Source organism: Pinus tabuliformis, chromosome 3_2 (assembly GCF_031772625.1).
Source record: "Pinus tabuliformis cultivar Carrire ecotype Pingquan chromosome 3_2, CPIR1, whole genome shotgun sequence".
NCBI classification, from domain to species: Eukaryota; Viridiplantae; Streptophyta; class Pinopsida; order Pinales; family Pinaceae; genus Pinus; species Pinus tabuliformis.
In genome coordinates, this window is record NC_142302.1 from 687,261,645 (window position 1) to 688,415,077 (window position 1,153,433).

General features: G+C 36.8%; 1 protein-coding gene, 1 long non-coding RNA gene and 1 pseudogene across 3 annotated transcripts; all 3 read right to left on the minus strand.

The window, feature by feature from the left end:
• Nucleotides 1-252,411: 252,411 nt before the first annotated feature.
• Nucleotides 252,412-256,701, minus strand: LOC149182508 (disease resistance protein Roq1-like). Its single transcript, XM_089414581.1, is given in 6 exon segments — nt 252,412-252,897; nt 253,027-254,259; nt 254,421-254,693; nt 254,816-255,911; nt 256,028-256,246; nt 256,249-256,701. Coding segments are annotated over 6 exon segments (3,645 nt in total). The 5' UTR covers nt 256,659-256,701; the 3' UTR covers nt 252,412-252,483.
• Nucleotides 256,702-671,743: 415,042 nt separating this feature from the next.
• Nucleotides 671,744-672,726, minus strand: LOC149182509 (arginine--tRNA ligase, chloroplastic/mitochondrial pseudogene; annotated as a pseudogene).
• Nucleotides 672,727-943,467: 270,741 nt separating this feature from the next.
• Nucleotides 943,468-944,176, minus strand: LOC149182510 (uncharacterized). 2 transcript variants are annotated; one of them, XR_016257623.1, is made up of 3 exons: nt 944,015-944,176; nt 943,746-943,830; nt 943,468-943,609 (listed from the first exon to the last, which is right to left on the minus strand). It is a non-coding gene; the product is annotated as an uncharacterized LOC149182510 (long non-coding RNA). The 2 variants fall into 2 exon arrangements; XR_016257622.1 differs by having other exon boundaries at nt 943,746-944,176.
• Between the last annotated feature and the right edge of the window lie 209,257 nt (nt 944,177-1,153,433).

Sequence of the window (1,153,433 nt, forward strand, 5' to 3'; positions counted from 1 at the left end):
AGCAGCCAGCGGGCCAAGCTACAGGAAGAAAATGAGCTGCTTAAACAACAGCTACATTTACAAGGACAGAAGAAGGAAGACAGGCCTCACATCTTGGGAGAACAACAGCAATAGGAGGAGCCCACAGCAGACAAAGAAACCCCTGATGAACAACAGAGAAGGGAAAGGATGAAGGCTGAAATTGAGACACTGAATAGACAGCTACAGGGGAAGGAATTGCAAGCAGGCTAGGAGATACAGTCTCTGAAACAATAGGTACAAGAAAAGGAGGCCCAACTGGCCTGCATGGCCAGCTGGGTGATGGAAGCCTTGTAGTGTAGGCAGCCTACCAAATCCTACACCCTATACCTTAAGGATCAGTGGTTACAGTTTCAGATCCACACCTTGGCCCAAAGGGGCATCACTCCATTTCAAAATTATCATCAATTTGCAGCTCTATGTGGCAGTGGTTCATCAGAGGATAGGGCCATATTATCAGAGTTTTACTTGCACAACTTCGCCCTTCCGAACATGAATGCATGGGATCCCAACACTGTGATAGGAGATGTACAACTTATGGCCATGGCCTCTTGGATGAATCACGAGGAAAAGAGAGCAGCAGAGGTCCGCAGTATCATAGATGAGCCACTAATGATCAGAGCAGAGCCGAATGACCCCTCAGCAGTGATAAGCGCCCACCAGCACTTGGCCAACAGCCCTCAGGATCTACCAGAATACATTAAGCAACAGGCTCAAGCTATTTCCGACTTTGAGGACATGGAGAGACTGTTGGGAGAAAACTGCCTGCATGCCTACACAAGGCGGTGGAACACACTGCCTCACAGCTTGAAGATAAGGGAATACACTCTCCCACCAGGATGAGGGAGGGCTTGGCAAGGGTACCTCTCTACAAACAATTGATGTAAAATCTTTAGGCCAATTAGATTGGCCTAAAATTCAGTCCTCCTTTGCTTTTGGGATTGCTAGAAGGAGTTAAGGAGGAGGAGGAAGATAGACAGTGGGAGGAAGTGGAAAGGAAAGCAGGATTCCACAACCGGGAAGAAGATATCACTGCGGAGGCCTAGGACGTGAGGGAGGCAATCAAAGCTATAAAGGATGATGAGCTGGATTAGTTGCTCAGAGGATAAGCAACCCATTTAGCAGGGGGGTGATGATGATCCCCGAATTGGGTAACTTATTGGGCTCATTTGGCCCAATTGTCCTTTGTCAATCCGCCAATTTTCATAGATTATGCATGTTTTTTGAGTATGTTTATGTTATTTGAACGTATAAGGGTGGTCACTTTACCAAGGAGGCTAATACGTGGTTATTTCAGGTTTTTTGGACAAATTTTGGCGTAAAGCCAAGCAATTATGAGCCAGGTGACAGCCAAGCTTGAGGTGAGGATTCGTAGGGAGGTTGTCTCTTGCATTAAATGGCCCTTCCTCGAAATCTCCACCCTCAACTCCAAGCTCAACAGGCCACCAAAACGAATCCTAAAGCCAGCCGAGTAGATTTGGGAAGAGTGACTATTTACTGGCCATTTGAACAGTTGATTCCTTTGAATTAAGGAGCGCTGCTAGGCCCCTAGTAGTGTATAAATAGGAAGGCCTCAGCCTTCATAGTTTACTTTTGGAACCGTTGGGTTTTGCACTATAGTGTTGTCATTTTCTCAGCTCGTTTTCTTGTAGCTACTGCTGTATAACTTTATTGTGATGATTATTTTCGAGTAATGAAAAGCAACTTTACTTGGCATTAGTTCTGAGTTCTTTATAGGAGCCTGTAGCTCTTGGGGTTGGGCCCAACCCAAGTGCCAAGGCCTCCTTATGTACTGTTATTTGTTTTTTTATGTCTTTGCAAAATAATTTCTGTTAAGTAAATTAAAATCTTGTTGTTTCACTAGGTCACTGTTGATGATTAGAAAGATTTTTGATGTTTAGATTGAGTTGATAGGTTATTAACAGGGACGAGATTCAGAAAAGGGCCATCAAGCACCTCTGATTTCACCTCTCCCTCAGTGGGATCAAGAGCTGGGATCAAGGTGACCTTGCTGCCAACAAAAACACTGACTTTGCTTCGCCATGCAATCATTAGTGTTTGGTTTTTATTTGCAGAAGTTGGTTACATGTTCAAATTCTTGATTTCTTCATTTCATAGTTAGTATACATAGTTTCACCGCAATTAAAACTTTTGTTCATTCTCTTTACTGTTAGCTAGATCAAATTAGGTCAACGTAACTAGGTCTCTGATTTTACAAGTCTTCATTGGTTCAGTTGGAAAAACAACTTGCAGAGCACTTGTACCACTTCTATATCTTCCCATACTCCATCAATCCCATCTGCTCCATCCCCTAACTAGGATTCTTGCCTCACATTTGCCACACTTGCTCACATAACCCTAATTTTTGTGCAACATTGCTTCATTCCTCCTTGAACAAATCCAGCCATCTTCATATTTCCTCAACTCCATCCACCAAGTCCTGGACCTCCTCATACCCCTGTCCTACCTCCATACTCACTCCTTCACCTTTCTCTCTCCATCCATCCTCCAAAATCCTATTTTTGAACAACTTGTAGAAAATTACAGACATCTTGTAGAAATTCTAGAACATCCTGTAGAACCCCTGTAGACTTCCTGTAGAGGCTCACAAATGAGGTTTCTTGATAGCCAAACTCTGTGAAACTCTCTGGAAGGGTGTTAGGGACCCCTTAGGCCCTCTCTGAACCTTCCTGACCTCCTCCAAGCATTTCCTCTCACCAATCCACCTCTGCACAGTAAAAAACAGTTAAATCGCATGCATGATAATTCTGGCAACTTATTCAAAAATACAAAAAGATGTTATTTTTCAGATGTTACTGTAGAAGTAGCTTAGACACATGTATTTTACCTTCCTAGAAGTCAATGACATCTCTTTCAGTAGCTTGCATCCTCTTTCTTGCATCTGTAGGGCTATCTGGTAAAATTAGGGTTTGGTAGGGTTTACGTTTCCTCTTAGCGTTCTAGTTTCTTTCTACAAGTAGAACAACCTTCTTTGAGTTAGCTTTTGTCCATCAGTTAAAAGCTTCTTCTCAGAGCTCATAGAAGTTGGCTTAAGCTCCTAGCGGACTTGTGCCAGCTGACCAAGTGACAGCTATGGCAAGAGCTAGTACTTGTGCATACAGCACCGTCGCTTCCAAGTTTGTTATGAATTACCGGGTTGATAAAAGTAAAGAAGGGAGTCCCAAGAGTTGCAACATTATTGCTGCAATACTGGAGCCCACCAGCTGTTTTGCGCACATGAACAAAATTGAGGGTTCTCAGGGCTCTCACATGAACAATTTGATTTTCATCGAGTGTGGGTTCCGCCATAGATCCTTCCATGCCTTATCAGGGTTTGGAAAGTCGAGCCCTAGGGCCATTCTCTTGGCTTCTTTGAGGTTGAAGTTTCCTTCATTATTTCTTCCCCATATGAGTTAGTCAGATGATGTTGATGCCAAAATCTTTCTCTGTTTCAAGATCTCTGAAAGAGCTTTTTCCTGGGCCTTCAAAGCGGTCTCTTCACTATATACCAGATCCTTCCATATTCTCCATTTTCCCTTATTCCCCACATGATCCCAAAAATCACTTACCCTTGAGTAGACCTTTACTATCAGTGTCATTCTTGAGATAGGTTAGTTCTTCTCTTAACAGGTTAGATTCCTGCTACCAGTTGTCCTCCCAAAACCAAGCTAGGTTTCCATCTCTGATCTCCTAGAAACTATGCTTCTAAACAATTGCTCTATTCTCCCATGCATTGTTCCAAATGTGGGAGCCCTTGATGAGCCCAGACATTCGAATGTGATCCCTTTCTTGCCAATTATTTTCATACTTTTGTTTCCAGACCTTGGCCCAATGTTGTGGGGAAAAATTCCTATGCAGGACGATCCTATCCACCTAAGGTGTGACAGTGCCTTAGCAACAAACAGAGACAGCTATTCTGGTTTCTTCCTTTATGAAATGGGAAAGAAGAGAGATCAATGGACTTACCGGTGTCTTCTGTTTGTCCCTCGATCTAGATCCTCTTCTCCTTCGGGTGTTCACAGCTACTTGCCTCCTCGCTCGTCCAAGAGAACAGCTACTTGATTCCTGCGAGATCACAAGAGAACAGCTACTTGCGACAAGAGAACAGCTACTTGAGACAAGAGAAGAACACAACACAAAGGCAGATATTCATATTCATAAAAGATTCAGGATTAGAAATAAATCAAATACACTAATGCAATCATACATCAAAGATACATCAGTATATAGGAGAAAACCAAGATAGCTTTATTGATAAATAACAAGGTTCGGGAAGAGATACAACCCAGAGGGCTCCAATCCAGCATCTCTTTCCTAGTAGAATGGAATTCCTATCTTCACCTCCCTTCAAAGCATTAAGCACCCAATGATTCCAGTCTCAAACCAACAACAATTCTTTGCAATAACAAAATTCCAGCCTCTAGATCTCATGGAGGAGAGATCTATATATAGTTATTTTGGAGAGAGGATGAGTCAGCTTGAGATCTGACTAGTGTCCTCTCCCTCTATCAATTCTTGAGTCCACTTGGAGGTTCTTGCTTCCACTTGGAGATTTGGAACCTCTTACTCATCACCAGTCGAATTCCCTGAGGCAAGTGTCATTTTGGAAGCTTCCTAGGCATTGACACATTGAGGAATGAGCCTGCCACTTGTCCAATCTCGCTCAACGCAGGTAGCCTTTGTTGGAGTTGACATTCAACGCAGGTAGACAGTGGAGCAGTCGACATTCAGCGCAGATGCTCAGTGGAGCAGTTGACATGATCCTGAATTGACTTGTTTTTGAGCAGTTTCAGGTGGAGAACTTCTGTGAATTGCTGTGGTTTGTTAGCCTTGTTCCTCTAGGGGTAGAAACAACATGTTTAGGGACTTTGGATCCCTTAGATTATGGACATTTCATGCTCAATGCTGTAAGGCGCAAAAATGTCTATAACAGTTGCCCCCTAAAGTATGAGGCCATTTATCGGGTGAAATGCTTTATCCAGGAGGGTCCGAAGTTCATCCATTTGCTGGGAGGAGACCTGTAATAAGATACAATACAATACATTATGATTCATACTGCTTTCATGATCTAGCTGAGGTGGGCATTCCCATGCTCAGCTTTATAAATTCATTTTAGTACATAGCACAGACAATCGTCTGATGGTAGACTGATAATTTTGGTGAAATTATCATCCTTTGAGTAGGATGATCATCTGCTGCAATGATGTACATGTCAAATGTCTTTATCTTTCCTGAATATATATCGCAGCCCGGATGGATGAAACTAGATCCGGGGTCTTCAAACTCGTTCGATCTTCACTCTAAGTACAAGTCGATCCATGTGAGAATTGCGCTGAAGTCGAACATGGAAGGACATCGCTTGATTACTAGTCAATGATGTAAACCGTTAACAAGCACGAGAGGAATCACCGATAATGATAATGACCCTCAAGGTACTGCAGTACAATTCACGTGGTGTGAATAAAGGACTTGGCGTCGAACACCACGCAAAATCTTCTGGTCGAAGGTCATTGATGTATACCTGTCGCCGGAAGTGAGAAACTTGCCATTGAGATATGCAAGCTTCAAAGTACTGAGGGGGTGTTCCTAGATCAACTTCTTGGATAATGAGCTGATGTCGACAAGAAGCGATCCATCAAAGGAGGGCCTTAATGAATCCCACATCAGTGACACGGAACGGAGCTAATGATTTTGATGGAGGTGAAAACGATCTGTGACATATGATTCAGGGTGGCGGTCATGAATGGATGAAGGATAATGTATGGCAGTGGATGGGACCCGGTTGACTCTTTCTGAACGACTTCTCTTGAACATATGGCGACACTGATGCGATGGATCGGTAGCATTACCCAAAATATGGATGGTATGGCGAGACCATGGTGATGTGACCGGTGAATGAAACAACCCAACCCGATTGTGGTACGGAGGAAAAGTGTCATGTTCAAGAGCGACCTGCTACCATCAAAGTTCTCTTTAGTTTCTCCCAATTTTTCCCCAGTCATTGCTGACCAGTACCTCTTTATTTTTGTCAAGCTTGAGGAGGATAACATATGCTTGTTCTATAACCTGCCCTTCGGGCAAGCCCATCGCTACATTTTAACGAGCCTAGCGATAGTGAAACTCGTTCTCGTCTAAAGACAAGTTTGTCGTTATTTAATGATTTTAACGAGTCTAACGACAAGGATAACTCGGTCCTTTTCATTTTTAGAGAGTCTGAAAAGGTACATAAAGTTAACTCCGAAATTCCTTTTTCATCATCTAATCCCTTAAGTCCGAAAAAGTATAAAACAATACTGAAGGGATGAGTTTTCGATCGTTTTAACGAGCCGAATAAAACAAGCGCTCGATCTTTTTGTGCAATAATCCCTCAGGTCCAAAAAGATTAAAATCTAGAGGAGGGATAGCACTTCCGGTCGCTTTAACGAGCTAGAAGGCCAAAACTCGGCAATCTTTTCATATTTTACGAGTCAGTTGAAAAGAGCTTAAAGAAGACTCGTCTTTTGAGGAACGAGTGATAAACAGGGTTAGCAGCTGATTCCAGGTACAGGTTGGAATTTTCCAATCACGGCAGTGTCACAAGGATGGCTAGGTGAAATCACTCTTCGCAGCTGTTCCTCAAAATGGGTAAACAATCATATGGAGGTGAACGATCGGCCAAATGAAAAGTGGAGGTGACGGTGCAAACACGACCAAGGCTTTAATGGCTGATAAGGTTAGCATTCACAGTGGTTATTTACCGGGTGGTGCTTATGTTTATTTTTTAATGAGTATGAAGTCCGCGTTAAAACTGCTCAAACTTATGTTTATTTTTTAACGAGCATGAACTATGCGCTAGAACTGCTCGGATCTTGCGTTTATTTTTTAACGAGCATGAAATTTATGCTAAAACTGCTCGTTTATACCAGTCATATGATAAGAGTGTCTCATTGGAGATGCTATTTTTTATGGAGCTTCATCTCACGTAAGCTTTGCCCCGGATCCTTTCTTTATGTAAGCCCGAAAACGACTAATCCTACGAGTTTAAAGGGTTAGACCTACAGGTTTAAAGGGAGGACCTAAAAATTTAAAAAATAAATAGTCGCCCCTTGCTTGCACTCCAAAAGGTTTGCATGCCCCCAAGTATAAAACAGAATCTCAAGGTTACCTCTACTTCTCTTCCGCCAAAACATTTGTTTTAACGAGAGAGGCTTACCTCTTTCAGGTTACCCGAAGATTGTCTCGTTAGTAGTTTAAACAAAACACTTCCTCGGCAATATCTACCGAAATAGACAAAGGTGAGTGAAAAATATTTTATTTCACTCACATAACTTTGACAAAAGAATCTTATTCTAGAACAACCCTCTTCCTAGACGGACGGGGTATGGACTAGTCATATTCTCCCACGGAAACCTACCCTATACCCAAAGTTCTCTGCCGAAGCAGACCAGGACGCATGCCCCCTGGGTTCCAGTCATATCTTCCCGGATTACTCGCGCTCATCAGGAGGATGGACCGTGGGTTGAGACACTTCTTGCGTGAATAGACCATTTAGGGATGGTATATGACTATTTGCGATGCGTGATCCGGGGAATGAAAGTTGGTCCACGAGCTTGACCATTCTTCCTTCATGCGGAAAACACATTACTCTAAAGAGTGAGGAGACGATGGCTCCCATGCAATATATATAGTCTCGTCCAAGGAGTAGGTTATAATCCAAGGGTCCTTGAACGACCATCACGTTCATTTGAACGGTCTTCCCTTTCAATGTTATGGGCACATTGGGGAGGATCCCTAAAGGTCGACTGGTTCCTTTATCAAAGCCTGATAGATTTCTCATTTCAGGCAAAAACGCTGGCGAACCAAGTGCTTTCCAAGCAATAGAGGAAAGGATACTCACAGATGCCCCTTCATCCATAACTGTGCCAGCCATTACCATTCTGTATATTTGGAAAATAATTCTGAATGGTATGTTAGCTGGCAAGCGAGGTCTGCCTAGTTGGTTCCAGTCAAAGGACACAACCAGGTTGCTTGGTGGTGGGACCGAATAGACGGCCGGATATCGTTCTGATGAACTTCCTTCCTGCGATAAAGGAATGGTGGCATTGCCCCCTTGATCATCAGAGTCAGTGCTGATGAAGAGAATTTGGACGGTGTCGTCTTTATTCTCTTCTGTGATGGTGTCATTCGAAGATAGAGCCTCTGAAGGCAAAACTGGGTCAACTGCCGCTTCAACCTTTTGACTTTCATTAGGTATGGATTCAGACGGTTCATCTTCAATGACTGGCGCTTCGGCTGATCACTTGAGCGGGCCAACCGGGTTCTCAACTAGCGAAGGACTTGGCAAGAGTTTTTGATATCCAGGAGGAAGTTGCGCTCATAAAATCGGGCGATCTTCCAGAACTCTTTTTGCCTCGTCTAAGAAGGGACAACGGTGGATAACGTGATCACCTTCACACAGTTTGCAGGGAAATCTAGCTTTCCCACTCTGTCCTGTGGCTTCACTTCCACTAGTTGACGGTGAGCAGTCAACATGGCTATCAGAGGTCGACGCTACCGAATTGTGCAAATGGGGGGACCAGTCCCTTAGTATCCGAGGGATACAGGGACAATCCCTGTGGAAGTGGTCTCCCTTGCATATGACGCATGGCGATTTAGGCCTTGCCAGTGCTGTGTGTGGATTTTTGTCATACGACACTTGTTTGCCCCCAGTCGCCTTTGGCTCCTTCTTCTTCTTTTCTTTCTTCTTCTTCTCCTTCTTCTCCTTAGGAACTCGGTTTTTTGTTTTACCAGTTCCGCCAAGCAAAGAGGAAGGAGGAGAGGAAGATGAAGTAGAAGGCTGGTGGGAAACTCTGGTCTGGTCTAACTGTTGACTCGACCGTTCAGGAATGGTGGTGTTCTGAACGACATTGGTTGAAAAGAGCCAGACTGGTAGGCCAATTGTCAGTCCTGGAAGCGACAATGTGGCCATGTGGGGCGCACCAACATCTCCCCAAGAGGAGAAGGGACTAGGATTTCCACCAAGGGGAATTCCTTGGTTGGTGTGCTCCATCTTTTCAACCCAAAGATCAACGCGGGAATAAAGGGTGATTGTTCCGTTTAAAATAAATTGTTAATGACGCTTTAGACACAACTTGCTGTTTCACTTTTAAAGAGTCGAGAAAAAGCTAAAGATGACTCTAGTCTCCTTCGACGTTTTAACGAGCCTGAAGTGACAAATGCTCGGATGGACTTTTTCTGTTATAGAGTCTGAAAAAGGCCAAAAGAAACTGCTTTGGAGTTCTAGGCAGAGGGTGTGCCAAACTTTTCGCAAAACTGCAGAATACTTTTTAAGGTACGGGCGGTCGATCTTCGTGAATGCTGTGTTCACTGCATTGCGATCAGTAGGGCGGCCGACACGGCTTCCTAAGGATAAAGGATATATGCCTATAGGGGTCTCCCAATATATACACGACAGTACGTGGGAGCACAATCCGTACTAGCGCTATCGTCCCTCAGGAGGAATCACCCACCTTCCACGAGATCGACAGTCACTAGGCTTAACGACGCCGGAACACGTCTCTAGCCTAGACCTCTATGTTGTGCGTTATGTTGCAAAGCGTTGTTAGGTTCATTCAGTTTATTTTAAGTTGATCTTTTTAGAAGTTTGCCTTTCAAGGTTCACCACGAGATGTATGATGCAAATTCCTAAATGCAGTCTAAAGATGATAAGCAAGCTTTATATCTTTTCAACTTTGAAAATCCTAGCTACTAAGGGAAAAGAAAGACACCATCTTTTCTCAAAGAGCAATCAGCACACTCTAATGCACTGTTCCTAAATCAAGCATGCAAACTTATCAAAATGCAAATGCACAATGCAGGTGTTTGTTTTCCGCTTTCTTAGTATTGATGCCTACAAAGAAAGCTTTTTGTACAACTTTGAATTTGCTTTTAAATGACAAATACAAACAAGTTTACTTTTTCGAAATCAGAAAGGGTAGAAGAGATTACAACACTTAACGATTTTCGAAATAAACTTTTGTTTCGACACTTTAAAAGAGACAAATTCAAACCAATAAGCAAGAGTAAATGTATAATCAATCTGCAAACAGCCAATGAACTCTCTCCTAAGATCACTATCAATCAGATCTGAATCAAGGGCTACAGGATGATTATTTCACTCATGCAAAGGAAAACTGTAAATGACGTAAAAACACATAAAAACACTCACAGTCTTTTTGTACAAAAGGAGGTGGAATTTAAGCAGAGAAAAGGAGTTATCAGACTGGTACCTATGCTGGTTACAGGCTGCAAAAAACAGAGATCAAAACAGGGCAACAGAGAGCAGAGAACCCCAGCTGCACAAGGCTAAACTGGTTCAGCGCAACTCCAACACTGTGGGTTTGACATTCAGCGCAGGTAGCCTTCACGGGACCTGCGTTGAAATGCAGACTGCCTTCACAGCAGTTGCGCTGAAGGAGAAACTCTCGTTTCTCACAGGTTCTGGGTCACAAATTGCTCAAAAATCAACAGTTTCAGGCCAAATCAGAAACACAAGCAAGGTATAATCAAAGGGATGCTTTGAAAGGGTACTAAGATCTATCACAAAGGATCATCAAATCATTTGTGAGTCCATTTTTCAGATCATAGACAAAATCCAGTGAAGGATCAAGGCAGCAACTGTCTACTTTGCAGAAGCAGTTCGATCGTTGCTGTTGAGTCTATGAAACAAACAATGATGTAAACACAAATAAAATGACTAAAACAGATCTCCCCAGCGGAGTCGCCAATTTTTTGTGGGGAAAAATGCCTATGCAGGATGATCCTATCCACCTAAGGTGTGACAGTGCCTTAGCAACAAACAGAGACAGCTATTCTGGTTTCTTCCTTTATGAAATGGGAAAGAAGAGAGATCAATGGACTTACCGGTGTCTTCCGTTTGTCCCTCGATCTAGATCCTCTTCTCCTTCGGGTGTTCACAGCTACTTGCCTCCTCGCTCGTCCAAGAGAACAGCTACTTGATTCCTGCGAGATCACAAGAGAACAGCTACTCGCGAAAAGAGAACAGCTACTTGAGACAAGAGAAGAACACAACACAAAGGCAGATATTCATATTCATAAAAGATTCAGGATTAGAAATAAATCAAATACACTAATGCAATCATACATCAAAGATACATCAGTATATAGGAGAAAACCAAGATAGCTTTATTGATAAATAACAAGGTTCAAGAAGAGATAGAACCCAGAGGGCTCCAATCCAGCATCTCCTTCCCAGCAGAATGGAATTCCTATCTTCACCTCCCTTCAAAGCATTAAGCACCCAATGATTCCAGTCTCAAACCAACAACAATTCTTTGCAATAACAAAATTCCAGCCTCTAGATCTCATGGAGGAGAGATCTATATATAGTTATTTTGGAGAGAGGATGAGTCAGCTTGAGATCTGACTAGTGTCCTCTCCCTCTATCAGTTCTTGAGTCCACTTGGAGGTTCTTGCTTCCACTTGGAGATTTGGAACCTCTTACTCATCACCAGTCGAATTCCCTGAGGCAAGTGTCATTTTGGAAGCTTCCTGGGCATTGACACATTGAGGAATGAGCCTGCCACTTGTCCAATCTCGCTCAGCGCAGGTAGCCTTTGTTGGAGTTGACATTCAACGCAGGTAGACAGTGGAGCAGTTGACATTCAGCGCAGATGCTCAGTGGAGCAGTTGACATGATCCTGAATTGACTTGTTTTTGAGCAGTTTCAGGTGGAGAACTTCTGTGAATTGCTGTGGTTTGTTAGCCTTGTTCCTCTAGGGGTAGGAACAACATGTTTAGGGACTTTGGATCCCTTAGATTATGGACATTTCATGCTCAATGCTGTAAGGCACAAAAATGTCTATAACACCCAAGGGGTTACCAATTCCTTTAGCCATCTCCACCATAGTTTTTCCCCCAAAATTTTTCTTATGGTTTCAGGGTCATGAAGTCTCAAACCTCCATGCGTCTTAGGTTTACAAAGCTTATCCCATGTGAACAAAGCGCATTTTTTTTCTCTTCCCCTTTGCCCCAAAGAAAGTCTCTTTGGATATTTCTGATGTGTTGCAAAACTCCTTTAGGAGCAAGAAGAGCTGATAACATGAAGATGGGAGCAGTTTGTAGGACAAATTTTGTTAGCACTAGCCATCCTGCTAAATTCAAAAAACTGCTTGTCCATTTCCTGACTTTGTCCTGGAGTTTATTGATTATTGGCTCCAAAACTTCCTTGCTCAAAGCTTTGTCTATTAGTGGTATTCCCATATATTTGGAGGGTAGCTGTTCTCTTTGAAAGCTGAGAATTTTGGTGAGGTTTCTTTGAATAGCAATGTTGGTATTAAAAAAAAAATATATTTGATTTGGTAAGGCTTACCTATATACTAGCAACCATGACAAAGTCATTCAGGATTTGTTTGAAAGCTTTAGCCTCCTTGACCATGGGTGTACCTTGCAACATATTGTCATCCACAAATTGTTTATGAGTCAAGGCATCTCCATTCAGGGTGAGTTTGAGACCCTGGATTTTGCCTTCTACCTTGGCTGATTTGATCGCATTGCCTAAACCTTCCATCATGAGAATGAAGAGGAAGGGGGGGAGAAGATCTCCTTGTCTGAGACCTCTCGAAGGCCTAAAGGTTCTAGATGGTGAGCCATTAAGCAGGATTTAAAAACTGGCTGTGGCAACAAGGGCCATTACCCATCTTATCCAGTTGTGCTCAAAGCCATATGCTTTTAGTACTTCCCTGATGTATGACCAGCGTAGCTTATCATAAGATTTTGCTAGGTCAAGTTGTATGATCATACTTGCTTGCTTATTACTTATGAGAGAATGTACTAACTCGTGTGTTTGAATGATGTTATTTAGAATTTGTCTTCCTTCCACATATCCAGTTTTCTCCTCAGACACAAGAGTTGGAAGAAGGGGCTTGAGCATGTTTGCAATTACTTTGGATATAATTTTGTACACCACATTGCATAAAGTTATGGGTCTAAATCTGTGTGGTATCATATATTTTTCCTACTTTGGAATCAAAGATATTAAAGAGGCATTAAGAAACCTCAAAACAGTTTTGGATTTCGTTGAGTCCTCCACCACATCAAGGATATCTTGTTTGACTATTTCCCAATGTAATTTAAAGAAGTCTACATTGAACCCATCCAAGCCTAGAGCTTTCCCATTTTTCATCTCTTTAATGACTTCGATGACCTCCTCTTTAGTCACTGGCCTGTTAAGAATGTAATTATCTTCTCTAGTTACAATCTTTGGGATGTACTTTGTGAAGTTGTTGATAAATTGTGTTATGTCTATGAGAGGCTCCTCTGCTATGCTTTGGAAATGTTGTACAAGAGCAGATTCTATTTCTTTGTGGGTGGTGAGCTATTTTCCTTGAGTATCTCTGAGTTTTGAAATCCTATTATGAGACCTGTGATCCACAGCTGACTTGTGAAAAAACTTTGTGTTTCTTTCCCCTTCCTTAATCCATTGCACTCTTGATTTCTTCCTCCAGAAGATCTCCTCCGGCTGGCATTTGTCTTCCTATTCCTGTTGAGGAGAGTCAGCTTGTATTTTCCTTTCCTCGGTAAAGCCATCTGTGATGAGGATCTAGTTAATTCCCTGTCATTTATGTTCAACTTCTTTTTTGGCTTTGAAAATATTTCCAAACTCATTTTTGTTCCAATCTTTAAGCCTGAGTTTGATGTGTTTCAGTCTTTGATGTAGTAGGAACATATTATTTCCCTAAACGGGCATATCTTCTGCCCACCATTTTCCAATATTGCTGATGAAGTCAGGGTGGGTGAGCCAAACATTTTCAAACCTAAAAGGTTTGTTTCTCGAAGTGCCTATAAAAGAAGCTTCCAGTTGGATAGGCTAGTGATCTGAGCCTCCAAAAGGGAGGATGAAAGTAGACAAGTCAAGGCCTGTGAGAATGAGGTCCTCAGAGATTATAAATCTATCTAATTTAGAGGCAACTTGAGAAGCCCCTCCCCGCTTATTATTCCAAGTGAAGGTACCATTTTTAGTCTCCGTATCCACTAGCTTCATGTTGTTTAGGAAGTTCTGAAAGGCAACGAAGTCTCTGCCTAGTGTTCTGGTCCCACATTTTTTTTTTCTGAAAGAGATCTAATCATATTAAAGTCCCCTCCCAAAATCCGGGGCATAACATGATGCCTTTCTCTTAGCTCCTCCAGTGAGATAAGAAGCCTAAGTTTGTCTTCCAGTCTTTGAGGACCATAGACATTTGTGATCAAATAGACTTCCTTATCACCGAAATGTTGGATCACCATTGAAAGGTAGTTCCTAGATGCTTCAGCATCTAGGATTTCAAGTTTCTATGGAATCCAAAGTGTGAGAATCCCTCCTGTTGTGTTGTATACTTTAACTTCTAGATATTCATACTTGATTAGCCATTTGCTATTTATCTCTCTTATTTTATCTATAGAGCATTTTGTTTCCTAGATAAACACCATATCAGGTTTTTCCTCTTTTATTCTATTGCTAAGATTTATTTGTTTCCTTTTACTACCTACAACCCTAATATTCTAGGTCATGAGCTTCATTAAGAAAGATTTGTAAATGAGTAACTATTAAGATCTTTCATCTTACCTGAGTTGATCATGAGTTTCCCACACCGTGTCAACAGCTCATTCTGTCTTTTTCTTCCTCTTTTCCTGCCTAGGTTTTTGGACAAGTGTCCCGATGTTACCTCCATCATTTTCACCCCTCTATTTTCCTAGCTATCATGGTTTCTTTTGACTCCAGAACCCTTTGTTTGAGATCTCCAAAGGAAGAGTTGTTTCACTCTATCAAACTCCTCTTGTGGTAGAGAATCAACCCCTTTGGTAGTTCCCTGTTCCAAGAACTTTTCTAGATCGAGATTCTCCCTTTCAAGAATTTCCTCCAGATCATGGTCCTTCGTTCCCACCTCACTTGGGGTCATCTCATGGTCCTTGTCAAGTTCCATGGTGCTTGGAAGATCCTACTTTAGTTTTTTTTTTTCAGGTATACCCTCCATTCTATCATCTTTTTCCTTCTCTGCAGGATTATCCTCTAGTACCTGGTTCATCCCATTGTTCCCACCTTCTTCTTCTAAAATCTTGAAGCTATTGTGACATGGTTGCCTATCCTCATTGGTTCTCTTCTGGTTCTTTTTCCCTCCTTTCCCTTTGCCTCCCACTTTGGTAAATCCTTCAGGATATGTGCCTGTGTTAGTTTTATTACTGTTCTCCAGTTTGTTTAATGTCCAATCTCTAAAGAGGTGCTCGTGCTCATGACATTTGCGACATTTGAATGGGACATGTTCATAGTCCACGGCCTACACCCATTCTTCATAATATACTTCTAGAATGATTTCATCTGGAAGTACTCCAGATAGGTCCATTTCTACACATATTCGGGCAAAGGAGGTGTATTTTCCTCGCAGAGTCGCATCTGGTACTTCTATAAAATGACCCAATTTATTTCCTATGGATTTTAAGTATTCTGGAAACCAATAATCTAAAGGTAGGGAGTAGAGTCTTACCCATACCGATACTGATGTGAATGTCTCTTGTTCTGGGACAAAATTCATCACCCATGGTCGCATGTAGAGGCTTGCAGCAGCATAAAAATATGGTCCTCCTTCGAACACTCTATCTTTGTCCTCTAAGTTTGTGAACACCACTGTGAAGAAACCCTTGGACCCAAGGTGAAGGTTTATTTCCCCCTTTGGTTTCTAGTGGTTTTTTATCCAAGCATGCAGAGTCTTCTCCATTGGCCATATATCCATAGATTTGCATATTACCACATATGACGCCATGTGATCCCTGTGCACATGTAGCGCTGGATCACTTAAAACAACCTGGGGTGTAATGGTTGACCTAGGTTTACAGAGTCCTGTCATATTCTTGTGCTCAGCTCTCTGGCTGCCTCCTCCTATTCTCTTGTCTCTTCTGACCTCCTCATGATTCTCTTCCTGTTCATGAGATCTGATGTTTTTCGGTTTTTCTGTGTTGATACTCCCAGTTTCTGCCTCCATTGGTTTCTTGAAGCGGTTTGAAACAACTTCCCTACTTCTATTCGCAACTGCATGACTATAGGAGGGAGTGGAACCCCCTCTCCTCACCCCTCCATGGTCACCAGCACTGCTATCTCGTTGCAAACCCTTGTTCAGCTTGCTCCCTCACTCCCGTTGTTGTCCTCCGACTCATGGTTGATATAACATTCAATTCTAGGCCAGTTTTATTTTAAGTCAGAGATTTTATTGACTAAAAATATGTTCATATTTTGATTGGTTTACTTGGAGCGTGATTTTAAAAAGTTTTGTAAATTCCTCCCGAATGTTATTTTATCAGGGTGAGATTTTTGCACTAGTAAGGTTAGATGAGTCCTAAAACATAGTTATAAAACAAGCACACATTTGGCCTTTGTTGTGTATATGTTATTTTTAATATCATTGATGGATGGTTATTGATGATGTAAAACAAAGGATGGGAAGGTCCTGCCAATTCTCTTGACAAAAAAAAATAAAATGGAGTGGTAGAATTGTGTTTTAAAGGGTCAGTCAAAAATCAATACTTGAAAGGTAGAAATTGAGAATGGAAAGCTATTTGATCTGGATCTAGAGACACAACATACCATAGAAAAAAATGATGCTATTGACGAGTCTTCCCAAAAAAGAAGATCTAATTGTTAGACCACTGCCCAAATTTCAGTTATTTGCAATGGCAATATTGACTCTAGCTTTATTTGTATGAATAACGACTTTGGCCATTGTCCTGTTCATTTCCTATGAATGATTTTGATTTTCAAACTCCAACTAGTTTGTTGTTAAACTAATTAAAGCTTTGATGACAAACTTATAGTTTTCAAAGCTCTTTTATAAATCTATGTTCTTTAGCAAATTTATCTTTTTACTTTAGGTGTTGTAGATTGCTACTGTGTGACATATGCTATGATATAATTGCCTGAATAAATATATAAAAGCATTGTACAACATATTCTTTTTTAAATCTAAAGAAACAATATTTCCAAATACAAAGTTTATTAATTAAGAACATCTTTTGGATTTCTTAGCTAAGTTATGATTATATTTCAGTAGGGAATTTTGTGTACATTGATATTGTGTGCTCTCTTTGGTTTCTGTGAGTAACAATGGTTAATAACGAATGTGTTCTTAAGCAGCAGACACATATCTTATTCTACTATCTATAGGAAACTTCATGGTTTTCAGGCATGGCAACAAAAATGCAGATGTTAGTGGGATATCCAAAATTTGTGTTGGATGACTTTAATACTAGTGATGATTTTGATTCCTTGTCAAATAAGGAATGTCACAAGTCAAATTCAAATAAACAGAAGCAGCTCAAGAGGGAAGGTGAAGATATTGCTTTTCGTCCAAGTCAATTTTTTTATTTGTTGGTTGCTGTCATGTTTTGAGTGCGGACTTGTAAAATTCCAAATTGCATGTTGGTTTATTTAAAGGGGATATATATATATATATATATATATATATATATATATATATATATAATTTTTCCTTTATCATATGTCGTTCATGGTTTCCGGAGATCCATGTTACATTTGCACAAAATTTTAGATATCATTTAGATATCTAAACACCAAACAACAACAACATTGAGATTTTTCTTTCACTCAACCTATAACATATTGCATCTGTTTTCATCAATGCTTTTCTTCCATATGCTATCCACTTATGACATTTCCCTTGCAATATTTGGTGCATTTGATAGTTATAGGTCATTTATAGGTTATAAATGTCTTAAGAGTTACACTTCTAATTGAGTATTCAACTGAACATATTGATTCTCTTATACATAACTATTTTTCCCTCCACCCACTTTTCATAACTTCCATAACCATTAGGTAGGGACCTACAACTTCGATGCTTCTTTGCTTGTTTAGTAAAATATTGTCGAGACTTCAATTTCTTAAAAGTTTTAGAATTTACAATTTATGAAGTTTCAAGGTATAATTTTTAAAAGTCAAATTCTTTAAAGGGTGCTAGCTCAATGGAAGAGCACCTACTTTATAAGCAAGAGGTTGGTGGTTCGATTCTATCGTGCCCTGACATCCATATGGAATGGCGACGATCACTTTTTGGTGGCGGAGGATCTATTTACCATCACCAATGAGCTTTGGTGACATTTTTCGACCCTCACCAATAATATGAAATGGTGATGGTCAATCAATGCCACCATATATACGCATCAATAGTGACGACCCTCAAAGGTCCGTAGCCATAAATCGTTGTTGTTGATATGAAATGGTGACGGTCATTTTCCGTCATTATAGTCATTATTCGTGACGGACCTTGAATGTCACCACAACACGTATACTTATGGCAATGAAACTTTTGGTGACGGTAAATGAACACCACCATATATATGCATCAATAGTGATGACCATGAAAGATCCATCATAATAAATCTTTGTTGCTCATATGAAATGGTGACAATCACTATCCGTCATTATATTCAATATTCATGATGGACCTTGAATGTCACCATAACACCTATAGTTTTGGCGATGCCACCTTCGGTGACGTTCATTTTTTGGTGACCGAGGCTATGGTCCATCACCATTGCTCATATGAAATGGTGACAGTCACTATTCTTCATTATAAATCATTATTGGTGACAAACTTTGAATTTCACTATAGCACCTATACTTTTGGCGACTCCACCTTTGGTTACATTCAGTTTTTGATGATGGAGGCTATGGTCCATCACCATTGCTCATATGAAATGGTGACTGTCACTATCCATCATTATAAATCATGGTGACGAAGGCTCTTTTGACCGTCACCAATGAGATTATGGTGACATTTTTCGCCCCTCACCAATGTCCTTTTTTCTTTTAGTGCTTGCCTAACTTTTGTGGGGTTCCCAATGAAGATCTCGGTGCCATTTTATTCAATTTTGATGTGTTATGCAGGAGCTATGATTATTCTTCCATACTGAGAAGCTCAAGTTGTTTCCTGCAACATTGAAGGATGCAACTCTCAGGTGGTTTATGGGGTTGGCTTCAAACTCCATTACAACTTCGAAAGAATTGGAAAATGTATTCTTAAGGAAATATCAAGATTATTGCAAGAGTAGGGACCTCAGAGAAGAGATTTTTGGCATGACTCAAAAGGAGGGGGAGAGTATTGAGGACTTGGTGGAGATATTTCAGCATAATCTACAGAGATCCAAAATGAATCAACTAAACAAGGATACTAAAAGAACAATTTTTCTTAGAGCAATCAAACCAGAATCTCTGGAGATTTTGAACTTAATGGGAGGAGGTGACATATCAAAGTTGGACTATGATGAGGTATGTGAGATATGTTGATGATATTCAATAGGAAATTCTAAAGTTGGAGGAGGAACAAGAGATACTTCTTCCAGGCTTGTCAAGTCAATTGCTGAAGCTGGAGTAACGAAAGCTGAAATGGGTAATTTATTTGAAAATTTTAAAATTGATATTCTTAGCACATTATCTTCTTAATTAGATGTTTTGCAGGTTAAGAAGAAACAAGAAAAATAGGAGGAACTAGAGAAAGCCCAAGCAGTGTTTTGTTCCAAATGTAGGAAGAAGCATGCCTCAAGGGAATGTCCTACAGATAATATAGAGGTATGTCGAATTTGTGAAGCAAATGATTCCACTAATCAATGTCCTTCACTTCCTGAAATCAAAGTGGCATATCTAGCAAATCAAATAGTTGTCAACGAACTCTATGCAATGGCACCTCAAAGACCATGGAAACCACGTGTTGCAAGTATGGCTCACTTGCATTATCAAGTTCCTTATAGTGAATATCAGATGTGGAATATTCCAATTCCCTAATAGCCTTCGCGTCCACAATAGTCTTGGCAAGGGAACTTTTCCTACCCTACCACTTAGAATTTTCCTTCTCAAAACTTTTATCCACTATAGCCCACACAACAACAAATGATTCAACCTCAAAAAAAGTAGCTTCACTTGCCTTCCCCACCAAATCAACCTCGTCCTACATGACTTCTTGCCCAGCCATTGTCTAACTCCAATAATAAAACCATCCAATTTTCTCACAACATTAGATTGGTCACTTATCCCACTTTTCCTACCTACTGTATTGCACCACAACCGCTGCAGGAAATTTTGTTCCTGTGTTATAGGAATTTCCTATGTCACTGCAGGAAATCCATCTTAGGTCTGGAAAAATGGTGATTCAGCCCGGAAGAATTGAAGAGATTGTAGAGGAAGATACTCTAGAAATGCCTGAAGTTGAAGCCACACCTGAACTAGAAGAACAGCCTACTTCAAGGCCACAAGAACCTTCCTCATCCCATACAATCCAGCCTCCTTTTCCAGAGAGGTTGGAAATGAAAATAAACAAGCCCAGGTTTGATCTTGAGTTTGAATTGAGAAAGGTATGCATTAAGATTCTATTGCTACAAGAAATTAAAGATATCCTGATCTATGCCAAAGCAGTAAGGGAGCTATGTACCAAGAGACCAGGAAGACAAAAGAGGGAACTCTCTATAATTCAAGTAGGTGGAAAGATTAAAAGTTTAATATCTACCAGATTTGTTACTGAAAAATATGCAAACCCTTGAATCCCTGTGGTTACCACCTTTATCAATGGACATCCTATAAAAAACACTTTAATTGATTTGGGTGCAGCCATTAATGTCAAGACTATGGAGACCTTATCTAGAATAGGAACCTTTGACTTATTGCCTACTCCCAGCATGTTAGAGCTAGCAGACGAGCCTAAGGTAAAGCGAGAGGGGTTTATTAGAAGAAATTTTCATCTCATTGGATTCCTGGAAGTATCCTGCATATTGTTACATTATTCAACCCAAAAATGACTTAGGAGGGAATCCTTTGATCTTGGGAGACTGTGGTTAGCCACGAAAGATGCTTACATAGGGTGTAGGTCCGGAAACATGATCATCACTCATGGGAATGAAATAAAGAATATTAATTTGTATCTCCATATTCAAACTATCTTAAGATTAGAAAATACATGTTGGGTTGAAGAAGACGAGCATGATTCAGAATGTACTCGACCAATTTTGACAATCGCATAAGCCATAACCCTTAAAGAAAATTTATAAGAAAATTGGATAAATTGTTGTATTTGTAATCCTAATTTTTTGTAGTAAGAAGAAGGGAAGTATAGTCATAATTTAGATTTCATTACTAATCTGCAGGATTTTCATGAGCATGGCATAATATCCGAACTACATTCAAGTTTATTATTTGCATTTCCTGCATATTCCATGACTGAATGGGGGAGTAAGGTAGTTGAAATTTTTCCTGAAAAAGCTTGGAATATTAATTTTGCCTTAACCCCTCAACAAGAAAAACAGTTAATTCAAGCATTAAAAGACTTTTTAGACACTTTTTTTCTTGGGAATACACAGATATGAGAGGCATTCATCCAAACACATGCATTCATCATATTTATATAAAAGAGAAAGCCAGGCCTGTGAGACAACCACAAAGGACGATGGACCCTGCTTTAAGGGAATATGTGAAAGATGAATTGCAGAAATTGTTAAATGTAGGGTTCATCTATCCTATCTTGGATAGCCAGTGGGTATCTCCATTGGTTATTTTCCCCAAGAAGAATGGTAAATGGCAATTGTGTGTGGATTACAAGGAACTAAACAAGGCTACCTTGAAAGATCAATCTCCCTTTCATATTATAGACCAAATGTTGGACACTTTAGCAAGGAAAAAATAATTTTCCTTCCTAGATGGGTTCAGTGAGCACAATCAGAATAGGATAACTCCAGAAGACTAGGAAAATACTACATTCACATGTCCTTGGGGAACCTATGCATATAGGGTATTACCATTTGCTCTATGCAATGCACCAGCCACATTCCAGCGGGCGATCCTTGGTATTTCCTATGATCTTTTGATGATTGCATAGAGTTTTATATGGATGAATTTACAATCATGGGTGATAGTTTTGAAGAAGCTTTACATACTCTTGAGAAATTTTTGTAGAGATGTAGAGAAACTAATCTCTCATTAATTAATGAAAAATGTTTTATGATTATGAATGAAGGTATTGTTTTGGGTCATCATGTTTCTGCTGCAAGAATTAAAGTTGATCCGATGAAGACTGAAGTCATTGTAAAGCTACCCCCACCAACCAATCAAAAGGGAGTCCGAAGTTTCCTTGGAAATGCAGGCTACTATAGAAGTTTTGTTGAAAACTTTACAAAAGTAGCCTCTCCATTATTTAAATTATTGACTAAAGAAGTTGAATTTCATTAGGATGATGATTGTCAAGCTGCATTTAATTCACTCAAGGAAAAAAAATCTTCAGCACCGGTCTTGAGAGGCCCAAATTGGAAATTTCCTTTTCACATTTCCACTTATGCCCCTAATTCAGCCATAGGAGAAGTATTGGGACAAAAGGAGGATCTGTTAGGATATTCTGATACATAGGAAATAGTTAAGTATAGCTTGGTCTAGTGTAGAGTTAGGTAATGTTTGTTTCTTTACTATGTACTTTTGTAACTTACAATCCGACGGTCATGATATGTTCTAGACATGAAGAGATCTGATAGTTCATTCTCTCCTCTGTATTACTGACACTTCATCCATGGCCTAACACCCGATTGGTCCACAATCTTTATTTAAAGAGCATGGAGGGTCATTTGTAGTGTAACTGTTCATGAGAGAAGCTTATGTAAATTTTCATTCTTTTATTAATAAATTGCCAGAAGTGGCCGTGTTGGCTCAGGCCATGGACTATTTCCTTCTTTGATGGTTTTAACCACGTCAATAATACTGATGTATTGATTTGTGATCTGTTTATGAGCGGTGTCCTTTGGTGTTCTGTCTGAGGAACTTACCATGTAAATTCCTACATGGTATCGAAGATATTTGAGGGTCACATCCATTGGTTATCCAAATCTGAAGTTGGTACATCTGTATCACATTGGCATTTCCTAGATCTACTATTTCTGACTACTTTCGGACCAAGAGGACTGCTCTATTCTATTAGGAGCATTTGTTTCAGTGAGGAACCCCTTTCGTTTCATGCAAAAAGGTTTCTGGTAACCCTAGCTACATCATTTTTAAGATCTGGAGGTATATAGTCTTTATTTACAGTTCTAGCTATTCATCTCTCCATTTATTTTGGTTTATTTAGCTCTTTCTTTTTTTATTACTGGATCTATACCTTTCATTTCTGCGTATGCTCTTTTCCCCGTGACTTTGTGCGATTTGGGCAAATCAGAAACAAAAAGGAAGGATTTTTCTCATGCATATGCTCTTTTCCACCGCACCTTAGTGTGATTTCAGAAAATCAGAAACATTAAGGAAAATATTTAGTTCCCGGCTAAAGCTAACTTCAAGTTGTAAGGTTTGTTTTTTTTCTATGTCCGTGTTGGGTTTTGTGGTTTTTTTTTTGTCAGAAAAAAAATAGCGTTTTCAAGTAAGAACGCACCCAAAGCTTCAGTGACTAAAAAAAAAAAACCCTTCCTCTTTTCCAGAAATTACTAACCTTTTAAACTAGCTCACTTGGTCCAAAGTTACTTTATGAGAATAGAGGTCTTGATTTCAAAGTCTTTCATTTTGTTGAGTTAGTTTTTCAAAAAACACATGTATTTTATGTTTTAAAGTTACTTTATGTAAAGGTGTTCTCACCCATTATAAAAAGTGAGTCACTTATAATTCTAAAGTCTATTTATCTTTTATTTAAGTTACAATTTAGTGGGTAGCTCATAAAGTACCATTGTAAAAGTGAATTTCACTTATTTATAAAAGTGAGTCACATAAAATCTTTTTTTTAAGTGAGCTAATTAGATTAAGTTTGGAAAAGGGGGGGGGGGGGGGTTTGTAAATATAACATTATCATTCATTTATGCACATTTACACACTTCGTCGACATCTTCAACATCTTTTCTTCAAAAATCCATAACTTCATTTGGAAGCCGTTTTCAGAGCCATTTTTTTTTAATCAACCTAATTTTTCGATATCTTTCCATTGGAACACTTAGTTTTAGCATCTATAGCTTCAGCTTCTGTTAAAATAGAAAGTCTATGCCATGTTATTCTTGATAGCACCAACTACTTCCAATGGTGGTCGTACATTGTGGATTTACTTAGAAGTAAAGGTCTTTACATAATAGCCTCAAGCCAAGAAACCAAACCTCAAGATGAAGATAAGGTAGCCAAATGGTAAAATAGGCAAGATCAAGCATGTGGGTTGATAGGGATATCTATTTCTCCAGACCTTAGATTCCATATCATAGAACATGATACTCCTAATGAAGGAATGAAACAACTCACTAAATTTTTTGGAATTAAAGATGAAATTAGAGCCCATCAACTCGAAAATGAGTTGCTTACATTGGACCCAAATAATTTTTCTTCCATTGAAGATTTTTTTTTTCCAAGTTCAAGACCCTTAGACTTCTCTTGGAAGGTGTTAAGGTTAACAAAGAAGATGTTAGCCTTATCTATTCCATTCTTACTAAGTTGGGACCGGCCTACTCTGTGTTTGTTTCCACCTTCCATTCTACTGGAGAAGCCTTTATTTCTCAACGAAAAGACTACAAGTCCCCCTCTTTTGATGCCTTTTGTGATTCTTTACTAAGAGAACAAGAAAAGAAGCAACCAAATTCAAAGAATTCTAAGAAGCAGTATCCTAAAAAGAATGGTCCTAAACCAAACAAGGGTCCTAAGCAATTTTAGTCTCAAAATGAAAAATCATTTCAACAAAACGATAAGGCAAATAAAAACAAAGGGAAGAAGATTGATAGACGTTTCCACTATTGTAATCGAGATGGCCACTTAGAATCCAAATGCTTTAAGAAGATGGAAGCATTGAAAGCAGCAATGAAGAAGCATAACATCAATTTGGAGCACTCTTCAACTTCAACTTCATCTTTAGGAATAGCACTTTCTGCATATCATTGTCAAGCATATCGGTCTAGTTATGCACTAAATGTATCTTCTTCTTCTCATTCTCATGAGTGGCTCATTAATTCTGGAGCTTCTTATCACATGGCCAAAAACAAAGCCATGTTTTCTCCTTTAAATTATTGTAACAGCAAAAATATATATGTTGGTGATGATAGATCGCTTAGTGTTGTAGGGACTGGAACCGTTCATCTAGACAACGGTCAATTTAATGATTTACTATCTATTCCAACCTTATCCTACAACCTTTTATCTGTATATCAAATAACTAAATTAGGTGAAGGTAAAATCGTTAAATTTTCACCTCACAATGTTGTAATTAAGGACCTAAAAGATCCTAGATAGATTTTAGCTACTGGCATTGCTGATGATTCTACAAGGTTGTATAAGTTTAACAAATTTGGGTCGTCAAATCTTCCCTTGGTATTTTTGCTCATAATGGTGAAGTGAGAAAACTTTGGCATGAACGATTTGGTCACTTAAACTATCACTCCCTTCAGAATCTATGTAAAGAAAATATGGTGATAGGTCTTCCAATGGTATCTTGAAGAGTTGGTGTTTGTTCTTGATGTGTACTCGGAAAACATCATCGGGATAGTTTTGAAAAACATGCCTCTTGGCATGCCTCAGCCCCTTTACAGCTTATGCATAGCGATTTATGTGGTCCACTTCCAGTTGTTTCATTCTCTAGCTACAAGTATTTCTTAACTTTCATTGATGATTTCTCCAGACGGACTTGGGTATACTTCTTAAAGCTCAAGAGTGAAGTATTTAACATGTTCTTAGCCTTTAAGGCCTTTGTTGAAAAATAATATGGACATCAAATTCTTAAACTAAGATCTGATAATGGTGGAGAATATGTTAACAACAAATTCATCAACTTTTGCACTGAGAATGGAATTCAAATGCAACATATTGTTCCATATACTCCACAACAAAATGGTGTAGCTAAAAGGAAGATTCGCACCTTAAAGGAAATGGCCAATTGTATGCTTCAATCTAAAGGACTTAGTATTAATTTTTGGGTAGAAGCAATTAACTATGCAAATTACATAGTAAATCACACTCTTACTAAGGTTTTAAAGAATATCACTCCAGAAGAAGCATGGAGCTCAATTAAACCAAATGTAAGTCACTTTCATGTTTTTGGAAGTGAAGCATGCGCCCATAGTCCAGATGATAAATGTAAAGCTTTAGAACCTAAGAGTGAAAAATGTATTTTTGTTGGATATTCTAAAGATGTCAAAGGATATAAACTTATTCCACTTAAGTCCAAAAATGTTATCATTAGAAGAGACGTAAAGTTTGCTGAAAATATATCGGCCTACGAGCTTAGTTCGGCGGATGTGACACCTATCTCTATCCCTTCTACTTCTATAAATATTTCTTATTCAGATGATGACAACAAGGATGATAATCCTCCCCCACCTTCTTAGGATCCTCCTTCAGCTCCTCAGCTTCCCAAATGGGTCTGTGCTACTCGGGATGCAGCAAGTGCTCTTGCCAATGATCCTACAGATTAGTGATGTACACATTCTCAGTTCGATAGAGCCCCTTCTTTACTCGCTCAAGCTTCAGCTAATTATGATCCTGACACCTTTGTAGAAGCTTCAAGCCATCCAAATTGGGATGCAGCTATGAATGAAGAATATCGTTCATTATTGGAAAAATATACACGGGATCTTGTTCCTCTTCCGAAGGCACGAAAACTTGTTAGATGCAAATGGGTTTACAGAACCACGTATGGACTAGATGGAAAAGTTGATAAACATAAAGCTTGTCTGGTTGCTAAGGGTTTTTCACAAGTTGAAGGAATTGACTATACTGAAAACTTCTTCCCTGTTGCCAAAATGAACTCTATTCGCCTTATTCTTTCCCTTGCTTCCTCTTTCAAATGGGAAATCCATCAGATGGATATTAAATCTGCCTTCTTGCATGGGGACTTGCATGAAGAAATCTATATGGAACAACCTACCGGATTTATACAAATAGACTCCAGCCTTGTATGTCAGCTTAAGAAATCCCTTTATGGTCTTAAGCAAGCCCCTCGAGCTTGGTATGCCAAAATGGATAGCTTTCTTTTAGAAACTCACTTTTCTAGGTGTCATTCTAACAATACTATCTACGCCAAGAAAGTTGGCAAGTCTTTTATCGTTCTTGTTCTTGATGTTGATGATCTTATCCTTATTGGTAGTGATCCCAACCTTATAAACCATGTGAAGTTTAGCCTTAAAAAGAAGTTTGAAATGACAGAGTTAGGACACTTGCATTATTTTCTTTGTCTTCAAGTCTTGCAATCCAAGGAAGGTATTCCCCTTTCCCAGTCCACGTATGCCTATGATCTTCTACACCATTTTCACATGGAAGACTATAAGTCATCCCCTTCTCCCTTTCAGTCTAGAGCCAAACTTTCAGTCACTTGTACTTCCCCTAAAGTTTATGCTACCTTATATCGTCAACTTGTAGGAAATTTTTTGTATCTGACCCATACTTGTCCTGACCTTTCCTTTGTTGTTGGCCTTATTGCTCAGTTTATGCAAAACCCACATGAAATTCATTGGAAAGCAGCTAAAGGAATACTTCATTATGTTTGAGGTACAATTCAGTTTTGGATTCATTATAGTGCAGAAGCATCTGCTCTATTGGTTGGTTTCGCTGGTTCTGATTGGGCTGGCGACCCTGATGATTAAAAGTCTACTGCAGGTTATGTGTTCACTCTTGGTTCAAGACCTATTACATGGGCTTTCAAGAAACAAAGTGCCATTTCTATTTCCTCAGTAGAGGCAGGGTATCGTGGTGATGTAGAAGCTACTAAGGAAGCCCTGTGGCTTCATTAGATCCTATCATAGTTTGGCTTTCAACAACAGCATCCAACTACAATTTGGTGTGATTTCAACTATGAAAAGATCCGGTCCAATGTCAGCGCAGCAAACACATTGAACTGCTCATGCACTTCATCAGAAATCTCATTGATGACCATGTTCTTGAAGTGAAATAGTGTTCAACAGATGATCAAGTTGCAGACATCTTTACAAAGAATCTCACAGAGGCAAAGTTTACTAAACTTCAATTTTATGGTTGGAGCTCAGGAAGTTTTCACTAAGGGGGGATAGGCTCTAATGGCTCTTTCCTTCTCCTATTGTGTCATATTTGTACATCCTTCAATCTTATCCCAAGTTGTTCTTAAGGGGGGGTGTTAGGATACCCAGACACATAGGAAATAGTTAAATATAACTTGGTCTAATGTAGAGTTAGGTAAAGTGTGTTTCTTTACTATGTACTTTTGTAGCTTACAATCCGACGGTCATGAAATGTTCTAGACATGAAGTGATCCTATGGTTCATTCTCTGCTCGGTATTACCAACACTTGGTCCATGGCTTAACACCCGATTGGTCCATGATCTCTATTTAAAGAGCATGGACGGTCATTTGTAGGGTAACCGTTCATGAGAGAATCTTATGTAAATTTCCATTCTTTTATTAATAAATTGTCTGAAGTTGGCCACGTTGGCTCAAGCCATGGACTGTTTCCACCTTTTAGGGTTTTAACCACATCAAGAATACTGGTGTAATGATCTATGATCTGTTTGTGAGCAGTGTCCTTTGGTGTTATTTCTGAGGAACTTACCCTGTAAATTCCTACAGGATCATGTAAACCATGCTATCTATTATGGTAGTAAAAATTTAACTCCTGCAAAACTGAATTACACGATAACTGAAAAATAATTCCTTGCTGTGATTTATGCTATTAACAAGTTTAGACATTACATCATGGGCTATGAATTTTTTTTGCACACTGATCACTCTGCCATTCGACATCTCATGAATAAACTAGTTACTAATGGAAGGATTACTAAGTGGCTTTTTTTGTTGCAGGAATTTGACATCATAGTATTGGATAGGCCTAGAAACGAAAATAAGGTAGTTAATTTCTTATCTAGACTCAACCATGCAAGTGAGGATGTTACTGTTAATGATAGCTTTCGTGATGAAATTTTTTTTTCCATTTCTGTTAAAACACCTTGGTTTGCAGACATGGAGAATTATGTTGCTATAGGAAACTTGCCTCATTAATTTTCATCTAATCAAAGAAAGAGAATTATTAGGAAAAGTGTTGGTTACTCTTGGATTAGGGAAGATATTTTTTTCACTAGACCTGATTTGATTATCCAAAGGTGTGTCACGGAAGATGAGATCTATGGAATTTTGAGAGCCAGTCACGATGAACCATGTGGAGGACATTTTGCAAACAAGTGAACAACTTACAAGATCCTTCGCTCTGGTTACTATTGGTCAAGTCTTTTCAAAGATGTAAGAGAATATGTCTCGAAGTGTGATAGTTACCAGAGAATGGGGCGGTCTGTATAATCAAACGAGATGCATTTGAAGCCACAGGTTCTCATAGAACCTTTTGAGAGGTGGGCTCTTGATTTTGTAGGTCCCATCAAGCCGATGTGCAAAGGTAAGTATATTTTAGATTGTATTGATTATGTTACAAAGTGGGTGGAGAAAAGAGAACTACCTAGAGAAATAGAAAAAACAATGGAAGATTTTCTTTTTAGTGATATTTTTGTAAGATTTGGGGTACCTAGGGAAATAGTCATTGATCAAGGTACTCAATTTGTGTCAAACCTTATATAGGGAATTGTGCAGAAATATCAGATCACTCATCGGAAGTCTGTCCCTTACCATCCACAGGCCAATGGGCAGGTGGAATCAACAAATAAGGTGTTGGAGACAATCCTTACCAAGACAGTGTAATTACATAAGAAGGATTGGTCTGATCGATTTCCTGAGCATTGTGGGCCTACAGGATCACATGGAGAAATACCACTAGATTTTCTTCGTATGAATTGGTGTATGGAAGGAAGTTTTATTGCCCATTGAATTTCAGACCAAAAATTATAAAATGGCAGTAGATTTGGGTATAGACCTTGACGAAGCTCAGCAGCAAAGAATCTTGTAGCTCAATGAGTTGGCTAAGATTAGACAAGATTCTTTTCACCATACTAACTTGTTTCAGCAACAACGAGCTAAATGGCATGATAGATACATTAAAAAGAAGTAGTTCAAAGAGGGAGACTGGGCATTGTTGTATGATTCAAAATTTAAGAACTTTAAAGGGAAATTTAACACACACTGGCTCGGCCCCTATGAAATTTAGAAAGTTTTTGATAATGGATCTATTCGGGTTAAAACCATTGATGATGGGAATGTTACCTTCTTAGTGAATGGGCACAAACTCAAGTTATATCAAAATCCCCATTCCAAGGAGGAATTTGTGGAAGAAACTGTGAAGAAAAGAGAGCTGGAGATGGTGAGAGAAGGGATCATTCCTTCCACTATCTCTTCCTGATTTCCTACTGACACAATGATCTCAGTCTATTCCTTCTCGTGATCAGTAAAACATGAGATAAATGTATATTGGGTATAGGTTTATTCCTTTTTCCGGGACCAATGGACTAGTTCTGGTAAAGGAGCCCCCTCAGAGTCTTCTTCTCCAAGTATTTTAGACTCTCAAAAATTAAAATTTCGCGAGCATGGACTACCCTAGGCTTGTTAAAATTATAGGTTAGTAGGTCCTTTAGGATCCTCTCAATAATTTTTTTTCAGTTAAATATGGATTGCTCAAGTTGGACTAATGTGGGATTTCTTAAGGCCCTCCTTCCAACAATCTTCGCCAATCGACATCAGCAAGTTATTTCGGTAGAAGATTAGACTCTTATGATGCCTTGAATCTTGTATGTCCTAATGACAAGCTATCTCACTAGCAGCAATGGGGTATCACTATGGCTCCTTGACTACTAGATCCTACAGGGGGGTTTAGCAATAACTCATTAATTCACACTCGATAGGATGCATCCAGGTACCTTGGTCCTCTCTCTCATTAAAGGTGATGGGCCTTGCATTGGTTAACAACCAACCTCAATGACTTGTAATCCAATGAAATCATTGGACATTTGACATCCGCACATTTATTCATGTGGATTGAACTGTACATAAACGAGGGATAAGTGTTGATTGATGGTTCGATTTCCTGCAGAAGGCTCAGAAGTCCTCATTCGATTTCCTGCAGCGACACCCTGATTTTCTGAAAAGAAAAAACCATAGACAAAGAATTAACTTAAATTATTTAAAGTAATCACATATTTTAATTACTAGTCTAGGTCATGAATTATGAAGTCATATATCTGATTTAACTATTAAAGTGGGTTATCATATAAAGGATAGGCACACATCATCCAAAGGAATAGACCATTGGAAGGTAATAACGGTAAAGTATAATCATGTTGTACTACGAAACAAACCCCCCATTTTTATCTAACAATTGTTAGCATTTGAGTTATAAATGGGGACCCATTTAAATTTTTAAGCCTAGGACAATAAACCCTAACTCTAAAGAAAAACTTAGCAAAGCCTTGCAAAATGAGTTAAGGAGGAAACTTATATCACACATCGCATATCGTGCTTTTTCACATCACTAGTTTTATAAATCCTTTACGAAATTGTGATATGAGAAAAGGTCTCTTGCTTCAATAACCTCATATTGTCACTCCACAATCACATTTCGCAATTCACAAAAAACTTGATCATGCCATATGACAAACATTAACAATTTGCGAAATGTGATGTTGCAAATTTTGCAATCACATTTTGCCTGGTATCTGATAAATCATTACATAGTACCCCTTTAAAGACCACGATCTGCGATTAAGGAGGTAAGTCATCCAGAATAATTACGTTTTAAATAATAAGAATAAATAGGTTGATAGGTTATTCAATGTTTAGCAGCCCGAGGGAGGAATGATTCTCCAGATTATGGGTAGCTATAATCAAGTATCCCATAAAAACCTTTCTCATGATCTGAAGTCATTTCACAGAGGATTTCAGTCTTAATTACTTGATATTGTCTGCGATGATATTTCTTGTCTATTTCGGGCAAGCAACAAAAGACATGTCCTTAACAAAGGTGATGTAGAAACAAACAAAGAAGACCATTGTTGAGATAGAGCATACACATATGGCTCCTATCTTTGCTGATACAGTATGCGATGTAGTTGGAGGCGCAACAACTTGGGAAGCAATTTACAATGGACTCAAGGACGAGTGTCCTAAAATTACTATTATGAGAGAAACAGCTGGGTCGACAAAGCCTCCAGGACTTCAATCGAGGGATGCCTCTTGTTCTTTCCTTCATAGGATAGGAGTAGGAGAAAAACTCCTTCCCTACACAGACATGATCAAATGGGTGGTCGAAAACCTTATCATCGAAGATAGGCAGTTCAAGAGTTCAAGGATGGAGCTCATAGGATCGTTTAGGGTATAAGACTTGAAGGCTATGTATCACATACCTGATCCGCAGGAAGTCTACGACAACACATTTGTGGCTAATTTCGCAAAATGTAATCCAAACCCCTTCAAGTTAATTCAGACTTGGAGAATGTTAGACAACAAATTCAAGTATGACAAATCGGGTATGTATGGAATAGCCTCTTTGGCAAACCCCTACAATTATGCAGTAACAATGTTATGTAGACTATATGGACTGCCAAATAACACTAATTTTTCAATAGAATGGATTCCCTTGATAGATGCTTGTGCTAATTCCTATATCATGAATTGGCCTTCTATCCTATCTGACAACTTAGCCACCTCCATTACTGAATATCGACAAAATAAAGCCTCCTCTTCAGATAACCTCCCTCCCTTCTATTTTTGTGCTTATATTATGGATGCTATCTGCTTTTGCACGACATTTCCAACCATGGGTTGGAAATAGACCATACAAAATCCTTACCCAATCCATGTCAGTCATTAGAAAATATGGGAATCGCATTGTTGGGTCTCGAAATTGTCATTCATCTCCATTACACTTTCACTATTATGTCCTTTATATCAACTCCATTTCACCTTCATTTCACTACCATGTCACTACATTCATCTCACTTTCATCACTATTAGGTCACATTTATGTTTTTCCAAACTTTATTAATTCTTAGCATTTTTAAGTGAATTTGTGGTTAAAATTATAAAATAATGTGCATATGCTTATACCTAACAAGTGGGATGAGATTGTTGACATGTGTAGGTCAAAAGGAAGCTTCTAGAAGACCTTTATGTGGCATCCTAAGGCCAAATTCGAATTTGAATGGAGAGGATCATGAGGATATGTGTCACATTTCCTATTTGTATTGAAAATCTAAGAAGACATGTGTCTTATTATTTCCTAAGTTGATTATAACTCTAGAGGTATAGGGAGAGATTCATGGACTCTCATTAATGAGATGTCTTCTCACCTTTTTGTATAAATAGGAGATCTCTCTCCTTCATTTGGTAGCTTTTTGAAGCTTTTGTAAACTTTGTTAGTTCAACTTGTTGTACTTTGTAATTTTGAAAAATTTGAATAAAGCTTTGAGGTTCCCAACATGGAAGGAGATGTGAAGTAGGAGATGTCATGGAGCATATTATAATGTAAGGTAGAGTAGATTTTATTTTGTAGTTTTGCTTTGATTTCATTCAAGTATGTCATTTTATTGTTTTCAAGTTTAATAGTTTAGATTTTCCAGTGATGCAAGCTTAATTCATACAAGTATGTTCAACTAGTTGATTGTAGATTTATCTAACTGTGTAATCTATGCTTAGCAAAATAGTCCAAGAAAGTATTTTCCAATTGGTGCTTGGAGCATTAGAGCACACAGTAGATTAGTTTTCCTTTACATGTTTTGTATTTAATTTTGTTGCAATTTCGTTTTCAGTTTTAGAACAATGAAGTATTGAATCCCTCCAAATGCTATCACAAGGATGTAGTTCTCCGAAGATTGTATAGCAAAGTGATAAAACACTTCATTTAGTTGTTATAGTATATTAGTTGCAATTTCACTTTCAGACTTAGTCTTTCATTTAAATTTCATTTTCAGTTTTAGAACAATTAAGTATGGAGTCCCTCAAAATTCTATCACAAGGAGGTAGTTCTCCCAAAATTGTATAGCAAAGTGATAAAACACTTCATTTAGCTATTATCATTTTTTCTTTCATTTCATAGACATTTTGTCGACTTAGATTAATCTAACTATTCAAAGTTTTGATTTGTTTTTATCTAGTGCTCATTTCCTTTTATCCCTTCTTTAAAAATTAGATTTTAACATTAAAAAGTCAATACATTGAGTTGTCCATTAACATTTAGAGATTTTCATCTAGAAGTATAACTTCTCTTTCTTAGATTAATTTCCTTAAGCATAAGAAACAAAACCCCCAAAAACAACATAAACTATAAAACAACGAAGTAAGAAAAAGGTTAACTAAGCACATATAGTGCACCACACTTCATCAATTTACAATACCCGGATTGATAATTTATGTGGAGCAATTTAGGACACTAAATTGACTAGACATTTTGGCACCATTGCCGGGGAAGTGTAATTAGGAGACCCTATTTCTTACATCTAATTTTTTTTTTTAATAATTTCTCAAGTATTCTCTCCTGCTGCACTTTGTGTGCTTTGGAGGATTAGTGTTATAGACATATTTGGGCACTGCAACCCCAATATTATATGTCAATAAACTAGGGCTCTTTAACCCCTAAAAGTGTTGTTTTATACCCTAAAGGATCATGGTCAACTGATTACATCATTCCCCAGAAGTTCCACTTGAAAAACCACTCATAACTGGCAAAAACAGGACTATACTAACCGCTCCACTGTTAAGGTACAGTGCATACTGACTTCTACACTAGCCAGATGTGATGCATACAGAAGAGGCCTCCTATAGGGTGCGATCAGTGAGGATGGACAAATGTCAGAGACAATTTACTAAGTGGATGCTCATGGAATCTTCCAGAAACTTCTCCTATGACACTTGCCTCTCTGAATTCGCCCAGGGATGAGTAAGAGATCCAAGAAATATCCAAGTGGAGCCAAGAACAACAAGTGGAATGACACTAACCAAAAACCTAGAGATGACTCACACCCTTGCATACATCTATAAATGGATCCCTCATCTAAGGGATCTGGGGGTGGAAATTTTGTAATTTGTAAGGAAGTGCTGATAGTTTGTCTTTGAGAAAGAGAATTGTATTGTTGGGTGATTTTTCTTTTCATGAGGTGAAGAGGGCTTTGACGCTGGGAGGATGATGCTAGATCAGACAACTGTGTTGTAATTCTCCCTTCTATTTTAATAAAGTTCTTTGAGTTTTCCTCCATACAATCGTGTATTTGTGAATCTTGTTATTTGTGAATGTTATTTTATGTTCAATGTATTTCTGATTCTGCATTGTTTATGATATAATAGATCGAGATGCTTTGATGGTGTTTTGTTACTTTGTTTCTACAGGTATTCTCTAAGCGGGATGAGTAGGAGAGGAGTTGCAAGCTCTATCAAGGGGGAGAGAAATCAAGAAAGGAGTCAAGTGGAAGATCCAGGATGGTCCCTTTGCTTCTCTGTTATCTATCATTCATAGAGGAAATCACAAATTTCTTTGATTGTTTGTTTCTAGGATAGCTGCCAATCCTAATGGGGCTAGCAGATCGAAAAGACACTAGTTTTCCCAGCTTTGGCTCTACCAGCTAGCAAGCAGTGGAGTGCTATAGGTAAAATGATTCGACCACATCTTTGTTTATCACTTTTATAATGTTTTTTTGTTTCTCAATGTTATCAAGACTAATCGAACTCATAAGTGTGTGCAGATATTGGGCCACTGCGACCAGCGGTACGCCCACGGGCGGCAGCCAACGCTCCAGCAGGAGAGGCTGTAGATAGGGCCATCCTTCGAGATCTCAACATATCGGAGACCCTGGCAGTGCTGTAGGATCAGATTGAGGGCCTCACTCTCAATATTCAAGATGTCAGGACCGATGAGTTACCCTTGAACACCTTCGGTTCCAGGCATTCCAAGGCATAGTGCATGTAAGATCTGTTTGCCAAGTGTAAAGCCGCACTACCAGCCAATCTAGCAAACATAAATAAAATTGTCCCCAAGGGCCGATCAGTGACATCTCAGATATTAACCTTACCATCTCTTCTGGGCTAAGATCCATCTCTATAGAACTGACAAATGTAATCTTTCATAGATTCACCTCCACGGGCAGATCCTGATAGTGAAAGAGGCACACCACGCCTCGATAACCCCGTCAGCAAGTAAATATCCTTGACTGTCAATGGAATAGAATTGCCTCTGATCTAGAATAGCTGGTCGATTGAATCCCAAGCATCGAGAAAATACTACAACAAACCGATTTGTTGCCTCATGCTGGATATGGGGAAGAACTTTAGCAAACCACAGTTACGTAATTCAGCTATTGTACCCTAGTCATGTAAGGCAATCATGTCCTCTTCTTCATGTTCACGTTCACGCCATGTGACAACCATCTTGATCTAGAAAATATCTAAAACACAGACAGAAGATGAGATAGGATCCAAATTTGAGAAAAAACAGGGAAAAATTACATGAAAAATCACTATATAAAGCTTCCCTTCTATGCCCATCGCACCCAGCCTTTGAGCAAGGTGAGATGCATGCTAATTGGCCAGTGTACAGCTCAATATGCATCTCTCCTTTCGATATAAGCTAGGTGTGATGGATGGAGAATGAATTCTTCAAACCCTAGGGGCCTAGAAAAATGGAAAAACTTGCTCAAAATCAAGAAAAGATGGAATGAAAATGAAGAGATCAGGGTTAGCTCCTACGTGGTCCTAACAATGCGAAGAATATTCCACTGGATCTCCTGAAATGAACTGATGAAATTTGAGGGGGAAAACCACTCCAGAGCTCCAAAAATCCCAAATTTCAAATGAAATGATGAAAGTGAAAGGTAAAACTACTTTTTATGTTACTATTCACGTACTTCAAGTAAAATATTAGTTTTCATTCATTTTTCATACATATATATGTATTTCTAATCAATTTGATGGAGTGATTGAGCAAGTTAAATGACCGTCGAAAGAATCTCATGTACTAAACAATAAAAATCTTTGACCACTTCTATGAGCAATGTTATCGTATGGTTCAAGCTCATTAAAAAATAAACCTACCACTGAGCATATGTTCCCCCAGAGTTCAAGCTTGTTAAAAAATGAACCCACCTTCAGTAAATAACCCTTGTGATCGCAATTATATCAACCTTTTGAACCTTGGTTGTGTTCCTTTCATCACCTCCATCCTTTTGGCCGATCATACGCTTTCAGTTGATTGTTTATCATTTTGAGGAACAGCTGCAATGAGTGGTCCTATTAGCCACCCTCTTCACATCACAATGTTTTGAGAAGTTCCAAGCTTACCTAGAACCAGTTGCTACCCTGAAACACCACTTGTTCCTAAAAAACGAATCTCCTTTAAACTCTTTTCAAACTCAAAAATATGAAAAGATTGTCGGGCTATTGGCCTTTCCAACTCACTAAAGTGATTGGAAGTTCCATCCCTCCTGTATTTTTTTAAATTTTTGGGCCTGAGGGATTATCTCATGAAAACGTTTGAGCACTAGTCTTTTCAGCTTGCTAAAGTTATCGAAAACTCATCCCTTTCATATTATTTTATCCTTTTTCGAACTTAAGGGATTATGCTACAAAAAAGAACTACTGGAGTTTCCTTTTCATCCCTTTTCAAACTCTCTAAACATGAGAAGGACGGAGTTATCCTTGTCATTAAACTTGTTAAAAACAATAGCGACAAACTTGCCCACCCAGACAAGAACGAGTTTCACTGTCGCTAGGCTTGCTAAAACATAGTGACAGGTTTGCTCGAAGGGCAAATTATAGAACAAGCATATGTTATCCTCCTCAAGCTTGACAAAAATAAAGAGGTACTAGTCAGCAATGACTAGGGAAAAAGGGAAGAAAACTTGAAGAATTTTTTTGGTAGCAGGTCGCTCTTGAACGTGACACTTTCAATCCATCGCCATGATTGAGTCGGGTTGGGTTATTTCGTTCACCGGTAATATCACCATTGGTCCTCCACACCATCCATTTTTGGGGGTTAACGCTACCAATCCATCTTAGTGTCGCTGATACGTTCAAGAGAATTCATTCAGAGAATTCACCATCCAGTTAATGGCTCATCCACTACAGTACCTTCACCCTCCATTGTTCATAACTGCCATTCCTGAACCTTGCATCATCAGATCGTTTTCACCTCTAGAAAATCATTTGCTTCATTTTGTGTCGTAGATGTGGGATACATTAAGGCCGTCCTACAATGAGTCACTTCTTGTGGACATCAGCTCATTATCCAAGAAGTTGACTTAGAAACAACCCTTTCAGTACACTAAAGCTTACATTCCTCAATGGTAAGTTTCTCACTTCCAGTGATAGGTTGACATCAATGGCCTTCAATCGAAAGATTTTGCATGGTGTTCGACATTGGATCATATATTCACATCATGTGAATTGTACTATAGTACCTTGAGGGTCATTATCATTATTGGTGATTCCTCTCGTGTCTGTTAACAACTTACATTATTGGCTGGTAATCAGATGATGTCTTTCCATGACTTCAGGACATCTTTTCACATGAATCAACTTGTACATTGGGTGAAGATTGAACGAGTTTGAAGACCCCGGATCTAGTTTCATCCATTCGGGCTACAATATAATCAGGAATATAAGGACATCAAATGTACACAGAAGCTGCACAGATAGTCGTCCAAACTAGGAATGATGACTCTACATATAAAGAATCACTTGTCTGCAATTGCAGACAATTATCTGTCCTATGTACATGAAAATGAATTTATAAAGCTGAGCATGGGAATGCCTGCCTCAGCTAGATCATGAAAATAATGTGATGATGATGTATTGTATTGTATCTTATACAGGTCACCATCCAGTTTGAATACCTTGGATCCTCATGATAAAGCATTTCACCCGACATTAAAGATTTACAACTTCATGCTTTAGAGGGCAACTGTTATAGACATATTTGGGCACTACAACCCCAATCTTATATGTCGATAAAATAGGGATCTTTAACCCCTAAAAGTGTTTTTTCATACCTTAAAGTATCATGGTCAATTGATTACATCATTCCCCAGAAAATCCACCTGGAAAACCACTCATAACTGGCCAAACCAGGACCATACTGACTGCTCCACTGTCAGGGTGTGATGCATACTGACTTCTAGACTAGCCAGGTGTGATGCATACTAAAGAGGCCTTCTGTAGGGTGTGATGAGTGAGGATGGACAAATGTTCGAGACAATTTTCTAAGTGGATGCTCATGGAATCTTCCAGAAACTTCTCCAATGAAACTTGCCTCTCAGAATTCGCCCAGGGATGAGTACGATATCCAAGAAATCTCCAAGTGGAACCGAGAACAAAAAGTGGAATGACACTAATCAAAAACCCAGAGATGACTCACACCCTTGCATACATCTATAAATGGATCCCTCATCTCAGAGATATGGGGGCGGAAATTTTGTAATTTGCAAGGAAGTGCTGATAGTTTGTCTTTAAGAAAGAGCATTGTATTGTTGGGTGATTTTTATTTTCATTAGGTGAAGAGGGCTTTGATGCTGGGAGGATGATGTTGGATCAGACAACTGGGTTTTAATTCTCCCTTCTATTTTAATAAATTTCTTTGAGTTTTCCTCCATACAATCATGTATTTGTGAATATTGTTATTTGTGAATGCTATTGTATGTTCAATGTATTTTTGATTCTACATTGTCTATGATATAATAGATCGAGATGCTTTGACGGTGTTTTGTTACTTTGTTTATATAGGTATTCTCTAAGCGGGACGAGTAGGACAGGAGTTGCAAGCTCTATCAAGGGGGAGAGAAATCAAGCAAGGAGTCAAGCAGAAGATCTAGGTTGGTCCCTTTGCTTCTCTCTTATTTATCATTCATAGAGGAAATCACAAATTGCTATGTTTGTTTGTTTCTAGGATAGCTGCCAATCCTAGTAGGGCTAGCAGATCGAAAAGACACTAGTTTTCCCGGAAACAATCAGAAAAAGAATTTTTATGCTAAAAAAAAAAATCATCATTTCATTTGATTCAATAAAAAAATAAACAATAAAAAATCCAATTGCTTTGATAGGTTCAGCTGTCTAGATTGATTGGTTATGGTTTGCGGTGACCCTCAAAACACCGTGTCCTATTTAATGAGATTTTGCAAATTAGCTATGGAACGCAGCCCTGTTCCGCAGCTAATTATTTGTTCTGTAGCTACTTCCATTGTTTACCAGGTTACAGGCATCAAATGAAGAAAATGACCACATGGGCATCTCTGGAATTGTCTCGACATGGATTCTATCCTAGTCACCCATTCCAGATCGATAAAAAAAACCAGCTTAAGACCACAGTCATAGTCCTGTTTTTAGGGTTTAGAACATTAACTTCGAAGCCTTAGTTTCCTGAAATTGGGAACCATTAAATCATTTTCATAAAAATTCACAGTTTTAGAGAAACAAAAACAAAGCCGAGTCCATGAGATTTCAGGAAGATCAGAGTTCAAAACCGAAGGGTTCTATGCATTTGTGTATGGGGATTTCAGTGGAATTTGTGAGGGCTCCTTTTCTGGCTCAAGAATGGAGGTGAATGCAAATTTGTAGGTCCATGTTGACTCCATTGAGGGGGCCTTGGCATCTTTTTCAAATTGAAAAATGAACTCTATGAGTTACGAGTTCATTGCCACTTAGATTTCCACCGCATGCAAAAAAATGAAACCTATAATGAAAATAATCTAAGCTGCGAGCTTCAGCAAAAAAAAAAAATCGTTAAATTGTTGTTTTAAACATCCAAGATATAAATTTGAATTAAAAACAACCACTGGCTAGTTTGTTTGTTGTTGTCTGTGTTGTGATTACATACGAAAAAAAAATCAAAATTGATTTTACAGAAGACGCATTTGCCATAAAAATGCAAAATTGTAAAAAACGTCAAACTTTAACTACACATTCCAGCCAAATAAAAACGGATTAGGAAAAAAAAACATGGGTTTTTTCAGGGATGGGGTCACTTAGAGAACCCAGAAAAGGTTTGGAGAAATTCGCAACAGTTTGAGAGAATTTTTCAATTCTCTAAAGCCCCATTTGGCATGCTGCATGAGGAAAAAACGAATTTTATTAAATGTACAGAACATTGTTTTAACACAGAATGTTTTAGGGAGGGAAATTCGATTTTAAAACTAATCATGCTATGGCATTCAATCTAAAGAGTCCAATTCAATTCAGACTGATTACGCCATGCCCCCCATCTTTAATGCCAAACAGTCTCATGATGAATGATGAATCTCTATTTTTGACTCAATCGAACTTCTCCATCACACCTATCAAACGCTTCCCCGTGCATACACTCTGTTACCTCATACCAACACTCATTATGTTTTCATAACCCTGTGTATAACAGTGACTCTATTTTCCACATATTTTACGTGTACATCCACTCCATCTCATATACCCTGAAACACGCTCTATTTCCACGAATTTGATGCATGCATATACTACATTTTTTTGTATACCTTAAATGTGCAACCGCTCGGTCTCATAGTCATTTTACTTCCATTTCACATCCATTTTTATTCTATTTCCATATACACAGTTATGTTTTTCTCAGATAGTGAAGAAAGTTTTAAAAAATAGCAGAGAACAGAGGCTCATGAATGATTGATCCAAGTGCACCAGTTGCGGTCTTGGAATTTCTTCCTGATACTTGGCTGCATAAAATTTCTTTTCCAATAACTTAAATCAGAAAGCTGATGTCTTGGCTGTCTTTTAGCTATGGAACACAGCCACATTCCACAGCTAATCGGCTATTCAGCAGCTACTTTCACGCTTTTGCAGGTTTCAAGTGTCAAGAGGGAAAAATGACTACATGGGTAGCTTGGAAAATATCAGGGTAGGAATTTTGATTTGGCTCATTGTCTCAAAATGAAGAAGCCATCATTGTTTTCAAGGTGTGTGTTATCACTATGTCGTCGCATATTATTCCTGACTTCAAGGAGCAAAATGAAAAACAAAACCAAGGGTTCACAGGTAAAGAAAAAAAAATCATTGAATCAATGAAATAAGTAGATTATTTGCTCACTTTTCTAAAAGGTATTGATTAATTTTGGACTGATGATGAAAAATGGATAGCTAACTTTCTGCTCAAGATTTTTGGCTACAGAAACTGTGCACGTTCTGTAGCTAAAGCCATTTCGCAGCTAAACATCAATTCTGCAACTGAACCACTGTTCAAATCAGCCTAACTTTCTCATATGAAATCAGATTTCGATGATTCAAGTGTCATTGGAAAGATATAAACGAGATCTACACAATGAGAAATCCATCATCAGAGTTTGAAACAATCAAGAATGAAGAAATTTCTCAAAAGATATAACAGATAACTTGAGGCACTAATTCCGAAGCAAGTATAAATTATTTTGGTTTTCCTTCGTGAACTTGTTTCGTTAATACAAATTCTTAGTTTTGTGTGTAAATATCATAACTAGAGAGAATTTCCACCTCTCTCTTTTGATAGACTTACATTCCATTGTAGAAGAAGTGTTAGTTTTTTTGCAGGTTCCAAGAGGAAGGACAGATGACTACAAGCAAATAGTGTCTCTCTAAGAGACCAATTTGTTTCATAAGAGGATGATCAGCAACAAAGAAAAAACATGCTAATGCAAAATCAGATCCAAACTCTTGCAAAACTTTCAGATACTATTGTCTCCACTACATCCATATTTCATAATAAGCCATTCACCTCATTTCCCTTCATATTTTCCATTTACATTCACATATACTTTCCATTACTTTGTGTCCACTCCTAACCCACAAATAAAAGTAAGAGCCTCAGTTACATACTTATTGCCCATTGCCATTACTACTTTCCATTGCCATTCTCCATTTTCATTTTCCCTTTCCTATCATTTTCATTTTGCAAATAATCCCTGCTTCGATGCAAATTTTTGAGTCCATAGTCCTTTAAGTCTAAGTTCCTTGCAAAAACACCTTGAGTCACGCATGCCTTAATGGCAAGTCCTCATGCCGATGAGCAATGGGAATACATTAATGTCCCTTGTTCATCGGATCTTCTAGGTGACTCGACATCAGTAAATTTATTCGTACCTAGCAAGATGTGTTTGGGCATGTTGACTCTCATTGTCATCAATGGTGAGAGTTCTCGTGTTGAATAGTGGCATCCATTAATGGCCACTAAGTCAACAATTTCCTGCTATGTTTGACATTAGAACATCTATTCACATAGTAGGAATTGTGCCAATGAGTTTTGAAGACATGAAGACTATTATTTTCAGCATTTTGGAGCATATATAAAACATATTAGACTATTCAGCAGTAGATTCAACAAATTTTAGTAGAAGCAATAAAAAGTCATCTTGACCCTTTTATCCATGACTCTTTTTGTCCAACCACTTGAAGAAAATTATGATCAGAATTTTGTAGCTCTTACACATACAACTCATCCATTTCCAAAGGGTAAGTTAAGGTACGTCATTTTCTAACTTTTTACCATAGAATTCCATAAAAAGCTAGAATGATAATGGTTGGAAAAACATTTCTCTTCCTCATTTCATAAAACTGCCAATACCATTAGTTGAGGGGGAACACATTCATATTCATATCTTGCCATGTTCATATCATATTCAGAAGCCCACATGCTTTCAAAATATATTAACCATTACATTATTATTGTGAGCATACAATGGCTTTTCAAAAGTGCTTAAAGGATAATTGGATACAAACACAATCATGGTTGTCACACAAGAACCAACCATGTTGCAATTCAAGTAAAACACTTTGTAGAAGTATGAAGTTATCAAATGATATCATGCAAAGTTAAGCCAAAGTTCAAGGATCAAAAGAATTAATGTAATATATATTGCATGAGGACATGCAATAGCTTTAGTTGGGGGGTATGTTGGGTCTTGAAATTGTCATTCATCTCCATTACATTTTCATTATTATTTCCATTATATCAGCTCCATTTCACCTTCATTTCACTACCATGTCACTACATTCATCTCACTTTCATCATTATTGGCTCACATTTATGTTTTTCCAAACTTTATTAATTCTTAGCATTTTTAAGTGAATTTGTAGTTAAAAATTAAAAAATAATGTGCATATGCTTATACCTAACAAGTGGGATGAGATTGTTGACATGTGTAGGTCAAAAGGAAGCTTCTAGAAGACCTTTATGTGGCATCTTAAGGCCAAATTCGAATTTGAGTGGAGAGGATCATGAGGATATGTGTCACATTTCCTATTTGTATTGAAACTCTAAGAAGACATGTGTCTTATCATTTCCTAATTTGATTGTAACTCTAGAGGTATAGGGTGAGATTCATGGACTCTCATTAATGAGATGACTTCTCATCTTTTTGTATAAATATGAGATCTCTCTCCTTCATTTGGTAGCTTTTTGAAGCTTTTGTAAACATTGTTAGTTCAACTTGTTGTACTTTGTAATTTTGAAGAATTTGAATAAAGCTTTGAGGTTCCCAACCTGGAAGGAGATGTGAAGTAGGACATGTCATGGAGCATATTAGAATGTAAGATAGAGTAGATTTTATTTCGTAGTTTTGCTTTGATTTCATTCAAGTATGTCATTTTATTGTTTTCAAGTTTAATAGTTTAGATTTTTCATTCATGCAAGTTTAATTCATACAAGTATGTTCAACTGGTTGATTGTAGATTTATCTAACTGTGTAATCTATGCTTAGCAAAATAGTCCAAGAAAGTATTTTCCAATTGGTGCTTGGAGCATTAGAGCACACAATAGATTAGTTTTCCTTTACATGTTTTGTACTTAATTTTGTTGTAATTTCATTTTCATTTTTAGAACAATGAAGTATTGAATCCCTCCAAATGCTATCACAAGGAGGTAATTCTCCCAAAATTGTATAGCGGAGTGATAAAACACTTCATTTAGCTGTTATAGTAGATTAGTTGCAATTTCACTTTCAGTCTTAGTCTTTCATTTAAATTTCATTTTCAGTTTTAGAACAATGAAGTATGGAGTCCCTCAAAATGCTATCACAAGGAGGTAGTTCTCCCAAAATTGTATAGAAAAGTGATAAAACACTTCATTTAGCTGTTATCATTTTTGCTTTCATTTCATAGAAATTTTGCCGAATTAGATTAATCTAACTATTCAAAGTTTTGATTTGTTTTTATCTAATGTTCATTTCCTTTTCTCCCTTCTTTAGAAATTAGATTTTAACATTAAAAGTCATTAGATTGAGTTGTCCATTAACATTTAAATATTTTCATCTAGAAGCATAACTTTTCTTTCTTAGATTAATTTCCTTAAGCATAAAAAACAAAACCCCCAAAAAAAAACATAAACTATAAAACAACGAAGTAAGAAAAAGGTTAACTAAGCACATATAGTGCACCACACTTCATCAGTTTACGATACTCAGATTGATAATTTATTTGGAGCAATTTAGGACACTAAATTGACTAGACACGCATTATATACCTCACTTCTACAAGATATTTCATTCTATCATGTTGCCCCTACAACAAATTATTTTCAATAAGAAAGCCCCTAGGTTTTCCCAAGAAGCTGTAGCAAACCTGCTTATTGTAGGCGAGTTTTTCATTGAGGAATGGTTCACCTACATTAGGGTTTTTGGTAGCATTACTGATCCAAACATCCTTCCCTTATATGTTTCTAATAAGATATTGGCAAGGGAGTTTTCCTATCAGACTGTGGGAAAGGACCTGACCAAAGTCCTTAAAGATGGGAAGAAATCATTATGGCCTACTTTCCATATCAAATGTGACTCTTTTACTTTAGCTAATATTGTTCATGCTACTAAGGAATCAACACAAATGGAAGCCATCAGGCTTCATACATTTCCTACAAGGCAATTTGATCCAAACAATGTGGCATACAATGTGACTACATGACTAAAGCTCATGACATACAATCATGGGGAGAATTACTTTGAGGATTTGTTGTAGTCAGCAGTTTCTTTTGAGCAAGCACTTGAATGGGCATAGGCTAACTTGGAACCTAAAGAGTTTCAAAGATTTCTAGAATTCAGGAGTGAGAGGCTTCAGGTCATTCCAATGCATTTATTAAAGCCTGAGAATAAGCCTACCCCGCGTAAAACTATCGATAACGCAACCCCTAGCTCTCAAAAGGATTCTCAGGTGAACACTGAGAATACAACAGACATAGGGAAAGTTCAAGATGCAGAAAATACGGCTGAGTCGAGTAGGAAGCTAGTAGAAAAATAGGTAATAGACACTTTGGCCACAAAGACAAGTTCAGAAGCCCAAGGCACTAGTTTGGAGTAGGAATGGCATCAATTCAATCAAAAATTGCAAGTCACCCCCAAAGCTCCAAACACTCAAGAAATAGAGGAATTCAAGACTCCTCCAAAAATTCATCAAGATATAGAGCCCAAGTCTATCAGCGAACGGTCTACCCCTGTGGATCAAGAAGCAACAAAATAACAGCATGCTGAAATCATCCCTGCTCTACCCACATCAGAAATTGTTCTGAAAGTGACAGAGATACCTCCACTTGATGTATTCTATAGCCCTCTTCATAAGGTTGTAGATCGAAGGCAAAGGAAAAGAATAACATTAGATGCACTCGAATTCTCACCTGGAGATGAGCCAATGGATGTTGTTTGGAAGGACATGTCTTTTAATCCATTTGAGAACTTGACGAGACTGTCACAGTTCACAGGAGAATACGTGTCGACCACTATGGATAAGGCCACTGAGGTGTCTACTCTGCTAAAGGAAAGGGAGGAAATAATTGTGCAGCTCGAACAAGAGCTTGAGACAGAAAAAGAAAGCGCAAACAAGAAGGTAGCCCAACAACTTGCACATTTCAGCAGGACATGGAAGTCTTGAAAATAAGCCATGAAGCCAACTTATCAACCAAAAACGTGCAGCTCCAGGAATTATAGCAATCCTTGGATAGGTACAAGGATGTTCCCACTGCTGGGGAATTCATAAAAGAGGCTCTAGAACTAAATTCTCTTCTAGTCAAGCAGCAAGAGTATTTCTGCCAGAAACTGTCACACATCACTCCCTACTTGATTACCAGTGACTAGCTCATAGATAGAGCCATTGAATAGAGAACAAAGTTTAATGATTTAAACACCAAGATCTCCAAACTAATTGAATGGCAGGAATGAGAAGAAGGAAAGAAGGAAAATCTGCCCAAGATTTAGGAAACTCACATTGAAATCCTCTTTACTGATTTGGATGCTAGTATAAACAGGGTGAGCTAGTAGTCACGAGGAAACTGGAGTGTCAAAGAACATCATTGAGGTAGTAAATCATACCCTGTTCACTACCAATCTCATGAAGGAGGGTAATTCGAAATAAATGCTTGACTTAACCGCCCTGAGTAAAGACTAGCAAGAAAAAAGTGGGGAAATAAAGAGACGCAATTACGTAACTAACTATGAATAATTGGGAGTCGTATTGGTAGTATTTGGTCAAGCCACATAGCCATATCATGACCCTCAATTGTTCCCTCCATGCAAATCAAAGGATGCTGCCACCTCTTGCCGATGTAATCTTTACAGAACAACTCAGATCTCATTTCAGGCCACCTCGTCAAATTCAACCGATGATCGATATTTGTGATTTAAAGTACAAGCTGGTAGACAGCAAGTCATCCTCTTAGTTCTTTTTAGTTGATCTTTATTTATTTTTGGAGTTAGTTACCTATGAATGAGGAAGGTTGTTTGAAACCTCCTCAATTTTTATATAATCTATTTTTGCATACTTCGTCAGAATAGTATTTATGCCCTTCTCATCCATTCAGAGAAGGGTCTAGAATTTTATCAAAAACATTTGCAACGAATGCACTAGTGTAAGTTTGTGAATGCTCTGGTGAAATGATGGAACATGATCTTTCATTTTAGATATCATACTAGTTTCCTTTGTTGATGCACTTCTGTATTCTTGGGAGATAATTTGATTTGAAGGAAGAATTTGGTCTATGTAATTTGTCAAATGAGTAGGACTTCATACATCTGGTACTATTATCATGTATGCATAATTCTGTTAGCATTTAATTAGTGGCGAAACTTTCTTTTCATGAATTATATGTGAGATTTATTGTTTTTGTGAAGCATTAATTGCACTTTTGTATTGATGCCATAATTGAGGTTTTAATTTTCCTATATAACTCATTAGACATGTGATATATTTTATAGATTCCTTTGACTAACTATTTAGTCAAAGGAATTATCTTTTACGTTATCATCTCCATTTAATTGTGTTTAATCTTTATTATCACATGTTAAAAGGATATCTTTGTAGATTGCATACCATGTAAGAACACCTGGGTTTAGATTAAAATAAGTTAAGTTAAAGAGATTGCATCATAGAATAAGTCATTTAGAATATCGTTATTCTATTGCAAAACATTCATAAACCACCCACTCTCATATTAAAACCCACATTGGGAAATTGGTCCCATTATCCCCAGTCGGAGCCACCACTTCAAACAGAAAATGAGTTGTCTTAAGGTCCCGACCATGTGGTTATCCCCCATGTTTCGGAAATAGAATTCTGAAGCCACAAAATTTTGGTGCTAGAAGGAGGGCCTTTAGCTGTGAATGGCATATAAAACAAAAGATCATTCAGAAAGCATTCACAAGAGTCAAAACCCCTCCACCACTTCCATAACTTCTTGATCTCGTTCAGAATCCCCTCACCAAGAATTTGAAGTTGTAGAAACATCTCCCTCTTCTCCTGAAGTAGTAAGGAAACCACCATCTCTAGATTATATTCCCGAATCTCCCGAAGTTCACTCTTTGATACAGAAACTAGAACAGATATCCATTTCTACTGAAAACCCAAAGACACCCGAATTATCTGCAGAAAGTGTTACCTCCTTATTACAACATGTCAGGCGGAAAGAGTCGATAGTGCGGACACAAATCAACCTCCCTAGGAGCCTAAGACTCTCTAGTGACAAACAAGACAAACAAGAGCAATCCTCCTCTAAACATGCATTTACTATATGGGAAATCAAGTGTTTAGATCCTACCTGTAATCCAACGCTGTTGTAGCAGTCCAGCTCCGCCGATCCGGATGAGCTCCTCCTTCACTTTGAAACCTACATACACTAACAATCAAACGATTAAATAGCACTTGATAATCTCATAGAACAAAACATATTTAACACATAGACCAAGGAGTACATGAAACAACTCATAAATAACAAGTTATTGAGAAGAATGGACTCATTTGCATTAATAGGTAACAAAAGGAACAAATACAACCTGAGCCTTGGTGTTGTGCAAGTCCCTCCCAGGGTCCATCCAGAGTTCTCCTTTACTTTGACAAAGCTCACCCACTTCCAAATAGAACAAGCAAAGATGGCAATCTCTCCTCACAAGCTTCTAAATGGGAGTCCTAATTCCTGCAGCATTTACCCTTAGAAATGTATAGCTTCCAACCTCTCCTCCTTCTAGCCCAATGCCTGTATTTATAGTGTTCAAGAGGAAGTTAATCAGGTCCACCATCAATGGGATAATCCCCTCTTTGGATGGGATAGCTCCCTCATTGATGGGATAAGTTCCTCTTTGGTAGGGATACATGAACCATCTGGAGGCGCTCAATACACGTCGAACAACCTTCTAGAATGCTCTAGAAATGACCACAAGTAACTTTTTAAAGATGAAACTTGCGCATTTTGACCTTTGCAGGGGGACGCACCTGCCCCTTTACATATAGAGCGTCCAAGGACGCAGCTTATGTGAACATTGGGTGCGTACCCGCAGGTAAGGTTGAGAGAACCTGCGTACCCAGAGATAAATACATTTATAAAGACTTTCTCTCTTTTTGGAGTTTGACATGGAGAGCAGAGGCATAAGACTTGCCTAAGAGGATAACATGACTGTTGATAGAGCCATACTAACTGTAAATAGCCATGGTGACATTTTTTAGTGTAACAGATTGCCCCCTAAAGTGCGAAGCCTGTAGTAGATTAGGGTTTTGTATTATCTAGGAAGGGTGAAGTGCTTTATCATTTCAAGGATTATCTCGTCGAGAGCCTGGTCAGAACCTGCAATTTTCAACACAAAATACATGTATAAGATTATATCATCGCTGAGGTAGGCATTCCCATACTCAAATCAAAACTTTAACTAACAAACTAACTATTCTGATACGGGAATGATCTTGCAGTACATCATAATCATAGACTTTTGTAGACACAGTATGGGCACAGCCATCTGTTTATGATTAGTCTACTTAGATAATGAATACAAAACTCCTCGCAGCCTGGATGGTGGAAACTAGATCCAGGGTCTTCATTTCTACTTCCCGAATTGGTACGATTCTAGCCATGCGAATAAATGAGTTGATGTCAAACATGGTAGAAACCACTTGATTACCAGTCAATAACGTAAACTGTTAACAAGTGTGAGAGAGACCACCAGTAATGTCAATGGTTCTTAAAGTACCCAGTACAATCCATGAGATGTGAATGAATGAGTTGATGTCGAACATTTCACGGAATCCTTCAATCGAAAGTCAATGATGTAAACTGACGTCAAAGGCGAGAAACCTGTCATTGATGCATGCAGACTTCAAGGTACTGACGATTTCTAAGTCATCTCTCTAGATAATGTGCTGATGTTGATAGAAAGCGACCCGTTGCAGGCAGGCCCACAACACGAAATCATAGTTCAAGTTGAAGAAATATTGCTGTAAGGACTGACTTAGGGATGGTCAAAATGGATGACAAGTATTTTGCAGATGAAAGTTTTATTTGCAGACCTCTTGAACACATAACGACAAAACAGATGGTTTGGTGATAAACGACTCAAAGTTAATCCCCGAAACCTGACTGAAGGCTTTCAAAGTGGTTTGATCAACTGTGAGGTAAAAGATTTCCCAACCCAGGTGAATGAAAAGTGTCGTGTTCAAGAGTGGTAATAAAGTTTCTTCTGAGACAAAGGATAACAAATAGGCTCATTCTTCTCTCTTTTCCCCCACCATTTCTGGCAAGTACCTCTTTATTTTTAACAAGCTTGAGGAGGATAACATATGCTTGATTATAAGCTCATCCTTCGGATGAGTCCAACTTAGTTTAGATCCGGACCCTAAGAAGGAGTGGTCCGTTCCTGTTTGTAATCGAACAGGTCCTTTACTGTGAAATTTTAACGAGTCCAGTATAGGAGAAACTCAGTGTTTTTCAATTTTAGAGAGTCTGAAAAAACTAAAGAAGACTCCAGGTTGAACTTTTTCGTAAATTTGTGTCCCCCAAGCCCGAAAAAGTATAAAATAATACTCGGGAGAACCGCTTGATCTTTTACGACCAAGGAGTACTTTCATAATTAGTGTCTTTGACCTGAAAAGTAAAAAGCGATCAAGGACACGTCGTTTTATTTCCAATATCGAATTTGAAACGACAAAAGTCCGGCAATCTTTTCATGTTTTTACGGTCAGAAAAGGGCTATAAGAGGACCGTCTTTTAATTCCGTTTTAACGAGTGTAAAAGAAACGCTCGGCAATCTTTTCATGTTTTAGGAGTCTGAAAAGGGCTTAAAAGAGAACTCCAAGGTTTCACTTTTTCGTAAGTTTTAACGAGTTCGAAAAAATGATAAAAATGTACTCATGGTTTTCATTTTTTCGTAAGTTTTAATGAGTTTGAAAAAAAAATGATAAAAATGTACTCATATGGCCGACTTTCAATTTAATTTACGAGCAGGAAAAGACAGAAAGAACTCGGCATTTTCATTTGTTTTACGAGAATGAAAAATAGCAAAATAATCTCGGGATTTTCATGAGTTTAACGAGTCTTGAAAATAACTGAAATTGACTCGAAATAGGTTTCATTTTTACAAAAGCTTGAAACAGATAAAAACTATGCTTCAAAGTAGTTTCATTTTTTCACAAGCTTGAAACAAACAGAAAACTGTGCTTGATGCCCCCTAAGCATAACTGCTAGAGCGCATGCCCCCCAGCTTCATTTCATTCAACCAGTTGGATGAAATGAAGGTTGAGTTACGAGATCATGGAAAGACTTGACCTAAAACTATAAGAAAATTATGCAAAAACTGAAATAACTAACCTAAATATACAACTTAACATTTATGAGGTCTAGTCAAACTCTCGACTCAAGTAGAGGAGGATTTGTTTCATTTTTTAACGAGCTTGACACAGGAAAAGAACTATGCTTGGATTCGGTTTCATGTTTACGCAAGCTTGAAACAAAAAACTATGCTTGTTATAAGTTCGCATGCCCCCAGCATAATGATGCAAATCAAGGTACATGCCCCCCAAGCTTCATTGCATTCAATGAGGTGTATGGAATGAAGCTTTACTTTCAAGATCTTGGAAAGACTTGTCAGAGATGTTTCATTTTTTAGTGAGGTTGACACAGGAAAAGAACTATCCTCAAAACCCTTGTTTCATTTTTTAAATGAGCTTGACACAAGATAAGGAACTATGCTCATGACTACTCTCTACCATCTACCTACTTAACCTACCCTTGTTTCATTTTTTAAAGAGCTTGACACAAGACAAGGAACTATGCTCAAGACTCTTTGCTTCATTTTTTAACGAGCTTGACACAAGACAAGGAACTATGCTCAAAAAGTTCGCATGCCCCCAGTATAATGATGCAAAGCGAGGTACATGCCCCCCAGGCTTCATTGCATTCAGATGGATGGAACAAAGCGTTACTTTCAAGATCTTGTAAAGATTCGACTTGAAAAGGGAGTTGTTTCAAATCGCCAATTTGTCAGGCGGAAAGAGTCGATAGTGCGGACACAAATCAACCTCCCTAGGAGCCTAAGACTCTCTAGTGACAAACAAGACAAACAAGAGCAATCCTTCTCTAAACATGCATTTACTATATGGGAAATCAAGTGTTTAGATCCTACCTGTAATCCAACGCTGTTGTAGCAGTCCAGCTCCGCTGATCCGGATGAGCTCCTCCTTCACTTTGAAACCTGCATACACTAACAATCAAACGATTAAATAGCACTTGATAATCTCATAGAATAAAACATATTTAACACATAGACCAAGGAGTACATGAAACAACTCATAAATAACAAGTTATTGAGAAGAATGGACTCATTTGCATTAATAGGTAACAAAAGGAACAAATACAACCTGAGCCTTGGTGTTGTGCAAGTCCCTCCCAGGGTCCATCAAGAGTTCTCCTTTACTTTGACAAAGCTCACCCACTTCCAAATAGAACAAGCAAAGATGGCAATCTCTCCTCACAAGCTTCTAAATGGGAGTCCTAATTCCTGCAACATTTACCCTTAGAAATGTATAGCTTCCAACCTCTCCTCCTTCTGGCCCAATGCCTGTATTTATAGTGTTCAAGAGGAAGTTAATCAGGTCCACAATCAATGGGATAATCCCCTCTTTGGATGGGATAGCTCCCTCATTGATGGGATAAGTTCCTCTTTGGTAGGGGTACATGAACCATCTGGAGGCGCTCAATACACGTCGAACAGCCTTCTAGAATGCTCTAGAAATGACCACAAGTAACTTTTTAAAGATGAAACTTGCGCATTTTGACCTTTACAGGGGGACGCACCTGCCCCTTTACATACAGAGTGTCCAAGGACGTAGCTTATGTGAACATTGGGTGCGTACCCGCAGGTAAGGTTGAGAGAACCTGCGTATCCAGAGATAAATACATTTATAAAGACTTTCTCTCTTTTTGGAGTTTGACATGGAGAGCAGAGGCATAAGACTTGCCTAAGAGGATAGCATGACTGTTTATAGAGCCATACTAACTGTAAATAGCCATGGTGACATTTTTTAGTGTAACACAACAAACTAGTGTATTGACTAGACTGCAAAGTGAGAAACTTGGGGTCACTCCTTTTCAGTTTTCTATCCCTCCATGATGTATGAAAGTCACTTCATCAATATCTGAATCAGATACTAGTGAGTTCACTTCACCTTTCCACCTATCTATCCTTTATCCACTTCTACTCAATCCACTACCTCTCAAATATCCACTTCCCCTATTAGTACTACAATTATTGGTACTAACCCAGTAGTAAGTTCTTTGCCATCTATACCTACTTTTGGACTGACCTTCCCATTTTCTCAGTCCTTAACTCAAGTTATGGCCAATCAACCTACTCAACCTTGGACGAATCCTGGTGCTGTCCTCGTTGCAAATCCAAATGCACTCCCAGCAAATCCAGAAAAATGGTTGCCTAAGTATAATCCTGATGATGCTCTCCCGGCCGAAGAACATCTAAACAATTTTATGTTAGCCATGAATCTCAATGGGGTTGCACATGAAGATGTTGTAATCAGATTGTTTCCTTATACCTTCCAAGGATCTGCTAGATCTTGGTATTTTTCCCTTCTAGTGGGTTCAATTAGAGACTGGGATACTTTTCAAGAAGTATTTCTTGCAAAATTTGGTGATGACAAAACTATAGCATCCTTGATCGATGATATTTCTAATTTAAAGGATAATATAGATGAAAAGATCAAATATTTCAACTCCATATTTAACAAATTGTTAAACAAGATCCCAAATTCCTCCCAACCTGCTGTAGATGTACAAATAGAATGGTATATATCATCTCTTCCTTCTAATATTGCAATATTTGTAGATAGGGCCAATAAGGTTACCCTTGTAGAAAACATGAAAGAAGCCTTGTCTGTAGAAAGAAGAATCTTAGCTTTAGAAAAAAGATCACAAACAGATGAAAGGGAGACTAAGAAAGTAACTTTTAGAGATGACTCTAAAATGAAAAATTCAAAGGACCCTTTTGATCTGGAGGGCCTTCAGAAAATGTTAAAAACAATGTCAAATGAAATGGTAGAAATTAAAAAACAGGAGTCAGAATCTTTTGCTCCTTAAAGAGATTTCTGATCATTCAAAAAGAACTCCTCTTCTGCATCACAGCCTTCAAACACCATTTAAAATGCCGAATCTGACCAAGGATTAGCAAAAGATTCACCAAATGATGAAGAAGTTGAAACAAAAGAAGAAATTGAACTGAATGGGATGTGGGATTTTGTTATCCCAACAGAAGAAGAGGCACAAGCAATGCCTGTAACTCCCAGAAGCAAAAATTCTCCTGCCATGTCTACCACTAATCAGAAGCAAAAAGTTGCTACTCCTGCAAAAGAGAAAACAATAACTAAGAAATCTAAGGCCAACCAAATAGACCCTAATCCTCCAGACTCCCCGAATGCTTCAAAGACATTGGTAATCTCAGATACAGTCGAACACAATATAGTGGAAGACATGAAAAAGACTAGAGCTAAAATTATGTTTCATGAGCTCACTAAACTTAAACAGCAACAGAAGATCCTGTTTAGAGAATTGAAAGCAGTTCTAGTATATCTCCTGTCATCTATTGTAGTTACTCAAGCCACTTAAAATATGGGAAAACCTCCTTCATCCTCAAATAAAGTAGATCATTCAAATCTAGTTCTTATTGGCGATCGATCTGTCTCTCATGTCCCTCCCTTTCTGCTTACTTATGAAATTTTCAATAAGAATGTTCATAAATACCTTGTTGACACAACAACCTCCTCAAACACAGTTCCAAGCATTGTGTGTGCTAAATTGAACATTACACCTCAAAAATCTACAGTACACATAGTTCAGTTAGACAGGATGAAAGTAGAGGCACTTGGAGAAATAACATAAGTTTCAATTAGGCTTTCTTCTAATCCAAAATTCTCACAAATAATTGATATATTGATGGCTGATATCCCTAAATTTTATGGTTTGATTCTCAGCACGGATTGGTCTGAAATGTTGCACAGTTATTTTGCAACTGACTGGTCTCACATGTGGTTTCCACACAACGGTAAATCAAACTAGCTCAGGATAGACTGAGAAAAAATCATGAAGCATACAGTCACAAAACTTGAGGGAAGCAATGAACCTATTTCCTTCACTAATAACATCATTGGAAACTATTCAGGGGAGTCCTCGTTATGATATTTTAATGCTCAAAAGTATCCCTTTTAGATAATGTTGTAGTTTCTCAAATTGAGAATTTCTTGCAAACAGATGCTTCCAAGTGTTTAAATTTAATTCATAAAGTTTACAATGACTCTCCATTCTGGACTCTCTATTTTGATTATTCTAAATTAGAAGACGGTTTAGGTGTAGGATGCATTTCGATCAATCTACAAGGAGATAAAATTATGCTGGCCTGCAGAGTTGAATTTCAGTGTACAAATAATATCGTCGAATATGAAGCACTGATCCAAGGACTGTATAAAGCCATTGGTCTTAATGTCAAATATCTTCGAGTCTATGGTGACTTTGAAATAATTGTGAAACAGGTGAGAAATACAATTCACTATGTTTCCAGGCATCTTAAACACTATCAATCTTTAGCTCAGAAATTGACTTCTCATTTTTCTGCTTTCAACATTTCTTCAATCCCTAGACTCCATAACGTAAGTGTTGACTTACTTGCTAATGTGGCATCTAGAATTATACCATCAGAAGACTTTAGTCCAGATAGATTTTCAATACATTCCTAACAATATAACAAATTGGATAGTGTTCAATAATGATGCAGATATAGTAAATTTCCTTACATTAGAAGGATCATATGAAGAGAAGATCATAGACAAGCATGAACATGATATAGAAATAAAAAATAAAAAAAAATCTTGATCTGAACACAATTCCTAAGTCCGCGGTTAAGATGGAAGATCTTTATTATTTGAAAGATAGATTCAAGAAAATTTCTAACTCCAAAACTCAAAGTTATACTCTGAGATTTGAAGTAGTAAACCTAGGGTCAAATGACAAACCTCAAAATATAAACCTAGGTCTTGACCTAACATCTCAAGAAAAAGAATCATTCATCAGGTTATTGAAAAAATATAAAGGTGTCTTCGCTTGGGATTATGTAGATCTCAAAACCTATGATACCTCTATAATTCAACATACCATATCCATGACTTCAAATGAAAAACCAGTTCAGCAGAAGCTTCAAAAAATTCACCCAGCCCTTGAAAGTCAAATTAAATCTAAATTGAACAAGCTTCTGAAGGCCAAGATAATCTTCCCTCTCAGGCATTCTAAATGGGTATTGAATATCGTACCTGTGAGGAAAAAGAACGGTGATATTAGGATCTGCATTGATTTTAGAAACCTAAACAAAGCTTGGCAAAAGGATAATTTTCCTCTACCTACTGTGGAACAAGTACTGCAATCAGTTGTAGGTTCTGAATTAATGTCGTTCCTAGATGGATTCTCAGGATATAATCAAATCCTTGTGCACCCAGATGACAGATTAAAGACAACATTGAGGACCAAGTGGGGAAAATATGCCTATCAGAAAATGCCTTTTTGACTCATAAATGTTGGTGCCACATTTCAATGTGTTATGGAGATTGCCTTTAGAGGTCTAATAAATAAATCAGTTGTTGTTTACTTGGATTATATCACAGTCTATTCCAAGGATAGGAACAATCATTTAAGTGACCTCAAGCACATCTTTAAAAGATGCATGAAATATGGCATTTCCTTAAACCCCAAAAAATCTTATTTTGCTTTACCATAAGGCAAAATCCTTGGTTTATAGTATCCAAGAAAGAAATTTACATCGATCCTGATAGAGTTCGAGAAATAGAAAAAATTCCCCTCCCACACAATAAGAAAACCATGCAATCATTCCTAGGCCAAATGAATTTTGTTAAATGATTCGTCCTAGATTTTTCACAAATAGTCTTACCCCTTCAAGCCATGATAAGAAAAAAGGCAGTTTTCAGATGGAGCAAAGATGAAAGAGAGTCATTCGAGTTGATAAAGAAAGCCACTATTAATGCCCCTTCATTAATAACTCCTGAATTTCTAAAACCCTTTGTATTATATACTTTTTTCATCTGATACTTCGTATGTTGCAGTTTTGACACAGTTGAACGACGAAAACGTCGAGGCACCCATCTCCTTTTTCAGTTGTAACTTACAAGGCACCGAATTAAATTATTCAGCTATAGAAAAGCAAGCATTTGTGGTCTTTAAAACTTTGAAACATTTCAGACCTTTTCTTCCTCAAACCCATACAAAGATAGTTGCACCCTACCCTACAATAAGACAACTACTGATTCTAAGAGAAGTAGGGGAGAAAAGAAATAATTAGGTAACTTCACTCCAAGAATATGATGTAGAAATTTTGCCAACTAATATTGTCAAGGACCAAGGTTTTTGCAGGATGTTAACAAGAGCTTCGCAATTTCCATCAGAAAAAGATCAGGGTAATGATTTGCAAATATCAGAGGTAAGCCTCAATGATATGTAATCACAATATGTTGATTTGAAATTTTATCTTAAAAATGGATATGCTCCTATGCACCTTAATTATAAAATAAAGAGAGCTTTAAGATTAAAGTCAAATCAATATGAGCTAGTCAGTGATGTATTGTTTAGAAAGAATTATGATTCAGTATTGCTAAGATTCTTACAGAAACCTGAAGCTGAGAAGGTCATGCAAGAATTACATGATGGACCAGCTGGTGGACATTTTGGAGGAAATACCATTGCTCATAAATCCTACATGCAGGATATTACTGGCCAACGATATTTAAAGATGCACGTGAATATGGAAGGAAGTACAAAACTTTCCAAACTACGGCGGGAAGAGAAAGAAAGCCAACATTCTCTTTACAACCAGTTAACATCCAACAACCATTCGAACAATGGGGATTAGATATAATCGGTGAGATTATTCCTAACTCTTCCAAGCAACAAAGGTACATCCTCACATATACTCATTAATTTACTAAGTGGGTAAAATTTGTTCCATTAAATATAGCTAATACAAAAAACATCACAAATTTCATTGATCAGTACATAATTACCCGGTTTGGCTTACCTTCAGCTTTAATGTTTGATAATGCATCTTACTTTTCTGGAAATACAATGGTAGAATTTGCTCTTAAGTGAGGTTTCAAGTTAAAATATTCAGCTAATTATTATCCTCGAGGTAATGGATTAGCATAATCAACAAAAATAAGCTCATCAGAATTATCAAACAAACTATTGATCAAAATCATAGGAATTGGAATAAAGCATTGACATTTTATCTATGGGAAGACATGATTACTTAGAAATCCTCTATTGGTTCTTCTCCTTTTGCTTTAGTTTATGGAAAAGAAGTTGTTCTTCCCACAAATGTAGAAATACCATCTCTTGCCCTAGTACAATTTATCAATGAAAACCCTTCATCTTCTCTCCAGGCTAGACAATTTCAAATTCTCAAACTCGAAGAAGAAAGAGAAAAGGCTAAAGCAACCCACTTCCATCACCAACAAATAGTCAAAGCTTCTTTTGATACAACTTCTGCCAGTAAAAAATCCCTTGAAGTAGGTGACTTAGTCCTGAAATGGGACAAGGCACATGAGGAAAAGGGTAGACATACCAAATTCCAAAGACTATGGCTTGGCCCTTTTCAGATTATTGAAAAAATCAGACCATCAACATTTCTTTTACAAGACTTGTCTGGTAGGAAAGATTCTTTGCCCGTCAATGGGCAAATGTTGAAAAAGTACTTTTCTTAGGAGATAACCTCTTCCAGTTTTGTAATATATTTCTTTTTAGGAAAATAATGGTTAAACTAGTATTTACTCCTGGCTTTTCAAAATAAGTCTTTGATAACATTTCTAATTTTTCACTTTTATAAGAAAGTTGGAGTTAAAAGGAAAAATTAGGACATTTGAGTACTAAAATAAAATTCATCCCTCTAGAAAAACTTGATATTTCTTAATAGCATTTATTTTACAAAAAACTCTTATCTTTATAGGATATGAAGGTTTTATTATCAGTCACGAAAAGAATCTTTAACCTAGCAAGGACTTCCTGTAGATCATGTATCTTAAAAAAGTCTATCATTATCAAGAAAGAGCCTTAAAAAGGCCAATGGCCCACCCCATCTGTTAAAATTTTCTTTTTTTAGAGTGTAATTCTAAAATATAAAAAACTTAAAAGATGAAGAGTCTCATCACGAGCTTATTTACCATGTTCATAGGGAAGTAATTAAAACTGATATTACCAATACTACATATCAAAACAGGGTAATAGCTCATGATCTTCTTGATCAAAAGATAAGGGGTCTCATCAAGAGCCATCATGTTCAGTTTATTTACAACCAGTGAATGGTATTGTCATGAGTAGGTTACCATGCCTAGACAATGACTTTTAAGGGGTTACACTCAAAAGGTAAAAAAGAAGTGACAAAGTCCAAGAGAGATTCAATTCAAACGATTATCATTTTTGAAATTTGAAAATTCATACAAATGGGATAATGGATCATTGTTGGTTTAATGGTAACCCTATCGAGGCTATGAATGCTTGCTGGCAGCAGAGGCTCTATCTGCAATAAATTAGTATAAAACCAAAAATCTAATCTCAAGAGGCACCTACTATATTATTTTAAACCCTATTATTGACTGATGCTAACATTTACATTTCTATCATTTCATGGGTGAAGCAATTAAGGAGATGGGCCTGAGCAAGTAATGGTAGTTCAAGAGAAATGTTGTTTACCTTATAACGCATGAAATCATTATTCTTATAATTCCAATTACTTTGAAAGTTGTTAGAAAATTTAGAAAACTACTAAGAGATAACTGGTTCTCCCAAGTGAATCGCCAATTGTTGTACTACGAAATAACCCCCCCATTTTTATCTAACAATTGTTAGCATTTTAGTTATAAATGGGGACCCTTTTAAATTTTTAAGCCTAGGACAATAATCCCTAACTCTAAAGAAAAAATTAGCAAAACCTTGTAAAATGAGATAAGGAAGAAACTTATATCACACATCACATATCGTGCTTTTTCACATCACTATTTTTATAAATCCTTTACGAAATTGCGATATACGAGAACGTCTCCCGCTGTGATAACCTCATCTTGTCACTGCGTAATCACATTTCACAATTCGCAAAAAACTTAATCATGACATATGAAAAACATTAACAATTTTTGAAATGCAATGTTGCAAATTTTGTAATCACTTTTCGCCCGATATTTGATAAAAGCATTACATGGTACCCCTTTAAAGACCACGATATGCGATTAATGAGGTAAAGTGTGCGGAATAAATACGTTTTAAATAATAAGAACAAATGATTTGACATGTTATTAAATGTTTAGCAGCATGAGGGAGGATAATCATTCTCCAGATTATGCGTACTTATAATCAAGTATCCCATAAAAATCTTTCTCACGATCAAAAGTCATTTCACAGAAGATTTCAGTCTTAATTACTTGATATCGTCTACGCTAATATTTCTTGTTTGTTTTATGCAAGCGACAAAAGACATGTCCTTAAGAAAGGTGATGCAAAATCAAACTAAGAAGACCATTATTGAGACAGAGCATACAGAGATGGCTTGTATCTTTGTTGATATAGTCTGTGATGCAGCTAGAGGTGCAAAGACTTGGGAAGCAATTTACATCAGACTGGAGGATGAGCGTCCTAAAATTATTGTTATGAGAGAAACAGCTGGGTTGACAAAGCCTTCAGGACCTCAATGCAGGGATGCCTCATGTTCTTTGCTTCACAGAGGAGCAAGAGCCAAAATCCTTCCCTATATAGACATGATCAGATGGGTGGTCGAAAACCTTATCATCGAAGATAGGTAGTTCAAGAATTCAAGGATGGAACTTGTAGGATCGTTAAGGGTAGAAGACTTGAAGGCTACGTATCACATACTTGACCTGCAGGAAATCTATGACAACACATTTGTGGATAACTTAGCAAAAACTAATCCTAACCCCTTCAATTTAATTTAGACTTGGAGAATGTTAGACAACAAATTCAAGTATGGGAAATCAGCTATGTATGCAATAGCCTCTTTGGAAAACCCCTACAATTATGTAGCAACAATGTTATGTAGACTGTATGGACTTCCAAATAACACTAAGTTTTCAATAGAATGGATTCCCTTGATAGATGCTTGTGTTAATTCCTATATCATGAATTTACCTTATATCCTATCTAACAACTTAGCCACCTCCATTACTGAATATCGACAAAAGAAAGACTCCTCTTCAGATAACCTCCCTCCCTTCTATTTCTGTGATTATATTATGGATGTTATATGCCTTTGAATGAAATTTCCAACGATGGGTTGGAAATGGACCATAAAAAAATCTTACCCAATCCATGTCAGTCATAATAAAATATGGGAATTGCATTATATACCTCACTTCTACAAGAGATTTCATTCTATCGTGTTGCCACTACACCAAATGATTTCTAATAAGAAAACCCCTAGGTTTTCCCAAGAAGCTACAACGGACTTGTTTGTTGTAAGCAAGTATTTCATTGTGGAATAGTTCACCTACATGTTATAGACATTTTTGTGCCTTACAACTCCAAGCATGAAATGTCCATAAAACAAGGGCTCCTAAGTCCCTAAAAGTGTTGTTCTAACCCCTAAAGGAACAAGGTCAACAAATTACAGCTTCTCCCAGAAGTTCTCCACCAGAAACTGCTCAGAATAAGTCAAAACAGGATCATTTCAGCTGCTCCACTAGCTAGGTGCGTTGTATTGCACCTAAATACACTGGCTAGGTGCGTTTCAATGCACCTAAATGCACTATGAGGGTGGGTTGGGCGAGAAATGACAAATGGCAGTGTCATTCCGCGAGGTGGAGAGACAATGGAAACTTCGAGAATCTTCTCCTATGACACTTGCCTCACTGAATTCGACCAAGGATGAGTAAGAGGCCTTCAGTCTCTAAGTGGAAGTAAGAACTGACAGAGAGAATACACTAATCAAATCACAAGCTGACTCATCCTCCTTACACATATCTATATATGGATCCCTCATCCCAGAGATCCAGAGGCTGGAATTTTGCACATTGTAAGGAATTGCTGTTGGTTTTGAGACAAACATCACAGTATTGGGTCATCTATGCTTTGTTGGAGGTGAAGAGGGGCTTCTTTGATGGGAGGTTGATGCTGGGTCAGGAATCATCAGTTGTAACTCCTCCTGGATCTTTTCTTGTTTATCAATAAAAACTATTTAAGTTTTTCCTCCATGCTTTTGTATCATTGATGCTTGTTACATTTGTATGGTTAACTTAAATATGATCCTAAGTTGTTTATGAATATATATCCGTGTCTTTGTATAGTGTTCTTCTTCTGTGATCTTACAGGTACTTGGTGAAGCTGGGCAAGTAAGGGAGCAGGTAGCTGGAAGCTGTCGAAGAAGAGAGAGATTGGATCAAAGGATTAGCGCAAGACACAGGTTGGTTCTTCCTATTCCTCTCTATCTATAGTTCATAAAGGAAATACAAAAGTAGTTTTTCTCTATTTGTTTCTAAGGCAGCTGTCACACCTTAGTGGGATAGAGCAGTTCTAAATAGACACTTTTCCCGGTAACAAAATGGCGACTCCGCTGGGGAGAATGTCTAATTAGTTTGTTTGTGTATCTCTTTGTTGTTTGTTTCATAAACTTATAAGTAGCATTCGAACTGCATTTGCCATAACAAATGCAAAGTAGACATCTACTGCTTCAATCCATTCACTGGATCTGTTTATGATTTGAACAGCTGATTCACAAACTATCTGATTGCCCTTGTGATAGCTCTTAGACCCTCCTTAGATCTACCCCTGATTGTGCATTACTGATTGCTTTTACTCGGCCAAAAACCAAAGACTGAACTGCAAATTGTGACCCAGAACCCGGACAGATTCTCGTTTCTGGCCCAGCGCAGGTACTGTTAAGAGATCCTACATTTCAACGCACTTCCCGAAAGGGCAACCTACGCTGCATTGCAGTTTCTCTGTGTTACAGGTGCGCTGATCAGACTAGCCCTGTGCAGCTATGGTTCTTGTGCTTCATTCTTTCCAGTTCTGTCTCTGAATTTTGCTACCTGTGATCAGTATATGTCTATTTAAAACCCCTTTTCCTTGCTGTTATTCCACCTCCTTTGTACAAAAGAACTGTAGATGTTTTTATGTGTTTGTTGAGTCATTTACAGTTTTCCATTGCAAAAGTAGAATAGTCGTACTGTCGTCCTTTGATTTAGATCTGTCGCAAGTGTCGATTTCGATCATAGGAGAAAGTTTGATTGCTTTCGATGGTCGATTATACTTTTACTATTGCCTTTGGTCTGAATTTGTGATTTTCTAATGTCAAAAACAAGTATTCATTTCAAAATCGTAAAGTGTCGTAATCGTCTTTATCTTTTGATTTCGAAAAGAAGCTTGTTTGTGTTTGTCGCTTGAAAGCAAATTCAGATTTGTACATCAACTTTCTTTTTAGCATCAATACTAAGAAATTCAAAAACAAATACATGCATGTGCATTTGCATATAGACAGTCTGTTTGGCTTGATTTAGGAAAGTGCATTTACAGTGTGCTCTTTGCTCTTTGTGAAAAGATTGTGTCTTTCTTTTCCTCTAGTAGCTAGGATTTTCATTGCACAAAAGAGATAAAAGTTTGTTTATCTTCTTTTAGATTGCATTTTAGGAATTACATCTACATCTCGTGGTGAACCCAAAAGGCAAACTTCATAAGCAAGATCAACTTAAAATAAATTCAATGAATCTAACAACGCATTGGAACTTAACGCACAACATTTAGAGGTCTAGGCTAGAGACGTATTCCGGCGTCGTAAAGCCTGGTAACTGTTGTCCTCACTGATGGTTGGGTGATTCCTCCACTTTGAGACGATAAGTGCCAATACGGACTTGTGCTCCCATGTACCGTCGAGTATATTTTGGGAGACCCCTATAGGCTTAAATCCTTTATCCATAGGAAGCCATGTCTGCCGCCCTATCGATCGCAATGCACTGAACACAGCATTCGAGAAGATTGACTGCCGTACTATAAAAAGTATTCTGCAGTTTTGCGATTGGTTTGGTACTCCCTCTACCTAGACCTCCAGAGCAGTCCCTTTCGTTCCTTTTCAGACTCCTTAACGGAAAAGGTCCATCTGAGCACTTGTCACTTCAGGCTCATTAAAAATCGAGTCATCTTTTGTTTTTTCTCGACTCTTAAAAACTGAAAAACAAGTTGTGTCAAAGCGTCTAAAATTCATTTAATTCGGAAACATACCTTCCCTTTATTTTAGTTGATCGAGTAATCCGCAATCGTGGAAGAAAGTCAATTGAAACCCCGTCATTCGCAGAGGCTTACGAGTCAACCGTCTTTGTCTCCGGAATCGAAACCAGTACGGACAAAGCGAACTCGTTTAACCGGTTCCAAATCTCCTATCAAAGTTAGAACAAGTGTTCCAATAACATCAGAGACTCCGGTTACCCCAAACATTTCTGGAATCCCTGCCTCTACAGAAGAAGTTCAACAGCCACAGAAGGACAGTGATACTGATCCTAGTTTGAGAATAAACACTTGTGTTACCGAACCAGTTCCATCTACAACCGGTTCAGAGAGTCTTACTCTTCAAACATCTGTCGTTGCCGATTTCACACCTTCTTCGGCACCAGAAATATTTTACGGACCTGACGGTCTTCCCCTTCCACCTGGTCTGATTTCAATAGAAGAAATTTTAGAAGATCCTCAAACAAGTACTCCAACGCACTTTGGAGTCAGGATCACTCTATATCCTTCTTCATCAGAAGTTAGTCTACCACCAGCGGAAGCTCCTCCAGAATCGCTAGGTAATCTTTTGGATAGACTACAAATGTCTGAACAACCGACAACATCCAGGACTGTGTCATCTGACACAGCGACGGCAGAACTCCCTGCTATCACTCCGACAATGTTCGCCGGTATACCATCTGTCCCGACTATCTCTCAACCGCTAGAAGGAGCCCACTCAGGGGCTATTTCGACAGTATGGTTCATTCCTGTTTGTTCATCCAGAATAATATCCAGAAACTCTTATGTTGTGTCTCAACAAATTGATCCATTTGGAGGTCAATTTGGGTAGTCCGGTCCCCAAGGGCAAACAATTCCCTTGAGTTCTGGATTACCACCGTATGGGGGGCAGTATGCCCTTTCATTATCCCCTCCGGGAGGATATCCATACGGGAGTTCACAACAACATTCAGGTTACATTGGAATTACCTCAAGTGGTTGGGTACCTATACTACCTCAACAACCAAGAGTTGTGTATTCGATGCAACAATGCGTACCTATGTCGAATATCCCGACTACGCCAGCTATTGTGACAGTGTCGCAAGTTCAGACACTGCCTGTTGTATGCCAACCTCAGGTTTCTCAAGTTGTAATGCAACAGCCCCTTGACCCTGCGACTCAACCGCAATCGCCGACTAGTGGAGCAATGCAGGTCCAGACGGGTACAATTACCCCTCACCTTGGTGAAATGGTTAGTATCGCGCAACGGCACATGGCTTCACAACCCTGACTGGTGCAATACCAACAACCGCAGTTCCAACAAGTATACCAAGGTTCTGAGCAGCAAATATTTGCAAACAGTGGACAGCCGTACATTCAAAACGGTCAAAATCAACCATTTTACAATGGTCATGTCCACCAACCTTACCAAACATACCAGCATCAAATGCATTATGCCGGTATGTAAAGACCAACTGCTCAGGCAATCCCATCTTATCCTGGGTATGCTTCACCTAACCTGAATCAACAGTTACCCTTTGTGGCAACCTTAGAGTTACCTGATTTAAATCGGTTAACAAACGATCCAATTGCTTACGCCCCTTGGTGGCCAGCGATTTCGCATAAACTTCCATCAGATATTCCTAAATTTAATGGAAATCCGGGTGAAGATCCATCGAATCACGTGATGACCTTTCATCTATGGTGTTCATCAAACACCCTAAATGATGATTCGATAAGACTTCACCTCTTTCAAAGGACGTTAACGGGTCCGGCGGCAAAATGGTACATTGAATTGCCTAGAGCTTCGTTCGACAACTTCAGTGCCTTAGCCACAACCTTTTTAACCCATTTTCAATTACCAATAAGGTACGAAACGGGAACAAAACTTCTTACCAACTTCAAACAGACAACGGCCACTCACATATCTGATCATATACATGAGTGGCGACGTCGTCGTAGGATGGTAAAAACGTACGTCCCCAATCAGCTCCTAGCTGAATGGTTTATCAAGTCATTACTGCCTTCCATCACGGAAGATGTGGCAAAGGGGGGAGTCGTAATAGAAGAGCAAGTTATCGCTTGTGCACAATATCTAGACTTGATTTACACTCAGTCCGGCACGCTCTACGACAAAATACCTGACGCCCCTAGATCGAAATTCTCAATTCCTCCTCCTCCTAAATCAAACAATGACTCTCATGTTGGCGATGGTGTGATTGGCACGATAGACACGAAATCGACAAAGGCTACATCCAAAAAGGCCCGTAAGATTTCAGGTCAAAATGCAAAAGACGAGCTTCTTGCTTCGGAAGTAAATGCCGTATCGACAGACAAAGGCAAAGAAACCAAACAACCAGGAAGCAAGAAGAAAGGCAAAGGGAAGAAGAAGAAACAGGAGGAATCATCACCTGAAAAATCTTCTTCAAACCCTCCTGGAAATAGGAAACCAAAATTTCCATGCTTAATATGCGATGAGGATCATCGGACCACAGATTGTCCACACAGAGCTGAGGTTAAAAAATTCTTCAAGAATTCAAAAACCTCCGCAGTGTTAACTGATCCATTTCCAAATCTAGGAACAAATCTGGTTGAAAGTGGAAATGCTTCCCCATCTCAAGTGCTAATGTTGTCGGTTTCAAAACAGCAAAATGATGCTTTGATATCGACAAGGAACAAGTATTATGGGAATCCGCCGCTGTCAAACAACAAGGGTAAAGATGAACCAAGTAGTTCGACAACAACTTCGACAGAAGTTGTGCCACCCACCATCCCTGAATTGACGATAAAACTGCCAAAGGGAGTAGTACACAAGTCGACATTTAATCCCCGCGCTAGAGCGGCACAACATTATAATATAGTGGAAGATTTGGCCCAATCGCCATCCGCTATGTCGACTCTTGAAGTACTACAAAATTGCCCATCCCAAAGGCAGGCTTTATTATCGGCCATTGGTGGGATTGACCCAAAGGATTCCAATCTTGTATCCTTCGATCATAAAGGATACGATCCTCGATTACCAGCACAACTAGCTTTCCTTGTTCAAGTGAAAGCCCTCAACAAAACTGTTCATCGAACAATTATTGATGAGGGGGCATCTACATGCATTATGTCGATGAGTTTCTGGAAAACTTTAGGATCTCCAACCTTGTTGCGATCTTCAATGACATTAAAAGCATTCGACGGAAGGACATATACCCCATATGGTATCCTAAATAACTTGAAAGTTGAACTAGGAGGGAACACGGTAGAAATAGATGTTGAAGTCATCGATGGGAATCTTGATTACAACATCCTACTAGGAAGACCATGGATATATGCCATGGCAGCTGTTGTATCAACCTATTTTAGAAAGATTGCATTTCCCTTTCAAGGAGGGATTACAATCGTCGATCAACAAAACTTCCTCCCCAATGGTTCTCAAGTTACTGGAAGCATTCCCATGATCCATGGAAGCCCCCATTCGCTTCAGAATATCAGAGTAGGCCTACTAAAAGATCCTATACTAATGAGAACTTTCGCTCTTCCACCTCCAATCAATTTGGCGGAAGTAGCGTCGATAGGAACCTGCAACATGATATAGTCTACAAAGATCTCAAAAAACGATATCGACATGGATCATGCAGTGGTTTTTCCCCCAAGCCCAACAGAAATATTATAGCAATCAATGTTCCTAGCATGGGAGGCAAACCCAAATCAACGCTCATCAAGCATTTGGATAGATAGGTCTAGAGAATATGGTACTCCTTCAGATCCTTGGTTGCGAGTGCATGTCACTGATGAAGGAATTGTCCAATCAATGGTAATTGAAGGAGCACCATGGAATGATTCCCACCATCGTTCTCTTCTTCTGGATTGTGGAGAAGATACTCAAAATGACCTTTATCATCCTTCAGTCTTTGATCTTTTGTCAAATACTGTAAATACGGTGGATTCCGAGCGAAACTTGTCCAACATTGAAGAGACTATAGCCATAAATATCTCGACCAAAACAGATGTTGTAGAGAATATTTATGTTGGCAAATGTTGTTCTCCTTCAGAACTAGAAATATATAACGCTCTTTTTCGCGAATTCAGAGATGTCTTTGCTTGGTCATACAGTGAAATGCCAGGCATTGACTCGAGTATCATTGAACACAAAATTAAGATGTATCCAGATGTCAAACCAGTACGACAACGGCTAAGACAGGTGCACCCCAAGAAAGCCGTTGCCATTAAAGTAGAAGACAAAAAACTTCTCCATGCTGGTTTCATCTACCCGGTTCCTCTAACCGATTGGGTATCAAATATTGTCCCTGTTATGAAAAAACAAGGGACAATTAGAGTGTGCGTCGATTATAGGGATGTAAATCAAGCTTGTCCGAAAGACAACTACCCTACACCCTTCATAATTGATGAATGCGCCGGATGCGAAATATTTTCATTCATGGATGGATTCTCCGGGTATAATCAAATAAATATCCGCCCACAGGACCAGTCAAAGACTGCATTTATTTGTCCGTGGGGCACATTCGCATATCGAAAATTACCCTTTGGTTTAAAGAATGCAGGGGCGACGTTTCAGAGGGAAATGAATTATGCCTTCCATGACATCAAAAACATCGTTCAACCATACCTCGACGACCTTCCGGCTCATTCGCGAAAGCGGACAGATCATCCGCAGCATTTAAGAGCGATATTTCTACGTTGCCGACACTACAAGATACGACTCAATCCGCACAAATGTGTATTTTGCGCCAGTTCTAGTCGTTTACTTGGCTTTGTAGTCTCCAAGGATGGGATTCGTCTCGACCCATGTAAGGTCCAGGCAATCATAAATTTGCCTCCACCTTCGAATTTGCTTCAGATTCAGAAACTCCAAGGGAAAGCAAACTTTTTGAGGAGGTTCATTCCAAATTACGCCGAACTTGCTAAAGGTTATATGCGTCTTGTGAAAAATGAGGTACCCTTTGTCTGGGATCAGGTTGCACAAGCTTCCTTTGATGCTTTAAAAGATTCCCTAATGAAAGCATCATTAATGTACGCTCCTGATTATCAAAGAGATTTTAACTTGTATCTGGCTGCAGCAGATACGACCATCGCAATGGTTTTAGTTCAAGAAGTCGATGGAATTGAGCATCCTATATATTATTTAAGTAAAAACTTAAATGATACAGAAAGAAAATATTCTTACGTTGAAAAGCTAGTGCTTGCAGCTGTTCAAGCGATACAAATATTTCGACACTATGTCCTCTTTCGGAAAACTACCATTCTGTCAGATTGCAACCCCATGACTTATATATTGTCGCGACAGTTACTGGGGGTCAAATAATCAAAATGGATAGCAATCCTACAAGAGTTTGATCTGGAATTTGTAAAATCCAAGTCAAAGAAAGCTCTAGTTTTCACAGAATTATTATGCGATCTCCCGTCATCCAACGATGAAACATCCGAAGAATCAATCGTGGATGAAAGTTTGTTTCTGATATCTACAAGCAATGAGTGGTATGGAGATATAATCATTTATCTCCAAACCCAAAAATTTAGTCCAAACACCTCCCACTCTGAACAGAAACATATTCGATACCAAGCAAAAGACTACATGATCGTCGGTGATGCACTTTACCGTCGTGGTATCGATACAGTTCTCAGAAGGTGCCTCACCCATGAGGAGGCAGAAAAAGTCCTGAACGAGTGTCATTCAAGCGTGTGTGGGGGCATCAATCTGGATATGGTACAGCACAAAAAAATTTACGAGCAGGATACTTCTGGCCAACAAGCAGCATAACCGCAGTAAGAAGTTGCCATGCTTGTCAAATTTTTGATAGCAAAACCAGAAGACCACCCGCACCTCTACAGCCAATAGTTGCTGTTGGGCCATTCGCCAAATGGGGCATTGATTTCATGACATGTAACCCCACCTCGACTGGGGGTCATGGGTATATCATAGTCGCAGTTGACTATTTTACCAAATGGGCCGAGGCAATGCCTACATTAGATAATACTGGTGAAACAGCTGCCCTCTTCTTTTTCAATCATGTAGTCGCCAGATTCGGCATACCACAGGCTATAGTCACAGATCATGGATCGCATTTTCGCAATCACATGATGGTCGAATTATCTGCCAAACTAGGGTTGTCTCATGACAGCTCTACTCCATATTATCCGCAAGCCAACAGACAAGTTGAAGCAATCAACAAGGTCTTGAAATGCATGCTGCAAAGGATAATCGGAGTTCACAAAAGAAGATGGCACCTAATCCTGTACTCAGCTTTGTGGGCTTACCGAACATCGGTAAGGAATGCAACCGGGTTCACACCCTTCCAACTGGTATATGGCCTGGAAGCAGTCTTACCAATCCAGTGTGAAATCTCGTCTCTCAAACTCGCAATTGATCTCCTCCCCGAAACTTCAGAAGAAGAGGCTCGTTTCTTGGAATTAATCCAATTGGACGAAACCCGTCGTGACGCCGCTTTGGCTAACGAAGCCCATAAGAAACGAGTCAAGGCGTAGTTCGACAAAAATGTCAAACCCTGTGTCTTCTCAGAAGGTGACTTGGTCTTGCTTTACGACCAAGAATCCGATAAATTGGGAGCAGGTAAATTTAAGTCTTTATGGATGGGCCCCTATATTGTTAAATGAGTGTTAGCAAAAGGAGCCTACGAGTTAATGGATTATGACGGAATTCCACTGGCGCAACCTCGTAATGGGTTGTACCTCAAGCGTTACTATGCGTAATGGTAACCAGTATGCTTTTGTTATGTTTTTGTTTTCGCTAAAGTGTTTGTTTTGGTCAAGTAATCCACTTTTTACATTTATTGCAGATGTCAAACCTATTGGAGCCACGTGTTGGATATGCCGACGGAGCGAGTCGTAGTTCGCGGAACCTGTCCTCCGCAGCTTGGGCCATTTTTGATCCAAGCGGCGAGTTAGTAAGTTTTAGAGGTGTATGTATTGGTCGATCAACGAATAGCATCGCTGAATATAGCACGTTGATAGAGCTTCTCTCTGATGCCATCACTCATGGTATATGCCGACTAATTGTCAGGCTAGACTCACAACTCGTAATACTACAACTCAATGGTATATATTCCGTCCGAAACCCAGCTATTTATCGCATGTTCCTAAGGGTTAAGATTTTGGAAAGACAATTTGATCTTATTCAATATCAACATATTTCCAGAAACTTAAACACATTAACTGACTCATTAGCAAACTATGTGTTAGATAGACATTTGCAACATTTATAAAAAGAAACACGTCATCAATGTTTTGCATGTGGATCATGTAGCTCAACCAAAATAAAACTCCGAAAATAAAAAATATATATAACTGTTTATGGTTTACACATAATGTTCAGTAACCAAGACAAAACCGGTCAAACAACCCAAAAACTCAAAATGCTAGGGGGCACCCTAGTCTAATGATGCTCGTGATAGCAAGTCACAGCCTGTGCGATCATGCGTAGGAGACGAGTCCATCGTCTGGGCACACCAGTAGTATGCCGTTGTAACCGCAAAGGTAGCTCGTCGGTCCTCACATCTGGAATACCGAGAGTGAGGCCCTCAACCTACTCCTACAAAGCTGTGAGAGTCTCGGCCACATCAAGGTCACGAAGAATAGCCCTTCCGACGGCCTCTCCTGCTGGGGCAGCAGCTGGTACTCTCAAGTGAACTACTGGACGAACGGGACCAACATCTGCATGTACACATGAGTTTGATTAAAGTCTTGATAGAATAAAGCACAAGGACATTATAAACAAAAAACGATAAACAGCAATATGGTCAAATATTTTACGAATGGCGCCCCACTGCTCGCCATCCGGCAGTACTAAATCTGGATCACCCTGGAAGTCCATGCTAGCGTATGGATACTCAGAATAAACCATCTCCTGACAATCAAACCACCTGAAGAAGGTATCAGAAAATGAAATCTGAGACTGGTCGGCATGCCTAGACATATGGTCAACCCATCTCTGCATACGTGGTTCAGTAGGAGAAGATAAATCGAGTGCAATGTACTACAGCTGCATCAGTGGTATCTTCTCCAAGGCAAAGGCGGTCAAAATAGAACCATACCCAAAGTTCTTCAACCTCCCGCTATTTATCTTGGTAAGCTATTCTTTCATCACAAGAAGTACTGCGTTGCACCAGTTGAACACCTTCGGTTGGAGGCATTCCAAGGCATGCTGCATATAAGATCGATTGGCTACATGAAGAGACGCACTATCGGCCATCCTACCAAAAGTAAACAGAATAGTCCTAAGGGTCCTATCAGTGACATCACGGATGATTATCTTGCCGTCTTTACTCGGCTGAAATCCTTCTCTGCAGTACCGGCGGACATAATCTCTCACAGAATCGCCTCCTCGAGCTGAACCTGACAAAGAGATGGGGGCACCCTGCCTCGACAAGCCAGTCAAGAAATAGATGTCTACTGCAGTCAAGGGGATAGATTTGCCCCTGATCTGGAAAACCTGATTGGTAGGATCCCAAGCATCGAGCAAATACTGCAGTAAGTTGATTTGCAGTCTCATGCTAGAAATGCAGAAGAACTTCAGCAAGCCACAATTCCACAGCGCGTTCACTGTAACTGGATCATGTAGGGCAAGCATGTCCTCTTCTTCATGCTCACGTTCTCGCCATGTAATGGTCATCTTACTCCAAAGATCTCTGAAAAACAAACAAGAGAGGATTTAGGTCCTGATTTTGGTGAGAAGCAGGCAAAAATTCCATCAAAAATTGTGCATCAAATTCCCCTTTTGCACCCAACGCACCTGCAGCAGTGTTCTAGGTGTGTTGAATGTCAGATAGCCTTTAGACAGGCCAACATTCAATGCAGGTTTCGATACACTGAGGGTGCGTTGATGGCAGAACGAGTTCCTTAAACCCCAGGGGCTCGGAAAAGCTAGGAATCAAGCTCAAAATGAAAAATGGAAACCATGAAATGAAAGAGCTCAGGTTTAGCTCCTACCTGGTCCAGACGGCATAGAGAATCGTCCACAGAATCTCCCGAAATCAACTGATGAAAATCGAGGGGGAAAAGGACCTCCAAAGCTCCAACAAACCAAGTTCAAATGAAATGGTAAAATGAGAGGTAAAAAACACTTTTTAATTACTTTTACCTAGTTCAAAGTAAAATATTATCATTTTAACTCGTTTTCAAGCAAATATTGTTCATTTCTGACTAGTTTGATGAAGCAGTTGAAAATACAGTACGATCTCTGAAAGGACAAAGCTATTTATGGTAAAATCAAAACAAGACCATCTAATCGAGTAGTTTTAGCACATAGTTCAAGATCGTTAAAAAATAAACATAAGACATGAGTAAATGTTTCCACCCGCGTTTAAGCTCATTAAAAAATGAACTATTCCCCGGTAAATAACCATCGTGAATGTAGTACTTCAGCCATTAAAGCCTTGGTCGTGTTTGCACCGTCACCTCCACTTTTTCATTGGCCGATCATTCACCTCCACTTGATTGTTTACCCATTTTGAGGAACAGCTGCGAAGAGTGATTTCACTAGCCATCCTTGTGACACTGCCATCATTGGAAAATTCCAAACCTTACTTGGAATCAGCTGCTACCCGTTTTATCACTCGTTCCTCAAAAGACGAGTCTTCTTTAAGCTCTTTTCAACTGACTCGTAAAATATGAAAAGATTGCTGAGTCCTTGGCCTTCCAGCTCGTTAAAGGGACAGGAAGTGCTATCCCTCATCTAGATTTTAATCTTTTTGGACCTGAGGGATTATTGCACAAAAAGATCGAGCGCTTGTTTTGTTCGGCTCGTTAAAACTATCGAAAATTCATCCCTTCTGTATTGTTTTATACTTTTTCGGACTTAAGGGATTAGATGACGAAAGGAATTTTGGAGTTACCTTTACGTACCTTTTCAGACTCTCTAAGATTGAAAAGGACCGAGTTATCTTTGTCGTTAAACTCGTTAAAAAGATTAATAGTGACAAACTTGTCTTTAGACGAGAACGAGTTTCACTATCGCTAAGCTCGTTAAAACATAGCGATGGGTTTGCCCGAAGGGAAAATTATAGAACAAGCATATGTTATCCTCCTCAAGCTTGACAAAAATAAAGAGGTACTGGTCAGCAATGACTGGGGAAAAATTGGGAAGAAAACTCAAAGAATCTTTATTGGTAGCAAGTCGCTCTTGAACATGACACTTCCACTCCGTGTCTGAGTCGGGTTGGGTTGTTTCATTCATCGGTCACATCACCATGGTCACACCATACCATCCACATTTGGGGTTAATGCTACTAATCCATCACATCAGTGTCGCCGACATGTTCAAGAGAAGTCATCCAGAGAAGCCACCTGTGTCCCACCCACTACCATACATTATACTCCATTTTTTCATGACCGCCACCCTGAACCATATATCATCAGATTGTTTTCACCTCCATCAAAATCATTTTCTCCGTTCCGTGTCATTGATGTGGGATTCATTAAGGCCCTCCTGTGATGGATCACTTCTTGTCGACATCAGCTCATTATCCAAGAAGTTGGTCTAGGAACACCCCATTCAATACTTTGAAGCTTGCATGCCTCAATGGCAAGTTTCTCACTTCCGGCGACAGGTTTACATCAATGACCTTCGACCGAAAGATTTTGCGTGGTGTTCAACGCCAAGTCCTTTATTCACACCACGTGAATTGTACTGCAGTACCTTGAGGATCATTATCATTATCGGTGATTCCTCTCGTGCTTGTTAACAGTTTACGTCATTGACTGGTAATCAAGCGATGTCTTTCCATGTTCAACTTTAGAACATTTCTCACATGGATCGACTTGTACTTCGAGTGAAGATCAGACGAGATTGAAGACCCCGGATCTAGTTTCATCCATCCGGGCTGCGATATATATACAGGGAAATAAAGACATTAAATGTACAAGCATTGCAGCACAGATTATCATCCTACCAAAGGATGATGGCTCTATCAGAATCATCAGTCTACAATCAGACGATTGTCTGTCCTATGTACATGAGAATGAATTTATAAAGCTGAGCATGGGAATGCCCGCATCAGCTAGATCATGAAAAACAGTATGAAGATAATGTATTGTATTGTATCTTATTACAGGTCTCCTCCCAGCATTGAAAGAACTTCGGATCCTCATAATAAAGCATTTCACCCGATACCAAAAGGTTAACGGCCTCATACTTTAGGGGGCAACTGTTATAGACATTTTTGTGTCTTACAACTCCAAGCATGAAATGTCCATAAACCAAGAGCTCCTAAGTCCCTAAAAGTGTTATTCTAACCCCTAAAGGAACAAGGTCAACAAATTACAGCTTCTCCCAGAAGTTCTCCACCAGAAACTGCTCAGAATAAGTCAAAACAGGATCATTTCAGCTGCTCCACTGGCTAGGTGCGTTGCATTGCACCTAAAGACACTGGCTAGGTGCGTTGCAATGCACCTAAATGCACTATGAGGGTGCGTTGGGAGAGAAATGACAAATGGCAGTGTCATTCCGCGAGGTGGAGAGACAATGGAAGCTTCCAGAATCTTCTCCTATGACACTTGCCTCACTGAATTCGACCAAGGATGAGTAAGAGGCCTTCAGTCTCCAAGTGGAAGCAAGAACTGACAGAGAGAAGACACTAATCAAATCACAAGCTGACTCATCCTCCTTACACATATCTATATATGGATCCCTCATCCCAGAGATCCAGAGGCTGGAATTTTGCACATTGTAAGCAATTGCTGTTGGTTTTGAGACAAACATCAGAGTATTGGGTGATCTATGCTTTGTTGGAGGTGAAGAGGGGCTTCTTTGCTAGGAGGTTGATGCTGGGTCAGGAATCATCGGTTGTAACTCCTCCTGGATCTTTTCTTGTTTATCAATAAAAACTATTTGAGTTTTTCCTCCATGCTTTTGTATCATTGATGCTTGTTACATTTGTATGGTTAACTTAAATCTGATCCTAAGTTGTTTATGAATATAGATCCGTGTCTTTGTATAGTGTTCTTCTTTTGTGATCTTACAGGTACTTGGTGAAGCTGGGCAAGTAAGGGAGCAAGTAGCTGGAAGCTGTCGAAGAAGAGAGAGATTGGATCAAAGGATTAGCGCAAGACACAGGTTGGTTCTTCCTATTCCTCTCTATCTATAGTTCATAAAGGAAATACAAAAGTAGTTTTTCTCTGTTTGTTTCTAAGGCAGCTGTCACACCTTAGTGGGATAGAGCAGTTCTAAATAGACACTTTTCCTGGTAACACTACATTAGGGTTTTTGGTAGCACTGTTGATCCACACGTCCTTCCCTTATATGTTTCTGATAAGCTATTAGCAAGGGAGATTGCCTACCAGATTGTGGGAAAGGGCCTGACCAAAGTCCTTAAAGATGGCCAGAAGTCATTATGGCCTACTTTCCCTATCAAATGTGACTTTTTTACTTTAGCTAATTTTGTTCATGCTACTAAGGAATCAGCACAAATGGAAGCCCTTAGGATTCATATATTGCCTACAAGGAAATTGTTGGCATTATGTTTCAGGAATGGCTATATATGTTACAGATGTTGTACTTGATGGCAACTCCCATGGCAAGGCTCTCTTTTTATTGAAATTAAAGAAGGACGCAGGAAATCAGTTCAAAAGATGCGTACCCGCAGGTACACCATGCAGAAGCCGCGTCCAGAGATGCAGGCCAGCCGTTCAGGAGGTGCGTCCACCCAGTGCACACATTTTAAGGCAGATAAAAGCACACGTGGGGGTTTCTTGTGTTTTACTCTTGGTATCTAGCCGACGGTATTGTGTTACTATGGTGTCGGCTCGTGGTATTGTTCCATGATTTGAGGAGGAGCTTGCCTATTTAAAGCAAAGGAGATCATTTGGTTTGTGTATGTCTTTGGTTGAATATCTTATGAGGCTAGATCTGGTCTAGATCTAAAAAGGCTAATCTTCTGAAAGACTGAGATCTCTTTGGCGCATGATCAGATCTGTAGATCTGACTGTTTGGGTTACTCTTGAAGTCTTGAAATCATCTATGCCCAGAGGTACGCAGGTGCAGTAAGGGTTCAGGTGCGCCGGGACGCAGGCGCAGAAGGGTTCAGGTGCGCCGGGACGCAGGCGCAGAAGGGTTCAGGTGCGTCCCTGGAGCAAAAGGACGCGGCGCGATAGCATTTCTGGGTGCGTCTCTGCAGCAAAGTACGCGGCGCGATAGTGTTTCTGGGTGCGTCCCTGCAGCAACAGGACGCTGTGCAGTTCAAGGAACAGTGCGTGGGCACGCAGCGCAGCAGAAGGATCTCTGCGTGTGAACGCAGGGGAGCGGAAGGTTAACTGCGTCTGGTCGTAGGCCACAGAAGGGAAAACTGCGTCTCTGTCTTAAGATGTTCTGTTGATTGAATTTCTCTGTTGATAAGGTGTTCTGGGTTAGTTCTGTTATTACTGATCTGATAACTGTAGTGGACTGTAACTGTTATGTACTTGATGATCATTTGATGCTTTATGAAAAGAAGTAGGGGGTTGTAGCTCCCTTTCAAGAGAAGACTGGAAAACGAGAGAGAGAGAGTTGTAGCTCTCTGCAGGTTGCAGCCTGCGTACTGGTAAAGGACTGCACTAGTACAAAATCATTGTAAAAGGAGTTTCTGATTTGAAAGAAGATAGAGACATATTGCAGCAGGTTGTTTTCACCCACATTGGGTTTCCACCTTACATCTTGTGTTCTTTGGTGTGACTATCTGTTTTCTTTGTTCATGCTCATTATTTTATGGTACTGACATGCAAAAATAATTCAAAGATCAAATAAGGAAGATTTATTAAATTGCTAGATAATACTGATTCACCCCCCCTCTCAGTATTATTTCCAACAATTGGTATCAGAGCAGGTCCTTCAGAGAAGCTTGATCGCTTGAAGGTAGATCGTTCATCATGAGCAACTACGAGAGAGAAGCATCAATCAGGCCACCGGTTTTTGATGGGACAAACTTCAATTATTGGAAGGTAAGAGTTACTGCATATCTTCAATCTCTTGGTATAGAATTTTGGGACATTGTAGAAACAGGCTATGCTTTTCCTTCAGCTACTCCTACAGATCCAGCTGAGAAAAAGAAGTATGAAACAAATGCAAAAGCAGTCAATACTCTGTTAGGATGTATATCCCAAACGGAATTCATGAAGGTAATGCACTACAAATCCGCAAAAGAAATATGGGACAAAATTGTCACAAGCTATGAAGGAGATGAACAGGTAAAGCGTGCTAAACTTCAAACTCTCAGGATTCAGTATGAGACTCTCAAGATGTATAATGATGAAAGTGTGGCTAACTATTTTCTTCGAGTAGATGAGATTTTTAATTGTATGAAAAATTTGGGTGAAGAAATAAGAGAGGCTATAGTGGTTGAAAAGGTTCTAAGATCTTTGTCTCCCAAGTTTGAATCTAAAGTATCTGCTATAGAAGAAAAGGAAAATCTACGAATTCTTACTATGTCTCAGCTACATGGAATTCTAACTGCTTATGAAATGAGAAAGGGAGGTCCTTCAGACAGAAGAGAAGCTGCTTTCAAGGCATCAGGCAAAGGAGATTATTATGAAGCAAGCCACGTCCCAGAAGAAGAGGAAGAAGAATCAAATTTTGTCAGAAATCTTCAAAGGGGTTCTGGAAGGTTCAGAGGTAAGTTACCTTTTAAATGCTTTGCTTGTGGAAGAGTAGGTCATTATGCTACAAAATGCCCTTATAAGGATAAAGGAAAGGAACCTGCTAGATGGAACAAGAAACAGAATGCAAATAAGAAAAGTTACTACACTCATGAAGATAGTGATGGTCTATCAAACAGTGATGAAGATGAACAAGGTAATGAATATAAGTTGTTAATGGCATTTGAAGATGATGATTATATGGATGCTGTAGATGTGGATAACCTTTATGATGAAATTACTAGACTCAAGAGATGTATAGAAGAAAAGAACATGATCATTGATACTCTACAATTTCAAATTGATGAAAAGGAAAAACATCTTGAAAAATTAGAAGGTGAAATTGTTGGTCTTAGAAAAGAGATTGAGAAAACAAAAGCTATTAATCTCAAGTTTGTCAAAGGATCTGAAACTTTGGATGAGATTATCAATGTGCAGCCATCTCCTCTAAACAAGACAGGTCTGGGCTATAATGGAGAAACTTCTCAAGCATCCACCTCAAAAAGTTATCTTGATGCAGCAAGAAGAAATGAGCAAAAGCAAAATGAAGATCATCAGGCAAAGCAGGGACGAATTACAAACAGAAACTATCAGGGGAAATCCATCTTAAGGGTGAACAAAAGCTACAACCAGCCACAGGTAAAATCTTCTCAATTTAGTTCAAGAATGGATGACAATAGAAATTACAATCATTTGGCCGGTAGATTTGATAACCGCAGAAGTTTCTTCAATGGACAATGCTTTTCTTGCCATAACTTTGGTCACAAAGCAGCTCAATGTGTTGCATATAAAACAATCATGACTAGGGAAGCTCAAAAACGAAGAAGTATGACAGGGATTACAAAAAGGACCTATAACAACTTTTCGGTTCTTGAAAATGAAGTTGAATGTTCTATTTGCAATAACTTTGGTCATGAAGACTCTGAATGCAGGAGCAGGTTCCAGCAGAAAAAGGAACAAGCCTCAAGCACCAAAACATGGAGAATAAAGGAACCTCAAATAGAAAGATGTGGGATAGCATTTTATGCAGAGGGACAGGAAAATCTATGGTACATTGACAGTGGATGTTCGAAGCATATGACAGGTGATAAAGAAAAACTTGAATCTTATTCTACTCTAGAAAAGGGAAAGAAAGTCTCTTTTGGAAATGATACTCCTGCAACTATAAAAGGAAAAGGCATTGCTCAGTTAAAAGAAAAGGTCAAGGCTGGAAATGTTTTGTATGTTGATGGATTGAAGCATAATCTTCTAAGTGTCAGTCAGATGTGTGATCAAAGAACCGAGGTTATATTCAGATCGAATGGATGTCTTGTTCGTGATCTTGATACAGGTAAAACAGTGCTCAAAGGCAAAAGAACTCCAAATAATCTGTACATATTTGAAGAAGGACAACAACAATGTTATCTGAGCAAGGATGAAGAGCACTGGTTATGGCATCAAAGGTTGGGACATCTAAGCTTCTCACAAATAAGGAAAGCATGCAAATATCAGGCAGTTCGCGATCTTCCAGATATCAAAATTCCTGACAACACCATATGCAAATCATGTCAGTTTGGAAAACAAACCAGAACTAACTTTCCAGAGAAACAAGGATCAGCTAGCATGCCTCTTGAGCTAGTACATACAGATACATGTGGTCCATTCAGGAAAAGAACACCTAGAGGAGAGGAATACTTGATATTATTTATTGACGATTTCTCCAGGTTTGTCTGGTTAGGACTTATGAAGCACAAAGATGAAGCATTCGAAAAATTCAAATCCTTCAAAGCCTTGGTTGAAAATGAATCAGGTCACAAAATTAAGTGCCTCAGATCCGACAGAGGTGGGGAATTTACTTCAAATGAATTTTTCGATTTCTGTGATGAACATGGGATAAGGAGAGAATTCTCTACAGCTAGAACTCCTCAGAAAAATGGAGTTGTTGAAAGAATGAACAGAACAATCCAACAAATGGCTCGTGCTATGCTTGATGAATCAGGAACTCCCGCAACTTTCTGGGGTGAAGCTGCACATGCTGCGGTTGTTATTCTCAACAAAACAAATGTCCGGGTGAACAGCACTCAAACTCCTCATGAGCTTTGGAGTGGCAGAACTCCTTCGGTAAAGCACTTCAAAATCTTTGGGAGCAAATGCTATATCAAGAATACTGATGAGCAGCTTGGCAAACTTGAACCTAGGGCAGATGAAGGCATTCTTCTTGGTTACTCTCCATATAGCAAAGCATACAAGTGCTACAATAAAAGACTTGGCAGAATTGTTGACAACATTGATGTAGTAGTTGATGAGAAGGGATACATTCCTAGGCAAGTCCATCATGAAGACATTGAAGAAGATGAAGGCTACCCTCAAAGATAGAATGATGAAGAAGAAGAACCTCAAGAAGAGCCAGAGGAGCAAACAAGAATAGAATAAAAGACTCCATCCAGATATGTTCAGAAGAATCATCCAGAATCTCAGATTGTGGGGCAGAAAGAAGCAGGTGTACAAACAAGAAGAACAGTTGCAGAAGCCTCAAGCTATTTGGCATTACTCTCCTCTACTGAACCACAAAATGTGAAAGAAGCATGCAAAGATGAATGTTGGGTGAAAGCAATGGATGAAGAACTTGAGCAAATCGAAAAGAACAACACTTGGGAGCTGGTTCCTAGACCAAAGGATAAGAATGTTATCGGAGCAAAATGGGCCTTCAAAAATAAATTGAATGAAAATGGAGAAGTAATTAGAAACAAAGCCAGACTTGTTTGTAAAGGGTATGCGTAGCAAGAAGGAATAGACTTTGAAGAAACCTTTGCTCCTGTTACAAGACTTGAGGCCATCCGAATGTTCCTTGCTCTCTCAAGTTTTCAAAACTTCAAAGTATTTCAAATGGACGTGAAATCAGCCTTTCTGAATGGAGACTTGGAAGAAGAAGTGTACATTGAACATCCAGATGGGTTCATTCTTGGAAATGATCCAAATCTTGTATGCAGATTGAAAAAGGCTCTCTATGGTCTCAAACAAGCTCCAAGGGCTTGGTACTACCGTTTGGACAAATATCTTCATCAACAAGGTTTTTCAAAAGGTTCAGCAGATAGCAATCTTTATATAAAATCTAAAAATGACAAATTGCTAATACTTGTTGTGTATGTAGATGACATTATTTTTGGCAGCAATGAAGAAGCTATGAGTCAAAGCTTTGCCTCGGTCATGCAGAAAGAATTTGAAATGTCCTTGCTAGGAGAACTGACATATTTCCTTGGTTTGCAAATCCAACAAAAAGAAGGAGGAATCTTTTTATCTCAAACCAAGTATCTCAAACAGATTTTGAAGAAATATGGCATGGAAGATGCAAAACCAGTATGTACACCCATGGTCACAGGATGTAGTCTCAGTGCAAATGATGAATCTGCAGCAGTACATCAACCAACCTACAGATCTATGATTGGAAGTTTACTTTATTTGACAGGTACCCGACCGGATATCATGCATGCAGTTGGAATAGTTGGAAGATTTCAGGCAAATCCGAAGGAGACTCATCTACAGGCAGTGAAGAGAATTTTCAAATATCTTCAAGGGACTCAAAATTATGGCTTATGGTATCCTAGAGATACAGATCTTACACTTCATGCTTTTACAGATGCAGATTGGGCCGGAAGCGTGGATGACAGGAAAAGCACAAGTGGTGGTGCATTCTTTATGGGTTCCAGACTGGTATCTTGGTTCAGCAAGAAACAAAGTTCGATTGCCTTGTCTACAGCTGAAGCGGAATATGTTGCTGTTGCATCTTGTTGCACCCAACTCCTTTGGATGATGCAGACTTTGCAGGATTTTCAAATCACTTGTACACCACCTATCCCCATCTTATGTGATAACACAAGTGCAATCAGCATCTCAAAGAATCCGGTTATGCATTCAAAAACCAAGCACATACCAATCAAGTATCATTTTCTCCGGGAACAAGTGCTTGAACAGAAGGTGAAGTTGGAGTATGTTCCTTCTAAGGAACAAGTTGCTGATATTCTCACCAAACCATTACCCAGGGACACTTTTGAATACCTCAGGCAAAAGCTGGGGGTTGTTGATGCATCATCTTATTGTTGAACCTTTTCTGATTGATGGTACAGGTTTAGGGGGAGCACATAATGCATTGTTGGCATTATGGAGGATGGTTAGAAGAAGATCTTGGAAATAGCTGCAATATGTCTCTATCTCTTTCATTGAGGATTATGGTTCTTTGTTGAAGATCTGGTTCAGGGGGAACATGATCTTAGGGGGAGCATACCCTTTGCCCTTGATGTCAAAGGGGGAGAATGAAGCAAAGTTTGTGAGGTTGCCATCAAGTCCAAAGGGGGATATTGTTGGCATTATGTTTCAGGAATGGCTATATATGTTACAGATGTTGTACTTGATGGCAACTCCCATGGCAAGGCTCTCCTTTTATTGAAATTAAAGAAGGACGCAGGAAATCAGTTCAAAAGATGTGTACCCGCAGGTACACCATGCAGAAGCCGCGTCCAAAGACGCAGGCCAGCCGTTCAGGAGGTGTGTCCACCCAGTGCACACATTTTAAGGCAGATAAAAGCACACGTGGGGGTTTCTTGTGTTTTACTCTTGGTATCTAGCCGATGGTATTGTGTTACTATGGTGTCGGCTCGTGGTATTGTTCCATGATTTGAGGAGGAGCTTGCCTATTTAAAGCAAAGGAGATCATTTGGTTTGTGTATGTCTTTGGTTGAATATCTTATGAGGCTAGATCTGGTCTAGATCTAAAAAGGCTAATCTTCTGAAAGACTGAGATCTCTTTGGCGCATGATCAGATCTGTAGATCTGACTGTTTGGGTTACTCTTGAAGTCTTGAAATCATCTATGCCCGGAGGTACGCAGGTGCAGTAAGGGTTCAGGTGCGCCGGGACGCAGGCGCAGAAGGGTTCAGGTGCACCGGGATGCAGGCGCAGAAGGGTTCAGGTGCGTCCGGGACGCAGCGCAGTAACAGGAGATCTGCGTGGGGATGCAGAGAGACTAAGATTAAGGTGCGTCCCTGGAGCAAAAGGACGCGGCGCGATAACATTTATGGGTGCGTCTCTGCAGCAAAGTACGCGGCGCGATAGTGTTTCTGGGTGCGTCCCTGCAGCAACAGGACATTGTGCAGTTCAAGGAATAGTACGTGGGCACGCAGCGCAGCAGAAGGATCTCTGCGTGTGAACGCAGGGGAGCGGAAGGTTAACTGCGTCTGGTCGCTGGCCACAAAAGGGAAAACTGCGTCTCTGTCTTAAGATGTTCTGTTGATTGAATTTCTCTGTTGATAAGGTGTTCTGGGTTAGTTCTGTTATTACTGATCTGATAACTGTAGTGGACTGTAACTGTTATGTACTTGATGATCATTTGATGCTTTATGAAAAGAAGTAGGGGGTTGTAGCTCCCTTTCAAGAGAAGACTGGAAAACGAGAGAGAGAGTTGTAGCTCTCTGCAGGTTGCAGCCTGCGTACTGGTAAAGGACTGCACCAGTACAAAATCATTGTAAAAGGAGTTTCTAATTTGAAAGAAGATAGAGACATATTGCAGCAGGTGGTTTTCACCCACATTGGGTTTCCACCTTACATCTTGTGTTCTTTGGTGTGACTATCTGTTTTCTTTGTTCATGCTCATTATTTTATGGTATTGACATGCAAAAATAATTCAAAGATCAAATAAGGAAGATTTATTAAATTGCTAGATAATACTGATTCACCCCCCCTCTCAGTATTATTTCCAACAGAAATTTGATCCAACCAGTGTGGCATACAATGTCACTACAAGACTAAAGCTCAAGGCATACAATCATGGGGAAAATTACTTTGAGGATTTGTTGCAGTCAGCAGTTTCTTTTGAGCAAGCACCTGAATGGGCAAAGGCTAACTTGAAACCTGAAGATTTTCAAAGATTTTAGGAATTCAAGAATGAGAGGCTTCGGGTCAATCCAATGTATTTATTAAAGCCCGAGAATAAGCCTACCCTGAGTAACAATATCGATAACACAACCCCTAGCTCTCGAAAGGATTCTCGGGTGAACACTGAGAATACAATAAACACAGGGAAAGTTCAGGATGTAGACAATATGGCTGAGTCCAACATGAAGCTAGTCGAAAAACAGGTAATAGACACTCCGGCCATAGAGACAAGTTCAGAAGCCCAAGGCACTAGTTTGGAGCAAGAATGGGATCAATTCAATTAGAAATTGCAAGTCACCCCCAAAGCTCCAAATACTCAAGAAATAGAGGAATTGAAGACTCCTCCAAAAATTCATGAAGATACAGAGCCCAAGTCTGTCGGTGAACGATCTACACCTATGGATCAAGAAGCAACAAAATCCCAACATGTTAAAATCATCCCTCCTCTGCCAACGTCAGAAATTGTTTTGAAAGTGATGGAGATACCTCCACTTGATGTATTCTATAGCCCTCTCCACAAGGCTGTGGTCCAAAGGCAAAGGAAAAGAAAAAAGGTAGATGGACCCGAATTCTCACCTGGAGATGAGCCAATGGACATTGTTTGGAAGGGCATGCCTTTTAATCTAGCCAAGAACTTGACTATACTATCACAGTTCACAGGAGCATATGTGTCAGCCACTAAGGTGTCTAATGTTGTAAAGGAAAGGGAGGAAATAATTGCGCAGCTCGAACAAGATCTCGAGACAGAAAAAGCAAGCGCAAACAAGCAGGAATCCCATCAGCTTGCACAATTACAACAGGACATGGAAGTCTTGAAAATAAGCCATGAAGCCAACTTATCGGCCAAAAACGTGCAGCTCCAAGAATTACAACAATCCTTGGATAGGTACAAGGATGTTCCCACTGTTGGGGAATTCATCAAAGAGGCTCTAGAACTAAATTCTCTTCTAGTCAAGCAGCAAGAGTATTTCTACTAGAAGCTATCACACATCACTCCCTACCTGATTACCAACGACTAGCTCACAGACAAAGCCATTGACTAGAGAACGAAGTTTAATGATTTAAACACCAAGATCTCTGAATTCATTGAATGGTAAGAATCAAAAGAAGAAAAGAAGGCCAATCTACCTGGGATTGAGGAAACTTACAAAGACATCCTCTTTACTGATTGTGATGCTAGGATAAAACAGGTCGAGCTGGCAGTCGCGAGGGCAGCTGGAGTATCAAAGAACATCATTAAGGAAGTAAAGCATACCTTTTTCGCTACCAATGTCATGAAGGAGGGTAATTTGAAAGAAAATCCTGACTTAACTTCCTTGAGTAAAGGCTGGCAAGAAAAAGTGGGCAAACAAAGAGATGCAATTACAAAACTAACTATGAACAACTAGGAGTCATATTGGTAGTATTTGGTCAAGCCACATAGCCAGATCATCACCCTCAATTGTTTCCTCCATGTGACTCAAAGCATGTTGCCACCTCTTGCCGACGCGATCTTTACAAGACAACTCAATCTCATTTGGGGCCACCTCCTCAAATTCAACCGATGATCGATATTTGCGATTCAAAAGGCAAGCTAGTAGACAACAAGTCATCCTCTTAGTTCTGTTTTGTTGATCTCTGTTTATTTTTGGAGTTAGTTACCTATGAATGAGGAAGGTTGTTTGAAACCTCCTCAAATTTTGTATAATCTATTTTTGCATACTTAGTTAGAATAGTATTTATACCCTTCTCATGAATTTAGAGAAGGATCCAGAATTTTATCAAAAACATTTGCAAAGAACGCACTATTGTAAGTTTGTGAATGCTTTGGTGAAATGATGGAACATGATCTTTTCTTTTAGATATCAGACTACTTTCCTTTGTTGATGCACTTCTGTATTCTTGGGAGATAATTTGATTTGAAGGAAGAATTTGGTCTATGTCATTCGTCAAGTGAGCAAGACTTCATACATCTGGTACTGTTATCATGTATGCATAATTTTGTTAACATTTAATTAGTGGCAAAACATTCCTTTCATGAATTACATGTGAGATTTATTGTTTCTGTGAAGCATTAATTACACTTCTGTATTGATGCCATAACTGAGGTTTTAATTTTCATATTTAACTCGTTAGACATGCGATATATTTTATAAATTCCTTTGACTAACTATTTAGTCAAAGGAATTATCTTTTACCTTATCATCTCCATTTAATTGTGTTCAATCTTTATTATCACATGTTAAAAGGATATCTTTGTAGATCGCATACCATGCAAGAACACCTAGGTTTATATTAGAATAAGTTAAGTTAAAGAGATTTCATTATAGAATAAGTCACTTAGATTATCATTATTCTATTACAAAACATTCATTAAACACCCACTCTCATCTTAAAACCCACATTGGGAAACTAGTCCCATTATCCCCAGTCGGAGCCACCACTTCAAACAGAAAAGGAGTTGTCTTAAGGTCCGGGTCGGGTGGTTATCCCCCATGTTTTGGCATCAGAAATCTGAAGCCACAACAAGCCAATGAAAAGGCACTTGAGGTAAAGGGTAATTAACGCTTTAATTTTAAACATTTGTATGAATTTTCGGCTATGGTCACCCTTGCGGAAAAATGCGGCCGTAATCTAATGCATTATAACTCCAGATCCATGCCCAATCACCATGATTCTGAAATGACAAGTAGACATACTCCCCATATCTTTCTACTGGTCAGATCCTAATGATAATCATGATCATGACTTGTCTCTCGAAAATCCCATGCTTTTTGATAACTTTCTACAATAAGCCCTCCCTTGTCGTGTGAATCTATCACAAAAGCTTAAACCCGATATTTTTAAAGAAGTGCATACTCCCTGTCTTCCAACTTTTCACCATGAAGAAATTGCATTCCCCCGTCTGCTTTGAGCCGCATGTGCTTGAGTTACTAGAGGCCAACCCTCATAGTAAGGTGATATTGGAAAAAGCATGGTGGTTGGCATTTTTCCAGCGATTCAGCGGCCACAATTAGGAAGTAATAAAGAATTTCGCCCTGAATTTGAATGGTTATAAGGCTCAAGTTGGGGATGTCCAATTCAGGTTGACCGACGGTTTGGTAGCACGGGCATGTAGAATTCCATAGATGGGAGAACGTTGGTTTAAAAAATTGTGTTTCAACAAGGGGTTGTGCATGTCTTTCCTCTGTAAAGAGCATTCAGGCCCCGATTGGAGTAAGGGAATTTCACAGGAATTCTTGAAATGTAACTACCAGAACTTATTATTTTTCCTGCAAAAATACATAATGTGTGAAGGTCGCTTTGGGCTTGCATTCTTGTTTGACATACGGCTCCTTGCCCGTCTTAATGACAAGTTGTTAAATTTGTCGTATTACTTGAGAATGTCTTTGATGATGATGTCGACGACCACCAAGGAGAGGGGGGCCAATTTAGAGGAAAATCTCTATCACCATGGGCTGGTGAAAATCATCCTGGTGGAGGTTTTGAAAGACAAGAACCGGACATGGGAGGAGTTCCTGGATAAAAATTACTTTGCGAAAAATGAGGATTCTGATTCCTCAAATTCCATGGAGGAAACACATTTAGAAAACTGAAGAAAAAGTCATGGACATGTGGGCTGTAGATAAAGGAAAAATATGAAGAGAAAAACTTTGACCCTTCAGACTCTGTAGAGGAAAAAGTAGTAGAAAAGTCGAAGAAAAAGCCTCAGACTCATGGGCCACTAGTAAAGAAGGAAGGAGGGGACAACCTTGAATCTACGAAGCCCACCAAGAAGAAGCCTGTAGAAAAACCAAAGAAGAAGAAGCCTCAAACCCTTGGGCTCTAGACAAAGGAAGAAGAAAGGGATGAAGAGGTGGTGATGATGGGGGAAGCTGTGGGAAAACAACCTAAGTCGAAGAATGGAACTTCCACCTCTATGAAAAGATTTACCAGAATCCAAGTTGTTCAGCTAACTATAAAGGATATTGTAGATGCAAAAGTGTTGCATGAGATACTAGATAAGAAGAAGGAGAAACATCATGACCCACACAAAGGTAAAGAAAATATAGAGTCATTTGAGTTCATCGGCGAAGAAGTAATGTCCTTTTAGGACTCCCTGCTACATGGAATTGGGAATAACACAGCAAGAGAACATCAAGCAGAGGAGGACCTTAGGTCCCCTCAATCCCTGGAAGGACATCGGGAAGGGGAAATAACCCCTTAGAAGAGATGGTCTCTACAAGAATTGGAGGAAATCGTCATCAAGCTCACCATTTTGCAAAGAACCTTGAGAAAGGAAAACGAGACGCTAAAAGAGAAAAGCCCACGTATACAAAAACAACATCAGGAGTGGGTTCAGAAAGCGGCCTGAATTATGAAAAAGAAGCAGACTAGGATCGATTGTCTGAAAAATAAGAATGAATTATACAAGGGTAAAATTCTTGCAGAATCTAGTGGTAACCAGTTGGACTAGTTGGCAGAGGTAGCACATCAGCTGGCTGTAGTGGTTGTAGCTCAGGATAAGGAATGCTTTCCTTTTTCGTTTTCTTTCTGTGGAAGATGCAACTTTTTTTCTTGCATAAGGGGCATGCAGGAAGCTAAGTGTGGGGGATATGTTGTTACAGGTCTATTTGGGCACATCACTCTCGACAATCAGATCAGTACAATTAGGGCTCATCAAACCCTAATTCAGTTGTTACATGCCCTAGACATGTCATCAAATTGAAAGCTTCCATCCATCAAATTTTCCTAGCTTGAAACCTTGCTGAAATGCCTCCTTGGGACACCAGCATAGCCTTGGTTAGGGGTAACTGTGCTGCAGAGCAGGTAGGCCCATTCAAGCTTGCATTGCAGTACACTTAGGCCCTCTTTGACCTGCATTGGTTGAGAATGAGCGAAAATGGAATTGGATTATGGGAATATTCTCTTATTCTAGAGAATTCTAGAAGGATTCCCAACTCTTATCTCATCCTATGAGGTCAACTTTGGATAGGCTATGGATCAATTACCCCTATATCCTCTCATCCCTTTCTCCATGGAAACTAACTCCAATTCTGGAAATCCATTCAATGCCCAATTTATGACATAACCACCTGCATTTCCCTATAGATTTACCACTCATCATAGTGATTAGGAGGCTGGAATTTAAAGACTGTAGAGAAACATTGTTGGTTTGAGACTTGAGTTCATGTCAAGTAATGTTATGTTGTTGGATTGATGTGCTTTTGGTGTGATGAGGTTTGGGACTAAGCTGGATGAGTGACATGAGATTGAACCACATTGGGTGTAGCTCTTCCTTCTACATCAATAAAGTTGTTTGTTCCTTTTCCCATATTCTTATTCATATCTATGATGTGTATATGTTTAAATTTTGTTGATTCCATTTGTTTATAGTAGATCGATCATGTACTTTGATCATTGTCATCTTCTATTTTTGTTGACAGGTACCAATTTACTGGATTCAGTTCGAGTGGGAGAGATGGGAGAAATTCAAAGGAGATAAAAGGAGGTGAAATATCACAGGTAATTTCCTTCATCTCATCTATCTATTATAGGAAAAGGTTAAACAACTTTCTTTCTGTTTTTCTAAGTGTAACTACCCACTTAGCGAAAATGTACTTATTCGTAGGTATAAATTCTATATAACAAATTGTTGACCATACTAGGGAATGATTATCATTCCTAGTACTTTATCCTCCTCATATTACATCCTAGTAGACTTTACTTGACTTCATTGATCTCTTTTCAGTCATCTTGATGTGTTTTTGGTGAAAAAGTGTGCTTGGATGTCTCCTGATTTGACTCTCTAGCACCAATGTATTGTTGGTCTTGACACAGTGTGCTGCAGAGCAGCCTTAGCTCAGAGACAGTGCACTATAGCACATCGTCTCTGACTCATACCTGCGCTGGTCCCTCTCATGCTAAAAAACCCATATTTTTCTTGATTTTTTCCAAACTTGCTTCTAATGTTGTTTGCTAAAAGATCAATGTTTCTTATGGTTCTAAAATCAGTTTGCATTTCCTCTCCTAGCCGTACTTTGACCTTGATTGTGTAGCGTTTCTTAAGAGATTTATTTATCATCATTAATTCATTGTCAAATTTAGCTTACATTGATTAATTTTTTCTGAAAAAGAATCATCGTAAAGTCTTCATTTCTTTGAAAACAAATCTATCGTAAAGTCTTCGTTTCTTGTGAAAAGCATTGATTGATCATTTGTGCATCTAGTTCCTTTTTGTTCATCTAAACACTAAAGGGACTAAAAAGAAAAACTTGCATCGTGTATATTTTAGTTTGTGAATGCTTGATAGGAATAGCTAGGGAAACTGCATTATGTGTGCTCTTTTCTCTTTGTCAAAGATCTGATTGCTCTATCCGTTACTAGCTACGATTTTAATTTTTAATTGAATGAAAGAGTGTTTCTCATGTTAGTTTCATTCTAGGAATTGTGAACATACATCACGTGGTGAACCTTGAAAGGAAAATTCTTAAGAATATCAACTTAAAAATTTATCTCAATTAACCTAATGGAGCATTGTAACTTAACATGTAACATTTAGAGGTCTAGACTAGAGACATGTTCCAACATCGCTAAACATAGAAACTATCGCTAATGGTCTGTGATACATTCCGAGTGTGGTACCTCATTCCACGTATGTAAGTATATCGTAGCTCATCCACGTACTTTTGGGTATATATGGGAGCACTACATTAGGTTGCTATCCATCCATAGGTAATCGATTCGACCACCTTGTACACTGTGATACACTAAACACAACATTCAGGGAGATTGCTTGCATGTATGTTAAGTCCTTGGTTTATTGAGGTAGTATATTGCAGTTCGCAGTTACTTGGTAATCCCTTTGCCTAGATTATCCCTCTTTTGTTTTGTTATGTTGTTATGATTAGAATAAAATTAATTGACCATGGATAACATCCTCCATGTCACTCCTTAGTTCATCTTAGGTTGAGACATATGGAAACAACTCTGGATTCCACTGATCAAGGAATTCCTTTTGATGGGAATGCTAATCCTTTTCTCCCTTAAGGAAATATTAGTGCTCCTTATATGGCTACATTGTCCCTTCCAAGACTTACCATTGGATTTCCAGTATGGTTGTTCTTAGCCTCCTTGGCCCCACAACTGAATATTCCTACAACTAGACAAAATCAACCTCTAGTTGATCCTATAGTTGACCCTTTACCTTCTTTGTCGGTTTTTTCTTCCTCCCCTTCTTCCTCTTCGCTTGGTGAATGTATTGACACTAGTAACCAGGTGGATAAGAAGAAGAAGAAAGGGAAGAAGAAGTAGAAGAAGAAAATTGAGCAAGGGGCAACCAAGCAACCATTGATTCGAATGAAACTTCTGATGAGAAACTATTCAATAAGCCTCACAAACATTGATATTGTTGCAAACTTTGTATGGGAGACCGTCTTCTTTGAAATTTTTCTGGTATTCCTTAGATCTTAGAAGAATGGTCTTCTCATTCACATCATCCTGTGTCATCAACTTATGGAGATAATGCTGGTGATAAACGATCAACTAGTGGTAGTAAAGTTCATGAAAATAAGGGTAAAGTTAAGTTTCCCTGTAGGTTATGCAAAGGGAATCACCCCATTCACCTTTGTCCCTATCTGAATGAAGCCCAAAAAGTGTTGGATAACCATCTTGCTTCTCTGCAGTGACTTCCATCTGGTAACAGGAGACTCTCCCTTAATCCTTCACTAGTTGATGAAGTGACTGGCCCAAATTAACTGTTGGTCAAACCCACTCTCTCTGAATGTGAATCCCATGAGCCTATACCTGACCAATCACAGGTCGAGGAAATAATTGACCCAATTTCACCTTCAGTTAATCATACCTTTCTTGTAGAGAGTGAGTATGATACCACTTAGGTCCTTTTCATTACTTCAAATTCCAATGAGCTTGGAGGCAACCGTTCTATTCCATCAAGACAGGAGGAAAATCCTCCCTTTCTCATAACTCAAGGGGGTAATTCTCTCGTTCTCTCGGTACCCCATCCAAGTAGTTTGGTCACATCCTTTGATTGGAATCGACTGGTAGGATGTCATCTTCCTTCTTATGTGCCATTCTAGATCATAGTATAGGTTTATAATATGATTGTATATGGCACTATTATAGATGAAAGTGCATCTGTGAGAATCATTTCCTCCACTACCTAGCAAGCACTCGGTTCACCACCACTTATGCATGTTACCCAAAATCTGTTGGCTTTTAATAGAGGAACCAATCAACCATTAGGGATCCTTCCTCAGCTGCTTATTACTTTGGGAGGAAATAATGTTTACCTCAATGTGATGGTAGTCCTAGGCCCTTTAGATTACAATTTACTTCTTGGGCATGACTATGTTTATGACATGGGAGCTATTGTTTCAACACTCTTTTGAGGGATGTGTTTCCCGCATGAAGATGGAATTTCCACCATTGACCAGCTTTCATTTCCCGGTCCAAATATGGCTTCCAGTCAACCATCTTCCCTAAATGGTCCTTTTGTCGCAATGGTATCTTCCCCGCCATGGGTCAATTATGTGGCAACCTGTTCCATGCCTACATCACCTGACGATCAATTCCGTGATGTTGTGCATTATGTACTGGGGGCATTGGAACCATATCTCTCTAATGGATTCCTTACTATGTATCCCTTCCAAAGCATTGTTCTTCCATCTGATGAGAACATCTTGGAAGTCATGACCTTTTATGGGTCGTGATCAAGGAATCAAGAGCATAGTTCCTTGTCTTGTTTCAAGTTCGTTAAAAAATGAAACAAGGAATATGAGCATAAGTCCTTGTATTGTGTCAATGAAACAAGGAATGTGATTATAGTTCGTTTACTGTGTCAACCTCAATAAAAAAATGAAATAGGTCCTAGAGCATAGTTCCTTGTCTTGTTTCAATCTCGTTAAAAAATGAAACAAGGAAGCTGAGCAGAGTTATTTGTCTTATGTCAAGCTCATTAAAAAATAAAATAAGGTCCCCTGGATCAAAGTCCCAATTCAAGTCTTTGATTAGATCTCATAAAATCCCAGTCGATTCTTTCACTTGATATCGAAAATGAACCTTCATTCCATCCACCTGATAGCCACGAGTAGTCTATTTAGGTGAATGTAATGAATCTTGGGGGGCATACACCTAGAATCGAGTCATCATGCTAGGTGCATGTAAACCAATCTCAAGCATAGGATTTTCATGGTTCAAGCTTGTGAAAAACTGAAACTGAATCCAAGCATAGTTTTTCATTTCAAGCTTGTGTAAACATGGAACTGAATCAAAGCATAGTTCAATATGGTTCAAGCTTGTGTAAAAATGGACCCATCTCCATTTGAACCCTCATGATTTCCATTCTATTAGCCTCTTTCGTCAGGTAAGCATCAATTTTTCTCCTTCCATCGTCACTATCTGCTTGGCCGATCATACGCTTTCACTTGGTTGTTTTACCCTTTTTGAGGAACAGTTGCAATGAGTCATCTTATTAGCCAGCCTCTTCACATAAATCAACATGTTTTGAGAAGTTCCAACATCACCAGAACCAGTTTCTATCCTAGACACCACTCGTTCCTCTAAGTGGAGTCCTCTTTAAGCTATTTTTCGACTATTTAAAAACATGAAAAGATTGCCGAGGGCTTGTCCTTTTTAGCTTGTAAATGGATTGGAAATGAAATCTACTAAGTACAAGTTTAACCCTTTTCGGGAAAGATAGATTATTTACAAAAAAGGAATACGTTGATCGAACATGGTCAATAGGTCCTCTCTTGTATTATTTTATGCTTTTTTGGACTTGAGAGACAAATTTATGAAAAATAACTTGTGGATTTTTCCTTTTGTCCTTTTTCAAACTCTCTAAACATGAAAAGGACTGAGTTCTCATTGTCGTTAAACTCGTTAAAACATCAAATAGTGACAAAACTTGTCCATCATGACAAGACCGAGTTTCACGTTCGGTAGACTCCCTAAAACATCACATAGCGATGAATTCACCCGAACGGTGGAATTATACTACAAGCAAATGTTATCCTCCTCAATCTTGTTAAAAAATAAGGAGATACTCATCAGCAATGACTGGGGAAAATGGAAAACAAATAAATCACTTTATGGTAGCAAGTTCCTCTTGAACATGACACTTTCACTTCATCTTTGTGACTATTTGGGTTGGGTTATCTCCTTGATGGTTATCATACCTATGGTCTATCACACCATCCATCTCTTTTTTTTTGGGTCAATATTGCCAATTCATTTAGTGTCGCTGACATGTTCAAAATAAGTCACTCAGTAAACTTCATCCTTTACAATACTCATAAACCTTCATTTTCATGACCGCCATTCCTGAACATTGTGTCGTTAGTCATATTCTGTCTTCAAAATCATTACACTCGTTTCGTGTCATTGATGTGGGATACATCAAGGCCCTCCTGTGATGAATCGCTTCTTGTCGACATTAGCACATTATCCAGGAAGTTGACTTAGAAACACCCTTCTAGTACCTTAAGGCTTGCATACATCAATGGCAAGTTGCTCGCTTTCAGTGACAGGTTGACATCACATGCCTTTGACCGAAAGACTTTGTATGGTGTTTGACATCAAAAAATATATTCGCACCATGTAGAATGTACTATAGAACCTTGAGAATCATTATCATTATCGGTGATTTCGCTCGCGTCTGTTAACAACTTACATCATTGGCTGGTAATCAGACAGTGTCTTCCCATGTTTGACTTCAAATCACATTTTCACATGGTTAGAATCCTACTTGAGTGAACGATTGGATGAGATAGAAGACCACAGATCTAGTTTCATCCATCTGGGCAACGATTTCAGGAGAGTACTAATTCATATGTACGATGGATTTACACAGATGGGTCTATATTTGTAGATGACTATCTGATTTATGTACATGTAATGAAAAGATTATATGTTGAGTATGGGTATGCCTCACCTCAGAAATTCATGAAAAATTCAAATATATCATGATATTATGTATTTTAATCGATGCAAGTCACCGTCCGCTTCAGATCCTCCTCATCACATCATAAAGCATATCACTCGATATTATGATTTTCGACTTCATGCTCTAGGGGGAAATGTTACAGGTCTATTTCGGCACATCACTCCTGACGATCAGATTAGTAGAATTAGGGCTCATCAAACCCTAATTCAGTTGTTGCATGCCCTAGACAAGTCATAAAATTGAATGCTTCCATCCATCAAAGTTTCCTAGCTTGAAACCTTGTTGAAATGCCTCCTTGGGACACCACTGTAGCCTTGGTCAGGGGTAACTACACTGCAGAGCAGATAGGCCCATTCGGGCTTGCACTACAGTACACTTAGGCCCTCTTTGACCTATGCTGGGCGAGAATGAGTGAAATTGGCATTGGATTATGGGAATATTCTCTAATGCCCAAGTCTTATCTCATCCTATGAGGCCGACTTTGGATAGGCTAAGGATCAATTACCCCTCTATTCTCTCATCCCTTTCTCCATGGAAACTAACTCCAATTTTGGAAAGCCATTCAATGCCCAATTTATGACATAACAACCTACATTTCCATATAAATTAACCACTCATCATAGTGGTTAGGAGGCTGGAATTTGAATATTGTAGAGAAATACTATTGGTTTGAGACTTGATTTCATGTCAAGTAATGTTATGCTGCTGGATTGATGTGCTTTTGGTGTGATGAGGGTTTGGACTAAAGCTGGATGAGTGACACGGGATCAAACCACTTTGGGTGTAAATCTTCCTTCTACATCAATAAAGTTGTTTATTCCTTTTCCCATATTCGTGTTCATATCTATGATGCATATATGTTTCAATGTTGTCGATTCCATTTGTTTATAGTAGATAGATCATGTACTTTGATCATTGTCGTCTTCTATTTTTGTTGACAAGTACCAATTGAGCGGATTCAGTTCGAGTGGGAGCGACGGGGGCAATTCAAAGGAGATTAAAGAAGCAAAAGATCACAAGTAAGTTCCTTCATCTCATCTATCTATTATAGGAAAAGGTTAAACCACTTTATTTATGTTGTTCTAAGTGTAACTACCCACTTAGGGAAAATGTGTCTATCCGTAAGTACAAATTCCATATGACATATGTTGGGGCTTGGTTTTGCCCAATTTTGACACCCTTTTCCATACTTTACCTCTCCCATTTTGAACTATCTTTAACTCCTAATATGCCTATTTTGGTTATAATACTTAGGTATTTGCCAAAAGGGTGTCATATGCTGAAGGTATGCAAGTTAACATGAAAAAGCATCTTTTACCTTGACTTTAAATATTCCTTACAGCTAGCTATTATTTATTTAATTACCATGCCAACTAATCTAGACTTCTTATGTACATTTGTTTTCATTTGAAAACAGGCCCACATTTCCTGCAGACAACTATGTTATCTTATTTCCTGCAAACACTCCAGAATTCCTGGAGCCGCGGATTTCGTGTAATTGCTCATATTTCTTGCAACAACATTGACAATTAGCTATGTTCCACAAATTTATAAGTTAAATGGGAACATGGGTTCTGTGGGGTATTCCTCACATATGAATGTTGTCCTATTGGTCATTTCAGATATACGAACGATATCACCCTGATTCATAAACCTTCTCTCCTTGGTTGTTTAGAGGAAAGCTACAACCATGTAACGAATTTCGTCTAATCCATGCTTTCAGTCATGGATTAGACATAGTATGGCTAAATTTGATATTTTGTAACAGGACTGTTAGTCGGTGGCTTAGATTAGTAGTCCTCCTTACTTCGAGCCATATATTGGCTTTTGTAAATGTATAAATTTTGTTCTAGTTTATATGATAAGGGGTTGTTGGGTTGGTTTTAGCTAATATTGTATATCAGATTGTACTCGACTGTATCTTTTTTAGATTAATACAATATTATATGTTATGTCTATCTCGTTGAGCAAGCTCTTCTAATTTCAAGGGGTTGTGAGTAAGGGGGGGCCCCCTTTGCTCACAATTTCCGTAGTTTAGTGTTTATGCATTTTATTTCCGTTATGTAATAATAATTTGTTTTTACAACTAATGTACTATTTCTGACATATCAATAGCAATTGATTGAATGAACTAGTTTCCTGTTAATGTGTGGAATTCATGTAATTAAGATTTTATTTATAATGTTGAGTGAATTTCTGAGTTTTATGTAAGTTGATTTCTGTATCTTTTCCTAATCATCATCGGTAATATTAAGAGTTGTAGAGGGATGTTTGATCCACTCTATATGTTGCTAAGTGATTGATACCAAAAATAGTCATTAGTTTTATATGATTAACTAGCTAGATTAATCAACTGTCACAGTGTTAAGCCTACATATATTTTGCGCAGCATCTCACAAGCTTATCTACCTTGGGTTGATGATTTATGTTAATCAACTTATAAGGCTATAATTTGACTCAACAACAAGCACGTAAAAACATGCCAAAGCTTCATCAAGTGAACCAAAGACCATCGAAGATTTTGTGCACTTCGCCATGTGGAGGTGAAGCTGTGATACACCATGAAGGCATCCATCATCCAATAGCATTGTAGCTCGACATACACTCCAGTAGCAGCATGAATGTACCAGCACTGTCATGTTGAGTCATGTCACCCACATCTCTACTATGGGATATGATGTCAAACAATGTAATGTAACGTGGAAGTCCAAGAGACCCACTTGTTGTACAAAGAGTGATGTAAAGTTGAAAAGTCATGGAAGTCAAATGGGTATGAGGGTAGTCGAACAGCCATAAGGGTCAATTTCACCCTTGGTTATAAATACCCCCCTCATTTGTACAGAACAAGACTTTTCACCTCAGCTCCTCCCACATAGACAAGAGATTCTGTAGTCTTTTCTTTGAGGAGTAATTAGTGGCTACAACGCCTCACCCTCGGGGTTACCAATGTATTATTTAACGATGTGTCTTGGAAATTTTGCTTAATTCAGAAGCCTGCCAATAGGCCAACATGTTTTCACACATGTATTGCAATTGTTGTAAGACTAATGTTTAACACTTGTGATGCATGTTTCTTTAACCTGTGTTGTACATCTGAACTATTTCACTTGTTTTAATACACAATCTATTAATGGAAATGTGTTGTATATGTTGTTAATGTTATCTCGTCTGTGTAGACTACTCTCCTAAACATCAGGCAGACCTTTCACAAAAAACTTATTATAACAATCGTTGCACTCATGTGGACTAATCTATTGAGTGTTATATGTGTTATCTTCCCTAATGTGTTGTGACTACCACATCTGTGTGGACTATTCCACTGGAAGCGACGGATGTTCTATTGTGTTGTGTGTTCCTAACGGAGTTGGGACTTCTCCCAACTGACTTGGGACTCACTCCCACCCTCTCCCTATATGGTGAAAGAACCATTGACACAAGTGACACTTACACTCACCATGCATGTGAATCTCACTTCTCGGAAGACATAGAAAACCACTCTCCTGTGCTGACAATTAAGAGTTGAGGAAAATATTTAAGATAATGGCAACCAGACCATCGTACTAGATGGGACTCCCACACCAAACGGTGTGAGGTCTAGTTGGGACTTCATACCGGGGAAATCCCTTGATGTTGGCAGGTCCAGCACCATCAATAGTACCAAAATTTCACCGAAGCAAAACAATGAATAGAACACAATCACACATAGAACTCAAAATCTATATGGAGAACCCAAATGGGAGAAACCCCTCTTTCTTTAATTATCAACAGAGTAATCTAATCTATAACAAACAATATTCTTCAATCCTAAATCCCTTGCAATATTGATCAACTCTCCACAAGACTTGCCCAAGACTTAGGCAAATAAGGCCTCCTAAGTGGTGTTATTTTCTAGCACAATTATGCCCCTAAAAAATAGGAATTTCTCCTATTTCCTTGTGTAATTCCCAAGATAAATTGCTCTGCTTGATCCTCAAGCCTCTTTCACTGCTTTCTTCTCAAGCTCCCCACAAAATATGTGTACGATGAATACATATATGTGTGCCTTCATTTTTTCCCAATAGGAAATTTGAATTGCATTACCTATTAGGGCTAAATTTAGTAGCTAAAACTAGTTAACTGAGAGTTAGTTGAGTTAACAAAAGTCAAACTACTCAACTAAAGTCAATAACTCATGTTTATCTCTATTCTAGAACTAGGGTTCAATTAATTGACAGACACTATAGCTAACTTTTAGCTATCAACTAGTACAAAACTCACTGGAATCCATCTATCTCAAATTAACTGACAATGAATTACTGATGGGCCACATCACACATGTTAACTGACAACTAAATTTAGTATCTATGATATTGAATTCGAATTAGAATCTTCAAATAAGGCACAAGTGAAAGAAGTTATTCCTTGATACAATTTAAACACTCCCTCTTAGTGAGGAAGAGCTTCTTGGAAGAACCTCATCCATGTTGATATGTATTTAGATGTACCAAGTTCTTTGTTGTTGCAGCTACTCCCTCTAAACTTGAACGTGTCATATACCCTATCTATCTAGGTGTCTACTTCTTGATCCTGGTAGAATCAAATCTCTTTTGAGATCTCTTTATCAAATCCTCTACCCACATTGCTCAAACTCTCTTTATATTGGAAGTCCACGACTAGTCCTCATCATCATCCTATTGGTCATTCCAAATACCAACTAGCTTATACTGAAGCTGAGATACTAGATGAGGCTCCATGTTTAGAGCTCTATCATGCTCTCTCTCAACCACCACATCTCTACTATGAGAAATGTTTGTGTTGCTCCTTAAGGATTCACATGCATCAACATCCAATTTATAGAGGCTCTCAATCCAAAAACCAATATGCTTGACTTGACCTGAATAAAAATTATTTAGGTAGGCCTTCCCATTGTTGAATACTACTTCATATATTTTTTCTTCAATCCTCAATTTGTTCATCAAAGCAAGGTTTCTAGCTGCACTATTTCTTTCAAACATATCATTAAGGGCCTTCCACGTATAGCATGGTATAACCTTTCCATGCAACTTTGGAGCAATATGGTCTCTAACTCCTTCAAGGATCATCCTCCTAGCTTTGGTAGTATCCTTCTTCCACTGAGTTAGTTGTGGTGCATCTAATGAAGGAGGTTTATGAATATCAGTATTGATGTATTTCAAAACCCCATTATCATCTAATACATCATCCATCATGTCCTTCCATGCACATGATTCTTTCACTTGTAAAATTATTGCACCAACAAATCTCCTCTTCAATGCGCTTTGAATCTGATCAAGGAATGTGATTTCAATCTTGTTTTCAATGCTCATACCATGTAGAAAATCCTTGAAATATGATTCCAGATTCTTTTTGTTTTTGTCAAATTCCTTTTCTACAATAGTTGGTTGGTTGAGCTTTGATTCATTTCTACGACTAAGAACTATGTCCAAGCACTTGCCAAGATAACAAAACTTTAGAACACAAAATTTTTAATAAATTACATCTTTGGTTCTATACAAATGAGATGGAGAACAATTGACAGACAAATCTCCATTACTCATTGCCAGTGGAGAGAAAACACACAAGAATATCAAATGATCAAACACAAAAAATTATGATATGCCTCTATCTAGGTGTGATGTAATATTACTTGACGCTAATATCTCTCTTACCTTGTTCATTAGGTAAAACCACTCCAACTCCAAAATACCAAAGAATTGCAAAATGGCTTCTACTGTGAATTCCGTGTAGATGGACTCTCGATTGACATGAACCTTTATTTTGTGAACTCCCATTAGTTGAATTTGAGAAACCATATTACACACCAAAACTCACACTTACATTAGATTAATCACAGATATAAATACATCAAAAATTTGTTGAATATAGTAATTTTATCTGAGCCACGTAATAAATTAGTTGAGTAAATATCTCAAGCAAACACTAAAATGGGAACTAAATATCTTAGTTCCAATTAATTAACAGTTAACCAACAATTACATTTATGATGAGGAATCTCATTTAATGTGCACAAGACAAGTAAGAATTAAATCTCCAAGTCCCTCCCTTATTGAATACTTGTCTTTGTCTTCTTGTCTGCAATGTCTTCATTAGCTTCTATGAACATCTTCGAAATCTCATAGATCCAACTCCATCAAATTGTATCATAACCCTTGGAAAGGTGTAGTCAGCAAACTAGATTCCTGAATTCCACTCTCGAACTCCTGAATCATGGATCTCTCGATGTCAACTATTGAACAATTTCCCAAGTTGTCACATAACCTCATGATAAGACCACTCCCACATCTTTAAAAAATGAGGGATCTTTCCCTAGATCCACAATTGCCAAACTATTTGGACAACCATCCATATTGAGTTTTACACCACTCGATCTCTTAAAATAGTTACTTCAGACACAACCAAATACCTTTTTGTAAGCATGGAACTACTAGTCATTCTATGGATGAGCTTCCATCTACCGAGATACATTGGTGCTAACCGTTGTACTCACTGGTTATATACGAAATTCATCTAGGTACATCTAATTTAAAAGATTCTACATCATTTATCCCAACAAAATCAGTCACTATTCTCATAACAAATTAACTACAAAACTGGTCATTATTTGGTGAATATCATATGAGCAACCATAAGCCCTAAGAGGATAAGCACAACCTTATCACTGGAAGGTGGAGTAGTGATGCTTGTTTAACTATGGGTCTCTTTTTCTGGAGATGATGGAATCATGTAATATTAGTAGGGTTTTAACAAAATCCATTCAGTTGTAGAGAATCTTCTGATACTATAGTAGAAGAGCACACTCACATCCACTTTTTTCTAGAGAATTTTACCCATATATGATCCACTGTCACCAGTTCCATATACTTCCTCATTCAGATTTGCAATCTCATTTGGAGCTGAAGGATCTCCCAAGCATATCATGTAGGGAAAATCGCAGATTCTAGTGAAGCATTGTATGTATATTATTAGAGTGTGACTTAACTTACGATGGCTGCAATCTTCACGTTGTACATACACACATTATAGACCATACATTATGGAAGCATTGTGATTTTGGTAGTATATATGACAACATTGTATGTATATTATGGTAGCACAATGATTTGCCTTACTTTATCATTACCAAAAGTAAGATGAAGAGATCCTGCCACACTAGAGTTCCTATATGTTTCAATGCTCACTACCTACAGATTGTGCATTGATGGACTCTACTGAATGTGACTGACCACTCAGTGTTCACTTGGAAGGGATCCAAAGATAAACAATGACAAAGCAGCCTTATATTTGACAGGGAGCTCCACAATACTGTCACATCTTGGCAGTATATAATTCCAACACATTCGGTGCCTCACTCCTCCATGTAGAAACAAATTATCTTGATCCAGTTGCTCAACAAAAATGTCGAAATAACATGATGCCCATGGGGTGTCACACTAGTCAATTCTTTTTTTAGGGTTGAACAATGCACACCACATTACACTCTCGCTAAACACATGAGTCATTAATTGAATCTATATTAACAACATAATATATCTTGGGTCCTCCCTGAATGGAGTTATGCACAGAGCCACTGGCTCTGATACTAATTTGAGAAACAATATTCTACGAAAGCTCACACTTACATTAGACTAATCATGGATATAAATACATCAAAAATTGGTTGAAGATAGTAATTCTATCTTACCCACAGAATCAATTAGTTAAATAAATATCTCAACTAAACACTAAACTAGGAACTAAATATTTGAGTTCCAACTAACTAATAATTAACCAGCGATTACATTTATGATTAGGAATCTTATTCAATGTTCACAAGACAAGTAAGGGTTAAATATCCAAGTGTTGGTGGCACTATAACACTTGATACCAGAAATGTTCACTTGCTCACACCTTATGTTTTTCCTGTATGGAAAAATTTCGATGGCACACCGTGATACCAGAAGGCTTAAGTGGGGTGTAGAAACTTTACTTTAGAGCCTCACTATTGAATATGGTATGGAACTTCCACACAAGCCTTGATACCAACAAATTTGGACATGTCTTTGCTCTATGTTTAAACTATTACGGAGTTTGACTTCAAAAATATGACTAGTTAATATATTCATGATGGAAATTGCTCTGATTATAAAAGGAATCTAATCTAGTTGGATAAAATTTGGTATCCTTGCACTGTTACTCTCTTTGATCTCACTCGAGTCTCTTCCGCTCTCACACACTACTTCCAACCATCACACAACGACCCTTTGAATGATTAGAAGCTCTAACCACATCACCAACTTCAATTTTTGATAAACTAAGCTCCTCAGCCATTTATGCTTGTGTTTCCTTATCAAATTATTCATATTTGGTCAAATTTCTTCACACAATTCTAAAATATATAACAAACATGACTTAGCTAAAAATGAAATCACATGAGGGAATTTAAGATCAGAAACTAATTCCCTTATTCACCTTCCATCTTTAAATAACCACCACAGTGAGAATACCATATCATATTATATTTGTAAAACACAACCCCATAATTGAAAGAGATATATTCATGCTCCTTAATCATCTATTGTATTAATTTTTTTTCATTGAGAAATTGGGGTTATATCACAACTATTATTATTTGACATCACAATAGAACACATTTAATAATGCACAAAACGACCTTGAATCGAACAACTTTAAAAGAATGTTTTTTCTGGCATTCTCCCCCCATCATTTCTCCACTCACAAGTGATAAACATGACCTTTCCAAGGTATATCCTCTGGAAATATTTACTAGTCCCTTTTTGGGAATCCTTTTCCTATAGTAGTGAGAATGCATGTATCGAGAATAATTTGAATAGGTCACATGCATTGGGTAGAACCAAAAAGTTCTCCCAACAACCGATTCTCTCTTTATAAAAAAAAACTACAATTATAAAATGAGCACAATATAATAGCATTCATACAAAAATGTTGTAATAAGAAAACGTAACAGAAAAAATACACACACAACAAGGATTCTAAGAGCATACTTCACAAGAAATTATATTAATTAAATCATTCTCCAACATATTTATTGTACAAAAGGTCTATTTATATAACTAGAATAATTACTAATAGCATACTTCATAATAAGAAATTATATTAATTAAATCATTCTCACATATGTTATATTTAATGCACAAAAGGTCTATTTATATAATTATAGGTGACAACAATGAGTAATTCATACTTTTAACTATTTCCTCAATAGTCACACTAATATATCCCTATCTGTTATTATCACTCCACATTATCTCCATAATTAGCTCAATAAATATTCATCCTTATTTTCACTCATATTTATCTATATCTCATCCTCTCTAGACTTCTAGAATGGGCCTACTTTATTACATCATTCATCATATTATCCATCAAACGTTACAAATAGGAATTGTTACTTCACATTCCCTTTTAATTAGAATTTTTCATTAAATTAATATCTTTTTCCATCTTTGTTTTTTTAATTGTTCATCCTTAATCTTTGTTCTTGTTCACTCTTCATGCTCGATCTTCTTCTTATACCTACAAATCACAGACATTGTTGAATTCCATATAAAACAGTAGGCATTCACTCGAGTAAATCAATAACCAACTATTGTATATATTGCTTCAAGAGGAAACTCCTCATACATGTTTAATGAACCATTCATTCATGGAAACTTTGTATACCTGTATCTATTACTCCCCTTGCATCCTCTCCATCAAGTCAAGTCATCATCTTCATTCTCTCATATTTTCAACTTACCCATAAAACGATTGTCCTACATCACTAAGCAATATACCAACTTGGTGTATGCCAAAAGTGTGTCTTAAGTTGATTATTAAAATATTGCACATTTTTGTTTGTTATATATATATATATATATATATATATATATATATATATGATGGTCCAACAACTTTTTGGCATGTTTTATCACTTTTTATGTGAATTCCTAGTATAAATTATTGATGGAGAAGTTTATTCTACAACTCGTTGTGAGGGAGATGATCAATTCACTTAATTCTTAATATTAATAATTAAAAGAATCAATATATGCAATAAATTAAATAGTAAATATTTCGCTATGAAACACTAACTAATATTGACATCTATTTGAAAATATATTAATATTAAAAAATATTTTAATATGGACAAGATTGATGAATAAAATATTTCAATGCCCATAGTATGTAAAATATTTTAATTTAAATTATGCATATATGTATGTACTATATAAAGCAACTGAAAATAAATAAATTTTGGTTTTTAAAACATTTTAGAAAATTTCAAGTACTCTTACTTTTTTACAGTTTGGCCATTTTCCATTTATCCTTCTTTTCAATTTTGTTAGAATGATAGAAAAGATTTGGTGGAATTAAAAGTTTAAATTGTGCACTTGAAGGTGGCTTTCAAAGAAATATTTCCATTTCCCATTCAAAAATGAAATTTAAATCATAAAAAGCTACACATGGTATAAATATTATGAATATAGATCCATTTTAATTATTGATTTATTAAGCACAAAGAGATTAAATATGTTGATGTGAAAGTCTTTTTTCAATTTTTTCACTCTAACTTAGGATTACACCTCAAGGGATTAGATTAGTCTTGACCCTTGACAGATTAAGATATTTTTGTACCGATGTCATATTTACATATTCATTATTGATTACTAATTGTCGTAATGATAATTTCTTTATATATATACATACATACATACATACATACATACATACATACATACATACATACATACATACATATATATATATATGGATTTCAGGCATTTGTGGTTCATTTCTTTTAGGTTGAATCTTGGAGTATCCACAGTAATATTCATACTTATACTTGTCAATGTTTCAAATCCCAACAGGGATCCATCATCAGGACAATTACTAAATGATGATAGAAGAAGAGCTCAGTGAGAAGATAAATAGTGTTAAGATATTTTGATTTCAAGGAGATGAGGTCGGCTTTAAAATTTTTAATATTTTTTTTTAATTAATTTTTTATTTTATTTATAATAATTATTAACCATGTTTTAAAGTTTTATTATAATATTTATAATAAATTGTATTTTATTATTTTATTTTTATTAGAATATCTTTTAATGAATATTTTTTTATTTTTTTTTATTTATTAATAGATTGTGTATAATGTTGTTGTCGTGATTAATTAGTTTAATTAATTAATGGATTCTACATAGTTTTATGTGCTAAACATAACATTGATAATCGACATTGAAAAAATCATTATAAAAACCATTTCAATATTTGGGTAGCTCAGCTGGCAATGATGACTGAGATTCCTTTAGTTTCAAAAATAAGAAATATTGATTATAAATAATATAATATAATTCTCATTTTGAAAATTTATTTTTATATCAATTTTGTTATTATGCTTAGTGGATCATTACAAAATGCTTCACACATCGCTTGAAGAAAAATTATTTTCGAAACTAAAAAAATAATGTGGTTAAAAGTATAATAGCCTAGTATAAAGGACATGTGGTAAAATTATTTCACTCTCACTCTCTACCATAAAAAAAAAATATTTCAATGCATATGGCAAGTGACTTAGATTTATATAAAGCTTAGAGAGAATTTAAGTAATTATAATAATAATATGAAAAGTTTATATTTTCACTTTTTAGTGTGAGGAAGACATTAACTAATTTATTTCAATATCAAACTCAAATATGAGTAGATATAGAAACAATGAATATATATATATATATATATATATATATATATATATATATATATATATATATATATATATATTAAACATGAATTAGTATTGATATATATTAAGTCCCTGCTCGGACGTGACAAACACCAGGGGGAATTACATGATTAATCTATTTGTGAGATGTTGATATATCAAAACTGCTACTAACTACTCAACCCAAAATATATCACAAATTGCGTCTACAACATGTACCCTTATTAACCTAGTAGTATAAATCTGAAAAAATTGGAACAAAATCCAAATACATTTAAATCCCTTCATATCCAAACTACTCAAAAGGGTTTGTAGGCCGATAAAGATCAAATTCCCACACTAGATCCATTATTGGACTATCTGGCCTTGCTACCTATAGCTTAAGGTTTTCCATTATGTTGCGTAGATCATCCACCTCATCCTCCAAATTTGCAATTCTTTGCTGCTGAGATTCAATGATGTCCAAAGCCTCAGTCACACACTTGTAACACCCTACTCACACATCTACCCAAGTAACTAGCCAACCAGGTTAAACATGCGACGTGAGGCTACTATGATAGGATTCAACTTCCTATGTGAAGTTAAGGAATTCGAATTGATGGAACACATTAACCAACCTATCCACATCAGCAACAAAACCCTTGGAAGACATGTCAACCACTTAGACATCCTGTCCTTGGGTCTCACTCATGTTCTGGACATTTTAAGCCTTAGTTTTTCTCATGATATAGGAATTACATTGTCTGGAAACCCAAATTTTCTATCACAGGCATGCTTGTCAAAATCTAGAGATGCAATTTGCTAGTGTTATGCCAACGTCCCTATGATTTGAGCCACTTTTTCAGACCTAGAGCCCAGGTCACTACCCAGAATGGAATGATAACTTAGGAGCAGTAAAATAATAGGGAAACAATGATCCAAAAGCAATAATTTGAACAAGACCTTAATCAAACCCCTACTAGCCATGACAGACATTTGGTCAAACATGTCACAAGCATGTAATCCACAGGTGTAACCAATAAAAGTAAACATAGGGATCTTGTACTTATCTAAGAATTGCTAAGAACCATTGTTCCCTCATGTAATTTGTTGCATTACCATCTATTAGGCCATAGATACATTATCCATTCATTTACAAGTAAAAAAATGTTGAAATCCATACATAACTATTGTCATAAAACAGAAATATATAACTAGCATAATAACAAAGAAAAACTCATGAATGTATAGACGTATAAATCACATATAATCCATCAAGATGCTCATAGAAATACAAGGAGAAATAACCTTTCATTGATGATGCAAAAATTAAACCTGGTATGGGACTTCCACATTCCACCCAACCACATAATGGCTACGCCAAATCTCTCTTTATCCATTCATGCCTGTGCCATATTCCAAGCATGAATGTGGCACTCAAACAAAACAACCAAATAGGGCATATCGAGGATAAACCACCTCACCCTCATCAATAGAAACAAGGATTTATTGTAATCCATCTCAAATCACTAGGCCAACACAATGAGCACATGATAATAGGCTTTACCGTGATCTCTACCCGATCACTAGGCCAAACAAGCATGGATGCCACCATATTTGTCCACCTACACCGTGAGGAATTTTCATGCCTCCTAGTTTACCATGGTTTACCACAATCCAAACCTGGATCACTAGGCCCTAAACTAAGACCCACTCTCTAGGATTTACCGCATATCCCAAACTCAGGATTACTAGGCCCAACAAGGAGCAAACCTCCTCTTGGATTTACCAGATGTCCTATCATTTACTGACAAAGATTCGTAGGCCATCCAAGGAAACACAAAATCTAGATTTACGTAACCCACAATCTAGTTCAAGGGTTACTAGGCAATGTGTTCTATCATTTAGGAGATCCACCTCACTTAGCGTCGAATCCACCCAACATCTAGCTCAACCAAAACATGAGAACCCCAATCGCATCATGGTTATCCGTAAATGGCAAGGCTAGACTGAAAGCACTATTACACCTAGCACAACCCATCACACAACAACAAAAGAACCACATGCAATACCATGCATGCTAAATCTAGCAAGGAAAATATGTATTCAAATCGATACCTACAATGGATCCTATTGTAGCTGCTTAATCTTGCCTTTCCCTACTTGAATTTTTCTTCCTCTTGCCTTCTTTTCCTTTCTTGCTCCAATGTCAAAATGATCCAAGAAAAATCTAAGTGTCCAAGACTGAGAGGGAGAGAGAGAGAATAATGAGAGAGCTCCAAATATCAACTGACAAAATGTTACCAACTGATCCTCAAAAGCCTTTTTATGAATGAGGCCTCTATTTTCTTCATTTTCCATTACTTTCCTTCAATTTCCTCCTCACATGAAACCTATGACCTTTCACCTCCCTTTTCTCCTAGTTTCCATTATTTTCATAAATACATGTCAATTAATTCCTCATGCCTTTCCAAAACTTAACCATTTCCTTTGCCAATTTCCTTAGCCATAATAAACTAAATCAACACCCATTAGAATTCTGCCCCTACCATTCAACTTGGAATATGTGTCCCATCAACCATGGTTATTATTTTTTCCTTTATTAACTTTTATTACATGGAATTTTCACTAGGGCTATTACAGAACACTTCCCCTTTGGGAACACCATCCTCGGTGTTATACCACACCAAAAACCTCAGCAAAATCGATGAAAAGTAAACATACTTCCCGTGGAGCTTTATTACATAGCTCGATGCAATATTTACAATGATCACCTGACTAAGAAGAAAACCAACCTAATAACATAATACCATGACATCATAATGACATGACATCAATACCACTTATTGAAGCTTTATAACCTAGCTCATGGCAGTATTTACATCCATACACATATACCAAAAATCATCAAAACATATACTAGAACATATACCAAAACACTATACCAAAACTACTTTGCCTCAACTAACAAATAACAAAGGATACATAACCTGCATATGATCCGACATCTCCCATTTAGCTTCATTGGGCCCAAAGTGCTTCCATTTCACTTTAACTTGCTTGATTTCTTAGTTCTAGAGAATGAGAAATTTTTTCTGCAATATACACTAAGGCTCTGGCTGGAATTCTCCGTCTAGTTCAACCTGCAATACAAACTAGTCAGTCACATTATCAACATCTTTAATATACTTCTTTAGCAATGACACATGGAAAACATCATGGACTTTCACTGTCGGAGGTATTGCAATTGATAGGCTATTGGTCCAATCCTCTCAATGATATTGAAGGGTCCATAAAATTGTGGTTCCATCTTGGCATATGATCCAATCGGTAAGGAGCTCTTCTTCAGTTTGATGCTCAAGTACACCTATTCCCAAACCTAGAAGTCCTTGAAAAACTTGTTCTAATTTGCATAACTCTTATGCCTATCCTATGTTTCCTTTAGATTCTTCTTGATCACTTGCATTTCTTGTTCCATGTCTCCCAACATATATGTTCCAACCAGCGCCCTATTAACTAGATCACTCCAACTAATAGGAGTATGGAAACTCTACCCATACAATGCCTCAGAAGGAATCATCCTCAATGACTCCTGATAATCATTGTTATATGCGAACTCAACCAAGGGAATGTACTCTTTCCACTTCCAATTTTTATGCATCACATACATCCTCAACATGTCCTCAAATATCCTATTGACCCTCTCTGTCTATCCATCTATCTGCAGATGATAAACTGGACTGAAGGCCAACTCTATGCCCAAACTTGTAAACAACTCCTTCCAAAACTTGGAAGTGAACTTCACATCCCTGTCTGAAACATTATTCTTCAGAACACCATGCATTCTGACCACATCTCTAATGAATACCTAGGCCGCATTGCTAGGTTGGAATGTAGACTTCACTGGAATGAAGTGTGTAGCATTTGTCAACCTATTCACAACAACCATGATGGAATCATGTTGTCTCATTATCCTCAGAAACCCTTTGACGAAGTCCATCGAAATGACCTACAATTTCCATTCTAGAATTAGGATCAGCTATAGCAATCCACCTGAATGTTTACACTCTACCTTCACTCGCAGACAATTAAAACATCTAGCCACATACTCTACTACATCCCTCTTCAAGATCAACTTCTTTAGCTCGCTTCTATGTGGGACATATATCCTATCTCTGAATCTGACCAATCCATCAGTTGTAAGACAATAATCCATACCCTGTGCACCTACAATTGTACTTATACCAACACCCTGCTACAACCTGTGAAAAATCTCCATATACCTGACATCCTATTGACCTTCCTGTAAGATCCTATCCTGTAAGTCTATCCCATAGGATCTCAGAGGTTCCAACTGATTTACTGTACCCACCTACTAAGCACATCTTCCACCTTATTCTTTTTTCCTTTAATGTACCTGATCTCGAAGTCAAACTCGCTGATCGTGGAAAACCATCTAGCCTGCTTGGCATTCAGATTCGGCTTGTCAAACAAATAACTCAATCCAATATGATCACTCATCAGTTAAACCTCCTGCCACGAAGATAGTGTCTCCACATATTCAATGCATCTATAATCGTTTCTAACTCAATATCATGTGTCAGGTATTTCTGCTCATTCTCATTCATTTTTCACAATTCATAACATACCGCTTGGCCATCCTGCATAAGGACTCCACCAAGTCCTCTCTTGCAAGCATCTACGCATACTACAAACTCTTTGTCTAGATCTGCAATCTGTAGCACTCATGGATGGGTCAACAACTTCTTAATTTGCTCAAAGCTAGCCTCACACTCCTCTGTCCATTCAAACATCTTACCTTTCCTCTGCAATGATGTAATAAGATAAGAAATATCTGAGAAGTTCATAATGAACTTCTGACAATAGCCTTTTAGACCCATGAAATATCTCAAATCATCCACACTCTTAGGAGATACCCACTCCATAGTGTACCTCAATGTGAAAGAAACTAGACTTATTGAACTTAGCATACAATTGATGCTCCCTCAAAAACCTCAACATTGCTGCTAAATGCTGGCGATGCTCTTCCTCATTTTTAGAATATGCGAATATATCATCACTGAACATAATAACAAACTTATCCAAATACAGACGCGACACTCTACTCACCAAGCACATAAATGTAGCTCGAGAATTAGTTAAGGCAAATGGAACTACAACAAACTAATAATGTCCGTATCTGGTCCAGAAAGTTGTCTTGTAAATGTCCTCCTCTTTGATGTGTACTTGATGGTATCCGGGTCTCAGATCGATCATTGAGAACATTGCTACTCCCTTTAGTTGATTGAACAAATCATCAATCCTTGGTAAAGGGTACATGTTCATGATGGTCACTTTGTTCAACTACCTGTAGTCAATGCATAATCCTAGGGTTGATATTTCTTCTTCACAAACAATATCGGTGCACCCCATGGTGATATAATAAATCAACAAGATATCATGAAATCATGCACAAATGCTCGAGATCCAATGATTGAGAAAATCTAGGAATGTCTTTCTTGTCATTTAATGCAGATTCCTAGTGTTGGGAACTAGATCCACTATTTGAGGGATTTTGGAGGGGAAAGCTTCCTCCTTTCATGGGGAATGCTTCCTAATATTTTTTTATAAGTACCAAGTCGAATTTGCCTCTAGGGGTTGATTTTTATTAGTCTTCTTACGGGGAGAACTCATATTTTTGCAGCTCCACTTTCATTTCTTGCAGGGATGTAATTGTATTGATGGAAATAATGAAGATTGGTGCTATGTTCAGCTTCTAAACCTTGGTATCCTTCATAGGACTCTAATATTCCTTGGGATTGGCCATCCCATGAGCCTCAGAGCCCTTTTGTATCATTTATTTTTCTTCCTTTCACTTCTTATTCACATGCAGCTCTTATTTTTGTCTTTTTCTATTTTTGCATTTAGTATTAATGATTTCTTGTTGTAGGATTGGGTTAAATGGTTGAAGTAAGTTATTTTGCAGGATCACAAGCATCATTTCATACTTGTAATATCTTTGGAAGGTCATATTAATCATTGAGCTACTTGGATTAGTTTGCTTATTCCCAAATCTAAATTTCTGGAAGTCCCTTGTGGCAAATAGTAGTAATATTATGCTATTTTTTAGAACATGTTTATGAGCTTCAATTGAGTTGATTCCACTTGCATTAGATCATAAAAACAATTATTTTAATGACAAAATTTATCCCATTTCATTTTAACTTGATTAGGTTATCCATTTGATAGATTACTAGCTCACTAGTTCTTGAATTTCTAGATTTTAGACTAGTAATTTTCTGTTATTTTTTAGCATGTGTTAACAGAGGTATTTTTTAGTGATTCCACTTGGAATGGATACCTAAGAAATCCTAGTCAATAAAAAAAAAATTCCCATCCAATTTGGATTTTATTTGCTTGGTCATTTCGGTGAATTATAACATCCTGTAGCAGCATGTAACTTCCTGTAGCAGCTTCCTGTAGCACTCTTCCAGCATGTATATACTTGCCCAGATTTGCTCAAAAAGCTTGGTTTTTGTCCCTTAGGGTTGAATCATAACAATGGTTGAGGAGGAATAAACACCACTTAGTACTTTCCCTTTTACCCTTGCAAAACATCTCAACAATTTGGGTTAATGGACATATTTATGAATTGGATAATACAATAATGATTTTCTTGATTGCCACATCCAATGAACTATGTCAATGGATCTAAACTCTTTGAAATGTAATGATTGATATTTAGTTCATGATAGTTTATTTATGCAATTAGAATAGGTTTTTTTCCTTGTATTTTCTTTCTTGCAATAGGTTAAGGTTTCCATTTCGAGCATTTCCATTTCTGCAATTAGTTTAGGATTTGATTACATTCACTCCATTACATCATGAAAATGAAGAAAGCACACATTGTATGTTTCACATATAGTGTCGATGCCTGTTAGGCCCCTATATTACTAGTGTAACCCCTTATTGTTATTAGTACAACCCACTTATTATATTGATGTACCCATGTAGTGCCGATATTGTTACTATTGTGCCCCATAGAAGCCCACTATTGTTATTATTGTGTCCTTACATTATTATTGTTATGTCGGCTCTGATTATGTTATGACCCCTTAGACTCCTATATATATAGAAAGGAGGTATTTTCATTTGTATCATCCAAGAATTGTTCATTTATTTATGTAAAGGAGGTTTCCCCCTTGAAGAGGCTAAATTCTAAGGTGTTGATCTATCTTTTCTATCTTTTCTTGAGCTGGTTCCATAACATTTGGTATCAGAGCTTTGGATTCTAGGGTTTCGCTGCACCAAACAGATCATCGTGGCATTTTCGCTATAACGTTTTTTCTGCGACGTTTCAGAAGTTGCAAAAAAAACCCATTTGAGAAGAAATCGCGCTGAACCTCCAGTCCAAATTTTAGAGCTTTTCGTGCTATATTTGCAGAAATATGATCTGAGGAAGTTTGTCTTTTGGCAGACTCCTGAATTACATTCCAAACAGGTGACCTGGGGAAAATCGTCATAACTTTCTCTCTGAGCATTTGATTGAAATTTCATAAGAAGGTACAAAAAGAGGATAGACTATAGTTTCTTGTATGCATTTTTAAGATCCAAAGGTTGAAACAGTGACATGTGGCACTTCTTACAAGTTCGCTCTTCTAGAAAGGTCTATAATCAGGTCATCTTGGGATGTGCATAACTCTTTCTTGGAGAATCCAATTTAGATCAGACTGGTGGCATTGGAAAGAGGACACAAAGGGCTACTACAGGTCACAATTTCAGAACTTAAAAATCCAAAAGTACATAGTTACAGTCGTTTCAAGATCGAGCTCCTAAAATCAAGAAAAAGCAAGATGATGAAGTTTGATGGCAAGGATCCAATAAATTGGATACCTCAAATGGAGCAATATTTTGATCTACATGGTGTAGCACTGTTACAAAAGGTATGTATCGCATCTTCATATTTAAAACTGGATCAATTTTTATGGTATGAAGGGCTTTGTGACATAGTGGAAGAAAAATTATGGAAACCAGGAAGCATACCCCTCACAACTATAAAGATGGAAGTGTTGTTTCTCCTAGCCTTCCACAACCTACAAGGGTTACACCACAACAATTGGAAGAAAAAAGAGAAAAAGGGCTTTGTTACAATTGTGATAGCAAATGCACTAAAGGTCATAAGTGTGCTGAGAAGAAATTATTCTACATAGATTGTGAAGAGGAAGAAGAAAAGGAGCAAGAAAGGTCAAAAGAAGAGGATATACTCCAGGAACAAAGCCTAGATAAAGCAAAAACAAGAACCCGACAGCTATGAAATCGATCAATTTCAGAGTATCTCATCAAGTGGAAGAACTTACCCGCTGAAGATTCCACATGGGAGGACAAGAATTTTATACAGAAGCATCAAGAACTACTCAAGCGTTGAGGACAATGCTTTTTGAAGGAGAGGGGCATGTTAGGCCCCTATACTACTAGTGTAACCCCTTATTGTTATTAGTACAACCCACTTATTATATTGATGTACCCATGTAGTGCCCATATTGTTACTATTGTGCCCCATAGAAGCCCACTATTGTTATTATTGTGCCCTTACATTATTATTGTTATGTCGGCTCTGATTATGTTATGACCCCTTAGACTCCTATATATAGAAAGGAGGTATTTTCATTTGTATCATCCATGAATTGTTCATTTATGTATGTAAAGGAGGTTGCCCCCTCGAAGAGGCTAAATTCTAAGGCGTTGATCTATCTTTTCTATTTTTCTTGAGATGGTTTCATAACAATGCCTCTTAAGTTTGTATGAACCCCGATTTGATAATTAAATTTGGTAGCCTTGGGAGTTGCAACATTCTTGTTGCAATACTGAGCCTCATCACTTTTTGGCATTGTTGCCAGGGAGGTGTCAAAGTATGCATTACTTTCTTCCCTACTTGATTCATTTCTTTTTACTTTCTGCAAAAAACAAATAACAAAAAATTGCATTCAACATCTTTCATTTCAAGAACAGAAAATGGCATTGCATTAGCATTCTTATTCAAAAAAAATTCCAACACCAACCCCCCCATTTGATTACGTGGTGCAGTAAGAGCCACATCACCATTCATTTTTGCAGGTAGAAGAAGAAGAGGTGATAGAGAAGGTAGGAGAAATGGATGGAGATCATGACAATGAGGAAGATCCTCTTGGATTTCCCATTCAAGATATTGATGTTAATGTGCATATGAAGAACATCCCTTCCTCTTTCCTTCCCAACTTCCATGGTATGAAGTCAGAGGATTCAGAAACCTTTCTCTTTGAATTTGAAATAGTTTGTAGATCTTATGGTTACTTATTAAACACTCAAAAATTGAGATTTTTTTCTGGTGACATTGAAGGATAGAGCTCTTAAATGATTCATGAGTTTAGGGATTAATTCAATAAGATCATGGAATGATATGCAAAAGATATTTCTAGAAAAATATAAAGATCATGATATTAAAGAATAAATCTTTAGAATGAATAAAAAATAAGATGAGAGTCTTGAGGATCTAATAGATATGTTCATGTATAATGTTAAGAGGGAAAAATTACATCATTTAGAATCTGACACACTAAAAACCTCTTACTTAGAAAAATTAGGGATGATTGGATTGAACTCCTTGATCTCATGAGTAGAGGTGATGTATACCAATTATCATTTGAAGAAATTCGTGAAACAAGCAAGCACTTATCAAGAGGAAGGGCAAGAGTAAGTAAATCAGCATCAAGATCGGTAAGTCAAGCTAAACTTAGAAATTTGTTTGATGACTTTAAAATGGAAATTCTTAGCAATCTAGGTGAACAAGTAGAAATGTTAAGAATACAAAATGAGCAAAAAGAAGATGTTGATATTTGTGTTGTCCATGTAGAATCACATGATGTTAAATATTTCCCCTCCTACCAAGGTTGAAGGAAGTTTACCAAGAGTACAATGGAGAAAGTCAATTTCCAATGTAGTTATGTTATTTAGCTCCAAGAGGACCATGGCAACCTATTCAACCTGATATGATGCAAGATCCTAATTCACAATTTCAATCTTATGCACATCCATCTCAAAGTAATTGGAACACACCCTTTCCTTGGCAACCTTAGCCATCTCAACCCTAAAACCAATCTTAGCAACAATGTTGGCAAGGAACTTATGGGAGCCATACACAATATCCTCAATATTTTCCTCAATATCCTCCATACCCAACTCCATGCTATCCCTACCATCCACCTCCACCACAACCACAACCCCAGCCTTATCCATCTCAAAGGTCCACTCCCACTCAACTACCTCTACCACCATTTCCAAACCCACACAAGGAAGTAGCTCAACCCACTTACAATGCTGAGGTATAACACTTCCTAACATCTCCTCTTGATCTAAATGTTATTCATCTTAGATCAAAAAAGGTATTGCAAAAAAGAGATTCTATTGATATCATTGAAGGACAACATGCAGAAAAAGAAGATTCAAATGAGAAGACCAAAGAATCACAGGCTGCACTTGATGAAGAGAAAACACCAGAATCAGAGATTGAGAAAGTTACATGATGTTCACCATTATATCCGCTATGTGTTCAAGAGAATAATTAGCAAAAAGAAGAAGATCTAAATTTCATGGAAGAAGAAGACATCCAAGATGATCCAAATCAACAAGTGTACCAGGGACATCACAACTATATTGAATTATGGTTCCAGAAAATTGTTAAGTTGCAACAACACACTCTTATTCAACAATTTTTTATCTCATCTCAGTCAAAGCAATTGGTATCTCACATTCAGGTACATGTCAAAGCATATGTTTTGAGCCTACACATGATTTCATCTGTCATCTTGTTATGAAAGTGGCTCCATTGGAAGTATTCCTACACTTGAAAATGATTTTTTTTTTTCAAGTAGAGTAGGATAGGAAAAGAAATGAAAAATGAAAAATAAGAGAAAAAAATAAAATATCAGGTGAAAACCTCCTTTGAGGCACTTGAGATTGGTTGATTGATTGAAAACCTCCATGATGCGGTCAATGGGTTGGAAAAAAAAAGAGAAAAAAGAAAAGATCCTAGGTGAAATCCTCCTTTGAGGCACCTAGGCATCTACTATTTGAAAACCTCATTAAGGCAGCTAGTAGGCCTCGAAGAAAAAAAAATATTGCTCCATGTATCTCTCTCTCATGAATGTAGGTGCTCTCTAACCTCTGCAAGCAACAAAAACAGGTTAGCTAACAAAAGAAAATTTGATCACAAGCCTAGTCAAAAGAAGTCAAATTCGGACTTTCTCCTCCTTTGCTCAGATGCTACAATAGGACCAAGGCCATGTCAATCCATCACCCTCATCTATTTCCACCATCCACCCATCATTCCCAAGATTTTCCCATTCATTTTCCTTGCTGCCCTAAAATGCTACAGGAAGGCTCTGCTTTGCTACAAGAAGACAAAATACACAGAGACAAAAAATTAGTTTTGTCATATCTTGAAAACTGTGCATCCATTTGCTAAGATGTTTCAGGGGGAGATGCATATGGATGATGGTAACATGCTCAAGCAATTTCAACAAATTCCAGTGCACACTTTTCGAGAGATCGACCTCCATCACCTACAACAATTTTTAATTTTTCTCGAGATTCATGCATCCATTGGCAAATATTGTTTTATGGGGAGGTGCATAAGGATGATGGAAACATGCTCAAAAAATTTCATGTCAATACAGTATAACATTTGGGAGATATGGGCAAAACAAGTCTGCTATAAGAAACTACTACGGGATGTCCTGAACAACTACAGGAAGTTGGTTGAGGGGTTTTGGAGGAAAAGAATGGTGATATGAAGTGTTGGAAGGGTGCATGATAGTTGTGAAAATTGTGGGGAAGGTGAACATCACCCATGGCCAATCCCAACACTTCAAGAAGGCTGGATTTGACTAAGATAGCTTGCTCATGGTAACTGAAAGACAAAGGTTTAGAATATGGGCTGGCATCCATCAACTCCACCAGAAGCAGATTGGGCACTGGAAAGAAACTTTCACACAACAACCTTATCAGTCAAAGAATCATCAAGCTATGAAGACATGTGCAGAAGAAAACAAAGGAAATTATCACCTCCAGAGGACCATGGATCAATCATCAACTCAGCAGTAGCATGCATGCCTCTCCAACAACCATCAGGTAGGTACAAGTATGAAATATTCTTGATCTCTTCTCTTGATCATATTATAGTTATAAATTTGTTGTCAATTCATGAGAGGTGAGGTTTTATAAGCTAAGGATGGGTCAACAATCTCAGCCACCGTCAACTAGTTAATTGTAGCTAACTCCCTCACTCATGCAATGTGGTGATGATTATGAGGAATGGGGACAATAGTTAAAAGAGGAAATTTGTGCAAAGGAAAAGTCACCAAAGCACTCCAATCCCTCCATCCACTTGATATCCATTATCTATCCATCATCCATCCATCCCATTTCATAAGAAAAAATTAATATTTTTCAAGAACAAACCCTACACTTTGGCCCACCCTGAAAATTTCTTGAAAAAACACACAGAGCACATCCTCTTCATTTTCAGAAACCTGCACTACTCCCTCTGAGCCCTAGCATCATCCTCCAAACCCTATACATAATTTCTCATCACTCCCATACAGTTAGAAGACCTTGAAAGACAAGGAAGGATTGCTACAGGAAGAAAATCTCCTCCTATAGCAGCATGTGCAACCATTACAGCAAGCCATAATCCTATTTTTTTCCCTTTCCCATCAAGTAAAGGGGGTGATACCAACTCATGAGGCACTCTACCACTCCAAGCATGAATCTCCATCAGCAATAATAGCACCTTGGGCAGCAACAAAGGACCTACACACATAGCAACAACAACAGTCAAATACCATGAAGGGCAGAGAAGAAATACAAAGGAATAGGAAAAACAGAAAATCCCGAGAAGGAGCACTAGGAGAAATGGGTGCAAGATTTAATGGAAGGGAAACAAATTTTGACATCTGTGAGGAGGCCAACCACTAGAGAAACAATAACTAAGAAGCTCAAGGCACAAACTTCTTTTCTATAGGAGAAAATGGAGCTACTACAGGAAAAACAGGGTTGCTACAGGAAAAAAAGGGCTGCTACAGGAGACAGTCAGTTTGCTACAAGATTGTCCCAAAATAAAAAATGGGCCCTATATTGAGGATTATTGGCCACAAAATCCTATAAATTTGAAGGAGTCTTCAAATAAGGGGTAAGTACTTGATCTATCACCTCTTGCAAACAAAAATTCTGTGAAATTTTGCAAAACTCCTCCACTAAACATCTTGTAGCATAACCATAAAAAAAAATTGAATTGTGGAGTTTTCTTGAAAGGATGAGCATTATGATGGGAGAATAAACTTGTTTTGAGATTGACATACTATTCTTCACCTCACTCATCAACAAGAATCACTCCTCCTCTTTCCATAAGCTAAAATGATGAGTGCTATGAAATTGACAATTGGCAACAGGGTTCCTTTGCACAAACCTTAAGAAGACATGCACAAATGTTGTTGACATGGATAGAGAAGATTTTCTGGACTTAAAAGAGATAGTCAGGGATGGATCTGTAGAAGAAGAAGAGTGTGGCAAAGAAAAAAAATTGAAACATAAGATAAAGTGCCTAAAAAAATCAGAACAAAGGATAAAAGGAGAATAAGAAGCAAACTGGAGAGATAACCTCCCTCCAATCCAAAATAAAGGAGCCCCAAGCCTCTCAGAAGAAGCCAAGCACCAGGGGAGCCATGACTGAACAAATTTTGTACTACGAAACAACCCCCCCATTTATGTATAGCAATAGCTAAGGTTAGAGATATAAATGGGGACCCTTTTTAAAAAATTTAGTCTTAGAATAAAATAAACCTAACTCTAAGAAATTGCCTTGAAAAACCTTGCAAAACAACCCAAGAATGTGATCCTCATCGCAAATTGAAAATCATGCTTTTCCATGTGATGGTCATAAAACACCTTTAAAAAATGACGATGCGCGATCAAACCTCCCGCTGCGATATCCCGATAAAAGCACCTAGTTATTTCACAAATCGCACTTCGCAAAAATCGCAAATAATTAAGCTATGCCACTACGACATCCATTAACGATTTGCGAAATGCGATGTTGCGACAATCGCAATCACATTTCGCCTTATAGAGCAGGCAATGCTATATTTCATCCTTTTAAAGATTGCGATGTGCGAATAAGAGCGGTAAGTGTGTGAAATAATTATGTTTTAATATAATAATGAACGGATTGACAGGTTAATAAATGTTTAGCGGCCCGAGGAGAGGTAATGATTTTCCAAGTTATGGGTAGTTAATGTTGAGTAGCTCATTTAAACCTTTCCCATGATCCAAAGTCATTTCAGAAGAGCTTTCAGTCTTAATTGCCCGATACCGTCTGCGCTGATATATCTTGTCCATTTCAGGCAAGCTACAAAAGACATGTCATTGAGGAAGGTGATGCAGAAACAGAAAAAGTAGAACGTTGCAAAGACCGAGTCTACAGAGATGGCTGCTATATTCTCTGATACAGTCTGCAGCGCTGATGGAGGAGAAACAACTTGGGAGGTCATATACAACAGACTCGAGGATGAACGTCCCAAGGTTGTTGTCACAAAAGCAACAACCGACTCTATAAAACCTTCAAGACTCCAATTCAAGGATGCTGCTTATTCTTTCCTTCATAAGATAGGAGCGAGAGCCAAAATCCTCCCATACACTAATATCAGAAGGTGGGTGGTGGAAAACCTCACAATTGAAGATAAGCAGTTCAAGAATTCGAGAGTTAAACTCATGGGGTCATTCATAGCAGAGGACCTGAAGAAAATGTACCATACACCTAACCCTTAGGACATATATGACAAGACATTTGTGGCTAACTTCGCGAAGAAGAACCAAGAACCCCTCAAGGTGATTCAAAGCTGGAGAGTATTGGAGAACAAATTAAAATTCGAGAAAATGGGTATGTATGCTATAGCCTCTTTGGAAAACCCCTACAATTATGCAGCTGCTATGTTATGTAGACTATATGGGTTACCCAATAATACTAAGTTTTCCATAAAATGGATCCCTCTGATTGATGCCTGTGTTAATTCCCACATTATGAATTGGGCCACCATCTTATCGGATAACCTAGCCACCATCATCACCGAATATCGGCAGAAGAGATCCTCTTCCCCGCACAAGCTTCCTCCATTCTATTTTAGTGCCTACATTATGGATGCCATATGTTTCTACACCAAATTTCCAACCATGGGTTGGAAATGGACCTTACAGGACCCCTACCCTATCCATCTCAGTCATAAGAAAATGTGGGAATCCCATTATATACCCCATTTCTATAGAATATGTCATGTTATTATTTTGTCGCTGCATCAATTATTCTTCAATAGGAAAGCCCCCAAGTTTTCCCAAGAAGCAACTACAGACCTTCTGGCTGTCGGAAAATATTTTGTTGAAGAATGGTTCACCTACATTAGAGTTTTTGGTAACACAACAAACCCACATGTCCTCCCTTTATATATTTCTGATAAATTGTTGGCAAGAGAAATCGCCTACCAGACTGTGGGAAGAGGCCTAACTAAAGTTCTCAAAGAAAGCAAGAAGTTATTATGGCCCTCTTTTCCTATCAAGTGCAGTTATTTTTCTTTAGCAAATTTTAATCATGCAGTAAAGGAGTCAGTAAGCATGGAAGGCCTCAGGCTTCATACTTTGCCGACAAGGCAATTTGATCCAGAAAAGATAGCCTATAACATCACTACTATGGTAACGATCAAGCCATACAACCATGAGGCTAATGATTTTGAAGACCTGTTACAATCATCTGAATCCTTCGAACAATCGTTCAAATGGGCAAGGGAAAATCTGAGTCCTGAAGATTTTGAAAGCTTTCAGGAATTCAGAAACGAAAGGCTCGAAGTAATCCCAATGCACTTATTAAAGCTTGAGGATAAGCCTACACCAAGTGTGACTGTTAACAATGAAGGGCCTAGTTCTCACATAGAATCTCAGGTAAATACTGAGAAAACACCAAATACATGGAAGGCCTAAGACACAGATAATACAACAGAGTCCAGCAGGAAGTTTTCCAAGAAAGAGGTTATGAGCACCCCACCTAAAGAAATCAGTTCAAAGATCAAAAGTAGCAGTTTGGAGCAGGAGTGGGATCAGTTTAATAAGAAACTACAAGACACTCCCAAAACGACAGATGCCCAGTAAATAATAGAATGTCAAACTCCTCTGCATATTGAGGAAAATACAGAGTCCAAGTCTATGGATGAGCAGTCCAAGTCCATGGATGAGCAGTCCAAGCCTATGGAGGAACAAGTGACAACATCCCAACAGACTGAGATTATCACTGCTCTACCCACATCAGAGACTATCTTGAAAGTGACTAAAATCCCTCCACTTGATGTGTTTTACATCCCGCTCCACAAGGTTGTAGTAAGGAGGTAGAGGAAAAGGGTAGAAACACCCGAGCTCCCACCTAGAAATGAGCCGATGGACATAGTTTGGAGGGACATTCCTTTCAACCCAGCTAAGAACTTGACGAGATTATCACAGTTCATGGGAGCATATGCAATGACCACCATGGACAAGGCTAGTGAAGTCTCTACTTTGTTGAGAGAAAAAGAGGAGAGGATTGCATAGCTCAAGCAGCAACTCGAAACAGAAAAGGCAAGTGTAAATAGGCAAGCAACTGAGTAGCTTTCATAATTGCAACAGAGCATGGAGGTCTTGAAGATAAGCCATGAAGCCGATATATCGGCCAAAAACATGCAACTCCAAGAATTGAAGCAAGCCATGGAAATATACAAGGATGTTCCTACTATCGAGGAGTTCATTAAAGAGGCACTGGAACTAAATTCCCTCCTAGTGAAACAGCAAGAGCACTTCTACCAAAGGATGTCACACATTACTCCTTATCTGACCACTAGTGACCAGCTGACAGATAAGGTGATCAACCAGAGAACCGAGTTTACTGATTTGAACACCAAAATCTTAGAGTTCATCGAATGGCAAGAAACAGAAGACGGAAGGAAAGCCAATCTGCCTGAGATTGAGGAGACACACAAAGACATTCTTTTCATGGATTTGGATGTGAGAATCAAGCAAGTTGAGCTAGCAATGGCAAGAGCAGATGGGGTGTCAAAGAATATAATCAAGGTAGTGAACCACACTCTATTTGCCACCAACTTGATAAGGGAAGGCAATCCAAAAGAAATGCCCGATTTAGGTGCTCTGCATAAAAGCTGGCAAGAAAAGGCAGAGACTCAAAGGGAAGCAATCGTAAAATTGACCAAGACCAATTGGGATTCATATTGGAAATACCTCGTCAAGCTACACAACCAAATCATGACCCTTAACTTCTCGCTTCATTCGACTCAGCAGATGTTGCCACCTCTCACCGATGTGATTTTTGCAGGACAACTCAGGACACATTTTGGGGCACCTCCTCAAATCAAACCGATGACTGATATATGTGATTTGAAGGACAAGCTGGAAGACAACAAATCATCATTTTAGCCTCTGCTCATCAAGCCATTATTTATTTTTAGAGTTAGTTAACTAGTTAGGAGGAAGGTTGTTTGAAACCTCCTCAAGTTTTTGTATAATCTATTTTTGCACATTAGTTAGAATAGTTGTTGGCTTGTAGGGGCCCGACCCAGGTTTAGAAGTGGTTTAGCCTAACAAATCCCACACTACCGGCCCTTTCGGTAACAATCCACAGAGCATGGACTGAAGTCTCACCCAAGGTAGTATGGGTGGGTGCTGGAACTAGGTTTCCACACCCTTGGGATGTCTGGATGTGGTCTGGAAGGTCATGAACCATTTTGCACTGCTCTACATAGAGATCTGTCCTTCGCGTAGATCTGTGCAAGTTACTTCCGAATCTTATTATTTATATGGATTTATTATAGATAAGATCTAATTAGCAAGGCCTTTAAGAAAAAATTTAACAGTTAAACCCAGTGTGTGGCCATAAACAGAGTCATAAAAATCATAACAACAACATAAACATTCAGATCTGCAATTAGATACATGATATTTCAGAGTCAAAATGTCTTTATTAACTTCTTTACTTAGTACAACCAGATCCGCCCTATGCACTCAATTGTAGGGGTCCGCGCACACAGCTGCGGACTCTATTAGGCCTCTGTGCACACAGCTGCAGAGCCTCTACCTATCTACCAACACCCTTGACCCAGACTTACAGACGCAAAGAGAATATTTCCTTCATAAACCCATATCATTAAGATCCAAACCCAAAAACTAACTTCTAAGCTTAGAGCCTTGCTCTATTTATACATTTCCCTGGTCCATGGACCATGCGCAAGCCGACACATTCTAGATTAATCCCTAATATTTTTGAGTGGACTTCCCTTAGCCTTAACCCATTACAATTCATGCTCTACGCACTTCAAGGAACCTTTACCACCCTTTTACTCAAATTTGTGGACTTTCAGCCCCAAAACCATTACGCGGGACCTCCGCTACCCAAGAGGCCCCCAACACAATCATCGTGACTCATCTTGAGTCACTTAGCTGGTGCGGAAATCTTCGCACGGAGTTCATTCAGAAACTTTTGTGCTTCGCTTACACTTGCAGCAAAATCTTCTGCCATCTGCTGTATCCGTTTTACGCGAACCACCGATGTATCCATATCAGTTTCTGTTGCTTGTGTAGGCTCATATACTGCCTGCATGTGTGCCTTCTGTCACTCTATGGTGGTGGAAATCATGAATGCCTCATCAAGCCAAGGTTGGATGTGTTCTTTAACCATTGCTTCCTTCTGCCGAGCGGCATCAACTTGTATCTTGAGAGCCTGGGCCTCCCTCATCTTGGCCAAGTGCTGCGTAATAGCAACCATCTGCGCAGTCCCCCTGACATTATCTAATCCAAGTGGATGTTGGTGGCCACCCACCTATCCCATTTGGACCCCCACAGCTGTCTCTTTCAGTCTTTTCAGTTTCCTAAATTGTAGCACAGTTTACTATTTTTAGCAGTTTTTCGGGTCCTGAACTTCTGGAGCTGTTTTGAGGCCCTAAACGACATTTTTTGGGAAATCTGGGGGCAACATGGGTCCATGGACTGATGTTTCCCTTCCAAAAGTGGTAGTGCTCAGATAGATCTTTCTAACGAGCTATTGTATGCGTCAAATGAAGATCGTATGCCAAAGTTACGACCCCGGGAAGTTGATGTACCAATTTACCCAAACAAGGCCCACAGTTTGGCGTTTCATCTTCTAGGGTTAGGTTTTGGAATGTTAAAGGTTTTCCATTGTTTCTCAACAATAAATAGGCCTTTGAGCCTCATTGTAACACAATTCAGAACAATTCAGAGGCATGTAGCCACCACATCTCTTCTCAGAGATAAGCTACCATCGCCCTAGCTGGTTTATTTTCATGACTGTTTGTAAGCTTATTTCAGTATTTTACAATAATGAAATGAAGTATTATTTCCACTGCATATCTGTGTTTATGGTTATCTCTATAATTTGTTGCATTCCTATTTAAGTTTGGATTAGTGGTATCAGAGCGGTCTGTTTTTTTCTCTGTTTTTCTTTGCATGTCCCCAACGAGGTCGGGATATAAGGAGTTAGGGCTTGAACTGGTCGAACCTTTGCAAGACCAGCCTCGCAAATCCTGACAGCCTCCCATGGCGGATGAGAAGAAAGATGAGGGGGTAGGAGATCCTATCAAAATCTTGCTCGAATAAGCCCTCGAGCGACAAAGGAACGCGATGATGGATAGCTTTGCACAGATCCTTCAGCGGCTACCCAGAGGTGACGCATCGGCTTCCAACAGCTACTCTAGAAACGCCACACCGTTTAAGGTACAACTTAATTTTGAAATCCCCATATTCAAGGGTCAGATAGACACAGATACCATAGATAAATGGTTAAATCTACTAGAGGGTTATTTTTTTGTTCATGAATTTTCGAGTCGGGAAAAGATTGTTTTCGCTCTTCTCAAAGCAGCCCCCCACGTCAAGGACTGGTGGGAAACCTACTGCGAGCAGAAGGATGAAAGTACAGGCTCACTATTTTTAGCCGCACCCACTTGGAATGACTTCTAGGATGCCATCAAGGAGCAGTACTACCCTGTCAAAAGCTATGATGACAAATACATCAAATGGACCACACTACGGCAGGGACGAGACCAAGATGTGCCAGAGTTCACAAACATTTTTCATACCCTTCGCACACAGTTGGGTATCAAAGATTCTGAGCTACATCTGGTACTCAAATACCATGGCTACCTACACATATACATCCAGGAAGAGATGGAGTTCTTGAACATCTCCTCACTCAGCACAACATACTGATACGCTGCCAAAATCGAGCAAAAGTTCAAACAGAAGAAGCAAGACTTTGGATCTGCAAATCCGAAGCCCAAAGGACAAAGTCAAGGTGGGGTGACCCAAGACAACCCGTCGAAGCCGCAAGAAAAGAACAACACCATGAAGCCAAAGAAGGACACAGGAAAGTGGTGTGAGTTCCATAAGAGTCCCACTCATAACACAAGTGAGTGTCAGACCAAGTAGTCATTGGTGGCCAAGTTGAAGGCTTCCAAATCAAATGCATGTTCTGACCCTGAGCCAGAACCTAAAAAGGGGAATGGAAAAGGGAAGCAGATCATTGATGCAGACCCCAACGCCACTGTTTCCATTGCCAAGATCCAGAAGAATGAGCCTGAAGACCCAGAGGAGGGGGAGCGTCTTTTCCACTCACAGATGTGGGTGAAGGATTCGCCGCTGCAATTCATTGTTGACAGTGGCAGCCAAAAGAACCTCGTTTCAGCAGAGGTCATGAAGTGGTTGGGCCTACCGACTACACCACACCCACAGCCGTACAGTATCGGGTGGCTTCATGAAGGATGAGATCTCAAAGTTCGCCAGTAGTGCCGCCTTCCCTACAGCATCAAGCCCTTCACAGACGAGGTATTGTGTGATGTTACACCTCTGGATGTTTGCAATGTACTATTAGGCCAGCCATACTTGTGGATGCGACATGCTGTGTATGAGTCAAGGCCTCACACTATCATTATTTATTTGAATAATTCATTATATAGGATACCAGAGGTAGCCCCACTTACTGCCACTTCTTTGATCGCTGCTAAGAAAGGTAGCAAGCTCATCTCACAGACTAGGAAATTTTTTTTCTATCTTGTTTGCTCTGAAAGTAAGGGGAAGATCGTTGCTACATCCATGACCCCCACAAATGGTTCCTCCACGCAGCAGTAGCAGTAAAGGGATACGGTCATGACAGAACACAAGAACAACTTTTCCTCACCCACAGGGGTACCACACAAGCTTCAGGTGGGAAACAAAGCCTGGTTGCATCTGTAGAAAGAACACCTTACAAGAGCCCATCAGAAGCTCTGACCACGCCGACATGGTCCTTACACCAGTACCAAGGCTGCGGAATAATGCCTTGGCGCATAACATTCCTCCATTCCTTCATTTGCACCAAATTTTCAATGGGTACCGTCATCGACCATGCTTCCCACCATTACTGGACACATCAAAGATTGCAGAACAGCTCATCAGAGACCCAGCTCAGTAGAAGCTTCCTCATCTTAGGGAGGAACTCAAAGCAATGGGGACCATTGATTCCTAAGGGGGGAGGAATGATCCAGGTGGATGTTGGTGGCCACCCACCTATCCCATTTGGACCCCCACAGCTATCTCTTTCAGTCTTTTCAATTTCCTAAATTGTAGCACAGTTTACTATTTTTAGTAGTTTTTCAGGTCCTGAACTTCCGGAACCGTTTTGAGGCCCTAAACAACGTTTTTTGTGAAATCTGGGGACAACATGGGCCCATGGACCAATGCTTCCCTTCCCAAAGTGGTAGTGCTCGGATAGATATTTCTAACGAGCTATTATACGCGTCAAACAGAGATCGTATGCCAAAGTTACGACACCAGGAAGTTGATGTACCAATTTACCCAAACGGGGCCCATAGTTTGGTGTTTCATCTTCTAGGGTTAGGTTTTGGAATGTTAAGGGTTTTCCATTGTTTCTCAACAATAAATAGGCCTTCGATCCTCATTGTAACACAATTCAGAACAGTTCAGAGGCATGTAGCCACCACATCTCTTCTCAAAGATAAGCTACCATCGCCCTAGCTGGTTTATTTCCATTACTGTTTGTAAGCTTATTTCAGTATTTTACAATAATGAAATGAAGTATTATTTCCACTGCATATCTGTGTTTATGGTTATCTCTGTAATTTGTTTCATTCCTATTTAAGTCCAGATCATTGGTATCAGAGCAGTCTGTTTTTTTCTCTGTTTTTCTTTGGATGTCCCCAACGAGGTCGAGATATAAGGAGTTAGGGCTTGAACTGGTCGAAACTTTGCAAAACCAGCCTCGCAAATCCCGACGGCCTCTCATGGCGGATGAGAAGAAAGATGAGGGGGTAGGAGATCCTATCAAAATCTTGCTCGAGGAAGCCCTCGAGAGATAAAGGAACGCGATGATGGATAGCTTTGCGCAGATCCTTCAGCGGCTACCCAAAGGCGACGCATCGACTTCCAACAGCTACTCTGTAAATGCCACACCATTTAAGGTACAAGTTAATTTTGAAATCCCCATATTCGAGGGTCAGATAGACGCAGATGCCGTAGATAAATGGTTAAATCTGCTAGAGGGTTATTTTTCTGTTCATGAATTTTCGAGTCGGGAAAAGACTATTTTCGCTCTTCTCAAATCAGTTCCCCACGTCAAGGACTGGTGGGAAACCTACTGCGAGCAGAAGGATTAAAGTACAGGCACACTATTTTGAGCAGCACCCACTTGGAATGACTTCCGGGATGCCATCAAGGAGCAGTACTACCCTGTCAAAAGATATGAGGACAAATACATCAAATGGACCACACTGCGGCAGGGACGAGACCAAGATGTGCCAGAGTTCACAAACATTTTTCATACCCTTCCCACACAGTTGAGTATCAAAGATTTTGAGCTGCATCTGGTACTCAAATACCGCGACTGCCTACTTCCGGAGCCGTTTTGAGGCCCTAAACAACGTTTTTTGGGAAATCTGGGGGCAACATGGGTCCATGGACTGATGTTGCCCTTCCCAAAGTGGTAGTTCTCAGATAGATCCTTCTAATGAGCTATTGTACACCTCAAACGGAGATCGTATGCCAAAGTTATGACCCTGGGAAGTTGATGTACCAATTTACCCAAACGGGGCCCACAGTTTCGCGTTTCATCTTCTAGGGTTAGGTTTTGGAATGTTAAGGGTTTTCCATTGTTTCTCAACAATAAATAGGCCTTCGAGCCTCATTATAACACAATTCAGAATAGTTCATAGGCATGTAGCCACCACATCTCTTCTCAGAGATAAGCTACCATCGCCCTACCTGGTTTATTTCCATTACTGTTTGTAAGCTTATTTCAGTATTTTACAATAATGAAATGAGGTATTATTTCCACTGCATATCTGTGTTTATGGTTATCTCTATAATTTGTTGCATTCCTGTTTAAGTCCAGATCATTATCGTCGGCTAGTTGTAACTCCCTTGCTTTTGTTTCCAACCACTGTAAGGTTGGGTTTTCCTGTAGTGAAGTGACCATAATAAGTGACTGATCCAACAAGCTGGCACACTCTAGCATGGCACGTGCTATTGTTTCCCGCCCGAATTGAATGATGCCTTTCCGCTGCTCTGTGACCTCGAATGGTGTAGAGGGTTGTGCTTTTAGATTCAGTTCTGCGATCTTCAAGTTGAGGTCCAACTAGATCTTTGCTACTTCTTCCTTTGTTGTGTGGAACCCACTAGCCAACTTGTGGATCTATATACCAACAGGTAAATATGCTGCAATCTCGATCTCAGGGGCACGACAACACACTTCCCCCACAATTTGCTTCAACAGCCAATTTTTTGCAACTACTTCATCACATTGGAGGCTCAACTGCTCGATGTTAATTCTCTGCTCACTGAGTACCTACGCCGCGCATCCTTCCCTAGCGGGGAGCTCCATTGTTGCATCGTCTTGTAATTGATATAAGATATGTCATGGGAGAGTAGCCAAATTTAATCCAAGTCTCGTAAGCTGGCCTACCACAACTCTGTCCTTCACGTTTTTCGCTGTCAATGCTCCTGCCGATAGTGCGACCGTATTAGCTATTTGGGCTTGTAGCAACTACTTAGTTGCTAATGTACCCACAACTCCATGTGTAGCTATCGTGACCGGCTGTGGGACCCGTGCTTGAATTTCCTGCAGTTGTTACTTGAGCGCGCCCAACATAGTCTGCTGCTCCGTCATGGCATCGTCGATCACTTCCCTGGTGGCTTCATGAACTGCATCCCCGATGTCACATAGGTCACCCTCGGTTAAGGTGATTGGTTCATTGTCCATCTTGGACGCCATGGTCTTTTTCCATGACCTTGCTCGTGCTGGCACACGCAGTCGCTTTAAGGGCGAACTGGTGGTGGTTGGCACTGCTCCCTCCATCACATCATCTGTTTCTGGCTGTGTAGTCTCTTTCAGGCCGCTTGCATTCTCTGTCATAGCAGCCCCTCCTACTGTTGTCTTGCCTATAGAAGCCTACACTACAGCTCGGGATGCCTGTACTTCTGCCGCGTGTTGTTTGTTGCACTTCTGTTGTGCTAAGTGCTTGGCTTCACCCTTCTATTTGTGGATGGCGGTCTCATCACACCATACCGCATCTGGTCCGCGCCACTCCAGTGGCTAGGTATCCAGCACAGCAAAAATAGCCTCGTTGATTGCAATGAATGGAAGTGTGGACCACATCTGGTCTGGGTCCTTGCACGCCCGGATGTATACATGGTGCATATCCACCTTGAAATCAGATACATTCTTCACACTGTCATATACTTCATTAGATAGATGAGGTTGCTGGTTGATCCACTGTCGTATTTTCGTGTCTATCAATCTCCATAAAATCTTGACATCTCAGATTCTAGTGGCATCCTTTGTCACCCAGAGCGATGCGTATCTTGCGGCCTCTGGCCAATTCTAGTCCAAGGAAGGAAACTGACTATATTCAAGTAATTCACTTGTAACCAATAGGATGGATAACAACAACCACGCATAGTGGAAGGTCTTACCCTCCTCCTGAGCCTCCCTGTAGTTGGTGAGGAATCTGTCACAGAGGAACTGCACCCAATTGAACTGTTCCCCATTTGCGCATTACTCAGCTAATGCAATGACCACTACTGGGACCTCGTTCCCTCGACATTTCCTCATCACTTTTCCTGCCAACAACTATGTCACTACATAGATTGCTTTGTCCGAAATGCTAGCAATAGCATACCCTCTCTTCTTTTTCTCCAATTTGTATGTCTTTTTTAGAGCTTCCGTCATCGTCAAATCGCCACCCATATCCACTATTTCGCGAGGTCCCTTCCTTCATAGGGAAGCCGGGAAATCTTATGAATGAGCTCCGTCGTGATGGGGACAGGTCTATCTATCCATAAGCACCCATCGTGTACCAGGCAGAGCAGCTGTCTGATGATCAATATTGTAATGTGGGGTCAATGAAAATGTGGAATTGACAGGAGGCAGAGTAGCCTAGCCTCCTCCACCTTTCACAGCCATTCCCACGGCTGTAGTGTCGTAACATCCCCCTCCGTGCTTTGCTCCATCAGATCGCTAGTTTCCAAATGGGGAAACTTCTCAGTATCCGCAAGGTCCCAGTCTTCAAACTTCCCAGTAGGGATGTGGCTAATCTCCCTTCCTTCGAACAGAACCCCTTTAGAGAGAGACGGGGTGATGAGTGTGTTTTCGACAGAATCTAAATCTTTAGGTACCTTGGTCATCCCTTTTCTTGGAGGAACATACTCAGGCCACTTGGCTGGAGCTCGTACTGGCTGGATATCTTCTTCCATCTCGTCTTCTGGTTCTATTTCTTCAACAAAGGTCGAAGGATCCTCTTCCTCTTCATTGCTCTCAATAGTAATTATTTTACCTTTTTCCTCCATCGACAATTTTCTGAATCGTGGATTTCTCGGGGACATCTGGACCGGTCCTGCTACTTGTGGGTTCTTCTTGGCCCACAGTGTCCTAGGTGATTTAAGGACTTCGGGTGTCCCTCCCATCGGTGTAACGTCATTGGATATCGACCTAAGTAGGGACTCCTGTATTACCTTTGGCAATTCTTGAACCCGTGAGCTTTCTTCTACGACTGCCTCATTCATCCTGCGCCTCTCTATTTGAACACAGAATCGCTTACTATGCAAGTGGCCAAAAGGTGTATGGTAACAAGCCACTTGTGCTTTATATACCTTTTCAACTTCAAATTCGGTCGTGTTCCTCATTTGTGGCTCATTAATACAATTTTGGTGGCAAACCCATTCAACCCTGTGTCTTAATGGCCCGCTACTCGCTCCTCGGTGTCTTAAATGGGACACCTTGTCATGAACAGTATCTGCAATGCTCACCTTCCATTCTTCCCACACGGTAGCACAGTCCCTGGTACGCGGATACATTATATGCTTCCTACTAGCCCTACGCACCACGTCCGAATCACACAACCTTCTTGCAAACTTCGTTATAGTCCTGTGCCCTCTTTCAACTATGTGGAGCACTGAGATTAGGCCTCCTACAGATAGTTAGGTGGTCTCACACCTCGTACGAGACTTCCTCCTCCCTGCTAGCCCAGGCTGCAGGCACCCTTCACATACCTTTGAATCAAGTAGCACATTGTGTTTTGTGTTCTCTCATCTGGTAGGGTGGAGTTGCAACCATGATAGCAGGGTCACAGCTCGTTCCAGTATTGTAGGAATGTCGACCAGGTCCAGTCCCCTTATTCTCACATTTGCATGGCTCGTTTGTGTGACTCCTATGTTTATTTTGCCAATTTATTTGTTCGGCCTCGCACTTTTCCTCCTTAGCCTTACCCCCTCTTCCTCAAGCTTCCTGTAACTATTAGGTCCCTTTGTCTAGGTTCTCTCATTCAGGTCGAATTGCAAGGGTAGTAGTTGGGGAAATTCTCTTCACTTTCCTGATTTCATTGCGTCTGACCATGGAGAGAGTTCTCTTCACACACCCTGCTTTGTTTATGGTCTGATTGGCCTAGTGAACCCCTATCACGCGCAGATTCAGTCGGGTCAAGGGTTGTACAACATACAATCATACCATTCACCGCAGATGTCCTCCACCCGTACACGCAACCGCCTTCTATCTTCGCGCTTATTCCAGCTCATCTTCCTATGTGCATGCCCTACTGGTTTGATTATCGCGCACAGTGCTTCGTTCAGCGCACCCTGCCGCTTCTACTCTGCATTGGAATGTCCGTAGTGATGGACGAAGTCCTCCCCATTTGTTGAGTCGTTGTCCCCTAATCGATTCCTTACCTCGATTTTCACGCATTACAGTGATCTGATCATCATGTTATAGTTGAGCATTGTGACTTCATGCAATCGGTTCTGCCATCGTTCTATTTCCTCATCTGAATCCGATGTGCAAGAACTATCGCGCTTCCATGAGACGCTGACGTCTGCTGTGGGATTCACCCTATCCTGGTCTTGCACCATTATCTAGTAGATGCAGTCTAGTTCATCATCACTATCTGAGTTGCGCATCGGTTTAGTGTACCGTGCTCCTTCTACTTGGTCCAGTGGAACTATAACACGGAGTGACTTTTTCTCAAATGTCATCTTTCTTCTTTTTAAATTGATGATCCCATTCATGTCCGTGGCCCAATCTATTCCTAGCAGAACAGGGTATGGATTACTGTCATCAACAATTTCTATCACCTCAAAGTCTGTCTACGTACTTATGCCTTCAATGTCCACTGTCACCCCTTGCAATCTTCCCATTGGTAAGATCTTTTTTTGGTTGGCCATCTGTAGTTGAATAGGAGACCACTATAATGTAGGCCTGCCCATGCGTTCCCATGTTTTCTTAGGCAATACATTCGCATCTGAACCCAGACCCAATATGACCTAATCCATCTCATACTCACTGATTTGCACTGTCATTCGCATTTCCCGACTGGTGCGTAGAGCATGATTTCCTAGTTTCCAGACTATGCGCGGCTCCCCGGATCCCACGCACCTAGTGATCAACTCTTGTAGTCCTTCAACTACCTTATTATCACGTAGTAGCTTCATACACGTCTCTAAAAAGGTAGTAAGCATAGAGGGATCCATTCCCGCCTCAATTGGCTCCCTACTACCTAGAGTAGAGACTTATGTGAAGCTCTTCTTAGCTTCCCTAGAAGCCCCCTTCACATGTTCCATCTCAGAGTCAAGTTCCTTCCCATCTTCTCTAGTCTATTTCCTCGCATCTCCCCTTGTAGTTGCATTGCTCCTTAGTACCATGTTTATGCTGGGGTCTTCCTTGCGTGGCTCAGACCTCATCATTTGGATATTTTGGGTTGGACTAGGTTGTAGTACCCCTTTTTTACGCATTTGGGCAATCAACATTAGACAGACTACCATTTCATGGTCAAACTACTCACAGTACGGACAAGATATTCTCGTCTGGTTAGTACAATCGTGGGTGTAGTGCCTCGGCCCTCCGCAATTATAATAGATTAGCTGTCTGCGCCCTCATCCAGGTCCCATTCCTCCTATCCCTTGTCTGTGCCCTTGGAATCCACCACGTGGCCCCACGGCTGAGTCGAATCCCTGTGTTTCAGTCTGCATTCTATAGGCTAGGGTCCTTTCCATAATTAGCTCGTAACTTTGACACAATTGCTCGTCATGACCCACTGATCTACAGAAGTTGCAATATAGTTGCTGCGGGGTCTTTGTATACTTCTACAACAAGTGACAGTTTTCTGTTGCATGCTTTCCTCCTATTTGACAAATCGTGCACCAGAGTGCAGGCGCCGCACTTGGTCCTGCTTGTACCTCCAGTCTTAAGGGCATCGACCCCCCTCCCACTAGATATTTCGCTAATACGGGGCAGTGATCCTTGTCGTGCCCTTGGCCTTTGCATTTGATACACCATACTTCTTCATGCATCTCTAGTCGGGGTGCCCTATCTTGCTTCAAACTTTGAATCTCTAAGCATAAGTTTTGTATTTGCAAGTGGATTTGCTAAACTTCCAACCTCGGATCTTGTATTGGAGTTTCATGCAACCTCATCGCTATCTCTAGTGCTTCAGCTTGGGTTGAGATTTTTTGCTGTGACAACGCCATCCTCAAATGTGGTGTCATAGATGCCACAAACCACGCACAGTGTTGCGCATCTGTCAACATCGTGTTAGCCTCTCAGATTGTACTCTTTAGCCTCTGATCCAGCTCCCATGGGGTTTCACCTGGCAGAATCACAATTTCTTTGAACCCTATAATCGACTGCGTCTTTGATTTTGGCTCGCTGAACTCTTTGTTCAATGCATCCTGGATCGCCGCTATTCCCACATTTGGGTGATAGCTAGAGTAATTTATATACCATGTAAACATGTGATCCTATAACACGCTCACCAAAGTAGCCTTTTTGATGTTATAATCATGTTATAATCTGTAACACCTTGGGCTTTCCATACTGCTTTCCATGAACCAGAACTAATCTGGTTCCTCATTTCCTATGCCTTTAAATACAGGAAACTTGATTGCACTCACCATTCCAACCCTTGGCAGTGACGGGGATGGGGTAGGTGAAAAAGGGTTTGATGTAGGTGAAGTGGGTGATGGCATGGATGGTGGTGCTATCAGTGAAATGCGCTGCTTTATCAATCTGACCACACTTCTCGGAGAGAACCCTGCAAGCTCCTCCTCACTTTCTAGCGAGAGTGAAATCAAGGGACTCTTCTCCAATCCTTCAGTTCCTTGGTAGCCTCTTCCGCTCCGCGTTACCCTAGACATCAATGGATGCGCATAACCCGTTTTTCACACAACAACATTTTAATCCAAGTATTCAACGATTTGATATACTTACCCCACGGTCCTTGGAGAAAGTGCCTTTCTGCTTCGCTGTAACTCATAGTTGTATCTATCGCGAACTCAGTGATAAACCCTCCTATTATTCGATCCAACCAGTGATCTACTGCACGTGCGATTTTATCTTTAGATTCTCCTTGCTTGTGCACCAACTCTAGAGTCCACACAATGGGCTGATCAAGTCTGCACCTTCCCTAACTGTCAGCTAGCTTCGCGATCCACTCATATAGCCCTGTTGAGAAGGATGCGAAGAAGATCTCGTGGATTTCTGTGTATATGTAGTGATCCAGCCACCTTTCCTCAGATATCTGCGGATTTCTGTTTTCCCATGCCATGAATTCGTGAAGCTTCTGATCCGACCAATCTTCAAGTTATTTCTCCGTAGGGTTCTAGTGTTTCGACACCAGACATCCCTTAGGTAGATCCCAGTCCCAGCAACATAACCATTTGTTGGCTTGTAAGGGCCCGACCTAGGTTTAGAAGTGGTTTAACCGAACAAATCCCGCACTACCGGCCCTTTCGGCAACAATCCATGGGGTGCAGATTGAAGTCTCACCCGAGGTAGTATGGGAGGGTGCTGGAACTAGGTTTCTGCACCCTTGTGATGTTTGGATGTGGTCTGGAAGGTCATGAATTGTTCTGCGCTACTCTACACAGAGATCTGTCCTTCGCATAGATCCGCGCCAGTTACTTCTGAATCTTATTATTTATATGGATTTATTATAGATCAGATCTAATTCACAAGGCCTTTAAGCAAGCATTTAACAGTTAAACCCAGTGTGCGCTCATAAACAGAGTCATAAAAATCATAAAAACAACATAAACATTCAGATATGCAATTAGATACACGATATTTCAGAGTCAACTTATCTTTATTAACTTCATTACTTAGTACAACGAGGTCCACCTTGCGCACTCAACTGCAGGGGTCCACACACACAGTTGTAGACTCTACCATGCCTCTGTGCACATAGTTGCAGAGCCTCTACCTATCTACCAATACCCCTGACTTGGACTTACAGATGCAGAGAGAATATTGCCTTGATAAACCCATAACATTAAGATCCAAACCCAAAAATTGACTTCTAAGCTTAGAGCCTTGCTCTATTTATACATTTCCCTGGTCCGCGAACCATGGGCAAGCCGACACATTCTAGATTAATCCCTAATATTTTTGAGCAGACTACCCTTAGCCTTAACCCAGTACAATTTGCACTCAGTGCACTTCAAGGAACCTTTACCACCCTTTTACTCAAAATTGTGGACTTTCAGCCCCAAAACCATTACGCGGGGCCTCCGCTACCCAACAATAGTATTTATACCCTTCTCATGCATTTAGATAAGGGTCTAGAATTTTATCAAAAACATTTGCAAAGAATGCACTGTTGTATGTTTGTGAATGCTCTGGTGAAATTATGGAACATGATCATTTCTTTTATATATGAGACTACTTTCCTTTGTTGATGCACTATTGTATTCTTGGGAGATAATTTGATTTTAAGAAAGGAGTTGATCCATGTCATTAGTCAAATGAACAACACTTTGCACATATGGTACTATTATCTTGTATGATTGATTCTTTTTTTATTTAATTAGTGACAACACTTTACTTTCATGAATTGTATGTGAGATTTATTCTTTCTGTTAAGCGTTAATTGCACTATTGTGTGATGCCTAGTTGAAATTGTTGATTTTCATATATAACTCATCATATATGTGATATATTTTATAAATTTATTTGACTAACTATTTAGCTAAAGAAATTATATTTATACGTTATCATCTCTGTTTATGCGTGATTGATCTTTATTATCACATGTTAAACAGATATCTTTGTAGATCACATACCACACAGGAATACCCGAGTTTATATTAGAATAAGTTAGTTAGAGAATTGCATGATAGAATAATTCATTTAGATTATCATTACTCTATTGTAAACACTCGTGAACCACCCACTCTCATCTTAAAACCCACACTGGGAAACTGATTCCATTATCCCCAGTCGGAGCCACCACTTTAAACGGAAAAGGATTTTTCTTAAGCTCTGGACCGGGTGGTTATCCCCCATGTTGGGGCAACAGAATTTTGAGGCCGCAACATTTTGGCGCTAGAAGGAGGGCCATCCGACTATGAATGGCATATAAACCTAAATATCAATTGAAAAACATTCATAAGAGTCAAAACCCCTCCACAACTTCTACACCTTCTAGAACTCGTTCAGAACCTTCTGATCAGAAATATGAAGTTGTAGAAACTATTGGAAATACTGAGAGGGGGTGGTGAATCAGTATTTCTTTTTAATTGTTCTTTTTATCACCAAATCATATATATATGGAACACATAAATAGATATCTGGAATAAATGTTTTTATTAACACAAATACTGCAATGAAATAAATACAATATATAATTGGTTGCAATTAGTTGCCAAGAACCAACTTGGACTTTTTGTGAGGCTCCAACCTCCAAAGCACCAATTATGTTTTTCCAAGGCAATAGTTCTGCACTTACGAGCACCAAATCCCAAGGATTCCAATCCTTTCAGTTCTGAGGCTCCAACCCCGTGGGCTCCAACCCAAACCTGGTATAAATTGTTTTGTTGTAGTTCTCTACTCCCAAACCTGTTGAGCTTCTGCTTCACTCCTATTCTCCTGTTTCTCCTACCTCTCCTACCTCTGCCTGAACTTCAGCTTCCTCTCACTTTGATTATGCGCACACACGCCTTTCCTTCTTCTTCTTTTTTCTGTTTTATGTATCCTTGATGCCTCTAGCTATTCGTTTCCTCTTTCCACTGGTTCTTCAGCTTCCTCAACGCTCGCTTCAACTCCCTCTGCACTCGCTTGTCCTTTGGCTTTTCAGTTTCCTCTATGCTGGCTTACCCTTCAGATTCCTGGCTTCTTGGTCGTTGTAGCTTCCTTTGTCTCTTTGTGCTCACCAACACTCCTGGGACATGTTGATTTAACGGCGATGACCAAATACACAAAGAAAAACTGTTGCATGTTAAAACTGTAACACAGCCCCTTTTTTTAAATGATAATAGGCATACACAGGACTTTATCGTTAAATGGACATGCCACATCCCAATCACAATCACAATCAGCTTTCGTTCAAGCCTCCTAAACTATTGGAACCGTTATCATAAGCCTTTTGGCCTAAAAAACCCCGGGCAATGCAAATATTGAAATACACAGGAAAATTATGAAAATCTGACTGAAACTCTAAAGGAAGGACTTCAAATTTATTACGCCTGCATTTATAACTTTATCGAGTCCACTGCATATATCGAAATCGGCAGTCACAGCTTCCCGATGGTTGATGGTTGATTCACCTGCAGATGTGATATTATATTAAGCCAACTAGTAATGTTGCATCGGGTCTGCAACATTCATCGCAATCGGTGCTTGCAGGAGGACATCCCTTTGGGTATTGTTATATGCAATTACCGATATGGCAGATGCGATATGATATTAAATCATATTTCAATGTTTTAGCAGGTCCACATGTATCGCAGTTATACGACATATATATATATATATATATATATATATATATATATTGCAAATTTGCATGTTTTAATGCACCAAGGCTTAGAGCCCAAAAGTCTAAAATACACTAAAAACGTGCTTCAGAACACTTTTGGCAGACTTCACTGTTTATGCACCTGAACTTATATGTTCCATCGAGTCCGCACATATATGTCGTTGTTGGGGGTTTGGGGTGATGGCACATAACCGAACCACCGATTATCATATCACCAATATATATATATATATATATACGCCGCCTCTATACTCTGATATATATATATATATATATATATATATATATATATATATATATATATATATATATATATATATATATATATATATATATATATATATATATATATATATATATATATATATATATATATATATATATATATATATATATATATCTATATCTATATATATATACTTCTCCGTTCCAATAGTGTATTCCACTATAACTAAGTCTTCAGCCTCCGATAGTATATTTTCAATATAACTAAGTCTTCCACCTCTGATAGTGTATTTGCATGCATGTACACTATATTGCTCCCGATAGCTCCCGATAGCTCTGTTTGCTTCCTCTGATGGCTCCGATAGCTCTATTTGATTCCTCCATTGGCTCTTTTTTCTCCCTCCGATGGCTCTGTTTGCTTCCTGTTAGAACTCCAGGAAACTCTCCTAGGTTGTATCTCGGAGATGCCTGGTAACATTTAAATTCAACTTATTGTTGCAATGGAAGAATGGAAGGAATGATGCTTGTTCAAGCCAGATAACCACTTCTACTTTGTTTCACTACAGACATGTGTGAACACCCCCATACTACAAGGCTTTAGACCACCAACTACTCACAGTCCAGAGATAAGGTGAATATGGAGAATATTGACCACACCAGCAGATGCACAAGACCATGTGATGGCTGACTACAACTAGTAAGAAGCCTGTAAATCTATTCTACTAATGCATAGATAGGATGACATCTCTCTAAGACTAGATAGAAAGAAACCTTGATAACCTATTCAATGATACATTCAACAATCTAACACCTAGATAGGATGACAACGTTCTAGTGCTAAACCTTAAAGATCAAGAATACAACATACCAGGCACAGCTTAGAACAGAGATAAAAATGAAAGTGAGCAGTTAACAGCAAAAGAAGCTTGTATTAGTTGAAATATCCACAGTTTCCAGAAGTTGAACCTTACATGAAAACATCAACCATCAACCCTGATTACATCTTTCTTCTGGGTATTTATAGAGTTTCATTACAAAGGCACTTGGCCGTTTAGGTATGGAGGGGTCATAATTGACCACCAACTGCATTTAACTGCCTGATGGAGTCTCTGACTGTGTTTGCTTGCTGTAGTGGGTGAATCTGATCTGCTCAGGTGTTGTGTTGTCCTCTTAGGCAGTTGGAGTGTTCGTATCAGTGTAGCTCCATAACTGGTAAATTCAGTTACAGGACTATTAATGTCCTTTTCTCCTTTGGCCATGCCTTGTGTTAAATGTAGTTGTTGAGGTTTTACTGTTACTGGTACTAGCAGGCTGGTCACCTTTTTCCTTCGAACAAACAGAGTGGTCAAAGGACATGGAGTGCATGGGTGAACGGACAGTCAAGATGATATAGAAGGATGACCATCAGATCGAGAGAATAGACTGCAGAGATGGCTCATCAGATTCTGTCGGACAAGGTGGGAATAGGTTGATTTTGGGCTATTATATCTTAGGCGGCCAGATCTAACGGTGATCGGGAAGTGGAGTTGCACGGGAGTTTAACGGGCGGGCGGTTAGGTTAGGCGGTAAATGGTATTGATCGCACTGCCTTTGGGCATAAAGCGGTAAAAGGACGAGGGTGTGTGATCCCACTTAGTCATTGACACATAGTAGCAGATGAGAGAGAAAAACTGCTCTCATTGCACGTTAATGTTCGATCGGGTTACGGGCGCGGGGAGAGCAAATGCCATCGGATCGGGCGGAGATGGGTCAGACGGTTGGGAAATGAGTGCACAGGTTACTTTATCGGGTGTGACGAGAGCCGTTGGATTAGCGGGGAAGATCAATGGTCGAGGTGAGGTGATAAGTTTACAAAGGCGTGAAGTCATATGGCTAATTTTTTATGGCGGGTCTAAGACTTTGCGCTCGGGGCTTAGGGTAAAAGGGGTTTTGTAGTTTTTAGAAGAAAAACAGAGGAAATGGAGATGAAGGGAGAATAAGAAGGGGTAAAGGAAAAAGGCAAAAAAGACCGTTATGAGCTTCTTCTGAGTATAACCAAGTGGACCAAGCTCATTTCCAACCTTAGAAAATCATCTTTATATAGCAGAGCTAACACTGGCTCCTTCTAGGGATGAGATCATCCCTGTGAGGTCTCAAGAACTATAGACCAATGCCTTTCCTACAAAACCAGATCAGCAAAATTTCCTAATGTTCCATTGGGCATGGAGTCTAATTGAGCCTAAACTAAAATTGATAAAACAACATATTTACAACCTTAAGGCCTAAGGACCTTAAATAACATAAACTTTTAGAAATCACCCATTAACTGGGCCATCAAAAACTGTCTCTCCTTCCATAATTTGCAGCATGAAAGTGTTGTTCCCCTGGATCTGAGAAATGATAAAAGGACCAGTCCACAAGGCATCAAACTTCCCATGGTTGACTTTCTTTTCCTTCAGTGCATCCCACTTAAGAACCAAGTCTCCAACTTGAAAACTATCTACCTTTGCCTTTCTATCAAAGGCTTCCTTGATTCTTTTCCGATGTGCTGCAGACTTTTCAACCAACTGATCTCTGATTTGATGCACTTTTGCCAAATCACACGTCCTTTTTGCCATGTCATTTTCTTCATTATGCTCTTCCTGCAAGAATTTTGCCACAGGGAGGGTTAACTGAATTGGGAATACAGCCTCAGTGCCATAGACCAGCTTGAATGGAGAGTTCCCCGTGGGTCTCTTGGTAGTCACTCTGTCAACCCACAATGCATACTTCAGCTTGGAATCCTAGTTCCTTTTGTTGTCCTCCAGCAGCTTTTTGATTATCCTTATCAGGCTCTTGTTGGAATATTTTGCTAGACCATTTCCTTGAGGGTAATATGAGGTGGAATGTACCAGTTTAATGCCCATTGAGTCACACATGTCCACCAACTCTTTTTCCCTGAAGGCTGCTGCATTTTCTATAACTAATTTATGTGGACAGCCAAACCTGGTGAAAATATTTTCAGTTAAGAACTTCATGACCACATGATGATCAGCTTTCCTAGTAGGGATGGCCTCAATCCACTTAGTGAAGTAATCAGTGGCTACTAAGATCCATATGTGCTGGCCATTGGAATGTGGATTAATTTCCCCTCTTAAATCCAAACCCCACTACTGAAAAGGGCCACTGGCATGTATTGGCATTAAGGGCAGGGACTTCAACTGTTGTTTTCCTTCAAATCTCTAACACGTATCACAAGATTTTACAAACGAAAATACATCAGAAAACAAAGTGGGCCAATAATACCTAGCTCTGAGAATCTTGTGGGCGGTGGTTTTCCAGTAGTGATGTCCTCCACAAATGCTGGAATGGAACTGATGCATGACCTCTATGGATTGTTCTTTGTCCAAACACCTTAGAAGGATTCTAGATGGATCCCTCCAATATAGAAAGTTTTGATGAATGCAATATTTGGCTGCCCTGAGCTTAACAGTCCTGGCTTGGCTTGAACTAAGGCCTAGAGGAACTTCTAGCTTTAGCAAGAATTGGGCTATTGAAGAGTACCATTTACAAGAAGCTAGATTTTTTGCCAATGACTGGTTCTGTCCTTCTGTTGGTTCTTCTGTCTGTCCATTTTATAAAATTGTGCTTATCCAATTCATGTCCAACATCCTGCAATTTTCTTCAGCCATTGGTCTAGCAAGGCCTTGACCTCTGACAAGTTTGGTGGGCTTTAATTCTATGTTAAATTCAATGAGATTTGCAATCCATTTAGCCCTTCTTCCATCAGCATCTGGCTGCGTTAGGACATCTTTTACTGAAGCAGAGGGCACATATGCAATGACCTTGGAATGCAATATGTATATTCTAAAAGCTTTCAAGGATTTGATAAGAGCATATGCCTATTCTTCTATAATATCATACCTCAGTTCGGCATCCCTTAATGTTTTGTTGAAAAATGCCACTGGATGCTCTAAACCCTCATCATCTTTTTGCAATAAAACTGTTGCAAGGGTGTCACCCGAGGCAATTGAAAATATATGGAACTCCTTGCTATAGTCTGGGTTGATCAAAGTAGGAGCTTCCATAATGGCCCTTTTGATGGCTTCAAATGATCTTCTTGCTGCATCAGTCCATTTGAATTCTGATCCCTTTTTCAACATGGAGGTGATGTGTTTTACTAATTTTGCAAAATTGGGAATAAACCTCCTTTCAAAGTTTATCTTGCCCAGAAAGGATTGGATGTCCTTTTTTGATCTTGGGACAGACAAGGTATGTATTGCTTTCACTCTTTCTGGATCGATTTTGACACCTGCGGCAGAGACAATGTGTCCTAACAGCTTTCCCTCTTCTAAAGCGAACTATGACTTTTTAGGGTTGACTAATATTCCAAACCTTCTGCACTTAAGAAACACTTTCTTCAGATGCTGCAAATGATCTTGATGGCTACTGGAGTATAATGTTATATCATCTAGGTAGACAAGGACAAACTTATCCTTCTCTCCTACAAACGCTATATCCATAGCTCTCTGAAAGGTGGCTCCAGCATTCATCAGTCCAAAAGGCATCTTGGAATACATAAAAGTGCCGCAAGGAGTGGTGAATGTAGTCTTTTCTTGGTCATCTGGGTGTACAACAACTTGGTTATACCCTAAAAATCCATCCAGGAAAGACATGACTTTGGCTACTGAGTCTTTTTGTAGCAAATGCTCCATCTTGGGCAGAGGATAGTTGTCTTTCTTAGAGCATTTGTTTAGGTTTCTGAAATCAACGCAGATCCTGATTTCTCCACTTTTCTTCCTCACCAAAACCAAGTTGGCTACCCACTTTGAATATCTCAGCGGGACTATGATTTTAGTAGCCAACAACTTCTTGATTTCTTTTTTAATCAGAGGAAGGAGCAAGAGATTTATGGGCCTCAGTTTATGCTTGAAAGGGATGGTGTCTTTCTCCAAGGGAATCTTATGCTGGATGATCTTTTTATCATAAGTTTTCAAGTCACTATATTCCCAGGCAAAGACATCAGAAAATTACTTCATCAGGGTGCAGTACTCAGAACATTGGGCAGCAGATAGATGGGTGGACAGATTTATATATTTTGGACGATCTTGACTCCCTATGTTATGCTTATGGACTACAGACTGGTCTTCTTTTTGGGCAGCCTTATAAGGCACATCATTTTGGTCAAATAGCTTCTCTAGAGGCATTAGCCCTTTAGGTATATGATTGCTAGGCAGTTGTACAATCCTATCTCGGCCAATTTTGTTCTTTAGCTATGGCTGGGGACATTCCTCCAAGGATTCATTCTCTTGGTCAATTTTCATTTCAAATAATTCATCAATGACTTGCAGAAACCTATTTACCTCATCATCATCTTCAAAAACTTTCCAATGCGGGACATTATTAGGCAAGGATGGTCTATATTTTATCTGGACTTCATAGACCAACTTAGGGGGCATGGGAGGGATGAACATGCTAGTAGACACAGCAAGGGAGTCAACAAGCTGATTTTTTACTCTAGAGATATATGAGATACAAAAATTATCAAAAGAATCTTAGGGTCTCCATACCTCATCTCTGTATGCTTTTATCCTTGGGTGCCTCGCTTGGAACATTTTGTTCACTTGCTGAATGATGAGATTAGCATCTCCAAACACCTTTACGTTTCTGACTCCTCTATCTTTGGTAGTGTTTAATCCCAATATCAGAGCCTCATACTCTGCTATATTGTTGGTGACCTGAAAAGTCAGCTTGAAAGATAGATGTGTGCTTTCTTGTTTTGGAGACACTAGCACCACTCCTGCCCCTGCAGTTTCTCTTGAGCAGGCTCCATTAAAGAACATATCCCAAGCTTGTGTTCCCTATTCTTCCATAGCCCGATCAACTGGTTTCCTGATCTGCATTGAGGCCTTCTGATATTCTTCAATTTGGAGAATACAGGACCCAAAGTCAGTGTCCACAACATAAATAGGATGATTAGTGGGGTTCCTCTCATCACTGATGATATAGGCTAGTTGGGCTTCCCTGTATAGTCTTCTGCTTTCTCCTCCAAAGACTGGGATAGTGGCATATAAATCATTTTACAATATTCCCCCCAGCCTCTTAATCCACACTCTAGATAGCAGCATGCTAAACTTAGGGGAACATCGACTACCACAATGTCCATCATCATGATCTTCATGGGCAGCTGAGTTAGGGTGATAGCTAAATCTTTGGTCAACCCTAGACATTTCACCTTCCTCGAATCAAATGAGAATAAATCGTCATATGGTCTGGTGATATCAAGGCCTAACTCTTCCATGACAGCTTTGGGCATGAGATTATGGCTAGCTCTTGTGTTGAGCAGACACTTATGGAGGATTTTGTCATGAATGGTCAAGGAATCATAAAATGACGGAGAATTATCATCAGCAGGTTCAGTCATTGGGCTAATCACAACTGCAGGTTTATCATCTTGCAAGTTGACATAGTCGGTGGAGGCTTGTGTGGCTTTCAGCTCAAGGGCATCTAGGATAGGCTTTCTAAAGACTTCACTCTTTACAAGTTCTATCAGCGGTACATATATTTTTAACTTCTATACTTTTGATTCAAAACTGAAAGGGGAAGGGGACTTGTCAGGGCCTCTTACCTCTTGAGTTGGTGCTTTGAGGAGGATGGGATCAGCTACTGGTCTCCTCTATTTTCTACCTTGTTGCTATGTGGGGATAGCAACTCTTTGGGCATGATTCTCTTTGACATTGCTTGCTCTTGACCTCAAGCTATATCTTTGTTGTTCATCAGTCTGCAAAATAGCTTCTCTGTCCCACTCTTGACTAGTCTCATCCTGGAGTAATGATTCTTCGTAGGCAGCCAATGTCAAAAAGGCAGCACTGCCCTTATCTTCCATGCAGTGAATCTCATCCTCTTCATCAAAATGCTCCTCCTCCATGACTACGTTCTGGAAGGGAGCCTTAACCGTTTGTTCTTCACTAGACTCTTTACCCCTCTGAATGATCTCCAATTGTTCATTTGCTCTTCTGAATGGATTTGGATTTCTTGGAGAAAATGTTTTCGGAAGCCTTGCTTTCCCAAAGCTCTGCTCAACCTTCAGTTTGGATATTTCAGCAACCAATGACTCAATCATTTTAGTCATTTTATCTATTTTGGGCTCTGAAGATAAAGCAGAGGAAGAAGAAGCCTCACCTCTCTGCCTTCTTCTGTCAGCATGCCTTTGAGTTTTTCTACAGCAATGATATTGGATTCCACCTCTAGGGCTGCATCTTGCATTTCAGTTAGAGTGGCACATCTTCTTTCTCTCAATGGTAGGTAGAAATCAGAGTCAAAGCAATGGCATAGGTGAGTTTGGTAGAGGTGGGGGTAGGCTTTACTTATGCTGGTATCTTGCTATACATACAATTAAATCTTTTATTGAAATCAGACAATAATTCCCCATTTTCCTTATTGAGGTTTCCAAACTCAGTATGGTAATATACCTGGTCTTTCTTATCTCCCCAATGCTTTAAAAACACATCAGCTAGTGCTTCAATGTCTACTATATACCTAGGGGCCAAATATCTGAACCACTTTCTAGCCTCTCCATCAAGGCTTTGGACAAATACTCTCATCCACACATCATCCTCACTAATATCTAGGTTATCAGCATAACTATAAAAAGACTCAAGGTGTTCTTCAGCTATTACTCCCTCTGTACTAGTGAACTTAGGCATGTATTTCTGATATTTTCCTGCAGGCATAGCATTCAAAGGAATAGGCAGGACCAGGGGTCCATACCTAGCAGCTATGATTCTTTCCATCTTTGTGGGTGCTTGTTGGCCTGCCATGATTGGGATAGATGGAAGAGTACTGGTCATTTGGATGACAGAAGGCTGAGAAACAAATGACAAAGAAAGAGGAAACTGATGGACTATAGGAGAGGTTTTCTTTGGACTGATATCCAAAGGGGAACTTATCGAACAAGGAGCTTTATGAATCTCTAGGAGGATTTTTTCGCTAATAATACTAGGCTTTATATTCTCAACATATGTTTTCTCAGTTACAATCCTTTCTTGCAGAGACACATAAGATTGTTTAGGCTTACCTGATCCTGATGCTCCTTTCTGTGATGTTTTTGTTTGCTTGACAACTTCTCAAGGTCATGCACTGGGTCAGCTAGTGATTTCTGAGGATTTCTCCGAGCATGCCTCATAAACTGAGCCAGAACTGTGATGTGGAGTCGCCAAAGGTTGGTCCTCCAGTAGAGTCTCTAGATAGATGATTACAACCAAAAATGTGTCTAGACTTTGTCTATCATCAAAGATGGATCTGTGTCGTTCTCCCAGGGAAGCTGAGCTTCAATCTCCTTTCCCTCGCAAAGGCACCAATTATGTTAGAACTCCAAGAAACTCTCCTAGGTTGTAGCTCGGAGATGCCTAGTAACATATAAATTCAACTTATTGTTGCAATGGATGAATGGAAGGAATGATGCTTATTCAAGCCAGATAACCACTTCTACTTTGTTTCACTCTAGACATGCATGAACACCCCCAGACTACAAGGCTTTAGACCACCAACTACTCATAGTTTAGAGATAAGGTGAATATGGAGAATACTGACCACACCAACAAATTCACAAGACCATGTGATGGCTGGCTGCAACCAGTAAGAAGCTTGTAAATATATTCTACTAATGCACAGATAGGATGACAGCTCTCTGACACTAGATAGAAAGAAACCTAGATAACCTATTCAATGATACATTCAACAATCTAACACATAGATAGGATGACAACTTTCTAGTGCTAAACCTTAAAGATCAAGAATACAGCATATCAAGCACAACTTAGAACAGAGAGAAAATGGAAAGTGAGCAGTTAACAACAAAAGAAGCTTGTATTAGCTGAAAATGAAGATGAGACACTACAAGTGGAAAAATATCCATAGTCTCCAGAAGCTGAACCTTACATCAAAACATCAACCATCAACCCTAATTACATCTTTCTTCTAGGTATTTATAGAGTTTCATTACAAAGGCACTTGGCCATTTAGGTATGTAGGGGTCATAATTGACCACCAACTGCATTTAACTTACTGATGGAGTCTTTGACTATGTTTGCTTGCTGTAGTGGGTGAATCTGATATTCTCAGGTGTTGTGCAGTCCTCTTAGGCAGTTGGAGTGTTCGTATCAGTGTAGCTCCATAACTGGTAAATTCAGTTACAGGACTGTGCCTGTCCTTTTCTCCTCTAGCCATGCCTTCTGTTAAATGTAGTTGTTGAGGTTTTACTGAAACTGGTACTGGCAGGTTGGTCGCCTTTTTCCTTTAGAAAAACACAGTGGTCAAAGGCATGGAGTGCATGGGTGAATGGATGGTCGAGATGATAGGGAAGGATGACCATCGGATCGGTAGAATAGACGGCAGAGATGGCTCGTCAGAGTCTGTTGGATGAGGTTGGAGCAGGTTGATTTTGGGCCGTTAGATCTTAGGTGGCCAGGTCTAATGATGATCAGGTGGTGGAGTTGCGCGGGAGTTTAATGGGCAGGTGGTTAGGTTAGGCTGTAAACAGTATTGATCACACCGCCTTCGGGCATAAAGTAGTAAAAGGACGAGGGCGTACGATCCCACTTAGCGATTGACACGTAGAAGTGGATGATAGAGAAAACCCACTCTCATCGTGTGCTAACATTCAATTGGGTTACAAGCGCGGGGAGAGCAAATGTCGTCGGATCGGACGAAGATGGATCAAATAGTTGGGAAATGAGCACACAGGTTGCTTTATCGGGTGCGACGGGAGCTGTTGGATCAGCAGGGAAGATCAACGGCCAAGATGAGGTGCTAGGTTTACAAAGGCGTGAAGTCATATGGCTAAGGTTTTATGGCGGGTCTAAGCCTTTGCACTCAGGGCTTAAGGTAAAAGGGGTTTTGTAGTTTTTAGAAGAAAATCAGAGGAAATGGAGATGAAGGGAGAATGAGAGGGGTAAAGGAAAAAGGCAAAAATTATCGTTATGAGTTTCTTTTGAGCATAACCAAGTAGACCAAGCTCATTTCTGACCTTAGAAAATCATCCTTATATAACAGAGCTAACACTCCCTCTGGCTCCTCGAATATTGCCATATTAACATCAATGACAATATATGTCAACAATCTCCCCCTTTTTTATTGATGGCAATATTCTTCTGCTCTCCCCCTTTGACATCAATGGCAAAGGAATGCATATGGACTCCCCCTGTCTAACTACTCCCCCTATCCTACAACATCTTTATGAATGAACTTGAGTGATGCTAGAGAGATAACCCCCATCTTTTGACTAAGATGTTCAAATGCTTCTCGAGGAAGAGGTTTTGTGAAAATATCAGCTATTTGCTCCATAGAATTGATATATTCCAAGATGATGTTTTGTTTAGCTACTTGTTCACGAAGGAAATGATACTTGATTGGTATGTGTTTAGTCTTTGAGTGCATCACTGGATTTTTGCTGAGACTAATAGCACTTGTGTTATCACAATAGATGGTAATATGTTGACATCTTTTAGAGCTTCCTTCATCCATAGTATTTGAGTACAATAGTCTGCTGCAGCTATATACTTGGCTTCGACTATGGATAATGATATGGATGTTTGTTTTTTTGCTGAGCCAAGATACTAAACTGTCTCCAAGGAAGAATTCATATCCACTAGTACTTTTCTGGCCATCTACACTTTCAGCCCAATCAACATCGATGTATGCAGTTACAGTCAGTGTTGATCTCTTAGAGTACCAAAGACTGAAATCAGGAGTTCCTTTCAGATATCTAAGAATTCTTTTTATAGCTAACAAATGGGATTGTTTAGGGGCAGATTGAAATCTTCCCACCATTCATATTGCCTGCATTATGTCGAATCTTGTAGCAGTTAAGTATATAAGGGCTCCAATTATTGACCTGTAATGAGTTGCATCTACTGGAGGGAAGTCATCATTTTTGCTCAATTTGCAATTTGTGGTCATAGGTGTGCTCATGGGTGCACAGTCTTCCATTCCATATATTTTAAGCATGTCTTCAAGATATTTGGCTTGAGATATAAACAATCCTGCTCTGGTTTGTGATACTTGTAGTCCAAGGAAGTGAGATAACTCTCCTATCATTAACATCTCAAATTATCTTAACATGTTTTGAGAAAATTCATGGCTCATTTCATCATTATTGCTAGCAAAAATCAGATCATCAACATAAACAAGTGTGACTAGTAAATTACATTCATCCGTCTTTATGTAGAGATTACTTCCTGCCACTCCCTTCTTGAAGCCTTGTTGCTTTAGATAGTGATCCAATCTTGCATACCAAGCTCTGGGAGCTTGTTTGAACCCATATAATGCCTTTTTTAACTTACAGACTAAGTCTTTTCCTTTCGTTATATCAAACCCTTCTGGTTGTGTTGATGCCTCGAAAATCACTGCAACAACATCGGGGATAACCACCCGGTCCGGACCTTAATACAGCTCCTTTTCCGTTTGGAATAGTGGCTCCGACTGGGGATAATGGGACCAGTTTCCCAAAAAGGTAGATAAACGGGATGAATGGATGATAAAACTGAGCTAGCGATGGGCGCATGACCAAATCTATTGGCAAAAATAAAAGAAATATAATCTATCCCGGGAATCTATTTAGCTTTGAAGTGTAGCGTTTGATGATCCAAGCCTAAAGACAGGCATATAGATGACTCTATCTATCAGACGCAGATATTAATACATTTTATGATTGCTGTGCCTAAATAGTTAAGCAAAGCGATTGAGCGATATTACTACACTCATTATTATATCATTGATACATGCATGATTGAAAGGAAAGCAGACCATAAAACATCCAATAGTGGAACGAATATGGAACCGTTGTTAAAACATATGCATGCGATCAATAATAGCAAAGATAACCAAATAACAATTTACATAACAGGAATGGATTCAGACATAGATAGAAATACCATATGAGTTGTTTAGACACTCCCGATATCAATCGCTACTTGTAGTTCCTCCTTCAACAGAGAGACATTTCCATACAAAGACAATAGTGCACAATTGCATAAAAAGCTTCCTTATCAAATTTAGAACGATTGGTCCAGTTTCATAAAAGAATATTGACTGAAGCACAGTAGTGCAAACTTCAGTATTTTAAGTCTGTTACAAAACTTTACGACCCTTTCTAAAAACATGAAAGGGTCTATAAATACTAAACTAATCTAAATATCTAAGAAACTGAAATGCTATTAAGTTGGCATCAATAAATATTTCTTCTATCTTCCTCAGCAATCTGGCAATCGGTGGCAATGATTCATTAGGTAGGCTCTTTGCCTTTAAACCTGAGCTAACATATCGCTAGCATTGGCTCTACTTCAGGCGGTTTGTTCAGGCGCGAACTGAGCTGAGCAGCGTATGTGGCATCCTGAATATCGGGAATTATACAACCGAGTGCATCAGTTAAACACTTGAGGGCCGACCTTTGTGTGTGTGGCTTGATCAGAAAGAGCCAATATGCATCGGAAGTCAAAGTATTAACTCCAGCGATTAACCTTCCCTTCTCCTCCAAGTCAGGATAACTTGATTGCTCAATCATATTTGCTGTTGTTATGCTTCCAGGTGTACACTGGGAGATCATGTTCGCCAAGTAGAGGGTGTTGTTGGCCAGATCAACCATATTGCTGGCAGTTAATTTACATCTTGAAGCCGCCCTTTCTGCTTTCATCACTTGAGTTTGCCATTCTGTGAAGAGTATATCCTTATATGTTTCTTGGATCCTGGGCAATTTTGCTGCTTTTCCCACATCAGAATCTTGCCAATCAAGATATGCGGTTATTGTTTCTTCAGCTTGGTCTAACTCATTCCTGGCCTTCTCTACCTGCTGATTAATGGATGTAGTTAACTCACATAATGGCTCTGCTTCAATGAGTTGTTGACAAAGGAGCCTAATTTGTGATATTAATGCATTGTTTATTTGCAATGCTTCTGCTCTGAACTCATCCACCTGTGGAGCGCCTTTTATTATTTGGAGCTGTGATGACAATTGAGCTATTTGCTCGTCTTTCGTTTTCATCATCAGCTCATTTGCTGTCCTCAAATGCGCCAATGCCTCCGATAATTCCTTTTGTTTCTGGATCGCTCTTTGGTCGATCCTTTGCCTCTCTATCTGTAATTGCTGGGTTAATGAATTGTTCATTTGCTATTGTGCCAGCAACTGCTCTTCTGCTTGCGCTGCCTTCTGCTTTGCCTCGGTCACTTCTACCTGTAGTGCAAAAATTTCTTGGTCCTTAGTCTTCAATAGAAGACTTACCTTCGATGCCTTATCAATAGTCGCTGCAGAATAGGCTCCTGCATACTGTGACAGCTTTGTTAGGTCATCGGAGGGGTCCAGTTCCTCCTTCCATACTACATTACCCGTGACTGTTTGCTCTGGAAAGATAGAAGGTTGATCAGTCCTTCGTCTTTTCCTTGATCGCTTTACAACTGCTCTATGCCTTGGGCTGTAGAAAACATTCAGGGGAGGAATATCTTCCACTTGGAGAACAATTTGATCAGAAGGGTCTTTAGGAATTACCTCAACATCCTTAGAAATGGGTGGGCCGCTGGTTCCACTTAGAACCTGAGGAGAAGTGATGTCTGGTGTGTCATTTGTTTTGGAGGTGTCTGTATCTTTGGAACCTTCCTTTCCACTGATAATAGAGTCAAATTGCTTCCACTGCTGGAGCAATTCGGGATCAATGGTGGTTTGTTTCTGCTTCTCGGCTTGGGACTCGCTCCGCTCTTTTTCCTGCTCTTTCCTCTGTTGCTCCTCTTGTTCTTTCCTCTGTTTTTCTTCTTGTTCCTTTTTCTGCCTATCTGCTAGTTCTTTTTTCTGTTTCTCCTCTCGTTCCCTCTTCTGCTGTTCCTCTACCTCTTTCTTCTTTCTCTCTTCTTGTTCCATTTGTGCTCTCTGCTTTTTTTTTTGCTTGTTCTTTCTTTTGCCTTTCCGCTTGTTCTTTTCTCTGCCTTTCTCCCTGTTGCTTCTTTTGCCCTTCCTCCTGTTGCTTCTTCTGATCTTTTGCTGTAACAGGAGGCTGGCTTGACTGTTGCTGACCAGGCTCGCTTGAAGATGTCGCTGGGGTTGTTGCCAGTAAATCTAGAGGCAGAGTTTGCAACCTCTGCTCTCTAAGTTTATTGAACACAGTTAACCCTTCATCATTATATTTCATCCTAGCGAGTTCTTTAGCATGGCCTACTGATTCGGAGGCAACGAACAGGTCATCAAACATATCTTCTTGATGATCAATTTTAGTCAATTTGGCCTGTTCTAATGCAGTGTAAGCAGTTTTCTTTGGATCATATAGCCTATTTGGGATAGTGGCCAGAGTTAAGGACTGAATCTTTGTGGCTTCCTTTTCTGCATGCTTGAGATCATGCAGAGTATAGACACCAATTCTCAAGGGAAAAGAGAGCCAGCCCCTCTTCTTTTCTTTCTTGAGAGTCTTTGTAGTACTCTCGGCCATAATCTGATAGGCGATTTCTCTAGCTAGCAGTTTATCTGGAATATACAAAGGGAGAACATGCGGATTGGCTTGGCTCCCGAAAACCCTAACGTAGGTAAATCTCTCTTCTCCAAACCAACTTGCTACCGCTGGTAAATCAAAGGAAGCTAGATAGGAGATTTTGGGAATGGGCTTATCAAAAATAGAATAATGAATGGGAACCATAAAGCCATTGCAGATTTGGTACAAATGGTGCTTGTAAGAAGACTTCCACAATTTCTGGTGGTATATATGAATGGGTGAGGGGTCTTGGGTGGTCCACCTCCAACCGACGACGGGAAACTCAGAATTGAAACATAATGTATCTAAAATATATGCACTGTAATAAAACGGGGGAATTTTCCTTTCAGTGACAACAGAATTAGCTCTAAAATCACGAACAGCTACGGCTAGCTTATCAGAGAGAATAGTGGCCCAATCCATGATTATGCTGTTTACTGCTGCCTCCATTAGAGGAACCATCTCTATGGTGAAGTTAGCAGAGTCATGTAATCCCCATAGCCTACACATCATTATCCCCGCATAGCAATAGGGAGAAGCCAAAGAATCGACTGAGTACTTACCGGAAGACTCGTGCTTGTGTTTGGTCGGATTCTGCCTCCAATCCCGGATGGGTTCGGATTCCACTTCATTATCAGCTGCAAATTTCTCCAGGAACGTCTTGTTATACACCTTCTCCGGCTCGGGCAAATGATACATTTGCCTTAGATGCTCTGGCTTGAACGATCCGAAAATCCTCCCATCTCTGGTGCTAAAAGTCCTGTCGAGGATTGGAATTTCCTCAATTGCCCATTTCACGACGTCTGTGTAGGGAAGAATCTGTTCTCTGGCCGCTATCCTGTGAAGGAAAGAGTCGGCCAAATCTTTGAGAGTAGAATCAGACTTCTTGAGTAAGTCCACACTAGCTTCCGTCACTGTTACCACTGGTTGTTCGGCCTCTAGCAGATTATAAGTGCCTTGCCATGTAGCTCTGGTGAGACCCGTGCATGTGGTATCCGATATTAAGCCCTTCTTTTTATCTGCGGCAGCTTGTCCTGCAACTGATGTAGCAGAGGAACCCGCGGTCTTCTTAGATTTCTTTCCCATCTTGCTCAGGCTTCTCTCGAAGGATGAATTCTACACAAAGGCAAGAAAAACCGTAACATAGAAACATAACAACGAAAATCTATAGTGGGAGAGATATATCAATCGAAGCGTGCCGAGAGATTAACTCTCAAAAATGGCTGCGGATCCAATCACTGGGAAGATCTTACAGATACATTAAATGGCAGTTTAAGGCCTGCTACTCTTTAAATGCTTATTACACCGTTATCTGACTGAATGACCCCCTTAAGCGTGCAATGGATATTTTGGCGGTTGAGTGCAGGTAATCGTTAATCGAAGGGGCAAAACTTTAAATACGAATGCATCACCTTATCCCTCCATTTAACGGCTTTTTCGAAATCCGCGCTCTATCAATCGGATATCAATAATACTTTAGATCTTCAAGTTATGGCTTTTGAAACGCCGATCGCCGATAGCGATATCGCATCGCTTTAGGAGAATAGGTATTATATAACCATAAGCATAGGATCCTCCCGAACGCCGATATGCGACATCGCATCGGATAGTGTGGAGAAATATAACAAGGTGCATTTAGAGTGAAGTGCCGATTCTCCGATCGCCGATATCGCATCGCATCGGTGGTTAGACCTGGGCGCCTTATTAATGTGCATGGGATGTTGCCGACTGCCGATTGCGAAATTGCATCGGATCGGAGTAAATGTCTTAAGATGGTTTGACCGCATACGAAGTATCGCCGATAGCCGATCGCCGATTGCGCATCGCGTCGGAGCTTATGTTATGTGCGTTTTTTAAGATGTGTATGGAGTATTTCCGATCGCCGATAGCGAAATCGCATCGGCGGAGACCATTGTGCCACTTAAATGTGTTTTCCATGTCATTGCGATATGCGATCTTGCGATCGCTTTATCGCAATAATAAAAGATTGTTTTATTTGTTGAGAAATGGTTGTTCTCAAGGTTTAAATAAATGAGCTCATTTGATCATCGGACCTTTTTTGAACAACAAAAATATTGATACCAATTAAACTTTCAAAGGGACCCATTCCATTTGCTGGAAGAACCAGTTATCTCTGGAGCTGATAAAAACACTTAAGCTTTTTCAAATAGAGTCTCAATCAGAAGGGGAAAATTCTAATATAACTAGATATCTATGCATTTTGAACAAAGTGAAACTATTTTGTTAACTTCCTCCCTTTTTTAAAGAAAATAAATGCATTCCAAGTTTTAAAATAGGCCTTTGTTGGTTTATAATGATAAAACATAAAACTTTTCCAAATCAGCTTTTAAAATTAACCCCTCTGTCATAGGTAGAGCCTCTGTTGCCAGCAAACGTTTATAGTCTCGACAGGGATACCTTTTAACCATGCTATTGTCCATTGTTCCATTCACTTAAGAGTGTGACTAATCAGAATGAATCCAAAACATGTTTTCATATTTTGTATTTCATTTCCTTTTTCTTCTTTGTTATTAATAAGATAAAAAGCCATTGTCCTGGTTTGGTGGCCAGCTGTTGACAATGCCATTCACTGGTAGTAATCTAACTGAACAAGCTGGCTCGTGATGAGACCCCTTGTCTTGTAATTTCAAGCCATTACCCTGTTTTGATATGCAGTATTGGTAATGTCAGTCAAACTATTTTCCTATGAACATGGTAAGCAGGCTTGTAATAAGACCTCTTATCTTTAATCTCTTATATTTTAGAATTACACTCTGAGTAATCATAAACTTTAGTGAATGGGGTGAACAATCTTCTCCTTAAGAGCAAATGGATGACAGGTCAAGAGTTGAAGGTGCTGGAATTGGATTAGCTTCTATCTTAGTATAGATAACCTTTGGAGACCAATTTTGAAAAAAGAAAATGATTCACAGAACTTTTATGTTTTGAGAGGAGTCTACAAAAGTTGGACTGTGGTTTCAGAGTACAAAGATATCTAATTTCCTAGAAATTATCCCTTTTGGTTAAAAGTTCTATTATTTAAAAGCAAATATTCATACTAATTCTGTGAGACAACTTTTCAAATACAGCAAAAGGTCAATGGAAGATATCTTACAACATTATTTTCTGCGAATCCTACAAACTACAAAAAATCTACCAAACTTTAAAAAGGAGAAGGGGTTACCTCCTCAATTAAAGAATTTCTTCAAGATCAGGCCATTAACAGGGAGAGAATCTCTCAACCCTGATAAGTCTTGCAGTACAAAGGTCGAATGGCCTATCTTTTCACAGATCTGAAATGGTCCAAGCCACATCTTCTGGAACTTGGTGTGCTTTCCTTTATCTTCATGGGCTTTGTCCCATTTCAGAACTAAGTCACCGACTTGGAATTGTTTTGAACCGGATGAAACTGAATCAAAAGCTGCTTTGATGACTTGCTGATGTTTGGCATGGATAACCTTGGCTTTTTCCCTTTCCTCTTCTAATTTTAAAATTTGATCATATCTAAGCTGAATAGAAGATGAAGGATTTTCCTCAATGAACTGAATTAGGGCTAAAGAAGGAAGAACAAGATTGGTGGGTAGTACTGCTTCTTTTCCATATACAAGATTAAATGGATAAGTTCCAATAGAAGCTTTTTGTGTTATCCTATCAGCCCATAATGAAAATACTAAGGATTTATGCCAGTTTCTATGATTCTCTTCGATCGTTCGCTTAATAATTTTGATCAGATTCTTATTAGTAGACTCTGCTAGACCATTACCCTGAGGATAGTAATTAGCAGAATACTTTAATTTAAACCCTCTTTTAATAGCGAAATCAAACATTGCATTGCCTGAGAAATAAGAAGCATTGTCAAAAACAAGAGCATTTGGGACACCAAACCTGGTAATGATGAATTGATCTATGAATTCAATGATTGCTTCAGAATTTGCTGTCTTTAAAGGGATTGCCTCAACCCACTTAGTAAAATAATCGGTTGCAGTAAGGATATACTTATGCTGTTTGGAAGAAGGTGGATTAATCTCCCCAATGATGTCCAATCCCCATTGCTCAAAGGGCTGTTCAATGTTGACTGGTTGCAAAGGGAAGGCCGGTTTTCGTTGTCTTCCACTAGAAGTTTGGCAATTGAGGCATTTCCTTACATACTCGTGGGCATCTCTAAACAGAGTGGGCCAATAATATCCAGAATGAATAATCTTGTGAGCTGTTGTGTCAGCTCCAAAATGTCCTCCTGCTGGTCCATCGTGTAACTCCTGCAAAACCTTTTGGGCTTCAGATTTCTCAAGGCATCTTAATAAAATAGAATCATAATTCTTCTTAAAAAGCACATCATCAATAATTGTAAAACTCTTCGCTTTTAACCTGATGGCCCTTTTGTTTTTGTAAGACAGATTTGGAGGTGCATAACCATTCTTTAAGTAAAAGATTAAATCTGCATATTGAGATTCAGAATCAGTAACACTTATCTGATTGATTTCTTGAGTTTGATCTGTATCGCTTGATTCTGGAATGTTGGATGCTCTTGCCAATATCCTGCAAAAACCTTTGCCCCTAACAATCTTTGCTGGCCTAATTTCTAAGTCATACTCTTGAAGCGCTGTGACCCAATTTGCCCTTTTTTCACCCAACTCTTTTTGGATTAATAGTTGCCTAACTGCCGGGAAAGGAACTATTACTTTTGTATGGGTTTTCAGAAGGAAGGGTCTGTAATGTTTGACTGCTTTAAATACAGCAAAGGCTTGCTTTTCAACGTCGGAGTAATTCAATTCGGCACCCTGAAGATTTGAGCTAAAGAATGAGATGGGTGCTTCCAAATTGTCATCATTTAATTGCGTGAGTACTGCAGCATAAGATAAGTCGGATGCAATGGTATACAATATAAAATGATTGGAAAAATTTGGAGTATTTAAGGCTGGGGCATTGATTATTGATTGCTTGATTAGATCAAAAGCTTCCTTTTCTACTGATCCCCACTTAAAGACTGAATTCTTCTTAATCATTGTCTGAAGTGGCAAAATAATCTGGGAAAAATCTGGAACAAATCTTTTAACAAAATTGATCTAGCCTAAAAATGACTGCATTGATTTTTTATTGTGAGGGAATGGGATTTCAGAGATTTCTTTGATCCGATCAGGATCAATATAAATGCCTTCTTTGGATACGATAAAACCCAAGAGCTTCCCTTGATCAAGAGCAAAGAATGACTTTTTAGGGTTAAGAGAAATACCATATCTTTTGCAACGCTGAAAAATTTGATTTAAGTCGTGCAAGTGATTAGATCTCTCTTTAGAGAATACAGTAATATCGTCTAGATAGACGACTACTGTTCTATTAATTAACCCTCTAAAAGCTATGTCCATGGCTCTTTGGAATGTCGCTCCTGCATTTATAAGCCCAAAAGGCATTTTCTGATATGCATATGTTCCCCATTTCGTCCTGAATGTGGTTTTAAGCTGGTCATCAGGATGAACTAGAACTTGGTTATATCCTGAGAAACCATCAAAAAAGGACATCAATTCAGAGCCTGCCACTGATTGAAGTATTTGCTCCATAGTAGGCAATGGGAAATTGTCTTTCAAGCTTGCTTTGTTCAAGTTTCTGAAATCAATACAAATTCGAATGTCGCCATTTTTCTTTCTGATTAGCACCATATTAGAGACCCAGTTTGAGTGTCGGACAGGAAAAATAATCTTGGCTTTCAAGAGTTTGTTAAGTTCCGACTTTATCTGGCTCTCTAAATTTGGATGTATTTTTCTTAACTTCTGCTGAATCGGTTTCTGATCGGGAAGCATAGGAATGGTATGCTAGATAATGGATGTGTCATATGTCTTCAAATCATCATATTTCCAAGCAAAAATTTGTTTGTTTTTCCTTAACAGTTTAATGAATGCCTCTTTTTCGTCTGAAGAAAGTCCTAATCCTAAATTGATATTTTGAGGGGCTTGCTCGGTACCTAAATTTATCAATTCAAACCTTAGGGTAGAGCTTTGGAGTTTTGCATTAATTACAGGTTTGAACCTGTCTTTAATATCATAAAGATCTTCCAGCTTTACTACAGGCTTGGGAATTGCATTTTCTTGAGGTGTTTCTTTCATTTGGGAGTCATGCTCATCTTCTTCAATGATTTGATTATCATAGGACTTTTCAGAAGTTAAGAATTGCAAAATATCCTCATCATGGTTGAATACTCTCCAATTAGTGATATTATCAGGAATTGAAGGCCTAAAAATCAATTCTACGGAAAATCTATCAGGGCTGTAGTCTTCCGAAGGTAGAAGCTTGGAAGCTACATTGGCTAGTAGGTCGGCTGCCGAGTTTTGTGACCTAGGAATGGAGGAAATGTTGAATGCCGAAAAATGTGAGGTAAGATCTTGCACTAGCGATTGATAATGCTTGAGGTGATTTGAGAGACAATGAATTGCATTTCTCACCTGTTTAACAATTATTTCAGAATCGCCAAATACTTTTAGATATTGCACTTTAAGGCCGATTGCTTTATATAATCCCTGGACTAAAGCTTCATATTCGGCTGTGTTATTAGTGCATTCAAATTCTAGCCTACAGGACAACATTGTCTTTTCTCCTTGTGGACTAACCAAAATGCAACCTGCTCCTGAGCCCTCGCTGGACTTGGAGCCATCAAAATATAAAGACCAAAATAAGGGAGTATTAACAAACATATTTACAGTTTTTTCATCATCATTGAAACATCTAGACCTATCTGTTTGTGAAAAATTCTCAATCTGAGATGTAAAATGATTGACTAAAAAAGGAGATGGTTGGGCAACAAAGTTTCCAAAGAACGACTCTGACGAATAATTCCCCAAAATGTTGTTGTTGAACGCTACAGGTTGGTTTTCTTGCTCAAATTCAGTAACTGTGTGGGTCATATGTTTCTCACGATCAATCCTTATTTGATTTGGCTTACCCTTGTAGGGAAGCCACATATGTGACCAATCAGTGGAAATGTACCCATGCAATTTTTCGGACCAATCCCTACTCAGAATTAAACCGTAAAATTCAGGTATATCGGCTATTAGGATGTCAATCCTTTGTACTACTCTGGGATCAGCAAACAACCTGATAGTTACAGAATTAATTTCACCCACAACCTGCACTTTGGTCCTGTCCAACTGTACAATATGAATAGCAGACTTCTGGGGTTCAATGTTCAGTTTAGAGCAAACTGAAGCAGGCATTATGTTAGATGATGCCCCTGAGTCGATTAAACAGTTGTGCAGGTTTCGATTATAGATCTCATAGGTTAGAAGGAATGGTGGAGTATGAGAGTTTGATCTATCTCCAATCAAAACTGAATCGGTAGCTTCAACCATACTCGGAGGAGGTTGGCCTGAATCATTAGCAGCTTTAGCACTGGGAAGAGGTGTAGAAGGAACGGCATTTAATTCTTTAAGAAGTAATTTCTGCTGATGCTTTAATTTACTAAGTTCAAACATGGTGATGTTTGCTTTAGTTTTCTTCATATCATCAACAATATTATATTCCATTGAATCGGATACCACTAATGTTTTAGATGTTGAAGGAGAATTAGAAGTTGAAGGCTGGTTTTGGGGAACTACTACAGGTGATTTCTTTGGAGGAACTTTTTCCTTTGTTGTGGTTTCACCTGCACTCCTTTTCTTTGAAGTTGCCTGGACAGGTTCAGAAGTACTTCTACTTCTAGTAGTGACCGGGAAGGCTTCTTCTTCATTATCGGTATCAGAGTTAGGGAGTATAAAATCCCACATTCCGTGGCATTCAGCTACTTCTTCTTCATCATCAGTTTGTGAGGTTGTTTCGTCTTCCTCTTCTTCTTGCTCTGAATCTGCGTTAGATATGACATTCGGTGGTTTTGATTCAGTTCTCTTATAAGTCCTAAATGGTCTTTTGTTTGAGGTTTCGGCGACCTGTTTCTTTATGTCAACCATTTCGTTAGACAAGGTTTTCAGGACCTTTTGCAAACCCTCCATGTCGTATGGGTCCTTTGGGGTTTTCTTCTTAGAATCCTCTTTGAAAGAGACTTTTTTGGCTTTTCTGTCCTCCAGAGCAGCTTTCTTCTCTAGAGCATTGATGCGCTTTTCCACGGCAAGCGCTTCTTTCATGTTTTCGGCTAAGGTAGGTTTCCCGGCCCTGTCTACAAAAATGGCTATATTGGAAGGTAAGGCGGTGATATACCATTCGCTTCAAATTTGTTCGTTTGGTTTGGAGGTAGTAGGGATTTTATTTAGGAGCTTATTGAATCTAGCATTAAATTCCTTTATTGGTTCCATATGCTCTATTCTCAGATTGGAGAGATCGTTTATTAAAGTAGCCAAAGACCTATCATCTCCATATTTGGTAAGAAACTGCTCTTGGCAAGTGTTCCAACTGGTAATGGAACCAGAGGGTAAAGAAAAATACCAGGATCCTGCTGATCCTTGCAAGGTATAAGGGAAAAGCCTAATGACAACATCTTCTTCTGTTACTCCTTTCAAGTTTACTGCCAACATGAAATTATTGATATGTTCCTCAGCCTGGGTCCCATTATCTGGGTTAAATTTAGGTAGCCATTTTTCAGGAGCATCTGGTAAAGGATGCAATGGTGCAGGCATGTTGACTGCACCTGGCCTGGTCCATGGGTCTGCCATTATAATAGCAACAGTGGTTGATACTACTGTTGGGATTCCACTTAGAACCTGAGGAGAAGTGATGTCCGGTGTGTCATTTGTTTTGGAGGTGTCCGTATCTTTGGAACCTTCCTTTCCACTGATAATAGAGTCAAATTGCTTCCACTGCTGGAGCAATTCGGGATCAATGGTGGTTTGTTTCTGCTTCTCAGCTTGGGACTCGCTCCGCTCTTTTTCCTGCTCTTTCCTCTGTTGCTCCTCTTGTTCTTTCCTCTGTTTTTCTTCTTGTTCCTTTTTCTGCCTATCTGCCAGTTCTTTTTTCTGTTTCTCCTCTCGTTCCCTCTTCTGCTGTTCCTCTACCTCTTTCTTCTTTCTCTCTTCTTGTTCCATTTGTGCTCTCTTCTTTTTTTTTTGCTTGTTCTTTCTTTTGCCTTTCCGCTTGTTCTTTTCTCTGCCTTTCTGCCTGTTGCTTCTTTTTCCTTTCCTCCTGTTGCTTCTTCTGATCTTTTGTTGTAACAGGAGGCTGGCTTGACTGTTGCCGACCAGGCTCGCTTGAAGATGTCGCTGGGGTTGTTGCCAGTAAATCTAGAGGCAGAGTTTGCAACCTCTGCTCTCTAAGTTTATTGAACTCAATTAACCCTTCATCATTATATTTCATCCTAGCGAGTTCTTTAGCATGGCCTATTGATTCGGAGGCAACGAACAAGTCATCAAACATATCTTCTTGATGATCAATTTTAGTCAATTTGGCCTGTTCTAATGTAGTGTAAGCAGTTTTCTTTGGATCATATAGCCTATTTGGGATAGTGGCCAGAGTTAAGGACTGAATCTTTGTGGCTTCCTTTTTTGCATGCTTGAGATCATGCAGAGTATAGACACCAATTCTCAAGGGAAAAGAGGGCCAGCCCCTCTTCTTTTCTTTCTTGAGAGTCTGTGTAGTACTCTCGGCCATAATCTGATAGGCGATTTCTCTAGCTAGCAGTTTATCTGGAATATACAAAGGGAGAACATGTGGATTGGCTTGGCTCCCGAAAACCCTAACATAGGTAAATCTCTCTTCTCCAAAACAACTTGCTACCGCTGGTAAATCAAAGGAAGCTAGATAGGAGATTTTGGGAATGGGCTTATCAAAAATAGAATAATGAATGGGAACCATAAAGCCATTGCAGATTTGGTACAAATGGTGCTTGTAAGAAGACTTCCACAATTTCTGGTGGTATATATGAATGGGTGAGGGGTCTTGGGCGGTCCACCTCCAATCGAGGACGGGAAACTCAGAATTGAAACATAATGTATCTAAAATATATGCACTGTAATAAAACGGGGGAATTTTCCTTTCAGTGACAACAGAATTAGCTCTAAAATCACGAACAGCTACGGCTAGCTTATCAGAGAGAATAGTGGCCCAATCCATGATTATGCTGTTTACTGCTGCCTCCATTAGAGGAACCATCTCTATGGTGAAGTTAGCAGAGTCATGTAATCCCCATAGCCTACACATCATTATCCCCGCATAGCAATAGGGAGAAGCCAAAGAATCGACTGAGTACTTACCGGAAGACTCGTGCTTGTGTTTGGCCGGATTCTGCCTCCAATCCCGGATGGGTTCGGATTCCACTTCATTATCAGCTGCAAATTTCTCCAGGAACGTCTTGTTATACACCTTCTCCGGCTCGGGCAAATGATACATTTGCCTTAGATGCTCTGGCTTGAACGATCCGAAAATCCTCCCATCTCTGGTGCTAAAAGTCCCGTCGAGGATTGGAATTTCCTCAATTGCCCATTTCACGACGTCTGTGTAGGGAAGAATCTGTTCTCTGGCCGCTATCCTGTGAAGGAAAGAGTCGGCCAAATCTTTGAGAGTAGAATCAAACTTCTTGAGTAAGTCCACACTAGCTTCCGTCACTGTTACCACTGGTTGTTCGGCCTCTAGCAGATTATAAGTGCCTTGCCATGTAGCTCTGGTGAGACCCGTGCATGTGGTATCAGATATTAAGCCCTTCTTTTTATCTGCAGCATCTTGTCTTGCAACTGATGTAACAGAGGAACCCGCGGTCTTATTAGATTTCTTTCCCATCTTGCTCAGGCTTCTCTCGAAGGATGAATTCTACACAAAGGCAAGAAAAACCGTAACATAGAAACATAACAACGAAAATCTATAGTGGGAGAGATATATCAATCGAAGCGTGCCGAGAGATTAACTCTCAAAAATGGTTGCGGATCCAATCACTAGGAAGATGTTACAGATACATTAAATGGCAGTTTAAGGCCTGCTACTCTTTAAATGCTTATTACACCGTTATCTGACTGAATGACCCCCTTAAGCGTGCAATGGATATTTTGGCAGTTGAGCGCAGGTAATCGTTAATCGAAGGGGCAAAACTTAAATACGAATGCATCACCTTATCCCTCCATTCAACGGCTTTTTCGAAATCCGTGCTCTATCAATCGGATATCAATAATACTTTAGATCTTCAAGTTATGGCTTTTGAAACGCCGATCGCCGATAGCGATCTCGCATCGCTTTAGGAGAATAGGTATTATATAACCATAAGCATAGGATCCTCCCGAATGCCGATATGTGACATCGCATCGGATAGTGTGGAGAAATATAACAAGGTGCATTTAGAGTGAAGTGCCGATTCTCCGATCGCCGATATCGCATCGCATCGGTGGTTAGACTTGGGCGTCTTATTAATGTGCATGGGATGTTGTCGACTGCCGATTGCGAAATTGCATCGGATCGGAGTAAATGTCTTAAGATGGTTTGACCGCATACGAAGTATCGCCGATAGCCGATCGTCGATTGCGCATCGCGTCAGAGCTTATGTTATGTGCGTTTTTTAAGATGTGTATGGAGTATTGCCGATCGCCGATAGCGAAATCGCATCGGCGGAGACCATTGTGCCACTTAAATGTGTTTTCCATGTCATTGCGATATGCGATCTTGCGATCGCTTTATCGCAATAATAAAAGATTGTTTTATTTGTTGAGAAATGGTTGTTCTCAAGGTTTAAATAAATGAGCTCATTTGATCATCGGACCTTTTTTGAACAACAAAAATATTGATACCAATTAAACTTTCAAAGGGACCCATTCCATATGTTAACCTTTATAAATAAAAATGATATGAAATGGGGGGTTGTTGTAGAGCACAACAGGTTGCTCCATGTAGACTTCTTCCTTTATTTCCCCATTCAAAAATGTTGATTTTATGTCCATTTGATATATTTTGAATCCTTTTGAACAAGAAAATGCAAAGAACATCGTGATAGCTTCCATACGAGCTACTGGTTCAAATGTTTCTTCAAAGTCAATTCCTTCAATTTGTGAATAGCCTTTGCAAACAATCCTTGCCTTGTTTCTAATAACTTGTCCATCTTCATTCATTTTATTTTTGAATACCCACTTGGTTCCTACTATGTTTTTGTCCTTTGGATGAGGTACCAGCTCCCATGTCTCATTCTTCTCAATTTGGGACATTTCTTCTTCCATGGCTTTTACCCAATGAGGATCCTTACTTGCTTATGCAAATGTTTCTAGTTCTATCATGGATAGAAGAGCAATAACGTTTCTCTTTGGTGTAGTTATCATCCTTCTTCGAGTTTGCATCCCTTCATCTCTATTTCCAATAATCTACTCTTCTAGATGATATTTCTGGAGAAACTTCATCTTTGAAGGGGTATGAAGTGGTTCTTTTTCCTCTTCTTCTTCTCCCTAATCTATTTCTTCTTCTTTAGGTTCTTCTTCTTCAATAACAGGATCATCTTTATGTTCTTCAATTTCTTTTTCTGGAAGGTCTTCATCAATCTTTACATCAATGCTTTCCACTATTTTCCTTAGTCAAAAATTGTAGCACTTGTAGGCTTTGCTCCATGTAGAGTATCTAAGGAATATCCCTTCTCCAACTCAAGAATCAAACTTTCCTGGTGAGCCATCATTGATTTTTATGAAGCACTTGCTTCCAAAGATCTTGAAGTACTTTACTGAAGCGGGTCTTCCTTTCCATAATTCATAAGGATTTTTTTCACAATTTGGTCTTAATTGAGTTCGATTCAAGGTATAGACAGTTGTCTCGACTACTTCTCTCTAGAATTTTTGTTGCAAGTCTACTACTAATAACATTGTTCTTGACATTTCTTAAACTGTTTGGTTTCTTCTTTCAACTACCCCATTTTGCTGGGGTGTTCTGGCAGCAGAGAATTCTCTTTTAATTCCATGTATATTACAGAACTCGTTAAATTATTTTGATGTGAATTCTCCCCCTCTATCTATTCTGAGGCACTTAATTTTTGAGTCCTTTTCATTTTCTACAAGAGCTTTTAGATTCTTAAAACACTCAAATGTTTCAGAGTTATATTTTATAAAATATATCCACATCATTCTAGTATAGTCATCAACAAATAAAACAAAATACCTTGTAACCTTTCTCCTTGGAGTACCAGATTTCTAGTTGGTCCACATAAATCAGCATGGATGATCTCCAAGGGCTTTAATGTAGAGAGCTCCTTGGTCTTGTGGCTAGTTCTAGTTTTCTTTCCATGTTGACATGGACCACATACTCCTTGATTTTGTTTGAATAACCTTGGGATGTCTTGTACAACTTTAATCTTGCTGATATTGCTCAAATTTTTGAAGCTTGTATGTCCAAGTTGCTTGTGCCACAACCAACTTTCATATGTCTGACCTAGGTAGCATTTATTTTCTTGAATCTTTTTTAGAATGTAAATGTTGTCTAGTGTTCTAACCCCTTTCGCCACAAGTTCCCCTGAGGAAGAGTTCCTTATTTCACAGTCTTTGGTGCTAAAGACAACATTATGTCCTTGATCACAGATTTGGCTGACACTCGGGAGGTTTTGTTTGAGCCCATCTACTAGCAGAGCATCTTGAGCTTTTCATTTTCCATTGATAAGAGTAACAATTCCTTTTCCCGCAATTATGGAAGATCCACTTCCAAAGGACACATTTCCTTCCTTTTTGCTCAATGAGACAAACTTCGTTTTGTCCCCTGTCATGTTTCTGGAGCACCCACTATCCAAAAACCAATGATTTTCATTATTTTGAGCATATAGAGCTAGGCCACATTTATCCATGTTGGGATTCTCACTACTTGATTTTCCTCCTTTGAGTGGGTAGTTTTGTTCATAGTGTCCATTATTGTAGCATAATGAGCAAATCATATCAAATTTGGTCAAAGGGATCAAACAAATTGAAGGTTTTGATTTGTCCCTGCCTTTTGGGGCCATATGGTTTGATTATTTAATCCTTTAGCTTTGGTGTTTCACTCTTGCAAGCCATGCAATGTCTAGCTTAATGACCAAAGTTTTTACAATGAAAACAATGTCCAAGAAAGATAGTTTTGTACCTGTTGTAGTAGCCACGGTTTGAGTGAATTTCCTTCCTTGGAATTACTCCTGCTTCATTCTTTAGACTTGAGATGGGCCTTTGATGGAATACTGGTTTGTATTCGTTGTAGTATCCATGATGTGAATCCACATTCTTCTTTGGAGTTATTCTCTCTTCATTCCTTGGATCTGGGATGCGCCTTTGATGACATACTTTTTCTTATTTTACATTGCTGGAAAGTGCATCAACATAGCTTTTCACACGATTCTTAGTGCCTCATGATTCTCCTTTAAAATCTATTCCAGACTTTTCATGTTGAGGTTTTTGACATTTTAGGATAGTCTCAAGTATTTGAGAGCTTTTCCAACCCTTTTTGACTTGCTCCAATTCCTTCCTTAGAGATACTATTTTGGCTTCATGTTCTTTGCAAGTCTCTTCTTTTTCTTTATCTTTGTTTCCAAGAGATCTTCTCTTCTTCTTGTTTCCTCTTTTTCTACATTGAGAGAAATGATTTTATTCCGTAATTTCTCATTTTCTTCAATGGCACTTATTAACACTTCATCTACATTTCCTTCTAGCCCTGAGTCATCATCATTTGCGAATGCCATGAATAACGTTTCTTGGCTTTCATCATGGTCACTTTCCTCATCTAATTTCTTTTTGATGACTAGAAATTCATCCTCATCAGACTCATCTTGCTTAGAGAAGAAGTTCTTCTTATTGATCCCTTTCTTTTTGTATACCCTTCTTTTAGAATTTCCTTCATCATCACTATCATTTTTATGAGGACATTTTGCAGCATAATGACCTATTTTTCCACATTTGAAACAGATAAGAGGGTACTTACCTTTTAGCTTAGATCCTTTCTTCAGCTTTCGCACAAATTGAGCCAATTCGGATTCCACATCAGAGTCATCACTACAGTCATTCCTTTCTTTCCCCATCTTTGACTTTGAATCCTTGAATGCCGCATCTTTGGAGCTTGGGCCACCTTTTCTCATCTCATAGGCAGTGAGGATTCCATGGAGTTCATCCATCTTAAGATTATCTAGATCCTTTGCTTCTTCTATGGTGCTTATTTTGGAGTCAAAACTGTCTTGAAGAGATCTTAATACCTTTTGAACAATGGTACTTTCTTCACTGTTTTCGCCCAATCCTTTAAGAGAGTTGACCACTTCAGATACTCAGAGAAAGTATGCTGCAATATCTTCTTCATCTTCCATTTTCAGACTTTCAAACTGCCTTCTATGAGTTTCAAGCTCTTCTTTCTTGACTTTCGAGTCCCCATCGTATAAGCCAATTAGCTTATCCCACATTTCTTTGGCAGAGTTGTAGTTCATGACTTTTGTAAACTCGGAATCAGTGATTCCACTAGTGATGGAGTTCAAGGCTTTTGCATTTGCAATGTAGGCTTTCCTCTCATCTTGATTTGTTGGAAGAGTGGGAGGAATTTGGTACTCATTTAGAATGAAATGCCAGACTTCAAGTCCAAGGGACATTAAGTAGTAGGTCATTCTCTTTTTCCAGAAACCAAAATTAGTGCCATCGAACAGAGGAGATCTTCTTGATGCTTCGTGATTTCTCATCATGGCTATGAATCCTTCTTCAAGCTATTAGGCTAATATGAAGAAGCCGACTCTCATACCAATTGTTGGAAATACTAAGAGGGGGGGCTGAATCAGTATTTCTTTTTAATTATTATTTTTATCACCAAAGCATATATATATATGGAACACAGAAATAGATAGCTAGAATAAATGCTTTTATTAACACAAACAGTGCAATGAAATAAATACAATATATAACTGGTTGCAATCAGTTGCCAAGCACCAACTTGGACTTTTTGTGAGGCTCTAACCTCCAGAGCACCAACTCTGTTTTTTCAAGGCAATAGTTCTACACTTAGGAGCACCAACTCCCAAGGATTCCAATCCTTTCAGTTCTGAGGCTCCAACCCCATGGGCTCCAACCCAAACCTGGTATAAATTGTTTTGTTGTAGTTCTCTACTCCCAAGCTTGCTGAGCTTCTGCTTCACTCATGTTCTCCTGCTTCTCCTTCCTCTCCTGCCTCTGCCTAAACTTCGGCTTCCTCTCACTCTGATTATGCACACATACACCTTTCCTTGTTTTTTTTTCTATTTTATGTATCCCTGATGCCTCTGGCTATTCATTTCTACTTTCCACTGGCTCTTCGGCTTCCTCAACACTCGCTTCAGCTCCCTCTGCACTCACTTGTCCTTTGGCTTCCCTCTTCCTCATTGCTTTGGCTTTTCGGTTTCCTCTGTGCTGGCTTACCCTTGGGCTTCCTGGCTTCTCGATCATTGTAGCTTCCTTTGTCTCTTCATGCTCATCAACATTCCCAGGACACATTGATTTAACGACAACGACCAAATACACAGAGCAAGACGTTTTCATGTTAAAACTATAACAGAGCCCCTTTTTTTCAATGATAATAGGCATACACAGGACTTTATTGTTAAACGGACATGCCATGTCCCAATCGCAATTGCAATCGCTTTCGGTCAGGCCTCTTGAACTATCAGAACTGTTATCATAATCCTTTTGGCCTAAAAAACCCTGGGCAACGCAAATACTAAAATACACAGGAAAATTATGAAAATTTGATTGAAACTATAAAGTGAAAACTTTAAGTTTATTATGCCCACATGTATAGCTTTATCAGGTCCGATACATATATTGCATTCGGCAGTCGTAGCCTCCCGATGGCCGATGGTCAATTCACGTGTGGATGCGATATTATATTAAGCCAACTAGTAATGTTGCATCAGGTCCGCAACATTCATCGCAATCGGCGCTTGCAGGAGGACAACCCTTTGGGTATTGCGATATGCGATTACCAATACAGTAGATGCGATATTATACTAAATCATATTTCAATGTTTCAGTGGGTCTGCATGTATCACAGTTATACAATATTTATATATATATTGCAAATTTGCATGTTTTAATGCGCCAAGGCTTAGAGCCCAAAAATATAAAATACACTAAAAACATGCTTCGAAACACTTTTGGTAGATTTCACTGTTTATGCACCCGAACTTATATGTCCCGTCGGGTCCACACATATATGTCGCTGTCGGGGGTTTGAGGTGATGGCACATAACTGAACCGCCGATTATCATATCGCTGATATATATATATATATATATATATACGTCGCCTCTATACTCCGATATATATATACTTCTCCGCTCCAATAATGTATTCCACTATAACTAAGTCTTCCGCCTCCGATAGTGTATTCTTTGGCATTCTTTGCCATACGTTTCTCCAATAGCTTCCAATAGCTCTGTTTTCTTCCTCCAATTGCTCCAATAGCTATGTTTGCTTCCTCCATTTGCCCTGTTTGCTCCCTCTGATGGCTTTGTTTGCTTCCTCTTGCTCGTCGAATATTGCCATATTGACATCAATGACAATCTATGTCAACAGAAACATCTCCCTCATCTCCTGAAGTAATAAGATGACCACTTTCTCCATCTTACACTCCCGAGTCTCCCTAATTCCCTTCTTTGATACAAAAATTGGAACAGATATCCATTTCAGCCGAGAAACCAGAGAGGCCCGAAGTTTCTGAAGAAAGTGTTACTTCCTTATTACAACAAACTGGTGTATTAACTAGATTGCAAAGTGAAAGGCTTGGGGTAACCCCTTTTGAGTTCCCCATCCCTCCACGACATAGGAAAGTTACCTCACCAATATCTGAATCGTATACCAGTGAGATCACATCACCTTTCCATCCATTCACTTCCCCATTCACTTCTACTCAATCCACAACTTCTCAACTATCCACTTCTCCAATTAGTACTACCACTAGTAGTACTAACCCAGTAGTAAGTTATTCGCCATCTATACCTACTTCTAGATAGACCTTCCCATCTTCTCAGTCTCCAACCCAAGCTATGGCCAATCATCCTGCTCAACCTTGGACAAATCCTAGTGTTGTCCTAGTTGCAAATCCAAATGCACTCCCAGCAAACCTAGAAAAATGGCTACCTAATTACAATCCTGACGATGGTCTTCTAGCCGAAGAACATCTAAATAACTTTATGCAAGCCATGAATCTTAATGGAGTTGCACATGAAGATGTTGTAATCAAATTGTTTCCTTATACTTTCCAAGGATCTGCTGGATCTTGGTATTTCTCCCTTCCAGGAGGTTCAATTAGGGACTGGGATACTTTTCAAGAAGTATTTCTTGCAAAATTTGGTGATGACAGGACCATATCATCCTTGATCAATGATCTTTCTAACTTAAAATCTAATCCAGATGAAAGTATCAAAGACTTCAACTCCAAATTTAACAAGTTGCTAAATAAAATCCCAGCTGCCTCAAAACTTGCAGTAGATGTACAAATAGAATGGTACATATCGTCTCTTCCTTCTAATATTGAAATTTTCGTAGAGAGAGCCAATAAGGTGACCCTTGTAGAAAACATGAAAGAAGCACTATCTATAGAAAGAAGAATTATAGATTTAGAAAAGAGATCACAAACAGAAGAAAGGAAGTCAAAGAAAGTAACATTTAAGGATGATTCTAAGAAGAAAGCTTCAAAGGACCCTTTTGATCTTGAAGGCCTTCATAAAGTGTAAAAAAAGATGTCTAATCAAATGGTCGAAATCAAGAATCAGGTTTCACTCGTTTAAAAGGAATCCTTATTCTGCATCACAATCCCCAAACACCATTTCAAATGTTGAATCTGATCAAGAAGCAGAAGAAGATTCACCAGCTGAAGAGGAAGTCAAAACAGAAGAAGAAGTTGAATTAAATGGAATGTGGGATTTCATCCTACCAACTGAAGAAGAAGCACAAGCTATGCTAGTGACTACAAGAAGTAAAAACTCTCCTAACATGTCTATCACAAATCAGAAACAAAAAACTACTACTCCTGTAAAGGAGAAAATAGTAAGTAAAAAATCTAAGACTAGCAAAAGCGACCCTATTCCTCTAGATCCTCCAAATGCTTCCAAAGCATTGGTAATCTCAGATACAGTGGAATACAACATAGTCGAAGACATGAAAAATACTAGAGCAAACATTTCATTGCATGAACTCACCAAACTCAAGCAACAACAGAAAATTCTATTAAGAGAGTTAAAGGTAGTTCTTGTATCCCCTCTACCATCTGTTGTAGTTACTCAAGCTGCCTACGATATGGGAAAACCTCCATCATCTTCAAACAAAGTAGATCCTTCAGATTTAGTCCTAATCAGTGATAGATCTATTTCTCATATTCCTCCATTTCTGCTCACTTATGAAATTTTCAACAGAAATGTTCATTACTGCCTTGTTGATTCAGGAGACTCTTCAAATATAATGCCAAGAGCTATGTGCACCTAATTGAATATTACACCTCGAAAATATTTAGTACACATAGTTCAATTAGACAAGACAAAATTAGAGGTTCTTGGAGAAATAACATCAATTTCAATTAGGCTTTCCTCTAATCCAAAAGTTTCACAAATAATTGATATTTTAGTGGCTGATATCCCTAAATTTTATGGTTTAATTCTAAGTAGGGATTGGTCTGAAAAGTTGCATAGTTACTTCGCAACTGATTGGTCTCACATGTGGTTGCCACATAATGGTAAACCAAACCAAATCAGGGCATACTGAAAAAAAAAATCATGAAATATATAGTCACTGACCTTGAGCGAAGTAATGAATCCATTGCCTTCACCAATAACATCATTGGAAATTACTCAGTTGAGTCATTTTTGGGATCCTTTAATGCTCAGAGGTCTCCCTTTCCAGATAACGTCGTAGTGTCTCAAATAGAAAAAAATTCACAAACAGATGCTTCCAAGTGTGTAAATTTAGTAGATAAAATTTCAAATAATTCTTTGTTCTCGACTCTCTATTTTGACGGTTCCAAATATGAAGATGGCGCAGGCACATGATGCATTTTGATCAATCCACAAGGAGAGAAAACCATGTTAGCCTGCAGACTTGAATTTCAGTGCACTAATAATATCACTGAATATGAAGCATTGATCCAAGGACTATATAAAGCCATTGGTCTTAATGTCAAATATCTGCAAGTCTATGGTGATTCTAAAATAATTGTGAAGTAGGTAAGAAATACAATTCATTGTGTCTTTGGGCGCCTTAAACATTATCAATCATTAGCCCAAAATTTGACTTCTCATTTTTTTACTTTTAACATTTCTTCAGTTCCTAGACTACAAAACACAAGTGCTAACTTACTTGCTAATGTGGCATCCAAACTTATACCCTCAGAAGATTTCAGTCTAGACAAATTTTCAATAGAGTTAATAGTTAGGCCATCTATTCCCGATAATGTAACAAATTGGAGAGTATTCAATAACGATGTGGATATAGTTAATTTCCTTACATCAGAAGGGTCGTATGAGGAACAGATTATAGATGAACATGAGCATGATCTACAAATTAAACATAATCAGGATCAAAACCCAATCCCGAAGTTCGTAGTTAAGATGGAAGATCTCTATGATCTAAAGGATAGATTCAAGAAAATTACCAACTCCAAAACTCAAAGTTTTACTTTGAGATTTGAAGTAGTAAACCTAGGGTCAACCGAAAAACCTCAAAATGTCAACCTAGGTCTTGGCCTATCATCTGAAGAAAGAATATCATTCATTAGGTTGTTGAAAACATACAAAGGTGTCTTTTCCTGGGATTACGCAGATCTCAAGACCTACGATACCTCTGTGATTCAACATACCATACCTATGAATTCAAACGAAAAGCAAGTTCAACAGAAGCTTCGAAAAATTCACCCAAACCTTGAGAGTCAAATCAAATCTGAATTGAACAAGCTTTTGAAAGCCAAAATAATCTTCCCTGTTAGACACTCTAAGTGGGTATCAAATATGGTGCCTATAAGGAAAAAGAACGGTGATATTAGGATTTGTATCGATTTTAGGAAAAAGCTTGTCAAAAAGATAATTTTCCTTTGCCTACCATGGAACAGATATTGAAATCAGTTGCAGGTTCTAAATTAACGTCTTTTCTAGATGGATTCTCAGGATATAATCAAATTCTTGTGCATCCAGATGACAGATTAAAGACAACATTCAGGATCAATTGGGGAACATACGCCTATCAGAAGATGCCTTTCGGATTCATTAATGTAGGTGCCACATTTCAATGTGCTATGGATATTGCTTTTAAAGATCTAATTAATAAATCTATTGTTATTTACTTAGATGACATCACAGTCTATTCTAAGGATAGGAACAATCATTTAAGTGACCTGAAGCACATTTTTTAAAGATGCAAGAAATATGGCATTTCCTTAAATCCCCAAAAAAAATATTTTTCTTTACCAGAAGGAAAACTCCTTGGGTTTATAGTGTCCAAGAAAGGAATTTACATTGATCCTGATAGAGTCCAAGAGATCAAAAGGATTCCTCTCCCACATAACAAAAAAACCATGCAATCGTTCCTAGGCCAAATCAATTTTGTAAAAAGATTTGTTCCAGATTTTTCACAGATCGTCCTACCCCTTCAAGCAATGATATGGAAAAACACAGTTTTCAAATGGGGCAAAGATGAAAGGGAGTCATTTGAGTTGATTAAAAAATCCATTATTAATGCTCCTTCATTGAAAACCCCTGAATTTCTCAAACCCTTTGTATTATATACTTTTTCATCTAATACATCATATGCAGTAGTTTTAACACAGTTGAACGATGAAAATATCGAGGCACCCATCTCTTTTTTTAGTTCTAGCTTGCAAGGTGTCGAGTTAAATTATTCAGCTGTCGAGAAACAAGCATTTTCTATTTTTAAAACCTTGAAACATTTCGGACCTTTTCTTCTCAAATCCCATACAAAGATAGTAGTACCCTACCCTGCAGTAAGACAATTATTAATCCAAAGAGAAGTACGGAAGAAAAGAACCAATTGGGTTACTATGCTTCAAGCATATGATGTAGAATTCAGGCCAGCTAAAATTGTTAGGGGCCAAGTTTTTTGCAGGATGTCAACAAGAGCTTCCCAATTATCAGTAGAAGAAGATCAAGGTAATGAATTGCAAATATCAGAGGTAATATTCAATGATACACAATCACAATATGCTAATTTGAAATTTTATTTGAAGAACAGGTATGCTCCTATGCATCTTAATTATAAAACAAAGCGAGCTTTAAGGTTGAAATCAAATCAGTATGAATTATTCAATGATGTATTGTTTAGAGAAAATTATGATTAAGTATTGCTAAGATGCCTGGAGAAACCTGAAGCTGAAAAGGTCATGTGGGAATTACATGATGGACCAGTTGGAGGACATTTCGAAGGAAATACCACAACTCACAAAATCCTGCATGCAGGATATTATTGGCCAACAATATTTAAGGATGCACATGAATATGCAAGAAAGTGTAAAACTTGTCAAACTGTAGCCGGAAGAGAAAGGAAGCCAACATTCCCTTTGCAACCAGTAAACATCCAACAACCATTCGAACAATGGGGATTAGACATAATTGGTGAGATTGTTCCTAACTCTTCCAAATAGCATAGATACATCCTTACAACTACTGATTATTTTACAAAGTGGGTAGAATCTATCCCACTAAAAATAGCTAATACAGAAAGCATTACGAACTTCATTGATCAATACATAATTACCAGGTTTGGCTTACCCTCAGCGTTAATGTTTGACAATGCATCTTACTTTTATGGAAATACAATGGTAGAATTTTCTCTAAAGCGAGGTTTTAAGTTAAAATATTCAGCCAACTATTATCCACAAGGTAATGGATTAGCAAAATCAACAAACAATAACCTCATCAGAATTATCCAAAGGACTATTGACCAAAATCATAGGAATTGGCACAAAGCATTAACATTTGCTCTATGGGCAGACAGAATTACACAGAAGGCCTCTATTCGTTCTTCTCCTTTTGCTTTAGTTTATGGAAAAGAAGTTGTTCTTCCCACAAACATAACAATCCCATCTCTTTCCCTAGTGCAATTCATCAATGAAAACCCTTCTTCTTCTCTCCAAGCTAGATAGTTTCAGATTCTTAAGCTTGAAGAAGAACGAGAAAAGGCTAAAGCAACCCACTTCCATCATCAACAATTAGTCAAAGCCTCTTTTGATACAACCTCTACTAGTCAAAAAACTTTTGAAGTAGGTGATTTGGTTTTGAAATGGGACAAAGCACATGAGGAAAAAGGTAGACATACCAAATTCCAAAGACTATGGCTTGGCCCTTTTCAAATCATTGAGAAAATTGAACAATCAATGTTTATTTTACAAGACTTGTCAGGTAAGAAGGATTCTTTGCCCGTTAATGGAAAAATCTTGAAAAAATACTTTTCTTAGAAGATAACCTCTTCCAATTTTGTATCATATTGCCTTTAAGATTCTTAGGAAAATAAAGGTTAAGTATTATTTACTTTTGGCTTTTCAAAATAAAATCTTTGATAATATTTCTATTTTTTTGCTTCTATAAGTAAGTAAAAGTTAAAAGAAATAATTAGTACATTTGAGTACTAAAGTAAACCTGATTTCTTTGGAAAAACTTGATCTTGCTTAAAAACATTTATTCTATGAACAAACTCTTATCTTTATAGAGTATGAATGTTTTGTTATCAATCAAGAAAAGAATCTTTAACCTAGTAAGGACTTTCTGCAGATCAATATCTTAAAACTCTATCATTATCATCCAAAACTCTTAAAAGAGCCAATGATTCACCCCATCTAATATCATTTTCCTTTTTCAAAGTGTAATTCTAAAATATGCAAAACTTAGAAGATAAAATTATCATTACAAGCTTATTTACCATGATCATAGTGAAATAATTCACTGATATTACCAAAACTGCATATCAAATAGGGTAATAGCCAATGATCTCACTGATCAAAAGACAAGGGATCTCATCAAGAGCTAGCTTGTTCAGTTTAGTTACAACCAGTGAATGGCATTGTCATTATTAGGTTACCAAGCCTAGACGATGTCTTTTAAGAAACCTAAAAGAAAAGATTATATTAAAAAGGAAAAAGAGACAAGATCCAAGTGAGATTCAAAGCAAGTGAATATCATTTTGAATTTTGAAAATTGCTTCAGATGGGACAATGAATCATTGTTGGTTAAAAGTTAACCCTGTCAAGGCTATGAACACTTGCTGGAAGCGGAGGCTCTATCTATGATAAATGAGTAAACACCAAAAAACTAATCTGTAGAAGACACCTGCTATATCACTTTAAATCTTATTATTGACTGATGCAAACATTTGTATTTTTATCATTACAAGAGTAAAGTAGTTGAATAAATAGATTGAGTAAGTGATTATGATTCTTGAGAAATGTTGTTTACTTTATAACTCATGTAATTATTATTCCTATAACTCTAATTACTTTGAAAGTTATAGAAATTTCAGAAAACTACTCAGAGATAACTGGTTCTCCCAAGTGAATCGCCAATTGTTGTACTACGAAACAACCCCCCCATTTATGTATAGCAATAGCTAAGGTTAGAGATATAAATGGGGACCCTTTTTAAAAAATTTAGTCTTAGAATAAAATAAACCTAACTCTAAGAAATTGCCTTGAAAAAACTTGCAAAACAACCCAAGAATGTGATCCTCATCGCAAATTGCAAATTGCGCTTTTCCATGTGATGGTCATAAAACACTTTTAAAAAATGGTGATGCACGATCAAACCTCCCACTGCGATATCCCGATAAAAGCACCTAGTTATTTCACAAATCACACTTCGCAAAAATTGTAAATAATTAAGCTATCCCACTACGACATCCATTGATGATTTGTGAAATGCGATGTTGCGGCAATCACAATCACATTTCGCCTTATAGAGCAGGCAATGCTATATTGCATCCTTTTAAATATTGCGATGTGCGAATAAGAGTGGTAAGCGTGTGAAATAATTACGTTTTAATATAATAATGAACGGATTGACAGGATAATAATGTTTAGCGGCCCGAGGAGAGGTAATGATTTTCCAAGTTATGGGTAGTTAACATTGAGTAGCTCATTTAAACCTTTCCCACGATCCAAAGTCATTTCAGAAGAGCTTTCAGTCTTAATTGCCCGATACCATCTGTGCTGATATATCTTGTCCATTTCAGTCAACATACAAAAGACATGTCACTGAGGAAGGTGATGCAGAAACATAAAAAGTAGAACATTGCAGAGACCGAGTCTACAGAGATGGTTCCTATATTCTCTGATATAGTCTGCAGCATTGACGGAGGAGCAACAACTTGGGAGGTCATATACAACAGACTCGAGGATGAACATCCCAAGGTTACTATCACAAAAGCAAAAACTGACTCTATAAAACCTTCAAGACTCCAATTCAAGGATGCTGCTTGTTCTTTCCTTCATAGGATAGGAGCGAGAGCCAAAATCCTCCCATACACTGATATCATCAGGTGGGTGGTGGAAAACCTCACAATTGAAGATAGGCAATTCAGGAATTCGAGAATGGAACTCATGGGGTCATTCAGAGCAGAGGACCTGAAGCAAATGTACCATATACCTGACCCTCAAGACATATATGACAAGACATTTGTGGCTAACTTCACGAAGAAGAACCAAGAACCCCTCAAGGTGATTCAAGGTTGGAGAGTATTGGAGAACAAATTCAAATTCGAGAAAACGGGTATGTATGCTATAACCTCTTTGGAAAACCCCTACAATTATGCAGCTGCTATGTTATGTAGACTATATCAGTTACCCAATAATACTAAGTTTTCCATAGAATGGATCCCTCTGATAGATGCCTGTGTTAATTCCCACATTATGAATTGGGCCACCATCTTATCGGATAACCTAGCCACCATCATCACTAAATATCGACAGAAGAGATCGTCTTCCCCGCACAACCTTCCTCCGTTCTATTTTAGTGCCTACATTATGGATTCCATCTGTTTCTGCACCAAATTTCCAACCATGGGTTGGAAATGGACCTTACAGGACCCCTACCCTATCCATCTCAGTCATAAGCAAATGTGGGAATCCCATTATATACCCCATTTCTATAGAATATGTCATGCTATTATTTTGTCGCTGCATCAATTATTCTTCAATAGGAAAGCCCCCAGGTTTTCCCAAGAAGTAGCTATAGACCTTCTGGCTATCGGAAAATATTTTATTGAAGAATGGTTCACCTACATTAGAGTTTTTGGTAACACATCAGACCCACATGTCCTCCCTTTGTATATTTCTGATAAATTGTTGGCAAGAGAAATCGCCTACTAGACCGTGGGAAGAGGCCTAACTAAAGTTCTCAAAGAAAGCAAGAAGTTATTATGGCCCTCTTTTCCTATCAAGTGTGGTTCTTTTTCTTTAGAAAATTTTAATCATGCAGTAAAGGAGTCAGTAAGCATGGAAGGCCTCAGGCTTCATACTTTGCTGACAAGGAAATTTGATCCAAAAAAGATAGCCTATAACATCACTACTGCGGTAAAGATCAAGCCATACAACCATGAGGCTAACAATTTTGAAGACCTATTACAATCAACCGAATCCTTCGAACAATCGTTCGAATGGGCAAGGGAAAATCTTAGTCCTGAAGATTTTGAAAGATTTCAGGAATTCAGAAATGAAAGGCTCGAAGTAATCCCAATGCACTTGTTAAAGCTCGAGGATAAGCCTACACCAAGTGTGATTGTTAACAATGAAGGGCCTATTTCTCGCATAGAATCTCAGGTAAATACTGAGAAAACACCAGATACAGGGAAGGCCCAAGACACAGATAATACAACAGAGTCCAGCACGAAGTCTGCCGAGAAAGAGGTGATGAGCACTCCACCTAAATAAATCAATTCAAAGGTCAAAAGAAGTTTCTTGTTGCAGGAGTGCGATCAGTCTAATAAGAAACTACAAGACACTCCAAAAACGACAGATACCCAGGAAATAATAGAATGTCAAACTCCTCTGCATATTGAGGAAAATACAGAGTCCAAGTCTATGGATGAGTAGTCCAATTCCATGGATGAGCAGTCCAAGCCTATGGAGGAACAAGCGACAACGTCCCAATAGACTGAGATTATCCCTGCTCTGCCCACATTAGAGGTTGTCTTGAAAGTGACTGAAATCCCTCCACTTGATGTGTTTTATAGCCCACTCCACAAGGCTATAGTAAGGAGGTAGAGGAAAAGGAAAAGGGTATAAACACCTGAGCTCCCACCTAAAAATGAGCTGATGGACATAGTTTGGAGGGAAATTCCTTTCAACCCAGCTGAGAACTTGATGAGATTGTCACACTTCATGGGAGCATATGCAATGGCCACCATGGACAAGGCTACTAAAGTCTCTACTTTGTTGAGAGAAAAAGAGGAGAGGATTGCACAGCTTGAGCAGCAGCTCGAAACAGAAAAGGCAAGTGTAAACAGGCAAGCAGCTGAGCAGCTTGCCCAATTGCAACAGAGCATGGAGGTCCTGAAGATAAGCCATGAAGCCGATATATCAGCCAAAAACATGCAACTCCAAGAATTGAAGCAAGCCATGGAAAGATACAAGGATGTTCCTACTATCGAGGAGTTCGTTAAAGAGGTGTTGGAACTAAATTCCCTCCTGGTGAAACAGCAAGAGCACTTCTGCCAAAAGATGTCACACATTACTCCTTATTTGACCACTAGCAACCAGCTGACAGATAAGGTGATCGACCAGAGAACCGAGTTTACTGATTTGAAGACAAGAATCTTAGAGTTCATCGAATGGCAAGAAACAGAAGGTGGAAGGAAAGCTAATCTGCCTGAGATTGAGGAGACACACAAAGACATTCTTTTCATGGATTGGGATGTGAGAATCAAGGAAGTTGAGCTAGTAGTGGCAAGAGCAGCTAGGGTGTCAAAGAATATAATCAAGGCATTGAACCACACTTTGTTTGCAACCAACTTGATAAGGGAAGGAAATCCAAAAGAAATGCCCAATTTAAGTGCTCTACATAAAAGCTGGCAGGAAAAGGCAGAGACTCAAAGGGAAGCAATCACAAAATTGACCAAGACCAACTGGGATTTGTATTGGAAATACCTCGTCAAGCCACACAGCCAAATCATGACCCTTAATTGCTCACTTCATTAGACTCAGCGGATGTTGCCACCTCTCACTGATGTGATTTTTGCAGGATAGCTCAGGACACATTTTGGGGCACCTCCTCAAATCAAACCAATGATTGATATATGTGATTTGAAGGACAAGCTGGAAGGAAACAAATCATCATCTTAGCCTCTACTCATCAAGCCACTATTTACTTTTAGAGTTAGTTAACTAGTTAGAACGAAGGTTGTTTAAAACCTCCTCAAATTTTTGTATAATCTATTTTTGCACATTAGTTAGAATAGTATTTATACCCTTCTCATGCATTTAGAGAAGGGTCCAAAATTTTATCAAAAACATTTGCAAAGAATGAACTTTTGTAAGTTTGTGAATGCTTTGGTGAAATTATGGAACATGATCATTTCTTTTAGATATCAAACTATTTTCCTTTGTTGATGCACTATTGTATTCTTGCGAGATAATTTGATTTGAAGAAATGAGTTAATCCATGTCATTAGTCAAATGAGCAGGACTTCGCACATATGGTACTATTATCTTGTATGATTGATTATGTTTTCGTTTAATTAGTGACAACACTTTACTTTCATGAATTGTATGTGAGATTTATTCTTTCTGTTAAGCTTTAATTGCACTATTGTATGATGCCTAGCTGAAATTGTTGATTTTCATATATAACTCATCATATATGCGATATATTTTATAAATTTTTTTGACTAACTGTTTAGTCAAAGAAATTATCTTTATACGTTATCATCTCTATTTATGCATGATTGATCTTTATTATCACATGTTAAACAAATATCTTTGTAGATCGCATACCACACAGGAATACCCGGGTTTATATTAGAATAAGTTAGTTAGAGAATTGCATGATAGAATAAGTCATTTAGATTATCATTATTCTATTGAAAACACTCATGAACCACCCACTCTCATCTTAAAACCCACACTGGGAAATTGGTCCCATTATCCCCAGCCGGAGCCACCACTTTAAACGTAAAAGGAGTTGTCTTAAGGTCCGGACCGGGTGGTTATCCCCCATGTTGGGGCAGCAGAATTCTGAGGCCGCAACAACAACTAAAAGAAATTTTCTACAGGAAGGAAGAAAGTTGCTACATGAAAGTGTTGAACAGCTATAGAACAAATCACGGAGGCCACCAGGGCCATGAATGAGGCACAATGAGGTCACTAAGTTTCTCAGAGGATGAGAAACACTTTCAGCAGGGGGTATGATGGCCCTCCAAATTAGACAGAAATTAAGGCCCATCTGACCATCCTTCAACACATTAAACCTCTCTTTTTTCATTAGATAACATATTTTTAACTTTAATATGTTCATTAGGAAGGTTTATGGATAATTGCATATTTGTGCCTAATATTATTTATTTTCGTAGAATATTGTGAGAATATTGGGTAGATTATGAAGATTTGGAGGAGATAATTTAGGGACTTGCTCCCTACTACATGATGATCAATATTGAATAGTAAATCAACTCGATATCATGAAATCATGCACAAATTCTGGAGCTCCAATGATTGAGAAAATCTAGGAATGTCTTCCCTATCATTTAATGCAGATTCCTAGTGTTGGGAACTAGATCCACTATTTGAGGGATTTTGGAGGGGAAAGCTTCCTCCTTTCATGGGTAATTCTTCTTAATCATTTTTTATAAGTACCAAGTCGAATTTTCCTCTAGGGGTTGATTTTTATTAGTCTTCTTGTGGGGAGAACTCGTATTTTTGCAGCTCCACTTTCATTTCTTGCAGGGATGTAATTGTATTGATGGAAATAATAAAGATTTGTTCCATGTTCATCTTCTAAATCTTGGTCTCCTTCATAGGACTCTGAGCTTCCTTGGGCTTGGCCATCCCAGGAGCATCAAAGCCCTTTTGTATCATTTATTTTTCTTCCTTTCACTTCTTATTCACATGCATCTCTTGTTCTTGTCTTTTTCTATTTTTGCATTTAGTATTAATGATTTCTTGTTGTAGGATTGGGTTAAATGGTTGAAGTAAGTTATTTTGCAGGATCACAAACTTCATTTCCTCCTTGGTCTTAGCACCTAAATCTGCCCTAGGCTGAAGGAAGGCAAAATTCAGGGTAACCACAAACCACGCTCAGTCTGGTAGCTAGCCCTACCAAAACAAGAGAGGGCTCTCTCTGAGTCATGCTCAGTGAATAGATAAGCAAAAAATGGTCTTAGATGACTTACAATGAAATATTGATCTTAGGCTAGTAAGTGACTATGGATACAAGAAACAATTTTTATGAATGACCAAGCTTCTGGGATGGTATGGGACCAACGGTCAGCAAAGAACAGAGAATTTAATACAAAGGCACAGATTACTTTGTGAGGAAAGGCAGGTGGAAAGTGTAGCAATTTAGTTTGGAATAACACGGAATGGAGAGATTTCTGAGGAGTGTGAAAAGGGCATAGGAACATCAATCCTTTTCAAGATAAGAAGAACACTGAACATGAAATTTTCCCACAGGCAGAGCAATAAAATTGAATTCTATCTAATCTCACTCAGAAAATTTCACTGGAAATGAACATGAATTGAATTATGAAACATAACAAAATACATATGAAAACATAGGAGACACATTTGCTACACTCGCAACCATAAGAATCTCATGAAATAGAGCCGCTGCCTTTCATTAATTCTCTGTGAAAAATACACAGTGAAGAAACAGAGTTTCTTTCCCACAGTCTCCCAGAAGTTACAAACCCACCAACCCTTTGCAAATAGCTTGCATACAATATATAGAATGTGCCATGAAGAGATAGAATTCCCAAGGGTTGGGGAGTTACTTGAATCATTATAAAATGGAGATGAAGAGCCAACCATCAGCTACAGGTGCAGCGTTACAAACATGACAAATGGCTTGGGTGACCGTTTGCCTTCCTTCGCCACTTGGATAGAAGCCAATCTGGGGAAAAAATACTTTAAATGCCGCCTTTGGTGCCAAAAAACCGAAGTGTAGATGAGCGGGCCCACTTGGAGAAGTCGCGAATCGAAAATTCGCAAAACGGAAGCAAATTTGGCAATTTTTCCTCTGTGCGCCGCGCCATTTTCTCTGTGCATCGCGCTACTTTGGGGCCTATTTTGGGGCACTTGAAGGTGTCCAAAATGTGCCCAAGTGGGCTTTTTGGAAAGCCTGTCCTGTCTACTTTCTAACCCAACTAGAATTTCTGAATTTGGTGCTCATTTGCCCCTCCAAATCTTCATTCTCCCAAGACTGCTTCCTGTGTGTCGAAAAAGGGGCAGAGAGGCCATTTTGTGGGTGTTTTTGACCTCCTGAAGACTCAGATCTTGACCAAATTTCTTGTCCGGGCACCAGTAGTCGTGATTTTCCATGCTGAATCCAAAAATGCAAACCATTCCTCATTTGGAGCTCTAGATTTTTAGCCCAAAAATTTGTCATGTGACCCAAAATGCCCCAAAACTGCTCCAAGTTTCTTGTCCGGGCACCAGTAGTCATGATTTTTCATGTTGAATCCAAAAATGCAAGTGGCGCGGCGCATATAGCCTGTGCGTAGCGGTTTTTGCAGGAGACTTTTGGAGGCCTTCCCGGTGTCTAAATTGGGTACAGAATAGCTCATTGGAAATTTCTTTGAGTCTACTTTCCAACCCATCTGGAATTTTTCAATTTGGAGTTCATTTGCCCTGTCAAAAATAAATCTCCCAAGACTGGTCAAAATGTGCCAAATGAGGCTGCCTCAAGGCAGAGTGCTATTACAGTCAAAATTTGAATGCCTTTCTCAACTCCAAATTGAGCTCATGATAGCTCTTTGGAAATATCTTTGTGTTTAGTTATCATTTTACTCATCAAGCAAGTCATTTGGCCAACTGAGCTAGGAGAAAATTTGATTTTCCCAAGGTCACTTCAGAGGTGCATCAATTCTCCCAAGGCAACTATATTTTTGGCATTTCTCCAAAACCATGACACCTGTGTAAAAATTGGAGGTTTTTCTTCCTTGGCATGTTTTGGACAAAAACCTCTCTCAATGTTCAAAAATTCATCTTTTATTGCTCAGAAACATCATTTGAGTGAAACCTATCCTGATGTGTGGAATAAGGGATTTGTCGAAATGAAGCGAAATGAAGGGGATAAGCGGCTTCTGAATTCTTGGGAAAATTCTTGGAAGTAGGGAGGGATGTTAAGAAGCAGGGGAAAGTGGAATTTTAAATATTGAGTGAGGGAAAGGGGTCCAAAAAGGCAAAACATAGGTCCAACCTAGAAAATTGCCAGGTTGTAGCAAGAAACTAGGGTTTGTGCAAAAATGAGGAATTTGGCGGATCTGAGTGATGGGAAGTGTTTGATCAGGTACTTTAAGGATAGGGGGAGATGTATGAACATCAGGATACAAGTTTTGCCGATGATTTGGCCGTCCAAGACAAATTGCCTTCAAAACCCTAGGAGAGGGAAATGACCTTACCTAGGCGCAACTGAAGAATGAACAAGGTGTAAAATGACCTAGTGGGACTTGACATGATAATGACAACTCTCTGAATGATGGTACACTTAGCTGAACGGTGACATGGACTGACATTTGGACAACTTTGACAAGGGTAAAATCAAACCCTAGACCTAATGCCTAGTGACCAAATTTTTCTTGAAGACTGACTGAAATGAAAAAATTTGACCTTGACACCTTAAAATCACTTTGTAAGAGCATGTTTGATCACTGGAGGAAGGCTGCAAAGACTGACACTAACATTGGCTCCAATAGGGATGGCAGCTCCAGCTCCTTGGAGGTGCCAAGAACTGCAGATCTTTGGGTGAGCAGACAGTGCCTTCGTCCATTGGGCTATGGAGTCAAAACATGGAAACTGACATTATGCAGATGAACTCTGACTGAAGACTCAAAATGAAAACCATAATAAAACCAGACATGACTAAATCCTAACTAACAAACTGGAAAGATGCTCATATTTGAGCTTATTCAGCAAACCTACCCTAATTACTCTTTCCACCACTCGGTCAAGTGAGATGGAACAACTAATGCAACCAGGTAAGAATTATGGCTGATATTTGATTTCTTCCCAAATTCTTTCTGATGCGCAGGAAAAGGGAAGAATCGAAAGGCAGCTCCCATGGAAACTTGGAATCAAGTTCACTGCTGACAAACTTGCAAAGCGTGAATTGGCTAGATGACTTCAAGAATACTGCAAAAGGATCTTCATAAGCATCACCATTGATTTCCATTAACACATTACTGATCTGGTCCAAGTAATCTTCACATCTGGATATTAAACTTTTCCTCACATCTGCACTGTCTTTCTCTGATGATTGCAGCAAACGGTCAAAAGGATCCTAAATTTCGTGAAGAACCAAATTCTGTTGTTGATTCCAAATAGAACCAAAGCCTCCTTTATCAATCTCTTCATATGACTGCAAACTTTGGTAAGGGCTATGAAATGAACAATCTGTTAAACAAGATAATGAAGGTGACCCTTGAAACAAATGATTATCAACATTCTCTTTTGTCGCGTGGTTAGCTGATGAAGAAGAATTTTTACAACAAACAAAATCTAACACATGAGCAAAAGGATCATCAAAAACTTGAGGAGACTTCTATGATGTATCTATTGAAACTGTATGACATCCTATTGGCTGTTCATCCTTTTCTTTAGAGATATTACGAAGGTTCTACCTTATAAATTGAAATGCTTCGTAACACAAGGGTACAAAATCCTCTTGCATCATTAAATCATGTATTTCGGCTACCTCACCTTCATCTGTAATCTGACCTTGAATTGTGTTTGGTGGCTGCAAATCTGGTTCTGTATCCAAAATGATTTCATCAATCATTTCAGGGGAAGATTTCTTATTAACGACCTGCTCAAAAATTTCGCCATTTGTCTCATCCTCAACATTAAAACTGAGAGATTGTTGATTTCCTACAAGCTTTTCATTTGCAGATTTACTATGCAATTTACCCCGCAAAAACTGAAATGATTCAAAACATAAAGGTAAGGAATCTTCTTGTATCGTTTGATCATATAAGCCAGCTTCTATGTCTTCATGTGAAACCTGACTATTAATGGCATTTAGGGGCTCGAACTCTGAATATAAGAAGTCTGGAACAAAGTTTTCATCACCCTCAAGAGGATCCAAATCAAGATTTGTCGATAGCTGATGTCTGATTACATGGAAATTATCTCTGATGAACTGACATGAATTGAAGCACAAAGGCAAAGATCCTTCACTTACTTCAAAATCTGCTGCACTTTCCTCATCGTTTCCATAGCTGATATGCCTCGGTTGATCACTGTACTCGAGCTGCTGTAAGCAAACTTCCTCATCCCATAAACTAGCTGCTGATTTGTCTGCAAGATTAGCTTCTGTTTGGAGAGCATAATCATCATCATCATACTGATCAAACTGAGGCAAATCGTCAGTATAAAACACGTCATCAAGCATACATGTCATATCAACAGGTCTTTCTTCTCCAATATGATCTACAAAACAATCCTTATGACTACTGAGATAAGAAACAAAATGTTTTGGATCAGCCACTTGTTCATGAACGTCATTTTCATCTTTTGCAGTCATTTTCCTCACCATCTCTTCTACTGCACTCACCAAAATGTCAAGATTTTCCTCTAAAGGTGTAGTTTTCTCTGGATCCACGTTTTTCATCTCTTCTTCTTTCAACCTTGCCCTTCTGATCAGCAAATGAGCCTCTACATTTACTGCATTGTTCTGCATCTCTTCAAGTGTTGCGACATTCTTTTCTCTCAGCTGAAACTCCATTTTCGGATCAAAGGCACCCAGGTAGTGCAAGAGAGAAGATCCAGGAGTGGGTCTTATATCAACCGGAATTGAATAATAAACTTGATTAAATCTGGCTGAAAACTATTGTACTGTCTCCCCTGGAAGTTTTTTCAGTTGATTATACTCTTCTACGATAAGGAAAAGGTTCTGTCTGATCCTCCACCTGTCAAGAAAAACTTTGATGAACTGCTGTAAATCTGTGATGCTCGCATCAGGCAGGGCTTTGAACCAACTCTTGACTTTTCCTTGCAAAGAAAGAGCAAAAAGCCTTATACTGACATCTTCTTCATCAATTTCGAAAAGGTCTAGAAAAGTCTCAACATTCTGCACATGTTGCTCAGCATTGACACTCTTACATTCACCGTCAAATCTTGGCAAGTATAGATCATAGTTTTTGGGGAAAGCATGAAGAACAGAAGGTAAAACAAGAGGTTTATACCTATCTAGGATTATAACAGCTATAGGGATATGTACAAGAGCTATGGGATTAGTTTTGTTTTCTTTAGGCTCATCACTTTGCAGAGAATCATCATAAGATGTAGGAAAAGTAAGGAGGCCAGGATCAAAGGGAAACTCACTATTTACACTTTTTGAATAAATCGAGTGAAGATTTTGATCACCTTTATCATACAACAAGTTCTGGAAAACTTTTAGGGAAGCTTCAAGAATAGCAAAGAAGTAATTTACAAGAAAGCAGAGTAGAACCTGAATACCATTCCACTTTGGATACCTGAACTTTGTGTAAGATCCTTCCATTTTCGTAAATAAAGAGTTAGTCCTCTAGTGGAGTCACCATGAAGCACCAATTTTTGGGTTCTTCAGTGAATGGAGTCGCCAGGTGAATGATTTCAGTTGTCTTTTGTCTGATCGTTGTCCACCATCAACCATCATATCTGAACTTGAGATATGTCCTGGGGCAAGACAATCTACAAGCAAACCATTTTGTCCCCAGTGGAGTTGCCACTATGTTAGCACCTAAATCTGCCCTAGGCTAAAGGAAGCCAAAATTTAGGGTAACCACAAACCACGCTCAGTCTGGTAGCTAGCCCTACCAGAACAGGAGAGGGCTCTCTCTGAGTCACGCTCAATGAATAGATAAGCAAAAAATAGTCTGAGATGACTTACAATAAAATATTGATCTTAGGCTAGTAAGTGAATATGGATACAAGAAATAATTTTATGAATTATCGAGCTTCTGGGATGGTATGGGACCAACAGTCAGCAAATAACAGAGAATTTAATACAAAGGCACAGATTACTTCGTGAGGCAAGGCAGGCAGAAAGTGTAGCAATTTAGTTTGGAATAACACGGAACGGAGAGATTTCTAAGGAGTGTGAAAAGGGCATAGGAACATGAATCCTTTTCAACAGAAGAAGAACACTGAACATGAAATTTTCCCACAGGCAGAGCAATAAAATTGAATTCTACCTAATCTCACTCAGAAAATTTCACTGGAAATGAACATGAATTGAATTATGAAACATAACGAAATACATATGAAAACATAGGAGACACATTTGCTACACTCACAACCACAAGAATCTCATGAAACAGAGCCACTTCCTTTCATTAATTCTCTATCAAAAATACACAATGAAGAAACAGAGTTTCTTTCCCACAGTCTCCCAGAAGTTACAAACCCACCAACCCTTTGCAAATAGCTTGCATACAATATATAGAATGTGCCATGAAGATATAGAACGCCCAAGGGTTGGGGAGTTACTTGAATCATTACAAAATGGAGATGAAGAGCCAACCATCAGCTACAGGTGCAGCGTTACAAACATGACAAATGGCTTGGGTGACCATTTGCCTTCCTTCGCCACTTGGATAGAAGCCAATCTGGGGAAAAAATAATTTAAATGCCACCTTTGGTGCCAAAAAACCGAAGTGTAGATGAGCAGGCCCACTTGGAGAAGTCGCGAATCAAAAATTCACGAAACGGAAGTAAATTTGGCAATTTTTCCTCTATGTGTCGTGCCATTTTCTCTATGCATCATGCTAGTTTGGTGCCTGTTTTGGGGCACTTACAGGTGTCCAAAATGTACCCAAGTGGACTTGTTGGAAAGCCGGTCCTGTCTACTTTCTAGCGCACAGGGAGAAAAACCCTGTATTTTGCCCAAAAATTTGTCATGTGACCCAAAATGCCCCAAAAATGCTCCAAATTTCTTGTTCGGGAAACAGTAGTCATAATTTTTCATGCTAAATCGAAAAATTCAAACCATTCCTCACTTAGAGTTCTATATTTTTAGCGCTGCACACAGGGAAGTGGCGTGGCGCACTGGGCTTGAGGCACGACGCATATAGCCTGTGCGTAGTGTTTTTGAAGGAGACTTTTGGAGGCCTTCCGGTGTTCAAATTGGATGTAGGATAGCTTGTTGGAAAGGCCTTTGAGTATACTTTCCAAACCAACTGGAAGTTTTCAATTTGTACTTCATTTGCCCTGTCAAAAATCAAATCTCCCAAGGCTAGTCAAAATGTGCCAAATGAGGCTGCCTCAAGGTAGAGTGTTGTTACAGTCAACCTTTGAATGCCTTCCTCAACTCCTAATTGAGCACATGGTAGCTTTTTGGAAATCTATTTGTGTCTAGTTATCATTTGACTCATCAAGCAAGTCATTTGGGTAATGGCACTAGGAGAAAATTTGATTTTCCCAAGGTCACTTCAGAGGTGCATCAATTCTCCCAGGGCAACTATATTTTTGACATTTATGCAAAACCATAACACCTGTGTAACAAATGAAAGAGGATTTTCTTCCTTGGAATGCTGTGGACAAAAACCTCTCTCAGTTTTCAAAAATTCATCTTTTATTGCTCAGAAACATCATTTGAGTGAAACCTATCCCGATGTGTGGAACAAGGGATTTGTCGAAATGAAGCGAAATGAAGGGGATAAGCGGCTTCTAAATTCTTGGGAAAATTCTTGGAAGTAGGGAGGGATCTTAAGAAGTAGGGGAAAGTTGAATTTCAAAGATTGAGTGAGGGGAAGGGGTCCAAAAAGGCAAAACACAGGTCCAACCTAGAAAATTGCCAGGATGTAGCAAGAAACTAGGGTTTGTGCGAAAATGAGGAATTTGGTGGATCTCAGTGATGGGAAGTGTTTGATAAGGTACTTTAAGGATAGGGGGAGTTGTATGAACATCAGGATACACTTTTTGCTAATGATTTTGCCGTCCAAGAGAAATTGCCTTCAAAACCCTAGGAGAGGGAAATGACCTTACCTAGGCGCAACTGAAGCATGAACAAGGTGTAAAATGACCCAGTGGAACTTGACATGGTAATGAAAACTCTTTGAATGATGGTACACTCAGCTGAACGGTGACATGGACCGACATTTGGACAATTTTGACAAGGGTAAAATCAAACCCTAGACCTAATGCCTAGTGACCAAATTTTGCTTAAAGACTCGCTGAAATGACAAAATTTGACCTTGACACCTTAAAATCACTTTGTAAGAGCATGTTTGATCACTGGAGGAAGGCTACAAAGACTGACACTAACACTTGGAATAGCTTTGGAAGGTCATAGTAATCATTGAGCTACTTGGATTAGTTTGCTTATTCCCAAATCTAAATTTTTGGAAGTCCCTTGTGGCAAATAGTAGTAATGTTTTGCTATTTTTAGAACATGCTAATGAGATTCTATTGAGTTGGTTCCACTTTAATTATATCATAAAAACATTTAGGTTAATGAAAAAATTTATCCCATTTCATTTTCACTTGATTAGGTTAGGAATTTGATAGATTAACTAGCTCACTAGTTCTCGAATTTCTAGATTTTAGACTAGTATTTTTCTGTTATTTTTTAGCATGTGTTAACAGAGGTATTTTTGAGTGATTCCACTTGGAATGGAGACCTAATACATCATATTCAATAAAAAAAAATCCCATCCAATTTGGATTTGATTTTCTTGGTCATTACGGTGAATTATAACATCTTGTAGCAGCCTCTAACTTCCTGTAGCAGCTTCTTGTAGAACTCTTCCAGCATGTATATACTTGCCCAAATTTGCTCAAAAATCTTGGTTTTTGTCCCTTAGGGTTGACTCATAACCCTTAGGCTCTAAATCAATGGTTGAGGAGGAATAAACACCACTTAGGACTTGCCCTTTTACCCCTACAAAACATCTCAACAATTTGGGTTAATGACATATTTATGAATTGGATAATACAATAATGATTTTCTTGATTGCCACATCCAATGAACTTTGTCAATGGATCTAAACTCTTTGAAATGTAATGATTGATATTTATTTCATGATCTTTTCTTTATGCAATTAGAATAGGTTTTCTTTCCTTTTATTTTCTTTCTTGCAATAGGTTAAGGTTTCCATTTCGAGTATTTCCATTTCTGCAATTAGTTTAGGATTTGATTACATTCACTCCATTACATTATGACAGTGAAAGAAGGACACATTGTATGTTTCACATATAGTGTCGATACCTTTTAAGTTTGTACGAATCCCAGGTTGATAATTAAAGTTGGTAGCATTGGGAGTTGCAGCATTCTTGTTGCAATATTGAGGCTCATCTATAGTATCACTTTCATGTCCTGGAATTAAGTGCTTCTGTCAAAAGGTGAGAAGGGTGTTGGCTCTTCTCTCGGCTGTTGAACATGGGGAGTTTTTAACACATGCCATGATATCAATGAAGTAAGTTGTTGTTTAAAATGATGCTAAATGCTGAAAAAATAAGCTAAACTTTTCACTTCCTCCAGATTTTTGAGAGAAATGTGGATAAGAATGTATGTTGTTGCAGCCAAAAGGGGAGAGATATTCCTAGCAGAAAATGAGGGCCCCTATCCCATAATTCTTTTGGGCATAAAAAAGTAGTGTCATTCACCCCATAACAACACAAATTACAAGGAGAAAGGTATGAGAGTGCTATTGTTTTCTTTGTGTGCATTCAAGATAAAGGAAGGTGTGAATTTAAAGGCTAAAAGTAGTGCTTAAAGAGGTTAATGATTAGCAGACGGATCGCTGCTATTGTAAGGATAAAAATAGACAAGAGGAGCGCTCGCTGTTTGTGAGTTATCTTGCAAAGATATTTAGCAGAATAGGAGTTACAATGGCAGCTGGTAGTTAGGTCACACCATTTATTTAAGGTAGTTACCAGCTCTCCATCACCTATTTTTAGGTTTGAATTGCTTTTATGATCACAGAAAGGTATTAAAAAATGATTTCCTCTCCTTATTGTATATGCTAGTTTTGTCATTTGAAGGGATAAATTGGAAAAACCCATAATCCAAAAAAATCATTAAGTCATAATAAAATCAAATTTGGATCTAGATTTATGGTCTTCAAAAACATCATAAATTAGAGAAAGAGTCAGATATGGATATCCTAAATCTACAAAACTGAAAAGTTCAAAAAAAATATCATTTAATATTTGTCCAAATCTAGATATTAGGTGGATACATATTTCTTTGAAGGTCGGATCTGGAAATTTAGCATCCAAATATCCTTGATCTACTATGTGTTGAAATACTTTTAAAAGAAATTCTCGGATCTAGATATCCAAAAATTTCTTCAAAAGGCAGCATAAAAAATTTCCAATATGTGGATACTGAGAATCCAAGTAAATATTATTGTGTTCTAATGAAAATGCAAAATGCAGATAAAGGTTACTATAAAGAATTTTTAATAGGTTTTTAAACAATTTTACAATTTAATTTTAAAGGGAAAAAATTGAGGTGCAATGTAAGAGGAAAATCAAATTTTCAATCAATCTAATCAATTTGATGCTAAAACTAGAAAATTCTTACAAAATTCAGAATTCAAAACGTCAAAATAATTATTTCCTATATGACTATTATAAATATTATTATGAACATAAAATTTAGATTCCATAATTATATGGTGACAATGTTTGTAAATGGTTGATGGTGCGTAATCCTAAAATTACTCCTAGAATCTAACAAATCAACATACCTAGTCCAGACGAGGAGGCTGAGGAAGCTGACAAAATTCCTCCAACGATGACGAGGTGTAACCAAACCTGGCACCAACCAACCAACCTCGCACAAAAATTCCTCTGGCGCCAACCAACCTTGCAAAAAAACCAACAAAAAATTTAAAAAACTGTAAAAAAAAATGTGGAAAAAAGAACAATTCATGCACATACGTGATCGTTTCCTCCAACGAACCGATGGGCCATCCAAAATAGTAGCACTCAACACAATAACAATAACACACTAACAACGCAGAATATTCTACAACAACGCCAGGGCCCTCATATATATAAACGTTTTTTTGGATGAAAAACTAGTTCGGCCGAACTATTTTTTTGCTGATTTTTCAACTCTAGAAAAAAAAGCCATTTAACGGTCGACGTTAATCTAAAAGGCCAATTATTCGACAAAATGTTAGTATAATAGTTCGGCTGAATAAATATAGAAAATTCGACTGAAGAAAATTTTGGTTCGGCCGAAAAATTGAGATTGTGAAATTTTCCAGGGAATTTCTCACAAAAGTGTAACCCAACTTCACGTTTTCACCCACCTGTACCTGTACTCTGCTGTAACATGTGCTAGAACTCCATGTACTTTTTATCCTGCTAACCTACCTGTAAGACCTGAGCCTGTAAATATGTCTCATAAGAACTCAAAGTTGTTAAGTGGTTCACTTGTATCCGCCTGCTAAGAGCATCTGCAACCTTGTTCTCTTTACCTTTAATGTACCTGATCTCAAAGTCAAACTCGTTGAATGTGTCCAACCATCTAGCTTTCCCAGAATTGAAATTTGGTTGGTCAAATAGATGCCTCAATACACTGTGATCACCCATCAGTACAAATCTCCTACCAAGAGAATAGTGCCTCCACATCTTCAATACATGGATGATCACTGCCAACTCAAGATCATGTGTCGGATAATTCTACTTGTGCTCATTTAGCTTTCATGACTCATAGCATATTACATGTCCCTCATGCATAAGAACTCCGCCAAGTCCTCTTTTGCAAGCATCCTTGCATACCACAAATTCTTTGTCTAGATCTACAATCCTTAGCACTAAATCATGTGTCAACAATTGTTTCAACTGCTAAAAACTTGTTGCACATTCCTCTGTCCATTGAAAATTCTTACCTTTCCTTTGTAATGTTGTGATGGGATATGCAATCTGTGAGAAGTTCCTGATGAACCTCCTGTAATAACCTATTAACCCCATAAATGATCTTACCTCATCCACATTCCTAGGAGCGGCCCACCCCATGATATCCCTTATCTTTTCTGGATCTACTACTATGCCTTCCTTGGAAACCACATGTCCCAAGCAATGTACCTTTGTCTGAAAGAAACTGAATTTTCTAAACTTAGCATACAACTAATGCTCTCTTAGCAATCTCAATACTGCTGCTAAATGTTCGGCATGCTCTTCTTCACTCTTAGAATATATCAAGATGTCATCAATGAACATAATAAAAAAAAATCCAAATAAGGACACAACACATTATTCATCAAGTACATAAAAGTAGTTGGAGCATTAGTCAAACCAAATGGAACTACAACAAACTCATAATGTCCATACATGGTCCAGGAATATGTCTTGTAAATGTCATCCTCCTGTATGTGTACCTGATGATAACCGGATCTCAGATCAATCTTCGAGAACACTACTGCTCCCTTCAACTGATTGAACGAATCATCAATCCTCGACAACATCTACTTGTTCTTAATGGTCATTTGTTCAACTTCCAGTAATAAATGCACAACCTTAGAGTATCATCCTTCTTCTTCACAAAAATTACCAGTGCGCCCCATGGTGATACACCTGGGCTAATGTATCCCTTTTCAAGCATTTCCTTCAACTACAACTTCAGCTCTACCAACTCTGGAGTGATCATCATGTATGGTGCTTTTGATGTTGTTGCTACCCCTAGTACCAACTCAATAGAAAATTCTACTTCTTTGTGAGGCAGAAACTCTGAAATATCTGTGGGAAATACATCTTGAAATTGTTGTAAAACCGAGTACTTTCTCAAAACATCCACATCCTCAACTTCCTTACCTTTGTCACTAGAAATATGTACTGCAAATAAAACACACCCTTTTATGCGACTACGCTTTTCCTGGATAGTTGTCACCATCCTAACTAATGTTTCTTTCTTCTTACCCTGTAAGACTCTCTGTTCTCCATTATCATCCAAACACTTAATGGCTTTGTCATAACAGTCCACCTTGTTCCTATGGAGATACAACCAATCCATACCCAAAATCATACTATATGATCCCAACGGTAATACATTCAAATGTGTTGATGTAGGTATACCATTCAACTCAAATGCACAAGCTCTTATCCAATGATGAACTTTCTTCTTTGTACCTATAGCCAACTACACTAACCAAGACTTTTCATTTACTTCTCTATTCAAACCACACTTATCCACCAGGCCAGGATTAACATAACTATAATTATATCTAGGGTCAATCAAAATAGAAACATCTTGATCACAAAACTTACCATCTATCTCGATGATATATGCCTGGTGATCTTCCTGCCTATTATCCAACGTTGCATAGATCTGAGGAGCACTATGTCCAACATCCCTAATCTTTTGTGCCTCCTGGGCACTGTAAATATGTGGTCTACCACCCTGATGTTTTGGACAATCTCTTTGATGATGATCTTTGCCACAAGTCCAACATTGTATGGGCTTCCTATCATCACCCTTGTTCTGCTCAGACCAAATTCTTGTCCTCTATCAGATGCATTGAACTCCTTGTGTAGCGTTGCATTCTCTTTGTTACTTGTTTCCTGAGGCCTTGCCTGTTTCTTGTCCCATTTCCCTTTATTCTTATTATTACCCTTCCATTCTAGCTTAGTCTCAGATCTACGCTTTGATTGCTCATAATAATGATTTATCTTCCGTATGGCCTCCTCCAATTATCTAGGCTCATCAAACTCACTCATACCCTTAAATGCTATCGAAAACCCACTGATGAATCTCTGAATCTTGGCCTTCTCCTCCTTGAGGTAAGGCACATACCTCAATAACTCCAGAAATCTACTAGTGTACTCCTCATCAGTCATTGATCCCATCTTTATCTCATAAAACTATTTTTCCCTATCATCATAGTACCTCTCTGATAGGTACTTCTTCCTGAATAGTCTCTCGAATTTACTCCAGGTCAACTCCTCCTCATAATTATCTCCGACACTCTTTACATCTTCCCACCATATATCTTCTTTACCTTTAAGACTGAATGTAGTTATTATGGCCTTCATTTTCTCTGAGTAATCATGTATCCTGAAGAACTTATTCATTCCAAGAAACCATGCTTCTGCATCCTGTGATTTCTTCATTTCCCCATCAAAGGTAGGTGGCTTTTCTTTCTTGAACCCATCCGGAAAATATCCCCTATCACTCCTCCTGTAAGGATGATAATGATGATGACCATGATACCTGTTAGAACTAGAACTATAATAGTACCTGTGTCCATCACCTCTCATGTCTGGTGTATCCAAGAACATGTCATCCCTGATCATGTCATCTTTGTATGACTTGTGCCCACTATGAGATCTCTTACCATATGCCCCATTAGTCTTATCCTCCTGTCCATAGTTGATCTAAAGTAGTCCCTGCCACTGGAATTCTGACAGACTCTAAATAATTACTGCATTGACTTCTAGTTCTTTCTCATGTGCCTGCATGATTATGTTTTTATCTGCTTTACAACTCCTTATTTCTTCCTTCAAACTCCTCAATGTGCCTACTAGGTTAGAAGAGTTCCCAACACCATGCTACTCATCTGATTTGTAGGGAGAATCTCTGTAATCTACCATCTTTCTAGTCATCTTTGATCTCTTCTTCCTGCAAGGTATATTATGTCAGCTAAACCAAATCATAAACAAACCAATGTACCTTAGTATAGTTCGGGGAGGATATCTCATTTACAAGACCAGCCATATTAGTGAAATATATATATATATATATATATATATATATATATATATATATATATATATATATATATATATATATATATATATATATATATATATATATATATATATATATATATATATATATATATATATAAACTCAATCATATCAACATTTATTCATCATTTAGATCATTATCCAATCATCAATGCATGACCATACCAACCATATGCCATGACCTCATGCACGACAATTATCATCGTGCCAATGTATGCATAACTACATATGAACACTGACACACATAACCAATTCATGACCGACATACACTCACAACAAATATGGTCAACAACGACACCATCAACTTTCATATGTTGACACTAATGCAATCATGACCAACACCATGCATATGAAACAAGCACAAGGACCTATATGAACCGACATGTACATATGATAACACATTCATCCAAGAGGAATGGAAACCAGACATCACCCAAGGAGAACGGAACCATGCTCCGGTACCACTCTGTAACACCCTCTTCCCACATCTACCCAAGTAAATGGGAAACCAGGGTAAACATGTGACAAAGATTTACTATGATATGATTCAACTCCCTATGTAATGGTTATGGAAGTGGAACTGATAGAACACAGACAACCTGACCTTCTACACCTGCAACAGAACCCCCAGGAGCCCTCCAACCCCTCAGTTTCTCCCTTGACATGGGCATGCATGTGACTGGGACCCTCCAGTCGCTCCCACAACAAGGCATGCACGCGATTGGGGACTTTTCCAGGTAGTTTTGTGCCAGAAACTCTGGATTTTGTGCCATTTTTTAGGGCCAAGGCTCAGGCCACTACACAGAGCTCCATGAAACTTCCAGAAATGAAAGGTAACCTCAAAAAAATGATACAAATGATAATAATTGAACAAGGACTTGACTGGACCCCTACTAGCCATGACAGGCATTTCGTCAAGCATGTCACAAATATACATTCTACAGGTTTAAACAATAGATTTGAACATAGGGGTCTCATACTTATCTGAGAATCACTAAGAATCATTGATGCCTCATTGCAATAACTAAATTACCATCTACTAAGCCATATATTCATTGTACATTCAGTGATTAACCAAAACATGATGAGAGCCATATATTATTACTGTCATAAAACTCATTCATAACTAGCATATAACCAACATAAATATCAAGGATATAACAACCATATAAGCCACATATAAACAATTATATTTACCCATAAAATACCAAGGAGAAAGAGAGATCTTATTGATGAATGCAAAGGCCAACCAAGTTCGAGACTTCAATGTTCCACCCAACCATAGATTTGCTGAACCAAGTCTCTCTTCAACCAATCACCCCCATGCCATATTCCAAGCATGAATGTGGATTCTAATAGAACAAATCCATCAAAATCAAACCAGGGCTTCCAGAGGCAAAACCACCTCAACCCTCAACCAATGATTCCACCTCATCATCAGACATCACTATCCATCACCAGATTGGTCTCTACCCAAGCTATCCAGGGCTCCAAAGCGTTTGTTCCAACCAAGGCTCCAAGACTAGTAACTCAACCCACAGTTGTTGTCGGGCTTTAGAGCGTTTATCCAACCAAGGCTCTAGGACTAGTAACTAAACCCACCAAGGGCTCGAGAGAATTTTTCTAACCAAGGCTCCAAGACTAATAACTCAACCCAAGTTGTTACAGGGCTCCAAAGAATTTGTCCAACCAAGGTTCTAGGAACTAATAACTCAACCCACAACCAAAGGAACATGAGAACCAACCAGGAAGCAAAAGGGAAAGACTCCCAAAACACTATGTCTATCCAAGAAATGTCAAGACTAGGCAAAACCACCATCAATCTAGGAAATCTTCCATGCCAATGATAGATCATGACCAAGAAACAACATGCATATGCCATGCATGCCAAAACTAGTAAGGAAGTCATACATGTAACTCGGTACCTGCAAACAAAACCCATTGTAGCTACTGATCCTGATGTCCTCTTTTTCTATCCTGCTTTTTATTTTCCTTCTTTCTCCAAATCCCAAGTATGACATACTCCTCCAAGAATGCTCCAAGAAACTGTAAGTGTATAAGAGTATGAGAGAGAGAATAGAATGAGAGCTCCAAAACTGAACTGATCAAAAGCCATGAAATGATCCTCATAAGACTTTTTTATTAATGAGGCCTCTATTTTCTTCATTTTCCATTATTTTCCTTCATTTTCCTCCTCACATACAACCTGTGACCTTTCAGCTTCCTTTTCTCCTAATTTCCATTATTTTCTTAAATAAATGTCAATAAATGTCACTTAGCCTTTCCAAAGCCTTAGCTATTTCCTTTGCCAATTTCCATAGCCATAATAAACCAAATGAACACCCACACTAGGATAATTTTCACAACATTCAGCTTGGAATACGTGTCCCATGACCATGGTTATTATTTTTCCTATATTAACTTTTATTACATGTATTTTTTACGAGGGTTGTTACAGTCAACCATGGCAGTTTGATAGGAAAGTGATACATAATGGAGAGATAAATTGCTACAAGTTTGAAAATGATGGCATCAAACCTAATCTTGTACCATCGAAATAAGAGAGTGCAACTAAAACAATCATCCCAAAAACACTTTTGTTAAGTGGTAAATAATTTCTACAACAGGTGGAGAAAGAGGAGTTCAGTTATGGCGTAATCTACAAACCAAAGGTAATACTTGTGCACATTGAAATTGCAAATTTATCTATTGAAATTTAGGAAATGTTGCATGAATTTAATGATATTGTAGTAGATGATTTTCCAAGAAAGTTTCCACCCAAAAGAAGCATAAACCATCACATAGATTTGATATCAGGAGCAAGCCTTCCAAATAAGGTTGCATATCAAATGATACCAAAGGAAAATGAAGAAATAGGGAAACAAGTTCAATAGTTGTTATATAAAGGGTTGATAAGAGAGAGCTTGAGTCCATGTGTTGTGCCTACATTACTAAGTCCAAAGAAGGATGGAGAGTGGAGGATGTGTACAGATTCCAGAGCAATGAACAAGATCATGATTAGATACAAGTTTCCATTGCCACTGATGGATTATATGATGGATTGTTTGAGTGGAGCAACTTACTTTTCAAAGATTTATCTGAAAAGTGGTTACCATCAAATTATGATCAAAGAAAGTGATGAGTGGAAGACATCTTTCAAGACCAATGGAAGATTGTACAAACGGCTAGTCATTCCATTTGGACTAAAAAATTCACCCAATACATTCATGTGGTTGATGAATGAAGTCTTGAAAGAGTTCATTGGTAAGTTTGTTATTGTTTACTTAGATGATATCTTAATTTTTAGTAAAACTAAAATGGAGCACCTTAGACATGTGAGATATGTTTGGGAGACATTGCAACAAGTTGCTAATTAACATGAAGAAATTTACTTTTATGAAACCTGAGTCAGTATACTTAGGTTTAGTCATTTCAAAATATGGACTAAAAATGGATCCTGAGAAAATAGAGGCAATTGTGTATTGGACTTTACCCAAGAGCATCTTCGAAGTTAGAAGTTGTCATGGGTTAGCCAACTTCTATCAAAAGTTTATCAAAAACATCAGTGGTATTCGTGCACCTAACATGGATACAATTAAGAAGGATAGACAACCATTTTGTTGGATAACAATAACAGAGGAAAGTTTCCAGCTATTGAAGAAGAGGATCACTTAGATACTAGTGTTGAAGTTTCCCAACTTTAATAAGCTTTCCCAAATAAGATGTGATGTTTGTGGGACAACTATTGGAGTTGTACTAAGCCAAGAAGATAAACCTATTACATATTTCAACGAGAAGTTAAGTGACTCAAAACATAAATAATCTTCTTATGACAAATAATTATATGTTGTGGTTCAAGCTTTGAAGCATTGGAGGCACTATTTAATGCCTAAGGAGTTTGTTATGTTCTTTGATAATTTTGCATTACAGTATATAATGCATCATCACAAGTTGAATCAAAATCATGCCAAGTGGGTTGAATTTATGCAGATTTTTGCCTTTGTTATGAAGCATATAAGTGGACGAGAAAACAAGGTAGTCAATGCTTTAAGTAGGAGAAGTTTGATCATGTAAGAGAGTCAAGTGAAACTTTTAGGTTTTGATTATTTGAAGGATTTGTATGAAGTTGATGTTGATTTTCAAGAATCTTTTGATGCATGCAAGAATCGTGTAAACAAAGATAGCAACCCATGGAAAGAGATCATGTTGCAAGATGGTTTGTTATTAAAGAACAACCGACTATGTATTCTCAATTGTTCTATGAGAGAGAACTTGATACAAGAAAATCACAATAGAGGGTTGGTAGGACATTTTGGTGTTGATAAGAAACTTGGGCAGCTGAACCATTTTTATTTCTAGCCAAATATGAGAGTGGATGTGTAAAAATATGTGAGTAGGTGTAGGATGTGTTAGCATGCAAAAGGAAAGAGTCAAAATGTTGGACTATATACTGCTTCACATATTCCCTATAGACCATGGGACTCAGTGAGTATGGATTTTGTTTTGGTTTTACCAAAGCCTCAACGAGGTAATGACTCAATACTTGTAGTTGTGCACAAATTTACGAAAATGGCTCATTTTATTCCATGTTACAAAACTAGTGACGCTACACATGTGGCTAATTTGTTTTTCAATGAGATTGTTCGATTACATGGTTTGTTGAAGAGTATAATTTTTGACAGGGACACAGGGTTTATAGGGACTTTTTGGAGAACCTTATGGAAGAAACTTAGAACCAAGTTAAAATTCAACTCATATTATCATCCACAGTCTAATGGATAGACCGAAGTGGTGAATAGAAGTCTTGGGAGCATATTGAGAAGCCTTGTGGGTAGTAAACCCAAGCAATGGGATCATGTATTAGCTCAAGTTGAGTTCGCATTTAATGATTCACCAAGTAGGAGAAAAAGGAAATGTCTATTTCATATTTTGTATGGGATGCATCCAAAGGGAGTTTGTGAAATATGAGATTTAGGCATATTAGAACACACAAGTGTTGAAGGAGAATATTTTGCAGTATAAATGAGTGAATTGCATGACCAAGTTAAGCAGAGGTTACAAGTTAAAAACTCCAAATAGAAGCAAAATGTATATTTAAAAAGAAGGGAAGTGAACTTTGAAGTAGGAGACATAGCCTTAGTGCACCTAAGACAGGAGAGATTTCCAGGAAAGAAGTATAATAAAAATAAGATGAAGAAAATAGGTCCTTGCAAGATACTTGGTTAGTTTACTACAAATGCTTAAGAACTAGAGTTACCTACATGTATAGGTATTTCACCTATTTTCAATGTAACTGATTTGTACCTTTATCTAGTTGGTGACAAACACTCATCTATAGTAAACGCAGATAGTGACGAAGTCAGTGAGCAACAATGGGTAAAACAAATGCCTATGGAAAAAACATTGGAGGCTGAAATGATTTTGGACACAAAGTTGCAAAGCAAATAAGAGGAAAGGAATATTTGGAGTAATTGGTGAAGTGGAAAGGTCGTTCAGTTGAGGATTCTACTTGGATGAGTGTTTCATCTCTACATAAAGTAGGTTATTATGTAGAAGACCTTATGATCAGGAGCTCATAAATATTTATTTCCTGGGGAGCTTCATGCAGGTCCATTAGGCGAGCACAAAATTTGATGAAGTCTAGATAAGATCTTACCAGTGTGATGGTATGGTCATGTGGTAATGCTGGGGGGGGGGGGAATTTTTTGTAGGTTTTAATCCTGTATAGAAATTACCTGTAAACGGATTCTTAAAAATAGAAAATATATAATGGAGAGAAACACAAAACAAATACACAGAGATTTTCCCCTAGATCCCAAAACCAGGACTACCAGATTGATTTTTCATTATAGTCCTTTCAATGTTACAACACATATATATATATTATGTCGAAGCATTCATAAACCCCAATCCATTAACCCTGGTTTAGAACATAACCATAGTTCCCTTGACCAGATTTATAAGATACCATGAGAATAAAATCATCATGCCCAAAACCATGTGAAAAACATGCACAAAACCATAGGTAGGTCCATCCACCTAATATAGGGTCCAAAAAAAAAAATACGGGGCACTGCCCCGGACCCCGTGTAGGGGGGGCTACTGCCCCCCCACGCATGAGGCTAGTCATTGAAAGAATATAAAACACACCCAACATTCTCCCACTTGTTGTTTTCTTTCCACAGGATAACTTAGTCATTGGTCTAGCCCTGGAACACCCATTGTTTCTCTACACCAACAAAACTTCTCAGTGCTCACAGACTTCGTCAATGCATCTGCAACATTCTTTGAAGTGTCCACCTTTACCAACAACACCTTTTTGTCCTCAACCATATCCCTCACAAAGTGATACTGAACATTAATGTGCTTTGTTTTTTAATGATAAGTAGGGTTCTTTGCCAATAAAATTTCACTTTGGTTGTCACAGTCTATCCTTATAGCTTGCTATACCAACCTCATACTTGAACATAATCTCTGCAACCAAACTGCTTCCTTGCTTGCATGAGTGACTGCCATGTATTCTTCCTCTGTAGTTGAAATTGCCACTACAGACCGTTTCTTGCTCATCCAACTGACTGCACCTCCAAATAGGTTAAACACATACCCACTTGTAGATCTTCTCTGATCTAGATCTCCAACCCAGTCTACATCAACAAAGCCATGGATGTCCAAAACTTTGTCCAATCCTAGTCTTTCTTGGTAGAAAAAACCATAATCACTAGTGCTACGCAAATACCTAAAAATTGGCTTCACTTATGTCCAATGCTCCTTTCCTGGTTTTAACATAAACCTGCTCAATACTCCCACTGCATGTGCAATGTATGGTCTAGTACAGACCATTGCATACATCAGGCTACTAACTGCGCTTGCATATGGAACACGTGACATGTCCTCTTCCTCTTCTTGTGTCTTGGGACATTGTTTAGCAGATAGCTTCATAGCTACAGGAATAAGAACATTCACTGGTTTACTATCATGCATATTAAACCTCTGCAGTATTGTCTCGACATACTTCCTCTGGTTTAAGCAGAGCTTCCTCTTTGCCCGATCTCATTTAATTTCCATGCCCAAAATATATTTTGCAGCACCGAGATCCTTCATGTCGAATTTGGAGGACAATTGGGTCTTCAAATCCTAGATAATTTCTTTGTCATTTCCAATCAGCAACATATCATCCACATACAAGACTAGATAAATAACATGGTCACCAATTAATTTAAAATACACACAAGGATATGCTATGCTTCTGGTGAAGCCAAGTCTCTATCTATATGTATCAAATTTCTTATACCACATCCTAGCTGACTGTTTTAAACCATATAGAGAATTTTTTAACCTGCATACCAATTCTTTCTTACCCTTCACCGCAAAAACTTCAGGTTGCTTCATGTAGATCTCTTCTTCAAGATCCCCATGAAGAAATGATGTCTTCACATCCATCTGTTCTACCTCAAAATCAAAAGAAACAACAACAAATAAAAGTAATCTAATAGAAGCTACCTTGGCAAGAGGAGAAAAAATATCACCAAAATCAATTCCCAACACCTGGGAATAACCTTTTGCTACCAATCAAGCTTTGTATTTCTCCACCTTGCCTTCTGCATTCATCTTCTTCTTAAACAACCATTTTCTTCCAATGGGTTTCCTTACACTCGACAACTCCACCAAATCCCAAGCCTCTTTTTTGTCCAAAGATTCCATTTCATCAACCATGGCATCTTTCCAAAATTTTCCATCCTCTGAATCTACTGCCTCCCTGACAATTTTGGGATCATCATCAGTAATAGATAAAGAAAATTTTGAACAAAAATAAGATGGAATATACATTTCTGGTTGCCTTCTTTCTCGAACTAATCTTCTCACAGCTGGAGTTTGTGGCTCTTTATCTTCTGATTCTTATTCTGGTGTAGAGTTTGATTCTTCCTCCTTTAGCTCAAACTCTATCTTCTCAAGTTCCTTTGGTAGGACTTCATGTTTAATAACATATTTCACCTCTCTAAACACCACATCTTGGTTGAACACAACCTTCCTTGTTTTTGGGTTCCAAATCTTATAACCTTTTAAACCATCCTTATACCCAATAAAGATGCACCTTTCAGATTTACTATCCAACTTAGTTCTTTTCTCCTTTGAAACATGTACATATGAATCACATCCAAATACCCTCAGATGTGAAAGTGATGGTTTCTTACCATTCCATACCTCATGTGGAGACTTATCCTCCAATGCTGATGAAGGTGATCTATTAACCAGGTAACATGCAGTATCCACTGCCTCTGCCCAAAATTATTGTCTTAACCTGACACCACTAAGCATGCTTCTTTCCTTTTCCATAAACGTCATGTTCATTCTTTCTGCAACTTCATTTTGATGAGGTGTGTATGGAGTAGTCTTCTGTCATGTTATACCACACTTATTACATAGCTCTTCAAATTCCTTCTTGCAGAACTCTCCACCATTATCTATCCTCGGCACCTTTACCTTCTTTTCTGTCTGTTTTTCCATTAGAGCCTTAAATTCTTTAAACCTGTCAAAGACTTCAGATTTATTCCTTAGGAAATATATCCATGTATTCCTTGAGAAGAAATCTATAAATAATACATAGTACACAGACTTACCCAGTGATGGAACCTACACAGGTCCAAACACATCACTATGCACAAGCTTTAATATCCCTTTCACCCTCTTAGCACTAGAGGGGAAACTCACACGATTCAGCTTCCCATATACACAATGTCCATAGAAATTGAAATCTAGAGAGAAATTAGTCATAACTTCTGCCATACCATTACCATGAAGCATTCGAAGGCCCTTCTCTCTAATATGTCCAAGCCTTTGATGCCATAGCATGGTCTTTTCTCCGGAGACCGCTAGATTTTTTGCTCCACTTTCAGGAACCACAAAACTATTGCATCAATCAATGAAAGTATATCCAGAAGCTTGTAAATAGTTCCAATACGAACTCCCCGCATCAATATTAGTGCTGCCCGAACCATGGTAAATTTTAGGTGCGAATTATAGCCCAAAGGTGAAATTTGAGGGTTTTTACATTTTAAGAGGGCGAATTTTTTATTAAAAACCGTTTTCATATAGTTAGCCCCAATTTTATTTAAAAAATAATTAATTTTTTTATTTTAGCCCAAAATAAAAAATGGGTGGATAAACTAACGAAACCTTCATTTGGCCCGATTCGCTGGTTTTGGGAAATTGTATTCCCTTAAAATCGCAGAATTTTGACATTTGCCCCTGGTTTGGGAGATTTAAATAATTTAATACCTTACATTGGGCGTAATTTTTTTTAATACCATGGGCCAATACCACATGCCCAAACCATCTCTCATTTCACAATCAAAATATTTATAAATATTTTATTTGAAATTAATTTTACAACATTTTTTAATTAAATCTAAAAGCAAAAGTATTATAATTACTTTTAAGATATATCTAAATCCCTTATCACATTCAAATATATGACATATAAATAATAGTTATAAATTAAGATCCATTTTACCATATAAGTTAGTCTAATAATTTTGTAACCATATTTAAACTTTATTAATAAGCACATAAAAATTTAATACTTATAATATAACAAATTTTTTAACCATGGATATTCACCCCCACTTTACCATGGACATTATTAAGTTGTGAACATGCTTTGTTACACTCCATGGGCTAGTACCATGACTTATCAATACCACATGCCCAAAAACCATCTCTCATTTTACAATCAAAATATTTTATAGTTTTTTTTTTTTAATTTAATGTTATTACATTTTTGGTATGGAAAAGATATTGTAATTTCATGTTATGTTTTTTTTTTTTTTTTTTTTCGAAGGTGGCAAAACCTATCAAACTCAGGTGTCAAACCAACAGTGAGGACAGCCATCTCTGGCTGCTATCCGCGAATGTCGGTTTGACTCATCACCGTTATCAAGGAAAACCACGCCACCTGTAATAACCCGCTGGTGGTCCGTAAGGGAGCAGGCTTTCACTCCTGCCAGATGCCTCTGGGTCTTGGGCCGTTAACCTGTTTCCTTACGTCCGAGGAAGACGAGCTCTTAGCCAAGCAGAAGCAGTTTTACGGCATACTCCAGGCCGTAATTTCATGTTATGTTATCTAAACATTATGACTCAATCAAATTAAAAAAATTGATTAGTTAATTAAATTAAAATTAAAATATTTTGACTCAATGAAATTACATTAAAAAAATAAAATTAATAATTATAATAATTAATAATTAAACAAACCTAGATCCTTTTTAACTTTGGATCTATCTAGAGATTTGATAATTAATAACCCTATGTTAAAACGAAAAGTCTACGTTATTATTTTATGTAAAAGTTTTAGGTTATTATTTTTTTAATCAATTTTTGTTGAGTAAAGGTAAATTTGAAATAAGAATAAAAATAACTCTGTAAAAATGAAAATTCTACATTATTATTTTTTTATTATATCAAAAGATATTGTTTTTTCCATTACTGGTTTTTGAGCTCAAGGTTTATAAGAACCCATGGTATTCAAGTGGAATATAGTCTATTTAAAGGGGGGAATTATACCATCCTAAATCCATCTTCTCATTCTCCCTCTTTCTCTCTCTCTCTCCCTCAGTTTTGATTCACATTTCGCATTAGCCTTAACTGTCGATCTCTCAAGATTTGTCGATCTCTCAAGCTTAGAGAGGGATGGATCTTGGCTCGTGTATATCTAAAGAGAGGTATGCTATGAATTCTTAAAGTAGTATACTTGGATTTGCAAAATGTAAGATTTTTTTTACATAGGGATATCTTAAAGTAGTATACTTGGATTTGCAAAATGTAATATTTTTTTTACATAGGGATATCATTTACTTTTGATTATGGTCTTGCCTATTAAGTGCCCATATTTTGGTTTTGATGAGTTTTGATTATGGTTTTGATTAGGTGCAACATTTATGACCCTTTCCTACTAAGTGTCTATATTCTAGTTTTGATCAGGTGAAGTGTCTATGACCCTTGTCTATTAAGTGCCCATATTCTAGCTATCATTTGGGAGTTTCTTTTTATTGCATCCAAGGATGTTGTCTTGTTCTGTGAAGTTACCAATGGTTTTTGAGCTCCAGGTTTATGAGAACCCATGGTATTTCCCATGATATTCATGTGGAATATAGTCTTTTTAAAGGGGGAATTAAACTAGCCTAGATCCATCTTCTCCCTCTTCCTCCTCCTATGCATTGAAACCATTAGTTTTGATTCTCATTTCCCACTCAATAGGTTTCGATTCTCATAAACTAGCCCAGATCCATCTTCTCCCTCTTCCTCTAGGTATCCCTCGAAACCCTCGGCTTTGATTCTCATTTCCCACTCACTAGGTTTTGATTCTCATTTCCCATTCACCTTAACTAAGGATGGATCTAGGTTGGTGTGTATCAAAAGAGAGGTATATTGTGAATTCTCAAAGTAGTATACTCTGATTTGCAAAATGTAAGGTTTTTTTACATAGGCATATAGTTTATTTGATTTGCAAAATGTATGCTTTTTTTATATAGGGATATGGTTTACTTTTGATTATGGTTTTGATCAGGTGAAGCATCTATGACCCTTGCCTATTAAGTGCCCATATTCTACATATCACTTGGGAGGTTTGCATAGGTTGATCATGATTGTGAAACCCTATTCCAAAACAAAGACATCTATCCACTTAATTAATCTTTTTTTTTTTTTCATTTTAAATTAAAATAAAAATCAATAATATGAAAAATATCAATTATGGGGTTGAAAAAAAGCTAGAAGCACTAGTAGTTGTTGGGAGATTTCAGGTTTTCTAATATCATGAGAAAAATGTTTTTTTTGTTGCTTTATATTTTGTGTACAGTGAAATATGGTATATTAATGACTTAATCACTTTCTATCTTAATGGTTAATTTTTTTAAATTCATTTAAATTATAATTAATTAACTTGATATAAAAATTATTGATGAGACAATATTATATAAAGGGAAAGTGATTTGATAATTATAATTACAAGTTGTCCAAATTTGTGAGTGAATGATTATCTTCACTTTCAATTTCTGAATTGAGATATAATTAAATTTGTAATGGTTTATTTATATAATCATCACTCAAACATGATATTTTTCCATGAGGAGGTCACTCAAAAAACATAATATATATATATATATATATATATATATATATAATTTAATTCCGAAACTAAAGAGGTCATTTCAAGTTACAAGGGTTTGTCTAATATATATATATATATATATATATATATGAAAATTAACCATCATGCAATATAATATTATGTTGAATCCATTAAATTAAAACATAAATTATTATTTTAATATGATAACTATAATTATTATTTTATATGTGTCCTTAATGGTATCCTAAAGTGTTGTTAGTTTCTAGCTGGCTCATTTTTTATCATGTTAAGGAAACAATCATAGTACCTGAGGTGACCATGTATATTCATTTTAAAATTTAAATATTTTGTAATAATTTTGTCAATATAGACAATTTTAAAATTGAAATTCACTAAGAAAAATCATAACAACACTTATCTACTAATCTCTCTCAAAACTACATCTCTCCCTAGACTTTTGTAATTAATATACATTTAAAAAATAAATATTCAAAACTGAAAACTAAATCTCTCCTTAGTTTCAAATGTTATATAAAATCTTTTTTAATTAGTACATATTTAAAAACTAAATATTCAAAACTTATTTTTATTCACACCTAGCGAAGTTTTCCAATGATGGTCTAAAATCCAAAACCCTAGTAGAAAAAAAGATTCCTTGCCACATGATAGGCTTCTTTGTGCTCAGATTGCTGGGAGGATGATACTAAGATGTAAAAACTAGCAATTCAAAAAATGTTGTAAGATAAAGAATTAATAAGTTAATTACATTATAATTTTTTGAGTTGAATTGCAAGCTGCAACCCTCGAAATTTAACAAAACATTACTTAAATCATGATCAGGCTATTTACCTGCTCGCAAATAGTAAAATCTCATCTTCCTTATTAGCTCTTGTGAATATATGTAGGGCTCTACATTTTAAGGACGTCGCTTTGAAATGTAGAGCATTTTTGCAGGGCAGAAACATCTTCCTTGACTGATGCGAGGGGTTCTCACTTATTTTCGGCTAGGGCTTTGCATTTTGGGGTTTCATCTTGATACATAAAATTCCAAGGGAGACGCAGACTTATTATCATTGTTTTGCTTGGCCGCGGGAGCCTTAAGGATGATTTCTATTGCAAACCTTTATGCGCTATAACCTTTCGTGCTGATTTTCACCATGTATATTTTATTAATACGTTTTTTTAGTATGTAATGTTGGATTTTTTTATGCTTTTTAGTACCAAAAAGTTTTTGGTTTGGGAATATTGTCGATACAGTTGGGGCATACTTAATGATGGACATGGCTATACCTGTACAATTTGTTACAACAAAAAAATGGGAGAATTCTATCTCCAATACTCATATTTGTTCATCTCCATCTAAAGATAGGTAGGATGAGTAAAAAACATTTCACAAAATCCATGCTCTAACATAGCTACTTGGCAACTATTTTACAAACTAATTATATAACAAGATACATAGATAGATCATTCCTAATTTTTCAATAGGCCTCAAAGGAAGTACCCAAACTCAACAAGCAAGGATTGTAATCCCAATGCTTTGTTCCATTTAAATTCTTGTTCTCACATTTCTTTCCCAGATTTCCTCCCTCTCATGACTGGCATAGAGCTTAATGTTTGTTTAGCTACACTTGCATAAGTGAGAGTTCTAATGTCTACCTTTGTTACCCCTAGGCTGAGGGAACATATTCCCTCACTATCTCTAATCATTGTTCCTCCCATGGATTATTAATTTGTTGTTTCACCATTTTTCCCTTGTATTTCTTCTCAATTTTTCCATTTTCACATTTTTAATTTTTTTCACTTATCTTCTTCATGTCAATTTTATAAGGACTTATTGTGGCTCATTTCCCACTCCTCACTCATATATTTATATTCCAATACATGAGAAATATATTTATATTCCATATGAGTAATATACATATTCCAGTCCTCAAGGGATTGTTTAGAAAACAAGGCTCATAGTCATTACAAGAAATACTCGTTATGAGTCCAACACATTGTCACATGTTGGATTTCTCCCTACCACTTACGCTAAACCTAATTGACTTTCCACGAGAAATATCTTTATATTCCATATAAGGAATATTCTTATAAGGAATATACTTGTTTTGGTTCTTGATGGATTGATTAGCAAGGCTTCAAGCCATTACAAGAAATACTCATTATGAACTTTGTTAGCCCTTTACAAAGCCTTTATTATTTAGTGAAATATTCACCAAGATCTTACAAGATTTTATAATCCAATGAAAGATTCGCCATGATTTTACAAGATAATATAATTTGGTGAGAGATTCGCCAAAAAAATTATATATACATATTATATTATTGATAAAATCGCCTTCCATTTTTCCTATGTATCATGGGGATTCGCCCATTTATTATCTATATAAATTTAGGGGGGTTCTTAAAAATTTCCCTGCCCTGAACCATCTTATAGGTATCTTTCTCGAACACTATTTTTACACCTGCATCATCCATCTTGATTATAAAAATAAGATTTATGCTCAATGCCGAAATATACAGAACACCCGAAAGTGTTCTAATCCTTCCACCTTGCAACCTCATCTTGACTTTTCTACGCCTAATGATTCTAGCCTTCCTATCATCCCCTAAGAACACATCACCACCATCATATTTCTCATACTCACATAACCACTCCCTATGGGGAGTGAAGTGAAAGGATGCACATGAGTAAATAACCCATGCCTCATGATCTACATGTGTACTTGAAGAAGAAGCCAAGTACACATCCCCACCTTCATATGAGGTGGTTTTTGCCTCTACATAAGGAGCATCATCAGATCCCTTTCCTTTCTTAGGAGATTTAAACCTACTGTCCTTTTGAAGCACCCTTCCTTTCCGCATTTCCAGCACACCTTTACAGGTTTTCCTGGAGATTTAGATCTCCCTCTAGATTTAGATCTCCCACTCGAGGACTTATTTTTGTTTCTATTCTGGGACTATCCTCATACAGACAAGGCATCTCCATTCTAGCCCTCTAGTTTTTTTCGTCTCATCTCCTCCGATAGCAAGGATGAGACTATTTCATCAAACTTCAAGGTAGTTGTATTGCTAGCTATTGCAACAACCATACTATCCCACGAATCTAGTAGAGAACACAACAAACTGATGCACTTATCTTCATCTGAAATTTTAATATCAACAAATAACAATTGACTTACCATAGTATTAAATGCATTCAAATTCTTTGTCACTAAGTCTCCATCCTTCATCCTCAGGTTATACAACTTTTTCCGTAGGAACAATTTGTTCACCAGAGACTTAGATTGGTACAAAGTCCCTACCTTGTCCCACAAAGCCTTCACCGTATCCTCCCCTGATACATTCAACAATACCAAATCTGAGATACACAACCGTATTGTGCTCTTTACTTTCCGATCCAACTTCGACGAGTTTTCATCTCACATTGTCGTTGGTTTAGTACCCGGATCTACCGCGATCCACTAGTAGATCCTCCATCTTGAGTTTCCACAACTCAAAACTCTGACCATTAAATTTTTCGATCTCTATATTTCCATTGCTTTCCATCTTCTTTCACCGCAAGAATCGATCCCGCAAATCTCCCACTAAACAGGGTCTAACATAGGCCCGAGCAAAAACCCTCAACAACAAAGGCATACCCTTGAAGCTGAAACAACTCTCATACCAAATGTAGGTTTTAACCCTGTACCAAAATTACCTGCAAACAAATTATTAAAAATAGAAAATATATAATGGCGAGAAACACAAAACAAATACACAGATTGATTTTTCATTATATTCCTTTCATTGTTACAACACATATATATACATTCTGAAGCATTCATAAACCCCAATCCATTAAGCCTGGATTAGAACATAACCATAGTTCCCTTGACCGGATCTACAAGATACCATGGACAAAAAACCATCATGCCAAAAACCATGTGCAAAACCCATGCACAAAACCATAGGTAGGTCTGCACGTGAGGTTAGTCATGGAAAGAATATAACACACCCAACATTTTTGTTAAGAAATTTTAAAAGTTTAATTTAGGAGTGAGTTTTGATTTTTTTTACAAATAAGTTGGAGAAGTTATTTTCTAATGTAAGTTTAGTTTTCAGTTCCCTTATATTGTGGAGAAGGGGAAATGATTCACATTCCATGACTCTTGTTTGTCATAGTTTTTTTCTTTTGGGGGAATAAAGAGGAGTGTCTAGAAGCTCCCGAGGGAGAGGAATAGAGGAACTCATTGTTTCTCTATGTAACTATAATTCTGAAGTTGCAGACCCACCTGTACTTACCAATCTGTGTGAATTAGAAAGTATTTTTGTGTGAATGGCGTAAATGAACAAAAAATGGCACTGTGAGTTTGTATGGTTTGAGATTGAATCGAAACCCTATGATTAAACCAAATATATTTGTTCTTATGAACTGATATTAATTGCATTTTTATTCCTGTGTGTTTGATCATTTTGAGAGCCTGTAACTTGTTGAATCGATTTACATTAATAATTTGTACATTATGGCTTCATTCGTTGTGTGATTTTTTCATTTATATTTTGTATTCTTGTTGTATCGGTTTCAAATACTGTGGAGTAATTGTCATTCCTTTTTGGAATAGTGAATGAGTGGATTTTTTCTAGCAAATTGAACGCTAGTAAACTGAAATAGAGTACCATATTTTGAATATGGTCAAAACCTCGGTTAGATTGGTTTTTCGACTATCAAGTTTGAACTAATGTTGCAAACTTCGGTAAAGAAAGGCAAAGTAAATCGTTTACTATATTGAGTAGCAAGTCAAGGACGTTGAGAGTTGGATTGGGAAAGAGCTAAGTCAATTCATCTTCCCCAAAATCATTGTATAGAAATTTGACAGTGCGCTGCCAAATCATTTTGTAGCAAACAACATTACCAAATCATTATGTAGAGACTACACAGTTAATTAGAAAATGGACGCTACCAAATCATTTCATAGCAATTGTGGAAAAAAAAAAAAATTATTGGAGGATTGCATTTCGGATTGAAATCTCCTTTTAGCTTGCCCGTTGCACCAACAGGTGGTTGGTGGTTTATTGCTAGTGCGTTTGGTGCAAGGGGGTCGCAGGTTCAAACCCCGTGGACCTAAATCATATGACATTTTTTAATTGAAAACAAAATAGTTGTTTGGTCGACGCCACCTATCCGCCAAGTTTGGAGTTTGGGGTTTTGCTGGCCTGCCAACCCATTACCACTTTCCTTTGCCAAACTTAACCGTGACCGCCAACTTGTCTTTGAATCCACCAAAAATAATCTACACTGCCAAATTATCTCCTACTAGTCACCCTGCCATATTTGGCCAAGGTTGATCGACCAACCACATGGTGTCATGTGGCACCTTGTGATTAGGCCACATGGTGCCCTATGATTGGGCCACTTATTATGCCTAGTCATGCACATGTATCATGTCCTAGTTGGTCCGGAAGATTTCATACTTGTTGACAGAGATTCCATGTGGTGGCTTGTGGGAGTGCCAGGTGGCAGTCTGTGGGGCCTACCTACACAAAACTTTTATTGTTTGACAACAAATCTAGATGGTTATAACTTTCACATATAGTGTAGGATTGACATGTCATTCACGCCATTGGATTCAGAGTGATGAGATCTTTGATTTGAGCTAGGTTTCATTGAGATTTGAGGACTTTGAAATTTTGGCCTTTTGGGATAGTCTTGGATCAGTTGACCTCATCCTTGCTTGGGGGTAGTATATGCAGTGGATGCCTACAATTGGGTGGAAAGTTTCTCTATCAACAATTGATTTCCTTAGACCAATTTGTTTTAAAGGTAAGTGTTCCATCTCTTTAATGAAATGTTATATAATTCTGTTGATTAAGCTTGTTTGTTGTTTATGTATGAAGTTGCATACATAATTGTTGCAAATGTTTTTTTAAATTTGGAATTCCCATATAGTTTATTTCCTCAAGACATATGTTATGCATTTAAAGTTGGATTGTGATGGGCACATCTAATTCAATTCATTTATGCATATTCAATGGCTACATGTTAGATGCCAATATGAAGTAGGGTTTTTAAATAAACCATCAAACTTTTTGATTTTGAATGTTGTTCAAATCCTTTGGCCAAATTTAAGTCCTTTTGTTGATGTTCAAAGTGTTCAAGGATCATAAGCCCCCATATGCTGAAATTTGAAGTATTTACATGGAATAAGGCTATCGATCTTTGCTTGTTATGGGTTAATTTCATTATTTAATCCAATTGGGTGATACTTTGAAATTGGTTGATGAGTTTTTTCGAAGTCGGCTTGATGGCCTTGTTCTATTTTTCAAAGCGGCTTGACTTCACATCTTCAAAAGAGGCCTAATGAATAGGGCCAAACTTTTTGAAAGTGTTCAGTGGGAAATTTTTTGAAATGACTCAACATCCTATTTCCTTGTATTGGGTATCTTTTCAAAGCACCCACCAGTCAATCTTTTGAAATGGCTTAATGATCTATTTCTTCACATTGTGTGGATGTTTTGAAAGAACATAATAGATAATATTTCAAAATGGCTCAATGGTCTAATTCCTCACATTGAGCAAGACAACACTCAATAATCAATCTTTTGAAATGGTTTGATGGCATATTTCCTTGCATTACACGGATCTTACAAATGCCCCTAATGGGATTTTTATAAATGGCCTAATGGTGTATTTCCTTACATTAGGTAGATAATTCAAAAACACCTATTAGGAAATCATTCAAAATTACACAATGACCTATTTCCTTACATCAAGGAAATGTTTTGGAGGCATTGAATGGGTGATCCTTGTGAATGACCCAATGGCCTATTTCCTTTGTATCATGTCAAACTTTTGAAAGGGCTATAATTCAAGAAAATGATTGATTGTTTTATGCTATTAAAGTGATTCCTTTAAATGGCCTTAATGGAAACACGAAAAGGGTGTTGTACAAGGTCTTCTATCCAAACAAAGAGGATTAGTTCAAATGTGAATGAATTCACAACCTTCATTGGAAAAAGACAAACATTGTACCCCTCTTGAAGTGTGGTGATAGAGGGAGATAGTTACATGGAAACCTTGATGTATTCATTGTTATTATGGTGAAGAAAATACTAAACTAATTTTTAATTATGCCAATTTTTAAAATTTTATATAATCATTATGGAATATATTTAAAATGGTTATATACTAAGATTGAATAAATTTTAATAAAACTAATATAATTCATTTATTTTTGAAAGGTTGTTGGATCTACTTTAGGTGGTTGAAATATAGTTTGTTATCCTCTCCATTGTAGTATAGATCTTACTTGAGGTGAAGGATGAGGTGAGAAATTACATATGTTTAGTTTTTGTTTTTTTTAATAGAATTTAATTTTGTTAAATGTTTTTCGGTAAATGCTATATATTAAACTAATTATATTTTACAAAATTGTTTATTTATATTTATCCATATAAATATAAGTATTAGTGTAAAAGAGATCAAGAGTAAATTTAACTAGTCATCATCAATATTGTTGTCTATTTGGTTAATTAGTTGTAGATGTTTGGTTTGCAAGTACAACAATCTACATAAATGAGAAATATCATTCATGAAAATCTTGTTCTTGCTCACTTAATATTTGATGCCATCTATAAATATCACTATTATTTATAGGATGTCATCAATATTATGATGCTATTATTAGATTTGAAAATTGTATATATTATTCATTCAATTAATTACTTACTTTCTTTTATATATATATATATATATATATATATATAAACAATTCAAATAGAAAATAAGTTAAACAAATATATAATAAATTAATATTAAAAATAATAATTATATATATATATATATATATATATATATAAAACTTGGAATTTATTATAAAAATAAATAATTGAAATATGAATTAAAAGATTTAAAATTGGAAATTAAAAAATATATGAAAATTTAATTAAAAGTAATTATTATTTTTTATACCAATAATATTTAAATAACTAAAATATATGATCCAAAAATTTATATTAATCTAATAATATATAAATTGAATAATAATAATAAAATTAAATTTATTAATGAAAATTATTTAAAAAACAAAATTTATATTTATGCGTTGTATTTAAGAAAAAATAAATATTAAAAAAATCACCATAAACTCGAATGTTATGTGCACCATAAACTCAAATGTTATTATGGCTCAATATATTTTGCACCAGTATATTTTACTACTCCACATGATGTAAAATGTAGAGCATTCTGTACATTGTGTAATTCATTTTGCCTGTGATTGCATCTCTATGAAGAAGTTCTCTTACATTATACAACTTGCTGCAGCTTTATTCATTACTGTTTTTGCCGCCTTCTTCGATGAAGCCATTTCCCAGTTGATGGCGCAGGGACTCGACTACTCTAGCACCCCATTGCAGTTTTGAACAGTAAGACACATAAAGCTTCACCAGCGAGCTCAAATGCTGAACATTGGGCGGCATCTGTAAATTGGAACATCCAGACAAGTGAAGCTCCTTCAACGAGCTCAAATGCCGAAAATTGGGCAACATCTGTAAATTGGAACACCCAGACAAGTCAAGCCATTTGAGTCTCGTTAAGTTCCCGACTGAGGCTGGGAGCCCCTGTAGGCTGGTGCAGTTTCCCAAGTTAAACCTCTGGAGGCCCATCAGCTGCCCCACGGAGTCTCGGAGCACTTGCAGGTTGGAGCACCCGTTCAAGTAGAGTGTCTGGAGGCCCGTCAGCTGCCCCATCGAGTTTGGGAGCGCTTGCAGGTTGGAGCACCCGTTCAGGAAGAGTTTCTCCAGGCCCGTCAGCTGCCCCACCGAGTCTGGAAGCGCTTGCAGGTTGGAGCAACAGCTCAAGTAGAGTGCCTCGAGGCCCGTCAGCTGCCCCACCGAGTTTGGGAGCCCCTGCAGGCTGGAGCACCCGTTCAAGTAGATTTTCTCTAGGCCCGTCAGCTGCCCCACCCAATCTGGGAGAGCTTGCAGGTTGGACCACCCGTTCAAGGAGAGTACCTGGAGGCCCGTCAGCTGCCCCACCGAGTTTGGGAGCGCTTGCAGGTTGGAGTACCCGTCCAAGTCGAGTGTCTGGAGGCCCGTCAGCTGCCCCACCGAGTCTGGGAGCGTTTGCAGGTTGGTGCACTGTCCAAATTCGAGCGTCTGAAGGCCCGTCAGCTGCCCCGCTGAGTCTGGGAGCGCTTGCAGGTTGGAGCACCCGTTCAAGTAGAGTTTCTCTAGGCCAGTCAACTGCCCCACCGAGTCTGGCAGCGCTTGCAAGTTGGAGCACCAGCTCAAGTAGAGTGCCTCGAGGCCCGTCAGCTGCCCCACTGTTGGGTATTTTTGAATGGAGAAAAATACCAAAACCAACAAAATATTCACCACAGAGACAATGCTCTGTTTCTTCTATCCAGGATCTTTTGCAGAGAACCTCTTTAAAAAAAACAAATTAACTCAGAACACAGTCCATTACACAGTCACAACACTTTTCTATTAATTTAAAACAAAAAGACTGATACAAATTTCATCCTCTATGCAGAGAGGGATTCACAAAACAAAACTCTGTCTCTTTCACTTTTGTTTTCCACTGCTGTGGATGTTACAAAATCAGCTTCATGGTGTTCCTCTGTTTTTCAATGGCAAAATAAAAACATTACATCCCTTTTGATATCTCGCACTGCTGTGCGTTTAATACATACCAAAACAAAATCACGCACACCACCATGCGCAGGCACCATACCCATAATAACTAACTCACGTCGGCCTTTTTCTACTGCATATACGTGCGGGCTCAACACAACATTTTATATATAAAACATACAAAAAAAATAAAAACTACATCACGTAGCCTTTACTCTACAACATATATAATAATATATGCCCATAACCATATTAAAGGGCCTCCACCTAAATCTACGTAAAACATTAAAGACCATAAATTCAACTACGGCGGTCAACCTATAAGACTTTCAATCCACGCAAAAATGTGATTTGACGCAGGCCCGTGCACCTTCAGGAGATCGACGGCGGAGATCGCGCGCCCAGCTGATCCGACGTGGTTCGCAAGCCAACCTCGGGCAAATGAAACGACCTTTAACGGCCGGGGAGCAGGCGGTATTGGCGTTTGTACAAGGGACGCGTGGCGGAGTTTGATTGTGTCGGAGCCCTTCATACGGAAACAGCCTTTTGCCAAAGGCGGTGCGGGGAGACCGGGGCGGTTTTACCAAAACTGCCGCGCTGTTTAAAATTACAAATTTAACACTCCCCTTTAATTTTAACAGCCGCACGTTCGGTCATTCCCAAGCATTTTCTCAAAAATTCGAAACTCTTCTGAACCAGTGGCTTTGTCAAGATGTCTGCAACCTGTTCCTGGGTCCTGCAATGTTCTAGGACGATTTCGCCATTGTTCACCAATTCTCTGATGTAGTGAAACCTTGTATCGATGTGTTTCGTTCTCTTATGAAACACTGAATTCTTTGACAAAGCAATAGCTGAGCTATTGTCACAAAAAACCACTGTCGCTTTTGCCTGCTCTTGGCCTAGGCTTCTCAACATCCTTCTCATCCAAACTGCTTGACATGCTGCTGCTGTCGCTGCCACATATTCAGCCTCTGCTGTAGATAATGCTACAATGGACTGCTTCTTAGAAGCCCATGAAATGGCTCCTGAACCCATATTAAAAACATAACCGGAAGTGCTCTTCCGATCATCTACACTTCCAGCCCAATCACTATCAGTGTATCCAATTAAATCTGAACTTTCTGAGGCATTATATAAAATTCCAAACATTTTGGTACCTTTGACATACCTCAAAATTCTTTTTGCTGCCTGCCAATGTACCTCCTTTGGCCTCTCCATAAATCTGGAAATCAAACTAACAGCATACATAATATCAAGCCTAGTTGCTGTTAAATACATAAGGCTGCCCACAATGCTTTTATACAAGCTAGGATCAAAATCCTTGCTGTTGTCCTCTCTGCTGAGCTTTAATCCCATCACGTGGGAGTGATCGCTGCCTTGCATTCTTGCATGTTAAATCTGCCCAATATTTGATTTACATATCTTGCTTGAGATATAAAAATTCCTTTTTCATTTTGATCTACTTCTATGCCTAAGAAGTATCTCAACAAACCCATGTCAGTCATTTCAAATTCATCCTTCATGACTGATTTAAAATTCTCAATAAGATAAATATCATTTCCAGTGAAAATAACATCATCTACATACAAGACAACAATTAAAATTTTACCATCCTTTTCCTTGATGTAGACTGTGGGTTCTCCTTCACATTTGTCAAATTCATTATCCAATAGATATGAATCTATCCTGCTGTACCATGCTCTTGGCGCTTGCTTCAGCCCATAAAGAGCTTTCTTCAATTTGCACACTTTGTGCTCTTCACCTTTCTTCTCATAGCCTAGAGGCTGTTCCACATAAACCTCTTCCATTAACACTCCATTTAGGAATGCTGACTTCACGTCCATTTGGTAGACTTTCCATTTGTTTTGTGCTGCTATGGACAGCACTGTTCTCACGGTTTCCATTCTTGCAACCGGGGCAAAAGTCTCCTCATAATCTCTCCCATACTGCTGCTTGTAGCCTTTGACAACCAGCCTTGCTTTATGCCTTTCAATCTTGCCTTCAGCATTGCTCTTGGTCTTGTAGACCCATTTCACACCAATGACTTCTTTGCCTTTTGGTAACTCAACCAAATCCCATGTTTTGTTTCTCTCTATGGCATTGATCTCCTCATCCATAGCTTCTATCCATTTCCTATCTTTAATTGCTTCTTCGAAATGAATAGGATCATCAACATGACAAAACAAGGCAAATAAGGAATTCATTCCTTCATCATAAATGTCACTTAGATTTCTAAACTTCTTACCTCTTTCATTTGGTGTGCAAGTGCTTGAAGATGCACTTAAATTTCCTCCTTGTGGTGTGCTTGGAGAAGCACTCTCATTGATCCTCAATGGTGTACCTTGTTGTTCTTGTGTTGATGCTGCTGTTTGGGGATTCATTTCAGCCACCTCCTCTTCATCTTCATCATGAGACAAACAGTTTTTAACATTCACTGTTTTCTCTATGCTTCCATCCCAAGCTTCTTCCTCAATGAATTGAACATCCCTGCTGACAAAAAACTTCTTGGTGGATGGGATATACAGCCTGTAGGCTTTGGATTCATCACTATATCCAACAAGGATACATTTCTCCCCTTTGCTGTCCAACTTCCTCCTTAGCTTATCTGGAATGTGTGCATAAGCCACACATCCAAAAACTCTCATGTGGGTGACTCCTTGCTTTCTCCCACTCCATGCCTCTTCTGGCACTTTGTTCATGACTGCTTTTGTAGGACACCTGTTCAAAATATAAACTGCACAATGTACAGCTTCAGCCCAATACTCATTTGGCAAATGCTTTGCCTTCAACATGCTCCTTGCCATCTCCATGATGGTTCTGTTCTTCCTTTCAGCAACTCCATTTTGCTGTGGGGTGTACCTGGCTGTAAACTGTTTATGAATTCCATTTTCTCTACAAAGCTTTAGGAATTCATTGGAGATATACTCACCTCCTCTATCAGTTCTCAAAACTTTTATATGCAGCCCGCTTTGGTTCTCCACAAGTGTTTTGAAATTTTGGAATTTCTCAAACACTTCACTTTTGTTTTTAAGGAAATATATCCAAGTCTTCCTTGTAAAATCATCAATGAATGTTAAGAAATATAGGCTGCCTGCTAATGATGGAGCTTGCATTGGTCCACACAAATCTGAGTGGATAATATCTAAGGGTGCCTTTGCCCTTATGCTTTTCCCTGATGGAAAGCTTTCTCTATGTTGTTTGCCCAATATACAACCTTCACAAAGGCTGCCCGGCTTCTCTATCAATGGTAATCCTCTTACCATTCCTTTTCTGCTTAATAGGTTTAGACCTCCAAAATTTAGATGCCCGAATCTCAAGTGCCATAACCAATTTTCATCCTTTGGCACGCTTTGGAAGGCCTCTTGGGTGACTGCTACCATTTCCTTCTTGTTCTTCTAGTCTGCCCTGATCCGAAGAGGGAACATCCTGTTCCTTGTCATCTTCACTTCAGCAATGCATCTTTTGCTGGGTGCTATATCCATGATGGTGCATACATCATTTTTAAAGAAAACATTGTACCCCTTATGGACAAGCTGTCCAATACTCAAGAGGTTACATCTCATTCCGGGGACATGGTAGACATCTGCTATGGTTTTCCTTTCTCCTTGTTTTGTAAATATTTTTACTTCTCCTTTTCCCATAACAGACACTTTACTATCAGTTCCTAGTGTGACCTCTGATTTCAAGTTTTGATTTAAGGCTGAGAAGAGGGCAATGTTTCCTGTCATATGGTTGCTGCAACCTGAGTCTAAAAACCATATGTCTTCACTATGTGTTTCAGCCATGTTACAAGCTAACAGGACATTTTCTTGACTGTTGTTTTCTCTTGTAACATTTGCATTTTGTTTACTGTTCATATCATGCTGTTTCTTTCTACAATCACTTGCATAATGTCCATACTTTTTGCAATAATAGCATTGAACATTAGATTTATCATACCTTTGTCCTTGAGCATGATACTGTTCTCTCTGTTGGTTGCTGCCTTGACCTTGGTTCTGATTTGGATTGCTGCCTCTTCCTTGAGCATTTGCTGGGCTGTTCCTTCCACCTCTGTTCTGGCTTCTGCCTCTTCCTCTTCGGTTTCCTCTTCCTTGACCTCTTCCTCTTCCAAAGGACATCTGGGTCTTGAAGGCTTGCTCAAGAGATGAGTTTTCATTCCTACTCAACCTCTGCTCATGTGTTATTAGTGATGCATGTAGCTCATCAACTGAATAGTTTGAGAGATCCTTTGTCTCTTCAATGGTGGTGACTATGGCATCAAACCTTGAGGGCAAGACCCTCAATATTTTCTCCACAATCCTTCTATCTTCAATGGTTTCTCCATGAGTTCTCATTTGTGTGATTACACCAATCACATGAGTGAAGAATGAGTCAATGTTATCTGACTCCTTCATGTTCAAGTTCTCAAAATCCTTTCTCAGCAATTGTAGTTTTGCTGTCTTCACTCTCTCCATGCCTTGATAGGCTGTCTTAAGGGTTTCCCATGCTTCATTGGATGTCTTAGCTGTTGCTAACCTTGGAAACACACTCTGGTCTACTGCTAGATACAACAACACACGGGCTTTTGAATCCTTCTTCCTATTGCTCTTCAGGAGATCTCTCTCTCCCTGAGTTAATGCATTGAACTCAGTTTCATCTGCTGGTTCTTCAAAACCTTCTTCAACTATTTCCCATAAGTCTTGGGAAGCAAACAACGCTTTCATAGTTATTGACCAGTAGTCATAGTTCTTCCCATTAAACTGTGGGAGCTGGGTATTAAACATACCCATACCAGTGCTTGTGCTAGCCATTCCTTGATTGTGTATTTAAAACACTAACTGTTCCAACAGTAACAAACAAGATAGCTATGAAGAATACCTGAATCCTTCATTATCTGAGTCTTCTGTCTGCCTGAGAAGTTTTGCTGCAGCAACAACCTTCTCCCTTCAGCTTCTTTAACTTCTTTAAAGAGCCTGGTCCTGCTCTGATACCAATGTTGGGTATTTTTGAATGGAGAAAATACCAAAACCAACAAAATATTCACCACAGAGACAATGCTCTGTTTCTTCTGTCCAGGATCTTTTGCAGAGAACCTCTTTAAAAAAAACAAATTAACTCAGAACACAGTCCATTACCCAGTCACAACACTTTTCTATTAATTTAAAACAAAAAGACTGATACAAATTTCATCCTTTGTGCAGAGAGGGATTCACAAAACAAAACTCTGTCTCTTTCACTTTTGTTTTCCACTGCTGTGGATGTTACAAAATCAGCTTCATGGTGTTCCTCTGTTTTTCAATGGCAAAATAAAACATTACATCCCTTTTGATATCTCGCACTGCTGTGCGTTTAATACATACCAAAACAAAATCACGCACACCACTGTGTGCAGGCACCATACCCATAATAACTAACTCACATCGGCCTTTTTCTACTGCATATACGTGCAGGCTCAACATAACGTTTTATATATAAAACATACAAAAAAAATAAAAACTACAGCACGTAGCCTTTACTCTACAACATATATAAAAAAACATAAATAATAATATATGCCCATAACCATATTAAAAGGCCTCCACCTAAATCTACGTAAAACATTAAAGACCATAAATTCAACTACGGCGGTCAACCTATAAGACTTTCAATCCATGCAAAAATGTGATTTGACGCAGGCCCGTGCACCTTCAGGAGATCGACGGCGGAGATCGCGCGCCCAGCTGATCCGACGTGGTTCGCAAGCCAACCTCAGGCAAATGAAACGACCTTTAACGGCCGAGGAGCAGGCAGTATTGGCGTTTGTACAAAGGACGCGTGGCGGAGTTTGATTGTGTCGGAGCCCTTCATACGGAAACAGCCTTTTTCCAAAGGCGGTGCGGGGAGACCAGGGCGATTTTACCAAAACTGCCGCGTTGTTTAAAATTACAAATTTAACACCCACCGAGTCTGGGAGCCCCTGCAGGCTGGTGCAGTGTTCCAAGTTGAGGCTCTGGAGGCCCGTCAGCTGCCCCACCCAGTCTGGGAGGGCTTGCAGGTTGGAGCACCGGCTCAAGTAGAGTACCTGGAGGCCGGTCAGCTGCCCCACCGAGTCTGGGAGCCCATGGAGGCTAGTGCACCGGCTCAAGTAGAGTCCCTGGAGCCCCATCAGCTGCCCCATCGAGTCTTGGAGCCCCGTCAGCTGTCCCATCGAGTCTGGGAGCCCCGTCAGCTGCCCCATCGAGTCTGGGAGCCCCTGCAGGCTGGTGCAGTCTTCCAACTCGAGCGTCTGGAGGCCCGTCAGCTACCCCACAGAGTCTGGGAGCGCTCGCAGGCTGAAGCACCCGTTCAAGGAGATTTTCTCCAGGCCCGTCAGCTGCCCCACCGAGTCTGGGAGCCCCTGCAGGCTGGAGCACCCGTTCAAGTAGAGTTCCTGGAGGCCCGTCAGCTGCCCCACCGAGTCTGGGAGCCCCTGCAGGCTGGAGCACCCGCTCAAGTAGAGTTCCTGGAGGCCCGTCAGCTGCCCCACCGAGTCTGGGAGCCGCTCCAAGCTGGAGCACCCGGAAAAGTCGAGAGTCTGGAGGCTCGTCAAGATCCCAACTGAATCCGGCAGCAACATCATTTGTTTACAGTTTTGTAACGTGATATGTTTCAATGAATGCATATCATAGAATATATTTGGTAAAGTATTAAAATAACCATTTTTCAGGACAATATTTTCGAGCTGATTCAATTTACCAATAGACCGTGGAACCTCTGAAAGGGGAGCATCAATATACAATTCCGTCAACTGTAGTGGTGCCTGCAATGTGTACATAAAAACATTAAAGTTGATTTGCCTCTGTAAATCTCACCTATTTGACATTGTGATAAACAAAGACAATTCTTAAATGCAAGCAATTTTTATAATTTGAAGAGAAATGTAAATCGATGTCTGTCCAAATAAATTAGAATTTGTGCTACCTGAGATTCATGTTGCCAGAGTGTTTTCAAAGCCTTCCCCTGTATGTATAACACTCTTAAATTCCTTGTTGGAATTTGCAAAGATATTGAGGAGATCGGACACTTCTTCTTCCATTGGAGATATATCAGTTGTCGTAACTCCCCTACACTGAATATGCTTTCAACAAAAGAACCTTCACCCCTAAGCAGTTCCAACCTGCTTAGGTTGCAGTTGCCCGTAACGTTTTCGAAAATTTGTTCGCAGCCATTTCCATAATCCATGCTAATTCCTCGCAGCACCTGAATTGTTCACTTGGAGCTGTTAAAAACATGATTTTTTCTTAAAAAAATTTCAAAACAAAAAGGTAATTTAGATATGGGAATGCTAATTTGAAAATCCGTGGAGAGCTTCAACATACGTACAGGCGATGAGGGGAAAAGAGTACGAAGAAGATTGACATTTGGTCGCGAAAGTCGAAGCGGATGTTCCTTCTCTGCTACATCTCTGCCAAGATCGCGGAGGTGGTCGTGCATTCTTATACACTCTTCACGGTCGATCTCGAGAAGGCATCTGTTCTCTAAGATACTGAGACCCAGCCATCCATCCCAGCCAGATCCGTTCCATATTGTGATGGAGGTATCTCTGTTTTCTCCTATAAAAAAACAAGTGACGTCTAAAAAGATATCCTGCTCCTCTTTATCCAGACCATCATAGCTAATTTTAAGCTTGCTATGAATATCCGTGGGAAGTATTCTTCTGATTTTGTCTAACTGTCTTTTCCAAAACTCAGAATCTTTTCCACGAAGAGCCGCTCCGATGACCTTAAGAGATAAGGGCAATCCACCACAGAAATCCAAAAAATCTTCAACCAATTGTTCAAATCCCGTCACAGGACAACTCTGGTCAAAGGCATGCGAGCAGAATAGTGCTCTAGACTCTTGTGGGTTAAGACCTGTTTGCTGGTAAATAGACGCCTCTACAATTTCCGAGCTTGTAAGTACATCCCTATTGCGAGAAGTAACCAAGATTAGACTACTGGATTGAATGGTATCTTTAAACGGTGAAAACAATGCACGAAGTTGATCAATATGATCAACATCATCTAATACTAGGAGAGATGGGGGACAGGATGAGATATGCTTTCGGAGCTTCTCTTTGCCTTCATCAATGTTTCTTATTTGCTCGTCCTGCAAATGAGCCAAGTCTTTAAGAAGTTGTGTCTGCAATGAACTTAAAGAGCTCTTGGCTGCGGTTTCTCTCACATCAGACAGAAAACAATATCGATCATAATTTGATCTGTGTCTGTTGAAGAATTCTTTTGCAAGGGTCGTTTTTCCTACCCCGCCAAGACCCACAATTCCCACAATCGTCATCTTCTGGCTTTGCTGCTGCACCATTCTTTCCACATATTCTATTTTCTCATTCAGGCCAGTAGCATATTCGGCTACATGAAGAGGTGTTTTACTAACCTTTCGCCACACTTCTTCTACGACCTCATCAACTAGTTGCCCTTCGTCACTGAACGATATGCACGATATATTGATTGAGAAACGTCTCCGAAAATATAGTATGATATACCTTATTATTCATTAAATAATTAAGAAAAAAAAGTGGTGGAGAAAGTATGGCCCTTACCCGTCGTATGCGTTCATATCAAAACTGCTTTTATTGGAGACAAGATAGAGAGCATCCCTCCATTTTTTCAGAGTGCTAGAATCATATCGTGGCTTCTTTTTGTTGGTACGAGGATCCAATGTTGTCTTGTTTTCTAGCAATTGCAGGTCTCGAGCATACCTTCCCTTTTCGCCCAGTAGACACGGAGAGATACAGCGGAGGATACTCTGGACTCCAGCGAGCACTCCATCTCCGCTCCGCGTCCAGCGAAGTTCCGAAGGATCGACATTATGGAAGACCGGAATAATTGTGGACCCGGATTCCACCATTAGTGCGAGCTCGTCAAGACACCATCTTGATTGAGCATATGTTGGAGAAAATATTGCGACATGCACTGAGGCGGTTCGAATAGCCTCTTCGATTTGAGAAGGCATGTCCTCTCCCTTACGCAATTCGGGCTGGTCCAGAAATACTCTTAACCCACGGACAATAAGGCGACGGTAGATATGGCTGGCGAGGCGTTTCTTTTCGTCCGGACCGCGGTGATTCAAAAAAATGTCATAAACATGGCCAGTGTTGGTGGATGAAGACGAAGAAGAGGCGATGCATGTGATATCCCCAGTAAGGTCCGCCATCGGATACAGAAGAAGAAAGAAGCAAGCGAGATCCAAGACGTTTTACAGAGAAGAAACAAATTCAGAGGATTTGTTTTTCGCTGAACGAACCAAGTCGATATATATTTCTATTGAATGAAATTTAGGATACTTTTGTTTTATTATTAAATTGTGAAATCATGAAAGTTGCTGCTAATTTCCTTCGTTCACTGCATTATTGAGGGTTGACTCACCGACCATATATTCCTGCATCGTTTAGAAGATATGCTGACCACAGATATGTGGGGCCCAATCTTTATGCAAAAGCAACTGCATCCACTAACCCGAGACATGATTTGATTCCTGAGGTTGATAAGTTAATTTATTAAGCAATACAGGAGTGTGAGTCGACGTCCATCGCTGTAAATTAAAGCAGCAGCACGCTGCACATTCAATGAATTTATGTGCTCTCAACGGAGATGTTGAGATATTAGGTTATTAGCAGGGTATTTAGCTCCCAGGGTAAATTAGTGTTTTTACATTATATTCTACAAAAGCCTAAATGGATACAAGGCCAGCGGGCTGGCAAAGAAAAGGTGTTTGTGGTTGTGGTTTGGATTTTATATATATAGAATTCCGTAACTATTTGCAGAGGAAGTTTAAAGAGTGTGGACCATCTATTTCAGTGAAAGAAGAGGAGACTTTGTTGGGAAAGTAAAGATTATTGTTTTGTGAATTTCGTCCATGGCAGGCATGTATCATATTCATTCATTTGGTGTATCTTTCATCTCAGTTCTGCCGGACCATATATTTCATGACCATATTTTGTTTTGTTGGTTGGGAAGGCTTTGATGCGAATTTGAGATTGATATATAAAAAACCATATTGTAGCTGCAATTTTCTAATAAAATCATATTTTCACAAAAGATTGGTTGTTGTTCAACGTAGGGTTTAATTCAATGATGGGACTTCTTTCTCTTGTAAGGGGAAAGGTTGGTTTGGATCGGCCTCCACTATTGAAGAAATTACTCAAAGAATCAATGCTTCCAATCTCAAAGGAAAGGTTGGTTTGCATCGTTTGCTGACCACAGATATATGGGGCCCAATCTTTAGGCAAAAGCAACTGCATCCACTAACACGAGATAAGTTAATTTATTCCTGAGGTTGATAAGTTAATTGATCCCTGAGGTTGATAAGTTCATTTATTAAGCAATACAGGTGGCATCCATCCACATAAGAAGCAAGTGGGAGTCTACATCCATCACTGTAAATTAAAGCAGCGGCAAGTGGGAGTCGACGTCCATCACTGTAAATTAAAGCAACAGCAAGTGGGACTCTGAGTGTCGACGTCCATGGTTGGCCGTATAATTTTCATTGATTGATATTTCCAACGGAATATAATTTGACGTATTTGACAGTAAGTGTAAATGTTTCCACGTCAAGCTTGACGTGTATTAGATATTTCCAACCTGTCAAAATGACGTTTATATTTGGATTTCATCGGTCAAAATTTATGATATCTGTTTTGAGTTAGTAACGCTAGCCAGGGACTGGTAGACAACAGAGTTTGAATTCGTAGAGTGTAGGGTTTTGGTTTGGAAAAAGGAGAGAAGGACGAACGAGAGGAGTAGGGAAAGACACATATTGATTGAATGCCTAATTTTAAAGGCCAGGCCTGATGGCTAGTAACGCTGGAAGTGGGTGAAGTTGGATATTAAATTGAGTTGCAGCAAGATCAAGATACAAAGTTAGTGCTTGATGTTGACTGGAGAAGAGGAGACAACCGCGACATTGAACCACACCCAAACAGCGTAAGGTAAAATAAATACATTTTTCAAGTATCTGATGGAGCCAATGACATCAATTAATTTTATTATTAAACGTCTACTCGACATCACATAAATTATTTGTTCCATAATGGTAATTGTATCATTGTTTGTTTTTCACCACGTACAAAAGACAAGCAACACGGAAACCTGCTATTCATGGCTGGTTGCGTTGAAGCAATTGTGAAAATTTTGACAAACAAGCCAGGCTAAAACAGGGGTGCTCCGCGACACTTTTCTTTAAGTCGGAACGTGTACATCATTCAGTAAACTCTGCTCAAGGTATCATTTTACCTTGAACCATATTTTCAATGTTCTGTTTTGTGTAAAAAAGTCTCTAGCTTTTGACTTTTATTTATAAGTGTGAAAAGTGAAAGATTCATTATAGTTTCACGCATTTACATTTATGTTTCAAACACTGCTTATTGCAAATGCTTCTCTTACAAGATATTGATGAGATATTTCACCAGCCCTAATTCATTATTATTACATTAGATTTCAAGCATTGTTATAATTCCACCAGCCCTAATTCATTATTATTACATTCGATTTCAAGCATTCTTATTATTATAGCGGTTTAAACTCATTATTACCATTAATTTGATGCAATTTAATTACGACGTCTGAAACCCATGATTATTCTAGTTGATTTTAGAAATTACTACTACAATCGATGGAAACCATTGATTCAAACAAATTTTTATCAATGACATATTTGTACTTCTATTACTAATTACAGTAAATAATTTTCATGTTATGTTATTGAGAAATAAAAAATCAAAGGATATTTTGAAAGCTTGATTGTCTACTCACTTTGTCCAAACGCTTCCTTTTGAGATGAAATTTAAATATCTATTGTATGTAATATGATACTTACACATAGAAATCCATATATTATAAAACACATGCAATTATATTTTTGCCTGAAATATTTTTACAATAAATACATATGTTGAGAAAGTATTTGTGTCTTGCCATTGCCACTCGTAACTAGCTGTTGAGGTTCTTTTTTATAACAAAAACTCAGGTTGAAGATTAAATGCACTCTTCATATATATTTATATGTTGTCTTTTTCTTTAATATATATTTATATATTGTCTTTTTCTTTATATATTTATAAATGCACTCTTCATATATATTTATATATTATGGATAATTTTCACAACATTCAGCTTGGAATACGTGTCCCATGACCATGGTTATTATTTTTCCTATATTAACTTTTATTACATGTATTTTTTACGAGGGTTGTTACAGTCAACCATGGCAGTTTGATAGGAAAGTGATACATAATGGAGAGATAAATTGCTACAAGTTTGAAAATGATGGCATCAAACCTAATCTTGTACCATCGAAATAAGAGAGTGCAACTAAAACAATCATCCCAAAAACACTTTTGTTAAGTGGTAAATAATTTCTACAACAGGTGGAGAAAGAGGAGTTCAGTTATGGCGTAATCTACAAACCAAAGGTAATACTTGTGCACGTTGAAATTGCAAATTTATCTATTGAAATTTAGGAAATGTTGCATGAATTTAATTTTATTGTAGTAGATGATTTTCCAAGAAAGTTTCCACCCAAAAGAAGCATAAACCATCACATAGATTTGATATCGGGAGCAAGCCTTCCAAATAAGGTTGCATATCAAATGATACCAAAGGAAAATGAAGAAATAGGGAAACAAGTTCAATAGTTGTTATATAAAGGGTTGATAAGAAAGAGTTTGAGTCCATGTGTTGTGCCTACTTTACTAAGTCCAAAGAAGGATGGAGAGTGGAGGATGTGTACAGATTCCAGAGCAATGAACAAGATCATGATTAGATACAAGTTTCCATTGCCACTGATGGATTATATGATGGATTGTTTGAGTGGAGCAACTTACTTTTCAAAGATTTATCTGAAAAGTGGTTACCATCAAATTATGATCAAAGAAAGGGACGAGTGGAAGACATCTTTCAAGACCAATGGCAGATTGTACGAACGGCTAGTCATTCCATTTGGACTAAAAAATTCACCCAATACATTCATGTGGTTGATGAATGAAGTCTTGAAAGAGTTCATTGGTAAGTTTGTTATTGTTTACTTAGATGATATCTTAATTTTCAGTAAAACTAAAAAAGAGCACCTTAGACATGTGAGATATGTTCGGGAGACATTGCAACAAGAAAAGTTGCTAATTAACATGAAGAAATGTACTTTTATGAAACCTGAGTCAGTATACTTAGGTTTAGTCATTTCAAAATATGGACTAAAAATGGATCCTGAGAAAATAGAGGCAATTGTGTATTGGACTTCACCCAAGAGCATCTTCGAAGTTAGAAGTTGTCATGGCTTAGCCAACTTCTATCAAAAGTTTATCAAAAACTTCAGTGGTATTTGTGCACCTAACATAGATACAATTAAGAAGGATAGACAACCATTTTGTTGGACAACAACAACAGAGGAAAGTTTCCAGCTATTGAAGAAGAGGATCACTTAGATACTAGTGTTGAAGTTTCCCAACTTTAATAAGCTTTTCCAAGTAAGATGTGATGTCAGTGGGACAACTATTGGAGTTGTACTAAGCCAAGAAGATAAACCTATTGCATATTTCAGCAAGAAGTTAAGTGACTCAAAACATAAATACTCTTCTTATGACAAATAATTCTATGTTGTGGTTCAAGCTTTGAAGCATTGGAGGCACTATTTAATGCCTAAGGAGTTTGTTATGTTCTTTGATAATTTTGCATTACAGTATATAATGCATCATCACAAGTTGAATCAAAAGCATGCCAAGTGGGTTGAATTTATGCAGATTTTTGCCTTTGTTATGAAGCATATAAGTGGACGAGAAAACAAGGTAGTCAATGCTTTAAGTAGGAGAAGTTTGATCATGTAAGAGAGTCAAGTGAAACTTTTAGGTTTTCATTATTTGAATGATTTGTATGAAGTTGATGTTGATTTTCAATAATCTTTTGATGCATGCAAGAATCGTGTAAACAAAGATAGAAACCCATGGAAAGAGATCATGTTGCAAGATGGTTTGTTATTAAAGAACAACCGACTATGTATTCTCAATTGTTCTATGAGAGGGAAATTGATACAAGAAAATCACAATAGAGGGTTGGTAGGACATTTTGGTGTTGATAAGAAACTTGGGCAACTGAACCATTTTTATTTCTAGCCAAATATGAGAGTGGATGTGTAAAAATATGTGAGTAGGTGTAGGATGTGTTAGCATGCAAAAGGAAAGAGTCAAAATGTTGGACTATATATTCCTTCACATATTCCCTATAGACCATGGGACTCAATGAGTATGGATTTTATTTTTGTTTTACCAAAGCCTCAACGAGGTAATGACTCAATACTTGTAGTTGTGCACAAATTTACAAAAATGGCTCATTTTATTCCATGTTACAAAACTAGTGACGCTACACATGTGGCTAATTTGTTTTTCAATGAGATTGTTCGATTACATGGTTTGTTGAAGAGTATAATTTCTGACAGGGACACAGGGTTTATAGGGAATTTTTGGAGAACCTTATGGAAGAAACTTAGAACCAAGTTAAAATTCAACTCATATTATCATCCACAGTCTAATGGATAGACCGAAGTGGTGAATAGAAGTCTTGGGAACATATTGAGAAGCCTTGTGGGTGGTAAACCCAAGCAATGGGATCATGTATTAGCTCAAGTTGAGTTCGCATTTAATGATTCACCAAATAGGAGCACAGGGAAATGTCTATTTCATATTTTGTATGGGATGCATCCTAAGGGAGTTTGTGAACTATGAGATTTAGGCATATTAGAACACACAAGTGTTGAAGGAGAATATTTTGCAGTAGAAATGAGTGAGTTGCATGACCAAGTTAAGCAGAGGTTACAAGTCAACAACTCCAAATAGAAGCAAAATGTATATTTAAAAAGAAGGGAAGTGAACTTTGAAGTAGGAGACATAGCCTTAGCTCACCTAAGAAAGGAGAGATTTCCAGGAAAGAAGTATAATAAAAATAAGATGAAGAAAATAGGTCCTTGCAAGATACTTGGTTAGTTTACTACAAATGCTTAAGAACTAGAGTTACCTACATGTATAGGTATTTCACCTATTTTCAACGTAACTGATTTGTACCTTTATCTAGTTGGTGACAAACACTCATCTATAGTAAACGCAGATAGTGACGAAGTCAGTGAGCAACAATGGGTAAAACAAATGCCTATGGAAAAAACATTGGAGGCTAAAATGATTTTGGACACAAAGTTGCAAAGAAAATAAGAGGAAAGGAATATTTGGAGTAATTGGTGAAGTGGAAAGGTCGTTCAGTTGAGGATTCTACTTGGATGAGTGTTTCATCTCTACATAAAGTAGGTTATTCTGTAGAATACCTTATGATCAGGAGCTCATAAATATTTCTTTCCTGGGGAGCTTCATGCAGGTGCATTAGGCGAGCACAAAATTTGATGAAGTCTAGATAAGAGCTTACCAATGTGATGGGATGGTCACGTGGTAATGCTAGGGGGGGGGGGGGATTTTTTGTAGGTTTTAACCCTGTACAGAAATTACCTGCAAACGAATTCTTAAAAATAGAAAATATACAATGGCGAGAAACACAAAACAAATACACAGAGATTTTCCCCTAGATCCCAAAACCAGGACTACCAGATTGATTTTTCATTATATTCCTTTCAATGTTACAACACACATATATATATTATGTCGAAGCATTCATAAACCCCAATCCATTAACCCTGGTTTAGAACATAACCATAGTTCCCTTGACCAGATCTACAAGATACCATGGGAAGAAAATCATCATGCCCAAAACCATGTGCAAAACATGCACAAAACCATAGGTAGGTCCACCCACCTAATATAGGGTCCAAAAAACAAATTACGGGGCACTGCCCCGGACCCCGTGTAGGGGGGCTACTGCCCCCCCACGCATGAGGCTAGTCGTGGAAAGAATATAAAACACACCCAACATTCTCCCACTTGTTGTTTTCTTTCCACAGGATAACTTAGTCATTGGTCTAGCCCTGGAACACCCATTGTTTCTCTACACCAACAAAACTTCTCAGTGCTCACAGACTTCGTCAATGCATCTGCAACATTATTTGAAGTGTCCACCTTTACCAACAACACCTTTTTGTCCTCAACCATATCCCTCAAAAAGTGATACTAAACATTAATGTGCTTTGTTTTTTAATGATAAGTAGGGTTCTTTGCCAATAAAATTTCACTTTGGTTGTCACAGTCTATCCTTATAGCTCGCTATACCAACCTCATACTTGAACACAATCTCTACAACCAAACTGCTTCCTTGCTTGCATGAGTGACTACCATGTATTCTTCCTCTGTAGTTGAAATTGCCACTACAGACCGTTTCTTGCTCATCCAACTGACTGCACCTCCAAATAAGTTAAACACATACCCACCTGTAGATCTTCTCTAATCTATATCTCCAACCCAGTCTACATCAGCAAAGCCATGAATTTCCAAAACTTTGTCCAATCCTAGTCTTTCTTGGTAGAAAAAACCATAATCACTATTGTTATGTAAATACCTAAAATTTGGCTTCACTTATGTCCAATGTTCCTTTCCTGGTTTTAACATAAACCTGCTCAATACTCTCACTGCATGTGCAATGTATGGTCTAGCACAGACCATTGCATACATTAGGCTATTGACTGCGCTTTCATATGGAACACGTGACATGTCCTCTTCCTCTTCTTGTGTCTTGGGACATTGTTTAGCAGATAGCTTCATAGCTACAAGAATAAGAACATTCACCGGTTTACTATCATGCATATTAAACCTCTGCAGTATTATCTCGACATACTTCCTCTGGTTTAAGCATAGCTTCCTCTTTACCCATTCTCATTTAATTTACATGCCCAAAATATATTTTACAACACCGAGATCGTTCATGTTGAATTTGGAGGACAATTGGGTCTTCAAATCCTAGATAATTTCTTTGTCATTTCCAATCAGCAACCTATCATCCACATACAAGACTAGATAAATAACATGGTCACCAATTAATTTAAAATACACACAAGGATATACTATGCTTCTGGTGAAGCCAAGTCTCTATCTATATGTATCAAATTTCTTATACCACATCCTTGGTGACTGTTTTAAACCATATAGAGAATTTTTTAACCTGCATACCAATTCTTTCTTACCCTTCACCACAAAAAATTCAGGTTACTTCATGTAGATCTCTTCTTCAAGATCCCCATGAAGAAATGATGTCTTCACATCCATCTGTTCTACCTCAAAATCAAAAGAAACAACAACAAATAAAAGTAATCTAATAGAAGCTACCTTGGCAAGAGGAGAAAAAATATCACCAAAATCAATTCCCAACACCTGGGAATAACCTTTTGCTACCGATCAATCTTTGTATTTCTCCACCTTGCCTTCTGCATTCATCTTCTTCTTAAACAACCATTTTCTTCCAATGGGTTTCCTTACACTCGACAACTCCACGAAATCCCAAGACCCTTTTTTGTCCAAATATTCTATTTCATTAACCATGTCATCTTTCCAAAATTTTCCATCCTCTGAATCTACTGTCTCCCTGACAATTTTGGGATCATCATCAGTAATAGATAAAGAAAATTTTGAACAAAAATAAGATGGAATATACGTTTCTGGTTGCCTTCTTTCTCGAACTAATCTTCTCACAGCTGGAGTTTGTGGCTTTTTATCTTTTGATTCTTGTTCTGGTGTAGAGTTTGATTCTTCCTCCTTTAGCTCAAACTCTATCTTCTAAGGTTCCTTTGGTAGGACTTCATGTTTAATAACATATTTCACCTCTCTAAACACCACATCTTGGTTGAACACAACCTTCCTTGTTCTTGGGTTTCAAAGCTTATAATCTTTTAAACCATCCTTATACCCAATAAAGATGCACCTTTCAGATTTACTATCCAACTTAGTTTTTTTCTCCATTGAAACATGTACATATGAATCACATCCAAATACCCTCAGATGTGAAAGTGATCGTTTCTTACCATTCCATACCTCATGTGGAGACTTATCCTCCAATGATTATGAAGATGATCTCTTAACTAGGTAACTTGCAGTATTCGCTGCCTCTACCAAAAATTATTGTCTTAACTTGACACCACCAAGCATGCTTCTTTCCTTTTCCATAAAATTCATGTTCATTCTTTCTACAACTTCATTTTCATGAGGTTTGTATGGAGTAGTATTCTGTCATGTTATACCACACTTATTACATAGCTCTTCAAATTCCTTCTTGCAGAACTCTCCACCATTATCTATCCTCGGCACCTTTACCTTCTTTTCTGTCTGTTTTTCCACTAGAGCCTTAAATTCTTTAAACCTGTCAAAGACTTCAGATTTATTCCTTAGGAAATATATCCATGTATTCCTTGAGAAGAAATCTATAAATAATACATAGTACACAAACTTACCCAGTGATGGAACCTACACAGGTCCAAACACATCACTATGCACAAGCTTTAATATCCCTTTCACCCTCTTAGCACTAGAGGGGAAACTCACATGATTCGGCTTCCCATATACACAATGTTCATAGAAATTGAAATCTAGAGAGAAATTAGACATAACTTCTACCATACCATTACCATGAAGTATTCGAAGGCCCTTCTCTCCAATATGTCCAAGCCTTTGATGCCATAGCATGGTCTTTTCTCCGGAGACCGCTAGATTTTCTGCTCCACTTTCAGGAACCACAAAACTATTGCACCAATCAATAAAAGTATACCCAAAAGCTTGTAAATAGTTCCAATACGAACTCCCCGCATCAATACTAGTGCTCCCCGAACCATGGTAAATTTTAGGGGCGAATTATAGCCCAAAGGTGAAATTTGAGGGTTTTTACATTTTAAGAGGGTGAATTTTTTATTAAAAACCCTTTTCATATAGTTAGCCCCAATTTTATTTAAAAAATAATTAATTTTTTTATTTTAGCCCAAAATAAAAATGGGTGGATAAACTAACCGAACCTTCATTTGGCCCGATTCGCTAGTTTTGGGAAATCGTATTCCCTTAAAATCGCTGAATTTTGATATTTGCCCCTGGTTTGGGAGATTAAAATGATTTAATACCTTACATTGGGCGCAATTTTTTTTAATACCATGGGCCAATACCACATGCCCAAAAACCATCTCTCATTTCACAATCAAAATATTTATAAATATTTTATTTGAATTTAATTTTATAACATTTTTTAATTAAATCTAAAAGCAAAAATATTATAATTACTTTTAAGATATATCTAAATCCCTTATCACATTCAAATATATGAGATATAAATAATAGTTATAAATTAAGATCCATTTTACCATATAAGTTAGTCTAATAATTTTGTAACCATATTTAAACTTTATTAATAAGCACATAAAAATTTAATACTTATAATATAACAAATTTTTTAACCATGGATATTCACCCCCACTTTACCATGGACATTATTAAGTTGTGAACATGCTTTGTTACACTCCATGGGCCAGTACCATGACTTATCAATACCACATGCCCAAAAACCATCTCTCATTTTACAATCAAAATATTTTATAGTTTTTTTTTTAATTTAATGTTATTACATTTTTGGTATGGAAAAGATATTGTAATTTCATGTTATGTTATCTAAACATTATGACTCAATCAAATTTAAAAAATTGATTAATTAATTAAATTAAAATTAAAATATTTTGACTCAATGAAATTACATAAAAATAGAAATTACATTAAAAAAATAAAATTAATAATTATAATAATTAATAATTAAACAAACCTAGATCCATTTTAACTTTGGATCTATCTAGAGATTTGATAATTAATAACCCTATGTTAAAACGAAAAGTCTACGTTATTATTTTATGTAAAAAAATTAGGTTATTATTTTTTTAATCAATTTTTGTTGAGTAAAGGTAAATTTGAAATAAGAATAAAAATAACTCTGTAAAAATGAAAATTCTACATTATTATTTTTTTATTATCTCAAAAGATATTGTTTTTTCCATTACTCATTTTTGCGCTGAAGGTTTATAAGAACCCATGGTATTCAAGTGGAATATAGTCTATTTAAAGGGGGGAATTATACCATCCTAAATCCATCTTCTCATTCTCCCTCTCTCTCTCTCTCTCTCCCTCAGTTTTGATTCACATTTCGCATTAGCCTTAACTGTCGATCTCTCAAGATTTGTCGATCTCTCAAGCTTAGAGAGGGATGGATCTTGGCTCGTGTATATCTAAAGAGAGGTATGCTATGAATTCTTAAAGTAGTATACTTGGATTTGCAAAATGTAAGATTTTTTTTACATAGGGATATCTTAAAGTAGCATACTTGGATTTGCAAAATGTAATATTTTTTTTACATAGGGATATCATTTACTTTTGATTATGGTCTTGCCTATTAAGTGCCCATATTCTGGTTTTGATGAGTTTTGATTATGGTTTTGATTAGGTGCAACGTCTATGACCCTTTCCTATTAAGTGTCTATATTCTAGTTTTGATTAGGTGAAGCGTCTATGACCCTTGTCTATTAAGTTCCCATATTCTGGCTATCATTTGGGAGTTTTTTTTTATTGCATCCAAGGATGTTGTCTTGTTCTGTGAAGTTACCAATGGTTTTTGAGGTCCAGGTTTATGAGAACCCATGGTATTTCCCATGATATTCATGTGGAATATAGTCTTTTTAAAGGGGGAATTAAACTAGCCTAGATCCATCTTCTCCCTCTTCCTCCTGCTATGCGTCGAAACCATTAGTTTTGATTCTCATTTCCCACTCACTAGGTTTCGATTCTCATAAACTAGCCCAGATCCATTTTCTCCCTCTTCCTCTAGGTATCCCTCGAAACCCTCGGCTTTGATTCTCATTTCCCACTCACTAGGTTTTGATTCTCATTTCCCATTCACCTTAACTAAGGATGGATCTAGGTTGGTGTGTATCAAAAGAGAGGTATATTGTGAATTCTTAAAGTAGTATACTCTGATTTGCAAAATGTAAGGTTTTTTTACATAGGCATATAGTTTATTTGATTTGCAAAATGTATGTTTTTTTTATATAGGGATATGGTTTACTTTTGATTATGGTTTTGATCAGGTGAAGCATCTATGACCCTTGCCTATTAAGTGCCCATATTCTACATATCACTTGGGAGGTTTGCATAGGTTGATCATGATTGTGAAACCCTATTCCAAAACAAAGACATCTATCCACTTAATTAATCATTTTTTTTTCATTTTAAATTAAAATAAAAATCAATAATATGAAAAATATCAATTATGGGGTTGAAAAAAAGCTACAAGCACTAGTAGTTGTTTGGAGATTTCAGGTTTTCTAATATCACGAGAAAAATGTTTTTTTTGTTGCTTTATATTTTATAGTTTGTGTACAATGAAATATGGTATATTAATGACTTAATCACTTTCTATCTTAATGGTTAATTTTTTTTTAATTCATTTAAATTATAATTAATTATCTTGATATAAAAATTATTGATGAGACAATATTATATAAAGGGAAAGTGTTTTGATAATTATAATTACAAGTTGTCCAAATTTGTGAATGAATGATTATCTTCACTTTCAATTTCTGAATTGAGATATAATTAAATTTGTAATGGTTTATTTATATAATCATCACTCAAACATGATATTTTTCCATGAGGAGGTCACTCAAAAAACATTATATATATATATATATATATATATATATATATATATATATATATATATATATATATATAATTTAATTCCGAAACTAAAGAGGTCATTTCAAGTTACAAGGGTTTGTCTAATATATCTATATATATGAAAATTAACCATCATGCAATATAATATTATGTTGAATCCATTAAATTAAAACATAAATTATTATTTTAATATGATAACTATAATTATTATTTTATATGTGTCCTTAGAGGTATCCTAAAGTGTTGTTAGATTCTAGCTAGTTCATTTTTTATCATGTTAAGGAAACAATCATAGTACCTAAGGTGACCATGTATATTCATTTTAAAATTTAAATATTTTGTAATAATTTTTGTCAATATAGACAATTTCAAAATTGAAATTCACTAAGCAAAATCATAACAACACTTATCTACTAATCTCTCTCAAAACGACATCTCTCCCTAGACTTTTGTAATTAATATACATTTAGAAAATAAATATTCAAAACTGAAAGCTAAATCTCTCCTTAGTTTCAAATGTTATATAAAATCTTTTTTAATTAGTACATATTTAAAAACTAAATATTCAAAACTTATTTTTATTCACACCCAGCCAAGTTTTCCAATGATGGTCTAAAATCCAAAACCCTAGTAGAAAAAAAGATTCCTTGCCACATGATAGGCTTCTTTGCGCTCAGATTGCTGGGAGGATGATACTAAGATGTAAAAACTAGCAATTCAAAAAATACTGTAAGATAAAGAATAAATAAGTTAATTACATTATAATTTTTTTGAGTTGAATTGCAAGCTGCAACCTTCGAAATTTAACAAAACATTACTTAAATCATGATCAGGCTATTTACCTACTCGCAAATAGTAAAATCTCATCTTCCTTCTTAGCTCTTGCGAATATATGTAGGGCTCTACATTTTAAGGACGTCGCTTTGAAATGTTGAGCATTTTTGCAGGGCCAAAACCTCTTCCTTGACTGATACGAGGGGTTCTCACTTATTTTCGGCTAGGGCTTTGCATTTTGGGGTTTCATCTTGATACATAAAATTCCAAGGGAGACGCAGACTTATTATCATTGTTTTGCTTGGCCGCAGGAGTTTTAAGGCTGATTTCTATTGCAAACCTTTATGCGCTATAACCTTTCGTGCCGATTTTCACCATGTAGATTTTATTAATACGTTTTTTTAGTATGTAATGTTGGATTTTTTATGCTTTTTAGTACCAAAAAGTTTTTGGTTTGGGAATATTGTCGATACAGTTGGGGCATACTTAATGATGGACATGGCTATACCTGTACAATTTGTTACAACAAAAAAATGCGAGAATTCTATTTCCAATACTCATATTTGTTCATCTCCATCTAAAGATAGGTAGGATGAGTAAAAAACATTTCACAAAATCCATGATCTAACATAGCTACTTGGCAACTATTTTACAAACTAATTATATAACAAGATACATAGATAGATCATTCCTAATATTTCAATAGGCCTCAAAGGAAGTACCCAAACTCAACAAGCAAGGATTGTAATCCCAATGCTTTGTTCCATTTAAATTCTTGTTCTCACATTTCTTTCCCAGATTTCCTCCCTCTCATGACTGGCATAGAGCTTAATGTTTGTTTAGTTACACTTGCATAAGTGAGAGTTCTAATGTCTACCTTTGTTACCTCTAGGCTAAGGGAACATATTCCCTCACTATCTCTAATCATTGTTCCTCCCATGGATTATTAATTTGTTGTTTCACCATTTTTCCCTTGTATTTCTTCTCAATTTTTCCATTTTCACCTTTTTTATTTTTATCACTTATCTTCTTCATGCCAATTTTATAAGGACTTATTGTAGCTCATTTCCCACTCCTCACTCATATATTTATATTCCAATACATGAGAAATATATTTATATTCCATATGAGTAATATACATATTCCAGACCTTAAGGGATTGCTTAGAAAACAAGGCTCATAGTCATTACAAGAAATACTCGTTATGAGTCCAACACATTGTCACATGTAGGATTTCTCCCTACCACCTGCGCTAAACCTAATTGACTTTCCATGAGAAATATCTTTATATTCCATATAAGGAATATACTTATAAGGAATATACTTGTTTTGGTTCTTGATGGATTGATTAGCAAGGCTTCAAGCCATTACAAGAAATACTCATTATGAACTTTGTTAGCCCTTTACAAAGCCTTTATTATTCAATGAAATATTCACCAAGATCTTACAAGATTTTATAATCCAATGAAAGATTCGCCATGATTTTACAAGATAATATAATTTGGTGAGAGATTCGCCAAAAAAATTATATATACATATTATATTATTGATAAAATCACCTTCCATTTTTCCTATGTATCATGGGGATTCGCCCATTTATTATATATATAAATTTAGGGGGGTTCTTAAAATTTTCCCTGCCCTGAACCATCTTACAGGTATCTTTCTCGAACACTATTTTTACACCTGCATCATCCATCTTGATTACAGAAATAAGATTTATGCTCAATGCAGGAATATGCAGAACACCCGAAAGTGTTCTAATCCTTCCACCTTGCAACCTCATCTTGACTTTTCTACGTCTAATGATTCTAGCCTTCCTATCATCCCCTAAGAAGACATCACCACCATCATATTTCTCATACTCACATAACCACTCCCTATGGGGAGTGAAGTGAAAGGATGCACATGAGTAAATAACCCATGCCTCATGATCTACATGTGTACTTGAAGAAGAAGCCAAGTACACATCCCCACCTTCATATGAGGTGGTTTTTGCCTCTACATAAGGAGCATCATCAGATCCCTTTCCTTTCTTAGGAGATTTAAACCTACTGTCCTTTTGAAGCACCCTTCCTTTCCGCATTTCCAGCACACCTTTATAGGTTTTCCTGGAGATTTAGATCTCCCTCTAGATTTAGATCTCCCACTCGAGGACTTATTTTTGTTTCTATTCTGGGACTGTCCTCATACAGACAAGGCATCTCCATTCTAGCCCTCCAGTTTTTTTCATCTCATCTCCTCCGATAGCAAGGATGAGACTATTTCATCAAACTTCAAGGTAGTTGTATTGCTAGCTATTGCAACAACCATACTATCCCACGAATCTAGTAGAGAACACAACAAACTGATGCACTTATCTTCATCTGAAATTTTAATATCAACAAATAACAATTGACTTACCATAGTATTAAATGCATTCAAATTCTTTGTCACTAAGTCTCCATCCTTCATCCTCAGGTTATACAACTTTTTCCGTAGGAACAGTTTGTTTACCAGAGACTTAGATTGGTACAAAGTCCCTACCTTGTCCCACAAAGCCTTCACCGTATCCTCCCCTGATACATTCAACAATACCAAATCTGAGATACACAACTGTATTGTGCTCTTTACTTTCCGATCCAACTTCAACGAGTTTTCATCTCACATTGTCGTTGGTTTAGTACCCGGATCTACCGCGATCCACTATTCTTTATCCACCAGTAGATCCTCCATCTTGAGTTTCCACAACTCAAAACTCTGACCATTAAATTTCTCGATCTCTATATTTCCACTGCTTTCCATCTTCTTTCACCGCAAGAATCGATCCCGCAAATCTCCCACTAAACAGGGTCTAACACAGGCCCGAGCAAAAACCCTCAACAACAAAGGCATACCCTTGAAGCTGAAACAACTCTCATACCAAATGTAGGTTTTAACCCTGTACCAAAATTACCTGCAAACAAATTATTAAAAATAGAAAATATATAATGGCGAGAAACACAAAACAAATACACAGATTGATTTTTCATTATATTCCTTTCATTGTTACAACACATTTATATGCATTCTGAAGCATTCATAAACCCCAATCCATTAAGCCTGGATTAGAACATAACCATAGTTCCCTTGACCGAATCTACAAGATACCATGGACAAAAAACCATCATGCCAAAAACCATGTGCAAAACCCATGCACAAAACCATAGGTAGGTCTGCACGTGAGGTTAGTCATGGAAAGAATATAACACACACCCAACATTTTTGTTAAGAAATTTTAAAAGTTTAATTTAGGAGTGAGTTTTGATTTTTTTTACAAATAAGTTGGAGAAGTTATTTTCTAATGTAAGTTTAGTTTTCAGTTCCCTTATATTGTGGAGAAGGGGAAATGATTCACATTCCATGACTCTTGTTTGTCATAGTTTTTTTCTTTTGGGGGAATAAAGAGGAGTGTCTAGAAGCTCCCGAGGGAGAGGAATAGAGGAACTCGTTGTTTCTCTGTGTAACTATAATTCTGAAGTTGTAGACCCACCTGTACTTACCAATCTGTGTGAATTAGAAGGTATTTTTGTGTGAATGGCGTAAATGAACAACAAATGGCACTGTGAGTTTGTATGGTTTGAGATTGAATCGAAACCCTATGATTAAACCAAATATATTTGTTCTTATGAACTGATATTAATTGCATTTTTATTCCTGTGTGTTTGATCATTTTGAGAGCCTGTAACTTGTTGAATCGATTTACATTAATAATTTGTACATTATGGCTTCAGTCGTTGTGTGATTTTTTCATTTATATTTTGTATTCTTGTTGTATCGGTTTCAAATACCGTGGAGTAATTCTCATTCCTTTTTGGAATAGTGAATGAGTGGATTTTTTCTAGCAAATTGAACACTAGTAAACTGAAATAGAGTACCATATTTTGAATATGGTCAAAACCTCGGTTAGATTGGTTTTTCGACTATCAAGTTTGAACTAATGTTGCAAACTTCGGTAAAGAAAGGCAAAGTAAATTGTTTACTATATTGAGTAGCAAGTCAAGGACGTTGAGAGTTGGATTGGGAAAGAGCTAAGTCAATTCATCTTCCCCAAAATCATTGTATATACATTTGACAGTGCGCTGCCAAATCATTTTGTAGTAAACAACATTACCAAATCATTATGTAGAGACTACACAGTTAATTAGAAAATGGACGCTACCAAATCATTTCATAGTAATTGTGGAAAAAAATAATTTTTTTGGAGGATTGCATTTTGGATTGAAATCTCCTTTTAGCTTGCCTGTTGCACCAACAGGTGGTTGGTGGTTTATTGCTAGTGCATTTGGTGCGAGGGGGTCACAGGTTCAAACCCCGTGGACCTAAATCGTATGACATTTTTTAATTGAAAACAAAATAGTTGTTTGGTCGACGCCACCTATCCGCCAAGTTTGGAGTTTGGGGTTTTGCTGGCCCGCCAACCCATTACCACTTTCCTTTGCCAAACTTAACCGTGACCGCCAACTTGTCTTTGAATCCACCAAAAATAGTCTAGACTGCCAACTTATCTCCTGCTAGTCACCCTGCCATATTTGGCCAAGGTTGATCGACCAACCACATGGTGCCATGTGGCACCTTGTGATTAGGCCACATGGCGCCCCATGATTGGGCCACTTATTATGCCCAGTCATGCACATGTATCATGTCCTAGTTGGCCCGGAAGATTTCATACTCGTTGACAGAGATTCCATGTGGTGGCTTGTGGGAGTGCCAGGTGGCAGTCTGTGGGGCCTACCTGCACAAAACTTTTACTGTTTGACAACAAATTTAGATGGTTATAACTTTCACATACGGTGTAGGATTGACATGTCATTCACGCCATTGGATTCAGAGTGATGAGATCTTTGATTTGAGCTAGGTTTCAGTGAGATTTGAGGACTTTGAAATTTTGGCCTTTTGGGATAGTCTTGGATCAGTTGACCTCATCCTTGCTTGGGGGTAGTATATGCAGTGGATGCCTACAATTGGGTGGAAAGTTTCTCTATCAACAATTGATTTCCTTAGACCAATTTGTTTTAAAGGTAAGTGTTCCATCTCTTTAATGAAATGTTATATAATTCTGTTGATTAAGCTTGTTTGTTGTTTATGTATGAAGTTGCATACATAATTGTTGCAAATGTTTTTTTAAATTTGGAATTCCCATATAGTTTATTTCCTCAAGACATACGTTATGCATTTAAAGTTGGATTGTGATGGGCACATCTAATTCAATTCATTTATGCATATTCAATGGCTACATGTTAGATGCCAATATGAAGTAGGGTTTTTAAATAAACCATCAAACTTTTTTATTTTGAATGTTGTTCAAATCCTTTGGCCAAATTTAAGTCCTTTTGTTGATGTTCAAAGTGTTTAAGGATCGTCAGCCCCCATATGCTGAAATTTGAAGTATTTACATGGAATAAGGCTATCGATCTTTGCTTGTTATGGGTTAATTTCATTATTTAATCCAATTGGGTGATACTTTGAAATTGGTTGATGAGTTTTTTCAAAGTCGCCTTGATGGCCTTATTCTATTTTTCAAAGCGGCTTGACTTCACATCTTCAAAAGAGGCCTACTGAATAGGGCCAAACTTTTTGAAAGTGTTCAGTGGGCAATTTTTTGAAATGATTCAACATCCTATTTCCTTGTATTGGGTATCTTTTCAAAGCACCCACCAGTCAATCTTTTGAAATGGCTTAATGATCTATTTCTTCACATTGTGTGGATGTTTTGAAAGAACATAATAGATAATATTTCAAAATGGCTCAATGGTCTAATTCCTCACATTGAGCAAGACAACACTCAATAATCAATCTTTTGAAATGGTTTGATGGTATATTTCCTTGCATTACACGGATCTTACAAATGCCCCTAATGGGATTTTTATAAATGGCCTAATGGTGTATTTCCTTACATTAGGTAGATAATTCAAAAACACCTATTAGGAAATCATTCAAAATTACACAATGACCTATTTCCTTACATCAAGGAAATGTTTTGGAGGCATTGAATGGGTGATCCTTGTGAATGACCCAATGGCCTATTTCCTTTGTATCATGTCAAACTTTTGAAAGGGCTATAATTCAAGAAAATGATTGATTGTTTTATGCTATTAAAGTGATTCCTTTAAATGGCCTTAATGGAAACACGAAAAGGGTGTTGTACAAGGTCTTCTATCCAAACAAAGAGGATTAGTTCAAATGTGAATGAATTCACAACCTTCATTGGAAAAAGACAAACATTGTACCCCTCTTGAAGTGTGGTGATAGAGGGAGATAGTTACATGGAAACCTTGATGTATTCATTGTTATCATGGTGAAGAAAATACTAAACTAATTTTTAACTATGCCAATTTTTTAAATTTTATATAATCATTATGGAATATATTTAAAATGGTTATATACTAAGATTGAATAAATTTTAGTAAAACTAATATAATTTATTTATTTTTGAAAGGTTGTTGGATCTACTTTAGGTGGTTGAAATATAGTTTGTTATCCTCTCCATTGTAGTATAGATCTTACTTGAGGTGAAGGATGAGGTGAGAAATTACATATGTTTAGTTTTTGTTTTTTTAATAGAATTTAATTTTGTTAAATGTTTTTGGGTAAATGCTATATATTAAACTAATTATATTTTACAAAATTGTTTATTTACATTTATCCATATAAATATTAGTGTAAAAGAGATTACGAGTAAATTTAACTAGTCATCATCAATATTGTTGTCTATTTGGTTAATTAGTTGTAGATGTTTGGTTTGCAAGTACAACAATCTACATAAATGAGAAATATCATTCATGAAAATCTTGTTCTTGCTCACTTAATATTTGATGCCATCTATAAATATCACTATTATTTATAGGATGTCATCAATATTATGATGCTATTATTAGATTTGAAAATTGTATATATTATTCATTCAATTAATTACTTACTTTCTTATATATATATAAACAATTCAAAATAGAAAATAAGTTAAACAAATATATAATAAATTAATATTAAAAATAATAATATTATATATATATATATTAAACTTGGAATTTATTATAAAAATAAATAATTAGAAATATGAATTAAAAGATTTAAAATTGGAAATTAAAAAATATATGAAAATTTAATTAAAAGTAATTATTATTTTTTATACCAATAATATTTAAATAACTAAAATATATGATCCAAAATTTATATTAATTTAATAATATATAAATTGAATAATAATAATAAAATTAAATTTATTAATGAAAATTATTTTAAAAGCAAAATTTATATTTATGCGTTGTATTTAAGAAAAAATAAATATTAAAAAAATCACCATAAACTCGAATGTTATGTGCACCATAAACTCAAATGTTATTATGGCTCAATATATTTTGCACCAGTGTATTTTACTACTCCACATGATGTAAAATGTAGAGCATTCTGTACATTGTGTAATTCATTTTGCTTGTGATTACATCTCTATGAAGAAGTTCTCTTATATTATACAACTCGCTGCAGCTTTATTCATTACTGTTTTCGCCGCCTTCTTCGATGAAGCCATTTCCCAGTCGATGGCGCAGGGACTCGACTACTCCAGCACCCCATTGCAGTTTTGAACAGTGAGACACATAAAGCTTCACCAGCGAGCTCAAATGCTGAACATTGGGCGGCATCTGTAAATTGGAACATCCAGACAAGTGAAGCTCCTCCAACGAGCTCAAATGCCGAAAATTGGGCAGCATCTGTAAATTGGAACACCCAGACAAGTTAAGCCATTTGAGTCTCGTTAAGTTCCCGACTGAGTCTGGGAGCCCCTGCAGGCTGGTGCAGTTTCCCAAGTCGAGCCTCTGGAGGCCCGTCAGCTGCCCCACCGAGTCTGGGAGCGCTTGCAGGTTGGAGCACCCGTTCAAGTAGAGTGTCTGGAGGCCCGTCAGCTGCCCCATCGAGTCTGGGAGCGCTTGCAGGTTGGAGCACCCGTTCAAGAAGAGTTTCTCCAGGCCCGTCAGCTGCCCCACCGAGTCTGGAAGCGCTTGCAGGTTGGAGCACTAGCTCAAGTAGAGTGCCTCGAGGCCCGTCAGCTGCCCCACCGAGTCTGGGAGCCCCTGCAGGCTGGAGCACCCGTTCAAGTAGAGTTTCTCCAGGCCCGTCAGCTGCCCCACCCAGTCTGGGAGAGCTTGCAGGTTGGACCACCCGTTCAAGGAGAGTACCTGGAGGCCCGTCAGCTGCCTCACCGAGTTTGGGAGCGCTTGCAGGTTGGAGTACCCATCCAAGTCGAGTGTCTGGAGGCCCGTCAGCTGCCCCACCGAGTCTGGGAGCGTTTGCAGGCTGGTGCACTGTCCAAATTCGAGCGTCTGGAGGCCTGTTAGCTGCCCCGCTGAGTCTGGGAGCGCTTGCAGGTTGGAGCACCCGTTCAAGTAGAGTTTCTCTAGGCCCGTCAACTGCCCCACCGAGTCTGGAAGCGCTTGCAGGTTGGAGCACCAGCTCAAGTAGAGTGCCTCGAGGCCCGTCAGCTGCCCCACCGAGTCTGGGAGCCCCTGCAGGCTGGTGCAGTGTTCCAAGTTGAGGCTCTGGAGGCCCGTCAGCTGCCCCACCGAGTCTGGGAGGGCTTGCAGGTTGGAGCACCGGCTCAAGTAGAGTACCTGGAGGCCCGTCAGCTGCCCCACCGAGTCTGGGAGCCCCTGCAGGCTGGTGCACTGGCTCAAGTAGAGTCCCTGGAGGCCCGTCAGCTGCCCCACCGAGTCTGGGAGCCCCTGCAGGCTGGTGCAGTCTTCCATCTCGAGTGTCTGGAGGCCGGTCAGCTGCCCCACAGAGTCTGGGAGCGCTCGCAGGCTGAAGCACCCATTCAAGGAGATTTTCTCCAGGCCCGTCAGCTGCCCCACCGAGTCTGGGAGCCCCTGCAGGCTGGAGCACCCTTTCAAGTAGAGTGCCTGGAGGCCCGTCAGCTGCCCCACCGAGTCTGGGAGCCCCTGCAGGCTGGAGCACCGGGTCAAGTAGAGTTCCTGGAGGCCAGTTAGCTGCCCCACCGAGTCTGGTAGCCGCTCCAAGCTGGAGCACCCGGAAAAGTCGAGAGTCTGGAGGCCCGTCAAGATCCCAACTGAATCCGGCAGCAACATCATTTGTTTACAGTTTTGTAACCTGATATGTTTCAATGAATGCATATCATAGAATTCATTTGGTAAAGTTTTAAAATAACCATTTTTCAGGACAATTTTTTCGAGCTGATTCAGTTTACCAATAGACTGTGGAACCTCTGAAAGGGGAGCATCAATATACAATTCCGTCAACTGTAGTGGTGCCTGCAATGTGTACATAAAAACATTAAAGTTGATTTGCCTCTGTAAATGTCACCTATTTGACATTGTGATAAACAAAGACAATTCTTAAATGCAAGCAATTTTTATAATTTGAAGAGAAATGTAAATCGATGTCTGTCCAAATAAATTAGAATTTGTACTACCTGAGATTCATGTTGCCAGAGTGTTTTCAAAGCCTTCCCCTGTATGTATAACACTCTTAAATTCCTTGTTGGAATTTGCAAAGATATTGAGGAGATCGGACACTTCTTCCATTGGAGATATATCAGTTGTCGTAACTCCCCTGCACTGAATATGCTTTCAACAAAAGAACCTTCACCCCTAAGCAGTTCCAACCTGCTTAGGTTGCAGTTGCCCGTAACGTTTTCGAAAAATTGTTCGCGGCCATTTCCATAATCCATGCTAATTCCTCGCACCTGAATTGTTCACTTGGAGCTGTTAAAAACATGATTTTTTCTTAAAAAATTTCAAAACAAAAAGGCAATTTAGATATGGCAATGCTAATTTGAAAATCCGTGGAGAGCTTCAACATACGTACAGGCGATGAGGGGGAAAGAGTACGAAGAAGATTGACATTTGGTCGCGAAAGCCGAAGCGGATGTTCCTTCTCTGCTACATCTCTGCCGAGATCGCGGAGGTGGTCGTGCATTCTTATACACTCTTCACTGTCGATCTCGACAAGGCATCTGTTCTCTAAGATACGGAGACCCAGCCATCCGTCCCAGCCAGATCCGTTCCATATTGTGATGGCGGTATCTCTGTTTTCTCCTATAAAAAAACAAGCGACGTCTAAAAAGATCTCCTGCTCCTCTTTATCCAGACCATCATAGCTAATTTTAAGCTTGCTATGAATATCCGTGGGAAGTATTCTTCTGATTTTGTCTAACTGTCTTTTCCAAAACTCAGAATCTTTTCCACGAATAGCCGCTCCGATGACCTTAAGAGATAAGGGCAATCCATCACAGAAATCCAAAAAATCTTCAACCAGTTGTTCAAATCCCGTCACAGGACAACTCTGGTCAAAGGCATGCGAGCAGAATAGTGCTCTAGACTGTTGTCGGTTAAGACCTGTTTGCTGGTAAATAGACGCCTCTACAATTCCCGAGCTTGTAAGTACATCCCTATTGCGAGAAGTAACCAAGATTAAACTACTGGATTGAATGGTATCTTTCACCGGTGAAAACAATGCGTCAAGTTGATCAATATGATCAACATCATCTAAGACTATCAGAGATGGGGGACAGGATGAGAGATGCTTTCGGAGCTTCTCTATGCCTTCATCAATGTTTCTTATTTGCTCGTCCTGCAAATGAGCCAAGTCTTTAAGAAGTTGTGTCTGCAATGAACTTAAAGAGCTCTTGGCTGCGGTTTCTCTCACATCAGACAGAAAACAATATCGATCATAATTTGATCTGTGTCTGTTGAAGAATTCTTTTGCAAGGGTCGTTTTGCCTACCCCGCCAAGACCCACAATTCCCACAACCCTCATCTTCTGGCTTTGCTGCTGCACCATTCTTTCCACATCTTCTATTTTCTCATCCAGGCCAGTAGCATATTCGGCTACATGAAGAGGTGTTTTACTAACCTTTCGCCACACTTCTTTTACGACCTCATCAACTAGCTGCCCTTCGTCACTGAACGATATGCACGATATATTGATTGAGAAACGTCTCCGAAAATATAGTATGATATACCTTATTATTCATTAAATAACTAAGAAAAAAAGTGGTGGAGAAAGTATGGCCCTTACCCGTCGTATGCGTTCATATCAAAACCGCTTTTATTGGAGACAAGATAGAGAGCATCCCTCCATTTTTTCAGAGTGCTAGAATCATATCGTGGCTTCTTTTTGTTGGTACGAGGATCCAATGTTGTCTTGTTTTCTAGCAATTGCAGGTCTCGAGCATACCTTCCCTTTTCGCCCAGTAGACACGGAGAGATACAGCGGAGGATACTCTGGACTCCAGCGAGCACTGGACTCCAGCGAGCACTCCATCTCCGCTCCGCGTCCAGCGAAGTTCCGAAGGATCGACATTATGGAAGACCGGAATAATTGTGGACCCGGATTCCACCATTAGTGCGAGCTCGTCAAGACACCATCTTGATTGAGCATATGTTGGAGAAAATATTGCGACATGCACTGAGGCGGTTCGAATAGCCTCTTCGATTTGAGAAGGCATGTCCTCTCCCTTACGCAATTCGGGCTGGTCCAGAAATACTCTTAACCCACGGACAATAAGGCGACGGTAGATATGGCTGGCGAGGCCTTTCTTTGTGTCGGGACCGCGGTGGTTCAAAAAAACGTCATAAACCTGGCCAGTGTTGGTGGATGAAGACGAAGAAGAGGCGATGCATGTGATATCCCCAGTAAGGTCCGCCATCGGATACAGAAGAAGAAAGAAGCAAGCGAGATCCAAGACGTTTTACAGAGAAGAAACAAATTCAGAGGATCTGAACGAACCAAGTTGATATATATTTCTATTGAATGAAATTTAGGATACTTTTGTTTTATTATCAAATTGTGAAATCATAAAAGTTGATGCTAATTTCCTTAGTTCATTGCATTATTGAGGGTTGACTCATCGACGATATATTCCTGCATCGTTTAGAAGATATGCTGACCACAGATATGTGGGGCCCAATCTTTATGCAAAAGCAACTGCATCCACTAATCCGAGACATGATTTGATTCCTGAGGTCAATAAGTTAATTTTTTAAGCAATACAGGTGGCATCCATCCACATAAGAGGCAAGTGGGAGTCGACGTCCATCGCTGTAAATTAAGCCAGCAGCAAGTGGGACTCTGAGTGTGACGTCCATGGTTGGCAGCAGTCCTGGATTTGGGCAAGGGTTAACGGGCTTGTTATAGGGTATTAAATGTTTGCTTAGCTGCAAGCTCGATAGTCATATCATTTTCGGTGGGGAGACGGAGTCTGTGATTTTCCGAACACTCCGTCCCCGCCGAAAGTGATATGGCTATCAAGCTTGCAGCTAAACGGGCATTTAATGCCCTATGGCAGGCTCGTTAGCCCTTACCGAATTTGACGAGACTTATAGATTAATAACCTGTCAATCTTACGTTCAAATACAAATTCAATCTCAATCGGTCATAATTTATGGTACCTGTTAATCGGTCATAATTTATGGTACCTGTTTAACGTGTAGTAGGTACTAATTAATTAAATAACACCATAGAATATCATTTTGCTAATAATTTATTTTCTCGCCTATCTCATTTCCAGATTCTAACTCTGCAGTTTCATACTATTATAGAAAAAGTCAGTGTTGGAAAATGGTGAGATTAGAACTTGGGAATAAAAGTGCAGTGATAGCAGGCTGCATATTGAATAAATTTGTTTTCGAAAATGGTGAGATTAGACCTTGGTAATAAAAGTGCAGTTATAGCATGCTGCACATTGAATGAATTTATGTGCTCTCAAAGGAGATATTAGGATATTAGCAGGGTATTTAGCTCCCAAGGTAAATTAGTGTTTTTACATTAAATTCTACAAAAGCCTAAATGGATACAAGGCCAGCGGGCTGGCAAAGAAAAGGTGTTTGTGGTTGTGGTTTGGATTTTTTATATATAGAAATCTGTAAGTGTTTGCAGAGGAAGTTTAAAGAGTGTGGACCATTTATTTCAGTAAACTTTGAATATTGAAGAAGAGGAGACTTTGTTGGGAAAGTAAAGATTGTTGTTTTGTGAATTTCGTCCATGGCGGGCGTGTAGCATATTCATTCATTTGGTGTATCTTTCATCACGGTGTACCATATTTATTCATTTGGTGTATCTTTCATCACGGTTCTGCCGTACCATATATTTCATGACCATATTTTGTTTTGTTGATTGGGAATGCTTTGATGCGAATATGAGATTGATATATACAAAGACCATATTGTAGGTGCAATTTTCTAATAAAATCATATTTTCACAAAAAAACAGGATTGGTTGTTGTTCAATCATAAGATTTAATTCAATGATGAAACTTCTTTTTCTTGTAAGGAGAAAGGTTGGTTTGGATAAGCCTCCACTATTGAAGAAATTACTCAAAGAATCAATGCTTCCAATCTCAGAGGAAAGGTTGGTTTGCATCTGACCACAGATATGTGGGGCCCAATCTTTAGGCAAAAGCAACTGCGTCCACTAACCCGAGATAAGTTAATTGATCCTGAGATTGATAAGTTCATTTATTAAGCAATACAGGTGGCATCCATCCACATAAGAAGCAAGTGGGAGTCGACGTCCATCGCTGTAAATTAAAGCAGCAGCAAGTGGGAGTCGACGTCCATCACTGTAAATTAAAGCAATAGCAAGTGGGATTCTGAGTGACTACGTCCATGGTTGGCAGTATAGTTGTCATTGATTGATATTTCAAACGCAATATTGACTACCAGGCTTGGAATTTAACGTCCTGTAGGACGTATTTTGAATTCTAGGACGTATTTGACGGTAAGTGTAAATGTTTCCACGTCAAGCTTGACGTTTATATTTGGATTTCATCGGTCAAAATTTATGATATCTGTTTTGAGTTAATAAGGCTAGCGAGGGAATGGTAGACAACAGAGTTCGAATTCTTAGAGTGTAGGGTTTTGGTTTGGAAAGAGGAGAGAAGGACGAACGAGAGGAGTAGGGAAAGACAGATATCGATTGCATGCCTAATTTGAAATGCCAGGCCTGATGGCTAGTAACGCTGGAAGTGGGTGAAGTTGGATATTAAATTGAGTTGCAGCAAGAGCAAGATACAAAGTTAGTGCTTGATGTTGACTGGAGAAGAGGAGACAACAGCGACATTGAACCACACCCAAACAGCGTAAGGTAAAATAAATACATTTTTCAAGTATCTGATGGAGCCAATGACATCAATTAATTCTATTATTAAACGTCTACTCGACATCACATAGATTATTTGTTCCATAATGGTAATTGTATCATTGTTTGTTCTTCACCACGTACAAAGGACAAGCAACACGGAAACCTGCTATTCATGGCTGGTTGCGTTGAAGCAATTGTGAAAATTTTGACAAACAAGCCAGGCTAAAATAGGAGTCCTCCCCGACATTTTTCTTTAAGTCGGAACGTGTACATCATTCAGTAAACTCTGCTCAAGGTATCATTTTACTTTTAACCATATTTTCAATGTTCTGTTTTGTGTAAAAAAGTCTCTAGCTTTTGACTTTTATTTATAAGTGTGAAAAGTGAAAGATTCATTATAGTTTCAAGCATTCACATTTATGTCTCAAACACTGCTTATTGCAAATGCTTCTCCTACAAGATATCGATGAGATCTTCCACCAGCCCTAATTCATTATTATTACATTCGATTTCAAGCATTGTTATAATTCCACCAGCCCTAATTCATTATTATTACATTCGATTTCAAGCATTGTTATTATTATAGCTGTTCAAACTCATTATTACCATTAATTTGCTGCAATTTAATTACGACGTCTGAAACCCATGATTATTCTAGTTGATTTTAGAAATTACTACTACAATCGATGGAAACCATTATTACAATTGATTCAAACAAATTTTTATCAATGACATATTTGTACTTCTATTACTAATTTACATATTTGTACTTCTATTACTAATTACCGTAAATAATTTTCATGTTATGTTATTGATAAATAAAAAATCAAAGGATATTTTGAAAGCTTGATTGTCTACTCACTTTGTCCAAACGCTTCCTTTTGAGATGACATTTAAATATCTATTGTATGTAATATGATACTTACACATAGAAATCCATATATTATAAAACACATGCAATTATATTTTTGCCTGAAACATTTTTACAATAAATACATATGTTGAGAAAGTATTTGTGTCCTGCCACTACCACTAGTAACTAGCTGTTGAGGTTCTTTTTTATAACAAAAACTTAGATTGAAGATTAAATGCACTCTTCATATATATTTATATGTTGTCTTTTTCTTTAATATATATTTATATATTGTCTTTTTCTTTAATAGAGAGATCTAAAATTGATACCGAATTAGTTGAACAATGGACCTAATTACATCTAATATGTTCTCCGGCTCCCAATGTTTGTAGAGTATGATGCCTCATCATTTTGTCATAAACATTCAAAAGCATGAAACCATCAAAAGTATTTCTAATTGAAATCATCAATGTACAAGAAGAAAAACCTATAAAAGCCATATTCATATTACCACCGAACGGAGAATTGAGTAATTGATCTATAATGTATCAAGTGAGGCTTATTAAATGCTCTGTTTAATCAAGATATTGTTACAACTTACTTTCCAACTTCTTTCTTCATCATATCAATATTTATTATTGATCAGGAGGGATGTTGTCTTTTTAAATGTCATACTTTTATAATGTGTTATTATTTTCCAACTTCTCATCAAATAATGGTGATTGAGGATTTTTATCATCTTAATCTTGTGGTTTTCTTTAGTGTTCTTTACATGTTAACATTTAAGTACATAATCAAAATTATTAATCTCAAAAGCTAAAAAATCTCATAAAGTCTTAAAAGTATGGTTGCATGCTATTTAAAAACAAGGCACTTTCAGAGGGAGATTAATGGACGTTGAGATGTAAGAGTAGTTTCTAGATTGACACTCAGAAATTTGAGTAGAATGTAAAATGAAGGGCATGAAAAGTTAAAAAACGTCATCAAATTTTCATTTGACAGGCAAAGAGGATTTGAAATTCGAGGCCTGTTGGCCACCCATGACATTAGGGGATGTGCACCATAGTCCCGGGTGGGCCTTCGCCATGGAATTTCCTAAACTGTGACCCACATGTTACACAGTACGACAACAAAGTATGACCCTATTTCGTCACAGATGTAGATGATAATTTCAATTGGGATGGAAAATTAGGTAAAGTATGACACCTAACAGTTGTACAGTATGGCCCACTAACATGAGATTCGGTGGAAGATTGACAATATGTCAGAAGAAATATTTATAGTGGTAGGGACCACCTTATGTTGACACCTTCCAAAATCACCACTGCAGTCAAAATTTTGGCATGAATGACGTGGAAGATGGAAGGAAGCATCAAATTGGTTGCGTCTTTATAAAGTTTGCAGTCTCATTTTCTTTATATTGTATATTTGCCTATAATTATGCTAAGTTTGGACGATATTGACAAACATGAAATCACTAGGAAAAGGGAGTCCCTTCATGTCAAAGTTGAACCTTTCCTAGCTTGGGTTCAACTTATTATAGAGTTATAATTTATAAATGTCTTTTAAAAATTTTGAACTAATATTTTTAATTTAAAAAGATGATTGACTGTTTCAATGACTTAATTAGTTAAATTCTATTTTATATATATTTTTAATAATAATTAATTTATTCTTATCAAATTTTGTTCATGCCCAAGTTGTAATTTATATATGAATTTTAAATCATATGTCATAACAAGAAGCTTTATTATTTGTGGAAATTTTAAGCCTAGACATATCCCATCATACATATCTATATCTTTACTATGCATCCCTATTAAAAATGATTCATAATTTCTTAGCATATCTTTAAACCTTGAATTAGTGTAATAGGCAAGGTGAGTTTAAATTGACGGATGTTGTTGGTGTAACATAACATTGGTTTTAGGAGTATGAATAGTCTCAAACTGCAAAAAGAAAGAAGATAGTTGATGTTGAAGAAGATAGTTACAAGTTGCAATCATGTACCACAAAAGGTTGTAGTGACCATAATGTAGGATTTCTTTGGAAGGAAAAACGAAAGAATTGAAAGTCCTATTTGGAAGCACAATAAAATGGGAATATGGGCCAACCTTTAAAGTAATCTTAGAGGAGAGGTGATAATCATTCATTTCAAACTTACATGCTTTCATTTTTTGAAATGATAATTGAGATTATTATTGGTTATGATTAGAATCTTCATGTTTCTCATTATATTCATTGTCATGAGATTAATAATCTTAGCAATGAAATGTAAAAGAGGGTTCATCCATAATATTCAAGTTAATCATCCCATATACCTCTACTCATTTTTTAGATTCATATTTCTTTATGACCACTTATGCTTGTTGTTTAAGCACATGGATCTTCCTTTCAAAATAAACTAAACATAAATACCATCAAATCTTTCAAATCTACTTCAATCAATAAGCTACCAGCGTTGTATAGATAAAATACCAATAAGTTATGTTTTAAACTCTTCAACTATGACTTCTTGCTATGCCCAAATGTTAGTCAAATTCCCTCATGCTATAACACCTCACAACATTTATTTGATTCCAGAATTGAGCAATTCATGGTATATTTATATCTAATCTTCTAGCATTTCCCAAGTACGAGGCCTTCAATTACCAATATTTAGAAGCCCTTGTTCTAAGTACACATTTGTATTATTTTTTCAACTAATAAAGTTTGTAAATGACTATGTTAGCACTTTTAATTAATAAATTTATATTGATTATGAACAAGGAATTATATATAAAGCTCTATAACCATGATTTAAGGGTTTTGATAAAATTTGGGTGTTCAAACAACATTGGAAATGGCGATATGCAGTGGGGTCGAGGTTGCGAAGAAAGGTAGAGGAAGTTTAAGGTTTATTGTCTTTGGAATCTATTAGGAACATTGATAATGTTGTCTCCCTCTACTAGGGAATTTATTTGTTTATCATACGACTCAGCTTTACAAGCTAAAATTTGGGATTGATTTGTTTTTTCACCCTAAACCTAGACCTCCAAACTTCATTTTCATTACCTTTGAATTAGCTATATTCACACACTATTGATGTTAGTCACTATGCTTTCTCATTATTATATTTCTTCATTAAAAGTGATGATTATGATGGGTTGCGTAGTTCATTTCTTTTGTAGTTTTCCTCTTCTATGAGATCACAAATACTAATAACTTTCATTATTTGTGAGATTAAATATATTAGTAGTTTCTTGAAGGAAACTCTATTTATATGAAACATATGAGGCTACTATATGGACCATAGTAGTTTTGACTTCAACCATCCATCATTTTAAATACTACTTTCTAAAATATTTCCTTCAAGTCACAAACTCTAGGATTTGCACCCAATGAAAAGGATCTTCACCACTATGATTCTAATGTAACATTCTTTTTTCTAATCCCCAAGTTTTGCAATGTAATTAAAGGATGATAATGTTGAAGAGACAATATGGATATATTGCCAAGATTGTCTGTTGTAAATATTTTGATTAAATTATAAACTATTAAATTTGAAGAAGAAGGAGAATCCTATATGAATCCTGATGTATGGAAGGATAGGTTACTTAGGAATTCTGTAAGGGAGAATGGGAAGTTTCCCATCTTCCCTAAATTTAATGTTATGACCCCTAATGTTCTTGTTGAACTACCAACTACCTAAGTAGCTATGAGAGGATGGGGGAGAAGGTGTTGGGGCGACTCGAGCATGGGCTATGTACCTCACAATAGAGTCTTGGTTGATTTCACATCCAAAGAAGGGGAACTTGGACCTTTCCTGTGTGAAGCAACACTTGTGGGTAGAAAACATGTCAACTTTTGAGTTAGTTGTTTTGAGTAGAGTTTGGAAGATGGTAACAATTAGAGAAAAATATTTAAAAAAAGACCTGAACTATTTGTGTGAACCTATTGGTGGGCTCCAGTATTGTAGCAATAATGCTACAACTCCTGGAGCTTCCTATCTCTAATTTTATCAACCCGGTAGTTCGTACAAACTTGGAAGCGACGGTGTTGTATGCACAAGTACTAGCTCTTGTCGCAGCTGTCACTTGGTCAGCTGGCACAAGTCCGCTAGGGCTCAAGCCAACTTCTATATGCTCTCAGAAGAAGCTTTATGAGTGATGGATGAAAGCTATCTTGAAGGAAGCTAACCTACTTTGCAAAAAGGAAATTGAAAGCCAACAAAGCATGGAAACCCTAATAAACCATAATTTAACTAGCTTGACCCTTACAATGCAAAAATGTGAATGAAACTTCTACCAATGATGCCATTACTTGCAGTGAGTTGAAATACATGAATGTAAGCTATTTGCATCTGAAAAGACATGTTTTTTTATTTTGTCATTAAGTGGTTGGATTTATTGTGATGGTGCTTTTGATTAGGGTTTGACTGTGCAGGAGCGGTTCAAATGGAAGGAAAGCATGGGCAAGGTCAGGATGGCTAGGGGAGGTCCCAGAGGGTCTCTAGCATCAGTCCACAGAAGTCTACCACGTTCGGATGCTCAGCAACCGAGTTTGCAGGCTTCTACAGGAAGTCTGCAGGGGATCCTACAGGAAACTCAGGGGTTCTATAGGAAGTCTGTGAAATTCTACAGGATGTTCGACTGTGGGAGTTTTGGGAGATGGTGAAGTGATGGAGTGGTGTGGGAGGATAGGTGAGATGGAGATGGAACTAGTGATGGCTCAGGAGCAGAGAAGTCAGATGGAGAAAGAGCGTATGCGGTGGGTTGATGGCTGGAAGGATGGGATCAACGAAAGGTCAAGTAAATGGAGCTACGTGAGTAATGGAAGAGCTGGAAGGTAAACGAGCTGAACAGAGGTCGGTTGAGTGGCTTCAGGTGTGGTTGACAAGAAGAGGAAGGTAATGGAATGGTGTGGAGCAGTGTAGATGAAACAAATTGTCTATGAATGTCACCAAAAACGAGAACTCTTTAACCTATGTTAACTGTGCTATTTTGAACCAATGAACAGCAGTGAAATTTGTGAAAGAAACTCGTGCATGGAAGTGGAATGAAGAAGTAATGATCAAGACCAAAGTGCATGGATGGATCTACGACTAAAGTAACTGTTGCAGCTTGCATGGACGTGAAAAGAACTGCGTTTCTTTTTGGTGGTTGATATGGACTGCACCCCAATCCCTAAGCAGAGATGGCAGTGATCTCTAACAACCTTTTTCTGGAGCTCTAATGAATTATAACTATCCTCTTCTAACCTAAGCAACTGGAAGCAAATTCACCATAAACTAATCCTATTCAATCTCATAAAAACTAAATCAGCAAACTGTAAATTCGAATTGCATGTCAAAGTAAAGAAACGAAGTGCTGGAACGAAAGGCAAATAACATTACAACACAGAGGAGGTCTATTGCTCTCAGGTTGGGCCCTAACCTGAGAGCTATAGCTCCCTTAGAAACTTAGAATGAGATCAAAATCTGCCTGCCTTTATTCATAACCAAAAATCTGATGTCATGCCAAAACTGGCTTACAAAAAGAACCAACACCGAGCTGTAGCTCGTACTTTGAAATTACAAGAGTAATGCAAAAGTTCAAAAAAGCTCCTATCAAAGGCTACGGCCTCAGTATTTATGCAAAATGATAATCCAACAGGTTTCCTTGATTTGTGGAGCTCGGCTGTCCAACTGAAGGTTAAACTGCTGATCCTGTAGAACAGTTGTAACTGCTGTTCCTGTAGAACGGTTGGCTGCCTCTAAGCTCGGTGGGGAGATTGGTTGGAGCTCGGAGCTATGGTGGGAATCACGAGGAAGGTCCCCAAGACTGTGGACATCCTCTCCTAAAAACCAGCAGTGCCACCTTACTGTCTCCTTGTCTCCTTTCTCGTGGTCTTTGCTCCCTTTTAATGCCAAAAACCTGAAATCATCATGTATTAGTCACGTAGATAGAATGCCTACCCTTCTTCCTACAAACAACACGAATAAACCAAGAAATGAATGCATAAGCAATAAAAGATGAATGGTTTGAGCAAAGCAAGTAGGCCAAATGAGCCCAAATTGTACCAAAAATTGGGGCTCATCATCACCCCCCAGCTAAACTATTTGCTCATCCTTGAGCAACTTAGTCCAAATCTTCATCCTTCATTGCTTTCACTGCTTCCCTTGCATCCCAAGGCTCTGTGGTAGTGTCCTCTCTGTGGATATGAAACCCTGCTTTCCTGTCCACCTCTTCCCATTGTTGACTGTCACCCTCCTCTGTATTGCCTTCAGTCAATCCTAGCAGTAGTGGTGGGCTGAGTTTAAGGCCAATCCAGCTGGCCTGGAGGCTTTGCATGGATTTCTTGTAAAGGTCAACCCTTGCCAAAGCTTCCCTCATCCGAATGGGGGTATGGTACTCTCGGATTTTCAAGCTGTGTGCCAGGGTATTCCATCTGCGTGCACATGCTTGGGCAGCACTTTCTCCCAACAACCTTTCCATGTCTTCAAAGTGAGCTATGGCTTGGGCCTGTTGGTCCATAAATTTCAAGGAAGTTGTGGGATCCATAGCCAACTGTTGGTGGGCCGAGATGAGTGCCACCGGATCCTCTAGTTCTGGTCGAATGAACAGTGGCTCGCTCACTTCTCGGTTCATGACCGATTTTGCTTCAGCTACTCTTTGATCCTCATGGTTTAACCATGAGGCGAACGCCATCAATTTCATATCACCCAAGGCAATATTGGGATCCCAGGAGACTTCATTAGGCAAAGCCAAATTGTGGAGGTAAAACTCTGCTAATTTGGCTTTGTCTTCTGACGAACTAGTACTGCACAATTCAGAAAATTGTTGTGGGTTTTGGATATGTGAAATACCTCTTTGTGCCAAGGTGTTTATTTGGAACTGCAGCCATTGATCTTTTAAGAACAATCCATAGGATTTTGCAGGCGGTCTGCACTGAATTGCCTCCATGGCCCAACTGGCCATGCAGGCCAATTGTGCTTCCTTTTGTTGCAGCTGTTCTTTTAGGGCTTGCACTTCAATTTTTGTTTGCTGTTCTGCTTCCTGTAGAAGTGTCATTGGCTCTTCAAGACTGGTGGTCAGCTCCTTTTTGCTTGGTTGTTCTTTTGTGATGTCCTTGGAGGATGTTCCTGCTCCTGCCCTTAGTTCTTGTAGCTGCAACCTCAGCTTCTGATTTTCTTCCTGTAGAAGCACACGTTGGCAATTAGCCACATGTTTAGCCATGGTGAATTCACTCCTGACCTCCTTGAGCTGCTCTTGTAAAGGGCCTATGTCCGCCACACCCTTTGATTTGGCGATCTGCATCCATGTGTGGGAACGAACTCTTTCTTCCTCTAGTGCAAAAAATAGAGGCACAGTAAATTTCTGCGGTATGATTTTGCCCGCCTCTAAAAAGGTGTAGTATGAACTCAGATTAGGCGAAGGGCTAGGTTCTGGTATATGTTCTCTTGCTATCTCTTCAGGCGGTTCTACCTCACCCTCCCTTGGTGGTGATGAGGGTCCTTCTCCTTCCCTCTTTTCCGTCTCCTGTAGCCGGGCCAGAGTATCCTGTAGAACATTTTCAACTTCTTGTAGCCGAGTTTTTTCAGTCAACAGGTCTAACCTTTCTTGCCACGTATTTTTCTTTGGACTCCCCTTCTCGTAGGTGACTGTGATCCTGGAGGGTAACTTTTCCTTGGGAGAAGCAGGTGTATCTTCGATGACAATCAGGCTGCTGGATTGAGGCTGTGGCTTGCCCGTCTTTATCCTAACACTTCTTCGAGCTTTAAAGTATAGAGGGGTCTCCCTCTTCCTCTTTTCTTTTGGCTTAGGTGGCGTGCTAAGGCCAGCTAATACAGCTGCTGCCTCCCGTGCCAGGATATCCACCTTCTTCTCTTTGGGTTTCACCTTTTCGGGGCTTCCTGTAGAAGCCTGTTTCTGCAATTTCGGGCTTCCTGTAGAAGCCTTTGTCTCTGTTTTCGGGCTTCCTGTAGAAGCCTGTTTCTTAATGATTTTCGGGCTTCCTGTAGAAGCCTGTTTCTGCTTTCCTGTAGACATGGGTGTCTCCACCTTTGCTTGCTTACCTGCCTGAGTTTTGCTTTTTGCTTTGGTTGCAGGTGCTGTTGAGGTACTTGGGCTGACGTGGACCACCTTAGCTTTGTCCATTCTGCTCTTTAGCCTCTTTTCTCTTGCTGACAAGATAGGTGTGCCACCTTTTTCTTTGTCCTCCTTTCCCTCATGCTTCTTCTTTTGTTCTTTCTTCTGCACTGTGGTCGGGGTCTTCTGGCCTTTTTCTCTCTGTCCCTCGGCCACTGCTTCTTGTTCCTCACTGCTGGAGGAACCCGTTTCTTCGATCAACATCTTAATGTCTCCATCTTTTGTCAAATTCCGGAAGGATTCCCATGAGAGGGGAACCTTATATGAATGCAGCGCATCCTCCACAAGAAGCTTGATCAACCCATGGTGGGCTATCTGATCTGGTATGCCCTCTCTTAGCTTTGTGGCACACTCCATTAGAGACTGCAATAGGAAATAGGGGATGCTCAGTTTTTGTTCTACAGGAAGATCAATCCGGTGCCTCAATTCAGTGAGCAACCGAAAGTGATATGCATACACGATGCTAAAACGGCCTTCACAAGTGATATATTTCATGATTTGCAAACTGACTTCATTCCATGGTGGCAACAGACTCGTTCTTCGCACCCCATTTTTGTCCTCCGAGAATTCCTCCTCAGGTGGAAAGAATTCTTTCTTTGCCTGCTGGCTCAGCTTTCTTTCGTCCTTATCCCATGGCAAACCCATAGGAAGTTCTGTGATCCGACTGAGATGTTGCGGGGTGAGCTTGAGGCTTAGACCTCTGAAATTCACTGTGGCCAGTGTCTGGGATTTCGGCCTCAGAGCCTGCAAGAATTCTTCGGCCACTTCATCATCGTAACCCTGCAGCTTATCACAAAAAGATATCCACTGTGCTCGTGTGAAGAGCTCTACCACTTCCTGGTTTTCCCTTAATTTGGTTGAATCAGTGGGTTCCCGTCTTATAAACCCACCCGGCATGATGAACACGGTTGTTTTAACTAAAGGTGGCAAATGCAAAAGAGATTTGGTCTATTGAGACAGAGCATGCACATAATCCAGAAAATTCAACACAGTCTAATTATACTGACATCCTGTAGAACGACAGTATAGGCACAGCAAACAACAATTTCACCGATATCTTTATGACCAGACTGTGGACGATGATCTTGCCACTCTTACTAACCAGTTGCATGAAGAGTTCAGGGTTACCTCTTTAATTGGCCACCTTTTTCGTGAGGCACCCGCTTCCCTGTAGAAGACTGCGTTCCTGTAGAGACTGTGTTCCTGTAGAAACTGTGTTCCTGTAGGAACAGTGCGCAAATTTCGGGGAGGATTGTAGTTGGCTTGCACTCGAGGTGTGCTTCACCGGCATTCTGGTAGCCAAAAGCTCGGCGTATCAAAGTGCAGAGGAGATTAGAATAGCCACTCGAGTTTGAAGTGGTGGTTGATAAATGCATGCGCACAATCTAGCTGATTAGATTTTGAATCGGCGCAATCCGTGGCGCGGGGGGTGAGTTGTCCCCGCCAGACCATTGGGTGACGTCATCCATCATTCGCCTGCGTATTCACTTGCTGCCGCATCCATTCCCACAGATCTGCCGCCGCCTCTTTCTGTTAAACTCATTGCTTCTGGCGGGAGTGTTCTCACATGCATGCTGCTCATTCTCTTTGTCGTGGCCGCCACCCAAACATCCAACTATACCATAACTAGCCGACGTGGCCAGTCGACTGGCCATACGGCCGCTCAACCATTCACTTTTACGCTATGCAAACAATTCAAAGTAAAATTCATGCGATTTGATGGAAGGAAGGGTCGAGACACTTACCTGCGTGGCTGCACACGACTTTCCAGTTTTTGGACGATGGTGAGTGGATCTACCTGCTGCATGCGAACTTACACAGACCCGGAGGCTCATGGTTACAGGCTGCCGATGATGGAGTGGATGCTTTGGTTGCCTGCGCCCGCGTTTCATTGTAGATGGCGGTGCTGTGAATGGTATCCACTCTAGCAGGTTTAACTGTTACAGGATTCCCGCGGGGTGTCTCGTAACAGTTCTTCCTCCTTGGGTGCATGCTGCACGACGGAGGATCTGGCCTTTCGGTCACGCTCCCGGAGCTTCTGATGCCTGTGGTATGAGATCTCAGCACTTGTTTATCTTTGAAAATGGCTTTTCCCGCGAGAACTCATCGATCTGCTTTGTTGGTGCAGGGGACTTGGTTGCATGTCGACAAGGATGGTGGAGCAAGGTAACAACGATGTGCACAGGTGCCAACAGAGGCTTGCATGCGTCCAAACCGATCTGTAATCGCTAGATCTCCTTTTAAAATGAATTCTGGGCCGTCCCAAACTTCTACAGGAAGTTTCCTGTAGAACACAGAGCTTCCTGTAGAAAGTCTGCATTTTCCTGTAGAAAATCCGCGTCTTCCTGTAGAAGATTCAAACCATGATAAAATTGCACATACCTTGAAAAAACATGGGTATCCTTGGAGGAGGTGCTGGTGAGGTCCCTTGACAGCATGATACGGACCCTTGGCTTTGAGTTGAAGGGCTTCCTCTCCTCCATAGAACATCTGCAACCTGCATGCAATTTTACCATATTTTGCTTATTGTTTTTTTTTTTTTTTTTTTCTCTCTTTTCTCTTTTTTGAAAGATAACAGGGGCGCCTCAAAGAGGTTTTCACCCGTGCCATCTACCCTGAGCGCCTCAGAGAGGTTTTCACTCAAGGATCTTTTTCAAACCTTTTCCTTTTTTTTTTTTTTTTTTTTTTTTTGAAAGACAATAGGGGCGCCTCAATGAGGTTTTCACCCCTACTACCTGCCTTGGGCGCCTCAGAGAGGTTTTCACCCAAGGATCTTTATTATTTTATTATTTTTTTATTTTTTTTTTTTTTTTTTTATTTTTTTATCCTTCAGGGTATGTCAAAAGCAGAGGCAGAACCCTTCTCTATGACCAATACAGATTTCTCCATAGTTTTGATGAACTCTTGTCTTGAGAGAGGTCTCCTATAGATCTTCAATCGATGCCCATTGACAAGCATGAGAATGGCTTCCTCATCAATGGTTCGAATAAGGACAGATCCATTGTCATGGCATTTTTCCACTGCATATGGTCCTAGCCATCTGGTTCTCAGCTTCCCCTTGAAATCTTTGTATCTGGAGTCATACAACAAAGCCCAATCTCCCGGCTGAAATTGCTTGTCATGGAGATGTTGGTCATGCCACACCTTTCTCTGAAGTTGAACCACTTCTGAGTGAAGGAGGGCTTGCATTCGGTGCTCATCCAGGCCATTCAGCTGCAATAGCCTTTCTTGTTGTGCATGGCTGAGATCTAGGTCCAGCTGAGCTGCCATCCTCAAAGTGTTGTATTCAAACTCAATGGACAACAAAGCTTTCTTCCCATAGACCAGCTCATACGGTGTGAAGCCGGTGGTGGTCTTCCAAGTGGTGTTGTAAGCCCATGTGGCTTCAACCAGGCGATCTGCCCAGTCCTTTCTGCTGCTGCTCACCACCTTAGTCAAGATCCCTTCTAATGCTCTATTGGTGACTTCCACCTGCCCATTTGCTTGAGGGTGATAAGGGGTGGAAGTCCTATGCTTGATCTTGTGATGAGCTAGTAGATCCTCAACCAGGTTGGAGGTGAACTAGCTCCCTTGATCGGTGACCAGCTCTCTTGGATAGCCAAACTTATAGAAGATGTTTTCTCTTAGGAACTCGGCCACCTTTTCTTTTGTTGCTTCTTTGATTGCTTTGGTCTCTGCCCACTTTGTCAAATAGTCAGTACACACAATGATGTAAGACCTTTGCCTCGAAGAGGGGTTGATTGGGCCCACAAAGTCCATGCCCCACTTCTCAAATGGCTCAAGAGTCACTTGAGGTTGGAGAGGCATCTCATCCCTTTGGGTCGGTTTCCCCATTCTTTGGCATTGGTCACACTGACTGACATATCTTCTGACATCTTGATGAAGTGTGGGCCAATAGTAGCCTGCCTGCAGGATTTTGAAGGCAGTTCTCTTTGCTGCAAAATGTCCTCCACAAGGCCCATCATGACAAGTGAGGAGGATATCAAAGACTTCCTCCTCCCTTACACAATGCCTTAAGATATGATCGGGGCCAAGCTTGAACAGATTGCCCCCGATCCAAGTAAATGAGGCACTTTTTCTGATGATTCTGCTCTTCTCTCTGGAAGATAGGTGCGGAGGGAACTGTGCTGAAACAAGATAGTTTGCTATATCAGCAAACCATGGAGAGAGTACTGAAATAGCAAACAGATGTTCATCGGGCATCTGGTCATCCACTGTTCCATCCTCATCTGCAGACAAATCCAATCTCGATAAAAAGTCAGCAACAACATTTTCTCTACCTGGTTTGTCAACAATGGTCAAATCAAACTGCTGCAATAAAAGTAACCATCTAATAATACGAGCATTCACATCTGGTTTATTCATTAAATATCTAATTGCAGCATGGTCAGTATGTACAAAGGTCTGGTAACCAGTAATATAATGTCGGAACTTGTTCAGTGCATGGACCACAGCCAAGAATTCTTTCTCGGTTACAGTGTAATTCAGCTCAGCTTTGGACAAGTTTTTGCTAACAAAGTAAATGGCATATGGAAGTTTTTGCTCAACTTGTCCTAAAGCTGCACCTATGGCTTTGTTCGAGGCATCAGTGTGGATGTGGAAAGGTAGGGCCCAGTTTGGACCTCTCAGGATTGGGGCTGACACCAACTTGTCCTTCAATTCATTTAAAGCCCTCTGACAATCGTCAGTCCATTTAAACTCCACATCTTTTGCCAACAGACCAAACAATGGTGAGGCTAGCTTGCTGAAATCTTTAATGAATCTCTGGTAGTATCCTGCTAATCCCAAGAAACTCCAGACATCCCTTACCTTTTGAGGAGGTGGAACCCTCTTGATGAGAGCAATTTTGTTAGGATCCACCTGCAATCCTTGGCAAGAAATGGTATGGCCTAGCACGGTCCCTTCAGTCATTAGGAATTCACATTTTTCAGGACTAAGGGACAAGTTCATCTCGGTGCATTTGGTTAGGACTTTTCCCAGGTTGGACAATGCTTCCTGGAAGTTGGCCCCATAAGGAGTAAAGTCATCCATATAGATTTCTACTGCATCATGGACCAGCTCCGAGAAGATGCTCAAGACAGCTCTCTGGAAGGTAGCAGGAGCATTGCATAGCCCAAAGGGAAGGACTCGGTAGGCAAAGGTACCCCAAGGACAAGTGAAGGTGGTCTTATCTTGGTCTTCCAGGCTGATTTGGATTTGGTTGTACCCGCTAAACCCATCCAGGAAAGAGAAGAACTTCTTTCCTGCCAGTCCATCCAACACTTGATCTATGAAAGGTAGAGGGAAATGGTCTTTCTTGGTAGCTTTGTTCAGTTCTCGGTAGTCCACACAGATTCTCCATTTCCCATTTTTCTTGGGAACCAACACTAGAGGGGACACCCATTCACTATCTGAGATGGGGTAGATGAACCCGACATCCAACAGTTTTTGCAATTCTTCCTTGACAATGTCCTTAAGGGCTGGATTCATTCTCCTCTGAGGTTGCCTAACTGGTTTACAATCCTCTTTGATGTATATATGATGGGTACAGACCGAAGGATGGACTCCTTTCATTTCCTTATAACTCCAAGCAAAAGCATCTAGGTGGTTGGCCAACAGACTACACAGCTCCTTTTCCTGGGAAGGAGATAGGGAGGAGCTGATCTTCAATGCTTTCTCAGGGCCGAACTCCACATTCTTGATTCTGGGAGTAACAGGGTTGGTTGTACAAAGATCCACTAAGGTGCTAGCTTGGGCATCCTCCACCAATTTCTCTAAGGGTAGTGCACTGGAAGGTGGATTCTGGATCAAGGTCTCGATCAAGTCATCCTCGGTTGGGGGGTCTCTTCTAGTGGTATCTAAGGTGCACAGAGGTGCTGAGTACACCTCGTCTTCCTCTCCTTCTTCCAACCAGAGTGGTAAGTCATGCTCTAAGGAGGGTTGGGCAGGAGGGTATAGGACTAGTTGCTTGGACATGGGACCATTTTTGATGGTCATGTTTCCTGCACGACAACTTATGTAAGCATCTGCAGTAGCTAACCAAGGCCTTCCCAAAATGAGAGGATATCCAGTAAGCTTTGCCTTTGGTTGCAGAACCAGGAAGTTTGCAGGGTATTCCCAAGAGTCAATAGAGACCAAGACATCCTCCACAATCCCTTCGGGAGTCACGGTGGAGCGATCTGCTAATTGCAGTACTGTCGAGGTCTTCCTCAAGGCACCCTGAAGATTGAGTTTAAGCATGGTATCCCTGGTCATCACATTAATGGCAGCCCCCAGATCAATCAAGGTGTGAGGTATAATGGTGCCATTGATGTGGACATCTACTACAGGACTTCCAGGATCTAGGTACTTTGGGCAGATGACTTGTCCTAACATAAGGTCAGACAGTTGTCCTATGACATTGATAGTTGAAGCATCTTTCTTCCGTCTGCCTGGGTGTTTGAAACACTTCTCCTTAACCAGTTTGTTGTATATTGGCACATCCTTGATGGCTTGGAGAAGTGGTATTTTTACACACAACTGCTTGAGCTCACCCAGAAGCTCATCCTCCTCTGGGTTGGGTTGTGTGGTGGCTGTTAGTCTCTCAGGAAAGGGTGGAATAGCCTTTGGTTCACTTTCATGTTTATCTTCCTCATCCTCTGGGGGAGGAGGTTGGCGATCTGGTAGAGTCTTTCCAGATCGAAGATTGATCTCCTGGATCTCCACAACATAGGTAGGGCATGAGGTTTCCCCAGTGTATACCTGCTGGGCCTGTCTATTGTTGGGGTTTGGGTTCGGTTGAGCAGGCATTTGAGGTTGCCTTGGAGGAGCAGGAGGTAATGGCTGAGGTTGAACTGGTGGTGGAGGCAAGATGGCAGGAGGAGTGTTGTATTGGGGCCTCCACCCCGACTGAGGTGCATTCCATTGAGGCTGTGGCTGGGCATGTGAGTGATATGAATGAGAAGTAGGTTGAGTGGGGTACTGAGGTGGATAAGACCATGGAGGAGGCATGGACCATGAAGGATGAGCAGGGGGACCCCAGGAAGGCATAGGAGTCGATTGGTTGGGGCTGTAATAAGCTTGAGATGCCCCTTGCATCCCCTGCTGATAAGGTCTAGATCCTTGTGGCCTCCTTTGGTTAAGGTAATAGAGAGGTTCAGTGGGAGCTTCTGTCCCTTGGTACATGGCTTTAAACCCAGGTAAGGTGGGACACTGATTTGTGGGATGGTCCTCCTCACAAACGAAACACACTTCAACCGAATGCAATGGACATTCGTTCTTAGGGTGTCTCCTTGTGCACCTAGGGCAGAAGACAGCCAAGGCTCTCTCAGCTTCTTCTTTCTTTTGTTGAATCCTGAATGTGTCAAGCTGCATGGAAATGGTCTGTCTCACCTCACTCTTAAGATCTTCTAATTGATTTGCAAGCTCATGTTTGGAGAAAGGGACACTAGTTGAGAGGAGGTTTCCTCTACCTCGTTTCCGAGCTGCCCTGGAGTGGTTTCTAAACACAGTCTTGATGTCCTCATAAGGCAGTTGGTAAATGTCCCCCCCAGCTAACATGTGAAGGGTATCTAAGAGGTCTTCAGGGACTCCTCGGAGTAGGACCAACTTGAGGGATTCAGGGTCAAGTGTGCACCTGGCCCGCTTATAGCTTAGTTGGAACCTCTCCTCATAATCCTCTAAGGACTCATCATTTCCCATGGTCATCCGAAAGATTTCCCCCTTTGTTTCCTTGGACCTACAGTAATCCCGGTACTTGGTATTGAAAGCTTGCTGCATCTGAGCCCAAGTGGTGATACTATTCCCAGGTAAGCCCATGAACCAGCGTAATGCTGCATCCTTAAGAGTGGAAGGGAAAAGTTTCAGCTTTTGCTCATCTTCAGTATAGTCATAGGTTCTACAAAGGACAGCAAACTCAAACAGGAAGGTATCCGGATCTTCAGTAGTCAGCCCATGGAAGTGAGGTAAGGCGGAGGGGCTAATGTTCTTCATTTTCATCTCTCCATTGGTCTCTCGGATGGGGAAGGCACCTTCTATTCTCTCATCTTCTCTTCTATTGTTAGCCATAGCTTCAGATGGAGTGGTCTCTAACTCTTCTTCTACTATAGGATCTTTGTATATCTCAGGATGTTCACCTATAGGTTCTTCTGGGTCACTGTCACCAAAGAAGAGAGAAGGGTGACTCAGTGATGTGGTAGGGGTGTTTGGTAGGAATTTTCCTGATCTATCTCGGTTCCTACGAGGCATGAAATGGAAAAGACTTTCTTTTTCTTTTGATTGTTTTTGCTTTTTTTCCTTTGGTACCTGCAAAACTGAAACAGATTGATCTACAACTAACTATGAAAGATGCAGAATTAAACTGAAAGCAGGAAAGAACTAATCTACTTTGCTCAAATGAAATTGCAAGAATGGAAATGCTAGTCTATGCTTGCAGAAAGGAAATGCTAATCTATGAAAGCAGGAAATGCTAATCTATGAAAGCAGGAAATGCTAATCTATGAAAGCAGGAAATGCTAATCTACTTTTGCATAAATGAAATTGCATAATGGAAATGAAATAAACTACTTAGTAGAAGGTTGTAGTAGAAAATAGAAGAATAGCAACAATTACTAATACTCTGACGCTTCCCCGGCAACGGCGCCAAAAAGATGGTGGGCTCCAGTATTGTAGCAATAATGCTACAACTCCTGGAGCTTCCTATCTCTAATTTTATCAACCCGGTAGTTCGTACAAACTTGGAAGCGACGGTGCTGTATGCACAAGTACTAGCTCTTGTCGCAGCTGTCACTTGGTCAGCTGGCACAAGTCCGCTAGGGCTCAAGCCAACTTCTATATGCTCTCAGAAGAAGCTTTATGAGTGATGGACAAAAGCTATCTTGAAGGAAGCTAACCTACTTTGCAAAAAGGAAATTGAAAGCCAACAAAGCATGGAAACCCTAATAAACCCTAATTTAACTAGCTTGACCCTTACAATGCAAAAATGTGAATGAAACTTCTACCAATGATGCCATTACTTGCAGTGAGTTGAAATACATGAATCTAAGCTATTTGCATCTGAAAAGACATGTTTTTGTATTTTGTCATTAAGTGGTTGGATTTATTGTGATGGTGCTTTTGATTAGGGTTTGACTGTGCAGGAGCGGTTCAAATGGAAGGAAAGCATGGGCAAGGTCAGGATGGCTAGGGGAGGTCCCAGAGGGTCTCTAGCATCAGTCCACAGAAGTCTACCACGTTCGGATGCTCAGCAACCGAGTTTGCAGGCTTCTACAAGAAGTCTGCAGGGGATCCTACAGGAAACTCAGGGGTTCTACAGGAAGTCTGTGAAATTCTACAGGATGTTCGACCGTGGGAGTTTTGGGAGATGGTGAAGTGATGGAGTGGTGTGGGAGGATAGGTGAGATGGAGATGGAACTGGTGATGGCTCAGGAGCAGAGAAGTCAGATGGAGAAAGAGCATATGCGGTGGGTTGATGGCTGGAAGGATGGGATCAACGAAAGGTCAAGTAAATGGAGCTACGTGAGTAATGGAAGAGCTGGAAGGTAAACGAGCTGAACAGAGGTCGGTTGAGTGGCTTCAGGTGTGGTTGACAAGAAGAGGAAGGTAATGGAATGGTGTGGAGCAGTGTAGATGAAACAAATTGTCTATGAATGTCACCAAAAACGAGAACTCTTTAACCTATGTTAACTGTGCTATTTTGAACCAATGAACAGCAGTGAAATTTGTGAAAGAAACTCGTGCATGGAAGTGGAATGAAGAATTAATGATCAAGACCAAAGTGCATGGATGGATCTACGACTAAAGTAACTGTTGCAGCTTGCATGGATGTGAAAAGAACTGCGTTTCTTTTTGGTGGTTGATATGGACTGCACCCCAATCCCTAAGCAGAGATGGCAGTGATCTCTAACAACCTTTTTCTGGAGCTCCAATGAATTATAACTATCCTCTTCTAACCTAAGTGACTGGAAGCAAATTCACCATAAACTAATCCTATTCAATCTCATAAAAACTAAATCAGCAAACTGTAAATTCGAATTGCATGTCAAAGTAAAGAAACGAAGTGCTGGAACGAAAGGCAAATAACATTACAACACAGAGGAGGTCTATTGCTCTCAGGTTGGGCCCTAACCTGAGAGCTATAGCTCCCTTAGAAACTCAGAATGAGATCAAAATCTGCCTGCCTTTATTCATAACCAAAAATCTGATGTCATGCCAAAACTGGCTTACAAAAAGAACCAACACCGAGCTGTAGCTCGTACTTCGAAATTACAAGAGTAATGCAAAAGTTCAAAAAAGCTCCTATCAAAGGCTACGGCCTCAGTATTTATGCAAAATGATAATCCAACAGGTTTCCTTGATTTGTGGAGCTCGGCTGTCCAACTGAAGGTTAAACTGCTGATCCTGTAGAACAGTTGTAACTACTGTTCCTGTAGAACGGTTGGCTACCTCTAAGCTCGGTGGGGAGATTGGTTGGAGCTCGGAGCTATGGTGGGAATCACGAGGAAGGTCCCCAAGACTGTGGACATCCTCTCCTAGAAACCAGCAGTGCCACCTTACTGTCTCCTTGTCTCCTTTCTCGTGGTCTTTGCTCCCTTTTAATGCCAAAAACCTGAAATCATCATGTATTAGTCACGTAGATAGAATGCCTACCCTTCTTCCTACAAACAACACGAATAAACCAAGAAATGAATGCATAAGCAATAAAAGATGAATGGTTTGAGCAAAGCAAGTAGGCCAAATGAGCCCAAATTGTACCAAAAATTGGGGCTCATCACCTATAATCCTTGTGAACACACAAATATAAGAATGAAAACATTGTGAAATTGTAAACCTATGATTGGAAGTTGGACAACAAATTACAGGCTTGAAGTGTGTTAGCTGAGGAAACCAGAGAGAGAGCCCTTCACTCGAGCCGGGTAGACCAAAAAGAACTCTACTATCTGGTTGTGTTTGTTCATGTGAAGCACTTGAAGGAGAAAGGATTTTCAAGGAAACCATAGGAAGTGGAGAAGTGATCTGGGAGGATCCAAGATGCCTCAAAACTAAATATTCCAAAATTGAGATGAAAAGGTTGCCATGACGAGGAGCTTAGTGATATCTTTCCAACATAACTTGAATGAGCTCAAACAAACTTTATATGAGAAAGTTATCACATTCCGACGTTTTGCAAAAACATGCAAAAAGGAAGGATATAGGTGACATGTGGTAGTCCCAAAGGGTGACACATGGCAGGTTGTATGAAGGACACGTGGGAGGATCAAAAGAATAAACGTGATATGAGGTTGACGTGACAGTGACATGGTAGCATCAACCGAGGACAAATGGTAGAGACAATGATGTGGCATTTATGTGGCAATTGACTTCGTAGGTGGCTGTGCAACTAACTAAGTCTTGGGCATTGATTGTGTGACATGTGGACCAATCAAGTGGAGTAATGTGTTAACTTAGGTTGGAACAAAACTCTCTTGACCTCTCTAGAAGAGTCACACAAATGGTTTGAACTCACGACCTTGTCAGCAACAACCCAAAGAGTCATTGTTGTACCAACCATTGATTCTTACTATGTATAAGTGGAAACTTCTATTTGAAGTTATTACAACCTGCAATGATTTTAAAATAGCATAGGTGGGCTTTGAACCCGTGAAGCCATTGTTAAAATTGGAAGTCAACTTTGACTTTTCAATGTATAATGACAAGCTTAATTCATAAATATTAGATAATTGGATTTAACAAATAGAAGTTTATTGTCATGTTTAGCAGATTGTTGAAGAAGACGTAAAGATTCAGTTGGCTTATTTACGACTTGAAGGTACACCGTTGGTTTGTTGGGAGAGTAAACTTGAAGAAGGTAGCAAAAAGATTTTTAAGATCCTTTCTTCATGGTCAAAATTCACTAATGCATTAAAGAAATAGTTTTATCCTTTAGCATACACCCAGAAAGAAATCATGGAATGGAAAAATTTGAGACAAGGAAAAGGACAAAGCATAAAAAGCTTTACTAAATAATTTAGGAAGAAGGCATTGGCTTTAAATATTCCATTATATAATCTAGAAACTCTTTTAAAATATATTGGTGCATTTCATAGTTACATTCACCATATTATTTTCTTATTTAATCCCACTAATTTGGATGAAGTATGTGTCCAAGCTACTCATCTTGATTCCACGGGAAATAATGTGCAAAGTGATTTCAAACAAAAGTAAACATCTAAATTTTTATAAGTCAATTTCAAAGGAAAAGGGAAAGGCAAGAAGGTTGCTACAATGAATAAGAAGAGGCAAAGCCTACATGTTCTCATTGTAGAAAGGAAGGGTACGATGATGCTCATTTTTGGAAGATACATCCTAAACTAAGGCCTAAAAGGTTTAGAGGAAAAGGAGAGAAAAATACTATTGCCACAGTGCAACAAAATTTGGGATCTGATTCAAGAGATGAAGCTTAGATCACAACTATAGGAGTGCAAGGTAAAACATCTTCTCATGACAGTTCTAGTTCTTCTAATCCATCTCCTAGTCCTAAAAGTAGAAGAAGTGAGTTTTTTCACATAAGGGTGATACTTAAGCATATGAAAGTTGAAAATATTTTTTTTATATTGGTTCCCAAGTAAATGTAATATCTGATGCAATTTTCAAGAAACTGGAATTAGAAACAACACCTCACAAGAAACCTTATCCTCTCTGCTATGTATGTGATGATGCAAAGCTACAAGTAACCAAACAATGCAAACTTAAATTTGCTATCACTTCAAAATTTGTTGATGAGGTTCAATTAGATGTGGTTCCTCTTGATATTTGTGGAATTGTATTGGGAAGCCATTACTTGTATGAAAGGAAAGCCATATTCTTCAAGGAGGAGAACAAATATCACCTCACTAAAGACGGGGTTGAGTATATTGTAAGGGAACATAGCATGAAGACTAAATTATCACTTGTTAGTGCAAGGAAAATGAAGAGGCTCATAAATGCTAGAAAGAAATTTTTACTTATAGTTGTGAAAGCAAAAGATGTTGAACAATGTACTGATTTTAAGGGTTGCGATCCTTCTCATAAGGATGAATTAGTTATTCTCATTTCTAACTATGATGAAATATTCCAGGAACCTGAAGGATTGCCTCCCAAGGGGGAGATTCAACATGAGATTCAATTGCAAGAAAGTTCCCTTCTTCCTAATGTTGGTATGTACAAGATGTCCATAATTGAGAATGTAGAGATAAAAGTTAAGTTCAAGAATTTCTTGAAAATGGAGTCATCATGCCTAGTTCCTCTCCATGTGGATCTCCTATTGTGATAGTACCAAATGTTGATTTTTAGGGTATCCTCTAAACTGATAATTACTTCTGATGATTTTAGTTAGGTTAATCTTTTTTTGTATTCATTTATCATCATAAAGCAATTACGTAGAGGAGCTAAATAATAAAAAAATATGCCAAAAGTATAATAAATAGACAATTACACATGAACACAAGCATTTACCCTAGGAAAACCCACATGGGGGAAAAACCAAACAACCTTTTCCTTAGAGAAATTCTTGTTTTCAACAAGAGATACATCTAGACATCCTATTCATTTACAAGGTCAAATTGACCATCAAATAAACTTGGTTGAACATAATCCAACTCCATCCTAGTCAAGCCATATTCCCAAAAAATTTGGTATGATTAGGTCTGCTTAGAATTAGGCCTTCTTCCTTCCTCAAAATCCAATCCTTCCTTAGAAATTTGGTCCAGTACAAAGATTTGTCTAACATAGAGGGCTACCACAAAGATTCAATCTCGTACAACAAAGATTCATCTAGCACAAAGGGGTACCACAAAGATTCGGTCATGTACATCGTATATATGTCATGCACAAAGGGCTACCACAAAGATTTGATCCTGTACAACAAAGGGAGAAATTCATCCTTCATCTTCATCCTTCTTTCTTCTCTCCTTCACATGGCTTAACAGAAGATATTATGTCTTTTATGATCAAATCTGAATTGGTGCTTGAGAAGAGGTCGAATATGTCCTATATATATATATATATATATATATATATATATATATATATATATATATATATATATATCCATTAGGCCGAATGGGTTCCTTTCTTAACAAAGCTGACTTGAACACTTGAAGGGGCCAACGTAACTAGGAGGAGGCTGACATGGTTTCTTTTGGAGACAAAAATTATATTTTTAAAAGTTCAAATTTTCTTCTTTTGAAAAGAGCATGAGGAACACACTTTACAAAATTTTTCTTTACAAATACATCATGGACCAAAAACAATAATTATGAAGACCAACCGTAGTTACAAAATTCAAAACCAAAGAAGGATGGTACATGGAGAATGTGTGTTGACTTTTGTGCAGTAAAAAAAATCTCGGTAAAGAATCGATACCCTATTCCTTGTATCGATGATTTGTTAGGTTATTTAAAAGATGCAGATTATTTTACTAAGTTAGATTGTGAAGTGGTTATCATCAGATTCAGATTGCAGAAGGTGATATTTGGAAAACCACTTTCAAAACAAAGAAGGGTTTGTTTGAATGGTTAGCGATTCCTTTTGGGCTTTACAATGCCCCAACAACTTTTATGCATTTGATGAATGATGTTTAACAAAGTTATTGATCAAACGAGAACTATTACCTGAAAACGAGAACTCTATCTAAAAGACCCCAAAAAAACATGAAAAAAATAGCCCGAAAATGAAAAGTGTTGATTCTGCATCACCACTCTTTTTTTTATATATTTATTTCGGAGTAATTTTTCAATATTTTTTAAAAATAACAGTGCCCTAGAGATTTTTGAGGGTTTTGAAGCCATATATACAATAAAAAAACCAGTTTAAATAACACAAATCAAGATTTCACCTCAAAGTTTTCCGTCAGATTCTGGCACCAGAAAGTCTAAAAAGTCGCATTAAAGACAACTCCTATATAAAGATTAATGAGTCAAGATCCTATATCAAAAATAACCAGCCTAGATCCATGTTAACTCCGGATCTATCAAGTGCTGAGAGAGATCAAATCTCTTGAGGTGCAAACCTCTTTTTTGAGTGAAAAATTTGAGGAAAGGTTTGTACCTCGAGAGATTTGATCCCTCTCGGCGCTTGATAGATCCAGAGTTAAGATGGATCTAGGGTGGTTTCAGTCGTGTGCAGCCAAAGAAAATCTAACTAACAGATGATTGATTTTATCAATAATATGTAAAATCATCTAATATTAAATATAATCATTTTAAATATGCTAAATATGTCTCAGATTAATCTGGTCATTTTAATTTTAAATTTTCTTAGTTAGCTCAGTTTGTTGAGATGATAAATATTGTGAAGAACTTTAATGATGAAAAAAAAATTGAATGTAAAGTGACAATGTAATAGTGTTGAATGATAGAAAATGTGAATAATAAGAATATAGTAAATTACAAATAGTATTTCATTGTGATTAATCTCAAACTATTTTCTTCTACTATTCTTATTGTCACCCTTGTTACTTTTGTCATCTTTTCATATCAATTATATGAAAAGGACACGTTAAATCGTAACCCATGTAAATATTTAGCTCAATATATTGTAGTAAACATCATACCTTGTCTCTCTTTCTCTCCAATATTAATAGGTTGAATTACTATAACATAAAAATCAATGTACATTGTCAATAATTTTTTATGCTTACAGTGAAATCAATGCACAATATTGATCCAATCACTTTAAATTAATGTATCATCATACATCCAATTACATCAAATCAAAAATCAACTTCTACACTGAAATCAATGCATCTAATGCAAGAGATCAAATAAGATTAGAAAACAACATTTACACTGAAATCAATGCATCTAATGCAAGCAATCAAATACGATTCAAAATCAACATTTACACTCAAATAAATGGATCTAGTGAAAGTAAGAAAATAGGTTTATAAACCAACATCTACACTGAAATCAATGCATCTAGTGCAAGTAAGCAAATAGGATTATAAACCAACATCTACACTGAAATCAATGCATCTAGTGTAAGCAATCAAATAGGATTAGAAATCACCATCTACACTGAAATCAATGCATTTAGTGAAAGCAATCAAATAGGATTAGAAATCATCTACATTGAAATCAATACATCTAGTGCAAGCAATTAAATGTCATTAGAAATCAACATCTACACTAAAATCAATGCATCTAAACTGAAATCAATGCATCTAGTGCAATAAATATTCTTCCCTCTCTCCCCCCTCCATCTATATATATGTATCTCCCTCCATATCTCCATATTTGTCTCTCTATCTCAACCCCCCAAACATACATGCTCTCTCACTCCATATCTATCCATCTCTCTGTCCCTCCTTCTCTCTCTCCATCTCTCTCTTCTTCCCTCTCTTCACTTTCCATCTATATCTCTATCTCCCTTTGTCTCTCTATATCACCCCCAAAACATACACTCTATTTCTCCAATCTATCTATCTATCCCTCCCTCTCTCTCTCTTCCCCTTCTCTCCCGCTTCTATCTCTCTTCCCTCTTGTTATCCTCTCTCTCTCTCTCCAACTATGTTAGTATATCCCTCCCCCTCTCCTTCTCCCTCCCCCCTTCTCCCTCTCTCTCTTTATTTGTCTCTTTATCTCACCCCTAAACATACTCTCTCTCTCCATCTCTCCCTTGTCACTCTCTACGTATTTCTTATTCCCTCCCTCTCTCATCCTCTCTTGAAATTCCTCTCTCTCCCTTTCTCTCCTACCTTCCTCTCTCTTCCCCATCTCTCTCTCTCTCTCTCTCTCTCTCTCTCTCTCTCCTCTCCAATCCTCTCACTATCTCCCTCCCTCTCTCCTTCTCTCTCCCCCTCCATCTTTGTGTCTCCCTCTCTTACCCTTCTCTACATCTCTCACTCATCTCCCTCTCTCTTTCTTCATTCCTCCTCTCCCCTATCCTTAAGTTTATCTCCATCTCTCCCTTGTCACTCCCCCTATCTCTCCATCTCTATCACTCTATGTATTTGTTCTTCCCTCCCATATATATCTAGAGTTAATATATATCATGATATATTAATATATATCATAATATAACAAATTTAATATTGTATTAATCCAAAGTTTTTAAATTTAATAATATTAATATTAGGGTTAATAAATGGTATTAATAGGCTTCACCTAAATAAAACATATTTTTTGAGTTTTCGCAAATATAAAGAGGTCTATGGAATAAATATAAAAGGATGTTTTATTTATTTACGGTACCTCTAGTTTATTTATATTTTTATTTATTTACCATACCTCTTTTATAAATATGGTATTTGACCCATGGTATTAATAGACTTCACCTAAATAAAACATATTTTTTGAGTTTTCATAAATATAAAGAGGTTTATGGAATAAATATAAAACGAGGTTTTATTTATTTACCATACCTCTAGTTTATTTATATTTTTATTTATTTACCATACATCTTTTTTGAGTGTTAGTAAACCTCTTTATATTTTAAATATATACTGTGTTTATACATACTAATAGATGTTAAATGTTAAACATTACGTTTACATTTACATTTACATGTTTACGTTTTGATGTGAGATCTACCCCCATAAAAAATATTAAAATTAAAACAAAACAATCAAAAGGGAGGGTAATTTTTTTTAAATAACGGCTAGTTTATGAAAAATAATATTTTAATAATGATTATTAATATCAAATAATATTCAAGAATAATAATATTATAATGTATAATAATTATTAAAAAAATTAATTAAGAAAGATAGTAGCAAACATTAATAAGAAACAAACAATCTAAGTCAACCAAAGACAAGGAACGAAATCATATATATATATATATATATATATATATATATATATATATATATATATATATATATATATATATATATATATATATATATATATATATATATATATAAAGAGGACTCAAGGCCTCATTAATGAGTCAAGATCCTATAACAAAAATAATAATTAAAGGAAACTAAAATTAAAACAAAACAATCAAAATGGAGTGTAAAAAAGTTTTGAAGGTGAGAAAATAGATCAAAAGAATATTAACATTAAATGCAAATACCTATATAGAAACAAAACAATTCATAAATAGAAACATCAAACCCTAAAAAATAAAATAATCTGCAAAGGCCTCCCTTAATTTACGATGATGGAAATGACTAACCTTGGCAATGACATAGGCTTCCTCAATGCAGACACACAAACCACTCAAAGCATTCAAACACACATGTACAAACCATTCAAGGTAAACAACATATACTAAATTAAAGAAAAGAATAATAAGGTCATGCCAAGCAAAAAAATGTAATGTGAATTTTAAAATTTATCTCAAATATATACATAATATTGATAATTTAAAAAATTAGCATTATTGCTCTCGAGTGATATGTCATGTACAGAGAGATCAAATCCCTCATAGAATAAACTTTGCGTACTAAAAATTTGATATTCTCAACCTATACAAATCCAATATTAAATGAATCTAATCTGATAATAATTTGACAACTACCAGTCAAATATACTAACTCCACCAATGGCATGACCAATCAAATATACTAACTCCACCAATGGCATTTAATGCCATGTCAATATCATATGGGGTAAAATCTCGACACAATATGTAATAGTTCGTACAAAATCGAAATCGCGGGGCTGGCCTGTAATGAACCGCGTTTCGAGCAATGGACCACACGTTGTGGCCATAAACCGTGTGGGGTTCATTGTTGACCATCTTTGTAAATTCCACGCGGTGGATGCTTCGTGTGGGGTTCATTGTTGACCAGCTTCGCCGATGCCACGCGGAGGATGCTTTCCCTAAAGTAGAGGCGCATGCGATGGATTTTTCAGAGGAAATATTTATAGTGGTAGGGACCACCTTATGTTGACACCTTCCAAAATCACCACTGCAGTCAAAATTTTGGCATGAATGACGTGGAAGATGGGAGGAAGCATCAAATTGGTCACGTCTTTATAAAGTTTGTGGTTTCATTTTCTTTATCCAAAAGAATTTGAGCGCCAATATATATTGTATATTTGCCTATAATTATGCTAAGTTTGTGGACGATATTGACAAACATGAAATGACTGTGAGAAAAGGGGAGTCCCTTCATGTCAAAGTTGAACCTTTCCTAGCTTAGGTTATAGAGTTATAATTTATAAATGTATTTTAAAATTTTTGAACTAATATTTTTAATTTAACAAGAGAAGTTACATGGCAGCTAGTCTTTACTTAGTATGGGCAAGTATCCAGAGTCTCTCAGCGCATAGCAAGACCAGCATCCATGTCAGTAGATCCAACAACAGTAGACCCATAAGCAGCAGTCCCAGTCTCTCAACCCATAGCAAGACCAACATCCATGTCAGCAGATCCAACAACATTAGACCCATAAGCAACAGTCCCAATTACAGGTCCAACAACAAATGTTCTAGTTCTTGATCGTTATAAAGATCCAGTTCCTTCTTCTGCAGATCGAGACCTAGTAGATGAAGCATGCCTAATAAAGATCCAGACCCTTCTTCTGCAAATCGAGACCTAGTAGATGAAGCATGCCTAGTAGCTATGACATAGGTATTAGAAACAGAGGCATCATGCCCTTGGGTTAGAGATTGAGGACCAGTCCTTTCTGTACCCACCAAATACAGTGCTGCACCTTTGACCGATGAGATGGTTTTGTATCATGAGGAGCCTGGCACCATACATTCCCGATCAGCTTGAACCTCTATGTATAGTTGTGTTTCCTTTTAGTTTCAGTTTTGTTTACTGTTTATATTATAGTAGGGTGAGCGAGGAAATCAGCTTGAACCTATATGTATAGTTGTGTTTCTTTTTAGTTTCAATTTTGTTTACTGTTTATATTAGAGTAGGGTGAGCGAGGAGCAGGCAGTCACATGATCCTACTAGATGGTGCACAAGTGGTTTCATCATGTCTGAATCCATCAATGAGCTACCTGCTCCGGTAGCAGAAACTCAAGTGCCCTACTGACGGAATGCTCACACCTTCCATAAAGAAGAACTACTTGGAACAACGATGTGGAGGCCATAAGTTGTAGTTCAGAGGATCTGTTCATTCATGGCAGCCGCAGAGATCAACATGGTAGGAGTCAGAGCTAGATGCTCAGTTTCGTGCTGAATAAATGTTTCCCTTCCCCTTCTATTATATTAGAGTGAATCGATTCATCGGGTCGAAGGCACTATCACCCCCTATAATAGAATATAAGGGACCAGAGGTGGCTTGAGTGAGGTCTGAGACCAACGAGAGAGCCGCATAGCGGAAGATCATGGAGAGGGAAAGTGGATATGGCTTTTCACCCACTGATTGAGGATAATATTTGTCACGAATGTAATTGGCATAGATAAGCAAATGAATGAGCTATTTATCGATAGTCTAGACTAGAAAGGAGATCAATACTTTTTCTGTTATTTAATTTCTTTCTGTTACTTAATTTCCAAAGTAAATGGTTAAAATTGTCAGATTTGTTCTGTAGATCGTAACTTTTAGATTTCGAGTCAAATCTAAGAATTGCAATTGATTTTAAATCATATAATCTATGCCAATGAAAACCTAGTAAAACATAAACCATGAATATATAAAATTTTGATAGTTAGTTTCTAAAAACTATTTTTTTCCTCTTAGATGCAGTCAGAGAAAGTTAGAAAACATTCCATATAGATATGAGTAAAAGTAAAATAAAGTAAGATTATCTATTAATTTTAACATAGTAATTTTATCATAATAAAATACCTTAAGAATGTATACCATCGAAAAAAAATCATTTTTATTTTTATAATAAATATAAATGAAGTACTCTATTAGATTTAGCAGAAAGACCTTCCATATATAAAAAGAATATGTACAAATGTGGCAGACAAATTTCCAAAAAGTCTTTAAGTTCATTGCTATTGTTATAATAAAGGTTAATAGAGTACTTTAGTAGAATTGCAATATTACTATATGTAGCAGAGAGACCTTTATATATAAAAAGAATATGTAAAACAAACGTTAATAGAGTACTTTAGTAGAATTGCAATATTACTAGATGTAGCAGAGAGACCTTTTATATATAAAAATAATATGTACACATGTGGAAGACAAATTTATTTAATCATTTGATTAGATTAGGTTTAATTAATAAATGTTTTTAGATTGCACCAATCAAATTACAATATTACTAAGAAGCACCATTAATATATTTGTGTCATTATTTCAAATTCCTTTTCACTAATCATTCATATCCATGATATATTATGTATAAGGAAAGGAAATATCCATCATGATTCTGAACTCACGATAAGAGAGACGCACACATACATAAAGCTAATAAGGAAAACGTTGCTAATATTATTATATTAGATGTAACACGACAATTGTGGGTAGCGGGTGCAACAGTAATCAAAGCAACAATTTGCACTTTTGCACTTAAAACATCCAGGATCAATCCATATTTTCTCTGACTTCAATTCATCATGTAACTTTCCAAGCTCAAGCATTGAATGAACTCCAGCTTCACCTACAGTTTAAAAAATATTAAATTCACCTTTCAGATATTGATGAAATACCAAATTTACAATAGAATTAAATACTACCTTGTGCAGGAGACTGTTGCTTCTGAGTCCATGGTTCTTGCTCGTAATTAAGAGGATAAGGGTATAGGAGAACTTGGCGGGAGCTCTGCAAACTAATCTAGGGTTTGCATTAGGGTTCTGAAGTTGGGTACCATGGTGGGACGCATAGGGGGGAGTGCTGCTCCCTCCTACAGTCAAATAGTGATGGACAGAAGCAAGGATGCTGGAAAGAATAATTTTAAGAAACCTTTGGAAATGGAAACAGAGGCAATCAACATGGAAAAACTAGGAAAAAATAGACCCCTAAAATAGGAAGGGGATCAATAGGAAGCTAGTAACGAAAAGAGGACAGGGGGTAGCAGTTAGAAAACAGCTTCTATGAGTACAACTGGGGTCTGCAAACCCAAGTTAGACATCATTCCCCAGGTCATTTTAAGCGACCCTACGCTACAAGCACACAGAGATCACATGGTGGAATATGTGGTTATATGTAAATTCATGGGGATATGGCCGATGGAGAGGGCGGTGCATGTATGGATAAGGAGCCAATGGAAACCAAAGGGGTAAATAAACTTTCATCTGGGATCTAAGGGCTTCTTCATGGTCATGTTTACAAGCCTAGAGGATAAAGACAGAGTTTTTTAAGGAGGACCATATTTCTAGTTGGTTGGAGGCCTCTACATGCGGCCATGGATGATGAACTTTGTCCCAGAATGTGAAACATTCACATCGGTTTTGATATGTATTAGAATATGATCCCTTCCTCTGGATTATTGGCTACCAGAATCTCTGAAAACAATAGGAAACAAGTTAGGGCATTTTCTAAAGATCTCAGAAGCGAATCTGAAAGGTAAATATACCTCCTTCGCCTGAATATGTGTGGAAATGGACCTATCTAGGGCACTTCCGGAAGCGATAATTTTAGAAGTATATGATGAAGAATGGGTGCAAGTAGTGGGCGATGAACACATCCCATTTAGGTGCCACAAATGCCATGAACACAGGCATCTATACAGAGACTGCCCAACAAACAATTTGGAGAGAAATGTAAAAACCACCCGGGATAAAAATCCTGAGGGTTTCACCAAGGTTGGGGGCAAAGGGAAAGGTGGGAAGAGGCCTCAAAAGAAGATTAATGAGGAAAGAAAATTGAGCTACAATGGTTTCAAGATCCTAGAAGATGAAGATGGAAACAAAGAAACAAAGCAGGAATCGGAGAACATTATCACTGAGAAGGAAAGGGATGCTAGAATGGAAGATATCATAGGAAATAACCAAAAAAAGGATGATCTGGTAAGTAATATGGAGATAATTAGGGACCATGAGATGACTCAAAGTGAGACTGGAATGGAGGACCATGAATTGCAAGAGATTCTAGAAAGGGAGAATCTAGATCTAGAAAGGTTTCTAGAACAAGGGTTGACCAAAGGAGTGGACTCCCTACCACAAGAGGAATTTGATAGGGTTCAACATCTCTTCCTATGGAGATCATAATCGAAGGGCTCTCGAATCAAAAGAAACCATGAAAGCCAGGAACATAGAGGGGTCAAAATGATGGAGGAGACACAAACACAATCTCCCAAGAACCCAGGTAGGAAAAGAGGAAGAAAACAATAGAATGAGCTGCTGAACAAATGTGGAAAACTCATGATTAACTCAGGTAAGATGAGAGATCTCACCAATTATTCCTTTACAAACATTTCTTAATGAAGCTTACAACCTGGAATATTAGAGGCATAGGAAATAGAAGAAAACAAAGAAATCTTAGTAACAGAATAAAAGAAGAAAAACCAGATATGTTTTTTATTCAGGAAACAAAATGCTTGATGGACAAGATCAGAGAAATACATAACACATGGCTAATCAAGTATGAATATCTAGAGGTTAAAACAAACAACTCGGCGGGGGGATTCTTACGCTCTGGGAGCCACAAAAATTTGGAATCCTAGATGCTGAAGCATCTAGGAACTATCTTTCTTTGGTGTGTCAACCTTTAGGTGATCCAGAGATTTACATGATCACAAATGTCTATGGACCTCAAAAGCAAGAAGACAAACTCAAGCTTCTCACCTCCCTTGAGGAGCTAAGAGCGAGACACCCTAATGTACCCTGGATTGTTGCAGGAGATTTCAATATGATCAGATCTCTTACAGAGAAAAAAGGTGGTATCAGACATCTAGGCAGAGACTCCATTGCCTTCCAAAACTTCATAATGAACATGGGGTTAGTGGACACTGAAACAATAAATGGTACCTTTACTTGGAACAATAAGAGGGGAGGGGCTTCTCAAGTCGCCTCCAAGCTAGACAGATTTATTATTTCAGAGGACCTCTTTATTTCAGGACCTTCCATGTCAGCTTCTATTCTTCCCTTTGGGGGCTTGGACCATTTACCTATACAGCTTGAAGCCACTTGTATGGGTACACTGAGAAACAAACCTTTCAAGTTTGAAAATGCTTGGCTCTCACACCCTGAATTGACCAGCAATATCGACAAATGGTGGAGAGAGGATCTAAACATTCAAGGAACTATAATGTTGCTGCTCCAACAAAAACTTAAACACATCAAATCCAAGCTTAAAGGTTGGAACAAAAAGGAATTTGGTAATATTTTTAAAGCCAAAAGAGAAGTTGAGAAAAAACTCCAGGAGATCAGTCAGATCATCATCATAGATGGTTTTACCGATGAGCAGAAAAAGCTAGCTGATTCTCTACCGGAAGAATGGGAAGATCGGTGCATGCAAGAGGAGATTTTCTAGAGATAGAAATCGCGGGTGCAATGGATTAGAGAGGGAGAAAGAAACATGAAGTTTTTCCATAAATCCACCATGGATCGTAGGGCACATAAAAGAATCACAAAACTTAAAGATTCTCAAGGGATAGAACTCATCTCTCACAAAGAAATGGAATATGTCCTTGTTCAGCATTTCCTCAGCATAGCGGAGGACCCTCTGGTGGATAGATCAAGGTTCATTACCCATTTCACTTAGTACATCCCTTGATTGGTTACTAGAGAAGACAACCATAATCTTAATAGGCCAGTGTCGGAAGAGGAGGTCAGTGAAGTGATCAATGAAATGAAAAATGGAAAAGCACTAGGCTCGGATGGGTTCAATGTAGACTTCTTCAAAGCCTACTAGAAAATAGTCTAACAGGATATCCTTAAGGTGGTGGAAGAGTCAAGAAGATCCAAGACGGTTTTGAAGGCTTGTAATGCCTCCTTCATAGTTTTGATCCCAAAACAAGAAAAAGTCATGACTCCAGATGGTTTTAGACCCATAGCTTTATGTAATGTGGTGTACAAAATTATTTCCAAAGTAATCGCCAACAGACTCAAGCCCCTTTTACTAGCTCTCATCTCAGAGGAGAAAACTAGCTATGTGGAAGGAAGACGGATCCTCAATAACATCATCCAAGCTCACGAGGTGGTACACACTCTCAAAAGCAATGGGAAAGCTGGTATAATCATTCAGCTAGGCCTAGCGAAAGCTTACGATAAGCTAAGTTGGTCTTATATAAGGGCAGTACTAAGAGCCTATGGCTTCAACCACAACTGGATAAGATGGCTCATGGCACTAGTTTCTACAACCAGCTTTTCCATCCTGCTTAATGGCGCTCCTTCAAGAACTTTCATACCCTCCAGAGGTCTCAAACAAGGGGATCTGCTCTCACCCTTCCTATTTGTTCTCATGATGGAAGGGCTAGGCAGAGCGATCAAAATGGAAAATGTTGAAGGAAGAATCCAGGGTATCAAACTCACCTTGGATGGAGTGGCAAATACTCATAAACAATTTGTGGATGACACGATGTTGCAGGGTATACCCACGGTCAGGGAAGCCAGAGCGATCAAACAAATCTTAAATGAATTTGCTATGGCGGCCAACACAGAGGTAAGCCTCAACAAATCAAAATATTTTTCTTCAATACTGACATTGCTATTTAGAGAAACATCACCAGAATTCTTGGGTTTCAAAGGGACCAATTACCTTCCAAGTACCTAGGCATACCTCTTACAGGAAAACCTCTAAGCAAGGGAGTGTGGGAGCCGATAATAAATAAACTTCAGGACAAAATCAAAAAATGGACATGCAGGTCTTTAAATTGGTGGGATGCCTTGTGCTTACACAGGCTGTCTTGCAGGAAATTCCCATATTCATGTTCTCAACTCTTCCTGCTCCTAAAGGAGTTATGTAATAGATTAGGAGCATCCAACGGGATTTTCTATGGGGCAGAGGAGAAGAGAAAAGGAAATGAACTTTGGTATCTTGGGACAAGATCTGCAAACCCAAGATCCATGTTGGTTTGGGGCTACATGACCTTGAAACCCTCAGCAGAGTTTCGGGAGCTAAACTCTGGTGGAGGTGGCTCAAGGAATCGACAACCCCCTGGGCCAAAATATGGAAACAGAAATATGCAAATAATTGGCAGGAGAAGGATCATATTCAAATGTTAGGGAATATTAAGGACTCCCACATTTGGAACCTTTCTTGGGAAAATAAAGGTATTGTCCAACATCATAGTTTTTGGGAGATTCGAGCTGGGAACGTGGCACGATTTTGAGAAGATAACTAGCAACAGGAACCCATTTTGTATAAGGATGAATTAGCAACTCTGAAGAATGATACCAACAACAAAGGTCTACTTATGGTAAGTGACTTCTGGGACTAGGTAAGGAGCAATGGTAAATGGAAAATATGGAAGGATCTAGGCCACAGTGAAGAAAGCCCTTTGAAGGCCCAGTTGGACTCCCTTACTCAGGATTTAGAGCAAAATAATATTTTGGTATCCTCCTTGTCTAACCAACTAAGATAGGGAAGGAACACCGAAGGAAAATTTAGCCTCAAAGAAGATAAACAAGTAGTAACAGGGTTTAACTACCGAAACCCTGATCAAGTTTGGAAGAATCTTTGGCAGAACCCTCATTGGATGAAAATAAAATTGTTCATTTGGCTAGTTCAACAAAAGAAAATTTTAACTTGGGAGAATCTCCTAAAAAGAGGTTTTACTGGGCCATCCAAATGTTACCTATGTGGCTCACAAGAGGAGACAATGGATCAACTACTCAACCTTTTCCCTTTCACCTCCACCGTGTGGGAGTGGGTGGCCTCTGTCTTTAGGCACACTAATAGGGATAGACTCAGCATCTCCAACACTTTGAAGTATTGGAGGAAAAACGTCTCAGGAAATGAAATCATCAATAAAGCCTGGACTTTGATTCTAGGCTTTGTCATCTGGGATGTTTGGAAAGAACGCAATAGTAGGATCTTCAAGAACAAAACAAGTACACCCCAGCACATAATTAATCAAATTTTAAGGCAGCTCAAAGACACAGTTAGAAGTTTGTTGGGGAAATTTCCTAAGGACCCTCCCCTACCCCAAGATGCTTGTATACTACTGCATTTGGGTCTCCAGGCAATAGTTCCATAGGGCATAAACAAGGGTGTGAGCCAAATAAATGCAGACATGAATATTTGGAAGCCTCCTCCACAGGGTTTCTTAAAAGTCAATATAGACGGAGCGTCTAAGGGAAACCTAGGGTTAGCTGGTTTTGGGGGTGTTATAAGAGATGAGCAGGGATGCATTAAGGAGATCTTGCACAACCACTTGGGGAAGGCCTCTAATAATATGGCGGAACTCATGGCCCTAGAGCAATGCCTGGAATTCCTGGTGGACTCAAATTTACACAATGTCATCATTGAAGCTGAATCGGAATTGATCATTAAAGCGGTCAAAAAAATGTGCAATGGAATGACACCCGAAAAGCGTCGAAACATTGGAGGCTATCACAGGTATTTCACCGTATACATACCCACTTGCAAACCTTGAGAATGGTTAACTTTGTCCATGTGAAAAGAAAAGCAAATGGGTTGGTTTATTGTCTAGCAAATGAAGGAGTGATTAGTAAGGAAGGTTGGACTAGGCATGTCTGGGAGTCGATATCCCCAGGAAAATAGTGTGATGATTGTCTCTATCAGGCTGCAAAAGACATGGAACTCTTCCAAATCTTCAACAGCGAGAAGGAGGAAGATTAAAGAAAGGTGAAGAGAGAGGAGATACTTGGGCTGCATTCTTTCCCAAGGAAAAGCGATTCGAATAAGTGAAGTGAATATACAGTTCGTTGTGTTCAGTGGTCTTGGTGTGGTTTGGAACAAGATGCTTTAGGAGGAGCTCAAAATGGACAACAGAATTATGTCCAAACTCGGGTGGATCATGTTTAAAGGGATCAATCTAGATCGTTGGATCGACAAGATGGATCAACAGTGCTGAGAAGACCTACGGAAGTTAAACATTGCTTAACCAGCTCGCAAGCTGCATGGCCACAGTCCGCAGGTTCTTTTCCTTCTATCATCCATCGGATTTCGAGCTGGAAAGTGATCATCCGTTAACCACTTGGTTGGACCCGAAATCCTTTAGACTGAAGGGCTCTATTCTTTTTTGGGTCTGGTTTTTTGTTATCCTTCGTGCTTGTGACTCGGGCCGAAATCGTGGTGAGTCGTTGGATTAAATAGTCGTTGATCGAGGGTGCATCCTACAGTTTTCGGGCTGCTCTCCTGATCGGAGGCTTGTTGACTGGCGAATGGAAAGGAGGTGGCAATGGTGGGGATTGTGCATTTAGGTTTGGGCTTGAGCAAACGAAACGAAGAATTTTGGCACGATTTTGTATGTTTTGGAAGGGCCAGTAGTCTTTGCAGCCTGGATGTATTTGAGATTTTAGTAAAAGCACATTATGGTGCATTGTGAAAAGAAAGGATCTCACTTCTTGAGTGATAGATTTATTTGGTTTTCTACTTAAAAATAGTTGTAACTCCATGAACAGATGTTTGATCTTGGGTCTTGTGGACCCTGTTGGTGGTTTACCAGCATCGGGTTTGTCTGGTGTTGGTCTTTGCACTGGTAAATACTTGTAACATATGTAATGCACTCATATGGTTAATAGAAGGTTCCACTCTTACTTGACCAAAAAAAAATACTACCTTGTGCACCATTTTGGACATCTGCTGCTCCGGATAGCTCTGCGACAACTGAAATACATATTAAAGAGGGTCGCTCTAATATCACTTTTGATTCAATGAGAAAAGGGTTGGTCTCACTCTACTTTAGAGGGTTAAGTTGACACAAACCCTCTTTGCCTAGACAACACATTGCAATGTTGACGCGGGGCCAAATAGTGTGGTAACTACCACACGGCCTTTCAAAAGGAATGGCGAGCTTGATGAATGCTCGACCAGTTGTGCCCATATACATTCATGTTTGACCAACTTCTAAAGACAAATAGCTTTGCTCACCAGTTGCGTCTTCGTCTAGGCCATGTTTTCAATTGCATCCTCATGTAGGTCACACTCATTTTCCTCATGCAAGCCAAACTTGTTTTCATGATCGCCATTTGTTTCAAAAGAAACTATCAATAGGTGAGGATTTTAATGGATACATAGATCTATATACCCATATAGGAAAAAACCCCAAGTGCAGGTGAATTCTAAAATCCATCCCCTGTGAAGGGTGGCTTGAGTTTGTTTGCATCGACAGATTTCTTATGTGCTTGCATCGACAGATACATGAAGTATAGGTTTGCTGGGTAGAGGAAGTATAGGTTTGCTGGGTAGATGTTCCTCAATACCTGAGCAGAGATTTATCATGTGGAAAGTGTTAGCGATCCAATTAACCATGAGTGTTAAGCCATCTGCTTATGAATCTGTAAGCAGGCTGAGCAGGGCTTCCATGGCAACCAATTACTGAAGAAAATTAAAGAATTTTGACTGAGATTGAGTAGGGTTTCTGTGCTTCGGTGGGCCATTCAATGATGCAGTCTGTAAGGGAGGTAATGGCATGAAAATGAGGTAATCAGTATAATTACCAGCTCTCCTATGCCTTCGCACACAATCTTTATTTTCTGTTGTTGTTCCGTTGGCTTTGTTGGTCTGTTGCTTGTTACCTACAGATTAAGAAGAGTGAAGAGTGATTTCTTGTTACCTGGTTGCTTGTTACCTACAGATTAAGAAGAGCGAAGAGTGATTTCTTGTTACCTACAGATTAAGAAGAGGCAAGAGTGAGGCAGTTTACTTTGTTTCTTTCCACAATGGAAGAAGCTACTCGGTTCCCACAGACGACTTTGACAGGAATCCAGTTCGGCGATTGCATCGTCTAGAGATGGAAGGTAAGTAGCATCAACGAAATAGAGAAGAAACCTGGTCCTGGTTTAAAGTTATTCTGTTTAATTCTGTAGCAAAACAATTATGCTACCGCTGTTAAATCCAAATCCTTGTTCCTTTGAATAACCTTGTTCTTGTTCCTTTGAATAACTGACCATATAAAAGTTTCAGATTCATACGAAGCATATGCAATCTCATGCTTTCTCTGTTAATAAGCTTTCTAAAGAAAGAACCTTCAAAAATATATAGTGAAATAAACATTCTAAATCTTTCCTATCAGTCTTTCCTTGTTCTTACTTTCACAGGTAAAAGGTACTACAAAACAATTACAGGATAACAATTTTAAATGGCTGCAAGCAACAAGAAGAGTTCAGTTGAATTTTACATATTTATTAGCAGGAGAATGACTCCTTTTCAAGAATTTTTATGACATATCAAGCATCGAAAGATGCCATACTTGCTGCTGCTTAGATAAATGATATGTTTTCCCTTTCATATGTAGATTCTTGCTCACATGTCCTTATCGAGGACTGCTATATCATCTCAAGTGATGATATTGCCACAATAAAGAGTGGCTGGGATGAAAAACAATAAAGAGTGGTTGGAATATGGAATCTCTTATGGCACATTCTGCTTCTTAGAGATGCAAAACTCTCGCTTTTCTCTATTCCTGGGGCGTGAAGTGGGTTGTTGCAGTTGCGATTGCTTTTCTCTGTTCCTGGGGTGTGAAGTGGGTTGTTGTGGTTGTAGTTGCTTTGTGAAGCAAGGGCACTGCACGTTGTTGTAATAGAGATAAGAAGGGGCAAGGGGCAATTCCGTCAAAATAGTGAAGAGGAATAGGCCATATAATTCATTTTCCTTCTTCCCATATTATATATTCTAATCTAAGGTGCCGGTTCGATTCAATCGATAGTTTCATGTTCTCGATGTTCCTCCCATGGATTCTTTTAAACATGTAATAGCCATCTGTAAGCCATGTGTTTAAACCCTATAACTTTGGCAGCCATGTGTTTGGAAACCATGTAACCGAAAAAGACTACAAATTTGCACCATGTAACCGAACATATATTTATGTTTTTTTTTTTAATTTATAAGCATGAAATGTTATTCAAACTAATGTTAGCATTAGTTTAACATATTCTTAAAACTTCAAAATGCTGCAAAGGAAATGGATAATTATAATATATGGGTTAGCCTCTTTGCCTCGGGAAGAGGCTAAATAAGAAGGCGGAAAAGATTTCATATATTATTAAGTTAAATACTTTGGTTACTTGCTACAGTTAGGAGAGTAAGTAGCTAAAAAAGCATCTAAAATTAATGTCAAGCCCATCATATTGATTAATATAGTCCATGCCATCTACCAGATTGTAGGGACTAAAAAGATGATTGACTGTTTCAATGACTTAATTAGTTAAATTTTATTTTACATATATATTTAATAATAATTAATATATTTATTAAATTTTGTTTATGTGTAAGTTGTAATTTATATATGAATTTCAAATCGTGTGTCATAACAAGAAGCTTTATTACTTGTGGAAATTTTAAGCCTAGACATATCCTTTTTTTTTTTTTTCTAAATAATTCTAAATTCTATTTCTATAACATAGTAGTACACTGAGGCTTTGGCCTTTGCCTGTATGTGCCAATGTTTAAGTCATATAACATCAAAACATGTTTGTGACTACGTAGAACGGGAAACTAGTCCATTTCAAAAATGAAGTTGCAAAAGTGAATTTGTTGCTCGCGTAGGGGAACCCAGCAATTAGTCACAATAGCTATCCTGAATTTCCCAAAATGCAGACAAAAAACCAGATTGATGTATTTCTAGAAACCTGAAACTTGAAACCTAAAACTGGCTGACACGTGGCATGTCATGTGGCATGCTGTGCAAGCAATGGGCGTTCATCCGGTGGCATGCGTTGGTGACGGGTTTTCCTCGATGATGAAACACCTGTATGGATTAGCATCGTCCTCTTCCTGCTTCATCGCTCCCATGTCTCCTTGCGCCTAAGGGTTCTTTTCCTTTGTCGTGTGGTCTTCTTGCTGCTCCTTTGCGCAGTGAGGTCTTTCACCTTCCCTTGTTGGTTCCTCATGGGATGGACTTCCTTCTTCGTCTGCCAGCTCCTCATGGAAGGTGATGGAGATGGTCGTTGTGATAATTGGTTGGTTGAGGGAGCAGCGGTATGAGAATTGGGTGGAGTGAAGGGGCTACTGCGGGATGGAAGGGATGTCAATGGTAGGAGAAGCAGAGTGCGTTGGTTGAGAGCGGAGAGTTTGTGTACAGCCTTTGCCACTTCGAGTGTTTGGATAGTAGCCTCTCCCTCTACTAGAGATTAGATGAGCCGAGGGAGAGGAGGTGTCTAAGGAAAGAGAAGGAGGAGAGCTCGGTAGTCTGCCTCTGCCACTTCCACTTCTACTGTGCACTCTGTGGCGAATTCTAGGCATTTTGATGTGGGGGATGAGAGGATAGCTGTTGGGAGGCTGCTCAGAGAATTGAGAAGGCGCAACAAGATCAGAGGTTGGCGTAGAGGAAGGAATTGCAGCAGATGCAGTATGAATAGGGAGGTTTCATATGGAGCTCTATGAATAATGATTATTTGGGCCAAATTAAATGCAACAAAGAATGCTGCAGTGCCTTCCCGTAGCAGTGCATGAGATGGGCTCCGCTGCTGACAGAGGGCAGTGACATTGCAGAGGCTGAGGATTAGAGACAATGGGGGTGGAGCTGGAAATTCTAGAGGGTGCCATTAAGCAGAGCCAAGGCTGGTAGATGCAGCCAGATTGAAGAAAGTGCCGGCTTAAATGCCCATTACTGCCTCTATTAATTCGATTTATGTTTTTGTGTGTGGGATTACAGAGGGCCATGTGGCTAGGCCACTTGCCATCCCGTTCGCCCGCCAACAGATTAACTCCTTTGTACACCCGCATCTGGGGGTTGTGCTTCTTTTTGCACCAGGTCAGTATAGTCTTGTAGTTGAGTTTTATCATTTAGGATGTTGATGGATCCTGATTGGAGTACCTGCTCTTGTTCGATGCCTGTGTTTGCCAGAATATCAGCCACCTTGTTGCCCTCTATCTTGACATGAGTGAAAATGATGGCCCTTCCTTTTTTTATCCATTTCTTTGTTAGTTCTAGACGAGCTACCGGTCTCCAGCTGGTGTCTATTTTCATATCTGGGGTCCCCAATTGTATTTGGGTGGCCATGTTTATGAGGATTTGAGAGTCTCCTTCTATTATGATAGGATAAAAGTTGTGTTGATTAGCTAGTCTCATACCTTGCCATAATCCTTCCAGTTCTACTGAATTATTTGTGTTCTAGACAATTTATCCAAAGTACATTAATAGAGGTTTACCTTCGTGATTTCTGAATATGCCTCCATGTCTTGCTTTGCCTGGGTTGCCTTTTGAGGCTCCATCGAAGTTTAGTTTGATCACATTTGTTGGAGGGGGATTCCATTGGGCGAGTGGCTTAGTAGTGATTTTGGATTCATTGAGATCATCCTAAACCTGCGGTATCCAAATATTCCAGTTTTCCCAAATGCTTTATTCCTGTCTTTGAGTGGGAAGGTCCTCTACTCTCCATTTTTGGAGGGCTATGGTTTCTTGAATGTTCTAGCATAGATTGTTCCATATGTTTTCCAGTGGAGTGCTTTGGTTTTTGAAAATTATTTTGTTTCTTTCCTTCTGAATTGTCCATAGAAGTAGACCCGATAGAATTTTCCATAGAGTACTTAGAAGCTTGCTATTGTAGGGAGTAGGGGCCCAGTTACGAATGGTACTTATAATATCTCCTGATATTTTGCATGTTCGTTGACATCTGAAGGTGAGTTTTTCCCATAATTGGTTGGCCAGGTAGCAAGAATCCGTGACGTGCTGAACAATATCACTTTGCTTGTTGCAATTAGGATAGAATGAGGGCCCCTGGAATCCTCTTTTAATGAGGTTGTCCCATGTAAGAGTTCATTGATGATAAAGCAACCAGTTGAATGAAGAGACTGTGGGCCATATGCCAATGGTCCATAAGCATGTCCAGGGGCTTTCCCATCTTTTAGTTGAGCCGAAGCTACTTCTACTTCCATCATAGTAACTGGACGAAGTAATAGCTGGTTGTTCTCTTCTGTTATGATTTGTGGAATATGTTGGAGAATTTTGTTAATGGCAAGCTGTCTATTTGTTGGTGTCTCTTAGTGTGCCATTTTTAAATGGTTAATGAGCTCTCACTCAATGTCGTCATGTTTCTCCAATCGTTCTCCCTGTTGATTCTGAATATGTTCAATGGTGTTGTGCATTCTTCTCTGAATAGTTGTTCGATGAAAGAATTTAGTGTTTCTTTCCCCTTCTTTTAGCCATCTGATTCTTGATTTTTCTTTCCATATAATCTCCTCTTGCTTCCTTCTGTCTTCTAGCTGTGTGAGTATATTATGTTCTTCATTTATCAGTGTTTCGCCTTCAATAATTTTCTGCTGGAGTTCTATCATACTTTTCTCGAGTAGTTTTTGACCTTGAAATATGTTGTCGAAGATAGAGTGATTCTAGTGCTTGATTTTCTTTTTAAGATGCTTTAGCCGTTGCTGGAATTGATACATAATTGACCCTTCAGGAGGGGTAAAGCTGTCCCAAGTTGGGTTGACTATGTTTTTGAAATCTGGATGTGTTAGCCAGAATGTTTCAAATCGGAAAGGTTTCCTTATTGAGTCTCCAGGTCTTGTCCATTGCAGTGAAATGGGCCAGTGATCTGAACCTGATAGGGGTAGAATTGAAGCTGTGATGTCACCTCCCAAATGTATTGAGTTATCCAAAAGTAGAAATCTATCCAGCCGAGAGGTAATTTGTTGAGATCCTGATCATTTGTTATTCCATGTGTAGAGACCATTATTGAATGGAAAATTTATTAGCCAGTTGTTTTGGATGTAATCTCTGAAGCATCTACTTTCATTGTTCAATTTTACTCTGCCTCCTTTTTTCTCCTCCAGCTTAGTGATCATATTGAAATCCCCACCTGTGATCCAGAGTGGGTAGTTTCTTATGGATTTAAGAGTTGCCAGCGTGTTTAGCATAGTATTCTTTTGCATGGACTCCTGAGGGAAGTATACATTTGTTATATGACCATGTATATTTGTTCCTATGATATGGAAGGTAGCCTAAATAAAATGATGGGAAGCATTAAAGTTTGTAAGTGAAAATTTTTGTGTATTCCAAGCAATGCCAAGCCCACCCGATGCACCATACACATCAACCATGATGGTTTGGCATCCTGGCCAAGCTTTGGAGAGTATAGAACCCAATGTGCTGTTGTTGCACTTTGTTTCCTACATGAAGAATATATGGGGTTTTTCATGTTGTATCATGCTTTTAATCATTCTATATTTCCCAACAATGTTGAGTCCTCTTAAATTCCATGAGATGAGCTTCATGGTTGATCAGTTGGTAATGATATGTAGTACTTGCTCAGCTTGGAGCATATGCCGGACTCCACTAGCATTTCCCCAATGAGGATGGTGCATTGTAGATCTGTCTTTTTGCCCCTTTTCTTTCCATCTTTGTTTGTGTGTTTTCCATCCTAGCTACTTTCTAGTTGTATGCTGAAGGTTCTTTCCTAGTGTACTCTTGAAAGTACTACTTCCAAATTTTCGAGCTTCCTATCCGGTATTTTGTCAAATTCCTTCTTTTTGCAGGCTTGTTCAAGACCGAAGATGTTGATGTATCATAGATCAAAGATCTATGGTTATTCTTCCATATGAATTTGTTGGCTACTCTCAGCTATGATGTGGGTTGTTTTGATTGGGTCTGTCATAGTCTTGTCACTATCCATTCCTTTTGCGGACCATAGGACCGCTTCTTCCTCTTGGAAGGGGGTGGGTAGAGGAACTACTAGCTGCGGATTTGAATGCTTTGCCTTCTGAGTTAGACGGGAGTCATTGGGTTTCAGTGGTGTGGATGACTTGGTGGCTGGTATGGTGGTTTGCTCAACCATTTTGGACAAATCTAATTCTGGCATGTCTTGTTGTGAGAGAAGATCAAAGCTGTTATTGGTTGATGGCACAAAGAAGGTGGGCAAGGGGTTTTTGAGTTCTTAAGGGGGTTTTTGGTGTGCCTCTTTCGATTTGCAACTTTGGTGAATCCTTCAGAGTCAAATTTTTCAGAGTGGACAGTAGGTTTGGGGGAAGCATTTAAGGGATAGTCACGGAATAGATGGCCATGGGTGTGGCATTTTCTGCATCTAAAGGGCACATGTTCATATTCTATAGGTTGTATCCATTCAAAATCATCATGAAGAAGGCTTACTGAGTCTGTGAGAGCCTTGCCGAGTCGCATGTATACGCATATGCGGGCATATGATGTGTACCGACGGAGCTTTGTTTCCTCTGCAATCTTTATGAATTCTCCTAGCCCATTGCCAATGGCTTTGAGTGATTCTTCATCCCAATATTCTAGTGGTAAGGAGTACATTCAAATCCATACTGGTGCCTAGCTTAAGTCTTCCCTATCTAGGTTGAATCTTTCTATCCAATCCCTTAGATATAGACCTGTAGCATTGAAAAAATAGGGGCCTCCATTGAGGATGCGGTTCCTGTCTTCAATGCAGTTGAAGATGGCCGTAAAAAATCCTTCTGGACCCAGTTGAAGGGTAACATGCCCTTTTGGCTTCCATTTTGAGGCAGTCCATCCTTGCAGGGCTTTTTCAGTTAGCCAATAGCCAATAAGCACATGATCCTTCATATATTGTATTTGGGCATTGATTTTATGGCTTGGTAGATCTATCTTGGGGTGGTCCGCTATGATAGGTTTGCATGTGTATGACATTGCCTTCTTTGGTTCTTCAGGTCCCGTGGAGGCATTTTCCTTTCCTTTGTTCAGATTTGCCTCTTCCTGCTGTTGCGCAGGTTGGATTGATGGCTATTCCGTGATCCTGAAGTTGGCTTGTTCAGTGTCATTCCTGTTTGGGATGCGATCATCATTGCTGTCTGTGGGGGGAAGCCCGGTGGCCTCCCCCATCTGAATGTTCATTACTGGATGCTGTCAGCTCGATTAATCTTATGCCTAGAGTATTACAACTTGTCTCTGATGATTTGCCACATTGTTTTGTGTGCCGTGGAAGGGTTTGTCAGAAACCCTCATTCGCCATTTTCCTTCTGCTCACAAGCTCCCGCATCATGGATATATAGAGAAAGCCTAGACATATCTTATCATACATATCTATATCTTTACTACGCATCTTTATTAAAAATGATTCATAATTTCTTAGCATATCTTTAAACCTTAAATTAGTGTAATAGGCAAGGTGAGTTTAAATTGACAGATGTTGTTGGTGCAACATAACATTGGTTTTAGGAGTAAGAATAGTCTCAAAATGCGAAAAGAAAGAAGATAGTTGATGTTGAAGAAGATAGTTACACGTTGCAACCATGTACCACAAAAGGTTGTAGTGGCCATAATGTAGGATTTCCTTGGAAGGAAAAATGAAATAATTGAAATTCATGTTTGGAAGCACAATAAAATGGGAATATGGGTCAACCTTTAAAGTCATCTTAGAGGAGAGGTGATAATCATTTATTTCAAGTTTACATGCTTTCATTTTTTGAAATGATAATTGAGATTATTATTGGGTATGATTAGAATCTTCATGTTTTCCATTATATTCACTATCATGAGATTAATAATCTTAGCAATGAAATGTAAAAGAGGGTTCATCCACAATATTCAAGTTAATCATCCCACATGCCTCTACTCATTTTTTAGATTCATATTTCTTTATGATCACTTATGTGTGTTGTTTAAGCACATGGATCTTCCTTTCAAAATCAACTAAACATAAACACCATCAAATCTTTCGAATACACTTCAATCAATAAGCTACCAAAGTTGTATAGATAAAATGCCAATAAGTTATGTTTTAAACTCTTCAACTATGACTTCTTGCTATGCCCAAATGTTAGTCAAATTCCCTCATGCTATAATACCTCACAATATTTATGTGATTCCAAAATTGAGCAATTCATGGTATATTTATATCCAATCTTCGAGTATTTCCCAAATATTAGACCTTCAATTACCAATATTTAGAAGCCCTTGTTATGAGTACACATTTGTATTGTTTTTTCAACTAATAAAGTTTGTAAATAACTATGTTAACACTTTTAATTAATAAATTTATATTGATAGTGACCAAGGAATTAAATAGAAAGTTCTATAACCACAAGTTTAGGGTTTTGATAAAATTTGGGTATTCAAAGAACATTTGAAATGGGGATATGTAGTGGGGTTGAGATTGCAAGGAAAGGTAGAGGAAGGTTAAGTTTTGTTGTCTTTGGAATCTATTAGGAGCATTGACAATGTTGTCTCCCTCTACTAGGGAAGTTATTTGTAAACTTTTGGTTATCATGCAACTAAGCTTTGTAAGCTATAATTTGGGATTTATTTGTTTTTTCCCCCTAAACCTGGCCCTCCAAACTTCATTTTCATGAGCTTTGAATTAGCTATATTCACACAATATTTATGTTACTCACCATGCTTTCTCATTATTATATTTCTTAATTAAAAGTGATGATTATGATGGGTTGCCTAGTTCATTTATTTTTTAGTTTTCCTCTTCTATGAGATCAAAGATACTAGTAACTTGCATTATTTATGAGATTAAATATATTAGTAGTTGCTTGAAGCAAGCTCTATTTATATGAAATATATGAGGCTACTATATAGACCATAGTAGTTTTGACTTCAACCATCCATCATTTTAAATACTACTTTCCAAAATATTCCCTTCAAGTCACAAACTCTAGGATTTGCCATAAATGAAAAGGATCTTCTCCACTATGATTCTAATGTAACATTCCTTTTTCTAATCCCCAAGTTTTTCAATGTAATTAAAGGATGATAATGTTGGAGAGCCAACATGGATATATTTCCAAGATTGTCTATTGTAAATATTTTGATTTAATTATAAACTACTAAAGTTGAAGAAGAAGGAGTATCTTATATGAATCCTGATGTATGGAAGGATTGACTAATTAGGAAGTCTGTAAGGGAAATTGGGAAGTTTCCCATCTTCCCTAAATTTAATGTTATGACCCTAATGTTCTTCTTGAACTACCAACTACCCAAGTAGTTATGAGAGGATGGGGGAGAAGGTGTTGGAGCCACCCAAGCATGGGCTACGTACCTCACAGTAAAGTCTTGGTTGACTTCACATCCCAAAAAGGGGAACTTGTATCTTTCCTGTGTGAAGCAACACTTGTGGGTAGAAAACATGTCAATTTTGAGTTAGTTATTTTGAGTAGAGTTTGGAGGATGGTAACAATTAGAGACAAATATAGAAAAAATACTTGAACTATGTCTATGAACCTATAATCCTTGTGAACATGTGAACCTAAGAACCACAACCTTGTTAACTTCTAAACCTATGATTAGAATTTGGACTATAGATTCTAGGCTTGAAGTGTGTTAGTTGAGGAAATCAGAGAGAGATCCCTTCACTCGAGTCAGGTAGACCAAGAAGAAATCTATTATTTGGTTGTGTTTGTTCATGTGAAGCACTTGAAAGAGGGAGGATTGTCAAGGAAACCATAAGAAGTTTTAAAGTGATCCAGGAGGATCCAAGATGTCTCAAAATTCAATAGTCCAAAATCAAGATGAAAAGGTTCCCATGATGAAGAGCTCGATGATATATTTCCAATGCAACTTAAACGAGCTCAAACAAACTTCGTATGAGAAAGTTATCACATTCTGAAGTTTTGTAAAAACATGCAAAAAGGAAGGATATAGGTGACATGGTGGCATGGTAGCACCAACATAGGACACATGGCAGAGGCGATGATGTGGCATCTATGTGGCAATTGACTTTGTAGGCGGTTGTGCAGTTGACTAAGTCTTAGGCATTGATTGTGTGACATGTGGACCAATCAAGTGGTTTAATGCGGTAACCTAAGTTGGAACAAAACCCTCTTGACCTTTCCAGAAGAGTCGGGAAAATGGTTTGAACTTGCGACCTCGTCAGCAACAACCCAAAGAGTCATTGTTGCACCAACCATTGATTCTTACTATGTATAAGTGGAAACTTCTATTTGAATTTATTACAACCTGCAAAGATTTTAAAATAGCATAGATGGGCTTTGAACTCGTGAAGCCATTGTTGAAGTTTGATGTCAACTTTGACTTGTTAATGTATAATGGCAAGCTTAATGCAAAGAGATTAGATAATTGGATTTGACAAATAGAATTTTATTGTTATGTTTAGAAGATTGTTGGAGAAGAGGAAAAGATTTAGCTGGCCTATCTATGAATTGAAGGTATAACGTTGGTTTGGTGGGAGAGTAAACTTGAAGAAGGTAGCAAACAAAATGTTAAGATCCTTTATTCATGGTCAAAATTCACTAATGCATTAAATAAATAGCTTTGTCCTTTAGCATACACCCATAAAACAATCATGGAATGGAAAATTTTGAGACAAGGAAAAAAACAAAGCATGCAAAAATTTACTAAATAATTTAGGAAGAAGGCATTGGCTTTAAATATTCCATTATATAATCTAGAAACTCTTTTAAAATATATCGATGCATTGCACAATTACATTCACCATATTATTCTCTTATTTAATCCAACTAATTTGGATGAAGTATGTGTCCAAGCTACTCATCTTGAGTCTAGGGGAAAGAATGTGCAAAGTGATTTAAAAAAGAAGCAAACATTCAAGTTTTAAGAAGGAAAATTCAAAGGAAGAGGGAAAGGCAATAAGCTTGCTACAATGAAGAAAGAAGAGGAAAATCCTACATGCTCTCATTATAAAAAGGGAGGGCACGATGATGATCACTGTTGGAAGCTACATCCTAAACTAAGGCCTAAAAGGTTTGGAGGAAAAGGAGAGAAAAATACTCTTTCCATAATGCAATAAAATTTGGGATCTGATTCAAGGGATGAAGCTTAGATCACAACAGTAGGGGTGTAAGGTAAAAACATCTTCGCATGCTAGTTCTAGTAGTTCTATTCCATATCCTAGTCCTGAAAGTAGAAGACGTGAGATTTTTCACATAAGGGTGATAATTAAGCATATGAAAGTTGATAATATTTTTTTATATTGGTTCCCAAGTAAATCTAATATTTGATGCAATTTTCAAGAAACTGGTATTAGAAACATTAGCTCACAAGAAACCTTAACCTCTCGGTTGGGTATGTGATGATCCAAAGCTACAAGTAACCAAACAATGTAAACTTAAATTTTCTATCACTTCAAAATTTGTTAATGGGTTTCAATGAGATGTGGTTCCTCTTGATATTTGTGGAATTGTATTGGGAAGCCATTACTTGTATGAAAGGAAATCCATATTCTTCAGGGAGGAGAACAAATATCACCTCACCAAAGATGGGGTTGAGTTTATTGTAAGAGCACATAGGATTAAGACCACATTATAACTTGTTAGTGCAAGGAAAATGAAGAGGCTCATAAATGCTAGAAAGAAATTTGTACTTATAGTTGTGAAAGAAAAAGATGTTGAGCAATTTGATGCTTTTAAGGGTTGTGATCTTTCTCATAAGGATGAATTAATAAATCTAATTTCTAACTATGATGAAATGTTACAGGAACCTGAAGGATCACCTCCCAAGAGGGAGATTCGGCATGAGATTCAGCTACAAGAAAGTGCCCCTCTTCCTAATGTTGGTAAGTACAGGATTTACATAATTGAGAATGTAGAGATAAAAAGTAAGTTCAATAATTGCTTGAAAAGGGATTCATCATGACTAGTTCCTCTTCATGTGGATATCTTATTGTGATAGTACCAAATGTTGATTTTTAGGGTATCCTCTAAACTAAAAATTACTTATGATTTTAGTTAGGTTAATATTTTCTTGTATTCACTTACCATCATAAAGAAATTTCACATAGGAGCTAAACATTAAAATAATATGCCAGAAGGATCATAAAGAGACAACTACACACGAACACAAACATTTACCCTGAGAAAACCCAAATGGGGGAAAAACCAACAACCTTTTCCTTAGAGAAATTCTTGTTTATAACAAGAGATACATCTAGACATCCTATTCATTTACAAGGTCAAACTGATCATCAAATAAACTTGGTCAAACATAGTCCAACTCCATCCTAGTCAATTCATTTTTCCACAAAATTTGGTATGATTATGTCTGCTTAGAATTATGCCCTCCGCCTTCCTCAGAATCCAATCCTTCGTTAGAAATTTGGTCTAGTACATAGATTCGTCTAGCACATAGGGCTACCATAGAGATTTGGTCTCATACAATAGCGATTCATCTAGCATAGAGGGCTACCACAAATATTCAGTCCTATACAACAAAAAGAGAAATGCATCCTTCTTTCTTGTCTCATTTACATGGTTCAAGAGAAGATATTATGTATTTTATGATCAAATCCGAATCGGTGCTTGAGAAGAGGTTGAATATATCTTATATATAGAGATCCAATAGGCTGAACGGGTTCCTTTCTTGATAAAGATGACTTGAACACTTTAAGGGGCCAACTTGACTAGGAGGAGGTCGACATGGCTTCTTTAGGAGCCAAAAATTATATTTTTAAAAATTCAATTTTCTTCTTTTGAAAAGAGCATGAAGAACATGCTTTACAGTTTTTTTTGTTACAAGTACATCATGGACCAAAAACAATAATTATAAAGACCGACCATAGTTAAAAAATTCAAAACCAAAGAAGGATGGTACATGGAGAATGTGTATTGACTTTCGTGCAGTAAAAAAATTATCATTAAAGAATCAATACCCTATTCCTTGTATCAATGATTTGTTAGGTTAGTTAAAATATGGAAATTATTTTACTAAGTTAGATTGTGAAGTGGTTATCATTAGATTTAGATTGCAGAAGGTGATATTTGGAAAACCACTTTCAAAACAAATAAGGGTTTGTTTGAATGGTTAGTGATTCCTTTTGGGCTTTATAATGCCACAACAACTTTTATGCATGTGATGAATGATGTTTTTTGACCATTCATTGATGACTTTGTAATTATCTACTTAGATGATATTCTTGTATTTAGTAGAACTTGGGATAAACATGTCAAGCATGTTAGACAAGTATTAGATACTTTAAAGGACAAGTTGTATGTGAAAATGTGAAAGTGGGAATTTGGAAAAACATCATTAGTGTACTTGGGTTACATAGTAGGTGGTGGTGAAGTGAAAATAGCTCCCTCTAAAGTTGAAGTGATTGTAAACTGGCCCAATCCTACATCATCAATAGAAGTTAGGAGCTTCTTAAGAGTAATCTAGTATTGGAGAAAATCTATTTCTAACTTCTCATTTATTGCATCTCCTTTACATGCTTTGACTAGCGTGAAATAACTCTTTCAATTGGGAGACAAGCAACAAAAGACCTTTGATACACTGAAAGAAAATATTAGCACAACACTAGTGTTAGCATTTCCAGACTTCCAACAACCATTTGAGATAGAGATCGATGCAAGTGGATATTCCATGGGAGTAGTTTTGATGCATCAGCGTAAGTAAATTTGTTATCACTCCGAGACCTTTTTTAAAGTTGTTTTTAATTATCTTACATATGATAAAGAGTTGTATGCATTGGTACAAAGTGTTAAAAAGTGGAAGCATTACTTAATGGGAAAAAAAAACAATAATACACAAGGATCATCAACCATTACAATACTTGCAACCACTAACAAAGCGACAACAATAAATACATTTTAGGTCGATAGGTTTTCTAAAACAATTTCATTTGGTCATGAAATATAAGAAGGGTGTAAATAACAAAATGGTTGACATGTTATCTAGACCTCCTATCAATGCATCTATCGTATTATACATTCATTAACACTTGATAGTTATGTTGAGCTGGTAGGGATGTTGACTTCAAAGATGTATATGAGAGGTTAACTCATCATTCACAAGTGGATAATTATCATTTTCAAGGCAAGTTACTCTATCATGTTAACAAACTATGTGTTCTAGAAGATGAAAGAATTCAAGTAATCAAAGAATCTCATACTTCTCTTATTTCAACACATTTTGGGGTAGGAAAAAATGTAGCTAATTTACAAATATTTTTTTATTAGTCTTCAATGGGGGAAATTGTATTCAAATATGTAAAAGGGTGTGTATTTTGTGTCACTAGTAAACTCACTAATAGAAAATCGGGTATGTATACAACTCTTATAACTCCTTCTCATCCATGGGACAACATCTCTATGGATTTTGTAAGGGGTTTTCCTATGGCTAAAAGAGGTCATGATTACTTGTATGTAATTGTGGATATGTTTAGAAAAATGTGTACTTTTATGCCTTGTAAGAAGCAAGTGACAACTAAATAGACCACACACTTATTCTTTCAACATGTTTGGGTTCACTTTGGATTTCCCACTTCCATTATTTTAGATCAAGATTCCCACATTTTGGGAGAATTTTGGTCGAGTTTGTGGAGATTGATGGACACCAAGCTGAAGAGAAGTATTGTTTTTCATCCACAGATTGAAATACAAACAAAGGTATTCAAGAGGACCATTGGAAATTTGCTCCAAGTATATTGTAGTAAACATCCTAAGATTTGGGATGAAAAACTACACTATGTGCAACATGCATACAATTGAACCTTTCATTCTTCTACACAGAACCATTTGAAACTTGTTTTGGGTACCTTCCACTGTTTCCATTGAATTTTATTTTCGGGAAAGATATTGGTTATGATGAGCATAGAGATGAAGACAAAACCCAAAATGGTGCATCAGAGAGTACAAGAATAGTTAAAGAAGAGACAAGCCCAACACAAGGCTAGGCATGATAAACATAAGATGGAACATCACTTCGAATTTGGTGATCTAGTTTGGTTGCATATTAGCAAACACAAGTTAAAAGGGGAAGGTAAAAAGATCAAACCAATTTGATATGGCCCATTTACTATTTTAGATATGATTAAGGCTAATGATTTCTGCTTAGATATACCACCTTACATGTAGATGTATTTAATTGTAAATGTGGAGAAATTGAAACTATATGAGCCTCCAATGACTAAATATCAAGATGAGCGTATTCAAGTTCCCTCCATCAATGATTTTTATCTTGAGTATCTGAACCAGTTGTAAGAAGAGGCCATTCTGGACATGAAAATGAGGACTTCATGATGCGGAAATATGGAGTATCTTTGAGTGGGCCTTAATGGAATGCATCCAAGCAAAGAACAATGGATTGAGATAGTGAAAGTGAGGGATCAATACCCTCACCTATTTGTTGAGTAATTCAACTTTTGGTGGTCCAAAAGCTTCCTAATGGGGAGAATTGATCTGGGAGGATCTAAGAGGACTCGAAATTCAATAGTCCCAAATAAATATGAAAAGGTCACCATGATGAGATCTCGACGAGATCTTCCTAATGCAACTTGAACAATATCAAATGAACTTTGTATGAGAAATTGATCATATTCTGAAGTTTTGCAAAAATGGTCAAAAGGAAGGAAAAAGGTGACACGTGGAAGTCCTAGAGGGTGACATGTGGCAGGTTGTATGGAGGACAGTTGGGAGACTTAGAAGAAGACACATAACAAGAGGCTAACATGGCATGGTGGCATGGCAATAGTGGGAGAGGACATGTGGTAGAGGCAATGACGTGGCATCTATGTGGAAACTAACTTAGCAGGTGACTGTGTAACTAACTAAGACTTGGAATCTAATTATGTGACATCTGGAACAATCAACTCATGCCACATGGCAACCCAAGTTAGAAAAAAATGCTCCTACCATTTGCGGAAGAGTCAAGTGAGTGGTTTTAACTTGCGACCTCTTCGGTAACAACCTAACAACTCATCGTTGCACCAACCATTGATTCTTACTATGTATAAGTGGAAACTTCTATTTGAAGTTATTGTAACCTGCAATGATTTTAAAATAGTTTCAGCGGGCTTTGAACCCATGACCTCCGATGGAAAATAAAAGTATTAACCTATTGTAGCTGCTACAACCACCCTCCAAATTTTTTCCCATGCTTTGATTTTGGAGCCTCCCTTCCACCCATAGGAGCTTATCATTTACTGTCATCAAGTATTCATGCCATGTTCAATACTTATGTTTTCATGGTTGTACTTGTGATTCCTTGTTTTGATCCCAATCTGAACTTTTTCAATCATAAGCAAGTCTTTGCCTTGACTTTGCAGCTTTGTTGGGCTTCCCTCCAAAAAATATGCAAGCTTGGAAGGCAGGCCAACCCTGATGATCTGAATTGCATAATCCAAATAGGCAGGCCAGCCTTGAGCTAAGAAACTGCGCAATTTTGGGAGATAGCTTGGCCTTGAGCTCAAAAATTGCGTAAAGCCTCCCTTGCTCTTAGAAACTGTGCAATGCACTGAGTCAAGAAGTTGTCTAGTCCCTTGTGGTTGGGAATTGCGCAATACTTATTGGAAGTGTGAATGGATAGTTTCCCAAAAAATAAAAAATCAATCCCTAGAAAATAGGGAGTCATCATTAGTTTCCCGAAGAGTGGCACAGTTGATATTTTTGGACTTTCTGCCAAGTGTTTCTTTTCCCTTGATTTTAGGCATGCACATCATAAACCCTAACCAAGCTCGATATATATAATAGATGCCCCTAGAGCTCATTTTCACCTTCTATATTGGATCTCTAGCCTTCCCAAGGAGATCAAGGATCCTTTAGTGGAGTTTACAACGCTTTTCTGGTTGAGTTTTTCTTTTGTCATCTTTTGCTATTTTTTCTGTCGCTTTTTGTCGTTTCACTTATGTGAGTATTGTTTTTCTTGTTTATTTTCATGATTTTTGGTGTTTTAAACTATATTATATTGTACAAGTGTTGGTTCAGTTCATCGTTCTCATTTTATAAGTGTCACATCAGTTTCTTTTTTTTTCCCATTAGTGGTAGTCGTTTTGACGACTCCTTCTGCCTGCTTTTTTTCTACATGTTGATCTTCTACACTTGATTTTCATTGATCTATCTATCCTTAGTTAGATATGCACTCTAACTTGCACCATCACTAAGATCTTCCAATTTCCCATACTCTTTTCGGGCATATCCGCCCTTCACTTGGCCAACAGTTGCCTTGCTTAACTGGGAATTGTGCAAGTACAAGGCTCAATCTTGATGCTTGGCCTCGGAGACTATGCAATGCATAGTACATGGCTAGCCCAATTGTGCATTGTGTAGTTCCAGGGTTCAAGCTTGACCCTTGGCCACTAAGACTACGCAATGTGCAGTGTCTCCTTAAGCCTGCCCAGGTTGAGACTGCGCATTGTGCAGTCTCAAGCCTCAAGCTACTCCCTTGGCTGTTGAGACTACTTAATGCTTAGTTTAGGAGGCCAGTCCCTTCCCCCAACACAGGAATTGTGTAATTTTCCCGTTCATTCATGTGGTTGCTACTGTGATCTTTCCTTGAAAATCATTTTGCTGAAGCTAATTCATGTTTTCCATGTGTGAATTTTCCTCCTACAGGTATTGCAGTTGTTGAGCACTTCTCTTCATCAGTTACTTTCATCATGGAACCAAAGAGATATGCTTCAAAGGACACTATAGAAAGCAGCACCGGGGAGGCAGTTGAGAGCACTCTAGTGAACTTGCCAATTTTCTTAGATACTCTACTGTTCATAGAAAAGGAATCAGATATCACATGGCACAAAGTGAATGAAGCTTTCTCAGCAAGAAGCTTCAAAGCAGATCTTGAAGACTGATAGGTGTATATAAATGTCCAAAGGCCAAGCTTACATAAGGTTGCATGCAGGTTCTCGACTTTCCCATGTGTAGACATTGTCATTTGGATACTGTCTCATGCAGATGTGAAGACTATGACTCTAGCAGTGTCAGTGGACAAAGGCTTGCCTCTTTTATGGCACCAGATTACCATCTCATGTATCATTTTCCAGAGCCGAAATCTCTCATGGATTCTTACTTCTATGCAACCACTAGCTACCTGAGCACAAAGGATATTGTCAAAATCTAGGTGAAAGAGCTAACAATGTTCCATCAGACACATCCCACCAACACCTATTAGAAAAAATCTCTCAGGAGGGAATATCAGTTTTTGATAGTTCTATGTTACAGAATTTATGGTTAGAAAAGTATTGAAACCTTCCCCAAAGGGTGGGAATTTTTGCTGAACCAAGTTGTGAACAAAGGAAGACCATTCAACTAGTGAGACTTATTGGCTCAATAACTAAATATCCATGTAGCTAATTCCCCGAATCCTCCCAAAGGAAAGCAAGCCAGATTCTACATGCCTACCTAACTACTAGATGCAATATTCACTCATGAATTCATTCCCTGACATGAATTGGACATGGACACCAAGAGAGTCTGCCACACACATTTTTAGCACGCTGCTTTCAGAGTGAAGCCATAGAGGAGTAATGGAAAAGTTGACTGATCACTTCCTCATTTCGTTGTACAAGTTAATATTTGAGGAAGAATCACCTTGCATGTCATGTGGGGCAATGGAAGTAGTGTCAAGGGTAGCAGATTAGTTTGCCTCACCAGATGGCACTTTCCTCCGAGTGTTTCATGGACAAAATTTTTTGCATCTTCTGCCGAGGTATGTCATCAATAAGTTATTCATGCAAGAAGTTGTGTACCATCTCTCCATAGGTTTGTCAGTAGTTTTGGACAGGAAGAAGAAAGCATCTTGGCCCACTCTTCCTATGAAAATTGGATTGTACGAAATCAAGAACTTGAAAGTTGCAGACACCGAAGGCAAGGAGATAGAGAAATTCGCATTCGATCATTTGAAATTCAATCCATTTGATCCAAGGAATGTTTGTAAAGACCATTGTGCAAGGATTCATTTCCAGTGGCCAAGTAGGACATTTTATAGGCCTAAGGAGGAGGAGATGAAGAATTCTTACAATGCCTCCAAGTTCCACGAGTCAGTCAACTTTACAGGAACATCACAGGTTACTCCACAGAAGGAAGTCACTCCAGAGGTAGTACCAGCAGAAAGACACAACCCAGTGCACAAAAAGGGTAAGAGGAAGGTTTCACATAGCCCAGGGGGAGATACAAGCCACAAGATGAAAGCAAAACTAATCATTCTGAAAGTGGCCATGGCATAAAAGAATAAGAGGAAACAGAGGATGCAGGAAGAAGAACAAAAGTAGAGGGAAGAACAAGAGCAGAGAAGATTGGAGGAATAAAAGCATAAGAAAGAAGAAGAATAAAGGTGAAGAATAGAATAAGAAGAAGCAGCATGAAGACAAGCCGAAGAACAAGAGCAGTACCAACAACTAAAAGAGGAGAGAAAACAGATGCAAGACAAGGAGCTCACTTGAGAAATTGAAGAGTTGATTGTGATTCAAGACATGGAGGTGGAACCAGAGCCGCATAACCAAGATGTTGATTTGATGTCGAGCAATCAACAGGTCACCATTTAGTGTCCCCCTCCTCTGATAGCAGAGAAAGCTCCAAGCGAAGAAGAGGAAATTGTTCCCCTTGATGATGGTCTGGTCATGGACACATACAATCTGACTTATGAAGAACTTCATAAGAAGATTATACAAGCAAGGAAGAAACATTTTATGGATGAACTTGTGTCTCCTACATTCATCAGAGAAAGGGTGATTATGACAAACACCAGGAGGAATCCAAATTCCATGATGGTAGCTAACTTGGCCTTCACTAGAGTAGAAAAGTCAAACACTGAGTATCTGATGGCTGCGAGAAAATAGTTGGCAAAGAAGTTGCAGACTGTGAGGCAAGAAGTTGAATATCTATGAGCAGAGGTTCAGAATGCAACTCCCACACAAGTGTATCTGGAAGAACTGAAGGCAACCATACTTGGAGAAGTATCGACATTGGGAGATACCATGAAAAATATTTATGAGGATATTTTTACTGTGCATAAGGAAGATGTCCACTTGCACGACTTGCAGAAGAAGTGTAAAGATCATGTAAAAACTCTCAAGGTTGTTCAAACAACTATCGTTGTCATGCATGAATGGTCAATGCAATACAAAGGGCACCGCTTGAATTGGGAAATAAAATAGGGAAACAAATAGAGTTAGAGAAATCAAAGGTTTGGATGATCATCCAGAATAACAAACAAATCACCTCGTTCATTGCCAATATTCAGGCCTCATATGCACAATTGTACAACAACATGGATTTCATGGTGAAATCGCATAAGATCCCATCAGTTGGCTCACTCACTGAAGCCAAATGTAGGAATCAAGCCAGGTAGGAGATTGAAGAATACTTGGATCAGTTTAGACAGATCGCCACCAAGGAAGATCTTGAAGTGAACAGGAATAATATGCATAATTACATTGGTGGCCCTGTCCAAATCAATACTGTGTTTCTCCTGCTAAATAAGGAAAATCATACCGGTTCCAAATCAGTGTACTTGGATTCCATGGAGGCTAGAGTCCGCTTCCATCCTGATACCATCACACATTTTGGGAAAGTCATCACACAGTATAAAGCTTGACACCGTTATGTGACTGAGAAACAACAAGTTGAAGTGGTTGAGCTAGAGTTTCCCCAAACTCAAGCTTAACTTGTTTTGTCTTATTAGGCTATCTAGTTGGATCTACCCAATTTTTCCCTTTATGGGTATGTGTATATTGTAATAATATTTTGTAATTAATTTGTAAGTGAAATTCCAAGTGTCAATTGTAGAATGTGAAGAGCCATGTTGTAATGAAGTTGAAGAGTCATTTTGTAAAGAAGTTGAAGAGTCATGAGGGTAGTCCAAGAGTCATAAAAGGGAGATGAATGGTTACCCCTTTTGTTATAAATATGTCCTCATAACTCATGTAAAGGGATTTTGGGATCAGGAGCTGGGGAGTTTTATTGAGATCCTTGGCTTATACATAGCATAGAGGGAGTATCTTTCTTTGGAGGAGCAGGTGTAGACTTCATGTTCCACTATTGGGGCTAGTGGTTTGTCAATGGTATATGAATGATTGGAACTTTCACTTTAATAAAATCTCAGAGCCAAAAAAAATTCATGCATATGTTGTGAATATAGTAGGACTATTCTTGTTATGTTTGTAATATATGTTGTTTAACTTACACTAATGCTTATGAACTATTTAGTTTGCATTAGTATGAATATTGTTGAATGTGTGTTGTGTATATTTCTGTCACAGTTAACTTGTGAACTATTTTTCAAGCTGACTTGTGATGTCTTTTATGCTTGTGTGTTCCTTTCACACTATGTACAATTACACGCTTCTAAAGGGCACACTCATTTTCCTCTCATCATGTTAGAACCTTTCATGCCATACACTTTACCCTCCGCAAAATCATACACTTGTTTCACCAAAGTCACAAATACACCACTCTATGTGTTATTACAGCTAAGGCACATCATTAAAACCCACTGCTTTGGAAACTAGGCCGTATTCTGGATGGGGCTCTTACACCAAATGTTGTGAGGTCTAATTGGGACTTCATATCAGGGAGACCCCCTGAATGTTAGCGGGTCTAGGACCGTCAACATAACCATCATGCCAATTGTGGTTCATATATAGTGAAATTTTATTTATTAAAATTGTTACAACTACTTTCCAAATGGGGAAGGTCCGCCAGCTTGACCCTGTGACTTCCCCATAATGAACATACTTGCTAGACAATGGATAATGAATACACCATGCGACAAATATTGTAATTGGCTCGACCACAAATATTAATAAATTTTATGCACTAGGAATAAAGAAATGATGGCAATAACCTGTGGGTTTGACCCCAGGTTTGTTGGCCCCAATGTTTTATAACTGACCCAACTAGCCATTGCGCCACAACTGGTTTTGGTGTATATAGGTCCAAAACCCTATCTTTTAAGGCACTAATTCAGACTGTATATGTTATAAAAATCAATCGTTTCCCCTTTTGGAGATCAAAAGGAGGGAGAGGTTTTTCACAAAGGTTCTTAGGTTCACTTAGCAACTACAGGGCAGAGAAACATTATTTGAGATTGAGGATTTTGATGTAAATTTGTCATTTTGTGTCGCAATTGAAGAGGCCAGTCCATTGGATGTAGACCCAAAGACATAACTCACACTGAGTGAACTCTGTTATCAATCTCATTATGTTCTTCTTATTTCTTTGCAATTATTTCTTTTTGTTCATAGTCCTTTTTTTATCAAGTTTTGTATTTCACATTCTGTTTAATGAAGACAAATCATTAACTCATAAATGAAAGATATAGATCATGAAGGGAATTCTCATATGGTCAACAACCTCATATGAATTTGTCTATGCCCAAAAAATTCTAGGAAGTGGCCTCATATTTACTTAGCACATTCAATATTCATGAAGAATATAACACACTTCATACCAAAGAAGCCATTTGGTTTTTGGTCAAAATAAAATGAAGAAATAAGCTGACCAACACCATTCAAAACATTCTTTTGCAGAAATGGATTAGGTGTTTCTTCACCTTCAACCCCGTTGATAAACATCTATAAAAGAAAAACACCACTAGAAGCTTACATTGGAGATCTATGGCCCCTATTAGATCCTATAATGCACTATAAAAATTACATACAAATCAGTTTGTCCAGTGCCCTCCAAGATACATCTAATATTTCATGTGACTTGTTTGAAGAAAGTGGTGGGATTGAATTATAGGGTACAAAGTAGCCTATGATAACTTGGTGAAAAGGGTCCATTTAACCATGACTAGAAGTAGTATTGGCCACCATAGGGAAATGATTATGCTAGTGAATATTCTAAAGAGTATTAATGTAGAGGAAAGATATGTAACCAAAAGGTACCACCTTAGAACCAACAACAATTTTACAACAATTTCCATGCATTCGACCTTAATGGTGACATTGCTTGTAAAGGGGTAGAAAATGCTATGGTATTAACCTAACTTCCTTACTTTAGGTGTACTTGACAATTATGTTAAAGGAATTAATGGTAGGGAATCTTATGTTGATGCCTTTCAAGATCACCACTGATGATAAATTTGGCATGAAAGACGTGTAAGATGGAAGGAAACATCAAATTGGTCATGTCTTTATATAGTTCACAGACTCATTTTCTTTATGCTAAAGACTTTTAGTGACAATATATATGTATCTTTGCCAATAATTATGATAAGTTATGAGGTATTCATCAAACATGAATTTATTCTGAGAAAATGGGAGTCCCTTGATGTCAAAATATTAATCTTTCCTTGTTTGGGTTCAAGTTATTCTAAAGTTATAATTTATAAAACATCCTTAAAGAAATCTAAAGTTTTAAATTTAAAGAAAATATCTTTACCTAAAAAAGAAGATTTGGTTTCAATGTCCATTTAGATCAAGTTTATTTTACATAATTTTTTAATAATAATTGATTTATTCTTATCAAATGTTATGTTATCACTAAGAAATATCCTCTTGGCTATGAAAGAGGAAGTCCTAAGGTAACATTTTCAAACCAATCTTGCAGATTGAAGGCTAGCCTCATCAATCTAGAGAGGGATCTCTATGACAACCTAATCACTAAGTTTAGCAACTGGTTGTGCTTTCAAATAATGGCTATATCTTTAGTAGGGTTTTTGGATTTTGAGTGTGGTGGTTGGGTGGGGTTGAAGAAATATCAACTATTGGGAAATGGAGTCAAATCTGAGTGTTTATAAAGATTATCAGTGACTGATAAAATTCTCCAGGAAATAGAGGCAAGGTAAATGATGTCTGTCTATGAATATTATCATTGCATTATGAAAGTGGAAAAAAGGATTAACAATATATTACATTTGAAGCATCTAACAACAGATGAATTTCAAATGTAACTTTAGAGGAAAATTGTGAGTATTCAACTTTATGAAATGAAGCATCTAACAAAGTATGAGTTCTGCAACATTTACTTTTAGTTTAAATACTTAGAAGATTTACACATAAATGAACAACTGAGAAGGGAATCACATACACATGAGAAAGGAGACAAACTTCAAAACATCATCGTCATGAATATCTGGTATGAAATCATTCTGTACTTCTGCACTTGATATAATTAATACTCAGAAAAGATTACAAAACAAAGCAATAATTTCTTCTCCAAAACATGAAAATCCAACCCTTCTTCCTTCTTTTTCATTCATTATATAGGAAAAATACATAAATCTGAGATCCACAATGTTTTGGAAACTGTTAATTATAATAACCATCAAGATCCAAAATGAAAGGATATGAAAAACCTCTTGCTACACAATATTTTGTCACACCTCCTGCACTTCCCTGTGACATACCCCGAAGTGCTTGAAACATGACCATTATACAGTATACTCATCCATGTATACAACTCAGATCCCTCCTAACACTTTGATTGGAAAATGCCTTGAGCTTTCCCTAAAGAAATAGCTCTTAAAACCCTAAAATGAGGATCAACGCTCTTATGAGGCTTAAAAAAATGATGGTCGCCTGTTGCACTGTACTTGACCAGCGTTGGCATCGTTTTTTTCCCTTGCATACCCGCGATGATCCCAAAAAGGTATTTTTCCCAAAGAGGATGAGAAGCTTTGTGATCTAGAAGCTTCCAGAGCGGCGAGCTGGAGGTTGTTTCGCATAGATGAGGTCGAATCCTCCCAACTTGACCTCTTGGTATTATCCCTATGAGCTACCTCCTTGAGATGAGGGCCTAATATTATCTTTGGAGAAGTCCTAACTCCCTTTCCCAGCCTATAAATTCATCCTCTCCCATTCCCAAATGGTTGGTCTATGTCTATTTGCACCCTTATGCTAAGCTTGTGCCTAGAGGATATTCATTAGGCTTGGAGAAGGAGTGCTTGGAGAGTTATTGGTTTGGAATTCGAATACCAATCAAAGAGAGCCTTTCAACATCAAGGTTTTGGTTGTAAGCTTCCCTTTATTTCTTAATGATATAGAACTATTGGTTCAGCTTCCCAAAATATATATGTTCATGTATTATTTAGCTTGACATTCCTTGATCAGTTAAGTAGGTTATTATTGGATTTGCTATTGGTTTTGGCATGCTTTGTTGTCTCTTGATCAATTGTGCAGGTACATAAACACTGAGAGAAACAGGAACAAGCCCATGACATAAGCGGTTCAAGGTCCTCAACAAAGGAAATCAGAATAGCATCAGAACGAGGTAGGCCATCTCTTTCGTTCTTAGTTTCAATTGTAACCTAGGAATATGTCTAGTTGATTGTCACTTCAGTTGCTAGACCCACTCATTGGGCTAGAGGGATCATCTCTGTCCACGGAGAGGATTAACATTTTCAACAAAATGGAGCACGGGCAATAGTTTTCTCTTCAGTAACACATCCACCCATAGCTATATCCTTAGAAATCTTCTTAACGAATGACTTTGTGAACCATTTAGTCAAAAACTCATCAGCAATCTCGAACTTGATGAGGCGACGCCGATGTCTCCATTCATGGATATGATCGGAAATGCGGGTCGCGGTATCCTGCTTAAGGGATGTTAGAAAATGAGTGTCAGTTTCATATCGAACCGAAAATTGGAAGTGGGTGAGAAAGGCCATAACTAGAGAGTTGAAGTCATCATAGGTACCTCGAGGCAACTCGATATACCATTTTCTGACAGCACCTGTGAGAGTTCTCTGAAAGAGGCAAAGGCGGATATAATTGTCAACATATTGGAGGAGCACCATAGGTGATATGTCATCACATGGGCTTGTGGGTCCTCTTTAGACTTTCCCTCAAATTTGGGGCAATCGCTTGGAATTTTAGTTGGAACCGGAGGCCAGTAAGGCGAATGAAGAATATGATCATTCGTGAGCCTTGAGACATCAGGCAGCTCCAATGTAGCCAAGAAATGCAATTGCGTGTTAAACAACATATAGGGTCTTTGAGGAGACCCAAACTGCGGATTCCATCCTTGCTGGTAAGGATTTTTCCCCCACAGTGGAGGATTTTGTCCATACAGGACCTGATTTTGTCCCCATTGAGGGTTACCTTGACCATAAGGTGGATTTGGTCTAGGGTAGATTGGATATTGTCCTACCATAGGCCGCTGATAAGCATTGTACGTGGCATATGGGTTGTAAGGTTGTTGAACCTGTTGACCCTGGACATAAGGAGATTGACCCTGCTACTGCAGGGGTTGATCTTGTGTTTGCAAGGGTTGACCTTGTGGATACGCATATAAAGCTTGTTGCTGCAAAGGTTGACCTTGTGGTTGCAAAGGTTGAATTTGATGTTGTAAAGGTTGACCTTGCTGTTGCAAAGGTTGGCCTTACGATTACAAAGGTTAAGTAGACTGCTGAAAAAACTGAGTTTGTGGCTGCAAAGGCTACTGAGACTGTGGCAAAGGTTGTCCCTATTGCTGTAATAGTTTCCCTTGCTACTGCAATGTTTTCCCTTACTACTGCAAAGGTTGCCCTTGCTACTGTGAAGGTTTCCCTTGCTACTGCAAAGGTTGTCCTTGTTGTTGCAAGGGTTGGTGGACAATTCCATGGGATATACCTTGTGGGTATTGGTAATTTCTGAATTGAATCTAACCATACCCACCAGGAATAACGAATTGACCAGGCTGGACATAAGCTCCTACTTGAGGAATGTAAGATGGATTAACCAAGGCTTGCGAACCATATGGGACATAAGCCTGTTGGAGTGGAATTTGAGCCATATAAGCCTGTTTATATTAGATGTTTCTTGACCCGGATGGACCAACAGGGTTAGGAATACTACCATAATAAGGTTGATTAAATCCAACCATGTGAGTTTGTAATCCACTCACATTAGTTTCACCTGACACAAGAGGAGTATTCGGATCTCGCCCCCCAGGCGGTGGCATATTCTGTCCACTTGACGGAGGGGTAGAAGAACTAACTGAAACTTGACCTGAAACAATTGGTTGCATTGGAAGGGTCGGTTGAAATGACGAGACAGGTTGTGATGGAATCGTAGGCTGACTAGGAACTGACGTGAAAATAATTTGTATAGAAGTTCGAGAGGTTGCGTTTTAAATGAACGGACCGAATGTAGGCATAGCATTTGAAGACCAAATGGGATTTTGATACAATGACGAAGCACTAGGAGTACCTGAAACTAACTGAGCTAAGGTTTTATAACCAGGTGGCAACATGGGTCCACCAGTTTCAGGAAGGGTGAGAGATGGGGCTCTTCCTACAAAAGGAAAGCCTTCAGGAGGAAATTCATTGAGAAAATTTCTGATGAAACTTTGTTTCTGATCAACACTCTCGACCCGTGGTATGGGGATATTATCATCTATCTCCAAACCCAAACCTTCCGATCTGATTTTTCTCACTCCGACCGACGCCGCATCCAACATCAGTCCCAACCCTATCAGATCCTTGGTGATACATTGTATCGGGTCAGTGTGGACTCTGTTCTTCGCAGGTGTCTCACCCTAGAAGAGGTTGAATGGGTTTTGAATGATTTCCACTCTGGTGCCTATGGTGGTCATATGTCAGGCTACGCCACTGCTCAAAAAATCCTTCGCGCCAATTATTTCTAGCCTTCTATCTTCAAAGAATGTATTCTAGTTGTTCAAAAATGCCATGAATGCCATATTTTCAACTGCAAGCAGTGCACCCCACCTGCACCCTTACACCCGGTAGTTACCGTTGACCCATTTTCTAAATGGGGCATTGATTTCATGACATCAATCGTTGCCATAGACTATTTTACTAAATGGGTTGAGGCGATGCCTACATACAACGTTGATGGTATTATTGTTGCTCAGTTCCTTTTTAACCATGTCATAGCGCGTTTTAGTGTTCCTCAAGCCATTGTCACTAACCATGGATCACATTTTCGTCAGTATATGAAGGCAGAGTTGACTGCTTAGTTGGGCCTTCGTCATGATAGCTCAACTCCTTATTATCCACAGGCCAATGGCCAAGTTGAGGCAGTTAATAAGGTTTTGATTACTATGCTTCAACGTACCATTGGGAAACACAAAAAGGATTGGCATTTGATGCTATTCTTAGCTCTTTGGGCTTATAGAACTTCTGCTAAGACGGCCACTAGATTCACTCCATTCCAGCTGGTGTATGGTTTAGAGGAAACTCTTCCAATCGAATGTGAAATCCCTTCACTCAAATTAGCTATCGAACTTCTTTCGGATACCTCGCCTGAAAAGGAACAACTACTGTATCTTGAGAGGCTTGACGAGACTCGTTGCATTGCTACGATGGTCATCGAAGCTCAAAAGAAACATGTCAAAGCTCATTTTGACCAAACCATTTCTCCTCGCACTTTTGCTAAAGGTGACTTGGTCCTTCTGTATGATCAAGCCAACGATAAATTGGGAGCAGGAAAGTTAGAACCCATGTGGCATGGGCCCTACATCGTTAAGCGTGTCTTACAAAAAGGTGCCTATGAGCTATGTGATTATGAGGGAAATGCATTGTCACAACCCCACAATGGGTTGTATCTAAAGAAGTATTATGCGTGAAATTCGTGTAATGAATTTTGTACATTAGCGTGTTAATTCATTAGTGTGCATTTTTTTATTTTTGGTGTGTTTGTTTGCTTTGCAGACATGTGTTTTTCTGCTTACCCTATGTTCCACTCGGTTTGCAGATGTCATCAAGCCATTACATTGGTTTTGCTGATGGTGCTTGTCGTAGCACACGAAACCTGTCTTCCATAGCATGGGTACTCTATGACCCTAATGGCGCGCTGATTAACTTACAAGGTATATGCCTTGGTCGAACAACTAATAATATTGTTGAATACAGTGTAGTTGTTGAACTCTTGTCAGAAGCAGTTGTTCTTGGCATTAGGGATTTAGTTGTCAAATTGGATTCACAACTCGTTGTGTTACAGTTAAACAATCATTATTCAGTAAGAAATCCACAAATATTGTGTATGTATCTACGTGTTAGATTACTGGAAAAAAATTTGATTTCATCACATATCAACATATTCCACGTAATTTAAATTCATTAACAGATGCATTAGCAAATTTTGTTCTTGATAGGCATTTGCGTCATTTATAAAACTGATCATATTGTGGACACATAAGTAGGAAATAATAAAACATACATACATACATACATACATACATACATACATACATACATACATACATACATACATCTATATATATATATATATATATATATATATATATATATATATATATATATATATATATATATATATATATATATATATATATATATATATATATATATATATATATATATATATATATATATATATATCACGTCTGTTAGAGTGTTTACATCAAGATATAAAAAAAATAGAGTGTTATGGGACACTTGGCTTTCAAAGCCTACTAAATGTGTAAAAGAACTAGAAAGGATATCAGCTTGCACAATGCTCATGATAGCACGAGACTGCTCTCATCACTCGGCCTAACAGCTGACGCAGTCTTGCAGATACTCCCACTGTGTGTCTCTGCCAATGCAGTGGAACATCATCAATAGTGGCATACTCTGGGATTCCTCAAGTTATTGCCTCTAGGTTGTGCTCCATCTTAGCTAAGGGGTCTGCCCCTTCTTCATAGTCTGCACCCACTATCTGATGAGAAACTCGCCGTGCTATTGGCGACATGCCCGATTGTCTCTCTGGTCCCACATCTGCACATTTATCACAATTTGAGTCTCAGTTTACACTTTTACAAAAATCATAAAACTTGAAAAATCCAAAAAACAAGTTTTTACCTGCATCAGTCCATTGTTCTCCTGGTGGCAGAGGTAGATTTGGATCCCACCTGAAATCCATGCTAGCATAAGCATAGTCATCTACCACAATTAGTTGGCATTCTATACAAGTGAAAAATTGTGGTGGATAATGCATATGCTGATCTGTTCCTCCTCGAGGCATGAATTGACTCCATCTCACGAGTCTCGGATCTCGGGGGGCAGGATTTGGTACCTCTGCCCACTGATACCAGAATAAGGGCACTCGCCCTAAAAATAAAGTCACTAGTATCGATCTGAACCCAAATTTCTTCAGGTGTCCATGCTTCCCCTTGGCCAGTTGTCTTTTCATATTTGTCAAAAGGCCTCCACACCAGTTAAATATGGTAGGAGTCAAACATGCAATAGTATACTGGAACTAGGATTTTGAAGCCTCATGCAAGGCTTGCATGCTAGATACACGTGCCATAGTGAACAAAATTGTTCTCAAGATGAGGTTGTTGGTGATTGTTGCTATCTTCACCTTCCCTCCATTGGTCATTTCGACACCTGGACAATGCCTCTGGACTAGAGTTCTTGTACTTTCACCTCCTGGGCGAGATCCAAAGAGTTGGATCACTTCCCCTCATTGGGACAATCTCGTGATGAAGTAGATATCTGTCTCCTCAAGTTCTAGTTCTTGGCCTTTTATGATGAAGATCTCTCGATCTACATCCTAGAGACTAATCAAATAGGGTAGAAGTTCCATTTGGGCCCTTAACCCTGTGGTCCTGAAGAACTTTAGCAACCCACAATTCCTCAGAGCATTTATGCATTCAGGATTCTGAGCTGCTTGGTGGTCTTTGACCTCATGGCCTCTTTCTTTCCATTCCAAAACCATGATCTCCTGCAAAACATCATTTAACACCAATTAATGCTTTTTTCATGGATTAAAATCAAAGATTTTTTCTTGAAAATAGGGTTTTTCTTCCAAAAAGTTCACCTCAGCACCATCGTGCCTATTTTTAAAAACAGAGCGATATCATTGCACGAGCCTTTGGGCTCAAGTGCGATCATCACAGGTCTGATGTCCATATCTGCGATGATCATCGACGCCCTAAAAATTAAAAATCCTCCCTTATAGCATATAAATTACCATTTAAAATGCATAAAAAAGTGATAAAATGCAAGATCAGGGATATGCCTCTTACCTGTTGCAGGCGGTTCGCGAAATGGCACTCAGGATCTCCCGTAACGACCACTTGAAAATCGAGAAAATTAGGGCACAAATGCACTTCAGAGCTTACTATGGTAAAATGGTAAAAAATAAAATTACTTTTGGTTATTTATAAGTTTCGCAAGTCATTTTTGTTAATATTTTTATAATATTTTAATGTTTTTTCTCGATATTAGTGATGGGTGTGTTTCTTTGTGCAGTTACAGGTACCTTCAAGTGAACAATGATCATTATTGACTGATTCTTGCAAGTTTTATTTTATCTATTTTTTGGACTCATTAAATAAACAAAAAAGGAACCCCCCCAGAGTCATATTTGAGCTCTTTTATGACTGTCAAAAATTGAAAAGATTGTCGAGTACTTGTCGTTTTGAACTCGTTAAAGTAAATGAATCGAAGTCACCTCAGTATACGTTTACCCCTTTTTTGGGCTAAGATTGACTATTTATGAAAAATGTACACCTTGATCGACATGGTCAAGAGGTTCTCTCGAATATTGTTTTCTACCTTTTCAGATTCAAGAGACAAATTACGGAAAGGGACATGATGGAGTTTTCTTTTCATCTCTTTTTCAAATTCTCTAAATATGAAAAAGATACTGAGTTATTCTTATGTCGGACTCGTTAAAATTTTATGACGAAAGACTCATCACCATGATGAGATCGAGATTCTCCTTCCTAGGGCTCGTAAAACTTACTAGGATGGATTCATTCGAAGAATGAACTTACATGACAAGCATATGCTATCCCATTCAAGCTTGTGATAAAAATAATTGGGGTACTCGCTAGAAATAGTAGGGAGAAATGAAGATGAAACATCCTTTGTATAGGCAACATGTTGCTCTTGAACATGAAACTCTTCTGCTCTCGTCTTGGGTTTGGGATATCCTCACTCAGTCACTTGTCCTCCCGAGTTTGGGTGATCCATTTTTCCTCTCATTTGACTATTCCATATTGTCATCATGACCTTTAGTGCTATGTCGAGTCAGATGATGCCACACTCTAGAGTCGTGTCGCCAGTGTTTAAGAGAAGTCCAATCTACAGTTATTTACCTATACATTGTTTGAGTCGCTGTTACAGCCTTGAAAATTATTCCACTTTATTCCTTATTTTATGTCGATGATGGGGGATTCATCATTGCCCTCCTTCAATAGGTTGCTTCCTGTCAACTTCAGCTCATTGTCCAGGAAGATGACTTAGAAACTCCCTTTCAGTACCTTAGAGCTTGCATGCCTTAATGGCAAGTTCCTTGCATCCACCAACAAGTCTTCATCATTAGCTTTCAATCAAATGATTCCACGAGTGTTCGACTTCAACTTCATTATCATATTCATGGATTGTACTGTTGTACCTTGAGGGCCATTTTCATTATTGGTGGTTTCTCTCATACCTGTTAATAGTCTACATCATTGGCTAATAATCAGGTGGTTTTCTAGCATGTTTGACTTCAACACATTCATTCGCATGTTAGAATTCGTACTTTGATCGGGGTGGGATGGAGTGCAAGACCCTAGGTCTTGTCTAATATGACTCAAGTTGCATGGAGTTATATGTTGTTCATGATTGTACACATGTTTCTACTATATAGATGGTTGTGACCATACCATGGGACTTTATATTTATGATGATCCTCGTTATCTAGATGGCTACGCCCATACCATGGATCTTTTCATATAGTCTTCATCATCTGGATGGATGTGTCCATGCCATAGATTCATGTCTTGATCTCAGATATGTATATGTATATGCGTCCTTGATTTGCAGGTCTCCTGACAATGCATGTCCTTGTCCTTGCAAGAGCTCGTAAAACATCTCAGCCATCACTCCTCATTCTGCCTTCATGCTTTAGGGGGCATCTGTTACACAATATTTTGTCACACCTCTTGCACTTCCCTGTGACATACCCTGAAGTGCTTGAAACATGACCATTATACAGTATACTCATTCATGTATACAACTCATATCCCTCCTAATACTTTGATTGGAAAATGCCTTGAGATTTCCCTGAAGAAATAGCTCTTAAAACCCTAAAATGAGGATCATCACTCTTATGAGGCTTAAAACAATGATGGTCGCCTATTGCACTGGACTTAACCAATGATGGCATCGATCTGTTCCCTTGCATACCTGTGATGATCCCAAAAAGTTATTTTTCCCAAAGAGGATGAGAAGCTTCGTGATATAGAAGCTTCCAGAGCGGCAAGTTGGAGGTTGTTTCGCATAGATGAGGTCGAATCCTCCCAACTTGACCTCTTGGTCTTATCCCTATGAGCTACCTCCTTGAGATGAGGGCCTAATCCTATCTTTGGAGAAGTCCTAACTCCCTTTCCCAGCCTATAAATTCAGCCTCTCCCATCCCCAAATGGTTGGTCTATGCCTATTTGCAACCATACAAATTATTCTTCATATGTTCAAAAGCTGCATTTGAAAATAGTCATTAAAATAGGAAAATAATAGAATTACAAAATATGGAAATACAGGCATCAAATATGGAAACATAGGCCTAAAATCTGAAAGAGGTTTTTGTAAATCATCGCATTCTCAACAAAAACCTATTTTGGTTTTTTCAAATTCATCACCACTTGTTTGAAATGTGTGTTTGAACCTAGTGGCTAAAACAGGGAAAATGTTGGAAATTGTCATTTTAGGGCAAACTGTCATTTTAGGATTTAATTTAAAATCCCTCTCTTAGGCTTGAAAACTCTGTCAAATGTCACATAAAGGCTTAATAAGGGTAAATATCCTTGAAAAATTATTTGGGCACTTGAAAAGTATTTTGGAAACTCATATTTTCAAAATTTTGTAGCACGCTATGAAATATTTTCGTAATGCTAGCTATAGGCATTCGATAGGCTCCGATTTGCTGCAAAACTTACATAAAGATTAGATATAAATTAATTAAACTCTTTTGAAATATTTCTAAGATTTATGTCACCTTTCCATAAAAAAAATTCATAGCCCATTACATAACCCCTTGCATAATGAACTAATAATCATAACCTTTGGACCTTTAGGAAAGGTACAAACTTGGTGCTAACAACTGGCTCCAATGGGGATATTGTCTCCCTAGGAGGAAATAAAGAACACATAGAACCTATGCCTGATCCATTGGTCTGTGATCAGGTGCTCAGTATTTAGCTCAAAAATCAAAGTTCTCAAAATCGCTCGAACCCTCAATGACCATGTCCGTCTCGGTGGTATGATCTCAATGCAACTTGTTTCACTGAAAACTGAGCTCGTATGAGGAACATATCACGTTTTGTATGCTTTGCCAAACAATGGAATTTTGCAAAAAGAAGTACAGTCAGTAGTCTTTACTACTGACGTGGTAGGTGACTGGGAAGCTCAACAGGATGGTCAACGTCCAATTGTGTTTCACCAAATGTCATGTTTTTACTGGTCTGCAGGTGTGGTGACATGGCTCGATTTTATTGGTTTATGAAGGACCAATGAGGAGGGGACAAGTGGCAAGCCCGAAGGCCACCACGTGTCCCTCCCCAAATGACCACATATATTATGGCAGGCTGGGGGGTCGAACCCAGGACTTGCACTGAACAAACCACATGACATACTGTTACACCACCACCATAGTTCTTACAAGACTATGGTTTCACGTTGATTTTAATGTGTTAACATTTTGCAGTTGGGGGTTAGGAGGGAGCTAGCCCACAGGCCAGCCCCCTCCCATGTGAACACTCCATCTGGTGGTAACGGCTAGCGGCCAACTCAAACGGTAACCACAAACCGCGACATTTTATGCTCCCATGTGAACACACAACGTTAACCGCCAACTAATAATCAGTGAAACCGTGTGGATATTGAGCTAACCATTAGTTAACCTGACATTCAATGCCATCATGTGTCCACTATTATAACCACCAAACTAACGGTTTAGCATAACCGTGGATTAAGCGCTAATATGACTTATCTATTAATTAAACATGCTTATCCGTTAATTAAACTTGCAGTTAAGATGGCAGAAAATTCGGCAGTCCTCCAATTTCGGCAACAACTCCAAAATTAGCTGGATTAACTAGAGTTCCTCCAGTTTTAGAGGAGTTTTCCTAGGGAAAACAATTTCTGCCATAACTTTTGCAAAATTCGACCAAATTGGGATCAGTAAAAGGTGTTCCTAGATGATTTTGGCATTATGAGCACATTGAAGTAGGTTTCAGGATCTGTAGAGCATTGTAAACAACACTTTTTCCATTATTGAGCTAATACAGAATCCCAAGCCATGGAAGCTGGACCAAGGAGATGTAGCCCAGGAGGGGTGAAATCCTTCATCAAAACACTGTGTTAAGTGTTCAATTTGATGTATTTTTTGTACATTTACTTGCTGTTGTTCAACACTTTACTTTCATGCTATTTTTCTCATAAATTTCACATAAAACTTGATAAAATTTACCTGTTTACATTCACAAACACCATAAGGAAACATATGCACATGAAGCAATGGAAAAGCATTTGTTTTTAATTATGAAGTTGAAATTAGCACAACAAAACTAACATTCAACAACATATCAAGTTGATATTAGAGAAAAGGTTATTTTCTTGATTGCTTGAGTTTTGTGCAAGTAGGGTTTTAATGGTTGCAAATTTGTGATGCTTACAAGGTTAAAGTTGCAGAGAGGAGAAGGGAAACTATTGGTTGCAACTCCTGAGGTAATGCCTAGAAGAAGGAGAGCCACAAGGCCACAATCTCCACCGAAATTTCCAATCCCAGCTGCACTTGAAACACCTCAAATTTAACTTCAATTGGGATTGAGGAGGTACAAGCAGTACCAAAAGCTGAGCTTGAATCCAAAGCCATCATGTCTAGAGTAGGAGCGACTAGAGGTCTTTCAGAACAAGAAGCATTCAAGAAAGATTTCTATGACTTAACTGACATGGTTAGAATCCTCTATGAAGAGAGGAATACTAGAATGGCTAGAGAGAGTTCTAAGTCCCCACATGGAGAGGGAAGCTCAGGAGATAAAAAAGATGAGAAGAAGGATTCAAAGGGTAGTGGAGGAAAGCCACCTCCATCTCCACCATCATCATATTCCTCATCATCTTCATCATCCTCAACATTTCAAACAACATCATCTTCCACTTCCCCCACAAAATCTATTCATACTCATTCAAAAACCCCAAGAGAAAAAACTCCCTTACTCAAATTGGACATTAAGTTTGAACTTCCCATGTACAATGGTGAGGTGAATGCAGAAAAAGTTAGACAATTGGATTTGACAATTGGAGATTGGAGGTTTATTGCAGAATTCAGAACCTTCAAGAAGATGACATAAAGATCTAGTTGGCTTCATTGAGGCTAGAAGGAGCAGCACTAGTTTGGTGGGAAGAAAAGACTCAAGAGGAAATGCGAATTCATGGTAAGATATCCATTTCTTGGGTTGAATTTGTTTCTGCAATTAAAAGATAGTTTTATCCTTTAGCCTGTATGCAAAAAGCCATTATGAGTTGGAAAAAATTTAGGCAACTCAAGGGACAAATAGTTCAAGACTATACACATGAGTTTAAGAAGAGGGCTTTGTTGTTTGGAGTAAACTTGAATTCCCAAGATACACTGTTGAAATATATTGGGGGTTTACATTCCTACTTGAAACATACTATCCTTATGTTCAGTCCAAGAATTTTAGATGAGGTATGTGTGCAAGCCACGCACCTTGAAGCAAGAGGAAAGAACATTCAGGAAGAGGGTAGTAAGAAGAATCCATTCAAGGGTAAGGAGAAAGAGAAGGGTGGAAAAGGTAAAGGAAAGAAGAACACAAGTGTGAAGAAAGAAGGGGAGAAAACTATATGCCAACATTGTTCCAAAGTTGGGCATGATGAAACCCATTGTTGGAAATTACATCCTGAACTAAGGCCTAAGAAACCAAACAATAAGGGAAAACAAAAGATGACCGCTACCACACAACATGATCTTGGATTAGATTCTGGTGATGAGACCAAGATTTCAGCCATGGTCACAAAAGGAAAATAAGCTATAGCAAGTACTAGTTCCTCACATAGTAACAACACCACTCCAATTGAAGAATCAAGGATAGAGTTGTTCCATGTAAGGGTAATTTCAAATCATACAAAGATTGATGCATTATTTGATAGTGGGTCACAATCAAACTTAATTTCAAAAGACTTGGTCAAAAAGCTTAACCTTGAAACTATACCTCATAATAAGACATATCCATTGGGGTGGATAGTCAATAATGCAGATTTACGGGTTACAAGGAAATGCTTATTGAAGTTTTCCATTATTGAAAAGTTCATTGATGAAGTTGAGTTAGATGTAGTTCCACTTGACATCTTAGGAATCATTTTGGGAAGTACTTATTTGTATGATAGGAAAGAAGTATTTTATTGCCATGAGAACAAATACTTATTTCTTAAGAATGGAGTGGAGTATATTGTGAGAGCCCATCACAAAAAGTTAAAAATTTCTTTGGTTAATGCAGGGCATATGAAGAGACTGGTAAATGCAAGTAAAAATTTTGTGCTTCTCATGATCAAGAAAAATAATGATATTGATTAGGAATATTTTGAATGTTGTGATGACAAATTAAAATCTGATTTGTTTGATGTGGTAAGCAAGCATGGAAATATGTTTCAGGAACCAAAGGGGTTACCTCCCAAGAGGGGAATTCAGCATGAGACATAGCTGCAATAGGATGTTCCACTTCCAAACATTGGCATGTAGTGCATGTTGATCATGGAGAGCATGGAAATCAAGAAGCAAACTCAAGAATTGCTTAACAAAGGTATCATATGCCCATCTACTTCTCCATGTGGTTCACCCTTTGTCTTGGTGCCAAAGAAGGATGGGACTTGGCGCATGTGTGCGATTTCCATGCACTGAACAAAATAACAGTAAAGAATCGTTATCCACTCCCAAGAATCGATGATTTTCTTGATCAATTGAGGTATGCAAAGTATTTCACTAAGTTAGACTTATGAAGTGTTTATCATCAAGTTAGAATAGCTGAAGAGGACATTTGTAAAATTGCATTTAAAACTAAACAAGGATTTTTTAAGTGGTTTGTTATGCCCTTTGGTCTTACAAATTCTCCAACTACTTTCATGAGAGTTATGAATGATGTATTGAGACCATTTCTATATGACTTTGTGTTACACAACATTTTGTCACTATCCCTTAATCTTGGAGGACCTCTACAGTGAACCCTACATGCTTTCCCATCATGAAGAAAATTCCATTGTGTCCCTCTTCATGAGCAGAACAATTCCCTTTTGCACCATTTCCCAAAAATCTTCTGTTTTTCGCAGTTTACAAGACCGACACTAATGACCCATGTCGTCATCGCGTCGATATGCAAGGATTAAAATTGTCCCTAGCGGCGATCGGAGTGACCGAGCCTTTTTCTAGTTGCACTGATCCTCTTTTGGAAAGTTTTTTAAATATGGAGCTGAAGCTTCCAGCTCTAGAAGTTTTGTAACAAAAGTCTGGTAAATGGTTAGGTCGGATGGAGCCGAGGAGGTCAGTTTGGGCTCCTTTCTTCTATTAGGATGGAACTACCTCAAGAGATAAGACCTTCTCCCATGAGAAGAGGAACCATCTCCCCTCCATCCAAGCTATATAAACCTCTCTTCTTCCCAAGCACAAGCTAGCTTTTAGTTCTAATTATGTTTTGGTTGAGGTTTTGATTTTGGAGTAATCAACAAGTTATCCATACTTTTTAGCTCTCTAGTTGTGTATGAGGTAGAATTGTGAGTTTGGTTTGGTGTGAAGACTAAAGGGAAGAGCCTTAAGACTACCATTGTTGGGGCCATCCATGGAATGCTAGCAGAAGTGTGTGGGAACCCGGATATGTCGGAGGAGAACGACAATGTCAAGACATCGGTTGTAATCTCTTCTTGATCTAATATAAATGTAACTATTGATTAATTTCCTACATGAAGTGTTTATTTGCATCTTTATGGCTTAATGTTTCTTGACCTATTAAGTAGGCTGAATACAAGTTGTATGTTATTACATTTGTTTTTTGTTGTTGTTTACTTGTTTGAGGTGTCCAAAGAAGGAAACAGGAGATAGCTGGGACAAGGAAGCAGGAACATCACCAGGTAGAATAGCACACTAAGAGGTAGGCCCTCTTATTTGGTTCTAGGTTAAGGAGATTTTCCATAGATTGTTTGTTTGTGGCTAGACCCGCTCTCGGGCTAGAGGAATTGTTTGTGTCCACACTTAGAATTTTACCTACACCAAAAATTGGGGACTCCGTTAGGGAACCAATCCTTTTGTTTGCTTGTTTGTAATTTCATGGTTTTGTGTGAACTTTTCTAGTATCACCATTTCCCTTTAGTTCTATCTGCTTTGCCTTGTTTATTGCTCTGGGTCTAAAATTTATAGTAGCAAGTTTGGTCTCAACTTTTGATTTTTTATTTTATTTTCTCCTTGCATCCTTGGTCAGCGTGCTTATATCGCTGACAGTCACACTGATTAGCGTGATATACTTAGAAATAGTTGCAACAACCCAGATCTCGACTAGTGTGTCTTGCTCTCTTGATTTCTGCCTTGTAGCTTGTTTAGATTGTGTTCTCCCTGACTGGAAAACTTCATTTGACTTGGTTTATTTTCTTGTTGACTTGCATTCTTTTTACTTGATTTCTTGAGTCTTTGGATGGTTTGTAACCCTAGGGCATCTAGGTTGTCATCCATTCAGCTGATTGTGAACTCAATGAGTCAAGTTGTTGGTGAATTTACTCCTTGCATTTCATTTATAGTCCTCTTATTGCTTTGATCTCCATCACACAAGTTTGAAAAGTTTCGTTTTCTTGTTTAAACATCTATTTTCCAGCATAGATCACATTGCTTGTCTTGTTTTTGGTAGAGTCATTGCGTCATTTGTTTGGAAGGAATTATTTTTTGTGCCTTTTCATCTACTTGAGGATTGATTGTCTCGAAAACTTTTTCATTGAAGTGTTTGATGAGAGATTCATTTTGTCATTTCATGAAAAGTACATAATTCTAGTTTGCTACATCAATATGTTACATTAGTTAGCAACATTGAAGACTAGAGTTGCATTTGCATTTGAAAAGAAAAAATAATTCTCTTTACTTTTGAAAGGACTGTTTAAAGTGCGCTTGTTAGGAAAATAGGAATTGGAAAGAGTTTTTTATTAGTTTATTTTCAAAAAATTAAAGTAGTGAAAAAATAATTTTGCTTTCAGTTTCTTGTTTGTTTGCATTTGATTGTGTTTTATACCCTCTCTAGTGTAGACAATTCATCAAAGACAAAGATATCTTTTCTCATATAGCTGCATGTAGGAGTTTTGTCAGATGACAGTGGTAGGGCCTTCTAATTGAAACCTAATTCAAGATCAACCATTAAAATTTATCAAATTAACCTAAGGAAGCATTGAAACTTAATGCTTAAATTTAGAGGTCTAGGCTAGAGACGTGTTCCGGTGTCTTAAAACCTAGCAACTGTCGTTCGCTTCGGCACTAGACAATGCTAGTACAGACTTGTGCTCCCCATGCCATTGTGTATATAAAGGGAGACCCCACTAGGCTGCAATCCTTTATCCATAGGAAGTTGAGTCTGTTGCCTTGTAAATGTGATACACCAAATGCAACATTTAGATATATTGCCTGCCCGTACTTCTCGGTTCACCAGGAGGTATTCTGCAGTTCACATTTACCTGGTAATCCTTTATGCCTAGAGTACACTGAGTAGTCATTTTTTATATTTATTGACTCTTTAAAATTTAAAATATCATCGAACACTTGTCCTTCCGAGCTCGTTAACTTCGAAAGCGACTAGAGTCATCTTTTTCCCTTTTCTCGACTCCTAAAACATGAAAAGGCAAATTTTTGTTTCAGTGTTTTAAAATTAACTTCCCATGAAATATTCCTGGTAAAAGTTATCTTCCTTTGTAATTCTTTAGGGTCGATTCCACTAGAAACATTTCCAGAGTCCACCAGCTAACGATTCCCCTCGGATGGGAAACCTAATCCTTTTCCTTCTTTTGGAAATGTTGGTGCTCCTTATATGGAAACATTGTCCCTCCCTAGGTTAACCATTGGTTTACCTGTCTGGTTATTTTCAACCTCAGTGGTCCCGAGTGTCCCAACTCTTGTCCAAAAGTTTGATTCTTTTGAATCACATCACGTTGATTCTAATTTTGACCTCTCACCTTTTTCCCCCATTTCTTCACCCTCCTCTTCTACTTCGCTTGGTGAAAGTTTGGAATCCAGTAACCAGGAGGCTAAGAAGAAGAAGAAGATGATGATGATGATGATGATGAAGAAGAAGTTAGATAAGCGAGAGGCCAACCGTGCAGCTGTTACTCCAAATGCACCTCCCATAGAGAAACCTTCTGATCCTCCATGGAAGGTCAGATTCCCTTGCAAGCTATGTAAGGGTGACCATCTCCTTCGAGACTGTCCTGGTATTCCTAGAGTCTTAGAGGTATGGTCTCAAGACCTGAATCGACCATCCTCGTCGACCTCTGGAGATCATGTCAATGCTACACCTTCAACTAATGATGGTAAGAAGAAGGTAAGTCTTAGATTCCCTTGTAGGTTATGTGAAGGAGAGCATCTTTTCACATTTTTCCTCTTATGGATTAATCTTCCAAGTTTTTGGGAAACCTCACAGCTCCTCAACCCCAATTTCTTGTTGGTTATCAGAGGCTTTCTTCTAACACTCTCCTAGTTGGTAAAGAGATTGATTTGGATTCATCTCTTGCCCATCCTGCTCTTCCTGAGCATGACTCTCTTGTGTCTGTTTCTGACCAACCATTGGTTGAAAAGAGTGTCGACTTGGCTCCATCTTCAGTTGTTCACTCTGTTCCCGAAGAGAGTAGTGATGATCATACTACTCATGTTCTTCTCGTCTCCTCAGATTCTCATGAATTGAAGAGTGACCCTCCCATCCTAGTTGTTCATGAGAGTCCTTCTCCTTCTCTTGCAAGGCATGGGGGTAATCATATGATACCCCCACCAAGTAGTTATGTCATTTCTTTTGATTGGAGTCCATTGACTACTTTCCTCCTTCCATCTTATGTGCCTTTCCAGATTATAGTACAAGCCTATAATATGGTAGTACATAGCACTATATTAGATGAAGGCATGTCTATTAGCATCATGTCTTCAGCTACTTGGAAAGCTTTGGGTTCCCCACAGCTTGTGCCTGTCACTCATAATTTGTTGGCTTTCAACAAAGGAACCAGTCAACCCTTAGGGGTCCTTCCAAAGTTCCCTATTACTTTGGGAGGAAAGACCATCTATATAGATGTGATGGTAGTCCAAGGTCCCTTAGATTTAAATCTTCTCCTTGGATGCAGCTATGTTTATTTCATGGGAGCTCTTGTTTATTCACTTTTCCATGTGGTTTGTTTTCTGCACAAAGGGTGAATTGTGAATATTGATCAACTATCATTCATTGGTCACCAGCCACCTCCTTTGCAACCATCATCCCCTATCGGCTCTTGTTTGCAAGCAGTACCTTCCCTGCCATAGGTCAATTATGTGGCTACCCGTTCCATCTCCACATCTACTGATGATCACACAAATGGTATAGTACATTATGTACTGGGGCATTGGAACCTGATCTATCTATGGTACCAATTGACATGTATTCCTCTCAGAGCGTGGTTCTTCCATCTAGTGAAGAACTCTTGGGAGCCATGTTCTTGTGTGGTTCATGAACAGATGTGACGAGGATAGTTTTCTCCTGTATCAACCTCGTTAAAAATGAAATAGATATGAGGATAGTTCCCAGTATTTTGTCAACCTCGTTAAAAAATGAAACAAAGTCTTGGAGCATAGTTCTTTGTCTTGTGTCAAGCTCGTTAAAAAATGAAACAAGGGTCTTGACGATAGTTCTTTACTATTTCAACCTCATTAAAAAATGAAGCAACTCCCTTTTCCAAATTGAGTCTTTGATTAAGCTCTCGTAAAATTCTGGTTGAGTCTTTCCAAGGCCTCGAAAGTGAACCTTCATTCCATCCACTTAGCTACATGAAAGGAAGCTTGGGGGGGCATGTACCTCGAATTGAGTCATTATGCTGGGGGCATGCAAACTTAACTCAAGCATAGTTTGTTTTTGTTTCAAGCTTGTGTAAACATGAAACTGAATTCAAGTAGAGTTCCCCATGGTTCAAGCTTGTGTAAAAATGAACCCATGCCCAATTTACATCTTGTGATTGCCATTTTTATTAGCTAATTTTTGTTAAATGAGCTTTAGTTGTTTCATTACATTTCCACCATCTCTTTGGCTGATCATATGCTTTCACTTGGTTATTTTTTCCTTTCCGGAGGAACCACAACGATGAGTGGTTTTGTTAGCCAGCCTCTTAACCATTACATGTTTTGAGCAGTTCCATAATTGCCGGAAATAGTTGCTACTCTTTATACCACTCATTCCTCTAGGACGAGTTGCCTTTAAGCTCCTTTCTAACTCATAAAAAATGAAAAGATTGTCCAGTATTTTTCCCTTTTTGACTTATTAAAGAGAATAAAAATGGGGGGTCCACATTCAAGCTCTTTTCTGACCCTTTAAACATGAAAAGATTGTCGAGCTCTTGTCATTTCAAACTTGTTAAAGGCTATGAAATGTCATTCACCCAGTATACGTTTACCCCTTTTTTGGGCTGGGATGAACTATTTACGAAAAAGGTACTCCTTGACTGAAATGGTCAAGCAGTTCTGTCAAGTATCATTTTCTACCTTTTTGGGCTCGAGAGACACAAATGTACGAAAAGGGACCATGTGGAGTTTTCTTTTCCATGTCCTTTTCAAAATATTTAAACATGAAAAGGATATCGAGTTACAGCTTTTTCAGACTTGTTAAAACATTAAATGACATCGAATTCATTGCCATGACGAACGTGAGATTCTCCTTCCTAGGGCTCATTAAACTTACTAGGTCGGATTCATCCGAAGGATGGACTTACAATGCAAGCATATGCTATCCCCTTCAAGCTTGCGATTAAAAAATAATTGGGGTACCTACCATAAATGGTGGGGGAAAAATGGGAAATTTTATTAGTTGTGTTGACAACTCACTCTTGAACATGACACTTTCTGCTTCTAGTCGGGTTGGGATATCCTCACTTCATCTTTGACCTTCCTAGGTTGGGCTGTTTATTTTTTCCTTCCATTTGATCTCTGCCGTGTCATCATGACCACCGATACTATGGATCCAAAAGCTGCTAAACTCTGAGTCATGTTGTCGATATGTTCAAGAGTTGTCCTTCTGCAGTTACACTTACTCCTGATTCTCTGTATCATCCAAAATCATTTGCATCCCTTTGTCTCGTGTCGATGATGTGGGATACATCATGGCCCTCCTTTGACACAGTCACTTCCTATCGACTTCAGCTCATTATCCAGGAAGTTGCTCGAGAGACTCCCTTCCAGTACCTTAGAGCTTGCATGCCCTAATGGAAAGTTCTTTGCACTCGACGATAAGTTCACATCATTGGATTTCGATTGGGTGATTTCACAGGTGTTCAACTTCAGTTCCTTTATTCACATTCTGTGAATTGTGCTGCTAGTACCTTGAGAACCATTGTCATTATTGGTGGTTTCTCTCGCGCTTGTTAACAATTTACATCATTGACTAGTAATCAAGCAATTTTCTAGCATGTTCAATGTCAACACATCTATTCACATGTTAGAATTTGTACTTTGATTGGGTCATGTTGGAGCACAAGACCCTGGGCTTAGATTAAAAAATTCTAAGTTGCAAGGCGATGTGACATGGTTGTGCTGATATACATGTATCTTTCAGATGGATGGCTGCGACCATACAATGAGTTGTCATATGTGATCCTTCTCATTATTGGATGGTTGCGACCATACCTTGGTTTCAATATGATCCTCTTTATCGGATGGTTGTGCCCATGCCTGGATCCATTTACATGATCATTATATGGATGGTTGCGTCAATACCATGATTCATGTATCATTTGACAGAGTTTTCAGTAATGTATATGTATCTGTACTTTCTTGCAGGTTTTCCGACGATAGACTCTGGTTCCCCGCACTCATTCATAAAGCATTTCACCCCTCACTCTAGTTTGGCCTTCACGCTTTAGGGGGCATCTGTTACACAAAATTTTGTCACTGTCCCTGTACTCCCCGTTCCTTGATCCTGGAGGACCTCTACAATGAACTCTGCATGCTTTCCCATCATGAAGAAACTTCCATTGTGTTCCTCTTCATGAACAAAACAATTCCCTTTTGCATCATTTCCAAAAAATATTCTGTTTTTCCCAGTTTAAAATATTGACACTAATGACCCATGTCCTCCTCGTGCCGATATGCAAGGATTAAAACTGTCCCTAGCACCAATAGGAGTGACCGAGCCTTTTTCTAGTTGTGCCGATCATCTTTTGGAAAGTTTTTTAAATATGGAGTTAAAGCTTCTAGCTCTAGAAGCTTCGTAACAGAAGTCTAGTAAATGGTTAGGCCAGATGGAGCTGAGGAGTGCTACAGATCCATTTGGGCACATCACTCCCATCATCCAAATCAATGTTTCAGGGCTCATCAAACCCTAATTTCAGTTGCTACATGCCCTAAACAAGTTAGCCTTTTGAATGCCTCCTTCCTAGATAGTTTCATGGCCTGAAGACATCCTAAAATGACCTCTAGAGGGACCAACGTAGGTAGGCCCATGCAAGGTTGTACTGTAGAGAAGTTAAGTCCATGCCAGGGTGCTCTGCAGAGCACTTAGCCCTCTTTGACTTGCGTTGGGCAAGTTTGAGTGAAATTCACATAGGGTTTGGGGAATATTCTTATCTTTTGGAGCCTTCTAGAAGATTCCCACACTTACCATCTCCTATGAGCTCGAAAATGGATGAGGAATGAGTTAAGATACCTCCTATCCTCTTATCCCTTCCTCCATGGAACTAATTCTAAGTATGGAAGGCCATTAAATACTCTCATTGATGACAAAACCTCCTCCATCTTCCTATAAATTGAGCACTCATCTAAGTGATCAAGGGCTGGACTTTGATGAATTGTAAGGAGATAATGTTAGTTTGAAAATTGAGACTATTGTAAGTGTCATTATGCTACCAGAATGTCATGCTTATGATGTGATGTGGACGGAACCAAAGATGGAGGGGTGACTTCGAATTAGGCTTCATGGTTGTAATTCTTCCTTCTGTTCAATAAAGTGTTTGCACCTTTTACCATATCCTTATCTTGATATGTGACGCTTATATGTCTGAATGTATTTGATTCCATTTACTTGTAATCAATAGATATTTTGATTTGATTGGTTCTTTGTCTTTTGTTGATGTTTATAGGTACTTCTCAAGTGTGTTAAGTATGGGAAGGAGCGATAGGATCAATACAAAGGAGGCAAGAGGAAAGTGAAAGAATAAGTAGGTCCTCTCATTCTTTTTGTCTTATCTTTTGTTTATAGAAAAATGTTAAAGTTCTTTAAACTATTGTTCTAGATATAGCTACTTATCTAGGGAATTAGTATTTATCCATAGATACCAAATTCTTCATAACAAGGAGGTCAGTTTGGGCTCCTTTCCCCTATTAGGATGGAACTACCTCAAGAGATAAGACCTTCTCCCATGAGAAGAGGAACCATCTCCCCTCCATCCAAGATATATAAACCTCTCTTCTTCCCAAGCACAAGCTAGCTTTTAGTTCTAATTATGTTCTGGTTGAGGTTTTGATTTTGGAGTAATTAGCAAGTTATCCATACTTTCTATCTCTCTAGTTGTGTATGAGGGAGAATTGTGAGTTTGGTTTGGTGTGAAGACTAAAGGGAAGATCCTTAAGACTACCATTGTTGGGGGCATCCATGGAATGCTAGCAGAAGTGTGTGGGAACCTGGATATGTCGGAGGAGAATGACAACGTCAAGACATTAGTTGTAATCTCTTCTTGATCTAATATAAATAAAATTATTGATTAATTTCCTACATGAAGTGTTTATTTACATCTTTATGGATTAATGTTTCTTGACCTGTTAATTAGGCTAAATACTAGTGAATGTATCTCATTCCATTTACTTGTAATCAATAGATCTTTTGCTTTGATTGGTTATTTGTCTTATGTTGATGTTTATAGGTACTTCTCAAGCGTGTTAAGTACGGGAAGGAGTGACAGGATCGATACAAAGGAGACAAGAGGAAAGAGAAAGTACAAGTAGGTCCTCTCATTCTCTTTGTCTTATCTATTATTTACAGAAAAAGGTTAAAGTGATTTAAACTGTTGTTCTAAATATAGCTACTTATCTAGGGAATTAGTATTTATCCATAGATACCAAATTCTTCATAAGAAATTGGCGACTCCGCTGGGGAATAATTCTTGTTCCAAGTAGCTTATCACATCCTAGGACACTCCAACAGACCTTACTTTCTTTCATTGATTGTATTTCAACCTTTTAGAAGTGTTTTTGATCAAAAAATTGTCATTAGATGCCTCTTGATTGGCCTCTCTGGAACCAGCGTAGGCTTGGTCAGGGGACAATGCTCTACAGAGCACCCTTGAGTGAGAGACAATGCTCTGCAGTGCAGTTACTCCCTCTTTGATCTGTGCTAATCCTCCTTAGGTCAAACATCCCTCCTTTGACTTGGATTTTTTCCAAATTTGCTTCTGAAGTTGCTTGCTGAATGATCAATGAGTGTCATGTCTCTAAAATCAATATTGTATCTCCTTTTCTAGCCCTACTTTGACTTGATTGATTAATGTTTCTTAAATTATTTCTTTGTCATTATCGATTCATCCTCAAAGTTAGATTATAGTCGATTAATCTTTTTTTGAAAGAAAGTGTCATAAAAGTATTCTTTTCCTTCGAAACAAAACTGTTGTAAAGTCTTCGTTCTTGTAAAATATTGATTGATTGTATGTGCATTATTTTCCTTTTTGTTTATCATAAAATTAAGGGAATCGAAAAGAAAAACTTGCATCGTGCATTGAAAAAGTTTGTGTGTGCTCATAGGAATAGTTTAGGGAAATTGCATTAGATTGTGCTCTTTTCTCTTTGATTGAAAGAAATTTGATTGCTCTATTCCTATTAGCTAAGGTTTTCATTGTTAAATTGAATGGAAAGAATGCTTATCATGTTAGTTGCATTCTAGGAATTGAAAATACATCACGTGGTGAACCTTGAAAGGAAAATTCCTAATCAAGATCAACTTAAAATTAACCTCAATTTACCTAATGGAGCATTGTCACCTAATGAATAACACTTAGAGGTTCTAGGCTAGAGATGTGTTCCGACATTGTAAAACATAGCAATTGTTGCTAACTTGTCTGCAATACATCTCAAGTGTGATATCTCATTCCATGTACATGAGTATATCGTAACTCGTCCATGTACCTTTGGGTATATAAGGTGGTGTAACAGTATGTAAAGTATATGGGAATGCTCTCACTGTCCAATTTTGCATTAGATAACGCTAATATGGATTGGGCCTCCACATACTTTCAGGTATATATGGGAGGACAACACTAGGTTTGTATCCATCCTTATGTAATTGAGTCGGCCGCTTTGTACACTGTGATACACCAAAAACAACATTCAGGTAGATTGCCTGCCTGTACTTCTCGGTTCGCCAGGAGGTATTCTGCAGTTCACAGTTTCTTGGTAATCCTTTTTCCTAGATCATCCCTCTTTTGTTTTGTTATGTTATTTTGATTAAAATAAAGTTAATTGATTGCAGATAACATCCTCCATGCTCGCTCCTTAGTTGATCTTAAGTTGAGACATATGGTGACAAATCCAGAGTCCACTGATAAAGGAATTCCTTTTGATGGGAATCATAGTCCTTTTCCTCCTTTCAGAAATATTGGTGCTCCTTATATGGCTACATTGTCTCTTTCGGGACTTACCGTTGGCTTACTAGTATGGTTGTTTTCAACCTCCTTGGTTCAAAATGTCCTCATTTCTCCGCAATAAAGTACTCCCCCAACTGGACAAAATCAACCTCCAGTTGATCCTAAAGTTGACCCTTTTCCTTCTTCCTTAGTTGTTTCTTCCTCCCCTTCTTCCTCTTCGCCTGGTGAAAATATTGGTACTAGTAACCAGGTGGCTAAGAAGAAGAAGAAGAAGAAGAAAATTCAGCAGGGGGAAAACCAAGCAACCATTGCTTTGAATGAAACTTCTGATGAGAAACCATCCGATAAGCCTCACAAAGTTTGATATCCATGCAAACTTTGTGTGGGAGACCATCTTCTACGAAATTGTCCCGGTATTACTCAGATCTTAGAAGAATGGTCTTCTCGTTCACATCATCCTGTGTCATCAACTTCTGGAGATCATGTTGGTGACACACCATCAACTAGCGGTAGTAAAGTTAATGGAAATAAGGGTATATTTAATTTTTCTTGTAGGTTATGTGAAGGGAATCACCCCATTCACCTTTGTCCCTATATGGATGAAGCCAAAAAAGTGTTGGATAACCATCCTTTTTCACCGCAACGACTTCCATCTGGTTACAAGAAACTATCCCTTAATCCTTCACTAGTTGATAAAGTGTCTGACCCAAATCAACCATCGGTCAAACCCACTCTCTCTGAATGTGAATCCCATGAGTATATACTTGACCATCCATCAATTTGTTTTGGGTCAATGCTACCAATTCATTTCAGTGTCGCCAACATGTTCAAGAGAAGTCATTTAGTTAAAATTCATCCTTTGCAATCCATAAACCTTCATTTTCATGACTGCCATTCTTGAACCTTGTGTCATCAGTCAAATTCCATCTCCAAAATCATTACACTTGTTTTGTGTCATTGATGAGGGATACATCAAGGCCCTCCTACGATGAGTCACTTCTTTTCGACATCAGCACATTATCCAATAAGTTGACTTAGAGACACCCTTCCAGAACCTTGAGGCTTGCATACATCAATGGAAAGTTTCTCACTTCTGGTGATAGGTTGACATCATTGGCCTTCGACCAAAAGACTTTGTATGGTGTTCAACATCAAAACATCCATTCAGACCATGTATAATGTACTGCAGTACCTTGAGGATCATTATCATTATCAGTGATTTCTCTCGCATTTGTTAATGGCTTACATCATTGGTTCGTAATCAGACGGTGTCTTCCCATGTTTGACTTCAAATCACATATTCTCATGGTTAGACTCATACTTGAGTGAACGATTGAATGATATAGAAGACCCCCGATCTAGTTTCATCCATCTGGGCTGCAATTTCAAGAAATGTACGAAATTATCCGTACAATGGCTTATATTCATGGTCATTCTGATCATGGGTCTATGTCTGTAGACGTCTGTCTATGTACTTGTAATGAAAGTTTATATGCTGAGCATGGGTATGCCTTCCCTCAACGATTAATGAGAAAAAATAAAATATCATGATATTATGTATTGTAATCGATGCAGGTCACCAACCACTTTGGAACCTCCTCATCACATCATAAAGCATTTCACTCGACATTACATTTTCGACTTCATGCTTTAGTGGGCAGCTGTTACAGATCCATTTGGGCACATCAATCCCATCGTCCAGATCAATGTTTTAGGGTTCATCAAACTCTAATTTCAGTTGCTACATGCCCTAAACAAGTCAACCTTTTGAATGCCTCCTTCCTAGACAATTTCATGGCCTGAAGACACCCTGAAATGACCTCTAGAGGGACTAGCGTAGGTAGGCCCATGCAAGGGTGCGCTGCAGAGAAGTTAAGTCCATTCCAGGGTGCTCTGTAGAGCACTTAGGTCCTCTTTGACCTGCGTTGGGCAAGTTTGAGAGAAATTCACATAGGGTTTGGGAATATTCTTATCTTCTGGAACCTTCTTGAAGATTCCCACACTTATCATCTCCTATGAGCTCAAAAATGGATGAGGAATGAGTTAAGATACCTCCTATCCTCTCATCCCTTCCTCCATGGAACTAATTCTAAGTATGGAAGGCCATTCAATACCCTCATTGATGACAAAACCTCCTCCATCTTCCTATAAATTGAGCACTCATCTAAGTGATCAGGGGTCGGACTTTGATGAATTGTAAGGAGATAATGTTAGCTTGAGAATTGAGACTATTGTAAGTGTCGTTATGCTGCCAGAATGTCATGCTTATGATGTGATGTGGATGGAACCAAAGTTGGAGGAGTGACTTCGATACAGGCTTCATGGTTGTAATTCTTCCTTCTATTCAATAAAGTATTTGCACATTTTTCCATATGCTTATCTCGATATGTGATGCTTATATGTGTGAATGTATTTGATTCCATTTACTTGTAATCAATAGATCCTTTTCTTTGATTGGTTCTTTGTCTTTTGTTGATGTTTACAGGTACTTCTCAAGCGTGTTAAGTATGGGAAGGAGTGATGGGATCGATATAAAGGAGGCAAGAGGAAAGTGAAAGTACAAGTATGTCCTCTCATTCTTTTTGTCTTATCTGTTGTTTACAGAAAAATGTTAAAGTGCTTTAAATTGTTGTTCTAGATATAGCTACTTATCTAGGGAATTAGTATTTATCCATAGATACCAAATTTTTCATAACAAGGAGGTCAGTTTGGGCTCCTTTCCCCTATTAGGATGGAACTACCTCAAGAGATAAGACCTTCTCCCATGAGAAGAGGAACCATCTCCCTTCCATCCAAGATATACAAACCTCTCTTCTTCCCAATTACAAGCTTGCTTTTAGTTCTAATTATGTTCTGGTTGAGGTTTTGATTTTGGAGTAATTAGCAAGTTATCCATACTCTGTATCTCTCTAGTTGTGTATGAGGGAGAATTGTGAGTTTGGTTTGGTGTGAAGACTAAAGGGAAGATCCTTAAGACTACCATTGTTGGGGGCATCCATGGAATGCTAGCAGAAGTGTGTGGGAACCCAGATATGTCGGAGGAGAATGAAAATGTCAAGACATCAGTTGTAAACTCTTCCTGATCTAATATAAATAAAATTATTGATTAATTTCCTACATGAAGTGTTTATTTGCATATTTATGGATTAATGTTTCTTGACCTGTTAAGTAGGCTGAATACAAGTTGTATGTTATTACATTTGTTGTTTGTTGTTGTTTACTTGTTTCAGGTGTCCAAAGAAGGAAACAAGAGATAACTGGGACAAGGAAGCAGGAACATCACTAGGCAGAATAGCGCACTAAGAGGTAGGCCCTCTTATTTGGTTCTAGCCTAAGGAGATTTTCCATAGATTGTTTGTTTGTGGCTAGACCCACTCTCGGGCTAGAGGAATTGTTTGTGTCCGCACTTAGAATTTTACCTGCACCACACTTTGTCATTGTTTACTTAGATGATATACTCATATTCAGAAAATCCAGAGATGAACATGTCATGCATGTGAACAAAGTACTTGATGTCTTGAGAAAAGAACAATTGTTTTTAAAGATGTCAAAGTGCGAATTTGGCAAGACTTCTTTAGTGTATTTGGGACACATTGTTGGAGGAGGTGAGCTAAAGATAGACCCCTCTAAGGTTGAGGTCATTCTGAATTGGCCCAAGCCCAATACAATTACAGAGGTAAGAAGCTTTCTAGGGGCAACACAATATTGGAGGAAATTTATTGCTAATTTTTCTTCCATTGCAACACCACTACATGCATTGACTAGTGTCAAGAAAGTCTTTCACTGGGGAGATGTACAACAGAAAGAATTTGATGCCTTAAAACAAAAGATCATTTCAACAATAGTATTGGCTCTTCCAGATCTTAGACATCCATTTGAGATTCAAACAGATGCTAGTGATTACACCATGGGAGAAGTTATTATGCAACATGGTAAGCCCATTTCATTTCATCTTGAAATTTTTAATGGTGTGTGACTAACTATCCCGCTTATGACAAAGAACTTTATGCATTGGTACAAAGTGTCAAAAAATGGAAACACTACTTGATGGGGAAGGAGACCATTATCCATACTGACCATCAACCATTGCAGTATTTACAGTCATAGTCAAAGTTGCAGCAATCAAGACACTTCATATGGATGGGTTTTCTACAACAGTTTCATTTGGTTATCAAGTACAAAAATGGAATCTACAATAAGGTAGCTGATATGATTTCTAGGCCTATTGTAAATTCATCTATTTTACTCGAGCATAATTCTGTTTTGCATGAAAGTTACATTGAGAAATATGCATATGATAATGACTTTCAAGATGTGTATGCAAGCTTGAGGCAAGGAAACCAAATTGAAGAGTTAGATTACCATGTACATAACATTTTGTTGTATCACTTGGGAAAGGTATGTATTCCACAGGGAGAAAGAAATAATATCATAAGGGAGGCACACACTTCATTGATTGCTAGATAATTTGGTGTAGGCAAGACATTAGAGAATATCCAAAGGTATTGTTATTGGCCACACATGTTTGATAATGTATCTCATTTCATTAGAGGATGTTCTTTGTGTTCAACAAGTAAGCCTAGCAATAGGAAACTAGGATTGTACACTCCACTTTCCATACATTCACGTCCATGGGAGAGTATCTCAATGGATTTTGTAGGAGGTCTTCCATTATCAAGGAAAGGTCATGATTACTTGTATGTAGTTGTAGACAGGTTCAACAAGATTTGTATTCTAACACCATGTAAAAAGAAAATTACAGTTGAACAAACAACTCATCTTTTCTTCCAAAATATTTGGGTTCATTTTGGTCTTCCTACTTCCATTGTAAGTGATTGAGATTCTTGATTTGTTGGGAATTTTTGGTCAAATTTGTGGGACATGATGGACACTAAGTTGAAGAAGAGTACACCCTTTCATTCGTAAAGAGATGGACAAACCAAGGTGGTCAATAGGACAATCATTCATCTTCTTAGAGGATATTGCAGCAAACATCCCAAGTTGTGGGATGAACAATTGCATTACATACAACATGCATACAACAGGGTAAAGCATTCTTCCACAAACACATCACCATTTGAGGCATGTTTTGGGTACTTGCCAAGATTTCCATTGGACTTCATCTTTGAGAAATATGTTTCCATCGATGGTCATAGCGACATCGATAAGGCAAGGAAGTTCATAGAGAAAATTCAATTGATACATTAGACAATGCAAGAACAACTTGAAAGAAGTCAAAGCAGCTACAAGGCAAGGCATGACAAACACCATGTCGATCATAGATTTCACGTTGGAGATGAAGTTTGGTTATATATTAGCAAAGATATACTTCAAGGGGAAGGTAAAAATCTGAAGCCAATCCATTATGGTCCTCTAAAAATTCTAGAAAAGATTAGTAACAATGCATTTAAGCTAGATTTGCCTCCTTATATGCAAATATACTATGTTGTTAATGTTGAGAATTTGAGATTGTTTGAGCCTCCTTTGATTGATGATCAAAGAGAGCATGTTCAACTGCCATCAATAGATGATTTCTCGCCATAATATCTTGATGAGCTAAAGCAAGATCACATACTTGACCGAAGAACCAGATCTTCAAAGAGAGGGAATGTCGGATACCTTCGAGTGGGGCTGAAGGGAAAAAATTATTCTAAAGCCAAATGGTTGCAGATCGAGAAGGTGAGGGAGTTGTACCCTCACCTGCTGAAAAAATGATAGTATCTTTTGGGGTCCAAAAGGATTCCAGTGGGGAGGAATGATCAGGTGCTCAGTATTTATCTCAAAAATCAAAGTTCTCAGAATTTCTCGAAACCAAAATGACCGCGTCTGTCTCGGCACAAACAGTTTCAATGAAAACCAAGCTCGCATGAGGAAGATATCACGTTTTCTCTTCCTTAATAAATAATGGAATTTTGTAAAAAAAAGTATAGTCACTGCATAGTCAGTTGTCCGTACTGTTGATGTGGCAGGTGACTGGGTAGGTCAATGGGATGGTCAACGTCCAATTTTGTTTCGCCAAGTGTCATGTTTTTACTAGTCTACAGGTGTGGTGACATGGCTCGATTTTATTGGTTTATGAAGGACCAATGAGGAGGGGACAAGAGGCAAGCCCAGAGGCTGCCACGTGTCCCTCCCCAAAGGACCACATATATCGGCGCGTAGTAAAATTTTATGGTAGGTTGGGGGGATCAAACCTGGGAACTGCATCGAACAAACCGCATGACATACCGTTACACCACCTCCATAGTTCTTACAAGACTATGGTTTCACATTGATTTTAATGTGTTAACGTTTTGTAGTTGGGGGTTAGGAGGGAGCCAGCCCACAGGCTAGCCTCCTCCCATGTGAACACTCCAAATAGTGGTAACGGCTAGCGAACAACTCAAATGGTAACCATAAACTACGACATTTTGTGCTCCCATGTGAACACACCACGTTAACCTCCAGCTAACAGTCAGTGAAACCGTGCGGATATTGCACTAACCGTCAGTTAACCTGACATTCAATGCCATCATGTGTCCACTATTATAACCGCTAGACTAACGGTTTAACATAACCACAGATTAAGTGCTAATCCAACTTATCTGTTAATTAAACATGCTTATCCGTTAATTAAACTTGCACTTAAGATGGTGACAAATTCGACGGTCCTCCAATTTCAGCGGAAATTCCAAAATTAGCGGGATTAACTAGAGTTCCTCCAGTTTTAGAGTTTTCCTAGGGAAAACATTTTTTTCCATAACTTTTGCAAAATTCGACCAAATTGGGATCAGGAAAAGGTGTTCCTAGATGATTTTGGCATTCTGAGCACATTGAAGTAGGTTTCAGCAGCAATATATCATTGTAAATAACACTTTTTTACGTTATTGATCTAATACATAGGCCCAAGCCATGGTAGCTGGACCAAGGAGATGTAGCCCGGGAGGGGTGAACTCCTTCATCAAAACACTGTGTTAAGTGTTCAATTTGATGGTTTGTTGTATATTTACTTGCTGTTGTTCATCACTTTACTTTCATGCTATTTTTCTCATGAATTTCACATAAAACTTGATAAAATTTACCTGTTCACATTCACAAACACCATAAGGAAACCTATGCACATGAAGAAATGGAAAAGCATTTGTTTTTAATTCTGAAGTTGAAATTAGCATAGAAAAACTAACATTCAACAACATATCAGTATGCTCCCAAGCTTTAAACTTGAACCTATAATCTTCTCTTTAACTGAGGTCAATCCTTATTGAACACACGTTGAAAAATTAAAAACCAAATAAAACTGCTGAAAGAATGCTCCTATTGTGAGCTTATTGAAAACAAACCTACTCTAATCTACTGAATACAACTGTTGAATCAAGTAATTATAGATTTATAATGTAAACAATTGAGTAGGTGGCTATATTATTTCTTTGTATCCTCATGGGATTCCAACAGAAAGAAAATGTTTAAAACAAATAGCTCAAACTGAAATCTGAATCTGATATTGGCAAAATTGCACAATTTGAGTCTGCTTTCTGACTCCAAAAATGTTGCAAAAGGACCCTAAAAAAAAAAACTAATATAGTTGTTTTTCCAATTTTTGTCACTCTGATATGAAACTCCTCCATCTGCATTTACTTTCTTGTACACCTCCATCTGATTGTTATCATAATGTTGCAAACAAAATTTTTCTGGACATGAAAAGGTTGTTGGTTGCAACACTAATTTTTGATCATTTATGTCAAAGAAGGATTCCTTAAACACTACAAATGGAACAACCATGTCTTCTAGAACAAGAGTGACTAAGGATTCTTCTTCACATGCTTCAACAAAAACATCATCTTGACCTTCTAAATTTTTTGACTTTGTGTTTTCAAGAAATGTGAGATCTTGAATACTTTCTACAATTTCCAAAGAATATGAAACAATTTGCTCTTCTTCTATGACTAAAATAGAAACTATTGATTTATCATCATAATCCCTCTCTTGGTCACTTATCACCTGAACCTCTTCATCATTTTTAAGAGGAGGAAAATTCATTTCAAACTCTAGATCTTGGTCTATTGTAGACAAAGAAGAAACTACTATTTGTTGTTGGGATGAAAATTAATTAAGGGTTTCTATGATATCCTCATCCATAAGCTCCTCATCACCATAAACATCTTATAAGTATTGAATAAAGTCTTCACAATATTCACAAAAAATTGAAATAGTGACAAAGAAGGATGAGACTCCCCATAATACTCAATGAATACTGTGTGGAAATATTTAAGTGAGCATAATCTACCTAGTTTTAAGCCCTCTTACCATGAGCTAGCTTTGTCTACCAAGGTAGCCGTAAACATATTCATTAAACAATCCTCATGAAACTTAATCCCAAGCTTATACACATGCATATTAAATTTATATCAAATGAAGCACAACATCATCCCCATTCAGATCTCTAAATTTTGGCAAATATAATTTCCAATTTATGCATGAAATATGATTCGGAAAATATGGTATATGTTCATGGTTCATTGGAGCATACCTTGTATATCTGTAACCCTCCATGGAAGCCATATTTGTATTGTGGAGTCACCAGGTGAATGGTGTACAACCTCTCTTGTGTGCCTGATTTCTGTCCATCATTAGGAATTAGATATGAAACAATAGTAATAGGTTATGGGAAGATGAGTCATTCTTCCCCACTATGGTCGCCAAGATGTTAGCACTTAAAAAATTTCTCTTAGCTGTAGGAGAGAAGTTTCCAAGGTAACCTTTGCACTCTAACTTACAGATTGAAGTCTAGCCCCTTCAATCTAGAGAGGGCTCTCTCTCTGACAGTCTAATCATTGAATCAAAAAGTGACTGTACTTTTACACAGTGGCTAGATTTGTAGTTGTATTGTGTAGATGTAGCATTTGGTTGGGTCTGAGGGAGATAGTCCAACGGGAAATGGAGTTAAGAAACTAGGGTTTATGTCAACTTACCATGATGTTGGTTGTCTGATCAGGATTGATAAAGGCAAGGTATATAGCACATCCTAGACCTTTGTCATCTTTATAGTTGAAGGGAGAAAATAGGAAAATAGTCCACTACATTAGGGCATATCGAATGAATCCTAGAGTAGCTTAAGAGGATAGAGATGGGCATACTTGAATATCTTAAAATCAGAGCATCAAACCATGAATGAATTCTGAATTAATTACTCTTACTCAAATACTCAGAAGAACATACATTCATATGAGATTATAGAGAAGAAAACATTGAAAAATATAGAGAATACATACTAAGGCATACCATCACATGAATCTTTATATCATTGGTCAAAATCTACTGATCTTGGAAAATTATATACTGATAAATCTTTTAACACACAGACAATGATTATTCTTTTCTTCAAAAACCAACCTGTTTTCCATATTTCTCATGTAATATATAGGAAAAATACAACAGAGATAATTAGTTCCTCAAAATATGGTAGAAATTATTACAAAATACGTACATAATGTAAGAATTTAATTAACAAAAATAGTAATAATCCTATAATCTTAGCTACTCACATCTCTAATCTGGCACATATCATTGGTCAAAACAGAATATAGGATTGTTGTGCATATCTCCTGCTAGTATCCTAGAACAAGAGCGATGTCAATACTACATTATAGGATCTGGAATTGTTTACTTATTTTTAGGCTTGATATCTCGAGCTAAAACTCATCTTCCTTCCTTGTAGCCAATTGATGCATGAACTTGTAAATAATATCTAAACTGTGTAACTACCTCTGTAACCACCTGCTCTTTTCAAGGCTCTATGTCGTCATGTTGACTTGTACGCCCTCAGTCACAAAAACCTCTGATATATTACCACAACATATTAAAATAATTTACTGTAAAAAATATTAAACCGAGTAGGTCAAAATGTTGTGGCACCATTAGGGTTTGTGAAACAAAATTGGGGTTTGTGTATTTCTTTGTCCCATGAAGTAAAATGATCATTTCTCCATGGCTTATGCAACCTGAGCAAGGAGATCTAGCGTATTCTGACTCCTTGTCACCCATCTAGTAGGTTTCTATGATATTTTGGCAGCCTTTTGGGTTTTTTCCTTCTTTTTGTCAACATGCACTATTTTCCTTTGTCTCTTTCTGTTCTTTGAAGTTTTCATAGTCTTCTCCTCTCCATCAATAATCATTATTTCTTTAAGCTTAGGGTTCATTCTAGATTTTAAATTTAGACTCAGATTGTTAGCAGGGTAAGTGTGAGGTCTTTTTCCATAAACCCTGTTAGCCTTGCCGGCAAAAGGCCCTTAAATGGATCGATATAGACTCTTACGGTCTCCAAAGTTTCTTAAAAACATGCCAATGGGTCCATTAAAGGTCTTGAAATCTTCGATTTTTTCTTAAAGATCAGCCAATGATCAAAATCAACGCAAGAGGAAAGCCCTTGGAAGGGTGAAATGCACTATCGGGAGGTGAAAATGCTTGAAAAACCATGAAAAAACCACAATTGCAGGCTTAGATAGTGAAATAACAGCTATCGTTAGATCTGGCCAATCAACGACCTTGATCTAAACGACAAATCGCAATCGGTGAAGGCAGGACAACGAAATAAGCAAGGACCAAGTGGATATGCGATTGCAATCAATGATGCAACATGGACCGTCGATTAAGCAACGCAGATCGACAGCCCACATCACATCACAAGACCGCTATCAAGGATTACAAAGGAGTGCTAGCCATGGTCCTAGGGCATGAGCGATATGCGATTGCGATCAAATTGCATCACTGTATTGCAGTGGAACAACACCATGGGGCGGGGCCTGTGCACATTCATATGTGCGATGCGATAACTGGACCCGATGGGTTTATGCATAATATTGCATAATATTTCAAGTCCACAAGAAGTCCAATTTTAATGCATTTTCAATGTTTTTCGTTATTTAGCGAAAGACACAGGGAACCAAGGATTTGTGATATGCGATAAGATCCGGAATCGAAAGGGTCCGGGAAGGGAAATATATAAGATTTCAGGTCCGCGGGTAAACCTTTTTCAATGCATTTTTGTGTATTTTCGTTATATAACGGAATACAATGGCAAGCTTGGCAGTGCTGATTGCGATGAATCCCATACCCGAAAGGGTTTGAGAATGAAATCTATAATATTTGAAGTCCGGAGGGAGGCCAATTTTCATGTATTTCCTGTGCTTTTCAAGTATTTCAAAATACAAAGGGAATAGAGGGACCAGGCCAGCTACGATAGGCGACAACGACCGAAAGGGTGGACGCGATAGATATATATGCCATGTTTAAGGTCTTTTGAAGACTGAAAGGAACATATATTGGCGGGATTTTATAGTTTGCAGTGTTTTCTGTGTAAAATAGAAAACATTCACAGTTATCATTTGAAAGGGACCGTTGCAAGGATTTCATAGGCCCGATAGCCACTCCATTGTAGGTAAAGGTGGCCAACCATACTTAAAGGAGTTGTGCAGTAATGTTTACATGCCAGAAGAGGGATTCGGTCGGGAGACAATGGCTGGCGGACAGAGGATGGAAGGGGAAAAAGCACATCGCAACACAACCAAAACAAATAGAAACAATCATCGAGCAGACGACACAGCTTAGCCAAAAACAGCAAAATCGATCGTGGGGCATCTTTGGCATGAGAGAGCTCCTAGACAGTGTAGCAAGCCACCCAAAAGTAGTTACTCTTCTGTTAGAATAAGGAGCCTCTGAGCCATCCATGCCTAGTCATGGCATCAAATTTGTTGAAAAAACAGAGAGGATAGATTAAGACACTCTGAGCCTTTGAGAGCTCAGGAGCATTGTAAAGGGCCTATAAATGGCTGAAAGTTAAATGTAACAAGGTTTCAACTTTTGGAGATTATTCCTCCCCTTTTCCTTCAAGCTTCTCATCTTCATTTATTAGTAATACAACTTCTTTTGCCATTATATGTTCAATGTCCATTCTCTTTGTTGTTCCATGCTTGCACTTGAACAGTTTGTTCATGTTTTCTTTGTGTCTAAGACCAGATAATTGTCATCTTATCTTTGCTTTGATATATTAGATTTGCAAGCTTCCTTGTTTCCTGTAGCCAACCATTTATACGTGTTATTATATATGCATCTGCCAGTACAGTCAGTAAGCTCATTTGCTTCCGTTAGCTAGCCATTCACATATGTTCATATATGCAATCTTCTAATACAATTAGTATTCTCCATCTATCCATATAAATATATAAACTATTGAGCATTAGTGGTTTAAATCCTTGGCTTGTTGAGGGTGTTCATGCATGTCCTGAGTAAGAATAGAGTTGCAATGATTACTGACTTGATCCAAACCATCATCTATTCCAGTAGTTCTAAGAACAATATTGAAGATTATGTGTTACCAGGAATCTCCAAGTTGCAACCTAGGAGAGTTTCCTAGAGTGATAAAATTAATTGGGGCCATTGCCAGGGAGAGAAAACTGAAGCTTAGCTTCCCTGGGAAATGACATATCTCTAGATTTGATGATAGACAAAGTCTGGGCACTTTCTTGGTTGTAATCATCTATCTGGTGACTCTACTAGAGGAAGAACCTTTTGGCGACTCCACTTCATAGTTCTGGCTCATTTTTTGAGGCATACTTGTAGAAATCCTCAGAAGTCACCAGCTGACCCAGTACCTGACCCTAAAAAAATCATCAAAGAAAGAAAGGCAGTGCAGAAAGGAGCATCAAGTTCAGGTAAACCTAAACAATCTACTATATCTCTTCAAGAAAATCCTGCAATAGAACAAATACATGTTGAGAGTATAGCTTCTAATACTAGCAGAGAAGAAAAAATCTCAGAGATTCATAAAGCTCCTTATTCTTTAGGTTCTCTATTTGTTGTAAGCCCAAAGAAAACCTCACCTCCTATCCATCATACACCTTTAGTCTTATTAATCACTCCTGAGCCCTATGTCATTCAAACTTCCAGTACCCTCATAGCCACCATAGCTATGGCAGGTCCACAAGAACCTACAAAAATGGAAATAATCATAGCTACTAGGTATGGACCTCTAATACTGCCCACTCCTTTGAATGCCATGCCTACTAGAGAATATCAGAAGTATATGCCTAAGTTCACTGGGACTGAAGGTGTTACGATTGAAGAACACCTTGAATCATTCTATAGCTATGCTGATAACCTGGACATTAGTGAAGATGATATCTGGATGAGAGTCTTTGCCCAAAGCCTAGATGGGGAGGCTAGAAAATGGTTCAGAGAAATGACCCCAAGATCTATAGCAGATATTGAGGCTTTAGATGATGCAATTATAAAGCATTGGGGGGATAAGAAGGATCTGCTTTACTACCACACTAAGTTTGGGAACTTAAAGAGGGAGAATGGTGAGTTGTTGTCTGATTTTAATAAGAGGTTTAACTGCATGTACAACAAGATACTAACTGAAGTAAAACCCACCACTACCTTTGCTAAACTCACCTATGCCAGTGCTTTTGATTCTGACTTCTATCTACTGTTGAGAGAGAGGAGATGCGCTACTTTAGCAGATATGCAGGATGCATCCTTGGAAGTAGAATCAAACATCATGGCTGTAAAGAAGCTCAAAGGAAATGTTGATAGAAGGAGACAGAGGGGTGAGTCTTCATCATCTTCAGATCCCAAGATAGATAAAATAACTAAGATGATAAAGTCATTAGCCTCCAAAATCTCCAAACTAAATGTTGAGCAGCACTCTGGGAAAGGAAGAGTTCCTAACACCTTTGCTCCTAGAGATCCAAATCCATATAGTAGAGCTAATGAGCAATTGCATATCTCACAAAGAAGCAAAGATGCCAATGAAGGCCAAAGGGTAAAGACCCCTTTCCAAAATGCAGTCATGGAGGAGGAGCAGTTTGAAGAAGATGATGAGATCCATTGTCTTGAAGACAAAGGCAGTGCCTCCTTTTTGACCTCAGCTACCTATGAAAAGTCATTATTCAATGACCAAATTAACCAAGAATGGGATGGGGAAGCTGTTCTCCAAACTGAAGATCAACACAGATATAACCTGAGGTCAAAGATGAATAATGCCAAGGAAACTCCTGTTCAAAGAGCTATTGTCCCTGCAGTACAACAAGCTAATAAATAGAAGTGACCAGCAGTTGATCATGTCATCCTCAAAGCTCCAGCTCACGAGGTAAGAGGCCTTGACAAGTTTCCTTCTCCTTTCAGTTTTCAATCAGAAATTCAGAAGCTAAGAATACCTATACCTCTGATTGAAATAACGAAGAATGATTCCTTCAAGAAATCTATCCTTGAGGCTCTTGATCCTAATGCTATCCAAGCCTCCACTGACTATGTAAATCTGCAAGATGACCAACCAACTGTTGTTCTCAGCCCAGTGATTTAAAATTGTGAGGACAACTCCCCATAATTCTATGTCTCTTGGACTATTCATGATAAATCCCTTCACAACTACCTTTTGGACACTAGATCCAACCATAATCTAATGCCCAAGGCTGTTATGGATGAGTTGGGTCCTAACATTACCAAGCCTTATCATGACTTGTTTCCTTTGACTCTAGAAAGGTGAAATGTCTGGGATTAATCAAGGACCTAGCCATCACTTTTTCTCAACTACCCATGAAGAGCATGATGATGGATATTTTGGTAGCAGATGTACCACCCAAGTTTGGCATGTTGCTTTCTAGAGGCTGGATCAAGAGATTAAGTGGAACATTACAAAATGATCTTTCCTATGCTACTGTCCCAGTTTTTGGAGGTGAGAGAAGGAGATTATATAGAGAAGCTTAGTTGGATTATATCATCAGTGATGAAAGGAATCCCACTAATAATCCCATCTATGTTGTTGACATTGATTTTGGAGCTTGTATCCTACAAATTGAAGAATCTCAGCTAGCCTCCACATAGCTTAAGGAACTAGTTTGCCAGATCACAGAGGAAGAAGGCCCACAGATTTGGGACATGTTCTTTGATGGAGCTTGCTCTAAGGAAGCTGCAGGGGCAGGTGTAGTCCTTGTGTCCCCAACACAAGAATATATTCATTTATCTTTCAAATTAACCTTACAGGTCACAAACAACATATCAGAGTATGAGGCTTTGATTCTGGGCTTAAGCACTGCTAAAGAAATGGGTATCAAAGGCCTGAAAGTGTTTGGAGATGTAGACTTCATTATTCAGCAGGTCAATAAAACTTTCCAAGCTAAGCATCCAAGGTTGAAGGCATACAGAGATGAGGTATGGAGGCTCAAGGAATCTTTTAATAATTTCAACATTTCTTACATTCCAAGAATGAAGAATCATCTTGGCGATTACCTTGCTATGTTTGCTAGCACGTTTATTCCTCCCTTGCCTCCTAAAATGACATATGAAGTTCAGGTAAAATACAAACCGTCTTTTCCTGACAATGTCAAATATTGGAGAGTTTTTGAGGACAATGAGGAAATTAACAGGTTTTTGCAAGTTTTGGAGGAATTTGTTGAAACACACGTCGACCAAGAAAATGAAGCCAAGGAAGAATGCGAGCAGTCCAAGCTAAAAAAAGAGATCAACTAAGGAAGCATCGTCCAACTCCTTAGTAATCACATACCAAAAGGATTGGTGCCTCCAGAGAAGCTTTTTGATCATAACGACATGCCCTATAGGCCAGCCAAAACAAAGGATGAGTCTGTTATCTGTAAACATAATATAGGGAGCCTAGCCCATCTGAAATTCATCAATCTACCCACTCATTTGTCTCCTGCCCAGAATTCTGAGTATTGCACCCACATGAAGCAATTCGCTGATGTTTTTTCCTGGGAATACACTGATCTTAGAACCTATGATACGAACATCATTCAAAATAAGATCCCACTGGAAAAGAACAACATCCCTTTTAAGAAAAATTAAGACCTATCAACCCTCTCTTATTGCCTTTGATTGAGAAAGAAATCAAGAAGTTGTTGTATGCCAAAATCATATTTCCCCTAAGGTATTCAAAATGGATAGCCAATGTTGTGGTATTAAGAAAGAAAAATGGAGAAATCAGGCTTTGTGTAGACTTCAGAAATCTGAACAAGTGCTCTAAAAAAGATAGCTACCCCCTGCCTAAGATGGAACACTTGTTGCAAAGAGTTTCTGGGGCTAGAGTCATGTCTTTCTTAGATGGATTTTCAGGTTACAATCAGATTGTTGTACATCTTGAAGATCAAGAAAAGACCACCTTCACTACTCCTTGGGGCACTTTCATGTAGTCCAAGATGCCTTTCGGACTGATGAATGCTGGGGCTACTTTTCAGAGGGCCATGGACATAGATTTCGTGGGAGAGAAGGAAAAGTTTGTCCTTATTTATCTTAATGACATAACAATTTTCTCGAGTAGACATAAAGACCATTTACAACATTTGAATAAGGTCCTCCTAAAGTGCAGACAGTTTGGAATTTCAGTGAACCCAAAGAAGTCATAGTTTGCTCTAGAAAAAGGAAAACTTCTGGGACATACTGTTTCTACTGAATGTGTGAAGATTGATCGAGCAATGGTTCAAGCCATTCAGACATTGTCCATCCCAAGGTAAAAAAGGGACATTCAATCCTTCTTGGGTAAGATTAACTTTGTAAGAAGGTTCTTTCCAAACTTTGCAGAGTTAGTAAAGCACATCACTTCCATGCTAAAGAAAGGATCAGAAATAAAATGGATAGATGCTTCAAGAATATCTTTTGAAGCAATCAAGTAAGCTATCATGGAAGCTCCCACTCTAATCAGCCCAAATTACACTAAGGAGTTTTGTATCTTCTCTTTTTCCTCTTATGATACACTTGTAGCAGTTCTGTTGTAGAAAAACGATAAAGGCATAGAGCACCCCGTGGCCTTTTTCAACAAAACTTTAAGGGATGCTGAACTAAGGTATGACCTCATCGAAAAACATGCTTATGTTCTCATAAAATCTTTAAAGGCATTCAGAATTTATATTATGCATTCCAAGGTAGTTGCATATGCACCTTCAGCTTCAGTAAAAGATGTCTTAACTCAGCCAGATATCGATGGAAAGAGAGCTAAATGGATTGCAAAATTCATAGAGTTTAACATAGATGTGAAGCCCACTAAGCTTGTCAAAGGCCAGGGCTTGGCTAAACTTATGGATGAAGAAAATTGCAGCTTGTTAGATATAAATTCCATGAGTCTAAATTAAAATAATGAGCAGACAGAGGGAGCAACAGAAGAGCAAAAGCAGAATCAGTCTTTGGCTGAAAATCTAGCCACATGTGAATGGTATTACAACATAGTTCATTTTTTGCAAAAGCTAGAAGTCCCTCCAGGTCTTAGCTCAAGTCAAGCTTGTGCCATTAAACTTAGATCAGCCAAATTCTATATTGATAAAAATCTGCTTTGTTGGAAAGACCCATCAGGGATCCTCTTGAGGGTTGTAGATAAAGAATAATATGTGGAAGTCATACACCAGTTCCACTCTAGCATCTGTGGAGGGCATCATTATTAGAAAACCACAACTCACAAAATCCTGAGGGCTGGATATTATTGGCCTACTCTATTCTCTAATGTTTTTTCTTTTTTAAAGCTTGTGACTTGTGTCAGAGGTTCACAGGAAGACAACAGCTAAAATCTCTGTCCTTGAAACCAATACATGTCAGTGGTCCCTTCCAGTAGCGGGGCTTGGACTTTATAAGTGAGATCAACCCACATTCCAGTGACAAACACAAATGGATCTTAGTAGCCACTGATTATTTCACTAAGTGGATTGAGGCTATACCACTAAGAATGCCAATCATCTAGTTGTCATAAAGTTCTTGAATGAGAATATTTTAACTAGATTTGGTTGCCCAACCAAACTAGTCACTGATAATGCAGCATATTTCAAGTAAAAATAATTGGTGGACATGAATGAATCCATGGGCATTCAAGTGGTGCATTCTACCTCATATTATCCTCAAGGCAATGGCCTGGTAGAATCATCTAAGAATAGTTTGGTAAGGGTAATAAAAAAACTGTTAGAGGACAATAGAAAGAGCTGGGATTCCAAGTTGAAGTTTGCAGTATGGGCTGACAAAGTTACCATAAAAAATTCCATAGGGAATTCTCCATTCAAACTAATTTATGACGATGATTTTGTTTTCCCCATCCAGCTGATTCTCCCTGTGGCTAAGTTCTTGCAAGAAGAACACGATGAAGAGAATGACATGGTAAGAAGAATGAATAACCTGATTGAACTACAACATATTAGAGAGTAGTCGGTTGAGAAGTCCAAAGCTCATCAAAAGAAAATCAAGGAAACCTTTGAGAGGAAGGAAAAAGTGAACAATTTCCATGTTGGTGACTCGGTTCTCAAATGGGATGCATTTAAGGAAAAGAAAGGTAATCATGGTAAGTTTGACTCCTTATGGATAGGACCATTTGTCATCGCTCAAATTCCATAGAACAATACCTTTATTCTGCATAGTCTAGAAGGAGGAGATTTTTTTGGTAGCCCAGTCAATGGGTGGTTTTTGAAACTTTATTTCATTTAAGGCTTTAAAGCCTTGGTATTGTAAATATTTTTTTTTTCCAGTTTTTACTTTGATTGCAAAATAGACTCCATGCCTAATGGAACACTAGGAGGACGATTTGATTTTTTCTTTTACAAGAAAGGCATTGTTCTGTAGTTCTTGAAACCTCACAGGGAGGCTTTCATCCCTAGAAGGAGCCAGTGTTAGCCTTGCTAGAGAAAGGCCCGCAAATGGATCCATATAGGCTCTTACAGTCTCCAAAGTTTCTTAAAAACATGCTAATGGGTCCATTAATGGTCTTGAAATCTTCGTTTTTTTCTCAAACATCACCCAATGATCAAAATCAGTGCAAGAGGAAAGCCCTTGGAAGGGTGGAAATACACTATCGGGAGGCGAAAATGCTTGAAAAAACATGAAAAACCCACAATCACAGGATTAAACAGTGAAAGAACAACTGCCATTAGATCTGGCCGATCAATGGCCCGGATCTAAATGGCGAATCGCAATTGGTGAAGGCAAGCCGGTGAAATAAGCAGGGACCGAGTGGATATGTGATTGCGATAAAAGATGAAATGTGGACAGTTGATCAAGCGATGCAGATCGACGACCCACATTGTGTCGCAAGACCGCTATCGGGAATTACAAAGGAGCGCTAGCCATGGTACTGGGGGCACGAGCGATATGCAATTGCGATCAGATCGCACCACTGTATCACAGTGGAACAGTACCATGGGGCGGGGCCTGTGCACATTCATATATGTGCGATGCAATAACCAACCCTGATGGTTGTATGCATAATATTGTATAATATTTCAAGTCTGCAAGAAGTCCAGTTTTAATTCATTTTCAATGTTTTTCTTTATTTAGCAAAAGACACAGGGAACCAAGGATTTGCGATATGCGATAAGACCCGGACCCGAAAGGGTCTGGGAAGGGAAATATATAAGATTTTAGGTCCACAAGTAAACCTTTTTTCAATGCATTTTTGCATATTTTCATTATATAACAAAATACAAAGGGAAGATTGGCAGTGCCGATTGCGATGAATCTCGAACTTGAAAGGGTTCGGGGATGAAATATATAATATTTGAAGTCCGAAGGGAGGCCATTTTTTATGTATTTCCTGTGTTTTTCAAGTATTTCAAAATACAAAGGGAATAAAGGGACCAAGCAATCTGCGATAGGCGACAGCGACCCAAAGGGTGGACCTGATAGATATATATGCCATGTTTAAGGACTTTTGAAGTCTGAAAGGAACAAATATTGGCAGGATTTTATAGTTTGTAGCGTTTTCTGTGTAAAAAAGAAAACATTCATGGTTATTGTTTGAAAGGGACCATTGCAGGGATTTCATAGGTCCGATAGCCACTCCATTGCAGGTACAGGTGGCCAACCATCCTTAGAGGTGTTGTGTAGTAATGTTTACATGCCAGAAGAGGGATTCAACCGGGAGACAACGACCGGCAGATAGAGGCTAGAAGGGGAAAAAGCACAGTGCAACATAGCCAAAACAAATAGAAACAATCATGGAACAGATGGTGCAGCTCAGCCAAAAACAAGAGAATCAATTGTGGGGCATCTCTAGCACGAGAGAGCTCCCAGATAGCGCAACAAGCTACCTAAAAGCGGTTACTCTTCTGTCAGAAGAAGCAACCTCTGAGCCAAGTGTTCCTAGTCATGGCATCAAAGTTGTTGAAAAAACAAAGAGGATAGATTAAGACACTCCGAGCCTTTGAGAGCTCAGTAGCATTGTAAAGGGCCTATAAATGGCTGAAAGTTAAATGTAACAAGGGTTCAACTTTTGGAGATTATTCCTCCTCTGTTCCTTCAAGCTTCTCATCTACATTCATTAGTAATACAGCTTCTTTTGCCATTATATGTTTAATGTTCATTCTCTTTGTTGTTCCATGCTTGCACTTGAATAATTTGTTCATGTTTTCTTTGTGTCTAAGGCCAGATAACTATCATCTTATATCTGCTTTGATATATTAGATTTGCAAGCTTCCTTGTTGCCTGTAGCCAACCATTTATATGTGTTATTATATATGCATTTGCCAGTATAGTCAGTAAGCTCATTTCCTTCCTGTAGCTAGCCATTCACATATGTTCACATATGAAATCTACTGATACAGTTAGTATTCTCCATCTATCCATATAAATCTATAAACTATTGAGCATTAGTGGTTTAAATCCTTGTGTTGTTGAGGGTGTTCATGCATGTCTTGAGTAAGAATAGAGTTGCAATGGTTATCCGACTTGATCCAAACCATCATCCATTCCAATAGTTCCGAGAACAATATTGAAGATTATATGTTACTAGGCATCTCCAAGTTGCAACCTAGGAGAGTTTCCTGAAGTGATAACAAACCCTAGGTTCTATTTCATCTTATTCGTCCTATGTTTCTATTTTCTGCCTACATTTTTTGCTTTGTACTGCTCTCTTCTTTGCCTCTTCTTCTTCTACTATCAGTTTCTGTTGACTTTTAGTCCTCCTTTCATAAACCTTAATATTTGAATTTTCTATAGGATTTTCATTATGTTTTTCAACATGGATGTGACTAGATTCTCCTTTGGTTTCTTGAGCTAGGGTTTGGTCTCTCTTAATCTTCTAGGCGTAGACTATCTTAGGTTTCTCTGTCTCAACTACCTCAACTGCCCCACCTACTTATTTAACTCATCAGTGTATAATATTTTAATTAGATCATGATGACAAATATCATGGGGTTGTAGCTCAAGTCTATTTCTTGCTTTAGTGAAGGAAAAATGGTAAGTTCATCCTGTTAAAACTTGCCAAATGACAAAGAAACCTCATATGATACAAGTAGGCTTTAGAATACTTGCCTTCATAGGTGAAGAAGAGCTAAATAGTTCTGAGTGTAGTAGACCAGTCAGGCTTCAACATATTTTGGAGGACCCCTACATTCCAATCTTGATTCTGACAATCCTCCTTTAGGAAAACATTCAAATCTACATTTTACAACCTCTATTTTTTGAACCACCTCTCACCCTCAGTTGGAAAACTGATTGCTTTAGCAATGGATTCTTCTGTCACAGGGAATTGCAGGGTCCTAATTCTAGCAGTGCTGACATTGAAGGAGTAAATGAAATCATGGCACCAATTTAGATTATGTTTGTTGAAGCATTGGAACACTGGCTCCCATCCTGCATTTCTGAAAAGAACCAACATCTCGAGATAGACCTTGAAATACATTCCATCAGGTTCAAATCTCTTTACATGACTGGATCAACCCATATTGAAAAAAATTGATGTTGAAAACACCTTTTCCAACCTTAAAAAACTGTAGTCAAATGCTGCAAAATGCTAAAAGATCTTCCTGCGCATTGAAATTACAAATATGGGTTTGCTAGAAAATGTTGTTTTAGGGTAAACAGGGCAGATTAGGGTTTGATTTTCAACGACTCTATTGGACTTTAAAACATTGCTAGTTGTGAAATCATGGATAAAGAGGGCTAAAAATTTATGAAAAAACACTTGGGCACTCAAAAAAATGGTGTTGGCAGCTCAAAAGCCAAGTTTTCAAAAATTTCAGTGAGCACTATGAAAATATTTCATAGCCTCGTGCTACGAAAATATTTCATAGTGTCGTGCTACAAAAATATTTTGTAGTGCTAGCTATAGGTTTGTGATAGGTCAAATGTGTTGTGCAAAACTTAAGATAAGCTTAGGTTTAGGTTAAAAATTTTGATTAGACATATCCCTAGGCTTAGATAGAAAATTGTACAAACATTTAATAGCCCCTTTACATCACCATGATTTTGCAAAAATGAATTGATAATATTGCCTTGAACTGAAGGTGAAAACCTTATGCTAACAACTGGATCCAATGGGGATATCGTTTCCCCAGGAGGTAGTAAGAACACATTGACCATGTGCCTAATCCATTGAGCTAAAAACTTTGAAAATTTCACTCTGCTTTATTTTGAAAAATAAACACTCTAAACTATTTAAATGAAACATAAAACTGAAATTTTTGTAAAGTGTGACAACTCCTCATCAGAATCTTATGGCCTTCACCTCGGGCTTGAAATCCTTCAAATTTGTTGTACAATCCTACAAACTTCTTTTAACATGGATATGTACAATGAACTGTAATGATTGATATCTCTTAAACCAGGAAATGTTTTAGGAAGCATCCATTTACCAGACCTCCACTCAACAACACTCCATTTAGATATTCAAAAATGAAAGCATTCTTACCTCTGGAAGCAGTGATTATGTAAGGCCCCTTCCATAAATGATCAAATTTTCCATGCTTCCCCTTTTCCTAAAATTTGACATTCCATTTTAGGACTAAATCCTGAATCTTAAAATCATCCTCCTTGACCTTCTTATCATGGATCTATTTGATTTTGTCCTGAAATAATTGAGATTACCGATATACCTTCTCTCGTAGCTCTTGTACTTCAGTCAGATGTTTAGTCCTTATTTAAAAATCATCAGGTTCTGCCTCATGTTCCTACAATAATCTCATCATGGGTAAACTTAAGGAAATTGGGAAAAACACTTATGTGCCATAGACTAAGTGGAATGGTGATGTACCAATGGAATTTTCGATGTTGATCCTATCTTCCCACATTGAAAACTTGAACTTGGCATGCCAAGCCTTATTTTTCTCTTCTAACATTTTTTTGATAATTCTAACTAAACTTTTGTTGGACGACTCAGCTAGTCCATTACCTTGGGGGTAATAGGTTTTGGAATGACCTAATGTAACATGATAACTCTCACAAAATTTGACCATTTTTTGAGATTTAAAAGAATGAGCATTATCTGTTATGATTTTTCTAGAGCAGCCAAACCTTGAAAAAATACTCTCTAAAAACTGAATCACTACACTATCAGTAGCCTGTCTTGTAGGAATAGCTTCAATCCACTTGGTAAAGTAGTCTATGGCAGTTAATATCCATTTATGTTGTCCTGAAGAGTGTGGATGTATTTCTACAATGAAATCCAAGCCCCACTGCTGAAATGTACTTTCAACTGAGATTGGTTTCAAAGCTAATGATAGCAACTTTGTTTTTCCTTCAAACATTTGACACTTAAAACATGTTGCTACTTCTTTGTGTACATCTGCAAAAAGAGTTGGCCAATAGTAGCATTCCCTAAGGAATTTGTCAGTTGTGGCTTTCCTTGATGACATTATTTTACCACCTATTTCTCTTCAGATTCAATGAGACAATTCAAAAGGATTAGTGCTGGATCTTTCCAAAAAAAGTAACCATCCATACAACAAAAATGAGCACTTTTCAGCTTCAAATATCGTGCTATGGTTTTATCCATCCCTCGTGGGGCTTCCAAATTTTGCAAAACATAGATCATGTCACTATACCAGGGTGGATTTCTAAGCTCATGAGATACTTTAAGAATCAACCTTTCTTTAGAATCATTAGGAAAAATTGAGAAAAAATTTATGCCCAAAGTATCACAATTGGTTTCAGTCATCAATGTTCCCAAACCTTGGCCTTTTATTAATTTTTTTGATCTAATCTCTAGATCATACTCCAATAATCTTGCAATCCACTTACCTCTCTGACCATCATTGTCAGGATGACTTAGGATGTCTTTTACAACAACATTAGGAACAAACATTGTTACATGATAGTGCAGAACATAAAATTTGAAATCCTTGAGTGCTTTCACCAATGCAAAGGCCTGTTTCTCCATAATGTTGTATTTTGGCTTTGCTTCTCTCAAATTTCTGCTAAAAAATGAAATAAGTTGCTCCCAATTTTCCTTATTTTTCTGCAATAAGACTCCTGGGATAGTATGTTCTTAAGCAAATGAAAAAATAGGAAATCTTTTGAGAAGTATGGTCTGATAAGAACATGGGATTTAGTGATTTTTGTTTTGATTTCTTCAAAATATTGCTTGGTTGTGAGTGTCCACTTGATTTCATTGTTCTTTTTCAACATGTTGTTAATTACCCTTAAAATTTCGGCAAAGTTTGGAATGAACCTCCACAAAAAATTTAGTCTTCCTAAGAATGACTGAACCTCCTTTTTACTTCTAGGTAACTCAAGTTTCTTTATTACTTCAACTCTTTCTATATCAATTTGAATTCCATCCTTAGATATTATATTTCCCAAAATCTTAGCCTCATTTATAGAAAAATGTGATTTTTTGGGGTTCAATGAAATACACAATTTTCTGCATTTCAAAAACACTTATCTAAGACATTTTAGATGCTCTGAATCAACCACTGAATATACTATGATATCATCTAAATATATTACCACAAACTTATTCCTCTCATCTGCAAAGGCTATGTCCATGGCCCTCTTAAATGTAGCTCCTGCGTTCATTAATCCAAAAGGAATTTTGGAATACACGAACATTCCCCATGGTGTAGTGAAGGTTGTCTTTTCTTGGTCTTCAGGATGCACCAATATCTGATTGTACCCTGAGAAACCATCAAGCATTGAAATCCTCTCAGATCCAACAACACTTTGCAAAATGTGCTCCATCTTAGGCAACGGGTAATTATCTTTTAATGACACTTTGTTTAGATTTCTTAAATTTACACACAGTCAAATCTCCCCATTATTTTTCCTTACTTGTACAAGATTAGCAACCCACTTTGAAAATATCAGAGAAATTATAATCTTAGCATCCAACAACTTTTCACCTCTTTCTCTATTAATGGTAATAGTTTAGGATTTATTCTTCTTAGTTTTCGCTTGAAAGACTTTTCATTTTATTTTAAGGGTATAGTATGTTGAATTATACTTTTGTCATAGACTCTTAAATATTCATACTTCCATGAAAATACATCATAAAATTCTTTCAATAAAGCAGTATATTGTTCCCTCTGCTCCTCATTTAAATAATTTGAAATTTTAACAACCTTTGGTTCCTTTTCTGTGCCTAGATTGCCATCCTATGATTCATTACTGCCAGGATTCATTTTTGGTTTGAAAAAGACATCATTGTTGTCAAATAATTTCTCCAGAGGCATTAACCCACTAGGAAAGACTCGACCTTTTCTAAATCTTTGACATTTCCTTCCTTTCTGATTTCATCACCTTTCTTAGAGGCATCTTTCTTTAATTCCACTATTTTCTTAGGCTCTTCTACTTTCTTGGGCTCGGTCTGTTTCTGCTCAATGGTAAGTTTCCCTGAAGGAGGCTTAGCAACAACCACATTTCTACCTCAAAGGTTATACTGCCTCTGGAAATAAGAAACAACATTATTATACCCCTGCTAATATATTTATGAATCAAACATCAGTTGATTACCATCTCTTTCTTATGAACATTCAAAAGATCTGTCATGCTCTTCTTTTGTTAAAAATACCTATGTCTCTTCATCATCAAAACAATTTATTTGTTGTTGTTCTGTCTCTTCATTATCATCTTCATCAACAAAATTTTCAGGAAATGGAGCTCAGACTGTTTGTTGATCTTCTGGATTCTTCTGGCGAGGCTGAGGTCCAGGTGGCCTTCTAAAATTGGGATTTCTCACTTGAGATTGAGGCTCACTCTGGGAGAGTTCAACTTAATGACCAATTTATCCATTGTCTTTAACATAACATCAAATTTAGTGTCTGATGAACAAGATGGTTCCTCCTTAAATACTACTCTTCTCTCAGTCTTCATATTTGCTTTTTTTGCCAACAAATTTTCTTCCACTCCTATAGCATTGTTTTGCATATCCTCCAAAGTATTAGGATTCCTCTCTTTGAGTCGATAAGCTAGCTCAACATCAAAACCACCAGGATAGTGAAGCAAGGATAAACCGGGTGGGCTTAATATCAGAAGGGATTGAATTGTAAAGCCTATTGAACCTTGCTGAAAGCTCCTTTACTGTCTCCCCTAGGTTTATTTACAGATTCTCATATTCAACCAATATTTGCAGAGGGTTTTTCTTTACCTCCCACCTAGTAAGGGAGAGTTGTTCAAACTGTTGAAAATTAGCAATGTTTGCTGCTGGTAAAGCTCTGAACCATTTCTTAACCTCCCTTGAGAGACTTTGTGGAAAAATTCTTAGCTTAACATCTTCATGATCTACCTCCTCTAGATCATGAAATCATTCAGTTTTTCCACAAGTTATTGAGTTGTAAGAGGTCCTGTAACATCAAACTGAAGTAAATGTTGTCCATAATTCAAGGGAAGGTCATGTAGTGGAGCTTGAAGTTTGATAGGGGCATATCTAGCAGCCATAGTTGTGTGAGATGAGGTTGAACCAACACTAGGAACCTATAATGCAGATGACAGAAGAAGAGAAATTGTTGTTATACTAGTTGATGGAATGGGTGTAATGGATCCAATAGGAATAGTTAGAACAAAACAGTGTGGAATGGAGAATGGTGGTGAAACAGCTGGAGCAGAAAATGATGGAACATGATGCTGAAATGTGGGAGATTTAGAAACAATTGTTTGAAGTTGATGAACCAAATGCTCTAATTTACGAAATTATAACCAAATTTCTTTATCCTCTTCTGAAACACTTACTCCTTGAACAATAATAGGAATATAAGGTTTTAGATTTGTTTCATCAAGGATTGTTTCTAACAAACTAGACTCTGATTTTGAACTGAACAGGCTATGCTCAAATTTTAGATCAAATTGAATGTATTCAATATATTTTATATATTTAGATAGAGATAAATATTTTTCTAAAATAATTGTACCTATTTCTTTTGCAAAATTCCTTTTTCTGAAGAGCTTTCTCAGGCTTGTTAGGTTTTCTGGTAGATTAGGATATGGATGGATCCTTGTATGGATCCTTCTATATGCCAAAATTTCTAATGAAATGAACTCAAACTTTATATTGTGGAGTCGCCAGAGCAAATATAGAAGTCAATGATTTTATCTAACCTTATATTCACCCTCAAAAAGTAGATCTGATTTTCAACGTAGTTCTGGGGAAAATGAACCTTTCGTTCCCCTGTATGGTTTCCAAGATGTTATCACTCAGAAATATCTTGTTGGATGTGATAAAGGAAGTCCTAAGGAGACCTTTTCAAACCAATCTTGTAGATTGAAGGCTATCCCCTTCAATCTAGAGAGGGCTCTCTCTGACAACCCAATCACTAAGTTTAGCAACTGGTTGTGCTTTCAAATAATGGCTAGATGTTCAATAGGGTTTTTGGATTTTGAGTGTGGTGGTTGGGTAGGGTTGAAGAAATATCAACTATTGGGAAATGGAGTCAAATTTGAGTGTTTATAAAGATTATTAGTGATTGATAAAATGCTCCAGGAAACAAAGGCAAGGTAAATGATTTCTATCTGTGAATATAATTGTTGCAGTATGAAAGTGGAGAAAAATATTAACATTCTATCACATTTGAAGCATCTAGCAATGGATGAATTTCAAATGTAATTTTAGAGGAAAATTGTGAGTATTTAACTTTATGAAATGGATCATTGAACAAAGGATGAGTTCTACAACATTTACTTTCAGTTTAAATACTTAGAAGATTTACACATAAATGAACAACTGAGAAGGGAATCACATACACATGAGAAAGGGGACAAACTTCAAAACATCATCGTCATGAATCTCTAGTATGAAAGCACTATGTACTTCTACACTTTACATAATTAACACTCATAAAATATTACGAAACAGAGCAATAGTTTCTTCTCAAAAACTTAAAAATCCAACCCTTCTTCCTTATTTTTCATTCATTATATGGGAAAAATACATAAATCTGAGATCCACAAAATTTGGGAAACTATTAATTACAATGATCATCAAGATCCAAAATAAATGGATCTGGAAAACATCTTCACCCATCTTTAGTCTGATCCCCAGGTCGAATTTGATGAGGTGGCCTTCAGCAGTTGACTTGGCATTTTTATAGGAAACAAAATTTTGAAAAATCTAGCAAATTTCTAAAAAATAGGCTTCAAAGATGCATTTTGGTCTCCCAAACTGTGATAGTTGTGTAAAAACTGATTTTTTTTTTTTTTTTAATCAGCTCCTTCCCCACAAAAACCTCTTTCTGATTTGGAAAATTCATCTTCATCTTCTTGAAAACTACACCCAAAGTAGATGACTAAAACAAAAAATAATTAAATATCTAAATCCTGAAAAATAAGCTACAAATATTCCTTCATATCCTTCAAACCATGCTATATGGGTAAAAAATTATAGAGGCTTATTTAAATTGGTATGTTACCAACAAAAACCTCTTTTGGGTTTTACAAATTCATCTCCATATGTTCTGAAACTGCATTTTAAAATAGTGGCTAAAGCAGGAAAATAACATAATTACAAAATTGGAAAAATAAGCCTCAAAGATGCCTCTGTAATTTCCAAACCATGATGTCTGGGTAAAATCTGAAAGAATTTTTTTTAAATTATCCTCTTCCCAACAAAAACCTCTTTTTGTTTTTTTAAATTTATCACCACCTATTTGAAATATGTGTTTGAACATAGTGGCTAAAACAAGAAAATTGTTGGAAACTGTCATTTTAGGGCAAATTGTTGTTTTAGGGTTTAATTTAAAATCCCTCTCTTAGGCTTGAAGACTCTGCCAAATGTCATGTCAAGGTTTAATAAGGGTAAATCTTCTTGAAAAATGGTTTGGGTGCTTGAAAAGCATTTTGGAAACTCATATTTTCAAAATTTCGTAGCGCGCTACAAAATATTTTTGTAGCGCTAGTTGTAGGCATTCGATAGGCTCCGATTTGCTGCAAAACTTAGGGAAATATTAGATATAAATTAAATAAACTATTTTCAAATATTTCTAAGCTTTATGTCACCTTTCCATAAAAAAAAATTCATATGCCATTACATAACCCCTTGCACAATGAACTGATAATCATAACCTTTGGACCTTTAGGAAAGGTACAAACTTGGTGCTAACATGTTATTTATGTGCAAGTTGCAACTTTAATTGTTGTGTTGAGAGGCGCTCTACAACCTAGTATGGGGGCAATGTTGTAATGGTGTAAACGTTTGTTTGTAAACATTTACATGTCAGCTCAATTAACATAAATAAAAACAATAAGAAAATACAATGTGATGTCAGTTGTAAGAAAACACAATATATATAAATATACAAAAAATCACACAAATCACTCATCTATACTCTTATTTTCTTATTAAGATGGATGTAAAATCTACAATCCAGTATGGGGGAGATGTGGTACTGTCCATAAATAAGTGTAAACATTCAAATGTTGGCTTAATATATGAGATATGTAGTGTCCATAAAATAATGGATCAAATAAACTACTAATAATAATAATAAGAAAACATGATGTAATAGTAAATTGTAAAAAGTAATAAAAATAATAAATCAATTCAATTTAATTTGTTATTATTGTAATTTCATTTTTATTGATAAAATTACAAACAAAATTTTCATAGTAAAAAATCCTAAACACATTCACATTAAAATAAACTTAAACAATAATGATTAATATGATGAAAACTTGACTAAACTTGTGGGGGGGGGGGGGGGGGGGGTGGTGCGGGGCGGGGGGTGAATCAGTTTAGTATATTCATGGACGTTAAATTATTTTCTTCAATCTCACTAATGAAACCATTACATGAGTAGCTTAGCAAATGATGATCAACAGATTGAATATGTGAACAACAATTAATAAGAAAACTAAAACATCATATCAACACATAATAATAACACATATTGACACCAGATATATGTGGAAACCCATAAAGGGAGAAAACCATGATTTTATTATTGTTGTGATGTAAAGGAAAGCTCCTACTCCTTATTACATCTAATTTTTTGTAGGCCCCAACCTACAATGGGTTGCTACCTCAATTTTCTGCAAGCTGCAACATGCAAGGAATCTCCAACTCCCATATGTTTTCTATAGGCGAAAACCCACAGGAGGCTCCTACCTCAACCAGATCCAACTTGATATTTATCAAGCCTCAACTTGAAAAGATACTACCATCCCCTGAGACTACCATCCCAAAGGACCACATATCTTGTAAAGCAATGTTGGAGTTTGGGTGTAGATGGTGTAAAGAATGCCCTCATAATGTATTTCGTTCTTTGATGTCAAGCTGATGAGACTGCCAATGTATGAATCTATTATCGTGTTGGTGGAAGAACCACCATTACCACTCCCACTACCGCTACTGCTGCTCAGCTCCCCGTCTTCTACGCCAATTTCAGATCCAGTTTTTTGGTTATGTCGAGATGAACATCGACAATAAGCATCATCTGAATGCCTACCTCCTTCTGAGACAAATCCCCATCTTATGTGCCATTTTTAGATCACATTTTTTGGTGCCGAGATGAACATCAACAACAAGCATCATCTGAATGTTTGCCTCCTTCTGAGACAAACCCCAAGTCTTCTACGCCATTTTCAGATCGTAGTTTTTGTTGCCAAGACAAACCCCTCGTTTTCTGTGCCATTCTTCTGTGTCATCATGTGCACTGATGATATTATTGTTTTCTCTACTTTTCTCTCAGATCCAACTTAGACCTAATTCTTATATATCTTCCACACAAATTTTAAGTTTACAGTCCCCTCATCTCTCCAAACAACCAAGATCGAGAGCTCCACTTCTTCGACTACCGATAATAACAGTGCACCTCTCATTTCTAGATTTTTCATATCATGCATGCATACAAGGGTCATCATAGAATTGATCCCTAAGAATGTAGTCATGGGCCTCTTTGCTTTGAAAGGGCAGCAAGCATACCATCAAGGTCTTAGGTGCATGCATGCCTAACATAACAACTCTATTAGTCTATTGTTGCTCCACCACTCTACCCCAAACATGTGGAATCGATGCTTTAGAAGATCTTTAGAACCACTTGCCGATATAAACATTGAGTTCACCAATGATATAATTACTTAGAAGATGTTGCTAATACGGAGTTGATAATATTATAGATGCACCATAATTTAATTTTTTTTTTCAGCATGAAAGGAGACTTGAGACAGATCAACCTTTTGACCTCGGAGGAACGATAAAACTTCAACGATGTGCAGATGTTTGCCATTCTTCAGTTGTAATGCTCCTTTGGAGTATATAACGTTGTGATAGTGGGTGTTGTATAAAAAATGAATGTTTTCATAAAAAAAAACACTCTCCATCCCATGCCATAGTATAACGCATCTGCTCCATAATATCAATGCCAATATATCACCTCATTTGTAATATATCAACCATGTAATATATCAATTCTTCCATGATCTCAAACACATTCTCCAAGATTCGAACGTTGATACCAATGCTCTCCACCATAATGAACGTTGTATTGATACATTTATTTAGATACGCAGCTCAACGCATGTTCTGGATCTTTACCACTGTTGTGATGTTATATTAATGATAGATACCAATCCCTGGCCAATATATGATGCCAATCGTTATGATATATGATATAAATATTATCATCAAGGGTTCGGTTGGTTTGCATTTCGGTGCTATTTATACCACGGTGACGGTGATTTGCAGCGGGAGAAGAAGAGAAGATGGAGACTCAGAAGGATCAATCTTTTCTCAATTCTTTAATGTGGATGTGGAAAATTGTAGTCATAATCGTTGGTATTGCATCAGGGTCGGTCTTCGCCTCGATGCTGGGTAGGCTGAGCTATCTTGTCATTTTCTTAATGTTTTTCCAAAATTAGAATTCTGTTTTTATCTTTATTCGTATAACTCTAAATTTAGAGTTAGAATATTGGCAGAGCTAGTACTTCATGCCCATATATATATATATATTATCGCCAAACAAAATATTAACATAATAACACCATCCCCTGGTGCAGCTTATGATGGTTAGGCCAGTCTTACAAACAAAGATAAATTTTTCTAGGTCAATGAGAGAAAAGGCCATTGGGTTGCATGGAAAATGAATGCGCAGACATGAATGTGTGGATCTGGAGCATTGTGTCTGGATGACATTACATAGACACTGCAGTGTAACCGCTCTTATAATATATCGACCTCCTGTAATATAACGACCTCCATGAATGATAGATATATTATATGGAATAAAATTATTAGAGGGTAGACCACAGGGAATATATATGACACCATAATTATGATGTACCAAGAATATATATCACCGTTCTGACTTGGTAGGTCTAGTGCTGGCATAATTTATGGCTCTGAAGCATAATGTTTTGAACAATAGACTGTCCATAATGTATCAATGCTAATATGAATGCAACCAACAGATTTGAGTCATCGTTCCATTTTTAAGGTAACGTTTCATATTTAAGGAAGGCATGCCAAATACTATATGATGCATAACTCGGCCAGTGTTGGAAAAACATCATAATTAGGCATAACGCTATCACATGTGCCATAATTATTGTTTCCTAGCATTTGGGTAATGCATTTGTTAAACACATAAAACACTTATTGAACATATTTATTGGCAACGAATCATCATGTGTAACGCATATAATAATTCATTTCGGGCTTGATAAAATACCTATGTCATTCTCAGGACCTTTGTCTTTCTGGTACGACTGTTACCTGTCATTTCTCTCCCTCTATCTGTCATAACCATCCTACACGTTCTTTGTGCATTACCACTCTGCATACCTCTTATGAATTGTCCATCTCTACTCAAATGAACCCTTCTCATGATCTTGTCTTTTTCTTCTTCATCCAAACCTTCATCGTGTGTCTCTGCAATCGAATCTACAATCTTCTCTTGATCGACAGTTTCTTCAACAATGTCCAAATCATGTGATTCATCTTCATCATTTGCATATTCTTTATCTTCTTCTTACAAATGGGATGTATTCGGGAAAATTCCATGTCCTACATATACTTTGTGGCTATCAAACTCATATTGTTGTTCATTAATTCCATTAGTAGCCTTTGACTCTTCAAGAGATTCATAACATTCAACTTAGTTACCGGAGAATCCACAGTAAGAACCATTTTATGCCAACATTTCAAATCCCAACCGGGATCCATTCATCATTAGGCTCTTCTTCTATCAAGCATTCAAGTTGTCCTGATGATGGATCCCGGTTGGGATTTGAAACGTTGGCATAAAATGGTTCTTACTGTGGATTCTCCGGTAACTAAGTTGAAAGTAATAAACCACAGAGGTCTTAAATCTAGATTCATAACAATTAGATAAGCTATCATCCAGAGAATCTACATCTGTATAAGTTAAACTTTATCCATCAACGAAATATTTATTCTCTATAACTTTCTCAGTTTCATGAGTACAGGACAGGCTGATATGCATGTTCTCTGATTTCTCTCTGAACTGATCTCTTTTAGTCATCTCATCTTCACTGCCAGGAAAAACTGTCTTGGATTTCCTGGTTGTATATAAAATGAGAATCAACTCGCAGGACTTCAAATCTCTCTTCAACCACGTGTCCTTCTATGTGACTCACATCAACTAGGTTTTCCTGGTTAGTATGCTCAACATGAACCAAAAATTCAGATTCTTGTACTTCCACATTCTCAGCATTTAGAGATGCAATATTTGTTGCTTCAATATGAGCTTCTAGGTCATGAACTTCTAGTGCACCTAATCTAGATTGAGAAGAAAAATATTCCAAGCTCTCCTTAACTGGGCTTCCTTCTTCGAACCCAATAGAGGATCCTTTTTTTTCAGCTCTAGAGTATTTAACATGTGATAAAATCTCAAACTGTTGAGTTTCTGCATTTTATGTTTGTTGTGTCAATGATAAATTGTCAAGTCTATCTTCAACTTGAATGTTTGAGGGAATTTGAATCACATACTGGTGTTGTTTAAAGTAATTCCCACCTTCAATTGATAGTTTTGAGTCTTTTTCCAGATACTTTGGATCTCGAAGCTGACTTTCATACGTGCATTCATTTGTTGGTGCTACCTGCTTGATGATCAATTGCTCCTCATCATGAATTTTCGTTTCTTCTATTTCAATTGCAGATTCCTTGAAAATTGTCTCCTCATCCATGGGTACTGAAACCAATTACTCAATGGTAGTTGCATATGCTTCCTCTTCATCCTCTATATTTGTTCTCTCATTCATATGACGACCATATTTCACAGAAGTAGTATCCTCAACAGGTTTTTCAGGCTTATTTTCATATTAATCACACTGACTTGGCAGTGTCTTCTACATGAGAAATTTTCTTATCTTCAGGAGTAAGGCCCTTGCACTCTTTCTTTGCTACAACCTTCTGGTTAGCCCCATTAATTGTAGACTGGCTTCCTCTCATTGAAGGCTTCTTAATATCTCTTCTTATAACAGTTCTACATGAAGACATGGCCTTCTGGTGACTTTCTTTTACATTTAGTTTTTCCTGTGGAGGATACTCAATGTCAACACTCTTTTGGTCTCCACATATTTTTCAAGGTTTAGAGACTCCTACCTTTCTCTATAAATCTTGATTAAGCATAGTTTACTTCACATTAGTGTCAGACCCAGATTGCCTTTGCTTCTCATCAGATGATTTATCTATGTTGGCCTTCTTATGACCCTCATTCTTAGGTGCCCCTTGCTTTCGACAAGTTCTTCTTGTTTCAATTTTTGGGCCATGGATTTTCCTCTATGAGTTTTTACGATGAGCCATCTTTTCCATCCCATCTGGCTTGACTACTTCATAGTCCTCACTACAGTCTTTGACATCTTCCTCAACGAGATTAGTTTTGTCCTGTTCAACATTGAAGTCTACCTCCAACTCCTTTTTCCAATTGAGTTTGTCCTCATGATATTACCACTCCTCCTATGACTTTCTCACTGTTGCTTATTTAATTGTTTCCTCTGAATGTATATGCATTTGTTTTCTTAACATTTTAAGATCTCACCATGTCCATTATCTTCTCACATTTTATGGGCTTCTCTCCCCCTGGGATGTTGCTGCTCTTCTAATATTGACTGGATGACCACCTTGCTGCTTAGAGCAGCTCCCCCTAAAACCATGATGCCTTCACTGTGTCATTCAAGTAACATTTTGTTCCTTTATCTTTGTTGAAATATGGAAACAAGAATATTCCAATTTAATTTGTCCTACTAGTTAATTTATTTTAAATTAATTAGTTGGAGAAATTCAAGTTAGAAGTATTTCTGAAGTCATGCAAGAGTTATCCCTTAAATTAAGGAGATAAGATTGAGTTATATTTGCGTTGTAATTAGTTAACTTATTTTACTGAGTTAAGTCCAATTAAATTAGTTCCAAACTATTTGAGGAACTAATAGTGAGTTAACAGTCAGTTGATGCATTAATGCACTCAACTAGTGCTACTCTAGTTAACTAAAGATTCCCTCATCAGAAACTCATGCATGTCTATTCTGAGAAAGACCTAGTTGACATTAATGTCAAGGATAATGTACTATCAATTGCATGTGTTTTCTCATGGAGAAAACTGATGCATGCAGTTAAGGATTCATCCTTAAAGGATTGCGCAGTTTTGAAGGATTGATCATCCACTAAGTGTGAGTGTTCCACTTGGTAACAGGAGAATCATCCACAAGGAACAACACAAGTAAATAGGAGCTTGGAGGGCAGAGAGGAAGGCTGGAGAGAAGCCAAGATTTCCTGTGAGCATCTGTGAGGATTGTACTGAGAGCTGGCTAGTTGTGAGAGCTAAGACTTTTTATAATTCCTATGTATTTCCACCATGTATAATAATACAATAGTGTGGGGTTTTTAGCTGAGGCTTTCCCAAAAGTATTTTCTTGTGTATTGTGCCATTAATTTTTCTTCTTCTGGTTATATTGTTCAGATAGATCTTTAAGCTTCCGCAAATTGATAGTAGAAGTAGGTTACAGTATTCTTCTTTGATTTATATTGCATTATTAGGTTAACCTACATCAGATTTTGTACATGATATCAGCGGTGTGAACAGTATATTGAGAAGAGAATTCGAAGTTTGAAGTTCGGGGTTGCAGGTGCAAATCAAATTCATATCATACTTCAAGGTTGGCCAATGGCATTTTATGCCTTGAGACTCGAGTATGCCTTGGAAGGTAGCTCGAATTACATAGCATGGAAATATAGAATGGAGGCTGTATTAGAAAACAATGGCTTGAAGGAATTCATTGATCAAGAAATCCCAAAGCTAGCTTCAGCTAACGCACAAGAGTTGGCTGAGTGGAAGAAGTGTGTGGCGAAGGTGAGACAGATCATCCTTGTGGGAGTTCAAGACCATATTGTCTCAAGTCTCCATGGGAAGGATACTCCATTTTCAATGTGGAAGACATTAAAGGACCTCTACCAGAACAATAGTGACTAGAGGAAATTGGTGCTCAAGGATAAGCTTCGAAGAATCAAGATGGAGAAGGGCGATACTATTTCCACATATCTGAACAAAGCTCACCACCTGCAAAGCTGAGCTTGGCAGTGTGGGAATAACTACTACCGATGATGATATGGTGAGCCTCGCTCTCCTTGGCCTTCCAAAGAGTTAGAATAGCTACCAGGACTTTGTGAATGGAAGGGAGAAACTGTTGGATTGGGAAGGACTGTGGTTGGATCTTATGTAGGAGGAGATCAGGAGGAGCACACAAGATTGTTCTTCATCTAAGAATGATGATGAAGAAAATCTGGCCTTAGCAAGTAAGGCAAGGAAAGGGAAGGGGAAGGCTTCCCATTTCAAATTGAATTCTTCTCATGCAAGGAAGAAGGGAGACATGTCTAAATTAAGATTCTTTAATTGTCACAAGATGGGACATTATGTGAATAATTTCCCATCGAAGAAGTCCAAGAAGGGATCCTCAGAGGGATCGAAAGGTGAGGCATTAGCCTCTCAATTCGAAATGGACTTTACCCTCATCGCATGCATTGTGTCATTGATGATGGGTTGTGTCTGATATTTTGACAGTGGAGCCTCATTCCACATGACCGGTGATAAAAAATAATTCAGTGCCTTGGAGGAGAACGACCTCAAGATGTGCATAGAGATGGGTGACGATGGAAGGTATAGTTTTTCAAGAGTGGGCACGGTTGCTTTTCAGAGGGAGCATGGAGCTCCTCTCACCTTGACAAATGTGATGTATGTGCCTGGACTGAAGAAGAACTTGGTATCGGTCATGATGTTAGAGGACAAAGGCTATGATGTTGTCTTTAGTAAAGGAAAGGAATTCCTAAGACACATAGACACGGGTCAGACCAAGAGGATAGGGATTTGGGTGAAGAATCTCTATAAACTAGAGATAGATGATTGTGCAACATTGAGTACGAAAGCAGAATTGGTGCAAAGCCAAGACATTGGTGAGTTATGGCACAGGCAGTTGGGCCATTTGCATCATGGAGCTTTGAAGATAATGCAACAGATATTTACAAGACATCCCAAAGGTAAACTTGAGCAAGTTGACACATTCAAAGGTTGTACCTTGGGAAGGTACACTAAGTCTTCCTTTCATGATCGAGATAGTCGAGAAAAAGATATCTTAGAGCAAGTTCATACTGATTTGTGTGGACCATTCTCGATGGCATCCACAATGAAGCAAAGGTATTATGTGATTTTCATTGATGAGTATTCTCATAAATGCTATATTTATTTCATGTAGAAGAAGGACCAAACTTTCACTAAGTTTTGTGAGTTCAAAGCTTTGGTCTAGAAAGAGTCAGGGAAGAATATCAAGGCCTTGAGAAGTGATAATGGTGGAGAATATGTCTCTCAAGAGTTTAAGGACTTCTGTCTAGCGGAACGAATTAAACGAGAGTTGACGGCACCTCATAACCCACAAAGAATGGGGTGGCCAAGAGGAAGAACAAAACTATTGTAGGGGTAGCACGGGCAATGCTGCATGACCAAGGCCTACCACTTCACTTGTGGGCTGAGGCATGCAACACAGCGGTCTATTTGCATAATAGAAGCCCACATCACATACTTGGGATGAAGACACTAGAGGAAGCTTTCTCCGATAAGAGACCAAATGTGGGTCACTTCAGGATCTTTGGCTCATCGATATATTTCCATGTGACAAAGGATGCACGGAAGAAGCTTGAGCCGAAAATAGAGTTGGGGATATTTGTGGGGTACACTAATACACTTCACAACTATCGAGTGTACTATCCTACCAGTCAAAGGATAATGGTTCACAGAGATCTCAAGGTTAATGAGTAGAAGGCCATGCAAGTTTCCCTTGAGAGGGAGCTCCAACTACAGGCTGTGGAGGAACTGTTGGTTCTTAAGGAGGAGGAGCCTCAGACTAATGCAGAGCAGCTGCATGCAAAGGTTCCAGGAGTGGAGACATCCACTCAAGTAGAGTCTTCCAGAGATGAACGAAAGCGCACAAGAGAAGGTGATAGATTGTTGGAGGATGCGAGAGAGAATGCGGGAGCACCATATTCTAAGCACAGATAGAGGAGGTCACCTGAGAGGTACACTAGATACATGGCCTTTGCTGGGGAATGTGTTGAGAACGAGCCATTTTCCTTTGAGGAAGTAGTGTAGCAACCGATTTGGGTTAATGTTATGGTGGAGGAGTATGACTCCATGGTTCGTAATAGTGTTTGGGACGTGGTTCCGAGACCAAAGAACAAGTCAGTTGTGAGTTCCCGTTGGCTTTACAAGGTAAAGCAAGCTACTGATGGTAGTGTGGAGAAGCATAAGGCAAGATTTGTTGCTCGTGGCCTTTCGCAGGTTGAGGGGATTGACTATGATGAGAATTTTTCTCTTGTCGCAAGGTAATCATCTATCAAATCTATGTTGGCACTATCAGCACATATGGGTTGGAAGATCCATCAGATGGATGTGAAGACTACATTCCTCCATGGCTAGATTTAGGAAGAGGTGTACATAGTGCAGCCAGAAGGTTTTGAGACCTTTGAACGTGAGTCACATGTATGCCGACTCAAGAGAGAGTTGTACGGGCTGAAGCAAGCACCTCATGCTTGGTACACTAGGATAGACAACTACTTCACTGGGTTGGGCTTCACAAAGAGTGAAGAAGATGCGAACCTATACCACATCATGGTGAAAGGTAAGCTATTCATCATCATACTTTATTTTGATGATCTCATATTGACTAGTGATGATCAGCTGATTGTGTCTTGCAAGGAGGACCTTGCAAGAGAATTCAAGATGAAAGACATGGGTCTCATGCATTACTTCCTTGGCATGGAAGTGTGGCAGAAGGATAGGGAGTTGTTTGTGTCTCAGGGCAAGTATGCCAATGAGATACTTAGGAGATTCCACATGGAGAAGTGCAAGCCCATGTAGACTCCTCTAGCAGGTAACTGGAGGAAGGAGGATGTTACTTCAAGGGAAGTAGTGGAAGCTACTGTTTACAGGAAGCTTGTGGGTTCACTCATGTATTTGGTGAACACACAACCAGATATGTGTTATGCGGTGAACCAACTGAGTCAAGTGATGGTTCAGCCTACCAAGATGTTTTGGAAGGCGGCAAAGCATGTATTGAGATACCTCAGAGGCACATCTCAGTATGGATTATGGTATAGACAGATAGAGGGAGTGAAGCTATAGGGATTCACTGATGCAGATTCGGCAGGGAGTCCATCAAATCGGAAGAGAACATCTCGAGGGATTTTCAACCTTGGGTCAGCGGTAGTTTCTTGGTACAGGAGGAAATAGAGGTTGATTACACTCAGCTCAGCAGAGGCAGAATACATGTCTGCAATTTAGGCAACATGTGAGGCCATCCAGATGCGGAAAATCCTAGTTGGTGTGTTTGAATAGAGGATGGATCCAATTTTGATATATTGTGATAATCAGAGTTGTATCAAACTCTCTGAGAATCCAATATTTCATGATAGGTCCAAGCACATCGACATACGGTATCATCAACTTAGAGACTGTGTAGCGAGGAGGATCATGTTACTGTAGTATATTTCGACAGAGGAGCAAGATGCTAACATTCTGACAAAGGAATTGTCAAAGTGTAAATTCGAGTTCCATAGAGACAAGATCGGGGTGGCAGATAATCCCTTTGTTGTTGAGAGGGAGTGTTGAAATATGGCAACAAGAATATTCCAATTTAATTTTTCCTTGAATTAAATTGTGAATTAAAATCAAATTTAGTCTTAACAACTACTTGGAAATAATTAATTAATTTATTTTAAATTAATTAGTTGGAGAAATTCAATTTAGAAGTATTTCTGAAGTCATGCAAGAGTTATCCCTTAAATTAAGTAGATAAGATTGAGTTGTATTTGAGTTGTAATTAGTTAACTCAGTTTATTGAGTTAAGTCCAGTTAAATTAGTTCCAAACCGTTTGAGGAACTAATAGTGAGTTAACAGTTAGTTGATGCATTAATGAACTCAACTAGTGCTACTCCAGTTAAATAAGGATTCCCTCTCAGAAACTCATGAATGTCTATTTTGAGAAAGACCTAGTTGAGATTAATGTAAAGGATAGTGTACTACCAGTTGCAGGTGTTTTCTCATGGAGAAAACTCATGCATGCAGTTAAGGGGTCATCCTTAAAGGATTGCATAGTTTTGAAGGATTGATCATCCACTGGGTGTGAGTGTTCCACTTGGTAATAAGAGAATCATCCACAAGGAACAACAAAAGGAAATAGGAGCTTTTATTGCAGAGAGGAAGGCTGGAGAGAAGCCAAGATTGCCTGTGAGCATCTATGAGGATTGTACTAAGCGCTGGCTAGCTATTACAGCTAACGCATTGTATAATTCCTATGTATTTCCACCATGTATGATAATACAATAGTGTGGGGTTTTTAGCTGAGGCTTTCCCCAAAGTATTTTCTTGTGTATTGTGCCATTGATTCTTCTTCTTCTATTTATATTGTTCAGCTCAATCTTTAAGCTTCCACAAATTGATAGTAGAAGTAGGTTATAGTATTTTGCTTTGATTTATATTGCATTATCAGGTTAACCTACATAAGATTTTCTACAATCTTCTTCTTCCACACTTTTGTAGACCGCTTTCTCTTGTTTGCATTTCTTTCATAGTTTTCTCTTCTTGAAGTTGCTTCCATCTTTTGTCTAGTTCTCTTTAGAATATATGGAAGCTTACAATCCTTGGCTTTGTGGCCAAGATTATTACACACAAAACATCTTGTGTGGCCAATAAGTATAGAAAATGATGTGTTTCTTTTTGCAGTCATGTTTTTCTTCATATACACTTTGCATTCAAACACTTTATGTCCAAATTCATGCCACATATAACAATAACCATAGAAAGAGTTTATGTACCTGGTTGTTGATATTCTCCTTTGTTTGCTTGCTGGATATTACCTTCTTGTTTGTTGCATGTTTTGCTGAATAATCTTGATCTTCTTGTTCTTACAATCTGCTACCACATGCCCATGTTCATGGCAAGAAAAACATGTGATGTTTTTCCCAGGAGAAAATAATCTCCTTTGAGATCTTCTGAACTTGTTCAACTCATTTTCAAGAGAGAATGATCTTCTTGTAGTGAACCCTTTCTTTATCTCATTCATTGACTTTTGATATTGCTTCTTGTTTTTGCTTTCTTTACAACACATGCTATTGTTAGACTCTTCTTCTGTAGGTCCCTTTAGAGTTTCTTCATTATCATCTTTAATGGTTGCCTTTGCTGAGTTTTTGATGGAGGCAAGTCCTCTTCTAGCTGCTTACACAACCTATTCTTTTCTTCTAACTTACTTTTAGCTGAATCAACTTCAGCTTCTAATCTTTTACACTGTAGGTCTCTCTCCTTGAATTTACTGCTCATCACTTCTTCTAGTCTCCTTGCTTCTTCAAATTGTGTCTTGAGGTAGAAAATTTCCTCCTTGTACTCATGCTCTTTCTCATCACATATCTGCACTAGTTTCTTCAAATCTTTGTTTTCATTCTTCAATCTTTCTATACTAGCCAATGATAAGTCAAGCCTAGCTTGATTTTCATATGTTTTTTCTTCATGAGAGTCATGCATATTCACACAGGTAGAGGTTTCATTTATCTGAACACTTTCCTTTTGACAGAGACTTTTCTTCTTCCTCTTTCCCCTTTCATTTTCTGCACTGTTGCTACTAATCTCTCTTTCATGCATGAACTCCAATCTTTCCCAAATTTCTTTTGCAGATTTTAGGTCTATTATTGTATTAAGATCCTTATTATGAAGATTGTTATATATAACACATTTTTCCTTAACATTCCATTTTTTTCTTGCATAGAGGGAGAGTCTTTACAGTAACCTTCACATACAAGCTTCCATACACTAGGTCCATAAGCTATCAGTTCAGTTTTAACCTTATCTCCCCATTCATGAAAGTTTGATGTACTAAGCACATGTACAATTTGACAGTCCATGACTCAACCAGAACTACCTTCAATTTGTTAGGCTTACACTGAAGGAACTGGCTCTAATACAAATTGATGAAAACTTGACTAAAATGAGAGGGGGGAGGTGAATCAGTTTAGTATATTCATGGACATTAAATTATTTTCTTCAATCTCACTAACAAAACCATTACATGAAAAACTTAGCAAATGATGACCAATAGATTGAATATGTGAACAACAATTAATAAGAAAACTAAAACATCATATCAACACATAATAATAACACATATTGACACCAGATATATGTGGAAACCCATAAAGTGAGAAAACCACAATTTTATTATTGTTGTGATGCAAAGGCAAGCTCCTACTCCTTATTACATTTGATTTTTTGTAGGCCCCAACCTACAGGAGGCTGCTACCTCAATTTTCTGCAAGCTGCAACATGCAAAGAAGCTCGAACTCCCATATGTTTTATGGAGGCTACAACCCACAGGAGGCTCCTACCTCAACCAACTCCAACTGGATATTTATCAAGCCTCAACTTGAAAGGAGACTACCATCCCCTACTGCAAACAAGAATAACAAAGTGTTGGTTTACCTAGTCATAAATTCTCAATATTTCCATCTTCATTTCTGCATCTTCTTCTCTTCAAATCTGCTTCACATCAGCTTCATAAGTGCCAGGTAACTAATGCATAATAGTTCACTCAACTCTCTCACATCCTTCCATTCTCTAACCTCTCAATGCCTTCCAAAATCACATCTTTTATAAAGATAGTTTGCTGGCTATTTGTATACCACATAGGAATATTAAGTGAATAGGATTGAGTCTTTGCCTTCCACTCATTCATTTCCAAACTCTTCATATCTTGAATATTAGAACACAAAAATAAATAATCCATCCAATATTAATTTCATCCACATGCAATCATTAAATGCATCAACCTAATGCCAACATCAAATACCAATATTTATCATTAATGCATCACAACAATCTTTGCCTTTGCCTTGGAGCCTTGCCTTTGCATCACAACAATTTAGCTCAATCAACAATTTCACATCACAACAATTTCTTCAATATAGAAATCTTTGCAACATTATCCAAGCATATCATAACTCCTTTGTGCTACTCCCTTGCTTGCTGGTCTTGTGTTGCTCCTTTGACTTATTTTACTGCTTCCTGCTCCTTGCCTTACTACCTCTTCGCTGCTCCTTTTCCATCACATCTTTGCTTCTTTGTTGCCTCTTCACTGCACTTTTGCCTTCTTTGCCTTGTTGCTCCCGCATACCTTTCTGCTCTCGTTGCTCCTTTGCCATCAATGACAATAATGCCAACATAATATTCATAACCATGATGTTTTGGAATGTATAATTAATAAAAATATAAAAACTTAATAAATTAATAAATAAACATATAATTAAAACTAAAAATATCTCTAAATATAGAAATGTGAAATATACTTAATGTAATATAAATAGTAGCTATAAATTAAGATCCGATTAATAATATAAATTAAAATAATGAGTCATATTTATAACCATTATATTTCAAAATATCATATTTAAATCTAATTAATAATCATATAAAATTTTGATATTTACAATATTTTTTTTCTTTCAAATTTATAGATTTATTTATAAATATCATCAATGTTATGCCTATTATATTAAAAATACATTATAAAAATTATAAAACACCTCAAAGAAAAATGTAGCATATATATGTAACTATATGCATTATCAAGATTTTAGTAAAATTATAAATAAGAACAATTTTATATAGAAAGATGTGAAATTTATCTAGAAAATAAATAATATTATTAAGAACTAGCATAGATCCATCTTAACTTTGGATCTACTAAGTGTAGAGAGGAATTGAATTTCTGAAGGTGCAAACCTTTCCTAAAATTTTGCAATAAAATGAGGTTTTCATATTGAGAGATTTGATCCCTCTTGGTGCTTGGTAGATTCAGAGTTAAGATTGATCTATGTTGGTTTATGTGCAATGTTGTTTATCCCTTAGAGATATTTTAGGATTTGGGCAATGTAGAATCCCCTATATTCTAAGAAATCCATTTCACATGTCTACATGTGAAGTTATAATGTTCATCAAAATTATTATCAAAATACAAATCATAGTTGTAAAGATTTTCATTAAAACATGGAGATTATAACTCTAGAAATTATATCTCATACATAGTAAAACAAATAAATTTGAAATTGGACATATCTTCACCTCTCACTATAATACTCTTATAAAATATAAACAAATTACAAAAGCCACAACTAACTTCTAAACGAAATGGTCTTTTCCATTGGAATTCTACAATACAATTTGAAACAAGATTGTAATTTTTATTGTTTAGAATACCTTTTTGAATGCATAAATAGATTCAATGCCTTCAAAAACCTTTGGGGCACTCGTATTCTACAGATTAAACAACTTAAACTCAAGTTTTTAAAAATCTCTACTAGATTTTGGTTAAAATAACCAAACAAATACCCTAAAACATGGTTTCATCTATTAATTAAACTACACTATCACAAAATATCACCATAATAATTATTACCACATCCTATAATATCTAAGACACCTGACCATTAATATTAAAAAATAACACATTAATCACATTTTAACCAAATACCAAAAAAATACCTATATTATCACCTCAACTCATTAAACATTTAAATTACATTTAAAAAACGATAATAAAAAATTTCCTAAATAATTGAAATATAAAACATAACATAGCTAATATTCTGTACCTCTTTTACTTAATCATAAACCTTACTAGCCACTAAGTAATTCATAAATATTTTTAATATAATTATTCTTCACAATAATGGGTACTTTAAATTTTACACACCACTAATTTTTTTCTATTATTTAAAAACAAAAAAGTTACATACCATTAACATCATATTCACGACCTTGCTATAATCGTCATCAAGTCATACATTCAACGGAGTATTGACCACCCATGATATTAGTGGACCTTTGCCATGGAATTTCCTTGAATTCCCTTCACCTGTCACTCACACGTTACACATTCTGAGAACACAAGCGTGACCCCCTTTCACATTATTATACTTGCCGCAGACATAATATATTATAACTGCTGCAGGGAGGATATATTGGGTTGAGTTTTTTACTGGATTAATTATTAGTTAAATGGTTTGTTTTTTTTCCGAAGAAAAAATCAAAAACTTTTCATTAGCAAAATAAAAAGTTTTTACATTCTGTTTGGATCACTTCCGTAGAAGTTTACTCAGCTGGGGCTGTGCCCAAAGACTGGTTGTACATGTTTAGAGCTTGTGAAAAACTTCAACCGCTGCTCTGTCAAGCATATCTGTCCATCATTTTTTTTTCTATCTTCAGCTATATTGTAAAGAAAAACATAACTGATTGAAAAGCACAAGATGGGGTCTCCTTCTACGAAGGAAAACAACCCCGGAAAAAACCAACAAAAACGAGCATATACTCATTCCGCTGTGAAGATTATGTTTAAAGTTTTGTTAACTATCTGAATCAGCCGGTAGTAGTTATATATACCAAACAGCAGTTTGGAAACAGAGTATTTGAAACTGTAAATAGAACAAGACTGTAACAAAATTTTAAGAGAGGAGTCGTATCCCCTTTCATGAAGGAGGAGCAAATGGTGGCTGCTGCGATATGGATTGATGCCCTTGGTGATTTTCCTCTATCGACCATCCGCCCAGAATCTGTTGTAAGCCAGCTTTAGAGAGCTGATCGGCTTCTTCATTATTTTCCCTATAGATATGACATAAGTGAAAACTGTTAAAAGATGGCTTTAATAACATAATTTCTTCTAATAGAGGCTTTAAAATCTGGTTTTGACATGATGCTTTGCCATTGACCCAATTGGTGACATTTTGTGAATCGCCATAGATTTGAATAGTGAGAATGCTCCTCTGGAGGAGCCAGCACATCAAAAGGTGTAAAGCAGACAGCTCGGCAAAGTTATTTGACCCGGTTCCCAAACCAACAGAAGCTTTAAGAAAATGCTCAGCAGAAAGATGAATGCTCATGCCTGCACCGGCCCTATTATTCTGAGAGGCTCCATCATAAAAAGCCCAAGGAATGCCTTCCCTAATGGTGAAGGGCTTGTCTCGGGGGGGGGGGGTTTTCATCTCGGGTGCTGGAATAGCGGAGTATATTGCTGCACAATTTGAAGCTATAACTGATGATGGGGTGGTTTTATCATTAAAGATGCTATTGTTTCTCGCTAGCCATACACCCCAAAAGAAAATGAGAGGCAGGTTTCTCAGTGATCCGTCCGGGTGTTTCTGCCACCAGTTTTTCCATGCCACTTCCAAAGGTTCAGGTCCCCATTTTTCTTTGATGTTGAGCAACCCTGTAAGCTCATCCCAAATCTTTAAAGAGACAGTGCAAGATGTAAAAAGATGTCTGATAGATTCCTCATCTGATTTACATAGAGGGCATCTACCTGGACCGATAAGGTATCTAGCTTGCAGCCTATCCCATGTTGGAATTTTACCTTTCAACATACACCAAAGAAAGATTCTGGCTTTTGCCGGGCTTGTCAACTTCCATATGCTTTTAGACCACCACTCAGGGATATCCCATCCTTTCTGTTTCATTAGGAAAGAGTATCCTTCTTTGGGATAGTAATCCCCTGTTTTACCCAGTGCCCAGATCAACTTATCAGGTTCATCTTTGAGTCTTACATGAGAGCGGTGGAGTTCTTGGATGAAAGAGTCCCATTCATTCTTCCAACGGATATTTAGGCCAAGATCTTCATCATTTTTCCAAGCCTGACCCCATAAATTTGAAAATCCCACTTTCTCCACCTGATTAAGAGTGACTATTCCTTTGCTGTCTAAGTGTCTAAGGAGACCTTGGGATAGAGCATATGCTTCACTGCATCCCACCCATGGATCCCTTCCAATTCTGATGTGTCTGCCATCTCCAACTTTCCAGGCAAGGCCTTGCTCTATCACAGTGAAAGCCTCCAGCGTAGCCTTCCAAATGACCGATATGTTCTTCTGATTCTTCTGCTGACTTCTGATCCAATCTTCCAAAGGGGTTGGGTCTATGTACTTCCTTTTGACAACCTTTGTCCAGAGATTCTCCATCGATATTAGCCTCCACCCAGACTTAGCTGCCAGCGACAAGCTGAACTCGGGGAGTCTTTTGATTCCCCACCCTCCCCAGTCTTTAGGTCTTGCAATCTTATCCCAAGCCACCCATGGAAGAACCGAGGAGTCCTTTGCCGAACCTGCCCATAAAAATCTGCTACATATCTTCCTTATTTTCTCCAACACTCCTTTAGGGACCCAAGTGAGGGCAGCCCAGTAAACTGGGATAGCTAACAGGACTGATTTGAGGAGTGTCAGCCTGCCTGCCCTGGAAAGCCACCTGAAACTCCAGTGATTTATTCTTGCTTCAATCTTTGCAATAAGCCAATTCCAATCCTCTTTCTTGTAGGCTACTGGCTTTAACCAGAACCCCAGATATTTAAAGGGAGTGTCCAAGGGCTGTAGAGGAAAAGTAAAAAGATTGGAGATTCTATCTCTTTCCCTTCTGTCAAAATCAGCTGCACAAATTTGAGACTTCCTAGGGTTTATCTGCATTCCGGTGGCTTGCATAAAGAGATCAAAAATGCTTTTATACTCCTTAATTTCGTTATATGAACCATTTGTGAAAATCAGAATATCATCTACAAAAAGCAAATGAGAGATAAAGAGGTTGATTGCTACCTCGATACCTTTTACCTTTCCTTCTCTTCTGGCCTTGTGAATCAATCTGCTCAAGCCTTCTGCCACTAACAGGAATAAGAGCGGCGATAGTGGGCACCCTTGCCTGAGGCCTCTTTGGCTGTTGAAAAAGGGGGAAGCAGAACCATTGATCAGCACTGCAAAGCTGACACTTGAGATGCATCCCATAATCCAGCTGGTGAAAGTGTAGTTGAAACCCAAATGAGTCAGCATCATTCGCAGATAAAGCCAATTAACGCGATCATAGGCTTTTGATAAGTCAATTTTTAAGACCGCTCCCTTCTTTTTCTTTTGTCTTACACTATGGATGACTTCCTGTGCTACCCCAATTGCTTCATGGATTTGCCTGCCATCTAGAAACCCAAACTGTTCCATTGATATGTTCCTAGACAAGACCGGGAAGATTCGAATAGCAATCACTTTTGCTATGATTTTATAAATACAATTGCACAAAGAAATCGGCCTGAAATCTTCAAAGGTTCCCGGGTCATCTTTTTTTGGGATGAGGGCTATAAAAGTAGAGTTTAGAGGCCTGTAGACCTCTCCCTTCAGACGAGATTCTTCTATTACATCAGTGATTTCAGAGCCTATCAGATCAAAAAAGAAGAGGAAAAGTTCAATTGTCCATCCATCAGGCCCCGGACTCTTATCTTTTGCCATTATTTTCATTGCTGCTTCAACCTCCTCCTTGGAAACAGGTCTAGAGAGGTCCTCTGCTTCTTCCTCCTCCACAAACCTCGGAAAACTCTGAGCTGTTCTAAGGACTTCTGCTATAGTGGCCTCCCCTGGATCAGAGAAGATTCTTTCAAAATGTCTCTTCCCTAAGCTGGAGAGATCCGAAAAAGAGCTAACCTCCCTTCCTTCTTCATCTTTAAGGCTCCAGATGGTATTTACTGATTTCCTTCCTTTTGCATAGTTGTGAAAAAACCTGGTGTTCTCATCTCCAGATTTTAACCAGATTGCCCGGCTCTTGATCCTCCATTCTTCTTCCTTGTCTAAAAGAATTTTATTTTGGAGCTTTTCTAGCTGAAGAATTCTGTCTTTTAAAGATTGTGACTGATATCCATCCTCCTCAGTGCTCTCCAACATCTTCAATTCCTCCCTGATTTTGAGAAGATCTTCATTTTGTCTCAACCTCCTATCTTTTGCCCACAGGATAGTTGCTTTTTTTAATCTCTTAAGGTTCTCCATGAATAAAAAGCCTTTGTCCTCTCTTGCATTTAACCTCGGGTGGATCCAAGTATCTTTGAAGAGAACGCTAAAAGAAGGATCTTGAAGCCATGATGGGTTAAATTTAAAGGGAGCCGGAGGTTTTGGGGGAGGGAAGGCAATATCCAGAAAGATCGGAAAATGATCAGAGTTCCCGATTTCCTCCACCCACTGTCTGAAAATAGGAGCATTTGAAGTGATAGCCTCGGATAAGAGAAAACGGTCTAATCTCTTTGCTATCCAGTCCTCCCCTACTCTTCTGTTCCTCCAAGTTGGCTTGAGCTTTATCGGGGATGGATCTGTGAGGTGATGTTCTTCAAGAAGATTATGGAAGAAATCCGACAATGGGTCCACTCTAGCTGTTGGTCCCCAAGCCTCGGCTCTCCCCATAGAGAAATTCAGATCACCTCCTACAATCAGCATAGAGGCCTTCATAAAAGATTTTGCCATCATATCAACCCAGAATGATTCTCTTCCTTGGCAAGGTCCATAGATGTTTATAATGGTGAAAGGGCGAGGGAAGACAGGTGTGAGGACCTCCATACCTACAACATGCTTTGTACCCCACTGATTGATTACTTTAATTCTTCCTTCTCTGTATCCTATTGCTAGACCCCCTGAGTGACCAGATGAGTCAATGGCAGAAAAAACCCATCCCGGTAACAGGGTCCTTAGCATAGCTTCCACCTCAGCGCTCTTCCCTAGAGTTTCTTGGAGAAAAACAATGTCTGCTTTAGAGTTTAGGATCCAATCTCGTAAGGCCAATTTTTTAGGTTTATTGGCTAACCCTCTGCAATTCCATGATGACAAGATCATTTGATAACCTGTTCAGGGGTTTGCACCGCTCTAAGTACCCCGGGGATTGTGTGTTGTTTACCATCGGCCACATCCAGCTTTGCTTTCAGCTTTGCCTTTGAAAGGTCCGGTTTCCTGCCTCTCTTATTCTTTGCCGAACTAATGCTAAGAGATTGACCTAATCCCCCAACAGCAACAGACGAAGCAGATTTTCCCCCCAATGATCTAAGGTTGTAAGGGCAGGTGTTATGAGAAGGAGGGGAAACCAGAGGGGGCCATTTCTCTTCACTATTCAAATCAAGGGATGGTAATGTCTCCGAAATAGAGTCAACGTCAGGCTTATAATTAAGGTTTTCATCATTGATAATTTGACCCGAAATATGAGGGGAAAAAACAGAAGTAGCGATATGCACAGAATTTAAAACATGCTCTGGATTTTGTAGAGATATAGAAGGAGTGCCTGTGTGCACACCCTTTTCTTCTTCGCTGATGAATTGGGGTTCTTCCACTGCGTCCTTGGCGGTCTCCTCCAATGGAGCCGAACGCAGAGATTCATTTGCCTGGGTCTGTTCATTGTGATGAGCCTCTTCCTCTGCTGGCTCTTTCACGATTTCCTCAGTCTCCATGTCTTCCGCTACCCGACTCACATTTCCAGCTTTTTCCTGGGGTTGGGGAACCCGATTGAAGAAAAAATCTCTAGATACAGGGTTTCTGCGAAATCTTCTCCTTCGTCTGGACAGGGGGCATTCCTTAGCAAGGTGCCCATACTCGTGGCATATATGGCACCGAAAGGGCAGGTGTTCATAGTCAAGGAGCTGCTCAAACAGGTACTCTTTATATTCTAAATTGATCTTTTGAGGAAGTCCTCCACTTGGATTGAGACTCACCAGGATACGGGCCATAGATCGGTTCTTCGTTTTCAGGAAAGACATATCGGCCTCCATGAATGTGCCCAGCCTGTTACCAATTGCTTTAAACACCGACTCGACCCATAAGAAAGAGGGGAGGCCCGGTGCCCTCACCCACACAGGGAACTCGTCTGTTCTTTCCTTCATAGCGTCGAAGAGAGGACTCCAATGTTTCAACAGGACCGGGATACTCCCTATGCTCCAATTACGTTCCAGAACCCAATCTGCATCTCTTTTTTCTCCAAAACGAAGAATAAACCAGCCTTTGGCCAGGACTTGGGCCTCAAACCGAAGAGGGTTTTCCGAAACAAATTCTTGTTCCCCCCATGCTTGAAGAAATTCAGACGAAAACTTCTTTCCTCTTGCCCTTCCTACAAGGGTGTTCTCCGCTACTTCCAATGATTCTTCAATGGAAATATCCATACCTAACACTAGGTTCCCTACCAATTCCTGAGATCCGATCTGACCTTGGGTTTTTCGCTTTCCTCCTTTTCTTCTTGAGTCTTCAGCTGGTGCTCTAGTTTCTCCGTCTTCGCCCTTCCACTCTGGATCTTCTTGAATTGGGTCCGCTTGTGAGTCTACCTCCGGTTGAGGCTGTACAGAGGCTGAGAAGATATAAGATGGATCCCCAGAAGGGAGATGGTCTTGTACCGTTCCGATATAACCCCTCGATTTTCCGGCGGGGCCGCCCAGATTATCCACCAACCCATCACTGAGTATCGGGGTAGAATCGGTCTTTGACAGTGAAAACCTTGTGAACGGAGAAACCCCGCCGGGAGCCCTTCCAGATCCAGGACCCGCGGAAGGCCCTAAAAACCCTTTGTCCTCAAAACCCTTAAGAGAAAAATGTCGGGCCGATCCATGATTATCCTTATATGCAGAATGAAACGCTCCTGATGTCTGCCCTTCCTCCTCAGCAGTCCTATTCTCCGGCACTTTACATGGGTCCTGGTAGCGAGGTTTGTTACTTCCCCTGATCGGGCCACTGTCTTGGACTAACAGAGAGGGTTTTGTCTCCAGCGAAAACCCCGATTGCTTCGAGAGCTCATAAGCACCAAAGAAATGCTCAACATTTTGCACTGTGGGTTCCTTACCCCACATAGATAGGATATCCTCCAACTCCGGGTCTAAGTCCACCAACTCGCTTGGATTAACCATAGTTTTGACGGTGCGTTCACAGAAAAAACGACAGCTACAGACAAGGAAAGGGAATTACCTTCGCCCGAGAACCCAGGAAACGCTAAAAGGTGAGATACCAGCAGTTTTACCCTTTGAAAAACACCTTCGCAGTAAAAAAAACCTTGCACCTCCTGACACCTCCAGCTGCCAGTCAAAAGTGAATGGATCCCCGCGCCTGTACCTGTACGATGGCAAGGATCCACCTGCATAACTTAACCGTGACCCGAGCAGGGATCCTCCTGAAACCCTAACCTGCAAACCCTGGTTGAACCCCGTTAAATGGTTTGTTTTGACTAAAAGAATTTCTACTTTTCTCCATAGATATTAAGCTTTATTATTTTTTAATATTGTTTTAATATATTTATTTTAAATATGATTGCTTCATTTATTATTTTACTATAATTTATTTTTTTACTTTTTTATTTTTTATTTTTTTCTGAAGTAAGAGTCGGTCCTTCTATTCACTTGAAGCTAAAAATAGATTACATAAGATACATTGAACCAAAAGCAAAAAACTACCACTCTGAGCTTTAGGAAAAGAGCCAACGGCTCGAGAACTGGGCCAAGGGCCCAAACAAAGAAAACAAACCTCCTTAACCGTCGAGGATCAAAATGGGATGACAACAAATGTACCCGAAAAAACTATAAGCGAATCTCAAGAGAAAAAATGAGACCGCAATAAAAATAGTTCGGGTCTGCCAACATGCACATTGAATCAAGGTTGTTGATCATCAAATACTTGATCCAACGGCTTTGGCAAATATCAGGTGGAAAAGTAGCAGGGGGAATACCTACCCAATGAAGGTGGTATTCTCACTCCTTCTTGAGCCACGTGTTGAATGCTTAATGGCATCAGGTCAATTTCTAATATACCGCTTCGGGTTTTGAGGACACCCAATAACCGAAAAATCGCCTTAACTGTAGCAATAAAAATATTTCGGTTCAGCCAACATGCACTTTGAATCATGGCCGTTGATCATCACCTACTTGATCCAACGACTTTGGGAAATATTGGGTGAAAAGCAGCAGGGGGAATACCCGCCCGATGAAGGCGGAATTCTCTCACCTTCTTGAGCCATGTGTTGAATGCTTAATGGCATCGGGTCCATTTCTAATATACCGCTTCGGGTTTTGAGGATGCTCGATAACCGAAAAACCTCCTTAACTGTAGCAACACTCATAATACCACTCCTTCGATTCCCCCACTACCCTCCATTTGACTGAGAGACATTTTTGTACCATTGCCATGTAGTTTGATCAGATTGCTGCTATTTTTCCTACCTGCCTGCTCGCTATCTGATCCCCTTGCAATGCCAATTTGAAGACGATCTGTGGTGTGATATCTATTTATGCCTGTCCTTGTGCAGATATTATAGTCAAAGTGTTGGGTATTCCTCTCATAAATATCCCTGGATAATTGCTTCATGTAGATTGTACATCAATTCATTCCGAAATTCTGCATCCTGCTAGAATCCCCTATTCTGATAGAGCTCATGGTCCGCATTCACTTGTTTGAGACACTCATCTCTCAGTCTGCCTTGAGGGACCTCTATCCATCTATACTTATTGCTTCTTTTAGCATAGAGAGCTCCTTCATTAGCTAAAATGTTCGCCAATTTGTTGGTTGTCTGGCGCACATGCGTAAAACGAAGGGTTCTCATGTTTTGAAGGTGGATTTGGATCCTTTGATAAACTTGAAGAAGCCTCCAGTGTTTTGAAACTTTTTCTGGGGCCGAGCCATAGCAGATTTTCTGGACCGAATTGATAATCAACTCAGAGTCCGCTTCAATTATGATGTTGCATGGATTTTTGTCTCTCAATATTTCTAAGCAGTGTTCAAGGGCCATGAGTTCCACCATATTATTTGTGGACTTCCCCAAATTACAATAAAAAAGGAATTCTATGCAACCCTTTTCATCCCTTATCACTCCCCCATAGCCAGCCCTACCCGGTCTTCCCTTTTAGGCTCCATCTATGTTACATTTCTTAAATCCCTGAGGGGGAGGGTGCCAAAAGTCTTTATCAGCAACAATATGATTTGTATTTTTGATGTTTCCCTGAGGAGTGAGTCCCTACATACCCAACTGAAGTAGAATCTATTCATCAACATCTGAAGGTTGATTCTCAGGTGGTTTTTGAATTAGAGTTCCTACCATCTCCATGAGCTGTCTTAAAATCTGTTCCATGATGCTATGTGAAGATTTTTTTATTTTTGAAAATTATGTTATTTCGTTCTTTCCAGACATCCCAAATAAGGAAGCTTGGAGCTAAAGCCCAGGCTTTGTTTACTATTTCATAGTCTGAGAAGTGCTTCCTCCAATTCCTTAAGGTGCTGGTTATACTATCCATGTCCTTGTCTGTTTGTTTGAATATCGAAGCTATCCCATTCCACAATGTGGAAATGTATGGGCAGAGGTTGAGAAGGTGATTCATAGTTTCTTCTTGTGATTCACATAGCTGACATTTGGAGGGGTCAAATATCCCTTTTTCCGTAGGTTTTCCCAAGTTAGAATTTTCTTATGCTGAACTAACCACATGAACAGTTTAATTTTCATCCATCCTTGATTCTGACATAGATCCTTCCAAACCCAATCAAGGTTTGTCAAGTTAAGCCCCAGGGTAATGCATTTTTCCTCTTTAAGGTTAAAGGTTCCTTCATTGTTATTGCCCCATCTTAGTTGGTCTGAATCATCTAATATTAGGATCTTCCTTTGTTCAAGGATGTCTGTTAGGGCTTCAGCTTGTGCCTTCAAGGGGGTGTTATCCCTATAATCCAGTTTCTTCCATATTCTCCATTGTCCTCCTTCATTAGCCTGATCCCAAAATTCTTTTACTCTGAGTAATCCTTTGTTTTCAATATCATTCTTAAGATTTACAAAGTCTTCTCTTATCAATTTAGGTTCCTGTTGCCAGTTATCTTCCCAAAACCATGCTAGGTTTCCATCTCTAATTTCCCAGAAACTGTGTTTCTGTACAAGGTCTCTGTTCTCCCAACATTTGTTCCAGATGTGGGAGCCTTTGATTATTCCAAACATTCTTATGTGATCCCTATCTTGCCAATTGTTTGCATATTTATGTTTCCAAATTTGTGCCCAAGGGGCAGCTGAATCTTTTAGCCATCTCCACCATAGTTTTGCACCCAAAAATTTGCTTAGCACCTGTGAATCATCCAGTCCCAAACCACCATGTGTTTTAGGGTTACATATCTTTTCCCATGCTACGAAGGCCCATTTTGTTTCCTCCCCTTTACCCCAAATAAAATATCTTTGTATATTTCTGCATAGTTGCATGGTTCCTTTTGGAGCTAGAAGTGTTGAGAACATAAAGATGGCGACAGATTGAAGGACAACTTTTGTGAGCACTAGCCTGCTTGCTAAGTTGAATGACCTACTTGTCCATTTCCGAGTCTTGTCTTGAAGCTTATTAATCACAGGTTCCCAGATTGTCTTGCTCAGAGGTTTATCTGTTAGCGATGCTTCCAAATATTTGGATGGTAGCTTATCTCTTTGAAAGCCTTGAATTCTGGATATATTTCTTTGAACAACAATGTTAGTGTTAAAGAAGAAAATCTTAGATTTTGAGAGGCTTACCTCTATGCCTGTAGCCATTGAAAAGTCTGTTAGGATTTGTTTATAGGCCAGAGCTTATTTGACCATAGGTATGCCCTGTTGCATAGTGTCATTCACAAATTGTTGATGGGTCAAAGCATTTTTGTTTCTGGTTAGTTTGAGACCCTGGATTTTACCTTCTTCTTTGGCAGACTTGATAGCTATGCCTAATCCTTCAATCATGAGAATAAAGAGGAAGGTTGAGAGAGGATCTCCCTGTCTGAGACCTCTCGAAGGATTAAAAGGTTTTGAAGGAGAACCATTTACCAATATTGAAAAACTAGAGGTAGTTACAAGGGACATTACCCATCTTACCCAGTTATGGTCAAATCCGTACGCTCGAAGAACCTTCCTTATGTAGTCCCAATTTAAATTATCATAAGCCTTTTCTATGTCGAGTTGCATAATCATTCCTGCCTGCCTATTGTTTATAAGAGAGTGAACCATCTCATGAGCTTGAACGATATTGCTGAGAATTTGTCTACCTTCCACATACCCAGTTTGCTCCTCAAAAACCAGAGTCGGTAGAAGGGGTTTAAACCTATTGGAAATTATCTTGGAAATTATTTTATACACCACATTGCATAAAGCTATAGGTCTGAATCTCTCTAGAGACATAGCATTATCTTGTTTAGGAATTAAGGAAATGAAATATGTATTGAGCACCTTCAAAACAGTTTTAGTTTTCCTAGGGTCTTCCACCACATCAAGTATATCCTCCTTGACTATACCCCAACATGCTTTAAAGAAGTCAACATTAAAACCATTTGGGCTTGGTGCCTTTCCATTTTTCATATCTTTGATGATTTCGCTAACCTCCTCTTCATTCACAGGCCTGTTTAGATTGTAATTATCTTCTCTTGTCAAAAGCTTAGTAATGTGCTTTGTGAAGTCATTGATGAAGAGTGATCTGTCTAAGAGAGGATCCTTTGCTATGCTTTGGAAATGTTGAACCAACGTAGCTTCTATATCTTTGTGGGTATTGAGTTGGTTTCCTCAAGAATCCTTGATTTTTTAGATCCTATTGCACGACCTACGATCAATGGTAGATTTGTGGAAAATCCTTGTGTTCCTATCTCCTTCTTTTAGCCATTTTACTCTTGATTTTTGTTTCCAAAATATTTCCTCTTGTTTGCATAATTCTTCCCAATCTTGTTGATGTTTGTTAGCTTATTCCTTTCTTCCCTCATCGAAGCCTTCAGAGACGAGGGTCTGATTAATTTCATGTATCTTCTTTTCAACAACTTTTTTGGCTTCAAAAATATTGCCAAATTCATTCTTATTCCAATATTTAAACCTAATTTTGATGTGTTTCAATCTTTTATGTAGGAGAAACATTCTCGTACCCTGAATATGCATGTCCTCTTTCCACCATTTTTCAATATTGCTGATAAAGTCTCGATGGGTGACCTAGATATTTTCAAACCCAAAAGGTCTGTTTCTTGGAGTTCCGATACAGGACGCTTCAAGTTGAATTGGCTAAAGGTCCAAGCCCCCAAAAGGGAGTATCATTGCTGACATATCCAGGCCTGTGAGGATAAGGTCCTCTGAGATAATCAATCTATCTAGCCTTGAGGCCACCTGAGACTTTCCTCCTCTTTTATTATTCTAGGTAAATATACCGTTACTTGTCTCTATGTCTACTAACCTCATATTATTTATGAAATTTTGAAATGCTATGGAGTCTCTACCTAGAGATCTGGTTCCCCCTTTTTTTCTGACAGGGATCTGAGCATATTAAAGTCCCCTCCTAGAATCCATGGTATTCTAGAATGTCTATCTCTAAGATCCTCCAGTGAAGAAAGTAGTCTGAGTTTATCCTCAGGCTTCTGTGGACCATAAACATTAGTTATTAAATAAATATCCCTGTCTCGTAAAGGTTGAATAACCACTGATAAGTAGTTTCTGGATGCTTCAGCATCTAGGATACCTAGTTTCTGGGGGTTCCAAAGTGTGAGAATACCTCCTGCAGTTTTATCTGCTTTGACTTCCAGATATTCATATCTAGTCATCCATTTACTATTTATTTCTCTTATTTTTTCTACTGAACATTTAGTTTCCTAGATGAAAATCATATCTGGTTTTTCTTCTTTCATTTTGAAGCTAAGATTCCTTTATTTCCTTTTACTCCCTAGACCCCTAATATTCCATGTTGTGCGCTTCATTAAGAAAAATTTGTAAATGATTAGCTAGTTAGGTCTTTCATCTTACCTGAATCTATCATCAATTTTCCACATTCTATCAGTAACTTCTTCTGTTTTTTCCTGCCCCTTTTCCTGCCTGGGTTCCTCGGAGCTAGTCCCGATGTCGCCTTCATAGTTTTCACACCTTCATGGTCCTGACTATCGAGATGTCTTTTGACTCTCGACCCTTTTTCCTATGTTCTCCACAGAAACAGTTGTTGAACCCTATTGAATTCCTCTTATTGTAGCACATCCATTCCTTTTGTGGTTCCTTGCTCTAGGAATTTTTCTAGATCTAGATTCTCCATATCGAGAATATCCTGCAGCTTGTGATCCTCTATTTACACCTTGCTCGGGGTCATCTCTTGATCCTTATCAAATTCCATGGTAATCAATAGATCCTCCTTTTGTTGGTTGTTGTCATGTGTGTCCTCCATTTTTTCTTCATTTTCTTTCTCCCCTTCGCTGTCCTCCAGTGTCTGATTTACCTGATCTAACTCCTCTTCTTCTTCTAGTAGCTTGTACCTATTCTGGCTTGTCTTCTTAACCTCATTAATTTTTTTTTATATACTTTCTCCCTCCTTTACCTTTATTTCCCACTTTTTGAAAGTTATCAGTCTCTTTCCCAGACGTAGCTTTAGTTTTGCTTTCTATTTTGTTTAGGGGGCAATCCCTGAATAGATGCCCATGTTCATGGAATTTGCAGCATCTAAAAGGAATATGTTCGTAGTCCATCGCTTGTACCCATTCTTCATCATAAACTTCCAGAATTACTTCATCCGGTAGAGCTCTAGAGAGATCCATCTCCACACATATACGAGCAAAGGATGTGTACTTTCCCCTCCTAGTGGCCTCAGATATTTTTACAAAATTCCCTAGTTTATTTCGTATTGCTAATAATGATTCTGGATGCCAATAATCCAGTGGTAAGGAGTAGAGCCTTACCCAAACTAGGACCGAAGTGAATTTTTCTCACTCCAGGACAAAATTCATCACCCAAGGCCACATATAGAGGCTTGCAGTAGTATAGAAGTAGGGCCCTCCTTCGAACACTTTGACTTTATCCTCCTTGTTAGTGAAGACTATAGTAAAGAAACCCTTTGACCCAAGGTGTAGGTCTATATCCCCTTAAGGTTTCCAATGATTGTTTATCCATGCCTATAAAGCCTTTTCCGTTGGCCATAACCCCATGAATTTACAAATGACTGCGTAAGTCGCCATGTGTTCCCTATGTGCCTGTAGCACAGGATCACCCAACACCACTCTGGGTGTGATGGTTGTCCTCGGCTTACACAATCAATTTTGTTTTCTGGATTCTACATTCTGATTTTCTTCCTCAATTATTTTCTCTCTTCTAACATTTTCCCACATGTTTTCCTGCTCGTCTCCATTGTCCTATTTTCCTTCTCCTAAAATACCTGTGTCAGCCTCCAGTGGTTTCTTGCCGCGACTGGAGACTGCCTTACTGTAGGGGGGAGCGGAACTCCCCCCCTTGCGCCCCTCCATGGTGCCCAACCCTTAACATCTTCTATAAACCCTAGCTCTTTTCCTCCAGTCTTTGATCTCTCCATCTATCTTATTTTACTATAATTACACTATGCATTCAAATATTTATTAAATGTTATTATGTACCATCAAAGTTTTTTGGTTCTTGTTTTGTATGATGATTAATATAAATTAAATGGTTGGAAATAGGTTCATGGCCAACTAACTATTTAGGGACAAATTCCTCGAACTTTGGAATTTTTGAAGGGAGTTTGGTTGGGATTAGAGGCTAGGCCAGGTTCTATTTGATTGGATCGTTTGTTAATTTCGTGAGGTCTGGAAAATTCAATGTTGCCAGAAAAGGAAGCCTAGGAGGACCTTGGGGATTCCACCTAGACACGGCGGAGCCTCCAAAGTTCTGAAAATATTGGCCTAGATTTTGGAAGGCACTAGGCTACCCGAAGTAACTAGCTGAACCAGCTGAACCAAAAGGTGGACCTTGTGATCCAACAAAACTCAAAGTTTGACCAACTTCGGCCAAAAAACCTCCATAACCAACGAAGATCCCTCCTAAAGGATTATAAGGAGTTAATAACCCCTAATAAGGATTCTAAGAAGAAGTTAAGGGAGGAATACTTCGAAATGAATTAACTGTGGAGTGCAGCCTATTCCCTTGTTGGCCAAAAAACAGATTCCCAGTTCCTATGCCACTAACCGCAGGGTTATTCTAACCTTGAAAGGGATTACTGCCTTGTCCTATAGAAGAAAAAGGAATAGATCCTATCGTTGGGTTGGAATGTGGTAAATGACCACATCCAAAAGGAAAAACCTGAAATGAAGTTGACCGACCCATCATGGACGTGGAGGCACTAAATGGAACTGACGGAATACCCTATGAATGGGTGCCAAACGGGGAGAATCTAGAACTAAATGCATTGGCTTGGGAATTTCCACTCGTAGAAGGAATGGAGGTAGACCCAACTAAGGATGTGCTAGCAAAAGACCCAAATAGAGATGCAGAGGGGATGGAAATAGTTCCTCCCCCTTGTACTGATGTTGGAGTCTGCATGGTTGTAGCACTTGTAGTAGAAGCCATGCTTCTAGTGGTGGTCATTGAAGGTAAGTGTGTTATATAACTTGGACTTTATGGACTATGCATCGGAGTCCCAACGTATTGTAATACGTCTGGATAGTTAGAAGGTAGAGGAGAATTCAGAGCCGCTAATGACTCTGGGAGTTCTTCTACCTCTATTTTATCTTCCGATTGAAAGAGAACTCGAGAAAGAACTGGAGTGTTCCTCTCTAGTTCTGCGGAAGTACCAGGCCTATCCTGAACACTAATGCCCCTGAGGGGAGGATCAATCCCCGATGCATCAGCTGCCACGGGATGAAACCCACTGGCAGTATTACCTCTGCGCCTTCTAGGAGAAGGCTCTAAACTTGGTGGTGAAAGACCACAAAGTGTTCGAGACCATCTAGGCGATCTGTTAGCCACTTTGAAGTTTTTATTAAGATCTAATTAAAGACTCAAGAAAAATGAAATCTAGGACAACTAAGAGCACAGAGCACAGACTACAAAGTCCCTAAAAGATGTCAACCATCCAAACAACTTTCAAGTATTTCCACTCCGAGTGATGAGGAGCAGACACCAAAATACAAGAAAGTGAAGTAAGGGGCCTTCCAAAGATAGTCTGAGATAATGACGACCTAGTCCTACCAGTAAAGGCAACAGAGGAAGTTACGCTAACCTCCTAACAATGGCCTGCGCAAGTGCAAGCCCCCAAGCTTTGTAAGGGTGCCCTCCAGTAGTATCGTTGAGAATGATACAATGTCGACCTCAGGTGCCACAGGATTCCCCTCCACAGCCACCTATGTAGATCCCTGGGAGAAGCAACTAAGGTTACCAACTCGTGTCAGAAGCCAGGTGGAACAGTCGTGAGGTAAGATCTAACAAGTAGGAGAGGGGTATCTCTCTTCCTTATCTTCAAAAACCCTTGTGCTTAACTCCTAGATCTGGAGCTTTCCTGGTCTTCCTAACGCTATTGGATTTGCACTCACTATTCAGAATCCTATGTTTGAGAGTTTAAATGGCCTTGGAGAGTTTTCTCTCCACACACCTAATCCAAGGCCCTAAAATATCCTAAAACTTGTTGGTGTGTCTAAACTGACAATTATAAAAAGTTCTTGTGTATTTTAATTAGCGCTTGTTTTTAAATGGGTTGTTCTTAAGTCAAGGGATAAGTAGAGATGAAACTGATGGTGTTTTGATGCAAAAGAAATTAATAAAAACCAAACTATATGAAAATGCGCTCGTTTTGTTCTTCGATGAAAGAAATTTCTACTAGGTTCTGAGAAACTTCTAAGAAAGCAATAAATTTTTTCTTTTCTTTTCTTTTACTCAAGCCTCACACTCACAAAAATTAAGAAAACTATGGATGCCCTAAAATATGCACAAATTTATCCTAATGCAATGAGTACATGCTGATGCAAACTTAAGACTACTATAAATCAAAGACTGAAAGTAACTTGTTTATCAATTATAATTAGCCACTTAAGATGTTTAGATAGAATATAAGTTTCTAATGCTCATTTTCGTCCAAACACTAAAAGCAAATTTCAAGACAAACAAAAATGCACTTTCACTCACAAAAAGGAAACTAAATCAAAACAAGGCCAAAGAAAACAAAAACCAAGTTTTCAAGGAGTTTTCTTCAAAAGAAGAAACAAAAATGATTTTTCAAAAGTGCACCAACTAAGAATGAAACTTTATGATCGAAGAATAGGCAACAAAACACTTTGCAAGTTAACAACACAAAACGGGTGAAAACTCAACAAAAAGTGTGTTTCAGGATGCTCTTAACAATAAAAAAGTAGCGAAAAGAGCTTGGTGATAATGATCACGAGATCAAGAAAGACAATTCTAAAAATCATCACACAACAACTTTAAAAAAGCAAGAAAGTAAATGGCCACAAAGATGTAGTTTTGACATGCAAACAAAAGGATCTCCAAAACAAGATTTTCCACAAAGATTGAGACCAATCTTTCTGCCCTGGAAGACCAGAATAGCCAAGATTCCTAGAAAGAAATCTTGTGTGCTTAAACAGAAATGGTGAGGCTTGCAACAAAACAAAACAAGACCAATACTTTCCACAAATGGAGAGAGTTTGAAATCATGAACTTGCTATAAAAATAAAGACTGACATAGAAAAGTAACTGTTCAGGAAAAACTTAGACCAACAGACAGATCTTTGGAAACAAAAATATTTGAAAAATATTGAAAATTTTAGGGTATATGCGACTGTGTCAATGTACAGATGCGCGTATACGCTATTCAGCCCAAGGAAACCTGTGAATATGCACGTTCACTTGAGTAAACTTGCATACATACGCCTCTGTAAACTGGAAAAACAGCATATACAACAGATCTCAAGAAAAAAAAGTAAAAAAATCTAAAGAAACCGATAAAACTTACAGCTCAAGTTCCTACAATAATAGACTACTCAATCACAGTAAGCAAATAAACAGCTGAGCCTTGATTAGCTTGAATAAACCAAAACTAGGAACAACAATATTGTTGTCCCCAGCAGAGTCGCTAGCTCTGTTTAGGGAGAAATTCCCCTAGGGTCTTGGTTTGATACCCTAGCAGATCAGGGGTTATCTACAAAGAAAAACAAGCATTCCACATAGCCATGATAATAATATAAATAAAATACACGAAAAGAGGTGCACCTGGGGGTCCTTCATTTGGGAAAATCCAACTAGGGTCCAAACCCTCTTGGAGTACCTTTTGATCCTTCAACCTGCAAAAAAATCAATTCAAGAAAGCATAGTAGCATATGGACCAAGCATCATAATGAAATCAACTTAATAGCATATTGAAAAGTAGTTAGTTATATAATTGAAACAACCATTCATATGTAAATCATAATATTGATATCATAAGCATGAAGAAGATCAATATCAGGAACAAGACAAGTGTTTCTTTTATTGTAGATAACTAAAGTACAGAAAGGAATGATTTCACCTGAGTCTTCCTTTCGTAGGCTTTAAGCGGAACCATCCTCCAGATTCTTCCAATCTCAAGCCTTCAACAAACTCCTTCCATGACTCACTCCAATATATCTCAACTAATGGAAAGACATCATAACTCAAGGAAACAAGGGTTTCCTGTAATGGGGTAAGTGTTGGAAGCACAGGGATCTTCAGACCTGGTCAGGGATAATCTCAGCAGAGTGATTTTTCTCTCTCCTCTCTCCCCTTTAGGCCTTCCCATTGAAGCCTTTTTATACTTCTCCCAAAGTAGTTTGTTAGTTGGGAATTCGTTGGGAACAGTTGGGCCACGGGCACTAATAGGTAATCAATAGGTAAAACCAGTGATCTCCACCAAAAATTAAGGAGATTTAATTTTTTTAAGTGTTTTAAGACATGTACGTGGGTTGGGTATACACAGACCCGCGTACACATGCGTTTAGCTCAGGGCAATGTCGTGTATAGGGAGTATAAAAATGTTTTTTAGGTATTTGGACTAGGTCTAGAAAGAGGGGTTGCCCTAGGCCATGAGTGCAGCATCACAAACATCAAGAGTGAGATTTGGAGCTATAACATTAACAAACAAGGATAACGACATGTAACATGACAAGATCCTGACACAGAAAAATTATGCTTTAAATTTCATGACATGTCATCACCTAATCCCTCGATGTGAGTTATAAAATATGAACTGTCAAAATCTGTAAATAGCCTCAAAATTTGATTTGGGAAATTTGAGCAGTTGGTGTGTAGTAGAATGGACGGGTCATTAGTTCCGCTTCTGTGCATTGTTTTCATACGATTTCATCCAAAATCAGTACTAGTATTTGAGATCTTAACATCTTTCCACGCTAGTTTATTTTTTTTATTAATTTTAAACTACTATTTTTCTTTATTATTAATATAAATATACGCACCCATGTATGGTAAAGTGCTTATTAATATACACGCCCCAATTGGAATAAGCCACATAATAGATAACGCATGCCTTCCAATGGATCCATTACTCTAAGCACTATGGACAACCTAGATTTGTAGCTCTAATTAAGACTAAAAACATTGTATTTTCTTAGCAAAGGCATGCAACTGATTGACTATGATGTGTAATTTCACTGACATGGATAAATTCGCACCCATATGACCACCTTACAGTAGTGTAGTGTTGGCAAGAAATAACTAGCATGCTATCATGCCTTTAATGCACTTGATAGTGGCCATTCACCATACATAAACATGCTATGAGGCATTTGTGAATGTGACGCATTGACGGACTGGTAAACATGGTTCACCATTTAAGAGCATGCCCATACATTTAGAAGCATACATACATCATGGTGGATTTGACGTGAATGGAAATGCAATGAATGCTACCTCTGCACCATGGTGCCTAGAATTTCAAATTTCAAATATGCTCGCGGAATTTCTGCAACAGGTTTTTGAATAGGGATGTAATGGCTCTTTATTTCATTTCCCCCTAGGATTGATTGATGAAATTGCGCATTGGTGCCGCACCCTAAGCACAAGACACTAGGAACTTTTAGTCAGATGATTTGGACATTTCTGTGTCAGGCAAAAGCTCTATGGCTACACCCTTGCAGCTCTTATATATATATATATATATATATATATATATATATATATATATATATATATATATATATATATATATGTCTGGAATGATGGGAAAACTTGAAAATTTTTCGTGGTATAGAACTCGCATCTCCTTTTATTTAATCGAAAAATGGATAAGTAAGGTGATGAGTGGTTTGGCCGTCCATTTACATTATGTAGCGTCCTTTCAATCCTCTAGCATTCGAAGTTATTACTATGAGTCAAAGGGGTCAAAGGACGATGCATATGAGTAATTTTTGTTTGTTAAATAAATTAATTATTAAAAAAATGAAATAATAAGACATAAAAGAGTACCTGGTATTTTTATTTAATAGTTTATAAGCTATGCAATATTTGTTTAGGATTTGTGAATGGGATAATAAGTTAAGCGGGTTTGTTTATCGGAAAAAATTCATACTTAAGAGTTTTGATATTGGTGATTTTATGGAAGTGTTTATTACTAAGTATAAGTTTCAAATAATTTTGATATTTTTATTTCCACTTTTTTTTTTTTTAATTTATGTGAGCATTATTTGATGTGGTGAATACTAAATTGTCTATTTAAAATTAGAAGAAATTAGTTGGTTGTGTCTAACTCATGGATATGTGCTATAAATTAATGATTTACAAATCATTGTAAAAATGAAATCTCAAGAGCATATTATAGATAGAATAATAACTTGAAAATTAATTTAATTAACAAAAATAATGTTTTGAAATATATATATATATATATATATATATATATATATATATATATATATATATATATATATATATATATATATATATGAACAATTATAAACATTAATTATATTTAATATAATAAGCCAAACATGTTTTAGAAAACATGGTTTCCAACCAATTAAGACAATGCATTTGAGTCTCTAATTTATGGAAAGTCTTATATCCCAATTGAAAATAGTCATTTTCTAATTTGATTATCGTAACTCAAAGTATACAACCATGAGACCTAATTGACCAATTGAGCTCGGGAAGTTATCATTTAAATGAGTTTTGAAATATAGTAAATTATTTCTTGCGTGAAGATCCAAACTCCTATGTTTTAGAGTTTGGGTGACTTTACATGACCTCATAATAACGAAGTTGTAGTTGTGCAAGGATGAATCTTTGTGGTTATGGTTAGATACAATTAATAGGTATTTGAAAGTTTTAAAATGAGAATATAAAACTTTGGATTTACTACATTATTGGTCAAGGGACTAATTGAATTTTGTTAGCTAAGTTTTTTCCTAGGGTAAAATTTGTGTTAATATTTATTGTTTATATTTGTGTTGGTTACTATTAATTCTCTTATAGTAGTTTTTTTTTAACAATTGGTATTAGAAGCAAATGTTGGCTTCATGGGGATGCCTTTGTTAACAATTGTTAGTGTGGTCTCATGGATGGAGAGATCGACATGTGGTTTTGTTCATAGATCTAGACACAAGCTATGGTTGTGAGCTAGAAAAGTATGGAATAACAATGTTGCATTAGTTTCAAGGCATAGCGTGTGATAGATATCGAGGGGCTTGCGATTTTTCTTCCACACAGACAGAGAAAATTTCTTGGTTGAATTATTCAATAGGTTTATAGCTATATCAGAGGAAGAAAATGAGAAGCATAATCCTCGAGAAGCTAGGAGCCATGGCTACCGAATCCTATGTAGTGTACAAGAAGCATGAGCCAAAGAAGGATCCTTAGTGTTGGAAGGCTAAGCTTAGAGGAGGAGGTTACTATCACAGTTGTTGTTCATAGTCGTTGGTATCCATTGCACGAGCACGTGGACGAACATGTGGAGTGAAAGCTAGATTGAGGAAATAATGGCAGACTACTTAAATAACAAGTCATTGATCAATCAAGGAGCAAGAGAAAGAAGATATATGTGAGGGAAATGGAAATGCCTAAATTTGGTTCCTACTTTGATGATGCTAAGCTTGATGAAGGAGTGGCTACTAGGGATATTGCACATTTATACCCTCTTAAAGAAGAGTGATGCCATCACAATGCAATTATGATATATTTTGAAGTGCATCATGGCCACAAAAGAGTCTATAGGCGAGATCATGAAGGCATTGGCATTCGCACTCATGGAGGACAAGTATACTATGCAGGGGAACTTCAAGCATGAGCTCTATGGGGTTTCCAAAAACAGGTTGTGTCGATGTGGCAATTCTAAAATTTAAAACTTCTATGGTCAGTGAAAAGGAAAGTAATGCCATGGTAGGATTAGTGTTGTGATTTGGAAAATAGTGGAGGTTCTTTTCCCCGACAATGGAGGGAAAAAACCTCTATGAAAAATATAGTCTTCAGGTTAAGAAAACAGATGCTCTAACATCTATTGTAAAACAATCTCACATTATGGCCATTTCCCATGACAGTCAGAAGGAAATTAAGTGGTGAAAAGGAAAAAGAAAGGGGAATCACTCTCATTTGAAGAAAAGTATTATGGTCCAGATAAATTAAGGGTAGAGTCAAAAGCAGAGTAGAGGGAAGTGGGGGAGAAATATCTATTTGAAGGTTAATTTCAAGATAATGTATTTTGGATACTTTCCTCTCTACTAATATTTTTACCTTTTGTTTAGTAATATTTGATTATGTGTGTGAATATGTTTATCATCTATAGTTTTCTAATCATTTGGATATATTGAACAATGTTGGACATATCCGTATCTTGATATATTATGAAGGATGTAAACACTTTATTTAATATACAGGTGTTAGTTTTATCTTGTTGAAAAAAAATCAAGATTGAGAAGGTATCTATATCATCACGGATTGGTGCCTAGGGCATTGGTTATGGTGTGTATTATCATAGAGTAAGCAAAAACATGGAGGACAATAGACTATGGGAAGTCCAAGAAAGTATGAGGTTCAGAGTATGTTAAGGTTAGAGAATGGTGGAATTTGTTAGTTCTCACAAAAACAAAACAAAAAAAACAAAATTTGTTATAATTGAGTCAATTTTTAAATTGCATGTAAGTGGAGATTTCAATGTAAGACCTAATAAGGAACACATACCAGTAAAGCCTTGTGTAAGACCTAGGTGATAGTGGGGCCATGTAGATGCCTTGGTTATAAACATTGAGGGGGGTAAGGGCTAAAGTGAGTGGAAACCCTAAGTCAAAATTTAAGGTGGGATTCTTACATAAAATTTGCCCGAGGGAAGAGTCTGATTCAATTGGGTCAAATGGTAGTGGTTTCAGGCAAGTGGTTTAGCATAACCGTGGTTTTCAAGCCATGGAATTCATATAATGATGCCTTCAAAAGGCTAGGTGAAGAAATTATTGTAATGGGAGAGGGGATGTAAGAGATGAAGTATCATTTGGATGGCTTGGCTAGATTTTTTTCTAAGTGATGCAGGAGCAACATCCCTAAGTAGCCCATTTTGATTAAGACACTAAAAAGGGGTCTTGAAATTTCCAAAGGGAAAATATTTTTCTCTCTAATTGTGAACTTTTATAAATTATAGTTAGCATAAATTTAGTGTAGAGCCAAGTGTTATGATTCCAGATGATTCTTGGACTAGTAGGTTGTTAGTTTGTTGGGTGAGCTAATGTTTTATGGCCAGTTGGACCTTTGAAAATGAAATAAGTTAATTTAGAATGGGGAAAATTGTCTTAGAAATGAAAATTGACTTTGGCTTGATGTCCCCAACCATATATTGGTATGAATGTATAGTTAGTGAGGTGTAGAAGCATGCGTGGAAACGTGTTAGGAGGAAGGCCTCATTAAAACCATGGGTAGTAAGTTAGTTGTTAATGTTTCTTGTAAATATAAACATAGTTACCGATCAAATGGGAACTATTACCTCAAAACGAGTACTCTAGCCCAAAAATCCCAAAAAAACATGAAAAAACAACCAAAAAACAAAAATTGTGTATGCTAGAACGATGCTTTTTTTAGGGTAAAGTTTCCACAATTTTTTTAAATGGAAATAAAAACCATTTTTTTTTGCAAAATGGATGAAGAAAAACACCCTCAAAAAAATAAGTGTTGATGTTGGAACCAAAATAAAATAAAATCGGGTTACAATTTTGACACTTTTTAGGAATGGAATTAAAGATAAAATATCAGGACTTTGAAAAATTATAAAATTCCAACAATTCTGACTCAAAAAACCCTGAAATTATAATTGCTTTCAACAATAGCATTAAAGATAAATTATCATAATTCAGAAAAACCTCAAGATTTTGACAAATTTTCAACCATGTAATTAAAAACCTTCAGTTTTTAACATATTTCAACCATGAAATTATGGACAAATTATATGACAAACAATTTTAAAAAATGAACATGTAAATGAAAGATTCATTATTCCAAGAGTAATTTTTATTTCAAAGGCTAAAAGTATAGCTCTTTTCAAATTTTAGCCTAAGACAACTAATCCTATTGCAACAAAATCATAAAAATCAACCATCAAAACGAAGTGTCCCTCTTAATGAGGCATTAAAATTTCAACAATTTTAAAACTATCTTATACCAAATGATAACAATAAATAATATCATGGCAATATCATTGTATAATTTAAAAAATCAATATTAATTTCTAATATTTATTTACTTTTAATCAAAATATCAACTTTCGTAGATTGAATATCACATACATTTTATTTTTGTAATTCATTATTGCATTCACCGGGGATTCACTAGATATTGTAGGTATCTATTTTTCCATTAACATTTTTTATACCCCTTTATATTTTCTCATTAACTTTAAGCTCCATTTTTTTATATTTGCCAATATGAAAACCCTTTACCCCTATATATCCCCCAATATATTATGTCATTTTTTAAAAATATATATCCCCCAATATGAACCCACGTGGTATGATATTGCTCCCCTAGTGAAGCCCCCCTGATTTCATTGTGGATATTTTAAAGAGATGAATTCTTCATAATTAAAGCATATATTCCAAAAAACATAGAAATGACCCATAACTTCATGTAAGGTCATATGGAAGTCAAAATATTTATTTCAAGTTACCATGCAAACATCTCTAAAGGCATGGTTTCCTTTTAATTAAAACATTAAATCCAACAAACATAGAAATGACTCATAACTTCATGTAAGATCATATGTAATTCAAAATATTTATTTCAAGTTACCATGCAAACATCTCTAAAGATATGTATTCTTGATAATTAAAAGATATAATCCAACAAACATAGAAATGACTCCTAACTTCATGTAAGATCATATGGAAGTCAAAATATTTATTTCAAGTTACCATGCAAACATCATTTACATAAAATGTCTTAGACATTTATTCAAAATCATCCATAGGATATGGCACACCATCAGAATCTACATCTTCAGATGAATGAATGGATGTAGATGAAGATGTCCCATATTCTTCTCTTTCATCAACTAGAGCCCCATCTGAGTCAACATGCATGCCCACCATTTCAGGTTTCAAAAGTATTCTAGATCTATGACTAGGTTTAGCAGACTCCAATCTCAACATTGTTCCTTCTAGTAGCAACTTCTTCAAAATCTATATGGTCTTGAAGCGAAGAGTTCCTCTCTTTGTTAAATTGAAGTCATAGACAAGTATGTCAACATCCTTCAATTTTAAGAGGTATGTGCAGTGACGATTTATATTTGTACCCTTTCTTTTTCTCTTTCTGCAAAATTTGTCTATCAACTACCATCTCTGGCTTGTACACACCATTGAATGGGTGGGTATTTGTGGCATACCAATGTACCTCAACAGCTGTAATATCTTCATTTTATTTAATAAATTTTATAACCTTCACAACCTAATATGGATAGCCTATTGGATCTCCATCTACTAATAGTGATGTCATGCAACCCTCCTTAACATCCTGCACAAAACCCCTGTAAAGGTCTTCCATGGTTTCATGTTGTGCACATGATCTTCTAGAACCAATATAGATTTCTCTTTCCTCTTCTTGTTCAGAATTAATAATGCCTTGAGATTGTTGTTGTTCAACAATGTGTCTTTCCTCCTATTCATTTGTAATATTTTGAGGCCAAATAAATGGAGTCTTCAAAAGTGTATATTCATTTCTTGATATTGAAATGATATCACTTTGATCATTGAAAAAAGACTCCCACCAAACTGAATCAGCAACATCAAAGTACTCATATATATCTCTAATACATCTTTTTATTTCTTCCAGGCATTCAGAATAATTTATCTCCCTCTTATGCCTTTGTGCATTATGGAGTTCAACAATTGATTGTAATAATATTATCTTTGATGCAAATATTAGATAATCTCGAAGGAACTTCAAAAATGCTAAATGTGATGATGACCCCCATTCTGGAATATTTGAATACTTCTTTCGCCATATAAGTGTTTTGCCATCAATTTTTTTTATACGAAATTGATGCTGGAAGCTAATGTCATTAAGTTGTTCAATGCATTTCTCCTCGCCATGCAATCCTAGAATAAACCTTTGCATGTCAATAGTTTCATCCAACACATGAAAAACAGGGTCTAGAATGTATGATTTCTTAATACATTCAATTAATGTTGGTAGGCTCCCAACATTCTTCCTTCTCAATGTTACAGAAAAACGACTTAACATCTAATCAATATGGTCATGAGTGTGCCCAAAAACAAGGAAACCAACCTTTACATTTTTAAAAACTCCCAATTGAACAAGCATGTTTAGATATCCAAAAAGAACTTGAATTTTGTTTTCACGGCTTATGTTATCCAATTGCAGATACAGAAACTCAGGAATAATACCAGACCAATGAGAAAGCACATCATGGATTATAGTTATGGTAATATTTGCATCATTATGAATATTTGGATCTGTGAAGTAAACCCTTGGCAACATCTTCCCATTAAAGACCATACAACCAACCAAGTGAAACTGAATAAAATTTTCTTCCTGTAAATTTTTTGGTGTGCAGAAAAAATGTGGCAGAAGTGTTTTCTTTTGGTCCATACCATAAATTATCAAACCCAAATATTTATTTGGATTATCATAACACTTTTTTCAATGCTTATACAATTTTTGTCTTTCACTATTTGTTGATTGCGATGCTCTTGAAGTGCTTTGACAATGGAATTTGCACATAACATAAAAGAAATCTATTTATAAATATATTTTCATAATGGATAGATATCCAACTTTTAGAAATAATGTTATGAATACATACCTCTATATGCCCCTTGACATTTATCCTTTTTTTATTTAAGATAAACACATGCACTGCAAACCACCATCCTTGTCTTCTTAGGAATAAGAACATTATTGAATTCGTTCTTCCACATCCTTGTAAAATATGAATATGTAATAAAATTACCATCTCCTTCAACACCTTCTGCATATTCTCTGTATAAGCTGTAAATTTTTCATCTTGAGAAATTATTTGGAATATGTATTGTTTATTTATTTGGCATACACTCTCCATGCTTTGAAAAGAAGTCTTTCACCCATGACATTGTAGTAATTGTCGATGGTCCAACCTCTCTTTTATAATGTACTTCTGAATAATATGTAGGGTATTTTTCCAACCTTTCTTGGATTCTTGACAAACAAATATTACCAATTGAATGAAATATTTTGAAAGCCTTTCTACAAATCAATACATTCCCAATATGATACTCATAACCTGCTAGTGTAGATTGCATGCAACCCACTAAAAATGAATTTTGCATGCTTTTATTCATTGACAAATATTTCTTCCTTTGACTCAAAGCAAACTTGAAATCCATATGTTTCAAGTAATCCTTTTGACAACATTCACTTGAAATCAGATCACTGATAGAACTTCTACTTGTGAGATATTTTGTCCTAACCCTTATATAATTGGAATATTTTGGATTGATATGAAAAGGTCTACTCCTACTCCTAGATACAATATTTTCTTGCAACGTATCCCTCATTTCATTATTCTCTGTAGAAGCATTTTCATCATCATTAGGAGGAATATTATATTGATGAACATAGTTAGAAAATTCATCACCATCATTGCTTGGAAAATATTCATTACCATCCTCACTTGAAAGAAATTCTTCACTATCAACATTTGCACTTTTGAAATCCCAACTCAGATGAAAGTATTCACCATCTTCATCCTTGCTTTTTAAAACCTCCCTTGGAGGATTCAATTCGTCATCACCATGACTACCTTTGAAACACTCACTTAGAGAAAATTCATTATTCACATATGTGCCTCTAAAATTATCATTTTCAAGAAACTCTTCATCCTCCCCTTCATCACTAGTTCTCGCATAATCCTTAAGATTATGACTAATTGGAAAGAATGATTCTCTATTCATTGTCAAATTATCATTTGCACGAAATTCTTCATCCTCCCCTTCGTAACTGGTGCTCTCATAATCCTTAGGATTAGGACTAAGTGGAAACTTTGAATCTTTATTTATTGGAATTTTTTCATCCCCACCCTCCCCTTCTTCAGAGGTGTTCTCATAATCCTTAGGATTAGGACTATGTGGAAATTTTGACTCTTAAAATTCTTCACCCTGCCCCTTCATTAGTGGTGCTTTCATAATCCTTAGGATTAAGACTATATGGAAAATTTGATTATGGAAATTCTTCATCCCCCCCTTCATCAGTGGTGCTCTCATAATCCTTAGGATTATGAATATGTGGAAACTTTGACTCTGCAAATTCTTCATCCCCCCATTCATCAATGGTTCTCTCATAATCCTTAGGATTAGGAATATGTGGAAACTTTGACTTTGCAAATTCTTCATCCCCCCCTTCATTAGTGGTGCTCTCATAATCCTTAGGATTAGTACTATGTGGAAACTTTGACTCTGCAAATTCTTCATCCCCCTTCATCAGTTGTGCTCTCATAATCCTTAGGATTAGGACTATGTCGAAACTTTGACTCTAGAAATTCTTCATCCCCCCCTTCATCAGTGGGGCTCTCATAATCCTTAGGATTAAGAATATGTGGAAAATTTGACTCTAGAAATTCTTCATCCCCCCCTTCATCAGTGGTGCTCTCATAATCCTTAGGATTAGGACTATGTGGAAACTTTGACTCTGGAAATTCTTCATCCCCCCCTTCATCAGTGGTTCTCTCATAATCCTTAGGATTAGGAGGAAGTGGAAAAATTGAATCTCTATTCATATGAAATTTTTTTTGCTACCCTTCATCAATGCTGCTCTTATCATCCTTAGGATTAAGACCAAGTGGAAAATTTGTCTCTCTATTCATAGTGAAAGAATCCTGTTACATTCATCAAAATGAATAGAGTTGTTTCATGATGAAGATGTCGATGCTAAAGAAAGAAAAACTTCACTATCATAAGAATCCATGACCTTCAACAAGAAGATGTCGAGAGATACAAATTCACTCTCTCCCAATGACAATTTATAGCTTAGAGATTGAAAATTTCCCTCTACAATTTCCCCCCCAAAATTTTTTGCCGAAAAATTTCCCTCCAAAGTTTCCCCCCAAAAACTTTCACTGAAAATTTTCCCTACAAAAATTTCGTTTTGAAATATTTCCCTCAAAAATTTTCATCTATAATTTACTTGAAAACATATTACTAAACTTTTGGTCTTGAAAAAATTCACCCTATTTTCTATTCAAAATATTGACAAAAATTTTCGTTTAATGCATTTCTTTGAAATTAAAATAATTTTTCTATTTAAATTATTTAACATTGACTATGTAACTAAATTATTTTTTATAATTAATATTTTATTTTTATCCCACAATGAATGAAAACTAACATAAAGCTATAATATTAACTATAATTTTTATATTTTTTTTAATTTTAAGTTTACTCCCACATTCAAGAAACGTTAAAGCAATCCCACAATCATCGTTCTAAAATAACATTCATTGTTTCTATTCATCACATCACCTCAAGTCTTCTGGGTCTTGTTATAAGGTTTGGAGCGATTTTGCGGAGGAGCTGCATTGTCATCGATAGCACATTCAACAAGAGTTTTATGCATTTTAAATGTTAGTTTTCTTTCTATTTTGACTATTTAAAGAGGAATTTGGGGAAATTTTGTTGTTTTACTGTTAAAACCACATATAAAACTCTTTGTTTTATATTTTTATAGTGAAGAAAAAAAAAAAAAAAATCAAATTTGTAGGATTTTTAGGAGAAAAATTAAGAATTTTTTTAATTTTTAGACTTTTGAAATGAAATTTTTAATTTAATTTTATATATTAAATTATATATATATCTCTCTCTCTCTCTCTCTCTATATATATATATAGATAGACACACACACACACACACATATATAGATATAATTTATTGATTTTAATAATTTAAAATTTTATATATAATAATATTTTTATGAAAATGTCAATACAATTCATTTAAAAAAACATATATATTCTTTCAATTTATATTTAGTAATATTTTTTTAATAGTTTTAAAAGTATATATAAAATTTCTATATAATATTTGTTTTATAAATTTGTATATATAAATTTTATAACAATTTGTAAAAATTACATATAATTTAACTTTTTATATATATATTTTTTGTAAACTTGGTAGATTTTCATTTTTCATCAATTATAAAGCAAATTTACACCACATAGATTGGCTAGGTGGCCTCAACTTGCTCGATGGGAAACCAAGTCTGTTGGCCACCTATCTGCATTGTATGCCATCTAGAAACAAAAAAAATTCAGTCTTTCTATCCAAGCTATATAAGTCTGAGATTCTTGTTCATTCTCTAGAGATCTACATACATAAATATTTGCACAAGGAAATGTAAAAGCTATTCACATATATAAACAAAACCATAAAAGCAGACTATTTATTCATGTTGCTCAGCAAAAGCTAATTCCACAGGGACTGGATCTTTGACATTCGTCTCTGGTATCTCAGTTTGGACCAGGATACAAGGCAGGTGCCTCTTAATTCAACCAAGTCTAACATCCTGTTTGTGCAGTTGGAATTGCACCTTTTGGAATTCTTGTTTGTAATTCGGCATTCCTTGAACAGTGACAGCCATGCCCACTGAAATTTGTTCCATAGGGTTTTCTTGAATTGAGTGATTCTACCCCTTGTGTTTCCAGGGTCCGGGACAAGGGTTCTCCAATTCTCCATATCCGTGTCTGTCTCACTCTCCTATTTTATTTCTTCTTCCCAATCCTCAAACAATTTATGAATTTCCTCATTGGTGCCTTCATAGTAGGCAACTGTCGCTTCACTTATAAGCCTTTCAACAGATTTTCTACCTCCGGGTCCCTTGGGACGTGCCTGGTTGTGTGTCCTTCTTTGTCGCTTGGGATCTCCTTCCTCTTCTCAGTCTCAATTCGGTGTGCTTCTTCCCCTCAGTTCCAGGTTGCTAAGCACCACCGCTTACCATCTCTTTGTCAACCTTGACTAGCATACCCTTTACCCTCTGCCTAGGATGTGAGAGGAGCACTCGACCCAATCTTCCACCCTTTCTTGAGCCCCATGACACCACTATCGCCAATCTGCCTGCCATAGCCAATGCCATTCCCTTGCCAGAATTCCCACCCATAATTCTCAACCTTCTCCCTCATGTCAGGGTTGCAGCCTACCTCTTCATAGCTACGCATGGACCTAAAGCAGTGGCTACCACCCAGCATGCAGATGGAACGACAAACTCTACCCCCAAGGCTCATCTCCCTAGCTTTACCAGCAAGACTCCTACAAAATGCAAAACTTGGCCCTCTTCCTAGTGCCAACAGAATTCCCATACGGGAAAGGAAAACTTCAAAGAAAAGTGAAATAAATAGCATGCCAAATGGGTGCAAGAGACAGACATAGAAATAGACATATGCCACCAGCCTATGCCCCCAGCGCTTCTCAATTTTGCAATTCTCCCCCATACTTCCTCCCCTCTCTCCCATACTAAAACTAGAGAAGGTCAACATTATGAGAGCGGAAATATGTCCGAGTACATACCTATTACCCTTCATGCATAGTCGGTAGGCTTGTTGTAGTTGGTGGTGCCACAGACCCTGCCCATTGCACCAGTCTCCACACTTGCAAACGTTTCGATCAACACCAACCTTCACTCCTTCCTTATTACCAAAACCAATGATTTCTTTACTCCCTCTGCCACCTTTCCCTTGCACACTGCATGCCATCATTCAAAGGGCCACCGCACCCATTGCCTTGAGCATGTGGGGGTGATGGTACTATATGTTGTTGTACAAACCATTACTCCCTTGGTTGAGTGCTTAACTGTCGGCTCGCACCCCGATCGGGGTTAACTTTTTCATATATTTAAATAACAATTATAGTGTTAATTTTATTTTTTATTTTTTACTTTTTAAAGTCATATATATATATATATTCTTTCTTTCTTTCTTTTAGGAAGATGGCATCAAGGAAGGTCTCTGTGAATATGTCTGGAAGAAGGACAACAATTCCATCATCTAAAGTTGTAGGTGGAGATGTTATGAATACTATAAAACATACCCAAACATGGAAACATCGTAAAAGTTAACCAACTAGCCCTTAAAGTACACCAAAGATTATTTTAGAATAGATGAATTCACGAGAAATAAATAAAACAAATTTTACATGGAATTTTAAAGATGTTGAGTATGATGATAATACACATCTCTATCTATATTGTGGTATGATTTACATGGGTGAACCATATGAGGTGATAGGCAGAGTACGAGACATATATTTGGTGCCGAATTCAAACACTGTTTATGTTCTTGCAAAATTGCCTAAGTCACATGAAAAGGTTATATATCATCTCTCAAAGGTCAAATATGACACAGATGAAGAATCTACACTCTTGTGTGAAGAAATCTCATCCAACATTTCAAATAACATTGTAAGTATGCTTATTTATATTTATGTGTTATGTATTATTGTAAGGATCATTAATTTTTTTATAAATGAATTATCATTGACATATTGTATTTTCTTTGATAGGATTTTGCTGAGAGTCTTTCAATGATGTTGTAGGGTATTTATTATGTAGAGCCAAATATTATGAATGTGATCAATAGTTTCCATATAGAGTCAGAACAAGAAAAGAGAATGAAGCAAAGATCAACAATCCATGATACTGCAATGGTACATATAGGGGATCAACAAAGAATCCATATGGTGTGTCAATCTAACAAAGGTAAACATGTTTCTTTTGAAGATGTGGCAATTGTAGCTGAAGATGAAGCTCAAAAATATGTTACCATTAGTGAGGAGGAGGTTAGAACTGTTGTTGAAAAGGAGAAAATAAATAAAACACCAAAAAAAAAATGCCCATGGACGTCTCTCTTCCACTTGATGATGAGGATATTGTTTATGTAGAAGAAGATATGTTAAATAGGAAGAAGAAGATATGTTAACTAGGAAGAAGAAGAAAAAAATTGGTGAATTTGTTAAAATCCTAAGCAACAATGAAGAACAAAGTGAAAGTGCTAAAGGAAACAAAGAAATCATAACACCAGTTACTGATTTAGAGGATGACATTATGAAAAAAAACAAACATTTGGAATCACTTGAGGAAGAATAAATTAATTAATGGTGGCAAAACATTTGAGCTTAATGTCACCCAATTCTATAGGCCAGATGAAGGACAATCTCAATATCAAATTAGAAAGGCACATCACCTACATGTCCATAATTTGAAAACATTGTTCAGGTACAATCCATATGCACATGTTGTGGATTATGTGGTTCTTGTTGATCCAAATCAAGTTCCAAACAAGGAGGCATTTGATAGGAAACATTGTTTTGACTATAAATATTATGTAATTGGAGGGAACAATTTAGTAGAGGCCAAAAGATAATTGATTGAGGAATATCCCAGAAACTATCTTTTTGAAACAGTGAAATGCATCATTTATGTTGTTTTAACAGAAACAGAGACAAAGTTATTGGCATGGGATCATAATGCAGATAATGAGTATAGAATTTCTATGACTTTCATCCAAAGGGTCAGATTTATTCATAATATTTTTTTAGAAAAATGTGGTGGGGATAAGACAAAAGCCAGTTTAAGCTTTCGGAAGGAATTTTGTATGAAAACAAGTTATCAAATTGAGGATAAAATCAAATCAAAAGGTGGCAAAGTAAATTCAGAAATATTCAGAGGCATGGATAACATTTTCTAGTTGGCATTTAGAACAGGGGAGATATGGGAATTGATTGATGACATTTTTGACATGTGGGAGAATATTTCCATAAAAAATCAGAAGGTTAAAAATTCGAAACCCATAATATATAACAACAATAAGATTGGTCCTAAAATGAAGAAACTTCTAGATGATATGACTATCACACCTTGAAGAACATTGCAAGGAGTGAAGGATGAAAAACTAGGCAAATCAATATTATGTCGTGCGAAGTCAGGTGAATTGTCATTGGAGGAAATGTGCTCATAATTTCAAAAGTAAGTTTGTTGAATTATTTTTACTTTTTATTGGATTATAATTTTCTTTTAAATATAACATATTTTTGTTGGTATTATTTGTTATACATATCACTATATTAACATTTTTTACTTTATTTATTTAGTCATAATATTTATATGAAAATACAAGAACATATGGTTAGAATGTTGAATGAAGAGAGTTGGAATGATGTTGTACTCAACTAACTAGAATCAAGTTCTACAACAACACTTAAAGATTTTTATCTTGCATTCAAAAATGTATGTTGATTTTTACATTCATTTTATTGATATGTAATTTTTTATTTATTTTATTACTTATACGTATATTTGTTTATTTCATTAAAGATGTTGAAGAAGGATGCGAATGGAGTACCAAATACTTTCAAAAGATTCATTGAAAAAATTAAGTTGGAAAGGCTGAGAAAGTAGTGTCTTAGGAATTTTGAACTTGATCCTACTCTTACTCATTTCATTTGGAATGGGCTAGACACTATCCAATATCAAATAATACAAGGTGATTGTGAAGACATTGCAAAACTCATACCTAAAAGGGAATATGCCACGATTATTGCAGACATTCCTCATGGTTTCAATTTCCCAGACATTGGATATGATAGTGAGCCTTACACTTATCAAGGCTTTAATAAAGTGGTTATGAGCTTTCAAGAAGTCACAAATATAGCTTTCAAGAAGTCACAACATCACCACTTTGGAGATTTGTGACATTTCATTTAGCCACACAACTTGCAATGTTATTAACAAGATTCAAGGGAAAAACAAACTCAATGATGCAACTTACATGGTAAGACATTGAAATTGTATGTTTGATTAATGTTAATTTTTTTTTTTTGTACAAGTTAATTGAACTTTTACTATGTCATGTTACAGGCAAAAGTCAAATCTTATTTCTTTTGTAGATCAGCCAATTACAAGTGATTATGAGTTCACCCATGTTGAATGTTGGACAAAAGATGACAGCTATAAGTCTATTCTTCTGCACAAAGTAGATGGAAAGAGTCATAACCAAGTACTAGTTCATGATGCTGTCGTAAAAAAGTCAATATATGAGGATAAATATGCGAAAGGAGAGATAGTTAAAATTTACAAAAATCACAAACATTTATTAACTATCTTATAGATTTATGTTCAAATGAAGGAGATAAGGTTTTGGATTTATTTTCAGGTTCAGGTAAGTTTTATCATATAAAATTGAATTTTAATATTTTCCTTTTTTCCTTTTATGTGTTTATACTAATTTACTTACTTATTGTTTTTGAGCTTGATGATTAGGTACAACACTAGTATGTTGCCTACAAAAAGGAAGAAATTGCATTGCGATTGAAAGAGACCCACTACAATGAAATTTTATTCAACAAAGAATTAATGCTCTTCAATTTCTTCCAGATGCAATGCAAGAAGTTGGTTTGAGGAAATGAGATTTAATGAATCACGTGTGGCAAAAAAGGCAAAGGAATCTCAACCACCATTATATGGAATGACTGGAAAATGACACTTTGGGAGATTTGCAGACATGAAAAATGCATTAGAAGAGGAAAATGAGGAAACTCAAGCAGAAAATATTGTGGAAGAAGAAAATAATGAAGTTGAAGAAGATGACAAACATGGATTATATGATATTGTTGATGACATTTAAGTTATGATTGCAAATCAAGCTCAATTTTGAGATATCTTCTTTAGTTTTACTTGTAATGTTTTGAATTTGAGATTTTATGAAAAGAATGGACATTTTATTATTATTGTTATATGTTCAATATTTGTATTATCTGATTTTCACTTTAATTTTTATTTGAATATTTTTTTTTTTGTAAAAAACTTGTGATTACTATTATTTTTAACATAAAATTCATAAAAAATGCTATTTTTTAAAGTTTTTTTGTTAGGATTTTCCCATAAAAATCATTTATTTGACATGTCATTTTTGACAAAATGTCTGAAAATGTGTATTTTTTTCATTATATCTATATTGAAAATGTTTTTTTTTTTTGTCAAATGTTTAAAATTATTGTTTTTTAGTGACAATTATTTGATGTTCATTGAAATATTAATTAACATTACATAAACCTATAGGAAATACTAACTTTAAAATATTGACCATTTTTTTTAACTACAGGAAAAAATTAAGATTTCATTACAAAAAAAAAATGAAAAAAAAAAACACACACACAAATACATAAATACACTTAAAAAAAATCTTAGGGAAGAAGAAGACATTAGAAAATTTAAAGTGTCAAAAATCAACCCTCTAAAAAAAATGGGTTGACGCTACGTCAACACTTTTCAAAATAAACATGAAAATCACTAACATCTAAAAAAAATGTTTATATTTGATACATAAGAAAATTTAAAGTGCCAAAAATATGCTAAAAAAAGGTGTATTTTGAATCACCACTTTTCAAAATCGGGTGATTTTTTGCTACCTCAAAAAAACAGGTACTAGGTAATTTCCTCGTTTGATCGGTAACTATGTTTATATTTCTCTAGATTCATGAATCTCAATTTCCAATCTTTGCAATTTATTTCTTTGTCTGTCTAAATGCGTGAATGCCCTATGTAAGATGGGATGAACATTCCCTTTATGAGAAATCAAGATTCTAAGAGTTAGAATCCAAGGGTGTCTAGTTAAGAGTAAAATTGGCTGAGGAGACAGAGAGAGACACTGGGCAATGAGCCCATTAGAAACCCATGTAAATGATTGTGTTTTAGATATAATATAAATCTCATTTCCTTCAAAATTTTCCCTTGTTTTCTATTCCTTACTTGACTATATATCTATGGATGCTTTTGTAGAGTGGGTAGCTCCACTGCATTATTGAAATTAGAACTTGTGTGACTTTGATTTCATGCCTAGGTTGGAGTTAGGTGTAGCAAGTTGAGAAAGAGAGATAATGAATTTAAACTCTGCTCATTAATAATACAAATAACAAGTTAAAGGGGTGGCTCAAGGCTCAGTCAATGAGATGAGGGGATTTCTTTGGTAGTTTGATTTCTCAATCACCCAAACATGAAGAGTCTCTTGCGCAATGTACCTTGGATCCAAGGTGCATTATATAGAATTCACTAGTGCTTCAAATATGATTAAGTGTGAAGGAAAAGGGGATTGAGAATTGAAAACTTTGGGATAACACAGATTGCAATAGAAGGTTCTTGTTTAAGATAAGTAGAAATTACTACAGAATAAAAAATACTTCCCATGCTTGCACTCATATTTAAAAAATTCACATCAGGCTATTAAGTCATGTATTGAACGATTGAGGGGATAGTTGCATTGCTATCTTGAGGCTCAAAATATTCATGAAATGAGTAGTGGATTTGATGGCACTCACATTGATTAATATTTTCTTCAAACTTGTGGGTAAGTAGAAAAATGTCAACCTACCATGGATTCTACCAAAGCATGTTCAAATTATTAGTCATCCTTGATCTTAGTCAATGTAGTGAGGCCCCTCAATGTACTGTGGCATGGATTGTTTAAAATATGACCTCCAACTAGCTGACCACCAATCTATTCAAATTTCAATCCCTTGTGGGCCCAAATCCTTATGCATCAATTTAGAATAGATCCATGTTCGCTGAGTTCTTTGTCATAGTTTAGCATTTGGAAATCCCACATTCATTTTTGGGATTAAAGAGTGCAAGTTCATCATTGTTGAACACGACGAGAAATTTGAAGTGTGGGCATGTGAACCCCAGTTAAATAAAAATTTTTCAACATGGAATAAGGATATGGATGGCATTTGGAGTAGAATTGTGGGAAGAGCTAGGATGAAAGACAAGAAACTGACCCCCAATTTCCATCGCATCAAGTGGTATCAGAGCTTGTGCACTCACTAGAGAAAGAAGTCTAGACAATATTTGTTCGCTCTTAAAGAGGAATATTAGAGTGTGATCTTTGCATCCCTTGAATAAGAATTTTGGAAAATAAGAGTTTAGTGGAGAAGTTGAAGTAGATCGAAAGGTGAATCAAAACTCATAGCAAATACATAGGAGATTGAAGAATATTAATTAAGGAGGAAATATCAACTATAAAGAACAAAGAAGTATTTATTGTGAAGTTAATGCAGAGTAGAAGACTAGAAGTAGACAAAGAGAACTTTCCAAAAGAAAAATTGAGGATATTGGGATACTGAAATCTCAGACTTGGAGAATAGGTCATATAAATCTGGGTTTTTAGTTTTTATTTAGTCAATAAGGGAACTAACAAACTGCAGGTAGTATCCCATACAAACAAAAATGTTGTAAATGTGAAGATTGTTTATATAGAGGTAGATAATTGTTGTAGAGAACCTTGTAGTAGAGAGGCCACATAAAGAAAGGAGAATTCTAGTGAGGTTAGGAAGAAGAAGGGTACAGAGGAAGTCCTCAAGGAGGAGAGAACAAGAGGAGTTCATAGGAGGTGAGTAGCGTGCAACAACTATAACTATGTACAAAGTGTTGTGGAATTTTTCCTTAGGTCCCACATCTGTCTTTTGTCTTCTTCCCTCTCTTGTAGAAATTGTAGCAATATGCTAATTTCTTTCTTAGTTTCACAATCTCTTGGTCAAAATATTCTTGACTCATTCTCCCTCTTATGCCATCTTCTTTGGCATTTTTCTCTCCTCTACTATGACTAGCACTCGAACCTTTATCGTGACCAACAATGGTATTTTTGTTCTCTTTCTCCATGAGTTTCTCCATTCTCATTCTAAGCTACAACCTGTCCCTATAAGAAGCTTCAACTCAATTATTAAGTAAACACCTCACCCTAGCTATTGGTGTTTCATTGGTTCTCTTCATTGGAACATCTTTATCACTTCTTGCTCCTGTACATTTCTATATCCTGCTCCCAACCTAAAATATATTTCTCGGGAGCATCTCTTGCTTCAACTGCTAGCTTACAGAGGGCATGACCCTTTATGGTATGAACTAGTTTGAATTCCAGATGATATTCTTGTAAGCAGGTCATCCAATTAGCTCTTTTCTCACCCATCTCCTGTTGCACAAAGAGTGTTCTCACCACTGGATGAGGTACACATATGATCATGTGATATTTTAAAAGATAGGGCCTGAAATACTTAACTGCATTGTATACAACATATGCTTATTTTTCCACGGTAGGGTAATTTAATTTTGGCCCCTTTAGACTGGCGCTCATGAAATAAATAGGTTGTTCATTTCCTTTAGTACCCTTTTGAGTCAATATGACTGCAATTGATGAATATGAAGAAAAGGTATAAACCAAGAAATATTTGCCATAATTGGGACTGAATAATATGGGTGCATTAGCAATAGCCTACTTAATTTGAGTGAAAGTGTCATTTTCCTGTTTATCCCATTTGTATGTTTCATCCTTCTTAATCATCTCCTATATAGGTTTTACTATCTAGGCATAATCATAGATGAATTTTCTCAAGAAATTGATCTTTCCTAAGAAAGGATACATAGCCTTCTTATTCACTGGAAATGAGATTTGTGTGATGGCTTTGACCCTATCAAGATCGATTTTAATTCCTCCCTTTGCAATGATGTGCCCTAAGAGAACCCCTTTTGATACACCAAAAACGTTTTTTTGGGGATTAAGAGAAATATTATAATTTCGACATCGCTCAAATATTTGTTTCAAATGATGTACGTGTGATATTCTCTTTGAAAACATAGTAACATCATCCAAATAAACAACTATTCTTTGACCAATAAGGCCACGAAAAGTGATGTCCATTGCTATTTGAAAAGTAGCACAGACATTGATATGCCCAAATGGAATTCTCTTGAAAGCAAATGTTCCCCATTTGGTATTGAAGGTAGTATTCAATCGATCAGGTTCTGCTACTAGCACTTGATTGTAACCAGAGAAACCATCTAGTAGTGAGAACATTTTAGACCCAGATACTGTTTGGAGGATATGTTCCATGGGTTGCACTGGATAATTGTCTTTATAAAATGCCCGATTGAGATTACAGAAATATACACTTAGCCTTATTTCACCTCACTTCTTTCTGACTAGGACCAAGTTTAAAACCCAAGTGGAGTGTCAGACCTTAAAAATGATCCGAGCATCCAACAACTTTCTCAAATAATTTTGGATGAGGGGTTCCAGGGTTGGATGAACTTTATATAGTTTCTGCTAAAAAGGTTTTATCCCTTCTTTTATTAGAATAACATGTTAGATAATACGCGTATCATATGTCTAGGCAAATAACTCATGACACTATTTGAATAAGCATATAAACTCCTATCATTCCTATGGAGAACAAAATGTACCAAGGTTTACATACCTCAGATCTTATTGAGTTCCTAAATTGACTTGTTCAGATGATAACTTTGAACTCTAAGTCTTTATGTTGGTTGGTCCTCTAAATTGTTTCTGCAGGTCATATAACTTCTGTGGGGACACCACAACTTTTGGCATAGTGTTTCCTTTTGTTGCAACCAAACCGAGAGTCTAGAGAACCTCTACCCTTCACTTGAGAGATGACCACTCTACTCTTTGAGTGCTCATAATTGACAACATGTTCCTCCTTGCCAATCTTCCGGTGACCTTATCCTCCTTTTTCCCATTGACCATCATTGGTATCATCTCCTCCACAAACTGTCATCTAAAGGTTGTCACTCCCTAGATCCAAAAATCCTCTATGCTTCCTTGCGATGTGTCCCCCCTTCTCTTTGAATCCAATATTTTTTTTTTCTCTCACCTTGACTCCTACTATGTCGTGGGATCACCCCCCTAAAGGAAACCTAGCACCACCTTCATCATCATCATGGTTGTAACTTTTATGGTGGTGGCATATTCTCATGTTAGTTTCCTAATCACAACTCCCTCTACCAATGGATCCATCATTCCCCACAACTCGGGAAAACGTGCCACATTTATAATCATTTCAATTCACATTCACAACCACAAAATATACCAGTTGACCATGCTACCATTAAATGAGAACTCTCCACAATTCCCAAGCAAGCTCTTCCACTGCAACTCTAAACTTGTGTCCCAATTCTTTGCAAATCCCATCTCATTTTACATTACAAGATTATCATTCTTAAATATTTACAAAGGGGTTTTTTTTTTTATCAAAATGGGTTGTCACAAACCCTACCCCCCTTGGAGGAACACCTTCCTCAGTGTTATTTACCCTAACATGGTCATACAAATCATAGCTCCTCACATACCTCTTGGCATCCCATTTTGATAAAAATCCCCTTTGTAAATCCCATTTTTTATGACCATGTTCAGGTAAAGAACACTGAGGAAGGTGTTCCTCCAGGGGGGAAGGGTTTGCGACAACCCATTTTGATAAAAATCCACTTTGTAAATATTTAAGAATGATAATCTTGTAATGAAATTGTAAAATGAGATGGGATTTGCAGAGAATTTTTAAAATGAGATGGGATTTGCAAAGAATTTTTAAAATGAGATGGGATCCATACATATATATTTCAAAACATTATTTTTTTAATTAAATTAATTTTCAAGTTCTTATTCTATATATAATATGCTCTTGAAATTTCATTTTTGCAATGATTTGGAAGTGTAAATCATTAACTTATAGCACATATCCATGAGTTAGTCACAACCAACTAATTTCTTCTATTTTTAAATAGACAATTTAGTATTCACCACATTATGTAATACTCACATAGATTAAAAAAAAGTGGAAATAAAAGTATCAAAATTAATCAAATTATCTTTAAAACTTACATTTAGTAATGAACACTTCCATAAAATCACCAATATCAAAACTCTAACTCAAACAAGTTAAGTATGAATTTTTCCCATAAACAAACCCGCTTAACTTATTATCCCATTCACAAATCCTAAAAAAATATTGCATATCTTATAAACTATTAAATAAAAATACCATGTACTCTTTTATGCCTTATTATTTCATTTTTTTAATAATTAGTTTATTTAACAAACAACCTGAAAAATTTACTCATAAGATTTAGAGTCGAATGTCTCCTATTCAAATACATCATCCTTTGACCACTTCGACTTCCAAGAATAGCACCGCACTCAGAATTTTGGCATGAAAGACGTGAAAGATTGAATGAAGCATCAAATTAGTCACCCCTTTATAAAGTCCAGGTTCTCATTTTCTCTATGCTAAAGACTTTGACTGCCTATATATATATATATATATATATATATATATATATATTCCAACAATTACACTAAGTTCTAATGGTGGGATAATGGCACTCCCTTCTTTTCTCAAAAGGTGGGAAAGTCAAACATGAAAGTGAATATTCTTAATTTAAAAAGAAAATTGAGTTTTTTAATGATCCATTTAGACCAAATCTAATTTACATATATTTTAATAATTTATTTTTATTAGCTATTTTTTATGGGTTAGTTATAACTTATTTATAAATTTCAAGGTGTGTTACATCAAGTGAGTAGATTTTCAAGCTTTATCATTTGTGTAAATTTTGAGCTTAGACATATCCCCATCATAAGTATCTACATTTTTATTGTACATTTTTGTTACATATGATTTGTGATTTCGAAGTATAGTTTTTAAAATTTATTTATTTATTTTTAATAGTAATGAGAATTTTGGGAGAATCAATAACTTTGAAGATCAATTGTAGATACACTTATTTCATAATTTCCATTAGCAAGTCGGATACATGTCTCAGGAGACTTGAACCCACACAATTAGGGAAACAAATTGTTCACCAAACCACTTGAGATAATATGCTCTGATGGTAAGCTAAATTTATTAATGGATGTTTTTGGTGCAATTAACATTGGTCTTAGGAATACGAATAGAATTAAACTACAAAAGAAGAATACAACTAATTTGAAAGAAGACAGTTGTAAGTTGCAACCATGTACCTCAAAAGGTCACAGTGGCCATTCCTTGGAAGGAAGAAAGAAATAATTGAAATCACCTTTGGAAGCACAATAAGATGGTAGTCTTGGCCAACATTTAAAGTAATCTTGTTGAAGAGGTGATAAGTGGGATTATTATTGGCTATGATAAGAATCTCCAATTGAAGGTATTGGTCTCGTAAGTTATTTCCCATTATGTTCATGTTGTTGTTCTGACAATGACCCTCCAAAATTTTTGCCTAACTTAATTTTGGAGCCTATGTAAATTGTCGTTCCAAGCTACCTAGCATTGTCACGTTGTTTTCTTGGCTATCCTTATGCTTTCTCTAAGTGTCACATCCTCCTATGTCAATGTTTTCTAAGCATCATAACCTTACCTTTAGAAGCGCTTGTGTTATCTTGCCCAAGATAGGTGAAGACATAACTTTTTTTGACTTAGTAACAAGCTTTATTCGCCATGCAAAAGCACAAAAAAAAGAAAATAAAAGAGCTTTCTTTAGAAAAAGCGCACTCCAAGATGACGAAGAGTTGCCTTGTTGGTGAGCACACTCCTTTGGGTGAACAATTGTGCCCTAGTGGAGCGCACTCCTTCATGCTCACCCAGTACGCCCTCACTTGAGCACACTCCTTCGACATGAAGACTTTCACCCTTTCAAACTCATGCATGTGCTTTCTTGTTGCATGTGGGTGCACTCCTAGAAAATAGGAGCCCACTTCCCTTCTCTTAAATAACCTATCCATCCATCGACAAGTGGCAAGCATGCATGGAATGGATTTTCATGTAATCTCTTTATAATCAATCTTGCTAATCATTCTTTCTCATAATCACTCTCATTTTGGGTTGAGCGCGCTCCTTTGGATCAAGGAGCTCTTTTTTTTATCTTCATTTCAAGTAATTTTTGCATGTTGATTCTATTGCTTGCCTTTGATGATTTTGCTATCGATTATATTGCTTGAATTTGATGTTTTTGTTTTTTTATCTTACTTTCTTTATTGGCATTTCAGTTCATTTTTGCTTATACAAGTGTCAAATCGTTGTCGCAGGTTGTGACTCTTCACATTACTTAACCATTCATATTCTAGTCATGATTGCGGAAGAATCTCTAAAAACTTGTAGATATTTCCTCTTAGCATTTCTATCATTCTATATTGTTGTTGGACTTGTCCTTGAGCCATTCCAAGATAGATCACACTCTTGGAAGCAAAGTCCTGACTGTCAAAGAAAATTGCGCCTAGAAAGACAAGCTTTCCTCAAGAGCACACTCCTTCGACACAAAGAATTGTGCCCTCCTTAAGCGCATGAGCACACCTTGAACACATGAGTGTTTTCATCTTTGTCTCTTCAACATGCGCCCTTGCTCCCTTCTTGTCCACTTGAGTGCATGAGCGCACCTTGAAGGCATGAAGACTAACCTCTTTATCCCTTCGGAGTGCGCCCTAACATGGTAGTTACCCACGATAAAATCTTCAACTAGGAGGATATACTTTCTTTTGAGTTGCAACGTCATGCTCGACAAGCTAAAGCGCCTCTAAGGACAAACCAAGCACCATAAGTTTTTATGTCTGCATTTATGTTAGATGGGATATATACACGGTATGTATTCTTGGGAATTTATTAGAACTAGACCACATAGGACAATTTCCAATTTTACTTCCATCGCAGGGTGCTGTCATATTTGAGTTTCAAAGGGGTATATGATAGATTACCAGAGCGTTTACTCATGGTCATATTTCAAATAATATATGAGATTGATCCTCCTTGCATGACTGATCAAGTGGATTCATTACATGATATCATGGATTGGTTTGTTGCACCTGAAGATACATATATCAAATGCTTTGGATTTCATATTTCTCCTCATATTATGTCGATATATGTGACTAATAAGGTAGTCCTACAAGAAGTAGCTTACTAGTTGAATAAAGGGTTGTCAGGAGTTCTTCACAGAAGGAATAAATCCCATTGGCCCACTTTACCTTTGAGGATTAGATTGTATGAGCTGAAGAGCCACAAGGCAGCAAATGAAAAAATACAAGAGCTGGACCACTTGCACTTTGTATTCAAGGACTTTCATGGATATGATCCCAGGAGAGTGTACAAGCAAAATTGTGACAGGATTGGCTTTGCACCAACTAGGGCTCACATGAAATTGTCATGGCTATGGAATAATGTATAATAAAGCTCCAAATCCATATTGACATAAGAACTTGAGGTGAATATGTGGTTTGCAGTTGACTTGACAGAGTTCAAAGCATGGCATACATACATTAGTAGCAAGCTCCATGAAGAAGAAACCGACTTGTCCTTTTTGAAAACATCTTTGTCCTTATGGAATTTTTTTCCCATATAGCCACCATATTATATGAATTTTGTCTTTTATAATGTGTTTTATGCAATAAAGTCCAAGAGACACATTTGTAATATAAAAAGACACATGTGGAAGGTAAAGGGTCATGTGTAGAATGTGAAAGATTGTATGGAAGCCCATAGGTCACAGAAGTTGAAGAGTCATGAGGAAACTCAAAATTATTTGTCATTTGTTATAAATAACTCCACATAACTCAATTAATGGGCTTGGATTCTTAGATTCTTTCCTTGGCTTCTCCTGTATCACATAGGAGATAGATCATTCTTTGGAGAAGCAGGTTGTGGCTTCATGTTCCACTACTGGATCTAGTGTTTGACCTATGCAATAGTGTACTTAGAATATTTCATTCATAATTAGAATCTCCATGAGCCAACACTTGTTTATGCATGTGTCTTCGATGTAGTAAGACTATTCTTGTTATGTTTGTAGTATATATTTCCATAATTACATATTAAGACTAATAAACTATTTCGTTGCTTAAATGTGGATATTGTTGAATGAGTGTTGTTATGTTTTCATGATTATTGTTTATCTTGTGAACTAATTTGCAGGTAAATCAACAATTATTTCTCGTCTTATCATGGGTATCCCTTAGGATAGTACTATTATTTCCCTAACTGGAGGCTTGTTTTTCTTTACCCGTCGTGGAAGTTTCCTGTGCATTTTACATTTCGTGTCACACAAAGCTTACATACTTTCTTCCCCAAAGAGGTTTTTGTGATATCTTGTGTATGTGTTGTAACCAAGGCATACCTCTAAAACCTTTGCATTGGTGGCCATACCATATAGCTGGATGGGACTCCTACACCAAACAATGTGAGGTCTAATTGGGGCCTTACATCGGGGATATTCCTTGCATGTTGGAAATATCTACCATCGTCAACATTTTGGCACTAGAAGGAGGGCGAGATGACAAGATGAGCCTGTGAAGTCTGTTTGAATCTCTTACCTTAAATGACTTCATCCCAAATCATAATCCCTAGGTGATTTTTTAAATCTTTAGAGCTTTCAATCCCCGTGGAATTCCTACATAACTTGTCACATTTAAAATTCGATGGCAAGGGTACAACAACCATTCTTGATTACGTAATTTAGTTTGTTCAATTTTGTTTTTCAAGTGGAGTTTATTTTGAAGAAATCCTCGCAAGGTTTTAAACCCTTACATTGGATGGTCATGCTAATTAATGGTGTTATTCTCTACCCACTACTTCTATCTCATGTTTTAAGAAATTGGTTAATGAGCTTCATATTTTTTTTGACAAGTATGAATATTAATATGTTCTTAATGAAACCAATTAGCTTACAATGGAATCAAATGAATCTCTCGAACAATTTTCTCACCAATTCCTTCATCTTTGTTATGAATTTATGGATGAGGACATGGACTGGTAATTCTTGGATGAAAAATTTTGCTTCTTGGTAAGGATTTCACAAAACTATTTTGAATTGAATTCATGATACATCCCCGTTCAAGAGGAATTTCAACATCCTGAAGAAGAATTTGATGTCCCTTTTATTCCTTGTCCCCCTCCTTTTGATGTTCCATATGCTGGACCTAAACTAATCAGTAAGCCAAAAGATCAATTTCCCAATGAGGAATCGATTTTTCTTTCACATCTTTCCCTAGATGATGATTTTCTTGAACCTATTAGTCAATCATCTTCGAATATTGATAGTCCCCTTGTCAATCCTGCAACCGTTAATCAAGTTGAATCCTTGAACAACCATGATCCCGACCATTTCCTTTTCTATGAATTGTATGGTGATGATTGTTCAAGTTCCATCAATGAATCTTTGTTCCCACATGAATAGTCTGATTTGCAGAAGTTTCAAATGGATTTTGATGCAATTAATGAATACTTTCTCTCAGATTTCTCTGGTTGATCAAGAAGATGACACACTTATTATTTATGATTTTTGTCACAATCTCAAAAATATACCTAATGAACCTTAATTGCTTTATGAATCTTGTGATTTGAATGATGAATTTTTTTTAGACAAGGAAATAACCATGCTTTGAAAGTCAAATTTTCAATATTTTCATAGTTCAAAGTCAAGTCGAGTGAATAGCACACTTCAGCCTACGATGATGGTTATGTCAGGTTCCTATCACCCCAATGTTATATGTGATTTTGGTCAGTTTAAGATTTCCTCGCAGAATCTCATCATTAATGTCATCTCATGGGGTGTGGATTCTTTCTTCACGGGTTCTCACTTTTTACGTGTTCAACTCTTAAACACTTAAGGTGGAAAATTTAATCATACTTTTGAGTTTCAATTGCTACATCCCTCTTTATGCAAATCTCTGATTAGTGATGTGGAAACAAATAATGATCTTAATGATTATCAAATCCTTGGATCTGACATCTCTACTGCATCCTCCATAAAAAATGGCAACTCACATGACAACATGGATTGTGGTCAACCTATTGATTTTGCTCATAATATGGATATGTCTTTTATCAATCTTTCTTGTCAAAGTTTTCCTAAAAGTTGTTTCCATGATCCTATTGTAGATTCCCTTGAAGATTCCTATCGGTTAGGACCCATGTCTCGTGGCCTATTCTTTCATCAATTCAATCGAATATTGTATGGTCATGAACCCGATAAATGTTGTTGTTGTAGATTTTTTCATCCGATAGAGTAGTTCAGTATGTCACACCATTGTGCTTGCACCTTTTGTTTCTAATAGTGAGTGTGGATGTTTAGGCTATTTATCTTCTTCAATGCACTATATCTTACTTTTCTTTTACATGCTCATATATTTCATTCAAATGTCGGGAGCAACTTCTATGGCTACATTGGAAGTTCCATTTCACTTAACCTGATACTTGTTATCTTAGCACATGATAGTTTTCATTTAGTTAGATGCATTGCACTTTTGTTTTGTGTTTTCATTGTCCACTCTTTGTTCACTCTTTGTTTTTTTGGTTCTAGTAGTCTTTGCATAAAGCCAATTTTGAGTCTCAAGGCAATGTGGCTAATATTTTGTGAAAGGAAAGTTGTTGTAACACACAACCCTTGGCTTCTATGTTACCGTCTTCTATGATTTAGTTTACATCTTTAAAGTTAATGAATTTTGGATGGAAAATATGATCCTTCAGCTAGGAAACCATAAGAAGAACCATGGTGCCTTTATCTATCTAGGATTCTCACTCCTATGCTTGATTTTGTTTATCAATGATGTTTCCCTCGCCTATATATTTGATTACAGAAAAATAAGGGGAAAATATTTAGAGGGATAACTATCATAGGTTTATAAACCTGTCTTTGAAGGAGCAACCTTTTCTGATCTCAATAAGTCGTGATCCCTCTTCAACCCCATTTAAAAATAATAAGTGCCTAAGCACAGTTCCATTAAAAATAAATAAAGGGTGAAATAAGAGAAAGGCTTCGTATTCAGGGAGGTGAATCAAGTGACTTCATCAAGGTATTGTGCAGGCTCACTGGCAGTAAAGCAACACTTGTGTTCTTGAAGTGACTCCACCAGGGTATTGTCTAGGCCTACTAGCAGCGAAGCAACACCAAAGATGTAAACTCATACTCTGACTAGTTTTGACTCGTGGTTATATATTACCCTTAATCTCATCAAATGATTTGGCTTTCTTTATGTTGTGTTATGTCAAGTAATGGAACAAGGAAGACTACATCTTTAACCGAGTAGAATGGGGACCTGAGGTGGCTAACTGATTGAATAAACACTTCCTTGAAAATTGAGATGCCATGCATTAATGAAACCAAAAGAAAGAAGTTAGGGTTCTCCTAGTGTGTCGCCAAGTGTTGTCGTTGCAACAATGACCCTCCAAAATTTTTTCCTAACTCAATTTTGGAGACTACATAAATTGTCATTCCAAGCTACCTAGCGTCGTCACATTATTTTCTTGGTTATCATTATGTTTTCTCTAAGTGTCACAACCTCCTAAGTCAATGTTTTCTAAGCTTCGTCACCTTACCTTTAGAAGTGCTTTCGTTATCTTTCCCAAAGATAGGTGAAGTCATAACTTTTGTTGACTTACTAACTAGCTTTATTCACCATGCAAAAGCACAAAAATGCAAACAAAAGAACATTCTTTAGCAAAAGCGCACTCTAAGATGACTAAGAGTCACCTCCTTGTTGAGCGCACTCCTTTGAGCTGAACAACTTCGCCCTAGTGGAGTGAACTCATTCATGCTAAGTGAGTATGCCCTCACTTGAGAACCCTTTAAAACTCATGCACATGCTTTCTTGTTGCATGTGGGTGCACTCCTAGAAAATAGGAGCCCACTTCACTTCTCATAACTAACTTATACATCCAACGACATGTGGAGGGCATACATGGAATGGATTTGCATGTAATCTATTTATAATCAATCTTGCTAATCATTATTTCTCATAATCACTCTCATTTTTGGTTGAGCACACTCCTTTGGATCAAGGATCCCTTTGTCGATCTTCATTTCAAGTATGTTTTTCATATCGATTCTATTGCTTTCTTTATGTTAAAAATGCAACAACAAAATCCTGATTTATTTTTTCCCTTAAATTAAATTAGGAGAAAATTCTAATTCCACATCACAAGACAACTTGTACAAGTTAACTAAGTTAGTTACACTTAGTTGGCTCAGTTAATTCAAGTTGAGCACCTAACTCGAGTCATGTAGAGTGTTTCCTACTATATAGGAGCCTAGGTTGAGTTTATTTTGAGTTGTAATTAATTAATTTAGTAAAACTGAGTTAAAGTCAGTTAAAGTAGTTACAACTATTGGAGGAACTAGTAGGAGGTCTTGCAGTGGGGTGCAACTTCAGTGTTTAACCAATTAACTGATAAAGCAACCATAATTAACTCATGCATGCATGAAATACGAGTTACTCAGTTGAGATTGGAGTTCAAGGGTAGTGTACTATCAATTGTATAATTATCTGAATTGTACAGGTGGTGCATGCATCCAGACAAGGACCTACAGGGATTGCGCAGTTATGGATGGGGATTTCCCTAATTAATAGGGGGATAATTCCTTGAGGAACAATGCAAGGAAACCGGTACTTGGGTAGGCTTGTATTTGGTTAAGTATTGACCAAAGCTACCTTGTGAAGTAATGAGATAGATTGTACTAATGCAGAGGTTGCTCGTGCTTGGGAAAGAATTGTAAATATTCTCTATTTTTATGATTAATGCAATATATAGATAGGAGGGGCTCGATTTTTCTGACTAATGCAATATACAGGTAGGAGGAGTTTTAAGCAGTAGCTTTCCCCTAGAGATCATTGTGTAATGTGTGAATGAATTATGTCTCTTATATGCTTTGTGATTTCGCGATCATTTAATTGTTTCTGCAGTTGGTAGAGTAGATTCAAGTATTTTGATTTAGAAAAATCTCATTAGAAGTTTGAATCTACAAGGAATTTCTACATGGTATCAGAGCTGAAATCACAATAGAAGAGAAGAATTCGATGTTGTCTTTGCAGGTGAATCGAATTTGCACAATCAAATATTCAGATCTAGTAGGATGGCCTTCTATGGATTGAGACTTTAATATGCCCTTGAGGGTAGTTCAAATTATATTTCTTGGAAGGACAGGATGGAGGCAGTGTTGGAAGATAATGGGTTGAAGGAATTAGTAAATACTGATATTCCTAAACCTCCAGCATCTGATCCTAAGGATCTAGCATATTAGAACAAGTGTGTTGCAAAGGAGAGGAGGATCATATTGGAGGGAGATCGAGATCATATTGTCTCGAATCTCCAAGTGAGGGATACTCCATATGCAATGTGGCAAGCCTTGATAGAATTATTTTAGAATGACAGTGACCACAGGAAGCTGGAACTAAAGGACAAGCTTCGGAAGATCAAGATGGAAAAGGGCGACACAATACCTCAATACCTAAGAAATTTCACCCAATGTTGGGATGAACTTGGGAGCGTTTGTATTATAGATGTTGAAGATGATCTAGTAATCCTAGAACTTCTAGGCCTTCCCAAGAGCTAGAAAAGCTAACATAATTTGGTAAATGGGAGGGAGAAGCTACCAAATTGGGAGCGATTATGGTCTGACTTGGTGTAGGAAGAGATAAGGCAGAACACTAGAGATGTAACCTCATACAAGTGTGATGATGAGGAGAATTATGCCTTGGCTAGAAAGGAAAAGAAAGGGAAAGGGAAGAAATACCAATCCAAAGTAGAATCTGGTCAGGCTGGCAAGACGAAAGACTTGTCGAAAATCAAGTGTTTTGAATGTCACAAACTACGACACTATGCCACAAAGTGTCCACACAAGAAGGCAGGTAAGAATCCCTTAGGAGGAGCAGTAGGTGAAGCCTTGGCTTCACAATTCAAACTTGATTTCACCCTCATCACTTGTATGGTGAGCTTCATGATGGGTAGTGTGTGGTATCTGGATAGTGGAGCCTCATTCCATATGACAGGAAACAAAGAAGTTTTTAGCGACCTAGAGGAGAAGGACCTCCATATGCACATCCAGATGGGAGATGATGGAAGGTATAGTGTGACTAGTATAGGTACAGTTACTTTTTAGAGGGAGTCTGACTCCCCTCTCAAATTAAAATATGTCATGTATGTTCTAGGTCTGAAGAAAAATTTAGTTTCAATTTCTATGTTGGAAGACCATGGCTATGATGTTAGCAAAGGAAAGGCTTTCCTTAGACACATCACCACGTGAAAAGTGAAGGATATCGGGGTTCAACTAAAGAACCTCTACAAATTGGATGTAGATTATTGTGCAACATTGACCACAAAAGTAGAGAATGTGCAGAGCTGAGACATCAGTGAGATATGGCATAGGAGACTTGGACATTTGCACCATGAGCCTTGAAGATCATGCAACATATTTCTACAGGACTTCCCAAGGGTGCACTACAGTAGAGAGATAAATGCAAAGGGTGTAAACTGGAAAGTACACCAAATCCACTTTTCATGATAAGGACAACAAAGCACAAGCAATCTTCGAAAGAGTTCACTTGGATGTGTGTGGACCTTTCTCAATGACCTCCATGGCCAAGCATAAGTAATATTCGATATTTGTAGATGATTTCTCACGGAAGTGCTAGAAATTCTTCATGCAGAAGAAATACCAGACATTCTCCAAATTTGTTGAATTTAAAGCACTTGTTGAGAAAGAGACTGGTGAGAAAGTGAAGGCTCTCAGGAGTGATGACGGTGGAAAATATGTGTTGAATGAGTTTAAGAAATTCTCTGCAAAACAAGGCATTCGATGGGAGTTGATAGCACCCTACAACCCACAACAAAATGGGGTGGCTAAGAGGAAGAAAAAAAGTATTGTGGGAGTTGCACGAGCCATGTTGCATGATCATCGCCTACCGTTGCACTTGTGGGAAGAAGCATGCAACACAACTATTTATTTGCAAATGTTGGGTGCAACCTAACTTGGTCCAGTTTTGGCCAAAGACTCTGCATTTTGAGGAGTGGAGTGAGCAGAGCTTGCAAAGTTTTATTCATCGCGCAATATCTAGGGGTTTCAGGTTGGGTCAAAGTCCCTTATTTTGTAACAAGTATTGGGTGTTAGTCCATTTTTTTGTCGGATCCATGGTATGTGGACCATGGTCTTGTAGTAATGAAACCTATATAAAGAAATGTAATACTTTGTTGAGGATAGCTAAGCAATAAGAAAAGTAGTATGATCATACTTTTCTGTCTTGAGTCTGTATTTTTGGGAAGGCTCCGCAACTAAGTACGCAGAGGCCTTGGAAGAGTCTGCAGCTGAGTGCACAGACCACCTACAGCTCAGTGCACAGGTTGAAGAAGTTGTATGTATTGAAGAACCATCTTAATAAAGAAGAATAATTTTTGGTGAAGTCTTGTGTGTCTGTGTCCAATATCTATGTTATATATATTGTTATGCATGCCTTTTACTGAATTATGTGGAAGAATACATATTATATTGTTCGTTGATATGTTTATATGATAAATTCAAATATGTGAAGTAAATCAATGGAACAAAGTTATTTATGAATGTGAAGTTGTAGATAGGCATAAAACATAAGTGAACACACGGGTGCCACAACGTAGATATCCCTCTAGCTCCAGAAACCTAGTTTTGCAAACTTCCATAACCACTTCGGGTGAGACTGTGATCTTCTTGCAGGTTGTTTCCAAAAGGGCTAGTGGTTGAGGGTTTTGTTGGTGCACAATACACTCTAAACCTGGGTCAAGCCCCCTTAAACCAACAAATGGTTCCATTGGTAGGACCAGGATCTGTTTGAGGGATATGGTTTGGCGTCCCTCAAAGAAATAAATCTAAGAGTGGGTTGAACAAAGAGAAAGGGAATTTGTAGCAAAAGAGAATAGAAACCCTCGATTATTGGCTGAAGACTGGTTGCAGAAGTATTGTTGGGGCCTTCGTTTTGAATTTTTAAGTTTTGAAATAATTAAGGCAGAGAATAGGTGGCAGGAGCAACGGTAAAGTTGTGGAGATGATAGTCGAAGAGGAAAGAAAGAATACAAAGTAGATGGGCAGTTGTGGCAAGGTGTCGAGAGCAAATAGGAACAACCGAGTAGACAAGGAGGAGAGCGGAAAGCAGCCAAGGGCAAAGACAGCTAAACGAAACTGACAATGGGAACAACAGAAGAGAATATAAAAGAAGAAGATAACACGAAGAGGGGATTGGTATCTGGTAGGAGTCAGAAGCATAGAAGAATAGGGTCCCAAGGACCTGAGCAGTTACAGAGTGGCCAAAACGAGACTCAGCCAGAGGTCCAAGGCATCCTATGGCTATGGTATTTTATGCATTTGTTAAAAGGATTTATGCCTGATGTATGTTGTAATGAGTATACCTTTAAGTTAATATGAATGAAAGAACCAGATTGCATGGCATTATGATCGAGTGTATTGTTTTGATTTATGGTCCTGCTCAAAATTTTAAATTAATGGCCTTTTTCTGAATGAAAATTGTTACCGTAATAGTATGAGGCTGTGATGAATGATTTATTTAGGATACTAATAAGCTAATGTCTAGATTTCCCTTGACATCTTTCTAACCCTTCTCAATTCTGGTCATGACAAGCCTTGGGTGAGACTCCTTACCCTTTGGGTAAGGTGAAAATGTCGACGTTGTCCTAGACTACAACAGACCCTTGTTGGCCCTTTGTGCCCAAACCCAGGGTCTTTTCCCTGATGACCTTTTTGTGCCAACAAATGGCTCCATTGTCAGGACTAGAAATCATAAGGAGTGGTTTTGAATATGGTGTCATGGATATTTAAGAAGGAGATACGGGACTAGTGGGATAATCGGATAGATCAGTTCGTGTTAGAGAAAGCTACCCTTCAAAGCCAATATATTGCTAAGGTGAATGAAGAAATCTTGTACTAAGAGGTTGCAAGCGATTAATACGAGATATTTTGGTGTAAATTTCTGGAAGAATTGTATAACTGGTTAAGGAGATTAAAAGTGAAAATCTAGCCTGAAGGACCTACACCAACACGTCATGACTGGGTTCTCACAGACGTCACGACACTCCAACACTTGGATAGTGAACTAATGAGGGAAGTATACTTTTGGGTAGAGACTACCATAGAGGGGTACATAGTCGAGTTCGTAGCAGAGAGCTACCAGTGTTTCTTGAAAGTGGATGCGGTGTTCAGATCGGGGTTAAGAGGGAAACTAGTGAACGAGGCACCTTGTGGATTAAGATGTTGATGGTGGAGGAAGGGTTGTTACCTTTACACATAGTAAGTATGGTAGCGTAAAAATCTAGTACTAGGGGAAGGATCTAAGGGGAGAATGCTACCAGTTGGGGAAACTTAGATGTTGATGAAGGAATGGATATAGAAGAATCGTGAAGAGCTAGAGATATCAGGTCGCAAAGGAGAGCTCTAATGGTAGAAAAGTGGTAGGAAAGAGCGGTACAGGCGCTGGAAGGGAGACGTATAGGATCCCACCAAGCAGGAGCGGTGTCAGAGAGTCTGGAAGAGAGAAATAAGATGGAAGAGGATGCATAGCAAGAGGGGGATGTCGAAAGGATAGATGGGAGCCAAGGGAATGACAGGAACCCTCCCTCCCAGGTTGCAGGTAAGATACCGGAAGGAAGCAATCACAACATTTACGAGAAAGAGATGGGAGATGAAATGTGCGATGTGATGAGGAGGTTGTTCGACGAGGATGATATGTCAGATGAAATTCAGTAGCAGAATCCCCAAAGTTTAGGTAGTGTTCACCCCGACCTTCCCCTGGTGCGTTACAAAAACCCTGATAAAATTGTTGCTAAGTTGCTTAAAGTGATACGAGTACACATTGTGCATGATATATATAATATGAGCTTCAATACATCTAATAACAGTGTGCATAGCAGTATTAGTAACCTGGGATTGCGAGCATCTCAACATCTCGGAGACCAAGGATTTGTGCTCGTAGCACATACTCGAAGCAACATGGCGGGATCCTTTACTAGATACCCAAAGTTCTCTGGTAGAGGGAATGAAGATGTGGAACAACATTGGTACCTATGTGAACCTATATGGAGAGCCTGCAAAACACCGAACAATGTGAAGTCGATTGAGTTCCAGAATACGTTGTGGGAGAGAGCTCTAAGGTGGTTTATCAAATGGGCAGAGCTAAACCAGAATCCCTCTGTACATGACATCAAGAAAGGCTTCATTAAAGAGTTCAAAGTACCGCAAAAAGATTAGCAAGGACTATCAGAACTATGGGAGATCAAGCAGAAGGAAGGAACGACTGCTTGGGAATTAATGCAAAGGTTCAAAGATGCTATCGAAAAGTTAATCTATACAATAGATCCTAATCACCAGAGGGATTAGTTCATTAAAATACTCCTACCCCTTACTAGAACACCACTGGCACAACAGAAGATTGAAACTCTTCAAGATTCTCTAGAGAAAGAAACGTGCATAGAAGCCATGGCAAGATACCCCCATGAGTACCGGGGAGGGATGGGATCACAAGATCCATCGATCATGAGCCTCTAAAATAAGATCGCTAGTCTAATAGAGAAACTAAAAGATCTACATCTGGTTCAACTGGTGATACCCAATGTATGGCGCACTCACTGCCTGATAGAAGGCCATCTAGAAATTGAATTCCCAAGACTGAGAGTCACAATTAGTTTAGCAGGAATTGCAGGATCATCAGGGGCCCCACCAACAAGAGGTGTTATGACAGTGGGATCGTAAGGGGCATTCCTAGGCCGAAACTCACAAGACCACTGTGAATTCTGTAGAAACTATGGACATTTTCCACGAGTATGTCCAATATTGTAGAAATAATCCAATGTGCCCAAAAACAATTGTTGTGAGTTTTGTGCATCCACGACTCACCACATTGATCAGTGTTGAGCGTTAGACGCCCTAGCAAAACGGTTGGATAGGTCAACATTCAGAATCAATGAAACTAGTTGTGGAGGATGGGGAGGAGGTATGAGAGGAGGAAGAACATGGGGTAGATGACTTGTAAGATGTTACAATTGTGATCAAGAGGGGCATGTCGCGAGAGACTTCCCACTCCCAAGAAGGCCTTGGTGTTCATAGTGTCGGGTCAATGCACATGCCAAAAAATATTGTCCCGAGCTGATTGAAAGATGGGAAGAAAGGACCAGACAATGGGGAACTAATTTGATCAACATGGAACCACGGATCGCTGACACTATTCTAGTAACTAATATAAACATAATTACCAGAGGGGGTAAGAAGAAAGGGGATAATTGGGGTGTGGTAGACTAGCCTTCAATTGTTTGGGTGGCATCCCCAAGGCGATCATACGATCCCACCCAACAGAAGCAATACTATCAAGAAGCAACCAAACTATTCAACCATATAGCATAGTTGCAAGCTCTCGACCAATTGAAGAATGGCTTAGGCTATTCCTACAAATTGTTGATAATGAACAGATGCTAAAGGAGTTGCACAAAATTCTGAAAGCAGTGGTCCCAGAAGAGGAAGAGAAAGGAGAAAGAATATCAACAAATCTTCCTGAAAGATATTTGAGGAGGATACAGAGGAACAAGAAAAGAACGGTAGGGAATTTTGGATTGATGCTCAAGTAGTAGGGTTCCAGATTAAAGATACAATGTTAGATATGGGATTCGATGTAAACATATTGCAGAAATACTCCAATGTGGCCAACAACAATTACTATGATTTCTTTGCATCCACGACTCACCACATTAATCAATGTCGGTTGTTAGATGCCCTAGCAGAACTACTGGACATGTCAACATTCAGAATCAATGAACCTAGTCATGGAGGATGGGGAGGAGGTATGAGAGGAGGAAGAACAGGGGGAAGAGGACCTGTAATATGTTACAATTGCGATCAGGAGGGGGATGTCACCAGAGACTGCCCACTCCCAAGAAGGCTTTGGTGTTCACAGTGCTGGGTCAATCCACATGCCACAGAGGATTGTCCCGAGTTGATTGCAAGATGGGAAGAAAGGACTAGACAACGGGAAACTAATTTGATCAACACAAAACCACAGACTGCTGACACTCTTCTAGTAACTAATATAAACATAATTACCAGAGGGGGTAAGAATACAGGGGATTATCGGGGTGTGGTAGACTAGCCTTCGATTGTTTGGGTGGCATCCCCAAGGCGATCATACGATCCCAACCAACAAAAGATATACAATCAGGAAGCAAGAAAACTATTCGACCATCTAGCAGAAACTAAAAGGGACAAGGGGAAGGACTCAAGCATAGCTGCAAGATATCGACCAATTGAAGAATGGTATAGGCTATTCCTGCAAATTGTTGATAATGAATAGATTCTAAAGTAGTTGTACAAAAGTTTGAAAGTAGTGTTGGCAGAAGAGGAAGAGAAAGGAGAAACAATATCAAAAAATTTGTCTGAAAGACATTCGAGGAGGATACAAAGGAACAAGAAAAGAACTGGTAGGGAATTTTGGATTGATGCTCAAGTAGCATGGTTCTAGATTAAAGATACAATGTTAGATCTGGGATCCAATGTAAACATCTTGCCCAAAAAACATGGGAAGCACTAGGAAAGCCGCAACTAAAGTATTCACCAATTCAACTGAGGATGGAAAACCGATATTGCATCTTACCCATCGGAAGGCTATAAGACATATAATTAGATGTAGCAGGGGTAAAGAGTCATGCTGAATTTGAAGTAATAGATATAATGGGTGATAAGGACCCTTACCCAGAACTCCTTGGCATAGACTAGGCATATGAGAATTATGCTATCATTGATCTAAAGAAATAATTGATGATTTTTGAAGAAGAAGGGATGCGGGTAATACAACCACTAGATCCATATGAAGGACCAAGGTTCACCGAACCTGTAGATGATCAAGATGAGCCTAGGATGTTAGATCAGTTGTACAAACTAATGACAGGAAAAAGAGAAGACTACATCAATCCCAAAACAAGAGGATTGGTCAGTTGGAGAAGCATACAAAGTTCAAAAGCTGACTCGAAAGCTGCTTGGGATGCTTGGCAATAAGGAGGATATGAGGTTGATACCAGACGTTGTGCCAAGATATGCCGAGTAAACTGGATTGGGGCATAGGTAAGTAATTACCCAACTTTTCATGGCATAGAATCAGTAGATACTTTTCTGAGTAAGGTGGATAGAACTATAAGAGAAATCCACAAGGTCCCATTATTTGACATTTCATTACAAGCCAATCCAACATGATGGTGGGGAGCACATCGCAACACCCTGTGTGAATGGGAGGAAATCAAGTGGGCCATGAGGGAAATATTTTGACAGGAAGGAGACCACCCGCCAGAGATGGTGAAATACAGAGGAAACTCTGATCCCAAGAAACATCTATAAAAGTGCATAGAGAGATGGAGAAAAGAGTGAGTCCCAAAGGAACTTTGGGTGCACATGTTCATACATACCTTGGGTAAAATTTTCCAAGCATGGTATATACAGGAGGAACTTCGAAGGAAAATGGTAGATTGGGATGCTATAGCTAACCAATTCAGTATCAGTTTCTCATTTAAAGATAGTGACTGAAACCTTGTATGCCATTAAAAGAATCCTATTTACTCCAGGATAGTTATGGGAGGGGTGCATCGATGAGAGATTCCTACATTATTTCTATGAAGCAGGGTATCCAAAATTCATGTCTTGCAGAAAAATTAATGTGGATCCCAAGGAGGATAATTTGGAAGGACTCAGACACTTGACATTTTAGGAAACTGAAGGAGAGCGAGATATTCAAGAGGGCCCTTCAACGAACACCCCCCATTTACTTCCAGTAAAGTTGTGGAAGCAAAATATTGGCTCAAAAGAAAAACCTAAGATGGCGTCCATTAGGGACTATTGGGAAGAGAAAACAACTAAGGAAATCTTTGATTTACTACGCAAATATGAAGAATTATTTCCAGTCTCCATTACCGAATTGAAAGGAATAAAAGAGGACATTGGGGAAATGAAGATTATGCTTAGGCCAGATGAACGACCAGTGAAGAATAGACCATACAAACTCAATCCAAGGGTAAAATAAAAAGTCAAGAAAGAGATTGATAAGATGTTAGAAGCAGGACTTATATTCCCAGTAGATGAAGCAGAATGGATCAACCCGATTGTAATACAAAATAAGAAGGATGCCACAGAAATCAGGGTCTGTGTAGATTACAGGAGCTTAAACAATGCATGTGTGCATGACTCATTTCCAATGCCCTTTAGTGATGAGGTCCTAGATAATGTTGCAGAGAATGAAGCCTACTCTTTCACCAATGGATTCTCAGGATATCATCAAGTTCGAATAGTGGAAGAAGATAAGAAAAAACAAAATTCACCATAGAATGGGGGTCTTATGCGTATCATGTCATGCCATTCGGTCTGAATAATGCGCCTGCTATTTTCTCTGGGATTGTCATAGCTGCCTTCAGAGATTACATTCACTGATTCTTAGAAGTATATATGGACGACCAGATCCTGAAGATGAACCATCGTTGTTGGTTTGAAACGTCGATCAGAAGGAAATCTAATGCGATGTATCCGGAAGATAATACAGACAAATATAAAAATTTCTAAAGAAACGTACCAGTCTCCTTTGAGTGATGTTTGAGTAGTGCAGATAGTTGCAAATCTCTTTAAATCTAAAAAAATGCATCTTTGCAGTTCTGTTTGGAACATTGTTGGGCCATATTGTTTGCAAGGATGGCATTTGTGTAGATCCCACAAAAGTTGCGGCAATAGTAAATATGGATCCACCGAATAATGTAAAGCAACTGTGATCAACACTAGGCCACACCAGATATTATCATCGATTCATCCAAAAATATGCTTCAATTATTGCTCCCATGGAGAAACTGCTAAAGAAGACAGAAGCCTTCAGGTGGATAGAGGCCTATCTAGTAGCGTTGAACAAATTAAAGTAAAAACTAGTGAGCGCTCCAATCTTAGTATATCTAGACTAGAATAAACAATTCCATGTACACATTGACGCATCAGGAATTGCACTAGGAGTAGTACTAGCACAACCCGGAGAAAGGAACCTAGACCAACCAATTTACTTCGCCAATGGGAAATTGTCTATAGCAGAGAATAACTACACCAAAATGGAAAGAGAAACATTATCCATGGTCTACTCCTTACAAAAGTTCAGGCACTATCTATTGGGAGCACCATTTAAGTTCTTCACGAACCACTCAGCTTTAAAATATCTGGTAAACAAGCCAGTCCTGGAAGGAAGGATCTGTCAATGGTTGTTATTATTCCAAGAGTTCACATTTGAAGTTATTATCAAACTGGGGAGATTAAATGTGGGGCCAGACCACCTGTCAAGGTTAGATTCAGGAGAAAATGAAGGACCTCTAGACGACCAACTGCCAGATGTCCACTTGTTCCGAGTAGAGGCCATACCAGATTATCTGGAGGAGATTACTAGTTTATTAGTAACATGACATTGTCCTGAAGGATACACAACAACACGGAAAATACATTCGATAGTAAGAGTGGAAGATTATCAACTAGTTGCAGGATATCTATACAAACTGGGACTTGATCAAGTTCTACGGTGCTACCTCCTTCAACACGAGAGGCAGGATGTGCTGAGGGAATGCCACGTTGGGGTTGTGGGGGGCCATGTCGGTGGAAAAGCTACTGTAAGGAAAATACTACAAGCCAGGTTGTGGTGGCCTACCCTCCACATGGATGCTAAGGAGTATGCAAAGAGTTGTGATGTTTGTCAGAGAGTTGGGAAGCCATCGTATTGAGATGAATTTCCTTTACATCCAGTACACACAGTACAAATCTTTGAGAAATGGGCAGTATAATTTATCGGCCCGATTATGCCACCAGCTCGTCATTCCTATGCTAGATACATCATCACAACTACAGAGTACCTCACTCGGTGGGCAGAGGCAGCACCAGTAAAGGACTCTACAACCGATACAATAGCAAGATTCATCTTTGAAAGCATAATATCCATATTTGGATGTCCGAAAAGCCTAACCAGTGATCAAGGGGCTCATTTCATAAATGAAATTGTCACTTTGCTCCTAAAGAATTTTCTAATCCAACATCAAAAGAGAAACCCTTACCATCCTCAGGCCAATGGATTGGTCAAAGCCTTCAATAAGATACTCGAGAAGGGCCTGACAAAGATTGTATCAACAAATCGAGATGATTGGGATGAGCAGGTGCCAACCACATTATGGGCTTACAAATTAATGGTAAAGTGAACACACAAGCAAACACCATTTCAACCGGTATACGGTCGAGAAGCAGTAGTACCAGCCGCATTCATTGTCCCAAGAATATTCATTTCTCAAGCCACTAAAATGATAGATGATGCGTCCTTAAAATATAGGTTGGAAGAATTAATGGAGTTGGATGAATCAAGATTTTTAGTTAAATTCCACCAATCAATTGAACAACAGAGACAAAAGGCTTGACATGAAAAGCACATTAAAAGGAAAACTTTCAAGGTGGGAGATCATGTCCTATTATATGAAAACAAATATAAAAAATTCCCAGGCAAACTACAAATGCATTGGTTGGGGCCATTTAGGGTTGCAGAGATCAAAGAGTCTGGTGCGGTAAATCTAGCACAAATAGATGGGATAATGTTACCATGATGGGTGAACGACACATGCCTGAAACCTTTCCACAAGTCAGAAGTTGTGTCATCAAATTTAAAGGGTATCGGAGATGAGACCGCAAGTAGGTTTAAAGTCAATAATAAACAGTTAGTCGCATAGTCAGTTACACAGTTTGTTGCATATTCAGTTGCATTCTAATCTCTTTTTCTTTTTCCTTCAGTAAATAAATAAGCGTGTGTTAGTTGGGTGGCGGAAACAATGCCATGACATTGCAACCCACTTGTGGTCGAGGGGGAATGGTCACACGTTTTATGAGTCTTATCCATCATACTACGAGTCTTTTCCAAAATAAGTAACAATAATACACATGTCAGCATAGAAAATTTTAGGGGCGAATCTTAGCCCATGGGCGAAATTTAAGGAGTTTTATATTTTGAAGGGGTGAATTTTTTTATATTACACCACTTTTTTATAGTTAGCCCAAAAATATTTAAAAAATAGATAATTATTATATTTTAGCCAAAAAAAAAGCACAAATAAACATTCTACCCTCGATTCACTTGGTTTACAGGTCATATTTTCTTCCATCGCCCCCATTTCATATCAGATTTGTTTCTAATCGCCTTGATTTCCAGTAATGGCATTGGTTAGGAGCTATTTCACCCTCGATAATTTTGGAAATCGAGAATAGGGTTAGCTTCAAGGTAATAGACCTCCATAAGGAAGGGTTATTGTCTCTTCTATTGGGTCTTCAAAGGGAAAAACAATTTTTTGTTGTTTCCTGGAAGCGGGCCTCTTGTTTCTTGCATAGTAAGCCCTAGACGGGCATATCCATATTATGTAAAAAGGTTCCTATATGTGGTGATGTTGCATAGATTGAAATTTGACAAAATTATGTTCCTATACTCGCATCAGAAGGGTTTACCAGACCTAGACCTGTAGTGATCTACTTGTTATACATTACCATCAACCAGGAAAAAGCGAGTTAAGGTTTAATGCATGATAGCTAGGGTTTTTTTATTTATATTCATTGTTTATTTGGTTTCTTGAAGGATTAATTGGTAGCAGAAATTTGGAGTATCATTTGACAGTGGATTTTAGTAACAGTATTTGTAGAATCTTATGAAATACATATCTGGGATTGTACTGCTGAAATTTGAAGCATATTTTCGATTTGGAAAATTGGTTTTACACTATCTTTTCAACAATACCTTATGTATGTGATGAAAAAATTGGAAGTTTTACTTTGAGCAAAACTGTAATTATTATTTTATATATCTAAGTGATATATGTGTCAAGAAACCCAAGTAGAAAACTATGGAAAAAATTCTTAGAAAGGCTACAGGATCCGAACTCTGACTGAAGATGCCCTTCCCATGATTGATTCCAACAAACGCAGCCAAAGGTGAATTTTTGTTGGGTTCGATCTTTCCACTGTAAATACCAGGGAAGTCGTTGTTTTATTTCGGTACAGGTATTTATGTCTCATTTTTTTTCTTCAGTGGACTCAATTTCAAGCATCCTTTAAGGTCGGTTTCCACTTTCTGCTAAGGTAATTCTTAGTAATTCTATGCAAGATAGCGGATCAGTGCAAGGAGCACTAAGTAAGCCATGTGCATATTTTAAATCTGATGAGGACCTTAAGGCATTTAAAATTTTCTGCACCAGGATTGAAAATAGAAGCTCTCGATCCATGCTTAAATTTTTAATGTTCTTGAGATCGGAGAACTAAGTTATGCATTAGGTTAATAAAATTTTCATCTTGATCATGAGCCATTTTCTAGTTTTCATAGCTTGACATACAATTTTCTTTGATAATATACCATCTAAATAATCTGACGTGCAACATTGAAATCGACATGGCTACCAGCTAAGTTATTTATTATTGTTTTTATTTTTATTTATTTCATAAAATTGAATTCATTTCGTGCTCTGTTGCCCCATTACAAAGTAGTATTGCAAAGAAAATCAAAATTCTTTTGGATCAAATCTACACTTCCATTCTGTATTCTTGATCTTAACCTCCCCATGTCACAAGCAACATTAAAAGGGAAACCCAAGTCTCAAAATACAACTTAATAACTCCTGCATCTTAATGCTTCCACAATAAATCTTTGTGCCAACTTTAATCATCTGTTTAGATGCCTAATTTCAACGAAAGGTTTAGCTTGTGCCTCTCAATTAGTAAATTTTCACTAATTTTATTTCTTTGGTACTTGAGGCATTCTTGAGCTTAGCGCCCTGATCAATTATACCATCTCCTCCATGGAAAAACTTTGATTCTCCAGAAAAGATAGTCTAAATGTTTTCTGAAGAAACTATAGAAAATAGAGCACTGGGCATTTTGTAGTCACATAAGATAACATGTCACTACATACCCTACAAGTGGAATATGGCATATATTTCTATGTATTTGAAAATAGCCCCACGCAACAATAAGATTAGGTTCATATGAGAATAATACAATGATAACTTACACTTTCCCAACTCCGCAAAGACTAAGATACTTGCTCCCTTCAGGATGGCAATATTTGTACAAATATTCACTCTGGTAGTTCAAATATGCTCCGGAAAGAACACTCTTGTGCTTAAGTAAATCCTTAGTTTTAAACCATGCATAAATTTTGAATCTTGGCATGATCCTATGCTCAAGATGATAAGAGAAATAGTGTGGAAATGACGCAAGAGACCACAATGGGTTAAATGTAGTAGTACAAAGAAAATCAAATTTATTTTGGATCAAATCTGCACTTTTCTTCAGTGTTATTGGTCTTGACCTCACCATGTCATAAACAACATTAAAGGGAAATGCAAGTCCCAAAAGACAACTTAACCACTCCTGCATCGTATTGCTTACACAAAAAATCTCTCTGTCAACTTTGACTATTTGTTCGCAGTATTTTAGGAAGCCTAATTTCAACAAAACGTTTAGCTTGTGCCTTTGAATTGACTCTCCTAAATTTTCACTAATTTTTATTTCTTCAATATGTGAGGCATGCATGAGATTAGGGCCATGATCAATTAGATCACCTCTTCTATGGACAAGTTTTGAAGCTCCAGAAAGGATAGTCTGGAATTTTTCTGAAGAAACTTTGGGCAATGGAGTCCTAGGCATTCTGCAATCACATCAGATAACATGTTACCACAAACTCAAATTTCACATATATTACAACGTATTTGAAAATAACACCAAAAAACAATAGAATTAGGTGCATGGAAGAATTATGAATAATAAAATGATAACATGCACTTTCCCAAGATTGCAAAGACTGAAATACTTGTTGTTGAGCCGTAAAAAGGGTCTTTTTCACCTCTAATTACCTCACATTAACTTATCAATCCAGGAACAATTTGTTGTCTCAAAGAGTGTACTCAGTTTGAGGTGGTCATTTGTCAGAGTAATGCTAGTATAGTGCTCAAGAAAATACAAGAGTAAACAGATGCTTAAAAGAAGATCTACTTACAGCAAAGCACTTTAAAGCCTAAATCATGCATTCAGAAGACTAAATAAATTATCAGTCAAGGGTACAGTAACAATAACTCATCCCTCTGTAAACTGATGTAACTGAAGACAATCAGATCATCAATCTAGGAACTAGACAATGAATGTCAACGCTTGCTATAGTTTCAGATCATTCAATGCAATTGCAATGCAAATAACAAGAAATGGAACAACAACTATAATTGAAACAGCAACTAGGAAATGAAACTGTGACTAGTCTTGATACACAACGAAACCTTACTCTAAGAAAATGAAGGCAGTAATCGTATCCTATAGGGATCAAAGAGCACTCCTTATTCTAAGAATAAATTGGACATCAAATCGAAATGCAACAGCAACCAATTAGCAATGAAATATAGAACAACGCTTAGAGCCAATGGTGAGTATACAGTACCGAAATAAATAACACACACAACACACTCTGATATTAAGGGAAAGAGTAATCAGACTCTGATACCACAAATATTGATCTTAGTTATAGAGGATAATGATCACAATTCATAATGGAACAACAATATCAATTGAACAACAATCATAATGAAGTATAAACCATAGAAAAATATAGTAATACCAAGCTAAGGATATTACAGCTCGGTTACTCTGCAATTGAACAGAAATAGCATTCAGTAAAGAACATTAATGTTACATTAATGACTTAAAGGAACAACAATATGTTATAAAGTCAGAATGAACAATATGACCTTCCTGTTATAGAGAACGATATTTTAAATATAACAAAGTTGTGATATAAAATAACAAAACACAGCAGATTACCGATCAAAGGTGATAATACAAACCACACACGAACTAAAGGTAATGGTACAGGAGCAAGTGTTCCACCAAGGCCGGGCCCTTAGCCTCTAGGGATACACCACTTGAAATTATTCCACGATCACAGATGGAACAACAACCAGATTTATATTAAAGCATTAAAACAGAGTTACAGTGGATCACTTCTCAACGAGAGTCGATGATCAAAGTTTTGAATACAATGAGAAATTACAGAAAAGTAACAACAACCCCTTTTTTGGGCTAGCAGTGCTGCCCCTTTTTATAACAGCCAGGCGGAGATATGAAGGATGCAAAAATAGTTAAGATTGTGATCCCTCAATATTAGAGGATCCTGAGGGATTCACCAAACTGTTAATTCCAGTTATCCCTTTGTTTTCTTGCGTTGATTCGATATCTCCTTTTCCTTTCCTTGGCTTATATGCTTTAGTTTGGATTGTCGTGTTTGCATATGGTTTCCTACCACAGGGACAACAGTTAACTCTGCTCTGTCTCTTTCCTTGGGATGAAAATCTTTCATTTTTCCCTTTTTTCTGCATAAGAAAATGGCAATTATTGGTTATCTTGCGTTACATACAATCCTCATAGATTTTTCCATATTTTCTTATTAATTACCTAGTTCATAATGCAAAGGGATTGTAAGTCTTTAAAGAAAAGATGACAAAATAATCAATAAAACATACCTTCTTCAGTACTCCACACACCCCCCTGCTTACTCTTTTTCATGCCCTCATGAAAACATTGTCGTTGACATGTAAGGCTGTAAGAGAGTAAGCTGGAGATGGAATCTGATGTGGTGGTCTACAGCCATGATGCCTAACTAGGTGTTCAGAAAAATGGCCTGTCTGGCCCTCAGGCATCTCATACAGGGCTTGGTATCCAGGTACAGGGTGCCAAATAATCAGACTCCAAAACCTATATCCTAACCAAGATTTCCCTGCCCTCAAGATAAGTTCACCATAGAGGCTCAAATGATCAGCGGCTAACATAAAGTTCTCGTAATTAAATGGTTCCCTAAGTTGAATGTTCGGATTAGAGGTCTGATATCGAAATTTAGTAGCTGCAATGGCAAGGTCCTTAATGGTAAAGAAGTATTCTATCCCTTGTCAATTGATTGCTATATGAATGGGTCCTAACGCATCAATTACGCCCAGAGTCCTCATGAGGCTCCTGTGTTTATTCCATAAATGTAATGGATCTCTAGGCTCAGCTCTTACTTATAAGTCTAATCCATTTTCTTGTCTTTGGAAGGCATTATAGGCTTTAAGTCATTTGATTTGATTAACTCCAAATGAAACAAATGCCTGCAGTTGGATATCCCCAACGAAAGGGCCAGGGTTATGCTTTGTCTCTTGATCTAATACGAGGTTATGCAGATAGAATTCACACAGTAGTATTTGAACCTTTACTCCATAGTGCTTGCAACAATTTATAAAATAATCAATGGTATTAATTTGTATAGGGGCTCCTGCTTTGATGGCCTTAATTTTCAATTGCAAATATTGTTCCCTTAAAAACAAGGCATAATTCTTGGCAGGGGCTCTACATACTAGGATGTCAGTGTACAAAGAGCATAAGGTATCCATCTGTCTGATAACTACATCTAATCTATGAGTTACCTTTGCAACTTTTTCTTGTTCTTTCCGCCATCCTTCAAAGGCCTAGCTTTCGGATAAATTGACATTCCTTAGCTGTTGTTGTAATTCTTCATACTTTTCTCGAGAAACTGTTTATTCCATGAGTTTTTATACTGCTTGCTGAGCTTGCATCAAACCCTTTCGTAGGGTTAATGTCCTTGGATCGCTGTCCCACATAGTAGTGGCCAGTGGAAGATTTACTTGAATCTTCTTATTACATCACCTCATGTTTATAGTCTGCATTCCTTTAGTGGAGTGTGCCTCTGTCTAGACTTCTTTGTCACAGGCCGATATATCATCTGTCTACACTTCAACATGGGTAACAGTGGAATGCTATTCCTTTTGCTTTTGAACGTCAGTTTGCACTTCAACAGGGGTTTGAGCGATAGATTATTCTTCAACAGTGGTTTAAACAGTAGATTGTTCTTCGAGAGGGTTTTGAACAACAGGCTAAACATGGGTCCTCCGAACCTTTTTCTTGGGGGGTCTCACCGGAGTGGTTCCATGTCTTACCCCTGAAGTCCTTTTTGCTCTCTTTCTCATTCTCAAAACCCTGATTTGCTGTCGACGTCAAGCTATCACATTTAGTAATCTTTGTTGTTCTTTTCATAATTGTTTAATTTCTTCTATTTCCTTAGAAGGAACAATTCCTTGGTTTTCTTCTTGGGGCGCTCCTTCACTGTTTTTTTAGGTTGCTCAGGAGTAGAAACCCTAGCTGGCTTTGTTATTTCATGGGTAACTTCTTCGTCCACCCCTTCTTCTTTATGCAATTCTTCCAGTGTAGTCTGCCTGGGAGTGGATTGTTCCCCTTCTATATCTTCATAATTTTCTTCTCCTGTCATACTTACATCATGAACAGAATGATTCTCTTCATTTTCTTCCTCTTCACGCAATTCCTCGGGTGCATTTTTATCCTGAGCAGAATGCTCTTTTGGTTCTTCCTCAATTTGGAGGCCTAGTGGGCTGAGAGGTTGGGCATATTCACCCATATTGGCTAGAATTTTGGCCAAATTGTCCTCTTGCAATGGATTTTGAAATGGACTGTCTTCGCATTGCTCTATCTCTGCCTCCACTTGCTCAGGCTGCTCGATCTCTTCCTCTGTTTCTCCTTCCTCGTTTCCTCCCAATTCTTTCTCATTCTCTTCTCCTTCCAAATGTGGGGGTTGCTCATCCCCTGAGTCATCTATCTCCACAGGTTGGTTGGTATTCCCTTTGGGATTTTCCAACCTCCCTCTAATCTGCACCAATCTAACTGATTTCCTCTGTTTTGATGGTCTATCTAGTGTACTGGCAGTATGTTTGCGTTTTGGGGTTGGCGAAGTCGGTGCCCCATCTATCATAGCAATTAGTTCTTCCCAGCTACTCTATTGCTGAGCAAGACTGTGGCTAACTATCAGCCATATCAGTCCATGGTGACTTACTACCGGTTCTACATGTTGTGAATTTTCATGCTTCAGGCAACATCATGAAGTAATGAATTTAAAAATGCAGGTAGGTTCATAGAGCATTTCTCCTTTAATACAGCTAAGAGTTTAAGGTGTCGTGGTCTTACCACATCTTTCCTGCCTTCAAAGGTGATGTAGCTCTAGATGATCTTCACCAATTTTGCCCACGGCTCTCCTAATGATGCTGGTAGGACTCCCTTTCCTCTGACTGTTAGGTTCTAGCCTTCATCCTAGAAGATCTTCATGATCTTTTGTAGTCTCTCCTTCTTTAGAGTTCACACATGTCTAGTGGCTAGCAGTCCCGAGACCTCTGCAATTACGTCATTGGTGACTGCTATATGTTTTCCTTTACTGTGGAGTGATATTCTTGCAACTTCTGCAAGAATTCTACTGCCACAGTCCCGTTGGATTCCTGTAAACGATTAAGTTAGACTAACCATCCTGCCCTTGCCAGGATTTCCTGTGCAGTGTTAGAAACTATCAATACCTGTGGTTCTCTCTGAATTGACCTTCCTCCCATGCTTTTAGCTCACTATAAAAATGCAGAGACGGTAATGGAACAACAGGTTGTTCAAACTATTTAAACCACAGAGAAAATGACGAAACAACAATGCTCGTTCAAATCTTACTAATTGTTGCAGAGTATAATGTGAAAATATCTTCGGTATAGCAAGGCATGCAAATTGAAAAACGAGATACCGTTAAGCCTAGCTATTCCCAAGTAAAAGTTTTCCGAATAATAGTCTGACATGTATGCCAACAAATTATGAGGTCAGCCTCCGCCCTGCAATGTGATAGACCGTCCTCGACCGTCAAATTATGGAGTGACATGATGAACTTGCTTGGTACAGAGTCATAAAGGAACAACATATGTGGAAATGCCATGTTTACAAAAGGAGCAGGTTACCGAAATCGAGGCGTATAATAGGATCGCTTAACAAATAAGAGAATGTTGTGATATGATGCGAGGTTGGGAGGATAGGATAGCTGACATGCACAACCAATCTAATGTGGTCATTATCGACTTTTCCATCATGATTGGTTATGATAGATTTTTCATGCATTTAATGGTTCGTGGAAGTGATATACATTATCTTATTTTACAGATTACAAAGGTATAAGACAAAGAAGGGTGTTAATGATTTCTGTTTGTGTATAAAGAATGTCACTTCAATACCATTAACAGAGCTCTACTGCTGACAAGTGTCCATAACCTTGGCGGAGTTGTTTATTTCACCCATGGAACCATGATCCTTTGTGTATGCTTAGGAAGTGTTATACAATGTCACAATGGAGGCCATTATGCTGGCTTGGTAACCAGTTAAATCATAATGCTATTCACCAAGAAGGAGTGAAAGGTGGGCAGGCCGGGTCGTGATGAAACCTCCTATTCCAAGGACTCTTTTATTTTTTCTGATATGCCTCTTGGATCATATCCCTGGTGTGGTGGCCATAGTGGGAATGCCACTTCACCTTCTTCCTTATGATCATGGTAGGTTGGCTCTTAATGATACCCCCTATCCTGTATTTGACAATTCAAAACATTCTTTTTTTTTCTTTTAAAAATGCTTTCCTATTTATACACAAAGGGTGGTTCAGCCCTCCTTAAGAGTAGGAATGGTGGAAGAAGTCTTAACATCTCAATAGAAAAATATAAACCCTTTGTTCTTATTCCTTAATAATAATCAAAGAAGATTGTGGGAAATTAAAAAGAACCAGCATGATAAAGATGACTAATCATGTCAGTATTAGTAGGATAATGACAACAAAAGTGATGAATAATTGTGTCCTTTCTTCGTTTCTCTTTATAAATTCACAACAATTTCTTGTAAAAGTAGCGATTTTATATAATTTTCTGATTTCAGTATGCTCTAACTTTGTATCCATTGCATGAGTATATAGTTGTGCTCCAAAATACCTGAAACAAGAGGAACAACAGGTATCTTTAAGCATAAGTAAAAGGAATACGAGAATGTTGTCATTTGAAAAAGGAAGGGCAAAAGAATACAAGTGCTGTTCCTTTGAAAAAGGAACAGAAAAAACCGAAAGTGCCATTCCTTTGGAAAAAGGAACAGCAAAAACCAAACATGTTGTTCCTTTGGAAAAGGAACAACAGAAAACCAAAAGTGTCGTTCCTTTGGAAAAGGAACAGCAGAAACACAAGTGCTAAAAAGTTTCATTCCTTTGGAAAAGGAATAACAAAACGCAAATGCCATTCCTTTGGAAAAGGAACAAAAAAAATGCAAATGTCGTTCCTTTGGAAAAGGAACAGCAAAAACACAAAAGTATTGTTCCTTTGGAAAAGGAACAGCAAAAAAACTCAAATTCCGTTCCTTTGGAAAAGGAACAACAAAAATCAAACTCAAATGTTGTTCCTTTGGAAAAGGAACAGTAGAAAAACTCAAATGCCGTTTCTTTGGAAAAGGAACAACAAAAATCAAAAGTGTTGTTCCTTTGGAAAAGGAACAACAAAAAACTCAAATGTCGTTCTTTTGGAAAAGGAACAATAGAAAAACTCAAATTTTGTTCCTTTGGAAAAGGAATAGCAGAAATCGAAAGTGTTGTTCCTTTGGAAAAGGAACAACAAAAATCAAAAGTGATGTTTCTTTGGAAAAGGAACAACAAAAACTCGAATGTCGTTCCTTTGGAAAAGGAACAACAAAATGAAGATGAAGAAGGAATGGCTGAAACAGAAGGTGATGTTCTTTTGAAAAAGGAACAATGAACAAAAATGATGTCCTTTTGAAAAGGAACAGTAGCAACGACAAAAGTGCACACAAATGCTATCCCTTTAGATAAGGAACAGCAAAAACGATAGTGTTGTTTCTTCTCAAAAAGGAACAGCAGAGAAAAAAATGCAGATGCAAAAATATATATAGAAACTGATTCAACAAAACAAAGAAATTATGTACAAAGTGTAAAAATAGGTGAATCACTTAATGAATCACAAGTCAAGAAGATTTCTCTTCCTCCTGTAAAATTTGCATATCAGAGTCTTCTCGTAGTTACTGGTAAAAGGATTCCCGAGTAACTAGTTTACGGTATAATCGAACTCGGTGGCCATTTACTTTAAAAGTATGTCCAGATCCATCAATAGTGACTACAGTAAGGGTTCCATTATCATGTACCTTCTGGATTTCATATGGCCCTAGCCAGCGAGTCTGAAGTTTCCCAGGAAAATCCTGAAACCTGGAATCGTATAAGAGTGCCCAATCTCCTTCACAGAAGACTTTCTTTTTAATGAGAGTGTCATGCCATTTAGCTCGCTGCTATTGGATTAATGCAGTGTGTTGAACGGCAGAGAGCCTGATTTCATCTAGCTCATTGATCTGCTGTAATCTGTTAATCTATGCCTCATTTAGATCTAGGTCGACTTCTTGTGTTGTTCGCAGTGTTTGGATTTCAAATTCTATGGAGAAAATAGGTTACTTTCCAAACACCAATTGGTATGGTGAATAGCGGGTAGTGCTTCTCCATGTTGTTCTGTAGGCCCACAAGGCTTCTGATAGTCTTGCAGCCCCATTGCGTCTATGTGACGCATTGGTTTTTGTCAATATTGCTTCTATTATTTTGTCACTACTTTCTACTTGACCGTTTGCCTGTGGGTGGTATGGAGTAGAAATTTTATGCTGGATGTGAGAGTTTTTAAGTGTTGTAACAATCTTGTTACCAAAAAGCTGTGGTCCACCGTCTGTAATTATGTCTCTTGGAAGCCCATATCGCACAAATATATGAAACAGGAACTATATGATAGGATCCTATGTAGCTCTTGGCAATGCTTCTGCTTCAATCCATTTGGTGACATATTCTATTGCCACTAGAATATATGTTTTTTGGTTCGAGGATGGGTTAATTGGAGCAAAAAAAATCAAGTGCCCATCGCTCGAATGGTTCAATAACTAGTTGTGGGTTCAGGGGCATTTCGTTAGTCTGGCCAGGGCATCCTATCCTTTGACAACTGTCACAAGTTTGAATAGACCTCTTTGCATCTTTGAAGATCGTAGGCCAATAATACCCTGTTTGCAGCACCTTATGTCTAGTTCTCCAATCGGCAAAGTGTCCGCCACATGGTCTGTCATAAAAGGCTTTCAAAATGTCAAAAATTCCATCCTCCCGGACACATCTCCTGATGTGCATATCTGCTCCTATATGGAACAGGTAGCCCCCAATCCAGGAAAATTGAGCACTTCGCTAGACAATCTGTTTTCGTTCATTGGGGGTCAGATGTTTTGGTAATTTACCTACTACTAAGTAGTTCGCAACATCAGCATACCAGGGTGTTTTAACAGTGACAGCAAACAAATGCTTATCTAGAAATTGATCTTCAACTGCTGTTGCGTCCACTGGTTTTGGCATTCGCGAGAGAAAGTTAGTTACAGGATTTTCTTTTCTAGGTCTGTCCTTGATTGTAATATCAAATTCTTGCAATAAAATCAGCCATCTAGTTATTCTACCATTTGTGATTGGTTTATTTGTTAAATATTTTATGGCATAGTGATCTGTATACAAGATAACAGGATATCCAGTAATGTAATGCGTAAACTTACTGACAACATGTATTACAGCTAGAAATTCTTTTTCAGTAACAGTATAATTCAATTCAGTAGGGGATAAATTCTTGCTAATATAATAAATTGCATATGGTTTTTTATCTTCTTCCTGCCCAAGGACTGCTCCAATAGCTGTGTCTGAGGCATCTGATGAAATTTGGAATGGCAGGTCGCAATTTGGTCCTCGAAGGACTGGAGCTCTAGACATAAGCTTCTTCAGATCCTGAAAAGCACGGTCACATTTTTCTGTCCAAAGGAGGTCAACATTACCTGTCAGTGCATATAGAGGTGCAGCAATATGTGAAAAATGTTCTATAAACCTTCTATAATAACCAGAGAATCCAAGAAAACTGCGTACCTCTGTTTGAGTGGTAGGTGTGGCAATTAGAAAAACTATTTGAATTTTGGTTGGGTCTACTTGTATGCTAGCTGCTGAGATATAATGGCCTAGAATAAGTCCTTCAGTCATCATCATATAACATTTTTCATGGCTTAAGCAAAGCCTGGTGGCAATGCAGTGCTGCAGGAATTTTTCCAGTGTGTGCAATTGTTGACACCTAATCTTCATGATTGGGGGAATTTGTAAATAAATAAATTAGGAATGTGAATAGTCATCGGGAGATGAACTGAACAATAACTCCTATTATATATAACAATAACCTACCTATGGAATAATAGACAAATCAGTTTTACTGCCTTTGGAGAGTTACTGCCTAGCCTGACATGGTATCAGAGCCAGCTTATGTTCTTTGTAACACCCTCCTGCATAGTCTGCTCATATTCTGCCCATGTTCTGCAGGCTAGCATGTCTGTCCCTGCGAAATCTCAGTCATTGTTCAATAATTTCGTTGTGTGTGAGTTCCATTTTGCTATGCGTTGTGAGTCTCAACCCAAGCCTACGCCTGCCTGTTCTTCTGAATACCATAATCACTCTCTAGCTGTCCTGACAGAGAACTGAACAGTAAGACCATGTCATAAACATTTCAAAAGGGCATTATTCCTCCATTGCATGAATTGCTTCATGCTACGCCTCCATTGATTATACTCTGTGGATTCTCACATCTCACCTGCGCCTCCATTGATTATTCTGTGTGGATCTTGCAGGCACATCCCGTTGGAGAAACGGTTTCCTCTTCTGTGCCATTTCCACTGCCCCAATGTTTACGTCAATGAATCGATTTCACGGGGTGCCAAAATCCCTTCGTTTTCACTTGCTCAAGCACTAGGATCTGAAATTGATCCTAGTATACATGTTGGACGTTTTCCTACTTATTTATTTCTTGCATACATTGCTGCACGCTTAAAACTGACATTTAGAATAATTGGATCGCTGTGGCACTGGACGCTTGGTGGCATTCTTGTTTCTAGCGAATTCACCCAGTGGCCATGGAATTTTAGTTCCTTGTCTTTCTTTTCGGGTTAATTTTCCAGACATTGGCTCTCTGCAAAACCATCCGTTGAAAAACATCTCGATTATATCCGTTAAAGTTTTAAGCAGAACCTGAGGCGTAGCATCTGGAACCTGAGATGGTATGCAAACCTGATGTGCTATTAGAGGATGCGAAGCTGATGCGTTTTGTACCTATGCCATCAGCACGAGAGTTGTTGCAGAATATATTTGAAAATCTGGATTGAATTTTTAAAAGAAATGTGATGAATGAACCAGTGCCTATAGAATATTTGAGAATATTTGCTCGTTTGTCTATGAACTAGTGCTTTGCTGTTTTATTTTTGTGAACGAGGTCTCGCTTGCCCAGAGAAGAGTCCACAACAGCCGCACAGTCACAAGGAGTCCAACAAAGTGTTGAAGAATATCAATGCGCAATTTTTTAAAATCATTTAAATCATTTGAATTGTAATGTTACCCTGCTGCATTGTATAGTTAAAGCGTTGAAGTGATATGTAATATATAAATATATTACATTTCAAAACATTTGATAAGTGATATGTAATATATAAATATATTACATTTCAAAACATTTGATACATAATATTTCAATGTAATGCTGGATGCTTTTATCAAACATTGGAGGGATTTGAAGAAAATATAGTGCATAAAGTTGTAGCGTAAGGAAGAGATTTAAAATCTTTTGAGAATGCCTTTTTGAGTGCAATTTCACTGTATATCAGCAGAAGTTTTTTTTTTATCAGCAGAAGTATTTTTTACAGAATGCATTCAATCATCTCTATGGTAGGAATAGTTCTCACTGGCAACGAGAACTATCCTGAATGGTCCCGGATGATAAAACACACCCTCACTTCAATGAGTTGTGGAAAGGAGTGTGTGTCAGAGAAGCAGACAATGACCTAGTGTAGCCTACATCAGACAAAGAGCTCATCATTTGGGAAAACAAGAACAACAAAGCCTATGCATTAATCGCAGCATCTGTAAATGAAGAGGTGAGTCGCCATATTTCATCATATTCAACTACCTTTGACGCTTTACAAAAGCTTAAAGAACTCTATGACTCACATTCTGTACTTGAAGTTGTTCAGCTCATGATTAAACTCTTCACCCTTGAATTGAAAAATAATGATCCTCTTGCTTTGCATCTGAAGTAAAGTCTATAATGCATGATATCAAATCCACTAAGGTTGAGCTGGATATCCCTCTTATTGCTTTTCTCAAGGCACTCTATCCTACCCACTCCAATTATCTTGAGTCTTTACAAGCAAATGGAAATATTAAAGATGTAACCTTTGACTCTCTTGTGAAAAAGTTTGCTGAAAGATAGAAAGCCTTTGGAAAGAAGACAGCCCCTGAATCTTTTGAAGAGACTGTGTGCCTTTCTCATAAAGAAAAGCATCCCGCTCAAGATTCTACAAGAGGAAGAGGTGGACGAAGAGGAAGAGGAAGATACTTCAGAGGCAGGGGGGCAAACATTCCCAAGGAGAAAAGGCAGACTTACACTGCATCCGCTGCAAAAGAAACGGATCACATGATGCTTCTACATGCAAGCTACCATGGGACAAAATTGAACAGAAAAGAAACCAACAGAAAGGTAAAACTGATGATACAGACAAAGGTAAAGCACCTGAATCCACTCACTATATTAAGGCACAATGTACATTGGAGTAAATGAAGATTTGTTTAATGCTTCACTTGCTTCTTCGAAAAATGATTGGTTGCTTGATTCAGGAGCAACCTGTCATATGACTCATAGAAATTTTTTTTTTGAAGATTTCACTAATAATGTTGATGGAGCAGTATACTTTGCAGATCAGTAAAAAATCAAGCCATCAGGGCTTGGCACAATCAGTGTTAAACTGCCTGGTCTTCTAGACTTTCTTCTGGATCATGTTCTATATCTCCCACAGCTCAAAAGAAACTTGCAGTCCGTGGTTCACATCCGCCAGCAAGGTCACTCCATTCATATGTTTGATGGCAAGCTTGAGGTAAGAAAAGCATCTGACCACTCACTTGTCATGAGGGGAATAGAAGAAGAAAGGCTTCTCAAACTGCAAGGAACCTCTGCTCATGCACAACATTTCTCATATATTTCTCATCATGAAGAAGGTATACTTCCATCAAGTTTATTATGGCATGCTAGATTTGGACATTTAAACTATTACAGTCTCCGCTTATTGAAGAAAAATGGTGTTGCTGGTTTGCCTACAATTCCTAGGAAACATAAGCAATGTGATGCTTGCATTCTAGGAAAGCATAGAAAACAGTCTTTTCATGATTCACATTCAAGAGCACATAGGAAGCTTGAACTCATTCATTCAGATTTATGTGGTCCAATGCCTGTTCCTTCTGCAAATGGAAATAAATATATCATGACATTTATTGATGATTACACCAGAATGTGTTGGGTTTATTTATTGAAGAACAAATCTTATGCCTTTCAAAGATTCAAGAATTTTCATAAATGGATTGAAAATGATGAACAATATCATATTGGGTCTATTCGCACTGATAATGGAAAATAATATACATCAAATGAATTTGAAAACTATCTTCGCCAACATGGGATCAAACATCAAACAACTGTGCCTTATAATCCCCAATAGAATGGTGTAGCTGAAAGAATGAATAGAACAATCTTGAATATGATACGATCCATTCTTTTCTTCAAAAATCTAAAGATAATGTTTTGGGTTGATGCTGTTCTATGTGCTGCATATATAAAGAATAGATGTCCATCTAATGCTATAAGAAACAAGACTCCTTATGAATTGTGGTATGGACATGTTTCTTCGGTAAAACATCTCAGGATCATTAGTTCCACCTATTATGCTTTGATACCAAAGGTACATAGAAACAAACTTGGTGCTAGAAGTCATAAGTGTATCTTCCTGGGGTATTCAAACACCTCCAAAGCATACCGCCTCTATGATGAAGTAAATAAAAAGTTTGTTGTATCTAGAGATGTAATTTTTCTTCAATCATCCAAATCTGGAAATGTTGTTGAGCGGCAACTTGATCGCTTGGATAGATTCGCAAAAACGAAATCATTTCAAGAATTTGATAATCAGATTCCACATCTTGAAGGGGGGATTCCTATACTAGATCAACATGTGGAATCTTCTTCTGAAGAACACTCTCCCCCGAATGGAACTCCAACAACAGATGATGCTTTAAGTGATGTAATTGAGAGAATTAGGAGACTCAATCTTGATTCAGTCCCAACTCAATCAACAGAGTAGCCTGGACCATCTCAGAAAGGTCCCCCAAAGTGGCTGACAAAGACACTTGAAAGTGTTCATCCTGATGAAATTGGAAAAATAGGAACCAGAAATTCAAACCGACAGAATGGAGGTGATGTAGATGACTCTAATTCACCTGTTGATATGGATGTTACTTATGATTGTGAACTGAACTTGTCTACAGATTTTGAACCAACTTCCTTCAAAGAATCTTCTTCTCATGATGAATGGAAAGAAGCGATGCAAAAGGAGTATGATGCCCTCATAAAGAATGGCACTTTGAAGCTGGTTGATCCTCCATTTGGAACCAAACCAATAGGCTGCAAGTGGGTCTACAAGAACAAGTACAAAGCTGATGGCTCACTTGACAAGCACAAAGCTAGGCTTGTGGCAAAAGGTTTTACACAGAAGGATTTGCTGTGAAAGGACATGAACATAAAGTATGCAAACTTGTTAAGTCCTTGTATGGCCTCAAACAAGCACCACGAGCCTGGTATGAAAAACTAACTGAGCATCTTCTGAAACTCAACTTCAATCATTTTGATCTTGATGATGCAACTTTATTTGTCAAGAAAGTTGGCAAAATAGTTGTGTATCTTGTGGTATATGTAGATGATCTTTTAATGACAGGGAACAATGAAAGCTACATTACATCCATAAAGAAGGAATTGGGGAAAAGTTTTGAAATGACTAATTTGGGCTATGTTCATTACTATCTTGGCATTGAAGTAACCCAACATCCAAAATCCATATTTATTTCTCAAAAGAAATACATTGGAGATTTGTTAAACAGATTTGGCATGACAAAGTGCAATCCTCTTTCTACTCCAATGGAACAAAACTTAAAGCTCACATCTATTGAAGGAAAGGAATTTGAGGATGCACCAAAGTATAGACAGCTTGTAGGAAGTCTCATCTACCTCACTACTACCAGACCAGACATTTCATTTACTATTGCAATTCTCTCCAGGTTTATGCAAAAGCCTTGTGAGGGACATTGGTCTGCTGCAAAAAGAGTTCTAAGGTACTTGAAGGGAACTCAAGACCTTGGAATCAAGTATACACAGGTGGACGACTTCAGCTTGATTGGATACTCTGATTCAGACTTCGATGGAGACAAAGAAACTGGGGTATCTACTTCAGGATATGCTATGAGTCTTGGATCAGGAGCTGTCTCCTGGAGATCACGCAAACAATCAGTTCCAGCAAATTCCACAACAGAAGCAGAATACGTGGCAACAACTGAAGAAACGAAAGAAATTTTGTGGCTCAGGAAAATTCTTGAAGATTTGCAGGTAAAATAAGTACAATCAAATCCACTCATGATTGATAACACCTTTGCAATAAAGTTGGCCAAGAACCCAAAGTTCCATGATCAAACAAAGCATATCAATACTAAATATCATCTAATTCAACATCATGTTGAGGCCAAAACAATCCATCTCCGTCATTGTTCCACAAATGAGCAAATTACAGACATCTTCACCAAAGCACTTGGAAAGGAAAAGCTTGAACGATTCAGAATGATGCTTGGACTCACCAACATCCCTTCAGATTAAGGGGGGGAATGTTGACACCTAATCTTCATGATTGGGGGAATTTGTAAATAAATAAATTAGGAATGTGAACAGTCATCAGGAGATGAACTGAACAATCACTCCTATTGTATATAACAATAACCTACCTATGGAATAATAGATGAATCAGTTTTACTGCCTTTGGAGAGTTACTGCCTAGCCTGACACCAATGCTGGGTCAAAATCATCTCCATATGGTGTAAAATCATCCATGTAGACTTCGAGCCCCTCATTTATTAGATCTGAAAAAATGCTAAGGATAGCTCTTTGAAATGTGGCAGGAGCATTGCATAAGCCAAAAGGTAGAACTCTGTAGGCAAATGTTCCCCAAGGACAAGTAAAAGTGGTTTTGTCTTGGTCTTCAAGGGCAATCTGGATCTGATTGTATCCACTGAAGCCATCTAAGAAAGAAAATAATTTCTTTCCTACCAGAGTGTCTAATACTTGATTGATGAATGGAAGGGGAAAGTGGTTTTTTTGTGTTGTTTTGTTTAACTCTCTATAGTCTATACAAATCCTCCACTTTCCATTCTTCTTCGGTACCAAAACAAGTGGAGAGACACATTTACCATCGGAGATAGGGGAGATGAAGTTAACATCTAAAAGTTTTTGAAGTTCAGCTTTTACAACGTCTTTTAGATGAGGATTAAGTCTCCTTTGTGGTTGGCAAACATGTATCTCATCCTTTTCTATGTAAATGTGGTGTGTACATAACTGGGGATCAATTCCTTTCATATTAGGGTAGTCCCATGAAAATGCTTCTTTATATTTCCTCAACAGTTGGATGAGCTTCTTTTCTTGTCCAGAAGTCAGGTTGGCATTAATGTTTAAAGTCTTTCCTGGCTCAATTTCTAAGAGGGTCCTCTTCTAATTATCAAATGCTGCTTCTATCATGTGACATTGTATGTGGGATTTGGGTTTAGCTTGGCTAATGAAATTATTTATGGCATCATCTTTTGTTTGGTCTTTGAAATCAAGGGCCTCTTGTATGGTTAATGGAGATCTAATATTTTCAGTTAGGTATGATACAGGATGCTTGTTAGTTTTTATTATTGTGACACTTGGCTGCGCTGGGGGGTATAAAGCTAGATTCTTAATATTTCCCCCCCTAGTAATGGTCATATTGCCTTGTCGGCAGCCAATATAAGCATCAACAGTTGTGAGCCAAGGTCTGTTTAAGATCAATGGATGTCCATCAAGTCGGCTTTTGGGGTTAATTATCAAGAAATCGACTGATACTCCCAGGAGTCAACGGATACCATAACATCTTGGAGGGTGCCTTCTAGCCTAACTATAGATTGGTTAGCCAGTTCTAATAAAGTGGAGGTCGGTTCCACTGATGTAATGCCCAGTTTTTGGCAAGTAGTGGTTGTTAAGATGTTAATTGCAACTCCTAGATCAACTAAGGCATTTGAGAAGGTTTGACCATAGATTTCTATGGTTACTATTGGATTTCCTGGGTCCTCATATTTAACGGGTGTTTCTTTCCCTGTTAATAAGTCAGATAAAGTGCCAACTACTTGGACTTTTGGGTTATTTGTTATTGTCCTCCTAAGTTTCTTTATGCATAGTTCTTTGATAGTATTTGGATATATCGGGATGTCTTGAATGGCTTGGAGGAGTGGAATTTTTATGTACAAGTTGCGTAATTTTCCCAGAATGTCAAAATGAGGATATTGTATAGGTAGAGGTATAATTAAGTGCTCTGGGAATGGAGGAGAGGATGTGGTTGTTGGATCATGAATTTGTTGTTTGGTCACATCCTCTTCCATCCACCAACTTGGGTGAGATACACCTACTACAAGGGGTAGGGATAAAACTCTATCATGAGTCCCTCATCCCATTAGACAGAAGGGGAGGTTATCCCACAGAGTGGCAAGACACTAACTGGGGCATACTCTGACTATGGGAGATCTCAGGTATCTACACCTTATCGGTCAGAGGTACCTCATCCCCAGGAACTCATTAGCTCCATTCATCACCATGTGAGCTCAACCAAGGGGGAAGAGAACTTCTCAGTGTTCTTGATTAGATCAAACCCTTATCTGAAAGGGTCATATCAACCAGTCCAAGCTTCTTTCTGAAGACCAAGAAATTCCCTTTCAATAAAGCCTTGGTTAGGATATCGACTATTTGCTCATCTATCAAAATATGAAGGAGTCTCATGGCTCCTCTCTACACCATGTCTTGGATGTAATTATATTTTATCTCAATATGCTTAGACTTATCGTGGAACATAAGATTCCCTGACAAACAAATCCCACTCTTGATGCACAATAGATAACTATTATGTCCAAGACTTGCTAAAATATCTCTCCAAAGAGCTTCCTTTACCAAATTGCTTCACAACTCGTCAGATTGGCTGCAATGTACTCAGCCTCAACCATGCTAAGGGCTACAAAATTATCTTCCTGCTCATCCATGATATCAGAGCAGATCCCAGACTAAAATAGCATCCAGAGGTACTCTTCCCATTGACAACACTACCAGGTGAATTTGTATCTATATATCCATGTAGTCTAACATATCCAACGACATATCTTAGTCAATGTTTACAGTCCCATGTAGATATCTCAATACATTCTTGGCAATGACCCAATTTACGTGGTGAGGCTCGATCATAAACTGGCTCAAAGTGTTGAATGTGAAGCATATATTAGGGCGAGTGTTCACGAGAAACATCAGAGCACCAACCAATTGTCTATACTTAGAAGGGTTTTCTAGTACTGGTTCGACTGCCTCTCCACAAAGCTTCTTGAAATTCATCTCCATAGGTGTAGGAAAGGACTTTCATTCTACCATGCCATATCTCTCCAATAATTTCACAACATATTTTCCTTTTGAAAGGAAAAACTTGCCCAGTTTTTTTCATACTTCTAATCCCAAGAAATAGTGCATCAAACCAAGATCTTTCATCTTGAATTCAATATCCAACTCCCTCTTACATTCAAGAATGAGAGGGTCTGCACCTATCAAGAATAAGTCATCAACATATAATACCAAAATCAATGGCATACCTTGGACCACTTTAAAGTAGAGTTTAGGGTCAGCGCTGCTTCTTTTGAATCCAAGCGTAACCATCTATGCAAGCATACATGCTCTCGAGGCTTGCTTCAAGCCATACAATGCCTTCTTCAACCTACGAATGTGTGTCCTTCGGTCCTCTACTTCAAATCCCTGTGGCTTCTCGACATACACTTCTTCTTATAACATGCCATGAAGGAATGTTGTCTTTATGTCCATTAGATGAAGGGTCCATCCTTGACTTGCAGCAAGGGAAACTATCAGATGAATGGACGTGTATCAATCTATGGGAGAAAATATATCATTGTAATCTTCTCCCTCTTTTTGGGAGAATCCTTGGGCCATGAACCTTGCCTTATATTTCTCAACACTTCCATCAAAGTTGTTTGATCTTGAATAACCATTTTTAAGTTATGATAGGTTTCCCCTTCAGTCTTGGCACAACATCCCATACATCATTCTTCATAATTTATTCGTACTCTTCGATCATAACATCCTTCCAAACTTGTTCTTCCATGGTTATTCAAAGGTGTGAGTCTCATCTTGAATCAAATTTCTCATAGCTACAACATATCATCGGTACCTGCATGGATTCTTGCTTTCTCTAAATGACCTTCTAATGAGAATGATTTTCTCGACATCCTGTGATGTGTCACGAAGCCAAAATGGCATCTTCCTAGTAGGGGGGTCACTTGGAGGAGGATCCAAGGGGTCCATAGGCTCCATGGGATCATCAACAATTTCTTTCTCGGATTTGACATGGAAGAACCTTCTAAAATATCCATATCATCATTCTTCTTTTTAGGATGAGGCAGAGGAAGGTCCATTGCTTTTCCAAGGGCGACATCCTCATTGAATGTGACATCCCTGCTAATTTAAACCTTCCTTTGACTAGGAATATATATTCTAAATGCTTTATATTTTTTACAATATCCAACAAACATACATTTTCTTCCCGTGGATTCCAGCTTGTTCCTTTTGTCCTTCGGAACATGGAAATGTGAAGGGCATCCAAATATACAGAGTTGACCAATGTCAGGCTTGAGACCTATGAATAACTATTCGGGGTCTTGTTGTTTAATGCTTGATGAGGAGCACTATTTTGAACATATAGAATTGCATTAGTAGCTTCTCCCCAAAGAAACTTCAACAACTTTTGATCATGGAGCATGGTACAAGAAACATCTACAATGGACCAGTTCTTTCTCTTGACTAGTCCATTTTGGTCAGGATTATAAAGCACAATTGTCTCTTATTTTATGCCTTCCTTTTTGCAAAAATATATGAATTCATTTGAAATGTACTCTCCACCATTGTCAAACTAGAGATCTTCACTTTCTTCCCTATTTGATTTTCGACCAAAGCCTTGAAATTTTTGAACAAATTGAAGGCCTCATCCTTATGCTTCAATTAATGTATCCATGTCTTCCTTGAGAAATCACCAATGAAGGTAATGTAGTAGATATGGCCACTAAGAGAATGTGTGGGGATCGAACCACATATGTAATAATGAATGAGTTGGAGGATGTCATTTTTCTTGTTCTTGCTAAAGGGTAATGCACCCCTTGACTTCTTTCCACTAGCACATCCTGGACATACTCCATCATGTTGAGCTTGAATATTAAGAATCCCCGAGACCAACTTCTTCAATTTCAGAAGAGATTCATAGTGTAGATGAGCCAATCTATGGTTCCATAGATCTCTTTGATGATTAGTATCATGGACCAATGTTAGAAGAGGTATTTCAATGACTCTATAGATTCCTTCAAATCTAGATCCCAATGTGAATGCATCTCTCAGAGGGGATCCCACGGGATGAGTGGATTTATCTCTAAGAATAATATTCAAACTTGACTCCCTCTCCACCAAATTAGAAAGAACTTATTTATACCAAGAGAAATGATGAGAGGCCCAACTATCAACCAACCAACTATCCCAAGAATCAAGAGGAGAGGAACTAGAAAGAAAAGAAATAATAATATATTAATATTGATCAATAGCATTACTTTCATACCTGTAATTTCTTGACCTCTTTTGTGGATGATATCCTTCTTCACTATCATCAAGAGAGTCTCTTATTCTTCTATAATTCCTTCTTCCATCTCTTTTATCATCTCTTCTATCATATGAATTATTGTTGTTGTAGCCATGGTTATTGTTGTAGGACCTTAAAGAGTTTCTTCTTGGATCATTTCTCTTCTTAGGGAAATCTTGAGCATAGTGACCCTTTTGATGAAAATTTTAGCATTCAACATCTCTATCTCATCTTCTTGTGTCCTTGGAATCTTGGTTGGCTTGAGGAGGTCTTCTTGCATTATATGGATTTCCATTTCCATTCTTCTTCCCTTGAGTAACAAAGCCAGTGGGCTCTCCATTTGGCCTTTGAATTCTTCCCCTAGATATCATCAATCTTTCCTCTTGATTGCATAGAGCAAGTAGCTCATCAAAAGTAGGGATCCTTTCTATATTGATGATAGAAGTAATGAACATGTCCCATGATGAAGGAATAACACTAAGGGAAGTCATCACTAATTCCCTGTCAGGTATGATTTCTTGAGCAGTGTGTAGTTTATCTCTAATTTCAGTGATTCTCGTGAAGAATGATTGTATAGTCTCTCCTTTGCACATCTTAGATTATTTGAGTTGATTTTTCAAATCCATAATGTGGCTCAAATTGTTCACTTCATACATGCCCACAATCTTATCGTACATTTATTTGGAAGTCTTTAAAGATGAAATATAAACAAGTAAATGATATCTTAAAGAATCAATGATAATCTTCTTCGCTTTAATATCACCTTTCTTGTACTTGGACTTGGAATCTTGGGATGCATTTTCTAGCGGCGGTGAAATCTTTCCTTCCATGTATTCCATGACATCATACTCATCTAAGGTGACATTGATCCCGATCTTCTAAGCTGCAAAGCTAGATGCATCAACTAACTTTTCATTATCCTTGAAGTATGAGGTAAACATTTTTTACCAGACCAAAAATTCAACCTCTAGAGGATGGATGCTCTTGCTCTATGTCTCTTGGGCTTGTCTTCACCTCAACTTTGATTCCATGTTAATGTTTCATAAAGAATTGTTTTATGTTGCAATTATTACTTCAATAATTTCCAATAATATCCAAATTAGAATTTCACTTCTTCAATTAACCAATGATAATAAAGCAATAGTAGATAGAACAATTATACAAATGCACAATGAAATACAACCAAGAGACAATAGACATAGTATTTGGTCAATGACCAAGGGAAAATCCCACAAGGGGGAAGCCCTTTGCAATTCTTCTTTTATTAGATTGTCATAAAATATTCAGCAAGAGAGAGTACAATTATTCATATCTCAATCACAAATCTATCCAGTAAGACAACCCAACAATGTTCATAAATATATGCCGATAAACAATATTGATCAGAGATAACTTTCCATCCTCGGTTAACTACGGTCAACTGTAAAAGTGAAACCCTAGTTTCCAATTGCACGAAGAGAGTGTATGTACATGCAGTTGAAATGATCCAACCTCATGAATGAGCCTGTGTGCTTGCAGTTGCAACAAAATATTCCTTATGGAAACCCTGCAGATGCAAATTTAAACCCTAGATCACACATGCGAGATTCAGACCTTACAATGTCAGACCTTTACGAACCGATATCTACGAGCCACATTCAGACTTGTGCAAACCAAACCAAAGAAGATAGACGAATAAGATGCTTGATGATGAGGTCCTAATAAGGGTCACTTGACTTGTATTTATAGGCTTCCAAGGGTGTCCAATTTCATTTTAGCGTTGAGTTGTCCATTTGTGTACATGTGGGCTTCACTTCAAAAATACACTTTCCCTTGTCCAAATCAAGTGCTTCAAAGGTCAATTTTGGTCCTCTCGAAATGAGGAATCTAGTCCAATGATTGGAATTTGTCATTAATCTTCCAAATTAACATGAATTTCCCTCCCTAATTCAACTTGGTATTTTGGAATGAGGTCTTCACTTATAAATGTTCCTCACCCTTCTAAGCTTATTTCTAGTAATTAAAACTTACCTTAACATGAATCAACATATTTTTATGTCTGATTATTTTTCCCATCATCATTGCTTTTGTGATCGAAGTTGTTTCAATTTGTGAATTATGTTTTAGATCCTTGAGTATTGTTAACATGTTCTCATCATTTTGTTTCTCTATACCAAAAATCATGAGGTTCAAGGCTCTTTTGTTACATTCATGATTTAATTCTATGAACTTATTAATTTCCTCTATTATATATTTGATAGCTAATTTAATTTCCAAAGTATTTTGGTATAAATTGTTGATTAGTTTTTCTTCTAGCTCTTTATTCGTTAGATTATGATTTTCTTGACATTTATATACTAATATAGATAATAATTACGTTGTAGGCCTGGTCTATATTGGAATTGGGCTTGAGGAATTTTAACCTTTAAATAATTGAGTGGAAAAGATTTGATTTCAAGAGAATATTATTTGTCTAATACATCATCCAACAAATGACATGAAAGTATTTGAATGAGTTTTTGGTTTCAAATCAAAGAATAACATATTTAATTTAAAATAAAAGAATAACATATTTATGAAATGTGGCTAGAGTTTCAATAGGACATTATGATAAAGGTCGATCAATCTGTGGAATGCAGACACATTATGGAAGATGTCAAAAGGAAAATGAAAAGAATTGAAGGGGAAGAGCCACAACTTATGAAGGAAAGGGATAAGGCTACTTCGGGAGATCAAATAGTGTTTTATGACAAATTGACCATTAACCATCACCATTTAAAATTGTAGTTAATTGGTTTGAATAAAAAGAATTTTTTCCTTATTTGTTTTCTACTAAAATCATCTAAAATGAGAAGAAACAACTAATAATTTTTTTAGTTGTTACTGCACCATGGGACTTTCGAAAAGAGGGCTACCAAAGAGTTATTTCGATCTAATAATGATGGAGGCTTCATTGATTTTTGGAGGAGGCCTTTTCAACAAGTAAATGCAGATATTCAATATTGTTTGGACAACTTCGCCTTATCGCCCACTTATCAACTATGTAGTTTTTCATAATTATTTGAAAAATACGACTTTTTCTCCTTTCCTCAAATTTAATTTTAAGAATCTTTAAAATAGAATTTTCATAGGTTGCACAAATTTACATGGAAAAGCTCAACAACGAAAATGATTATTTTACTCAAGCATTAAAAATGTTAAAAGATGCATTTCCATTAGGTAAATATGATCATAACTTTGATATATATTTCGGAAAAGAGTTTTTTAATTTCATTTATAAAAATACAATTGAAATAATTAGGTATCATTTAGTATTTCATTAATGTTTTGGACAACTTGTAATAAACACTTGTTTATAATTAAACGCAAATGTTTCAGTAAGACAACTTTATTTTTTTGATATTTTCCTAAGATAAATGATATTTTTATTTTTTTTTTTTAAATTTATGTATGATATTTCAAATTAGAAGTTAAAACATATTTTGGTTTAGTTTTTTTTCATTTTAGCTTTTAGGGTTTCTTATTTTTTTATTTTCCTCTTTTCAATTATTTATAGTTTTATTTATAAGTATAAAATAAAAATTTATATTGATTTTTTCCCAAAATAGATAAAATATTTTATTTTAATTTTAAAATATGTAAATTATAGAGTTTTAAATTGAAAAAAAATATCTATAATTAAAAAATAATAATAATAATAATTTAATGTAGGGTTTGTAATATAAAGTATATTAAGTTGATGCTTATGGCTTATATCAACTACATTTATTAATGTGGTTGTGCTAGTAGTAAAAAATAATAAAAATAATAATAATAATATCATTTGTCGTTACCATCTGGTATTGAAGTTAAATTTCAAACAAAATCTTACCTTTTTCAAAAGCTTTAAGTTTGAAATAAAATACAACAAAAAAATCATAAGAAATCAAATGCTAACAAGATAATGTTTAAAAAATTACCAAAATAAAAAGTAGTAAATCCTAGAGATAGAAATATATGAAACCACCCTTTAAGGAAGTGAAGAAAACCATTCTTAAATAACAAATGTTTGAAAATTTACCAAAAGAAAAAGTAGTAAATCCTAGAGATAGAAATGTATGAAACCACCCTTTAAGGAATCGAAGGAAACCATTCTTGAATAACAAAGGATTCGTAAAGGACCTCACAATGAAAGAAACAAATTAAACAAATTGAAAGTGGACAATGATTTGTAACTAAATCATCAAAAAGTTTTAATTCTAGAATAATGCTACCAACATGTAATTAATTCAGAGAATAAATGAACATTATCCAATATTTAATATCGTATAGTGGCAATACCTCTTGCATTATTAAAGTTTAAAAGTGTATGGATGGTATGTGGAAACTATATGGTTGTAATTAAGCTAATGACTACAATTACAATTCAAAAGAAAATCTAGGAGGCCACTTGTCATTTAAAACACGTACTAAGGCCCATGGAGGTTAATCTTTTACATGCCAATCATAATAGTTTTCCTAATTGTGTGAATAGTGTGGTAATAGATGCATCAAGTGACAATTTAAGAAGATTTTGATGAAGCTAGTATTTAAAGTTTGGGTTCAAAAGCTTTGAAGGTTGAGGGTCTATTTTGGTTAAAGGTTTTCCTTCTTAGAAAATGTTAAATGAGCTTGTTTTTAGCTCAAAATGACCATATTTCATAAGGTGATTTTACTATTAGTTTCAAAAAAATGAAAGTGGTTAATGAGTTTTTTTTTATACATGACATATTAGTTGTAACTGCAATTGGATTTGGAAATTACACTAGAATTTACTCAAATGTTGATGGTATTGGGTCTTCAATGGATGGTGCCTTTATAGGACTAGATGGTTACTGATATGTGGGATAACCAGGCACCATAACTTAAACTAGTGATCTAGATATTTTAACTTCAAGGATGCATTAAGAATTACATATGACAGAGTTTGTTAACCATGAAACATAATCCAGATGAAAAGAAGTGAAAAAACATAAACAAGCATAAGATCAAAGACACATGATTTGATTATGGAGTTCACCAAGTGTGGGCTACGTCTTTGGGCCCTGCAATAGTGGGGAGGCCTTCTTTTATTAAGTGGCATCGAAGAAACCAAGTATAAGCAACATTACATAAATGACCCTTATACCTCCAATATGGAAGATGGCCTAAAAATGGAGAGCCCAAATGTTGAAACTGACGTCATCGCTGAATTCCTAGCAAAACATCATGCAAAAACGACTATAAATTTGTCATATTCTGACAAAGTCACTCCTGGCCCTCTAGAGAATCTTCAGAGAATATTTCTGATACCCTCGCTCAGGGTTCTAGCCCTTGGGCCACTCCTAGTTCTGCCCGACATGATTCTGCCTCTCAGTTCTATTCCTCTTTTGCTAGATCCTCCCCATGCATATGAGAAATGGAATATTATATAGCAGTCGGGTGGAGAAATTTACAAAGTCGCCACCCCTGGCGTGTTGGTTAGGCGAAGTAATTGAGGTGGGGAGGTCGGGGGTTCCAACCCCGCCGACACCTCACCTTGACACTTTTGTTGTAATGCAGTATAAATATGGGAGTGGTTTGTTAACCGTCGGAACCTTCGGCTAACGATTGGCATGTGACCGCGTTGAATACTCTGTCATTTTCATTTGGTGGTTGTGAGACCGCCCAGTGGGTGCCGACCACGTGGGCTAGGCGGGTTGGAGCCCCGCCGATCTCTAATTACAGTTTATGTATGGTGTTTGTTTGGTGGGTGGGGTCTGCACCACGTGGCCTCGACCCTACCCATATACAATGTTTACCATTTAATAATATGTGCCATATTTAAATGCAGAGTAGGGGTGACAGGGGTGGTAGCCCACCCCCCCACAATTATATATATCTATATATATATAACCAACCGATCTTTTCCAACTTTGCAGATTTTAGGGTTTCATAGAAAAATTAACCATCCTACAATTTCGCCCATTCTCGGGAGCCAGATTTCGTGTCCCAGTCCCAGTCAACTTGTAGCCTCCTTAAGCCTGCCAATTGTCCACTTTGACCAAAAATTTTACCAGCCATATCTCGATCATATGAACTCGGATTTGAGTGTCATTCACACCATTGGAATCGGGGCGATGAGCACTATGATCTAGTCTTGGTTTCTCTTCCATTTGACAACTTTGATTTTTGAGTTATTTTCAAGGCCACTTGTATTTCTGGATCCTCTCGGATCATTCCTCCCGACTTAAAGAGATTTTAGACCGCCAAAAGCATGAACACATCCAACACACTTCCTTTGTCTTCGTCAAGATATACTATCAACACATGTTTTGCATTTAAATCTGGTACATTCTTTGCAATCACATACAAAACCACACATGACTCAAACAACCCCATTCTTTCCAAGAGTTTATAAGACACTCTTTGGTCAAGTTTACATTATAAAAGAAACCAATACCCCAGCTACTCACAAAAGGCCAAAACATCATCGTTTCTTTAGTAAGTAATGGAAAACAGATCATTACTTTTACAATTTATTCACAATGCATGATTTGCAAAAGGAGGCCATGACAAGCTACTATACCTGGTAAAACCACATATTACTCAATAAAGTGGACCACCACGAATGTGGTGGATTCATTTGTTGAACATCTTTGCTAACTGGCCCCTTGAATGGTGTCTTCTGGTCATGGAGCATTTGACATGTGGCTCTCTGGTGTCCAACCTCATTGCAGTGACTACAATGATTCTTTCTCCTCCAAACTTTTTGGATCATCTTGGAATGCTTCCTCCTAGTGCACCTCTGATAAGTGCTCTTGGAACCCTCACTATCACTGGAATGTGATGAGGGGCTCTCATCATTTGTCATTGATTGGTCACTGGATGTCTTGGAGCATTCACTGACTTCCTTTCTGACATATCCAAGTCCTGCATAACGAGGCAATTCCTCCACTTTGATGGGGTTCACAATGCCTTGGCCATTAATGTCGAGGCCCTTCCCGTGATACCCCATCTTCTTCAACAATTTTGATCCAATTCTTGTAGTATGTCTCTCAAAAGCAATGAAATCATCATCATAAAAAGTACATGAAATTGAAGAATCACTTTTTACCTTAGGCTTGTTATGTTGCAACCTTTCCAAGGCCTCTTACTTGGCTTGTAACTGATGTCGCAACCTTTGTTTCTTCTGATCTACTTCTTATAGGAGTCTCATTAGTTCATCATTCTCTGCTTGAGTGCTTTGGTTGATTTTTTCGAGTTCTTGGAGCCATGCCACATTTGGTTCCATTTTCATCTTTGGTACAACCTCGGCTGAAATCTTTGTCTCATTGCCTGAATTGAATCCAAAGTTGATGGGTCCATCCCCTACAATCCCAAGAGCTACAATCTTCATTTCATCACCTGAGTCTAATCCCAGGTCAATTGGTCCACCGTCTGCAAATCCCACAGTTGTGATCTTCTCATCATCCTCAGATTCAGATTCTTGGTCATGTTGCATGGTTGCAACTGTCTTTTGCTTTCCTTTTCTATCGTTCCTCTTAGGTCTCAATTCTGGATGCAGTTTCCAACAATTCTCCTCATCATGCCTTCTTTCTCACAATGAGTACAAGAGGTATTTTCTCCTCTTCTCTTAGTTGTTGTTGTCCTTTTTGGGCGGTCATCTTGTTCATGCTTCTCCTTGCTTTCTATATGTATGACCTTCACACTAGCTTCATCAAGAGACTTAGGTTCAAATAATAACAACGAATGGCGCAAATAACTATGCAAAGAGCCAATATATTTCATCAATGTCTCAAATGTGCCTAGTGGAACATTTAATGCATATGCTTGTTTTTAAAAATCTTCTGTAAAATTTTGAACAGTTTGACCTTTGCTTTGTTTCAAATGTTGCCATTCCATCATGGCCTTCTGTCTGCAACCCAATGGATAAAATTGTCCTCTTAAAGCAAAAATGAACTCAGACCAAGATGAAAGAAGTTTACAACTACTCTTACCACCTTGCTTTAGTTTTCCTTCCCACCAGATGAGAGCGGTGCCACTCAATCAAAGGGATGCTAGCTAGATCTCTACTTCATCCTCTTTGATTTGTTGTATGCAGAAATACACTTCAACCTGTCTTATCCAGTTATCTAGCTTTTCTGCATTAGATTCTCCACTAAAACCAGGTAAATCAAATTTGACATCTAGCTTAAAAAAGGGCTTTTTAGATGCATTCCTCTGATTCCTATTATAATGATGAGAAGAGGAAGAAGAAGAATTGTCACTAGAATATGGAGAGGGAGGAGGCTCTTCTCCACCGCCTCCATGATTTACCGATGCATGGTCATCTGGCTCTTTCTTCTCGGGCTTGATTTTCTTCTCATACTCTACAAAAATCTTGTCAACTTTCTCTGCCATGTGGTAGAAAGCCTTGCGATAGTTTCAGTCTTCCTCCATTCAAGCTTCCTCATTTGCCATGTTTCCTAATGCAGGAGCATTCAACTCAAGGAAAATCATTGTATTTTGGTAGACATAGGGGTATTATGTTTCCAAGAGAGTTGGTCTCCTAAGTGTGAATTAATATAATTATTTAGGCTTTTGAGTGATTTTCATGAGAATAGGATTTAATTGAATATGGCGAGGCATATTTGTAAATGTTCTTGAATGTAGAAGAACATGAGAGAATTAAGATAGTTTAGAGATTGAGGGATTTGAGAATTAATTGTAAAACTCATATTAGGAGTTAGTTCATGATTTTATGGATTAAAGAGGATCCTTATGGATGAGGAAGAGGTTTTGGGATTTGTTGAGGAATATATGGATCTAAACGAGGAATTAGTTTTTGAATCCCTTTGTATAAAGTAAGCCTAAAATGCAAAGTCAAGGGTTAGAAAGTTAGATAATTAGTTGGTTAAGATAGCTAGAGTGTGGTTTTAAGCCTACGAGCAGAGTGTAAACAGAGGCCACTGATATTAGAACATTAGGCCAGAGAGACAGAGATCACATTTTGTAATTAATTGTTTGTATTTATATATACAGAGATTGATTCAACCTGTATAAATGGTGTTCGAGTGTTAAATTATGAGTGATAACTGAATTGGAATTCAGTATAAATAAATATATGTAGGCAGAATCGTGGCAGATACACAGAAGAGGAAACAATAAAGAGGATCGTAAAGGGTCGTAGAACTTCATTGGAGAACCAAGTGATGCTATGGAATGATTGTGATACAAAAATCATAGAGTTAAGCTCAAGTGGGAATGAATTGAGCAGTAGAAGAGCGAAAGGCAAAACCTTTGGAAAACTCAGAAACCATAGAAAATTGAAGAAATGGTGTAAGATCTAAGTGAAGCGGAAGAGTGAAAGAAATGAAGTATTGGTGAACCATAGCCATTGGATCTTTATTATCGATGGCCAGGATTAAATTGCATCGGTGAAATGCTTTTTAAATTATAGGAACCGGCTTTGGGCAAGTGTGATTAGTGATCGCTGATTGATCGAGGACCCTTGGATCGGAACCAGATCAATGGTCACGATCTAACCGCAAATCGGAGATCACAAGGGCAAGTGACATCAGACCATAGAATTGCAATGTTGCAATGACCAATACGCCAATAATGATAAAGCATTGATCAGAAATCAAGGCTTCGGGGCTTCCGAGATCGGAAGAGTAGTGCGACAGGTGAAGTAGGTGGACCCAATATCATTATAAGGCTAGTTGAATATGTTTTGAAATCCAATGCGATAAATGCCTTTGTTAATGAAACCCACAGAGGAACGATACCTGATTGCGATAAAGGCATGCATCGGAAAACGTGCAAAGGCCGTATAAAGGAAGAAAAGGTATGTTTATGTGTATTTCCTTTGTAAATGGTTTATAAAGGATTATAGCACGGATATAAGGGTTGGTGGTTAATTCTTATATAACCAATGTTAAAGAGTGGGAAGTTTATATATATGCTACCAAGGTTAATGAAGGCTTCGAGGGGTTGTATGAGTCCAATATTAACATTAATGAAGGTTTATAAGGGTTAATAAGTCCCGATAGGAAGGTTTTAAAGAAAGGTTTGAATAAAGTCATATATGAAGGATAAGGGGTGATTAAAGTCCCGATACATGCATATTGAATGAAGGGTTAGACTATGTTGGGTTTTAATAAATCATTCAGCATAGGAAATGATGAATGGGGCCTTAACCTTAATAATGAAGATTTAACTCGGCAGAGAGTTAAAATTCCTAGGACAGATCAGATATATGCATAAGACATGCATACTGTGGGTGTAAATAGGGGTAACCCTGCGTCATTTGGTATCAGAGCATAATTGTTATTGGAACAATTGACAACAGAACAGAATAAGGGAATTTTGTAGAAAAGGAGTTAGAAGAGAGTTGTGTTATAGGATGTATATGTAGGCAAGAGGAGATCATATTTTAATCTGATAAATAGTGGGCACACAAAGATAAAGTTCAGCAGAACTTGCAGATGCAAGAAAAATAGGACAATCCATTCAAATTACAGGTAAATGGTGGAACAAGATCATGCAGAGATCTTGAAGGTGAGATGACTTGTTTTGTTTTGATTTGAATACTGGAGAATATGTGGTTTTTATATGGTTGCACATGTGATAGCGTAAGGAGGTGAGAAGATTGCAGCAAGCTTGGAGCAAGGAGTGCTCAATTGGTTCCAAAGAAAAGAACCAGGGAAATGCTAACAGACTGAGCTCAAAGGAGAGAAGCTTAGTGAGGCATATGTAACAAGGTGGAGACTTGTTACTACAGAGGTATTGTTGCAGATCACAAAGGCAATTCCACAAAGGATGTGGGTAGAATTGCTAAGTAATGAAGGACGCTGGTAAGGCTTTCTAAGCAAAAGAAGAAGTGGTTAGAACCAAGTATTTCATGGTGATTGAAATACAAGAGGATAGTTGTGTTCTGGTGAAGGTGCAGATGAGTTGAATCCTAGAAGGAGAAGAGAAGAGTGCTCAAAGGAGGTTCCAGAGATAGAGAACCAATTGATTGCCAAAAGACCAAGTACAGAGGAAATCTTGGTGAGGTAAGTGGCAGCAAGGAGGACTTGTTGTTGCAGAGGCTTTAGTGCAGCTCATAGTGAATGAGTGAGGAACTCATGATGATGGAGAAGAAGATGGCTACTGATAGTCATAGCAGAGGTTCTAATGAAGACCATAGCAAAAGAAATATGAAGAAAGAAAATGCCAAGGAAAATGGCAAGAGGATGAGTCAAGAGGAAATTGATAGAGAGATTGCTGATATGAAAGGAAAACTCGATGTATTGATGATGATACTAGAGGAAAGCTAGAGACAAGGTTGGGTATTAAAGAAGAAGCTAGTGAAGTGGCATAAGTTGCATAGAAGGCTACAGAAAAGGAAGGTAAGGTGGCTAATGGGAAAACTCAGAGAAGTTGAGTTGGAAATGGAAGTGTCCATTTTTGAACCAGAGCAGGGTGAAGTTCTGGGTGAAGATGAAGACTTGGAGACTAAAACTTCAAGTGAGACCAAAAGGTTTAATTCTTTTAAATCTGATAATTTGTGTATGTTTACAGGTGAAACATGTAAAGAAGGACAATTCGCTGATATTGTCATAAAGAGGGAAGAAGACAGGAAGAATCTAAATTATGTTTTAAAAGAGGAAGTGCAGAAGGACATCAAGTAAGCAAGTAAAGGACTTGATGAGATTGAGGAGAAGACCATCGAAATATTTCTAAGTCATGTAAAGGAATTGGAACAACAGAAGGAATTGGTGATTGAATCATCAAATGAGATGATGAGGTCCTGTGGTTTTACAACTAACAGGTTGTGTATGAACGAAGGTATTGTATAAGATAAACCATTTTATGGAAATGTCTTGAATGAAGTTGAAAATTTCCAGGTAAAGTATGATGATGACTACCTTTCAAATGAAGATCAAGTTGAGTTATTACAACAAAAGGAGTTCATAAATTCCATGCTTAATGGAGGAAATATCTTCAGTGGGGATGAGACAGTTATGTCCTATGATAAGAAATTTTATATTGAAGAGAATAATGAGGAATTGATTTTCTTAAATGATCAAAGGGAGAGTGATGGACAAACTTCTGAAACTATCAAAGAGATGGAGGATCAGAATTTTATTCTAATCGAGAATGAAGAAATAGTGTCAATAAGTTAAGCTTGTGACAATGAAGAAGATAGTGAGGATTGTACAGAACGTTTGGGAGAAATTCCAAGTGAGATGGAAAATTTGTGGCAGGAGTTAAGTCTTTTGGAGAAAAGGCTAGAAGACCAAAAAGTAAGTGTTCAAGTTGTAAAATCAGAATTGAATGAGAAGGAAGAAGTTCACTACAGTGGACAGGGACAGAAAGACATCATTAGAATAGATGGTGTGGAGGAGAGACTAGTTGATGGTCTCATGAATTCTTTTGAGAATTCAAATCAGCATACTGATGTGCTGATAGAGGAGGAGAAAACAGAGCAACAAGTTGAATTTTTACCAAAGGAGGAAAAGGTGCTGAAGTATTATGTTTTTTATTTTAATAATTGTTTTATGAGTGCAAGTTTAGTTGTAGATGCTGGAGGAAATTTGGCATAGATGAGCAGCCAAATAAAAATGGAAGAAGAATATTTTATGGAAGAATTTAATCCATGGAACAAAGATGTTCAATTGTTGGGAAGAATGCTGGACAGTCAGAATTCAATGCAAAAAGAGATAATCATGAAACAGGGTATGGATGAAAGGGAGGCAATCAAAATAAGTGAAGAAAAATGTAAACCAATAATTACAAAGTGAAAGTAACGAACAACAATTTGAAGAGTTAGTGGATAGCAGCAACAACCTGAAACAAAGAGAAAGAGGCAGAATTAAGTGGCAGAATATGGACCAGTTCAAGGATGTGCTGGAAACAGAGATTGAAGAATTATGGTAGATGATGATGAAACAATCCATATGGAGGAGAATGATAGTAGCAGGAAGCATGATCAATCAGAGTATGAACGTGATTGACAAGGAGAGGAGGCTAAAATAGAAGGCAACAGACATACAACAGCAGCAAAGGAGAAAATCATTTGAGTAGCAACAAACTAAATTTTGGGACCCTAGAGGCTTTCTATCAACTTATGAACACACATGACCAGGAGATCATGAAAATTTTCTACTTTGGGAGTTTGATGTAGGAGCATTCAGCTCAAGGAAAATCATTGTATTTTAGTAGACATAGGGGTATTGTGTTTCCAAGAGAGTTGGTCTCCTAAGTGTGAATTAATGTAATTATTTAGGCTTTTGAGTGATTTTCATGAGAATAGGATTTAATTGAATATGGTGAGGCATATTTGTAAATGTTCTCGAATGTAAGAGAACATGAGAGAATTAGGATAGTTGAGAGATTGAGGGATTTGAGAATTAATTGTAAAACTCATATTAGGAGTTAGTTCATGATTTTATGGATTAGAGAGGATCCTTAGGGATGAGGAAGAGATTTTAGGATTTGTTGAGGAATCTATGGATCTAAACCAGGAATTGGTTTTTGAATCCCTTTGTATAAATGTAAGCCTAAAAGGCAAAGTTAGGGGTTAGAAAGTTAGATAATTAGCTGGTTAAGATAGCTAGAGTGTGGTTTTAAGCCTATGGGCAGAGTGTAAATAGAGGCCACTGATATTAGAACATCAGGCCAGAGAGACAGAGATCGCATTCTGTAATTAATTGTTTGTATTTATATATACAGAGATTGATTCAACCTGTATAAATGTGTGTTTGAGTGTTAAATGATGAGTGATGACTGAATTGGAATTCAGTATAAATAAATATATGCAGGCAGAATCATGGTGGATACACAGAGGAGGAAATGATACAGAGGATCGTAAAGGGCCGTAGAACCCAATTGGAGAACCAAGTGATGCTATGGAATGATTGTGATACAGAAATCATAGAGTTAAGCTCAAGTGGAAATGAATTGAGTAGTAGAAGAGCGAAAGGCGAAACCTTTGGAAAAAACCAAAAACCATAAAAAATTGAAGAAATGGTGTAAGATCTAAGTGAAGTGAAGAGCGAAAGAAATGAAGTATTGGCGAACTGTAGCCATTGGATCTTTATGATCAACGGCCAAGATTAAATCGCATCAGTGAAATCCTTTTTGAAATTATTAGAACCGACTTTGGACAAGTGCGATGAGCGATCACCGATTGATCGAGGACCGTTGGATCGAAACTAGATCAATGGTCTCGATCTAATCACAAATCGGAGATCGCAAGGGCAAGCAACAACAGACCATAAAATTGTGATGTTGCGATGGCCGATACGCGATAGCGATAACACACTGATCAACGATCAGGGCTTCAGGGCTTTGGAGATCGGAGGAGTAGTGTGACAGGTGAAGTAGGTGGACTTGATATTGTTATAACCGTAGTTGAATACCTTTTGAAATCTGATATTGCGTTAATCGCATATCAGATGTGATAGAGGCCTTTGTTAATGAAACCCGCGGAGGAGCGATACTTGATTGCGATAAAGGCATGCATCGGAAAACGTGCAGAGGCCGTATAAAGGTAGAAAAGGTATGTTTATGCGTATTTCCTTTGTAAATGGTTTATAAAAGATTATAGCGCGGATATAAGGGTTGGTGGTTAATTCTTATATAACCAATGTTAAAGCGTGGGAAGTTTATATATATGCGGCCAAGGTTAATGAGGGCTTAGAGGGGTTGTATGAGTCTGATATTAACATTAATGAAGGTTTATAAGGGTTAATAAGTCTTGACAAGAAGGTTTGAAAGAAAGGTTTGAATAAAGTCATATATGAAGGATAAGGGGTGATTAAAGTCCCTATACATGCATATTGAACGAAGGGTTAGACTGTGTTGGGTTTTAATAAATCATTGAGCATAGGAAATGATGAATGGGGCCGTAACCTTAATAATGAAGATTTAACTCGACAAAGAGTTAAAATTCCTGGGACAGATCAGATATATGCATAAGACATACATGATGTGGGTGTAAACAAGGGTAACCTTACATCATACTCTGCAAATATCTTGTCAACTTTCTCTGCCATGTGGTAGAAAGCCTTGTGATAGTTTCACTCTTCCTCCATTCGAGCTTCCTCATCTACCATGTTTCCTCTTCGTGGTGCATGCCCTACTTTGGGATCAAAGGACTTAAGTTTTCCTTCACCTCTTTGGAGCTTGTTCATGGTTAGCATTCACTCATGAAACTCACATCAAGAAGACCTGCTCTGATACCAAACTTGATCCAGATCTTTTAACTTCAAGGATGCATTAAGAGTTACATATGACAGAGTTTGTTAACCATGAAACATAATCCACATGAAAAGAAGCGGAAAAACATAAACAAGCATAAGATCAAAGACACATGATTTGATTATGGAGTTCACCCAGTGTGGGATACATCTTCGAGCCTTGCCCAATAGTGGAGAGGCCTTCTTTTATTAAGTGGAATCAAAGAAATCAAGTACAAGAAACATTACATAAATGACCCTTATACCTCCAATCTAGAAGATGGCCTGAAAAATGGAGAGCCCAACTGCTAAAACTAACGTCACTAGTGAATTCCTGGCAAAAAACTGTGTAGAAATGACTATAAACTTGTCAAATTATGACAATGTCACTCCTGACCCTCTAGGGAATCTTCAGAGAATCTTTCTGACACCCCTGCTCAGGGTTCTGGGCCCCTGGGCCACTCTTGGTTATGCCCAATGTGGTTCTGCCTCTCAGTTCCGCTCCTCATGTGCTAGATCCTCCCTGTGCATATGAGAAATGGAAGATTATATAGTAGTTAGGTGGAGGACTTTACAAAGGCACCACCCCTGGCGTGTTGGTTAGGCGGAGCAATTGAGGCGGGGAGGTCGAGGGTTCCAACCTCATCGGCGCCCCACCCTGGCATTTTTGTTGTAACGTAATATAAATATGGGGGCGGTTTATTAACTATTGGAACCTTCGGCTAACGATTGGCATGTGACCATGTTGAATACTCTACCATTTTCTTTTGGTGGTTGTGAGACCACCTGGTGGGGGCCAACCACATGGGTCGGGTGGGTTCAATCCCCGCCGGTCTTGGCTTACAATTTATGTATTGTGTTTGTTTGGTGGGGGAGGGGGGTCCGCACCACGTGGCCCCGACCCTACCCATATACAATGCTTACCATTTAATAATATGTGCCATATTTAAATGCAGAACGAGGGTGGTGGGGGTGGCATCCTGCCCCCCCACAATTATATATATATATATATATATATATATATATATATATATATATATATATATGATGATGATGATGATGATGATGATGATGGTTAACGTCCACTGAGACCAAATTGGTCTATCGGACCTATAATTTCTTAATTTCTAATTGTCTGGCCCCTTGTCTTTCGTGGCGAGATTGGTGATGTAGCTTTCTTTTTCTTCTCTATGGTCTTCCAACTTTCTTTACCTTGCATCTCCTTCATCTCTTCTAGTTCTTGGGACATTGGTGTCTTCGCTTCGCGATCTATTGTGTTCGTCCTTTTGGAGATAGTCGGAGAAGAAGTTTGGTCTAGGAGATCTGCTTTGCTATTAAATGAAGATTTATTTTGCGCGTTATTCGAAACCTCATAACTGTCGATGCTTGAGGGGTTGTTGAGTTCACTTTTTTGTTGTTGGGGGGGGACTTTCCCCCTACTTGTCTTGAGAGTTGTTTCTATCTTGCCCGATTTCTTGTAATTCAGAGTTTTCTCGAGAGTATTCTTCTTGGATGACAATGTATTGTTCTTTTTGTGCTCCTTCCCACCATGTAGATCTGTGGTGATTTTTTCTAGCAGCATTTTTCTGGGAGGCTTTTGGGCAATTTTTGGCTAGGTGGCCTGTCTCAAAGCAGGATTAACATCTGAAGAGGACACTTTCGTAATCGAGTTTCTGGTTCCACACATAGTCTTTACTTGTCAGGTGTATTTCAGCTGGGAATCCGACGTTGAAGTCCATTTCCACACAAATGTGTGCATACATGGTTCTAGCATATTCCTTTTTTTCTAGGCACCTGCAGTAAAATTTCCCAATTGCATTTCCAATGGCTTCTAGCGAAGAGAAATTCCATATATGCAAGGGTAGGTTTGGAAATCTCACCCAGACTGGTGCTGAGGTTATGACTGTTGTTGAGGGATCGAATGACAGGTTCCATGGCCTCATGAATAGGCCTGATTTATCCCACAACCAAGGGCCAGAATCTAGAATACATTGTCTGCTTTCACGGTTTTCAAAATCTACTATAAAGAAACCCATAGCACAGGGGTAGATATTAATTGCATCAGGAATTAGAGGCTTCCATACCTCTGAGATCCAACTGTGGAGAGTTGTCAGTCATGGCCAAAAACCATTGAATCAGCATATTAGGGCATTTTCAGAAAACTTCAAAGCCTCATCGAGTGAAGCCTGGACCACCTGGACAATGGGAGCTGGGGCTTCACTGACGATATGGGTAGGAGCTTGCCCCCCAGAGGTAGATGGAACTGAGCCAGCAACTATTTTCACAAAGCTGGGATCCATCTAGAGAATGTTCTCCTTAGCAGGAGAGGGAAGCAAGACTGGGAATGTATATTAAATGTGCCGCAGAGCCACAGATCATATCATGGCAGATCTGAAAGGCGCAGATCACCAGCAAAACACCTTAGCAGGCGAGGGGAGCAAGACTGGGAATGTATATTAAATGTGTCGCAGAGCCATAGATCATATCATGGTAGATCTGAAAGCCGTAGATCACTGCAGATCTAAAAGCTGCAGATCACTGCAAATCTGAAAGCTGTAGCTGTCCCTCACTCAGAAGGCGATCCCTCAGAAGTAGCCACGCAACATCGGGTGGAAGTTTCACATGCTTGCGAAAACAGAATCCCGCTTAAGCAAAAACAGAGAAGGGCTAAAGCCGTAGATCACCCGTAAAGCCGCAGAGAAGGGCAGATTATATATATATATGTATATATATATATATATATATATATATATATATATATATATATTTATATATATATATATATATATATATTGATTTATTTATATATATTTATATTTAAAATAACCGACCGATCGTTTCCAACTTTTCCGATTTTAGGGGTTCATAGAAAAATTAACCATCCTACAATTTCATCTGTTCTCGGGAGCCAGATTTCGTGCCCCAGTCCCAGTCAATTTATAGCCTCCTTAAGCCTGCGACTTGTCCACTTTGACCAGCCATATCTCGACCATACGAATGCATATTTGAGTATCATTCACACCGTTGGAGTGAGGGCGACGAGCACTACAATCTGGTCCTAGTTTTACTTCCATCTGACAACTTTTATTTTTGAGCTATTTTCAAGGCCACTTGTATTTTTGGATCCTCCTGGATCAACTAGATCTAGGACAATGGATGTAGCTACTATATCTTTTCCTATATGAGATGAGGGCTTTCAAATTGGCTTGGCCCCCATTGATAATGGGTATCAATATTTTGAGAAAGTAGGGTTATGTGTGGTTGCCTCTCCTATCTTTGAATCTAGCTCCCAACATGTCTACCTTTGGTGGTTAAAACATGGCTCTTTCCTTTACTTTTTTCCTTTAACTTTGGTTGTGTTAACATATCACCAAGATATTGATGAATCTATTTCCCTCATCATCTCAACTTGGTGCCTATATAGGCTTATATGCTTACTGGTATGTGGGATAATCAGACACTAGAACTTAAACTAGATATAAGACAATGGATGTAGCTATTAGATATTTTTCTAGATGAGATGAGGGCTTTTTAATTGGCTTGGACCACATTGATTATGTGTATTGATCTTCTAAGAATGGATTAGGGTCATGTGTGGTTGCCTCTCCTACCTTTGAATCTAGCTACCAATGTGTCTATCTTTGGTGGTTAAAACATAGCTCCTTCCTTTACTATTGGATTTAACTTTGGTTGTGTTAACATATCACTAAAATATTGATGGATCTATTTCTCTTGTAATCTCTAATTGGTGCCTCTATAGGCTTAGATTCTTACTATATCCGCGATAACTAGGCACTAGAACTTAAACTAGATCTAGGAAAATGGATGTAACTACTAGATCTTTTTTTAGATGAGATGAGGGATTTCAAACTAACTTAGCCGCCATCAATTATGAGTATCGATCTTTTGAGAATGGATTAGGATCATATGTGGTTTCCTCTCCTATCTTTGAATCTAACTACCAATGTGTCTATCTTTGGTGGTTAAAACAATACTCCTTCCTTTATTGTTGGCTTTAACTTGGTTGTGTTAACATATCACTAAGGTATCGATGGATCTAGTTCCCTTGTAATATCTACTTATGCGAGCTCTACCCCCCCTTCCCCCAAATTTTGTTGTTTATACTATATTTTATGTTGGAAAATATGCTACCATTTCCACCACTCCTATCTCTACAAAGATCATTTACTAGTTTTAGGTCATTAGTAGAAATTGGAGAAAATTTCATCATTTCATATATCTTTGTTTCCCCATATTTTTTGCAAGGTCTAAATCTTAATGTAAGGGTCATAAATATCAATCTCTAACTCAACTTAAACTTTCATTTGGAGGTTCTAAAATGCATATGGATCTACGTAAACTAGCTTAGATGACACTATATTTGAAGTAAAATGAAGGGAAGCTTGAACTAGAAGAGAATCTAAAAGAAGGATGATTAGGCAAGGATTTATGATAGATGTTGAGTTATCAATCAAAAGCAAATGTAAGCACACACCATAAAAGGATGTCAAAATTCCTCTTAAAATATATGTAGGAAGTTGGCAGAGCTAAGAGCTAAGAGAATGAGGCAAAGTTAATTTACAAACTTTGTTGCAATACAACCATTCATAATTGTCTGTCCATTAAAGCATGATAAGTAAGCTCTGATGTAATTGATAATTAAGATATGATGTAATAGATGCATATAAGAATTCATGCATGCAAATGAGACCATTAAAGAAACCATTCGAATGATAAAATAAAAAAATGCATTTTATTATTTCATAGGAAAAAATAAATGATTTGACTAATAAAAAACATTACCAAGGAATGCAAATTTATGATCAACACCCAACATAATATATAATCAACTACAAATAAAATACAATATACATTACCCCATAACAAGTATAATAATCAAAGTAAATATCCCCATAGATAATTGCAATAACATCATGAGAAGTATTAGTTTAACTTGTACAAAGTCTTTTAAGATTATTTCAAACATCATGTTATTGGATAAATCTCTCCCACATCAAATTGAAGAAATGTGATTTCTTAAAGATGGAAACTAGAATATGGTGCCTTATCGTGACAAGGAACTTTGAGAGAGGTGAAAAAAATGCAATCAAAATAGTGATATCTTGTTTCCTATTAATATTAGAGATTTAAAATCAAACTCAAAAGTAAAATAGAAGATAAGAGAAAAGAGATGCATAGAAGATTGAAGAAATATATTCAATAAATGTATATTAATTATGGTAAGTCTTGAAACTATATTGTTTTAATTAGAATAATTAATATTTGGTTACATAAGAGAACAGAAAATGAGTACAACAATGCATAATGTTTCTTTGCAACACATAACTATAATATTCTTCCTTGATTATGCAAAAGAAGGACCAGAAGGTAGGGATTTTCTTGAAGCTACTACAAGTATACTACCTTACATAAAAACGTTGAAGGAAAACTACTTTTCAAAACATGAAAATAAAGAGAAGTGACAATTTTAGATCTAGATTGATCCCCTTGATCCCCTACTAATCTTCTTTATACAACTTCTCTTCATGTTGGTTCTATCCATATTGGATATGTTCACGATTTACTATGCCTTCTTCACCTAGCACCTGAGAACCCTTGGAGAATTGCTTTTTTTGTGGAATGTAGAAGGCCGTGTCTGCAACATTTTGCTTTAGAACAATGTTCTGGATTTGTAGGCCAACTATGCCAGCATCATAAATTTCCATTAGTTGGAGGATGAGATTATTTTTCTGGCTCTAGACATGTCTTTGTACCTCCTAAAGGTGTTGAATTTAGAAGAATTATGTTTTTTTATTCATGGTAAATACTAGAAGAACCTACACAAAGATTAGATTTGGGGGAAGAAATATGTTAATGCCTTATTATGTACAAGGGACAAAAACTGTAGACAAGAGGAGGGCCAAAATTCCAAGAAAACCACCATGGAGAAATGAAACAGAGGTGCCCCCAAGGACTAGAGACGGAACTGCTATTGATGGAGAGAGACTAATGAGCATAAATTATGGAGACCAGAACCCTTAAACAATCAAACTGTTGGGAAGGATTCAAATTATCCTTAAGGAAAAAATACCCCAAGTTACCCTGATACAGATAAGAAATCCCCAAATCAAATGAGGAGTCAAATAAAACATAGAGAAAGAAAGTAGAAGTATTAGGGCGATAATGAATCCCAAGGATGCAACTCATAAAATTTAATCTCTTCTAGAGTTTGGAAAGAAAACTTGAGATCCATCAAAGAGAATTACGAGTATACATAGTAGGTTCAAGCATCAAAGATGTGTGATAAAACTAGAAGACTCTGCACACAACACCCACTGAGTAATCCCACATTTGTTAGTCGTAAATAGATGAGGAAGCTTGTATGATGGGAAAGTATTGATACAAGAGAAGATATCGAGCATCCAATGACATAGATGGAGGCCATGAATTGAAGTGAGAAATGTCTCTATGCTAGAGATGAAATATAATAATCCATGAGTGAAGGGATATTAAGGATAAAAACCATTTTTCATATAATAATAATTATAATAATATCCATTTTTACGGTCACAGCCAAGCCAGACACCAAATTGGTGTATGGGACCACCTTTTTTGTGGGACAAGGGACCCACCTCCATGCAGCGATTTGACTGCTAAGTCTACAAAGGCATACATACTCTACCCCCCTTTGGTTTTGAACCTGTGACCTCTTAAGAGGAAACACATGCTCTTAATCATTAGGCCCACTCAAGTTGTATATATATATATATATATATATATATATATATATCATAAAAAAAACTTATGGAATTTGGAACTCACAGTTCCATATGGAGTGACCAAGCTTCTTTTGCTAGAATGTCTACACATCTATTGTGTTTTCTTAAGATGTAGAAGAAGTGCACCTCATCAAACTTCTCAACTTCTTGTTGGATCATGGAATAACTTCTGATCACCCCATGATTTTTGTTTCTTGCATTGTGTAAATTATGATTTTTGAATCTCTAATAACCACCAAAATTTTGACCTTTCTCTTGCTTGATAAATGAAGTCCCATAAATAATGCTAAACACTCCACTTGATTGTTGAATGACTGTCTTGATCCCCATGAGAAATCAAAAATATTTGTTCCATCTTGGTTTTGCAAAGTCCCATTACTCCTCCCTCCCCTTGAGAAGTCTTGAAACTATTAACCTTCATTGAAACCACTTAATAATTTTGTTAATAGATGTAAAATGTTTTATTTTTAACATGGAAAATATGTGTCTACCCCACTGCGGGTGATGATTCAAGCATAATGTCATGAAAATGATCAATCAATCTAGAACATCAGACTACCTGGCTTTCCATGTGCCTCCGTCCAAACCATAGTACAAGTCGTTAATGTTTCAGGTGAAGTGAGCATTTACAGACCCTAAGTGTGAGTACTCTCTGGCATGCAGTCTCATGATGGTTGGGTGTAATGAAGAGGAAGGCCTTCCCGCGTGTATGACAAAGACCATCATCATTCATCAACGTTGCTCTCCCATAGATATGCCTCTACAAGCCAAAAGAAACATTGCCACCTTTGTTGCGAGCCCATACATGTTGTTTTTTGGTATCCATGCTGGTCATAATCTTCACATTCATGCACTCTTTAGCTGGACCAACCATAGGAATATATTGGTTCTCTCTAACATGGATAATTTGGGTAGCACTGCATATAACACTGGGCACTCTTCCTCCGACCAAATTTCCTTGGCTCCTTTGGGGATCGAGTTGGCCTCTTCGCCTGATGTTGATTTTCTGCTTATCGCATTGGCTCTCCTATACAATTTTGATGTGCAGGAGACTTTGATGAATTCCCCTCTCAGGGATGCCTTCACACCCAACTCAATGCCTCATTTGGTAGGATGGTGGTTGGAAATTTCATGCTAGTCGACTTCTCTGAAGGTTTCCTCTCTAGTTTGGACTTTCGTATTCGGCTCTAAATCCAATCCCATGGCTAAGCTCACTACATGGAACTCCCCAATTTCATGATGGCAGTCTTTAAAAGGTCCACAATTTGAGTTAACGGTTCATTGGCAGCTTTACCTAGGACCACCATCCATGGTGTCAACTTGGAAACGATAGCCAGTTCACGGTTTTTCTCCCTCTCTATCTTGGTGTCAGCTTAGTGTTGCACTTGGCAGTATGGTGGTTAGTAGTCTCTCGTTGGTGTTACACAACAATTCATGGCTTCAACTTTCGGGACCCTTGGCATGTGACGCCTGGGTTCGATGCTAGTTTCAATTTCTTGTGGTTGCATAGTTCGTGGATGGGACAATCGCTCCAGGATGCTCAATAGGTGTGGTTCCAAGTAATTAGTGGCCTCAGAGCTTGGCTTTGTTCTCCTCGTCTTTGGTCTTTCATGTTCGAGTGCCACAATGGTGGTCCTTCACTCCTCATATGCTTCAGGAATGCCTCTTTTTGATACTTTGAACACATTATGTTTTTGTAGCTCTTGTCCTGAAGAAAAAGGCCTGCGTGCCTGTCATCCATGTGCAAACTTATGTAATGGTTTTGTTTTGTCAGACACTATGGTCAAAAGAGGTCAATGCAATCTCAAGACTTTGAACTTGTGCTACTGGTCTGGTTTTCCTTCAGGCAGAACGGTAACACAAAGATATCTTCTATGTAATGCCCTATTGAAGTAATAAACAGTTGAACTTTCACACAAAAGAACATGGAAAAGATGTGTCATCTCTACTACATATATTAAAATAGAAAAAAAAAATTACAATAACCATAAAACAATTTTAAAACAACATCTTTAACAACTCAAAAAATAAAATAAATATATGGTGATCAACACAAAGGGATGATAAATAAAAAGTGATAATGGGCTTAGAATATACCTTAAAACTGTTTTTGTTTGGCTAAAAACTCATCTTCTTGGGACGTAAAGAAATAGGTTAACAATCCAAAACTCAGGGGCACATGGTAGGCATGAAAACCTGCCCCCTTATGGACCAGTTATGGACAATTCCAAGTGGCGTGGTTTTTCTTCAATAATAGTAATGAGCACGAGTCTGCAATAACGAATAACTGCCAATAATAAAAGTTCACACGAGCTTGCATTAGTAAATAACCGCTAATAATAAATGTTCTCACAATTAATTTGACAACCAAATTGTGATGGTTTTTTTTGTTGTATAAAAAAGAGGGATAAAACTTTCAAATGGACACACACTTAGAGAGACCAGAAATGCGAGATATATATATATATATATTCTTTGCACCAACGCTACAGTGGGAGAGCAATAACGTTGAGGTGGCCGGCTCCATTCACCATTGACGTAACATGCTCCTAACAATACAATGACACGTTGATACAAGTACTAATTCTGTTGTTGTCTAGTCCGGTTAGGGTACCCAGATTTCACCCTGCTACCAGGATTCAAATCCCGGCAACTGAAGGTGACACAATTTTGAGGTTCGCGGTGTTAAATATCTTTTCCGGTCGTTCGTTTAAATTTTCACTGTTGCCTGCTTACAATATACAGCTAGATATACATAATTCTTTATACATTGTATTTGTGATTATTTTACTTAGGCATGGAACCGATTTATACATTGTATTTGTGATTAATTTAATTAGGTATGGAACCGAATGCTGCGCTGAAGCTACCATACCTGTATCTGTATATCGCTGCACTCCTTTGTTTGTTATCGAGTGAAAGATAGGTACGATATATATGAGGTTAACTGAGTTGCTTTGTGTTTGTGTGGAGTTTATATATTATTAGATTATAGGTGTTTGTGTGGAGTTTATATATTATTAGATTATAGGTTCAACTATTTTTGAAGAGGGGTTCCAAGCAAAAGCACGGTGAAGTGCGGATAAAAAAACTGTTTCACAGGATGTCTAGATAGAAACTCGTGGGATACAAATTGTTTTAGGAGTTGTTTTTGGTATGATTTTTTGGAAGTTTTTACAATGGTTTTTCTCAGTTAAATTTCTCTAAAATCCAGCAAGAATTTATTGAAATCATAAGTTTGATGGGTAATCTTTACAATCGAAGTGTTTTAGGGGTTTTCCAGGGTGCTGAATCCATATATACAGTCAAAAAACTAGTTTAAATAACACAAATCAAAATTTCACCTCAAATTTTTCCACAGGCAATGGAAAGTCCAAAAAATCACACTAAAGACAACTCCATTGTTTTACAGGATGTAGAATTGTATTTAGTTAATATTTCGAAAGTTTTATGAGCATATTTTTAATTAAATTTGTCTCGTAAAGATTTGTTAGAATTAATAATTTGATTTAAGATTGGTTCGAATTAATAATTTGACTTAAGATTTGTTTGAATTAATAGTTCAATTGTAAAACATACATAATTAGAGTGTTTTAAATATTTTTGAAAATAAATTTAAGTTTTTTTTTTCTCGGTAAAAGACTAAATCTATTAAGTAAAATATAGTACAGACAGGAAAAGCAAAAGACCGTCAGACCGGAAATGATGGATTCATCAACCTCGGTCCCGGAGGAAAGATACAGTCACAGAGCTACAGGAAAAGCAAAAGACCGACAGACCGGTAATGATGGATTCATCAACCTCGGTCTCGGAGGGAAGATACAATCTCTGCTACATCAGAAGATTCGAGAGCAAAAACTAACTATCAGGCTATTACCCCAGCGGGACATTAACTACACCACAATGTTTTTTCCCTTTCTTTTTGTTAACTCTTGTTCAGCCATCATGGGTAGGATGGGCTAGAACAACTTGAAGACTGGAGTTCTCTATCTTCGGGGACTCCTTCTCTGATTCAGAGGATGAAGTCTGATGGGGACGTTTCTGGGAGCTTGCTGAGACATGGGTGTGCCCCATACTGTCCGTGGGCGGTTCCATCAGCTGAGGCATCTGATCTGGTTCTGACTCTCTTTCCTCCTTTTCCATACTTGGGGGGCTGGAGCTTCCATCTGGCGACGGTGGACAGGGAGCCCAACGCTTGGGCTTAGAATGTGCGAAGAGGCCCTTTTTCGTTCTTGCTGTCAGCGATGGGCAGGAGTTATGCAGGTGCCCTGTTAGGTGACAGTGGCGGCATCTGAAGGCAGTGTTTTCGTACTCTAGAAACTGGGTCGAGAGAAAGTCCTTGATCTTGATATTGATGTACTCTGGCAATCCCTTGCTTAAATCAAGCTCCACACAAACTCTAGCGTATGTATAGAGACCTTGCCGCTCTCTCTTGTAATCTCCCGTTAGAAAGCTACCCAAGGCATTGCCTATTTGCCTGTATACTTCTGTACGCCACAGGTGAACTGGGAGATTTGGAAGTCTGATCCATACCGGGGCTTTGGTGATGACTGCTAAAGCTGGGTCAAAGTCTGGAAACCATGGAGTTAGGAAAAGGCCAGCTGAACCCATGAACCAAGGGCCTTCGTCTAGGGCATTGTAGCAGTGCTCGAGATCATCGAACAGCACTATAAAGTATCCCTTTGCACAGAAATAAACCTTGCAACGGTCAGTCCAGTTGTCCTTGATCCAATCATAAAGATCCTGTGAGCGCGGCTAGAGCCCATTGAATCTGCAGATGATGGCCCTTTCAGCAAATTTCTGGGTGTCGTCTTCAAGATCAGGGTAGGAGATCTCAACTGAGGGAACCTCCTCCACTTTGTCAACCAAAAAAGGCTTGGGTGACGTCTGCACTGGTGGATCTGTCTTTTCAGTCTGCTTGGCATGGACGGCATCTTTATACGAAAACGCCTTAGCTGAGGATGGCTCTCCCACAGCTCCTCCTCTCAGACGAAGGGTTAAGATAATAGAAGCGTCTTTCACAATGCCATAAAAAGAAATAGGAAAGAGATCCTCAAGATGTTTACCTTCGTAGAGAAGCCGTTGAGCTGCAGAGGGGATCCCCAGTTTGATGTCCAGTGCATGCTTGAGATTCTGCACTAGATCCGTCTGGCAAACCCATTGTAGCATAGTTTTGCCTGTAAGGAGCCTGATTTGTATCTGGAATGATGAGGAAGATTCTGAAAGCCTCTTTCCCCAACCGATCTGTGGAGAGGGTAGGCAAATGCCTTGATAGATTTTCGATTCCTGTATTTGTCTCATGAGCAGGGGCGGCGTGCATCTGTTTGGTGCCGTCCCTTCCTTTCTGGAAGCCATGGTTAGAGGAAAAGTTAAGGGATCTGCAAGATCTTTCTTGTCCGCTGCTCCATTAATCGGAAGGGGGCTGCAAAGGCACGCCGTGGAAGCAGGGGGTCGGGGCCAGGCTTTCCCTGAGCTCTCGGCTAAGAGGTTTGCAGGCCCTTTTAGATCTACGGCGCCAATGTTCATGGCGTGGAAATCTTGTGTGCCTGCCTCTGAGTGAAAACCCCTTGATCTTTGCCCAGATCTCTCCAACCCCTTCGCAACCAGAACAATCCGTGACCCAACGGCGGCATGGGGCATGGAGGCAGCAGTGCTGGGGTTCGAGCCAGTGTTCATGGCGTGGTCATGTTGTGGATCTGCAGCTGAGAGACAGCCTCTTAGTCTTTGCCCAGATCTCTCGAACCCCTTCGCACTCAGAGCGTGCCGAGAGCCGACGGCGGCCGAGGGCATGGAGACGGCGGAGCTAGGGTTCGCCATTCGAATCGTCTCAATCCTGCTAAGAAAGTTCTCTCAGTTCTCTTCAGTAAAATCTATTCAAGATTTGAAAACAAATTTAAGTTATAAACTACACATTTTTAATATTCAAAATATTTTCAAAACTCTGAATCTATTTATATATTTAAAAAACTAAAAATCATAATTTAACACAAAATTATTTAACTAAATTAAAAAAAATTAAACACAAAATAATTAAAAAAATTAAACTCATACAATCTTACCATGATTTTTTTTTTTTTCCAATTTAAAAAAAAAACAAAACACCTCTCACTGCCATCCTCATTATCTCCTTAATTCGTTATCAGGGTAGTGTCCATCCTCATTTTTTCCTTAATTCGTTATGAAGTGAAGATGGATAAGAGGCATGTTTGATGATTCAAGCTTTTATCTTTATCCGAATACTTTTCTTATCTTTGGATATGAAATTTTATAAATTAAAACATGTATAAATTTTTTTATTATTATAAATATATTTAATATTTTATTTTATTTATGATTTTAATTTTAATTATAAATATATTCAATATTAATTTTTTATTGAAATGATATAAAATAAAAGAATAAAAAAAAATATTTAGTAATAAATGTAAGGTGATATATTTGTAAAATAATTTATGTTTTAATTTGATTGGTTATATATATAATTGTATTTGGATAAAAAAATGATTTTAATTTTAATTATAAATATATTCCATATTAAAAAAGAATATTTGTTTGAGTTGTACCAGATAAAAGAGTTTTTGAAATAGTTTATTTAGTAATAAATGTAAGGTGATATTTTTATAAAATAATTTTTATTTTAATTTGATTTTTTTAAATAAAATTATTTTGTTTTATAAAATTTAAGTGAATAATTTTTTTTTGTAAGTTTGGTAGTACTTTTTTATTCATTCATTTTAATAATTAGGCAAGTTACAATCATATAAATTGTTCGATGGTCTCAACTTGCCTAGTGGGAAACCAGGTATGTTGGTCACTAAACCGCATTATAAGCCATCCAAAATATAAATAGTCTAAGTCTATCTATCCAAGCCTGATAAGACTTATAGTCTATAAATCATCTAGTAAGTATAAAATTGTAAACAAAAATGCTACCCAACATATACATCAAAATATAAGCCAAAAATTATCAAACATGACTTCCAACAACTAGTCATCTGACGATTCCACCGGAGGAGGATCTTTTGCACTTGAACCTAGCAATTCAGATTAGGGAAGACATGGAATATGATTCTCTATGCGGCCAAGGTAGACATGCTGGTGCTACAACTGGAGTCGAATTAGTTGGAGTTCTTTCTGAATGTCTCTGAGACCCAGATCAGAATCCACATTTGCAACTATGTTGAGGGAGGAAGTCATTTCTTTAGCCACAATACATTTCATAAGCCAAAAAAGATGAACAAATTGTTTATACAAAGTGAGGCAGTCATGGGTATAACCAAGGTCAGGGATCAAATCACTCCAATCCTCTGTCGGTGGCTCGATCTGAACTTTCAAGTTTAATTCTGCTTCCTAGGTCAAAATCAGATGCTTCACCTGGGTCAGGGTCCCTACGCAATAGGCCTGGACCGTATTTTGTAAGGTCTCAACAATCGTTTTCCTGTCGCGTTGGCACAGAGTCTTTCCAGATGTCGAGCCTATTTCCTTTCCCTTACCACACTGATTCTTGCGACCACAGCCTCCGCGGCCAGAGGCACCACCACGAGGAGGAGTCTTCGCCATTATGAGTAGAACTAGACCACCCTTCGTCAACCTTCTCTCACCTTCCCACACTCGAGACCGAGCCCACTGTTGATCCAGATTTAAACAGGAACACAAAAAATTACATATATAACCATAAATACAGAGATGCAGCAGAAATAACACTTCATTTCATTAATAACAAATATTGAAATATGCTTACAAACAGAATGGAAATAATACTAGCTCGGGCGATGGTAGCTTATCTTTGAGAAGAGATGTGGTGGCTACATGCCTCTGAACTGTGTTACAATGAGGCTCAGAGGCCTATTTATTATTGAGAAACAATGGAAAACCCTAAACATCCAAAAACCTAACCCTAGGAGATGAAGTGCCAAAACTATGGGCCTCATTTGGGTAAATTGGTACATCAACTTCCCGGGGTCGTAACTTTGGCATACGATCTCCGTTTGACGTGCACAATACCTCGTTAGAAAAATCTATCCGAGGACTAAAATTTTTGAATGGCCAACATTAATTTATGACCCATGTTGGCCCTAGTTTTCCCAAAAAACCTCATTTAGGGCCTCAAAATGGCTCCAGAAGTTCAAGATCCAAAAAACTACCAAAAATAGTAAATTGTGCTACAAATAAGGAAACTGAAAAACTAAGAGAAACAATTGTGGGGGTCCAAGTGGAATAGATGGGTGGCCACCAATATCCACCTGGGTCATTCCTCCCCCCTTAGGAAGCAATAGTCCCTATTGCATTGAGTTTCTCCATGAGATGAGGAAACTTCTGCTGAACTTGGTCACTGGTGAGCCACTTGCCCTGGTGAAGGAGTTGGCCTACTTTGACAACTCGATATAGTTGGATCCTTTGTTGTCAGGTGTTCTTGATCTGCGTTTCCATGATCCGATTAATTGTGGCTTGTTCCATGCAGTCTAGATTTAACTCTGTAGGTGTGAGCTGTTCTGCAATGTCTGATGTGTCCAGTAATTGTGGGAAGTATGGTCGAAGGTGGTCCAAATTGAACGCTAGGTGCAGGCCAAGGAATGAGGGAATGTTGAGCTCAAATACATTGTCTCCCATAGCCTTGGTAATGGTGTAAGGACCATATCAGAGTGGTATGAGTTTTTGATAGCCTCCTGTAAGGCATTCCTTCTGTAAATGCAACCATACTTTTTCGCCCACCTGAAAATTCTGTGGCACCCGATGTTGATCATGTCACTACTTGTACTTGAAATTTATTTCTCCATAATGTCGTGGACCTGTTGGTGGATGTGTTGGATGTGCTCAATGAAGTTGTTTGCCTTATTGGCTTCGGACTAGACATGAGCCAAATCTGCCTGAGTAGTTGCAAATGGTATGGCAACATCAATGGGAAATAGTGGCTGGAATCCCAAGCCACCTGAAAAGCCATGTGGCCAGTCGAGATGTGGAGAGCTCGGTTATAGTTGTGTTGGACATAGGGGAGGCTCTCATCCCATGTGCATGGATGCTTTGAGTTTTACATGCACAGAATGTGTACGATCATCCTGTTGATGACCTCTGTCTGGCCATCAGTTTGGGGATGGAAAGTTGTGGACTTAGTGAGCTTGGTGTCCAACATTGACCAAAGACTAGACCAAAATGTACAGAGGAACCTGTTGTCTCAATCTGAGATGATAGATTGTGGGATCCCAAAGCGTACCTACACTCATTCAAAGAAGAGTTTAGTAGTGGCTTCCGTTGTGATATTATTCTTGTAGGCCGCCATAATGGCCATCTTCAAGAATCCGTCGATGACCACAAAAGCACTGTCATTGCCATGCTTACTAGAAGGAAGGCCCAAAATGTAATACATAAAGATGGATTCCCAAGGTCAACTAGGGGCAGGCAGCAGAGTATAGAGGCCTTTCTTCTTGATGGTTGGTTTGGCAATGGTGCAGACAATGCAGGATTTGATGTACCTCCTGACATCATGTCAAAGATTCGGCCGATATAAATACTTTTGCAGTACTGCCACTATTTTCTCGACCCCGAAATGCCTAGAGGCCCGACTGTAGTGCGCTTCCCAAATTATATTGGCACACTTGCTTGAAGGAAGAAAAAAATGTCCAAGGTGGCATAATAGGGCATCTTGGAGGTGAAAATCTAGAACTTGCTGACCCTCCAAGAGCGTCTAGTATGTGTGGTTGAATTCTTGGTCGCTTTTGTAGAGATATGGCCAATTAGAAGTCTCATGCCCACAAGAGTTGAGCACAGTGGTTAACGCCATGATCGATGGTCGGCTGAGGCAGTCTACAACATTATTGGTGCTTCCCTTCTTGTACTTGATATTCAAATGAAACTGTTGTAGGTATGTAGACCACTTATGATGGTGATCATTCTGCAACTTCCCTTGCATCTGTATGAACTCCAGGGGTCGATGATCTATGTGGATGACCGTTTCCTTGCCCAAAATGTAATGCTTCCATTGTCGGTAGGCCTGCACAATGGAATACATCTCTTTTTCATAAGTGGGATACTTCCGGACTGTGTCTGAAAGTGTCTCACCGTGATATGCCACTAGATGCCCTTGTTGAGTAAGGACTGCCCCAATAGCATAGTCAAAGGCATATGTCTCGATCTCAAATGGTTGTTGCAAGTCTAGTAATGTGAGTATGGGTGTATAGAAAAGGCGATGTTTCAATTCCATGAATGCCTTCTATTGATATTCAGAACAAAAGATTTTTTCTATTGCTCCTTCCTAGGTGACTTGACTCAAGGGCCAAGTGATATGAGACAACCCCAACAGGAACTTGCGGTAGAAATTGGCAAGACCCAAAATTGTTTGGAGCTCTGCCAGAGTGGTTGGGGCTAGCCAATCCCGAATGACTTCGATCTTGGCTGGATCCACATGTACCCCCCGTTCATCAATAATGTATCCCATATACTAAACCTGGGTGATGCCAAAAGTGTGTTTCTCCAAATTAGCACACAACTTGTGTTGTCACAGTGTTTGGAGAACCTGTCGGATGTGTTTGAGGTGCTCTTCCCAACTCTAACTAAAGATCAGGATGTCATCCAAGTATACCACTACAAATGAGTTGATGAATGGCCACAAGATGTCATCCATCAACCTCATGAAGGTTGCAGGATCATTCGTCAACTTGAAAGGCATAACCAACCATTCGAAAAGGCCCTCTTGGCTTTGAAGCAGACTTCCACACATCAGAGGGTTCGATTGGTACCTAGTGGTATCCAGACTTCAAGTCGATCTTGCTAAAATATTCCTCCACCTTGAGTTGGTCCAGAAGTTCATCAATCTGTGGGATCAAGTACCTATTCCAGACGGTGATCTTGTTCAGCGCCTGATAGTCAATACAAAGTCTCCAACTCAAATCTTTCTTCTGTACCAACACAATTGGGCTCCCAGAGGGTGATGAACTTGGCCGGATGTGACCTTTCTGCAGCAGCTCCTGAATTTACCTCTTGATTTTGTCGTTCTCTAGAATGGAGCACCAGTAGATTGTGTTATAGACATTTTTGTGCCTTGCATCACTGTGCATGAAATGTCAATAATCAAGGGATCCAAAGTCCCTAAATATGTTGTTCCTACCCCTAGAGGAACAAGGCCAGCAAACCACAGCAACTCACAAAAGTTCTCCACCTGAAAACACTCAAAAACAAGGCAATTCTGGATCATGTCAACTGCTCCACTGAGCATCTGCGCTGAATGTCAACTGCTCCACTGTCTACCTGCATTGAATGTCAACTGCAACAAAGGCTACCTGCGCTGAGCGTAACTGGACAAGTGGCAGGCTCATTTCTCAAGGTGTCAATGCTCAGGAAGCTTCCAAAATGACACTTGCATCAAGGAATTCGACTAGTGATGAGTAAGAAGTTCCAAATCTCCAAGTGGAAGCAAGAACCTCCAAGTGGACTCAAGAACTGAAGTGGGAGAGGACACTAGTCAGTTTCATACCAGCCTCAAGCTGACTCATCCTCTCTCCAAAACTCCTATATATAGATCTCTCTCCATGAGGTCAAAGGAGGCTGGAATTTTGTTATTGCAAAGAATTGCTGTTGGTTTGAGGTTGGATCATTGGGTGCTTAATGCTTTGAAGGGAGCTGAAGAAGGAATTCCATTCTGCTGGGAAGGAGATGCTGGATTGGAGCCCTATGGGTTGTATCTCTTCCTGAACCTTGTTATCAATCAATAAAGCTTCTTGGTTCTTTCCTATATGCTGGTGTATATTGTATGATTTGCATTAGTATATTTGATTTACTTCTAATCCTGAATCATTTATGAATATGTATATTTGCCTTTGTGTTGTGTCCTTCTCTTGTTGCAAGTAGCTGTTCTCTTGTCACAGGTAGCTGTTCTCTTGTGATCTCGTGGAAATCAAGTAGCTGTTCTCTTGAGCAAGCGAGGAGGGAAGTAGCTGTGGACACCCAAAGAGGAGAGGATCTAAGATCGAGGGACAACCGGAAGATAACGGTAAGTCTCCCAATCTCCTCTCTTTCATATTTCATAAAGGAAGAAACCGAAGTAGTTGTATTCGTTTGTTTCTAAGGTACTGTCACACCTTAGGTGGATAGGATCGTCCTGCATAGGCATTTTTCCCCACAACAGATTGGTCCATTGGGCAACGATGCACATGGGTTCAGATCGATGGATTTCTTAACTTGACAGTGCAAAGGCACCCCTACAGGGGAGGTGAAGATTTCCTCGTACTCCTCCACGACCTTGTCCATTTGTTGTTGTTGTACGGAGGGCCCTGTCTGGAGGTCGTGGCCACTATATTCTTCTTTCCCTAAGGGCGTATCATTAGGAAAACAAATTTCCCAATTTTGGAAATGAGCTTATTGCATTTGTTTGCAGTAACTAAAGAGATGGTAGTAGGTGGTGCTACCTCTAGTATCATGTACAACTTATTTCCCAAGTTAACAATAACAACGTGAGGCCTTGACTCATACATAGCATGTCGCTTCCACAAGTATGGATGACCTAATAATACATCACAAACATTAAAGGGAGAAATGTCACATAATATCTCATCCATGAATGGCTTGATGTTGTATGGAAGGTGGCACTATTGGCTCACACGAAGATCTCGTCCTTGGTGAAGCCACCTAATGGTGTATAGTTGTGGATGTGCTATGGTTGGTAAGCCCAACTGATTCATGAACTCCGTTGAAATGAGGTTATTTTGGCTCCTGCTCTTGGCAATAACTGTAGTGGGGAACCCTTTACCCACATCTCGGAGTGGAAGAGGCGCTCCTCCTCCTCTAGATCCTCGGGTTGCTCCTTCTGGATCTTCAAGGTGGCAATGGTGGCGTTGGGCTCTATATCGATATTCTACTTCCCTTTGTCTTTCCCTTTGTTGGGTTTTGACTCAGAGTCAGAATATGCATTTGATTCTGAAGCCTTTAGCTCATCCACCAGTGACTACTTGGCCTGACACTCACTTGTGTTGTGAGTGGTGCTCTTATGGAACTCACGCCACTTTCCCGTGTCCTTCTTTGGCTTCATGGTGTTGTTATTTACTTGCGGCTTTGGCAGGTTGTCTCGAGCTGCACCGCCTTGGATTCGTCCTTTTTTCTGCGGTTTGGTGGCACCTTTCCCTTGCTTCGGATTTGTAGATCCAAAGTCTCACTTCTTCTGTTTAAACTTCTGCTCAATCTTGACAGTGTATCGGTACGCCGTGCTGAGCGAGGAGATGTCCAAGAACTCCATCTCGTCCTAGATGTACCTGTGTAGGCCACGGTACTTGAGTACCAAATTTTTCTCAGAATCCTTGATACCCAACTTCATGTGAAGGGTATGAAAAACATTGGTAAACTCTGGCACATCTTGGTCCCTTCCCTACTGTAGTGTGGTCCACTTTATGTATTTATCCTCATAGCTCCCGACAAGGTAGTACTACTCCTTGATGGCGTCCTGGAACAAATTCCAAGTGGATGCAGCTGAAAAAAGTGAGGTCATAATTTCATCCTTTTGCTCACAGTAGGTTTCCCACCAGTCCTTGACGTGGGGGGTGACTTTGAGAAGAGAAAAAGCAATCTTTTCCCAGTTGGAAAAATCATGAACAGAAAATTATCCTTCTAGCAGATTTAACCATTAATCTACGACGTTTGCATCATTTTGGCCCTCAAATATGGGAATGTCAAAGTTTACTTGTACCTTAAAAGGAGTGGAGCCTCCAGAGTGGTCGCTGGATGTGGATGCGTCACCGGTGGGCAACCGTTGAAGGATCTAGGAAAATTTATCCATCATCGCATTCCTTTGTTTCTCGAGGGCCTCCTCGAGCAATATTTTGATAGGATCTCCTGCTCCCTTGTCTTTCTTTTCTTCCCCCATGGGCGACCGTCGGGGTTTGTGAGGTTGATCTTGCAAAGATTCAACCAGATCAAGCCCTAACTCCTTATATCCCAACCTCGTTGGGGACATGCAAAGAAAACAGAGAAAGAGCATACCACTCTGATATCACTGATCCAAATTTAAACAAGAACGCAAAAATTACAGATATAACCATAAATACAGAGATGCAACAGAAATAACACTTCATTTCATTAATAACAAATACTGAAATATGCTTACAAACAGAATGGAAATAATACTAGCTCAGGCGATGGTAACTTATCTCTGAGAAGAGATGTGGCGACTACATGCCTCTGAAATGTGTTACAATGAGGCTTAGATGCCTATTTATTATTTAGAAACAATGGGAAACCCAAAACATCCAAAAACCTAACCCTAGGAGATGAAGTGCCAAAACTATGGGCCCCGTTTGGGTAAATTGGTACATCAACTTCCCGGGGTCGTAACTTTGGCATATGATCTTCATTTGACGCGCACAATACCTCATTAGAAATATATATTTGAGGACTACAACTTTTGAATGGCCAACATTAGTCTATGTGACATGTTGGCCCCAGTTTTCCTAAAGAACGTCGTTTAGGGCCTCAAAACGACTCTAGAAGTTGAGGACCTGAAAAACTGTAAAAATAGTTAATTGTGCTACAGATAAGGAAACTAAAAAACTAAAAGAAACAATGGTGGAGGTCCAAGTGGAATAGGTGGGTGGACACCAATATCCACCTGGATCAACTGTGCAAAGGTCGGAGCAAGAAGCGAATTAGGCGGACTTGGAGTAACAACAATATATAAACCACCTGAAAATCAAACATAAACTTAATGGAAGGGCATAAGAATAGATGTAGCGCTAGATGGCACTGCACCACACTAGAAATCCACCACCCGAGCCAATACGTAGAGACAAACAAGAACCCTCCCGGAGTGTGAGGTACCTTCTAAATGAGAACAACGACCCCCATGCACCCTTGGGACCAGAGTCCTTAGACTCAGCCCTAACCAAAAATATGAACCCTTACTCTCCAGAGGGTTTTCCTGTGCAATTTTGGCTTGAAATGGAAAAGCATGTATTCAACATGCAGAGGAAAAATTATCAAAAAGATCTGAAAACCAGTAATCATGCCCATACGGGATAGTAAATTGCTAAAAAAGATGGATATCATTATAACATAGTCGAGAAAGCCAGAGCTTTTAGTCACCAAAACTTCCAAATTAACCATTGTTCTTTTCCCCCTCCAAATGTGAGGTGAATCACGAATTGTAGCCCCCAACCCAGGGTATAAGATAAGCATGGAAACATACCAAACTATGTGTGCCAACCTCAAGCAGAGACAAACTACGACTGAGTGTTCTCCCCATGTTCCAAGTGCCACAAACCAGCAAACAATTACCTTAGGCACCCTAAGAAACTGGTGACACCAATTCAATGGCTGGACAAATGTTCTCAAATAAACCTCCGCTCCCATGACATGTAATCGTAGTGGTCTGCCCAACTTCACGTCGTGGATCCGCTGAGATCTACGACCCTTCATAACATTAAGACGAGAGAGCATGTGAGGGTGTGGAAGGGATTGTCCACTGTCCCGAGCATTTAATCCATCAATCATGTTGATGATCCCCAAATAGATTTATAGCTATCTCGCACCCCGATCGGGGGAAGTGGATAATTTTTTTAAAAATTGGAATTTGATCAATTATTTTGAAAAGATAAAAATGATTTATATGATGAAATTTAATTTTTGATTTTTTTTTTCTCTTAAACTTCATATCAAGAGATTTTTCATAATTAGATTAATATTTAACTTAATAATTATTATTTTTTATTAAAATTTGTAAATTATTAATGTAAAATGAATGTTCAAATTTATAATTGATAATAATTTTATAATAATATTTGTTTTGTATTTGATATTTTAACTATCTTACAGGAATATAGATTTATTATTGTCAATTTTCAAAAGAGAAAAATAAATAAATAAATAAATAATTTAATTTTAAATATTCCAAAATAAATAAAATTCATTATTTTAAAAATCTAAACTTAAAGTAAAAATGAATTATTTCATTTTTAATGTTACCTCAATCATATTTGTGTAATTCTTGATTATATATCAGCCAAAGTTTTTAATGGCTATAAAGTCATGTCAACAAGTATTGGTGTGTTAATTAGCTAAATAAAAAATAAACTCAACAAAAATTACAAAAATAATAAAGAAAAAAAAATCATATAGCACATAAATAAATTGAGGCTCAATATATAAACCCAAAAAGCATATATATATATATATATATATATATATATATATATATTTCTTTTGATGTGAGTTTCCTCAAACCCAATTCGAGTATTTTGAAGGAAATATCATTATAGGCATATCTAATATCTTTATATTAAAACAACATTTTTTTAAGGAAATGAACTTCATTTTCGATATCTTTTAAGTTGTATAGATTGCATATTCTTTTTACCAAGGTCTTTTTGCAGTAGTCCATCTATCAATTTCACCATGTAACTTATGCAAGTTAGTTCTTAGCTTAACAAAAGCTATTATTTCATCAAAGATGCAATCTTATTAGATAGGAAGGATGATCCAGCTTGAAATTGTTGGTTTTTTAATAAAAAATGTAGTTTATTTTTGTTTTTAATATTTCATCACTCAATAAGAATTTAAACAAATTACTTTCAATTTTTTATTTTATGTGTCTTGTCCTAAAAAGAGGGGTTATATCATTTAGGATTTCTTAAAGGGAATGAATTCAAGTCACAATAATTTTTAATAAATTTTAATTTGGAATTAAATTTAGTTTTTAATATTTCTTGATATTTAATAAATTAACATGGTTTTTTTTTTTGGTAAACTTGGTGGTGCTTTCTCTATCTATATTAATTTTTCAAAATCAAAAACTTCCATTTGCTCCAGGTGGCTTACCTGCCTGAAGGAAATCAGATAGCCACTTGTCTGCATTAAAACCTGTCTAGAATTTGAAATGGTTTTTCTCTATCCATCTAGTAACATTGTCTTTGCTGTCTATACTACTGTTCAAATTAAACAAGTAAAAGCGTTTCATCAAAATTTTATCAGAATTGTACAGGACCTCTCCTTCAATCCTCGTCTAAAGATATTACTGGGGCTAGCACTTTGGCACTAGAGCTAAGCATCTTGCTCCTTTTCATATCTTATAGTGTCTACACAATTCTTCCCAAGGCCATGTTGTTTCTGTAGGTCTATATCTGAACTGTTGCAATTTCCTTGAGGAGTTCTGCCCTGACTGGATCCTTTTCCTTGGTGATCTACTTTGCCTCTGTTCCACTGCTCACTGCTTGTTCTTAATTAAGGGTCATGGCCTGTGCCACCACATTCTTCATGAACCGATACTGTTGTATTGTTTGTCTAAAGAGAGAGTGACGGCCTCGCGAGTTCCCTGGATCGGGAACCATACTTTCCCACTCCTCCATGGGGATGTCTTGCTTCTTTATACTATCATTAAGTTCTCGCTCCCAACCAACAATTTGGGATCTGATGTCTCGCGAGTTCCCTGCCATGTAGGCGTTAATGAGAGTTTTCATGTGTCCACATCCCATCTTTCTCCCTCTTTTCCTTTGTTCTTTGTTCAATCCGCTCATTCCTTCTACCATCTTTTTATCTCTCTTGCCTCTCCTAGTCACCAAGTTGCAACCTGCCTGCCTATTTATGTTTTTTTCTTGTTGTTCTCTATCTTCCTCACCGTGCTGAGTGTAGTGTGAGGTGAGACCTATCACATAGCCATTACAATTATCAGTTTGATAATAATAAAACAAAACAATTTCCCATTTACCTATGTCCATTTTGTTGTCCCTTCCATTGCCAGAATTAGTATTCTTCGAGCTTTCTTTTGGCATGTCACCAGTCCTCTCAATGTTGTGGGTTCTTTCCTTTCTTGATTCTCTTGAAGTTTTTCCCTCATGGCAACAAATGGCACGTAGCCTGCCTGTTCTAGGTGTTCACATGGTTTCGTCACCAGGTAAGGTTGGTTTGCTGTTCTTCACTTCACAGGGTCTCTCAGGTTTGGGTATGTCCTCCCTCAGAGTGCTGACCCTATATTCCTCCCCTAGAGGTATTTTGTTTCCCTGATTCTCTTTTTTCTCGGTTCTACTTGCTCTCCGAGGTTTTTCCTTGTTACCTTCTAGTTTTCTCCCATAGTGTCCCACAGGGATGACTATAGTCTCACTCTGTCTTATTTTGTTTCGATCATTTGCCTTGGTGTAGACCTCTCCCATCCTGGGTTCTAATCCCTCCCACCTTAGCTTCCTACCCCGGGTTTTCATTGCCTTTTCTACTATTTTTGGCCGACTAGGGTCGCAGGAGTGTTTGGGTACCTCCTTGCCTGACTCATTCCTTTTCCTTATCAAATTTCCTATATTCCTACAGAGATTCATCCTATGCCTTACAAAGTTAGGGGCCAGAGGAGAAACATACCAACTTTCAAGTCTAGTTCTGCTTTCGTCCGCAGGCTGGAGTGTCGATCTTCGGCCACCTTTCCTCTCTCTGACTCTCGTCTCTATCTTCTGCATGCATCTATCTATGACCTGATCTCCCTTATGGTTTATGCCCTTCCCCTTCCTATCATTTACCTTTGCTGCCACATGTCTGTCATCATTCCCTGCAATAATCCCTATGCCGTCACCTCGGAATGATGACCCCCCATCCTGGCTACCACCTCCTCGCATTAACCCTCCCTTGCTCCCGACTGATCTTGTTGTATGCTCTCTGTCCTCGCCCTGCCACTTGTTGACATCCTTCTATCCACCGTCTTGATACCCTCCCTACCATCTTCGCTATCATGTTTATTCGTCTCCACCCTCATTCTCTTGGGGGTTGTTCCTTCTTTGCTCTGCCCATCCACTTGCCTACATCCCTGTCCTCTCACTTCATTTCCCTCATCTGTCCTTTCACACACTTGTCCTCTTCCTCCCCCTTCCCGGTCCCATCTCCCATTCCCTCTTGTTTCCTTGTGTTACACCCCAATTGGGGGTTCCCCTCTCCTTCTTTGTCATGTTCCAGGATTTTTACTAAGTTTTCCATCTCCTCCATTTGGTATAACTCTTCCTCATTTGCACCTACAGTTCTTCCTACATGGCTGCTACCCCAATTAGCCAGGTTGTCAGCAGGTGCGTTGCCCTTCCTTCTTACATGGGTAGGGAGGATGTAGTCTATCTATCTAGTAAGTTTACCAATCTCCTACACTAGCCAAGCAGTTCACCAACTTCCGTTGATCTTCTCCCACTGGGTTCCTTGATGTAGCTGTTTGACTATTTCGATTGCCATTTTCGAGTCTCCTTCAATGTGTAGTTTTTGGTATTTCTCTCTTATTGCAATTTCCAGCCCCTTTTTTAGGACATGAAGCTCTGCTTTGTTGTTTGTCACATTGCCGCAGTCCATCTCATAGATCTTGAGTGTCCTCCCCCTATCATCTCTAAATACTCCTCCTGTCCCTGCCTCGCCAAGATTCCCTTTCGTAGCACCATCGAAGTTTAATTTTATGAAATCCTTCTGGGGTCTTTTGAATTGGTTGACCTCCTCTGCCTCATTGGTTTGGTGTTTCCTAGCTGGCTTATGCATCATGCTTGGTTTTAGGTTCAGGCAGGTCATTATATTTGCTTCCTTGGGTTAGTTTTCCAGTCCTCCTCGAACCAATTTTCTGTTAGAATGGTCTCTCTGATGTTTTGAGTTATCTGGTTCCATATTTCGGTTTTTGCTCTACTTTCCTCCTTGAAGATCAGTCTGTTTCGTTCTTTCCATATATTCCATAGGACAAATCCTAGCGAGAGTCTCTAGGACCTGTTCAAGATCGTGTTCTGGTATGGTTTTTTCCTCCAGTTTTCTATTGTTGTTTGCATGCTGTTTGGATTCCTGTCATTAATTTCAAAAAGTTGCTGATGTTGTTTCCACAGGTTTTCACTGAAGTTGCAAGCATTGGTGAGGTGCTCCATTGTCTCTTCCTGTTCTCTACAGAGGGCACATCTTGATGGCCCTTGCATTCCTTTTTTTTGCAGTTAGTCCCATGTTAATGCTCTCCCATGGCTCAGGATCCAGATGAAGAAGGCTATCTTCGGCCATGTTTTTACTTTCCATATACTTTCCCATTTTTTATTTCCAGATGTCTATTGTGTTCTGCTTTTATTTGGTAACCTTCTCCTATTGTAAACATGCCTTTGATTCTATGGCCCCATCTTAGGGTGTCTGAACGTTCTTTTATCGCTATTTTCCTTGTTGTCATTTCCTTGACATAGAGTTCCCATTTGGGTGTTTCTGACGCTTCTGGCCAATTCTAATGTTGTTTCCACTTTCTCCACCATCCTTGTCGTTTTGGGCACTAGTAGTTTTATAATGTGTCGCCCTCATGGAGGTTGGTGAATTGGTGGATTTCTGCGAGTTGCGGCTGGTTGGTGAGTTTTTCCCTTTGTTGCCACGCTTCTTCCCAGAAGTTGGCTTTATCCCCTCCTCTGACTTCCCAGAAGCTATGTTTTCTGATCAGGTCCCTATTGGCACTAGTGAGATTCGAGATTGTAGAGCCTTTCATCTCATTTTGGCTTCTCATATTTCCTTCGAGGGACCTGGGCATGTCATATTTTCTCTCCCATAGTTTTTTCTAAATATCTACCCCTCCCTGTATCCATCTCCACCACAAATTTGCTCCCATTACCTGATTCACGATGTAAGGATCATGAAGTATGATGCATCCTTGTTTTAGGGATTTGCTCAACAAGCTCGAGGATAAAAGCGCTCATTTCTTTTTCGTACTGAGCGCTTTCCATAAGAATTTTTTTGACATGTCTACCATTTTCTGGTAGAATATTTTAGGGGTGGCTTGGTTGGTTAGTCGGTATATAGGGTTGGACTAAAGCACTGATTTTAGCAGTATTATGCAGCTCGGGATGTTCATCATTTTGAATGTCCAGTTTTGAATTTTTGGTTGAATCTTTCCCATCAAGGTATTCCAATTGGCCACTCTGTTTTGCTGGTCATTTAGCTGGATACATAGATACTTTGTGGGGAATTTCCCAATTCTAAATCCCATGGATCTTGCTACGAAATCTTGTGAGGGTGCTAGGGTGTTGAAGAAATATATATCTGATTTTTCTTTATTTATCTCTGTCCCAGAGGCACTTGTGAAGTCTGTGAGAATTTCCATTATTTTTCTGGCTTCTTTGAGCGTTTCTTATCCATATAGCATTACATCATCTACAAATTGCTGGTGGGTTAGAGGGAGATCATTCCCCTAGAGTCTTAGGCCCTTATATTGTTCGCTGTAGACTTTTGCTTTGATGTATCTTCCTAGACCTTCGGCTGCTAGGATAAACAAGAAAGGTGATAACGGGTCACCTTTCCTGAGCCCTCTAGTCGCATTGAAAGCTTCTGTAGGTGATCCGTTAAACATGATTGACAAAACTGGAGTGGTTACCATTGACATTACCCAACTTATCCATCTTTCATCAAAGCCAAATTCCTTTAGGATTTTTTGGAGATATCCCCAGTTTAGTCTGTCGTAAGCTTTGGCCAAATCTAATTTTACCAACATCCCTTTGGTTTTTGAATTTTTCAATGAGTGTATTGCTTCTTGTGCCACCACTATGCCGTCTGTTATTTTTCTGCCTTTGACAAACCCTATCTTCCCTTGGGATATCAAAACAGGTAGTATGGTTTTTAATCGGTTCACCATTATTGTAGCTAAGATTTTATATATAACATTGCAAAGAGCTATAGGTCAGAACCCTTGTGGTTCTTCCGAGTGTTCTGTCTTTGGTATCAGGGCTAGAAATGTAGCGTTCAGGGCCGAATGCATTCTTTTGGTGCATCTGGATTCCTCTACTACATTCACTATGTCTTTACTCATGAAGGTCCAAGTTGCTTGGAATAATTCTGCAGTGAATCCATCAGGCCCAGGTGCTTTATTCTTTGCCATATTTTTTATTACCTCCTCCACCTCTGCTTTAGTTATTACTCTTAGTAGAGCCAAGTTCTGATCTCTACTAACTAGGTTAGGGATATGTTGAATAATTTTGCGAATGTTATCCTCCCTTCTGATATTTGGTTCTGTCAGAAGCCCTTTGAAATGCTGAACAAGCAGATTCTCCATTTCTTCCTTCTGTGTTAGCCTATTGCCTTGCTGGTCCATTAGGGAGAAAATTATGTTCTGTTGTTTATGTTGTACCATTGCTTTATGGAAGAATTTTGTGTTTCTTTCTCCTTCTTTTAGCCATTGAATTCTTGACTTTTGTTTCCAAAGGATTTCCTCTTGTTTTCTCCTTTCTTCCAATTTATTTATCACTAGTCCCTCCTCTTCTGCAAGCTCTTCGCTTCTTCCTTCCTCGATGATTTTCTGTTGTATTTGCTTCATCTTTATTTGGAGCATCTCTTGTTCCTTCTGTATGTTCCAAAATTCTTCTTTGCTCCATTTTTTTTATCCTCCCTTTTAGGTCTTTTAATTTGAGTTGAAAGATGTGCATTTGGTTTCTTCCTTCCATCCATTCTCAGTCCCTCTCCACCATTCCTTAATTTTATCAGTAAAGGTAGTTTCTCTTAACCAGAAAGCCTCAAACCTAAAGGATCTGTTCTGGTTCTATTGGTTCATAGCTATTTCTAGTTTAATAAGCCAATGGTCTGACCCTAAACATGGGAGGATAGTTTCTTCCAAGAAAATATCTTTCCTGATGAAGTGTTATGTTGCTAAGCATCTATCTAGCCTAGAGGCTATTTGTCTACTTTCTCCCCTTCAATTGTTCCACGTGTATTTTCCATTTATGGTTGGGATATCTACCAATTTTAGATCTGCTTGAACATCCCTAAACCTTTCCATCTCCGGCTCTTCTTTCTGTAGACCTCTTTTTTCTCCTCTATTGATTTTGTCAAGTTGAAGTCCGCTGCTATCAACCACAATTTCTCCTCATGGAGTTTTCCTAGTTGTTGTATTTGAAGGAGGAAACTTCTTCTTTCTGCTAGAATATGATGACCATATCCTGCAGATACTAAAAACCATTCTCTATTTCCAACCAGCCGGAATCGCCCCGTAAGGATTCTTTTCATGCCTATTTAGAAATCTAGTGTAATCTCTGTAGGGTTCCATAGTATTGTTATGCCTCCCACACTGCCTTTTGCATCTATCATCATGCATTCATACTTTGGTTTTATTTTATTTAGGATTTCCTCCATTCTCCCTCCTGAGATTTTTGTTTCTTATATCAGCATGAGTTGAGGTTTCTCTTTTCTTAGCCTATCCACTAAGTGTCTCTGTTTGCCTTTACTATTAAGGCCTCTTATATTCCAAGATGTGATTATCATTGGGTTGCTTGGTTAATTTGGTGGAATATCGCCGATAGCAGTACTACCCTCCCTGTATTTACTAGCATTTCTCCCATGATCTGTATAGATTCCTGTAGGTTTCTTCAGCCTCTTTTCTTTCCACCTTTCACTTTGTTAGGGTAGTCTTGGGTGTTGTCCTGTTGAAGGCCTAGTTGTTCTTCCATCTCCATTTTCCCTTGCCCTTGTTTCGCTTGATACTACTGGAATGTTTCTCTGTATAGTCGTTTTTGGTCTTCTGGAATGAATCGTTCATCTAGATGTCTCCATTCATTTAATATTTTCCCCAGCACCTCTTCTTCCATCCTTAATTCTTCTCCCTGACTTGTATCATTTCCATTGTAGTGTTATACATCTTTTCCTTCTCTTCCTCTTCCTCCTTCTCTGTCAGCTCACTTTGGGATTTCCACTTAGGTTTTATTTTGCCTTAGCTCGAATAGCTTTCCTTTCCTTTTTCCCCCTGATAGTCCATTATTTGAGTCTTGTTGTTATCTTCTTCTTCTTCTTGTACTACTTCAAAGCTGTTTGTTCTACTGGGCTGGGCTTATTGTTCCTTTTTGCCCCCGCTCGTGTTTTCTCTTGTTTGTCTTCTTTTGCTTTTCACTTCTTGAAACCCTTCCTTGTCTTCTTGGTTTTTCCTCGACTGTTTATGTTTGTACTCCTCTTCTTCTATATTTAGTGGGCACTCCTTAAAAAGATGTCCATACTCATGACATCTTCTACATCTGAATGAAATATGTTCGTAGTCAAGGGTTTGCTACCAAACCTCTTCATGATACTCTAATTCTACTGTGTCTGGGATGGGGTCAATTATATTCATGTAAACACATATTCTAGCATATGAGGTGTATTTTCCTTTTTTTTGTTTCTGCTATTTTGACAAATCTGCCTATCGCGTTTCCTATGCCCTCTGGAATCTCTGGGTCCCAGAAGTCCATTGGGAGGCCAAATAACCTAACCCACACTAGGGCTGCCAGGAATTTTTCCTTGTCTGAATCATAACATTCTTCCCAGTATCTCATGAAAAATCCAACATTATAATGAAAGTAAGGACCATTTTCAAAATCTTTTTCTTTATCTTGCAGGTTCGAGAATATTACCGTGAAGAAGCCTCTTGCTCCTAGCTTTAGCTCGATATGGCCTTGGGGTTGCCATTTTTGCTAGATCCATTTGGTGAGGTCCTTTTCTATCGGCCATACTCCAATGAACTTACATATAAGTGCATGGTCTTTCATATAACTTCTGTATCTCTCCAGTTTGTTCATCGGGATTATGAATCTTGGTTTCTCCATCACACATGGTAAACATTTACCTCTACCACTGGCCTGCCATCTTGCTCCAAGGACTGGTGCTGGTTTTCTTGTTTCTCCGGGCTGCTTTTGGTTACTGGTGTTCTGACATTCCCCTACTGCCGCATCTCGATAGGAGGGGATCTCTCCCCCCTCTCCTCCTCTGTCATTCTCCTGTAATTCTTAGTGTCTGGGTCTATTGCTTCAGTAGTCTGTAGTTTTTCAAAGCGCCAAATTAACATGGTTATTGATCAAATGAGAATTTTATCGATTATTTGTTTATTTTGAGGTAGTAAAAAAATCATCCGAATTTTGAAAAGTGTTGATTCATAATACACTTTTTTTTAGTATATTTTTGACACTTTAAATTTTCAGGTATGAACATTTTTTTTATAATGTTAGTGATTTTCATGCTGATTTTGAAAAGTGCTAATGCAACATCAACCCTTTTTTTAGAGGGTTTATTTTTTACATTTTAAGTTTTCTAATGTATTAAGTGTGGATAATTTTTTTTAAATGTTGGTGATTTTCATGCGGATTTTGAAAAGCATCAACATGTTTTGAAAAACGTCAACATTTTTTAAGGCATATTTTTGACACTTTAAATATTCTTAGGTCCTAAGTATGCACAATTATTTTTCAAGTGTTGATTATTTAACCATTTTTCAAGTAGCCTTATTCATCTTTTTGTTTTTCATCCTAAAACATTTGTTTTTTAAGGGTTTTCCAAACATGTGTTTTTTGTTTTTCTTTGCAATATTTTTTTACAATGAAATTTTTTATTTTTTTTGCAAAGTTAAAAAAAATAATAACATTAATATTTTGAGGTTAACATTTTTTATATATTTATATATTGTTAATTAATACTTCAATACACATAAAATAATTGTCACAAAAAAATAATAATTTTAAACATTGGACAAAAAATACACATTTTTCATATAGATATAATTAAAAAGTAAGTATTTCAAGACCTTTTCACTAAAAATGACACGTTAAATAAAAACAATTTATGAAAAAATTGAAAAAATAAATAAAAATAACAAATTTTATGAATTTTATATTCAAAGATGATGACATTTTAAGTTTTTTTCCAAAAAAAGAAAAAGATTCAGATAAGATTTTAAGTAAAAATAACAACAACAAAAAATTGTTTTAAAAAACCCGTAAGAAAAACAATTCTTTTTTGAAATAAATAAATTAATTAATTAATTAAATTGAAAATAAAATAAAATAAAAAAAATTAATTTTTTTTTTTAAAAACATTAACTTTTAAAAAAAATTAATGCCCCATGACCCTGGGTAGGGCAAGGTTGATTCTTGGAATCGACCTTTGCTTGCCCAGGCCCGAGTTCCCACGAGCCATCAGTGGGTGAAGTCGATTATGAGAATCAACCTCACCTGCCCAAGGCCCACGGGGCCTCGGGCCTGGTGGGGCAGGGAACTTCGTGCAGCTTCCCACCTGCCCAGGCCTGAGGTACCATGGGCCCTGGGCGGGCTAGGCCTTTTTCTGGAATTGGCTTGGCCCGCGGGGCTTTGTTTTTTTATATATAATTTTAATATTTTTAAATATTTTATTTTCATTTTTATTTTTTTTAATTATTGCTTTTAAATGTTTTTTCTTAATTATTTTTAATGTGTTTTTTCTTTTAATGTTTTTTGTTTTGTTATTTTTATTTTTTTTTTAAATTATCCAATGAGTATTTTTTATTTTTTATTTTTTGTTAAATAAAAAAAATTAAATTATGTTTTTTGGAATGTTTTTTTGGAATTATTATTATTATTATTATTTTTCATATATATATATTTTTTATTTTTTAATTTTTATAAGTTAATTTTGTGTTTTTTTTTTAACTTATATATATATATATATATATATATATATATATATATATATATATATATATATATATATATATATATATATATATATATATTGCGTGTTATTACTTTTTTAATATTTTGTGTTTTTTATAGCTTGTATTTTTTCAATGTTTTAATTTTTGTTTCTTTTGTATTTTTCATTTTTATTTATTTATATATTTATTTATTATTTTTTTTATTTTTATTTTTTCTGTAGGGTCCATTCATTGACTAGCAACCCGAACCCATTATGTGTCAATTTGATGGTTGATTGTAAAGTTTTCGTTATAATAAATTGAGTCTGCCCCCACAATGTGTCAATTTCATAGGTGGTCTTTAAATTTTCATTATAATGGGCCGAGTTCACCTACACTGTTTGTCAATTTGTTGGTTTATTTTTAATTTTTTGTTGCAATGTGTCAAGTTGTCTTAGGCTAAGATTTTAAAATTGCTATACTTTCAACATTTAAAAAAAAATACTCTTGGTATAATGACTCTTTCATTCATGTGTTCATTTTTTAAGCTTTTTTAGTCATAACATTTTTCCACAATGTCATGGTTGAAATATGTTGAAAACTTAAGGTTTTTTGTAGTCATGATCTTTGGTTTTAATTCCATGGTTGAAAATTTGTCAAAACTTTAAGGTTTTTCTAAGTCATAATATTTCATCTTTAATGTTATGGTTGAAAATAGTTATAAGTATTTTTTCTTTAACACCATGGCTAAAAATTGTTGGAATTTTAAAGCTTTTCATAGACGTGATATTTTATCTTTAATGCAATGTCGAAAAATCGTTGGAATTTTAAGGCTTTTCAGAGACATGATATTTTATCTTTAATGTCATCCCTAAAAATCATTGGAATTTTAAGAATTTTTAGAGACGTGATATTTAATCTTTAATGTCATGCCTGAAAGTCGTTGGAATTTTAAGATTTTTCGGAGTCATGATATTTTATCGTTAACGTCATTATTAAAAATTATTGAAAAATTACCCAAAAAAAGACGTTATACCAACATCAACACTTTTCGTTTTCCAGGTATTTTTTGCACAAAACAAATTGGCCTTTATTGACTTTTACTTCCATATTTTAAAAATGTTGAGAATATATATATATATATATATATATATATATATATATATATATATATATATATATATATATATATATATATATATATATATATATATATATATATATAATTAAAAACTTGTAAATGCATGTTGATTTGTGGTAGCATCGGATGTTCTCTAGCCATGAAATTTGGTGGAGAGGCTAAGGCACATAAGATCTCCAAGACCCAAAAATGGTTTGGAAAAATTCCACCCGACTGGAGAGATATTAAAATAATTAATATTTTTATTGGGCTGAAGTGTAAACTTAGGAAAATTAAAATATTAATAGGTATTAATATAAAACTGGGTGAGAATGTTCTAAATGATATGGATCAAGCCAAATCTAATCTTAGCCATTGATTAGAGACTTAATCTCGACCGTTGAAGACTCAACAGAAAAACTATAAGAGGAGGCTTGAGGGTCGGAGATACACCAAGGTTGGTCGTCAGTTCGATTTTCTGCAGTGCGGCTTCCTGAGAAAATTCAAACAAGTGATATGTTGCAGTGAGGGGCAGTGAGTACATCACAGAGAGGCAAATATAGTGCCAGAGGATCAGCGCAGTGACCAAAAAGCTGACGTAGAGGGTTCAGGAGCTACACTAAGGCTAACACGGTTGACGCAGAACCAAGAGGAAGTGCTAAAAGGATTTTCGTGGGGCAGACTACAATTGAGAAGCTGAATCTATCTTCGAGAAGAGGTATTAGTGTCGTGTAACAATATCTTTTTGGGTGAGTCATTTCTGGAACCCTAGTTGTACTCAAAAGCTGCTTAATAATAAAATCCTCATATTTGTTGTAATTATTTTCCCACATTGGGTTTTTTCAGGGACACTTTTCCAAAAATAACGGTGTCCCTTGTGTGTTTGTCTCAGTGTTTTTTAGTTGATGATATGTATATGAGTTAAGGATGCATTTGTGTTTATTTTTAGTATTTATATTTATAAATAACTTATTAATGGAATAAACAAGTAGGAGAAATAAACTAGATAATGCAGTAGGGATTTCTAACGAGTCAGACTTAGAAATTTCAACATGGTATCAGAGCGTTGCATATCACAACAAGACTGAAGGAATCAGTGATATCATAAATTTGCAGTAGTAGCAGCTGTCCCGAGAGACAGAGTTGCTCCTAAGCAAAAGGCAGTAGAGAAGGAGTGACACAGAGGGCCTGCATCATCATTTTGAGCCAGAGAGAGACCCAAGGTAGAGGCAGAGAGAGGCAAAAGAGGCTCACGAAGAGCCATGTCATCCTACTCAGCTAGGTAGGCTTGATGCAGTTGGCCAGAGGAGTGATTCAGTGTTTGGTGGGATTGCACAAAGCTAGAAGGCATAATTTCTTTAGTTGCCAGGGCCTAGGGAGTTGTGGGCAGATTATGGATTGGGAAGTTGGTGAGGTGTTGTTTCTGTCAAAGAAGAACACTACCTAATGGGATAGAACCAAGGTAGAGGAAGTCACTACCTTGACAGATTTCTAGCCAAGAAATCCAGATCTGATTTGCAGTTGCAAAAAGGATTGGTGAGGAGTGGTTCAACATTTGGCGGGAATATTTCTAGCAGGAAGATCAAGACCTAGAGGGAGATTTCCAGGAGGGAAGTCGAAACTCAAAGGGAGTCCAGAAGAGGAGCTGAGATTGCAGTGAACGAATTGAGGGATTAGGATAGGTTGAACGAGGCCTCCAACTTTGTCATCTAGAAGGTGAGGATCCTGGCAGTCCTGGATAGACATCGCATCAAGGGCATCTCCTTGAGAACTATCGCTATCCTATTAGACCTAGATGATAATGATAAGTATGAGGATTCAATGGCGACGGAAAAGTGCATAATCCTTGATGGGTTGAAGGATCATGTCATACCACATATTGCTGAAAATAACACAATAAAGGAGATGTGGGATACTCTGATGGCATTGTATCAGGGAACTTCTGGAGAATCAACTACGGTTGTATCGGATGCAGAAGGGGGAGAATATAGATCTATACCTCCTCAGATTGTAGGAGATCTGTGACCAACTTACTTCCATAGGGGCTACGCCAGATAAGGAGTTCATGGTGAGTATTTCCCTGAATGCAGTCTCCAAGGAGTGGGAAACACTTGTCCAAGACATTTTGGGCAGAGCTACTCTTCCAGGATGGGAAGAGATGTGGGAAGCTCTTTGCCAAGAAGAGATCAGACAGTTGACCGAGACGGGGAGTAGTGGGAAGGGAAGTCGAATCAAGAAAGAAGAGGAGGAGGATGTGGCTCTGACATCTGCGGGACAACAAGGGAAGAGGAAGAAGAAGGATATCTCCAAGGTGAAGTGCTTCCATTGTGGGGAGCTTGGTCATTATGCATCCCAGTGTCCCAGGAAGAAGAACAAGGGAGAGGCTTCTGACTCCAAGGTAGCTCCGACTAAGGTGGAGAAACAAGTTGAGACTGATGATGACTGTGCCATGAGTGCTCATGCGCCTCTAGAGAAGAGGTGGGATGACATCGAGTTGTAGTCAGGAGGACTACAGAAGATGAGGGGCAGGATCCTTGAGGTGCCCAAACTCTTGGATCATATCCGGCTATGGGAGCCCTTAACGATAGTAGCAGGATGACAGAGGTCGGGTAGAAGATGTGATGGAGCGACAAGGTAGTGCTAGAGTGCAAAGGTCTATAGTAGCATAGTGGGGGTTGCAACAATGTGAGAGACACAAAGGTGTTTGCAATAGTGCGAGAGGCACATAGGTGGTTGCAGTAGTGTGAGAGGCACATAGGTGGTTGCAACAATGCAAAGGCAGCAGAGGGAGCACAAAATAGCAGTAGATGTAGCTTCAGCATCAGGAGGCTTCCAAACTAACAAGGATGTCATAATTTGGGTAGATCAGTTACTTACATCTCGGTAACTGAGTTGCAGTGCAGCAGTTAGCAGTGGCAGTGCTATGGGCAGCATGGGCAGCATGTTGAGAGGGAGTTGCAATACAGATGTAGCAGTGGCAGTGGTAGAGCCATGGGCAGCAGTACAAGAAGCAGCAGTGCACTGGATTTTGGGCAGCAGACCAAGCATCAGCACAAGTATGACGTAGAAGGATCAGTGTGATGTTCAGACATGGAGCATTACTAGAGCACATTCCTCGCTAAGAGGGAGTGTTGATTTGTGGTAGCATCGGATGTGCTCTAGCCATGAAATTTGGGGGAGAGTCTAAGGCACATAAGATCTCCAAGACCCATAAATGGTTTGGGGAATATCCACCCGGTTGGAGAGATATTAAAATAATTAATATTTTTAATGGGGTTCCTAAGTCTAAACTTAGGAAAATTAAAATATTAATAGGTATTAATATAAAACTGGGTGAGAATGTTCTAAATGACATGGATCAAGACAAATCTAATCTTAGTCATTGATTAGAGACTTAATCTCGGTCATTGAAGACTCAACAGGAAAAGTATCAGAGGAGGCTTGAGGGTCAATTGGAGATACACCACGATTGATCAGTCAGTTGTTTTCTGGAGCGGAACTTGCTCAGAAAATTTCAAACAAGTGATCTGTTGCAGTGAGGGGAAATTAGTACATAGTAGAGAGGCAAAGATAGCGCCAGAGTGTCAGGGCGGTGACCAAAGAGGTTGTCACAGAGGTAGCAGGAGCCACACAAAGGCAGCTGGGGACTGTGTAAAGACTGAGGGGCCTGCGTGGGTGACACAGAGGGCCAAAGAGTTAACACAGAGAGTCAGAATGCTGACATAGAGGGTTCAGGAGCTACGTTGAGGCTAGTAGGGCTAACATAGAACCAAGAGGAAGCGCCAGAAGGATTTTCGTGGGGCAGACTAGAGCTGAGAAGCTGAATATCTGTCTCTGAGAAGAGGTATTACTGTCGTGTAATAATCTCTATTGGGTGAGCCATTTCTAGCACCCTAGTTATACTCAGAAGATTCTTAATAATAAAACCCTCATATCTGTTGCACCGTTTTCCCGCATTGGGTTTTTTCGGGGACGATTTTCCAAAAATAATGGTGTCCCTTGTGTGTTTGTCTCAGTGTTTTTCAGTTGTTGATCTGTATATGAGTTAAGGCTGCATTTGTGTTTATTTTTAGTATTTATATTTATAAATATCTTGTTAATGGAATAAACAAGTAGGAGAAATAAACCAGATAATGCAGTAGGGATTTCTAACAAGTCAGACTTAGAAATTTCAACAATGCATCCATAGGTGTAAAGAAAAGCACATAAACATACAAAATATGGAGATTTTTATGTGAAAACCATAGAATGTTTTTCTTACTCTCTCTCTACATATATATATTACATTCAAATTTATTAGCACCAAATCTTGTACAAGAGTCAATATTAATCAAAGAAAGTTTGCCTTTTTGACAACTACTCCTACGTCCTTCACATAAGCACTCGACTTCCTAAACACAAACTTCTTAGCAATAGAATTTCCCTCAACAAATGATCCTTGAACTCAACCTCCTTATCAACAAAACCTGGCCTCTAGAACTTTTCTTCCTCCATAGGGTTCAACTCCTCAACAGAGGGCAATGCTAGATCTTCAAGACAAGCCTAAAACTTGCCTTCAAACACACTAGGATTTAGCCCTAAAAATAGGATTGAGTTTCACCTTCTTTGTACCAAAACTTCAATATTGAAATTCAACCTCAATAGGAATAGGTCACTACTCTCAAGAAAGGCCTAAAATTCCATTTTCCACACTATAATTTGGCTGTCTACACAAATCTGAAATTTGACCTTTAGAGGGGATATAATTCGACCCTCTACACAAATATAAAAGTAAAACTTCAAAGGGGATAAAATTTGACCCTTAACAATAGGTTTGCAATAAGAATTATAACTAGGGAAATAAATATTCAAAGGTGTGTGAAAATTCATTCCAAAATAAGCCAAAAAACCCTTCCAAAATAAGCCAAAACCATTCAAAAATGTGCCAAAATTCCTTCCCAAAAAGTCTCTCCAAATCAACTCCTCTTCACTTTCAGATCATGAGGTATGAACCTCAAAAATCCTTCTTTTATTCACTTGTTTGAATAGATTTAAACTTGCTTGACGATTTGAAATTCTCCTTCTCATGCCTATTTATAGTGCATTCAGGGTCTAGACTGGGTTGAAATTTCCACTGGCTGGGCCAACTTGTCCACTGGCTAAAATGGCTTGTGCAACTGGTAGAATGTATAGATAATACTCAAAAAATCATTTCTTCTCAATCGTGAAGAGTTATAAGGAGTGCCAAATAATATTGGAAAGGTCTTAGAATAAGCTTTCCAACCATATGTGTTATGGTTCCATTTGAGCTAGGTAATTGGAGTAAAAATATATTCAAAGATAGGGTATTCAAATGGGGCATCAAAAATCCAAAAACAATATTTCAAATATGTTATTTGAATATGAAACTTTCTTTTTTATTTGGACAACCTTTGACATCAATGAGAACTTATTTCAACAATCTCCCCCTTTTCATTGATGGCAACCATCATACTCCCCCTGTGATCATGCTCCCCTATATTTGTGCTTATGCATTTTTCTCTCCCCCTTTGAAATAAATGCCAAAGGGTAACTCCACCTGACACTGTCTCTTACCTTTTCTTTATTTGTTAAGATTGTGAAAATAAATTTGGAGTAGAAATTGCTCTAAGTTTCTATCTAATAATACTCAAATGTCTCTCTGGGAAGTGGTGTGGTGAAGATGTATGCAATCTATTCCTTTGTCCCAACATACTCTAGCTTGATATTCCTTTCTATGAATTTCTCCCTCAGAGAGTGAAACTTAATATGAATTGTAGAAAATCCTGTAGATTCACAAGCTAATGCAATTTTCTAAAGCAAGAGACAAGAATCTACTTCTACTCTTTACAGTGGTAGCCCATAAACATCGAGCAAACAATAATCAATAGAGGAAGAGAATCAAAGGCACATAACACAATAAATATTCAGGGAAAGCCAAAACTCAAAACCCCACTATTTATTTTGTATTAATCCAGAAAATCAAGATGAAACTACAATGCTTTTTCTCTCTAAAACAATCCCAACATTCAACAAATTCAATATCCAACCCATAAGCAAGCTCAAGGCCAAATATTAGCCTCTTCACTATCTCTCCAAGTCTCTATTCCAATGCGTAATTCCTATGGAGGATAGTTTGTATTTAAAGGGAAATAATTCCTCTAAAAACTGCACAATCCCTCAAGAGTTAGTTCCTGAATGCATGCACTATCAGTGCAATTCAAAAAAATCTAAAACAAATAGCACACTATCCCTACACTCTAGTCTCAACTGGGTCTTTCTCAGAATTGACATGCATGAGTTTTTGATGAGTAAATATTCAGTTAACTAGAGTAGCACTAGTGGAGTTCATTAGTGACACCACTGACAGTTAACTCACTATTAGTTCTCTCAATCAGTTTGAGAACTAATTTAACTGAACTGACTCATGAAACTGAGTCTTCTATTTTACAACTCACAATTAACTCATACTGGACTCCTACAAAGTAGGGAGAACATACACATGATGATAGAAAGACTTCCAACTCGAATTTCCTAAGTTAAGTAAGTTTAATAAACTTAATTAACTAATTTTAAGTTGCTATGAGAATAGAATTCGAATTTAATTCACAGATTAATTCAAGGACAAATTAGACTGGAATTTATTGTTGCCATTTCTCAACACTTCCTCTCAACAAGAAAGGGATTATCAACTACCTCGATCCTGTCTATGTGAAACTCGAATTTACATCTTGACAATGCCTTTGTTAAGATGTCAGTATCTTGCTCCTCTGTGGGAATGTAATCTAACAACATGATCCGCCTTAATACACAATCTTTCAGATGATGATACTGGATATCAACATGCTTGGAACGACCATGAAAGATTGGATTTTTAGAGAGTTTGATACAACTCTGATTATCACAATAAATCACTATCAGATCCATCTACTGACCAAACAAGCCAACCATGATCTTCCTCATCTAGATAGCCTCACATGTTTCCTGACTTGCAACCATGTACTTTGCCTCTACCGAACTAAGTGCAACCGATCTCTGTTTCCTGCTGTACCATGAAACTTCTATTGACTTAATACTAAAGATATCTCTTGATGTGCTTTTCCTGTCAAATGGACTCCTTGCCCAATCTACATCGTTGAAGCCTTGAAGCTTCACTCCCTCTTCCCGCCTGTACCATAACCCAAACTAAGTAGTGCCTCTGAGGTATCTCAATACATGCTTTTTTTCCTTCAAATACAACTTGGTAGGCCTAACCATTGCTTGAATAAGATGGTTAGCTACATAGAACATATCCAATCTTGTGTTCACCAAGTACATGAGTGAACCCATAAGCTTCCTGTAAACAATAGCTTCCACTACTTCCCTTGAAGTAGCATCCTCCTTCCTCCAGTTACTAGCTAGAGGAGTCTCCATGGGTTTACTGCTCTCCATGCAGAATCTCCTGAGTATCTCGTTGGCATACTTTCCCTGAGATACAAACAACTCCCCATCTCCTTGCCATACCTCCATGCTAAGAAAGTAATGCATGAGCCCCATGTCCTTCATCTGAAACTCTCTTGTAAGGTCCTCATAAGATTTGATGAGCTTCATATCACCTGTCAGTATAAGATCATCTACATAAAGTAAAATTATCAACAACTTACCTTCCACCACTATGTGATACAGTTTCACATCCGCTTAACTCTTCATGAATCCCAACCTAGTGAAGTAGCTATATATCATGATGTACCTAGAACAGGGTTATTGCTTCAGCCCATACAACGCTTTCTTCAGTAGGCACACATGTGGCTCACAGTATAAGGTTTCAAAACCTTTAGGCTACTCTATGTACACCTCTTCCTCAATCATGTCATTGTGGAAGGTAGTCTTCACATCCATATTATGGATCTTCCAACCCATCTGTGTTAATAGTGCCAAAATAGATTTGATTGACGAGTACCTTGCAATAGGAGGAAAGGTCTCATCATAGTCAATCCCCTCTACCTATGAAAAGACATGGGCCACAAATCTGGCCTTATGCTTCTCCACACTACCATCTACAACTTCTTTTACCTTGTAAGGCCAACAGGAGCTCACAAATGACTTTTCCTCCACTCTTGGGACCACATCCCAAACACTGTTTTGAACTATGGAGTCATACTCCTCCACCATCGCATCAACCCAAACTGATTGATGCACTGCTTCCTGAAAGGAAGATGGCTCTATCACAACACATGCACCCATAAGTGCCATGTATCTAGTTTACCTCTCTGGTGATCTCCTTCGTCTGAACTGAGAAGAAGGTGCTCCCACATTCTATCGCACATCATCCAACAATCCGTCAGTGTCTCTAGTGCACCTTCTTCACTCTCTAGAAGAATCTGCCTGAGTGGATGTCTACACTCTCTAAACCTCTGTGTGTGGATGCTCCACATCAATCTGAGGCCCCTCAACCTTAGGAGCTAAAAGCTCCTCATTTGCATGTAGCTCAAGCTCCCTCTCCAGGGATACTCACATGGCCTTCTCCAATTATGGCTACTCCATAATTGTCTAAGACTACTTCTTCTCTACTTGAGTGGATCTCTCCACTTGGACTCCTCTCAGCTTCTCTAATTGTGGTTGCTCCACAATTTCTTGAATCTGCCTCTGATAACTTTTCTGGGGATGCATGTTGAGAGGTAATTCACTCTCCCTCTCAACCACCAAGTCTCTAACCTTTGCCTTGATCCTCAAGGCTTTTCATGCATCTTGTACCTCAAGTGCATATAGGTTCTTGGCTAGCACACCAATTTGTTTCATCTGTCCCACCGTCACGAAATTTTCTGAAAAAAGAGCTAATTTTAAATCAGCGATATCTCCCTCATCCAAACTCTGATTCGGTCGATTTTTTTTTTCAATTTGGGCATTTTTTCGTAGGGAATCCAAATATGATATTTGTTTCTAAACATTCTGCACAAAAAATTTCAGATCTACTCTACAAACTCGCGGCCCAAAACTCAAAACTTCGAAATCTCCTCTAGTATATTGTCTTCAACTCCGATACCATGTAGAAAATCCTGTAGATTCACAAGCTAATGCAATTTGCTAAAGAAAGAGACAAGAATATAATTCTACTCTTTACATTGGAAGCCCATAAACATCGAGAAAACAATAATCAATAGAGGAAGAGAATCAAAGGCACATAACAAAATAAATATCCAGGGAAAGCCACAACTCAAAACCCCACTATCTATTTTGTATTAATCAAGAAATTTGGATGAAATTACAATGCTTGTTCTCTCTAGAACAATCCCAGAACTCAGAAAATTCAATCTCCAACTAATAAGCAAGATGAAGGAAAAATGTTATCCTCTTCACAAGATCTCCAAGTCTCTATTCCAATGCATAATTCCTATGGATGATAGCTTGTATTTAAAGGAAAATAAAGCCTCTAAAGACTGTGAAATCCCTCAAGGTTCAGTTCCTGAATGCATGCACTATCAGTTCAACTCAAAAAAACTAAAACAAATAGCACATTGTCCCTACACTCTAGTCTCAACTGGGTGTTTCTCAGAATCAACATGCATGAGTTTTTTATGAATAAATATTCAGTTAACTAGAGTAGGACTGGTGGAGTTCATTAGTGACACCACTAATAGTTAACTCACTATTAGTTCTATAAATCAGTTTGACAACTAATTTAACTGAACTGACTCATGAAACTGAGTCTTCTATTTTACAACCCACAATTAACTCATACTGTACTCCTACAAAGTAGGGAGAATATATACATGATGATAGAAATACTTCCAACTCAAATTTCCTAAGTTAAGTAAGTTTAATTAACTTAATTAACTAATTTTAAGTTTCTATGAGAATAGAATTTGAATTTAATTCACAGTTTAATTCAAGGACAAATTAAACTAGAATTTCTTGTTGCCATTTCTCAATAGGAATATTATGCTTGGTCTTGGAATGCATCACTGCATTCTTATAGATGTTTATTACACTGTTGTTGTCGCAAAGTATTGGAATGTGCTCATTTTATTTTACTTGTATGTCTTTCAAGGATTGCTTCATCTAGAGGACCTGAGTACAACATGTCACTATTGCAATATATTATGCTTTCGTTGTAGACAAGGATACTGAATATTGCTTCTTGCTCAAGTAAGATAGTAAGTAGTATCTCATGTCGAAGGCTACTCAACTTGTACTTCTTCTGTCATCTATACTTCTTGCCCAATCTGCATTTGTGTAAGCTACCAGTGTTAATTCCTTTCCTTTCAGACACCATAGCCCTAAGTATGTTGTTCCTTTGATATATTTGAATATCCTTTTCACTTCTAGAACATGAGTTTCCTTCAGTGCCACTTTAAATCTTGTGACCCGTCCAACTGCTTGCATTACATCTGGTCTCGAAGTTGTCATGTATAGTAGGCTACCAATAATTGGTTTATAAATTCTTTAATCCAATTCCTTATATTCATCTTCTTTGCTCAAATTTCATCCAATGACCATAGGAGTAGGCATAGGTTTGCAGTCTTCCATTTTGAACGTATTCAACATTTCATTGATGTACTTGGTTTTAGAAATAAAAATGTCTCCATCTAGTTGAGATATATAGAGTCCAAAAAGGAAAATCAACTTCTCAAGAAAAGACATTTAAAATTCATTTTGCATATATTTTGCAAATTTCTCACTTAATCTACCATCATCACTTCCAAAGATGATGTCGTAAACCTATACTTCAATAATGATCATATTCTTTTAATCTTCCTTTATGTAGATATTATTGTTTTCATTTCTCTTTCTGAATCCTTGTTGCTACAAATACTTGTCCAATCTTGAGTACCAAGCTCTAGGGGATTCTTAAGTCCATAAAGGGTTTTCAACAATATACAAACACAATCTTCATTATTTGATAATAGGAATCCTTTCGTTGTTCTATGTATACTTCTTCTTCTATCTCCCCATTAAGAAAGGTTGATTTTACATCCATTTGATATACTTTTATTATTTTTGGAGGATGCATAGGCCAAGAGCATTTTGATTACATCCATTTTGGCTACTAAAGAAAAATTTCTTTCAAATTTTATCTCTTCAACCTGGGCATATCTTTTTCACACTAGCCTTGCTTTGTTTCTAGTCACCTTTCCATATTCATTTAGTTTTTTCTTGGAGACCCATTTTTTACCAATCACATTTTTGTTCTTGGGTATTATAACAAGTTCCCATGTCTCATTCTTCTCTATTTGATTTAGTTCTTCTTCCATGGACCTTATCCAATGTTCATCATAATTTCTAACTTCCTCAAAGTTACTTGGTTCAATTGTGGACAATAGTGATAGATGCCCTTACTCCTATGTTTGTGTTTGTTTTCTTCTTCTGGTTTCTACTTCTACACTCTTCTCCCCAATGATTTGTTTGGGTTGGTGATTCTTCTAATACCAACGTTGAGGTGTCTTAGGAGGTGTCTAAAAATCTTATTGATTATTTTCTTCTTCTTATTCTGCCTCTCACTGCATTTCTTCTTGGTGTTCCTATTCTTATTTTTCTTCCTCTAGCTTTGATTCTTCCTCTTCCTCCTCTTCAAATATGTGTGCATTTTTTCTTTCCTTATTGGTCTTCAACAAGTTTGGCTTTCTACTATCTTGTTGAGTCTAATATTGTAGCACTTGTATGCTTTGATTTTACATGAGTACCCAATAAGCATGCGTTCATTTGTCTGGGACTCAAACGTTCCTAACTTTTGGTCATCCCTTTTTATGTAACATTTTCTTCCAAATATCCTGAAATTCTTGACATTAGTTGGTATTCCCTTCCACAGTTCATAGGGAGTTTAGTCATTATTGCTTCTAAGCAATCCTTTGTTTAAAATGTGAACAATCTTATGTACTACTTGTACCCAAAAGAAATTACTTAGATTGGATTCGTGCAACAAAGTTTTATACATCTCTTCTTCATTTCTATTATTTATTTCAACCACTCCATTTGGTTGAGGAGTTCTACTGTTGAGTAGTGTCTTCTTATTGCATGTTCTTCACAATAGTCATTGAATTCATTCGAAGTAAATTCTCGCCCATTATCTGATATCAAGCATTTGATTTTCAAATCAGTTTCATTTTCAACAAGTTCCTTGAATATTATGAAAATTTCAAAAGCTTTTGACTTCTTTTTAAGAAAACAAACCTAGGTCACCCTTGTGTAGTCATCAACAAGCAACATGAAGTATTGTTCACCATCTAGTCCTTTTGTTCTTGTTGGCCCACACAAATCAGTATGTACAAGTTCCAGTGGCTTCATCATGGAATGTTCCTTAGTTTTGAACTCAAATATTGTTTGTTTTCCATGTTGGCAATATGTACATATAGTATTTGAAGGATTTGTAATTTCAGGAATCTCCCTTACAACTTCCTTCTTGTTGACCTTGACAATATTTTCAAAGTGTATATACCCCAATATCCTATGCCAAAGTCAACTTTCATCTTCCTTTCCTAAGAATCGTCTTTCCTTTCCAATCTCATTTAGTATGTATATGTTTTTTGGAGTTCTTATTGTTGTTGTAACCAATTTCCCTGATCCTTCTTTCCTTATTTCACATTCTTTTGAATTTAATAGAAGTGTATGTCCTTGATCACACATTTGGCTAACACGTAGAAAGTTATGCTTCATATCTTCAACAAGTAAAACATTTTTTGCTACCCCATATTTCTTTCAAGGATAATTGTGTCTTTCCCTATAGTTTTGACAAAGTTATCATTGTCAACAGTGATATATCCTTATTTTTCTTTCTTCAATGTTACAAATATGTTTTTGTCTCGAGTCATATGCTTTGAGCATCCACTATAATATACCATTGGATTCTTCTACTTTGGGCTTGTAGGGAAAGCCCATATTCCTCAACCTTTAGATATTCTTTCTTCCATTTTCAAGTCCTTATATGTTCCCCCATATGATGGACAATAAATTTATTTTTTTCCCTCGAAGGAACTATCAAATTTCTTCTACAATTTCTAGCTATATTTCCAAAATTGTTGCATTTGTAACATTCATTTTCATAATTAAGAGTGCTAAAACTATTATAATTTCTATTGAAAAGCTCATGATATTTTCTACTAGAACTTCCTTCATAGTAGTTCTTGGGATTTTCATAGCTATTTCTTGTATTTCTACCTCTTGCATAGGCTCTACAATTTATAGCCTTATGCCCAAAATTATTAATGGAATAACACACTCCAAGAAAAAAAAATTGGTACCTGAGTATAGGTGGTATTTTTGAAAGTGTTGTACTTCTGAAGCTGTGATATTCTTCTTGAACCTTCTTCATTTTTATTTGTTATATGTCCTCCTTTAGCAACTTGTATTCTTCCTTCTTGATAGGGCCCTTGAGCACATCAACATAGCTTCCTTGCTTTGCTTCATTTCCTGTCATCATTGATCCAGGGGGATATTGGTGGCCACCCATCTATTCGACTTGGACCCCCAACATTGTTTCCTTTCAATTTCCTATTTTCCAACATATTTTCCTATTTTAGTTATTTTCTATTTTTGGCATTTTTCGGGTCTTGAACTTCTAGAGCCGTTTTGAGGCCCTAAACAACATTTTTTTGGGGAAATGGGAAAATATGGATTAAAGATCCATGTTTGTAATCAAAATTTGTTGTCCTCGGATAAACCTTTCTAATGGGCTATCACACACACCAAATGGAGATTGTATGCCAAAGTTATGACCCTGGGAAGTCGACGTTCTAACTAACCCCATTGGGGCCCATACCTTTTGGCACTTCATCCCCCAAAGTTAGATTTTTGGACGTTTAGGGTTTCTCATTCTTTCTTCATGATAAAAGGGCCCTTGAGCCTCATTGTAACTCAGTTCATAAGGCATGTAGCCATCACATCTCTTCTCAGAGATAAGCTACCATCGTTCGAGATAGTTTTTATTTCATTCTGCATGTAAACAAATTTTAGCATTTTCTATTTATTAATTGAAGTTTTGTTTCGTTGTATCTATGTGTTGTTTTTTAAATATGTATTTCATTTCGTTCCTTCATAAATCTGGATCAATGGTATCAAAGCAATCTGCTCTTTCTTCTTCTTCTTCTTCTTCTTCTTCTTCTTTTCATGCATGTCCACAATGTATGTCCACAACGTGGTCAAGGTATAAGGAGTTGGGACTTGAACTGGTTGAGCCCTTGCAAGATCGACCTCATCAACCCCGATAGCCTGCCATGGCAGAAGAAAAGAATGATGAGGGAGTAGTAAATCCTTTCAAAATGTTGCTCGAAGAAGCCCTCGAGCGACAAAGGAATGAGATGGATAATTTTACCCAAATCCTTCAGTGGATACCAGTGGGTGAAGCATCTTCATCTAGCTGTCACTTCAGAGGCATAACCCCCTTTAAGGTACAAGTTAACTTCGACACTCCTATATTTGAAGGTCAGATAGATGCAGATGCTCAAGATAGATGGTTAAATCTACTGAAAGGATATTTTTTGGTCAATAAGTTTTCTGATAGAGAAAATATTACTTTTGCACTCCTCAAGGCCAACCCCCTTTTCAAGGACTGGTGGGAAACTTACTATGAGAAAATGGATGAGGAATAATCCTCACTATTTCTAGTTGCACCCTCTTGGGACTATTTTCTAGATGCCATCAAGGAACCATATTACCCTATTGGGAGCTATGAATACATGTATAAAAAATGGACCACACTACAATAGGAAAGGGACCAAGATATGCTAGATTTCACGAATATCTTTCATACCCTACACAAAAACCTATGTATCAAGGAATCTAAGTGACATCTAGTACTCAAGTATTGTTATTTTTTACACAAATATATCCAGGTGGAAATGGATTTCCTAAATATCTCCTCTTTTGGCGCATCATACCGATATGTTGTTAAGATCGAGAATTAGTTTAAATAGAAGAAGCGAGACTTTGGATCTGTGAATCCAAAGCAGGGAAAAGGCACCTCTAAAATTAAGAACAATGGATAGATCCAAGGTGGAACGACCCAAGACAACCCATAGAAGTGACAAGAAAAGAATAACAATGGGAAGATGAAGAAAGACACAAGGAAGTGGTGTGAGTTCCACAAGAGCCCCACTGAGAACACAAATGAATGTCATGCAAAACAGTCACTAGTGCCTAAGCTAAAAGCTTCTAAGTTAGATGCATGTTCCAACTCTGAGCCAAAAACTAACAAGGGGAAATAGACCATTGATGCAAAACCCAGTGCCACCATTTCCACCACCAAGGTCAAGAAGAGTGTGTTTGAAGATATGAAGGAGGGTGAGCATCTCTTCCACTTGCAGATGTGGGTGAAGGGTTCTTTGCTACAGTTCATTGTTGATAGTGGGAGTCAAAATAACCTCATCTCAACAAAGGTCATTAAGAATTTGGGCCTACCGACAACACCACACCCATAACCATACACCATCAAGTGGCTCCACCAAGGGTGAGATCTCCACGTCAGCCAACTGTGTCGCCTTCCCTACAACATCAAGCCTTTCACGAATTAGGTATTGTGTGATGTTTCTCCCCTTGAAGTTTGTGATGTTTTATGAGGCCAACCATACTTGTGGAAGCATAATTTTGTATATGAATCCAAACCTCGTACTGTGATTATTACTTTGGGCATAAAGCTATATACGGGATACCAGAGGTAGCCCCATCTAGCGCCATTTCTTTGATCTCTGCTAAGAAATGTAGTAAGATCATTTCCTAGGGCGAGAATTTTTTTTCTTCCTGATTCACTCTTGAAGCAAGGGGAAGATCATAGCCACATCCATGTCCCACAAAAGTAATTCTTTCATGCAACAGAAGAAAGTTGATAAGGTTGTGGAAGAGTACAAGGACATCTTCTCCTCATCCACAGGAGTACCTTTGCATTGTCGGGTCAAGCATTCATTCGATCTGATTCCTAGAGAACCTCTACATAATGGGCCAATCTATCATCACTCTCTTCTAGAAAACAAGGAAATCAAGGTACAAATCCATGAGTTGCTACAAAAAGGGCACATCTAACCAAGTTCCTCACCTTGTGGGAGCCCAATTGTACTCGTACAGAAGAAAGATGGGATCTAGATACTCTGGATTGATTATTGGGCACTAAATAAAATCACCATTAGGAATAGGTACCTGATCCCATGTATTGATGACCTTCTTGACCAACTCAAGGGGGCTAAGTACTTCAACAAGATTGATTTGAAGTTTTTCTATCACTAAGTTCCAATAGAACCCATAGAAGTATGGAATAGTGCCTTCAAGTCTAAGGAGGGTCTCTTTGAGTGGTTGGTCATGCCCTTTTGGTTGACAAATGCCCCTGTAAGTTTTATGAGGTTGATGGATGACATCTTTCGACCTTTCACCAACTCATTTGTGGTTGTATATCTGCAAGAGTTATGCAGAGCACTTGCAACATATTTGGTAGGTCCTGCAATCCCTGTGGTAGCACAAGCTATGTGCCAACCTAGAGAAATGCCACTTTACCATGGACTAGGTCCAATATCTAGGTTACATAATTGATGAGCAAGGTGTGCATGTGGATCCAACTAAGATCCAAGTCATTAGGGATTGGCTAGCCCTGATGACTCTAATGGAGCTTCATAACTTCTTAGGCCTTTCCAATTTCTATCGAAGGTTTGTATTTGGGTTCCCTCATATCACTTAGCCCTTGAGTCAAGTTACCAAGGGAAAAACGAAAGCAAATAGAGAGAGAGCTCTAAAACTGAACTGACAAAAGTCTGTGAACTAATCCTCAGAAGCCTTTTTATTAATGAGGCCTCTATTTTCTTCATTTTCCATTATTTTCCTTCATTTTCCTCCTCACATGCAACCTGTGACCTTTCACCTCTCGTTTCTCTTAAATTCCATTATTTTCTCCTAATTTTTTCCTTTCCAAAGCCTTTACCATTTGTTTTGCCAATTTCCTTTTCCATTAATCAATCACCAGTGATCCCCATGACTATGCTTTGGCCCAAAATATAGCTTGGAATAAGTGTCCCATCAACTATGGTTATTATTTTACCACTTTTATTACATGGAATTTTCACCAGGGCTATTACATAGCATTCCTCGAATTTATGCAGTTGTGGACAATAAGTAGGAAAATCACTATGCATCCATTATTGAGATGGAAGGTAAGATATTCGGTCAAGTTGTTTCTATTTTGATTGACCTTGGATCTAATTATAGTTATGTTAATCCTAACCTAGTGGATGAGTGTGGTTTGAGAAAAGAAGTGCATGTAGAGTCTTGGTTGGTGCAACTAGCTACAGTTACTAAGAAGAGAGTTAATCATTGGGTAAGAGCTTGTGTATTTGAGTTGAATGGTACACCTACATTTTCACATCTAAATGTGATTCCATTGGGATAATATAGTATGCTTTTGGGTATGGATTGCTTGTCCCTGTTAGCCTCTTGCTGTAGTAGGTATTCATCTTTCATGATTGACATTTTTACATGCCAAATATGTCATACTTTGCAGGCTACAGTGTTCCATATTTCCAGATGAGACCAAAGAAGAAAGCCATGAAGTGTGCTGGTCCAAATGCCACTGCTGATTCCATTTTTGATGAGTTGTTCCAGTTTTGAAGAGTTTTCATTTAAGGGAGGTCCAAACAGTTTAATCTTGGTCTCCCTAGGTTTCAATTTCCTGTTTTAGAATATAGAGTGATATCTGTCCAAACAGTTTAATCTTGGCAGATTTGTAGATAGGTAGAGAATCAAAGGGACCCAACTGTTTAATCTGGGCCCTAGCAGAAATAAGTGTAGATTTAGATAGGAAAAATTCAAAAGAAAAATTGTAAATCTGGGTTTGCAAGTCTAAGTGCACCCAAACCAAAAAGAAGAAAAAATGTTAGGTGAGTAGGCCGGGTAGGTAGCTGTGAGGTTGCAGAATGGTGATTTATGATAAATTTTGTGTTTTGAAGTGTTATATCTTTACAGATCACAGTGCAGGCAGTTTTGCATTCACAAGGGCTCAAAGCTGGACATAACTAACTCCCCCTTCTTCTAATTCCCCAAGTCACTTACTAACTTCCCAAAGAGGTCAAGATCTACTTGATTCCTCTTAGTTTCATCATCATCCATATCAGTTGCCTTGGTGAAGATCTGCTTCACTCAAGGATTTTATTTTTTCAAAAACTCGTTTCCCCAAAATTAGCCTAAGGTCCCTGACCTTGGTGCCTACTTATCACCTTCATATTAACTACTAACAGTATTATATAACTCCCTATCAGTTTTCCCCTTTCCCCTATTAAAACTTTGTATATAAAATTCCCCTGTGTAAATATCCCCTCCCTGGCAATATAGCCATATTTTTATAAGTCCGGGAAAAAAACGGTCCATCCGGGGTTGTTCTTAGCCCATCCGTGTCTTAAAAGGGATTAATCTGACACCTGGCCGGATTAATAACCTCTCCCCTAGCCCTAAAAACCCTAAAAAAACCCCCTTTTCTGCCCCTAACCCAAAGTTTCTGCATAAATACATTAAACCCCGCACATTTTTAACCCAAAAACCCCCATTCCCTTAGTCTAAACCCCACCGCGCGCATATTAAAATTCAGAATATTCCTTAAATATTCCCCACCCTAACTCCCCGCCGCTTCACATTCGCCACCAGCCGTCTGATTGCCCTGCGCTCAGATCGACGGTTGGCGGGCCGTCCCATCTCCGAACCGCCCGAAGGATAGCATCTGGGACATGGGCGGTATTACCGCCGTACTCCTGCCACGCATCAGGCTCTGGGCTGTGGCGGAGCCCCTTTCCCCAAAACTGCCCAGGCGCTAAGGCGGTGCGCCGAAAACCGCTTACCGCCATTTCCCTTGTGACGTCACTCGCCTGCGTCACCCTCCTGCCCAGTCACCGCGACACATGGTCCACCTGCGTGGCCCCCTGCCGAGTCACCTGCCACGTGGCCTCCTACCACCGTACCCTGCCACTGTACATGCCACGTCACCGTCCGTACATGATGACGTCATCATGCTGACGTCATCGCTGACATCACCCACCGTACGAAGTCACATCTGCTGACGTCATGCTGATGTCATCATCACTTTTTGGCGCGAAGGAGCAAAAATCGCACTTCGGAGCCCCATAATTAGTTTCTGAGGCAGTTTTTGATGAGCAATTTGCGCCTAGCACAAATCGCTCATGACTAGATTTTTTGGGCCAGAATGGGGAATCTTCAGGGAATCTTTTCGTTTTGCAGCCCCCAGGAAGCCAGAAAGGCACCGAAAGACCCATTTTTCTTCGCAAAGCTTGCCGAGAGGAGCAAAAAAGAGTGTTGAAGAAAACAGAATGATGATTTAACACACAGCACGTCAGAACAGCATCGGTTTATTGCCAAAGAGTATCAGAGGAAGAAGAAGAGCCTGAGAGTATCAGCAAAGATTTTTTAGGGGCTCGAAGCACCTCTACATTAATGAAGTCCCTCAGAGAGGTCAAATCAAGAGGCGTAAGCCCATCCTTGCCCTCAAATCATAGTTAAAGCTTTAAATGCAGTCAGACAACAGAGATGCAGAAACCCATACACATTTATTTCAGAAAACACTGCAGCAAGCCACCAAGGACAACATCATTTACTCAGTTTTGATACGGCCGCCCTCAGCGCAGCCCGAGTTATTTCATGCATTTATTTCTGCTAGAGTTAGGTCAATTAATTATTCTTTATGACCAGATTAGGTCAATATGTAATAAAGGAACTCTGTAGATAGTTTTGCCCTATATATACCGCCCTCTACATTGTTTCAAGGGTTGGTTGATTGAGAATTTTCACTAGAGACTCGCATTGTATACCTGGGTTTTTCTATAATCAAAGATTGTTGAAAGCTTGGAAAGCAAACTGACTGTTGTAAATGAATGTTTTGGAGATATGAAGATGGAATTATTGTGTTGCAGCCTAAAGAAATAAGTGCATCTTACCTCTGTTTTATTGTTTTCCACTATCTAAATAGTAGAAAGAAAGAATATCCTAGAATTAGTTTAAATACTCTTTATGCTCAATTTCTGCTATTTCTTTATGTTTTCCTCTAAATGAATTGGTTATGAATATGAATTCCTCCTGGCTCATGTTTACCCCGATTCACCTGTGTTTGCCAATTATCTAGGGATTCTTTACTGCCCCTAGATAGCGCTCTGTTACTTCCTCTGTTAAGCTGATTGAGAGATTCTTAACTGCCTCTCATTACTTAGCATTCTTTCCATCATTTAAACCTGGAATATTGTTTCATGCTCAGCTATCTTGCTCCACTTTCCGTCTCTTGTGACCGAAGAAATGCACCAGTAGTTCTCCTCCTCAACTCCACGCCCAATGGTTTGAAACTTCCAGACTATGCCTTGCCTCTCTATCTGAAAACATCAATTTTCCCACCAAAAACAAAAAAAAACCCTCTGAACTCAAGACCTAGCCTAAAATCCTTTTCAAACAAAGCTAAAATCATAAAGAGAGAGCCCTCTCTGATTGCAGGTTGGCTAGAATCTGCAGTCCAAAGTTGGTCTGTGGTTACCTCGGCCATATCCTTTTCCAGAGCTTAAGGACAACCTGAGTGATAATAGTACCTTCACAAAACCAAAGTAGATATTTATGACAAGGCTATTGAGTGCCTAGATGATAATGGGGAAAAGAGAGTCTTGTAGGGAAAGAAGAAGCCTACATTGTTGATGATGGTCATAGCTATGCACGCAAAGCGCAGTTGTAGGAAGGGGTGTGTACCGTTTCTAGTTCATATTTCCAGTGACAAGGGTAAGGATGTTGAGGATGTGGAAGTCCTCAAAAGGTACCATGTCTTGCAGTAGTTTCAGGATGTATTCCCAACAAAGATTCTAGAGTTTCCTCCCCACAGGGAAGTGGAATTTTCTATTGAGTTGGTACTAGGAGAAACACCAACATCAAAGGCACCTTACAGGATGAGCACTCCAGAGTTAGTAGAATTGAAGTTGCAGTTGATGGAAATGCTTGAAAATGGATACATTAGGCCAAGTGTATCACCTTGGGGTGCACCAGTGTTGTTCAAGAAGAATAAGGATGGTGCTTTCAGATTGTGCATTGACTACAATAAGCTAAACAAGGTGATGATCAAGAATAGGTATCCATTTCCAAGGATCGATAACTTGTTTGATCATTTGAAGGGAGAAGTGGTGTTCTCAGAGATTGATTTGAGATCAGGATATCATCAGGTACACATCAAAGAAGAGGACATCTACAAGACTGCTTTCCAGACTAGGTATGAGCATTATGAGTTTTTTGTGGTTCCTTTCGGTTTGACTAATGCTCTAGCTACTTTCATGTGCTTGATGAATAGGGAGTTTCATCCTTGTCTGGACACGTTTGTGATTGAATTCATTGATGACATGTTGATATATTCCAAGAATGAGGAAGAGCATGCATAACACTTGGAAGCAATGTTAAGACTGTTGAGAGAGCATCATTTGTATGCCAAGCTTAGTAAATGCAACTTCTTTTAGATAGAGGTACATTACTTGGGACATGTTTCCTCCAAGGAAGGCATATCAGTGGATCTATAAAAGATAAGAGTTATCATGGAATGGGCAGCTCCTAGAAATGTGGATGAGGTTAGATCATTCATGGGGTTAGTAGGTTACTACAGGAGGTTCATCGTGAACTTCTCAGGGATTTCCTATCTTATTACATAATTGCAGAGGAAAGGAAATATATTTGAATGGACAGAGGAATATGCAACAAGTTTTGAGAAGTTGAAGTGGTTGTTGACAAATGATCCAGTTCTCAAGATTGCATATTCAGATAAAGAGTTTGTGGTGTACATAGATGCTTGCAAGAGACGACTTGGTGGAGTTCTGATGCAGGAGGGATAGGTGGTATGCTACGAATCAAGGAAACTGAATGAACATGAGCATAACTATGTGACACATTATCTTGAGTTGGCAGCGATCATTCATGCATTGAAGATGTGGAGGAACTATATTCTTCGCAGGAGGTTTGTGTTGATGAACGATCATAGTGGGTTGAGGTACTTGTTTGACCAACTGAATCTGAATGTAAAGCAAGCTAGATGGTTGGCTACCCTCAGTGAGTTTGACTTCGAGATCAGATACATTAAAGGAAAGGAAACATGGTTGCAGATGCTCTCAGTACGAGAGTGCAGGTAAACCATGTTGCGGTTGTGATCTCTTATGGGACATATTTACATGATCGAACCTTACAGGAAGGACAACAGGATGACAGGTATAGGGAGCTTAGGCATAGGTTATAGTAGTAGGGTACATGTGAACATGATGTGGATTATCATCTCACAGAAGATGGCTTGGTGAGATTTAGGGACATGATCTATGTGTCGGATGATAGTGAACTCAAGAATATTATCTTGAGGGAGTTTCATGTCAAGCCATATTCAGGTCACCCAAGATATTAGAAGGCGCTGATAGTTGTGAAGAAGTTCTGCCATATTTGAAGAAGGAAGTGGAAGAGTTTGTTGCTAGATGTCTGGATTGTCAGTAGGTGGAAGATGAGTGTATGCACTCAGTTGTTTTACTACAACTGATTCTGATTCCATAGTGGAAATGGGAGGTCATTTCCATGGATTTCATTACAGGTTTGTCGAGGACATCAAAGCAACATGATTCTATCATGGTTGTGGTTGACAGGTTGACCAAGGTAGGTGACTTCATAGTAGTTAAATCTACTTATTTAGCAAGTGAAGTAGCATAGGTCTTCATCAGAGATGTAGTGCGTTTGCATTGTGTTACGAACAAGATTGTGTCAGATATAGATCTTAAGTTCACTTCCAGGTTTTGGAAGGAATTGTTTATAGGTTTGGGTATAGAGTTGGCCTTCAGTATAGCATATCATCCACAGAAAAATGGATAGACAGAGAGGGTCAATAGGATACTAGAGGATATGCTAAGGATCTATGTCATGCACCAGTAGAGGAGGTGGGAGAAGTATCTTCCACTGGTTAAGTTTTCTTACAACAATGGTTATCAAGATTCACTAAGGATGAGTCTATTTGAGGTACTCTATGGGCGGAGTTGTAACACTCCCATCAGCCAGAGTGATTAAGTGAATAGGTTACTAATAGGACCAAACATATTGGCAAAGATGAAACAAGAAATGTAGGTTATCAAGAAGAATCTAAAGGAAAAACAGGATAAACAAAAGAGTTATGCCGATCAACATAGGGCATTCAAGGAGTTTTAGGTTGGGGAGCATGTGTACTTGTGCATCAAGCCCAAAAAGATCTCCTTGAGGATTGGATCATGTGCCAAGTTGGCACCTCAGTATTGCGGGCCTTTCGAGATCCTTGAGAGGATTGTACAAGTGGTCTACAGACTTGCACTTCTTCCGACAATGAAAGTCCATGATGTTTTCCATGTTTCATTGCTTAAAAGATATATAAACGATGTTGATCATGTGATTGATTAGTATGTATTGCAGGTGGAGCCAAAAGGAGAATTCCAGATGGAACCTCAGTGCATATTGTAGCAGAAATAGCTCATGCTTTAGAACCAAGCAATTGAGTAAGTTAAAGTGTAGTGGAAGCACTTTGGGCCCGAAGAAGCTACATGGGAGAAGGTTGATCAGATGTGGGCTATGTATCCTTCATTGTTTTTTGATTGAGGCAAAGGATTTTTGGTATATGTACATATTTATGTACGGTTGTTATTGTAAATACCGTAATGAGTTATGTTATAAATCTCCAATAAGCAGTATGGTTGTCATGTTATCATGTTTGTTATGTTGGTTTTTCTTTTCAACAGGTTGTTCATTGTAAATACTACATCAAGCTAAGTTATAGAGCTCCATGGGTAATATATTTTGGTTTTCAACTCTCTTGTTAGGTATAGGTGTCATAGAACACCGAGGATGGTATTCCCCTAAGGGGGAGGGGTCTGTAAGAACCCTAGGCTAAAATTTCATGTAATAAAGTTTATAAAGAAAAAATAACACCAAGGTCATGGGACATGTATTCCAAGCTAAATGTTGGGAAAAACATCCTAGTCGACATCAATTGTTGTTTATTATGGCTAAGTGGAAATTGGAAAAAGCAATGGAAAAGGATTTGGAAAAGAAAAAAGGCATTATTGGCATTTTATTTATGAAAATAAAGGGAATTAGGAGAAAATGAAGGTGAAAGGTCATAGGTTACATGTGAGGAGGAAATTGAAAGAAAATAGAGGAAAATGAAGAAATTAGAGGAATTAATAATAAAAAGGCATCAAATCATTTTGAGGCCTTTTGTTAGTTTAGTTTTGGAATTGGTTTTAGAGAGGAGAAGAGCACCAAGCAGAGAAATTAATCAAGCAAGGAAAGGAAAGCAATGATCAAGTGAGGAAGAGTTGGATCAAGCGGCTTCAGCAGGAATACTTGCAGGTAACAGGTTGCATGCATGGTATATGAATGTGTGTATTTGGTTCATTTGTTCTCATTGACATGTATTTTTCCTAGTTTGACAGTGGTTTTGACCTTGCCTTGCCATTTTCAGATAGCCATGGTGTGATGGGATTCATTCTTGGTTGAGCTTTGGATTGCCGGAAGGTTTTGGATCTAGATGAGGTAGTCTCAGGGAAATCCCAAGGGTTGGAAGTGGAGATGGATTTATTCAGGTAGCCCTCAACAGGTGGGTGGAGACAGGAAAATTCCTCAAGGGATGGTGAAGGAATTTTTAGGCATCCAAGCTTGGTTTTTTTTGTGATCTCTGGACCGGTTAGGTGAGTTCATGGTAGTGTGAGGGTGGAGGTGGTCTAACAAATGTATTCCATTGGTTGTTTATGTATTTTTTTATCCCATGAGATCCCACATTCATGCTGGGAATATGGCACGAGAGTGATTGGCTGAAAGAGAGGTTTGGTTCAGCCCAATCTACGGTCGGGTGGTACGTGGAAGTCCCTGACTTGGTTGGATTTTGCATATGATTGATAAGAGCTCTTTCCCCTTGTAATTGATGATTAATTATACCTGTTATTATGTGGCTTTAATGATTATTCTATCATTGTTATTCTATCTGGTTATATGCTGGTTAGAAGCATGGTTTTATGGCTGATTCAAGTTATAGCTCTTATCATGTTTTGATTGGTAAATGAATGGTTATTGAATGCATGACCTAATATATTTTATTGCAGCTATTGTGAGAGTGAATTAGACCTTCTTGATGATTCTAAGATAAGTTTCAGATCACTATGTTCATATATGCATTCATGACCTATAGATTTCATGTTTTCCATGTGTTTGACATAATGAATGTGATGGTTAGGCCTTGTTAGGTCAAATTCTTGTCTAATTTTTCTATTAATGGATTTGTCCTAGTGTCATTCATTGTTCTAGAAAGTCTCATCAAGTTCTAGGCAGAGGTTTGGAGGCTAGCCCTGAAAAGGTGACTCATATTTCATGGTCGTAGGCACAAAACTAGGAAAATTAGGTTGCAATCACTCCCACGAAAGCTTATGCATGTGACTTGAGGGTTACATTCAAATTTCTGTAGTGTTATGGCAGCATCTGGGAGTCCATATCAGTGAAAAAGAAATTTAACTCAGAGTTTGGGCACGTGGAAGGGTGGTTTAGCTCTTGGGGGTCATGTAGCTCCTTCAGAAGGTCAGTAAGGCTTCTTTTGTCAACTCCATTTCCTTAAGGTTATATAGGAGGTTGAGTCATGTCATAGTAGCCCTTAGCTCATGTTTACCCTGACATGCCAGTGAAAGTGGGTAGATATGGGAGGGGGAGGGGGTTACATCTATCTTGTTCAACCAGAAGGTTTTGTAAAATAGGGAGAAAAACATCTTATTTACAGGTTAAAGAAAGCATTATATGGACTCAAACAGGAACCTAGGTCATGGTATGTGAAGATTGATAAATTCTTCTCTCAACAAGGTTTTACTAAAAGTAAAGGAGATCCAAATATCTATATCAAGAGGGATGAGAAATGACATATTGTTTTTATTTATGTATATGTTATGATTTTATCATAAGAGGAAGTGCTACTAGGGTAATTGAAAAGATCAAAAGTTGTCTATTACAAGAATTTGAAATGAAGGATGGATCTTGGAGAGTTGCATTATTGTTTATGCCTTGAAATTTGGAGAGAGAATGGTAGAACCTTGTGATCCGAATGGAAAATGGCATCCACCCATGGAATTTACCCATGGTATTGCAAGTGGCATCCACCCATGGTATTCATCCATCCATTGTATTAATCCACCCATGGAATTTACTCATGGTATTCTAAGTGGAATTCACCCATAATATTCATTCACCCATGGTATTTGTCCATGGTATTGTAAGTGGCATACACCCTTGGTATTCATCCTCCCATGGTATTTATCCACTCATGGAATTTACCCATGGTATTGTAAGTAACATCCACCCATGGTATTCATTCACCCATGGTATTTACCCACCCATGGAATTTACCTGTCGTATTGTAACCAAAAAAGGATATAAGTAACAAGTCACATTTTGTAAAAGGATAGATTTTCCACCACAATGTAGCTTTTACAATTATTCTCTATTTTAATAAAAAGTTTCTTTGTGGTTTTTTTTACTTGCAAATCGATTCCAAACACCAAAACTCCAGAGGCCGGAGTTGGTGATGGGACTTGCTTTCATTGCTTGTATATTATATCTATGGGCTTATGGGTGAAGCCTCCAAGAGTTGAACATGGGTATTTTTACTTGCAAATCGATTCCAAACACCAATAAAAAAATGAAATGCCAGAAGAAAAGAGGAGAACACACAATAAAAACAAACCATAAAGAAACTTTTTTAAAATAGAAAATAGTTGTAAAAGCTACATTGTGGTGGACAATCTATCTTTTACAAAATGTGACTTGTTACTTGTAGTGTTTTTTGGTTACAATACCATAGATAAATTCCATGGGTGGGTAAATACCATGGGTGGATGTCACTTACAATACCATGGGTAAATTTCATGAGTGGATAAATACCATGGGAGGATGAATACTAAGGGTAGATGCCACTGACAATACCATTGGAAATTACTATGGGTGAATGAATACCATGGACAGATGCCATTTTCCATTCGGATCACCTTGCTTACACAAATTAAATACACACATGAATTAATTAGGAGATTCAACATGAATGGATGTAAAGAAATATCTACACCACTGGAACATAATGTTAAACTTAGTAGTGATGATGAAACAAAAGAAGTAAATGACACATTGTATAGACTATTGGTGGGAAATTTGAATTACTTAACTACAACTAGGCCAAATATTGCATATTTAGTTAGCATAATTAGTCAATTCATGGCTAAGCCACATGAAAGCCACTAGAAAGTAACCAAGAGAGTCCTTTGATATTTGAAGCAAACTGAAAATTTAGGTTTTGAGTGTATTAATGATTTGAATGTTGATTGGACAAGTTTTTTAGATTCTAATCGGGCATGAGATCCAAATAACATGAAGTCCACCTATGGTTATGCATTTAATATTGGATATGATATTGTGTCATGGAGTAACAAGAAATAATCAACTATTTTTTTTCTTCTACTGAAGTTGAGTACAAGGCCTTATGCAATGCAACCTGTGAAGCAATTTAGCTAAGAAGAAGTCTTGAAGATATGGGAGAAAAATATGAATGACCAACAATCATTAAATGTGATAACCAAAGCTCTATCAAATTGGGGAACAACCTACTCTATCATGCAAGATCAAAGCACATTGAAACACAACATCATTTTGTACTAGAAAAAATGCAGTTAAAGGAAATTGATTTAATTTATTGTAATACAAATGATTATGTGGTAGACATCTTTACTAAGCCTCTAGGAAAAGAAAAGTTTACATTATGTAGAGACAAGTTAGGTATGGTAAATAATTCATTTCTCCATTAAGGGGGAGTGTTAGAGATAATAGAGAAATGAATGTTTTGGATTGTGTAAGTTTTGAGGTTGTGTTCTATAACTCTTGTTTTCCAATGTGAGTGAGTTGCTGAGTCAAGGTATTTATCCTCCATGTTCTTATCTTTATCGAGTCTATCAAACCCATTGTTATGTAATGGGACTCTGTCATGTATTTAGTGTGTGTGTGGGTATGGCCCTAATTTAATAAAAGTCTTGTTATATCATTTTTGTGTTGTCTCTTTTTACTTATTTATTCAGTTATTAACCATTGATTATCATTTGATGAGGACAAGAAACAACTATCTTTACAATTTTCCAGTCAAATATTTGACTAATGCTAAAACCAACAATAAACTACCACAAAAGGAGAAAAACTTATGTCAATATTAACTGAGATACATTTTCAAAATATCTCCTTGAAACACATTAGAAACTTAAACACAAAGCTAAACCAAAAGTAAAATGTAATAATAGGAGGAAAAATTATGATAACATCAACTCGGCCCCATTTTCAAAATACCTAAATATTGTTGTGAAACACATTCTGAACTTTAACATAAAGAAAAACCATTCATATACATAATTAACATATATTTCAATACAATACAAGATACCTTTCTATTTACAAAACATTCCCAATGTGATATCAAAACACCAGCTTATATTTTCAAACATATAAAATCGTTGATAGAAGACCTCTAAATTCATTACCAATAGAATTAAAAAAAATTGCATAGCAAAAAAGTCTCTAAAAACGGAGACAAATAGTTTGAGTCCATAAAACAATTCAATAAAAGTGTTTTGGCTAACAAAATAGAATGACCATGACCATGACCATGACTAGTGGAAATATCAATTGGGATTATTTTGGGTTGGGTGGAATGGTTGTTATTTTCCCTACTTAGCTAGTGATAACATGATTTATAATGTCTTGATAACTATTATTGTATTAGCTTTGCATTTATCAACATAATTATATTGGTTTTGGACTTGTGAATTTTTAAGTGAATAACCTTGGACTAACCTATCACCAACACTCAAGTTTGATTTCTTCCCCCGATTTGATATTACCATATACTAAAAACCAATGTAGAATTGATTAGCCATTAGTGAGTTGAATGTTAATTGAAAGCACAGAAATCAAGGAAAACTGCTCGAGAAGAACACTTTACGACAGGTGATAAACCATGATTAAGAAGCAAAATAGAAATATAAATAGAAAAATACCAGTTATACCAGACAACAAGATTGATTACGTAGTTCGTCCTTGATGGGCTACATCTTTGAGTATGCTTTCAAGATGGGTAACCATTTTCATTAGGAATGAGAAGAAGAAGTCGATTACATAGTGATTTGGATAGACGAAACTTACACATAGCAAATTCTAACCTTTTTCATCAGATATCTCTTCGAACCATCTTTCTAACGCCACTTATGGTTTTCAAATCCGACTTTGGATGCTCCCAAAACACTAAAAACAAAATCGCCTCTATCCCTTTACAACCTGCATACAAAAGTTGAAAAGCACTCTCCTTTCTTTCAAAGGACAAATCTACCTTTTATAAGCCTTTGGATACATGATAATCTCCTTTACTTCATTTAGGGAGGAATTGGCTACCTTCGTAGTTGAGTTGGTTTGATTTTAGCGACCTCAGGGGACACCTTAGGGCTTATTAAGGTCCTCGAATTAATTGAAATCCAAATTAACAATAAAAAAACCCAAAAATACCATAGAATAGCCCCGAAACCACAAGTGGTTTGCCAAACCAAGTAGAGGTGCTAACAGTCCATGTGACTAGCATTGTTTTCCGTGGTTTAAGTGTCGTTAGTTCCACTGTCGATTTAGAACTAGCGGTTAACTGCAACTTCCGATGGCCTGCTCACATGCCTTTTTCCGGTGTGGTTTCCATACCCGTGTGGTTAAGGCCCTCAGTTCCCAAGCCCCGATGGATTACCAAACTACTCACATAACGGTCGGTCTCCGATGTGGTTACAGGCTAGCGGTTAACACCTAGTGGTCATGCTAACCCGATGGCTGACTTGACCTTCGTTCACATGTCGACGGTCCGACTGTTATCTATGATGGTAGTTAGGGACTATTTTGACATATATTTGTAATGTTTCAAACATTGAAATAGGCTGAGAGAATTAGGCTTATGGTTTAATGGTTTGCAATGCATTAATACATAGTTTAATGTATTAACATTAAGGTTAGAGCTCAGTTAAGGTATTAAGACATAGTTTTTGGTGTTAGTATAGGACGTGGTACATGGCTTAATGCTAGAAAAAGTGTTTTAGCATAGGATTTGATTTTAGTCATAATGTATTTGTGTTTTAGGTCTTAGGTTTAGTCATTAGTACTAGATGTAGGATTAGGGTTTAGGTCTAGAATTTTGAAAAACCCTTTTACAATCATTTGTCACAATGTGATGTAAAACCACCTGCAACAACAAATCCCACGCACATCATCAACTCCAGCTGTCTCAGCAAACGAAAACCTAGACGATGAACCTATGCCATGGACGACACTGACGTCAACACATCAAACCTACAAAGACAAATGAAAAAACACATGTCATTGACCAAACCATGGGGAACTGTTGATGAACATTAGTCGACAACCAAGTGCAACACCACATCAACTGAATGCCATGAACATTACTACGAACTTACCTGAACATCCTGATCATAACCAACATTGTCGATCTATCGAAGATGAATTAAAGCGACGACGACACTGAACGAAACCCATGAACATTGATGATGACACTTTGAGCATCTGTAAAATTGGATCTATGGATCCTCCTTCATCATTCCTCTCCACTTGAAAGCTTTTGGGCAACAAAAATTTGACTAAATATTTATTTGATGAAGGTAGAACTCCCTCTCTTTCCACCTTGACCTGACGATGTACCAATACATTCGATCAATCACCTGCATGTGATGACCTCAATGATGCTAACCATGATACCTTTTGATTCGGTGACCTATCTTGTATGAAAAACTTGTGATGATGTACCAACAACCTATTATCAACATGGAAATTGAATTCTTTCCATGAAGAATCATGAGTTAGTGATTCGAAAACATCTTTGAAAACAGCGTTTGTAGAACTTTGTTCAATACATCTGATGGGTATTAACAATCTACTTTTCGGAATAACTAAAATATTCAAAGACGCCTTTCATTTTGACTTCATATCAATTACTTGACTTGATTTACTTTCTTGTTGACTGATTACTAAGTGAACTTTCTACACAGAACTCATCTAGCTATGATGTAAAGATTGCTGCAACTTAGTTTGAATTTGAAAGTATCTAAGTAATTGTTGATTTACTTGAATCACTATTTCTTCATCTATTAACTGATATTTCCATTGACTAGAACTTTCAATTAATGCATTAGTTTTCAAATCATGATAAGGAAAATTTAGAACTGCTTTTGAAAATGCTTTGTCATGAAAACTTATAGACTTCCTCTCCACTTGAAAAGATGCTTCATTACTTTTTAAAGCATGAAATGATGATGCAATACCAAAGAAATGCAATATTGACTTTCTCCAATACTAACGTACATCCCTGAAACTCAAAATAAGCATACCATGTGAAACAAGTCTCTGATTACACGCACATGTACCATTCCCTGCAATACACTACTGATGATGATAGTTTCTAGAATTCAGTTTGGTGAATGAATTGAAATTCATTATGTCTTTAAGAAGATGTTCATAGGACTTTAAATTTATCTCATGTTGCTTATCCTGTTCATGAATAAGATTTTTTGGAAAATAATTAACCACCTTAATAACCAATTGATCTATAAACTGAATCTCACATTTCGGACAATCATCCTTATATTGTTCCTTAATAAACATGAGTACATATTTACTTGAACTTATTAACTACTTAACTTGATTTGTAACAATTAAATTCAAGTTTGATTTGACTTTATATGCCCTACCAAAAAATTCAACCCCTTCTTTCTTTAGGTGATATTTATGTTCTATTTTGTAAAACATTGCATCTCTATCGTGAAGATAAGGACTTCCTAAGACAACTCCACATATGTCTACTGGGACCACATCTAACTCCACTTCATCAATGTACTTTGATGTAATAGCAAATTTTAACCGACACTGCTTTGTGACATGTATCCGAGTTGATTTATTAATCCAACCTAATGGATATGGTCTTGGATGATTCTTTGTTTCCAATCCCAATTGATTAACTATATGTTTAGATATTAAATTTTCTTGCGATCCACTGTCAAATATTGTGTCAATCTTTGTATGGTTAGAAGTTATGCTTATGTGGAAGAGTTCCACTCTTTTATCCTCATGTGGAGGATTTATGTTTGAAAAAGATACATTAGTTTTTGAACTTGAACCAATATTAGAAGTTTTACCCGTCGTAACCATGACGGTTATCCTCCTTTCATCACCTAAATTTGAACCTAGATCCCGCTGAACTGCTACAATGGCCATTTTTTCATCCTTCGCCTTAAGGAACTTTTTGGGCTTAATTTATAGATGAAGTTTCCAAAACTTCGATTCATCATGACCGATTCTCTGGCAATGAGAACAAGTAGGTATTTCCTTCTGAGCTATCGCTGATTTCTTTCTCTTCGAAATGTTCTCCCCCTTACTTTCACTAGAATCTCTGGTTTGCAACTCTTTGGATGACCGAGATGACAACTTGAATGGTCTACCACTTCATTCAATATGTATGGCATGAACACACACCTCATCAAAATCATCAGGATTAAACATCAATAAAGTATGTTGCAAATATGAATGTAAATTGCCGATGTATTTTAACAAAGTTTTACGTGTATCCAATGAAATACCAAGTGCCAATGCTTTCTTCCTGAACTCCTGAGTAAACTCCTGAACAGTTTTCCCTTTACCTTGCCTCAGATGTCGCCAATCAATAATAGCTTGTTGCATGTATCTTAAAGGATAGAACTATTTCCTAAGAGCTTTCAAAAACTTAGACCATGAAGAGAAAACTTTTCCTTTACGCTTGACATATAGTTGAGTTTTACTTTCCCACCAGATTAAAGTTGTTCCCCCCATTCTAAGTGTAGCTAACTAAATTTTAATTTTATCTTTAGAAATGTTCTGAATTTGACAATACACTTCTAACTACTTTATCTAGTTATCTAACTTTTCAGGATTCATTTCGCCATCATAAACAACTAACTCAAAGTTAACATCAAATTTCAAAAGAGATGTTTTCTTAGGTTTTTTTTTCCATCTCAGATTCTACACTGGAAGAAGAAGAAGAAGAAGAAGAGGATGATGGAGATGATGGAGGTGAAGGTGGTTAATCATTCTTCCCTTTGCCTTTGTCCTTCTTTGATGCCTTTGAAGAAGAAGTTGCATCTCTCGCCTTCTTGTCTTCATACAATTCTCCTAACATCTACTACATAGTTAAGAATGCCTGCTAAAACTATTCCTCACTCATCTTTGTTTCAGTGTTTTCACCTGGATCTGGTCCTAAAATGGTTGATTTCTGAACGACTCGTCGCTTTCCAATCTTTGGATCGATCTACTCAAGGATTCCTTCTCCTCATTGCGACTTAGACCTGGTTAACATTCAATGGAAAACTCTACAAATGAAACTTGCTCTGACACCAAATTATATGATCTGATATGAAAATATACTAAAAAATAATGTAGAATTTATTAACCATTAGTGAGTTGAATGTTAACTGAAAGCACGGAAATCGAGGAAAACTGTTGGAGAAGAACACTTTACGGCAGCTGATAAACCATGGTTAAGATACAAAACAGAAGTATAAATAGCAAAAACATAGCTATACCACACAACAGGATTGATTACGGTGTTCATCCATGATGGAATACGTCTCTGGGTCCACTTTCAAGATGGGCGACTGTTTTTATTAGGAATGAGAAGAATAATTCGATTAAAGAGTGATTTGGATAGATTGAACTTGCAAACAAGAAATTATGTACTCTATCATCAGATAGCTCTTTGAACCAGATTTCTAACGCCACTTACGGTTTCCAAATCTGACTCCGGATGCTCCCGAAACACTAAAAAAAAATTGCCTCTATCCCTCGAGAACCTGCATACAAAAGCTGAAAACCACTCTCCTTTCTTGCAAAGTACAAATCTACCTTTTATAAGCCTATGTATACATCATAATCTCCTTCACTTCATTCAGGGTGAATTGGCTACCTTCATGGTTGAGTTGGTTCGATTTTAGCCACCTCATGGGACACCTTAGGGCTTATTAAGGTCCTCGAATTAATTGAAAACCAAATTAAAAATTAAAAAACCCAAAAATACCATATAATAGCCCCAAAACTACAAGTGGTTAGCCAAACCGGGTAGAGGTGATAACGGTTCATGTGACTGGCACTATTTTCCGCTAATTAAGTGCTGGCAGTTCTGCTATCAATTTGGAATTTGTTGTTAACTGCAACTTTCGATGCCCTGCTCACATGCCTTTTTTCGCTGCGGTTTCCATACCTGCATGTTTAAGGCTTGCGGTTCCCAAGCTCCAACGGCTTACCAAACTGCTCACATGACATTCGACCTCCGACGTGGTTACAAGCCAGTGGTTAACACCTGGTGGTCATGCTAACCCGATGGCTGACTTGACCTCTGTTCACATGTCGACGGTCCCGCTGTGGTCTATGATGGTGGTTAGGGACTGTTTTGACATATATTTGTAATGTTTTAAACATTGAAATAGGCCGAGAGCATTAGGCTTAGGGTTTAATGGTTTGCAATGCATTAATACATAGTTTAATGTATTAGCATTAAGGTTAGAGCTTAGGTAAGGTATTAACACATAGTTTTTGGTGTTAGTATAGGATGTGATACATGGTTTAGTGCTAGAAAAAGTGTTTTAGCATAGGATTTGATTTTAGGCATAATGTATTTGGGTTTTAGGTCTTAGGTTTAGTCATTAGGACTTAGATGTAGGATTAGGGTTTAGGTCTAGAATTTTGAAAAACCCTTTTACAATCATTCATCACAATGTGACGTAAAACCACTTGCGATGACAAAACCCATGCACATCATCAACTCCAGCTGTCTTTGCAATGACAACCCGGATGATGAACCTATGCCATGGATGACATTGATGTCGACACATCAAACCTGCAAAGTCGAACAACAAAACACATGTCATTGACCAAACCTTGGGGAACTGTCGATGAACATTAGTTGACAGCTAGGTACAACACCACATCAACTGAATGCCATGAACATTACTATGAACATTACCTGAACAACCTGATCATAACCAACGCTGTCAATCTGTCGACGCTGAAATGAAGTGATGATGACACTAAACAATGCCCATGAACACTGATGACGACACTTTGAACATCTATACAATTGGATCAATGGATCCTCTTGGATGATCCCCTCAAAAAAAATTACCGACAATAACAATGGAAACAAGGGATACACTAGGAACGAGGATATGAGATAGTTAAAATATAATCAAAATTTACTCTTTGAAGAGGAAACTCTTAGCAAAAGACTTCCAAAGGAGACAATAAGAAGAGAAAGGTAAGAGGACTCACTTGAACGTGAAAATCCAAATGGGCCATTTGAAGTTTGGTACAAGAAAGAAAGAGAAAGGTCAAAGCACTCGAATGTGAAAATCAAAAGGAAAACTTTAGAGAATACATGAAAGGTGAATAGGATAACACATGATTACATGAACTTTTCATGGTTATAGGATTATCCCAAAACAATATGCTAGTTGGGTCATTAATGGCCACATGACTGACTTGGGATAGACCTTTTGAAGCAATGAATACATGCAAGTATAACCAAGCAGTTAGTATGGCCATGAATGTTGATGGACCATCAAACTGCTTTGTCTAAATACCTACAACTTTGTTATTCAACTCCGTAATATATCACTAAGATCAAGCTTAGAGATTTATAGGTTAGAAGGTGCATCAGATAAGAGCCCAATTATCTGAATTATTCAATGTTATGACTTACGTAAAAATAGCACCTTACTTATGGAAATTGTACCACCTAGCCTACTAAGGGCTACCCATTCACAATGAGGAGATTATATTTGTATGATTTAGTTAGTATTGCCTATCAAAATGACATACCAACAAAAATAATATGCCACAGTGACATCCAAAAACCATACATTTTCTTCCATACGACTGACTACAATGTAGTTATAAGGCCTTGGAATATTTGATTTGTAGCACCCATGGGATCTCCCTTCAGTTTGCAATAGCTGAAATTTCTGAAATTTAGTAATGGTATGTATATTAAAGCAAAGGAAAACTGAAAAGAAAACTAACAATTGAACCAATAATATAATGGTAAAACATAATTTACCTTTTCAACCAAAAATGAATACATCAGAAGGAATTGTTGGTTGAGTTTTTCCAAAATTGAATGTTGGTTGTGCAACATCTCTAGTGGCAGGTAATGTCTGCTCATCTTCGTCATCTTCCAGCTAAAAATATTCAAGAATCTTTATTTCCTTCAAATAAATTTTATTTGAAGGTCATGACTCTAAAGGTTCTCAATCTTCTCAAGTCCTTCAGCAACCAACATCATCAATCAACTCAATCTTCTCAAAGTCCTTCAGCATCATCATCAACTGAGAAATAGAGATTCACACCTCCATTGTTCCCTAGGTCTTTCTATTCTTTTCCAACTTTTAAAACATTCTTTAGCCCTTCAAGACAAACCAAATTGTTACAATTCTTGGGTCAGGATAGACTAGAAGGTCAACATTTATAGCTTATACTATCGTTATATATGCAACACACTAAGTAAAAGGGGCCAGTAAACACATCGTATCTTGTATAGATCTAATTACATCCCTTTGTTAATTACTAGACAACCCATCTTGGCAATGCTAATGTTAATTACATGTTGGAAATAATACTGAGATGGGGGGTGAATCAGTATTATCAAATTCTTTTCAATCTATCTTCCTTATTTATACTTTGAATAATTCTTCAAATATTGATCATTACTTTGTATGTCAGTATCATAAAATAATGAGCAGGAACAAGAAAAGAAAATAGTCACACAAAAGAACACCAGATATAAGGTGGAAACCCAATGTGGGTGAAAACCACCTGCTGCAATATGTCTCTATCTTCTTTCAATTAGAAACTCCTTTTACAATGATTTTGTACTGGTGCAGTCCTTTACCAGTACGCAGGCTACAACCTGCAGAGAGCTACAACCCTCTCTCGTTCTCCAGCTTCTCCTGGAAGGGAGCTACAACCCCCTTAGCTCTTGTACTAGCCAAGATACTAGTACGTAGGTGCTGGCCTACTGAAGGCTACAACCTTCTCGTTCTTCCAGGGATCACGTTTCATAAATTTTCAGACTGGATCCATGAACATCAATCAATCATCAAGTATATCTGCATCAAACAATCTCCTTTTCCCAATTAGCACTGAATCAAGTAAACACTTCTCTGACAGTTGTACCCAGAACACAGTAACAGTAACCACACACCAAATTCTGAACCCAGAATACTGCAGCAATAGACAGAGGCAACTAGATCATAATTTAAAGATATACGCTACTTCAACAACCTGAAACCTGCGTGCAGATCTATAAAGGATAATTCCTTCTTTCAAATATTCAGACACTAATTAACCCAGATTGTCAGATTTATAGATCAAGCATGCGCCTCATATAACAGATCAAAATCATGCAAAGATACTATTATTCAAGCATAAAGATTATGACCCATCAATAGAACTTATCCTTATTTATGCGCTAAGGTTCCTCCTTCATTCAGATCCAAATCTGCACCATAACCCAATCACAAATATTTCAGATCTAGCATTTATTAGATATTCAATTTATTCGATGATGCTTTGCCAAATGATCTCCTTCCTCTTTTATAGTCTTAGGCCTTCCACAATACCACTGTCCAAAACCATAGGATCAAAAAACTGTTGGACTAATACAATGAACCAACCATGAAAGTGCATGAGATCAACACTTTTGGATGCAATACCACGAGCCAAAACCATAGGATCAAAAACTATAGGACTAATACCATGAACCAACCATGAAAGTGCGTGAGATCAACACTTTTGGATGCAATACCACGGACCAAAACCATAGGATCAAAAACTTTCGGACTAATACCATGAGCCAACCATGAAAGTGCGTGAACTTTTCTCTTCATGAAAGGGACTTTTCTCTGCATGAAAGTGCATGAAATTTTCTCTACATGAAATAAACTTTTCTCTCAATAAAAGTGCGTGAACTTTTCTCTACATGAAATAAACTTTTCTCTGCATAAAAGTGCGTGAACTTTTCTCTACATGAAATAAACTTTTCTCTGCATATAAGTGCGTGAACTTTTCTCTTCATGAAAGGGACTTTTCTCTGCATGAAAGTGCATGAACTTTTCTCTACATGAAATAAAATTTTCTCTGCATAAAAGTGCGTGAACTTTTCTCTACATGAAATAAAATTTTCTCTGCATATAAGTGCGTGAACTTTTCTCTACATGAAAGAAACTTTTATCTTCATGAAAGAAACTTTTATCTTCTTGAAAGAAACTTTTATCTTCATGAAAGTGCGTTAACTTTGCTGCACTATAATTTATCATTTGAGATGAGTGGGTTGCCATCAAGTACAACATATGTATCATAATGCCAACAATCTCCCCCTTTGGACTTGATGGCAACAACAACCAATCACTCTCCCCCTTTGACATCAAGGGCAAAGGGTTATGCTCCCCCTAAGAACATGCTCCCCCTGACTATAAACCAAATCTGCAAAGAAGAACCATAATCCATCAAACACCATAAATGACCATGAAAGAGATAGAGACGTATTGCAGCAATATTCAGACCAGCATCCATGATCTCCTTCTGTACTTCCTCCATAATGCCAACAATGCATGATATGCTCCCCCTGAACCTGTGCCATTCGATCTTTGACCAATCCGCAACCCAACACATATACGCATATACTTCAGATGAACCTTGCGTACAACCAACAATCAGAAGAGATTCAACAACAAGATGATGCATCAACAACCCCCAGCTTTTGCCTGAGGTATTCAAAGGTCTCCCTAGGCAATGGTTTGGTGAGTATATCAGCAACCTGTTCCTTAGAAGGAACATACTCCAACTTGACCTTTTGTTCAAGCACTTGTTCCCGGAGAAAGTGATACTTGATTGGTATGTGCTTGGTTTTTGAATGCATGACTGGGTTCTTTGAAATGCTGATTGCACTTGTATTATCACATAAGATGGAGATGGGTGGTGTACAAGTGATTTGAAAATCCTGCAAGGTCTGCATCATCCAAAGGAGTTGAGTGCAGCAAGTTGTAGCAACAACATATTCTGCTTCAGCTGTAGACAAGGAAATCGAACTCTGTTTCTTGCTGAACCAAGATACTAATCTGGAACCCATAAAGAATGCACCACCACTTGTGCTCTTCCTGTCATCCACGCTTCCGGCCCAATCTGCATCAGTATAAGCATGAAGTGTGAGATCTGTATCTCTAGGATACCATAAGCCATAATTTTGAGTCCCTTGAAGATATTTGAAGATTCTCTTTACTGCCTGAAAATGAGTTTCCTTTGGATTTGCCTGAAATCTTCCAACTATTCCCACTGCATGCATGATGTCTGGTCGGGTACCTATCAAATAAAGTAGACTTTCAAGCATAGATCTGTAGGTTGGTTGATGTACTGCTGTTGATTCATCATTTTCACTGAGGCTACATCCTGTGACCATGGGTGTACATACTGGTTTTGCATCTTCCATGCCATATTTCTTCAAAATCTGCTTGAGATACTTGGTTTGAGACAAGAAGATCCCTCCTTCCTTTTGTTGGATTTGCAGGCCAAGAAAATATGTCAATTCTCCAAGCAAGGACATTTCGAATTCTTTCTGCATCACCAAGGCAAAGCTTTGACTCATAGATTTTTCATTGCTGCCAAAGATAATGTCATCTACATAAACAACAAGTATTAGCAATTTGTCATTTTCCATTTTTATATAAAGATTGCTATCTGCTAATCCTTTTGAAAAACCTTTTTGATGAAGATATTTGTCCAAACGATAGTACCAAGCCCTTGGAGCTTGTTTAAGACCATAGAGAGCCTTTTTCAGTCTGCATACAAGATTTGGATCATTTCCAAGAATGAAACCATCTGGCTGTTGAATGTATACTTCTTCTTCTAAGTCTCCATTCAGAAAGGTTGATTTCACGTCCATTTGAAATACTTTGAACTTTTGAAAGCTTGAGAGAGCAAGGAACATTCGGATGGCCTCAAGTCTTGCAACAGGAGCAAAAGTTTCCTCAAAATCTATTCCTTCTTGCTGCACATACCCTTTACAAACAAGTCTTGCCTTGTTTCTAATTACTTCCCCATTTTCATTCAACTTATTTTTGAAGACCCATTTTGTCCCTATAACATTCTTATCCTTTGGTCTAGGAACCAACTCCCAAGTGTTATTATTTTCGATCTGCTGAAGTTCTTCATCCATTACTTTGACCCAACATTCATCTTTGCATGCCTCTTTTACATTTTGTGGTTCAGTGGAGTAGAGTAATGCCAAATAGCTTGAAGCTTCTGCAATTGTTCTTCTTGTTTGTACACCTGCTTCTTTCTACCCCAAAATCTGAGATTCTAGATGCTTCTTCTGAATGTACCGGGATGGAGTCTTCTCTTCTATCCTTATCTATTCCTCTGGTGCTTCTTGAGGTTCTTCTTCTTCATCATTCTGTCTTTGAGGGTAGTCTTCATCTTCTTCGATATTTTCATGATTTACTTGCCTAGGAATGTATCCCTTTTCATCAACCACTACATCGATGCTGTCAACAATTCTTCCAAGTCTTTTATTGTAGCACTTATATGCTTTGCTGTGTGGAGAATAACCAAGAAGAATGCCTTCATCTACTCTAGGTTCAAGTTTGCCAAGTTGCTCATCAGTATTCTTAATATAGCATTTGCTCCCAAAGATTTTGAAGTGCTTTACCGAAGGAGTCTCACCAAACCAGAGCTCATGAGGAGTTTGAGTGCTGTTCACTCGGACATTTGTTTTGTTGAGAATAACAACCGCAGCATATACGGCTTCACCCTAGAAAGTTGCGGGAGTTCTAGACTCATCCAGCATAGCACGAGCCATTTGTTGGACTGTTCTGTTCATCCTTTCCACCACTCCATTTTGCTGAGGAGTTCTAGCTGTAGAGAATTCTCTTCTTATCCCATGTTCTTCACAGAAATCGAAAAATTCATTTGAGGTAAACTCCCCACCTCTGTCAGACCTGAGGCACTTAATTTTGTAACCTGATTCATTTTCAACCAAGGCTTTGAAGGATTTGAATTTCTCGAATGCTTCGCCTTTGTGCTTCATAAGTCCTAACCAAACAAACCTGGAGAAATCGTCAATGAATAATATCAAGTATTCTTCTCCTCGAGGTGTCCTTTTCCAAAATGGACCACATACATCTGTATGGACTAGCTCAAGAGGCATGCTAGCTGATCCTTCCTTCTCTGGAAAGTTAGTTTTGGTTTGCTTTCCAAACTGACATGATTTGCATATGGTGTTGTCTGGAATTTTGATATCTGGAAGACCACGAACTACCTGATATTTGCATGCTTTCCTTATTTGTGAAAAACTTAGATGCCCCAACCTCCGGTGCCATAACCAGTGTTCATCATCCTTGCTCAAATAGTGTTTTTGTTGTCCTTCTTCAAATATGTATAGATTATTTGGAGCTCTTCTACCTTTGATCACTGTTTCACCTATATCAAGATCACGAACACCACATCCGTTTGATCTAAATATCACCTTGGTTCCTTGATCACACATCTGGCTGACACTTAGAAGATTATGCTTCAATCCATCAACATACAAAACATTTCTAGCTTTGACCTTTTCTTTTAACTGAGCAGTGTCTTTTCCTTTTATAGCTGCAGGAGTATCATTTCCAAAAGAGACTTTCTTTCCCTTTTCTAAAGCAGAATATGATTCAAGTTTTTTTTTATCACCTGTCATATGTTTCGAACATCCATTGTCAATGTACCATAGATTTCCTTGTCCTTCCGCATAAAATGCTATCCCACATCTTTCTGTTTGTGGTTCCTTTATTCTCCATGTTCTGGTGCTTGAGGCTTGTTCCTTTGTCTGCTGAAACCTGCTCCTGCATTCAGAATCTTCATGACCAAAGTTATTGCAAATAGAACATTCAACTTCATTTTCAAGAGCCGAAAAGTTGTTATAGGTCCTTTTTGTAATCCCGATCATACTTCTTTGTTTTTGAGCTTCTCTAGTCATGATTGTTTTATATGCAACACATTGAGATGCTTTGTGACCAAAGTTATGGCAAGAGAAACATTTCCCATTGAAGAAACTTCTGCGATTATCAAATCTACCAGCCAAATGATTGTAATTTCTATTGTCATCCATTCTTGAAGCAAATTGAGAAGATTTTACCTGTGGCTGGTTGTAGCTTTTGTTCATCCTTGAGACAGATTGCCCCTAGTTTACCTGATAGTCTTTGTTCGTTCTTGATGTAATTTGTCCCTGCTTTACCTGGTGATCTCCATTGTGCTTTTGCTCATTCCTTCTTACTGCATCAAGATAACTCTTTGAGGTGGATGCTTGAGATGTTTCTCCATTATACCCCAGACCTATCTTGTTTAGCGGAGAACGGTGTACATTGATGATCTCATCCAGAGTTTCAGATCCTTTGACAAACTTAAGATTAATAGCCTTTGTTTTCTCAATTTCTTTTCTAAGGCCAACAATTTGACCTTCTAACTTTTCAAGATATTTTTCTTTTTCATCAATTTGAAATTGTAGAGTATCAATGATCATATTCTTTTCTTCTATACATGTCTTAAGTCTAGAAATCTCTTCATAAAAACTATCCACATCTATAGCATCCATGTAATCATCATCTTCAAATGCCATTAAAATTTTATAGTCATTACCTCATTCATCTTCATCACTATTTGATAGACCATCACTGTCTTCATGAGTGTAGTAGCTTTTCTTATTTGCATTCTGTTTCTTGTTCCATCTGGCAGGTTCCTTTCCTTTGTCAACCTTATCCTTATGAGGACATTTGGTTGCATAATGACCTACTCTTCCACAAGCAAAGCATTTAAAAGGTAGCTTACCTCTGAACCTTCCAGTACCCCGTTGAAGATTTCTGACAAAATTTGATTCTTCTTCTTCTTCTGGCACGTGACTTGATTCATAGTAGTCTCCTTTGCCTGAAGCCTTAAAAGCAGCTTCTCTCCTATCTGATGGACCTCCTTTTCTCATTTCATAAGCAGTTAGAATTCTGTGTAACTGAGACATAGTAAGAGTTCGTAGATTTTCCTTTTCTTCTATTGCAGACACTTTAGATTCAAACTTGGGGATAATGATCTTAGGACTTTTTCAACCACAACAGCCCCTTTTATTTCTTCACCCAAGTTTTTCATACAATTAACAATCTCATCTACCCGAAGGAAATAGTTAGCCACACTTTCATCATTATACGTTCTGAGATTCTCATACTGAATCCTGAGGGTTTGAAGTTTTGCACGTTTTACCTGTTCATCTCCTTCGTAGCTCAAAACAATCTTGTCCCATATTTCTTTTGCGGATTTATATTGCATAACCTTCACGAATTCAGATTGAGATAGACATCCTAGAAGAGTATTAACCGCCTTTGCATTTGTTTCATATTTCTTCTTCTCAGCTGAATCTGTAGGAGTAGCTGATGAAAAAGTATACCCTGTTTCTATAATGTCACATACTTCTGTACCCAAAGATTGAAGATAGGCAGTAACTCTTACCTTCCAATATATGAAGTTTGTTCCATCAAAAATCGGTGGCCTGATTGATGCTTCCCTCTCGTAGTTGCTCATGATGTTAGATCTTCCTTCAAGTGATCAAGCTTCTTCAGAAGGACCTGCTCTGATACCAATTGTTGGAAATAATACTGAGAGGGGGGGGTGAATCAGTATTATCAAATTCTTTTCAATCTATCTTCCTTATTTATACTTTGAATAATTCTTCAAATATTGATCATTACTTTGTATGTCAGTATCATAAAATAATGAGCAGGAACAAGAAAAGCAAATAGTCACACAAAAGAACACCAGATATAAGGTGGAAACCCAATGTGGGTGAAAACCACCTGCTGCAATATGTCTCTATCTTCTTTCAATTAGAAACTCCTTTTACAATGATTTTGTACTGGTGTAGTCCTTTACCAGTACGCTGGTGTAGTCCTTTACCAGTACGCAGGCTACAACTTGCAGAGAGCTACAACCCTCTCTCGTTCTCTAGCTTCTCCTGGAAGGGAGCTACAACCCCCTTAGCTCTTGTACTAGCCAAGATACTAGTACGTAGGTGCTGGCCTACTGAAGGCTACAACCCTCTCTTTCTTCCAGGGACCACATTTCATAAATTTTCAGACTGGATCCATGAACATCAATCAATCATCAAGTATATCTGCATCAAACAATCTCCTTTTCCCAATTAGCACTGAATCAAGTAAACACTTCTCTGACAGCTGTACCCAGAACACAGTAACAGTAACCACACACCAAATTCTGAACCCAGAATACTGCAGCAATAGACAGAGGCAGCTAGATCATAATTTAAAGATATATGCTACTTCAACAACCTGAAACCTGCATGCAAATCTAAAAAGGATAATTCCTTCTTTCAAATATTCAGACACTAATTAACCCAGATTGTCAGATTTATAGATCAAGCATGCGCCTCATATAACAGATCAAAATCATGCAAAGATACTATTATTCCAGCATAAATATTATGACCCATCAATAGAACTTATCCTTCTTTATGCGCTAAGGTTCCTCCTTCATTCAGATCCAGATCTGCACCATAACCCAATCACAAATATTTCAGATCTAGCACTTATTAGATATTCAATTTATTCGATGATGCTTTGCCAAATGATCTCCTTCCTCTTTTATAGTCTTAGGCCTTCCACAATACCACGGTCCAAAACCATAGGATCAAAAAACTTTTGGACTAATACCATGAACCAACCATGAAAGTGCGTGAGACCAACACTTTTGGATGCAATACCACGAGCCAAAACCATAGGATCAAAAACTATAGGACTAATACCATGAACCAACCATGAAAGTGCGTGAGATCAACACTTTTGGATGCAATACCATGGACCAAAACCATAGGGTCAAAAACTGTCGGACTAATACCATGAGCCAACCATGAAAGTGCGTGAACTTTTCTCTTCATGAAAGGGACTTTTCTCTGCATGAAAGTGCATGAACTTTTCTCTACATGAAATAAACTTTTCTCTGCATAAAAGTAGGTGAACTTTTCTCTACATGAAATAAACTTTTCTCTGCATAAAAGTGCGTGAACTTTTCTCTACATGAAATAAACTTTTCTCTGCATATAAGTGCATGAACTTTTCTCTTCATGAAAGGGACTTTTCTCTGCATGAAAGTGCGTGAACTTTTTTCTACATGAAATAAACTTTTCTCTGCATAAAAGTGCGTGAACTTTTCTCTACATGAAATAAACTTTTCTCTGCATATAAGTGCGTGAACTTTTCTCTACATGAAAGAAACTTTTATCTTCATGAAAGAAACTTTTATATTCATGAAAGTGCGTGAACTTTGCTGCACTATAATTTATCATCTGAGATGAGTGGGTTGCCATCAAGTACAACATATGTATCATAATGCCAACATTACAATGGATATATATTCATAAAATACATAGAATACCCTAGAGGTAGCATTAGATATGGCCCACCTTGCTTCTTTCTTGATATCAAACTCAGCAATCTGTAGCTAGTATAGAAGAAGAGGAATGGTGTTTGCATCAATCACAACCTGTAAACCAATCCAAAATAAGGAGATAGGAAATGACATTCCTAATCTACGTAGGAATAATGGCTAAGAAACCTATATTTGATCTTTGTTTCCTAAATTTATGTTTAAGATGTTCCACCATGATTCCTTGATACTTTTGTTATAATTGTGAGTCAAACTGTGTCAAGAACAACTCATGTACTAAGTTAACACATCTTCACAAGTACTTAAGATTATTGTGTCTATGTTCCATAACATAGTATGAGAGAGATCTTTTCATTAAATTAGATAATATGACATTAAAAATGATAAAAAATACAGACAAGCTCAATTGCATCCACATATATATTTTTATTTGGCATTGAAAATGTAATATTATTTTGATTAAACTTATCCTACTTATTTTAGAGATTTAGTGGGTTGCAACAAATTTTCTTTTTTCAAAGTTTCTTATGTAGCTAAAATATTTTACTAAACCTCTATAATTAGGTGGAGGATATGCATGTCTATTTTGAAATATGACCTTCAAACTTTTAATTCAATTATCAATAATTAATAGATTGATGGTAGGGATTTAAAACCTATAAAGAATATTGTTAATAGTACTCAAGATAAAGGATTGAGATTTATTTTAAAAGTAGTTATGACCTTTTCAATTTTCAATTTAATTTAAAAAAGTAGTTATGCCCTTTTGAATGAACATATACATGTTGTTGTGAGCTAATCAATAACTCTGATTGGCATGTACACTTAGTCGATGGAATTTTTGAAATATAACATAAACTAAAATAAATTATTATGTTCTTTTAAAGTTAAAAAAAACATTATAAAATCTTTGAATAAAATAGGCCATTCATAACAACCTTGTTACATAGAAATGCCACATAAATTCACTCTTCTCGCCTTCCATGTTTATATTTTTGTCTAAGAATCATCTATATTTAAAATATCTTTGTCTCTTATATATATAAATTCCAAATTTATTTAATGTTAAAAAAATCAAATCAAATTTTATATTTTAAAATAAATTTAAACTATTAAATATCTCTTTCCACATTTTATATTCTTAAAAAATTTGCACCTAATAAATTTGGAATTCATTTAAAAAAAATTGAATCTATTCCCAAAAACCTCACTAACGCTAATTAAATTGGAATTCATTAAAAAAAGATTGAATCTATTCCCAAAAACCTCACTAACACTATTTAAATTATTTAATGAATACAATGTAGGACTATATAGAAGACTAATTAAATCTCCACTTAGATGTAGTGATAGACCTTCGAAGTCTCCAAGTTTCAAACCAAGTTACAAGAGAGATAAGGAAAAACCTAACTCTCTATATCAGCATTAGTCACAAGCAGATAAGGAGAAATGTAAATGACATTAAATGAGACCACAACATTACTACTACAAACAGAAATACAATGAGATGTGGGGTCAAAGCATATAACCTTTTCTCTTAAAAAAATATCAAATATTTAAGTTACCTCAAAAGGGAATCAGGGGGAATATTTAGTTTTACAGGTTTCTGATTGATCTCTGTATTCCTTCTCCAAAAGGTAAGATGGCCCAAATTTTTGCATGTAAGGTGAAAGTTTCTAGAGTAATGACTCATATGAATTTGTTAAAGAAACAAAGTTTAGAAAAGAAAAAGATGAAAATGGACTCCAAAAAATCTCAATCTCACTCACATTGATATATTTACTGGTTACTTTTTTTTGTAAAACATGTAATAATATTATAGAGGAAAAAATTAGTTGATGAGGTGCAAATTAATTGGTTTGTGTGAGGTTTATTCTTTATCAGGTTTTAGAGTCAAATGTCACCAAGAGAAGTTAATGATGGGAGCTACCTTTAAAATAATTAAATATCCCAAGGAGCATCCAAATTCGACCAATTTTCTTCCATGACGGGAACTACCTTTAAAATAATTAAAATATCCCAAAGAGCATCCAAATTCAACCAATTTTTTTCCATCCAAATTGAGATTGGTCCTGAGACCTAGTACTCCCACAAACACCTTGAAGGAAAATACATGCTTATAGATACAACAGCCGGTTGTGAATAGCATTTCACTATCTCCTCTTAGATTTTGATATGGTTTTGATGGGAAAAGAGATTGAAAGAAATTGTTGACTTTGGTCTCATATTTTTGGTAAAATTGCAATGATTTTGTGTTGGGAAAGAATATCGTCATAAACAGACGAACTGACCACTATCATGAGGTCTGTTCAGAGGGCATTTTTTTTGTTCCATTGTAGATTTTGGAAATATTCTGAAATCAAGTCAATTCTTTGACTAATTGACCCCTCTCCTCACTATCAGATTCTGAAATATTTCCAAAATCTACAATCTACATAAGTTCAGAATCCTAAACCCCTTTTGATAGAAATTTGACAAACTATATTTTTATCACAATTTTAGTTTTTCAAAAATTTCAATACAGTTTAAATTATTTTAAAAATGAAAACCGAAATCTAGTCAATGATGTATAGCCTGGGTGGTCGGGAGGGTTAATGATAACCTCCCCACCCAGGTTCCATTCACAAGACATGATGACTATGTTGAAAAAATCCTGAAAAACAGATTCTATGTATGGCTATGCTAGAGTTCTTAAAAAAAACCTATAAAAAGCTGCTAAACTTATAACAAACTACTTAGTACGGAGAACAACAAAAATTCAAGAACAACCCATGATAATACTACCCCAAACATGTGATAAATGCCATACAATGCTAGAACGGCCTCGGACACTTCCTGACTGGTGCAACATGTTAATTTTTATTCCCGGCGTTGAATTATATTCGCCCAGTGTAGTTAGGTTAACTGATTTTAGAATTCCGTTATCGTTTAGTCCAGTTTGAAATCCTGGTTTTAAACCAGGTGGCCGGGGTTCAAATGAAGACCTCATAGTATTTCATTTTAATATGGAATGCAAAGATGACGCTGAAGCTGCTATTTTTCTTGGGCAGGCAAGCAGAGAGAATAATTTCTAAATATGTATCTACAGTTTCTATCGTTAATATAAGAAATTATAAATAATTGTAAGTGACTAGTAAAAGCATGCTGCAATAGATCTGTTGGTTAAAGCATGTGGTTGCTAACCACAAGGTCGGAGGTTCCAGCCCTTCTTTTAGCGGCTTCAATATTAAAATTTATGTCAAGCCCTCTTTTTAGCGATTTCAATATTAAAATTTATGTCAAGCCTTCTTTCTAGCGATTTCAATATTAAAATTTATGTCAAGCCCTCCGAGTGATTTAAATATTAAGATTTATATATACATATATCTTCTTGGCGCCATTTCAATATTATTAAGATTTACATATATATCACAAATTTGTCCCAAAAAAGAAATCTCTAAATCTATTTGGGTGGGGTGGATAAATTTATTGAGATAAATAGATGAAGAGAGTTGTTAGCTGGTAACAACTAGTTTGACTAAGAGGAGAAGATAATCTAATTAAAGAATTTAAAAATAATATTATAAAAAGTTATGTGTTAATAAAATAATTAATGAAAGCTTTTTATAACTCCTTATAACCATATTAATGAATATTATTATATATAATATTCTAAAAAGTATTAATGGTTTAATCTTATTCATATAAATATTAAATAATTTTAGAGGGTCATAAACTAGATAATAGACGGATTAGAAAATAATAATATTATAATAATATATAAATAATATAATAATATTGTTTAGGGTAATAAAATTATTAAAGAAAAACTAATTAAAGAATTTAAAAATTATTTTGATAAAATAATGTTATAAAACAAGAAGTTATAATAAGTTGATTTAATCAAATAATTAATTTTAGTTAAACTTTTTATAACCCCTTATAACCTTATTAATGAATATTATTATATATAATATTCTAAAAATATTAATATTAAGGTTAAATCTTATTCATATCCCCAAATATAAAAATAATTTTACAGAGTCATAAACTAATCAATATGTGGATTAACCAATAATAATATTATAAAAATATACATGATATTAAAAAGAAATAATATTGTTTAGGGGAATAATGAATATTAAAGTAATTAGTAATAAAATTAGAAAGTAATAAAATTGAGAGACTAAAAATAAAAAATAAAAAATAAAAATTAGGAAAAAGTGCAGGAATCCAACATTTGCTGATACTCCAACCATCATCTCTATTTAAATTAACATGTCTCTTTTCAATTTATAAGGCCTCCCTAAATTTATGATGATGAAAATGGTCAATCCTCACAATGACCTTAGCCTCTTCAATGCAGATGTGATGATTGGTTTTTTCTGCATGCTCTGCCAAAGCAGAGGAGTGAGACCTTCCATGCTTGATGTTGGCAGCATGTTCACAAATCCTTTGGTTTATGGATCGACTGGTCTCACCAATATAAGGAGTTCCACAAAAATAGAGAATGATGTAAACAACCTTCCCATATTTGGGGTTAATCGGGTCCTTAACAGAATGATGAGAACTCCAGATAGTGTTAAGGGGTCTAAAAGAAGAATGAATCTTATGTTTCCTCAAGATCCTAATGATTTTATCCATAGTGTTAAGGAGTTTGTCTTGCATTTATCCAATCTATTTTGAACCTCACTACAATTAGTGACTTTAGGAATACAATCCAATATTTCCAAATAGGATCTTCTCCTTCTAATGCTTTCCCTGACTCAATAATCCATTGAACTAGAACAATCTTATTCTTTGGACAAGTCCTTTTTTTTCCATATTTTATGAGTTAACAATCAAAATGTTGACACCCAAGAAAATTGTGCCCTTCATGCGAAAGAAAGGGTCCTTATCGTTAACGAGAGAGAGCTCAATTTTCCAATCCCATAATGAGCTTACCTTCATGCTGGACACATGATAGAGGCGCCTTCATGGTTGTCTTTGGTCACCCTTGTGTTTGGTATATTAAATTGATGTTACCCATGGCTCCTCCACTCCCTTGCAGTCTCTTCTCGGTACTCCTGACACACCTCTTGCTTTGTATCTAGAGGATTTTCACTTGCATTGGATGAAATGTCCATCCAATTCCTCAATCATGTAGTCTCAGGGCTTTTTCTTTAATGTATATCAATATTAATTCACATCTATTAATTTTCCAATCGACCAATGTGATGTATTTTCACACATGGTTCTCCCTTTCCCCCGATGTTTGCATTATCTCCCTCGTCTCTATCATCCTTGCTTTCTCTACTCCACTCTAGTTTGTTGACTTTATCTTGATGATGTGCAAAGGCTCCTCTATTTGTAGGCCCACCCTGGCTCTTAGGGAGGATGACTCTAACATTGATAATGACCAAAATCACACTCTTTTGATTCGACCTTTACCTTTGGATTCCTAGGTGGAGCTCCTCTTTAATATCATTATACAACATCAACATTCCTCTCAAAGGCTGAATAATGAAATTAATGCTTTATGCTTCATGGTTGATGAATACAGTTTGAAATGAGATACTCTTTGTTAAGAGTAGACTTCTCTAGCATTTTTAGACATGGTGTTGTCTCCTGTAGGAACCTAGTTCCACATTGACTTGAATGTTCTAGTCCCAAAGGCAGTGGAGAACAACAACAAGGCTCAACAACCAATCTATAAATTGTTATGAATATTCCACTAGAATAGTTTGTCACAACAAATATGATAAAATCACTAAAATATTTACTAGTAAATTTTCCTTAGATTTCATATTCTTTAGTTAGCTAATTTTCTGCTTAATTAAATGAAATAGCTAAAATTTGAGAAATAGAAAACAAAAGCAAATACACACACCATCCACAATAGACACAAAATAGTTCCTTGGAAAATCCTTATGGGAGAAAACCTATCTAGAAAGTGAGGTTTCTCTACTCTCTTTTCTTTGGTATGGAAAATGTGCAAGTACAAAGAAAGAGGTACTCTCTATGGACTTACCTCAGACTTGTGGCATGTGTGGCTTCTATAGAATCTAACCCCCTCTATTTTTTCTCTCTAACTTATCACTCCTAGTTTCTCTTCTCAATTATGAAGCATAGAATGGAAAAAATCCTCCTCCTGGTGGTATGATATTTAACGTAGATCGATAGCCATCTAGGGGTAAGATTTGACTCCCCCAACCCTCAACTAGACTTACAGGTTTAAGCCTTCTAGAGTCTTCTTCAAAATCCAAATGTGGCTACCCCATATGCATGAGTAATGGGGGTTGACATGACATACTCCCATACCATGGCAGTCAAGAAGGTAGGTCAACCTGTGGGAGGCATAATTGTTGATTTTTCTACAATAATACATAATAGAAACTGATCTTTTGATGTAATAATTACTTTCCAATGATTTTCAATTAATTTATATTATGTCACATATATCATTAAGCAATTATACACAAAAAATCACAACATTAATACAGTGAAATAATGAGATAAAAAAGAGACAACCATGCACAATAGAGACAACAAATTTTCCTTGGGAAACCGAAACTTGGGAGAAAACCCAACAACTCTTCTTCTAGGAGAAATTGTTTTTCAAAAAGGTTTACAACAAATTATCTAGAAATCTATGCCAAAAACCAAAGTCCAAACTTTTACCATTTCATCCTTATTTCTGCTCCCACGAGTGTCTTATATAGAAGAGGATGATGATTGAGTGAGACAAATGAAGTGTCACATCATGTGTATATATACAAGTTGAATGGGTGCATTTACCCCAAGGGACACACCCTTTCATGTTGTGGTTGACTTATCCCTTTTGAGCCTACATGAAACCCAAAAATTAAATATATTTAATTTTAATTTCCATAAATTTTGTAGGCCAACTTAGGAGGCCTATTGGCATGCGGGAATACCTCTTGATGCTACATAAAAATCAATACTCCCTCTTAGCAAGGGAGGTATTGTCTTTAGCTGCAACAAATTCTCCTTTAGCTAAAATTTCCCCTTCCTTAAGAAGAGTTTATGATCTTGCCATGTTGATGCATATCTATAAGATAACTCCATCCTAGAGTGGGAAATGTAACTCTCTCATATATAATCATCCAGGGCTTTTGGCCAAAGTCCTTTATGAATCCTTACGAAAATGTATCAATCTTCTTTATGACCTAGCCAAGTCCTTCTAGATTCAAAGGTGAATTACATCTATCTCTTTCAGTCGACATAGCTAAGTCCTTATGGCAGCCAAGTCCTTTTGGCTTCTAAGGCGAAGATATGTCCACTCCTATAATTTATTTGGGACATTCACCTCTTGTTGACCTAGCCAAGTTCTTTTGGTTTTAGAGGTGAATGTATCCTATAATTTACCTCTGTAATGGCCTTGGGGCATTCACCTTTCTGGTCAAAGTCCTTTATGACCTAGCCAAATCCTTCTGGCTTCAAAGGTGAATGTATTCATCTCCTCTTGGTAAATTCCTTTCATTAGAGAAATTATGAGGTCTAAAATGGGCCTCCTAAGGAAAAATATAAAATAATAGTGGAAATAATAAAACAAGATTAGATTACCTCATCAAATTTTGGAGTGAAAAAAGAAAAAAATACTTTTTCAACTTGTATTTTCAACTTATCTTCCTATGATTTTACTCAAATTTCGAGCGGGAGCACTTGTTGGATGCATAATTTAATTTCGTATACAAGGAGTACCCATGTTGAATACTTTCGATGGATCTTGCTACACAAAAAATGAGAAATACATGAAAAAGTGAGATTTCAATCACATTTTTCATTTATTTCTCATTTTTGATGTAGTGGGCTCCATCGAAAGTATTCAACATGGGTACTCCTTAGAAGAAAAAATAAATTATGTATCCAACGAGTGCTTCCACTTGAAATTTGAGTAAAACTGTAGGGAGGTAAGTTGAAAATACAAGTTGAAAAATAGTTTTTTTCATTTTTATTTATTTATTTTTATCATTTTGCCTTTTTACTCCAAAAATGGTGAATCGGCCCCCATGGTTGACATCATCATCTTCAATTTCATTGCTTCTTATAAAGTTGATTTTGGTTGTAAATATTTATTTTGAGGCCCATTTTTTACCTCAAAATTTCTCTAATGTATGACCTAGCCAAATTCCTTTATGGCTTCAAGAGATGGTCAACCCAATCCTGCAAAGACCTCATCATTCCCTTCCAATGAGGGAGGTATTTAGCATCATACTAAGCTCATCTTTGAAGTATGTCCACAATTTTCTCATTTGTGGGTATGTCCTAGAGCTCTCTTGCTCCTCTCTGTATCATGTTTTGGATGAAGTGGGCCAACCATATCCTTCTGGATTTTGAAGTAGGCCTTCCTGTGGTAGTCTTGGTTGCTCCCTCTTTCACAAAAGCAAATTTTCTTGCCACTATTTCTCCCTCTATCATGTATGGAATTCCTTCTGCCACTATTTCTCCCTCTATCATGTGAGTAAGTCCTTCTACCATTGTTGCTCCCTCTTAATGGGAGAACCCTCTTATAACAAGTCTTGCTTCTCTTTTTTCTCTAATGTTGCCATCTACTACCAGAATCTTGGCAACCTTCACAATGTACCTTCAAACCTCATTTAGGAGGCTATGGAAGAAACAATTATAACCAAGAAAATACAAAAGGAAAGAGGTTGATTGAGGAATAAAAATAATAATAATCAAGGGAGAAAAATATGAAGTACTTATCTCTTGATTAAGAGGGAAACTTCTAAGTGTTGTAGGGAATTGTCAACTCCCTCTTGATTCTTTCCTCCTTGCAGAAATCACTGAAATCCATCTACAAATATCATCCTTTTCCTCAACATCAACTATTAATGCATGAAACTTTCTTCTTGCATGACCTATAAGGGCTAGGTTTTCTTCATCCTACGGATTATCAAGCCATTTACCGACTCCTATCTACCCATACCAAAAGCTCAACAACAAGATAGCATCAACACTAAGTCTACCCTTGTATATCTCACTTGCATTCAACACTCCAAGTCATGCTCTAGGGTTTACAAACCCTAAGTATTCCAAATCTTGTACTAGGTTGTCCTTTACCTTGTAATCAACATGCATTAATGAATCATATTATGCTACTACTTTGACGGGGAGAATGATACTTGATCCAATAACTGGTCATAGTTTTTCTTTTGAATTGTAACTCGATATATCAACACACATAACTAACATATTTCAACATGATAACTTCCATGACCCTGCATATTTATGTCCATGTTGGTCAACCTTTGCCAACAATTCTTCTCACTATACATTCATTTATTTTTCATTCGTGTAATCTCTGCATTGCTCATATTAATTGTAAACTCATAGAAATTCCCATCGCCAAGACCACATAGCAAGTATGGAATATCTTCAAATTTACAAAGCAGAACAAATCGAGGTGGAACATTTTTTTCAAACTCGCAAAACATCAAGTTATTTGAAAATGTTGGTCATGTATAGCATTGTGACAAAATAATGTGTGAGCATCTATGGAAAATCCTTCTATTTTTGTTTCTTCTAACTCATTCTTTGGGTTCATTGAAAGTACATGTGTCTCACCAACAAAGCTTACGACCAAAAAATGATCAAATATGTGAAGAGTTGAAGATGGTAATGACCATATTTCCTTAATGCTTGAAAATTTCTTAGATGCCTTCTCGTTGAATTCAAGGGCATATCTGAGTATGTAATGTGAGCTATCATTTTATCCTCCTGAATAAGTTATAACTTGTGCCCCTGCACCTGGTCTCTTATCAATATCAACAACACAAAAGTCCTCGATCAGACTATTGTTTATAAAAATTTCTTGAACTTCCACATTTGAACTTATAACATTAGGATGAAGACATAGCTTCATAAGCTGTGAATTTCCATAGCTAGACCAAATGTACACAATTTTGTCCCCTAGATAAGAGATTGTTGAAGCAACATATGTCTTGCCCAAAAGATGTAAATCAAGACCAGTAACCATATGATTTTCATGAGTTATGGAAAGTAAATAGAGCTTGCTTGTGTTGTCACCCAACATGTATATAGAACCGTCAACTCTTCCATAAGATTTAGTGATAGTCATACATTTGGTTCTCCTACGAATTGTTGTGGAACTAGATGCACTGCAATAAACTATTTTATGATCAACAATAATAATAACCTGTCCTAAAGGCATTGAAACTAGTATTAAGATACCAGAACCATAATCTACCTTGGCCTGCAACCAAGTCCCTTCATTAAATCACTTTCCATTTAGATCAGCCTCGTATGTCTTCACATGGAGTTCATATATATCTTTAGGAAAACAAGTACTTGTGTGTTGGTATAGCACAAAAATTATGGGTTTGAAACAACCATACAAGAATTTGATATCCAAAATTGCAATTTCATGAAGCATGATATCAAAAGAGTCATTGGGTTGCACATTATCATCCAATATTATTGTTTTGAATAGACCACCATAGATGTGGAATCTTATGACCCTACTACCAGGATCAATGATACCAATATGTCCATTCTTTGTAGGATGTCAAATAGGATGTGTGACATCTCCCATTGTCATTGTGATAAACTGACTAGATTCAACATCCCACTGAAGAAAACAAAACTTATATTTTTCTGTTGAAATGAAAAGATAATCTTGTTTATCCCCATTAGGTCATAAAATCTCGAGTGCTTCAATTCTCCCATAGATTGGTACATTTAGAATTTGTTGTACAATGTTGTGGGTCAGAGAATGAATCACAATTTGTGTACATTTTTCTATGATGAGGTTAATGTCATCAGGACCAGTAAAGTTGCTAGCGCTGGAATGATTGAAATTGATGGGATTGTGAACAGTCACAACATAGTTCTACATACTCGTTTTATTTCTTCTGAGACTATTACTTGTAATATGTCTCACCCTTTCTATTTGATACAACAAAAACTAAATTGAAGATAACTCCAACTTCAAAGAATGACTTGTAAATTCTTGTAATTTGTCTCTCTTTTTATTTACTCCAAATAAAAAGACAAAACTTTGAGAGTCCTGTAGATATATTATTTGGCAGGACACATCTTTTGGAACACTGTTCTGTGGGAGTGGAATTGAAAATTTATAACTGTAAAAGAACATACATGATCTCTATCATGCCAAAACTTTCACATGTAAGCTTCAAACATCTCCCAATTGCTGCAACAACTCATGATAAACTTTGAACAAGACTGAATCTGGGTGAGGAGAACTGTATGCCAACATCAACAAATTATAATTCCATCTTGATCAAGAACAACTTGATCATATATATTTGACTACTGAAACAAATATTTCACCACATAAATCAAACATTTTTCTTTAAAGTATTTCTTCAATGGCTTCTCTTATTAACAATTTGTGATACCATGTTGATTTTTCTACAATAATACACAGTAGAAACTGATCTTCTTATTTGATAATTACTTTCTCATTATTTTCAATTAATTTATCTTGTGCCACATATATCATTAAGCAATTATACACATAAAATATCAATAATAATACAATGAAACAATGAGGTAAAAAAGCGACAGCCATGCATAATAGAGACTACATTTTTTTTCTAGGAAACATAAACTTGGGAGAAAACCCAACAACTCTTCTTCTAGGAGAAATTGTTCTTCAACTAGGTTTACAATAAATTGTCTAGAAATCTGTGCTAAAAACTAAGTCCATTTTTTCCATTTCATATTTATTTATGTTCCCACGAGTGTTTTCTATATAAGAGAGATGATGATTGAGTGAGACAAATGAAGTGTCACATCATGTGTATATATACAAGTCGAATGGGTGCATTTACCCCAAGGGACACATCCTTTCATGTTGGGGTCGACTTGACCCTTTTGAGCCTACATGAAACCCAAAAATAGAATTTGTTTTATTTTAATTTCCATAAATTTTCTAGGCCAACTTAAGAGGCCTATTGGCATGCAGGAATACCTCTCGATACTATACAAAAATCAATAATAACTTTTGTGTATGAACTCCATTTGATGCAATTCTTGCATCGTTGAAAATTTCTCTGAACATAGAACTGGGCGAAGGGTTTGGCATGGATAAGATTTTTTGTAACCCAAAAAACTTCATTTAATGCCTCAAAATGGCTCCAAAAATTTTTCGACCCCATTTCTTCAACCTAGGACCCACTGGTAAAATTGACCCTGCAAGTTAATTCCTCATTTTTCCACTTTAAATGCATTGAGATAGATGAAAAAATATTATAATGATCTAATCAAGATCAACAACCTCCTCAAATATTAGGTCCCCTTTAATGTAGTGTGTTTATATTTTTATCTTAGGAATCTTATAAAGAAAATACCATCAAGCCTCTTTTTTGAATATATATAGCCTCATGTAATAGCTAGGATCATATTCTTCCTTGAGAAAGAAATTTTGGACAGGCTCAGTTTGTTGAAGTCTTAAATTTTGTTAATTTAGCTATGTCATCTCAACACATATTTTGGTAATATAAATTATCTAGTTTCACTTAAAAAAAATTATAGTAGAAAGTTATTGAGTATATATTTGGGTTGTTATCTTATATAAAAAATTTGATATAAGATAACGTTCTTACATAAGTAAAAAATTAGAGCACTTGCACTAGCTAGGGTTTATGCAATTTATAAGGTTTATAGTTTTCCTCTCAATGGAAGTGGTAGGGGGAGGGGCATTACTCCCTCCTTCTAGAATATCACAGAAGGTAGTAAATTCAATTCACTATAATTACCCTTTGTCAATGGTGATTGGGGAAATAAGGTGATTGGGGATTGTGGATCCAATGAGAACAACGACCCTGGTTCTGAGAAGGTCAATCACATTCCAACATGAATCAAAATTTCTCAACCAAAAGGTAGGTACCTACATCCCGCAATATAATAAAATTCCCAAATATGAAATTGTTAGATCCCTATAATACTAGTGTATCCCCCTTATTTTTATTATTAGTGTAGCCCCCCATTGTTATTGTTGTGCCCCATAGAAGCCCAATATTGTTATTGTTGTTCCCCATAGAAGCCCACTATTGTTATTGTTGTGCCCTTACATTATTATTGTTGTGTAGGCTCTGATTATATTGTGACCCCTTAGAATAATATATATACCAAGGAGGTCTTATCATTTGTATCATCCAAAAAAAATCATTTATTTAATGTAAAGGAGGTTTCCCCCTCAAAGAGTCTAATTTTTAAGTCGTTGATCTATCTTTTCTTCTATTTTGTGAGTTGGTTGCATAACAGTTAGTATCAGAGCTTTTTGGTTGCTTGCTATGCGTTTCCATTTTTTTTCTTCGAGGAATTTTGGAATCAAACAACTATATCTATACTTCACTATGCCCTTTGAATCACTTCAAACTGATTTTTCAAACAAAATTTATGCAAAATTAAAAAAAAAATACACACCTTTTTCTTGTTTTTAGGAGCTTGATATGGAAATTGTTGTATATCTATAATTTCAGCTCTCCAAGGTCTGACATTTAGTCCTATTGTATCCCTCTGAGTCTTCTTTCCAACCCCAAAATTCAAACCGAGATTGGATTCTTCAAGGAAGAGTTATGCCCAATCTCCCACGATGACTTGATTATAGATTAGTTCAATAGAGCGAAATTTTATGAAGTGACACATGTCACTGTTTCTACCATTGACCCTAAAAATAATACATGAAAAACTAAATTTCATGAAATTTCAGTCACTTATTACGAAATTCAAATCTGATGCTCGGAGAGAAAGTTATGACGGTTTTCCCTAGGTCACCTGTTTGAGATGGAATTCTGGAGCCTCGAAAACCCTAACTTCCTTTGATTATATCTCCCAAATTATAGTGAACCAAGATTTTAAATTCGTACACAAAGTTCACAAATATTTTAGCTCCATTTTGTTGCAATTTCAGCTTCTGAAGCCTCGTAGAAACAAATTTATAGTGAAAATTCCAAGATGACCTGTTTGAAGAAGAGAAACCCTAGAATCCAAAGCTCTGATACCAAGTGTTATGAAACCATCTCACAAAATAAAATAAAGTAAAGATAAATGACTTAAAAATTAGCCTCTTCAAGGGGGAAACCTCCTTTACATTACATAAATGAACAATTATTGAATGATACAATGATAAGACCTCCTTGGTATAAATAGGAGTCTAAGGGGTCACAATATAATCAGAGCCTACATAACAATAATAATGTAAGGGCACAACAATAACAATAACAATAAGGGGGATACACTAGTATTATAGGGACCTAATTGAATTTCTTCCTATATCCAACGCCAAAGTGTCAAGTGATGGTTGCAAATGAAGGAAGTATAAATTGCTTTGGAAAGTGTCATAATATCAAGCTAACCATGGGGGAATATGTATTGAATAATCCAATGCTTTCCATTACAATGGGTGGTGCTGGTGTTGTACTAGGATTCCAATGGTTACAATATGTGGGGACAATAGCTTTTATTTTTTAAGAACTTTCCTTGAATTTTTTTTGGGAAGGAAAGGAAGTTGAATTAAGGGGTATCACAGGGAAACCAAGAAATATAATCATCTCTAATGGCATGACAAATATTTTTAAGGAATAATAACGGGTCGTAATTGCACAATTATGCTCACTATAGGTTCAAACATCGAAATCATCTATTTCTTCATATCTACAAAAAGTCTTGGACAATCATTCCAAGGGATTTGAGACTCCCAAAGGCCTCCCACTTATTCGTGATCATGATCATGCTATTCATTTGATTCTAGGAAGTGCTCCTCCAAACATAAGGCCTTACATATATCCCTATGCCGAAAAGAGTGAAATTGAGCATATGGTTGCAGAAATGCTAGAGGTCGGTATAATTAAACCTAGTCAAATTTATTTGTCTACTCCAGTAGTATTGGTGCATAAGAAGGATGGATCATGGCATATGTTTCCGGATTATAGGGAGCTCAACAAGCTCACTGTTAAAGATAAATTTCCCATTCCTATCATTGATTAATTGTTGGATGAATTACATAGAGAAATTTACTTCACCATGTTGGATCTTTGAGGATATCATCAAATTAGAATGAAAACTGAAGGCATTATGAAAAAAACATTCAAAACTCATGAGGGTCATTATGAATTTTTGGTTATGCCTTTTGGCCTTTCTGATGAACCTTCTACATTTCAAGGTTTTATGAATTCCATTTTCAAGCCCCTAGAAAATTTGCGTTAGTATTTTTTGATGATATACTAATCTATAACCAGTCTTGGAAGGATAATGTTCAACATGTTGACAGGGTGCTCAAACTATTGGAGGATAAACAGTTATATGCAAAAACCTCCAAATGTTTCTTTGGAGTACAAGAGGTGGAATATTTGGGTCATATTGTATCTCATGAAGGTGTTGAGGCATACCCTAAAAAAATTAAAGCCATTAAGGAATGGAAAATCACCACGACCGGAAAGCTTCTTCAAGAATTTCTCGGGTTGATAGGTTATTATCACAAGTTTGTTAAGAATTATGGGAGAATAGCAGAATCTCTAACAACATTACTGAAGAAATATGCATTTTCTTGGACTCCAAAAGCAACTAAGGCCTTTGAACATCTTAAAGAGATAATGTGTCAAGCATCGGTCTTGGCTACTCCAAACTTCACAAAAACCTTTATTGTGGAATGTGATTCCTCAAGAAATGGAATTGGTGTTGTTATAATGCAATAAGGAAGACCCATTACTTTTGAAAGTCATCCAATCAAAGGAAAGTATTTACAAAAACCTATTTATGAGAAGGAAATGTTGGCAATTCTACATGCACTAAAGCAATGGTGACCTTACCTAATGGGAAGACACTTCAAGGTAAAAATATATCATGATAGTCATAAATACTTTTTGGAACAAAGATTATCTTTAGAAGAGCAACAAAAATGGGTCACAAAGATGTTGGGTTATGACTTTGAAATCATCTACAAAAAAGGGAAGAAAAATGTTGTTGCAGATGCACTCTCAAGAAAGGATGAGGACGTGGAAGAATTTCCTTGTGCTATTTCTATTATCCAACCTGATTGGATAATTGAAGAAAGGGATGAATGGAAGAATGATGAAGAGGTGTGGACACTCATTCAAAAGTTGCAGCAAGATCCCAGTACATCTGATACAATTAGCTAGAAAAATGATTCATTATGGTACAAAGATTTCTTATATCTTTGTAAGAATTCCCAACTCAAACAAAAGATTCTTCTGGAATTGTACACCTCCCCCTTAGGAGGACTCTCAAGATTTTTAAAAACTTACCACAAGGTTAAGAAAGAATTTTTTTGGGATGACCTTAAATTTGATATTTAGAAGTTTGTGGAAGAATGTTTGGGTTTCCAACAAAATAAAGTTGAGACAATTAAGACCCCAAGTCTATTATAACCTTTAGCCATTCCAAGTCAATGTTGGGAAGAGGTCTCAATGGGTTTTATCATAGGTTTACCCAAGTCTAAAGGAAAGAGTGTCATCTTTTTAGAGCTATTACATTTTCTACTGTATTTATGGAAACAATTCAAAATCTACATGGAAACCAAAAGATTATTGTGAGTGACAAAGATCCCATTATCACTGGAAACTTTTGGACGAAATTATTTTCTTGTCTTGGTACTCAATTAGCTCTTAGATCATCTTATCATCCTCAATCTGATGGGCAAACTAAGATAATGATTTTTTTTTTGGAAGGATATATTTGTTGCTTTGTATCTGATAAAAAACACAATGAGTCATGTGGTTACCTCTAGCTAAATGGTGGTGTAACACTTCCTTCCATACTACAACAAAAAGGACCCCATTTATGTCACTTTATGGATATCATCCACCATCCATCACATCATCTTTAAGAGAAAATTCTAAGGTTCAAGCAATGGAAGATCACATCGATCATCAAAAATAAGTTCTCCAACTCTTAAAGGATAACCTCACTCTAGCGCAAAATTGAATGAAACAACAGGCAGATCAACATCACAGTGAAAGAATTTTTGATGTAGGAGACTGGGTATTTTTATGACTACAACCATACAACAAATATCCCTCAAGAAATCTAATAAGGGTAATAAATTATCACCCAAGTAATATGGTCCTTACAAGGTGTTGCAAAAGATTGGTACTATAGCATACAAATTGGAGTTTTCTACATCTTCCTTAGTACACCTACTTTTCTAAGTTTCATGCTTTAATAAGGTTATAAGTGACAAGCACCCAGTTCAAACAGTGTTTCCAAACCTTGAAAAAGAAGGAAAATTCATATCTGAGCTTGAAGTAATCACGAAAACAAGAACCACACAACTACGGAATCGATTAATTTTAGAGTATCTCGTGAAGTTGAAGAACTTACCCGTTGAAGATTCCACATGGGAGGATGAGAATTTTATACAAAAGCATCCAAAACTACTCAAAAATTAAGGACAAAACTTTATTTAAGGAGAGGGGAATGTTAGATCCCTATAATACTAGTGTATCCCCCTTATTGTTATTTTTAGTGTAGCCCCTATTGTTATTGTTGTTCCCCAAAGAAGCCCACTATTTTTATTGTTGTGCCCTTACATTATTATTGTTATGTAGGCTCTGATTATATTGTGACCACTTAGGCTCCTATATATACCAAGGAGGTCTTATCATTTGTATCATCCAAGAATTATTCATTTATGTAATGTAAAGGAGGTTTTCCCCTCGAAGAGGCTAACCTTTAAGTCATTGATCTATGTTTTCTTCTATTTTGTGAGCTGGTTTCATAACATAAATCACTTCTAAAATAATTGCAACAAATATATAATATATGCAAGATCATGTAGTCATAGATTTTTTTTATGGATATTTGGCCAATCTAAAGAGGCATGGTTGAGTGGACCAAACATATTGGAAGCCAAAAGGCCCTATGGACTGAATCTAGCCTCATAAGTTTTAATGGTCATTTTTAACAATATAGAATAGGGAGTGGGTGTTCCAAAATGGCCTCTATTTGTTCAACTCAACTAGGCTCTATATTCGCATTTGGAATGAAAAATTAAACCTAAACAAAGAGGCTTTCACCATTGGTCCAACATGTATTTGGTTATATTCCTTTCTTGAAGAATTATAAGATGCAAAAACCCTAAAAGAAATAGGCAACATCCTAGGGACTTTGATCATGATATTAGAAGCAACAAAAATAATTCATTACACTTTCTATGCTCATATTTCTATCTATATGAATATCCCAAAAACGTTTCCTCTTACCATATACTTGAGCTACCATGATTCTAATAGGCACTAAACCATTGATTATGAACACATTCCATTATGGTGTTAGAAGTGTCATGAGCATGGGCATCTCTTCTAGGATTTTCCCCTTAATATTGTACCTACTCCCCAAAGCTCCAAACTGAAAGAGATTTGAAGGGTTTGAGAAAGTGTTCTATAGAAGAAGGTCTAGAAAAAAACCCTCTATGCAAGCCACTTGCAAGGAGTACAAACTCATAATTGCTATGATATTTTATCTAAAAATATAGAGGAAACCCAAGATGGAGTTGTAAATAATCCCAAGTAGCATGCTCCACCACCTCAAGGAAACCCAAAAGTAGCAATAAAGAAAATTAAATGAAGAAATATCCAAACTGAAGAAAATATTATTTTTTATAACCCTATTTTCCACTCCATTATAGTGAGAGAAACCCAAGTTCAACTTACCTCAGTTGCTGGCTAGAATGCAACCCATTTCACCTTTTCTTTTACTTATATGAGATTTGTTCCATGTTAAAAGGGTGGATTTACATGATTGAGTTATTTCTCATAATTATTTTGTCAAAATTTTATAATTATGAGATAACAATTATTTCATAATTGAGATAATTGAGAAAAAGCTCATAATTGTGAAAATGGTTTTTAGATTTTGTCATTCCCAAGGAGATAAAATTGACCCTACTCCAGTACTAGATGAGCCTACTCGAGTACAAACTCCTATGCTTTATTTAGCAACATTTGAAGTTCTTGCTCAAAATCAGTTACATGTTTCTTGGAGGACGACGGAGTGTCATCCCCAATACCGTGTGACATCATTCCCTCAAGAGAGTATATGTGTTCACCCTTTGTCGCCATAGCTTGGACATTGAGCCATTAAATTACTTCAATGTGGAAGGCCTCGACATTCAGGTGAAAAGGTAATTTATGCATAGAGAACGTCGTCAGATTCACAATATGAGGGCGAACATAGCAATTTCCATGGTCGATACCAAACCATATCTGACAAGCATATTTGTCAAGTAAAGGGAGTGGCACCCTAGATATTTTGTGTGTGACCTTGACCATCTTATTGTACCACTTTGAAAAATCTTGTTCATTATATTCCTTATTAGCGGAGTGATGCAGGTGCATATAACCTGGGTTAATTGTTTACTAGATGAGTTAGTTTTTAAAGTGAGGATTTAATTAATTATTGTATTTTTCTATAGTTTTTAGGAGAGGATGAATATTATTGTAAATAGGAGAAGATTCGAGATTATTGTGGAAGGTTTGAGAAGATTATGGATTAGTTATCTCTTATCCAGGAATAAGGGATTGGATGAGAGATGTTAGGGATCATGAGAGATATTTTGGGAGTTAGTTTAGGGATCTAGAACCTACCTTGGGTTCTAATCCATTTGTATAAATTGAGAAGATCCCATGAGGCATCTAAGATGTAGAAGTGTGTGAGTGAAGTATGAGAAGTTCTTCTGTAATTATTTTATTCATTAATGAATCATTTCTGAGTTTTTATGTCCATACCTATTTCATTTTCTTTTCGGTTTTGGTGTGTGTTAATTTTATTAATGTGTAGACCTATGGTTAGACCTGCATCAAATTTTTGGTATCAGAGCTTTAAGTAATTGTTGGGTTCATGATTGGGTTTGTGATTGAATGATGAATATGCGCATTCATGGAAGAGAGCGGTTCGAGAACTGTAGGGCTGAGGGACCCTGCCATTTGTGTAAATTGCAGTCACACAGTCAAGTTTTATGCTTCGGCAAGTTCAATTCGGAGTGGTCTAATGTTTCAGTTGTCGAACTCAAAGTTTATATTGTCTCCAAATAAGTTACATCTATTGAGTTCAACTGAATATCATTTCCATCATGATTTTCAACCTCTATTTGTTTAGTGGGAAGAATTGGACATTGAGAGTCCAAGTGGCTATCTTCTGCTATGGCCGTCGAATCATTTTATTAGGTCATCGATCTGGTCAAATCGATGAGGAGTAACCACACCAATGCACGAATATCTTTGCTAACAATTTTCTTGGAGAGTTGTATTGTCATGTGAGCCAATTGATACTTGGAGAGAAAATTTATGTGTGAAGACTATTACTAGTGTGGAACTATTGTTTTGAATTCTGTGTGGCTAGAGTGTTAAGGGATAAAGTCCCCTAGGGCTTTGTGTTAGAACCGTAGCAGAGTAGGAGTAATCTACAACAAGAAACAAGTACATAACTTAGGAAAAATGTTTAAACGAGCAAACTATGCGAGGATGTACATACCCGGGGATCCTTTGTTCAAGTAGTTCTAGCCAGGGTTCAAACCCTCTGCAACTCCTCATGATCTTTGAACCTACAAAACAACCAACTCAAAGACGCACAACAACATATAGATAAAGCATTATAGTGAAATCAACTTTATAACATATAATTAGATGGTTAGTTATACATTCAAATAGTCATTCATACATAAACCTCAATAACAACATTAGATGCATGAACAAAGTTGATATCAGGAACAAGACAGTGTTTTTTTTATTGCATATAACTATAATAAAAACATAGAAAGTGTTCACCTAAGTCTTCCTCTTCCAGCTGCAAGTGGATCCGTCCTCTAGGTCCGTCTAGTCCTAGTCTTCAAAGGTTCCTTCCATAACCAACACGAGGATATCTCCCACAAGTGAAAGGATATCAACTCTCAAGGAAACAAGGGTTTCCTAAACTTGGGGAAGTGCTTGAAGCACAAGGATCTTTAGACTTTATCAGGGGATAATCTCAGCAGAGTAATCCTCTATTTTCTCTCCCCCTTAAGGCCTTCCCATTGAAGTCTTTTTATACTTCTCCCAAAGTAGTTTTTTAGTTGGGAAACAGTTGGGAACAATTGGGCCACGAGCACTAATAAGTAATCAACAGGTAAAACCCATGATCTCTGCCCATAATTAAGGAAATTTATTTTTCTTAAGTGTTTTAAGACATATACGCGGGTTGGGTATATACTAACTGGCGTGTACACGCGTTTAATACAGGGCAATGTCACGTACAAGGAGTAAAACATTGTTTTTTAAATATTTGGACCAAGACTAGAAGGAGGGGTTGCCCTAGGCCATAAACCAAGCATAAAAAAGACAAAGGGTAATATTTGGAGCTATAACGTGGAGAGAAAATCACTACGATGTGGTGTCATCAACTATGTTGGAACAAATTTGGGTGGATTGATAATGGTCAAATTCAAGTGGAAGGTATCAAGAATTTACTTTTGGTGATCGCATTGATATTTATTTTGTGTTTGAAGAATTCAGTTTGTGTTAGAGATTTAGTGCAGATGTCCAGTACACAAGGGATTAGTTGACTTATCTAACAATTTGTCCAAGCTGCAAAGTTTCTTTTGGCGTCATACCACAATGTTGGGATTGGTATTGTTGTCTAAGGAGAAAATGAGTCAGAAAATAAATATTGCAACCATTGGCAACAATTTAAAAGGTTCATAAAAAACCTTTGATTCGAATTTTAAAAGTCAATTAGTTGTGATATTAAAATATTTTTATAATACGTGACATCTTCCTTTTAAAGGTGTTTTTTTTAATGAGGAAAATATAGATGGGGTTTGTTAGAGTTTTATAAGGATATTTTAAAAGGTTTTTTTTGAAGGAGAGATGTAAGTGGAGAGTCATACAGTAATTAAAAATAGAAAAATGCATTTTTTTCACATTTTTAATTGTATGTGCTTTCAAGGGAGACATAAGGGTTTAGCAATGTTTTGAAGGAAATATGTATAAAGAATTTTATTAAAATAATTTTTTTTCGTAGTAATGGAGGGATACGTTGATTTGGTACCTTTGTAATTTTTGGAGGAATAAGTATGTTTTGTAATTTGTAATATTTTGTTGGAAGTGATTTGTAATATGGAGTGATAAGTGAATTTTTTTAAGGAAAGGTCCATTAATGTAGAATTGATGTAAAAGTTTGGAGTCAAAAGGAAATTTAGAGCCATGTCAAAAGTGTCAATGATTGTAATGGGTACATGATTGGCAAAGCTCGACAACCAAAATCTATTCAATATAAAGGCAATCTGAAGAGACTACAGTTGTTGTTTGTAGAAAAAAGAGGAGCAAGGAGTGCTCAAGAGTAAGGTTCAAGTGAAGTGAACCATTGAACAAGTTTTGAGGAGATAACTTGGTAAAGTGATTCAATTGCAGGTTACAATGAACAAGGTGAAGTTCCCAACAGAAGATGCAGATTCCAGAGAAAGGTCATGATGATGCCATAGAAATTGGCATTGGTGATGATGAGAAAGATATTTTTGAATTAAAAGTACGACTTCATATATTGCAAGGGATATTACAAAGACAAAAACATGGATGGGTAATAAAGAGAACAATTAAATGGCCAATCCAACAATTGATGGAAAGAAGACAAAATCATAAACTAAAATTTTTAGAAGCAGAGAAACTACATAAAAACATATATATTTGTGAACTAGAGCAAGGATTGTTGCTTGGTAATGAACATGATGATATGAGCATAGGTTCAATTCCCATAGACATTGCTACAGATTGTTTAAAAGACCAACATGAAGACTTGAAGACAGATTCATCTATCAAACCTCATGTTTTTAAATCTAACCATTGGTTTGTGGATGCAGGATATGTTGCTAAACAACCAATTAATAAAGAAATGAAGCAAGTTGTTGATGAATTGGAAAATGATGGGAAAAATGTCAACATGAGAGATATTGCGACAGAACTAAAGTTCTTAGAAGAATGGTTGGACAATCCAAAGCCAGAGTGTGACACAAAGGAAATTAAGATGGAATACAACATGCCTTCAATTCAAAAAAATTGGCACAATGTAAGCGTAGAGATCGACAACAAAGTTAAGAAAATAAACAATAATGTGCAACCAGAAGACAAGTTAAATATCAAAATTGAAGAAATGAAGAAGTTGATGTTGAAAGAATCTCAGAAGATGTCCATTTAGAAAAGAAAAAGCAAGGATAGCAATAAGATACATTTTACTTCACAAGTATACATCAGCAAAAAGGGAGGACAACTACAACATAAAGTTTGGAAGCCTGGAAGACAAGAAAAGACAACCACAGAACATCAACAACATAACAAAGTACATGATAAGTGACAAACTAAAGTTTGGGATCTAGGAGGATTTTTATCATCTTATGAAGACTGATGGTCAGGGGACCATGCTTTTCTTTTACCTGGGGAGTCTGATGTAGGTGCATCTAACCTGAGTTAATTGTTTACTAGAAGGAGTTAGTTTTTAAAGTGAGGATTTAATTAATTATTGTATTTTTCTATAGTTTTTAAGAGAGGATGAATATTATTGTAAATAGGAGAAGATTCAAGAGTATTATGGAAGGTTTGAGAAGATTATGGATTAGTTATCTCTTATCTAGGAATAAGGGATTGGATGAGATATATTAGGGCTCATGAGAGATATTTTGGGAGTTAGTTTAGGGATATAGAATCTACCTTGGGTTCTAATCCATTTGTATAAATTAAAGAGCCTATGAGGCATATAATATGTAGAAATGTATGTAGAAGTGTGTGAGTGAAGTATGAGATGTTCTCCTGTAATTATTTTATTAATTAATGAATCATTTCTAAGTTTTTGTGTCCATACCTATTGCATTTTCTTTTCAGTTTTGGTGTGCGTTAATTTTATTAATGTGCAGACCTATGGTTAGACCTGTGTCACGGAGTCAACAACAGTTCTCCAAGGAGCATATGCATAAGCATAGGGCTCTCCATTTGTGACTTTAATAAGGTCTCGAATGTTTGGAGGACATCATTTCATCATAGCCAAGGGAATAACTAAGTAGCCAAAGATAAAATATGTGGCTTGCTTATGAACATCGTTGCATGCCTCGAAGAGCTCATTTAAGAGGAAACTTGACCAATTGAGTTGTACACCATTGTTGCAGACTTCGATGATAGAGATAACATCCAAGGAACATTCCCCTTTCATGTAATGTCGCATAAGCTTACTGGAAATAATATAATAGGAAAACTAAATTTTCTCATTATTAATCAAATAAATTACTACTCCATGCCCTTTATGTTGGGTGCCATATTTCGTATAATTTTTTTTTATCAGTTTTCTTCTTGTCGTGCTTTGAAATGCTCCAGAAAACTGTAGAAACATCTTTACCATAGGGCGATAATCCCGTGAGCCTGTAAATATACTCAACATTTTGATCAAGAATTTGGTGCAATGCATAACTTCTCTTGTGGTACCAAAGAGAGGTAGGTCCTGGAGTATCATCAGGGTTGATAGCTTTAGAGTACGAAAGTCTTGTTTGATCTTATGAGAGGCTCATGCACCTGGTCACATATTTGGCTACATGAACACATCAGAGTAGAGTGTAGGAAAGAGGACATGGTAAGAAAAATCGTTGTTGACGAGGCTAGCCTTCTCATATTTCCCCAAAAGGTCATCTATGGTGTGAATGCGAGAGTCAAAATGAAACAAGGGAATGGTGAGTCTTTTAGAGTGACCTAGTGAGGATGAGTGATAGGTGTAAACAAGATGAACAGGGGGTCAACAACAAGGTGGAGACACAGATGAAAAAGACACAAGAGCTAAGATGAAAAATTGATGAAAACACAAGTGAAACGATAAAGAAATGATTAGAGGCAAGGGCTATATAAAACACATGGTGGGATTTTGAACATACTGGACCCTTGCCCGATGGAAGAAATATATGAGAAAATCAACACAAATCCAAAAGTCCACACAAAGACCAATAAAATCATTCAATTTTCTTGAAGAATTTAAACGACTGACTGACAAGACTGGGATGATAACTAAATTATATCCATAAATATTACGAAATATGAAGGACAACTATGAGGGGAAGGATGAGACTTAATGACATAAAAGATGCATATTTATGACTGAAAATTTGACAGACTGGACACAATGACACCTCCCCAACCACAATGATTTGCAGTGGGGCGCATCTAAATAGAAGTAATTGTATTAACGCGACTAAACACAAGACCAAATAAAACATAGACTCTAATTAAGACTGACGCAACTGACTGAATGCTAAACCTTACTAATACTCCATTTGTAGAGAGCACTCAAAATCAAAATGAGTTTATGGGCCATTGTAGGGATTTAGGCATGCACCATTCACCCAACTAGGCAAAAGGATACCATCCAACCGAGCAAGCTTGACAACTCCAGAGTCATGAATCTATGAAACATAAAATGGTCCAATCCAATGCATTTGTAAGTTACCTAGATGCTTAAGATATTTACTATCATAAAGTAGTACTTGGTCGCCAACTGAGAATGATTTCTTCTTAATGTGCTTGTCATGCCAAGATTTTTTCCTTTCTTTTTCAACAATTTGATTAAAGTCTGCAAGGAATTATTGCTCATCCAATTGCCATAACTCCTATAATTTCTCAAAAATGGACCCATCGTTAGACATTTTGGTATATTGAAAAATGAAAATATTAGGGACTATGAATTCTATTGGAAGCAGTGCTTCCCATCCATAAACAATTTGAAATGGTGTATACTTGTGCAATTACTTAATTGTAGTGTGATAAGCCCATAAATTTGTTGGAATCCACTCATCCTAGTCATCCTTATTAGCAGAGAAAATTTTAGTGAGACCATTCTCTATAATTTTATTAAAGGCTTCAATAGTTCCATTCACTTGCGGGTGATAAGGGCTACTTTTGTGGTGTTGAATCATAAAGTTGCGGAGTAGTGAAGTGATTGCCTCATTGATAAAATGTGAGCCTTGGTCACTGGTAAGATTTCGAGGACAACCAAATTTGGTAATGATATTTTCAAATATGAATCGTGCAGTAGTATCAGCAATGCAATCCTTAATAGTAGCAACTTCCACCAAACTCGTTAGATAATCCATTATGGTGATGATGTACCTAGCATGTGAGAGTCATGTAGGTGGATTAATCGGTCCTACAAAATCAACTTCCCATTTTTCATATGATTCAAGTGCTCTTATTGGATGAGGAGGAAGCTCATCCCACTGAGATGGTCGACCAAATCTTTGACAAATATCACACTTCTTAGCATATTCTTTATCATCTTTAAATATTGTTGGGCACCAAAGATCAGCTTGCAAAAGTTTTCGAGCAATGGCTTTACCTCTAACATGACCTCCTGCAACTCCCGCATGGCATTCCCATAAAATCTTATCCCTTTCATGGTCCAAAACACGCCAACGCAAGATTTGATCAAGCCCCATTTTATATAATTTCCTTGCAATAAGTTGATAATCAATAGCTCAGACAACCATATGTAATTTTTTGAGTGGTTGTATAATCATTTGGGCACTTACCAGTGGCAAGGAACAATGAAATATCCTCTAAATTATCTATGACTTCTTCAACTCTGAATAGATGTGCATCCGGTAATTGGTCCTCAATAGAGCCTCCATATTCTCCTGATTCCAATTAGGATAAATGATCTCGACCCACATTTGAGGGGTTTGGATTGACAATGACTTCAAATGGAAATTCCTGAAATAACAAGAGCCATCTACATATCCTTCCCTCCAAGTCAAGCTTATTAATCAAATACTTCAAAGAAAAATGTTCTGTAAACAATTTAAAGGGACCACCCAATAGATAATGTCTAAACTTCTGTAATGAATACACCATGGAAAGGGCCTCTCGTTTAGTAGTGGTATAGTTATTCTCCGCAATAGAAAGTTTTCTACTGGCAAACTAAATTGGATGGTCTAAATTACCTTCTCGAGGATGAGCCAGCATAGCTCCTAAAGCAATCCTTGATGCATCTATATGGCCATGAAATTATTTATTCCAATATGGATAAATCAGGATTGGCACACTTTCAATCTTCTCCTTCAGGGTATCAAATGCAGAGTCACATTCAATAGTCCAAGTAAATTTCTCATACTTTGTCAATAATTTCTCTAGTGATGCAATAATGAGAGAATAATTGCAGATGAACCTACGATAGTATGTTGAATGACCCAGAGTGGATCTTAATTTATTTACACTAGTTGGTGGTGGCATATTTAATATTACTTCAACCTTTGCAGGTTCTACATATACTCCTTCCTTACAAACTATATGTCCAAAAAATGTTCCAAAAGGGACAGTAAAAATGCCCTTCTTTAAATTTAGAGAAATTTGTAAATTCATACAATGATCAAACATGACTCTGAGAAAAATCGAATGATTCTTCAACAAACTATAAATTTTCCATTCATCCATATATACTTCAAGAAACTTATGAATAAAATCATGAAATGCAGCAATCACAATCCACGAAAACACAACAGGAGCATCCTTCTAGCTAAAGGGCATAAAATTATAAGCATAAGAACCCCATTCCATTGTGAATGTGATTTTCTTCTTATCATATTCTTCAATACAGACTTGGTGATAGCCATAGAACCCATCAGTGAAAGAATAAGATTCATTACCTACAACATTATCCAAAACCTCATCACTAAACGAAGTAGGAAATGGATCATGGACACAAGATTTATTAAGAATCCTATAATACACACATACTCAGATCTCCTGTGAATCTTTATTATCCTGGATCACAATGGGATTAATCCACTCTGCTTCATCAATCAGAAATATGAGTCCTACATCCAACATATTATTAATCTATTTCTTCACCTTTTCTTTGACACAAGGATTTAATTGGTATGGTCACTTAATTGGCCCTTGCATTAGGTTTCAAGACTATCTTCATCTTGTCCAAGTCTTCTTTAATCCCCTTAAGTTTCGAGACTGATGCAGGGAACAAATATTCATACTCCTTTAACAAGTAAAATATCTCCTTAGTGGTATGTTCATCCCAATAATCACCAATAGAGGCAATTTTTGGTTTCTCATCAGTCCCAATGTTCAATTTCTATAGCTTGAGTGGTTTCAAATGAGGGGAATTATTTACAAGATCCTCCTTTATCCTTTTCTCCCCCTTAGATTCTTTAAAAGATATATTCCTTAACTCTTGTAAGTCATCATCAAGTTTTTTATCAAATTTTCCAGAAGCTACAACCTCATGAAAAACAGAGTCATATTGATGTGCAAAATATGCATGCTTTCTACATTCCTCAACAACTACCCCAAAATGGAACAACACCCTTTTAATATATTTTAAGGATTCAACTATCCTCACATGTGTATCTGAAAATGAAAAATATTTACAAAACTAAGTTATCAACAGATTCCAATCTATTGTCTACCTATTCATTTCCTCCCTTAAATACCAGTTTCGTGGAAAATTTCCTAATGTATGGATGAACTGGTGTGTCCACATCGCAATTGGTAAGCCAATTTCTGACTAAACATAATTGTAAGTTTGTATGTTCTTTTGCATATTGGTATACCGATCATATATAGGAATTCTACTAAAGGGAATATCTAGAGCAGAAAATCTACACATCATGGAAAACGTGATAGTCTCTTAATCATGGAGGTGGTTGTGATGGGCTCCCCACCATCTCACAGGGGTCACTTACAAAGAAACATTCATTAAAGGGATCTTTTGACCTTCTTAAATTTAAAATCAACTTCTTTAAGAAAATTTACAACAAATTCAATACCATTAAAAGTAGGATATTCTCTTACATTCGTACCAAGCCATCAAACACGAACAATTACGGAGTGCCAAGAATGAATCTCATGATCTCCTTGTTGTCAGTCATCCATCGCAACATCTGAGCCAAACTCAGTATTTTGAATGCTTCTCCAACTAATAGAACCAACAAATATCGGACTGGTGTAGTCTTCCCTCTTCCTGACAGTAAGTTGATACAGTTGGTCCAATTCTCCACATCATCCACAAGCTCCATAAATCTCGGGCCTTGTTATGGGTCTAAAGGCTGGATGACCCGAACTCCATCTACTTCAAAATTCATTGTTTCCATTTTTAAATCATGAATTTCATAGTTCTCAAACACCCAATTAATGCCCAACAAGGTTGGATATGGATCTTTATCACCTATAATGTCTATAACCTCAACTTCTGCATATGTTTTGACACCTGCAATATCAACTTCAACATCCTCTAGTCTACCAATTGGCAAGATTCAATACTAATTTTCCATTCATAGCTGGATTAGAGAAAAAACTAGCTTTGTTCTTCCCAACACCTCCCAAGTTTTCCTTGGAAAAATATTCACATCCGACCCCAGGTCTAGCATAGAATCTTTAATCTAGTATCCTGCAATTTGTGAATCCACTCGAAATTCCCTTCTTGTTCTTTTCTTGTTCCTCTAAACTCTTCAAGAATGTCTTCAAGATAGATGGTCTTATAACGACATGTTTCTTAGAAGTTCCAATATCATCTCTAGCCCTTTTTCCTCCTTGGGTAACAATATTTATGTTAGGTTGCAAAAATGGCTCTGGTTTTCATGGTTCCACATTGATCAAATTTTCCCTTTTACTCGATTGTGCTCCTCCCACTGAGAAATTAGTTATGGAAAATCCTCAATGACATGTGTATTTACGTCACAATGTGAGCACCAAGGCCTCCTTGGCATCATACAGTCTCTCATAACATGACCTTCTTGATCACAGTTATAACATCTAATCAAACCTCTTCCTCTAGTGCTTCCTTCCCTTGGAGTAGCTCCTCCTCAACGATGAGGAGTTTCTTTAACTCTAAATGTTGTACTATCAAGACAATTGGCTAGAGAATATAAATATATACATTAATCCATATGGTGCGTAGGAGATCCACAAAATTCACATAACAATTTTTTTGGCACATTTGAATACTTCTGCAAAAAAGGGCACAATTGTGGCGAATGACCATAATATTTGCAAATTTCATAATACTCATTCATAGACATACCTTGGTGATTAGGAAATGCATGGTACTAAGTGTTCCCTTGGAATGGTATGGTTGAAGAGATATGCCCAACCCTAGCACTGTGTGATGAAAAAGGGGGTCCCATAGGCATAGTAGTTGTTGGGTGCAGGAATTGCACTTAAGCAAACTCCTCAACACTTAATTGTCAACCTAGGGGTTTCATAAACTTAGAGACAAAGCATAGGAAATGCCATACGTGGTATGAAATTTTCCTATTCCTAATCCTACTTCTTGAATGAAATGTTGCAAAATCAGACAGAAAACGATCTTAAAGACAATTGACACCAAAGCAATTCTAGTGCTGGAATTTAAAAGAATAATTTGTGAGGAAATCAAGTAAAGGAACTTTCACACAACTAGAAGCAATCTTAAATGCTAAAATGAAATACTATGTTTATCTTCATTATATATGGCTAATAGTTTAAAAAGTGGGCCCTTACAATATCTGTTTCCTAATTGATATTCCTTCTACACCAAGCAACTTGTTCTTGTACTATTGCAATCTGCTTGCATTAGTGCAGGTACAATACTTTATGTGAAAAAGTATATTTTACCTTCTTTGTTGAAGACTTATGTCTTTATGGAGGTGCTCTAAGCTTGAAGGCTTAGAACACTTTGTTCCTATGACAAGAGACCAGCTATTGCACAGAGATAGAGCTTCCTTCACCAAAGTTTCCAGTTTACTTTTGAAAGAATTAAAAGAAGCATTGAAAAGAATTACAATTTCAAGCTAGATTCTGAGATAAATTACATGTGAAAAAGAATGCTTTAATTAACTGAACTTTGCAATGAAAGTAAATTTCATAAATAAAAAACAATTCGAAATAATTAAGTAGCAATCAAATAAATTTGCATGCATCAACTAACTTTTGACAATTCACTTATAACATTTATGTTCCTTGTTCTTAAGTCATAAACTGCAAGTATAAAGTAAAGTGTTTGTAATAATGTTCTTTCTTAATTCATGTAAAGATCCTTTAGAAGTATAATTCTTAACATTGAGAATGATTACTTGAATTGACAATGTGTTTGCTTGCAGGAATAAATGAAATTATAAGCATGAAAGGAACGTAACACTTGTTGTAAAGTAAAACTGGAGTGCAGGAAACTACATGCACTAGTACAAGAAGAATCTTCTTGCATGACCCGAGTGGAAGAAAACTAAGGAAAAAATTGCAGGAAAGGAATTGCAGGAAGGAAATTGCAAGAAAGTGATTTGCAGGAAAGAAATTTCAAGAAAGAAAGAAACTTAATTAAACTTCCAAACTATAGATCCATTCACGCTTGACTATAAAATGAATTAATCTCAGAACTCTGAAATAAACATAAGAGCAATCAAAGACATGCAACTGCAAATGAAGAAATGTTCAAACATAATTTTTAAATGGCAAAAGCATAAGGGTAAACGAGCTGGGTTGGCTGGGCCCTAGCCAACCATCTGATTTCCCGTTTATGAAATTAAACGATTCAGCACTTAATCACACATAAAATAGAAATTAAACACAATGTGAAGAAAACATGGTGCGTTCCTTATATTAACTTGATCAACAAATATACATGATAGTGCGAGTCCATCCTAGAACTATGGGAGATACAAGATTACAAGGTAAACAAAATTATAACTCACAAATCACTAGCTTGGCTTTACCTACAGTCTTCATTATATATAGTTTCTTGGCCTTAGCCATATTCTGCTAATTAAAGTCATTTTCTATTCAAGCCTTTCGACTGAACAGACTAACAAATGAACTTTTCAAAACCATCTAATGGTTATAATAAATCGCAAACTTTGTTGGCCGTAGACCATAATCTCGGAAAACATCCCTAATTATATGCCACCAATGTCCATCCTCGGATAGTACGCAACTGAACTAGGAGTTATGGATAAAAAATGCCCACATGAAATATCACAGAGATCACAAAGCAGAATCATTGGCGGTGTAGGAATCTGCTTGCACTGATCATGCTAAATGATGATTAACACTTAGTTCTTCAATTAATTTTTAGGAAAGTTAAACATAAGTTACAAGAGATACTAGAAGGCATGAAATCTATGTAAAGTAATTAATAAAGCACTTAATAAATCTTAATTATGAAATACGAAGTATATGTAGGAATAGATGATTATCTTGGACTAGTGCAGGAATGAGAGGGTTAAATAGAGATAAAATAGAGGTTAAGGCTTATGGGAATAGGGTAAAAATAGAGCAATTTGGGACACCAATAGTATTTGGTCCCATACTCCTTAACCATGGACATTTTGTGGCATGATGTCCCTCAACTTGACAATTGGTACACCAGATGTGAGGCCTCATTGTTCGCGCAAACATAATATCATTCAATATCTCTGTCAAAGTAGAAATTTGATTTTGGAGTCCCATAATAGCAAGGTCAGTAGAAGTACTACCTAGTTGATAGTCTTATGGCCATTTCCTCAATTTGCATTGCCTGCTCTAAAGCATGCTGCAAAGTGTTAATCTTCTGTTGCGACAACAAAATATTGGTCATTGGTAACAAATATTTAATAAATAAACCTCTTTGATGATGACTGTCGATTGGATAAGATAATTTACTAATGACAATTTTAAATCATTGCATGCATTTCCAAGCAAGTTCTCCTTCTCATTGCCTAATATCCAACATCTTTTCTAAACCTTGCTGATTTGACTGAGGGATTTTGAATTCTTGAAGAGAATATTGTTTAACTTTATACATGGTGGGGTTTGGATTCATATCATACCATTTAATGAACCATCGCAGAGCATGATCTCGTAAAGTTGTCTGAAACTCAATGAACTTAGTGGTATCATGAGTCTATCTTTCCCTCCAAACTGCTTCACATAGTACCAATGTTGCTCAACATCTTCACCACCCTGTCCTGAAAACTCTGGATAACAAGTGATCTTGCAATATTTCCAACCATAGTTTTTTTCCTTGGCTGAACTATTACAAATCCTTAGGAATCTAGCTAAGAATAATTACTCAAACTTGACTAAAAAATACTTTCAAAATTATTTTCTCCACTAGAACCACCTATTTCATACCTAAAGTGCACTTGCTAAAATTTTAAAGTCTTACACAATTTAGAAAATAAGTTACCAAGATCTTGATACAGTATCAGAGGAAGGTTAGGGAGAGGATTAGTTTCACCACTAGATTTCCAACTATTGCTTACATGGATTAATTCATACTCAATGAATAATATCCTCATCACAAAATTCATGTCATCATAATCATTTGTTTGATTGGTTTGGGCATATGAAATCCTCTTGACTTTGGGTGGGGTCCATCTCTTCCATTCAAACTTCCCACAACACTTCTATTGGTGCCTCCTATTCCACTAGAAGGAGATCCTTCACTTTCTCCTTTCCCTTGCAACCCTGAACTATCCATTCCTTCTTTCCAAAACACTAGACTTGTCACTTCCTCTCCTATCCTTTGTAATTCTCTTCTTCTAACCCTAATTTCCTGCAACTTTCTCTCCCTCCACTCATCAACTATTCATAACCTCTGTATCACTTTAAATTATCAAGATTTCCACAACTCCTCTTGATCCATCACAACAACCCCTCATATTTGGCAAATGTGAAACATTCCTCCCCTAGATCTAACCCCCAACACCAAGGGTTTTAAGTGACCATTCTATTTTCTTTAAACAACAACATGTTTTCTTCGACCAACAAAATTTTGATCCATAGTGGAATTTCATTCAACAATATTCCCCACAACCCATATTTAAATACTACTTCAACCTTAGAAAAATATTGATGCTTCTCAACCATAAACTCAATAATGTGCCCTTCTAGGGTTGCATGAACCCAAGAATCAATAGCTCTTGTTAGTTCAATATCTAATCGGTGCATCTTAGCTAAATCGACTGTAGTCCAATCTCTTTGAAGCCTAAGATGATTCTCTTCTCTGGCTTTAACTTGTAGCCTCCTCAACCAATTATGCAGTTCTTTAGGGAACTTGCACCAGAATATTTCATATTGATCACAAGTAGGTTTTGCATACAAAATCTCTTCCTTAACCCAATCTAAATTCTTTTGTCGCATTTGAGCTTGTTTCAAAATAAAGTGACGAATATTCTCATGTCACCAATCTTGAATATCTCCCCTAATAATCCTCGACACCATGATCTAGATCCCTTTTGAAATTTTCATGGGTCCCAACAATGTAACCATTTGCTGGCATAAAATTTAATTATCAGAGACCCAGGGTTCAACCTTAGGTTGCCAACAAAAAGTGTCATCGTATTCTAGCTTGTTATCAACATTTCACTCCTCTTTGGGGAAAAAGGAGCATCTCACACGAGGCGCGCCAGAACAACAATGGATTTATAATGGTGGTGAAGAAGTTTTACTTGTTATATTATACATGTAATATGAAGATTCCATTAATCATCACAACAGAGCTACCATGTAGTTTAAACATTCATAGCTAAATGAAATAGAATAACCATGCAAAGACAATTGAAATTTTGAAAGGGGCACACAATCATCAACAATCAATTCCCAATTCATTACCACAATAGCTCCTTATTCATTGGACAAATAATTACACTAGAAGCTTTCACATACTACGAGATATTAATACTATCAAATACATTGTTGGAACATAAAAAAACTTCAGAGGAAGAAAGACTCAGACTCTAACGAGTTGTAAATAGTAGAGAACTAACGAAACTTTGACCCTTCCGCTAACTATAACTCAATCTATAGCTAATAACTAAAAACTAACAACAATATGATTTGTTCATCTTTGGATCTTTTTATAGATCGCACTCACTTGATCTGGTCTAACATGTAACTTCCTTGATCCTAATCTCAATTGAGTGCACTTTGACGAGTTTTGGTGCTTTTTTCCTTATCAGCTTTGATATTTTCAAAATTTGGCTTGTGCTTCCTTCTTTCGCAGCTTCATAGATCCCAACGTAACTGAATTTTCAATTCTTTATTGCCTACCAATTTCCGGTGGACGCTTCTAGCAAGTCTAGCCATTTCTTCTCCACAACTGCTTTTCAATCATATTCTTAAAAAAAAATCCAAAAAATGAAGGACACAACAATGCATTGTAGTAGCCCACGGGACATAGGCCATACTTCTTTGTACTGGAAACCATTTTTTATTCACAGAAAGAGAGCATAATAGCCTCACCTTCCAGCTGGGTTTTCTCCTGAAAGAGTTTCTAAGGTCATATCTTGTGTCAAATTGTGATTTTTGAGTTTTTATTTTACTATTATTTTCTACATAATTTTAATTTGCATGCATACACAATTAACAATATTCTACAGATCCATAAATATAAAGAGAAATAATACCCTAATAGTGTATATTTTGAATTTTTAAATATAGTTTTATCAAATATGTTGTGACAAATTGTCTAGTGGAATATTCACAACAATTTATGGATCACAAGACCAACAATTGCATTGAGAGTTAACTAACAACTGCATCGAGCAATATGAAAGTGAGGATCAATGAATTATACCAATGAAAGCACCCTAAAGAGGATCCCTTGGGGTTTTTATAATGTCTATGAATTTTAGAGCGACTTAAGGGCTATTCCACTTGGTAGTGGATTTGATGCCTTAACCTTGTCCACTGTAGTGTAATGTTTTGAATTCCATGTTTCTCTTGTAGTTTTGTTTGCACAATCTAAAAGTTTGTCAGCACCTTTGTTGGATAATCTCAATTTTCGAATTTGTTGTTGTGGGAAATACCATTGGTTCAACATTTCAAAATGAATCTTCAAATATGGTGCTTCTTAGATTTTTCCAAACGAGAGGTAATTCCTATGATATTCTCTACCCACATTACTGAAATAGAAAAAAATGAGTATTCTTCGTTCTCATCATACTTAGTTTTTGGACCATTGAGAGTCATATGTTGCACTATCACACATAGTAATAGTGGGATACAGTTTTTGGACCATTAAGAGTCATATGTTGCACTATCACACATAGTAATAGTGGGATACTCCTAAACCCAATAGGTATTTCATACCCACTTGGATATTTTATAAAAATATGAACTTCAATCTCGAGAGGCATATGTCATTGAGCTATCAGTGGCTAGGAATTTGGTATTGCATTGATTGTAAAGAGAAGGTGTATTGGATTACAATTTGACACATATATAGAACTTGAGGATGTTCCCTCTAGGTCTAATTCATCCAATGGTTGTGGTAGGTTGGAATCCTTATGTTGATTGAATATTTGAGAATATCGTGAAATATGATGATCAAGAGAGGGGTCAATAATTTGTTATTGCATTGGTTGTAAAGTAAATGTGTCTTGGATAACAATTTTACACATATAGAAATCGAGGATGTACCCTCTAGTTCTACTTCATCCAATGTTGTGGTAGGTGGGCATCCTTATGCCAATTGTAGATTCTAGGAATATCTTAGAATTTGATAGTCAGAAGAATGGTCAAACAATTGACCCCTCTTATCACTGTTAGATTATGGAATATTCCCAAAATCTACAATTTCCATACACTAGTACAAATGGGTCCAAAATCCAATGGCTATTAGTCGGATATGTGACTTATTGGCATCGACTATCTGACACATTGGTGCTTATCAAAACGTCGCTAGAATTATGACGAATAGTCGACAATTTAGTTACTATCGGATATGCGACAGTACATATGTCGATTATCCGACACATAAAAACACTGAAATGGTCATCAAAAAACCAATGTTTATAAGTTGGTTTTGTGATGCTACAAATCATCGGATATTTGATGGAACAAACTAACATTGAGGCATCAGATAATTGATGACGTAAGTAAATTTTGCGACAGAAGTGTTGTCGCTCCAATTCTTTCAGGCGATGGTAAAGCTTTGGATATTAGACACATAGGTCATTTTTTCCAACAGAACAAACTGATTTTGAGGCGTCAGGGAATTGACGAGAAAGGTAAATTGTGCGACAGGAGTGTTGTCACTCTAACGCTTTAAAGCCAATGGTTAAGCATGACTTATCACCAATATTTGGTTATTTGTAATGTGATCTAGTAATGCTTGTAATGTATGTCTCTATATAGTCCATTTATGATGAAGATGAGATGCTTGATTCTGGTTGCTATACTAGAATACACTCAGATATCTAGTATGTCATAATAAAAATGTCGTTGTTTCCTTTAAAAACATGTAGGAAACTACTATCTAATGGAAGTACCACCGAGAAACCATCGGGTCTACTGCAAGAATCAAATGTATAGGGGAGCAGAGCCACCGAGAGAAAACATAATATGTAATCTAGAAGAATTGAATGTATTGAATGTATAAGGGATTGAAGCCACCAAAAAAACTCATAATCTATGTGTATTATATATATATTTTAAATGCATATCATAGTTGAATATTCGACAACTAGGAAGGTCGTTGAATATTCGACAATTTCCTATCGAAGTACTCATCAGATATTTGACAACCAATGGACGAAAGTGTTAATACCTTAACACTCCTATTGGATAGAATTCCCACCTATCACATATCTGAAACATCCAAGAAAAAACATAAGCACAATCCAGGTTGGTTTCATCAAATATGTTGTTCATGTACCAAAAGTGTACTATGAAACATTACAACCATAAATTAGAATCCATAAAATATCACATTTTTGTTCTATTTGTCCTAACAAAGTATTAAGATTTAAGAAATGGTTGGAATTCAAATGTGGAATATCACTTGTGTATACCAGATTTCTCCACAGAGACCACGATTTTGTCAGAATGACCCCACATGGATTCCAGACAAGTGGCTCTTTTGGTGGAAAAGTAGCTTTGTCAATAGATGATAGCCACAAATAAACATTACTCTTTTAACATAGTGAAACAAATTTAGCAAGCTTGCAAACATAGGTAGTTCCTTGGTGACTTTCATGAATGGAGGTACTCGTTTATTTACTCAAGCTTTATTTTTTATCACATATCATGGTTCACAATTCACTTGGTTTCACTGGAAATGTTTTATTCATTCTCAGTATTTTCAATTTTTCTGAAGATCCCATTCCAATGGATCCCTTTATCTTGCTACAATATCAACAAAAAAGAAGAACTACCATAAATATTATGTCAAGATAAATCCAAAAACTAAAATAATTTATGAAAACTAACATAATTTACAAAGACAAACATATCGATTAAATGACTAGAAAAGAAAAATGAATGTGACCAACTCTCACAATTTAATTTGTGAGACTAGAAAGTGAAAGATGAACAACCCCCAAGGCATAGTGAGGAAATATAACATGTAAAATATATGCATCAGGAACAAGATGAAGGATGACCAGCTTGTAATCCTAATGTGCCCTTTCTGGAACAATACCTTTTACAATTTCCAAATGCACATCAATAATGATCCAACAACTAATATTACTTTGGTTTGACTAAATTTTACCATTGAACAATATGGATGATGATAGCCTGGTTAGTCTCAACTTCACTAGGAAATTGAACTTTAGCATAACCGAAACAAACTCAATCAAACCAAATCATGATACTGGAATTTGAACTACCCACAAGGCCTAGTGAAGTAATATAATGTGTAGAATGTGCAACAGAAACAAGATTGAGGGTGGTCAACTTGCAATCCTAATGTACCCTCTCTAAAATGATGCTTTCTAAAATTTCCAAATGCACATTAATACCTATCCAAGAACTAGTATTGAGTAATATTGGACCATATTGACCAAAGTGGATGATGCAATTTAGTGTGTTAGTTGTACTTGGTGTGAATGTGAGAATAATATGACTAACAAACCATTAAAAAAAATATAATACACAAGTTTGTTCACTGACAATGGAGATATGCATTAATATATATATATATATATATATAAATATATATATATATATATATATATATATATATATATATATATATATATATATATATAATACATAGTAATATTTTGAAGACTATAAGAATGCCATCACACATAGCATCCTTCATTGTTGATCACCCAGAGTTGAATCTAGAGGATATTGTGACTTATAGAGTTATGGTTATCAACAACAATTAGAAGAGAGAGTATTTTGTGTGATGGAAAGATACTCTAGAATAGGAGAATGTGTAAAAACACTTTTTCCATAAAAACCCATGTATAGAAACCTAGTTATGTAAATTATTTATTTGTGAAAATAAATTGATGATTGACCTGGATGGAGGGACAAATGAATCCAAAGTTCTAAGAGGGAAATCCTATGGTGGGTTGTTTCATGGACATTGAATGCTTGTTGCATATTGGTTGGTTTCCCTATGGAGTTTCATGACTAGGCCCATACAAATACCCTTAATTTCCATAACTATCTGCCTAATGAAGTACTGGCCTACACTGATAAGCATTGAAGTCAAAGTGGAAAGCTTGAGTGGAGGATGGCATCATACTATCCCTTTTCCTTATGAAATGTGGATAGAGAGAAAGAAGGTAGTGGACAAAAAAGGACCTGAGTGTGAAGGAAGAAAGGTTAAGAAACTTTAGTCTTCTAGCATTGTGGGGAGGAGAATGGTCAAAGTGTGCAAAGAAGGCATAAAGAAATTGGTACAAAATATTTACTGTGCAGAGAGCACTTAAATGAGTTGAGTATGAGCACATCTACTTATAATAATTCCTCACATCATGAATTGGTCAATGATTTTGGGTGAGCACCCCATAACATGACTTAGCATGTGCAATGAGTGGGTATGATTAGTTAAAGGCACACCCCAACCAACACTTGAGTGAATGGTTATATATATTGCACTGAGGAGATGTGTGTTGGCAAAATAATTTTGGTGACTCAACTTACATGGGTGTTTTACTCTCCATACACCCCATATATATAGCCAAGCATGTGGAGAGGAGAATGCAAAAGAACTTGGTGGATCACATGAACTTGCATGATTGGTTCATGGTGAAGAAGGATGCAAATTGCCTTGTAACAAATCAAACTTTTCCATGCGGATAGTTCTGGAGTTTTTGGGCATGTAATTAAGGCCACTCTTCAATCTAAGTTGCATATTGGTTGGAGAAGGGGACCAATAGAAAGTTTAGAACATGTGTGTTTTTGGAAGGTCTATGTTACTGAGTGGTGTTGTTTAGTGGTGCATGTAGCTGGGTGGAAAATGAATTGGCACATGACCCAAGTTTTGTTTGTAGGTATTGCAGGGAGGGTCAAGTGAGACCCGAGCCCTTAGTATTTTTATTGTTTTGTATTTAGATGGGGTTTTGGTTTGTGGGACACTTGATAGAAAATGTTTTGAAAAAACTCACATTAGGATGCTAGTAGTGTAGAACACACGATGGTCACATGGAGCCACCTAAGATTATCACACCCAAAGTGTGATGTGCTACATGAAAATTAAATGGATGTGGCTATTGTTGTGTCACTGATGATGTGGAAAATCCACATTGGATGAACCCAACTAGAGCGTGACATGGAAACATAAATGGCTATTGACATGTCCCTAGTGATGTGGCATTTTGGATATGATTTGGTGTCATGGCATGTTGTCATGGTGTGTTGATGTGGCATGATGACAAGGAATTCAAAATTTCATAGATTTGACTCATTGATTGTAGAAAAATATAGAAGAGATGAGAAGAGTGAGTTGGAAGAAAAATAAAACCATGCATCTAGATGGATTCAAAAGTTTTGGAAATACTGGATCTGAAAAAGTGGAAATTTGGAAGATCAAATATCTATAAATTTTATAAAAGGTTTTTACAGAAATTTTGTGATATGAATGGATCAAATAGGATGACATTTATAAATAAATATGTGGCCTTATGAGGAGGTGACATGTGGGCAGGGAAGTTGCCACAGGTCAACTGACGTGGCATTGTATGGTGCTGAAACAAGGCCAAAGGGCTACCATGTGGATCTGAACGAATTTATAGGAACTCATCATAACTAATATCAAGATACCATATACCTTGGATACATTTTACAACATGATTTAATGAATAAAGTGAATACATTATTTAATAATAATATCATTTCTTTATGGGGTTTCATGAAAAAATAATTTAAATTCGGAATAAAGGCATGTTACGCATAATGTAAATATCCCATATGTCCACATATTAGATATCTTGTATTGTCCTAATTTTTATGTTATATCTGGATCTTGATCTCTTAAGGAATGATTTACATGAAAACCTTCCCGATTATGATTATTTCCCCCCTTTTCTTCAATCCACATCTGATCATATTGTTAAAAGAATTCTTCATGTTCTTCAGGATTATTGGATACCAGGTGCATTTTTAATCATATATTACATTTGGACCTAGGTCAAAAAAAGAAATATTACACATGTTTTAGTCTAGATGCCACTGAGTGCCAAATTGTTATCAAGCTTCATATATGTACTTTACCATGGAGTGTTTTCATTTTCTAACAAATATTTGGAAATCTATCTTTTTGAAAAGAAGGGTCTTTTAGAATTTTCCAGGATTTGGATGTGATTGGTGACAATGTGGCATGGTGATGGGGAATCTGGAAGTTCATAGATTTAACTGATTGACTATATTGAATACATTAGCATACCATGTAAGCCAAATTCGTACTTAGTTCCATGTCATTATGACATGCCATCATACCACATAATCACCAGTTAATGCAATCATGCCACATAGTCACTAGTTGCATGTGCTTATTCTAGATACCTATTTTGAGATCGTTTCTTTACATTTCATTCATGGTACCCCAAGAGTGCTTTTGATCAATCCAATAAGCATTCATTCATGCAAAGGAATTCCACATGATAGAATTCTAATACATATGTGGTCGTCATCTAAATCTCTATATTCTGTTACAGTTTCCAAGCTTTTGTTTCATCTTTATGTTCATTTTGATATTTTTCTATAGCATTGATTACAAGCTTAATAAAGAAATATTTTGGAACCTCTCCATAAGTAAGAAATGCGATCAAATGTCTCTAAAGGGATGTTGTGATTGACTTATAGCTCATTCCACAGATTTCCAAGGAGTTGATACTTGGGTAATGAAGATAATTTTCATCTCTTTCAACTTTTATCATCGACTCTCGGAGATGGATCATTTTACATGGAAATATTTTGTTATAAAAAAATGTTCCTTTGACTACATAACCATTATATAAAATACAACACTGAATGAGCAAGGAGCAAGCCTCTGAAATCTAATTGCTTAAATTTTTTCCTTCAAATACATTTTTTGGGCTTTGTGAAGCCAATTCCTTGTTGAGTCAAAGTCAAAGTCATTTTTGTAAAACACCATTCTTGGGCTCCTTAAGGTCAAGAAAGGAATAATTTTTTTATATCTAAACATATCCCCCACCAAATCAATTCCTTCTCCCAAAAGGATTACCATTCATCCTTCAAGGATGGACTCCAAACAAAAGATAATCAAGTCAGGCTTTATTACAAGCCTACAAGTCGGGTTCAAGTCAAATTGTTCATGTCGACTCAAATGCACAATAACCAATAAGTACACATAGCCTACTATTTCACCATTTGAAGGAGAGAAGTGAATCATTTGTTCAAGAAGTAAGAGAAACTATTACAGGACCGAGAAATGGAGAGGAAACAAAGAATCTTAGAAGGCTATTATAGAGAGGAAGCAGGAAATGTGAATTGTAGAAACAATTACAGGGAGGTCGAAGTTCCTTGTTGTAGAGATGATTATAGAAAGGGTTGTGACTATTACCGAAGGAAGGCTGAGATTTCTAAAGTAGGAAGGATGATATTTTTGAAGTAGGAGGGTCGAAACTGTTGTAGAAGGAGGGTCGAGATTGTTGTAGAAGGAGGGTCAAAATTTTGAAGTTGAAATAGAAGGAGCCAAGAACCATGATTGTAGAGAAAATTGCAGGAGGAAATGGTATGGTGGTTGGAGTAAGTGTATTTCTTTAGTCAAAGGGTCAAGTGTGTCTCAACCTAATTTAATCTACTAGACAAAGAGTTGACTGGGTTTTCTCCTTCATAGGGGTTTTTCCATAGTTGTGCACTTACATATTGTGCTCTTGTATTTGTGATCTTCATGTTGGAATTTATTTGATCAAAGGAACAATAACATAATCAACATATAATTTTAGAAATTATGGTGTATATTTGCAACTTCTCATGAAGTTTTAATCAAAATCACAAGACACAAACCTACTCTACTCCTCTATGGAAGTTAATTCACAATTTAGAACAAAATTTTGTGACATGAAATAAGAAATTGCACACATGCACACATTATTTTTCCTGGGGAAAGCAATCTTCTAAAAACCCCAATGCCTGCTTGCATTAATCTAATGAATAGAGATGTATTACAATTGCTTTGCTCAACGAAGCACAACTTGCAAGTGAATAACCTATCTCTCTGCTCACTTAGATGCTCTAACCCAAACTTAGTCAATTTATACCTTTGCTTGAGCCCCTATTTCCTTGTGCAATTCCTGATAAATTAGGCCCCTCCAAAATGGATTGTGCAATTCCCAAGGTTGATCATCTGACTGCATGCAACACCTGTACACTCAAGACTAGTCTACAATTGATGTTACACTACCTTCTCCACCAAAACTGGGGAACTCAAATTCTCTTCATGCACTAGATATTTTGGGCTGATTGATTAGTTAACTGGATGATCACTGAGTTTGACTAAAGTACCACTACACAACTGACCTTCCACTAGTTCCTCCAACAGTTGGAACTAGTTTAACTGAAAACAAATTGAGATAATTTAATTTAATTTCTACAAATTAGAAATCACACATGCTTAACTGAACTCTAACTCCTCCAAATTGAATTTACTGAGTAAACTGGGTGACACAAGCCATGCCACACAAGTTAAGTACATCCAAGTTGTCTACTGAAGTGGAAATTCAAATTTTCTCAAATCAAGGAAAAATCAAATTGAGAATTTCTTGCTGCATTTTCCAACACTTCCTCTCAGAAATAAATGGATTATCAACCACCCCTATCCTGCACCTGTGGAACTCGAACTTCCCTCTTGACAAAGATTTTGTCAAAATGCCATCATCTTGTTCCTTTGTCGGAATGTAGTGTAGCAACATTATCCACCTCTATACACAATCCTGTAAATGGTGATACCAGATATCTATATGCTTGGATCAATCATGAAATAGAGGATTACCTGAGAGCTTGATGTAACTCTGATTATCACAGTAGATCAAAGTTGGATCCGTCATCTGACCAAATATTCCAACAAGTATCTTTCTCATCCATATCACCTCACATATTTCTTGACTTGTAGCCATGTATTCTGCTTCTGTCGAGCTGAGCACCACAAATGTTTGATTCCTTCTATAGTAGGAAACTGTTGCGGACCTAACACTAAAAATTCCACCTTATGTACTCTTTCGATCTGATGGACTCCCTGTCCAATCTGCATTTGTGAAGCCACACATCTTCACTCCCTTTGTCCATCTATGCCATAGTTCATACTGGGTAGTGCCTTTGAGGTACCATAAAACATGCTTAGCTGTGTTCCAAAATAAATTTCTTGGCCTAACCATAGCTTCACTCAATTGGTTGACTACATAGCACATATCTAGTCATGTGTTCACAAGATACATGAGTGAACCCACTAGCTGCCGATGAATGGTAGCATCCACTTCCTCGCCTAAAGTTTCATCCTCCTTCCTCTAGTTGGTCGCTAGAGGTGTCTCCATGGGTTTGCAACTCTCCATATGGAACTTCTGTAGTATCTCATTTGTATACTTTCCTTGAGAGACAAACAGTTCCCCATCATCTTGTCATACTTCCAATATGAGGAAGTAGTGCATGAGACCCATGTCATTCATTTTAAATTCACTTGCAAGATCTGATCAACTTCTCATCACTAGTTAAAATAAAATAATCAACATATAAGACAATAATAATAAATTTACCTTCTACCAAGATGTGATAGAGGTTTGAATCCACTTCACTTTTGGTGAATCCCAAACCAGTGAGATAACTATCGATCCTAGTGTACCAAGCACAGGGTGCTTGTTTGATACTGTACAATGCTCACTTGAGTCGGCACACATGAGAATCATGATCAAAAGTCTCAAAACCATATGGTTTCTCAATGTACACCTCCTCCTCAATAACCCCATTGTGAAATGTTGTCTTTACATCCATCTAGTGTATCTTCCACCCTATTTGTGAAACTAGAGTAAGAATTAATCTAATGAATGAGTACCTTTCTACAACAGCAAAGGTATCCTCATAGTCAATTCCCTCAACTTGAGAGTACCCCTTGGCCACAAATATGGCCTTATACTTCTCTATGCTTCTATCTATTGTCAGCTTCACCTTGAAGATCCATCTCAAACCCACTACTGATTTATCTTTTGGTCTTGGGACCACTTCCCAAACACTTTTCTTTACAATGAATTCATATTCCTCCACAATTTCATTAACCCATACAAGTTTCTATAGTGATTCCTCTAAGGAGGATGGAAAAATCTCTACAAGCCTAGTCATTAGATCCATGTAGCCAGTGTACTAATTAGGTGACCTCCTCTGCCTGAACAAATTTGAAGGAGCTCCCACATTCTCCCTCACATCCTGCACAAGTCTATCAAATTCCCTGGTTCTTTTCCTACCATCTCTGGATGGTTATGCTTGAGTGGTTGTCTGCACTCTCTGCTCCTCAATTTTTGGTTGCTCCACAACTTCCTAAGGCTCCTCCTTTCGAGCTAAAAGATCCTCTTCTGGTGGGATCTGAATCTCCCTCTCAAGAGAGCATCACATAACTTTCTCCTCATCAAAGTTTACATCCCTTTGCATAATTGTCATTCTAAGGGATGTAAAGTACACATAGTAGTTGTGGGAAGTTTTTGTCTTACTTAATTTTTGGAGACATGGTAGCAAACAGAGGCTCCAAAAATCCTGAAGTGTGACACATTCAACTTTCTCCTCGAGAAATCCTCCTTTAGTGTAATCATGCCCAGAATTCGATGAGGACTTGAGTTCTGCAAATAGACTTATGTGTTGAATGCTTCAACCCAAAAATATTGAGGTAGGCCTTGGTCATGTAACATTTCCATTTCTACTCCCATAATATTATGGTTATTTCTCTTAGCCACCCCATTCTACTGTGGGTTATGGGGTGTTGTCAAGTCTCGTCAAATGCTTTCTTTCACACAAAATGTTTTGAATTCATTCGATATGTACTCACCTCCATTATCGCTCATGAGAGCCTTCACCTTCTTGTTGGTTTCTTTCTCAACCAATGCCTTGAATTTTATTAACTTGGAGAATGTATCATATTTCTTCCACATGAAGAAGATCCAACACTTCCATGAGAATTCATCAATAAAAATGACAAAATATTTGTGTCTGGCAGTGGAGGCTATCAATAAAGGTCCATGGACATAAGAGTGGATCCTTTCTAGGACTGCATGTGATTTGTTTTCCTGATCATGAAATGTGGATTTTGTGTACTTCCCCTAGGTACATCCTTTGCATACATCCGGATGCTCAAGTGCTCCTTTAGGCAGGCTAGTGGTTATCTACATAATATTCATGGCACCATGATGCAATGGCCAAGTCTTATGTGCCAAATTTCACCGACATCACGACCCCGCTCTTTCTCTGCCTTAGTGCTTAATGCAACACAATGTTACACATCTAGCTTATACATGTTCTTCACATGAATCCCGGTCTACTTTACCTATCTCGTGGCTATGTGTCTTAGGAATTATTTTCATTTTCTGAAGATCACATCATAACCATGGTCTCCCAAAACTACAACAGAGATGATATTTTTCTTTAGGCCTGGAACAAACATGATATCCTTGAGCCTGAGAGGGGAGCATGAATCCTTATGAAAGGTGAATGTACCAATCATGGTCATGGTGTACCCTCTGTCATCCCCTTGCTCGATGTGTATCCACAAATATTTTTCCTCCAGGTCACTAAAAAAGTCTATACACCCTGTCATGTAGAACGATGCACCTTAGTCCAAGTACCACACACTCCCCATCACTATGTTGACCATGCATGTGATAAAGGTAAAGTCAAGCTTGAATTGTGAAGCCAAGGCTTCACCTGCTGCTCCTCCTAAGGTCTTCTTGCTTAACTTTTTGTGTGGAAACTTCATTGCATAGTGCCCATATTCATGAAATTGGAAGCATTTAATTTTTGACAAATATTTCTTCTTGCCCCCTTGGTTGATTATGGTTTGGTTTTAGATTTCTTCCCTTTTCCCTTATATCCATATCCAACCAATGAAATTTTTTGTTCATCCTCGCCCTTGGATGAGGTCCCATCTATGGTATTCTGCCATATTTATTCCTATACTAAATCATACCATAAGCATTCCCAATTTGATAGTTTCTCCCTCCCGTTCACTGAATCTTGATAGCTATGCCAGCTCTTGGGAAGGCCCAGAAGGGATAGGCTTACCAAGTCATCCTTTGAAACAATAACACTTGTAGATTTTTACTATAGATTCAACAACTTATGTGATATGATATAACACAAGACAAGAATCTACTCTACTCTTCAGCGGAAACCAAAATTGATCAATGAAAACAATAAGGAGAAAAGGAATAATATTAATTGCACATAACAAAAAATTTCTTTGGGGAAAGCAACTATTAAAAACCCCGAATATCTATATTTCATTAACTAGAATATCTGAGAAGAAAATACAATGCTTGTTCAACTCGAACAATTCCTGCACAAGTATAATCTATCTCTCTACTTCCTAGCCAAGCCTTAGATGAATACAATATGCTCTTCTCAACCTTGAGCTCTACCTGCATAAGTATTTTCTATCCTCAGCCTGACTGATTGCGTTTGGCCAATACTTAGCCAAATTCCTAGCATTCCAAGACCCTACTTCCTTGCGCAATTCCTGAGGGAATTAGCCCATATTTAATTGGGAAATTCCCCACTCATAACTGTGCAATCCATCCATAGCCCTTCTATTGATTGCATGCACCATTTGTAAAACTTGGAAAAGTATACAACTGATAGTACACTGTCCCTGAACTCTAATCTCAACTGGGTCTTCCTCTAAACTAACATGCATGAGTTATTTATGAGTGAATCTTCAGTTAACTGGTGGAGCAGTGAAGCTGCATTGAAGCTGATCCCTACTACTAGACCTCCTACTAGTTCCTCCAACTGATTGAACTAGTTTAACTGACTTTAACTGAGTTAGACTGAGTTAATTAATTACAACTCAAAAGAACTCAACATGCCCCCCTAAAATTTAGGGATCACTCTACATGAATCTAGATAGACTTCCAACTCGACTTTGTCAAGCCAACTAAGTCAATTTGACTTAGTTAACTATTACAAGTTGATATGAGAATAGAATTTTGATTTAATTCCCAATTTAATTCAAGGAAAAATTGAATTAGAATTTCTAGATGTTATTTTTAAAATTTCTTGTGCTATTTTCAATACTCCCTCTCAACAAGAAATGAACTCAACTCTATCTCGATCTGGTACCTTTGGAATGTTCTGCATGTAACACTTATCTCTAGCATTGTTGATGCTGCAACTTCTAAAACTAAAATAGCATCCAAACTAAATTAATATGATGCATCTATCACCAGAGTCTCTAACTACTACTAGCTACTGCATTGTCTACTGAAAAATTTGTGTTGTTTCTCACTCTGCACTACTGCCAACTCTGCTCTATGCTCCCCAGTATGTGACTACTACTAGTCTCTGCCTATGTGTGACTTTGACATCTGACTGCATCAACCACCACTAATCCATCTTGCTACTGTGTACTTTGGGCTCTCGTAGCAAGGTAATGATCCACGAGACAAAAAATCTCAATGGACGTTGCCCAAATTTCTTCACTCTTGTGACTATTACTTCACATCGCCCCACCTCTCACCTGGAGGTATGGATGCATGTGATCCCTCTGCCTGCTTGGCTTGAAATTCCCCCAACTGGAGGTCTCTTCTTGAGTGGATGTCTCCACTCGGTCTCCTCTCTGCTTCTCCAATTGTGGCTGCTCCACAACTTGCTGAGGCTACTTTTGAGGTTGCATGTTGAGAGGTAATTCATGCTCACTCTCAACCACCAAGATTTTAACCTTTTCCTTGCTCCTCAAGGCTTTGCATGCATCTTGAACCTCAAGTTCATATAGGTTCTTGACTCGCACACCGATCTATTTCACCTGTCTTGTAGCGATGCATCTAAGGAAAACCTTTCCTTTACTAAAAATCACATTGTAGCCATGTCTTCCAATATCGCAATGGAAAAAAGATTCTTCTTTAGTCCTGAAAAATACATCACATTTTGATTCTGAGAGGGGAGCCAGAATCCCTCTTAAAGATAATTGTATCGATTCCATTTGCGTTATACCACCCATCATCTCCAAACTCTATGTTCTACTTGAGGTCTTTCTCCTCAAAGTCACTGAAGAGATATCTATTCCTCGTCATATCGAACGAGGCACTGTTGTCGAGATACCACAAGCTTCCCATTATAGAGCTGACCATGCATGCAATGAGATTGGAATCAAGTTCAAATTGTGAATCTAGAGCTTCACCTGTCGCTGCTATTGTAGGCTCCTTCTTGCTTGCTTTCTTCTGTGGGAAATCCGTGGCATAGTGCCCATACTTGTGACAGTGATAACACTTGATATAAGAGAAGTCCTTCTTCTTGTTGCCCTCCTTGCCTTGGGACTTCTTTCGCTTGGCTTTCTTTTCTTTGCTGACTAATGCAAAGTACTCTTCCACCTATTTGGAAGAGGTCCCATCTTTGGTGTTCCACTGAAACTCTTCTTGTACCAAGTCGGACCATAACCGCTCCCACTCTAGTAGCTTCTCCCTACCATTAACAAAGTCCTGGTAACTGTGCCATCTCTTAGGAAGTACTAGAAGTGCTAGGCTCACCAGATCATCTTTAGCAACAATAATCCTGACACTTCCAAGCTCATCCCAACAATGGGTGAACTTGGTCAAGTACTTCGGAATAGAGTCACCCTTCTCCATCTTGATCTTTCTAAGTTTTTCCTTCAGTGTCAACTTCCTATGGTCACTTCTATTTTGAAATAGGTCTGTCAATTCCTTCCACATTACAAATGGAGTGTCCTTACCATGGAGATTCGAGACAATGTGATCTCGAACTCCTTCCAGAATAATCCTTCTCACTTTTGCCACACACTTTCTCCATTCAGCCAGATCTTTAGCATCAGATGTTGAAGGCTTAGGAATGTCATGATCTATGAATTCCTTGAGGCCATTGTCTTCTGGCACTGCCTCCATATTTTCCTTCCAATATATGTAATTCGATCTGCCCTCCAGGTCATACTCAAGTCTCAAACCATAGAATGACATATTGCTGACTCTGAAGTATGAACTTGCAAATTCGATTTCACCTGCACAAGAAACTCAAATTCTCCTCTTCTATACTGTCTTTAGCTATGATACCATGTAGATTTTTACTATAGATTCAACAACTTATGTGATATGGTAAAATAAAAGACAAGAATCTACTCTACTCTTTTGCAAAAACCAAAATTGATCGATGAAAACAAAAAGCAGAAAAGGAAGAATATCTGTCGCACATAACACAATATTTCTATATGGAAAGAAAATGCTAAAAACCACGACTATCTATATTGCATTAACCAAAAGATATGAGAATAAAATACAATGCTTGTTCAACCTGAACAATTCCTGCACAATTACAATCTATCTGTCTGCTTCCAATGCAAGCCTTGGATGAATACAATATGCTCTGCTCAACCTTGAGCTCAACCTGCACAAGTATTTTCTATCCTCTACTTGATTGTTTGCATTTGGTCAATACTTAGCCAAATTCCTAGCCTTCCAAGCCCCTACTTCCTCACGCAATTCCTGAGATAATTAGCCTGTATTTAATTGGGAAATTCCCCACTCATAACTATGCAATCCATCCATAGGCCTTCTACTGATTGCATGCACCATTTGTACAACTCGGAAAATTATACAACTGATAGTATAGTATCCCTGAACTCTAATCTCAACTAGGTCTTCCTCTGAACTGACATGCATGAGTTATTTATGAGTGAATCTTCAGTTAACTGGTGGAGCAATGAAGTTGCACTAAAGTTGATCCCCACTACTAGACCTCCTACTAGTTCCTCCAACTAACTGAACTAGTTTATCTGACTTTAACTCAGTTAGACCGAGTTGATTAATTACAACTCAAAAGAACACAACGTGGGCCCCTAAAATTTAGGTATCACTCTACATGACTCTAGATAGACTTCCAACTCAAATTTACTGATCCAACTAAGTCAACTTAACTTAGTTAACTATTACAAGTTTCTATGAGAATAAAATTTCAATTTAATTCCCAATTTAATTCAAGGATAAATTAAATTAGTATTTCTAGATGTTATTTTTAAAATTTCTTGTTGTTATTTTCAACAACACTAAATCCTGCAATCTCATCATGAACTTGTGTGAACCTCCTCAGATACTGTGGGATAGTGTCATTCTTTTTCATCTTGATATTTCGAAGTTTATCATTGAGCACCAACTTCCTATGGTCACTACTAGTTTGGAACAGATCGGTCAGTGCCTTCTACATTGCATAAGGAGTTTCTTTCCCATGGATATTGGTGACAACATGGTCTTGTACTCCCTCCAATATTATTCTCCTCACCTTGGCTACATCTTTCTTCAACTGAGGAAGGTTATGGCCATCAAATTATGTTATTTTTGCAACATCTCTCTTAATGTATTCTATCAATCCATTGTCATCGAATACCACCCGCATGTGATCCTTGAGAAATAAGGTCCCTATTATTTAGAAATTTCTCCAAAATGGATTGCGCAATTCCTAAGGTTGATCATCTAACTTCATGCAACACCTGTACACTCAAGACTAGTCTACAACTAATGTTACACTGCCTTGGAATCTCCACCGCAGCTAGGGAAATTGAATTCTCTACATGCACTAGCTATTTTGGTTTGATTGATAAGTTAACTAGATGATCATTGAGTTTGACTGAAATCCCACTGCACAACTGACCTTCCACTAGTTCCTCTAACAGTTGGAACTAATTTAATTGAAAACAACTTGAGATAACTGACTTTGATTGCTACAAATTAGCAATCACACATGTGTAACTAAACTCTAACTCCTCCAACTCACATTTACTGAGTAAAATGGGTGAAACAAGCCATGTCACACAAGTTAATTGCATCCAAGTTGTCTGCTGATGTGGAAATTCGAATTTTCTCAATTTTATCAAGGCAAAATCAAATTGAGAATTTCTTGTTGCATGTTTCAACATAATTTCACAAATAAATGTCAAGATAAGAGAAATCAAATTGAAGAATCTAACTCACATAATGCTCTATATTTCTCAAATTAGGAGAGGTATTGGACCTCATTTGATTCACACAAGTAATTTGGCCTGTTCAATAAGTCTCAGGCAAATCCAGAGAAAGAAACAGGTGGAGGATAGCGAGGAAAGCAAGAAGGTCTATTTGTTTGTCTTGTGCATCAATTCTTTGTTTGGAAAGCTTGCATGAATGGGAAGAAAATTATCTCTATTCATATTTCGAGCTACAGAAGAGAAAAAAACCGAGTTATAGAGAGAAGAATTGTTGTTTGGGTGGGTGGCCTATCACTTGGTGAGTTTTCTTTATCAAAGGTCTTGGAAGTCTTCCTTGAATTTCTATAAGAGAAATTTTTTGGCCGATGGAGGGGTTTTGCCCTAGCCTGGAGCCTATTTTTGGTGTTCTCGTTTTCATTGTGATATTTTTTATTAGCATTGTCTTGATGATGAAAACAAAATAATAATGACGATGATGAACTAACATTATATCACAAGAATTGTCAATATAACAAGAGAAAACATTATAAAAGAAATCCTAATTCTGTTTTCCCTAGTTTTTCTCAACATCTATGGTCTTGGAATATTTTTAATGTAGAAATAAAAAATTTCTTGAAATCAAATGCAACACAAAACTAAATCACGCACCTGGTAGACAAGTGATTGGTGGGATAAAGTGGAGCACTACTTCGATGAGTTTTTTTTCGCATATATGACTCCAATCGTAGTTAATATTTCAAATCCAGATATGCAAATGAAAGTACATGAAAAACAAAGGAAGGAGGAGAAGTTAGATGTGAAATATAATTAATAAAATAGAAGAAAAATCATGCCAGTGACTTATTCCCAATTAATAGAGTAAGAGTTTCTCTTATTGCCCTGCATGAAAAATGACAGTTTATGGTCTTTCGCTCAAATAAAAACACAATTTTCAAAGAAAGACAAATACTATGTGATTTCTTTTCATGGAAAAGTTTGTTATTTCTTATAAAAATTTATGTAACTCCCACTTGGCTAAGACATACAATACAAATATCAAACAAATTTTGTTGTCTCACCTAAACCCTTGCCATTTTGATCTCTTTGCTTCAGATAGTTATTCCACTTCAACATCCGATTTGAAACTAGTTGTCCTACATATATTCATGAGACCAATGATCCAAACATAGATTAAATTTGACCAAATATTAAAATTAATTGCTTGAATAAATAATAATTAAAAAGACTTGCATGCATGAATACCTGAATGAGCTCCTATTGGTTTCGAAAATAAATTGTTGGAGTAGTTTAATCTTGGAGAAAACCTCCCTCCACTCAACGAAGCAGTAGTGAAGTCAACATTGACTTTTTTGTTGCTCTGTTAGATTGAGGGTGTTTTACTCCAAGATTATCCAAATCCCAATTTATTCTCTACTTAATAGGGCCAACCATATGAAGGCGAAAGCTCTCATGCATCCCCCCCCTCCCACACATCACTTTCAATTCCCTAGTACCCAATCTATCTAATATATAGGAAATAGTTGAAAGCAAGACATTAAGATACATAAAAAAAACAAATAGAAAACATTCATGCATTCATTCATTCGTAAATCCACAAAATATTTTATCTCAATAAATTTTATCATAAAAAATATGTTTACATAATATGAAACAATGTCATGTACATAAAGAGACATATAGAAATTATTCATTAACATATAACATCCATTCATTAATCAGAGACACAAAATACTTCATCTCAAAAAAAATTATCATAAAAAATATGTTTTCATAATATGGTATGTGATGTTTCTAATGATATAACTATTACAATAATTTCTTTTTCTTTTTCCTTATTTTTTATGGCCTAGTCATGTACTTATGACATTGTCAAGGCTACCTCAAGACGGGTGGATCATCAACTATAACAAAAAAGAAATATTAAATTGACATTTTTTGTTATTATTCATTAATAAAAATAGCAATATAGTTTTCTTTACCTCGTGCACTAGTTGACATTGTAATTTAAAAAAGGAAAAAATTACCACAATATCAAAACATAAAAGTGTAATTTTGTAGATACTTCTCATACAGAGCATCGATACTGGTCAAGACAACCAATATTGCCTCCCATCTTCACCAGTACCATGTATGACATCTTTATAGGAGTATGTTTGGAATTCATAGAAGCCTCGAACGCTACTGGTGAAGATAAGAGGCAATATTGGCTCTCTTGATCAATATTGATGCTTTGTTTGAGAAGTATCTATAGAATTGTACTTTTCCATTTTGATATTGTGGTAATTGTTTCCTTTTTGAAAGTTTTGAATTTAAGTTCTAGTTTTTGTTAATGTCTATCATTTTGTTTTTAAACATGAATCACTAATGGATTGTGGAGATGCTACAATGGCTGAACTTGTTATTTCCCAAGAAGAGGAAAACAAAGGAAATATGGAGATCCTAATATGGACAATATGAAATAAAATTGCTATAATATGAAGATTATAATATAGACAATATGAATACTTGAATGAGCTCCTCTTGGTTTTGAGAATAAATTATTGGAGTAGTTTAATCTTGGTCGAGAAAACCTCCCGCACTTGATGAAGCAGCAGTGAAGTCAACATTGACTTTTTTGTTTTTCTCCAAAATTATCCAAATCCTAATTTATTCTTTATTGAACAGGGCCAACGACGTGAAGGTGGAAGCTATCATGCCCCCTTCGCCTCCCATATCACTCTCAATTCCCTAGTACCCAATCTATCTACTATATAGGAAATAGTTGAAAGAAAGTCATTAAGATACATAAAAAAACAAATAGAAAACATTTAGTCATTCATTCATTCATTCATAAATCCACAAAATATTTCATCTCAATAAATTTTATCATAAAAAATATGTTTTCATAATATGAAACAACGTCATGTACAAAAAGAGACATATAGCAATTATTATTAACATATAACATTCATTCATTAATCATAGACACAAAATACTTAGGGGTTTAGGGGAATAGATAAGAGGGGTTTGTATAAAATATTTAGGGAAGAGTGTAGTCGACGATGTTTTGATATGCTTAAAATGAGAAATTTAATAGCGTTGGAAAATTAATAATTGCACATTTATCCTTCAATAGATTAGGTCTCATCCAAACGACATGCATTAGAATTGTTTTTGAAACTAGGCATCTGAATTGTTGCACCATTTCAAAAATATAGAAAAAAATATTGATCATGATTAAAGACTGAAATTCACTTTTTGAACAAGGTATCCAAATTATGTTTGAAAATGCACTGTTAAAATATCATACCTTGTCCAAAAACTACAGTCGTCGTACTTGAATAAGACAAAGTAGACCTGCACATACATATATAAGATATGAAGTCTAAACAAGACTATAGAAGCTTATCCCTATGTTCGCTGCATATATCTTAATGATTAATATTGAATCAATATTGACATGTGTATGTGTGTGTGTTATGAGAATGAGACTTCTAATATCGATCAAACTAAGAAAATAGAGAATATGAATAACGTACAAGAGCCCATACCTATGACGAAATGTTTGCAAAATCTTCTAAATATGGATTGAGGACAATAAACTACTTTCATTAAACGTATACTAATTATCCTAGACTTAGTGTACCACTTGAAGCTAGAGAGCCATGCAAATAGTGGAAGGATACAAATCTTATAAATTTCTAGAATATGAATAGAACCTCAGATAAATATTACGAAATTCAATGATTATTGGGATAAAGCATGAGATGAGTTGGTACACCATCCCACAAAGCATCAATATTAGTCTCAATATACACTTATCGACACTATTGGAATGACTGCTATATTAATTTCTACTATATTTATTTTAACTAATCTATATATTGGTTGCATTTTATAATCTATATTAGTCTAACAAAATTATAACATATATTAGTTTTCAATTCACAACAGTTTGTAATTATGATGACAATTTAAGTACACATGAGTGAAATGTCCATGATGGGATGTATTAATTGTCCTCTGCACATTGCCCGTCAATGATTATAACCTTGAATGGGCTAGCACTAGTCTATCATCACCATCTCAAAATGATATGACAAATGAAAATTTACCATGTCTGTCATCATCACTTCACACTGTCTCATAGATGACCCCTTCTATAGATTATATGCATGAATTTTTGATAGACCATCCCCTCTACCTAGCCTATGATTGATTCTAAGAACATGTGAACAAAGTACAATTTATAAGTAGGGGATCTTGCCAACAAAGATTCGTCAATTGTCCTTTATTCACTTGTTGTCACAATCAATCATAGGATAGGTAGAGGGGATGACCTTCCATAAATTCATGCATATAATCTATAGAAAGGGTCATCCATGAGATAGTGTGAAGTGATGATCATAGACATGGAAAATTTTCATCTATCAGGTAATTTTGAGATTATTATGATAGACCTATGCTAGCCCATTTAGGGTTATTATAATCATTGACGAGAAATTTGCGAACGAGAATTCATATGTCCCACCATTGACATTACACACATATGTACTTAAATTGTCATCATAATCACAAATTGTTATGATTAGGCATTGAAGCAGGAGTAGCTAGCACCTAAATTAGGAGTGTGGTAGTGTATGGTGGAGTGGGATAAGTATAGAAATTAGTAGATGGTTGACTTATCATGGGCATGGATTGTGTAAAGGCTTAATTTAACATGGGAATCTAATTATAGGCTCTTAGTGTTTGTAATGGAGTTAATTGATTTATACTACGAATTTATCAAATATATGGTATTCTACACCCTCCTTGTATCACAAAAAATATGTTTACACAGTACGAAACAAAATCGTTCTATTTTTTTACAATGGAAAAATCACAACTTTTTATTAAGATAGTCTAAAGTTACATGTGCACATGCCATGAGGCATTCAACTCTTAGTAGAAAATGTGGTTCTCAAAAAAACTGGCTCTAAATAAACAAGTTCAATAATTTTTTATCAGCTTTCTTTCTATTTTTTAACATGTAATTAGCCAATATATCTTGATCTTGGCCCCCTTCAGTTGTTGTGGTCTCTAGTGCAATATGTTTTGCTGCTGACGTACTCCTACGACTATGCTGCTGCAAGTGGGGTTGAGCATCAACTGCAATAAGAAAGAAAAAATAAATTCATAGTTATAGTTATTATTATTACAAATATTTTATTAATAAAAAGAGTAGTATAATGTTCTTTACCTACTTTGGTAGTGGAGGGAAGCAGAGTACTTTTAGATGTGTCCATATGTTCCTCCTCTTCTATGGCTACATCTTGTACATGCTCTGGTGTAGAAACAAGAAAGGTTATAATTAATGCACCATTTGCATTTAAATATTTTTAGTTGTATTTCATACTACAATTTTTTTTATAACACATGAAATACCTCCAGTGTTGAGTTGAACATTAGTCTCAAGATTAGGCAGTCTACCGTCAGTAGGCTCATGTGTTGTTTCTGCATTGTTTTCCTGCTTTTTACAACCAAGCACATTACTTTATGGCCAAAAATAATAACCAATAGATTGTACAAGTAATGATTTATAAATGTTATTTGTTGCTTTTATTTGCGTGAGTGTTATGTTGGGTGGTGGAAGACTGTGAAGACACCAAGATTGTCCTCCGTTCAACCACGACTTGATAGTCAGACTTGAAAGCAAGCTTTAGGTATTCCTCCATGGTAGCCTCTTTGAATTGTGTCTCCTACAATTTTGCATTAGAACATGAATTTTTATTCTTCTGTGATATTAAATTAAAATTGTTAACAATTTATAATTTGGATGCAAATTATTTTTTGTATACTTCCAATTTTTGTGGTCAGTTTCAAGTAACCAACTGGGCCAAGATGATGTTGCCCACGTTTGGCTATTCTAGCCTTTATGGTTTTGGAAGTATCTGGGAGCCTATATTTAAAACATTGAAAACTTAATTAGATGTTGCAATGATGATAAAGCATCATAATTACATTATTAAATGTGCCTCATACCTTCCTGATCCAGGTGGATTGTTCCCTTCTTTTTGAAGTGCCTTCTCGTGTGCATCTGCCATGAGTGCTCTCCACTCAATCTCTGGAATTGATGGAGGGAACTCATGCAACCTGACCCTTTCCAATTGAGACCTATACTAGTCCCGCAAATATTTTAAATGCAGGTTTGCCTTTGAGGTAACTCCATATTTTTTGAAGGTACCGTCACTGAATAGGTGAACCATCATGTTAATAAGTTCCTCTTTTAACTTGGAACTTTGGAATTTCCAGTTTGTATGAATGGTCAGCCCAAATATTTCCAAGGTTATGTCATACAAACGCCTATAAAATACATCATTTCCTGCAAAACGATATTATCATTAGTTTAAAATAATCACAGACTATACGTTAATTAAATTTAGGTTGAACTTAATATTTAAAACACTTCTTAAATACTTGGAAGTTTCTCTATTTTCATAGGGACATTGTCTTCATCTACCAAAAACATGGTCATTAGTGATCCCACACTAGTAACACGGGAAGATCCAGGCAAGCTCATTTCAAATTGTGCAATTGTATCATGCTCTGCATCCACAACATCATGTGTAGATCCTGATGTACATTGTTTAGGGGGTGCAGATCCCGTTGTGGGTGGTTGAGTGGTTGTACCGGTCTCAATGACCGATGACTCACTCACAGGTAGAGTATCGATGTTACTACCAACACCGACCCAACCCATATTCGTATCATGAGGATCGAACTCTGCCAAAAACTCCTATAAAATAAAGAGTTTTTTTATAAAGGATGAGATAAATGAATCATAAAAAAATAATTGGGATAATTAAATGAGTTTCTCATCCCATACTAACAAACTTGTTTCAGAGGGGTTTTGATTTTGTCTTTTATCTCATTTGTCTAAGGCTCAATCAGAACTAAAGAATTAAGTTTCTTGTTTTCTTTGAGTTTAAGCTTCCTTATTGCTTGCATTGGATTAGCAGATATAAAAATTGCATCATTAGTAACCTATTCCTCATGAGCATCTATGGACTTCTCTAAGGCTGGTGCCTTCCCCTTATCACCCTGTTTATCAAATGTAATTCATCCACAATTAATCATCATTATATTAATAAGAAAACCACTATTGACATATGTCTAAATTTATATAGAAACTTCACATAGTAAATTAAAATCTTAACATACAATAAATACAGGTTGGGTAAAATTGAATACATACCACCCACATTATAGCAACATTTGTATTTATTCTACTCAAATTGTAATCAATGAGCAACCCTTCCCTTGTAGCTATTGATTTAATGGCACATACGAATACACAGTTTCCTCCACATCCCTCAAATATGAAATTGGGTTGTTGATTTGTGGTGATAGGTTGTGTTCTATTTATAAACCCTACAATATTCCCTACTTATTTTGGCCTTCCATTAATATACATAGTTGTACCTTTGTTTTCATCATTGTCTTTTAGTTGTAAATAATTTGCAGCCACTCCATATCTTCACGTACTTTTGGTATATTGGACTAGTCATACCCAATCATTGTAGTTGTAACATGGTTTGACATACTCCATCAATTCAATTAATCCTCCATAACATACGTTTATGCCATCCATGGAAAATATCCCAAAACCATGTAATGACGATGGGGAAATGTGGTATATCCTTTCATTGAAAAAAATTAATGTTTATTTTAGGAAGATCCTTGGTTGCCCATTTTTTCACTAGATGTTTGTACCTCAAGGGCACCTCGATGTCATCGATGCTCTCATTATCATAAGAACATGACCCCCCTTTAGCGAGAAAAATTTCCATGCGTTTATGGAATTTTCTTATAATATTTTCACCTCTAGTTGATCTTCGTCTGCGAGATGACGTAGCAGATGTTTGGTCAATTTCTTCTATCCTACCTGAACTTCAGTCACTTGACGAAGATATATCTAACAAATACCTATTTGGTTGAACGTTCTATAACACTCCATCAAATGAGAGAAACTGTTAGCGAGTGTCATAAGGGATGTTGATAAATGTCTTGATGAAACCACATGAACATTATATTAGTACAAGTGATTTATAAGGAAGTTCTTTGCATTTAAAATATTCAAGTAATATTTAAAAAATTGATAACTTGAGAACCTATTCATCATGACCAATGAACTCACTAGATAACTTGAGAAATCAACATAATCTGATAGCATTTAATCTTCCATTACAAAAAATTACCCACATACTTCGATATGTTGAAGAATGTAACTAGATTCGATGGAATAAAAGGAAAAGTTTTTGGATGTTGAGGTTGTTGAGATTTGTAGCTTGGGAGGTACTCAAAACCCTAGGCTATAGGGTTTTGGAGGAATTGGCACACAAAAGTGACTTGTGGGGTAAGAACCCAAGCCCTTGGGCTTTGTACCCAAGTGGGTGGATGTGAAACCACGAGGAATTTCAATGATTTGACACATGGAGGTGTTAGAGGAATTTGAGAGGAACCAGAGGCAATGAAAATCATCGAAATATGAGTTGTCTATGATGAGATTTTCATTTTTCTATATGGTTGTTGGGTTTGCACATGATTTATTCAAGTCAAATTGTGTAATTTTATGAGTTTTCAAGCCCACAATAACATATTATATTAATCCCTTGAGAAGTATATAAATTAGAAGTGTAATTCATCATAAGAGGAGAGTATCTAAAGTATCTGCAGCCTAAAGGAGTCTTTTCAAGCATAGGAGGCAATTTTGGGTTTGTTTTGTCTCTATTCCAAAATTTTGCTCCCAATCCTGATATCTCTCTTTGGAAAGAGCTTCTATAGGAGAAATATAGACACATCAAAATACATTGTATGGGCCTTTTTTATGCAATCGTAGTAATGCAAACTCAACAAAAATAGTCTTACCACTACCAATAGGTGTTACAACTAAAACATTATCATCTGAGTTATAAATCACTACATATACCTAAGTTTGAATAGTATTGAAGTGTCTAAACTATTGATATAGTGTTTCATATGAAGGATTTCTTAATGGACACAAGAAGTGGATGTAAGTATAGCAACTCAATTGGAGGTGGGCATTTATCTGGAAAAATATGATGTATAAATGAAACTGACAATATTTCTCATGACTCCAACCACTTATCAGATACAACACGAATTAAGTACTGGGGAGGAAGAGGTTCATGGTGTTGAAGAATGTATCTAGTGGCAGTCTTCATAATTGTATTTGTGAAAAGAAAGAAAAATATTTTTTTATTGTAAAATAAATTTGACTTATTAACGCATGAGTTTCATGCTTGGGTCATTGGTCAACAGGTCAAAGCCTCCATTGTAGGATTCTAGGATTATATATTGAGTCATTATCATTATTATTATATGATAAACCCTTCTTGGGATCTTTGTGTCAAGAAAGAAAATTATTTCCTACTCCTCCACCAAGTCAACTTTCTAATCCTTCAATTCATCCTCAAAAAATTTAACAAGTTGGCCTCAAACAACTTGACAAGTCAACCTTATGTTGAATATTCAAACCACTATAAATACACAAGTGAATTTGGCCTATTGAAGGGTAACAAGACATTTTATCTATAGTTCAGAAGAAAGAAGAAAAATAAAATAAAATCATGTCCTATGCCTAGAAGAGAAGCAAGCCAAGAAAAGGATTGAAGCTAGTAATCCTCTATCAAAAGGTGCAAATTTTTCTAGAGTATTACAAGGTCGAAAAATATAGGAGACCAAAAATTACAGGAAAGATGAAGAAATAAATTGAAACTCTAATCTTGATGCTTATCAGTTTGACTTAGTTATGGAAGTTTGACTTGGTGGAGTAAAGGAGGTCACTTATCATAGTCTAGGGTCTTGGTTGTCTCAAATTAATCTGAATCTACTAATGGAAGAGATTGACTAGGTTTTCCCCTTGTTAGGGGTTTTTCCCTAGCTAAGTGCCTACATCTTGTGTCCTCTTTTGTTTGTGATCTTCATTGATTGGCATTAGTCTTGATGATATGAACAAGATAACTTAAAAGGAAGAACTAATAAGTAAATATCACAAGATAGATGGAATGTATAGTAAAGGGACATGAAATAAGAGGAACCAAAATGGTGTGATTACTCCCTCAAGAGGAAATATTAAAATTTTAGGCAAATGATGAAAATGATCTCCTAGAATTCAAGGGAATATTGTAGTCCTAGAAAGACTGCATCAATTAGGGATTCGATCAAAGAATAAAAGTCCCAACTCCTCCTACTTTAGGAGACCAAATTGGAAGACTATGAAGTTCTACAGAAATACAATAGAATTTGGCATCTCAATTATGATTGGGAAACAAGTTCTAGGGGTTTATCTATGGGAATTTATATCTTTTGGAATTCTTCTCTTTTAAATTTGAATTAAGTTAGGTGCTTTCATCATTGGTTAGTGACAAGTCTCTCTCATCTCTCATTTAACACTATTGCAATGTAGTTAATATTTGTGTGCCTCTAATTATTTTTTAGCCATTTCCTCCTTCACACAAATGGCTAGGGTTTGAAGTATCAACCTTTGTTCTAGAATGATATTATATTGAGACCCATCTAATATTTAGTTTGGATTTTGGGCCTGAGCTTGAATCGAAATATTTTTGAGGAGGGCCATTAACCACAAGCTATTCTTAGCATACCCATCATAACCTATAATATAGGGTATAATTGCATATCCCATGGCTTTAATACCTACATTATTCCAAATTTCAAGTGGGATATTTGGAAATTTTACCCAAATCAAAACACTATATGATTTATATGTATCCACACATAAAAAAAAGGTGCCATAGTATAAGCCCAAGAAAACAATGATTCATTAACCATGTTTGGGCCAATATATTCCATGCTCCCTCCTCATACCAAAGGGTAAAACCATGCCATCCTCTCAACATGAAATGACTAATGGAACTATACACGAGAAAAGGAAACCCAAATTATTGCATATAAAAAGAAAAATGACCTATATTAACACATTAATTGAAGAACTTACTAACTAATGTTTTGTTGAGAAATTCCTCAACTTGATAAAGAGAAATTCCCTTTCCTACCACAAGATAAATACTATTCCCATGGGATTTGACAAGCCTTGTCCTATGCCAATGACTATTGTGGCTTGGATTTGGAATAGGTAATGAACCTCTATGCTCCTCAATCCTTAATCCCACTCTAATGGAAGGAAAGGATGAAGAATTCCAAACATAGATTTTGGCCCACCTTCCATTGGGATATTGTTACATGTGATGTTATGGACACCCATACCCACAAATACATCCACATTAAGTGCCACATGAGAGGTCTCAGGCCTATTATTAATCTCAAATGACGGTGGATGTAGACTTCCAAATCCATGAGTGGAAATGTTAGGAATTGTCAGTGAATACTTACTTGTCTTTATTTTCTATGTACCATGACTTGATGTAATCAATGTACTTGTGAAAAGAAAAATAAAAGAAAATTGTATTTTTGCAAAAGAAAATTATTTATTCAAGAATGGGTTTCTTGCCCATTTATTATTTTTTCTTAATTTTAGCACCCATTTGTGTGCTCTAGGGTTGTGACAAGGTCAAAGCCAAGTTCATGATGTAAAGTCCCATGAAGGGATCTTGAATTGATACAAAAGAAATACTTTAAATGTAAAATGAGATCTAGAAGCTGCCAAGTGATGGGTCAGCCAACCCATCGATTTGGCTGCACAAGAGGCCCTTGGACCTCACCAAAAGACTATATAAAGGAGAGGTATTAGACCTCATTGGAGATAGATAAGTAATTCACACTATTCAATAAGTTTGAGAAAAATTTAGAGTGAGAAAGAAGAGAAGGATAACGAGGAAAGGAAGATAAGTTTGTTTGATTGACTTGGGCATTAATTCTTTGTTTGGAAAGCTTGCATACTTGGGAAGGAAGCTATATCTATTCATATTTTGAGCCAAAGAAGAGTAACATACCAAGTTAAAGAAAGAAGAATTGTTGTTTGGGTGGTTGGCCTATCACTTGGTGAGTTTTCTTGATCAAAGTTCTTGGAAGTCTTCCTTAAATTTCTAAAAGAAGAGAAGTTTTTGGGTTTTCCCCTATGGAGAGGTTTTACCCTGGCATGGAGCCCATTTTTGGTGTTCTTGTTTGCATTGTGATTATCTTTATTGGCATTGTCTCGATGATAAAAACATCATAATAATAATGATAATGGACTAATCTAATATAACAATAATTGTCAATGTAATAAGAGAAAACATATAAAAATTCTATTTTCCCTTGTTTTCTCAACATGGGACCAAAGCTAAGGTCATCTGTATAAGGGAAATATTGAAGGTCACAAGAGGTCTCAAGGTTGGCAAAGAAGGACTTTTTCCTAGGCCAAGATTCCAGAGAAAGTAAAAATCCAAGTTCTGAGCATAAATCCAAGACCTTATCACTGTAATAAAAGCACAATCCTATTCAAAAGTATTAAGAGGTGCCTTAATCCTATTTTTAATATATCAAACATTCAAGAAAGCCATCATCTCAAGGTCGAACTCATTGCTAATTGGATCATAGTTTTGGGCACTATATGTAGCCCTATTCTCAAGTCTAGAACCACAAAATTGCATTCAAAATCATTAAACTTTGGAAGAGAACAATATAACTATTTGCAAGGGCCTGAATAGCCATGGTCTTCACAAAGCTAAGTTGTTGGTTGAGCTTGAACAATGAATACATGACGAAGCAAAGAAAAAAAATCAAACCACTCAGAATTATAGTCCAAAATAGCCCAGGGTAGGGAGACAACACTAGTATATTGACTCTTTACCCTAACTTGTGTTATGAATTCTTTCGGATACCACATATCATCTTTTGGGTACCACGTATGAACTTACTGGTCTCATGTTACCACCGATGGGTTGCTTAGTTCACCACTTATGGACGCCCATGACTAAAGAAATGAATCAAGAAGGAATGAACAAATTAATTAATTGATAACCATGCTACTACTCTCTTATTAATGCATACATTGAGAAAATAAGTTTTTTTCTTAGGAATAAATGGTCTCAATTGTGCCTAGCCTTAGGATTGTGACAATTTTTTGAAACCCTATAATTGCAGGTTTTCAAGAAGGAATGTGGACTTACCATTGCTTAACCCTGATGCCCGAATCCGCCAACTACTATGGATTCTTGAAGGAGTCTGCATATGGAAGGGAATTATGAATCAAATGTAGGGAGGAACCATCAATAATATCCTAGGTTGGTCTACAAGAATTTAATGTCGGGAGTGGATCCATCGAGAAACCCTTGGTTATAAAGCAAGAATTGAATGTATAATGGATTAAAGACATCAAGAAAATTCATAATCTATGCAAAAACCATATATATGCAATGACATGCCAAAAACATATATACAATCTAGGAATTAATAATAATAATTTGATAATATAATAATTAATATAATATGGTTTTGATTTAATAATATAATAATTAATATAATATGGTTTGGATTTAATAATATAATAATTAATATAATATGTTTTTGATTTAATAATATAATTTATAATGTAATTGTTAATTTCAAAAAAATAAAATCAACAACTATTTGATAGAAAATAGTGATTAATTTTATTAATTAATAATCAATTTACACTAATGGTTACATTTAAAAAAAAAACATGTAATTTGAATTAGTAGAGGTAGATTTTAATTGATAATTTTATCAATTGTTATAGGATGTCTTAAATCACTATCATTAATACACATTCAATCCATCTTTGGTGAGTAGAAGAGCATCCTGAAACAAATAATGTCAATTCATGGCATTTAATACTCAATAGAAGGAATTTGTTAACCATAAGCATCCATGACTCATAATATGATAATATTCATTTATTGTCTTGTGATTTGATCTATCAAACCTCTACATTGGCTTGCAAAGATCAATATAGTAGCCCTCAAACATATCTTGCAGTTGAGCCCTACAATGCATTTTCCAATCATCCTAAAATTCCTTGAAATTTGCCTATATGAGCACTTCCCATTCAATCACAAGGTTGGTTTCCCATGGCATGTAGAATGGATGATGACGGGTTGTACGATAAAGTCACTATGTGATGTGAAGGTCACCAGTTCGAAACTTCGTGGGAAAAAACAATTCATGTCAAGGGTTGGTATGGCCCAGGCTGGGTGTGATCCTTGAGTGATTTTGACGGCTTAGATGCCCCTGAGTCATAGTTTCTCAAGCCACAGGTCAAGCCAGATGTAATCTCTTGAGAACTTAGACCACTTGACAAAGAAATACAAAAACAATAAGGTTTGTTAGTGGACAATATATGAAGCTTTAAGCAATTTCTTATGGCATTTCCCTTTGGTTGACTTTGAATGTCATAGATACACTCTACTATCTACGATGTATATGAAAGAATTATATGTAAAATCCATTTTAATTTACATAGATTAGAATTGCTCAATAATAATAGTCATTAAATTCCAACATGTTATCCCTAGTAAGCCAAGTAAGACATAAAATGAGAGCGATATCATGGTGCCTCTAGAGAAGCTGTAAATTGGACCTGAAAACAAGTTACAAGTTAGACCTAAGAGAAATCTGAATTAAAAAAAAAAAAAAGACATACGTAGTAGTGAACATGGTGCCTCCAAGGAGGAGGATTTACATGAAAAAAAACCAAAGAAGAGATGTTGACTCCACACGAAATAATAATATGCAAAAGAAAATGAGCAATTGAATTAGCGATTTATGTTTAAAGGGATATTGAGTGTATGTCAGCCTAAAAACCTCCATTACATAGTCTGGCACCCATCATGGCACTAGCCATCACAATGTTACGATATGGAGACATGAGTGATAGTGTTATGACAGTGGCGACATTACAGTGGACCAGAGCATTAGAGTTGTGGTAATGGTAGCGTTAGCGTTATGACAGTGGCACATTACATAACTTGCATTACATAATTCAAAGTGTCTACAAGTATGATCCCTCGCTAATTCATAGGATGCCAAAGTTGTGTATCTAGTGTCTATTGTGCATGGATGCCAGACCTGAGATAGAGTGATTTCGGAGGCCAAACCTCTTACATTCCAAAGAAGTTGAAATTCCATAACTCTTACATGTGAAATGCATTACAATTTGACATCTACGAGCAGTGAGAAGATGTGACCCACCAACGCGTCGAGCCGACCCACCAACTTGTCGCACGGGTGCCCTAGTGTGCCCAACACATGATGCCCCCATGGGCATTGGGTTCCCTGGTGTTCCCAACATGCGACATCCGTATGGGTGTCAGGCACATTGGCATGCCTAGCATGTGACGCCCCCATGGGCACTGGCCACCCTAGTGTGCCCAACACACGACACCCCCATGGGCGTCAGACGCCCAAGCATGCTTAGCACGTGACACCCCCATGGGCTCCTGGGTGCCCCACCTTCGTACGGGCATGCCCAAGGTGAAAACATTCACCCTTCTATCCAAATCAATGAACACAAATCATTATCTCATAAATGAAAAAAAAATATTATCATTTGTTATTTCCATGTTGCATGATCAATATTCAATTATAAAATTTCTTTTAGCACCTAAACATTAATTTACTTAATTTTTTAAAAATCATTATGAGATCCCATTGTGGGAACTCTGTTCATGGGGAGTTATGGGCTAACATTGCTTCTTTTGTGTGGGCGCTCGTTTCCAAGTCGAGACGACCCACCAACTCGTTGCATGGGAAATCCTACTAGGTGGGCACCGTAGCATGCCAAGCACACGATGCCCCCTTGGGCATCTGGTGCCTTGAATTTCCCAGCGCACAATGCCCCCATGGGCATTAGGTGCCCTAGTGTGCCTAGTATGTGACACCCCCATGGGCGCCCCGCCTTCATGTGAGCACGCCCAAGGCGCGAGCGTTCGCTATGTTGTGGAAATTAGTGAACACAAATCATTAGCTCATTAATGAAAATAAAATATTATCATTTATTATTTCCATGCCTCATGATGAATATTCAATTATAAACTGACTTTTAACACCTAAACATTAATTTATTTAATTTTATAAAAACCATTATGAGACCTCTCTTTGGGAACTCTGTTCATGGGAAGTCATGGGTTAGCATTCCTTCTTTTGTGTGGGAGCCCCTTGCCAAGTCAGGCTGACCCACTAACTCATCGTATGGGTGCCCCTGCTAGGTGGGCGACCTAGTGTGCCCAGTACGCAATGTCTACATGGGCATCTGATGCCCTGGAGTGCACAGAATGTGATGCCCCCATGGGCACCAGAAGCCTTGTCGCTCCTAGCATGTGACATTCCCATGTGTGGCATGCATTGTGCCATGCCCATTACCAAGTCAGTCCAATCCACCAACTCATTGCATGGGCTACCTAGCATGCCCAGTGCGTGATTCCCCCATGGGGACGCAGTGCCCCTATGGGAGCTTGGGTGCCCCACCTTCATTCACTCATCAATGAAAACAAAATATTATAATTTATTAGTACCATGTTGCATAATCAATCAATTATAAACTGAATTTTAACACCCAAACATTAATTTGGTAAATTTTCTAAAAATCATTATGAAATCCCTTGGTGGTAACTCTGTTCATGGGCAGTCATGGGCCAACCTTACTTATTTTATGTGGGCACCCCTTGCCAAGTCGGGTTGACCCACCAACTCATCGCACAGGTGCTCCTACCCGGCAAACATCTCGGCATTCCTAGCTCGTGATGACCATAGGGGCATCCAGGCACTCCATCTTCATGCGGGTGCATCTAGGGCACAGGCATTCACCTCGTTGTGAAAAACAGTTAACACAAATCATTAGTTCATCAATGAAAACAAAATATTATCATTTGTTAGTATGCCCATGTGGCATAATCAATCAATTATAAACCGACTTTCAACACCTAAACATTAATATAGTCAACTTTCTAAAAATCATTATGACACACCCTTGTGGGAACTCAATTCATGGGAAGTCATGGGTTGAACTTACTTTTCATGTCTACTTGACCTCCACGTCGCCTGGTTCACCCATCACCCAACTCGTCCGATACGTTTGCTTAACAAACCATTAAAGTGGAAATTGAAAATTATGGTATAAACATAAATGAGCTTCTCTTTGTCTACTTAACAAGGTCAACCACGTGAAGTTGGAAGCTCATATTCCTCCCCCCACACATCACTCTCAATTCCCCATACCCAAGATTCAAATTCAAACATAAAAACTAGGAAAATAAAAATTTAAGTTGAACGAAAGAGAACATACCAACTGGAAACATATAAGTACATACCTCGTATTTTTCAACATTTTTATATCATTAATATTATTCCACATCAATCTCGTCATCTATATCATCCAGTTCAGAATTCATGTAGAAATGATTCACCATATCATCATCAACATCACCAACATCATCATCATCATCATTATCATCATCATCATCATCATCTATATCATCATCTGGAACATGCTCTTCTATATTTGGTTCAACTTCTTCAAGTTCTTCATCTAACACATTTTCAATATCATATAGTTCATCCAAATTAACATTGTCTTGATTAACATATATTCCTTGAACTTCTTCGACATCTTCGTCTAACACTGCATGAACCCCTTGCTCCTCTACATCATCTTCTTCTTCAATTTCATCTTCTTCCGCTACATTATACTTTATGGGCCTTCCTTTGGGATCATATCTAACAACATATGACCAACCCGCTTTACCTGGAACTCTACATAAAATACATGTTCCCTTTGGCTTGGAAGAACATATCACTCTGATCCTGGCTCAAGATTCCTTTTATCAACCATGGTAAATCTGTTAGCATGCTCAATAACAGTTATATCAAGGTCACGTTCATGGATTCGTAGCCTAAACCCTTTTACATCGAACAAAACTATTTTGAAGGATTCAAAGTCACACTCAATTATATCATGCAGATACCCATAGTATCGATTCTCAAAGAGTTTTGGATGTTTTCTACCTCTAGATGAAACATTGATAACTTGAAATATTGCAGTTATCCCACTATCAAAAGTTTTCATCTTTTCATCCAACCTTTTGATGTGAAATTTGCGGCCATTGCACCACATTTTGTTGTCGTGTTTCAATTGTAATACATCAAACACATAAAAAAATCATTGTCAAATTGTTAAGCATGCATATTTATACTTCCAAATTTGAAAATTAAGAAAAAAACACGCCATATGATGCATCAATATAATTGTAAAAAAACTTAGTATGGTTGAATATGCTTGTCTGATAATATTTTAAACCATATGCTAAATCAATTTCCCTCTGTGTAAGATTCGTATCTCCACTATGTTGAGCTTCTTTGACCAATGAAGACACACCATACCATGATAACCTACCATTATTAGCTTGTTTTCATCGTTCAATCCATACCTTCATCTAATCTTTATTTTTCACAATGTATAAATGTACTGTATCCTACTCTCAATCAACTATATTAAAATCAAAAAAATTCACATATATTATATTAGTTACCATGTTATACATTCATAATAATGGATCATGTAGGAAGACTAAAAATTAAATAAGTACGATATACATAAAAACAAATAAGTCAAATGTGCTATAAATCTCCACTATCTACTTACATCTCACTTTTCTCATTCTACCTTTCCCCAATAGGTTCTCCCCTTCAAAATCGTCCACAGAGTTGACATCCCAAATGTGATACTATACATTAATACTTTTTCATATTTCATCATTGTATTGATGAATATAAGCCATGGTTTGATATACTATATATCCCTCTACCATAGAACCCTTAGGACGTGCTCTTTGTCTTACCAAAGCCTTCAGTGGTTTCAAGTGTCTCTCAACCATCCACATTGATCTTGTGTGTACAGGTCCACACTTTTCAATGTCCTTGACTTGGTGTATGAGGTAGTGTTCTTGTGCAATGAACAATGTCAAAGGTAGATACTTTTGCATTTCACACATTAGACGAGGAATTTTTTTTTCTCCAATACTTTATATCTTCTTTATCGATTTCTTTAGATGACAACCATCTACAAATGAAGCAAGAAAATCATAGGTTTCAACAAAAAAAGAATAATATAGTACATGATGACTTGAAAAACACATGTAGTGAAAAATATGCGACACAACAACTTATTGAACAAATTACACTTTGCACATAAATTTTCACTTACCTCATGTATTTTCCAAGATCATTTATAACTTTTTTGACATTTTTGTCAAAGTTTTTTGGGAGAGATAATGGTAGAACATACTTGAACAAAAATAATGGTCGATCATTATTTTTTCCCAAATCAGTAGAAAAAAAAACATTAATTAACAAGATGTTTCACCAATGTATAATATCTATATACAGTACCAAAATAATCACCTTAATGAATTTATGCCAATCATGAGTTTTTACCCCACCTAATTCTCCTTTCTTTGTTAGGATATTGTTTATGTTTGAAGAAAATCCAGTTGGAAATTTAATTTTCTCAATGACATCTTTAATATGCTTGCTTTTCTGCTCTGTCAATAACCATGGAAGTGTGCTTATATTTCGGCCATCTCCATCACTATGTGAATGAATTTCACTTTGCAATGCATGGTCGGCCTCCTTAATGTCATTATAAATATTGACAATTTTTTCTTTATCTCTCATTCCATCTAAGATTCGCCATAAGGTCTCTGTTACATTCTTCCCGATGTGCATTGTATCAAACAAATAAACAATTTCTAGGTGCTCGTAGTAGGGGAGTCTAATGAATTTCTTGGGATAACATTTCATTCCTCGCAGAAGTGCCCTATTATTAATTCCTTCATAACCTACAATGTGAATCATAGATAAAGATATTATAACAACAATATAACCTGTCAATTAGTACAATGAAGAAAATGCCATAAAAATATAAAATAATCAAAACATATAATGTATATTGATACATAGACAATTCTATCCATACCTTGAAAGACTCTATTATATTGCAACTTCCATGCACGAGGTGTCATTCTCCGTGGTCTTACTCCAGTCTCTTCTTTCCCATTGAAAATATGTTTTTTAGTGCTTCGATACCTATGGTTCTTAGAAAGGAAGTGCTTATACTCATCAAACACCTCCTTTCCTAAGCTTCTTGAATCATGAGATTTAATATTAGGACCACAAACTTGACAAGAAAATTTACCCTTTGTTTGAAGACCCGCAAGAGATGGAAATTTTTTTATATCAATTATTTTAAGTATGTACAATGAAGGTCGAACTATTTAAAAAACATACTTGAAATGAACTTCATAAAATTAAACATTATTAAAGTGCAGGGTAACGTTATAACATACCACAAAAATGTGTTAGCCCTGGGGCATCATGAATTTCCATACAAGCATTGCATGGATTCAAATTTTCTTTGTGCAACTAATGGTCTAGAGATATCATACATAGTGACATTGTTCCATAACTCCACTAACTCATCGATAAGAGGCTCGATATATACATTCATATATTTGACATGGTACTTACCTAATTGATTGAACATACAATACATAATTAATACATATATGAGTAAATTAACAAAATTATAAGACATAATTATAATGCATCACTGAACATATATGAGTAAATTAACAAAAACATATAGGACATAATTATGAAACAAACAAGACAAATGAGATGTTATTGTGCTAAAAAAAATTCGAAGAATACCATATATTCCTAAATGCAGATCCATCTGCAGGCATTTGAAGAACACGATCTTCACTTCTATTCCTTGCATAGTAATCCATAAGTTTTTCTATACTTTTGCACCTAAAAAATTGTCGTAGGTGTGGAATTATGGGAATATAATGAAGAACCTTGCAAGGCACCTTTTTTTGTTACTTTATCGGTTTGATATCTACTCTCATCACATTTTGGGCATTTGTCTTTACACACATGTTCTTTATAATAGAGAATATCATCATTAGGGCATGCATAGATAGCTTGATACTCCCTTCCAATATCTTTCATAAAGGTATGTAAATCTCAGTACATACAAGGTAAAACATTTGACGGTGGTAACAAAATTTCACCTAATAATCTTCAATATAAAAAAAATAGTATTGGTTAATGTACTAAACAATATTAATTGTACATATTGCATCCAAATGTTACAAATTAATGAAATGATGCAGATCAATGTACTAACATTAAAAACAACAGGAAAAATAATTATTTTATCATGTATATAGTACTAAATGTCACAAAATATATTACATACCTTAGGATTTGTGTCACATATGTGTTTGAAAAACCATTCACCACCTTTAAGTTGACCAGTAACAATAGAGCAGAGAGGAGATGTTTTTGAGGCTTCGTAAAGAGGTTTAAATGCCATCTCAAGTACAGGTGAATCAAAATCATAGTCATCATATTAGTTGTCGTTATCATCCATTCCAACATTATTAAATATCTCCTGGATCAATCTATTTGTCCCATATTTTTCAACTAGGTTATCAACATCATTATCTTCTTCTATAGGATCATTATCTTGATCCTAAATATTAATCACTCCATGTTCTTGAATAGGAGTTTGTACTACAACCACCTCTTCCTCATCGAGAAATTCCCTAGGGGGCGATACTATACAATTACAATCAATAAAGTAATATTAGTATATATAAAAAATATTGAAATGTCTATATAACAACAATTTACAAATATAATATATAAGGAAAAAAAGACAACAAAGACAAAGAGAAAGACAACTTAGGTGAGACTAAGAAACAAAGACAACAAATTAATGATGATACTTGTGCAATTTATCAAGATAACTAAGAATATGTTGAAAAAATCTAATAAAGATGTTTTCTTGACATGTAGGAAGTGGGACACTTTCAGAGATATATAGTCATGACCATAACAAAAAAAATATTGATCTTATTTTGCATTCATCATTGTAATGTCATATTTTGCATAATATACTTTAAAAACTTATTAATAATGCTCCATAAAAACCCATGACTGACCTATAAATCCTCTAGGTCCAAATTAACCCCCTAACACCTTAACCCCATCCCCCTAAGCCCTTAAACCCCTAACCGCTAAGCCCTTAACCCCTAACCCATAAAACCTTAAACAATAACCCCTTATCCCTAAGACCATAAATTAATTAACCCCTAACTTGACCTAACCCCTTAAACGACCTTGACGAAAATAATCAAATAATATTTCTAGTCCACATCAAGATGACAACATAGTTCAAACACCTCCCAAAAGAATATTATAAAATACATCTACAATAGAAAGGTAATACAATTTACAATACAAATACATACAATCTAAAATACAATATACATATAAACATTTACAAAAACAATCTACAATACAAATACATATAATAAATAAGTTACAAATGGATGATATTCATGTCCATCTTCAGCATGTCCATAGTCTCTACAATGCTTTTTAACTTATTTTATTAAAATTCTCCTTTGCCTCAAGCCCCTACAATTTCTACAAGGGAGATAACATTTTCCATCCTCAAAAGCCCTTGATGTCGATCCCATGTATCCTTGGTCTCATTGAGGAATGCTATGTGGCATTTTTTGTCACCAAGCTTTCAGTGATGATTTGTTTCAAAAATTAACCTCAAAATAAGCCTACAACCTTTCAAAACAATCACAACTAATATATATAGCAACTATGTCAAAGTTATATGATGTTAGGGTCTCTCTCTCTCTCTCTCTCTCTCTCTCTCTCACTCTATATATATATATATATATAATAACTTTATATGTATAATTTATATTACAATCATATAATATTAATATATTATAGATATTAATATGAATATATATATTAATTATATATTAATAATATTATATTTAATTATAATATTAATGTTATATTTATTTTAATTAGTCAAACTGATCAAAAGCGGTCCCATATTAGACGTTGTCAGCACAAAAAGCCATTAATGGTGGAATTGAACGTTATGCAATGATTATTTACCATTTGTAGGAAATTGGACAACACATTTTCATATTCACTATAGCGTCTGATATCTGACGGTAAAAGAACTACCATCAGTTATTTGATGGCAGGAGGGATTATAGGAAAATGACTGATAATTTACGATATATGGCATTCTGTCGAATATTTGGTTGGTAAAGAACTATTGTCAGATATTGGGCAATAGTCAGGATTTTAGAAAAACAAAAAAAAAAACAAAGAAAATCATTTAAGTTCTGACACTTTTTCCGATTTTATCCATTCCATCAGATTTTTCCATCAGAATTTCCACCCAATTGTAGTAGTGATAAGTTTAAGAGTGGCGGGGGCATCCTTCTGTCGATTGCATATTTTGAGATATTCCCAAAATTTGCAATCAACATAAGTTCAGGAGTGGTGGGTGTAACATTATGTCGATTATAAATTCTAGGAATATCCCATTATCTGACAATTAGGAGAGGGGAAAACAATTGACCCCTCTCCTAACCATCAGATTCTGGGATATTCCCAGAATTTATAATCGACATAAGTTCAGGAGTGGTGTGGGAATCCTTATGTTGATTGTAGATTTTGCGAATATCCTAAAATCTAATGGTCAGGAGAGGGGTCAAACAATTGATCCCTCTCTTGATTATTAGATTCCAGGATATTCCCAAAATATATAATTGACATAAGTTCAGGAGTGGTGGGGGTATCCTTATGTCGATGGTGGTGGTAAAAAACTAGGATCAACTCATGTATAATCCATGAGAGGAATATGCTAGAGGAGGACTTTGCATTTTCTATTCGATAAATCCTTGATGTATTCAATAGTGGTGGAGATGATTTGGATTGTGATGTGATGTTAGGAAGAACACTGAAACCTTAGCTGAGGCTTTCAATGAGATTTCATTTTGGTGCAGCTTCTAGACAATGTGATAATCCCTTATTGATTTGGGAAATAATGTGATGTTCGGAGGAACATTGAAACTTGATATGAAGCTTTCAATCATTGTGGGTTTGGTGCATGCAAATCCCACTCTAAATGAATAAATATGATCAAAGATTATTTTTTCCTCCACATAGAAGAACATTGTTTTTAGATATGTTGAATGCAAACCATTTTACAGGCTCGTTGGTATTTGAAGGAGAGTAGCTTGGTGAAATAATAATAAAAAAAGGCTAAGATGTGAACTCTCTTTTTTTTTAATGGAAATGCATGATACAACCATTAACTATTTCAATCATTTTTTAAAGTCTGGAATTTCTGTAGAAAAATTACCTTCACAATGATTTAACCAGGTTGCATTTTTGTCCTCCTTAGCCTTTGTGCTGAGTTGAAATATATAGCCAACAATCAATGTGACAATGCATAATATTTGCATTCTGTCTTGATGCAATGTAAAGGAAATGGACTCCACTGATTAATCATTTGGCTTATGATTGGTTGTTTTATATGAAAATACATGCAACCACTTATTAACCAAAGAAAAGAACAAGTTTTTCTCTCTAAATGAGTTATTATTTAAAAATATTCTAACCCTCTAATTATCTGTCCTTTTGTAAGTTTATTGGTGTGCTTTTAGTTGAAGTTGACAACCTTAATTTGTTGAGATTGAGTTTTTGCAAAAATGGCTAGAATTGATGAGTCCTTAGAGTTATTGAACACTCTTAAATATTCTCTACTATTGAAGGTACACTTAAAATCAGTGAAGCCACTTTCTCCAATATTCAAGCTTGTTTAAAAAATGCACAGGAGAAGATTGAGTTTCTTCAAATTGAATCACAACTTCAGTGAGATGAAATACATTAGAAGAGCCATCATTTTGAACTAGTTCTTGTTCAGAAAAAATCTCTTTTTGAGTTTGAGACAAACTCTCATCAGAATATAGCACTTGATGAGATCAATGAGGCCATTTCAAGGGAAGATTTACATGAATATGTATATTTTCAACTTGCACTTTCCAAGCCCATCATCACATTTTGGGAAGAAATTATCAATAGCAAGAAAAAAAATGTTCTTAGATATGAAAAGTGATGCAGAAGCATCAACCCCTAGGAAATCAATTTTTCCTCGACCTAAAGGGGGTCATGTAAATTTTGAAGGGAAAATCCATTTCCCTCAAATTTGTAATTTGTATAAATTAGAAATAGGGATTTTGATATGAAACCATGTGTCTTGATTCTAGGGGAATTTGGGATTGTTAGGTTATTATTTTGTTTTTAGTGAGCTGGTGTTTTATGGCTAAATGGGAATTTGTAAATATAACAAGTGCCCATCTATGTTGTTATATAGTTTTAGGAATAGTTACAGGCATCCAAGAAAATCTCCATTCCATTGGAAGTTTTTATATCCACTAGTTTGCTAAATTTCTGTGTATAATAAGTTAGGATAGGCTTGGGAAGATCCAAGAAAAATTAGCTTGGTGGAGGAGAGTTCAAATAGTGGGATAGGTTGGGTAGGAAGCCCATGTCAATAATTTTGTAAATACCCTTCCCTGGATTATAATAAAATTTGGTTTTCAGAAAAATCTCATATTTTTCATTTCTCTACCTAAATGTGTATTGAGGGCTTGTGTAAAAGGGGCGAGTACATCTTAGTTAAGTTTAATTGATTTTGTGTGGGGTTTTCTGAGTTTAACTCCCTCTAGGTATTGAAGCTTTGTTAGAAGGGGCACATATCTCTCTTCATCAACTGGTGTTACATGTGTTATTTCCAGTTGGAGTACATTCATTCCTAGAAACCATGTCAATGCTCCTTGATACCCTTCCAGTCTCAAGATTCAAGATCAGGAGGAGTGAAAGGGCGTGATAAATAAAAACAATCTAAGGTCAAAATCCTATAAGGAGAAGATATCCAAGTTCAGGGTTGAGTGAGACACTTAGTGAACTCACATTTAACTACATGAATGAGACGCATGTTACTCAAGAGTGCGAGTGAAGTTTAGCTCCCAGATCCATGAATTGTTGACCAACCATAGGGACCAACAATCATTGTGCATTGCTGGAGAAATAAAGTCGGGGAACATATCATGTACAAGAATATATATAAGCCGTAAAATATTTATCTTGTCGAATCTAATCGTCAATCACGTCCATCGGGTTTGTGGAAGTATTGAGTGTTGGATTTGCTAGTCAAACTTGATTCCCTGTTATATTGGCCATTGAGTAAAGTGGAATCCCCGAAATAGTCCCACCTATACCACTTGACAAGATCTCCACCATCAATATTGTTGATTGTTGGTTGTTTATTTGGGAGGGCCCATGAGAAAATCCCATCAGGATCCAAAGCTAGTCAGGACTCGAGGCTTCATTTGCAGCCCAACATGATCGAAATCATTGATCCCCTCTAATATCCATCCACCATAGATTAGAGACCTTTGAGCTAAACCATTGGTTTTGTAAATTCATGATCGTCTATTAAGGGAACCACACTTGAGGCATGAGGTATAGGAAGGAACATGAACTAAGAAACAACAAGTCCCATGATAAAATGGGTTGGACCATAGGCTATTGAAGTCAGGCTAATTTTGGGGACAAATAAGACTTTGTCAGAGGGAAAATTTGAGAACACTATTGTGCACTGTTAGCCCAATATGTTTATAGTGGCCTCAAATATGGAGAGAAAAGGTCTAGAATTAGTATGGGTGATAGATAACCTATAGGAGATCCGAGGATGCTTGGAGATTCGACCGAGAGGGTAACCTAGTGGATATTTTGCTCAAGGTTTAATATCCTTGTGAGTGATTAAAAAGAAACTACAAGCTAATAGAGGGGGTCTGATATTCCCCTTCAAAATTTCATCCAAAATGTCACTGAGTTTTCTGAGTCTTAAGGTGTTTTTCTAGTGAGTAATTTCGTCGAATAGTTTTTCAACATTCTGTTGTAGGTGTATTTTTGTGTATTTTATTCAACATTGAACATAATTTCACATGAAAAGATCAACAAAATGCTTGAAGCCAGTAATATATCATTCAAATAACACCCAACACTGACACAATCCACTGATATGAGCATATGAGAAATAAAGATTCATATTTATGCATTGTTCTATGAATGATAAATACAAATTAAAGCAAGGAAACTGATTATATTTAAACCTACAAATGGCAGTGATTTTCTTCAATAGGAGAAGCACATCTTCAACAAACTAATTGACACATTTCCAATAGTCATTTAACTCCCCTAATCATCAAGCAACCTCCACACAAAACTTTGAGTGGTTATGTTAACTAATACAACAAATGGATCAGAAAATTATGGCCTCCTTTAGCACTTGTATGCTCATCCAATGGGAAACATACCAAGACAAACCATGTCCAACAAATTCTATAGGCATGTAAAAGAGAACTCGGCCCCCAAACTCTGCTACAACCTATGTAAATTCAATTCCCTTTGAGATAGAACTTGGCCAACACAAGGAAACATGCCTAGAGCTTGAATGTGGAACCTATGACACACAATACAAGAGAAACTCGGCCCCCTAAGCAAGTTTAAGAATGTACAGTGGGAATAATGAGAATTTTGGCTCTCCTTGACTGATTTGACCCACTATAAAGATGCCAAACTTGAGCTCTTTATGATTGATAAATATGTCGCCCTTTGGACAGAACTCAACCAACTGAGTTAAGAAGAGAACTCATGCCCTTAGCAGAGAGGCATAGCCCATAATAAACATAGAATTAGATACTCCAACCGATATGAATATGCACATTTTGGCTCACTAAAACATGGTTCATCTTTGGCCCTTCACCTTCAACAATCACTTCCTCTAAATAGATATATGAAAAACTCAATATTAGAAGATAAAATAAACTGATAACACCTTTTACCTCCATTATCTTCTACAAATATTCTTCTCCTTTGAAATGTGATGGAAAAATATGAGTGATTCCTCTCTCTAAACCAATTAGGATGTATAGTTTCAACACCGAAGCTAGCAATGGCGGCTAGGGTTTCCCAAACCCTAAGCTTATCTCCAAAAACTCTCCAAAAGCTTCTTTTCTCAAATTGCAAGTGATAGAATGAGCAGAGACTCCTCGCTTTTGCTGACATTTTTCCTTTCTAATTTTATAAAGTCACTTTAGGAAATTTTCACTTTATAGAATAAAAGTGACTTTTCATTAGCCTAGGATACGTCCCTCATTTCACCCCTTAAGAATTTAGAATGTTTTTCTAGGCGAATCATGTTCCCTTACTAAATTTTTCCCCACCTTAGCCTACAAGAAATTTATTAGGCTAGTAGAACCTCATGTTATGACTCCTAAGTAGTTAGAGACATTATAGGGGGATCCTGGCTTTGAACATAGAGAGAAGTCAATAGGTGATATTTAGACAACAGTCTGAAGGGATGCACTAAGTGGTATCAAAGCAACAATAACACTCTTTGGAAATTAAAGAGGATGTTGGTAAAGATCATATTGGAGCATGTGGAAATATAAAGAATCGTAGTTGTGGTAGAGAATACTGAGTAAGAACAAGACTCAGAATGAGGCAGAGGACTTGGAACCATAATAAAGGTTGTAGAAAGAGAAATCCCACCCAAGAAACATAATTAGAAGGTTATTGCAGGTGAATTATACCGAGTTCTTTTTAAAAGGTTAAAGCTTGTGTGTTAAAAAAGAATTCTTGCATAGTCGCTAACATTTCATTTGAAGCAACAAAGGTAGCATAGAAAAGTGCACAAACTAGGGGAAACTAATGAGATAAGAAAGCTTAAGGGACAAGATCCTAGTCGAAAAAATACTAGAGGATGATAGTCAAAGTACATTTGAGAAAAAGGATGTGGGAGGTTTTAAATTCTAATTATTGAGGAAGCTAACAAGTAAACATGTTCTTTAAAGTTTTAGTTTAAAAAGAGATGGAAATTGTAGGTAGTGGTAAGAGGTAGGAAACTATGGTAGAGAACCTTGCACAAATAGGCCAAATAAAGGGAAATTCATTCCAGCTAAGGTTGGAAGAAAGTTAAGGGGATAGAGGAATTCCTCAAAGATAAGTTAAGAGAACTAATGGAGGTGAGCATCATGCAACAACTAGAGGAGCAAAGGAGTCTCATGAAGTTCCACTGAGGTAGAACTTGTGATACCAAAAGGCCAAGTTGGAGGAGAGAATCTTAGATAGGTGTTAATGGAGGTTTATTTTCAGCTTACAATGAGAATGGAAATGATCAGAGAGAAGGAGATGACCATTGAGGGTCAAGATAAAGGTTCAAGTGCATGCCAAAACAAGGAAATGAAGATGCTAAAGAAAATGCCATAGTGAGGAGGATGAGTCAAGAGGAATTTGACCAAGAGCTTGTTGAATTAAGGGAGAGATTCAAAATAATGTTGCAACTTCTACAAGAGAGGGAATAATACCAAAAATATGGTTGGGTGTTGAGGAAGAAAAAGGTGAAATGGTCTCTACTGTAAAAGAGCCTGAAGAACAACCTAAATGCTTCATTAGCAAAGGAAGAACTCAAATTTTTTAAGTATGAAGGACAGGATGCTCACTTTTATGAACAATAAGAAGGATAAATCCTTATTGAAGATGAAGATCAAGCTGAGAAAAGGAGTTTGGCATAAAGTAGCATGGACTCTAGGAAAGCTCCAAAACAACAAATGATGCCAAGAGAATTAGCAGAGGCTCAAGAGCCTCACATTTTTAAAACTAATTAACTTTTTTCATGTGCAGTTCATGAAGGCCATGAAGGGAAACACTCATTATGTAATGTCATGAAGAAAGGGGAAAATGTGAAATCTCCCCTAAGGGACAGAGGAAATACCAAAGAATCATCTTTGCAAAAGAATGAGGTAAATGCAGGACAATGTTCAAATGCAATGCTCATGAAGCACAATTAAGAAATTAAATTTTTGGAAGAAGTGTATCTAGACCCAGAAGAATAATGGTTGATAGGGGATGAACCTTATATAGAGTCTACAACTCTAGTTTAAGATAATTTTGCTTATTTGTATGAAGAGTTTTCCTTGGATGGAAGCATAACATATTTGAAGGTGCACATTCAACACACTAAAATGGAATTGGAATTAGGGATAGTTCCAAAGTGTGACAAGCAAGTTGATAGAAAGACATATGAGGCAACAATGAATAAGAATTTTGTGACTCCTAGGTAAGAGGAAGACCGTGAGGAGGTACTAAATCTACAAGAGAATTTAGATGAGCCTGGAGATATAAGATCTGAGAGCTCAAATGAGGCTAGAAATCCTTATATTTTTATAAATCTAACAAATTGTGTATGGATATAGGTTTTAAAAATGATCGAGGTAGACATCCATCTACATATGACAAAATTATAGAGGAGGATGAAGGAACACCTTCGCAAAACACCAAAGAGGGACAAAATTTTGAATCTGTCATAAACGAATATGAGGCGATATTGTCTCATAAAAGGCATCAAGGAGAGATACAAGAATATCCCCGTATCTCTCACACTCTTAAGTAACTCATACCTCATTTACTAAGGGTTGATGAACCTACATCATACTCCCCAGGTTTAAAATTTACATGACCTCTTGGTCACGTGTCTCAAATTTATTCACTCACACTCTTAAGTAACATGTACCTCATTCCTGGGATCCCTTGGGGAATTTACCTCAAATTTGTAATTTGTATAAATCAAAAATAGGGATTTTGATTTGAAAACATGTTTCCTAAATCTAGGAGCATCTGAAACTATTAGGTTGCTATTTTGTTTTTAGTAAGTTGATGTTTGTGGCCAAATTCACCTTTGTAAAGTTAACAAGTGATCAACTGAGTTATTAGATAGTTTTAAGAATAGGGACAGATGCTCAATAGAATCGTCATTATGTTGGAATATTTTATGTCCAATAGTTTGATAAATTTCTATGTATAGTAAGTTAGGACATGCTTAGGAAGATCAAAGAAAAATTAGCTTGGAGCAAAGTTGAAATAGTGGGAGAGGTTGGGTAAGAAACCCATGGAAATATTTTGTAAATACCCTATTCTGGATTATAATAAAATCTAGTTTTCAGAAAACTCTTGTATTTTTCATTCCTTTGCCTGAATTTGTATTAAGTTCCTATGTAAAAGGGTCGAGTGCATCCAAGTTAAGTTTAATTGATTTGTGTGTGGGGTTTCTTTGTTCAACTCCCTCTATGTATAGAAGTTTTTTCAGAAGGGGTGCTTATCTCTCTTTGTCGGTTGGTGTTGCATGTGTTATTTCCAATTAGAGTGCATTCATTCCTAGAAACTAATTCACCACTCCTTGATACCCTTACAATCTCAATATATGAGATTAGATAGAGTGTGAGGGGGCGAGAACTAAAACCAATCTAAGGTCGAGATCCTACAATGAGAAGATATCCAAGTTCAAGGTTGAATAAGGTGTTCAATGAATTTGTATTTAACCCGGGAATGAGGTAAATGTTACTTAAGAGTGTGAGTGAATTTCAAATCCCAAAGTCATGGATCATTGAACAACTATAGAAATCAATGATCCCCATTCATTGTTGGAGAAATAGAGCTAGGAAACTTATTGTGTACATGAATAGATCTGAATAGTTAGATATTTATTGGGTCGACTTTGATTATTGATCTCATCCATCAGCTCCATGGAAGTATTGAGTGTTTTCTCTATTGGTCAAACCCGATGCCCTCATTCTATTGGCCATCTCATAAAGTGGAATCCATGAAATAGTCTCGGCCTTGTCATCAAATGATATTGTTATGCTCTTGACTTGCGAGAAGATACCAGAATACCTATTATGCAAAAAAATATACCTAGAACACATAATAATAAGAATTAACAACATGTGTTTTATTATTCAGAAAGGAAAGCAATGTTCACTTGCCTCTTTGAAGCAGAAACCTCCAATATAGCTAGGCTCAATTACAAAATAAGACATGACGCTCCTAAAGGGAAGTCACTATCCTTTATATAGGATTCATACATGCAATACCATGGGTCAGTACCATGGTTCTTATTAATACCATCTATCTAATACCATGGCCCATTTGCAACCAACTATGGTCCCTTCTTTAAATGTGGGTCAACCACTTACAATTATTAATATGGGCTTTATTGACTCTTTAACTAACTATAACTATGACTCGACCCTATTACATAAGTAAGGGGGTTAGGGTTGGACCCTAACATGCCCTCCCCCATAAAAGTAGCCTTGTCCTCAAGGCTAAAACTGCAGAAACTGTTGAAGAACAGTGGTTGGTTCCTAGGTCGAATCTTTTGGAGAGGTGTCTTTCCACTTGTCGAGGACTTCCTTGATCATGCGGCCATGTAGGTGCCATTCTCACATGTCAAGAACCTGTTCAGGTTGGAGCTAGATTGAACCTTCTTCATCCAATTCTGGTAGACTACTTTGAATTTTACAATGGTTCCCAACCACTTTCTTGAGGTAGGAGACATGGAAGACGGGATGGATTTTTGCAGTGGGTGGCAAGGCTAGATTGTAGGCTACTTCTCTGATGCGCTGAAGTATTTGATACAGTCTATAGAATTTTGGAGATAATTTCTGACAAACCTTGTCTTTGAGTGATGCTTATATGGTTGCAACCTAAAGAATACATGATCCCCTTCCTGAAATTGGCACTCTGAACAATTTTGGTCTGCCTATTGCTTCATGTGATTTTGAGCTTGATGGAGATTCTCTTTCAGGTGGGTAAGAATGGTTGCACGGTTCTGTAGGAGTTGATCCACTACTTGTACCTTCGAGCATCCATGGATATAAGAAGTAGGTGAAGGAGGGAGTTGACCATAAACTGCTTCATATGGAGTCATCTTGGTGGTGGCATGATAACTAGTATTATACCACCATTCGTCTAGAGGTAACCACTGTACCCATAGATGTTTCTTTTTTGAAGTGAAACACCTGAGGTAGGTCTCCAGACATTTGTTGACTACTTTAGTTTGACCATCAGTTTGTGGATGATAGGAAGTACTGAGTTGTAGTTGGGTACCTTGTAGCCTGAAGAGTTCCTGCCAAAATTTATTGGTGAAGATCAAGTCACGATCAAACACAATGGAAGTGGGCATGCCATACAATTTGAAGATCTGGTGCATGAAAGATTGAGCCACCAAAGCGAGTGTAAAAGGGTGGGGTAGGGCGCAAAAATGAGCATACTTAGAAGGTTTGTCCACAACCACCATGATGACTGACTTGTTGCCTAACTTTGGAAGACCAGTAATGAAATCGACAGAATCCTCTGTCTAGATTGAGGCAGGGATGGGCAATGGTTGTAAGGTGCCTGGGGATTTGACTGTTTCTCCTTTGTGGCACTGACACACCACACTCAACTACAAAAGTAAGAATGTCCCTTTTCATGCCTATCCAAAAGAATGAATGTCGAGTGTGAGCATAAATCTTCTGAAAGCTTGAATGGACTGCAATGGGAGATGAGTTCAACTCTGCCAAAATGCAACTTTTGACGGTGGATGTTGGTGATATCACTACTTTTTCCTTATGGCGAAGAATCTCATCCTGCCAAGAGTAGCTCGTTGTGGAATTTGGATATGCCTGCAATTTATTAATGAGATGTGAAAACCATTCCCGGTGAGCCTATTTAATCCACTCTGGAATGGGAAGAGAGATTGCTAGCAAGGTGCTTTCCTCCTCAAATTGGCATGATAAAGCATCTGCTACGACATTTTTGTGCCCTTTTTTGTAAATTATCTCATAATCATATCCCAACATTTTGGTTAGCCATTTATTTTGTTGTGGCAAGGATAGGTGTTGCTCCAAAAAATATTTAAGGCTTTGATGGTCTGTGCGGATTTGGAAACGCTACCCCAATAAGTATGGTCGCCAGGTATCCACTGCATGTAAGATGGCCATCATATACTTCTCATAGGTAGATTGTCCCCGATTTGTCTCACTTAGTTGTTGGCTAGTGAAGGCAAGGGTCGACCTTCCTACATTAAGACAGCCCCAATACCTGTACCTGAAGCATCCCATTCAATCACAAAAAATTTGGTGAAGTCAGGTAGTGCCAATACAGGAGTGCACCATTGATCCCATCCACCATAGATTAAAGAACACTAATCTAAACCATTGATTTCAACAATTTGTGGTTGTTGATTAAGGGACCCACACTCAAGGCACAAGGAATAGGAATGCACATGAGGTAAAAAGGAGCAGGTCACATGATAAAAGGGACTAGACCATAGGCTATTGAATTCTGGCTAAGTCTGGGAACAAAAGACAGTGTCAGAGGGAAATGTTGAGAGCGTTGTTGTACATCATCAACCAAAGAGTTTTGTAGTTTCCTCATGGAGTACAGAGAGTAGAGATCTAGAATTAGTATGGGTGTTAGAGAACCTAGAGGAGAACTGAGGGTGTTTGGAGATTCAATCGAGAGAGTAACTTGGTGGAGCTTACGATCAGGGTTTAATATCCTTGCGAAGGATTAAAAGGAAACTATGAGCTGATAGAGGGGGAGCCTAGTTTTGAACACAGAGAGAAGTCAAGAGGCTCCATTTAGATAACATCCTAGATGGTTTCATTAAAAAGGATGTGTCCTTTCACATTCTAGACTATTCCAAACCAATCTAGTTTTAGAGTGTCAGGTTCCTTTAAGACGATCCATTTTCATCTGCTCCTTATCTTTCTCTTTTTCCATAGCTTCTTCATATTTTTAAATGCCAATATTGTGATCAAGTTGGCCACATGAAAGATCAATGTTTTTATCTTCATCCTTGTGAGAATTATGGAAAACATACTCATCATTCAGACAGATGTTCCATACATAAGACACCTGCAAGAGAAAATATTCACCTTAGATGGATCACTTCTTGGCAATGGTCTTCAACAACCAAAAATATATATCAATTATACCTTAGAGTTTTTTCTCAAGTATTGAAATGTCTTGCATTGGATATACCTTCATATTCTCACCTTATATCTGATATGGGGGGAATTGATAGTTAACTACTAAATTTGAAGATATATCTGATGAGCCTGAGCCATAACCACAATCACAAATAGAGCCTATAGCTAGAGCCTAGAGCCATAGTTAGTGATTTCTAGAGTTATAGTTGTAGCTAGAGGTAGATTCATGTTCCATGAGCATGATTTTATTGGTCATCGACCTTAAAACACCACAATACTTCTACTACACATTTCATTAGTTTATGGTCATATTTAGACCATCATTAGGGAGCACTTCCACTTCATAGAAGACTTCAAATTCTACCTAGATTCATAATTATTCCAGGAACTCAAGCCAAGTTCCAGAATTGGTGGTCAACCTTAAGCCACCACTACTATAAAAATACAGATTTTTCTACCTCATTTGGTTTATAGTATTCCTTAAACCTCCATTTCAGATAACACATCCAACTATTAGATGCCATGCACTTTTATAGTTTATTTCTCTTCTTGGACTCATATAAACCCCTTCAAATTAAGATGGGAAATGTTGGAAACATAATCCTTTTGGGTTTTGTGAATTTGGCTCTTTCACTTGAATGGAAGGTTAAAAGCCTCAAGTGAAGAACAAAAATCATAGAAGTCCAAGAGATCTCTTAATATATGAAAACAAATGGCCAAATATTTATATATTAATATTTACATCTTGTGAATAATAGGCATCACACAATTTATCCAAATTAGTCTATTATTTGGTGTGTGTGTTCAACAATTATCATGGAGACTAAAGATACTAAAATTATCCAAGAACATGAATATCTATCAGACCCAGAGGAAGGAAAGGAAATGGAACAAGGCAAATTTGATATACAACCTATCATAGAAACGTGGGATATCAAGTGATCCGGATTTAAACAGGAACACAATAAATTACAAAGATAACCATAAACATAGAGATGTAGTGGAAATAATACTTCATTTCATTAATGTAAAATATTGAAATATGCTTACAAACAACAATGGAATTAAACCAGCTAGGGCGATGGTAGCTTATCTCTAAGAAGAGATGTGGCAGCTACATGCCTCTGAACTATGTTGCAATGAGGCTCGAAGGCCTATTTATTGTTGAGAAACATGGGAAATCCCTAATCATACAAAAACCTAACCCTAGAAGATGAAATGCCAAACTGTGGGCCCCGTTTGGGTAAATTGGTACATCAACTTCCTAGGGTCGTAACTTTGGCATACAATCTCCGTTTGATGTGTACAATATCTTATTAGAAAGATCTATCTGAGAACTACAACTTTGGGAAGAGAAACATCAATCCATGGACCCATTTTGCTCCCAGGTTTCCAAAAAAACGCCGTTTATGGCCTCAAAATGGCTTCGGAAGTTTAGGGCCCGAAAAACTACTAAAGATAGTAAATTGTGCTACAATTAAGGAAACTAAAAAGCGAAAAAAAACAATAGTGGGGGTCAAAGTGGAATTGGTGGGTGGCCACCAATATCCATTTGGACCATTCCTCCCCCCTTAGGAAGCAATGGTCCCCATTGCGTTGAGTTCCTCCGTGAGATGAGGAAACTTCTGCTGAACTTGGTCCCTGGTGAGCCACTTGCCCTAGTGAAGGAGTTGGCCTGATTTGACAACTCAATATAGTTGGGTATTCTGCTGGCAAGTGAGCTTGATCTATGTGTCCATGATTCGATCAATTGCAACTTGTTCCATGTAGTCTGGATTTAACTCTATGGGCGTGAGTTGTTCTGCAATGTTAGATGTGTCTAGTAATGGTGGAAAGTATGGCTGAAGGCAATCCACATTGAACACTGGGTGCAGGCTAAGGAGTGGGGGAATACTGAGCTCAAATGCATTGTCTCCCACCACCTTGGTAATGGTGTAAGGACCATATCAGAGTGCTCTGAGTTTCCGATAGGCTCCGGTAAGACATTCCTTTTGCAAATGCAACCAAACTTTGTCACCCACCTGAAACTCGTGTGGCACCCGATGTTGATCATGTCACTACCTGTACTTGGAATTTGATTTCTCCAGAATGTCATGGACTTGCTGGTGAATATGTTGGATGTGCTCAATGAAGTTACTTGCATTATCAGTTTCAAAATGGACATGATTTGAATCTGCGTGAGTAGCTACAAATGGCATGGCCACATGAATGGGACATAGTGGCTAGAATCCTAAGCCCACCTGAAAAGGGCTGTGGCCAGTCGAGCTATGGAGAGCCCAGTTGTATCTGTGTTGAACATAGGGGAGGCTCTCGTCCCATGTGCATGGATGCTTTGAGTTGTACATGTGTAGAATGTGTACAATCATCCTGTTGACAACCTCTGTTTGCCCATCAGTTCGAGGATGGAAGGTTGTGGACTTAGTGAGTTTGGTGTCCAGCATCAACCAGAGACTGGACCAAAATGTACTAAGGAACCTGCTGTCCCGATCTGAGATGATAGACTGTGGGATCCCAAAGTGTACCCACACTCATTAAAATAAGAGTTTAGGAGTGGCTTCTGCTGTGATATTCTTCTTGCAAGCTGCCATAATGGCCACCTTCGAGAACCTGTCGATGACCATAAAAACACAGTCGTTTCCATGCTTAGTTGAAGAAAGGCCTGACATGTAATCCATGGAGATGGATTCCCAAGGTTGACTAGGGGTAGGTAGCAGGGTATAGAGGCCTTGCTTCTTGACGGTCAGTTTGGTAATGGTGCAGGTAGTGCATGATCTGATGTACTTCCCGACAACTTGTCGAAGATTCGGCCAATAGAAATACTTCTACAATACTACCACCATTTTCTTGACCCTAAAATGGCCAGCAACCTGACTGTAGTGTGCTTCCCAAATCATCTTGGCATGCTCACTTGAAAGAACACAAAGGTGACCCAGGTAGCATAACAGGGCATCCTAGAGGTGAAAATCTGGAACATGTCGACCCTCCAAGAGTGTCTGGTATGCGTGACCAAATTTTGGGTCATTTTTGTAGAGAAGTGGCCAATCAGAAGTCTCGTGCCCACAAGAGTTGAGCACGGTGGTTAATGCCATGATCGGTAGTCGACTAAGGAAATCTGTAACATTATTGGTGTTGTCATTCTTATACTTTATATTCAAATGGAATTGTTGTAGGCATGTGGACCACTTCTGATGGTGATCATTTTGCAATTTCCGTTAGGGCTGTATGAACTGGAGGGGTTGGCGGTCTCTGTGGATGACCATTTCCTTCCCCGAAATGTAATGTTTCCATTGTCGGCAAGCCTGCACAATGGACTACATCTCTTTGTCATAAGTGGGATACTTTCGGACTATGTCTGAAAGTGTCTCACTGTGATATGCCACTGCATGCCCATGTTGAGTAAGGATTGCCCCAATAGCATAGTTAGAGGCATCTATCTCGACCTCAAATGGTTGTTCCAAGTCTGGCAATGTGAGCACTGGTGTCGAGCAGAGGCGATATTTCAACTCTGTGAATCCCTTTTGTTGAGATTCAGAACAAAAGAATTTTTCTTTCACTCCTCCCTTGGTGACTTGACTCAAGGGCCAAGTGTTATGAGAAAATCCCAACACGAACCTACGGTAGAAGTTGGCAAGACCTAGAAGCTGCGAAGCTCTGTTAGAGTGGTTCGAGAGGGCCAATCCCGAATGACTTGGATCTTGGCTGGATCCACATGCACCCGTTGTTCATCAATAGTGTATCCCAAATACTGAACTTGGGTAATGCCAAAAGTACATTTCTCCACATTGGCACATAACTTGTGTTGCCACAGTGTTTGGAGAACCTGTCGGATGTGGTGGAGGTGCTCTTTCTAGCTCTAGCTAAAGATGAAGATGTCATCCAAGTAGACCACTACAAATGAGTTCGTGAATGGCTGCAAGATGTCATCCATTAGCCACATGAAGGTTGCAAGAGCATTTGTCAATCTGAAAGGCATAACCAACCATTCGAAAAGGCCCTCCTTGGATTTAAAGGCAGTCTTCCACACATCGGAGGGTTTGATTGGTACCTGGTGATATCCTGACTTAAAATCGATCTTGCTGAAATATTTTCCCCCTTCAGTTGGTCTAGGAGGTCATTAATCCGTGGGATCGGGTACCTATTATGGACAGTGATCTTGTTCAGCACCTGATAGTCAATACAGAGTCTCCAAGTCCCATCCTTCTTCTGTACCAGCACGATCGGGCTCCCACAGGGTGATGAACTTGGATAGATGTGACCTTTCTGCAGCAGCTCTTGAATCTACCTCTTGATTTCATCATTCTCCATAATGGAGCACCGATAGATTGGTCCATTGGGCAGCGACACACCTGGGGTCAGATCAATGGAGTGCTTGACCTGACAATGCAGAGGAACCCTTGTAGAGGAGGTGAAGATGTCCTTGTACTCCTCCATGACCTTCTCCATCTGTAGTTGTCGTGTGGAGGGGCCCTGTCTAGAGGTTGTGGCCACCATCTTATTCTTTCCTTGAGGACGTATCATCAAGAAACCAAATTTCCCAGTTTTGGAAATGAGCTTACTGCATTAGTTTGTAGTAACCAAAGAGATGCTAGTAGGCGGTGCTACCTCCAGTATCCTGTACAACTTATTTCCCAAAGTAATAATAATAGCACAGGGCCTTGATTCATACATAGCATGTCTCTTCTGCAGGTATCATTGTCCTAATAGTACATCACAAACTTCAAGGGGAGCAATGTCACACAATACCTCATTCGTGAAGGGCTTGATGTTGTATGGAAGGTGACACTGCTGGCTCACGTGAATATCCCATCCTTGGTGAAGCCACCCAATGGTGTACGGTTGTGGATGTGCTGTGGTCGGTAAGCCCAGCCGCTTCATGACATCTACTGAAATGAGGTTCTTTCGGCTCTCGCTGTCAACAATGAACTATAGTAGGGATCCCTTTACCCACATCTGGGAGTGGAAGAGATGCTCCTCCTCCTTTGGATCTTCAGTTTCCTCCTTCTGGATCTTCGTGGTGGCAAAATTGGCGTTGGGCTCCGCATTGATAATCTACTTCCCTTTATCATTCCCCTTGTTGGGTTCTGACCTAAAGTCAGAACATGCATCTGATTCCAAAACCTTTAGCTCAGCTACCAGTGACTACTTGGCCCGACACTCACTTGTGTTGTGATTGGAGCTCTTATGGAACTCACACCATTTTCCCATGTCCTTTTTTGGCTTCACGGCACTGTTCTTTGCTTACAGCTTTGGCGAGTTGTCTTGGGCTACCCCACCTTAGCTCTGTCCTTTGTTCTGCAGTTTGGGGGCACCTTTCGCTTGCTTCAGATTCGCAAATCCAAAGTCTCCCTTCTTCTGTTTAAACTTTTGATCAACCTTAACAGCATATGAATATGCCATGCCGAGCGAGGAGATGTTCAGCAATTCTATTTCTTCTTGGATGTACCTGTGTAGGAAGCCACAATATTTGAGTATCAAATGACGCTCCGAATCCTTGATACCCAACATTGTGCAAAGGGTATGGAAAATATTGGTAAACTCTAGCATGTCTTGGTCCCTTCCCTGTAGCAGCGTGGTCCACTTTATGTATTGATCCTCATAGCTTACGACAGGGTAGTACTTCTCCTTGATGGCATCCCATAATGAATTCCAAGTGGGTGCGGCTGAAAATAGTGAGCCGGTATTTTCATCCTTCTGCTCGCAGTAGGTTTCCCACTAGTCCTTGACATGAGGGGCTGCTTTGAGAAGAGAGAAAACAATCTTTTCCCGACTCAAAAATTCATGAACAAAAAAATAACCCTCTAGCAGATTTAACCATTTATCTATGACATCTGCGTCTATCTGACCCTCGAATATGGGGATTTCAAAATTAGCATGTACCTTAAATGGCATGAGATTTCGAGAGAGCTTCTGGAAGTTGATGTGTCACCTCTGGGTAGCCGCTGAAGGATCTGTGCAAAGTTGTCCATCATCGCATTCCTTTGTCACTGGAGGGCTTCTTCGAGCAAGATTTTAATAGGATCTCCTACCCCCTCGTCTTTCTTCTCATCCACCATGAGAGGCCATCAGGATTTGCAAGGCTAGTCTTGCTTGACCAGTTCAAGCCCTAACTCCTTATATCCCGACCTCGTTGGGGACATGCAAGGAAAGACAAAGAAAAAAGCAGACTGCTCTGATACCACTAATCCTCATTTAAACAGGAACACAATAGATTACAGAGATAACCATAAACATAGAGATGCAGTGGAAATAATACTTCATTTCATTAATGTAAAATACTGAAATATGCTTACAAACAGCAATGGAAATAAACTAGCTAGGGCGATGGTAGCTTATCCCTGAGAAGAGATGTGGTGGCTACATGCCTCATTGTTGAGAAACATGGGAAAACCCTAAACATCCAAAAACCTAACCCTCGAAGATGAGATGCCAAACTGTGGGCCCTGTTTGGGTAAATTGGTACATCAACTTCTCGGGGTCGTAACTTTGGCATACGATCTCTGTTTGACGCGTACAATATCTTGTTAGAAAGATCTATTCGAAAAATACAACTTTTGGAAGAGAAACATCAATCCATGGACCCATGTTGCTCCTAGTTTTCCCAAAAAATGTCGTTTAGGTCCTCAAAATGGCTACAGAAGTTCAGGACTCAAAAAACTGCTAAAAATAGTAAATTGTGCTACAATTAAGGTAATTGAAAAGCTGAAAGAAACAATGGTGGGGGTCCAAGTGGACTTGGTGGGTGGCCACCGATATCCAATTAGATCATCAAGGACATAGCCTCTATAGTGGATCAAAAAACACAACTCTTAAACAAAATAATTTATGAAAAAATAGGAGCAAAAGGAAAGGAAAATTAATCATTGATATACTTCTTTAGGTGTAAAAACACACCCACCATGTTATCCAGATTCTACAACTGCGGACATAAGTATCTTCCCTAGGCCTGGTGGACTGACCTAGAATAGCATAAATATAAAGGGACTAATGTTTTCCTTAAAGTAAATCGATAATGAGATGAAGCCTACCTAGAATATGTCATATGATTTGCTCCTTCCTTGGCTTGAATGCTCCGATCCTAGCTCTGATCGCTATTATTAGAACCTGCATAGTCAGATAACACAAGTCAATGATCTATTAAATCTATGTAGCATAATCTAATCACTTTATTCAATAGATAAACATGTTATTGAAATATATGAAACCATAACATCATATATAGGAAAACAAAGAACTCTTTCCATTAATAGAATTGGAGTGAGTTACAACCAAAAATAGGTGTTGATCCTATAAAGGAGCTCCTCCAAGTTCACTTGTCCTTTCCTTGTCACAAATTGCACCTCTAATTAGCCTAATGCATGGAAATATATATCTCACATTAGCAACATAAGGGTAGAATCACTCCCCAAAATCTAACCCTATGCCTATGGATGGTAGTAAATATATAGGTGAAGGAGGTAGTTCATGAATTCTTATCCTTTTACCAATTAGGGCTTGAAATCCACTCTTTATGGGAGGATGATCTCAATGGATAAGGGATGAAAACTCCAAGGTATGATAGGATATTATTTGAGTCTGTTACCTGAGGTAAATGGTTACAACAGATCCTTGAAGCTTCTGGAAGAAGAGGCTTCATGTTTCTCTCTCTTTTTCCCAAATTTCTAGAACTAACGTAGGTGCATAGTGGAGAAACCTGTAGGTGATCAACGTAGGCCATAGTGGAGCAATTTCGTAGTCAATGTTGTCTAGTAGGAGGCCAGGGAGTGTTGGTCCTTGAAATGACTGAAACAAGGTGCTTTCAAGAAGAAACTCAAGGATTAGAATGAGTCATGCTTAGTGCTTTGTGCAAGGATGATGAAAAGGAGGTCAAAGGATGTTGATTGTTCCAGTTAAAGGTCTATTGACTAGATGTGAAAAAATGGTCTATAACACTCCAAAAGAATGTCCTAAGGCTGAAAAATAGGATTAAAAAAGAGGGCATAGAAGAAATAAGAAACTTTTGTAAGAGATTGGAGAGATGTTAGTTAATTGAGGAAGAATTTCTTTGATGATGGATGCATTTCACTCGATCCCCAAAAATACACAATGAATATTCTCTCTTGAAGTGTAATGGGTCTAAATGATAAAAATAAACATGGTATTCTCAAAAATATAATTCTTAAGGGACAATTGACTATAGTTATGCTCCAAGAAACCAAATGTTCAAGTGATTTTCTCATTAAAATTGCAACATTAAACTAGAAAGGTTGCCATCAATTGGAAAGGATGCCAAATAATGGCAGTTGATGCTCTTGTGGTATTACAAGGAATTTCACTTATTTGGTGTCTCCTTAGAGGTATCAACCTCCAATTTATTTTCAACTTCAAGAACATTCACAACAATATTTCAATTAATTGGATCAACAAAAGTGGGCTACCTCTCCAAAGTTTATGGACCTAATTTACTAGGGGAATATATATCCTTGTTGAGAACCATACCATCTATCTCTCAAATTATATGAGATTGATTTTGGATTTCAAGGGGAGACTTTAACATGATTAAATTACTGAAAGAAAAGAAAGGTGTCATATGACATCTAGACATAGGTTTGGAATTCGTCAAAGGAACAATTCAAAGCTTCAAGTTGGTTAATTTGGAAACCTCAAATGGCATGCACACATTGAACGATAGAATCAGTGGCATACATTAGGTATCCTCTAGAATTAATTTTTTTTCATAACATAAACTTTAATGTTTACAACCCTTAATATAGATGCCACAATCTTACCAAGCACGGATTTAAACCATTGGCTGATGTGTCAAGATCTGGAATAGTGTGGTAGCCCTAAAAATGATCCCTTTCACATTTAATCCTTTTGTCTAAATCATCCATCCTTTATGATAATTTTTACTGAATGGTGGAAGGAATATTTGGTAGAAATAGGTACAATAATGTATTTTTTTCATTGACGTCTAAAATATAAAAGCATGTCTTTAGCAATGGAGTACAGAGGAATTTTGAAATATTTTCAAAGCTAAAAAATAACTAACTTAAAAAATGGAACAAATTCAAACAAATCATCTTAGAAGGTAGTTAGTCGCATAGGAATCACAAATCCAAGTTCAACTTGAAGAAGGAAATAATCAAGAAGTTCTTTGGAGGAAAAAACTATTAGGTCCGTTAGTGAAAATAGGGAGAGAAAAAAACCTAATTCTTCCATCATTACATAATCCAAAACTATCACCAAAATATAATTTCATCCAACAGAGACAATCAAGGCACAAAATTAGAGGCTTATGAAGACATTAGAAAGGATATTATAGGCTACTATTGATCTCTTCTCTCTAAACCTCAAAGGGATTGCAAGTCAACAATCTAGAGGATCACATAGCATATTCCTTTCTATTCACTCAAGAGAAAAATGAATCTCTTCTCAGAGAAATCACCCTTGTAGAGGTGGATAAAGTAGTAATGGACATGTCTAGAAGAAGATCCCATGTTCCAAAAGGCTTTAAGTTTCACCTTTTCTAAGCCTTTTGGCCTATCATTCAATAATATGTCTAGGATCTCATTGATAAAAATCATAGAAATTTATTGGTCCTCCCATCTCTAAATTATACCTTTCTAAATATCATCCCTATGGAGGAAAATGTAGAATACCCTAACACCCTAGTAAATTTCATCCATATCACTTTGTAATGTGATTTACAAGGTCATAACCAAAATTATAGCCAACAGGTTGAAATTTGTCCTTTCAAAACTTATTTTCCTATAGCAATTAGGTTGTGTTGAAGGGTGAGAGATCCATGAAAACATCATCTTGGTCCATGAAATAATCCATTCTGTAAAAAAATTAAAAATAAAATAGCATGCTCATTAAGTTGGACATGTACAAAGCCTTTGATAGATTAAGTTGGAAATGCAGTCATCACATCCTCCTTACTCTTGGATTTTCTAGTTTATCATGGGTGGTTGGGAGGAATTATTGTTATACTCCTCACCTAAGTTCAATTCCCATAAGTGACATGAGGAGATTTGTTGTTGTTTTTCGATTTTATGACATACATATTAAGTGGATCCTTCCACTCACATCCAAAGCCTTTTTCTTGGTCCTCATTAATGGGTCTCCCTCCTCAACCTTTTCACCCTCCCATGGTATCTAACAGGGGATTTGTTGTATCCTTTCCTCTTTATTTTTATGGAAGAACAATTAAGATGTACTATCAAAGTAGTGACTAATTTCAATAGAATTAGAGGCCTCAAATTTGATAGGGATGATTTAACCACTTCACATCAACATTTGTCAATGATACTCTTGTCATGGGAGTACCAATGGTTTGTGAAGCTTATGAATTCAAGTATGTATTGTTATATTTTATGGAAATATCTGGTACAAGAATCAACAATGGTAAGTATCAAATATTTCTCTTCAACGCTCCTCCTACTATTCAATTAAATGTTTCTAGAATTTTATGTTTTCAACAAAGCTCCTTTCCATCCAAATATTTGGGTCCCTTTCTTGTTGAAAATTCCCTTCGCTATGCTTGATGGGAGGATGTTCTTAACAAGATGGAGAAAAAACTAGCTTGTTAGACCTTTCATTCTCTTAACATAGTATTCCACCTCACCCTTCTCAAATATATTCTTCAAGCTATGCCAGTATACCTCTTCTTAGCATTGGCAACGCCTAAGTCTCTGCTCAAGGGTGTTCACAATATTCAACATTATTTCCTTTAGGAAGGAGAAAAATAAAAGAAAATAAATGGGCCCTTATGGCATAGGACACATTTTTTCTCCCAAAAAATGTACAAGGTTTGGGATTCAAAGATCTAGACAACCTTAGCTTAGCATTGAGAGTGAAAACTTTGTGGCAATAACTTGAAAGTCCTAGTGAATTGTGGGGTTAAATTTGGAGATAAAAATACAAAACTAACGGAGAGGAAAAAATATAGTTTGGATGGATGAAACCATTATTGGCTCTCGTATTTGGATCACATCATGGAATAATCGACATATGGTCCAAAATCACTATTTCTAGGAAGTTTGTAATGGTCAATCAACATTATTTTGGGAGGACACATGGCTACAACTACAAAGACTCCATGAGATGAAATATTTTCACTGTATTCAAGAATCTATGATCAATTAGGTAATAAGTATAGTATCCTATTACCAAGACCCTAAATTAGTGCACCCTATTTGGCACTCTTGGAACCCCCACGAACTCTAGGCTTCCCTCATCGAGGCTTTCTGTTAGGAAAACTTTTGGTAGGATCTAAATAGCAAGAAAAACATAAATCAAGAGGGAATGGACAAGCTAATATGGGGATACAAAAGGATGTTTCAATATGAAGTAAGATTGTGTATTAGTAGCTAGACACTCAAACCTTCCCTCAATGATATGAACCAATATCTAGAAACAAAATCTATGGCCAAAAGTTTCTTTTTTTTGGCTTCTAGCAAATAGAATGACTGTCACCTAGGGTGAATTGTAGTGATAATGATTCTGTTGGACACCTAATCCTAAATGGTTAGTGTGGAAGTTGAATGGACAAAAGGAGTCCAAGAGACCTTGGGATCTGAAACCCAAGATTCACAACATTGTATTATAAATGTACATCTCCTGTTAATAAAAAAATGTACTCACTGATTTATCTTTCCTATTCTTTGTTGTCCATGTGTGTTTAACATGGTATCAGAGCAGGCGAATTCTGGCCCTGCTCATATTTGAGCCACTTGTTTTTGTGGCCTGTGTAAACCAACGCTTCTATGTCTTAATGAAGCTTGTGGGTTTGTGATTATTTGTTAGGATAAATTCATATTGCTCATTGAGATTGAAGTGTGTAGTATGGCGTGAGTGCTGGTTCATTGGTTCAAATATGCTTTTCATATCTGTGTTAATTGATTTGCATAAAACGTTCCCTGCAATTATGCGTACAGAAATCTTGGGAAATCAATTCGCCCAAATCTGAGGCACACGTTGCATTGCCAGCCAGTCCATATTCAAAACGTTGCACTATCTTCATTCTGCCATTTCTGTCTTTTACAGTCCCGACTCTTGAAATTTTACCTGCGCTCTCATTCTCTGCCATTTCCTGAGCTCTCTGTCCATAAACGCTCCATTTAAAAGCGCTGCTCCATCTGCATTCTCTGACATTCATCTGACAGTCATACGTTTCATACATTTAAACGTTGTTGTAATTGATTGTCCTTAACGCTTGCTCTTAATCGAGTGGCCATTTCTTCACAACCTTGGCTTTGTGTAATGGACGAAATGGAAATACTGTGGAAAATCTTGTTATCGCGAAGACATTTCAGCTCCCTTTGGTTGCATTGATGAGCTCTCTGAATTCAATTCTGATGCCACTGCGATGTTGTATGCATAACTCATGGCTTTGCTTCCAGGCTAACCTGCTTGACACTCAAGCTATGGAGAATACGGATGGATGCTTGGTTATATTTCCTGACTATGTTGATCAACTTCATACTACTAGAAGCCCCGACTTTCTGGTTTTGAGCTCTAGTCATGGGATATGACCACTGTCACATTATGCCGATGGTATTATCATGGGCGTTCTCGATACAGGAATATGGCCCTCCTCGCCGTTCTACACTCGACCTTGTTGCATCTGAACTGCGCCATGGATTTCTTTTACACAAGACAAACGGTATAAGGAAATCGCTCAGATATATTACCTCATAAATAAATTTGTCCATGAGCTGAAATGTCAATATAGGAATTGTTGTGATCCTTTGTTATGAACGATCGTTCATTTTCTAATGTTTCTGTCAATTTTCATGGCGGTGCACCTTCTGTTTGTATATTGTTATGAACCCCTCGGCAACGCAGTGGAACCAGGGTCTGTGTGCGCAGTTGGATATTTAGTTGGTATTTCAGTGTCTACTTGTGTATAAATGGTATTATGAAGTCACAGGATGGGGTAATTCTTGCTATTTCAATTCTGCGGCGCCTCTATTAGTCTCTCTAATTTTGCAGCAATGAGCTGTTCTTTCTTCAAACCTTTCGATCTCAAATGGACGCGAGGAGAGCCCAAGTTGGTATCGTAGGTATGCTGAGCTTATTCCCTAGTGTGGCTTAACCTATTATTCTTCAAATCAGCATACTTCACTGCTCCATATCCAATTGCTTCAGCGGCATTATCGAGTTCTTCTGCTGTCCACTCATCTTCCCTGCCACAAGCTATCAGTTCTTGCTTGCTCCGGTTCTTGGCCTCATCAAGCAAATCTACAAGGCGAACGACCTCTGAACTACGAGTTCGAAAGCGTTTACCATCTGAACCAAGAACTAGGCCAAATCCAACATGCCTTGCTTTTGGATATGGTAAATGCAACGATTGACCAACATCTGTCACGTATATGATCCACTGTGCCTTCTCTTCATTAAGCCGGTACCACAGTGCTATCATATCAGTCGAAGCATAGTTGAAGCCACCATCCCTCTTTACAACAATTAATGGAATGTTTTGCCCTTCGATTTGGATTACTTTGGGACCGTCACTTTCCATGCTGGTAACAAGTTAGTGAAGGATTGTTGCTTATTAGTGGAGGTCAAACTACCCTATGAAATGCCTATTCGAGCTGCCTCTTAAATCTGGGTTATTTGCTGAAGTTGGGGTCTCTGATATACATATATTTCTTGCTCCAAAAGCTTGCTGCTGATACTATAAAAGGAGGACTATAAACTCAGATCTTTATAGTGCCAGAAAGTGCCCAGTTGGATCCTGCTGAAGAATGGAGCTTCTTTGATGTTATAACACTTATCTACAACCACTGTTCTTCCTAACATTTGCTGGTATATTCTACTTCAGATCTTTGTTATTATTAGAGTTGATATATCAGAGGTATATGTAATCCATTCCTGTAGTTGAAGTTCGAATTTCAAGGAAGGAAGAAGTTATTTAGTTGTGCATCCATACAAAGCGTATCTTGGTATACCTGAGCATTTTAAGGGTGAAACAGATCTATTGTATCAGTGATGGAAGGACTTTGAGCCTCTCATTCTTGCTGGACACAAATCTGTTAGTGATTGGCTAAATTCCTAGCTGGAATCTCTGTATTTTAAGGGCAGAATACATAATAAAGCCATGCTGAAGTTTTTAACACATTGCTACAGAATTTAAAGAACAAAATCTCTGAAAGTCTGGTATTGGACATTGTATTTTTCAAACTGATATTATTAAATCTTCAATAGCTGGGGTTTGTCTAGACTTGCTATAGTCTCCACTAGGATTGTTGAGTGTTCATTTCTTTGTTGAGACAATGGCTAGATTTGATGATGTATTAGAGTTACTGAATACACTAATACACTCCACTATTGGTGGGAAGGTAAATGTTAGCAAAGACACTCTTTGTGACATTCAGACCTGCCTGCATGATGCACAAGAAAAGATTGATTTTTTGCAACTAGAATCTCAGTTCCAGCAAGATGAGCTTCAACAGATTTGTCATTCCAAATTGTTTTCTACTCAAAACAATATAAAACCAGCAAGTGGTGAAATTAGTAAGATTGAGGTTGAATCAGATCCAGAATCCAATAAAGCAGCAGTTGTATATGCAGATGCAGAAACTCAGTCTGCACTTCCCAAGCCCATCATCAGACCTTGGGAACAGCTTGTCCACAACAAGCACAGAACTAGTCTTGGATATGATAAGGACTTGTCCTTTCATATTCCAGACTATGCTAAGCCCATTCAGTTTCAGAGTGCTGGATTTATTCATGACAGTGCGCCTGCTCCTCATGACAGTTCGCCTACTCCTCATGACAGTTCAGCTTCAGTTGTTCCAGATTTTGCCCCTCTTCCACAACAACAACAACAACAACAACAACAGATCGTGAAATGCCAACACTGTGACCGAGTTGGCCATTTGAAAGATCACTGTTTTGATCTTCATCCATGTAAGCACTGCCATAAAACCAGTCATTCTTCACACAGATGCTTTAGAAACAAACATCCTGCAAGAACAAAGATTCATCTAGAATGGATCGCTTCTTGGCAATGGGCATCAACAGCCAAGAAGATATTCCAAACACATGTCAGAACTTGTTCCAGAATATTGAACAGTCTTGCAGTTGAGTTTTCTCCATCATCTCACCTTGTATCTGACAGGGGGGGAAATGATGGTCATCTACAAGCTTCAAAGTCACATCAAGCGAGCCTGAGCCACAACCTGCCACACCAGTTTCAGAGTTGTAGCCAGAGACAAAGATGCCCATGAACATGCCTTCAGTTGGCAATTTGGAACACTTCCTCTAGCAGAAGACTCTAGCTTCTTGCCAGTTTTGGAAGAATTCCAGGAATTGCAGAGTTGTTGGTCATCCTTAAACCATCACAGATTAAGAACACTTCCTCTAGCAGAAGACTCCAGCTTCTTGCCAGTTTTGGAAGAGTTCCAGGAATTGCATTAAGCATTCCAGAGTTGTTGGTTATCCTTAGACCATCACAGGTTGAGACTTCCCTTTTCAGGTTGAAGTTTTACCTTTTATGTGGGGTGAGACCTCGCTTTTATGGTTGAAGGTTTCCCTCTTTAAAACAATAGGATCACTTCCTCTAGCAGAAAACTTCAGTTTCTTGCTAGTTTTGGAAGAGTTCCGGGAACTACACTAAGCGTTCCAGTGTTGGTGGTCATCCTTAAACCACCGCCCTTTATACCAACATTTCATAGAGCACATTCAGCCTAGTGTTGCCATGCATTTTTTGCACATTTTGTATTACAGCTCTCTTCTTGGACTCATACATAACCCTTTGGATTAAGGGGGGGAATGTTGGACACCTAATCCTAAATGGTTAGTGTGGAAGTTGAATGGACAAAAGGAGTCCAAGAGACCTTGGGATCTGAAACCCAAGAGTCACAACATTGTATTATAAATGTACATCTCCTGTTAATAAAAAAATGTACTTAATGATTTATCTTTCCTATTCTTTGCTGTCCATGTGTGTTTAACAGATTCCAAGGATCGTCCCTGTTTTCTCTATGTAATCAAAATGATTAAAATGCAAAACACCTTTTAAACTCATGTCCTTTAGCTGCAATCTTATGGTACAAAGGGGCCTACCTTAGTATTTTGACATTCATATAGAAATAAAGATATATTAATAGTTATTTCCTTATCATAATGTATATCATCATCTTTTATCCATCCCATCATCAACCGAGCTTAGAAACTTATTCTTAGTTTTATCATTTGGGAAGCATGGAAGGAAAGAAATGAGGATATTGAAAAACCTATTTCAAATTGAGAACCTAATTTGAGAAAAAAACAAGTGATACATGAAGGAAACAATTCTCATTCCCTTGTGGATAGTTCAATATTGGAAAGGAAACGAATAGGATGCATCCATCTACTGACAAGAAGAAAAATTCCACCTGTATTAGGGGAGATATCAACCAATCAATGTCCCAATTTGACCCCTTTTAGTTTGGTATGGTGATACTCACCAAAATACATGCCCAATTTCTTGTACTAATCTATCCTAAAAATGATAAAAACTAATTTTAACTAGGGAAAATATATGAGTTAAAAATATTTGCAAGTAAATATTTCCTAATCTATACAAAATGTTGCTATTTTGGATAGGATTGTGTTATCCAATTAGCAGGGATAGGGGAAAGAATACCAAATCCATGCCTTTAAGATTTCTACAATTTTTTGGGGTAGTAATATTTTTCTCATTGAACCACCTGAGAAATGTTTGCTTTCGTGAGAGAGAGTTAACAAACTATAATTTTTGTGGTTTTAGGGTTTATTTGCATGAAATGTTTATTATACTTTACAAAAAATAAAACTATCTCAAAATTGAGAACACGTATCAATACTAACAGGTGAATATCAAATAATAATAAAATGATATATTCAAAGACTTAGAATTAATCCAAAATTCTTTAAATAACTCAATAAAATACTTGCGTATTTCATTTCAAAAGAAAAGAAATACACATTTTAATACACAGTTTCAAGAAGTAATTCAATGAATGAAACTCAGTAGAAATGTAAAAGAGGCATGTAGATAAAAAAATTATAACGCATACAATACTCCATGCACAGAGAAATTCACCCAATTGACTCTGAGGACTTCAAAAATTTAACTACAACTTATGATAAAAAAATATCATTATTGATTGTAGTACAATGATTTCCAACCCCTTCTCCAACAAAGAGGGTTGTATAAATAACAAAATAAAATAAATATATACAATTATTTTCTAAAAATAGAGAATCCTTTGATTTTTGCAAGAGGGTTTTCTTACACATTAAAAGCAACTAGATGTCTCATTGTCTTCAAGCATGGATGAAATTTTGTCCATATATTGTTAGTCTTCCTCCATCTGTTGAGGAAAGTATCTTGAATCTTTTGTTAGTTATAAGGGATTTTCTTCCCTTTCTTTCTCCTTAAAGTATTTGTTCCATTGGTTGTATCTATTCAAATATTTTGGGTAATTAGATAGGAATGTATCTTTGTAGATTAATATGACATTAACCCATATGCTTTAAAAAATATTTCTTCTATACCTAGAAGAAAATATTGAAATTAATTTCATGGACCCATAGAAAACTCTTGTGAGCAAAACAAGAAAATTGCCTGAATAAAACTCTATCATTAGATTGGCACATTGAGTATGGATCATTTTAATATTACCAAGGAGCCATAGAAAAGGGACAAGCTTCCACATGTTAGGTGGAATTTTCCCCACCTAAAGCATAATTTCCTCCATCCTCACAACAATCATGTAACCTAGTGTGCCTTGAATCACAAATCCTTTTGTCATCTTCTTGCCTCCATCATCAAATCTTGTCTTCATGGGAGGGCCACCTAAGGAGCCATTGATGTAACACATGGATGAAAACTAAGGATGGAGTGTAATATAGATGTTCCACCATATCATCACAATTCAGGAGATCACTATTCTTATCTTCATTTTCTTCACATTTTCATCAATTTCAATGCATCTTATGCTATTAATTTTGCTTGGAATTAAACCTTTAAATTGATCCAACTTTGTTGGGATGTCATGGACATGTAAGATATTCAATAAAATTTCATAAATATGTAAAAAAATTCAAAGTTGTGGATATAAAAGGGATTACTAAATGCTTTCATAAAATTTTAATTTATATTTTAAACCAATTATTAGGTTTTGTTCACTTTAATAACAATGTCAAAAATTATTATTTATTACTATAAATTTATCTTATTTTTATATTTATTATGTTTCAATAGGAATCAATTTTTTAAAGGTGCAAATGTTTCTTCAAAGTGTTGACCCTTTTTTACATATGTTAGATCCAAAATTTAAATGAACCTATGTTGATTGTTTATAGATAGAGAGTTAAACTAAATCTATGGTAAATCTTTATAGTTAGATAGATAGATACCACTTCTCAAGTCTATGTTTAGTATGTAAGGAATTACATATTTCCTTCATATTGAAGTTGATATTGAGATATTTTACTTAACATGGGCATTGGAATTTTTTATTTATAATTCATAGTGATTTTTTTTCTATTAATATTTTTTAAATGTCATGTGTCAACTCAATGTTAAACATTGTGGGAGTTAGACCTCTCCTTTATACTGGATGTAGAAAAAGCATATTAATGAAATATATTTTTTCTTACCTTTAATTACATTATATCTTTGTTTAAAGTCATGGGTCTTCAGCAGGGGTTTTCTATGGACACAACGATGGCACATAAGCTTTAACTATGTCATCGATAAACCCCGCCTCAAATATTTGTGGGTTAAATTACTAGAGCTCCCCCTTGAACTCTGGTCAATAGAAATATTGATTAGCATTGCTAATACACTAGGGAAGTTAATTTATTTTGATAAAAAGACCATAGTGGAGTTTGAAAAACACATCACCTGGGTTTTGGTGGAGGTAGATTCAGAGGCCAACTTCCTTGAAGAAATAGTAATCTCATGTGGTGACAGGTCTTACATCCAAACCCTGGATTACTATAAAATGTCTTTCAGGTGCCTCGAGTGCCACCAAATTAGCCACCTCCACAAGGAATGTAGGATGCAACAATGTGGTAAGGGTTTAGGCCATGTGAACAACAACTATCAAGACATCAAGGATTTTTTGACAGTTCGGGCAAATACCCTAGAGTGTATTTGTCTTTTTGTGGCTCCTTCCAAAAATATCGGTTGCACCTCTTTAGAATGGGTCTTCCCATATTCCTCAACCTAACAAGGTTTCACCCAAGGGTAGACAGAGTCTACTTTAAGTCCCTTGGGCTCAACAAAGCTTCTGTTGGGTGGAAGTGTTGTCAATAGTGGACCTGATCAGGATATCCTCTCTAAGGATGCATTTTCTTCTTAGGTAGCCTCTATTCATGACTCCTTTATCTCCTCTTTTTTCCCTGAAGAAAATCTTATTCTTGATGAGATTCAATTATCCTGCATGAATTCCTTTCCTTTATCCTCTTTGAATATCAGTTCCCTCAAAAGTTATTTAGAATTTCTCGGCTGCAATGCCATCCATACAGACCCTCTCAAGACCATGGAAATTGGTTCTCTTGACCCTCCTCCTTTGTTCGCATCTAATCCTTCATCCTCTTCTCGGAGGCTTTCAAAGTTTGTTTCCCTCTCTGTTCCAACCCTCTTAGGTACGTTGGATCTGGGCGCCTTCCCCTCATTGTGCCCTGCATCTCTCCCAATTGGATCATCATCCTCAGAGAAAGTCCCTCTTCCCCTTGGGTCAGTCTCTAGCCAATGGGGAATTTCTTTTGACCATATTCCTCTTCTGATACTGAATGTGTCATCATCATCTTTACCCTCATTGGAATTTCCTTTATTGTTAGATTCCCTAGTCATGGTTCGTAGAAAGAAAAAGGATAATAAGAAATCCCAGGCCTAAGAGGCCAACTCTCGTGGCGGCCTCAACACTACTTCTACCTGGGCCCTTGGAGAAATGATGCCCGCAATTAATTCTTTGAAATTCAAATTCTTTCTATAAACATTATAGGTCTCAGAGGAGCCTCCAAATTCCTCTCTTTAAAACGCTTTCTAGAAGCTCATCACCTTGAGGTTATGCTCTTCCAGGAAACTATGTCTACTGGAGAAAAAGCTCGAGATTTATTTTCGAAAGTTTGCCTTGGTTGGTGTGTCTGTGCTTCATAGGCAGATGGTCAGTCGGCGGGTCTTGCTACTATATGGGACCCTTCTCGTGCATATTTCTTAGTGTTCCAATCCAAAGTTGGCATTATTCTTGAAGGTAAACTAAGGGGTATTTCAAGAGCGATGATAGTGGTTAACTATTATGCCCCATATTCGAACATGAGGACTTTCTAAGAGATTTTGTATAAAAATGGACTCCTAAATTGCAGTAATATTATCCTAGCAGGGGACCTGAACCTCACTCTCTCTGCAAATGAATAATGGGGTGATAAGGCAAGGGTGGACCGTCTTGGGTTGTACATCAATTCCCTATTTCAAGAGGTATGTTTGGTGGATGTTTGTCCAGTTTCGATGGCACCTACTTGGAGAAATGGAAGAGTAAACTATAACGATATTGTGAAAAGGTTGGATCGTTCCTATTGGCAGAGAACCTTATCTCAAACATCGGTATATTCTAATCATGGATAGATGCAGATTGTATTTTAGACCACTCACTTGTTTATTTGCAAGTTAAGGAGACATACTCCTTTAAGACTTCACCCTTCAATGTTAACCATATTTGGCTTGAGGATCGTCCTTTCAATGAATTGGTTAGAAAATCTTGGGTAACCATGGAGAATCTGTCTATTTAATTGGCTATGGAATTATTTTCTTATAAGTTAAATAGATTAAAAAGTTTGGTTGGAAATTGGGAAAGGGGCAAAAAAAAGAATTGAGAATCGAGCTAGAGATGGTGGCAAATGAACTTGTAAACCTGAACATTTCATTTGTTAATGATCATTTCCCCTTAGATATCAAAGAACGCTTGAGTATTTTTTAGGCCAAGAAGTTACAAATTTTAAAGCTCAGGGAAGAAGAATGGAGAATTAAAAGTAGGGCTAACTAGATTTCCAAAGGTGATGACAACAACAATTTTTCCCATAAATATGCCACCTTTAGGAAAATAAAAAAATCCATTTGGGAATTAAAAGACTCGAATGGATTTTCCAATTTCTGATCTTGATATTATAAAAATTGCAGTGTCTTCCTACTTCTCTCAACTATATAGGAAGCTGAAGGTGAATAATTTGCTGGAACAATTGCAGGTGATTAATCTCTTTCCATGATTCTATTATGATGAGGAGGCGGATGCAATTGGGAGACTTATGTTATTAGAATAATTGGGAGTTTTGAAGTCATGCGTAAAGGAGAAAAGTTTTGGGCCTGACAATTGGTCCGCATAATTCTTCCTACATTTCTTTGACCTCCTAGGGAGGGATTTGTTAAGAGTTGTATAAGATTCCAAATTTAATAGCTCAATATCAAAGTCATTCAATGCCACCTTCTTGGCCTTAATACCTAAATCCTCTAATCTTTCTTCCTTTGACCAGTTTCGTCTTATTTCCTTGTGTAACTTGATTTATAAAGTCATTTCCAAAACAATTGTTATTTGCCTAAGGATAAGTTGGCCTTTGCAATCTCCAAAGAACAGTTAGGATTCCTCCATGGCTACGAAATTCATGAAGCAATTGGAAATTCCTAAGAGTGCCTTCATTCCATAAAGAACAGGAAATTAAAATCTCTTATCTTCAAACTTGATCTAATAAAATCCTATGAAAAAGTCAACTGGGAATTTCTCAGAATGTTATTAATTCAAATTAGCTTGGGTCATCTTGTTGCCAATTGGATAATGTCATGTGTTTCCTTAATTTCCTTTGCAGTATTAATTAATGGCTCCCCCACCTCTTTCTTCCCCTGTTCTAGAGGGCTTCATAAGGGGTGACCTTTATCCCCTCTCCTCTTCTTGTTGGTGATTGAAGGGCTCAACAAACTAATTTTAAAGGAAAGAAGGGAGGGTAATTTGAGAGGTATCAAGATATTTGTTGACACTATTATCCCTCATTTATGCTTTGTAGATGATGTGTTGATATTTGGGGAAGATTCTGTGAATGAATGGATTGTTTATAAAAGATTCATCTCAATCTTCTGCTTAGCTTCAGGAATGGCAGTCAATTTCGACAAATCTTTCTTTCTCAGTTATGGGATTGAGGACTCAATCATGTCAAGTCTTCTGGAAATTTCACCATACAACAAGGATAATTGGGAGGCTGGATTTAAATATTTATGCTTTTGGCTTAAACCCAACAATTACAAGAAGGAAGATTGGTTATGGTCAGTCAAGAAGGTGGAGAAAAAATCAGTTTTTGGTTCTATATGTGGCTTTCGCTCGAAGGTTGCTTTGTCTTCATTAAAGTTGTGATTGAGAGTATTCCAGTCTATTGGATGAGTCTGATAAAAATCCCCTCCTATGTCATTAAGATGATTAGGAAAAGAATGTTCCAATTCCTGTGGTCAGGCAAAGCTCAAAAAGACAAAATTCATTTGGTAAGTTGGGAATTTGTTTCAAAGCCTAAGGACCTAGGGGATGGGGTCTCAAAATTTTCTATTGGTTTGGTAAATCTCTGACGACCAAGAGTCTCTCAGGTGATTTAGAAGGAGATGGAATTTGGAGTGTGGTCCTAAAATTCAAGTACCTTAAAAGCCAACATGTTCATGAATGGATTCGAAAAGTGATTGTGGTTACTTATTCCCAGTTTCTGGCTCAACTATGTGGAAAATTCTCATGTCATCCTTCCCATGGATCTTCAATTGGATATCATGGAAAATAGGAAATGGATGTCAAATCTGATTGGGAAAAGATCATTTCATTGGTGGTAGTAACTTTTGATATATTTCTGAATCTTTGGTTACCTCGCTAAACTCCAAAGGTATATTTATGTTGGCCCAAGATTTCAGTTCTTTCTTTTTTTATTATAACAAGGATCATTGGCTCTCATCTGCAAAACTCGGCCTTCAAGGTGACTTTGTAGCTAAATGGAATGGTTTTGTTCACAACCTATCCCTTAATGGTATTTCCCTTACAAAAAGGAATGAAAACCTAGTATGGTCTTGGGGGAACTCCTCTAAAGGAGCCATGACCCACTCAATTTATTTTGTTTTAACAAACTTTCACTATCAAGAGAATGTCAGTTGGTGGTACTCATCCATCTGAAAATGGAACCTTCATACGAAACTCAAAACCTTCGTATGTCTGGTAATGATAAACAAAATCTAAACATAAGACAACCTGCAGAAAAGGGGCGCTCAAGGACCAAATTTATGTGCTCTCTATAGGAAATACAAGGAAAATATTGATAACCTTTTTATTGGATGTGAAGTGGATAAAAGTTTTTGGATTTTTGAATTTATCGGAATTAGGCCAGTGGATCACTCATCTTCATTCTTAGACAACCTCTACTTCTGGAATTACAACATTAGCAATTTCCACACTCTCCCAATGATTATTTCCAGAACATATGGGGGATGAGAAACAAATTGATATTTGAGAATTCTAGTCTGGATGTGATATCAACTACTACTAAATTTTAAATATCCCTCCAAACCTAAAGATAAAAGGCAGGCACATTCCTTCCATCCTAACAGTAAGCATCAACTACCTCATTGTTTACTTCGATCATGCTGCCCAACAGAGTAAATGTCAAAGTGGTTTCATGATCCTCCTTAACAAGAATCATAACATCAAAATAAGTATGAGTTTTGGAACATGCACAAATATGAGAGTTTAGCTCATGGCTGCTTGGGATGCTAAGGTAATTTCCACATCTTTATCAATATCTATCTTGATGGTTGGAGGGGATTCTAGGATCATCATATATTGGATGGAAGGAAAGTCAAACCTCCAGGTTCAAGAACTTTATCATTGGAAATCCAAGTTGGAGAATTTGCGCAATAAATTCCAAAACATCTCCTTTTGTCATGTTTACAGAGAGTTTAATCAACAAGCAGATCTGTTATCCAAGAAAGGTCTACAATTGTAGTTTGGAACTATCATGCTAGAGGAGTCTGATGGAGAAACTAGACTCCATTCAGGCCTTTATCAACTTCTTTGAATTTCTGTAGCAATATTTGTTTTGGTTTAAGCTTGTATCTAGTCCATTCCCTTTTAGTCTGCATCTGTAGTCTTTTGCCAATGCTTTGGCAGTGATCCTCTATATCAGTTTTTGATCTGATTTTCATTGCTTACAGGTGTATTGTATTTTGTTCCAGTAGAACTCAGTCATGTTGAAATGTGACAACAAATAATGTAATTATGAGTAAAATCTTTATTAATTACTGCCAGTTAGTTTTGTAAGTTAGTTCATAATGAATAGCAGTTATGTAACAGAGGAGAGGCTCATATGAAATTGGTGAATGCCCGAGAGGATGTATCATGGAGAATCATTCTTGATTAATAAATATTTCCAATCCCTTGACCCGCGAGGTTTCCTTGACACGTTGTTGAGGTTTTACCACGTAAAACTATTTGTGTTTATTTGTGTGTATTTCAGTTTCCATTCAGTTTCTTTACCTTTCTTTCTTGTTTAATGAATTCTTGAGACCAACAAGTGGTATCAGAGCTTGAGTTGAATGCTTTCGAAGAGAGTTGAAGAACCGTTGTGTTGAAGAATCACTGTGATTGTAAAGAGAAAGGCCCTGCCACCATTTTGAAGGGAAAAGGAGCCGGACATTGTTCACTGTGATTGCAAGGAGAAAGGCGATGCCCTGTTGCTATTTTGAAGGGAAAAGGAACCGGACGTTGTTCACTGTGATTTCAAGGAGAAAGGGCGATGCCTTGCCACCATTTTTGAAGGGAAAAGGAGTTGGACGCTGCTCGCTGTGATTGCAAGGAGAAAAGGCGATGCCCTACTACAGTTTTGAAGGGAAAAGGATCCGGGATGCTGCCTGATGTGAAAGAAAGAGTCTGGTAAGCCGCAAAGGCAGCCACCCAGCCCATTCTGCAAATCAAAGGAGTAGTTGTCGTCTATGTCCCCTACCCATCTATTATAAAAATATTTGAAGCTCGCTGCCAGAGACAGAGCTTGGTGAGCATTGAGCCATTAACGTTGAAGCAACCAAACCAATCACATTGAGAAGCCAAACCAGTTGCTCATCTGTTGAACGAGGAAGAGGAGGCCACTGTTGCTATGGGAAGAAGTTTTCTACAAACTGTTGTGGAGAACCAGTGGAAAAATAAAAAAGTAAGAAAGAAAATAAATAAATAATCATGTACAAAATTGCAACATTGTTTCTCACTGTGGAGGCTAGGTACTTTTTTCTTACAGCAAAATTTGTTGAATAAATATGTAGGGCTTCATTGAATTGAAGAAAATATTTTTTTTCTAGGAAACTATAGTAGGGTTTCATTAAATTTAAAAAAAAAGGAATTTCCCTGAAAACTGTTGTAGGGTTTCAGTAAACTAAAGAAAGAAAAAAAATAACATTTTTTTTTTGGGAAAGGAACAAAATTCTAGATTTTTTTTTTAACAGAAATTGGAGTAGTGTTTTTTTGTTCAGAATTTTACCCAAGAAACCAAAAAATATTGAAAACCCTAGTTGGAAGAAGGGAAATCAAAATGTTTTTTAAAAGAAACCCTAGTTGAAAGACAGAAACCCTAGGAGGAAGGATTTGTAGGAAATAAATGGCTAAAATGACGAATGCAAAGTTCGAGGTGGAGAAATTCATCAGCAAGAATAACTTTTCTCTAAGGAAACTGAAAGTTAGGGATTTGCTTGTGCAACAAGAGTTTCACAAAGCATTGGATGGGGTGAAGAAGAAACCTACTAGCATGACAAATTCAGACTGGGAGGACTTGGATGCCCGAGCTCTTAGTACCATTAAGTTATGCCTGACAGATGAAGTTCTCTTCAATATAGTTGAAGAAACTTCAACAGCAGGTTTGTGGGGAAAACTAGAAACATTATATATGACCAAATCGTTAACCAATAGAATTTATCCAAAAAGACAATTGTACAGTCTTCAGATGAAGGAGGGTACAAAAATTGTAGAACATCTAAATGTTTTTAACACACTGATTTGCCAATTGTCAGATATGGAAGTTAAATTTCAGGAAGAAGACAAAGTTATCACCTTGTTGTGTTCCCTGCTTGAGTCATGGGACCACTTTGTTACCTCTATCCGTTTGAGCACAACTGAGTCCTTGGAATTTGATTCAGTTGTGGGAGCTCCGTTAGCTAAAGAAGTCCAATGTTGAAACCTCTACATCAAAAGCCATGGTAGCCAGAGGATGGTCAAAAGAAAGAGGGGAGAAAACAAGGGGCTCTTCCAGGTCTAAATCAAAAGGTAAAAAGTGTAAGGCCAAATTCTGGTACTGCAATAAAATTGGACACCTCAAGAAAGACTATTGGAATCGGAAAGAGTCTGAAAACCCAAAGAAGGAAGCAAATCAAGTTGATTTAGGTATGATAGATGAAGTTTTATCTGTTGAATAATTATGTCTGGTAGATGAAACTTTACCTGTACGTAATGTCTCCTGAAATTTTGAAAATTGGTTCTTAGAATCTGGTGCTTCTCATCACATGAGTCCACACAGAAATCGGTTTACTTTATATGAAGTTGTAAATGGTAGTTATGTGTTTATGGGTAATAATGTATCATGTCAGACTGTTGGGATGGGAAATATTAGGATTAAAATGTATGATAACACAGTTAGAACATTAACTAATGTTAAACATGTACTTGAATTGAAGAAAAAATTGATTTCTTTGGGAGCATTGGACTTGGATGGTTATCAGTTTACGGGTCATAATGGAGTGTTGAAAGTCTCGAAAGGCACCCTAGTTGTTATGAGCACAAAAAAGGTTGGAAATCTTTACAGACTCAAAGGGAGTACTCAAGTTAGTGAAGCAGTGATTGTGTCAGAGAAAGAAGAAGAAGGTACTCGCCTATGGCATCATCGATTGGGTAACATGAGCGAGAAAGGTCTTTAGGTACTGATGAACCATAAATTACTTCCTGATTTGAAATACTTGAAGTTGGATTTCTGTAAACATTGTGTATATGGAAGACAATGTAAACAGAGGTTTAAAACTGGAAGTCATAATAGTACATAAATTTTGGACTATATTCATTTTGATCTGTGGGGACCATCTCATGTTGTATCTTATGGAGGTGCTTTATATTTATTAACATTTATTGATGATTTCTCCATGAAGTTTGGGTCTTTATGTTAAAAAGGAAATTTGATGTATTCAATGTCTTTAAACAATTTAAAGCAATGGTAGAAAAAAAGAACAGACAAATCAATTAAATGTTTGAGAAATGATAATGGTGGTGAATTTACTTCTCTAGAATTTGAACAATACTGTAAGGATGAAGGAATTGTTACACATAAAACTGTTCTTTATACTCCTCAGCAAAATGGTATTACTGAACGTATGAATCAGACTCTTATCGAAAGACCCAGAAGCATGATTCGCAATGCTAACATGCAAAAGGAGTTGTGGGCAGAAGCAGTATCCACTGCTTGTTATTTAGTTAACATATCACCTTCAGTTGCAATTAATTGTAAAATTCCTGAAGAAGTTTGGTCAAGTCAGTCTTGTGATTATTGACATTTAAGGATATTTTGTTGTGATGCCTATGCTCTTATTCCTAAAAATCAGCGTTCAAAATTAGATCCAAAATCGAAATGTTAGGTATTTGTTGGGTATGATTATGTGGTGAAAGGATACAGGTTGTGGGATCCTACTTCATGGAAGATAGTCATTAGTAGAGATGTACCATTTGATGAATCTTCTCTTTTAAAATCAGATGTTGAAAGAATTGAATAGGAACATGTATCACCAAATCAACAAATTCAGTTGGAGGCTAGACCTTTTTCCGAAAGTTGAAAGGAAGGAGAGACTTCTGTAGGAAAAGGTGAAGAATATGCAAAGAAAATTGTTGAAGTTTCATAACCAGTTCAACAACCAGTCACTCTAATAAGGTCTACAAGGGAAAGAAAAACACCCAAAAGGTATGAAGATTCCACTTCATCTTTAGCATTGATTATTGAAGATGGGGAACCTTCTTGTTATCAGGAAGCAGTGGATGATATGGATAACATAAAATGGAAAAAGGCTATGGAAGAAGAAATGGATTCCTTAGACAAGAACAATACATGGGATCTTGTAGAACTTCTTGAAGGGAGAAGTGTTGTTGGATGCAAATGGGTCTTCAAATTGAAATGGAAAGTTGATGGAAGTATCGAAAGGTATAAGGCAAGGCTGGTAGCAAAAGGGTATTCTCAGGTTGAAGGTATTGAATTTCATGAGATTTTTTCACCAGTTGTAAAACTTGTTTCTATTCGTACTATGTTAGCACTAACTACATTACTTAACCTTGAGTTAGAATAGTTAGATGTTAAAACAACTTTTCTACATGGTGATTTGGATGAAGAGATATATATGGAACAACTAGAATGTTTTGTACAAGATTGCAGTAGAAGATTAGTTTGTAAGCTCAGGAAATCATTGTATGGCCTGAGGCAGTCTCCTAGGCAATGGTACAAGAAGTTTGACTCCTTCATGGTGAGCTAGAACTTTATTAGAACTGAGTATGATCATTGTGTATACTTCAATAATTTCAGTGGCATATTCACTATCTTAGTTTTGTATATTGACGATATGCTTATTGCAAGCAAAAGCATGGAAGAAATCAATAGGTTAAAGGCTCAGCTCTCTAGGACATTTGATATGAAGGATATTGGAGTAGAAAAACATATCTTGGGCATGGAGATACACAAAGACAGGAAAAACGGTAAGCTTTGGTTATCAAAGTAGAAGTATGTGGAAAGAGTACTTGAAAAGTTTGCTATGAATAGTGTGAAACCTATTAATGTTCCATTAGCTTCCCATTTTAAGATTTCTTTAATTTTGAGTCCTAGAACTGATGAAGAAAAGAAGTATATGTCTCGTGTACCATATGATAATGTTGTAGGCAACTTAATGTATGCGATGGTATCTACAAGACCTAACATTTCACATGAAGTTGGAGTTGTTAGTAGGTTCATGGAAAATCCTGGTGAAGAACATTGGCGAGTAGTGAAATGGGTGCTTCGGTATTTAAGAGGCACAAGTGACCATTGCATAATCTTTAATGGTAGTGAAGGATTAGTCTGCGGATATGTGGATGCTGATTATGCAGGTGATTTGGACAAAAGGAGGTCTACTACAGGTTATGTCTTTACTCTTGCAGGTGGAACAATTAGCTGGGTGTCAAAGCTTCAAGAGACAGTTGCTTTGTCCACTACTGAAGCTGAATATATAGCTGCTTCAGATTCCAGTAAAGAAACAATCTGGTTAAAGGGTCTACTTGATGAGATTGGAGGGACACAGGAGAAATTGAATGTATTCTGTGACAGTCAAAGTGCTATTCACTTGGCTACAAATCAATCTTATCACAGCAAGACCAAGGATATTGATGTAAAGTATCATTTTTTAAGACATGTGATCGATGGCGGAAAGGTAGCTCTCAAGAAGGTCCATACGCAGGAGAATTGTGCAGACATATTCACGAAGCCTGCTATAGTAGAGAAGTTGTGATGGTGTTTGGCTTCTCTCGGCTTGTAGAAGAGATGATGAATGGGCATGTTCAAGGGATTAGGAAAATTGTTGTCAAGGTGGAGTTTGTTGAAATGTGACAACAAATAATGTAATTATGAGTAAATTCTTTATTAATTATTGCCAGTTAGTTTTATAAGTTAGTTCATAACGAATAGCAGTTATGTAATGGAGGAGAGGCTCATATGAAATTGGTGAATTCTCGAGAGGATGTATCATGGATAATCACTCTTGATTAATAAATATTTCCAATCCCTTGCCTCGTCAAACTATTTGTGTTTATTTGTGTGTATTTCAGTTTCCATTCAGTTTTTTTACCTTTCTTTCTTGTTTAATGAATTCCTCAGACCAACAAGTCATCCCTTTGATCTGTTATTTGTTGGATGTTCTGAATAAATGTATATGTAATATTGTTGTTTTTGTTAGGTTGTTATAGCTTCAATTAGCTTTCAAATCAGGGTTTTTGTTGCAAAACTGGTTTTATGTAAATATCTTTGATTCGGTAATGAATAGAAAGATATTATGCCTTCAAAAAAACGTGCATGTAACAATGTTAATCAAGAAAAGAAATATCTTAATATATTTCCTATTTAACTTTTAAATATTTAACAAACACTATGTTTTTACTCATCAAATATTTCTATTTTTTTCTAGCTCATAATTATATTTATGGCAATAAAATGACCATCAACAATATCCATGTTATCATTCTTTACTACAACAAAAGTATATAAATCCATTTTTTTCTAGTTCATAATTATATTTATGGCAATAAAATGAACATCAACAATATCCATGTTATCATTCTTTACTACAACAAAAGTATATAAATCCATAAGGAGAAATGATAAAACATTATTTTATTCTGTATTATGCTTTTAAATATTTTAAATTTTATTTTGGTGGAATTTATCAACCTAATAAAATATAATGAATTTAGATGAGTTATTTAATTTTTATTCGTTTTAATCTTTCACGCGGCAAGAATTATAGTAATTGGTTCATTTTTTTCCATTAATTTCACAGATAAACCAATGCCTCAGTATTGGATATGCCCATACTCCATGAGAGCATGAAATAAATGAAAGGTATCACAGATAAACCAATGCCTTAGTATTGGATATGCCCCTACTCCATGAGAGCATGAAATAAATGAAAGGTATTTGATATACTAGACAACAAATCATCGGTAAATATTCAATGGAAAATATGTTATACAATAAAACAAAGAGAAGTGCATGAGCCTAAACTTACCAAACATACAAGTTTCATTCCACCCAATTTTTTCAATTAATATATTTTTTCTTTTACATACCAACCATTTCATAAATTTCATTAAATTGTTTTTAAACGCACACTATCAAATAATACTTACATCTAATTGAAAATCAATAAACTCGTAATTTCAACTTCACTTTGTTTAATTTCCGTTTAAAATAAAACAAATTCCATCATGTGTGAAATATATTAGAGACTTTGTTACATATAATATTTTTTATTTTTGTAAAATAAATTTATGAGAGCGTAAATATTTTATGTATATAATTGGGTTATTGTGTCAAGTTTTTCTTAGGACCATTGAAGAAGGGCTATGATATCATTTTGTTTCCTTATAATAAAGGATAAACAAACAACGAGTGAAGCAAAGGAATAAGAAAAAATATGAGATGGGAATGAAATTTGTGTTATTCAATGAAATTTTTTATTTTATCATTGACATAATTTTATAATCAATTTTTCATTATACAATGTATTTTATATTCATGAAAAATCTATGTCAATAGGAAGCAAGTTTCAATATGAGAGCATATTAAAGCATGTTACAAATGTGTATATTACCATGATCTACAATATTTGCTTTGAGAATAATATTTTCAATTACTTTGCCAAAGCAGGAGTCTAGCACATTCCTTATCACTTACTTCTTGTTATATAAGGAATGGTTATGATTGATACAATAAAACAAAGACATGATTATAAATTACCTTGGGTTACAATATTTTCTTAAATAAGAGTATTTCTAATTTCTTTTCCAAGTAGTGTTCAATCACATCTATCATTGTTTACTTCTTGTTGTATGATGAATGGATATGATTTTTAATATAAAACAAAGTTAAATAGATTTCTTGTACATGCTTTTTGAAATAGTATTGAGTAGATGCTCATATTTTCCTAACAAAACTATTTTTTTTTTCAAGCAATACATATATATATTACTTTGAGCGAAATTGATAGATATAGAAATTTTAGATGGACAATGAAATGAGAAATGAATTATGTAATCTAACATGTGTTGAATATGGTGTAAACATATTTGACATTGGAACAATTCATACAAAAAATAAAACTAATAGTAGAAGGATTTATTCGTAAACCGGTGCTCTAGACCTACCTCGACTTTAGGCACAAGACATTAGCTTGTAATTCCATAGTGGTGTGGGTGTCAGTGATTTGATGATTTTTTTAATGCTTCAATTGTGACTAAAAGAAGAATCAACAAAAAGAAGTCCATTAGTCCTATTTTAACCTCTTATTGTTCGTATGCTAAAAATATTATTCATGGGTTGGGCTACAATATTTACAATTATTTAGTCTTCTATGTTAGTTGAGAGAACTCTGATAAATCCCACCTAGAGAGACATAAATTCCATTTCCAACATCATGAAGAACCTAAGAAAGTTTAGGTTGAGAATATGGATACCATGCAACATGTAAACCATTACACAAAAGAGCCTAAATCAAACCCATATAATTGCTAGCTACTCGATTAGTCATAATCTACTTACCAAATGCTCTCCTAATTATTCAAGGTCACTAGTTCTTTGTGATCTATGCAAATTGGATTTTTGGAATTGTCAATGCTTCCACTTTTGTTCCATCCAGTCATATTCATATCACAACAAACTAGTAGTAGTCACCTCTCAACCTAGGACTCAACAACCAAGTCCAATCACAAGGATCAAGCAATAGGGAAACTAAACACATTAACCATCACACTGGTTCATCAAATTCCCCATGGTTCTGTGGTCAATCAAGTAAGGGAAAAAACAAATCATTTGAGATAAGAATGTGGGTGTAAGTGGGGTTGTGGCCCCAATTGAGGCTAATGGCAAGTGGCTCAAGATGTGGCCCACATAAGAGATGGTCATGGAACAACCATAGTTGTGTTGTCCAGATGGAAGACAAGTCATGGGCACGTGAGTTAATATGGGCCCGCTTAAGGCATATGATTTTGATTGGATCATTATATTATTTTCCATCTATCTCGATGCTTTTAGAGTGGCAAAATTTGAGGAACGAATTTGCAAGATAATTTTTAGCGATGGGTCCCAGTTTTCATAATTGGGGTTCAAAACCTTTTAGAGCCATTTTTAGGAATTTATAAAGGTTTTTGGTGTAAAAAAACTCTCACATGTGATAGATCCCATAGCACAAATCTAACAATTATACACTCATAGACCTTTCCAATGGTGCAAAAATCATGTAAAAGGGAGATCATATGCAAAATTTATACCTCCTACAAGTTGACCTACCATATTGACCACCATGGTACAAGTGGATGCCATGTTAGCCCCTATTACTCATGCACATGGGGATATCCATGTGTGAAATTTGAAGAAGACTCTAGAAGGTTCAAACTTGTAACTCTAGTTAAGGGCTAAGGAAGTCAAACCACACCCCTAGTTGGTTATATTCTATGCTATTGTATTTTATTCCATAGCTAAGAAAAGCAACTAGGAGTGGGATATTAGAGAACATAAAAAAGTGTGTTAATGTCTATAGAAATCATACAAGCCATAAGTCTCAAGTAAATCCTTATAGAGTACCTCTTCCTTTGTCCTTACATATTTCCATACCATAGAAAAGAGAGTAGATCAACCTCACCTTCTAGTTAGGTTTTCTCCCATAAGGGTTTCTTAGGGAAAAACTTGTGTCTATTATAGATGGTGTGTGTGTGTGTATTTCTTTATATTTACTACTTCTCACATTTTGATTATTTTATTTATTTAAGTAGAAAATCAGTTAATTACAAAATCTAAAATCTAAAGAGAAAATTAACCAACATAGTATAGTCTTCAGTAACTTCATCAAATTTGTTGTGATGAACTATTCTAGTAAAATATCGATGGAAATTTATAGATCAACACATGAACCATGAACTAGGGCAAAGATACATGTAAATATTCATGATGAACATGCATTTACCATGCACTGCTTTACATGCAATTTGTAAGTTCATATGAGCATCTACTAAGTAGATGCTCATATTTTCCTAACAAAACTAAATGTTTTTTCAAGCAATAGGCATGAAACCCAATTGCAAGTAATCAATCATTTGTTTATTTTACTTTGAACCAAATTGGTGGATATAGAAATATTAGCTGGACAATGAAATGAGAAATGAATTATGCAATCTAACATGTGTTGAAGATGGTGTAAACATATTTGACATTGGAACAATTCATACACAAAAATAAACTAATGTTAGAAGGATTTATTCGTAAACATGTGCTCTAGACCTACCTCGACTTTAGGCATAAGGCATTAGCTTGTAATTCTGTAATGGTGCGGGTATTAGAAATTTGATGATTTTCTTGATTCTTTAGTTGCGACTAAAGAAAGAATCAACCAAAAGTAATCCATTAGTCTTATTTTATCCTCTTGTTGTTCATATGCTAAAAAAAAAATATTCATAGGTTTGGCTAGGGTATTTACAATGATTTAGTCTTCTATGTTGGTGGAGAAAACTCTGTTAAATCCCACCTAATGAGACATAAATCCCATTTCAAACATCATCAAGAAACTAAGAAAGGATAGGTTGAGAATACTTCTACCATTCAACATGTAAACCATTACAAAAAATAACCTAAATCAAACCCATATCATCACTAGCTACTAGATTAGTCACAATATACTTATCAAATGCTCTCCTAATTATTCAAGATCACTAGTTCTTTGTGATTTATACAAACTACATTTTTGGAATTGCCAATGCTTTCATCTTCATAATTCACAACAAACTACTAGTAATCACCTGTCAACCTAGGACTCAACAACCAATTCCACTCGCAAGGATCAACCAATAAGGAAACTAAAAATATTTGAAACCATAACACTAGTTCATCAAGTTCCACATTAATCCAACAAAATTCAACCAAATCCTTATCCCATCCCAATGGTTTTGTGGTTAGTCAAGTAAGGAACTGTTTGTTGGAATTATGGCTAATATGTTGTCCTTGATGGAAACCTACATGTCTACTATAACCTTGATGTTAAATGTGTTGTCCTTGATGTCAAATTGTCATATGATGTGACACTCTTGTTATGGCCAACTAGTCTATGGATGGATGATGACTACATAGATTTGTTCAACTATAAAAAATGATATGAATTCTTGTACATGATGATGACTACAGATATTTGTGGAACTATTGCAAATAATATGAATTCTTGTACAGGTGTTGCAAAAGATGAGGAATAGTTTTGGCAGATTAGTCACATACTGCATTTGAAATAGATTGAAGAATTTGAGGTTTTAAAAATATATTCTACTTTCCTTCATAATAGTCAAATACATACACTATTTTCCTTCAGCAAAGTCGTGTATACATCTTGAAAGTGAAATTCACAATTTGTGTGTGCACATAAAATACCATGAACATTTTCCGTGGTAATCTCCCATTGTTTTGTGATGCCAATGTCTATTTGATTTCGTCGACAATTACCGAAATTTTTTACCAAAGGATTTTCCTATGGCATTGACAAGGAAAATGGCTATATAAGGAGAATGAGATTAAGGAGTTGTGTGGGCATTTTGATGGATTATTCATGTGTGATATTATTTGGAACAGGTGTGCACCAAGGAGCAAGGAGAATTCTTAGAAATGAGAGATATGAAAGTGTATTAGAAATCTAATGGATATGCTTGATTGATTTGCTTATTGCAGGTGTAATTATGGAGAAATATTTAGGTTTGGGTATGTATGCAAATTTAGAGATCTATTTTGATTGTGTATATAGATGGAGATATATGGTTTGATTATGTATGCAGATGCAAATATCTAGTTTGATTGTCTATGCAGATGTTGAGATCGGATTTAGTTTTTTATGAAAATGCAAAGATCAATATGTTGATTTGACAATGTATCATGAAACTAATTAATGGTGTGTTTGACATTATTATTCTGCTAGAAAAAATTGTGTTTAGAGGTTTTTCAATGAGCAATGTTTTGATATCTATACACAAGTTCTGTTCTTGAATATCACTTACATACGCAGATCTACTTTAGAATAATCGTGTATATTATCTAAGCTAATGTGGGGTGATTAAATTAGCTTCTTATTGTTGTTTCTAGTTGATTACTATCACTTTGATGAATGTGAGTGTTTAGATGACAATTGTTTTGTGGATTGATGAGTATATTGATGATAATTCATTGGCTTGGTATTTGGCATCTCGATTAACTTGTTGAAGATTTGAGATTTGTACACTAGTGCTCTACATGAGAAATGCATATATACATGGATCCCTTTTATGAAAGTCACATATATGTTTTGATCTGATTCTGAAAGTATGAATTGAATGTGTTGTTGTATTATTTGTTGTTGATTGTCAAGGATGTCTTCATCAAGACTATGTATTGATTATGATAGTATTGGGTTTGTATGGTAAAATTTGAAGGGTATATTGGCTTGACTTAATATAAATGAGAAATATTGTCTTGGATGATTGATATTTGGCATGGTTGATTTGGTATTGATAGTAGTGACTTGGCTTGGTATGTCATGACAATATTGATAGTGTTGTTGAGAGGGTTTACTTGGCATGTTGGTATTCAGTGATTAGTTTGCTTTTGTGATTCGGTGATTGGTTTGCTTCAATGATTAAGTTGTATTCAATTGTTCAAGTTTATTTAGTGATTCAATATTGGTATTCAGTGATTCAGTGGTTGGTTCAATGATTCAAAGATTCAATTTTCAATGATTCATCTATTCGGTGATTTAGTTTTCAGTGATTCATCTATTCAGTATTTAGTTTTGGTATTCAGTGATTTGATATTTGTATGCAGGTTTTATGCACATGAAGTGTGTATATATGCAGATACCATTCTGAACAGTCACATATATATTTTGAGGTGAATTTGATCGCATCTTGTAATGACATTAGATTGGTTTTTTGTTATTTTTTTATGACTGTCAATGATGTTTGGTATCTGATATTATGATTATTAGTTATTTTTTGATGGTTGGTCTTAGTTTTATTATTGATTGGTATCTTGGTTTCATTAGTGATTGGTTGCAAAGAAAATTTTAGTATTCAATATTTAGTGTTTGGTTTCAGTAACCATTAATTGGTATTTAGCATAATGTTAGGTGTGGGTCCATTTTAAAAATTTGATGAAAAGTGGTCTGCATGTTGTAATGGTTTGGGTTAGGTGGATCTAGTGTGAAACATTCTGAAATGTAGTCCATGGTGGTGTTGAGGGTTGGAGCCTTCAGTGAGGGAGTCAGAGCTTCCTTTCGGTGGTAGTTGGTAAACTTTTTGAGGGGGTAGGAGTCTCCTTCTGGTAGGAGCTGGTAAACTAGATCAAGGGGTTATAAATCCCTTTTGATAGGAGCTAGAGAACAAGTGGAGGTTGTATCCTCCTACAGTTAGGATCTTGTGTGTTGGTAAGAGTCTGTGCTAGTACAAGATGTAATGAAGCATTTCTTTATATAATAAGAAAGAAGATAGAGATGACAACAATAATGGTTTTCTCCCACATTAGGTTTCCACCTAAAATGTCAGTTTCCATATGTTATGGAACCAACCCATAAAAAGATAGAAAAGATAGATCAACGCCTTAGAATTCAGCCTCTTCGAGGGGAAACCTCCTTTACATTACACAAATGAATGATTCTTTGATGATACAAACGATAAGACCTCCTTTCTATATATAGGAGTCTAAGGAGTCATAATATAATTAGAGCCGACATAACAATAATAATGTAAGGGCACAATAATAACAACAGTGGGATTCTATGGGGCACAATAGTATAATAAGGGGGCTGTACTAATAACAATAAGGGGTTACACTAGTAATATAGGGGCCTAACATGCCCCTCTCCTTCAAAAGGTGTTGTCCTCAACGCTTGAGTAGTTCTTGATGCTTCTATAGAATATTCTTGTCCTCCCATGTGGAATCTTCAGTGGGTAAGTTCTTCCGCTTGATGAGATACTTTGAAATTGATTGATTTCGTAGCTGTCAGGTTCTTGTTTCTATGACTGCTCCAGGTTCCAATATGATTTTTCCTTCCTCTTCAAGTTCTGACAATATTGTTTGAATTGGGATCTTCTACAGCTTTTGAATGAGTGGCCACACTTCTTCGTCCTTATTCCATTCATCCCTTGCTTCGTTTATCAAATCTGGTTGGATAATCGAAATAGCACGAAACAATGCTTCCACATCCTCATCCTTTCTTGAGAGTGCATCTACAACAAAATTTTGCTTCCCTCTTCTATAGATGATTTCAAACTCATAATCCAATATATTTGTGACCCATTTTTTTTGTTCTTCTATAGATAATATTTGTTCTAAAAAGTATTTAAGACTATCATGATCCATTTTTACTTTGAAGTGTCTTCCCATTCGATAAGGTCACCATTTCTTAAGTGCATGCAGTATTTCCAACATTTCCTTCTCATAAATAGCTTGCTTGAGATGTAGCAGTAAAAATACCCAATCACCTACATCAAAACATTTTTCACTACAACGTTGATCTAGTTGTTGTTTCATTCAATTTTGCACCAAAGTGGCGTTATCCTTTAAAAGTTCGAGAACTTGTTGTTGATGCTCGATGTGATATTTCATTGCTTGAACCTTTTTCTTCCTGATATGTCCTTCTATCTTGAGAGTTTGAGGAGTGGTAATTTCTTCCAATGCCTTACAAGATATGGTCAGATTCATTTCTTGATGCTCGATGTGATCTTTCACTTCTTAAACATTTTTCTTCTTGATATGTCCTTCTATCTTGATAATTTGAGGAGTAGTAATTTCGGCCAATGCATTACATGATATCGTTGGATTCATTTCTTCTTTCTTGATGTGATCTTTCACTTCTTGAACCTTTTTCTTCTTGATATGTCCTTCTATCTTGAGAGTTTGAGGAGTGATAATTCTTGCCAATGCTTTACAAGATATGGTCGGATTCATTTCTTCTTTCTCTGGGGTTGGTTCCTGGTGTATATACTCTTCTTTTGATGTTTCTTCATCCTTTTCTTCCTCCTCTTCATACTCTATGTAAAATAGTTTCTTCTCAGCACAATTATGACCTTTAGTGCATTTGCTATCACAATTGTAACAAAGCCCTTTTTCTCTTTTTTCTACCAATTGTTGTGGTGTAACCCTTGTAGGTTGTGGAAGGCTAGGAGAAACAACACTTCCATTACTATAGTTGTGAGGGGTAGACTTCCTCGTTGCCATAATTTTACTTTCCACTATGTAACAAAGCTCTTTTACTCTTTCCAATTGTTGTGGTGTTGCTCTAAAGAAGGTGTTGCTCTTTGTATCCTCATAATGTGCTATCATTTCCTCCGTGAAAATTGACCAAATAACAAGTTGTTTACGAGAACAAAGCCCTTTATACCATAAAAATTGATCCGGTTCTAAATATGAAGATGCAATACATACCTTTTGTAATAGTGGTATACCATGTAGATCAAAATATTGCTCCATTTGATGTATCCAATTTACCGGATCCTTGCCATCAAACTTCCTCATATCGCCTTTTCTTGATTTTAGGAGCCCGATCTTGAAACGACTATAACTCTATAATTTCGATTCTTCTAGTTTTGAAATCGGAACCTATAGTAGCCCTCTGTGTCCTCTTTCCAATGCCACCAGTCTGATCCAAATTGGATTCTCCAAGAAATAGTTATGCCGAATCTCCCACGATGACCTGATTATAGACTAGTTCAGTAGAGCGAACTTGTGTGACGTGCCACGTGTCACTGTTTCAACCTTTGGATATAAAAAATGTATACAAGAAACTACAATCCGGCCTCGTTCTATAACTTCTTATGAAATTTCAATCTGATGTTCAAAACAAATGTTATGACGATTTTCCCCAGGTCACCTATTTGGAATGTAATTCAGGAGTCTGCAAAAAAACAAACTTCCCGAGATCATATCTCCACAAATATAGTGTGAAAAGCTCTGAAATTCGGACCCGAGGTTCAGTGCGATTTCGTCTTAAATGGGTTTTTTTTTTGCTTCTAAAACGTCGCATAAAAAAATTTATAGTGAAAATGCCACGATGACCTATTTGGAGCAGCGAAACCCTAGAATCCAAAGCTCTGATACCAAATATTATGGAACCAGCTCACAAAAACATAGAAAATATAGATCAACGCCTTAGAATTCAGCCTCTTCAAGGGGGCAACCTCCTTTACATTACACAAATGAATGATTCTTTGATGATACAAATGACAGGACCTCATTTCTATATATAGGAGTCGAAGGAGTCATAATATAATTAGAGCTGACATAACAATAATAGTGTAAGGGCACAATAATAACAATAGTGGGATTCTATGGGGCACAATAGTATAATAAGGGGGCGGTACTAATAACAATAAGGGGTTACACTAGTAATATAGGGGCCTAACACCATATGTGTTGATGTGTTTCTTATTTTTATGGTTTATCTTCTCTTTATCACTCATGGTTACTTCTTAATAAATGGATAATGAAATAATGATGCAATGATTAAAGTTAAACAACTGATGGAAATTATAAAAAAATGGTAATCTGGATATATACGAATCTCATTAACTAAAAGCGTGTACACATTCAGGTTGTTTGAATAACGATAGCATACATAATTATGAATTTTAAGTTGAAGATAAAGTGAAATAAAAATACTAATTCACCCGTCACCCCTCTCAGTATATTCCCTCACAATTGGAATCAGAGTAGGTCTCTCTAGTAGAAGCTTAACCACTTGAGAGTGGATTAGGGACAATGGGAAGGAAGCATAAGAAGAAGGAAACACAAAGGAAGAGGTCAAGTCAAGAAAACAACGACAATCATGTATCATATGTTTTGGCATTATCTACATCCATGGATCACGGAAATTTATTTTCAGAACAAGCCAAGTTAGAAACTATGGATAATGAAGGTATTCTCATACTCAATGATGTTAATTATCAAGATTGGAACGAAAGGATGAAATCTAAGTTAATATCCCTTGGATCTTATGTTTGGAATTTGGTATATAATGTTTGCACTAACACTCCCCCATCGGGTCAAGAATTGCAAATGAATGGTCAGTCATTGAATGCAATTTATTGTAGCCTATCTGAGTTAGAACTAGAGAAAATCATGTGCTATGAAGCTAAAAAGGAAGTATGGGATAATCTACAGGCCATCCATGAAGGAGGAGGAAAACAAGCAAAGGAGGTTTGCACATCAGGTAAACTGATAGGTAATCTTGTTTCTAAAGAAAACTGTTGTGTCAGAAGATGAGAGTGATAATGAAACAAAATTTGTTATATCAGATGGAGTTACTGATTCAGAAAGAAGACAAGTTAGAAGAAGTACTTAATCTTAGAAGAAAACTAGCTTCTTCTTTGAAAAAGGTTAACGACCTTGAGGAAAAGTTACAGGAATATGAAAATAGGGATCATAATGAATCATTGAATGCTACATCACTAAAAGAAAAACTTAAAGAAAGGAAGCAATATTGCGAAAGACTTGAAGCTGAGATACTCTCTCTAAAATCAAATATGGAAAAGTCAAACAAACGAAATGATGAATTATTCCAAGTATTTGAAGAACAATATAATGGGCTTAAGGAAGAGATTATCAAATTAAGAAAACAAGTAGAAGAAGGAAGAAAGGTTTAAGAATGAATGAGGAAGAAGTATGTGGAAAAGGAAGATCAGTGTCAAAGATTAGAGGCTGAGGTAAGCATTCTAAAAGCTAAATTAATATAAAAGGACAAACTTTTGAAATTCCATGATAATACCAAGATACTGGACAATATTCTTGGCAGTCAAAGATCCCCTCCATCAAATTGGGCCTTGGTTTTCATGAATCTATTAAGGGAGAATCTAGTTCATAAGGCTATGCAAACAATAGATTCCATGCAAACCAAGCAACCAGACAAGGATGTTGTTATCAAAGGACCTGGAAACCATGGATCCACCAACACTCCTCATATTATCTAGAAGGAAAATGAACAAGTAATGTGTGGTCTTGCTCTATGCGGATTTGAAGAAGAAGATCAATGGTACATAGATAGTGGATGCTCTCATCACATGTATGGAAATAAGATAAAATTTATCTATCTTAAGAAAAACAAGAGTGGTAAGATTCTTCTTGGAAATGGTTCAACAACATTTAAGGTACTAGGTATGGGTAATGTTGAACTTGATATTAAAAATACAGAAGAAACTAATGTATTGTTGGTTGATGGGATAAAGGATAACATTCTAAGTGTAGGTCAAATAACTGATAAAGGGAATGTAATTGTATTTACATCATCTGGATGCAAACTTATAAAACAGGACACTAGAAAAACTATAGCAAAAGGATTCAAAAATGCAAACAATATATATGTACTAAATGAGAATCCAGGCATAAATAAGAGGTATAACTCCTCTTCTTCAGATTCAGAGTAAAAGAAGACGGGCCCTACTACATTCTATTGTACTTAATTCATACTTCTAATAGTGACTGCAAAAATGTGAGCTACATATCCTCATAGAAATCAAATGATGACTATCAGGTCCACAAGATCAATGGTATATGATCTCAGGGGGAGCTATGCATGTGTACCTTGATGATGAATCAGTATGTTTCTATATTATTCTTTTGGTGATGTTTATGTTACTAATGTTGCATTTGATGAAGTGAATGTGATCAATAATAGATATGACATATTCAAGGGAGTTGTGGTCATGAAAAATAAACAATTTATATTCTATACATGTTTCTTATGAAGGACAGTCGCATATGAACATAGTTCTTAACTTATACAATCATGTATGTTTCTTTGTGGTGATAAAGGAGTGACACAAATTCTAGGGGAGATTCTCATCTGCTTCTATCATGTTGGAAATAATGAGAGGTGGGGTGAATCAATATTCCTTAGCAATGATCACTTTTAAATATTTTCAAAGCATTAGTTAATCTTCAACTATTATTAATGTTTATCCAGTAACAACAGTAAACAATAAAACACAATAGGCACAAGAATTTTAGGTGGAAAACCCCCTCTGGGTCAAAAATTATCGAACGCTTTTCTAATAAATTCTTTAAACTTCAGCCCCAACTGAAATGAAAGTTACAACTTCTTAGAATTCTAGAAAATCATCCTTCTCCAACTCCCATGGGAAGGACACTCAAACGACTTGGTTTCTTCAATAGTCAACTGAATAGATGCCCAAACATCCTAGACCAACCTACCACATTAAAGTGTTCACAGGCTCCAACTTGTAGGTGACTTCATGCACTAGCCTAACACCTCCCTGCCACCCTATAATGATCAGATATGAGACAAGAGTGTGGACTCCCATACCAGGGACAATGATCCATGATACAATATGATTTAAAATGATTTTATTGTACTTAACCAAACACCCAATCACACTATGCCTTGCAAACCAACCATAACATCATCCAACAATGACTCCTATACCTCCCAACAATGCCTCTTCAACTCTAGGCAGATTGACCTTTTTACAATAATGACTCTTTTACAATTTTACAATGATGATATTTTACAATACTGACTCTTGACAAGAAATGACGCTTGACTTGACACGACTTCTTGGATCACTTGCAATTGCTAAGGTAATGTCGTGCTTGCTTCAAGTAATTGTACTTTAGTGCTGCATGTCCTTCTAGTATGTGTCTGAGTTGTCCTAAAGTGTCCTCCTTCCTGCACATGCATTAATGAACAAGACCCAAACCAATACACAAGAAAAATACTTACACTGTCCTACAAAAACACATGTTAGAGATGATATTCAAAAATAAAATGAAAATACTAATCATACATACCTTGCTATAGCAGATTTACCCTTCATTGTTGATGTGTGGTCCTTACTGTAGTAATCCTTGAATGCATACCATTTCTTACCTTCTAGAATCTCAATATTGAATATGTTGTATATATGTAGTTTCAGATCTCTAGGGTTTGAAATTTCGTCCTTTGGTATCCTTTGAGTCCTCTTTGCAACCCAATAGGTCTTATCAATATTGGATTCTTCACATAATAGTTATGCCCATTATCCTGTGATGACCTAATTATAGATTGGTTCAATAAAGCGAACTTGTATGGAGTGACACACATCACTGTTTCAACCTCCGACCCTGAACACTATACCAAAAAAGCTACAGTTCGTCCTCTTTTTGACACAGTTTATGAAATTTGAATCTAATTCTCAGAGAAAAATGTATGATGATTTTCCCAAGGTCACCTGTTTGATATGGAATTCGGGAGCCTTCAAAAACCCTAACTTCCTCATATCATATCTCCGAACATATAGCGAAACAAGTTCTTGAATTTGGTCACGAGGTTCATCCAGATTTTGGTTCAAATGGGTTTTAATTTCAGCTTCTGAAGCTTCGTAGAAAACAAGTTATAGCAAAAATTGCATGATGACCTGTTTGAAGCAGCGAAATACTAGAATCCAAAGCTCTAAACTTGCTTCAAAACAAACCTTCAAACTTGATCATAATTTTTCACCCTAACCAAACCTCAAAGAAACCTTAAATTCCCTACAACAGATCCTATGTTAGAATCTCATGAGGTCCGAAAAATTACAGAGGTCTTCACACCAGATAGTTTGTTGTAAGTACTTACAAGAGGAGGATACGAGGGTCACTATGTATAGAAATTTCTTGAGTTGAGAGGGTTCTCAACAAGTGAATGTTGGAGGGATTTTAGGAGAATAAAAAATTAATTATTATTGACTATTCAATGACCACAACCAATGATGATTACCATGCCACAACCCCATGGGGCTTTAGCCCACAAACTGGGGTTACTAACTTTAAACACAATATCCCCCAAACCATGAAGAGCTATGTGGCGTGCCATATATCAACATGTTATCACCAAAATAAGGGTTTACATTGTTCTTAGTCATGGTCTTAGATAAGTGTCAAGTCACCCTATGTTCTAAGGGGTAGGTGATAGGTTGGGAGTCTCAAAGGTCTCATTTTAATATCCAAATAAAGTCCAAGTTTTGATGATTGTTGGTAGACATATGAGGATCATTGATGAAGTTTTAGATGGTAGTGATGCAGAATGGTTCAAATAAGTATTCCATAAATAATATATAAGTTGTGCTATGAAAATGGGCTATTTTCGCAGCACAATCATCTTTCATTCTCTTTTTCATCTATTCGAGAGTTATTTTCTTGCACAGGTGGAAAAATGAAGTTTAAATGGATTACTAACACATGCCACATATGAAACTACTCGAAGATAAGCATAAAGGATTAAGGGCCTTAAAAGGAGGAACTCTGTCTCCTTGTTTTCAGGACAGTTAGGTCATGACTCAGCAGGGTTAGCAACAATACTGGAGACATCATCAAGCTCGAGGACATGGATTGGTAGCTGATTAAAGAATGTATTTAAGTCATAGATAGGGTTGTTGAAAGCATGTTTTAGGAGTTTCACTCCTATTTGTATTAGGACTCTTAAAGATAGCTAGTTGTCAAGTTGTAATTAAGTAGTTTGTTTTATGAATAGATAGGTGTCAATGATAGGAATTCAAATTCCCCTAGAGATGGATCATAGTGTCCAAGGTTGTAAAAACTATATATTAAGCTTGAGAATCGAATTCCTCAGGGTTGGTAATTTCATTAGCAAAAGAAATTTGTGTTATTGTAAGAAACTGTGGTTTTTCAAACTTAATATGGAGATCAGTTTGACTACTAAAGATTCACAAGGCGTTTATGTGTTTGATGTTCTTATGGCCTTTTTCAATTTCTTATTTGAAGTGGTATGAGCTTGTGATACCTATAATTCATTGGAAAATGCTCTAAGTTCCTTCACATGCTTGTAAACTACGTTGATTCACTGTGTTACTATTTTACTTATAAACCTAAACTCTAAGTGCCTTGACTTCCATGTTTTGCTAATCATGTTGCTTTGTTGAAGTCTATCTTGACTCCATAGCACAATAGATGTTTTCTAATCTTTGATTCAACCAGTCAACCAGTTACACATTTGTCCATTTTTGTTCCTAGAGTTAGCCATCTAATCATAATAAAAAATCTTAAACCTAGTGAGAGAGCCCTCTTAGGTTGAGGAGGCTAAGCCTCAACCAAAAGATTGATTTGAAAGAGTTACTCAGAGTCTACTTGATCAACAGCCTATCAGGGTCAGATTTTTTGATAACACAACGGAAACATATCGAGGACTAGAATCCATCTAGAAGATCCTTGACTCATAATATAATGAGTTGTCAAGTCAAAATTCCCATGCAAGATCGGGGTATCCCTTGGTGTTGCTTGGGTTGACATCAATGACAACCACTGACCAACAATCTCCCCCTTTAGCATTGATGGACACACAACTACTCCCCCTGAGATCATGAAACCTCTTCCTATTTCCTTCTCTCCCCCTTTGTCATCAATGGGGCCTAATGTATCCCTTGTCTAATGTTTCCTTTAATTGTATTGTTATCTCAACCAACTCAGGTGTGCTCATCGTGTAAGGATATTTTGACATTGGAGTTTTCCCCGGAAGTGACTCAACAGAAATGTCTACCTCCCTCTGAGGTGGAAACTCTCAAATATCGTTAAGAAATACATCTTGAAACTTCTGCAAAAATGGGTACCTTCTCAACAAATCTGCATCCTCAACCTCCTTACCCTTTTCACTAGAAATGTGTATTGCAATTAAAATACACCCTTTTATGTGGCTATGCTTGTCTTGCATAGTTGTCACCATCCTAATTGATGTGGCTTTCTTCTTACCCTAAGAGGCTGTTGGTTCCCCGTTGTCATCAACACACTAAATGGATTTATCATAGCATTCTACCTTGGTTATGTGAAGATACAACCAATCCATGCCCAGCAACATACTATATGATCCCAACGGTAATACATTTGGATGTGTTGCAGTGGGTATACCATTTAAATCAAATGCATAAGATATTATCCAATGATGAACTGGATTCTTCGTACCTGTAGCCAACTGCACTAACCAAGACTCTGCATGCAATAACTTACTCAAACCACACTTATCCACCAAGTGAGGACTAGCATAGTTATAATTAGATCTAGGGTTGATTAGAATAGAATAAATTGATCACAAAGCTTACTGTCCATCTCAATGATAAATGCATGATGCTCTACCTGCCTATTGGCGACTATTGCATCGATATGAGGATCACTCTGACCAACATCCATAAGATTTTGTGCCTCCTACAAACTATATATATGAGGCCTACCACCCTGATTCTATGGAAAATCTCTCCGAAGGTGCTCCTTACGACATGTCCGACAGTCCAATCAACTAGTACCAACACCTCTATGATACTATTACGACCCATGTCCCTATTTAGCTACCTTAAACCTATTTTTCGGTGCCACATTTTATTTCTCATCTGCATTTTGAGGCCTTCTTCTCGTAGGCTACCATTTACCATTACCTTTGTCTTTTCCCTTCCATACTTGCTGAGATTCATTCTAATGGTTTGAATATTCATAGCAATGCTTCAGTTTCCCAATAACTTCCTCAAGTGACCAAGGCTCATCATACTCAATCCGATCTCTTAATTCTAATGGAAAACAATTGACAAACCATTGAACTTTAGCCTTCTCATTAGCAAGATATGGTGCATACCTCAATAGCTCTAGAAACTTGGTCATGTACTCTTGGTTTTTCATTTATCCCATCTTTAGCTCATATAATTGTTTATCCTTAACATTCTAGTAGCTTTCTGACAACTAATTCTTCATGAAAATCATTTTGAACTCATGCCAACTCAAATTATTTTTCCTAATGTCTTTGACCCGCTTCACATATTCCCACCAAATGTATGCTTTACCTTTCAAGTTGAACATCACTAATCTGGCCTTCATGTTATCTGTGTAATTATGAAACTCAAAGAACTTTTTCATCCCAAGTATCCAAGCCTCTGCATATTCTAGCTTCTTCATATCTCCATCAAAAGTAGGTGGTTTCGCTTTCTTAAACTCATCAGGAAAGTATCTCCTATCATTCCTCCTGTAAGGATGATAGCGATGATGATCATAATGTCTATCAGAACTAGACCTAGAATAGTACCTGTATCCATCTCCTCTCTTATCCGGAGTCTCCAACGACCTACCATCTCTTGCCGTGTTAGATCTGTCTGACCTCCGTCTACCACAATACCTACTTCCATATGCCCCATTAGTTATATCATCATATCCATGGTTGATCTGAGGTGTCCCTTGTTATTGCAATTATGATAAACTTTGAAGAAGTATAGAATTAGCCTCTGCTTGTTTCTCTTATACATGTATGATCTTATCATTATTCTCCTTACAAATCTTTATCTCTTCCTTCAAGCTTCTCAATGTGTCTACCAAATCAAAAGAGTGCCCCACACCACACTGCCCAACTAATTCATAGGGATATTCTATGTACTCTACCACCTTGCCAGTCATTTAGTCTCTTTCCTACAATGCATAATATGTCAGATAAACCAAATGAAAATAAATCAACATACACTAGTATAATTTGGGGAGGATACCTCATCTACAAGATCAACAAATCAGCGTGATACATTTATAACATAAACATAATAGCATATAGACATATAACAAGTAAGTGCATCAATGCATAAACACAATTCTAGCTAGGGTTTAGTCATCAATGTAAGGCCATGTCAACAATGCATGTTATGACATCATGCATGACAAAATCCATTATCCATTGTACACATTTCCACATCCCTAATTAACTACACATATGCATAGACACATGTAGTTGAGCATAAGAGATCAATTCTTGTAATCAACCTACAATACCGATACATGTAATCAAACCTACAAGAATGTAGCCTAACATACAAGGATGTAAGTAGGCGACATAAAATCAACATGTAAGCGACATGTAACAATATGCAACTAGTCGTATAATGAAGACGATGCATTCCATAACGCAACATCAAATTGTCCATGACAACCTCACTTCAACCATAACCAGTCATCAAGAAAATGCAACAAGAACATGGAATGCAAGTGTAGGAGACACACATGCAACTGACATGCATGCATGATTAACACACACCCCTCATCTAGTCTGAGGGGTGAAGCATGCTCTGTTACCAATCTGTAACACCCTCCTCACACATCTACCCAAGTAACCATCCAATCGGGGTAAACATGGAATGAGAAGCTACTATGATTGGATTCAACCTCCTATGTGACCTTAAGGAAGTGGAATCAATGAAACACTTCAACCAAAATATCCACATAAGCAATAGAACCCTCAGGAGACATGTCAGTCACTCAGACATCTTGTCCCTGGGTGCCACTCATGTTCTAGACATCCTAAGCCTGAGTCGCTCTCATGCTATAGGCATGACAACATCCAAAAACCCAAATTCTCTCTCACATGCTTGCTTGTTGGCATCTAGGGACCAATTTTCCAGTGTTATGCTAGTGTCCCTAGGATTCGAGCCACTTTTTCAAGCCCAAAGGCCAGGTCACTGCTCAGAATGAAATCATAACTTAGGAGCAGTAAAATAATAGATAAATAATTATGCAAAAGCAATAAGTTGAACAAGACATTAATCATACCCCTACTAGCCATGATAGGCATTTCTTCAAACATGTCACAAGCAGGTAATCAGTAGTTCTAACCAATAGAATTAAACATAGGGATCTTGTACTTATTAGAGAATCGCTAAGAACCATTGTTCCCTCATGTCATTTGTTGCATTTCCATCTATTAGTCCATAGATACATTATCCATTCATTAAAAAGTAAAAACATGCTGAAAGCCATACATAGTTGTTGTCATAAGACACACATATCACCAACATTATAACAACAAAAATACTCGTGAAAGTACAACCATATAAATCATCTAAAATCCATAAAAATGTTCATAGAAATACAAGGATAAACAACCTTTCATTAATGATGCAAAAATCAAACCTGGGATGGGACTTCCACATTCCACCCGACCATAGAATGGCTGAGCCAAATCTCTCTTCAGCCATTCACCCCCATGGCATATTTGAAGCATGAATGTGGGACTAAAACTAAAAGAACCAACCATAGAATACTGAGGCTAAACCACCTCACCCTCATCAATAGAAACCGGGCTTTCCATAATCCACCACGAGCCACTAGGCCAACACAATGAACACATCATAATCAACATTATCGTGATCTCCACCCGATCACTATGCCAAACAAGTATGGATGCCACCCGATTTCTCTACCTACATGGTAAGGAATTTTATTTTCTCCTAGTCTATCAGGATTTACCACGATCCAAACTCAGATCACTAGGCCCTAAACCAAGACCCACTATCCAAAATTTACCGTGAATCTCAAACACCAAATTACTACGCCAATAGAGAGTAAGCCATCTCTTGGCTTTACCATATATCCTACCATTGACCGACAATGTTAAGTCGCCATAATACTAATAATGCCCCCATTACTATTGTAGTTGTATCCCTTATTAATATTGTTGTGCCCCTATTGTCCCCATATTGTTATTACTGTGCCCCATAGAATCCCTCTATTGTTATTTTTATGCCTTTATATTATTATTGTTAGGTCGGCATGGTTATATTGTGACCCCTTAGGTCGGCATGGTTATATTGTGACCCCTCAAAGAGGCTGAATTCTAAGGTGTTGATCTATCTTTTCTATCTTTTTGTGAACTAGTTTCATAACATTTGGTATCAGAGCTTTGGATTCTAGGGTTTCGCTGCTCCAAATAGGTCATCGTGGAATTTTTGCTATAATTATTTTTTTGCTATGTTTCAAAAGCTAACCAAAAAACCCATTTGAGACAAAATCGCGTTGAATCTCGGGTCCAAATTTCAGAGCTTTTCGTGGTATATTTACGGAGATATGATCTGAGGAAGTTGGTCTTTTTTCATACTCCTGAATTACATTACAAACAGGTGACCTTGGGAAAATCATCATAACTCTTTTTTTGAGCATCAGATTGTAATTTCATAAGATGTTACAGAAGGAGGATGGACTATAGTTTCCTGTGTATATTTTTTAGACCCGAAGGTCAAAACAGTGACATGTGGCACCTCATACAATTTCGCTCTTCTGAAAAGGTATATAATCAGGTCATCTTGGGAGATTGTGCATAACTCTTTCTTGGGGAATCTAAATTCAATCAGACTGGTGGCATTAGAACGATGACATAGAGGGCTACTGTAGGTCTCAATTTCAGAACTGAAAGATCCGAAATTTTACAAAGATATATCATATTCAATATCGAGTGCCTATAAGGTGAAAAAAGGTGTGTATTTTTTTTAATATTTGCATAAGTTTGGTTTGAAAAATTAGTTTGAAGGAATTAAAAGGGAATAGTGAAGAATTATTATCGGTAATTGGTGCCCTGAAGAAACAAAATGGAAACACCTAGTAAACAACCTGAAAAATCTATCATGACTCATGAAGAAGAAGAAGAAGAAATGCTACATGATATATCAAAATTACAAGACCAAGTGCAACAAATGTCACTCTCACAAAAGCTAATAGAAGCTAAGTTAAATGGCATGGAATCTAAGATAAAGGGCTTGGAAGCTAAGATAAATGGCATGGAAGCTAAGATGAATGGCATGGATGCTAAGATGGATGGCATGAATGATAATATGGAAGAATTGAAGATAAATTTGAATAAGTTGTTACAAGAAATGGTCACTAATGGTGAAAGGGTAGTAAAGGAAACTCATGATGAGAACAAAAGAAATGTCAATCATGATTTCATAGACTCTAATGTTGGATCTAAGACCCATCATATTCCAAAAATCGATATGAGGAAGTTTGATGGCAAGGATCCCGCAACATGGATACTATAGATGGAGAAATTTTTCGATCTCAATAATGTGCAAAACACACAAAAGGTACGTATTGCAACTTTATATTTGGAACCAGATAAGTTTGTATGGTATCAATGGCTTTTCTCTTGCAAACAAATTATCACTTGGGCAATTTTTACATAAGAAATGACAGGACATTATGAGGATACAAAAAGCAACACCTTTTTTAGCCAATTGATAAGTCTCAAACAAAAGGGTTCAATGATGGAACACATTGAGGAGTTCCAAAACTTGAACATAAGGGTAAAAAATATTCCAGAGGACCATAAAGTTGATGTGTTCATAGGAACTTTAAAGGAGAATATCCAACATGATGTTCGCCTTTGGGAACCTGATTCATTGGAGAAGGCATTCAGGTTAGCAAGAAAAATGGAAAGCAAAATTATGGCAACCAGGAAGCCTACCACTCACAACTATAAAGATGGAAGTGTTGTTGCCCCTAGCCTTCCACAACCTATAAGGTTGACACCACAAAAATTGGAAGAAAAAAGAGCAAAAGGGCTTTGTTACAATTGTGATAGAAAATACACTAAAGGTCATAAGTGTGCTGAGAATAAATTATTCTACATAGATTGTGAAGAGGAAGAAGAAAAGGAACAAGAAAGGTCAAAAGAAGAGGATATACTCTAGGAACAAAGCCTAGATAAAGAAGAAATGAATCCAACCATATCTTGTAATGCATTGGTTGGAATTACCACTCCTCAAACCATCAAGATAGAAGGACATATCAAGAAGAAAAAGGTAATAGTGTTGATTGATTCAGGAAGTACCCACAATTTTATTCATTGTAAGATAGCAAAAGAATTGAATTGCTTCCTATATCTAGCACTAGAGTGTTAAGTGATGGTTGCAAGTGGAGGAATGATAAATTTCTCTGGAAAGTGCCATAATATCAAGCTATCCATGGGAGAATATGTATTGAATAGCCCAATGCTTTCCATTCCAATGGGAGGTGTTGATGTTGTACTAGGAGTTCAATGGCTACAATCCTTGGGTACAATAGCTTTTAACTTTCAAGAACTTTTCATGAAATTTTATTCGGAAGGAAAGGAAATTGAATTACAGGGAATTGCAAGGAAACCGGGAAAGATAATCAGCTCTAACGGTATGACAAAGCTTCTAAAAAATGAACAACGAGGTGTAATTGGACAATTATGTTCCCTAGACGTTTCCACATCGAAATCATCTATTTCTCTAGATCTCCAAAAAGTCTTGGACAATCATTCCAAGGTATTTGAGACTCCCAAAGGTCTCCCTCCTATTCGTGATCATGATCATGCTATTTATTTGATTCCAGGAAGTGTTCCTCCAAACATCAGGCCGTACAAATATCCCTATTCCCAAAAGAGTGAAATTGAATGTATGGTTGCAGAAATGCTAGAGGATGGTATAATTCAACCTAGCCAAAGTTCTTTCTCTGCTCCAGTAGTATTGGTGCACAAGAAGGATGGATTATGGCACGTGTGTCCAGATTATAGGGAGCTCAACAAGCTCACTATTAAAGATAAGTTTCCCATTCCTGTCATTGATTAATTATTTGATGAATTGCATGGATCAATTTACTTCACCAAGTTTGATCTTCATTCAAGATATCATCAAATCAGAATGAATACTGAATACATTCCGAAAATAGCATTTAGAACTCATGAGGGTCACTATGAATTTTTGGTCATGCCTTTTGGCCTTACCAATGCACCTTCTACATATCAAGGTTTGATGAATTCCATTTTCAAACCCTTCCTTAGAAAATTTGTGTTAGTATTTTTTGATGATATACTAATCTACAACAAGTCTTGGAAGGATCATGTTGAACATGTTGACAGGGTGCTACAACTATTGTAGGAGAAACAATTATATGCAAAAAGATCCAAATGTTTCTTTGGAGTACAAGAGGTGGAATATCTGGGTCATATTGTATCTCATGAAGGAGTTAAGCTAGACCCTAGCAAAATTAAAGTCATTAAGGAATGGAAAATCCCCACATCCATAAAGCACTTGTGAGGATTTCTAGGGTTGACAGGGTATTATCGCAAGTTCATTAAGAATTATGAGAAAATAGCAGCACCTCTAACAACATTGTTGAAGTAATATTCATTTTCATGGACTCTAGAAGCAACAAAGGCCTTCGAACATCTTAAAGAGGCAATGTGCCAAGCACCAGTCTTAGCTACACCAAACTTCACAAAAACCTTTATTGTGGAAGGTGATTCTTGAGAAAATGGAATTGGTGTTGTTTTAATGCAAGATGAAAGACCCATTACTTTCCAAAGTCGTCCAATCAAGGGAAAGTATTTACACAAAGCTATTTATGAGAAGGAAATGTTGGCAATACTAATGAACTTAAGAAATGGTGACCCTACCTAATGGGAAGACACTTCAATGTAAAAACAGATCATGATAGCCTTGAATACTTTTTAGAACAAAGATTATCCTCTGAAGAACAACAAAATTGGGTCACAAAGATGTTGGGTTATGACTTTAAAATCATCTACAAAAAAAGGAAGAAAAATGTTGTGACAGATGCACTCTCAAGAAAGGATGAGGATGTGGAAGCATTATTGTGTGCCATTTCTATTATCCAACCAGATTGGATAAACAAAGCAAGGGGGGAATGGAAGAATGATGAAGAAGTGCGGGCACTTATTCGAAAGTTACAACAAGATTCCAGTACATCTGATACATTTGGCTAGAAAAATGATTCGTTATGATACAAAGATCGCTTATACATCTGTAAGAATTCCCAATTCAAACAAAAGATTCTTCTGGAATTGCACGCTTCTCCCTTAGGTGGGTACTCAGGACTTTTAAAAACTTACTACAGGGTTAAGAGGAAATTTTTTTGGGATGGCCTTAAATCAGATATTCAAAAGTTTGTGGTGGAATGTTTGGTTTGCCAACAAAATAAAGCTAAAACAATTAAGACACCAGGTCTATTACAACCTTTATCCATTCTAAGCCAACGATGGGAGAAGGTTTTAATGGATTTTATCACAGGTTTACCCACGTCTAAGGGAAAGAGTGTCATCATGGTGGTAGTTGACAGAATTACCAAGTATGCACACTTTTGTGCATTATCATGTCCATTTAAATCCAGTACAATTTCTACTGCATTTATGGAAACAATTCAAAAGCTACATGGAAACCCAAAGTTTATTGTAAGTGACAGAGATCCCATTTTTACTAGAAATTTTTGGATAGAATGATTTTCTTGTCTTGGTACTCAGTTAGCTCAGAGCTCATCTTATCATCCTCAATCTCACGTGCAAACTGTGATAGTAAACAAATGTTTGGAAGGATATCTTTGTTGCTTTGTATCTCATAAACAAACACAATGGGTCAAATGGTTGCCTCTGGCTTAATGGTGGTATAACACTTCCTTCCATACTGCAACAAAAATGACCCCATTTATGGCACTTTATCGATATCGGCCACCATCCATCACATCATATTTAAGAGAAAATTATAAGGTTCAAGCAGTGGGACATCACATCGAGCATCAACAACAAGTTCTCCAACTCTTAATGGATAACCTTGTGTTGGCACATAATGGAATGAAACAACAAACAGATCAACATCGTAGCGAAAGAAGTTTTGATGTAGGTGACTGGGTATTCCAACAACTTAAACCATATAAAAAAATGTCCCTCAAGCAAGCTAAGAAGGATAACAAATTATCACTAAAGTATTATGGTCCGTACAAGGTGTTGCAAAAAATTGGTACTATGGCATACAAATTGGAGCTCCCTGCAGCTTCTCGAGTGCACCCAAATTTCCATGTTTCATGTTTAAAGAAGGTTATAGGCGACAAGCTCCCAACTCAAACAATATTGCCAGAGCTTGATGAGGAAGGAAAAATTATATTGGAACCAGAAACAAGAACTCGACAGCTACGAAATTGATCCATTTTGAAGTATCTCATCAAGTGGAAGAACTTATCCGCTGAAGATTCCACATGGTAGGATGAGAATTTTATACAGAAGAATCCAAAAATACTCAAGCATTGAGGACAACACTTTTTTTAAGGAGAGGGTCATGTTAGGTCCCTATAATACTAATGATGCCCCCATTACTATTGTAGTTGTATCCCTTATTAATATTGTTGTGCCCATATTGTCCCCATATTGTTATTACTATGCCCCATAGAATCCCTCTATTGCTATTTTTGTGCCTTTATATTATTATTGTTAAGTTGGCTTGGTTATATTGTGACTCCTTAGACTCCTATATATAGAAAGGAGGTTTTGTCATTTGAATCATCCAAGAATTGTTCATTTATGTAATGTAAAGCAGGTTTCCCCCTCGAAGAGGCTAAATTCTAAGGCGTTGATCTATCTTCTCTATCTTTTTGTGAGCTGGTTTCATAACAAACAAGGATTCCTAGGAATTCTGAGGGAACACAAAATTTATCTTTACCATAACCCACAATTTGGTTCTGGGGTTACTAGGCCATGTGTTCTATCATTTCAGAGATCCACCTCACTAATCTTTGAATCCATCCAACATCCATCTTAACCAAAAAATGATAACCCTAATCACACCATGGCTATTCAGAAATGGCAAGGCTAGGCTAAAACCACTATTACACCTCACAAAACCCATGCCACAATAATAAAAGAACCACATGCAATACCATGCATGCCAAATCTAGCAAAGGAAAATACACATGCAAATCGATACGTGCAATGAATCCTGTTCTAGTTGCTTAATCCTGCCTTTCCCTGCTTGATCCTTGGTTCATCTTTCCTTATTTTCCTTTCTTGCTCCAATGCAAAAATTCCCCAAGAAAACTCTAAATCCAAGAGTAAGAGAGAGAGAGAGAGAGAGAGAGAGAGAGAATAATGAGAGAGCTCCAAAACTTAACTAACAAAAGGTTATCAACTGATCCTCAAAAGCCTTTTATGAATGAGGCCTTTATTTTCTTCATTTTTGATTATTTTCCTTAAATTTCCTCCTCGCATGCAACCTGTGACCTTTCACCTCCATTTTCTCCTAATTTCCTTTATTTTCATAAATAAATGTCAATTAATGCATGCCCTTCCAAAACCTTAGACATTTCCTTTGCCAATTTCCTTAGCCATAATAAACCAAATCAACACCCATTAGGATGTTTCCCCTACCATTCAACTTGGTATACATGTCCCATCAAACATGCTTATTATTTTTTCCTTTATTAACTTTTATTACGTGGAATTTTCACTAGGTTTGTTACACAACTTGAAACTTTTAGCTCTGTGCTGGAAAGATCAAGGCACCAAGATATTCAACCGCATTAATGTTTTAGCCACGGACTGAGCTCTACAATAGAAGGGAAGCAAACTACATGAAGCTCATCACTAAGCATTCAAGAATTTTGTCTACTCGACACCACTCTGTTAACACAAAAAATCGCCCAATAGTTCCTCAGTGAGAGATTGAACCCAATATCGAGATGAACACAAATTATAAAAGCTTGAGTGATGTAACACCCATCCATTGTATGTAACACTCTACTAACCTAAGCTAAGAAAATATATATCCAAGGTGTAACAATGAGAGTAAATAATTTATTCTTAAATAAACAAAGATAATGTAAAACGATTGGAAAATGACACACCAAGGGAGGAGGTTGTTGCCAAATAAAATCCCATTGGTGAATGTGAATAGATAATTATTTCATGACAAGACTTCTAGATCCAATTCTAGATAAGCTTAATGGATTTGGAGATAAATATCCATCACTTAGCTAGAAAAGGATACTAAGTTTAAGAAAAACATAAAAGCCTTACGGGAGAGAAAGGCAAGGTTTTATGAGGAAAGCCCCGCAAGAGAGAATACAAGCTTTTTAGAGAAAATCCTAGGCAAATGGATAAAATTACCCACCTAAAAGTGGTATGTCACTGAAGGAAACCGTATCATGATAGAGGGTATTAAATACATATTGAAGAGATCAACAAGGGATAGTTCATCCATGGCAAGGACCCTCGAGTCAGGGGTGAACTGGTAGAAGACAGTTCTAGGTTGGGTTGTGGTGCTTGGATTTCCAAGTGACTCACTCCAGCTAGTCTAGTTTGCTTCAATTTCTTGGGATGCTTTGTATGTGGCTCCTTACTCTTTATGTGTCACATATATAAACTTAGGAGTAAAATTACATTGTGTTATCTTATGGTTATTTACTTTTGATGTTGTCGAACTTTTAAGAGTATGATTATAGTTGCATGAATAGTATTTGTTCATTTAAAGGATGGAATAATTATACTTGTGACAACTATTGAATATAACTTTAATCAATGTGTGAATTGAGGAATGGGAGCCTAGTAGGTAATTGTAAATTTAGGCGACGTGGGTATGTGAAAAATGGTATCGGAGCTCTAATATCGAATGTTGTGGCCTATGGGCCAATTTACCATTGTAAGATAGGAATGAGTTGTAGGTCCTAAATTAGGTCCTATACAAGTAAGAAGTTTTAATGAAGGGTTTTCCTCAAATGGCCCGCATATATAGTGCCGAGAAAGTACATCTAGATTGTGAAGATGGGATAATTACAGTTGATTGTGTGACATTGATGATTCTAACTTTGATTAGTGTTATGGCAGTTTTGTTCTATAATGATGGGTGGAAATTAATGGTACTTGAGGACAAATTTTTATTGGCAACTATAACTGCATATTCTTCTTTATTATATGTTATGAGTAGTTTCCTATAAGTTTTTCGATATCAGATACGTCCTTCAATGCTTTTGATGGTCATTTTTTCTAACTTTAGGTCAGAAATGACGCTCTTAGTGGCTCTCCAAAAATAGGAGAAGCAGGTGCACAGAGTATATGTTTTGTCGGTAAAATATTTCCTATCCATCAAAATATTTTTTTTGTCATTCGTTTGTGGCTGCTGGAGATTTGAGCTATCCAATTTTACGAATTAATATTTTCAGATTCTTGAAATTGGGGTCTTGTAGATATGAGTTTAGATTGAAATCGGTTGCCTTGTGTAGCTTTCAACTTTTTTGACAACAACCATTTCTAAAGTTGGCATCGCTTTTGCATCTACAAATCTCTATCTTCAGTATGAAAATATAATGACACATGAATTTTAGTTATCAGTCAGGCATATTACTGGTGCAAGGCATTTATAAGGATAATGGAATGTTCTTCCATGAAGACCCACTAAATCTGGAGGTAGTGTTTAAATACATGTAGTTGTTTATCAAATTATCAGTTCATAATTGGAAACAAAATTTTGGGAAAACATAGCCTTGAATTCATTTCATTACAGTTTTTTTTATTAGCATAATTCCATTGTGAAACAAAGAAAAAAAATTGATAACCAATGCATTGCATTTTACCGTACCATTTTTGATGTATCTTTTGATTATGAATTAGATGATAGGAGTCAAAGTTAACTTCTAAACATAAAACTATATGGGATCATTTTTAGGAAGGAAACTTATAGTTGGTAGCTACAATAAGAGTTACCCTTAATAATATGATGGGAAGTGTCTTTGATCGATGGTCGATGGATGCAGGGGACATGAGGAAACTGTTGGCTTTATTTAAAAGAGATCAGTGGAAGCTTCCTCTTGCATTTTTTTGGGACAGTAGATGACGTCCTTGGCCCTTCCCCTAGCCTTAAGATGATACGGATCCTACTCACTCAGGAATGCACTCCATAATGCATCAAGGTCCCTCAGGATGTTTGGTTGAACACAACTAACTCTTCTCGTATTGGAGTTTAGACTACTTTCTTGGTAGACTAATATATTATCATGCAAGAGATTCACCATGGTTTTTAGTTGTCATGCTATCATATATCATGTGATACAAAACTACTCAGTTAACTAAGATGTTAACGTGAAAAGAGATATGAAATGGTTGATTTTCATATATCATATCATATGAAACATCGATGCTCCAAAAGTTATTCGATTGTCTAATATTCAACGATCATATCTGATGAAGAATTTAGAAATTGAATATAAGGCAAAAGGGTGTTAGATGCTGGTTTAAAGAAAACATCACTTTCCAAATAAATTAACCAAGGAAATCACCTTTTTGGCAGTTGTTTCCTTTCCGATTTATAGTGCCACCTTTCTGCTTCATTATCCGCTGATCTGAATGCCAGAAAAGCAGTGAAAATGGATAAAATTTATCCCAATCTTGCCAACAACAATCCCTCCTATGCATTATAGAATCCACATATAATTCATTCGACAAGGACTGATGTTCCCCTCTTTAATTTTAACCTTATCTACTAAGCTGCAACGTCCTTCTTATCCTCTGAGATGAAGGCTTATCGAGTTAAGAAACAAAACCAACCCATTCTGAAACAACTCATTGTTGTGTAATCTTCTAGGGATGCATGCAATAGGATAACACTTATCCTTACATGCATGTAGATAGCGCTTATCCTTAGCCTTAGACACTTATCCTTATCATTGGTAGTGGTCTATACATATACATATACATATATATATATATATATATATATATATATATATATATAGATATATATATATATATATACTCCAAGCCATCTTGACATAACCATACAATGCGCCAAGCGAGAAGCCTCATGATAACATTGATAGGCTGACTTGCGGCCATCTTTAGCAGAAGCGAGAAGAGTCAATAGTCTTTGATTACAGTGAGACGTGGAAACTTTGCATGGAGTGGACCCAATGGATAACAGATGAGGTAATGAATGTTCTAGTCTCTTTTTATGTAACAATTACCTCGTGGATATAAATCTGGTTATAGACAAGGGAATTTTTTTGCCTGTTGATCTACTATGTTTCATGAAGACAATGCATAAGTTGTAATAGGATGCAGAATGCTAGTAAAGCCCAATAACTTATGAGTAATTGATGAGAAGAAGTTAACTTTAGATGAAAATGCCCAATTGAAGAACAATGAATTTTTCTACTTTACATATTATTTATTATTCGAATCAATAGTCGCACAATGAAATTAACCATTTTCTTTCATAGAATGGATTGAATGAAGGTAGCTCCACCGTATGTCAAAAATGAATGGAATCAGATGAATAACATCAACCTATCAATGAATGGAGCTGAAGAATGTAGCATTTTGAGCAGGAGCCAATTCATAAGGTTTGAAGGTCAATCTGAGGTGGTGATGTGTTCCATAACTTCTTCTGGGTAAAGAAACTAGCAATTATAGTAGATTAATGAGTTTCATTTAATATTTTAGAAAGATGGTTGTAATAGGAAACTGAATCAATATCTTCTATGATAATTTCCATTTGTAACCTACTTCATCATTTGCCAAAGAACTAACAGGCCTAATCTAGCTTATCAGGCTTCCTATTCGGAGTTTACAAACAATGCGTAGGTATGTCTTACCTTTCCAAGAGTTGACCATGAGATGAAATTGTTTCCGAATTATAGATCAAATGCATGGTGTGGTTCCTTAATTCCAAGATAGTGGAACTTCAAACTCTGTCTTCTTTCTAAGGTAAGAATATTACTAGTTTCAATTTTGTTAAACTGCCAATTTGCTGCAATACTTAATTATAATTTCATTGATGGCAAGAATATTGTTTCATCTTATTCTGCATAAAGCAGTCATCACGTAAAAACAAGAGTAAATGGTGTGTGTGCACTTGGAGTATAAACGAACCACACAAAGGTGTGTGTACAATTTCTATTAGATTGTTTTATTTTATGCATCTCATAAGAATATAAATACTTGTTCTTCAAAGTTAAATTACATTATGCATAAGAATATAAATACTTGTTCCTCAAAGTTAAATTACATTATGCGTGAAGGAGGTAGGTTTAGCCTTCTCATTGCATACACTGAGTGGATATTGTTCCAAACTCATGTTGTGATTACATGCCTATATGTATGGCTTGCAGGTAGGGCTCATTGCATGGTTACAATGAGCTGCATTTATATGCTTACATGCATGGATGGATCAAAATTTTCATGAATTAACATGAGGTAAAAACTGAGTTAGTATGCTAGATATTCAACAAATTTGGAGAATCAAAATATGTGCTGTATTTGATTCTTGATAGATACGATAAATGTCAAATATTAAACTATATCTATCTTATAATTCATTAATTAATTTTTTAAGTAAGTGTTTATATAAAAGAACAAGGTTGGATTAAATCCTTGCACTTATAATGAATTTCTCAAGTCTTTGGAAAGCTATAGTAGCAATGTGGGGAAGAGAAAACCTGAAAGGCTACATTGGAACAAATAATTCTGCAATGGTGAATTGTGGTGGAGTAAAGAGTTAGGAAAAGAACAAACACTTAACATGTTGATTATTTTTAAGAAGTAGAAATGGTCAACCCTCAAGTGGTTACCTGTTATCGTGCCTACTTATTGAATATTAAAACTATACTTATTATATGTATGAAAATTTTCCAAATTTAAGAATGCTCTTGTGAGGACACAAATACTTTATACCATGATACTTGTATAGTTTTAAAGGTTCATAATAAAGTAGGAGAGATAAACAATTTTGTAATAAGTTGGATGTTATACCCACAATATTAATGAGATATTCAATTTGATAACAGGTAGTACATCTGTAAGAAGAATATATATATCATTGAGGAATGAGAAGGTTCAAATATTAAATGCCTCCACATAAGAGGAGTAAAGCATATAACCATCCTAGGAAGAATAATAGATATATTAGGTAATGAAAATTATAGGGAGGTGAGTAAGTGATTGGATTAAAAAGCTGATGAAATGGTCATCATAGCATTACACTGACATTAAAACTAAATTATAAGTTGTATGATTTCTATGCAAGGATATAGATTAATAAAATACAAAATAATGGCGGTAAAGATAGTCGAGTCAAGGACACAACTTAATACAACAAAGTTTATGTGTATAGAAATCCTGAAATATGAAGGAAAGAAACGTTAAACCTTTATGAGATAAAATTTCAAGTGTTTTCTTTCCATAGATCATGGGCAACATGAGGAAAAATCAAAGATAAAATCTATAGAGGAAATCTAAATAAATCACCGGAAGAGAGCTCATGATATTCTATCAACATTAACAATATATTGATGATTGATTAATTGATTTCCAACCTAGAATAGATTCTGAAGGTTTTATGTTCACAAAATTACCATGAATTATCGTTATGCTAATGAAGGACAGGTCTCTGTATGTAATATGAGACTATGTAATTGTATTGCAAGTTAAAATTATTATCTACATATAATGATGCAGTTCACTTTTGATATGGTTCCACCATTAGTTGAAATGTTTAATTCACCTTATTGAGAAAATGCTTCCAATATGCCCTATCGAAGGAATTAAACTATATTAAGTCATTAGTCTAATATTCTGTAGCAACATGCATACTTAATAAGTTGGAACCTACAAGTTCTCTTTGAACAAATGAGTATCCTAATAATTATAACCGATTTGTACAAGAGGCCCAAGTTACTCTTTTCCAACGTAGATGAAATTGGAATGAGAGTTGTGAAATGAATGCAGAAATGAAATACAACTCATTGTATTCTTTTGGAGAAGAAATCATACATTAATAAGTTATAACTAGATTAATGGGTCTGATAACAAAAAGTACATCTAGTATAAACACTTAACGAGTGTGTAAAAGCAGCTCATAAGGCTCTCAATTAATAGTAGAGAGACAATAATTAATACAATTTCAAAGACACATTTTTTTCGTTTTCAATGTTTCGACCTCCACAACATGGATGTGTATATAGATTTAGATATAAATAGGGATCTTTAAAATATACAATAAGAGGAATATGCTTCCAGTAGAATAATGGTATATCTTACAAACGTACTTCTTGTGATAAGTGATAAGATAAAAATGATTTGTGTGATTCTACTACATATAAAAAAGGATTCCTTCTTTATGAAATGAAAAATAGATTAGATATGCTAGAGCTGAAGCATTTGAAGAAAAAATAAGAGCAATTTAGATAGCCAGATTACACACTAGATTCAGAACATGATTGGTCTGAATTATTAAACAAATATCTGGTAAACCAAGAAAAAATCGCAATAGCACAACTCATGATCTTAGGCTAGTAGTAAAATAATGCATGCATCAAGTGAAATGGAAAATATAAAATGTTCTAGATGAGGAAGAAAGAGAATAACAAGTCATGCTATAACTTGTTGCTCGATTAAAAGGATTATGGCTAAGTGGCACTAGTAATCAAGATTTTTGTGCACAAAGATATTGGGTAATGTTGAGGGCCCCGAAATCGGGTCGACAACAAGGGGGATACCCACCCGGTCCGGAGCCTGGTTGGCGGCTCCTTGCCCGTTTGGAGTAGCGGGTCCAACTGGGGATAACGGGACCAACTTCCCGATGCAAGGGGTGTGTGTGTGTGTAAGTTTTGATTTATGCTGTTTCTAGAGAGCTTTTGAGAACTAATTTTAATCTAACTCATCATCTGGCTATAAGCTGCTAAAATCAGAATAAAAATAACATATACAACCTACGCTAACCCGGGATATATCATTTCCATCATGCAATCTAAAAAGATTTCATATAATAACTGGTAATGAAGATTACTCAGCTACTATAAGAATATAAACCATTTAAGATAAACCATTCTGCATAAGAAGTTAAACAGGACAGTTGTGGACTTCATATCACATGATAAATCATTCATATGTCAAACATAAACAGATGATTCCACCGTACAAAAGTGCCAAATGGTAACCATAAATCTATACATTAACATACAAATAACATCAGCTGCATATCACTTTAAGCAAATCAATAGAAATTCATCAAGAGATAAAAGTACCATTTATGACTAATTTCTACTCACAAACTTCAAGCAATAATGATCTACTTCTACTTACTTCGAACGCCTACTAAGAGTACAGAAATGCAACATCAGTAGCAGACATTAAAATGCAAATATAAATAAATCCGATCCTTCCATTCATCAAACCCTCCTCTGAGGTGCAGAAGTGCATGTTCTGAGGACAAGTTTTTGACAAATTTTTGGACCCTTCTCCAATGCAATGAGAAGGGTTGAAATACTACTACCTAATCCTAATAATAGTATGTTTACAAAATTGAGGATACGGTTCTCAAACGACCGCCCTTTTTCTAATTTAGTTAAAAAGGAAAAAACAACATTCTAAATGAAACTACTTCTGAATTTGGTCTCTGAAGTTGCAGTTGTCAAGCATAGGCTTGAGAAGAGTAGGCTGGCTGATTTCTGTGCTTAGCTGGGCTGCGAAAACGGCATCCATAAGAGCTGGCGCTACCTTCTCGGCTGCGTTCATGATGCATCTTACTGTCATGCATTGGCTGTGTGGCTTAACTAAGTAAGTCCAATAACTTTCCCAATTTAGTCTAGCCAATGCCTGGATTGTTTTCCCGTTTGCCTGCGTTCTCTGTCTCCATTCTGCCTCCAGTTGCAACATGCTTGGTAGGTACCCCGGGGTGGTTTCTGAAATCAAATTAGCCCTATGTAAATTTTCATTTACACAGTCGATAAGGATGCTCGCTTGTGTCGCCGCTGTCTCTGCTGCTTGCTCCGCCTGTGTGATTTGTTCGTCCCATTTGTTAAAGAGCAGCTCCTTATGATTTTCATTAATCTTGGGTGCTCCCGCTCTTTTCCCTTCCTCGTCATTTTGCCAAGTTAGATATTCTGTTACTCTTTTGTTGGCCTGGTCATAGTCGTTCTGCAATTCCACCACCTGGCTGGTGATCTTGTCGCTTATTTCACAAAAATGCCTCCATTGTGATATTCTACGTACCATATCTTCCTGTTGTTGTGACAGTTGGTCGTTCAAGCCGATGGACTCTGAAATGAACTCTGACAGCTTAGGTTCATCTTTATGCATTTCTTGCATCGTCTGCAGCTGCTTTTCTTTTTCTTCAAGACTTCTTTGATAGCTCACCTGCATCTGGCGAAAGTCTTCTTGTAGCTTTTCGAGCTGTCTGGAGGCTTCAGTGTTTGCATTGGCTTGCTGCAACTGTCGTTGTAACAGTTGTATTTGATTTTCATGTTCTTTTATAAGTTGTTGGACTTCAGAGGCCTTGTTGATGGTTGCAGAAGCATATGCTCCTGCAATCTGAGACAGTTTCGTAAGATTCTCGGTTGGATTACTATTCGGGTCTTTCCACAAGACATCTAGATGTTCAGCATCTTGAGATAGTGCATTTTCAAGTTTCCTCTTCTTTCTTTGTCTCCTTACAACTGCTTTGTGCTGGGGGCTGTAGAAAACATCCAGTGGAGGAATTTCTTCTACGCTGAGTAGAAGTTCTGAGGATGGAGCGATAGGGAGATGCAACGTTTCTACGGCACTACTGACTATGGTTGAGACGACTTCTTGCACCACCTGTGTATTGCTCACAGGTGTCTTTGGGGTTTGACCTTCAAGATTAATTAATTCATTGAAGGTGTCCCTTTCTTTATCCAACTCTACTGTGACAAGAGGTGTTTCGACGACAGGAGGGGGAACCTGTCTTGGTGGTGAGGCGATAACTTGCTGCTGAGCCATCGCACTTGATTGAGCTGTGTCTTTGATTGTTTCTTCGTTCAGTTCTTTGTCATGCACAGACTCTTCAGGATGTTTAGATATTTCTTTTGCGGCGCTGGACTTAGATCTGGAAGCGCTGGAGTTTCCGCTAAGGCTGATGCTCGGAGTCAGTTCTCTAGTAGCTACTCGCAGTCCTTCCAGTGGAATACTAGCCAGTCTTCTCTCTCTGAACAATGTGAATTTCCGAAGGTCGTCTGGAGACAATCTTGACTGAGCTTCTTGCAAAACTTCCTTGAGCGAGTCCTTGTTCAGGAAGAGATCATCAAACAGATCTTTCTTCCCAAAGAATACCCTTGTCTTGAGATTGGTTGTAAATTCCTGGGCCACTTTATGTGGATCGAATGGTCTCGATGAGAACTTAAATAGTTGGAGACACGTCACATTCTCCACCTCATCAAAAGCGTGTCCCACATCGAACAAAGAGAAGACCCCACAAGTGACGGGAAATGGAGGCCAAATGGCCTTCTTTTTTTCCTTTAGTTCCTTTGTTAAGCCGCCTTCAGAACAAGTTTGATAAGCAATTTCCCGGGCCAACAATTTATCAGGAACATACAAAGGTAGGACATGTGGAGGTACAGTGCTTCCAAAAACTCGAATATAGGTAAACCATTCTTCCCCAAACCATCTCGCGATGGGGAGGATGTCAACTTGGGCCTCGGGAGAGCACCTTGGGGGGTCCTTATCATATATCATTCTATGTATGGGCAATATGAGCCCATGGCAAATCTGGTAAAAATGAGGGGCAAACTGGGAATCCCATAAAACTTTATGATAGACGTGAATGGGCAATGGGTCTTGGGTAGTCCATTTCCAACCCATAGTAGGGAATTTTGATACAAGACAGACAGAGTCCATTATATAGGCAGACAAATAAAAAGGAGGGTAGGTCCTTTGGGAGAAGGATCTCTTAGAACGGTAGTGGAGAACCGCCGTGTATAGAGTGTCAGAAAGGATTTTGGCCCAATCTACTATCTCAAAACTAGTCGCGGCATCAATTAACAGTAACCATTCAGATGAGAACTTATTGATATCGGGCTTACAAAAAAGCCTACAGAGAATGGCTGCAGAAAAACAATATGGAGAGGTGAGGGAACCAGTGCTATACATACCGTTCTTATCTTTTTTCAACGGCTCATCTCTTCTTGACCATTCCTTAGTAGTGTCTGATAGGTCCGGATTCTCCACTGCAAACTTCCTAACAAACTCTGCATTATAGGTCGCTTGTGGTTCAGGAAGATGATACATGAGCTTCAGGTCTGAGGCAGCAAACGATCCCACGAGCCCATATCCCTGGACTTTGAATTGTCTATGATGTAACTCCGCATCATCTAAAATCCATTTGATCATGTCTGTATACGGTAGAATCTTCAGCCTTGCCGCTATTCTATGGAGGAAAGAACACGCCAGGTCTTCCAGGGATGCCTCTGAAGGATGTGATGCACCCGCGACAGCAGCAGTTACCTTGACTATTCTAGGGTTCTCTTCTTCTAACAGTCTATACATGCCTTCCCATGTTGAGATACCTGCATCTTTATTGCATGCAGTATCTGTGTACAGGGGCGCCATCTCCTTGGTCTTCTCTCTTGTTTCTGAGCTTTGAGCTTTGTTCTTCTTCCCCATTTCGCTTAGCGTTTCTATCTGATTTTTCCTTCACACTTTGCTCCTGCAGGTTATGAGTAAAATGGAAAGATTGATTAGAAAGGTGATGGGAGAGTTTTAAATGCAAGAGATAAATCAGATACGCCACCTTATGTGAAGCAAATCTGCATTAAGGCACGCGTCTTTATTCCACTTAATAACTGACAACTGATTTATTACTATCATTAAAAGCGCATAGTTCCAAGTCAGGTTATAGTAAGTGGCTTTTCTTTGGGTGGCGCGCCCGAGGGATTCGTATTAAGGTGCTTTTATGATCTGCCAATGTACCCTTGCATGTCGCGCAATCGCAAACAGTAGTGATCGCAATATCGCAGATCGCCATATCGCAGATCGCAACAACTCAATGCTTGTTAATCTTCGCCTGCCTCATTTCTGCGATATGCGATCGCGCAATCGCAATATCGCAAATCGGTAGGTTTGTAAGCTTTTCTTTATGGGTACTAGCATGTTGCAATGCGATGTTGTTATTAATACTGAGGCGGTGCGCATATTGGCCTTTAGAAGGGAAATGAAGGTGTTTCTCATTCTTTTGTGATGCAACCTTAAAGATTTGCTTCCATGAACACTGGTTTAGGCTTAAGTCACTCAAGAAACCTTTTCTAAGTGCATGTTTGTACTTTAGAATGAAATCTTTGCTTTTCCAAAAATTAACTAAGGGTCCCCATTCATTCTAGCATCGTGGCTGATACTAGATTGAACGAAAAAGGGGGGGGGTTGTTGCTGGCCACAACAATTGGCGTTTCACTTGGGAGAACCAGTTATCTCTGTTCTTCTTCTATTGACGTCTTTAGGCTCCTAAAAAAAAAAAAAAAAATTCTCGGGAATTTTGAACTTTATTATGAAAAGATAAAAACAAATGATACTTCAAAGCGTCCATGATGTTTTGTTTCAGCCCCATTTTATTTCAATTATTTGCATTCCCAGATTGTTTTTGAATTCAGGTCAGTTATTACTTGGTCTTGTAAAAAACATAAAAATAAAGTGTTCTCTATGTATCAACTCTTTTTAAGAATGCTCCTTTGTCGCAGGTAGAGCCACTGCTGCCAGCAAGCGTCCATAGCCTCGATAGGGTTACCTATTATCCAGGAATGATCCTTTATCCTGCTTAAGGTTATTTACAACTCTTTCAGAAAAAATCCCTTTCTTGATGCCTTTTCCTTTTTTATTCTCTAAAGAACAATGTCTTGGTTTGGTGGCCAAATTATGACACAGTCATTCACTTGATTTACACTTTTGTTGAACAAGCTGGCTCGTGATGAGACCCCTTGTCTTTTGATTGCAACAATCTTGAGTCATTGCCCTGTTTTGGTAGACAGTTTCGGCAACGTCAGCAAGTTATAATATCTGTGATCATGATAAGTCAGCTCGTGATGAGACCTCTTATTCCTTGAGATATAGCATCTTTTTAGGTCATTCTTCTGAATGTCATGTTTTCCTTCAGCAGGGAGGAAATCAAATTCTCTTTCCTTAAGAAAGTTCTGGGCGACAATGATGGGGCTGCTTTTGGTAGTGGCTGTTTTCACAGAGAATCTTTATTTTAATATTGATACCTTTCATTGTGCTGACCTAAAACGAATTCTTTACTGAGATAGCTTTTTTTTTTTAATTTTTTGGAGCCGAAACTATCATCATTTCTGGGTTAAAGTTCTATTGATAATAAAGATCAAATTCTCAAAAGACTTGCTGTTCATAGGAGCCGAAGTTCAAAATCTTAAACAGAGACGAGGCGTCTTTAGTAAATGTCAAATACTGTTTAGTCAGAACAAACTTTATTTGAGAAAGGCAAACATTCTCTAGGGTCATGTAGAGAATATAACTAACTTTGCCTATCAATTATTTTGAAAGCAAAACTAATAACCTAGCTAAATTACTCCTACTCCTATTCTAATTATATACAGGAAATAACTAAGTAAAATGATATTTCCAATGGAACCAATGATTCATTATTATCCCTAGCCGCATGAATTTTCCAAGCATTGGTAAAAAGAATCGAATTTCTCTTGGATTGAATTTGTTGGCTAGGGAATAAGAACTTACAAACTCAATTGGAATTCCGTCTGATTTTATTTTCTCATGAGAGGTTTCTTCTAACTGAGTACCTATTGGATCATAAAAATCGAGATGGATTTCTTTTGTGATTTGGTGATCTTTCAATAGGAGGGATAACAAGTCAAATTGTGAAATGGGTTTTTCAGTTTCGATGGTTTGTAACCCGTTGCTTGTTGACGTTGAGTTTTTAGCGATTTGGTTTGAAATGAAAGTTCTTATATGTAAATCGCTGAAATCTAATCTATCAAAAATTTGAAAATTTAAAAAGAGATTGGATTTTGTACAAAATGAACTTGAGTGAGAAAGAAATGATTGGGTATCTATACAAATTGTGGTATCGCACAACTGGGAGTTATTTGTGATTTTTTGCTTTTCACAAGAACTGGCCAAGTTTTGTGAATCAGGAACTGAGTTATGATCGCGAACAGGGATGAAATTTTCCTCTTGATATGAATCATAGATTGGAGTATCGTCTTGGATAGTAAAATTATTCAAATGAGCTTTTGCTTTGAGGTGAGGGTCAGCTGGTATAATTCTTGATCTAAGATGTTTTTTATCGTCTGACCTTAGTTGAGTTACTTGTGATAACTCATCATCATCACGATCGGCAAAGCAACTATCACAAAAGACCTTACAGTGTCCCCTAGGTTCCTCTTTTTCGTTATATGTTTTCAGACGAGGGAGGTGAGGCAGCTCTCGTTTAATATGGGTCAAAGGCTGTGTTAAAGTGGTCTCTTTATTTTGAAAACCCAATGATGGTTCGTTTCAATAACCCTCTATGTCCGTTGAAATATGCTTAATATTATGAGGAGAAAAATCGTCATCACTAAAAACATTGGGGTAAAGAGAAAAATTTAAATCTGGAACAACGCATTTAACAGAATCAACTAAATCTCGTTCATCAGATTCACTATAAGCATCGGGTTTTAGATCATACCTTTTTGTGCCGATACTTTTCGGAAGAGAAACAGTAGGGGGATCTAACCTTGGCATTAGCATTTGTTGATTTGAAATGATATTGTCTGACTCGATGTTGAAGTCATGTTCTGGTGCTAAGGTATTTTCCCTTTTGGTATTTTTGCCTTTGTTTTCTGGTGTCAGAGCATGCAATACTCCTAAGCTGAATTCTGTTTGTTCAGGTACAGGAGGTAGGAAATACTCATCATAATATGAAGATTCTTCATCTGTGAGCTCGTTCTCGAGGTCATATTGTAGACACTTAAGATGAAATCGCATATTGAAATCCCTTACGGGTTCGTCTTCTTTCCGCAGATAGTCGATTTCATCATATACCTGGTCATATTCATAGCAATCAAATTCCAAGATGAAAATCCTAATGAATTGGTCCCAGCTGTGAACTGATGCAACTGGGAGGCTTCTGCACCATTTTCTAGCTTCCGCTGTGAGTGTAAGAGTAAAAATCCTGCACAAAACGCCTTCGTCAATTTTTTGAATATCAGAACTCAAAACTCTTTGAATGAATTGCAGGGCATGATGAAATGCAAAAGAATTATTCTTACCATTGAATTTTACCTGAGACAATAGTCTTACCACATCTGGTGTAGTGTTGGAAGAGGCAGGAACATGGATGCAACTCCAAATAGGAATTCTGTGAGTAGCCATCCCGTTTCAAGATTTATAATTAAAAACATTCCAATCAGACAATGTGCTCAGGCCCTCCTTCTAGCGCCAAATATGTTGAGGGCCCCGAAATCGGGTCGACAACAAGGGGGATACCCACCCGGTCCGGAGCCTGGTTGGCGGCTCCTTGCCCGTTTGGAGTAGCGGGTCCGACTGGGGATAACGGGACCAGCTTCCCGATGCAAGGGGTGTGTGTGTGTGTAAGTTTTGATTTATGCTGTTTCTAGAGAGCTTTTGAGAACTAATTTTAATCTAACTCATCATCTGGCTATAAGCTGCTAAAATCAGAATAAAAATAACATATACAACCTACGCTAACCCAGGATATATCATTTCCATCATGCGATCTAAAAAGATTTCATATAATAACTGGTAATGAAGATTATTCAGCTACTATAAGAATATAAACCATTTAAGATAAACCATTCTGCATAAGAAGTTAAACAGGACAGTTGTGGACTTCATATCACATGATAAATCATTCATATGTCAAACATAAACAGATGATTCCACCGTACAAAAGTGCCAAATGGTAACCATAAATCTATACATTAACATACAAATAACATCAGCTGCATATCACTTTAAGCAAATCAATAGAAATTCGTCAAGAGATAAAAGTACCATTTATGACTAATTTCTACTCACAAACTTCAAGCAATAATGATCTACTTCTACTTACTTCGAACGCCTACTAAGAGTACAGAAATGCAACATCAGTAGCAGACATTAAAATGCAAATATAAATAAATCTGATCCTTCCATTCATCAAACCCTCCTCTGAGGTGCAGAAGTGCATGTTCTGAGGACAAGTTTTTGACAAATTTCTGGACCCTTCTCCAATGCAATGAGAAGGGTTGAAATACTACTACCTAATCTTAATAATAGTATGTTTACAAAATTGAGGATACGGTTCTCAAACGACCGCCCTTTTTCTAATTTAGTTAAAAAGGAAAAAACAACATTCTAAATGAAACTACTTCTGAATTTGGTCTCTGAAGTTGCAGCTGTCAAGCATAGGCTTGAGACGAGTAGGCTGGCTGATTTCTGTGCTTAGTTGGGCTGCGAAAATGGCATCCATAAGAGCTGGCGCTACCTTCTCGGCTATGTTCATGATGCATCTTACTGTCATGCATTGGCTGTGTGGCTTAACTAAGTAAGTCCAATAACTTTCCCAATTTAGTCTAGCCAATGCCTCGATTGTTTTCCCGTTTGCCTGCGTTCTCTGTCTCCATTCTGCCTCCAGTTGCAACGTGCTCGGTAGGTACCCCGGGGTGGTTTCTGAAATCAAATTAGCCCTATGTAAATTTTCATTTACACAGTCGATAAGGATGCTCGCTTGTGTCGCCGCTGTCTCTGCTGCTTGCTCCGCCTGTGTGATTTGTTCGTCCCATTTGTTAAAGAGCAGCTCCTTATGATTTTCATTAATCTTGGGTGCTCCCGCTCTTTTCCCTTCCTCGTCATCTTTCCAAGTTAGATATTCTGTTACTCTTTTGTTGGCCTGGTCATATTCATTCCGCAATTCCACCACCTGGCTGGTGATCTTGTCACTTATTTCACAAAAATGCCTCCATTGTGATATTCTACGTACCATATCTTCCTGTTGTTGTGACAGTTGGTCGTTCAAGCCGATGGAATCTGAAATGAACTCTGATAGCTTAGGTTCATCTTTATGCATTTCTTGCACCGTCTGCAGCTGCTTTTCTTTTTCTTCAAGACTTCTTTGATAGCTCACCTGCATCTGGCGAAAGTCTTCTTGTAGCTTTTCGAGCTGTCTGGAGGCTTCAGTGTTCGCATTGGCTTGCTACAACTGTCGTTGTAGCAGTTCTATTTGATTTTCATGTTCTTTTAGAAGTTGCTGGACTTCAGAGGCCTTGTCGATGGTTGCAGAAGCATATGCTCCTGCAATCTGAGACAGTTTCGTAAGATTCTCGGTTGGATTACTATTCGGGTCTTTCCACAAGACATCTAGATGTTCAGCATCTTGAGATAGTGCATTCTCAAGTTTCCTCTTCTTTCTTTGTCTCCTTACAACTGCTTTGTGCTGGGGGCTGTAGAATACGTCCAGTGGAGGAATTTCTTCTACGCTGAGTAGAAGTTCTGAGGATGGAGCGATAGGGAGATGCTCCGTTTCTACGGCACTACTGACTATGGTTGAGACGACTTCTTGCACCACCTGTGTATTGCTCACAGGTGTCTTTGGGGTTTGACCTTCAAGATTAATTAATTCATTGAAGGTGTCCCATTCTTTATCCAACTCTACTGTGACAAGAGGTGTTTCGACGACAGGAGGGGGAACCTCTCTTGGTGGCGAGGCGATAACTTGTTGCTAAGCCATCGCACTTGATTGAGCTGTGTCTTTGATTATTTCTTCGTTCAGTTCTTTGTCATGCACAGACTCTTCAGGATGTTTAGATATTTCTTTTGCGGCGCTGGACTTAGATCTGGAAGCGCTGGAGTTTCCGCTAAGGCTGATGCTCAGAGTCAGTTCTCTAGAAGCTACTCGCAGTCCTTCCAGTGGAATACTAGCCAGTCTTCTCTCTCTGAACAATGTGAATTTCCGAAGGTCGTTTGGAGACAATCTTGACTGAGCTTCTTGCAAAACTTCCTTGAGCGAGTCCTTGTTCAGGAAGAGATCATAAAACAGATCTTTCTTCCCAAGGAATACCCTTGTCTTGAGATTGGTTGTAAATTCCTGGGCCACTTTATGTGGATCGAATGGTCTCGATGAGAACTTAAATAGTTGGAGACACGTCACATTCTCCACCTCATCAAAAGTGTGTCCCACATCGAACAAAGAGAAGACCCCACAAGTGACGGGAAATGGAGGCCAAATGGCCTTCTTTTTGTCCTTTAGTTCCTTTGTTAAGCCGCCTTCAGAACAATTTTGATAAGCAATTTCCCGGGCCAACAATTTATCAGGAACATACAAAGGTAGGACATGTGGAGGTACAGTGCTTCCAAAAACTTGAATATAGGTAAACCATTCTTCCCCAAACCATCTCGCGATGGGGAGGATGTCAACTTGGGCCTCGGGAGAGCACCTTGGGGGGTCCTTATCATATATCATTCTATGTATGGGAAATATGAGCCCATGGCAAATCTGGTAAAAATGAGGGGCAAACTGGGAATCCCATAAAACTTTATGATAGACGTGAATGGGCAATGGGTCTTGGGTAGTCCATTTCCAACCCATAGTAGGGAATTTCGATACAAGACAGACAGAGTCCATTATATAGGCAGACAGATAAAAAGGAGGGTAGGTCCTTTGGGAGAAGGATCTCTTAGAACGGTAGTGGAGAACCGCCGTGTATATAGTGTTAGAAAGGATTTTGGCCCAATCTACTATCTCAGAACTAGTCGCGGCATCAATTAACGGTAACCATTCAGATGAGAACTTATTGATATCGGGCTTACCAAAAAGCCTACAGAGCATGGCTGCAGCAAAACAATATGGAGAGGTGAGGGAACTAGTTCTATACATACCGTTCTTATCTTTTTTCAACGGCTCATCTCTTCTTGACCATTCCTTAGTAGTGTCTGATAGGTCCGGATTCTCCACTGCAAACTTCCTAACAAACTCTGCATTATAGGTCGCTTGTGGTTCAGGAAGATGATACATGAGCTTCAGGTCTGAGGCAGCAAACGATCCCACGAGCCCATATCCTTGGACTTTGAATTGTCTATGATGTAACTCCGCATCATCTAAAATCCATTTGATCATGTCTGTATACGGTAGAATCTTCGGCCTTGCCGCTATTCTATGGAGGAAAGAACACGCCAGGTCTTCCAGGGATGCCTCTGAAGGATGTGATGCACCCGCGACAGCAGCAGTTACCTTGACTATTCTAGGGTTCTCTTCTTCTAACAGTCTATACATGCCTTCCCATGTTGAGATACCTGCATCTTTATTGCATGCAGTATCTTTGTACAGGGGCGCCATCTCCTTGGTCTTCTCTCTTGTTTCTGAGCTTTGAGATTTGTTCTTCTTCCCCATTTCACTTAGCGTTTCTATCTGATTTTGCCTTCACACTTTGCTCCTGCAGGTTATGAGTAAAATGGAAAGATTGATCAGAAAGGTGATGGGAGAGTTTTAAATGCAAGAGATAAATCAGATACGCCACCTTGCGTGAAGCAAATCCGCATTAAGGCACGCGTCTTTATTCCACTTAATAACTGACAACTGATTTATTACTATCATTAAAAGCGCATAATTCCAAGTCAGGTTATAGTAAGTGGCTTTTCTTTGGGTGGCGCGCCAGAGGGATTCGTATTAAGGTGCTTTTATGATTTGCCAATGTACCCTTGCATGTCGCGCAATCGTAAACAGTAGTGATCGCAATATCGCAGATCGCCATATCGCAGATCGCAACAACTCAATGCTTGTTAATCTTCGCCTGCCTCATTTCTGCGATATGCGATCACAATATCGCAAATTGGCAGGTTTGTAAGCTTTTCTTTATGGGTACTAGCATGTTGCGATGCGATGTTGTTATTAATACTGAGGCAGTGCGCATATTGGTCTTTAGAAGGGAAATGAAGGTGTTTCTCATTCTTTTGTGATGCAACCTTAAAGATTTGCTTCCATGAACACTGGTTTAGGCTTAAGTCACTCAAGAAACCTTTTCTAAGTGCATGTTTGTACTTTAGAATGAAATCTTTGCTTTTCCAAAAATTAACTAAGAGTCCCCATTCATTCTAGCATCGTGGCTGATACTAGATTGAACGAAAAAGGGGGGGCGTTGTTGCTGGCCACAACAGGTATCTAGAAATCTATTCAAACAAATGGACAACCATACAAATTGAGATGCATATTTTGTACTACTATTTCCTATCGAGCAATATGAGAGAACTCTACCTGTCAGGTTTCATTAATAGAATTTTTGGTTTTGAACATCACAACCTAACAATTATTGAATAAAAAAATTATGAATTATATTTTACCATGTCATGATCAAGTGTTAACGTAAGGTATCAACATGCCAATGACCTAGGTTCACACCCTCATAAACATAGTGCCTAAAAAGTTAGTTGGGTGTGGATTGAGAATATTCTAACCTTCATTTATGACTCATGTATGGGAGGTGTATGCATTTGCATACTGATTTTTCAATTTGTTTTATATACACGTTGAATTATTCATGGCCAAGAAGATGCTGCAAGTAGGGTTAAAAAGAGGAAACGAGAATCATATGACATAACTAGTTTATGTGTGGAGTACTTTTGAGTACCAAACAATTATTTTCTTGGCTAAAGACAAGTTAAGATTATTATTAGACTTCAAATATAACATTGAAGTCCATACCATGCTAACTATCATTGTCAGTAATCTTCTTTATGATTAATAAGAGGTCATATTCCGCTATTATTAAAGCCCTATTTAGTGACGGATTAAATCCCAAAACTCAAAATGTATTGATATGATAAAGCGGTAGTATGCATGATTACCTCTATGTTACTATTTTGCGGAAATTGTCCTAAAAACACAAGACACATGAAAAGGATTTTCTAACTAAAAGAAGTTGAATACTTTGACATAAAATTATTCACTAATGCTCTCGTTGGAGAAAATGAACAGCTCCATGTAATTCCTTATTCTCCAATCGACAAACCGAGCGTGGTTTGATCAGACCTGTGTAAAGGTAATATGAATACATGAAGGAATTTTTGGCATAGTACTAACATGTTATAAAACATGTGGATGAAGTATATGTCATGCAGGTGACACTACGGACATTGACATTGAGTAGACGTGTACAGGTGGTAATGTGTACAAATGGTACATATGGTATTGGTATGGATGCATGACATGTATATCTGTGTGTGTTTGTAATGCACACTATGTGAAGGTGCCCATCAAGAATGTTAGGTCCATATACTACTAGTGTAACCCCTTATTATTATTAGTTCAACCCCCTTATTATATTGCTGTGCCCATGTAGTCCCCATATTGTTATTGTGCCCTGCAAAAGCCCGCTATTATTATTTTTGTGCTCTTACAGTATTATTTTTATGTTAGCTCTTATTATATTATCATCCCTTATACTCCTATATATAGAAAGTAGGCCTTGTCATTTGTATCATCCAAGAATTGTTCATTTGTGTAATTTAAAGTAGGTTGCCTGTTCGAAAAGGATGATTTCTAAGGCATTGATCTTTCTTTTCTATCCTTTTATGAGACGGTTTCATAACATTTGGTATCAGAGCTTTGGATTCTAGGGTTTCGTTGCTCCAAATAGGTCATCGTGGTATTTTCGCTATACATTTTTTGCTATGATGTTTCAGAAGCTTAAAAAAACTGATGTGAGCTTAAATCATTCTAAACCTTAGGTCTGAATTTCCAATCTTGTTTTGCCATATTTTCAGAGATATGATCTAAGGAATTTATGGTTTTTGTAAGCTCCAAAATTCCATCACAAATAGGTCATCACAGAATTTTCACTATAAGTTTTGTTCTACGGAGGATCAGACTCTAAAATTAAAACCAATTTGAGCCAAAATCTTGCTGAAGTTTGGGTCCGAATTTCATATCTTGTCTCTCTATATTTTTGGATATATGAGCCAACAAATTTAGGGCTTTGGTAGGCTCCCGAATTACATCCCAAATAGGTGACCTTGGGAAAATCATCATAACTTTCTCTCTAAGTATCAAATCAAAATTGTATAATAAGTTACAAAAAGATGATAGAATTTAGATTTTTGTGCTTCATGTTTAGATCTGAAGGTTGAAACAGTGGCACGTGGCACTTCGTACAAGTTCGATATACTAAAAAAGTGTATAATCAAGCCATCTTTGGAGATTGGGCATAACGCTTTCTTGGATAATCCAATTTCAATCAAACTAATGGCATTGGAAAGAAGACTCCGAGGGCTACCACAATTCATAGTTTCAGAACTTGGAGATCTAAAATTATAGAGTTAGAGTATTTTCAAGATCAATCTCCTAAAATTAAGAAAAGGCGATATGAGGAAGTTTAATGGAAAGGATCTAGTAAATTGGATACTACATATGGTGCAATATTTTGATTTACATGATGTACAATTGTTACAAAAGGTATGTATTACATCTTTATATTTAGAATCGAATAAATTTTTATGGTATAAAGTTCTTTGTTCTTGTAAACCACTTGTTGCTTGATCAATTTTCATGGAGGAAATGATAGCACACTATCAGGATACAAAGAGAAACACCTCCTTTAGCCAATTGATAAATCTCAAACAAAAGGGTTCAATGGTAGAGCACATTGAGGACTTCCAAAAATTGAATATAAGGGTAAATGATATTCCAGAGGAGAAAAGGATTGATGTCTTCATAGGTACTTTAAACGATAACATTCAACATGAGGTTCGTCTTTGGGAACCTGATTCATTGGAGAAGGAGTTCATTTTGGAAAGAAAAATTGAAAGAAGAATTATGGAAGCAAGGAATCCTACCACTCATAACTATAAATATGGAAGCTCTTTTGCTCCTAACCTTCCACAACCTACAAGGTTTACACCACAACAATTGGAAGAAAAAAGAGAAAAATGGCTTTGTTACATTTGTGATAGCAAATACACTAAAGGTCATAAGTGTGCTGAGAAGAAATTATTTTACATAGACTATGAAGAGGAGGAAGAAAATGATCAAGAAACATCAAAAGAAGAGGATATACTCGAGGAGCCAACCCTAGAGAAAGAAGAAATGAATCCAACCATATCTTGTAAAGCATTGACAAGAATTACCACTCCCCAAACTCTCAATATAGAAGGACATACCAAGAAGAAAAAGGTTCAAGAAGTGAAAGATCACATCGAGCATCAAGAAATGAATCCGACCACATCTTGTATTGCATTGGCAGGAATTACCACTCCTCAAACTCTCAATATAGAAGGAAATATCAAGAAGAAATAAGTTGAATCAGTGAAAGATCACATAGAGCATCAACAACAAGTTCTCCAACTTTTAAAGGATAGCACCACTTTGGAGAAGACTAGAATGAAACAACAGGAAGATCAACATCAAAGTGACAAAGTTTTGATGTGGGTGACTGGTTAGTTGTACGACTACAACCATACAAACAAATATCCCTCAAGCAAGCTAAGAAGGATAATAAATTATCACCAAAGTATTATGGTTCGTACAAGGTGTTACAAAATATTGGTACTATGGCATACAAATTAGAGCTTCCTGCATCTTCCCAAGTGCACCTAGTTTTCCATGTTTCATGCTTAAAGAAGGTTATCGCTAAGAATATCGTTGTTCAAACAATATTTCTAGAAGTTGATGAGGAAGGAAAAATCATATTGGAACCAGAAGTAGTCACAAAAAGAAGAAATCCACCGCTACGAAATCGATCAATTTTAGAGTGTCTCATCAAGTTGAAGAACTTACCCGCTGAAGATTCCACATGGGAGCATGAAAATTTTATACAGAAGCATGGAGAACTACTCAAGCATTGAGGAAAATACTTTTTGAAGGAGAGGGGCATGTTAGGTCCCTATACTACTAGTGCAACCCATTATTGTTATTAATGCAACCCCCTTATTATATTGGTGTGCCCATGTAATCCCCATATTGTTATTGTGCCCCACAGAAGCCCACTATTGTTATTGTTGTGCCATTACATTATTATTATGTTGGCTTTGATTATATTATGACCCCTTAGACTCCTATATATAGAAAGGAAGCCTTGTCATTTGTATCATCCAAGAATTATTCATTTTTGTAAGGTAAAGGAGGTTTCCCCCTTGAAGAGGCTGATTTCTAAGACATTGATTCTTATTTTCTATCTTTTTGTGAGCTAGTTTCATAACACTGGAAGTAGGGTTAAAAATAGGAAACAAGAATCATATGAGATAACCAGTTTATGTGTGGAGTACTTTTGAGTGCCAAACAATTATTTTCTTGGCTAAAGACAAGTTAAGATTGTTATTAGACTTCAAATATAAAATTGAAGTCCACACTAATCTAACTATGATAGTTAGTAACCTTCTTTATGATTAATCATATGTCATATTCTGCTATTATTAAAGCCCTATCTAGTGACAGATTAAATCCGAAAACTCAAAAGCTATTGGTATGATAAAGTGGTAGTATGCATGATTACCTCTATGTTACTATTTTGCGGAAATTGTCCTACAACCACAAGACACATGAAAACGATTTGCGAAATAAAATAACTTGAATACTTTGACATAAGATAATTCATTTATGCTCTGATTGCAGAAGATGAACAGGTCCATGGAATTCCTTATTCTCCAATCGACAAACCAAGCGTGGTTTGACCGGACTTGCCTAAAGGTAATATGAATAAATGAAATAATTTTTGGCATAATACTAACATAGTTGAAAACATCTAGATGAAGTATATGTCATGTAGGTGACACTAAGGACATTAACATTGGGTAGATGTGTATAGGTGGTAATTTGTACAAACAGTACATATGGTACTGGTATGGATGCATGACATGCATATGTGTGTGTGTGTGTAATGCGCACTATGTGAAGGTGCCCATGAAGACACTGGGTGATTGCTTGGTAAGGCAATTGATCCACAATGTGTACAGAGGAAGGATAAAAGCGAAAACCAAGAATTGGTATTGGAAACTAAGGATAAGTATCGATATTTTTCTTCACTCCTAATACACATATGACATATGGTTCTTCTTATGATGGTTACATATGTGGTACGATTTTCATGGTTATGTTTGAAGCTAACATGATATGATATTTTATACATGTTGATTAGACAAGTGTGCTAGTTTGACTTGTTGCAACTAATGCAAGGAAACTGCAGGAAGCAAGTGTTCAACAAGAACACAAAGGAATTGGAAGAATGTAGGGGAAGAACATGTATTTCTTCAAATACAATGAACATGAGGAATCATATTTAAATTGCAGGAAACATAACACGTACTTACTCAAATAGTAGCGATGGAAGGAGATGTTCTTGTAGAACTCCTTTGTAACCGATATATATCGAAAGATCTGCATCAGATGGAAAGGCCATGGGAGCTTGTAAATTCAGAAACAACTACCTATGAACGAGGAAATAATATTGTAAGATGCAGTAATACATTGAGGATGATGTAAATTTAAGGGGGGGAGTATGTAACACCCCTCCATTGTATGTAACACTCTGCTAACCTAAGCTAAGAAAAGCTAGGTCCAAGGTGTAACAATGAAAGTAAATAATTTATTGTTAAATAAATAAAGATAATGTAAAATGCTTGGAAAATGAGACACCAAGAGATGAGGTTCTTGCCAAATAAAATCCCATTGGTGAATGGGAATGGATAATTCTTTCATGATAATACTTCTAGATCCGATTCTAGATAAGCTTACTCGATTTGTAGAGAAATATCTATTAAGTTACTTAGCTTGAGAAAGATGCTAAGTTTAAGAAAAAAATAAAAGCCTTGCAGGAGATAAAGGCAAGATTTGAAGAGAAAAGACCTCACAGGAGATGAATGCAAGCTTTTCTGAGAAAAGCCTAGGCAAATGGATAAAAATATCCACCTAAAAGTAGGATGCTGGTAAAGGAAACCATATCATGAAATACGGTATTAAATACCCATTGAAGAGATCAACAAGGGGTAGTTGAACCATGGCAACAAGTCTCGACTCGAGGGTGAACTGGAAGAAGACAGTTCTAGGTTGGGTGGCGGTGCTCGATTTTCCAAGTGACTTACTTCAACTAGTCTAGTTGGCTTCAATTTCTTGGGATGCTCTGTATGTGGCTCCTTACTCTTTATGTGTCACATATTTAAACTTAAGAGTATAATTACATTGTGCTATAAAAGCTTTAAGAGTATGAGTATAGTTGCATGAATAATATTTTTTCATGAAAAGGATGAAATACTTATACTTGTGACGACTATTGAATCCAACTTTAATCGAAGTGTGAATTGAGGAATGGGAGCCTATTATGTAATTGTAAATTTAGGTCATGGGGGTATGTGACAAGTGAGATAACCCCTCAATTTAACTGCGTAGGTGACAAAATCCCATGTAAGGGCCTTCAATTATCCTTGATTTCTTTTGGCATCGTAAGGTTCCATCGTCATCAATACAATAACTGAACTAACCCCTACTGGATCACACATTAGCTCAATCTCACTCTACAATTGAATTCCAGTGATGGTCGAATTCTGCACAAGGGCCATCAGATAATTTTGCAAGATTTGACCATGTCAAGATACAATCAATTTCACTAAGCCATCTAAATGAGGGCCTATCACATATTTGATTTTCTTAGACTCGCTTGAAATTTTGATCCCCACCTGTGCCATTAATGGAAGCACGATAGAGGAGAGAGGTTTAAGGTTTGGAATGTGAAATTTCATACATGGAAGGTCTACGGAATCAAAAGAATGCATGGGAGGGGAAAGTACATGGATACTGGTCTCATATGCTACCATGATGGGATGGGATTTTAATTGCCATGATTTCCTTGATTCAAGGGAAGGGAGGTGGCGTGACATCATAGCACATGAAGGAGTGAAGGGGAAATGAGAGGAGGGTGGGTAAGGGAGTGAACACAAGAGATAGGGAGGGGGAGGGATAAGAGTAGGACCATATAGATCATAAGGCAAAAAAATATTGGGGGGAAGGGAGGGACAATATAGGGTTGTAAGAAAACCATGAACATCCTAAGGAATATATGCAAAATTACCAATGTTATTTATTTCAATTTTTCCTTCAGCCAATAGAAAAGTGCTATTCAAAAGGAGATCCTCTGCTGAGTTTAGATATAGAAGAATGTGGGAGCAAAAGAAGGATGAGAAGGCCAGAAGAATAATTTTTATTTTGCAAAAAAATAATTTTAGCACATTTCCTTTAGGAGGAGAGTCCATTTTCAAATATCATAATGAGGAGGGAGTCTCCTATATTTGACTCCTCTTGAGAGAGCTATTATCAAACCCATGAGAATCTAATACATTTCAACATAGCTATTATATTTTCCACCTGAAACCCACGAGAATTTACCCATAATTGTTCCTTTAGAATTTATAATCTATAACTATTCCTTCAAGAGTTATAAGAATCCCTCCCCTCCTACCACCCCTATATATATATGTGTGTGTGTGTGTGTGTTAACAGTAAAACATTTTAATGCCCAAAGGGAAGAAGTAATTCGAAGTAAAATAATTCAATTAGCATGCAATAAGAATAATATAATCCATTCAATTATTAATATAAAACTAACATGTGGCATTTGAAAATATTAATAAAAATCAATGTGAATTGTAAATAACATTTTTTAATATGGACAATTAAGTAATATTAAGGTGTTCTCAAAAATATATTAATAGAAAATAACTAGCATGACCCACATATATAAATAAATTATTTCAATGCCCATATGTGTGTGTGTCCATCTTAACCATGAATCTACCACAGATCAAATCTCTTGAAGTACAAATGTATCTTTTCTAATACAATTGTTTTAAGTTTGACACTTAAAAGAGGTTTATACATTAAGAAGTTTGATCCCTCTTTGTATTCTTCAAAATGGATACAATATTTTGATCCTCTAAATGCAAAATAAGTATTGATTACTAGTCCATGGCATATTTATTTTTCTAATAGGGCTTCAAAAAAAATTGATTTCAATTATCAATAATTATTAAGTGGATGGTATGGATTTAACATCCATGGAATGTTGTATAATATTATACACAAATCAAAGATTAAGATTTATCTCAAAAGTAGGGAGGAGTTTTTTTTCTGTTTTAACTAAATTCATTAATTAAAAAAAAAAATCATACGAGGAAGAGTTATATGAACTACATTATAGTTTTTTGGGTAGGTGTTATTGATAACCATGGTATTGGCCCATAATACTATAGCAAAGTATATTTACACATTAAGAATCTACATGGTAAAGTGGGGTAAATGTCCATGTAAAATAATCATATTCCATATTATGTTTAACTTATATATTAATTATTTTCATAATTATTAATAAGAATATTTTTTTTTTTGCAAGCTTAGGTAGGTCCTTTTTCTATTTATAATAAGACAAGATGAATACACATCAATAGGTGGCCTCAACTTTCCCAGTGGGAAGCCAAGCCTGTTGGCCACCTATGCATATTATATACCATCCAATATTGGTAAATTAGAAGTCATTTTACCCAGGCTATGTAAACAAAGCTATTTAAAAACCAGTTTTTATCTATTGTTCCCATAAACATGCAAATATAAGAAAAAACCAACCGTTAAAAAACAATACTGATCTAAGAATGTATGTTCAGTCTATTCCTCCGGTTCATCCTGGTCTGGTTCAACAACTGCTAGATCTGCTGCTGAGCTAGCATGCACTGGTGTCCTATCCACTATACTGGGGATGTGTCTCTCTATGTAGTCCAGGTGCATATCTTGTTTACAGAGTTGAAATTGAATAGTATGCAAGTCCCATTTGTAATCGGGCATGTCCTTGATTATTAAGGCCATACCCATGGAGACCTTCTCCACTGCCTTGCACATCAATTGCTTCATAAGCCAGTATAAGTGAAGAGTCTTCTTGTATTGAGACATCCTACCCCTTGTGTTGCCAGGGTCAGACACAAGATCTCACCACTCTTCCATCTCTCCCTCAGAATCTTCTTCCTTCACATTATCTTCCATCTCGCCAATTATTTTCCTGATGCCTTCATCTGTGTCCCGCATGTAGGCTCTGGCCGCTTCATGCACTGTCTCGTCCATGGGACGACGACCCCATCTTTTGCCAAAGGTACCACTGCCCTGGGGGCGTTGGCTATTATGTGTCCTTCCTCTGCATTTCTGACCATGACCTCGGGCTGTCCTTGCCATATTGTTGCTCCCTTCTATTTTTTCATAGGACAAACAACAACGGGTCAAAATGAAATCTTCTCCAAACCAAATTCCCATAAACTCTGGAGTTCTCAGTCTATCGCCCCTATTTCCTCTGTGTCTACACTCACCTATTCCCAAATCTCCCAGTGGGTTATTCCCCCTTGCCGTCTTCTCACTCGGGTTTCTGATACGGGGCTCTCCATCACCTCCTTGGTCTCCCACTTTAGTTATGGCTTCCCCAGCTCGAGGTTTCCTCAGCATGGTAAACCCATGAGTCTGATTATCAGGCTTCTCTACCCTCCTCCCATGCAATCTAGGTCCACTCTCTTTCTCGTCATTGATCCCCTCTTGGTAGATCTTTGTCTTCTTTCTAGGATCCTCACCCGGTTCACCCTCCCAATCTCTATCTTTTCCTCGACTCAGGTTGCCCTCCCCTATCCAACCTCCCTGCTTGGTTAATTTTTCTAGACTCTCCAATGTCACATCCTCCCTATCCCTCTCACTGTCTCCCTTTATTTCCATGGCTTTAGACTCAACCTACCTCTTCCTGTCAATGGCTATGCTTTTTCCTTTATCCTGCCTCAGAGCCGAACTACCAAGCTCTTACTTCCCTCGATTCCCATACTGATTACATAACTGCCTCTCTGCACTGAGTCTTTCCTTATCCCCCATATTGCTGGTTCTAACCCCCCCCCAACATTCTGCAATTGGCAATTCCAATTACAGAGTATAGGCAGTATACATACCCGGTGATTCGCTTCCTGAACTCTGGCTGATTGCTTGGCTTCCTTGTCCCGCTCCTTCTTCTTATCTCTCTCCTTCTAACCTTCCTTTCTACCTTACTCCCCCTTTCATACCTCCTACCACCACCCTGCTGTCCCATCCTGCCTTCATCACCATCCTTCCCACCTCTCCTCGTCCTGACATTCCTTATGCCACTTCTCTTAACTGTTTGGTTGTACCTCTCCACGTTCATTCTCTCACTCATGCGAGCTGCGGTGAGCAGTCCTCGCTCCGTCCCTCTACTGGCAGTGCCATTATGGCACTTTAATTCCTCTTGACCCCGATCGAGGGCTATTAATAAGAATAATTATAATTAACAATTTATTTAATTTATAAAAAAAAAAAAATCAATATTAATAACGTTAGATTTTCTATGAAGTAATTGTTTTGATCGTTATTATTGATTGATACCTATCAACATTTACCAATCATTTAATTTATATGACTATCCTAATAAATAATATATTTAAATTTTTATCTTAACAAATATTTTTATTAAACAAGGTCTTTTGGTAGAAATCACATGAGAGAATTTTTTGGCTGACGCGTTTCGAACCGACAATTGTGGTTCATCATCAGGACCAGATGAAGAGGCAGACTGTGGAAGAGGCTTAAATAGAGAGGAATGTAGAGACATAATTTCAAGTAACCGCTATATTTGAACAATAATGTTTAAATTATAATATTAATTTATTATACTAAAAAAAATATTGTTAAGTAATGGCTATATTAAACGGGTAGTTTTTGAAAAAAATATTTAAATAATGATATTATTTCATTAATTTATTAAAAATATTAATAGGTAAGGGCTATATTAAATGGCTAGTGTTGCAACAATGATTATGAATCTGAGACCTAATGTGGTTGTACGCAGGGCACTCTAAGAGGAAGTGATTTTCATCTTCAATGTTCATATTGTCACAGAGATGGCAAATCTTTTCCATCCATGCTGTTTTAGGAATCGCCCAAAGACTTGTTTCATTATGGAGCTCGTGAGAGTTCGTTCTAATATCGGCTATATTAATTTTCTTCTTTGAGCTAGTTAAGACAGAGAGATACTTTTGATATTCTAGGGTGGGGTTGATGACCTCCTTATAATATCTTAATTTTCTTTTAGCTGCTAAATCTTTTTCACACCACTTTTTTCTTTGAACTTAGAAGTAACAATATTTTTAATGTTATTAATATTTTGTAATGCAACATTATGGTCAATCTCCCAATGGTTTAACCAGGCCCTGGTATCTTTATACTAACCTCATTTGAGCCTTAGGTGGTTTTGGCTAGTATTTAAAGTTAGCTTAGGAAGTCTATGGTTTTCTGTGTTATTGAATTTGCGTTTGTACAACAGAATCCTAGTCATAGCTAGACTTTCAATAGGGAAAGACCCACTTCTATAAGGAGTATAGGATAGGGTGTATTTCTTTTAATTTTGAGGTTATACGGTTTTCTGTGTTATTGAATTTGCGTTTGTACAACAGAATCCTAGTCATAGCTAGACTTTCAATAGGGAAAGACCCACTTCTATAAGGAGTATAGGATAGGGTGTATTTCTTTTAATTTTGAGGTTATACGTTATAAAACACTTCTGGATTTGCTCAATCTTTCTCCAAGGTTCTCTAGAGATGCTGCAACCCCAAACCTCACATCCATATAAGATAACAGGAGTGACTAAAGTTTCAAAGAGGAACTTCTTTCTATCCCATATTAAGAGGTTTGTCGTTTTACAATTATTTTCAAGACCAAAATAAGCTTTCCAGGCCCCATTAATCCTTTTCTCAATGCTATGGTTCCAATTGAGGTTGTGATAAATATCAATTCCCAGGTACTTGTAAGACGACACTTCCTCCAAGTTACTATTGTCATACATAAAATTAGCGTAAGTTTCCTTCTTCGATTTGATAAGCATCACTTTTGTTTTGTCCGTGTTAACAGTCATACCCATGGTATAGTTGCTTATCAAGATCATATGAACACCTTGAGAAAAGAACAATATCATCAACATACAAAAGAAGGATGATGACCATGCCAACCATGATTATACACGATTTTAATTCAAAATATAAAAATAAAAATAAATAAAATGTGAAGTTAAAATAAATTTGCACCATTAATCTTGGACGATAAATCCGTTAACTCCATCGATAACTGCTAGAACTCACGTTCATGCGAAGGGCATCATATTGAAGTCCGCCATAAATGATAGCATTGAACACTACCATAAAAGGAAACTTTCGTGACGGAGGAGAGTACTCGAAAAACTAAAAATGAAACTTTCGTGACGGAGGGGGTGAGTACTTGAGAAGATAAAAATGAGCGTGGTTTGAGGTTAATCCCTTCCAGGCTTCCAGCCGCTTAACATTACTATCAAAAGTCTTCATACGTTGAACGCTTAGACTTACTTTTCCAGATAGAAACGCTGACATACCCGAGGGGACTTAGATTCTCTCCTGACGGAAAATTATTTGATGCCTCTCGTACGACTTGGCTTTTCCAGGGAAGGTCGCTTTCGGCGATGAAGGACAGCGATTAGATTTTGATTGTTCATACGGACGGCCACGTTGTAAGTCGAGGTTTCAGCACAGCGACCGGCATCTTAAAAACTATAGCACAGTTCTAGCCGTGGAGTTATCATAAAACCGGCGAAACTGACATACTAAATCCGGTGCAGAAAGTAGTGGGAATGAGAAAGAAGAAGGTTTTTGATGAAACGCATTCAAAACCCTAGAAACCGCAAACGCATGAACCAATTGCTCAGGAATGCATTTCACTCCAACGAGTAAGTCGTTCATCCCTTTCGATCACTTTCACTCTTAAATGTACCAATGTGTCAGTATTTGTTTTCGGTGAAATAGTTGTTATCAGCCAATTCCATCGCCGGAAAGCATATTAAAATGGTTAGGACTAGAGATCCGTGTTATCACCACAGTTTAACATATCCGTCCATGTCACAAGAGGTATGAGAAATGGGTAAATTCGTTACGGTTTGCTGATAAAGTTAAGGGTAGCTAGAGTTCAGATACTTTTAGCAATTGAAGCGTCTGAAGTTGAAAATAAATAACTTGGGTGACTTGTGTGCTGTTCCTCTTAGTATTCAGCGTTATAGATAGAATGAGTTGTGAATAAGAAAGTGGGTTTCAGAAATAAAAAGGGAATATCTGCGAATTGACTTCCATAGGACACTACACGTTCCAAGTATTTAGCCTCTGTGATAGAAGCAGTACAAAATAGCAAAACATCGTGCAGAAATAAAAAGGTGACATAATGATTACTATCTCCGTTTTATCTTCCATTTCATTTAAGAGCATAAAGAAGACACCTCAATCCTAAACTACCATTTCCTTTGACATCATCGAATAGCTAATTAAACGTTAAGCCATCACATTGGAAAGCAAGGGCGATAAAATTTGTTCCCTGAATGTTTGAAAACACCGGATATTGCATTATAACCAGAAGTTCAGGGAAAACATCCATTAGGCTGCCGTTGGTTGCGTGGAATGAAAAAATTAGGTATTTCAACCCTTCCTCTCCAGGTTTTATCACATTGATTAGAAAAAGTCATCTGTGCACCCACAGCCACTGTTTGCACAAAAGTTGTAATTATGTTTTTAGAAGTTCTTTGCATTACTTTATAATATTTTTATTTGTCTTTCTTTTAAGATAGTTGTCATATGAGTTGCAGCAATGTTATTATAGGTCACTTTAATATAGTTATCATAGGAATGGAAGCATTGTTAATATATTTGCTTCACGGTAACTGAGAATATTTGTATCTTTCCTTCCCTTAACACGGTTGTCATTTTCTCCTGTCATTTTTAATTTTTTTTTTTTTTTTAATTTGCTAAACTATTTTGTTATTATCTTTTACAAACTTATTATTATATTTTGCAAGCTTATTATTATCTTTATATTAATAATACAATTGTGGTAGGTCTAATAGTTAAGGGCGTGCTTTGTCTCATAAAAGGTCACCCGTTCAAAATATTACTAAATTTCTTTTCAAACAAATTAACAATTTCATCTTTCAATCATTAAAATTATAATAATATTATTTTACTTTCCATAAATTCTGTTTGAAATTCATATATTTATTTTAATATATTATATATTAACTTTTTAGATTTATATTAGAATTGTAATTTATAATTCTAAATTAACCGTTATTATTTTTCAAATAACAGATAATTGCTTTGAAATGTCCAATTTTCCAAAGAGACAACTCTACCATCGTCAAGGAAAAAAGTGTAAATAATAATAATAGAGAAGAATGTAGGGATTGGATTTGAACATAAAGTTAAGTACGGATGGATTTTACATTATACCGTTTTAAATAATAAAAAATATTAATATATTATAAATAATTATAAAAATTATATTTAAAAGTTAGTAATTTATATAAGTTAATTATTTTATATTATTTAAAAAAATTATATTTGAAAAGTTATTAATTTATATAAGTTAATTATTTTGTATTACTATTAGAATGAAAAAAATGATAATAGTTATATTAATTTATCAATTATGATGATGATGATGATGATGGTCGTTAACGTCCACTGAGACCAAATAATGATATTACTTTTATTAACTATTTACCATATTTAATTATAATTAAAAAAATAACTTTCTACAATATTTATATATAATTAAAATTAACATAACTTTTTTTTTAATCTGTGATACCATTTGAGCTATCTTTTGGGGCTGCAAAAAATTATCATAATTTATATGGAATAGAAAATTAAATTAAACTTTAAATGAATTTATATCTATATGTTAATAAGTTGCTATATCCTAAAATAAAATGCAAATAATACTAAAAAAACAAAAAAAAGTTTAGTTAGAAATATTATTCTTGAACTTTAATTGTAACTTCTTCTTTTTTACCATATTCAATTATAAATTAGATTTTTAAAAGATTTGGGATTTTCGTGAGAATTCATCTGGTAAAAGTAATTATAATAATTTATTTATTTGTTAATTTAATAAATTTATATTAAATTTTTAATCATACTCAAATTAATATTAAAATTTTCTATTAATTTTTATAAAAAGTTTTGGGTTTTTAATAGGAATTCACTTTGTAAATGTAGCTATAAAATTTGGTTGTTTGATAATTTAGTATAATTTATTTATGATGATTAGAATTGGTCACCTCTGTAGAAGACATAATTTTGAAAGTATAAACAACATTTATTTAAATAAATGTTTTTTTTTTTTGAAATTCTTGTTAATTTGATGTGACTCATAAAAAAAGCAATGTCTATGGCATTTAAGTATGAAAAACAGTAAACCATTATAGTACTCTAATAAGTAGAGAACAAAAAATGACTCATTGTAGTGCTATGATGGGGAGAGCAACACCTACTTACAATCAAACTTCCCATTAAAAACTTCCAAAAATAAAAAGCCAGGACTATGTTGCCTATTAAGAATTGTCAATAAAAAGCTACTTGGGAAAGGCACAAATAAATAAATGTTTGATTTAACTTATTTATTATTAAAATGGGCAAATATCATATTTCTTTATTAAACTTAAATATAAGTTCAATTAAATAATTATGAATTTATTTCATATTATTAAATAAATCTTTTTTATTTATAATTTTTTTTAGAAATTATATAATTTTTCTAGAGGATTATTTTTTTTAAGAATTATTATAACAATTTAGTGGCTAATAGTTGATAGTTTAATATAATGTTTTGATCATACATAGTATTGATAATTTAAATGAAAATATAATTTATTTTTTTATATTTTTTTAATAATTGCATGAAGAGGAACATCCATTTTAATATGGGAGAGATGTTGTCATATAACATTACATTAAAAAATAAAATAATAGTTACTTAAAAAAATAAAAAAAATGTCAATGACAACAAAAAATGAAATAAAATACATAGTGTTTATTATAATAACATAATTTTATATCAACTTTATATAGAGAGAGAGAAATTAATTAATGGTATAGGAGGGATTTGTAATTTCTTCACTACTCAACATGGAGTGTACACGAGATCCAAGATAATACTGCAACCTAGTATGAAGGATATATGAAAGTCATTTCATGCACATTTGGTATTTAGAAAATAAATATTGATATGAAAAAATTCATTCAAACCCATCACTAAAATATCCCTTATCAGTATTTGGATTGACAAATATTTTTAAATGAGTGAATTATTACTGAAAAGGACAAAATCACACTATGGAGAAAAAACATATGCATTAAGGCCTCAAAGGAGACACTATGAACCCCTTAAGGTTCCCTTTATTTTTTTCCTATGTCGTCAATTTGTTAATCTCTTCTCCCACCAAAAGAAACATGAATAGGGAGATTGGTTAACCTATTGTGAGTGCTTGAGAGGACTAGAAAAATGGGGATGGGGATCCATTGATTAATATAGAAACAAATTTAGTTCGGATACAATTCACTATTGGGATTCATGTACCCATTTAAATAAAAAACAAGCAAAGGAAGGCCCACTTGACTTTGTCATTTTCCTTCAAAAGCTCTAGTTTTAATATAATGGAGGGTGAATTCTGAATCCTTATTTTATGCATGGCTTCTTTGGCCATAGAGATAGCATGATGGATTTTTCTCTTTAAAACAAAATCATTTATCTCCTCAAATATGAAATCATTGAAAATTTGATTGAGTCTATTGGAAATGATATTGGAAATGATGTTGTCGATAATATTACAATAGGAGAAACACAAAAAATATTCAAAAGAAGAAGTATCTAACTTCTAAAGAATGAGAGCCAAATGTGTTAGTTGAATTCTCTCAGGATATTGTTGTGTTCTTGGATTTAATAAGTACCCTAAATGGGTCATCCTTAATGATTTCATAAAATCCTTAATATAATTCCATTGCAATTCCATCTTCCCTAGACATTTATCTTCGTTCATTGAAAAGAGAGTAGAGTGAATCTCTTCTTTTGACACATCTTTGGATAGTTCCTCTTGAAAAGAGAGTAGGGTTAATCTCTTCTTTTGACACATCTTTGGATAGTTCCTCATTCATTTCTTTTGAAAAACTTTGGGAAATATATTTAGAACTCAGAAGATTTCCTAGATAGGATAGCTAGGAGGCTTTGAAGATAATGCACTGAAATATTCATTAATAACCTCTACTTTATCAACAAAAAAAGAAACCTAAGTTCCCCCCAAATCTTATCTTCCAAATAATAGTAAGATTTTGAATCTCCCTAGGAGATATGGAAAATAACTTGTTGTTGTTATCACCTTTTGTGATCCAAATAAACTAAATTTATAAATTCCATGGAAATGTTATTTTTCTAAGAGACCCATTCTTTAATACAAAAGGGAATTTAGTGAAACCTCATAAACATTCAAAGGGGGTACTAAAAAATTTCCCACAAGGATATTCTTTAGCTTTTTCTTCATTTCTGGAAAGAGAATCTATGACCTAATTTTACAATAATGATACCATAGAGAAGATATTTCTTTCATCCACTTTAAAATTCCTGCAAATCGTTTTATTTTGAAAATATTAGAAGAATGATTTAAGGTGATCTAGTTTGAAGAAACCAAATTATGATAGAACTCCTCCATGTTTTGTGTTTGAGAAAATTTAAAAAGAGAGAGATGTCAAATTTCTAGAGAAACTAGTTTCAAAATAATTACAAATAATTACAATATGATATAAAATATCTACCATTTCTATCCAAGATTTAAAAATTCAAGCCACATAAGTAATGCCTTTTTAGATAAGGAATCGATGTAAGATTTTTCCACACACGGTTCACCACTGCAACCATTCATTTAGGTGCAGTGGACATTTCATGGGGACATATCCATAGGATGAAGCAATCTGAACAAGTAATTAAAAAAGGCTTCAAGAGGATATTGATGGGGATGGGATCCCCGCATAAGTTTAATAGAAAGTGTAATATTTATATCTCCCCCAACCACCACATTTGTAGCTAAGAGGACATCAAAATGGAGAAAAGTATCCTAGAAAGGCTTTCACTCTCAATTTAAAATAATAAATTTTAATAAAATGAATAGTTTATCCCAATTCTTGATCTACCCAAGCCACCAAGATCTTGTGTGGGAGAAGAGAGAAGGAAAAAATTGTAAGAGGGGGATTCCAAGGAACAACTAGTCCTTGTAACATGCCTTCTAAATTTAAAGCCACAAAGTGTTGATATTTGAGTCAAAGCGAGATATTTTCCTCGACTTTTCTACTAGGACACATAGTCTTTAAAGGAAAATTACATCAAAATAAATTGAATAGACCAATCCTTTAGATATGGGAGATTTATCAAGCTCCCAAACCCTTTGAAATTTAGTGAGATACAAATAATTTAAGAATTTATGAAGATGAGAATTTCCTACTCTAAAAGCCCAGGTTATTGTTAGTTTCATACACTACGAATCTCATGCACCTCCTTCAAAGCTTCCAAGGAGAGGTGGTACGTCCTACCCACTTGGGAACAATGGAGATTGTCTAGTTCTAGAAGCCCCCTCCAAGGAGCAATCCTACAAACCTTTTTTTCTTGAACATGACATGAATTTAAAAATTGGTGTTCCTTATTTAATTAAGAATGTGAGGAAACATTCAAAGAGAAACAAACCATAACCTTAAGGTGGGAGACATTAAAGGAAAATGATTCATGGTGATTATTAGGCTCAACAACGTTCAAGCAATTCAAGATGTTGAGAGAAGGGGTTCATGAGAAGGGGGGAGATACATTTGACCCTAGACCTAGGGGATATCACATGAAATAAGAAATAAAGGATCCATAACATCCTCCACATCATCAATTAATAACATAAATAAATAGGATATCATATTAGTCAGAAGAGATGAGTCTAAAGATGCATGCTCAGGCCAAGCGCTTCTTCTTGTTCTGTATTGTGGACCACTGACAGGGGGTGGACCTATAATTTGACTTGAAGTTAACATCTCTTAAGAATATTGTAACAAATCCAAGTTAAAAGTTCATGCAATAAAGTTAATAAATCCAAACAAATACCAATGCCATGGGATACATATTGCAAGTTGAATGTTTGGTGAAGTATCCTAGTTGGCATGACTTTTTGTGTATTATGGCTAAGGGGAAATGGGAAAAAACAATGGCAAAGACATTGAAAAGGCAAAAAGGAATTATTGGCATTTAATTATGAAAGTAAAGGAAAGAAGGTGAAAAAGAAGGTGAAAGGTTACATGTTTCATGTGAGTAGGAAATTGAATGAAAATGAAGAAATTAGAGGCATCAATAATAAAAAGACATCAAAGCATCAGTTTCGGGCATTTTTCTTCACTTCAGTTTTGGAATGGCTCAAAGAGGAGAATAGCACCAAGAGGAGAAGGAAATCAAGAAATAAAGGGATGGACAAGTAAATCAAAGGAAGGACAAGGAAAATAAAAGGAAAGCAAGGATCAAACTATTAGAGGTTGGATAAAGTAGATTTAGTGGGAATACTTGTAGGTAACAAGTTACATGTATTACTTCCTAACTGGTTTTTGACATGCATGGTATATGGATGTGTTTATTTGGTTTATTTTTTGTAATTAGCATGGGTTTTGTTTCGTTTCGACAGTCGTTTTAGCCTTTCCTTATCATTTCCAGATAACCACGACGGGATGGGATTCTTTCTTGGTTAAGATTTGGATTTCCGAAAGGTTTTGGATCTCTGTAAAGTGATCTCAGGAAAATCCCAAGGGTTGTGGTGGAGATGGTTTTCTATGGAAATACCTCAATATTTGGATCGAGATAGGAAGATTCCTCAAGGGATTATGAAGGAATTCTGAGGCATCAAAGCTTGGTTTGGTTTTGTTATCTCAGGACTAGTTTAGGTGAGCTCACTGTATGGTGAGGGTGGATGTGGTTTAACCTATGGATCCCCTTGGTTGTTTATGGATTGGTTTATCCCATGAGACACCACATTCATGCTTTGCAATATGGTATAAGGGTCATAGGCTGAAATAAACATTTGGTTCAACCCAATCTATAGTTGGGTGGTACGTGGAAGTGTCTCACTTCGTTGGATTTTGCACGTGAATGATAAGAGCTCCTTCCCTTTATAATTCATGAGTAATTATACTTGTCATTATGTGGCTTTAATGGTTGTTCTATCATTGTTATTTATCTAGTTATATGCTAGTTATAAATATGGTTTTATGACATATTCAAGTTATGGATCTCATCATGTTTTTTCTTGTAAATGACTGGTTAATGAATTCATGACCTAATTGGTCTTATTAAAGCTATTGTGAGAAGGAATTGGTCCTTATTGTTAAACATCACATAAATTTCATATCCCTAAGTTCAAATATGCATTCATGACATGTAGGTTCCATGTTTACCATGCATTTGACGGAATTCCTGTCGTGGTTGGAGGGGTTAGGTCAAGTGATTTTTCAATTTTTTGGTTTAAAATATTTGTTTCTATGTTCTTAATCATTTTTTTAAGTTTCACTGAGCTTTGGTCAGAGGCCTTAGTCCTAGCCCTGAAAAAGTGGCCTGAAATTCAGGGTCGCTTGCACAAAAATTACTAGAAGAGTCCACAGTCACTAGGAAGTTGGATTATGGGAGCAACTAGAGGCTTATGGTCACTTGGAGGCCTTTTAAAGGGAATTACTAAGGATTTAGGTTAATGAAAAGGAGAGTTAGCTCAGGGGATGGACACCTAGAGGGGTTGGATAACTCTTGGAGGTCCTGTAATACCTGAGGTAAGTTAGTAAGGTATCAATTTTTCCACTCCATTTAGTTAAGGTCATATAGGAGGTTCACTCTTATCATAGTTACCCTCAAACCATGTTTACCCCAGGTACACTGATGAAAATGAGTAAATGTGGGAGGAGGGGATTAAAAATACCACTCCCTTACCCTATCCATATTTAGCTTGAAACGACAAGACTTGCAGGCTAGTGAGGATCTTGTTTTGAAAAAATTACAATGCCCTAGGGTGCGCCTCAATATGTGATAAACAAAGCACTTGAGAAGAATCCTTTAATAATTCAACCTTTGTACCCAAGAGGATTTTGCATAGAAAATTTTGATCTAGTTCATGACACCCTTAGATGTATCCAGCCAAACCACTATCCATAACCACCTCTAGTCAATTTTGACTGTCCAAACCTTTTCTACATTAATGAATTTCCTCAAATTATTTCAAATTCCTTCCACCCCTACAACTAGAACTAAATGGGGAGCAATAGGAGAATGAACCAAACTTGCAAGATGTTTAGGGGTTCTCTACATGGATGACAAGTAAGCTCGCAATTGTTAAGGAGGAAGGTTCAGGGGTCCTGAAAACAATTTTAACTATGAATTGATTATTTCTCCTCCTATGAGACAAACTAAAATAACATACATCCATGAGCTAAGAAAACAATTTGGCCTATATCCCATGATTTCTACTCAATTCTTCTCAATCTAAGAATGAGTGAATGGTACTACTATGGATTTTCCATAAAAAATTCCCATTACTACTTGTTTCTAATAGCTTTAGGATATTTACTAAATGAATATCCTCTCCTACCAACATTTTCACTTGGTCATCTTGCCTCCTAATGCAACTAGGCTTACAAGAAGGTGACAAGAAAGGCTTAACTAGATGGGCTTCTATTGTATCATTAGCCACCTTCCCGCATAAACCATCTATAGGAGAATTGGAACAACAAAAATAATTAGAATGCAAGGATTTATGCCCCTCCTTATTTCCATCTACTAAATAGGAGAAAATCACATGAGCTTGAGCTTAGCATCATGAGGGATCTTGCCTTTACTTCAACTAAGGAGGGACATCTAATAACCTGGATCGGTACAAATCTCATCGATACATGAATGGTCAAAGTAACGATATAAATTCCTCATCCATTTATAGGATCATACTTGAGGTGATAGGATACTCTTCAATATCCAACATATCATGAATCATGTTTTCAACTAATAAAGGCTATTACTGCACACAAGAAGAGGAGACAACTAATAACGAGGGACATGGTGTGATCCTCCCACACCTAGAACACATGCAGATGTTGAGTAATCCATACATTGGTGCTCACATAATATGAAGTACAATTGTAAAAATCCTATTAAAACCAAAACCCCCTATAGAAGCTCTTGTGGAAACGCATCATATTACATCCATATCTTTTCGCAAAGAATTAACTCATTTACTTATAGACATATAAATTTTGTTATATATATATATATATATAGATAATTTTTCTAATATAGTAAATATTTATTTTAAGAAAAAATTAAGCTATTTATATTTATTATATTTATTATATATAATTCTAAAAGTATTTATTATATACAAATCTATAAATATATATTTTTAAGATACCTTATCTTACAGGATATCTAATAGGATATCTAATCTATGATATAAGACTTATCAATAATAATAATGAAGATTATTTATTAGTTCTTTCTTTGATTTCATGACAAGCTATAAAATATCAAAACAAGAAACATCATGTCACTGGCCAAAGAAAAAAGTGTGAGATGTCACATCAACTTGAGAAAGATAGAAACATTTTTAATACAAGGAAACATTATGTTGAGATGATTTCGATCTAATCACACCTTTTAAAATAAGATAGGAAAATTTTGTTATATTTCATAAAATTTGTAATGGTAGAAAACCAAACAACTTGAAAAGTATTTTTTTTTGGGCCAAAACTAATCAACACTATAGTAAGTAACAAAAATCCAAACTGTAAATCGAAACTACACTCTAGAGCAGCACAAAAACATTACAATATTTTAAAAGTGCTAGATTATAAATCTTCTTAAAAAAATACTAACTAAAACTTATAAAAATACTCGTATTAAAATTTTCTCATATCAATTTGAGACACACTTTGGCATTATAACTATTCGAATATAATTCCACATATTATATTATTTATATCTCACTAAATTTGAATTATTTATTTCAAATTTAAATTTATTAAACATGAAAGATTATTTCTTTATAATATCGGTTTTTATCCTTTAAATTTATATTATATATTTGATTTTTTCCAATATAAAAATTATTTTATATTATATATTTATTTTTATGAAATTATTAATTAATATTAATATATATAATATATTAAGGCATTTTTAGATGTGAAGTTATTAGGGGTGATACAATGGATATGTTGAAGATTTTTTTTATCATTTAAATTTATATTATATATTTGATTTTTTTTCTAATCTAAAATTTATTATATATTATATATTTATCTTTATAAAATTAATAATTTATATTAACATATATAATATATTTAAATATGTAAAATAATTCTTGATTAGATATTTTGTTAAGGCACTCTTTGATGTGAAATCATTAAAAATAATACGTTAGACATGTTGAAAATATAATTCTGAAAAACTAGAAAAACAAAACTATCTTTATATAATTTGAAGTAACTATTTTAAATAAAATTCATATTCCTAAAAAAAAATGATAAAAACATCCTACTTGTGATAAAAATTATATAACGTTTAAGAAATTTTACCATTACATTAACAAATTTGTTTATCATAAATTTATAGCCAATTACGTCAAATGAATTGATAAGGAAGGCACGCCATACTCTTAACATTTTATTATTTAGAATTATAATACATTAATTCATATTTTAAAAATCCAAAGAGATACATTGAATCATAAATAAATATTATATTGTTATATTAGTTAAACAAAGACATTCTAATAATGCAATTCTTAGTCTTAAGAAAAAATAGATATGACAATAAGTAATTATGTGAGTTTAGGGTGAAAAATGCTCACGCTGGTAAATATCAATATTAATACTCTTTTCCAACCAAATATAGGGAGTATACATGGGAAATTTTGGTTAAGGTTTACTAAGATGGGTAAGATTTGTAAAATTTTTAATAAGTAAAATTTATTTATTTTTTTGTAAGGAATTTTTTTTTAAAAGAGATATGTTATTTTGAAAAATTTATTTAAGTTGAAATTATAGATTTTAGAATGATTCACAAATTTGCAAGAACAATATCTTTATGGGTGTTAAAAATTCGAATTAGGGAAATGACCAAAATTTTGAAGTTGATACCTAAGTAACGCCCAATGAGCTTAGTTGAACTTTTTGGACACCTAATCTTTTAAGGGTTGGTGTGGAAGCTGAAAAGCCAAAGGAGTCCAAGAGACCACATGGAATATGAATCCAAGGGTCACACCATGTACTATAAATGTATATCATTTGTTAATAATAAACGTACTCTCCTGCTTATCTTTAATATTTTGTTGCTGCCATGTGTGTTTAGCATGGTATTAGAGCGGGCGATATCCTGCCCTTCTCATATTTGAGCCACTTGTTTTATGGCTTTCTGTGCAGGTCAGTTCTACATTTCATGAATGTTTTCTCAGCTAAATTCTAGCTGCAATCTCTGCCTACAAATCGTTGGACATGTTTCTCTTAATTTTTATGAGCAAATCAAGTCTGTCTCTCTACGCATTTTAGAACTATACCTATCATATTTCTGCCTAGGCATTACTCTGCCACACTACATCTAACCATTAATATTCTCTAATGCTGACATAAAATATCATTGTTGCTCGCCAAGGATTTGAAGAGTCGATTCATATTCCCTTGAATAGTGGCCTATGCTGCAATACTGTTTTGAAAACCAATTCAAAATCTCTCTCTGCCATTTTTGTCCTGCCATTCTGAATTTGCTCAGTCGTTTATCTGTAGTAATCTGCTTAAAAAAATAATGCCATTCTGTTCAGCTTTTCAATGCTGACACAACATGAACGTTACATTGATAGTGATTTTGAGGAGCAGCATCAACTTAGCACTCGACCCGGGTAGATATGTGTTTATGGCAAAGAAATAGCTAATGAATTGCACTTTATTTATCGTCCCTCTTCTTCTGCAAATCACAATCAAATTATTCCAGAGTTCTGCATAGTAGATGGAAGAAGTGGCATATTCAATCCATATCGTAGTCGTGCAGTGGATAGTGATGAACTGGAGCCCATGTGAGAGTTGGATATATTATTTTTCAATATGAAATGATACACCCTAGTGATACCAAACTTAATATAGTGCCGCTACGACAATTTCCAGGCTTCCAAAAAATACACTTGGATTCTCAAGAGCTTATGGAATATGCTCAGCATTGGTGGATTCTTGAAGGCATTTTTTAACTGTGTTTATTTAGTGAGAAACTCCATAGCCATCAGGAAAAGGAATGTCGACTACAACATGAATGACAATGCCTTACCAACTAACACTTGAAATTTATTCTATGTTTTTTCTGAGATCAAGAATGGTTTGTTGCTATCCATGGATACTCAGAAGGCCAGATGCCTAGAAGCCAATTTCCATGGATTTGTTGAGATGATCTAGAGGTCAGGCATTCAATTTTGGTCAGCCTTCAATCTGATCTGCATCTGTAGTGCGTTTCCTCACATGTTGTTGTTGGTCTAACTCGAAATCCTCATCGAGACCTGTAAAGTCATATTTGGGCCTCATTTCCTCATTGCTTAGGGACTGGAAGGCCTAACTCTGGTAAACCCGATGTGAAACTCTATGATATAGAAAAGTGGGCATATTACCCTCATAACCAGAAGATGTGCAATTGTTGGGCGACTATGCTTCCTTTCGGTCGAAATTAATAGATATTGTTTAGTGATTATAATAGTGGTTGGTTTTGCATTACATGTTATCTCTTCTTTCATTTTGATGAATAGTAGAGTGAGTTGCACTAATTACATTAATGGAATATGATTTTTGAAGTCTGAGATCTGGCATGGATCCTTACATCCCTAAGCTGGGCCAAAGCACCAGGTTTCAAGTACTTTTTCAGCCTCTACTCCATTTTTCTTGAGCTTTCGATGCTCCTCAATGGGCCCTACATTGTTGGGTCTAGACTCCTCTAGATTTCGCAGTGGATGCGCATATGGGTATGCCGAATCCTTCTAAGTATGGTGCCCAAATCCTCTGATTTTGCAGATAGGGACGTGGGGATAAATCCCTCCAAAAACTGTTGTCTAGAAGCTATAATTCAAGCTTACAGAGCAACTGTGTAGCCTAGATGAAAAACCATGGACATCGTTTATGGGATATATGGTTGGAAGGGAAAGAGGTGTGTTGGTGTGTTTACAATTCCATGAGCACTGGTGTCATCCAAACTTTCTTCGTTGCATTTCTTTTATATATGTTGAAGCCATATATATGCATTGTGATGGATGTTGGTTTATATGCTGCATTATTTTCATGCATTGGTGAATGGAGCATATGTTTTGAAGGTCGTGGTATGACTGCGTAATTCATGGTATGCTTTGCAAGTAGTATGTGGTATGGTGGCTCTTCTCTTTGCATTGACAGCTTGACTCGTATGACAAATGAAAAATTATATGCACATTGAGTTATTTTTTAAGGTTGTGTGGTATATATATGCTAATGTTTTCTCTACTTTGAATTATACACCTTGAACTGTAAGTTGCACTCTTTCCAATGCTGAAATTTTCTTGGTCAATGGTAATGTTGACTTGCTCAAGGTTCCAAATTTCCAGCGATAAAGAAAATATTTTTGACATAGTATTGTGAGTGGGTGCTGCTTCTTCATTTGTTCAAAGTTGTGATCAATTTAAAAAAAAAAAGGTGTAATTTTGACAATGAAGAATATGGCTCGAATTACTGAAATATTAGAGTTCTTGAAAACTATGATACATTCTACTGATCATGATACAATGAAAATCAGCAAGAACACTCTCTGTGATATTAAAACCTATCTGCAGTATACACAAGAAAAGGTAGAATTTTTGCAACTTGAATCTCAACTACAGCAGGAAGAATTACAGCAGTGGAGTCATCATTCTGAACCTGTTTCTGTTCAGAAGATTGAAACAGACTCCCATAAACAGCAAGACAATAATGTTACAATTGATTCAGATCCAGTGCCCAATAAAGCAACAGTTGTACATGCAGATGCAAAAATTTAGTCTGCACTTCCCAAGTTAGTCATCAGACCTTCGGAAGATCTTGTCCACAACAAGCACAAAACTAGTCTTGGATATGATAAGGACGTGTCCTTTCATATTCCAGATTACTCAAAGCCCATCCAGTTTTAGAGTGCTAGATTACTTCATGACAGTTCACCTTCAGCTGTTCCAGATTCTGCCCCTCCTCGATAGTAATAGAAAAAACAATAGATTGTGAAATGCCAACATTGTGACCAAGTTGGCCATATTAAAGATCATTTTTTTGATCTTCATCCATGTAAGCATTGTCATAAAACAAGTCATTCTTCAAATAGATGCTTCAGAAAAGAACCTCATGCAAGAACAAAGATTCATCTTAGATGGATCGCTTCTTGGCAATGGGCATCAACAACCAAGAAGATATTCCAGTCATATGTCAGAACTTGTTCTAGAGTATTGAACAGTCTTGCAGTTGAGTTTTCTCCATCATCTTAGCTTGTATCTGACAGGGGGGGAATGATGGTCATCTACAAGCTTCAAAGCCACATCAAGCGAGCCTGAGCCACAAACTACCACACTAGATTCAGAGTTGTAGCCAGAGACAAAGATGCCCCTGAGCATGCCTTTAGTTGGTGATACCTCTTCAAAGAATTGGGGACACTTCTTCTAGCAGAAGACATCATCTTCTTGTCAGTTTCGGAAGAGTTCCAGGAATTACATTAAGCATTCCAGAGTTGTTGGTCATCCTTAAACCATTAGAGGTTGAGACTTCCCTTTTTAGGTTGAGGTTCTCACTTTTATGCAGGGTGAGACCTCCCTTTCATGGTTGAAGGTTTCCCTCTTCAAAACATTAGGAGCACTTCCACTAGTAGAAGACCTGAACTTCATGCCAGACTTTAAAGAGTTCCGGAACTCCACTAAGCATTCCAGTGTTGGTGGTCATCCTTAAATCATCGCCCTTTATACCAACATTTCAGAGAGCACATTCAGCCTAGTGCTGAAATGCATTTTTTCACGTTTTGTATTACAGCTCTCTTCTTCGACTCATACATAACCCTTCGGATTAAGGGGGGGAATATTGGACACCTAATCCTCTAAGGGTTGGTGTGGAAGCTGAACAGCCAAAAGGAGTACAAGAGACCACTTGGAATATGAATCCAAGGGTCACACCATGTACTATAAATGTATATCATTTGTTAATAATAAATGTACTCTCCTTCTTATCTTTAATATTCTATTGTTGCCATGTGTTTTTAACAAAATTATAAACTAAAATAGGTTTTGTTGTAGAGGAATGAGAAAATAAAATATTGGTAACCACAAAATGAATGCATTAGAAAAATAGACATTGTTAAAGAACCAAAACCAAGCTTTCGAATAGAAGAAACTACCATCAACCATCAAGCAAAGATTGAGAGCTATAGAAATTGAAAGACCCAAATAAGAAGTATGGAAAATATTATAAGGACAACTAGGTATCTCTAACTTTCCAACGCCATAAAATATTGATATAACTTAACTTAGAGGATGAAGCATGGAGAAAAAACAATCTTGAAGAATTATGAACACTAGAAACACCAATGTTGATAAAACACAAGTACTGAAATACTATCAAAACAATCATCCAATTCATCAAAAATGTTGCAAACCTACTGCTGAAAACACAATGGTAGTTATCCAATAGACTAGGAAACAAGGTGACATGATCTATCTAATCATTCAACTACATAGAAAAACATAAATGCTAGGCATTCTCTATCAATAAGGAAAGTCTCTATTATCATTAAACGTGGCCCCCACCCATTAAACAAAAATAAAGTAGTAGTAAGAAAGCACTAGTTGAAGCCCACATGATAAACAACCTAGTTGAAAACTCCAATCGATGAATTCTTATGGACCATTAATTGACCACTTCCAAGAAAATAAAAAACAAATAAGAGAAACATTGTATGATTGTACAAGCAATGATTCACATTGATGTGAATTCATTAAGCGTCCACTACGATTATTCAATGATCATTCACCAAGGAAAGCATAATCAATTTCATAATCAAGATTAATCCATGGTCATGTCTTTCACATTGTTTATGCAGCAAGTTGAATGCATAACTACAAATATTCCAAGAATTTTGATTCATAGGTAAACTTATGAGGGTGATGGCATGGTATAGATTTATGGTCAACATGCTTAAATCATGTGCACCAACATGATTAAATCTTATGCAAAAATAGGACTACAACCTTCCAATTCAACTATATTGTCATTTACAATGACATTATCAACCATCTCATTAATCTAGAAACATATTCATTTAGGGGCTTCCCTTCAAGCAACTAAGTCTAGACTCCACCTAAAAAAAATAACACATTCTAAAATCAACAAGATGAGACATAGGTAGAGAGGAAATGATAGAACTATCATATCTAAGACCTTCCTTAGTTGTTTATACGATTGGTGTAATAGGAATAAGGAGCCCTTGTCCACTCATCCCTCCTTTAATATATCCCATTTTGTTCAGAAATTGAGACTGAATAATAATACTATGTTTTTCAAAGCTGAGAGAAATAATATCATTAGTTTCCACTAAAGAATGTGATGAAACATGAAACTAAATATCAACTTCCTAAAAAGAAGTTAGGTAACAATCAATATCCTCAATGGTGGAAGAAGTAATAGGTGAGCTAACTAACAAAACAACAATAGTCTTCTTCTTAAAATTCTGATGTCAACTGAATTCTAGCTCAAGGCTATGTTTGCAGTCTTAGAAGCACTTAACAATGTCATTCTTCTTAACCAACAACAATAACAAGGAATCATAATATTTTTCCTATCAAACAGACTATTATTATTTTCTTAAAGAGAGGCAATGTCATCACAAAACTCATCAACATATGCTTATAAATGGAAAACCTCATTAGTTAAATGGGCATTACACTCCTCGAACCTACAAATTTCCTCCTTCAAGGAAACATTTTCTGAATAGAGAGAGCCTTAACTTTGTCTCTCAAATTATGAATGAGGTTGACCTTGTTCTCAAACTCATCTATAAATTTCTGGAGGTTTCCATGGTTCTCCCTAGGACATTAACCTTCCTATTTTTCTTTGCTATAGTAGCCCTAAATAAAATAACCTTAGTCTTCAACTAATTATTCAGTTCTTAATTCTCTATCTACAACAAAGAAACAAAATACCTAAAAGTAATGACCTCATTATTAAATCGATCAACTACCCTTTTCTCAGGAAATTTTTGCAATCTTTTACCTACTTGATAAATTGTCCACAACACCAATTCTAATGTGCTAGTCAAAACAATAAGGAAAATTAAATGACCCTCCTATCATCAAGAATGGACATGACTCTGCCATTACATCTATCACAAAATTTGGGTCTACCATTCTTGCAATGATATAGAGCTGCAATGACAACATTACACCCAATGATCATGTTCAGATGTGCTTGTTAGCAATATCACGTACCAACACTAACAATCTATAACGAAGAGGAAACATATAGGTATACAAATAAATTCTTGAGAGGGTGGATTGCATTGACAATCTAGGTATTCATTACTTGTCGCTTTTGTTACCATGTCTATCGAAAAAAATATTAAAAAACATATCATTGATTAAGCTCCCATACGATTAAATAGGAAAGGAACTTTCCATTCATATACCATGAACTCTGGGACTTAATTGGATCTTCTATAAATCTCATATTATCATATTTAATACATAAATAATATGTTCTCCATTTATTACAATGAAATAAACCAAATTTTAATAAAAATTGATTACAAAAATAAATGTGAGGCTTAGTTGGACTTTAAATAAATATTATATTATTGTATTGAATACACAAATATAAATAAACTAGATATAAGTATAATCATACTAACTACATAACCTTATATTTGGAAAATACCAACATTAATATATTAATATGGTTAATCAAATAATATTATATAATGCTAAGTTGTAATATAAAAAATATTTATTAATTAATAATAAATCATATAATTCCAAAATATATATCTATATATATATAAATAAGTTCCTTTAAAAAAACATATAAATTAAATTAATTGGTTAGGTTTAGTATTTGGGCGGTAGCGAGTAAGTTAAGCATTAAAAGGGAATCTTAAGTTGAAATTTTTATAGATTTAAATTAAACTACTTATAATTAAATAATAAAAATAATGTTTTGATTTAATATTTTTATAATTAAAATTAAAATAACGTTTTTATTTTTTTTAAATTTACAATATCTAACCTTCAGATTTGTTATTAATAAAATAAAACTTTAACTCATATTATTAAATTTCAATAATAATAATAATAATAATAATATAAAGTTTAATATATCTTAAAAATATTTATTATAAAGTTTAATATATCTTAAAATATTTAATAGGCCCTTAAACACATCTATATTGCAACGGATTACACGCATCCCTATAACAACTCTTTTGAAATGCAACGGATTAACATTCATATGATAAATATTATCTACTATTACTCCAAAATTTTAGAATTAAGAGCAACCCAATCCTTCATATTTATATATTTACGTTATTTACGAGAGATGTTTTACAAGCTAGATAATATATAGAACAGCTAATTAAAGTAAATTTAATACACGTTGATTAATCGTTTTATGCTGATACAGATTTACTAAATATTACGAAATATTATATTATTAAAATTATATATAGTTTTTAAATATATATAAATTTAATTTTAAAATATAATAAATTCAAATCAAAATAAATATAAATTATTATATACATGGAATAAATTCTAAAACTTACATCATATTACCATGAGAGGAAAAACAATCATTATGAAAGGACACCATGATAATTTCGATACTGGCAGGGGCGTCGCCGTGAGTGTAAAAGGTGAGATGTCATAAATGTTCCATTGGAACCGGTCAATCATACACTTTCGGAAAAAGAGACGACAAAAATATTTACAAATGGGTGTATTTAAATAAATAAATGAAAATAAGTAATTTGTTAATGGGCATTAAATAAATTAACAATATTGTATATGTCAATTGTTCGATTTTGGAAGCTCCATTATTTAATGGTGAGCATCTATTGGATTTTTGCAAATCAATTATCTAATCATAAACATATAATGAGCATCTATTGGATTTTTGCAAATCAATTATCTAATCATAAACATATAACGTTCAGAAAATAAATAGCTTGTCAGTAAGGATTAAATGAGCCAAGGCTATATATGCTCATCTTTAAATTTTGACAAGCCAATTATCCAAAATAAAGATATACTACCCATACAACCAGTCTTATTTAATGTCTATTTACAGGGTACATATTTGCTGCTCACATAAATAACTAAGTGGTACTGTAAAGAAACTGCTTTTTACCTTAAAAGTCATGGAAATTCAGGTCATATTTTGAAAAAATCAGGCAATGATTTTTGTAAATCCAAGTTATAGTCGTTAAACATCAAAATTTTATGTTGTGGAATCCACTTCCATTAACAAAAACATGATTCAAACACTATAGCTACAAGATTTTTTGAAATTATCTATCCATTCTAACCAGTTTTAGCCCTCTGGTCAATTTCTCCACCTCCGTAGACAACTCCAATAACTAATAGTGTTTAGGATTATCAGTTGGACTGTTTGTAACGGAAAATGTGTAATTGGGCCGAGAGTTCTTTAAGGATTATCTGTTTGACTGTTTGTAAAGGACAATGTGTACTGTTTGTCAATAAGGATTTTCCACGTTAGGTAGGTTTGGGAGATGAACGACAGCGACCCCGACAAAGAGTGTGTAGCCCTGGCTTTTTCGGAAAACCATCTGAACGAAGCAACCCTGGGGCTCTTACGAATAGTGAAACTAGAGATACGTACCTCTTATCTGGTGTGGAAGGCACCCAAAATGGGAAAGAAGAAGGTTGTGGAAGGCACCCAAAATGCGAAAGAAGAACGTGGAGGTGAAACTCATTCAAAACCCTACCTGGAAAAGTAGTCGAGCGTATGACGGGTTTAAGGATGACCTCCCCACTCGTGAGGGAGGGTTTAAGGATAACTTCCCCACTCAAGATTTTGGTAGGGTTTAAGGATAACTTCCCCACTCAAGATTTTGGCATAAAAGTTAGCGTAATATATGCTCGAAAAGTAATCGAGTGTATGACGGGTTTAAGGATGACCTCCCCACTCGACACTCAAGAGGGTTTAAGGATAACTTTCCCGCTCAGATTTTGGCATTTTGGTTGAAGATGCTTGAAGGTTCGTTGATTATTCGTTATTTGTTTTTGGGTATAAATCGTTTTCCTCTGGCGAGTCTCCGGTTTTGGAAACCGCCAATTGTTTGCTTCTTCTCTATTTTATTATTTTCCCCAGAGACTATGAATCTTCCTCTGTTTTACGGTGATACAGCGATAACCTAGGTTTCTTCTCAGGGCTGCGAGCTTACAGAAGGAAATCCTATTTCAGATTGTTAGAAGAGAACAGTTACTGCGGTATTTCCAATAGCTATTGGTATTACATACTGGAAATGTCCAGTTTTCCGTCTCTGAAATTGCTATACCTGGAGGCTGCATCTGATAATTTTTCGGCGAATTCAAAGTTCGAATTTGTTAAAATGAGTGGAGTAAAAGAATATGTATGGCGTTGTCTAGACTAGGGTTTAAGGGTCCGTTTCTCTTTATGATATTTGTAGCGTTTTAGTTGTTTTATTTCGTCCAGTATGCGGAATGTAATACTCTAATCGAATCTATTAAAGATTAGAGTCTCCGAGAAGTATTTTTATGAAAACGGTTAGAGCACATTTTTTTATGGCAATGGATCGGGGAGGACATTGGAGCAATGGTGATCATATATGATAATTAATAATTTCTAAAGAACTAGATGACTAATCCTATTTATGTGCAGTGAATAGAGCGAAGTAGATGAGTTGCTCAAGATGTCTGTGAAGAATTAAGTCGTGGGTTTTTCCCTTCATGGTTTAGGTTATGGTTTGCAGAAACACTCCTATAAAGATGCTCAGTTATGATTTGCTGATGTTCAAATAGCTCTGGGCTTAAACTTGGTCAGTTATGATTTGCTATGTCGCAGCAGGGTTATGGAATAATTTGCTGAATAGGGCTCAAGAAAATGCGTATTCTCTATGATAAATTCAGCCTCGGACACGATATAAGTAAACGAGCAAAATGGTAAAGTTGATAAAGTAGTTGTTATAGATTCGCATTTTAAGTTAAATTTTTGAGGATTATTATTTAAGCATATTAATCGTCTTAATCATTTTTATGAAAGACTGCATATTTGTCGTTAGCAGTTTCTACTTGTTATAAACTTTATATCTAAAATTATTATAAATAATATAAATTAAATTAATCATTTTTATGAAAGACTGCATATTTGTTGTTTCTACTTATTATAAAATTTATATCTAAAATTATTATAAATAATATAAATTAAATTAATTGTATAAATTTTGGATTAATTTATAATATTACTGAGATGTATTATATTTTCTTTTGTTAACTTCTTATTCAGTTATCATATTGATTATCTGTTTTTTTAATTAATGGCTGTATTATCGCCATTATAAGCCCAATCTATTTATCATTTTCCATTAATTCCGAAAGCTGTAAAAAACTAAGTTTATTGTTGTTTTTAATATATATTAAAAGTATTTTATTTATCATCTAAAATATATATTTAATTACACATATTTTATGTAATTTTCATAAAATATTATATATAATATGGAATGTCTATTTTAAATTTTATTTGTCTTTTTTTTTTAAATTATTATTAAATTTATTGTTGATTTAATATACATTAAAAATATTTTAGTTTTCATGTAAAAATAGGTTTAATTAGAAATAGAGTTTATGTAATTTTCAAAAAATGTTATATATAATAAAGATCCTCTATTTTAAATTTTATTTGAAATGTTTTTTTTTAAATAGGAATGTTTTTTTTAAATAGTATATTATTGGAAAAAAGAAATATCCAAAATAAAGATAAACCAAGTGTATATAAAGAATATGTAATTTTTTTTTCCGACTTAATATGTTTAAAAAAAAAAATTTAATTAAAAAGGTTTATGCATCTAAGTCCCATTGCTCTTGATATTTTTTGTTCCCTCCATTCACAGTCACACTTCCTATTATTTTTTGTTCCCTCCATTCACAATCACACTTCCTCTCTGTAATTCAACCAATAGTGTAAGTTGTTTTTCATTGTTGGGTCGGAAATATTTATACTGTTTCTCTATACGTTTTGGCCTTCAAAGCTTTGGTGGAGAATAGTTATCCTCATTATTATCCTTGACTTAGCAAATTTGTGAAGAAAATAGTTGACATTATGCTTATGCAATGCCAATCCTTTGTCCAGATTTTTCTTTTACTTTGTCCCTCACTACCTAGGTTGAAAATAACTAGTGTCGCAAGACTAAAGCAAACATTTTTTCCTCATTTTTTGGTAAGTGGTTCTTTTCCTTTTTGTTTTGAGAGAAAGAAGATAGAGGTTTCATTTATCATAATTTTCAATATTTCACGGGCACTCAAGGGATCTATCCAAATAGGTGGAACCCTAGTTTTTAACAGTGAGAATGAAACTCCTTCAATGGTTTCAGTCTGGGTGAAGCTTCCCTATTTCCCTCTCCACTACTAGAATGGTGAGACCTTCAAAAGTATTGGAAACACCCTAGCAAAGTACATCAATTGGGCCAAACCACATGAGGGAATGAAAGCATATGCACGAATTTGTGTAGAGGTTAATTTGGAAAAATAACTTTTCAAGCTAGTGCACCTAGACCTTGACAGTTGGTCCTTCTTGCAAAAGTTTGGTTATGATACTCTTTTATTCAAATGCAAAATATGCCATGAATAAGGACATTTTGCAAGATATTTCCCTCACAATAGGCTCTGAGAAAACAAGAAGAAGAGGCAGAATAATCACAATAGAGAAAGCGACATAGAGGGACTAATAGGCAAACAATTGGTGGAAAGGCTCTGTCAAGTCACATTTTCCAATGAAGATTCTAGTTTCAAACAAGGCACTTTCCAAATTTTAGACATCTCTTTTGTTTTAGAAGCAAACGACCACAACCAAATAGCTCTTTTGTTGTAGAAAACCTAGAAGGAGGAGAAAATAAAAGAAAAAATAACTAGGGAGATCAAGTCCACAATGAAGAAGTACCAACTCCCGTAAGCATCCTCAATGGAATTCCTCTTCTAGACGAAACTCTAATTGAAGCATAAGGGGAATCTAATGAGTAAATTTTTCTTTCCCCTTGAATCCTTAAACTATCAAGCCCCTTACTTTGTTAACTTTATAGATGAAAGATTTGAAAGAGAGTGAGGTAAGAAAAATTCTAATGAAACTTGGTAGAAACGTGAATAGGGAAATTTGTAGTACCAAAATAGAAAAAGGACAAGGAGCTTTGAACACAATGCACCCTGGAAATCTCTTTTAAGCATTAGCCAAGGATGACAAGAAAGGGAAGTGGTACCAACCCAGTTGAAGGGGGAACATAATAAAGTAACAATAAATTATGAAAATAGTCTCTTGGAACTGAAAAGGGTTAGGAAGCATGAAAAACTTATTAGAAGTTTGAAATCTATTAAAGCAAGAAAATACCTTAATTATTCTCCTCCAAGAGACAAGGTTGGCATAAATGAATCTCTCCAAAAAGGTAAATACAGTATGGAAAAAAAGTCAAGATTTGATTATATGATTCTATGGGGCATCTAGAAGATTGTGTACTCTATGGTTAAGTGCAGTCTTCAAATTAATTTCATAGGAGTGGACTCATATTCCCAATAGAAAGTTATGTTTTATTATAAATGTTTATGTTCCTATATCACATAGGACAAGTGTCAATGTTGGAATTCAATAATCAATAATGAGACCTTAGGATTCAGAAGTAAATGCATTATCAATGGGGATTTCAATGTCACCATTCATCCGAGGAAAGAAAAGCAGGGTGACTTGTTTGAGATACCTTTAGGAGAACTTTGAAGATTTGTTCACTTCCCATGAAATAATTGATGGTCATTCGAAGCACAAAAGGTACACCTGTAATGGTTACAAAATTAGGCCAAGTTATATTGCTGCTAGGATAAACATATTTCTTATCAATAGCAACTACTTGCCTAGAGATTTTCTTTCTCTTCCCCCAAGGGATGAGATGCTAGGGAGTATCTTATGTAGTCTCTAGGGATGGAGAATATGGGTCTTGGGATTGCTTGTCTTCATTTAAGAGCAACAGACCAAAGTTTCCAAAAATATCTTTAAAAGCTAAAATCAAGGAAAATCAAAAAGATAAAATTATGGGAGTAGGTCTCCATCATCCACATCTACATATTCATCACAAAAAATTGAAGAATGAACATATCATAGATGACATATTTAGAAAGAACGTAGGAGTTTAGTTTACTCGAAAAGGCTCTACATGATGAAGAACTATGGTGATTAAAATATAAAGCCCTTTCACCAATTTTTATAAGAAAATTAAAATTAGAAACTAGTCAAAAAGGGAGGATATGTGTCTTATATCTCTGCATTCTTTCAAAATAATATAATGATGTGTTTCATTTTCCATTTATAGAAGAATAAGTTTGGGAAGCAATCTGCTAAATAGAATTGGATGGAGCCCTGTATTTCTTAGCAAGTTTTTATCGTTTTGGTTGGCATATAATAAAGTATATCTACTCTATGTGGACTATGTTTTCATGTATCAACAGATTTTAACTCCTTCATTACTCTCATTCCAACTCCTTCCAAAGAGTTCAATCCTTCCTCCCTCTCAAGATTTTATTCCATCTCTCTGTGTACTTTCTCCTATAAAATTATTTCTAAAATCATTGCATGTTTCCTCATGCCCATTCTCTCTAATGCCCTTTCTCTCTAATCTCATCTTAGAAAACCAAAATCGTAGATAACATTAGTTTAGCTCAGGGGATCTAAACAAGGAAAGGGAATTATTATAAAGTTATACGTAGGTAATGCCTTTGATAGAGTAAACAATCAATTCCTTTTTCATATTATGAGGCAGTTTGGATTTCATGATTTTTCATAAGTTGGATTGTAGCTTGCATATCAAGGCGATAGATTCTTCCTCTCGTTAGTGGGAGGCCTGCTGGGTTTTTCTAAAGCATCCAGAGGCTTAAGACGGGGGGCTCTTTTCCGTTATCTATTTATCTCAGTCCCATCACAGTCCAAGAGATTGGAATATGAATGAGGAATTGGAGCTTGATGTGGTATCCGATTCTCAGCGGGAGTAAGAAGCATTAGTAACTCTAGTCTCTCAATTTGCTGATGATACCCTGTTACTGGGAGGGGATTTAAATAATAAGCTTTGTAAGTTTAAAAACGTGATAGACAAGTTTGTGAAAGCCTCCAAAGGTCTGATAAAAATGGGAGAAATACAGTTATCCACTTCGAATATAAGTAAACTAATTCAAGGCCATCTTCTCCGGATTCATGGTCTTTAAGTTTCGTAGGCTTGGCGAGAATTTAAATATCTAGCCACGCCTATTTCTCTCGAACCCTTTCTTCATTAGTCTTGGGATTTTTTTTTATTGAAGTTCCAATTAAAATATGCTCAATGTGGAGCTATCTGGCTAACTCCAGTATGGAGGGTAATCATCATCAACGGTGTCCTCTCAGATTTCCCAGTTTTTAGCTTTACTGGCCCCTATAAGGCTGATATCCCAAATGGCTCAGGAGTTTCATAAATTCTTATGGGACGGAGGGAAGTCGGGTGCGAAAAAATTCCATCAAGCGAAGTTGGTAGTGGTAAAATCTGTTCGACTGTTTGTAACGGAAAATGTGTACTTGGACGAGCTGGCTTTTCCATGGGGTAGCTCTGAGCGATTAAAGACGACGATTGCATTTTTATTGTTGATCTGGATAACAGTGTGTAGGCCTAGGTTCAGTAGAGCCGCTGACATGCGATGAATAAAGCAATCGAACCGTTACGAGTATAATATAAATCTATTTACAGAGCTACGCAGTCTTAGGTTTCTCTCAGCTTAGGTAGTCTGGGAAAAAAATCGAATATTTAGAATAGAGAGATAAAATAAATGTATGTTCAAACTGAGAAGTCTATGCTGAAAAAATAAAGTGTCGTGAAACCTTTCTGGCGACCCAAAAATTGAGAGTAACATTTATTGGTGCTCACTGAAATCAGATGCCGAAATTTCCGCCAACGTCATGTTTGAACATGAGTTGGAGATACTTCAAAGTTCGCTGATTATTCGTTCTTTTATACAAATCGTTTGGATATTGTGAGTCACTGGTTATGGAAACCGCTGAATTTATGCTTCTCTGTATAATCATTTTGTCCATATGTTATGCATGTCCTGTTTTATGGTGATAACATGATAGCTTTCCTTTTCATCTTACGGTTTTTTTTTACCAGGAAGATTGTGTTGGAAATATTAATCCCAATCATCGCGTTTAATACCCTGACACCAGTCATACTTATCAGAGGTATTTTTGCAAGTTAGGACACGGGCCTTTCTTTTTGCAAGTTAGGACATGAGCCTTTCTTACAAAGAAGATTGTTACGAATGTTAGAAATATTAATCCTAACCACCGCGTGAAACACCATAGACACCCTAAACACCAGCCATACTTGTTAGAAGTAATTTTGCAGGTTGGGTCTCTGTTTGAAGATGGAAGGACTCGAGCTAGAGCATAGTACCGGGCTAACCATTTCATTTCTCAACACAGGAAAGAATTAAAGGCATCTAATGTATTTTGGTAATTAGATATGGGCAAGCATTCATTCTGCGATTATTTTTCATACTCCATAGACACCTGCCCAAAAACGTCTTAATTATTTTTCTCTCATGTATTAATGTCAAATTGTGTGTTGAGATATATATGTTTGTAAAAACCATTTTGCAAGCAAGAGAGAAAAAACGAGCGAGAGTCTGAGGAGAAAATGGTGGGGCAAATTTTGGTGGGCTCATGAAAAACAACAGTTACTGTGTTTTACTGTGTGTTATTCCACGTGAAGTGTAAATCACTGTAAAACCTTTGTTTTACTTGGTGAATGAGCTGCAGTCTCATGTGAATATATCTAATTCAATCCTAAGTTATTATTGTGTTGCTCCAAACTTACTCTATTATACTTTGTTTTCTTTCTACCCTAGGTGAATACTGTGTTTTTATGTTTTTGTATAGCTGCGCTTGAATACTGTGTTTTTAAGTTTTTGTATAGCTGCGCACCCTGGGTGAATACTGTGTTTTTAAGTTTTTGTATAGTTGTGCTTGAATACTGTGTTTTTAAGTTTCTGTATAGCTGCGCTTAAATCTAGCCTGCTTGAGCTACTGGAAATCAGCTTCGCCTTAGAGTAAACACAAGTGTTTTTACTAATAGTTAAAATTGTTTTGAGGGCAGATTGTTTTTAGCATATTTACAGGTAGAAAGTATTTTTTCTTCACTCAGAATTGGCAACAATAGGTAGAAAGTATTTTTTCTTCACTTGGAATTGGCAACATCAAGCACATGCTTGACTAATCCTCATACACCTCAATTCAATGGCAAAAATTATGATTATTGGGCTATTACAATGAAGGCCCTGTTTTCTTCTCAAAATATTTCGGATTTGGTGGAGAGTGAAACAACATACAATGCCCTATCTCAAGTAGAAAGAGATTTGTTAAAGGACAACATGAAGAAGGATTCAAAAGCCCTGTTCTATATTTTCCAAGCAGTTTATGAAAGTATTTTCCCAAGGGTTGTAGCAACAGCGAAGTCTAAGAAACCATGGTACACCCTCTAGACAACCTACCAAGACATGGCAAAATTCAAAATTCAAGGGAGCAAAGCTGCAAATGTTGAGAAGAGACTTTGAAACACTTTGTATGAAAGAGTTTGATAATGTAGACTCATTTTTTACACATGTAAGTGGGTTGGTTACTCAAATCAGGTCTCGTGGTGAGACACTTGAGGAAAGAAGAATAGTTGAGAAAGTTTTTGAGAAGTTTACCAACAACGTTTGATGGCAATTTTGTGTCCATAAAAGAGACAAAGGATCTCTCGCAGTTCTCAATGGATGAGCTTAATGCATCACTGGTTTCTCATGAACATAGACTGAATAAAGCAACAAGATCCTCATTGGAGAATGCTTTCAAGACACAAGTATCACTTGGTCAAGGTCGAGGCAGAGGAAGATCATATGCTAGAGGAAGAGGAAGAAGCCCACACAGAGGTGGAAGAGCCAACAATCAAAATCCAAGTCAAGGCCCAAGCGAAAATCAAGCACAAGTTCAGAAGTATGATAAATATCAAGTTCAATGTCATTACTGTAAGAAGTATGGTCATTATGAAAATGAATGTAGAAAGAAGAAATATAACATTAGTAACAAACCAAGTGTAAATTTAACAAAAGAAAATCAGAACCATGATAGCATGTTTTTAGCTTGTAATGTAGCACAAGAAAAATAGAGTGATATATGGTATCTAGATTCACAGTGTAGTAATCACATGTCAGGAAACATAGAAATGTTTTCCAATCTAGATGAAAGTGTGAAATCTAAAGTGATATTAGGGACTGATAGAAAATTCTTTTTCATGGGAAAAGGTAGAGTTAATATCCTAACAAAGAAGGGGGAGAAGAAGTACATCTCAGATGTTTACTTTGTCCCTCATCTAAAGCATAACCTCATAAGCATTGGACAACTCATGCAAAAGGGCTACAATGTTTTCTTCAAAAATGATGTGTGCACAATTCTGGATAGGCCTCCAAGAAAACAACTAATTCCAAAGGTTCAGATGACAAACAATAGAATGTTTCACCTAAAATTAAAATCAGATTTGCACATAGAAGTTGCACAAGCACAACTCTCAATGAACTCACAAGAGAATGAAGGAAAAGAGGCAGTTGTCACACAAGTAAACTTTCAAACAGAGGTAAAAGATGAAAACTGGTTATGGCATTTGAGATTTGGTCTCCTCAACTTTGGAGGTTTGAATTTGCTGCATAGGAAAGGCATGGTGAAGGGTTTGGGACTCATAGAAAAACTAGACAACCTATGTGAAGGATGTATCTTGGGTAGGCAACATAGCAAGACATTTCTAGCAAGAAAGTGAGTAAGGGAAAAGGCACCTTTGGAGATTGTCCACTCAGATTTATGTGGACCAATTTAGACATGATCAATTGGTGACAACCACTATGTATTGACCTTCATAGATGACTACACAAGGAAGACATGGGTCTATCTCCTAAAGAGGAAAAGTGAAGTTTTTGAGTGCTTTCACCAATACAAAGATCTTGTTAAGAAGCAAAGTGGACACTACATGAATGTCCTCAGAACTAACAGAAGTGGAGAATACATCTCAAATGTTTTCCTTTATTTTTGTAGGGGGCATGGAATTAATAGGCAATTTACAACAAGGTATACAACTCAGCAAAATGGTGTGGCAGAAAGGAAGAATAGGACAATTATGGAAATGGCAAGAAGTATAATGAAGCAAAACCAGTTTTCAAATGATTATTGGGCTGAAGTTGTCACTTGTGTATCATATATCGTGAATAGATGTCCAACCAAAAGTGTCTAGAACATAGTTCTTGAAGAGGCATTGAGTGGAAGAAAGCATATTGTCACCCACATGAGAGTTTTTGGATGTGTGGTGTATGCACATGTCTCGGATGAGTTGATGAAGAAGTTGGATGACAAGGGGGAGAAATGTATATTTGCTGGATACAATGATGAATCCAAAGCATACAAGCTCTACAATCCATCAACCAGGAAAGTCATAATCAGCAGAGATATGTAGTTCATACAAGAGGAAGCATGGGATGGAATTTTAGAGAAGGCAGTCAATGTGAAGGCTTGTATACCACATGAGGACAAACAGGAATTAACAACAGTAAGTAATTCGTTAACATTGACTCCCTCTACTGCTATTCAAGTGCAAAAAAACAGGCAGTAAGCAACGCCATCAACAAACAATAGGACAGTTTCGCGCAGTGAGCAAGTGCTTCTTGAAGCACACTGAAAAGTGCAACACCAAACGACATGTCAAACCCATCTTCAGCAAGCACAAGAAGACCAAAATTTAGAAATTTAAATGAAATTTATGAGCAAGAAGACGTTGATAGCAACACTGGTTTGAATTCCTTATTTTCATTATTTTGTCATGTAGATGACCCCATCCATTTTGAAGATTTGTTCATAGAAGAAAAATGGGTTGCGACAATGGAGGAAGAAATAGAAACAATAGAAGGGAATGACACATGGGAGTTAATGAGCCTTCCGGAAGGAAAACATGTCATTGGAGCGAAGTGGGGCTATAAGACCAAAAGTAACATTAAGGGAAAGATTGAAAGGCACAAAACAAGGGTTCTTGTCAAAGGATACAAGCAGCAACATGAAAGAGATTACGTGGAGATGTTCGCACTAGTCGCGAGGATGGAGATAGTGCATGCAGTTGTGGTGATTGATGTACAACATAAATAGAAAGTGTATCAAATGAACATAAAATCAACATTCTTAAATGGGTTACTGAAAGAAGAAGTGTATGTTGCACAACCGCCTAGTTATGAGCTAAAAGGCTAATAAGACAAAGTGTATCAGTTGAGGAAAGCTCTTTATGGGTTGAAGCAAGCACCGCGTGCATGGTATAGTAGGATATATGCCTACTTGTTGGACAATGGTTTCGACAAATGTGACAGTGAACCCACTCTCTACATCAAAGAGAGCAAAGGTAAGATTCTCATTGTCATCTTATATGTAGATGATTTGATTTTTACAGTCAATGATGATTTCCTCATCGTTGATTTCAAACAAGTCATGAGGAGTGAATTTGAAATGACTGACTTGGGACTGTTAAGATATTCTTTTGGCATAGAAGTGAAGCAAACATAAAATGATAATTTTATCTCTCAAGCAAAGTATGTGGAAGACATTTTGGAGAGGTTTAAAATGTATAACAGCAAGTTCACACCAACTCCAATTTTCATGGGGTTGAAGTTGAGCAAAGAATATTACAGCAGCAAAGTCAATCCGGCATTATACAAAATCATGATAGGCAGCTTGATGTATTTGACTACCACTGTATGCAGTAAGTTTGGTGTCAAGGTTCATGGAGACACACAAGGAGACACATTGGCAAGTAGCGAAAATGATTCTAAGGTATGTCAATGAGACAAAACAGTATGGCGTTTTGTACACAAAGACAAGCGATTTCAGGCTAGTTGGTTACACTGACAGTGATTGGACAGGAAGTGTCGATGACAGAAAGAGCATGACAGGATATGTTTTTCATTTGGGTTTTGGATCCATTTCATGGGCTTCCAAAAAGCAGCCAATAGTGTCACTGTCAACAGCAGAAGCTGAATATGTCGCAACAACAATAATAGCGTGTCAGGCAGTTTGGATGAGAAAGATGTTGAGGGATCTTCATCATGACCAAGAAGGAATGACAACCATTTTATGTGACAACACCTTAGCAATTGCATTGTCAAAGAATTTTGTCTTTCAGAACAGGACCAAGCATATTGATGCTAAATATCATTTTATTAGAGAGTTGATTAACAATGATGACATTGTGTTGTAGCACTATAGGTCACAAGGACAATTTGTTGATATCTTCACAAAGCCATTCACACATGAAAGTTTTTTTTATCACAGAAACTATCTGGGAATTGTCAATGGTAGAAATTGTGATTAAGGGGGAGTGTTGGAAATATTAATCCCATCCACTGCATTAAACACCCTGACAGTAGCCATACTTGTCAAAAGTATTTTTGCAGGTTGCGTCTCTGTTTGAAGATGGAAGGACTGGAGCCAGAACAGAGTACCGCGCGAACCATTCCTCAACACAGCAAAGAATTAAAGGCATTTAATGTATTTTGGTAATTATATATGGGCAAGCATTCATTCTGCGATTATTGCCCATACTCCATAGACACCTGTGCGATTTCCACACTCAACAACAACAACTTATTAATTATTTTTCTCTGTCATGTATTAATGTCAAATTGTGCGTTAAGATAAATATGTATGTAAAAATCATTTTGCAAGAGAGAGAGAAAAAGAGAGCAAGAGTCTCTAAGGATAAAATGGTGAAGAAAATTTTGGTGGGCGCATGAAAAACAATAGTTACTGTGTTTTACTATGTGTTATTCCACGTGAAGTGTAAATCGCTATAAAACCTTTGTTTTACTTGGTGAGTGAGGCGCAGTCTCATGTCAATGTATTTTCATGATTTAGAATTCAATCCTAGGTTATTATTGTGTTGCTCCAAACTTACTCTTTTCTACTTTGTTTTTCATGTCTTGAGTGAATACTGTGTTTTTAAGTCTCTATGTAGCTACGCATAAATCTAACTGCACAAAATCAGCTTCGCGAAAGTCACTACTCTACCTCTCCGCTTAATTTTTTTTAACAAAAAAACATTTATTGTTTACTGCCAATGACTATTGGTATTACATATTGCAAATGTCTAGTTTCTCGTCACTCATATTTATATACCTTGAGATTGCAACTGATAATTTCTCGGCAATTTCAAAGTTAGAGTTTGTAAACAGGAGTAGAGTGAGAGAATAAGTATGGCATTGTATAGCTTAGGGATTAAGAGACTGTTTCACTTTGTGATGTTGGTAACATTTTACTTGTTTTATTTTGTCCAAGATGAAGAAAGTAATTCACTAATGGAATTTGATAAAGACTGGAGGTAGTAATAACTTGAGAATGCTCTGAGAAGTACTTTTATGAAAAGGGTTAGTCCACAATTATTTTATGGCGATGCATGAGGGAAGAGATCGGAGCGATGGAGATCATATACCATAATTAGTCATTTCTGACCAACCAGAACAAAGGGTTATCCTAGTTATTTGAACTGAATAGAGTGAAGTCGATGAGTTGCCCAATATTTTACCCTAAAATGTTTGATGAACTATGTTATGATTTGCAGAAATAATCTGAGAAATCGCGTTAAGCATGGTTGAAGAACATATGCATGCCTAATATTTATGGTTCATGTTCAAATAGCTTTGTCGGTTTGGTAAATATGATGCAATAGGGTTAGATTATAATTGGTTGAAGTTCAGTGTCAAGAAAAATGAATATTTTTTATAATTATTATTATTTAATTTTAAGGTCACTGCCAAGCCAAACACCAAATAAGTGTATGAGATTTTCTCGTTTGTAGGACAAGGGATGGTAGAAGAACATCCACATGCCTAAGATTTATGGTTAAGGTTCAAATACATCAAATACAAATATGTGTATGAGACATCCTTGTTTGTGGCACAGGACCTAGCATAGGACCCAACTGCACTCTGGTTTTGAACCTATGACCTCTTACGAAGAAACACATGCTCTTAATAGTTCTTAACCATTAGACCCACTGAAACTGTATAAGGAAAATACTCTTATGACAAAACACATACTTTTACCATTAAGCCCACTCAAACTGTATAAAAATAATAGTCACAAAAATAAATTCAGCCACAAAAATGATATAAACTATATTCACATTTTAAATTAATTTTTATGAATTTTTATTAACCCATATACTTTGTTGTTAGCAATTCTTACTCATAAAAAATAATTTATATTTAAAATTATTATAATTAATACTAAAAATTTAATTATATAATGTTTTGATTAAATTATAATATTGATTAAATGTATTATAATCATTATATTAACTCATTATTCGATTTTCATATTAGTTATCTAGAATGTTTTTTTAAATCTATTATGACGATTATAAGGCCGGCATATGGTTAATTTTCCATGAATTCCCGACGTATGTTTCATTTTCCATTAATTCCACATCAAGAGGCATAGAAATATATATCTATATCTATCTATATATATATATATATATATAAAAGCATGTTCAATTATCACTGTATTTTATGATAACAAGATTTTATGTGATTTCATAAAACATTATATGTTTATTTTAAATTTTAGTTTTGATAATTAATAGAAAATAAAATATTGAAAATGAAGATAAGTCGTTTTTAATATTTTATATAAGTTTAAATATAAAAAATATGTATATATTTTTCAGAATTAATATGCATAAATTCAAATCTTTAATAGATAGTGTTTATCCAACTTTGTCATCTTGTTTTTAATCTCTTATGTTCCATTTATTTATAATATTTTTTTGTTTTGCCTAATTTAACTAGTAGTGCAAGTTCTTTTTGTCCTTGCAGGGAGTTAATATCTATATGATTTCACTATATATTTTGGCTCTCAAAGCATTGTTGGGGAATAGTCATCATAGTCCTTGGCCTTGCCCCAAAACATTGATGAAAAAACTAAATGACATTTTTTATTTTAATGTAAAATTCGACCCATTTAGGGATGTGGGGTTGCGTCAAGTTAAATTTAGTTTATTGGGTTATTTTTTTCCTTTTGCCCTCCCCTACTTAATGCTGCCTAGGTTAAATATAACTATTGTCCCAAGACTAAAGGGAATATTTCTACTTCATTTTGTGGTAAGGTGTTATTTTCCTTCCTCTTTGAAGAGAACGAAGAGAGAGATCCAATGTTTTGTAATGCTCCATATCTCATAGGAACTTAGGGGCTTTATCTGAATTGATGGAACCCTGATGTTTAACCCTAAGAATGGAATTACTTCTGTCGTTTTTATGTGGTTGAAGCTTCCATATTTCCCTTTCCATCAGTGGAACAATGAAACCTCCAGAATTATTACAAACACACTAGAAAAGTACATCAATTTGACCAAGATACATGAGCGGATGCAATCCTATACATGGATTTTTGCAAGGTTGATTGAAAATGGGAAAAATTCAGTTATAAACTCCAAATGTAATTAAATTAATTCAAATCCATCTTCTCTATGTTCGTGTTATTTATGTTTTAGAGGCTTGATGATCATTTTAATATCTATATATTCCTATTTTGCTAAGACCCTTTCATAATTATTCATTGGAGTCTTTTATGTTGAATTTTAACTTACATTTTCTTAATGTGGAGCTATCTAACCTAACTAAATATGTAGGGTATTCATCATTAAGGCAATTCTCTCAGCTGTCCCTTGTACTAGTTTTCGGCTCTTCTAGCCATTGTAGGGGTGAGATCCCAAACAACTCAAGAGATTCCTAAATTTTTATGGAAATGAGGGAATTGGGATGTGAAAATATTCCATATGGTGATGTGGGTAGTGGTTAAATATTAAAAAATAAACGGGGCCCTTGGAATAAATGATATTCCTATAGTGAATGTTATGATGGGCGCAAAGCTGCTATGGAGAGTAATCATAGGAAATGAATATTGGTTCAAAAAAATAATTTGGGAAAATTGGTTTGGTGGGGATAAATGGAGTGGGGGAGGCCTTATTATCACAAAAAAACATTATAAAAAAATATCATCTATTAAATAATGCCATGTAGGTTATGTCATTCAATGATGGGTGAAAAGCTAAGGGAATAAACAATTAAAGAACCTTTTAAGATATAGTAATACCATCGTAACTTAATCCAAAACCAAAGTCATAAGCATTCATAAACATGATTCCATATGTGCTAAAGGGATAAGCCTCCCTCACATAAAGTTTGTAGAATTATAAAGTTGATTACATATAGACAACTGCCAAATATTTATACTTATATGAATCAAAGAGAGAATATAAATGTTAAATTTGTAGTTGATTAAATGCCAATGAATATATAATAAGCTCGTAAAGCGGTTGAACAATAAAACACCATAATTTCATACATATGGTTATAATTATTTTCCATATAATTGTTATCATTTGGTCTCTTGAACCAAAATTTAATTACTATAGTGTGAATTTTCTTGACTTGGAGTTTATAAGTTTTTTCTTTTTTTATTGAGCTATAAGAAGTTCTAATCAGGCATATTACACTCCCAAACAAGTAGAGATCCCCCTCTTTGTATTTTCTCACATGAGGATAATAGATGATGATGCTAGAGATTGGGAAGCCTTCATCTACTAAGTTCAAAAACGCTATATGTCCCTCCTATTTCCTAATTCCCTCTCTCTTAAAAAAAATTCTTAAAAGAAACATTTGAAATATATATGGCCTCATTAAGATCAATAACTTATATTGGAATTTGGCTCATTAAAAATTTTTAATAGTAGAATATGTTCTTAAGAGAGGGATTTTTGGGCCTTTTAAATGCCCCCTTTTCCATTCACAATCTTAATTTATCTCACACGTATTCCCTTAATTTCCATTCTTCAAAAGGGTTTGGATTATGCTCTACTGGATCTTCTTCCTATGCTAGTCTACCCTTCACAACTATCTAATTTCCTTAATTCTTAGGGAAAACACAATCCTGGAGAATTCCGAATGAAGCATGTTAGTGCCTAAATCTACCTCAGGTTGAGAAAGGCAGGTCTAGGGTAACATCAAACCATGCTTAACCTAATAGCTAGCCCTACCAGGTCGGGAGAGGGTTCTCTCCTTGTGAATCTCAAAGAAAATATGGCAAGTAAGGTTTGAGATGACTGATATGAATACTAATTTTAGGCTGGGTGTATGCTCAGAGGATTTCTGATTGATTTTAATGGTTGGTTGCTGGATCAGATGAGGAAGGCAGCTTTGGGTCTAGAAAATCAACTCAGATTTGCAGAGGTTTCTGTCGGGCGAGGTAGGCAAGTGTTTTAGCACTTTGAAATGAATGTGATGGCGAGTCTAAAGAATAGTGAGGAGTTGGATAGGGCATGCAAGTTTCATGAATCCTCTTCAAACAACAGAAAACATTTAAAACTAAATGACACCCCAAGGCAGAGCACTAAACATCAATGGATTCCAGCTATTAATCTTGATTCATTTAGTTATGCAGAAAAAGATAGATGACGACACATATACACATAAAAGAAACACTAAATAACAGAGGAGAAAAAAATGCTAATTCACATTACCACAAGAATCTCACAAAATTCTGCAAAACCCTGGTTCATTTCCTTGCCAAACTGCAGAAGTGATTTAAAAGTAGCTCAACGCATCCACCAGAGTCCAACCTTTAAAAATGACTAAGAATGTACATAATATAGGAATCAAACCACCTATGCTAGCCATCAGGGGTCGAATCCATGAGTCAAGGAGCTGTTTCAACAACATCTAAACTAAGAACTAGAAAATAGGCAGTGGAACAACTTGTCTCTAAAACTATGGAAACTGATTCATTCAACCTCAAACCACCAATAACTGATGTATCTACCCCCCTCAAGTCATTTTTCATCATATTTATATCATATTACATCATTAATTTATCAAAGAGAAAAGAAAAAATCAACTGAAAGTCAAACTAGGCAAAATTTTGAGTTTTTTAGGCAAAATTGGCAAAGATTTGCCTGATTCATAGCGCCCTGAGCCTGATGCGTAGGGCCACTTCAATGCTGATTTTGGAGACCATCCACTCATCCGAATTAGGCCCAAGATATCTTGTTCGAAAGCTCGACCCGTCTAGTTTCTGGAACACTTTGAATTTTCTAATTTGGAGTTGATTTGACCCTTCAAAAGTGGATTCTCCCAAGACTGGTTCCTGTGTGTCCAAAAAGTTGTAGAGAGGGCACTTTTTGAGTGTTTTTTTCCCTTTAAGTGACCCAGATCTCCTCCAAATTTTATGAAGCTTTCTAGGTTTCATTTTTTTTCCATGAGGAATCTAAAACTGCAAGCCATTTTGTAAAATACTAAGCCAACTCAATGTGCAGTGCCACCGCTGAAAATCCGTGTGTTTTGCATTATAAAAATTGTGAAATGAAATTTTTTTCTAAAAATTGCTTCAAATCTGGCAAGAGGCAAGCCTACTAATTGCTTTGATGAGCCAAGGAAGCTTCAGCCAAAATTTTAAGTTTGTCTTGTTCCTTTTTGGCTTTTAAGGCTCTCTTCAACTTAGCTTTTAGGCCATTTATCCTTGTCTTGCAAATTTTATTCCAAGCTAAGTAATGATAAGCCATGTGGCGCAACATTTTCTTCTCCTTGTTAGCCTTATCAAGCAGCTTCTCAAGGTGCATATTCACTCTTTCCAACCATGATTCTCGGTCAGCCTCAATTTCTTGCTCTAGGGATGTCATCTTGGCTTTTATTCTTCATAACTTGACTCACTATTTCTTGCCATGGTGCTTGGTGCTTGTCTTAGGGAAGTGATGTGATGATAATATGGTGGAAAATGGTAATGAGGGAGGACAAGGGAGATGAGTATGAAGAGATTTTGCTAATGGGAAATGGAGTTTGGGAGATGAAGCGATAGGTTTTAGGAAACTAGGGTTTTGTGAGGGATTTAGGGTTTGATGAAGAGAATGAGTTGTCTTAGGGGAGTCGGATATGGAAAATGGGATTAATGGATTGATTTAGGGCAATATAAGATATGAAAGGGGAAAATGATGTTGGTTTTGGTTATGGAGTGAAAGTTGTACAATGAAATGGAAAATGATGAAGACGAGCTAGGGTTTGATGTTTTAAAATGAAAAACTCATGAAGAAAACATGAAGAAGATCAAATTCAACTCAAATGCAATGAGGACTTACTCGTAGAAGAGAAATGCAACACTTTTTAGGGTTATTGAGTGATTTGGAATGTTTTGGAAACTTCTGGACTGATGCACAACGCACTGGGCCCAATGCACAGCGCCATCCTGATGCGTAGCGCCCTTGTAAATTTACAGTGGCAAAAACCCTCTGATGTGTAGTGCCATTCTGATGCACAACGCACTGCCTTTGATGTGCAGCGCCAGGTAGATTTGCTTGGAAAATAAGGTTTTCAACTTCCTTTGTTAAATTTGCCTCCAAATCATGATTTTAGCTCTCTAAGGGTATTTTGCAAAATGAAATAGATGAATCGTACTCCTTTCACTTTATATATGGATGCCTTTTGATTTTTCCTTCATTCAAACCTACTTTTATAATGTCATAGTCACTTTTTTCTTTAAAACTTTTGTTTTTCATTTGAATTGACTTTTCTTGATCACTTGATGAACTAATGCAGTGATGCTTTTGCTTTTGTTTGTAGTAGCTGGAGTTGGCAAGGTGTGCAAGGGCAGGAGCTGGAACTTATTACATATAAAAACACTTTAAATTACATAAAATTTGTACATAAAATAAAAATCCCTGTTTTCACCTCAAACTAGAGTTTTGAGGTAAAAATCATTTATTGAGCATATCATTAGTGAATTTATGATTCTATGAACTTATAAAACCTCCTCATGTGCCTGCTGACCTTTTATTGAGTTTTGGATGATCATGGTGGCAAACCCTAGACCTAATGAGACTAAAACCCTAAAACTAACTTTTGTAAATGAAATGAAACAAAAATGATAGTAAATGACCTAAACATGTGAAAACAGGCCAGCAGGTAAATGCCATGAGGGAATTGACAATGAACCACTACCATCAGTTGATCCATGACCTAATGGAATGTAGATGATCAGATGGGACACCTAATATGCATGCAAAAAGAGAAATTTTATCACTGATGTAGGGATGAAGATACCGACACTAACATTGGCTCCAATGGGGATGGTAGGTCCTTGGAGGTGCCAAGAACCACAAATATTAGGGAGAGTTGACCAGTGCCTTATCCATTGGGCATGGGGTCAAAAACTCAAACTAAAATGCATGACTGAAAACTGACAACTTGACGACACAAACTGACTTGAAACTGACTTAATACTAAAACACAACTAACAAACTGGAAAATATGCTCAAAATGGAGCTTATTCAATAAAACCTGCTCTAATTGTTCCATTCATCACCAGATCAAGTGAAATGAAACAACCATTGCAACCAAGTAAGCACTCTGGCTGCTGTTTGCATTCTCCACAAGTGCTTGCTTATGAACAACAAGAGAGAACTATAGAAAGGAAACGCCCATGAAAACTTGTAAACATATCCATTGAATAATATGGATCCTCTATCTGACACCAAAAACACTGCATAAGGATCTTGAAATTCATGCACACTGGGACTTAACTCATCCAATGGATTACTTTTCTTCTCCTCGTACCATGAATTCAAACTCTCATCTAATCACTGTGACGAGACTCCTGTTGAAACTGACAAAGAAACTGGTTGCCAGATCAAGTTTGTATCAATACTTGTTTCAATATCACAGTTAGCTAGTGGAGAAGGACTTTGAGTGCAGACATCATCCAACACATCACCTATTGGATCGTGAAAAACTTGAAATGACTATTGCAACCCATTTTCGATTGGTTCCAATGAGATGGCATGATTTTTTATAGGCTGCTCATCCTTTATTGAAGATATACTATGCAAATTTCCCTTCAAAAACTGAAATGATTTGAAACAAAATGGTACGGAATCATCTTGCATCATTTGATCATATGGTCTAGCTTTCATATCTTCATTTGCAACTTGACAATCAATGGCATTCGAGGGTTGAAAATCTAGATAAGAGAAGTCTTGCACAAGGATTTCATTGCCCTCAAGATGGTCCAGATCAAGACTTGTCGACAATTGATTTTTGATTGCATGAAAGTTGTCTCTGATGAACTGAAATGAAGCAAAACAAAAAGGAAAAGATCCTTCACTTACTTCAAAATTTGCTGCACTTTCCTCCTCACTCCCATAGCTGATATGCAATGGATGATCACTGTATTCAAGCTGCAAGTGAATTTCCTCCTTTCGCAAACTAGCCGCTGATTTGTCTGCAAGACTAGCTTCTGTTTGGAGAACATAATCATCATCATACTGATCAAACTTAGGGAAATCATCAGTATAAAACACATCATCAAGCATACATGTCATATCAACAGATCTCTCTTCTCCAAGATGATCTATAAAAAAGTCATTATCAGGTCTATGACAGCTAGGATAAGAAACAAAATGTTTTGGATCAGCAACTTGTTCTTCTTGAATCAACGAGCCATGGGCTTGAACATTATATTCATTCCTTGTGATTATCCTTTGAATCAACTCTTCCACTGCACTTATGAAAATGTCGAGCTTTACCTCTAAAGATGTTAATTCCTCTGGATCTATGTTCTTCATCTCTTCTTCCTTCGACTTTTCCCTTCTGATCAACAAATTAGCCTCTACATCTACCGCACTATTTTGCATCTCTTCAAGTGTTGCAAGATTCCTTTCTCTCAGCTGAAACTCCATTTCCAGATCAAAGACATCGAGGTAGTGCAAGAGAGCGGATCTAGGAGTAGGTCTTATATTAACAAACATCGAAAAATAGACTTGGTTAAGCCTAGCAGAAAACTGTTGTACTGTCTCCCTTAGCAATCTTTTCAGCTGGCTATACTCTTTTATAATCAAGAAAGGGTTCTATCTCACCACGCACCTATCGAGGAAAACTTTGACGAACTGCTGGAAATCTGAAATGCTTGCATCAGGCAAGGTTTTAAACCAACTCTTGACTTTGCCTTACAAATAAAGAGCAAAAAGGCTAATGCTAATATCCTCTTCATCAACTTCAAAAAGGTCAAGAAAATACTCAAAATTCAGTACATGTCTCTTAGCAGTGATGTTGTCACATTCACCATCAAATCTTGGTAGATATAGGTAATGATTTTTATGGAAAACATGGGATATAGGAGGTAAAATTAGAGGCTTGTATCTATCTGGAATTTTACAAGGTATAGGAATATGTACAGAAGGTGTAGAATCAGTCTTGGTCTCTTGAGGTTCATCAGTTTAAAGAGGGTCATCACAAGCTTCAGAAAAAGGGTCTTGATCAATCTCAAAGGCATGCAAATCTTTGGTATTCACAATCTTCAAAGGGAAGGAATCAAATGCAAGCTAAGGATATTTTCTCAAATATAATATACTTTGCAAAGCCTTCTTGACATTCTCGAGAAAAGAGGAGAAATAATTAATAACAAAGAACAAAATGTTGTGGATGAAATTCCAACTTGAATACCTGATCTTTCCATATTGTCCCTTCATGATTTTTCAGGTTAGGTTCATCCTCTAGTGGAGTCCTTGGATCTAATCTTGAAACTGATTTCGAATCGCCAAGTGAATAATTGCAGCCTTCCAGTGTCTGATCATTGTCCACCATCAACAATCAAATTTGAAATTGATTACATTTTGCTGAGGAACATAAAACTACGTTCCCTAGTGGAGTCGTTACTATGTTAGCACCTAAATCTACCTCAAGTTGACAAAGGCAAGTCTAGCGTAACATCAAACCACGCTTAACCTGATAGCTAGCCCTACCAGGTCAGGAGAGGGCTCTCTCCTTGTTAATCTCAAAGAAAATATGGCAAGTAAGATTTGAGATGAATGATATGAATACTAAATTTAGGCTAGGTATATGTTCAGAGGATTTTTGATTGATTTTAATGGTTGGTTGCTAGATCGGATGAGGAAGGTAGCTTTGGGTCTGGGAAATCAACTCAGATTTGCAGAGGTTTATGTGGGGCGAGGTAGGTAAGCATTTTAGCACTTTGAAATGAATGTGATGGTGAGTCTAAAGATTGGTGAGGAGTTGGAGAGGGCATGCAAGTTTCATGAATCCTATTCAAACAACAGAAAACATTTAAAACTAAATGACACCCCAAGGCAGAGCACTAAACATCAATGGATTCCACCTATTAATCTTGATTCATTTAGTTATGCAGAAAAAGATAGATGATGGCACATATACACATAAGAGAAACACTAAATAACATAGGAGAAAACAATGCTAATTCACATTACCACAAGAATCCCACAAAATTTTACAAAACCCTAGTTCATTTCCTTGCCAAACTGCAGAAGTGATTTACAAAGTAACTCAATGCATCCACTAGATTCCAACCTTTACAAATGACTAAGAAAGTAAATAATATAGGCATCAAACAACCTATTCTAGCAATCAGGGGTCGAATCCATGAGTCAAGGAACTGTTTCAACAACATCTAAACTGAGAATTAGAAAATAGGCAGTGGAACAACTTGTCTTTAAAACTATGGAAACTGATTCATTCAACCTCAAACCACCTCTAACTGATGTATCTACCCCCTCAATTCATTTTTCATCATATTTAAATCATATTACATCATCTTACATCATTAATTTACCAAAGAGAAAAGAAAAAAGCAACTGACAGTCAAACTAGGCGAAATTCTGAGTCTTTTGGGCAAAATTGGCAAAGATTTGCCTGATGCACAGCGCCACTTCAAGGCTGATTTTGGAGGCCTTCCACTCATCCAAATCAGGCCCAAGATATCTTGTTGGAAATCCCTATCTGTCTAGTTTCTAGAACACTTTGAATTCTCTAATTTGGAGTTGATTTGACCCTTCAAAAGTGGATTCTCCCAAGACTAGTTCCTGTGTCTCCAAAAAGTGGCAGAGAGGGCACTTTTTGAGATTTTTTTGCCCTTTAAGTGACCATATCTCTTCCAAATTTTATGAAACTTTATGGGTTTCATTGTTTTTCCATGAGGAATCCAAAACTGCAATCCATTTTGCAAAATACTGAACCAACTCAATGAGCAGCGCCAGTGGCACTACACATCAGCTAAATATCGCTATGTTTTGCATTTTAAAAATTGTGAAATGACAAAATTTTCTCAAAATTGCTTCAAATTTTGCAAGATGAAAGCTTACTAATTGCTTTGTTGAGCCAAGGAAGCTTCAGCCAAAATTTTAAGTTTGTCTTGTTCCTTTTTGTCTTTTAAGGCTCTCTTCAACTTAGCTTTTAGGACATTTATCCTTCTCTTGCAAATTTTATTCCGAGCTATGTAATGATAAGCCATGTGGTGCAACATTTTCTTCTCCTTGTTAGCCTTATCAAGTAGCTTCTCAAGGTGGATATTCACTCTTTCCAACCATGATTCTCGGTCACACTCAATTTCTTGCTCTAGTGATGTCATCTTGGTTTTTCTTTTTCATAGCTTGACTTACTGTTTCTTGCCATGGTGCTTGGTGCTTGTCTTAGGGAAGTGATGTGATGATAACATGGTGGAAAATGGTAATGAGGGAGGACAAGGGAGATGAGTATGAAGAGATTTTGCTAATGGGAAATGGAGTTTGGGAAATGAAGGGTTAGGTTTTAGGAAACTAGGGTTTTGTGAGGGATTTGGGGTTTGATGAAGAGAATGAGTTGTCTTAGGGGAGTGGGATATGGAAAATTGGATTAATGGATTGATTTAGGGAAATGTAAGATATAAAAGGGGAAAATGATGTTGGTTTTGTTTATGGAGTGAAAGTTTTACAATGAAATGGAAAATGATGAAGACAAGATAGGGTTTGATGTTTTAAAATGCAAAACTCATGAAGAAAACATGTAGAAGATCAAATTCGGCTCAAATGCAATGAGGAATTACTTGTAGAAGAGAAATGCAGCATTTTGGAGGGTTATTGAATGGTTTGGAATGTTTTGACAACTTCTAGATTGATGCGCAGCGCACTGGCCCAATGCGCAGCGCCCTCCTGATGCGCAGTGCCCTTGTAAATTTACACTGGCAGAAACCCTCTGATGTGCAGCGCTAGTCTGATGCACAATGCACTACCTCTAATGTGCAGCACCAAGTAGATTTTCTTGGAAAATAGGGTTTTCAGCTTCCTTTGTTCAATTTTCCTCCAAGTCACAATTTTAGCTCTCCAAGGGTATCTTGCACAATGAAATAGATGAATCACACTCCTTTCACTTTATATATGGATGCCTTTTGATTTTTCCTTCTTTCAAACCCACTTTTATAATGCCATAGTCACTTTTTGCTTTAAAACTTCTGTTTTACATTTGAATTGACTTTTCTTGATCACTTGATGAACTGATGCATTGATGCTTTTGCTTTTGTTTGCAGTAGCTGGAGTTGGCAAGGTGAGCAAGGGTAGCAGCTTGAACTTATTACATATAAAAACACTTTATATTACATAAAATTTGTACATAAAATGAAAAACCATGTTTTCTCCTCAAAACAGAGTTTTAAGGTAAAAACCATTTATTGAGCATATCATCAGTGAATTTATGATTCTCTGAACTTATAAAACCTCCTCATGTGCCCGCTAACCTTTTATTTAGTTTTGGATGATCATGGTCGCAAACTCTAGACCTAATGAGACTAAAATTCTAAAAATAACTTTTCTAAATGAAATGAAACAAAAATGACAGTAAATGACCTAAACATGTGAAAACAGGCCATCGGGTAAATGTCATGAGGGAATTGACAATGAACCGCTACCATCAATTGATCCATGACCTAATGGAATGCAGCTGATCGGATGGGACACCTAATATGCATGAAAAAAGAGAAATTTGATCACTGATGGAGGGATGAAGATACCGACACCAACAAAGCACATTTAAAAAAAAGCATTGAAATATCTTCCAAAGTACATATGTTGGAAAGAAATCATTCAATTTTTAAAAACACTTAGTCCTCCTTAGATAGTAGTGATTTGAACTTTCTCTCATTCTTTATAACAATTAAGGTCCAAAAACATCTCTTTGTTTACTTAGTAAGAACTACACCTCAAGGAACATAAATGGTGGAACTTGGGAATCTTTCTTCCCCCTCGTAATTTGGGGCCTCATCATGAAATTTGGATCCTATTAATTTCTGAAGAGGAGTTCATGTATTAGTTAAATATTCTATATTGTATAAAAAAATCCTTTTATAATGCATCTAAAAGGAATCTACGAGTTGCAGGTGCTAGGGGGGTTCGTGTTGGGGTTCTCTCGTATCACTTGGCCCTTGAATCAAGTCACCAAGGGAGGAGCGAAAAAAAATATATTTTGAACTAAGTCTCAACAGAAGGCATTCATAGAGTTGAAACATCACCTTTGCTCTGCACCAGTACTCACATTACCAAACTTGCAACAACCATTTGAGATCAAGATAGATGCCTCTAACTATGATATTGGGGCATTTCTTCCTCAACAGGGGCATCCATTGGAATATCACAGTGAGACACTCTCAGACAATGTCCAAAAGTATCCCACTTATGACAAAGAGATGCATTTCATTGTGCAACCTTGCCAATAATGGAAGCATTACATTTTGGCGAAGGAAACGGTCATCCACATAGACCACTAACCCCTACAGTACATACAAACGCATGGGAAGTTGTAGAATGATCACCACCAGAAGTGGTCCACATACATGGAATAGTTCCATTTGAATATCAAATATAAGAAGGGTATCAACAATAATTTTGTAGACTACCTCAGCCGACCACCGATCATGGCGTTAACTACAGTGCTCAAATATTGTGGGCACGAGACTTCTAATTGGCCAGTTCTCTACAAAAGCGATCTAGAATTCAAACACACATACCAGATGCTCTAGGAGGGTGAGAAAGTTCCAAATTTTCAACTCCAGGATGCCCTGTTATGCCACCTGGGACACCTTTGTGTTCCTTCAAGCGAGCGTGCCAAGATGATTTGGGAAGTGCACTACAATTGGTCCATTGGGCATTTTGGGCTCGAGAAAATGGTTGCAATACTATAGAAGTATTTCTATTGACCGAATCTTCGACAGGATGTTGAGAAGTACATTAGATCCTCTATTGCTTGCGCCATTGCCAAACCAATCATTAAGAAGCAATGCCTCTATACTCTGATGCCTAGCTCTATTCAACCTTGGGAATCCATCTCCATTGATTGCGTGTCAGACATTCTTTTTACTAAGCATGGAAACAACCTTTTTTTTGTGGTCATCGACAGATTCTCAAAGATGGCCATTATGGCGACCTACAAGATGAATATCACAACAGAAGCCATTGTTAAACTCTTCTTTGAATGAGTGCGAGTACACTTTGGGGTGCCAGAGTCTATCACCTCAGATTGAGACAAGAGTTCCTCAATACATTTTGGTCCAGTCATTGGTCGATGTTGGACACCAATCTCTCTAAGTCCACAACTTTCCATCCCCAAACTGATGGTTACACAGAGGTCGTCAACAGAATTTTTGTACACATCCTACACATGTACAACTCAAAGTATCAACACACATTAGATGAGAGCCTCCCCTATGTCTAGCACAGCTATAACTGGGTTCTCCACAGCTTGAATCGCTATAGCTCTTTTTAGGTGGGCTTGGGATTTGAGCCACTATGTCACATTGATGTGTCCATGCCACTTGTAGCTACTCAGGAAGATTTGGCTCATGTCTAGTTTGAAGCTGATAAGGAAAACAAATTCATTGATCACATCCAAAGCATCTTCTAGTAGGTCTGTGACATTTTGGGAAAGCAAATGCCAAATATAAGAAATGACATGATCAACATCAGGTGCCACACAAGTTTTAGGTGGGCGACAAAGTCTGGTTTCATTTACAAAAGGAACACCTTACCAGAGCCTATCGAAAACTTAGACCACTCTGATACGGTCCTTACACCATTACCAAGGTTATGGGAGACAATGAGTTTGATCTCAACAGTCCCCCATTCCTTGGCCTGCACCTAGTGTTCAATGTGGAACATCTTCGACCATACTTCCCACCATTACTGGACACATCAAACACTACAAAGCAACTCACACCTATAGAGTTAAATCCAAACATCATGGAACAAGCCACAATTAATCGAATCATTGACACAAAGATCAAGAACACCCAATAGAAAAGGATCCAACTATATTGAGTTGTCAAAGAAGACCAACTCCTTCACGAGGGCAAGTGGCTCACCAGGGACCAAGTTCAGCATAAGTTTCCTCATCTCATGGAGGAACTCAATGCAATGGGGACCATTTCTTCCTGTGGGGAGGAATGATCTAGCTGAATATTGGTGGCCACCCACCTATTCCAATTTGGACCCCCACCATTGTTTCTTTCATTTTTTTAGTATTCTTATTTGTAGCACAATTTACTATTTTTGTTAGTTTTTTTTGGGTCCTAAACTTCCAAAGACATATTGAGGAACTAATTGATGTTTTTTAGAAAAATTGGGACCAACATCAGCATTTGACCGATATTTTCCATTCAAAAGTTTCATTCCTCATATAGATATTTCTAATGAGGTATTGTGCACATGAAATGGAGATCATATGCCAAAGTTACAACCTAGAAAATTTGATCTACCAATTTACCTGAACGGGGCCCATAGTTTGGCGCTTCATCTCCTAGGGTTATGTTTTTAGATTTTTAGGGTTTCCATTGTTTCTCAATAATAAATAGGTCTTTGAGCCTCATTGTAACACAATCTAGAGGCATGTAGCTACCACATCTCTTCTCAGAGATAAGCTACTACCATCCAAGCTAGTCTTATTTCCATTCTATTTGTAAGAATATTTTAGTATTTGATATTAATGAAATGAATTGTTATTTCTATTGCATCTCTGTATTTATGGTTATATATGTAATTTGTTGTATTCCTGTTTAAATCTAGATGATCAATACTACTGGAGAAGACAAAGAACATTGGCTAGGCTAAATTATACCTACCTCTAGCATTATTGCAACCATAAATTCAAGTTTACTCTTCTGGGCATAGGGATATCTGTAAGGTCTATTGTTTGGAAATATAGTTCCTAGAATTAATTGAATATCATGGTCATGATTGTGAATAGGTGGGAGACCATTCAGGGTCTAAAATCCCTTGGAATGATTATCAAGGATTCTTTGGAGATCTAAATAAATGGATGACTTAGATGATTGAACGTCTAGAGAACATAATTGTGAAATTACCCCTCGTTGTTACTTCTTCAAAATATTTTTCATTCCATTAGAACTTAGTATATTCCCAAACTTCCCTGTGAAATTACCCCTCGTTGTTACTTCTTCAAAATATTTTTCATTCCATTAGAACTTAGTATATTCCCAAGCTTCCCTATGATACCCCTTAATTCAATATGTTTTCCTTCTGAGAAAAAATTCAAGAAAAGTTCTTCAAAATTAAAATTTATCGTCCCCAAACATTGCAACCATTAGACTCTTAATACAACATACACACCTCCCATTGGAATGCAAAACATTGGGCCATTCAATACATATTCCCCCATGGTTAAATTGATATTATGGCACTTCCCTGAGCAATTTATGGTTCCTCCATTTGCAACCATTAATTCAAACTTTGGTGTTAGATATGGATTGAAATTAATATCCTAGGCCATCTTAGAATGAATGAAAGTATGGGTACTGCCAGAATCAATGAACAATATTACCTTCTTTTTCTTGATCTATTCTTCTATCTTGAGAGTTTGAGGAGTGGTAATTCCTGCCAATGCATTAAAAGATATGGTTGGACCCATTTTTTATTTCTTTGGGGTTGATTCCTAGTGTATATCCTCTTCCTTCGATCTCTCTCATTCCTTTTCTTCCTCCTCTTCACAATCTATGTAAAATAATTTATTCTCGACGCACTTATGACCCTTACTGTATTTTCCATCATAATTATAGCAAAGCGCTTTTGTTATTTTTTCCTCCAATTGTTGTGTTGTCAACCTTGTATGTTTTTGGAGGCTAGGAGCAACAACACTTCCAAGTTTATAATTGTGAGTGGTAGACTTCCATGTTGCCATAATTTTTCTTTCAACTTTCCCTTCCACCTTGAATGCATTCTCCAATGACTTAGGTTCCCAAAGGCAAACCTCATGTTGGATGTTATCCTTTAAAGGAACTATAAAGACAAAAATTCAATGCTCCTTTGGAATATCATTTACCTTGATATTCAATTTATGGAAGTCCTCAACGTGCTTTGCCATCAAACACTTTTGTTTGAGATTTATCAATTCGATAAATAAGGCATTTCTCTTTGTATCCTCATAATGTGCTACCAATTATTTTGTGGAATTTGTCCAAGTGACAATTGATTTATAAAAATAAAGCCATCAATACGACATAAAATGATTTTGTTCTAAATATAAAGATGAAATGTACACATTTTGTGTGTGCGACACATCATGTAGATCAAAGAATTGCTCCATCTGTAGTGTCCATGTTACAGGATCCTTGCCATTGAATTTAAACATATCGATCTTTGGAATATGGTTGATCTTCATCCCAAAGTTGGAGTGTCTACAAACATGATTCACATTATGTTTGTTCTCCTTATGATTTTCATGAAATACCTTATCACCACTAGGAAGCCTTACTTCTAGCAACTTTGCTAAAGCTTCCTTCAAACCTTCTATTTCTACTTTTAAACCATTCATGTCTCATTTTAAGCCATCCATTCCCCCTTTTAATCTATCCATGTCCAATTTTAGTTCATCTTGTGTTGCTCCTTGTGAGAGAAAAGTGTGTCGCACTTGGTCCCATAATTTTGATAGATCATGTTGCAATGCTTCCTCTTTATGCGTCATAGTAGATCTTTCTAAGGGCTTGGGTGTAAAATTATTCTTCTTGGGAGGAATTTTAGAAAAAAATACACGTATATATGCTTCAATATTTCTTTTAAATCGCTTCAAACATATTTTTCAAACAAAATTTATGAATTTTTAAAAAAAATAGACACATTTGCCTTGCTTTTAGGAACTCAATATTGAAACTGTTATATCTTTATAATTTCGTCTCTTTAAGGTTTGAAATTTTTCCTATTATAGCACTCTGAGTCTTATTTTTAACTCCATAAGTCAGACCAAGATATGATTCCTCAATATAAAGTTATACCTAATCTCCCATCATGTCTTGGTTATGATCTGGTTCCGAATATCTAATTTATATGAAATGCCATGTATCTTTGTTTTAACCTTCGGCCATGAAAGTGATATAAAAAAAATAGTTGTCCATTCAATTTTAATACCTCCTTATGAAATTCAAATTTGATGCTCGTAGAGAAATTTATGATGATCTTCCTTAGGTCATCTATTTAAGAGTGAATTTTAGAGAATGAAAAAACTATAACATCTTCAGACCATGTCTCTGAAACTATGGGGAAACAAGATCTAAATTTTTTACAAAACTTTCACCAAGATATTGGATCCACGTGGTCAAAACATAGGCTTCTGAAGCGTTGTAGGAAAAAGGTTATAGTGAAAATTCCAAGATGACCTGTTTGAACCAAAAAAATTGTAGAATCCAAGCCTTTGATGCAAAATTTTATGCAACCATATCACAAAAATGAAGAAAAATAGTTCGATGACTTTGAAATTAACCTCTTAAAGTGGGAAACCTTCTTTAAATCCTATAAGTGGACAATTCTTCGATGATGCAAATGAAAATACCTCCTTGGTATATATATAGCAGTCTAAATGGTCACAATATAATCAAGGCCTACATAACAATAATAATGTAGGGGCTCAACAATAACAATAGTTGGCTTCATTGGGTGCGAAAGTAACAATATGGGGGCTACATGGGGCACAACATTAGTAATATTGGATCTGCACTGGTATTATAGGGACTTAACAACAAGGCTATATGTATACTCCATGTATGATATCACATGTCTTGAAGGTTGTCATATTTGAGCTCTAAGCCACCTAAAAAGGGACCCATGGAAAAATAGCCCAATGAGCCCCAAGATTGCATGCCATGCCTTGGATGTAAGGAGCAACCTAACAAAATTTTAATGTTACACATTCTCCACACATCCATCGTCCCAACAAGAGCTCATTCAAAATTACAACCATTCTTACTCATCCTTTTATCCATCCAGGATTCTTGTGGTATGTATGTGATACCATACCCATCCCATGTAAAATGCCTGCCCAACGTATAATCGTATCTTTTGGTTCTCTCTCTCCAACACAAACCCATGTTAACTCTTCTTCCATCATGTCCAAGTTGATCTCCTCCAATCGAACTGACAACATGGTATATATATGAGACAAGTAGGTCCCATGCAAATGGTCATTTATATTCACCTTCCCATTGCCCATCACCTATCCATGCCTCTTCATCTTCCAATTTCCCACCATATAATATAACTTTCTCATACATGTCATTTGACCCTTGGCCAATCATTCAGGTCAACACATAAATATGCCGTTTACCACTCACAAGTTCCTAAGCCTACATGACTAACATGGTAGCACTTCCATCTATTTTCCATATCCAAAATTCATAATCAACATGTTGTGGCATACATTCAACTAGGGAACCAGAAATTTCATGTGGATTACTTAAGAAAACGCCTTAACATGCACACACATCCAAATATAAGGGAAAATTATTAGATGTTCATGTGGGACATGTGATGGTGATGCCACACAATTGTTCAACATCACTGAGGGCCTTACACCCTCTCCCACTCAAAATCATTGTCATCCTTGGCAATGCTCCAACTAGTAAACTCAAACCATCATGTCACCAACTGAAGTGTCAATGTTGAAACCCATATATATGTCAACAAAAACTCTAGATATATTGTATCCATCTCCATTGGAAATGCCAAATGTCTCCTTGCACAAACTAGTTAATCATAATATGCCACAACTATCCACACTACCCAAATAAATCATGGAAGGAAATATGCCTCCTAACTTTGTCATCAATGTCTCAAGCAGTAATTGATTTTGATCACCCTTAACACAAAACATATCTATTTTTTGAGCCACCTATGAACCTTACTGCTATACTCCAACATTAATTAATCATATCTTCGTACACTAGTACTACCCATTCCTTGGGCTCATTGAGTGAACAATCCAACCATAGCATCCAATGCATGAGAGTGCACATCCTCATGTAAGAGTAAACCATTTATCCAATAATAACATCACATACTATTGCATAGTACACTATCATCATTATCTAAACTCCATCAAGAAACTTCATCCACAATGTCCAAATGTTGTGCTCCTAAAACATCAAACAATCCACACAACCATCTCAAACAAATGCATCATTTTCCCTACTTACTATCAAGACCTCCAAGTGAAGTCCATATAGAAACTCCATTATCTTCTCCACATCCATTACCATGAAGAGATATGCAAACCAAAATCAAAAATTAATTCGTATAGTCCTCTCATGATTTATCAATGTATGCAACTATGCTCTCAGCGCCCCATCAAGTCTGTTTCGACCCGTTACTCCTATCATTATGAAGGTCTTTTCACTCCTAAGAACAACCTATATACTAAAAATTTTAGCATCTCCTTGATGGATGTAAGGTCTAACTCACCTCATCATCTCATTAAAATACTTTGCAAGGTCTCCAGGCAAAGTGGTCTCTGAGGATCTCCATTTCTTCCTCCTTAACAAGGTTGTCATCTAAAAGTACTATAACTTGACCTCCTTTTACCTCCTCTCCACATCTTAGAATAAATAACCTCATTAATCATCACACTCTTCTACTCTTGGTGTAATGGCTAAGTGACCATGAATCAATTGAAATCGCACCTACATGCCTACCACCAAGGCCTAGTCATGGATATAACCAAACATGCCCAACTATTGTATCATTTAATGGTGTATCTTAATCTCAATCTCTAGATACCAAGTCTACACCAAAGTGGCACACCTTATCTGTGAGCATGATTTAAGAGATATGTAATCATACTACCCAAGTCATTTTATTCCGTCCTCCAATTTTCATCAACAAGTCAAAAATACAAGAACATCACATCTATCTACATGATAGTTCCTATAGTCACAACCAATCATATTTTCATTAAGTTAGGGTCCTCCTACCCAAGCCAAAAATCATGTCAACCTCATCTTCCTATATTTTTGGATAACTCATGTCCCCATCAATATCTCCACCCCCTCTAGCTATAGCTCCTTGGTCATTAAGATGTCATGTCTGTGTGTCTCAAATCATGTTAAAGTCTCATGAGTAAATCCCAACCACTTCTCATGAAAATCCATAATCTCAAATTTTGTAAATTTCTACGTTAATTTATCCCACTAAAATGTCCTCAATCCTCAAGTTTCAATCGACACCTGGCCAACCCGTATGATGACCAACCATGATTCATCCTACATTTATTCTTCATAAGGTTTCATATAAGAGATTGAAATATGTCAAGTTTGCATATGAATGAAATCTAATTTATGTGCACACATTCACATGTTTTAATGGTTTTCTCAAATAGTTAATTGTCCTTTTCAATTTCTCTTAGAATAGAAGTTTCGTTTTCTTTCTCTTAGAAAAGAATTTTATTACTTTACTAGAAACACAATTTTATTTCTTTCTAAAATAGAGTTGGCAATTGAATTTCATAGAATAAAATTTATGGTTTTTCATAGAATAAATTTGTTTTCTTGATCATTAGAATAGGAATTAGAATAATAACTTAGATTTTAGAGCTTCAAATATATTTTTTAGTATAGGATTAGTTTCATAAAATCACATTTATTCCTCCTAGAATAGAAGTGCCACTTCAATTCGATAGATTAGGAATTCCATTGCTTTCTAGTTCATAATTTACATGTTTCTATAGATTAATTTTATTAAATTTTTGTCTTTGTTTAGAAAGTTTTGTCTGTACTAAATTTAGATATCATTTCATAAATAGGACTTTATTTCAATCTATACAATTCTTTTCAAAATAGATTAGATTTCATTTAAATCAAAAGTTAATTATGTGGCATAAATAGTGCAAGTGTGCTTCACAAGAATACGAACCTTGTATTGAGATTTAATGAAAATAATTTAAGAGACAATTAAATTACCCAACAACAATATCCCATGTTTCATCCTTTCAATAGCTTCAATGTCTTTATTCATGGTCTATACACAATGCTTTTATTTCATTGCCTTTTTAAAAAATGTAGGGTTATATGATAATAAGGAAAAATTCACTCATATGTTTCCTTTAGGATTTTTGTTCTCTGATTTCTCACCAATTCTTTTAACTCACTACTAGAACGACTATTTCTTATATTTCTCACTGAATTTTCTGACTCTTCATTGGAAGAAAAACTATCTTCTTATACTAGCACATATGGCCTTGGAAAACTTGCTAGAGGAGCTCATTATCCTAAACTTTCCACCTGTTCATCTCTCATAAAAGATGGATATATTATACCCATTGATTCATTACCTTGATCATTCTGATATTTCTCATCCAAGAATTTAACAACGCCACATATTATAAATTTCTTAGTAACTGGATTATATAACATATAGGATGTCGACTAATTATCTTTGATGAAAATGTGTTTCTCACTCCCAAAGTCAAGTTTTCTCGTTCGCTCTTTTGGAACATGTGAATAAGTAATACAACCAAAAAATATAAAATGAGAGACACCCAACTTCGTTCCACTCCAAGCTTCTTGAGGAACTTCATCTTTCACACTATTTCATAGAGATTTGTTTTCTAAGTAGAATCAACAAGAAACAACCTTAACTGACAATAATTAGGAAAATTTAGAGATTTGAACATACTCCTAGAAACATTCATAAGGGTCTTATTCTTTCGTTCATCCACTCCATTCTACTACAGAGTATATCTAGTAGCAGACTATCATTTATTTTCATATTATTTATAAAAAATTGTGAACTCCTTGGAGTGATTCGCTATTCCTTCATCTAATCTGTGCACTTTGACATATTTTCCTTTTTCTTCTTACTACAACCTTAAATTATCTAAACATTGCTAATGTATTTGATTTATTCGTGAGGAATTACACCCAACTTTCTTTCTAAAATCATCAATAAATGTTAGAAAATAAAAGCTTCCACTACTGGATAGAGTTTTCATGTGGTCCATATATATATCTATGTGAAAAAGTTCCAGATTCCCCTTGGCTCTATAAGAGGCTTCTCAAAATCCATCTCTTTGATGCTTTCTAGGAATGCAACTTTCATAAGTGCCAATTTTCTCATTCAATATGGGTAATCTCTTAATCATAGTTTGTTTCTGAAATATATTAAGACTCCTAAAATCTAGGTGACAATATCAAGGTGCCACAACCAACTCTTGTATATTCTTGAGATATTTTGTGCATATGATTGTGAAGTATTTACATTTCTCATATGAAAAGTGAACATTATATTCTTAATGATTTGGACCATTGCAATATATCTTTTGCTATGAGAATTATTTAAAATTGTGCATGTGGAGTCTTTGAATCCGTTGTTGTAACCATGTTGAATAAATTATCAAATCATTAATAGATTATGTTTAATATTTGGTACATAAAAGATATCACGAATCTATTTCTTCTCTTTTTCTTGGATAGGACATACACAACACCTTTCTTGTGTTCTTAACATGATGATCATATCTTATATTAATTTTATATTGAATAGAGTTATCAATACTATAACATAACTTATTATTACTTGTCACATGCTTGTCACTGCTAATGTCAAACAACCAAAGATCCTTGTTGAGATCTTGTTTAGTGATTTGACACGTTATGAACGTTGATTCAAACCTTCATTTGTGTTGGAGACATTTTATATTCCCTTGTTTAGATCTAACTAGTTTTTCTACATTCACTTTCATAGTTTCGATATTTTTTGCAGTAGTAAGATTGTACCCTGCACATTTCTATCCATCTTATTCCTCCCCCCCTATGAATTTGAGAGTGTCTAGGATGATTTCATTCTCCTTATTATTCTGGTGTACTTCTTCATTCCTCTTGATGATTACATTTGTCTCTTTGACATCTACCTCTTCCTCCTCTTCTTATAGCAATCGATGCTAAAGAGCTTAAGGTAGGTTCTAAGGACTCCTTTTCCATACAAATTCCTTATTTATGGGAAAAAATATATACTATTAGTTCACATACTATTATATGGGATAGATATATGGACTCCTCTATAGTGATGAAAACCATCTAAAACTTCTTTGGTATGCTCCCAATAAATTTTCCCATTTTTTCTAACCTTCAATAGTCTCATTGTGAGTGTTGAGTTGATTCACAATTGTCATCACATTGGTAATGAACTAGTCAATGCTTTCTATCCCATTCATCTTCAATGTTTCAAATTTTCTCCAAAGGGTTTGAAGCTTCATAATATTCACTTTTTCGTTACCCTAATATGAAAACTACAAAATAATCTAGGCTTTCTTTGTGTTGGATGCTTCCATTATCATTGGAAAATTGAGTCATATGCCCAACTCTAGATCACAAAATTGCCCTCGTTCCCCTTCTTATTCAATTAAATGATTTTTCTCGACTTTGGACATGCCCCATGGAGTCACTTGATCTATATATACATATCCATTCTCAAATGTTTTCTAACATTCCCATACCTGTAAGAAGCTCTTAATTCACATAGACCAACACACATAGTTCTTTCCAACAAGAACTAATCCCTTTGTTTGCCCTAAACTACTTGTAAAATCTATAAAATAAAAAAAGGTTATAAGTCCAAAAGAATTGTTTTATCTATTTAATATTCTTGCCATAGTATTTTTTTTTGTTTTATACCCAAATACTTTGTTTTCAAAATTCTAAAACCCCTTCTCACCAATAAAATAAACAAATTTTATTTTGAAATGAAATTACTCAAATATCCATTTTTTCCACACATTTAAAATAAATGTGTTATATGAAAAGATGGAATTCATTACAAACGAATTCCTTCAAAACTCAAATTAAATATTGAAACCTTCTCATCACCTTATCCTTGATTTATTACAAAAGTCTTATGGGTGAATTTAACATGTCAATATTTTTCTAAAACAACATTTCAATATTGAAACCTTCATGGATGAGACAATGATAATGAGGGATTCAATTCACTTAGATTCCACCAACGCAATGACAAAAGAATCTTAGCGTGTGTGGAAATTGTTAAATGTAGCAATATCCCCACCCACAACTATTCTAGATGCTGGAATTTCAATAATAACCATCTCATGAAATAACCTACATGATTTTCTTACACGAAAATAAAAAATAAACAAACAAATAGGACTATGAATCATTATTCCTTTCATCTCACACTTTAAAAGTCAAACTTTCCACTGTCTTCTCTTGTTGTGTGAACATGATTAATTGTTCTCTATCATGTTTAGAATCTAAAGTGAAGACATAAATTAAAATAATTAAAAGCACATACATAAATTATAAAAATGGGAAGACACATTAAACTGAAACTCGCAGCTCACAGGTGAGATGAGCTACACCTGGAGACTGCCTAAGAAGTACTGCTCTACTGCATTATTCATAAAATCTAAAATAAATAGGATTACATCCAGTTTAGGGAGATCAAAGTTATCTCCTAAAAAAAAGGAAATAAATCTAAACTAAGACACACACACAATCGTGAAAGAAACTTTCTCCATTAATTTCAAGTCTCCCTCTTAATGGAGAAAGGATTCACTTGCACACCTAACATTTCCCTAAATAGTTCAAATTTGATCTTCCCAACAGGCTTGGTGAATATATAAACTACATTTTCACAGTTGTTACAATATTCAAGGAAAAATTCTTTGGAATGAAGGTTTTCTCTAATAAAATGAAATCGAGTATCTACATGTTTTGTTTTTGCATGAAAAATATGATTGTTTTCCAGCTTGATTGAACTTTGGTTGTCTCATTTAATCACTGTAGCATTCTTTTGTTCTTCTCCCACATCTTGAAGAATTCTTCTAAACCAAATTCCTTTACGATTGGCTACACATACAACTTGATACTATGCTTCTGCAGATGATAAAGATATAATACCCTTCTTTTTACTGCTCCAAGAAATGGCCCTAGACCCAATATTAAAAGCACATATCCAGTTATAGATATTCTATCATTCAAATTTTCAACCCAATCTCAATCTTAATATCCTATTAGTTTAACATCAAAAGAATCAATATGTTTAATTCCAAAATTTATGGTTCCTTTAAGATACCTTAGCGCACCTTTTTCTTCCATCGAATGATTTTCAAGAGGTTTTGTCTTAAAATGACTCAACAAACTGACTGAACATGCTAAGTAGGTATGATTGTAGTCAAATAAATAAAACTTCCAACGAATTGTATGTGTAATGTAGAATCGACCTCTTTAGAACCGTCATCACTTTGAAATTTAACATTATGTTGTATAGCTACTGAAGTAGCTTTACATTGATCCACTTTAGATTTCTTCAACAATTCCCTGATATACTTTCCTTGAGTAACAAAAGTTTGGCCAACATCCCTTGAGACTTCAAGACCTAAACAATAATTCATTTCTCCAAGGTCCTTCATTTAAAATACCTGTGACATGCACTTTAATTTCTTCAACAAATTCATATGAATTTCCAGTAACAATTAAATCATCAAAATATAAAGAAATCAACACAGACTACCCCTTTAAATCAAATGTAGTATACATATTTGGATCATTTTTTCTTCTCTTATAACCATGTTATAAGAAGAAAGAGTCTATTTTCTCATACCAAGATCTGGGAGCCTATTTCAACCCATACAATGCCTTTTCAATTTACAGACCAAGTGTTCCTGCCCCTTTTTGATGAACCCTTCACGTTGTGTTAGATATACTTCTTCCTTAAAATCTCCATTTAGAAAAGAAAATTTTACATCTAGTTTTTGTAAGCTCCAATGATAATTTGTAGCTAAAGCTATTAACACCCTAATAGTATTTAACTTAGCTACATGAGAAAAATTCTACTCATAATCAATTCATTCTTTCTATGAGTAGCATTTGGCAACCAATCTAGCTTTATACTTGTCTACATTACCAAGCCCTTGGCTCTCTATCTCTAGAACCTCCTTTGAGCTCTTCTCTCTACTCCTTCTAGGCTTCAACTCATGTGCACTTCTCAAGAACACAACTGTCCTCTTGTATTTCAATCACAATGAAATACATGGTTCTAACCACCTCTTCTTTCACTTAGGTTTACGTCATGGACCATTCCTCAATTTTTTAATTTTTTTTTAAGTATTCCATAGTCAGAGTCTTCTTTATAGATGTATATAAATCTAGTAAGGTATAGAAAGGGCATTTAGAAATCATTGGTTTACCCTGTAATGACCATACCCTTAATCGTTCTACTTGTCATTTCTCCTATCAACCTATATACTCATATCCCCTCTTATGGCGATAAATATCTAAGCCTTTTTTAGTGGAAGCTTTTCCCCCAAATCTATCATTACCTAGCTACAACCCACCAAGCTATATATTTATATATGTTCATAGAAAAGGTCTTTCCCATATATACCATATGAATTTGATTTCATTTACCTAACTTCGATTTATTTAACTTTTTGCGCTACCCATTCCCACATACATTGAACTAGGTTAAGGGAGAGCCCCTCTCTACCCTTACCATGTTCGCATTCAATATGGTTCAGACTCATCAGTCCTTTGGGTGAATGAAACTATGCCACGTTACAAAACCCATGTGATCACTCCTCCATGCATATTTGACTAATGGTGCTTGATCAAAAGGACTCTAAGGGTAGCGATTAGCGATTTCCTAGAGGAAATCAATGACACTCTATCCGCCTCCTGACACTAAGTGCATGAATCCCCCGGTTGTATTTTCATTTATGTTGTTGTCACTTATAGTGGAGAGGGTTGTGACCCATCTGCTCTTCTTGTTCCTTCTTGGTATTAGGGTTCTGTATCCCAAGAACTAGAGTGCTAAAGCTCCAGATTCTATGGGGGTTTGCCATGGCGACATTCATGGTGCTACAAGGTGGTCTCGCATGACCTTCATACTTAATCCTATGTGTCTATCTGGTTTTAGGGTTTGATGGCTCCTTGCTCTGTAAGGTTATTGGTTTTGTCGCAACTTTACTTTTAAATATGCCTTGACCTTGAGGTTATCGTTTTATCCATTCTTTTGATAGGATGTTTATTCCTCACTATAAGAAACTCTTTTGACAGGATGGTGGCTATTCTTTGCAAGGTATTTTTGAGTCGAATTTTTTTTGGGACTACCAGTGCCTCACTCACCAATGTCTTCATTTTTACATAGGGTAAGATGGTATTGATTACTCTCAACCTTGTTGAATTTTCCTTATTTCATTTTTTTCATTTGTTTTCCACTTTGTGAATTGGTATTTAATAGGCCAAGGTTACTCACAAGTCTGTTTCCCAACATCTAGCAGTCTGGAAATCCCTCTCAAGTATATGTCTAGATTGGCTAAGTTCCTATACACTCAGATTGTCTTTTTTCTTTTTCCAAATTTTGAGCATTTAAATTGAGAATTGTCGCATCCTTTACTTGCACGTAAATTTTCATCCTTTGAGGATATTTGTAGCATTTTGGGAGGGTTTTCATCTATATTCATCAATTAATACTATGTTTTCCTCCTCTACCAAGTAGGTTTTGGATTCCTCGACTTCTATAAGGATTTTGCCTAGCTTGGGCTTCCTACTCAGATGACTCCAATACCCTAGTCGCCCCATTTTCAGAAGTGGGTCTTTGGTCACTTTTCTATTTTCTCTTGCAACCATCGAGTAATGTCATTAGCTATAGTTTGGTTGTCTCTTTAGTTAAATATTTAATTTTTTGTTAAGGGCACCCTCTACTTCTTGTAGGGGTCTCACATTTGTAACAAGATTTGGGCATTGGGTCTTTTTCATATGATTTGGAACTGTTAACCCTCACCCAATTGGGTTATGAGGTGGATGTATTGTTGCTATATCTTGTCGGCTATATTTCCTGCATCAATTGATTTAAGTTTTCATACGTTGTCTTTAAATTATTCAAATGTATTGTGTCTGGAGTGCCATCCTATTATCTGCACTATATGACATTCTTATATACATATTTGGTTATTTGCAACTTGTTTTCTCATTTAAAATACTTGTTTTTCTTGACTTCTAGTTCCTGTGCGTAAATCATATGGTAGTCTATGTTGGTTTTCTATATGTTGTGCTTCTATTCTTTTTCAATGGTTACAATAATTATTTCTTGAACAATTATGGTTTATGGTTAATGGAAGTTCTATGTCAATTTACTGATTATGTGTTTTATTTTCTTTTCTCTTCTTATTCTTTTGTTGGAATTTTTTGGAAAAGACATCAAACTATTCTAATTTTAACACATACTATGAACATGGTCTTCGTTATGCAGTTGTCTAACTTTCTTCCCTTACGACATCAGTCTTTAGGGCCTTTGTATTCTTGATGGTCATATGATGTATTCTTAATATCTATTTCATATACTAGTGTACTGAGATCTTTTTATAGAAAAAATTTTACTACGATTTTACTTAATTCACCTAGCTTCTTCAATTTGGTCTATACCAGTGACTCTCCATAGTCCACTACAATTATTATTTTCTTAAATACTTAAGCATAATAATCTTGCTCATAGCGATTTCTATTTTCATTATAGCATTTAGATCTCCTTGAATCATAAATTTCTAGAATCGCTCAGGTTCCCTGTAATATATGAGGAAGAATACTAGTTATAGGATGATAACTATCTTCCTGGTACATCTAGATTATCCCTACTTCTTTGAGAAAGATACTTATAGTTTCCTTCCATCATAGTTATTCTGCTCCCCTTTGCCAGGTGTGTCAAGAACCAATATAGGACATGGTGGCCTACAACCTTAGGTTGCCTTGGCCAAACCCAGGTTCCTATAGGTTCTTAATGTAGTCTCAATCCTATACATATACTTTTTCCTTCAGGATCTGCTTACGAATAGAGGTTATTATCTAATGAAATTAATTAATATACTTCATTTTCTAAACACAGTAAGAAGAAATAATCATATCCGTATTCATTGCATGAATCGATGATAAGCATAATCAATTTACTGTATATATTTCCTCAAAATCACTTGCACGGTTAATTCCATAAATAGATTTTTCATTATTTCATATTATCACAGTGAAATATAATATTCATTTCCATATATTAATAGGTCTCGTACCATCTATGATGAATTTAATTAAGCATAATTTCTTAGAATTTCATATTCCTTCTGCTCAATAAATCTATAGATTTAACCATAATAACAAACACACCATCATGATTTCTACTTAGTAAACATCCAACTTTCGATATGCATGACTATTAAACTCCACTATAGAACAGACACAAAATATAACCTTGTAACAAAATTTATAACATAATCAAAGCAGGCGAATGGGTACATTGTTACCAGAACTTTACTTTCTGTAACTGAATCACACTAGTTAGAACAATTTTCCTCCCAACCATGAACCTTTTCTATTGGTTCCCCTTGAGCTAAGATCGAACCTTTTCCCCCCAAAATCAACAACCCCTGTTGGTCTGGTATAGGTTTTATTTATATTTTTCTTTCCCAGCAGAATTTCTAAAACGACGTCTCGTTTTTTGGGAATCTTCTTATCCTCATAGCCTAGGATTTTTTTTTTTATAAAAGGATACTTTCTTTGATTTTTTCATCCTTTAAAGACCCCCTTATCTGCTATGACACTTTTCCTCCTCTTCCAGTGCAATTTCCGCACTTCACTGGGTGATTTTCCTAGATTCCTTTCTCTACTTATCCAGAAAATTACCTAGTTCTACTCCAAGTTGATTTTTCTTCAGAGTTACTTGTGAAGGGTAATGATCTCAATCTTCTTTTGTTCTTTCCAGCTAATTCATTTCAACCATCTTAATTATTATTTCCACATAAATAATTACATTATCATAAACATGACTTGGCCAACCTGCCATTATTACTAGTATTTTTACTACTAATTATACTTTCTTAGTCATTATGACTTTACAAAACACAAGAAAAAGAGGGATATTACATCTCCCCCCCTAAAATAAAAGCACACCATCCTTGATGTCTAATTCTTGGACATCTCCAATGTTGTCCATTTAGGATAATTTTCTTTCATATGGTCTTCCAATTCCCAAGTGGCCTCTTCAAGAGTAAAGTGCTTCCATTGCACCTTAACCTAGGCCACTACCCGATTACGGAGCACGATCTCTTTCTGCTCCAAAATACAGAGTGGTTCTAGTAGAAGGTCTCCTTCGAGCTCCACTTGTAACACATTCCAGTCAACTATATGAGAAGGATCATGAACATACTTTTTCAGTAATGATACATGAAATACATTATGAACTTTAACATGACTAGGCAGAGCCAATTGGTATGCTACTAGACCCACATGGTCTAGGATTTCAAATGGTCCACAGAATTGAGGTGCTAGTTTTGCACACTCACTAGTTCTAAGGGTATTCTTTTGAGGCTTAACCCTTAGATACACATGCTCCCCCACTTGGAATTATTTATGAGTCTGCTTCTAGTCTGCATAATGTTTTTGACGGCCCTAGGCAATTTTAATATTTTGTTGAATTTTCCACACCATTTTTTCCATCTCTTGTAGAAGTTCAGGTCCAAGAATCAGTTTATCTTTAGGTTGACTCCAACTAACTGGAGTGTGATAGTTTTTTCCATATAATAATTCAAAAGGAATCATCTTGATAGTATCTTGATAGCTATTGTTGTAGGAAAACTCCATTAGATGCAAAAAATCTTTCCACTTACTCGGTCGATCCACTATATACATTCAGAGCAGGTCCTCCATAATTTTGTTTGTTCGTTCCTGCGTATCAGTTTGTTGGTGATATGAAGTGCTAAAATTGAACTTAGTACCAAAATTCTTGAGTAATTCCTTCTAGAAGTTGGAGGTGAACTTGGCATCTTAATCAAATATTATCATTTTTGGGATTCCATGTAGTCTGAAAATATCCTGCATGAATACATTAGCAATCTGAGTAGTACCAAAGGTAGATTTTACTGGAATAAAATGTGTTTCCTTAGTTAATGTGTCTACTACCACCATGATAGAGTCATGTTGTTGTCTCATTTGGGGCAACCTAGTTATAAAATCCATGGATATCACCTCCCACTTCCACTCTGGAATGGGTAGTGGATTCAATAATCCTGTTGGATGTTGATGCTCCACCTTCACCTATTGGCATTGCAGGCATTTGGATAAGTATTCCGCCACCTCCTTCTTCATGCCTGGAAAAAAATAATATTTTCTTAAGGCGGTGATCATCTTTTGGTACCCTAGGTGGCCGACATATGGTCTCATATGACACTCATCCAGAATCATTTTCCTTAGTGTTGTCACTTCTGGAACATATAACCTATTCCGATAGGTCACTAACCCCTTTGGATTTATAGCATATTATGTGTTTTCTCCTTGTTGTACCTTCAGTTGTAATTCTAGATACTTTGGGTCCTGCTTCCCTGTTACTTGTATATGTTCTTCTAAATCTGTTTTTACACTGCTTTCTGCAACAGCCAAAACTGAAATAGGATATCTACTTAGGGCATCCATGATTTTGTTTTCCTTCCCCTTTATGTGTTTAATTTCCATGTCAAATTCGCTTAGGAAGGCTAACTATCTATCCTGCCTCGCATTTACCTTCGGTTGGCCAAAGAAATACTTTAGAATCATATGATCAGTTACCAACACAAACCTTTTTCCTAACAGATAATGCCTCCACATTTTTAAGCCATGGATGACCACATCTAACTCCAGGTCATAGAATGCATAATTATGTTAATGTCTTTAGTTTTCTTGACTCATAGGCTATAACTACATTATCTTGTAAAATTACACCTCTGATTCCTTCCAAGAAAGCAGTTGTACATACAATAAACTCCTTATGCGGGTTTTTTATCTTTAGTATAGGGCTTGTTGTCAACATGTGCTTTAACTCATCAAAACTTTGCTGACACTTTTCACTCCATTCAAATTTAGCCCCCTTCTTCTCTAAGGAGGTGATGGGGTAAGATAACTTAGAGAACCCCTGTACAAACCTACGGTAGTACCCAAAAATTCCCATAAAAGAACGAATTTCCGGTACATCTTTTGGTATCTGCCAATTCATAATGGCTTTAATTTTTTCAGGATCTACTGCCAACCCATCTTTGGAGATGATGTGTCCCAGATATTGAATTTGAGTTTTAAAAAACTCACATTTACTACCCTTTTCATAAATTTGATGCTCTCTAAGAGTTTGTAACACCAATATTAAATGTGCTTGGTGTTCCTCCTCATTCTTTGAGTATATTAAGATGTCGTCGATAAAGACTAGCACAAATTGATCCAAAAACTTGTGTAGTACACTGTTCATGAGACACATGAAAGTGGCGGGGGCATTGGTGAGTCTGAAAGGTAATACTATGAACTCATAATTCCCATACCTCATTCTAAAATTTGTCTTGTATATATCCTCATCTTTTATGTGCAACTGGTGATATCCAGTTCACAAATCAATCTTGGAGAAAATTGTAGCCCCTCTTACTTGGTCAAACAGGTCATCAATTCAGGGAAGAGGATATCTATTTTTTATAGTTAACTTATTCAGTTGTCTATAGTCAATACACATTCTAAGTGTACCGTCTTTCTTTTTAACGAACAGTACCGGAGCTCCCCACAGGGACACACTTGGTCTGATATATCATTTATCAAGCAGCTCTTGTAGTTGCAATTTCAACTCTATTAACTCTGGGGTACTCATTCGGTATGGGGCTCTGGACACTGGAGTAGCACCCGATACCAATTCAATGGAGAAATCAAGGCTTCTATGAGGGGGTAGTTTGGGAATTTCTTCAGGAAATACATCCAAGAATTCTTTCACTACTGGTAGTTGATCTACTCCTCTCACTTCAGTCTATTGTTTTTTCTCTTCCACTTGTGCTACATATACCTTCCAACCATTTCTTTCTCTTCTTCTCAATTGTAGGGTTGTTATTTGTCTTAATGAAATTGAGTGTGGTTTTCCTTTCACTAGAACCAAATTCCCATGTTGGTCCACACAACTCACCATCTTTTCTAAACAATTTACTACAACTTTCTATTGTTCTAACCAGTCCATTCCCACCAAAAGATCATATGATCCTAAGGGAAGGATGTTTAAATTCATTTCGGTGAGATACCCATTTAAATTTACTACGCCTTGCTTTACCATATGGGTCACTTTCCTTTTAGAACCAATGGCTAATTGTACCAGCCAAGGGTGGTGAAATTTTTCTAGTTTTAAACCACACTTTTCCACTATCTGGGGGTTTATATAACTTAAGATAGCCCCAAGGTCTATTAAAATAGACACAGGATGGGTTTGGAGAATACCTTCTATTTCAATCATGGTAGATTGATGTTTTGCTTGTTGATCTTCCAGAGCTGCACTGATTCTTGGGATACTCCAAGCCACATCATTTACTATAGAAGCTTCAGGTGCTATTTGAACATTCTGGATGGATTTGGGATTGTGTGGACACTCCCTCAGAAAATGGGGTTCACCACAACCCCAACACTTTAATGGCTCTCTTTCTTTACCCCCAAGATACTTCTTGTTACCCAACTCTATATGCCTAGAGGTTGTGTGAGATTGTGGTTGCTAACTCAACTCACTCCTGTTAATATTCTTCCATTGGTGGTCTTTACCAATTTTTTTAAAATAAGCAGGTTTCTGTCTTTTTAGGCTGGCCCCCATCTTATTTTTATCTTTGTTCTGCCAAGGTACAACCCTCACTTCTGTTTCAGAACTACTGATAACAGAGTCTTTCCTTTCTTACTGCTTCATCCATCATCCTCAGGTTATCAAATTCAATTCTTTGGTTATATATACGTGGTAAACAGTTCATAAACCTGTGAACGTTCTCCTTTTCCTCTTGGATGTAAGGCACATACTGAAGCAAATTTTTGAACTTGGTCACAAATTCATCCATGGTAAGCTGACCCAACCTTAGTTCATGAAATTCTTTCACCTGATCATCATAGTATCTCTCATTCAGATAGTGGGCTTTGAATTTTTGCTGAAATTCCTCCCATGACACCATTTTTTATTCTAACAGATGTACCATCTTTGTCTCTTCCCACCAGAGAGTGGCTTTTCCCTGCAACTAATAAATTGTTAATCTTTCTTTCAAGTTTCTTTCATATTCATATACTTGAAAGTATTTAACCATATTTAACAGGCATAATTTAGCATCTTTTTCTTCCCCTCCATAAAAAGTGGGGGAGTTTTATCTTCCGGAACTCTCCCTAGAGTTCCTTCCTTTTTTTTACTTTCTAGTTCCTGGAATCCAATTTTTCAGATTCCTCCTCGCTTTCAGATTTGTCTAGTGACAATCTTGATTGTTTTTGTTTTGACCCAACTAGTTCTGCACTCTTATGACTGGACTTCTTTGTCCATTCTCTAATCAATTTCTCTTGCTCCTCACTAGATTTTATTAATCGTTCACTGGTTTTCCTGATCTGGGCCTGTTCCTGTTGTAAGTTACGTATTACCCCATCCAACTAGTCACGAGAGGACATACCCCCTTCCCCCATCTCCAAGTATAACTCTTCTCCTCCTGTAGTGTCTGGATGAACATTCTCCATTCTTCACTCAGAGGAAGATACCTGTACACAATTTTTCCCATTATTACAAATGTTGTTTCTAGAATCTGTGATGGAACCTCTATGTAGGCCTAGTGTAGAAATTTGGGCTCTGATACCATTTGTCATGGACCCTTCCTCAATTTTTTTTTAAAGTATTCCATAGTCACAGTCTTAATAATTCTTAGATGCATCCATGATATTTATTTATTATACATGTATATAAATTTGGTAAGGTATAGAAGAAGCATTTAGAAATCACTAGTTTACCCTATAATGACCATACCCTTAATTGTTCTACTTGTCATTTCTCCTATCAACCTATATACTCATATCCCCTCTTATGGCAATAAATATCTAAGACTTTTTGAGTGGAATCTTTTCCACCAAAGCTACCATTACCTAGCTACAACACACCAAGCTATATATTTATATATGTTCATAGAAAAGGTCTTCCCATCTGTACCTAACTTCGATTTATTTAAATTTTTGCACTACCCATTCCCACACACATTGAACTAGGTTAAGGTTGAGCCCCTCTCTACCCTTACTTTGTTCGCATTCAATATCATTTAGAGTCATCAATCCTTTAGGTGAATCAAACTCTATGACATTCCAAAACCCATGTGATCACTCCTCCATGCGTATTTGACTAATGGCGCTTCATCGAAACGACTCTAAGGGTGGAAATTGCTCGCAGGAAATCAACGGTTGTCAATCTGCCTACTAACCCTAAGTGCATGAATCCCTTGGTTTTGTTTTCATTTATGTCGTCCTTTCTTGTAGTGGAGAGGGTTAGGACCCATATTCTCTTCTTATTCCTTCCTAGTATTAGGATTTCGTCTCCCCAGAACCAGAGTGCTAAAGCTCCAGATTCTATGGGGGTTTTCCATGGTAACATTCGTGGTGCTATAGGTTAGTCTCTCGCGCCCTTCATACTTAATCCTCTGCACTTACTGAATTTCAAGGTTTGATGGCTCCTTCCTGGGTAAGGTGATTGGTTTTGTCACAACTTTACTTTTAAATATGCCTTGACCTTGAGGTTATCGTTTTAGCCATTATTTTCATAGGATGTCTATTCCTCACTATAGTCAACGCTTTTGATACGATGGTGGATCTTTTTTGCAAGGTATTCTTGTGTTTGTAAATTTTTTGAATTTCTAGTGCCTCTCTCACCAATGTCTTTATTTTTACACAGGGTAAGATGTGTTCGGTTATTATTGACCCTGTTGCATTTTCCTTATTTCATTTTTTGTTTTCATTTGCTTTCCCCTTTGTGAATTGATATTTAACAGATAAAGATTGCTTCCAGGTATCCTTCCCTGCGTCTGGCAGTTTGGAAACCCCTCTCAAGTATATTTCGAGATTGGCTAAGTTCCTCTATGTTCAAACTGTCTTTTTTTTTTCCTAAATTTTGAGCATTTAAATTGAGGACTCTGATATCCTTTACTTACACGTAAATGTTCATCCTTTGAGGAGCTTTGTAGCACTATGGGAGGGTTTTCATCTACAATCATCAATTAATACTCTGTTGTCCTCCTCTACAAGGTCAGTTTCAGATTCTTTTACTTCTCTAAGGCTTCTATCTGGTTTGGGCTTCCTACCTGGATGACTCAACTACCCTGCTCACCCCATTTTCCGAAGTGGGTCTTTGCTCAGATTTTTGTTTCCTCCGGCATCCATCAATTAATGTCCTTAACTAGAGTTTTGTTGTCTCCTTAATTAAATATTTAATTGGTTGTTAAGTGTGGCCTATACTTCTTGTAGGGTTCTTGCATTTCTAACAAGATTTGGGCATTGGGTCTTTTCCATATGATTTGGAACTGTTAAACCTCACCCACTTAGGTTATGAGGTGGATGTACTATTGCTATATGTTATTGGTTATATTTCATGCATCAATTGATTTAAGTTTTCGTATGTTGTCTTTAAATTATTCAAATGTATTGTGTCTCGAGTGCCATGCTGTTATCCGCACTATATGACATTCTTGTATATATATTTGGTTATTTTCAACTGGAATACTTGTTTTGTCTGACCTCTAGTTCTTGTGGGTAATTGATATGGTTGTCTATGCTAGTTTGCTATATGATGTGCTTCTATTATTTTGAAATGGTTACAGTAATTCTTCCCTGAAAAAATATGGTTTATGGTTAATGGAAGTTTTGTGTCAATATACTGGTTATATTTTTTTTTCTTTTTGCTTGTGATTTTGCTATTGGAAATTTTGGGAAAAGACAACAAAGTACTCTATTTTTGCCACATACTATGAACATGGTCTTTGTTATGCATTTGTCTAAGTTTATTCCCTTATGACATCGGTCTTTAGGGCCTTTGTCTTCGTGATGGTCATATGATGTATTCTTAATATCTATTTTGTATACCGGTGTACTGAGATCTTTTTATAGAAATGTTTTTACTACGGTTTTACTTAACTAATCTGGCTTCTTCAGTTTGATCTATACAAGTGACTCTCCATAGTCCACTACAGTTATTATTCCATTTAATACTTAGTCTAATATTCTTGCTCGTAGCGATTTCTATTTTCGTTGTAGTGTAGATCTCCTTTAATCATAAAATTCTAGAATTCCTCAAGTTCCCTTTGATATATGAGGAAGAATACCAGTTACAAGATCATGACTATCTTTCTGGTACATCCAAATTATCCTATTACTTTGAGAAATATAGTTATAGTTTCCTTCCATCATGTTTATTATGTTCCCCTTTTCCAAGTGTGTCAAGAACCAATATAGGACACAGTGGCCTACAACCTTAGCATGCCTTGGCCAAACCCATTTTCCTACAAGTTCTTTTTACGAATAGAGATTATTATCTAATGAAATTAATTAATATACTTCATTTTCTAAATAGAGTAAGAAGAAATAATGATATATGTATCATTGCATGAATTGATGATAAGCATAATTAGTTTACTGTATATATTTCCTCAAAATCACCTGCATAGTTAATTCCATAAACATATTTTGCATTATTTCATATTATCACAGTATAAATACAGTATTCATTTTTGTATATTAATAGGTCCTGTACCATCTATGATGAATTTAATTAAGCATAATTTCTTATAATTTCATATTCCTTCTGCTTAGTAAATCTACAGATTTAATCATAATAACAAACACACCATCATGATTTCTACTTAGTAAACATCCATGTTTCGATATGCATGACTATTAAACTCCACTGTAGAACAAACATAGAATATAACCTTGTAACAAAATTTATAACATAATGAAAGCATGTGAATGGGTACGTTGTTAACAAAACTTTACTTTCTATAACCAAATCGCACTGGTCAAAACAATTTTCCTTCCAACCATGAAGCTTTTTTGTTGGTTCCCCCTAAGTTGAGATCAAACCTTCTCCCCCCAAAATTTCTAAAACGATGTCCCAATTTTGGGAATCTACTTATCCTCATAGCCTAGGAATTTTTTTTATAAAGGGATTCTTTTTTCCATTTTCCATGCTTTAAAGCCCACCTTTGTCTGCTACGAGACTTTTCCACCCATTCCAGTGTTGTTTCCCCACCGCACTAGGTGATTTTCCTAGATTCCTTTCTCTACTTATCTATAAAATCACCTAGTTCTACTCCAAGAGGATTTTTCTTCAAAGTGACTTGGGAAAGTTCAACGTTTTTTCCGCTTTTCCTAATCTGGTACCTTCTCTAGGAAAAACGATCAGGGTAATGATCTTAATCATCTTTTGTTCTTTCCACCTAATTCATTTCAACCACCCTAATTATTATTTTGACATAAATAATTACATTATCATAAACATGACTTGGACAACTTGCCATTATTAACAATATCTTTACTACTAATTAGATTGTCTTAGTCATTACAACTTTACAAAAAACAATATTAAGATGGATATTACCATTAATATAGCCATTTACAACCTATGGGTTCTTTTCCTTTTAGGAGTTGAATTAATTCCTAGGTTATATTTTTAATTATAGAATCATACTCTTCCTTCATAGCTAACCTCAATTATTCATATTAACTTTATTCATTATAATTCATGGGCTCAACAACATTTATAGCATTAATCACACGTAATATTTGTATCTTTATGATAAGTGAGTATGTCGTCCTGATCTCCTTGGTAGCGGACTTGCCTCAATTCTATCTTATGTGATTTCTTGCTCATCTCTTAGTGGACTTGGACTGCTGAATGTGTCTACATCACTATATTTCTCTTTCTTCTTCTACTACTGTAAATGATTATCTTTGGCTTAATCGTTACTGTCATCAATCACTAAGGGCATGTTCCACTCTTCAAAACTTCTATCCTTTTTCCCTTCATCAACTTTTTCATTAAAGATAACATCTCTAGTCGCAAATACCTTGTGAGTAGATGGATTAAACATCTTATATGCTTCGAAATTATAATACTACCCTAAAAATATGCATTTTATAGCTTTAGCATCCGATTTCGTCCTATTTTCCTTAGGAATGTGTGCAAAATCTCTAGAACCAAATACTCTCAAGTGATGGACAACAAGTTTAAAAATGTACAAAGCCTCAAATGGAGTCTTGAGATCAAGACACATACTTGTATTTCAATTATTTAAGTAAACTACAATACTAATAACTTCTGCTCAAAAACCATTAGAGAGGTTCTTGCCTTTAATGATGCTACGTGCATACTCCACTAGAATTACATTCTTTGTTTCTCCAACACCATTTTGTTGTCGAGTGTGGGGTACTCTAAACTGTTGTACTATTACATGATCTCTGCAATATTTGATGAAGTTCCCAAGCCTGTACTTTCCCCAATGATGTGAGTGGAGGATGTTATGGAACTTCCTTGTCTCCTTTTCAACCATATTTCTAAATTATTTAAAGTACTCAAAAGCATCACTTTTCCTTCTAAGAAATTATACCTAGGTATACCTTGTGCAGTCATGAACAAATAGCTAGAAATAGTAAGCTCCACCTAAGGACCTTCTCTATATAGGTCCACAAATATCAGTATGCATACATTCAAGTGTATATTTCTTTCTCCTATTTAAGCTAGAAGGAAATTCATCCCTGTGAATTTTTCCAAGTACACAAACTTCACAATTAATATGCTCATTTCTTAAAATAGGAAGTCCATCAACCATACCTTGTTTTTGTAGCAACAATATATCATGAAGGTTGATCTGACCAAACCTTTGATGTTAAAGATTCTTGGTTGTCATAGTGTTTGAAGTTAAACCTTGATGTTGCATGCTTGTAACATTCAACTTATATAGGCCTCCAACTCTTACTCATGATGCAACCAACTTCTGATGATCCAACAAGTCCTTTACAGCACAGTGAGTTTCGGAAAAATCTACTTCTAAATTCTAATCTGTAATCATGGATATAGAGATCAAATTCTTTTTAATACCAGGCACATACATGAAATTATAGATGCACCTGATATTACCATTAGGAAATATCATAGGAATATCCCCATACCCTTTAATCTGATATGCTCTATCATCTCCCAGGTGGATGTTAGCACCATTGTAGTCTCCTTGAAATTTTCATACCAGTGTTTATTACATATCATATGAATGGATGCTCCAAAATCCAAAAGCTAAGTTCCAGCCTCACCAGTCTTAGCAGAAACAAAAATATCAGACACAAATAATTTAAGATCATGATTCATATCTTCACCAACCAAATTTCCTATATGCCTCTAGTGTCTATGTTTTCTTTCATCATTTTTTTTCTTATGGCAGTCTCTAGCAATATGACCAATTCTGCCACAGTAAAAAAACTTAATTCCTAAATCATTTTTGGTGAATGACATATCTTGAAATGGATTTTTCTGAGATGGACCACTGCTTTTATGTCCTCCACATGATTTCTCTTTGAAGAACTTCTTGTTTGCCACCAATGGCATATTTGCATTCTGAGGCTTTAGATTCTTACGTATCTCTTCTTCTTGCATCAAAATCCTTGTCAACTCTTCAAAGGAGGGAGCTTTCTCCCTTGCTACAAGCCCTGTCATGAACATTTCATAATCCTTTGTCATGTCATTTAAGGTAGTTGTAATGATATCAGTGTTGGATACTTTCTCCCCTATGCCACCTAACTTGTCTTTCAATTCTTTAATCTGTGAGATGAATGCAGTAACATTTTCATTGTCTTCCATCCTAATGGAGAGAATCTTTCTCTTCAGAAACAACACACGATTTTATTTTTCATTTAATTCAAATCCTTGAGTGTCACCCAAATCTCATTGGATGTTTTGCAATATCAGATATGAGGTATTATTCTATCTTTTACTGACATCTTCAACAACACCTTCGCTTTATTTTCCCTCTTTTCCCAAACTTGAACTAATGATGTTGTGGCACCTCTGACTGCAATCAATTTTTCTTCATCTCCATTTGAAATTTTCCACGCACTAGAACCCTCTAGCAATGTCTTCAATTTGAACTTCTAGTTGGCATAATTTGACCCATCGACCTTATTCCTCTCATTAAGTTGTGTCTCTACAATGTGATTATTCACTTTGATAAAACAATTTCAACAACACCCTACTTTTTAACTCACGAGCACCACCAATAACTCGTCTCATCAATAGATCCGCAACTCCAATAACAAATCGACTAATAAAATCAACAGATCTAGTGATCTAGCAACAAATCTACAGATCCAACACCATATCCACTAATCCACTCGACAGATCTAGGACCGAACATGAGATCCATTGATCCAACAACCAATCTACATATTCATTCAACTGATCCAAGCAAGAGTTTCACAGGAAAAAAATAAAAAATTTCACAGAAACAGTGATCTGCGGAGTCTTACCTCAGACATAGTGCACAGGAGGAAGTTTTCTATAAGTTAGCTTTATCTACATAGTTTTCCCTCTTATTTCCTGCATAGTTCTACCCAATTTTTCCTCAATAAAACTGTGCAGTCTCCTTCTCTGCCCTCTGTAGCAGACCCAACAACTTCGTAGATAAGCTTTCTCCTAGGAAAAAAACATCCCCAACTTGGCTTTTCCTCCTCATCTGTTGCTCCAATGATCTCTGATGAAGCCTCCTCTGATCCATGCATGGATTCACTGTTGTACAACTTTGCAAACAAGATCTACACACCTACATTTACTAGCAAAGGAGGCTTACTCGCTCTCCAATCTCAGCCACTAGGGCTCTTAGCCGCGAAGACTCAACTCACCACAAATCGAGCTCACACAGAGCTCCTTCTCTGTGCTCTAATACCAGGATAAAAATGGGAAGACACGTTAAACCAAAACTTGCAGCCCATAGGTGAGACGAACTACACGTGGAGGCTTCCCAAACAGTGCTGCTCTACTGCATTATTCATCAAATCCAAAATAAATAAGATTACATTCAATTTAAAAAGACCAAAACTATATCCTAAAAAATAGGAACTAAATCTAAACTAAGTCACACATAACTGTGAAACAAACTTTCTGTAGAAATACTTTTGAAATAAATTTGGAATTTTCTATGGTTGTTAATATAAATTATTTCTAAAAATAACAAAAATTTATTTAAAAATATTTATATTAACCATGTTAAAAAAAAAACCTTATACTAAATAATTAAAAGCACATACATAAATACTTTGTAGAAAAAATTCTAGATTTTTGTATAATTGTTAATATTAATTATTTCGAAAAATATAAAAAAAATATTTAAAAATATCTATATTAACTATATTAAAAAAAAAACCCTTATAGTCACATTTCACTATCCAACTATTTTAATGAACAGAAAATATCATAGTTTAACAACAACCAAAACCCTAACCCATCCATGGTATAATGTTTCATTAATTTTTTAATCATGGAGAGAAAAAAAACCATTGATTTACTAGGTCCCGTTCGAGCGATGGAGCGACGGTCATGACGTTCATGATGGTCGGGCATATAATCGAAATTCAATAATCCTTTTGTTTCACATCGCAGAAGAGGGACTCATTTCTAAGGAGTCAAACCTCCTGACATGGCTTTCATTTTTTTATTCTACTCAATATTCAGTGTGTCGGATTGGATCAAGGAGCTCTTTCAATCGAGAGAAAATGAGTTTTGAACTACTCGATCCATTGGTAATCATAACAATCATGGAACCAAAACCGACAACTTATAACCAGGAGACCTAACCATGGCAGACAGAACTACTCGACGGAACCATAGACCTCGACCTTTGACACTCAACATCGATGCAACCTCCACCCTAGAACTAGAACGTCTATGGAGGAATCAGAGCCCTTGAAATGAACCCTCTAATCCTACAGAACTTTTGGAATGATGTTACCTGGGCTAGATGGAATGAATAATGATTATTGTTACATATGTCGATTCACAACAGTCAGACCTAGCCGATGCCAAGAGACAAATTTACGATAGCTCAGAATATGAGAATTTTTTATTTTTTTTTAAATTCCGTAGAATATATATATATATATATATATATTACTTATGATAATCAAGATGTAAAAATTTATATTGTGAAAGTAGGCTAAAATGTACATCTTGGAAATTTTGATTTATCTCACACTCAATAAATTTAAAATTATGAGAGTCTAATCAAAACCTTTGACATATCATATGATTTTATAAATATATAAAATCGCAAAAAGAAATATATTTTATGATTAATAATAAAATATTATTCTCATACTCGTATTTTAAACAATTAATAATTTATTGGATTAAAACTAAAATATTTTCCTATAATGAATCGAAATTAATATTTTAAAGACTGAAGGTGAGAACAATATTTTTCCCGAAGATTAAAAGGCTGAGTGTTGTGGAACATATGTGTTGGACACAAAAAAAATTTAGGATGAGTTACTTGTGAGTTCAAAGGAAACATGATGTTGAACATACAAAAATATTTTTATTAAAGTTATTTGGAAAATATTTTTTTTAATTAATAAATAATATTTAAAATTAATAGAAATATTAATATTAAAAAATATTTTAATTTTAGATTTATAAGTAACTAAAACAAATTAAACTCTAATTTTTATTAAAAAATAATATGTTTTAATTATTATGTTCATTTAATTTGAAAAAGGATTCTATTAACATTTATAATTTTTAAAAATATATATATATTTTTTAAACTAATTATATCACTTTTAAAAATCATATTACATTATCGATAAGCTTATTTCGAAAAATATCAACGTCACTTTTTCAAATAGAAAACTAAAATTGTTGGCCAATTTTAAAAGTACAAAATGCCTACATACCAAACTCAGAAAGAAAACTAAACAAGAAACTAGATAACATAAAGGTGCCCACAAGAACAAAACCAAAACATAATTGCGAAGCCATGTGTCTAATGATAATACTAGAGCTATATCCTTCACACTAGAACCAAGAAGCATAGAGAGCTTAAAATAAAATTTGATTTATCTCTCAATTTGAGCTAAGTGAGCTTCCATTTGCTTCTTATATTGATGCTTTTTTATTTAAGATGGTCCAAGTAAATTTTTTCACTGCCAAGGAAGAGTGGCTAAATGCATATATTGATTCCTTCTTTCCCTAGGGTGTCGAGGGTCAAGAAGCAAATGGGACACCTCCTCTAAGAGTTCTAAGTCAAAATAAGCTTGTTGGTATTGTGCAACCTGGGCCTCAAGTCTTTGAATCTTTGCTCGCGTATTATGAGAGGTTATTGAATGATAGGTAGCTAGTGCCTCTTATGTCTCTGACTAAGCAAGAGACAGGTTATAATGACCATGTCTATTAGCCCCACAAGAACCATGCACGCTATGACAAAGCATAATGACTACCCGCGCAGCCCGGTTGCTCACACCCCCACCCACAACACTACAATTTCCAACCAACTTCGTTCTGGCGAACCACAAGCCTACCAAGGCTAAACGAACAATGACCAATTATTATCAATGCTTAGCTGACCTCCACCTATTAACCAGTCACTCAGAGGAAAATACCATAATCCCTTAAGATGACTAGCCAACAAAACTTGAAATACAAAACTGGGCTTACGGGCTGAGGGAGCGAAAAAAAATTAATAAACCACCATGCAAACCCTTCAAAGAGGCAAACACCACACCAAAGATAACTATAAGAAAATGAAATCACATAATCGTTTAGGAGAAAAACATTAGCTACTTAAATCTGTGCATAAACACTAAGATAGAGTGAGACAACAATGTCGAGCTCTAATTGCACCCATCACAATTCCGCCAACCTTTCAAAGCACTAGCTTGAAAAATTGTTGCTAAACTTGAGTCTGCACTTTTTCTACTTCGTCTCTAGCCAGCTGATCATCCCTCAAACCAAAACTGAAAATCAACGATCTACTACTATTAACCCTAGATATTGCACCCTCTTCAACATGACAATTCATAACCCAGTATTCCCATTTTTAAATTTGGACTTTTCGGTGACAATCATGCCAATGTCCCCTTTTAAAACTACAATAGGGGAAGGAAAATCCCACCCGCACCAAGGAAATTTCACACATAGGGTTCATACCCTCATCGTCCATCACAAACCAAATATAAAATGAGTCTAGAAAAAACCTCATCATGAAACTATGCATTCTCGCTCCTACACCCCATTATGGGCTGCAAGCCACGCCACCCCCTGCTAGCGATAGGCAACAGAGTGGGCGCCTCTAGCTCATTTTCCACATGGCCAACAAACTCCGTCATGGATTTAAAATATCTTTGTGAACTATATATATATATATATATATATATATATATATATATATATATATATATATATATATATATATATATATATATATATATATATATATATATATATATATATCAGTGTTTATAAAATTTTAAAAATTTTAAAAAATACATATTAGTTGAATAATATATTTTTTCCTTCTAGTTATTCTATAGAACATAATTTATTTTAATTAAAATGAATATTAAAATGTGTTATTTATGGTGTATATTAATTCATTTTAAAATATGGTATATCAATTATATATTTAAAAAAAAATATTAAAACAAATATTGAAATATATTATTTTTGGTAGATATTATTATTATTAAATGTGCAATATATATGATTGATTACAAAAAGAATTACATTTTCTTTTATAAAAACTATAGAATTCTACTTTTATATTGAAATAATTAACTAACACAATCACATTAATAAATATGGTTGATATATACTTCTTATTTAAATGTATAACAACACATTTTATAAATGAATAATAGCATGTATCTAAAAATAAAATTTGAGTAACCCGGATGCGGGTGACTGCTCTAATAATCAATATGATTAGATGGTCAGCCAGTGGATAGGATGGCCATATGGCCACCAGTGTCGTCCCCAACGCCAACCTCAAGTGAATTCATACCACCTTGCAGAGGACATTAAATGACTCCGAAAACCGAGCCACCTCCGCCACCCTCATAGACATGGCTCCTGCAGAGCAGTATGCAATTCCTCCCTTGCTCCATTGCGTCTGCCCTCCACAGGCTGCAGAACCTTGCACTCGCACTGTGACCAGTAGCCGATGTTGGTTGCTTCCTTGCCTTGATCTCGGCAACAAATTTCATTTCTCTCACTCCAGCCTTTGTATCTTAGACTAGGCCCAGACCTCCCCTATTCATTCTCTACATCAAAACTCAATCAATCCCTTTGCGGTCAACCTAACTCTTAATCCTGCTATGGCACGCATTAGGCATCGTATGTGCAGCAGGTGTGGCGTAATTCGTGGAGGCATCATCTGCACACCGGCTTCGACTAGCTCTACCATTGTTTCCCCTGACTCCTCCATTGATATGCTTAATCCTCTCATCTCTCCCTCTTGCTGCTACCCAAACAATAGAAGTGGAAGGGGTTGTGCCGTTCACTCAGTGAATTTCCCCCTTCCACTGTATCCTGCTTCCCATAGTAGTCAGTTCCGTTTCCACAGCTCCTTAAACCGGCCTGTAATCACTGCTACTGTGACCATTTCCTTCTCGGAAGAGACTGAGCCACAAGCTCCTCTGTCTAGGCACAATGACAAGTAGAGCAAAGCGGCTCCAAGCTGCTGCGATATTAGCATTCCTGGCAATCGGCATCATGACGAAGGCAAAGCGGCTATGCATGGCAAAGTTGTAGCTGGCAGTCAACCAGCTGAGGATAGCAGACATGGTGATAGAAAGGAATCGGGAAGCAGACATAATGACACATTTGAAATGCAGATAGGCACAGGTGGCGCTGAGGAGGCTCCTCCAGCTTAGGGTAGTGGCGTGCCTGATGCAGATGGTGATTGGTACAAATTCACATGTCGGATCGAAGAGGAACTAGCACTGGAGAATCTATAGTCTTAACGTGTGGCATCCAGTTATTCCTTTTTGCCAGGTGGATGTGTCTAAGTCTGAACAATCCTTTTCAGTTAACTGTTTTTGATTGTACACATGCAATATCTCTCTCTGTTTTTTTGAATAAACACTGCTTACCCATGTGTGGGTTCTTTCTGGTTTGATGGCCTGGTTTCCCCTATGTTGGAGCAATAAAAAACAACAGATTCATTTCTGGTGATAATTGATGCTCAACAATTTTGAGGTCAAGCTCTCTTATAACTTCTTTTTTGTATCATATTAATAGAACAATATTACTTTAAAAAAAAAAAAAAAAATTGAGTAGATTTCAATTTATAAACATCATTTAATTTAATTATTTTCAAAAAAACAATGACATTATAAATTAACATTAAAAACAAATTTCAAAATATAAATAATGTATAACATTTTTCTATCTTAAAAACAATGCAAGTTATTTAAAAAAAAAAAAATTATAACAAAAAAACGACAACTACTGATAATCCCTCGTAATCCGTAAGCAAAGCACATGCTTTGCTAGACATTAAATTTACCAGTTCAGCTATACTGTTAGGATGAGTAGCTTGACCTCAACAAGCCCTAACTCATTTCTGAATCTGTAATCTGGACCAATTCTATAATTGAGTAGCCCTAACTCTTTTCTCAATCTGCAATCTTGATCAAATCTGCAGTCGAATCGTTTGAATAGCCCGACGGTATGGAAACAAAACTATCCTATTCCACATGGTGGAATAAATGATTTTTAATTTAAATAGGTTGTTTTTTATTTGAATCTGAAAATTGTTCAAATACTTATCATATCATTGGTATCAGACTAAGAAAATTTGTTTGAAATAAAATTTTATCTACTTATTTATTTAAAAATAAAAAAATCTGGACAATTATTAGACTGAATTGTTATTGTTATTGATGTGAATGCAGTAAGGATGTCTGTAGAGCGAAAGCCACTGGCTATAAACCGTCGCGAAACCATTGATAATACATCCTCTTGCATTAATGGGATTAGTCTCAGTGATGGACTGAATGAACGAACAAAATTGCTGTTTTCATTCTACTATTTTTAATTAGTTAGAGTAAGTTCCTAAAGAAAATCCGAAATTTATAAAACATATATATGTAAGTTACTAAAGAAAATCCGAAATTTATATATATATATATATATATATATATATATATATATATATATATATATATCTTTATCTTGTTTCACAACAGACCCTTAGTAAATCGATATTCCTTAGCCTAACACATGTTCATAAAAACTCTAGACAGGTTAGCCAAGACTTGCTTTATTTATTTGTTTACGGTAACTAATATCCATCTCACCCATGGCTCACAAGATATATTAAAGGATTTGAAACTGGAACTTCACTTTTTTACAACATCATGATATCAGGATGATGGCCAATCAAAGGCCAAATTAATCAAAATTTAAACCTAAATAAACCTAATATTAATCATTAAACAGTTTCCCATCCTAAACATCAACTAAGGTAAGGAACTAACGTACATTATATTTTTGTATTTTTATGCTTTGAATTTATCAAGCTCTCGCGCAGTACAAGTGCCTCATTTGCCTCCCCTCTCCATTGACCTGGGACACGATTCAATTTATATAGCCTATACAAACCCATAGAGCTTACACTCCCAGAAATAACCACTAAATTGTTGGTGATAATTACGCCCATCTGTCAAATAAAGCATTCACCGACACACCGCCCCACCGTCACACACCCCACCGTCACACACCGCCTCTTCTGTTGGTGATTTTTCTGAGAAAATCCCAAAAACAAACAAAATAAACTCCACAGAGGCAATGCTCTGTTTCCTCTCCACAGGATCTTTTGTGCACATGCAAGCTTTTTAAAAAAAATAACTGAGAACAGAGTATTACACCACCATAAAATGATTTCTATTCAAAAATATATTGCCTCATACATATTCATCCTCTTTTACTGAGAGGGATTTACCAAAAACAACATTCAACCAACAAAAACAAACTCTGTCTCCTCCTGAGTATTTACACTACTGGTGTGTAAAAACCCATTTACATTTACTGCTGTAAAACTATTTTACTCATACTGTTGTAAAAAAATTTATATGCAGCTCCACAAATAACAATTATATGCATATACTCCCCGCACTGCTGTGCAATTTTTACCTTGCTTCACTCAAAACAAAAAAAACATTCTTGCTGCTCCCCCTCTTTCGCTGTTGCGCCTTTCTCATTTCACAACATGTGCTGATGTAAAATATTACAACTTCGAGCATTATTCATTTGGCTCATTATATCAAAAATGAAACACATACATGTGCTTCCCCTATTTTTTTTCATATGTACTGCTGTGCAATACCATGACTTTCGCTGCTGCGCATACCTCTCTCCCGTGTGCAACAATACCACAACACAAGCATATTTTTTATGGCTCGTTATAAAAAAAACTTAATACAAAAACATTCTACTACCGTGGGTTTTTTAATACATATGGTCAACGCTCCTTTTTAAAAAAATAACACAAATAATATGTGGCCATACCGCTAGTGTAGTTAATATTCAATGTTTTACCAAACACTTACGAACCACATAACTATGCATTGAATGTTTTACGGTGGTAAATAAAACTTCAAATTACTCCACGCAAGTATTAAATGTTGCCCGTATGCAGGTTTGGATGATGGACGGTGGAGGACGATCAGGCAGATCAGACGGCGGACAAGAATATCGGGAGGCCTTTTGCTGCTGAACATTAGCGCCCGAAAAATGACCTCTGCTTACGTATGCAGCGAACCACATGGCTGTGTTATATTGTATCGGGCCCTTTGTGTACGGAAACTGCTTGCTGGTTGAAGGCGGTCCGATATGCTGGTGGTTTTGGAGGAGTGGTTTCGTGCAGTTCATTGTTGTCCACGTCCGCCTGCACAGTGTCTGCAACCTGCAGTTGGAATTAACATTCCAACACTCCCCTTTAATTTCAACTGCTGGGCATTCAATCATACCCAAACACTTCCTCACATAGAGGGATTCACCAACTGCTGTTACAAGAACATCTTCCTCACATAGAGGGATTCACCATCACTGCTTCTGATGCAGTTCCACAACCAATTAAAATAGTCTTCCTCTTAACAGAGGGATTCACCACACTATGCTGAAAAGCATCTTCCTCTTGACAGAGGGATTCACCACACTATGCTGAAAAGCATCTTCCTCTTGACAGAGGGATTCACCACACTATGCTGAAAAGCATCTTCCTCTTGACAGAGGGATTCACCATGACACTGTGCTGAAAAGCACCTTCCTCTTTAACAGAGGGATTCACCAAGAACTTCACTTCCTCTCATGGAGGGATTACAAACAGACACTGCTTTAGATGCAGTTCCAAAACAACCGAAAATATTACTCTGTTTTCCTCATGAGATTTTACATTGCTGGTGTGTAAAAATCTCATTTACATTAACTGCTGTAAAACAAAGTTTTGCTTATACTGTTGTAATAAAAATATTTACTTACATTTACTGCTGTAAATAAAAATCCTCTTGCTTCATTCACCTTTTCACTGATGTGTAAAAACACATTTCTTCATTCTCACTTCTCTGGTTTCATTTTCTTTGCACTGTTGTGCTTCACCTTCTTGCCATCATGCTGCTGCCTTTTTCTTATTCACTGCTGTCCATACCCATAACCATAGAGTCTGTCTCCCCTGAGTTTTTATTCGCTGCTGCGTTGCCTCTGCAATTTGCACTGTTGTGCGTAAAAATTTCTCACACTGCTGTGTCCGTTACCCTCACTGCACTTCTATGCATCTCATTCTATTTTCTTCATTCGCTGCCCTTTTCGTTTCACTCATTACACTGCGTTACTTGCATATAAAAGGAATCATCCTCACGCTGCTGCGCTTCATTCTCCACAAAAAAAATTAACACGGGCTGCCCCTGTTCCTTTTTACACCCTTGCTTCACACAATCTTCGTCTTCATTTTTTTTTATTTACACAATGCACTGCTGTGCAATTCCTTCGTTTTTCTGCTGCCACATACATTCTCATTCATCCCATGTGCATTAAAAATATACGCTGCCCCAGTTTTTCTTTCTCCGCACTTCTGTGCATATTGCATTGCATATGAAAAAAATTACATTTTTCAACACTGCTGCATATTACATTTCAGAGGGATTAACAACAAACAAACAAAATTTCATTTGCGCTCTGCTGCGCTGCAATACATCCTCCACGCAGTCTCCATGCCCTGCAGACTTTTCTTCTCTGCTTTTATGGCAGATTTAATTTCATATCTCTCCCCTATAACAAGATCTTCATCAAAGAATGACTGTTAAAACAGTTCAACAATTATGATAAAAAAAATTACAGGCTCCCCTTAACTGTATGCATCATCTTCTTTCGGCAAAGTTTTCTCAAAAGAAACTTAGATCAGCTAGAGAGCTCAAGGGACTTTCGAGCTATATTTCCTTCTTTCTCCATACTTGTGTAACTTTCTTCTTTTGCATGGGTCTAGCTTGTGTAGGAGCCCATGTTAAGTTACAATCACGTGCCATATGCCCATGTTATAACACTTGAAACATTCTACATTGTTCATGAATAAGAATTCATGATTTCTTCTTGTAAAATTATTTCTTGGAGATTGTCGGAGACTACAACATCTATCTCTATGAAATGCTCTACAGTCTTTTGTCATATGACCAAAGTTTGAACAAGAGTAACAATAACCATAAAATGAGCTTTGGTACCTGAGAGATGGAGGTTTCCTTGATGTACTTCTGAAGCCTTGTTGCCTTGAGATCCTTTGATGATAACCATTGCATCTTGCCTCTTTGACATCAGCTACATTTCTTCTTGGAGCTGGTTTTCTGCTTGGAGTAGGATTTCTTCTATTGTAGCCTTCATTTTTCTCATTGCCTTTGCTGGAACTAGGAGCATCACCATTTCTTTCTGCCTTCTTCACATCTCCTTTACTTAAAGCATCTTCATTCTTGTTTAAGGGTTCACCTACATACACAAGTCCTGATTTATCAGATGGAGATCTGTGATAGCTGAGCATGTCATCCAAGGCTTGAGAGCTCTTCATGATTTTGTTCATCCCTTCAACCTTTTTCCTGAGGAGGACAATCTCTTCTTCCAATCTTTCACATTCATTATTTTTCTTTGCAAGTTGTTCCTCAGTTTCTTCTTTGCTACGAGTAGCTTCAGCTGCTACTATTTTAAGGGAGATAATATCTGACTTCATTTTGGAGATTTCTGCTTGACTGCTCTCCATTTTCTTCTCAGCTTCTTGTGCCTGCTTCCTGGCTTCTTGTAGTTCAGACTTAAGGGAGGAGACCTCTGCCTTGTATTGTCCAATCTCTTCTACAAGCTTGTTCACCCTCTTGTGCCTTTGTTCAAGTTGACTCGACAACGCGTCTTCCTGCTTCTTTGCTTTGTTTAACTGATTTGTCATGGATATGACTTCTTCATAATGTTTCCGCTTGCTTTCATCAAGTTCCTTCTTAAGCTTGGCGAGCTCTTCATCCTTTTCTTTTACTTGAAGCTTGATGATGTCAACCTTCTCATTTTCAGCTTCTATGATGGGTTCAGAATTTTCTTCTTCACTAATGGTCATGTTCAGTGCTCCCTTTGCATGAAGGTCATGAAGTTTGTCCCAAATATCCTTTGCTGATGAATATTTCCCTAGATTCTTCTTCACAGAATCAGGCAGTCCACCCAAGATAGTCTTCGCTGCTTGTGCATCATACGTTTCAATCCCTTGAGATTGTAAGACAGCCCTCATTTTTATTTCCCACATATCAAAATTTCCATTAAACTTTGAAGCCTCAAATAGAATGCTTTCAAGTAGATTGTCTTCTATTTTAGTAGAAGAGGGAGACACAACCTTAGGGGATTTGGACACTTTCTTCCTTGACCTTGCCATTCTTAACTATGTTTAAAATTACCTGACTGTGTTTTTAAGATGACTCACTGTTTCTTCAACAGCAACACAGAAAATTAATCTGAGAAATACTTGGATTCTTTTGCCTGAGACTTCACTCTGCTGGAGAAGCTTTCTCTGCTGCAACAAAAGGAACTCCTTCCTTCAGCTTTTTTGACACTTTTAAAGAGCCTGAACCAGCGCTGTCACCATCAAAGAGCCGGGATCTGCTCTGATACCACTGTTGGTGATTTTTCTGAAAAAATCCCAAAAACAAACAAAATAAACTCCACAGAGGCAATGCTCTGTTTCCTCTCCACAGGATCTTTTGTGCACAGGCAAGCTTTTTAAAAAAAATAATTGAGAACAGAGTATTACTCCACCATAAAATGATTTCTATTCAAAATTATATTGCCTCATATATATTCATCCTCTTTTACTGAGAGGGATTTACCAAAAACAACATTCAACCAACAAAAACAAACTCTGTCTCCCCCTGAGTATTTACACTGCTGGTGTGTAAAAACCCATTTACATTTACTGCTGTAAAACTATTTTACTCATACTGCTGTAAAAAAATTTATATGCAGCTCCACAAATAACAATTATATGCATATACTCCCCGCACTGCTGTGCAATATTTACCTTGCTTCACTCTGGTCAAAACAAAAAAACATTCTTGCTGCTCCCCCTCTTTCGCTGCTGCGCCTTTCTCATTTCACAACATGTGCTGATGTAAAATATTACAACTTCGAGCATTATTCATTTGGCTCGTTATATCAAAAATGAAACACATACATGTGCTTCCCCTGTTTTTTTCATATGCACTGCTGTGCAATACCATGACTTTCGCTGCTGCGCATACCTCTCTCCCGTGTGCAACAATACCACAACACAAGCATATTTTTTATGGCTCGTTATAAAAAAAACTTAATACAAAAACATTCTACTACCGTGGGTTTTTTAATACATATGGTCAACGCTCCTTTTTAAAAAAAATAACACACATAATATGTGCCCATACCGCTAGTGTAGTTAATATTCAATGTTTTACCAAACACTTACGAACCACATAACTATGCATTGAATGTTTTACGGTGGTAAATAAAACTTCAAATTACTCCACGCAAGTATTAAATGTTGCCCGTATGCAAGCTTGGATGATGGACGGCGGAGGACGATCAGGCAGATCAGACGGCGGACAAGAATATCGAGAGGCCTTTTGCTGCTGAACATTAGCGCCCGAAAAATGACCTCTGCTTACGTATGCAGCGAACCACGTGGCTGCATTATATTGTATCGGGCCCTTGTGCTTGCTGGTCGAAGGCAGTCCGATATGCTGGTGGTTTTGGAGGAGCGGTTTCGTGCAGTTCGTTGTTGTCCACGTCCCCCTGCACGGTGTCTGCAACCTGCAGTTGGAATTAACATTCCAACAAATTCGAGAGGGCAACACCCCCATCCACATAGTTTTTTTTCTATAAATATAGATGATCAAGGATAGAAGAGACTAACATTCAATGTTGTAAGGCACCTGTAGCTGCATAGTGCTAATTGTCCTCGGGCTTTGGCGTTTCGATCATTTATAAAATCATGTATGGATTTTGTGAGCAATGTAGTGGCTTTGTCATTGTGTCCTATCTTTCAATTTGTATCAGAGCTTACGCTGAGAGAAATTGTGAATTCGTTCCTGTGTGAGATTGAAGAGAGCTATCGTGAAGCGTGCTTGTGGCTGTGGCATGTGTTATTTGCTTGCATGGATTAATTTCATTATCCCTCTCTGCGTGGAGAGAGGCAAGGTGATTGATACGCTTATGAGATAGCTGTTGTCATAAGCCAACATCGTTATGTATTGCCGTGAGCATGGAGAGCTATGGATATATCGAAGAGAAGATTGTTGACGCATATTTTCTGCCACTCTAAATTGAGCTTGACTATGTAACTTGTGTGAGGTTACTGTTGAAGTGCACGAACTGTTATAGAGTAGCGATTGATGTATATGGTAAAATTTGAGGACCTGTGCATCGTATAGTGAACATGTCAACTCTGTTGCGTGCAGCTTGCTGCATGAAGTGTGTTTATAAGAGTGAATTTCTATTTCGTGTAATTCTGGTATTGTTTTCATCAACCACTATGGAGTATCAACGAGTTGTGGAAGAGTTGTAACTCATTGTTTCGTGCACGTTATAAACTATACTGTCATATATTTAAGAGGATTTGAGGATTTTTGGTGTAAGGTGAGTAGTCAAGTTGAAAGATAGTAGTGTTGTATAGCCTGTTGTAGTTGTGCTTGATAGTAGTGTTGTATAGCCTACTATAGTTGTGCTTGATAGTAGTGTTGTATAGCCTACTATAGTTATGCTTGAAGATGAAAAGGAAGGTGGATCTGTAATAGCATATTTATAGAAAGATGAAGGGTTTGATGAATACCACTTGAATGTGGATGACAATGATATTGTGTTACCAGCAGGAACTGATTTTGACATAGATAAAGCTAGAGTGGAGCAATAAGTTGCTTGGTAATTAAGATTGTTAATTTCGCTGAAGAACAATTAGCTAGTGATGAGTGGTTGTTGTTATTTGGATAGAGAAACTCACTTTTGTGTAGAAACCAAGCGTAAAATAACCTGTTTGGAAGTCGAAAATCATGATTATGATGCAACCACAGAAGCAGAGAAAGCCTCAAGGCGCGATAGATGCAGCGAAGAAAGCGCAAGAGGAGAAAAGTCTCATTGTAGAGCAAAATGAACAGAATCAATATGGTTCTGAAGATGTTTCTCATGTAAACTTAACATTGATTTTGAATGTGTATAGGTTAGCAACAACCATGAAGAAGACACAAAATTTGAAGAAGAATTAAATTTCCTTAAAGCATGGCTTGAAACTCCATGTGTTGATGAAGTTTGCATAGAATTTGCAGCAATGAATGTTGAAGACAATATCGACTATGTAAAAAATAAAAATGTAAATGAATGGAGAGAGAATTTATATTTCTCTGCCTTTTCTTTTTACACTTACAAAGTGGCTGGATGTAATTTTATTTCGTGAGAAGCGTCACCACAATTCTGGCAAAATACAGGATACAAACCGAAGCAGCCACAAACGCCATGCCTTCCTCGGTTCAAAACACGGAGGTAAGTGCTTCTGTTTACAATCATCGTAGAAAGCAGAAATCTCTGTTGTGTAGTATCAAGAAATATTATTTTTATAAAACGATATTGCATTGTCGACATATAAAGAGCATATGGTATTCACGCTTATGCTCTCCATCTGCTTTTTCATGATTACTAATTCCAATCCGGATCTTACATATTTTACTTCTTTACTTTTGTTGGTAAATTTCTGTGTCACTCATATGAATTAATAGATATTAAAGTTTAGGCAATAAGATATGAATTAATAGATATAGGCAATAAGAAATAATTGTAAGCTTTAAATCATTAACACAAGAAGCAACAATGTCAGTGCTGAGGTACTGAGACTCACTAGTATCAATTAATAGATCTTACGTATTTTACTGCTTTGCTTTTGTCGGTAAATTTCTGTGTCACTCGTATGAATTAATTGATATTAAAGTTTAGGTAATAAGATATGAATTAATAGATATTAAAGTATAGGCAATAAGAAATAATGATATTAACGTATAGGCAATAAGAAATAATTGTAACCTTTAAATCATTAACACATCAAGCAACAATGTCAATGTTTAGGCACTTAGAAACAACAGCTTCAGTAAAAATAAATAAATAATATATTATGAAAATATGTCGTTTTTTTTCTCGCTAAACCATCGAAGAAGCATATGCATTACGAGATTATACTTTTAGTTGGTCCAAAGGTCTCTACCATAAGCACTGTTCTCTGAATCCCAGGTATATCCTGTTTATCCGTAATTTAAGTTTGTATGGAAATTAAATAAGCTAAACTATAATTAATATATATATATATATATATATATATATATAAAAGTTTCTTAATATATATATATATATATATATATATATATATATATATAAAGTTTCTTAATAGTGGGGAATGGAAACCTTGATTTAATCTCTTTTTAACCACACACCCGATTACGGTCTCTGCAAAACCAATAACAACACTTGAAAAAATATTCAATTGAATGAAAATTTATACTTAAAATAAAATATAATAATAATAATAAATAAAAAAAATAAAAAACCAAAAACGTTGCTAATAATAATTACTCAGTACATATTTCAAAATTTACCAATATAATAGCACGACAATGCCATGGATATACACACAAACTTTATGTATATGAAATTTCTTATTTTAAAGAAAGCACCGCTAAAAACTGAAATTGTCACTAAGCAATGGATTTTTTTTTCTTATAAAGTATTGAATTCTATTATGACTCGATTTCTTAGAGTTATATTCATTCTTTTTAACCAATTTCATATATTCATCTAAAGTAGATTTTGTTGCTTTGGAGATATAAATTTGACGCCAAGAGTTCCATTGTATTTAATAAGTTGCTCAAGCATATGTCCAAATACACTATTTTGAAATATCTATGACTTTGCTCAAAGTTTGTCCATGGAGAAGACCAAACGTAGCACCAAATTTCGAATACAAGTCAATCTAAAAAATAAATTATCTCTTACAATGGAATTTGCCAACTTATGAGGTAAATGAAGTATGGAATTTGGAGACAGACGTAGACCAACGTATTAAACATTGAAGTATGGAATGTACAACAACATTTGAAAATGATATTCTTAATATACTTTTATACTTTTATGACGGTACTTTTATTGTTTTTATGAGGTATGAAAGGATATAAAATAAAAAACAAAAAAATTTCGAAGATAAAAGAAAATGATAATAATATTAAAAATTACTTTACAAAATAGGAAGCTAACTTACTTAGCATAACATAACTATTATATTACTTGAGAGTGCAAGAGACAGGGAGGAAACTTCTTAGCCCTCCTTTCTCTTTAGACAACCTTGAATATGGGTTTGTGCAGGGACCTTGATAGGAAGGGGTTGCACCACCATAGCAAGTGGCCTTGGGAGGAGGCTTCTTTATGACAAATTACAGACTTGGATGCAGATGACTAGATGTTGGGATGAAGTCTACATGGGTTGGACATCATGGAAAGCTAGAGTCATGGACATCAGGTTGGAGATATGGAGCACGACAATTATGCAGGGACATTATGCAAGAGCATATGTAGAGATGTCATTCATGGACATTCTATGGGGAATGCTGAAGAAAAGGATGTTGTGAAAATGCTTTTGTGACATGGAGATGTATGAGCCAGTGGAGAGGATGTACACTCTTGTGCAGCAAGGCCATGGGCTGAACATGTTGCAGATGGGATGGAGTTTCCATGGACCCGAGCATGGGAATTGGACAGATTCTTGATGAGCCCGAGATGTAGCAGAAGTGAGGGAAAGACTGATGGTGGCATAAGGATGTGCATTCTTGTAGTTTCGGCGTATGATTGGATTAGCTACCCAACTAGTTGAAGTCATGAGGGGTACCAGTGTGCAGAGGTATGTTGGCATCAGGACAAGGCAATGTTGGCACATGATGGAAGTGTGTTGGCATCTAATGAAAGACTATAGGATAAGGACGAAACATGATGGAGATGGTAGTTCTACATATGTTGCAGGGATGTTTGCAGTATGTGGAGGAGTTGATATCATGGATAAGACTGTTCGGATATGGAAATCTTGATCTTGGTGGATGGCTACCAGGATGGTATGTTGTCGAGGATGACAACGATTTCAGGTGGAGGAGGATGTAAGGACTTGCGGTCCTTGGCACGCCCTCCGGCACGAAGAGCGACTCGGTTGGTGAGCAAACGAGTTGGGAAACATAAGCAAAGGTGAGTTGCGACGAAAGTGCACGAGGAGACACATGTTATAGTGCACATAAAGGTTGAGAGAAAGTGTTTATAGGGTGGATGAGCGTGGGCAATCCATACATGACGCTGACGGTTGAAGGTTATGATTGAGGGTGTTGATTGACGAGCCGACCAAGCCACAAACATGAACAAACGCGTTGGTTGATAAATTGTAAGGGTCGGTCGAGGAAGTAGCACGACTCTTGGTGAGCGTATATATTGTATGCTTGGATGGATCATTTGAACCATCAATCATCGCACATCATCCTTCGATCCAACAAAGGAAGGCGCAGTCACAAGAGATACGAAGTGCAAAGTTGGGAGTGCAGCTCTATTGCCCAAGTTTGGGCGAAGTCGCACGGTTATCGCACGAAGGTCTTGGGTGGAAGGCGTAGGGCAAGGAGCGCCCGCCAATTGAAGGAAGGAGCATGGGTGAAGGCGTGGTGCATGGTTGAAGGTGTGGGCGCCCAGTTGTGTGAAGACTTGGCACGGGTATCTCGGGTAGCTCAGGTGAGCGCCCACCCATTGCGCAAGGGTAAACAGTGGAGACTTGGTGGAGTCACCCGCCGGTGCGAAGTTGGTGAACGATTGTGCGAAGGGGGTGTCTTGGTGACTTGGTGGAGTCACTCGCCCGTCCTGCACGAAGACAAGGTTCGGTTGTGAAGTGCAGAAGGCAGCCGTGTGAGGGCATGCCTACCCGCCATGGGCAACGAAATCTTAGTTATTACACGGAGGTGTGATGATGATGTAAAATTCGCTAAGTATGAAACTTGGTGTTTCCAAGTATGCTTGTAAAGCATTGTAAACTTGTAAACTTGTATAATATATTATTCAAGCAAACTCATTGTTCAGGGAGTTGCCTCTCCCTTTATACTGTGCAATTGTGTTCTTTGTTTATAATTGCTGATGATAATGAATGTGTATGGGTGTTCATTTGTATAAAGGAAACATTAATAATACTTGGTTTCGAAACATGAAATAAGTAGGATAAGTGGTTAGGTGTAGTCCATGAACATAAATATTGGTGAAAAGAAAGTGTTCGGTGGTGTCGCACCTTGCCAAGAGTGGTTGAAAGACTACCATCGTCTACGACATCGTGATAGTTGGTATCAGAGCCCGGTTGGAGCCAATGATTGAAGCTGATTCAGGGTTGAAGAAGCTTGACAGTTGGTGTTTGAGCATGGCTGCTCGTGACAAAGTGACAATTACTTGCAGGTGAAGGAAGCTGATTTCACGTACAAGTGGAATAAGAGCTGGTTCATGTCTTGCAGGGAACTTGGATAAGACTGAAAGGCAAAGATGGTGGATGAGCCTACGATAGGTGAATCTAGCCATAATGGAGGTGAAGTCTTCCGGTACGAAATGTTGGAACAGATGAGTAGATGGAGTTCTGAATGGGTTTCGATGAAGGCTGAGAATATGAATATTCAGAAAAGTTGTTCGGAACTGAAGAAGGAACTTGAAGAAGTCAATTTTCAATTTGGAAGTACGATAGTTGATGAACTCAAGGAACTTGACAAGGAAATCCGACAGAATGGACTTGATCTTCAAGAGCTCTTGGATGAAAGAGTCCAGTTGAGGAAGAAGAGTGCCATGATGAAGACCAAAATCAAGAAACTTGAGGATGAAATGAAGGAGAAGATTCCTGGTAAGAAGGTTGTTGTAATTGAGCAAGATGAGCTCGACTACATTGACAGGCTGGGGACTCACTACTGTAACAATCCAGAGGATGTTCGGAAGCTTAGTTCTATGGAAGTAGTCAATGGGAACTTGGTTGGTGCACTTAAGCAGGATGTGATGAAGGACAAGCTTGAAGGAAGTCAATCTGAGCCAGGATCGAATTGCTTAGAAGAGCCAAGCAAGTGAAGTACGTTAGGAGGAATGTCAAGTTGGAGCACAAGCCAATTGACACTTTTGAGGCCGAATTCTTGAAGAAGGTTGCTAATGTGAGACACAATATAAAGCCGACAGAAGGAGGTGATGCCTTGAAGTTGAGTTTTGTGCAGATGACCGTGAAGGGTAAGGGATTTGCAGCTTTGGTGGATACGAGGGCTACTCATAACTTCTTAAGCAGGAAAGCAGCAAAGTATTTTGGGAAGAAAGCAAAGATGGAGAGGCAATGGAGTTCTTTCAAAGAAGTCAACTCTACCATGAAAGCTATTATTGGTGTGATGGAGAACACTCAGGTGAGAGAGGGATCGTGGTTTGGAAGGTTGGACTTGAGGATTGTGGACATGGACGACCATTCTATGGTGCTGGGGCAAGATTTCATGAAGCTTGCACAAGCCATACCTATGGTGGACCGGGACATTCTCTTGATCATAGCTGGAGGAAGAACTATGTTCATTCCGATGAATAGAGGGAGTTGCTTTGGGTATAGATCGACGATGAATTCTATGACTTTGTATCCCAAGATCTAAATGTGAAGCATGAGGATGTGGAGCAAACAGGACTTGGGAGTATGACTTAAACAACGAAGGAAGGGAAGTTGATTGACTTCGTTGCAAGAGCGAGGAAGAATGAATTAAGTGAGAGGAAAATCTCACGAACCTTGAAGCACTTGACAGAGACATCTTCTACTGATGATCTTCACAATGGAGTTGTAGAAGAAGGGAGTCCAAGTACTACTTCAAAAGCAGTGGTTGGAGAGGATTATGAAGGTAGAGATCTGGCTAGTATAGCGGATTTTTCCAGGTATGCTATGGGCATATATGACTTTCAGTTGATAAAAGATAAGCTTGGTGAGCTTATACGTACATGTAAGGAGATTGAGGCTATGCATAGATACTTGAGGACACAACATCAATTTGATACATGAGTGGATGAGAGTCAAGGAGGAAACTTCCTGGCCCTCCCTCCTCTTTAGACAACCTTGGGGATGGGTTGGTGTAGGGACCTTGATAGTAAGGGGTTGCACCACCTTAGCAAGGGGCCTTAGGAGGAGGCTTCTTTATGACAGATTGCAGACTTGGATGCAGATGACCAGATGTTGGGATGAAGTCTACATGGGTTTGACATCATGGACAGCTAGAGTCATCGACATCAGGTTGGAGATATGGAGCATGACAGTTATGCAGGGACATTATGCAGGAGCATGTGTAGAGATGTCATTCATGGACATTCTATGGGGAATGCCGAGGCAAAGGATGTTGTGCAAATGCTGTTGTGACATGGAGATGTATGAGCCAGTGGAGAGGTTGTACACTCTTGTGCAACAAGGCCATGGGCTAAACATGTTGCAGATGGGATGGAGTTTCCATGGACCTAAGCATGGGAATTGGATAGATTCTTTATGAGCCCGAGATGTAGCACAAGTTAGGGAAAGACTGATGGTGGCATAAGGATGTGCATTCTTGTAGTTTTGGCGTATGGTTGGATTAGCTGCCCAACTAGTTCGAGTCATGACGGGTATCAGTGTGCAGAGGTATGTTGGCATCAGGATGAGGCAATGTTAGCACATGATGGAAGTGTGTTGGCATCTATTGAAAGACTACAGGATAAGGACGAAACATGATGGAGACGGTAGTTCTACATATGTTGTAGGGATGTTTGTAGTATGTGGAGGAGTTGATATCATGGATAAGACTGCTCAGATATGGAAATCTTGATCTTGGTGGATGGCTACCAGGATGGTATGTTGTCGAGGACAACAACGATTTCAGGTGGAAGAGGATGTAAAGACCTACGGTCCTTGGCACGCCCTCCGACACGAAGAGTGACTCGTTTGGTCAACAAACAAGTTGGGAAACATAAGCAAAGGCGAGCTGCAACCAAAGTGCGCGAGGAGACACATGTTATAGTGCGCATAAAGGTTGAGCGAAAGTGTTTATATGGTGGATGAGTGTGGGCAATCCATACATGAAGCCGACGGTTGAAGGTTATGATTGAGGGCATTGGTTGATGGGTCAACCAAGCCACAAACATGAACAAACGCGTTGGTTGATAAATTGTAAGGGTCAGCTGAGGAAGTAGCACAAATCTTGGTGAGCGTATATATTGTATGCTTGGATGGATCATTTAAACCATCAATCATCACACATCATCCTTCGATCCAAAAAAGGAAGGCGTAGTCACATAAGATATGAAGTGTGAAGTTGGGTGTGCAGCTCTATGCACCCAAGTTTGGGTGAAATCGCACGGCTATTGCATGAAGGTCTCAGGTGGAAGACATAGGGTGAGGAGCACTTGTCGATTGAAGGAAGGAGCACGGGTGAAGGCACGGTGCACGGTTGAAGGTGTGGGCACCCAGTTGTGCGAAGACTTGGCACAGGTATCTCGGGTAGCTTGGGTGAGCGCCTGCCCATCGTGCAAGGGTAAATGGTGGAGACTTGGTGGAGTCGCTCGCCGATGTGAAGCTGGTGAATGATTGTGCGAAGGGGGTGTCCTTGTGACTTGGTGTAGTCACCCGACCATTGTGCATGAAGACAAGGTTCAGTTGTGAAGTGCGGAAGGCAGCTCATGTGAGGGTGTGTCCACTCACCTTGGGCAAGGAAATCTCGATTATCACATGGAGGCGTGATGATGATGTAAAATTGGCTAAGTATGAAACTTGGTGTTTCCAAGTATACTTGTAAAGCATTGTAAACCTGTAAGGTTGTATAATATATTATTTGGGCAGACTCATTCTTCAGGGAGTTGCCCCTCCCTTTATACTGTGCAATTGTGTTCTTCGTTTATAATTTTTGATGATAATGAATGTGTATGGGTGTTCATTGGTATAAAGGAAACATTAATAATACTTGGTTGCGAAACACAAACTAAGTAGGATAAGTGGTTAGGCGTAGTCCACGAACATAAGTATTGGTGAAAAGAAAGTGTTTGGTAGTGCCGCACATCGCCAAGACTAGTTGAATGACTACCACTGACCTCGGGGCATGACACCTCCGATCGCATAAGATAAACCTCACGGTAGTTAGAACAAATATGAGCAAGTCATGGAAAAGGGACAAACCTTACAGTAGATTGTTGGAAATTACTCCCAAGCACTGCATTAAACAACTGACAACAACCATTCTCAGAGGTACGCAAACAGATCAAGCAGTTTTTGTAGCAGGTTACAGATTTTGCTTTGCAGTCCATAAGGATGAGCTATCCACTCTTCCTTACAAGTCCTCTACACCTGCAACATATCAAACATTTAAGAACAGAGGAAAATCATGGCAGAGTTTGTAAATGAAAATTACTAGGATGTACTGCACAACTAGAGTATTTACAGCATAACATATGAAAATTGCTAGTGCAAAGTAAGAGTATTTGCAACATATGAAAAGTGAAAATAATTAAGTTCCTCAACATGCCTGCTATGCCTATTTTCTAATCTCAATCTTGTCATATTATTATTACATGAATGTATGTTTGAATATTTTACAGTTCATTAATTTCTGGGTTTTACCTTCTGCCTCAAAATTAAACAGTGGTATCATAGCATATTCAAGAAGCAAATTTGGGATCAAATTTTTATTGCAATGAATTTTGGTGTTAAAGGTTGTCCTGAAGATATTTACCAAAACAAATTTGTAAGAATGAAAAATTTCTTAAGATGACAACAACATCAAGCACAAGCTTGACCGACCCACAAATACCTCAGTTCAATGGCAAAAATTATGACTATTGGGTTACCACAATGAATACTTTGTTTTCTTCTCAAGACATTTGAGATATGGTGCGGAATGGGTTGGAAAAACCAGCAAATGAAACAACATACAATGCCTTGACACAAGTAGAAAAGGATTTGCTGAGAGACAATAGGAAGAAAGGATCCAAAGTCCTCTTCTACATCTTTGAAGCTATGCATGAGAGCATATTTCCAAAGATTGCCGCAGCAACAAAGTCCAAGCGAGCATGGGATATTCTCCATACAACCTATCAAGGCATGGCAAAAGTGAAGACTGTCACGCTGCAAATGTTAAGAAGATAGTTTGAAACCATATGCATGAAGGAGTTTGAGTAGATAAACTCATTTTTCAAACAAGTTATTGTACTCATTACTCAAATTAGGTCTCGAGGTGAGACACTTGAAGAAAGGAGGGATAGTTGAGAAAATTTTGAGGAGTTTTCCATCAAGATTTGATGTTATTGTTGTGGCCATAAAAGAGACAATTTTTTTCACAAATTTTAGTGGATGAGATCCTTGCATCACTCATTTTTCATGAACATTGGTTGAATACAACATAAAATACTTCATTGGACCATGCCTTGCAGACACAAGTTTCCATTGTTCAAATGCTAGAGGAAGAGGAAGAGGAAGAAGTCCAAACAGATGTAGAAGAGGCAACCCTTCAAGCTCAAGTGGAAGAAGCAACAATCAAAATAAAACCAAAGGTCGGAGGTACGATAAATCTCAATTTCATTTTGATTATTGTAAGAAGTATGGCAATTATGCAAATAAATGTAGGAAGAAACAACATGATCTTAGTAACAATCCAAATGAAAATTTCACAAAGGAAAGTCAAAACGAAGGAAAAATGTCTTTAGCTCTCAATGTAGCATAAGAGAGGCAAAAATATGTATGGTTTTTAGATTTAGGGTGCGACAACCACATGATAGGGAACATATAAATGTTTTCCAATCTAGATGAAAGTGTGAAATTTGATCTGATGTTAGGGACTGATAATAAATTGTTTGTTATGGGCAAAGGAAGTGTCAACATTCTAACAAAGAAGGGGAAGAAGTATATTTCAGACATATATTTTGGTCAAGGATTGTAGCACAATCTCATAAGCGTTGGACAACTCATGCAAAAGGGCTACAATTTCTTTTTCAAAAATTGTGAATGCACAATATTGGATAAATTTCCAAGGAAGGATCTAATTGCAAAAGTGAAAATGACAAGAAATAGAATGCTTATCTTGAAGATAAAACTAGATTTGAAGGAAGAAGGTGTGCAAGCACAACTATCAATGGATTCACAAGATGAAAGGAAGGTAGTTGTTGTTGCACAAACAAATTTTCAAACAGAGGTCAACAATGAAAATTGGTTATGGAATTTCAGATTTGGTTATCTTAATTTTGAAGGTTTAAATTTTCCACATAGGAAAGGCATGGTGAAGGGATTGCCACCCATAGAAAGAGTAGAAAACATATGCGAAGGATGCATCTCGGGCTAACAACATAGATAATAATTTCCAGCAGGAAAGTCAACAAGGGAAAAGACACCCTTTGAGATTGTCCATTCAGATTTATGTGGACCAACGCAAACACCATGAATTGGTGGAAAATTTTATTTTTTGAAATTCATAGATGACAACAGAAGAAATATATGGATCTACTTCTTAAAACAGAAAAGTGAAGTGTTTGAGTGCTTCCAGGAATACAAAGCTCTTGTTGAAAACCAAAGTGGACACTACATCAAAGTTTTGAGAACTGATAGAGGAGAATACACTTCAAATGATTGCCTATGTTTTTGCAGGGAGCATGGAATTCACAAGAAATTTACAAAAAGATACACACCTCAACGAAATGGTGTGTGAGAAAGTAGAAATTGGGTCATTATGGAAATGGAAAGAAGTATGTTGAAGGAAAAGAATTTTTCAAATGGTTATTGCGTTGAAGTTGTTGCTTGTGAAAAATACATTAGAAATATGTGTTCAACCAAAAATGTTAAGAATATGAATCCTGAAAAAACATGGAGTGGAAGGAAGCATAGTGTCACTCATATGCGAGTGTTTGTATGTGTAGCATATGCACGTCTCAAATGAATTAAGGAAGAATTTGGAAAATAAGGGGGAGAAATGCATATTTGTGGGATATAGTGATGAATCCAAGGCTTAGAAACTCTACGATCCTTTAACCAAGAAGGTCATAATCAATAGATATGTGCAGTTAATAGAAGAGGAAGCATGGGGTGGAAGTTTGGAGAAGACGATAAATATAAAAGCAAGTTTAACAGAAGAAGGGAAATAATAGTAGCAACTAATTCCTCATTGGTGACCCCTCCTACATATGTTCAACCTCAACAAATCAATTATCAGGTGACACCACTGCCAAGAAATAAGACAATGTCATGCAGTCAAGAAAATACTACTCCAAGTGCACCGTAGAGATCCACATCATCATATTATCCAAGCACAACATAAAGTGACATGTCAAGTCCAACTTCTACAACCATGATAAGACAGAAATTCAAAAATTTAACTAAAATCTATGAGAAAAATGAAGTTGACGATAGTGGAGGTTTGAATTCTTTATTTGCATTATTTTGTCATGTAGATTACCCAACTTATTTTGAATATGTTTCCAAATAAGAAGAATAGGTTGCATCCATGAATGATGAAATGGAAGCAATAGAAAGAAATGACACATGGGAGTTAGGGGAGCTTCCAAAAGGAAAAGAAGTCATAAATGTCAAATGGGTCTATAAGAAAAAAAAAATTGTTGCAGGAAAGATAGAAAGGCATAAAGAAAGGTTGGTTCTCAAAGGATACAAGTAGGAGCATGCAAGAGATTATAAAGAGACATTTTGCACTAGTCACAAGAATGGAGACAATATGCACAGGGTTGTCAATAGCTACATAACATAAACGGAAGGTGTATGAAATGGATGGGAAGTCAACATTCTTGAATGAAGTGTTGAAAGAGGAAGTATATGTGGTGCAACCACCTGGTTATGAGGTACAAGTCCAAGAAGTTAGAGCGTATAGGTTGAAGCAAACTCTTTATCGGTAGAACAAAACATCGTGCGCATGGTACAACAAGGTAGATGCACACTGATTGGAAAATGGCTTTGACAAATGTGATGGTGAGCCTACTCTACATCAAAGAGAGTGACAATAAGCTTTTTATTGTTATTTTATTTGTAGATTATTTGATTTTCACTGGGAATGATGACCTCCTCATTGTTGATTTCAAAAAATTCATGAAAAGTCAGTTCAAAATGACAAATTTGGGGTTGTTAAGGTGCGTTTTGGGCATAGAAGTGAAGCAAACAAAAAATGGGATCTTTATTTCTCAAGAAATGTATGCTTCAAACATTTTGAAGAGGTTTAATATCTAGGACAACAAGCCTCCACCAACTCCAACTATCATGGGATTGAAATTAAGAAAAGAAGATTGTAACAATAGTGTCAATATGAATTTATACAAAAGTATGGTTGGAAATTTGATGTATTATAACAACACTAGGCCAGATATATTGTATGTAGTGAGCTCAGTGTCAAGATTCATGGAGAGAGCAAAGGAGACACATTGGCAAGAAACCAAAATAATACTACGATATGTTAATGGGACAAAGGAATATGATATTTTGTACTCCACAACAAGTGATTTCAAGTTGGTGGGCTACACTGGGAGTGACTGGGCACCAATTTTTTATGATTGAAAGGGTACATCACAGTATGTATGTCACATGGGTTCGGGAGCCATTTCAAGGGCTTCCAAGAATCAACCACTAATGTCACTATCAACAACATAAGCTAAATATTTCGTTGCAACAACAAGAAGATGCCAAGAAAATTTGCATGAGATGTATGCTCATAAATTTATGGCATAGACAAGAAGGAAAGATAATAGTTTACTGTGACAACAATTCAATAATTGCATTGTCCAAGAATTTTTTTCCATGAAAGAAACAAACACATTATCACTAAGTATCATTTTATTAGAGAGTTGATTAACAATGGAGAAATTTTTTAGCAGCACTGTAGCTCACAATGAACATTTCACAAACATCTTCACAAATCCATTGGTAAGAGATAATTTTGTCCATCTGAGAAATTGTTTGGGCATAGTGAATATATATGATTCTCATTAAGGGGGAATGTTGGAAAATTACTCCGAACTAGTACATTAAACAACCGACAACAACCTTTCTCTGAAAGACACAAACAAAGCAAGCAAGCCGTTTTTTTGACAGGTTATAGATTTTATTTTGCAAACCACAAGGACGATTTCTCCACTGACGTGTACAAATCCTCCACACCTACAACCTATTAAACATTTGAGAAAAAAGGGAAATCATGGCATAGTTGGTAAATGAAAGTTACCAGGATGTACTACACACCGGAGTCAGAGTCGCAAGACCTGAAAAGTCAAAATAAATAAGTTCATAAATATGCCTACCATACCTTGCTTTTAGTCTTAGTCTTGTCATATTATTATTACACGAATTTATGTTTGAATACTATGTGAAACAATTTTTAGTTGTTCAAAGTTTTATAGTAGTTAAAGTGTGTAAAATTTCCGTTTTTCATGAGAGTGAATGAGCCTAAGTCTTTGTTTTTACCTTTGTAATTGTTTTTTCCTCTTACAAAATCTTAATACAAAGTGTTTTGGTTGCACGCTCAATGAAACAGACATATTTACAGTTTTACGGCACATTATCATGATTAATCTGTTTTTATTCTATTATGTTATGTGTTGTTACTATGCATAAATTTCTGGGTTTTACCTTTTGCCTAAAAATTAAGCACACATAAGACTTGCAAGAAATATCAATACCATGGTTCGAAAGAGACCTCTAATAGTGGAAACTAGCGGACGACAACGAACGACTGGTAACAACTGGGATGCAAACGACTGGGAGAACAAATGAGGTGATTGTGAATGTTATCGCTATGTGACTAGTGAAGAGGACTTGACCATATTTCTACAACATTTCAGAATATCATATATGTGATGCTTTCTTCCCAAGGGTACGTATAATGGTATTTCATTTACCTTCATCTATTTTCATAAAATTGTGACTACTGGGTAAAAATTGTACTTTGAAGTTATAGGCTTTTGTGAGGTGTTAATTTAAGTCAAGGCGCAGTGAACACAAATAAATTCTAGCTATGACTGCCATAAGTTTTTTAGGTCAACACGACATATCCCACATCCCAGAGCTTTTGTTCAATAAGCTACGATACCGATCAAAATGAAAAAGAAGTGTGTTCTTAAGATTGATGAATGAATGGTGAGCTCAGTTGACTATGCAGATGTTAATGACCTAGATTGCACAATGTAACTAAGAATCTTGCAACCTTGTATATTTAACATATGACCTTTAGAATCTGATATTAACCATTGTCACATTTTCATCATACTTTTCTTTATGGAGTAAAACCCATCAACAGAAAAAAGAAATCTTTGTTTTCTTTAGATATATATCATCACCTTAATACAATGTAGAAATGAGATTGGTGTTTATGCCCATAAAACATGCACATCTCCTTCTTGAACGCAAGGACATCCTCTTACAAATATCTTCATGCTCAACAATCAAATTACATATGCAATGTTCGAAGGGTTCCATTTGCTGAATGATTGTTCTTAGGCTATCACCACTAAATTTGTTTTCCATATATCCATCCGAGAAGGGAATAGGTATAGGAAAAACTAAGAAGATATTTTAGTTTTATCCATGCATTGGTAAAATTATTAGGATTTCTTACATATTGGGAGCCAAGAGGTCATCTTAAATGCATAACTGTATTTTTTTTTGGACATTACGAAGTTGTGAATGAAAGAGAAAGAGGATTAAAAGTCCTCAAACTTGTAGATAAAACAAAGGAGTTTCCCATGTATGAATGGAAGATTGTAATAATTACAAATATTTTGAATTTCTTGTTTTTTCTATATTTTTTTATTAATAATTCATTTGTTGGCATATTTTAATAATTTCCAACATGACAACAATGGTATCTAATATTTTGTCTGTTTTTTATCACTTCTCTTTTCAAGTCAAGAAAATCTAAATATTAATATAACTTTTAATACAAGTTTTCTAACAACATTGTTTGTAATACAATTTTCATTAATGTGGACTTTTTTAAGATCCACTCTATATTCATCAATGAGTTGTTTTACAAAATGGTACTTAATATCAACATGTTTTGTATTGTTATGATAAGTTAGATTTGTAGTCAAATGAATAACACTTTGAGTGTTACAGAATATATTTGTATTATTTTGTTCTCTTCTAAGCTCACCAAGAAGACCCTTCAATCAAATTGATTTTTTTGGAAGCATGTTACATAGCAAAATATTTTATGAAAATAGTGCATAGAGAAGTTCCTTCCCGAGGCTTCAACATCCAACTAATGGATCCCCTTGCAAGAGTAAAGAAATATCAGGAAATAGAACTTCTCTTGTCCAAATCACCAAGAAATTCTAAATCAACATAATTGCATATATAATCACTTCTACCATTAAAGGTGATGTGAAACACCCTTTTCACTATATTCCAATGTTTTCTTCATGCATTTTCCATATATTTGCTAAAAACATCCATTGAATGTGAAATATCTTGTTTGGTATATATCATTACATACATAAAACTTCCTAGTGCATTGACATAAGATATACGAAATATATAATATGTTTTTCCTTGATAGTAGGACATAAAATTAAATAAAATTTTAAATGGGATGTGAATGGAATATTTACAGGTTTCACATTGTTCATTCCGAATTTTACATGTATCTTCTGAACATATTTTTGTTGTGAAACCATGAGCTTGCCATTTTATTTGTCTGTCTGTATTTCAATGCCTAAGATTTATTTTTATGCTCATAGATCATTCATATCAAAGGTCCTAACAATATGAGCCATCAACTTGTTTATTGTGTATATGATTTTTCTTGCAACAATCATATCATAAAAAAAAATATGAAGATAGTGACTATACCATTCAAACATTTGAAATAAACACAATGGTCATAGTTAGTTATTGTGTGACTATACATCATCATGAAGGAGTCAAACTTCGTGTACCATCGCCTACTATTTTTTTGGGCATACAATTGAGCTTGAAAACTAATACTCTTTTGTAGTGTTGCACAAAACCATATGGATTTTCCATGTATATATCATCATCTAAATATCGATGTAGAAATGATGTTTTAACATATAAATACTTTAAATTTGAATCAAGTGAAGAAACTAGTGTGAACAAAATACAAAAAGATACAATTCTAATAACTCAAAAAATGATTTCATGGAAATATATACCTTCCATATGAGAGTAAGAGATTTCATGGGAATATATACCTTCCATCTAAGAGTCACCTTCTGCCACTAGTTCTATTTTATGCCTTTCAATATTACTGACAATCTCTTTTTTCAATTTTTATACCCATCTACATCAAACAACATTTATTTATCTACGAAGTTCTACCACCTCCCAAGTTTTGTTTTTTTCCAAGGATTTTTTTCCTTTCATAGCCACCTTACATTTAGCATTATTACTATCATTTATTTCTTCTGAATAGTAAGAAGATTCTCTATTTTCAGTAACCAAATAAATAGATGAAATAAAATCGACATACCTTTTAGGTGAATTTCTCATCTATGTAGATCTTTTTGGTTACCTTTTTGGTTATGTAATTTCCACATTTTCTAAATGTCTTCATCATGTACAAGTTATTTGTCGTTAAAGCCTCAAGATTAGTTCTATTTTCTCTATCAATATGCATAAATGCTTCACAATTAAAAATCCTCATAAATGAGTAGCTTACCATTTCACCTATCCATGCCTCCTCTAGGTTACCACCATCCAAGGAAGTTGAAGATCCTCTATTTATTAATTATACAATAGTGTCTATAGTTCCTAGTCAAAACTGCAAGGGAAACCATGCATGCACTCTCATACTCTTTTCATTTTCCATGATTACCCTATTCATCATTTTTGACGCACCATTTTCTTGCAGTGTTCTTGGAAAACACTTATCTCTATGAATCCCATGATATCAACAATAACCCTAAAAATCCTGAATACAATAATCACCTATATTATCTCATATGAGACTCTTAAACATATTTATTATCTCATTCTCAACAAAATCCTTCAATTTCTTAAGAGCATCAAATGCATCATATTTATTTCTAAAGAAATAAACTCAATTTTTCCTATTCGCATCATCAATAAAAGTAACATAATAGTAAGAGTCTCTATAAGATGATATTTGTGTTAGTCCCTATACATGTTCATGCACAAGCTATAAATTTTCAATCTTCTTTTCCTTTCAAACTCTAAAAAATCTAAATCCTTTCCCCTTTCCATAAATAAGATGTTTGGAGAAGTCTTAATCAACCTTTTACAAATCAGGCAATAGTTTACTTGAGTGGAGAATCTACATCCCCTTCTTATTCAGGTCCTCATGCCTATGATGCCATAATTTTGTCTTTGATCTGTAGAAGCTATATCAATAGAAATCTCATCATTAATAATATGTAAATACATTGTATATACCTTCTCTTTGTTTGCCATTATCAAAGATCATTTAGTGACCTTCCATGATTTTACTGTAATTGTGACTGTACAACCTTCACTTTGCATCTACCCTATTGAAATTAGAATTTTTCTTAAATCATTAATGTTACACAATCATTCCTTTCCATTATATAATTCTATCCATATCTTACACTTTCCCACAATTTTACATGTTTTGTCATTAGTAAAATAAGCCATTGTACAACCACCTTGAATGGTATGAAATGAAGCATCTTTATCTATCAACCAAGGATTAATAATGTTATGTAATAAAAGGATTAAACCATTTCTTAACACATCACCTCCTACATTTCTTCATTATTATTCTCATGTTGTTCGTACCTTTTTTTACTATTAGGGACAAACAATCTTTCTTCTTTGGTCCTTTCTTCCTATAATGGTAACATTTCAACCTCCCCCTAGATTTGTGTCTTCCCATTTTCTCTACAGTCAAACTATTGTGTGGCATGTCAATTATATTTTTCCATTACATTTCTTTGAAAGGATAATGTGAAGATAATAATCAAACTTTAAAGTGTTTGATCTATAGACAAAACAACTCATAAGCATGACCAAACCATTCCATCTTTCTTGTAATGAGGACAAAATAAAATGGACCCTAACATTTCATCCTAGTTTACTCCTATAGAACTTAGTTGACATATGATTATGTTAGATTCATTTATATGATCAGAAAAAAAAAAATACATTCGAACATATTCATATAAATGAACGCTTGATATGAAATACCTTGTTGGAAGCTCAAGACTTTTCATACAATTTATCCAATGTTGGAAATCATGAATAGTGCAAGATAGCGACATTGTTCCCAATTTGTTTATATTAATTAAATCTAATTATTCATCTTTCATTATTTTTGGTTTCTTTGTTATTCCATCTAATGTGATAAATTTTTTTTCTAGATAATCTTCAATTTCATCCTCTGTAGTTGGTAGTTTCTTGCTATTAAACTTCTAGACCATAAATCTTATTTCTCCATTTCTCCCACTCAATCCAAGAACCATGCTTTCCTATGAGCTTTAGAAACCAAATAAGCCTTTATGTTTTATATTAGTTAGGAATAATCACACATGAAGAAAATATAAATAAATGAAGAGATAAAAAATAGAATGAAGCAATACAAAGGAGACACTAGTATATGTGCTTCACTCAATTCGGGCTACATTCATTGAGAAATAGGAAATCATTTGTTTTTTTCTATCCAACAAAATGAAGGGATTACAGAGTAAAACACGAATGTTGGAACCTCCTCTTTTCTCTCTCCCATATTATTTTCTTTCTCAATTACAATGCTTTGTCATTAATTTACAACTATGATTTAATTCCCTCATAAAGATAGGATTTCATTCGAGGGAGGAATAAAAAACATAATGTAACATCCACCATTATATATGGTACCTAATGATAAACGATCTAGAGTGTCTGTCCAATTAAAATAAACTATAAGATTATTTTCCAAAAATTTCTCTTTGGAGAAGTTGCCCTTCAACCATACCCATGGAAGGCTCCAAAGACTTTTGTCACCCCAGTGGATCCCTTAGCGACAATAGTAAGGGAGCAAGCCCCTTTACAACCCTTGTAGGGAACTAGAGACCAAACATGCTTAAAAATAGTCCCTGTAAATTAAGAAGATAATCATGGTCCACAACTAACAAACTTCTTATAAGTGATTCAAGAATTTTATAAAAAAAAATTGTCACTAAAGCATGTTTAAATTCCTCATATAAAGAGACAATTTTCTAATAATTTTGAGATAGTGGCTTTAGACAAAAATATTATGCTATGTTGTCTTTTGCTTTATACTATTATAATTCAATGTAAATTGAATCTATTCTAAATAATTATGTAGAATCTCACTTTTTAATATATCGTAATTCAATGTAAATTAAAACTATTCTAAATAACTATGTAGAATCTCACTTTTTAATATCTCATAATTCAATGTAAATTGAATCTATGCTAAATAGCTATGTAGAATCTGACTTTTTAATATATCATAATCAATGTAAATTGAATCTATTCTAAATAATTATGCATAACCTCACTTTTTAATATATCATAATTCAATGTAAATTGAATCTATTCTAAATAATAATGTAGAATTTCATTTTTTAATATATTACATAAACTTGCCCATAAGGAAAAAAAATTATAAAATAAATCGTTTTAAATAATTATTTAAATATAGTCATTTACTTATATTATCATAATTCAATGTAAATTGAATCTATTGTAAATAATTATGTAAAATCTCACACTTTAATATATCATAAATTCAATGTAAACTGAAACTATTCTAAATAATAATGTAGAATCTCACATTTTAATATATTACATAAACTTGCCCAACAAAAAAAACTATAAGATAAATCGTTTTAAATAATTATTTAAATATAGTCATTTACTTATATGTAAAATACTTATTTTTTTTACGAAGATATATTTTTATTTAATATAACATTTTTAAACATATTTCATTGTCTTTTTAACCTATAATTAAATAATTTATCCAATCTATGAAAATTGTACTTACACATACAAAATGTGAATTTGATGCGTTACAGCTGGAGAGGCTGCATGAGAAGATAAATATGTTGGAAAAAGCAAAGAAATTAAAACGATATATAGCGTTATATTCGTTTACTGTTTCATCATTTATATTATAGGTTATTCAATTTTTTTAAATTTTAATATTTCTTGGTCTTCCGTTCTGATTTTTATGAGAAAGAACATGGATGGTGAAAATTTGGAGTCATTAACGGTCAAAGAATTGCAACAACTTGAAAATAAATGACGTAAAAGCATGAGAAGGATGTGTGACCGAAAGGTAAATAAATTTAAATGTTAGTTTTATTTTTCATTAAATTATTGTTAAACATTAATTTAATATTTTGTGTTTATTGCAGATGAAAGTAATTTCTCAGAGTTCCAAATTATTATTGCACAAGGTTAAAGAATTGCAACAACTTGAAAATAAATTACGTAAAAGCATAAGAAGGATATGTGATAGAAAGGTAAATAAATTTAAATGTAAGTTTTATTTTTCATTAAATTATTATTAAACGTTAATTTAATATTTTGTGTTTATTGCAGATGAAAGTAATTTCTCAGAGTTCCAAATTATTACTGCGCAAGGTACATCCAAAAGCTCTTTTCTCTAGTAATATAATTTTAGGTAATAAGTTTTTGTTTATTGCAGATGAAAGTATGCGCATCCAAAAGCTCTTTTCTCTAGTAATATAATTTTAGGTAATAAGTTTTTGTTTATTGCAGATGAAAGTATTTTCTCAGAGTTCCAAATTATTACCACACAAGGTACATCCAATATCTCTTTATCTTTTAGTAATATAATTTTATTAGCAATAGTCTATCAATAATTAAAATTTAAGTCAAAATAAAAACATTTCGAGTTGATTAAATAATCATGTTTCAAAGAAATGAAATTGGACGGCATCAGCGGGACATTATGATAACCAAACTTAACTTCAATTGTTGTATTATTTTGAGAAAGGATGCGCTTACTCAGTTATTGAACTTGTTTAACTTGTTCGTGAAATACATATATCTCAAATCCTCGAAAGTGAATCAAATCATTCTCTTTAAATTTCTAAATTTAAGTACACAAAATAATAAAACATCGGTTTTACGACACCTAAAAGTATGAAACCTTTTGGAATCATATCTAAATGCAACAGTATAGGGTTTTGCCAAGCTTTTAAATTTGATTGGATAGGCATAAATCCCTTGCTGGTAAGTGGCATTGCATAGGCATAGATATTGCAGAGACCCAAATAGAAATAAAATTTAATAAAATAAAATCCATGTTAGAAGAAAAAAGTTAAATTCTAAAAAGAGAAAATAAATTTTTAAAAACAAAATTGTTATGTTATTAGATTTGTATTTTAGAGTAACAAATAATTAATTTTATGAGATCTAGATGTTTGAAAATTTTTAAAAGCCTACAAGTGTCTGTTGAGATTTTCTGTTTTAATTAAGTTTAGAAAAAATCTCATGTATGTGTGACAACAATAGGATTAATTGCTATATTAGCTCCAGTATTTTTTGAGGAGGAGTTAATGCATCCTATATTTGTTGTGAGTGAATTTATATTCAGTTTTATACTCCAGCTATAAGAAATGTAATCTCGTAGAGGATTTGGTGTGTGTGTGTAGAGAAAATTGGGTGAGTTGAGAGTATGTGTGAAGAATTAGTGAGTTGAGAGTATGTGTGAAGAATTAAAATTGTTGTAATCTCCTGTTGAATAATAAGATTGTCGATGCCTTTGTTCTGGTGGACATAGCCCAGATTGGTTGGGTGAGCCACGTTAAAATCCTTGTGTTATGGTTTTGTGATTTTATGTGTTGTATATGTTTGTTTGTTTTTATTTCCGCTGCGCATTGTTTGGTCTAACAATTGGTATCAGAGCAGCGCAGCGGAAGCGTGGAGGGCCCATAACCTACAGGTCTCTGGTTGTGCAGCTGGTGCATGTGACAGAGCTGCTGAAGGTGGAGTTTTGGCGATTGGTGCGGTTTCGGCAGAGACAGTCGCGCCAATTTCTGACAGTGATCGGGTTGGCGCGTTTTAATTTGGAATAGATACGCCAGTGGCGCGGATCCGAGTTTAATACTCGCGCCAAAGCGCCAGTATCCCGATTGGCGCGGAATCAATGGGTTTAAGCGTGCCAATTTTTGTCACTTACACCGTTTTTATTCTGGCGCGGATCGTCTGCTGTCAAGGAAGCGCCAACGCGCCAAGCAAGGATCACTTTGGTAAAACTTCATTTTGTTATTTGTGTTTTTTTTTTTTTTTGTAATCTGCAGTTTGTACAGCAGAGGGATTGTATGATAAGGTAAAGGCAGCATAGTAGAAGGCAAAGGCATTTTTTTTTAATTTGGAGTTGGAGATTCTGTTTGTTACAACATGGCAAAAACTCAAAGTGCTCGTTTTGAGATCGAGAAGTTCAATGGCAAAAATAACTTCGAAATCTGGAAAGTGAAGATGTATGATCTACTTGCGCAACAAGGCGTGGCGAAGGCGCTGTTGGGAAAATCCAAACAGCCTTACACCATGATAGATGATGAATGGAATGAATTGGATGGAAGAGCTCTGAGCAGTATTCGACTGTGTTTTGTGGATGATGTTTTGTTTAACATCATGTCAGAGAAAACTGTTACTAGTTTGTGGACAAAGCTGGAGAAGCTGTACATGAGAAAATCCTTAACCAATAGGATTCTTCTGAAGCAACAATTGTACAGTCTGCGCATGAAGGAAGGTACAACTATTACTGATCATTTGAATGTCTTTAATACTCTTCTGGTGTAATTAGAAAGTATAGAAGTAAAATTTGAATCAGAAGATAAAGCTATAACTTTATTATGCTCGTTGCCCGAGTCATGGGATCATTTTGTTACTTCTATAAGTCTAAGTATATCAGAAACCCTTGAATTTGATGATGTTGTTGGAGCTTTGTTGACCGAAGAGACAAGGAAGAGGTCAAATTCCAAAACCTCTACATCAGAAGCAATGATGGCTAGAGGTCGTTCTAGAGAAAGACGCTCCGGTAAGCACAGCGACTCGCGTTCAAAATCGAAAGGGAAGAAGAGTAAGGTAAAGTGCTGGTTTTGTGGCAAATCGAGACATTTGAAGAAGGACTGTTGGAAGAGACAGCAAGCATCCAAAGAAGACTCTTCAACAGAGAAGAAAGAAGCAAACACGACAAATACAGGTTCTGCATCCAAGACAAGTATGAGTGATGAAGTGTTATCAGTTGATTTGTCTAGTCATGATCAACATTGGCTGTTAGATTATGGTGCATCAAATCACATGTGTATTCATAGGGAATGGTTTAAAACTTATAACCCAATCAATGATGGAGTAGTTTACATGGGAAATGATGTTACATGTAACATTGTGGGAATTGGAACTATTCAGCTTAAAATGTTTGATGGGACAAATAAAATTTTAACTGATGTAAGACATGTACCTGAACTAAGGAAAAACCTCATTTCATTAGGAGTACTAGACACTAATGGATATAAAACCTTTATTCAAAGTGGAGTAATGAAATTTTATAAAGGAATTTTACAAGTAATGAAAGCAAAGAAGGTTGGAAATCTTTTTCAGTTAGAAGGAAGAACAGAGTCAGATCATGTTTCTACAGTGTCTGAAAACAACAATAATTCTATTCGTTTATGGCATTAAAGGTTGGGCTATATGAGCAAAAGAGGTTTAAAGATTTTATCTGATCATAAGTTACTTCCTAATTTAAAGTCTGTTAAGTTAGATTTCTGCAAACATTCTCTGTTTGGGAAACAAAGCAAGCAGAAGTTTCCAACTGGAAAACATACTAGTAAGGGAATCCTTGATTATATCCATTCTGATGTTTGGGGTTTGTCTCCTACAATCTCATATGGAGGTTCGTCATATTTTGTATCTTTTATTGATGATTTCTCTAGAAAAGTGTGGGTCTACATGTTAAAGAAGAAGTCTGATGTGTTTACAGTTTTCAAACAGTTTAGAGCATTAGTTGAAAACATCACTGGAAGAACTATTAAATGTCTAAGAACTGACAATGGTGGTGAGTTTACTTCAAAGGAATTTGATAATTATTGCAAGGAATCTGGGATCGAAAGACATAAAACCACTGTGTATACTCCTCAGCAAAATGGAGTTGTTGAATGCATGAACATGACTCTTTTAGAGAGAGCGAGAAGTACGCTGAGTAACGCCAATTTGCAGAAGGAATTATGGACAGAAGCGGTTGCTACAGCTTGCTATTTAATAAATCGATCACCATCAACTACAATAGGATGCAAAATTCCTCAAGAGGTATGGAAAGGTCATCCTTGTGATTATTCTAAACTGAAAGTTTTTGGTTGTGATGCATATGCTCTAGTTCCAAAACATGAGCATTCTAAATTAGATCCTAAATCAAAAAGATATATATTTGTTGGATATGGTGATGGGACTAAGGGATACATATTGTGGGATCCTACTACTCACAAGATCATCATTAATGGAGATGTTAAATTTAATGAATCCTCACTTGAAAGTTCAGATGTAGATGATAAATTGAAACAGGATAATGTATCTAAGCTTCAACACATTCAGTTTGAAACCAGTTCAAATATTGATGATGATCAAGATGAACATGGTTCAGATGCTAGTCATGAAGAAGTTTCAGATGTAGATCATGAACAAGCCTCAGATGTAGATCATGAACATGTTTCAGATGCAGATCATGAAGAAGTTCCTACAGATAATAATCAGCAAATTGTGGAAATACCAGAAACATCTTTAAGGAGGTCCACGAGAATTAAACATCCTCCTAGAAGGTATGATGATTATGTTACTTCAGTTTCTTTAACCGCTAACGATGATGAACCTTTGTGCTATCAGGAAGCTGTAGAAGGTTCTAAAAGTGAAAAGTGGAAAGAAGCTATGAAGGACGAGATGATGGCATTAGACAAGAATGACACATGGGATCTGGTAGAACTTCCTAAAGACAGGAAAACTGTGGGATGTAAATGGGTGTACAAATTGAAAATGGGTGTTGATGGTTCAAAGGACAGGTACAAAGCAAGGCTGGTTGCGAAAGGTTTTTCTCAGAAAGCAGGCATTGATTTTCATGAGAAATTTTCACCAGTTGTAAAAATTGTTTCAATTCGAATTGTATTAGCATTAGTTGCTTTACTTGATTTAGAATTACAACAACTAGATGTTAAAACTGCGTTTTTACATGGAGATTTAGATGAGGAGATTTACACGGAACAGCCGGAAGGGTTTGTTCAAAATCGCAACAAGAAATTTGTCTGCAGACTCAAGAATTCATTGTATGGTCTGAAGCAGTCACCTCGACAATGGTACAAGAAATTTGATTCTTTCATGTTGAGTAAAAAGTATATAAGAAGTGAATATGATCATTGTGTTTACTTTAAGAAATTAAGTAATGGCATGTTCATTATCTTAGTGTTATATGTTGACGATATGCTTTTAGCAAGCAAAAGAATAACAGAGATCAACAGGTTAAAGGCTCAGATGGCTAGGACATTTGGTATGAAAGATCTAGGATCAACAAGACAAGTTTTGGGCATGGAGATTTTCAGAGATAGGAGCAATGGTAAGTTGTGGCTATCACAACAGAAGTATATTGAGAAAATACTCTTGAGGTTTGGTATGAACAATGTGAAGCCTGTTTCAATCCCTTTAGCTTCCCATTTTAAGCTTTCTTCAAGTTTATGTCCTAATACAAATGAAGAAAAAGAATATATGTCTCGAATTCCATATGCCAATGTAGTAGGTTGTTTAATGTATGCGATGGTTTGTACTCGACCAGATATTTCACATGCAGTTGGGGTTGTCAGCAGGTATATGGAAAATCCAGGAAAAGAACACTGGTCAGTTGTGAAATGGGTGTTTCAGTATTTGAGAGGCACAAGTGATTATTGTATCACTTATAACAGAATTAGTGATACCAATTGTTAGACCAAACAATGTGCAGCGGAAATAAAAATAATAAATGAACAGGGTATCAGGCTAATTGTTGTCAAGGTGGAGATTGTTGAGATTTTATGTTTTAATTAAGTTTGGAAAAAATCTCATGTACGTGTGACAACAATAGGATTAGTTTCTATATTAGCTCCAGTATTTTTTGAGGAGGAGTTAATGCATCCTATATTTGTTGTGAGGGAATTTATGATTCAGTTTTATACTCCAGTTATAAGAAATGTAATCCCGTAGAGGATTGTGTGTGTGTGTGTGTGTAGAGAAAATTGGGTGAGATGAGAGTATGTGTGAAGAATTAAAATTGTTGTAATCTCCTGTTGAATAATAAGATTGTCGATGCCTCTGTTCTGGTGGACGTAGCCTAGATTGGTTGGGTGAGCCACGTTAAAATCCTTGTGTTATGGTTTTGTGATTTTATGTGCTGTGTATGTTTGTTTGTTTTTTATTTCCGCTGCGCATTGTTTGGTCTAACAGTGTCAAAATTTAATCTATGAGATACAGATATTTGGAAATTTCTAACAAAAATGTCAAAAATTAATATATGTAGATATTTCCAAATTGAAGCATCGAATTAATATCTTTTGTGAAGAACATACACACCGCATAATGTGAAACCTCTAAGGGTATGATATTTATAGTTCTTGTTGTCTCCTATGTATAATGATTTGTGTGATATTTCCAATTCTGGCTAACTCGCGTGGATAATGAGTTGGAAGGAAATTTCCTCGTGATTATAGTACTCATATCAATTACGTGTAATTCGTGATTTTCATGGCATAAAACATGATATGGATTAAGAAATTGTTTAATAATTTATATAGTCTTTAATTTATATTTTTGAAACTATTCATATTCAATTATTTTATGATATGGATTTTTTCTTAGGTTAATGGCTTAATAATAAATTTTACTATTAGAATGTATTATATTAGTTAGTTGGTAGAAATTTTCATTATAATTGTATCTTTTATCTCTTATATACATATAACAATGAGATTTAGTATTATAAGGGTCATACTTTGTATTTTGCATTGAATTCAATGTAAGTGAAGGTTTATCTCTTGAAGTGGAATGATATTGATTGAGTTTTCATCATTCTCAAGACATTTTGTCTAAAGAGTATATAATATTAGCATTTTTTTGGGACAAATAAGGGATCTTAGCATTTTTGTTATAACTTTAATACTATGAAGTTTTTGAACATGACATTTTATTTTTAGGTGGTTGAGAAGAAGTAATAATGTACAAGTGGTCAAAATTTCATATCTTGATTCATTGCTATTTTAGATATATATACCATGCGGAAGTTAGTGTTTCTACTGGTTTGTGATTAATTATGAAATTAATTTTTAATGTGTTATCTTGGATTTTATATATATATATATATGAGTTATAGAAAAGAATGCTTTTAGAATCTCGAGGAGATATAATGATCTACTCTTTGAATTTGTTTAAGAATTGGACGCACTATAATTTATAATATATAACTTATGGATGTTTAAATGATTTTAGGACCTTTAGTCGGGGGTTAAGAAGCTCATTTAAGAAACAATATAGATACATGTTTTGCCATATTCACATAAAATTATCATTCCACATGTGAAATTATGGTAGCTAATGCAGGAATATAAGAATTACACATGGTTTTACCTTGTTCAAAATTTTAGTAACCTATGTTGGTACCCCTTCACGTACAATAAATTAAAGATTGCTTGCATACATAATCTCACTTTTATGTACCTTTAGGTAAAAAGAAGGTCCCTTAGTAATACACTAAACTTGACTTAGATAAGATATTGGGTTTCCTTGTCGTTATATACACCATAGAAACACTAAGGAGACCACTCTCTAGAAATTAGATAGTAAGGTAGCTTGGCTAAAGGCACAATTAGACCTCCTTATTTATTTCACTAAGATATTAGGCTAACTACTACTAGTTGATGTTACATGTATGTTAGAGAGATATAGTACCTATACTCCTTGGTCCATAGGACCCAATAACTATTTCCATTCGATCCTAAGAAAGATCCAAAATTGATTGGACTAATTAATTTTTAGAAAGATAATACATGATTCACCACAAAAATGATGATATAAGAAATCGACTATCGAAATTGGATAGTCAAATCTATTAAGGATGAAAAACAGAACATATGGAAGGAATGTAAAAGAAATTGGAACAAAAAATTGATGAAAAATAAGTAGCAATTCGAGGGATCCCTAGAAAGGATTAGAGAATCTACATATGCGAGACTCATGAAAATAACAGTAGTACTCATGTTGAACAAGTTTCCAGTAATAAGGAAATTTCAACGGATTTTAACTCCAAAAAATGCAATTACTTATGGATCTTTTACAATGGGATTGGATTTTCCAAATGTTGAATTAAATAAGTTTGATGGAGTAGAGGCCTTTATCTAAGTAAACCAAATAGAGCAATAATTTGAATTGTGACAAATTTTGTTACATTAAAAGCAATAGCCTATGTAGTAGACCAATTAAGGAATGTAAATTGAGCCTATTAATGGTATCAATTAATAATAACGAGTACATAGAATTCATACAATAATTTGAGTGAGAAAATAATGTGAAAGCGTGATTTCTCTATAATCAATTTGTAGAAAGAGATAAAGTATAAGAAATCATATGAAGTAGGAAGAAACATAGAATATGTATACCAATTCAAAATAACTAAAATGAAAAGTTTACAACCACATCGTAGATTTAGGGTCATATAAGTGAAAAAGATTTTAGCCTTATACATAAATTACATTGATTCAATGACATATTGGCCACTCGGCCCAAAAACCATTAGAGAGGAGAATAAGTACATATTCAGAACTAAATCAACTCAGAAAACATTGGCATTATGTCTATTCAGGAGCCACATATAAGACAAAAAAGAAATATCAATCACATTCCTGGCAGACAATCGTTAGGCGAATATGACCGACCATTAGGGAGAAAAGTAAAGTCAATTGTAGGCTTATTTTTCGAATGTAAATCAACAAAGATGAAATGTCATGGTGTGAACACACTCCATTGAACACCATACCTATAACTATAAGTGCAAATTCCAAAACATTAACCTTTTGTACATGAGTCCATAGGTGTTTATCCTTTGTGTAGACATGTCAACACGGGAAGAAATAAGAAAAATAACTATAAGAATGACGGGTATTGTGGCAAGAAACTCCACTGGAACTCATAACAAATTTGATATCAAAATATCCATTGTTAGATTTCCAAACCAAATTGAAGCCATACAAATATGAGGTAGGCATGATAGCTAATTCCACATGAAGGAAGGTGGGATGGTTAAACTCGTGGCCTATAAAATTGCAACCTATGTTCGATGGATGGCCTCCACAATACAACTCATGGCACATGTCAAGTAAGGGTTTAATCCATATATGCGAGCACTTTTAATCTTGTTAATGAGAAATATCATGCCTGCCATAACGTAATTAATTAAGAGTTAAGGGGACAACTCCCTAACCCAATTTTCCATAAGTCTAATGTTTCAACCATAGGCTCTATCACTTTAAAATGAGTGATGATATTTGACACTTGAACGATTTAAATTGTAGCGCTTTTGAAATATATAAATTACAAGGAATTGAGTTTATATATATAATTCTTGTGTTCTAACTTATACATAAAAACTAATGGGAATTACAGGAAGTACTACAATATTAATCCCAACATAGTATCTTTGTTGTAACATGAGATAATAGTGATACAAGAGAGTTATTTTCAATTAAAAATATCCATACGTAGGATGACAGAATAGGACAAGCTCACATATTGAGGAAAATACTCCTCCTAGTGGATAATAGAGATCATCAATAACAACATTTTTTAGTTATGGGATAGCAACACCACATTACATAAGTCCAACTTCAAGTGACACATCAAATCCAGATTTGGGAAGCTTCATAAGATAAATATTCATAAGTTCGAGTGATATTTATGAGAAAAATCAAGGTGACAGTAGTGAATATTTGAATACTCTTTTTTCTTTATTTTAACATGTATATGATCCAATTTATTTTGAAAATTCCTTTAAAGAAGAAAAATGGGTGGAAATAATGATGAAGAAGTTTCCATAAAAAATAGTAATTCATAGGAATTATTTAATCTTCCATAAGGAAAAGAAGTCATTGGTGTGGCAGGGTTATATAATACCAAAATAAATGTGGAGGTAAGGATAGGAAAACATAAACCAAGGCTGGTAATTAAGGGATATAGACAACAACTTGGAAGAGATTATGTTGAAACATTTATGCTAGTCGCAAGAATGAAAACCATGAGAATAGTTGTAGCAATGGTAGTGCAACATAAGTGGAAAGTATATCAAATGGGCATGTAATCCACCCTCTTCAATGAGGTATTGAAATAGGAAGTGTATGTAGGAAATAATAAAAAGTGTTTTGAGTAAACACAACTCTCTGTTGAATGAAGAAAGAAATGTGCGGATAGTATAGAACAATAGATTGATATTTATCGAACAAAGGATTTTGCAAAAGTGATGGTGAACATATTGTTTATGTTAAAAGAAGTAATGTAAGATATTAATTGTGGTTTTATATATAAATAATTTAATTTTCATAGGCAATGAGGATCTTCTTATTGATGAATTCAAATAAGTCATGAAAAATGTGTTTGAAATGTAAGATTTTGGGTTGTTAAGGTATTTTCTAGGAATAGAAGTGAAACAAATGGAAGATGACATTTTTATTTCTAAGAAAAAGTATCCAACATACATATCAAATATATTTAAAATTAAAAAAAACAATCATGCACCAACACTAACAACAATGGGGTTAAAATTGAGTAAGGACGATTGTAGCAACAATGTAAATGTAACTCTATACAAAAGCATGGTTGGATGCCCAATGTATTTAACTACAACTAAACCTAATTTAACATATGTAGTGGTTTTGGCTTATATATTCATGGAGACTCCAAAGTAGACACATTGGTTAACAACTAAAATAATTCTAAGGTATGATAATGGAACCAAGGGATATGTCATTTTGTGGACCACATCAAATGAATTTAGGCTAGTTGGATAAGTGACAATGATTGGGAAGGAAGTGTATATGATACTAATCTCACATCAAGCTATGTTTTCCATTTGGGTTTGGGAGTCATTTCATGGGTTTCCAAGAAACAACCAATTGTTTTTGTTTCCACAACTAATGTTCAATATGTTGTAGCAACAGGGGAAGCTTGTCAAGAAATTTTGATAAAAACAATGTTAAAAGATTTAAGATGAACAAAAAAAAAGATTTATTATGACAATAAAACTACTTCTAATTTATCCAAAACATGCATTTTCAAAAAATAAAAATAAAAAATTGAGAAAAGGTATCATTTTATTATAGATCTTATTGACAGTCCAGAAATCATTTTGGAACATTATAGATCTCAAGATCAGTATATGGACATTTCCACTAAACCATTTTTAAAGGAAAGTTGTGTTCATCTAACAAACAATTTACGCATCATGAATATTAGTAGTTGTAATTAAGGGGGAGCATTGGAAATAATCTCAACTACCCAATTTAAATAATATTACCATGATATTCCTAGAGTGCAAATAAAATCATATCTCCACCGCATTCCTACAGTAGAAAGAAAATAACATCTCAATTTTTTTACTTAAAGCTAAAGCTATACGTAATTAGTTTTTTACTGTCATACCTCATCTCTCTAAGCTACGAGTAACAATTAGTCAACATCTATAAAGTAAAAATATCTCGTAACAAATCTTCTTACCCTACCCAAATAATTTAGCCCCTAGGCTCCATTAACTTAAATTTTTTGTTCATTCATAGTTAAGGATTACCCATCATTGCAGGTCTTGTCTTCTAATAGCACATGGGAAATATTACAACTAATGCCATAGTACAAATTAATCATTAAATTCTTTACTGGTTCCTTTATATGGACCCCTAAATTCATTAATATGTCTGTTGTATGTGATCAGCCATTAAAACTTATGATCGTATGTAACATACAAAATCTTTGGTTTAATCCCTACAACCATTAATGAACATTAATCTAAGGTTACTGTAGCTAGATTAGCCTAAGTGAAGGCAATCTTATGCAAACACAGATACCTGAACCATTAGTCATACAATCGGAAACATTATTTCCACAATTGGTCTGCATTGGTAAGTAGTTACCACTTTAGAATATTGTGGATGTACCACATTCCTTTATTAATGTAAGATGATCAGTTAGAGAATCCATATCCATCTCACATATTCATACATGATCTCATTCATAAAAAGGGTTAGTAAGTATAACTACATGTTATACTTTTGCTACCTTAGATGCAAAAGGAGTCATATGTATAAATCTGCAATCACTCTCATAAGAATACATTAACATAGGTAATCTATTGATGTATAATTTGGCACATGCAATATGATACCATGACTGAGGATTAAAGTTGTCATCCACTTAATATGATTCTACAGATAACTTCATACTAGAATGCAACATGCATTAGAAAATCTGTCAGTCATCTTGAAAAGAATTCTTAATGTAATCATTATCATAAATTTACACTACCATAAACATTAAGCTCAATTTTATAAATTTGTGGAAATAACTAGTTCTACATGCAACCCATAACATTCGTTAGTTAATTTCCCCCACCAACATTTAATAACTTAAGTCTAATGTAGTTAACCTAAGCATGCATCGGAATCACAGTTCTACAGACTTAGTTCACCCTTTACAATAGGTAGAATGGCTAAACCAACCTCTTTGAGTACACATGCAATAGATAATCTGACCATCATAGTTAATACAGTTAAAGGCATATATCTATGTCTTGTGCTCATGATTTTCCAAGTTAAACTAGAGATATAATATAACATTAAACACACACTATGTTCCTGCTCTAACATAATGATGATGAGCTTTCAATTCATTGGTTAATTCACTCATCCATACATGTATATATCATAAGAGAACGTGTGCAGTATCCTACCTATGCTTAAGGGTCCCATGCAGATTCTATCATGAATAAGAAATGAAAATCCCATGCTATGCTCCTACTGCTACCTCTGCCTTAGCAGTAAAATCCACATGCATAAAAATGAGATCAATTATAGATAACATTGCTAACACATATCTGACGCAATATGACTAAGGAACTAGAATCCTCAGTAGGTGCAATTCATCATAATGCATAGATTAGATAACAGGTACCTCTGCCTTGACAGTTGCAAGCTTAGAATCAAAACCATTTATCATGTATAGATATAATTCTCCTACAGAATTAACACCCATATAGTTAAACCAATATACTGAAAGAATTGCAACAATTTTGCAGGATAAGGAGCAACATACAATACATTCCATGCATATGAAACCAACTAAACCATCACTTGGAGAGTTATGCACCACTGCCCAACCATGAAACCTTTGATCCCTCCAGAGCCGAGGTTCTTTCCATGGATCAACTCCCTTAAATTGATCGATCCAATGTGTATTTAATACTCTTTTTGATGATTTAGTTTCCATTAGTGACATCTTGATTTTATGGATTTTTCCATTTCCCTAGGTCTTTTTCGGGAAAATCTCATCTTTATCTCCCACGAGGCTTTTCCACATAAATTATTTCCTTTATCTACCGTAAAGCTTTTACGGTTTTTTCCTTGATGTATGTTTATCTCCAATCCATCCAAGGTTATCTAGAATCACATCTAGAAGCCTTATCATGAAAGATTTATCTCTATCCAATGCCTCAATGGGATTTGGCAAGAATTTCATATCTTGGTGTCTCGCTTTTCCAAGTGATTCATTTATTAATTTATTTAATAATATTTTTGCTTTCCATGTTACATATTACTTCTAGCTTTCCTCAGCTTAGGTTTACAATAATTTAACACACAAGGGAGGGGTGTTACATACTCTCCCCCTTACATTTTACACCGTCCTCAATGTATCACTGCATCATGTCATCGCTCACAGGTAGCTGGTTTCTCTAATGGCCTTGCCATCTGATGCAAATATTCCAATGTATATCAGTTACAAAGAGTGCTCCTAGCATATGTCTAGCCATAGATACCTGTAACATTGTTTCCAAACCATTTGTGAGAATTTATAGATGCAGAAATTTAACTATGACCAGTATCATGATTCGTTACTCAAAACTATTAACGCAATGTTTAAAATGTTATTAATCATTTTAGCTGAATAATGTATGTTCTCTCCTTGCATTCTTCTGAGCCTTTGTGCTCTTGAAAAATACTTTCCCTCTATAGCTCCTCTACATATAACAATTAACTGGCATATTTTCATAACATATTATAATCAGGTTAGTTTATATATAATCATAACCACATATATTCATCATGATCATATGTATGCCATACTGCAATTAACCCATTGTTAATTATCCTAGAACCACTTCTTAATTCCTTCTTATGTGCAACTTCCTGATCAGTTGCCCTGCCAAACATCTACTCAATGTCTTCATGCATACCTACACACAAAGTGTATTATATACACCGATATACATATATTTCAATCATGTAGCATATGTAGTCATACGGGTACCGTATGTATAGCTTGTACATAGTACCATCTGTGTTACAACCCATCATATCATCCTCATGGCATCACCTCCATGACATAAGCTTTATCCACATGTTTTCGACTATGTTAGTATCATGCCAAACATTCCTTTATATATTTCGGGTAAATAGAACAACTGTGCTCAGTTTACAAGGAATTTTTATGAACATGTTCCATTTCTATAACCAAAGAAAGTTTTATGTCAAGTGCAAATCATTTTCCGATTTCATGTGGTTGTATCACAATATCAGTAGTATAGTATTTTATTTATGAATATTTTCATCTTAATCATACCTTCTGCTTAATGTTCTAAAGAATATTATTAACTCATAGATTTTTGAAGTTTAATAATCATCATATCAATAATTCAATCTTAAATAATTCATCTCGTGTGATTTACTATTGTCATTTTTATGCCTCAACATCTTGTTGGCCATGCATAATTTAGTGTACATATAATCTCATTTCCCCTTCATGAGTTATACATGAAAGTTTTACTACTTTCAATCCTACACCCTTTTAGTTGTAAGTACTTATGATCTAAGGGTACTTACATGTTAACACCTCCTCTTTAACATTAGATCATCATTAACAAATTTTATGAATTCTTGCATGGTTTATGTAATATTTTTTATGTTGTCTTATTTAACCCAGACACATTATCAATGCAATTTAACAAGAGAGCCTCCCAAAATTTCTTGGTACAAAATATGCATTTCAATTGGTATGATATTAGTTTGTACCATTTAATTCATCCATTGGTTCATAACATACAATTTTCGCTTCTTATTAATTACCATGGTTTTTATATTGTTTTACTCAAGGATAGTTATAGGTCTCACTATGAACATCCAATGATAGATGCATATGTCATGGTATATAATAACCTGTTAAAGTTAGGTTTTCTTTAATCAGACTATCTTCCAGCTGAAGAAAAAATCACATTCCAAATGCATTGTATATAGATGCATTAGTCAAAGGATTAATTTGAAAGACAATGTGTACAATTACATAGTCCTATACTATAACATGTTCTCACAATATTAACACTATTTTATGGAAACCCTTACTATGGTATAATACTTAGGGTGGAGCCTACTTATTTAACCCCCAACTTCTGATGAGGTATAATTCCCTTTGGATTTTTACTTGTGAACCAGTTACCTTACTAAGTTTTAACATTTCCTATAGTCACCCCCTCAAGTATTAGGTGGGATTTTTATTTAGCCATGTCCTTTCATAGAAATTATACCATTTGTAATTTTTTTTTATGATGACCATAGTTTAATCTTTCACTAGAATCAATTACCACATATTCTCTAATAAGCATGTTAATTTCCTTTCTTGTTTTACCATAGTCTAGTTTTATGAGAATTGTAGTTCTTTCCTCATGAAGGAAACACCTTATGTGTACGATGGATCATTACATAATAGTTCAGTAATGGTGCAGTCTACTGTACTTGACACAAGAGCTCCACTCCTAGTCCCCTGATTTATAGGAATTTTATACAATGAGAATGCTAGGATTGAAGTTTTGAATTCAAGCACCAAATATTCTAGCAAAAGCCAGACAGACAATACCAACACCCTATCATGAGTTGATTCGAACATCAAAGCAACATCTTCGCAAGTGCTACTCACAAACCTTAGAACTAGGTGAACCCCAACTTGATGCTCACTTGAGGACTCAGTTTTTTTTGTTCCCTCCATATCCAAACCCTTTAACAACAACTTCCATATTCTTAATACAATATTTAAGTATATTTTTCTCTTACTAGAGTTTACGACATCTCCAACATAAGATTTCCAAAGGCTATCAAATATTTTGAGCAGCAACTCGAGATGGAAAAACCTCTGTTGTGGCCATTAATAGGCAAACATTTTATGGGAAGAACTCATCTTGGGGTGTGTCTTTAATCTTTAGAGAAAGTAACTCCTCAAAGAGACCAACACAAGAATCCCAAGCCCATATGTTCCAACTATTCCGTCCAGATCTAAATACATACTCAAACATTGGAATTAAAATAAACTCCATAACAGAGACTCTATTTACAACGTAACCAGGCCTCTGCAAAGTATAGACACATATTTTACAACATGAATTCCAAGCTTTTTCTGACTTTTCAATAGTCATTGTACTAACTAGGGATTTCATCAAGAGTTTCATGTGCTTCTCTCCACCAAATCAGGCACTATTGAGCCTAGCTGATTTTCTAACAGACATTGTTCCATTACATTCTCCACAGATGATGGCACTAAAATATCAACCATGGATTTTTGTGCATCCTGAGATGAAATTCATACATCAATGTTTGTATCAAGGAAAGTTTGTTCTAGTATTTTAGGCATGTGATTTACAAGAAACATGTTTTCCAGTACATGACTTCCAAGTAGGATGATGAACCACGCCCATGCATTGATTACAAGAACCTTGTAGTTTTCATTTTCTATCATTCTCTATATACACATAAGTGAATTATTTTTCTTATATGGATACTCACTTAGCTTTTAAAATGTACAACAAATCATTTTGCTAAACCATTATGTTTTGCATCTACCTTCCCCCTTCCCTTCAATCGTCCAATATGAAAAATGGTAAATTGAAGTCCATGATGTTATTAGGAACCCGCTACTTCGTAAATTATAAAATCAGACATTACATTACTGAAATAAATCCGATCATCGACCTTTTTCTGGCATAAGAGGGTAAATCTCGTAATGAACCAGATTCTAGACATGTTTTGTCTAATTTGTAATATTCCAGCAGGATCTTTGTATACGAAATAATATAACCCATGTTTCGGAAATCGATTTACTAGAATTTTGAAGCTCGAAGTTTCCAATTTCCACAATTGTGTGGATGCATGAGACAACCTTAGATTTCCTATCATGCAATTTCTCATCGGACAAAGATAATATACTTACTTCTTCCAAGGATCCTCTGATACAACCAAAAATCAAATCAACTTTACCACAATTATTTTTACAAGAGTTCCCAAACTTTGATTGATTAATCGTACTCTCAATCAGAATGTAACACTAGTTACTCGATCCATTTCTCACTCATTTTTTGCTTTTTATCACACAAGATATCGCACATTTTCAACATCTATTATCGAACTAACTAGCGTTGTAAGTCAAGCATACCTTTTCTACAGAACCTTCTCATAATTCACTAGTTTTCAAACTTAAATAACCATTCCCTATTTGTTGGGTCTATCGATTCTTATTGAAAAAATATTTCAATCCGTGCATAATTTACAACACTTCAATCAACATTTTAGGCACAATTCATAGTTAAATTAATTTTTATTAAGTCCGCTAACTCTCTTACACATGGTTCATTTCACTAGTTGCTCTCTTTCATTGATGAATAATTACAACTATAGATTGAAAATTTATTTCCTTATATGAATTTCTCCATATTTTCCACAGTCGTTATTACACTACGCTGGTGACATCAATACACCATTCATTACCACATCCAGAAAATCCTATTTCATAATTTAGGCGCTATAATTAACAAAGTTTCATCTTGCGAACCGAGGGTTATAAACTAGGGAAGGTGAGTGGGGTGAATGGCGAGTTTAATGCCCTAAAAAATAATACACATCTTTGATGTTGTAATAACACTATTTATTTTCTAGAACTTGTTACTTATTTGAAAGTAGATATGTATTGTTCAACACATTTTTTAAATGTAATTTGAATGGAAAACATTTTACCAAAATTATTGTGGCACTACATGTCCCCTTCACATGAATTCTGAGAGCATGCATGGGAATGGTGTATCGACCAAATCATTTGTTCCATGATGTATACCAATTAATATAATTTGTATGCATTCAACCTTCCAGAGTTGGTTTTTGCGAAGGAGAAAAATTTTGGAACAACACCTTGACAATATTTACTATGACTCATTACATCAAAGAGGGTGCAAATTTTTATGATGTAAGGATGGACAATTTAATACAAGATTAATGCTTAAGAGAGAGAAATGAAGTTTTTGCGGACCCAACAATTCTTTTTCAAAGGTATACAAACAAAAATCCCAATGTAGCTCCAAAAAATGTAAATTCGACCATTCCAAACCCTTCTCTAGGAAGAATGTATGCCAAGAAAAACTACAACGAATCAAAACATTTTGTCTAGCAAGCCGACACCCTTTATATTGACTTAACTGCAAGAAAAGATTTTGCTTTATTCCACAAGCCTGAAAATGATTCCAGAGAGAGACTAATCACTTGCTAGAGAGAATTTCTCACAACTGACTCATTACCGGCTAAAAGTTAATATGATATCATTGTATACTTCGTGCGAAAAATTTCCTCCTAATAAGTGCAATGTCTAAAAAAAAAATGATTTCTGAAGAATTTTTTTTATAACACGTTGTTCATGCATATATCTGCTTCCTATGCTATCTGCAAATCATAACTAGGTCTACCAAGACCAAGCTTGCTCAATCATTTCTAAGAGACCTCCTATATAGCCTCTTACACTCCTACAGAAATCAGATTCAGAACTCTCAGCTATAGAGCAATGTAATTCATTCATGATCGAGATAATCTATAAATGTTTTGTAACCTCTATGCATTTGAGGATAAGACACTCGGTGGAGATAATCATTATCTTTTCTTTCCGGTTTTATCATGTCCTGCTCATGGTTATCATAGGTGTAATATAAAATTTTATGGATTCAAATAAGAGAGATGTTGGGTAGCGGAGGTCCCACATAATAGTTTTGGGTATGATAGCCTAGAAGTTAGGGTAAAAATATTGTAAACCTCTGAAATATACAGAGCGCGAAATGTAAAAAGTAGAGTCAAAGGGTTGTCCACCCAAGAAATAATATAGAATAATAGGAAGTAAGTCGGACCGTGGACCATGGGAAGGTATAAATAGAGTGCGGCTCTATGGGGAGAAGGTAGTTATTTTTTTGGTATGTAATCTTGGATCTAAAAGGTAATGGGTTTTTGAGGAGAAAATACTGAAAGCGTCTGTAAGTCGGAGTGGAGGGTTTGGGTAGGTATAGAGGCTCTGTAGCTATGTGCGTAGAGGCCTAGAAGAGTCTGCAGCTGTGTGCACAAACTCCTATAGCTGAGTGCGTAGGGTGGATCTGGATGTATTGGTGATAAAGTTGAAATAAAAATAAGTTTCTTTTGTAAATTCTGTGTTAAATCTGAATTTTCATGGATCTGACTTTTTGTATGGTTAATATCACTGGTTGATCTATGCACATATGATTATGTTATGAATGCATGTGAATCTGAGTCTATTCTAAGTGCGCGGACTAGTTAAATCTGTTAAATGTTTGCTTAAAGACCCTGCTAGGTAGATCAGATTTATACAAGTAATTAATATTACGAATTAACCCAGATTCGGATCTACGTAGAAGTAGAGCAGCGCGAGGCTACAGAACGGCGCGCGAACCCTCCATACCACATCCAAACATCCCAATGGTGTGGAAACCTAGTTCCAGCACCCTCCCCTACTACCTCGGGTAAGACCTCAGTCCGCGCTCCGTGGGTTGTTGTCGAACGGGGCGGTAACTGCGGGAATTGCTTGTCTAAGAAATTCTTTTGAACCTGGGTCAAGCCCATATAAGCCAACAAATGGTTCTGTTGCTAGGACCAGGATATGCTTAATGGGTGTCTGATGTGGAACATGGTGACTCTGTAGAAAAAGAATTGAAGGATCGAAGGGACAAAGAGTAGTAGTTGTTCAGAGAATGGTGGTAGAGTTGACAATGATGAGCACGATCCAGCTACAGATATTTAAAGGAGCAAGAAGCGAAGACCCAGAACAATTTTGGCTTGTCCTAACCTCGGTATGGAACGTACATATAATTGTAGATGATAATATCAAAAATCCTACCTTAGTTAGCGTGCTACAAGACCGAGCGTTGACATGGCACATAAAGTACTCAAGCGATCACCCAACTGCGGGGATAGTAGAAATCCAGACCAAACTAAAGAAAGAGTTTAGCTTGCCAAAGTCAGAAATAGAATCAATCACCAGGTTCAAACAGATTGTGATGATGCCTAGCGAAACCCCGTGGGATTTGGACCAAAGACTGAAGAGTACTATTCGTGAGGCTAACATGACATTGACAGTTGTGCAGCACTCCGCTTCATTTATGGCATCCTTAACACCACATCTGAGGATGGATTTGTCACAACAGAAGATCTCAACCCAGGCTAAAGCATTAGAGACAATGATGAGGTTGCATGAAAATCTGTTACAAGACTTGGGGTTGGGAATTCAGCAAATCCAAGTGCAGATCCAAAATTTGTGTTCAGAAATGAAGAAGTTAAAACAAGAATAGGCATCGTGACCAGAAGTCTGAGAGGAAGTATGGTGTATAAGGTGCAGGAGCCAGGGGCACGATAAGGATCACTGCCAAGTTTCAGTGAATTATGTGGCAGCGGGGGGACCAACACCATTGCGACCAGAGGCATAGGCAGGGCCAAGCACAACAACCCTGCTCTGGTGCACAATCTGTCAGGTGGGAGGAAAACACAACACTCATAACTATCATCTATTGCCAAAATACAACCAGACCCCCCAGCAGCTATTTTGCAACCTTTGCAAATCGGTGGGCCATGAGGAAAGACACTTTCGTAGCTATCAATTATTTATGGACCAATCACCTTCTTACAAAATGCATACTGAGGCGCGAGGTTAGGATCCAACTGCAACGATCGCGTGCAGTGGGTTCTAGGGCCATGGACAAGGATGGGGCAGAATGGGGCTAGGAAGGGGTCACGACCAGCTAATCTGTTACAACTGGAGAGTTCTAGGACTTTACACGCAGGATTGTGCCAACCCAACTAGAATTTCATGCAGTTATTGTGAGAAATTTGATCATGAGCTGATAGATTTCCCTACGCTGATAGCACAGAATTGTGAAAAAAGGGCAGCGCAACCAACAACGACCCAGAATGTACAGATGATGAGGTACGAACCCCACGAAGAAGATCCTAAACTAAACATGGTACTGAGAAGTGGCATGGCCACAAGAGCAGATAGAAGGAACTTAAGTAAGGAAGACACAGGGGTTGGTAAGGAGACATATCTGGAAGCTAGGGAGAGCTTTGTGGAGGTCTCTACCCCAGGTAGTAGGGATCAACTTGAGCTAGATAGGGATCCCTCGATGATAACTACATTTTTAGAGACATGTATAAAATTTCTTCATGACAACAGGGCAGTTAAAGGCTTACAGGAATTGATAAATAGATGCGCAAGATGGAGTGAACCTCACGTAGTTTGAAAGTTGCGAAGACATGCGTCACAGACTGGGAGGGAAATGCGACTAACAGTGCCGATCAACAATTATGAGATGGATCAGGTCATTTTGGATTTGGGCTCAAATGCCAACATTCTGCCTAAATGGACTTGGGAGCGCATGAGTAAGCCTACACTACAATGGTCCCCTATCCAATTGCAGATGGAAAACCAACAGAAGGTCTTGCCCATGGGACAACTGCAATGAGTTACGGTATATATTGACGGCACAAGTACTTGGACAGACTTTGAAGTGATTGAAATCATGGATGAAAGTACACCTTATCTTGCGTTGTTAGGAATAGACTAGGCCACCGACATGAATGGGTTATTAATTTAAAGAAGCGGACAATGAAATTTGAAACAATGTCACTCCGCTTAGTCGTTTCACTAGATCCGGCTGAAGGACTGCGCTATATTGAACCCATGTGCAATAACGAAAGCAACGATGAATGAGACGGTATCTATTGAATGGCTGCACAAAGGCAAGAATGGGTCAAGACAATCGAGGATAGAACAATATCATCGGGCTATGTAGAGTCTTGCACCACCGATTCAGATGAAGAAGATGAGCGGTGGCATAACAGGTTGAATGGAGTGACAACGCTACAATGGAATATGGTGACTAAATCTTTGTACTGCATAAGGACCCAGGATCACGAACTGTCGATGTATGATGGGCTAACAATAATAGATGAATTCCTGACCAAATTTGAAATTGTAGTACCAAAGCACCAATGGTTTGATGTGTTGAGATGGGCGTTGTGTGCAACACCTCTGCAATGGTGGGTCACACATGAAGGGACTTTCGAGGATTGGTGCAGCTACAGGCGCATGACAAAGATCAGATTTGGGAAGCCGAAACTACGAATAATGGAGAAATATGATGGATGTGATGACTCACGCATGCATATTACCAAATGGATCAAAGCGTACAGAGAGGAACCTCAGCCAGAATGGGTGCACTTATTTTATCACACCCTACACGTCATTCCTAGAAACTGGTATACTAAAGTGGAGCTCCAGCATGACACAGGTGAGTGGGATAACTTGCCCAAAGGGTTTTTGTCAACATTCCTCTTTGAAGATCAATGGATGGATCTCATGGAAGATGCATTATGGCTGGTAAAGGCTACCATTTTCAAGACGCCACTAGAACCAGAAGAAATTGTGAAGCCTGACTAGTCACGACAGCTGAGCCATGCTCTCCAATGCTATAATGTCTAGGTAGATGATGATGAGGACGATTCACGAAATGTCAATATCCTAGAATCAGGGGCGAGCCATGAGGTGTGCGAACCCGAAATCGAAGATCTAGATATCATGGTGCTGTTGAAAACAAAACAAGTCAATATCGAAACCTAAGAGGAGCTAAAGTATGCAATTCTTGGGGACTATTGGGATGAAGCCACAGTGGAGAAGTTTGTTGAATTGCTTCGGGAATATCAAAATTTATTCCCAACAAAAATCACAGAGCTAAAAGGGATCCTAGGAGACTTGGGAATGATTTAGACAACATTGAAGCCAGACGCGAAACCAGTTAAGTAGCGATCCTATCGATTGAATCCAAAATATAAAGCAAAGGTCCGTGAAGAAATCGATAGGATGCTGGTAGGAGGAATCATTGAACTAGTCGAGGAGTCCAACTAGGTAAGTCCGATGGTTGTGTAGGGGAAGAAACAGAAGGGTGAGATTCGCATCTGTGTGGACCTCAGGAAGCTCAATGATTCCTGTGTTAATGATCCATTTCCAACACCGATTATGGATGAGGTACTGGAAAATGTGGGGGGGTAGGAAGCCTACTCCTTCACGGATGGGTTCTTAGGATACCACCAGATCAAGATCGCCCCAGAGGATAGGAGTAAAATAACGTTCACCACCGAATGGGGTTTCTTTCAATACACAGTGATGCCCTTTGGACTGAAGAATGCGCCGGCAATATTTTCACGAATAGTGGTAGCATCATTCAAGGAATTTATACACAAGTTCTTAGAGGTCTATCTTGATGACTGAACTGTGTTCAAACTGGTTAAGAAACACGTAGTGAGCCTACAGTTAATGTTGGATACTTGTCGTTGACACTAGATTGCACTAAACCTAAAGAAGTGTACTTTCCTTGTCCCATTCGAGAGCCTGTTGGGCCATGTGGTCTGTAAGCAAGGCCTGATGGTGGATCTAACAAAGATCGTTGTCATACTCAATCTGCAAGGCACCGTAAAGTCTTAAACAACTACGCACCACATTGGGACACATGGGCTACTATTGGAAGTTCATCAAAAGTTATGCCCAGATCACGGATCAAATAGAACAATTGCTAAAGAAGGATGCTACTTATTGCTGGAATGAGGAATGCAACAAAATTCTGGAGACACTTAAGGAAAAGATGGCATCCACCCCTATATTGGTCTTTTCGAAATGGGACGTCGAATTTCATGTGCATGTCGATGCGTCATGTATCGCGTTGGGGGTGGTACTTACTCAACTAGGAGCGGAGGGAATTGACCATCTGATTACATTCGCAAGTGGTTGGTTGTCAAAATATGAGAAGAATTACTCCACTACTAAGCAAGAAGGATTAGCCATGGTATACACGCTTCAAAAATTCCACCACTATCTGCTCGGAGGCCACTTTAAGATGTATACCGATCACTCTATGTTAAAATACCTAGTGAATAAGCTTGTGTTGGGGGGCTGCATTTGTAGATGGTTGCTGTTAGTCTAGGAATATGACTTTGAGGTGTGCACCTTCAACGAGAATGATCTAGTATTGCTATGTGACAGTAAGTTCGAGAAATTCCCTGGCAAACTCTGAATGCATTGGTTGGGACCCTATGTCGCCAAAGAAGTTACCGATGGGGGCACGGTTCACCTTGCCAAACTCAATGGAGACCCCTTCGTGGGCTGAGTGAATGGCGGTCGCCTAAAGCTCTATCTGGGTGGGCCAGCCGCCTGACTAACCGACCGAGGGACAACCTCACCTTTCCAGCCAGTTGAAAGAGAGCACATGATGATAAAGCAATCTGGAGGAACATGGCATGATTGCTAGGATACACATCGATTTGGCCCATCACCAAGATCGTATTTGTGCAGTAATAAGTGCACTGTTGCGTTGCTCAAAGGAGAGGTGACCATTCCTATCGCTCTTCATGACAAGATGTCTACATTATGGCAAAAGGGAGCAGGTGGTGGGCAATTGAGAGAAGGAGTATGAGCCAAATATGGAACGAGCTGCCATAGATTTCACACGAGGATGCCAAAATAGGCGGGAACCCATGAATTTGAAATTCGAATCACTTATAAATCACTGAGGGACATCCACACGGCAACCTACACTTCTGGAAAACATATGCTGGTTATTGACATGGAACATTTCATTATATTTGCACAAGGAGTAAGCTTCAGGGTGTTGATATGGCCGATGGAAAAGAATGACTCTCTACGGAACATGATGTTGACAGCTGTGGGTGTCCCACAGAGTGCAGCATCAACCGTAGGAGTTGTACTGGAAAAGGGGAGACACGAAGCAGAATTGGTCCGGATGTCACTACCTCAGCCGAGGGTAGGCCGGTGAACTACAACAAAACAGAGAAAGGATGGAAAGACAGAGACCACTGGCAGCAATGTAGTTAATACATCATCTCTGAGGTACCTTGAGGATTGGGATTTAGACAACAACAAAGGTCTTGCAAAATTGCGACACAAGCTGTAGCAGATAGTGTGAAGAGCAGATATGAAGGTTGGAAGTGGCTGTGGTGGTATGAGGCAATCCCGTATGCGGCTCCCCTGCTCGAGCTAAAATCCTATGCGGGGGTGTTCTGTGTTAACTGGGCAAAGTAGAATCAGAATTATCGGTCGCAAGAATTGGTAGAAACAATGAAGCAAGAGCCAGACGAAGCATTGTAGGAGATAACGAGGAAGTAGTAGGATGATGAGCATCACTCTAAGGGAGGTGAACTCTGAAGCCAAGGCAGTGCATGTTGCCGCTCCGACGAGTGACTTGAGACGAGTCACAATGATTTTGTTGGGGGATTATTGGGTAGCAGCGGTCCGGTGTAATAGTTTTGGGTTTGATAGCCTAGAAGTTAGGGTAAAAATATTGTAAACCTCTGAAATATGCGGAGCGCGAAATGTAAAAATTAGAGTCAAAGGGTTGTCCACCCAAGAAATAATAATAGGAAGTAAGTCGGTCCGTGGACCATAGGAAGGTATAATTAGAGCGCGGCTCTATGGGGAGAAGGTAGTTCTTTTTTTGGTATGTAATCTTGGATCTGAAAGGTAATTGGTTTTTGAGGAGAAAAGACTGAAAGCGTTTGTAAGTCCGAGTTGAGGGTTTGGGTAGGGATAGAGGCTCTACAACTATGTGCGCAGAAGCCTAGAAGAGTCTGTAGTTGTGTGCGTGGACCCCTGCAGCTGAGTGCGCAGGGCAGATCTGGATGTATCGGTGATAAAGTGGAAATAAAGATAAGTTTCTTTTGTAAATTCTGTTTTAAATTTGAATTCTCATGGATCTGACTTTTTGTACGGTTGATATAACTGGTTGATCTATGCACATATGCTTATGTTATGAATATATGTGAATCTGAGTCTATTCTAAGTACGTGAACTAGTTAAATCTATTAAATGTTTGCTTAAAGACCCTGCTAGGTAGATTTGATTTATACAAGTAATTAATATTACAAATTAACCCAGATCCGGATCTACGCAGAAGTAGAGTGGTGCAAAGCTATAGAACAGTGTGTGAAACCTCTAGAACACATCTAGACATCCCAAGGGTACAGAAACCTGGTTCTATCACCCTCCCCTGCTACTTCGAGTGAGACCTCAGTCTACGCTCCGTGGGTTGTTGCCGAAAGGGCCGATAGCTACGGGATTTTTTTGGCTAAGTAATTCTTCTGAACCTAGGTCAAGCCCATATAAGCCAACAAGCGATAATGAGGATAATCATCACCTCGACCTATCTTCTCCCCCCAATGGATAGATTCTTTCAGTCAATCAAGGAAACAACACTACTACTTTTCTATGATCCCTCCCGGAAACCTTCTCATTTTTTTTGGCTAACTCACATGTTTCCTCTTTGTGATAAAGCATACACAAAAGCAATATTTAGAAGGGAAACATCAATCTAGAAAGGAAAGATTTTCTAGTGATGTTTCTAAAAGCTACAATAGGTGAAGGTGATGTTTGAATAACAATCATTGTTCCTTGATTCATTAGTTGCCATGACTAAAAAAAATTGCAACTTGCCCACCCTTTCCTCTCTGTCAGCATGGATTTTAAATGCTAATGACCATTAATCACTGATGGTAGTTACATCTTATCTAGGTTCTCTAACCCCTTTACGGTCATCCATGTCTTTCACATGTTACGCATGATCGTCTACATGTTTTATTCGTAATCGCAGGCAGAAATCAGTATGATTGAAGAGAATAATGTGGAAAGAGAAGACCGATAGATGTAATGTTATTATGTTATCCAAACTTAAAAACGCTTTAACTTACTATTCAACCAGTTATTAAACAGTCCTACTCCTCGATTTGTATATGGATTTTGATCCAAGCCTTTGCACAAAAGGCGATGATAGTCACTATAAAAGTAAGATGTTCTGGTTTTGAAAACTCGAATGTTCCTTCCAAGGTCGATGGTTATCAATAAAGTAGGGTTAATTAAATTTCGCTTAGAATTACAAGTTTTGTTTTATACACTTTACTAACACCAATCAAAGTGAACGGTCATATTCATGTTGTGTTAACCTATTATAACTAACAGATATGCCAATAAACCCATTATTATTGTCAACCCTTAAATCATATTTGTATGGTAACAATTATTAACCTTGTATGATCATCAGTTCGTATGAACAGGTTTTTAGCTTCTTACTTTCGATTTGACTAGCGACATTGTATAACTTAGATAGGAAAAGGGTGAATTTCTTTAATTCTTAATTTAGTTCTTAATCCCCATTCCTTTATCTAAACATTTTTAATATTTAGATTAAACCTTAAAGAATCTAGATTTAACACGTATACCTGCACCCTTTAGTAGAATTTGTGGTAGTGAAGCCAAATTAGGGCTTAAACTTTTTCATACCCTATGGAGGTGTTTTGGCCCATAGGCCACAAGTTTTTAACTCAACGCTCTGATACCATTTGTAATGAACATCCTAACCCTACCCCAAGAATTTAGCCCCTAGGCTCGACTAACTTCAATATTTTGTTCATTCACAGTTAAGGATTACCCATCATTGCGGTTCTTGTCTTCTAATAGTACATAAGCAATACAATTAAGGCCATAGTACAAATTACTCATTAAATTCTTTACTAGTTCCTTTATATGGACCCTTAGATTCATTAATATGTTTGTTGCATGTTATCGACCATTAAAAATTATGATGGTATGTAACATACAAAATCTCTGGTTTAATCCCTACAACCATTAATGGGCATTAATATAAGGTTAATGTAGCTATATTAGCCTAAGTGGAGGCAATTTTCGGCAAACACAGATACCTGAACCATTAGTGATACAATAGGAAACATTATTTCCACAATTTATCTGCATGCATAAGTAGTTACCACTTTAGAACATTGTGGTCATACCACATTCCTGTATTAATGTAAGATGATAAGTTAGAGAATCCATATCCATCTCACATATTCATATATGATATCATTCAGAAACAGGGTTAGTAAGTATAACTACATGTTATACTTTCACTAATAATTCTAATCTTGTATGTAAAAGGAGTCATATGTATAAATATGAAATCACTCTCATAATAATAAATTAACATAGGTAAACTATTGATGTATAATTTGGCACATGCAATATGCTACCATGACTGAGGATTAAAGTTGTCATCCCCTTAATATGATTCTACAGATAACTTCATAGTAGAATGCAACATGTATCAGAAAATCTGTCAATCATCTCAGAATGAAGTCTTAATGAAATTATTATCATAAATTTACACTACCATTAGTATTAAGCACAATTTTATAAATTTGTGGAAGGAACTAGTTCTATATGTAACCCGTAACATTCGTTAGTTAATTTCCCCACCAAAATTTAATAATTTATGTCTAATGTAGTTAACCTGACCATGCATTGAAATCACAGTTCTAGAAACTTAGTTTACCCTTATACAATAGGTATAATGGCTAAACCAACCTCTTTGAGTACACATGCAATAGATAATAGGACCATCATATTATATACATTTAAAGGCATGTATCTATGTCTTGTGATCATTATCTTCCAAGTTAAACTAGAGACATAATATAACATTAAACACATACGATGTTCTTGCTCTAACATAATGATGATCAGCTTTAGATTCATTAGTTAATTCACTCATCCATACATATCTATATCATAAGAAAACTTGTGCAGTATCCTACGTATGCTTAAGGGTCACATGTGGATTCTATCATGAATCAGCAAAGACAATCCCATGCTATCCTCCTACCGCTACCTCCACCTTTCCAGCAAAAGTCACATGTAGAAAAATGATATCAATTACAAATAACATTATTAACACATATCTGACGCAATATGAGTAAAGAACTGGAATCCATTGTAGGTGCAATTAATCATAATGCATAGATTAGATAACATGTACCTCTACCTCTATAGTTGTAAACAGAGAATCAAAATCATTCATCATGTATAGATATCATTCTCCTACACAATTAACACCCATACAGTTAAACCAATATACTCAAATAAATGTAGCAATTTTGTAGGATAAGGAGGAACATACCTTACATTCCATGCATATGAAACCAACTAAATCATCACTTGGAGAGCGAAGCACCATCACCCAACCATGTATCCTTTGATTCCCCGTCAGGCAAGGTTCTTGCGATGGATCAATTGCCTCTAATTGATCATATCAATGGGTATTTAATAACCTCTTTCATGATTTAGTTTCCATTAGCTGTGTCCCACATTTATGGATTTTTCCATTTGCCTAGGTCTTTTTCTGGAAATGCTCTTATTTTTCTCCCACGAGGCTTTTCCTCATAAAAGATTGCCTTTATCTCCCGCAAAGCTTTTATGTTTTTTTCCTCGACGGATTTTTATCTCAAATCCATCCGATGGATATTTATCTCCAATGTATCCAAAATTATCTACAATCCCATCTAGAAGATTTATCATGAAAGATTTATCTCTATCCCATTCCTCAATGGGATTTGGAAATAATATCATCTCTTGGTGTCTCACTTTTCCAAGTGATTCATTTATTAATTTATTTAATAATATTTTTTCTTTCCATATTACATATCACAGTTAGCTTTCCTCATTTTAGGTTTACAATAGTTTAACACACAAGGGAGGGGTGTTACATCTGTAAATATTAATGCATAGTTGGTATGGTAATTTAATGTATGGGTGAATTCAACAACTCATACTTGAATTACATGCAGGTAATATGCATAGTTCTCAAATTTATGATTTACTGAAAGTTAATTTGAATATTTGCATGGTATTATGTTTTATAATAACAAAATAAAAGATATAATAATAGAAAATATCTATCCAAAACTGAAATTTCTAAATTTGAAATAACATCTAAACTAGAATTAACTATATGTGTGACATGTGTTCCCTTAGCATGCATGCACCCTCTTCCAAACAATAGTTTATTTGATTCCCTCCTATGGCATACATGTGCCCTTTACCAAGTAATGGTCAGTATCACTGTCTCCTTCACTTTCATTCGACTTGTTCATCACTGATGTAAGGAAATGGTGAAGGTAGCTTATTTGTTTTCTTCTCTACCTCCCCTTAATTGGGAGGATAAATAGTTTAGAAACACGTATAAAATTTTAACACGCATACATTAGACATAGATCATAGGGGTATTACTAATGTGATGCATGTATTTTCTATAGAAAGGTTGGTTGGGAGTGAGAGAAGAAGTGGGAAGCATGAGTGGGAGTGGAAGTAGGAGCACGGAGTGACATTATCAAAAGTGCCTCGGTTGGGAGTGTTTTAGGGAGTGTTTTAGGGAGTGTATTTTATATAATATATATTTCTATATATTTTGATGCATATATGTCAACACAAGCATGGAAAATGATGAATTTGTGATAATAAAAAAAAAAATTAAAAAATGGATTAAACCATATAACATAATTCATCTAGAAGTTATAATCTTTATCAACCATAGGTCCACAAATTACAAGTTTTCATTTATGTAGTGTATAAGGGTACACATAACCAATATAACACCGATTTCAATCCATATCTGAACTAAAAGTATATCAACAAATAGGTTTTGGATGACCTCTAGCATCCAAAAAAATCATACTACAACAAATACCTACATATCATCAAAATAATTGGCTATCTTGGGATATTTTTCATTAATATCACCCTCCAAGTATTAACATAAGACAAAAAAAATGTAGTATGTCAAGTCAAGATTCAGTTTGAGTGACAGGTACATTTTCAGTAGGGTCATGATAGAGGAATTCAAAAACCAATGTCACTAACATCAAGTTACACAAAGGGCTTGGTTCTCTTGATTAAATATGAGTTACATACCCTAGTACATGACAAAATATGATGGAAACATTGCAATCCCCCCAATCCTTAAATCTTAAAAAAACTATAAGTCTGTCGGATTTTCAGTGAGATCTAAAATTCTACTTTCTCCATATGAAATGTAATAATTTCATAATACTCTCAAATATCCTAAGTCGTTTCATGGTAATGTTAAAAATTTAAGTAAAAGGATGAAAATGAAATATAAAGTAGAATGCCAATTTTACTTAAAGATTACCATGAATTGCATATCAATGCTAGGGCCATAGGTTTGAATATTAGGCTATTATGGACCTAATATTACCATAGTCTTTTCTTTCTCCCTCCCACTTTAGATACTCCCACAATACTCCTAAACCTCTATTTCTCCATCCTGCTTGTTTTTTTCTCCACATGCCAATGTATAGTATAAACAATATCTTATGATACACATATTTCTATACAACATATAAAAACCCTTTACCCCCATATTATATGCATAATATATTATTCCATATTTTCCTCACTTTTTATGCATGAATATGTGTAATGTTCCAAAATATGAAAATACGTGATATGCAAGGAAATAACATTTTTCACCACATAATTTCTAAAACAATTTAGTAAACACCTAAAATAATTAGAAATATGCAAGAAACTAAGCTATTTTATTATAAAATGGTGCAAGAGTACAAAATATGGAAGGAATGCACTTGAGCTTGCCTCAAAGGCAAATGGAGCAAAGCCCAGGTGAAGCAATGGAAACTTGGAGCTACAATCAACTGACCAACTACTGTACTAAACAGTGCCTAGTAATTATGCATTTTCTACTGCAAAGATATGGCTAAAAAACCCACAAAAACTAAGAAATGGTTTGGCTTGATTTTGACCTCCAAAAATCGACCCCCAAAGGCATTGTGCAATCGCTAATAATTCTACATTATCTACTACAAATACATGGCTAAAAACCCCACCTCTGGTGCTCACAAAGTTCTGTAAATTTATATCTATGCTCCTCTAGTAAAACACAAAATAACCTAGAAATAGTTTGGCCTGATTTTGACCTTCCAAAATCAGCCTGCAAAAGCCCTACACTTTCCAATAGTTGTTGAAGCACGCTATCTGTCAAACCACCATCAAAATCCTCCCTAACCACTCCTGAAATTCAGTAATCAACTCCACCAATACTCCCCTTATTTCTCCTGGAAATCAATAGACCCAATGGCTGAAACTTTATCTCCCACGTATGCCCAATTTGTCACTTCTGCGCTGGCTAGAGAGTCTACAAAATCACTCCTAAATATTGTTGCCATATCCAGTCCTCAAACTCACCCAATAGCCAACAAATCTATTGAGCCTTCCTCTCCTAGTTTCTCCAAGCAATATCCCTCTAGAAGAATTCTGCAATGGCTACACTACATCCACTACTACATCCTCTAGAAATACGCGTTGTTGTAGCGAGCTAAATACAAGTGTTGGAAATCTATCTATAAATCTCCTCAAGATGATAATGGATGAACTGCTTTAGGGTGGCACTTGAAGTCCCCCGAAGAAAGGGCGATTTCTCTACTTGGAAAATTCTTGCTAAATAATAAGTGACCTGACTAAATAGCTTGAGCAACAAAATCAAATTCGATAAGCCAAGAATGCCAAATGAACTGTGTTTCCTTCCTTTTATAACTTTCATGGAGCCTTTCTTCCCACCATTTATTCCCTCTCATGTATTTTGAATCATTGACTTAGGGAGTGCATGTTTCTTATGTGGGTGGTCCCCCACATATCATTAACAAAAGAAAATAAAATAAAATTAAGTTACCTCTAAGTCCCAAGTTTTCTATCAAAAATAAAATGGGCCCCGTCTTCACCAAAATTGGCCCCCAAAATGCAGAAATAATTCATGTTCCAAAATAATTTAGGAAGGGACATTACAGTCCTCCATGCCAAAAGTTGTTTTTCCTCAAGAAATACTTGGACAACTGCCCTCTTTGAATAATGATGAACACTGTAACACCCAATAATACTAGGATCCCAAATGTACCATTAAGTCATCCCTAATCTTAGCATTGTCCCGAAATGAAGGAATCTCTCGATACTAGGATCCTAAGCCATCCTAATCAATGTGAAGCATACCTTTCTCCACTCACTATCCAACCAGATATGGGTTCTAGAAGCCCTTTGCATACTAGAAATAACTAGAGCATCATGATAACGTAGGACTCTGCCCAACTCCCAATGAAATTTCCCTACAGAGTAGTCCATCTCATGCACTACCAGAGTAAACTCCTGGAGATGCAATCCAATACTAGTGGGATTAAATCCTCATTTACCCAGGCCTTCCCTAATCTCCTCTTGTTGATCACCCTGCCACACTAATGAAGTTTTTCACAACATCAATGCATTAGTAAAACCAAATGCAAGATCTAGATGACCCTCCCCTATAGATACCATCTCACCTCTATGGGTAACTCAACTGCTCAACCCTGTTATTCCATAATCCCCTGCTCGACGTAAAAGGAACCTAAATTGCTAACATCATGAGACTCTCATCATGAATGACTTGCTATCATGCTCATACCAGAGCCTCTTAACCCATAACTCTTGTCGATAATCTATATAATGATCGAGGCTAGGCCAATCTTGTAAAAGTGACTCAACAATGTTAGCACCTATCGCTCCATGGATAGCCCCAATCCTGAGCAACAATCTACATCATCTTATAGGGAGGGCTTCGGTGCTCTGCCATGTACTTTCCTGTGAATGAATCAATCTGCCTATTATTCTGACCATGCTCATTGAGGAGTGGAGTATCCTACTATCCACTGGATCCCTGGATCCCATAACTATACTGGATGTCCACACACCCCAATCATCTATGCCTTCCACTGTGAAATGTTGCTAGCTATTGGGACCCCTCTGTGCCCCATCTATGCCTTGTGTAGGTATCCGATAGGTAGGAATTGAGCATCAAGAACATGTGATGTGAATATACAACTACTTTGATACCACTGTAATGGATGGTACCCCTCATGTGCCAAATTGTCTGCCAATCTAATAGTGACTTGTTGGATGCGAGATCCCCGAAGGAAAGTTTTAGGGCTTAAAACCTAGTTTTTGTATAAAAGTTGTAAATCTAATGTAAAGACTCTGAATTTTGTGGGTGTAGAGCACGAAGTTTTATATGAGGCATAAGGTTGTCCACCCTCAATTTTGTAATGAAATTTCGGCTTTAGAGATCTACCCATGGTCCACGGACCTTGGGATTGTATAAATAGAGTGAGGCTCTAAGTAGTTGAGACATAATAGAATTAGAAGGAACGATGATGGAATAGAAGGATAGTAGAAGATCTAAGTGTAGAGTCGAGTCTTTGGGTTGTAGAGTAGGAGAAGGCTCTGCAGCTAAGTGCGTAGACACCTAGTAGTCCGCAACTAAGTGCGTGGACCCCTGTAGCTAAGTGCGCAGGGCTAGTTGAGTCTGTAATTGTTTAAGTATTAATAAAGACAAGTTTTACATCAATTTTGTGCATTCATTTCTTGTTTTCTATATCGAATATACTGGGTATAATTGCATTTATGTTGTCTATATGGTGCATGAACATATTTGATTGTGTTGATTAAGTAAATGTGAGATAAGGTATATGTTTACGTGAAGTTAACTAGCAATTGTAAGAACATAAGCAAGATACACTACGTAACTTGGAGAAATAGCACAGATCTAGATCCCTGCCCTAGTAGCGCGAAAGCATCTCAGACCATGGCTAGGGTTGCGTGAAAGGCGATCCTAATAGATCACGAAGGTCTCGCAAGTTAGAACAGTGCACGATGCAACCTACGTGAAGGTAGGCACATTTGGATTAAATTGACCCCTCAGGCATCTCTAGGGTACGAAAAATTGGTTCCAGCATCCCCCCATACTGCTTCGGGTGAGACTTTAGTACACACACCGTGCGATGATGCCGAAAGGGCTAGTAGTGTAGGGATTTGTTTGGCTAATTAACTCCGAACCTGGGTCAGTCCCCCTCAAACCAACAAATGGTTCCATTTCTGGGACCAGAATCTCCATAGAGATGTTTGATGTTGTATCATTAGAATCCAACTAAGAAGGAAATTGAAGGTTGGTTCGACACGAGGATTTACGAGTTCGCGGCACAAGAGAATAGGAACCCATGAGTGACAAAAGAAGAATGGTTAGACTTCTACCTGTACACAAAGATCCACCAAATCTTCTTCGCACCTTTTCCTACTAAGCTATATGAGTGGATCGCGAAGCTAGAAGATAGCCAAGAAAGGTGGAAACTCGACAATCCTATTGTGTTGACCCTAGAGTTAGTGCGAAGGTTGGAAGCATTGGAGGATAAGATCATGTGTGCCTTCGATCACTGGCTCGATCACATTATAGGAGGATTCATTATTGAGTTCACGATTAACACCTCAGTTAGCTACAATAAGGTAGAGCAATGCTTTCTCAAGGGACTGTGAGGTAAGTACATAAAGTCTCTGAATACTTGGATTAAAATGTTATTGTGTGAAAAGAGGGTTATCCAATTACCTTGATGTTTGGGGCTACGTGAAGTGGAAAAACTGACAGGAACAAAGGAAATAAAGAGCTAGAAACTAGCCCCTTGATTTCACCTCCACAAGGGGATGAGGAAAAACTCATGAAGGTCTCGCTGTGAAGTGTGATCCATCTGATAAGGCAAAGAATTACATGAATACCACCCCCATCCACACCGCCTTCACCTCCATCTTCACCCGTACCGCCTCTGCCACTACCATGACTCAATATGGCAAACACGATAAAGTTCCTTGTGTTCAAGGGATTGGGAAATGAGGATCCAAACCAATTTTGGTTCGTGGTAAGAGTCATATGGGAAGTGCAGGGAGTTGCAGATGATAATATAAAGAAAGTGACACTGTTTAGCGCCCTGTAAGACCACGTGATGACCTGGTGTATTAAGCACTCCAATGATAATCCAAATGCAGGAATCACAGATATCCACGCAGTGCTAAATAAAGAATTTAGCAGGCTGAAGTCTGAAGCATAGTCAATCATTGGATTCAAAGAAATCACGATGCTACTGGGCGAGACTCCTTGGGAGTTGGATCAGAGGTTGAAGTGTATGATTCACAAAGCTAATATGAATTTGACAGATGGACGAGATCGTGAATGGTTTGTAGCATTGTGAACGCCACATTTAAGGAGCGTGTTATCGCAGCAAAAGTTAACCACTTAGGTAGAGGCCTGAGAGATCGTGATTAGGCTTCATGAGACCCCAATGTATAATCGTAGCTTGGGAGTTCAACAGATCCACACATAGTTGAAAAATTTATGCTTGGAGATGCAAAGTTTGAAACAGGACAGAATAGCTCGTCCAGAAGTGCACGAAGAGGTGTGGTGTGTAAAATGCAAGGGTCAGGGTCATGATAAGGACCACTACCCGGTGTTTGCAAATTACCTCGTGGGAGGAGGCCCGATGCCGTTAAGGCTGGAAGCACAAGCAAGACCTAGTACAACACCTACCTTGTGGTGTGCGATTTGCCAAATAGGTGGAAAACACACTATGGACAATTGTCATTTGTTACAAAAGTATACACAAAATCTGCAGCAATTGTTCTGTAACTTTTGCAGGTCGGTGGGACACGATGAGCGTAGTTGTAGGAGCTATGAGTTGATGATGGATAGAACTCCCACCTACAAAGTTAAGGCTGAATTACGACCCCTAGACCAGAATGTAGGAGTGGCGCGAATCTGATTTCAGGGGTGCAGACAAGGCCGAGGCGGAGGAGGACCTGGAAGAGGTTGCGGTCAGTTGATATGCTACAATTGCGAAGGACAGGGACATTATGCCCACGATTGTACAAATCTGATGCAGATGTCACATTTATGATGCACCTTATTTGATCATGAGAGGGAAGACTGTCCTACGCTGATAGCTAGGATACATGACGAAGGAGTGCTACCACCTCCACCGACTTAGAAACTGGAGATGATGAGGTCTGAGCCACGTGAGGAAGATCCAAATGTGAAAATTGTGCTACGAAGTGAAATCGTGATGGGAGAGGACAAGGGAAAATAGCCCAAAGATAGTGCTTGGGTTTGCGAAGCTCCAACAAAAGAAGAGAAGTTTGATTTGGAGCACGCTTAGGAAACCTTCATGGAAGATAAGAAGAGCTTCACTGATGCCTCCACTTCAGGATGCAAAGATAGACCGGAGCCAAAGATGGACCCATCTATGATGACGATGTTCCTGGAAACATGCATGAAGTTACTGTGTGATGGTAAGGCTGTAAAAGGATTACACGAACTCATTAACAGCTGTGCTGGGACCGTGCGAGGAGAATTGCACATATTCTGGAATATTGGAAAGCATAAGACAAGGACGGGAAGAGAAATGATGTTAATTGTGCACATTGTAGAATATGAGATGGACCAAGTAATTCTAGATTTAGGATCAGACATGAATTTTCTAACGAAGCAGACATGGGAGTGCATTGGGAGGCCTACCCTACAATGGTTTCCTATTCAGCTACAAATGGCGAACCAGCAGAAAATAATACCCATCGGGCGGTTGCAGGGAATCATTGTGGATATTGAGGTCGCAAGCACACTAGTAAACTTTGAAGTAATACAGATTGTTGATGATAGCAATCCCGACCCCACACTCTTAGGAATTGATTAGGCCACTGACATGAACGGGGTGATTAATCTGAAGAGGCACAAGATGATCTTTGAGAAGAAGTCACTATGCATAGTTATACCTCTGGACCCTACTGAAGGATCGCGCTGTACAGAGTCGGTACCTGACTATGAAAGCAATGATGATTTGCACTGCATCTATAAGATAACAATGTAAAACTAGGACTGGGTGAATCCCACTGTGGATGGGCAGCTTGCATGGGAGCGCGAGAGCTCTTCTACTTTGGATTCAGATGAGGAAATAGAGTGATGGCAGAATCGGTTACATGGGGTGACTCTACTGAATTGTAATATGATGACAAGGTCGTTGCACTGTGTATCGACAGAAGTAAGGGATAGATACCTTCTTGAATAAATTTGAAATGGAGGTGACGAACAAGCAATCCTTCCAAGCTTTGAGTTGGGTATTGCGTGCTACAGCCACGAGGTGGTGGGGTATGCTCAAAGGGAGATTTAAGGACTGGAACAAATGTAGAAGGATGATGTGCAAATGTAGAAGGATGATGTGTAGAAGCCTAGAGTACGATTGACAGAAAAATACAATGTGCAGGATACTCCACGTGCACATCTAGCTCGGTGGATGTCGGCATGTGGAAAACAACCTACGCAGATGCAGATGAACTCTGCGCTGAGAGGTATGGTCAATGAGTGCATGTTGGGGGGACAGATGTGCAACTGGCTCCTAAGTTTGGACAAACGATATGTGGCAAGAATAATTGTGCAGAAGGTTTATCCATGCGGAAGCATTTGATAAGGTTTGCAATGCGCTGAACAAGGTATGCAACGTGCAGTGAAGTGGTTGGGACCTCCGTGTACCCAGATAGTTGCCTTTTCAGCTGGTTGATGGAGTAGAAGCTGTAATGCCTATGGAGTCTATAATGTCTAGCCTGCGCATAGTGGTGCTCACAGGGGTAATGGACTGCGGAACCCTAGAAGAATGGCTCGCGTCGTTGGGAGAGCTTGAAGGCAAATGGTTGGGACTCGATGAAGAGATCCAGTAGGGTGATCTTAAACTCCAAGAACTCATGAATGAAAAATTTCGGTTGAGGGAGAAAAGCATCATGGCAAAAGTGGAAATCAAGAAGCTTGAGGAAGGAATAAAGAAGGACTTTCTTGATAGAAAGACTGTAGTAATAGAGCACGATGAGCTTGATTACATTGATAGACTTGGGGACCACCACCAAGAGTTTCTCAATTAGTTGCATGGGATGGGACTATATGTTATTAAGGAAATCACAGGTGGTGGCACGGTGTAGTTAAAGAAGTTAAATGGCGAACTATTCTTAGGAAACGTTAACGGTAGTTGGATGAAGCCTTGCAGAGGTGGCCTGGCCATCTGACTAGTTGTGGGAGGCATAGTCTTAGAAATCCAGGTAGCTGAGAGGAGACATGGGACTATAAACTACTATGCCCGAGAGCTGCAATGCCAGGACTACGCGTAGCAGAGAGCACGACAACGCAAGGGTAGCTACGCTACCGCATGGGTTGGTTGGAAAGTGATCATTATAGTCACTATTCACGATGTGATGATTGGATTGACACCAAATGGAGTGGGCGACAGGCATTTAACGTGAAATTTATGGGCTAGATTTGGGAAAATCTGCCACCAAGGGAGCATTAATGGACCGAAAGTGGGGGGAATGGTCAAATTCAAATTCAAAAGGTTTTATAAAATGCAAAGGGCTACCCAGCAAACAAAACTTGGAAATTTGAGAATTGAGCTATTGCATGCCTAGAGATTCATGAACGTCGATTTATTCGATCTTTTGAAGTCGAAGGCATTATTTGAACACTTACCTCATTCGTTGAGAGATTTGTGGAACAACAATATGGCAGCTTTTGAAGAAGCCATGGATATCGAAGAGGTGACCATTGAAGAGGCCGCACAGGCCATGATAGTAGGAGAAGCCCTAGAAAGCACCGGGATAGTCGCAAAAATCCCTTAATCACCACGCACACCGATACCTAAGAAAGATAAGCAGCCTATGGTACCGGTGCGCATGTCCCCTAGGAAACCATTAAGACGAGGCTCACCATGGAAGAAAAGGGGAAGGCAATCAATTTGGAAGCTGTTGAAGAGGAAGAAGACTTCGAAGAAATCCTAGTGGAAGAGGAGGAGGACGAAGAAATGGAGGAAGAAACCCAGGCTGCGGACCCTTTGACCAAGTTGCCCGTGTATGTTCCTCCATGGAAGGGGAAAGAAAGGGTGCCCAAGGACCTAGATGAGAGAAAGAGCTCTTTGCAGACTCTGCTGCTACCCGATGATATCATTTTTTATGGAGCACACTTGGGATTGGTGCTGGTTCTAAAATTTGAGGACTCATGATCCAGGTGGATATTGGTGGCCACCTGCCAAGTCCACCTAGACCCCCACCATTGTCCCTCTTGACATTTTCAGTTTCCTTAATTATAGCACAATTTACTATTTTTAGCAGTTTTCGGGTCCTAAACTTCAGGAGCCGTTTTGAGGCCCTAAACGATGTTTTTTTGGGAAATCCCGCTCCTGCGATTTTTTAGATAAAAAATCGTTGTTTGCGTTATAGTCCTCAGAAAGATCTTTTCAACGGGCTATCATGCGCGTAAAACAGAGATCGTATGCCAAAGTTACGACCCCGGGAAGTTGATGTACCAATTTACCCAAACGGGGCCCATAGTTTGGCGTTTTCATCTTCTAGGGTTAGGTTTTGGAATGTGAAGGGTTTTCCATTGTTTCTCAACTATAAATAGGCCCTCGAGCCTCATTGTAACACAGTTCAAAACAGTTCAGAGGCATGTAGCCGACACATCTCTTCTCAGAGATAAGCTACCATCGCCCTAGCTGGGTTATTTCTATTTGTAAGCATATTTCAGTATTCTCCATTAATGAAATGAAGTATTATTTCCGCGGCATCTCTGTTTTTATGGTTATCGCATATTATTATTTCTGTTGCATCTCCGTTTTTATGGTTATCGCATCTCTGTATTTATGGTTATCTATGTAATCTATTGCGTTCCTGCTTAAATCCGGATCAGTGGTATCAGAGGGGTCTGCTTTTTTCTCGGTTTTTCTTTGCATGTCCCCAACGAGGTCGGGATATAAGGAGTTAGGTCTTGAACTGGTCGAACCTTTGCAAGACCAACCTCGCAAATCTCGACGGCCTCCCATGGCGGATGAGAAGAAAGACGAGGGGGCAGGAGATCCTATCAAAATCTTGCTCGAGGAAGCGCTCGAGCGGCAAAGGAACGCGATGATGGATAGCTTTGCGCAGATCCTTCAGCGGCTACCCAGAGGCGACGCATCGGCTTCCAACAGCTACTCTGGAAACGCCACACCGTTTAAGGTACAAGTTAATTTTGAAATCCCCATCTTCGAGGGTCAAATAGACGCAGATGCCGTAGATGAATGGTTAAATCTGCTAGATGGGTATTTTTCTGTTCACGAATTTTCAAGTCGGGAGAAGATTGTTTTCGCTCTTCTCAAAGCAGCCCCCCACGTCAAGGACTGGTGGGAAACCTATTGCGAGCAGAAGGATGAAAGTACAGGCTCACTATTTTCAACCGCACCCACTTGGAATGACTTTCGGGATGCCATCAAGGAGCAGTACTACCCCGTCGGAAGCTATGAGGACAAATACATCAAATGGACCACACTGCGGCAGGGACGAGACCAAGATGTGCCGGAGTTCACAAACATTTTTCATACCCTTCGCACACAGTTGGGTATCAAAGATTCTGAGCTGCATCTGGTACTCAAATACCGCGGCTGCCTACACAGATACATCCAGGAAGAGATGGAGTTCTTGAACATCTCCTCACTCGGCACAGCATACCGATACGCTGTCAAAATTGAGCAAAAGTTCAAACAGAAGAAGCGAGACTTTGGATCTGCAAATCCAAAGCCCAAAGGACAAAGCCAAGGCGGGGTGACCCAAGACAACCCGTCGAAGCCGCAAGAAAAGAACAACACCACGAAGCCGAAGAAGGACACAGGAAAGTGGTGTGAGTTCCACAAGAGTCCCACTCATAACACAAGTGAGTGTCGGACCAAGCAGTCGCTGGTGGCCGAGTTGAAGGCTTCGGAATCAGATGCATGTTCCGACTCTGAGTCAGAACCTGACAAGGGGAATGACAAAGGGAAGCAGATTATTGATGCGGATCCCAGCGCCACTGTTGCTACTGCCAAGATCCAGAAAAATGAGCCCGAAGATCCAGAGGAGGGGGAACGTCTTTTCCACTCACAGATGTGGGTGAAGGGTTCGCCGCTGAAATTCATTGTCGACAGTGGCAGCCAAAAGAACCTCATTTCAGCAGAGGTCGTGAAGCAGTTGGGCCTACCAACTACACCACACCCACAGCCGTACAGTATCGGTTGGCTCCACGAAGGACGAGATCTCAAAGTTCGCCAGCAGTGCCGCCTTCCCTACAGCATCAAGCCCTTCACAGACGAGGTATTGTGTGATGTTACACCTCTGGATGTTTGTGATGTACTATTAGGCCAGCCATACTTGTGGAGGCGACATGCTGTGTATGAGTCAAGGCCTCGCGCTGTCATCATTTCTTTGGATAATTCATTATACAGGATACCGGAGGTAGCCCCACCTACCGCCACCTCTTTGATCACTGCTAAGAAAGGCAGCAAGCTCATCTCACAGACTAGGAAATTTATTTTCTGTCTGGTTCGCTCCCAAAGTAAGGGGAAGACCGTTGCTACATCCATGACCCCGCGAAGGGTTCCTCCACACAGCAGCAGCAACAGAGGGATACAGTCATGACAGAACACAGGAACAACTCCTTGTTACCCGGAGGGGTACCACACAAGTTTCAGGTGGGCGACAAAGTTTGGTTACATCTGCAGAGGGAGCGCCTTACCAGAACCCATCAGAAACTCAGACCACTTCGACATGGTCCTTACACCATTACCAAGGCTATGGGAGACAATGCATTTGAGCTCAGCATTCCCCCATTCCTTGGCCTGCACCCAGTGTTCAATGTGGACCGCCTTCGGCCATACTTTCCACCATTGCTAGATACATCCGACATTGCAGAACAGCTCACCCCCACAGAATTAAATCCAGATTGCATGGAACAAGCTGCAACTGATCGAATCATGGACACACAGATCAAGAATACTCGCCAACAGAATATTCAACTGTATCGAGTTGTCAAAGCAGGCCAACTCCTTCACAATGGCAAGTGGCTCACCAGGGACCAAGTTCAGCAAAAGTTTCCCCATCTCATGGAGGAACTCAACGCAATGGGGACCATTGCTTCCTAAGGGGGGAGGAATGATCCAGGTGGATATTGGTGGCCACCTGCCAAGTCCACCTAGACCCCCACCATTGTCCCTCTTGACATTTTCAGTTTCCTTAATTATAGCACAATTTACTATTTTTAGCAGTTTTCGGGTCCTAAACTTCAGGAGCCGTTTTGAGGCCCTAAACGATGTTTTTTGGGAAATCCCGCTCCTGCGATTTTTTAGATAAAAAATCGTTGTTTGCGTTATAGTCCTCAGAAAGATCTTTTCAACGGGCTATCATGCGCGTAAAACGGAGATCGTATGCCAAAGTTACGACCCCGGGAAGTTGATGTACCAATTTACCCAAACGGGGCCCATAGTTTGGCGTTTTCATCTTCTAGGGTTAGGTTTTGGAATGTGAAGGGTTTTCCATTGTTTCTCAACTATAAATAGGCCCTCGAGCCTCATTGTAACACAGTTCAAAACAGTTCAGAGGCATGTAGCCGACACATCTCTTCTCAGAGATAAGCTACCATCGCCCTAGCTGGGTTATTTCTATTTGTAAGCATATTTCAGTATTCTCCATTAATGAAATGAAGTATTATTTCCGCGGCATCTCTGTTTTTATGGTTATCGCATATTATTATTTCTGTTGCATCTCCGTTTTTATGGTTATCGCATCTCTGTATTTATGGTTATCTATGTAATCTATTGCGTTCCTGCTTAAATCCGGATCAACTCAAACCTTGTGGACCACAAGAAATTCCCACATTTGACAACTACACAGCTAATGCTTCCAAAGAAAAATATAGCGGAAGGAGTCAATAAATTGGAGCTGCACAAGTGGTTGCGAGGAGTAGAGAAAGCAGGGTTGTTAAACTTGCTTTGCGTGCCACATTACCATCCCGCGCCAATGACTATTTTCATTGTCAGGTAGCTATTCTGCCTGGTGCATGAAGGGTGTTTGTGGCTGGAGGAGCCCATCCCCATCACGGATCATCTAACTCATAGAATTACCCAGCTCCCTTGCAAAGGGGAGGATCCAACGAATATATCTGAGGGTAAAAATGATGATTTGGTCATCGTGGAGGCAATGAAGAAGAAGTTCATGGTGGATAAGGAAAGGAGAGGGTATGTGATCTCCAGTATCAATAACGTTGTTGTCAAAGTCATGACACAGATATTAACTAGGAAAGTTATGTGGAAGTGCCTCGCAGATGAGGTGCCTGTGCTGGTGGTTGCACTTGTCGTGAAGTGCACAGAGGGGGTCTACTTTAACTCGGTGGATTACCTGTGTAGGGAGTTCCTGGAAAACTGCTGCGAGGCATAGGAGCAAGGGAAGACTTTCCACTATGCATGGCTTCTACTATCCATAGTGTTGGTGGCTTGGGAATTTCCTGAGAACATCCAGTTCCCCACGATTGCGAAGGACCTTCTGGAGGCGGCGAAGTACGCTTTGCTCTGGGCAACTAAAGAAGTGTAGAGGATCAGAGACAAAAAGATATTCTCGTTGTTCATGGAGATGAACATGAGAATGGGGATTTACCACAAGCCATGGTTATTGCCCAGTGTCTATAACAGTCTGCAGAGCTTTGCAGAGTTCAAGAAGGACTTTCATCAAAGGTACATCAGGGAGGGGAATGACCCCACGAAGGTATGGAAGGAGCTACCTTACCTGGCCAGGGACGATGTCATATTCACCATGCTTGAAACGTTGCCACCAAAGTGGAACGCTCCCATGAGCTCCACGGTGGAATCAGAGAAGTCTATAGCATAGAGGAAGAAGGAGGAGGAAAAATTGTGGATGGCACAGTTGGAAGAGAAGAGAAGGAACGAAGTAGTGGCAGCAAAGGCACAGGAGGTGCGGGATGCTGCAAAGGTAGTAGAAGAACAACAAAAGGCAACAGAGAAGGAGCGTGAGGCCCAAAAGTCACCTTCACCTAAACAAGAGACAACAATAGAGGAAGGTGTCACAGACCAATAGACATCGTCCACACACCTGAAGTGACAATGCTCAAGAGAGCAGGTGGGGCCAGAGAAGAAGTCAAAAGCCACCAAGACTTCTTTGGACCTGATCACCCTCAATTTGTGGGATCTCCATGACATAGGGGAGATAGTGTGGGACGTCACCGTGGAGGCCCTCCAGCAGTTCGCAGAGGAAAACCATATAGTGTTGGCGGTCCTCCAGACATAGATATAGGAGTTGTAGGTGCACACTCCTCAGGCTGGTACTCTATTGAAAAACCTCAATGTAGGCACGATTGCAGCTAATGAAGTGTTGCACGCCCGCTTGACCAACATCATAGTGCTGCCAGAGGGTGCACTGGTTACAGAAAATGAGGCCGACAGGCCTATGGTCAGTGCACTGAAGGGAGTTGGGATAAACATGGTTGCACTCCCTCGGGAGACACTCTATGTTATGCAAGATGGAGTGATTGCAGAACTGCGGGCTAGGGAGGGTCGTGCACTCTAGGTGATGAGAGAGCAATGGATTAATATTGAAAAATTAAGCATGCAGCATGATGAGTTCATGACACAAAATAGATAGCTAGTGCAGGTGGCTGAGGAAGCCTACTAGATGGTCCCTAAGTTAGACATCCCAGCCAAGGAGCCAGTAGAGGCGTGCATCCGAAGACTAGCAGTAGGGGTGCACGAGGTGGAAGAAGAAATGGCTAAGGTTTAGCTGGAGCTGAAACCTCAAATAGCTGAGCTGCAATTGAAGGCATAATATTTAACTCTGCATTAGGTGAAGTAACATCACGCCAATGCCATTATAGCAGGAATAGCGTAGATTAGTAGTGCAATGAAGAACTGCACCAAAATGTTTGAAGACTCGTTCGAAGTCCTCACCACTCTGCAGGAGGACCCAAACATACAACGACTAGAAATAGAGGCATGGGAGCTATAGCAAGAATGTGATGAAATAAAAGGGACCACGCAGATGGTGGCCCTTACACAGAGGCTCACGTGGATGCAGCATGCAAAATCTCTCAAGGAGCAAGTAGACGTTACACGACATAATGAAGTTGTCTTGAAGGCACGTGTACAACCATGGATCAATGAGGTGTTCGCCATTACGGCCTCCATTGAAGTCAAGCTCACGCAGATGCAGGGAACACAAGAACAGGTGCAGGGTAGCAACTCAGCTACAACAGTCTCTGAACAGTGCATCCAGGAAGTGCAACAGGCCGCTGTTAAGTGCGCTACCAATCTTGCAGCAATCCAGGCAGAGTTGGGAGGTCTCCATAGGAGGATCTCCGCAGCGACAGAGTGACTCAAGGGTGAGTCACGATGTTAGTGTTGGGGGCATCTTGGGCACATGATCCCCCAAGGAATGTTTTGGGGCTGAAAGCCTAGTTTTTGGTTAAAAGTTGTAAATCCGATGTAAAGACTCCGCATTTTGTGGGCGCGGAGCGTGAAGTTGTAAATGTGTCATAGGGTTGTCGACCCTCAATTTTGTAATGTAATGTCAGCTTTAGAAATCTACCCATGGTCCGCAGACCATGGGATTGTATAAATAGAGCGAGGCTCTAAGTAGTTGAGACATAATAGAATTAGAAGGATTGATGATGGAATAGAAGGATAGTGGAATATCTAAGTGTAGAGACGAGTCTTTGGGTCATAGAGTAGGAGAAGGCTCTGTAACTGAGTGCGCAGAGGCCTAGTAGTCTGCAGCTGAGTGTGCGGACCCCTATAGCTGAGTGCGCAGAGCGAGTCGAGTCTATAACTATTGAAGCATTAATAAAGACAAGTTTTACATCAATTCTGCGTATTTATTTCTTGTTTTCTATATCGAATATATTGGGTATAAATTGCATTTTTGTTGTCTATATGGTGTGTGAACATCTCTGATTGTGTTGACTGTGTAAATGTGAGATAAGGTATCTATTTACACAAAGTTAACTAACAATTGTAAGAAGATAAGTAAGATACGCAGTGTAACTCAGGGAAATAGCACAGATAGCTGCCCTAATAGCATGAAAGCATCTCAATCCTTGGTTAGGGTTATGTGAAAGGTGATCCTAATAGATTGCGAAGGTCTCAGAAGTCATAACAGTGCGCGAAGCGACTTGCGGGAAGGTAGGTACAGTTGGATTAAATTGACCCCTCAGACATCTCCAGGGTGCGGAAACTTGGTTTTAGCATGCCCCCATACTGCTTTGGGTGAGACTTTAGTCCAGGAATTGTGGGGGATGATGCTGAAAGGCCCAGTAGTGTAGGGATTTGTTTCGCTAATTAACTCCAAACCTGGGTCAGTCCCCCTCAAGCCAACATGACCCCACCATGACACGGATCATGTCCCCTCATCCATCCTGGTAGACCTGTGAACCCTAACTCCAGTCTTTCTAAAGGGGATATGTCTGCTATGTCGATCCTTTGTGACCCCTGAGTCCTAAATGTCAATGGGAAAACATCGCCTCCATAAAATATTCGGTCTGGTGGCCTACCCATGCCACCTCCTCCAACCAACTCCTTCCAAAGAATGTGAATCATCCTATGTCCCCATTCACAACCAACATGGAAAAAAAGCCAATGAAGTCTATTCACAAACCACCTATCCACTAGCACTGACTGGAACTCCCCTATGGAATACATGTGCTCAGGCACTCGGTTGACTACCTCATCAATGTAACAGCCCTCCCGCATGTCTGATATCAAACAGAAAGCCTCACCTAGATCCCAATTCCAACATGTGCCTCTAGTATGCTCGATGTTTGAGAGCTCCCATTGAGCTTCACTCTAGACTACAACCATCTCCATGAGTCTAGCCCACTCCACTAGGCACCAACTCAGAATCTCCCGCCATCCAAATCCAAGGGAGGGATCGAATGCACAAACTTTAGTGCATAGAACAAGCCCTCCATCCTTTGAGTGTTGCACCCAACGCAACTCATGTCGCCTCAACTCACCATCTCGGTGAACACATAAAATTTGTCTGGGAGTCTCTGCATCTCTCTCTCTCTGTGGTGCAAAGGTAGTCTAGCAATGTTGCAAGACCTATCCATATATGCCAACAGAGAGCTAATATCTAGAATTACTACAACTTTTTTGATAGTCTCTACATTTATCTACTCTAAGTTAGTGGTTGGTCCCAAAGAAGACTACTTGTACTCCTCGACCATAGGCTCAATATGAGTCACAAACCGCCCCTCCATGACTAGCTCATTCCCCTCTATATGCTCTCCATGTTGTTGTAGGTGACTTTAATCCCACAACTTTGTCGTAAATCTAGGTGCCTTTGTACCTATCGACTCCTAATCAATAGTCGTGATGTCTCTCGGTACCTCATCATATTGTCATTCTCTGCTATCACCTTGAAACTCGGTCATGACCCTAGATACCTCATCAATTGATACCTCAACAAAGGATTTCACCTCCTCAATGGTGGACATGAATGTATTTACTAACACCTGGTCAATGGATGGTCCTATGCATGTATGTTATACTCTCTCCCCCATAGTATCAACTGGTCCTATCAAAGAGGCCTCCAACAATCGTCGCTCATGTTCCACGCTAGGTATACCAATGTGCTCCTCACACTTGTTCGTGTCCTCTGCCTCATGCTCAATTTCTCCTTAGGACCGTCATATCTAAATTCTGTTTTCCACTAGTAGAAGTGCCTCCTAGTCTCATCCTATAATTGTTCCTGTCATGTCTGCATCTTTCGAGGAGATCTGGTGTCCTGAATTTGTTGATTTACCCCACATGGGGTAGATGGCTACACCCCCACGATCTATGTAACTCTTGTGTCTTTGTTGTAAGGATGAGGATGGGTTTGTTTTGTCAGCCTCTTGAACTCAGCCAACCTCTCATCATCCCAATGTATTCCACTCCATAATTTTTTCACACTTAATTTATCTTGAGCTATGTATTTTTTATGGTTTCACCCGTTACTATGCCTACATATCTGAATCTTCCATGATCTTACTAATTACCCACAACTCGGTGAAGATCATGCTCTCATAACACTGTAATGTTCCTAAATAGGAAAAACAATGATATGCAAGAAAATAACAATTTTCCCCACATACATTTTAAAACAATTTAGTAAACACCGAGAATAATTATAAATATGGAAGTACTTGATTCATTTTATTATAAACTAGTGCAAGAGTACAAAATATGGAAGGAATGTACCTAGGATTGCCTTAAAGGAAAATGGGGAAAAGCCCATGTGAAACAATGACAACCCAAAGCTACAGTTAATTGACAAACTACTGCACTGCATAGTCCCCAACAATTATGCACTATCTACTCTAAATATATGGCTGAAAACCCCATGTCTAGCAATAAGAAAAATATACAAATTTATATGTAGTCTCCTCATTCAAAAGCCACAAAAACCTAGAAATAGTTTGTCCTAATTTTGACCACCCAAAATCAACCCCCAAAGGCACTGTATAGTCCCCAACAATTCTACATTGTTTGCTACAGAGATATGGTTGAAAACCCCACCTCTATTGTTGAGAAATATATGCAAATTTATATCTAGGCTCCTCATGCAAAACCCAAAAAAAACTAGAAATGATTTGGCCTTATTTTAACCTTCCAAAATTGACCCCCAAAAACCCTATGCTTTCCAATAGTTGTTGAAGCACATTGTCTAACAAACCACCAGCAAAATCCTCCTCAGACACTCCTAAAATGTGTAAATCAACTCCACCAATACTTCCCTTATTTCTCATGGCAAGCAATAACCCCAATGGTTGAAACTTGTCTCCCATGTATGCCAAATTTCTCTCTTCTGCGCTAGCCACTGAGTCTGCAAAATCACTTTTGAATATCGCTTCCACTTCCAACACCCAAACTCACCCAATATTGAACAAATATATCAGGCTTTCTTCTCCTAATTTCTCCAGCCAATATCCCTCCAGAAGAATGTTGCAATGGCCACACTAGATCCACTACTATGTTGTCCAAAAATAGACACTATTGGGTCAAACTAAATACAAATGCTGGAAATCTCTCTACAAATCTCCTTCGAATGATAATGGATGAAACTCTCTAGTGTGGCACTCAAAGTCCCCTGAAGAAAGGGTGAGTTTTCCACTTGGAAAACCCTTTCTGAACATTAAGTGACCTAACTAAACACTCAAGCAATAGAATCAAATTTGATAAGCCAACAATGCCAAATGAAGTGTGTTGCCTTCCTTTTACAACTTCCGTGGAGCCTTTCTTCCCTCTCATTCATTTAAAAGCATTGTCTTAGGGAGTGGCTATTTATTATGTGGGTGGTGCCAACATACCATTAACATAACAAAACAAAATAAAACTAACTTGCCTCTAACTCCTATGTCTTCTATCAAAAATCAAATGGCCCCCGTCTTCACCAAAATTGGCCCCCAAAATGTGGAAATGAATCTTGTTACAAAATAATTTAGGAAGGGACATTACAATATGAACACACATGATATGGTATTGCTTTTTCAATGAAGCCCCCGTGATCAGAGACAAAGGTCTCAAGTTCGAATCATACCTAAATCACGTTGAGGGATTGTTGGACACTAGATAAACCAATGCTCCTTATATGTTTTATGACATGTGGTTAACCACCTATCATGGATCCGTTAACAATGGAAATGTGTCAATTTACTAACATCTTTGGGTTTTCGTGTAATGGAGATCGTGATTCCAACATTTTATGTTAATTTTATAGAAATAAAATAATTAAAAAAAAAAAAAAAAACTTGTTTTTCTCTTACAGGTATTTCAATATAGAACTTGAATAAAATGTTTGAATATTCATATATATAAATATATGGACACATTTATGAAGATAAAGTATTTGTTGGTGTATGTTAATGTTGACCCTAGGAAGAAGAAATTAAAAGTAAAATAATTTAGTTCTTAATAAGAGGGAAATGTGTAATTTATTCAAATTTTAAACAATTGAAACAATTACACAATGAAATATGAAATATGGAAAAATACAATTTAAACGATAAAATATTACACGTGTATATAATTATATATATATAGAGAAAACCCCTATAGATCCATCTTAACAATAAATTTATCCAATAACAAAATTATTAAAGAATGATTGACTTTCAACATCTCTCATTATTTCAATTCTAATATTATTACTTATAAATAATCTTAAATAATTAAAATATATTACAATATTTTCTTTTTTTTTAATATATCTAGATTAAGTCTAAGCCAATGTCAATTTGAATAAAATTTATTTCAATATTTAAAATGATATAAAATAATAAAAGCTACAAAGATTTATCTTCAAAATATAAATATAAATATATATATCTATATATATAAAAATATAGATAATTTCATTTTTTATTATATAAATTTAATTTTATTATTAGTAATGCAATATATTGTTTATTTATTTAACAAATTATATATATAATTTTTATGGTATAATGTCTATTAGATAGACTTCTAGCCGCATATAAATCAAGACACTCAACATTCTATTTAAGCAAACTTGTTTATTTAAAGAAACTTCATTATATAACTGCTAATTATTTTAGCATTATTGGTGTGTTTTTAGTATCATAGTAATCTATTGTGTTTTTAGTTAGTTGTGCGGATGTAATCTAATGATTTGGTAGAGAATTTGGTGTCCACGGTTTCATGGTACAATCTTAAACAGGATTATGTATATCTAAAAGCTATCCCAGACGTGATACGTGATTTTTTTCTGTATTGTATTATAAAAATTTTAAAACAATATATTGATAAAAAAAAAAAACAGAAAACAAACTTCAACATAGAGAAACAAGATTTTATTGATGATAATAATATAATCTATCCTTGTACACAATAATCATTTTTGTGCTGTGTCATTGCCGTTATAGGCACTCTGTTTGGAAGAGGAGAAAACTGAACTTCTTGCAAAGGTGCTCTTTTATTCAAACTCGAAATTCTGTTAACATGCATATCTTTTTTGCTTATGATCTCAATAGGCTAATCTACATAACATGATGGTTGTGAGGACATTCCTTCACTTCAACAGTAGAGTCGCAAATCTCTCTCACTAGAGGCCACTCCTCCACTTCAGGAGCAGAGTTGTCCAGCGATGAGGTGAGCTAACCACCGCCTGCCTATCTTTCTGTCTATCTTTATCCTATTTTAGTACTAATTAGGGAGCTGTATTGGCAGATTTCCTTATCATAGCTTGTCTAGCGGTCGCTGTGACGAGAGCAGAGACATACTTTTAGTTTGAATTCGATTCGGTAGGAAAAAAATTTGGTTACTTTGAAAAAATTTGGCAGTATACTTTTTATTTCATTATTTTAAATAATTTCAATGTACAATTATAACATTGAAAACAACAAAAATTCTTAAAATTGTTTCAATTATAAAGCAGGACATGACAACATCTCTTGTAATTATAATTTTTATTATAACTGATTTTCGAATTATCTTGAATTAAGATAAAATATTATTTATTAAAATATTTTTGAAAAATAAAATGTAACGTTACACAATTTAAAGATATTAAATCCTAGTAGTTAAGTCTTACTAGTACCATTAGTTGAGGATGGGTTTTCTCAACAAGGCGATCTAGTATAAAAATTCTTAGGGTTGTTGTGCTCTTTGGTAGAAGAGAAGACATGCTAAAAAATCGAGTTAACAAGGGTTTGTGTCGCTTAGATACTCTTGCGTCAGACTTGAAAGGTCACACACAACTTGACAAACGAAAAGAAAAATATTAAATTTTAGTTTTATTAATTAGTTGTTAACAATTTAAGTGTCTCTATTTTCGGATAGGGTTTTTAAAATCAGTTTTAATAAAAGAAGATTAAAATGTAAGATTGTAAAAACTAAGATTAGAAATTATAATTAAGGGCTCGCGTGGATTAGATTCTCATGGTCAGCATGGAGGATCAAACAAAAAAATAAATAAATTTTACCTTTATTAATTAGTAGTTTAAAATTTCCTAGATAAATATATATAAAAAATTAATTTTTATACTTATATACTCTAATATTTTTCATATAAAAAAAATATTATAAATTTTAGTTGTACCCTAAGTGTCTCTATTCTAGAATAGGGTTTTAAGAACAAGTTTCAAGAGAATAAGATTAAAATGTAAGATTATAAAAAATATGATTAAACATTATAATGAGACTAATGTAATTAAAATGCAAAAAAATTATTGTTATAAAAATATGTATTAAAGAAATTCAGTTGATTAGAATAAGATACAAATTAATTTAAATCATGCTAAATCTATTAATTTTAGTTAACGAGATTGTACTAATAAAACTATATCCAAACACAAATACTATTTAATACACAAATAATAACATCTATTAACTTTGGTACTTAAGTTAAGCTTCATATTCATGATGGGGTAAAATGTTCAAAATGCTATACCCAAATCGAAATTACTCTTTAATTTATTAGTAGTATTATGAATTAGTTAGCTAACATTGAAATATCTTAAAATTTAATCTTGGGAAACTTTTTGGAGTTTAATGTTGTGTTTAAATCATCATTTTCTAATTGATAGTTTTTAAATTATTTTATATAATTTAAAATTTATTTAATAGATTTAATTGAAAAATTAAAAATTTTAAAAATTACTTAATAAAGAAATATAATTAAAATTAATTTAAAGTATAATTCCTTAAATGTTAAATATTATAAATTAAATTATATAATTTTGTATATCGATAAATGTATTTATTTTCAAATAAAGTTTATTTTTTAAATAAAAACTTAATGTAAACTGCTGAGAGCTCATAAAAAGAATATATTTCATCGAGAGTCACACATGAATAAATTCTATTAAGCTCTAAATCTAATCCTTAGAATTAATTCATCTGTGTTTTATCATTTCATTTCAATTATATTAATGATGCACTTGTTAACTATTATTATAAAAAAATTGATCTTAAACAAAATAAGATTGAAAAGTAACCTCCTGTTTTAAGAAGTGAGATCTCATTCTTACTTTTAAGTAAAGAAAAAACATATTAATGACTTATAAACACATATCTCCTCTTACCTATCTCTTCTTATATTGAGCATGTTTGTAAATGTTTAAAAGAAATATCATATAAGCTAATAACCAATGCATTCATGAAAGCCATAAAAAAATTTTGGATAAAGCAAATGCCAAATAAGAGAATAAGTTTCATATGAAATTTTTATGCGGGGAGTTTTTGTTATTCACTGAAAAAATGAAGGGGGTTTTTGTTATTCATTGAAAATATGAAGTACGTCGATGATTACGTGCTCAACTCAGTAACGGGAAATAATCATATTAAACAAAACTAACTCTTTTTTAAGTTTCTTGAACTTTTGTGTGACCATTATTATTAACATATCAACTATGTTATTAAATCATTAAATCATTATACGTTCACCCGGATGCGGGTGCATTAACGCCATATTAATGGAGTGGCTCTCCCGTGCTGGCGTTTGGTCTTGCAGGTGGCAGGATTGCACACTCCTCTATGCTCTCCCGCGGATAAAGCAGGCTCACACAGGGTACCTGCTGCTCACTTGGCTTTCGGAATTTATTGCGCCCTTTGGTCGAGAAACTTCGCCTGAGGTTTTACATATGGCTTCGTCGGTTCTCTCCACTATTATTCCCCTCTGGCCTCCCTGCCTTAGCTTGTCTCGGACTCTGCATTCCTACAGTGCTCCGAAGGCAACTTTGAATGTCTGGCTTCTGAATCTCAAGCGGCTCCCTTACCTCGGCACCTGCTTTGCTTCGGCCTGCTCTATATCTCCTTCAAGCTGTCTTGGCATCTTGTCAATGGTGCGTCGCCATGCTAGTTGTTGCCGCGGTGGTAGTCGGGGAGGCCGTGGGCATTCTCAGCCTGCTCCCTCGCCTGATATTCCGCTGGCTCCTGCTTCTCCTCCCTCAGCTGGTGGTAAGCCTATCCCGCATAACTCTTTCCAAACCACCCATTTCAAATTTCAAAGTCGCCTCAATAAGCCTGTTCTCTCGGCCAGCATCACTGTAATTTTTGCGGAGGAAGAAGCTCGGCCTAGTGTCTCTGTGCATACCTCGGCAACGCAGTCTCAGGATGGGAGCGAGCAGCATGGGGAAGACGTTGGCAACGTGTTCAATTGCGGTGACATGCAGGCAGAGGGAAGTGTTCCTGATATCTTCAAGCCACCAGACGGCAACCTCCAGGGAGTCTCGGCCTCTGTTTACCCGACGAGTGGTTCCGGTGGCATCCGACGTTCGGCAGCTCTTCCAGGTGGCAACGGTATAGATGCTGAGGACACTGAAGACGATTCGTGGATGGGCAATGCATGCCCAGTGGAGGAGGAAGCTCAGGACCACGAAGCAGTTGCTTGAAGCCGCCTGTGCCTTGTTTGCTTCTTTCTCTGATCTTCAGATCACTATGCTATGCCTCTTTGGCTCTGTTAATGTCTTTTTGTATCAGGTCGTTGATTATGCAGTTGTATCAGGTCTTTGGTTATGCAGTTTTGCCTATGGTTATCTGGTCAGTATAGCTAGCATGGTTACAGCCCCCCTTCTGACCTTTCTATGGTTTACCAACATGGTCAGTTCTCTCTGTACGGCTTTTGGGCTTTTTGTATCTGGTTTTCCCAACCCAGGGACAGTTTGTATGTACTGATGGATAGTTTCGGCTCTCCTCTGAGGTTTCGACCTCCTTGTAACTGTATTTTTACCTCTTTTTAATAGAATTAGTCTTTACTTAAAATAAAAAATAAAAAAAAATATCATTATACGTTGATGTCTATGGTATATTTTTTTAGTTTAAAGTAAAATGATATATTTTTAATTTCTTATTTAATATGTATATAGAAAAGATGTTTAAATAAATATTATCAAATTGCTATAAAAATAAACTATGTTATTAATTAACTATATATTGATGTTTATGGTATATTATTTTAGTTTAAAATAAAATGACATATTTTCAATTTTTTAGTTAATATGTATATAAAAAAAATGTTTAAATAAATATTATCAGATTGAGATAAAGATGTAACAAAACAGACCATCAATAATATTTTTAATTATTTAAATTATTTCTTTATGAATTTTTTTATTACAAATTATGAATTTTTTTTGCACTTTGATGAATGATGCTCTACGTCCATACTTGGATTCGTTCATAGTAGTGTACTTGGACGATATAGTAGTGTACAGTGACAACATGGAAGATCATAAGAAGCACTTGGCAATGGTGTTCGAGGCATTGAAGGAAAATCAGTTGTACTTGAAGAAGTCTAAGTGTGTGTTCGCTTAGACCGAGATTCCGTTCCTTGGACATATAGTGGGTCAGGGGTACATACGGATGGAGCCGAGCAGAGTGAAGGTAATCGAGGACTAGGTTGAACTGAAGAATTTCCATGATATGATGGTGTTTTTGGGCATGACTAACTACCAACGAAAGTTTGTAGAGGGGTACTCCAAAGTAACATCATCACTAACAGACCTATTGAAGAAAGACAAGAGATAGAGTTGGATGGATAAATGTTAGGTGGCATTTGATGATTTGAAGAAGAGGATGGTTACAACAATGATACTAAAGTTGACGAAATTCGAGCGACCATCTGAGGTACACATAGATGCTTTAGATTTTTCCATAGGAGGGGTTCTTATGTAGGATGGGCATCTGGTGGCGTATGAGAGTCAGAAGTTGCTGGATAGAGAACGGAGGTATCCAGTCCATGAGAAGGAGATGACTGCAATCATTCACTGTTTTCAAGTGTGGAGGCATTACCTGATTGGGAAGTCATTTGTTGACAGAACGGACAACATTGCAGCAAGTTATTTTTGCATCACAACCGAAGCTTTCTGCAAACCAAGCTTGTTGGCAAGATTTCTTGGTAGAATTCGACATGACTATTGAGTATAGACCGGGGAGACTCAATGCGGTAGCAGATGCCCTTAGCAGGAAGGGATGGCTTGCGGCATTGGAAGGGGAAGACCGGGCAGCTACGAGTAGGAGTCGAGTTTAGATGTCAGAAGAGATGCAAAATAAGCTCAAGGAAAGTGTCGAGACTGATACTCAGGCACAGAATATAGTGAAGCAGATAAAGGAGGGGAAGACACGAAAGTTCTTTCTCCGAGATGGATTCTTGTTCTTTGGAAACTGACTCTATGTTCCAAAGTCATTTGGGCTGAGGAGGCACCTTTTGAAGGAGTGCCACAACTCACAGTGGGTTGGCCACCTAGGGCAGCGTCATTCTTTGGCATTGTTGGAGAGAGGATTCTTTTGGGAAAAGATGTGGGAGGATGTAGAGGAGTATGTACATACGTGCATAATTTTTCAACAGGACAAATCAGATACTCAGAGGCAAGGAGGTCTGTTGCATCCTTTACCGATTCTTGAGAGACCATGGATGAGTGTCTCGATGGACTTCATTACTCAATTGCCACAGGTACAGGGGTATAATGAGATAATGGTCATGGTTGACCGTTTTTCCAAGTATAATGTCTTTGTTCCAACAAAGATGCCGTGTGGAGCCAAGCGGACTGTGGAGTTGTTCTTCAAGAATGTAATGAAGTATTGGGGGATGCCATTAAGCATCATGTCGAACTGAGATCTATGGTTGACAGGCAGATTTTGGACCACATTGTTAAAGTTAGTCGGGACAGAGTTGTTGATGAGTTTGAGTTACCATCTACAGATAGATGGACAGATTGAGAGGATCAACTCATTGTTGGAGGATTACTTGAGACATTTTGTGACGGTGGATTAGAAGAATTGGCCTGAACTCTTGGATGTGGCTCAATTTAGCTACAACATACAAAAGAGTTTTGCGTTTGGGTACAGTCCATTTGAGTTGGTAAATGGATAGATACTAGTCACACCGCATAGCGTACTGACAGGAGGTTTGTTGAGGAGTCCTCATGCGAAGAAGTTCATGAAGGCTTGGGATGAGACCTTGGAGTTGGCATGGTTGCGCTTGCACGAAGCTGCAAGGAGAATGATGAAATGGGCAAATAAGCGAAGACAGGATGCACACTTCAGTGTCGGAGATATGGTTCCTCTAAAGATTACTGGAGATCAGTTTCAGACACCTAAGGGGACTATGAGATCATTGACAAGGAAATACGAGGGACCATTCCAAGTGAAGAAGACAGTGGGGGAAGTTGCTTACGAGTTGGAGCTTCCATGCCATATGCATATGAAACATTCAGTTTTTCACATGAGTCATTTCAAGAGATGTAGACTTGATGCTGATCATCCAAAGAGGGTGGAACCACCAAGGGGACCAGCCATGATTGTGGACAAACCTCATCTTGAGATGGACAAGATTCTGAGTTGTCAAACTGCAGGGATTGGTTGCCACATGAGATGGGAATTTCTTGTCAGATGGAAGACTGCATAGGAAGAGAATAGCTGGGAAACAGAGGACTCACATTGGAGATGGAAGCGGAAGATTGCGAAGTATGACAGGAAGCTATGAAGGCGAGCTGGATTGCCAAGGACGACAATGCTTTTGGGTGGGGGAGAATGTAACGCCCTGTAGCTCCACAGTTGCATGGGCGCACCCACCAACTCGGTGAGCTGAACGAACCGAAGGAAAGGCGACCAAAATAGGCGAGACACCATCGTGTGGGTGAAGTGTGGTCGCACATATATAAGCGGGCGAGTCATAAACTCGTTCCGTGGGCCGACCGGGCAAGAAGATTGTGATGGGCGAGCTAAGAGGGGACAGTCCCATGAGTTGGGCAGGCGACCCACCTCTCGGGCAAGCTTTGCCATGAAGGATGAGTCAACCGCACAACATAATCAAGGGTCGGCCGGGTGGCACGACCCTGCCACCCATCGTATATATTGGCGAGCGGGTGGAGCCAAATGGAAGGCAAGTCGAACTCGGTGAGTCAAGCAGTGCGAGGAGCAAAACCACAGTTCATGTGCCCACTCGTCGGGCAAATGCAGAATACTTGACACGGGTTGTAGCGAGGGCGAGTCGGGTGACGGGCCGCATGAAGGTGCGCCCGCCTGACGAGTTGGCAGCATGGTGTAAGGCGGAATCGAGTGGCACAAGGGCATGCACACCAGCGAGTCAAGGCACACGGGCGACCCATGGGTAGGGCGCTCGCCGAACGACACCAGCCAAGGGCAGACGGGCAACCCAAGTGAGGGCGTGCCGTGCACGATGGGTGAGTGTTCTGGCAGGAAAAATTCTAAGTGTGCATTTGGTAAGGTGAGACCAAAGTGCGATGGTATGCACAGTTGGGGCACCCGTTTGGCAAAACGACATGATTGTAACGCCGATGGAAACTTTTGCTCCCAATCATCTATATTCTCATAAACTCATAATAAAATATTATTATTGCATATGATGGTGTCCTCGTTGTGCTGAATGTTTATATTAGATGTTATGGTTTTAATGAATTCTGCACATTAATATCGTTGGTTAAAAATGATGAATGCTAGGCGTAGTTCGCAAAGTAACTTAACATGTTAATTACTTAAGCGGTGCCGCACGGTTGCCAATTAACGAAAAAAAAAATTGGGGGCGTGACACTGATGGTGTGGAGTCAGTGTGGAGCGGTGAGCGTGGAGAATTGAAGTGTTGTGGCCGTGGAGAATTGAACGTCGAATATAGCGTGGAGAATTGAACGCCGAATGCAGTGTGGAGTTGTGAGCATGGAGAATTGAACGTCAAACGCAGCTATGAGATGTGTGCAAGAGATGTTTTGACAACAGACTCTATTTTCTTTTGTAGATCGAGCTGGATAGTTGACCTGAAGGGGCGGAGTCGGCCTGCAGAGACAGAGCGTGCAGTGAACGGTGAAGAGGAGGTGTCTTATACAAATTAAACTTATAGAATAACATCTGAAAAGGACATGTCATGCAGTCTTGATTCAGCTCACTACAACAAAACCAGCGATTAGCGTCCCTTTTTACTTCTTTTTTTGCATCTAGAGCCCATTTTTGGTGCTATTTGCATCCATTTATCAAATATGGTGCAAAACTTGACACAAAATTTGCATCAAGTTTTGCACCAAATCTTACACCAAGTTTAGCACCAGGTATTGCAATAGGTTTTGCACCACGTTTTGCACCAAATTTTATGCCAAGTTTTGTGTCATCCTTTGCACCAGGTTTTGTTCCAGGTTTTGCATCAATTTTGGCATCTATTTTTGTTTGACATACTTTTGCATCCTCATTTGCATCCACTTTTTGCACCTACACTTGCATCAACTTTTGCATCGACTTTTGCATCCTTTTTTGCATCCTTTTTTAAATCATTTTTTGCATCCATTTTTTCATCCATTTGTGCATCACTTTTGCGCCACGTCTTACATCGAGTTTTGTGTCTAGTTTTGCATATAATTTTGCATCTACTTTTGTTGCATCCACTTTTCCATCTTGTTTGGCATCCATATTTACATCCTCTTTTGCATCTATTATTGTACCCACTATTGCATCTAATATTTTTGTGCCACAATTGGCGCCTAGTTTGGCACCTCCTTTTGCACCCACTTTTGATTATAATTTTGCATCCACGTTTGCATCCTCATTTGCATCTAGGTTTTCATCAACTACTACATCTATTTTTGCATCCCTTTTTGTATCCAATTTTGGACCAGGATTTGCATCGGGTTTTGTGTCTCGTTTTGCATCTACTTTTGCATCGACTTCTATTGCATCCACTTTTGCATACAATTTTACATCCACTGTTACACCCATTTTAAATTTCACTTTTTGCATCCCTTTTTACATCTTCATTTGCATCATACTTTGATTCTTTTTTTTCATCTATCATTACATCCACTTTTGTTATGCCATAATTTGCACCATGTTTTGCACTCACTATTGTATCCACGTTTGCTTCCAATTTTGCATCCATGTTCACATCCTCTTTTGCATCAAATATTGCATCTATTTTTGCATCCACTTTTGTGTCAGGTTTATGCATTGGGTTTTGCATCTCGTTTTGTATATACTTTTGCATCTACTTCCATTGTATCCATTTTTTTCATCCAATTTTGTTTTTCCGGTTGCATCAATGTTTGCTTCCACTTTTACATCCATTTTTGCATCTTATTTTGCATATTTTTTGTCTATTGTTACATCCACTTTTGTTGCACCATATCTTGCGCCTACCATGGCAACCACATTTGCTTCCACGTTTGCATCCACATTTGCATCCTCTTTTGTGTTCAAGTTTGCATCAGATATTGTGTATGTTTTTGCATCCACTATTGTATCCACTTTTGTTTCATCCATTTTTGCATCTACTTTTGTGTCCGTTGTTGCATCGACATTTGTTTCACCACAGTTTGTGCCAAGTTTTACACCTACCATTGGACCCATGTTTGCTTCCACTTTTGCCTTCATGTTTGCATCCAAGTTTGCATTGACAACTGCATCTACTTTTGCATCCACTTTTGTGTTAGGTTTTTCATGTTGTTGTGCATCTACTTATGTTGTATCCACTTTTCATCCAATTTTACTTCTATTGTTGCCCCCATTTCTATGTTCGCTTTTGCATCCCTTTTCCAACACTCATCATATTTTCTGCATTGATGATATTCCTTATGGCATTGACAATTATGAACAATTGATGACAATGTCAATAATATTGACAATGATGAAAATGAAGATGATGGCGATGACATGAATTGTGATTATGATGATAAAGACGATAGTGGTTACAATGACATTAATGATGATGATGGCAATGATTATGATGATGACGACGCTAATGACCTTGGCGAATCTTCCCAATTTTAGATGTTGTCATTGTCATAATCATAAGCATTATCTTTGGTGTCATCATCATCATTTTCATCTAGGGCATCATCAAAAACAATAATGGCATGAATGATGATGATGATTACAACAATGTTGATAGAAATTACATTAATGATGAGGATGGGTATGATAAAAATGACAATGACGATGATAATGGTGGTGATGATGATGATCATCGATCATCTCTAAAAAATAGAGTTGTTATTTCTCTTACGTATATCAATGTGTCCTAAACAACCCTTTTCTAGCATTAATCACATTTTTTGGGTTGATGATATTTCTTACAACGTCTATAATTATAAAAAATTGCAAACAATGTCCATAATGATGATGATGATGGAGCTGATGATGATGGCATGAATGGTGATTATGATGATAATGTAATGATGGCAATAACGATGACAAGGATGATGGTGATGATGATGACAATGATTATGATAATGAGAATGAACAATTACTAGTTTCACTACCATCTTCCGGATACATATTACTATCATACTTTTTAAATTTTCTGTCTCTCTTGAGGTATCTTACTATAATGGTGTTGTCAACACTAGAAAGATATCTTGTTGTAATGGTGGTTCTAATGTTAGCACTAGCAAAGTTTTTGTTAAATTTTGGTTCAAAAAAATCGATTTATGCAATTATTTTGACAATCTATGTAAAAAAGTAAATAACATCCAATTATTTTGACTGTAGTCCCATTGATTATCATGAACTCACCAGTCTGAAGACCATATTCTACATACATATTATTATTAAACCTTTTGCATTATATCCCTCTTATACCTTGTTGTAATGGCAGTATTAGCACTAAAAAAATATCTTGTTGTAATGGTGATGTTAGTATTAGCACTAAAAAAATCACTAAATTTTGGTAAAAAAAACTTTATCATTTATTTATTTTTAATTTGGGAAATTTTTGTTTTTACTTTTTTTGTTTTTAATTCTATTTTTATGCAGTAATATTTTTTTTGGTTGAATTTTGGTAGTAACTAGTTTTTGGTCGAATCATATGTATTAACCATGTTCTTTATGCTACAAGTCTAATTGTTGGGACAAAATTGCTCTTTCAAATAAGTTGCAAAAGCTATTTTACATCCATTGTTGCACCCATGTTTACACCCACTTTTACATCCCTTTTTGCATCCTATTTTTCATCTTCATTTGCTTCTTTTTTTGCATCTATCATTACATCTACTTTTGTTGTGACAAAATTTGTTCCATGTTTTGCACATACTGTTGTACCCACGTTTGCTTCCAATTTTGCATCCATCTTCACATCCTCTTTTGCATAAAATATTTCATTTATTTTTGCATTCACTTTTGTGTTGTGTTTTGCATCTCATTTTGTATCTTCTTTTGCATGTACTTCCATTTCATCCATATTTTGCATCCAATTTTGTTTCTCATGTTGCACCTGTGTTTGCATCTACTTTTACATCCCTTATAGCATCTTGTCTTTCATCTAAGTTTGCATATTTTTTTGTGTCTATTATTACATCCACCTTTTTTGTGCTATTATTTGTGCCATATCTTATGCCTATCATTGCAACCCACATTTTCTTCCACTATTGCATCCATATTTGCATCCTCTTTTGTGTCCAAGTTTGCATCAAATATTGTTTATGTTTTTTGCATCCCATTTCGAATTTACTTTTACATCCACTTTTGATTTGTCTAGTTTTGCAACTAATTTTGTGTTCACTATTGCACCCATGTTTGGGCCATGTTTACATCCCTTTTTTCATCCAAGTTTTCCTCCTTTTTGCATTCAGGTTTGTGTCCCTTTTTTTTTACATTCATTTGAGTATCCACATTTGTTTCACCACAATTCATGCTAAGTTTTATGCCTACTATTGTGCCCATGTTTTCTTCCACTTTTTCATCCATGTTTGAGTCCTATTTTGTGTTCAAGTTTGTATGAACTATTGCATCTACTTTTTCATCCACTTTTGTTCAATTTTTTTGTCTTGTTCTGCATCTACTTATGTTGTGTCCACTCTTCATCCAAATTTACGTCTATTTTTACCCCCATTTTTTTGTTTACTTTTGCATCCATTTTCCAACACACATCATATCTTTTGCATTGATTATATTTCTTATGACATTGAAAATTATGAACAACTGATGACAATGTCAATAATTATAACGATGATGATAATGAAGACGATGACGATGACATGAATTGCGATTGTTATGATAATGACAATGATGATAAAGACGATGGGAGTTACAATGACAATGATGATGATGCTAATGACCTTGGCCATTCCTCCCAATTTTTAAATGTTATCATGGTAAAAATCATAATAATTATCTTTGGCGTCATCTTCCAAGTCATCATCATCTGATCATCGTTATCATTATTTTCATCTTGGTCATAATCAAGAACAATAATGGCATGAATGATGATTATGATGTTCATGATGAAGATGACAAAAATTATGATAAAACTTATATTAGTTATGATGATGGGGATGATGACAATTATAATGACGATGATAATGGTAGTGATGTTGATGATCATCAATCATTTCTAAAAAATAAAGTGGTTATTTTTCTTTCATATATCATGTGTCCTAAGGTTGGTGATATTTCTTATGATACCTATAATTATGAACAATTGACGACAATATACAAAATAATTGAGGATGATGATGATCATGAAGAAGACATGAATGGTGATTATGATGATAATGAAATGATGACAATAATGATCACATTGATGGTGGTGATGATGGCAATAATGAAGATGATGACCCTCCCTCTAAACTAGCGATGTACTCATAGTGAGACAAAAAAGTACTCTCAAGTTGAAATATTCATATAAGAAGGGATCTAGATTGATAAGCATCAATGATGATTTACATCATCATAGCCAAAATTTTCAAAATAGTAAGGCCTTGACTAACAAGTTTATCTCTCCATTAGATCAGAGCACAATGTTGGGAGGCATAAATTTGGACACCACTGCCTTTCAAGGCACTTACCCAACAAAGATGTTTACCAGGTATGTCCTCACATGATCACTTCCTAATCCACTATCATAATATTTGACACCAGAAAATCTCAATCCTCATGACTATTCTTATCTTGGATTAATGTACTTGACTTATGGCGATTAGTCCTAGTCAATGTCCAAATTCTCAAAGAATATTGGTCCCAGATGTTTATCCAATCCGCCATTATCCCTACTAGTGCCTTTACTAGGCTTACGATTGTTAATCCTAGCCATAGTACATGACACATGGATAACATGGTGTCTACCCTCACTCCCTCTCAACCAGGGAGGAAACATCCACAAGCATAAGATTTTCTCAAGAATACCCATCATTTTCGTAGAGAATAACATCATTATTTTTTTTTCATCACATGACGACTTTATGATTAAGCATTCATAGATTTGTAGCAAAATATTTCCCCTTTTGTATTTGTGATGAAATACAATAAAAAAGTGAAAGCCAAAATCATTAAACATACACTATATTGATTTATCTAAGTCTAAACTCTAAGGTTGAAGTGAAAATTCATGTAAATCTTATATCTATGAGTTGTGCCAAACTTATGAAAACCTTATTCCCTAAGTACTATATATAAGAAAATGAAAAAGAAAGAAAAATAAGGGCCAATAAATGGTAACTCATCTATTCACTCCCTCTTTGGAAAATATATGAATATATACACTCCTAGTCACACTTGATCACATGTATGTGATGGTTAAATCATGAATTCTTCTTTTCTCCTTGCATTTTCACTTCATCATTTAAGCACCTAATTGAGGATCTAAGGAATGTTTGTTTCCTAAGGCTTTCATGTCTACTCTTGGTTTACTTATGTCACACTACTATCAATTTATGTGACATAGTGAAATACATAAGTTTGTGGAGTTATTATAGAGGTGTATTGAGTTCGTAACCACACACACATGTATTACATCTCATTGATCCACATGTGTGGGTTGGAGACTCATTTCTTGACAACTTTAATGGAGACTACTTTGTGGCTTTAATGGTATAGCTTACAAAATATCTTGTTAAACATTTCGATTCATTCTTTCTTTTCCTCGAGACACTTATAATATTGAAGTCACTCCCAACAATCCATGGAGATGGGGAGTATAAATTACTTGTGCTAGAAATAGAATTGAGAAATAGAGGTTTTCCATTTGCGATATTGGAGTCATAGACATTGGATACATGGTAGTAGTCCTCAATGTCAATTAACTAAAATTGTATTGTCATAATGCGAAAAGAGGTAAACATATTGGTAACCTTGATGTCTTAATCATTTCAAATAATAACCTTTCCACCCAAGTATCTCTAAGCATCAATCACTACTACTTGGAAATTCCTCCCCAATTTTCTAATTATATGAGGTTGAACCTCACTTAATATTTTTGCTTCTTATATCAACATTATTTATGGGTGCTTTGCATACCATTTTTCTTTTAGGAGTTTGTTTTCGCTTACTATTGACGCCCCTCATGTTCCAAGACTATTTTCATCAAAAATTTACATAGAAAGAAAGTATAAAGTGACTAAAAAGAAACATGTCTCAAGATTTAAGTGCTTGGACAATTCCACTTCATGACTGCTATATTTCCTTAACCTGGGACCAAATGGTGAACTTGATGGCCTTAAGGGAAATTGATCAATGAAAATCTAAAAAAGAGGTGATTTTTGACTTTATCACATACAATTTAATATACTAAAAAAAATATCCATAACAATTTCATCAATCAATGAATCATTAAAAAAAATATCCAAAACAATTTCATCAAGCAAAGAATCATTGCATTATAAAATACAATATATAAACATTTTGGGAAAGTTTTGCTAAAACAAGCTTAAAAATCAGCATATTTAATATTAATATTTAACAATAATATGGACAATAACACATTTTGATAAATTAAATAACATATTATCTAGCCTAAAAAATGTCACTAACTGAAAACTACAAAGCATGCAACTAATGGAAGTGACCACTCAAGGCCACCACAAGACAATTAATCTATTAAGACCAAGATTAATGGGGACAAAGATCTATAAAGGACAAAGGAAAACCTATTTTAACTTTATTGTTTTATTAGCCTGGTTCAAGATGAACATTTCAAGATATCATGAAGAACATAATTAGTTTTATTGCATTAAGAAAACCCAAGCACATTCTATAACTTAGCAAGAAAGAGATGTATAACACCCATCTCAGCAACACGACACATGACATTAAGTTACTTTACTATATATAATTTAAACTCCTATCATAAAATCACAAATTTAGCATGAATGGAATGTTTAAAATCCATTTTTATAAAAACAAAATATAATTTTTCTTATAGAAAAATATACCAAAAACTAAATATATTTTTCTAGAAAAAAAAAATACTAAAACTAAATATATATTTAAAAAAAAACTAAAACATAAGCAAACTAGAATTTGAATTTGACATTCTTGGTCACTTTCGGAAACATATGGTGGAATGTAATCTCTTTATCCTCATCTTTAGCTTTTTCCTAAAAAATAAAAGCATACAAAAGTGGGAAAGAGCCATAAAGCATGGGGAAGCTTTTTCCTAAGCACAAAAGCATCTAAAAAGTGGAAAATTCCTTTTTTATATGAGGAAACATTATTCACCCAAAAGATTTTTCCCAAATTGAACTAATGAGGAATTTTGGAAATCTTCATAGCTTCCACTTTCCTATATATTAGAGGCTTGGCCATTGAAAAAATGATGGGAATTTTGTATTGTCACGCTCTTGAGATCTGTCTTGAGAGGGAGAGTTTTGGAGCTATGAGTTGGGGGAGGTGATGTTGCAACTATATCTGATTGTTGTAACTTTCCTCCAACTCTTTTATTCATATAGATCAGTTGTTCTTCCTTCCATATGTTTCTATTCATTCTTTACTTCTTCTATTTAACAAATGTATGCATGGGTTTTTGGTTTATATTTATTTATTCAATAATATTTATATGTTTTTTATAGTTTTGATTATTAAGATATTATGTTGTGAAGGTTGCTTTATTCTCTCTCTTATGTGTAGGACCAAGCTTTGGAGCTAGCTAGGAGCGCTTCTTGGCTATGCGAAAAACTCCAAGAAGACCTGCATGCGAGGACTCACAAGAATTCATTCTCTTTTTCTTAATCTATACTCTACATCTTGATCTACTAAGAATCCTAAGCCTTAGAACAAACTTTCTCTTAATTGGTTTGTCCTAGGTTTCTGAGATAAACTGAGAGGGTTTTGTTTTCATTTAACCATGCATTAAATCCTACAGCAAAATGATATTTAGAAAATTTAATATATTTCACTATGTAAATGAACTTAGTAAAATGAACCCATAGAGGTGGTCATAAATGGAAATAAAAGTAAAACTCTAAACAAGAAGCCAAAAGTGGATTTAACCATGGATGAAAAATTGGGAGTAGAATTGGATGTTAAACTAGCCATCAAAACAATATGCAAACAATGACACAAAAAGGTTTTTAAAGTAAAATTAAAAAAGGGTGCAACACTAGACACAAAGAAGGGAACAAAATAGGGCATATGAAAGGATACCGAATTGGGTGCAAACAAGGATGCAAAAATGGACACCAAAATGAGGATGCAAAGAATGGTGTAAAATTAGGATGCAAAAAGGATGTAAGAAAAGACACAAAACAAGATGCAAAATGGGACTAAAAAATGGTGAAACCAAGGATGTCAAAGATGATGCATAACTAGATGAAAATTCCAACTAAAATGTAGGTGCAAATGTGGACAAAAAATGTGGCAGAAAAAAGGATGCAAATTTGGAAGCCAAAAAGGATGAAAAACTAGATACCAAAAAGGATGCAAATTTGGACATAAAAAATGGTGCAAAATTGGACACAAAAGAAGAAAAAATGGTGCAAAAATGGGCATAAAAATGGCTCAATTTTGGATGAAAATTGAGATGCAACATTGGATGTAAAATGATGCAACAAATCATTCAAAACTTGGTGCAAAAACAAATGAAAAAGTAGACGAAAAAATGGCTCAAAAGTGAACGTAACAATAGACACAAAATGGGATGCAAAGGTGGATGCAATATATGGTTCAACATAGGACGCAAATTTAGATGCTCAAAAGGATTAAAAATTGGATGCAAGAAATGGTGTTAAAAATGATGCTAAATTGGATGCAACAAATGATGCAAAATATGGTGCAAAATAGGATGCAAAAAAGGGAGATAAATAAAATGCAAAAGTGGATGCAAAAAATGGTGCAAAAATACATGCGAAATTTGGCACTAAATCAGATTCAACATATGGTGCAAAATTGGATGGAAAAGATGGTGTAAAAAAAGGCACAAAAATTGGCACAAAAATAGATGTAAAAATAAGTACAAAATTAGAATCAAAAGATGGCATAAGACCAGATGCAAAAATTGGCACAAATTGGATGTAATAAAAGGTGCTAAATAAGATGTCAAAGATGGTGTAAAAATCGATGCAAATTATGACACAAAAATAGAAGCAAAGAATTCCACAAAAGAGGAAGCAAAAAATGATGCAAAAATAGATGCAAAAAAAGGCACAAAACTAGAAGCAAAACCTGTTGTAAAACCAAATGAAAATCTTGGTGCAAAATATGATGCAGAAAATGATGGAAAATTTGGCGTAAAAAAGATGCAAAATTTGGTGCAAAAAAGGACGCTTTAAAAATTGTACAATAGAGCCAGATTTAGCGCCAGGTTGCTCATCCCAATTGAGAAAAAAATGCACTAGAATCTGGTGCTAAATCTGGCGCAAATTGCCTGTTTTGTTGTAGTGGCTTTAGGGTATTAGATGTTTCCACGCGTCCTTCTCAACCACAACAAAATTTGTGAGTGTGTCAAATTGGGCGCTATCTTCACAGGATGGACAAGTCAAATGCGACTTAGGGCAATGAATACTTCTGTTACAACTTATCCTTGTTTGAAATGTGCTGACCTTGTGTTGCTACTATATTTTCAATTTCTACTTAGTCCTCATGAAACCATTTACTTATTTTTTTTTAACAAAGTGAAATGCCAAAACTATGTGTTAAACACACATGGGAAACATAGAATAGGAAAGATAAATCACGTGAGTACATTTTTTTATTAACATCAGATATACATTTATAGTACAACATATGACTCTTGGGTTTCAGATCCCAAGGTCTCTTGGACTGCTTTGGTCTATTCGGCTTCCACACTAACCCACTTAGGATTAGGTGTCCAACATTCCCCCCCTTAATCCGAAGGGTTATGCATGAGTCCAAGAAGAGAGCTGTAATACAAAATGTGCAAAAAATGCATGGCAGCACTAGGCTGAATGTGCTCTATGAAATGTTGGTATAAAGGGCGGTGGTTTAAGGATGACCACCAACACTGGAACGCTTAGTGCAGTTCCCGGAACTCTTCCAAAACTGGCAAGAAACTGAAGTTTTCTGCTAGAGGAAGTGATCCTATTGTTTTAAAGAGGGAAACCTTCAACCATAAAAGGGAGGTCTCACCCCGCATAAAAGGTAAAACTTCAACCTGAAAAGGGAAGTCTCAACCTGTGATGGTTTAAGGATAACCAACAACTCTGGAATGCTTAATGCAATTCCTGGAACTCTTCCAAAACTGGCAAGAAGCTGGAGTCTTCTGCTAGAGGAAGTGTTCTCAATCTGTGATGGTTTAAGGATGACCAACAACTCTGCAATTCCTGGAATTCTTCCAAAACTGGCAAGAAGCTGGAGTCTTCTACTAGAGGAAGTGTCCCAGATTGCCAACTGAAGGCATGTTCAGGCATCTTTGTCTCTGGCTACAACTCTGAAACTGGTGTGGCAGGTTGTGGCTCAGGCTCGCTTGATGTGGCTTTGAAGCTTGTAGATGACCATCATTTCCCCCCTTGTCAGATACAAGGTGAGATGATGGAGAAAACTCAAGTGCAAGACTGTTCAATACTCTGGAACAAGTTTTGACATGTGTTTGGAATATCTTCTTGGCTGTTGATGCCCATTGCCAAGAAGCGATCCATCCAAGATGAATCTTTGTTCTTGCAGGACGTTTGTTTTTGAAGCATCTGTGTGAAGAATGGCTGGTTTTATGACAGTGCTTACATGGCTGAAGATCAAAACAGTGATCTTTCAAATGGCCAACTCGGTCACAGTGTTGGCATTTTACAATCTGTTGTTGTTGTTGCTGTGGAGGAAGAGGAGTAGAATCTGGAACAGCTGAAGCTGAAACTGAACTGTCATGAGGAGCAAGTGAACTGTCATGAATGAATCCAGCACTCTAAAACTGAATGGGCTTGGCATAGTCTGGAATATGAAAGGACAAGTCCTTGTCATATCCAAGACCAGTTCTGTGCTTGTTGTGGACAAGCTGTTCCCAAGGTTTGATGATGGGCTTGGGAAGTGCAGATTGAGTTTCTGCATCTGCATGTTCAATTGCTGCTTTATTTGAATAAACTGTAACATTATTAACATGCTGCTGATGGGTGGTTGTCTCAATGTTCTGAACAAAAACAGGTTCAGAATGGTGTCTATTTTGATGTAGCTCTTCTTGCTGTAGCTGTGATTCAAGCTGCAAAAAATCGATCTTTTCCTGTGCATTTTGTAGACATGTCTGAATTTCTGAGAGAGATCCTTTGCTGATTTGTAATGTGTCATCAACAGTAGATAATATCAGAGTTTTAAGGAACTGTAATACTTCACTGGTTCTGGCCATTTTTTCTTCAATGTCTGATTTACACCTTAAAAAACTGATCACAACTACTACTCAAAGCAGAAAAGTAATATCTACTCACAGTACACAGCAATATCCTTTATAAATGTCAGCAAATGATGAGTGTGCAATATAAAAGATTACAATCAGCTCACCAAAATCTTTATGCAACAGTGGAATCAAGGAATCAATGCACTATGATGAGTTTTAAATACAATGCCACAATTGGGGCAGCAGCAACTGCAAACTTGTTTGGATCCTTCAAGTACTCCTTCAGAAATGATCGTTATCAAAATTATAACACCATGTCATGGGCATTCTTTGAACTGTAATTTACAGCGGTCAACCTCAATAGCTGGCAATTTCACAACTGTACGATTTGCATGCGGAAGCTTATCTTTCATGTGGTTCAAAATCATTCACCATTGATTTCATACTTTCATTAAAAGCCATCATATATGGAATTATCTCAATTCCAATATCTACTCATCAACAGGTAAATTCATAACTTCTTAAACCCAATGACTCAAATCATTCAAATGCTCATCAACATCATTCATATATGACCAAAATTCAATGAAACAATGTGCCCATGTTTTAGTATTCAATTTAACATTATTTTAATCAATGAAAGGCCTGGACTTGTCCTTACTCAATGCGCCCTTGAACTTTTAGCAGTGGTACAAATGATCCCCAATGAATCTCAGCCTCCTAAAATGATGAAGAATTCGGTCTTCCAGGCATCCGGAACTCCTACATAATATATGCCCTTGGATTCAAATAAGAAAATGCTTTCGGCCTGCAAGAATGAATGGCTCTTGCCCTATCAAGAATGAATGGTTCTCGGCCTATTGTAAAACGCTACCATAATTATAAACAGAGTCTTCAAAAAATATTTAACACAAAGGCATCACACTGTCAGCAAAAATGTTTAACGCAGAGGCAAGTCGTCTCCAGAGGCAAGTCCTGAGCCAACGGCTTGTTGCAACACTCAACCGTGGTATATTGAAGCCCCCGTCTCGGCTTATATTCTGAAGAATTCTTTATAACCCAGGATTCTGTAATAAGGCTGAACACCCAAATAAAAATATAGCAATACGTACAAAAATAATACCGTATAACAGATGTCTCCAAACAGCGCGCATAATAATTTAAGAGTTTCAATAGCCACAACTCACTGCTTTAATAATTATGACAGCGCAGGCAGCTCGAAATTTCTCAATATTTCTGTGCACTCGGACGGTGCCAATAGTTCTCTGACAGGAGCTGGCTCAGAGATCTCTTCGCATCCCTATTCTTCCATGCGTACAGAGTTGATACAAATAGTCATTGATTAATTATGCAGTGTAAACAAAGGTTCCAACGTATGCATCGAAATGATCATTCAACAGCGAAAGACAACACAAAGGTACATTAGCTGATTGCACAGGCATATGCGCACTATCATCACATCTGCTCCTGCGCACTCTACAGGTCACATGGCCAATTGTTCTCATCAAATTGACTATGCGTAGAGCTCCATCATTCTTGATCCATTATTCTTTGACCAACCTTCAGACTGCAGATAGAGATTAGCCTCAGAAAAGGTGCTTCAAAGCTCAAGGAGCCTCCAGAGTCGCAGCAGCCGCTGAAACACCACCAGAAACTGCATGTAATAACACATTGCATCAGAAAAAGAAGAGATCTATTGTTTCTGTTGACCAGAAGGGCAATATCAGAGTTCTCAAGGTGGTGGCCATATGCGGTTCCCTTAGGAAGGCTTCTCACAACTGTAGCCTTATTCGTACTGCCATTGAAATAGTCGAGGAGTCGATTTTGGGCATGGAGATAGAGCTGATAGACATCATCAACCTTCCCTTTCAAGTAGAATGTCTGCAATGGTCTCTATTGCAGAACGATACTCCTTCAAAGCAGATGAACATTTATCTACATCAAATCGCACATATTCATTTCTAACAGAACCCGCAAGATATATTTGCCAAAGCGAGGATCGGAATTCAGCCGTGTGGATTCTCAGCAAAAACCCACGCAAAATTGCGCTAAACTAGCTGCAAGTAGAATCCATTGTATCTTCAGATTGACCGCACCCTCATCGGACTTTGCTTCGGAAAATACTGCAATTATTTGGATTGGACCGAAAGACGAACCTTTTAAAAGCGAGGAGATGGTCTTACGAATCACACGAAGAAACAAACACTATAACTGTTTTTCGTTTTTGTGTCTCATGTCTCTCGTGACCGTTCGAGGTGTAACGGTTGGCAGATTATACCAAAGGCATTGGTTACGGTTGGTTGAGGGTTCAAAACGGATGCGCAGAGAATGTCAGACCATGTCAGAGGCAGAGCAGCGCAGGACAGAGCAGCGATATTCAATTACTAGCATATCCCAGGCAGAGGCAGAGCAGCGCAGGACAGAGCAGCGCAGTGCTCAGGGCAGAGGCGTTGATGACAGAGGCGTTATAAGGTAGCGCTTGAAAAGAATATGGCAGAGGGCCAGGACTGCTCACAACAGAGGAATGGCAGCGCTGAAACAGGTGGCTCACAGAAACAGGTGGCTCACAATGGAGCAGGGCAGGAGATGGCTCGCTCTGATACCATGTTAAACACACATGGGAAGCATAGAATAGGAAAGATAAATCATGTGAGTACATTTTTTTATTAACATCAGATATACATTTATAGTACAACATATGACTCTTGGGTTTCAGATCCCAAGGTCTCTTGGACTGCTTTGGTCTATTCGGCTTCCACACTAACCCACTTAGGATTAGGTGTCCAACACTATGTTTCGCGGAATTCGCTTATAAAGCATCATTGAAGGCCAAAAACACCTTTGTTTGTGAATCGCGTATAGTTAACTCCAAACAAACCATTTTATATGGTGAGTGTGCAGCAAATCGAGGGACTGCAATCTTATTATTCAATCTCTGTAATGCAGATATGGGACCGAAGGAGATAGGCGATATACAACACAACAATACCCTTCATATTCTACTTCGACCACTCTTATCATGTATTCCATAGCACACACAGATGGCCCTTTCTTCCCATCTGTCTTCACTCACAGATTTCGTAGCCGCAGTTCTTATCTCTGCGACTATCTGTCTCAGTTGATTGCCTTTTTCTTCCCTCATCAACATTCTTACAATTCTTTCCACCCTGTCCCATCTCCACAGACATGGTCGGCCTTGCATTCAAGGCCAATTCCAGAGTTTTATTATTTCTTTGGATATCCTAAAAAGTTACAAATGACTTATGGAAAAATGTTCCATGAAGCCAAATCTAAACAAATGCAGACATAAACAATAGACTAAACAACTATATGTGAAAGCAAAGCATCAGGTTGCGTGTACAAATGAGTAAAATAAAGAGAGGCATGTGCTGCTCTCATCTATACATACTTGTTTTTCATCATTAATCTGATAATAAAACTCAACACAAACGATATACAATTGTTCAATCTGATTAGTAATTTCTTGATTGGACGAAATATTCTTGCCAACAAAATTGTTCAATATTCGAAGCTTTGGTTAGAATTCATTAATGGTATCCAGCTTTAGCTTCCATGATCATTTGCAAGTCCTCAATCTCAACTCTAGAAGTGTCATTGACAGCTCTGGATCGTCCTCCATATTTAGCTCTGGATCATCGTCCATATTTAGCTTTGGCACCGCAACTTCCTTCTCCTCCTCCAATAACAAATCATCATTTTTCCTTTATGGCTGGAGGGGACACATGAGGTCTCCAAAGAGGGGGAGTATTCTGGCGCCAACGTTGCTTCCTCCCGCAGCTTTCATGGCTATCTCGGAGAGCACAGATTTAAGCTTGGCCATGGGAATAAGAAAATAGAGATTCCCCACTCCGAACATTTCATCTGCTGTCAGAGAATTAATATGAGGCGTATTCTACACACAAGAATGGAATTTGAATGGTGGGGCCAACAACAGTTTGAGCTCAGCTGGAGCGCGTCGTGGAGTGCAGCTGGAGTGCATTGTAGGAGAGACGAGAACGTAGCTACAAGGCGACGGACGGAGAGAGAGATGGCTGCCGACGGACACTGAATGAAAATGGAGATGGAACGAGTCAACCTGTTGAGAACATGATTTCAAAAATAAACTGGCATTTGCAACACATGTTGCAAAGGAAACACCGTAAGGCAATGGCATAATAATTAATAGTATAGAAAAAAGAAGTCAAAATTTTATATAATGCATAAGATATAATAACATAGAACAGAAGTTGTGTGATTTCAAAATGGGTTTCTCTCTATCATAAAAAGAGCTAAACACATGTAAGACTACCCTAGTGGACCTTAAGTGGCACGGGAAAGCCATGAGAAACAACACTATACAATCAGTAATGGGGCCTAGATTCTAGCACCAACATTTTGATCCCTCTTTGTGCAACCACAAACAGATGTTTCATGTTGGCCCAACTAAACAAATGAAAATATTTCATGTCTTCTTTTGAGTTCTTAAGTAAAAACTATTTAAAATTAAGATAAAATTGAACTTATATTTATAATTTTATATCTATTTTTCATTTATTAAAACTTATTTATATTTTGTTTTTAGGGTGCAATTTAAATAAACTTGAATTATTGTGTAAATTAAGAGATTTAATGTTCAAATCCCCTGGTACAAGTTAAAAATTAAACAAAAAAATAAATAAATAAAATTCCAAAAGTCGCAAATTAAAAAATGCAATTCCCTACAAAGAAAACAATGACACGCCAATACAAGTTAAATAAAATAAAATAAATAAAAAAATGCAATTCACTTCTCTGTACAATGACTCCCAATATTTTGATAATCCCAATCTTCTTCCCTTCTCTATACAGTGATTTCCCAGTATTTTGATACTTCCAATCTTTTTTCATCCCTTCTCTATACAGTGATTTCCCAGTGTTTTGATACTTCCATTCTTCTTTCAAAGTACTTGGATGAAAAAAATCATATATCAAGATATCAAGAAATTGAGCCCATTTCCATTATTTTCTTCTTAATAGTGAAACTGAATTTACAGCAATGGCAATGTTGGTCCCTCAAGAAAATTCCATAACAAAAGAAAACTTCTAACTAAAACATAAATTCAAATGCCAACTATTTATATTTATTGTAAACAAAACAATTATACATAGAGTGCTCCTCTGCTGAATAGATAGAAACGCATGTCATGCATGGAAACCTAGAGGCTGCAATTGATCTTAGCCATCCTGATATACAATATTTCATAACGTAGAGGCTGCAAGTCAGCTAAGCCATCCAGAATTTGAATTATTTCAAATATTAAAGAAAAAAACCAAACCTCTATGCAAATCACACTACAACATAAACACTAAAAAATAAATACCAAGAAAAGACAATGACCAAGAATTATCTGAAAACCACACCAAGGCAAGGAAGAAACCTGCCCTTCCATACACGAACAAAGGTTCATTTCTCTACTAGTAGAAAAGATGCATAGCATTACCTGAATCTCTGAGCCACTTTCATGCATCAATAGCCACAAAGGACTAAAACGTTGACGTCACTCTACTTTAGATTTTGTTTATTTCAAAACTACTAACCTATAAAATCAATCATATGGAATGAGCTTCATGCTAATCTTCTATTATTCATTCCTACATAATGCTTTGACACATCATTGGTTTCAGGAATGTATTTGACAGTTCAATATTTGATGCACTGTTTTATTCGAGGGAAGCGAGCTCTGCTCTGGCTCTTGCTTGTTATTCCAGATAAAGCAGCCTTCAACAGGATGAATCATCTGCTTTAGCATCCAACATGAATTGTTTATAGGTATTGACTGGACAACTTTCCTTGCTTCACAATATAATTCTGTGAAGGGAAATATCTGTGAGCCAACTTCATGCATCAATAGCCACAAAGGACTAAAGCGCTGACTTCACTCTATTTTAGATTTTGTTTATTTCAAAACTACTAACCTATAAAATCAATAAGATGGAATGAGCTTCATGCTAATCTTCTATCATTCATTCCTGCATAATGCTTTGAACCATCATTGGTCTCAGGAATGTATTTGAGAGTCCAATATTTGATGCATTGTTTTATTTGAGAGAAGCGAGCTCTTCTCTGGCTCTTGCTTGTTATTCCAGATAAAGCAGCCTTCAACAGGATGAATCATCTGCTTTAGCATCCAACATGAATTGTTTATAGGTATTGACTGGCCAGCTTTCTTTCCTTCACAATATAATTCTGCAAAGGAAAATCTTCTCCCTTGAAGTATCTGTCTAGAATATCCTGCGTTCCAGCTGCATACATTATCTGAAGTAGAGATTTTATGAACAATTAGTCAGAAAACTCTCAAGAATATCTCTGTACTTTTTATGATTCTTATTTTTTGCTTCCAAAGATGATAGAAATGATGAATTAATGACAGCATTAAAGCTTTGTGCAATGGACCATGATGCAATATAATTGACCTTTTGAATTATTTATGAGGTACATTTGTCAATCAAAGAAATTGCTAGAAACAAAGGGGTGAAATTAGATGAAATCAGACACTTGGCCATGTATTGTAGCCCCACAGATATGGGGAGTCATAGCATGGTTTGACATGGAACACCATGGATGATCTTTTGGAGCAGGTTGAGAAAACCAAGCGTTAGCAATGTACCTATTTCCATCACTGCAATTGGCAGTTAGCAATGTGGTTGTTTCCATCACTGCAATTGGCAAGCTAAGTTGTTATAACAAACAGGAACATAGTTTAGAAATTTAAAACATAGAAGAACGATTCATTGTCTTTTAAATGCCTCCAAGAATGACAAAAAGACTGCCAAAGCAGAAAAATACAGTTACATTGTTTTATTAGCAACATATCATCACGCTCTTTCTGAATTTGAGATAAATGTTTGATGATGGGACTTGTATGTCCATTATTGACATTGGGAAGCAAGAATTACATGGTGTTCTACCTCCTTTCACATGGTCTAATATAGAAGCTAGAAGTCAACAAACGAAGTGGAACCCCATTTACTAGAGATTTACCCAAATACTATATATTCACCAAATCAGACAAACAATGACTTGAGTATGGCTATAATCAAGAGAAACTTCAACATATAATTATCCGAAAACCACACCAAGACAGGGCAGAAACCTGCCCTTCCATACAGAAACAAAGGTTCATTTCTCTCCTAGTAGAAGAGATGCATAGCATTACCTGAAAACCATGTTAGCATATTGTCTTCAACTTCCAATCAAAGTCAAGAAGGAACATAACCATAAGAAACACCCTGAAGTAATATTGTTTGACAAATTGCCAAATTCACTAAACCGTCAAAACTGTGTTAGCGCACCCTCTGCAACTTCCAATCAAAATCAAGAAGGAATAGAACCATACGAAATACCCTGCAGTAATATTGTCTAACACATTTCCAAATTCACTGAAAGTTATCCAATACACCAAAAATCCCATAAGGTCAAAAATAGATATACATATATATAATTGCAATACTTAAGCCACTAAATGAAACATCCAGCTCCCCCATAAACTTTATGTAATGGATGAGCTCATATACTCCCAGTCATTAAAGGACAAGTAATGATTTCTGTCATGGATGCCCCCCTATATAATTTAAGGGTTCTCCCATTGAGATTTCCGCAAATGGATGGGCTCTCAAACACTCTGCCATTAAAAGACAAGCAAACCATTTATATTAAAAATAAGATTATATGAGTCAAAAAAATACTTATTAGGATAACAGTGATGTGGTACTTATTAGAATAAAAGCCACGCAAACCATTTATATTAAAAATAATGTTGTATTGAAGAGACTATATGATTCAAACAAATACGTATTAGGATGACAATGATGTGGTACTTATTAGGATAACAATGATGTGGGAGCTTAAAATCTTGTAGAATCTGCTCTTCAGGTTTCCTCCAAATAAACCAACAAACGTGGATATTCTTCTGCAAGACAAGAAGCACAAATGGGTCACTGTCGTATTACCCAGACTAAATGGTGAAGTTTTTGCATAAAGCGGTAAGTAAAATCCTATAACCCTACAACAGGATAATTAGTTTAAAATATCCAAATCCCTTACATGAGGATGAAGGGAAGTCTTCCTGTCATCAAGATTAAAAGGTGCAGATGCTCAATAAAGAACCATTATTTAACATCGACAATATCCCTAAGAATTCGAGCAATCAATGTCAAGTTATACAATGAAAGGCTTGGGCTAAGTATGTGGGATGTCAGAAAATGAATAAAAATATGAGTTGATCAATCAATATAGCATTATTACAAATAAACCAATTATATCACATTCCTACACAAATCAGAAGCATCCTCAAGCAAGCCTCATTATAGGCATTTCTGAGTAAATACCTGAAAAATGTCATGGATTGTTGAACCAGTCGATTAAGCCATACCTTTAAACAAAGTCGCTATTGCAAGAAGAAGTGATAGAAATTTAAAAAAATAGATTCAAAGAAAAATGTACAAAGATTCAATTCGGCAGAAAGATATAATATAGAGGAATGAGCTTCATGCTAATCTTCTATTATTCATTCCTGCATAATGCTTTGAAGCATCATTGGTTTCAGGAATGTATTTGACAGTTCAATATTTGATGCATTGTTTTATTCGAGGGAAGCGAGCTCTGCTCTAGCTCTTGCTTGTTATTCCAGATAAAGCAGCCTTCAACAGGATGAATCATCTGCTTTAGCATCCAGCATGCATTGTTTATAGGTATTGACTAGACAACTTTCCTTGCTTCACAATATAATTCTGTGAAGGGAAATATCTGTGAGACAACTTCATGCATCAATAACCACAAATGACTAAAGCACTGACTTCACTCTATTTTAGATTTTGTTTATTTCAAAACTACTAACCTATAAAATCAATAAGATGGAATGAGCTTCATGCTAATCTTCTATCATTCATTCCTGCATAATGCTTTGAACTATCATTTGTCTTAGGAATGTATTGGAGAGTCCAATATTTGATGCATTTTTTTATTTGAGAGAAGCAAGCTCTTCTCTAGCTCTTGCTTGTTATTCCAGATAAAGCAGCCTTCAAGAGGATGAATCATTTACTTTAGCATCCAACATGAATTGTTTATAGGTATTGACTGGCCAGCTTTCTTTCCTTCACAATATAATTATGCAAAGGAAAATGTTCTCCCTTGAAGTATCTATCTAGAATATCCTGCGCTCCAGCTGCATACATTATCTGAAGTAGAGATTTTATGAACAATTAGTCATAAAACTCTCAAGAATATCTTTGTACTTTTTATGATTCCTATTTTCTGCTTCCAAAGATGACAAAAATGATGAATTAATGATAGCATTAAAGCTTTTTACAATGGACCATGATGCAATATAATTGACTTTTTGAATTATTTATGAGGTACGTTTGTCAATCAAAGAAATTGATAGAAACAAAGGGGTGAAATTGGATGAAACCAGACACCTGGCCATCTATTTTAGTCCCAGAGATATGGGGAGTCATAGCATGGTTTGGCATGGAGCACCATGGATGATCTTTTGGAGCAGGTTGAGCAAACCAAGAGTTAGCAACGTACTTGTTTCCATCACTGCAATTGGCAGTTAGCAATGTGGCTATTTCCATCACTACAATTGGCAAGCTAAGTTGTTATAACAAACAGGAACATAGTTTAGAAATTTAAAAGACAGAAGAATGATTCATTGTCTTTTAATTGCCTCCAAGAAGGACAAAAAGACAGAAAAATAAAGTTACATTTTTTTATTAGCAACATATCATCATGATCTTTCTGAATCTGAGATAAATATTTGATGATGGGACTTGTATGTCCATTATTGACATTGGGAAGTAAGAATTACATGGTGTTCTACCTCCTTTCATTTGCAGTTTTGCACGAACTTCTTCAAGGGTTCCTTGACTATCACACCACCCCTCCTGAAACATGAGCATACAACTTATTGCCCAAAAAGATAGGTGGGGCATTGATCATACAACATGTTCAACAAACCATGTACTTCAAATCTGCCCAAAAAACGTAGAAATAAGGTATCTTCTAGCAATGCTCGGATTCTTAAATATTGAGATTTTTAAGTTGTTGTTTGGCAGGAAGGAGGCATATTCTGATGAGAATAGATTTGTTGATTCTGAATAAATACGATGGCAGTTCTACACTTTACAACAATATTTCTCCTTAAATATTACATATGTTATTCTCACCATACCTTAGGAGATCCACACAAAGATATCTTCATGCTTATACTTGTTCCACAAGGGGGAAAGCTCTTCAATCCCCTAAGAGGGTGAGTGATTACTCCACTAATGCCATGAAAATTTATTTTCACCAATAATTATTAACAATAACGTGCATAGTACAGCATAATACATTTTTCCTCCTGCAAAGTGCATAGATTTGAATCTTAGAAACATGTAAATATTACCAAAACAAGAATAAGGGGAAGACAAATGATAACAAAATCTAAAGACTAATATATCTCCTTTTAGGCAAATATCTAGTTATTAGAGGCATACCTCATATGACATGTCAATAGTGCCTTGGTTACTATATTCAATGCCCCCCGAGTATGGAGGAGGATCTGCCAATGATAATGAAAGCGATGAAACATGCAATGATTAAATTGGTCATAGTTCTACTTAATAAGTTGGTATTCAATAAAAGGAAAAAAAATTTAAGAAATGCGACAGTTAATGAATGCTAACTGGATGGAAAAGTTAAATCATGAGAATCCATTATTCTATGAAAATTGCTTGCAACAATTCAAACCCAGGGAAGCAGCTTACATAATTCCATTTCAAGGTCAAAATCATCACAGTTTTCATTTCTTGGTTGATCCCTGTTCAGACTTTTCCATCAAAAGTTAATATTGGCATAGAGTTCACTAGTGTGGCGGGAACCACACATTTTACATTTTCCAGCTGAACAAGAGACTGTAAAAATCCCAACAACAGACCCCAATATCAGTAAGATTAAAATTTAATCTCAAATTGGAAACAGAAAGCCTGCTGAACTCCCTGAACCTTGCTACCACAAGTGTACACTCACTCCAGCTAGTATCTTAAAAAAACGCATTCCAATGAAAGCATAAATCATTTCATTATGTCGGTTCATCTGCTGATGGTGCCAATATTTAAAGTATATCCTTCTGTATGTGGAAATATTCTCGGTTTTGAACATATATTGCACAGGTTTGATGGCCTGATTTATTTCCCCATTCAACAATTTTCCAAACTATGCAAACTAGCTATCAAACAAAATCAGATACACAAGTCTAATGGCAACTCTGGCATGTATGTAAAAGACCAAGGAACAGACGCTAATAATGTCTGTACAAGACTTCACTTATAGTAAAGGTTGGGCATAGAAAGAGGTGAACCTTGTATCTGCTCAAAATCCATGACATCTGGACAGAACACCTTATTAATATTAAAAGGATTATTTTGAAGTATTTCATATCAAATACAGAATATAATCTATGTCCCTCAATAATCATTACCTAATATGGATCACCGTGATTGAACCTGACATCAGACCTGGCATCTTTTCAATTCAAGAATCAACGCTAAGGTTCTCAGAATTAAAAACCCAATGAAGCCAAATCCACTTAACGTTATAAAGTCATGCACAAATTTTTCTAACCTTGTGGCTATCCACTTAGGCATGTGGACTTCCTTTCTTATGTACTAGAATTCGAAAAAGAATTAAATATGTGTAATGCACACCAAGCCCTCATAACGAAGCCTTCCACTCTCACATTCAAAAAATGTATGGAACACATTGAAGCAAATAAGACACATGGATCTTCTATCCAATGGATACAGAATTAGATAATAGAATATAGCACGTGCCTAACACAAAATGGACCTACCTATACCTCTGTCAGGAAACTCTTGAACATGAAAAAGCTGATAGGAATGTTTGGATATCCCCCGTGGAAGCATTGATGCATCAAACCTTTTGTTAGTTCTTTATAAAGAAGTTTGTTTGCTGCCCTTGCTCCCCTGAGGACTTAGGACACACACTACTAAGGAACAGAATTTGTTGCCATTTGAAAGGAATTTTGATTTTGATTTTGAGCTAGAAAAGCTCATGGCTCAAGCCTCATATGCAATTCCATGCTTATTAGGTAACCCATGTTCTCACCATACCTTAGGAGGTCCACACAAAGATATCTCCCAATGAAGCCAAATCCACTTAACGTTATAAAGTCATGCATGAATTTTTCTAACCTTGTGGCTATCCACTTAGGCATGTGGACTTCCTTTCTTATGTATTGGAATTGGAAAAAGAATTAAATACACACAATGCACACCAAGCACTCATAACGAAGCCTTCCACTCTCAGATTCGAAAAATGTATGAAACACATTGAAGTGAATAAGACACATGGATCTTCTATCCAACGGATATAGAATTAGCTAATAGAATATAGCACGTGCCTAACACAAAAAGGACCTACCTATACCTCTGTCAGGAAACTCTTGAACATGACAAAGCTGACAGGAATGTTTGGACATCCCCTGTAGAAGCACTGATGCATCAAACCTTTTGTTAGTTCTTTAGAAAGAAGTTCGTTTACTGCCCTTGCTCCCCTGAGGACTTAGGACACACACTACTAAGGAACAGAATTTGTTTCCATTTGAAAGTATTTTTTATTTTGATTTTGAGCTAGCAAAGCTCATGGCTCAAGCCTCATATGCAGTTCCATGCTTGTTAGGCAACCTATATTCTCATCGTACCTTAGGAGGCCCACACAAAGATATCTTCATGCTTATACTTGTTCCACAAGGGGGAAAGCTCTTCAATCCCCTAAGAGGGCGAGTGATTACTCCACTAATGCCATGAAACTTTATTTTCACCAATAATTATTAACAATAATGTGCATAGTATAGCATAATACATTTTTCCTCCTGCAAAGTGCAGAGACTTGAATCTTAGCAATATGTAAATATTACCAAAACAAGAATAAGGGGAATACAAATGATAACAAAATCTGAAGACTAATATATCTCCTTTCAGGAAAATATCTAGTTATTAGAGGCATACCTCATATGACATGTCAATAGTGCCTTGGTTACTATTTTCAATGCCCCCTGAGTATGGAGGATGATCTGCCAATGATAATGGAAGGGCTGAAACATGCAATGATTAAATTGATCATAGTTCTACTTAATAAGTTGGTATTCAATAAAATAAAATAAACTTTAAGAAATGCGTCAGTTAATGAATGCTAACTGGATGGAAAAGTTAAATCATGAGAATCCATTATTCTATAAACTTGCTTGCAACAATTCAACCCCAGGGAAGCAACTTACATAATGCCATTTCAAGGTGAAAATCATCACAGTTTTCGTTTCTCAGATGATTTGAATGGAAAATATCATGAGAAAGAGTTGATCCCTCTTCAGACCTATTTCCATAAAAAGTTAATATTATCATAGAGTTCACTATTGTGGCAAAGACACACATTTTACATTTTACAGATGAACAAGAGACTGTAAAAATAACAACAACAGACCCCAATATCAGTAAGATTAAAATTTAATCTCAAATTGGAAACAGAAAGCCTGCTGAACTCCCTGAACCTTGCTACCACAAGTGTACACTCACTCCAGCTAGTCTCTTAAAAATACACATTCCAATGAAAGCATAAATCATTTCATTATGTTGGTTCATCTGCTGATGGTGCCAATATTTAATGTATATCCTTTTGTATGCAGAAATATTCTCGGTTTTGAACATATATCACCCAGGTTTGATGGCCTGATTTATTTCCCCATTCAACAAATTTCCAAACTACGCAAACTAGCTATCAAACAGAATCAGATACACAAGTCTAATGGCAACTCTGGCATGTATGTAAAAGACCAAGGAACAGACGCTAATCATGTCTGTACAAGACTTCACTTATAGTAAAGGTTGGGCATAGAAAGAGGTGAACCTTGTATCTGCTCAAAATCCATGACATCTGGACAGAACACCTTATTAATATTAAAAGGATTATTTTGAAGTATTTCATATCAAATACAGAATATAATCTATGTCCCTCAACAAGCATTACCTAATATGGATCACCGTGATTGAACCTGACATCAGACCTGGCATCTTTTCAATTCAAGAATCAATGCTAAGGTTCTCAGAATTAAAAACCCAATGAAGCCAAATCCACTTAACGTTATAAAGTCATGCACGAATTTTTCTAACCTTGTGGCTATCCACTTAGGCATGTGGACTTCCTTTCTTATGTACTGGAATTGGAAAAAGAATTAAATACGCGTAATGCACACCAAGCCCTCATAACGAAGCCTTCCACTCTCACATTCGAAAGATGTATGAAACGCATTGAAGCGAATAAGACACATGGATCTTCTATCCAACGGATATAGAATCAGCTAATAGAATATAGCACGCGCCTAACACAAAATGGACCTACCTATACCTCTGTCAGGAAACTCTTGAACATGACAAAGCTGACAAGAATGTTTGGACATCCCCTGTAGAAGCACTGATGCATCAAACCTTTTGTTAGTTCTTTAGAAAGAAGTTCATTTGCTGCCCTTGCTCCCCTGAGGACTTAGGACACACACTACTAAGGAACAGAATTTGTTGCCATTTGAAAGGAATTTTGATTTTGATTTTGAGCTAGCAAAGCTCATGGCTCAAGCCTCATATGCAATTCCATGCTTATTAGGCAACCCATATTCTCACCGTACCTTAGGAGGTCCACACAAAGATATCTTCATGCTTATACTTGTTCCACAAGGGGGAAAGCTCTTCAATCCCCTAAGAGGGCGAGTGATTACTCCACTAATGCCATGAAAATTTATTTTCACCAATAATTATTAACAATAACGTGCATAGTACAGCATAATACATTTTTCCTCCTGCAAAGTGCAGAGACTTGAATCTTAGAAATATGTAAATATTACCAAAACAAGAATAAGGGGAATACAAATGATAACAAAATCTGAAGACTAATATATCTCCTTTCAGGAAAATATCTAGTTATTAGAGGCATACCTCATATGACATGTCAATAGTGCCTTGGTTACTATATTCAATGCCCCCGAGTATGGAGGAGGATCTGCCAATGATAATGAAAGGGCTAAAACATGCAATGATTAAATTGGTCATAGTTCTACTTAATAAGTTGGTATTCAATAAAAGAAAAAAAACTTTAAGAAATGCGTCAGTTAATGAATGCTAACTGGATGGAAAAGTTAAATCATGAGAATCCATTATTCTATGAAACTTGCTTGCAACAATTCAACCCCAGGGAAGCAGCTTACATAATGCCATTTCAAGGTCAAAATCATCACAGTTTTCATTTCTCGGCTGATTTGAATGGAAAAGATCATGAGAAAGAGTCGATCCCTGTTCAGACTTATTTCCATCAAAAGTTAATATTGGCATAGAGTTCACTATTGTGGCAGGAGCCACACATTTTACATTTTCCAGACTGTAAAAATCCCAACAACAGACCCCAATATCAGTAAGATTAAAACTTAATCTCAAATTGGCAATAGAAAGCCTGCTAAACTCCCTGAACCTTGATACAACAAGTGTATAGTCACTCCAGCTAGTCTCTTAAAAATACACATTCCAATCAAAGCATAAATCATTTCATTATGTTGGTTCATCTGCTGATGGTGCCAGTATTTAATGTATATCCTTCTGTATGCAGAAATATTCTTGGTGTTGAACATATATCGCCCAGGTTTGATGGCCTGATTTATTTCCCCATATAACAAATTTCCAAACTACGCAAACTAGCTATCAAACAGAATTAGATACATAAGTCTAATGGCAACTCTAGCATGTATGTAAAAGACGAAGGAACAGACACTAATAATGTCTGTACAGGACTTCACTTATAGTAAAGATTGGGCATAGAAAGAGGTGAACCTTGTATCTGCTTAAAATCCATGACATCTAGACAGAACACCTTATTAATATTAAAAGGATTATTTTGAAGTATTTCATATCAAATACATAATATATACTATGTCCCTCAACAAGCATTACCTAATATGGATCACCGTGATTGAACCTAACATCAGACCTGGCATCTTTTCAATTCAACAATCAATGCTAAGGTTCTCAAAATTAAAAACCCAATGAAGCCAAATCCACTTAATGTTATAAAGTCATGCACAGATTTTTCTAACCTTGTGGCTATCCACTTAGGCATGTGGACTTCCTTTCTTATGTACTGGAATTGGAAAAATAATTAAATACGTGTAATGCACACCAAGCCCTCATAACGAAGCCTTCCACTCTCACATTCGAAAGATGTATGAAATGCATTGAAGCAAATAAGACACATGGATCTTCGATCCAACGGATACAAAATCAGCTAATAGAATATAGCACGCGGCCAACACAAAATGGACCTACCTATGCCTCTTTCAGGAAACTCTTGAACATGACAAAGCTGACAGGAATGTTTGGACATCCCTTGTAGAAGCACTGATGCATCAAACCTTTTGTTAGTTCTTTAGAAAGAAGTTCGTTTGCTGCCCTTGCTCCCCTGAGGACTTAGGACACACACTACTAAAGGAACAGAATTTGTTGCCATTTGAAAGGAATTTTGATTTTGATTTTGAGATAGCAAAGCTCATGGCTCAAGCCTCATATGCAATTCCATGCTTATTAGGCAACCCATATTCTCACCATACCTTAGGAGGTCAACACAATGATATCTTCATGCTTATACTTGTTCCACAAGGGGGCAAGCTCTTCAGTCCCCTAAGAGGGCGAGTGATTACTCCACTAATGCCATGAAAATTTATTTTCACCAATAATTATTAACAATAACGTGCATAGTACAACATAATACATTTTTCCTCCTGCAAAGTGTAGAGACTTGAATCTTAGAAATATGTAAATATTACCAAAACAAGAATAAGGGGAATACAAATGATAACAAAATCTGAAGACTAATATATCTCCTTTTAGGCAAATATCTAGTTATTAGAGGCATGCCTCATATGACATGTCAATAGTGCCTTGGTTACTATATTCAATGCCCCCCGAGTATGGTGGAGCATCTGACAATGATAATGAAAGGGCTGAAACATGCAATGATTAAGTTGGTCATAGTTCTACTTAATAAGTTGGTATTCAATAAAAGAAAACAAAATTTAAGAAATGTGTCCATTAATGAATCCTAACTGGATGGAAAAGTTAAATCATGAGAATCCATTATTCTATCAAACTTGCTTCAACAATTCAACCCCAGGGAAGCAGCTTACATAATGCCATTTCAAGGTCAAAATCATCACAATTTTCATTTCTCGGTTGATTTGAATGGAAAAGATCATGAGAAAGAGCGTGGAAGCTGGCAGGAATGTCAAACAGCTACTCTCCTAGCAAATGAGGCCGAGAAGAAATTCGCAATAAGGCTCATATTGGTGTCTGATATCATGCTCTTTTGCTTCTGCTATAGATTTGTTTTTTCCCTTAAACACAGTTCTCCAGTAAGTGGCTTCCTCAAAGACTCAAATGCAATCCAGCTGACCATGTCTCCAATCACCAGATCAAACCAAACTTTTAGCTCCTCACAGCCACCAACCAAGAAGCTAATCAACAGTTGAGCACTGTGGCTTTTGAACTCAAAATTTTACTCTCCACTCCTAAAGAGCATCTGACACAGTTCAGCTGGAAGCTGAAATCTTAATCTCTGCAGCTAAGTTGAACTTCTGTTCAAACATACAGAAGAATGCCCATGAAATGCTGGTCATTGTAGCTCAAACCATTCACAACAGAGTTTTCAACCTTCAGCCACTAGTAGTGACAGGATAGAACTCTGAAACTTAGCATTGATAAAAGGGTTTTTGGGACTCTCCATAAGAACAGGAAGAAATCTCTCCACTCTTGGTAGATGATTTGTCAGATCTCAACATAGGTGGAATCAATTTGCAAGCATTCAGAGAAGAATCTGAACCAGCTGTGCTCTTCACTTCAACATTATATGAATAAAATTTCTTCTGCAATTGAAGCTCATCATATGAGGGTCTTTTCTTTGGGGCACTGGACAAGCGTATTTTAGCCTTGGTAGACTCTATATAGTTCATGTAATTAGGCCTTCCCACACTCTCATCTGATGTCTGCAGAGTATTTCCACATTTTGGAGTACATGATACCCTTGAGATTGTTGTGCTCTCATCAGATTGGATATCAGAGCTAGGGTTTGAAGATGATCTACCAGTAGGATGACTGGAAACCGCTGAAGGTGGTTTTGCAGCAACACGAACCCTAATATTGCATGAAAAATTTAATTTAAGAAAGAAACAGGAAAAGATCATGAGAAAGAGCATGGAAGCTGGCAGGAATGTCAAACAGCGACTCTCCTAGCAGATGAGGCCGAGAAGAAATTCGCAATAAAGCTCATATTGGTGTCTGATAGAGGTTGTTGAACCCTATGCATCTGATTAATAGCCTAAATGCTTTTCATATTGGTGTCTGATAGAGGTCGTTGAACCCTATGTATCTGATTAATAGCCTAAATGCTTCTGGTCACAAGAACTTTTTTGGTCTGAGATGTCTCAGGGAAAAACTACCAACAATCCTCCTCCTGGCCCTCCACATCCTCCTGGCACTCCTCCTCCTGCACAAAAATCCACCTTGCGCGGCCCTCTTCATCCTCCTGGCCATCCAAAAAGCTCGTGCAGCAAAGCCATTCGCCCTCGGCCCTCGTCTGCAGTGAACGGGCTATCTGTGTGCGCACGACTGACTAGGGGGGTAGACAGACAGGTTGGGCTACGTTAAATTATTTTTTTAACTAATAACTCTTTTTTAATGTTTTCTTTGAATGGTAGATAATTGTTGAATTGTCTAACAATAGATCTGATGGTTAAGATTAGGAAAGAAAGGTATTTAGGGGAGTTCATTTCAAAGGGAAACGCCTTACGACGTAATTAATAGTTATTACATTTTAATTCCCTGCTGATATAAAAAAATTGAAAAATCAAATACTCGAAATGATTTAAAATTAATTATTCAAATATTTAGATTTATAAGAGTTCAATCATAAAGGAATTTTAACTTTTGGAAGAGATAATACATTTCAAATTCTAATTCTAATATATAGAGGTAGAGGTAAGGAGTGGGAAAATGTTTTAATTTTTTTATTAAATTTGAGAAAAAATTGTTAGATATAAAAGAGTAATTTAATGGTTAAAATAAAATATTAAAATTTAAATAGTTCAAAATGTTTTTATTTTCGTAAATTTGATATTTACATTGTTGGTTCAAATGTTTCTATTTTCATAAATTTGATAGTTACATTGTTTGTTGGACCTTATAATTAATGTTTTCATTCCTTGATCTTATACATAATTGTATGGTATTCAAAATAACTTGACCACTTTTATCTAAATTTTTTGGGTCAAAATTCATTTTATTAATAAATTTTATACCATTTTTTTGTACTTTCATTATCTCCTTCTATAAACATATTTAAGCAAAATTATTATTATTAATATATATATATATATATATATATAATTTAGTAAAAATTATAAACATTTTTAATTTTTTTAATAACACATGTATAATTAAAATGGCAATAATGAAAAAATTATGTAAAAGTAATTTTTAATGTTCCTAAATTTTGTTTTAGGGATCCTTTGTATCCCTTGCCATAGAGAGGTTTCCTTGACACATTGTTGTATATCCTATGTCTATATTTATATTTACATTTTCAGTTCCCGGCTTGTTTGTGCACAATTATGGACTAAAAAATACCAACATATATCACATTGGAAAACTAAATTTATATTATATAAATTTGGTAATCTTTTAAATATTTAAAAATATATTTAAATATATTTTTTTCTTACCATAATTATAAATGGGAAGGAGAATTAGAGTTACTCGTGTTTATGAGGATTAAGATGTTGGAAAGTTGGTTCTGATTATCTATATACTTGTAATTATGGTACTTAAAACTAATTTTATATAAATGTGGTATTGCTTTAAATATTTAAAATTAAATTTTCATATTCATTTTTATAATAAATATAAATAAGAAGCTTTTGCAATTTATATAAAGTTGGAGATAAGTAAAAAAAATGTGTATTAATGAGAAATATTCATAAAATATTATTTTAAGAAATAATTAAAATTTGAAAATTATTAATAATATATAGTATTATTAAAAATATTTTTTTATTGATTTTAAAAATTATATATACTAATATTAATAAATAAATTAAAAATTGAATTCAAGTTCCGTGTTTAAAAAGAATAACTGTTATTTTTTTTAATTTAGTTTTTATTTTTGTAAATGACATGTTGATCTTGTTGGCATTATGAAATTTCTTCTTATGCTAATAATGTACTGATATTATGTTATTAATTTTTTGAGGTAGAAATCTTTCCTCAAATTTTTCATTTTAAAGGAAAATTACATTTAAAGAATCTGATTCCTCTCAATACTTATAGGCTCAAATTTATTTGGATCTATTGCGATGTATTAATTCAATGAATGCATTTTTACAAACAAGAAGGAACAAATTTTCCAAAAGCAAGGTGCTTCATTCTATATCTAGCTAGCAAAGAAAGACTTAGCAAAGCAATCTATCCATTTTTTGTGCATCATACTTATTTGTGTAATAGCAAATAACCACTTCACACTTTCTCCACACTTTCTCCTACCCAAAGACAAAGATTAAAAGCCTATGACCTATCCCATTAATATAAAAACTAGTAGATCTGAAATTGAAATAAATATAAAAAACATCTTCCTCTCATTAATATAAAGAAAGACTAACATATATTTACTAATAAAAAACAAAACTTGAACCCATGTGAATACCTGAATACCTCAAGGGAGAAAATATATCAAATCTTAAGCAATGCAATTATATTTACCTAATTCATTTTTTAAAAGAGAGTAGTCTCTTTTGACATCCTGGAACCCATGTGAATACCTGAATACCTCAAGGGAGAAAATATATCAAATCTTAAGCAATGCAATTATATTTACCTAATTCATTTTTTAAAAGAGAGTAGTCTCTTTTGACATCCTGGAAACACATCTGGCTAAGATCGAGTTTCACATTTTTCTATTTTTAAAAGATTTACGCCACATTTCCACTCTATATTTTACTCTTGTCTATATATAATATGAATATAACCAACTCTTTAAAGAAAAGCCCCCACAAAACAATATGAGGTTAAAAACAATGAAAATGACTCATAAAAACAATACAAATGCATGAATATGACTTATTAATAATATTATTTTAATTTTTCCACATACAACATTCTGTGGTCAACATTATCTCTGGAAAAAATTAAAATAATATTATTAATAAGCCATATCCATGCATTTGGATTGTTTTTATGAGTCATTTTCATTGTTTTTAACCTCATGTTGTTTTTTGGGGCTTTTCTTTAAAGAGTTGGTTATATTTATATTATATATAAACAAGAGTAAAATATAGAGTGGAAATGTGGTGTACATCTCTTTAGAAGAGAAAAGTATGAACCAGATCTTAGCAAGATGTGTTTCGAGGGTGTCAAAAAATACTATCGACTTTTAAAAAATGAATTATGTAAAGATAATTTCATTGTTTAAGATTTGATATATTTTCTCCCTTGAGGAATTGAGGTATTCACATGGGTTCAGGTTTTGTTTTCTATTCAATATATGCTAGTCTTTCTTTATATTAATGTGAGGTAGATGTTCTTTATACTTATTTCAATTTCAAATTTACTAGTTTTTATATTAATGGGATACGTCATAGGATTTTAATCTTAGACTTTGGGTAGGAGAAAGTGTGTAGTGGTTATTTGCTATTATAAAAATAAGTATAATGTACAAAAAATGGATAGATTACTTTCTTATGTCTTTTTTTGCTAGTTAGAGATAGAATGAGGCACCTTGCTTTCATAAAAGTTGTTCCTGCTTGTTCGTAAAAATGCACTCATTGAATTAATACACCAACATAGATCTAACAAAATTTGAGCCTATAAGTATTGAGAGGAATCAAATTCTTTAAGTGTAATTTTCCTTTAAAATGAAAAATTTGAGGAAAGATTTGTACCTCAAAGGATTAATAACATAATATCAATACATTATTAACATGAGAAGAAATTTCATAATACGAACAAGATCAACATGTCATTTTCTTTAAAGGGTTGGTTATATTTATATTATATATAAACAAGAGTAAAGTATAGAGTGGAAATGTGGCATAAATCTCTTAAAAAGAGAAAACTATGAACCCGATCTTAGCCAGATGTGTTTCCAGGAGGTCAAAAAAGACTACCGGCTTTTAAAAAATGAATTATGTAAAGATAATTGCATTGTTTAAGATTTGATATATTTTCTCCTTTGAGGTATTGAGGTATTCACATTGGTTCAGGTTTTGGTTTTTATTCATAAATATATGCTAGTATTTCTTTGTATTAATGAGAGGAAGATGTTGTTTATACTTATGTCAATTTCAGATCTACTAGTTTTTATATTAATGGGATAGGTCATAGGATTTTAGTGTTAGTCTTTGGTAGGAGAAAGTGTGTAGTGGTTATTTTCTATTATAAAACTAATTATGATGTACAAAAAATGGATGGATTACTTTACTAAGTCTTTTTTTGCTAGCTAGAGATAGAATGAGGCACCTTGCTTTCGGAAATGTTGTACTTGCTTGTTTGTAAAAATGCACTCATTGAATTAATAAACCAACATAGATCCAATGAAATTTGAGCCTATAAGTATTGACAGGAATCAAATTCTTTAAGTGAAGTTTTCCTATAAAATAAAAAATTTGAGAAAAGAGTTGTACCTCAAAGGATTAATAACATAATATCAATACATTATTAACATGAGAAGAAATTTCATAATACCGACAAGATTAACATTTCATTTTCTTTGTAGCAACTTGATAGTTGTGGCATGATTTAGATATAGATGTCAAGTCAGCTTAATTCCCCAAAAGATTTTGGAAGCATTTGGAAACTGCTGGAAGCACCTCCCAAATATATGTGTCGAAGGTTTGTTAGCGTTCCAAAGGAATCAGGCAATCACACCATAACTTGGTACCAATTAAATATAGATGTTCTATTCTGCTTAAATATCCAAAAGAGTTTGGAAGAATGTGCAAATTAGAAGCACCTCTCAAATAGATGTGTTTGAGGTTTGTTAGACTTCCAAAGGAATCAGAGAGTGACATCAATTTTGAAAATAATTTTAACACTAAGTATTTCAAAGATCACAGATGACCAAAGTATTCATGCAAAAATTTGACTGTAGGTGTGAACTCAACACTATTAGATATGACGATCATTTCGAGGTGCTCCAATTTCCCTATAGATTTTGGAAACTCAGAGAGAGGAGCGCAGATGTTCACATATCACAATTCGAGAGGCCCCTGAAGTGTTTGATGGTTCAATATATGTCATGTCTGTAGTTTAAAAAATGGATTAAATGAAAAGGAATGAACACACATATTTCCTTACCTGAGATTGATGTGGCCGCATGATGTTCAATTTACGCCGCTCAACTTCTAAAACTCTTAAATTCTCCATCGAAATCCAGGCAGGAAGGAAAGAGTCAGAACATCGATTCTAGCATAGCCATGCAAGGTGTGGGGACTGAACCCTCCTTAATATACATTCTAAATAGCAGTCTTTAGCTGCAACAAGCTGCAAATTCTTGATACCACAAAAGTGTGATTATTGAATGAATCCACCCCATTTGAAATGTTTTTGTCCCACCTCCCTAGGGAGATATCTAATTACATCTCCCTATCTTTACTTTGGAAGGTATCAAAATAAGTAATCGTGGTGATTCTCCGACATACAATGGTGATTCTTAAACATACCAAATTTCTTTGTGACTTCAAATGACCAAGGAAGTGTAGTATCCACTAACACAAGATATTGTATGCCTGATCATGTTCAGATTTTGAAGGAGTCATTTGAACTCTTATGCCATGTTATCCACAGAGCGCATAAAATCGATCAATCTGGCCGACCGATTGAAATCCAAACGTAATTCATCAAATATTGTAGTAGATTGAATATCAAAACGAATATTAAGGGCTTCATTCTCAAGAGGATCGTGTTGCTTAACACTCTGAGTATTAGCTTTAGTGATCTGCTAGTGCCTGTGGTGCGTGTTAGTGAAGGTGACCGTAACACCTTTGTAAGCAAGAAACTGCATCATAGGAGTTATGTGACCTTGCGCTGGGTATGGAAACACAAGGGCATGCAAGGGTTCCAAATTGCGAGCCAATTTCAAATCAAGGTGGGACAACAAATTTAAAATTCAAATGTGAGGAGGAGAAATGTGAGTTCAGTAATTTTGACATCACCAACCTACCACCTTGGCCTTAACTTGACCTGTCTGGATAGTCACATCGGACTCCCATCGAATTTCCAGACATTCTTGCACGGAGCAACAGACATCGAGGTCGAGGTTTGAGGGAAAAAAATGTCTGTGGTCGGAATCAGAAATTTTTTCCAACCGGTGGCGGTTCTGGGAAATTCCTTCGCCTGGCTAGACTACTCCATAAAATGACTTTGTGTTTTATGGGTTGAAAAATGCATTGGAATCTAACGAAAATGCGCAAACTGAAGGTTAGGCTTATGTTAACTGTCAACGCGTTGACAGCAGTAAAACATAAAAACTAGCACAACCACATTTATCAATGTGGTTGAAAACATAAAAACTAGCACAACCACATTTATCAATGTGGTTGATATACCTGGTTAAACTATATCAACCACTTTAATTATTATTATGTGTATTTTTAAAAAAACCAACTATATAAATAATAACAATCATATTATTATACATTTATATATTTATGATTATTATGTCAATTTTATAATAATAATATTAACTCATGATAATATTAGTAATATTAATTAATAATAACAATAACTCATAATAATATTATATAATTATTATATTAATATAATAATATTATAATAATAATATTACAATAATAATATTAGCAATATTAATTAACAATAATTATTTTCATAACAATAATTATTTTAGTAAATGTGGCTGATATACCCATAAGGTTCCATTTCTATCTATGAAACAAACCATTGATAAATATATAATAAAAATAATAATAATTATAATTTATTATTCATTTTTTAGAAAATGTAAACAAATAATTATTTTTTATTAAAAAAAATAAATTTTAATATTGTTTTTAGAAAAAATATAAATATTTTTATTTTATTTTATTTTATAAGTTATAATAAAAATAATAACAATAATAATGTTAGTAATAATAATTTACTAATAAAAATTAATAAATAATAGTTAAATAGTTAATTATTGTTAAACAATAATAACATTTTGTTAATTAAATATTATTTAATAATAATAATATGAATATTAATTAATTAAATAAAAATATAATAATTAATTCACCTTTACATAATAATAATTAATAATATCCCTCCCGGATGCGGGTGCATAGGTCAGATGATCGGAAGATGGCGGCGGGAGCAGTCGGCGCGTGGAGTACGCCTCGTGCCACCTAGTTCCACCTGCAGATGGCATTCAATTCTCTGCCGAGTTCATTCAAAGCCGAGCTATCATGGTTTGACATTCCCCACAGGTTCTCCGGCATTAAATCGATGGCGCATACCCAACTCAGATTTGTTCCCTCCTCTCGCATTTTCGGCCTCCACGCAGGTGCAGAGCTCTGTCCGGTGGAGGTTTCAGGTATCCAAGGTATTCAGGCTCGTGATGCATCTTCTGTTAAGATTTTACTGGAACGCCTCTGCCCCTTCAGCGTTCTCCTCCCCTGTAAGCTCTCCAGCTCTCCCAATTCTCTGATAATCCAGTCAAATCTCCCCCTTCTCGTTGAACCTGTTCAGCCCAGTACTGCTGTCTGTACTACTCTCCATTCTCTAGGCATAATGACCATCCTGAGACAGAGAATGGGTTGCCGCAGAGGAGGAGTTCGTGGTCGCCCCCTGCGCCATGCCTCTTCCTCCTCCGAGGACACTACAACTGAAAGTCATCCTGTTCGTGGTCGTGGTCGTGGTCGTGGCAGGGGACAACGGGCTGCAATTTCGAATCCTCATCATTCTCATGAGCACTCGGCCCGCTTTCAAATCCCCTGCAGGCTAAGCAACCACTCCTTCATCGCTACTGTCACGATTCAGCTCAGTGAAGGCGTCGCAGATGTGGCTGCTGCAACTCCGCGTGATACTTCAGAGCAGAAGACGAAAGATCTGCCAAGCACATCTCAGAATCAACGCCAGCAGTGTCAGGTACCTAAAAATTCTACTCTCCTGGCTCAGCCTGCTATGGCGCATTCAAATCCTCCAGATGATGGGCTCGGCCAAATGATAAGGGCCTTTCCTCTGACGAGGATGACCTCTCCAGTTATGGTTGCCGAATTGTGGAAGAATCGCCCTCCTATGCTCATGATGCCTGATCTGGGTGTCGTCATCTTTTGGAATCATAGTGTCTGGTCAAAGAATATGCTCAGTGGTTTTCTGTCTTTGTTTAATGGTTTACTGTCTATGTCAACAGTTCGAGTCAATAGTTTTACTTATGTTCAGCAGTTTTGGAACCTCAGTCAGTATGCGTTTTGTTATGACAGTTCGGGTTTAGTCTCAGGCGGTCTGTTTTTAGTTTATATGGACTATCTTTCAAATCCATCATGCGAGACAGCCAATATCCAGGCTAGACCTCAAGAGGCTGCTGCCTCTTTGTAAAAAAAAATTTGTATCAATAATAGAAGTAGTCTGATTCAGAGAAAAAAATAATAATAATTAATTCTTTATCACAATGTGACGTTGGACCATGGTTGACTGTGGTTGGCCATGGTTGATTCTCATATTGAGACAACCTTTGTCACAAAATGACATTTGAGCATGGTTGACTATGATTCACTAATAGTTATATTATATTATTATTATGATTATAATATATAATAATTAATACTATATTATTATAATAATATAATTATTGTTATATTATAATAATAATAATAACTCATAATAATAGCAATGGTCCAATAATCATTGGAATTGTGATAAGTGAATAATAAACCCAAGAGATTAATACTAAAACCCCAAGGGATTATGAACCTAAGGGAATAATATTAAACACAAGGGACTAATATTATAAATCCAAGAATATAAACCCTATGTGGAGACAATTTTTGTCATAATGCGAGATTATACCATGATTGACCACAGTTGACCATGGTTGTTATGGTTGACCATGGTCAACCATAATTGATATTATAAACCAAAGTTAATAATAAACCCAAGGGATTGATATTATGAACCCAAGGGATTAATACTAAAACCCCAAGGGATTATGAATGCAAGGGAATAATATTAAACCCAAGGCACTAGTATTATAAACCCAACATTGGTAAACCCTAATATAAATATTACAAACACTAAATAAACATGGTTTATTTTCATGGCCAAACAATTATTGTCACAAAGCGGCATTCAACTATGCTTGACCATTGTTGGCTATGATTGACAATGGTTGACCAAGATTGATATTATAAACTTAATGGAATAATAAACCCAAAGGATTGATATTATAAACCCAAAGGTATAATAAGCCCAAGAGATTAATACTAAAACCCCAAGGTATTATGAACCCAAGGGAATAATATTAGACCCAAGGGACTAATATTATAAATCCAACATATATAAACCCTAAGATAAATATTATAAACACTAAACTAAACATGATTTACCATCATTGATTTTCATATTGATACAATCCTTATCACAATTCCATGTTGGAACATGGATGACCATGGTTCACATAATAATAAACCATGGTTGACTGAGGAATAATAAACACAAACGGTTGATATTATAAACCCAAAGGGATTAATACTAAAAACCCAAGGGATTATGAACCTACAGGAATAATATTAAACCCAAGGGACTAATATTATGAACCCAAGCTATAAAAACCCTAAGATAAATATTAACAATACTAAAATAAAGATGGTTGAATTAATAAATCCTAATAATTAATATTTTAAACTCAAGGGATTAGTAAACCAAAGGGATTATTAATAGTATAAACCCAAGGAACTAATAAACCTAACTCTTTAATATTATAAACCCAAGGAATTAGTGAACCCAAGGGATAAAGATTAAAAACCTAAGGGATCAAGAAGTGCAAGGAATCGATATTACAAACAAAAGCTATTAATAAAGATGACCATGATTGATATTATAAACCCAAGTTAATAATAAACCCAAGGGATTAATACTAAACCTCAAGGGATTATGAACCCAAGGCAATAATATTAAACACAAGGCACTAATATTATAAACCCAACATTGGTAAACCCTAATATAAATACTACAAACACTAAAATAAACATATTTTATTTTCATGGTGAGACAATCCTTGTCACAATGCGACATTCAACCATGGTTGACCATGGTTGGCTATGATTGACAATGGTTTATCATGACTGATATTATAAACCTAAGGGAATAATAAACCCAAGGGATTGATATTATAAAACTAAAGGAATAATAAACCCAAGGGACTAATATTATAAACCCAACATATATAAACCCTAAGATAAATATTATAAACACTAAAATAAACATGATTGACCATCGTTGATTTTCATATTGAGACAATCCTTATCACAATCCCATGTTGGACCATGGTTGACCATGGTTGACTTCATAACAAACCATGGTTGGCCGGGGAATAATAAACCCAAGAAATTGATATTATAAACCCAAAGGAACAATAAACCCAAGGGATTTATACTAAAACCCGATGATTAATATTAAACCCAATAATAAAAACCCTAATACTATAATCTCAATATTAAACTCTAAAATAATAAATCTAATATTAAAAACAATATTAGAAACCTAATATTTGAAACCCTAATATTAAACCCCAATTCTCTAATGTAAGGTTACAACGTTGAATAAATTTAAATGAAATATAACATTGGTTGACAATTATTAGATCGATTATCGCATTGATACAATGTTTGTGACAATGCAATGCTTGACAAATTTCCAGACAAATGTGACATTCAACCATTGTTGACCATGATTGACTATGGTTGACGATGAGTAACAATGATTTACCATTGTTTAAAACCACTGACCATGGTTCATTTTCATAGTAAGATAATCTTTGTCTAGGAATATGAACCCTTAAATTAATAAACCCAAGGGATTGATATTATAAACCCAAGGGAATAATATTAAACCCAAGGGATTAATATTATAAACCCAAGGTATATAAACACTAAGATAAATATTATAAATGACATGGTTAATTGTCGTTTACCATGGTTGATTTTCATATTGAGCTAATCTTTGCCACAATGCGACATTGGACCATCATTGTCCATGGTTGATCATGGTTGGTTTTCATATTGAGACAATCTTTGTCATAATGTGACATTGCACCATGGTTGACCATGGTTGATTTTCATATTCAGAAAAATCTTTCTCACAATGAGAAATATTGTCTCAATATCATAAACCCAAGTGGTCAATATAATAACCCAAGTAATTAATGAACCTAAGTGATTAATAAAGCTAAGTGATTAATAAGCCTAAACTATTAGTATTTTAAACATAGGGGATTAATAAACCCAAGGGATTAAAATAAATAGTAGGATTAATATTACAAACCCTAGGATTAATATTAAACTCAATAGTAAAAAACCTAATATTATAGTCCCAATATTAACCTCAAATTATAAATCCAATATGAAACACAATATTAGAAACCTGATATTTGAAACCCTAATATTAAACTCTAATTTTCTAATGTCATACTACAACATTGAATAAATTTCAATTAAATATATCATTGCAACAAACATTAATAGATTTATTATCACATTGAGAGAATGTTTGCCACAATGAAATGCTTGACAAATTTTCAGACGAATGTGACATCTGACCATGGTTGACCATGATTTACCATGGTTGAAGATGACTCACAATGGTTTACCACTGTTAACAACAATTGACCATGGTTCATTTTCATATTAAGACAATATTTGTCTTAACACGAAAATGAACCCAACGGATTGATATTATAAAACCCAAGGGATTTATATTATAAACCCAAGGGGTTAATACTAAAACCCCAAGGGATTGTAAACTGAAGGGGATAATCTTAAACCCAAGGGATTAATATTATAAAACCAAGGTAAGCACTAAGATAAATATTATAAACCCTAAAATAAATATAGTTAACTATGGTTTAACATAGTTGATTTTTATGTTGAGCTAATATTTGCCACAATGCGATGTTGGACCCTCATCGACCATGTTTGATCATGGTTCATTTTCATATTGAGATAATATTTGTCATAATGTGACGTTGGACCATGGTTGACCATGGTAGACCATGGTTGATTTTCGTATTCAAAAAATCTTTCTCACAATGAGAAAGATTGTCTCAATATCATAAACCCAAGCAATTAATCATCCTAAGTGATTGATAAAACTAAGATATTAATAAACCCAAGGAATTAGTATTATAAACCTAGGGGATTAATAAACCCAAGGGATTAATATAAATAGTAGGATTAATATTACAAACCGTAGGATTAATATTAAAACCAAATAATAAAAACCCTAATGTTATAATCCCAATATTAAACTCTAAAATTATAAATCTAATATTAAACACAATATTAGAAACCTAATATTAAACCCCAATTTTCTAATATCACATTACAACATTGAATAAATTTCAATGAAATATAACATTGCAAGAAACATTATTAGATTGATTATCGCATTGAGACAATGTTTGTCACAATGCAATGCTTGGAAAATTTTCAAACAAATGTGACATTTGACCATCGTTGACCATGATTGACCATGGTTGACCATGATTGACCATGGTTGATGATGATTCACAATGGTTTACCATTGTTGACAACAGTTGAACATGGTTCAATTTCATATTAAGACAATCTTTGTTTACGAATATGAACCCTTATATAAATGAACCCAATGGATTGATACTATAAACCAAAGGGGTTAATACTAAAACCCAAAGGGATTATAAACTCAAGGAAATAATATTAAACCCAAGGGATTAATATTATAAACCAAAGGTATATAAGCACTAAGATAAATATTATAAACCCCAAAATAAACATGGTTATCTGTGGTTTCCCATGGTTGATTTTCATATTGAGCTAATATTAGCCACGATGCGACGTTGGACCATCATTAACCATGGTTGATCATGGTTGATTTTCATATTGATACAATCTTTGTCAAAATGTGACATTGGACCATGGTTGACCATGGTATACCATGGTTGATTTTTATATTTACACAATCTTTCTCACAATGAGGGATTGGACCATGTGACCATCGTTGACGATGATTATAAACCCAAAGGATTTTTATCAAAAACTGTGATTAATATTATAAACCCTATGAATAATATTATAACTTAGGAATATGAACCCTTGGATTAATAAGCCCAAGGTATTAATATTATAAACCCATGGGAATCATAAACCCAAGAGATTTATATTACACACCCAACGAAATAATTAACCCAAGGGGTTAATACTAAAATCCCAAGTGATTATAAACCCAGGGGAATAATATTAAACCCAACGGATTAATATTATAAACCCAAGGTAAATAAACCCTAAAATAAATATTATAAACCCTAAAATAAACATGGTTGACTACGGTTTACGAAGGTTGATTTTTATATTGAGACAATCTTTGTCACAATGTGATGTTGAACCATGGTAGATTTTCATATTGACACAATATTTGTCACAATGTGACATAGGAAGATGGATAACCATGATTTACCATGGTCTACAACGATTGACAATGGTTTACCATTCTTGACAATGGTTTACCATTGTTGACCATGGTTAACGATGATTAACAATGGTTCATTTTCATATTGAGACAATCTTTGTCACAATGTGACATTGGACCATGATTGACTAAGGTTGACCATGATTATAAACATAGGGGATTTATATTAAACCTAAGGATTAATATTATAAACCCTATGAATAAACCCAATGGTTTACCATTGTTGACCATGGTTGAATATGGTTGACCATGGTTGATTTTTATATTGAGACAATCTTTGTCATAATGTGATGTTGGACTACTGTTGAAAATGATTATAAACCCAAGGGATTTATATTAAACCCTATGTATAATATTATAAAACCTATGAATAATATTATACCCTATGTATATGAACCATTAGATTAATAAACAGAATATATTGATATTATAAACCCAAGGGAATAATAAAGCCAAGGTACTAATATTAAAATATGAAAATATTACAAACACAAGTGAATAATATTAAACCTTAGGGATTAATATTATAAACCCAAGGTAAATAAACCCTAACATAAATATGATCGTTTACCATGGTTAATTTTCATATTGAAACAATCTTTGTCACAATGCGACGATGCAACATGGCTGATCATTGACATTATATCCAAGGTATACAAACCCTAGAATAAATATTATAAATCCTAAAATAAACATGGTTGAATAAAATAAATATGGCTGACTATGGTTAATATGATTTGACATCGTTGACTATTGTTTGGAGATTTATGAGATTTATATTAAACCCAAGTATTAATATTATGAACCATATGAATAATAGTACACCCTATGAATATGACCCCTTAGATTAATAAATCTAAGGGATTGATATTATAAACCCATAGGAATAATAAACCCAAGGGATCAATACTAAACACCCAAGGTAATGATATTACACATAAGGCATAAATATTATAAACAGAAGATATATAAACCCTTGGATAAATATTGTAAACCCTAAATTATCATGGTTGACCATGGTTGATTTTCATATTGAGACAAACTTTGTCACAATGTGATGTTGCAAAATGGCTGACCATGGTTGAAAATGATTTATTTTCATATGCCAACAATCCTTTGTCACAATGCAATGTTGGGGCATGGGTGATTTTCATATTAAGAAAATGTTTGTCACAATGTTACATTGGACCATGGTGGACCATCATTATAAACCAAGGGGATTTATATTAGACCCATTATTATTGAACCCACGAATTAATTCTAAAACCCCAAAATTTTATAAACTCAATGGAATAATATTAGACCCAAGGGATTAATATTATAAACCTAAGTTATATAAACCCTACAATAAATATTATACACCTTAAAATAAACATGGTTGACTATGGTTTACTATTGTTGAATATGGTTGAGAGTAATATTAAACCCAAGGGATGAGTATTATCAACCCAATTTAATTAATTAAATTCATGGAATTGATATTAAACCTAAGGATTAATGTTATGAACCCTATGAATAATATTACACCCTAGTAATATGAACCTTTAGATTAATAAACCCAATAGAATTATATTATAAACCCCCGGGAATAATAAACCCAAGGGATCAATATTAAAAATGCAAGGGAATAATATTAAAGTTAAGGGATAAATATTATAGATCTAAGGTATATAAACCCTAATATATATAATGTAAACCATAAAATTATCATGGTTGACAATGAGAGATTTTCATATTGAGACAACCCATTTAATTAATTAAATAAATGAGATTTATATTAAACCCAAGTATTAGAATTATGAAACATATGAATAATAGTACACTAGAGGAATATGGACTCTTAGATTAATAAACCCAAAGGATTGATATTGTAAACCCATGGGAAGTAAACCCTGAAATTGTCATGGTTGACCATGGTTGATTTTGATATTGAGATAATATTTGTCACAATGCGATGTTGCAACATGGTTGACCAAGGATATTACATCAAGGGGATTAATATTATAAACCCAAGTTATACAAACCCTAAAATAAATATTATAAACCCTAAAATAAACATGGCTGACTATATTTGACTATGGTTGACTATTGTTTGGAGTAATATTAAACCAATGGGATGAATATTATCAACCCAATTTAATTAAATAAATCCATGGGATTTATATTAAAGCCAAGGATTAATATTATTAACTGCATGAATAATAGTACACCCTAAGAATATGAACCCTTAGATTAATAAACCCAAGGGATCAATACTAAACATGCAAAGTAATAATATTACACGCAAGGGATAAATAACCCAAGATATATAAACCCTAATATAAATATTGTAAACCCTAAAATTAACATGGTTAACCATTGTTGATTTTCATGTTGATACAATATTTTGCACAATGCAACGTTGCAACATGGTTGACCATGATTTATTTTCATATGCAGACAATCTTTTGTTACAATGCAATGTTCGACCATAGTTGACCATGATCATAAGCCAAGGGGATTTATATTAGACCCAAGGATTAATATTATAAATCCTATGAATAATATTAACCCATACGAATAAGAATTTTTTAATTAATAAATATAAGGGATTGTATTAGAAACCAAAGGGATTAATACTAAAAACCCAAGGGAATAATAAGGGATAAATAATATAAATCCAAGTCATATAAAACCTAAGATAAATATTATAAACCAAAAACTAGACATGGTTTACCATGGTTGACCGTGCTTGATTTTCATATTTAGACAATATTTCGCACAATGTGATGTTAGACAAACCCTTACATTAATAAACCTAAGGGATTGATATTATAAACCCAAGGGAATAATAAATCCCAAGGAATAATTCTAAATGTGTTATAAACCCAAGGGAATAATATTAAACACAAGGGATAGATATTATAAAACTAAAGTATATAAATCGTGAAATAAAAGTTATAAACTCTAAAATAAACCTAGTTAACTAAAGTAAATATGGTTGACTACGGGTTGGTGACAATTTTAATACATTGATTATGGTGACTATGGAATTGATAAACAAAAGAGATTAAATCATTGGATTTATTGATCACTTATGTATATAATATTAATGAAATAAGAGATGTTATTAAACATGATTAATATTAATCCCGAATGTGGGTGTTTAGGCATGCGGGTACTATGCAGCGACCTTGGGTTGGTAAGTGGCGAGGCCACCTAGCCACCCACACTTCCACTCAGAAGCATATACAGAAAGCCACCGTCGATATTAATGGCACATTAATTAACTACACGGGTTGAGGTTTCATCAATTTGGCTTTTAAGATGACCTCTTCAGACCATCTTCCCCCCGCTCTGTCTCCTTTGAACTACAATTTTCTCCCTGCTACTGCAAAGCCGAGCTCATGAACGAAATAGGGAGACACTGCAAAGTTATGTGCTGCATTGAGATGGTGGATGGTGCAAATTTCTCGCAGATTCTTCTATGTTGCCTACGGACTGGTTCTTCGGTCTTGAATCTCTGCTCTGAACCGCTGAGTACAGGTCCTTCTATTCCCATTGGCCACTCATTCTATGGCACTGCTCCTCGTCCTTGTCCGCTCAATTTTTCCCAGGTGAGCATGCCTCGTCTGCATCATCGAATGCGCTACAGGAGGGGCAGTAGCAAAGGAAGATCAATTTGCCCCCCCTTCTTGTCCCTCTTTGACTCGTCCCCCTCTGACTCATCCTCCCCTTCGACGGCTCATTTCTCTGGACGCTACCTAGCCACTCGCAGTGGTCATGGGCAAGCTCAGACTACAGGTCCTCGGCCTGTTGACGCTGCTCCCCAGCCTCCTGCTACCTCTATATCTTCTTTGCAGCCTAGTCATTCTGCACAATTTCAATTTCGCTGCACGTTGGAATGTCCTTGCATAATAGTGACTATCTCGGTGGGATTTAGAGAGGAGCCACAAAACTCTAAAGACCCAGCCCACAATACTTAGGTGCGAAACACCACCAACAAGAGAAAAGCTCCTGGAAGTAGCTTAAGGACACACAAAAGTAGCTCAAGGACGCACCAATCCAGGTTGCTTCAAGAACATGGAAGAAACTCCGAGAGGTAAACAGGATGCAGAAGATGACATGGAGGTGTACAGGTGTCTGATAGTGAAAGAACCTCCTCCTCCTAATGACACCTAGCTAGTCAATGATTTTCAGGTTCTAGGTTCCCAGCTCCCAATACTATGGGTCTATTCTGGTGTTTTTTTTTTTTTTTGTAATGTTGTTAATTTTGATGATTGTTCAAAAAATTGTTCCATTCTAGCACTACAGGCTGTTACCCCTGAGTGCACAGCAAACTCTTATAGTTTTGGACTGGTTTCCCTGGGGTGGACAATCTCTTTCCAGTCTTTTGTTGTTAAACATGGCATAATTTGGGGCTTGCTCTGCAGAAGTCGGTGCCTCCTTGTATTACTTTTCTTACATTAATAGAATTAGTCTAATTTAGAAAAAAAAAAAAACAAAACATGATTAATATTGTATTAACGATATTATTAATAGTTTTTTAAATTAATAATATTGTTTTCAAATTCATTATGATTAATGATAATTTTTATTTATATATTTTTTAAAATATATTATTTATTTATAATAATAACTATTATAAATTTATAATAATTAATAATTAATAATTTATTTTTAATATTTATAATAACTAATATTTAAAATGTTAATTTTTTAAAATATTTAATAACCTAAAATTGTAAATGGTGAGATTACATGTGAGTTTTTTTATTCTATTTATGAATTTTTCATTGCAATTTATATATAAAATCACTAGTACATTGGATTTAGTTTTAATATTAAACCTTAGGATTAATATTATAAACCCTATGTATAATATTATACCCTAGGAATACAAACCCTTACATTAATAAACCTAAGGGATTGATATTATAAACCCAAGGGAATAATTCTAAAACCCAATGTGCTATAAACCCAAGGGATTGATATTCTAAAACTAAGCTATATAAATCTTAAAATAAAAATTATGAACCCTAAAATAAACTTAGTTCACTAAAATAAATATGGTTGCCTATGGGTTGACCACAATTTTAGAAAATTGATTATGGTGACTATAGAATTAATAAATCGAAGAGATTAAATCCTTAGATTTATTAATCACTTAGGTTTATAATATTAATCAAATAAAAGATTGTTAGTAAACATGATTACTATTGTATTATTAATATTATTAATAACTTTTTTAATTAATAATATTGTTTTCAAATTCATTATTATTAATCATAGTTTTATTTATATATATTTTTAAATATATTATTTATTTATAATAATAGCTATTACAAATTTATAATAACTAATATTTAAATGTTAATTTCTTAAAATATTTAATAACCTTAAATGTAGATGGTGGAGATCACATATAAGATTTTTATCTTATTTATGAATTTTCCATTGCAATTTATATATAAAACCACTAGTACATTGGATCTAATTTTAATATTAAATTCTAGGATTAATATTATAAACCCTATGAACTAAAATAAATAAGGTTGACTATGGCTGACCACAATTTTAGAACATTGATTATGGTGACTATGGAATTAATAAACCTAAAAGATTAATTCATTGGATTTATTAATCACTTAGGTTTATAATATTAATCAAATGAAAGATGTTATTAAAAATGATTAATATTGTATTAAGGATGTTATTAATATTTTTTAATTAATAATATTGTTTTCAAATTCATTTTTATTAATGATAATTTTTATTTATACATTATTTATTTATAATAATAACTGTTATAAATTTATAATACAACCCTCTCATATTCTATTAAAAAGTTCTCAATTGAAGTCTCAAATAATAAAAGAAATAGCAAAACCAATCCTTGGTATGACAAAGATTGTAAGAATGCGAGGAGAGGAATTAAGGAAGCTGTTGATGATTCTCTTAAAATGGACAAGATAAGAATATACAAAGCCTTAATTAAAAGGAAAAAGAGACAGTACATTCGTCAAAGACAGGAGAATCTCTTACACCTCTCTAAGGTAGCTCCTAAAAAATTTTGGAGGCAGATTCTGACTAGGAAGACTAAGGATAATAATAAAATTGCTCTTCACGATTGGAATTCTTATCTTAAAAAGCTTTATGAATCTCCTAATGCCACGGATAATTTGGAAACCCTGCTCACAACGAAAGAAGTCTTCTCTTTAGAAGACATTAAGTTTGGAGTTAATCGCCTCGCGAATGGGAAAGCTAAGGACATTGAAGGTTACCAGGCAGAAATCTTAAAAATTGGAGGCCCTGTCCTCATCCCCCACATCCACAAGCTTTTCAATCAAGCTGTTAAGCAAGGTTTCCCTAAACCTTGGACTGAGAGCCTCATTATCCCTATTTTTAAAAGTGGAGATACAAATAACCCCTCTAATTATCGAACAATTATGATCAGCCCTCTCTTAGCCAAATTATATGGTAGTATTCTGGAAAAAAAGTTAAGCACATGGCTTGAAAGTGAAGATAAGCGGGCTAAAGGCCAAGCAGGTTTCAGAAGGCATCACTCAACAACAGACCACCTTGTTACGCTAAGGATCATTGCGGAGGAATGTCGTAATGATAAATCCAATTTATTCTGCTGCTTTGTAGACTTTAGAAAGGCTTTCGATACGGTTCCTAGATACAACCTTTGGAATAGGTTAGAAGAGCTAAAGGTTCCTCTTGAGTTAAGAGCTGCTGCTATAAGGCTAATAACTAATATTTAGAATGTTATTTTTAATATATATAACAACTAATTTGTAACATTTTTAATATTTATAACCACTAATATTTAAAATGTTAATTTTTTTAAATATTTAATAACCTAAAATTGTAAATGGTGGAGATCACATATGTTAATGATATGTTATAGCATCCCGACCTTCCGTTAATTCAGTTAAAGTTAGGGTTTTCCTTATTGCATATTTACTATTCACATGTTATTGTGAAATGTCAAGAAACCTTGTCACTTCTTGTAAATAAACAATCGTTTCAACAGGTTGTAAATGCTGAAGAGTGCACTCTAAAGCCAATCGGCATAATTAATCAGTTTCGTGATTTGATGGAATGGCAAGAATGGTTACAAGCATGGACGAAAATGCGACTAAATGCAATTTTTTTGTTTTTAAGAAAAATATGAAGATTTAACTGAATTTTTTTTTGAGAAAAAGTCCTAAACGTAAAACTATGCATTTGTTGGAATAGATGTAATTTGCCTGGCCTTTTTGTACTTTTAGTTTTTGGCCAAATAGATATAGCAACATAGATTAGCAGTTTCAGCTACCTCCAAAAACCAATAAAAATAATCTATTTTAGATCTATTTAAATTGCTTCCAATCCAGCCTCGATGCCCTCCTCATTTAGTCGCTGCCTGAACTATGACGACCAGAAAACTGGCCAAAAACTGCTGAATCCTAGAAAACTGAGATTGAAGGCCATATCGAAGCTGCTCTTTCTATCAGGGAATTGATCATAGATATATTCTTGTAGGTATACTACAATAAACAACTCGGCTACTGCGATCAAGAAAAACTAAGGAATTAAGCAGAAAATGTTGAGAGGGATTGGGGTTGTAGGTCGGTCGAGCAAGTCATGAGATTTTGCAAGATGGTTCCTAATGTTTTATGTCAGAGTTGCAGACACGATGGATAGTATAAGTAAATGGAAGCTGATTCCAATCCTTTGAGGAAAAATTATTCGTCTTTCATTGTGTGTTATTGTTCTGGTCAGTGGTACAATACAGTGATTAAACATAACCACTGAAACAAGTGTAGAAAGTGGTTGGACTACCAGAAGAGAAGATACTGGCACTCGAAAGTGGGGACCTATTTTTCTATCCATGGTATTTCCTTTCTTTAGGAAGAGCGATATGCTCAGTGAAAGACGATTCTAAAGATTAAGCAAGAGAACCAGATCGGTGCTAGCCTCACGATAAGCTTGGTTTCCTCTACTTGAGTTACTGGGAAAATATACCATGGGTTTGGCTCTTTTCTTCTCCCTATATCAGTATTCCATGTTGAAGAGTCTGCTACCATTATGGTCGCTTTGTCTAGAAACCTAATACATTGCCAATGAAAAAGGAGATATCAAAATAATAATGATTGCTTTTTCTTCCAAATTTTGTGAAAAGCAGGTGAATTGTTTTCATTGAATTTTTGTGAAAAACTTAGTAAAAACTTACTGAAAATTATCTGTGTGCACTAGCAGTTTCAGACCGGATTTTATGAACTCAATATCCTCATCCTAATCATAAAACAAGCTTATGTCTGAAGGCATGCTCACATTTCTTTTTCTTATAGCAGCCACTGCAACTTGAGCGATTCCAGTGATGGCACTGCGTCGAGGAACCTTGTGTCTGTATAATGGAGTCCCATAGAGAAATAGTACAGTTGTCATAGCCATAGCCACTGTCAAAATCCAGAATACCAATCCCCACTTTACATTCTATTGGATGTAGGAAATAATTGTGATGTGAATTATTGAATTGAAGTAGTGGATTTGTGGTACTTTGTTTCACTAGTGGAGGAGAATGCCAACCATCAACTGTGTCATTAAATGATGGGATAACTGAATGTGTCACGTTGCGCATAGAGAAGGAAAATTGTCGCTCTATATTGTTTCATAGACTTTTTATTGCCTTTTTAATATCATTTTTGTTAATCTTTATACGTGGAGGTAAATGTTTCATGATTAAAGGATAACTGCATGTGTCGAGTTGCCTATATAGAAGCAAAATTGTCACTCTATATTGTTTCATATACTTTTTATTGTTTTTTTAATATCATTTTTCATATACTTTTTATTGTTTTTTTAATATCATTTTTATTAATCTTTATAAGTGGAGATAAATGAGAGGTACAATAAAATTTTAATCATTATTTGATAAAAATTAATTTAAGTAGAGTTTAAATAACTGATTTAAATATGCTAGCAAGTTATGGCTTTTAATTTCATTTATTGATGGAGTGGTCACGAGGAGTATACTGACATCCTTTAGTTTAGACTATCAAATCAAAGAGATTAATTAGAAAAAAGATTGCAGTTCCGAATTCCAATAGGAGAATGCCTATAGGCGTAGACTAAAAAAACATGTTATACATGCCATTAGACCTTAAAAAAAAAAGTGCCATGTCACTAGAATTCTTCTTTGAAACTCGTCGTTATTAGAAAAGCCAAAGGCGCAAATATCTATTTTACAAATAAACGGTGAATGCAAATATTTATTTTATAAACCTAAGTGGTGCATGTTAACTCTGAATACAGGTTATCTGAGATTTATTTTAACATATAATCAAATCTTGAACTCATGTTAACATAAGATCTTTTTGTGCGTTAGCTCAGGTTAACATCGAATCTCCTTTTGCGCTTACTCATGTTACCATCTAATTTCCTTTTGCGTTAACTTATGTTAACATAAAAATGGCATGGTAACATCGAATCTCCTTCCGCGTTAATTCAGGTTAACATAGAATTTCCTTCTGCGTTAACTTATAACAACTGTTTTGGAATTTAACCAGCATAGATTTATTGTAAGCATGATATAATATGAGCCTGATTTATTTTAAACATGATATAATATGAGCCTACTGTGTTAACTTATAATAATTGTTATAATTGTTTTGGAATTTAATTAGGATAGATGTGTTAACCTATAATAATTGTTTTGGAATTTAATTAGCATAGATTTATTTTAAGCATGATCAAATATGAGCTTAGAGATATCAATTTTTTTTATGTGCAAATTTATTTTTGAGTGCAATTTTTTTTTATGTGCAAACTTAATTTAGAGTGCAAAAACAACGTGTAACTTTTTATTGTTTAAATTGTATTTTTGAATGTCTTACAGATTAAATAACATGTGTATTGAATCAGAATACATTAAATTGGTTTTTTGTTAGTAATATATTGTAACTTTCCCCCTGAGCCTAATTTGATAATTACTTACTAGGCTCTCATTCTTTAAAATCTCTTCAGTTAAAGTTAATATTCAACGGCCATCACAAGTATTCCATCACTACATGAACCGAATATTATTCATTAGGCTATACTCATATCCTTAGCAATTGAGCAACATCAAAGTAATTAACCATAATACTACATGCTTGTGCTATGCTTTATTGGACCCATGATGTAGTCTTTTAGATTCATTTATAAGGCTCATATATCAAATCAACCCTTAAGCATAATTTACACTTTGGAGAAAAGAATTAATCATGGCATGCAACCAATAAACTTCATTAATGACTCAACACAAGCATTAATGGAACATTATTTTGCATCTACTGTAGCTAGCATGACCATGAATCATAAACATAGTCCTACATGCATAGTCAAAACTGTTACTGACATAACTCTTATGCAACAGGCATAAATAGCTAAGATAGCCTCATTAGGTACAATTCTTATGATGCATAATGTATGGCATAGCTAACATGTACCATAGACTATACAATTTGAGGTCTTATGCCATAACCGTTCCACATGCACCAATGTCTCATGCATAATTATTTGGCAACTTAAAACAGATATATCACACAAGGTTAGAGGTGTACTATGTTCCTTTACTAAATTTAACGGTGATCAAATCTAAATTCAATAGATATCCCACACATCCATATATGATCATCTCATAAACAAATTTAGTACAGACAATTCTACTTATGCATAGTGGTCACATGAAGATTATACCATGAGTAACATGTGTCAGAGAGCTCTTTGACCCAAGTATTAACAACTACTTACTATGCTTCCACCATTAACTCTACACTTGGAGGCACTAGAATCAATACATAAGAATTCAATCATTCTCATAAATACAGATAACAAAAACATCTATACATCTGAGATGAACGATTCGACAACATAACAAGTAAAGAGTAAACATACAATATTTCCCATGCAAGTGAATCCAACTAGATTAGAAGAGAGAACACCACTTGGGAAAACAAAGCACTACCACCCAACCTAGAACTGACTCTTCTAGTTCAACCCTGAGCCGAGAGTTCTTGCCATGGATCACCTGCTTGACATATGATTCATCCACATATTTCTAACCATGTTAGTATTATGCCAAAAATTCCTTCATTTACTTATATTACCTTTAGGTAAGTGGAACAATCCGTGCTCAATTTATCGATAAGAGAATAAGGGTTTTCATGGTCCTATTCAACTTCTGTAACCAGTGAATTTTGTTATGTCAAAGTATTCAAGTGATTTTATTTAGAAATTCCTTTTCCTGTGTCGTGTGGTTGCACCATAATGAGAGAAATGTAGTATCATGAAAGTAATCATGCATGCTACCATTTTATCATACCCATAACTTGGACTTTTGGGATTAAATCTATCATCTGGACATGGTTTTAAAAATAATGGAATATGACTTCTGCTTAATCATAAAGTAGACTATTGACTATGATTTTCTTAACTAATCATGTCATGTGCTCTTTTTACACCTGTTCCAACATCTTGTTGGCCATGAATAATACAATGTAGTTATAACCTCATTTCCCCTTCATGAGTTATAAATCAAAGTTTCAATGTTTTCAATTCCACACCCTTTATGTTTTTATACACTATCTGTATGAGGGAGTGATCCTAGGGTATTTACATGTTAACACTAACTTTTAAGATTAAAACACGCTTATAACAAAGAGATTGGTTATCAATTTTATTATCATGAATTCCTGTATTGTTTATAAAACAATTCTTATGTTGTCTTGTACAACCCAAACCACATTATTAATACAATCTGTCAAGAAAACTTCCCAAGGTTGCTTAATAGGAATTAGTGACACAAAATATGTACTTCAATTTGGAAGATTGTCAAATCTATTTGAATAGATTGTTGGATAGCATTTTATTGAATCAATTGGATACATAATCTCAATTAGAAGTATCCTTTTTTTTTTTATCCTTCCCACAAGAAGTATATTGTAGCCTCTACAATCATTCTACTGGTATCATTTTTTTCTTGTTATAGATTTTTGAAGGGTTCCTATTTGTGAGATATTCACACCTTTGGAATTTTGAGTTTGTATTTAATATTGCCTTACTACTATCAATCAAGAAACACCAAGAGTTGCTTTTATACTCCCATTATGTATTTACACTAGATGTACCTTTGGTGTTGGTTCCATCGACTTCCTTATGAAGGTCATACAATTATTATTGTATGATGTCTTCCTGCATACAATAAATTGTATTGTATGTGTACCTCCACTTTACACTTTGACCTTAGTTCAGTCCCGATCTAAACTTAAATTTCTGCTTCTTATTAGTTACAATTATGTAGGTATGGTTTCATTCAAGAACATGTAGGTCCAAACTATACATATGTTACCTATTAAAGTTAAGTTCCCTTCAATAGCGCCTTCACCAAACTACAAAATTACATTACAAAATGGATTGCATCATTTCATATAGATGCACTAATGAAAATATTAATTTGAAAGATAATTTGTACAATTACATAGTCCTATACTATAACATGCCCTTCACGAGCTTAACAATATTTCATTGGAACCTTTATGATTATATATCCTTCCATAACAACTTACAGTTTATTCTAGGGTGGAACCGACTTAATTAACCATCAACTTCTGTTAATGTTTATAGTATGTCCTGGGTCTCTTATCTGATGAGGTATATAATTTTCTTTTCTATACTTTTCCTTTTGATTTTTGTCCATGTTGTCCATGATTTATGAAAGGAAACACTTGATGTTTTCTCTCTTTTTGTTTTTGAGTTACGATAGTAGAGTTTAACATTTCCTCTTTTATATATCATCCTTTCATAGGATTTCTATAAACTTTATTCCACTAAGTTATGTCCTTGAGTGGACTATCCTTTCAGGTATTAGTTGGAATTTTACTAAGCCATGCACTTGTATAACAATCGTACAACTCATAATTTGATTCTACTAAGATTAAAATAACATGATGATCATATCATCAAAATTTTAATCCAATCAACATACTTTAAAAATATATATATATATATATATATATATATATATATATCCTTCTTACAGAGGTACTGCAAGTGATCTAATTGAAATCTCCTTCTTACAGAGGTACTGCAAGTGATCTAATTGAAATCTCACTAATACTGTGGATATGGTACCATACTTCACTCGTATTACCAAGTGGTTTATTTCACCGACTTTACTATGCATATTTCTAACTATGCAATTACAAATTTTAAATTGCGGTTTACAATATTTAGACCCCCATGATAGCATTCATCAACAGCTTAAGTTTTCAAAACTTCCATATATATAATAAATAGAATTTTAAATTCTTCACATCTTCCGATACTAACCAATTGAAATTAATCAATATGTTAATTTGCAGTTACCTTTTTGAATTACTCTTTACTCCACTATAGTTCATCGAGAAAACATGATATGCTTAAAACATTGAAATTTGATTGAATCTTCAACAAAGTTAATTCGATTGGAATAACTTGCAGGACTATAGTATTTCTTTTTGTCTTGATGGTTAAAAAAAATAGCCTCATTATGCAAGCAACATTTCTTAATTTCCTACCTCGATGGACCTTGACTCAACTACAATTAATTTTTTCCTGATATTGTAATTTTATTTACATGTCCAATTTAACTCCCCTGGGCATTCGCTGGTCAACCACAATTTGTGTTAGAGTGGTAACTAAATATTTCCACGTGCAATTCCAAGGGACACAACACAAGTTTTATTAAAGTCTTAGAGTGGAGTGTCATACAACTAAATACCTTTACGTGGAATTCGGAGGCCCACCACAACTTTTATTTGGGATTCATACAACCTTGCAAACTTATTGTTCCAACATAATCCTACCTCACTCATTCATCAAACTCCCTATCAGGTGTAATGTACTCAATAAATGCATGCAACCTATGCATAATTAATTAAAATTGGCTTCACTACTGTATGAAGCACGCAATTGCATCTTATGGTAAGGACACAATGGTCATACCTGCATGTAAGTACATGAGTGGTTTTGGTCATTATCACCACACACATCATATGCCAAACGCGAAGGATACCCATACCATGTCCAAAGTGTAATGAAATCCACAGAAAATTATTCATAGCACTGCAATTTATAAAAAGAGTTGAATAGTCGATTCTCTCGAACTACTTGCTACTTTAGAACGATCGAAGGTGGTGTTTGAACCCATGCATAATTATGGTAGATGATATTCATTTTTCTCTCTTAACCGTTCGACATTTAAACTCAATTAAGTAGAAAATATGAGGGCTCTTGTAATCAGGAGATTTCAGTGCATACAAGGGAACGTGCCCAACGACTCAATTATTCCCTGAGAGCATCATTGTGAGCATAGCCAATTACTCCACCGAGCCTCCTCTAAATGGTGAGGCTCCACACAACTCTCAATCTAGTTCGCTAGGGCGCCATATAATTTACAATGTACAACTCTACTCTTTCGAACTAGAATTTTCTAGTACGGTGGCGTCAAGGATGTTTCTCGCTCTCCCTTACTAGCTACCATAGCACCTTGCGATAACTCCCTCTATCGAAGGATTGAAAGGAAAATAATGGAAGGGGCTTCCAACAATAAAGTTTCAGCACCTAAGAAGATGTAATTTGATACCAATGTATGGGTAGGAGGAGTATTTCTATCAAAGAGCTGCTAGTCGGGCAGACACTATGTGACCTCCATGCAAGGAGAAGATAAGACCGGAGAGGATAATATTAGCGAGATTTTCCGAGTGTGACTTAGATGAGAATAGAAGGGAATAACCACTCGCAACGAGTTACCATTTTCTCATTACAGTTCTGATAGTTTCGCTAGCTCGCCTGACTTAGAAATTTGATACTCCGGCATGCATGTCCAAAAAAGTTACTTTTTCTCAGATAAGGTAGATACTCACACTGTTTTCCCTGGCACCGAGAAAGGATAACCGGATTCGACATAAAAGGGAAAAAATAGTGCTAAGTGATTTTCTCCGTCAGTCCCATTAGAAAGGTGCCTTTGGAGCTTTAAATATACGAGTTTTTTTTAGAAAAACTCATGAACTACATGGTCAACAAGCATTTAATTCTAAGAACCATTGTCGAAAAAAAGTGTAATTCTCCATACTTGCCTCATAACTTCACTTACCTTCATCTCATCATTCTCATCTATGACTATTGAGATGTGAGAGTGATTTTGAATCCACATCACAAAATTCGGGGGAAAGGTATTTATTGGCTACGGTCATATGAATATCATGGTAACTTGCCTAAGATTGAAAGTGATAAGAGAGGGTTTTCTTGGTTACTATACTACACACTTTTATAAGGAGGCATCGGCAGCTCCACTGTAGCCCCTCTATTATTCAGGAATATTGAGGTGCAGAGGCCATGTGTCATAATAGCAGCACCACTTGCCACTCATGGTGACAAAACCGACCTTTTATTACCATGCACTAGCATGATCATGAGTATCCCATGACTGTGATCATTTGGTCATTTTCCTCGATTTTGAACGTAAGGACGCTAGCACACCTGAACCCCTTGGTAGGTATATACTCACAATGTCCAAGCCTACAGAAATTCGATGTCCTCAACAAATTTGGTGATTAGACCAGACTTCCATTTCCAAAAAAATGGAAAATCCACAAAAAGAATATCGGACTAGAAAAACTCATTCCTTTGAGAGGAGCTCAGCCAGTCACATTGTAAGATCAGAAATGTCTACGACACATTTCACCTTCGGTTTTTTTTTTTTACCCTATCCATATTGTTATGTAATAGAAATTTTATTACATTACTCCAAAATTTCTTGTAAATGACACATCTTACATATCACACCTAACTTTCCTCATCATAGGTTTACAATAGTTTAACACGCAAGAGAGGGGTGTTACATCTGTAAATATTAATGCACAGTTGGTATGATCTTTTAATGTATGGGTGAATTGAAAAATGTGTACTTTACTTGCATGCAAGTAATATGCATAATTCTCAAATTTATGATTTACTAAATGTTAATTTGAATATTTGCATGGTTTTAAGTTTAATTATATGGATTTTTAGCTCTATGGAAAAGTTGAAATTTGTGTTTTAATATAAGTTAAGTCATAATGTTTTTTCATGTGTGATTTTTTTCATCCTGGTATGCCTAAAATAGTTTTACTGTGTGTAAAAAGGAGTTTTGGTAAAGCTCTATAGATGTTTTCACAATGGGTGAATGGAGCTACACCCTCTGCCTTTTTAGTAAAATGTATTTTGTCTCATGAAATTATAATCCAAAAAATATATATTATTTTTGGTTGTATTTTAAGTTAGACATTGAATAAACCAACGCTCCTCATGTGTTTCGTGACATGTTCTTAACCATCTCTCATGGATCTTTCATCTCTAGCGATGCATATGTTGACTAACACATGCAGGTTTTTGTGTAATGACAATTGTGATTCGAATAAGTGGTATCAGAGCCACAGGGGCTTTACTCAACGGACCATTGACATAGCACATGTGTCCATGGCATACTAAATAATACGCTTAATTTGACTACATATTGGAAAATACCTTTAAAAATAACTTTATGAAACTGCCTACCAATACGAACCGAATACACCTTGCCAATTTAAAAGGCCTCTACTTTCACTAGATTATGTAGGTATCCACTTTTTTATTAACATTTTTTACACCCCTTTATATTTATATCCCTTTATATTCATTAACAATGGTAAGAAAATTATGCACCTAGAAAGAATAACCAAAATACTAGGTAGCTAAAAAGTTGAGTGTTTCAATAAAGAAGACGAAGATATAAGTCGGTGGATTTACAAATACACATGGTGGAAAATTTAATTGGAAAATACATATATTTGAACTCCCAATTGCATCTATATTATATTTCGTACTTAAAAAGATACACTACAATAGTTCAAAATAAAACATCAATAACCAACACAATGGCACACCTTTCATTTCGCTTATAGAATGGGAAGTGAAAAGAAAGTACAATGAATATGGACACATGGAAAAGCCTATCTGGTTGGACTTTGTCAAATCATAGCCCTAACTTGATCACCTACTGCACCATACTTTCATGATAAGAGTGCCAGGTAAGTGTGTATCCATCAAATTATGACCTGCAACATGCAAGTATGCATCACTTCCATGAGATTGGTGTCCTCTACTTAAGATACAAATTTTTCATGCATGCTAAGAATAACAAAAGAAAAGATTTAATAATAGAAAATATCTATCCAAAACTGAAATTGCTAAATTTGAGATAACATCTTAACTAGAATTAGCTCGACGTGTGACATGTCTTCCCTTAGCATGCATGCACCCTCTTCCAAAAAATAGTTTATTTCACTGTATCCTATGGCATGCATGTGCCCTCTACCAAGTAATAGTCAGTATCATTGTCTCCTTCACTTTCCTTCAACTTGTTCATCACTGATTTAATGAAATGGTGAAGGTGCCTTATCTGTTGTCTTCTCTACATCCCCATAATTGGGAGGATAAATAGTTGAGCAGCACGTAAAAATTCTTAACACACACACACACATTAGACAAAGACCATAGGGGTATTACTAATGTGATGCATGTATTTTCTAGAGCAAGGTTGGTAGGGAGTGGGAGTAGAAGTGGGAACCATGATTGGGAGTGGAAGTAGGAGCACGGAGTGACATTTTCAAAAGTGCGCAGGTTGGGAGTGTTTTAGGGAGTGAATTTTATATAATATATATTTCTATATATTTTGATGTATATATGTCAACAAAAGCATGGAGAATGATGAATTTGTGATAATGAAAAAAACATTAAAACATGGATTAAACCATCTAACGTAATTCATCTAGAAGTCATAATCTTTACCAACCATAGGTCCACAAATTACAAGTTCTCATTTATATAGCATGTAAGGGTGAACATAACCCAAATAACATCGATTGCAATCCATCTATGATTTAAAAATACATCAACAAATACCTTTGGATGACTTCTAACATCTAAAAAAATCATACTACAACAAATACCTACATATCATCAAAATCATTGGCTATCTTGGGATCTTTTTCACTAATATCACCCTCCAAGTATTAAAATAAGATAGAAAAAATATAACATGTGATGTCAAGATTCGATTTGAGTGACAGGTACATTTTCAGTAGGGTCATGATAGAGGAATTCAAAAACTAATGTCACTAACATCAAGGTACGCAAAGGGCTTGGTTCTCTTGATTAAATACGAATTACATACCCTAGTACATGACAAAATACAATGGAAACATTGCAATCCCCCCAATCCTGAAATCTTAAAAAAATTATAAGTCTGTCGAATTTTGAGTGAGATCTAAAATTCTAATTTCTCCATATGAAATGTAATAATGTTAGAACACTCTCAAATATCCCAAGTCATTCCATGGTAATGTTAAAAATTTAAGTTAAAGCATGAAAATGAAATATAAAGGAGAATGTCAATTTTACTTAAACATTACCATGAATTGTATATCAGTATTAGGGCCATAGGTTTCAATATTAGGCTATTATAGACCTAATATTACCATAGTTTTTTCTTTCTCCCTCCCACTCTCAATACTCTCACAATACTCCTAAACCTCTATTTCTCCATCCTACTTGTTTTTTTCTCCACATGCCAATGTATAGTATAAACAATATCTTATGATACACATATTGATATACAACATATTAAAACCCTTTACCCCCATATTATATGCATAATATATTATTTCATATTTTTCTCATTTTTTATGGATGAATATGTGTAATGTTCCAAAATACGAAAAATAGTGATATGTAAGGAAATAACAATTTTTACTAAAATTTTAAAACAATTTAGTAAACACCTAGAATAATTAGAAATATGGAAGCAATTGAACCATTTTATTATAAATTGGTGCAAGAGTAAAAAATATGGAAGGAATGCACATGATCTTGCCTCAAAGGAAAGTGGAGCAAAGCCCATGTGAAGCAATGGCAACCCGGAGCTACAATCAACTGACCAACTGCTTCACTGCACAGTCCCTAGTAGTTATGCACTGTCTACGGCAAAGATATGGCTGAAAAATACACCTTTGGTGCTCTGAAAATTTTGGAAAATTTATATCTATACTCCTCAAGAAAAAAACACAAAAACTAAGAAATGGTTTGGCTTGATTTTTACCTCCAAAAATCGACCCCCAAAGGCACTATGTAGTCTCGAGTAATTCTACATTATATACTGCAAATACATGGCTGAAAGTCCCACCTCTGTTGCTCGCAAATTTTTGAAAATTTATATCTATGCTCCTCTAGTAACACCCAAAAAAACCCAGAAATGGTTTGGCCTGATTTTGACCTTCCAAAATCAACCCCCAAAAGCCCTACACTTTCCAATAGTTGTTGAAGCATGCTATCTGTCAAACAAACATCAAAATCCTCTGCAGACACTCCTGAAATGTGGCAATCAACTACACCAATACTCTTATTTCTCTCGACAATCAATAGCCCCAATGGCTGAAATTCTATCTCCCACGTATGCCCAATTTGTCTCTTCTGCGCTGGCCATAGAGTCTACAAAATCACTCCTGAATAGTGTTGCTATATCGAGTCCTCAAAATCACCCAATAGCCAAAAAATCTATTGATCCTTCTTCTCCTAATTTCTCCAAGCAATAGCCATTCGGAAGAATGTTGGAATGGCCACACTACATCCACTACTGCGTCCTCTAGGAATACACATTGTTGTAGTGAACTCAATACAAGTGTTGGAAATGTCTCTACAAATCTCCTCGAGATGATAATGGATGAACCACTCTATGGTGGCACTTGAAGTACCCCGAGGAAAGGGTCATTTCTCTTCATGGAAATCTCTTTCTAAATAATAAGTGACCTGACTAAATAGCTCGAGCAACAAAATCAAATTCGATAAGCCAAGAATGCCAATTGAACTGTGTTTCCTTCCTTTTACAACTTTCATGGAGCCTTTCTTCCCGCCCTTTATTCTGTCTCATGTATTTTGAACCATTGTCTTAGGGAGTGCATGTTTCTTATGTGGCTGGTCCCCTACATATCATTAAAAAAATAAAACAAAATAAAATTAACTTACCTCTAACTCCTAATTCTTCTATCAAAAATAAAATGGGCTCCGTCTTCTTCAAAATTTGCCCCCAAAATGTAGAAATAAATCATGTTCCAAAATATTTTAGGAAGGGACATTATAGTCCCCCTTGCCAAAAGTTGTTTGTCCTCAAGCAATGGTTGAACAAGTTCCCTCTTTGACTATTGATGACCACTGTAATGACCAATAATACCAGGGTTCCAGATGTACCATTAAGTCAGCCCCAATCTCAGTGTTTTCCCAACATGAAGGAATCTCTCGATATTAAGATCCTAAGCCATCCTAATCAATGTGAAGCACACCTTGCTCGACTCACTATCCAACTAGATATGGGTTCCAGAAGCCCTTTGTATATTAGCAACAAGTAGAGCACCATGATAATGTAGGACTCTGCCTAACTTACAATGAAATTTCCCTATTGAGAAGTCCATCTCATGCACTACAAGAGTAAACTCCTGAAGATGCAATCCAATATTGGTGGGATTGAACCCTCATTTACTCGGTCCTTCCCTAATCTCCTATTGTTGATCACCCTGCCACACTGATGAAGTTGCCCACACCATCAATGAATCACTAAAACCAAATGGAAGATCTCGATGACCCTCCCCTATAGATACCAGCTCACCTCTACGGGTCATTGAATTGCTCAACCTTGTTATGCTATAATCCCCTGCTTGAAGTAGAAGGAACCTAAATTGCTGACATCGTGACACTGTGGTCATGACTGACTTCCTATCGTGCTCGTACAAGAACCTCTTCACCCATAACTCTTGTCCATAATCTATGTGATGATTGAGGCTAGGCAAATCTTGCCAAAGTGACTCAACAATGCCAGCACTTATCACTCCATCGATAGCCCTAATCCTAAGAAACAATCTGTGTCATCTTATGGGGAGGGTTTCGGTGCTCCGCCATGTATTTTCCTGTGAATGAATCAATCTGTCAGTTATCCCGACCATGCTCACTAAGGAGTGGAGTATCCTACAATCCAGTGGATCCTTGGATCCCATAACTATACTGGATGTACATAAACCCCAACTATCTATGCCTACCACTATGATATGTTGCTAGCTATTGGGACCCCTCTGTGCCCCATTTATGCCTCTTGTAGGTATCCAATAGGTAGGCACCAAGCATCAAGAACATGTTTCGCGAATATCCATTTGCTCTTATACCACTATAATGTATGATACCCCACATGTGCCAAAGTGTCTTCCACTCTACTAGTGGCCCCACCATGACATGCATCATGTCCCCTCATCCATCCTACTAGACCTGAGCACCCTAACTCCACTCTTGCTAGAGGGGATACCTCTACTATGTCGCTCCTTCGTGACCACTGAGTCTTAAACCTCAATGGGAGAACATCATCTCCATACAATATTTGGTCCAGTGGCCTATGCATGCAACCTCCTCCAACCAACTCCTTCAAGAGAGTGTGAATCATCCTACACCCCCATTCACAACCAACATGAAAAAACAACCAATGAAGTCTATTCGCAAACCACCTAGCCACTAGCATTGACTGGAACTCCCCTATGGAATACATGTGCTCAAGAACTCGGTTGACTACCTCATCAATCCCATAGTCGTCTTGCATGTCTTACATCAGATAGGAAGCCCAACCTGGATCCCAATTCCAACATGGGCCTCTAGTGCACTCGATGTCTGAGAGCTCCCACTGAGCTTCACTCTAGACTATGACCATCTCCATGAGTCTAGCCAACTCCACCGGGAACCATCAAATAATCTCTCGTCATCCAACCCCAAGGGAGGGATCGAATGCACAAACCCCACCACATATAACAAGCCCTCCATCCTCTGATGGTTACACCCAGAGCAGCTCATGTCACCTGAACACAACATCCCAGTGAACACATAAAATTTGTCAGGGATTCTCTGCATCTCTCTCTCTTTGGTGCAAAGGTAGTGTAGCAATGTTGCAAGCCCCATCTATATAAGCCAAGAGAGAGCTACTATCTGGAAGTACTGCAACTTTTTTGACAGTCTGTGCATTTATCTGCTCTAAGTTAGTGGTTGGCCCCAAAGAAGACTACTTTTCCTCCTCCACCTTGGGCTCAACATGAGTCACAAACTGCCCCTCCATGGCTAGCTCATGCCCCTCTATGTGCTCTCCATGTTGTTTTAGGCGACTATAATCCCACAACTTTACCGTAGATCTGGGTGCCTCTGTACCTATCGACTCCTAATCAACAATTGTGATGTCTCTCGGTACCTCATCATCCTGTCGTGTGTTGCTATCACCTGAAAAATCAATCACTACCCTGGATACCTCATCAATCGATACCTCAACAAAGGATGTGACCTCCTCAATCGTGGACATGAATGCGTCTCCTAGCACCTGGTCAATGGATGGCCCTATGGGTGTATGCTATATTATCTCCCCCATAGTCTCAATTGGTGCTATCAAAGAGGCCTCCAACAATCATCACTCTTGTTCCATGCTGGCTATACCAATGTGCTCTTCACACTCCCACGTGTCCTCTACCTCATCCTCAATCTGCTCCTCAGGCCCCTCATATCCAAATCCAGGTCTCGATTAGCAGAAGTGCCTCCTCATCTTATCCTATAACCATTCATGTCATCTCTGCATCTTTTGAGGAGATCTGGTGTCTTGAATTTGTCGATTTACCTGACATGGTGTAGATGGCTACACCCCCACGATTTATGTAAATATTGTGCCTTTGTTGTAAGGATGAGGATGGGTTTCTTCTGTCACCCTCTTGAACTCAGCCACCTCCCATTGTCCCAATGTATTCCATCCCATAATTTTTTCACACTTAATTTCTCTTGAGCTATGTGTTTGTGTATGGTTTGATCCGTTACTATGCCTACATATCTGAATCTTCCATGATCTTACTAGTTACCCATAACTGGGCGAAGATCATGCTCTGATAACACTGTAATGTTCCTAAATAGGAAAAATAATGATATGCAAGAAAATAACAATTTTCACCACATAAATTTTAAAACAATTTAGTAAACACCAACAATAATTAGAAATATGGCAGAAGTTGAGTCATTTTATTATAAACTAGTGCAAGAGTACAAAATATGGAAGGAATGTAGCTGGGCTGGCCTCAAAGGCAAGTGGGGAAAAGCCCATGTGAAACAATGACAAACCAGAGCTACAATTAATTGACCAACTGCTGCACTGCATAGTCCCTAACAATTGTGCACTATCTACTGCAAATATATGGATGAAAACCCCAAATTTAGTGCTCAGAAAATTCTACAAATTCATATGTAGGCTCCTCACGTAAAAACAACAAAAACCTAGAAATATTTTTGCCTGATTTTGACATCCCAAAATTGACCCCAAAGGCACTATATGGTCCCCAACAGTTCTAGATTTTCTGCTTCAAAGATATGGTTGAAAACCTCACCTCTAGGATTGAGAAAATTATGCAAATTTATATCTAGGCTCCTCATGCAAAACCCAAAAAAACCTAGAAATGGTTTGGCCTTATTTTAACCTTCCAAAATTAACCCCCAAAAGCCCTTTGCTTTCCAATAGTTGTTGAATCACGTTGTCTATCAAACCACCAGCAAAATCCTCCCCAAACACTCCTAAGATGTATCAATCAACTCCACCAATACCTCCCTTATTTCTCCTGCAAGAAATAGCCCCAATGGTTGAAACTCTATCTCCCACATATGCCCAGTTTCTCTCTTCTTCGTTGGCTATTGAGTTTGCAAAATCACTGTTGAATATAGTTGCCGCTTCCAACCCTCAAACTCACCCAATAGCCAAAAAATCTATTGGGCCTTCTTCTCCTAATTTCTCCAGGCAATATCCCTCCCGAAGAATGTTGCAATGGCCACAGTAGATCCACTACTGCGTCCTCCAAAAGTAAACATTATTGGGGCGAACTAAATACAAATGATGGAAATATCTCTACAAATCTCTTCCGAATGATAATGGACGGACCTCTCTAGGGTGTTACTCAAAGTCCCCTGAAGAAAGGGTTAGTTTTTTGCTTGGAAAACGCTTGCTGAATAGCAAGCGACCCAGCTAAACAACTCGAGCAACAAAATCAAATTTGATAAGCCAACAATCCCAAATGAAGTGTGTTGTCTTCCTTTTATAACTTTCGAGGAGCCTTTCTTCCCTTTCATGCATTTTGAATCACTGGCTTAGGGAGTGTGTATATCTTATGTGGGTGGTCCCCCACATATCATTAACAAAACAAAACAAATAAAAATAACTTGCCTCTAACTCCTAAGTCTTCTATCAAAAATCAAATGGGCCCCATCTTCACCAAAATTGGCCCCCAAAATGTAGAAATGAATCATGTTTCAAAACAATTTAGGAAGGGACATTACAATATGAACACACATGATATGTTATTGCTTTGTCAGTGAAGCCCTCGTGATCAGAGCCAAAGCTCTTGAGTTCTAATCACACCTAAATCACGCTGGGGGGATTGTTGGACATTGGATAAACCAACGCTCCTCATATGTTCTGTGACATGTGGTTAACCGCCTCTCGTGGATCCGTTAACTATCGCAATGCGTCAATTTACTAACATGTTTGTTTTTTTGCGTAATGGAGATCGTGATTCCAACATTTTATGTTAATTTTATAGAAATAAAATAATTAAAAGTTAAAAAAAAAATATTTCTCATATAGGTATTTAAATATACAACTTGAATAAAATGTTTGAATATTCATATATATAAATATATGGACACATTTATGAAGATGGAGTATGTGTTGGTGTACGTTAATGTTGACCCTAGGAAGAAGAAATTAAAAATAAAACAACTTAGCTACTTCTTAATAAGAAGGAAATGTGTAATTTATTCAAATTTTAAACAATTACACAAAGAAATATGAAATATGGAAAAATACAATTTATACAATAAAAAATTACACATGTGTATATATATAGAGAGAGAGAGAACCACTATAAATGGATCTTAGCAACAAATTTATCCAACTTGTTAAGATGAATTTATATTGGTATTAATAAACTATTCAGTGCATACCAAAATTCTTAAAGAATGATTGGCTTTCAACATCTCTCATTATTTCAATCCTACTATTATTACTTATACATAATCTTAAATAATTAAAATATATTACAATATTTTCTATTCTTTTTAATTATAAATCTAGATTGAATCTAAGGAAATCTCAACTTCAATCAAATTTATTTCAATATTTAAAATAATAAAATTTACAAATATTTATTTTCAATATATATATATATATATATATATAATTAATAAAAACATAGATAATTTCATTTTTATTATATAAATTTAATTTTGTTATCAGTAATACAATATATATGGTTTATTTATTTAATAAATTATATATAAAGTTTTTATTGTATAATGTCTATTAGATAGACTTCTAGCCGCACGCATATAAATCAAAACACTCAACATTCTATTTAAGCAAACTTGTTTATTTAAACAAACTTCATTATATAACTGATTATTTTAGTATTATTTGCCGGTTTTTAGTATTATAGTAATCTATTGTGTTTTTAGTTAGTTGTGAGGATGTAATCTAATGATTTGGTAGAGAGTTTGGTGTTCAGGGTTTCATGGTACAATCTTAAACAAATTTAAGATTATGTATATCTACAAGCTATTATAGACATGATTTTTTCTTTATTCTATTATAAAAATTTGAAAACAATAAAACAATATATTTAAAAAAGCATAAAGTAAATATACTACAACATACGGACACAAGATTTTGTTGATGATAATAATATAATCCATCGGAGTTGTCTATAATGCGACTTTTTGGAGATTCCGGTGACGGAATCCGGTGGAAGAAATTGAGGTTAAATCTTGATGTATTGCAGTTAAAATGGTTTTTTAACTGCATATTTGGATTCAGCACCCTCGAAAACCCCTGGGACGCTTTTATTGTGCAGAAACTAGCTATCAAACTTGCCATTCTAATAAATTCCTGCCGGATTTCGACCGGAAAAACTCGCCAGAAAAGCTTTCAAAAAGTCGCGTTATAGACAACTGCTAATCGATCCTTATACACAATAATCATTTTTGTGCTTTGTCATTACCGTTATAGGTACGCTGTTTCGAAGAGGAGAAAAATGAACTTCTTACAAAGGTACTCTTTTATTGAAACTCGAAATTCTGTTAAGATGCATATAATTTTTGCTTATGATCTCAATAGGCTGATCTACATAACGTGATGGTTGTGTCGCAGTTGGGTACTAGAGGACATTTCTCCACTTCAGCAGTAGAGTCCCAAACCTCTCTTAATAGAGGCCATTCCTCCACTTCAGGAGCATAGTTGTCTAGCGATGAGGTATGCTAATCATCGCCTGTCTATCTTTCTGTCCATCTTTATCCTATTTTACTACTAATTAGGGAGCTGTATTGGTCGATTTCCTTATCTTAGCTTGTCTAGCGGTCGCTGTCACGAGAGCAGAGATGGCGACTCCTCCTCCAGCGAGTTGTCATAATCAGACAGTAATGCTCTATATTAGTAACTAAATCTCTCTTTCCTAATCTATCCATTATTTATCTGCTGCTCCAGCGATATCAGCATTATAAAAAATCAATAACGAATAAAAATTGAATGCATCATGAGGATCATATATTTATTTTTACTAAAACATTTATAATTTTCATTACAAAGGATTTTCGAATTACGTTGAATTAATATATAATATTATTATAAGGGATTTTGGATTTTCGAATTACGTTGAATTAATATAATATTATTATAACGGATTTTTGAATTACGTTCAATTAAGATATAATATTATTTATTAAAAATATTTTTGAAAATAGTCTTTGGGAACCCTAGCGTCCAACAGCTCTGCGCGCGTGAGAGGAGCCACAGCCTGAGACTGCGTGCAGCACCAGCGATATGGTCCCAGGAGGGGCCGTGAACCGGATCCTTCACTACCACCTGAGCTAGGTGAGTCCCGGAACTGGTAGCAGCATGCGATAAGTAGCAGCATGCAATAACCGCCAGCAAACAAAATCAGAAGAAGTTTGTCAAAAGGAATTCCATTCCCACAGTTGTTCTGCTGAACGTAGCAAAAAGAGGGCTTATTGCACAGTTTACTGTCTATGGCCCTGGCCTAAAGTTGTAGATGCCTGGGTGCAAAGGAAGTGGCTATCTCTTGTCAAGGAAAGAATCAAAAGTCATTTTGTCGACAAAGGCTTCTTTGTATTTGTATTTGAAGCGATAGAAGGCAGGAACCTCATATTCAGAAATGGCCCATATTTCATGGGGCCTTAGGGTTTGTATCTAAACCAATGGACTCCAGACTTCGATCTGACACAAGATGTGCCCTCGAGTGTCCCTTTTTTGGTGCACATGCCTTATTTACCTCTGCATTGTTGGAAGCCCAAATCCTTAAAAACCATAGGCAATAAACTTTGCAAATACATCAATCGAGCAGAAAGGAGGAATCAGTAATCCTGTGCGAGAATTTGTGTAGAAGTAGACTTGGAGGAAGGTCTCCCTAAAGCTATAAAACTCACTCAGTCAACTCACATCCAAGTGTTAGACTATGAGCAACTCCCATTCAAATGTCGGCATTGCCACGGCTATGGGCACTTTCCCAGGCACTTTAAAAATAAATTAGAGGAGGGGGCAGAGAATGCGAAAGGAGGCCAATGGACTCACGTCCAGAAATCAGGAACAATTAAGAAGAACAACAAAAGTAAAGGTAAAGGAGTATTCATGGGGAATGGTGCTCCCCCCATAGTCCAAGCGGAGGGGAGCTCACTCCCTCCAAGAGCGAACATACCCACAAATCCCTTTGAAATTCCCAGCACACGAGAAAAACCATAGAATCAGCAGAAAAAGAGGTTGAAGAATAGGCCATCATCATGGAGGAAGACAAAAGGAAGGAGGAAACAGGCCCTCTCCAAACCAGAACTCCTAAAGGTGTTTCTAGATCCCCAACCTATGTAGAAACGATAAGGAAGAAGACTCGAGAGATCTCGAGATCCTCGGAAGATGAGACAACCAAGAGGCCCTCGAAAAGAGTAGGGAGGAAATCTCACAGAAAGGCCAAAGAAGAAGAGGCGGAGAGACAAAAAATGCAAAGCAGCCAGCCCACGATTGAGATGTCCATCAGTAGAAATACTAGAACCAGGCCTCCCAAGGGAGGTACTGCCCCACCCTCTTCTAGTAAATAATGTGATTAGTCTCTTCAAACTGTAGAGGACTAGGGAATCCCTCAAAAGCTGAAGAAGTCAAGAACCTATTGAAACCAGAATTTCCTGAGATCCTCATGCTCCAAGAGACTAAAATAGAAGGGGAAGCCCTTCTGGAACTCAACAAAGTAAAATGGAAAACAAAAGTCGAAAAAGCTGTAAGTGCTAGGGGTTCATGCGGTGGGCTAGCCACACTCTGGGAGGATGAAAAGTTTCAACTTGAGAGCTCCTTCTAGACACAACACTGGATTTACACCGAACTCCAGCACCTTCCTAGTAAGATTACCTTTGCTCTCTTTAATCTCTATGTACCTGTCCTCTATGCAGAAAAGAAAGACTGCTGGCAAGCCTTGACTAATTTCCTTGAAGCTTACTCCCTCAAGAATATAATTCTCGCAGGAGACTTCAATCTAATCCTCGACCCAAACGAAAAAAGAGGAGGAACTAGAAGTAGGGACCACTCCCTTCCCTTAGTGGAAGACTTGATTCAACAATGGGATTTATTGGACTTTAAGCCAAAGAAAGGGCTTTACACATGGACAAATAACAGAGTCAGGGCGGAGCACATTTCAGCCTGGTTGGATAGATTTGTACTTCAAAGAAACTTCCTTTCCAAGAAGAAGATCATTCCCACAAAAATACACCAAACTTGACTTCAGATCATAAGCCCATTCTTCTCCAGCTGGAAGAAGAAGAAAATTTAGGGCCAATCCCCTTCTAGTTCAGCCCTCTGGGCAAATAGAGAAGGGTTTATGGATACAGTCAAGAAGACCTGGTCCATCCATGTTCTCGAATTGCCCAGCTATGTCTAGGAGCAAAAGCCAAAGGCCACCAAAACAACCTTGAAGGAATGGATAAAAAAGCCCACAGACTCCCCCATTAGTCATAGAAAACAGAATATAAACTAGCTACTGGATCTAGAAAGGGGCATGGAGTTGCAAGACATTACGTGCTCAGAAATACAGAGCAAGCAAGAACTCCAAATTATCACCCTCTGATCATTCAAAGAGGACGAAGAATCCTTGAGGCTCAAATCACGCAATCTCTGGCTTGTGTCTGGAGACAAAAATTCAGCCTTCTTTCACAAGAAAATTCAAACTTGTCTTTCTAGAAATCACATTGTTGAAATCACCTCACCAGATGGGGTTGTTCTGAAAGGCATAACTCTAATAAAAGACGCTGCAACCTCTCATTTTCAGTAGTTGTACAAAGAAGAAGGTACAAATGATGATGAGAAAGCACAAGAGTTCCTCAAGTGCATTCCAAGTCCGGTTAACGAGGAGGACAACTCAATACTCTTGAAGCCCTTCACTAAAGACGAAATTAGCAATGTCATATGGAAGATGGAGCTAGACAAAGCTCCAGGACCCGATGGGTTCTCCATACATTTTTATAGAATCTGTTGGGACATCATCAAGGCTGATTTGTACCGAATGATCAAACACTTCCTCCGAAAGGCCAAAGTGGGAGGAAGCACAAACTGCACTTTCCTAGCACTAATCTCCAAAGAAGCGAACCCGGTGGCATTCAACCGCTTCAAGCCAATCTTACTATGTAATGCATCCTACAAAATACTCACCAAGTTACTTGCAAATAGAATAAAGCCATTATTGGAAAAGCTCATCTCTCCCAACCAAGGTGGGTTTGTCAAAGGCAGGCATATCCTGGACAACGTGATTTTGGTGTAGGAAATCATCCATTCCAGCCATCAACGCAAAGAGAAAGGTATGCTCATCAAGATGGACATTGTGAATGTCATTGATCGAGTAAGGCACTCTTTCCTACTCCAAGTTCTTTTTGCATTTGGTTTCAGTTCCGAATTTATAAAATTGATTAAAACATGTATTGGAGAACCTTCGATAGCCCCTCTAGTAAATGGCAGGCTAACAAACTACTTAAAAGCTTCGAGGGGCATTAGGCAAGGCTGCCCTCTGTCCCCTTCTTGTACGTTCTGATGGCAAATTCCCTGAGTCGAAAGCTCACAACAGAGAAGCTCTATGGGACACTTCAAGGCATCAGGGCGATAAATGGAACAACACCAATCAATCATGCCCTGTTCGTCAATGACTCTATCCTTATGGGAGGAGCCTCCAGTAAATTTGCAAGGGCCTTCAATGGAGTAATCCAAAGCTTCTACAGAGTCTCCGGAGCTACGATCAACAAGAGGAAAAGCACAGTGTATGGCTGAGCGGTATACCAGCAAACTATTCTCAAGATTTCCCAAGCCCCGGGGTTCACCGGCTATGTCTCTTGGGACAAATTCAAGTACCTAGACATACTTTAATGTTGGGAACCAGCAAGGCCCCTCATTGGATGGAAATTATCATCAAAATCAAGGCAAAAATGACTGCATCGAGCGGGTACTGGCTTACCACAACAAGGAAGCTCATTCTTGTTAAGCTAGTTCTCTCATCCCTTCCTATCTATCAGGCTTCATTTCTGTTAGCTCCAAAAATGATCACCGAACAGAGATCTAAGTTGATTCAAAATTTCCTATGGCAAGGAGGAGAGGGGAATAAAAAAAAAATCACCTTGTAAGATGGGACATAGTGAAAAGGCCAATATCTGAAGGTGGACTATAAGTAAGAGATCCTAGGTTGGCCAATCATTCTTTTGGAGGTAAGATTCTCTAAAAAATCTTGTCAAATCAAAGACATCCTGTAAGTCAAGTTCTAATTAAAAAGTATCTACAAGGGCTCTCAATAAATATTATGGAAGAAGGAGCTTCCCACAAAGGAACCACGCTGTGGAAGCTTTACAGCCAAGGTTGGGAGTTTTTTAAAGACCATCTCTACAAAATCCCAAGAAACAGAAAAATTATTGAGCTGTGGGAAGGCATCATCATGGGCCTCCAACCCCTAAAACGTGCACCGGAAATTGCATATCTACATAACTGGTTCATCTAGAAAGGTATTCACAAACTTGCTGACATACGCACTTTGGATTCTGGTGGGAATTTGAGCAATTGGGCTCCCCATCGTCCCCCTGATTCGATGCTCCCTCAACTCCATCTCTTTCTACTTAAGCTCTCTGGTCTAGCTCTTGTGCATCTCCATTTGAGGGAAAAATGGGTATGGCGGAAGACCGGAGCTTACTCAGCACAACAAGGCTTGGCAACATTTCAAGAACAACAACCTCAGATTCACTCTACAAAGCTTTGGCAGCATGTTTGCAACCCATTTGGTCTCCTAAAAATCAATTCCTTCTGTTGGATTCTCATGCACGGAAGGATCCTCACTGGAGATAATTTAGAGAAATGTGGAATTATTGGTCCCCATATATGCCCTCTCTGTTGCATGGCTCAGGAAATGATTGAACATCTGTTCATCGACTCCCCCTTCTCTCAAGAATTCTAGCGGCAAGCAATGTTGGCGCTCAACGCCCAATTCCAAAGTAGATTTCAATAGTTAGTCTCTTCGTCTAATGGAAAGAGTGCTATCCTCACACTCTGAAGAGTAAATCAACTTGGGCTAAAATCGGGAATGCAATTCCAAAATACATCTGCTAGGGAATTTGGTTAGCAAGTAATGAAGCCATCTTCAAAAACAGATTACAATCCACCAATATAGTGACTGCCAAGGCCAAAGCTCTTCTACTGGAAACTTACAAAAATATACCTCATAAGTCAAACAATTCTCTCCTCCCCAGAGAGCTTAGCTGGCTAGGTGAGTCCCTAAGGTGGGCTAGCAATAAAAAGAACCTCTCCCGGCCTTGCCTCAATCTAGAGTGGCAACTTCAAATCTCTAAATCAAACTTTCAAAAATGGTGGAGAAATCAGGGCAAAGTCTTGATATTCTTTGACAGAGCCTCCAAAGGAAACCCAAAGATATCAGGGGCAGGAGGAACAATCTACTCCACATACGGGCACAAAAAGGATAGCTTCAGTTGGGGCTAGGACAGAGCACTAACAACGAGGCCAAGATTCTCGGACTCCTCAAAGCATGTCAGCTTGCATAAGGGAACAGAGGGGAAAACCTTCAAATGTTTGGGGATTATGAAATCCTGATTAAAATCCTAAACACTGGTGATCAACTCAATAGCTTAGTGCTCAATAGGACCTTGGAAAGGATAAGAAACTTACTACAGAACTTCACTTACTGGTCATTCTACCATATCCTCAGAACTCCGAACAAGGAAGCTGACATTATGGAAAATAAGGGTTGTCTATTAGCACAAGTTTTTCTGCCAATGAACGATGAAGTAGCAGAAAAGAATCCAATTCATTAATAGAGAAGGCCAGCTAAGCATGGATAGGGCAGCCAAGGCAATGTCTCTATCTCGCACTACCTACGCAATATTTCTCTCTCCATGAATGTGCAAACCTTGGCGAACGCAACATACATCCAAATATCTTCCGAACATTGAGGACTAATGCTGATCCTTGGCCTAGATACAGGTAGACAAATGTTGTTTAGAAGAAGATCATCGCAGTCATAGTAAGACATTGACTCATCGCTACTCCAGCAGTATAATACGAACCAGACAATTGGCTAGACGCAGCTAATACGATCACTTAAGGATTTAGCTCTCAGACAACGAGATAAAAGGCATATCATTGTTTTCATAATTAGAGGCTATAGTTATCGAGCTGATGGAATCGATTCTGGGCAAGCTAGGTTCGCCTTATCCTACCAAAGAAAAGCGAAAATAAAAAAGCCAGGTTTTTAGACGCTAAGCGCAAAGCAAGGAACTCTAAGAAATCCCAAAAGAATCAAATGTAACAACGAAATTCCAATGAAAAAGCCAGATTATGAGGATTCTGAATCACGAGAAATCATACAGCTGAATGTAATAGTGGTTGTTTGGCTCAGGCCCAACCTTACTTCTTAATAAAATTTAATCACTCCTGTTAAAAAAAAATTATTTTTGAACAATAAAATTTAACGTTATATAATTTTAAGATATTAAATTTTAGGAGTCAATTCTTATTAGTATCATTAATTGAGGATGGGTTTCCTTAGCAAGGCCATCTAGTGTCAAAATTCTCGGGGTTGTTGTGCCCTTTGCTAGAGGAGAAGGCATGCTAAAAAAATCCAGTTAACTACGTGTTGGTGTGGCTCAGATACTCTTGGGTCAGACCTGAAGGATCGCACACAACTTGAGAAACAAAAAGAAAAATATTGAATTTTAGTTTTATTAATTAGTTGTTTACAATTTAAGTGTCTCTGTTTTGGAATAGGGGTTTTAAAATAAGTTTCAAGAAAATAAGATTAAAATGTAAGATTAGAAAAAGTAATATTAGAAATTATAATTAAGGGCTTGTGTGGATTAGATGCTCATGGTTGACATGGAGGATCACAGACGAATTGACAAAAAAACAAAAAATAATATTAAATTTTAACTTTATTAATTAGTAGTTTACAATTTCCTATGCAGATATAGATATTATATACTCCAATATTTTTCATAATATATATATATATATAATAAATAAATTTTTAGTGGTACCCTAAGTGTCTCTATTTTGGAATAGGGTTTTTAAAATAAGTTTCAAGAAAATAAGATTAAAATGTAAAATTATAAAAAAATTTATTAAACATTATAATTTAATGAGTGTGATTAAAATGCAAAAGAAGTATTGTTATAAAAATATGTATTAAAGAAATTCACTTAATTTTAATAAGATACAAATTAATTTAAGTGATGCTAAATCTATTAATGTTAATTAACAAGATTGTACTAATAAAACTATATCCAAACAAAAATACTAGTTAATACATAAATAATAACATTCATTAACTATGGTACTTAAGTTAAGCTTTATATTCATGATGGGTAAAATTTTCACTCCCAGTGTCAAACATTTTACCAAAAACACACAAAAAATACTCAAAATGCTTTTGTCTATTCTATAGACAAATCCAAATTACTCTTAAATTTATTAGTAATAATACCAATTCGTTAGTTAACATTGAAATATCTTATAACTTAATGTATTATAATATCTTATAACTTAATGTATTAGTAATAATTCCAATTAGTTAATTAACATTGAAATATCTTATAATTTAATATTGGGAAACTTTTTGGAGTTTAATGTTGATGTTTAAATCACCATTTTCTAATTCATAGTTATTAAATCATTTTATATAGTTAAATTTGATTTAAGAGATTTAATTGAAAAGTTAAAATTTAAAAAATTATTTAATAAAGAAGTATAATTAAAATTAATTTAAAATATAATTTGTTAATATTAAATATTAGAAATTAAATTATATAATTTTTTATATACATAAATGTGTTTATTTTGAAATAAAATTTGAATTACTAAAAGCTAATAAAGAAGATATATTTAGTCAGTGTCACACTTGAATAAACTATGTTAAACTCTAAAGCTAATCCTTATAATTAATTTATTTTTATTTTATCATTTCATTTAGATTATATTAATGATACACTTGTTAACTATTATTAAAAAAAAAATCTTAAAGAAAATAAGATTAAAAATAACCTCCTATTTTAAGAAGTAAGATCTCATTCGCACTTGTAAGTAAAGAAAAAATATATTAATGATTTATAAACCCATATCTCCTCTTATATTGAGCACGTTTGTAGATGTTTAAAAAAAATCTCGAATAAGCTAATAACCAATGCATTAATGAAAGCTATCAAAAAAATAGAATAAAGCAAACGCCAAATCACTTGTAAGTAAAGAAAGAATATATTAATGATTTATAAACCCATATATCCTCTTATATTTAGCATGTTTGTAAATGCTTAAAGAAAATCTCGAATAAGCTAATAACCAATGCATTAATGAAAGCTATCAAAAAAATAGAATAAAGCAAACGCCAAATAAGAGAATAAGATTCATATGAAATTTTTGTGCGGGGGGTTTTTGTCATTCATTGAAAATATGAAGGGGGTTTTGTTATTCACTGAAAATATGACCTACGTGGATGATTAGGTGCTCAACTCAGTAACGGTAAAGAATTATATTAAACAAAACTAACTTTTTCTTAAGTTTTTTGAACTGTTGTGTGACCATTATTATTAACCTGATCAATTATGTTATTAAATCATTATACATTGATGTCTATGGTATATTTTTTTAGTTTAAAGTAAAATGATATATATTCAATTTTTTTAGTTAATATGTATATAGAAAAAATGTTTAAATAAATATTATCAAATTGTAATAAAGATGAACTATGTTTTTAGTTAATTATATATGGATGCTTATGGTATATATTTTTTAGTTTAAAGTAAAATGAGATGTTTTTAATTTCTTAATTAATATGTATATAAAAAAGATAAAAAAGATGTTTAAACAAATATTATCATATTGTAATAAAGATGTAACAAAATAGACAATTAATAGTATTTGTAAAAATTATTCAGGTTATATTTTTATGAATTTTTTTATTACAAAGTAGGGAAGAATTATCTTGAAAGTGCTGATGTCACTACCATTTATGGACATGGATTGATTAAATGTGAATCAACCCTTTTATGATATTTGAATTTTATTTTTCATTTGAAAGTAAATAGTTTTATAAAACAAAAGCTCCAATGATTTTCAAAATGAGAAAATTGTTTTGATTAAATTTTTATTTAGAATTTAATTTTTAATATTGAGTAATTAATTTCTCTAACTAAATATACACCTATAAATTATGTATTATTTATTATTTATTTGATTGTTAATAATAAACAATGTTATTCGGAAGCAGTAATCAAATTTGAAGGCTTGCTCTTAATTGCATTTGGAAGGGAATTTACGCTAATTTTATGTATGACAATAATAACTTGGAGGAAGTGTATTCTTAAAAGTACCAAGGAATTGATATTCATCACAAGCTCATTTGGAACTATAGCATTGAGAAAAGGATTAATGGGGGGTGGAAAGCTTATTTTGGTCTTGAAAATAATTGTAAAACGACAAACCTCGTAATGTGGGATAAAAAGAAGTTCCTCCTTGAAACTTTAGTCACTCTTGTTATCTTATAGAGATGTGAGGTTTGGGGTTGCAGCATCTCTATAGAATCTTGGAGAAAGATTGAGCAAACCCAGAAGCATTTTATAACGTATAGCCTGAAAATTAAAAGTAATACACCCTATCTTATTCTCCTTATAGAAGTAGGTCTTTCCCCTATCGAGAGCCTAGCTATGATTAGGCTTCTGTTGTAAAAGCACAAACTCAATAACATAGGAGATCATAGACTTCCTAAGCTAGTTTTAAATTCCAGCCAAAACCACCTAAGCCTCAAACGGGGGTGGTATAAAGACACGACGTCCTAGTTAAACTATTGGGAGATCAACGAGAATGATGCATTGCAAAACATAAATAACATTAAAAATATTGTTACTTCTAAGTTCAAAGAAAAAATGTGGTGTGAGAAAGATTTAGCGGCTAAAAGAAAATTAAGTTATTATAAGAAGGTCATCAACCCCACCTTAGAACATCAAAAGTATCTCTCTATTTTAACTAGCTCAAAGAAGAAAATTAATATAGTGAAGATTAGAATGAATTCTCATGAGCTTCATAGTGAAACAGATCATTGGGCAGTTCCTAAAACACCATGGATGGAAAAGATCTACCATCTCTGTGAGAATAGGAATATCGAGGATGAAAACCACTTCCTCTTAGAGTGCCCCAAGTACAACCACATTAGATCTCAGTTTCATAATCTTTGTCGCAATACTGACCTTCCTACCTTTTACGATGTCAAAATTATAGTGAGCTCGGGAGGCTTCTCTCCAAGCTTTTTGAGCATAGGAATAAAATATTAAATCGAACTAAATAATTTGTTTCTTTCGGTCTGATAGACCAAAGTTTGGTCTCAATGGACGTTAACCATCATCATCATCATCATTCATCTAACCATTCAAAGATGAAAGGTAATAAAAAATAAAAAATAAAAAATAAAAATAAAAATTCACTTCTACTGAAAAGTATATATTAAATAAACCCCTCAAAAAAATTCCATAATGAAATAGTGCCATTCGAATTATTTAAAATCTTTAAATTTTAAAGAGGAGCTTCAATAAAAAACTATAAAATCTCAATATAACTAGTAAATAAACAAAAGGAATGATCAAATTCCATTAAAAAAAGGTAAACATATATTTCTTCTATTTATTCAATGATCTTCAAAAGTATTTGGACTTACACAATTGAAAATATAAATATATTTTCCCAATGGAAATGGATTTCTAGTTTTCATTTATTTCCATACATCATAAGTAGCACTACAATCTACCTCATTTAGAGCATGATGTGCACCTAGAGATAGAAACATTAAAATATCTAGTGTCTCCAATAAAAGTATTTATCTATCATCATGTTTTATCCTGTTTAATTTTCAAAGGCCTCTTTCACACAGTGATGTGGTTGTTGGGATAACAAGAATAGCTTACCATAATTGCATCAAATATGGAAAGTCTTCAAACCATTCATGTTCATCTCCACATATGTCTCATGCCATACATATGATTTTCAGAGTATGATTTACAAATAGCACAAATAAATTCATTCATTACACTCAAACATCTAGCAGTATCCACAATAGATGATTCCCCAAAACTAAATTTTTCACATAAACATTTCAACTATATTTTTGTTAGACAATCTATATAATTCACTTCTTCATAATAATGCTGAAAAGTGAAAAACATAGCCACATTAAATACATGTAAATCTATGAATCTCTTATCTAAATATTTAATCACTTTTACAATAAAACATTCTCCCAAAAGAATACAATCATATAGTAGCCCATAATATTCTCATCTTTGGAAAACTTCCGAACCTCAATGGATGTAAATTTACCATACCTATGCCATCTGCAAATTCAAGGGATCCTCTTTATGCTTTAACTAAAAATTAAGACATATGCATTGCATCTACACCAAAAATTCTTTCCAAAAATCGTTTATGAAGTATGCTAATAGAAACATCTAAAGTAGTGTCAATATATGTAATAAAAAAATGATCCTCTTCAAACTTTTAATTCAACGAGCATGTCTCCAAGTATATGGATGCAAATTTGCACTTGAAATATTGTTGCCAACTCTTACATTTTTTTCTCCCCTAACTCCCAATCCTAACAAATAATGCATGAGTTTAACAAGTCTTTCCATGACCTCTCCACTTGAGATCCGCCTAATTTGATGAATTTTTAAGACCACTAACTTGGTGATTTGAAATGTATACATTAGCTCTCTCAATTTTACATGTCCTTTAGTTGATTTTCCAATCCATGAGTAAACTTTGTTTTAAATTTTTTAATATATTGCAACTCTAGAAAATGAGATGAAACCTCATTGATTGTTAATGTTTCTGTGTGAGCTATGCAATGGATAACTAATAAATCAGGATCATACGAAGCTTAGGAGATAAACCTTCATGAATACCCCTCATGGAAAATGCACCATCTAAACCAAAACCAATAAACTTCATCAAATATAAATTCATTTATGCTAAAATAGTTCTCACTAGATTATATATACATTGATCTATTCCATCCTTTGTTTGAAGTAAACATATAAACTTTGTTAAACATTGGCCTCTTCCTCCATTCATCAAATATGTAATATAAACAATCAATTGGTGTTCCATAATTTGATCAGTGCTTTCATCAACTGAAATTGAGTAAAATTACCTATGTAAAATATTCTCTTTCATATTGTTCCAATACACCTCTTTAGCAACTTGAAGAAAATATTTTCTTGGTGTGATCTTTGTGTATGCAGAAAATTCATCTGTTAGAAGCACGTGTGGAGTGCATTTATACCAATTCAAGTCACATATTGACTTGTACATTTCTAAAGATAAATCATGTATAGAAACAAAATACATGTTTTCAATCATTGATATAATTTTCTCCTTCCCAGCATTTACCATTAGTTGTACATGTTTAGTGATTGGAATATTGCTTCAATCTCTTTTTCCCTCCAAAAGTTGTAAGACAAAAATTGAGCTTTTGATTTTTCATGGCCACCTATACCACTAACTTGAAGAGTGGTAGTTCCCTCTTTTCAAAATGGAGTCTCACTTTTAAATTTAACACGTCAAGAACATTTTATCCTTTCATTACCATTAAATTTTTTAAAACATAAGCCCATGGAAACCTTGTATTCCATTTAGATTTGAATATTATTTTGTGTTTCCTTGATGATTTTCTATTTCAACAAGCTCTACGCTATTTGATTCATCATATTCATGTAGATGAGCATCAACTTCATTTTGAATATTACATGGTTGATTAGAATGTTGTGTAAGACCAAATGATTCAACAATTGACAATTGCATTTTATCCTTCTTAGGATGACCAATAGGAGACTTTTTTAAATATTTACACTATTAAATAAATAAATAAAATAGAATAAGTAAATACCTAAATTAAAAATCCATTAGCAAGATTGAGATAGAAAAAATTCAACCTTAGCAAGATGCCATAGGATTTGAATATAGATTTCTTGATAGGTTATTCATTGATTTGTTGAATTATGTTTTGTAACATTCAAGGAAACTTGTAGCTTTATGATAGAGAACAAACATTCCATGAAAAATGGTACTTGGACAAGAAACCTGTATCGATTTAAGCAACAAAGCAAAATAAGCAAGAATTTGACCACCCATGCCTGGAATGTAAGTATGGAAATAAATTGTATTCGGGGTATCTAGCCACAATGTTGATTTCATGGGGTGTGGATGTGTGGATTCTATGTTGCCCAGGATACATTGTGTGACCACGAAGGCTACCATACTTCAAGTAGTGTTCCATTAAAGAATCTATAGAATGAAAAACCAAATTTTAGTGAAGATATGAGGAGGATAATGAAAAATACTTTATAGTCTAGCTTTGAACCATAACTTTCCTTCTAGGGATGATGGGTTGCAATTCAAATGAAAATGGAGAAAATGGATGTAAGGAAATAACACTCCAAGATAATCAAGGAGGAGCGAAAGCACACACATAGTTGTTGAATAGTTATTCATGGTTATTCAATGTGCTCTGCTGCTAGGTGTAATAGTACCATGAATGTTGCATGTCTTATTGTTTCAAGTTGCATTATAGACTTGAAATTATCATAAACTTAAAAAGGTATTGACAGGCTATTACATATATTTCCCTTCTTTTGAAATATACAAATTTAATATAACCTTTGTAATTGACCAGTGATTTTGATATTTTAAATTCTTTTAGAAGTGTAATTTTATTTTAGCCCTTCGTAGCCTAAGGAAGAGCTAGGAAGGGTGAACGCTGCGGGCAGCCTCACAAGCTCCTCACCTGAAGTCTGCGGAGTTTCATTCATTAAGGTTTTGTCTTCCATAATTTAAATTAGGATCAGAGCATAACATGTGATCAGTGTGAGCGCAATGGATGTTGAACGCAGCGGAAATTGGCAATAGTAGGGGGACTGGTACATTTTTCAACTCTCACGAGCCTATGATATGTGTGGGATAAAAGGCGATCTGAGTGGCTATACGTGGATCGGTCTACTGGTAGCATATCGAACCTCTGTTGAAATATTAAACCGCCGTTAAAATTGTCGAGCGGTCTGCCGCTGACTGGAGTCACTGGTGTGCCTGTTGGGACAGAGAAGAGAAGGTACAACCGTTGAAATTGTTGAGCGGTCTGTCGCAAACTATAGTGGCTGGTGAGCCTGCTGGTGAGCCTGTAACCCCATAACTTCCGTGGGTTTGTTGGTTGGTGAATCCGATAGTGATGGTGTGGAGTCAGTGTGGAGCTGTAAGCGTGGAGAATTCAACGTCTAATGTAGTGTGGAGCTGTGAGCGTAGAGAATTCAACGTCTAATGTAGTATGGAGCTGTGAGCGTGGAGAATTCAACGTCTAATGTAGTGTGGAGCTATAAGCGTGGAGAATTGAACGCCGAATGCAGTGTGGAGCTGTGAGCATGGACAATTGATCGTCGAATGCAGCTGTGAGATGTGACCAAGAGATGCGTTGACAACAGGCTCTATTTTCTGTTGTAGATCGAGGTGGATAGTTGACCTGCAGGGGCGGAGCCGGCCTGCGTGGGCGCGGAGGTGTCTTATACAAATTCAGCACATGTGATGCAGTCTTGATTCAGCTTTAGGGTATCAGATGTTTCCACGCGTCCTCCTCAACCACAACATAATTTGTGAGCGTGTCAAATTGGGCGCTATCTCCACAGGATGGACAAGTCAAATGCGACTGAGGGCAATGAATACTTGTGTTACAACTTATCCTTATTTGAAACGTGATAACCCTGTGTTGCTACTATATTTTCAATTTCTACTTAAAACACCAATAAACAACTCCAAACAAAGTCTTCATGAAACCATTTATTAATTTTTTTTTTAAACAAAGTGAAATGCCAAAACTATGTTTCGCCGAATTTGCATATAAAGCATTATAGAAGGCCAAAAATACCTTTGCTTGTGAATCGCATATAGTTAACTCCAAACAAACCATTTTTTATGGTGAGTATGCAGCAAATCGAGGGACTGCAACCTTATTATTCAATCTCTGTAATGCAAATATGGGACCGAAGAAGATAGGCGAGATACAGCACAACTCTACCCTTCATATTCTACTTCGACCGCTCTTATCATGTATTCCATAGCACACACAGATGGCCCTTTCTTCCCATCTGCGTCTTCACTCACAGATTTCGTGGCCGCGGTTCTTGTCTCTGCGGCTATCTGTCTCAGTTGATTGCCTTTTTCTTCCCTCATCAACATTCTTACAATTCTTTCCACCCTGTTCCATCTCCACAGACATGGCCGGCCTCGCATTCAAGGCCAATTCCAGAGCTTTATTATTTCTCTGGATATCTTAAAAAGTTACGAACTACTTATGCAAAAATGTTCCATGAAGCCAAATCTGAAAAAATGCAGACAGAAACAATAGACTAAACAACTATATGCGAAAGCAAAGCAGCAGGTTGCGTGTACAAATGAGTAAAATAAAGAGAGGCATGTGCTGCTCTCATCTCTACATACTTGTTTTTCATCATTAATCTGATAATAAAACTCAGCACAAAAGATATACAATCGTTCAATCTGATAAATAATTTCTCGATCGGACGAAATATTCATGCCAACTAAACTGTTGAATATTCGAAGCTTTGGTTGGAATTCATTAATCGTATCCAGCTTTGGCTTCCATGATCATTTGCAAGTCCTCAATCTCAACTCTGCAATTGTCGTTGACAGCTCTGGATCATCCTCCATATTTAGCTTCGGTACCGCAACTTCCTTCTCCTCTTGCAATAACAAATCATCATTTTTCCTTTATGGCTAGAGGCGACGCATGAGGTCTCCGAAGAGGGGGAGTATTCTGGTGCCAGCTCTGGTTCTTCCTGCAGCTTTCATGGCGGAAGTAGCCGTCAATGCGAGGCCGTCCATGTCTATCCCGGAGAGCACAGATTTAAGCTTGGCCATGGGAATAAGAAAATAGAGATTCCCCACTCCGAGCTCTTCGTCTGCTGTCAGAGAATTAATATGAGGCGTATTCTACCCACCAGAACGGAATTTGAATGGCGGGGACAACAGCAGTTTGTGCGCAGCTGGAGCGCGTGGTGCAGTGGAGTAGTGCAGCTGGAGTGCATTGTAGGAGAGACGAGAACGTAGCTACATGGCGACGGACGGAGACAGAGATGGCTGCCGACGGAGACTGGATGAAAACGGAGACGGAACGAGTCAACTTGCTGCCAGAGAACATGAGGAAAACCGTAGCCGGGAAGCCCAATTCGTAGCATAAGTAGACTACGCCTTTTACTAGAAGATTATCTCAACTTTTAAGGTACATACTCCATCCATGGTTTCTCCTGCATTAGCCCATGTTAAGATAAAAATGACTTCGTGCTTTATGGGTTGAAAAGTACTTTGGAATCTCACGAAAGTCGCGTAAACTGAAGGTTTAGGTTACCTGCCCAAGCGTGGACAGCCGTAAAAGGTACAGATTAATGACCTGCCAGTGCGTTGCGGCTGAAAAGACTCATGTTATACATGGCATTTGACATAAATAAAAAGAGTGCCATCTAACTGGAATTCTGCTTTGAAACTAGCCGTTCTTAGAAAAGCCAAAGGCGCAAATATCTATCTTACAAATAAACGGTGCATGTAAATATTTATTTTATAAAAATAAGCGGTGCATGTTAACTTTGAATACAGGTTATCTGAGATTGATTTTAGCGTAAAATCAAATCTTCAACTTATTTGTTGGAATGTTAATTCCAACCGCTGGCTGCAGTCGGACGTGGGCAGCCGACTCACCCATCACGCAACGCCCAAACCGCGTAACAAAACCACAAACCAGCTTGAGATTTCTCGGACCACCTTCCTGCAGAGAGTGGTTTCCGTATTTTTGAACCCGATGGAATATGGGGCAGACGCGTGGTTCTCCCCATACGTAAGCAAACGTAATTTCTCGAGTGCTAACGTTCAACATAGTGAGGCCTCCCGATATTTATCACCGCCGTCCGATTGCCCTCATCAATCTCCACCGTCAATCGCCTGAAGCTGCGTACGGCCAACATTAAAAGTTTGCGTGGAGTAAAGTTGAAGTTTCTGTTTGACCGCCGTAGGTGAAAGAGTCATGGAATTTAATGTTGCTACGTAGATTTAGGTGGCCCTTTTAATATGGGTATGGACACGTTTTAATACATATTTTTTATATATGTTTTTACGTAGAATTTGGTGAGGCCATTTAATATGGTTATGGGCCACGTTATTTTATATATGTTTTTATATATGGCTATGTAAGCCCGTGTGGGGCAATTGTTATGCAGTTTTTTTTTTGTTGTGTATTGTGACTGTGGCAGCGCACAGTGGAGCAAAGTTTTTTTTGTGTGGTGTGCATTGAGGCTGCGCACGGTATGCACAAGAGAGAGCAAGGGAAAAGAATGTAATGGGTATGGTGCCTGCGCACAGTAGTGCGATTTTTGTAAATGCACAGCAGTGCGATATAAAAACAGGGATGTAATGTTTTCCTCTTCCCATTGAAGAACAGAGGAACACCATGATGTTTATGTAATCTCCACAACAGTGGAAAATCTGTGAGAGCAGCAGAGTTTTTTTTGAGATTCCCTCTTTGCACAGAGGAAGAAACATGTAACAGAGTTTCTCCAGTGAATCCCTCTCTGCGCAGAGGATGAAGTTTGTAACAGTTTTGTTTTTAAATCAATAGAAAATGTTTTATGTTGTGTAATGGACTGTTCTCAGTAAATTTGTTTTAATAGCTTCGCTGTGCAAAGGTCCTGGAACAAAGGAAACAGAGCATTGGCTCTGTGATGTTTATTTTGTTTGGTTTTGGTATTTTCCCATCCCGTTTAAAAATACCCAACAGTGGTATCAGAGCTAGTCCAGGCTCTTTGAAGACTCAAAGAAGCTGAAGGAAGGTGTTGTTGCAGCAGTCAAACCTCTCCAGCAGTGTGAAGACTCAGCCAAAAGAGTTAAGGTATTTCTCAAAGCTTTCCTTTGTGTTACTGTTGAAGGAACAGTCAGTGATTTAAAAGAAAACACAGTCAAGTATTTAAAGCCTAGATAAGAATGGCAAGGTCAAAGAAGAAAGCCTCCAAGCCTGCTAAAAATGTGTCTCCCTCCTCTACTAAAATAGAAGGCAATCCATTTGAATACATTTTATTTGAAACCTTAAAGTTTGATGGAAACTTTGATGTATGGGAAATAAAGATGAGGGTTTTCCTAATGTTTGAGGGGATTGAAGTCTGGGAGTCAGTGATTGATGATAGCAAGATGGATAAAGAATCCATGGAGTATGATGCACAAGCAGCAAAGACTATCTTGGATGGACTCCCTGATTCTGTGAAGAGGAATCTAGGAAAATATACATCAGCAAAGGATGTATGGGACAGACTGCATGACCTTCATGCAAAGGGAACACTGACCATGACCATCAGTGAAGAAGAAAGTTATGAACCCATCATAGAAGCTGAGAATGAAAAGCTTGACCTCATCAAACTTCAAGTAAAAGAAAGGGATGAAGAGCTTGCCAAGCTTAAGAAGGAGCTTGATCAATGCAAGAGGAAACATCATGAAGAAGTCATGTCTATGACAAATCAGTTGAACAGAGCAAAAAAGCAGGAAGACGCCTTGTCAAGTCAACTTGAACAAAGGCACAAGATAGTGAACAAGCTTGTAGAAGAGATTGGACAGTACAAGGAAGAGGTCTCCTCCCTTAAGTCTGAACTACAAGAAGCCAGGAAGCAGGCACAAGGAGCTGAAAAGAAAATGGAGAGCAGTCAAGCAGAAATCTCCAAAATGAAGACAGATATTATCTCCTTCAAAATAGTAGCAGCTGAAGCTACTCGTAGCAAGGAAGAAACTGAGGAACAACTAGCAAAGAAAAGTAATGAATGTGAAAAGTTAGAAGAAGAGATTGTCCTCCTCAGGAAGAAGGTTGAAGGGATGAACAAGATCATGAAGAGCTCTCAAGCATTGGATGACATGCTTAGCTATCACAGATCTCCATCTGATAAATCAGGACTTGGGTATGTAGGTGAACCCTCAAACAAGGATGAGGATGCTTTAAGCAAAGGAGATGTGAAGAAGCCAGAAAGAAGTTGTGAAGCTCCTAGTTCCAGCAAAGACAAGGAGAAAAATGAAGGCTGCAATAGAAGAAATCCTGCTCCAGGAAGAAAACCAGCTCCAAGAAGAAATGTAGCTGATGTCAAAGAGGCAAGATGCAATGGTTATCATCATAGGATCTCAAGGCAGCAAGACCTCAGAAGTGCATCAAGAAAACCTCCATCTCCCAGGTACCAAAGTTCATTTTATGGTTATTGTTATGCTTGCTCAAACTTTGGTCATATGGCAAAAGACTGTAGAGCATTTCATGGAGATAGATGTTGTGGTCCCCGACAATCTCCAAGAAATAATTTTGCAAGAAGAAATCATGAATTCTTATTCATGAACAATATTGAATGTTTCAAGTGTCATAACATTGGGCATATGGCACGAGATTGTAACTTGACATGGGCTCTTACACAAGCTAGACCCATGCAAAAGAAGAAAGTTACACAAGTATGGAGAAGGAAGGAAATGCAATCTGAAAGCCCCTTGAACTCCCCAGTGGATCTAAATTTGTTTTGAGAAGAGTCTGCCAAAAGAAGACAAGCACACATTAAAGGGGAGCTTGTAATTTTTTGTTGTTGAACTGTCTTAACAGTCACTCTTTGATGAAGACCTTTTATAAGGGAAAAATATGAAGTTAAATATGCCATAAAAGCAGAGAAGAAAAAGGGGCAGCACTCAAATGTGAAGTGCAGCAGCGCAATAAGAAAAATATGCAAAGCATGGTGACCCTCACAGCAGTGGGAAGACAGAACATAAAACAGCAATTTGGAAATTTTTGTTATGGAGCACATGCATTGAAATGCATAGCAATGGAAGGTAGTTTCCTTCTATGTAATGTGAGAGAACATACTCACAGCAGAGTGAGTACAATACACAGCAGTAAAATAAAAAAAAAAAAAAAAAAAAAAAAAAAAAAAAATGTAATGTTTTTCTTCATATGCAATGCAGCATGCAAAGAAATGCATAAAGAAAAACAGGGACAACAGATTTTTTTTAATGCACATGGGTGAATGATAATGTGTGGCAGCAGAAAAATGAAAGGAACTGCACAGCAGTGCATTGTAAAAAAAATGAATGAAGACTAAGATTGTGTAAAGCAAGGGTGTAAAAAGAAAAGGCAGCAGCCCGTGTTAATTTTTTTTGTTGTGTGGAGAATGCAGCGCAAAACAGCGTGAGGATGATTTCTCTCTATGTGCAAGTAATGGAGAGTAAAGAGTTAGTGTATGGGCACACAGCAGTATGAAGAAACAAAAGGCAGCCACAGTGCAAATTGCAGAGGCAACGCAGTAGCAAATAAAAACCCAGGGATGACAGTCTATGGTTATGAGTATGGACAGCAGTGAATATGAAAAATGCAGCAGCAAGAAGTTATGGACAGCAGCACAGGTAAAATAAATTTTTCTTTACAGCAGTGTAGATTTGTAAGGTGGGATAGAGTAATTGTTCCAGAAAATACAGAGTATTCTGTCTTTGAAGAATGCACAGCAATGCAGAGTTTGCAAAGAAATGTAAGTGAAGTGCAGCAACACAACAACAAGTGTAGACACAGCAGTGTGGGGTAGACGCAGCAAAGAAGATGGCACAACAGTGCAGCAGAGAATATGCAGCAGCATAAAAGAACAGTGCAATGATTGTTTATTTTTGAAACTGCATGTAAAGCAGTGTCTGTTTGTAATCCCTCTGTTAATGAGGAAGGTGCTTTTCAGCACAGTCATTTGGTGAAACCCTCTATTAAAGAGGAAGGTGCTTTTTAGCACAATGTTATGGTAAATCCCTCTGTCAAGAGGAAGATGCTTTTTAGCATATACATGGTAAATCCCTCTATCAAGAGGATGATGCTTTTCAGCATAGTCACAGGTGAATCCCTCTGTCAAGAGGAAGGTGCTCTTCAGCACATTGTTATGGTGAATCCCTCTGTCATGAGGAAGGTGCTCTTAAGCACAGTTTCAGGTTAATCCCTCTATTAAGAGGAAGACAACTTTGTTTGTTTGTGAACTGCATCAGAAGTAGTTGGTGAATCCCTCTATGTGAGGAAGATATCTTTGTAACAGCAGTACTGAGGAATCCCTCCATGTGAGGAAGTGCTTGGGTATAACTGAATGCCCAGCAGTTGAAATTAAAGGGGAGTGTTGGAATGTTAATTCCAACTGCTGGCTGCAGGCGGACGTGGGCAGCCGACTCAGCCAGCACGCAACGCCCAAACCGCGCAACAAAACCACAAACCAGCTTGAGATTTCTCGGACCGCCTTCCTGCAGAGAGTGGTTTCCGTATTTTTGAACCCGATGGAATATGGGGCAGACGCGTGGCTCTCCCCATACGTAAGCAAACGTAATTTCTCGGGTGCTAACGTTCAGCATAGTGAGGCCTCCCGATATTTATCACCGCCGTCCGATTGCCCTCATCAATCTCCACCGTCAATCGCCTGAAGCTGCATACGGCCAACATTAAAAGTTTGCGTGGAGTAAAGTTGAAGTTTCAGTTTGACCGCCGTAGGTGAAAGAGTCATGGAATTTAATGTTGCTACGTAGATTTAGGTGGCCCTTTTAATATGGGTATGGGCACGTTTTAATACATATTTTTTATATATGTTTTTACGTAGAATTTGGTGAGGCCATTTAATATGGTTATGAGCCACGTTATTTTATATATGTTTTTATATATGGCTATGTAAGCCCGTGTGGGGCAATTGTTATGCAGTTTTTTTTTTTGTTGTGTATTGTGACTGCGGCAGCGCACAGTGGAGCAAAGTTTTTTTTGTGTGGTGTGCATTGAGGCTGCGCACGGTATGCGCAAGAGAGAGCAAGGGAAAAGAATGTAATGGGTATGGTGCCTGCGCACAGTAGTGCGATTTTTGTAAATGCACAGCAGTGTGATATAAAAACAGGGATGTAATGTTTTCCTCTTCCCATTGAAGAACAGAGGAACACCATGATGTTTATGTAATCTCCACAGCAGTGGAAAATCTGTGAGAGCAGCAGAGTTTTTTTTGAGATTCCCTCTTTGCACAGAGGAAGAAACATGTAACAGAGTTTCTCCAGTGAATCCCTCTTTGCGCAGAGGATGAAGTTTGTAACAGTTTTGTTTTTAAATCAATAGAAAATGTTTTATGCTGTGTAATGGACTGTTCTCAGTAAATTTGTTTTAATAGCTTCGCTGTGCAAAGGTCCTGGAACAAAGGAAACAGAGCATTGGCTCTGTGATGTTTATTTTGTTTGGTTTTGGTATTTTCCCATCCCGTTTAAAAATACCCAACATTATTTTAACATAAGATATTTTTTCTAACATAAGATAAGTTTCCGCATTAGCTCAGGTTAACATCGAATCTCCTTCTGTGCTAACTCATGTTAACATCGAATGTCCTTCTGCGTTAACTTATGTTAACATAAAAATGGCCTGGTAACATCGAATCTCCATTTGCGTTAATTCAGGTTAACATCGAATTTCCTTGTGTGTTAACTTATAATAACAGTTTTGGAATTTAATAAGCATAGATTTATACTAAGCATGATCTAATATGACCTTAATCTCTTAACTTATAATAACTGTTTTGGAATTTAGCTAGTATAGATTTATTTTAAGCATATCATTTAAGCATATCTAATATGATCATAGAGATCAATTTTTTTATGTGCAAAAAACAATGTGTAACTTTTTATTATTTAAATTGTATTTTTGAATGTTTTATAGATTAAATAACATGTGTATTGAATCAGCATACATTAAATTGGTTTTTTGTTAGTAATATATTGTAACTTTCCCCAAGCCTAATTAGAGAATGACTTACTAGGCTCTCATTTTTTAAAATCATTTTGCTTAAGGTTAAGATTCAACCGCAGTCACAAGTATTCCATCACTACATGAACAAAATATTATTCATTATGCTATACTCATATTCCTAGCTATTCAACAACATCAAAGCAATGAACCATAATACTTGTCTTTTAGATTCATTTATAAGACTCATATATGAGACCAACCCTTAAGCATAATTTACAATTTGGAGAAAATCATGACATGTAACCAATAAACTTCTTTGATGACTCCACACAAGCACTAATGGAACATTATTTTGTGTCTACTGTATCTGGCATGACCATGAATCATGATCATAGTCCTACAGGCATAGTCAAAAGTGTTACTGACATAATTCTTATGCAGTAGCTAGAAATAGCTAAGCTAGCATCATTAGATACAATTCTTATGATGCATAATGTATGGCATAGCTAGCCTGTACCATAGACTATACAATTTTAGGCCTTACGCCATAACTGCTCCGCATGCACCAGTGTCTCATGCATAATTATTTGCCAACTTAAAACAGAGATATCACACAAGGTTAGATGTGTGCTATGTTCCTTTGCTAGATTTAATGGTTTTCAAATCTAGATTCAATAGATATCCCACACATCCATATATGATCATCTCATAAACAAAGTTAGTACATGCAATTCTACTTATGCATAGTGGTCACATGCAAATTCTACCATGAGTGACATGTGTCAGGTAGCTCTTTGACCCAAGTATTAACAACTACCTACTATGCGTCCACCATTAACTCTACACTAGGAGGCACTAAGAATCAATACATAAGAATTCAATCATTCTCATAAATACAGATAACACAAACATCTATACATCTGAGCTGAACGATTTGACAACATAACAAGTAAAGAGTAAACATACAATATTTCCCATGCAAATGAATCCAACTAGATTAGAAGAGAGAACACCACTTGGGAAAACGGAGCACCACCACCCAACCTAGAATTGACTCTTCTAGTTCACCCATGAGCTGAGAGTTCTTGAACTGCCTCTAGTTCATCTATGTTATGAGTATTTAATACCCTCTCTGATGATTTGATTTCCATTAGAGGTGTCCCGCTTTTATGGATCTTTTTTATCTATTTGCCTAGGTTTTTCTCAGAAAATATCACCTTTCTCTCCCGTGAGGCCTTTCCTCATAAGAGCTTTCATTTCTCTCTCACAAATATTTTATGTTTTTCTTAATGGATGTTTATCTCCAATCCATCCACCTTATCTAGAATTGAATCTAGAAGCTTTATCATGAAAGGATTATCCCTTCTCATTCACCAATGAGATTTGGAAAGAATCTCATCTCTTAGTGTCTCACTTTTCCAAGCGATTAATTATTTTATTTATTTCATAAAGTATTTACTTTTCTTGCTATACATCAAACCTAGCTTTTCACAGCTTAGGTTGACAAAGTTTTACACAGAAGGGAGGGGTGTTACATACTCCCACCTTTAAATTTACACCGTCCTCGGTGTATTACTGCACCTTATAATGTTCTTTCCTCATTCACAGGTAGGTGTTTCTAAATTTACATGCTCCCATGACCTTGCCATATGATGTAGATTTTTCGATAGAAACATATCAGATACAAAGTATTTCTCCCAACACCTCTCCTTCCCTTTCTACCTATAACATTAGTTTTAATCAATTTTGTGAGAGATTTTAGATGCATAAAACTCAACTATGTTTACCACAATTAATATCATAATTTGATATACAATACTACTATTTGAGTAGCTACGACTTATATTGGCCGCCATTTATTATATTTGAAGAAATGCATGTTCTTCCCCTACATTCTTCCAAACCTTTGTGTTCTGGCCAAATACCTGCTTCCCGTAGTTTCCCTGCATATAACAAGTCAACTACCACATTTTCCAAATCAATATGTATAGATTATCATATCAAGTTAGCTCGCACAAGGTCATCAAAATCATTTGTACCATCCATTATAGATCACCTATTATCCTAATAGCTCAGAATCATACACAATACTGACAAAACCCATGGATGCTTATCTTTAGTTTTTAATACCAATCCTTAGTTTCCATTTTTGTCCTGCCTTTGTACGCACTCTGGATCAGTTTCCTTATCAAGGAATCACCTAGTGTCTTCATGTGTACCTGCACATAGTTTGTATTACACACACACAGCTATACATGTTCTATATTATTATGCAATACATGTATCCATACAAGTGCCATATGTAGCGCTTGTACGTAGTACCATCTGTACAACTGGGACATCATACCAATGTCCATAACATCACCTGCACGACATATAATTCATCCACATGGTTTTAACCATGTTAGTATTATGCCAAAAATTCCTTCATTTATTTATATTACCTTTACGTAAGTGGAACAACCCGTGCTCAGTTTATCGATAAGAGAATAAGGATTTTCGTGGTCTTCTTCAGCTTTTGTAACGAGTGAATTTTTTTATGTCAAAGTATTCAAGTGATTTTATTTAGCAATTCATTTTCTTGTGCCGTGTGGTTGCACTACAATGCAAGAAATCTAGTATCATGAAAGTAATCATGCATACTACCATTTTATCATACCCATAACTTGGAGTTTTGGGATTAAATCCGTAGTCTAGACATGGGTTTAACAATAACGGAATATGACTTCCACTTAATCATAAAGTAGACTATTGACTATGCTTTTCTTAACTAATCATGTCATATGCTCTTTTTACACCTGTTCCAACATCTTGTTGGCCATGAATAATTTAGTGTAGGTATAGCCTCATTTCTCCTTCATGAGCTATAAAAGAAAATTTCACTATTTTCAATTCCATAACCGTTAAGTTTTTATGCACTATGTGTACAACGGTGTGATCCGAGGGTATTTACATGTTAACACATGCTTTTAACATTAAATCACCCTTACAACAAAGAGATCAATTATCAATTTTATTAACATGAATTCTCAAGTTGTTTATACAACAATTCTTATGTTTTCATATTCAAACCAGACTGCATTATCAATGCAATCTATCAGGAAAACTTCCCAATATTTTTTCATAGGAATTAGTGATACAAAATATGTACTTCAATTTGTATGATTGTGAAATCTATTTGAATATATTGTTGGATAGCATTTTACTGAATCAACTGTATACACAATCTCGATTACCAATATCCTTTTGTTATATTATCCTTCCCATAAGAAGTATATTGTATCCTCTACAATCATTCTACTGGTATCATTTTTTTCTTGCTACAAATTTTTGAAGTGTTCCTATTTGTGAGATATTTACACCTTTGGAATTTTGAGTTTGTATTTAATATTTCCTTACTACGAAACACCAGGAGTTTCTCTTATACTCCTATTATGTATTTACACTAGATGTACCTTTGGTGTTAGTTTCATCGACTTCCTTATGAAGGTCATACAATTATTATTGTATGATGTCTTCCTGCATATAGTAAATTGTAATGTATGTGTACCTCCACTTTACACTTTGACCTTAGTTCAGTCCCGATTTGAACATAAATTTGTGCTTCTTATTAGTTACAATTGTGTAGGTATGGTTTCACTCAAGAACCTGTAGGTCCAAACTATGCATATGTTACTTATTAAAGTTAATTTCCCTTCAATAACACCTTCCCCAAACTAAAAAATTACATTCCAAAATGGATTGCATCATTACATATAGATGCACTAATCAAAAGATTAAATTGAAAGACAACTTGTACAATTACATAGTCTTATACTATAACATGTCCTTTACGAGCTTAACAATATTTCATGGGAACCTTTACAATTAGATATCCTTCCATAACACCTTAGAATTTATTCTAGGGTGGAACCCACTTAATTAACCATCAACTTCTGTTAATGTGTATAGTATGTCCTGGGTCTCTTATCTGATGAGGTATATAATTTCCTTTTATATACTTTTACTTTTGATTTTTTTCTCATGCTATCCATGATTTATGAAAGGAAACACTTGATATTTTCTCTTTTTGTTTGTGATTTACATTACTAGAGTTTAACATTTCCTCTTTTATATATTCATCCTTTCTTAGGATTTCTATAAGCTTTATTCCACTAATTTATCTCCTTGATTGGACTATCCTTTCAGGTATTAGTTGGAATTTTACTAAGCCATGCACTTCTATAGCAATCATACAACTCATAATTTTATTTTACTATGAGTAAAATAACATGATGACCATATCATCAAAAATTTAATCCAATAAACATACTTTAAAATTACTTATTCACCGCCATAATTTTCATGATATATATATATATATATATATATATATATATATATATATATATATATATCCTTCTTAGAGAGGTACTGCATGTGATCTAATTGAATATCTCACTAATACTGTGGGTATGGTACCATACTTCACCCGTATTACCAAATTGTTTATCTCTCCCACTCTGCTATGCATATTTATAACTATGCAAGTATCACTTTTAACTTATGGTTTACAATATTTAGGCCCCCATGATAACATTCATCAATAGCTTAAGTTTTGAAAACTTCCACACATATAATAAATACAATTTTAAATTCTTCACATCATTCGATAGTAACCAATTGAAATTAATCAATATGTTAATTTGTAGTTACATTTTTGTATTTCTCTTTACTCCACTATAGTTCATCGAGAGAACATGATATGCTTAACACATTGAAAGTTGATTGAATCTTCAACAAAGTTAATTCAATTGGAATAACTTGTAGGACTGTAGTATTTTTTTTTGTCTTGACGGTTAAAAAAAATAGCCCCATTATGCAAGCATCATTTCTTAATTTCCTACCTCGATGGACCTTGACTCAGCTACAATTAATTTTGTCCTGATATTGTAATTGTATTTACAGGTCCAATTTAACTCCCCTTGGCATTTGATGGTTCACCACAATTTGTGTTAGAGTGATAACGAAATATTTCCATGTGGAATTCCAAGGGCCACACCACAAGTTTTATTACAGTGTTAGAGTGGACTGTCATGCAACTAAATACCTTTACATGGAATTCAGAGGCCCACCACAACTTTTATTTGGAATTCACACAACCTTGCAAACATATTGTTCCAATATAATCCTACCTCGCTCATTCATCAAACTCCCTATCAAGTGTAAGGTACTCAATAAATTCATGCAACCTATGCATAATTAATGAAAATTGGCACCATTACTGTCTGAAGCATGCAATTTCATCTTAAGGTAAGGACATAATGGTCATACGTGCTTGTAAGTACATGAGTGGTTTTGGTCATTATCACCACACGCATCCTATGCCAAATGGGAAAGATACACATACCATGCTCAAATCGTAATTAAATCCATAGAAATGTATTCATATCACTGTAATTTAAAAGGAGTTGAATAGTTGATTCTCTCGAACTACTTGCTCCTTTAAAATGGTCAATGGTGGTGTTTGAACCCATGCATAGTTATGTGCAGATGATCTTCATTCCGCTCTCTTAACCATTCAACAATTAATATCAATTAAGTAGAAAATTTGAGGGCTCTTATAATCAAGAGGTTTCGACGCATACAAGGGAACATTCCCATCGACTCAATTATTCCCCAAGAGCATCTTTGTGAGCATAACCAACTACTCCACTGAGCCTCCTTCGCATGGTGAGGCTACACAGAACTCTCAGTGCGGTTTGCAAGGGCGCCACATAATCTACAACATACAACTATGCTCTTTCAAGCTAGAATTTTCTCCTATGGTGGCCTCAGGGATGTTTCTCGATCTCCCTTACTAACTATCATAGAACCTTACGATAAATCGCTCTATGGAAGGATTCGAAGGAAAATTAGAGCAAGGGGATTCCAACAATAAAATTTCAGCACCGAAGAAGATGTAATTTGATGCCAATGTATGGGTAGGAGTATTTCTATTGGAGAGCTGCTAGTTGGGCAGACACCATGTGACCTCCATGCAAGGAGAAGATAAGACCAGAGAGGATAAGATTAGCGAGATTTTCCTATTGTGACTTATCCTCGTGCAAGTAAGGATAAGCATTGTCCAATTAAATGAGAAGACAAGGGAATAACCACTCGCAACAAGTTGTCATTTTCTGGAGTTTGATAGCTTCACTCACTTGCTTGACTTAGAAATTTGATACTCTAGCATGCATGTCTAAAAAAGTCTCCTTTTCTCAAATAAGGTGGATACTCACGTTGTTTTCCTCAGCACCAAGAAAGAATAACCATTATCCCACATAAAATTCTTTTGAATGCCTCGATATTAGCGAATAAGCATTCGAAAGGGAGAAGCACATTCGACATAAAAAGGGAAACAACAATGCTAAGGGATTTTCTCCATTAGTCCCATTGGAAAAGTGCCTATGGAGCTTTAAATATGTGAGGTTTTTTAAGAAAAACTCATGAACTACATGGCGAGCAAGAACTTAATGCTAAAAACCATTGTCGAAAAAAAAATGTAATTCTCCACACTTTCCTCATATTAACTTCACTTACCTTCATCTCATCATTCTCTTCTATGACTATTGAGATGTGAGAGAGATTTTGAAACCATATCACTGAATTCGAGGGAAAGGTATTTCTTGGCTACAACTATATGAATATCACGGTAACCTTCCTGATATCGAATGTGAAAAGAGAAGGTTTGTTTGGTTACTATACTACTCACTTTTAGAAGGATCCATTGCTAGCTCTGCTATAGCCCCTCGATTATTCGGGAATATTGAGGTGCAGAGGCCATGTTTCATAATAGAAGCACTACTTTCCACTCACGGTGACAAAACCAACGTTTTATTATCATGTACTAACATGATCACAAGTATCCGATGACTGTAATCATTCAGTTAGTTGCCTCGGTGTTGAACATAAGGACGCTAGCACACCTGAATCACTTGGTAGGTCTATACTCCACAATGTCTAGGCCAATAGATATTCATGCAATGTCCTCAACAAATGTTTTGATTAGACTAGACTTCCATTTCCAAAGAAACGGAAAATCGACAAAAAGAATATCGGACTAGAAAATCTCGTTCCTTTGAGGGGAGCTCAGCGAATCACATTGTAAGCTTAGAAATGTCTACGACACATTTCACATTCGCGGTTTTTTTTACCCTATCCATATTGTTATGTAATAGAAATTTTATTACACTACTCCAAAATTTCTTGTAAATGACACATCTTCAATTGCAGTTCAATGGATCAAAAATGACAAAGTTGTACATCAAAGTCATTGTTAATATATAAAAGTGTAGCCATAATGCTATACAGTAATACATGTTACCACATATCGTTTCATAAACCCATCTTTAATAGCATATTGGAGGTACGAATTACATGATTGTAAATAATGACTAGATGATCCAGGTGGATGTTGGTAGCCATCCACCTATCCTACTTGGGCCCCCACCACTATCTCTGTGAGTTTTTTAGTTTCCTTATTTGTATCACAATTTACTATTTCTAGTAGTTTTTTAGGTTCTAAACTTCTGGAGCCGTTTTGAGGTCCTCAACGACATTTTTTGGGAAAATTAGGAGCAACATCGGTCCATGGACCGATGTTTCTCTTCTCAAAGTTGTATTCCTAAAATAGATCTTTCTAACGAGCTATTGTGTGCATCAGACGGAGATCGTATTCCAAAGTTACTTCCCCGGGAAGTTGATGTACCAATTTACCCGAAACGGGGCCCATAGTTTGGTGTTTCATCTCCTAGGGTTAGGTTTTTGGATGTTTGGGGTTTTCTATTATTTATCAACAATAAACAGGCCTTCGATCCTCATTGTAACACAGTTTAGGGGCATCTAGTCACCACATATCTTCTCAGAGATAAGCTACCATCGCCCTAGCTAGTTTATTTCCATTTCTGTTTGTAAGCATATTTCAATATTTTACATTAATGAAATGAAGTATTATTTCTGCTGCATCTCTTTGTATATGCTTATTTATTTGGTTGCATTCCTGTTTAAATCCGAATCACTGGAGGACCATACTACTTTATTATATATCATCCTAAGTTCCTATGGCCATCATTAATTTATCACATACATCCCTTAAAATGGTTTATGGTGGTAATTTCTTAAATAATGCAATCGACCCAATATGAATCTTTATGCTCTTTGTATCCATTCCCCTTTTTGTTGCGAGTGCTTTATACAAAAGGACTATTCAAGGGACAAGTAAGATTGATATTCTTTAATTCAATCTTTCATCTTAAGACAAAGAAGATTAGTTTTCCATTGATCATTTTGTTCTTTTTCCACTATGTTAGAATGTACTCCCTATTTGGCACAAGAAATCTTGGAAACTTATGAAACCATATTCTTCACTTAAAAAATAAGGAAACCTTAGCATCTTAGTATCATAGATAATGTAACAAAATCAACAATTAAAACCCTCATCCTATAAAGACTTCTCTTTCTTTTAAATGCATAGAAAACATTGATTTTTCAATAATCAACTTTAAATTATTTGATAGAATAATATTTTATATAGAGTGGATTAACATATACATATGTTATTACTTCCACATTCCCTTAAATAAGGTATTTTAAATATTTAGATTCAACCATAAGGAATCCTCATTTCCTTTGATTGTGAGTAATCACTATGATATTTGCATGCTTTTCAGTCTTTCTCCAATTTATTTTAAGGTTTAAAATCAATCCTTTATGGTTTCTGGGTTATTTTTCCTATAATTTTTTTATAAATAAAACCCTTCATACCTTACACAGGTGGCTTGGCCCATAGGCCGAAATGTTTGAACTTAAGCTATGATAACATTTGTAAGATACCCCATCAGCCTAATTTGAGAATTACTTACTAGGCTCTCATTCTTGAAAATCTCTTCGCCTAAAGTTAAGATTCAGCCACCGTCACAAGTAATATTATTCCATTATTAGATGAACCAAATATTATTCATTAGGCTATACTCATATTCTTAGCATTTGAACAACATCAACGTAATGAACCATAATAATACATGCTCTTGCTATGCTTTACTGGATCCATGGTGTGGTCTCTTAGATTCATTTATAAGACTTATATATCAGATCAACCCTTAAGCATAATTTACAATTTGGAGAAAAGAATTAATCATGGCATGCAACCAATAAAATTCTTTGATGACTCCACAAAAGCATTAATGGAACATTATTTTGCGTCTACTATAGCTAGCATGGCCATGAATCATAATCATAGTCCTACAGGCATACTCAAAAGTGTTACAGACATAACTCTTATGCAACATGGAGAAATAACTAAACTACAATTCTTATGATGCATAATGTATGGCATAGCTAACCTGTACCATAGACTATACAATTTGAGGCCTTACGCCATAACTGTTTCGAATGCACCAATGTCTCATGCATAATTATTTTCCAACTTAAAACAAAGATATCACATAAGGTTACAGGTGTACTATGTTCCTTTACTAAATTTAACAGTGATCAAATTTAGATTCAATAGATACCCCACACATGCAATTCTACTTATTCATAGTGGTCACATGTAGATTATACCATGAGTAACATGTGTGAGATAGCTCTTTGACCCAACTATTAACAACTACCTACTATGCTTCCACCACTAACTATACACTTGGAGGCACTACGAGTCAATACATAGGAATTCGATCATTCTTATAAATATAGATAACACAAACATTTATACATCTGAGCTGAAAGATTCCACAACATAACAAGTAAAGAGTAAACATACAATATTTCCCATGCAAGTGAATTCAACTAGACTAGAAGAGAGAACACCACTTGGGAAAACGAAGCACCACCACCCAACCTAGAACTGACTCTTCCAGTTCACCCCCAAGCCGAGAGTTTTTTCCATGGATCAACTGCCTCATGTTGATCTATGCTATGGGTATTTAATACACTCTTTCATGATATGATTTCCATTAGCGGCGTCCCGTTTTTATGGGTCTCTTTTATCTATTTGCCTAGGATTTTCTTAGAGAATCTCGCCTTTCTCTCCCGCGACGCTTTTCCTCATAAGAGCTTTCCTTTCTCTTCTACAAAGATTTTATGTTTTTCTTAATGGATATTTATCTCCAATCCATCCAACTTATCTAGAATTGAATCTAGAAGATTTATCATGAAAGAATTATCCCCTCCCGTTCACCAATGGGATTTAGCGAGAATATCATCTCTTGGTGTCTCGCTTTTCCATGTGATTAATTATTTTATTTATTTCATAAAGTATTTTCTTCTCTTGTTACAAAAAGTCCTAGCTTTTCTCTACTTCGGTTAGCAAATTTTTTCACACGAAGGAGGGGAGTTACATATATTTTTAAGTATGCCTTAATATTAATTCATATCATATAAGTTTTAAACATCTTACTCTCAATTTTTTTTTACTTAGAATTACTTTACATGAAATTATATTAGGTCACATGGACAACTAATTGAATATGTATAACATATTTTTTTTACTTGGAATTATTTACATGGAATTATATTAGGTAATATAGAGAACTAATTAAATATGCACAACATGTTCTTTTATTATGGCCAACATTACTTTTTTATTTTAAATATTTTATTTTATTTTAAAAGAAACCAACATACTTACAAATATCCTTCATGTATAGATTAATGGGCCCCATGTTATACCTAGCAAGACATAAATAAAAAGAGTCCCATCTCTGTTATTATTTGGCTCAGTGCTTTATGGGTTAATACATGTAGATATTTATTTTATAAATAAAGATAAAGGTTGGATGCTAACTCTGAATGTAGGTTATGTAAGATTCATTTTGGATTGTAACTATGAATTTTGGATAAAGCAACAACATGTGTATGGATACAAATATGGGGAAAGTGCTCCTCCAAGCATTATGGATTCTGATTTTAGGAAGGCTACCCGTTAGACTTTGTGTGAAGTTGAGAACTGTGTGCAAATGATGGAATTATTTGTTGTGTTGTCGTGATACCCTACAAATAATGTTGGATGTTAAATTATCTAATCCCATGTGATCCATGAGCCCCATACTTGGGTTCTTTTTTGAGATATGGACATCAGCTTATGGCTTCGAAATATGGGATAAAGAAGGTGGAGGTTTAGAGGTTTACAAAGTTCCTTTGTGAAACTGTAGTGTTGCGGGTGCTTGCAAGAGTCACATCCTCTGCCAAGGTTGGGTTGGGGATGACATTGTTTATTGCATAGAAATACTTGTTGCCAGGACATCCACACATCAACTTTCATCCCTAGATCTACGCCTTCCCTCTCCTCTCGCTGACCTTTGGATGTTCCACGCCATGGCTGTCGATACTTCCACCAGGTGTGCCACTGTCGTGGTGGGAAAAATAACTTTACATTGATAGGAAAATATTATAATAATATGATAGAGATGGAGATTTATGATACAAATTTGAATGCATGGTCTTGAATTTCCATGATAGTACCGAGGCACATTCTTCCTAGTAGTCGAGGTAGTTATTCTCAAGGAAAGTTTTATTGGTCGATTTGCCACTAAGCACTTGAAATGGACTAATACTACTCTCAAAGGACTTTTTATACACTCCTCAACTCATTTTTCGTTGCAAGCCTCTGTAAATACTGTAAATAAAAATCTAAATGAGTTTCAGTGTTCCGTTTCTACTCTTGAAGGCTTTGTCCATGAAGGAAGTAAAGCCACAATACCTTTGTCAGAACAAATTAGTAGTCAATATGAAGATATTGAGAAAGAAGTTGGCATGGGTTTACATTTAACCCCAGAAAGAATAAAAGAATTATCTTCCAAATTTATTAAACTCGCTGTCTCTACCAGAGACAAATACATTCTTACTTCTATGTTATTTTGTCATCCCATTTCTCTTCAGACAAATTCTGTAGAAAATTTCCCTCATTCATTCCCCAAAGAAAATCTTGATAGATCAAAATCATGTTCTTCTGATGCACATCTTTTACTAGTCTATGAACCTTTGCCTAGTCAATTTTCTCGGTACTCTTCTTCTGACATAAGTGGCAAAAGAATATTTCCTCAATCCCAAATATTCCATCGTGATTCTCATAAGGAATGGAATGTTAGAACCTCAGCTCCTAGCATATTTAGGAAATGATCAATCAAATGTTCACCGAATATAAGTTGAAGTGTATGAAGGGAAAGAGTGAAGTTGAAGCATGCAAAACATTAATACAATGCTTCACTGGGACCCTCCCAAGATGGTGGGAAGTAGAATCTTCTCCGGAAATCCTTGAAAAAATGATATAAGAAACAATGAAAGATGATGGCAGCCCACAAAGAAATATGATAGGTTCACTCACATCAATGATTCTTGAACATTGGTGTGGTGCCAAAACTGAGATAGCTGAGAAACATTCACTGATTTTAATGAATCCGAAATGTAAAAATATGTCACAATATGAAGATTTCGATAAATAATGGGTAGAAAGAATATATGAATTAAAGGATATAAAAAATCTCTTATGGAAATAGGTATACATTGCTGCTCTCCCCTATAAGTTTTTACACTACTTAAAGATTCAAGAAATATTTCAGAATCCATATGAATCTTATACTTGGGGAGAAATTTACTGCATTATCACAAAAGCTTTGGTTGTTTTTAGTACAAATCTAAAAGTAAATAAGTCTATACAGAAATTGTCAAAACTTCTTGATAGATCAATCTGTAATAAGTATGGTTTATCCCTAGATGATCTAGTTGTACATAGAAAAAGGGCTAAGAAAGCAATAAAGAAAAATTCAAAACAAAAAATCAATCATTCCACTCAGCCAAGGAGACACAAGAAAAATCCGACAAAAAGATATTACTGACGAGCGCCTCAAACTCACTACTACAATCCTGCAGATATTCATCTTAGGACACATAAATACGAATCATGTTACAAAATTACATGTCGGCTATGTGGGAAACAAGGACACACTTGAAATAGATGTCCTGGTGGAGAGGCATCCAAATTACAAAAGGGGAAGAAATCTCAAGGAAGAGTGCACAAATTGTAGGGAGAAAGAGAGAAAAGAGATAACGGAAAGCCACTCATACATATCCAATGCTTTAAATGTGGCTCTAAGTTACATAAAACATAATAGTGTCTTAACTTCCATATCAAAGAAGAAGTACAAATGTTAGACCAAAACTATTGCGACTCAACTAAAACATCCAGTTTTAGCAGTATTAATGAAGATGAATTGTCTCATCAAGACAACATATTTCTTGCTAAAAGTTGTGATTGTATAGATTTTGGTAATTGTTATTACAACTTAATAGAAAATGAATCTGAAAGTAGTTGAGATGAACAACCAACACTGCTTCAGAGAGAAAAGTTCAAAGTCTGCATGGCACATCTTAGCGATGATGAAGAAGCTAAAGTTTTAGCAGGGATAAAAATTTTGCCAGAAGGGGAGATGAAAGAAAATCTCATGGAGACATTCTTGCAAACCATGCTAAAAAATTATGTATCTACAACCACTTCCACAAGTAAGAGTACTACTCCAAAAACTCTTTTTGTTGATGCCTCTTTTGAGAAGAATACCAAATCCTTCCAAAGAAGCCATCAAGAAGATAAACATTTTTCACTTACACTCCATGAAGTAAGCCATGAAATTCAAACTCTAAAAAAAAGAAATTACAAAGCTCAAAGCACAAGTCTCCAAACTAGAAAACGTGAAAATTCCAGAGGAAGAAACAAATTACTTAGGAGCATCATTTTTTCCTAACCCCAAAGTAAAAATCTATGAGGCCAAGCATTCAGATTTCAAAGGCTTGAGTAGTTGAGGATCATGGCAGTGCAACACCAAAATATCTTGTCATGCTCCAAGTCAAAGTCCAAAATGAGGTCTTAAAAACTTTATTAGACACAAGAGCATATATAAATGTCTTGAATAAGAAATCAATCCCAGCTAATTATTGGAAAAAATCAAGAAGAGAAGTCATAAGACTAGGGGCACAGGGATTTAATCTTCAGTATGAAGTCCCTAAGGAAACAATATGCTTTGAAGAATACTACATGAATGTGAAATTTGCAGTAGGTAACATTCCCATAGATTGCATCCTGGGAAATCCTTTCTTGGAAGTTGTTGAACCACATGGTTCAGCACAATTGGAAGACGAAAGATATGGATATTTCATATATGTTCCTAGTCATACAAGATATCTACAAACTATCACACTTCCTTTTGTCTCTACACCCAGAGTTTCCACTATGATTCAAGCAATGCAAGAATTAAATCAATCCGAGACAAAACTGGAGGAACTCAAAGAATTCAAATGTTATCTCAAGATTTATGACCACTTAAAACATCCCAATGTGATAAAGAAGATTGCAGATTTAAGGCAACTCTTAGAAACAGAATGTTGTTTTGAAGAACCTAATGCCTTTTGGCATAGGAAACAATATTTTGTTGATCTCCCATATAAGCCAGAATATGCATGTAAACTTTGCAAAAGTAGAGCAATCCTAATGAATGAAGCTTACATAAAGCTCTGCGAGAAAGAAATCGAAGATTTGTTAAGTCAAAAGTTGATTTGAGAATCCAACAGTCCTTGGAGCTACTATGGCTTTTATGTCAACAAACACTCTCAGAAAATAAGGGGGATACCAAGGCTAGTCATAAATTACAAACCACTCAATAATGTTATAGCAGATGACACTTATCCAATTCCCCACAAAGGGAACTTGATTTCTAGAATTGCAGGTGCCAAAATATTTTCAAAATTTGATATGAAGTCAAGATTTTGGTAGGCCTCAATTAAGGAGGAATATTGATTCAAAACAACTTTCAGTGCACCCTCAGGACATTATGAATGGAATGCCATGCCATTTTCTCTTAAGCATGCTCCCTCAAAGTTTCAGAAAGTTATGGACCAAGTATTTAAGCCATACTTTGATTGGTTGATTGTGTACATAGATGATATATTATCTTTTTCAAAATCTATAGATGAACATTTTAAGCATCTATGCAGGTTTAAACAAGTGGTTAAAAACAATGGATTGTTGATTAGTAAAAATAAAATGGAGATCTTCCAAACAAAGATCAAATCTTTTGGACACATCATAGAAAATGGAAAACTCACTCTGCAACAACATGCAGTTGCATTTGCAAATATATTTCCTGATGAAATCAAAGATAAGACGTAGTTATAAATGTTTTTGGGGTGTTTGAACCATGTCTGTAACTCCTACAAAAAATGTGCTCAAGGAAAGAAGATTTTAAATCAATGACTAAAGAAAGATCCCAATCCATGGACTGAAGCTTAGACAAGTGTTGTGAAGAAAATCAAGGAAAAAGTCTAAGTATTTCCCATTCTATATGTCTCTGATGAAATTTTTCTTAAAATTATAGAATCTAATGCTAGTGATCATGGATTAGGTGGTGTGCTAAAGCACATTAAAAGTGAGGAAGAACAGAGGATACAATTTACTTCATGTATATGGAATATTGTTGAACGAAACTACTCCACGATTGAAAAGGAAGTCAAAGCAGCTTGGAATTGTATTGACACGTTTGACATACATTTGGTAAATAAAATATTTCTCTTAAGAACAGATGCTTCTTCCATGAAAAAACTATTGACTAAAGACATAGTAAAACCAACAGAATAAAAGTTTGCAAGATGGGAGGCTCCATTTTCAAACTTTGATTTAGATATAGAGCACATAAAAGGCACACTAAATTGTATTCCTAATTTTCTTAGTAGAGAATATCTCCATGAGCAAGTGCATCTTATGGTCATAGTCACAGAATGGGATATACAACAAATTCATAAAACATTCCGCCAAATCCTAGACTCCATGAAATGGAAAGAATATAGATATATTCCATTGAAGCCCACCTGAAAACTTAGAAACACCCAAGTACTTGATGCAAATCTCCAACCTCACAAAGATCTACAAAACCTACCTCTAGGAAGAAAGATTTATCCCAAATCTAGTAGATGGATTCCTGGCATGGTATTCACCAATCCCAACAAATTGGCATAAAAGACACAAGAAGCATTAAATCTTCATTTTAAAGATTTAATTGAAATTTGGCAAGAAGAAAACAACAAAGTAAACATTTATCATAAATATTTTGTGATAAGCCGAACCAAACACCCATTATTTAATACAAAATTAATGTCTCCCCATCACAACCTAGAGTTTATTTTCCTAAGTACCATTTATGAATTCTCTCGAAACAAGAAGTTATGGTGACATCTCCTCTGTAGAGACAAACCATGGGCAATTTATTACACATTACTCAAACTTGCATCTATGTTTGTTACCCAATTCCTTCACCTCTGAGACTAGTTAAAATAATGGTGGACAATGTTTGGCCTCAGTAAAACTGCCATGATCCCGATCTATTTTGAATCTGGATCCAAATGCAATGTGAAGAATGTGATGCAAGAGATTGTTTTCATCTTCCTTGTAAAGTTGTTTTTCATCTCGACAAATTTTCAAATAATGAGATCCTCATGGATTTCATGACCAAACATGATCAATGGGTAGTGATGACAAATATCAAACATCAAGTTGTCTTAGGGAAACCCATGATTTTACTGAGGATATTTACTACAGCATGGGACACTTGTTTATATATGCCAAACAAAGATTCCCTGGTACAAACATATTGGGATCTTAACCACTATAATTATATTCATTCCTTGTGGGCCTTGCACAATAAAGGTATCCACTGTGTAAATAGTTTATGATGTCTAGCCACCTGACTATGAGAGTGACCGGTAACATGGGAATCTGATAAAATATCTACTTTGTACATAATAAATCAGTATTGTGGGATTCTAAAAAACATCTCCACTGTGTAAATAATGGGATATTTTTTTGCCCCACTACTCACTTTAAGGACGATTCTTGTCCTAGAAAATCTGACCTGATGATTTACTAAGACTTGGAGCACTTCTCCGACTACTGGTGAGGTTTGACCCATATATTAGCAAATCTATGGTAAACATATGACTTTGTATAGAAGGTACCACAAAGGATGCTCTTTGTCTCCCCTACCTTATTATAAATAAGGGAGAATTCAGTCATGGAGGGAATCAAGAGTTAGAGTCTAAGGAGAGTCATTGAGTCAAGAATCATCCCTCCTATACATCTATGCCTCAAAGGCGATCTGCTTGCATCACGAAGAAGTTCTTAGTTTGTGTGGAGTCATAGTAAGTCTGAGAAGCTTGCACATTAGGACTAATAATCCTGGTGAGAACCTAAAGTGGCAAGACTTTATTAGGAGAAAAAATTGAGTCTTACCTATTCGGAGTTCTGAAATTCATAGACAGGGTCTGCAAAAGGCCAGGAAGCCTTCAGTTTCTAACTTGTTTCGAGTGAGTATAACTGTTAAATGCCTTAGCATACAATCTCTGATAAGGTTTGAGACTCTCTGATTGTAACCAATTGCTTCAAATTAATAAAAGATGAAGTTGATAAATCCTATCGTGTTATTATTTGTGACTATGTGAGGTTCATGTGAGATTCATCGGAGGTTCACTTATGATCTTGGAGTGCAGTTTTTCTCACATTGGCAGGAGGCCATCAAAGAGCTTGTTTTTCACTAGATATGACCGAAGGTTCGTGTACAGGTTTGTGTCAGCGTCTGTGTAACACAGTCATCAAATTATATTGCAAGCTACATTCTTCATCGGAGGAAGCCTCTGTGACCACGTGGTGAAATTGGTATTAGGGATAGTAATGTCTCACTCCCAGGTAATTCTATAAACTCCTCTTTATTAAAAATGTTAGTAGGAAGAAGATTTGTCTCTTTCCGAGAAATGTAAGAAAAATAACATAATACATTTGATATAGATATTCAGAATCTCTTTGATAAAACTTCTTCTTCCATCATGAATAGTGTCGAATTAGGAATTATAGAAAATCAACCTTCATCAAGCTGGAAGCTCCCCTAGATTAGTCCATCCGATGTATATTCAGATCTTTCGATGTTCCACTTAAAGGCCATTACCCGAGTTTCTGTTAAAGAATGTGTTAGTCAAGTGCAAGAGAATGTTGAATCCATTGAGACAATCCCATTGTTAGATCTGAATAAACTGCAAAAAGAGGCCCAAAAACATAATACCTCCAAAAACATAATACGTCCTATATCCATCTCAGTTGTATAGGAGTCATAATTTCTCCCCTAACCCACAGAGGATTAAATACTTTTGTGTTCGCCACCATTCATGATCTTACGCATAGATTGTTATTCCTCTTTCAAATGACCTTGTATGGTTTTATTGTTATCCAAAGTTTTTAGTTTACGTTTTTGATGAGCACATCAAAGACATTCTACAGTTGCAAATTAGAACCTGTGGTTTTGACATGAAGAGAAAAAGAATGAATATTTCTATTCATACCAGAGTATGTTTTCACCATACCAGTACACTCTATCCTGTCGTTTTACAATCTCCCAATCAAGAGTCCAAGTTAAGTGTAGCCATGCTTAAGTGTAGTTGTCTTACAGATGCTCACAACCAAAAGATAGAACATCAAATGATCAAATGGTAATAATTGAGATTTCCTGAAAATTGGGTAGTAGATATCCCAAAGAATCCAAAAATTCGGAATATAACATCGACACAAATCACTGAAGATTCCTCATCTGCAATTTTATCCTTTCTTAGAAGATCTACTATTCCAAGAAGGAGGATAACCAAAGCAATAGAATAATATAAAACTTTTCATCCAAATCCGTGTGAAGTTTCTACAACACCCATTGCAAAATCCTCTTCTGGTTGTACAAATTGTATTCATACTGAATTGTTTGAGCTGCCTCAAGTCTTAAATTTCTCTAATTTAGTAGTAAAATGTCATGCTTGTCAATATCTAGTGAATCTAAATTCTCTTGTACATATGACCATCAACCAGAATCATAATCCAAGAACTAGAGAAGCAACCTCTGTTCTTCTAAAAATTTCGTGCCCATATCCTAAATGTGATGACATCTCTTTTCCTCATGATGAAATCCTGGTCATACACGAACTACCCTCTCACCAATGAAGATCCTAGGTAAACAGAGATGTTCAGCAAAATGTGTCTAGCTAAGCCTATGTATGGGTTGGGATACCTTGAACAAATGGATGAGCTCATTCCACCATGCAGATTTCAAGATCCTTTACCTCCTGAAAGCAAACAGCCATCAAAGCTCAAACTGTATAAATTATTTTCCCTCATCGAAGGATGTCCTAAACACAAAGTAGATACTCAATGGATGAAAAGAATGTTGAACTAGAATTTGTTTTCTCACCCAAATTCAAATGAATTCAATATGACAACTTCTATGGAAGAAAAACAAACTCTCTCTAGGAATGGAAGGAATATATGAGGCAAACAAACTCATGGATTTCCTATTAGGAAGGGAAAAAGCAACAAGAGAACATTGGTATCCAAATGATCTCTTCAGAAAGATCCACGCAGCATCAGTGCACAACCCTTGATGGAACAATTACAGAATCTTCATCTGTCTTTTCGCCCTATAAAGGGATTGTTTTAGGAGAAAAAGACAATGCTGCTAAAGCTGCCCCTGGTTCTAGCGGATGAGTCTGCCATAGGGACTGATGGTAGAATACAAAAAGTTGGTGAGCATTCGAACTGGACTAATACTGGTTTCAAAGGACTTGCTTTACACTCCTCAACTCATTTTGCACAGAAGGAACAAGTTGAGTCGTTGCAAGCCTCTGTAAATACTGTAAATAAAAGTCTGAATGAGTTTCAGTTTTCCGTTTCTAGTCTAGAACGCTTTGTCCGTGAAGGAAATAAAGCCAACGCTCCCAGTACTGGTTTCAAAGGACTTGCTTTACACTCCTCAACTCATTTTGCACAGAAGGAACAAGTTGAGTCGTTGCAAGCCTCTGTAAATACTGTAAATAAAAGTCTGAATGAGTTTCAGTTTTCCGTTTCTAGTCTAGAAGGCTTTGTCCGTGAAGGAAATAAAGCCAACGCGCCCAGCACAAGCAAGTGCATGCTAGCATTTACTCTAGCTGACAGACATGGGGAAGAAATTCCACTGCCCAAGGAAGACACATGGGACATGCCAGGCTCAGCAGGTTATGAATACGCACGTTTAAGTGGATGTGATGGCCGAGTTGTGTTGATAGGTAAAAAATAGGATCGTGACGGAAGTAAAATGAGAATGCCACGTCACATGGATGGTGTGAAGTGCATGCACATGCCAATAGATCAGTGACAGGGTTCTGTAACTCACATTCCCTGACATTACAGAGACCGTTTATGCGGCGGTGAACAGCAGTCGATGGATAATGTTGATGGACAGCGTATTAAAAACAATAATATTCAATGATGAGGGAAAATTAGTGCGGCGTCTGAACTTACCTGCGCCTCCAGAACGTAAACATATCCATGATGTTTGTTTACAATTTGTCCTGGTATTACCGTTCGAAGCAAACAATATGTGGTGGCCTAAATAGATATTAATCCCCAGTTTAGGCTTATTTTTATGTTGTCCAAAGGGGTTATAAGAAGTTACTAAAGGACACGGTCTGATATCCATTAAAAAACTTTAGAGGGATAAAGCTGCCCAATTTTATTATGACATATGGAATAAATATTTTAGTTGCCATGGATTGTTATTTTGGCAATGAATAGGTTATTTTTAAGGGTTTAGATTTTTTTGTTTGTTTAATGGTCGTAAATCTGGTTGGAATGATATTGTTTTCCTGGAATGTTATTTCGATAATCAATAAGTTATCTCCAATGGTTAGATTTTCTAGAATATTGAAATTTCAATGTTAGTATCTTGTTTCATAATTTATATTGATTATAGAAAGATGTTTATTTTTTTATTATTTTGATATATTGAAATTTAAATGTTTGATTTGTTGTGGTTGTATTTTTTATTTTGTTTTAGTTCTCATTGTTATTTAAGGAAATTTTAAAATGTTAACTAATTTTTGATTTAATGAACTAAAGAGATGATGTGCATCAGGTCACGATCCTTATCCTACATCTAAACACTCAATTTTTATTCGAAGATTAACACTCTCATGTGATAACTTTTGTCTTTATGACTCTTGTGTATCAACCTTACTTTCATGTGATAACTATTCTCCTTCTCACTATTGTGTATGATATTTTATTGTTTTGTTTATCGAAATGAAGAACAAAAACATAAAATCTATCATTATAAGTCAGACTTTAAGAATGGTTCATTAATGCATCATTTTAAGTAAGGTTGATTTTCGTGTAAGGAAGAGCTTTTATTTTTGTGAGAATTAATTCTTTAAACTCTAAAATATTCAAATTTAAATGTTTATTTCTTATTTTGTAATTTCTCTTCAAAAGTTGTCTTTAGAGTGATTTTTTTTTTTTTCTTCTAGAATATTGAAATTTCAATGTTAGTTTCTTGTTTCATAATTTATATTGATTATAGAAAGATGTTTATTTTCTTTTTATTTTGATATACTGAAATTTAAATGTTTCATTTTATGTGGTTGTATTTTTTATTTTGTTTTAATTCTTATTGTTATTTAAGGAAATTTTAAAATGTTAAAATTTTTAGATATTTTCATTTATATGTTGAATTTTTTTTTGTTAACTTCCATTACTAATGGACAAAAAAAAGAAATATTCATTTTGTTAAAAATCAGGAAATAATTTTTAACAATGTCAATCTATAAGATCAAAACACTTAGTTCATTGTAACCTTTCACATTGCCAAGATTTATTTATTTTTGGACTTGAGGAATCCACAATTGCCCCACATGAAATGGTCTTGGTTTCAATCACTACCACTATAATCCCTAAGTGAACTGCACAACTCTCAAACACACATCAATGGGTAAGCAACAATGGATTTGAACTTGAGCCTATTTTAATCACATTTACTTTGATTTTTCAAGGGGATTGCTCCACTAAGGGGGCTCTCACGTGGCCAAGATTAAAAGTAAAACCATAAAAAATAACTAAATTATATTTTTTTCTTTTTTCTTATTATAAAAATGATTACGGTATGACTTAAACATATATACATTCTAAACAACATGTAACATGATTCTTAACCATGAATATTCTAAAATTATAAATAATATTTGTTACAATATCATGGGCCAATATCATGGTTTATCAATACCACTTCCAATAAACCATACCTCATTTTATATGAAACTTTTTGACATGACATTTCTTTCTAATTGATCAATTTAATTAAAAGGGGAACCGACATAACTATATTTGAGATAAATCTCAATCTTTGATCTCTTATTTCTTTTTGGTAGGTAAGCACCCATGGGGGATTTGAACCAGTGACCTATCGCAAGAAGTGCCATAACAATGCACTCATTCACCAATAATCCAAAGCCCTGTGGGCATCTTTTATCTCTTATTACCACTAAGAATATTCTAGAATATTTCATGGAAGTTAAATTCCTACCATCTACCTAATAATGATTGATAATTAAATTAAAACTCTAAAATCGATAGACATTCCTATACATGTAGTCAGTTCTAAATTTCATTTTTGACATAAATCACTTCTATCCTTATAACCTAATTCTAGCCTTTGTGTACAAACCTTGCAATCCTTTCTAATGGACAACATTTTTCCCCTTTAGATATCGTTCCTCCTTCTAAGTCAACTCTATTATTCATTAAAGATGTTTGCATTGTCGATTTAATTTTAATTTTGTGTTTCTCCTCTCAAAGATTTATAATGAAAAATTTCTTCATACATTTATCATCATTTTTAGGACAACTCTAACACATTGATCCTCATTTCTTTGTCAACTCTAACATACTTTGAAAATTCTTTCGTTGGCCATTTAATTTTGAATGGATTTTTTCTCTACAAACAAATCAACACATTTTTACATCAAATCTAATAGGCCAATCCTAATTTTTAGTGTCAATCCTAATATGCATTGAAGATGCTTTCCATTCCCACTAAATTTTCCTTTTGTAGTGCAAGCATGTTGCACCCATAAAAATTCATTCTATCTCTATGGTTGGATCCACATTTTTCCAAGTGTTGTTCAAACATTTTTAATAATACAATTTTCAACTTAATAAGTGATGGTAGCATGCTCAATTTATCAAATGGGTTCCTCAAACATCGATAGGGAAAACCAATATTAGATTGCTTAAGTTATTTCTCTTTTTGAATTGGGTGCCTAAAACATTAAGAGAAATAATACCTAATGTAATCCAAAGTACCAAAATAATAGACATGTCCTTATTATCCTCCATTTTCCTCCATTTCATTAAGGCCCATTGAATTATTTGAGAATTCTACACTTAAATGTTTGTTGTCCATGTGAATATGATTGAGCTTGATTAAACCACTTGATGAATTTGTACCCCTCTCCTATTGGAAATAGTTACTCAAATGAGTCCTTATGTTATGAAGATCCTCTATGTTTCCTTTCTAATGTCAATTCTATTAATGCCCAATTATAAAAACTAGAACACCAAATTGCTCAAGAAATTGTTTTAAAATTTAGTTATAAAAGTCATGTTCAAATAAAGACTTAGAGAAAAGTTTCATTTGACCAAAAATTATGAATTTAGAAGCTAAGTGCTTATGTAAGCTTTAAACTAACCCAATTCATTGGAGAAATTTATCAATGTAATATTAATGCAATCCAAAAATGAATCAATAGTGAAGTATCTACTATGAATGTAGAAACATGAATATATAATACTTTGAACCAGCCCAATGTGGAGAACTTTACTAATACAATGGCAGTGTGATCGAAAACTGAATTAGTAATGAGGTATCTTCCTTGGGAAATTCTCCTTTCGTAACATTTGACTATATTATAATGGTCAATCTAATCAACAAGATGCTTGAGACCTATTGGCATGTGGGATACTAACAAACTCGGAATTTGTTTCGAAGTGGCCAATAAAAACCCTCTCAACACTTTCCCTTTTGGTAATACCCACAAAGTGAGTGAAGCCTTACCAAAGATGCTAGTCAGCAACTATCAAAACCAAATTTCTATAGCATGATACGACTATCTATGACCTAAAACACTGAAATCCTAACAACACACACTTTACCATTTTCCTGATACTACGTACTATGTAGAGCCTTGAGCCCCTGGGCCTACCAAACAATGCAACATTTGAAACCAACTGCTTGCGAGAAGTTGCATTAGGTTATGGTTTCGACCATTATATGTTATGTCGACACTCACTCAAGGTTATTTCCTTTGACAAACCAACCCAGACACACTATATATCCCCTCTAGCCATTCAAAAACCATTCGACCCATTAAGAATATTTATAAGTGTTTAGAATGCTAAAAAACTAGTAAGCATATTTAAGCCATACACAGTATAAAAACTACAAGCACTCGAAGCATTAAACCCATTTATATATATTTAGAACTCGTATAAACTCCTTAACCATAAAGAAAGCCAATAGACATAAATAACACATTTAGGTGTTCATGTAAGTAAAATATGAGGTAACTTGCCCATTCATTAGTTTACATTATTATAAAAGAGAGAGGAACTATGCTCTGAATTACATTTAACATATCAACAACCTCATTAACATTTCCCAGCCATACCATATACAGAGAAGAACTAGACTCACAACATAAACTTCATACAATCCATCATGCAAGAAAAATACAACCACGTTGCTCCACAACTATCAATTCTAACAAACTTAATCTATCAATTCTATCGGCAAGGATAAACTTTCCCATTGTTTGATCATTTTGAGAATGTGGTCATTTATTTCCAATTTTTTCTTGGAAACTCATTTTTCAATTGATTCCTCAAACAAAAGATTCAACATCAAGTCCCCTTGTTCTACCATATCTTTCCATTTCCTCTTGCACTCAACCAGCTGCTCTTTCTCCTATCATGCCACCTCTCTGCGATATAGTTCCTCAGGCGGGGTCTACGATTGCTACTTGATCTCATTATTTGTCACTTTTTCTTCAATCATTGTATTATCCCCTTCGCCTTTGTGGTTAGCTCTTCATTGGGGGTTGTTGGATCAATTGATCCTTCTACACCTTCCTCATATACCTAGGTTAGGGAAGTGTGCCACTCGGGCTTGTCTTCTACTAGCTTTTATTATTTTGGGTGCAACTTCTCTTCAATTCTCTATTTTTGTTCCAAGTCTACCATGGTTGTTGTGATCCTATTTTTTATTTCATGGGCTGCATTGCGTTGTAGCTATGTCAAGTCTTCCAGACCTCATTCTAATAATATCAAATTATCCTATGCTGAGGCAGTAAATGTTTTTTTCACATGTCCCTCCTGTACTTCCACAAGAGTTCTTAGGATGCAACAAAATCTTGTAGGCTACTTGGAGGATAAGGCTGAAGCATCCCGCGATATTTCCTAGGGCTAAAATCCATACTTCCCAAATTACATGCTTCCTAACTTGGTCCAAACTACTTGAAGGGTCAAGTTAGAACTTACCTCATCCATAATTTGTTGTAATTTTTCCAAGTAGTTTTGGATCTATCCCCCACCCGATCCTCCATGTGCTTGAAATCATCTTCGGTTAGAACTATTTGAATTAGAGGCACAAGGTTAGCCTTCTAATTCTTCCTAGCCTTTTTCAGTGATGCAATCCCTACGCTACTTCCAAATATCCCTTTTTCCCCAATTTTGGCTACCCTCGTCAAGCTAGGGGTTCTTCACAGGGTTCCGGTTTCAGGACAACAAAATATTATGCTTCCTAGTGCCCTTTTCCTAAGGGAGTCCCAATTGTTTCCTCCTCCCTTGAGATCACTTTCATGGACTTGTCCTTTATGATCTTCCATGCATATTCCAAAGCATCAATCATCCCTTCAATTTATTATGTTGTCAACTTGTATAGTTCCCTCTTCCCACACTAGTTTCTGTCTCTTCATGGTAGGATCTAGATGTAGTGAAGGTTAGTTTTAAATTTTTCTATGCCCTTATATTTCTTCACACCCTCCATAGGCAAGCATGGGGTCTTCTGAATGACCTCGTGTATCAGATCCCCATAAATATGAAACATAAGTATGTTGAGCTTCTTAGGCTCTAGCTCATTAGAAGCCCATAAATTTTGAAATTTGGTTTCCATTATAGGCTTGGCTAGGTCAATTGCTGATTGAAATTTCTCTAGTCTCTCCCAAGTGACCAGTGCTATCAGAATTAGTAGCCATTCGTAGTGGAATTCTACATTCTTCTCTTGGGTGTCAATATAATGTTGTTGGAACTCCTACAAAAAGAAGGGGTCCCATGCATACATTGTCTCTTTTGTGCACCTATTCACCGCGAAAATAGCCCTTATTGGGAGTTCATTCACTTGACACTTACGAAAAAGTTTATAGGATATATCTTGTGCCATGAACCTAGTATTTTTCTCAGTTACAATTGAAATCATATACCATCAACTTTCTCTGCTTGTTTTATAAGTTATAGTCAATTTTTTCACTAATATTCTTATCCTTAATGAGGGACATCAGGTTCTCTCCTTCAATTGGAAGGTCCATAATCCTATGCATTAATTTTTTAGTTGGTTTCATAGGCATACCGAGTCACAAAAAAGTGTCATACACATAGACCAATAAACACATTGTAACAAATGTCACTTCATCTCCCCATCCAAAGTGAAAAATATGGAATAGATTCATAATTTCATCAATCTCCAAACCTCATCCTAGTCTTGTGGTTCTAGTTGAGGAACATTGTACATATTTGACAACTCTTGTAGGTAATCATGAAGGCTAGTGTTCTAAGAAGGGTTGCACAAATCAAGGCTTAAGTACTTAATACGTTCCAAAAATATCCTCATATTCCCCTGGCAAGGCACCCTCGGTGGAAGAGGAAGCATTTGCACAAAATATTTGTAACCCTTAGGTACTAACATTAATGCATGGGGTTCTTGGAATGGTAACGTATATTTTGGATCTACTATGTAAGCAATGAATGTCTTTAGCTCAACCTTTCTTATACTCGGTTTTGGGTTGTTATCTCTAGTGTGGTTTCAAAGTTATCCTTCTTCAGGGATCCTTTATCTCTAGCCATTTTCTCATCGTCGTTCGATGAAAAGGGATGGTGTTTAGCGCATGTCCTTCACTCATCAATTACTTGGCTTTCCATTCGCATAATTCCTTGTCTGACACCTTCCTATCCAAAATATCACTTCTATACTCAACTCCACTCAAGTTCGAGTTCCTTTACCTTGTGATTTTGCTTTCACCCTAGATGCCTCATTCATCTCCTTCTAACATCTAGGTGGTATTATTTTGTGCTTACATTCATTAAACTTACTTAGCTCACGTTGTTGGGCTGTTATTTCACCATTGTGTCATAATTCGACAATATTTACTACCAAATGGGTATCTTTATGTCGTACATGGAAAGGGCATCTGCCTTTCCGATAATAGTTGTAATCTATCAATATGTGAGTAGTTGTTTCTTTTCATAATGGAAAATTATTTTCCCAAGGTACACCCATTAACTATCTACTAGACTTCTTACTGATGACATTCCAGATGACCGTTTTCCATTAGGTACAACTGTATAGATATGACCTGAACACATTTTGACTAAAAGTATCGCACTACCTACCTAGCCACATCATATTTCTAGTCATGAAATCTAATTAGGGTTGCCCCCGACATTTTCACACTATCTAGTTGTCTACAATGCCTCAGCTAGTGGGCAGTGATCAAAATCTCCACAATTGTAGCTAAAATAATGATATTTAAATCTTACTATTCTAATTTTCCTCCTACTAATTATTAGTCCACCTTATTATGTACAACTATATGACTATCCCTCCTCCACGACTATCTAGAGTGCACAGGAGCCCGATTGTCTCTATATAATTTTAGCTTTCTCCCATTAACAAATCCTTCACATGGTCTGCCATCCAAATCTCTTAGTTGTACCAAACCCGCATCCACCATATGTCGTATGAAATATGGTCCCATCCATTCCATCTATAGATTACTTGGATGCTTAAAAAATTTACTATCATCTAATAATACTAAATCTACCACTACAAATATCTTTTGTTTGATAATTCATTGAGGACATGTTTTGTCTTGGGTTTTTTGTACTTCCTATTGAAAACTAGCCATCACCCGATCTTCTTGTAGATATAGCAAGTCCCATAGTCACTACTCCACCACATCAAACATTGTCATCTATGTTATCAGTGCAATGCACATGCAAGGCATCAATAATTTCATTGGCATGACAACTTCTATCTCGTATACTAGTCAAAAGGGTGTCTTACCAATAAAATTCTTACATGTGGGCCTATAAGCCCATAAAAGCGCGAGGATTCTCAAGTCACAATCATTGTGCTACACATTACATGCCTTGGTGAGTGTGGTTTCTATGATCTTATTAAATGCATCCATTGTACCATTAACCTGTGGATGATATGCAATACTCTTACGGTGGTAGATCTAAAACTCTCACATCAATGCTATGATGGTTCTATTTAAGAAATGTGTCCCACGATCACTCATTAAAATTTTGGGATAGTCAAACCTTGTCACCACATTTTCGAATATAAAAAGTGTAGTAGCCGTTGTGCTTTAATATTTCACTTGCTTAGATTAAACCCATCTTGTCAGGTAATTTTTAGTGGTGATTATGTACTATGCACCAGTCCTCCTTATGGGTAGGATGATTATTCCATCAAAATAAATGGCCCACTTGTCAAATGTTTGCAACATGAGTTCTGGGTTCAAAGGCATCTCATCTCATATGGATGGTATTTCCCCTTGCTGACATACATCACAAGCTTTGGATATTAGATCACTACTGAAAGGCGGAGATGAATAAGTAGTGATGACCTTTATATCAATTCTAATTTCTTTTTCCAGATTAACAATTTGCAACACAGATCCACAATATTAGCTCATAAAAACATGAAATAGAAAATAAACTCAATGAATAATAGCCATGGAAATCATCAACAAAAATAAGCACACATCAAGGCACAAATATTTCTGGTGGAAACTGTTTTGGGAGAAAAGCACTTTGCTACTGCTACGCTTCTAAATTCTTCTATTAATTTGATGAAAACGATTTTACATTGATTAGCTTACACCCATAAGTTGGAAAACTTTTATTACATTGCAGTTTGTTGTCACCTATTAGTTAGGAAATTTTATTCTCTCACAGATCTATGAAACTTTATCCGTTGGAAGCACCCACGACCGACGATCCTTACCCAACACCCATTGGACTATCGAACACCGATTAGATGGATCAATCTATTCCTTCTACTGAATATGAAAAATCATTATATACTTTGAAGCCTACATGACTTCACTTCCTCCATGCGAACCACATTTCATATATTTTTTTGACTGGTCTCCCTGCTCAACAGAAACATCACAACAACAATCTCTTCAAAGAACAAAATCAAAACATCACAAATTGCATCACATTCTCATAAAACATAACATAAAATAATTTGCAAAATACGACAGGAAAAACCCCTCTGTAATAATCAATTTGCTCACAAATTTTTTTTGCATACAACCAACAAACAAAAAATCTTACAATTCTCCAATAGAATTGCAACCAAACATTAGGTCACCTCCTCACTCTCTACATAGTGTGTTGGGTGAAACATACAATTTCTAACTGCTGAAACACCTAGAAACTACTTCAAAAAATCTCCTTTACAAATCTCACAATTTACACACTCTTCTACACTCTTACACTTAACACATCAAAATAACCAACTCAATATTCTCACAAAAGCATATGTCAAATTATCCTCAAAATTCTCCAAATCAATACCACAGGAAGATACAATGGTTATACCAATACCTAGGACACCTATACCATGGTAATCCCAAAGCTCATAACGCAAGAAAATACGATTGTTATATTAATACCGAGGACACTTGTACCATGGTAATCTCTTATTGAAATATGTAAGTAGGTTTGATCTTCATAATGACATATGTAATCATGATTTTATGTAATTTATCTAAAGAAGAAAAATAAAATTATTTTTTTATGCTTGGGCCATGGGTTTTATACTCAAGGAAATTTATTTAGATCAAGGTCCCATTATGAGCTCTTAGGATTGGTCATTAAGTCATAAAGTCAATTGACTCTTTCTCATGTATAAGAGATCCTTCTTGGGCATGTTACATATTTACTTGAGTCACTAAAATAATCAAAAGGCCCTCCAAGACCTTGTCACAAGTACTCAAACAAGTCGCTCTGCCAAAGAAGATATAGATCATTATAGAAGAAGATGGTGGCCTGGGCATGAGGATAAGTTAGCTTTTTACATGGGAATATCACTATATAAGGGAGGTATCAACCTCACTTGGTATATCATCATTCAAGCATCCACATCAAGGAAAATAAGTGTGAGAAAAGGAGGAAAAGAAGTATATTATACAATGAAGGAAGGAAGAAGAAAAGTGAAGGACTTAGGGAATGTTTTTGGGCTAATTGCCTCATACGTGTGACTGCAACTAGGGATACTGTAGCTATATATTTTAGATCTTAAAGTAATCATGACATAGCTCAAGGAAGAAGTGTGTTTTTTGGCCGAAGTCTCAAAAGGAAGTATCCAAGTTAAGCAAAAGAGAAAAACCTCACTAAAATTGTCTCATTCATCTCACACGTGTAGGATCTATGTGATTTTAGATAGGACGAAAATTCTAGGCCTATAATAAGAGGAAAAAAATTGAAGAGAAGTTGAAATCAATGGTGTAGAAACTTAGTTTGACTAGCATTGCCTTAGAAGGAAGAAGAGATTGTGATTTGGTCTCGGAGAGGCTCTTAGTTCAAGGGTCTTGGTTATGGAATTCATCAATTCAAGATTCTATAAGATGAAGAATATGGTGGGTTTTCTTCTCAATCTTGGAGAGGATTTGGCCCTAGTTGATAGCCTATACCTTGTGTCCATTGTCTCATTGTTCCTTATGGTTTGATAGTTGTTTTAAGAAGAAGAACTCATAATAATAAATAATTCAAATAAGAACCTAATTAAGAAAAGTAAAAAGTATTCACAAGTAGTTATCATTGCTAGAGAAATCACCTCATCTCTCTTTGCTAGATTTCTAAACATGGTATCAAAGCTAAGGTAACAATGCAAGGAATGGAAACTCAGTAAGGTAAGCTCAATCACTCAAGGATTGAAGTTCTATAACGGTATCAACGGCATCAAAGAATCAATAAAATCCTCTCATTCCCTAGGAATTTTGAAGAAAAGGATTACATCATCATCTTGAAGGAAGTGTCAAAGCCTTAGATCGATCAAAGAAGAAGTCCACATTTAAAGCATTCGTGGGATCCTCACTCAAATCATCATCACAAGGAAGGAGAGCTCAAAAGAACTTACCTCTACTAAAATTGAAGAAATCTTCAAACCAAAGAATCTTGAAGTCTACTCATCAAAGGGAATCAAGAAGAAAGGAGTTATTGGAATCATCATAGGATTCAAGGTTATCTACCTCTCTTAGGAGTCAAAAATAATTTTTGAAGGAAGAAATATTCTAAAAACCATATCATCATCAAATCCAACAAGCCAACAGATTGAAGATAGTTACATCAAGGAGTATCTTCTAAATTAATTATTCTAATGTCCACATCTAAATATATGAAAATGTATTTTTGCAAGGAGAGCAACTAGTTGGTTGGGTCTACAGACTTTCTTACATGGAAGAAGAGGAGTAAATTGATCCTCATATAAAATGAAGTGGTGGAACATATTAAGGGCTCAATCACTAAACCTCCAAAGGAATATTCTCATGAACTTGAAAGGTATATGAAAGGGGAAGTAAGGGCTCAAAGGATTCTCATAGAATCCATCAATGACCCCCTCATTCCATATTTATCTAAATTAGATACATCAAAAGAAATATATGACAAACTTGTAGAATTTCTCTCCTCAAGCACTGCAGGAGAAGTGATCTTGTTAAGGAAATAACTATACAAGATGAACATATCAAAAGAAGAAGGAATAGCCTAATAATTTATGAGGGTGTCTGAAATAAGAGATGGACTACAAGAGTTGGGAGAGACAATGTCTAGCAAATAAATGACTACTACAGTATTAAATGCACTACCATATAAATGGGATAACTTTACATCAAGCATTTATGGAAAGAAGGAAGCTACTCCATTCAATGATCTATGGTCACTATGAAAAATTTAGAAGACTTGGTTGAAGGAAAAATCTGATGTAGGATCAAATGAGCAAACTCAAGCATATGCTACCATGGCAAAGAGAAAAGGGAAGCTTTGGAAGTTGGTCCTCAGAAAAGAAAGAAGAATATGGAAAATTAGGTTCAATGATATGGATGTCAAGAATATGGTCACTACAAGAGCTATTGTCCTAAACATAAGAAGGACGACAACAAAAGATGAAGGGAATAATCCCATATCACTGAAGAATTGGAAGAAGCTGGAAACATGAAATCTAGGAAGGAAGAAGTAAAGTATCTCTACTATGACTGAGATAATGTTCCTCACCAAGTTCTTTTCAAGTTTATGACTCAAGATTTTCTGTTGTAAATTATAGTAGGAAGCATTAGAATCATGATAGAATGCATCATGACATCATAGAAGAATACAATTGAAAACAAGATCTCATGACATACTCTTATAGAAGAAAGAAAGATACATGAAATAGAAGTCTATGGAAGTCATCTATAAAAGGATGTAGCTCTTGGTAACCTCATTAGAAGAATAAGTAGTACTTATGGGAAGAAGAAAGTAATATTAGTATAAATCTCATCATATATCATTCCAAAGGAGCATTTGTTGAATCAGGATGATCATGATTCTTCATTGGAATCTTCATTGAAAGGTTCACCTATTGGAAGAAGCAAGTGTCACACCGAGAATTCCAATTTGTATGGGATTCATGGAATGATGGTATGATGTCATAAGAAGTAAAGAAGGTCAAGCTGATTGAAGTTCTTTCAATCAAGGAAGCTATAGAAGGAAGTCTAGAAGAATGCTTTACCTCAAGAGCATCATCAAAATAAAAATTCTCCTCCTTTGGAAGGATGCATGAAGGAATGGTTCACACATTGACTAGATGAAATCAACATAATATGTCCTCATATGGAATATGAGGTGGTTGACAAAGTTCAAAGAACTATGATTGGAAGTTCCTGGGAAGAAATATGTGAATAAAGAAAGGAAGGTATCATGAAAAATGAGATTATAGAGAAAGAAATCAACATCCTAGGACTAAAATATTTGACTATGATATCCTCATGGGAAAGATATGAAGATCTTGATGAAGTCTGAAAGAGAAAGAGACACATGAAATTATATATCTTTTTGGATATGTGTCAATATGTATATAGGATGTTGATGCAAACAAGAAGATGTCATCATGAAATAAAATCACAAAGGGCTACCCGTGGAAGAGATGTAGATATAATCGATGATTGATACTCATGTGGTAGGATGTAAGATCCTGAAGGAAACTTGATGTGAAGAAGGTAGCAAGGTATGAAGGAAGCTGGATATGGACTAATGAATCACTCTCTAATGAAAAGAAGGATGACATGACTGACATGATTCATGCATGAAAGTGATGGGGCATTTGTGCCCTACAAAGAAGTCACGTATAGATGTAGGCTCCATAACAAAGAAGAAATTCATGGCATTGAAAGAGGGAGTCCTACAAGAAGTTTCCTTTCCCATGAACTTCACCTAAATAGCTACAAGAAGCAAGTCCTTGGTCAAGAGGGAGCTTGGTTAAGTCCCTAGTTAAGAGGGAGCTTGGCTACATTCATTTTATAAGAATGTGTACATTCCTTCATTGGAATAGTTATATCCTCCCTCATTAAGAGGGAGATATAGACACATCATTATTTTCTTCACTTGGGAAGAAAGAATGTAGGATTGGGTAAGCATATAGAATTTGATACTCTCTGAGGATATGGTAGGGAATCCAAGATAAGAGTAGTCGTAGATGACCAATATTTTCTGAGGGCTGGGAATCCAAGATACAAATAGTCTTGGTGGAACATATTATGAGAGAACCTGGGTGCGGTATGTTCTAAGAGAGACAAAAATGTAAGTGTCTATAAATAATTGGTCTCACCAACATTGTGCTATGATATTGTATATTGTGGAGAGATAAAGAAGTTAGTCAAGGCCTTGTTATGTGACAATGTTGGATAATATGATGCTTAAGAAATGGCTTACCAATCCAACTCTTCTTATGAGAATTCTTGAGATTGAGAATGCACAAGTACCTTGTATGGATTATGAATACCTCCCTAGTTAAGAGAGAGTTTTGAAACATGTAAGTAGGTTTGATCTTCATACTGACGTATGTAATCATGATTTTACATAATTGATGTAAAGAATAAAAATAAAATTATTTATGTTATGCTTGAGTCATGGTTTTCATGTTCAAGTAATTGTATTGATATCAAGCTCCCATTGTGAGCTCTTAGGATTGGTCATTAAGTCATAAAGTTATATGAGCCTTTGTCATGTATGAGAGACCCTTCTTTGGCATGTAACATATTTATTTGATTCACTATAACATTAAAAATACCCTACAAGACCTTGTCACAAGTACTCAAATAATTCAACCTTCCAAAGAAGATATCGATCGTTCTAGAAGGAGATGTCAGTCTGGGCATGAGGACAAGTTACTTTATTTACATGGGAAGATAACTATATAAAATAGGACTCAGAATCACTTAGGATATCATCATTTAAGCATACAAATCAAGGAAAATAGATGTGATAAAGGAAAGAAAATAAGCCTCTTATACATCGAAGGAAGGAAGAAGAAAAGAAAAGGACTTAGGGATTGTTTTTGGGTTATTTACCTCACATGTGTGACTACAACTAGGGCTTGTGCAGTTGGATATTTCAGATCTTAAAGGAATCATGACAAAGTACAAGGAAGAAGTGTGTTTGTTGGTTAAAGTCTTAAAACAATGTCAACAACTCAAGTGAAAGATAAAAAAATCACAAAAATTGCCTCAATCATCTCATGCATGCAGGATCTCTGTGATTTCAGATAGGCTATAAGTTGAAATCAAGGGTGTAGTTTGACTAGCATTGACTTTGAAGGAAGAAGAAATTTTTCCTTGGTCTTGTAGAGGATCTTCGGTCAAGGGTCTTGGTATTGGAATTCATTAATTGAATATTTTATGGTTTGATAGTTGTTTGATTAAGAAAAAACATAATAATAAACAATTTAAATAAGAACCTATTTAAGAAAAGTAAAAGGTCTTCACAAGCATTTATCATTTCTAGATAAATCACTTCATCTCTCTCCCCTAGATTTCTCAACATCTCCAAACTAATACCATGGTTATGCTAATACCAAGGACATATGTACCATGGTAATCTCCAAAACAGTACCATGGGAAAATACCATCGTTATGCTAATACCAAGGACAGCTGTACCATGGTAATCTACAAACCAATACCATTGTTATGTAAGAACCAATGACACCTATACCATGGTAATATCCAAACCAATACCATGAGAAAATACCATGGTTATGTCTATACCAAGGGCTCCTATACCATGGTAATCTCCAAAACAATACCATGGGAAAACACCATGGTTATGTCAATACCAATACTATTTCCACCAAGATAATATCGGATCCAAACCTACACCACATACACATACCATTACCATTGTTATGCCAATACCAATAATAATTATACCATGGTAATACTCTACTCATGCTCAATGAAATACTAAGGTGAACCATTTAGCTACCAAACCAAATATTTTGGGAACATCCTTGGTAACGTTGTATAACCAAACAATCATACACATAACCAATGCATATCTAAAGACCTATAATCAATCAAGCACTTTCCATGACATCCATCTACACAACCATAACATCTCGACATAAGAAGCGAATAAAAAAAAACATTTGGACATAATCCAAACTACTCCATAGCCATCTGTTATAGATAAACCGCACATAATCCATAGATCATAGCTCGTCAGAAAAATACCCAAAACCATATACACACAATTTTCCTACAACACAAACATTTTCCATCTTTACATTTGCATGCTAGTAGACATGCCAAAATTAATGCAACACATCAACCAATTACAAGACACCTATAATGAAACATACAAGTGATAACCAACTCTCCTACAACCCATGTTACTAGTTTGACATCAATGTTAACCAACAATACATCTGCAACACTGCAGGACACATCAATGCCAACAATCACCCCCTATGGCATTGATGGAAACCCCAGTTGATCCAACCATCTGAACTATCCTCTAATAATTGATCTCCATCCTCAAATTCTCCCCCTTTGACATCAATGGAAAAAGGCTACACATGTCAAGGACAAATGTTATATGCTCCTCTCCATGCAATGAGCTCTATCAAGAAAAATAACTCCACTCAATATCATATGCTGATGATGAACAATGGAATGCAAGACTGAGATATGAGAATAATAACAACAATCCTTTACATAGTAGAAAAATATGTGTGATGAACTCTCGCTAGACAAAAACTATGCTCGATCACCAACACATTAGAGAAACAATATACATCTCCTATCAACAACAGTAAAATCCATGTGATATAGTAGTTCAAGATCAAATCACCAATACATAGCAGAAGCAACATAATGTGGCCAACTAGTAGCAACTCTAATCAACTCTATAGCAGTAGTAACATATATCTAATCAAGTCATGAACAACAACAACATATACAGTCTCTCTATCTCATATATGCATCTCCACACTTTACTATTTAGTAGCTGAAAATCATACATCAACAAACACAATGACTATCTGGAAGCAACATCTCTCTCTCTCTCTCCTATCTCAATGAGTAGCAATAACATTCTCTGAGGAAATATATAGTGGAACCAAATACATGATGATAGGGTCACAATGGCATGACCAACCACACTCAACTGGATGAAAACATCTCCATGGTTGCTTGTGTACTAGTATATATCTATATATATATATATATATATATATATATATATATATATATATATATATATATATATATATATATATATATATATATATATATATATATATATATATATATATATATATATATATATATATATATATATATATATATATATATATAGATAGATAGATAGATAGATAGATAGATATCACCGACAATGTGTCCTTGCCATATGCAACAATCTACTCCACATGAGCCAATGACTATGACAAAATGATATGCAATAAACTACAAAGCTTCATAGACTTGTTACATGACTATAAAATATGATACATGATTGTATAATGACATCAATAACCTTATACACATGATTGAACCATGACTCACATGAATTTCTCTCAATGCATACATGACTCTAGATGCCCTACTTATAATAAGTATGAGAGTGTACATGAAATACATGCTTCTACGGAAACTACTAACAACCCACACATAGTTGCACCAAATCTCATGGCTCTCGACTCTAAGCATGATACATAATAGAATGAGACTCTCTCATACACAAGCATCATAATAATCCTCTCATTAGTGCATGTCTAATATAATGTCATAATGCAAGTACATAGAGCATATGATCAACAAAATGTCCTCTTTATGGAAGCCAAATAATATCAATATAAATCACATAAGAGACATGTCTCACCCTCTCAAAATCGCCAACCATAAATCAATATTTTCGTAGTAGTACTTAATAGCACATAGAAATACATAGCGGCCCAACAATATCTTATATCAGCAACATCATAAAACAGCAACATAGCACACCAATCGACCCAATACATCAACCCTCTATATCAAAGCATAATAGCTACAATAATCATCATATGGAGCACGAATATGTGCAATATAAACTGTACATGCAAAAATAGTATGCACATAATGATGCAATGGTAGCAACAATAGATATCACATCAACAATCATACTCATAAGTATAATCATCATGCATCAGATAACTAAAAATCAAGAGGACATATTCCAACAAGAACACAAGCTACAACATTAGATTTCAAATCAGTAACCAACAAGGATAACTCTATCATCAAATGTGTCTATGCACCATCAAGAAAAATCATCAACAACACCATATGTAGCAGCAACAACAACATTTCAAATAAGCACATAGCATGGAATGCATAACAAAATCCTCCAAGGAAACATGATGCCATCAAAACCACTAAAATATTGGAAGCATATGAAGTTCTCCCCTTGACCATGTGCAATTTTTTGAAAAGTCTAACTAAGTTCCAACTTCATAATGACATGTAATTGAGACTTTTGTAAATTATGTAATGAAGAAAATAGAATTATTTTTGTAAGCCTTGCTTCATTGGTTTCATGAGCAAGTGATTTTGTTTTAGTTGGCTCCCATTGAGAGCCTTAGGATTTGTCATTAAAATTCAAAGGGTCTATGTCATGTATGAAGAACCCTTCTTGGGGATATATAAAAGTATATGAGTCTACAAAATTTCTATATAGCCCTCCAATGACAAGAACTAGCCATCCTCTCAAGTCAGCCTCCAAACTATATGGAAGAACTCATGTCAGCTCACGTCAATAGAAACACATATTCAACAATTTTAGGTTGGCTTATTTCATAGACAAACTACTATATATATGCGACTGAGATCTTCACTTTAAACAACGAAAAATTTGGATCTCTATGTGTTTTTTTGGATCGGTAGTTATAGTTCATTGTTCGGAGGTAAGATCGAATAAAAGGGACAACAAGTAGGGACAACAAGGACATTTTTAAAAGGTGATCACAGTTAAAGATAAGCTCAGACCTCTCCCAAAATTAGAATCACAGAACATAGGATAAGTTAGATATCTCTTTGATTTCGGATAGACATTGGAATAAGATACAATCATAAGAAGAAGAAGGAACTTCGGGTCTATGATTAAAGATAAACATGGTTTTGATGTATACAGTGACAAGGTCAAAGAAATTGTAGTGATAAATTTAGTGAAGAAGCGTGATAAGGGTGTTATCTCACAGTCAAAGAGTTTAGTGATGAATTCATAAGCTAAGAATTTCAATATTGCTACAGTGGTCACGTTTTAGTGACACTAAATTTGTATATCTCAGTACCATCTCTAATGTATCTATATCTCATCAAAGGCCATAGTAGAAGAGGAGTCAAGTAGAAGGATAACTATCAAGAGAGTTGGTGTCTTGGTGTCTTGGTCTTGGATTGGCTAATAGGTCAAGGGTCTTGGTCTTGGTATTCATCAATTGGAATCTCTATAAGAATAATTTTTACGGGTTTTACTCTAAAAGAGTGAGAGGTTTTGGCCCTAGCTCATAGTGTACATGTTTTGTCTCTTGTATAAATATGTTCATGGATTGGTTACTATTTGATGAATAAGAACACTAATAATCTAACTAGAAGAATGTCGTAATCTAAAGAAGAAAAATTCATTCACAAACAGTCACTAATCAAAGAGAAATCATCTAATGCTAATGCCATAGATTTCTCAACATGGTATCCAAGCTAAGGTCCTAAAGACAAAGGAAGGGTATCTAATCAAAGAGACCCTCAAGTTTCGAGTTTGAAGAGAGGCATCTAATAAAGTCAAACATTAAGATCTACATTGAAGAATAAAGCCCTAACAAAAAAAGTTTTGGATCCTCTACAACAATTTTTGTTTTGGATCCTCTAGTCATCAATAAAAGACCACAAAGACCCTCATCAATTTATCTACAAAGAAAGGTAGCTCGAAGAACTTTAAAGAAAAAGATCACATCATCTAGAAGAAGGTTGAAACCCTAGAAGCAATTCTGATTTGCACTCATTCACTACTAAAGAAGTCGAAGTATCTTGAATTCTAGAAAGCATTGTCATCATCCTCAAGGTTATAAGGAAAGCAAGGATCCTCTCCTTTTCCTTGAAGAAGACCATCCGAGGAAGAAATGAATCATCCTCATCAAAAGGAGCCATAGGTGTTGTCATCATAAAAGGAGTAATCTTCTTTATTGAAGAAAGAATTTTCATTTGGAAGAAGATCATCCAAAAGGAAGCACTAACGCATCTCCTTCAACCATCATCAAAGTGATCAAGATGATGATTTCATATTCACTTGTCATCTTTCATTATTTAATAAAATTTGGTAAAATGACTTCATGTTTATAGGAAGATCTATAAGATAGTTGGGTCATCAAAATTCCTTGCATAAAAAAAAGGAGGATAGATGAACAAAACAATGGAAAAGGTCTCCACTGAATTCATGGAAAATGATTCTTATGAAACATCACCTTATATAGCAATATTGGAGACAATAAATAGATGTATATGATAAGATTGTAAGACTATTCTTTGAATATATGATAAAGAAGGTAACATGACTTATATCTAATTTACAGAAAGTTGAAGGTATCAAAGATGAAGGGATATCTTCATAACATCTCAACTGCGAGATCCAGTAGAAATGATCAGAAGATAATCATATTTGTTCTACATGCAGTAGCTGATGATCAAGGTAAAAAATATCCATGAGGACAAGAAGGTTACCTCATTCGACAACTTGTGGATTCTATGCAAGATAGAAGAAGATAATTTGAGGGGAAAAAATTGTTTAAGGTTAAAGGACTCAAACATTTGCACGAAGGGAAGGGAAGTTTGAAAATTTTGTTTCTCAAAAAAAGAAAGAACAACGTAGCTGAGATTAAATGCTATCACTAGTACAAAATGAGAGATTAGTGACTACGTGACCCAAAACATTAGTCACCAGAATTATTTCAAGTGAATTACTACTAAATTTGAGAAAATTTTAGTGACCATATTGGAAATAATAATAAGAGGAGGGAGTGAATCAGTATTAGAAAAGTCAATAATCTTTTTCCTTTCATACTCAAATTTATGTACGTTACTTCAATGAAGGTAACCCACATGTACACGCAAGGGTGTTTAAGGAAACAAGCGTATATCCAACAAACTAATGACTTAGTTAATTCATCATATGTTGATCTTTAATCTATGCATCAGTACTTTATTAAACATTAAACAGTAACCATGTGCAGTTAATAACAGAATGAACCATCACACATAAGAAACACACATGAACACCAAGATTTAAGGTGGAAACCCAATGTGGATGAAAACCACCTACTGATGTCATCTCTGTCTTCTTCTAATAATAAGAAAATTTGTTTACAACATTGTACTGGCGTAGACTTATACCAGTATGTAGGCTTCTACCTGTAGAAGGTTACTACCTTCTCGCGTTCTCCAACTTCTACTGGATCGGAGCTACAACCCCCTATCTCTTGTACTAGCCGATATGTTTACTAGTACGTAGGCACTGACCTACAGAAGGCTACAACCTTATCTCTTCCTCCAGGGACCACGTTTCATAAATTTTCAAACTGGATGCTCCTGGTACACAAAAATACACATAAAGGCCTTGTTTCATATAATTTTCATATTGGACCCATTATCAACATTGAAGCTCAAAAATAAATCACCACTACACTACAACCATCAAATACATCTACATTAACCAATCATTGAAACTCAATCATAAATCTCTAAATCACTTAGAACTGAACCACTAGAAGCCCATCGTCACTGAAGCAAATCACAATCAATCAATTTGAACATTTAGTATACTGTCATCAAACTGATGTCACCAAAACACAGAGCAGAACCCAGAATTCTGCAACAATAGTCAAATCCATCTATAACTTCAAATATCATATTACATAATGTATACGCTACTTAGATGTGTTGAACTAGTGTGTATGCACACTTTTATCAAAGCCAACCAGCGTATATCTCTGTAAATATTAATTCATAATTTTGTAGCTATTGCAGACTTCGATCATACCCAGATTATAATATTTACAGAACAACACATGCATCAGTATTCAGATCTAGAATAAACATGATCAAACCATATAAAGATAATTCATTTCAAGCCTTAACATCCCGATCCATCATTAGATCTTATCCTCCATCAACTGCTAAGGTTAATCCTTGGTTTAGATCAAACAAAGAACCATAAGGTGATAACTTGCATACTGGATCTCACACTTCATCACATATTCAATACTTGCACACCTATGGCCTAATGATCTTCTACTCCTTTTATAGTTTTAGGCCTTTCTCAATTCCATCGACAAAAAACACTTAGGACCAATACCTTGGACAAAATACCTAAGGTTAATACCTCAGACCAGATACCTTGGACCAATACCATGGATCAAAATACCATGGACCAAAACTTAGTTATCCAAGATATACACACTTTTCCTTCTGTGAAAGTTTGTGTGTAAGTATACGCTACTTATGGTCAGTAAACCTATGTGTATATGCAGCTTGGTCAAGGTGAACTTGCGTATACCTCTCTTTCTTCATTCTTTATAGTCTAATCTGTAATTCTTTGTTGTTAACCACTGCACTGTGAACTGTCATCTGAGAGAGTTGCCATTGTACATTACTTTTGAACTGATTCCTTTGAACTGCCCTACATTTTGTCACAACTATCATGCATTCTATCACATTTGATATCTGTCCTATAGATTCATGTAGTTACCATATACAAGTGAGTTATTCTGTTACAGGTGGGTTTCCTTCAAGTACAGCACATGCATCATAATGCCACCAATCTCCCCCTTTTGACTTGATGGAAAGCATGTTGGTGTTGATTACCACAAGCTGTAGAAGCTATTAGAGATAAAAAGAAACACCAAAATACTCTCCCACTTTGACATCAAGGACAAAGGGTGGACCAGGTTATTCTCCCTCTGATATCAAGGGAAAACGGTTGACCAAAAAGAATACTTTCATATCGGAATAGCTGAATACAAACATTGATTATGCTCCCCCTAAGCACATGCTGAATTTTCTTATTAAACTTCCCCTTTGTACATGCTAAGATGCACTACATCATCCATGCTCCCCCTAAGCACATGCATAGTCTGCACATATTTTCTAAAAGAATAAGATGACTCTATAACTTAACTAAGTGATTTTGACCTTCCTATCACCAATGACTCATACATATATCAATCTCGCAACCAAGTGGGGATATACACGACTGAAATATATCAATTATTACATCATCCTTCCCATGCGTAGTGGGGTTACAAATTACATCAGGGACTCATCAAAAGACTACAACAGGCACAGACAAATTATTACATCATAGGTCTTTATATGACTTTTACATCGAATGATATACATGAAATTTATAACAGAGACCAAGACCATGATAGTCATCAGTAACTATCATACATCATGTATGATTTGTTCTATAAGCATCTGTCAATAGCATCCAGACCAACAACCTATATATGTTCATCATTAGTTCCCAAGATATGACAGTGTAAATATCATCAACCTGTGACAAGGTATGTCTGCATATAGATATCAACTCATCCTATTGATCTCATCAAGATCATCTTGCTTCGATTCCTTAGTAGAAAGAGCCTTATCATAACCTTCCATGAATCAACTAAGCATATGTCATATCTCCAAGCGGTAGCACAAAATCATTCACATCATATCATATGTATGTGAAAACACCATAGACATCATCTATGATCATAACATCATTATCCAGAGCTGCATGATATTTTCATAAGAACCTTCAATATATCAACCATGTATCATCACTAGGGAACATCCCACATCTGATAAGCATCAACCATGATAATCAACATATGTGAGTGTCAACCTATCATCATAAGGTAAGAACTGCTCATCATTATGTGGTTAAGTAAGCCATGTCTTCAAATAGTTATGTCTTCATGTGACCTGCAATAACACCATTCTCTTGACCAGCCAACAATATTTATCAATATGAAACTTACGTAATCATCCATGTATCCAACCTAATGTCTGTCCATCAATTATGTATCTAGAAAATCATGAGTGCATGGTCATTTGTCTAGCTTTCTTGATACCATCAACGACAACAATCCTCAATAATGTGAGAACTATAGGAATTCTGAATCATAACTACACCATATGCATTTTTCAAGGCATGATGGCACCAGAATAAAATAAATGAGTGGCTTATCATCAAATAATGAAGTTGTGTACTCAATATTTGTACTTATTCTTGTCCTTATGAGGATCACAATGTAAGCAACATATATGTATTGTATAGATCATCAAAAAGTCATCCACAATCATCCATAAATCTGATATGAATAACAATTCATCTTAGATTTCATCATGGGAAACTCATAACCATCACATAGCAAGATGTATCAATTAACTACTTTAGCAGCATAAGCCTCATTATCATTGATTAGGTACCAAAGACTTCTAAACATAATGCCAACAATGCTTTGTTAGAACCATAGCATGTTCTCCCCCTAAACTTGTTCCACCTATTCATTGTCAGATCTGATCATTGCATATATCAGTAATAAGTATCAAGGCCTCATCATCAATTAGATATACATCAAGTTATCAACAACTTGTGAGGATCAAAACACTTATAAATAATATCCATAGACATTAGTCATCTACGATAGAGAAGATAACTGATACTTGTCTGAATCATATCACATCAGTTATCTGAGACTATTCCACAACATTTTTCTCAAACTACATATACACAACTATGCAGCTTCGAACTCACATATATACATGAATTGTCTTCGTGAGACTTGCATATGAGATTTGGAACATTGAAGCTTCATACTTTTAGCTTCCCCTAAGTATTTCATGTCTATACACTGTGTCAAGCCACATTTTTCTGACTGTACTTCCTTCGTCTTCAATATCTTCGAGTGTGATGATGTTTTCTCTTTTTGGTATGGTGCCCGAAATTTTCTCCTGCATTCCTTTGCTATATGTCCAAACTTGTTACATGCATAACATCTTACATGTTTCATATTTATTCTATAGCAGTCAATGGCTTTGTGACCAAACATATTGCAAGAAAAACAATATCCCTTAAAGTACCTGGAAGTTGATGATCTTTTTGTGTGATGATCTTGAACCATTCTACTTCCACATATCGTTGCAACATGTCCAATATTATGACATATAAAACATTCAACATTATTCATTTGAGGAAATGACCGACCACAGTTAGGAGTATAAGATTTTCTTTGAATAATTTCTTTCCTTGGTTGTTGATGGAGTTGACCTCTCATCTCCTTATTGAGCATTCTAGATTTTGCATTAGAGTTTCTTGCCTCACTTTGTGAGCTAGATTTACCTTCAACAAATTCATGAAAACCAAGACCAGTTTTCATGGTAGGAGACCTTTGACTACTAAGAATATCATCCAAAATCTTAGTACTATCTTGAAATTGTAAAAGCTTGTCCTTTTCTTCTAATTTTCCTTTTAGGATATTTACCTCAACCTGATATTTCTCTTCCTTTTCAAGATATTATTTCTTCATGATTTTTTCTACTCTTCTTCCTTCTTCCATCTGTTACCTTAATTCAAGAAATTAATTTTCTTCAAGAGCTTGGAGTAGTTCTTGATTCTGCTTATTTGATTTTTCAAGATCTTCTTTTAGAGAGAGGATCTTAGCTTCAAGACTTTCATAGTAGCTGGATCTATCTTTGAGTTTCTTGATTGTTGTGCTCCTTTTATTTACTTCATTTCTTAATGATGTCACTTCATCCTGTAGCTTTTGACATTGATCTTCCTTTACCTTTTTTCCTTCCTCTAGTTGAAGTTTGGTAACTTCTTCTTTGAAGGCACACTCCCTTTTGTCCAATAGATCTTCTTGATCTCTAATTTTGTCTGTGAGCCTTTTAAATTCTCCGTCTATTTGATATCTGTTTCTTCCACATAATTCCCAATCGACTCTCCCACTGTCATAGTTCCTTTGAGATGTCTTCTTCTTCTGAGATGCTTTCTTCTTTAGCTTCTTTCCCATTATTCTATGGATCTCCTTCAAGTGATCAAGCTTCTACCAAAGGACCTGCTCGGATACCAATTGTTGGAAATAATAATAAGAGCGGGGGATGAATTATTATTAGTCAAGTCAATAATATTTTTCCTTTCATACTCAAAATTATATACACTACTTCAATGAAGGTAACCTGTGTCTACACGCAACTGTGTTTAAGGAAACAAGCGTATATCCAGCAAACTAACGATTCAGTTAACTCATCATATGTTGATCTTTAATATGTGCATCAGTACTTTAATAAAAATTAAATAGTAACCATGTGTAGTTAATAATAGAATGAACCATCACACATAAGCAACACACATGAAAACCAAGATTTAAGGTGGAAACCCAATGTGGGTGAAAACTACCTACTATCGTCGTCTCTGTCTTCTTTTGATAATAAGAAGATCTGTTTACAACATTGTACTGGTGCAGACTCATACCAGTACGTAGGCTTCTACCTACAAAAGGTTACTACCTTCTCTCATTCCCCAACTTCTACTGGAAGGGAGCTACAACCCCCTGGCTCTTACACTAGCCGATATGTTTACTAGTATGTAGGAATCTACCTACAGAAGGCTACAACCTTCTCTCTTCCTCTAGCAACCACGTTTCATAAATTTTTAGACTGGATGCTCCTTGTACACAACAATACACATGAAGGCCTTGTTTCATCTAATTTTCATATTGGACCCATTATCAACATTGAAGCTCAAAAATCGATCACCACTTCAATACAACCATCAAATACATATGCATTAACCAATCATTGAAACTCAATTATAAATATCTGAATCACCCATAACTGAATCATTGAAAGCCCATCATCACTAAAGCAAATCACAATCAATCAATCTGAACATTCAGTATACTATCATCAAATAACAGTCACCAGAACACAGAGCAGAACCTAGAATTCTGCAACAACAGCCAAATCCACCCGTAACTTCAAATATCATATTACATAATGTATATGCCACTTATATGTGTTGAACTAGCATGTATACGCGCTTTTATCAAAGACAACAAGCGTACATGTCTGTAAATATTAATTCATAATTTTTCAGCTATTCCAGACTTCAGTCATACCCAGATTATAATATTTATAGAACAACACATGCGTTAGTAGTCAGATCTAGAATAAGCATTATCAAAACACATAAAGTTAATTCATTTCAAGCCTTAAGATCTTGATCCATCATTAGATCTTATCCTCCATCAAGCACTAAGGTTCATCCTTGGTTTAGATCAATCAAAGCACCATAAGCCAATAACCGACATACTGGATCTCACACTTCATCAGATATTCAATACTTGCACACCTATGGCCTAATGATCTTCTCCTCCTTTTATAGTTTTAGGTCTTTCTCAATACCATGGACCAAAACCACTTAGGACCAATACCTTGGACCAAATACCTAGGGTCAATAACTTGGACCCGATACTTTGGACCAATACCATGGATCAAAATACCTTAGACCAAAACTTAATTTTCCAATATATACATGCTCTTCCTTCTGTGAAAGTGTGTGTTTACATATATGCTACTTGTGGTTAGTGAACCTGTGTGTATACGCAATTTGGTCAAGGTGAACCTGCGTATACCTCTCTTTCCTCATTATTTGTAGTATGATCTGTAACTCTTTGTTGTTAACCTACTGCACTGTGAACTATCATCTGAGGGAGTTGCTATTGTACATTACTTCTAAACTGATTCCTTTTAACTGCTCACATTTTGTCACAACTATCATGCATTCTATCACATCTGATATCTCTCCTATAGATTCATCTAGTTATCATATACAAGGGAGTTGTTCTGTTACAAGTGGGTTGCCATAAAGTACAACACATGCATCATAATGCCAACAGACCCAACTAAAAGCAACTAACTTAAATGACCAATTTAGTCTAGGGATAAAATATATGACTAGATAAAAAATGACCCAACTAAAAATGGCTAACTTAAATGACTAATTTAGTCGAAAACCAAAATATATGAATGGATAATAAGAGACAAAATTAAAAATGATTAATGGAAATGACTGCTATAGTCCAAGAACAAAAATATAACCAACTAACAAGTATAATAAGCATATGAATTAGTCATTTTCACTAGTCAGTTTTAATTGCATCACTCTAGAAATGAAGAATTGAAATTTTGATATTGAAGTTTTACATTCACTAAATTTTAATACTGCAAATGGATTCAAAGACCCCATGGTCTATGAATCAATTTGCAGCATTAAGATCTAGAGACAAAAGGGTCTCTAAATCCATCTAATGTTAAAATATAAATATATGAACTCAATGACCCATTAGAAAAGCCTATAGATACATTTAAAAAGATAAAATCATAATATTTTTATACCATATACCATATATAAAATATAATGTTACAATATATAATAGTTTTATTACTCTTTTACCATATATAATAGTTAGATGCTAGTTCTTCTTCTCATTACCATTGGTTTATTACAATATATTATAGTTTATATGTACAAAAGGCATTTTTTTAAGGGGAGATTTCTCTCAACACTTTCATCGTCTATCCATACCCTATAGAAATATGCCACATGTTTGAACTTTTCCCATAATTCTCATGTACGCAATAACCCATCTATCAATAAAAACGTTTAACAAATAATAGACTTGTGGGGAATTTGCATTTTATAGGTTGCCAAGAATGGCAACTTGTGGAGTAGTACTATAAACAAGAGCCTGAAATCTTGACTCTATTAGAATCGATGAGGAGGAGGGTATCTAAGAATGAGGAGATAAGGTTGATTGCTTCACCTTGGAAACAACCCTACGAGAGCCCTTACACATATTTTGACGAGCCTTAGGGGTGAGATATAGCTGGGGCCTTAAGCGTTGGATAAAGAAGCTAAGGAGAAGTTAAAAAATGATAGGTTATGCAGCTTTGATTTGGTTTCCTTTTTATGGGCTAAAAAGAAAGGATATAGTCAATTTTTTTGAAAGATGATTAAGCAAAGGAATAAAATTGTACTCTCAAAATCAAAAGGTTTGAAAGGAAGCTGAGTAGGTTCAGTTGGATCGTTGGTCTCAATAATATTTGCATGCACATTGTCACTTTGGAATATGAATATGAAGGTACACGTATCTATCTTTTCCCATTCACTCATGTCATTTTCATCTATTTGGTAATTAATGAAGATTGTTATCCGTTACCTAACAGTTAATATTGCAATGGAGACAATATGTTAATCATATCATAATTTTTCACTATTAGCTCATTGTAAAAGCCAACAATTTGCCAATTTCAGTGGGGTTATGGTTATTTAAAGTTCTATTGAAATAATTTATTTTTTTGGGTTTGGTGCAACATACAAGAATAACATGCTAGAGAGAAATCTTGTGTAAGAGCGCATTTGCTAGACCATTTTTAACCAACCAGGACATCCAACTTTGGGTAGGCTCAGGCCATTGTTCAATAATGGTATAAATCATATGAAAAAATGCCAATATATTTGGACACAATGGTGATATGGTCATGTAATCAAACATATTTCATTGTGGTATTGTTAACATAATAATGTAGTTTAAATGATAAAATTTTAATATAATTTTATAAAAGATTGAGCTAATTTAAATAAAATTGTATAATATAATTACAAATAAATAAATTTATTGTGTATAATATTTTTATCTAACTGATATTAATTTTTTCATTTATCGATGTAAACCTTTTTTACTTATTATAGTAGTTATATATTTTTTTAAATTATTATATTATCTATATCTTAGTCATGGCAATTTAATCTTTCATTTTAAATATCAATTTCCATATTTAATGGCATATGGGTAGAATTAAGCCAACTCATATGTAATTCTAGCCAGTTGAGTTAGGTATCAGATTTGTTCTTGGGTTCTATCCAACCATTCACATTTCTTTCATTATAAACACAAATTTTCACCTTTAAATTTAAATATTAATCTAAATGACAACTCAATGCTATCTATGAATTAAAACTAAGTCAATCACCTTTATTTTGAACCCAAGTAGGTTAAGTTTAAACTAAGTTAAGATATCAAATTTGTTCTTCAACTCTTCACATTTTAATAAATGGGATTTGGTTCGACAAAATGATATTTTAATTTTTTTTGAATACGGAAGAACGCATTTATTTACATTAATATTTTGAGATTATAATTTTTTTATTGAATGAAATTGTGTGTGTGTGTGTGTGTATATATATATATATATATATATATATATATATATATATATATATTCAATATTTTTAATAAATATATGCATAAGGTGTAGATCAATTGGATAAGTGGGGTTTAGTCCCCAACGTCTCCCAAGTTCAAACCTCAAGGGGACACGTTGAGGATGGAAGCCACTTTGGGGAAATATCTTCCATTAAATAAATTAGATGGGTTTACCCATATGTGTGTGTGTGTGTGTGTGTGTGTGTGTGTGTGAGAGAGAGAGAGAGAGAGAGAGAGAGAGAGAGAGATTAATGTCCATTAAAATGGGGAAAACTAGGCTTTCACCTGCAACATCATTGCTCAAAACTCATGAATAACTATTATAGAGAGTGGGAGACAATAGGGTGATTGTGATATGTTAGGGTGTATGATGATTAATGTCCACTAAAAAAGGAAACTAGGCTTCGGCATGCAACATCCATTGTTCAAATCTCATGGGTATCATTTGTGGACACAACCTCTATGATAGAGAGGGGAAGGCAATAGGGTGACTGTGATCTTCTAGGGTGTATGACGATTAATGTCCACTAAAATGGAAAAAATAGGCTTTCGATTATAACATCCATTGCTTGAAACTCGTGGATAGCATTCATGCAAGCAACCTCTATGATAGGGAGGGGAAGGAGATAGGGTGATTATGATCCATTGGGATGTGGGGGATATAAGTGGGGAATATGCTCTCCTAAGGACAACTATTAATATGCGAGGTGATAAATCAACTGGCTAGGGGGAAATCCAAGCTTTTTGTTGTCCCTAAACGAAGTAAAACAAGACTACTTTCATCATACTTTTTTCAAGGCATTGTCAGCCAAAGATATAAGTAATTCATCTTCCTTCCTTTTTATTTCCAAATACTACTTAATGTTTATTGGAACTTAGGAAGGTATATGTGTGTGTGTGTGTGTGTGTGCTAAAACCAAAATGATTTATTTGTCTTTAGAAAAATTATAAAAACTTATAACAAATGAAATAAACAAAACATTTTTTTACATGTTTATTTTTATAGTTTAACATTGGATTAAACTTCCAATGGGGGTGACCAACCTATAGTCGAGCGGACCTCAGGATTCCCACCCCAACCATTTGTACTCCATGTGACTATTAATGCGAGAAGGTGTGGGGCACTCCGTTGACGAAGGAGGGTTCAGGAGAATGAAAGTTCATATAGTATGCTCTGGAGATGAATGGTTAGCGTTTGGGTGTGGCGGGTGATGAGAAGGAATGTTGGGCACAATGGTGAAAATTTTTCTTATTGTTTAGGCTTGCGGCAAAAGCCCAAAGGCCAGGGTGGTGAGGAGTTAATTGTTGAAGTTGACCCATGTGGGTTGTTCTGTGCTCACAACTTCATCTCGGATTTGGGTGCATCAGGGTCAGGGGAATTTACTTTGGTGGGTGTATGCTTTGTCTTTGTGTTATTGAAACTTCATATGTTTTCTTCCTTCCTTCTTTGCTAGTGGTAATTTCTAGATAGATGCATTTTAGTAAGGCTCTCTAACTTTGGCTCCTGTTTACTCATTACCTTCAATAATATTTATGTTGATTTAGTTAGGAATATCAATCATGCACAAGGGTGGCATTTTTGGTTTAATTTAGTTACGGAGCTAGAGAACAGCCCTGCATGGTCTCCTGGTCCTGTTGTTTAGGCTTCCGACTTGTAATCGATCGTTGCACAACTACGAGGGATCCATGCCAACCTAGATATCCTTTTTGACCATAGGTATCAAGATCGAAATGAAAATGTGGCTTATTAGAATGATATTCAGACTTTACTTCAGGAGGAAATCTTGGAATAATTAGCAAATGTCCACAGAAGCTAGCGACGAACAAATGAATGACTTTAGGAATTAGAAGTCTAACTAGGACACATTGAATAGCATCAACATAAACAATGGGGGTAGATAGCTCTTGCAAATATGCACCAACCGTGTCTGCCACCCTGATATGCATGTGATGGGATATGTTCTTATTTTGTAATTTTTTTGGCTTGTATGTCTTCGTAGCCCTCTGAAAATAAGGTGACAACTGCTAAATCTCTTGCTTCGTATTCCAACACTCCATGCCAAAAAATCTAGTTGGAATGAGGGAGGATGAGCTGATGAAAATTTGAATGTACTTGCTTTCGTCATATTAATATAAATTCAGTGTGTTTGATCAACAAACAAACAAAAACACTAGATTAAAATATTATATTTTATTTTTGAAGTGAATTGAAATGTAATATAAAATAATTATTTTCATATACCCAATTAAATAATAGTTTAAAGATATATTTTCATATATCTAAATTTACTATAATGTTTCAGTAGTGGGAAAAAATGAATTCTCTAAATTATCATAAATAAAATTATTAAATTGCCCAAATGATGTAGAGTAGACAGTGACATGGTGTTTTGTTAAGAAACTCCATGGTGTAAATGTCACTCATTTGAAACTCCTTGGGAAAATATCCAGTCATGCTAAGGGTTGGTCTAGCCTATGTAGGTTCCATCCTTTGCTCATGATAACTTCACACTCTTAAAATTAAATAAAATAATAGAAAATAACTAAATTATAACTTTTTTATGGGTGGTAGCACAATTGGTAAAAAAAATGTTGGGAAACCCTTGTGGTTCCAAGTGATTGGAAATTAAAACCCCCTGGACATGTCTCACCAACCAACATACAAAAAAAACCCTAAATTATAACTTTATTTTAAATTATTATTAATAATAATTATAAAAAGAATTGATATATTGATATATATACATTAAAGAAGACATATGACAATATTTTTAATTATAGAAATTCGCCATTACAATTTATGAATATTCAAAAGAAAAAATTAAGTTTATTTAGATTTTACATCATTCATTATACCTATTATAAATACTTTCTCAAATATCAATTATATAATTAACAACCATAACTATATTTTTAATTTTAATTTTTTTAAATATAATACTAATTTTATATTCAATACATTTATATTGATGGTAAAAAATAACTTTTTCGTCATTTATATTATTAACCAAACTCAAAATTTAACCCCTTCGACTTTCTCTTTCCTGTTTCAGGGATACGCTATCATATAATAGTTTTATGCATTGTTTATAATAGGTTTATGCATATTCTATTCTAGCACCATGCGAGCTTCAATAGGATGCTTTGTGTGGTGGGGTTTCCCTGGTGATTCGACTACTACTAGACAAAAATTGAACCTTGGTACCCCATTACCTTGCTTTATGCGGTAAACCCACTATTTTTATTTATGCGGTAAATGCAAGATCATTCATGGGGATATAATGATACCCAATAGAGTGCGAGATTTGTGTATTTACTAGTGGGCTTCGTTCCATCAAATGTTGAGTTCCCATTTTTCACACCTCATTTATGCTACACGAGTATCTAAGTAGACTGAAGAAGGAAAAGGGTCCTAGGTCCCCACCATCCTGCCTATTCTCCATCTCTCCTTATAGATAAATGTGACCCATGAACCCCTTGGATTCTGGCTCATAGCATCCTCGTATGCATGCCATACTCGAAAGTTGAAATGAAGTAGTTTGCATGGAAAATGTTTGAAAAAATGTCTCAATGGACATTAGAGGTTCAAAGAGGTAGGTGAGGGAAGATAGATATATCTGTATGTTGGTGCTTCCTCCTAGCATCTAGGAATGGGAGGGAATGGGAAATATGATAAGCCCATCCTTCCCAAGCGATTGACTCGCACAAGTTTCTCTGGTAAAAGAGGCAGTGAATGGTAATATCCAACACTTAATTGTTAAACATGGTAATGATCAGTTTTGTCATTTTTTAACAAATTTTGGAATCAAATATAGCATAGGAGGTGGTTGCTATTAGTATATAAATCCTTGTTGTGCATATATTCCATTATAGCATTCAATTGTTTTTAAAAAGCTGTTGAATCTCGGTTGATTTGTTTTTCATAAAGTGGTCTTTTGTTTCAACATATAATAACCATCATTCCACTATTATGTCTATCCTCAAGCAATACAATATTACCATATAATTGAATCTCTTGTGGTTTACTTTCCTTATAATGTTGTCTAGATTTTTTCTCTTCCCTATAGGAGAGCTTTGCATCTGATTGTGTGAACAAGGGGAAACCTGCATGTGTATATTCTTTTCACTTACAAATTACAACTTTAGTGTAGATTCCCACTGCTAGATATGTTCTATTAAATATTAAAAGTGGTTATGGTAGACAATTATTTATGAATCCAAGCTCTGTTGGTGCACCTTGTTGAAGGAAGTGGAGTAAAATGAGTGATAACTTCCTTTATTTCTTGATCTAACAATATTCATGGTCAAAAGAATTTTAAGGATGTTGGAGCAATTGTTCATTGAAAGTACAGGATGATGTCCACGTTTGTTCCTTGAAAGTAGCAAGTGATGTTCTCCTCATAAGAATTTGAACAGGTTTATATAATTGTAACGTCATGGTTAAATACTTGATTTTATGATGGTAAAATATAATATGAATACTGCAATGAGGTGATTAAAAAACCACGGGTGGGTTTTGCAGTGATGGCATTTATGTTCTTTTAACATTTCAATATTGAAAACCAATAGCATCCCTAGTTGTAGAACTCCCAACAATTCAAGATCTAGTTGCAAAGTAGAGGGACGATAACAAGGATTCAAAGGTTCGAACTAAAATATGTGACCAATGTGATTGAACCAAAGCTCCCATTTGTGATTTGGACAAGGGTTCAAGGGTATCTGATCGAGATGATGTGGGTACTGAAGATGGAGATGCGGATTCAACTGCAGACAGAGATGAAGGATCTGAGGGATCATTGGGAAAGGTTGGATCATAAGTTTTTGAACTCTCATTGAAGTAGGACATTAGAAACACTTTTAATCTGGATGGATTATGGGCAGTGGGTGTGGAATGAAGTGATTGAGAATAGAAGAAAACTACGTTAGATGTTTGTTTGCCAGAATGCTCACCTAGTTTTGGAGGAAACATGACTACCCACAACTTTGTAAGTCAAACCAAGACTACCTTACTCACTTTGGCTGGACGGATAGGCTCTTTTTATTGCTTGAACCTGTCCATTCATGAAACATAATAATAATAATATTAACTTTACATAATAAGAAACTAATTTGTAGGATGTAATCAAGCATAGAATCTTCACTTTGGTTAAGGAAAGATGAAATCTCTAGAGGACCCCGAAGCTCGATTCAATAGGTAGAACTTGTATTATCCTTCCTATTTATTATATACGAAATCCAAATCAAATTTGAATCTTCAATTATTCATTCCAATTTCAGTCCCTAAGAAGGAAAAATCCCTTGACACACTCATTTGCTTACATATTATGTTCCAACAGACAATTCAACAAGTTCCAGAGCCACTAGGGAGATATTGGTTTCTATATCGTATTTATATGGAAGGTAAAAGAACATATTTTGTGAAATAAGGTTATAGGCTCATCGATGCCTTGGATTATGCGATTCACATTTTATTATAGGTACAATAGTATGTTGCTTTTGATGTAACACAAATTTGACGGTCATTACTTCTAAGTACTAAGTTTGTGAATGGAGTCATTTGCATGATGAGTTTGTACATTTCATTGTCCTAATTAATGTTGTCTAGAATGACAAAAATGACCTTAAATACATTTTCTAGTTTGTTGACATAAATCACACATTTTACTTTGTGTTTTACCTTCTTATATGTCTAGTTTTTGAAACACTATTTGTGAATCCCAACCATGTCTTGGTTCAATTTTGAGGTAGTGAGACCCTTAAGCTATCTACTAGGGATTGCATTCTTGATTTGATTTTCCCTGCCCAAGTTTTATGTCTCAAAAAGGGAGGAGGACTGGAGAAAGTCTAATTGATTTTGTTTAAATAGTTATTGATCAATCCTGGCACCTATGTTGAAGGAAGTTCCTGTTTTGTGGTTTAGCTTCTCGTCTAGGTGCATGTTTTGAAAAGAAGCTTCCAAAAAGTGACACCGTCCTTAATACAATGTAAAATCTTAGGAGCTATCAAAGAGATTTTTGGTACTAGAATGGAGATGCACACAACTCCCGCTATTTTTGCAAGTGCTAGTGTACTTTAAAGTCAATCACTATAGTGGTCTTCATTTCATGGTGGCATGTTAATAGTATTTGAACTCTACAGCTTCCTAACACTATACATTGAGTTTTTCGAGGTTACCTGTGTTGTATTTACATCTGATAAAACTTGCACTTCAGAAATTTGATTGGGCAATGTTCTCTTCTATACATTTCTTGTGAAAATTATTACATCTTAGGTAGTCATTTAATTATTTTTCAGTCTCATATAATGTAGTCAGGTTAATGGCAATTTAAATTATATTTTGTTGTTGGGTTCATATGCTACAACCTTTTTCTCAGAAAGAATTGTTGTAAGTTGGGCAAAATTTATTTTATTTATCTATTGAAAGGATTTCTATTTCTTCATGAACATAATGTAGAACAAATATGTTAGAGAAAGGCCAAGTTCTGACCTCAAAAAAATGGAGAACTACTTGACAAAAGGCTTCAGTGAATGCAAGGACTACTTGGGTTACACACACACACCTCTCTTATTTAAATCTTTGTTGGAAGACCTTCAAAGACCATATTTCATGTTGTAGTGGTCACTAAAACAAAATAATACAAAGGCTTGAATGCCTAAGCAATGGCCTTTTGCAACAATTGGCCATATTTGTTGAACTTCATTATACAACACACTAGTGAATTACGTAAGGAGGGTTGAAACACTCTAGTAGCTAGTCCTCCTTTTTATTCTTGTCTGTGGTGATATGAAGAGTTAATTTCTATGCAAAACATTTAATGTGCAATGGGTTTTGTCATTTTTATGTGCCAGTTTTTTGGTTAGCATGGGTTATTACAATTTTCTATTCATTATTGAGTAGATGAACTAGATCTTCATTGTAGCTATGTTGTATTTTATGATTATATGAATCCATTTAAAACCATCGTTACGCTGTTCCTTCATATGTTAGTGGCATAAGTCAATAATTATTATATGAATGAAAATGTATTGTTATGGATTGTAGGAGTTGACAAATGAGGGAAATGTAGCCTCATTTAATTCTTTTGATTAGTGGCCTTCCATTCCTATTGTTTATTCAATGCAAACATTCTACTTGACATAGATGATGAGCTGAGTTGGGATATTATGAATCTTCATGTCTTCTAGGTATTAAAGTTGTTCATATTGGAGTCTGCACTGCTTGAATAATATAAAAGATACATGAGTAGCCATTTATTTGACTTTGGATTCTCACATTTCATTATTGTCTATCTGTACCATGTAGTAGTAGAAGCTTTCTTGATTGAAAAAGGCCTGAATGTTTTTTTCCATTTCTAATGGATGGAAGTTTGGATTGAATTGTCTTTGTTGTAAGCCCCAGGGAGGCCCAGTTGGTTTATGTTTAGATGATGAAAAGTAGAATCTGAGGGTTTTCAAAAAATATTTCTTTAACATTTTTTGCATGTCTTTTAATTTTTTGTTGGCAGGGTTAGTTTGGAAAATTCAATGCAAAATCTAAATTCCTATCCCATTAAGTACCATATATCACATTTGTTAAAATTCCTCCTATGGGTGTTGTAAAAAATATGCATGGTAAATGATCTACATCCCTAATTTTATAATCACAAAATGATTATCGTGGTGGTTAGATATAAAGTTGGCCATTTGGTTAGAGGGTACAATATTTTCCATTATGAAAAAAGTCTGCTTCTTATTGATAATTTGATACACTATTAGTTCTATCATTTAGTTTCTTCTTTATCCATTGCATCCATTTTATTTTGTGGCTTCTTACTTCAAACAACGTTAAAGGAATTTGTTTTTCTATGGCATCCTATGGAAGTTATAAAGAACATAAAATTACTTATCTAATCTAATTATGGGTATGATGGAATATTATCTTATTGTTAAACATTTCTTTTCTTGTTGGTTTCATAGAATTTAATTTTATTTCCACTACCATCATGTGATAGAATTAGTGAATTTGTCAACTATGGCTCAGGGATGTCCATTGTGCCGTGATAGATCTTTTAACTGGAAACTCACATTGATTGAGTCCGTGTAGAGCATAATTTTATGTTAATTATCATTTGGAAGTATTCTATAATATAAACAGAATTAGGCTGCATGATATGAATATCTAGGGCCAATTCAAATCACTTCATTGTTGTGTGAGTACTCAATTGCAATTATAAACCAAATACAATTTAGATCGGAAGTATCAAACTATGACTTTGGAATGATTTCAAAGGCTAAAATTTGTATTTAAAATTCAAAAAAAGGAAAGTGTCTAAAGAGTGGATGTTTCATGATTGCAAGAAAAGTGACTTCCCAAGTTAATTGACAAGATATATAATAGTTTTTAAAAGTTCTTCTTCTGCCCGAAATTTGGTTTGATGGGGAGAGCTAGATGAATGAATGAATTCACACATTGATGCTTGATGGTGGCTAAATGAGATGTATAATATCTTGGTGAAATTTCCCTCCTTAGTGTCTAATATGGCCGATCTCATTTCAGAGGGTTACCACATCACTATCTTGGCGCCCAACGATGAGACAACGGGGAGACTAACAACAGATCAATTGAGCAAACCTGGGGCTCTTAGGAAAATTTTGTGTTATCACATTATCTCAGAGAATCTGAGTGAGGAGAGTTTGTGTACTACTATAAGGAGGTTTGGTAACGTCAAGTATGGCACTCATAGGATCCGTTGTATAATAGTCACTCAAGAGGCAAATGGGATTGTTGCCCTAAATTTAAACAGGAACACATCAAATTATTACAGATTTAACCATAAATATAGAGATGCAGCAGAAATAACACTTCATTTCATTAATATCAAATATTGAAATATGCTTAGAAACATAATGGAAATAAGACTAGCTTAGGTGATGGTAGCTTATCTTTGAGAAGAGATGTGGTGGCTACATGCCTCTGAACTGAGTTACAATGAGGCTCAAGGGCGTTTTTATTATTGAACAATAAGAGAAAACCATAAACAACCAAAACCCTAATCCGAGGAGATGTAACACCAAGAGTTTATGGGCCCCATTGGGGTTAGTTGGGCATCCAATATCTTGGGGTCATAACTTGGTCATATTATCTTCATTTGATGTGTATGATACCTCATTGAAAAGATCTCTTTGAGGACTACAATTGTTGATGTGATTTTTGGGAAATCGACAGAGGAATTTTTCCAAAAAATGCATCGTGTAGGGCCTAAAAATGGCTCTCAAAGCTCAAGTCCTGAAAAACTGCTGAACATAGTAAATTGTGCTACAATTAAGGAAACTAAAAAATTGAAAGAGGCAGTGGTGGGGGTCCAAGTGGAATAGGTGGGTGGCCACCAACATCCACCTGGATCAAATGTTATGTTTGTGCATGGACATATTAGTGCCCACATTTATGATCACTACATTTACGTTTATGGAAGAATCTATATTCACGGCATTGATAAGGTCCTATTCCCACCAGAGGAAGCAACAAGCCACCATGTTAAGGGCAAAAAGCTATAAGAAGAGTAGAGGGAGGTTGATGAAACAAAGAATCCAAGTAAGAATAAGACATTCCCAACATTGAATTGTAAATTGTTGTAGTAAGAAATATATTGGGAATTCCAAATTACCCCCAAAAATGGAGGGGATGGCTTCCTATTTGAAATTTTTTTCTTTTGACCTCATTTATAAATCCTAACATATGTGGTGTCCCCTACTAATATAATGGTTATAGCTTGAGTATGATTTTTTGGTTGGCCTTCTCCATCCTCCGTGGAATATGTTGTGTGGGTGTGCATGGAACAGTTAAATAATATTATCTTGTGGTGTCTTAGAGCAACTTCTATGACTGTGAAATCTTATCAATACCCCTTTTTGGCAACCAACCCCACAACACATTTTTTTTTTTTTTTTTTCTCGGTTTGTGTGTTTGTTTCTAAGGAATCTAGTCTTCATGGATTGTCAGGTTAAAAAGACTCTTGTTTTGGCCTCAATTTTTTTCTTAATCAAGGTTTACTCCCCCATTTGTAAGGAATCCATTCTTCATGGACTTCCAGGTTAAAAATACTCTTGTACTCCATTCTATTTTGGAATAAATTTTTTTCTTTTCAAGGTTTACTCCTATCTATGATTATAGTTTGTATTGTGGTTAATTTCTTATACATGCAATTTTTGTTGCTCCCTCGGAGCATCAACTCACTCCATCTATGGTTTGGATTCTTGCATTTTAAGATGTGTTTGTATGTGTTAAGAATTAGTATACACCGTAAATTCTTCAAGAAATAACAAATTAAGAAGACTTCTCTGAATCTCCACTCTATTCTATTTTGGTCGTAGTTCCTTTCTCACTCAGGGCATCTTCTTAACAAAAATTTCTAGTACCTTATATAGGCTACTTTATGCTGCACATTGTTTTCGTTGTTTCTCCCTTATAACATATGTTCATTCATATATGGCTAGGAAGCCTAGATTTTGGATTTTTGTTAGGATGTATGTGCTAGGGATTACTATGCATTCTCAATGGAATACCAGGATAAGAAGACCCCTCCACTGTGTTTTCATTTATTCACAATTTATTTCTCAATCATGGTTTAATACTATGATATTTTTTCAGTACCTACGCATGCTAATTTCTGATACACATTATTTATTACTTTCTCCCTTGTAGCATCAACTCTTTTCATCTATGGCTAGGAAGAACACATCTGGATTTAAACAAATATGGATAATTTTTTCATTAGTATTTGAATATTTTGTCATTAATATAACTCATGATTATCAATTTTTTTTGTACCTTTTCTATGTCTACAGTCACGAGTAAAGAGTCCGTAGAGCTTGCTTGTCATTGCAATTGGAATAAAACAAAAGGAGAATGTAGACCAACTTGTTGAAAAAGTATTTTCTTAGTGAGTTTAGTTAATAATTGGTGTGTTGTAATGCATAATTTAGGTGGTTATCCACATGTTACATTTTATTTTTGGACTAACTAATGGTTGTGTTAGATGGATTTTTTTTTCCAGTTTCCTTTAAACAAATTCATAGTGAATTTTTTCCATGATGATTGTGTCATACATAAATGGAGTGATTTGGAGTGTAGAAATAGAGTATTTATATAGTAGCAATCAATCAAACGAAGTGGTAATGATATTGTTAAATATCTTTGTCTTCTTTATGGATACATACTACAAAATCTTTCATGTTAAGTCAATAGATTACTTCTCATGTAGGTGCTTTGTAAATATCTTCCTACATCTAGATGTAGTTGTTGACTACAAATACATTTTCCTCTGTGATCAGCATCTTGGAGTTGAAAATTTCCACACAGACTGATATGTAGGACACATTTTATCTAAATCCTTGTTTTTATATTTCTGTAGTCCTGAGCAAATGAATTTTGGATTTCTATATGTATATTATTGAGCATGTTACAAGACCTAGATGAATGAAAATAAAGTTAATCTGTCGTAGGTTTTGTTTACATTTTGTCAAAATTGTGCCTTTATTCCTGCCACAACTAGTATATTTCTTAATAATGCTACCCCAGTTCATTTTCATGTAGGAAAAAATGTATAACTTTCTGAATTCACTATCAGATTCTGATGTATCCATAAATTTACTAGGCTTGGAATTGGGAAAACTTGGTGATGCAGAAGAGTTGAGTTTGAATTAGTTTTCTAAAAAATCAAGAAAAACTAGGAAAGTGAAAAATTAAAGATATACACATTTTCTAACAAAAATAAAATGTCTTGAGAATATTTTGATCTTGGTCTATTTTTTGGTCCGTTGAATTTTCACAGTATAAAATTTCCCAACAGAGATAAAAATGACAAAACAGTGACCAAATTCAGGGTAATGAAGGGTCTATGTAGGTTGTTAAGCAAGTTTAACTTAATTAAGTGGAGTTTGAGTCAGTCAACCAGATAATGCTCTTACTTTCTAGAAAAATTCATGTTGATTGAGTTAAACTATCAATGGGCATGTTTGTCTCACATGAGTAGGAAAAACTCGTTGACTTGGAAATTTGTTTCAAACTTGGATTGTCATGGGTTTGAGTCACAATTTTGGTAGTACTTGTTGCACTGAGAGGTTATTTACCACCCAGTACAGGGGGTGATGTTGTTACATAATGTATGACTATGTACATGACAACAACAAAAAATGAAAAATAATCACTAAAATAAATTACATGTTGGTTGCATTACACTTGGAAAAAAGAAATGCACATACACACCAACCTATATCAATACCATGTATCTATGTTGGTATCTATTAATCAACATATAGGCCTTTCCACACTTATCCCATTCCTTTTCTTTTTGCATTCAACATGGAGATTTTCTTGCTTTATATATTTGATGAAGTTAAATTAATTGTACCAATTGTTACCCTAAGTTGACAGGTAATATATTGTCTTAAGATAATTGAAAAGACGGGAAATGACTAGGCTTTATTAAACTCTAGATTAGCCTGTGCAATTGGAGGGTTAAGATCCATTTCATTTTCATCAGGTGGGTTTTTGGTGATAGATTCATTAGGCTTCATGGTAGTCATAGTTCATTTCAGTGGCATGTTCACCAAATGTTGAGGAAAATTATATTACTAGTAATTTATTTGTTTTCTAGGAGCCAAAGTTCCAAGGCTTGCTTGTGACAATTGATCATGTATCATTGGTCTTTCTGAGATGATGTTGTGAATGAGGTTTTTCTGGGACATGCCAAAATTTTCATGACATTGTTATTTTTAGGCTTTTATCAGTTCTAGTTTTAGGGCTTGCATGCTGATCTTGAGCATATATTTGGGTTTGTTGTAGCGACTTCGATGAGGCTATTTTTATCATCATCCAAGATGCTACTCTTTCTAGGTATTCTCTAGTTGGCAAGAGTCTTATAGCACGGTAGGAGTTACCTTCATTTTCCGTCATTCCTATCTTTTAGGATTCATGATGTTATTTTCGACGTGGCTATATTTAGCATTTCTCGTTGTGGTAGGTATGGGTTCTAGTCTCATGGTTCTAGTGTGCAGTAATTGTGCAAGTGGAGGTGTTCTTTGTGTGATATATGTTAAAAATTGAGAGGGTTGTTACTTGAGGCGTGATAAGCATGTGAAGCTCCAAACACTAATTTGACCTCCTTTGGTATATTTGGTAGTTTGGTATATTTCTAAAACTTAATCTATATCCTATTCTCGTGGTTCGAGTTATACGTTTACTAGTAAATGATCATTTACTGATTTTGGCCAACTAAAACTGTAACTTGACTTGCTATATTTGGCTAGCTAAAATCCAAGTTTGAATTGTAATATCTTTATAAAACTTAGGCGAACCTTATTTATATTTAAAATATTGGTTGAAAGTTTCCATGAGGCACAATCATTAAAAGGAGGTCAATGGGTTGTTTTATTCTTGTTAGCATGAAGTCAGAGAGTGAAACTAGCATTTGAAATATGCATGCATCTTTTCTAACATCACATAGTCAACTTGGTTTATTGGCATCTTCTATATGTGAGTTCCATGGAGTCCAATCAACATCTAAGTGTAGGGTTGTTAGAGCATATTATTGCATATACATGGGTATATTCCTGAACTCGTGAGAGGATAAGTGTTGTAATGGATTTTAATTAGCAGCTTATGTACATAATTATCAGTGAGCAACACAAACTTTTGGTGATCAAGTGTTGCAGCATATTATTTTCATCCTATATAGCAAGTGTGCCATCTAAAAAAAGTATTTGAGTTAAGGAACCAATAATAAGAAATTTCTCCACCTCATTGAGGTCAAAATAGTGAGATGACAATAGTCTTTATAGCTCTTCAAGTCTCGTGTTGAATATTTGTGTCTTGTTGTAGTGCTTTGGGTGCCCATAATTGTTATTCATCCTTTTCCATCGATTTTTCTTGTTTCCCTCACTACATGCATTGATAGTAATGTAGCCAATGTTGTATTCATCACCATGATGCAAATAATATTTTGATTAATATACAAATAAGGTTTGATTATGCCATGTCTTTATAGCTCTTTTAGTATTGTTGTTGAATAATTGTACTTTTTTACAGTGTTGTGGGTGCCTGTAATGTCTTATTTTGATTCTACATTAGTTTAAGGTGCATTTTGGTTTCCTTTTCATCATTCATAGTTATAGTTCACTAATGAAATTGAATCTAGCTCATATTATTTGACTAAGTTTTCCTATGCCTTTGGTTCCTTTTGCATATTGATGACAATTATTTCATGTGCTGATCACTTTGTGTTTTTACACTTTTTTTTTAAGTTGTTGAAAAAATACTGTTGACGTATAAAAGCTATCTTTTTATCTCCTATTTATCCTACATTAATTATCAATCCAGGCATGATTTTTTATCTCAAGAGTGTACTCAGTCTGAGGTGGTCAATTATTCCAAGAGTAATGTTTTCCAATTTGCAGTACAATGCTTCAAATACAAGAGTAAATAGATGCTTGAAATAAAATCTATTTGAAATTAAAAGAAACTCAATGTTCTGAAACTAAATCATTCTCTCAGGAAACTACAACAATTGTCAGTCAAGGATGCAGTAGTGATAACTCTTTCCTCTATCAACTGAAGTAAATGAAATCAAGAATAAACAAGATCCACAATTTAAGAACTTAGACAATGATAGCCAATGTCCTTTACAGTTGTTGATCTTACACTCCACACTAAAGCAATTAACTGGAAATGATAAATCAATAATGTTGCTAACAGAAATGGAATAAACATGCTCACTACAATAATACTTAAAAGAAAAACCAAATACTTGCAAGAAAGAAATGAACAACAAAGCTTATTTTGTAGGAATGAACAACAAAGCTATTTCAATAGAAATGAACAACAATATGTAGTGAACAAAAAAGACTAAAAAGAACAACAAAGCTTTATATTTGAAATGAACAACATAACAATATAAGCTCGAAGGGATAATAATCTCTGCTATGATGGAAAGGAATAGCAACGCGACTCAATCACAACTTATGCAATAAAACAATTTCATAAAATATTGGAACAACAGGCTGTAAAAAGAAGAAACTGTAAAGAAATGTGATTCAAAGAAATAAGAATTAAATCAAACCATCAAACGACTTGAACTGTAAAGTAATGGTACAAATAGGGAGTGGATCCACTAGGGCTAGGCCCTTAGCCGCTAATGAAGCACCGCTAGACTACTTTAGTATAAAGGAATGGAACAACAACCAACTTATGTATTAATCATGTGAAAATGTTTACATGCAATCGTACTCTATTTTGATTAACGAGAGTCGATGATCAAAGTAGCAATACAACAATGAATTCTGCAAAATGATAATACATGCTCCCTAGATTTCTACAAGAATTGTCCCTTTTATAATGGCCAGGTGGATATATCGAGAATACAAATATACTTTGAAGTAGAGATCCCTCAGGATCAAAGGGTCTTGGGGGATTTGCTCTATCTTCTATCTCCAGTCATATTTTTGTCTTCTTGCACAGATGCAACACTTTTCCTTTCTTTTCCTTGATTGTGCACTCCAATCTTGATATTCTTGTTTGGATATGGCTTCCTGGCGAAGGGACAATAGTTACTTCTTCTTTGTCTTTTCCTCCTGAATGGTGGCTTTCCATTTCGTCTACTTCCTGTATGGGAGAAAAGACAATAATTAGTTAATTTGTAACAATCACTAATATCCTCAATTCTAGTAGAACTCTTTGATATATTACCATATTCGAATGTAAAGGAGTTATGATTAAAGAAAAATATAAAGAAATAAGTGGAAAATTCATGCCTTTTTCATCGCTCAACACACCCTCCTACTTACCCTTTTTCATGCCCCCATGAAAATGATGTAATTTACATCCAAAGCAGTTAGATAATAGGTTGGAGAGGGATTTCATAAACTGGTCTAAAACAATGATTTTCAGTTAAAAGTTCAAAAATATGCCCTATCTTTCCTTCAGGTAATTCATATATGGCCTTATATCCTGCTGCCGGATACTAGATAATGGGGCTTCAAAATCTACAACCTAGCCAATACGGGCACTCCCTCAAGATGAAGTTACTATAGGTAACCAGGCAATCAGTAGCTAACTTAGAATTTTTGTAATGGAATGACTTTCTATCCTAAATATTCTGATTGGAAGTCTTCCATCGGAGTTTAGCTGCTACTACGACATGGTCTTTGATAGATAGGAAATTTCTATCCCTTGCTGGACAATTACTTTATGGATGGGTCCCAATGTCTGGATCACACCCTCCTTTTTCATTAAGCGTTTATGCTTAGCCCACAGTTGTAATGTGTTTTTTGGTTCACCCCTAACCCAAAGGTCTAACCCATTTTCTTATCTCTGAAAAGTTTTATGGGCCTTGAGCCACTTTAACTGGTTAACAATAAACGAAATGAATGCTTGAAACTGGACATCACCCACAAAACAACTGCGATTCTTCTCCATTTCCTTTTCCAATATAAAATTATGGAAATAAAATTCACAGAGTAATCGTTGTAGTTTTACTCCATAGTGTTTACAACAGTTTATAAAATCATCAAAAATTTTTAATTCTATAGGTTTCCTTGCCTTAACAACCTTAAATTTTAACTGCGAGTATCTTTCTAACAAAAGAAAAGCACAATTTTTGGCAGGGGACCTACATGCTAGGACATCTGTATATAGAGAACAAAGAGTATCTATTTGACTTATGACTATTTTTAGTCTATTCTTTACCCCTTCAACTTTTTCTTCTGCCCTCTGACATTTATCGAAAGCCTAATTTTCTGATGCATTGATGTCCTTTAATTGCTGCTACAACTCTTAGTATTTCTTCTAAGGAATAATCTCTTCTTGGAGCTTTTCTATATTCTGCTGAGCCTGTGCCAGATCCTCTTGGAGTTTTGCTACACAAGGGTTGTTGTCCATCAAAACACTTTTGGGATGGAGAAGTACCTGGGTTTTCTTATTGCGATATCGAATTCCTATAGTCTGTGTCTCTTTCTCATGAAATGTCTGGTTGGTCGTACTGTTGAAGAACAATACCTCGGTCTGAACCTCTTTATTGCAAACTTGTGCATTTTCTGTTTGGGTAGCTGCATCTGTAACAGATGCATGTTGTTCCTTGCTATCTTGAATGAGTATTGGCTTGGTTTGAGTCTCCTCAGCCCTTGTATTATGGGGTTCAGTTTGGATGGCTGCATCCCCTGTTTTCTGGGTTCTTTTAGAGATTTCCCCCTTTTCAGGACCCTTATCTTTTGTCTATATCGTTTTACTAAATTTAGCAGTCGTTGTTGTTCCCTTCACAGCCTCTTGATTTCATTCTTATTCTTCTTCTTGAGAGGAACAACTGTTTCCTTGACTGGACTTGGTTGCTCAGCTGGGTTTTGTTCTTCAGGGACTGTGCCCTCGCCCTGGCTTGTTTCCATATTCTCTGTTTGGAACACTTCTTCAGTGTTCATGTTATCCTAGCTAGGTTCCTCGGGGAGGTAACCCTAGTTTGATCTACCACTTCTTGAGTGGCTTCTGCTTCTACCTCTTCCTCATCATGCATTTCCTCATATGTATCCTTGCTATGGGCAGAGTGTTCCTGTGATTGCTCTGCCTCAATATTGAGGTTGAGTGGACTCTGGGGCTGAATATACTCACCCATATTGGTCAAAATCTAGGCCAATTCATCCTCCTCCAGTGGTTTCTGTGGTGGACTTACGCTGGAGGTTATGAGAAGTTACGCTTCCTCCCTTTATTCTTCACTGGTGTGCTCAGTTTCTTCATCTTTCTGGTTTTCTCCTTCTTCGGGTTATGGGGGTTGCTCATCTCCAGAATTATGTAATTCTAAGGTTTGGCTAATGCTACCCTGGAGGCTTTCAAAAATTCCCCTGCTTCTTCTTAATCTGGAGGATCGTCTGCATTTTTGGGGTCTAGATGTTGTACTGTTGGTTCTTTTTCTTTTCGGGGCAGGTAAGGCTATTCGCCCATCAATTGAAAAGACCAATTCTTCCCAACTGATCTACTACTGAGCAAGACTATAACTAACTATTAATCAAATTAAATAATGGTCGCTTACTACCGTTTTTGGATGACAGAATTTCCTTATTCTCCGAGTAGTGTCATGTAGTAAAAAATCTAAATATGAAGGCAAATTTACAACACATCTTTGTTTTAGTACTTCTAATAGTTTGAGGTGGCGTGGCTTTACCACATCCTTTCCCCATCACAGGTGATGTAGCTCTGCACTACTCTAGCTAGTTTTGTCCATGGTTCTCCCAGAGTTGCAGGTTGGACTCCTCTTTCTTCAATAGTTAGGTTCTGTCCTTCGTCTCGAAAGATGGCCATGGCTTCTTGAAGTCTTATTTTATTATGTGTCCATGTGGGTCCAACTGTTGGCAGTCCAGATACCTCTACAATTACTTCATCCATTACTACTATTCAACTTCCTCTTACTATGGAATGGTCCTCCTACAAATTCTGCAAAAATTCTATGGCCACAGTTTCATGGGGTTGTTTTAGTCGTGTAAGGTAGGCAATCCATCCTGCTCTGACTGAAATTTCTCATGCAACATTGGAAACTGTTAGTACTTTTGGTTGACTGTGTACTGATTGACCTCCCATTTTGTCTAAGATTTGCACACTATTAATTCTACACAACAATACACGGAAATGGCAATGGAACAGCAAACTGTGCATATCGAAAAATATAAATATTCTTAAACTTGCTATTTCTGGGATATGATGAAGTCATAGTACCTCAAAATAAGGAATTGACACGTATGCAAGCATATTTAGAAGTCAACCGCAACCCCCTGAAATATGATAGGTTGTCCTTGACCGGTCAAATGGAGGAGTAGCATATTGGATGGTAATCGTACAGTATAAAAAGGAAAGGTGTACATATCCATGATATTCACAAAAAGTATCAAATTACTGAAATTGAGGCTTATGATGAAAATCGTGAATAGATATGGAAATGCTATGAAATGATGTGAAAATCAGGAAGAGGACAACTGACGTAAGTAAAGATGCTTATGTGGTCATTATTCACTTGAACCATTATGATTGATTTTTAAACAATATTTCATGTGTAAGAGGTTCAAAAGGGTTTTGGAGCATAATCTCATTTGAAATCACGATAAAGATATAAGAAAAGGGTTTATAATTACTATTGATGTGCGAAAAATATGACTCCAATACCATCAATAAAGCTCTGTTGCCTACAGGTGTTTCTAACGTCGACAAAGTTGTTTTTTCACCCTTGGAACAATAATCCTTTATGTATGCCTGGGAAAGTGCTTTGTGATGTCATAATGGATGCCATTTTGTTCATTTGGTAATGAGATAAATTGCAATGCCATTCACCAGGAAGGAGTGAAAGGTGGGCAGGCCGGCTCATGATGAGACCTCCTATTCCAAGGACTTTTTCTTTTATTTTTTTGATGTGCCTCTTGGATCATATCCGTGGTGTGGTGGCCATAGAGGGAATGCCACTTCACTGCTTCCTTATGATCATGGTAGGCTGGCTCTTGATGAGACCCCCTATCCTTCATCTAACAAATCATAGAATTGTTAGTAATCATATAGATATATTTTTTTCTTTTCCTTTTCTTTTATATAACACTTTCCTATTTATATATAGAGGATGGCTCAACACTCCTTAAGAGTAGGGATGGTGGAAGAAGTCTGAACATCTCAATAGAGGAAAATATGTCCTTATTCTTATTCAATAATAATGATCAAAGAGAATTATGAAGAATAGGGAAGAACCAACATGATAAAAATAATCAATAAAATTGAGTTTTAGTGAAGATAAAGACAATGAAGAGATATAGATAGTTTTGTCATTTCCTTTTTTCTTATCAATACAAAGCAATTTCTTTAAATATTACAATTTTTCTTTGATTTTATGATTTCAGTAACCTCTAATTTTTGTGTCCTTGCATAAATTTTTATCTTTGCCTTGAAAGGATCATGAAGAGTGAAACATTATTCACAAAAATTTAAAAAATTGTTTTTCCTTAAGAGAAACAACGAAAAATGCACTCAAAAAGTGTTGTTCCATAGATGGAACAACTGTTGTTCCTTAAGAGGAACAACAAAAAAACATTTGCACGCAAAACTATGCCTCCTTTAAGAGGAATAACAAACAAAAGAAAAAGATACACGCGAAATTGTTGTTCCTTAAGAGGAACGGTTGTTGTTCCTTTAAGAGGAACATCAGCAGTGCCTTAAGAGGAACAACAAAAAGATAAACACTCAGAAGTGTTGTTCCTTAAGACGAACGACTACTATTCCTTTAAGAGGAATAGTAGTTGTTCCTTAAGAGGAACAACAAAACAATAATTAAGGGGACATGTGAAAATGATGTTCCTTAAGAGGAACGGCTGTTGTTCCTTGAGAGGAACAACAGCTGTTCATTAAGTGGAATAGCAAACAAATATAAGCACGTAATATTGTTATTCCTTAAGAGGAACGACTGCTATTCCTTAAGAGGAATAACAGTTGTTCCTTAAGAAGAACAACGCGAAAAGTAAAGGCATGCATAATTGTTGTTCCTTAAGGGGAACAGCGATTGTTCCTTAAGAGGAACAACAACTATTCCTTAAGAGTAACAACACGAAAATAAAAGACACACAGAATTGTTGTTCCTTAAGAGGAATGTCTGCTATTCCTTAAGAGGAACAACAACTGTTCCTAAAGAGAAACATCATGAAAATAAAATAAAAACATTATGTTGTTTCTCAAATTGAATGGTTGTTCTTCCTTTGAGAGGAACAATAGTTGTTCCTTAAATGGAACAACATCAAAAATCTATACAAAAAAATAGTTTATACAAGCGAGATTAAAGAGAAGAGCTTATGTACAAAATTCAGAAACAAAGGAATTTTTCAGTGAATTAATGCTGAGGAGAGGTTATCTTCCTTAGCAAGAATCTACATAGTGGAATCTTCTCGTAATTGCTAGTAAAAGGATTCCTAAGTAAGCGGTTTGTGGTAAAGTCACACTCAATGACCGTTTTCTTTGAAAGAATGTCCAGATCCATCAATGGTAGTTAGGTAATGGTGACATTGTCATGCAATTTTTGTATCTCATAAGGTCTAAGCCATCTTGTCTAGAGTTTTTCGAGGAAATCTTGAAATTTGGAATCGTATAGGAGTGCCCAATCGCTTTCATGGAACCTTTTCTTTTTAATAAGGGCATCATGCCATTTTGCTCTCTGCTGTTGAATTAATGCAGTGCATTGAAGAGTTGAGAGCCTAATTTCATCTAACTCGTTGATTTGCTGTAATTTGTTAATCTAGGCCTCGTTTAAATTCAAAACCACCTCCTACACCGTACTTAATGTTTGGATTTCGAATTCTACTGGAAAGATGGGTTCTTTTCCAAATACTAATTGATATGGTGAATAGCCGGTGGTATTTCTCCAAGTTGTTCGATATGCCCAGAAGGCTTCCGACAATCTTGAAGCCCAGTCACGTCTGTGTGATGCAACTATTTTTGTAAGTATTGCCTCTATCACCTTATTCGTTCTCTCTACTTGGCCATTTGCCTGTGGGTGGTATGGGGTGGTAATTTTGTGCCGAATGTGGTAATTTTTTAATGTTGCAGTGATTTTATTACCTACAAATTGCGGTACTCCATCTGTGATTATGTCCCTTGGGAGGCCATATCGTACAAATATTTGGAAGAGGAAATGTATTACAAAGTTCTTTATAGCTCTTTGAAGTGCCTCTGCTTCAACCCATTTCGTAACATACTCTGTTGCAACTAGTATGTATGTTTTCTGATTTGATGATGGGTTAATATGACTAATAAAATTGAGTGCCCAATGCTAAAATGGCTCGATTAATAATTTTGGATTCAAAGGCATTTCATCGGACTATCTAGGGTGTCCCTCCCTTTGGCAACTCTCACGGGCTTGTACAAATTTTTTTGCATCTTTAAAAATTGTAGGCTAGTAATAGCCTATTTGTAAAACCTTGTGACCAGTCCTATGGTCTGCGAAATATCTGCCACATGGCCCATCGTGGCATGCTTTTAGAATGTCAAATATTTCATTTTCTCGGATGCATCTTCTGATGTGCATATCTTCCCTTGTATGAAATAGGTAGCCCCCAATCCAAGAGAATCAGGTATTGTGTTGAACTATCTATTTTCGTTCATTGGGCGTTAGATGCTTGGGTAATTTTCCTACTGCTAAATAATTTGCAATATTAGCATACCATGGTGTTCTGACAGTAACAACAAACAAATATTCATCTGGGAATTGATCTTCGACTGTTGTTGCATCCACTGGCTTTGGCATTCATGAGAGAAAATCAGCTACAGGATTCTCTTTCCTAGGTCAATATTTTATTATGATGTCAAATTCCTACAATAAAATCAACCATCTTGTTACTCTACCATTTGTAACAGGTTTATTTGCTAAATATTTTATGGCAGAGTGATCTGTATATAAAACTACATGATAACCAATTATATAATGTCTAAATTTATTTATAGCATGTATTAGAGCTAAAAATTATTTTTCAGTCATAGTATAGTTTAATTCAATAGGAGATAGATTCTTGCTAATATAATAAATTGCATATGGCTTTTTATCTTCTTCCTGCCTAAGGACTGCTCTGATAGCTGTATTTGAAGTATCAGATGAAATTTGGAATGGAAAATCCCAATTTGGGCCCCTTACCACTAGGGCTATTGATACAAGCTTTTTCAGATCCTCAAAAGCATGGTCACAATTATTTGTCCAAATAAAATCAACATTCCCTGTTAGTGCGTATAAAGGTGCAGCTATTAGAGAAAAATGCTTTATGAATCTTTTATAGTAACCAGAAAATCCCAGAAAACTGTGTACCTCTGTTTGCCTGGTAGGAGTAGGTATTAACAAAATTATCTAAATTTTAGCCATATCTACTTGTATTCTAGCTGTTGAGATATAATGACCTAAGATGAGTCCCTTGGTCATCATCATATGACACTTTTCATGGCTCAAGCAGAGCCTGGTGGCAATATATCTTTGCATCACCTTTTCCAATGTTTCTAATGCTGGCTCAAAATCATCTCCATATGGTCTGAAATCATCCGTATATACTTCGAGCCCTTCATTTATTAAATCTGAAAAGATGTTGAGGATGGCCCTCTGAAATGTGGCAGGGGCATTGCATAGGCCAAAGGGTAAGACTCTGTAAGCAAATGTTCCCCAAGGACAGGTAAAAGTAGTTTTATTCTGGTCTTCAGGGGCAATCTGAATCTAATTGTATCCACTGAAGCCATCTAAGAAAGAAAAGAATTTATTTCATGCCAATGTGTCTTATACCTAATCAATGAATGAAAGGGGAAAGTGGTATTTCTAGGTTGCTTTGTTTAATTCTCTATAGTCTACACATATCCTCCACTTTCCATTCTTCTTTGGCACCACTACTAGTGGAGAGACTGTTATGAAACTAGCTGAAGAAAAAGATAGAAAAGATAGATCAATGCCTTAAAATTTAGCCTCTTCGAGGGGGCAACCTCCTTTACATTACATAAATGAACAATTCTTGGATGATTCAAATGACAAAACATCCTTTATATATATAGGAGTCTAAGGAGTCCCAATATAACCCAGCTGACCTAAAAATAATAATATAAAGCCACAAAAATAATAATAGAGGGATTCTATGGGGCACAGTAATAACAATATGGGGACAATAGGGGCACAACAATATTAATAAGGGGTACAACTACAATAGTAATGGGGTAATCACTAGTATTATAGGGACCCAACATGCCCCTCTCCTTCAAAAAAGTGTTTTCCTCAACACTTGAGTAGTTCTGGATGCTTTTGTATAAAATTCTCATCCTCCCATGTGGAATATTTAGCAGATAATTTCTTCCACTTGATAAGATACTCTGAAATTGATCGATTTCGCAACTGTCGAGTTCTTGTTTCTATGACTTCTTCAGGTTCCAATATAATTTTTCCTTCCTCGTCAAGTTCTGGTAATATTATTTGAACTAGGAGCTTATCACCTATAACCTTCTTTAAACGTGAAACATGGAAAACTGGGTGCAATCGAGAAGCTGCAGGAAGCTCCAATTTGTATGTCATAGTACCAATCTTTTGCAACACCTTGTACGGACCATAATACTTTGGTGATAATTTATTATCCTTCTTAGCTTGCTTGAGGGACATTTGCTTATATGGTTGTAGCCGTAGGAATACCCAATCACCTACATCAAAACTTCTTTCATTGCGATTTTGATCTGCCTGTTGTTTCATTCTATTCTGTGCCAACATGAGGTTATCCTTTAAGAGTTGGAGGACTTTTTGTTGATGTTCGATGTGATGTTCCACTTCTTGAACCTTAAAATTTTCTCTTAAATATGATGTGATGGATGGTGGCTCATACCCATAAAGTGCCATAAATGGGGTCATTTTTGTTGTTTTATGGAAGGAAGTGTTATACCACCATTCAGCTAGAGGCAACCATTTGACCCATTGTGTCTGTTTATCAGATACAAAGCAACGAAGATATCCTTCCAAACATTTGTTTACTATCTCAGTTTTCCCATCAGATTGAGGATGATAAGATGAGCTATGAGCTAACTGAGTACCAAGACAAGAAAATAATTATGTCCAAAAATTTCCAGTGAAAATGGGATCTCTGTCACTTACAATAATCCTTGGGTTTCCATGTAGCTTTTGAATTGTTTCCATAAATGCAATAGAAACTGTATTGGCTTTAAATGGATGTGATAATGCACAAAAGTGTGCATACTTGGTAAGTCTGTCAACTACCACCATGATGACACTCTTTCCCTCAGACTTCAGTAAACCTGTGATAAAATCCATTGAAACCCCCTCCCAACATTGGCTTGGAATGGATAAAGGTTGCAATAGACCCGATGTCTTGATTGTTTCAACTTTATTTTGTTGGCAAACCAAACATTCCGCCACAAACTTTTGAATATCTGATTTAAGGCCATCCCAAAAAAATTCCTTCTTAACCCTGTGGTAAGTTTTTAAAAATCCTGAGTTCCCTCCTAAGGGAGAAGTGTGCAATTCCATAAGAATATTTTGTTTTAGCTGGGAATTCTTGCAGAGGTATAAGCGATATTTGTACCATAACGAATCATTTTTCCAGCTAAATTTATCCAATGTACTGGAATCTTGTTGTAACTTTTAAATAAGTGCCCACACTTCTTCGTCATTCTTCCATTCCTCCCTTGCTTCATTTATCCAATTTGGTTGGATAATAGAAATGGTGCACAACAATGCTTCCACATCCTCATCCTTCCTTGAGAGTGCATCTGCCACCACATTTTGCTTCCCTTTTTTGTAGATGATTTCAAAGTCATAACCCAACATATTTGTGACCCACTTTTGTTGCTCTTCAGAGGATAATCTTTGTTCTAAAAGGTATTTAAGGCTATCATGATCCATTTTTACATTGAAGTGTCTTCCCATTAGGTAGGGTCACCATTTCTTAAGTGCATGGAGTATTGCCAACATTTCCTTCTCATAAATAGCTTTGTGTAAAAACTTTCCCTTGATTGGATGACTTTCAAAAGCAATGGGTCTTTAATCTTGCATTAAAATAGCACCAATTCCATTTCCTGAAGCATCACATTCCACAATAAAGGTTTTTGTGAAGTCCGGTGTAGCTAAGACAGGTGCTTGGCACATTGCCTCTTTAAGATGTTCGAAGGCCTTTGTTTCTTCTGGAGTCCATAAAAATGCATATTTGTTCAATAGTGTTGTTAGAGGTGCTACTATTATCCCATAATTCTTAACAAACTTGTGATAATACCCTGTCAACCGGAGAAATCCCCGCAGATGATTTATGGATGTGGGGATTTTCCATTCCTTAATGGATTTAATTTTGCTAGGGTCTACCTTAACTCCTTCACGAGATACAATATGACCCAAATATTCCACCTCTTGTACTCCAAAGAAACATTTGGATCCTTTTGCATTTAATTGTTTCTCCTCTAATAGTTGTAGCACCCTATCAACATGTTCAACATGATCCTTCCAAGACATGTTGTAGATTAGTATATCATCAAAAAATACTAACACAAATTTTCTAAGGAATGGTTTGAAAATTGAATTCATCAAACCTTGAAATGTTGAGGGTGCATTGGTAAGGCCAAAAGGCATGACCAAAAATTCATAATGACTCTCATGAGTTCTAAATGTTGTTTTCGGAATGTCTTCAGTCTTCATTATGATTTGATGATATCTTGAATGAAGATCCAAATTCGTGAAGTAAATTGATCCATGCAATTCATCTAGTAATTCATCAATGACAGGAATGGGAAACTTATCTTTAATAGTGATCTTGTTGAGCTCCCTATAATCTGGACACATTCACCATGATCCATCCTTCTTGTGCACCAATACTACTAGAGCAAAGAAAGAACTTTGACTCGGTTGAATTATACCAACCTCTAGCATTTCTGCAACCATACGTTCAATTTCACTCTTTTGGGCATAGGGATATCTGTACGGCCTGATGTTTGGAGGAACACTTCCTGGAATCAGATGAATAGCATGATCATGATCACGAATAGGTGGGAGGCCTTTGGGAGTATCAAATACCTTGGAATGATTGTCTAAGACGTTTTGGAGATCTAGAGAAATAGATGATTCCAATGTGGAAACATCTAGTGAACATAATTGTGAAATTACACCTTTTCGTTCCTTTTTTAGAATATTTGTCATACTGTTAGAGCTGATTATCTTTTCCGGTTTCCCTGCAATACCCCTTAATTCAACTTCCTTTCCTTCCACAGAAAATTTCATGGAAATTTCTTGAAAATTAAAAGCTATTGTACCCAAGGATTGTAGCCATTGGACTCCTAATACAACATTAACACCTCCCATTGGAATGGAAAGCATTGGGCTAGTCCATACATATTCTCCCATGGATAGCTTGATATTATGGCACTTTCCAGAGCAATTTATTGTTCCTCCATTTTCACCCATCACTTGACACTCTGGTGCTAGATATAAGAAGCAATTCAATTCTTTTTCTACCTTACAATGAATAAAATTGTGGGTACTTCCTGAATCAATTAACACTATTACCTTCTTCTTGATTTGTCCTTCTATCTTGATGGTTTGAGGAGTGGTAATTCCTGCCAATGCAATACAAGATATGGTCAGATTCATTTTTTATTCATCTAGGCTTTGTTCCTAGAGTATATCCTCTTCTTTCGACCTTTCTTTCTCCTTTTCTTCTTCTTCTTCACAATCTATGTAGAATAATTAATTCTCAGCACACTTATGATCTTTAGTGTATTTGCTAACACAATTGTAACAAAGCCCTTTTGCTCTTTTTTCTTCCAATTATTGTGGTGTCAACCTTATAGGTTGTGAAGACTGGTGGCAACAACACTTCCGTCTATATAGTTGTGAGTGGTATGCTTCCTGGTTGCCATAATTTTGCTTTCCATTTTTCTTGCTAACCTGAATGCCTTCTCTAATGAATCAGGTTCCCAAAGGTGAACATCATGTTGGATATTATCCTTTAAAGACCCTATGAACACATCAATCCTATGCTCCTTTGGAATATTTTTTACCCTTATGTTCAATTTTTGGAACTCCTCAATGTGCTCCATTATTGAACCCTTTTGTTTGAGACTTATCAATTGGCTAAAAAAAGTGTTGCTTTTTGTATCCTCATAATGTGCAATCAATTCTTCCGTAAAAATTGCCCAAGTGATAAATTGTTTACAAGAGCAAAGCCATTGATACCATACAAACTGATTTGGTTCCAAATATAAAGTTACAATACATATCTTTTGTGTGTTTTGCACATTATTGAGATTGAAAAATTGCTCCATCTGTAATATCCATGTTGCAGGATCCTTGCCATCAAACTTCCTCAGATCGATTTTGGGAATATGGTGCGTCTTCGATCCAACATTAGAGTCTATGAAATCATGATTAACATTTCCTTTGTTTGCATCATGAGTTTCTTTTCCTCCCCTTTCACCATTAGTAAGTATTTCTTGTAGAAAATTTGTCAAATTTGCCTTCAAATCTATCTTCAAATCGTCAATCTTGGCTTCCACACCCTTTATCTTAGATTCCACTCCATTTATCTTAGCTTCTATTAGCTTTTGTGAGAGTTAAATTTGTTGCACTTGGTCTTGTAATTTTGATATATCATGTTAGAGTCATGCTAGAGCTTTTAGATTGCTTACTAGGTGTTTGCATTTCATTTCCTCGGGGCATCAGTTACCAATACTAATGCTCTATTATGCCCTTTGAATTCCTTCAAAATAATTTCTCAAGCCAAGCTTAAGTAAAAATTTAAAAATCTACACACCTTTTTTCACATTGTAGGAGCTTGATATTGCCTCTAATGTATCTCTGTAATTTTGAATCATCCAATTCTAAAATTGTGACCTATGGTAGCCCTCTATGTTCTCTTTCCAATCCCACCAGTCTGACCTGAATTGGATTCTTCAATGAAGAGTCATGCCAAATCTCCGACAGTGACTTGATTATAGACTAATTCAGTAGAGCGAACTTGTACGACGTGCCACGTGTCCTTGTTTTGACCTTTGGCTCTGAAAAATATACACAAGAAACTACAGTTTGTCCTCTTTCTGTACCTTCTTACAAAATTTCAATATGATGCCTAGAGAGAAAGTTATGATGATTTTCCCCAGGTCACCTGTTTGGAATGTCATTCAGGAGTCTGCAAAAAGACCAAATTCCTCAGATCATATCTCTGCAAATATAGCATGAAAAACTATAAAATTCAGACACGAGCTTTAGCATGATGTCTTCTAAAATGGGTTTTTTTTTTTAGCTTTTGAAACATCGCAGAAAAAATGTTATAGTGAAAATACCACAATGACCTGTTTGGAGCAGCGAAACCCTAGAATCCAAAGCTCTGATACCAAATGTTATGAAACCAACTCAAGAAAAAGATAGAAAAGATAGATCAACGCCTTAAAATTCACCCTCTTCGAGGGGGAAACCTCCTTTACATTACATAAATGAAAAATTCTTGAATGATTCAAATGACAAAACCTCCTTTCTAAATATAGGAGTCTAAGGAGTCACAATATAACCCAGCCGACCTAACAATAATAATATAAAGCCACAAAAATAACAATAGAGGGATTCTATGGGGCACAGTAATAACAATATGGGGACAATAGGGGCACAACAATATTAATAAGGGCTACAACTACAATAGTAATGGGACAATTACTAGTATTATAGGGACCCAATAGAGACCCACTTGCTGTCAGATACTGGGTAAATAAACTTTACATCTAAAATTTTTCGTAACTCAGCTTTCACAATATCCTTAAGATGAGGGTTTAGTCTCCGTTGGGGTTGGTGAATGGGTTTAGCATCCTTTTCCATATAAATGTGGTTTGTACACAACTGGGGATCAATTCCTTTCATGTCCGGGTAATCCCATGCAAAATCTTCCTTATATTTTCTTAGTAATTGGACTAGCTTCTCTTCTTGTTGAGCAGTCAGGTTTTTGTTAATGTTCAAGGTTTTTCCTGGCTCAATTTCTATAGTTTTGTTGTTGGAAACAGATGTAGTAGGTATTTATTGATCATGAGTGTCTTTCAAGGGATCTTCTTCTTCTTCATTATCAAATGATACCTTGATCAAGTGACATTGTAAATGGGATCTAGTTTCTAGTTGGTTAATGAAATTGTTAATGATGTCATCCTCTATTTGGTCTTTATATTCAAGGGCATCTTCTATGGTTAATGGTGATCTAATGTTTTCAGTCAAGTATGATACATGTTGTTTTTCTGTTTTGATTATTGTTAAACTTGGCTGGGTCTGAGGGTATAAGGCTAAATTCTTCACATTACTCCCTCTTTCTATAGTCATGCTGCCTTGTTGACAACCAATGTAAGTGTCAACAGTTGCTAGCCAAGGTCGACCTAAAATTAACGAGTGTCCATCTAGTCGGTTTTTGGGATTAATGATCAGAAAGTCTGTAGGGTATTCCCAGGAGTCTACAGATACCATTACACCATATAGTGTGCATTCTGGTCTGACTACCAATCGGTCAGCCAACTCCAATAAAGTTGTGGTTAGATCTAATGATGTAATGCCAAGATTTTGACAAGTGGTGGTTGTTAGGATATTGATTGCAGCTCCTAAATCAACTAAGGCATTTGGAAAGGAGTGTCCATTGATTTGTATCGTAGCTATAGGATTCCCTGGGTCCTCATATTTTACAGGTGCCTCTCTTCCTGATAGTAAGTCAGATAGGGTGCTGACTACTTGGACGGTTGGATTAGTTGTTATTCTCCTCTTTGGCTTTTTTATACATAATTCTTTGATGGTTTTTGCATAGATTGGGATATCTTGGATAGCTTGGAGGAGTGGAATTTTTATACAAAAATTTCTTAGTTCTCCCAGAATATCAAAGTCAGGATGTTCTATTGGGTAAGGTGTGATTAGTCATTCTGGGAATGGGGGAGAAGAGGTGGTTGCTTGTCCATGAGTTTGTTGTCTAACCAAATTCTCTTCTTTTAGTGGTTGTTCTAAAGGTAAAAATTTTCAACTTGAGCATTTTTGTCTCCCTCTATTTCTATTACGCGCCCAGACCTTAATTGAAGGTTGTTGCACTCCCTTAACTCGGTTTCTATTTCTGGTGCTTCGATTATTTGAACAGATTGAACCAGTCTATTATTGGGGTTCGAGTTAGGTTGGGCTGGGAGTTGCGGTATAAGTTGGTTTGGGGATTTTGTTGCAATGTATATGGTGCTGGCAATGTAGGTTGAGGGAGAGGAATCGTTCCAGCTGGCTGATTCATAGGTCTTTGCTAGTTCAATTTCGAGGTTTGACTCTATGAGGTGGAGGGTGACCATTGTGTTGGATATGCATTATTTTGCCAAAATGGTGGATAGTAAGGAAAGTTTGTCCAATTGGTTTGATTTGTTTGATTTGGCCATGGTGATGTAGGAAATGGTTGTTGTGACTAGTTAGGGAAAGGTGGCTGATTCGGCCATATTCCATTATATTGCTGAGCATTATACTGAGGAGACTGAAAAGAATAGGATGGATCAACGGGCATACCTGTTTGTCATGGCTACCATTGACGACACTGATTGAGTAGGTACACCAGTTATGTTTCTTCTTCCACTTCCTTGTATATTGATTTCAATCCCAGGAGTGAGGGGTAGCTTTATGTGGAGTGATCTTTCATACAAATGGCGCAGACATGGACTGTATCCAACGGGCACTCTTGATGGCTATGTTTCGTTTGCATATAGGGTAGAATATTGCCAAATTTTTCTCTGATTCTGCTTGCTTTTGTTTAGCTTTCATAATTTTGAGTCGTGTTCTTAGAATCCCTAGAATATCAATTTTGAAATCTTCTAGTAGATTACCAATTTCTGTGCGGGTTATCCCTCCATCGGAGGTCTTACTATCCCTTGTGTGTTATGAAACCAGCTCACAAAAAGATAGAAAAGATATATCAACACCTTATAATTCAGCCTCTTCAGGGGGGCAACCTCCCCTACATTACACAAATGAACAATTCTTGGGTGATACAAATGACAATACCTCCTTTCTATATATAGGAGTTTAAGGGTTCATAATATAATCAGAGCCGACATAACAATAATAATGTAAGGGCACAATAATAACAATAGTGGGCTTCTATTGGGCACAATAGTAAAAATATGGGGACTACATGGGTACAACAATATAATAAGGGGGTTGTATTAATGACAATAAGGGGTTACACTAGTAGTATACGGGCCTAACATGCCCCTCTCCTTCAAAAAGTGTTGTCCTCAATGCTTGAGTAGTTCTTGATGCTTCTGCATAAACTTCTTGTCCTCCCATGTGGAATCTTCAGCATGTAAGTTCTTCCACTTGATGAGATACTCTGAAATTTATCTATTTCGTAGTTGCCGAGTTCTTATTTTTGTGACTGCTCTAGGTTCCAATATGATTTTTCTTTCCTCTCCAAGTTCTCGTAATATTGTTTGAATTGGGATCTTTTGCAAATTTTGAATGAGTGGCCACACTTCTTCGCCCTTCTTCCATTCATCCCTTACTTCATTTATCCAATCTGGTTGGTTAATGGAAATAACATGAAACAATGCTTCCACATCCTCATCCTTTCTTGAGAGTGAATCTACAACAAAAGTTTTCTTCCCTTTTCTATAGATGATGTCAAATTCATAACCAAACATATTTGTGACCCATTTTTTTTGTTCTTCTAAATATAATATTTGTTCTAAAAAGTATTTAAGACTATCATGATCCTTTTCTACCTTGAAATGTCTTCCCATTGGGTAAGGTTGCCATTTCTTAAGTGCATGTAGTATTCCCAACATTTCCTTCACATAAATAGCTTGCTTGAGATATAGCCGTAAAAACACCCAATGATCTACAACAAAACATTTTTCACTATTATGTTGATCTACCTGTTTTACGATTCTGCACCAAAGTGTCATTATCTTTTAAAAGTTGGAGAACTTGTTGTTGATGCTCGATGTGATATTTCATTGCTTGAACCTTTTTCTTCTTGATATGTCCTTCTATCTTTAGAGTTTGAAGAGTGGTAATTTCTTCCAATGCTTTACAAGATATGGTCAGATTCATTTCTTGATGCTTGATGTGATCTTTCACTTCTTGAGAATTTTTCTTCTTGATATGTCCTTCTATCTTAATATTTTGAGGAGTGGTAATTTCTTCCAATGCTTTACAATATATGGCTGGATTCATTTCTTGATGCTCGATGTGATCTTTCACTTCTTGGAAATTTTCTTTCTTGATATGTCCTTCTATTTGGATAGTTTGAGGAGTGGTAATTCCGACCAACGCATTACAAGATATGGTGGGATTCATTTCTTCTTTCTTGAAGGGATCTTTCACTCTTGAACCCTTTTCTTCTTGATATGTCCTTCTATCTTGAGAGTTTGAGGAGTGGTAATTCTTGCCAATGCTTTAGAAGATATGGTCGGATTCATTTCTTCTTTCTCTGGGGTTGGGTACTGGCATATATCCTCTTCTTTTGATGTTTCTTGATCCTTTTCTTCCTCCTCTTCATACTCTATGTAAAATAATTTCTTCTCAACACACTTATGACCTTTAGTGCATTTTCTATCACAATTGTAACAAAGCCCTTTTTCTCTTTTTTCTTCCAATTGTTGTGGTGTAACCCTTGTAGGTTGTGGAAGGCTACGAGAAACAATACTTCCATCTTTAAAGTTGTGAGGGGTAGAATTCCTTGTTGCCATAATTTTTCTTTCCACTTTGTAACAAAGCCCTTTTTCACTTTTTTCTTCCAATTGTTGTGGTTTTTCTCTAAATAAGGTGTTGCTCTTTGTATTCTCATAATGTGCTTTAATTTCCTCCGTGAAAATTGCCTACGTAACAAGTTGTTTATGAGAACAAAGCCCTTTATACCATAAAAATTGGTCTTGTTCTAAATATGAAGATGCAATACATACATTTGGTAATAGTGGTACACCATGTAGATCGAAATATTTCTCCATCTGTAGTATCAAATTTACTAGATCCTTGCCATCAAACTTCCTCATCTCACATTTTCTTGAGTTTAGGAGCTTGATCTTGAAACGACTGTAACTCTGTACTTTCAGATCTTTAAGTTCAGAAATTACGATATGCAGTAGCCCTTTGCGTCGTCTTTCCAATGCCACCAGTCTGATCGAAATTGGATTCTTCAAGGAAGAGTTACGCCAAATCTCCCACAGTGACCTAAATATAGACTAGCTCAGTATAGCGAACTTGTATGACATGACACGTGTCACTGTTTTGACCTTTGGATCTAAAAAATTTACACAAGAGACTACAACCTGTCCTCTTTCTGCAACTTCTTATGAAATTTAAATCCAATGCTTAGAGAGAATGTTATGATGATTTTCCCCAGGTCACCTGTTTGGAATGTAATTCAAGGATCTGCAAAAACCCTAAATTCCTCAGGCTATATCTCCGAAAATGTAGTGAGAAACGATCTAAAATTTGAAGCCAAGGTTTAGATTGATTTCTTCTCAAATGGGTTTTTTTATTAGCTTCTGAAACGTTGTAGTGAAATAGTTATAGCAAAAATCCCATGATGACCTATTTGGAGCAACGAAACCCTAGAATTCACAGCTTTGATACCAAATGTTATGAAACCAGCTCACAAAAAGATAGAAAAGATATATCAATGCCTTATAATTCAGCCTCTTTGAGGGGGAAACCTCTTGTATATTACACAAATGAACAATTCTTGGATGATACAAATGACAAGACTTCCTTTCTATATAAAAGAGTCTAAGGGGTCATAATCTAATCAGAGCTGACATAACAATAATAGTGTAAGGGCACAATAATAACAATAGTGGGCTTCTATAGGGCACAATAATAATAATATAGGGACTACATGGGTACAACAATATAATAATGGGGTTGTACTAATAAGAATAATGGGTTACACTAGTAGTATAGGGGCCTAACATTGTGATCATGTCACATTCTGTGGGCTTTAGTCTTGTGCTGCCTCTCAAACCCCTGATACAAAAATGAATGATGTCAGCAAAATTTTCTTGATATATGTCACCTTTGCCCATAATGTTTAATGTTTCAACCCATTGTTCCAACATCCCTTTAATTAATGTAGTTTTTAACAAATTGTCAAGCAAGGGTAAAGATGCATAAGGAGAACTCTGGAGATTGTATTGAAAGTGTTCTACATATTCCTGCAGTGTTTCATTAGGTCTTTCTATCATTTGAAATATTTCATCCTTTAATTCTTTGGACCTACAATAATCCTGATATTTTTTTTAGAAAAGTAGTTTTCATCTGATCCTAGTCATTTATAATGCCTCCACCTAACCCCATAAACCATTGTAAAGCTGATCCTTTTAATGTGGAGGGAAATAATTTCAGTGTTTGGGGATCAATGGTATAGTCATAGCCCCAACATAATACATCGAATTCAAACAGAAATGCATCTGGATCGTCTAATGTTAGGCCATGTAATGTAGGAATATGTTGGAGAGGAATGGCCTTCATAAGTGCATTATCCAAAATGGGTTTTGCAATGTGGAGGTTTGAGGTGTTTGCTAGTTGTAGGCCATTTTATCAAATAGGTGCCAATGCCCTTCTGGGATTTCTAGGGAGTTATTCATAGGCTGACTAGAAGGAGTAGAAATGGCCTTAACAACACTTCCTTGGACTGGGATAATGGATGTTCCTTGTTGAATTATTATCTGGGGGGATTTTGGCTCTTCAGGTTCTTCAGCTCTTTTTTGGATGATATTGGCAGCATTTCCCTTATCTGGGCTGCTTAGTGTTTGGACTATTCCAAGGGGGGATCTTGGTTCTTTTATTTCCCCTGTTTCTCCTCCTCCTTCACAGATATTACTAGAGTTCCCTTCTTGTAAAGAAATTGGGTGAGAATTCTCAATTTCTTGAAAATCTTGTTCATTCTCTTTTGTTTCGCTATGTAGCTCAGCAAAGGCTACAGATGGTGATTCTGTGGCTTGAAGGGAGCTAGTAGGTTGTCTAGAACCAACTTTTCTAGGGCCTACTGATGCCTGAGATTCAGGTTTCTTAATGATATCGTCTATAAAAGTAGATCGACCAAGGGTCACCGATCCCTTAGTTTTGTCAGGTTTGGTTAGTGGTTTTGGAGTATTTTCAAGTCTTTTCTACTTAGTCATACACACAACTCAAATGCTTATTTCTACCTCAAAAAAAAATTAACAAATCTATTGGAAAGCGGGCGAGGGAACAGAGATGTTACATGCTCTGTACGTAGGTTCTTACCTTCCATTTTTAATACCCAATTCTCTCCTAGCAGGCACTTATCAGATTCACACTACTGAAAGAAAATAAATGGCTACACTCTCCCCGACAACGACGCCAAAATGTTGAGGTATAAAAGGTGTCTTTTTAACTCCTATTTATCCTACATTGATTATCAATCCAGGCATGATTTTTTTATCTCAAGAGTCTACTTAGTTTAAGGTGGTCAATTACTCCAAGAGTAATGTTTTCTAATTTGCAGTATAGTGCTTCAAATACAAGAGTAAATGGATGATTGAAATAAAATTTATTTGCAATTAAAAGAAACTCAATGTTCTGAAACTAAATCATTCACTCAGGAAACTACAACAATTATCAGTCAAGGATGTAGTAGTGATAACTCTTTCCTCTGTCAACTGATGTAAATGAAATCAAGCATAAACAAGATCCACAATCTGAGAACTTAGACAATGATATCCAATGTCCTTTACAGTTGTTGATCTTACACTCCACACTAAAGAAATTAACTGGAAATGATAAATCAATAATGCTTCTAATAGAAATGGAATAGACATGCTCACTACAATAATACTCAAAAGAAAAATAAAATACTTGCAGGAAAGAAATGAACAACAAAGCTTATTTGGTAGGAATGAACAATGAAGCTATTTCAATAGAAATGAACAGCAATCTGTAGTGAACAACAAAGTCTGAAATGAACAACGAAGCTTTATATTTGAAATGAACAACATAACAATTTAAGTTGCAAAGGATAATAATATCTGTTATGATGGAAAGGAACGACAACGCGATTCAATCACAGTTTATGCAATAAAACAATTTCATAAAATATTGGAACAACACATTGTAAAAATAGGAAATTGTAAAGCAATGTGATTCAAAGAAATAAGAATTAAATCAAACCATCACATGACTGGAACCGTAAAGTAATGGTACAAATAGCCAGTGGATCCACCAGGGCTGGGCCCTTAGCCGCTAGTGAAGCACTGTCAGACTACTTCAGTATAAAGGAATGGAATAGCAATCGACTTATATATTAATCATGTGAAAATTTTTACAGGCAATCGTACTGTGTTTTGATTAACGAGAGTTGATGATCAAAGTAGCAATACAACAATGAATTGTGCAAAATGATAATACATGCTCCCTAGATTTCTACAAGCGCTATCCCTTTTATAATGACTAGGCAGATATATCGAGAATACATATATAATTTGAAGCAGCGATCCCTCAAGATCAAAGGATCCTGAGGGATTCACTCTATCTTCTATCTCCAGTCATCTTTTTTTCTTCTTGTGCTGATGTCGCGCTTTTCCATTCTTTTCCTTGATTGTGCACTCCAATATCGATCTTCTTGTCTGGATATGGCTTCCTGGCGAAGGGACAACAATTACTTCTGCTTTTTATTTTCCTCCCGAATGGTGGCTTTCCATTTCTTCTACTTTTTGTATGGAAGAAAATACAATAATTAGTTAATTTGTAACAATCACTAATCTCCTTAATTCTACTAGAATTCTTTGATATATTACCATCTTAGAATGTAAAGGAGTTATGATTAAAGAAAAAGATAAAGGAATAAGTGGCAAATTCATAGCTTTTCCATCACTCAACACATACCATCACTGAGGACAACACCTTGTGACTATAAAGACACTAGTTCAAAGGGAAGATTGATTAGCAAGTGATCTTAAGCTAATTTCTTGTAGTTATTTTGTAGAGATAATAGTCCTTAACATTTTTTCTCTCATATTTTCTTTGAAAATAGTGTATTGAATAATCAAATAAATTTACCCAGTTACTGCTATCTGAAAACCTTTATTTGATGGCACTATGGAAATTGTTTGAGGTAAATTTAATCATAAGATTAGCCATCAAAGACCTTACATTGATGACAGTTTTTGGAAAAGAAAAGGAACTCATTTTTCATAGAAGTGGATTGTGACTATTATGTCATAATGAATTTTCATATGACTAAGGTGTTTCTTTTGTGCTTTGTAACCCTTTGATAGTATGTGCTTGGCTGCCTAAATAGGTAAGCATGTCTTCAATTATGGGAGGCATTATATGAACATGATGTAAAAACATAAAAATATGCTCGAGAAATTTGGATATTGGCATTGGAAGGTATAACATCAACAACATCACATTTCAAAATAGCTTTCTCATTATTATGTTAGACACATAAAGTATCTATTGTCGACATTTCACTTGGTATTTACTTTATCTGTCATGTCCTATGACAGTTACTAGAATGGACCTGAGTCGAACGACTTATTAACATTGTATGAATTTGTTCTTTAAGTTTGGATAATAAATTACAATTCAAACTTACCCATCAATGGAATATATAAAATAGTGTTTTTTCATGTTTGGAAAAGTTAAAGTAATATGTTCCTAACTACAATAAGAATCTTTTCTCAGTTGGTATCTAAGAATCAGAAATGAATTCTCAAGCATTAAGATATACTTTTATCAATGACTATTTCTTGGCATATAAATATCTCTTTGTCTCTCTCCTACATGAAAGAACTATTGGAAGATTAAATAATAACTTAAATTTTGTAAAATCACCAAGGTATAATATTACATCTTTGTCCTTGCCTAGGTCTAACATACTTTGTAGGATGGTTGGAATTTATAATGGTGTTTCTTTAGGGTTTTATTTTTTTCATTTCAAAGGAATATAAACAATAAAATTTCAATAGAACTATTATGTCTGCCTTAAAATTGTTGTTTGAGAGTTGTGTGGATTGCCTCAACCAATATGGTAAATTTCATGTTGAAGCCTTAGATTTCATATTTCCTTCATAAGGTATAACATTGACCCCAAGACTACAATAGATAGGTATTGATAAAGCACCACTTGGAGAATTTGTGGTATTTGTAAAGCTTTTCAAGCTGGGGCTATGCAGTGGTGTTGATAATGAAGGTCCAATGGAGGCCCCGAATCCCAGTGGAAAAATGTTATGAACACTTTCATGCGAAAAAATGTGGAACTCTATAAAGTCTCATTCAAGTATCCATGTTAATTTCCACTAAAATAGTCATGGTTTATAGCATAAAGAAAGCAAGAGATTCATTTATATTGAGAGTGTGGCATGTAGATATTTGAAAGTCTAGATTTTGACTTTGCAGACCCAAGGAAACCATGCACTGGTTCATGATAGGTTTTTATGCTATAGGAAATTTAATGTCTATTGTACATTCTTGCAGGAACTCTTTGGAGATGGTGGTCGAGCTACAATTTAGACAAAAGGTTCAACAGACTAACCCATTTGGCTCAACACGTGTGGATGTCTATCAAAATATAAGTTTGGAGGTGAGGTTATAATATTATATATCTACAATTTTACAACCTTTACATTTATTTTCTTAAAGTCATGAAAATGTGGCCACGAATTGTGGGTATATTCTTAATTTCTTATAACATATCTATCATGAAATTTATATTAAGTTTGAAACACATTCTTGAATCCAAAAAAATTAGGATTAGTGTTTTTTCTACTATTGTGAAGTTAATAATAGAATAATCGTATCTAAATGTTTGGAGGTCATGAAAAATTATCACACAGTGTTGGGTTCAGGATCCCCCAAAGGTAGTTTTAGGGCTAAAAGACCATATTTTGGTGAAATTTTGTAATCCAAGTGTAAAGACTCTACATTTTTTGGTTGCGGAGCGTGTAAGTGTTAAAGAGTCATAGGGTTGTCTACCCTTATTTTGGAAATGTAATGTCGGCTGTAAAAGATCTACCCATGGTCCATGGACCATGGGATTGTCTAAAAAGATCTAACCTCTAAGTAGTTAGAAAAAAATAAAGGAAAAAACATGTAAGAGAGTCATAAATTTAGAGCAAGATGTCCAAGCCTTGTGTTGTAGTGTAGGTAGAGGCTTTGTAGCTGAGTGCGCAGAGGCCTAGGGTAGAAGTCCATAACTGAGTGCGTAGACCCTGTAGCTAAGTGCGCAGGGTGGGTCAATTGTGTAATCCTCTGGAATTATCAATAAAGAGAAGTATTATAGAATTTCTGCGTCTTTATTCCCTATTTATGCATCTTGTCATGTTGGTTATTACTTTCACTTATAATGCTTATATGACCTGCGAATGTATGTAAATGTGTTGGTTAAGTTAACACAGGTAACAACATATGTTTACATGAAGCTAACTAAGATCAGTTAATAAGATAAGTAAGACACTTAGCCTAGTTTGGGAGATAGCGCAGTTCGCTGCCCTAGTAGCATGAAAGTCCTTGAGTTGAAAGTTAGGGATGTGTGAAAACCGATTGCACCCTTTTGCGAAGGTACTAAAGGGTGGAACAGAGGGCTAAGAAACCTGCACGAAGGTAGGTATAGCCAGAATAAACTGACATCACAACCATCTCAAGGGTGCAGAAACTTGGTTCCAGCATCCCCCCATACTGCTTCGGCTGAGACTTTAGCCCACGTTCCGTGGCCTGATGCCGAAAGGGCCAGTAGTGTAGGGATTTGTTTGCCTAACTAACGTTGTACCTGGGTCAGGCCCCCTCATGCCAACAAATGGTTCCATTTTCAGGACCTGAATCTACATCAGAGATGTGTGATGTCGTATCAATGGAATGCAACTAAGAAGGAGAATGAAGGCTGGCTAGATAGAAAAATCCACAAATTCGCAGCACATGAGAACATAAACCCATGAATAACAAAGGAATAGTGGTTGGACCAGTACCTATATATAGAGACCCACGAGATATTTTTTTGTTCTTTCCCTATTGAGCTATACGAGTGGATCGCGAAGCTATCAGATAGCCAAGGAAGGTTGAAACTTGACGGTCCTATTGTTTGGACCATAGAGCTAGTGCGAAGGTTGGAACCATCAAAAGATAATATCGCTCGCGCTATCGATCATTGGCTTGATCATGTCATAGGAGGATTTATGACTGAATTCACAGTCGACACCTCAGTCAGCCATAGCGAAGCAAAGTGATGCTTTTTCGAAGGACTGCGAGGTAAGTACATAAAATCTTTGAATACCTGGATTAAAATGTTGTTGTATAAAAAACGGGTTATGCAACTACATTGATATTTGGGACTACGCGAAGTGGAAAAACTTACAAGAACGAAGGAAGTAACTGTTCGAAGTATAGCCCCTTAACTTCACCCCCACGAAGGGACGAAGAAGTGATAGTGAAGGTTTCTCTACGAAGCGCTATTCAGTTAATAAGAGAAGGATTCCCACGAATGCCACCTCCACCCACACCACCTCCGACTTCACCACGTTTAGTATGGCAAATATAGTGAAGTTTCCTTGTTCAAAGGCTCGGGGAATGAGGACGCGAACCAATTCTGATTTTTTGTGAGGGTTGTATGGCAAGCTCAAGCTGTTATAGATGATCACATAAAGAAGGCGACAATGGTTAGTGCTTTGCAAGATAGCGTGATAACCTGGTATATTAAGTACTCCAACGATAACTCGAATGCTAGAGAAGCAGACATCCAGGCAGCACTAAATAGGGAACTTAGTAGGCCTAAATCCGAGGCGCAATCGATTGTGGGCTTCAAAGAGATCTTGATGCGACTAGGCGAGACACCTTGAGAACTAGATCAAAGGTTGAAATGTACAATCTGTGAATCCAACATGAATTTGACAGATGGAAAACATCGCGAGTTATTTGTGGCTTCGCTACTACCACACTTAAGGAGTGTACTATTGCAACAAAAGATAACAACTCAGGCAGAGGCCTTGGATATTGCCATGAGACTTTGATGCAGGATCCTAACATAGGAGTTTAAAAAATTCATGCACAGCTGAAGAATCTATGCCTTGAGATGCAAAGTCTGAAGCAAGATAGGATGGTTCCACCAAAGGTACGCGAGGATGTATGATGCTGGAAATCTAAGAGTCAGGGTCATGACAATGACCATTTCCCGGTATTTGCAAATTACCTTGCATGGGGAGGACTGATGCCTTTCAGGTTAGAAGCTCAAGCAGGACCTAGCATGTGGCCTGCATTATGGTGCACTATCTGTCAGGTAGCCGTAAAACATGCCGCGGATAACAGTCACTTGCTACAGAAGTATGTGCAAGCAATGCAATAGTTGTTTTGCAACTTTTGTAGGTTGGTAGGACATGATGAGCATAATTGCAGGAGCTATGAATTGATGATGGATAGAACTCCCAACTACTGGATTTAGGCCGAAACATGGCCCCTTGACCATATGTAGGGATGAAGCAGACAAGATTTCAAGGGCGTGGATGAGGCCAAGGCAGAGGAGGACCTAGTAGAGGTCGAGGACAATTGATTTGCTACAATTGTGGAGGACCAAGACACTATGCACACGATTTCACTAATCCAATGTGTCTTCATGCAAGTATTTCACATTGTTTGATCATGAAATTGAAGATTGTCTTATGTTGATAGCCAAGATATGTGACAATGGAGCACTACCGCCTCCCCTGACTCAGAACTTATAGGTGATGAGGTATGAGCTGCGCGAGGAAGATCTGAATGTGAATATAGTGCTCGGGAGTGGAATCGCAATGGGAGATGACAACGGGAAACAACCAGAAGATAGTACATGGGTTCGTAAAGCCCCGGTGAAAGAGGCTGAGTTCAATTTGGAGCGCGCTCATGTGTCATTCATGGAAGCTAAGAAGATCTTTGCTGAGGCCTCCACTTCAAGAAGGAAGGATGAGCTTGAGCCGAAGATGGACCCCTCTATGCTCACAACCTTCTTGGAAACCTGTATGAAGTTACTGCGCGATAGTAAGGATGTAAAAGGGATACAAGTACTCATCAATAGATGTGCTCGAACTGTGCCAAGTGAGCCATGTGTGGTACGAAATATTGGCAAGCATAAGAGAAGGATGAGATGGGAGATGAGACTGACTGCACAGATAGGAGAGTATGAAATGGATCAGGCCATTTTGGACCTAAGGTCGGATGTGAATGTTCTGCTAAAACAGACTTGGGAGTTAATGGGGAGACTTGTGCTGCAATGGTTGCCGATTTAGCTAAGGATGGTGAATCAGCAGAAAGTCATACCCATGGGGCGGATGTAGGGGGTACCATGGATATTGAGGGAGCGAGTGCATTGACAGATTTTGAAGTAACAGATATTATGGATGGTAGCAATCCATACCCTACGCTCTTGGGAATTGACTAGGATACTGATATGATAGGGATAATCAATTTGAAGAAGCGAAATATGATCTTTGAGATGAAATCACTGCGTGTAATAATACCGTTGGATCCTACTGAAAGATCACGCTATATGGAAATGGTACACGATTATAAGAGTGATGATAATTTAGACTACATCTATAAGATAATAGTGCAAGACCAAGATTGGGTGAATCCCAACCATGGATGGACGGATTACATAGGATCGTGAGAGTTCCTGCACTTTGGACTCCAACGAAGAAATAGAACACTGGCAGAATCGGTCACATGAGGTAACTACATTGAATTGCAACATGATGACCGAGTCACTGGATTGTGTGTCGTCAGAGGTAATAAATATGCCTATTTATGATGGGCTAAATGAGGTAGATATCTTTTTGGATGCATTTGAAAGGGAGGTGCCAGAAAAGCAATGTTTCTAGGCCTTGGATGGCCTCTGCATGCTACACCCGCAAGATGGTGGGGTATGCACAAGGGAAGCTTTGATGATTGGCACGAATGTAGGAGGATGATGAGAGCATGATTTGGGAAGCCTAAGATGTGAGTGACAGAAAAGTACGATGGATAGAATGATCCCCACATGCATCTATCCAAATGGATGCGGGCTTATGGAGAAAAGCCACAACCTGAATGGGTGCACCTGTTCTATCACACCCTAGATGTTATCGAATTGGTATATAGAAAAAGAGCTCCACCATGGGACAGGTGAATGGGATATCCTATGAGAAGGATTCATGATGACATTCAGTTTTGAGGATGGGTTTGAAAATATTGACGAAGCACTACAAGAAGTGAAAGCAGCCATCTTTAGGATACCACAAAATCCTTTAGACATGATTCAGCCCGAATGGGCTACTCAGCTGAGTCGCGCACTGGAATGTTATAATGTAACTACTGAAGAGGAGGATGAGGGTCCATGGAAGATTAACAATCTACAAATAGAAGGCCACCGCGAGGTTCAAGGACCACAGATTCAAAATCCTGATATAATTGCACCGGTGAAAACAAAACAAGTGAACATTGGTACAGAGGCAAAACCCAAATTCGCAAAGATTGGAGACTGCTGGGATGACGCGATGATGGATAAGGTCACTAAATTTCTCCGCGAATACCAAGAATTATTCACTACCAAGTTTACAGATTTGAAAGGAATAATCAGAGATATAGGAGAGATGAAGATCACGTTAAAATTAGACGTGAATCCATTTTAGCAGAGGCCTTACTGCCTGTTGAAGCCCCGAAAATCAGTTCTACAACAAGGGGGATACCCGCCTGTTCCAGACCTTGGTTGGCAGCTCCTTTTTCGTTTGGTATAGCGGGTCCGACTGGGGATATGGGACCAATTTCCCAATTTATGTGTGTGTGAGAGAAAGATGGATATTTCTGTTTCTAACAGTTTCTAAATGGAATACTTCTACTCTAATTCTAATCTAATAATAAGGAAATTATAGTCCAATAAACAGAAATATGTAAATCTACACTAACCCGGGGTGTAATCTTTCCTTTATGCGATCTAAAATGATTTCAAACAACAACTGGTAATAAATATCATTCAGCTATTATGAGAAAAGAATTCAATAAAGATGAACCACTTCGTATAAAAGGTTAGATGAAACAGTTGTGAAAAACATATCGCATAATAAGCTATTCATACACTAAGCATAAATAAATAGCTATCACCGTACAAAAGTGCCAAATTATAACTCTGGCATTCATACATCAATATATAAATAACTGAACATGAAAATCACTTTAACACAAGGCAGAAATAGTTAAGAGATAGAAGTACCATTTATAAGTAGTCCTACTAATGAGCTTCAAGCGATAACGATTTATCTCTTCTTGATCAAATATCCACTAAGAGTACAAAAGTGCAACATCAGTAGCATATATCAAATACAAACATCAATAAATCGTGTTCCATTCATTCAAAAAAACCTCCTCAGAGGGTACAAAAGTGCATGTTCTGGGGATAAGTTTTTGATAAATTTCAGGATCCCTCTCTAAATGCATGAGAGGGGTTTAAATACTACTAATTAAATCTAAAAATAAATTATTACAAAAATATAAGATGCGGTTTAAATGACCATCCTCTTTTCAGGAAAATAAAAAAAAATTAAAACTAAAATTGAATCTAAAATTAAACTACTTCTGTATTTGGTCCTTTAAATCACACGCGTGTAGCATCTGTTTGAGAAGAGTCGGCTGGCCGACTTCTGATTTTAGCTGAGCTGAGAAAACATAATCGACAAGAGTTGGTGCCATCTTTTCAGCCACATTGATGATACACTTAAGAGTCATCCACTGGCTATGTCGCTTTACCACGTATGCCTAGTAATAATTCTAGTTTAACTTGGTTAATCCTTGGATTGCTTCTGCCTTTTCTTGGGACTTTTGTTTCCAATCTGTCTCTAGTTGCCATGCATTAGGTAAATATCCTGGAGTGGTCTCTGTGATCAAATTTTCCCTGTGCAAATTTTCATTTACACAATCAATAATACTGCTTGCTGCCGTGGTTGCTCCTTTTGCTGCTTGCTCTGCCTCCCTCATTTGCTTGTCCCATTTATTAAAGAGCATTTCTTTGTGGTTTTAATTAATTCTTGGTGCACCTGCTCTTTTTCCTTCATCTGTTTCTTGCCAAGCCAAATATTCAGTCACTCGTTTATCAATTAAATCGTAGTCACTTCATAAATCTACCACTTGATTAATGGTTTTTTCACTTATTTCACAATAATAGCTCCATTGCGATATCTTTTGGCCCAACGCTTCTTGCTGATGTAGTAATTGTTCATTCAAGGAAATGGACTCTGTGATAAATTCTATAAGTTTAGGATTGTCCTTGTGCATCTCTTGTAAATCCTGTAACTGTTTTCCTTTCTCATCCAAAATTTTTTGATATCCTATCTGCATTTGTTGGAAGTCCTGCTATAACCTTTCAAGTTGTTTTTGTGCTTCATTGTTGGCATTAGCTTGTTGCAACTGTTGTTGCAATTCTTGTATTTGGTCTTTGTTTTCTTTTAGCAATTGTTGTACCACAGATGCTTTATCAATAGTCGCAGAGGCATATGCTCCTATGATCTGAGATAGTTTGGTGAGATTCTCAATGGATTGCTAGTGGGATCTTGCCATAGGACATCTAATTGTTTTGCGTCTTGAGGGAGCACGTTTTCCAATTTCCTTTTCTTCCTCTATCTTCTTACTACTGCTTTGTGCTGTGGGCTATAAAATACATCAAGGGGAATAATTTATTCTATTTTGAGCATAAGTTTAGAGGATGGGGCAATAGGAATATGCTCCATATATGAGACATTGCTAACTATTCTTGTGACTACTTCTTTTGTTACCTGTGCATTGCTTGCAGGTGTTTTTATGGTTTGCCCTTCAAGATTGATCAAGTCTTTGAAGGTTTCCCATTCTTTATCTAGTTCGTTTGTGACTGATGGCTGCTGAACGATGAGAGGGGGAGGATCTCTTTGCCGGGAGGTAAAAACTTGTTGCTGTAGAAGTTTCGTTGATTGGGCAGTATCTTTTACTGACTCTTTGCTCTTATCCTGTTCACTTACGGATCTTTTAGAAGGTTCAGATGTTTCTTCTCCAGACTTGGATTTAGATCCGTTAGTGCCTGTACTTCCACTAAGATTAATGCTTGGAGTTGGTTCCCTTGTGGGTTTTACGCGTAGTTTCTCCAAAGGAATATTGGCTAACCTCCTTTCCCTGTATATTTTAAACTTTTGAAATTCTTCTGGAGAGAATTGCATTTGGGCTACATGCAGAATTTATTCAAGTGTGCTTTTCTATTGGAATATGTCATCGAATAAATCATCTTCTCCAAAAAACACCTTTATCTTGACTGCAGTAGTGAAATTCTTGGCAACATCATGAGGGTAAAATGGTCTTCCTGAAAATTTGAATAACTGTAAACACGTCATATTTTTTACTTCTGTGAATGCATGGCCTACATCGAAAAGAGAAAAGGCCCCACAGGCTATAGGAAACTGTGGCCATATAGCCTTCTTTTTGTCTTTCAAATCTTTAGTCAGACCGCCTTCTCCACAGGTTTGATAGGCAATCTATTGAGCCAAGAGTTTATCATGGATATACAAAGGTAGGACATGAGGGGAAGCAGAACTTCCAAATACCCTGACATAAGTAAAAAATTCCTCCCTGAACCATCTCGCTACAGGGAGGATGTCTACCTCTGCTTCAAGAGAGCATCTCGGAGCTTCATTATCATACAACATTCTATACAAGGGCAGCATAATTCCATGACAAATCTGGTAGAAGTATCGAGTGAACTTAGAGTCCCACAATTCTTTATGATAGACACGAATAGGTAAGGGGTCTTGAGTTGTCCACTTCCAACCCATTACAGGAAACTTAGAAACATAACATATCACATCCATTACATATACAGATAGGTAAAAAGAGGATAGATTCTCTGAGAGATATTTCTTTTATATCGGTAACTTACAATGGTCGTGACTATATTTTCAGACAAGATTTTGGCCCAATCTACAATAGTGGAATTTGTGGCAGCATCTAATAACAGTAGCCATTCAGATGAAAATTTATTGATATCTAGCATTCCAAACAATCTACAGAGCATAGCAGCAGCAAAGCAATATGGGGATGTGAGAGAACTAGTACTGTACATACCGTGTTTATCTTTCTTTAGCGGTTCATCCCTCCTAGACCAGTCTTTGGTGGTTTCTGCCAGGTCCTAATTTTCTTTTACAAATTTCTCCATAAATTGCTTGTTATAAGTTGTCTGTGGCTCTGGTAAATGGTACACGAGCCTTAAATCCTGTGTAGCGAATGAGCCGATGAGTCCTTGACCCTGAGTTTTAAATTGTCTGTTTCTGATATCTGCACTCTCTAGTATCCACTTCACCATGTTCGTGTATGGGAGAATTTTGGGCCTTGCTGCTATCCGGTGCAATAATGAGCAAGCTAGCTCTGTGATGGATGCCTCAGAAGAACTATTTGAGCCCGCGGTAGCAACAACTTCCATTACTATGGGATTCTCTTCTTCAAGCTGACTATACACGCCTTCCCACGTAGCAATTCCCGCGTCTCTGTTACATGTTGTGCCTATATACAAGGGCGCCATTTCGTTTTCTTCTGAACTCGGGGCTTTGCTTTTCTTTCCCATTTTATCCTGTGTATTGCTTTGTATTGGCCTCTGTTCTCTGTTCCCGCAATTCACAAGTGAAAATGAATGACAAGGAAGGGTGATGGGAAAGTTTTTTAAATGTTGAAGACACATCAAATATACCACCTTACGTGAGATGATTTTTCGATAAGCACGAACCCATATTCCATTAATAACTGGCAACTACCTCATTTATTAGCATTAAAGTGCATAACCAGGTGTTAGCTTATGGAAAATACTTTTCTTCAATAACATGCCCGAAAGATCTGCGATGAAGTGATTTTGCTATTTGCTTCGCAATATCGTAGATTGCAGCATCACAAAATGATAATATCACAGAATTGTAACATCGCAAAGTTGGTCGCGCGTGATATCGCATTATCACATTGTCGTTGTATCATGAGATCACAATATCGCAGATCGCAGGAATGTTATGTATCACAATCTTTGTTAACCTATTTTCTGCAAAATGCGATTTTGCGATCGACGTCATCGCATATCGACAAATTAAAGTGTTTTGTTATAAAGTGTGTAGTATGCGATGCGATATTTCATTATCGCACATCGCAATCTTGCAATGTTTAAAATTCAGCTCATAAGGAGGTATCCCGTTATCTTTTTGCAATGCGATATTTCCTACGAAAAGGTTTGTGTCTTACCTTATCATAAAACTTAGATTTTTTTGAACTTTCAAGGGGGGGCTTCCTAAGCTTATGATGGTAATTTTATTCGAAAAAGGAAATTTAAACACTACTTTGATTTTTAAATTTTTTGCTAAGGGTCCCCAATTATTTAGTATTAGGAGTTACACTAAAAAACAAGGGGGGTTGTTGCTGGCCACAACAATTGGCAATTCACTTGGAGGAACTAGTTATCTCTGCTGCTTTTTGAATTTTCAAAACTTCCAAAACAGAAAATTTTCCAGAAAGTTAAACTTTATTATAGAAAAATAAAGTACATTATACTTTAACCTGTCAATGTCATTTTGTTTCAACTATTTTCAACTTTGATTATTTGCTACCTCAAGCTAGTCCTTGTATTTACATCAGTCATTACTTGGCTTGTAAAGATAAAACAAAGTCTTCTCTGTAAACCAGTTTTAAATATGCTCATTTGTCGTAGGTAGAGCCTCTGCTGCCAGCAGGCATTTATAGCCTCGACAGGGTTACTTGTTACCCAACAATGATCCTGTATCCTACTTAAAGAAACCTACAATTCCCAAAGAAGAATCCACATACACACTTTCTGCTTTAATTTTCTTTTCATTCTTAAAGAGCAATGTCTTGGTTTGGTAGCCAATTCATGACACAGTCATTCAATGATTTATAACTTTGTTGAACAAGCTGGCTCATGACGAGACCCCTTGTCTCTTGATTCTAAAAATCTCGAGTCATTGTGCTGTTGTGGTATGTAGTATTGGCAAAGTCAGCAAGTTATAACATCTATGATCATGATAAGTCGGCTCGTGATGAGACCTCTCACTCTTTAAGATAAAATGTATCCTTGGATTGTTGCTTTGAAAGTTGTGATTTCCTTAGTAGGGAGGAAGTAATTGTTTCCTTAAGATAGTTCTGGATGACAATAATAGAGTTTTTGGAAATAGTTGTTCTACAGAGAATCTTTATTTTGTTATTGATACCTTTCATTGCACTGATATAAAACAATTTCTCACTAAAGGTTGTTTTCATCAAATTTTATGAAGTTGAAACTAGTATCATATCTAGGCTAGAGTTTTTAACTGTATCTTTCAATAATAAAGATCAATTTTCCAAAAGATTTTCTATTTATACAAGCGAAAGATCAAAATTTGAAAGAGAATTGGTGTCTTTTTCGTAAATGCCTATTGTAACCATTCACAACTGGTTTTATTATGCAAAGAAAAACAACTACTCTACAAAATAGAAGAATGTTCTTCTATGGAAAATATTTCTTAAGAATCTGACCATTAACAAGTAGAGAATCTCTTTTTCCTGTTAAATCTTGTAACATGAAGGTAGATGGACCTATGAATTCTATGATCTAGAAAGGACCAAGCCACAATCTTTGAAATTTTGTATGTTTTCCCTTTTCCTCATGAGCCTTGTCCAATTTAAAAACTAGATCTCCCATCTAAAAATATTTTCTGGATATCATATTGGAATCAAAAGAGGCATTCACCAATGCTTGATGATGAGCATGAGTAATCTTAGCCCGTTCTCGTTGTTCTTCTAATTTAATTAATTCTAGCTTCCTAAGTTGTAAAGAGGAAGTTGGTACTTCATCAATATATTAGACCAAGGCTAAAGAGGCAATTGCTAGATGTGTTGGAAGAACAACTTCTTTCCCATAAACTAAATTAAAGGGAGAAGTGCCGATAGAGGCTTTCTGTGCTATTCAATCTGCCCATAAAGCATATATTAAAGACTTATGCCAATTTTCATGATTTTGGTCAATGGTTCGCTTAATGATTCTGATTAAGTTCTTATTTGTGGATTCAACTAACCCATTCCCTTGTGGATAATAATTGGCCAAGTATTTAAGTTTGAAACCCCTTTTGAGTGCAAATTCAGTCATTGCATTACCAGAAAAGTATGATGCATTATCAAACATTAAAGCGGAAGGCAATCCAAACCTAGTGATTATGAACTGATCTATGAATTCAATGATATTTTCAGCATTAGCCGTCTTGAGTGGAACTTCTTCTACCCATTTAGTAAAGTAATCTGTCACTGTCAGGATATATCTATGCTATTTAGAAGAGTGAGGAATGATCTCACCTATTCTGTCCAATCCCAACTGATCGAAAGGCTGTTTGATGATAACTGGTTGCAGTGGCAAGGATGATTTCTTTTATCTCCCAGCAGCGGTTTGACAGACTTGGCATTTCTTTATGTAGTTGTGTGCATCTTTGAATAATGTGGGCCAGTAATAGCCTGCGCGTAAGATCTTATGAGCAGTGGTGTCTCCAGTGTAGTGTTCGCCTACTGGCCCATCATGGAGTTCCTGCAAGATCTTTTTAGCTTCAACTTTCTCAAGACATCTAAGGAGAACACAATCATAATTTATTCTAAAAAGAACGTCATTCACGAGTTGATATTGTTTGGCTTTTAACCTCAGGGCTCTTTTCTTGGTATGATCGAGGTTTGAAGGGGCATATCCATTCTTTAGATGATAAATAATATCAGCATATAATGACTCAACATCGTTTAGGCTTACCTCGTATACTTGTACCTCTTCAGATGGATTTTCGGGCATTAGCGATGCTCTTGCCAGCATTTTGCAAAATCCTTGACCTTTTACAATATTTGCTGGTTTGATTTCTACATCGTATTCCTGTAAGGCAGTAACCCAATTGGCCCTTTTCTCACCCACATCCTTCTGTACTAGAAGATTTTTTATCACTGGAAATGGTACTATGATATTGGTATGTGTTTTGAGTAAAAAAGGTCTAAAATATTTAATTGCTTTAAAAACAGCATAAGCTTGTTTCTCCACATTTGAATAATTTAATTCAGCACCTTGTAAATTGGAACTAAAAAAAGAAATTGGGGCTTCCGCCTTTTCTTGATTTTCTTGAGTGAGTATCGCATCATATGATCTATCTGAGGCAAATGTATACAAAATAAAAGGATCAGAAAAAATTGGAGTTGCTAAAGATGGAGCACTGATAATTGCTTGTTTGATCAGATTGAATGCCTCATGTTCATCTTGGCCCCATTTAAAGTTTGCGTTCTTTTTAATCATAACTTGTAAAGGAGACACGATTCTTGAAAAATATGGAACAAATCTGTTTACAAAGTTAATCTGGCAAGGAAAGATTGCATGGATTTCTTGTTGTGAGGTAGGGGTACTGCGGAAATTTCCTTGATTATGTTAGGATCAATGTGAATTCCAGATTTTAACACTATGAATCCTAGAAGCTTTCCTTCACTTAATGCAAAAAAAGATTTTTTTGGGTTAAGCGAAATCCCATACCTTAAACAACATTGGAAGATTTGTTTTAAATCCCTGAGATGGTTGTTTCATTTCTTGGAATAAACAGTAATGTCATCCAAATATATTACCACTGACTTATTAACTAACCCTTTGAATGCAATGTCCATGGCTATCTGAAATGTGGCACCCGTGTTTATCAAACCAAATGGCATATTTTGATATGCGTATGTGCCCCACTTAGTTCTGAATGTCATTTTTAATTGATCATCGGGATGTACCAACACTTGGTTGTATCCTGAGAATCCATCCAAGAATGACATTAATTCTGAGCCCGCAACTGCCTGCAGTATTTGTTCCATTGGAGGTAAAGGAAAGTTATCCTTTTGGTAGGCCTTGTTAAGGTTTCGAAAGTCAATGCAGATTCTAATATCTCCATTTTTCTTTCTAACAGGTACCATATTGGAGACCCATTTAGAATGTCTAACGGGAAAGATTATTTTGGCTTTCAATAACTTGTTGAGTTCAGTTTTGATCTGATTTTCTAAATTTGGATGGATCTTTCTCAATTTTTGTTGGACAGGTTTTTCGTTATCAATCATTGGGATAGTATGTTGGATGATGGAGGTGTCATATGTTTTGAGTTCATCGTAATTCCAAGCAAAGCACTTTTGTATTGTTTCAAGAGACAGATATATGCTAATTTTTCTTCAGAGGCTAGGCCAAGGCCTAAGTTGATATTCTGCAGTTTGGCATCAGTTCCTAGATTTACTAATTCATAATTCAAAGTTGAACTTTGGAGTTCTGAATTGGTAGATCTTTTGAATCGATCTTTCAAATCATAAAGGTCTTCTAATTTGACTACTGATTTAGGTATAGCATTGGTAGTACTATCCTGTTGCAATTGTTGGTCATGTTGGTCTTCGTCAATTATTTGATTGGTGTAGGATCCTTCAGATGTGAGAAAACTCACGATATCAGGATCGTCGTTGAAAATCCTCCAATTGGTAATTTTATCAAGGATAGATGGTCTAAAAATTCACTCAATTGAAAATCGGTCAGGGCTAAAATCTTCTGAAGGAATGAGCTTGGAATCTACGTTGGCTAAGAGGTCTGCGATAGCATTTTGGAGTCTGGGAATTGATGAAATATTAAATGCTATAAAATGTTCAGTCAGATCTTGAACTAAAGATTGATAATGCTTTAAATGACCTGATAAACAGTGTATAGTATTACGTACCTATCTAATTACAATTTCAGAATCTCCAAAAACTTGCACGTATTTGACGTCTAATCCGATTGCTTTGTATAATCCTTGGACTAGAGCCTCGTATTTTACGGTATTGTTGGTGCACTCGAATTCGAGTCTACAAGTTAGCATGGTTTTTTCTCCCTCTGGGCTTACTAACACGCATCCTTCTCCTGCTCCTTCGTTAGACTTAGAACCATCAAAAAATAGTTTCCAAAACAAATATTTATTTACAGGACTATCTACAAAATTAATGCATTTAGAACTATCTGTTTGAGAAAAATTTTCTACTTGACCTAAGACAGAATGTTCTATGTAAGGTGAAGTATGAGCATTAAAATTTCCTAGGAAAGAATCTACTGAATAGTTGCCAATGATATTAGAATTATATGCTACTGGTTCATTTTCTCCCTCAAGTTTTGTTACTATGTATTTCTGATGTTTTTTACGTTCAACTTTTATCTGGTTTGGTTTACCATTATAAGGGAGCCACATGTGCGACCATTCAGTTGCAAAGTATCCATGAAGTTTTGCTGACCAGTCTCTGCTAAGAATTAAGCCATAAAATTCAGGAATATCAGCAACTAAAATGTCGATAACTTGACATACCTTTGGGTTGGATGACAGCCTTATGGCAACCTGATTTAACTCGCCAATCACTTCGACTTGCGATCGATCTAATTGGACTATGCGTACAACCGATTTCTTGGTTGAACGTTCAATTTTGCACAAATTGATCTTGGTAAAATATTTGATGAAGCTTTAGAATCAACTAAGCAATTATGCACATTTTTATTGAAAATTTCATAAGTATGGAGAAATGGGGGAGTATGAAATCTCGATCTTCCTCCAATTAATGCGATATCGTTTGGATCAACTTTATTCATCGTACTAGTTGGAGGTCTTCCCATATCATGGGAAGCTTGAGAGATTACAATAGCTGGTAAAGGTGCAACTGTTACAGCATGTAATTCTTTCAAAAGTACTTTCTGCTGGTGTTTTAACTTGCTCAATTCAAAAAGAGTAATATTGGCCCTAGTCTTTTTCATATCTTCTACGATATTATACTCCATTTCATCCGAAATGATTAGTGTTTTAGATGGAGTAGATGTGTTTGTTTGGACTGGGCTGGTTTGAGTCGCTTTAGGTGATGTTTTCTTGGTTGTGACTTTATCCTTAATCATCGAGCTTGCACTCTTTGGCTTAGGTGCAGGTTGAGGAGGATCAAGTTGATTTCTACTGCGAGTACTAACTGGGAATGCCTCTTGATCTTCTTCATTTGGGAGGATGAAATCCCACATACCTTGTAACTCTACAACTTCTTCTTCATCGGTATGTTCTTCGGTTGTGTTTTCCTCTTCTTCTTCTTCTTCTGACTTAGCATTTGATATAGCATTAGGGGTTTTGGAATCAGTTGAAGGATTTCTCTTAAAAGTCCTGTATGGCTTTTTAGAAGAAGTTTCTACCACTTTTTTCTTAATTTCAACCATTTCATTAGACATGGTCTTCAAAATTTTTGTAATCCTTCTAAATCAAATGGATCTTTCGGTTGTTTTTTCTTGGGATCTTCTTTGAAGACACCTTCTTAGACTTTCGTTCTTCTATCACGTTTTTCTTTTCTAGGGCCGTAATACGTTTCTCTACTGCTATTGTTTCTTTCATGTTTTCCACTAAGGTTGTTTTGTTAGCCCTATCAACAAAGATTGCTAAGTTTGATGGTAAAGCAGTAATGTACCATTCACTTCACACTTCTTCACTAGGCTGAGAAGCAGTAGGAATTTTATTTAAGATTTTATTGAAACGTAAATTGAAATCTTTGATAGGTTCTCTTGACTCGGCCCTACGGTTAGACAAGTCATTGATCAGTGTCGCTGTAGACCTGTCATCACCAAACTTGGTTAGGAATTGTTCTTGGAAGATGTCCCAACTAGTAATAGATCCTGAAGGTATCGAGAAATACCATGATCCAGTTGTTCCTTGCAAAGTATAAGGAAAAAGTTGAACAACAGCATCCTCATTAATAAATCCATTGAGATTTATGGATAGCATAAAGTTATTTATATGCTCTTCCGCTAGCATGCCTGCCTCGGGATTAAACGTAGGCAACCATTTTTCAGGATGGGTTGGTAACTAACTCAAGGGTGCAGGCATTAAGACTGCCCCTGGGTTATTCCATGGAGTTTGGGCCATCGCTGAACTACTAACAGAGGACAGTGCAGAAGATGATCCCTGCGATTGAGAAGATGGGGATATTACGGTTCCAGATGGTTGAGAGGGAGTTGAGGAAGTTGCAATAGGTTGATGGACAATGATCTGAAGTGGAGGAGTGGATGGTTGACTTCACGGTGAAGAGGTTGAGATGGATGATGATGATGAAAGAGTCTTGCTATCGGATCCTTTAGGAGACTTCCTTGCTCTCTTCTTAGTAGGTAGAGGTAATTCAGTTGGCTGAACACCAAACTTTTTGCTCTTTAACCTGGTAAGAGGATGAGAAGGGTTATATTGCAAAGTTACGCTGCCTTCAGATTTATTATATTTTTGAGGAGATATAGAAAATCGCTGAAGTTTGTGAATCAAAGATTCAACTTTAGGAGGTTCAGTAGTAGATTGTTCTAAAATATCAAGGTTTGTAGTAGCGGCTATTGCTCCAGTGACTTCTAACTCTGGATTTAAGGTTTCTGAATGCAATGGAGAAGTCGGAGGAGATGGTGAGGGCGATTTACTCTCAGAATGGTATTTAGATTTAGATTTGCTTGCATTCACAGTTCGGGGCCCTCCTTCTAGCGCCAAATATGTTGAAGCCCTGAAAATCGTGTCTATAACAAAGAAACTGACAACCAAGGTCCGGACCGGGCAGTTATCCCCCTTGTTGTAGACCCGTTTTTCAGGGCTTCAACACCGCCTAAATCCGAAATAGAAGGAGAAGATCCGCTTAGAGCTAGACAAAATGCTAGCAGCTAGCATCATTGAGTTTATGAAAGAGTCTGACTGGGTAAGCCTAATGGCAGTGCAAGAGAAGAAGAAAGAGGATGAGATAAGTGTATCCGTGGATCTCAAAAAACTGAATGACACTTTTGTGCATGATCCTTTCCTGACTCCATTCACAGATGAAGTGTTGGACAATGTAGGTGGCCACGAAGAGTATTCCTTCACTGATGGGTTCTCTGGGTAACACCAAATCAAAATTGCGTTGAAGGATAGGAGCAAGACAACCTTCACAACTGAGTGGGTTTTCTTTCAATATATTGTAATGCCATTTGGATTGAATAATGCGCCTGCAATCTTCTCACGCGTGGTTGTTGTAGCATTCAAGGAATTTATTCATAAGTTCTTGAAGGTATATTTTGATGACTGGACAATATTTGGGTTGGTTAAGCACCATGTAGCGAGCTTGCGCTTGATGCTGGATACCTGTCGAAGATACAAGATCGCGCTCAACCTCAAGAAGTGTTTGTTTTGTGGTCCTTTTGGGAACCTATTGGGCCATGTGTTTTGCATATAAGTAATGATGGTAGACCCCATGAAGATTGCAATGATACTGAACTTGGAAGTGCCAAGGAGTGTGAAACAGTTGCACGCTATTTTGGGACATACGGGATATTACAGAAAGTTTATCGAAAGCTATGCCCAGATCACTGCACCGATTGAAAATTTGTTGAAGAAGGATGTCAAGTTCTAGTGGAACAATGACTATAAGGAAAGCTTGGATATATTGAAAGAAAGATGGTTACCATGCCGATTCTAGTCTTCCCAGACTTGAAGAAAGAGTTTCATGTACATGTTGATGCATCATGTATAGAGATGGGGGCATTACTAACACATGATGGTGAAGAAAGCTTGGACCACCCTATCACATTCACAAGCCGCAGACTATCTAAAGCAAAAAAGAACTACTCTACCACTGAACGTGAGGGGCTAGCTATGGTGTATGCACTCCATAAGTAAAGAAACTACTTGATAGGAGGCCACTTTAAGATGTATACGGATCACTCCGTGTTGAAGTACCTAGTCAATAAGCTTGTGTGGGGTGTGTTGGCATTATGATACAAGTGTTGTACTTGATGGAAACTCACACAGATGACAGATCATAGTGCAGCAGGTCTGTAGCAAAGAAGTGATGATCAGACTAAAAATAATGAAGAAAGAAAAGTATATACACAGGTTCACTATATACAAAGTCGTGTGCACACGCAGGTTCACTATATACAAAGTCGTGTGCACACGCAGGTTCACTATATACCAAGTTGCGTATATACGCAGGTTTTCTATATACCAAGTAGTGTATACAAGTAGGTTCACTATATACAAAGACGTGTATACACGCGGGATTGCTGATCAAAAGTCACGTATGCATATGCACACACTTTCATGCACGGAAAAGTGCGTACATGTGGGAAAGCTTTTTTTGGGTCCGTGGTATTTAGACCTATGGTTTTTGACCTTGGTATTGCATCTGAAGTGTTGAACCTAGGTATTGGGTCCCTAGTATTGGGTCTAAATGGTTTTGGACCATGGTATTGAGTATGACCTAAGACTATAAAAGAAGAAGAAGATCATTAGGCAAAGACATTCAGAAAATCTTGAATATTTGATAAAGTATGAGATCCAGTATGCAGGTTACGGGTTCATGATGCCTTGCTTGATCTGAGCTAAGGAGGAATCTCAGCGGTTGATGGGGAACAAGATCTAAGGATAGATCGGGATCTAATGGCTTAGAATGAATCATCTCTATATGGTTTGATCTTGTTAAGACTAGATCTGTATACTGACGCATGTAATGTTTTGTAAATATTATGGTCTGCGTATAACTCAAGTTTTGGAATAGCTGCAAATCATGAATGAATATTTATAGATGTATACGCTAGTTGACTATGATAAAAGCATGTACATATGCAAGTTAGATACATCTAAGTAGCATATACCATATGAACTATGATGTTTGAAGTTACAGGTGGTTCTGGTTGTTGATGAGTTTTGATGACTGTTTATTGGTGTCAGTATTCTGCATATTCAGTTTGGTTGATTGTGTTTAGCTTTAGTGTTGATGGATGAGATCTATAATGGATCATGACCATAATGATTTATCTTTGTGTGATCTGATGGACTAGATCTGGTTGCTAACATACGTATTATCCTTGTATATGTAATGATTTTGGTTTTTCTACAGTCATGAAGTGCAACGAAGTTATAAGTAAGTAATTAATGACATATACGCTGGTTCGCTTTGGTGAAGTTGCGTATACACACTGGTTCGGCTCTTCCAAGTAGCGTATGCACTTTGATACATGATTTTTGATGATACAGTTAGATCTGAACATTTTTGCAGAGTTCTGTGTTCTGGTGATTGCAGTTTGTTGACTGGGTTTCAGTGATTCAGTATTGGGTGATTCAGAGATTAATGATGCTAGTGTTGATTAATTGTGTGCTTCAATGATATTGATGGGTCCAGTATGAAAATTGGATGAAACGTGGCCTTTAGATTATGATGATGTGTTCCATGAGTATCCAGTCTGAAAATTTATGAAACGTGGTACCTGGAGGAAGAAAGAGAAGGTTGTAGCCTTCTCTAGGTTGACACCTACGTACTAGTACATTAGCTTGTACAAGAGCTAAGGGGGTGGTAGCTCCCTTCCAGTAGAAGCTAGAAAATGAGTGAAGGTTGGAGCATTCAATAGGCTAGCACCTACGTACTAGTAAAAGGATCAGCTAGTACAGGAGCTAAGGCGGTTGCAGCTCCCTTCCAGGAGAAGCTGGAGAACGAGAGAAGGTTGTAGCCTTCTGCAGGTAGAAGCCTATGTACTGGTATAAGACTGCACTAGTACATAAATATTGTAAAAAGAAGTTTCTTATTAAAAGAAGATAGAGACGACTTGCAGCAGGTGGTTTTCACCCACATTGGGTTTCCACCTTATATCATGGTGTTCATGTGTGCTTCTTCTGTGTGATGATCTGTTTTGTTTTACTACTCCTGTTTACTGTTCATATGGTTAATAACATTCTGATGCACTCATTAAGGATCAACTAACTGAATCATAAGTTTACTAGATATACGCTTGTTGCATTAAACACAGTAGTGTATACATGTTGTTTGCCTTAACTTAAGTAGTGTATATGAATCTGAATATGGAAATGAAAAATTTATATTGATAATCCTGATTTACCCCCTCCCCCCTCTCAGTATTATTTCCAACAATTGGAATCAAAGTAGGTCCTTTGGTAGAAGCTTTATCGCTTGAAAGAGATCTGTATAACAATGGGTAAGAAGCTTAAGAAGAAAGCGCCTAAGAAGAAGAAGAAATCTCAGAAGAACTATGACAGTGGGAGAATCGATTGGGGAATATGTGGAAGAAGCACTTCAGATTCAGAATCACTTCAGAATGAAGAGGAACAAGCACAAGAACTATCAAGTATGACTTTGTTATCCCATGGTGATACATTCCTTGATCCATTTGAAGATGATGAAAGTGATAGTGAAACAACTGAATTTTCTCTTATGGGTGAGAATGAAAGATATCAAATAGAGGCAGAATTTAAAAGGCTTATAGACAAAATTAGATATCAACAAGATCTATTGCACAAAAGGGAATGTATCTCCAAAGAAGAAGTTACCAAACTAAAAGCTCAACTAGAGGAAGGAAACAAGGTAAGGAAGCTATTCAAGGAAAAATGTCAAAAGTTGTAGGATTAAGTGACATCATTAAGAAATGAAGTAAATGAAAGGAGCACAATAGTCAAGAAACTCAGAGAAAGATCCAGTTACTATGAAAGTCTTGAAGCCACAATCCTCTCGCTAAAAGAAGATCTTGAAGAATCAAATAAGCAGAATAAATAACTACTCCAAGCTCTTGAAAAACAAGAAAATGAAGTTCTTGAATTAAAACACCAGTTGGAAGAAGGAAGAAAAGCTAAAGAAAACATGAAGAAGCAGTATCGTGAAATGGAAGAGCTACTTCAGGTGGAGGTAAATATTCTAAAATATAACTTAGAAGAAAAGGATCAGCTCTTACGATTCAAGATGGTACTAAGATATTTGGTGATATTCTTAGTAGTCAAAGGTCTCCTGCTATCAAAATTGGTCTTGGTTTTCATGAATCTGTTGAAGGTGAATCTAGTTCACAAAATAAGACAAGGAGCTCTAATGCACAATCTGAAATACTCAACAAGGAGATGACAGGTCAACAACCAAGGAAATAAATTCTTCAAAGAAAATATTTTACTCCTCCTATGAATAATGTTGAATGTTATGTATGTCATAATCTTGGACATGTTGCAGCGAGATGCAGAAGTAAAATGGTTCAATACCATCACACAGAAAGATCATCACGTTCCAGGTATTTTAAGGGATATTTTTTTTCTTGCAATATGTTTGGTCACAAAGTTGTTGATTGCTACAGAAGGAATATGAAACATGTAAGATGTTATGCATGTAACAAGCTTGGACATATAGCAAAGGAATGCAGGAACAAAGTATGGGAACCATACCAAAAGGAGAAGACATCATCACACTTGCAGATATGGAAGTAGAAGGAAGTAATGTCAGAAAAATGTGGCACAGCACAATGTACAGACATAACAGACTCAAAGGATGTTGAAAGTGTAAAACTTCAGTATTCTCAATCTCATACGCAAGTTTCATAAAGAGAAGTCACCTATATACACGGGTTAGATAGTGCACAGTCGCGTATATGTCAGTTTGAGAAAAGCAGTGGGACAGGTTGAGGAAAAGGGTCTGATATGATTCAGTCCATTACTTGCTTTGTTTGATAATGGTTATAATCTGTTGATGATGTGTGGAAATGTCTTAATATTTGTAAGATTCTTAGAAGTTTTTTGATCCTAAGTTGTTGATGATTTTGCCTTGATACTTCTTGTTGATATATGCATGACTAGATCTGACAATAAAACAAGATGGCACAGGTTCAGGGGGAGCATATACTTTTAATAATGCATTTTTGGCATTATGGTTAGTAGTCTTTGGTGATGATGCTTATATGGCTAAATGATACATCTTGCTATGATATGGTTATGAGATTTCCATGATAAAATCTCATATGATTCTTGGGGTTACATAGTTGGTGTTCAGATCAGATTTGTGGTTGATTCTCTGATGATGCATATATGGTGCTTACGTGGTGATCTTCATTAGGATAAGGAGAAGCACAAAGCTTGAATACACAATTTCATTACTTGATGATGAGACACTCATATGTTGTTGTCGACATATAATATAGTTATGATGCAGGATTCCTATAGTTCTTGGTGTTCACTTGGATGAGGATTGTTGTTGTTGATGATATCAAGAAGTCTTGACAAAAGATCATGAGCTCAAGATACATAGTGCTACATACAGTATGTCGGATAATGGATGATTACTCAAAGTTGCATTGTTGGAGACATGATGATGATGATATCTCACCTATATGGTGATAGGTTGATACTTACATATGTTGATTGATGCAGATGTTCCGAAGTGATGATACTTGGATGATATATAAGATCATGCAAATCTTGATGTTGATGAGATGGCCATGGCGTTTTTCACATATGATATAATGTGAATGATTCGGTTGCTAGTCTAAATGTTGTTGACAGATGCTTATGGAGCAGATCATACATTTTGACTATCATGGTCTTATTTAGATGTTTGGTCTATGTTATAAATCTCATGTAAAGGTCATAACAAGACTCTTGATGTAATAGTCTGTATCTATCTATTGTAGTCATTTGATGAATCTCCTTTGGTCATATGTTGTAATTTGTATCCCCACTATGCATGGGAAGGATGATGTAATATTTCAGTCATGTATAAACAATTGCTATTTGGTGTATCCCCACTTGGTTCGGTGGATGATTCAATATTGGTATATCCGCACTTGGTTGGGAGATGGATGTATGTATGAGTCTTCGGTGATAAGAAGGTCATTTATGATAGAGTCATGTTCTTCTTGTAGAACATCTTTTTGCAAACCTTGCTTACAGTCAGGGGGAGCATGAACAACACACTTCAGTAGAGCAGAGATTTCAGCATGTAGTCAAAGGGAGCATGGAAAGATTAGTACAACTTGGCATATAAAAAGGGGGGTCTCAAACAGATATTTTAGCACGTACTCATCGGGAGTATGGACAGCAGAATGTATATCAAGGAAGAGAATAGCTTGGTCTGCCCTTTGCCCTTGATGTCAAAGGGGGAGAGTGACTTCGTATGGTTGTTGCCATCAAGTCCAAAGGGGGAGATTGTTGGCATTATGATGCATGTGTTGTACTTGATGGCAACTCATTTGTAGAAAAACAACTCACTTATCGATAACTAAATGAATCTACAGAAGAGATATCAGATGTGACAGAATACATGGGATGCGGGACAGCTCAAAGGAATCAGTCTAGATGTAATGAACAATGACAACTCATTAATATGACAGTTCTCAGTATGACAAGTTAGTTTTTCCATCAAGTCCAAAGGGGCAGATTGTTGGAATTATGATACAGGTGTTGTCCTTGATGGCAACTCACACAGATGACATATCATTGTGCAGTAGGTTAGTAGCAAAGAATTGATGATCAAACTACAAAGGATGAAGAAAGAAAAGTATATCCGCATGTTCACTATATACCAAGTCGTGTATATACACAGGTTCGCTATGTACTAAGTAGTGTATACACACAGGTTATACACAGAGGTACACTATATACAAAAGCGCGTATACACGCGATATTGATGATCAAAAGTCGCGTATGCATATGCATGCACTTTCATGCACGGAAAAGCGTGTACATGTGGGAAAACTTATTTTTGGGTCCGTGGTATTTAGACCTATGGTTTTGGACCTTGGTATTGCGTCTGAAGTGTTGAACCCAGGTATTGGGTCCCTAGTATTGGTTCTAAATGGTTTTGGACCATAGTATTTAGTAAGACCTAAGACTATAAAAGGAGAAGAAGATCATTAGGCAAAGGCATTCAAAAAATCTTGAATATCTAATAAAGTATGAGATCTAGTATGCAGGTTATGGGTTCATGATGCTTTGCTTGATCTGAGCTAAGGAGGAATCTCAGTGGTTGATGGAGAAAAATATCTAAGGATAGATCAGGATCTAATGGCTTGGAATGAATCATCTCTATATGAGTTAATCTTGTTAAGTCTAGATATGTATACTGATGCATGTAATGTTCTGTAAATATTATGATCTGGGTATAACTCAAGTTTTGGAATAGCTGCAAATCATGAATGAATATTTACAGATGTATACATTGGTTGACTATGATAAAAGCACGTACATATGTAGGTTAGATACATCTAAGTACCGTATACCATATGAACTATGATGTTCGAAGTTACAGGTGGTTCTAGTTGTTGATGAGTTCAGATGACTGTTTACTGGTGTAAGTATTTTGCATATTCAGTTTGGTTGATTGTGTTTAGCTTCAGTGTTGATGGACGAGATCTATAATGGATCATGATCATAACGACTTATCTTTATGTGATCTGATGGACTAGATCTGGTTGCTAACATACGTATTATCCTTGTATATGTAATGATCTCAGTTTGTCTAGAGTCAGGAAGTGCAACGAAGTTATAAGTAAGTAATTATTGACAGATATGCTGGTTCTTTTTGGTGAAGTTCCATATACATGCTGGTTTAGCTCCTCCAAGTAGCGTATGCACTCTGATACATGATTTTTGATTATACAGTTAGATCTGAACATCATTGCACAGTTTTGTGTTCCGGTGATTGTAGTTTGTTGACTAGGTTTCAGTGATTCAGTATTGGGTGATTCAGAGATTGATGATGCTAGTGTTGATTGATTGTGTGCTTCAATGATATTGATGGGTCCAGTATGAAAATTGGATGAAACGTGACCTTCAGATTATGATGATGTGTTCCATGAGTATCCAGTCTGAAAATTTATGAAATGTGGTACGTGGAGGAAGAACGTGAAGGTTGTAGCCTTTTGTAGGTCAACACCTACGTACTAGTACATCAGCTAGTACAAGAGCTAAGGGGGTGGTAACTCCCTTCCAGTAGCAGCTAGAAAATGAGTGAAGGTTGGAGCATTCAGTAGGCTGGCACCTACGTACTAGTAAAAGGATCAGCTAGTACAAGAGCTAAGGGGATTGCAGCTCCCTTCTAGGAGAAGTTGGAGAATGAGAGAAGGTTGTAGCCTTCTGCAGGTAGAAGCTTATGTACTGGTATAAGACTGCACCAGTACAGAAATATTGTAAAAAGAAGTTTCTTATTAAAAGAAGATAGAGATGACTTGCAGCAGGTGGTTTTCACCCACATTGGGTTTCCACCTTATATCATGGTGTTCATGTGTGCTTGTGTGATGATCTATTCTGATTCACTGCTCCTACTTACCATTCATATGGTTAGTAACATTCTGATGCAATCATTAAGGATCAACTAACTAAATCATAAGTTTACTGGATATATGCCCATTACATTAAACACAGTTGCGTATACATGCAGTTTGCCTTAACTTAAGTAGCGTATATGAATCTGACTATGGAAATGAAAAAGTTATATTGATAATACTGATTCACCCCCCCCCCCTCCTCTGTATCATTTCCAACAGGGTGAATCTACAAATGGCTCTTATTGTTCCAAGTGTATGATTTTGAAGTTGTTGTGAACCTTGGACAATTCAATGCGGGACCAGACCATCTGTCGTGCATTGAAACAGGGAGGAACCTACTAACATGGAAGAAGGATTACCTAACGTGTAGCTATTTGCAGTGTGTGTCACGGATGGTCATTTTGAGGATATAATACACTTCCTAACAACATGAACTACACTGTCAGGATACTCTGTCCAGCAAAAGAAGGAATTAGTGGTAAGCGTGACAGATTTCTCTATCATTGTTGGGAATCTATACAAGATGGGGATTGATGAGATATTGCGATGGCATGTACCTGAGTTTGAACGAAGCAGAATCCTCATGAACACTCATAGGGCCATCATCAGAGGACACTATTTAGGGAGAGCAATTGCGAATAAGATTCTACGTGTCGAGTTGTGGTGGCCAACACTTGAACAAGATTCAAAAGCATATTGTAAGGCATGTGATGTATGTCAAAGAATAAGCAGGCCTTGGTAAAGGGATGAAATTCCTTTCAATCCACAAATGACATTGCAACCTTTCGAGAAGTGGACAATAGATTTTGTAGGACCTATTCAACCTCGAGGAAAGAAGACGGGTGTGCAGTATATCATCACTGCGACATAGTATTTGACTCGTTGGGAAGAAGTGTAGCCAGTGAAGGATTGCATGGGAGTGATGACCGCAAAGTTCCTATTTGAACATGTACTGACGCAATTTGGATGTCCAAGGATCTTGATGAGTAATCATGGTACACACTTCCTAAATGAGATGATCAGTGCACTAACAGAGAAATTTTGGGTATATCACTAGAAGAGCACACCTTATCACCCACAGGCTAACGGGATAGTGGAGGCATTAAACAAAGTGCTTGAAAATGTGCTAACCAAGGTTTTCAATGCTCAATGAAATGATTGGGACCTACGCATACTTGCAGTATTGTTGTCTTATTGAACAACATGCAAAAAGATGATGGGACAAACGCCTTTTAGGCTTTTCTATGGTGTGGAAGGTGTAATGCCCGTGGAATACATCATGCCTAGTCTGCGCATAGCAATGCTCACAGGTATGATGGTTTGCAGAGCACTATAAGAGAGGCTTGCGCAACTCAATGAGCTCAATGAAGAAATATTTTAGGCTGGATTTCACCAATAGGTCTAGAAGCAGCGAGAAAAGGCATGGCATGATCAACATATTAAGCTGCGCACCATTAAGATGAATGACTTGGTGTTGTTGTATGACAGTAAGTTTGATAAATTTCCAAGAAAATTTAGAATGCAATGGCTAGGGCCCTAGTTATTAAGGCGATTACTGATGGTAGCGCAGTCCAGTTGGTTAAGTGTTTCCTAGAAAACTAGTGTCTTCTCGATCAACTAGCCCTCTAGGATTGGAAACTAACCTAGAAACAAACAATCAAAGAAATTTTGGATTTCTTCTATGTATGATAGGTAAGAGAGAGGAAAAGGAACCAGCCTAGATCTTCCGCTTAACTCCTTGCTTGATCTCTCTCCCCCCTGACAGAGCTTGCAACTCCTCTCCTACTTATCCCGCTTAGAGAATACCTGTAGAAACATAGCAACAAAACACCATCAAAGCATATTGATCTATTATATCATAAGCATTGCAGAATCAGAAATACAATGAACATACAATGGCATTTACAAATTATAACATTCACAATTGCACAGTTGTATGGAAAAAAACTCTAAGAACTTTATTAAATAGAAGGGAAAATTACAACCCAGTTGTCTGATCCAGCATCATCCTCCCAGCATCAAAGCCTCTTCACCTCATGATAAGCAAGATCACACCAACAACACAATGCTCTTTCTCAACCACAAACTATTAGCACTTCCTTGCAGATTACAAAATTCCAGCCTCCAGATCTCTCAGATGAGGGATCCATTTATAGATGTGTGCAAGGTTGTGAGTCATCTCTGGGGTTTTCATTAGTGTCATTCCACTTGTTTTTTTTTGTTCCACTTGGAGATTTCCTGGATCTCTTACTCATCCCTGGGTGAATTCAGAGAGGTAAGTGTCATAAGAGAAGTTTCTAGAAGATTCCATGAGCATCCACTTAGCAAAATGTCTCGGACATTTGTCCATCCTTGCTCATCGCACCCTACAGAAGACCTCATTAGTATGCATCACACCTGGCTAGTGTAGGAGTCAGTATGCATCACACCTGGTTAGTGTGGGAGTCAGTATGCATCACACCCTGAGAATGGAGCAGTCAATATGGTCTTGTTTTGGCCAGTTCTGGATGGTTTTTCAGGTGAAACTTTTCGGGAATGATGTACTTAGTTGACCCACACTTTTAGGGGTTAAAGAGCCCTAGTTTCTATAACAGTTTCCCCGTAAAGCATGAAGTCTTAAATCTTGGATTTTGGGTGAAATGCTTTATCATGAGGATCCGAAGTTTTCGAAACTGGAAGGTGACCTGTATAAGATACAATACAATACATCATCATAATATAATTTTCATGATCTAGTCAACGCAGGCATTCCCATGCTCAACTTTATAAATTCATTTCATGTACATAGAAAAGATAATCATTTGCATATGCATATTGGTGATTCTTCATATGTAGGGTCATCATCCCTGGCTTGGATGACCATCTGTGTAGCTTTTGTGTACATTTGATGTCTTTATATCCCTGAATATATCGCATCCCGGATGGATGAAACTAGATTTAGGGTCTTCAATCTCGGTCAATCTTCACCCGATGTACAAGTCAATCCATGTGTGTGTTCTGAAGTCGAACACAGAAAGACGTCGCCTGATTACCAGCCAATAATGTGAGCTATTAACAGACACGAGAGGAATCACCAATAATGATGATGACCCTCAAGGTACTACAGTAAAATTCATGTGGTGTGAATATATGATCTGATGTCGAACACCATGAAAAATATTTCGGTCAAAGGCCATTGATGTCAACCTATTTCCAGAAGTGAGAAACTTGCCATTGAGGTATGCAAGCTTCAAAGTACTGAAAGGGGTGTTTCTAAGCCAACTTCTTAGATAATGAGCTGATTTTGACAAGAAGTGATTCGTTGTAGGAGGGCCTTAATGTATCCCACATCTTACGACATGAAACGAAACAAATGATTATCTGGAGGTGAAAACAATCTGACGACAAAATGTTCAGGAATGGTGGTCATGAAAAGTGGAGGGCAAAGGTATTGCAGTGGATGACGCATTAACTGGATGGTGGTTTCTCAACTGAATGACTTCTCTTGAACATATCGGCAACACTGAGATGGATTGGCAGCATTAACCCCAACAGATGGATGGTGTGGAAGACCAGTGGTGAAATGAACAGTGAACGGAATAACCCAACCTGACTCAATCAAGGTGATGGAGTGAAAGTGTCATGTTCAAGAGTGACTTGCTACCATAAAATTCTTCAAGTTTTCTTCCCTTTTTCCCCAGTCATTTCTGACCAGTACCTCATTATTTTTGTCAAGCTTGAGGAGGATAACATATGCTTGCTCTATAATTTCCCCTTCTGGCAAACCCGTCGCTATGTTTTAGCGAGTCTAGTGACAGTAAAACTCGTTCTTGTCTAGGTGGACAAGTTTATCGCTATTGTTTTAACGAGTTTAACGACAAAGACAACTCGGTCCTTTTCATGTTTAGAGAGTTTGAAAAGGGATGAAAAGGAAACTCCAGAAGTTCTTTTTCATAGCATAATCCCTTAAGTCTAAAAAAGGATAAAATAATACAAAAGGGATGACTTTTCAATCACTTTAGCAAGCCAAAAACACAAGCGCTCGAACTGTTTCATGAGATAATCCCTTAGGTTGGAAAAAAATTAAAATATACAGGAGGAATGACACTTCCAATCACTTTAACGCACTGGAAAGGCCAATAGCTTGACAATATTTTCATATTTAATGAGTCTGAAAAGAGTTTAAAGGAGACTCGTTTTTGAGGAACGAGTGGCATTTAGGGTAGCAACTGGTTCTCGGTAAGCTTGGAACTTCTCAAAACATGGTGATGTGAAGAGGTTGGCTAACAAGACCACTCACGCATTTGCTCCTCAAAAGCATAAACAATCAAGTGGAAGCGTATGATCGGCCAAAAGGATGGAGTTGATGGCAAGAACACAACCAAGGCTCAAAAGGCTAGTAGCATGGAAATCACAAAGGTTATTTACTGAAGGCGAGTTCATTTCTTAACGAGCTTGAACTGCGGGGAAATATGCTCAGTCGTAGGATTATTTTTTAACGAGCTTGAACCATGCGATAACATATTCTTAGTGGTAGGTTTATTTTTTAATGAGCTTGAACCATGCGACAACATAAGCTCAGTTTTTAGTTTCTATTTTTATGCAAGCTAGAAATGACAAAACTATAAAAAACTAGAAAAGAAAAAACTAAAAAGCTAGAAAAACTAAAAAAACTAAGGAACTACTGAGGTTAGGTAGGATGGTTTCATCCATAGAACACACAAAACACTTCCTTTGATTCGTCCGTAGTGCAGACGAAGGTGAATGCTAGGTCAGACCAATCACCTAACCTAAGAAGTTAAAAATATAAAAAGCTAAAAAAATGAAATCGAAAAAGGTTTGCATGCCCCCAGCATGTTGAAAGAGAGAGTCTCCAGTAACCATATGGAAATCACTATGGTTAAGCAGGATCATTTTTGTTAACGGTTAGACAAAACGCTTCCTTGGCTTTGTCTGCCAAATAGACAAAGGTGAATGGTGTGTCAGACCAATCACATAACTTACAGGGAGACCTATCTTTTCAACTGGGTTCATCCGCCAAATAGATAAGGGTGAATGCCCCCTAAGCTCCGTTACATTCACCAGACTACTCACGGTAGTTAGGTGTATGGGATGAAGTTTGAAGAGTCACTATCAACGCAAAAGGACCATTTAGGGATGATGACCGACTTGGAGCTATGCTCGAACCGGGGAATGAAAGCTGGTCAACAGTGACAATTTTGCCTTCATGCGGGAAACATATCACTCGAAAAAGTGTTGAAACAATAGCTTCCATGTTATAAACATAGTCACGTCCAAGGAGTAGATTGTAATCTAATGGTCCTTGGACTACCATCACGTTCAGCTGAATGGTTTTCCTTCCCAAAGTAATCGGTAACTTAGGAAGGATCCCCAATGGTGGACTGGTCCCTTTGTTAAAGTCTGACAAATTTTGTGTGACAGGCATAAGCGATGGTGAACCAAGCACTTTCCAAGCAGTTGAGGAAATGATACTCACTGATGCCCCTTCATCTATGATAGTGCCAGACACGATCATTTTGTAAACTTGTACTATGATCTGGAATGGTACATTAGAAGGAAGGTGGGATCTTGCTAGTCGATTCCAATCAAAGGAAGTGACTAGACTACCTAGAGGGGGTACCGAATAAAAAGTTGAATTAATACCTTGAGTAGCGGGAACTGGGGGATTCTCTTCCTATTGTGAAGGAAAAGGTGGATTCCCCCCAAGTTCATCGAACTCTGAAGTGATAAAAAGAATTTGAACGGTATCGTTCTCACTCTCTTCGGGAAGGGTATGATCTTTTGAAGGTAAAACTGGGTTGACTACCATCTCGACCTATTGAATTTGGTCCGGTATGGACTCAGAAGATTCAATTTCAGCGATATATGCTTCGACCGATAGTTGAGTCATATCAGTCGGATTTTCAACTAGTAAAGGATTTGGGGACAGTTTCATGTATCCAGATGGAAGCCGCTGCAGTGAAGCAGGATGGCTATGAAAGACTCATTTAGCTTCATCAAAAAAAGGACAACGGGGAAGGGTATGGTCCCCTTCACATAACTTACATGGAATTTTGACCTTTCCTTTCTGTCCATGTGTTGTCAACATAATCACCAGAGGTTGATGACACCTGTTGGTGTGAACGGGGGGACCATTCTCTCAAGATCTGAGGAATGCATGGACATTCTCGATGAAAATGGTCTCCTCTACAAATTATGCATGGAGATTTGGGTTTGGAATGTTTAGTGTATGGATTTTCAATAGATGATTCATGGCTACCCCCTTGCTGAATTGGCTTCTTCTTCTTCTCCTTTCCTTCTTCTTCTTCTAAGCCACCTGGTTACTAGCATCACTGCTTTCACCAAGTGAGGAGGAAGAAGGGGAGGGAGAAACAAACGAAGAAGAAGGAAAAGGCTCAACTTCAGTGTTAATTAGATGTTGATTCGATTGTAGAGGAATCACGGTATTTTGAATGACAGAGGTTGAGCATAGCCAGACTGGTAGGCAAATTGTGATTCCCGGAAGGGACAATGTAGCCATATATGGAGCACCAATATTTCCCTAAGAAGAAAATGGACTAGGGTTACCCTCAAAAAGGATTCCTTGATTGGTGTACTCCATTATCTCAACCTAAGATCAATGAAGGAATAGGGATGTTATTCTGAATTTGACAAATTTTAATGACGCTTTGACACAACTTTTCTTTTTCAATTTTTAAGAGTCAAGAAAAAGATAAAAATTACTCTAGTCCCCTTTGATTTTTAGTGAGCCTGAAGGGACAAGTGCTCAAATGGACCTTTTATTTTAAAGAGTCGAAAAGGAACGTAAGTGACTACTTTGGAAATCTAGATAGAGGGATTACCAAACCAATTGCAAAACTGCAATATACACCTTGGTGATAAATTAAAGAGAAATTACCAAGGACTTATGCACGGTAGTCAATCTTCACAAATGTTTTGTTCAACGCATTGCGATCGGTAGGGTGGCAGACACGGCTTCCTATGGATAAAGGATATAAGCCTATTGTGGTTTCCCAATATATACTTGACGGTACGAGGAGCACAAGTCCATGCTAGCACTTGTCATATCAAAGAGGTGGAATCACCCAACCTTCGATGAAAATGATAGTTACTAGATTTTATGACGTCGAAACATGTCTCTAGCCTAGACCTCTAAATGTGTTGCGTTAGGTTCCAAAGCATTGTTAGGTTCATTGAGATTCATTTTAGAGTTGATCTTGTTTATAAGTTTTCCTTTCAATGGTTCACCACGTGATGTTGATTTGAAATTTCTAAAAATGCAATCTACAATGATAAACAATCGTTGTTTATTTTGTTCAATGAAAATCCTAGCTACTAGGGAAAGAAAATTACGATTCTTTCAAACAAAGAGCAATGAGCACACACTAAATGCACTTTCCTAAATCACTTTTCACATACAAGCTAAATGAAAATGCAAATGCATGTATTTGTTTTTCATTCCCCTTAATGTGAAAAATGCCAAAAAGGTAAACTAAGTATAACACAGATCTAAAATATTTCATTCAAAATGACATTTTTGACAATTTCTTTTTCAAAATATAAAGGAATACCAAATGACACTTTTCAATTTCGAATGGAAAATGCTTTCAACACTTCGAATAACAATAAATCAAATCAAATACATGACAAAAAGTTCAATTGACTACTCAGAGAAGGAAGACTCCATGACACTTCTCTTTTTTGACACAAAACAATGGTTACGACACTTTTTGTACCAAAATGAGAGATCGATTTAAGCAACTCTTTGACGAAGGATTGTAAATGATGGAAAAATACATAAAAGCATTTACTAATTCTAATCAATGGATGCTGATCTATGTAATGTAAGTAGGATTCAGTAATGAGGCACTGTTCATAAGCAAAAAAAAACAACTAAACAGAGCTGAAAACAAGGACAAAACCCCCAAATTTCAAGAAGGGAAATAGATTCAGTCAGTCATCACACCTAGGCTTCACAGAAACAAGTATGAATCACACCTGCTACACTCGGGAAGTGCCATGGGCCAGGGAGTGCAACTGAGGTGGGTTTTGGCTCAAAATTGTAGGTTATTTGAGTGAATTAAGCTGAGCTATGATGGATAGTAAAGAGAAAAGTATATAGGAATGATCTTGGGAGGTTACTAAGCTACCAAAAGGGCATCTAGAATGCTTGTAAGTCAAATGTTCAATTCATAAACTAAACTAGGGATTGAATGAAGCAGCATTCATCTACTATGAAATTGCAGAGCAAGAGCAGTTCGAAGGCTATCTGGATAACTTTAGGCTCCATCTATAGTTTATAAAGCAAACAAAAATAACAAACAAACATCTATTCGTTCCCTAGTGGAATCGCCATTTTGTTTCTGGGAAAACTAGTGTCTCTTTTATCGAATATCCCTCTAGCATTGGCAACTATTGTAAAAACAAACAATCAAAGCAATTTGGGATTTCTTCTATGTATGATAGATAAAAGAGAGGCAAAGGAACCAACCTAGATCTTTCGCTTAACTCCTTGCTTGATCTCTCTCCCCCTTGACAGAGCTTACAACTCCTCTCCTACTTATCCTACTTAGAGAATACCTGTAGAAACATAGTAACAAAACACCATCAAAGAATCTAGATATATTATCTCATAAGCATTGCAGAATCAGAAATACAATGAACATACAAGGGAATTTACAAATAATAACATTCACAATTGCATAGTTGTATGGAAGAAAACTCAACGAACTTTATTAAATAGAACGGAGAATTACAACCCAGCTGTCTGATCCAGCATCATCTTCCCAACATCAAAGCCCTCTTCGCCTCATAAAAAGGAAGGTCACACCAACAATACAATGCTCTTTTTCAACCACAAACTATTAGCACTTCCTTGCAAATTACAAAATTCCAGCCTCCAGATCTCTCAGATGAGGGATCCATTTATAGATGTGTGCAAGGTTGTGAGTCATCTTTGTGGTTTTGATTAGTGTCATTCCACTTGTTGTTTTTGGTTCCACTTGGAGATTTCTTGGATCTGTTACTCATCCCTGGGCGAGTTCAGAGAGGCAAGTGTCATAAGGGAAGTTTCTAGAAGATTCCATGAGCATCCACTTAGCAAACTGTCTCAAACATTTTTCCATCCTCTCTCATCGCACCCTACATAAGGCCTCATCAGTATGCATCACACTTGGCTATTGTAGGAGTTAGTATGCATCACACTCTGACAGTGGAGCAATCAGTATGGTCCTATTTTGGCCAGTTCTAGATGTTTTTTTAGGTGAAACTTTTGGGGAATGATGTAATCAATTGACCAATACTTTTAAGGGTTAAAGAGCCCTAGTTTATTGACATATAAGATTGGGGTTGTAGTGCCCAAATATGTCTATAACATTAAGTTGAATGGAGATCCCTTCCAAGGAAAAGTGAATGCCAGTCGATTGAAGCGAGCGACAGGCATTTAAGGTGAAATTTATGGATTATATTCTTGAAAATATGTCGCCAATGTAGCATTAATGCATCGAATCTGGGGGGAATGGTTGAATTTTAATTCAAAAGGCACTATAAATTACCATTGTTGTCCAGTGAAAAGCACTTGGCATTTTGAAAATTCAGTTGTTGCGTTATCAGGAGTGTATGGACAGTGTGAATTTTGAGGCTTTGAGAGCAAGTCCAGCGTTTGAGAGATTGTTGAAGGGGATGAAGGATCTCATGAATAGAATGATGTTGACACCCGAGGAAGCCGCGTAGGAAATTGAGGTAGTAGAAGCTGCCCTAGAGAGCATCTGAGTGGTAGTCAAAGTCCCTAAATCACCCAGGACACTGAGACCAAAGAAGGATAAGCATGCTATGCTACCGATGTGCATCTCACTAAGGAAATCATAGAGGACCAAGCTCATTTTGCAGGAAAAGGGGAAGGCCATTAATCTAGAGGCTGACGAGGAAGAATATGAAGAAATCCTAGTGGATGTGGAGGATTTAGACATGGAAGTTGAAACTGAGGGTGCAGACCCTATTACCAGGTTACTAGAATATGTTCCCCTGTGCAAGGGCAAAGCCAAGGTGCCAAAGGACATAGACAAGAGAAAGAGCTCCTTGCAAATTTCGTTGCTCCCATATGACATTGTTTCTGAGGGGCGCACTTAGGGAGAGTTCCTGTACTAAAGTTTGAAGATTGGGACCTCGCAGATCACAACAAATTCTCGTATTTAGCTACTGAGCAACTAGTGCACCGACGGATTGACACAATTGTTGGAACGATTTAACTAGAGATGCATACATGGCTCAAGGCTGTAGAGAAAGTTGGGTTGCTCAACCTACTCTACGTCGCATTATCACCGCACTCCAGTGACCATCTTCATCATCAGGCAACTGCTCTCCTTGGTGCATGATGGGTGTTTGTGGCTAGAGGAGCCCATTCCCATCACAGACCACTTAATCCATCGGATCACACAGTTTCCTTACTCAGGGGAGGACGCAGCCAATATATTAGAAGGAAAAGGTGGTGAGGTGGCCCTCATGGAAGCAATGAAGAAGAAATTCAAGTTGGAGAAGAAGAAGCGTGGATATGCCATCTCCAGCATTAATAACCCTGTAGTGAAGGTAGCAGCACAAATACTAATACGAAGAGGATGCGGAAGTGTCATGCAGATGAGGTGTTTTCACCTATGATTTCATTAGCAACCCAATGCGCTGAGGGAGTTCAATTCAACTGGACAAATTATCTATGCAGTGAGTTCCTTGTGAACTGTCCCGAGGCATAGGAGTAGAGCAAGATGTTCCACTATGTGTGGCTCTTACTCTCAATTGTGCTAGTGGCATGGGAGCTACCAGAAGACAACCAATTCCCTTCGGTTGCACCAGACCTTCCAGAGGTATGGAAGTACACTTTGTGGTGCATTGCAATAGGCTCCGCAGTGGGGACATGTCTGCCGCACAACATAAGAAGGAAGAAACAAAACTCAAAATGACGCAGCTGGTTGAGAAGTACAGGAAAGAGGAAGTAGAGGCTAAGACCTAGGCAGTGCACGATGCCACAAAATTGGTAGAACAATAGGAGACAGGAGGAGAAGGGCATGAAGGACAAAAGTCACCTTCGCCCAGGGCTGAGGCAAAAATAGAGGAGCTAGTAGAACATGGTGGCACAGACCCACAGACGATGTCCACCCAACTCAAGCGTCAACAACTGCAAGGGAAGGCAGTGCCATGGAGGAAACCCAAGGCTTCAAAGCCATCCTTCAACCTAGTCACCCTCACTAAGGGGGATTTGCACAATATTGGAGAAACAATGAGGGATGTCACCGCGGAGGCCCTCCAATAGTTTGAAGAGTAGTAGAAATTGGTATTAGGGGCTCTCCAGATAGATCTGCAAGAGTTGCAAGCTCGCACTCAATAGGCTAGCATAGTGCCCACCACCCTCGCGATCGGCACTTTAGCTACCGTGGGGATGTTGCACTCAAGGGTGACCAACACGATAGTGCTAGCAGATGGGGCACTTAATATAGAAAAAGAGGCCAACAGGCCCATGGTCAGTAGCCTGAAAGGGATGGGATTGAATATGGCCGTGCTCCCTCGAGGGATGCTCCTCCTCTTGCAGGATGGAGTCACCACGCAACTTACGGCCCAGGAGAGTCGCGCTCTGCTGGTGATGAGCGAGCAGCACATCAATATAGAGAAGTTGGGCCTGCAGCGCAATGTGACAGTGGAATAAAATAAGCAGTTCATGTAGATTTTGGAGGAATCTTGTCGAATGGTCCCGGAGTTGGACATTTAGGCAAAAGAACCGGTTGAGGCATGCGTCCACAAGTTGGCCACAGGGGTGCATGATGCTCAGACAGAGATGGCCAATATTCAACTCGAGCTGAACCTGCAGACCGCAAAATTGCAGTTGAGGGCTCAACCTTCAACTCTACTAGAAGTTAGGGAATAACGTGCCACCACTGTTACAACAACAATAGTGGCAGTTGATAGTGCAGTAGCAGATTGCACGCGACTTTTTGAACAGTCTTTCGAGGTCTTAACCACCCTGTAGGAGGACCTGAACATAGAGCACCTATAGGGAGAGGCGCACAAGCTACAACAAAGATATGACGAGGTCAAAGGGACCGTGCAGATGGTCACCCTTACACAAAGGCTCGTACAGATGCAAGAGGTAAAGGCATTTAAGGAACAAGTGGATGTCGCTCTGCACAAAGAAGTTGTCCTAAAAGCACGCCTACATCCATGGATAGACGAGGCAGATACGATCATAGCTTCCATCGAAGGAAAGCTTGCGACACTCTAGGCAACTCAGCAGAGGATTCAGGGTCGTAATTCAGCAGCAGTCACTGAGTAGGGATTGGAAGAAGTCCAAAAGGCGACTGCTTTGTGCGCTGCCGAGGTTGCAGTCATCCAAACAGAGCTGGGACGTCTTCGTGCTAATATCTCCATGCTTGCAAACTAACTTGAGGGCGAGTCATGATGTTTTTGTTGGGGTCCTATTGGGCATGAGATCTGCCAAAGGGTATTTTTTGGGCTAAAAGCCCATATTTTGGTCAAATTTTGTAATCCAAGTGTAAAGACTCCACATTTTGTGGTCAGGGAGAGTTTAGGTATTAAAGATTCATAGGGGTGTCCGCCCTTATTTTGGAAATGTAATGTTGATTGTAAAAGATCTACCCATGCTCCATGGACCATGGGATTTTATAAAAAGAACTAAGCTTTAAGTAGTTATAAAAAAATAAAGGAAAAAGCAGGTAAGAGAGTAATAGCTTTAGAGAAAGAAGTCTAAGTCTTGGGTTGTAGCGTAGGTAGAGGCTCTACAACTGAGTGCTCAGAGGCCTAGGGTAGAAGTCTGTAGCTGAGTGCACAGACCCTTGTAGCTGAGTGTGTAGGGCGAGTCGAGTCTATAATCATCTGGAATTATCAATAAAGAGAAGTATTCTACAATTTCTGCATCTTTATTCATTGTTTATGCATCTTGTTATGTTGGGCATGAAGTTCACTTATACTTCTTATATGATACGCGGATGTATGTAAATGTGTTGGTTAAGTGAATGCAGGTAAGAACATATGTCTACGCAAAGCTAACTAAGATTGGTTAATAAGATAAGTAAGACACTTAGCCTAGTTTGGGAGATAGCACAGTTCGTTGCCCTAGCAATGATAAAGTCCCTGAGCCTCAGGTTAGGGCTGTGCGAAAACAAACTGTACCCTTTCACAAAGTTACTGAAGGGTGGAACAGAGGGCTGAGCAGCCTACGCGAAGGCAAGTATAGCCAGAATAAACTGACACCACAAGCATCTAAAGGATGAGGAAACTTGGTTCCAGTGTCCCCCAATACTACTTTGGGTGAGACTTCAGTCTGCACTTCCTGGGCTGATGCCGAAAGGGTCAATAATGTAGGGATTTGTTTGGCTAACTAATGCTGAACCTGGGTCAAGCCCCCTTAAGCCAACATATAGCCATTATAACCCTTTTTCAATCATGATTCTAATAGAGGTAGTGTCTTAAACTTTCACCTCATCTAATGTACTTTCTACATCTAATTTACTTTCTTTCTCATGCCATATAGGGAATTTAATGGATTCATTGATTGTGAAGTTTGGATTTTAATCCATTTTTTCTTTTTTGTATAAATACTTTAAGTCTAATTTAGTCTACATTCTAGTGTTCATTGTGTTTCATGTCTTATACTCTACATGGTATCTTTTGTTTTCAGAAAAGGAACTCTGTATTGATGGTAAGAAGCATGAATTGAAGAAAGAAGAGAACAATAACAGTAGTGCGACAAATGCAAAAATAGAGAGAGATTAGAGAATCAGTCTAGTGATATCCTTAGAGAAAATATCCCATATGAGACACACACATAGAGACTGATGGTCAAGTATTTAGAGTTGGTGAATTCACCTGAAATGCATTGACAACAGAATGATAATGTTTTGAAGTGATGAAACAATATTTCATGTGTAAATTGTAGTCCAACCAATATTAAGTTGGAAACTCGTGTTGTAATACTTGACATTTCATATAATATAATCTATGTGGTTGAAATTATTTATAGTTGCACTTGATATTGTTTAATATTATAATTAACATATGTAACTTTCTGTTTTCATATTAGATGAACATGCACATTGTATGACATTTTTTTAATTTAGTGAAAAAATCATACTAATTATGTTGATTAATAATGAACACATAAAATCAAACTAAAATTACTAAATTAGTAGTTTATATTGATTAATGATGAACATAAATAAAATGAATATACAATTAAATTAGTTGTTTATAATGATTATTAATGAAAGTAAATGAAATGAATATAAACTACTAAATTAATCATTTATATAATGAATATGAAACTACCATAAAAGAATAAATGACTAATGAAAATGATAAATTTGTGATTACAAACAACGACCAAATTTTGCATATATATGACTAGTAGTAGCTAGTTTACAATACCTTATAACACGACTAACATTTTGGTCATATATCTTTGGTTATGAAATGGTTTTTTCGAGTATTCATATAATAATATATTTTGTTGTATATTTGGTCATTAATTGTGGCAATTAATGATTAAATTAACGACTATATTAATGACCAAATTTATGAGTAAATATGCTACTGGATGATAAAATTGAGACAACCAATTAATGACTAAGATAAAAATGACTAAAAATTGGTCATGTTATAAGATACTGTAAATTAGCTACTGCTAGTCACTGATTGAGAAATTGGTCGTTTATATGCAAAAGTTCGTCTCTTTTTTAGTAACTAATTATCCATTTTGTACTAGTGTATGGTCTTCTCATTGGGACCCCTTAAAGATGGAGGGTGAATCAAGGCATTAGTTTCCGATATTATATGCCCTCACGTGATTTCATTTTTGGCTAAGTTGTGTTTCCTATATTTTTTAGAATTGTGTGAAGAAATCTGATCAAATATGAAGAATTGGATAATGAAACACAAGCATAAATGGTTGAGGATCTCACTTGATCAAAGCTTCTATTTGGTGATGTGGTTAGAACTTATAATCATTCAAGTGTTTGTTGTGTGATGGTGGGTGGTGGTGTGACAGAGCGAAAGAGAATTGAGTGAGATCAGAGAGAGTAAAAGTGTAAGGCTACCAAATTTTATCCAACTAGATTAGGTTCCTTTTATCCTCAGAGAAATTTCCATCTTCAATATATTAACGAGTTACAATTCCAAAGTTAGACTCCATAATATATTAATCATAGAGCAAAGACATGTCCAAATATCTTGGTAGCAAGGATTTTGTAGAATTTCCATACCATACCTATCTTCTGGTAGTGATGTTCCAAAGCAAAGTTCCTACACTACACTTAAGCCTTCTAGTATCAGGGAGTGCCATCAAAACTTTTCCATACTAGGAAAAACATAAGGTGTGTGCAAGCAAAATTTTTAGGTATCCAGTGTTATAGTTCCATTAACTAATGGTAGTTCACAAAAAGAAAGGTTTATGTCAATTGACAGTCCGTCTACAAGGAATTCATTGTAGAATCCACTTTGCAATTGTTTAGTATTTTGGTGTTCGGGTGTTTTTAGGTAATCCACTAGGTAAGATAGATATTGTCTTCAAGTAATAGTACATCAAACCTAGATAGAGGAATTACCAAAATTTTATGTGTGTCATATTTTGGTATTCTTGTGTGTTTTCTCAATACTAGCATTGAGTAATGGAGATATGTTTGGCAATTGTTCTCCATCTCATTGTGATAGAACCAAAGATAAAATTTATTAAAACTTTTGTGTTCTAAAGTTTGACTATCTCGGCAAGTTCTTGGACATATTGCTTGGTCGTAGAAGTAGTTCAAAACCCGGCCAACTGATTGTTGCAGAAAAGGAATTTCACATAAACCAAAAGAAACTCAAGTAGAAAGATATTTTCCAGAGTCAAGTTTAGAACTACGCAAAGTCATTTTGTATCTACTGCAATGATGTTGTTCTCTTCTTCATGATTGGAAAATAGAATTGTGGTGCATATCAGGAGCTCCAATATATCTCGTAAAAACGTATGACTTCCCAAAGTCCTATTCATTTTAGTAACATGCAAATAACTATTTATTCAGTGGAGCACATTACATGTGACCCCCCATTGTACATCCTTGATATCTATATATTTCTTGATAGCTTAAATATTTGAGTGGATATTTTCGATATATGTTTAGACATTTAACCAAGGGTATGTGCATGAAATATTTCATGGACATTGGCAAAAGTGACATTTAGAAGACCAATAGAATTTGAAATAGTATCAATATAATATAATACCAAAAAGTTGGTTTACTCTCTAGAAGAAGAAAGAGACCACAGAAAAGGGAGAAGATAAAATTGTAGCTTGAAGGCTCTATTTCCATTGAACACAGTGTTTCAAATAAACGGTGGTAGAAAATTTCATTTGGAGGAGTGTGCAATTTTGAACAAAAGGATGAAAAGGTATGTTATCAATTTTATCAATGCCAAGTTGAAAGAGCTATATTAGAAGAATGACATAATTTTCTTATATGCTTTCCAAGTAAGAAAGTGTAAGAAAACATGCATAATATAAGGTTTAGGTAAGAAGTGTTAAAATTGTAAAAAGGAACGGATTCTTTGACTCGTGCCTTAGTCAAAGATTCTAATTCAAATTCAGTCTCATAGATACTTGAGTTATATTTCAATTAACATGTGTGACATAGCCTATCACTAGTTTATTTCAAGTTAATTTGAGTGAGATGGCTTTCAATGAGTTATGTACTACTCGATAACTAAAATTTAGCTATCTAGTTGAGTTAAACTATAGTGTCTATCAGTTAACTAATCTATAGTTCTACAATGAAGATAGACTTGAGTTCTTGAGTTTAGTTTACTAGTTTGACTTTTGTTAATTCAAATAACTGTTAGTTAACTAGTTGCAGCTAGTAGATTTAGCCCTAGGAGGTCATGCAATTCGAATTGCCTATTGAGACTAGATGAAGGCACAAATACATTTTTTCATTGTACACATATTTTTATGGATAGCTTGAGAAGGAAGCAGAGAAATATGCTTGAGGATAAAGATGAGTATTTTCTCTTAGGAATTGTGCAAGGAAATAGGAGATGATCCTATTTTTATGGGTAGAATTATGGTAGGAAATAGGAGCTCCTAGGAGGCCTTATTTTCCTAAGTGTTAGGAAATTCTTGTGGAGAGTTGATCAATATTGTAGCACTTTTTCCTTGAGCATATTATTTGTAATAAATTAGATTTCTCCATTGATAATAAAAGCAAGAGGATTTTTTCCCAATTAGGTACCCCACATAGATTTTGTGTTCTATGTGTGATTGTGTTTCTATTCGTTGTTTTATTTCCAGATAAATTTGGTAGAGAAATATTTTGTGTTTTCCAGATCAGTTTGCTCTCATTAGTAGATGCAATATTTCAAGGACTTTATACATGGTATCAAAGTGTAGAAGAGGATAAAAATTGAGTTCCTTGATCAGATTCAAAGTGCATTGGAGAGGAGATCAGTTGGTGCAAGAATGTTACAAGTGCAAGAATCATGTGATCCTTCGTTTAAGGACAGAGCATGCCCTAGAAGTGACCTCAAAGTTTTGTGCATGGAAGTACATGATGGAGGATGTGTTAGATGATAATGGGGTTTTTAAAAACATCAATACTAATATTCCTAAACCTCCTACATCATATGCACAACAACTAACTCAATGGAGGAAGGATACTGCCAAAGCTAGGAGGATGATCCTTGAAGGAGTTAGAGATCATATTGTTCCAAATTTCCATGGAAAGGATACAACATTATAGATGTGGAATGACCTTAATAATATGTTTGAAAGCAACAATGATGCTCAAAAGATTTCTTTGATGAACAAATTAAGGATTAAAGAAAAAGGGTGTGATGTAGTATTCGACAATAGGAATGCATACTCAAGGCATTTTTCCTTAGGTTAAGTTAAGCACATTGGTTCCATGATTGAGAGCCTCTAGAAATTGGATGTTGATGCATGTATATCCTCGAGAAACAAGGAAAAGAGTACTTAGAATAGAGATGTGTTGGTTGAGTAAGAGAAGGATATAACTCTAAATATGGAGCCTCAGCCAATATCTCAGCTTCAGTCTAAGCTAGTTGGTATTTCAGATGACTAGTAAGATGATGATGAGGACCAGTCAAATACTTCCAATATGAAGAGAGTTGAAGCTAGGTGGGTAGAGGATTTGGTTAAGGGATCTCATAAGAGAGTTTAGTCTCCCAACATCAAGAAGCAGGCACCAAGATACATAGGGTATATGGCACTTTCTTGTTTAGGGGGAGAAGCTACAGCAACATAGAACTTGGTAGAGTTGAAGACAAATCTAGGTGGAATAGGCTCTTCCAAGAAACTCTTCCTTTCTAAGAAGGTGTTTTTAAATTGTAGCAAGGAATGGCTTATTTGACTTCTGCCTTAGTTGTATATGTTAATTTGAATTCAATCTCATATATAATTAAGGTAGTTGTTAGTAAACATGTGTGACATGCGTGGCGGTTCACTAGGGATGAAATACCATACCATCTACATTGATATTAGGGGATATATATTGAGGAAAAAATGACATAATATATTGGGGGATATATAGGGGGTAAAGGTTTTTTATATTGGATGGTATAAAAATGGAGCTCAAAGTTATTAAAAAAATGTAAAGGGGTATAAAAAACGTTTATGAAAAAATGGATAGTAACAATATCTAGTGAAAGTAGGGGTTTTTTAAATTAGGAAGGTGTATTGGGTTCATATTAGTAGGGGGTTAAATAATGTGATTTTTTGTCTTATTTTTCAATATGTTGTGAAGTTAAGGGTATTGTTCAGTATGCCACAAACACACATGATATGTAAAAAATTCAATGAGGGAATCCCCCATGGTGATGGGCCTATCAGTAGGTCATTATCAGTTAACTTGAGCTAGATGGATTTAAGTGACTTGTGTACTAGTTGATAGATAAAATGTATCTATCTAGTGGAGTTAAATTCTAGTGTATGTCAGTTAACTAATATCTAGTTCTGGAATAGAGATATACTTGATTTCTTGAGTTTAGTTGAGTAGTTTGACTTTCGTTAACTCAACTATCTCTTAGTTAACTAGTTGAGGCTATTAAATTTAGTCCTAGTAGGTCATGCAATTCAAATTTCCTATTCAGACTAAATGAAGGCACCTATCTATTTATTCATTGTACACAGTTTTTTGTGGGGAGGTTGAGAACCAAGCAGAGCAAGAGGTATGATGATCAGGCAGAGAAATTTATCTTTAGAATTTCTCAAGAAAATATTAGAAATATATTTTTTTAGGGGCAGAATTGTGCTAGAAAATAGGAGGAGGAATGTGAGAGAATGGAAGAAGAAGTGGTTTCACTAAGAGGATATTTGGAGAAGAAAACCACTCAGTTTAAGAGTGACAAAATTTCCTCATCTTGCAAATCAGATTGTAGCATGCATAAAGGAGAATTTTTTTCATTTGCAACCATAAGTATAATTGAAGATAGTAGTAACAAAAGAGGAAATGAGGAGATACATCAACATAACAAGCAACCAAATAAGGAACTCAAAGACGAAAATCCAAAGGTGATGCCAAGAAAAGCACCTAGAAAATCATTCTCGCCTATAGGAGATGTGAGTTGCTTCAACTTCCAGAAGCTATGTCATATGCAGTAAATTGTATATCCATGCAATAAGAGAAGCAGTGGTATAGAATATATTATAAAGCAAACAAGTAAGGGATACAACCCACTTGATGGAATTAAGCCAAAATCAGGTTACATGCAAGGAAGGGTGGAATGAAGAACAAGATATATGAACCCTCTCCTCCATTTTTATCGCACATCAAGTTGTATGTGTGTGACAATCTTGATCATATGGCCAAATATTGCAAGACTCCAATTTAATTAAGGCCACCCAATCAAGGAATCAAAAATATTAAAAATAGGCCAAGTATAAGGACAACTAGACATTTTCATGCAAGAGAACAACCACTCAAATTTTGGAGGAAGAAGGAGTAACAAGGATCTTCAAGAGGAAATTTAGGCTCACATGGACTTAGGGGGAGCTATGGTACATCATGAGTTTACATTGTATATTATTGGAGGTGTTTCCATAGCAAGAGAAGTGCATATAAATAGATTTTCTTGATGAGAAGTTTCGTTGATGTTTACAGCCAGATTTATTGATTCATATCATTTTTTATTGTATTTTATGATATTATATTTGTGCTACTAATGATATATCTATAGAAGCTATTTTGATCATGAGATATTCTATTGTGATGAGTGGCAATGGTGTTAATAAATATAGGGCATTATCATTAGGTGATTTCTATTTGATTAGTGATTGTTTGTGAATGCATTTTTTGTCCTCAGAGTAGGATCTTCTTCTTGTTAGATTATTAGTATTCTCCTTCATCAAACAATAACCAATGCATGAACATAAATATTTAAGAGACACAACATGTGGGCTATGAGCTAGGGCCAAATCCTCTCACTCCTTGAGAGGAAGAGCCATACAAATTCTTCTTATACATATTTCAATTGATGAATACCAAAACCAAGACCCTTGACCTATTAGCCACTCCAAGACCAAGACACTAACTCTTTTGATAGTTAGTCTTATGCTTGACTCCTTCTCTTCCACTTTGGCCTTTGATAAGATGTACATAAATTAGAGATGATAGTGAGATGTAACAATTTAGGGTCACCAAAATGTTAGCATTGTAGCAACACTGAAATACTTGTCATTTGAATTCATCACTGAACTCTTTGTCTGTGAGACAACACCCTTATCACACTTCTTCAATAATTTTTTCACTACACTTTCTTCAACGTTGTCGCTGTATATATCCTAATTGTGTTTAGCCCTAGACAGAGGCCTCAATTTCTTTCTTCTTCTTATGATTGCAACCTATTCCACTGTCTATCCAAAATCAAAGAGATATCTAACTTGTCCTATGTTATGTGATCCAAATTTTGGGAGAGGTATGAGCTTCTCTTTAACCGTGATCACTTTTTAAACCCTTCCTTATTGTCCCCACTTATTGTCCCTTTTATCCAAACTTACCTCCGAACAATGAATTGTAACTACCCATCCAAAAACCACAGAGAGCTCCAAATTTTCCACTTTCTAATGTGAATATCTTAGTCATATATATATATATATATATATATATATATATATATATATATATATATATATATATATATATAGTAGTTTTTCTATGAAATAATATGACCTAAGATTGTCGAATAGGTGTGCCTATTGAGGTGAGCCGACATGCGTTCTTCCATATAGTTTAGAGTTTGACTCAAAGAGGATAGCTAGTGCTTGTCATTGGAGGGCTATCTACAAATTTTTTAGACATATAGATTGATATATCCCCAAGCAGGGTTCTTCATACATCACATAGACTCTTTGACTTTTAATGACCAATCCTAAGGCTCTAAATGGGAGCCAACTAAAATAAAATCACTTGATCATGAAACCCATGAACCAAGGCTTACAAAAATAAATTTATTTTCTTCATTAGATCATTTACAAAAGTGACACTTACATGTCATTATCAAGACCTAGCCTAGTCACACTTTTCAACACTCCCTCTTAACTAGGGAGGTATTCATAATGGTACTTGGTCATTCTGAATCTGTAGAATTTATCATAAGAAGAATTAAGATTTATAACTCATTTGTATAACATCATATCAACCAAAATTTTCATAACAAGGCCTTGATTAAAAACTCCATCTCTCCACAAGAACTAAGCTCAATGCTGGTGAGACCAATGATTTATAAACACTCTCATCATTGTCTCTCTCAGAACATCCCCTACCCAGGTACTCAGGGTGTGTTCCATGAGGAATATTCTTATCATGGATTCCCCACCGCTCAAATAATATCAGTCTTCCATGACTACTCTTCTATTGAATGCCCTATCTCATCCTCAAAGAGTATCAAATGCCAAATAATTACCCAATCCTCCATTTTGTCTTCCCAGGTTAGGACTAGAATGATGTGTCTATATTTACCTCTCAGATAGGGAGGACATATTCCAATAAGTGAGTGTACTCATTCCTATAAAATGAATGTACCTAAGTTTTGTTTGGTCCTAGGAATTTCTAAGTTTCTTCTAAGTAAGAAACATATCTTCAGGCTCCCTCTTAACTAGGTACCTACATTAGCTCCTCGTGTGGAGATGATGGAACAACTCACTACTTAAAGAGCTCCTTCCTTTGATGTCATGAATTTATTCTTCGTCATGGATTCTTAATCTTTTGGGACTTCTTTTGGAGACTTCATCACTTTCGTTCATGAGTCAGTCATATCCTCATTCCTTTCATTAGAAAGTGATTCATTAGTTTTTCCATCTGGCTTTGCTTCATTGGATGTTGCTTTCTTCAGGCCATATTTTCTTAAAGGATCTCACATCCTTCTATATGGTTTTCCTAGAAGTCATCCATAGATCTTCCCTTTGGAAGTCCTACATAAAGCCGTTTAGATGTTTGTTCAAGAACAAGAAATGAACACTTAAATAAAAATTACCTTTGTGATGGTCTTTCATCATGACATCTTCATGTAGGTATCAACATCTTGCATACGTGTTGACACATCTCCCAAAGATATATGTTTTCAAGGGTCTCCATCTTTTCCAAACTTCCATTAAAGTCTTTATATCATTCCAGGAGATTTCCTAGTCAAATTTTCTTAGTCTTTTGGATGTTGATTGCCTTTATCATGGTTTCATATCTCACGATCTCTTCCTTCCTTTTTTTCTTCACACATTCCATTCCTAAGAGCTAACAGTGCAGAGTCAGAGCCTGGAATCAACAATTATGCAAGCATGTAATTCAGTCCCAGAGTTACATACTTTGGATGATGCAATAGCTATGGCAAAGATTAGGAAATTGGTTGTTGCAGTGCACGAATCGAAGGATGAGATAGGCAGAGTCACTTTTGACTTTGCAATGCAGATATCAGAACTATAGCTAAAACTGCAGGTGATTACTCCACCAAAGGTCAGGGAGCAACATGACACAACCATCAAGGAGGACATGACTACTGTGGAGAATACACTCAAAGGCTACAACTTTACTTTTGAAAACACCATGGAGTTGTGGGATACTTTGTATGAGGACCCAAACCTACAGTGATTGACTATATAAATTAGAGAGGCCCAGCAAAAATATGGTGAGATCAGGGTGACTACGTGCAACTTGGTGCTAGTTTAGTTCTTCACATGCTTATAGGAAGGGAAGATGATACAAACACATGTTGAGGAATTGTAGTGAAAGAATCAGTCTCAAAGGCTCAGCTTCAACCATGGATAGAGGAGGCAAGGTAGATCACAAACTATTCAAGAAAACTTGAAAGCTTGTTAGCAGACTCAAAGGACCATGCATCTTTTAGTGGAGGGATCAACTACAGAAAAACTAGTCAAAGAGGTGAAATAGGCTGCAGTACAGAGCATCACAAAGCTGGAAGCATTGAAGCAGGAGTTCATGGAGCACTGCCACAAAGTAGAGAAGCTAGCTGAGTGACTCGAGGGTGATTCACCCGATTTGTGTTGGGGGGCTGTTGGGATAGGGTCCCTAGGGCCAAATTCTGATCGTTTAAGAAATTTTTTATTATAATTTTATAGAACGTAAAGTATTCGCGAAATGTGGAAGCGGAGCGCGTAGTTAAGTAAGAGTCAAAGGGGCTTTAGCCCCTTGTATGGGTAAGTGTTAGGATGGTTTTTGAGTCACCCATAGGTCGTGGGCCATGGTATTGTAATAGAAAGGATATAAATATGTCAGTCATAGTGAGTCTAAAAAATATATAGCTTTGGATGAAGATCTATTGAAAGGGCAAGGTGCTAAGGTAGGAAAAGTGTGTTTCCTGTACTTAGGCAAAAGGGGAAGGCTCCTGCAGCAGAGTGCGTGCACCTTGGCAAGTTTGCAGTTTAGTGCGCGAGCCCCTATAGTGGAGTGCGCAGGGTAGAAGATTCTGTAATTTGAATGTTGAATCTAATAAAGATATTTTTTGGGTTGAATTGTGTCTATGCCATGTTCTTCAATTACACTTAAGTTAAGGTATCTTCTATCTGTAAGCTACCTTCTATAAATTAATGTATTTTACAGTGTGAATTTATTGTATCATTAATGTTTATGAATGAAAAGTATATTGAACTGTTTGTACGAAGATATTAGATAGATTTTTTATTTATAACTATTCATAAAGGTTAGGTCTGTGTGAAGGCAGATCTACGGTTGCTATTTATGAAGAGAAAGTCATGAATCTGCCTCTTTTATGCGTGATAAGCATGATCATGTACCTTCGTGAAGACCTGGAGGTCAATTGGATAGAATTGCATTAGGAGACAATAGTAAGGTATAGATTTGCACGAAGGCAGATCTGAGCCATAAATACACATCACATGGTCTTTGAATGTAGAAATTTGGCTCTAGCATCCTCCAATACTACTTCAAGTGAGACTGTGGCCTGCGATACATAGGTTGTTGCCAAAATGGTTAGGATTTAGGGTTTTGTTGGTTGGCTCGAATAAATTTGAACCTGGGTCAGGGCCCCTTAAGCCAGCACTTAGCACCTCAAGTCTTAGCACTTGGTCACAACCCTCGATCCTATGAAATAAATTAAAATAAAATGGGGCTAAAATAAGAAGGGCCAAGACTAATCATAATTTGTTTTTTTAAATGTTTTATTTTAAGTGTAAAAGGCTCTAATAGTGTTCTGTAGTGTATTTTTCCATGATAGAGCATGGTACAAAGTATTGAATAAGGTATGGGTTGGCAGCTGCATGTTTGACTACCAAATAGCGGAAGTGGTCGTTGAAGAGATTTGCTGCATGATTTGCAAAAACACATGAAGAACATCGATGCCATGCTTAATATACATAGAATCCATGTTTGAGTAATGTCAAGTTGTAAGCCTTGAAGTGCATGGTGAGTCCCAGTGATGGGATAGCTATTGACAGAGAGGATTGTGTCCAGGATGAGTATGCAGGTGGTCTATACAATGGCAGATGCAACAACAACACGGAAAGGCCATGCCGAAGTACAATGTGAGTGTTTCCTAAGGACAGTGTCGCAGCATCGACAATATCAGAACACCAATTATGGTGAACTGTAGAGAAAATAAAACACATGTGATGTGATGAGAAATGTGGGGGTAAGGTAGTATTGTGTTCAAATTGCCTGAAAAAGGAGAGGCTTTCATGAGTGAGTACAACACAGTGCTGAGAGGCTAATGAAGAGTAGCACTTTTTGTGTGAAGAAAGGGTGCATGTTCTTTTTGTAGAAGGAAGAAGTTACCTATGATCTGCGTAGAAAGATGAATTGATTGTGCTCTGTGTTAATGGCTGAAGTTTCCTAAGATGTTCGAATAAGGTGGGTTTTCTTCCTTAGAAAGAAAAAAGTAGAGAGATATGTTTGTATTGTAAGCAGCAAGGCCAAGAGTAGAGTGATTATTGTTGAGAGCAGAGAGTAGAGGGTCGAAAGTGGCTGTTGTTGAGCAGATCAATGATCTAATGAAGAGTGTTGTAGAGAGTTGCAAAGAGAAATAGAATGAGGAGATCAAAGTTGAGATTAGGAAGAATCGCTGCCAAATGACAGAGGACAACCAATTCTTATTTAAATGTGGGTTGGTGCCTACAATCAGGAGTTGGTGCTTCCATCTCTAGTTTAGCTTGAGAAGGCTTGGCATTTGGTGCCTCCTGTAGATTGGTTCTTGCATAAATCTAAGGAGCTACAAGTTGGTGCTTGCAACAAATCCATGAGGTCAGTGCCTCATATGATACCTCAGGTAAGATGGAAAAGTGTCTACAAACAGAGGGATTTGGTGCTTTCTGCTAGTTGGTTTTAGGAAACAAATCAAACGGAGTTGGTGGTTCTTGTGAGTGGGTGCTCTCAAACATATTGATGTAATATAATAGGCGCTTATATTTACATCAATAACAAAAACAAGCTTTGTTGTTTTTTCCTAAAAGGGTTTCCATGTGAAAAACCTTCTACCTGTGTGTCTAATGCTTATGGTTCGGTTGCTTGTGTGTTGAGTTTATGGTGATGAAATATTTATATTGCTACTAGTTATATGGATGAATTCCACATTAAATCAGAAAAGTAAATTGGCATAAAGAAGTTAAAATTAGCCTCAATACTGATTCACCCCCCCCTTCAGTATTAACATTGTTTCCAGCAATATGTTATTATGCTTCTAGTTTGTTAATTATCTATATGTTAACTTATGTTTATGATTTACGGCTCGTAAGTAGGCAAAAACTGAGGATCGTAGTGCAACATCGATCCCTCCATGGGGTGATGCTACAAGTTTGATCACATTAGAGGATGTTACAATCCATCATACACTGATCATAATAGAGATAGAGAATCTCCCTGCCAATTCATTGACTCATGTAGCATTATCTTTGATGTTGGATAGCATGAAAAAGTTTATTTACACATATAGGAGGTCATGCACACATAGCCACATATTATAGTTCATACTTAGGGTCAGAAGACATGAGTTTGGAGGCTCAGATTCTTTGGAGGTTGTGAGTGAGGCCACTAAGGACATTTACATTCATGGGGAGTTGATCAATATCACTCTGAATCTCCCTACTAGGCATAAAGTTCCGATCACACTAAAATATTTGAGTAATGTTCATGAAACCCCTTTCTTATATGATATATTCATTGGCTTTTGGGGTAAGTTCTCCAACCATGACCAGGTTGCCATTTATTTTTCTAAGAATTTATATGCAAAGTTTTGGTTACATGTGGAGTTAGATTACACTGATAGAGGATCTCATTTTTATGGTACATGCATGGGACGTACCTAAAAGCATGAGGGGTATTGTAGGTACCCTGGGCATGTACCACCACCTCTAAGATTCTTGCAATTAACATCTCAGAGCTTGGTATTACCAAAAAATCCAAAGTATCTATCATAGCTCAGTGGTGAGACATGGGAGACTATTTAAGACAACATGCATGCATCATTGGCTAGTGCAAGTATTTCATTAGATCAAAATATTAGGAAACCACCGCAACCGCCTCGTGACCCACCAATGTCGTTATATGATTATGCATTTCTTGTGAGTTTTCCCTTTCACCAAATTTTGACACCTACATGTATGTATCGTGATGTAATTTGTGAGAGTTAGAGGGTGATGGCCTATGTGACATAGACCGGGTAGATATATATACGAAACTTTTGACTCCTATTGTCAAATTATTCATAATTATTTATATTAGAATTTCTAGTTCGTATTAGATTTCATTTAGATTGATAAGTTCATGATAACATGTAGACACATCCCAACTACATGGATGAGAATATGAGGTCATCTGATGAGGTAGTTTATTAGCCAGGGAATCCTCAACTAGAGGATGTTTCCATGGATTCTCCTCCAGCTCCACCCCCACCTACACCTTATGTGTTCATTAATGTGGAGGAGAGTCATAATGTAAAACAAAATGGACCGACAATTGAGGTAAAATTTTGTATTACTAATATTTGAAAATTTTCTTTTATTTTTAAGTTACATAGGTATGCTAATTAATTTATAGATTAATTATAATTTTTCCTTGCCATTGTGTACACCGGCCCATATGCAGAGTGTTAGGTATGCCACTGTTATGTGGAGACATGAGTGGGATGTTGGGTTTAGAGGCACTGAAGATGTAGGTCCATCAATGCAAACCCCAATCATCCAGCCACAAACAGAGGAGTACAAAACCCAGATTCATGATCAAACCCTCATCCTATTCTAAATTGCATTTGGACTCAACTAAGGTTAGTAGACTCACGTATATGTAATTAAAAATGTGGTTCAATATCATTTATTTCCATATTTTTCATTTTGTACAAATAATGATCTAATTACCTTGAATTTGAATTTGTTATATTAAAATACCATCTTAAGCACACTTACTTTGTGTGACATAACTCACATAGGAGTTCTAGTGGTACTTAAAGTGTCATAGTTTGTATATTTTCAGGCTCATTTCATATGGAATATTCACATGTGTGATACAAAATTTGTATATTTACATGGGCGGTTTACGAATGTACATCATGGAAATTAGTTTAGTTTATGGGCTTATTATTTCAATTTATGGATGTTCATGTGATATTTGTAATTTGTATATATTTTCATATGGATAATTTATTGATACATGTATTGACTATTTTAGTTTATGGATTTGTATTAATCTTGTTTTGGATGCTCATTAATTTTTGAAATTAAAATGGATCTCTTAAAATTATTTCACTAATTTAATTTTTTTCTATTTACCTGACTTTAATAATGGGAAAACTTGTTAATGCTATGAATGATCCCTCATCAATATTAAAAAAATGTGTTTAGGATCATCTCAAATTAACCAAAATGTGAGGAATTATGTGTCAAGTGTTGAGTGTATTTTATGAGAAATTTATGAGGTTAATTAGTTGTTTAAAAAGCATATACAGAACATAAATTTCATAGCATTAAAACACGACAACTAATAACACAAAGCTGATAAATGAGTTCACCCCTTCTGGGCTACATCTGCTTGGACCAGCTTCAATAGATATGCCGTCTTTGGATTAATGGCCAATTCTCTGATTACATCCACCTAAAGTGCTCAAATGGATTTTTAACCTACTCCATTGGATTGAGAAGGCCCAAAAACCCCAAAAATGACTATACAAGCTCTGCAATTTGACTTTAATTGATCTGGGTTTGACCTCC